The sequence below is a fragment of the Pelodiscus sinensis genome, chromosome 1 (genome assembly GCF_049634645.1).
Source record: "Pelodiscus sinensis isolate JC-2024 chromosome 1, ASM4963464v1, whole genome shotgun sequence".
NCBI classification, from domain to species: domain Eukaryota; kingdom Metazoa; phylum Chordata; order Testudines; family Trionychidae; genus Pelodiscus; species Pelodiscus sinensis.
Genome location: NC_134711.1, coordinates 298745948 through 299716145, shown reverse-complemented (window position 1 = coordinate 299716145; position 970198 = coordinate 298745948). Strand labels below are relative to the sequence as shown.

The 970198-nt window shown below is 43.9% G+C and overlaps 5 protein-coding genes and 1 long non-coding RNA gene across 9 annotated transcripts; 2 read left to right on the top strand and 4 right to left on the bottom strand.

The window, feature by feature from the left end:
- Nucleotides 1–76989: 76989 nt before the first annotated feature.
- POMP (proteasome maturation protein) lies at nt 76990–88997 on the top strand. 2 transcript variants are annotated; one of them, XM_006138919.4, is made up of 7 exons: nt 77398–77742; nt 77854–77920; nt 80809–80906; nt 84606–84666; nt 86174–86275; nt 87564–87657; nt 88461–88997. In XM_006138919.4, exons 1-7 carry the CDS (start codon nt 77696–77698, stop codon nt 88526–88528), a joined length of 537 nt encoding a protein of 178 aa, XP_006138981.2. In that variant the 5' UTR covers nt 77398–77695; the 3' UTR covers nt 88529–88997. The 2 variants fall into 2 exon arrangements, with proteins under 2 accessions (XP_006138982.2, XP_006138981.2); XM_006138920.4 differs by lacking the exons at nt 77398–77742; nt 77854–77920 and adding an exon at nt 76990–77116.
- Nucleotides 88998–89581: 584 nt separating this feature from the next.
- On the bottom strand, nt 89582–122442 carry SLC46A3 (solute carrier family 46 member 3). The gene is made up of 6 exons (XM_075919212.1): nt 122295–122442; nt 120869–121082; nt 106676–107549; nt 104974–105057; nt 102352–102508; nt 89582–99653 (listed from the first exon to the last, which is right to left on the bottom strand). Exons 2-6 carry the CDS (start codon nt 121058–121060, stop codon nt 99566–99568), a joined length of 1395 nt encoding a protein of 464 aa, XP_075775327.1. The 5' UTR covers nt 121061–121082; nt 122295–122442; the 3' UTR covers nt 89582–99565.
- A 43422-nt stretch (nt 122443–165864) lies between these two features.
- Nucleotides 165865–624681, top strand: MTUS2 (microtubule associated scaffold protein 2). Of its 2 annotated transcripts, none has more exons than XM_075919209.1 (15): nt 165865–166102; nt 351440–354030; nt 360010–360250; nt 380654–380860; nt 516674–516835; nt 534540–534638; nt 548702–548913; nt 573618–573684; nt 587747–587961; nt 600100–600205; nt 605554–605627; nt 608222–608320; nt 610827–610946; nt 612981–613078; nt 618372–624681. In XM_075919209.1, exons 2-15 carry the CDS (start codon nt 351724–351726, stop codon nt 618586–618588), a joined length of 4224 nt encoding a protein of 1407 aa, XP_075775324.1. In that variant the 5' UTR covers nt 165865–166102; nt 351440–351723; the 3' UTR covers nt 618589–624681. The 2 variants fall into 2 exon arrangements, with proteins under 2 accessions (XP_075775324.1, XP_075775323.1); XM_075919208.1 differs by having other exon boundaries at nt 534537–534638.
- Nucleotides 624682–626288: 1607 nt separating this feature from the next.
- Nucleotides 626289–699660, bottom strand: SLC7A1 (solute carrier family 7 member 1). 2 transcript variants are annotated; one of them, XM_075919211.1, is made up of 12 exons: nt 699601–699660; nt 661488–661871; nt 656737–656895; nt 652592–652766; nt 646629–646756; nt 644907–645129; nt 642018–642157; nt 640067–640169; nt 636916–637124; nt 636482–636642; nt 634919–635027; nt 626289–634653 (listed from the first exon to the last, which is right to left on the bottom strand). In XM_075919211.1, the coding sequence occupies exons 2-12, from the start codon at nt 661855–661857 to the stop codon at nt 634544–634546; spliced, it is 1887 nt and encodes a 628-aa protein (XP_075775326.1). In that variant the 5' UTR covers nt 661858–661871; nt 699601–699660; the 3' UTR covers nt 626289–634543. The 2 variants fall into 2 exon arrangements, with proteins under 2 accessions (XP_075775326.1, XP_075775325.1); XM_075919210.1 differs by lacking the exon at nt 699601–699660 and adding an exon at nt 678789–679091.
- Nucleotides 699661–803481: 103821 nt separating this feature from the next.
- Nucleotides 803482–885829, bottom strand: UBL3 (ubiquitin like 3). Its single transcript, XM_006125304.4, has 5 exons — nt 885003–885829; nt 823339–823447; nt 815414–815500; nt 805551–805628; nt 803482–805223 (listed from the first exon to the last, which is right to left on the bottom strand). Exons 1-5 carry the CDS (start codon nt 885027–885029, stop codon nt 805171–805173), a joined length of 354 nt encoding a protein of 117 aa, XP_006125366.1. The 5' UTR covers nt 885030–885829; the 3' UTR covers nt 803482–805170.
- On the bottom strand, nt 846531–849891 carry LOC142826529 (uncharacterized). The gene is made up of 2 exons (XR_012900722.1): nt 849780–849891; nt 846531–849723 (listed from the first exon to the last, which is right to left on the bottom strand). It is a non-coding gene; the product is annotated as an uncharacterized LOC142826529 (long non-coding RNA).
- Nucleotides 885830–970198: the final 84369 nt, after the last annotated feature.

Here is a 970198-nt window from a genome sequence, read left to right as displayed (position 1 = left end):
CCCCCCCCATCAGCCTGAGTCCGGCTGGGCAGCGCCTCTCCATCGCCGCCAGCCCCACAGCGCGGGGCCCGGCTCCCCCTGCCAGCGCCTCCCCTGGGCACCGGGGGACGGGAGCCGCTGGCTGCAGGCAGATCGCGGGCCCTGCATTGCCTCGGGACCTTCCCGCTAGCGGCTCCCGGGCGGCCCCGGTAAAGTACCGCGGGCTGAGCGCAGCGCGGACGTCCACCTCTGGGCAGTGGCTTCACGCCCTGCAGCTCAGCAAGCGGGGCGCTCGGTGCCGAGCGCTTCTCCCCGCGGGGCTCGCCGAGCTGGGGCGGCCTCCGCACGGCTGCTCACACTGGAGATGCTCCGGGCGACCGGCCCGCTCTCCTTGGGTTGCTCTTTGCTGGCTCCGGGAAAGCCGCAGGGTCTGCCTGCCCGGCGAGGAGCGCAGTGCTCTTGTCACTGGCAGGAACGCCACCGTATTAAGTTCCCTCTCGGCCTCCGCGGGGCGGGTGGGTGCTAAGGACCCCCAGGTCACAGCACGAGCAATCGGAGGCACCAGACCTGAGGCACCTCGTCCAAAGTCACGGGCAGCTCGTGACAATGCCTGCATCCCCTTGGCCCAAGAAGTAAGCCCCTGGTTTCAAATGGGTAGTTTTATCTTTCAACTTTGAAAGTAGTAGAGCAGAGTATCTGTGTGAACTCCCGAAACAGGACTGTGATTTGATCCTGTACTTTCAATACTGTGACCAGAAATAAAAATATGTCTCTATAGAAGCTTCCACCCATGAACCACTGGAAAGGCTGGCTGCTTTTCCAGTCAGAAATTACTCCTGATACTACTGCTCCCAGGAATAGAGAGGGAAGAGCAGCAGCAGGAGACCCAGAAGGAAATTCGTACACTAAGTACCCTGAGGCCTCTCAACACAGACCACAGAAGCAGGGCAGGATAGGTTCCTCCTGGTAGGGGACCTCCAGGAAGAGACAGAGAGGAGAAACAGAAGCAGGATCAGAAGAATGCACCTTCGGAGCTCATTATATCTTCAAAAGTGGTCAGAAGGAGCCAGAAAAGGGGAGGAGGAAAAGGGGGTTGGATGCTGATGATGAAGGATTGAAATTATCCTGACAGGGAGATGAAAAGAACTAGACAATAGACACTTTTAGGGCTAAACTGCAGCTTTTTTTTTTCAATCCTTTTGTCAGAAGAGGCTTTTCTGACATTTGGCTTGTCTAGACTGGGCCAAATGTTAGGAAAAAACCCTCTTTCGGAAGCCCCCTTATTCCTAGTAGAACAAGGAATACAGGGACTTGCTAAAGAGCGCATTTGCTTTTCCGGAAAAAAAACAGAAGAGCAAATGCATCCCTAGATGCAGAAGAGTTTTCCAGGGATATCTTGGGTATCCTGGAAAACCTCTTGGAGTAGTCTAGCCATAAAGCAAAACTCTGGTCGCAAAACACAAGAGGAAGGATTAAATACTAACCACACACTTGTATGGCATGGGTTGGGCAGAAGGAGGCAAATCAGAGCACCGTTGAAAGGCACTTGAATACTGTGCACTATAGAGCAGCAGGGTGGTCTGTTTGTCCCTACTAAATTTTGTTTAATATTATGTACTATTCTTTCCCTATATTGTCTATTTAGATTATCAGTTCTGCACACTGCCCTTGTCTGTTTGTTTAGGCCCAGATTTGATGGGAGTGGTTGGGTGTTACTGGAATATAGATATTACATAATCAAGCCACAGACCTAGGGAAGAGTCAGTACCAAATATATATACACACCTGCTACTGGAAGGATTGGCAAGCCTGCGGAGAGGTGTACTTCCCTGACTATTTTGCACCAGAATGTTAGCCCCAGATATGGTATACAGACAGACATTTTTTGTCCTCACATGTTTTAAGGCCTGTCACATTCCCTTTGGCAATGAATTGTGGGATATTTATTTTCAAACTTTGGATAAAAAATATTACCAAATGCTAAAAAGAAAACCTGCCAAACATAATAGCTAAGACTAAAACCTCTACAAAATGTGACAAACATGTCTGCTGAAGGGCTGATGGGGACCAGTTGCTAAGTCTGTAGCTTTACAGATTTCTGGTGAGGAATTGGAAATGCCCGTAGGCAAATCAACTTGTTTTGTAATTGCAAAGGTTCACCAACTCAGTGACATTGTAGTTCCCCAAAAGTGGGTGTTAATGCTCTCGGTCCCCCTGCAGTTTTCACTCACTACTCTGTTTATTGCTCTTCCACTGATGACCAGTACCAAGTGCTATGAATGCCCTTGTTCTTGCTATGGAGTGAGCTGGCTTCTTCTGTAAGCTGTAAACAGCATGTAGAGTTGTTGTGCCAAGACCCAAGAACACTAAGCCTACACTATCCTACAGAGCATGCTATGTAGAAGATAAGCACAGTATGATAGCCACTGCTCCAGTGAGTAACCTAAATATTCCTGTATAGAATTGGGGCCTTTCAGAGCAGATTGTGCTGCAGGATGTTCAGTGTTGATGTTGATCTAACAGAAGAGAAGAAGAAATAATATATTAATTAATTAATTAATAGATTAATTAATTCTGAATTAATTCCAACTTTTTCCATGTCAGTTCTTTGTTAAAATTGTTCCCAGGTATCCCTCAAAACATTACCATGCTGAACAGTGCCTGCACTTTCAGCACTCGGACCATAAATGGATGGCGCTTGTGAAAGGGTGAGTCTTGTGTAGGCATTGGTGTTGGGGCAGAGTACAGCCAGAGGCAGATGTGTGATGTGGGGGTCCAATTGCCTGAAGTGTAGACAGATAAATTAACCTACCCATAGCACAAAGTCTTTGCCAACTTGTCCTGGATTAAAGTGCTCTGGGGTGACTTGGACTGCCCTACAGTCCATTACACCATTCCATCCAAGCTAGCACCATTAGGGTGCTCAACCTAGGGATGTGCTATTCATGCTCTAGTGATGCTCATACATGGTATATTGGGTTTTCATGAAAATGGAAAAGGGCTACACCATTCACTGTAAATAGAGGGATCTCACCCAGGAGATATGAATAGTTTAAAGTTGTCAACACATGCACACTGGATGGAGTAGATCACTCAGTATAGCTTCCCTGTTGGACGATACTTTGTTAGCAAAGACTGCAGCATATCCCAGCCTCAGTAAATATCCTGGGATATGGATATATGTGTTTGAAACTCCCTTGGACCTTTAAGAGAGGAGAAAACCACTTGAGGCAACACTCAGCCCACTGTAAAACCAAAATACATGGGAACATTTTAGCAGGAAATTCCTTTCTGGTTCCACTGGTGGTTGAAATCAATCACTTCACTGTGAGCAGTAACACAGGGCAGAGCACCTTCCCCAGAGATGACAATCCCCACTAGTGGGCATGCTAAAACAAGGAAACTATGCAATTATATATGGGAAGGGTGGAGAGGGAAATAATACGTTCACTCAGATGGAGAGAGTGTATGAAGGTCAGTACTATGAGAGGAAATTCCGTACTTGCTCTGCAACTAAAATTCCTGGCCACTGACATTATATGCCCCCATACTAATTGCTTGCCAATATGACAGGCAAGCCACCAGACTGAGGGCTCAGAGGGTTAGCAGTGGTTCCCACTAAGGTCAAAACTCCATTACTACCAAAAAATGACATGTATGTACAGCCACCAAACACAATGAGCTCCTGTTGCACCTCCCCCTCTCTATTCTGTCCACTTAGGCATTTATATCTTGCTTGTAACCAGTTGGATCATAAGAACATAAAAACGGCCATACTGGATCAGACCAAAGGTCCATCTAGACCAGTATGCTGTCTTCTGACAGTGACCAATGTCAAGTGCCCCAGAGGGAATAAACAGAACAGATAATCATCAAATGATCCATCCTTCATTGCTCATTCCCAGCTTCTGACAAACAGAGGCTAGGGACACTATTCGTGCCCATCCTGACTAATAGCCATTTATGGACTTATCCTCCATGAATGTATATAGTTCTTTTTTGAATCCAGTTAAAGACTTGGCCTTCACAATATACTCTGGCAAGGAGTTCCACAGGTTGACTGTGCATTGTGTGAAGAAATACTTCCTTTTGTTTGTTTTAAACCTGCTACCTATTAATTTAATTTGATGACCCCTAGCTTTTGTGTTATAGGAGTAAGTAAATAACTTCCTTATTTACTTTTTCCACACCAATCATGATTTTATAGATCTTTATCATATCCCCCTTAAGTCTTCTCTTTTCTCAGCTGAAAAGTTACAATCTTATTAATTTCTCTGCATCTGATAGCTGTTTCATACCTCTAATCATTTTTGTTCACTTTTCTAAACTTTTTCTAATACCCAAGATACCTTTTTAAGATGAGGCCACCACATCTGCACATGGTATTGAAGATGTGGGCATACCATGTATTTATATAGAGGCAATAAAATATTCTCTGTCTTATTCTCTATCCCTTGTTAATGATAACTATGGGTATGTCTACACTACAGCACTAATTAGAACTAACTTAGTTCAAATTAGTTAATTCGAACTAAGCTAATTCGAATTAGCACAGCTAGACCTAAAAACTAGTTCAAATTAGCGTTTTGCTAATTCGAACTAGCATGTCCACACAGAGTGGACCCTGAACAGAGGTTAAGGATGGCCAAAAGCAGTGCCGGCAGGGCATCAGATGAGGACTTCGAGCGTGGAGCTGCTGTCTCAGGCTAGCCGAGGGCTGTGCTTAAAGGGACCCGACCCCCACCCCGGACAGACAGTTCTCAGGGTTCCCCGCTTGCAAAGCAGTCCTGGCTTGGAGTGCCCTGAGTGCCCACACGCGTAACATCACAGAACTTGGCCATCACCCCGGCTGCACTTGCCAAAGGCTGCCATCTGGCGGGAGGGGACAATCGGGGGGCTGCAGGAGAGCTTCCACCCCCAGAAGCCCGCAGAGCCAGCCCAGTCATCCCCATCGGGGGCGTGTACCCCATTCCTCCCTCACCTCCTTCCACTTACCCTTCCCTAGCCCCCCTTCCTGATGTACAAAATAAAGAAAACGTGTGGTCAAAAATAGAATCTTTCTTTATTGAACACAACTGGGGGAGACTGGGAAAAAGAGGTGGGAGAGGGGAAGAGAAAGGCTGGGAGAGGGGAGGGCAACTAAAATGATCAGGGGTTTGGAACAGGTCCCATATGAAGAGAGGCTAAAGAGACTGGAACTTTTCAGCTTAGAGAAGAGGAGACAGAGGGGGGATATGATAGAGGTCTATAAAAGCAAGAGTGGTGTGGAGAGGGTGCATAAAGAAAAGTTCTCCATTAGTTCCCATAATAGAAGGACTAGAGGACACCAAAGGAAAGGAATGGGTAGCAGGCTTCAAACTAGTAACAGAAAGTTGTTCTTCACAAAGCAAAAAGTCAACCTGTGGAACTCCTTGCTGCAGGAGGCTGTGAAGGCTAGAACTAGAACAGAGTTTAAAGAGAAGTTAGATCAAGTCATGGAGGTTGGGTCCATGGAGTGGTATTAGCCAGGGGGTAGAAATGGTGTCCCTGCCCAAAGTTTGTGGAAGGCTGGAGAGGGATGGCACGAGACAAATGGCTTGGTCACTGTCTTTGGTCCATCCCCTCCAGGGTACCTAGGGTTGGCTGCTGTCGGGGACGGCTACTGGACTAGATGGACCTTTGGTCTGACCCAGTACGACCATTCTAAGCTCAGGACTCAGGATTGGGGGTCTCAGTGGACCACCCTGATTTTCATGCAAACCTGCTCCTGGGTGGCCAGACTGGCAGCTATCCTTCCCTAGACGGCCACTTTCCTGTGCCTAGTGCGGAGTTCGTGGATGAGGTCCACGATGTCTGCACTAGACCAGGCGGGTGCCCTCCTCTTGCGGTCCTGGCCAGGCTCCCGAGAGCCGCCAGCCTGGTCCCGGGAAGAGGCGGAGGGCTGGGGGGCATCGGGTGGCTGGCTCATGGCGTGCCAGGTGTAGGGTCTGCTGGCTGGGTGCTGGCAGGCTTGCACCTGGCACGGGCACCGTAGCCAACCCGTGCCCCTTTAAGGGCTCCGGGGCCGGGAGGGGGGCATACGAGTTTCCCTGGTGGTGCCCAGAGTGGCCACCAGGGAAAGCTGGAGAGGGCTAGCCTCCCACTAGTTCGAATTAAGGGGCTACACAGCCCTTAATTCGAACTAGTAAGTTCGAACTAGACTTAGTCCTCATGCAATGAGGTTTACCTAGTTCGAACTAAGCGCTCCGCTAGTTCGAATTAAGTTCGAACTAGCAGAGCACTAGTGTAGCGCCTATGAAAGTTAATTCGAACTAATGTCCGTTAGTTCAAATTAACTTTGTAGTGTAGACATACCCTATCATTCTGTATTGTTTTTTTGACTGCTGCTGCACATTGAGAGGATGTTTTCAGAGAAGTATCCACAATAACTCCAAAATCTTTCCCTTGAGTGGTAACAACTAATTTAGTCCCCAGCATTTTATTGGTGTCATAAGGATTATGTTTTCCAATATGCATTACTTTGCATTTATCAACATTAAAATTAATCTGCCATTTTGTTGTCCCGTCACCTAGTTTTATGAGACCCTTTAGAAGTTTTGCTTTGGACTTAACTATCTTGAGCAGTTTTGTATCATCTGTATTGCTACCTCACTGTTTATCCCTCTCTCCAGATCATTTATAAACAGGTTGAATAGGATTGGTCCCAGTATGGACCCCTGTTGGACACCACTAGTTACCTCTCTCCATTCTGAAAGATGACTACTTATTCCTACCCTTTGTGTCCTGTCTTTTAACCAGTTATCAATCCAGGAAAGGACCTTCTTATCCCATGTCAGCTTACTTTGCTTAAGAGCCTTTGGGAGGGACCTCATCAAGGGCTTTCTAGAAATCTAAGTGCACTATATCCACTGGATCCTCCTTGTCCATGTGCTTATAGACCACCTGAAAGAACTTAGTAGATTTGTGAGGCAGGATTTCCCTTGACAGAAACCATGTTGCCTTTTCCCCAACAAATTATGTTCATATATGTGTTTAATAATTCTGTTCTTTACTATAGTTTCAACCAATTTGTCCAGTACTGAAGTTAGATTTACCAGCCTGTAATTGCCAGGATCACTTCTAAAGCTCTTTTTAAAAATTGGTGTTACCAGTCATTTGATACAGAAGATGATTTAAAGGTTAGGTTACAAGCCACAGCTAATAGTTACACATTTTCACATTTGAGTTCTTTCAGAACTCTTGGGTAAATACCATCTGGTCCTGGTAATTTGTTACTGTTTAGTTTATCAATTTGTTACGAAACCTCTTCTAATGACACCTCAATCTGGGACAGTCCCTCAAATTTATCAGCTAAAAAGAATGGCTCAGGTTTGGGAATCTCTCTCATATCCTCAGCCTTAAAGACGGATGCATAGAATCCATTTAGTTTCTCCACAATGACCTTATTGTCCATTAGTGCTCTTTAGCATCTCGATCATCCAGTTTTCCCACTGGTTGTTTAGCAGACTTCCTGCTTCTGATATACTTAAAATTAATTTATTACTTTTTGAGTTTTTGGCTAGTTGTTTTTCAAATTTATTTCTGGCCTTCCTAATAATATTTTTACACTTAATTTGACAGAATTTATGCTTCTTTCTATTTCCTCACTAGGATTTAAATTGCAGTTTTTAAATGATGCCTTTTTATCTGTCACTGCTTTGTTCGCTCGATTGGTAAGCCACAGTGGTACTTTTTAGTTCTCTTACTGTGGTTCTCTTCCTGTGTTTGTTAATTTGGGGGTATACATTTAAGTTGAATGTGTATTCATTGTATCCATAGCAACATGGTCCACATGCTGCTCTTGCGCCCCCTTCCCCCATAAGGCAGCTGGAATTTCAGAGACTTTAAAGCCCAAAGAAATGGTCACTATCATCTAATTTGACCTCCTGTGCACCACAGATCACAAAACTCTGCCCACTCACTTCTGTAAGAGGCCATAGCCTCTGGCTGAGTTACTAACATCTCCATATCTTGATTTAAGGAATTCAAGTTACAGAGAATCCACCATTTACTTTGTTTCAAACCAGCAGGTGATCCATGCCTCATTCTGCAGAGGAAGGCAAGAAAAAAAAAAGTCCCAAGGTCTCTGACAATCTGACTTACAGTAAACTTCCCTCCTAACTCCAAATATGGTGACCAGTTGGCCCTTGAACATGTGGACAACACCCATCAGCCAGATACCTGGGAAACAATTCACTGTAGTAACTCAGATACAGTGTTCCTTGTAAGCTGAGTGCTTGGGTGGTTTCCCAGGAGAAAGTCAGGTGTTGTCCAGCTGATTAGCAGAGTTCCCACAGTGCCCACAGCAATCAGCATGTATTTCTATTGTTGGTGCACATCCAAACATGCCTTGGTGAAAATTTATTCTGCACATAGATGGAAATAATTAGAGGGAACATTGCTCTGAGTCCTCCCTTCTGGTGTCCCATCTCTGGCTGTTGGAGGGATTTGCTAAGAGCAGTTGTGGATGGGCCACATGCCATTCTACGTAATATCATCATGTTGTTCCCGTCATCCATTTATCCAGCTCAGTTTTAAATCAAGATAGGCTATTTGCTTCCACTACTTCCCTTCAGAGGCTGTTTCACAACTTCACTCCTCTGATGGTTAGAAACTTTTGTCTAATTTCAAGGCTAAACTCGTTTGATGGTGAGCTTATTTGTTCTTGTGCCAGTCATTATCAATGGTAGAATGGTGGAAGGGAGACAATGGATTTCAGGAAGGCAGATTTTGGTAAACTCAGAGAGCTGGTAGGTAAGGTCCCATGGGAAGCAAGACTAAGAGGAAAAACAACTGAAGAGAGCTGGCAGTTTTTCAAAGAGACATTATTAAGGGCCCAGAAGCAAGCTATTCCATTGCGTAGGAAAGATAGAAAGTATGGCAAAAGACCGCCTTGGTTTAACCAGGAGATCTTGCATGATCTAAAAATGAAAAAGGAGTCATATAAAAAGTGGAAATTAGGACAAATTACAAAGGATGAATATAAGCAAGCAATACAGGTATGCAGGGGCAAGATTAGAAAGGCAAAGGCACAAAACGAGTTCAAACTAGGTACAGACATAAAGGGTAACAAGAATACATCCTATAAATATATGAGAAGCAAGAGGAAGACCAAGGACAGGGTAGGCCCATGGCTCAGTGAAGAGGGAGAAACAAAAACAGGAAACTTGGAAATGGCAAAAGTGTTTAATGACTTCTTTGTTTCGGTCTTCACCAAGAAGTCTGATGTTGAAGGGATGCCTAACGTAGTGAATTCTAGTGGGAAGGGGGTAGGTTTAGAAGATAAAATAAAAACAGAAAAATTTAAAAATTACCAGAAAAGTTAGGTGTCTGCAAGTCACCAAGGCCTGATGAAATGCATCCTAGAATATTCAAGGAGCTGATAGAGGAGGTATCTGAGCCTTTAGCTATCATCTTTGAAAAATCATGGAAGATAGGAGAGATTCCAGAAGACAGGAAAAGGGCAAATATAGTGCCCATCTATAAAAAGGGAAATAAGAACAACCCAGGAAACTACAGACCAGTCAGTTTAACTTCTGTGCCAGGAAAGATAATGGAGCAAGTAATTAAGGAATTCATCTGCAAATATCTGGAAAAAAATAAGGTGATAGGTAACTGCATGGATTTGTAAAGAACAAAGCATGCCAAACCAATCTGATAGCTTTCTTTGAGAAGATAACAAGTCTTATGGGCAAGGGAGAAGTGGTGGTCGTGGTATACCTAGACTTTAGTAAGGCATTTGATATGGTCTTCTTATCAATAAACTAGGCAAATACAACTTAGATGGGGCTACTATAAGGTGGGTGCATAACTGGCTGGATAACCATTCTCAGAGAGTAGTTACTAATAGTTCACAATCATGCTGGAAGGGCATAACAAGTGGAGTTCCACACAGGTCTATTTTGGGAACAGTTCTGTTCAATACCTTCATCAACAATTTAGATATTGGCATAGAGAGTACACTTTTAAATTTTACAGATGAAACCAATTTGGGAGGGGTTGCAACTGCTTTGGAGGATAAGCTCATTATTCAAAATGATCTGGACAAACTAGAGAAATGGTCTGAGGTAAATAGGATGAAGTTTAATAAGGACAAATGCAAAGTACTCCACTTAGAAGGAACAATCAGTTTCACACATTCAGAATAGGAAGCGACTGTCTAGGAAGCAGTACTGCAGAAAGAGATCTAGGGGTCATAGTGGACCACAAGCCAAATATGAGTCAAGAGTGTGACGCTGGTGCAAAAAAAGCAAACATGATTCTGGGATGCATTAACAGAAGTGTTGTGAGCAAGACAGGAGAAGTAATTATTTTGCCCTACTCTGCACTGAAAAGCCCTCAGTTGGAGTATTTTGTCTAGTTCTAAGTACCACATTTATAGAAACACTTGGAGAAAATGGAGAAGGACCAGAGGAGAACAACAGAAATGATTAAAGGTTCAGAAGACATGACCTGTAAGGAAAGACTGAAAGAATAGGGTAGGTTTAGTTTAGAAAAGAGAAGACTGAGAGGGGACATGATAGCGGTTTTCAAGTACCTAAAAGAGTGTTACAAGGAAGAGTGAGAAAAATTGTTCTCATTGTCCTCTGAGGATAGGACAAGAAGCAATGGGCTTAAACTGCAGCAAAGGAGATTTAGGTTGGACATTAGGAAAAACTTCCTAACTGTCAGGATGGTTAAACACTGGAAGAAATTGCCTAGGGAGGTTGTGAAATCTCCATCTCTAGAGATATTTAAGAGAAAGTTAGATAGACATCTATCAGGGATGGTCTAGATGGTGGTTGGTCCTGCCGTGAGGGCAGGATACTGGACTCGATGACTTTTTGAGGTCCCTTCCCATTCTAGTGTTCTATAATTCTATGATTTTTCACACCCCCTTGTCTTATCCTCTCTTGTAGAGGAGCAGTGTTTGAAAACCATGCCATTAAAACATGGTCCAAACACAATCAGCCAATCATTTTATCAATTACTAGAAGATTTACCCAGCATTGCTCAGGTCCTTAACTCAATTAATTTTTGTTTTTCTTCATTTAAATCATGGTTCTGGAGTGGGGCGGGCAATGGGGGTTCAGTATTCAGGCTGCTCCAGGAGAGAGGACAGCTCCAGTCCTCTCTCACAACAGTAGCTTGGGGCCAGGTGAAAAGAGCTTCTCCATGGCTGCCAGGGGAGGGGCGCATGTCCCCCAGCTGGGTAGGTCCAAGTTCATCTGCCCCCTATGCACTCCAGCCCGACTAAGAAATGCAGAAAACTGTACACTTTTCTCTCACTCCCTGACAAAGGGCTGCAGCTAGCAATGTTCCTATATGAATGGCTAGGAGGAACTTCATTCCCTAATCTCTGTAAAGGGTGCCTAGGGGTGGAAGGCTCAGGGCTGGGGCAGGCCCAGACAAGGAGAGAGAAATGCACCCGTCAGCCCCTTTTATCTGTCTAGTGATTCTGTCTCTATCTCTGGGGGCTGCCATCCGCTTTCGTGGCCCTCTGCAGCCTGCAGGCAATTGAGATGGAAACAAGGCTGTGGGGACTGTCCCCCGCAACTGCCTCCCTCCAGCAGCCCCTATCTGCTCCCCACTTCTAGTTGCTCCCCCTAACCTGCAGGCTGTCTGGTGGGGGGCCAGGCTCCAGGGGCTTCCACCCTCAAGCTGGCTCTCTTCAACAGCTCCTCCGCCCCTGTGGTCTGCAGGCTGTTGGAGGGGGAGGCTGAAGTTCTGGGGATACCCCCTCCAGCAGCCTCCTCCACAGCCTGCAGGCTCTCCATGGCAGGAGGGCAGGCTTCGGGTTTGGGGCAGGGGGACTCCTTGCCCATTCTGGTGGTAGGCAAGATGGCAGAGCCCCAGCCCTGCTGGCCACTCTCTTAGTGCTACAGCTGCCCCGAGTGGCTACTCTCAGTACCGTGTCCCTCCCCTCTCTGCCCCCCTCTCTTTCCATTTTAGGCAAAACAGTCTTATTCCTGGCACTTGCCATTCTTCAGGCACAACCAAACCATTACCTTGGTTTAAGTTAAGCTAAGAGGAAGCTGCCTGCCAAATTTGGTGGTGTTAGCTCTTATCATTTAGGAGGAGTTCTTGAACAAAGGAACTCACAGCCAGATGGATGGACTAACAGATAAAAAGACACAAACTTGCTCCGGCAGACGGAGAGGGCCAGGCTGAGGTGTGGCAGCCTTGGCCTGCCCCACCTCTCTCCCTCCAGCTGCTGGGACCCCTAAAGCAGGGGCAGCCCCATATCTCCCCCAACCCCCAGCTGAGGCAGTCCTGGCTTTCTCCACCCCCAGCCGCTGAGGGGCTAGACTGGGCTGGGCTGGACAAAGGCTGGGCCTGGCTGGGCTCTCTCCCTCTGGTGGCTGGAGGGAGAGAGCCAAGCCAGCCGCGGCCCAGTCCAACCCCCCAGCAGCCAGAGTGCAGGCCCAGCTCTCTCCCTCTGGCCTCCGGGAGGTTGGGCCGGGCCAAGTACTCATCTAGCATAGCTCTCTCCCTCTGGCAACTGGTGGGCTGGGCCAAGACTGCGGCTGAGCGGGCTCTCTCTGGCTGCTGGGGGGTTGTGCTGGGCTGATGCCACAGCTGGGCTGGCTCTCTCCCTCCAGCTGCAGGGAGGTTAGGCTGGGCGGAGGCTGGCCAGGCTCTCTCCCTCTGGCTGCCATAGGGTTTGGCCGGTCCGACACAGTGACTGATCTGGCTCTTTCCCTCTGGCCTCTGGGGCACCGGGCGGAGGCTGCTGTTAGCCAAGTTCTTTCCCTACAGCTGCCAGGGGGCTGGGCTGGACCAAGGCTGGACAGGCTCTCTGCCTCCAGCCTCCGGGTTGTTGGGCTGGGCCAATGTGGGCCCAGCTCTCTCCCTCCAGCCATCAGAGGGTTCGTCTCGGCCAGGCCAAGCCCGCAGCTGGTCAGGCCCCCCACACAAGGAGGGAAGGCTGAACTGCTGGTGTCTCCACTCTTCCCCGCCCCCGCGTGAGGGGTAAAGACTGCGTGGCTCCAGCCTCAGCTTCCCTCTCCAGAGGGAAAGGCCCCACACTTCCTCCCAGCCGCCAGGAGGGAGAGGAGCCTCTCTGGGGCTTCTTAGGCCCTGCTCTCTCCTCCCCCACAAAACCCCCCGTCACAAAGCACCAGAGAGGGAAAGGGGAGGAGGGAAGGGATGCAGGATGCAGAGTGACTTCATCACACACACACACACACACACACTGGGAACTGCACTCTCTGCTCGCTACACTCACCAACCCCCCTCTGCTGCAGTCAGATTATGGCCACTCCTCGTACCCATGCTGCAGCAGAAGTGGGGCTGCCACCAGCCCTTTCTGCAGCCAGATTGGGGCTGGACCATGGAGCTTGCCCCCAGGATCGTGGCTGGGCACAGGACTGGGGCCTTGTTGGCCAGGTTTCATTTTAAATAGAGTAAAATATTATGTCCCAACACAAAAGGGTTTCAACAATGACTTTATTTATGGCAGGGGCAGGGAACCTTTTTTGGGCTTGGGGACATAGTCCCACAGACAAATCAGTTGGGGTCCACATAAGTGACAAGGGAAAAAAGCCCCTCCAAAAAACCCCAATCCTCACTGATGTGACCCCCAACTAAAACACCTTACTTCCCTGGTACTCCAGCCCCATGGCAGGGAGGAGGACTGAGGTTCAAAGCCTCAGGCCAGATTAACTATTCTGGGTTTTAGGGTCAGTGGATTTTGTGGGCCCCCTAGGCTCTGAGGTAGGGCTAAAAATGAGGGGGTCAGTGTGTGACAGAGCTGCCAGTGAGTGGGATAGGGATGGGGGTGCAGGATCTGGACAGGATGTGGGGTGCAGTAGGGGTTGAGGGTACGAGATCTGTCTGGGAGGTAGGATGCAGGAGCAGGCAGGGGGTAAGGTGTCTGGCCAGGAGAGAGGGGGCAGATGCAAGAGAGGGTGCAGGAGCAGGATGGAGACAGGGATCTGGCCAGGGGGCAGGGGCCAGGAGCAAGCTAGGGTGGAGGAACAGGCTGGGGGTACAGCGGGAAGCTGGCGCTGCTGCTCCAACTGTGTGGGGGGAAGAGGGAGGGCAAGGCTGCAGCACCAGGCAAAGGGGACCTGAGCTGCTGAGGTCAGTGCTGCTGGGTGTCACCTCACCCACCTCGTGGAAGCACCACTCATTGCTGCAGCCCTGCACGTGGCTGTGCTGGAGGGAGCCATACTGGGTTTGGGAGATGGGCTGGGCTTGGGTCTCACCAGGGCAGCTCGGCACTAGGCTCAGGACGTGGCAACTTGGGACATGACAGATGATGGGACAGCAGGCGGCTGGGGACACGGGTTGCCTCACCCTGAGCATGGCGCTTCCCCTGAGCCTGCTGGACCAGAAGCCCGTGAATGCCAAGGACAACAGCTGTGCAAGCAGGTGGCCCTGGAGCAAGTTGTGGTGCCCCAGGACAAGGGAAACTGCCTCCATTCCTGCCATGAGTGGGCTGCGCCCCAGGCCTCACACCTGTCGAATCAGCCCCCAGACCAGGGGACAGGCCATCTGAAAGGCTGCAGCCAGAGCTGAGTGGGCAGGACCATTGGGAGGTGCAATCTGCCCAGGCTGGGCTGCCAGGTGTATGTATAGCTGTTGTGCCCCAAACTGAAAGCCCATTTCAAAAGTTGCTCTCAAGACTAGTAGACTTCAGCGTTGTTTGCAAACACAGTGAGGAGAGGGCCAAGAAAGCTTTGTCTGCACTACAGCATTTAGCTGTTGCCACCACCATGGTGAGTCCTTGGTACATGTGTACCACGCCATGCAGCCACACAGAAAAAGAGTCTACAAAGATGAACTCCCACAAGTTTGGCTGCACTTTCTGGGTATGTCTACACTACGGGGCTTTATCAGAAAAAGGTACACAAATTGCATTCCGCAATTTGCGTACGTTTTTCCAATAGTTTTTTTGGAAGAGGCTTTTCTGAAATTTGGCCTGTCCACACTGGACCAAATTCCGGGGAAAAACCTTTTTTCGGAAAAGCCCTTCTTCCTTGTGGGAGGAGGAAGACAAGGCTTCCGAAAGAGCACATCTGCTCTTCTGCAAAAAAAAAAGTAGAAGAGCAAACGTGTTCCCTGGGCATGGTGGAGTTTTTCCTGGATACCAGAGATTTCCTGGAAAACCCCCATAGTCTAGACATAGCCTCTCTTAGCAAGGCTGAACACCACTCTACCTCTCACTACATTGAAAGCTATCTTTTTAGACCAGTCCCACTCTGTTCCTGCCCCTCATTCAGTGATAGTCTGGGTATGTCACTCATCAAAACAACCACTTCCCAGCTGCATGAAGGGCCAAAACACATCCAAGGTTATCGGGGTCATTTCAGGCAAATTCAGAGAGAGAAAGGGGCAAAGTTGTGTCATCATATTGAATATTATAAGTGATTATATTGTATCCTGCAAAGTCAGAGAGGGGGACAAATATGGAAGACATAATGGAGCATATAAGCCTATAGAAAGTCTGTGGGGGGAACTTCATCCCTTGCCCCACAATGAATAACTTCCCCACATATTATCTATTTGCTCCCTCTTCCAGGCATGGCTACTAGTCTGAATGGCAGTGTTCTGCCTCTACCCAGTCCCCCTCGCCATGTAGACAGCAAAGTGCTATTATAATACATATCTTATGTAAAAGATTATACAATTTGTTCTACAAGAAAAAAGTTGAGAAATGTTACTGAACAGCTACAAAAACATCAGAAACTTTATGAGTTTTTTGATCCATCAGGTTGTTTATCTCCTGCAAATACAGTAAAGAAAGCACAAATACAGTAAAGAAAGGCTGGGAAGCATGCCCATTGCATCTATTTGCACAAAAGAGAAATAGTGTGCACACAGACACACATACAACATCACAGGCATGATCATACTTTAACAGTGGCTGAGGTGGTATTACAGCAAAGCAACTGCCTCACCTGCACCTCCCAGACTCACTAAGGGTATGTCTAGACTACAAGGTTTTTTCGAAAAAAGTGGCCTTTTTTTGAAAAAATGTCCCCTGCGTCTAGACTGCCACCGAGATCTTTCAAAATGAAATCGAAAGAACACGGTGGTTTTTTCGACTGCAGTAAACCTCATTTTACAAAGAAGAACACCTTTTTTTTCGAAAGTGCTCTTTCGAAAAAAGGCTCTTTCAAAAAAAGGCGTTCTTGAATGCAAACGGCTTTTTCAAAAGAGAGCATCCAGACTGCCTGGGTGCTCTCTTTCGAAAAAGTGGCTCACTTTTTCAAAAGAAGTGGTTGCAGTCTAGACACTCGCTTTCGAAAGAGGCTTTTTCAAAAAAGGCATGTAGTCATGGCTACACTCAGGAGCGGCCCAAAGCCAGCTGCAGCAGCTGGCACCCTAGGCGGGGTGGTGCAATCGGCGCCCCTGCCTGCCCGGCCGTCAATAGCCGTGACGTTATCACGTGGTGCCCCGGCACCCTGTGACGTCATCATCAGGTGCCCAGGCCAGCAGCGCTCTAGGCAGCTGCCTAGCTCATCTAGGTTCACGGGCTGCCCCTCTCTATACTGTATTTTGAGAGAGGAATGCAAATGCAGCTGAATGAAATTGCAGATGAAGTAGGGATCTGAATTTCCTGCACTTCATTTGCATAATTGTGTCCAGGCGCTATTTCAAAATACCCTATTTCGAAAAAAGAAATGCTGCCTAGATGTGGTTATTTCGAAAGAAAACCCTTCTTTTGAAATTACCCTTACTCCATATAAAATGAGATTTATAAGGGTATTTCGAAATAGTGCCTGGGCGCAATTATGCAAATGAAGTGTGGGAAATGCAAATCCGTGCTTCTTTTGCAATTTCGCTCAGCTGCATTTGCATTCCTCTCTCAAAAGAGGAGTGCAGTGTAGACATAAGACAGACCCATTACCCAATAGTCTCCTTCCCTAATACTCGCTGCTGCTATGTGTCTTCCCTGTAGGCACTGATCCATGAAGTGGATCAGGGTAAAGTTGTAGGGGAAACCTCAGAGAAGGATTCAACTAGAAGATCTGACTCCTATGAAAAGAATCCAGGACCACTCTCATCACAGCATTTTAGTGGCAGGGGGGGAAGAAGAGACAGAAGATCAGCAAAATAACCACAAAACCAAACCAAAACACTAAAAGATTCAAGAAAAAAATGCCACAAGAAAACAGACCATCAAAAGAAGCAAAGTGTTAAAAGTAAAAGTAAAAAGCTGCTTCTGACCTTCTTAAGCACCACCCTGAAGAGAGAGTTTCCTTCATTGTAATCGATGCTGGTCAACCTTTATTTAAGTTTTTAAAAGGTTAACCTTCAAAACTTAAATAAAGCAGTACAATTAGCATGGGAAAATCCTGACATTTGGACTAGTTTAGTTATTACACTGTTTGTGTGTGAGTATATGTGTGTTTTAAAGTATCTTTTGTGGCTTCTATTACACTTAAATGGTTGCTGTGACTTAAATGTTCACACAATGTATTACAATTATTTTTACTTTATACTTCAACCTGAGGTAACTTTTAAATTTGCTGTCACTTTTCCAACATGTAATTTCCGTTAAAATCACAGACCAGAAACAAATTGTGACAGAAAAAGTTATGTGGGAGATTTGTTTCCATTCCAGTTTTGTAAGAGATCTTACTTTAATGATATAATGTTATTTCCACACAGTGAGTGCAACAATCCCCCATGCTTCCTCTTATGTGAAAGGACCAAAAGCCACAGCCTGAGACAGTGGGGGTTGGGGCAGAGAAAAGCTGCTGAAGTTGAAGCATGAGTACCCACCCTCTTCCCCAACCTCAGTAACATCCCTTTGGGTTGGTCTGTGGTTTCTGCATTCTGTAACTGAGGCCTGGGACGGATCCAGGCAAACTGCTTTGCAGCCTGGGTTAACCCCAGGAGAATTCCTGGCTGTTAGCATTAATTTATGGGCTTTACCACCTGACATAAATACCAGCCCTACTCCTGGAGGTTTGTGTGGAAGCAACCAGAAGGGAGGAATAGGAGCTTATAGGAGGCAGAATTCTTGTGGGTCCCTAAGATCCATGGGCTTTGCCCCTCACTTCCTGTCAGTCTGAATGTAGGGGATAGTGTGCACCCTTTCTCCTACAAGAAGCAATCTGGTGGAATCTCTGTTTCCAAACATTCACTTGTCTATCTGCTACAAGGAAATATTGAATACAATTTAGGGAACACAATTAAGCCTTAAAGGAATGTGTATTATACCCCGCCCCCTCCCACGTTTATTGAGACAAAACTCTCCTTGAAGTAAAGATAGTGTGGGCACATAAAATCCATGTGGCTATTTACATTAACTGTGTGATACTGAGTACAGTATGTAGGTGTGTAAATTAGGTTGGCAAGATATTTTAATGTTGTTATTGGAGTGTTGTATCTCTGTGGTAGGAATTGGTCATGTATCCAGACCCAAGGGGAAAAGTAAATCTAAATGTATGCAGTGTACAGCCACTTTGCAGGTTCCATATGGTACAAGAAATAAGATTACTTCTCAGGGTTTTAGATTATTTCAAAAAGGAACAGTCCCTGTGCCTGTTGTTGGTTTTTTTCTGAACAAAGATTAAAAACAAAGTTGTATTTTTAACCAAAGAAGCATGAAGTGCCTTCCCTGAAGGAGTGGACGTGTAAACTAGCCAGTGTGATGATTCCAAGGTCAGAGTTATTGAAAGGAACCCAGGAAAGGTAGTTTATGAGAAAGAACCAAGACCAAGAGACACTTTTTGTGATCTGCAGCAAGACCAAGTGAGCTGATGTAAGCCCACTGACCTTGCTAGGAGTTACTCTTGGGAGTAATAAAATGCAACCTCTCTTCAGCAGAAGGGCTGAAACTATGAGGTACAGCTTAAGGTGTGATTATTTCCGCTGGCTTCTGGCCCCGCAGTAAAGGCCAGGAAAGCTCTGGGAACTTCCCACCAACGTCTTCTCAGGACAGAGAGAACAGCAGGCTCCCCAAAGCAGCTGCCGGTTAATCAAGTGGCCGCTCAATCAGTGATTGTCCTTGTCCTGCAGGGACAGGGGAAATGTGCCTCAGTGGGCAGAAGGCCAGTGAGGAGATGGCCCGCCCACAGGAGTGGGAGGGGCACAGGCCGGTGCCGGATAGTCACGCAGAGGTTGTGGCCCGGCCAGGCTAGAACCAGGCTGAACATCGCGTGTGAGTGACACCACACTCGAACACGTAGTCGCCTCAGGAGCCCCTTACAGGAGCGCGTGTGTGCGTGCGAGCGGGGCATGGGCGGCGCACTGACCGACGTGCGAGTAGCGCTGGGAAGGTACAGCCAGCGTGTGTCCCCGGGCCATGTGCCACGGGTGTGCGCGCACCTCTCTTCCTGCCGGCGAGGTCAGCAATGGGCTCCGCCAAGCGGCTTCGCTTTCAGTCCCTTTCCCTCCGCTCACGTCGCCGAAGCCCTGCGGCTTCCTTTCCCTGCTCTGCAACCTGCAAAGCCGAGTTTCCCGGGGTGCGTGCGCATGAGTCATAAGCAGGGAAAAGCACGATCCACCTTCATTTTCCAGCCCGAAAGGAAATGCTGCTTCCCGTATTATACAAAACTGGTGCCAACAAGACGGACTCAGGAGCCTATTGTCCTTCTAACAAAGCCATGGCGGAGAAAGGCGCCTGAGAAAACAGACTTTTGCACTAGCAAGGCTCGTTTGATCCTGAGAGGGGGGAAGTGGAGGTGGTGCGTCCTAGGGAGGTGGGAACACACCTTCCCTGGGAGAAGAGACATTCTCCACACACACACACACCCAAATAGGGCAGCCAGACTCTCCCTTCTGCACGCAGGCTGTGGGCGTGCTCGGAAGCGGCTGCGCACACCGCTCGCTCGCCTTTTCCGTCCAAAGCCAGTCCTGGGAACGCTTCCGCTGGGTGCGACCCAGCAGCGCAACCGTGTCCAAGCGCCTCTTCCTGCCAGCCCCGGATCGCTGGCGAGAACCCAGGGTGGGACACGTCCCTCTCGGGGCTCGTGATGGGTCGTTGGTGGCTGATCCACTGAGAGTCACTCCCACGCCTGGCTCCTACCTAGAGCTTCCTTATCTGCCTTGCACAGCAACTGTCCGCACCACAGGAGTCCCACTAGCGCGATGGCTGTTGGCCACCTGACCTCTGGCTACGTGGAACACGAACTGGACGGCTAGTTAGTCATGAGGCCCGATACTGCACTGCTGCAGCCACGTGGGATGTGGCTGACTCCTTTACTAGGCAAAGGCTGTCAGCCACTGTCTCACAAGCGCAACTGACCAGAACTGGAGCCTTCGCTCCACCTCGGAAAAAGCACCAGCCTGCACACACCTCCCGCCCGCGCGGCTGGCTGCGGACGCGGAATCAGCGCTTGGGTTGGAGCTAGTGCCGCAGGATACACAGCACGACGGGCACACGCGAGCCGCAGAGGCTTCTGAGCAGGAAGAGATAAGTAACATCTGAAGAAGAGCCGCGGTGTTGCCACAGGCAGCTTGGGAGACAGACATTGCTTCCGGTCAGGAGCTTAAAAACAAACAGCCACAAGCTCCCAGCACCACACTTCACAAAAGCAGAACCTCCACGTTGTGATTTTACTGCCAGGATAGAAAGATCGGGTTAGACCACATAATTCTAATGAATGGAAAAGAGGGCATGGCTGAACATTTTTGCCCGATTTTCCCCTTTTCATGTATTGCAACAGTTTTCTGTTATTAACCTCCAAGATTCATGATAGAGCAAGGTCCTCCCTGCTTATTGGCACAAAACTCCCATTACAGGATCAGACCCTTGAATAGTTTAGACTATTTGGTTTCAACTGTGGTGGTGGTTTGTTTTGTTTTTTATTTTATTTTGGCCTTTTGCCCTCAGATTTATCTGGTGACCCCAAGATATTAGCGAGACAAGGTGCATGAGGTAATATCTTTACTGCACCAGCATCTTTTGGTGAGAGAGACAAGATTTCAATAGGGATGTGAATGGTTAACCAGTAAACTGTTATCTGGTGATGCTTACCAGTTACAGCTAACCAGAGGGGAGCTGAAGCAGGGAGCTGCTCCTACCAGAATGGCCTGCCATGGGCAGGGCATGCTCCAGCCAGGCCCAAAGCAGCCTCCACCAGCAGGAAACCCAGACTGGCTAGAGTGGTGTCATAGGTGGGGGCACTGGTTGGAACAGTGCACACCTGGTTGGAGCAGTGCACTGCAGGCAGGGGCACTCCAGCACAGCTGGACTGAAATGGCTCTCCCTTCCTCCATTTAAGCTAAGGATTTTAGAATATAACTGTTTAATCGGTTAATGGTATTGGTTATACTCAGCTGACTCCACTCCCGGGAGAGAGCCGTGAATTCTTCTCCCCAGGAGCTGAGCAGGCAAGGGCTGCCAGCTCCGCTTCCAGGGAGGTTTTGCTACAGGTTAAGATTTTTAATGGTTCCACAGTTACCCTATTGCATGATTTTCAACATTCTTAGTTTAAGCAGTTAAAATAAAGTTTAACTGGTTAACTGAAAGAATGGGATTTTACATCCTTACTTTCCAGACACACAGCCAGACCTGAAGAAGAGCTCTGTGTGAATGAAACCATGAAAAGTTGGTCTAATGAAAGATATTACCTCACTCACCTTGTCTCGGATATTCTGGGAACAGGGCTACAATTACACTACACATAGAATTTAAATAGTTTTTTACTGACTCCCATGATCACTAGTAGACAATCGGGCTATGTCTAGACTGAGAGCTTTTCCAGGATACCTGCGGTATCTCAGAAAAGCTATGTTGTATCCAAGGAATGCGTCCATTTTTTTGGAATAATTTCTGAAAAAGTGGTAGCGTTCTTTCACCGTCCCTGTAATCCTCATTGTCTAAGGAAGAAGGGATGTGTCGAAATAGGAGGTTTTTCTGAAATTTGGCCCTGTGTAGATGGGCCAAATTTTGGAAAAGCCTGTTCCGAAAGAAAAGCGGAAAAAGATACGCATATTGTGGTTTGCAATTTGCATATCTTTTTCCAACTTTTCTTTGCAGTCTAGACAGAGCCTTGGTACTTAGAAGAAAATGTAGATAGTTTGAGACTGTGCACGTCTGCAGTCAGAAAGGAAACACAGTGTTCCTCTTCTACACTCTTAGAACTGACAATGGTTGATTTGCAGGAAATCTTTGGAGAACATTGAGAATGCTTAAAAAGGACATCTAATTCAGTTTTAGTGTAAAAACAATTGGATTCCCTAAGTGGGAAGAAAAATATGTTCTTTTTCTTGTGCACAATAGTTAGCCTTGATCATTTTCTGAATCCTCAGCTAGGAAATAACCAGTTCCTCTGGTCCTCAGCGTTTGAGGGAGAGATGCACATTCACCCTTTACATGATAGTTTTATATACTATTCCCTGGCCCAGATTGTGGTGATCTTGGTACTTTTTAATCCATTGCCACAGACATAAGAAAATAAGAACGGCTATACTGGGTCATACCAAAGGTCCATCTAGCACAGTATCCCGTTTGCCAACAGTGGCCAATTCCAGGTGTCCCAGAGGCAATGAACACAACAGGTAATCATCACATGATCCTGTCATCCATTTCTAGACAAAAAGAGGATACATTTAAAAGCTGAAGAGCAGCTGGGGGACCCAGCACGAGCTAGGACAGCTAATTCCAGCTCACACCAAGTCCTCCCTGCTATGCACCAGCTTGGCTAATAGCTATTGATGGACTTAACCTCCATGAATTTATCTAGCTCTTTTTTTAACCCTGTTAAAGTCCTAGTCTTCACAAAATCCTTTGGCAAGGAGTTCCACAGGTTGACTGTGTGCTGTGTGAAGAAAAACTTTCTTTTGTTTGTTTTAAACCTGCTACCTATTAATTCATGTGGTGACCCCTAGTTCTTGTATTATGGGAACTAGGAATGTTAGATTTAGTTTAATCGGCTAGTCAATGGATTTTCCATCGACTAGTTGATAAGCAGGGGAGCCACAGCGGTGTTAGCTCCCAGCCTGGGAGCTAATTCCACTGCAGCTCTGCCTTTAAAATGTATTAAGAGCCTGTCAGTTCTTAATACATTTAAAAGGCTAAAGCACAGCAGGAGGGACCCAGCACGAGCTGGGACAGCTGATTGTCAGCTTGCAATGGGTCCCTCCTGCTGCGCAGAGCCAACAAGCTCTTTATACATTTAAAAGGCTGGTATACATCAGGGAGGACCCAGCACGAGTTGGAATCAGCTGTCCCAGCTCATGCTGGGCATCCCTGCTGTGCTTTAGCCTTTTAAATGTATTAAGAGCCATCAGGCTCTTAATACATTTAAAAAGCAGAAGCATAGTGTCTGGGACTGGGTGTGAGCTGGGAATCAGCTAATTCCCAACTTGTGCCCAGGCCCCATTACCCCCCTGCCTCCCGTGTCCACTGTGGGTGCTGTGGGGAATACACTTTTAAGCTGGCTCCACCCAGCACCCGCTCCTCTAATAGAGGCAGCAAGGGGGAGATTAGTGACTAGTCGAGGGACTAATTGACTATCCAATAAGCTTTTGCTTATCATATAGTCAACTAGTTGCTTACATCCCTAAAGGGAACAAGTAAATAACTTTTCCTTATTCACTTTTTCCACACCATTCATGATTTTATAGACCTCTATCATACCCCCCTTAGTTTTCTCTTTTCTAAGGTGAAAAGGTCCAGTCTTTTTAATCTCTCTTCATATGGGACCCGTTCCAAAACCCTAAACAGTCTGTTTTGATCTTAGTATCTTGAGCAGTTTAGTATCATCTGCAAATTTTGTTTCCTCACTGTTTACCCCTTTCTCCAGATCATTCATAAAAAAGTTAAATAGGATTGGTCCGAGGACAGACCTTTGGGGAAAACCACTCTCCACAGCTCTCTCCAGTCTTCTGTGACCTTTAGAAGCATTTTTTTGAGCCTCCAGCCCCCACCTGTTAGAGGTTAAGTAAAATCATATGGTCCTTCTTTACCTCACAGCAATGTTATGAAAATACATTAAGGACTGATGTTCTCAGATACTATGGAAATGGTGGCCATACCTGTGGTTTCAAATACACACATGGTACTGTGCGAGGGAGTTTAGTTTTTACTATCTATATTTGCATTAAATTAGTGCTTAGAGGCCCCAGTCAAAGATCAGGTCCCCATTGTAATGAGGCACTTCTTGCAAAGTAAATGAAGAGAGACTCCTAGTCTCATGTTTACTGCTTAAGTATACAATGGGAAACAAAGCTGGATACAACACAGCGATGGGGAGGAGAAGCACAGGTAACAGTGAAACTGTTGTGAAAAGTGTAATAATCAGCAGTCATTGCATACAGGCAGCCTGATTGTTGTCAAAGGTGTTGGAGGCCTGCTGCAGAAATACATTTCAATGTTATGCTCTTAAATATGAGGATTTCCCCCTACCCTTTGGTAAAGACTGATCGCCAAATGTTAGACATGGATCTGGAACACAAGCACTATAACTAAACACGAAGTAAAAAAGCCAGCAGTGGTCTGTGTGGGTGTGTCTAAAATACATGGCTCCATCGATGGAGCCATGTAGATTAGGCTGATCAGCAAAGGGAAATGAAGCCGCGATTTAAATAATCGTGGCTTCATTTAAATTTAAATGGCTGCCACGTTGAGCCGACAAACAGCTGATCAGCTGTTTGTCGGCTCAGCATGCTAGTCTGGACGCTCCCGTGCCAACCTGAAAGCCCTTTATCGACCTCCCCGTTATGCCTCGTAGGATGAGGTTTTCGATAAAGGGCTTTCATGTCGACAGGGGAGCATCCAGACTGCCCCGATCTGTCAACAAACAGCTGATCAGCAGAGCGGGTCAGCCATTTAAATTTAAATGAAGCCGCGATTATTTAAATCGTGGCTTCATTTCCCTTTGCTGAACAAACAAATCTATATGGCTCTGTCGACGAAGCCATGTAGTCTAGACGTACCCTGTGTGCCATTCATGGTGCAGCCCACCTGCTGATGGATAACCAGCTTCTCCATGCTTCCAGTGGCTTCTACAACTATCCAGGTTCTTCCTGGTTAAAAAATGTCAGATGTAAAAAGTATCTGAAAACAAGAAGGATGACTCACCCCTTAATGGACTCCATCCAGTTGCCACTGAAGCCAGTGGGAGTCTTTCCATTGACTTCAATAGGAGATTGATAAGGCCATTTAAACAAGGAGAGAAAACAGGAGCCCACCACTAAGAGAGTTAAAATAGCTAAATTGTTTCCTATCAGTTTTCCAAGTAAACTCTTGCTGACGTTGCCACAGGAATGCAGTGAGATTATGAAACAGATGGAAGGTGTCCAAGCATTAATTTGTCTTTCACACAATGTAACCTGTGTTATGGAAAAGCCTGAGAATCCCTGCATTAGACAACTCTATGATGATACAAATCCAGTTAGGGAGAATCCTGTCAAGTGAATCAATGAGGGAATTGAGGCACAGAGTTGTGGAGTGACTTCCCCAAGTTCACATAACAGGTCAGTGGCTGAGCCAGGAATAAAACCCTAATCCCACTGGGCCATGCTGCCTCCCTATTCAGGGTACTTAAACCAGCTTATGGTTATTTAAGATTTGCCATTTTTAAAAACAGGAAATATAAGGAAAATACAGCTTGAAAGATGATTCGAGTTTTACTTTTATTTCTCTGCACACAGCTCCATATTACATAAACTTGGGATGTGAAAGCAAAAATTAGCAGAGAACAGAAAAAATGTTCTTTCCTATCTTGCCCCCTCCCTTTCACCACTAATTGTTGCTCAGCCTGTCAAAGAGAAAAACCACCATTTCCCCAGAAAAAGGAGAAGAAAATATTGCCTTGATTTATTGTGAAAAATATGTTACTATTTTTGGAGAAAAAACTGCCATAGATGTGTAACTGAGAGGAAAAAGAGAAATTGTCTATTAACCTATGAATGGAAAGGAAGTTAAAAGTGTAATTAATAATGTATCCACTTTGAATATCTATCACATCCTCCATTTGACACTCTCATAATACTTGAGAAAACCAATTAATGGAAGATTTGCAATGGCCTTTTGTGGGAGGTGTCCTTATTTCCATTTTCTGAATCTGAATCCTTTCTGCACTGTCAGATGCTGCTTAAGTCATAAACAAGGCTCTGCCATCCATGTCTGTCCTGGGCTTCTCTTTCCCTGACCTCAATATTGCTGACTCCCATAAATGTTCCTTCTCTGCATGCTGTTTGATGAAAGGATTCTTTCAGTCAGCTCCTTTTTTATGGTCTTCTAGGTACACAACAGCATGCCTGCCCTGTGTCTCAGATATATTATCATTCTTAACATGTATCCCTGTTATGCCCATCTTCTTGTCTGGAAAATTCTAAACATGAGGAGTTACTGAATTCTGCTTAATCTCAGTATGGACTATGAATTCATTGTATTTAATATCTAGTATTTTCCTGAGGCATTTGCTTTCAAAGGCATTTAGACAGTTTGTACCTATGGTGGATTTCTGCTTTTCTCATCCATCTGGTCAGCTGGAATTAAAGTTTGAGTTGAAGATCTGTAGCTTGATCTGTAAATTGTAGAATTTCAATAACCAAATCTTGGTTAAACTGATAAATGCAGCTTTCCTCTTCCCAGTTTGTGACATTACTTCTTTCTTGAACATGACTGCTAAAGAGTATAATTGACTCATTTCTAGTATTCTTTTGCCTACTAAAATAATTATAGGTTGGCTGTTAATCATTAGATTTTTATTTTCATAGTGGATTGTTGACCCTGTCTTTTTTGCAATATTGCATAGTCTTTTGAAACTTGCATACTGGCTAAGCTGTCACTTAGAGCTATGTTCATCAGCAAAATCCAGAAATTCCAGTATATTATTGTTGAACTGTGCAGTGTCTGTGTTGTATCTGCCTACACTTCTCATAAAGAAGTTAATAGCAATGTCAAAACAAGAGAGGTGACAGAATGCATTCTTGTTGACATCAGGTGTCTATGCTGAACTAGTCGCTCAAGTCTGTGTTTACTTTAGCTGTGCAAGGCTCCATGATGTGAATTATTTTTTGGTATATGATGACACTTCAAAATGTTTCAGAGGGAATTACAATGGAGATTGCCAACTGCTTTCTTCAAATCTATGAAGTCTATAATGAGTGTTTTTTGATATTTAGTGCTCTCTTTGGAAATTATTCCGGGAAAAATTTGGCTGCCATGATCTTCCAGGTCAAAATCCAGCTTGTTCTTCACTTAGCTTTGCTTCAAATTCTTCCTTTGTTCTGCTTGATATGATGCTGCAAAAGATCTTGTCCATCACAGAAAGCAATGTAACACCTTGCCAGTCGCTGCAATGACCTAACTCACCTTTCTTTATGTATCTTAAATACAGTGCAATTTTTTCCATTGTTCTTAATGCTGCCCCTGGTCCCACACATTGAAGGGTTCATTGATAGCTAAACCCATAAAGAGCAAGAAGAAAACATTCTAGAAAAACACTAGAAGCAAGAGAAAGACCAAGGAGGTGGTAGGCCTGTTATTCAATAACGGGGGAAAGAATCACAGGAAATGTGAAAATGACATAAGTGCTAAATGACTTTTTGTTTCAGTTTTCATCAAAAAGGTGAGTAGCAATAGGATGTCTAACATACTGACCAACAGTGAAAATGAGGTAGGATAATGAAGCTAAAATAGGGAAAGAACAAATTAAAAATTACTTAGAAAAGTTAAATATCTTCAAGTTGGCAGGGCTAATGAAATACATCCTAGAATAGTCAAGGAGCTAACTGAGAAGGTATCTGAGCCACTAGCAATTACTTTTGATAAGTCATGGAAGACAAGGAGAGATTTCAGAGGACTGGAAGAGGGCAAATACAGTGCCCATCTGTAAAAAAGGGAATAAGGCCAAAACAGGGAATTTCAGACCAATCAGTTTAACTTCAGTATCTGGAGAGATAATGGAGCAAATAAAGACACAATCAATTTGCAAACAAGATAGAAGATTGTAAGGTGATAAGTAACAGTCAGTATGGATTTGTCAAGAACAAATTGTGTCAAACCAACCTTACAGCTTTCTTTGACAGGGTAACAAGCCTTGTGGATAGGAGGAAAGTCGTAGTTGTGCTTTTGAGTATGTCTGCACTGCAGAGAAGATTGAAGCTGTTGCTATCGATCTTCCAGGATTCGAATTAGTGGGTCTTGTGAAGACACACTACTTCAAACTGAGAGGGTCACACTGGTCAACGCCAGTAGTCCTGCTTCCACGGGAGTAAGTGAAGTCGAGGGAGAAGTGTTCTCCCTTTAACTTCCTGCAATGTGGAGAGTGCCAAAAGTCGAGTTAAGGTACTTCGACTTTAGCTATGCAGTTAATGTAGCTGAAGTTGCATATCTTAATTCTACCTTATCCCGTAGTGTAGACATACCCTTTGATACTGTCTCGCATTAACTTTTCATAAGGAAAACTAGGGAAATACAGGCTAGCGGGAACTACTGTAAGATGGGTGCATAACTAATTAGAAAGCTGTTCCCAGAGCTAGTTTTCAGTAGTTTACAGTCAAGATGGAAGGATATATCGAGGAGGGTCCTGCAGGGGTCAGGATTTGGTTCTGTTCAGTACCGGGGCAACAAAACAGGAAGCCAAGGGGCAATGGCCTTCTGATTTTTGAAAGTGGAGAGGTCTGACTCATCCACTTTTTGTCCTGAACCAGCACCCTACCCTTTCTTTACTTCTTGAGACACCGCTCCCTGGCTAGGCCAGAAGCTGGAGCCCAGCCAATCCTGGGAATCCTGGCAGCTGTTGGGAGCTGTGGGCCTTCCACCAGGGTAGAAAGGCCCAACGGCAGCCCCAGAGCTCCCCACCTCCAGACAAATGGCAGGTCTGTGGCTACCCACAGCTGCCTTCACAGCTGTTACTATGACATGATTGTGGCTCTGTAGCCCCTGCGGCCGCACCCCCAGGCCAGGTTGGAAGCTAGAATTGGTTTGGGGGTAAGATACATGTGGGCATCTCTGAGGAGCCACAGACCCTCCATCTGCCCTGGAAAGGAAGTCTGGGGGTCAGGGACCTATGGGCTGGGGGCTGTTCTCAGGCCCCCTCATGATGGGTAAGTAGAGGGGTATGGGCTCCCTGGCCTAGCTTCAGCTTCCGGCTTGGCTGGATAGGGGCAGGGCCTCAGGTGGAAGAGAAAGAGCAGGGGCTGAGCCATGGAGGGGGGCAAGGCCTTGTGCTATTGCCCTTCCCCTTCCCCCCCCCCCCCCCCCACACCTCCCCTTTTAGAAAGAATCCCTCGCCTTGGTTCCATGTCTTCATCACTGATTTAGATAATTGCATAGAGACAATACCAATTTGGGAGTGGTTGCATGCCTTTTGGAGGCCAGGATTATAATTCAAAATGATCTGGACAAACTAGACATGTTCTGAAGTAAATAGGATGAAATTCAATACAGACAAATGCAAAGCAGTCCATTTCTAAAGGACTAATGAGTTATACATATGCAAAATGGGAAATTACTGTCTAGAAAAGAACACTGTGGAAAGGGTCCTGTGGGTTGCAGTAGATCACAAGCTAAATATGAGTCAACAGTATAACTCTGTTGCAAAAAAAAACACCAACAAAAATCCCAAAGAAAAGCAGCAAACATTCTGGGTTGCAGTAACAGGAGTGTTGTAAGCAAGACATGCTCCACTCTGCACTGATAAGGCCTCAACTGCATTATTATGTCCAGTGCTGAATACCACATTTCAGGAAAGATATGGACAGATTGGAGGAAATCCAAAAGAGAACAACAAAAATAATGAAAGGTCTAGAAAACATGACCTATGAGCAGGGCTGACAGAAATGCTGGGCCCATGGGAAAGGTGAGGGGCGCACCTTGGGCTAGCCTCCTCCTGCCAGCCTTCTGTACTGCCTGGATCCTACATCTAGGGCCTCTAGCAGCAATTTAAAAGGGCCTGGAGCTCCATCCGCTGCTGTGCCCACAGTAGCAATGGCAGCAGCCAGGAATCCCAGGCCCTTTTAAATCACTGAGCCCTGGGGCAACTGCCCCCATTGTTCCTCGCACCAGTCAGTGGCCCTGCCTATGAATAAGGATATGATTATGTCACAGAGGTCATGGATTCTGGGACTTTCTGGGACCTCCAGGACTTCTGGGGCAGTGCTAGAGCAGCAGCCAGCCCTCGGGCTCCTGGAGCAGTGCTTCCAGAGCAGCAGAGGAAAGATTGTAAAAAATCATATAAGGAGAATTTTTTTAAAACCTGGGTTTATATAGTCTGGAAAAGCGACAGCTGAGTATGGGTTAAGACATGATAAGAATTTTTAAGGATGTAAATGGTTGTTATAAGGAGGAGAGAGAAAAATTGTTCTCCTTAACCTCTGATGATAGGACAAGAAGCAATGGGCTTAAATTAATCAAGGGAGGTTTAGTTGGACATTAGGAAAAAACTGCCTGTCAGAGGGTATGTCTACACTACAGCGCTAGTTCGAACTAACTTAGTTCGAATTAGTTAATTCGAACTAAGCTAATTCGAACTAACGCGTCTAGAACTAAAAACTAGTTCGAATTAGCGTTTTGCTAATTCGAACTAGCAAGTCCACATTGAGTGGACTCTGAACAGGGCTTAAGGATGGCCGGAAGCAGTGCCAGCAGGGCATCAGAGGAGGACTTAGAGCGTGGAGATGCAGTCTCAGGCTAGCCGAGGGCTGCGCTTAAAGGGTCCTGACCCCTACCCCGGACAGACAGTTCTAAGGGGTGCCCCGCTTGAAAACCAGTCCTGGCTTGGAGTGCCCGGAGTACCCACACTGGGCACATCACACCACCCGGCCATCAGCCCGGCTGCACTTGCCGCAGGCTGCCATCTGGGGAGAGGGGGTAATCGGGGGGCTGCAGGAGAGCTTCCACCCCCAGAAGCCCGCAGAGCCAGCCCAGTCCTCCCCATCGGGGGCTCGTACCCCATTCCTCCCTCACCTCCTTCCACTTACCCTTCCCTAGCCCCCCTTCTTATTGATGTACAAAATAAAGATAACGTTTCTTCCAACATTGACTCTGTCTTTATTGAACAAAACTGGGGGAGACTGGGAAAAGGAGGTGGGAGAGGGGAAGAGAAAGGCTGGGAGAGGGGAGGGCAACTAACATGATCAGGGGTTGGGAACAGGTCCCAGATGAAGAGAGGCTACAGAGACTGGGACTGTTCAGCTTAGAAAAGAGGAGATGGAGCGGGGACAGGATAGAGGTCTCTAAAAGCAGGGGTTGGGTGGAGAGGGTGCATTCAGAAAAGTTCTTCCTGAGTTCCCATAAAGAAGGACTAGAGGACACCAAAGGAAAGGAATGGGTAGCAGGCTTCAAACTAGTAAGAGAAAGTTCTTCTTCCCAAAGCAAATAGTTAACCTGTGGAACTCCTTGCTGCAGGAGGCTGTGAAGGCTACAACTAGAACAGAGTTGAAAGGGACGTGAGATCAAGTCATGGAGGTTGGGTCCATGGAGTGCTATTAGCCAGGGGGTAGGAGTGCTGTCCCTGCCCAAAGTTTGTGGAAGGCTGGAGAGGGATGGCACGAGACAAATGGCTTGGTCACTGTCTTCGGTCTATCCCCTCCAAGGTCCCTAGGGGTGGCCACTGTCGGCAGACAGGCTACTGGGCTAGATGGACCTTTGGTCTGACCCAGTACTGCCATTGTAAGCTCAGGGCTCAGGGTCAGGGGTCTCAGTGGACCCCCTTGATTTTCATGCACACCTGCTCCTGGGTGGCCAGGCTGGCAGCTCTCCTGCCCTAGACGGCCACTTTCCTGTGCCTAGTGCGGAGATCGTGGACGGGGTCCACGATGTCCGCACTAGCCCAGGCGGGTGCCCGCCTCTTGCGGTCCCGGGCAAGCTCCCGGGAGCCGCCAGCCTGGTCCCAGGAAGAGTGGGAGGGCTGGGGGGCATCGGGTGGCTGGCTCGAGCCGTGCCAGGTGCAGGGTCTGCTGGCTGGGTGCTGGCAGGCTTGCACCTGGCACGGGCACCGTAGCCAGCCCGTGCCCCTTTAAGGGGTCCGGGGCCAGGAGGGGGGCAATAGAGTTTCCCTGGTGTTGGCCAGAGTGGCCACCAGGGAAACCTGGGGAGGGCTAGCCTCCCACTAGTTCGAATTAAGGGGCTACACACCCCTTAATTCGAACTAGCTAGTTCGAACTAGGCTTAATCCTCGTAAAATGAGGTTTTCCTAGTTCGAACTAAGCGCTCCGCTAGTTCGAATTAAGTTCGAACTAGCGGAGCGCTAGTGTAGCGCCTATGAAAGTTAGTTCGAACTAACGGACGTCAGTTCGAACTAACTCTGTAGTGTAGACATACCCTAGGAGAGTGGTGAAGCACTGGAATGGGTTACCTAGGGAAGTAGTGGAGCCTCCATCCCTAGAGATTTTTAAGTCTAGGCTTGACAAAGCCCTGGCTGGGTTGATTTAATTCGGATTGGTCCTGCCTATGGCAGAGGGCTGGACTTGATGACCTTCTGAGGTCTCTTCCAGCTCTATGGTTCTATGATTCTATGATGTGATTATGCAAATGAAGCATGGGATATTTAAATCCCCGCTTCATTTGCACTTTCAAAGTGCTTCATTTACATACCGCTGTCAACAGAGGGGTGTAGTTTAGATATAGCCTTAGAGAGGTTCTAGAGTCGCTATCATTGGAGATTTTTAATAACTGATTAGAGAAACACCTGTCAGGGATGATCTAGTTATGACATAGTCCTGCCTTGAGTGCAGGGGCTTGGACTAGAGGACCTCTTGAAGTTCCTTCCAGTCCTACACTTTTATGCTTTTATCTCTGTTATCACAAGCTTTCACTTCTTCAGTGATTTAATTTTCACCTTGCAGTGTTCCCAGTTTTTTAGCTTTTTTCTCTTCTTTGTTTGTAATGTGAGATATTATAATGTCTAGTTCTGGATATTTAATTTCTTTGTCAAAATCCATACTTCCTTGTTGTGTTTGTAATTTAGCACACTTTCAAAGTGCTCTGCCCGTTACTCTCTTTATTCTTTTTTTCTTATTAGGGTCTCTGATGAGGTGTTCAGCCCACACAGGATTAGAAGGGAATAAGGTGATCAGGTAGGCCAATTAACTGCTCCGGCTACACTTTGAAGCAGAGGGCATTGATTAAATGAGACTCAGCCTATAAAGCCCAGGAGCTGAGAGCAGAGGTCACTGCAGCAAAAGGGAAGTTACTCCCTGAGAAGCAGGAGTGTTTGAGGGATGCAGGGAGGTACTGTGCAGGCAGTCCTTGGGTAGAGAGAGGAGGAAGTTGATTTGAGGTGATACCCCCAGCAAAGGGCGAAATCAGGAAAAGTAGGAAACAGTCCAGATAAGGAGCAGTGAGGGCTAAGAGTAGAGCTCAGAACTGCTTAGATGGGCTGAAACCTAGAGTAGAGGGTAGGCCTGGGTTCGTCTTCTGGCCACTGCAGAAGTGGCACCATCATGGCAACGCAAGATAAGACTGCCTGGGACTGTGTGCATAGAAGGACTTTGGAAGGGGAAAACACAAATGGTGACCAAGCCAGAAGGATGAGTCAGGAAGAGGACACAGTGGTGCCTGAAGTGAGGTAGGTCCACATGACAAGAGGATGATGGGAGAGACACCATCTAAAAAGGGTGCAGAAACTGGCAGAACTAATCCCCAGGATGGCCAGCAGGATACACAAGAATCATGGAACACTAGAAGTGGAACGGACCTCAAGCGGTCATCGAGTCCAGTCATAGGTTCATAGAACTGGAAGAGACCTCAGAAGGTCATCAAGTCCAGCCCCCTGCTCTAGGCAGGACCAGCAGCGGCTGAATCAGGACGCCTGGGGCAGAGTAGCTGGGGTGCTGCCAGGTTGGTCTGGAGCGGCGCTGCGGGACCAACCCGGCAGCCCCCAGCTGCTCTACCCCAGGGGTAGGCAAGAAAAGCCTGGTCTGCTGGGGGGGGGGCACTAGCTGCACACACACCCCCCCCCAGCAGATGAGGGAGACGGGGGTGGCGGGACCGCCCAAGTCCTCCACGGCTTTGCTCCGTCTCCCTGGTCTGCTGACCTGGGAGACGCAGAGCAAAGCTGCAGAGCACGCGGGCAGCGGGACAGTCCAGGTGCGCCGCGGCTGTCCCACTGCTGGCGTGCTCCGAGGCTTTGCTCCCCATCTCCCTGGTCTGTTGGTCAGACCAGGGAGACGGGGAGCAAAGCCGCGGAGCACGCCCACAGCGGGACAACCCAAGCGCGCCTGGGCTGTCCCGCTGCGGGCGTGCTCCAAGGCTTTGCTCCCCGTCTCCCTGCAGACCAGGGAGACGGAGAGCAAAGCCGGCTTTGCTCGGGTGTCCCTGGTCTGCTGGGGGGTGGTCCAGCGGCTTTGCTGGACCCCCCCAGCAGACCAGGGAGACCGGGAGAAGCTTTTCTCGCCCCGGAGGACATGGGTGACGACCTGCTGCCCGTGAGCTCTGGGGCGAGAAAAGCCCCATTCGTAAGTGCGGATCCGACATAAGTCGGATCCGCGTAAGTTGGGGACTGCCTGTACATGAAAACTACTCTCAGTTTTCTCCTTTCCAAACTAAACAAGCCCAATTCTTTCAGTCGTCCCTCGTAGCTCATGTTCTCTATACCTTTAATCACTTTTGTTGCTTTTCTCTAGTCCTTCTCCAATTTCTTCACATCTTTCTTGAAATGTGGTGCCCAGAACTGGACAAAATACTCCAACTGAGGCCTAACTAGTGCAGAGTAGAGCAAAAGAATCACTTCTCTTGTCTTGCTCACAACACTGCAGTTAATGTATTCCAAAATCATATTTACTTTTTTGCAAGTGTCACACTGTTGACTCATATTTAGCTTGTGGTCCACTATGACCCCTAGATCCCTTTCTGAAGTACTCTTTCCTAAACAGTCGCTTCCCATTTTGTATGTGTGAAACCAATTGTTTTTTCCTAAGTGGGTACTTTGCATTTGTCCTTATTAAACTTCATCCTATTTACCTCAGACCATTTCTCCAGTTTGTCCAGATCATTTTGAATTATGACCCTATGCTTCAAAGCACTAGCAACCCCTCTGAGCTTGGTATCATCTACTCTCTATGCCAAAATCTAAATCATTGATGAAGATATTGAACAGAACCAGTCCCAAAATTGACCCCATGTAGATCCCCACTTGTTACGTTCTTTTAGCATGACTGTGAACCATTAATAACTACTCTCTGAGAATAGTTATCCAGCCAGGTATGCACCCACCTTATAATAGCCCCATTTAGGTTGTATTTCTCTAGTTTATTGATAAGAAGATCATGTGAGACCGTACCATATGCTTTACTGCATTCTAGGTATACAACGTCCACTACTTCCCCCTTATCCACAAGATTTATCCTATCAAAGTAAGCTATCAGATTGGTTTGACTTTGTGATGGATAGGAGGAGTGTTGGCCAGCAGCCAGTGACTAAGGAGTTAAACTTGGGTAGCTAGTAAGGGTTTAGTCAGGGGGCCAGAAGAACCAATGGGGATACAGTGCTGAAATTTGAATTGTATTGAGATACCTTGCCTGTTCTCTTTATAAAAAAAATTCTAAGTTAAGAGCTGGAGGAAGACGATGCAGTAGTCAGAATTACCATGCCTATAAGATTGGACATGGGAGTGAACTGGGCTTTGAAGTACGGATCAGCACAGATTGTGAGTAGAGGAAAAACGTGTGTTTAATAATGATCAGAGTATTTCTCTTTATTGTGGTTGTTTTGTTAAACTTCGCTGTGTGAATCTATGCCTTCCCTCCTCCATGCAGCATTTAAGTTACAGCCCGAAGAACTATGATTCTTTGTAGTTCTGATCTATACTTATCTTGGGGCACTCTACATAGCACCCTTATCTTGAAATAAGTTACACAATTTGCACTACACAAATTGTGTAGCTTATTTTGAGTTAATTTAAAAGTAACTTGTTTCGTAATCTGGTACTGTCTACACAGCACCAAATTTCAAAATAACGTGCTATTCTGAAATGCCCCTTGTTCTGACATTACGAGGGTTACCGGGGCATCGGAATAAGCTGCCCATTATTTCAAAATCTATTTTGAAATAATAGGCTGCTTCAATAGATGCGGAATAGCTATTTGGGTATACAGGAAATATTTCCTGTATCCTGAAATAACTCTGATGTCTAGACATACCCTTAGTTGCTCTGTAACATCTAGTAACTAAGTATGCTTTAACAAGTATATCTTTTTGTTTTGTTAATAAAATCATCTTTTTTAAGGCAACGACTTGATTCTTGTGTCCTAGAAGGTAATAGGAGGTCTGTATGTGTCTGCCTAGCCTTGGAGGTCAGCTATCAGAGATACAGTTTGTTTTTCTGTGCTTCTTTTTTCAAGTTCTCTTGGGACAAAGGAACCTGGGGTACCCATGGGAAGGAATTCAAGTGTTCCTTCCTGTTTTCTCAGAGTTAAATCACTTGATAGTGGCAACTACCCCCTCCCCCAAAGTCAGTAAGCAGAGCCTATAAAGGCAAGGGATTTAAGGTTCCCTTGTGGACCCCCATCTTCTATATTTGGAGTGCCAAAGTGGGGAACAGCCCTTTACAAATCCATGCTGGCTATTATCTAACACCTTATTATCTTCCAGATGTTTGCAGATGAATTCCTTAATTGTTTGCTCCATTATCTTTCCTGGCACAGAAGTTAAGCTGAGTGAGTGGACCCTGTACAAGAATCTCTCTTTGTTTATCCTGAACAGATTCTCCAGTTGGTGTAAACTTGCAAGTCTGAACTAGGAATGTAAAGGACTAGTCAACTATCCGATAAGCAAGTGCTTATCAGATAGTCGACAGGATAGTAGACTAGTCATTTCCTCCCCACCCCTTGCTGCTTCTATCAGACAGAGGCAGCAAGAAGGAGGCAAGAAGGTAATACTTCAAAGTGGCAGCGCTGCACAGAGCCCAGTGTCTGTGTGGCACTGCTGCTTTGAAACTCTGCGGAGGCTTTTCAAAGGGGCAGCACCGCACAGCTGATCCTGGGTTCCGTGGGGTGCTGCGCCTTTGAAATGCCGTGACAGCGTTTCAAAGCGGCAGCGCCAAGTAGAGCCTGGGGTCAGCGGGGGACTCAGAGTCCCGCGCTGGCCCCAGGCTCCATGCTGCATTTCCTTTTGAAAAACACAAGAGCCCCCACTGAGGACTCTTGTACATTTCAAAGCTGACACGCTGCATGGAGCCTGGGGTCAGATGGGGAGTCCCCAGCTGATCTTGAGCTCTACGCAGAGCTGCCTCTTTGAAATACTGCACAGAGCCTGGGGTCAGCTGATGGAATTTCCATTGACTACTTGACTAATCGATAGGCTCTTCCATATTACGTACTTGAAATGTACAAGAGCCTCAGCGGGGATCTTGTGCATTTCAAAGCAGAAGCGCTCGCATGCAGCCCAGAGTCAGCAGGACTTTCTTCTGATCCCAGGCTCCATGCAACGTTTCAACTTTGAAATGCACAATAGCCCCCACTGGGGCTCTTGTACATTTCAAAGACATAACACAGAAGTGCCTATTGACTAGTCGAGTAGCCAATGGAAATTCCATCAACTACTTGACTAGTAAATTAATCGCTAGTTAACATCCCTAATCTGAACCCAGAGGAACTGATAAAAGTTATGTTTCAGCAACTGGTTCAACTTCTTTGCCAATGTTATCCATATATTTCTTCTTGACTCCTCTCACACCGCTTGATATGATGCAAAATGCCCATTCTTATGGTTGTATGCTTTTTACCACTTCATCTTTTTTTTAATACATGTGATTTTTGTTTTTGCTGCTTATTCTAGTGGTATTTTTGAGACATTGAAGTTTGGTTTGGCTTGTTTCCTTTCTTTCACACAGTTCTACATTCCCTCGTGTATTCAAACTTCATGTGTACTTGTCTGGAAACTAACTTTCATTGTTACGTGGTTTCTGTGGATCCCCACAGAAAGGGCCATGACACGTTAATGTTGCTTTTTTCCCCTTTTTATTGACAGAGAGAAGTTAAGTGACTCACCCAAGTCACACAAGAATTCTTTAGAAGAACTGGAAATTGAACCCATATCCCATGTCTCTAGTCTGGTATTTAACTACAAGGCCATGGCTTTCTTTCATCAGCCATACAGCTGTTATGATCCAAAGAAGACAATTTCCCTGATTGTAAATAATGTTTACTTTTTAAAATCTACCACATCATTACAGAGTAATTCCAAAAAGATAAGCAATAGTCACTGATCTAAAAATCCCTAAGTATTTTGTGCTTCCCTGATCAGCAGGTAACTTAAAAAACCCACCATTTCCATAAAATGTGTTGACATTAAGTATTGATGCTGGTGTACAAAAAAGTAATAATGGCAAAAATGCTGTCTACATTGAAGCAATCATTAACAAATAGGGAGGAAAACAGAAAATATCAAAGATTACCTATAACAAATGACAGTAGGGAAACTTTTTATGCTTCTGAAATAGTGATGATCCTGCCCATTACTCCATAAAAATATAAATACTCTTAATTATGTGACTAATTTTTAAAGTCAAAGATATAAATTCTTCCTTTTTTTTCTGTTAAAAGTATGGGGAATACATTGTAAAATCCAAGGACACTATGCAACATACTGTGGTAACTGGAACATCATGGCCATAGCAGAATTATAACTTGTCCTGCTGCTTCAAGAACATAGCATCTCCTTTGGTTGCTAGCAGTGAGGTATGTATGGTGCACTGTTGAGCAGTTCAGAGCCTCACGTGGACATTCCAGCCAATAATTTGCTAAATAGACTTTATTTTCTACTCATGAGTAATCAAGAAAAATCAATAAAATGCATATCAGAATTTATTTATCAAAATGTCTATCTTCTGTGCAGCCATTTAAACAAATCTAATACCTAGGTAAAGCTTCTATTTTCAATATTAAACCAATCAGGAAACATGTTTGTCAGAAACAGCTCATCACAACTGATAATGTTGAGTCACTCGCCTACCCTTGCGTGGCTTTCCCATTCAATGCTATCTTTTTTCAATTTGGCCAGCTGCACAGTGTGGCAGTTCCCACCTCCATGCTTTGTGAAAATTGACTTATGAATACAACGATGCATAACTCAGAAATGCTTTGGACAGGCATGTTATATAACCTGACAATGTTAATGTTACAATCTGCTGGATCTATATATCCTATTTTGGTGCATGTATCATTCCTGTATGTGAATTTAGAAATGTGAAGAGTGAATCTGTTTATACTTTTAAATGTGCTAATAAGAGCCATTACTGGTACCCCAGGAACCTAATGACTGCTGATCAACTCAACAACTTGTAAACAGCTTTACTTGTCCTGTAAGTTCAAAGGTGGTTGGACTAGAAAGACATGTGACCATGCCACCTGGTACTGGAAATCCATTTTGAACCTCTTCTTTTCAATGGGGTGGGGTGGATGTCAAACAAAAGATTTCTGCCCTGGAGAAAAGATATTTTAAGTAAGGGGAAGCAATCCCTTTTGTCTTCGGTTGGCCTGGGAAACTGCCTGGCACACCCTAAAAAGTATAAAAAGAACTTAAATCCTACTTTTGTTTACTATCAGGGCCAGTGTAAATAATTGGTACCTAGGGGTACGTCTACACTACATGCCTCTGGCGACAGAGGCCTGTAGATTAGGCTACCCGGCATAGGAAAATGAAGCAGCAATTTAAATAATTGCCACTTCATTTAAATTAAAATGGCTGCCGCGCTGAGCCAATCAGCTGTTTGTCGGCTCAGTGCGTTAGTCTGGACGCTCCGCGGTCGACATCAAAAGCATTTGTCGACTACCCAGGTGTGCCTCCTGGGATGAGGTTTACCGGGGAGGTTGACAAATGCCTTTGATGTCGACCGCGGAGCGTCCAGACTACCGCGCTGAGCCGACAAACAACTGATCGGCTCAGCGCGGCAGCCATTTTAATTTAAATGAAGCGGTGATTATTTAAATTGCCGCTTCATTTTTCTATGCCGGGTAGCCTAATCTACATGCCTCTGTCACCAGAGGCATGTAGTCTAGACTTACCCTAGGTGAGCAACCACCATGCTTATCTCTCTTTCATTGATAAAAGGAGCTTACCTGATACATTTTCCTGTGTAAAACTTTTACACAGAGAAAGATGGATTTATTTGGGGGGGGGTGGAGGTTGGTCCCACTTGGAGATTGGTTTCTCAGGTGCTGAGCCCTAGAATTGTGTCCATCCAGAGCTGAAGCAGTTCAGTATCTGCATTGCTCCGCAGGAGGATGATAACCCTAACTCTGCCTTGTCTGGGGGAGACCAGAGGATTTGACCCAGCAGGACAGGATGGTGGGAAGCCCCAGAGAGTAAGAAGGCAGGTGTCAGTGGCATGATCAGCACATTGGAGAATTTTCCTAAGGGGTCTTCTGTGACTGCACCCATCACACACTGTTCTTTTTGAATGGCTTCATGTGCACCATGTAGATGATTGTGAGCATCTCTTAAAACGCTGGTGCAAAAATGGAACTGTTTGGTTTTAATTTCAGCAGTGCCAAATAGTCACAAGGCTTGGCTTTCCTGGCACTATACTTTTTTTTCTAAATTATAATATTAGAAATAAGGAACTACCAGCAATAGCTTTCCATATAATTCTAGTTCAGTCATTTTTATGTACAAATAACTCCATCTAAAACAAGCAGTAGTCACCTAGAAGTATTTTTTCAGCATTTTAAAACTATTCCAGTTATCCATAATTCATACAGAACCAAACTGCTGTGTAATTCCAAGTTTTGTGCTTCTGGCCAAATTCAAAAAAAGCTATGGAAGTCATGTGAGGTGATTGTACAGCATCAAACCATGGATACATGTATCCACAAATGAGCGGTGTGTACCAGGAAAGAGATGTCAGCACTCTAGAGAAGGAGAGATGCAGTCAGTGTGATGAATACAGAACCCATGAGCAATGCATTACTTAAACTATTGCTGTCAGCATTAACTTAGGTCAAATATCTGCTCAGAGAATAGAACACACCTAGCAATGCCAGACATGTGCTCCACGTCAGCTTCCTGCCAAGTGTAGCATATATTAAAACACCACCAGATCAGCAAAATGTCCAGTGTGTCCATGAGCTGTAATACAGTAGCTGCGGGAATCCCTACGGGGGCTTTTAGTGAAGGAAGTGATTATGTTACCTACTCCTGTAGTGCTCTTATAGGTTGGTCTAATGTAATGAGAATGGCATGTTCCAACAATCCCGGTGCCAACTGGTGCTTCAGGAAAGAAGATTAATGTATATATTGAAACAAGTGCATTATTGTGATAGAACTTGCAGGCAACAGAGTCCTTGAAGGCCTCACAAGTGAATGAGCACAGAAAGAAAGCTGAATTCATACTGATCTCATCTACTGCCTCTTGCAAGAGGATGCTGAACAGAGCCCTGTTTTAGCACCATGTCCTGACACAAGAGGGAAATAAATGATGTCTCTATCCCATCCCTCAAACTTCCCAGTTGCAGTTAAAGATTTAACATAACCTGATACATGTTTCAAGCTAATAACAAACGAACGGCCAGACCCTGGGGCTTTCAGGAAATCATGTGACAGCTGACATCCTTCAGGATGATGCTCTGAGAATACACAAAGCTGATGCATTGCTGTAAAATGTAAACATAGTCAGTGAACTTAGGAGCCCAGCATATATTTCATATACATTAGGACCAAGATTTTCAAGAGCAACTAATGGTATTAGATGCCTCAATTTTTGAGTGCCCAACTTGAGACACTATAAAAAGGTCTGCAAAAGCGATGAGGAGTCCTGTGGCACCTTATAGACTAACTGAAGTGTAGGAGCATAAGCTTTTGTGGGCAAAGACCCACTTCGTCAGCAAAGACATGCATCTGACAAAGTGGGTCTTTGCCCACGAAAGCTTATGCTCCTACACTTTAGTTAGTCTATAAGGTGCCACAGGACTCCTCATCGCTTTTGCAGATTCAGACTAACACGGCTACCCCTCTGATATAAAAAGGTCTGATTTTCAGAAAGTGCTAAGGCCCCAGCCTCTGCAGACCAGGCCCTTGTAAGGTGTGTCTAGTTGAGCATCTGAAAAAATGAGATACCCCCCAAAAAAGAATGTGTTTTCAAGTCTGGACCTAACTGCCTTAGGCTATGTCTACACTACACTGATGTATTGGAAAAAGATACGCAAATTGCTCCCCACAATTTGTGTACCTTTTTACGATCGTTTTTTTGGAAGAGGCTTTTCCGAAATTTGGCCCGTCTACACTGGGCCAAATTTTGGAAAAGCCTCCTCTTTCAGAAGAGCCCTTCTTCCTCGTGGGAGAAGGAAGACAGGGCTTCCGAAAGAGTGTATATGCTCTTCCACAAAAAAAAAGCAGAAGAGCAGACGCCTTCCCTGGACATGGAGGAGTTTTTCCGGGGTACCTCTGGTATCTCTGAAAACCCCCCTTGCGTAGACATAGCCTTAGTGAGTCACTATCATGAACAAGTGTTTTATTACATCATCAGAAACAAGCGCATGGGACTGAAACCCAGAAGTTGCAGATGATGATAGGAAAAAGTAGGACGTGAGTGGTGGGAGAGGGTTGCTTGAGACAGGAAACACAGGGGAAGCCAAATAGATGCCAATGCCAAGTGATGAGGAAATTGTTGCTCTGATCAGGACAAGTGAAAGAAATTAATGTCCTAGGGTATGTCTACATTATATCGTTAATTCGAGTTAACTTAATTCAAAATAGTTAATTCGAATTAAGCTAATTTGAAATAATGCATCCTCACACAAAAACTATTTCGAAATAGCGTTTTCCTATTTTGAAAAAGCGCGTCCACACTGAGTGGACCCTGAACTGAAGTTAAGGCTGGCTGGAACCAGTGCCAGCAGGGCATCAGGTTAGGACTTAGAGTGTGGGGCTGCTGCCTGAGGCTAACTGAGCTCTGTGCTTAAAGGGACCCAACCCCCACCCCGGACAGACATTTCTCAGGGTTCCCCGCTTGCTTGTCTACCTCGATGAGGGACAGCAAAGCAGTCCTGTCTTGGAGTGCCCTGAGTACCTGCACTCGGGACACCACAGCACTCAGCTACATGGAGCCAGAGCTGCCCCTGGGCACGCCGGTGCGTCTCGTGGAGTCGTTGCCATCAGCCCGGCTGCACTTGCTGCAGGCTGCCATCCGGGGAGTCCATCGGGGGGCTGTCAGGATCCAGGAGGCCCTGCAGGAGAGTGTCCACCCCGAGGAGCCCTCACAGCCACCCCGGTCCTCCCCACTGGGGGCTCGTGCCCCGTTCCTCCATGTCCTTCCACTTACCCCCCTTCCTGATGTCAAATAAAAGATACGTTTTTTCATAACCACAAACTGTCTTTATTTAACAAAACTGGGGAGGGGGAATGAAACTGGGAAGATTGGTAAAAGGAGGCGGGAGACAGGAGGAGAGAGGGTGGGGAAAACTGGGAGGAGGGAGCTGGAAGGAGGAAGCAAGAGGAGGAAGGGGAGGGGAAGCTCAGCGCTCAGTGGTGGGGGTCTCGTCAGGCACATGCCTCCCAGCATGGCAGGTGTGGGGGCTTTGGTGTCTCCTGGGGATGGGGTGGAGGTTGAGGTGGGGGGGGTGTGGAGATTGAGGAGGAAGTTGGGGTGGGAGGGGTCAGGAGTGGGAAGAGGAACAGTAGCTGGGGGGGCAGCAGGCGCTGGGGCGGCACAGGGCAGCACGCTCTGCAGCAGGGCCTACAGGTGTGAGCACATGGCATGGTCCTGGGCAAGCTGCTTCCAGCGGAGCTGCAGATCCTCCTGCACCCAGTCCTGGATGGTCCGGTGCAGGGCTCGCAGGGCCCCCAAGTGCTGCTCTCGGTACCCCTGCCATGTTGCGTTGGTCCTGTGGAGCCCTCAGGTGCAAGAGCATGTCCCAGGCGGGGTGGTGCGCCCTGCACGTGCAGCTGCTGCGGCTGTGGAGAAAGAAGGGGAGTGGTCAGTTCTCCCTGGGAACACAGTGGATGATGTCCTGTGCCCCCTGCGAGGTGAGGACAACCGTGCCCTGCACCATCAGAGCCGACATGCTTGCACCAAGGCCATGGTCAGGATGTCTGGCTCTCCCAAGACCACTCCCATGCCCCTATGCCGTGTATAGTGCAGCTGAGGTAGGGGGGGAGATGTCCCCGGCCTCTGTGTAGAGGGGGTGTGTGAAGGGAGGGCGTCCTGCTGGGTCCCGCCCCGGGGTCAGGAGCGTATCAGGTCTCCTCACACATGCTTGTGGCTATTGGGCCACGGCCCCTGTGTAGCACGCAGCTGGAGCCACCTGCCCAAGGGTGGCACGGCACGTGTCCACACGTGCACAGGTTGCTGCACGATCTGTGTGAGGCATGGCCCACGCGCGCAGTCCCTGGTCTCCCTTCCCATCCGGGAAGGGGACAATGATGGCACTTACCTGGTGTGGCCTCCCCTGATGACTCTGCTGACTCTGGTGCTGGGACAGCTTGGGGGTCCCGCTTGCGTGGCACCTGCCATGCTGGCCCCTCTGCCATGCCTGGGTCAGGTCCCTCTGGTCCCAGCTCACTGCCCCCCAGGGTGGCGCGGACCATCCCACCCTCCCAGGATGCGGTCGAGGGCGGGGAAGTAGGGGAAGGTGTCAGCCCCTGCTGTGGCGCCACCTCTGGTGGCCCTGGCGAACCCCTGCCGAAGCTCTTTAATTTTCAGGCGCACCTGTGGCCTTTCTGGGACATGGTGGCTGCTATGCGGCCATAGACAGCCACGTTCCTCCACCTGGTGCAGAGATCATGGACATTGGGGGCCTCCCCCCAAACCTCTATGAGGTCCATGATCTCCGCACCAGTCCAGGCGGGCGCGCGCTGTCTACAGCCCCAGCTGGCCCCTGGGTGCTGGGGGGTTGGGCAGGGGATGGCTGGCTGGCACTGGCTGCCTGGCTCATTATGGGCCACTGGGTCAGGGGGAGAGACTGCTGGTAGGCCTGGCTCTGGCACGTGCTGTCTGGCCAGAGTCTACCTCTCTAAGGGTTCCGGTGCTGGGGGAGAGGAGAGGAGTTTTCTTGGTTTGGCCCAGAGTGGCCACCAGGGGGAACTGGGAAGGGCTGGAGGCCCCTTAATTCGAAATAAGTGTCCACACAGCACTTATTTCGAATTAGCTATTTTGAATTAGGTGTTATTCCTCGTAGAATGAGTTTTACCTAATTCGAAATAAGGGCTCCGCTATTTCAAATGTATTTCGAAATAGTGGTTTGTATGAGTAGACAGCTATTACAGTTAATTCAAAATAACGTCTGTTATTTCAAATTAACTCTGTAGTGTAGACATACCCGCAGTGATCAGGGTCTGGGAGGTGTCCGTCCCATCCCAGATTGTGAAAGCCTGAGATACCTAATTCTCTATACCTTGACTGTACCATCTTGTGTTTAACATAGATTGTTTCCTCTAGCATGACACATAACACAGCCTACATTAAAACACAAAATTTCCCCTGTTGTCTTAGAACTTCCCATCGGGTTGCTTGTGATTAAGCTTGACTCATATCTGCAGTCATAATGCTACCCGTGGACTAAGAGCAACATTGTGTTATAACAAACAGGATGTCTTCATGGATTGTCCCAAACTTGGTCTGCATCTGCCCATTCATCTTGCCACTGAATACAGAAGTCAGCATTGAGAACTCAGCTTGCCAAAAGGGCTTTGCACATCAGTAAACAGCTAAATCATGTTGTGTCTGTGACTGACTTGCTGTGAATATTGTGAGTGGCTTCTGCTGGACATCTGTAAGATTCAGGTACCCATTGGTATTGTCTGTCTCTTCCAGACACAGTGTGCACCTGTCGCTGTGATACCCACAGTGGGGGAGGGGGAATGGACTCCCTGAACCCCCGCCCTCAGTGTCTCATTGTCCACTGTTGACCAGAGTTGGCAGCCTTTGGGAAAACTCTGAAGGCTACTGCCCACAAGTTGGGGGTTGACTCCTGTCCTTCCCTTCTCTTTGCAAGAAGGGAAGGTCTGGCTGGAACAAGGACTAGCTTCTCAGGGGGTTCCCAGAGAGTCAGTTCTTAGGGCTCAGTCTCTCAGAGTCTATTGTCCCTTCACAAGGTTTACCTTCTGCCCCTCTTCCTGGGGTGTACTGTTTACTGTCAGACAGGGTGGCTTTGGGAGCCATCTCACAAACTCTCTCCTCCACAGCTGGACTCTTTCTGTTGCCAGCAGTTCCTGGGCAGAGAAACCTTCCTGTTCACTGCCCCAACCTGTTGTAAGTTACCCTCCTTTTTAGTTCCTCTCTCTCCAGGCTGACTAAGCCTTGCAAGTGCATATCATTAGTGTGGAACCAGCCCAGAGGACCCTCACTAGTTCCTCCATATGAGAGTGAGGGCATGTCCCTTCACACTTAGGGTTATCACTATGAGATGTGCCACAGCCCCTCTGTGTGTACTTTTACATTTCCCTCTATAATGTAATAGAGGAGAAATTGGATAGCAACCCTTTAAATAGTTCGGAAGCCCTCAAGTGAGTCTCCCTGTCTTCTATTGTGATAGCCATCAGAACCCTGCCATAGTAGCTGAGAACATACATAAGTAGGTATATTTGTACATAGCTAACAAACAACAGTTACTTGGAGTTCGTCTGTGCCTGTGTAGCTTTCCTTAAAGTTATACAGAGAGCAATGACATAGCATATCCGCTCCCCTGATACAACGTATAAAGCTGTCAGAAAAGACTCAGCATTTTTATATATTTTTGTCATTTGCATGCTTTACTACATCCATTGGGACTTATTTGGTGATGAGTATGGATATGAATTGTGAATGTCCAGTACCTCTCATGACAGGAGCGGCCCAAGGCCGGCTGCGGCAGCTGGCACCCAAGGCAGGTGGCACAATTGGCACCCCCGCCTGCACAGCCGTCAATGGCATCACAACACTATCCGTGATGTCATCACGGGGAGCCCCGGCACCCGTGACATCATCATTGGGCACCCGAGCCAGCGGTGCTCTAAGCAACTGCCTAGTTCGCCTAGGCTTATGGGCCGCCCCTGTCTCAGGAACATTTAGGCCAAATTTTTTGTATATTGGTCTGTGAAGTTTTGCACCTAAATAAGTGTCCTGATTTTCAAAGGGGATGAGTGTTTCCATCTTTCACTGGAATCAGTGGGAACTATATTGGAAAAACAAGACACATACTTTTGGACTTCAACATGGATTTAAGTGCCTAGCTTTAGACATGTAAAAAGTTTGAACATTTTAATCAGAACTATTTGCAGGATCAACCTCAAGAAAGAAGATGAGGAAGAGGGAAATGGTGGCAGATGGATTCAGGAGTAGGATTCAGCCTTAGAATAAATAGGTGAACATTGCTTATTTTTAGATCCCTGAGAATGGGGCCCAAACAAAACAGTACTATTTAATTCATTCCCCACACACTATCTGTTGTATTCAACTGCTTGAAGACATACAGTCATTTTTCCTTAGGAGTTCTAAAAGAATCATGTGTGGATTCTAAAATGTATAAGCAATCTATTAATTTGATTCTGTAGAGTTACAAAGTCCCAGACCAAAGTATACAAGTTTCAAAGCACACAATTATCTTATCGATCCTTCTTAAGTTTCTTTAATAGAAAGGTTTATTACAAGGATAAATGTTAGATTATCCAACAACTTAAAAACAACAAATGGCCCTGCAGCACCTTAGGGTATGTCTACACTACCCCGCTAGTTCGAACTAGCGGGGTAATGTAGGCATACCGCACTTGCAAATGAAGCCCGGGATTTGAATTTCCCGGGCTTCATTTGCATAAGCGGGGAACCGCCATTTTTAAAACCCTGCTGGTTCGAACCCCATGCAGCGCGGCTACACGGGGCACGAACTAGGTAGTTCGAACTAGGCTTCCTAGTTCGAACTACCGTTACTCCTCGTGAAATGAGGAGTAACGGTAGTTCGAACTAGGAAGCCTAGTTCGAACTACCTAGTTCATGCCCCGTGTAGCCGCGCTGCACGGGGTTCGAACCAGCAGGGTTTTAAAAATGGTGGCTCCCCGCTTATGCAAATGAAGCCCTGGAAATTCAAATCCCGGGCTTCATTTGCAAGTGCGGTATGCCTACATTACCCCGCTAGTTCGAACTAGCGGGGTAGTGTAGACATACCCTTAGAGACTAGCAAAAAATGTAGATAGTATCATGACCTTCTTCGATCAATGATGCAACAGTCAAAGCAGAAGTGAAATAGACTAAGTTATTTAATGCATCTCTGTATGATCTGAGCATCACATTTAGAAACAATGAATAACAATCTTGTATCATTTTCCCCTAAGAAACAATGAGATTAGTCCAGGAAGCTGGGGGTGGATGAAGAAGTTAAAAGCTCAATTAGGCGTTCATGAGCCACCAAATTCTTTGAAAAGTGAAGTGAAAATTCATTGTTGTATGCAACATTGTTGTGGCAATGCCGGTCCCAGGAGATTAGAAAGACAAGACGGGTGAGGCAATCTCTTATGAGACCATCTTTTGTTGGTGAGAGAGACAAGCTTTTGAGCATACATAGAGCTCTTCTTCAGCTCTGTCTATATTTGAAAGCTTGTCTCTTACCAATAGAAGCTGGTCCAATCAGAGGATATGTCTACACTGCAAAGTTATTTCGAAATAACAGTTGTTATTTCAAATTAACTTTAATAGCATCTATACATGCAAACCGCTATTTTGAAATTAATTCGAAATAGCGGAGTACTTAATTCGAATTTGGTAAACCTCATTCTACGAGAAGTAACGCCAAATTCGAAATAGCTATTTCGAATTAAGTGCTGTGTAGACACTTAATTTGAAATAGGGGGCCTCCAGCCCTTCCCAGGGAGCCCTGGTGGCCACTCTGGGCATAACCAGGAAAACTTACTCTCCTCTCCCTCAGCCCTGGAGCCATTAAAGGGGTAGACCCTGGCCACAGTGCCTGTGCCAGTTCCAAGCTTGCCAGCCCAGAGCCAGCAGTGGCCACTGGGGCCCCGATCCAGTGGCCCCAAAACATGAGCCAGCAAGTGACTGGCAGCCAGCCCTCCACCACTCCCCAGGAGCAGTCTGCCAGCTCCCAGGAGCCTGACAGGGGCTGGAGAAGGCAGGCGCCTTCCTGGTCCAGGGTGGAGATCATGGAACTTATTCAGGTTTGGGGGGGGATGCCCCCAACGACCATTATCTCCACACTAGACAGAGGAATGTGCTGCCAGCCTGGCCACCAAAGGCCACATGCGAACCCAGGAGCACCCAACTTGCATGAAAATCAAGTTGGTCTGGCGAGACCCCCAACCCTGGACCCTGAGCTTCCCCTCCCCGTTTTTCCGCTTGCTTCCCCCTTCTAGCTCCCTCCTCCCAGGTTTCCCCCTCCCCTCTGCCACCCTCTCTCTTCCCGTCTCCCACCTCCTTTTCCCAGTGTCCCCAGAGGTTCATTCCCCCCCCCCCAGTTTTGTTCAATAAACCCAGTTTCTAGTTTCTAGTTTTGAACATATGTGTCTTTTGTTTGACATCAGGAAGAGGTGCTAGGGAGGGGAAGTGGAAGGATGTGAGGAAGGAATGGGGCATGAGTCCCTGATGGGGAGGACCGGAGTGGCTGTGAGGGCTTCTCAGGGTGGACGCTCTCCCACAGGGCCTCCTGGATCTTGACAACCCCCAATGGACCCTCCGGATGGCAACCTGAAGCAAGTGCAGCCGGGCTGATGACAACGACCCCACAAGATGCACCGGCATGCCCAGGGGCAGCTCTGGCTCCATGTGGCTGAGGGTTGTGGTGTCCCGAGCGCGGGCACTCAGGGCACTCCAAGACAGGACTGCTTTGCTGACCCTCATCGAGGTAGACAAGCAAGCAGGGAACCCCGGAACTGTCTGTCTGGGGTGGGGGTAGAGTCCCTTTAAGCACGGAGCTCAGTTAGCCTCAGGCAGCAGCCCCATGCTCTAAGTCCTAACCTGCTGCCCTGCCGGCACTGGTTTCAGCCAGCCTTAACTTCAGTTCAGGGTCCACTCAGTGTGGACGCGCTATTTCGAAATAGCAAAATGCTATTTCGAAATAGATTTTGTGTCTAGATGAGTTAATTCAAATTAGCTTAATTTGAATGAACTATTTCAAATTAAATTAACTCCAATTAACGCTGTAACATAGACATACCCAGAGATATTACCCTTTTACCAGGGATGAAAGTAACAGATTTCTGCTATCACAACCTGGGTCCTTGTCAGCTCTTTAAATAGCTCCCTGCTGGCTTTTGCCACAGCTCAGCTAGTTCTTGCCAAAGCTGCGCACTGGGGCGCACCCCCTTACTTTCACCTCTGCCTATTACTTCACACACATTGTATCTCAAGTGACATTTCAATCAGCATTGTTACTGAATCATATTATGAGGCATTTCCATGGACATGGCACAAGGATACTGTCAATGGAAAACACTGAAAAATCAAGCAAGCCTCTCCCTACAACCTACTCTACCTCCAAAGAACCAAATTTTTTAAAAAGGTACATAAAGAGACGAAATTTGCCCTTGAGTACAAGTATATAACTCCCATTGGATGAAATGTGACACACAAACTATCCTCAGAACTGGGAGAGCCAGAAAATTAAGCCACTTAAATTCAGCAGTTCCTGGGGGGAGACATGCCAACCCATCACCTTTGTAAGGTGCTGCGGGGAGGGTGACTTTGTTTTTTAAATTTAGAACTTCAATGGGCCTGAAAATGTTTAGCCCGAGTTTCAGCCTGGTATAGTTTATAAGTGGCTGCGTATAACCCCTTGAGTTATTGAAAATACCTACAGGACTTTCACTATAGTAGCATAGTAGGGTTTTGCAGTAATAGTATAAATATAGAAAGACATATTGCTTGTGATGTCACCTTGAAAATATCCTGAGTTGTCTATAGGAGACCCATAGTGAATATAGACAACCACCTAACCTCAAGATGATTCTTATCAACAACCACAGGACATACCACACTAATACCAAACCTGGTACCTTCCCTTGCAACAAACCCAGTTGCCAGCTTTGTCCACATATTCACTCTGCTGATACCATTATTGGACCTAACCAAGTGAGTTATAAGATCAAGAACACATATTCCTGCTCATCCAGAAATATAATTTATGTTATCATGTGCCAAAAGTGTCCATCTGCTATGTACATTGGACAAACATCTCAGACACTTCGCCAAAGGATCAATGCCCACAAAACAGATATTAGACAGGATCACAAAGAAAAAACAGTTTCTTGCCATTTCAACCAGAAAGGGCATTGTCTCAACGACTTGACTACCTGCATCCTGCTTCAAAGACCTTTTAAGACCCCACTTGAAAGAGAATCAACTGTTAGCAGGGGGAAGGGATGAGCATTGGCCTGCTAAACCCAGGGTTGTGAGCTCAATCCTTATGGAGGCCATTTAGGAATTTGGGGCAAAAATTTGTCAGGGATGGTACTTGGCCCTGCTGTGAAGGCAGGGGACTGGACTGGACTTGATGACCTTTCAAGGTTCCATCCAGTTCTGGGAGATAGGCAATCTCCATTAATTTAATTTAAAAAAAAAATCCTCTGAACTGACATTCATGCTTAAATTCAACACTTTACACCTAAGTTTAAACAAAGACATTAATTATCTTACACATTACAAAGATAGCTCCCCCAATTATCACCTCTAATATCATTAGCTCACAGACATTTACCTCCCCCCCCTACCCATCCCTCTTCTGTTCTGAAATTTGATTTGTCCTTTTCATCTGTTGGCAGAGCGATGAAGATTAGGCAGGTCAACATTGCAAATGAAGCGGTGATTTAAATATCCCGTGCTTAATTTGCATTAAAATGGCCACCGTTTTTGCCAACTCAGCACTTTGTTGGCAAAAAGCGGCAGTCTAGAGGGAGATCTGTCGAGAAAGAAAGCCTTTTTTGACAGATCCTGTAAATTTCCTTGCAGGAGGCATAAGGGATTTTTCGAAAAAGGCTTTCTTTCTTGACAGTTCCCCATCTAAACTACCGCTTTTTACCAACAAAGTGCTGAGTTGGCAAAAATGGCGGCCATTTTAATGCAAATTAAGTGCAGGATATTTAAATCCCCACTTCATTTGCAATGTCAACCTGCCCAATCCACATCCCTCTGCCGACAGAGGGATGCAGTCTGGACATACCCAATGTATGTGGATTACACACATGTCAGAGGCTGCTCCATCTGTGTGCTGGAGTGCCCCCCTTACCCGCAGCAGGCCCTGTGGGGCTAGAGCAGTCCCCTGCCTATGGTGGGTGGGGCACTGCTCCAGCACCCACAAATTAACCGTAACTGATAAGCCTCTCCTATTTAGGGTGAGGCTTACAGGTCCGATTAAACATTAACATCCCTACTATGTACCCTTTAGGTTAGGGCAGTGGTCTCCAGCCTCTTTAAGCATAAGATCACTTTTCACATTTAAGTGCAATCCAAGATCTACCTGTAACCCAAATATCCTGGCCCCATCTCCTTACTGCCCCTTCTCCGCGGCCCTGCCCCTGCTTACTCCATCCTCCCTCCTTCCCCCATCCTCGCTCACTTTCACCAGTCTGGGGCAGAGGGTTGGGGTGCAGGCTCTGGTCTTAGATTAAGGGATTTGGAGGGGCTCTGAGCTGAGCCTGGGGCAAGCAGGCAGAGAACTGCAGGGGTTTGGATGCAGGGGTGTCCAGGACTAGGGCAGGGGCTTGGAGTGTAAGAGGGAGATTAATGACTGGGGTAGAGTTTCAGGATGTGGGCACCAGCTGGGCACTGCTTACCTCAGGTGACTCTTGGGTGGTGGTGCAGTGGAGCTAAGGCAGGCTCACCCCTGCCCTGGCCCTGCACCACTCCCAAAAGCAGACAGCAAACTCCATCCCAAGTCCTGTTGGGCCCCGTCTCTGCTCTGTGGAGAGGGGACACCTTGACATCAGTGCCCCCCCTCCCTCTACTGACCTGCATAGTAAACAAGAGGCTCTTAAGGGGACAGCTCCAAGGTAAAAGGCAGGAAATGCTCAGCAGTCTGTGGGGCCAACTGAATTGCTGGACTTGATAAGCTCTTGGCCAAACCTGTCAGGATCACCTGTCAGAGGTTCCAAGATCTACCAATAGATCCCAATCTACTGGTTGGTGACCACTGGGTTAGGGCTAATTCCCCTCAGACTTCAAGAGGAATAAAAGATAGTTCCTCCTTGTTAGGGCGTTTTACTCCTTCCCCCCTACTTGCAAATTCATCAGTTGGGGGAAATTCAGTTGAATGATTCCTCTGTATGCATGGTCATAGGGAAGCAATAAAAGTCTTTTGTCCTCTGCTTACCTCAGGCAACTCCTGAGCAGTGGTGCAGTGGCTCATAAGATAGGCTCATTCCCACCCTGGCCCAGTGCCACTCATGAAAACAGCCAGCATGTCCAGCAGCTGGGGGGGAGGGGCAGGTGGCATTGCGTGCTGCCCCATCTCTGCAGGCACCACCCCAAGACCTCTCTCAGCTGTGGTTCTCCATTCCTGGCCAATGGGAACTGTGGGAGTGGTGCCTGCAGGCAATGGCACCATGTGGAGAACCCTTGTGCTGTCTCCCCCAGGGGCCTCAGATGTGTCAGAGGTAGCACAGGGACAGGGCAGGGAGGGAGTCTATTTTTGCCCTGCTGCGCTGCTGGACTGTAAGTGGCCAATCTCCCAATTTGACTGTAGGAGCCAGGAGATCAAGCCTGATTCCAGGAGACTCTGAGCAGTGTTCTGCACATGGACACGAAAAATTAGTGGGAATGAAATTTGTTATGTACACCAATAAAAGTAATGTACAGATGTGCATCACCAGTAGAAAGCAAAAACCTACATATAATATACACTTTTTAAAAATTACCAGGGGACACAACAGTTGAGGCATTTTAGGACTCAGTATTCAAAGAATTAAATTTAATCATAAAAGCAATAAAAAACATGAAATGCACAGACTAGTCAACAATCTAAAACAATATACCTTAGAAGAAGTAAAAGTAGTAACAACAACATCACAAGTATGCGTTGGGTCAGGGGGTGAGTGTGAAACTGCGTTTGTATGAGCAACACACAGTGGACTTGTAGACACTGGCAAGTTATTCACTGTGACTTTCTGGCTCAGGGGAGTGAAAAAACATGCCCTTACACACAGCAAGTTACAACACTGTAAAGCGCCAGTGTGGACAGTGCTACTGCGTGGGGAGCTATGCTCCCAGTGCTGTTAAGCTACTCCCCTCATGGAGCTGGTTTATCTAGAGTGCTGGGAGCAGGGGTGGATATAGGGCAGGGTAAGCGGGATGGCCGCCCCGGGCCCTGCACTTCAAGAAGCCCCGCGTATGCGCCGTGGCACCTCCGCGCATGCGCTGTGGCAAAGGGGGGCCCCGCCAAATTGTGCTGCCCTGGGCCCCGCGAAATGGTCATCTGCCCCTGGCTGGGAGAGCTCTCCCCAAGTGCTCTGGCCATGACCACACTGTCACTTTAAAGCACTGCCACAGCAGCACTTTAAATTTTAACCTATCTAGACAAAGCCAGTATGTGAGAGTGACAGAGATTCGCATCTGACCACATTCAGACGTAGATGCCAGCAAGCTCCCTCCATCTCAAGCCCTGTCCAGTCCCCCCTCTCTGTGGAGAGGGGAGATGGGGTGGGCGGGGAGGTGGACACTCTGACATTAGCACACCCTTCCTCTGCGTCCCTCACCCTACACAGCAAGCAGGAGGCTCCTGGAGGGCAACTCCAAGGCAGGGGGCAGAAGCAGCATGGCAGTGGAAGAAGGGGCAGCTGAAATGCCAGCAGTTGATAGCCTCCAGTCAGGATCACCTGTCAGAGGCTTCAGGATCTGTCAGTAAACCCCGATCTACTGGTTGGTGACCACTGTCTTAGAGGATTAGTCACTTGGAACTCATCACACTTGTGCTCTGCACCGTGCTCTGGCTCCCCAGAGGCTTCATTGCCAAATCAAGCTTTTGGTTTCACTCTGCACTACTATCAATGGCTTGGGACCTAGCTGTTTCAGAGATTATCTCCCCAACCTTGAACTTCTGCGGACAACTCATCAGAAGACAAGACCAAGAGAAAAAAAAAGCAGCTAATAAGGCCAAGGACAACAAGTCTCTGAGCTGGAGATAGAGTGAACTTTGCAAAAGGAGCTTAATTCCTCTGAGTTACCAGAGGAGATAAGACTAAGCACACCCTTGCCATCTTCAGAACAGCATACATTTCCCACTTATTTACCAAAATCTTCTCATCAAAACAGAAGGCAGCAAAACACAAACATGGGCAGAGAATGAGTTATAATTTATAATAATAATAATAATAATAATAATAAAAACACTCCACATACGGAGTGGGATGGGGGTGGGAGCTGGTGGCTAGAAACTAGGGGTATGACTACACTACAGCGTTATTTTGAAATATCTTATTTCGAAATAGGTAATTCAAAATAAGTTATTTCAAAATAACTTGTCTACATACAAAATGCATTTTGAAATAGCGCGTCCACACTGAGTGGACACTGAATCACATTTAAGGCCGGCTGGAACCAGCTCAGGCAGGGCATCAGGTCAGGAGTGTCTTTGTGTGGCTGCTGCCTGAGGCTATCTGAGGCTTGCGCTTAAAGGGACACCACGACTCCTCCCCCCGGTCAGCTGGTTCTCAGATTTCCCTGCCTACCTCACTGAGGAACAGCAAAGCATTTGGTCTCTGTATGCTCTAGTTTCCCTCACTCGGGACACCACAGCACTCTGCAACATGGAGCCAGAGCTGCCCCTGGGCACTCTGGTGCTTCTCGTGGATGTGTTGCTGTGAGCCAGGCTGCACTTTCTGTAGGCTGCCATCTGGGAGGTCCATGGAGGGGCTGTCAGTATTCAGGAGGCCCTGCAGGAGAGCTTCCACCCTGACGAGCACTAAGAGCCTCCCTCGTGTGCCCCACTGGGGGCTTGTGCTTCATTCCTTCCTCATGACCTTCCACTTACCACCCCTTCACCAACCCCCCTTCCTAATGTAAAATAAAAAACATGTTTTTTCATAAATACAAACTCTATTTATCAAAACTGGGGGGGGGGATGAAACTCTGGGGAGACTGGGAAAAGGAGGTGGGAGAGGGGAGGCGGAAACCTGGGAGGAGGGAGCTGGAAGGGGAAAGTAAGGGGAAGAAAGGGGAAGGGAAGCTCAGTCATGGGGGTCTCGCTGGGCCAACTGTCTTCCAGCACAGCAGATGTGGGGCCTTGTGTCCCCGGGGAGATGGGGAAGAGGGTGTGGAGGTTGAGGAGGGTGTGGAGAGAGAAGCGAGAGGGGGAGAAGGAGTAGGAGGAGGAGCGGTAGCGGGGGAGGCAGCAGGTGCTAGAGCGGCAGGAGGCAGCACGCTCTGCACCAGGGCCTGCAGGTGCTGGCAGATGGCACGGCCCTGGGCAAGCTGCTTCTGCTGGAGCTCCAGGTCTTCTTGCACCCAGCTCTGGAGCATGCAGAGCAGGGCTTGCAGTGCCCCCAGGGGCTGCTATTGCTACCCTGCACTGTTCGGGTGGTCCTGCAGAGCCCTCGGGTGCAGGAGCATGTCCTGGGAGGTGTGGTGCGCTCTGCACGTGCAGCTGGTACAGCTGTGGAGAAACAAAAGAGGTGGTCAGTTATCCCTGGGGACACTGTGGGTGAAGCCCAGCACCCCTCTGCAAGGCGAGGATGACCGTGCCCTGCACCATCAGAGCCAATGTGCTTGCACAGAGGCCTTGGTCAGAATGTCCGACTATCCCCGGGAGTGGGAGCTGTCCCGAGACCTCACCCATGCCTGTGCTGTGTATAGTGCGGCTGAGGTGGGGGGAGATGTCCCCTGCCTCTGTGTAGAATGGCCTTGTATAGGGAAGGCGTCCTGCTGTGTCCCACCCCAGGATCAGGAGTATGTCATGTCTCTTCACACATGCATGCGGCTAACAGGTCAATGCCCCTGTGTGGCAGCCATCTGGAGCCATCTGCCCAGGGGTGGCATGGCACGTGCTCGCACATGCACAGGTTGCTGCGTGATCCGTGGTAAGTAAGGCCCACGCACGCAGTCCCTGGTCTCCCTCCCCGTCCCCGTTCCCCCCCGCCAGTAAGGGGACAGTGATGGCATTCACATGTTGTGGCCTCCCCGGATGACCCTGGTGACTCAGCTGCTGAGACAGCTCGGGGATCCTGGCGGCATGGCATGCTCCGTCTCAGCTCCTGCACTCCTCCTCCATGCCCTGGTCAGGGCCCTCTACTCCCAGATCGCTGCCCCCGGTGTGGCATGGACCATCCCGCCTCCCAGGATGTGGTCCAGGGCATCAAAATAGGGGCAGGTGTCTGCCCCTGTAGGGGAGCTGTCCCGTGTGGCCCTGGCATATGCCTGCCGTAGTTCTTTTATTTTCATGTGCACCTGCTCCTGGGTGCATATGTGGCCTTTTGTGGCCATGCTGGCAGCTATCCAGCCATAGACAGCCGCGTTCCTCTGTCTAGTGCAGAGATCATGGACATTGGAGGTCCATGATCTCTGTACTAGTCCAGGAAGGCGCCTGCCTTCTCCAGCCCCTGGCTGGCTCCTGGGAGCTGGGGAACTGGGCAGTGGACAGCTGGCTGGCACTGGATGCCTGGCTCATTGTGGGGCCACTGGGTCAGGGGCAGCGACTGCTGGCAGGCCAGGAGCTGGCACGTGCACTGTGGCCAGATTCTACCCCTTTAAGGGCTGGAGGAGAGAAGATGAGTTTTCCTGGTTTGTCCCAGAGTAGCCACCAGGGCACAGTGGGAAGGGCTGTAGGCATCCTATTTCAAAATAAGCATCTACACAGTGCTTATTTCAAATTAGCTATTTTGAATTTGGCATTATTCCTCATAGAATGAGGTTTACCAAATTCAAAATAAGCACCCCGCTATTTTGAATTAATTTCAAAATAGTGGTTTGGCTGTGTAGAAGCTAGGAAAGTTAATTCGAAATAACGGCTGTTATTCTGAATTAACGTTGATGTGTAGACATACCCTAGAAGAAGAGGTGAATCCAGGAGATACACTGTCTTGATCATTGATCACAGCAGTAGCCAAAGGAGGGGTTGCTGCACTTGCAGTTGGAGGGAAATAGGACAAAACAGGGCCCAACCAAGCCCACTCCTCCCCCACTGTACAGGAGAGGACCCCTTCCAACACCAGAAAGACACCATGTGGCCTTGGAGGAAAACCTGCAGAGAGGAGCCAGCCAGAGACTTCAGCCAACCAAAAGCAGCTTCAGAAGCAGCCAACATAGAAATATTTGGCCAGTCAGTGAACTTTGTACAGTTTTTACTGGACTTCCTCTACTCTGTGCTGATTGGGTGTTTTCTGCAACATCATTCCCCTTTCTCCCCAGCTCTTCACTTCAGCTTCACCCCACACCTGCTTCTCTTATCACCATCTCCCTTGCCCTGTCCTCCTCATCTCTTTCCCTTCAGTGTCCCCTAACACATTACTTTACTTTCTGTTTAGCTTATCCTCTCACCCTTCCTGCCTAAACCTTGGCCAAACACATAATGGAACCCTAGAGCAATAGTTAATAATAATAAAAATAATAACCCGATTGCTACTATCACATTGTTCTCTCAGCTTGTGTGTTTTCATCCCTTCCCTCACCCCGTGCCTGTCCATGGTTTTCAGTTGTAAGCTCTCTGGGGTAAGGATTATGTTCTGCTCTGTGGTTACAGCTCTGTGAGGCCCAGTCTTGGTTGGTCATTGGACACTACTATAAAATAAAATTAATAATAATCTCAATTGCCTAGCCAGGCACCATAGAATATCCAAAAATACTGTAAATAGGTACAGCGAGTATAGCACATACACGGGGTCAGTTTCTGGTCTGATCTATCATCCTGTGTAATCTCATTGAAGCCAAACCTAGTCTAAACTTACATCTCTGAATGGCTTGTGCTTCCTTATGTAAGGACATGGTTTCCTCCTAAATGTCTCAGTGAACAATGAAGTGAATGGGCTTGCATGGTCAGTACAGCGGTCAGGCCTATAAGAATCTTATTCACACTGTTTTTGACAGAGGTCTATTGGTATTTCCATTCTTCCACATATGTACTAACTTCCGACAAAGATTAGGTCATTTTAACCACTTTTCTCACATTATGGCATTCTAAAAAAAGGTCAATATTAGTCAAAACAAAAACAGCAACCATATGTGTTCGGGATGTGAGCGAAGAAATAAGGACAAACAAATCTGCTGTCTTGCATATCCTAACAGCAGTTTGTCTCAGCATGCTCTTTAAAAGCAACAGGGTGCCTAGCCTCAGCTTTTGTCAAATAACATTTATAAGACACCCCGTGCTCCCTATCAGTAGACCACAAAGAATCCACAGGGAACTAATAGCCAGTCCTTTATTTCTGAAATGTTAGGGCCTAGCTTAATAAAAAAAAATACTGTGACGCATTTTGTTTTGTTTTTGTTTTGTAGCATGGGAAAGAATGAGAGAGAAATGACCCGTGCAGGCTGATGTACAAAAAACAAAAAACAAAAACAAAAAAAACCCCAAGGTTAATGCACAAGCATATTTATGAGGAAACCGTGCAATTCTAGAGAGCCATACTTAGCCGTATGAAGTTTTCAGTAACCAAAACATCAGGTTTTCCTTGTAGGAAGAGGGAAGAATGGATTAGCTTTATAATGCTACGGCAGTGGTGGAGTGGGGGTGTTGTCCCTAGATACAAAAGAATATAGGGATGTAGACAGTACAAAGATTGGCTTCATTATAAAAGAACCAGTTGCTTCTGGGAGGGGAAGATACACTGAATTTTTAGGAACATACGGAGATATTGTGAACTCCAAGGAATAGTGATGGAGTGAGGAAGGGAGAGGCTGGCACTGATATTTGAGGACTAAATGTGTGATTAAGGCTGATATAAATAAGCCTTTGCACAATCCTCATCTGTATGCGAACAAATACATTATTTTCTTTTCTTTCCTGTTTCATGATTCTTCTCTGTTGCTTAAAGAAACAGTCTCTAATCTGGATTTGACATTTGTAAGGAGGAAAGCAAGTGTTAAATGATCATCCCAGGAAAAGAGAGAGTTTTTGCACTCAAGGGAGGTAGAAGAGTACATTGGTCTTCAAGATATCCAAAGGCATGAGAGTATAGAGCAGAGGAGAGGAGTCCCATCTTGTCCCAAAGTGATGCCACAAATGGAGAGGCTGGAATAGTGAATGCTTGCATCTTCAGATTGCCGGGAAAGGATTGCCAGGTGTTAGAAGTATATAATAGATGTATAACATATCAAATAATAATAAAATAATAAAACATTTTCTGGTGGCAGCAAGATACATCTTCCCATATGAACAGTTTCAGAAAAGATTTGAAACAAAAACAAGAGGGCATGGTTTGATGTTTGTTTCTCATTCCAGATTCCATTATAGATAAGCACTGCATCCCACAGAACAGGTAGTTTGATCAAGTGAAATCGACACAAATCTACCAGACAGAAGCTCCTGAGCTTGATTCATAGTTTTGCCAATGGTTCATTTTTTACTTCTTACTTAATTTATGGGGTATTTTTCCCCACCTTACAAATCATGATGACACTTTAGACAATTTGTGACGATGGTGTAATTACTGTTTTGACACCACTTTGCAGAAACAAACTTCATTGCAAATGTTGAATTTCTATAGCAATGAAAAGGAAGGGGGAATAGTAGACACAAATAATTTGAACAGAAAGATAATCCTCCAAATCTATCAACTTCATTCCAAGCATGTAGCATTCCACGCTTTTTTATTTTCATATAGGTTAGACAATGGTTAATAATACACAAATCTATCTGATATGAAAGACAATACTCAATTTTATAGTTCTGAAATATGTGATCCTTGTTCACAGAGAATCTCTTCTGGAATCTGAAATAACATTTTTGAAATCACAAATGAAAAACAAATTGTGGAAAAGTCAATAAATTAGCAGTCTCCACAGCATGGACTGGAAGCAGAACAAATGAAATAATAAAAAAAAAGTTTTCCCATCAAAATGTGTCATTAAAATAAAGAAAGCATGAGATCACAGTATAATAGGTACTTAATTAAATATGGATAATTTTACAGAGTTTTAAGGAAAATTGCCAAACAAAATATGTGGAAATTTGTAATCTAAACAGAGCACTAGATTAATGCATCAGACCTTCACTTTTGGATTAGTATGATTCTATCTCAGATTACTAACAAAATGAGGTTTTGGTCACATAATACATAGTTAATGTGTGTCTCAAAGGCATTAAAATTGTTAGTTTTTCTTTGTGGGAAATCCAGGACTAAAATTTCAGGAGCATATGCTCCAGGTTAGAATTGGGAGTATTTGCTGAAATAAATGTGATGCAAATAAACAGTTTGCTGTTAAAGTACATACAGTATAATAAATAAATAAATACATAATAATAAAATAATAATAATTAAATACCTAACACTTACACAGTGTTTTTAATCTATAGATCTATAGTGCTTTGCAAATGAGATCAGAATTGCATCCCCATTTCACAGATGGAGATATAGTCAAGTTTATATTATTTTTAAGGTTTGGAAATTGTAGTTCTCTAAAAGTTTAGAATAGCATGTGGTTTATTGATAATACATCCAGATCAGACTGAGAATTGGGAGCTGCAAGTGGTTCTTTAATATGTCTCCTGCAGCTATTTGCATGGCATTAAAACACTGTGTGGTTAAATTGTTAATTAATAATTTATTAACCAATGAGGATGTTTTCATTATGTTATTAACCAGTTGTGGAATACTTTTCCCAGTCATTTTGCTATGAAAATTGAATTCACACTACTGTGATAGTTTAGGAGAGTATTTCTCTACCTTTTTTTATAAAGTACCCCTTTAAAAAAATTATAAGTACCCCCTTTTAAAAAAAATTATAAGTACTCCCAGCATCTACAGTTTTCAGATACAAATGTTTTTTCTACCACTGCAACACTATTGTTTAAGCAACTTAATCGTAGCTGGGCGGGCGATCCAATTTTTGGGTGTAACAAGTACAAAAATAATAAAGCACTGTAAAACTTAAAACAAAAATTCAGTTTTCTCCAGATTTCAGTTGTGTTGATGCACACCCCCAGACTTCTCTCAAGTACCCCTAAGGGTTCCCATACCACTGGTTGAGAAATACTGGTCTAGGGTGACTAGACGTCACACTTTTAAAAGGACAGTGCCATTTTTAAGTCCCCTTGCAGGTATCAGAGGGTTGGGCCTTCCCATGGTGCCTGCCCAGCCAGAGTCAGTGGGGGAAGGAAGGAGCCTGCTGCCAAGGTTGCTGGTGAGCTGAACATTCCAACCAGGAGCTGGTATTCCACACAGCGCTGGGACACCCCAGTGGAGAGGGGAATATGGAGGAGCAGTGGGGCTTAACTTCTGCCTGCCTGTGCTGTAGCTGGGGCTATGTCTACACTGTTGGGTTTTTTTGGAAAAAGGTTCGCAAATTGCAAACCACCATTTCCGTACCTTTTTCCAATTATTTTTTTGGAAGAGGCTTTTCCGACATTTGGTGTCTACATGGGGCCAAATGTCAGAAAAAACACCTCTTTCTGAAGAGCTCTTATTCCTCATAAAAAATTTCGGAAGAGCAGACATGTTCCCTGGACACAGCAGAGTTTTTCCAAGATACTTCCAGAATTCCGGAAAAACTCCGTAGTTTAGACATAACCTGGGGGACAGCTGGGTTATGTCTGTGGCCAGCAGCAAACTGGAGGTGTTAGCTGCCTTTTGACACTGTGCGGGTAGGAATGGGCAAGCTGCTTTCAGTCACATGGGAGACCAGAAAAGGGGGAAAGAGAGGAGCTTTGCAAAGACACAGGCCAGGTCATCCTTTCCCCCTTCCTGCTCCTCTGCAGTTAGAAGCAGCTTCCATCCCTTCCCTGCTGCACAGTGACAAAAGGCTGCTGCTGGCCACATTCTGGTGTGAATCCTGGCAGGAATCTGGGCATGGGGGGAGGGGGAGAGGAGAGAGGGGATGGCATGTGATACTATGTGCTTCCATATATGTTGCTCAGGAAGATGTGGGACCAGGAGAAGCTGTTCCATCCTGGGGGCTAGCCAGCCACGATATAAGGTTGCCAGATGGTATCAACAAAAATACCAGACACACTTGACATTACATCACAATCTACATTACATCTTATTTAGAAAATACCAGACATTTATATTTTTTCATTTATATTTTCTCAATTTGTTTCCTGAACAGAAAGCTCAAATACTGGACTGTCTGGCTCAAAACCAGATACCTGGCAACCCTAGGTCACAAAGATTGGAGAGTGCTGGACAGGGTCAGCTCAGTCAGTCACTCCCTGTATGATAGAGATTAGAGGTGTTTGCATGCTCTCTCCCCATTGGTGACTAATTATTTGTCTAGCACTCACTTCCTATCCCTGTTTGTCTTCCGGTATCTCTCCCACAGTCTTCCCTGTCACAGATCATCCCCCTTAGCTCCTCCATTGCTTCCTTTGATTTTATCCCTTCCCTCCTTACTGCCCCCAGACTGTATACCCTGTCAGGGGTATTTTCCTTCCATTTTTTCATTTTTATGTTTTCACTATTTTTCCAGGATTCTCTGTTTTCTCTTGTTTTATTTTAATTCCCACGTTCTTTTTGTGAAGGGGTGGGGGTCACCCCTCCCTATGTCAACCCTAAAACTTTAAAGATAAGGCAAATAAAAATAATCCAACTACACAGCCTTTCTTTTTAACAGGGGCTCAGTCACCATGATATTAATTTGAACATTCATATGATTGATTACTGTTGAACTCACTTGAGTAAAAGTAATTTTACTGTGTGTCCTGGATTCAGTTTAGGGAAATTCAGTCACCCTACTACTGTTGCTCTTTTGGGTAATGTTGATCACTCATTTGGCTCCTGAACCACTGAGATCTGACTATCACCATTTCAGTTTATGAATTTTGGGCTAGATGCAAATAGGAAGTTGGGTATTGCGATGCTGAGGCTTACCTAGGCCTAGTAAATTGCTGCAGACAATTTAGGCAGACAAAATTCTACCTTTTCCCAATGTGTGACTCACTGTGGGGCTTATGTGAGAAACTGGTGTCTGAATGCCTACAAGTGCAACTGCTGGTTCTCTGTCTCTTCCTCTAATCATAATCTCCCACACATCCTTTTTGACATGTATGACTCACTCTTCAAGCCCTTCATTCTCTTGCCTCCATTTCTTTCTCTACCCAGGATCTTGCTGATTTCTTCAAAGAGAAAAATTACAAAATATGTGGTGTTCCCTCTCCTCAGATTGCTCCCCTTCCCCTATGACACTCTCCTCGTTTCCCTAGTCAAAGATGCAAAAGTTTGTCTCCTTTAACTCTTCTACTCGCTCCAAGGACCCTATCCCATCTTCTAATTTCCCTTGCACTCATTCTCATTCCATCCCTTACTCTTTGACTACGTCTACACGGCAGGTGTTTTGCGGAAGAAGAAATGCAAATGGATGCTCATTTGCATATCTCAAACTCTAATTTGCATATCTTCTTCCAATCCTTTTTGTGGAAGAGGTTTTTGTGATAAAAAGCCCTGTGTGGACGGGGCCATTTGTTGCAAAAAAACCCAACCTTTTGCGCAAGAGCCTGTAAATTTCATTTTTTGAGGAATAAGGGTTCTTGCGCAAAAAGGTGTCTAGCAGGCATGAGATTCAAAGAAGTTGGAGAAATAAGAGTTTTTTAGCTAGGAAGGTGGCAGACTGAAAGAACAAATTTGTAATGGAGGAAATCAGCCTGGTTGAGGGATTTCCACCACAAACACTAAGCAGTGCAAGTACAGGAGCATAGGGAGCAGATGTTGGAAGGGAGCTGAGACTGGGGGTTGGTGGCAGGGAAGACCTTGTAACAGGAGAGAGTGCAAAAGAGTCAAAGTGGAGAAGAGTGAACAATGGACAGAATAAACTACCATATTATGGAAGACGGAGAAGACTGGGTAGCAAGAAGAGAGCTGAGAACAGACTAGAAGTCTTCAGCATTCATGGGCTAGAAATCATAGGAAGGCGAGTGATTAGATGTGAAGGCAGGGATGAGCAGAGGAGAGGGGTATTGAAAAAGAGGAAGTGGTGGTCAGAGAGTAGGAACTCAGCAATAGAGAGATCTAAGGGACAGCAGAGCTTTGTGAAGACCAAGTAAAGGGAACAACCCTTTTAGTAAGTGGAAGAGTTGAACTAGTACTGTAGGTTGAATGAAGAGGTTAAGTGAGGAAATACGAAGCTCTGGAATGAAACAGGTCATAAATATGCAGGCTGAATTCACCAAGGATGTGTGGGAGATTGAGAGACAGAGAACCAGCAGTCACAATTGGAGAGAAAGGTTCATGGGGTGGAGTTTAAATTTGGTTCTCATCTCATTAGCCACTTCCTGTGCTTTGAAGCCAGAAGACAGGACACTGGAGAGAATTCCTTACTTTGTGATCTTTAGACAGAGAGTACTCAGTGGAGTAAACGCCAAACACCCTTCCTTCCCTACTCCTTCAGAAGTCTTTTCATCTCTTCAAGATGATCTGCATGAAATTCCCAAACATTCTAAAACCACGTGGGTTATGGTAAAATGAGGTTTATTAAGAGTTCAGAGAAAATCATCGTTGAAAAAATAAAAGTGGCCTATAAATAACGTATCTGTAGCATTGCTTTAGACAGATACCAGCTAGGGGTAGTTACAGAGCAAAAGCAAAAATCTTACATCTCCATCCACTCTGCTCAAGTTGTCTCTTTCTCTCCAATTCTTCCACCAAGCAGCATGTCTGAGATTCAGACTCTGAACTCCAGGGCTGTGTCTACACTGGGCCACTTATTCCGGAAAATCAGCCGCTTTTCCGGAATAAGCTGCGAGCTGTCTACACTGGCCCTTGAATTTCCAGAAAAGCAATGATGCTCTACTGTACAAAATCAGCCGCTATTCCGGAAAAACTATTCTGTTCCCGCTCGGGCATAAGTCCTTATTCCGGAACACTGTTCCGGAAAAGGGCCAGTGTAGACAGCCCAGTAGTCTTTTCCGGAAAAGCGTGTCTATATTGGCCACAGACGCTTTTCCGGAAAAAGGGCTTTTCCGGAAAAGCAGCCTGCCAATGTAGACGCTCCTTTTCCGGAAAAACTGAAAATGGAATAGTATTCCGTTTTAAGCATTTCCGGAAATTCATGCCAGTGTAGACACAGCCCAGATGTCTACCCGACTTTGGGTGGCTGGTCAAGAATAAGGCAGGGTGGAGCAGGACAGGAGAGATGGGGAGATAAGCCCTGACCCCGCTCCCAGCCAGAGTGCTGGAGTGAAGCCGGGTAAGCTCCGGCCCTGCTTGAAGCGCTGGTGCGGAGCAGGGTAAGCCTTGGCACCCCAGCCCCCACTTCCCGGCTGGAGCACCAGGAGTGCTGGCTGGAGATGGGCCTGGCTACAAAGCAGGTGATGCAGAGTGCACACAGGCCCACCCATGCCTATGCCCCTGGATGTAGCCCTTTATAGGTGTAATTCCCATCTCATATCAGGACTCTTATGTAAACCTCCCTCTCTTCTTGTCTCCTTTTAGTTTCTAGGTCACTTTGATCTTCCCAATGTGACCCTCCACCACAAAGGTATTCTCACAAATGTACTCTCAGAGGAGGATATGACAATCTCTCATGAAATGTCCCTGTACATTTCCCAACCCTTTCAGTACTACATTTGCTGCTTTGGATAAACAGTTTGAGTTATCTTTTTCCGGTACCCTTTTACAACTTGAAAAAGTTGTTTTGAAGCTGGGTGTACACAGTATATCTGGCAGCTGACATTTGCATCGTCTTTGTTCTAACCTAACCATATTGCTGAAGAGTGTTAATTTTTATGTCTGGATCTGTCAGTCTGAATCCTGTTCACTATTTTCCATTAGAGAAACAGAGTTCATATTTTCTTATGAAACAAAGAGGGTTTTTTTTCTATTCTACACCAAATATGAATTGACAAATTAAGGGTAATCTATTAAAAGGTAATACATCCCCCTGAACTTTTCAGTCCTGCCTCTGAGTATTTGAATAGTAGGTTTTTAAAAAAAATACTACACATCACTTAGAAGATCTGCCTAATGGTAAACTATTGATTTTATACCCGTTCTTTTTAAACAATTTTGATCCTGTCAAACATCAGCAGCAATGCAATGTCATATTAATATGTGCTCAGATAGCTGTGTGCAAGTCAGCTTTTATTGATGATTTACTTACTACATTAGGTAGTAATAGTTTTTTAAAAAATGGAGCTGGAGCAACCCTGTCCTAGAAATGCTGTTATCTCAAAATCTTTGTCTCAAGATCTCCCCAGTTATACAACATAAACTGAACAGGAAATGTGTGTTGTAAAAATGAAGCTCTAACTGCACATATTCAATGACTATCAACCAATCACTTGAATATGGAAGCCTGATTTAAGATGTTAATATAACTGTAACTAGAAGATTTACTTGGCATTGCCCAGGGCTGGCCCAGGGGGAGGGGTCGTGCACTTCACCCGTCAGCGTCTCCCAGGGTGCTGGCCTGGGATGGTGGGGGGCCTCACATGTGCCTGCTGGGTTCTCCCTGGGCCAATCCAGGGCTGGTGTGAGGCCACACTGGCCAGCCAGCAGTTGCTCCCCAGGGCAGGCTGGGACAGCAGGGACCATGATGCTCTCCAGTGACTGCTCACTGAGGTGCTTGTTGCCCCCCTGTAGTCATGTGTGAATATAGCTGCCTTCATCTCACAGCCTTCCCTTTCCATTTGCTCTGAAACAACCACATTCCATGCACATCCCATTGTCCTCGTACAACCATACACTGTCTTTGCTTAAAGTTATGATAAAAGGAAGCTCCATATAAAAGTTGATGGCCTTAGCTCTTACAGGTTTGAAGGAGCTCTTGAACAAATCAATTCACAGACTGACAGATGAACATTTCTAAAATATAAGAAGATTACTTCATTTCACAATACAGGTAGACCTAGATACTAAAAATTAGGAGGCATAGAAGGAAAGGTAATAAAGCTACAATAAAAGTGTGGATGACTAATAATAAGGAAGCAAATATAAAACCAGCCTTGGAAAATGCATAGTCATAGTTCCCAGGAAATATAACACAATTACTCAGTAAATCAGTTTATAAATAGAAACATTTTGTTAGTTACCACCACTCTGTAAGATCAAATTTGGGACAAATCCTTCATAAAAATATTGAAATAAATGTGCTCTACAAAAACTCTGCAGCTTTTATACTTCAGTCTTGATTCAGCACAGTGATCCAGAAAGAAGGACTGCTGCTCATGTGAAAAGCATCATTAACTTCAACAAGGCTCAATGCAGGTTACTAGGCTCTCTGCCTAGGGGCAGATATTGTAGATTGGAGATCTATCCAATTTAATTACATTTGTGGATCTGTCTGGTTTTATCCAGCAAGTATGAACTGCAGTTTCCTAATCTGATATGGGCTACTTTACACAGTTCAGGTCCAGATCCAAACTTGCCCAACGGTCAGGGGCATTTATATCTATCATTTTGAAAATTCAAGCCCGCCTCTACTTCCAGTAAATACAAGTAGGCACTTGTTTACTTGTACACTGTCTTTCACCATGCCTCCTAGAGCCAATTCTAAAACATTAAGACATGGATTCTGGCTGGATAGCCAGCTAAGTTTCTAGATCTTCTTTTAAAAAATTACAAAATATGAGCTTCTGGAAATTTTTCTGTTGACAGTTTTTTCTGGCAGAAAAAATGGATTTTTCACTGAAGAAATTATTTGTCAAAGTATCTGCTTTCCCCTGGATAACTTATCCTTTTTGGATAAAAATCCTCAAACTAGTAAGACTTTTCTAGCCATGAAAACATTTTCCATTTCCATATTTTCATTTTTCATAAAAATCAGTTTTCCATGGGGGAGGGAGAAAAAAAATTTCCAACCTGCTATAAATAAAATTAGAAATAGCCGCTAATTACCAATCTGTTTACATGGATACAGCTGTGACTCAGAGCAGCCTCAAACTCCCCTATCATTGCTAGGTATTTTGGCAGACTCTTTGGGGATTTTTTTTCCTGCACAGTAGGAGGAATGGGAAATAACAGTTTCATTCAGAAACTGGAGCTGGAATTACTATAAATTACTTTCAGGCTTCCTTTAGGAAGATGCTCTGACAGGAAACTCCCTTTTCAGGCTCACCTATAGTGGGCGTGGTTCCATCTCTGGGAGTCCCATAAACCAGCCCTGAATTAGAGAATACACATGTTTTTTATGAGCTCACAGAGGAGTTTTGATTTAATTGCCATTATGAGCTAGTGAAATTGCTTGTAAATACTAAGCTAGTGAAGTATTTTTGTCCTTTATAGGTAAAAAATGGATGTGGGATGCATGGGACTTTGTTCCAGTAACAGGATTTATGTTGTTTCAATAGTGCAATACAACCTACAACCCATTAAAGGGACAGCCTGCACCTACATTTCCCTTATTTTTTTCTGTATTTTTATCCTTTACACACATTCTGCTGGTTTCATCGGTCTCTGACCTACATGTTTTTATACATTCAAATAATACTAGTACTGATCAAGTTACTTTAAACATCTCACTTCCATATAACCTGCACTTCTACATGGAATAAACAGCTAACGCTGTCAGGCTTGCTAAATGGTGAGAATGTTCAGTATGACTACTGAGCAACCCCTAGTGACTGGCTGCAAATGTTACTGACTGCAGGTTTTTGCTTTCACAGCAGAAGAGGAAACAGCAGCCACACTTGCTGGAAAGAAGGGAAGGAATGGGGGATTGCATAGGTTAAGGGCAACTATACAGGGAACAGCTAGCTGCAAATCATCCTAGAACTGCAGACACAGACAGGCTATAAAATGAGTCTTATGCACCTTACCTGGAATATTAGACAATGAAACAGGCCTTGTTTGACCAATACCACCAAAACAAAAAACAAGAATATGTTAACTGAAGAGATATTATCTTTTCATCTGAAACCAGATAGTGGCTATAAACTATCAAACTAGGAAATGTTTGGTGTTTGTTTCCCCCATTTTTCATGCTTATTAGTAACATTTTACATCTCACTGAAATGGTGGTATTTTTGTAATTCAAATTCCTCCTTGCATTTGAACTATTAGGATTAGTAAATTTAGCATGGAGAAAATACTGAAAGCTGTATCTTTGCTAATAAACAAACAGGGAAATCATCTGCTTTGGTAATATGCTGAGATTCAATTATTTTTTCACTGAAGCAGTAACTTAAAAAAAATACTTTCACCAGTTTCAGGAAAGGGTGGGTTAGAGTCAGGGGTTTCCTGAGCCTTTTCAGAACACGGTTTTAACGTAGCAGTGTGTTTAGAAGAGCCCCTAGAGAGTTTTGTTTTGGAACATACTGACGCCTACACATTATCTTTGTTACATTTTTCAGTTTTGTGTGAAATTTATTTTTAATCTTTATCAAAACATGCCCATGTTTATCTTAAATTCAGAAAAGGTTTAATAATTTAAAACAAAATAACATTTTAAATAATTAAATTTACAATGAATACTGAAACATAAAAGTCTAAAGCATGTTAACAAGAAAGGACCTCTTAAAGATCAAAAGGAAAAGTGTTTATTTTATTTGACTAAGACAAATAAAAAAGTACTCTCACTTTAGCAGGTTCTAACTGACTGTTGACAGAGACTAGTGGAAGAGAGTTGTTTCCCCCAATAGAATAAAGGGTTTTTCCTATAGAGGTTCACGTACTCAGAACAGTCTGTTCACTGGCATTATAAAGGTATTATATTTTTTAAGAGGGATGTTCATTATCAAAATCTGAGACTGTTGATACAAAAGGAAGTTTTTTGGCCAGTGTTTGTCTGTGTTCCTATAGTTATTGTTAAATGTGACCTGAAAAGTATTAAAATGGTGTGCCTTTCACCTTCTCTATGATGCATACAAAGGGCCTGAAAAGATATACAAATTGCAATGCTGTAGTGCCATTTAAGTTAATTACAGGCCCAGATCAAGGGTCTAAACCATTTTTTTTAATATCAGAAACTCAGGTCTTGTCTACCTTAGAAAAGTCTATTGTGACTAGGGCGCAGTCCGTCTCCCAGGAAATCTGTGTAAAGACTCCCGTGGACTTCAATGGGAAATGCACAGACTACTATTGAAATAACATAAACACCAAGAGAATGAAAGCTGCACAATTAATAATGAATTTTTAGTCAAGTAATTCAACACCTATTTAACACTAATGCCTAATGGATATTTGAGATAAAATATGTCTTTTTAAAAGATTCAACACCCTTATCCTTAAAATAAGGTGCGAGAGCTCATGACCTTAAAAATCAAACACAGGGTTATGGACTGACCAGTCAAGCAAACTGACACCTTGTGCAACCAGAAGTAATCAGGCAGCAGAAGAGACAAAAGAAAAAAAAAACAATACTGCATCTGTATTGCATCTTAAAGATAGGCACAGCAGGGCTGCCTGTTCCCATTCTCACAGAGGGAAGCCATTTATAGCTATGAGCCTAAGGCAGCAGGAGACAGCAAAGCAAGAAACATATTATCTTTTCCATCCATGTGCAGAATAATGTTATGTGCACCAAAGCATGTGTGAATGTGTACCACCAGTGGAAACAAAAAAAAACTAGCTATGGGCATTTTGCTAACCAGCTTGGTGGCTTTTGAATCTCCCCTGAGGGCTTTACAAGAGCACTGTTTACAGGGAACAGTGGAAGCAATGCTAGGGTCTGCCTTGCTTTCACTCTTCCCCACTTCTGCCAGGATGGGTATGGGCTGTTTTTTACTGCTGCTGGGTCAGGAGAGGAATACAGTTTTCTCCTAGTCCTCCCTCTCCAATTCCCCAGGAGGGGCACAAGCCATTTTCTCTCCCACAGTCATATTTACACCCCTCAGGGGGACAAGCTTGCAAACTCATACCAGCATTGAGCAAGGAGCTCAGCTGAGGTTGAAACCTGGCTTGGAGTGTCAACTGCTTGAGCTGGAGTCTGAACTATGTTTTGTTGAGTTACAAACATTTCCTAGTTATATACAACCTCCATTCCCAAGGCATCCATAACTCTGAAGTTCTAATATCCATCTCTGGAATCCCAAAGAAATTTTTCAGCACAGTTAGGAAGAAAAAACTTGGCATTCATGATGTTTCTTTTTTAAAAAAGGAATGGGGCAGAAGCAAAACCATGTAACCAACATCTCAGGCCTTCTTTATAGACAAAGAAATGAAAATCTGAAGTCACACAAGCTTTGTATTTATTATACAGTGTCCAAGCAATAAGAGCTTTCACCATTCAACCTGGCTTTTCATGGCTGATCATCCTGTCAGTTGCACACACACAACTCCCTGTGACTTGAAATGGAGCTGCATTTATGGAGCTATAGGGATAATTGGACTCTGACTATAGAACTGGAAGAGATATCAAAATCACCTCGAATTATAATTTTCTCTATAGAATCAATCAAGAAAGTAAAATAGGTTGTGATAAAAGCAATCCTGGTTCAAATTCAAACACCTGTGGTAATTTGCTGTGAAAAATAACTGATTTATGTTTATGTCTGGAAGTTTTCCCTTAGCGTGAAAGTCTGTCTTTAAAGGAAAACCAGATCCTTCTTGCAATGTACATTCTTTTATGTTATGCAGCCTAAACTATGCATTGCAATGATGTCAATAATGTACATGGAGTGATGGTATCCTGTCTGCGTCCTGCAAGGATGACTTTGAAAGTTAGATGTTTCATCTTGACAGTCACATCCTGATCAACAAACTCAAAGAGTCAATAAATAAATACATGCAGTGAAAAAACCTGGTCTCTCTGTAAGCTGTAATTAAACAGGAACTTGACTTGTTTTTGTATTCACATCTAGTCTACAATAATGCCCCGATACCAACGTATTTGAGCACTACTTAAACTTACCAGGTAGCGCTTGCTTTCCATAAGAAAAAAAAGATATTCTTCTACTCTCACCCTTTTATTTTGTATACAAATAAAAATATTCTCAATGTAAAATTGATTTTGCACATACAGCTGACCTCCTCCAAGGTACACTCTGTGCACATCAAATTTTACAAGTTTGTGGGGAAAAGAGCCATTTTTTGCAAAACATGAGGTGAAATGGACACATTTCTGAACTTCAGTGCTTAGGAGAAAAATCAATAACATAGGTATTGGATATTTATGTCTTGAGTTGTGGAGGAAGAAATGAATACACACTTCATTAACTTTCCATAGAACTAATGGATTTCAGGAAGTTTTCATAAGTTATTTATGTCTTCTACAGCAGGTAAAAATCATATTTGACACAGGTGTCCATAGATCATTTTAAAGAAGATTGCTGCTGAGATTATAAATCTTTGGTTGAACTAAGAAGCACCCTAAGGCCTCTTGTGTGGTTTGCATTTCTCAACAATTCCCTAATAGAAATAGGGACCTACAATGGACTTTTAGTCATCAAATCCAGACCCATACACTAAATTGAGACCATTTAAACACCTCACTGGGATAGTCTAGGTTTCTCCAACCTATTCTCAAAAAACCTCTAATGGCAGGGATTTTGCTACCCCCCTTGGAAGCCTATTCTAGAGTTTAACTACCTTATAGTCAGAAACTTTTACTAATACAGGCAGTCCCTGGGTTACATGGATCCGACTTGCATCGGATCCCTACTTACAAACGTGGTGAGGTAACCCCGCACTAGCTGCTTCCCCCCAGCAGACCAGGGAGATGCGAAACTAGCACCTCCTCCACCCCCAGCAGACCAGGGAGACGCGGAGCGGCTTTTCTCAGCAGACACCTCAGCTTGAGAATAAAGGACTGAGGGAAGTCAGGTGTGGGAGAATAAAACTGAGCTCTGGAGAAATGTTTGGCTAGAGTTTCCCCTACAATATGTACCAGTTCCGACTTACATACAAATTCAATTTAAGAACAAACCTACAGTCCCTATCTTGTACGTAACCCGGTGACTGCCTGTATGTAACATAAACTTTCTTTGCTGCAGATTGCTCCCATTACTTCTTGTCCAACTTTCAGTGGCCGTGGACAACAACTGATATCCAACCACTTTATAATAGCCCTTCAGATATTCAAAGACTGTTATCAGATTCCTCCACCCCAGTCTTCTGGTCTCAGGACTAAATATGCCCAGTTTTCCTTAAACATTTTCTCATAGGTCAGGTTTTCTAAATCTTTTATCATTTTTGTTACTCTCCTCTGGAGAAGATCTGTAAAATCCTTTATAGGAGAGAGAGAGTGAGCGTGTGTCTGGAAGGTCCTCCAGTGTCCAAACCATGGCCCTGCTACCCCCTTCCTCTTGTCCCCAATACCACATTACCACTTGTTCCCCAAGCCCTTCCCCTCTATATGCTCCTTCACTTGGCCTTACAGACAGTAAAAAGTGGGAGGGTCACAGCCCCTGCTTCCTGCTACTGGCCAGACTTGGACCCCTGCTCCTGCTGAGTCTCACCATTAGGTGAAGCAAGCCTGTTACCTCCCATGTCCTGCTGCTAACATGCCCAGAACGGGATGAGCCCTGTGAGCAACACTGAGGCCTGGTCTATATTGAGTTTAGATCATATTTAGCTGCATACGGCCGATTGTCTAAATGATGCGCAGACCTTAAGGGCTGCTGAGGTCAATGTCAGTACTCCTGCTTTTCACATTTGACCTTGCATGGTCAAATTTACATAGTGTAGACCAGTGCTAGAGAGGGTCAAGGTTATTGACCTTTAGGAGGCATCCCACAGGGCCTCACTCTGACGGCTCCGGTCATAACTTGCATCTCTACTGGTCTCAAGTTGAAGAGGGAAAGCCCCAGGAACATTTGAATTTCATTTCCCGTGTTGCTGTGAAGTGTCCACTTAACAGCAAAAATTGGCCTTGCACAGAATACATCTCTGGTGTAGGCTAACAGATTAGGGTTAAGCTTTACACAATGTATCTCCAGTAATGTGTACCCTTGTAACTTTTAATTGGTGCTGGAACTGCTGCCAGCTCGCAGCATACCTCCTCTCTTCCAGCATCTGTTCACCTGATTCAGATCCGCAGGTGAAAACGCACAAGGGAGCACATGTTCAGGGAAAGGTGGAATGCATGAACTCCCTCCTGGAGAAGATGGAGGCAGAGTGGCAGAACCAGCTCACTGAACACCAGGAGAGGAGAGCCAGCAGGGAGCAGAAGAACATCTTTGCCTCCCTGTTAGCTCTGATGGAGTATCTGGCTGCTTGTCTGGAGAGGGCCTCCTCACAGAACTCTGTCCACCCCAATGACAACACCAGTCCCGACTCCCCCACCCCCAAGCCTCCTCAGGACCCACCTGCTGTTTTCCCCAAATAAAAACTTATGTTCTTTGAACAATGGTCTCTTTATTCTTTATACTGCAGGGGCGGGATAGGGAATTAAAGACAAACTCAGGGAATACAGAGGCAACTTGTTAACAGCAACATGCAAGAGTCTCAAAACTGGCCATTCATAAAACCGTCCTTCAAGGTGTCTCTGATTTGTGCTACCTCATACCGTGCTCTTTTTATAGCCCTGGTGTCCGGCTGCTCAAACTCTCTGGCTAGGAGCTCTGCCTCAGCCTCCCTCCCCCCCCCCGCCAGATAAGTTTCTTCCTTGCTCTCATAAAGATTATGAAGCACACAACAAGATGACACAAAAAAGGGAATGTTACGTTCATTGAGGTCCAACTGAGTTGGGAGACTCCTAAATCTATCCTTTAAAAGTCCAAAAGTACATTCAACCATCATTCCACACTTGCAGCCTGGACCCCAGCAAGTAAGAGTTCAACAACAGGCTGAGCAAGTGTATGGCTTCATGAGCCATGGGAGCAAGGGGTAGGCTGGGTCAACATGAACCACAATAGGCATTTCCACCTCTCTGATTCTGACTTTCCTGTCTGAGAAAAAAGTTCCAGCATGCATCTTTCTGAAGAGACAGGAGTTCCTAAAGATGTGTACATCTTAGTTGGAACTGGTCCTGCCTAGAGCAGGGGGCTGGACTTGATGACCTTCTGAGGTCTCTTCCAGTTCTATGATTCTATGAACCTTTCCTGACCATCCCACATTGATATCGGTAAAATGGCCCTTGTAATCCACCAGTGCCTGTAGCACCATGGAGAAGTACCCCATGCAGTTGAGGTACTGCCTGGCAAGATGGTCGGGGACCAAGATGGGGATGTGTGTTCCATCTAGCGCTCCACCAGTTAGGGAACCCCATAGTGGCAAAGCCCTCCACCATGGTATCCACGTTTCCCAGTGTCACAACTCTCTGTAGCAGAGTAGTATTGATCACCTTGGCTACTTGTATGTCTGCCTGTACTATAGATTTCTCCACTCTGAATTAATTCCCTACTGAATGGTAGCAGTCCAGCACTGTAAACTTTGAGAGCTATTGCCACACACTTCCCCAGGGTCAGTGGGGGGCCTCATTCACACATTCTGGCGCCTCAGGGCAGGGGCAAGCCATTCCCAAAGTTCAAGGAATGACCCGTATTCAGAAGTTCTGCAGCCACTACTGATCATCCCATCTCTGCATCACAGTGCAGTCCCACCAGTCTATGCTTGTCCCACAGGGCCAGAACCGGCCTTCCACTATGTCCATAAGATTGACTGGCAGCTGAGCTTCTGAGTGCTACGGCTTGCATGAGCAGCAACGCCACACTGAGCCAAGATTCATACTTCTCCTCCTGGAGGAGCAACACGTGCATGCTCTCAGAGTACTGTGCATGAGGCTCACCATGGCACACATCAGCATCACCCTGGGTTGCTGCAAACCAAGACCCATGCTTGCACTGCTCTGGCATCTTCACGGGCAATGAGGGCACAAAAAAGGCACAAACACACTGCTTCCCCTCGAGCTCATCCAAGGGGGGGACGGACTAGATGACTGCATCATCGGACACCGACCGCATGAGTCCATAACCGTCTGCTGCACAGTCCCGGTCCCAGCGCGCACTGGGAGCAAAGCTACCTGCGGGGCCTGGCTCTGGGGGAGGGGGCCACGCGCTACTGCGCCCTGTATGCCAAGCTTCCCCGCAATGAGGCCACGGACCTTTGCAAAATCGGGTGGCCAGGAATCGACCCTATTAGATTTCACCTGCTCTCCTAGCGTAGGCAGGGCCTCTGGCCCCGGCACCCACAGGGCGGCGCCAACAGCTCCCAGCATAGAGCTTAGGCGGCTGCGTGGCTCTCCCCGCCCCGGGGCCGGCCACGGGCGCTCTGCCGGCTCCCCCCGCCACCGCTCGCCGCCACGGCCGTTAGCGCGCGCGACGCTCCCAGCAGGCGCAGAGCATCCAGGGCACAGCCGCGCGCACCCAATACCACCGTCCTAGCCCCGCCCTGCTCTCCCGCGGATTCTTGGGAGCGGAAGTGAGGTCATAGCGCAGGCGGAAGTAGTGGTGGCTCGTGGGTGAGGGGGTCGAGATGGTAAGTTGAGGGCCGGAGGACGTTGGGGGCTGCGTCCGGGACCCGGTCGGGGGAGGGGGGAATGTTGGGGCCCGCGCTGAGTTATGGGGGCGTCCGGGCCTCGTTTTCGCGGCGGGGGCTGGGGGAGAGGCGGCTTGTGCCCGGCGGTTCTGTGCCGCGGGGGGAGGGGGAATGAATCAGCAGCACGAAGCGACCCCGCTTGCCTCGCCGCCCCCGTAGTGCCACGGCCCCCGTGGCTCCTGAACGCCCCTCCCCCCCATACTCACACCCCCGGTGGGGTGAGTGTCCTAGGCGCGGAGTGTGTCATTCTGGCTCCCCTCCCCCGCTGCCTCTGGATCGTTTCCTGCTCAGCATCGCTAAGCACCGGCTGGGACACGAGTGCGGCTTCACGTCGTTAGTGCTTCCTTGCCGGGGGGGAGGGATTTTTCTCAGCTTGTAGGGTACATTTGAGGGCATTTTAAAGCTTGGCTCTGCTGTCGTGGGGACTGGGTAATTACTTCCAGAAAACCGAAACCTGAGGTTAAGTTGGGGCTTGAAGGAGGACGCCTAATATTGCAAGGCTTGAGGCAGAAGTTGATAATGCTGCTGCTCTCCCTTTTCCTGGACTTTACAAAGATTCACATTAGGTATTTGGGCTTGCCATTTGTTCAAGGTCATGTGGCTTGGGGACTAACAACAGGAATTTGGGTTGAAAATTGGAGATGACAGAAAAAGATGATTATGTTGATCTATCACAGGATGACTATGAGCTGCATGCAGGATATGGGTCTGAAAAAGGGCTCCTGCAATCGTAGGATGTATCAGGCAAGTTATTTCTAGAAGAAGTAGGAAAGTGTTATTACCTTTGTAGGAGGGCTCTCGTGAGATCTGGAATACTGTGTTAGTTCTGCCATCCCTCCCATCTTCAAGTTTGAATTTATTTTCCTTAAACAAGTGCAGAGAATGGTCTTAGAGAGTCAGTAAAGTAGCACAGGGTGAAGCAAGTTGTCAATATTCCAGTCGACTACCCAATAAGCAAAGGACTGGTTGACTACTTGCTTACATCCTTAATCTGTTAACTATTCCTCCTGTATTTTCATATTCCACATATGTGTGATAGTAGTGCACGGATATTCCATTGTGCTTAACACTGTGGCTGCGTCTAGACTGGCAAGTTTATCCGCAAAAGCAACTGCTTTTGTGGGAAAACTTGCCAGCTGTCTACACAAAAACACTGACATTCTACTGTCCGAAATCAGTGCTTCTTGCGCATATGCTTTGACGTTCCCGTTCGGGCAAAAGCCCTTTTCCGGAAATGTTTTTGTGCAAGAGGGCCAGTGTAGACCGCTAAAAACTGTTTTGCGCAAAAAAGCCCCAATGGCAAAAATGGTGATCAGGGCTTTCTTGCACAAAACCGCGTCTAGATTGGCACAGATGCTTTTCTGCAAAAAGTGCTTTTGTGGAAAAGCGTCCGTGCCAATCTAGACGCTCTTTTCCACAAATGCTTTTAACAGAAAAACTTTTCTGTTAAAAGCATTTGCGGAAAATCATGCCAGTCTAGACGTAGCCTGTATGTTCTCATAGTAGGAAATAGTCTCTGTCCAAACCACTGACTGTTTAAATAGACAAGAAAGGAAGCATGAGAGAGAGAGAGGGGAAACTGAGGCAGAGAGAGATGAAGTGGCTTATCCAAGGTCTCTGTAGCTGAATGGCACAGCTGGAAATAGAGCCCAGATCTCCTGAGTGCTGTCCAGTTCTCTCCAAACATTCATTTGACTGTTTTATGTTTCCTGAAAAATCAGTGCCTTTAATCCCATTCCAGTAAATAAATAAAAATGTACATACATTTTGTCGATCTTCCCGGAGCTCTCTGTAATTTGTCATTCTGTTTCTGAGGTATGAAAATGTTCAAAACTGAATTAAATACAAAAATCTGCAGACAGCTGTCCTAGTCAAGCCCTATGAAGTGAAAATATCTTCTTTATTACTCTGGCTTTGCATATAGAAAAAATCACAATTGCCATGTCAGATCAATAGTCCAGTTTCCTCCGTCTGATTGGCTAGTACCAGATGCTTCAGAGAAGCGTGTGAGGAACTTTGTAGAGGACAATTGTGGAATAATCTACTCGAAGTTTCTTGCTAAACCCTAGTTCAGTGTTTCTCAAACTGCGCTCCGTAAGGTTGACAAAGTGGAAACATCGATAGGTACAACACATACAATCAGTGGACCGCTGGGGCTCCACATACATTTTTATGCATGTAAAGGGCTCCAGAGTCCAGAAAGTTTGAGAACTGCTGCCCTAGTTGATTGTATGTGTTATAATAATGCCCAGAAACCCCAGTCAGGATTGGGACCCAGTTTTTGTAAGTACTACCATACACATAGTAAAAGACAATTAAGTTCTTTTTGTTCTGCCGTAGCAAGTTTTAGAGGAGAAGACAGCAGACTGCACTTTTCCAAGCGGTCTAAGCACTGCTAAATCATCTCAAGCTAAGTTTTCTGTAGTCTGTGAGGCCACACAGCTGCCTAGTTAGTGTCATGCAGTCTGTCCTGGCTGGGGAAGAGTTGACCTGAACCTTGTGCCCCCCCACCCCCCATGCAAATGTGGCTGAAGCAGCTCAGCCGCAGAGCTGCCCCCTCTCCCACCTTTACTGCAGCTGGAACGACCTGGCTCTGGAACTGCCACCACCCCCACCATGTCTGGAGTGGCTCAGCCCCTGAGGCCTCCCCGATTTGCTGTAGTTGCCCTCCTCGAGTTCCAGCTGGCCACACCCTAGAGCTTGGAACCTGCCGGCACCAGGGGAGGACCACCTGTTATACAACCCCAGTCGTGGAGCTGCCTTAGAGAGGAGAGGTGATTTTCCCTCCTAGCCCAAGTGTTGCTGTGAGGGGAGAAAGATGGGACGAGTTCTCTCCTTGCTGCAGTAGCTCTGGAGCACCCTCCTTCGTGCCAAATCTTTCAGCCTGGCTTCACCCCAGAGTCTGCACTTCTACCCAGAGCCTTCACACTCCTACATCCCAACCCTTTACCCTAGACCTGAGCCCCCTCCTTTACTCTGTAGCCCTTGGTGCCACCCCCACCACATGAATTTTGTAATATACCCCAATATGAAGTAGGGATGTGAAAGTGTAACTGTATACCTGGGCTCATCGGTTAATGTGAATGGTTACACACAGCCTCCCTGTATGTGCTGATGCAGCAGCACTCAGAGGAGGAAGGAGCCAGTGTGTGCAGAGAGCATGGAGCAGCCTGAATTCCTCCCTCCATGCTCCTGTAGCCAGCTTAAAAACTGGCTTTCCACATAAGTCTCTGGGGAGCTGCCTGCCCCTGCATGTAATTTTCACTGGTTACACAATTACTTAATTATTAAATGCATTTTAGCATCCCTAATATAAAGGTAATGTATCAAACATCACCCCCATCTTGGTGCACATAACAAAATTCATTTCACTGAGGGGTGGGAAAAATTAGAGGGAATGCTGGTCTCAAGGTGTCCTAATTAAATGGCATTTATAGTCTCAGTTAAAAAGCCTTCATTCTGAAGATTAAGGTTTGTGCATATGTAATTTTAAAGAGACATGAAACAACTCATTGGTTAACTGTTTTTTGGTATAAAGGGCCAAGAGATTAATCTAAATTTCCATTTATCATTTAACAGAAGCATTGAGTGGGACCTAATTCTGTAAAAGTAATCCTTACTTTTTGTTTCAGAATTCCAGAGGAGTTGGCTCTCAGCTGAAGGATAGTATCCCAATTGCTGAATTTTCAGCTAGTGGAGCATTTGGAGGTCATGATATTCTACGCAAAGGGTATGTATGCCTTGTCTGCTTGCTAATATACTAACAGCCACATTGAAATTCTAAAGGACGTAGGAAGAAAGTTTATATTTATTATGAACCTATTGTAGAATATATACTTCTTGGGTAATTTACTTTATACCAAAATATATGCCTAGTCCAATGATTCTCAGCCTATTTACCAGTGAGGGCTACATAAGCAGCTTTCTGAGTGGTAAGTGGGTCACATCCAAACAATATATATATAACCAGTAAATCTACATCGGACACAGCTATGTGCTTATTGGGCTGTGGGTTGAGAAGCACAAAGTGACTAGGCCAGTGAATAGTTATAGTAGGAGCATTATGTGTCAAGAGCTTATTTCCTATGAAACTTACTCTTAGAAGAAAATAATAAATACAGCCATGTAATTAGTGGTCTGTAAAGAATGCACCTTAATTTACATCCCATGAACTTTGTCTTTAAAAAATGTAGTTGCTTGTGCTATTTTAACATTGGCCAAAATGATAGACTTCACCTGTGAATGGCACATTTAATAGTATTAATAATGTGGAAAATGGTTTAATATACATCTAGAATCTAAGTGTGAATACTTTGGTTGAAATTTAAAATGTTTATCAAATACTGGCCACCACAAACAGACTCTGCTCTGGCACCAGCCCCTGTTCGTGGCAGCCAGGGCTGGCCATGGACAGGGGCCACTGCAAACAGGGGCTGCTTGGTGGCAACAGCCTCTCATAGAGGCAGCAGGGGGGCGGCACCAAAGAGAGCACAGGGTGAGTAGGGACTGAAGCGGTCCCCATTTGTGCCGTTTGTTTGCTATGCCTCTGTCCCCCATGGAGATAGTGCTGGGAGGAACCAGCTCCTGCTCCCCCTCTTGCTTAGTTGAGTTTCTATTCGACTGTCCGATAAGCATTTGTTATCAGTCAACTAGTCGCTAACGTCCCAAAGTCTGACCCCAATACTTTCCCAGTCCTGAATTTCCAGAGAACCACCTACTATTAAGACAATCTGCTGAGGTCCAGAATTGTAAGTTACTATGTTACTCCTTTCAGCCTCAGCAAATTGTTTTGCTACTCCTAAGATGTACCACAACTCCCTGTACACCTGCTTGTCTGCCTTGCCAGCTAACTCTTCAGGCCTCTGTTTCCAAACCTTGCTTTGCCGGGGGAAAAAAAAGCAGTGAATTTCCAAGTTCCCCAGAAACATCACTCTGCTGTGTCCAGCCCTCTGAAACATTTGCAGAAGTAGTTCTTAGTTACTTCTTTAAAGAGACAATACACTACAATTCATTAATACAGGGGACATGGGGTTTGATAAAAGTTCTTATTTCAATCACAGCACTGAATTGATTTACTGTAAAATTAAAACAAGGTGATTTAAGCAAAACACCATGGCTGCGTCTAGACTGGCAAGTTTTTCCTCAAAAGCAGCTGCTTTTGCAGAAAAACTTGCCAACTGTCTACACTGGCCGCTTGAATTTCCGCAAGAACACTGACGATTTCATGTAAGATTGTCAGTGTTCTTGCGGAAATGCTATGCTGCTCCCGTTCGGGCAAAAGCCCTCTTGCGCAAAAGCTTTTGCACAACATGGCCAGTGTAGACAACGTGGTATTGTTTTGCGCAAAAAAGCCCCAATCGTGAAAATGGCGATCGGGGCTTTCTTGCGCAAAACCACGTCTAGATTGGCACGGATGCTTTTCCGCAAAAAGTGCTTTTGCAGAAAAGCGTCCGTGCCAATCTAGACGCTGTTTTCCGCAAATGCTTTTAACGGAAAAACTTTTCTGTTAAAAGCATTTGCGGAAAATCATTCCAGTCTAGACGTAGCCCATAGGTTTAAGTGATTTCAAGAATAAGGAATAAAGATAGAAAGGATTACAAGGAAATAAAAGTGAAAACCCTTCTAAGAATAAAATTTTATTTAAGTGTCTTGTTCAAAGAAGTGTTTTTCACCAAAGATATGTTTACACTTCAGTGTGTATTCAGTGTTTGCACTAACACACAAATTACAGTACTAGTTCTGGGGGAGTTCAAATGCAACAATTGCAGGAGTCATAGTAAAAATTGTAGCACTCCCCCAGAACTAACTAACTAAGGGCTCAGGCCCAGGGTCCCAAAACCAGACTAGGGTGCAAAGTCTGAGTCTGAGTCAAGTTGTGACCCAGAGTTCAAGTTCTATTGCTTTGCAGCATAGCTGTAGGCCAAGTGGACTTGTGCTCTGGGAGTCTTCCAGAAGTATCCCACAGACAGACTTTTTTATCCTTCAAACAGTCAAGTTGAGTGATCAGTCAAATTTTCCCATGCTGCACCATAAACAAAGGGCTATAGTGGCCACATTTTGGGAAGGTGCTAAGGATATAGGTGGTTGGACTTGGACCTGTATAATGCAGTGTAAACACAGGAACCCCAGGTTAAGGCCCAGGGTTCAACAATTTTTAACCTGGGATTATAAATGTGCATAGGTGCTCAAGTTAAGGTTAACAAATTCTTGTAATTCTGGGTTTACATTGTAGTGTGGACGTACTCAATATGGACAAGCAGACTTTAAATTCCATGAAGAGTCCTCACCAAAAAATGCTTGGTTCCTTTGCTTCCTCAACTGAAAGTTAATTTAGGGGTTTGCACGCACCTGTCCCCGCCCCCCCCCCCCCCCATAGTCTGGTAAAATTTTGAAATGTATTCTTCTCAAGTGTATCCCGAGATAAATTTCCTTTTCCCCTGCTGAGTGTGGATGCCATGCTGTAGTCTCTGTGCTGTGTTCTCCTCCACTGGTGACTTTTACAGTGTAAATGATCTCTTCCTGCTGTTTCTCATACAAATGAATATCCCATTGAATTTGTCCACACCTGGTCTTTTTCTGTTGTTTGGGGAAAGCTGTTTACAGCCAGGCTAGAAAAACATGACTAAAAGGTGCTTATCAAACCCTCTTACATGACTGGTTTAAAGTTCTTCATGTACACATATAACACACAAATATTAATGATAAGTGAAAGATTGATTAGTTTTTCAATGACATACCACATTAGATCCTTTAGATACTGACTGTAATTTAGTGAGTGGGGGTACACTGAGTTGGTCAGGGCAGGTGAAACTCATTGTTGGATACTAAGCAGGCCCCTGTCCTTTGGAACAAGGATCATACTTGTTGGGAACCACTGATCTACCTTTTCCAGCATATGGACCCCTATTCAATCTGTTAACATTGTGCAGACCCCTCCTCCCAAACAGTATAGCTGTGCCTGCAGCCTGCACTGCTTCCCAAGCAGTGTCCCTCAGCCCGCTTAGGAAGCAGTGCGGGCTGAGGGACTTGCTGGCTGCTGGCACGGAGCCTCTCAGTTCCCAACTTTCTGCAGACCCCCTACAGTACCGTCTCGGACCACCAGGGGTCTGCAGACCACAGGTTGGGAACCACTAGTGTAATTATCCATAAGTGAACCAATAATAGCAAGAAATAGTCAAGTATTCAAGCTTAAGGTGTCTTGTCATTGGGAGCTAGAACTAGGGGAAGAGAAACTATGACTGTTTTTATGTGAAGCTTGAAACTGAAGCAGAAAAAAGCTGAAGTCCTTTACAGGTTTTTCCTTGTTCTAAATGAGAAATAATTATAGTGGCTTGATGTTTGTATCTAGAATTAGTGTCATCCTAGAAATGGATGGATTAATTTTTGGTTCTCATGTGACTATTTTAAAAACTTTGGTTTGCATTTCTAGCTTTACAAGTGTGAAAAATGAACTTCTGCCCAGCCATCCATTGGAACTGTCAGAAAAAAATGTAAGTGCAGTGCTCATTTTGGGAACCTCTTAATGCTTTCTTACCAGCAGCCAGTTACAAAGTTTAATTATAGGCCATTGTTACTGTTAACTTCTTGACGAGTACATTTTCAGTGCATCTCAGTGGTTAATAGGATCCTAACATTAATGGAATGAAAGTGCCTCACAGCTGTATTGTTTTGATATCATGCTAATAGTATTTCATTATGAATTTTTGGTAGGTGGCACTTGGATAATAGTTGAAAGAACAGGTAGGGCTTATTTCAGCACAGGAGATTTGATGCGGTAGAACTAAACATTTTCAGGAGATATATTTTTGAGTTCATTCTAATAATATTCCAAAATATGATTCCTGTATTATGCTGAAATTATTGTTCTTTTTGCTGTAGAAGGTTATAAATTGTACAAAAAGCATTGATAGCAAAGAAACCTAAGTATCTGTGTATGATATTGATGTATAATAAGACCCACTTTTAAATATCAAAAGATACTGACAAGACTAATGTAAGCTATGAGAAGTTAATATTTTTCTTCTGAACTTATGATGAAAATTACAGAGACTGACTAAACCTTTGATGCTTTGCTTAGAGAGGATTTCCTGCCCGGTAACATATATTTCTGCTTACTCGTGTTAAATATCTTTTTTGGAAACATAACTGGCTACTACATCAGTGTATTGTTATCATACGCATTATCGATATAACTTCTAAATATTACAAAATTTTTTAAAAATGAGGCAAAACACTATCTTTTGTCACTGTATGTGCTGCTGTCAGTAGCATCAGGGCAAATATGGAGCCAAAAAATACGTGCAAAATATATACTGCAAATACGTGCAAAATGATTTTTTAGTTGATGCTTGAAAAGTTTATTTAACAAAAAAAGCATTTTGACTGGATATCTGAAACCAGTACCTGTTACACATATGCTGTATTTTTTATTATAGCTTAGTGCCAGAGTACCCCGTAAGGAGTCAAGACTCAACACTTGCTTTCCTAAATGTTTTAAAACATTAGAACTTGTGTATAAGGTATTTAACAAAAATAAATATCTGCTGAAATCATATAAAGTGATTTCATTATATTAGAGATAGGAAAAGTTTGCCAAACACGAACTTCTTACTTTTTTCAATGATGGCGATGATGACTCTTCCTGTCCGTTCAAAAGATCTACCATGGCTTCTTTTAGACCAGGTTTTATTGAAATTGCTTAGTGATACACAACTATACCACTTGGTGGAGTCCAATGTATCCTGCTTGCCAAAAATAACCAAGTGCTGTTTTAGCCAGTAGCAAGCAGCATGTATAGTAATGCATGATTTTAAAATTAGATTTTCTTTCTCAGTTGCTTAAAACAATTGCACAAAGGTTAATAAAGCTAGCAATCTAGCAACCTATTTACTGCTTCGTCTTTTTTCCTGAGGATTTAGCTGTTCTTTGAAGTATATATTTTTTACAAATATATGTTCTATAGGTGTAACTAAATGCAGTTTTTTAATTTTTTGATAGTTTCAGCTAAACCAAGATAAAATGAATTTATCGACTCTGAGAAATATTCAAGGACTTCATGCTCCTCTAAAGTTGCAAATGGAATTCAAAGCAGCAAAGCAGGTAGGTAATTTTTACCTATTCTAGTAATATGAATTGCCTTACCTAAGTTATAGACATACACATAAACATGCTTTTTTAAAAGCATTTGTTTATTTCAAAATACATTAGATAATATCATCTTCAATACATTTTTCAAGCAAACTCTAAGCAGAACTGGCTTTACTGCATATGATAAAACCTAATGCTGCTTATTTGAAACATTCAGAGTTCTGTTGTTTCAGAAAATTCCAGGTGAAATGATGCTGACCCTCTTAAGTCATATGTGGAATTCTTGCATCCTTCAGGCCTTGGGAAGAGGGCTGCAGAATTGAAGTAATGGCCCTGATTTCTTTCTGCAAAACCTCTTGAGAAACACAGGAAAGGAGCTCTGCTCCTGCAGCCTAAAAGTGTTTGGTGGACTGTAGTGAACAAGGAGGTGGGAAAGAGATCAGGACATTGAAACTCTACGTACATCTCCTCTTTATTCCCTCATCTCCCATCAGCCCTTTTTTGTAAGCCAGGGAAGTTAACTGTGAGTCAGCCCCCCAAATCAAGTTATTTGGGAGATTGAGGCCACCACCCCATTCTGAGTTCACTGGGGATAATCTTTATATTATGGATAATTATACATTCAGTATGTCCACAGGCATACTTTGTTAAATACAAACAAGTATTATAAGTAACTTACCAGCTAAGTGTTTCTATGTCAAAGACAGTTACGAATACAGGTATGCTGCTGGCTGTTACGCATCTGGTGATCTGATTTTTTACATGCCATTTTAATCAGTTTCCTTATTACAGGTTGGACCTCCCTGGTTCAGCACCCTTGGGACCTAACCAGTCCCACATGAGGGATTTTGCCAAAATCAGTGGAGGTCATTTCTGGCCCCCCAGCCACCAGCTCCCATCTCGGCTGTCTCCGGCTGCCCTACCAGGCAGCCTCATCACCTCCGTGTGCTGGGCTGCTGTGCCTTGCTCCTGATGCCGTGCTGGGTAGCTCTGCTGCCTTCACATACTGGGCTCCCGCTGCCTTACTGGACAGCCCCACTACCGCGCATTAGGATCCCACTGTCCTGCCAGGAAGTTCTGCTGTCCTGCCAGCCTGCATGGCTCCCAGTTGCTAGCCTTCCACTGGGACTCTCTGATCCTAGAACCAGACCATAAATGTTGCCAGATTAAAGAGTCCTGGTTTAGTGAGTTTCAACCTGTACAAACTCAGTGACATGCACAGACCTTTTCTTTTTTCCCCAATCAAGCCTGAATATGGAGAAACCTGCATTTATTTCTCACTCTTGCTGTGTTTTCATAGATCCAACGCCTTCCGTTTCTGCATAGCTCAAATATAGCATTGGATACACTGAGAGGAAATGATGAATGCATTGGTTTTGAGGATATTCTTAATGGTAAATATATTTTCTTTCAAAGGTTTTCTGAGCTGTCAAAACTTTCTCAAGACTATTAGGGGAAGGTGAGATTTGGAAGCTCTCAAATTCTCTCTGTCCCCAAAAGTTAGGTTTTTTACATTATTATTTTTTTAATTAATGTAAGTTTAGAGGCTAGAAAGGGGATGTATCAGGAAAAAAATAAATATAGTGAAGCCCCCACTTCAGTGGCATATGTGAAGGGGGAATCTGTCTGCCTCCTTGTTTAATCTTGTTCCATGAAGCCCCTATTTAAATGTAGAACCATGTGTGGTATTTGTTTCATTCCAAATAATTGCTGGGATTTTTAATGTATTCTGTTTAAACTGATTCTGGTATTTTTCTTTGGATATACTATCTTACCTCTTAGATTTGGGCTCTGTGTCTTTCTGTACACACTCACCCACTTGAAACTAACATTCACTGTTGCTTTTTAAAGTACAATGATTCTCTAACTTCTTTAAAACTTTTTTTTTTTAAACTGGGCTTTGATCACCGTTGTGTAAAACTTTCTTTTGTCACACTCATGTGTGACAACTTAAAACAAAGCTTAAAACTTGTTTTTCTAGGTCACATATGATGTATACCTTTTTGATGCTGGATAATGAAGCTCCTACTGGGCCATGGGATGGTTGTGGGTCAGATCCAGCAGTTAGGCAGGCCGGATGTCGCCAGTGGGCCTTATTTTTCTCGCCCCTGACTTAGAGGATATATAGTCATGTCTTATGATTGTTTCTGTTTCAAACTGTTACTAACTTGGCAAATATTTTACTATTTTTTTCTAGACCCCTCACAGAGTGAAGTTATGGGAGAACCACATGTGATGGTCGAGTACAAGCTTGGTTTATTGTAACACAAATGTAATCCAAACCTGCTGTTCATGAAAACATTTCTTTATGTATCTTTATAGTATACTACAGGTTCAGTGTATAATATTAATATGACATTGACACAATGTTTTTGTTAACTTACCCGCAGGAGATCTCTTGCCTTACTTGATGAATAGGCACATTAAATGTTTAAAGTCTATTATGATTTGTTCTCTGCTTACTGTCAGTATAAATGTCCTATGATGGTATTTTAAAACTGTACAAGAAGAAAACTCTTCATATATTGCTCAGGACAACAGCTGCTTAGTTTTTGAAATATACATATACAAGAAGTACAAAAATTGATGTGCATTTTAAAATTGATTACTGTAGGTAAATGCAGGGAATGGATATTCTTGCAAAAGAACTTTTTGAATATAAAACAGGCATTTTCCACTGAATCACTTTCTGTTCTTAAACTCTTTTAAGCATTGAATAAAAATTTGCTATAAATGCTGTGGTTTCCAAAATATATTTAATTGTAACTCAAGTCTCTATCCTCCAACCTAAGCAATGCTCCTCTCACGATTTGCAGCCCCTTTAAGGAACCTCAGTAGCTCACTGGTAGAAAAGAACTGCTCCACATGCTTTTTTCCCCTCATGCTAAGGTGTCAGAGATGCTCATTCACTAGAACTCAGTTGCCTCATTGAATAGAATTAGACACTTATACGTAATGAAAGTTGGGAGCTGAATTTGGTTTACTTAGCTACTTTTGATAGGAGAACTCCTTGGGATTTCACAGCAGCCTCCCTGTGCTCTACTGCTTTGTGGAATTAAAGCTTCTGTAGCCCTATTTTGGACTGACTCTGTTCCAGCTTACATGGAAACTTAAAATAACCACCTAGTAATATTTAAATGTTAAGGGGGAAATACCTCTATTGAGAGAGGAAAATGTACAATTAAAAATGACAGACTGCATAACAAAGGGTCCCAGCAAGAACATTCATTTTTACATAACTGCAGAACCTGACATTAAAACTGAACTGACTTGGTTGTAAGTAAACTCTCAGGTGATAGCCAAAGAGAGATCTCAAAATTAAAAAGTATAAAAGGTATTTTTTTAAACAAATAGATTTAACGCGGTTTAAAAACACCGTTTAAACTTACTAATTTAATTTACACAGGTTGTGTTAAAGTTATTTTTGAATAGCTTTTAGCATGACATTTATTATTAATTATTGTAGAAAGTTTAGAACAATTCCCCTGTCTAATCTCATACTTCATACAATTGTCAATGTGTATTATGTACACTTTGAGAATGTTACCAACCTAAATGTTAGGGACTGCTGCATCTTTTATAAGCAGGGTCCTATCTTAAGGAGTATACTCCAGTATCTGAACTTTCTTCTTTAAAAAAAAAAAAAAAAAAATCATTCTCCAGGTCCCATGCTTGCAAAGAAAACTGCCAAAAATAAGCTCCATGCAACTAATATAGTGAAGTCTGCCTACTTCTCTAAATGGCCTGAAACAGTAATTCTAAGACATGGTTTACTGCATCCATTGAGCAGATTTGCGTGTTAACTCATAGAATAATGCTGAGAACTTAAATGTTAGGGTACGTCTAGACTACAGGGTTTTGTCGACAGAAGTTTTGTCGACAGATACTGTCGACAAAGCTTCTGTCAACAAAGAGCGTCTACACTACATTCAGTTCTGTCGACAAAGCAAGGTGCTTTGTCGACATGGCAGTGTAGACGCAAGGACAGTTTACATGCAATAACACCTTCTGTCGACAGAGTTCTGTCGACAGAAGGCGTTATGCCTCGTAAAATGAGGTTTACCAGCATCGACAAAACTGCTGAGTTCTGTCGACGTTATGTCGACAGAACTCAGCGGTAGTGTAGACGCAAGTATAGTTTTGTCGACAAAAGTCCACTTTTGTCGACAAAACTCTGTAGTCTAGACACACCCTTAGTGTTGTTCACTACTGTATCATTGCTGATCATTTCCTCAGAAACCATCAGGCACAAGTTCATTCCACAATCCTATGACTGTGCACTAAAAGCCCCAACTGTTCCCTGTGCCTGTGGGCCAAAACAACCTGTTTCCCTTCCTGCCAATTCTTTGGTGCAGTTATGCATTTTTAATATAAAATCTTGCAGTGAACTGAACAATGTTGAGGCAGTATGTTATGGTCCAGAAGGGATACTTTCCTGATATGTCATTTTTATATTTAAATTAGTAAAAAGAAATTTAAATTTAAATTAGTAAAAAGAAAAAACCCTAAGGTGGCTGTAGAATTTCCTGTCTGCGTCCCTGGAGAGCTGTGAAAGTTGGGAGTCTTGTTATAAAACCAAATTTAGGTCAAGTTTGCTGTCGAGTATGTAGGGCCTTTTATCTTCGCTTAAGTGAAGTTAGACAAATTAGTGAACAAAAATAGGTCTATTAATTTCTTGCTCTTTAGAGTGGTTTACTTGGCCTTTGCTGTGGGCAGCCAGTAATTAGTATTATTTGCTGCAAATGTCTGATGCAACTATTAAGTAACTAGAATTCATGGTGAGACCTTGGCATAAAGAAGAGTAGAAGGAAAAATTGTCTTACCATCAAATCACATTGGCTGGCAAACAAGCTTAATCTCAGGCTACGTCTAGACTACAAAAAAAAGTCGGAAAAAGATGCACACATTTGTGGTTCACATCTTTTTCCACTTTTCTTTCAAAAGAGGCTTTTCCTGCCAAATTTCAGAAAAACCTGCTCTTTCGAGCCATCCCTTCTTCCTCATACAATGAGATTTACAGGCATGGCAAAAACACATCTGATTTTCCAAAACAATTTTTGGAAAAGGGGATGCATTCCTTGGAGGCGGCATTGCTTTTCCAGGATACCTCTAGTATCCTGGAAAAGCGCTACAGTCTAGACATAGCCTCATTCTCTTTATGGTTTCTGTGGCTATGTCTGCAGGCTTTTTTCAGAAGAAGCTTTTCTGGAAGAGATCTCCCAAAAAAACTTCTTCCGAAAGAGAGCATCCACACTGCCAAAGCACATCGAAAAAGTGATCTGCTTTTTCAAAAGATAGCATCCATTCAGTGTGGATGCTATCTCACATTTAAGCTGTGATTGCTAAGGACGGAGTGGCCACCAGGGCACCTGTGCTTTTTCCTCTTTCCTCTTCTTTTGAAAAAACTTCCTCTTCCCCGTCCACACGCGCCTTTTTTCGACAGAGCTCTTTCTCCAAAAGACGGTTTCCTCATAGAAAGGAGTTTACCAACGTAGGAAAACCCCTAAGGTCTTTTTTTTCCCGAAAGAATGCAGTTGCAGCGTGGATGTAAGTGAAGTTTTAAAACTCTGTAGTGTAGACATAGTCTAAGATTAGCTAGCCTTTTACTGTCCATGTAAAGGATCACAAAATATCCCAAAATGCTGTTTTGTTTAGGTAAAGATGTTTGCATACAATGTGATCTCCAGTCATTTAACTTGAGTCATGCACATGCTATTTTGTATCACTGTAGCTGCATCACTGGAGATATTTAAGAGCAGGTTAGACAGACTTCTGTCAGGGATGATCTAGATAATGCTTGATCCTGCCGTGAGGGCAGGGGACTGGACTCAATGACCTCTTGAAGTCCCTTCCACTTCTAGTGTCTTATGATTCTATGAAATTAAGTATGTTGGTGGACTGAGCTGCTTCAAAATATTACTCCAGCATAAGAACATAAGAACGGCCGTACTGGGTCAGTCCAAAGGTCCATCTAGCCCAGCATCCTGTCTGCCAACAGTGGCCAACACCAGGTGCCCCAGAGAGGATGGACCGAAGACAATGATCAAGTGATTTGTCTCCTGCCATCCCTCTCCAGCCTCTGACAGACAGAGGCCAAGGACACCATTTTATCCCTTGGCTAATAGCCTTTTATGGACCTAACCTTCATGAATTTATCCAGTTTCTCTTTAAACTCTATTATAGTCCTAGCCTTCACAGCCTCCTCTGGCAAGGAGTTCCACAGGTTGACAACACGCTGTGTGAAGAAGAACTTCCTTTTATTAGTTTTAAACCTGCTACCCATTAATTTCATTTGGTGTCCTCTAGTTCTTCTATTATGGGAACTAATAAATAACTTTTCTTTATCAGCCCTCTCCACACCACTCATGATTTTATAGACCTCTATCATATTCCCCCCTCAGTCTCCTCTTTTCTAAACTGAAAAGTCCCAGTCGCTTTAACCTCTCCTCATATGGGACCCGTTCCAAACCCCTAATCATTTTAGTTGCCCTTTTCTGAACCCTTTCCAAGGCCAAAATATCTTTTTTGAGGTGAGGAGACCACATCTGTACACAGTATTCAAGATGTGGGCGTACCATAGTTTTATACAGGGGCAGTAAGATATTCTGGGTCTTATTTTCTATCCCTTTCCTAATAATTCCTAGCATCCTATTTGCCTTTTTGACTGCTGCTGCACTCTGTGTGGAAGTTTTCAGAGAACTGTCCACGATAACTCCAAGATCTCTTTCCTGATTTGTCGTAGCCAAATTAGCCCCCATCATACTGTATGTATAGTTGGGGTTATTTTTCCCGATGTGCATTACTTTACACTTATCCACATTAAATTTCATTTGCCATTTTGTTGCCCAATCACTCAGTTTGGTGAGATCTTCTTGGAGTCCTCACAGTCTGCTTCTGTCTTGACTATCCTAAACAGTTTGGTATCATCTGCAAACTTTACTACCTCACTGCTTACCCCTTTCTCCAGATCATTTATGAATAAGTTGAAATTGTATTGCTTTGTGTATGGTTATTTGTCAAAAGAACAATATCCAAACATTTAGAAGACTAGACAGATATCTACTTTATTATATCAAAAGGTTGTTTGAATTTATACAAAAGTATAAATATTTCACTTGTCAAATCACTCAATTGCTACAAATTTAAGGTTTTATCAAAACTGCAGAGTACAGTAATGCCAGGAGGCTTCATGCAACAGTCTAGATAAATGTATAAATAATGCATTATCTACTTGTTTCAATCTAAGTGCTATATTTACCAGAAACATTTTGCACCTCTATACAGACACAAGTCTACAAAACCTGGTAATATACATTGTGTGCTGCAAGACTGACCTAATACGTTCTATTTTCCCACCCATGTAATATGGTCAGCTATGAAAATTCTCATTTGGACCAATGAAATGACCTTGTTGCAGAACTGGGGTTTTCGGATTACTGGCAGATACTGCCAGGGACAATGACAGAACAACTATAAAGAATGGGAAATATGACGGCAAAAATTTCTCCTTTTTGAATTGCTGCATTTTCCAGGAACTAGACAAGGCAGCTTCATTCTACATAGTTAATATCAGAAAATATTTTATAACCTGTTCAGATTAGATTGTGTGTGGCCTAGCTGAAGGGCCTAAAAACTTCACATCACACTTATGAAAAAGTGTCTTGTTTTCTCATTAAATACTGTGCACATCTCTGAAGCAAAAAGTTATTTACAATTCACGTTTTTTTCAGTGTGTTAAAGAGCCTTTAGACTCAAGGAAATCATATGCAAACACTTGGAAGGTAATAAAGTGATAGGGAATAGCCAGCATGGGTTTGTGAAGAACAAGTCATGCCAAACTAATCTGATAGCTTTCTTTGATAGGATAACGAGCCTTGTGGATAAGGGAGAAGCGGTGGATGTCATATACCTAGACTTTAGTAAGGCATTTGATACGGTCTTGCATGATATTCTTATTGATAAACTAGGCAAATATAACTTAGATAGGGCCACAATAAGGTGGGTGCATAATTGGCTGGATAACCGTAGTCAGAGAGTTGTTGTTAACGGTTCTAAATCCTGCTGGAAAGGGATAACAAGTGGAGTTCCTCAAGGGTCTGTTTTGGGACCCGTACTGTTTAATATCTTCATCAATGATGTAGATATTGGGATAGAGAGTACGCTTATTAAGTTTGCAGATGATACCAAAGTGGGTGGGGTTGCAACTTCTTTGGAGGATAGGGACATAATTCAAAATGACCTTAGCAAGTTAGAGAAATGGTCAGAGGTAAACAGGATGAGGTTTAATAAAGAGAAATGCAAAGTGCTCCACTTAGGAAGGAACAATCAGTTCCATACATACAAGATGGGAAGCGACTGTCTAGGAAGGAGCATGGCGGAAAGGGATCTAGGGGTCATAGTGGACCACAAGTTGAATATGAGTCAACAGTGTGATGCTGTTGCAAAAAAAGCAAATATGATTCTAGGTTGTATCAACCGGTGTGTTGTAACCAAAACTCATGAAGTCATTTTGCCACTCTACTCTGCACTAGTTAGGCCTCAGCTGGAGTACTGTGTCCAGTTCTGGGCGCCACATTTCAAGAAAGATGTGGAGAAATTGGAAAGGGTACAGAGAAGAGCGACAAGAATGATTAAAGGTTTAGAGAACATGACCTATGAAGCCAGGCTTCATGAACTGGGCTTGTTTAGTTTGGAAAAAAGAAGATTAAGGGGGGACATGATAGCGGTTTTCAAATATCTAAAAGGGTGTCACAAGGAAGAAGGAGAAAATTTGTTCCTCTTGGTTTCTGAGGACAGGACAAGGAGTAATGGGCTTAAAGTGCAGCAAGGGAGGTTTAGATTGGACATTAGGAAAAAATTCCTAACTGTCAGGGTGGTCAAATATTGGAATAAATTGCCAAGGGTGGTGGTGGAATCTCCCTCTCTGGAGATATTTAAGAACAGGTTAGATAGACATCTGTCAGGGATGGTGTAGACGGAGCTTGGTCCTGCCTTGAGGGCGGGGGGCTGGACTCGATGACCTCTTGAGGTCCCTTCCAGTCCTATTATTCTATGATTCTATGATTCAATGTGAACTGATGCTTTCTACTTAGTGAGTATCGTAAGTGTGTTGGTGGTATACAAATGTAAAGGAAGAAAAAGACCTTGGCCTGAAGAGTTTGCCGTCTAGATCATACACATCCGTTTACAGCATTCATCTTGATATGTCAAAGACTTTGCTAAATCTAAGTAGGATGTTCTTAGTGTGACTGACTGAAAAGAGGAAGGTCATTTGAGTTGCACATGCAGATTTGTGGTCTCTCCCATATGATGACAAAGATGTTTATCTTACCAGAGTTCTGCCCTTTTGCTGTTAAAAGTATACGCACAAAGTTGCTTTACATGCAGCAGCCAATTTCCTAACATAATAGTCCTAAGAAGGTGGCTAAAGTGAATTCCAACCAATTTACTTTAATCTAATTGCGGCACCAAATATCTGCTTCATAAAAACAGCAATTTGGAGCCTCTCTTTGCTTATTGATAGATTAAGGCAATCGTAGTTGTAAAAATGACATGGATTTTTCTTTTAAAAGAGCAAGGAGGGTATGCAGAGTTGTGCATTATATAATTGCAATTGCCTGCTGTGATTTGTGCACAAAGGTGTCATAGTGCAAGGCTAAGGATCCAGGAACTGAGTCTGAACTTCTGTTCTGGTGTTAACTTGTTTTGTGGCCCAGAGCAAGTCACTTAACCACTCTGTTTCCTCATCCCAAAACATGTGGTATCTACCTCAGAATTACTTAAATAAGTATTTGTAAAGTGCTTAAAAGATTAAAAGTGCTACACAAGTTTAATTACAATTAGAGTGCATTCAGTGCAAAACAATGAGATGTGTGGATTAAATTGGACATGTCTACATTGTTGGGAAGATCGATGCTGTGATGGTCGATCTTCTAGCGTTTGGTTTAGTGGAGACATGCTAAATCGAACACTGGGGGCACCCACAGTTGAAGCTGGTACTCCTTTCTGTTGAGGATTAAGGAAGTTGATGGGGAAAATGTTTACATCTCCCATCAACCTCCCACAGTGAGGATGGTGCCCTAGCTCAGCTTAAGGCAAGTCAACTCCAGCTATGTTATTTACATAGAACTGTGTATCTTAAGCCAACCTTCCCCCATAGTGTAGACCTGTCCTTAGGCATATCAAGGATATAAAAAAAATCCACAGAAGAAAAAGATATAAGTGGAGCTACATTACTGATAAATGAATGGTATATTGATAGGAGGGGGAAAAAGGAATACTGATTGAAATTAAAAGGCAGTAGATTTAAAACTGATTTAAAAAAATCTTTTACACAATCTGGCTTATGCACATGCTTAAGTTTATACACTGCAACTAATATTTGAAGTCAGACTATTTGCTGCATAACATGCATGTGCTTAAGTTTTTGCAAAATTGGGGTGTTTATAATTAGCCTGTATTATTGAAACAAATGATTTAGCATATTTTTACAAAGATTTAAAACATTTAGGGCCAAACCTTGGTTCAGTTGAAATTAATGACAAAACTCCCAGAACAGGTTGAACCTCTCTAGTCTGGTACCCTTAGAATCTAAATGGTGCCGAACCAGATAATTTTCTGAACCAGAGGAGGTCAATATTGTCTATCAACATTACCCACAGTTCTACTGCTTACTGGACTCTTAGAAGACATCTAGGGGTAAATTAGAGCTAAATAAAAGCACAGAACACTGAGCCAGGACTGGTGGCTGTAAACAGACTTTATGGGACCCTAGGAAACTTGGCCACACCCATGGTAAGTGGACATCTGGCTACTAAAATCATGCCAGACCACAGATGTTGCTGGCCAGAGAGTGCACAGCACAGACCGGTCACTAGGTAAGGCGGTATAAAGCGTAGTCTGTGTGGCTTTCTACTCTGCAGGTAGGGGGAAGGCTTTGTCTAATCTCTTTGTCTAATCTCCCTGCCCCCAGACCATTCTCAGCTGCTATTGGCTGGAAACAACCAGCAAATAAGAGCTGAGAGATTGGCTGGCAGATGAGGGCAACGCAAGTCTCTTTCTCCTGGCGCTGAGACACATGGGCTGCGTCTAGACTGGCATGATTTTCCGGAAATGCTTTTAACGGAAAAGTTTTCCATTAAAAGCATTTTCGGAAAAGAGCATCTAGATTGGCACAGACACTTTTCCGTAAAAGCACTTTTTGCAGAAAAGCGTCCGTGCCAATCTAGATGCGCTTTTCCGCAAAAAAGCCCTGATGGCCATTTTTTGCGGAAAACAAATCTCAGCTGTCTACACTGGCCCTTTTGCGCAAAAGGACTTTTGCCTGAACGGGAGCAGCATAGTATTTCCACAAGAAGCACTGATTTCTTACAGTAGGAAGTCAGTGCTTTTGCGGAAATTCAAGCGGCCAGTGTAGACAGCTGGCAAGTTTTTCCGGAAAAGCAGCTTATTTTCCGAAAAAACTAGCCAGTCTAGACACAGCCCTCGAGGGTGCAGCCTAGAGTTTGAAGTGGTCTGGGGTTGCAGCAGGCAGGGAGTCCAGCCTTTCTTGGGGACGCTGCAGTGCTGCTGGCCAGGAGACACTTAGGTAAGCACCTCCCAGCTACAGCTTCCCTCTGGAAACCCTGCCCCTCCCCCAGGTCACCAACCAAATCCACTGTACCCCCTCTTACACCCCTCCCTCAGGCCAGAATCCTCTCCTGCATCCAAACACCTACACAGACTCTGCATCCCATTCTCCTGACCCAACTCACCCCCCTCCTTCACTCCAAACTCCTCACACCATCTCCTGCACCCTAGTCCCTCACCCTGTGCACCCTTCTGTACCCAACCTCCATCCTCTCCACAGAAAAGTTCGGCCCTTGACCACTTTCCAAAAATTTGGAATGGTCCCCCTCCAACCAAAAATTGCCCACTCCTGAGCTAGGGTCAGGAACAGATACCTCTTCTCACTTTTGTCACTGCCATATACAAGACGGGGGATGGATATACTGTGTTCTGGCACAACAATTTCTATGTAAAATTAATAACTTAACTTATGAGTGAGATTATGTCCATATCCATCCAATGACTGTAGGAATACAATTAGAGATTAGAGTGTACACTGAAGGCGATGAGCAAAAGTCATCACAATATTGCAGCTGGTTGATGTGTATGAAACAAGCTGGCCTCAGCGGTGTTTCAACAAGCTGAGTGTCCATATCAAGAATCCAAAACAATGGAGCTGGATGGTTGGCGTACCTAAGAACACATTGTCTTCTGCTTAAAAATTCACACAGCTTAATCTGGGACAATGCTGGTTGTGTACCCTATGTATCTTGTGAACTTTGTAACCGATACTTGTAATTTTTCATAACCCAAGCTTAACCCCAGATGTACACTGCTTTCTTTTAAACCTGTGTAACGTGAATTTGATTTCAAGTATTTGCTCATTTTAAACTGTCCTATAGGCTCTACAGTAACACAAAAATCCTTTGAGATGCACACTGTGGGCCAGATCCTCAGATGGTGCAAACTGGCATAGCTCCATTGGCGTCAATAGAACTACAGTGATTTATACAAGCTGATAATTAAGAAAACTCTCACTGTCACACAAATTAAGATGACAAAGCTGCACCATATCACTTCAAATCCATTTCAGACCTGAGAGAGAACAAAATATGGCTCTGACATTTTTTTCTTAATTCTGAAAGAGACATTTGCAAATCCTAGAGCAGTGTTTCTCAACCAATGGTACGAGTACCCTTACAGATACTCAAGAGAAGTCTGGGGGGTATGTCAACACAACTGAAATTTAGAGAAAACTGAATGTTTGTTTTAAGATTTACAGCGCTTTATTATTTTTGTACATTTTACACCCAAAAATTTCATCGCCCGGCCAGCTACAATTAAGTTGCTTAAACAAATGTGTTACAATGGTAGAAAAAAATGTGTGACTGAAAAGTGTAGGTAGTGGGGTACTTACAATTTTTTTTAAAGGGGTACTTTATAAAAAAAAAGGTTGAGAAACACTATCCTAGATCATAGCCTATAAAAAGTCATTCTAAATTCTGATTCATAAATGGATAATTTAAATTGTTTTTGCTATACTTTAAAACTGATAGACTTTCTACACTTACCCTTTTTGCATAGTTAAATATAAGGATTATACTAATTCTAGCATCAAATAGGAAGACTGGAAATGCTAGCAGTTATATGGTCATTGTTGAAGATTTACTGTCCAGTTTTCATCTACAACTGTCAGACTCTCTCCCCAGTTTGTGCCACTACACATCAGAAACCCCGAGTAGGTGAATTCTTTGTTCATCTCTCATTACTTTCTTCACTGGATACTTCTTCATATTCACGTGATGCCAAGTCCTCTTCGTGCCAGCTGGTGCACATAAGCCAGCTGGAACAGAAAGATAAGCCACAAAGACATTTTTAGCTAAGATAGTAATGTATAGTATATGCTGAATCAGCACCAACAATATACCCAATGACTTTCTGCACAGAAAGGTCCAGGTGGCTTAATAAATAAAGCAATGATAATACTTGCTCTGTGTAACATGAGTTAGACAATCTCATTTCAATTCTCTGTGAAAAGCACTAAGTCACCATGCCTGATTTAGCACAAATTGGAACAAGCTGCAGTTTCTACTCTGCGATAATACCATTGCATGACATCCTCAAAAAGGATGTTTTCTCAGCATTAGAGTGAGTTTATTCTCAGGGCAGTGTACCATAGATGATAAGGCACTAATCTGGAGTGGAGAGGGATGTGATGATCTTCAGAACTAACTGTCATACTATTCTATAGTCCTTGAATCCAAGATGGATTAATTTACTGGTATGTGCCTATGACCATTTGTTCAGAAACGTTGTTCTGAAAGGAACTGTCCTTGTTATACCTGAAATTATAGATTGTGTTATAGCTCTCTGTATCTGAGGTACTCATTTGGCCTCCATTATCACAGTATCTAAGAACCTCAGTGTCTTTATTTTACTATTTTATTCTAAAATACTCTCCACTTCCATGACGAGACCCATTCTCTTCCAGCCCCATTAAACCTATTAGGTCAGCATCAATGATACATTACTCCAGTTTAAAGACAGGGCAATTCAATTTAATTAGAGTGGCATAAAACTGGAGTGATGTAGTAATGAATCAGGTCCAAGGTTTGGAAAGGTTGAAAGGCCCTCAAATCTGCAGTGTTCTTAATGTCTCACTGTTCTGATCTGCAAGTCCAGAACAAAAGGCATTTGAGGTAAAGTCTAGGTTTGAGGTTAAAAGGTTAACACTGTACTATCCCTGTTAGTAAATATTTAACTTTCTGTGAACTGGGAGAGTGGCTTTGTCAATTCCATTCATTTTCATTGATGTTTCAAATGTTTCAGATGAGTTGTTTATATTAGAGAGAATATCAAGTATCTTCATACAGGAAGATCTGGATGATCTTGTAAATTGGAGTGATAGCAATAGGATGAAATTTAATAGTGAGAAGTGTAAGGTTATGCATTTAGGGATTAATAACAAGAATTTTAGTTATAAGCTGGGGACACATCAGTTGGAAGTAACGGAGGAGGAGAAGGACCTCGGAGTCCTGGTTGATTATAAAATGACTATGAGCCGCCATTGTGACATGGCCGTGAAAAAGGCTAATACGATCTTGGGATGTATTAGGCGAGGTATTTCCAGTAGGGATAAGAAGGTGTTAGTGCCATTATACAAGGCATTGGTGAGACCCCATTTGGAATACTGTGTGCAGTTCTGGTCTCCCATGTTTAAGAAGGATGAATTCAAACTGGAACAGGTACAAAGAAGGGCCACTAGGATGATCCGAGGAATGGAAAACCTGTCTTATGAAAGGAGACTCAAGGAGCTTGGCTTGTTTACCTTAACCAAAAGAAGGCTGAGGGGGGACATGATTGCACTTTTTAAATATATTAGAGGGATAAATACCAGGGAGGGAGAGGAATTATTGAAGCTTAATACCAATGTGGACACAAGAACAAATGGATATAAGCTGGCTAGTAGGAAGTTTAGACTTGAGATTAGACGAAGGTTTCTAACCATTAGAGGAGTGAGGTTCTGGAACGGCCTTCCAAAGGAAGTAGTGGGGGCAAAAGATCTATCTGGTTTCAAGATTAAACTAGATGGGTTTATGAAGGGGATGGTTTGATGAGATAACAGGATCTTGGTAACTAATTGTCCATTCATTATCAGTGGGAATAGGTCAATGGAGGGATGATAGGAGTTACTATAGAGAACTTTCTGGATGTCTGGCTGATGAGTCTTGCCCACATGCTCAGGGTTTAGCTGATCGCCATATTTGGGGTCGGGAAGGAATTTTCCTCCAGGGTAGATTGGCAGAGGCCCTGGAGGTTTTTCGCCTTCCTCTGTAGCATGGGGTACAGATCACAGCTAGAGGATTCTCTGCATCTTGGGGTCTTCAAAGTATTTGAAGGCTTCAATATCTGAGATATAAGTGAGAGGATTATTCTGGGAGGAGTAGGTAAGATTCTGTGGCCTGCACTGTGCAGGGGGTCAGATTAGATGATCATAATGGTCCCTTCTGACCTTAAAATCTATGAGTCTAAGTGAATTTAGATATTCTGAACACCCAAGGAATTTGTCCTGAATGTTACTGAAATATAGCTGGTTGAGTGTGGGCAAATATTATATAACTGTCCTTTAACCCCAACTTTTCTTATATGCATGGAGATTTACCCACATAGGGCTTCATCCCACACTATTCATTTTTAATGCTGCAGGATCAAGGCCAAAGGACCTGGATGAAAATGCTCCCATTATTTTCAATGGGATAACTCTCATTAGCAAGACTATACTATACAATTGGGCTCCCTGCATTCATACAGCTTGATAACCCTCATTTTATCCCCAATTTTGCCCTCACATGCACCAGACTCACTCACACGCATCCAGGGATAGAATTTAATCCAACATTAGGAAACTCAGGTTGGACTTAAATATGGAGCCAAGTCAGCTAACAAGTGAGAGGCAACATATATCCAATAAGCCACTCAACTTCACTTCATACATAAATATATTTCTACTGCAGTAAAAAATCCGTATTATATATACTTACCACAGGACAGCCAGTGGAATTATACAAAGACCAGCTGAGAAGAGGAAACTGAAGCCTGGAAACCAAGCTACAGTGGCTGCATAGAGACTATTAAAGACTGCATATGAACAGGCACCAGTCATAACTTCTAAGCAGGCAATGCAAGCAAACACAGCACCTGTTAACATAAAAATATCTGGATAACAATACAGTGTTCTCCAAGTATTGAAACAAAAGTCATTCACTTTGATCAGAGAAAAGGATTAATAAAAAAACAAAAGATCCACGACACTTGCAGTTCCACATCCTACAATTACTATACAGCATCACAGTTAGAATGATTTACAGGGCACTATCTTCAAAATTGTTACGTGACCAAAGCAGGTTGTCAATGGAGATTATCTTTACTACCACTCTTCCCCTGTAACTCCTTTCTGTTCTTTCATATCAAGTCCAAACAACTGATTTTCACTTGCAGAGTTCTGTGCAACTCCACCTGCTACCTTATCTACTTTTTTCTTTATATCTATCTTTTCCCAATTTTGTTGTTTTTTCATGCGAACCCTTTATATGTTGAACAGCTTCCAGCAAATGTTCAACAAGGGTCTGTTCAAAGCAGATGCCTCTATCCTCCTTCTGCCTTTCCAAAAATAAAATTAAAAAAAAATCCCACACTACCTCAGTCTATACTTTTTGTATTATATTACCTCCACAACATCCCTTTAGATTGTATACTCTTTAGGAAAGGAAGTCTTCTTTCGGCATGCTTGCCCATGGCACAGCATTATGAATGCTTATGGCACCAATATAGCTAAAATAACCATAATAATTAAGCTAAAGAGGTCACAAATTCATAAATTCCTAGTTCAGAAAGCCAGAAGGGACCACTGTGGTTAACTAGTTCGATGCCCTGTATAACACAGAATTTCCCCCCGAATAATTCCTAGAACAGATCTTTTAGCAAAAACATCTAGTCTTGATTTAAAAATTGCCAGTGATGGAGAATCCACCATGACCCTTGGCAAGTTATTCCAATGGTTAAAAGGTTTTCCACTGTTAAAAAGGTAGGCTTAATTTCCAGACTGAATCATCTAACTTCAACTTCCAGCCATTGGATTTTGTTATACCTTTTTCAGTCAATAATAGACTGAAGAGTCTATTATTAAATATTTGTTCCCCATGTAGATACAACTAGACTGCAATCAAGTCAACCCTTAATCATCTCTTTGTTAAGCTAAATAGAATGAGCTTTTTGAGCCAATCACTACAAGGCATATTGTCTCCTGCATCAAGCCATTCAAGTACAGGCAATCCCTGAAAGAAAGTTCCTCATTTGTTGTTTCTTGCCAATTAGAATGATTAGAAAGAGTACAAATAAAAACACCTTTGTTTTGCTAAATATATTATAAATATTTAATAGCTCAAGAGAACTCTTGTGCTATAAATGAACTGGCACTTTCAAGCTCATCTTTGTCTCTTGGTAGGGAGATTATTTACAGGGATAGCTGAGAGATGTTGGACTTGTGTTTTGGAGTTCGGAACTGAATATTGCTTCTGTTTGCATTTCTTACTTATTCTACACTTCCAACTGCATTTCTGATTGATTTTGTGCCCTTGTTTTTGGTGGAGTTTCTGCTTCTGACTTGGTGTTACTCTGTGCTATGCTGTTTTATCTTGGATCCAATCTTTTAATAAATGCAAAATCACAGATTATGGTGCACACATATTTCAAACAATAAGCCATTCCTTACCATCTTTAAACTAAACATCAATGAAAACCTTGCAGAATAGCAAGCTTGGTTTTTGTACCTCTCTATACAAAGTGGCTACGTCTAAGAACAGCTCTTGTGCAAGGGGGGGGTTGTGGAAAAGGAGCCATCTACTCAGCTCCTCTTTGTGCAAAAGCCTCTTGCGCAAAAATAACCCCTAATTAATTATTCAAATGAAGCATGGCAATATGCTAATCTGCACTTCATTTGCATAGGCTTTTGTGCAAGAAGGAAGCAATATAGCTGTAGCCAGTGGTTTCCATTTGAAATCTAAACATACATAATTTCATATAGGTAAGAATTAGTGTCTTGTCATTTGGGAAACTTACTACTTACCGTAAGGTAGTGGTGAACAACTCTCTATCAGTGTTCTTGATTCTTTTCAGTCTTTCAAGTGTTTTGAACTTTGACCATTCATTTTTTACCAATCTAAATATAACTTGTAAAGGCTAACTAAAGACAAGATGTATTTTTTTTTCTGAATGTGAAAACTTGCACTTGTCAAATGCTATAACAAAACTGTATAACAGATCTTCACTTTTAACCTCACTTCAAGTTTCCAGGGGGTCACTGTTTTTGAACTCAAGTGCCAACCAATATTTTTCCATAGAGAAATTCTGACCAGGTGTTAACATCTAATCTTGCTTATGTTAACTTTTAAACAAAACAAAAGCTACTAGAATTCTATTAAAATAAAGTATTGTGATAATAGATAGAATCTGAAATTAAAATATTACTTTAAAAAGCTAGTACAAGCAAAGAAATGTAACCTCTGCACACATATATGTTATAAACATTTTATAAGTTAGAGCCCATTTGTTCTAAATAGGCCTATTTGCCTAATGACTTCATTTATTTAACAAATTCAACTCACCTTGTTCACTAGCCAGAACCACTTTCGACAACATAGACCGTAGAACTGGAATGGGCATAAAACATAGGAGAGAGGGCACCCTCACTGCAAAACAATATAATTATCATGAATCACTCAAATAATAGCATTTTTAGAATTTAAAGGTGAACTACAATGTTTTTTAAATGTTCTAATAGCATTTTTATGTGTCAAATGTCCCAAATAGTAAAAGTGATAGATGATTCAAACTATAATTACTATTATACTGAAGCTTCAAGGGGTAGCTGAGTTAGTCTGTACAGGATAAACTTAAAAAACAACAAATGGTCTGGTAGCACTTTATAGACTAACAAAACTTGTAGATGGTATCATGAGCTTTTATGGGCACAGCCCACTTCTTCAGATGCCCACGAAAGCTCATGATACCATCTACATGTTTTGCTAGTTTATACTGTACTATTATACTATAACACAATTATCTTAAATGATCTTAGCAGAGAAACATTCATAAACCCAGTGTATATACATGATATTAAAAGCAAAAAAGCCATAAAGCAGTATTTTCATTCGTCACATTTTTCATTTTTGAATTCACATTTAAAATCTAATACAAATTCGATAGAACATTACTTTTTTTGTTGTTTTTAAAATATCTTTAGCTTCTTTTAAAGGATAAGATGGCTTAATTATATAGTATACTAGCCAATTAGCCCGTCATAAGACGGGATTTTCTCCTGAGCTCGCTCTCTCTCCTCCTACTGCCTCCCCCTCTCTCTCTCAGGTTTCCTCCGCCTCCTTCCTCATTCTCCGTCTCGTTCTTTCTCTTCTCCCCTTTTCTCTTCTCCTCCTCCTCCTGCCTCTCTCTCCCCTCCATCTCTCCCTGCTCCCCTTCCCCTTCCCCCTGGGCTGCCGGGAGGGAGGGATGTGGGACAGTGACGTACACGGCCAGGGGGCGGGGCCGTGTACGTCACCGCCCCACCCCCCCCTTCCCCTCCTCCCGCCATGGGGGAGCCCAAACGGCCCCTTGTGCTGCTGGCTTCCCCGGCAGCCCAGCTGAGATGCGCAGCACTCAGCTGAGCACTGCAGCAGAAGGGGAAGGGGGGGGGGCGGTGATGTACACCACCCCGCCCCCTGGCCATGTACATCACCGCCTCCCCCCTTCCCCTCCCTCCGTGGTGGCTCTGCTGAGTGTTGCGCGCTCAGCTGGGCCGCCACAGGGGAGGAGGGGCGGGGCCGTGATATACACGGCCCAGCCCCCTGGCCATGTACATCACCGCCCCTTCTTCTCCTCCCCCACAGCGGCCCGGCTGAGGAGCGCAGCACTCAGCGCCATGGCAGGAGGAGAAGGGGGGGCGGTGATGTACACGGTCACACCCCCTGGCTGTGTACGTCGGCGCCCCGGCCCCCTTCTCCTCCTGCCGGGGCCCAGTTGAGCGGCGCAGCACAAGCGCCGCTCAGCTAGGCCCCAGCGGGGAGAGCGCGGACCACAAACGGCCACTTGCCTCTACTTGTTCCCTCGCTGGGGCCCAGCTGAGCGGCGCTCGCGCTGTGCCGCTCAGCTGGGTCCCGGCGGGAAGGGAAGGGGAGCAGGGCGCTGACATACACAGTCAGGGAGCATGGCTGTGTACGTCTGGGTTACAGACTCACAGACACTGGGCTACTATATATATGATAACAATTTTCACATATTTCATGAATCAAAAGGACCTGCTTTTGAACTCACCTAAAAACATGAGCAGTGTAGTTTTGGCAAAAGCAGCCATGACTATTCCTCCAATGTAAGAAAACATCCCAATGAAGACAATATAGATGTCCCTGAGACAATGTGAAAACAAATAAACTCCTAAAAAACTGGTCAGAGAAATAGAAGTGAATGTAGCCGCTCCATATCCTATATAGATTTCATTCCAGCAGAGTGGTTCATCCAATTCATACAACGTAAAAAGAGAACTCCCACCAATCCAGGTAAAAAAATACATCATGAAGGTAAAAAGCAAGACAATGATTAAAGTTCGTTTTTTACAAGTGGAAGCTTTAAAAAGCATGTACACTCCAGAAAATGTTTCTTTAAGACCTTCTATACAAGATACTGATGTGTTTTGCTGGAATTCTGATACACGTACTGTTTCCTCTAGCCAAAATATAATATAGAAAATATTAATAAGGTGAAGCAGAGAAGCAACCCCAAATGTCCATGGAAAGCCTAATCCCCTTATGAAGTAGCCAGAAGTCAGTCCTGCTAATCCAGAAGAAAGTCCAAAAATCAAATCAACCGCAGCTATGCGTATAGTTTTCTGCTTCTCTTCCTTACATAGGTCAGCTATAAAGGCAAAGCCTCCTCCAATGAAAGTTGCAAGGCTTCCAAACAGTGAACCAAAAAATGAAATTGCAAAAAAAATAGAGTGGGACAGGGAGAAATATGATAATGCACTGAGGAGAATGTTGGATATAAGACCTCCCACTGAAGGCAGAACTAAAGATTTTTTGCGTCCATGGCGATCCCCATCAGCTACAAGGATAATGGCAACCAAAATGCTGGGAACTGTGCTAGTTAAGTCCATCTCCATGAGAAAAAGAGAGGTCTTTTCTTGGACTTCCTGCAAATGGAAAAAAAAATGAAGTAGTTATGTGCCCAAAAAATTCTACTGGTTAACCTTTGTGCTCCCTTTCCCTTCCCTCAATATTTGTCACACCTCTTGTTGTATTTTGACTTAGGGCACCATCCTGAACACTATCATTTAGGCAACTAGTCCTTACATGATGAGTAGTCCCAATGTAGTCAACAAGCCTACTTTTGTGCGTATGCATTTGCAAATTCAGGCCTCTATTCTGTGATACCTTCAGCAAATGGACATTGGATCTGCTTCCACTCTTAGTGAAGTTGTGATAAAATTACTACTTCTTTATGGCCAGATGCTGATTCCATTACTCAAAAGAAGTAGCATCTTACTCCACAAATAATTCTATTGAAATATGAAATTTAGTGCAGAGAAGCAGGATCAGAATCTGGCTCTGAACTGTTATTTTATTTATCTATGCTACCTCAATAAATAATGATGCATATAAAAGAGAGACAGTAGGTCTTCAGAATTACAAACACCTCAGGAATGGAGATTGTTCGTGACTCTGAACTATTCATAACTTGGAAAAATGTTATGGTTGTTTTTTTAGAATTTTACAACTGAACATTGATTTAATACAGCTTTGGAAATGTATTATGCAGAAGAAAAATGTGTCTTTTAACTATCTGACTCTAAATTAAATAAGCACAGAAACCATTTCCCTACCTTGTCAATTTTTAAAAAAATTCTCTTTATATTTTAGAAGTTTGTGTTTAACGCAGTACTGTACTGTATTTTCTTTCTTAAATTTTGATTCTGCTCTGCCTGATTCCTTACTTCCAGTTCCAAATGAGGTGTATAGTTTACTAGTCAGTTTGCAATTGTGATGTTCGTAAATCTGAGTACGATTAGTTTTATGCTATACAGTATAACCTGGCACATCTATCTTCTTTTTACTATATATTTTAGAAATGTGTGTCTGTCTATCTGTCTGTCCATCCACGAGTCTGTTTGTTCAAGAACTCCTCTTAAATGGTAAGAGCTAGGACTACCACATCTGGATGTAGCTTCCTCTTATCATAACTTAAAGCTAGGTAAGAATTTAGTCATGCCAGGACAATGGGCTAGACCTGGAATTTGATTGTTTGTCATAAAATGAAAAGGGAGGGGTCTGGCAGGAAGGAGTTATATTGCAGAATGAGCAGCAAGGGGACCAGGACAGCTATAACTCCATTAAGCCAGCAGCAGACGGGGTGGAGGAAAGGGAAGTTATCTACTATGTATTTCAATGAGTTCGTCTGTTTGTGTGTCTGTCTGTCTGTCTGCCTCCATACCTCTGGGGACATGCACCCCTATACTAACTGTGCCTACTACAGCTGAAGTGGCCATGGACAGGTGCTTCTCACCTGGCCTCAAGCTGCTATGGTGAGAGAGGGCTGGGGTTGTCTTCTCTCCCCAGGGCAGCCTGCATACTGAACCCCTCAGCCCCAGAGACAACCCAGAAAAATTATTTAAATGAAGAAAAATAAAACTTATTTCAGTTAAGGACCCAAGCAATGTTGGGTAAATCTTCTAGTACTTCATATTATCACATAGTATCATATGACCCAAGAAGCAAGACCCAAGAAATCATTTCCTCCACTCTACTCTGTGCTGATAAGGCCTCAGTTGAAATACTGTGTCCCGGTCTGGGTTTTCAGGACCGATGTGGACAAATGGGAGAAAGTCCAGAGGAGAGGAACAAAAATTATTAAAGGCCTATAAAACATGACCTATGAAGAAAGACTGACAAAAATGGACTTGCTTAGTATGGAGAAGAGAAACTGGAGGGGGGGGGACATAAAACATTTCCAGTACTCATAGGTATAAGAACTGGGAGTACATAGGGTGTGACAGCACCCTCAGCCCATGCCCACGACTCCACTTCTGCCCCCGCATAGAGTCCCAGCTGCTGGCCTGGCCTGCACCCGGAGTTCCTGCTCCTGACCCCATGCCCAAAGTCCCAGTAGCCTGTCATATAAGAAGCCATACACAGGGCCTGCAGCCCAGAGAGCCGGGATGAAAGCTTTCATCCTTGGAGTACAGCGCCTCGTACAGTCTTGATCCCTGCAAATGCAAACACCAGATGGCCCTTATCGACCGGAGCCCATGCAGCTGAGCTGGGAATGTAGTGAGGAATAAATCACATCAACCTCAATTTCAACTTCATGAAAATGCTAAGAGTGGCATGGGACCAGTACTTGCACACCCAGTAAACAACTGTGATATAAATAGTGAGGGAATTCCTGTACCTAGACCTCGGAGGGTACCCTGAATTCCCCTTCTCCCAGCTGGAGCCACGTCAACCGTGGCCTTTGAAGTGAGGATCAGGAATGGGACTCCCCACAGTAGAAGGGACATAAGCATTCCAAGTGCCTTTTACTCTTATATGCATTGCATTGCTCTATAGTGCTTGCTAATGTGCACCCTGTAATATCTGTATAACAACAATTCAGCATCCTTAACTCTGTAGTAGCAGTGACATAGTGAGACTAATAAAACAAACTATCCCTGTTGAAGCAAATCCATTATCCTGTTCGTCCATGGCCCTGTGAGTTGACACAGCCCTGTGCCCAGCAACTCTAGTGTAAAAAAGGACTAAAATAACTCTGAAAGTTCACTTGGAGCTTCCAAAGTATCATGAAGTGGTGGTGCTGGCCTTTGTTTACTTGCAGAGTGGGTAAGATGGATGGTGCTTCAAGCCCACTCAGGATAGTCTAAGATCCTGAAGAAAATTCAGTAGATCTTAAGACAACCAAGGCTCAGGTGTTCACAGGAAAGGCAAGCCCCCTATTCTATTCTCTGGCCTGCCTTATCCCATGCCCTTATGGCAGCCCAGCTGTCTCCGAAGTCATATTGTCATGGCCTTTCTGCCTACATTACTGCTACTCTGAGGGGCTTTGATAACCTGGATCTGTAACCAGGTCAAAATGTAGGCTCATGCTTTGGTCCTTAATAAATTCCCCCTAACAGGTTTTGAGCCAGAGAAATGGGTTTTCTGCTGTTTCCATCTAGTTTCTGTTTGAGAACAGAGAGCAAGCTGGGGCCTAGAGAGTGAGGAAGGAAGCCACCTGATAAGCACAAAAAAAGGGTCAAGGGATGAAAGGGCCCTGTGTACAGAGTGCAGCGGTGCAAAGGAAAGACAGGCATCCTGAAAGGGGAGAAGGGATTATCCTAAAGAGGAAAAGAGGAGCATGGATAGGGAAACTACTTGTTCTGCAAAGACAGCAGCAAGGGGATGGGAATCAACAGCCTGAGTCAAAAGGGGATAACAAACAACACAGGCATCCTGTGAGAGAAGGATTAACTGCAGTTATGAAGGCAGAATAATAAATTAATGAGTAGCACATTTGGCACAGTTAAGAAGCTAACGGGACCCTATGATGCATGATGCTCCATCTTGTATACAACGTTTCTTCACGACAGCTGGCACTCCAGTAACATAGTGATGAGCATAATAGAAATAAATGCCAATACAGGTAATAAAATGGTACTTTACAAGATTGCCCCATGTCATCCATCTCACACAGGACTGCTCAGAATATTGAGTAATCCATAACATAAAACAGTCTAAAACTCATACAGGTATGACAGCCCAAACCTCAACACCCTTAATAACATTAAATAAGAAAAGAAAAATGATGTGTGTGTGTGTGAGTGCATGCATGTGTGCGTGCCCAACACAAGTGAAAAAGGAGGCCAGATGCTCAGGTCCTGTAAATTACGCATCTCCATTAATTTCGCTGGACTTGCCCTGGTTTGCACAAGCGGATCTACTCCAAGCACAGAGGGCAAGGGGGAACATATGTCATTCATATTTAGAATGCATAAACATGATCAATGGCCAGTTTGTAAAGTAAATGAAAATGAACATAAAAAATTATGGGCCAACTCCTCAGCTTGTTTCACCCAACACAGCTCCATTGAAATAAATGAACAACACAGATTTAGAGTAGCTGAGAATCTGGCCCTATTTTGTTAATCTGCAAATCCTCTGTACTCTAAATTATGATTACACAGAAAAAACAAATCATAGGATACAAAATTAAATGAATGAAAATGAAAAAACCCTTGACTTAAATAAAGATTAAGTCAAGTGAGGAATGTTGTGCCTAAAGCTGAATAACGGCCAGTATAGGACAAATTGATAGTGGATAATATAATTAAAGAACGTTACATACTAGCAAAGGATACTGCATGCATTGGATGATAAATAATGTTTCAATGGAACGCCTCTGCACTCAGTTAAAAGAGGTTTTGTTCAGTCCAGTAATCAGAAAGCACCAGCTTTCATTCAAGTGAATTCTGAATCTCTTTTTAATTAATTATAAAATGAATGCATTTTCCCAAAGCTTATAAGATAATGAATCCAAGTGCCAGAAAGGCCTTATCTATCTTTGACGATATCTTATGTATTTTTATAGAACCCAAATGCTCTCCTGTCATCTTACATTTTTCTCATTTTGCCCTGACATTATTGAGATTGTTTGTGGGGCCAGAAGAGGCTTTTCAAAGGAACTGCACAAGATGAACAGAGAGAATAATTTGTCTCTTCCCTGAGAGGATGATAGAAACAGAATTTGAGGAACACAACAGCAAAATTGAGGGCATCTGTGTGTAAAAGTCACTAATACTTGGACTCTCTAGGAAAATTCACAACACATGGTGCAAATGTAATCTCAGCTAAGTCTCTGGAGTTTAAATTTCTCAGCCAACTATTTTCACACACTTGTAGATAGAATTCTCTCTCATTGTGGAATCTTGGCTCTACTGAAGCCAATGGGGATTTTGCCCTTTACATCAATGGAGCAAGGATTTCATGCTCAGATGCTACGGTGATAAATGTGGTATAAAACACAAGCAGACAGACAAAACCATGATTATTTCAGAGTTTACCTGTAGTACTGGAATAATGAAAATCGAAAACCAGTAGGGCCTACGCAACAGAAAAATTCTTTAAGACAAGATTCTGCTTGCTGGAGACCCATTGTCCTGAAAGGAGTTATCCAAGTACAGTGAATATAAACTTCAGGGGGTAACTGAGTTAGTCTATACAGGATAAACTTAAAAAACAAAAACTGGTCTGATAGCTCTTTATAGACTAACAAAACATGTAGATGCTATCATGAGCTTCCGTGGGCACCGCCCACTTCTTCAGATGACTGGAGTTTTGAGTTTAGGATGTGCAGACCCAAAATAAGTAGGGGAAAAGGGGGAAGAAAAAAAGAAAGGGGGGGGGCAGGAAACAAGGAGCAGAGGTTATGAAAAAAAATCAAAGGGAAAAACAGGAAGGCAGAAGGGTCATCAGTAAGCACCTGAAGATTGGCCAGTTAAAATGAAGCAGAGACTCTTGAAGAATTTCACAAGGATTCCATCCCACCATCAACCTCAGCCTGGACCAGTCCACACAATAACGCCACTACCGTACATTAAATAATGGACAAATCTCCACCACTCTATACCAGAAACCCTCCGATCGCTACACTGACCTTCATGCTCCAGCTTCCATCCCAGACACGTTTTTCAATCTATTGTATACAGCCAAGCCCTAAGATACAATCAGATTTGCTCTAATCCCAAAGACAAACACTTACAGGATCTTTATAAAGTATTCGTATAACTGAAATACCCACCTGGAGAAGTGAAACAACAGATTGACAGAGCCAAAAAAGTACCCAGACATGAACTACTTCAAGACAGACTCAAAAGGGAGAACAGAATTCCATGTGTTATTACCTATAGTCCACAACTCAAACCCATCCAACACATTATACACAATCTGCAACCCATTTTGGAAAATGATCCCTCACTCTCAGAAATCTTTGGGGAAAAGCCTATTCTTGCTTACAGACAAGCCCCCAACCTGAAACAAATTATTTCCAGTAATCATGCTACACAACCACATCATAAGCCTCCAGGAACCAAGCCCTGCAATCAGCAGCAGTGCCAACTCTGCCCACTGCCAAGCGAATTCATTACTGGAGCCAACAACGTAAGCCACCAAATCAAGGGATCATTCAACTGCACATCCAGTAATTTGATCTATGCCATCAAATGTCAACAATGTCCCACTGCTATGTATAGTGGACAGACTGGACAGTCCCTACGAGAAAGAATCAATGGACATAAATCAGATATATGTAAAGGGAACATACACAAACCTGTTGGACATCACTTCAATCTACCTAATCACTCTTTAAAAGATCTCTAGGTGGCCGTCTTGTCACAAACAAACTCTACCAGCCAAATACACAGGGAAATGTTGGAATTACAGTTCATCTGCAAGTTCAAGTGTCATGCTAATGGACTCAATGGGGATAAAGGGTGGCTGGGCCATTACCAATCTAACATTCAATGAAGGTGCAAACAGCTCTTTGTGTAGATTCCTGTGTTAGTAACCCCCCCATCTAAAGGCTTTGATCCTTATCTGCTTTATTTTAACTAGCCAATCTTCAGGTGCTTACTGATGACCCTTTTGTTTTCCTGTTTTACCTTTGATTTTTTCACAATCTCTGCTCCTTGTTTCCCACCCCCAAATATTAAAGTTTTACTTTTCTAAGCATGTACTATAATATTTTGAAAATCAGACTGGATTTCAGGGGCTCTCCATCAAATGTCAACTACAAAAAGACTCAAACTAAGTTTTTGTGAAGTTTAAATGTTCATATTAGAAATCTGTAGCAAGAAGATTTTTCTTCACGTGTGGGTTTTGTAGCGGCTCTAATGAAAACAATATGACAGAATATAGCTATGTCTACACTCGCACTTTTGTCAGTAAAACTTTTGTCTTTTTTTGTGAAGAGAAGCCCAGACCCTGACGAACATACGTTTTACTGACAAAAGCAACAATATGGACAGTGCCATGTCAGCAGATGCTCTCCCATCAACATAGCTACTGCCGCTCACGGGGACGGGGGCTTAATTATGTCAACAGGAAAGTTATCTCCTGTGGGCATAGAGCTTCTATGTGGGAGCCAGAACAGCAGTGAAGCTGCAGAGATACACCTGTGCCAGTGTAAGGTATGTAGTATAGCTATACCCTACATGTGACACTAAGAACCCCTCAATGTCAACTGGCAAAGAGTTCACTGTTCCAATTTCAGCAACTCTAATTAGGGCTCACACACTCACTACACCTAACATATTGATGAAACAGTAATTATACATAAAGAATATTGTATGATGTATGACATGAAGCGAGTGGCACACTGGCCTTTAATATCATTGTGAAGTGTGCAAAGTAATACTTTGAGAAACAATATATATCCACTGATAATATACTTTAAAGTCTGTAATCAAACAAAAGGAGAAAGAGGTTTCTTCTAGGAGGGAAGATTTACGTATGACAGAAATGGCTATTAAGCATGCTGAAACAAAAACAATGGGAGCTATATTTGCATGTGAAGTCAACAGGAAAAACAGGTTGACTGGGGACAAGAGAGATATAAAACAAGTGGAGAACAAACCCCAAGAATGTTTTCAAAGTTTTACTGGACTGTAAAGGGGGTGCAAGGACCATTCCCATTATTCTTTTCATTGGGGAACACTCTTAGTGCAGGGGGTGATTTGTGAAGGAATAGATTTTAGACTGACTAAAAATCAGCAAGCACTGTAGAAAGACTTTGAGGGTGAGAAATTACTTTAGACAAGGGTTGTAGACTGTTACATTTTAATCTCTATAAAGTGTGTTATACTTCTGTTTGTAACCATTTTTGTTTCCATTAGTATTTCTCAAGACTCATTTGAATCTGGGAATCTCTGTTCTTTGTTAACAAACAATTACAGTGCTATGTTGCTATATAGGACCTGATCTGGTGCAACCATCCAGCTGTGTGCACACTATCTCTTACCTACCCAGTAATTACTTATTTACCCAGTAATAATTACTACTGTGGCTGTACACTATGGGGGGGATGCTTGCTGAGAATTTGGGAATGGAGGTGCACTAAGACTTAACCTGCAGGCAAAGTTCTGAGGAGTTTATTTTGGTGGCTAACTGACCATGTGTACTAGGAAACTGAAAGACAGATAGCATCTGCAAGTCTATTTCTGACTGAGGCAGGGGTAATATGGTTCTGGACATCTTGAGAAAGTGTCACAAGATGCCAAAATTCACCTACCTAAAACACAGCATGCAGCAAGAGATCACACTCAACGAAATACCTCTTATGAGTGATATATAAAGACTATTAGGACAAAAAGCCCAGATCTACAAACCTACTTTTTAGGTGCCTTGGAAAAAAACTACTGGAATTCACAAACACTGAATTAGGAGCCTACATTCCCTATTCAATTTATGAGGAGCGGTAGGTACCTGTAATATGATTCACAAAAGTCAGTACATTCTCACACTGTCTTTAGCCCCATTAATACTTCACTGTTAAATACAAAGTAGAATAGCTTCAGCAAAAAAGACCCACCTCAGAATATCCCATAGCTCAGTGAGAGACCTCTATTCAAATCCTCTCTCCTCACAAAGCAGAGGGGAGGAATTGAAATAATCTCTGGTTCCTGGAGTTAGTACCCTAGCCACTGAGCTAAAGGCTATAAAGAGAGGCCTCCTCCTCCTCCTGGCTATTTTGTGCAGAGTTAAGAATGCTCAGAGCATGCTAGTTGGCAGGGGAACACCTACCTTCACTTGGTTTGAAAATTACTCTGGGGCTTAGGCATAAAATAGGTGTCAGGTCACCTGCCTGAGGAATCAATGTACAGACCAGAGGAAAAAACTTCAACACCTAGAAAGCTTTTACAGTGAAAATGTAGGTGCTTTGAGATTAGCTGTCTACAGTGTTGGGCTGCAGCTGAACAAATGGGTTTGAAGATCACAGTAAGACATGAATTTCTTTACAGATGTGGGTCAAAACACCTTGATTTAGCCAAAAGCAATCACAACCTTCCACTTCACAAGAACCTCAGGAGGCCATGCATTCTGATTCAGGTTAAGCTATTTAAATATCAGATGGACTTGCAGTGGAAGCCTCTCTTCCCCCTCAGAAAAGGACTCTCTTCCTCCCTCAGCCACATGTTGCACTCTTGAGTGGAGAATTCATGTGTTCTCTCCCTCCTGTGTGCTAAAAGTTATTCCAGCTCAGCCCCTAGCTCTCCTGCTGTATGATGCTGCAAGAGAAATGTGTGCTAGGTCTTAATAGCCCCATGTCAGGTTTTTTGAGTGTATTTGTATTCAGTTATATGCTGTAGAGCTAGTGATCAGTGCCTACTAGTATCTCTACACTGATAAACAGATTGCTTAAAAGTGCTTCCTACTCCAAATCACCAGGAAGCTGCAGGGGTCTCTTCTATTTGCAACTGTGGATCATGCACAGCTGCTTTCTGCTATTTGAAAGTCCATATGTGGAGTTAGCCAGGAAGAACTATTTATGCTTCTACTGGACTCTGACTCCCATAGGATTGTATTTGGGAGGTAGAAGCCAAGTAAGCAATACTAAACGGGATTAATGGGTGGTATAAGTGGCCTACATTAGCTGATCTGACTAAGAAAAAAAGAGTCCTATGGCAAAAATTCACCTTTGCCATCTTTTAACTATTTCCTTAGCTGACTAGTCTCCTATCAAATGAGGAAGAACTCATTGTCATGGTAGGAAGTCTGAGCTATTCTTCTGAGCAAGTCCAATGGAGTTAACATTGACAACAATGTGCTATATGGTGTAGTAAGGTGAGGACCTGAAACATAAGTCTATGTAGCACAGGCCTGGTTGGAGGCCTATCGAAAAATGGACAAAACATTGTTATATAATATACTAATATAAAGCAAATATAAAGCAAAGCTAAGCTATGAGCAAGAGGCTGGCCCCTACTCTCAGAACTTGACACAAACAGGCTGAGAGTGTAAAACATTAATGGGTAATAGGCCCAGATGTAGAAAGGGCTGCCAGATGGTTGAAACAAAAATACTTAACCCCCCCCCCACCCCCCACCCCCCAAAAAAAAACATTGGGAAAAAATTCTGTTGAAGGGAAAAAAAAAGGCGGAGAGGGGAGAGAGACCAAAGTTGTAGGGGAGGGGGGGGGGAAGGACTCCAAGGACTTATTAAGCCAAAAAAATTAAAATAAAACAGCATTAAAACAGCATGTCCCCTTTAAGTGCAGGGATAGGAACAGGGGAGCGGTTGAGTACTAAGACCCAGGGGAAGCATTGCTTCCCCTAGGTCAGGGGTTCCCAACCTTTTTTGGTCCCCGTACCTCCTTGGCTTTTAGTAAACCTTCCCGTACCCCCTATTCAATATGAAAGGAAATAAATTCTAGACTCTAGAATCCACAACATTTTTCACTAACATTACTACTTTTGGAATATTTCAATTAGGATAATCTAGTCATTTTCCAAATATTCCCCGTATTCCCTTGACAAGCTTCTCGTACCCCCTGGGGGTACATGTACCCCAGGTTTGGAACCCCTGCCCTAGGTCTTTTTGGCCGGCAGCCATTTTGTGCCGGCAGCCTTGGGGAACCAGGTAAGCATGGGAGCTGTGGTCGGAGGTGTTAGGGGCCAGAGGGAAGCTCAGGGGGGGTGAAGCCAGACACTGAGTGTTTGTAGGGTTGCCAGGTGCCCGGCATTTTCGCATCCTGGCAGGGAAAAATTCAGAAAATACCAGACATTTTAGGTGTCCAGTATTCTCTGAATTTTTTTAGCGGACAGGAGCCGAAAATACCGGACTGTCTGGGTGAATACTGGACACTTAGCAACTCTAGATGTAGAAAAGTAATTGGTACTGGTCATAAGTTGAAAGCACATGGTACCACCAGCTCATCAAAAAAGACCTTGTTCCCCACACACAGATACAGACCCAGGTTCAGGAAATGGTCTAAAATGACAGCATGATGAATAGAGATGATCTAATCTAGGGGTGTCCAAACTTTTTTCAAAGAGGGCCAGATTTGATGAAGTGAACATGCGTGAGGGCCGACCATTTTGCCTGACATTCTTTGAACCATTAAAATTAAACACAAATTAACTATTTTATGCAAAGTTTATTGCAAACGGCATACTTTTCATTTCGTCACATGGATGACAAATCTAAACAGGTGTTAAATCACTCTGCCTTTCATATCTGAAGGCCAGATAAAAAAAAATCCAGGAAGCTGAAATATATGTCAGGAACATTGTAAAGTATATTACATATTATTGGTAATAGAGGTTGTCTGTCAACTTTTAAGTTCAAAAAATATGAACAGGAACATAACACCAAGTATACATGTTGTGTCCAAATATATTTATAACTGATTTAGACCAACTGACATTAACTGAGATTTTACAATGTATTCATCTCAATACATATGGATTCGTTGGGGGCCATAAAAGATAGATATTGCCAAATTACCTGGGGGGTCGTATTAAACCGGAACACGGGCCGCAATTGGCCCGCGGGCCGGACTTTGGACATGCCTGATCTAATCAAACCACTACATACAGGGTGATGGATGGCATCTAAGTAGCGTCAGAGGGTGTCAGCAGTGATGTGTAACTTGTTTGTACCTGTATATAAAGTGGTGTCTGGGGGAGAGGGAACAGTCTTAGTCCAGCTTGGGAGGGGGGATAGTGGGGTTTCCCACTGGTTGAGCTGAGGCCATTGCTACAAATATATGTGAGTAGTGACTTGATAGTGTCTGCTGACAACTATTTCTGTACTTTAACAATAAACTTGGCCAGGCACCTTTGATCCTTAACTGATGTGTGATGTTGGGGGGGGGGGGGCTCCCTTGAGGTCTGCTGAATAAGTCAACAGGCCACACATCATTGAACACACATACAAGCAGCCTTCTGGTTATTATCATTGATGGAGCCAGAGACCTATTACCTCAACAGTAAATCCTGACCCAACACCATATAGCCAGTGGGCTAGGTACACTTGGATGATCTACTCTTAAGCAGGGAGAATACACAATATCTAATTAATAATTTCATGGTAGCACCCCAGAGATTCAAATCTGGGATTGAGCAAAATCCCTCACATCAAGTGCTACTTATAGTTTTGCAACATTCCCTTTGCCTGGTTTAGGAGCATTGTTCCCTGTAATTTTTTTCCTTTCATGTGTGGAATAAATTTTATTGTGTGTATCAAGGCATATGCAGCAGCCATGAAAGCTGTGGGCACTTAGCTAATCAGCACCTGAATCTCCCCTGGGTGGCTGCCCAAACATTCACCTTAGAGGGAACATTGTTTAGAACCCCTAAACCAGCAGCCCAATCAGTACACAACCAAGGTCAATGTGACATCCTCAGGGCTATATATATTATGTGGATGCAGCGCACATAACACAGAGAGCTGCATATACAGCCAACAACGGTAAACAGGTTGAGAACCGCTACTCTAAGGTAATGTGCACCTTCAACTTCTAATGGCTAAAGAGGAAACTGAACATCCTTCTGAGTTGATTTTTTGTAAAGCACTATACACACCTTTGGCACCATATGTTAATGAAATCATCATTTTATAAAATTAAGCCACTGTTAATTAAATACTTGTTTAGTACTCTTTACAAATTTTCCTTTGTAATATGTTTTAATTGGTCCTTTTCCCACCCCCTAATAGGGTTGCCAGGTGTCCGGTTTTCTACCGGACAGTCCAGTATTTTGGGGCTCTGTCCGGTAAAAAAATCCAAAAAATACCAGACATGTGCAATGCCCAGTATTTCCTGGTTTTCCGGCTGGGCGACGAACAGAAGCCTGGCGGGAGTGGGGTGAGTGGCTGGGAGCCCTGGTCGCATGTGAGGAGGAGGAGGGGCAGCCCGGTCCGTGCTCCTGCATGCTGGACAAGCACGTGGTGGAGCCGTAGCTGGACTGACTCGCGCTTTCCCTGGACTGTGCAGGGGACAGCAGCGCCCTGGGATCTGTACTGCCCGAGTCAGTCCTGCTCCCCGCCAGCCGATTCGCTCCCCTACCCCGTCCTGGCCGGCCGGTTGGTTCTCTTCCCTGTCTTCCCTGGCCAGCCCCACTGTATCCAATGCCCTCCCCCGCCTGTTCTACCTTCTGCTGGCTGGTTGATCTTCCCAGCAGCTTTGCTGGACCACCCGCCAGCACTGCTTCCGGTGGCCAGTTCTCCCCTCCTCCGTCTGAGTTCCCCCGGCCAGCCCCACTCCCGCCGGCTGCCCTCCCTTCCCCCAATTTTCCTCGGCCATCCCTGCTCCACCCTCCCCCCTCTGACCAACTCTGCTTCTCGTTGGCCGCCTCCCCCCCTCGATCTCCGGCCAACCCACGCCAGCTCTGCTTCCCGACCCCCACCCCGCTGCTTCCTCCCGGTCAGCCGGTGTGTCCGGTTTTTTGTTTGAGCCTACCTGGTAACCCTACCCCCTAACCCTTACCTTCTGTTTGATATAGGCTGGATTACTTTTGTTTAGTTCACAGTAAGTAGTAGTAGTATTTTCCATTAAACTGGAGTTGCTTGTTTCTTCCCATATCCTCCGATAAATATACTGCTGAATCACCGGTACAGTCAAGAAGAAAGCAAAAGCATAAATGGCAATGGCAGGTTCCACTAACAAAACCTTCCTCATGTCTGGATTTCTCTTTATTTCTCTGTTCAGAAAGAAAGAGCATGTATTAGCTGTCAGATAGAAAAGGAACACACATACTGGTGTTTCAATAGACTAAAATTCAGGCGAGGGGTTTTGCACACTGAAGAGCAGTGACAGGCAACTTGTGGCCTATATGTAACCCACAACACATTTTTTTTTTACTGTTGCCTATGCTGGAGACCGTATTGGTCATGACAATCTTGTGACCCACTGAGATGAAGAAGGACCACTCAGGCGGCCCATGCACTAGCTTATGTTGTCCATCGCCGCCGTAGAGAAAAAGGAGGTGCCAGCATTTCTGCCAGTCAGGGAAGAGTTCACACTTTGTTTTGAACCAAACTCAGGTGACTCTTGTGCAATTTATGTTGCAAAAAATCTGATTCACATTTGAGTTTCACATTTGATTCAGATCCTGTTTTAGCCTGTCAACTATTTAACTGATTAAAAAGAACTGAATGTTTTAGAGTTGGTGATGTCCTCTTTTCCCCTCATTATTGCGCACCTTGTTTATGTTTTGCCATGTTTCATGGCAGTACTGGTTTCATAAGAATAAGTATTTTTATAAAATTCAAAGAGTAGTTAATCAGCAAAAGATCATTTCAAAACTTGTATATCCTACCATTTTAGAGACTCCAAAGGTGGATACTTTCCCTCCCCAAATAAAACGTCAGGTGTTGCTACTTTCTCGGAGAGTGTTATGCAAGGCCCAGGTGTGCAAAATGACCAAAATTACAAGGCCCAGGTGTGCAAAATGACCAAAATTACAAGCAGTGGTAGCAATATCACTCTCTGCCCTGTGTGATACCACCCCCGCCCCACCCCCAAACAAAACTATTTTCAGCGTTAACAAAGATTTATGTTTGTGTGCATCTAAGCATTCAGATACCAGAGTACATCTGAGTGCCTAAGTGGCATGTCTTGGTCTGATAATGTGTGTGTCCTTATCTTAAATATGCCTGAGCACCTCTGGGGAATGAAAATAGCAGCCAGGGCAAGGCAGGAGTGCTTTAAACTGGGGCTCAGAGTCCTCCCCCCCCCCCCCCCCGTGGGTGCTGTAGGCTCAGTGTGTGTCTCCCGGCGGGGGCTCCGGAGCGCTGCTGACTCAGTGTGTACCTGCCCGAGCTGTCAGTGTGGGGACGCACAGCTTGGCTGGGGGAATAGGAGCGATGCCCCTCCCGCCCAACCCACAGCGCGGCGGCGCTCTCCCCCTCACCTCCTGTGCAGCGCCCCGCTCCCCCGCAGCTCGCTGTCGCGAATCCCCCGCCGGCTGGCACGCCAGGGCTCCAGCCCAGGCAGCGGCAGGGACGCCGACAGCCCCCAAACATTGACACGTCAAACCGGGCCCCGCTCATTGGGTGCCGGCTCCCGGAGCCCGTCCCACGGAGAGCGGCGATTGCTCAAGCCCAGTGCCATTCGCCCTGGCCCGCCCCACGCGGCTCAGCCTGCTGGAGACGAGACAGCAGCCACCTGCCAGCCCCGCAGCCCGCCCCGGCCGCCTTTCCTCGCCCGGCCAGGGAGCGCGTGCGCCCTGCCCCGTCCCCTCCGCAGCTTCCAAGGGCAGCCCGCTGCGCGCGGAGAACTGCCCCGGCGCTCAGCAGGCGACAGGGGAAGCCCGGCGGCGGCCGCGCTGCTCAGAGCCCGGGGCGGCTCCCGGCCTGCTACGGGAGCTCAGGCTGGATCCGCGCCCGGGCACTCCGTTCCCCGAGGGGGGCGATGGGCAGTGGGATGCGGCGGGGGAGGGTCAATCTCTGGCCTCAAGCCGCGCTTAAGCGCATGAGAGTTAGACAGCTGCTCTGCATGTGGGGTTGGAAACGTGTCAGTGAGGGAGCTGCTTGCGGGGGTACAAAAAAATCAGACTCGGCCATTTTGTCCCTTTATCTAGTAGCCGTTGTCTGAGGAAGAAAACTTGCTCTCCAGTTTGGGCTTGGCCTGCGTCTGCCAATGGACTTTGGTTTGTCTAATCATGCAATGATGCAGTGAGGATCTTATCTCTGTGGTAAATGTAGGGGCTAGACTAGGTTAACCTCAGCTGTAAAACTATGGGTTTACTCTAACTCTGTTCTCAGATAAACTTAAAAAACAACAAATGGTCTGGTAGCACTTTAAAGACTAACACAACATGTAGATGGTATCGTGGGCTGTGCCCACCAAAGCTCATGATACCATCTACATTTTTTGTTAGTCTATAAAGTGCTACCAGACCATTTGTTGTTTTTTAAGTTTATCCTGTACAGACTAACTGGGCTACCCCGTGAAGCTTCTGTTCCTAGAGGTAGAAATCACTTGATTTTAGTGACACGGGATCAAATCCTGAACTGTCCAGAACAGCAATATCGGAGACAACAAAAATTGGTGTCGGTTTTGATTTTTCTACTAGACCCTACCTTTCTCTCACAGACACTAAAATTAATGTCAGATAATAAAAGTAAAATACTAAAATAATCTAAGATTCAGGGGAGCTGGAAGCTCATTTAAAATACTTTATTGAATAAATCTGTATTGAGTTAAAAAAGGGACAGGCAATTCACCATTTAGACATATCATCAAATGGGGACATGTATTCTGCAGAAAACCCTGTTCCAAACTGGGATAGGCAGTTAGGGGCTCCCAAAGAGCAGCAGGATCTGCTTTGAGGATGGAGTCAAATGACTTTCTCTGTGGTGGTAGTGGCATCTTGTCTGGTGTATGTTTTCTACAAAATCAAATAGGCATTATACTTGGATGAAGTTTTTCTTTGTATCTATGAATCAAGGAACACAACAAACCTGAAATTATGACAGCACCCCATGGGATTATTTCTGGGAGTTGAGTCCCTATGCCTGTAGGATTTACACCTATGCCTTAATCTGGTGATTACAGTCTGGTTGTGTAGTGGTTCCAGCCAGGACTGGGGCATGGTTCTGTTAGGCATTGCACAATCAAAGGGTAAGAGGTGTTTCTTTCTTGTGGAGTTTGCAATATAATATGAAAAAAGTGACAAGAATGAGAAAAACAATAGGAAACTAGAAAGGGTAATGGAAATACGATCACATGGTTACTTAGCCAATGCGTAACGCAGTAGTTAAGATGATTCCAAACAATCTTAATTTTTTCCCAATAAATGAAATTTCCTCTTGAACTGGTGTACAGCCAAACTGTAATTGAAAAATTAATTTGATGCAGGCATCACATGAGACTTGAGCTGGGATCTGTAACTGCCTTTCCTGTTATTGTATCATCCATACTTAATAATATCCTGATCATAAATTTCACTTTACCCCAGTTTTAGGGGAGACAGTAATTATTGTCTCATTTATCCTGATAAACTAGATACTCAAATAATTGCACATTCCAAATATTCATCTTTATATTATAGAATGTGTTTGCACATCACTGAAACTTAAGGATTGTAACAGGAATGGCAGGCCACGGAAGCTAAGCACAAGCTTGTCATTTGGAAGTGAGCTGGTGCTTTTGTCTTCAAAGTTGCTTCTTCTGTTCTCCTCTCCCCAGCAGTTTCAGACTGCAGGATCTTTGCATAAAAGGATTTTATTTACTATACTTATTATCTCACCTCAGTTTGGGATATTAATGTCAATTTGTGCTGTAATCAACTATACTGTTCCCAGCCTGGGGAACTGGAAGCTGTGTCACGCTCTTGAGAGCTGTAGGATTAGTTCCCCTTTCACCAGTCCAGTAGGCAGTGCTTTTTTTGGAAGCACTCACCACTTTCCCCTGGCACAGCCCTCAGCCGGCCCTGGGAAGCCCGCTTGTGACACACGGCAACTAAAGTGGCTGCGACCACATTTTGGCCCCGACCTCCCAGGTCTCCCTGGCTACTCCCTGGCTTTTTTTTTTCCAACAAATTTCCCCCAGCCTTTTTTGTTTTGTTTTGATTGAAAAATTTTTATCAAAATTTTTTTGAAACCATCTTTTTTTTTTTAAACAAAAAAAGCACTGCCGGTAGGGATGCATCTACTCAGCACCCTTACTTTGAAATTGCATAACTTATTTCGAGTTAATTTTGAAATTTGACGCTGTCTACATAGTACCAAATTTTGAAATAAAACTCTGTTCCGAAATGTCCCTTCTCCCTCATGCAATGAGGTTTACAGGGATGTCAGAATAGCGAGCCCGTTATATTTCGATATAATGGGCTTGTTCTTAAGATGCAGAAGAGCTATTTCAGGATACCGGACGACTGAGACTTCCGCTGCCCTGTGCACAGATGCATATAGAGTGTTCTTTGCACACTGCTGTGCATGCCACACTATCCTTGTGGACTCCTGCCAGTCAAGCAACATACCAGCCTAAAAGGTATCTTAAAAAATGTATCACTTTATGCTCCATGAGATCTAGGATTATAGGGAGCCAGTTTATTCAGAGGCTGCAAGGGGGAGGGAGGGAGTCATTTGGATTAACAGATAAACCCAGGTTTATCAGTTAATCGTTTACATGACTATACACTAACATCCCTAATTAGAATAATCAGAATCAAAAGATTGAAAGGGACCTCGAGAGGTCAACTAGTTCAGTCCCCTGAACTCATGACAGGACCAAGCACCATCTAGATCATCCCAGATAAGTGTTTGTCTTGCCTTTAAAAATCATCACTGATGAAGATATCACAACCTCCCTAGGCAATTTATTCCAGTATTTAACCACCCTGACAGGAAGTTTATCCTAATACCCAGCCTAAATCACTCTTGTTGCATTTAAAGCACATTGCTTCCTGTCATATCTTCAGAGGTTAAGAAGAACAATTTTTCTCCCCTGTAACTAGCTTTTATGCACTTTTAACTTTAAAGCCATCCACTAGGCTTGTTAGGTCAAAGAAAGCTGTTAGGTTGATGTGATGTGATTTGTTCTTGACAAAACCATGCTGATTCACTTATCACCTTATTATCTTCCAGATGTTTGCAAATGGATTCCTTAATTATTTGCTCCATTATCTTTCCTGACACAGAAGTTAAGGAGACTGGTCTGTAAATCCCCTTGTTGTCCTTATCTCCCTTTTTGTAGCTGGACATTATATTTGTCTCTTTCTACTCCTCTGGAATCTCTCTGGTCTTCAATGACTTTTCAAAGATAATTGATAATAGCCATGGGTGCCAGGTTTGTGTAATTTTTGGTGGTGCCCAGACTGGGGCAGAGCTGTCCCTTCTGAGGCAGGACCAGGGCAACTGGCCCACACCCTGTGCTTTTTTGCAGGGAGACGGGGGGGGCTCTGTGTTTCAGGAAGATGCAGGATCCAGAGGAGTCTGGAAGTTAGCAGGGGGCCTGGTGCTGTCAGCAGTGAGCAACCTGGCCCCAGTCCAGTCTACCCCATCTTGCTGGCTCCCAGCTTTGCTCAGGGGAGGGAGCAAAAGCTTGAAAGAGGCAGGGTGGAGGCAGGGGCTTAGGGAAGGGGTTGGAGTGGGGGCAGAGTAGGAGTGGGAAAAGGGAGGGCAGGACAGCTTCCCTAATAATCCCCCAGGCTCCCATGAACTGAATGCCCCTCATGAAGTGTGGGGTCCTCCCCAAAGCACGGGTTCTGGTTGTTCTAGTCTGTCCTATGGACAGGACAGGTATAAGCCCAAACATCTAATTTGCTGCCTATACTAATGTCTCAGATATTTTCTCATATAACTTGCTGATACCTCCTCAGCTCCTTAAGTATTCTAGGATGCATTTCATCAGGTCCTGGCAACTTGAAGACTTTTAACTTCTCTAAATAATTTTAACTTGTTCTTTCTCAGTTTTAGCCTCTGATTCTACCTCATTTCCAATGGCATTCCCTATGTTGGACATCCAATTGCTACTGAAAAATGGAACATATTTTGCAATTCCACTGTTTGCATGTTTTCTGTTATTGTTTTTTCCTCCTTTGAATAACAGGCCTACCCTCTCCTCTTTCTTTCTCCTGTTTCTAACGTATTTGCAGAATGTAGTAGTGACTTGTTGTCTTCTTTATTTACTGCTCTGACAATTTTTTTCATCTCTTTTCTCTTGTGTGCAATTCCTCTTTCTGAGTTTCCCCATTTCTATCCACTTGCTCTCCCACAAAATGTATTGCAGCTAACTATCTCTTCTTAATCATGCATCACAAGTGGGGGAAATTTAAAAAGCACAGCTAAATGTTTCTCTCTTCTTTTGCTAATTTAATCTACTGTCCTCTGGAGTTTTCCTGTGAAGCTCCCTTTCTTACAGGACAAGATTTTCTTTGAGCTCTGTTGATCATTATATAACTAGTGTTTGTTCAGGAAACTGTGTTCTTTTCAACCTTTGCTTCCATGTCAGCTGTGGAAGTTCAGCCCTGTCTTGACTAAACTCCATTATGTCTGCTTTACCCAAAGTACTGATCTCTAACAAAGCCAAACTCTGGAGTGTCTCAAGTCTGGTGCATGTTGCATGCGGGTAAGGCTGGGGCTTTGAGTGTCAGGAATGTTTTTGCACAATCATGCATATCCAGTATAGTACAGTGTGATCATGCCAAGAAAACTGGGAGTAAACTGGTACATTTTATGTCTGATAAGCAAAAAGGAGAGTCAGTCATAGAACTGTTAACTAAGCATAAAATTTTGCAGGATGTACCCCAAATAAGGGTATCATATAAAATACAGTATTTTATACAAGATGTCATTAATTGGTAGATATTACTAGAATGACCAAGTCTCGCTTTGCTATAAAATGGGCTTAGTAAGGAGAATTGATGGAAAGTAGTGAGCCTGGAGCACAGGTCCTGCTCGTTGTAACTGCTGTTGTAACTTCACACAGACTACAGCACTGCATGACATCCCAAAGCATGGAAGTCAAAGAGACCATGAACCTCATGCCTGCTACAGTAGGTGGCATACGGGTGAAGTGTAAGTGAACTAGGCTTAATTATTGTAGTATAATAAATTGTCTATTAATTGCTTTTGTATTGTTTTGTTATACTAATTTATTTAAAAATTTATAGTGTTTAAGGTTTAAATTGTGTAGTAATAGTTTTTAAGGCTTGTAAAACTTAAACAACTATATTAACTGCTCAAAGCTTTCAATAAATAAGAAAGTGGTTAAATCTCTCTGGAGTGTCCTGGTTTCCCTTGGACCTAAAATAAATAGAACCACACAATAAGCTGTTTGCAGAACCTTTCTGCCTTATTGGGACTTCTGTGTAAATCTAGTTTAAACAATTATCAGTATAAGCCACTCCTCCCATGAGAGATGAGGAAGTGAAACTAAGTAGTTGTTCTGTAGACTGAGAAGTTGTATAGCTGAGGCATACTCTTTCCTGTTGGAGGAAGGATCTTGTAAAACATGTCCTGCATTTGCTAAGGTGTCTCTTGTTTGTTTGTCCTTGAATCAATGTCCCTTGCCTCAATTAAACAGAACCTAATTAAGTATTCCCTCTCAGAGAAGTTCATTTCCAGTGTACCATACATATTTTTTGTTTACCAGTGAAAAAAGTTGCCTTTTCACTTCTGAGATGTAATGCTGGCTTATCAAATAACTCTTTTCCTTCCCCAAACTGAAAGTGGAAAGGAGGCAGACTTTGCTCTTTAATTTTGCTTCATATGTCAATTTTTACCCAGCTCTGTTGAAATTCTCCTTTCAGATACTAGTCCAATTATATCTGCTATCAGCATGAAAGAGAGCAGTTATATTTTGTTTCAGTGTACAACAATGGTCCTTCTAATCATTTCCATCCATGTGCAAAATATATGTTTATGTGCATGGAAGCATGTGCCAATGTGCAGCCCCAGTATAAACAAAAAACCTAGGGCATTGTGCTAATCAGCTGGGCAGCATTTGAATCTCTCCTGGGCAGCCACACAAGCACACAGCTCACAGGAAACATGGGTAAACAACTGTTGGTGAGCAGAAAAAGCAACATAGTGTTTAGGGTGCTACAAATTAACGAGATAATCAGATGAACATTTAGGATAAATATTAGCAGGAAAAAATCTTGGTAATGAGATCCTCTTGAAAACATTTGGGAGATTCCTATTGATTTCATTCAATGGAGTTTGGATCAGGCCCCAACAGGCAGTAGCACAAACCTGAAAGGAAATTATAAAAACATATTTTCTAGTCAATTCTCGTTTAAAATGATAATATACCATTGGCAGAGGTTGATTTCACATGTCTTTCCTTAATGACTTGGCAAAATTCTTGTTGACTTCAACAGAGCCAGAATTTTATTCTGCCTTTCTGTGGTTTGGATGCTAATAGCATTTCCGACAGAGGAGCTACATGAGCTATTCATTGTAGCTGAAACAGGAATTAATTATTACTGATGATCACTCTTCCTTCCTGTCTACCCAGAAAAAAATATTTATTAATGGTAACATTTCCTCACTTTTCAAATGATTGTCGTAGTCTCTTGGGAACCCTGAGGAGTGGCATTATTTAATGTGACCTGCTTAATAATCTAGAGAAAGGAGTAAACAGTGAGGTGGCAAAATTTGAAGATGATACCAAACTGCTCAAGGTAGTTAAGACCAGAGCAGGCTGTGAAGAGCTTTAAAAAGATCTCACCAAACTAAGTCAGTGGCAGGCAACAAAATGGCAAATGAATTTTAATGTTGATAAATGTAAAGTAATGCACATTGGAAAAAATAATTCCAACGATACGTACAATATGATGGGGACTAATATGGTTATAACTACTCGAGAGAGATCTTGGTGTCATTGTGGATAGTTCTCTGAAAACATCCACTAAGTGTGCAGTGGCAGTCAAAAAAGCAAATAGAATGTTAGGAATCATTTAAAAAGGGATAGAGAATAATACAGAGAATATTTTATTGCCTCTATACAAAACCATGATACACCCACATCATGACTACTGCATGCAGATTTGGTTGCCTATCTCAAAAAAGATATAGTGGCACTGGAAAAGATTCAGAAAAGGGCAACAGAAATGATTAGGGGTTTGGAATGGGTCCAAAATTAAAGAGACTTAGACTTTCCAGCTTAGAAAAGAGGAGACTAAGGGGAGATATGATAGAGGTCTATAAAATCATGACTGGTGTGGAAAAAGTGAATAAGGAAAAGTTATTTATTCTACAATATAAGAAGTAGGGGTCACCAAATGAAATTAATAGGCAGCAGATTTAAAACAAACAAAAGGAAGTTTTTCTTCACTCAGCACACAGTCAGCCTGTGGAACTCCTTGCCAGAGGATGTGGCAAAGACTAGGACTTTAACAGGGTTCAAAAAAGAGCTAGTTAGATTCATGGAGATTAGGTCCATCAATGGCTATTAGCCAGGATAGATAGGAATGGTATCCCTAGCCTCTGTTTGTCTGGAAATGAGTGACAGGAGAGGGATCACGTGACGATTACCTGTTGTATTCCCTACCTCTGGGACATCTGGTACTGGCCACTGTCAGCAGACAGGATACTGGGCTAGATGGACCTTTTGTCTGACCCAGTATGGCCGTTCTTATGTTCTTAAGTATTGTCATTGTTCTGCTCTGTTTAAGTGCACTTAGACATTATAGATACATGTAGCCTATTACTACAATTTTGTTTTAAAAACATTGCAGAATGAAGTTCCCTATGTTCCCTCTGAAGCGACAGTGTAACAGTCAGACAGTAAATACACTCCAGGTAACTTGTTATATTTGAAATAGCAGGGTGACTAAATGAACCTTTGTACAGTCCTGAACTACTTGCATGAAAATACCCCATGATTACTCCTCAGAGAGAGAAAGGTGAAGATACTATTTTGTGGGGAATGTTTCAATATGTGTCCAAAAGTACCATACTCTGAGTACCCAAATCCATACTGAGGCACGTAAATACAAGTGCCTTGATTAAATGCCTACCATTCCCATAGGGAGATAAAACCATCAGGATCTTTAAATAAATGGCCTGATTTCAAGTATTATGCTTAAATTTCAAGCATTCAGGTATCAACCCTTTGCCTATGTAATTAAAAGATTCACTTGAGCAGGACTGTAGATGGGGGAAGAGGAGGCAATTACCCATGGGTCCAGGCAATTTAAAAAGGCCTAAGGGATGCAGTTAGTAGTAATACAACTCAGGCAGGTTTTCTGCCCACCTGCACTCCACACCACTCCCAGAAGGGGCTAGCATGTCCCGCTCTGCCCCAGCCCCAAGTGCCAACTCCACAGCTCCCATTGGCTGGGAAATGAAGCCAATGGGAGCCCTGCCTAGAAGTTGTTGCCCGAGGGGTTTGCCACTCACTTTCAGGAGCTACTTGAGGTAAGCACCATCTCCCTGACTCCCTCCTGCACCCTAATCCCCAGGTTACAGCCCGCATCCCCACCTGCATTCCCACCTACACCCCAACCTCCTGCCACTGTCCAGACCCCACATCCTGCACCCAAACTCCCTTCCAGAGTCTGCACCCTGCATCCTCTTCTGTACCCCGACTTCTTCCCCAGACCAGAGCCTGCACCCAAATTCTCTCCTGGAGCCCAAACCCTTACCCCTCCATACCCCAACCCCTTGCCTGCTCATTGAAAGTGAGAGAGGGGAGGGTAGAGTGAACTATGGAGGGATGGGTGGGCAGGCAGGGACAGAGCCTCAGAATGGATGGGGCAGAGGTGGGGGGGGCAAGTCTTTTAGGGTCCACAATTAGTTGGCAACCCTACTGGGCAGGCATGTTGAAGTGCTGGCCATGACAAAAGAGTGCGCCCAACAAAACAGATGACAGCTAGCTGGGCACGAGCCAGTGCAGGCGCAGCACCACTCAGGTATCAGGCAGATCACATCTGTGTGGGTGCAGTCCATTGACTGTTCTGTTCTGGGGCCCAGAACTGCTGTTAGCGAGCTTGCACTTAAGAATTTCATTGAGCAGCAACTTTACCCTTTACTTTCCTTTAGTAAGGGAGGAATGAGAGACCCTGGCTATGGGAAAGAAGGTGGGGGGCACACAGAGCCTGTGACAGATGGGGAGCACACAAAGTCTCTGGGATAGAGTTGCAGGAAGACCCTGAAATGGAGGCAGATGTAGTGTGTGGGAGGGGTAGGGGGCAGAGGGACACAGGGAATGTGTAGGGGAAGGGGGTGAAGGACATACCGGGTGTGAATAGCACTGGAGGAAGAGGGATGGGATATGGAGCCTGTGATTGGTAGGATCTTCTAGGGGAGAGAGGTAGAGGTAAACTTTTGAGTTTCACAAAGGTGTGGCCATGGGGAGGAGGGAATATAATGAAGGCTGAAAGAAAAAAAGCAAGGAGAAGGAATGAAAACAATGGAGCCATGTCAATGTACGTTGCGTTATTTGTTTATAAAACCCGCTGTCACTCCTCACAAAGACTTTTGGCGGGTTGTTCAGGGTAAAGCTGAGGTATAAATGCATGGCAGGATGTTGCTGGGAGCCTGCTGGGCATAAAGGGGCAGAGGTTGTCTGTGAATCCAACACTTTGTCTTCTCCCTTCCCCCCACTACCAATGTTTAGATCAGAATTACTCCACTGCTGGCAGCCTCAAGTGCCTATGACACTGATACACCTGTCTGTAGATGATGGATGAGGTTGGTTAGTTGTGGCATGTGGCTACCTAACGTGCAAAGGCTCATGCTGTTAAAAAAAACCGCACACTTGCTATTATCTCAACGTTCATTTTATTTCACACCCCAGATGGGTTTTTTGTTTTGTTGTTCATGAAGGCAAACTTGTGTTGCAACAATCTAATGCTTTTCTAGTATTACTCATGCGCACTCCTCCTGTCTCTTTGTTCCGTATCTCTCCCTCCCATCTGTTCTCCTCCTCTGCTTTCCTCTGCATGCTTTGTTACCACCTGGTGATTTCCTCATTCTCCTTTACTCATAATTGTTTGTGACCTGATGTTCCTCGCCCATACAGTAGCTGCCTGTCTCACTTCTCCCCTCACCATTTCTCTCTTGCTGAAATCCTGTGATGGTGTTTAGTGGCTCCCCTGTGGTGGGTGCTTCTGACTGTGAGGGTAGCACCTGTTTCCTCTCCTCTTTACCTGTCAAGCACTGGATCCTTGCAGAGGCAACAGGCCATCTTGTTTTCAGCTGCTTGTTCATATGCCAGGCAACACAAAATCTAGGTGCTGGCAAAGCAGCTGGAAACAAAGTGGATGAGCTGACATGGTGAGATCTGGCTTCTCTTTCTGAGTCACTCTGTGAGAATGACTGTTGTGATTACTTTCACTTTTGTTTCTGGTCAGTTTCAATTTCTAGATTGTCATGCCATGACTACAAATGCTGCAGAGTTTGGACTGTAACCATTGAAGGTGATGGTTAAATGTAATGTATTTTCTTTTCAATTACCTCAGAATAATTCTATTAATATTATACTCGTAAAATCACTGTACAAAAACTAAGTTTTGGGCCTGAACTATGACACTTTCTGTGGGACATTCCTGCTCCCTTGGGCATTAGTGGAAATGTAGCTGCTTTTATTATGACCCTTGTAGTAATTTAAGACATTCCAAGGATGGTAAAATAACATTGCCAGAAGCTGATTGTTGTTTTAAAAACAGTCAGTGCTCTAAGAGGTATCTAAATACATATTCATTCAGAAAAATCACAGCTTGAAGTTTTGTCTCTTCTATTGTGTATTTCCTGAGTATGTTTTTTGTTTAGTCTTAAATGATGTATAACCATTCCTGAGTGGTTACCGTTCTTGTGCCTGGGTCTGCTTTTTTTGAGCACCCAGTATTCTTCTTCACTTCAAAGAGAGTTCTGGGTGTGCAACAATCACTGGTCTGAGCTCTGTATGTTCAATTAAACTATCGAAATTCTTATCTGTGATCTGTTATATGGTTATACTGTTTTCTTTAAATGGATGGATCTCACATTGTTTTGCATATGGAACAAGTGCAAAGTATACAAAGGAGAGATCCACACGAAAAGAGAAGAACATTTTACCCTACCAGAAAGATATCAATGACAATTGTAACTATTTATGCAGTCTCCTCTTCATCTGACTTCAGAATCAAAGGGTACGGAATGGATTCTACCTTAACTTCTTGCATCTTTTTTCTTTATGGCTTTTCTTTCTTATGTCTCATCACCTCTAGCAGTTCGAACCTTGCACAGAGCTTGTGCTCAGTTAAAATGAAAGGACTGCAGCTTTGCCTGGCCTCTATGCAGGCTTCAAGTGAGAATCCAGGTTAGGAACAGACACTACCAAAAAGCTTTAGCAATTCCTCAGATCATATAGCACAGTAATTCCCCTAAGGAGTGCCAAGAATTAGCTGTTGAATATAGACAGCCTGTCTAATTATTCTCCAGAGTCTCAGTTCTTATTTAAATACGTAATAATTCTTGAGCTATTACAGTTGTGAAGAAGACCTAAAAATCTGACCCTAGTATGACTGGGACAGCACTGTCTACCTGAATTTGCAGACACCCAGAAAGGATAGTTTGAAGGTGTGAATTGTCTCATTTATTGCAAAAGTGAGGCAATATATTATAAAGTTTTGCACAATCTAGTAGGAGTGGCCACTCTGTTGGCTGTGTCTACACTTGTACTTGATCCACAAAACTTTTGTCGTTCACAGTACTTAATCCCTCTCCCTCCCCCCCCCCCCCCCCCATACTACAAAGAGCAACAAAGTTTTACTACAGCAAGTGAAAACGTGAGTGCTGCTTTGCTGGCAGGAGTGCTCTCCCAGCCTGGTAGGTAAACCACCTCTATGAGCTAACAGCCCTGGGAGCCTGTTTACACTGGCATTTTACAGCTCTGTAATTTGCTGCACTCAGGGTGTGTGTTTTTTCACACTCCTGAGCAAGAAAGTTACAGCACAGTAAAGTGGCAGTGTAGACAAGTCTGTATTAAAGGACCTGAAATCTATGATCAAACACACCTAAGTTCGAGGGCACAGTGGGTGCAATTGTGTGGAAAAAAAAAATTGAATAGTTTTCATATACAGATGGCCCTTTAGACATCTGAAAGGTCTACAAATACTCTATTTTTAGGAAAACACAACAAGAAGTCCTGTGGCATCTTAAAGACTATAGTACGTCTACACTGCACGCTTATTTTGAAATAAGCTATTCCAGAAGGAATACTCCAAAATAGCTTATTTTGAAATAGCATGTCTACACTACAAGGAAGCCTCAAAATTAATTCAAGCAGGCTTCCCTAATGTGGATGTGCTACCTCTATTTAGAGCCTCAGGAGACACTGGAGAGTAACTAGTTTAAATGGCCCTGGGGAGGAGCTATTTTGAATCAGCAGCAGTGGAGAATCCACCCTACTGCTATTCCAAAATAGCTGTTTTGGAATAGGTGTAATTCCTCATAGAATGAGGTTTACAGAAGTCAGAATAATCTGTCTGTTATTTCAAATTTATTTCAAAATAATGGAGTTGTTGTATAGATGCTCGCATTGCTATTTCAGAATAATGGCCATGTAGATGCACCCTAACAGATTTATCTGGGCATGAGCTTTCATGGGATGCATCTGACAAAGTGTTTTTTACTCACAAGAACTTATGCCCTAATAAATCTGTTAGTCTTTAAGATTCCACCAGACTCCTTCTTCCTTTTGCAGATACAGACCTACAGACTTGTCTCTATTTTTATGGACATTCAGGCTATGTCTACACTGCCATTTTTTTTCTGGCGGAAGATATGCAAATCGTGCTCTCATTTGCCTATCTTCTGCTGATCCTTTTTGTGGAAGAGGTTTTGCGGATAAAAAGCCCCATGTAGACAAGGCCATTTGTCGGGGGAAAAAACCCCTTTTTTCGCAAGATCCCTTATTCCACAAAAAATAAGATTTACAGGATCTTGCGAAAAAAGTTTTTTGTCCAACAAATGGCTCTGCCTACACAGGGCTTTCTATCAGCAAAACTTCTTCCACAAAAAGGATCAGCAGAATATATGCAAATGAGAGCACAATTTGCATATCTTCTGCAGAAAAAAACAGTAATTTGGCAGTTTCCCACCCATCAGGCCTGCCCTGATTCCCCCACTGCTACCTCTGCCTCTTCTCAAACCAGTTCACCATATGACCTTTTCCTCCTCATTTAGATTGTTCCTAAATTGAGAGGAGAGCTGCCAAAGTGAGTTCAGTGAGGCAGGGACTTTGCTGGCATTGTAATTTTTGGAAAGTGCTTAGCGCATGGTAGGCAATATTGGAAGCAGGTCATAGATAATAAACATGGCATGTTAAGTGGCTTCTTATGCAATAGACAAGTAATTTCAGCAAACCATCAGGCTGCCAGGCTGTGTAATCAATGTTAATTAATACTATGAACATATAGAATAAGTGCACAGGTTGTCAGGGCAGAAGTAGAAGTCTCTAGTGAATGCACCATTCTTTAATATTGTGTGCAGATTTCATAAAGAAACAAGGAAGATTTGCAAGTTAAGAGCTAAACTGTACTTGCCACAAGCTTTGTGTAAAGGGCATCACCTGAGGTGCAGCACAGGTGAAGAACTGAGTCTCTGAGAGAGACAATTTCCTCTGGCTTCCCTCTTGTTCTGGGACAGGGAGGCATAATACGTTACTAAACAGTGCCAGTGGCAAATTACAACATTACTCCCTTCACTGGCTCACCTCCACTGTGCATAAACTCGTTGTGTTAGACCACAGTGTGGGGGTCTGATGTTATCAGATTTTGAGCTCTATCTAGTACAGCAGTTCTCAAGCAGACTGCAAACAGCTGGCTCCCTGCAGCCATCCTGCTGTGCAGCGAACCGTTCTTCTGCTGCCAGGAGGAGACCCCACCCCTGTCCAGCACTGTGGCTACGTCTACACTACAAGATAGGCAAACCTTCTTTTTTGGGGCATAAGGATCTTGCAGGAAAAGGAGGTTTTGCGCAAAAAAAAAAAAAGTCCACACTGCTTGTTTTTGCACAAAAACCCTAGCGAAAAACTGGATCAGCAGAACATATGCTGTCATGATTATGAGGGTTAGCCAGCAGCCTGGGGATTAAGGGGTAACTACACCTAGCCAGGTGGAGTGACCAATAAGAATGTAGGTGGGACTTTTCAAACTGGGACAAAGGAATTTGGGTTTTTTTCTCTTCTCCCTTTTGTCTCACAGGGAGTTCTCTGCAGCTACAGAGAGGGACACGCATGTCTCTCTCTCTCTCTCTCCAAGACACCATTGTTAATTTTCTGTAAGTAGGGTAAAGTTTAGGTAGTTTCGTTAGGTTTTATTGTTTTAAGGATTGGGTATGGGATCTGAGATCTGGCATTGCTTAAAAGATGTTTTGGCTTTTCTTTGTAACTAAGTTCTAGGCCCATGGAGTTTCTCCATGAGTATATTTTGTTACCTTCCTCTCTAGTCATTATACTTGCAACCGGAATATTGTTGTAATAATAAAAGTTCTTTCTTTTCTTTTTATTAACCTGGCAGTGGTTAATGGTGTGCCCTGATTTTTGTTTTAGGGGTAAGATTTCCCAAATGATCTTTCCCCTGATTTCTTTATCAACATTTGGGTGGTGGCAGCGGAAGTTTTATTCCCAAGATCTAGGGTTTTAAGATCTTGGGGGGAAGTTTTATACCAAAGCCTGGTAGATAAGGCTTTGGGGTACACTTGCTGGCCCCCACTTCTGCATTTATCATGCCAGAGTGGGGAAGGAGCCATGACATATGCAAAGGACAGGGTCGTGGTTCAAATCCCGGGTCTGGTTGGCCAAAACCGGTCAGCCCTGGGGCAGGAGGGATAAGGGTCGCCCTGATGGTAAGGTGGTGGGGCAGGTTCCTGCGTGGCCTAGGGGATCAGGCATTGGCCTGGGAAGGACAGGGTCATGGGTTCAAATCCCTGCTATGAGTTTGCTGGTCTCCAGTATCAAAAAGGTTGGGAAACACTGCTCTAGTAGACTGCTGATGGAAGCCCAAAATCACAATCTACAGTTAAATGCTCAAAACACCCTTCTGATAAAAGGGATCATGAGCAAGTCTGTTTGGCAGGAACCAGTAGAGATCAGCACAAAAATCCTGTGATGCACATACACACAAACCTGCAAGAGCTACCTGTCATCCATAACTGAGTGCTCAATAGCCCTTAAAAGGCAGCAGTAGATGTAAACAAAGAAGAATACAAAGAGGGACAGAGAAATTAGCAGGATAACTATAGAATAATGATTGGGCCAGGACCAAGAGCAGGACTGTGCACCTGGGTAGGGGAGAGGTAATGCTTACTATAAAGAGAAAACAAAAATGAACATCTGGGCTCACTCATCAGAGTTAGGGAGAAGGGGAAAGGGTGGTACAGCTAGTAAGCTTGTAACAATTCTTGTGCAATAAACAGAAATTTAGACTGAACCATTCAGCCCCTAGAGTTGATCCTTCTCTCTCTCCCAGTATTTCCCTCCAACACAAGATTCTGCCTCCTCTTTGCCCAACTATTCAGGTGAAGGAATAGGGTCTGCACACAGGTCCACCAATGGGGGGGGAAGACGCAAAGGGGCCAACTGACCCAGGGCCAAGTGATTCAAAAGGACTAGGGACTCCCTGCTGTGGCCAACATTTCTGTGGCGATGGTGGAGTCCTAGGCCCTTTAAATTGCCACCAGAGCCCTTTGAGGTACACTCTGGGCAACTCTGAAGGATGATGTGATGAAGGGAAGTGGTGAGGCCCCCAGATCTGCCCTTTCTGCTTGAGACTCCGCCTCTTTCAGGAGCCCAGAACTCCCCCCCCCCCCCCCCCCACACACACACATCTTGCTCAAGAGCTCAGCAAGGCTGTTGGTCTCCCTGTTGGCCTCCCTGTCTGCACAGCATCCACTCACTTACGTGTGCATGGACACACAGTTCAGATGCTATGCTAAAGCGAACTGGTGAGAGAATCTTGCTCCCTATTACATGCCTGCAAGGTGGGGCACAATGTTAGGAGGGGAATCAAATGCTGAGTATTTCTGAACTTCACTGAAAATTAAAAATTTGCCCTGCACTTATGGAAAACATTATGGATAACTGACCTATTTTGGGGTAGAAGTAAACATATTAAAAAATAGGATGAGATGTTTTTTCCCCCTCAGAAGTAGATTTGCAGTGGAGGAAAAAAAAACCCAAAATATTAGGTTTGGGGTGGTGTTGTTTTCCATGCAAACATTTGTTTTGCAGAATTTCACAAGACACAATCTTACCATAATAAAGTACTGAATCCTATCTGTGTGGTGCTCTGGATATGATGGATGGAATGGGACAGGAACAGGTTGGGGTCATGAATGTGTCGATTATAATAAATTAGTGTGCTTCATGGTGATAACAGAATCATAGGAAGACTAAAGAGGTGATTCAAAATAGGTGCCTGTGAATTTGCTTACAATCTATTACACATTCTTTTTCAGTAGCAAACATCTTGCTCTAACATAAAAAGCATCTGGCTCTCAGTAAGGTGAGGTGGTTGCAGGTGGAGAGTGAAAGCCCTTGTTTCTGCAAGGTGAAAATTAATGGTCGTCTTAAAGTCCCCTGAGTCCACATCAAGTGTGGATTGACTGACTAATGCATGCAGTTACATTATTGTCCCAATATTGGTTACAAGTCAGTGACTTGTACCAGCTGGGGTCTGCTAGAAGTTCCCTCGCATTTTTAAGCAATCTCGAAAAATTAACTGTGGTACCTATCTTGTGAGACAATCAGCATTTTCACTGAAAGCCTGACTAAGCTACCAAGTCTGACCCTTAATAATTACAGGATAAACAACAACTGTAAAACCAGCTCCCCCCCCCCCCCCCAAAAAAAAACCAATCATGTAGCACTTTAAAAACTAAACAAGATGGTTTTTTAGGTGATGAGCTTTCGTGGGGCAGATCCACTTCTCAAAAGCTCATCACCTAATAAACCATCTTGTTAGTCTTTAAAGTGCTACATGACTGCTTTTTTTGTTTTACCAAGATCAGACAAACACAGCTACCTCTCTATTACTGTAAAACCAAAGTATAACAATTAAGAAAAACACAGTCAATTTCCCTCTGTGCATTAGAGATTCACACAGTTGGCAAAACTGTCAGAGAATGATGCCTTGTTTTCTAATTATACCTTAAATTTCTTGTGTTCCAAAAAATTGAAGGTGATTTTTTTCCACAGTGAAAAATCCCATATTATTTATGGTCAGAATGTAATCAATTTTGCCAGAACAGTTTATGTAAAAATGATGGAAATGCAAATATTTGAGGCATGACTAAATTTGTAAATTTCTATTAAACTGGGTGTTTTTTCACATTTGTAACACTTATCGACTTTCTGGAATGCCAGGCCCTATTATATAGCATGTGAAATTGTTATTAGGAAGAGTGAGTTATCATTTCAACCATACCTGATGTGCATCACTAATGTGATAGCTGGCAACATTTGATTTTGTGGTTATCATAATGCTCTGTCTTCCCTGGAGGCTATCATTACTCTCTTGAATGATTTGCAAGCAGCCTGACATCTGAGGGAGCCAGATAGCTCTAGGAATTCTTTGCCTGTTCTTGCTTAGAAGTTTTGCTTGTGATAGTTCAGCTTTTATCCCTCTGTTCTGAGTGCAGCTGTCAGATATCATTTTCACTACTAGAAGTTGATGCTATGATGCAAAGGACTTCTCCAGCTTTTTCTTTTCATTGCTCTGACTAAAGTTCTAGCAGTCTGGAAGCCTGTCCTCTCAATGATAGAATCCCATTAGCATTTCATTCTATCTACTTGCTTATTGCTTTCCCAGTACTTAGCCAGGAGGGTGATGATAGCAGACATTGTACAAGCTTTCCTGCACTGCTCTACCAGTGCAGCTAAATTCTGGCCTGCAGTAGCTTTGCTGTCTTATATTCTCAGCCTGCCATGAACACAAACCACTGAGGGTGCGTAGTTATGAGGTAGCCTAGAGCGAGACATGCACAAGCATTTGCGAAAGGTGATGGTACACACTGGCTCTGCATATCTCTGCGTGCAAAACCCACCACCCATGTTTATGTACATCCTCAGTGATCGCACCATTGGCCTATGCACAAAACTGCAGTCTCTGCACTCCCAGGCTCCTAGTGTTCCCACTACCCAGGGGATGTGGAGAAAGCAGGGCCATGGCCTTATTGTCTTCTACTCTACATTAGCCAAAAGAACTGACCAGGTGCATAGGGGTAACATACTCTGCACCCTTTTGAATGCCTGAACCAGGGCCAGCCCAAAGGCTTTTGCCCCCCTAGGTGAAATATAACTTTAGTGTCCCTCCATTGAATCTATTTCATGTTCTATCAATTTGGTGGCCACTAGTTCAACAAGTCTCTCTTTCAGCAGGGAAGAACAAAAGCATGTGTCTATCAATTTTAACTTGGAAAATCTGCCCTCCCCACTACCAATAGAACTGGAAGAGTAAAGAGAATTCAAAGAACAAGGAAGATGCAGGGAAAACTGTTTGTGAATCTGTGTTCAGAAATAAACGTCAGTACATCTTGAGGCATAAGACATCTCGGAAGCCATCATGAAATAGCCTTCAGTTCACTGCACAAATCTACTGCATCCATATCTTTTGAAATTCCATGTTGTAATGTTGATTCTAGCTGCAAGCAATGTTCAAATATCTGTTTTGAAGTCTTATTTTGCAAACTGTGCACATTGTTGAGGAGTCCAATTAAATATTGAATCAAGCTACTGTATCTGCTCAAATCATTCTTTGACTGGCTGGATAGTTTTTGGTTTGGATCCTGAACTGATTCATCTTTTGCCTCATATGTGAACTGTTGCTACTGTCTCCAAATACATGCTGGTTCTGGTTCTGGTTCTGAGTTCAAATGCCTCAGCAAGCTCACGGGCAACTACTTGTGTTTTTTCAAACACAATTGTTTCTAATACATTATCAAAATAGAGAACAATGATAGTAAAGTAGAATATTATTTATATTAAAAGATAAATGAATCAAAGTGATTACTAGGGATGATTAAGTGAGGAGTAAATAATGCATGGAAAGAGAAAAATGATGAATGTGCAATGCCATGGAACAACAGACCTCTCTACTTATTGAAACCTTTCCTGGTGAGTTACTGTGTATGCGGTGACATAGTAACGTATATCTGGTCAATTTTAATTTCTCTTATAATTTTAATGTTCACTTAAAACTATTTAAAAATTAAACAAAAGGCCAGGATTTCTATTATTATTAAACATTATTGCAATTAGAACTGAAAGGAATGTATTTATTAAGTTAATATCAGCAGTCAGGTGTTCGAAAAGCAGGGCTTTGCTATTACTTTAACAGTAATAATGTACAATAAATATACATTCTTAATCTTACAAGTATTTATGAATCTCCTTTTCCAATCTTGGTAAAGTCTCTTGCTAAATTCTTCAAGTCCAACACAAGACAAATTCTTCGTGGGTTCAGCGGCTGTGGGATCACAGCTTATAACACAACAGAATAGCTGTTATGGGTCGCTCATTGAGTGGTGAGCAACACAGACTCAACTGCATGACTGGTCAACACTGGATTCCTGAGAGTGACTGAACTGTCAGACCCCACCCTCAGGCAGCAAAGCAAGACGGCGCTCTTTTGAAGTTCTGCTGTGACACATTTTAACTGGACTTACATACCCAGCCATGCGCCTCAAGCGTGAAACAAATATTACTCAACTTCTGACATGGAAACGAGGTATGGTTTTACAAGTAGATTATTTGATATTTCATTTATAAAAATAACATATTAATATGTTTTAAATAGAGGAATAATTCACTTCCATCTAATTTGGTGCCCCTTTAAGCCCTGTGTCCTAGATGACTGCCTAGTTCGCCTATACGGTCAGGCCAGTCCTGGCTTCAATCGACCCAGCATGCCAACCCCCTCTAATCAATGCCGCCTGGGGCAGCCGAACCTATCCTGAGGTCACAAAGCTCCTTCCACTTTCGGCATAAGCCAGACTTCCTAGATGAAAAGTGGACAAACAAATCGGAGCTGAATTCCTTGAGACTCTGGAGATCTAGTCTTGAACTTGCCCTTGGCTCAGTTTGACCCTAAGTGAGCCATTTAGGTCAACATTTTCCAATGTGGACACTTAAAGTCAGGCATCTAAATAACTGGCTTGGTTTTCAAAGATGACTAGCACCCACAGCTCCCAATATCTCCAGAAGCAGTGGGGGTTCAGCACCTCTGAGAACCTGGATGACTATTTAAGTGCTTAAAAGTGGATTTGCGTGACTGACTTGAGGCTTGTATACTCAATTTTTCAGTGTTTCTCCACCCATAAAATGAGACACTGTTAATACTTGGCCTGAAGAGCTATTGTGAGGGTTTAATCAAACAAAGCAAAATTGTGCTGTGCATGCATAAATATCACTGAAGTCAATGGAAAATGAGGTGAAAGCAGAATTTTGTCAATGTCTGTATAGTGCTTTGATGTCCTTGGATACTAGGTAATAAAGGGCTGTAAAATATTAGACTCGCTTCCTGGTTAATCACTAAAGATAATATCTTTTTGCCTCCTTTGCAATATCTCACTGACAAGAAATTGTTCTACACACGTGGGGCATGGAGTTGCATTCCGATCATCTTGGCTAACAGTGATTGGCGGAGCTGTCCTCCATTAACTTATTTAATTCTTTTTTAACCCAGTTATGTTTTTGTCCATCACAACATCCACTGGCAAGGAGCTCCACATGTTTACTGTGTGATATATGAAGAAGTGCTTCCTTATGCTTTTTTAAAACCTGTTGCCTATTAATTTCATTGAGTGACCCTGATTCTTGTGTTATGGGAAGGTGTAAATAACCCTTTCCTATTCACTATTTCCATATCTTTCATATTATAGAGTTGACTCATCTCCCTCCTTAGTCATCTCTTTTCTAAGCTAAAAAGTCCTAGTCTTTTCAATGTCTCCTCACATGGAAGCTGTTCCATAACCCTAATAATTTTTGTTGTTCTTCTTGGTACCTTCTAACTAGAACAAACCAATCTAAAGCATCAAATATGGAACACGATGATGGATATATTTAAGATACTCCTTAAAAATTTCCATGCCAATTGATAATAGACACCACCGAGAAAGACAAAAAGAGTGTGACCTAAAGAACAATTATGCAGAAAAATAGAGAGAAGAAAAACCATCATTCAAAATGACTCTTGGAAGCTTGAACACACCACCACAAGACCAAAACAAACAGCAGAAAACTGATGGATGCTCTACTCCCCCGCATGTGTGGGAGGATTAAAAAAAGACTACATAGACTGCAGCCAAAGCGTATAAATATTTTAAAAGAAGCCACAAGGTCCCAATCTGGTTCTTTCACTACACAGCATTTTCAGACATAATTAACAGGTTCAAACTGTGGCCCAAAGAATCAAGGCATTTTAGCTAAGGAAATGCTCTTGATCAAAATCCAGATTTTTAGTAGTGATAGTCCAGCTAAATAAGCCATTATCAACTTCCTACAGATCTTCTAAGAGCAATTTTCAGTCATTATATAGAACCCAAATTACGGAAGCAATCTTCATAAGGGCCACTTCCCCAGCTATAACGCCTGCTGTGCTATGAGTCATGCCTTTTGTGTTTGGCCTGGAATTGGGGGATGTTTATAGAAGGCTGTTATAAATACTACTTGTAATTCCTCTTCTCACAAGACTCTTTATTCATGAAAAATGAGAAGTGCAACACATATGTACGTCAGATCATTTCCATTCCCATTGCCAGCTGGTGCTATTCTCATTACCACCTTTGTACAAATATTAAAAGGCTACGAGACCAGTAGCATGCAGCATTCTAGAGAACCTGCTTTCCAATTATGGCTATTAACGTTTTATGGTACAAGATGGACGACAGCAGCAATACAATTTGTGAGTGCGGACCTGTAGTTGAGCAATAAATGTTTCTGAGGAGGAGAGTGAGGAGAAGTGCGTATGAATAATTCACATTCTTCATGTGGCGCATTATTAGTGATCTTACAAAATAATTGTCAGAAGTAGCATTATAAGCACTTTGTGTGTTATTTTTAGACTTCATAGTTTAAAGGAATCCACTTGTGTTTGGAAAGTGTGCGGCATGCTGCAGGCATGGCTTCTTTCTAAATCACAATACCCTGGAACATCTTTAATCTGGCAACAGGATATGCCCACTGAAAGATGTTGCCAAGCCATAGAGGGTGCAGTGGTGTCTGGGCATGAAGGGATGGGGGTGGGGCACTTACTTGCTGCAATACTCCTGGGGTTATATGTATCTCCGCACTCCTTGCTGCTTTTAGGCACCCCCTTCCTTTTGTCCCTCCCGATTACTATGGGAGTGATGGGCACAGGCCTCAGGAGAAGCAGCTCTGCATGCTGCCATTGAGTGGCAGTGCACGGAGCCACTTCCTGCCCTGCACCACGTGTGTACCCGGATTAGGGAGTATAGAGGCTTAAGTGTACTTTCTAAACAAGTCACATCTCACTGTAAGCTGTCTGGAGCAGGGAACATCTTTTCACAAGGTAAGTGTGGCAGAGTGCCTAACAACAATAGTGGAGAGTTACCACTACCACTCATTGTCGTCATCATCATGGATCATCCTGCAGCCCTTTCTCAGGCAAACTTCCCTAGAAGCCTGTCTGAGAAAAACTGAGTAAGGGCCTGAGGATCTAGCCCAGAGCTGGCTGGTTTGTTTTTTCTCCAGGGAAACAGCTAGCAAAAAACTGTGATAACCATGGGAGGGATGTATTAATTGTGAATTGTTACTTGTTCTGAGTGCTATAAAAGATACGAGAAAGAGGTGGACTCTGCCAGTTTTAAAATCTAGCCGTAGTGTGTGTTTGTCACTTCTGTGCAATTCATTTTGGTAGTGGTTCAGGATATACAGCCATTGTTCCTTATAGGGTACACACACCCAAAATAACATGCTGCCAAAATGGTTGCGTGTAAGTGCACTCACGTACACACACTGCACAGCAGCTGCAGCCCTGCAAAAGGAATGAAGACACCCAGAGTTGTGTGAGAGTTCCTCTAGGGGAGGAAGAAGTCACAAATGAGCATCTGATCCTGTAGGAACTGGCATTTGATTCTGTAGGCAGGGGTGACCCGTGCCTATAGGCAAACTAGGCAGCCGCCTAGGGTGCCAAGTTGCATGGGGCACTAAATTCCAAACCCTGCCCCTTCCATTTCCCGTGTCTTACCTGGAGCACGGCTTCCCTGCGGCCAGGAGGGGGGTAAGTCCTAGGAGAGGCAGCGTGCAGGGGGGTTCTCCTGTGGTGTGGGAGGGGGGGTGGCCCCGGAGGAGGAGGAACGCGGGGGGGGGGGGTTCCCCTGCCCCGCAGGAGGGTGGGTCAGCCCAGGAGAGGTTCATGTTGGCTTCTCTCTGGGGGGTGGGATCTTGGGAGGAGGCGGGTGCAGGGGAATCTCTCCCCCAACTGGCACCCTGTTCCCTCTCCCCGGCCCCCAGCCACAGAACTCCATCCCCAGCCCTCCTCTCCCCAGCACAGAACCAAAACCCTCTTAGTATTGCATAGATTGTTTAAATCAGCCATTTGAACCTTTATTCTAATACAAGATATGGTTACTGATTCCTGATTTCAGCAAGGCTTCCTTCTGTGTTACCAAGCATTCAAGGCCATATGCAGAAGAGAGGTGGCATGAAGACTGGGTGCTCTTGCACTTGTCTAGAGGCAGTCAGAGTGCAAGGAAGTCTGACCAAGGAGTTCAACAGCCAGCTGATCCTGTTATAAAAAGGCATATACTCCCAAAGAGATTAGTTGAGGTTATCCCAGATCTTTCTCTATTTCTGTTCCCAGCCTGGAGTCCAAATTTTTCTGACTCCCGGAAACTGTTGTAGTATTATATGTCACTAACAGACCATGTCTGGATGCTGATTTTTCCAGCAGGACATGGACTGAAGAAAGTTGACTTGGAAAAATGGTATAGTGGCAAAAGACAACCTCAGTTCCCACTCAGCCAGAGGTCCAGAGCCAATGGCTGTACCAGGATAGTCAGAGAGAGAACAGTGCATCTTGAAAAAGCATCAGTTCAGCACATGTCCTTGGGAGCCTCAGCTAGTGGAATAATTACAAAGCACAGGTTGGCATTTAAAGACGTTTACTTCTGGCAGAGACCAGCAGCTGCATCATCATCTGCCCTCACATCAGAGGTGAATCATGTTTAAATAAAGGGGAGGGAAATTACAACATCTGAGCCTTCAGGGAGAAACCAGGCTTAGTAATACTAATATTTATAGCACTAAATTTGTGGCTACTTGGTAAAAAAAAAATTGCTGCCACTCAGTGATGATGGTTTTCCAAGTTGCATGAAAAAATTAGAGAGATTGTTGTTATGGTTTTGTGTTCTGGCAGTAAAAGATCCCCAAAAGATGTTTAAAATGATATAATTTTGTGAAGAGTAATTGTTATTAGTTGACTGCCAGTTGGCCAAACTGCAAAAAGTGCAGAATGTTAGTGAAGTAAAGTCTGGGTTCTCATCTCTGCACTTCCCATTTCTACAAAATCCGATAAATAGGGTGCTGCTGGGCAAACCTGCGGGTGTCTGAGCTGTTTGTCGCATTGATATGTCAAAGGTTGTGTGCTAGTTCTCAAATGCAGGGCAAAGCTGGGCAATCTCAAAATAATAAAGTATAGCAAAGGGGCTGCATTTCCAATGTCCTTGCAGCAGAATTTCATTTTTTTAACTGAAAATGAAAAATTACTAGTAACAACCAGTACTCAGCATGTTCAGTCAGGAGATTCTCCAAAGTTCAGACTTAACTGCATAATTCAAACATTTTGATTGACACATTGTCAAGGCATGGGGGTGCAGCATGAAAGTGCAGCATGTGTGGCAGCGAAACAATTCCAGTGACTGTATTAAAGACAGAATTCGAACTACACACAAGATAAATACCACGATAGATCATTCTGCACAGGGTAACCTGAACATACGTGCAGAACAACTTTTGTTATAAAACTCTGAGGCCCAAATTGAGCTGTCATTAACACTGATGTGATTTGGAGTAACAATGGGAATGTCAGTATAATTACTCTGAACTTACACCAGCGCAATGGATAGAATTAGCCCTGATGTTGTACATTAGTGTTAGTGGCATATGGACTGGAGCAAATAGAAAATTCATATACATAACCATAGACTCTCTCCAATGTCTCTCTCAGAGAAATGTCATATGTTTATTGTATAGTCGCAGTCCATTTCCTCTCCAAAGTTCTTTAGAAATCTTCCTTTATAGGGCCAGGAGGCTGCAAGCTTCCACCTTTGACGTTCCCCATTGTCTGTTGAATTTGTCTATAAGTATTCATACGACACTCATCACTATGGTATGTGAGAGCCTCCTAATAAGCACCTCAAGCTAGTGAATAAACATGAGTGTCAGATGCAGGGATGTGAATGGTTTACCAGCAATGGTTAGCTGGTGGCCCATGGGCAGGGGGATGCTCCAGCCCGGCTGGAGCACCCTCACCTGCGGGTGGGGGAGCACTTCAGCCTGGCCAGAGCAGCCCCCATCCATGGTGTGGGGGCTGGACCTGCTGCACCATGGGTGGGGGGTGCACCTGCCTGACTGGGGCAGGCAGCCTCCCACCCGCCCCCGTATAAAAACATAACTTTTAACCGGTTAACTGGCTAAATGGGATTTTACATCCCTAGTCAGATATGAACTCCCAGCCTGGGCACATCACTTATTTTCATCCCATTCTTCCCTAGAGTTTTCAAGTCAGAACACTAAATGGCAGGGTAATATTTGCCCTTCTGAGGAATGCACAACCCCTGAAGTTCACCAGCTTTGGTGGATCATGTACACAGAGACCCTGTCTCCAGATTGCCTTCTAGCACCACTTGACCTCAGCAGCAAGAGACACAATCCCTGAGCATTGCTCTGCTTGTTGCTGCCCTTCCCTCAGCCCCTGGAGCACAAATCTAAGTTAATGCTGGCATTGCAAGTAGGGATCATTTATATCCACAGCCCCTCTAGGCTGAGGGAAGGTACGATGGAGAGCAGACACCCAAAACAAAAAATCTTTTTCTGCCCCAATAATTAAGGTGTGGGAGAAGGAACTTGCAAGTTATCTCCTGCCTCTGCAGAATCTCTTTAACAGCAGCACTAAGCTGCTCACTTTTCCCTAATTTTGCAATTGTCTGGCCCTTTTAGGAGCTGCCTGACTAGGCCTGCTATTCATACACCTCTCCTCAGTGCAGCGTCTCTGCCACATATGCGACGCTGCTGAACAAGCTGCTGACTCTGATTTTGGCCACATTCTTTCAAAGCGGGATTTTGGGGCTTGTGTAGCTGTTTGGTAGACTCTGCTCAGGGATACCACCACCACAGCGCTGTCTGCATATTTTAAATCTTTTTCTGGACATAACCAGCTGCACTGGGTACACCTGAAAAGGTCCAGATAAGTCATTATAATTACACGGTTGGCAGAGAACCAAGTAGATCTTTAAAAAAAAAAACTGATCAAAAGATTGCTATCTTAAGAACCCCCATGTCTTCAGTGTTACTATTCTTAATTGCTTTATAAATGATGTCATCAGTCATGCTGTGTTCACGCTATTAAAGTTATGCAACATCTTGTTTTCAAGCTTCTCTTCTTGCTGCAGAAGCTGCAGAAGCACTTTTGTTGCTCTCTCATATTGGCACTATTGCTTCTAATAAACTGCTTCTCGTGGATTGCTGTGGTAACTAGAGAATGGTTCTCATATCACTTTTCCAGACAACAGGTGGGTATTATTCACCCAACCCAGTGTAACCTGTTTTTATGTACATATAAAGATGACTTGCTTAAAGTCTGATACTTTAACTCATTTTATTTTCATATGCAAATTTAAAAGGTAGAAGTCAGAATCTATCATCAACAGGATATAAATAATAAATCTGCCTCTTTTCTCAGGTAGTAAAGTAGTTAATAGCTGAACATGCAATACTAATATGTATTTTTTATAATTTGGAATAGAGCACATAGGAGCTTTTTCAGATCTAGATCTTGGGAGACTATAGAGCATGACTGTATTCTGCGAGAGGCTGTCAGATTTTTTCTGATTTTGTAGGTGTTCTTCCAGTGGTGTGCAAGAGCGAATCCCTTGTGTCCAATCTTTCTTTGATTATGCTGTTTCTTTGATCAAGTGGGATACAATGTTTTTCCTGGAAGTCAACAGTGTAACGCCCTTGAATTAGTTTTGAAAATGGTCCAATGTAGTTTCTGAGAACTTATTCAGTAAACAAACTTTTGAACAAAATAAATTGGTGACTTCCATTATTTTTCAAAACCACTTCATCCCTACAATTCTTGCATTTTCCTACACTCCCATACAATGAACCAGAAACAACTTATCTCTAGTTCACATCTAGCAAAGAGCTTGGAACTGTTTGGGATTAAGGCTGGGCATTCTTTTTGGTCTGAGATAAATTATGTCCCAGAAGCTGAAAAGGGTTACCTGGTATCCTGCACTTAAAGGACCAAAACTCATCCTGTGTTGTGTGCGTATGTTATAGGGAAGAAAACACAGGAAGTCTTTCCTCTGGTCTCATAACACAGCTGCTTCAGAGCATTGCAATATGCCTTTCTAGAATTCAGGCATGCTAAGAAAGGCCTTGCTATTAAGACTGCCAGCACAAAAGCAATGACATTGAAGGGGTGTTTAGGACACATTGGTTATGCTGTATTCTCTGGCATACTACACATGATGCTGTACTCAAGACACACATGTTATCTAAAAACATAAACCACTACCTTCCCACAACAAACAAAACCCCAGCAGTGTGCACCCAATCTACTTCAGAAACAGATGACAAGACTTTGCAAAGGCTGCCCTGCCAAATTAGGAAGGCTCATTTTGCATAACCCCAAAGCCAGTGGGCATTATTTCTATAGTATCTGAGATTTCAATTATAAGGATCCAACAGATAACAGCAAAGTTGCAATAGAACAGCAGTGTCTTTCTCCCCATTCTTAAAAAATAGGGAAATGAGTTCAAATATCTTCTGTCTACAATCAGTGGTGACTTCATTAAAGACAAGGAAAGCATTTGAGGACTGGCTGCTTGGTCAGAACCTGGATGGCAAATGGAAACGGATAGTAAAGACTTGAACAGGGAACAGCAGCTGTTACTGGCACACTAGACTATGCCCTGTTCTGTTATTCTGAGCACTGCTAATCTGGAGAACCAATGATCATCTAGCAACAGAGGCATGGCTGATCTGCTGGGAAACCAGCATTTATGGTGAGAAAGTGGAAGCTGACCTCCACATATCTGTGGCCTGGAAAACTGAGATGGGGCCTTTTCAACTATAGATCTATGCAAAGAAGAACAGATGCCATCATAACAAGAAATGGGATATTGGGTCATACAGTTGGAAGTGAGATGTTAACCTGTAAGGATATTTCTACCTAGGCTAGAGAAAGAATCAGAAAGAATTAGAGGGGCTGATTTTCCTCTGACAGCTGTCTCCGCAGGTGTAACTCCACTAATTTACACTGGAGTTTTTCTTAATTTACACTAGTTTACATTAGAGGAAAGTCAGGGCCATGGTTTTATTCTTCTGCAAATTGACAAGCACTTATAAGTTAAATACTTTTTGGAAAGCCTGCAACATATTCAGTGTCTTATTGGACTTCATAATTTACCTTTGGAGTATAGAAACTACAGTCCCTTCTCTGCTGTAGTTTAGTGAGTGCCTTAAAAACAGAAGGTCAGATAGCTTAGTGAGAGCTGCACTTACTCCAGTTGAAGATTTGTGCCAGAATATGTCTGATAACACTGCTGTCAATGGTGAAAAAATGACCTTTGTGTTTTCTAGGCAACACAGGCATTGCCATTTGTGACTGTCGATTCAAGGGTTATAATTGGGTCTATTTTAATTGGAGGTTTAATTAGTGTTAATAACCATGTAAGCTGTTTAAATCTATATTTGCAATAGCCCAATACATATGCATTAAATCTGTAATAGTCTACTAGGAGTTGAACCATCACTATTACCTTCCTAACTTCATGCTTTTCCATTTGCCAAACACTTACAGCTTCAGCTATATTTAAAGAAAAGAGACTGTAATTATGTAAAGTTATTTTGGGTTGTAGATAGGTTGAAGTCTAGTCCTGCTCTCATTAGTGTCAAAGGGAGGTTTAGACCATGAAGTACAATGGAAGCGTTTCAGGCTCTTAGAAGTGTTTGTGTGTTGCCCTCTGTTGGCAGGCTACTCTTAGAAAGCGTGGAAAGCTCTTTCTGTAGTGAGAAATCCTCTTGCGTTAAAGCTTTTGACAATTAGAACGTTTTGTGAACATTTCGATAAGTGAGCAAGTGCTTTTCAGATTAAAAAAATGTAATGCAGTGTCTTCATAACATTTTGGTAAAGTATTTTCTGTTTCATTGTGTCCTTCAGTGTCCCCAACAGAAATCACAGTACAGCACAGCCATTTGACACATAGGCAAAATTTGAAATTAGTTCAGGCAAGAAGTAATTTTCATAGGAAACCACCATTGTATGAAAAATAGGCTCAATTCTCTGTCTGTGAAGCAGACAGAAAAGAAAGCCTAGTGTCAGAGATCCTATGAACCACCATATACTATGGATATATGAACCAATCTGGGCTGCTTTTCAAATCAGAAAGTAATACCAGGATCTAGTAAGACTGCTCCTTCTCCTACATTCCCTACCCTACCTCCCTCTGATGTCCTTTTGTCCTGTAAGGAATGTGCACGAGATCCATTCTTATTAGGCAACTGAAAAACAAAATTTACTAACAAGTATGGAAAGAGATTTGGGTTTGAAATGCAAGCCTGATTTCTGAGTTGGCAGACCTATAACTTATCCTCTAACATCTGTGCCTCTCAATACAAATTGCTTCAACTCATTGTATTTAGGCCAAATACAAAATCGAGCTAATGTTTACTTACCTTTGTAATCTGCTTTGAGATCTTAAGATGAAAAATCTCTATGTAAGTATGGAGCAATAATATTTGCTCCTTTTTGAAGGATGGGACACCTAAAACAAGAGAGGTTGAGTGACACGGGTGGATAATGCAATAGCCTGTTGAGATAGGTGCTGCTTGTGAAACCAGCAACACTGAATTGTCCTCTTTGTTCTGACTTGTCATTTCCTACTAGTTTTATTACTGGTTAGCAGTATTCAGAATTAAGATCATTGGAGCTGCACACACATGACAAACTTAGCTAGAGAGTTAACATTCATATGTAGCCCTTCTGCCACATGGAGTTGGCTGCAACAAGGGCCAGGTTCAATATCCAGAAATCCCTCTGAACAATTCCAAGACAGAATTGGCTCATGTCCTCATCCACTTATTTGGGAAAATTAGCCATCATCCTGGGTGCCTCTAAGAGAGAATTCTTTCTCACTCACAAACACTGAGCCTGTGCATAGCAAATAAAACTTTTAATACCAAGGGAAGGGACCTGGCATGGAGTTGAGGAGACCCCGCAATCATAATTTGAACTCATCTGACCATGAGCAAAATTCCCTCCAGAGAGTATGTTGGGTAGTGTCCTTTGTCTCTGTCTCTCACCTTGTGGTGTGAAAATCCAACAAATAAATTTCCCTCTCCCCTTTCTCTGCCACATTCCATTCACAGCTGCTGTCCTTGGTCAGTGAAGATCCAGTGTTCTATGTGAGTCCACCTCCACCCAGGTGATGTGGGGGAAGAACTATCCAGCAAAGCTTCCAGAGCTGCGGCTGCTGCTGCAACTGGCTCACAGTTGCTGCCCTTCACTTGGTGTCATGCCTCCTGCCACCACTGTGCCATTATTCATGCTGATGCTGTCATTCATTGTGCTACAGTGCACTCTACTGCACCATCATCTGTTCCATTGCCAGTGGCCCTGTACTGGCACCTTCTGCTGCCGCCTGCCTCTTTGCTGATACTTCTGTGAGTTGCTCTTTTGGTTCCACCCAGCTGTCAGTGATTTCAGCTCTCAGAGGGGGAACCTCACTCCTAATGCAGGCTGGGCAGTCTCTTGCGCAGAAATGCTGTCCCACAGCAAGTTTAAGCAGCTCCTAGGCCAGTTCTAGTGATCACTTAACAAAACAATAGATCTCAATGGAGCCTAATTAACTATATCTTTAAACAGTGGGTGGGCCAAGTTAAATGGTGCTTAGGACTGTTTCGCAGAACCCACCCCACCAGGCAGAAACACCTGTCCCCACCCACTCTTACTTGCTACTGGAGTCTGGCATCAGAACCCCCTGCATAGTAAGTTTAGTTCAGCTGAGGGTTTCCCCCTCAATCAGGGGAGGCTAAATACAATTCTTCTGTCCTTTACTCATACAATAAGGAGAACAACTTTTCATTACCCCTGCAGTCAGTACTAAAGTAATTTGTAACCCACCACCAGCCAAAATCAATCCCTTGGGCAAAACAGCTCTATCTGGTAGTTACCTAGGTAGAGTAGATGTATTCATGTAAATACAGTCTGATCCTTTCCCCCCAAGCTTATCACTAGCTATCAGGGTAAAGCTCCTTTAGACCTTGCTGACACATACAATCTCAGATCACATTGAATGATGTTGGGGTCTGCAGGAGCTCTTATTGCCTTAGCCAGTAGTGCTCCTTTAATTTAAAAATCTGGCCTACGATGAGGCTTTACATTCCTATACTCAGCCAACTGTTTCTGTACACTTGCTTAGTTATGATAGTTTCTTGATAATAAATGCCATCTATTGAAAACTGGAGGAAGTACAAGTGCAATTGCGCAGCCATTTAACAACACAATTGCCCATTTTTTACACAGGCAATAAAATCACAGCTGATTTGAAATTTCACTCTTCAGTATCTAATTTACCAGAACAATGAAATGCCAGGTAAAAGCTAGGCTCCCTTCTTATTGCACTTGTGGCTAGAGCTACAACTTTGTCATGGAGGTCATAGTGGTCACAGAAATAATGAATCTGAATAATCAGTGGTTTGTCCATCCCTCTGTCTCCATCTACAAAGTGGTGTCATGACACCGTGCATTCAATCACATTGAGAATCATATTTGGCTCTCTGCCTCCATCTACAGAGGGCGGCTAGGCCAAATGTGGGTATTGCAATGATGGTGAGGAAGGCCCTTGGCTTGCCCCTGGTGATGGGATGCCACTTCTGGGAGCTCCTTCTGATACTCCCTCGACTGGCTGTGAGTTTTGTTTCCCTTCGTCACCTCCATCCACCCGGCTTCTATTTCCCCCATCTCTGTTATGTTTTTAGGCTTCCCGTATCATGTGTATCTCTGGAGCTCCATAGGAAGGTCCTCTAGGAACTGTTCCATTTGCATCAAGAAAACTACCTCTTCTCTAGTCTTAGCACCTGCTCCCAATATCCATGCCTCACTGTTCTTTTTAATCGTGTAGGCACAGTGAGGCACTGCCATATCTGATTTCCCCCTTACGGCACTGAAATGGTGATGGACATGTTCGGAGGTGAGCCCCATCCCAAGTCTGGCCTTTTATTTAAAAAGTTCATAGTCATTCATGTTTTCTCTAGGCATTTCACCTGTTAGGGGTCCGCTGAGTTGTGATCTCAGCTCTACCATGTACTTTCTCTGGAAGTGGGAGACCGGGGGTGGCGGGGAGGATCACCTGTAGCCCCTTTAACTCTATGCAGTGCTTAACAGCACTTAAATGAAATATGTAATTTGTATTGCACTTAATATGCTCATTTTGGTTTTGGGGAGGTAAGATATGGCTCTCAGACGATTTCCAGAATCTGCAAAGGTTGTCAGTTATTTTCATCAGCAGCAGTAATCCACTTCTTGGGTTAATAAACTTCCTGTTCTTTCACTGGGATAAACTATTTAACCTTGATTATTTCTGCCTGGAAGCAATTTAGTGGTATTATTTACCAATTTCACATTTTTACCTGTTGGAGTCATGACTGTGCATCATAATAATTTATCATGTGAATATGAGCACCACTGCCCTCTGCTGGCTGACAGAGGTGTTGAGACTAATGTATAAACTCTTAGATGCCTCAATGATTGGTTGGTAATTGTAGGCAATTACTTCATCAAAATGTTTGACCTTGCACTTTTCAGGAGATTGCTTTGGGCTTTTGTAATGTCAAAATAAAAATGCAGCTAACTGTGTTTGGAGTTTATGAGAGAAGAACTCCAAAACAGATGGGACATATTATTGTTGAATCTAGGACAAGCCTGGCCTGAGCAGACCTGTGACCTCTGATGAAGAGATATTCTACCTAGTGAAGCCCATTTTACACTAAGGGTCAATTTCAATTTCTGTGAAAATGAATGGAAAGAGTCCAACTGGTGCCAATGGAAGTTGAATTAGGCTCTAAAATGAAAAGCACACTACTCCATATCCCTGCATTTCTCAGGTATGGCTACAGTTGAAGCAAATGGCCACTCATCAGAGTGGAGAGAAGTCAAGTGTGGTGCCCAAGAGCTGGTTTTTGGACCAGAACTATTTAATTTAGATTGTAAACTTTACAGGGTAGGGATTGTTTCTTTCTTGTGTGTTTGTAAATTACCTAGCACCCAAACTAGTACTATTCTTATCCCACATGATCTCATATGCGAAATCAGGTGCGAATAAGTAGATTATGCAGAATAATTTGTTTGCTTTGCTGTACAGAAGAGAAAACAAAAAGGCAAATTGAGGCAAAGGATATGCTTCTATAGAACACTTTTCTTACAGTCCTGAATTACTTTGTCAGTTGTTCAAATGACTCATAACACATTTGAAATTCAACAGCCTTCAGATTGCTGTCATTTTTACCCTCCTGATGTTTCAGTAATGCTAAACATAATGGCCTCAAGCACTTTCACTATTGGTACCCTCAGCTAAATGTTTAAGAGTATAGTCAGAGTTAGTTTGATGTAACTGTAGCACACCGGTGACCACAGGAGATCATTAGCACTATATGTCTTTAAATGAGGCGAAAGGACAAGAATGAATAACAGTAGACTAGTGGTCTCCAACCTTTTTAAGCACAAGATCACCTTTTCAATTTAAGTGCAATGTAAGATCTGCCTCAAACCCAGATACCCTTGCCCCACTTCCTTCCTGCCCCTTCTCCAAGGCCCTGCCCCACCCCTTCTCAGAGGCCTCACCCTGCTCACTCCATCCCCCTTCCTTCTCCATCCTCACTCATTTTCACCAGGCTATGTTAGGGGGTTGGGATGCAGGTTCTGGTCTTGGGCCAAGGGGTTTGGCATGTGGGAGGAGCTCTGGGCTTAGCCCTGGGTGGGGGACTGGGGTCCAGGAGGGGTTTCAGAGTACAAGCTCTGGGAAGGAGATTGTGTGCAGCAGGACTCACGTCTAGGGCAGGAGGCTGAATGCAGAAGGAGGTTCAGGGCTGGGACAGGGGTTCAGGATGCAGGTTCTGTCTGGCCACTGTTTAGCTGAGACAGCTTCTGGCTGGTGGAGCAGTGGGGTTAAGGCAGGCTTACTCCTGCCCTGGCCCTGCACCACTCCTGAAAGCAGCTGGCATGTACAGCAATGGCTCCAGGGCACCATGTGCTGCCTCTCATCTACATGTTCTGAGCCCACAGCTCCCTGTTACTGATCAATGGGAGCTGCAGGAGTGGTGTCTGCAGGCAAGGACAGCAATGCCATTATTCCTGAAAATAATCAGCGAAGCCGCATTGCGCAAGAGGAGTTTTCTTGCACAAGAAAGGGCAGTGTAGACAGCTTCTTCTGGTGCAAGAGCCTCTTCTGCAAAATGGCGGCTCATTAGGTATGCAAATGAGGCTCAGCAATATTCCACACTTAGCCTTATTTGAATATTTCTCACGCAAGAAGCTGCAAGTGTAGACATAGCCTATCTGTTTTTAAAAAAGTCTTTAGAGTGCACATGGGATACATTTTTTAAGCTGCCTTCTTTAATAATGAAGATTAGACACATTTTAAAAAACAGAAGCAAACATTTTCATATCCTCAGGAGCTGGGGTTTTGAAAACACCAAAAATAACAAGACTCACAATAAAATCACAGGCTTTAGGAGCACTGCTATTTAACCCTAACAGGATCCATGCTCAGTGTTCCAAGGGCTATGCAATTCAGGGGCTTATACCGTGCCTATCACAGTGGGAAGCTGAGAACATTTGCTGTGTTACCTTTGTGTTTGAAATGTATTTTTAACTTCAAATTAGCAGCAAAGTCATGCTTTTGAGGCACAGCTCTGGGCTGGGGAAAGTACAGACCTGCAGGAGCTCAGGAAGTAATCACACTTTGTGGAAACATAATCCTTCCTGAATCATCCTAGTACATACACCCACATACAGAGAGCAGGCCCTATACATTCTAGAAACACACAGGGATTGCAGCAGTAGCCTTATGCAGGCTGTCCACCCCCTACAGGACTTGCTACTGTCTGGTTGTTGGGGGTGAGTTAAACTCTGTGCATGTAAACAAGATTTCCTACATTAAATATTTAATCCCATATATATGGACATCCTAGTAATTCCCAGACACCACCACAAGCTTTTCCACCTTGCATCCTTGCAGTGCCTATTCTGCCAATATCTCCTGAAGCAGATGGATCCCTCCCATTCACAGGTTGGACCCAGCATTCATTGAGTTTTGGCACCATTGGCTCTGACTGACTAGTGATAACATCAGCTCAAGATGGCTACTGACTGGTAGATGAGCTGCCTGGAGGGCCTAAGGGGGAAACCAAAATGGCAGCTGACCCGGAAAAGAGTGGCAGCTTATCATATGCATCTGAAACAGCTGGTGTTAGACATGGGGAATTAGTTATAGAAGTGAAATCAAAATCACACTCCATTAAGAACTGATACAAACGCATCATTTACCACCTTTGCAATGAGCTTGATAGAGTGGTAGGCTGGAGGTGGCTTATTTCTATTATTTATAGAGTGTCTGCAACAAACAACTGGAAAAATGAAAGGACAAACTTTGCTTGATGCTGTTAAACAAGCACAAAAGCAAACGTGCTGTAATTCAATATTTTCTACTGGACCAGACAAGTAACAACTGCCTTTCTGAAACAAAAATCCTGATTATGTTACCATACAATGGGATTTAATGGCCTGACTTCAGAGAGAGATCTGCATGCTCAGCATGTTCTAAAGTCAGAATTACTGGGACATTACAAATCATTAATATGTACTGATATTTTTAAAGCTCTTTCTATTTCCTTTGTTGTAGGATATGAATACCCTACATACATGAATTAACCAACATTAATTAACATAGTCTCAGAGGGGTAGCTGTGTTAGTCTGTAACTTTAAAAACAAAGAGTAGTCCTGTGGCACCTTAGAGACTAACAAAAATATATATAGTATCATGAGCTCTTGTGGGTAAAACTTCCTCAGATGCTCTGGAGTGGAAATAACAGAAACCAAGAGATTTATAACAGCAAAACAAAACAACCCCCTGTCAACAGTAGGGCCAATGCTAATGAGGCTATTTAAGAAGCATCCCATTCTTAGCTTCTGATATAAAAATGCAGTTGATAAAGGCAAGGGAGACTAGCTTTATAATGCAACATCCAGTTAATGCCTTTGTTCAAGTCCAGGGAAACTGTCAAATTTGTAGATGAATACTAATTCCACATTCTCTGTCTGTAATTGGTTGGTGAAATTCCTTTGTAGGATAATGGCTACTTTTAAATCCATGATTAAGTGCCCAGACAGGTTAAAATGTTCCCCTATAGGTTTATGTGTGTTAACATTTCCAATGTCTAATTTGTGTCCATTTATCTTTTGTCATAGAGACTGTCCAGTTTGGCCAATATACATGACAGAGGGGCATTTCTGGCACTTGATAGCATATATTACATTAAGGGTTATGTAGTTGTATGAGCCCCTGACAGCTGAAGTTGATATATTTACCATGGCATTGTGTGTGTAGTAGGGTCGGCCGGGCTGTTCTCCCCTCAATGTCCGCTACTCTTCTTATCCTGGTGGAGTATTAGTGTCAATGGGAGAGCACTTGATTTATCATTTCTAATCAGGTGTTGTGGAGATAAGCAGTGAGAGTCAAGGCAGAATCAGGAAGTTGAGAGAACATTGTTCTCTTTGGGTGAATACGTCTCTTTCTGGAGTCCAATGCATGTAAACTCACTGGGAGGTTATGGTGTGAAGCAGGGATGCTGACGGTTCTGAGGTTTGGTGCTAGGAAGCAGTGAAGCCAAGGGGCTTACCCCAGTGAGAATGAACCTAAGGGAGCTGACTCACTACAGCGATTCTCCCAGGGACACTTCTAAAGCTGAATGAGAGCACCAGAACTATGGATCTATGACAGAAGCTCATGATGCTCTCCCCTGCTCCTCCACTTACATGGGGATGGGCCACTGTCTGGGTCATGAACTTCCTCAATTGGACAGTCATTCTATTTCCATCTCTGTGGTTGAGTCTATTCAGCCAACACCTACTAGCTGTGATGACTTATCTTAAATAGGATAAACTGAAGTGGTTTTGGCTTTGACTCTATACTTGCAACTGCTGTGCCTTTCACTCAAGCATTCATTTGTCCAAGGATTCATCTCTTCAGATTTATAATAGTTTTCCTTTATTCTGTGCTGGGCCTATTCGTTTTCACGGTAAGCAACACCTCCTCTTTTTTGCTTGTTTTGAGTCATATACTGTGACATTCCTTGCTACAAACTTGAACACAACTTGTAATTTTTTCACCAGTCTTTTCCAAATGTTCCAAGAAAAGTGAATTGTCTTTTGCAGAGATTTTCCCCATTGCACACAAAAACCAACACATTCTGCATTAACATAGCATTTGATTAGGTGTCATGATAGCACTAATTACTTTCTGGGATGCAACTAGCTTGGTGATCCAGGATGTTAATGATGTAGGTGCTAATTAGCTGTTAATATGTTGTCTTTAAAGATGTTCTCAAGGTCAGCTACAGAGATCTGTGTTGACCTGATGATATTTTGGACCAATTCAGTGCTATCCAATTATTTTCCATACAATGGATACATCCAGAAAATTCTGGCAATTATAGGAAGAAGACTATAAGATTGCTTTTTCTGTAGGGGTGCCTCATTGGGAATTCAGTGATGTCTTGGGGATGACTAGTGGGCTGGCCACTTTCTTAAGGTTGACTAAACAGACAGATGTCTTAAATGGATGCTTGCAACCTTGGTATTGTTATCATTACTGTTGGATGGAATATGTCTTTGTAGCATTCCTTGTGGTTTCTACGGGCTTGTGTTAGAGTGCTTGTTCATTTGCACTGTGAAACTTGGGGAAAAACATCAGTGGTGAGATTGCACCAGATTAAAACCAACTCAACCTTATGAGGGATTCTTAGAGTCCTTTTCTGAGATGAAAACTAGCTTTGCTGACAGGGTTATGTTCTTGAATGCTCTCAAAACACCCAAGCCAGCCCAGATGAATTTCATGTGCACTAATGAACACATGCACACTTCTTAATAAGGGACTTGCTACAGTATGTTGTTAGCTTGTCATGCTACAACTACTGTACTTACAGCCCTCTGTACTATTACTGATACATGGGTAGTACTAGTCTGTCAGAAGAAATGCTAGAATACTAATACTTAGTGCATATGTGGGCAAAAGATAAGATGAACTACTCTACAGTACAAGAACAGAGAAAATTCATAATGAGCTTTATTCAGTGCCCATTGAAGCCAACTCTTGAGTTAATGGATATTGAGTCAGGAACTCTATGGTAAATAGTACCAAATATATTACAAATAAATTACATTATGGGTGTATCATAATCTGTAACTTTGTTTATTTTACATAGCAGGCCTTAGGAGCTGAAAAACAATGCATGCTGGCTTTCTCAGGAGTGTATCTTTAGCATATTTAGTATCATGGTATAAACTTGCACAGAGCTTGAAAAATATAGCCAAGACCAACTGCCATACAGACCTTGTTGTTCATGGAAAACTAAACAAGACACCGGGCAATAGCTCAAAAATAAAAGTGTAAGGATTATTACTTGAAGAATCAATTTTTAAAGAGGGATTTAGAGATGCAAGGTTCTCTTTGCATATTTTGAAGGTAAAGAGAAATGGAACTTGAGAGAGAAGAGTATTGGAGAGTAGCCAGTCAAGGAAAAAATCAAGGCCAACAAAAATTAGCACACATGCAAGCTGGTTATTTGTTCTCAAAAAGCCAATAGCACATGTAACTGGTAACTTCAGGAAAATAAATAGAATCAACATACAACTATTTATTAAGAACATAAGAATGGCCATATTGGCTCAGACCAAAGGTCCATCTAGCCCAGTATCCTGTCTTATGACAGTGGTCAAGTTCCCCAGAGGGAATGAAAAGGTAATCATCAACTGATCCATCACCTGCCACTCATTCCCAGCTTCTGACAAACAAAGGCTAGGGACACCATTCCCACACACCCTGGCTAATAGCCATTGATGGGCCTATCCTCCATGTATTTATCTTGTCCTTTTTTTAACCTTGTTAAAGTCCTGGTCTTCACAACATCCTCTAGCAAGGAGTTCCACAGGTTGACTGTGCATTGTGTGAAGAATGCTTCCCTTTGTTGGTTTTAAAACTTCTACGCATTAATTTGAGTGACACCTAGTTCTTGTGGTATGAGAACAAGTAAGTAGCTTTTCCATATTTACTTTCTCAATACCAGTCATAATTTTATAGACCTCTATCATATCCCTCCTCAGTCTTCTCTTTTCTAAGCTGAAATCTCTCCTCGTATGGCAGCTATTCTAAACCCCTAATCATTTTTGTTTCCCTTTTCTGACAATATCATTTTTTGAGATAAGGTGAACACATCTGCATGCAGTATTCAAGATGTGGGCATACCATGGATTTATATAGAGGCAATAAGATGTTCTCTGTCTTATTCTCTATCCTTTTACAATGATTCCTAACATTCTGTTTGCTTTTTTGACTGCTGCTGCACATTGAGTGGATGTTTTCAGAGAACTATCCACAATCACTCCAAGATCTCTCTTGAGTGGTAACAGCTAATTTAGCTCCCATCATTTTATACATATTAGTTAGGATTATGCTTTGCATTTATCAACATTAAAATTCATCTGCTATTTTGTTGTCCAGTGACCTTGTTTTGTGAGATCTTTTTGAAGCTTATCTCAGTCTGCTTTGGACTTAACTGTCTTGAGCAGTTTAGTATCATCTGCAAATGTTGTCACCTCACTGTTTATCCCATTCTCCTGATCATTTATGAATATGTTGAATAGGATTGGTCTCAGTACAGACCCCTGCAGGACATCACTAGTTACCTCTCTCCATTCTGAAAACTTACCACTGAATATATGTATTTTATAATAATGTAATTATTTTTGTTTTCTAAATTAACTTCATCTTCTGGATATGCCAGGACCTGTCTGTTAAGCTCATGTGTCCAGGGATCACTTGAGTTTTGTACAGCAGGTTGTACATTATCATGACTTTAACTTCCTACTTTTTGTGTGACATAGCTGTGACCCTAGCAGACCAGTTGCCAAGAGCCCTAGGTCTTAACTGAACAGTGACAACTATACAGATGGAAACCCATCAGGCTCACATGTGCTAGTATTGTTAAAATAGGTATTTGCATTATGAAAATGTGTTGAGACTTTATGATATGCTTCTAAATTGCTGCATGCATTAATCTCTCTTAAAATATTTAAAAAACAACAAATAGTCCTGCAGCATTTTAGAGACTACCAAAAAATGTAGATGGTATCATAACCTTCGTAGGCACAACCCACTTCTTCTTTAGACTTCTTCAAGAAGAAGTGGGTTGTGCCTACGAAAGCTCATGATACTATCTACATTTTTGTTACTCTCTAAGGTGCTGCAGGACTATTCATTATTTTTTAAGTTTTTTCAGTTACAGATTAACATGGCGACCCCTCCGAAACTCTTATAATATTTGTACCCCATGTCATAAGATAAGATTTATGTGTTTGCACTGAAACTGTAAGTCCATCAGTCAGGAGAGAAGTATTAATGAGTGTGAAATATTAGTTTACCATAGCAAACTAGTTTGCCCAGCAAAAAACCCATTGACAAACTATTGTGGAATGCCAGAGGACAAAGACTTTGATTGCTCCCCACCACTCAAGAAGAGATCTGCACTGAGTCTCTTCCCATCAGCTTGAAATCTGCCAGAAAGGAATAAAAATTCTTATCAAGGAAAAACTATATGTTGTTTGAACTCTGAGGGGCAAGAATTACTAAGCATAAGTAAAAGATCCCCAGCACTTGGTCTGTGCTAACCCATAAGGAACTTGCTTATTATAGGATGTTCTACTGCCTTTTTGAAATCTAAGACTAATTCATTTATGTGTGTTTGCCTCATTAATATCATAATCTCATTTATTTTTTAGTTTATTATAGGATTGACCACCAGCATTGTCTTTGTAAGATCCAGGTGCCAGTGACCTATGGTAAGTGACTTGTCCTTTGGGGCTGGGAGTAACATGAATATTGCTGTGCTTTTTTATGTGAGGGACCGTCTATCACTAAGGCAGGCTTGTCTGGGTGGCAAGATAGACTTCAGTACCCAAGAGGACTGGTTGTAACTTTTCATGATATAGTGCCTGAGGAATTCACACATGATATTTGTCTGGTAAATATAAGTACAGGCAGTCCCCGGGTTACATGGATCCGACTTACATCGGATCCCTACTTACAAATGGGGTGAGGCAACCCCGCACCAGCTGCTTCCCTCCAGCAGACCAGAGAGACGCGAAGCTAGCGCCCTCCCCCCCCCAGCAGACCAGGGAGACGCGAAGCTAGCACCCCCCCCCCCCCAGCAGACCAAGGAGACGCGGAGCGGCTTTTCTCAGCAGACACCTCAGCTTGAGAATAAAGGACTGAGGGAAGTGAGGTGTGGGAGAATAAAACTGAGCTCTGGAGAAATGTTTGGCTAGAGTTTCCCCTACAATATGTACCAGTTCCGACTTACATACAAATTCAACTTAAGAACAAACCTACAGTCCCTATCTTGTACGTAACCTGGGGACTGCCTATATTAAACTCACAACCAGTTTGAGGTTTGTGCTCTGCTTCTTCACAATCTTCCCTGCGGTTGGCACTCATGTGTCTGAGCCACTCCCAAAAGCTTGCAAATTGCCACAACTGCATATGGAATTCAGTCATGTATATATGCTTAGGCTGTTTTTTCCTGTTTGTATGTACCAACAGCTCATTTGCATACATTATTGTTGGACTAAAAATCCCTTTCCTAGTCAGTTGTTCAGTCTGCATTTTTGATACATTGCCACTTCATTTGTTCTCCAGTTATAATTTTTCAGATTAGACAAGACCTGAATGTCTAATTTAAAAAAATCTGAAAAAATGTTTTAATTTGTTTAGGGGGAGTGTTAGGGGTCACATCTTAGGCCTTCTTTATAAATTAGGTTTAAGTGAAAGCATATATGAAATTAGAAGCTTGACATTTAGAATGGGAGCTCAGAAATGGAAGGGCTTAAGCATACATTCTGTCCTCAGTAAACAGAGTGCCCCTAAGGTTAGCAACCTCAGGCTACTTCAGACATCCAAATTTCAGATATCAGGATTTAGCACTATCCTAGGATTTCACCTAGGATTTAGCAGAGATCTAGCTTTTAGTGATCCCCCAGTGTTGCCAACTACTGCAACTGTATCTCACAATATTGGTATTTTTCTTTCTTTAAAACCCCAGCATCTGGAACCCTGTTGTTGTGTCAGGAGAATCCCAGCCTTTATTTTAAAAAAGTTGTTAGTTTTCGGGGTTGCACAGGAAAGCTTGAAAATGTGAACCTCAAAGGCTCAAAAAACAGGGCAAAAGAAAATTTTCGAAATCTCACGACATTTAAGTCAACTTTCTGACTTTGGGGGGGAGCTGAGTCGCAGCCTTTAGCTGCCTAGGGTTTGGGGACCTGTGAATGGCCGTAATAAATGCCCACAGAGCCGGGAAATAGCTCTATTTAAAGTGGAACAGCCTTAGAAATAGTTGCTACTTAAAAAAAAAGATGCAGCCCACAATCCTAGGAGCTTTCTTTGCTGCAGCGGTACGATGTTAGGGAGACTGGACTCAGTTGGAAAATCAGCCTCCAAGGGGCAGCGCTGCCGATGTGCCTGCAGAGGGCGCTGTGGCTCCTGCCGTGGCCGGCAGCGGGAGGCTGGGGAGCTGGGAGGCAGCGGGCGCCGCTGGCGGAGGCTGCGCGCTGGGTGTATATATAGCCGCCTGCCGGTGCCAGCAGCTCCCCTTCGCACTGCCTGGGTGCGATGTGAGGCTGTAGCGGGAGCCATCGGCTGGGAGCTGGCGCGCGGCTCCGGCTTCCCTTTGTCCTGGAGGAGGAGACGGGTGCGCCGCGGCCCCAGGTACGGACTCTGCGTCCTGCCCCCGGCAGCTGCTCCCCGCGTGGGCAGGCGCGGGCGGGGACTTCTCGGACCCGGCCACGCGGCGACGGAGGGTTTCTGCGGGTGCCCTGCATCCTCCCAGCCGCGGCTCTGCCTGCGCAAGTTTTTACCCCCCTCGGGGACTAATGCCCGCTCCCCCCATGGCAGCACAGGACCGGCCTCCCCCATCCCAGCCTCACTGAGCAGAGCCCCAAACAAAACCAGCCCGGCCATTGCGTGCTGTGGGGGCGCGCGCGACCCGCCCCCGGCCAGCTGCGCAGGTAGCCCCCTCTCCAGCCCTGAGCCACAGCCGCGCGCCCCCACCCCAGTAGCACGAGGCACCTTCGCTCCAGCCGCACGCAGAGCGCCAGCTCCCCACCCAGAGCGGGATGCGCGTTGCTATTCACGTCTAGGGAGAGCTCCGCCGGCATTTCTAGCCCTCTGGGGCTGGGACAGGTACTGCAGCGTCTGAGGGAGCCACCTCGTCCTCGGCGGGCTGCTCGTGTCACTTAGCAGGGATGATGGGGGAAGCTGGGCTGCATCGTGGGGGTCAGCTGAGACCAGTCAACTGTTCAGTGTTCTAGAGGTTCGGGGAAAGGTGAAGGCTGCATCTGTGCTGGTGTCCGATTAATGCCCGGGAAGAAATGCCCGTTCACTGCCGCCTCCTCCCATCTTAGGGGTAACAAGCACATCTGGTGTGGGAATGCGCACTGAGACCTCAGTGGGTGACCCGAAGGCTTAAGTGTCTGTCATTCTAAACTTTGAATGTTCTCTTCCTCCTTGTTACCATACATGTAAGCACATTTAAAAATATCTTTTTTTTCAAGATGGCATTTCCCTGTAGGATCACTGACCAGCATTGCTCTTAAGGGGCTTGATTTTTGTTTTTGGTTTGTTTTGTGGTCTGTTCATTGGGTCCACTGAGCTTACTTTTAATTTTGCATAGAATTGTTCTAGGGAGAGTGAGATGTATTTTATCCTTCCCTGGAAGGAGGTTATCTTGTTTGTTTATTAATCCTTAGGTGTTTGTCTAGTAAAAGAGTTAATACAGAAAAAATAAATTGAAAAAACTTTAAATAAGACAAGTGGTGCCACTATATTTTAAATAACAATGTGATTTTCTTTGAAACATACTGAATCAAAAAATCCATAGACTATCCATATATTGATAGAGCTATTACTGCCTATATGTGCCTGTATAGGTGAAACACTTTTTGATACTGCTTCTAAAATGCATAAGAGGGAGAAAGTAACATCCCCAGGCTTTGATCATGTGTCCCCTGAAAAGTTCTAAGGAACCTAATGAGTGAAATAGTTAAGGTGCCATTTAGCCCAGTACAGCATCTCAATGAAGGACCAAAGGTCTGGTTAGGTGCTCACTTTTAACAACAGCAACACAGTTTTTGAGCTCAATCTTGCAGAGTGTTGGATACCTTCTGACAAGTGCAAGCATCCGCAGCGCCTAGATTCAGAGGAGCTTAGCTAATTTACTTAAGGTGATGCTCTGACCCAATGTGGCCAGTCTTACTTTAGCAGCCCTCTGCAGCACCTAATTACTATAAACAATAGTAGATACTATAGGTTATAGACTAGCACAGTGGTCCCCAACCTTTTGGGGCTGCCGGGCACCCGGGGGCGGGGCCACGCATGCGCCACGTGCCCGGGGATGGGACTGCACATGTGCCGCGCACCCAGGGCAGAAGCTGCACATCGCAAGAATGGCTTGGGCCGGCCCTGGTCACTCGGCAGGTGCACATAAATGCCCCAGCGGGCACCGCGTTGCGGATCACTGGACTAGCATATATCTTCAGTCACAGGGCTAAATAGGACTTGACTCTGGAGTCCTTACTCAGACAAAAGCCCCATGACTGCAGAATAAGATCAATAGTTAGTCTACCCTTTAGATTACACTGGTCCCTACCATGTTATAGTAATTTACTGGGGGCAAACCACTGTGGCTCTTATTATTGTCTGATGCCTTTAAGTTATTTAAATATATGTAAACAACTTACTTTGAACATTGTTATTGTTTTTGTTACTGATAGAAACATTTCCTACTACTAGTGCAATGTATTTCTTCACACACAATAGCTTATACTTTGCAAAGGATGGGTATAAGATTGTTACAAAAGCACTTGGTAAAAACTCCCTAATTAAAATTGCATTTTGAAATAGGATCTAAATTCCTGGGGTTGCCATTTGGGATGTGGCTTCATGCAGGATTAGCTTTTATATCCTTTGTATTTTCAGGTAGATTCTAGCTGCCTTCTCTACATTAACTTCTATATTTTTGCCTTGGATTTGGGCTATCAGAAAACTGTCCTTGATAGGCCATCTTTTTCACTGTTGAGCAGTGTCTCTAAAGAACCATTCCTTATCAATACAACACTTGGTAGAAAGGTGGATCCTGGCTCTATCTGGTGTGAAGGGGTAGGCTTTGTTTTAAATAATGTGATAAAGGATCACTTTAGCTATTATTCATGTAACAAGAAGTAACGTTCTGTGCATATGAATCTGATTAATTGGTGTCTGGATATAAACAAACACAGTTTGTCATTCTCCTTTATAGCAAGTGTTCTCCTATGGTGAAGTTTCCTAAATGTCTTGTATCCATTGTTTTATTAATGATGGGTTGTGCAGAATTCTATAATAAGTTACTTTGTGTTTATTTTTGCAAAAGCAAAGCCCAGGACACCAGAACTCTTAAGGAAGAATAATACAATACTGCCAAAGAGCTCAGATATAACTTATTAAAGGTGGAAGCAATATTTTATTTATGTTAAATGGCATTTGCCATGACATACTAGAGTTAGAAACAGTTTTTGTAGCAATCACCCCAGTGCACCCCTTGTGGTCAGGTGTGGTGCTGCAGGTGACCCCGTGCCTTAGTTTCCCATAACACAAACAAGTCCAAAAAGCTTTTCTAATATTAAAAAGCACATTCACCAGTGGGTATCGTTTTTTTAACAGAAAAGGACAACATGAAAACATAAACAAAAGCTTCAGTCAGCTGCTTCGCCAGAAACTCACTGCCTCTGGGTTAATCAGTCTTATGCATTGTCCTTCTAGCCACATTCAGGCTAAATTCCTTGCTTAGATTTTAGGCTTTTTCTAGGTGATCAGCCAAATGCAGCTCTTCTCCTGACAATGCACTGTTCTGTGCTGAGCAAATTCCAGGTAGCTCCCCAGGACCTCACATGGCCTGGTTTGTGCTTCTGGGCTGCTTTGCGTTTTTATAGTTAAGAAGTTTTCTCTGAGATTTAATTTAAATCTGCTATGCTAGAATTTGAGCTCATTTCTCTCTATCCTGTCTTCTGAGGCAAGAGGACAACTTTTAGGGAAGCCTCCAAATATTTAAGACTGCTGTCAGGTGTCCTCCCTCACATCTCCTCTTTTCCAAACTAAACGTAATCATTTCCTTCTGCCATCGCTTGTGGCTTGCATTCCATCCCTTTGGTCATTTTTGCCACTCACTTCTGAGTCCTTTGCAGTTTCTTTACATCCTTCTTAAACAGGGGACACAGCATTGCAGTTGAGGTCTGAGTAGAACAGTAATGTCACCTCACATGATTTTCATGCTATGCCTCTGTTAGTGCAACTTAAAATGCATTTGTGGGATTATTAATATTATTATTATTAATTTGCAATAATCATATTGCTGACTCACATTGAAATTGTGAACTATCACAACTCCCACATCCTTTACAGAAATGCTGCTGCCATGCCATTTATCCCTCACTCAGTATTTGTGCATTTGTTTTTGCTTCCATAAGGGTAGTACCTTACATTTGGCTTTGTTGAATTTCATTTTGTTGTCTATAGCCCAGTTCTCCAATTTATCAAGATCTCGTTGAATTTTACCTCTACCCTTCAAAGTATTAGCCCCAACCTCTTCCCACCCAGATTTGTTATTTGTAAATTAGATCAGCATGCTCTCTATTCAACATCCAGGTCATTAATCAAAATGTTAAACACGGGACCCAGATTAGATCCCATCCCTATGGAACTCCAGTTGAGATCTCTTGATATGAAATCATTCCATTCATGGATACTCTTCATGTGCAATTGTTTAGTCCATTATGCATCACTTAATGGAAGTTCTGTCAAATCTGCATTTCTCCTGGTTACTTATCAGAATGCCATGTGCGGCCCCATTAGAAGACTTGCTGAAATCCAGGTACACTATATTATCACATTTCTGCCTAGCCTCAAACCAGTTACCCTGTCAAAGAAGGAGATCAAGCCATTTGGTCTTGGTAAGTCCATGCTGGCTGCTAGTCCCCTCTTCATCCTCCAGATATTTGCAAAGTGAATGTTTTATATATTACTCTAATAGCTTCCCAGGTATTGAAATTAAATGAACTGGTCCATAGTTCCCCAGCTCTTCCTCTTTCCCCTTTCTAAAAACATGGGCACTACCTTAGCCCTTCTCCGGTCTTCCAGGACTCTCCTGTCACCCATGAGTTGGCAAATATTATTGCCAAGGGCTCTGAGAATTCTTTCAGTACCTGTGTTGAATAGCATCAGGCCCTGATGACTTGAATTCATTCACATTGGTCTGAAGATCTGATGCACTGTTTACTTATCCTGATCTGCATTTCTTTCCCTTTCTTGTCTATAACTTAGGCTAGCTCTACACTATAAAGAAAAGTCAGAAAAAGATACGCAAATTGCGGTTCACAATCTTTTTTCGCTTTTCTTTTGAAAGAGGCTTTTCCAATATTTGGCCTGTCTACATGGGGCCAAATTTTGGAAAAACCTCCTCTTTCAACACGTCCCTTCTGCCTCCATACAATGAGGATTACAGGGATGGTGAAAACACGTCTGCTTTTTTGGAAATTGTTCCGAAAAAGTGGACACATTCCTTGGATACGGCAAAGCTTTTCTGGGATACCTCCGGTATCTCGGAAAAGCTCTGCAGTCTAGACCTAGCCTTTGATAGTCAGTTGGTCACATGCTATTTTGTGAGAAAACTGAAACAAAGTGCAATACTGTGAGCAGCTCGGCCTTCCTATCATCTTCCATTACCAGCTCACCTTCGCCACTGAGAAGCACACCAACACCCTGATCTTTTGTTTTTTGTCTGACATGTTTGAATAACCCCTTTTGTGTTGTTGCTAACATTCCTTGCCAGTTGTGACTTATTCTTTGCCTTGTCTTTCTGACTTTTGTCCTTTCATGCTTGTGATGTTCTCATGTATATGGCCATAGTGACATGCCCCTCCTTCCATTTCCTGTATGTATCCCTTTGGGGTTTTAAATAGCTAAGAAGCTTTGTGTGCAGCAGTATTGGGTTACAGTGGCTCTTATCTATTGCACTGGAATCGTTTATGCGGAGTCTTTAGTATTACATATTTAAGAACTGCCAGCCCCCCCCCCTCAACTCCTTTTCTTACGAATTGCATGCACCTCATTTACCCTCAGCTGGAGATGTTTAGATAGCAGTGACCATTCGACTCATACATGCTGCCTACACATCTTCAGACCATGTGCTAAGGATATATAGAGCTACAGGCACTAGCTTAATCCAGGCCTCAGAGGTGCTCAATCCCTTCTCTGTCCCAGGTCCCAAATCCACCTGGCTCCCTGACGTTCTCCACCCTTCAGTTCTGGCACCACTGATGTATCCCAAGGTCATTGCTATGAGACTATACTCTGTATCTGTGGCCCAGCTAAAGGACATCTCTTATAGAAATATGCAAGGCTGCTTCATGAACTTCAATCCTTGCTTTCTCAAGACACTATGCTTTGGTTGATGCTTCTCAGATGCATGCTGCTCTTGGGATTGAACTTCAAAGTGCATTTAAATCAATGTTTTGGTTTTTTTAAATCCTAGTTTGCAAGCTATAAAGCAAATAAATACCTAAAAATTAGACTGGATGAAACTTCAGTATATACTTGAGAAGGAAATAGCCCTACTTTGACAGTATCCTGGACAAGATGACTTAACAGGACTCTTCCCTCTGTGAAGAAGTGAGACAATTATATCTGTTTGTCCCAGATATTTACAGCTCCTCTAACATAGTATATAGGTGCTAATCTGTATATAACCTGGTCTTAAACAACAAGTTTTATTTCGTAGATATTTGCATGCTTGCAAATATAAGATCCTGTGGATAGTGCAATTATTTTGTTCAGTCTAAGTAGAAAAAGAAATGTCTTTTAAAAATGCAGGCTTCATCTTACAGCTCTCATTGATCAAAGTCTTTTTATATCAAATGAGAACAGTGCCAGCTCACAGACTATTAGGTGACACAGCAGAGTTTTCAGTCCTTTACTCACGTAAACAGACGCTCTGATTCCAAGAGATTGTGGAGGTGATGCTGGGAAAATAAAAGCTGTAAGGCCCAGTTTTGGGGACTCTCAAAATTGCTTTTGGGGCAGGACCTAAGACTGTGGGGCAAAGGTGACTTAATTCGACCTCTTTGAATCTCCAGTTCTGGTACTAGCCAGAGACTTGCTATTTCCAGCATAAGTCAGAGCAGCCTTGAAATAAAACTGATCAGACTGTAGCTGTAATTCTAGAGTCGATGAACCCAGAACAATTGTAAATGCTCAGCTTTTTAAAGCATCAGCTGACAGAAAATGGCACTGTTTGTTCCTCTTATATAATAGCAACATCACTGGAGTTGTAGTGAGGCCCCACAAGCAATATGCTATTACATAACCGATTGGAGCTGCTTTAGTCTGTGCTTGGCTGCCTATGACCCCAAGCAGCTTTTCCAGCAACTAGGAATAGTTAGAAAGAAGAGCTGCCATGATGACTCTCCTTATGCTGAGGCTGCAGGGATAAGATGGAGCAGAGTTGCTATGCTGTAGGAAAGTCCCTGCCAGATAGAGTAGGGATGCAATAGTGTAGCCGATTAACCAATAAGCCGATTAACCAATAAGCAAAAGCTTATAGGTTAATGCTATAGACTACACGTATTTCCCTCCCTCCACCCCACTAGTACATTTTTTTTAGCAGGCTGGCCAGCAGACTAGCTCAGCCCTGGCTTGCAACGGGTCTGGGATCTACCCGTGCTTCAGCTCTGCATTTAAAGTGTATTAGGAGCCGGGTGGGCAGGTAGCCCAGCTCAGTTCTGACTTGCACCAGGTCTGGGAGCTCAGACCCCCTCCCCCAGACATGGGCTGCTGCCAGTCCGCACAGCTACCTCTATATCAGAGGCAGCAGCACAGGACAGGCAGCTGGTCCGTGAGGGGAGCTGGTTTTTTAAACTGACTCCCTTCGCAGACCAGCTCCTGCCTGGCACCCCTGTACAGACACTGATACAGAGGCAGCAGTGTGGACTGGCAGGGGGCTCCTCAGGAGTGAGTCCAGAGGGCAAGATCTACCAGCCTCACCCCTCCACCTCCAAGGACTATAGAATAGTCGACTAACCGATAGGAATTGACATGGTTACTTGATTATTCAATTAACCAATATTTAACATCCCTAGTTTAGAGTCCCCTTTTGCTAGAAGAGAGGCTGTAGTGAAAACTCTACCCTTGGAGTGCTGTTTTGCTGCTTTAGATAGCACATACTGTCTTTGTCTCTGAAGCTTTAGTCTTTGCTTACAGACTCAGACTGAGACCATGAGGAGATCTCATGACTTTGTCCATTTACTTATGTAGTACAGGGGCCATATTTTCCCACACACAGTATATGTGGCTGTGTAGGCTACCTGAAAATTTGGGGCACCCATGGGGTCTAAATGTTCATCCACTTGCCTTTTCCTATCCATGATCTGTGGCTCTTCTTCCTCTGGAGAGGATCTAGTTAACTTAAGTGAAAAAGCCTGTCAGACCTATTAGCAGAATACTGAACCTGTGAAAGAGCCATTCAAGTGATAATGAAGTCATTTAACAGGTATTTGCCAACTCCAGGTATACACTCTCAGTTTCTGAACTTACTGTGTTAGTCAACAGGACCTTAGTTTAAAATTTGCTTTAAAATATATCATTAGTGAATTGCTGAAGATTGTAAACTCACATCTCTGAAAAATCATCAACCCTCCACCCTTCGGGCTGCCCAGATCCAGTAATTAGAATGTGAATAAGAAGTGAAATAACACACACAAGTAAAGAGACTGGTATTAGTCTGAGAATTCAAAGTTGTTGCCATTTTTGGTCCTGATTGTCCACTCCCTTGCCTTTTGTGTAATACGTTTGCACCTGCTAAAATGGAGGTAAAATGTTCCTACCTGTGGGAGCAAAGAATGCTATTTTAGTAGGATCTGACAGTGGGATTCAGGCAATGAATTTTTCAGCCTTCTGAATTTAATGGTATCCATATAGATCTCAGGATATCCAGGGTTAGGCTTAGTCCTCTATATAGCTGCCTTTGCCACTTACTCCACCATGGTAACATGGCTATTTGGCGTGATGTCACTGACTGCTTCCCCATGCATTTGTGCAATAGCAGCCACAATGGCAACACGGCCAGAGTTAATGGTGCTTGGAGTGTCATTCATTTCTGAGAGCATCTCCATGTTGTATGTGGGTAAGATAATGCAGAGGTTTGCTGCTCCCAAGCCCCAGTCACAATTTTGGTGGTGATTCTGACTCTGAGCTCAGGCGGAAGCGGATCCTACCATGCAGGTAGTCCTCATTTGCCCAATGGGGCCTGTGACGGAGTGCGGTCACAGACGACCCCTCGGGGGTGCCTCCCGGGTGCTGATGCGGCCACTGCCACTCGCCTTCCCGCTCTCTGGGGCTCCTCACCACCCGGTCCTGCTGGGCCAGCTCCGCTTGTCTCCCCCAGCCAGGGCCCCGAGCTGAGGTCCCTGGCCCCCCGAGAGGCAGTACAGACACTGAACCACTCCAGGTCCAAGGAGAGTGCATTTTAGGGCTCAGCCTCCTGAGAGCACTCCGCAGATGGGATCAAACCCCAAAGAATTAAGTAAGCCCCCTTTAACAATGAAAGGGGGAATGTGCACACTGGTTGACCCCCCCTGGGCTGCCCCGGAGCCCTAGCCCCTCCGCGGCTTTGCAAAGCCTCGGGGGAAGCCGGCGGCGGGACAGCCCAGGCGCGCCTGGGCTGCCCGGCTGTCCGAGCCCCTCCGCGGCTTTGCTTCGCGTCTTCCTGGTCTGCAGACCAGGGAGACACGGAGCAGCTTTTCTCGCCCCGGAGGACACGGGCGGCGGGACCGCGAGAAAAGCTGCGTTCGTAACTGCAGATCCGACATAAGTTGGATCCGCGTAAGTCGGGGACTGCCTGTATATTCATGTCCATGAGTCCATTTCATAAAGCATGTGGGGATGGGGGAGGGTTTGTCACAGGTCCTACACAGTTTGGCTCCTTCTAGTGTGCCTCATTTGAAGGCAGAACAGGATACTGAGGATGCCCTGTAGAGTTTGGTCCTGTTAGCATGGGGCAAAATGGAAACTTGCGTAAAGATGGTGTGGGTGGGGCAGGAGGCGGAAGTGGGTTGTTTTAGTGTCTGATGCCAGCTAGATAATGTGAAGCACTGAGGAGTTATTTACAAACTAAATACCAATTTAGCAAATGAGTTTTTTTTTAAATATAATTTACCACGTAGCATAGAACTTGCTTTCTCTTGGTGTTCATTACTCAGGTGAAGTTCCCATTGAAGCCAAAAGGCCAAGTGTAGTCTTGACTTACTCCTTGTGCAAATCCATTGAAATCAGCTTTATTTCATGGGTGAAAAGACAATGTGGAATTGGGCTATGAGTTTCCTTAAATAAGGCCTGACAGATCCAACCTGAGTTACTGTAGTTCTGGCCAATTTATTTTGTTTTCTGAATCTTGTACTTATTTGTTCCAGCAAACACCCGGGCTCAGCTGTTTGTATTCTCTTTGTGTACCAGGCAGAGAGTTTCATTTGTTCTCTATATTCTGCCACACTGATTCCACAAAATCATCAAACTGTATTTTGTTTTGTTTTAAAGTGTTTGTAGCCCAACAAACTAGAAGGAATAATTTCTTTTTTTGCTACCGGTTGAACATACAAAATGGATTTGGTAACTCTGGACTTTTTTGGTTGGTTACTGTTGCCAGGCATCCAGTTTTTTACTTGAATGCTTGATCAAAAAAGAACCCTGGCAGTTCTGATGAGCGCTGCTGACAGGGCCGCTAAAAGTCTAGTTGGAGGCACAGCATAGCTAAGGCAGACTCCCTGGCGGCCCTGGCTCCATGCAGTTCCCAGAAGTGCTGGCATGATCCTGCAGCTAGCCAGGGAGCTCTGCACATTGCCTCCACCCTGAGCACCAGTCCCGCAGCTCCCATTCCCCAGGAACCACAGCCAGTGGGAGTTGCAGAGGTGGTACCTGCAGCTGGAGCAGAGCACAGAGCTGCATAGCTGTTCCTCTGCCTAGGAGCAGGAGGGTGGACATGCTGCTGCTGCTGCTGCTGCTGCTTCAGGGATTCACCTGCGCACTCCCTACTACACCCAAACCCCCTTCCCAAACTTTTTCAGAGCCCACAATTTGCACCTTCTGCTGCACCTCCAACCCCTTTCCTTAGCTCGGAGGCCCCTCCTATACCCCCGAGTGCTCATCCCTGGCCCCATACCAGAGCTCCCACCCCAAGCTGAATCCCTCACCTCCCTGCCCCAGCCCTGAGCCTCCTCCTAAACTTTAAATTCCTCATTCCTGACTCCCTCCCAGAGCCCACACTCCTAGCCAGAGCCCTCACATCCTCTGTACCTCAACCTCCTGGCCCAGCCTGGTGAAAATGAGCAAATTAATAAGGGTGTGGGAGAGCAAGCAATGGACAGAGGGGAGACAGAGTGAGTGGGGGTGGGGCCCAAACCGTAGGGTAGGGGGTGGGGCAAGAGTTTGGTTTTCCACAACCTTACGGATGATACTGTTTGAGGGCTACATAATCTTATCTAAGTACTTACAGTAGCTCAGTGTCTGAGTACCAATCTTAAATGTATTTATCCTCACAAGACTCCTCTAATGTGGGAAGAGACTGTGACTAGAGAGACTGACGAGAAAGTCCAAAGCTAGGGAGTGCTCTACCCTCTGAAGCCTAGCATTGCTTGTACTCTATAGACCTGCTGAGCAGGGATTCCATTTTGCTAAACTACAGGTCACCAGCACAAACTTACTTTGCTCTTTTAGAACACTTTTGCTGTAATGTTCACACAGTGTATGTCTACACTAGGAAATTATTTCAAAATAACTTATTTCAAAATAGTAACTCCTGAAATAATAATTTTGAAATAGCACACCTAGGCCGTGTCCAGACTCAGGGGTTTTTTCGGGAAAAGTAGCCTTTTCCCGAAAAAACTTCCCCTGCGTCCAGACTCAAGCCGCGTTCTTTCGAAATTATTTCGAAAGAACGCGGCTTTTCTTTCGATGGCGGTAAACCTCAATTTACGAGGAAGAACGCCTTCTTTCGAAAGTTCCTCTTTCGAAAGAAGGCGTTCTTCAATGTAAAGAGGCCGTCTTCGAAAGAGAGCATCCAGACTCGCTGGGTGCTCTCTTTCGAAAAAGCGGATTTCTCTTTCGAAAGATCCGCCTGCAGTCTAGACGCGATCTTTTGAAAGAGGCTCTTTCGAAAGAAGCCTGCAGTCTAGACATAGCCCTAGACTACAGGGAAGCCTTGAAATTGGTCTCAGGCAGGCTCCCTTAATGTGAATGTGCTCCCTCGATTTAGAGGCCTGGAGACACTGGGAAGTAATTACTTTGACTCTGGGGAGTAGTTCTTTTGATAGCAGCAGTGGAGCATCTACACTACCTGCCTTACCCTTCTGTTTCTAATCAGCAACTCATTTGAACAGCTCCTGCAGCTACTTTTAACTGAGACTGTTGCACTCTGGTTGCTTCCCTGCAGTCTCTCTAGGCAGGCCTGGAGGATTTGCCTTCACTGCTGCTTTTCTGGGGTAAATTTTGCTAGGACCATGAGACCTCCAGCAGGGAGCCTTGAAAGACTGGGTACTCCCTGCCACAATTCTCTAGTGGAGTATTAAAGCCCATTGTGGGACAGTCACAGAACTATAGTAGTAACAGGTTTTTTATGTTGGCTGGAAGAATGGCCTTACTCTGATCTCAAAATTGTTTGAGTGAAATTGTAACCTGTAGTTCTGACTGATTTTTTTTTTTTTACCTGACTTTGTTTTTGTACTGATGTATTTCTGTTTGTGGTTCAGTTATTTTTCCTGAAACAGTTATCCCAGTAGAACACCTACTGTGGATGCAGTTGCACTGGTACAACCTATTCTTCTGCCTGTATGGGAATAAGAGATACTGATATAAACACTTATACTTGTATAACTGTGTCCACACTGATTGGGAGGGGAGGGGACTGTACAATTATATCTGTTCTGGTATAGTTAAAGTAGCACAACTTGTGTGAAGAGGACTTCAATTAGACTTCTACTTGTGTAGTTGAGGAAAAAAATGGACTGATACTTCATGGGAGTGGGAGCTTACAACAAACTGTACCTGGAATTTGGCCCATGATTATGACTTAGATACAGAAGGAAGAGGCACTGAACTGCACTAGGAAAACCAGGAACAAAATGTAGGTGAAATATACTTCCTTTGGTATAAATGTCCTTGTCTTTCCAAGTTCGCTTCAGTAGAGTTCAGTGCTTGGCTGAAAATGAGATCCACAACAGTACCAATGCAGATAACTAAACAATTAATGTTATTTTTTTATAACCATGCTTAAAGGAGATACACATTTTGTATCCACGCAAGGCTCTAACCATTGGCTGTTCGTATTTTTCTGTCTGCATCCACAAAAATGAGCCATGGATATCCGCATTGATATCAAGTGGATATCCACAGATCTGCAGGGATTCTAGTTACAAAATTTGTATCCACATCCATATCCACATCCACAAAAATGAGCTGCAGATATCCGCATCCACATCTGCTAATATAAAGCAGATATTTGCGGATTTGCACAGCATATTGATTTGTTTCTCTGGTTGTCCCATTCTAAATGCCATAATTAAGATGTTCCCTTTATTAAAAAAGTCCTCTAAGTTTCCCTGTTAACAGGCATCAAATAGTTTCATTAATATAATGTGTTTGGTTCCATTTGCATGAATTAATTTGTTGGTGATATTTAAAGTATGACATTTGAAAAGTTGAATCTGAAGTTTTTTGATTCCTCGCAGAATGATTAAACCGGGAGACCGATTCTTCAACCAGAGTGCTGGTTGAAAAGGTTTGAAAAATCTTTTAAATGAATTTGCTACATATAATGAGATTTTAGGAATATTCAGCTTGTGAAAACTCTTTGAATACTGCAGAGAGTTTTTGAAGAAGAAAATTGCAAAATTAATAAAGGTCAAATAGGGCAACAGATCTCAGGGAGAGCTTCAGAATATGGATGCTTGCTGCAAATCTAGAAAGGTGGACGTTTTATGTAGGAGACTGAGTTATCGGTCTTCAAATAATAAATTGTTTCAAGAGGAGCCAGACCAAAGTGCATAAATGAAGGAATAATGTGGCACTTATTTTCCTGTGTTGATCTCAGAGAATTGTGTGGCAGGGTTATAGTTCCCTTTTATATTTCCTAGAGCCTAAGACATATTTGGACAACAGCATAATTCAAGAAGTCTGTGTCAAAACCAGTTTTCTTGTGAGTGGTTTAAAGAAATATGATCTTGTTTTAACAATTTATTTTTATTACATGACTGACACAACTTTACATAATGGGAAGGAGCCTGAAACATTACCAAAGAAATCTGATGGGATTATAACAGTCTTTTTTTAAGTAATAGGGCAGGATGGTGCCTGCATAGGAAGATTTGTGTCAAATGTTTAATAATGTTACTCTATCTTTGTATAATTAAACTGGTAGAATGAGTCAAAGATGAATGGCTCTTTGCTACTGTTGCAGTTAAAAGTAGATACCCCAGAAAGAAATCTGATATCTCTTTACAGAGTCATCCTGTTAATTAATGCTGGATTATAGTGGAAATCCTATTGAATTACTTACAGAACCATCATTATGCCAGGTATCTTAATCATGATTAATTTATTGCATTAATGCCAAAGGGATTAAAAATGTCTGTGTCTTTATATTCTGGATTTATAGATATTAAGGCTAAAAGGAAACATTATCATCTAGCCTGACCTCTTACATAAGGAAGACCAAAGGAGCTTGCCCAGTAATTTCTGCATCAAGCACATCATGTCTCTGAGCCATAGCATATTTTTCAGAAAGAGAACCAATCTTTAAATCAATACTGCAAATGATGGAGAGTCCACCATATCCCTAAGGTTAGTTGTTCCAATAGATAACAATCTTGCTGTATTTTTTAAAAAGAGAATGAAAATTGCTCTTTATTTCTAGTCTGAATTTTTTCTATCTTCAGCTTCCAACCACTGGATCATGCTGTTTCTTTTTCCCCTGCTAGATTAAAGAGCTGTCTACTGTTAGAAATAAATGGATGCCAGTCAGATGATTACAGTGACTTTTTGCAGTCTATCAGTTAACCCAGTTTTTTCAGTCCATTTAATATGGGCTACACTGATTTGGCACAGTGCAGTTTTTTTTATCTGAATGTCCCATGAAACTAAGGGTATGTGTACGCATAAACAGCTACAGCTATATTGTTTTGGTGTAGGCACTATCTATACCGATGATAGGGATTCTCATAGCATCATGGGTAATCCAACCTCACCAAAAGGCCAAAGCTGTACTGGAATCTTTTCACTGACCTATACTGTCTCTGCAGGGGTTAGGTTGGCATAGCTGCATCTCTCAGAAATGTGGATTTCAAAGACATGGATTTTTCCTGGGGGTACATCTGCACAGCAGGGCTAAAGTTGAATTAAGCTACACAACTGCCTCTACATCAATTGTGTAGCTGAAGTCGAAATAGCTTAATTTGGCCTTTGGCTCTGTCGCGACAGCAGGAAGTCAAAGGAACACTCTTCCTTCGACTTCCCTTACTCCTTGTGAAATGAGGGTTACCAGGAGTCAGAGTAAGAAGTCCTCCAGCTCAACATTATTTCGAAATAAAGGCTTGTAGAGTCGAAGTGCGCTACATTATTTTGGAATAACGTCATTTATTCTGAAATAATGCTGCTATGTAGATGATGTACACTGAGGGTGTGTCTAGACTACATACCTCCGTCGACGGAGGCATGTAGATTAGACAGATCGGCAGAGGGAAATGAAGCCGCGATTAAAATAATCGCGGCTTCATTTAAATTTAAATGGCTGCCCCGCTTTGCCGATCAGCTGTTTGTCGGCAGATCGGGGCAGTCTGGACGCGCCGCGTCGACAAAGAAGCCTTTCTTGATCGGCACAGGTATGCCTCGTGAAACCAGGTTTACCTGTGCCGATCAAGAAAGGCTTTTGTCGACACGGCGCGTCCAGACTGCCCCGATCTGCCGACAAACAGCTGATCGGCAGAGCGGGGCAGCCATTTAAATTTAAATGAAGCCGCGATTAAAATAATCGCAGCTTCATTTCCTTCTGCCGATCTGTCTAATCTACATGCCTCCGTCGACGGAGGCATGTAGTTTACACGTACCCTGAGAGATGTAGCTCTGCTGATGTAAGTTACCAGTGAAGGATAGTCCTTAGTCAAATACCTTACTGAAGTCTAAGTATAAAGTTAGGCATGCAGTTACCTTCCTGCTTCAAAGTGATACCAGTTGTTGTAGTTAGCAAATAGAATAGGTTTAGTTTGCTCTTTTTTAAATACTAAGGAAGTTATTCAAACAGTTTGGGCCACATTGGTGAAAATACGATTACCTTTAGTCCTGTCATATACAGCAGAATTTTATACTTTTTGACATTGGGATGTTGTTGCTAGTCATTGAGAGCTTGATTCTGTAGACTTCTGAGACCATATGGCCTTTTGCAAATCTGAGGTCACTACTATGCAGTGTGCTGTCCTACAGCTGCAGTTGAGAACAGACAAGTAAATTTAATGAAGTGGAGGTCTCTGCATTGGCTTTAGAGAACTGTCTATGGCAGTTAGTCCTGAAGATCGAAAGGACAATAGCTAGGGTCCAAAGTTGATACCTCTTTCCAGCAGTAGTTTGTTCAAAAGAGACTTTAAATGATTGGAGAAGATCCTTCTACTAATAATCCAGATTGCTAATAAAATACCCAAAGAACCAAAGCAGTAGTCATCTAGGCTCAGATCCTCAGTGATATTTAGATGGAGACTTCCCATTGAAATAAATGAGATTTAAGAACCTAAATAATTTCTAGGGTCCAGATCTTCAAAGGTAACTTCCCACACCCTTTTTGAAACAAGTTAAGACATATCTGGGGTGACTTGTGAATATGCTCTGCCCCTCTCTTTGGCTATGTATAGACTGCCACATTTTGTTGGAAAAAGGTAAGCAAATTGTGTTCTGCAATTTGCATACCTTTTTCCAAAGTTTTGTCAGAAGAGGCTTTTCTAAAATTTGGTCTATCTACACTGGACCAAGTTTTGGAAAAACCTCCTTTTTCGGAAGGCCGCCCTTCCTTGTGGCATGAAGAAATCAGGGCTTCCGAAAGAGCATATCTGCTCCACCGCAAAAAATGTCAGAAGGGAAAATGTGTTCCCTGGGGGGGGGGGGGGGGGGATGGAGTTTTTCCAGGATACCTCTGGTTTTTCTGGTATCTCTAGACATAGTCGTTCTCTTTCTTCTGAATCCTAACTGCTGCTGGTGGTATGTTCCCTTGGGAGGTCTAGTCGTGGTAAGCAATTGAAGGGAGCGGTGAATAAGGAAAATTGATATGGTCTGGGTGGTCCTCTATGCATGCCTGAGCCAGAATCATGCTATCAAGGTTTTCATACCATACTTATTACCGTGATATTTGAGAACAGGGTCATATCTCCAAGAGAGAGGGACCTGGACCAGGATAAATGTGCTGAGGTCAGGACTAGGGTTGCCAGATGTCAAGTTTTTGAGAGGAACACCTGATCAAAAAGGGACCCTCTTGCGCAATGCCATTCTTCCTGAAAAGTAATAGGTATAACAGCATTGCGCAAGAGGATTTTTCTTGCACAAGAAGGGGCAGTGTAGACATTCCTTCTTGCGCAAGAGCCTCTTCTGAAAAAAATGGTGGCTCATTAGGTATGCAAATGAGGCTTGGCGATATTCCACGCTTAGCCTCATTTGCATATTACTCGTGCAAGAAGCCGTGAGTGTAGATATAGCTCTAGTGTGCTTACTGAGCAATGCAAGTGGTACCTAGACCGCAGCAACAGTTAAGATCAAGAGACCTCTACAGAATGGGCTGGGAGGCAACTGGCTTTTAGCTCAGAGGGTAGAGGCTCCTATACTCAGCTGCAGAGGTCCCAGGTTCAAATCCGCCTGGTGGCAGGTTACATCTGCATCCCTTGTCCAAGACAGAGCCCCTCCCACACCCTGAAACTATCCTTTTGCTCTTTTCTTCAGGGTAGCACAGTAGGATATGGATATTTACAAAGTGAGCTTCCTGTACAACATGCAGAATAGAACAGCCACACTAGATCCATACCCTGTCTTCCAACAGTGGCAAGAGCCAGTTACTTCAGAGGGACTGAGGGAAGGAGGAGCGAAATTGATAAGTGTGTGAGGAGCTTCAGGGCAGGAAAAGGCTGCCCTGGATGAAATCATGGGAAAGTTTTCCAGGTGCAAAATAAAGAGAAAGTTGTACATTATATATATTTAGGCCTACTAGAATTTGATTATCATCATTTCAAGAGATAATATCAGTACTCATTTAAGGATTTTTCTATTTTAATCAATGTACATTTTCACAGTTGAGCAAAATTATTGGTTTTAAGCATTTTTGGTTTTGTTTTCATCAATTTAAATATTTCACAGTTGAGGGACATCATGGATGGGGAAGACAATAAGGTGGTTATTCATAGATATTGATTTAAAAAAGTTCAAGCTTTATTGCAGTTAAAACACAAATTGTCAACATCATATGCCAAAATATGCAAAGCAAATATCCTCAAATCAAACTCAAATAAGTCCTCATGGAACTTTTTTCTTACTTTGCCTAGCTGTAAGTTATTTTTATTAATGGAAACATTCTTTCAGTTTGTGAATATACAGTGAAATCAATGCTTACTGACATTCACCGATTATCTAATCCTCCCAAATCTACACACACATTACAAATGAGACAGATTTCAATAATCAAACAATATAAATATATAATAACTGGAGTCTACTTTTCTGTAATGGTTTTATTTACAATGTAGATAAATGAAATGCTGTGTTTTGTTTTAACGGAGACACAAATCATGTTAACATCTTGAGGCGACATATTTACAATCAAATGCTTCCTAATATCTCATTTGTCTATTTTACCATGCAATTGGCTTTTGCATAACTAATTATGAAAACTAAAACTAAAATGCTTTTAGGTATTTTTACTTCATAGCCAACGTCAAACTCAGTTTTGCAATCCAAAAAGGTGCTACCAATAAATTTGCATTGATGGGCTTATCTAGGCATTTATGAAGCCTTCTATTATGTCATTGCAAGTTTATAGTATCTTCTACCACCCAGTCTACACTCTGCATTTTATACTGCAACAGCATATAAAAGAATCAGTTCACTCCTCCCCCTGGTTCTCCACCTCAGACTTGGCTTGCCTTTTCCAGACAGCTCACCACCATTCACTCCACCCCCCTCTCTCTGTAACTCACTCTCCTCCACTTTCACGAACTTGCTCATTTTCACCCACTGAGGCATGTAGTTTGGATGCAGGAAGGTTGAGAGCTCTAGCTGGAGGTGTGGACTCTGGGGTGGGGCCAGAAATGAAGGTTCAAAGGCTGCTTCTGCTCATATCAAGAAAAGCTGCAGCAACCCTTCCTCTGAATCTCTGGGAAATATTTGTGACCTCTGCCAATACTCTTCTACAGATCATCCAGGAGAGTGACTTTTAAAAGGGGGTGGGTAGTAATTTACACTCTCCTTTGGAGAACTAGGATGTTGCTGAACTTACATTAATGATAGCTCTTGTTGCACACTGGGTATGTCTTCACAGCAAAGAAAAACCTGTGGCTAGTCCATGCCAGCTCACTTGATCTTGCAGGGCTGTTTCATTGCTTGTGTAGACTTCCAGGCTTGGGCTGGAGCCCAAGCGCTAGACTTTTCCACCTCCCAGGTGGTAGATTCTGTGCTCCGCCCCAAGCCTGGAAGTCTGCCCAGCAATGAAACAGCCCCACAGCCTGAGCCTGATTTGGCTGGCAGACACCAGTTATGGGTGCCTAATTGCTGTGTAGATGTACCCTCAGAAGGTGGCTGTTTAGGGCTTGAGGAATTTTGGATCTGGATCTCAACTTTATGGATGGGGCCATGGTTTAGAGATAACAAAACCTTCAGTGAAAATGATATATACAGATAATTAACTCTTATAATGATGATAATAGTGGCAGCAACTGAAGCATCTATTATCATAAATGTCTTTACCTTAATGGGATTTTCTGACTTCTAGTGTAAATTGTAATTTTATAAAAAATCTTCTTTTGTGGCTCACGTCTATTGTCTTTGCCGTTTCTGTTTAGTCTGTTATATCTGCTCTGTCTGCTCTGTATCAGGGTATGTATAGACTACATCACTCTTTTGAAAGTGGGATGTAAATTAGACAGATCACAATTGCAAATGAAGCCGGGATTTGAATTTCCCATGCTTCATTTGCATAATGGCAGCCACACGTTCTTTCGAAAAAGGGTCTTTTGAAAATGATACCTCTGTCTAGATGCGGTTCTTTATTAAAAAAAAACAAAAACAAAAAAAAAAAAACCCCTTTTTCAAAAGATCCTGTACAGGAGATCCGAGGAGCACAGGATCTTTCAAAAAAAGGGTTTGTTTTTTTTCTGAAATGACCATGTCTAGACAGTGGTTTAACTTTCAAAATACCTTTTTTTCAAAAGAACATGCAGCTGCCATTATGCAAATGAAGCGTGGGAAATTCAAATCCTGGCTTCACTTGCAATTTTGATCTGCCTAATTTACATCCCTCTTTCGAAAGAGGGATGTAGTCTAGACATAGCCTCAGACTTCAAGGTAAGTGTGAACTGCGTAATATAAAACTGTAACTGGAGTCTTGTGCTAGGCATTGCCTTCCTGTCTGATTTATACAGTGGAGGGGAATGCAGCTTGAACAAGGAAAAGTCACTTAGGCTCTCTCAGGGTACGTCTAGACTACATGCCTCTGACGACAGAGGCATGTAGATTAGGCTACCCGGCATAGGAAAATGAAGCGGCGATTTAAATCGCCGCTTCATTTAAATTTACATGGCTGCTGTGCTGAGCCAACCAGCTGTTTGTCGGCTCAGCGCGGTAGTCTGAACGTTCCGCGGTCGACATCAAAGGCATTTGTCGACCTCCCAGGTATGCCTCCTGGGATGAGGCGGAGCGTCCAGACTACCGCGCTGAGCTGACAAACAGCTGATCGGCTCAGCGCGGCAGCCACATAAATTTAAATGAAGTGGTGTTTATTTAAATTGCTGCTTCATTTTCCTATGCCGGGTAGCCTAATCTACATGCCTCTGTCGCCAGAGGCATGTAGTCCAGACGTACCCTCAGTGAACTAGTTTGCAGAAGAAAATTCATTTGAAACAAACTTAAAGTGAAACTCTCAGGTATATTGTGAAAATGTCACCTCACACTTGGCATCAGATGTGGTTTCTGCCTCTGTTTCTCCACTCACGTAAGCCTATGGGCCAGATTGGTGAAGCTCTCATCAGCATCAGTATTTCACATTCTTTTCCAAGGGATGCATTTATTGCATTCCTATTCTTGATTAAGTGCATTTAATAATTCAGGGAATAAGAGGGAATTCTCCATGGGCATACAATATTTTCGAAAACAAATGTAGGGATCTACTAGTTTATCCTCCAGTCTTTTGAGTTACAGTAGCATTCCTACTTCACTACTGGCCTTTCATATTATTCAGGAATCTGTTCCTGTAAATATCAATAGACTAAAGTGTCAGATAAAAAGCAAAACACAAATATGAATTTCAAATGCAGTTTCTGCTTGGAGCAAGAGTGCCTGTTGGCATAAAAAAAAAATCAAGATGTTCCCATTTGAATATGAAATAAGATCCAAGCATAAGGGAGATCCTTTCTTTCTTAGACTTGTACTTTCATGAGTAACTCAGTAAGTTGAGGGATATTGTTCATCTATATTTAGGATTTTATGAACAGGGGGAAACTTGAATTTTGGTACATAGCTCGCTTTAAAATGTATATTTTACCATCTTTACGCTCATAGGAGAATTAAAAATGTTATTCTTAGAGACCTAAGCTACTGCTAAATTAGAGAGGAATACATGAATTTGTGAACCTGCTTCAGCCTTTAAAAGGAATCTGTGTATCCCTATTTTTCCCTTTGAATACATTTTCCACTCATGTTAAATTTCAGAGACTACTTTGGTAATACTACTTGGGCAATTGGCTTGGCATCTGTTAATTTAATTCCCCGTACTACTGTAATAGATATAAATTAGAACTCTAGGGATCACTGATACTGTTCAATGAATAAGATGAAACTTTGAAGGATATGAAAGGGATTGCTCTGCTATTACCGCAAGTGGTAATGTACAGAGCTAGAGGGAGATTTTACTATACTGCAGTCTTCTGAGGAAGCTGGGGAAGGAAAGTGGATAATCCAAAGACCCAAACCCAGAGTTCCTGTATTTTTGCTTCATGTTTTTATATAGACCCCCCCACACTCACAATAAAAGCATTCTCTGCTCTCTTTCATTCTCTAAAACAATCCATTCTTAACTCCCACCTGCCTTGTCAGCTAGCATCCAGTGTCCCTTCCTCTCTGTTCTCAGGTGTACTGTCTACAGTTGCTGCTTCAGGTTCTCCCTCAGCTCCATCCTGGATCCCTTTCAATCTGACTTCTACCATTTCTATAGCACTGAACCTATTCTCACTAAGATCTCAAATTACCTTTCCAGGGTGAGATGTCAGGACACCTTCTGATCCTCATTTTCTTCTCTGCTTTTGATATAAACAAATGTTCTAGAGTTGATTAAAAGTCAGAATTTCCATTACAGGCAATTCCAATGCTTTACTATTTGTTTTCCTGCTGGAGGGGGGCAAAAAGTCAAAATATCAAGCTTTTTATGGAACTAATATTTTTTTAAAAAATCCTATTTGGAAATGTGAGACGTTTGTTGGAATATTTTTTTATTGGAACATTTCAAATAGTCTGAACTGAAATGTTCTGTTTTGGTGGGCTGAATCAAACAAACAATGTTTTGAGATCATTCAGCTTTCAATTGCATCTGTCCATGGGCAAGGTTCCTTGGCTGGACTACATCTCCCATGATTCACCATATTGTTCAATTAAAGGGAAGGTTGCAGTGCATCATAACAGATGTATGAACCTGCTCCTGAGAAGCAAATGGGGAATGAAAAAAACCCAAACTTTCCTGTAAAGCAACTGCCGCCTTCACCCCCTAATGCCATTATACCAACTGATAAAGGCTAGCTAAGGCAGGGTGGGCAAAGGGGCCTCCGTTGGCCGAATCTGGTCTGCCAAGCTGGTGAATCTGGCCCACAGCCACCCTGCTGCTCCCCTGCTCCCAGGCCAGTTGAGATCTGGGGATGGAGAAGTGCACAAAGTCTCGTTCTACCTCCCGCCCGCCCCCACACACACACCAAGGGTGCATGGTGGTTAGAGAAACGCTAGCTGATTTAAAACATTTCTCTGTAGCTGCCGTGTATCCCTGACAGGGTAGGGACAGGTGTGAGAGACTTCATGGACTCCCCCCATCCCTAGGCATCCCTAGGCCCTGATTGACTTAGGGGTGGTAGAGAGGGGAATGCGTGAGGTTTCCTCCTGCTGTGGCACCTAGCGGGAACCACCAGCTGCTTAACACAGCTGGCAATTCTCTCTGGTGCGAGGGGGGAAGACTTCACGTGGTCCCCCAACCCCAGGCCAATCAAGGTCTGGGAGTAGGGTTGCCAGATGGCTGAAAGAAAAATATCGAACACTCCTCTTCCCTCTCCCCCCCCCCCCCCCCCCCAAAAAAAAAACCACCGGGAAAAAATTTTGTTGAAGAAGGAAAAAAAAAGGGGGGGGGAGGCCAAGTTGTTGAGGGGAAAAAAAAAAAACACCCCCCCCCCCCCCCCACACACACACACACAGCCTCTGAGAACCTGGATCACTGCTAGCAGTTACCAGGTAATCATTTAAGAAACCAAAAAACAACAACCCCGAACACGCTTCATGGTGGGGAGCTGGCCAAGAAGGGAGCGGTGCTAGCCGAGAAGGGGGGGGTAGCGGGGGGGAGCAACGGGAAGCAGGGCTGGTCGTGCGGGGGGGGGGGGTCGGGTGGAATGGGCTGGCTGCGGGATATCGGGGGAGGAGGGACTGGCCAGAAGGGGGTGGGGCTGGCCGGGAGCAAGAGGGGGTGGGAAGCACAGTTGGGGGGGATCGGGGGCCACAAGGGTGGCCGGGAGGAAGGGGGAGCAGGAAGCAGAGCTGGTGGGGGGAAAAGGGGTACAGGGGGGGCGGGGGGTGCAGCAGCGCTGGCCAGGTGAAACAAGGAAGAGGAACGGGCCGGCGAGAAGCAGAGCTGGGGGGCGGTGCAGGGGGGCTGGTTGGGGAAGATCAGGAGGGGAAGTGAGGGAGAACCGGCCGTCCAGGAAGTGGGGGGGGGGGGTGACTGACCTGGGCACTTGTTGTCTGTCCCGCGCAGGCTCCCAGCGATGCAGGAGCAAGGAGGAGGCTTCCCTTCCTCCTCCTCCTCACACTTAACCAATTGAGGGCTCCGGCAGCAATCGCGGCCCCGCCTCCCAGCTGGGACTCCCAGCCGCTCCCCCGCCCCGCCAGGCTTCTGTCCGGTGGGCAGCTGGAAAAATCAGAAAATACCGGACATTGCACGTGTCCGGTATTTTCTGATTTTTTTTTACTGGACAGACCGTGCAAATACTGGACTGTCCGGTACAATACAGGTGGCAACCCTATCTGTGGGGTGAGGGAGGGAGACATGAAAAGCCTCCTAGCACAGCCCCGTCTGGGCCGGCCTGGGGCCGCTTCAGAAATTTATGAAGTGTTCCCCCCCCACACACTTAAAAATGATTGCCCACCCCTGAGCTAGGGGTTAGTGGGAACTGCTGATTATTATTTATTTAAAACCATAATAACAGTTTTTAAACCATTTGAAACAGTCAAGTGAAGCACACAGACATAAATTAGTGTTTTTCAAACAAGGGTCTGACTGGATCTCGGGGAGTTTGAGGGTACTCTAGGCAGTCTGTCAGCCCTGCTAATCATCTCCTCCCCTTCCCACCCTCAACTTTTTCCCCTCCTTTACAAAATGGATGGAAACAGTGGGAATGAAGCATGTTCAGGGAAGGAAAGAGAAAGGGCAGAGGTGGGGCCTTAGGGGAAGGGATGAATTTGGGGCAGGGCGTGGGGCTGAGGGAGGAGGTAGCTTGGGGTGGGTCTGGGGGGGGAAATTAAATAAAAATGGGGGTCCTCAAGTTGCTAAAGTCTGAGAACTACTGATTTGTATAAAAAGCCTGGCTTATCTACTGATGTAAAGCACTCTTGATCTCAGAGGGTATGTCTACACTGCCACCCTAGAACTAGGGTGGCTAATGTAGGCATTCGAAGTTGCAAATGAAGCCCGGGATTTAAATATCCCGGGCTTCATTTGCATCTTGCCGGGCGCCGCCATTTTTAAATCTCCGTTAGTGCAGACTCTGTGCCGTGGCTACACACGGCATGGAGTAGGTAGTCTCTAATTCGAACTACCGTTACTCCTCGTTCCACGAGAGAGCCTAATTCGAACTACCTACTCTGTGCCGCGTGTAGCCGCGGGCACGGAGTCCACACTAATGGGGATTTAAAAATGGTGGCACCCAGCAAGATGCAAATGAAGCCTGGGATATTTAAATCCCGGGCTTCATTTGCAACTTCAAATGCCTACATTAGCACCCTAGTTCAAACTAGGGTGGCAGTGTAGACATACCCAGAGAGATTTGGGAGGGAGTTAATATTCTTGTTCCCATTTTACAGATGGGGAAAACTGAGGCACATAGTAGATGCGTGACTTGCCCTACATCCTCCAACATGCCAAGGGCACTATCAAGAACAGAGCCCAGGTCTCCTGAAGCCTACTCTTGGTAGTGCTCTTCCCAATAAGCTACCCGGCTTCGCTGTAACTCCATCATATTGTGGCTATTATCGTCTTGCTTTCTGTCCTCTGTTCATTACACCCTCTTGTCTTAAACTAGACTGTAAGCTTTTTGGGGCTGGGACAGTATCTGAATATATGGGTACAGAGCCTGGCATAATAAGTACCAATCCAATGAGTACTGTCAATTCTGGATAAGATCACCAGGCAAATAATAAGTAAAACAATCCCAGTGCTGAGAAGATGTCAGTAAAAAGTAGTTTCGCTGCAATAAATTATGGACTTGTGGATAACAGGCCAATTTTAATATTGATTTTTCCTGTTGACAGAAAATTGCTAACAAAAAGAAGGAAAAGCTGCTATTTTCTACCTGGAAAACTATCTTTGTGATTTGAATGGTTTCTGATAGTAGCTATGGGAATGTCTACACTACAAAGTTAATTCGAACTAACGGACGTTAATTCGAATTAACTTTGATAGGCGCTACACTAGCGCTCTGCTAGTTCTAACTTAATTCGAACTAACGGAGCGCTTAGTTCGAGCTAGGTAAACCTCATTGTACGAGGTCTAAGCCTAGTTCGAACTTACTAGTTCAAATTAAGGGGTGTGTAGCCCCTTAATTCGAACTAGTGGGAGGCTAGCCCTTCCCAGCTTTCCCTGGTGGCCACTCTGGCCAACACCAGGGAAACTCTATTGCCCCCCTCCCGGCCCCGGATCCCTTAAAGGGGCATGGGCTGGCTACGGTGCCCGTTCCAGGTGCAAGTCTGCCAGCACCCAGCTAGCAGACCCTGCACCTGGCACGGCTCGAGCCAGCCACCCGATGCCCCCCAGCCCTCCCCCTCTTCCCGGGACCAGGCTGGCGGCTCCCGGGAGCTTGCCCGGGACCGCAAGAGGCGGGCACCCGCCTGGTCTAGCCTCGTACACGACCTCCGCACTAGGCACAGGAAAGTGGCCGTCTATGGCAGGAGAGCTGCCAGCCTGGCCACCCAGGAGCAGGTGTGCATGAAAATCAAGGTGGTCCACTGAGACCCCCGACCCTGAGCCCTGAGCTTACAATGGCCGTACTGGGTCAGACCAAAGGTCCATCTAGCCCAGTAGCCTGTCTGCCGACAGTGGCCAACCCTAGGAACCCTGGAGGGGATGGACCGAAGACAGTGACCAAACCATTTGTCTCGTGCCATCCCTCTCCAGCCTTCCACAAACTTTGGGCAGGGACACCACTCCTACCCCCTGGCTAATAGCACTCCATGGGCCCAACCTCCATGACTTGATCTCACTTCTCTTTAAACTCTGTTCTAGTTCTAGCCTTCACAGCCTCCTGGAGCAAGGAGTTCCACAGGTTGACTCTTTGCTTTGTGAAGAACAACTTTCTTTTACTAGTTTGAAGCCTGCTACCCATTCCTTTCCTTTGGTGTCCTCTAGTCCTTCTATTATGGGAACTAATGAAGAACTTTTCTGTATGCACCCTCTCCACCCCACTCATACTTTTATAGACCTCTATCCTGTCCCCCCTCAGTCTCCTCTTTTCTAAACTGAAAAGTCCCAGTCTCTTTAGCCTCTCTTCATATGGGACCTCTTCCAAACCTCTGATCATTTTAGTTGCCCTCCCCTCTCCCACCCTCTCTCTTCCCCTCTCCCACCTCCTTTTCCCAGTCTCCCCAGTTTTGTTCAATAAAGAGAGATTCTATTTTTGACCACACGTTTTCTTTATTTTGTACATCAGGAAGGGGGCTAGGGAAGGGTAAGTGGAAGGAGGTGAGGGAGGAATGGAGTACAAGCCCCCGATGGGGAGGACTGGGCTGGCTCTGCGGGCTTCTGGGGGTGGAAGCTCTCCTGCAGCCCCCCAATTACCCCCTCCCCCCAGATGGCAGCCTGCGGCAAGTGTAGCTGGTCTGATGGCCGAGTGCTGTGATGTGCCCAGTGTGGGCACTCAGGGCACTCCAAGACAGGACTGGTTTGCAAGCGGGGCACCCCTGAGAACTGTCTGTCCAGGGTGGGGGTCGGGTCCCTTTAAGCACAGCCCTCGGCTAGCCTGAGGCAGCAGCTCCACGCTCTCAGTCCTCATCTGGTGCCCTGCCGGCACTACTTCCGGCCATCCTTAACCCCGGTTCAGGGTCCACTTAATGTGGACATGCTGGTTTGAATTAGCAAAACGCTAATTCGAACTAGTTTTTTAGTCTGGATCCGTTAGTTCGAATTAGTTAATTCGAACTAAGTTAGTTCGAATTAGCGCTGTAGTGTAGACATACCCTATTCTCTTGCAGGCTTTTCCTCTCTTGTGTTTTGCAAACCTATCAATTGTAAAAACTTGCAACTCTGATGTCAAGTAAGGCTACCACTTCAAAACAGTGATGAGGAAATACAAAGACAATTACTGAGGGCCTGATTCTCCTCTCTCATATGCTTTTTACTTCAGAGCATCTCCACTGAATTCATTGGAATTACAGAAGTGTTACACTGGAATCAGTGAGAAGCCTTTTATGGAAGTCTGTCATTTACTACAGAACCTCCTACCGTGCAGTAACTAAAGTGGGGATTTAAAGTGAAAAGTAATAAAGCATAATGTTGTCCTTGTGAAGTGGAGTTTGTATGTGCATTGATGTGATCTGTATTTCCTTCTGACTCTTAGAAGGAAATCTCCCCAGAAAATTAGTGGCGACAATAATTAGCAAATCATCTTCCCTAGCAGTTAGTTCTCAGCACAGTGCTGGGGCACACCATGCTGCCAGAAGGGGCATTGCTGGGTTGAGAGAGAAAAGAAGTCTGATCACTTGTGCTCAGGAAAGTTTCAATTATAACTTCTGGAGTGGAACATAAAACCAGGCAAGTAATCTGTTTTCAGATTTAGCAACTAGCCCAAAATTCAGCTCTGGTTTGCGGAATGATTTGTTGAGCTTTACTGATCCTTTGAGTGAACCTGGTCCCACTTTTTAAAATCTTAGTTTCCTTCTAATAGGCCTTATTCTCACTCGTTTGTTGGCTCCCCATCCTAAGTGTTTTGAGGCTGGCATCTTTCTAAATCCTCTAGAAATATCTTCAAAGTTGTCAATTTGCTGCCCATCTGTGGGACTAGAAAAGCCTTGTTTCACCTCACAGATGTGGCTTTAGAGGCAATTTTACTTTTATTTTGGGGCCTGATGTACCACTAGAATGCACCTTGGGAATTGGTACTTGGGGTATTTATGATGCTATAGGATCTACTTTTGGCAAGAATGTAGGTTGAAGAACATGGAATCTCACCCTGTAAGGGTTCGTCTTCACTGCATGCTTATTTTGAAATAAGCTATTCTGAAAGAAATATTCTGAAAGGCTACGTCTACACTGGCCCCTTTTCCGGAAGGGGCATGTAAATTTCACCAGTCGTCGTAGGGAAATCCGCGGGGGATTTAAATATCCCCCGCGGCATTTAAATAAAAATGTCCGCCGCTTTTTTCCGGCTTTTAAAAAAGCCGGAAAAGAGCGTCTACACTGGCCCCGATCCTCCGGAAAAAGTGCCCTTTTCCGGAGGGTCTTATTCCTACTTCAAAGGGCACTTTTTCCGGAGGATCGGGGCCAGTGTAGACGCTCTTTTCCGGCTTTTTGAAAAGCCGGAAAAAAGCGGCGGACATTTTTATTTAAATGCCGCGGGGGATATTTAAATCCCCTGCGGATTTCCCTACGACGACTGGTGAAATTTACATGCCCCTTCCGGAAAAGGGGCCAGTGTAGACGTAGCCAAATAGTTTATTTCAAAATAGCACATCTACACTACAGGCAAGTCTCAAACTTAGTCCGAGGCAGGCTTCCTTAATGTGGATGTGTTACCTCAATTTAGAGCCCCAGGAGGCACTGGGGAGTAATTAGTTTGAATGGGCCTATGGAGGAGCTATTTCAAAATAGCACAGTGGAGCATCCACACTACTGCTATTCCGAAATAGCTATTTTGGAATAGGTGTTTTTCCCCGTAGAATGAGGTTTACAGAAGTTGAAATAAGCCGTCCGTAACAGAATTGCTATGTAGACACTTGCATTGTTACTTTGGAATAATGGCCGTTATTCCGAAATAACACTCCTGTGTAGACGTACGCTAAGTAAGTAAAGTTCTCTAAAAATTGCCAGGGAATATGAAAATGGGCCAACTGCAAAAATAATAAAAGGTTTAGGTTTGGGGCTTTTTATATTTTGTTAAAAGGATTTGGAGTCTGGGTATCAGACAAGCACTGTCACTTACACCTGTGTAAAAATCTGAACTGCATGTCACTCTAAAAATGGCTGATTCTCCACTACTTTGAATCCTATGCAGTGACCAATGCCTGTACACAGAAGGTGCAAAAGACTTCTGTTATGGGTTAGTAGCCCTTTTTAGAGAACTAGACAACCGCACAAGGCTCAAGACCATGAAGAATGAGGCTTCCAGTCTTCATGGTTATCCTCTACTTCCCCAGTTCCCATGCCAACAGCACCCTAGGAAACAAAGTGTAAACATTGCAAAGAACAACTTTTAAAAAATATTAATTGCTTCTAAGATAACCAGAGCATCACGACCAGTGAAAGAGCCCATCTTTCATTTATAAGTCCACTAAAGCATATGGATTTTGCCATCAGTCAAAGTAGGTTGTCTAAGCTATCCTGTCCTAACTTTTTATCTGTAATAGACTATTTCCTTTATGAAAAATCTTTGGATGTCATAAAAGACCTATTACTCTATTGAGAAGTCATCTTCCCACAGGTCTTGCAAAAATCAGACACCTTTATTACTTTACATCTATTAAAATGCTGCTTCAGTAATGCTGTTGCCACTCAGAAAGGTCAAAGAACACCACTTTGTACATCCACCTTCCCCCAAATACAGAATATGTCTCTGCTAGCAACTGACAGAGGATTAATGGAGTCTCCATTTGTGCCCTATCATTTTTGTAGCTATATTAGAGTAGTTCCAATGGCTCCTTTCTCAGAGTACAGCTAGACTACACGGCTACGTCTAGATTGCATCCCTTTTTTGTAAAAGGGATGCAAATTAGACGTATCGCAATAGCTAATGAAGCGGGGATTTAAATCTCCCCCACTTCATTAGCATAAAAATGGCTGCCGCTTTTTTCCGGCACGGAGCTTTGCCGGAAAAAAGCGCCAGTCTAGACGCGGATCTTTCGGAAAATAAAGCCTTTTCCGAAAGATCCCTTATCCCTTATTTTAAGAGGGATATGGGATCTTTCGGAAAAGGCTTTATTTTCCGAAAGATCTGCGTCTAGACTGGTGCTTTTTTCCGGCAAAGCTCCGTGCCGAAAAAAAGCGGCAGCCATTTTTATGCTAATTAAGCGGGGGAGATTTAAATCCCCGCTTCATTAGCAATTGCGATACGTCTAATTTGCATCCCTTTTACGAAAAAGGGATGCAATCTACACGTAGCCCACCAGTTTTTCGGAAAAAACTACGCAAAATGCACTCTGCATTTTTCCAATTCTTTTGTCAGAAGAGGCTTTTCTGACATTTGGCCTGTCTAGTCTCAGTCAAATGTAAGGGGAAAAAACCCTCTTTCGGAGGCCCCCTTATTCCTCATGGAACAAGGAATACAGGGACTTTCAAAAGAGTGCGTTTGCTCTTCCCCATAGTCTTATCAATAAACTAGGCAAATACAACTTAGATGGGGCTACTATAAGGTGGATGCATAACTGGCTGGACAACTGTACTCAGAGTAGTTATTAATAGTTCACAATCCTGCTGGAAAGGTATAACAAGTGGGGTTCCGCAGCGGTCTGTTTTGGGACTGGCTCTGTTCAATATCTTCATCAACAATTTAGATATTGGCATTGAAAGTACGCTTATTAAGTTTGCAGATGATACCAAGCTAAGAGGGGTTGCGACTGCTTTGGAGAATAGAGTCATAATTCAAAATGATCTGGACAAATTGGAAAAATGGTCTGAGGTAACAGGATGAAGTTTAATAAAGACAAATGCAAAGTGCTCCACTTAGGAAGGAACAATCAGTTTCACACATACAGAATGGGAAGCGACTGTCTAGGAAGGAGTATGGCAGAAAGGGATCTAGGGGTCATACTGGACTACAAGCTAAATATGAGTCAACACTGTGATGCTGTGGCAAAAAAGGCAAACATGATTCTGGGATGCATTAACAGGTGTGTTGTGAGCAAGACACAAGAAGTCATTCTTCCGCTCTACTCTGCGCTGGTTAGGCCTCAGTTGGAGTATTGTGTCCAGTTCTGGACACCGCATTTCAAGAATGAAGTGGAGAAATTGGAGAGGGTCCAGAGAAGAGCAACAAGAATGATTAAAGGTCTAGAGAACATGACCTATGAAGGACAGCTGAAAGAATTGGGTTTGTTTAGTTTAGAAAAGAGAAGATTGAGGGGGGACGTGATAGCAGTTTTCATATATCTCAAAGGGTGTCATAAGGTGGAGGGAGAAAACTTGTTCATTTTGGCCTCTGAGGATAGAACAAGAAGCAATGGACTTAAACTGCAGCAAGGGAGGTTTACGTTAGACATTAGGAAAAAGTTCTTGACTGTCAGGGTGGTCAAACACTGGAATAAATTGCTCAGGTAGGTTGTGGAATCTCTATCTCTGGATGGTGTCATGAGCTTTCGTGGGCACAGCCCACTTCTTCAGATGACCGGAGTTATGACTAGAGGATAAGAAAACTCGACATAAATAGGAGAAGGGAAGGGGGGGGGGGGAGGGTAGGGGAAAGAGAAAGATGCTCTGTCACCACCCCCCTACCTCTATACATAAAATATCAGGAGAAGGGGTGCTAAACCTGAGTAGATAAAGATCAAAGTCAGTGGATGGATTGCTAAGGCAGGAAGGATCTGGAGATATTTAAGAGTAGGTTAGATAAATTTCTATTAGGGATAGTCTAGACCAGGGGTCTCCAAACTACGGCCCGCGGGCCGGATGCGGCCCGCGAGGCCCTCTCATCCGGCCCGTGGAGACCTTTTTGTCTACGGAAAAAAAATTACGTGAAGAACAATTTGAGAACAAACTTGTCCAATGATAATCTCAGGTCACTGTTGATGTTAGGGACAACAAATCTAAAGCCAGAAATGTCTGCTATTTTGGCATCCAGGAAACAATTTCACCATTCACACTAATACAGGTGTTCATGTGTAGTGTATCAATGTGTTATTAAATAATAACTGAATAAAATAATATTAAATAAATAATTAAAAACAACATCCATGTTTTGATTGTTTTTTATTTGGACCTCAAATGTGTAGTCGGCCCCCGAACTGCTGTTTGATAGTTAATGCGGCTCTCGGGCTGAAAAGTTTGGAGACCCCTGGTCTAGACCATGGGTTCCCAAACTGGGGGGCACAGCCCCCTGGGGGGACATAAAGAAATTCCGGGGGGGGGGCGCAAGGCGACCCAGCCTCTCCCTCCCCCCCCCCATCAAGTTTTGCTGCCCTGTTCAGTTTTTTTTCTCTCTTTTCTCAACAAGTTTTGCTGATATTTGTGGGGGTGTGAGGGTTTTTCAAAAATCAAAAAAGGGGGCATGGTGCCAAAAAGTTTGGGAACAGTACTGGGTCCTGCCATTAGGGCAGGGGACTGGACTCTATGACCTCTTGAGGTCCCTTCAAGTCCTAGTATTCTATGATTCTATTTTTAACTTTCAAGCTGCTGCAGTATTTTTATTGAAATACACAACTGGACTTAGATCTGGACTTATTAAACTCTGGTCATCTGAAGAAGTGGGTTTTGCCCATGAAAGGTCATGATACCATCTATGTGTTTTGTTAGGTGCTACTAGACTATTTGTTGTTTTTAAAGTTTTTCCTGTTACAGACTAACTCGGGCTACCCCTCTGAAGCTAAGATGCTCTGTGATCCATAGTCAATAGGAGCTGTAATCACCCATACCTGCAGAGATGCAGGTATGGGTGAGCCCTGGTGGCCCTCCAGGGACTATCCCTGGCAGATTGGATTCAGCCCATGGGTTGGTATTTCCCACCCCTGCTTTAGAAAATATGATTACACACATTAGGAATGTCTATTTTCCATGTATTACAATACAAGAATAACGGGGACCTCTGATTAAACTGAAAGATGACTAATTAAAAACTGACAAAAGAAAATATATTTTCATCTAACATGTAATTAGCTTGTGGAATTCATTATCACAGAGTCATTTAGATGAAGAATTTAGTACATTTCTAAAAGAGAATGGACATTTGTTTGGCTATCCAGTGTATCCAATGTTACAATAGCTATTAAAAGGAATGTTGACCCTCATAGTTCAGGGCTTACACAATCTGTAATATTTGGAGACCATGATGATTGATACTTAATGGTGGGGTGGAGGGAAGCTTATCCCACTTCTGCCTCTTGCAAGGTCCTTCCTCTGAACCATTTTGTACTGAATGCTGCTGGAGACAGAATCGTGGCCTAGATAGATCTCAGGTCTGATACAGGATGGTGATTCATATGTTCCTCTCTGAAAATAGTTCCTATTTTCTTTATAGGAAAGTGCTCAAGGCATAAAATGCCACTGGTATTTATATAAGAAATTGACTAGAACAAATGTCAGACAATGAGCTGCTATTGGTGGCAGCCTTATCAAAAAGGCCAGCAGCTAAATATGTAGAGAACAGCCAGATAGCTCTCTTAGACCAAAAGGCAGGTCAGATCAAAGCAGCCTGGGAGGAAGATTTCATTTCCACTTGTGCCTTCCCTGTAGACAAAAAGCACTCTAGTTTCTGGAGCTGTCAATCTGGCACTTCTCACAAGCATTAAGTTCACTTAAAAATTAAACAAGTGCCTTAGAACTGAATGTTAAAAACTTATTATCGATAATTGGGCTTTCTTCTCCCTGTGATAAGAGCACATAATCCTCATTTGTAATGGAAATTGTGTATACTAATCTCAGGGGAAAATGGAGCCTATTGCAGGTCGAAGCTTTTTGCAGATGTTAGTAATAGATACTCAGTTTGTGTATTAATATTCTGATATTTCCACTTTAGACAGAAAACTGATTGAACATGCTGGCTTGTTTAGTTAAACTATATTTTTCTAAAGAGAACCAATGATGTGTTCACACAAGCTGTGATTAAAACACTTACGATATAGAATTTGATTTTAGAGAGCTGTGAGAGTCCTAGTGACTGACAGGTCTTGCCATGTGATAAAAGCATTTCAGATTTCATTTCTGGCAGTGCTGTTCAGGTGACTGGTTGAATGCATATTGCTCCTGTTGTGTCTGATTTCCAACCCAGCTGCTTCCCTGTCATATATTCCTTTGTGGCCTTGGGTAAAACAGGTTTTTGTACATTTCTGCTGTGCTGTTCGTGGCTTGACTTTTGAGGAATGTTGATATTTAAAATTTGTAGAGTTGCCAGCCCTTTCCCAATAGAAAAACAGATGTCCTTGTTTGCTGACCCAGTGTTCTCTTTGCTGATCCTGGAATTCATGCTAGGACATTCTTCCACCTGACCTGACTTTGCATCAAATCTGGATTGTAAAACTAAGCAAGATAAATAATAACAAAAGTAATTATCTAATTTTATTAGTTGTCTTGCGATAGTGCCTAGAAGACCTCGTCCTGGATCAAGAGTTCACTCAGCTGGAAGTTGTACAAACAAAGAACACCAACAAAAACAGTTAAGTAATCAAACAGTCCCTGCCCCGAGGAGCTTACAATCGAAGTAGAAGACAAGAGATAACAGATACTGACAGAATGGGTGTACAAGGAAACAACAAAACACGATAGCAGCATTCTCAGCATGTCAGCGGCTTAACAGTTTTTGGTATCTATATGTAACTGTTATGTAACTTTTAACTTTATTTGAATGGAGCCCAGCTGTTACTATTTCAGTTACGGTAAATGGTAAACCACATGCATCTCAACCATGTTCACTCTTTTAACAAAGAAAATGTGATGTGCAATCTCTTTAATTGTATGTGCATGTGCGTGTGCACAAACACACACACACACACACACACACACACACACACACACACACACACACACACACACAACGTAACTATGGCCATGTCCTTTTCTATGCAGCCCTGTTCTTTTCAAAATACAGGACTATGTAGCACTTTAAAGACTAACAAGATGGTTTATTAGATGATGAGCTTTTGTGGGCCAGACCCACTTCCTCAGATCAAATAGTGGAAGAAAATAGTCACAACCATATATACCAAAGGATACAATATAAAAAATATGAACACACATGAAAAACACAAATCACATTTCAGAACAGAGAGGGGATGCGGGGGGGGGGGGGGGAAGGTAAATGCCTGTGAGTTAATGATATTAGAGGTGGGGAAGGGGAGATGTCTGTGAGTTAATGGTATTAGAAGCGATGAGGAGTCCTGTGGCACCTTATAGACTAACTGAAGTGTAGGAGCATAAGCTTTCGTGGGCAAAGACCCACTTCGTCAGATGAAGTTAATGGTATTAGAGGTGATAATTGGGGAAGCTATCTTTGTAATGGGTAAGGTAGTTGGGGTCTTTGTTCAGCCCCCTGCGGAGAGTGTCGAATTTTAGCATGAATGCCAGTTCAGAGGATTCCCTTTCAAGTGCAGATTTGAATGTCTTCTGAAGTAGGATGCATGTGATTAGGTCATTGAGACAGTGTCCTTTCTGGTTTCTATCACTGTTCTTTTCATTAAACCTGCTGAATGTAACAATATAACAGATAATCTCTCTGGTTCAGATTACACTTGCACCACTTTCCTTCCAACTGTTTCTCCATTGATTTCTGTTTAGGACTGGCTGGAAAATAAGAATCCTGTTCAGGTACGTTTTTAAGTTTGATTATTGTTCCAGATTGGGACAAAACTGAGTCCTTCTAACACTTTTTAGAGTTGGAGAGAAAGACCTTAGAATAGGGAATAGCTAATAGCTCAATGATTTAGGCACTTAACAAGGACATAGAAAATTCAGGTTTAAGTCCCTGCTCCAAATCAGGTAGCACAAGGGATTGGACCCCCAGTTTGACCTATCAGAAGAGTAGCCTAGTTACTATAATATTCTGGTCTAGATTTTTTTCACGTCCTCAATCAGAAACTTCATTCTGGTATTGAGAAAATTTGGGTTTTGTTGAAAAATTCCTGACCTGCTATATAGCTCAAAGGAGATACCCTTCATTTATATCAGTGTAACTAAAGTAGAGTCAGGCCCTAGGGAGTTGAGAGCAACCAAAGAAATCTGGTAAATCCCTATGACTTTGATTGTCTAGGCACACTGCTTCTATATGTTCTGTGATTTATAAATTGAAAGTAATGGGGAGGGAAAAGAGCAAAAATGTGGCCTGTTTTTTTCATTTAACTGACAATGGGTAGTTTTAGTGCTGTCATGTAAGACTGGCTTTTGCCTACCAAGACTGAAAAAAGACCACATTTCTCAAACTGAGTTTAACTAGATTTTTTTTTTTCAAGGAAAATGACAGAAAATGAGTGTGCATATTGTTTCTGATTACAAATAGTATAAATATAATTGTAGCTGTGCGGTGACAGTTGTTGTCAAGTTACTGCTTCTCTACATGTCTACACTATGGTGTTATTTTGAAATAATGCCCATTATTTTGAAATAACAGGCTTGCTGTATGGATGCTCGCCTTATTGTTGCAAAATTATTTCAAAATAATAGGCTTCTTATTCCAGAATAATAAACCCTTGTTTCATGAAGAATAACCTCTAGTTTGAGCTTGATATTGTGAAATAGTGATAGTGTGGACGCTCTATTGCCAACTACAAAAGCAGTTTCTCCTCTCTTGGCGTTCATACCTCCACATCAGCTGCTAAAAGTGGGCCACATCCTCCCTGACTGAATTGACCTTGTTATCTCTGGCCTTCCTCTTGATTGGTACTCCCTTCTTTTCATGTGCCTCTATATTTATACCTTCCTCTGGAGTTTCCACTACATGCATCTGATGAAGTGGGTTTTTGGCCACGAAAACTTATGCTCCAGTAAACCTGTTAGGGAATGTCTACACTGCATGCCTAGTTTGGACTAGGGATGCAAATAGAGACGACCAAAGTAGTTAATGAAACAGGGATTTAAATATCCCGTGCTTCATTAACATGATCTCGCCGGCGTGCTAGTTCGAATCACAGCTGATTCGAACCAGGAAGTGTGCATTAGTTCAGACTAAAGCCCTTAGTCCGAACTAACGTTACTCCTCAAAATATGAGGAGTAACGTTAGTTAGGATTAAGGGCGTTAGTCTGAAATAATGCGTCCTGATGCACGCTTCCTGGTTCGAACTAGTGCACCGGTGAGATCATGTTAATGAAGCTTGGGATATTTAATTTCCTGCTTCATTAACTACTTTGGTCATCTCCATTTGTATCCCTAGTCCGAACTAGGGATGCAGTGTAGACGTACCCTTTGTCTGTAAGATGCCACAGGACTTTTCATTGTATATGCAGATTTAGACTAACATGACTACCCCTCTGATACTTGTCACTATTCCGGAATAGCTTATTTTGAAATTAGCGTGCAGTGTAGACCTACCCTCAGGGTGAATCTGGCCACGTGTCAAATGTGACACCACATTTTCACTGAGTGTAAAAGGACCTCTTTTGGAATTAATTCTCACTTATTAATAAGATGTAATAAAATGATTTAAAACTTGGATAATTTCTGGTTTTAATTTCTTCCTTACTTGTTTTTGTACCTTACTTGTTTTAGTATTTTTCTAAGATCTGACTTCAAGCTGCAGTTTATTTTTGACTAACACCACCCTTTTTCTTCTCTTTCTTATTATAGATTTTTTTTCCTGAGTCCATTTCCTCTTTCAGTTCTGTTCCGCTTTCTCCCCTGCTGTTTGTCTATTTCAGGGCTTTTTCTAAAGTTCTGAACTTTTATTTACTTACCGTTTAATTTTATTCCTTTAAATCCCTCTACTCTTCTTGTGTGCACACTGCCATTCTCCCCCCTTGGAGGAAAAAAAAGTACCTCTTCCCCTTCGCCTCTCCTAATAGTTTCCTCCTCCTTTCCCAGATTGTAATCCCAAATCACCCCTCTCTTCTTCCTGTTCGGATTTGCCCAAGTTTCCCTCTTGAAAATGCCTCCCTCTTCAAATTGCCCTAGCTTCTCCATGACTCTGCAAGGTGAGACTTGGGCTGTAGGATTTTTCAGGAATACCTCCAAACTCTCAGGACTTAGGAAATTGTTACAGCATGGCAACTGTCCTGTCCTAGAATGATGGAAAAACACACTGATGGGTGAGTCCTGCCCAAGAAGCTGCAAAGAATGTAATTTTTGAGCTCTACTGGTATCCACATACCCTCAAAATCAGGAAGCTATTATTTCTCTCACTTACAAACAAAACTAAGTTTGATGGCTAGTTAATAGAAGAAACAGACAAGGTCTATGAGGTGAGAAGCAGCCACAGTGAAAACCCTAGGGTTCTATTTTCCCATTTTAAGCAGATATGTCATAGGACTAATGACTGCCTGCACTGTACTCATTCCCCTATGGACTGCTAGGAATTTGGGAAGAGCAGCGGAGAAGAGGTAAGGAGCAAGGAGAACTGGTTGGAAGCGCTGTGCGATACTCCCTCTGGCAAGGGGATGGGGTGGCAGCACAGATCTGACTAATGCTGAGGCAGAAAGATCTGAGCACTAATCGCTGGATTCCCCTGGCATATGTAGCAGCAGATGAATCTTTGAGTGGTGGCTCTCCTGCAGCATTCTGGGCACAGCCACTCGCTAAAGGAAATAAAATCCAGGATACACCATGTGCAGTTTTTGTGCCTTGAGAAGAAATATGCTCCAGTGACAAATGTGTGGTATGCTTGTGCATCTGCTCCTGCGGGCTCCTGGAAGCGCAGAGCTGCGTGAAAAAGAAAAATAAGCTTGAGGTACAGTGTGTAACAGAATGCTCTAACCCAGCAGTTTGATTAGAGCTCTTGCAGAAAGTGAGAGAGAGTTTGTTTCCTTCCCTGCCCCTGAGGCAGTTCGCTCCTAATTGTTATAGGTACTCGTCTATTGTAGCCTCCTGTGCAGCTCTCAAGCATTTTTTTAAAAAAATGAAAATTGCTGTAACAACCTCTCTTTCTTTTTCTTTCCAGCTTGTAGGATAAATAGCTTGATTGGTTGAGTGATTTTGTTTGTCAAAAACATATTGTAGGAAAGCTAAGATGAAGGAGCTAGTTTTGTATATAGTTGTAATTGTGTTGAGATCTGCAGTCATCCTTACCTCTTTCCGGAAGGAGTCCTACCGCTAAGTCCAATCCTTGGGAAAGTTCTATTTCCTGAACTCACCTGCCTCCTCCATGAGATGACTCTTTCATTGTTTTGCTGGAGCATAACTCATGTGAGCAGGCACACTGATAGTTATGTGTGTGTAGAAGGAAGGGGCAGCCCAGCAATTCAAAGAGCAGTGATGACCAGAGCCCTAGGCCCCTTTGAATTTCTGCTGAAGCGCCACTCCACGCAGCTCTGAGGGCTGGGCAGCACTAAGGGCCGTCCTTTCCACCTGAGGTCCCACCCCTTCTGGAGGTGCAGAGGCGGTTTCCTCTCACCTTGTCCTGGGGCCCATGGTGGCTGTTGGTCACACTCCATGAGAGGTTATGGTTAGTATGGAAAAGAGGATGATCTCCCAGCTAGAGCAGTAGTTCTGAACCTTTTTTCAGTTGCAGGCCTCAACATTTTCCAAAGGGAGGCGTGGACCATTTGGAAATGTTAGACATAATAGGCAGAGTGCCCAGGGGTCCACGAACCACAGGTTGAAAATTGCTGCTGTAGAGGTTTGACTATTGGGGCAGAGACCTGGGTCTGGACTCTGTATTCCAAAGTGATCTATTACAAAAAGCTGAGCATTTGGGTGATGAGTTCACAGGGAGCACAACTATCTTAGGCCAGATCTATACTAGACCCAGAAGGTTGGCTTAAGGTACACAATGCCACCTATGTAAATAACAGCTGGAGTCCATGCATCTTAAGCTGAACTTGGCACTGTCTCCGCGGTGGGAGGTCAAGGGGAGCAAATGCTCCTATTAGCTTCCCTTACTCCTTGGAAATCGAGGTGTACCAGAGCACCGTCAGTGTTTGATTTACTAGACTCGCTAAATCAAACACCAGAAGATTGATTTCTGCCATGGTAGGTATAGACATGGCCTTAGGGTTTCATAATGTAATTTTAGCACTATCCATGTAAAATCACTAGTAGTAGAAAAGTTTCTGGTGAAGTTCATAGAGTCTGTGATTCTTCTGTTATGGGTGTATGGGTTGTTTATTTGTTTACCTGTGTTACTAAGTAGACTAGCCACTGTTTTTAGTATCAGTTGGAACTTTTTAGAGTTTGTGGCTTCATTCCTAGTTAGGAATTGTAGTAAACAAATCTGTTCACAGTATTGTTGTAGCTGTGTTGGTCCCAGGATATTAGAAAATAGGGCGGATACAGAAATATCTTTTATTGGACCAGCTTCTATTGATGAGAGAGAAGTTTTTGAGCTATACAGAGCTCTTTCAGGCCAGGAGTCAAATCTGGAAGTCATACAAACACACACACACACACACACCTTATATGCTGCCTTTTGAATTTATGCTATTAAGAAACTGATTTGAACTAGGCAATTCCATTGAGCATGGAAAACTAGAATTAGGACAGTCCACTCCCACTTCTATGCATGACCTTTGAGGTACTATTGCTCATATTGTACCTATATTAAGAAGACACTGTTCTCCAGCCCTTAAAATATGGGACACGGGCACAATGGGATAAATTTTCAAAGCAGTAAACATGAATGGAGTCATGCCACTTTGTTAGAAAGGTCTGTTGAGAGAGCTTAAATCATCAGAATTTCTTTCCTTTAAACACTGAGGTTTGAAACACAAGGTTTATTTTAATTTATTTGATTAAAAAAAGCCAAACTGCATTAATATATAACAGCTTCAGGATTTCAGTGAATTATTCTGATCCATTCTTTTACTGAAATTACTACTTTTCAACCCGTAAAATATTTGGAAATGTGAGCTATTTTATAATATGCAGACTTGTTACAATATTTTGTGTGAAGGTGTATTTATAAAGGCTTTAATCTGTGGAGCCTTAAGAAATACCCATCTCTTAAATTTCTCTGGGAAGTAGTTATTGCATATGTGGAGTAGCTGCATTTCTAGATTAATATATTCTCTTTCAGCATTTGTGGAATATCTGGAGGCTCTAGGTCTGTATTAGTCTGCAAGGGTAGTTAAAATAATTAACTTTTTTTTAAACTTCTCCCCCACTACAAACCAGTTCTCACAATTTTAAAAAGTTGCACCACTCATTCTTCTCAATTTTTAAAAACCAAATGAGTCCAGGTACTTCCAGGATGGGAATTTGTGAAACTTCAGCTCTTTTTAATACAAACAAAAAAATTCATTTCTGTATCCTAATTTTCATTCCCAGCATTGTGTAGAGTAGATGGTAGGTAAATCTGCACGCAGAGGACTATTGTGAATCTGTTCCAACACCGTATGCCTTTGGCTGGTTAAGGATGATTTTGATAGATAGGAAATGGAACCCTAAGTTTAGGTATGGACTCGATAGTTCACTCTGTTTCTGATTAATTAATATTGTATTATAGCTTAGAGGCCCAAATTATAAATCAGAGTCTCATTGTGCTAGGTGCTGTACAAATAAGTAAAATAAAGATACCCCTGGCTTCAAAGTTCACAGGTAGTTAAAAAAGGAAACAGTAAAGACAGGAATTCTTGTATAATCCGCTTGCAGAGGTAATAACAAAAAAGCAAGAGATAGAAATAAAATAGTCAGTATTTGAACAATATTTGTTGTAACTGTACATGCCAGTGTAAAATGATATACAAGGATTTAGGATTCACAAGCAGGTCTGTTGTTACACGGGATCCTGCTTATTTTAGGCAAAGTGCTTTGTGAATCAAGAGGCAAAAAGACTGTGTGCCTTCAGCCCATTAGAAATGTGAGTTTTTGGTTGAATCCTGTTCCAAATTATTGGGCCAGTTCCGCTCTCAGCTACCCGGGTGTAAATGCCATGAGCAATAGCCTATGTAACTGCACACCGTCTGAGTTACTGCATAGTGGGTCTTTTTATGACACTTGGCACTGATATGAGTAATTATAACAAATACTGTTGCATGTTAACATATCCAGGACCAAAATAAAACAATGATATTACTTATACCAGTGACCAATACAAGTTCTCATAGATTCATCTTGAAAGAAGACTGACAGAAAAATCCCAGAGCTGCTGTCCTGGCCATCAGTGGAGTTGGACCATGCACTAACTGAGCAGACATTCATATTTAGATGCCAGTCCTAGGGAAAAAGTGTTCTGATGCTTAGCATTTGCAACCTGCATCTGCCAAGTTGCTATGTTATTTAAAGGAGAACAGTAATTAGCTGTACAATTGGAGCAAATATAAAACAAGGTCAAAATCTTTATAACTGCTCATATGGATTATAAAGAGAAAATAAGAGTGCTGTATTTATCAACATGTAATGCTGAGGTTTGCAATAGCATACATCTGTTTGCTTTGAAACTGTGCCATTGTAGATGTACTCTCAGAAACCTAATTGACGAGTTCATGTATGTGTACAGAGTATGAATTGTGCATTTATGATGGTAAGATGGGTGACCAAAACCGATACATGATTTTTTAAATAAAATAGGATTCAAACAGCAATACACTAATAATATGGCAGTGATAAATGAGAAATAAAACTCTTCTACAGTAACTTTTGGTAAACAAAGAAAGAAAAAATTGGAAGTAGGCATACTTTTAATTATAGATGACATATATACTTGGGTGATGAGAGAGTTTACTTATGAATTTGCAAATCCTTGCTAATTAATTTTTGAAAAGTCAGAGAGCTGGAGTACAAGAAGTCTTGAGGCAAGAAATGATATCATGATCTTAGTAGAGGGATTAGAAGAGTGCTCCTGACAATTACTGTTGGGTAGTGCTAAATCCTAATAATCACTCACCTGTTAAGGGAGAAATTTGTGAATTATCTTTAAGATAATGGACTTGAGAGCAATAAATAGAATGAAGTAATAAAGGACAGATTGCAGTAAAGAAATCTGACTTTGTTTTTGAAGTAATTAATAAAAAGTTGACAGGCAGGGAATACAGTATTTACCAGTGATCCTGACATTATATTACATTGATAGCATCTCTCAATGTTCACCTAAATTGTCATGAGGATGAATGCTATCACGTGTGCTGAAGACACCTTGAAAGATGGTGAATGAAGGATACTAAATGATAGACAACCATATATCACATTGGGAGGTATTGGCTGTTGGGGTCCCATAGGAATTTGTACTAAACTTGGCCTTAACTGATGATCTGTAAATATAAAGAGCACATCAGTTGAATATGGAGAATGTATTAAATTGGGAGATACTGTGAATACCAGTGCGGATAGAGACATTTCATAACAAAAAACTATAGAAATAACAGTAAATTAAAAAACATTTTTCAAATAGAAAAATTAAAACTGACACATTCGGGGAAAATGATTTATCACCCTCCCATATAGTATCTGTGTTAGTTAATAGGTAATGCCAAAGAATTGATGTGCAAGTGGACAAAACATTAGTTTGAGCCTATAATGCAGTGCACTTTAACCAGGGGGGAAAAAAACAGGTAAAATTTACGGACTGCATAGACCTGGGAGTTGGTCCATCCTACATTATACAGCGCTATCAGTCTAGAGAATTCAAACAAATCAATCAATTTTGCTTCTCCTGAGAAAGCAGTGTCAATGCTGCTATCTTAGTAGACTTTGGACATACCCATTATCTTTACCCCTCTGTCCCACATACCCACTCACCTACTTCTCCCATAGTTCTGCTTATTTTTATACTCCATTCCTATGCCAAAGGAGGAGGGGGTAGTACCTGAGGGTATGTCTAGACTACATACCTCTGCTGACAGAGGCATGTAAACTAGGCTACCTGACATAGTCAAAGAAGCCGGGATTTAAATATCCCCAGTTTTATTAAAATAAACATAGCCACCGCGCTGTGCCGGCTTAGCTGATCGTCGGCACAGCGCGTGAGTTACGATGCAGATTGGTCGATGGGGGATGCCTTTGTCGACTGCTCCCTTATGCATTGTGAAACGAGGTTTACAGGAGCGGTCGACAAAGGCTTCCCCTGTCAACCGATCCGCGTCTTAACTCGCGCAGTGTGCTGACGATCAGCTGAGCTGGCATAGCGTGGCGGCCATGTTTATTTTAATGAAGCCAGAGATATTTAAATCCCGGCTTCTTTGACTATGTCGGGTAGCCTAGTTTACATGCCTCTTTCGGCAGAGGCATGTAGTCTAGACATACCCTGAGTGTTCATACAAGTGGAATATGGGAATAACAAAGCACTTATAGGAGAAAAGAGAAGAGAACTGGGATAGGGAAGGCAGGGAGCCACCAGTAACCCAGACTGCAAGGGAGATCTTCACACCAGTTGGCTATACATCTGAGTTGGTGGACTTATTCTAGTCTTGTCCAGCCAGGACATCCCTTTGGACACTCACAAGAGAGCTAGCTCTCCTCCCAAAATACCTTCAGCGGCAGTTCTGCACCTCTCCCTGCACATGTATGGGTATAAATCGGAATACAATTTTAACTGTTTCCTATTTACAGTAGTCAAACACATGATTATTTGGGTCTTTGTACATTGAAAATCTGGAAAACCTAGAACAGCTACACATGCATGTTCACATACAGGCTGTCGGATGGATTGTATTTTGGAGACTGGCAAATAAGTATAAAACCAACTATTTATCATCTTCAGGGACTTCATATTTATTTGTATTGAGTTAGCGCCTAGTGGGCACCATCAAGATTGGATTTTGCTGTCTAATAGCAATAGGATCTGCATGTGGTTTGTAGTATCTAGTGATTTTAGTCATGTGAAATCCTACTTTTTGTATCTTAGTTCACAAATTTAGCAGAGTGGCCAACTGTCTGTCTCCAAGTTGGACCTACCAGGTCAGGGTTATGACCAGGGGTGGCCCGTCCAAATAGGCAAACTAGGCAGTCTCCTAGGGTGCCAAGTTCAATGGGGCGCCAAATGGTGGCGCAATATCGTTGAGGGATTTGGAGGTGGGGGTGCCGATTACATGGTTCGCCTAGGGTGCCAGTTGCTGGCAGCTAGTCTAGGGCCGCTCCTGGTTATGACCCATTATAGGGTAGTGATGGGGAAGCTGGCACATCTGCTACCTGTTGGGTGCATGACCAGAGGACTTTGGCCATCCTTTACAAGCTCTGAATTCTCCTTAAAATAATGCTCAAAGGTTCAGCACATTTTTGTGGGTTGTAACAGTTGGACATTTTGGTTTGATGGTGAAAATTTTCTGCAAACATTTGGGCTGTGTCTACATTGGCACTCTTTTCCGGAAAAGGGATGCTAATGAGACAAGTCGGAATTGCAAATGCCGCGGGGGATTCAAATATCCCCCGCGGCATTTGCATGAACATGGCTGCCACTTTTTTCCGGCTCGGGGCTTTGCCGGAGAAAAGCGCCAGTCTAGACGGGATCTTTCAGAAAATAAAGCCTTTTCCGGAAGATCCCTTATTCCTCTTAAATCAGGAATAAGGGATCTTCCGGAAAAGGCTTTATTTTCCGAAAGACCCCATCTAGACTGGCGCTTTTCTCCGGCAAAGCCCCGAGCCGGAAAAAAGCGGCAGCCATGTTCATGCAAATGCCGCGGGGGATATTTAAATCCCCCGCGGCATTTGCAATTCCGACTTGTCTCATTAGCATCCCTTTTCCGGAAAAGGGTGCCAATGTAGACACAGCCATACAGTAAAACTCCAATAGTCCGGCATCCAATAGTCCGGCACTCCTGATAGTCCAGCATCAAAATGGCAAGAGCCTAGTGAGTGAGCTTCGGCAAAAAATGAGTCACAAGGTAACAGTGGCAGCAGCTGAACTGAGTGAAAAGGGGAAAAAAGGGTTAAAAAACTAAAACATATTGTATACAGTATGTACAATAAAAAGGGTTAAGAACACTTTATATACAGTATATACTGTATACAGTGTACTTGCAAGTCCCCGGGTTACATGGATCTGACTTACATAGGATCCCTACTTACAAACGGGGTGAGGCAACCCCGCACTAGCTGCTTCCCTCCAGCAGACCAGGGAGACGCGAAGCTAGCCCCTCCCCCCCCCAGCAGACCAGGGAGACGCGGAGCGGCTTTTCTCAGCAGACACCTCAGCTTGAGAATAAAGGACTGAGGGAAGTGAGGTGTGGGAGAATAAAACTGAGCTCTGGAGAAATGTTTGGCTAGAGTTTCCCCTACAATATGTACCAGTTCCGACTTGCATACAAATTCAACTTAAGAACAAACCTACAGTCCCTATCTTGTACATAATCCGGGGACTGCCTGTATACATAACCATCTTCTAGTACCTCCTGATACTCTGGCATATCTGATAATCCGGCACCACCTAGGTCCCAAAGGTTCCGGATTATCAGAAATCTACCGTACTTATTTGAAGGAAGAGGTGGGAAAAGCCTTTTTCCTTACTGAAGCATGTAAAAAGTTAATGAATTCCCAATCGTACATACTGTTACTCAAGAGGCCTAAGCATAGTATAAGTGTAAGCATATTGATGCTGCAAATGACTTTCATTACAACAACAACAACAAAAATAAGGGTGGGGAGTGAGGAGGAAAAGTTCAGAAGGAAAAGAACAGCCTATTGTACAGAGCTGGGGTTAGTAAAGCATTTATTGGATTGTCTGTCTTCACTGAAATAAGCCTGGTAAGCATAAACTCAGAGAACACTGCTGCGTTTGATTTTAAAATTAATCTTGCTGATCAATACACTTCATTGTGACTGCTTCATCCAACATTTTATATGCCTTCAGGGATTAACAGTTATATTTGTACGGTATAGGTTGGATAAGCAACTCATAAATTATAATGACATCTCCTGGAAGATTGATTCTGAATTTTCTCAGCTGAAATTTGACATATGCTATGTAGTTTTTAGGCTGTGGCTTACAAAAAGCAGTGATTTGAGTATATGCACTTTGGATTTGCACCTCCTAGAACATCATTTGTTTTTGAGGTTCCAGGCTTAACCTGAAAATGAATATGTAATATATGATCTTGCCAGACACATGATGCATTTTTAAAAAATAGATTAAGAAGGAAGAGGATCAATAGCGGAGGCAGCATAGATTAGTGAAGAGGGTCCTGGGTTGGGAATCAGGAGATCTGAGTTTTATACCCAACTCTGCTACTTGCTTGCTCTGTGACCTTTGGGAAGTCACTTCACCCTTCTGTTTCCATACTACTGCCCTTTGACATAACTGTTTAAACTGCAAACTCTTTGGAACAAGGTCTGTCTCTTACTAATGTGTTTGCTCATTGTCTCTCAATATAAATAATACTAAAATTGAAACATTTCCTGTGTGTCAGTAAAAAAGATACTACAATTTAAGATACAGATTAAAGGATTAGACTTTTTATGCTCCCAAAGATGAAAAGCAATACAAAACTGATTTGAGAAAATAATAATCTGTATTATCAACTCTCTAAAATGCCTGTTAAAGAGCTAGTGCCCTGTTTGCACTGAGGCACCATCTAATTTACTTTAGCAGGAGTAAACTGAGTACAGATCATAGGAATTTAGCCCCAAAGGAATAAAGTTGTTGAAAAAATTAAAATACCTGCGCTACAGGCTTGCTGATGGGGAGGGGGATAGAGGGGAATGAAACAATTTCCCAGGGGCCTGGGCAATTAAAAAGGGGCTGGGACCCTCGGCCACTGCCACAATAGTGGCAGCCAAGAACCCTGTTGGGCTGTTTGAAATTACCTGTGTGGGCTGAATGTGTGGGAAGTGGGTGGAGCCCCGAGTAATACTGGGATATTTGCAACCATGCCTACTCTGTCTTCCCCAGATCCAGCCTGCTCTGGGGAAAAGCGTCTCTTCTAAGATGGGGTTGCTATGCCTCATGCAGGTTTTGGAGTGGCTGAATAGCAAATACCACTGGGTTGCTGTGGCTGCACTGTCCCCGGGCTCCTCCAAGCAGGTGGGAGATGGGGCTGTGACTGACCGGTGGTTCTCTGATTGTGAGGTGGGTTCTCCGCATGTCTCTGGGTGGTGAGCTTATGGTGAGCTGAGGGAAGGGGGCACCAGGACCCATTGATCGTTCTGTCCTGGGATCTGTCCGCGGGGTCCAGAATTGCTAATCGTATAGTTGTCAGTGGGACTGCCTCTGGATCAAGGTTGTTCACCTAACTTGCAGTTTGATCGGACGTTGTGATGTTTTAATGTTATGCATAGCAATGTGTTGCCATGTCTCATGGAGCAGGGTCAAACTCTACTAAGCATCTGGGGAGTGTATCTAGTTTCAAAGTGCTACTGCTGGTATGTGCATAATATATAAAATAAAACTTGTGGGGAAGCGGTGTTGCTGTCATGACAGTATTAAGCATGAAAGTTTATTCTTTGCCCTCACAGATCCACTTTCTTTTACCAAATATGTCAATAATAGGACATATATCACACACATCACTAATAAAAGAAAGTTCTTCTTCACACAGTGTGTAGTCAACCTGTGGAACTCCTTGCCAGAGGAGGCTGTGAAGGCTAGGATTGTAACAGAGTTTAAAGAGAAGATAGATAATTTCATGGAGGTTAGGTCCATAAAAGGCTATTAGCCAGGGGATAGAAATGGTGTCCTTAGCCTCTGTTTGTCAGAGGCTGAAGAAGGATGGCGAGAGACAAATCGCTTGATCATTGTCTTCAGTCCACCCTCTCTGGGGCACCTGGTGTTGGCCACCGTTGGCAGACAGGCTACTGGGCTAGATGGACCTTTGGTCTGACCCAGTACGGCCGTTCTTATGTTCAGTTGGAAACTGAACCCTCTTTTCCATTCTCTCTTGTTATTCATTTGTGTTGAAGTTTGTTACATCTGACTTGGACAGATTTGCAGTCTTACTAGATCGTATGTCTGAATGAAAGGCCATATATTTGGCCTGATTTTGCAGCTGGAAACTCCTATGGCTTCAGGTGGGCATTTTGTTTGAACACTGTAGCACTAACATATTACATTTTTCTGTTTCTATCCCATCACAATCATGGAGCCTTGTGAGCATTTCCTGACAGCTAGTTAACAGCTGTAAACTCCCATGTGTAAAGCTCCTACCTCAGAATCTGTAGCTTAATGGATTTAGTCTGTAGCTTCCCACTGTGTTTAGAAAGGAGAGGTCAAATTGTTCATGGTGGCTCTCTTTCTATGTTTCATTTGTCTGGGGGAATCAACCGCTCAGTGGATTTCTAACTAGCGGTAGTTGGAATTAATAAATATTTGACACCTGGCCCATTTTTGCCAGGATTGCCACAGGTTTTATTCTACAGTACTATTGTTGGGTAGCTGGCAAAGTCTTCAAGGTTCTCTAAGCAGGGCTGTAGCATTACTTAGTATTAAGGCTTCCTGGAATGTCCCATTATGAGATCCCGTTTCCAGTTGCTTATAATCTAATCAAACTTTAACCAGCGACCTTTGTGTCAGGAACTTGCCTTTAGTCATTCTTTTAAAACTCTGCACTAATTTGGCCAAATTATAACCTTTGATTAAATCTCAGTTAACACATGCTCAGTTATAGCAGCTCAATTCCATGTTGATTCTGTTTGGACTAGGTATTGCTTCACTCCCCAGCCTGAAGGAGCAAAGCTGGACTTTCCCTGCAGTTGGGTTGCCACCTGCCCATCTATTAACTGCCTGGCCTTTTTACTTGCTTTGCTGGTCAAACGATTTAATGTGCTTGGTTTTTTTTACTTAGGACCGACATTTCCTGTAAGCTGTGTTGCTGTGCAGCAATCTTGTAACTGTAGGGTATGTCCCATTGCTTGGCCCTCAGCCTGCCAAAACCTGTCAGCATTGGGACCAGGAAGTGGGAGAGACTGGAGGCTTGACAGCAGGGTGGGAGAAGAAGGGATCCTGGGAGGAGTGTGGGGAGGAGGGGACTCCCTTAAGGGTCGAGGTGTGGAGTAAGGATGTTAAAATGCGATCATCTGGCTAATCGTATAGTCAATACAATTTGTATCAACTGTATGATTAGTTGATAAGTGCTGCTCTACAGAGCCACAGTGGAGGTAGCTCTAGGAGCCAGCTCTGGAGCCACCTGTGCTGCTGCTCTGCATTTTAAATGTAGGAAGAGACATTTGGCTCTTACTACATTTAAAATGCAGAGGCGCAGAAGTCAGCATGAGAGGGGACGGCTGGGTCCCAGCTCACGCTGAGTTCAGCAGCCCCATTTGTGGCTGACAGACTATTCCGGCACCATCCCATTTGTGGCAGCCAGGGATGGCTGTGGATAGGGGCTGCTCCCTGAGCAGTTTCTGTCTGTGGCCAGCCCTGGCTGCAGCAAACGGGTCTCTTTTAAGCTGGCTCCCCCAGGATCGACTCTTGTCCTCCCCCCCCTTTTGCTGTCTCTCATAGAGGCAACGGGGCAGGAGAGAGACGCAGGGGCAGGACGGAGATGCAGAGAGCATGGGGCGAGCAACGACTGCTTGAGTCCCTGCTCACTTCTGCTCCCTGGGGAACTTCTGCATTTGAAATGTACAAGAGCCCCACTGGGCTCTTTTGTACATTTCAAAAGCAGAAGTGCTGGCAGTGGGAACTGGCGCCAACAAGGACTGATACAATCCCCACTCATGCTGTTTCCCCACTGTGCTTCTGCCTCCCTGCCCCTCACTGAGATGGCACTGGGGGGAGCCAACTTAAAGCTGGTTCCCTCCAGCGCTGGTTCCTGCTCCTCCTCCCCCTGCTGCCTCTCTCCCTTTTGGGTCACTGGGCCCTGGGGCAGTTGTCCCCTTCTCCCCCCAACGGAAGTTCTGGCCTGTTGCAGAATGTGCTGCATGTAGGCACCTGAAATGAGAACAGAGATTCCTTCTCTACTGTGCTCTCAGTTATGCCCATCTGGGCCTAGCAGTGTGGAGGAGGAAGCATGGTTGAAATACAGACACGACATGAGTTGTTCCTGCAGAGGATAGGAGGAGTAGATCAGAACAAAGAGCCAGAGGACTGGTGGAAAATGACACTGGAGGCTGGTGGGGAGAGGAGTGTGACACTGGGTCATGAATCTGGTGTTGATGTTGCTGGGTCTGACTAGGAATGGGACTGGGAGTCAGGGAAGTGGGATTTGGGAGGATTGACAGTGAGTTTGGATGTGAAGGATGAGACGAGTTTGGGACTGGGAGCCTGTGAGTTTAGGACTAGGCAGAAGACTGGAGCACATTCCCTTCCAGATCCTAGAATAGAGTCTATTATGAGTCTCTCAATTCCTCTGTTGGCAGCAAGTATCTGAAATCCACTGCAAGGTGTGTCCATTGTCCTCTAGTGCTGCCCCATGTAGTGGATGGCAACCTGCTGCTGCTATCATGTACTCCATTAGCACAAGTGGCAGAGGGCTGTGCAGAGGGGTTAAAGGTCCTAACCCTGCTAATTAAGCACATGGGTGTCAGTAGGAATTTCTGTGTTTTCAGTTTGCTTTAACAAAATCAGGAAATTGCACATGCAGAACTGTTAAAAGAACATTATTATGTTTGTAAAACCAATCACTCAAAAGTTGGGAAATGCCAGAATTAAGGTTCTTTGTGAAACCTTCCTTTAGCCCCTTTGTGCATATGCATGATGATAGTCTTTAATTAGATGATTATATCCTATTGTTTTCACATGACACCAGTTTCATTCAGTGCACAGGATGGATTTCCTCTAGGGATGAATCAAAACTGTGTAGTGAAGGAGACTGTTGCAGAAATTGGAAGGATATGTACCTGCTGTGCTTCCTGGGAGATGGTAGGCCTGCCCAGAGCTAGATGGGATGGCAGGCCTGCCCTTCACCTGAGGGGGGAGGGATTATTCAACTCAGTCCACCAGTAAATACTGGGGAAAACAAATGAAAAACAGTAATGGGAGTGAAGTTTAAAAGTCAAGAATTCTGAAGGGGACACTAATCAGAGATCCCCAAACAGCATCTACCACACCTTAAAGGAGTCTCAGGAGTCAATGAACACTGCCCAGAGGAAATCTGCCTGGAGACGAGATCAGACCACTTCCTCCTTCTTGTGGTCATCTTGACTGATGCCACGAGGAGATTGACAAGGCAATATTACAACTTTGTGAGTTTCCTAGGATAAACAGGTATGGGGAAAAATGAGGCCAGAACCTCAGTGTAAGTTTCTGGAAGAGCCAGAAGAGGGATTTCAGTAAGATGTACTCAAATGTGCATCTGAGTCTACTTCTCAATGCAAAAGGAACAGGTGCTGGGGCGTTAGTGAACTGTGCCTGATATACAGCTGTGTGTTTGGCTCCGTGGAGGAGCTGCCAACTAATATTTCCAACAAGCCATGAAATCAGAGTGGAGTACAGGCTGGCCCACCAGTGTTCCTTTCCTTCCTCAGCTAGCAGCAGATCACTGAAGCCTAGAAATGTAGGGCTGGAAGGGACATCCTCAAAGCCATGAAAATGTGAAAGATTGACAATAACGTATGGGAATCCGAAGCCCAGGAGTGACTAAAATGGGGAAGGACTTTGTGGAAAGGATCCTAACATTTTGAGAGCCAGTGAAGACAACAGGAAATGGAGAAGGAGGAAAGAATGTGCTGCAGCCCAACTCAACACTCCAGATCTGCCCTTTCTAATGGGAAATGTCTGCCTCACCTGTGATGAGATCTGTAGCCACCTGCACATCCATCAGAAATAACTGGCAGTCATTTCATGGAGAGGACTATCCTCCTCGAACTCCAAGGAATTGCTGGCTATTACCTTCCCGCTGGTTACATAGCAATTTCTTAAGATACCAGAGCAATTTTTTTTTCAGTTGACTTGTCTTTAATTTCCCAGGTCCTCTTTGTTCTTCTTTGAAAAGATAGGTATTATGTTTACCCTTATCCAGTCATCTTGGACCTCACCAGACCCCAAGAGTTCTCAAAGGATGCATCTACACAGCACCTGAAACTCGAAATACAGTGCTATTTTGAGCCATCCCTTACTCCTCGTACAATGAGGTTTACAGGGATGGCAAAATAGCGTGTCCACTATATTTCAAAATAGAGGATGCATTCAAAAGCCGTTGGGTAGCTATTTCGGGATACCTTTGGTATCCTGAAATAACTTTGCCATGTAGCCGTACCCAAAGATAATTCATAATCGTTCTGAAATTGCTTCATTTATTTGAAGGTCTTATTGGAAAATATCTAACCTATTAAATGGTCTTTAAACTGTTTTTACTCTGTTTTGGTTTGCATTCCTTCCCCCTTCTGGTTAATATTAACAGTGTTGAATATCTAGTCATCATTAACCTTTTAGTGAAGACTGAAGCAAAATAGACACTAACACCTCATCTCCTTTCCCAATAAGAGAGGACCTATATTTTCCTTCTTTCTCTTGCTCTTAGTACATTTAACGAACCTCTGATTGTTTTTTGTCTCCTGGTAGGTGTTACTAATTTTGTGCCTAGTCTTTCTGATTTTGTTTCTATGTGCTTGTGTTTTTCTTTTATACTCTTAGTAATTTTTCCATGTTTCCACTTTTGTGGGATTCTTTTTTATTTTTTCGGGTAATTTAAAGAGCTCTTGATGAGGTCATATTGACCTCCTACTGTTCTTATCTTTCCTTAGTTTGCAGTTGTACCTTTAATATTCCCTTCTTGAGACATTGCCTGCTGTCCTGAAATCCTTTTCCTCTTACATTTTCTTCCCATGTGATCTTAGTTCTCTAAATTTGTTCAAATCTACTTTTTTGAAGTCCATTTTGTGTATTCTGCTGCTCTCACCCCTTCATTTCATGATCACTTTCACCCTAACTGCTTTTAATCTTCAGAGTCACTACCAATTCCTTCCTGTTGGTCAGAATCAAGTCTAAAATGACTGTCTTGGTTATTTCCTTCATTTTCTTATCCCTAATACATTCCAAGAACTTGTTGGAAACTTTGTTTTGCCATATTATTTTCCAATGGATATCTGGATAGTTAAACTCTTCCATTACTATCTGGTCTTATGTTTTGGATATTTCTGTTATTTGCTCCTAAATGCTTCATCCATTTCCTCTTCCTCATTTTGTGGTCTATATTGTCCCCCTACTATGATGACACCTCTATTTTTACCCTTTTTAATTTTACCCAGAGAGTCTGCCTCCTACTTCCTTCTGGATCTCAGAACAAGCACATATATTTCTGATTTATAGTGCAACACATGGTCCCTATTTACCTTACTTGTCCTCCAAGAACAAGCTATACCCCTCTATGCCATGTTGTGTCACTTAGGGGCTGGTGAGCACTTGGATGATGGGATGGGGCACAAGGGCAAGGAATTGCATGGTGTAAAGCACAAGCATGTACAAATATTTCTTGGGTGTGTTTCAGAGAGAGACTGGCTGGATCTCATTTAGCCAACTCAGGTGGTTTGTTGGGGGCAGCCAGGGATGCTTGTGGGGCAGGATGATGAGTCCTGCAAGGTCAGTGTTGCAAAGTGGGTGGTGAATGATGTGGAGATTTGCAGACAAAGAAAGGATGGTCTCATGGTTAAGGCAGATAAATGTAGCCCTGGAGAATTGGATTCTGTCTGCCTTGCCACAGAGCTCCCTTGTGATGCTAGGCATATTACTTAAACCAAACACTTCACAGATGGTCTTCCTCTCTTTCTCCTGACCTGAGGTCTGATTAGAAGAAGTGCTGCATACTCTCATACATAGTTGAAATTCTTGGGGGCTGCGATTTGAACATAAAAAGTGCTATTTAATACTAAATGTTCTGAAATATCAGGTCCTGGGTGTCACAAATTGGGCACCCAAAATTAGTGGGTACTTTTGATTTTAATCTCCATTGTGTCTCAGTTTCCCATCTGTAAAATAGGAGTAATACTAAAGCCTCAACCATCTGGGGTGCTCTCATTCTCCCTGTGTTTTTCCCTTATTCCTATACAATAGCAGGATAATGATAATATCCATACCACTTACCTCACATAGTTGATGTGAAGATTAATGTTTGAAGATGAAATGTACTAGGCTGACCACTTTCAAGAGGTCAGCAGCCTTTTCCCTTTGGAGAGCTTTTTCTTTGGTCTTTTGTGGCAAATGAGGGAGTTATATGTATTAGTTTCATAAATGTCCTGTTCACCTCTTTACCTGTATGGTATTGTCTTGCCTGGCTGAATACAGCTAAGTCAAAGGAGACCACAGAAGTGAAACCAACAGTAAGCAGAACAATAGCAAAGATAAGATACAGTCTAGCTGGTCTCTTCCATTTGTAAACTCTTTAGAACCTTTAGGGCCCTGTCTCGCTCGCACTCCAGTCAATGGGATTTTTTGTCATTGACTTCAGTTGGTACATGATCAACTCCCCTTCTCCAGCTGGTGGTCCTGCATTATACAGTATTAATTGAAGTATTCTGCATTCAGCTATGATCCACAGTTTTAGCATGCAAGTGTAGCATTTTAAAATGTGTAATACCCATACAGAGTGTTAGTTTGATATTGAAGAACATAAGAATGGCCATACCGGGTCAGACCGAAGTTCCATCTAGCTCCGTATCCTGTATGAAAGTGGTCAATACCAGTCGCCCCTGAAGGAATGAACAGAAGAGGTAATCATCAAGTGATCCTTCCCCCATCGCCCACTCCCAGCTCCTGATAAACAGAGGGCAGGGACACCATTCCTATCTATCCTGGTTAATAGCCATTCAACTGCAATACTTGGTGTTAGAATGGTAGAATAAAATAAAATAAGAATATATAACCCATTTTCTGCTAATAAAGTATGATAAATGTGGGACAGCATGTTCTCTTTAAAAGATTGCTCTCCTTAAAATCTGATACAAAGCCATGAAACATACAATGGTTTTCTAACTTATTTCTGCAGACCCACCAAAAAAAAAGTGAGAGAAAAGGAAAAAACAGAAGACTTTTATGGACCTGCAGAAAGCAAACTGAAATTTCTAAAATAGCTGCCAAGAGCCCTGGATCTTGAATCTTTGAATGAATACTAAGAGTTTTAGTCAATATAGTTCCTTAGTGTTTCACTTTTTGTAACAATGTTGTGATATGTTTTATCTTTTCTCATACAGTGGCTTATCTTTTTGCTTCTAGGTTTTCAGAGAAAACAAGATTCAGAAATGTTGGTAGACCATGCAGAACAGACTAATCTGTGCATTTTTTTTATCTGATTCTCAGTGAAATGACACTATACTGTGGTAGAAAAGCTGGGTAGAATTAAGACTACACAATCTGCAGGAAGTATTAAGATTTAATAGCAGGACTGAAACCTGACATACCATCCGAAACCCCTTAGAGCTTTGCAGGATGGCATTTTGATTTCTTTGTAACTGTGTTTGAAGATGAATCTACACTTGATTATGCAAATTATTCCAATATCAAGGAACCAATATGCGCTACAAAATTAAAACTGGCAGAAAAAATAACCACTGTGGAATAATATGCAATAAATTTACTGCCGCTTCTGTAAGGTAATGTCTTATCCTGGTAAGAATGAAATATTTCTCTATTGTATCATTATTGTTCCACTCAGGAATATACAGTTGATTGAGGCACACTGAAAAGATCCATAACGTGAAGCAAATATCAGGTTTTCCCTATAGGAACATTCTGCTGGGGAAAAGGGATGCACTAGAGTGATGGTCTAAAAAGCTCAGCTGTGGCAGTTCTTTGTAATTGCTATTCTCTAGTGATTTCTTTGCTGAATGAACAAACTCAAAATGCTTGCCATAAACAGATCTGGGAAGAAAACTTTTGACTTTTTACCAGACAAAACTCTTAGTAAGCTATGTTTCATGAATAGCTTTCTTTCAGTGTTTCCTGGGTTCACTAAATGCAGTTAAATCTCTCCTCTGATTTTATGGTGGGAGACTTGACATGAACAGGGAGTGCTTCTGTTTCAATTGTTGGTAATAAAATTTTCATGATCAGTGCAGTGCCTTCCCAGGTAGGTGGCTCTGATGCTAATTAGCAAAGAGATATTTGCTGGCTGATAGGACACATGTGTCCACTGCATTTTGGTTCTATTAAACAAATGGGGTCAGTGAAATTGTAGGTAGTGCAGCTTACCATGATAATTTCCCTTCTTACTACCGTTACTATTTGATGAAAGCACTGTCAGTTGCATTGTTAATCCCACGCTAGCCCACACAGCTGCAAAATGGCATGCTTTTCTGTGTGGGGACTCACTATTGAAGAGAAATGTGGTCTTTATTGATAGAAGCTGGTAAGCATCAATCCTTACAGAAGTACTCTAGTGTGCATAGTGTGAACAAAGGGCAGATCTTGTTTTGTTTTTGCATGTATCCTTTTATGATCAGGTTATTGTTCATTATGGCATTAATGACATTTTGCTTCGCAGAACTATACCCAGAACAAATATATGGCAAATAAATAAATCATCTTGGATCTCCAATGTTGCATTTAAAATATTTGCTTTTCTTTAGTGTACAATAAGAAAGAACTATAATGCTATCATGCCCAGGTTATTTTGGATGTTGAATGAAATAAATGTCAAGGTTTATTTTGTGGAGTGTGTGTGTGTGAAGGCAATAGATTGGCACAGTGTTACTGTATCTCATTTAAAAGGTGGCTGTATTAAATATCATAGGGATTGCTAAAAGGAATTGTTTAAAATACATAAAATTAATACTTTGCATAATTTCTGAAGGTGTTTTTATCATTGCCACTTTTTCTGAACAATGAGCTTTATAGAATTATCTTTCTAAATTTTATATTGTTTGGAAAAAGGTTTTTCAACATCAAGTTTTGACAGCTCTCTGCATTTTTGGGCTGCTTACCAGGATCTCTCACATAGAGGGAACAATATTAAAAACTTCTTGAATTAGTTAACTTATGCAGCAAATTGCATGTGTGGTAAAGTGACACAGGTAAAACTCCCTCTCGACATTGAAGTAAGATGTGGGTTTCTGGCAAAACCTTAATAAGTTAAAGTTAAGAGTACCCGTTAGGTAGCACTTGCTTTATAACCTGATCTCTAGAAGAATAGCTGACGCAGCACAAGATGGTAAAATTTGTGGTGTGTACTACAGCTCCCATAACCCCCATACCCAGGAAGGATTTTGGAAGATGGAAAACCCCACAAGAGATTCCTCACAGAGTTTTCTGTTATACCTTCAGAGTGAGTATACAAGGGGCATGTGCTTCCTCTTTGCAGAATTGTCAGCAGTCTTGCCCCCGAATCTAAATATTTGTAGTATGTATAGAAAGTTGATGCAAGTGTTTGAGTTTGGAGGTCAAGAACTTCTGAAGCAGCATGTCCTGGATGGTTTCACTGAACCTCTCCTTAAGAGTGATCTATAGACTTCTTTAGGGACTTGATTTTTAGTAGGGCAAATAATTCTTGTATTAATCAGGAGATACAATTGATCCTTTTGACTCTCTAATATTTCCCAAGGTATCCTTACCTGGGAAAAGAGCTTAATGAGTTCTGAAGAAACTATTGTGGTTATTCTGAGAGTGCAGAAAGATGGCTTTTGGATAGCATATGGCATAATCTATGATGACAAGAAAATTGTTTCTATTAATGGAAATGGGATCAAGGGTACATTCTGAATCCCTTTTGGGCAACCAACTTGGATGTTATGCATAGAAATCCCCTGACTCCATGGTGGACCTTGGCCCATAAAAATGGGCTAATACCGAGGTGAAGGTTTTCTCCTGGCCCAAGCGCACAGCACAAGGAGTGTCATGTGGCAAGCACTGTACCATCCAGGGATACAAGCGAGGAACCAGAAGTTGGATTCTTACCTCACATATTACGTTATTTAGTCTGTCACAACAGAGGCATTCATCATGGTGCACCAAGTGTGGTCAGTGCTTGACCCACTGAGGTTCCACTGCCTGATCATTGACAGAGGCTGTTTGCTTATAGGCACAGCTCCATATCTGGCCCCCTTCTGTCCCTGAATAAACCTGTATTGTAAGCTAGTGCCTCTAGATTGGGAAGCACCAACTCTTCAGTCACCTCCTTCCTATGGCTTGTGAACTGCGACCCTCAAGCCCCCTTCCAAGGGTTCTTTTGATTCTCCTAACCCAACTAGACCAGTTCTAGGGCCACCTTCAACAAAGGGCCCTGCCATTTTTCCTGGTACTTTGCTTCCCCATTTCCCATATCCTCTCCTGAAAGTATCACCAATAATAACAGAGTAGGCCAAGTTTAGAGACAATCCTATCAGGAACATCTCAGTGTACGGTCCCATCGTTAGTTGCAGTCTACTCAGGTGTGCCTTTACATACATGTGGATACATTGGAGGAAAATTGTTTCTCTTGGGACTCCTCTGTCCAAATACTGAATCTGCACCAAAGTCTGGCTACACTCCAATAACCCTTGACCTTGTCCTAGTATTCTACAGGGGGACTGTTAAGTTGACAGGCCTTAATTTACAGACTTGGTTCTCAGCTGCTACTGGGTGTACCCACATTCCATTAAAGGGCTTTCCTATAAAAGGCCCAAAGAGCTAAAGTTATTTATAAACTCTCTTGCTGTCAAACATTAAACTGTGACTGGTAGCTGTAGTATGATTTTTTAAAAGAGCCTTTGCTTTTACTTGGTTACTTCACAAAGACCCAAAAGCATTCATACAATACAAATGGAAAGTTTATTGATTAAACACAAGAATGAATAAGAAATTAAAACAGGCACTGTATGCTGAAACTATGGTTGAATGATTATGCAAAATGAACATAGACTATTAAAGTCTCTCTGGAGTCAAAATATCAGAATCTCTTTTTTCAGAGAAACCTTTCTTTGAGAAGGAGAAAGTTAATTTTACTCTGTCCTGATTTTAAAAGGTATTCACTCATCGTATTCTTGATAGACACAAGGTGGAGGAATGAGATGACACAAAAGATGGGTGAAATATGGCTTTTGTTAAGTTTAGCTATGATCTGGTCAGAGCTATCATTTTGCTGAATTGTTTCACCTCAGACAAGGCAATTTTGGATGGATGCAGTGTGGCTGATTTCAAGGGATTTAATGAGAAATCAAGAGAATTAGATAGGAGCAGAAAATAACACAAGACAAGGGGATATAATATAGGGTGTTACATGCCTTTGTGAGGCTGATAATTAGCTAACTACTCTGGAGGGCTAAGGAGTGATGTCATAAATCGTGCAATGTTTTCCAGCACTCCTAGATTAAAACAATTGTTTAAAAGAAAAGCAAGAAAGTCCTTTTAGATGAGTCAAGTTTAGCCTTTGCGTGCAATAGAGTAAATCTATAGCAATTTTAAAGAAAACTTAAGACAATAAAAACATTCATAGGGTTTTAACTTATAGGTTCTAGATTAAATAGGTCATCTTTTTACAGAGATTTTATGCTCTGTTGTAGCTATAGTTTAAAGCTTCCTAATTTTGTGTCTTACAAAGGCTTAAACTTTGGAATTATTACCATTCATTTATATAAGTGATGCTGAAATTCTTCTTGAAAATTCCAATGTCATTTGCTTAACAAGCTTACTGCGACTGTCTAGTAGTCATACCTATAAGCAGAATAAACTGCTTGGTCTAAAAATGTGTTTTCTCTTCCCACCAAAAAAACTGTGAACTAATGTCTTACAGTATATTTAATGGGGGGCATAGATCAGCGTTCACCTTGTACTCCCTTCCCATCAGTACCTGACCTTGACCAGGTACTGATGGGGACTAATCCAACCAGGGGATCAAATTTGGTGATAAATGCCACCTGATGCACGCTACACATAAGCTGAGTGTATTTCACTGGAATGGCAGATATAAAAAAAATAAATGTTTTGTTTTGTTTTATTGATGTAACCTTAAAAAAAGAGCCACCATTGACTATTTTTCCTTCACTCTTTAAGAGACACTACTATGACTAATTTTCTTTGGTGTTAAATTGATGGCAGTTGTTGATTTAAACTTTAAAATCTTTGTCCATATTTTAAGACCTTTAATCACCTGTAAATAGGAATGTCTAATAGGGCTCTGCACAGAGGATGCCGCATGTACTTGTTTGAGATATGGATATAGGCAAATGAGTTTAAAAATGAAATTTCACATTGAGATTCCTTCTTTGTTTAAATAACAGCTGTTGAATTCCAGTTTGTTCCAAAAGATGTCTAGGAATTGTAGCCTGCTTTCTCACGGTCAACTAATAAAATGAACAGCAGCAATAATGTTGCATATTCTTGTAATTTCATGAGTCACATACCTTTTGATGTTATCTTAAAGCCCCATCTCCTGGATTTATGTAGATACATAAAAACCCCAGTTTTAATTAAATGTAAAAAGTAGGTTTCTAGTCTTCATGGTTGTGGAGAAAAGTTTGAAAATATGATCCAAATGAATCCAAAAGTTTAAAAATAAATAAAAGAATTCAAATATGTTTGCTTTGGCTTAATAAGTTTTTAAACTATTTCATGATTCTTGGGGCCTGACAGGTGATTTTTGAACACTTTGGCTTTGCAATGCACTAACCCAGTATGGGATTTTGGAGGCAGGGAGAATCTGGATGATAGGAAGGACTAGTATGAAATTCTCCATGCTGGATTCCACCCTCCCCCCTTCTGCGCACACAGATTCTGTAGGGGGCAAGGGCTGGCCCACTGAAACAAAATACATCCATGAGATGAAGGTTTGGAGTTGTGAGCTGACAATTTTCCAAGTTAACCCTCACCATATGAAATCTGATTTCTCTCTCTTGAGTTGGGCCTTAGTGAAAATTCAGTTGTAGAATTTAATAGAGGTGTAAGCGGGGGAATGGTCCCGCTATTGTGGGGAACTTTCCTGGCTTCTATACACCCCAGTGAAATGGACCAGCGAAAGGATCTGAGTCCCCGCTCCCACTTCCTTTACCCCACGGCCTCCCTGATCCTGAGGGCTCCCCCTCCACTCTCCGGAGTAGCAGAGCCCTCGAAACCCCAACAAGGCTGGGCCCAGGTTTCCTGGGGCTTAATCCCCGACCTTGTAGTCACTAGGGGCAGGAGTTAGGGTGTCCCCACTACGAGGTGCTCTCTTTACACTGCAGGCCTTCTTGGCCCAGTGATCACTTCATAAGGTTCAAAGCGAATACAATTTATTAAATATCAACTGATTAAAGAGAATAGAATAAGAAAAAAATGAGAATGGTTAAATGAGAACACACAGCCCTGCTCTGTAGCACAGGGACATCAAAACAGCAGCCTGCAGAGTGTAAGGACAATTCACAGTCTCTTCCTTAGAGGCCTTGGATGTGCTGCAGGGGTGGGGGCTGCAGGCTGGACACACTTGCTCTGGCAGTGACCACACAGCTTCAAGCTCTAAGTGGCCAGACCCCTCTCCCAGTCCAGAGCCTCTCCCCACACTTTGCAGTTTCCAGCTGCTCACCACATCCAGCTGCAGGGTGCTGCTTGGCCAGTCTCTAGCTTCTTGCATTGCTTCTCTGTTCCTTTTGGCTCTCTGAGCACTGCCAGTCTGCTGCTCAACACAGGGTCTGCTCTCCTTGAGCTGTGTGTGTCAGGCTCAGCTGCTGCAAAAACTGCCCCTCAGCACACAGCTTGCACTCCTTGGGCTGTCTCTCAGCTCTCTGTTTGCTCAGAGAGAGCCAGAACAATCCCAGCTCACAGGGAGGACGGGGCCTGGCCTCTCCCCTTCCTCACTGGCCTGTCCAACCTGTCAATCAGGCTGAGCTGGAGTGTTGGCTGCTTTCCATTGTCTCTGGGGTCTGTCAGTCTCATGAACCCTTCCCCTTCTGAAACTGGGAGCTGGCAAACCAAAAAACTCCCACAGAGTTTTAGTAAGGGGTAACAGTCCCCTTACAGAGGAATCAGCCTAAGTTTTCTTCTCGAGTGTTCCTGTTGTTCCTAGGTTCTCCTGCAGTATTTTCCTGCTGCTACCTGGCTAACACCAACCATACAAACATCACAAATCAGGCTCCAAAAATCATGAGTTAAAAAAACCCCAGACAAATACATAAGCAAGCAAACAAAAAACATTTGGGGTTTTATTTGCTTTGTCTCTTGAGACTTTAGGGTGCACTTGCTTCACATTTGTACAATTTTCTCCACAACCAAGAGGACTAGCAACTGCTTGTTTTCAATGGAAGCTGAGATTAGGGTTGCCAGATGGTTTCAGCAAAAATACCGGACACACTTGACATTACATCACAATCTACATTACATCTTATTTAGAAAATACCGGACATTTATATTTTCTCAATTTGTTTCCCAAACAGAAAGCTCAAATACTGGACTGTCCGGTTCAAAACCAGACACTTGCCAACCCTAGCAGAGATTCTCACCTAGGCACATGCACCCACAAGGTGGGGCTTTAAAGAAAAACACTAAATAACAGCAGAGTTGGAAACACTATTGCTACTTCTCATTCCCTCAAGGGTAAGGTGGGTCCATCTTTTTTATCTCTTCAAGTTAGTACGCTTCAAGCAAGTTAACAAGTCAGCAGAATTTACTCAGTAGTTATATACAGATTTGCAACCTGCTAACAAGCCAAGTCAGTGGAAGATTCCAGAAGCCTTATCTGAGGCAGTAGATCCTGCCACCTTGTTACAGAGATAACACCAAAAATTCTGACTAAGGCCTTTGGAATTTTATATCCTATCTAGTTGGATCAAAATATTGAGAGTTGTTTTGTAAATATAAAGACATTCAATTTGTTAGCCATAAGCATTGTGTTTTATTATTAACTTCCGGTTTTGGTAATAAAATGGAGAGTTATTCGGCGTTTCCTCGCTCCTTGAGAACAGGGGGCTGACAGTGTGGAGGGGGTGGTGCAGGAGTCAGGGAAGGGCTTTGGGGATGTAGGGGGAGTACATGAGGCTGGGGGCAGGTAGCGGGTATGTGTGTGAGAGAGAGTGGGAGGAGGGAGTCCCATCCAGCATGGTCTTTTTCTCTCCCTTCCTCCGCTGGTTGCCAGGGATCTTTTTTCTCCCCCAACCTCTCCCCGGCTGTCAGTGGCATATTTTCTCCTCCTTCCACCCCTTTGGTGCTGCGGCCAAGTGCTGGTGGGGGAAGGGTTTGGGGCAGGAGGACTACTTACCGGTGTGCTGGCAGGCAAGATGCCAGAGCCCCAGCCCTACTGACCACTTCTTAGTGGTACAGCTGCTCCCCAGTAGATACACTGTGGGACAGCTCTCTACTGTGGGCTTGCTGCTGTCAGTGACCACTCTCATCTCTCATTCCTCGGAACAGCAGCCTCTCCCTTTGCATGTTACGGAAAACAGTTATTTTCTCTGGGCTTCTGGTTGTCCTGGTACAACCAAACCCTGGCCTTGCTTTAAGTTAGGAGAAGAGGAAGCTGCATATCAAATTTGGTGGCCTTAGCTCTTACCGTTTAGGAGTTCTTGAAGAAATGGACTTGCAGACAGATACACAGAATTTTTGCACACTAATTTTTATATATATTTTATAAAATGTTTTCTACAGAGCTCAGCATAGCTGACTAGCCCATGTGTGAGAGAAACACTTGTAATGGTAACCTGAGCTGAATATGTCTTTGCTTTCCATATCGGTGGGGTAGGGGGGAAATATAAATGTTCTCTTTGCTGAATTGTCAGCTCACATATTGGAAGTTCTTGGTTTAATATCTCAATTTTAATTTCCAAAGGGATTTACAACATCTGCATTGTTATGGATGGGAAAACACATAAGTAAACATAAATTGATTGAGTCACATGAACTGAGCTCATTGCTGTGGAGAGAAACGTCAGAGGTGAATTCTGTAATGGATCACTTGGTGTCTCAACAGAATACTAATGACCCTTTCTGTGATTAAGGTCACTGGAGTGGATGACATTATAGTTCATAACAGAGAACTTGTTTATATTAATGCATTTTGGGGATGTATTGTTATGAAAGAATATTATTTAGAAGACTTAATATAGTGTTTTGTCATTTTAAATATATGTTGTTCACTATTTGCAGTATTTTTCCTGGGGACTATTTGAATCTTGTTTTCATACACATAAATGTAGGAGAAAACAAGGAGGTCAAATAACACAAAACTCGTTGGCTACATCTACATTGGCCCCTATTACGGAATAGGCATGCAAATGTAGCACTTTGGAAGAGGCAAATCCGCGGGGGATTTAAATATACCCCGTGGCATTTTCATTTTCATGGCTGCCGCTTTTTTCTGGCTTGGAGATAAGCCGGAGAAAAGCGTCCAGACTGGCGCTTGCAAGTAGGAATAAGATTCCTTGCAAGTAGGAATAAGAGATCCTCCGGAATAGGGCTTTATTCTGGAGGATCGCGCCAGTCTGGACACTTTTCTCCGGCTTATCTCCAAGCTGGAAAAAAGCGGCGGCCATGAAAATGCAAATGCCGCGGGGGATATTTAAATCCCCCATTGATTTGCCTCTTCCAAAGTGCTACATTTGCATGCCTATTCCGTAATAGGCGGCCAGTGTAGACACAGCCTTCTTGTGTCTAGTTTAAACTGACAAACATTAGGAATTCATAATGAATAGTACTAAGGCTGGTTTGGTTGGAGATTTGTAAATAGTAAATGGTCTTATATAACACATCATGTGGCATCACCTAGCAAGGAATATGAGTTCCACTCTAAATTCCTGAGTTTTCTGACTTGTCCACCTTTATGTATAATGCTTTTCCCTCTCCTTTTTTAATTTGAGGGCGGAATGGCAAAAATTAGGGAGGGACAGCTGGGAAAACAACTGAAGGCGAGCTTTGTGTAGACGTTGTCAAAGATAATACCTCACCAACTTGAAGCTATTACAGGAGGCCCCCGCTTTACGACGGCCTGATTTACGACCCCCAACACTTATGACCTTTTCTCTCTGCATAGGTTTTTTCCTACTGGCATTACAAAAGTGACATGCATGTAGAGCAAAGTGAAGTAGGGTGCATGCTGATTCACACAACCTTGTCTGAGAGCTGTGTGCTCCAGCTGCATCCAATCAAAACTCTGCTATGGTTCACTTGGCACACCCCGCAAATTTTAGAAAAACTACCTTATACCAGGAGACTGCCTTGATAACAATCTTAACAGCCCATTGAGATGAGGGCCACTCATGCAGTCCACTCACTAGCCTAGGTTGCCCATCACTGTTCTAAATGCACAACTTCACTGCTCAGTGCAGCATGGATTTTTGCTCGTAAGTGACTCACAATTCAAACACCCCTTTTATTCCTATACTGGGTATTGTGGCTGGTGGGAAAGGGATAGTTTGCAAATGCCCTTAGGTACACAGGCTTAAACAGTAGCCATTCAAAGTAAGCAATAGAGGTGAATGTTTGGGTCCTTGGGGAAGTCCAGTTGAAAGTTAGATCTGTGCAGGCCGATTGCCTGGATGTCCTCTCCAGTCTTGTCTATTCAAGCAAATAGGAGTTGGTGGTTTCCATGGCACTGTTAGTGATCTTCATTTCACTCTGTACTCATTGCCTACCTAGTCACTGCTGCTCCCCTACACGGACCTGCACCCAGCTGTACTATTCAGCAATCACAACCTGTGCCTCACAGAGCCCTGCATACAATTCCTGGGGAGTTCTTTCTCCTCTAGTTTTTCTACAGCTCCTGGCTTGGCATTTTGCCACTGCTTCCAAACAAAGCACAGCCAACTTCTCAGTCTGGCCCATTCCCCTTGCTTGGCTAGGAGAATGAGGCAGCAGGGGAAGGGATGGATTATAGGAAGAGACCTGATGGGAGTTGTAGTTACCAGCCTAGAAGATCCATCACACTGTCATGAGGATAGCCTCTGCACATGCAAAATACAATAAAACTCCAATTGTCCAGCATCCAGTGGTCTGGCACTCCCGAGAGTCCGGCACCAACTGGAACCCGGAAGTGCTCTGGACAGCTGGACAATTGGAGCTGTTCCACACTGCTTCCCCAAGTCCGCTGCTGAAACTGACCAGCGGCAGACTTGGGGAAGCGGCGTGGAGCAGAACAGCTGGGGTGCTGCCTGGTTGGTTCCGCAGCGCTACCCCTTATCCCCCTGTTCAGCACCCGGCAGCACCCCAGCTGCTCTGTGCCGCTTCCCCAAGTCTGCCGCTGCTGAAACTGATGAGTGGCGGACTTGGGGAAGCCACGGGCAGAGCAGCTGGGGTGCTGGCGGATTGGTCCCGCAGTGCTGCTCAGGTGAGGGGCGGTGCTGCAGGACCAACCCGGCAGCACCCCAGCTGCTCTGACCCACCGCTTCCCTAAGTTGCCACTGCCGCTTGCAGCCCCAGCTGACCTGTCACTGGCGGCTGCACTGGGCTTCCCCCACCTCCCGGCAAAACGGTGGAGGTTTTGCCCCACTCTGTGCCGTTCCCCGCCGCCCCCTGCCCCCCCAGGCCCCTCACAGCCCCCCTGCTGGAGTACCCACTGATACTCCGGCATATCCGATAATCTGGCCCCTCCTGGGTCCCAAAGGTGCTGGATTATCGGAAGTCTACTGTAACTGTTTTGTCATGTTTATAACTGGACGTTTTAAATATTTCTGCAGGTAGTTTTAGGATCACGTGTTTAAACACTTAAAATTGAATTGAAGTTCATGAACGGTGTAATGTCCATCCAGCAGGTTCAGCTTGAACAACAGCATCCACTCCGCCCTAGTCAGGAATCTCATTTGTAGGAGTGAGGGATAGTTCAGCCTCCTTGCTTAATCTTTTTTTGGCTCCATTCTCAATTCAGTTGTGCCCTTAGTGTTTGTTGATGAGACCACTAAAACAGTAGCAGTGTTGGCAACCGAACCACGAGGAGCTGGAGGAATGGCAGAAACACATTTCAGATAGGGTGCATAGGAGGAGGAGGAGGATCATCACTTCCACTATGGTTTCCTTTCTGAGTAGCTTTTCACACAGGTAGGTGAGTATCTCTGTCTCCATGGCACAAATTGGAGAACCCGAGGCACAGACAGGTGCAGTATCTTGCCCAGAATAACAGAGCAGCTTACTGGTAATTAGCAATTGTAGGATTAAGTTGTACTGTATGACCTCGCCAACAAGAGGTAAAATAAAAGGGGTAATTGCCCTGGGGCCTGGCAATTCAAAGGAGTCTTGGACTCCTGGTCACCACCATTGCTACTATGGCAGCAGTGGTGGCCAGAGCCCCCAAACTCTTTACATTGCCGGTGAAACACCATGTAGTGTTCTAGGCAGCGCTGAGGGCTGATTGGGGGCTAGCGTGGTGTCTTCTGGGCTGGCTGCCCCAGACTTTGTCCCTTCTGCCCAACAGAACCAGTCCCACCCCCACACACATCTTGCCCAGGGGCCTGCGGAAGCTGTCGACACACCTGGTACTACATTATAGTCGTCCTTGGGGACATGGCCAGCTTTAGAAGTGCGGGGCCCAATTCAAACAGTTTCGATGGGGCCCCACAGCAGTTTTGGTTGAGCCAAAAAAAAGAAAAAAAAAGGCACAAAATCCCCCGCCAACACACACACACACACCCTCCCGTGCGCTAAACTCACACCTCCTGTGGTGTAGCCAGCCAATGCACTCCTCCTCCGGGGCAGGCAGATTTTTGGTGGTGCCCCATTAGCCACACCCTCTGATCCCCATTAACCAGGTCTCTGGAGGTAACACACTCGGGGCAAGATGGACACATGACCAGAAGTAAAAGGTGTCATGTCACCCCTCTCAAAGGACTTTTCCTACCATCCTCCTACCAATTGGTGTGTGTGTGATATTAACTCGGGGGCAGAGAGGCTGGGAGAAGTGTTCCCACTAAGGCTATGTCTACACTCGCGGTTTCTTATGCAAGTACATCCGTTCTTGTGCAAGAACCCACAGAGCAGCCACACTGCCCGCCTACTCTTGCCATACTGTAAATTTCCTTGCGCGTGGGAAGAGAGGGCGTCTTGCGCAAGAGCTACACTCTTTTCTAACAGGTGTAAGCTCTCCTGCGCAAGAGGGCAGTGTGGAAACTCGGCAGGGATTTCTTGTGCAAGAAACCCCTATGGCTAAAATGGCCATCGGAGCTTTCTTGGGCAACAGAGCGTCCACACTGCCATGGATGCTCTTGCGCAAAAGCATAGCTCGCACATGGCATTGTGGATGTGTTCTTGCACAAGACTTCTTGCACAAGAACCCTTGCACAAGATGCTCTTGCACAAGAAGCCGCCAGTGTGGACATAGCCTAAGAGTTTCCTCCCATGAGCAGAATGGATTCTGTGTTATGCACCTGTACTGAGTTCATGTGGCTTGTTTGGATGTGCCACTGCGGCACCCAAGTTATTAATAAATATTTTATAAACCTTTACCTTTTCTCTCTGCTGCCATATCTCCTCCCCTTGCTCCATCAGCTCCCCTGGTGCCTGCTGCCCCCCAACTCCTCACCCTCCTCTGCTGTCCTGGCTCCTGCCCTTCTCACTATCTTCAGCCCTCCTGCGACCTGCCCCCCTCCACCAGCCCTTCTCTCCCCCCTGTGCCCACTCTTCCAGTAGCCCCAATCTGATCATGTGAGCTACCCCTCCTCATACCCTCCTCTAACACCTCCCTCTACACACCTGCCCTGCCTCTCTCCTCTGGTGTTGGTCCCTCCCCTGCAGGTGTCTGCCCTTCTGCTTCACCCTCAGAATCCCCTGGCACCTGCACCTTCCCTTAGCCCTGCACCCTCCTGGTGCCTCCCCCTTCCCTCACTGCCCTTGCCCCCTTTGTCCTCTTTTTCCTTGATGCCCACCCTCTCACCACTCTCTGCCCTGTTCTCCTCCTGCCCCTCTGTGCCCCCACACATGACTTGCTCCATTCCTACCTTTCTCATGCCCACCCCTTCTTTCAAGACTTCTCCCAGCACCTCCACCTCCCCCATCTAGTCCCCAATGCCCTCCCCTCTCCTCTTCTTTCCCAGCATCACCCTGTCCCCCCTCCCACTGACTCATCCCCTCCTGCCCTTTTCCTCATTGTCTGCACTTGGCCCCCTGGCATTTGTCTCTCCTCCTCCCTGTCTCTTGGTGCTTTCGTCTTTCTTCCCCCACCCCCTCCACACAAGCCCCTTCCTCTCCTCCTTTCCCCTCCCCCTCCGCACAAGCCCCTTCCCCCTAGTTTTCCCCCTCCCTACCTTCTGTCTTCCACTTTGCGGGGCTGGAGTCTGTGCTTGGGCCCCGGACTCCGAACCCGGAGCTAGGCCACACAATGCAACGTGCCTCTGAGGAGTTTTAAAGTCCCGGGCCGTGATGGTACATCACACCCGGGCGTCCTCCCTGCTCACCTGCAAACGTCATGCATGGCAGCAGCGCGTGCCGGCGAGAGGGAGCCGCACTGAAAGCCATGCACGGCAGGGACGGTCCGGGGTTGGGGGGGGGACACTCTGGGGACGTGGTGGGAGGACGTGTGGAGGGGGCCCTGGCAGGCGGGGTCCAAGGCCTGCTCCAGGCAGAGCCGGGGGAGAAACCCAGCTCCACATATTGCTGGAGCAGGGCCCCCGGCTCTGAATATTAACTCGCCGCCCATAGTGCCCTGCACTCTTCCGGGTTCAGGGCATGGGACCCGTTTAGGCGCGGGGCCCAATTTGGGGGAATTGGGCGAATCGGCCTAAGGCCGGCCCTGCCTGGGTGTCTCAAATAAGAGTCCTGTGTTTTATCCAGTATATTGTAATGGTTGCTATACCTGGACAATATTTTAACTAGTGATCTGTATAAAATATCCCTGTACAAATACAAATTGCAATCCCATATGTGATATATTTTCTCCATAACCTATTTTCAAGAAACTTAAAACACTTTAACATTATTTTACATTATATTTTATAGTTTTCACATTTATCATTGGTTGTAATATCATCTTGAAAGCTTGGAAATGACATTTTTGTCTTTTATTCTTTTTTGGGTTTTGGCAACCATTGAATTTTTCATCAAAAAACCTCTTGTTTCTTTTGCAGTATAAAGCAAATATGCAGTAGTTCTGGCTTATATATTTTCTTAATTGTTATAATGATTATGATGGTGTAATTAACTACCTTGTATCAGCATAGTTCTCCAAAAAGGCTTTCTTAGCCACTAACATAAGAGCGGCCGTACTGGATTAAACCAAAGGTCCATCTAGCTCAGTAGCCTGTCTGCTGACAGTGGCCAGCACCAGGTGCCCCAGAGAGGATGGACCGAAGACAATTATCAAGTGATTTGTCTCCTGCTATCCTTCTCCAGCCTCTGACAAACAGAGGCCAGGGACACCATTTCTATCCCCTGGCTAATAGCCTTTTATGGACCTAACCTCCATGAAATTATCTAGCTTCTCTTTAGACTCTGTTATAGTCCTAGCCTTCACAGCCTCCTCTGGCAAGGAGTTCCACAGGCTGACTACGAGCTGTGTGAAGAAGAACTTTCTTTTATTAGTTTTAAACCTGCTACCCATTAACTTCATTTGGTGTCCTCTAGTTCTTCTATTATGGGAACTAATAAATAACTTTTCTTTATTCGCCCTCTCTACACCACTCATGGTTTTATATAGCTCTATCTTATCCCCCCTCAGTCTGCTCTTTTCTAAACTGAAAAGTCATTTTAACCTCTTTTCATATGGGACCCGTTCCAAACCCCTAATCATTTTAGTTGCCCTTTTTTGAACCCTTTCCAAGGTCAAAATATATTTTTTGAGGTCACTTGTCTGGTACTTGTCTGGCATGACACTGACAATGAAAATTCCTGATATCGTTTGTGCCTTAATTTATGATCTTTGTGAGCCATTTAATTTTTTTATTGACTTTCAATTTACAACTTTAAGATTTCTCTATAATCAAGTAGTGCATTTTACAAAAAGCAAGTGAGAAAAATGTGTAAATTTTGCCTTTTAGTATGGATGGGTTCTGTTCATTGTTGGACAAATTTTGGGCCTGAATGTGTTTATCCCATTCTTTAAAAAATATATTAAATAAACTATACTAATCTTCTGAAAGAAACATTTTTTGAGTTCTGGGAACTCAGAATATGAAATGGGTAAAAGTTGGTTTTTATTTCACACTTTTTACTTCATTGGACAGCTTTAACACCTAGGTTTTGCCATTCTTTATTATAAGTCAATCTGCCCCCTGTATCTTTTGGGAAAAGTTTAAGAAGATAAAATATGCTTCTGATTTGAGTCCTTTTCTAGCAAGTGGCAGTTATGGGGAACTTCTGTATGTCAGAGTTGTAAGCAGTGTTCCCTGTAAGCTGCGTGTTTGCGTGTCTGCCCAGGAGAAATTCAGATGCTGCTCAGCTGATTAGCAGAGTGCCCATAGGCACCCACAGCTGGCAGCATGTGTTTTTTATTGGTGGTGCCCATCCACACATGACCTGGTGCGCATAACATTTATTCTGCACATAGATAGAAAAAAAATAGAGGGAACGTTGGTTGTAAATCCTTGAGATTAAAGGTTTGTGATGGTAGTATACTAATCAAATGCACTGCAGTGACTATGCTCTCCACATTCTTTTGCATTTCTACTTTTATTTGTATCACTGCCCAGGAAATTCTTCTGTCTCTCTAGGAGCTGTTGGCACAGGAGGGAACACGGTTTTTCTAGCAACTGAATTATGAAAATAGGGAATATAAGGTTCATTTTGACTTGCTGTTGTAACTTCCATAGGTTCAATTCCTAAATAGACTGAATCTTCCCAGAGGGAGGGGGAAAGTAGAATGACATGCTAGAAAAAGAAGCAGGATCTGTCCTAGAAGCTGTTTAAACATTAAAGGTAAACTGTAGAGGGGACATCAGTTTGGAAGTACTACTTAGTAGATGCAGGTTTTTCTGGGGACTTATTTGCCTCTTACAGAAAGCTGCTATGTTAGATTTGGCTCATTTTGGGGGCCCGAGATGCTTTGCTTACGGAATTACAATTGGTTTCAATGGGTGCTCTAGGCCAGGAGCGGGCAAGATGTGGCCTACAGGCCAGATGCAGCCCACTAAGCTGTTTGATCTGGCCCATGGTCCACCCTGCTGCACCCCAATTGGGGCTTGAAGGCAGGGAAGTGTGTGAAGTCCCTTCCCCGACCAGGTGTTCAAGACGCCAGAGAGAGCCACCAGCTGTTGTTCTGGGCATCGCGTATTCTGGCTGGGTAGGAGTGGGAGACTGCGCGCTCTCCCACCCCGAGGCCAATCGGGACCTGGGGCCGGAGGAGCATCTGAAGTCTTCTCTCCCTGGCAGGGGTGTGCAGCACCAGAGGGAATTGCCAGCTGTTCGTGCCAGCCATGCTATCCCACCCCATGGAGGAGCACACAGTCTCCCCCTTCCTATACAGAGGGAACTTCTCCTTCCGCCTGAGACCGTACCCCTTCCACCTAAGGCCCACCCCTTTCAAGGCTGGCCTGCAACCACTACCAGCATTGGTGAACATATTGCTCACTCCTGCTCTAGGCAGGCATAGCATTCTATAACTGCTCTAACTTTCAAGGTGATCAGCAGAGGAAAAAGGAGATTGGGAATTTGCTCATTTCCACTTCATTGTGTTGATTAAAACTGGCCCAGGAGGAGGTGTGTTATCATGTTGTGGAGTTTTTACTGCTAGGTTTTTTTATCTGAGAAAGACAATGAGTGTTATATCTCCTCTTACTTGGTTAAATGTTCTTCTAGGGTTCAGATGTGTATTTTGAGATTTCCCCATTCCTTGATTCAAATTCAATTAATTGAATCATTAACATGGATGTTTTTATTCCCAACTCTTTATATGGTACTTAAATTAATAGGTGTAGCACAACACATAGAACAGATGTATACAGTTGGAGTAGAAATAACTTCCCTCAGTTAAGCAGACAGCTCCATCATGAAGTCATAATCTTTTCAGTCAAACAGTTAGGTAGAGAGCCTTCCACACTGAAGAGGGCAGACAAAACTGGAACTTTTATTTAAAAAACAACAGCCCCACTGGGCGGGATGTGTGTGAAAATCCTAGACAATGATATAGGCCTTCTTTATGCATCCGAAAGATATAAAAAGGCCTAAACAATTTCTTTCCCCTTTTAAAACAGCTACTGCTTCTATCTAAAGACTATGGTTGTAATCTTTACATTGGGATTGGTCCTACTTTGGGCAGGGGGCTGGACTCAGTGACCTTCTGAGGTCTCTTCCAGGGCTATAATTCTATGAATCTTGGTTTGCGTAGTCAATGGCAAAACTCCCATTGAATTCAATGAGTCTAAAATGTCATCCTATAACTTGCAGAACGTACTCAGTCCCTACTCAGGCAAAACTTCCCTTATGGTCAAAAGTAGTGGGGCATTCCATCCATGACTGAAAACCTTCCTTGGGTCTCTGTACAATATATTATGTTGATTGAGATCAGTGGGGTTTCTGGCTTATTTAAAAATAAAAGGTTCAGTACCTTGAGGAACCATCAAGTTGCCTAAGTAACTAGGGGTATGTCTACACTACCCTCCTAGTTCGAACTAGGAGGGTAATGTAGGCATACCGCACTTGCAAATGAAGCCTGGGATTTGAATTTCCCGGGCTTCATTTGCATAAGCGGGGAGCCGCCATTTTTAAAACCCCGCTGGTTCAAACCCCGTGCAGCATGGCTACACGGGGCACGAACTAGGTAGTTCGAACTAGGCTTCCTAGTTTGAACTACCGTTACTCATTTCACGAGGAGTAACGGTAGTTCGAACTAGGAAGCCTAGTTTGAACTACCTAGTTCGTGCCCCATGTAGCTGCGCTGCACGGGGTTCGAACCAGCGGGGTTTTAAAAATGGCGGCTCCCCGCTTATGCAAATGAAGCCCGGGAAATTCAAATCCCGGGCTTCATTTGCAAGTGCGGTATGCCTACATTACCCCGCTAGTTCGAACTAGCGGGGTAGTGTAGACATACCCTAGGTGATTTTATCTTAATTTCCCACAACTACTTTTCCCTCTTTTGGTTTGAACTACTCACTTTCTGTATCTTTAGCTCAGATTAAAGCCTAAAATCATTAGAGCACAGACTGTCTCTTACTGTATGGTTTGTAAAGTGCCCAGAACAATGGGGAGAAACCCTAATTGAGGTCTCCCCGCAGTGTAGCAGCACTGCTATTATATCTATTTCTGCCAACAATAATAAATTAATCACTGCAGCATTTGGATGTAAAAGGCTACATTTTTATTTCTCTGAAGCAGTCTTTTCGTCGTCCTGATCTCTGGCTTTCTGTCTCTGAGGGCACGTCTGCACAGCAGGCCTAAAGCCGAAATAAGCTACACAAGCTGAGCTACGTCAATTGCGTAGCTGAAATTGAAATAGCTTAATTCGGCTTTTGGTGCTGCCTACACAGCAGAAAGTGAAAGGAAGAACATTCTTCCTCCAACTTCCCTTACTCCTCCTAAAATGAGAGTTACAGGAGTCAGAGTAAGAAGTCTGCAGCTCGACATTACTTCGAATAATTGCTTGTAGTGTAGACATGGACTGTTATATTGGACTAACGTCAGTTATTCTGAAATAACACTGTTGTGTAGATGTACCCTAAGTATCAATGACCTCAGGAACATCTTTGTGTACTAACGCAATGAAGGGAGAACGAGCTGCTGCTGCTACTGGCAGTGTTCATCTGAAATGAAAATCCTTGTTTTAAGCAGAAATTTTCAAAAAAAGAACGTTCCCATCTTTAATTTCTCTCACAGGAGGGCATGCTAGTCGGGCCTTGATTTTGAGTATCAGAAACTCTAAAGTCTGTTTCAAAGCACATTAATCTCTGTGGGCCTGCCTCCACCACTCATAAATTGAGCAGTTCAAGAAATGGCACTACTCATAGCATCAGGTACTTCTCAACATGAGTAGGGTTTACATTGAGCCTACAGAGATTAAACTACAGGTCCAGTTTCAATTTCCCAAAAGTGCCCTATTTATGGTGAGAGTCTGATACAGTTACTCATGCTGAGTGGAATCTGTCTCCTTGAGTAATCCCACTGATTTCAGTGGGACTACTTGCAGAGTAAGGTACTATTCAATATGAGAAAAAAAGAGTCAGACTCTCACTTTTTCTGATTTGGGGTCAAATGTTCAAAAGCACCTGAATCCAATTTTCAGAGATGTAAGCACTTTAGAGTCTAAATCTTGTTCTGTAAATCACTGGGACATATGTCCCTAAGGGTACGTCTACACTGCACGCTTATTTCAAAATAAGCTATTCTGGAAGAAATACTCCGAAATGGCACGTCTACACTACAGGGAAGTCTCAAAATTAGTCCAAGGCAGGCTTCCCTAATGTGGACATGTTATCTCAATTTAGAGCCCCAGGAGGCACTGGGGAGAAATTACTTTGAATGGCCCTGGGGAGGAGCTGTTTCAAAATAGCAGCAGTGGAGTGTCCACACTACTGCTATTCCAAAGTAGCTATTTTGGCATAGGTGTTATTCCTTGTGGAATGAGGTTTACAGAAGTCGGAATAAGCTGTCTGTTATTTCAAATTTATTTTGAAATAACGGAATTGCTGTGTAGATGCTCACATTGTTATTTTGGAATAATGCCCATTATTCTGAAATAACGCTGCTATGTAGACGCACCCTTAAGTGCATATGTTACTTTCGAAAATAGGACATAAGCTCCTTAATCTCTTAGATGCTTTTGAAAATGTAACTTTGATGTAGTAAGATTTTAATTGTACAGTCCTTTGTCAGAACTCAACATGTGTGCTGGTCTGAACTTGAGGCATTTAAAAATATCCTTTGTGGTAGGTAAAATATAAATCTTATCCTAGTTACTGTTTTTCATTTGTGCATTAATTATGGCATATTTCTGTTTTGCATGATTATTATTCACTGTCAGTAAATATCATTTGCATTATCACACACATGCAAACTAAAACTATATCCATGAATAATAATTATGAAACTACATTAGAACTTTAGGGACTGATTTTAGGATATTTACTTTGTCATCATCACATGTCAAAACATACACGGTTTTGGGTTTTGAAGGTCATAAAGCTTTAGCTTTTTTTCAAAATCATTATCTACTGTCACTATGCAATTATTTGATCCCCTGAAATTTCCTGAAACTGAAAATTTAAATGGATTAAAATATAAAACATGCTTAAAAAAACATTGGTACCATCCATCAAAACTATGAAAAACAAAAGTTGAATTCTGCCAACCTCATCTTCAGTGTGTTTGAGAACCACTGATAGCACAGTGTTACTGTCTGTGCAAATGCAGAAGTGTCGTGAATAGACTGAATCAGGTGGTAACTGGAGAATAATGAAATGACAGTTGTCTCAAGAGCAATACAAATTATCTAGTATGAACCCTTGCAGGCAAATTAGTTTATCAAATCAAGGATAAAACTGGTTTTTTACTCTTGGATTTGGTGAACTATAAAGGAGAGATTATGATAAAATTCCAATGAATTCACATCAGTCATTCAGAATGTAATTGTCCCTAGTACCATACGTTCCATTTAGTATTGCCATTAGCATATAAATAAAAGAAACACAGAAAAATTAGCCTGCAGTGATCCCTACATTTTCCTTAGAGAATCAGTGATTTAACAAAATTCATTTTGATCAGGGGTGTGTATGTTGGTGTGTAATCCATTTGTCTCCTAGCCAATCAGACATCTATTATCCCCTGAAAAGGCAAAAGCCAAAATGTTTTGTGGATTATACATCACTGGATCTACTAGTCTGAAAGGCTACAGTCGGGATATTATAAATTCCCATATGCATAAACATGGGTGTGTATTATAATGGATGCAGAAGGCAACTGCTATAGATGAGATTGCAAAACAGTAAGCTTTCAGATTTTATGTGCTCATAACTTCCTAGGGGTTAGGGCTAGCACTGGAGGGGGGGGGAAGAGGCTCAGTTCAGTTGGCCAGGGTGAACCCAGCTCCCAGGGCCGCTGTGAAGAGCCAGCTTCAGCTGTGGTAGCCACCCACCACATGATGACTGCAGGAGCTGAAGCTGGCTGTTTGCAGCATCGCTGGGGGTCGGGGTTTCGGCGGACTGGTAGCATTTTATTTGTACATTCCTTATTTGCATGATGAATATGCAAATAAAATATTACCAATCCACCAAAAGTTTTTGAATGGGTTTGCCGCTTCACAGTATAAAAAAGGTTGGGAACCACTGGTCTACACTAAAACGTAGCCCTACGTCACCAGGCAGCTTTGCATACACACAGGAAAAATACAATACAAAAATACTTTAATGAAACGAGGGTTTTTTTTTGTATATTTGAAATGATACAAAAGTAGGGTGAATATTCAGGGGAGGGGGAAATAACAATACTTTTTGTAAACCCTGGGATTTTTTTCAGTAAAAATTGGTTTAAGCTGAAAAAGAAGGTGCCTAAAAGTAAATTATGCTCATGCTCATAGCTACCCACCAGATCAAAAAAAAAATGCTACAAACCATCTTGGGAACCCTTTCAAATGTCTCATGGAGGGAGCCTCTTCCTCTGGCAGAAGTGGAAGCCTGTTAGTGCCACTTGTCCTAGGAGAACAAGCACCCCACCTACATGTTTAAGATAGCTAAACGGAGGGACAAAGGTTACAATGTAGATTTTACAGACAATTCCTTGAAAGTTGAAGTTGTGTTGTCTGAGTTGCTAACCCCTCCCCAAAGGGGTCTGATTGTACCTTCCTACAGGGTGGAGGAAATCTTGGGGACTTCTCTCTTTCCTCAGTGGTTCTGTCAGTAGGGTGGGATTTGCTTTCCCATAGAACAGGCCTCTGGGCTGGTTGCCAGTAGCTCCCTAGAGATCGAGTGGAGCCTAGAGCTGCCTTAACAGACCCTAAGAGCATGATGTGTACCAGCTCCTGACATGGCTTCCACAGCTGGCAGCTGCTCCCAGGACCCTCCTTAAAAGGAGGTTCCAAATCCTAAATCTGTATGTCCGGGTTGCAGGAAAACAGAACCTGGGGCTGTGGATGGAAGGATAGAGCCTAGCCCTTTACTGTCTTTCAGAGTTGTTGACTCTAGTCCCACGACTTTAACTCGACTCCAACTTAAGTCGCTGAGGTGACTCGACATGAGACTCGACTCGGGTTCATTGTTTGTGACTTGAGACTTGACTTGAGACTTGCTAATTTTGTTAAATCAACTTGGTGAAAAAATTGTCCGAAAATGCTGATATTGATGCCTTGTACAAAAGTGACTTGACATTTTTTTAAATTTTGACTTGAGACTTGACTCTAAAGTGACTTTAGGGACTAGAGACTCGACTTGAGACTTGAACTGTAGTGACTTGAGACTCGACTTGGACTTCACAATGACGACTTGAAGACAACACTGCTGTCTTTGTCTGGATTTGGATACCTGGAAAGGGGGAGTAATTAATGCTGCTTCTTGTTTGTTTTGAGTGAGGCCATCTAGGAGGATTAGATTGAAGTGTTTCATCTGGTAGTTATGACAGAGCAAGACTAACTGGCTGCTGTACAGTGATGGAGGGAAAACTTGCTGGGGCTTGAGTGAACCTCTTTTTCTTTCTTGAGTAAAAAAAAAAAAATCCCAATCCTAACTGTAGCATGATCTGGCAGGCACCTGGGATCAATCAGAGCTTGCTGGATACTACAGCCTAGATACCTGCAGCCAAGTAAGGCCCGTGGTGCTGCTTTAAAAGGTCTCTCCTCCTTCTCCCCCCCCCCCACCCAGCAAGGAAGGGGGAAAGAAAAGAGCGAAGCACAGGAAGAGCGGTGTAAAAGAGCTGTGTGGGTGTGAATGGAGGACTGACGAGCAGGTGCCAAAGGAAAGGTACTAAGAGGGATTGTTTGCGGAAGTGGCCCACTGAAAAGCTGACAGAATGAGAGGCAGTAACCCTGCCTGTTGCTGCTGCCTTAGGTTCCTCAGGCCAGAGCCTGGAGTATTGGGTGGGCCTGGGTTCCCCCACAAATCTCCCCATGACATCTCAAAAATCTGCCTGGAAGGAAGAGCAGGACTCCAGAGTGGGATTTTACCCCAAACTTATGAACTAGCTTGTGATAAGTGTGGCTGTGACTCCTGCTTCTAGTAAAGAGAGAGAGGCCATGTGGAGGGCACAGTGAGCCTCTGAGGCTAACGCTATTTGCCAGTAGCACAAGACCCACAGGGAATGGCCGGAGCTTTGCCACGTAGCATAAATAAGCTTTGTATGGTATCTGCATCACAGCGTTTTTCCATCACCGGTTTTCTACCAGCTGATGCCAGAGCCAGGCACCCCCAGCGCCCCTCCCAACCAAATCCCCCTCCTTCAGAGCCAAGCAACCCGAGTGCCCCCCAATCAAATCCCTGTCCTTCAGAGTCAGGCACCCCAGTACCCCTCCCTCAGAGCCAAGCAACCCCAGTGCTCCCCAACCAAATCCCCCTTCCTCAGAGCCAGGCATCCCAGCACTCCCCCCCACCAAATTCCCTTCCCTCAGAGCCAAGCAACCCCACTGCCCCCCCAACCAAATCCCCCTCCCTCAGAGCCAAGCAACCCCAGTGCTCCCCAACCAAATCCCCCTCCCTCAGAGCAAGGCATCACAGCACTCCCCCCCACCAAATTCCCTTCCCTCAGAGCCAAGCAACCCCACTGCCCCCCAACCAAATCCCCCTCCCTCAGAGCCAAGCAACCCCAGCGCCCCCCCACCAAATCCTCCTCCCTCAAAGCCAAGCACCCAGAGCCGCCCCCCCCCCAAATCCCCTCCCCACAGAGTCAGGCACCGGAGGAACCGGTCAGGTAAGTTAATCTTATTTTTAAAGAGGCCACTTCTGCCGGCTGCCTCTGCTCGCAGTGTGTTCTGGGCAGCAGCACATGGCCTAGCTGCTAGCTCACTGATCTAAACATCAGGTGGGCCTGTGCTCCACTCCCACCCCAGCCCGGTACCCCTCTAGCGTGGTGTCCGGAGGCAACTGCCCCTCCCTGCCCCCCTTCACTACGCCTCTGTCCTGAGGCTAGCTGAGGCTCATGCTTAAAGGGACCCCTGTACAGTCAGGTCTCAGGCTCTTCACCTTTGCATACCTCCTCGAGGGACAGCGTACTAATCGCACTTTGTGCTCTGGTTGCTCTTGTGGATGCCACAGCACTCTAGCCATGGAGCCGGACCTGCTGGAAAACGCTTGCCAGCTCTTAGACCTGCTGCTGCACCTCCTGGTGTAGTTACTGCAAGCTGCCCTTGTGGCTCTGCAGGAACAGGACCCGCTGCTCCCTATGGGACACCTCCTCTTCTCTCCTCTCTCCACATGCTGCTCATGTAGCACAGCCCCTCCCGCTCTCCCCAGTGCACCACACACCGCCACTTCTGGCGACTGGACACCAGTTCCAGCTGGTGGGACCGCATCGTCATGGAGCGGTGGGACGACCAACAGTGGCTCCAAAATTTCCGCATGCTAACGGACATTTTCATGGAGCTGTATGAGTGGCTCACCCCACCATCAGGCGACGGGACACCCACATGAGACCCGTCATCTCTCTCCAGAAGCGGGTCGCCATTGCACTTTGGAAGTTCACCATGCTGAACAGCTACTACTCTGTCAGGAACCAGTTTGGTGTGGGGAGATTGACCGTTGGAGCCATGCTCATGCAGGTATGACTGTTATGATTGTCCTAGAAGGGTGGTGAACTGCTGGAATTGGGTTCCCTAGGGAAGGGGGCGGTGGAAGCTCCCTCCCTGGAAAGTTTTTCAGTCTCCCCACTTCACAAAGCCCTGCTGGCGGAAGGGGTAAATTGGGGTTGGCCCTAGTGTGGGGGAAGGGCGGCTTGGGTTCGGGGACCTCCCAACGGCTCTGGCAACCCTGTGATTTTCTATCTCCTTCTACAGGTGGTGAGGGCCATCAACGCCATCCTGCTGCACAGGGTTGTCACCCTGAGTGATGTGGACCCCATTGTTGCTGGCTTTGCTACCATGGGCTTCCCCAACTCGGGGCGGGGGGGGCCTCACTGCTGGCACACACATCCCCATCCAGGACCCTGACCACTGCGCATCTGATTATATCAACTGGAATGGATGCTTTTTCAATCGTTCAGCAGGCCCATATGGACCACTGAGGCCAGTTCACCGACATCAGTATCGAGTGGTTGGGGAAGGCCCTCAACACCCGCATATTTCAGAACTCTAGCCAGTACCATAAGATGTATGCTGGCACTTTTTTCCCTAACCGCACCATCAGGGTCGGGGACATGGACATGTGCAACATGGGGGACACAATCTACCCTTTGCTTCCCTGACTAATGAGGCCGTACATGGGACACCTTGACCAAAGCAAGAAACGTTTCAACAGCAGGGCCCACATTGTTGTGGAAGGCGTCTTTGGCCGTCTCAAATGGAGGTTCCACTGTCTCCTCATCCACCTGGACTCCAGAGAGTGGAACGTCCCCTAAGTGGCGGCAGCCTGCTGTGTCCTCCACAATATTTGTGACAATAAAGGGGAGATGTTCTTGCCAGGATAGGGGGGCAGAGATCAAACTCGCAAGGGCCTTTCAGCAGCCCAGCGCAGCTGCCATCCAGCAGGCCCATCAGGGCTGTGTGTATCCAAGAGGACCTGAGGAAGAGTTTCAGGCAAGGACACCTGTGAGACTTTCCCCCAGGCCTCCCCAGAAGGGGCCTCTGCAGAGCCTCAGTTTGCCTTCCTTTCCTCACCCCTCCCCTTCCCCTGTTGATAAAATAAACGAGACTTTTTGTTTTGGAACAGTAAACTCTGTAGTTTTTAACTGGAATAAATATAACTGGGGAGGGACTGAGGAAAGAACCTAAGAGGCGGGAGGTAGGGCTCAGGGATAGCGCTGGGCCTGGCACCTGCCTTGGGTGGTCCCACTGCCTCTTGTGAGGGGGCCCTTGGCAGTCATGGCAGGGGCTAGGGGGAGAAACCAAAGGAGTGGAAGCAAGTGTGTGTGTGGGGGGGTGGGGGGCTGCTGGACCACTCAATTGTGGTGACTAGATGGTTGACAGAGGCGCTGTAGACCACGCACATACTCCAGGCCTCCTGGTACAGCTCCTCCCAGCTGGAGTGGCACAGCTTCCAGTCAGCACGGCACTCCTCCAAGGCCATGTTCAAGCTATGGTCCTGCCATTCCAGAGACTGCTGTAGGGAACGGAGGGCTATGTGTTCCTGCTTGAGGTCCTTGTAGGGTTGGTGGCCCCTGTGGGTCTCGTGGGGTCAGGAGCTGTGGCTTGTGCCTCACTTGCACCTGTTCAAGATGTGAAGAACAAAGAGAAGGGCTGTCATCCCAGGAGAAACTGCATGAAGCCTATCCCTTATCTCTAAGCTGACACCAAAAGGTCTCAGGTCAGATGAAGGTGATCTCCGCCTCATCACACTTGCCCAGGAGCAGATGCTGCTTCGAGAGTGTGGGCATGACCGTGTGCGGCACTGCTGTGTGTGTGTCCCTCACTCCAGCGTCCTTAATGGTGGCGTGTGATGGGAAGGTGTCCCACCATGGGGTTGGGCGTAAGGCAGGCCTGTGCGGGGACCCTGTGAGCAGGAGCACAAGGTTTCTTTGTGGCAACCTCATTGTGGCTGTGAGTTCCAGATTGGCACTCTAAATACACCCGCGTGCAGAGGCTGCTGTGCGATCCCCAGTTCTGAGAAGGTCGGGTGAAGAGCGCGCAGCCCCTTGCTGCCTCCCCACATGTGTCTAGGGAAAATAATGGAACTCCCCTGATGCCCTTCCCCAGCTTTGTTCAATCTCTGGGTGACATCCTGGGAGGAGGGTACCAGCTCCAGGGCCAGGATGGCCTCCTGGATGGTGGGCATCATGTCCAGGCTGGACTCCTTTCTCTTCCACCGCCTCCTCTTCCTCATCCACAGCCATGCATTCTGGAAGACTGATAGGTATATCCAGCCCAGAGTCCACAACGGGGGAGGGGAGGGACTGACCCCTCTCCCTGGAAGTGGTGGAACTGGTTGCAATAGGGGCTGGCCTGGGGTTCTGCCTCTGAGCGGGAGCTGTGCTTGTTGGCCTTCATGTAGGCCTGCCTCAGCTCCCTGACCATAATCCGCACCTGCTCCTGGGTGCGACTGTGTCCCTTCTGGCCCAGGCTGTCAGCCATCCAGCCATAAATGTCTGCATTCTGGTGCGGAGATCCTGGAGGTTTGCCTCCTCTCCCCAGACCTCAGTGAGATCCAGGATCTCTGCACCAAGCCAGGAAGGGGCCCGCCTCTTTCACCCCGGGCAGGGGTTTAGGAGTTGGCTGTGCTGCGGAGGGCTCGGTGAGAGCACAGGGGTTGCTCATGGCAGTAGCAAAAGCTGTGAAGGCTGCTGGTATGTGGGACAGGGCTAGCAGGGCTTTGCTTGTGCCACAAGCCCTTTCCTCTGTGGCTGTCGCTTAAAAGGCTGCAGGAGAAGGGGAACTATAGAGCTCTGATGAGTGTGGACAGAGTGGCCACCTGATCAGCTGTGAGAACCCTCGGAGGCCGTGTATTTTTAAATAAGTGAAGCTGTGCTGTCTATACACACCCTATTTCGAAACAGCTCTTTTGAAATAAGTGTTATTCCTCGTGAAATGAGAGTTACAGATTTTGGAATCAGAAGCCCATTAATTTGAAATAATGGGCTTGCCGTGTAGACACTTACCTTGTTATTTCACATAACTTAACTCACATAAGTTATTTCAAAATAATGCTGCAGTGTAAAAACATGAGTAGAGAGTAGAAATAGGGGAATGCTTGTCCCTACGTACATGGCATTGGTGAGACTGACACTGGAATATTCTAGTATCAACATTTTTAAAAGGATGTTGGAAAAACTGGAGTCAGACAAAAATTTCAAATGGGAAACAAGGCACAGTTTTTAACAGTGAGGGTGATTAACCTTTGGCATAAACTGCAAACCTGGGTATTTGGCTATTAGCTCTTTATTGGAGCTGTTTGAATTATTCATTATGAATAAATTTGCCCCCTTTTCCTGTTAGTGACTAATTTGCAAACCATTTCTGAGTTTTGGGAATACTTTGAATGAAATATTTTCAGCCTTTGAGTATTTGCAAAGTTCATTTTGATTATCAGTGTTGGTATGCATGGCATGTGATTGGTCACCTACATCACATGATGTTGGTTGTGCTCCTTGATGGATTTCTGCAACTTTTTAAATGTGATGAATGATAGCTGTAATTTATGTTGTTTAAATGAATTATAGACATTTTTCTACTTGTGAATGCCGTGCTTCACATCTAAGCGTGTAGTCAACCTATGGAACTCCTTGCCAGAGGAGGCTGTGAAGGCTAGGACTACAATAGAGTTTAAAGAGAAGCTAGATAATTTCATGGAGGTTAGGTCCATAAAAGGCTATTAGCCAGGGGATAAAATGGTGTCCCTGGCCTCTGTTTGTCAGAGGCTGGCGAGGGATGGCAGGAGAAAAATTGCTTGATCATTGTCTTCGGTCCATCCTCTCCGGGGCACCTGGTACTGGCCACTGTCGGCAGACAGGATTCTGGGCTAGATGGACCTTTGGTCTGACCCAGTTTGAGCATTGGCTTGCTAAACCCAGGGTTGTGAGTTCAATCATTGCGGAGGCCATTTAGGGATTTGGGGCAAAAATTTGTTAGGGATGGTACTTGGTCCTATTGTGAAGGCAGGGGACTGGACTCAATGACATTTCAAGGTCCCTTCCAGTTCTAGGAGATAGGCAATCTCCATTTAAAAAAAAAAAAAAAAAAAGAGCAGAGATTGCTTGTGAAGATAGCTGTACTCAGAAGTTTATTGCTCATCCTGTAATAATTAAGCTTATTTCCATAGCAACATTATCAGTTCTATCCAAGAATTTTGAGATTTTGTACCATACAGTCATTAAACTAATTTTAGCAAATATTACACTTTTATATTTGGCCAGAGTCTCATACATGAATATGCTTGGGTGGTGAAACAAAGCTCCATTTTGTTCGTTTCTTTTTCTTGGCTCACTGTAGACTGTTTATATAGCTGAAAGCAAAGCCCTGAAGTCTGTTGTGTAGGAACTCTGCATCACTGTTATCTAAGAGACCTAGCTGTTAGACAAGGCATGGGTAATTATTATTTGTTTAGATTGGGGTGGGGAACCTTTTTTTGGTGGGGGTCTGATGACCCATAGAAAAACCAGTCAGGGTCTACACACATTCCCCTCCCACACCACAGCCTAGGGGGGCCCAGGCTAGTAGATTCTGTCCTCAGCTCTGGGGGCCAGATCCAGGCAAGCCAGGTCCTAGGCTCCCCACCCCGATTTAGATTTTTAAAAATGCTAACAAATCTGCCTGCCCATGCACACTAGGTATCCTTGATCTAATTTAAAGATGAAATTGAAATGCAGCAATTTAAAACAACCCAGACAATCCTCTTTTAAATTGCTTGCCTTTATTAATGTAGCAAAGATTTCCTTGCCCAATGTCTAATTCATAGTCACAGACCAACCACCAATTCAGAAAAGCTCTGGAGGGGGAAGTCCCATTTGCCTGCTTTTTTTTTCAGGAGATCCACATCTAGGAACCCCAAAGCTTGTATTACAAAAATTTTGAATCTTTGCAACTCATCCTATGGCTTGGGAGGCAATGGCTATGTTTCCACTGTACTCATAAGGCTCTGATTACTGTAGTGTCTGAGCACCTCATGTCCTGCACTGTAGTTATCCTCCTAACACACCTATGAGGTAAGGACGTGTATTATTTCCATTTTATAGAGGGGAATCTGAGGCACAAAGATTTGACCAAATCTGCAGCAGAGGAGGAAACATGTCCCAAATCCCAGGCTAGCGCCTTAACCACTGGATCATATTTCCGCTTCCTCATAAGCAGCTTTCAGTGTCCCTATATCTTTCACAGGGACAAAGAAGGTTTGCTACAATCTAGCAAGAGAAGTTGGGGAAAAATTGGGCATTTCCAATCTAAAACTGCCTGTGTTGCCCATCAGAAGTACCAAATATTCAACTGAAGTCGCTGTTCACTGCTTTTCAAGGAATACATAGCTGATAAGCAACACAGCAAATTTGGTTAAAAAGGGGAGAGAGATCACAGCAAGGCAAAGGTCTCTAGGAGCCCAACAGAAATTACATTATCCTAGAGGCCCAAGTTATTGGACAAGGAAGGAGGAACAGTGATCTCAAGTTGCAATGGGGGAGGGCTAGGTTGGCTATTAGGAAAGACTGTTTCACTTAGGGTATGTCTACACTACCACCCTAGTTCGAACTAGGGTGGTAATGTAGGCAACCGGAGTTGCAAATGAAGCCCGGGATTTGAATTTCCCGGGCTTCATTTGCATAAAGCCGGGTGCCGCCATTTTTAAATGTCCGCTAGTGCGGACTCTGTGCTGCGCGGCTACAGGTGGCATGGACTAGGTAGTTCAGACTAGGCTCGTGAAACGAGGAGTAACGGTAGTCCGGACTAGGAAGCCTAGTCCGAACTACCTAGTCCGTGCCGCGTGTAGCCGCGTGGCACGGAGTCCGCACTAGCGGACATTTAAAAATGGCGGCGCCCGGCTTTATGCAAATGAAGCCCGGGAAATTCAAATCCCGGGCTTCATTTGCAACTCCGGTTGCCTACATTACCACCCTAGTTCGAACTAGGGTGGCAGTTTAGACATACCCTAAGAGGGTGGTGAGGCATTGGAATGCGTTACCTAGGGAGACGGTGAAATCTCCACCCCTATACGTTTTTAAGTCCCGGCTTGACAAAGGCCTGACTGGTATGATTTAGTTGGTATTGATTCTGCTTTTAGCAGGGCTTTGGACTCAATGAACTCCTGAGGTCTTTTTCAACCCTATGATTTGTCAAAGGATGTTAGAGGTTGCTCCCAATTGCCATTAAGGACTCTTCACCTTCATATAGATAAGGATTCACCTTCATCTTCATATAGATGAGGGTGGGTGATTCAGACTTCTTCAGATCTAAGATCTTCAAAATTAGATACAGGAGCCCCCTGACTTGTGACATGATTGGTTCCAGGGGAAGCGTCACAAGTTGGGGGCGTTGTAACTTGATTCTCATTTATGATAGGCGCCATGCACTGTTGTAAATGTGGGCTGAGGACATAAGTCGGGGGGTTTCGGCCTCTTCTGCACTTACAAAAATGGTTGTATGTGTGGGGGGTCAGAACTCGGGTGGTTGCAAGTCAGGGGCCTCCTCATTTGTGGAGGAGAGGTCCCTAGTCTCTGTTTGCTAGAAGCAGGGAATGGGGAACTAGGGCTGGATCACCTCGTGATTGCCTGTTCTGTTCATTCCCTCTAAGTCACCTGGCATTGGCCATTGTCAGAAGACAGCATATTGGGCTAGATCAGGAATGGGCAATAAAATGGCAGCTGTTCGCCAGGGTTAGCCCCTGGTGGGTCACCACTGCTATATTTACCTGTGCTTCCATAGGCACTGGTGATTGCAGCTCCCATTGGCCGCAGATTGCCATTCCTGGCCAATGTAAAGCAGCTTGGATTGGAATACCAATGGGAGCTGCAATCGCCTGTACCTGCAGAGGCGCAGGTAAATATAGTGGTGGTGGCCCGCCAGGGGCTAACCTTAGTGGACTGGATCTGACCCATGGGCTGGTACCCCAGGGCAAATGGAACTTTGGTCTGACCCAGTAGGCCTTTCTTATGTAAAGATGACTTACATTCACAGGGTTACTAAAGAAGTAAAAGTAGTGAAAGAAAGTTCTTGTGCCAGATCTTTAGGTGGTGTAAATGATCATCTGGTTCAAGAGAACCAGTCCAGTTTACATCAGCAAAGCATCTGCCCTCTCATATCCTAATTGTTTTCTGTAATCTGTGGTTTAATGAGAGAGATTCTGAAAAAAATAGATAACTATTTTAACAATAAATCTCCCTGTCTAGGCAGATTTTTCAGAATCCCATTACATTCTCTAGCTTACTAGGTCAGCTTGTTTTTCAAGAAAGTGGGTATTTTATCCATACTGGGTGGAAAGACAAACACAATCACATTCTACAATAAAAGAAAGGAAATATAACAATCTGGCGTATCACAGCAGGCTCAGCAAATGCAATATTATATATAAAATCGCATCAGAATAATCATTTTGGTTGCTAATGAGCTCTGAAAATAGGAGACTAGTTAATATATTCATATGGGACATAGACTTGTAAATAATTTATGATTTCCAGGGAGTGGGAAGCAAACTACCATAAAGCTTGGACCCAAATACAAAATTATTTTCTATCTGCTATGGGCTTTGGGTTTTGCAAATACAGCAATTTAGCCACGATGTTTTGTCAGAGGAAAAGAACTACATACTGTACTCACTATGTAGTGTCTGGGGACTTATAACTTAGTCAGTCTGGACTCCTGGGTTCTACTGAAATGTGGCATATGCCTCTCTCCAGGGAAAAAGGAAGTAGAACCAATATTTTGCTAACTTGTGTTTATCTGTAGAAATTCTATTATAAATTTAAATTAAGGACAGTTGTGGAGCATATTGTTGGCATACAAACCCCTCTGTTGGAGATGGATTTGTGTGTAAATTGGCAGATAGTAACTGTTCTTAGGAAATACTAGTGAAATGGGCAGACATTTTTTGTAGATGAATTATCATAATACTTGGAGTCTGGGACACCAATTTCTTTTTCCATGGGAACTTTGGGCCCTAACATATTTGAATAGCTGAAATAATGTTCAAATATGAAAATTCTTCTGTGCATGTGGTTGTTACGAGATTGATGATTTCTTACAATGCTAGGCTAATGTTTCTGTGATCAGCCAGAGTCAAGCAGGACTGCTGGGAGGGAGAGAGTTCCAGGTTGGCATTGCAGTCCACACTATTGCCGCCTGTAAACAGGTGATAATTACAGTTGTGCATAGAGGTCCCTGAGATATTGCTAACCTATTCTAAATGTAGGGCAGTGACTACAGGGTCTCCAATACCTCTGGAATTATTTTAAAAAGGTCAATATTAATAAATAACAGTTGTATTTCACAAGAAATGAATCACACTTGCAAAAGAAATTGCAATAGACCAGAACAGATTGAATACTTAGGACCTAATTCTGCAGAGGAAACCACACCTGCAGACCTTTTTGCACATAAAGTTCTATTTCATAGTTGGAAGCTTAAACATTCCACTTACTTTACATCTACACTGTTCTCTAAAGCAAGCCTGACTCTGGGGGTACGGCTAGACTGCAGAATTTTTTTGGGTTACTGGAGTTATCCAGAAAAAACTCTGCCGCATCCAGGGAACACAGCAAGGCAAAGGTCTTTGCTCTTCCGCTTTTTTTTCCAGAAGAGCAAATGCGCTCTTTTGGAAGCCCCTGTCTTCCTCGTTCTACGAGGAAGAAGGGGGCTTCCGAAAGAGGTTTTTTTCCTGACATTTGGCCCAGTCTAGATGGGCCAAATGTCAGAAAAGTCTCTTCCGACAAAAGAATTGGAAAAAGGCACACACAATGCATGGTGCACTCTGTGTACCTTTTTCCAACAAAAACTTGTAGTCTAGCCATACTCTGGGAGGTAGAGTGAGTATAGCAAAACCATTTAGAACAGAGGAGGGCACCTTGCAACCTATGGGCCACATGCAGCCCATCAAGGTTCTATGTGCGGTCCACGAGACATTTTGTTTACATTGCCCATGCATAAGGTTGCCAGATAATAGGTTTTTTTTTCCTTACTGGTATTACTAAGGTGGCTTGTGCTGGTTAGACCTCAATTGGAGTATTGTGTTCAGTTCTGGGCACCGCATTTCAAGAAAGATGTGGAGAAATTGGAGAGGGTCCAGAGAAGAGCAACGAGAATGATTAAAGGTCTAGAGAACGTGACCTATGAGGGAAGGCTGAAGGAATTAGGTTTGTTTAGTTTAGAAAAGTGAAGATTGAGGGGGGACATGATAGCAGTTTTTAGATATCTAAAAGGGTGTCATAAGGAGGAGGGAGAAAACTTGTTCATCTTGGCCTCTGGGGATAGAACAAGAAGTAATGGGCTTAAACTGCAGCAAGGGAGGTTTAGGTTGGACATTAGGAAAAAGTTCCTAACTGTCAGGGTGGTCAAACACTGGAATAAATTGCACAGGGAGGTTGTGGAATCTCCATCTGTGGAGATATTTAAGAGCAGGTTAGATAAATGTCTATCAGGAATGGTCTAGACAGTATTTGGTCCTGCCATGAGGGCAGGAGACTGGACTTGATGACCTCTCCAGATCCCTTCCAGTCCTAGTATTCTATGATTCTATGTAAAGCAAGCGCACATGAATTGAGGTGAATGCTGATTGCATACAACATTGACTGTAAGAGCTGTGCTGTCCCCTTGCATCCAATCAAAGCACTACCCACAAAGTGAAGGTACACAAGCACAGCTAGAAAAATTATCTTATCCTAGGAGAACATCTTTCAGCCCACTGAGATGGAGATGAGGACCATCATGTGCCCCGCTCACTAGCCTAGTTTGCCCATTGCTGACTTAGAGTGAGACTGGAAATAGTTTTCTCTATCTCTAAATAGCTCCCTCTTAAATGATCCAGTAGCTGTCTTGCTAAAAGGTCCCTTCAGTCAGTCCATCTGTTTACCTTTGGGAACTTTCATCCATACTTACCAACAAAGACAATACGTTGGAAGAGGTAAAGGATTTTAAGCCCCTTGCCAACAAACATTATGTGGTTTCTATGTATTCACAACCACTGGTTTGTCTTTTTTCTTTCATATTTGTATGATAGTCAAACATCAGATTCCTGTATTATCTCTCTCCAATCACACTTCTAGTGACAGATCTATTTACCTAATAACCCAAGAAATGGAGATGTTGTATTCTGTTTTTCTCTTAGCTCACAAGGGGTGTTTCTTGTTTGTGTTTGTTGTACTCCGTCCTTCCCACTACGGAAAACTAAAGTACCAAATTAAGAAAATATACTGAGCACCAAACTCATGTAGCATATTGTAAAATACAGTAGAAATATTTTTTCTCCCCTGAAAATAGGGGGTACAAGTTACAATGGCACTAAACATTAATTACTGGGTGGTTCACTGATTTCTGCAAATTGCAGAAGATACTGAGCTGGACAGTATGAAACTAGGTACACTGACTTATGGCTATGGCACTAGGATGTCTCCTCTCTTGGATCTTTTTTTTTTTTTGACTGAAAGAGGACAGTACCTCATTCCAAATCTGCTGCCACGTGCCTAGGTGCTCTGCTAAGGCATTGGTTAAACACTATAGACTCAGAATGAGGAGTCCTCTCTGTGTAACTACGGTAACTGCCTGGCCATGAATCTCCATGAGTTGCATGGTAGGAAAAGAAAACTGAATACAAAGCACTATCAGATCAGATGTAAACAACTGCACAAGTTGCAAGGCTGTGGAGAATCAGGTCCAGTCTGTTCCATAGGTCTCCCATACTATGCCTAGAATGCAAGCCTCTTTCAAAAGATACTTTTGAAAAAGCCTCTTTTGAAAAAGAGCGTCTAGACTACAGCCAGTACTTTAGAAAAAGCAAGCTGCTTTTTTGAAAGAGAGCACCTAGGCCAGTGGTCCCCAACACGGTGCCCACGGGCGCCATGGCACCCGCGGGGGCATTTTTGTGTGCCTGCCAAGTGCTCAGGGCTGGCCTGGCCCTGGGCATGTTGCGCATGCGCGGTGCCGGAGCCAGCCCCGGGCGCATGGCGCACGGTGAGCGCTAGCCCCGGAGGGGCCGCAGATTGGCCGCCCGCGCTATGGCCACGCGGCGCATGGGGGGAGCACAGGCGCTTGTGGGGGGGAGAACGCCAGCCCCGGCCCGGGCGCACGGTGCTTGCAGGGTGCGCCGGCCCCGGGCGCGCGGTACTTGGGAGGAGAGCGCTGGCCCTGGGCGCGCGGTGCTTGGGGGTAGGGGGCCCGGCCCTGGGGTGCTTGGGGGGGGCGGCTATGGGGGGGCTCCCGGCGCCGAGAATGCGGCTATGGGGGGCCCCGCCCCCTGGCGCGCAAGGGGGGGCCCCGCCCCCGGGCGCCCGGCAACCTTAAATGGTTGGGGACCACTGACCTAGGCAGTCTGGATGTTCTCTTTTGAAAAAGCACAGTTTGCATTACATAGGGCCTTTTTTTGAAAGAGCACTTCCGAAAAAAGGTGTTCTTCCTTGTAAAAGGATGTTTACCGTGGTCGAAAAAACCACCACATTTTTTCGATTTAATTTTGAAAGAACGCGGCAGTCTAGACACGGGAAGCTTTTTCAAAAAAGGCCACTTTTTTCGAAAAAACCCTGTAGTCTAGACACACCCGCACTCAAGTAGCAAGCTAACGTGACCCTGTCTAGCCTGTAAGAGTTAGCGACATCAGAGCACAAAGTGGTGTGCATTCAGACAATATTGTTTAAAAATCATTTTTGTAAAATATGGGAAAAACTTGAAATGTTTCAGCTTTAAAACTCTAATCTACTAGTAAGGATTTTTACTTCAAAGCAATTAAATTAAGCATAAAAATCGATTGAGGAGACATAAAAGAATAAACAACTCATTCTAGTCCATTTCCCAAATAGACTCAAAGCCGGTCAACACTGCTGTGAGTTAATTTTGTTATACTTTGTTAATTGGAAGCAATACTTACTAAAAGTCAGCTGAAATCGTTTAGGGAAATTAAAGTGCTGACAAGTTAATGATGACTCTATTTGTTGTTGAATAGGATTGACTTGGATTTAACATTAGGTGGTAGGTGATAAATTCCTGGATTTGCAGTAGAAGAATGTTATTAGAATGACACCCTCTGGAATCCGGCTGCATCAGACAGTTCAGATTTGGGATTAATTACATCCACATGTGAAAAAGAAGTAGTAACCAATGACCCCCACACTTACTTAGGACAGAATATAGTTCATAGTACATTCTTCTTCATATTTTAGCAATTATAGATTGCCTTTAATCACTGCTTGCATTCTTGTGACTTCTCAGCAGCCCAGGGTTTTCCTTACTGTTATAGTTTATTTGTTCTGTTTGATACCTTTGATGCAAGGGATTCTATACAATTTATTATTTAAAGTTAATATGCGACCCAGTGAAGAGAAACATGTTTATTGTGGTTTGAAAGAATTTGCCTGATTAGCTTGTTTAGCTTTCATCAGAAAATCATTTGGATTAATAATGCATTGGCATTCTAGAACTAACATCTGTTCCAACAATAATACATGAAGCAGCCCTGAATATTTAGGATACAAAAATCACAGAAAGCTGTAAACAAAATGTATTCAACATAGAGAATCAAAAAGCTGGTGAATATTCAAGGTTTCTTTTTTGTCCAGTTAATTTCTACAGCTGTGCCCTTCTTTCTGTATTGCCAGACAGATGGATTCTGTTGAGGGACTACACTAATACAAGAGTGAATGAGTGCATGGAATCAAAGCAACACTTTGGCTTTGGATGCCTAAGCCTGAAAGTTTCAAATGTTTTGAGACTGAGATCAGCACTGAAACAGAAAACGGAAAATGAGGAGATGGTTTTTATTGGATGGGAAAGTTACAGGGTTTGCCATTATGTGCACAGAATCCATACTGAAGTAGGATTTTTTTGTGTGCTGATCAGCTACAGGATTGGGTAGCTGACTTTGTTAGTAGTGGCAAAAACCATTGCACAAGTTACCTGTCCTTTGACTGTAATGTTGATGAGAGTCCTAAATGAATTGGCTGCAGTTGTAGTCTTCCTCAGTATCCATTCTAGGACAGGGAAAGACAAATGGTTGAACATGTGGATGAAAGTCTGATGTTCTCTGAAGGACGCTCTATGGAAGTTAATAGGAAAAAAATGACCAGGTTGCAGCATGCCTGTTGCACTATTAAAGCACAGAAAAGGGATTTAAGAATGAAATAAGAATCTTAACTCTGTAATTTTTACCTTCCTCAGTTTTCCATATTAATGTTTTAATGTAGCTGTATTTCATTATGAAATACTACAATGTGTCCTAAGAAAACCTTTAGGTTATATGAGAGCCCTGCTTTAGAATTCTTCCTTTTCTTGAAGGGACAATATATTAGTCTTTTTCATTTAGGTCTCTACAATTCCGCAGTCAGAATTCTGAAACTTCTGACACCTTAGTCACCTGCCTTCCCACATAAGTGTTTTAATTATCTAGGAAACTTGGTCACTGAGTGCAACAAACAGATATAATTTAAGATAATGGGATGAAATGAAGAGAGGGAAAATGTAGGCTGATTATAAGAAAATTGACTTCTTGCTAGTGATAAGTATTAAGTTGTTGAACAAACTCTCAAGGGAAGTGATGAACATTATATTACTATTCTAAAATTAGAAGGGATAAATAACTGGAAAACATATTGTTGGACAGAGGCAACACAATGATAAGGAGGGTCACATATTTGGAACCCCAAAAGAAAGAAAAATATAAATCCTCACAGAAATCGGAGGAGGGGAGGACACATAACCTCATGTGACCTCTTCCCCTGCATCTCACTTCTGCTGTTGGGAAGAATCCTGCACATAGATTCCATCTATCTAGGTGCTTACTTGCTATGCATTACCATAATACTGAACATCTCCACATTTGTATGGATTTATCCTTGCGACAACCCTGTGAGTTAGGGAATTACTTTTCACCAAGCATGTGTTACCTTGGGTGGGCTAGACTTCACTGCCACCTCCAGTCTCTTAACCCCTCCACTCCCATTGAAAATAGCTGGAGACCCAGAGTTCAGTCTCTTAAGAAATTTCAGCAAGAATTGCACAGTCAGCCTCACTGCATTCAAATCCCAGAAGAAACTAAATAAATGAATTTAATTAAATAACTTTATAAAATCTTATGATGAAGAAACAAATAATCTAATTTTTACAACATAACCATTTTGTAACCCACAGACATTGTTGTCACAATTAAAACAAACCTTAAAAAAAACATTAAAGTAAAATTTGAACAGTTCAGTCCACAAAAAAGAAGAAACTAAGAGAACCCAAAAGCTTAGATTTAGTTCACCAAAGACTCAGTTTATGTTTCTGATCATCAAATCTGCACCATAAGCTAAGTCTGAACCAGCTCTCCCCTGGCTTGCAGGGATCCTCAGTTGGAGTCCAGGCAGACTCTTCCTCTGCTGTGGATCACTGCTAGACAGCTAGCTAAAGATACGCAACTTCACCTCTGTTAATTGCATAGCTAAAGTTGTGTACCTTAACTTGGCTTTTGGTGCTGTCTACATTGCAGGAAGAGGAAAGAAGAACATTCCTCCTTTGACTTCCCTTGCTCCTTGTGAAATGAGGGTTACCGGCATCAACAGGAGCGCCCCTCTCATTTTGAATTAGCTGTCTTAACTAGACCGCTAATTTGAGCCCTGGAAGATTGATAGTGGCAGCTTCGATCTTCCTCTGTAGTGTAGACATACCCTGACTAATTAACCTGTCAGTTAACTCACAAGTATAAGAGGGGTAGCCGTGTTAGTCTGAATCTGCAAAAACAAGGAGAAGTCCTGTGGCACCTTATAGACCAGGGGTGTCCAAACTTTTTTCAAAGAGGGCCAGATTTGAAGAAATGAACATGCGTGAGGGCCGTCCCCGCACTCTCAGCCCCAAGGCGGAGGGCCCGTGGGGTTGGAGGCGGGCGGAGAGCGCAGGGCACGCCGGCCTCACGCTGGCCCGGGGGCAGGGCGAACCCGCAGCCGAGCGGGGGAGCGGGGCTGCGGACGTGCCCTACAGGGCAGGCTCTAGGACCGCGGAGGCCATGGGCGGCGGCCAGAAGCGGCGCGCTGAGCACGCCAGTTCAAAAGAGCGCCGGGGAGCCAGGAGAGGGGGAGGAAGCGGGGGCCATATTAAATCGGAACACGGGCCGCAATTGGCCCGCGGGCCGGACTTTGGACATGCCTGTTATAGACTAACAGATTTATTGGAGCATAAGCTTTTGAGGGCAAAGACCCACTTTGTCAGATGAATCTGTTAGTCTATAAGGTGCCACAGGACATCTCGTTGTTTTCACAAGTATACAGACTTAAAAAAACCCCTGTTATTAAACAAAATACAAAAACTGAGAACAACAAAATAGAAATGATTGTTTTCCCGTTGCTATATTTAAAGAGGAGCTGAAGAATCCCACTGACAGAGTTAACAAGAACAGTTTGGTTAAAATCAAAACAGCATTCAAAGCGTGCAACTAAAACAGAAGTTATTTTTCCCCTCCCAGTTTCCCCTTGCTGTCATTAACATTGCCCATGTGCCCTGGTAGAGGGTTGACTTCCTCACTACCTGCTCCAAAGTGCTTCAGAGTGAGGGACAACAGCCTGCTCTCTGCTCCTAGCTCCGTTTCTCTCAGCTCACACAGGGCACAAGGCCCTTAGAAAAGCAGCTGCCCTGCCAGCTTGCTCATGGAGTCTGACCCCACCAGCAGAGACACAACCTACTGGAGCAGACCCTAAACCAGTGATCCCCAACCTTTTAGGGCTGCCGGGCGCCCGGGGGTGGGGCCGCTCACACGCCTTGCACCCGGGGGTGGGGCCACCCATACGCTGCGTGCCTGGATCTGGTGCCACCCACGCGCCGCTCTCCCGGGGCTGGCGCCACAACTGTGCTGCACGCCCAGGGGTGGGGCCGCCCATACGCAGTGCGACCGGGGCCGGAACAGCCCATGTCCTGTGCTCCTGGGGGTGGGGACGCCACCACCCATGCGCTGCATGCCTGGAGCCTGTGCCACGCGCCCAGGCGCCGGCAGCGCCCATGCACCGCGCACCCGGTGGTGGAGCCGCCCATGTGCTGCGCGCCTGGGGCCAGCACTGCCCCTAGCCGCGCGCCCAGGTCGGCGCCGCCCATACACTGCGAGCCCGGGGCCGGCACAGCCCTCACGCCGTTAACCCAGGGGTGGGGCCGCCTAACCGCCGCGCGCCCGGGGCCGGCACTGACCATGTGCTGCGCACCTGGGGCCACTGCCCCTCATGCGTCCAGAGGCTGGCGCTGCCCATGCGCCGCGCGCCCGGGCTTCCTGGTAGAGAGTGCTAAATCTGCCTAGCAACAGTGACCGACACACAGCTCTCTCCTGTCCCCTCCCTCCCAGGGGTCTCTTAAAGAGATATCCCCCTATTAGGTACATGGGTTACATGTACAGACGCTAACTTGGGAACATGTGGATCTGGATTGAGGTGAGTAATAATTTTAGAAGGGGGCCACTTCACAAATTTTTGAAGTGGCCCCAGGCCACCATGGAAGGGGTGGGATTTCAGGTGCAAGGGATTGAGCCAGGATACTTCTGTGCTCCCCTGCTTAGAGACCCTGATTGGCCTGGGACTGGGGGAGCATGTGAAGTCTTGGCCCCTTGCCCTCTGGTGCTTAGAGAACTACCAGCTGTTCAGAACAGCTGATGGTTCGCTCTAGGTGCTTTGTGCCCCAGCAGGGGCAGGAGACTTCATGCGCTCCCCTGCCCCCACGTCTTGATTGGCCTGGAGGTGAGGGGAGTGGCAGGACGGCTGCGAGCTGGATCAACCAGCTTCGCAGGCTGGATCCGTCCCATGGGGGCTCTCTTGCCCACCCCTGGTCTGGATCCCATAAGGATTTAAAACCTAAGATCCTAAGTTCCAAAGGCTCCAAAAGCATTTTTCCTGACTTCTAAACACTAGAGGGCAAAACTACCATATACCAAATAGGGCTGACAGCCTAGCTGCTAGCTTATATGGTGCTACAGGACTCCTCATTGTTTTTGTTCTTTTGATCACCCTCGATGCAAAGATTTTGTCTCTAAATCGCCCCTGTAGTGAACTGGCCTATGCTATTCAGGATATCTCCAAGGCTAGTCTGAACTGTTACGTGACATCATCTCTAGCAGAGATTGAAGATGACTGTATGTCTCTTCTGTGATGATTCTGACATGAACTCCTGAGTATTTAAAGGTCAATAGTCTTGCTGTGAATATTCAATTTCACTTTCCTGGCAGATTGTAACATCACAAACAGTTGCTCTCAGAAACATTAGCTTTTGATTGTCTATATACTGTGTCAATTCTATGATAGCTTTCGTGCAGTAAGCAGCAGCAAAATATTCATTTTGTTCATTTATTATACACTTTTCCTCTGGCTGGAGATACATTTTCTCTTGGAATATGACTTTTTCCACACCTTACGAGTGTAGGATGGAATGTGTCCCTTTTACCATCAGGTAAAATGTGTCCCTTTTACCATCTTATGATGATGAGTTTTTAAAGTCATGGGCTACGTCTACACTGGCCCCTCTTCCGGAAGGGGCATGTAAATTTCACGAGTCGTCGTAGGGAAATCCGCGGGGGATTTAAATATCCCCCGCGGCATTTAAATAAAAATGTCCGCCGCTTTTTTCCGGCTTTTAAAAAGGCCGGAAAAGAGCGTCTAGACTGGCCCCGATCCTCCGGAAAAAGTGCCCTTTTCCGGAGGGTCTTATTCCTACTTTGAAGTCTAGACGCTCTTTTCCGGCCTTTTTAAAAGCCGGAAAAAAGCGGCGGACATTTTTATTTAAATGCCGCGGGGGATATTTAAATCCCCCGCGGATTTCCCTACGACGACTCGTGAAATTTACATGCCCCTTCCGGAAGAGGGGCCAGTGTAGACGTAGCCATGCTGAGTCTTTCTACTGCTTCTAAGCTAATTTCTCATTTCTCAAGTTCAGAAAGTCACTCTTGGTTTTGCTGTCTCACCAGCTCAGACTGCTTTGCTATTTGAATAGCTGTGTCTAAGGTTTAGTCTGTCTTCAGCTATAGCTTCCATAAAGATTTCTATCTGTTTACCCAATAAGAAGTCTCTCATATCCCTTTCTCACAACTTAAGGATGGGGCAGGTATGCAGCTCTTACAATGAGATATTTTATCTCTTTCACTGTTTGTCAGATGTTTAAGTTGAATAGGTGATGTTTAAAACACTTTGGTTTTGCTGTTGACTGAAAATTCACTTTCTTTTCCACTGCACAGATTTATGTAAGAATGGCCATATTGGATCAGACCAAAGGTCCATCTAGCCAAGTATCCTGACTTCTGATAGATACCCAATGCCAGGTGCCCCAGAGGCAATGAACAGAACAAATAATCAAGTGATCCCTCCCCTGTCACTCATACCCAGCTTCTGACAAACACAGGCTATAGACACCATTCCTACCCATCCTGGCTAATAGCTATTGATGGACTTGTCTCCATGAATTTATCTAGTTCTTTTTTGAACCCTGTTAATTTCCTGGTCTTCACCACATCCTGAGACAAGGAGTTCCATAGGTTAACTGTTCATTGTGTGAAGAAATATTTCCTTTTGTTTGTTTTTAATCTGTTATTATTACTTCACTTCTTTAGTACTTCTGATTTCTGTATAGAGAAGTTAATAGAATTGAAAACTGAGTTTATCAGTTAGCTCAATCCCAGTTTTAAATTACTTCCCATATTTACCCCCAAATAAACCAATTTATCTGAAATTTCACATGCTGCATCTTCTCTGGAACTTCTGGGAAGTTTGATTAAGGAGTTGGGAAGATTGGGGTGCTTTGAAAATTTACCTACATTTACTTTTGAAAAAATTTCTGTATTTTTTGTCTTATGCTGTTTCCAAAAATCTTGGCCCATAAATTCCAAACTTGCCGTGCATTGGTGTTGCACTGGAGTTCCTTTACACAGTGGAGATTTGGGGGGATTAAATGGTGTGATTTACCACTCTGAATGGAAGGTGGGAAAGAGTTAATTAGAAGCTAATTAAAGCATAGTGGCTAAATTTTGTTCTGCTTCATGTGACATTTTATACAAATTATTCAAAATGAATCTGCATATTAATAAATAGTTTGACTATTACCATAAGCTTTATGGTTGATCCCTCCTGTTGTGAACAGTGGTGAGAGCTGGACATGAAGCTTCAGGAAAACCTGCAGTTCTGGAAGAGATGAATAGTTGGATATTCAAGGTGTGGCTGTGACTGGGCAAGGGGACAACTGTATATGTGGGTAATTTGGGTGATGGGTGGTGCTGGTGGTAGGAGATGCTGGGATTGAGTTGATGGATTTGTCCTAAAAGTGGGGGAGAGGAGGGTCCTTGGCCAAACTGGAAACCAGAGCTAGGCTGGGAAGCCTGGCCCCTCCACCTGCCCAGGGTGGAGCAGCACTGAACCTATGTGTCTGTCCTCACCCAGGGCAGGTGGAGGGTTTGCAGTAGCCTGGCTGCCTGAGCTCCCTGGACCATTTTTACTCAGGCTGGGCTACAGCTTCCAGGCTGTCTGGAGCCTCAGGGGAAAAAAGTGGACAGGACAGGCCCATCCACTTTCAAAAGTGGGAGGGCCCCTGTTCTTACACCTCTTCCTGGTTCATGTGGGGAGCACAGGATCCCGGTTCAGGAGAGGGTGTTGGGACATTTAGGACTAGGTATTTGCTGAGATTGGGCAGGTATGGGGCCTTTCACGTGGTGGAGGTGAAGTACTGGAATGGGTTACATAGGGAGGTGGTGGAATCTCCATCCCTAGAGGTTTTTGAAGTCTTGGCTTGACAAAGCCCTGGCTGGGTTGATTTAGTTGGGATTGATCCTGCCTTGAGCTGTGGGCTGGACTAGTCTTGATGATCTCCTGAGGTCTCTTCCAGCTCTATGATTCTATGAAGTAGGGTTAGGCTGGAATGTTCTGCTGCTTCACCTCTGCAGGAATTACTTGGGGGAAGTTCGGTGGCCTGTGTGCTATAAGAGGACAGACTAGATGAGCATAATGGTTCTTTCTGACCTTGAAATCTATGAATCACACCAAACCTTTTCAGCTGCTTGTTCTGAGGCCCTGATGCACCCAGAGACATAGCAAAAAAAGATGCTGCCTGCCTGCCTGCTCATCAGGTACTACAGCAAAAGGCAGAACTTCAGGAAAATGTCTCTAGTTGTGCCACAGCACAGCTGGCTGTCAGTTAATTTGAGACAGAGGGATCTGTAACAAGGCTGCCAAACATGCTTGTGACACTCAGCAGGCTTATTAAAGCGGAGTTATAAAAAGGAGCCAGAGAAACACTGAGGAAAGAAGCTCTGAAGGGAAAAGGCAGAGGGGCACTTGTCTATCTCTGCAAGAAAAGAGGAAGGATTTTATTCATACCATCATTGTTATGGTGCCCGTGCACCTTGCAGTTGCAGATTACTTTTTGCATATCTACAAAAAAAAATTTCAGTTTTGAAAATTATTTTATACATCGTGCCTTGCAATTATTATGCAGGCATTATGGTACTCTGTGAATCCAATATCTATCTTTTTTTTAACCTGTCTAGTAAAATAAAATCTTGTAGTTCTTTGGGCTAACTCCCTATAGACAGAAGCACCTACAGACCCATTGCAGTCAGTGGCACTCCATCCACTAGTGCTACCAGTGAATTTGGCTTTTTAAAAATAAAATGTAACAATCATAAGTTTGTAGATTGATTGAAATTGCCAGGTACAAATTCCCAAATGGAAAGGTTTCTACCTTAATTGTCCATCAACATCAAAAAGTGATGGCATTTGCTAAAAAGATATCTTGCTGAGAAGTGAATGTAAGTCTATAATAGATGAACTAACGCACCTGTCACATTTACAGGGTAACTGCATCTTCATTTCCTTCCTTTCCTGCTGGTCCCTCAAGCACATCCACTTACAAAGTTTCTGGCTCCCAGTGGCCATCTCTCTTGGAAAGGAGATCCATATCCCTCCATCCTGACCAGGGGAGAGGGGTGTTTAAGGCTGCACAATTCTCTGGATTACTTTGTGATAATCCCAGCAAACCAGAACAGGCCATCTTAGAATCATGGAAATGTAGGACTGAAAGGGATCTCAGAGGACATCTAGTCCAGTTCCCTACACTGAAACCGAACTAAGTATTATCTAGACCATCCCTCATAAAGCTTGCTTTGCTTTCCCTCCAAAAGCTATGAACAGTGCAGTTATAAATTAATACTAGGGATTAGGACTGTCAAGCGGTTAAAAAAATTAATTGTGATTAAACAATCCAAATATTTTTGGATGTTTTCTACGTTTTCAAATATATTGATTTCGAATACAAAGTTTATAGTGCTGATCCTGAGCGACGTTTCAAAGGGGCAGTGCCATACAGCTGGTACCAGGCTTCCCACGGTGCTGCCCCTTAGAAACACCGCAGCAAGCCTGGGGTCAGCTGTGCGGTACTGCCCCTTTGAAATGTTGCCGTGGCATTTCAAATGGGCAGCGCTGCGCAGGAGCCCGGGAACAGCTGTGTGGTACTGCCACTTTGAAATGTCGCCGTGGCATTTCAAATGGGCAGCGTTGTGCAGGAGCCCAGGAACAGCTGTGTGGCACTGCCCCTTTGAAACGTCGCTGCAGTGTTTCAAAGGGGCAAAGCCACAGGGAAACCAGGGTCAGATGTGCAGTGCTGCTCCTTTGAAACACTGTGGCGGTGTTTCAAAGGGGCAGCGCCATGCACGCAAAACGCTTGCAATTAACGCATGCTAATTTTTTTAATGCGTTAATTCTGTCCTGTACTAATCACAGGCATTAATATGTGTTAATTGACAGCCCTACTAGGGATGCAAAATCTCAGTTAACTAAAGCCAGATCCCAGGTTGGGGACTGCTCCAGTCTAGCTGGATCAGCTCCTGCATTGGGCTTGGGGCTGGTGCCACTGCAGCTCCCGGCTCCCAGCCCCTGACAGAGTAGCCCCTGTCCGTGGCAGGCCCAGGCTCCCTGTAGATAGAGGCTGCTCAATGGGAGCAGTCCTGCCTGTGGGGTGCCCAGGCTGCCACAGAAGGGCTGCTCCGGACAAGAGCAGCCCCTGTCCATGGCAGCCCCTCTGTGGGGCTTGAGGGAGCTGCTCCAGCTCCCCTGCCCTTACCAGTTAACTGGAAATCGGTAAGCATTACCCATTTAGGGTGATGCTTATCGGTTAACTGTGTAACTGGCTAACCTTTCGCATCCCTAGCTACTTCACAGCTTTTCCATGCAAGCACATTTATTCTTAAGATAAAAGCATTAGGGCATGTCTACACTACAGCATTATTTCAAATATCTTATTTCGAAATAATTAATTCGAAATAAGTTATTTCAAAATAATGCATCTACACACAAAATGCATTTTGAAATAGAGTTTTGCTATTATCGAAATAGCGCATACACACTGAGTGGACGCTGAATTGCATTTAACGCTGGCCAGAACCAGGTCCGGCAGGGCATCAGGTCAGGAGTTACTTTGTGTGGCTGCTGCCTGAGGCTATTTGAGGCCTGTGCTTAAAGAGACCTCCCCTGGACAGCCAGTTCTCAGCTTTCCCTGCTTGCTTGCCTACCTCGATGAGGGACAGCAAAGCATTTTGTCTCTGTGTGTTCTGGTTGCCCTCACTCGGGACACCACAGTACTCTGCAACATGGAGCCAGAGCTGCCCTTGGGCACTCTAGTGCTTCTCGTGGACGTATTGCTGGAAGCCTGGCTGCACTCTCTGCAGGCTGCCATCCAGGAGGGCCATTGGGGGGCTGTCAGTATCCAGGAGGCCCTGTGGGAGAGCTTCCACCCTGAGGAGCACTAAGAGCCTCCCTGGTCTGCCCCACTGGGGGCTTGTGCCTCATTCCTCCCTCATGTCTTTCCACTTATCCCTCCCTAACCCCTCATTCCACAAGGTGTAACAGTTAACTCGAAATAAGGACTTAGTTCGAGTTAACGTTTTACTGCCACGTGTAGTCACGGGCAGTTAGTTCGGACTAAGGGATTTTAAAAATGGCACCCAGATGGGAAGATGCAAATAAAGTCCGGGATATTTAAATCCCAAGCTTCATTTGCAACTTCAAAAGCCTACATTAGCCTCCCTAGTTCGAACTAGGGAGCTAGTGCAGACATACCTTAACTGGTTTTTCCCCTTGGTTACAAGTTCATCCATCTTAGAATCAGAACCCACAAATGGGCCAGATGAATGATTTATTTGTACAGCTTTTGCTTTAATCTTGGTCTTTATCTTGGCCTTGTGTAACTGGTAATCAGTGTTGGGTGTTCGCGTAACCCAAGTTGGATAATTTTGCATTAACTTCTCCCTAGGAAATTTATTTAACACTTATTGTCCCAAAAGTCCCTACTTGTCTAGCATATTTTCAGTAGAGACTCGCATCTCCTAGTCCTGGCCTAGGATGATAGATAACCGTAATACACTTAGATCTTTCAAGAGTTTTATGAGAAATTGCCATATCTCTCAAGTCTTCCTCTGAAGAAATGGATATAAGTTGGGTACTTGACTGGCATGCTAGGTGAACCCATTGACTTATTTATGGAGAGCATTTAAGTCATTACCTTTCAGAATATCTTGTTTCAACTAAGCATAGGTATCCTTTCTCCTCTTCATTCCTCGCCGCCTCCCTCCCCCGCCTTGACTAGCCCAATATGAGGTTGTTCAAGATAGAGAAGTCTGCTTTGTGACTTTTTACGCAACTTTGGGACACTAGGCCAGAGGTTCTCCATGTGCTTTGTTGTGTGTCAGTCTGTTTACCTAAGACCTACTCAGAGAAACCATCAGGAACAAGGTTTTATTCTGTAAAGAAACACAGAACAGGATTGCATTTCAGCAGCCTCCTCTCTGCTTGCCTGCCTCGTGTTTCCAGCTTCAGTCAGCACTGAAGCTTCCTGCTGGGAGGACAGATGGTACATCCTAGAAGGAACCAGAATATTCTCCCAATGTGCTGCAGTTTGTAATCCATGATTTGTCCCCAAAGTACAGTTGAAGCACACTGGACTGTGGGCTACACACAAAAGAAACATTATGCTAGCAGACATCCTTCAAAAACCCCTACAGAGCTGTTTCACAAATACCCTGTATCATTTCTCATGATAGAACCACTGAGCTGAGCTTTTGCACTCCTCCATCATACCGTTGTTCACCCAAAAGCTTTGGCTGTGAATTTGAGATGTGGTTCTCCTACTCTCACCATATCTGCCTCGTTATCTCTGCTTTTGTCTGGGGACGCTGCCATCATCATATCCTGCACTGCCTCTGATTTCCTTTTGAGGATAGGAAGAGTTCATTTACCTGGCTTGGGCTGCAGGACTCAGAGAATTTCTCCCATATGATTCCTAGGTGTCCCTTTGTTGCTCAAGGAGTCAGCTATCCCAGCAGTGGGTTGAGACCCATACCCACCTGGAGGTAGTCTCTTTGAACAAAAAGGAGAAACAAGGCAGGGCTGGCTCCTTGTGAAGCAGCTCATAACAATACACTGCTTTTAGCATCAGAGGAATCAGGCAAAGGAGATTCTTCAAAATCCCCCAGAGCCAAATTCCTTTCTCTATCCCATCTCCTCAGAAACTGAGGTCTGGAGACTCCAGGTTTTTAACCCCAGTTTTATTGAAGGAAAGGTGACGATCCTGATCCTCCCTCCAGTTGTGGTGGCCGTGGCCCTTTGGGTCCCACAAACTGAGTCAAAGTCTGCAATAATTCTTCCCCCATCAGGATCAGAAGAGACATTCCCCTTTTTCCTGCCTGTAGTGATTGCCATCATCTTATCACCATCATCTCTGAAGCAGTTGCCACACACTTTACTTGGGCATTCCTCACCTTATGGAGATTGTTACAGATTTGGCAGAGCACCATAGCTGCCTCAGTATCTCTACTTTTGACTGGGGACACTGTATCACCATGCTCTGTGCTGCCTCTGATTTCCTTTTAAGGATAGGAAGAGAGTACATTTCCATGGCCTGAGCTTCAGGACTCAGAACTTCTCTTCAAGTCAAGAGGCCCATCTGTTCGCGACATGCTCCACCCTGTCTAGTGCAAAGTGCTAATTTTATTCCCTCACTGTTCTACAAAATCAGAAAGCCATTTTAAGTAATTTCACAGACCAGAATAGAAATCATATACATAGTCTCGTCACTATCCTGCAAGTTCTAACACTATTTTTGGATGTTTCTTTATACCCTAACTGTCCATCTGAAAGTACTCTCATAATTTTTGTTTATAATATTCAGCAGGGCCAACAGTCATAATTGCCCCTGGGACAAGATTTGGAGAGGCCATCTTTGTGCCCTGGAAGGGGTGGGGCCTCAGGCAGAAGGGCAAAGCAGCTCTCAGCACTGCTCCCAGCTTTTAGAGCCCCCCCAGAGCATCTGCAGCAGCACTCTGATGCTCTGGTGGCAATTCAAATGGACGTGGGATTCCGGCCAACACTGCTGCCACAGGTAGATTGGTGGTGGCTGAGAATCCTGAGCCCCTGAGCTGGGGCAACTGCCCCCTTTGCTCCTCTGTCAGCGGGTCTGATAACACTGGGTACGTCTAGACTACATGGCTCCGGCGACGGAGCCATGTAAAATAGTTAACTCGGCATAGTCAATGAAGCGGGGATTTAAATAATCCCAGCGTCATTAAAATGAAAATGGGCGCCGCACTGTGCCGATGATCAGCTGATCCGGCACAGTGCGGCAGTCTAGATGAGACGCGGTTGACAAAGGAAGCCTTGGTCGACCGCTCCGGTATGCCTCGTGAAAGGAGGTATTTTGGAGAGGTCGACAAAGGCTTCCCTTGTCAACCGTGCTGCGTCTAGACTGCCGCGCTGTGCCGGATCAGCTGATCGTTGGCACAGCGCGGCACCCATTTTCATTTTAATGACGCTGGGATTATTTAAATCCCTGCTTCATTGACTATGCCGAGTTAACTATTTTACATGGCTCCGTCGCTGGAGCCATGTAGTCTAGACGTACCCAAAATGTTAAGATGCTATGGATGGTATATAAAGATAAGACCAGGTAATTTAAAAGCTTGTTGTGGTAGTTTCTTCTCCCCCTAAGAAGAGCTCCAGAACTCACCACGCTTCTAGGGCCTAATTTTAGCCTCTGATATAACATGCATTGTTTGTACTGTGAAAAACATATTACTGTGCTTTCATGCACAAACACAGTGACAGATTGTTTCTGGTTTTGCATGCCACATGCTGGAGATGAGAATCTGACTCTGATGCTGTGGATGAACTTGCAATCAGAGTAAGTTTCAAGGGCATTCTGTGCATTCAGAATTCTCATTAACATCAATTCAAGTTAGGAGTGTTAAAATGAGGGTAATTGTGTAAATGTGTAACCGCTGAAAAACTCAGCGATTACACAGTTACATGCTGGTGCATGCTCATGTATCAGAGGCCACAGCGCAGGGTGTCTCCCATCTCCCTCAATACCTGCGAGAAACTGCTCTGATCTCAAACAAAGAAGAGAGAAAGGAAAACCCTTCTCTCCTGGTTTGAAATTCCTATCTGCATTTGTATTGGCTGAATGCCCAAACCCCCTTCCTACGTGCATCTCCAGTTGCTTAACCCTTTCCTCACCCTTCAGGTAAGTCAGACTCTCCTTTGTAGCTTCTATTTATGACAGGCCGTCTGGAAGGTTACCAGGCAGGTGTGGGGAGACTGGCAGCAGCAAGTAACCCAGCCCCAGCCTGCCCTGCCTCCACGGCATCCCACTCCTTCCCTCAAACCTCCATGCTGTCTCTTTCTTACCCTTCTCTGTCCTGCCTCTCCCTGTGCTTAGTCCGCCCCATCCCATTAGTGATGCTAGGAACTAATGGGGCAGGGCAAGCTTAGACCATATCACTCACTGCTGCTGGCACCAGGCCCCCCTCCAACCTCCAGGCCACCTTGAAGCACGGGGTTCCCCAAAGCATACTGTCTGGAGTGGTTTCTCTGGTCTCTCTGCTTGGATCCTCTTTGGGCACCACCAAAAGTTATACAAACCTGGCACCAGGATGTTGGGTATTCTTTTGTGTTGGTGTTGTGCCAGGCTGTACTAAGCAGGAGCAGGAAGACAACAGTGTTATGGATGAACTATGGCTGCTGTACTTAGAGCATCAAGGGTCTAAACAAGGCTGATGCATTGTTAGGGCTGAGCCTCATTGGGGTCAAGTGACCAGTAAAAATTGTAAGCGCTCATTGGTCATGAAGAAATGTTACAAAGGCAGGAATAAAAGTCTGGGATTAAGTAAGTTATGCGAACAGCAAACAGTGAAGTTACTAGAAAAAATTCCAAGAGGCAGAAGTTTATTCATGACATGACCTATTCCAACATGCCAAGAGGCCTCTTTGAAATGAGAATATCAGCTGAGCACAGAATGGCCAGTGTGGTTGAATTGTGGAAGTTGTCTGTCTCGCTCTTTGAGACAAGGGCTGATTTATAAAGTGAAAGTTAGTTTTCTTTCTGGAGGGGAAGGTGTAAATCCCTGTAAGGTGTAAAAAACACAGTGGTCAAAATCACTGAGGAAAAGCTAAAATAAGTTGAGCAGATTGGAAAAAGGAAGGCATCATAAATCATCATAGAGAAGAAAGCATTTCTATCTGATTTTAAATAATTGTACGTGTATTTCCAATATTCAAAACAACACAGTGTTTTGCAGCAGAAGAGGTGGCACAGAAGAGGTACAAAACTGAGTATACAAACACAAAGAGTATGCGGGTTAAATTAGAAATCCGACTAAATGATGGCTATTATGATCTAGTAAGTGTCACTGAAACCTGATGCAATGTGTCTCATGAAAATCACAAAGCTACAATTACATAGCATAACAGGTTAGATACCAGGGAGAAACTGGCAGATGGGTTACATCAAATGGTGTTTGGAGAGTGCTAGATGGGATCTTCTGTGCTTAAGTTGACAAAGTTTTGGACGGTAACAGAAAGATAACATGGTATCTGCATAATGCTGAAATTTAAGTAGAGGAATTTAGGCAAGCCACAGAGTACTTACCCACAGAGGGCATGTTTACACTAGGGAATTATTTTTAAATTATTTATTTTGAAATAACTCCCTAAAGAACTTTTGCAATTAGCATTATTACGTGTGGAAAGCATGAATTATTATTTCAAAATAACCAGCTCCTTATTTTAAAATAACAGGTGTGGTAGTGTGGATACTCCACTTATTTCAAAATGAGTGTAAACCAGGGCAGAGGAATTAGATTAGAATAGATAACAGGTTAATATTAGAGCTGGGTAAAAAAAATCAAATAGTTTTTGTCAAATATGCCTTTTCAGTTAATCTGAAACTATTCATACATTTGTCAAATTTGCCAAATACTTTCAGCTCGACCCCTCCTCTTCCCCCCCCAAAAAAAAAAATCCTGGTGAGTTCCAAGACACCATTCAGAAAATGGTGGTGGTGCTGCTCCGTCAAGTGACCAGTAGCCTACACATCAAGGCACTCACCTGGAGTGTGTGAGACCAGCATTTAAGTCTCAGCGCTTGAGCAAGGGTTTGTACCCAGATCTCAACATCAGGCAAATGTTCTTACAACTAAGCTATTGGCTATTCTGAGGTGGGGCTCTTGCATTAACTTAAATAGAATATGGGCCCAAGTGTCAAAAGTGTTAACAAAATCACTGTCCACCTTTTAAACAGTGTTAAACAACATCTGGGGGTTGGTCTACAGGGATCTCAGCCTGCTTAGCATGAGAAACACAGTATTAAATGCCCCTTTAATCTTTTATTAAAGATACAGAAAAAAAGGGGAAACAGTTACAGTGTTTGTGATGTACTTGATAAGGCTTTCATTTTAACAGCATCATTTCCCCCCTTGTTTGGCAGACTCTTAGGTGGAATCAAACAGGCCTGCTAATGAGGGGTGGGGGTGGCAATTGCCTCTGGGCCTGGTGATTCCAAAGGGCCCACAGCTCCTGGCCACCACTACTGTGGTAGTGGTCGCAGCTAGAGATAGAGTTGCCAGATGGTTGAACCAAAAATACCAACCCCTCCACCAAAAAAAAACACCGGGAAAAAAAGGGGAGGGGAACGAACAGTTAACTTCTGAGGCTAGGACAAGAAGCTATGGGTTTAAATAGCTGCAAGGGAGGTTGAGGTTGGATATTGGTGAAAACTTTGTCAGGGTAGTTGAGTGCTGAAATAAATTGCCTACGGAGGTTGTGGAATCTCTGCCATTGGAGATTTTTAAGAACAGATTAGACACACACACCTCTCAAGGATGGTCTAGATAATATTTAGTCCTGCCATGAATTGAGGGAATTAGACTAGAAGACATCTCAAGGTCTCTTCCAGTCCTACCATTCTATGATGTTTATTTGCATAGTTCTAGTTAAATCTCCTACTCATGGTCATTAAAGATCACTGTTTGTGAAATTGCTCAGGATCTTTTTTATATCTCCTCCAAAAGATGAGCCACTCCAACAACATAGTTGACCCTAACACAACTCTGCATTGTTCATTCAGTTCAGGTTCTTAGAAAATTGCAGTACACAGACACTTCTTCCAGCTAGGGAGATCCAAGTTAGCTGGTGGAATCAAATGAGGTCACAGCCTACAGTGGTATGGGTCCAGTAATGTCTGAATAAATGAATCACTAATAAGTCTCCAATGTTATAACATCAATTTTCTTCTTGTTATAAAAATGTTCCCTCTCCCTAAGAATGAGGTTTTCAATATCGGTATTAAACTGCCATTATTACACTATTATCTGCCTGAGTTCCAAAATAAGCACTTTCTAATTATCTTGTGTATTTCATGTCATTCACTGCCAGCATTCTGAATATAAAGAGGAATATACAAACCCAGAAGTATTTTCAAATGACAAAGCCATTAGCAGCGCTAACCTATATTATCAGCCAGTAGCCAAATGTTTCAGCAGATACAGCCAAAGTCGATTAAAGTTGCAAGTCCTGAAACATTTAGATGCAAAGAGAACTTTTGCATTCAGTTTTGCCTTAAAACATTATCTCCCAGTGTATGCATTGTAATTTTTCCATCTGTTTGCTATACATCTGAGGAAAGGAAAAACTAGAATATTGTAAAATTATTATAGAGCTGATCATTTGTTTTTCAGTCAGTTTTTTTTTCTGGGTGGGAGATGGAAATACACTTTTTATTATGAATGAGAATAATTGTGGGCTCCAGAGTATTCACTAGTTTGTTTTTTCCTTTTTCTGATTTGAGATTATATTATATAAACACAAATAGCTTAATGATGTATAATCTTTCTGTAGGGTTAAATATGGCTGGTTTAGCGATGTTCCTAAAATGGCTGGCTGCATTTCAGTGAAACTAAGCATTTGCTTTGGAAGTGTCCTGTTGTGCCATTTAATTAACTTGTGTCATGTGAAATATGTGAACTGAGAGATTACTATAAATTCTGAAATCCCAGAGGATGTGAATATAGATGTGGTTCAGTCATGCTCCATTTCCAATATTAGCACAAGTGTTTTTGAGACCGTATTAGAGGAACTTCATTAAATGAGAAGAAAATCAGAAGGGAAATACTTAGGAAAGTGAGAGAGAAGCTTTATTATGATACAATCTGGTACACTACCACTTATTCTTCAGTGCATCCCAGTGACTATAACTCAGGTGCTATGAGAACAAATCAGTGATAGGAAATAGATGATGTTTAATATATCTGATGCTAGGCTTTTCGTCTCAGAAACAGAGGCGTAGCTAGGGAGTTATGTGCCCAGTGACAAAGGCAACATTTGTGTGCCCCCAATGATTTGTTACTACCTGTGGGACTCTACACATTCCAATCTGTGATGGCAGGGGAACATGTGAACAGGGTTTGTCTTGGACCCTCCATGCTGCCCCCATCCAGCTAAAGTGCAGAATTTGCCTCATGGGAAGTGGGAGTTTGCAGCCCGTAAAGTGAGTGGGGCCCGGCGGTTTGGGGTGACAATGAATCGTACCCATGTGGGTGGCTGAGGCCAGAGAATTGCTTGAGCTTCGCATGAGGGCAGCACTCTGTGTGTGTCCACGCCAAACCTGGCAGCACGACGGTGGCTCGTGGGAAATTCGGGACCCGAGGCTTCCGAAGGAGGCTGACGAGGCCAGGCTGCAAAGGGACCGGGGTTAAAATCGCTGTGTGGGTCCCAGGTGGCATTGAATTGCAAGCAGCCGCTGCAGCGTAGCCAAAGTGGGAGCTGGTCTCTGTAGATCCTGAGCATCGTCCCCAGGTTTGCTCGTGTTCTTCAGCAGAAGGATGAGACATGCAGAGGGGCTCAGGGCAGGGGGTTCCAGTGTCAGGAGGTGAGGGGTTGGTGTTTGGAGGAGTGCAGGGGGAGTTCAGGAGTCAGGCAGGGGGTTAGGTTTGGGGGTGCGCTCAGGGACAGGGGTGAGAATACAGGAGTCAGCGATGGCAATGGGAGGTGAAGAGCTCACGGCAGGGGGCTGGAAGGCAGGGATAGCTAGCTTATTAGGGCTGGCAAGTGGTGAGTGTGACGCAGCTCTTGTGGCGGATCCTCATGGGGGCAATGTACTCCAGGAACTGGCCATGGTTTCATCTACTCCCCTCCAGCGAGTGGAGAGGCCTAGCTGTAGGGGTTGGCCCTTGCCTGCAACTGTCCCTGCATCTCTTGGGAGTTTCGTAGCTCCAGTGTCTGCCTGGCCTGCAGCTGCACCCCACCTTCCAGCCAGCCTGGGAGAGATTGGCAGTCGGAGTCAGCCCTGAACTCCAGCTGCCACCGCTCCATCCCCTGAATTCAGCGTCGCCATGCTGGGGTTGCTGTGATCTCGCACAGAGGCTGCCACCGTAAAAAGAGCCTGGTCTCACTGTCTCACCCAGGCTGTGCAGCAAGGGCTATTCACAGGCAACTAAATTGGCGTCCCCTTAGCATGGTGCCCGGGGGCAGCTGCCCCCTCGCCACGCCTCTGCCCAGAAATCTGTACCATCAAGTCTCTGGTGCCTATAGAAACAAAGCATTTTTTTTAAATATTCAGGATATCTTTCTGACAAGTGTGACTGGGATTTTTTTTGTCTGTCAGTTTTGTTATTAGCTAGACTAGGCGTTAAATTACAGTGTAACGTTTTGGTATCCACAGGCCTCTGGGAATGGAAACCTATAATAAAAGCATAATACAGTGAAACAAATTTTCACCAATAAGCATATTCAGCCTAACTGTGTTCTTAACTCTCACTGGGTATGTCTACACTACAGCGCTAATTCGAACTAACTTAGTTCGAATTAGTAAATTCGAAACTAAGCTAATTTGAACTAACGCATCTAGAACTAAAAACTAGTTCGAATTAGCGTTTTGCTAATTCGAACTAGCGCGTCCACACTGATTGGTCGTAGGGGCGCATTTAAGGGCGGCTGAAACCGGTTCTGGCAGGGCATCAGGTCAGTAGTTGCTTTGTGTGGCTGCTGTCTGAGGCTATCTGAGGCTCGTGCTTAAAGGGACCCCCCCCCGGACAGCCAGTTCTCAGCTTTTCCTGCTTGCTTGCCAACCTCGCCGAGGGACAGCAAAGCGTTGGTCTCTGTGCCCGTGTGTGTCGGTGCTTCCCTTCGGGGACGCCGCCGCAGGTGGCAACATGGAGCCAGAGCTCGCCCTGCACCTTCTGGTGCACTTTCTGGACTTGCTGCTGCAAGCCTGCCAGCAATGGCTCGAGGCTGCCTGGCACCTGGTGCACGTCAGCCCCCTGCCTCTCCACCTGGCCACCCTGGGGGCCGTGGAGGAGCTGCGGCGGCGCCCCGGCACCGGCGTGCCCTGCCACATCTGGCGTCTGGACACCAGCAGCGACTGGTGGGACCGCATCGTCCTGGAGCGCTGGGAAGACCGACAGTGGACCCAGAACTTCAGGATGAGGAGGGACACCTTCCTGGAGCTCTGCGAGTGGCTCGCCCCTGCTCTGTGCAGAAGGGACACTCGCATGAGGCCCGCCATCCCCCTCCAGAAGCGGGTGGCCATCGCCCTCTGGAAGCTCTCCACGCCGGACAGCTACTGATCCGTTGGGAACCAGTTTGGCGTGGGGAGATCCACCGTTGGAGTGGTGCTCATGCAGGTATGGCACTCGTTGGCCACTGTGCCGGGAGGGGAGGAGGGCTGCAAGGAGGGGATGGGCCGCCCCAGGGACAAAGGGGAGGAGGGAGGAGGCGAAAGCGCCCCGCACCGGAGGGGTCGGTCTGTCCTGGCTGTACTACACATTGCCAGGGGGGTTGCTTCCGGGAATGGGGAGCAGGGCACTGCCAGGGCACGAATGCTCCCAGCCACCCAGGCGCCCCACTGATTGGCGCTTTGCTGTGTCTCTCTCCGCAGGTGGTCAAGGCCATCAACCGGGTGCTGCTCCGCAGGGTTGTCCGCCTTGCCGACCTGGACGTCGTCATCCGGGGATTCGGCGCCCTCGGCTTCCCCCAACTGCGGGGGGGCCATCGACAGGACGCACATCCCCATCCGTGCCCCGGAACACCAGGCCTCCCGGTACGTCAACCGCAGGGGGTACTTCTCCGTGATCCTGCAGGCCGTGTGTGACCACCGGGGACAGTTCATGGACATTAATGTGGGCTGGTCCGGCAAAGCACACGACGCCCGGGTGTACCGCAACTCCTCCGTGTGCCAGCGGCTGCAGGACGGGACCTTCTTTCCCGACCGCCACATCAGGGTCGGGGACGTGGACATGCCCGTGTGCCTGGTGGGGGATGCCGCCTACCCACTGCAGCCCTGGCTCATGAAGCCCTACACGGGGCACCTCAATCCCTCCCGCCAGGCCTTCAATGCCAGGCTGACCAAGGCCCGCATCGTGGTGGAGGGGGCCTTCGGGCGACTGAAAGCCCGCTTTCGATGCCTCCTCACCCGTCTGGACCTGGCCGAGCACAACATCCCTCCCGTGGTGGCGGCATGTTGTGTGCTCCACAATTTGTGTGAGCGAAGGGGGAGGCTTTCCTGCCAGTCTGGATGGCTGAGGCTGACCGCATGGCTGGACACTACGGTCAGCCCCGCACCTCCGCCGTCCGGGAAGCCCAGCAGGGGGGCCGTCCGGATCTGGGAAGCCCTGGGGGAGAGCTTCCTGGTGGAGGAGGAGGACTGACCTCTCCCTGCATGCCCCACTGGGGCCTTCTTCCACCCTACCCCCTTCCGCTTTCCCCTCTCTACCTACTGTCAAATAAAGACACCTGTTTTTCAAACAAAAACGTCTTTTTATTTAACATAACTGGGGTAGGGGGAGGGAGGAAGGAGGGTGGGAGAGGGGAGGGGGAAACCTGGGACAAGGGAGCTGGAAGGGGAGGGAAGGGAGGAAGGGAAAGGAAAGCTCAGGGGTGGGGGTCCGGCTGCCTCTCCTGTCTCGTAACACTGCGGGTCCGGGGGCGTTGGTGGGGAATGGTTGTGGAGGGTGGGGCAGGAGGGACGGGGGTGTGTGGAGGAAGCAGGAGCGGGGGGAGCAGGGGGATCAGGAGGGAGAGCAGGGGGAGAAGGAGGGGGAGCAGAGGGAGCAGGAGGAATTGGGAAGCGGTCGAGCAGGCTCTGGAGGTGGCCTCGTAGGGCACAGCCCTGCTCCTCCAGTGCCTCCAAGCTCCTCCGGCGCAGCCTCAGGTCCTCCTGGACCCAGTGGTCCTGGATACGGAGCTGTTGCTCCAGGAACCGGAGGTGCCGCCTCTGGTACTCCTCCTGTTTCCTGGCTCTCCTGCTGGCCCGGGCGTGGATGGCTGCTGCAGGCAGGGTGGTGCGCCCTGCAGTCCCAGGTGCTGCGGCTGTGGTGAAACAAGAACAGCGGTCAATTACCCCAGGGGCCCAGGTGTGTGAAACCCAGCTCCCCTCTGCAAGGCCAGGACCCCTGCAGGATCCCCAGCTGCTGCTCCGTGGTGGGCAAGGCCCAGGCGCACGGTTCCTGGGCTCCCTCTCGCCCCAGCCCCCCGTAAACACATAAGGGGAGCACGATGGTACTCACATGTGGATGCCTCCCCGGCCTCGGATGACACAGGCGAGCGGCTCTGTGGGGTGCCTCGGGGGTCCCGGGTCCTGGGCAGGCTGCCGGCAGGCTCCTGGCTCTCGGAGCCCTCCTCCTCCTCCTCCTCCATCTCTGGGAGCGGTCCCTCTGCCCCGGGGTCTATCACGTCCCAGGGGGCAGGGACGGCATGAGCCCCCTAGGAGGCAGTCCAGAGCCTGGAAGTGGGGGCACACCTCTGGGTCAGCCCCTGGCAGTCAGGCCCGGGAGTAGGACCGCAGGTCTTTGATTTTCCAGCGCACCTGCTCCCGGCTGCGCTGGTGGCCCCTGGCGGCCAGGCTAGCAGCCATGTGGCCGTAGACTGCCGCGTTCCTGTGGCTAGTGCGGAGATCGTGGACATTGGAGGCTTCCCCCCAAACCTCGATGAGGTCCACGATCTCCGCACTAGACCACGCGGGTGCCCGCCTCTTGCGGCCCCGGGCAGGGTCCTGGGAGCCGCCAGGCTGGTCCCAGGAAGAGGGCCACGGGCTGGCTCATGGGGTGTCAGCTGCTGGGTGTGCTGGCACGGGTGCTGGCAGCCTTGCAACTGGCACAAACTGTGTAGCCTGCCCGTGGCCCTTTAAGGGCTCCGGGGCCGGGAGGGGGGCAGTAGAGTTTCCCTGGTGTTGGCCAGAGTGGCCACCAGGGAAAGCTGGGGAGGGCTAGCCTCCCACTAGTTCGCATTAAGGGTCTACACAGCCCTTAATTCGAACTAGTACGTTCGAACTAGGCTTAATCCTCGTGGAATGAGGATTACCTAGGTCGAACTAAGCACTCCGTTAGTTCGAATTAAATTCGAACTAACGGAGCGCTAGTGTAGCGCCTATGAAACTTAGTTCGAACTAACGTCCATTAGTTCGAACTAACTTTGTAGTATAGACATACCCACTGTTGGGGTATGTCTACACTACAAAGTTAGTTCGAACTAACGGACGTTAGTTCGAACTAACTTTAATAGGTGCTACACTAGCGCTCCGCTAGTTCGAATTTGAATCGAACTAGCGGAGCGCTTAGTTCGAACTAGGTAAACCTCATTTTACGAGGACTAACGCCTAGTTCGAACTAGCTAGTTCGAACTAAGGGCTGTGTAGCCCTTTAGTTCGAACTAGTGGGAGGCTAGCCCTCCCCAGGTTTCCCTGGTGGCCACTCTGGCCAACACCAGGGAAACTCTATGCCCCCCTCCCGGCCCCGGACCCCTTAAAGGGGCACGGGCTGGCTACGGTGCCCGTGCCAGGTGCAAGCCTGCCAGCACCCAGCTAGCAGACCCTGCACCTGGCACGGCACAGAGCCACCCACCCGATGCCCCCCAGCCCACCCCCTCTTGCCGGGACCAGGCTGGCGGCTCCCGGGAGCTTGCCCTGGACCGCAAGAGGCGGGCACCTTCCTGGGCTAGTGCGGACATCGTGGACCTCGTCCACGATCTCCGCACTAGGCACAGGAAAGTGGCCGGCTAGGGCAGGAGAGCTGCCAGCCTGGCCACCCAGGACCAGGTGTGCATGAAAATCAAGGGGGTCCACTGAGACCCCCGACACTGAGCCCTGAGCTTACAATGGCCGTACTGGGTCAGACCAAAGGTCCATCTAGCCCAGTAGCCTGTCTGCCGACAGCGGCCAACCCTAGGGACCCTGGAGGGGATGGACCGAAGACAATGACCAAGCCATTTGTCTCGTGCCATCCCTCTCCAGCCTTCCACAAACTTTGGGCAGGGACACCACTCCTACCCTCTCGCTAATAGGACTCCATGGACCCAACCTCCATGACTTGATCTCACTTCCCTTTAAACTCTGTTCTAGTTGTAGCCTTCACAGCCTCCTGCAGCAAGGAGTTCCACAGGTTAACTATTTGCTTTGTCAAGAACAACAACTTTCTCTTACTAGTTTCAAGCCTGCTACCCATTCCTTTCCTTTGGTGTCCTCTAGTCCTTCTTTATGGGAACTCAGGAAGAACTTTTCTGAATGCACCCTCTCCATCCAACCCCTGCTTTTAGAGACCTCTATCCTGTCCCCCCTCAGTCTCCTCTTTTCTAAGCTGAACAGTCCCAGTCTCTGTAGCCTTTCTTCATCTGGGACCTGTTCCCAACCCCTGATCATGTTAGTTGCCCTCCCCTCTCCCAGCCTTTCTCTTCCCCTCTCCCACCTCCTTTTCCCAGTCTCCCCCAGTTTTTTTTCAATAAAGACAGAGTCAGTGTTGGAAGAAACGTTATCTTTATTTTGTACATCAATAAGAAGGGGGGCTAAGGAAGGGTAAGTGGAAGGAGGTGAGGGAGGAATGGGGTACGAGCCCCCAATGGGGAGGACTGGGCTGGCTCTGCGGGCTTCTGGGGGTGGAAGCTCTCCTGCAGCCCCCCAATTACTCCCTCTCCCCAGATGGCAGCCTGCGGCAAGTGCAGCCGGGCTGATGGCCGAGTGGTGTGATGTGCCCAGTGTGGGCACTCAGGGCACTCCAAGCCAGGACTGCTTTGAAAGCAGGGCACCCCTTAGAACTGTGTGTCCGGGGTGGGGGTCGGGATCCTTTAAGCGCAGCCCTCGGCTAGCCTGAGACAGCATCTCCATGCTCTAAGTCCTCCTTTTATGCCCTGCCGGCACTGCTTCCGGCCATCCTTAAGCCCTGTTCAGAGTCCACTCAATGTGGACTTGCTAGTTCGAACTAGCAAAACGCTAGTTCGAACTAGTTTTTAGTTCTAGATGCGTTAGTTCGAACTAGCTTAGTTCGAATTAACTAATTCGAACTAAGTTAGTTCGAACTAGCGCTGTAGTGTAGACGTACCCTTGCTCTGCATCTCAGGATTAACATCTGAGGAGCTAAATAATACAAATGTGTTTCTTTGTCACATGATTTTTTTTTAGCCAGTTATGAACCAATATTTTTCCTTTTACGTAAAAATAGAAAGTGGTGACGGAAGAAACTGCAGCTCAACCATGTTATGTTAAATGATTAAGTGCCTCATGAGTGTATAGAAGGAATCTGTGTTAAGTGTGTGCCTCATGTCTGCTTCCTCCAGGGGTAAGAAGTCCATGTTCTGCCTCAGAAAAACTTTAAATTATTAATCTCAAATATTCAGTCTTCTGCAATGTACTAAGGGAACCACAATTTAATATTTAGAAAACGAACGCATTCTTCTCTGTGGTAGTAGAATCATAGAGCTGGAAGAGACCTCAGGAGGTCATCAAGTCCAGCCCCCTGCCCAAGGCAGGACCAATCCCAACTAAATCAACCCAGCCAGGACTTTGTCAAACCAAGACTTAAAAACCTCTAGTGATGGAGATTCCATCCCCCACCCCTTGGGAACCCATTCCAGCGCTTCACCCCCCTCCTAGTGAAATAGAATTTTCTAATATCCAACCTAGACCTCCCCCACTGTAACTTGAGACTCTTGCTCCTTGTTCTGCCATCCATCACTACTGTGAACAGCCTTTCTCCATCCTCTTTGGAACCTCCCTTCAGGAAGTTGAAGGCTGCTATCAAATCCGCCCCCCGCCCTTGTTCTTCTCTTCTGCAGATTAAACAAACCCAAATCCCTCAATCTCTCCTCATAGGTCAAGCGCTCCAGCCCCCTAATCATTTTGGTCTTCCTCCGCTGGACCCTCTCCAATGCATCCACATCCTTTCTATAGTGGGGGGCCCAGAACTGGACACACTATTCCAGATATGGCCTCATCAGAGCCACTTCTCTAGATCTGCTGGCAATGCTCCTCCTAATGCACCCTAATGTGCCATCAGCCTTCTTGGCTACAAGGGCACATTGTTTACTCATATCCTGCTTTTCATCCACTGTAATCCCCAAGTCCCTTTCTGCAGAACTGCTACAATACTTAGCCATTCAGTCCCCTGCCTATAACAATGCTTGGGATTCTTCTGTCGCAAGTGCAGGACTCTACATTTGTCTTTGTTGAACCTGATCAGATTTCTTTTGGCCCAATCCTCTAATCTGTCCAGGTCACTCTGGACCCTATCCCTGCCTTCCAGTGTATCTATCTCTCCCCCAGCTTAGTGTCATCTGCCAACTTGCTGAGGGTGCAATCCATCCCCTCATCCAGGTCCTTAATAAAGATGTTGAACAAAACTGGTCCAAGAACCGATCTTTGGGGTACTCCGCTAGAAACTGACCACCAACCTGACATCAAGCCGTTGATCACTACCTGTTGGGCCCGACAGTCTATCCAGCTTTCTATCCATCTAACAGTCCATTTATCCAATCCATAATCCCTTAACTTGCTGGCAAGAATATTGTGGGAGACCGTATCAAAAGTCAAGGTATGTCACATCCACTGACTTTCCCATATCCACAGAGCCAGTTACTTTCTTATAGAAACTAATCAGATTGGTCAGGCACGACTTACCCTTCATGAATCCATGTTGACTATTCTTGATCACTTCCCCTCTTCCAAGTGCTTCAAAATGGATTCCTTGAGGATCCCCTACATGATTTTTCCGGGGACTGAGGTAAAACTGACTGATCTGTAGTTCCCTGGATTGTCCTTCTTCCCTTTTTTAAAGATGGGCACTACATTTGCCTTTTTCCAATCATCTGGGACATTTCTTGATCTCCACGAGTTTTCAAAGATAATGGCCAAAGGCTCCTCAATGACATTTGCCAACTCCCTCAGTACTTTCGGATGCATTAAATCAGGGCCCATGATTTGTGTATGTTTAGCTTTTCTAAATAGTTCCTAACTTGGAACTGGCACTGTGTCTAGACTACATCCCTCTGTCTGCAGAGGGATGTAAATGAGGCACTTCAAAAGTGCAAATGAAGTGGGGATTTAAATATCCCGTGCTTCATTTGCATAATCATGTCATGGCTCTTTTTCGAAAAAGTGCCATTTCGAAAGTAAAACCACAGTCTAGACACGGTTCTTTCGAAAATGGCAGGCTTTTTCGAAAGATCCTGGGAGAAGTACAGGCTTTCGAAATGGTGCTCTTTTGAAAAGCAGCGTGGAGTTGTAGAGCAGATGGTCTGAGGCAGTTGTTGCATTTGTTCACGCAGATACTGTAACTGCAAAATAAGGCCAATTAGGCCATGCCTACACCAGGAAACTATTCTGAAATAAGTAAATTCGACTTAACTCCCGATTTTACAAAATCCAAAATAGCATATCCTCACTATGAGGAAGCCTTGAAATTAGTCCGAGGCAGGATTCGTTAATGTGGATGCAATCAGTACCTCAGCTTAGAGCCCCAGGAAGCACTGGGGAGTAATTAGTTTGAAGTACTCTGGGGAGTAGTATTAATTCAGTGATTCTTGAAAAACAAAAGCAAAACAAGATTTTTGTGTAGCTGATCTTAAATAGTTGTGACTTTAATCCCTTTTGATATTGTGACCTCTGAGAAATCACACACAAGCCATATCTACCAATCACATTTGAATGGTAGCTATTAAAAAAGGAATTAACTTAATGTATTTTTCTCAACAGATGTAGTAAATTGAGTGCAGATAGTCCTCAGAGAATACCAAGGGCATAAAGTACGTGTTCCCAAAAACCTCAGAGTTCCCGAAATGGTTCTATGCTGCTCACCTTCCTGGTCCCTAGCATACGGATGAGCTGCTGGTGTGATGTGGGAAAGTAGGATTATGATCAGAATGTTGCTGTGCTCTGCTAGCACTGACTGATTGATGGCCTATTGGGAGCCATTAAAAACAGGCTTAGTGGGAATGCTCCGTGTTGTAAGGCCCAGTGGTGAGAGGCTGGGGTAGAGGAACCCATGAACTCCCTATTCCACCAGCTTCCAAACCAGTGCCCTATGAACAATAGTAGTTCTGATCTGTAGCCATGGGCCAGGTGTCCTTACACCTGGTCCATGGGCCACTTCCTACCTCATTGTTAGTTCCTTTGTCTGCAGATTGATCAGTTTCTGGATTTTCCCTGGAGTTCTTTTTGATCAGCCACAGCCCATCATTTGCTGCCTTCTGGGAGTGATAGATCTGTGGTAGCTTGGCAGTTGTGAACTGGTCTTGGCTGTAGAGAGCTCCAGTTTCTTTGCCGGAGCTTGGTGCAGGACTCAGTGCCCTGTCTGCCCAGATTAAGGTCTCAAATGGGAGTATGCTCAGTGGGTGCAGATAGGCCGGGCTTTCTTGGACCAGAGCTGCACTTTAACAGTTCACTGGTAGGGACTTGTACACCCCATCACAAACACCTAATTTGTGGCTGTCTGGCTAAGAATCTAGGAAGCAGTGGCTTGAAGCCATCTTTTCCCCTTCTTCCCAACCATTCCCATGCCGACTGAAAATATAGAGAATTGGGGGAGGAGGGTATGGTTTCAAATTATGCATATACTGTCTAATTGGCTGATGAATATATATCTACCAGTTAATCATACTAGAGAGACAAGGTGAGTGAGATAATATGTTTTGTTGGATCAATTTCTATTGGCGAGAGAGTTTCTAATATCCTAAGATCAGCACAGCTACCACACTGCAAACAATCATATTAGGAAGATGAAAATAAAACAGAATAAAAAGAAGAGGGAGCCCACAGGAGGTATAAAGAGAAAGTGGGTTGGCAGGTGTATTACTGGCATGGCAGGAAAGAAGAGAGGAGGAATGGAAAACAGGTTGAGATGTGAGGTCGTGCTGGCTTCTGTGGTTTTGGACAATCATTATTCCTGTGGGGCGCATCTGTGCTATGAAACTACCTTGCAGCAGTTCCCAGGATGAGAAGAATAGATCCAGATTGCCTCACCTTGAACACATACAGCAGTGACATTTAATTTGATGTTTGTCTCCTTCAAGTTTTCAAATATAAATATAATTCTAGCAACACAAGGTAAACTCTTTTATTCTTTGCAGGTGAGGAGGGGTGTATTTTAAAGTCAACAAAGCCTCTGTTGTCAAGGTGTGAAAGTCTTTTCGTGGCACAGTCCATCCATCCCTTGTGGTAGTCATGCAGCAATGCTTTGCATTGGCTCTCTGTAGTAGCACAAAGGGGATGATAGAGGCTGAATTGGGGCAGGACAAGGTAAGGTGAGGGTATAGATCTGAAGATTAAATCTGCTAGAGAGAGGCCAATGGAAGTAATACTCTGGGAAGGATTCTTTCTTCCCTGTTCTCCCTGGAGCCACCCAGCATTTAATCTGTATGTCTGAGCCCTGATTATGTTGGGGGTTCAGGACCTGGCACTTTGATCATGTTAAAGCCTTCCTTGTGGTATGAGGAGTCATCTCACTGTTTGAGTTTTTTAAGTGAATTACTTTTATTTATTTTTTAAATGAGGAAACCATTTCAAACTTACATGCTAGCAATCTTCCTAGCAGTTCAAAATGCACTGTGTAGCTCTGTAGTGTCCATTAGATGGTTTAAAAACAATAAATCATAAAATTAACTGTCTTATATTTTTTAAAAAGTTAATACTGAAATTATGGAAGAAAAATGAAAGACAGTCTTCATATGGAAGTTATGATTCTGATATCTTAAATGGTGTAAATCTAAATTTCTCTTTATTTGCACTGACATAGCTGAGATTACCATCAAGCCCTATGGTTTCTAACCCTAGTGAGTCTCTCTAACCTCTTCACTAGCACCATGTTTTAAGGAATCAAAATTGTTCAGCTTTTTGATAGTGCTGATATAGTCCTGTTGAACTGTCACTTCTACCTTCTAGATAAGGACAATAATAAAACTGCTCTATTGTATAACACACAACTCTCTAGTGAAGAGTCATATTCATAACTTTTAGTGCAAAAAGGAAAGACAAGTATTTTTGGTCCTGAAAAGTACTTCTGTGAAAGTACAACCCAGAAGAATTAGTCACTAATCAAAAATGTATTGCCTTTTTGATGCACTTAAAGCTACATAAATAGTCCTTGATTGCACACTGTTGGATAGCTATATATAGAGAGAGAGAAATAAACAAAATACTGTACCAGTGAAATGAATTAATATAATTTTTATAAAATGTGTACCTACTTGTGTAGTGTTCCTCTTTCTCCACTCTTTGTATGTTTTATCATAGAATGATAAGACTGGAAGGGACCTCAAAAGGTCATGATTTTAATCTAGTACCCTGCACTCAAGGCAGGATTAAGTATTATCTAATACATTCCTGGCAGGTGTTTATCTAACCTATTCTTAAAAATCTCCAATGATGGAGATTCCACAATTTCCAGTGCTTAACCACCATGGCGGTTAGGAATATCTTCCGTTAGGCTATGTATACACTGCAAGCTTATTTTGAAATAACTCATGTTATTTTGAAATAACAGAGTCCATGTCTACACAGCAAGCCCATTATTTTGAAATAGTTTCAAAATAACAGGCTTCTTACTCCAACTTATGTAACCCTCATTTCATGAGGAGTAAGGGAAGTTGAAGGAATAGTGTTCTTCCTTCGACTTCCTGCAGTGTAGACGGTGACAAAAGCTGAGTTAAGGTACTTTGACTTCAGCTATGCAATTAATGTAGCTGAAGTTGTGCATTTTAATTGGACTTTAGCCTGCAGTGTAGATGTAGCCTTAATATCCAACCTAAACCTCCTTTGCTGCAATTTAAGCCCACTGCTTCTTATCCTCTCTTCAGAGGTTGAGGAGAGCAAATTTTCTCCCTCCTCGTAACTATCTTTAATGTACTTTAAAACTGTTATATCCCTTCTGTTTTCTTTTATCTGGATTAAACAAACTCAGCTTTTTCTCTCCTCTCTTCATAGGTCTTATTTCATAGGTCTTAAATGCTTTTTGTTGCTCTTCTCTGAATTTTCTCCAGTTTGTCCACATCTTTCCTGAAACGTGGCACCCAAAACTGTCATGGTATTCCATTTGAGGCCTAATAAGTGCAGAATAGTTACTTCTCAGGTCTTGTCTACAACACTTGTGCTAGTACAACTTTTCATAGTCTTAGGACATGTTTACACTAGGAAATTATTTTGAAATTAATAAAATTGAAATAACTCCTGAAATAACAAAATTGAAATAGCATGTCCCCACTATGAGAGACCATCGAAATTAGTCAGAATTATTTTGAAATAGCGTGTCCACAATGATAGGAGTCTGCCTCAGATTTAGAGCCCCTGGAAGCACCCTGGGGAGGGAACCAGGCGGGGTGGATACTTCATGTGGCTGCTTATTCAGGCATGCTGCAATGCATGCTTACTAGGGCTCCTCTCTATGGCTGTGTCTCACATGCCACTCCTCCACTGCCTTCCCCCTCGCAAGACACAAAATGGATGCAGTGTGCTCTGGTTGCCCTTGCAGATGTGATAGCACTCAAAGCATGGCGCTGGAGCCACTGGAGCTGCTGCAAAGCAGTGCCAGGTTCACAGGCCTTGTGCTGTGCCTCATGGCACAGTACTTCCACACTGCCCGTATGCTGCTCCAGCAGAACAAAGACCAGCCCAGACTGCAGGCCCTCATCATCCAGGTCCTGGCACTCTTGCTGCTGCAAATGCCCCTGAATCCCTTGGACATGGTGGAACACCACTTTTGGTGGCAGGAGACCAGTTCAGACTGACACAGCTATGGGACGACCAGCAGTGGCTCCAGAACTTCGGCATGCGGAAGGCCGTAATCCTGGAACTCTGCGAGTGACTCACCCTGCCCTCAGGCAACAGGACACCTGGCTGAGATCCGCCATCCCCATACAGAAACCTGTTGCCATTGCCCAGTAGAAGCTTGCCATGCCAGACAGCTACTACTCCATCATGAACCAGTTCAGCGTGGGGAAATCCACAGTCGGGGCCACACTCTACAGATAGCCAAGGCCATCAACCGCATGCTTCTATGGAGGGTCGTCGCTCTAGGCAATGTGGACATCATCGTGGATGGATTTGCTGCCATGGGCTTCCCCAACTGTGGGTGGGCCATAGATGGCAGGCACATCCCATCCTCCTGTCCCTGCCTGCTGGAAGAGAGGGAGTGTTGGGGGAGGTGTGTGTGAGCAGCAGAGGCCACATGCCAGAGAGTGCTGCTGGGGTCCCCTCTTCTAACCCTAGCCCCTGGCAGTTTCCCATGCATGAAATCTGTCTTCTCTGTTTTACCACACTTGACTGGGAGCAAAAGCTGCCTGAGTGTGGGCATGAGCCGGTGCTGTGTGCAGCACTGCTGTGTGGTTCCATGGCCCCTGACTCCTTAGTTGTGGCTTGTCATGGGAAGGTGTCCCATCACGAAGGCCGGAGTAAGGCAGGCTTGTGCAGGAACCTGAGAAGAAGTGAGGGGTTCCTGTGTGAAAGTTTCATGGGGCTGAGTGCTCCTGATGGGTGCTCCATGTGCACCTACATGCACAGGCTGTTGTACGGCCCCCTGGCCGAGTAGGCCAAGTGAGGAGCACACAGCCCCGGGCAGCCTGCCACCTGCCCCCACGTGTGTATAGGGAAAGTTACAGAATTCACTAGAAGTGCTTTCCTCGGGACTGTCCGAAGCCTGGGAGACATCCTGGGTTGGGGGAACTGGCTCCTGGGTGAGGAGCAGTGCCTAGCTGGCAGACATGGTTGCCTAGCTGGCTGACGCTTCCTCCTCATCTGCATCCCCTCCATCGTGGAGGCTGACGCCAGGTATGTCCTAGATGGACTCCACAATGATGTGGAGATGGCATCCAGCTGGTTGAAGTAACAGCACGTTTGGTGCCCCCCTGGAGTGCCCACTTTGTTCCCTGCCCTTGTGGTGGGCCTGCCGAAGCTCCTTCACCTTCATGTGGACCTGGTCGAGAGTCCAGTTGTGGCCTTCATCAGCCAGGCTGGCGGCGATCCGGCCATACATGTCCGCATTCCTTTTTCTAGTGCAGAGATCCTAGAGGTTAGTCTATGCCCCCATTCCTCTATGAGGTACAGGATCTCCGCACCAGTCCAGCCAGAGCTCTCTTGCATCCCCGGCCAGTGGCAGCTGAGAGAAGTTCTGAGGGAGTGTTGGGGTCTGTCATGGCTCCCTCGGATCCTGCTGTGTGGCACAGGGCTTGCCAAGCTGGTCACATGGCACAAGCCTTTCTCCTGCTGCCTGTACTTTTAAGCTCTGCAGGAGGAGGACAGCAATGGAGAAGGCAGGTGTGGGCCGAGCGGTCAGAAGTGCAGCTGTGAATGGATTCTGGAGTCCAATTATTATGAATGAGCAAAACTGCACTAACGCTATTTCGAAATAACAATTTTGAAATAAGCATCATTCCCCGAGGAAAGCAGGACTACATATTTTGAAATAACCAGCCTGTTATTTCGAAATAACGGGCTTGGTAGTGTGGACACTCTGGTTATTATTTTGAAATAACACCACAGTGTAGACCAGGGCTTAGATTTGTAAGGCCATTTTTTCTTTGTGAATTAGAGTGCTCAGCACGGTGAGGCTTCTGTCATGCTAACGGAAATAAATAATTATCCCTTTTTACATTTTTATAGTCCATTTCCATTCTCCCTATATTGTGTCCTGAGAAGTTAAATAAAAAGACAAAAGGTATGATAGTAAGGTCCATATTTGTTATGTCCAGTTTTGGCCAGTAGACTTTAAGAATGAAATTGGAGAAAGTGCAGAAGAGGTCAACAAAAAATAAGAGGTTTGGTAGAAAATATCCAGTAGGAAAGGCTGAAAGAATTTGGCATGTTTAGTCTAGAGAAGAAAAGAATAAGTGGAGGTATAAGTCTTCAGATATGTGAAAGGTTGTTAAAAAGAGTATCGTGATCATTTGTTCTCCATATCCACTGGTGGAAGATCAAGGACTCAGTTTAACTGGAAGCAACTGGAAGAGATTAACTAAAAGGATAGTTAAGTATAGGAATAGGCTTCCAAGGGAAGTTTTGGAATTTTCTTTAAAAAAATTGTTGTCAGACAAAAAAAGACAAAAACAAAGAAGTAACAAAAACAAAGAAGAGGTCGCGGCACGCCTGCGAGTTGTTCATGGAACACCAGTGTTCCACGGAACATAGTTTAAGAAACACTGGTCTAGGAACATAATCCCGCCTCAGCATGGAGGAGAGGATAGATGGTTTTTTGAAGTCCTTTCCAGTTTTGAATTTCTATGATTCTATATTCAATGTGCAGAAACTTCAAGTTATATATCAGTATGGCAACTGACCATACATTGCCTAGCCTATTGTAAAACGCATCTGTAGATTTGTGTATTTTTGGACTTTATTTGTAAATTTTTTTAAGTTATATTTTGGGACGATACTGTTAGTATTGATTTAAATTTATATTTTGTGTAGTTTTCTTGGTTTTAATATTTCAGAAGCAAGCACAGACAAAAATAGATGCTTTTTTATGATAGCCTACTCAAAATTTTGTTATATCATTCCAAGTGGTAAGAGACTCGTGCTCTTGTTTTGTAGTTTGTATTGAATTATTATACAAAAAACATTTCTTATTCATTTTAAAATTGTTTTCAAACAGTATTAGAGAGATAACATCAGTTCATTGGTTTATGGACCCCAAAATCTTCCAAGGGTGGTTTAAAGATCAATACCATATCCTTGAACTGGAAATTTTTAATTTGGATTTTAGTTGAAAGATATACAAAATCAGACAGTTTTCAATTGATTAAATGTCTGAGATTATATATTGTGCGTGTTTTTCAGTGAATGTGGAAAATATCACTGTTAGCAGCTATATATGTGATACCTATTGTTCTAAAACAAGTATGCAAATAGCTTGGGTGTAAGTTTTACATGCCCACTTCCATAGATTCTCTGAATACACATCTTGGATGCTGAACCTGGGTAGGATGCAATTTTCCCTCCCCCCCCCCCCCCCCCCCGCCGTCGCCTTTTTTTTTTGGTTTAGATTTGATTTACACAAAATGAAATATATTCAAGAGGAAAGACCTACCCCAGAATTCTCAATAGCCTACTGTTTAAGACACTCACCAGGAGTCTGGAGAACCCAGGAACAAGTCCCTGACTAAACCTTTGGACTAGTACTATTCTGTGGCACTCTTTTGGCTGTACCCAAGAAGCTATTTCTGAACAAAATTTCACCAAAACGGATATGTTCTTGAGAGAAGTTTTCAACAAATTGGCATTTGCTGACAAAAACAGTTTAATCAAAATATTCCTGACCCACCGTATTGGACATGGGTTCATTTCCAGAAACTACCCATTTTTCAATGTAGACTATTTCTTGCTGAAGCATACGAGTGTTTTACTTCCAGGTATTATTGATATACATATAGGATTGAGAATCAAGCCCTAACAGTTTTGAGCTAGATGGCAATTCTTTGCATATACTTATCAGAAACAAGTGCATACTTCATGAGCATTATGTTTCCTTCCAATATTGGATAGAAGAAAGGTGGTCTGCTATGTATGCCTTTTACACATTTCTCAGTTAAATCTGTTACATTAATGCAAATTCTCTCATTTGGGGATATACTGTGGATTTGTGAGACTTTCTAGTGGACTTTGGATCTATATGCAAATAAAGGGATTATATTACCCAACATTCAACCATATATTTGGGGAAACAGAAATTAAATTCTATATTTTCTAGAGACTACAAGTCCAATTCAATACATATTTTACTGGTGGTTGTTTGGAATACTCTACACAAAATGAAATTTTTTCAAACAGATATGCAAAATAGCCCATCTGACTGGAAATTGCTTATCCAAGCCGTGCAAATGGCTGCTGCATTTGATAGAGAAGTGAAGTGTAAGGCAATCAATACTCTGGTTTTTAGGAGGCAAACCACATTCAAGATACAGGACTATGTAGCACTTTAAAGACTAACAAGATGGTTTATTAGATGATGAGCTTTCGTGGGCCAGACCTACTTCCTCAGATCAAATAGTGGAAGAAAATAGTCACAACCATATATACCAAAGGATACAATTTAAAAAAAAATGAACACATATGAAAAGGACAAATCAAATTTCAGAACAGAAGGGGGATGCGGAGGGGGAGGAAGGTAAATGTCTGTGGGCTAATCATACTAGAGGTGATAATTGGGGAAGCTATCTTTGTAATGGGTAAGATAACTAGAGTGTTTGTTGAGACCCACTTGTAAAGTGTCGAATTTTAGCATGAATGACAGTTTAGAGGATTCCCTTTCAAGTGCAGATTTAAAAGGTCTTTGAAGCAGGATGCAGGTAGTTAAGTCGTTGAGACAATGTCCTTTCTGGTTGAAATGGCAAGAAACTGTTTTTTCTTTGTGATCCTGTCTAATATCTGTTTTGTGGGCATTGATCCTTTGGCGAAGTGTTTGAGACGTTTGTCCAATGTACATAACAGATGGACACTTTCGGCACATGATAGCATAAATTATATTTCTGGATGCGCAGGAATATGTGTTCTTGATCTTATAACTCACTTGGTTAAGTCCAATAATGGTATCAGCAGAGTGAATATGTGGACAAACTGGCAACGGGGTTTGTTGCAAGGGAAGGTACCTGGGTTGGTATTAGTGTGGTATGTCCTATGATTGTTGGTAAGAATCATCTTGAGGTTAGGTGGTTGTCTATAGGAGACTATGGGTCTGTCTCCCAGAGCCTCTTGGAGTTTGGTATCCTGTTCCACTATAGGCTGTAGTTTATTGATAACGTGTTGGACAGGTTTAAGTTGGGGGTTGTAGGTGATGACAAGTGGTGTTCTATTATTGGTTTTCTTGGGTCTGTCTTGAAGTAGATGGTTTCTAGGTATTCGTCTGTCTCTTTCAATTTGCTTTTTTATTTCTCCGGGTGGGTAGTTGAGGTTTATAAATGCTTGGTAGAGATCCTGAAGTTTCTGGTCTCTATCAGTGGGATTAGAGCAGATGCAGTTGTATCGAAGGGCTTGGCTATAGATGATGGATCGTATGGTGTGTTCTGGATGGGAGCTGGAAGCATGTAGGTAACTGTATGAATCAGTGGGTTTTCTGTAGAGAGTGGTGTCTAATTTTCCATTGTTGATTTGTACTGTGGTGTCCAGGAAATGGATTTCTCGTGTAGAATGGTCCAGGCTGAGGTTGATGGTGGGGTGTAGGTTGTTGAAATCTCTGTGGAATGTCTCCAGTGTTTCTTGGCTATGCGTCCAGATCATAAATATGTCATCGATGTAGCATAAGTAGAGAAGGGATAAAAGGGGACGGGAGTTGAGGAAACATTGTTCTTGGTCAGCCATAAAGATGTTAGCATACTGTGGGGCCATGCGTGTACCCATGGCTGTGCCGCTGATCTGGAGGTATAACATTTCTATTACTATTCCACATTCAAGATGACATGCCATGCCTTTCACATCACAGAGACATGCCACGCCTTTTCACATGCACAAAATACTGCAGTTCCAACTCTCAAATTTTGCTGTACGTGTTCTTCAGCTAATATTGTGTAATATATGGTTGCAATGTGAGTGGAAAAAAAGAGAGCCAAATATTATATATTTCCTTTTCATATATGCTCTGGATATTCTGTTTGGACTCTATAATTTGAGGCAAAGTTTTTGCTTATTTCTCAAATGTTAATTGCTATGTATTATGTTGATCTAACCTGTCACATAAAGAAATAGTTACAAAGACTGTTCTGGATTGGATAGCATGTAATAGGTCTAAGTACAAGCAGAAATGCTTATTTGGCTTAAAATTTGGTTAAAAATGACAATGTTTAATCAGACCCAAGATTCAGATTCTTGATATACAGCCGGATCTGGAGGTGCACATTTGGCAAAACAATCATGAATATGTTGGCACCGTGAATTGTTTGTCCTTCTGGACAAATTCATGCTTCATAAGGCGTGTCAAAATGCAGTATCAAAAAATGATGACATTTCATGTGGCTTGGATAATATTTGGGACCCTTTAAATTCTCTAAGCCAGAAAACAGAATCTCTTCAAACAGAAAAATATTGTGTGGCAACTTACTGCTTTTCACTGGTTGATCAGCCTAGTGAATACTTCTGTTAAAAGATTTTTTTTTCTTAGCTTTTTGCCTATTCACTCTCCAGGGTGAGGCTAGGGTGTGGGGAAGGAGATGGTATAGATTTGAGAAGTTGGGTATGTTCCAGCAGCACTTTGAGATCATAAGTTTATTTCAAATGTTTTCTCAGAGTAATAATAACAAAGAAAGCATAACTGAGGACAGGTTTGCAATGTGGACTGAACATTGATTTTTTTTCTGTACTTGCCCTCAAAATATCTCTTTATTCTAGCCTGCTTTGAATATCAAACTGTATATATGTCTCAGGAAGCAAATTCCCAGCTTGGGATATAATGCATTAAATATTTGCAAACCACTGATGCTTGGAATGAGTACTGCGTAATATGATCATTAATTCCAGTTTTCCAAAGATATGTATTTCTCCCTTCACATTACCTGCATTAGCGGCGAGGAGTCCTGTGGCACCTTATAGACTAACTGAAGGTGCCACAGGACTCCTCGCCGCTTTTGCAGATTCAGACTAACATGGCTACCCCTCTGATACTTGATTACCTGCATTGCTTCACTTACTTACATCTCCATTGCAGTGGTTTAGGAGAAGAGTTTGAGAGAAAAATGGAGCTGCTCTGATGGGGTTTGATTTTGTAGGGTAGCATGTATGGCTAGGATGGAAGTTTTCAACACTGCAAGCTGCCTCTATCACGGGCACCATCCTGCATTTCTACTAAGCAGGTCACACCCCCGCGAGAGCCCAGTGTGTTGGCTGTCACAGAACCAAGGCAGTTCCTTTTGCCTTTTGTTTTTCTTGAACACTAGAGGGAGATCCTGACCTGCTGCTTGCACATGAAGGAAGAGGCCCCCACTTGACACAGGCTGCACACGACATGATCTAGCCCTAAATTTAGGTGTGCATTGAACAGCTTTCTGGTGGTTTAGAGTGAGACATGTTTTAAAACAAGAGGCACTCGTTTTTTCTCATTTTTATGTTAATATTTAAAAGAATATTAACCCCTTACCTAGGCTTCCTGTAGGGAAAACCAAACAAAACAGTGGTAAAACCAAGAACTCAGCATTTTGAAATCAGATGGTGGGCACATCCAATGATAAAGAGGCTCTCATGTCTGTAGGAGAACAACAGTTACTCTGTTGTGGCAGTGATCTTAGGCCATGTCTATACTAGCGAGATCAACGCTGCTGTGGTCAATCTTCTGGTGTTTAATTTAGTGAGTCTAGTAAAGACGTATTAAATCAAAGAGGGTGCCCCCGTTGAAAGAAATATGCCTCAATTCACAAGGAGTAAGGGAAGTTGACGGGAGCATGAAGCCCATGCAAAAGATCAAATTAAAGTGCATTGATTAACATAGCTGGAGCTGTGTATCTTAATTTGAACTTCCAGGTAAGTATAGACAAGGCCTTAAAACTGGGTAATGTGGAAGTCAGAGCTGGAAAAGACCTAAAGAATTAGATAATAGTCAGCCTGTTCCCTTTCTGCCTCAGGATACTGAGTCCAGGTAAAGGACTTGTAAAATAGTAACCTAATAATTGATATGTATGCTGGGGTATGTCTACTCTACCACCCTAGTTCGAACTAGGGTGGTTAATGTAGGCATTCAAAGTTGCAAATGAAGCCCGGGATTTAAATATCCCGGGCTTCATTTGCATCTTGCCAGGCGCTGCCATTTTTAAATCCCCGGTAGTGCGGACTCCATGCCCGTGGCTATACGCGGCACGGAGTAGGTAGTTCGAATTAGGCTTTCTAATTCGTACTACTGGTACGCCTCGTTCCACGAAGAATAACGGTAGTTCGAATTAGCCTAATTCGAACTACCTACTCTGTGCCGCCTGTAGCCGCGGGCACGGAGTCCGCACTACTGGGGATTTAAAAATGGCGGCGCCCGGCAAGATGCAAATGAAGCCCGGGATATTTAAATCCCGGGCTTCATTTGCAACTTCGAATGCCTACATTAACCACCCTAGTTCAAACTAGGGTGGTAGTGTAGACATACCCCTGGATACTACACTTCCATGAGCTGGGCTTGGAAAATGTACCAGATGCCTTCTAGACAGAGAGGTAATGCCATTAGCAAAATGTAGTCTCTTTTTAAATTTTCACACAGAATACAAACAGAATTCCTGTTATCTTAACTATGTTTCGTGCTTTGTATTATATAAGCTCATGTATGTGCTGTAGGGTGTCATCATTTTAAAAGTATCTGACTTGTAAGAGCTTACTTTATCTTGCAAACTCAACAAAGCAATTAAAATTGCCCTATCCTATGTATATAATTCCTCAGTCTGCCAGCGTAGGGAAAACTCTCCTGAATGGACCAAATTATGAAGATTGGGGATGTAAATATGCACATGGATCTAATTCTTCTTCAGATGCCTAACATTACATATTCCCCTCTACATTAGTATGATCTTTTGGGCTGTATCTGGTACCATTTTAGTAATACAAAGCCAGATTCTGCCGCTCTAACATTCAATAGTAACTCACCCCATGAGTATTTCCATTAAAATCAGTGGGAGAGTTTACTCATACTTCATTGTGCCTGCATAGGTAGCAGAGTCGGAGCTTGAACTAGCTGTACCTCAATCATAAGAAGTGGATGAAATGTCTAGTAGAAGACATATCTCATTTAGGACCTTAATAAATGTCTAGCACCTATATTGACCGTGTCTGATATTTTCAAAGGAGCCTAAGGAAGTTAGGCTCCTTTGAAAATCCCAGCCCACGTGCCTTTCTACATATCCTAGTAACTAGCTTTTCCTTGGGTGTACAGTAGGTTTGAAAAAGAAATGTCACTGCATGCAGCTTATCACTTCATATAAGAATTTAATTATTGAATTATTCTCCTTTTACATTTAAGTCACTACTATAGAATCCTATACAGAGAAAAACAATAAGGTATAATAATGTTAGTAAAAAAGATAGTGAGTTGTGAATTAAAATAACAAAGGGTTCTGTGTCAGTGGCACAGCAATAATAATAATAAAAAAGAGACTTTCCCCAAAGAGTCCCAATCTGAGGGAGATAAATTATTGTTGTTAGACACAATTTTGGGGCAGTTGAAGCTTTCATTTATAACATGTGAAAGAAGAGAAAGTGGCTGGCTGACTTTCCCCTTCTTTACAGACACTGAGGTTGTTTTTTTCCTTTGCTTTTGTAAATGTGTAGGTTCAATGGAGGCAGTTTTACAGAAGAGTCTCTTAGGGTATGTCCACACAACAACGTTATTTCAGAATAACATAGTGCCGTCTACACCACTAGCCTTTATTTTGAAATAATATCGAGCTGGAGGACTTCTTACTCTGACTCATCGTAACCTTCATTTCACAAGGAGTAAAGGAAGTTGAAGGAAAAGTGTTCTTCCTTCGACTTCCTACTGTGTAGATCGCGCCAAAAGCCTAATTAAGCTATTTAAATTTCAGCTATGCAATTGACATAGCTGAAGTTGTATAGCTTAATTAGACTTTAGCTCTGCTGTGTTAGACATACCCTTTTTGTCCATCTGGAAGAACCTGCTGAAGATATGATGGTTCTGTTCTGTATATGCTAACTCATCACCATGGCTTCTGAGCAGCTTCCAGTAGTGCATCAAGTGAAGTGACTAACATCTATCATGTGTGGTTCATTCTCTGTCTCATCCACATCTCCCAGTAGATGTACTTTCTCCTGAAATGATGTTTCTGACATCATTATTTCACTATCTCTTTATCTAGTCTGGTGGTGATCCTGAGTAAGAGTGGTATTGTAAAAGTCAGAAAACTGTCAGTTTAAACATTGTTTTTGACTGAGGGCTGGGTGAATGTGGTCAGTATCAAGTTACGTTTTCAGTCTTCATGGATTTCAAGTGGAGAGTTCTATTTAGAAAGTGACAGTATAATATCATTCTGCATTTGGGATATTCCATATGCCTATAAATGGAAAGGAATAATTCATAATTTTGTAAGATAATTTTATATCAAAGTTCATCATATGTATACTATTAGGCTTAAAAGTTCCACACACCATTATATATTATGAAAAAAACAAATAGCTGAAAATCCATTTCTCCTTCACATACCTGCCAAGACTTATTTGAGAAGTGAATATTTTACACTGCTAACATCTCCATCCCTTGAAGTATGATCTGGTGTGTGCCGGGTGCCCCCCTTCTTGTGGCATGCACCATCCACTAGATGTCTAGTGCCCCAATGGCGGCCTGTGGGGATTTTACAGAAACATTAATATTAACTGAGGAGGTACAGTATTTACTTTTCTGCAAAGTATCTCCTAGAGTGGAACACCAGAGCACCATGGAAAAAAATTAATGGGTGCTTAGAATCCACCTACCTCCTCACCCACCCAGTGCTTCATGCTCTCTGGCAACCTCACTGATCCATTCCTCCACCTCCTGGTGCCCACCGCCCACCACAATCAGCTGTTGTGAGGCATGCAGGAAGCTCTGTGAAGGAGGGAGAGCAGTGGGGATGAGGAGGAAAGAGACAAGGCAGAGTATGGGGAAAAGAAATTGGGTAGAAGCGGAGCAAAGTGTTGAGCACCCTGGCATCTATGAACAATCAGATCTAGCATTACCAAATAACAGCATGAAACTTCCCCACTACAAAATGTAATGCCGCCTTGTTTTCAGCTGGAAAAAGCTTTTTCCAAGGGTCACTCCCAGGGAAATGCATTTCAAAGTATAAGTGACCTATAAAAGTGAAGAGTGAAAACAATCCAAGTTCTCTCCCTATCCTCTTCTTTTCCCACGCAAAAAGAGGAAACAAACAGCCTATGGACTTTGGATGAAATTAGGTCAGCAATGATACTGGGAATCCGTAGTAAGAATTTCGCCTTAAACCAAGTCTAGTTTGTTAAAGATAAGATGATTTTTGAATGTATTATTCTTGTAACCATTTCTGATTGTAACGCCTTATTATTTGTTGTCTTTGAAATTAAGCTAACCTTTGCTTGTTTCTTAAATCAAAATTAATCCAGTGTTGTGTCAAGTGTGTGGATACTTCCATTTAAGGTGGCAAATTGTTATATATTGTTTCTTTACAAGGACAAGAGAGGGCTGGACAACGCAGTACAGAATACACATTTTTAAGGGGGAAATCCAGGATTCGTTGGGTTCACCAAACTGAAGTGACTGACAGGTAGCAGATATACACAGATACATGGGGTGTGACTTGCATGCTGGCAGGCTGTTTTCAGTGGCCCAGCTGAGAGCTACAGAAGCAAGGCATTTTGAGGTATCTAAGAATGCAGGGCAAATGCAACAGCCCCTCATTGTACTGAATTGTACTCTGAAAAGTCATACTGTCCAGATGTGAATAGGGTTGTCAGGTGTTGTTATTTTCACCTCCTGTCTGGTAAAAAAATTCAGAAAATACCGACACCTAAAATGTCTGGTATTTTCTGTTTTTTTCCCTGCCAGGAGGCGAAAATACCAGACACCTGCCAACCCTACACATAATCGCAACCGGGCCCAGCCCCCGGGCCTTCCTTGCCCCCTACCCTGTGCCCCCCAGCCCTCCCACATACCCAGTTCCGCAGGGAAGCTGTCTTCTGGCTCGATCAGAAAAACAAGATGGCCATCAGCCAAAAGCTTCAAAGAGATGGCCACCGGCAAAAAGCTGTAAAGGCTTTTCTTAAAGGGGCCATGCTGGTTTTATTAAGCAAAAAAAAAAAAACCACTTGGGTTTTTTTTCTCAACAATTTTGGTCCCCTCTCCCCCCCCCCCCCCTTTTTTTTCTCAACAGAATTTTTTCCCCAATGTTTTTTTTGGGGGCCGGGACGTGCTTGGTATTTTTAGTTTAACCATCTGGCAATACTAGATGTGAAAGGCCCTCCAAAATAGCTGCAGTGTTTGGCTGATGGAGAAGCCACATTGATGACCCCTTTCTCCTATAGGGAGACAAATCTCATCTTCATCAAATGAATCTGTAGGAAATGAGAGAATTGTAATGGGGTCACAGTCACCTCCTACAAGCACTTTCTGGATGAGTGCACATACCTACACATGCATGCTCTTTATCACTCTCTGCAGCTCTTTTTATACTAGTCTGCTGGGCTCAGATTGGCAATTTCCCTCACAGCTGCTCTAGGCAGCTTGGAGGAGCTCTCTACTGCCTTTGTCCTGGGAAGGGCTGTGGCAGGCTTACAAGGCCACCAGCAAGGGCACAATCCAACCTATCAGAGGGACTATTGGAGGGTGGTTTTTTTGGTCTTACCTTCTTGTAGGTTCCCCTGGGGAGGACAATCACTTTCCCCACAGCATTGAATAGTGGCATTTCTGAGCCATCTTCCGCTAGTGTCCAACATCCTGAAAATTAGCATAATTGTTGACATCAGCAGTAAAATAGTACAGTTTAAGAAAATTGTGAACCAGTTATCTGCATCAGAAGATTAACAGTAATGTGTTTACATCTAGTTTGTGTTCAGTACTAGTGGTTTACACTAAGGCTGAACCAGCTTATGACAGAATTTGATTTATAATTTTTTCTTACGATTCCTGTACTTCTGGTAGGAGAAATGGTGTCATTTTTCACCAAAATGTTTATTGGCAGAAAATATGCCCAGCAGTTAGCAAAGAGCAGCATATTAAAAGGTTTAAAGGAGGGTAAATCTGGTCCAAGAAGGCTCCCTCAAATCCTACAACTTCTCCACTCCATTTCCTGAACTGACACAGTCCAAGAAATAAGCCTGGATTCTTCTCCTTGCTTTATTTTTCTTCATGAGTGAGTGGAATAGACTAGCAGCCTATTATCTGGAGTAGATGTTCTTATTCTCTCAGGGAAGGTCAGGAACTTGCTGCTAGCTCTTCGCTTGGAAAGCATTACTTATCTTTGTGGGGCAGGCTGCTGGCCCAGTACATTTCAGGTTTCTCTTTATACAAGACAACATAGCAGATAACATTTTTGGATAATCTATCAATAATCAGGAGAGGGCATGGAATCTGAATGAACCTCAAAGAATAGTATGTTTCATTTGAGGTGTTTCTCCTACTGATTTAATTAACTATTTCCTTCCTTCTCAGAAATGCCAGTGTTGTTGATTAAAACCATTGTATTATTGTCTCTGTCAAATGCCTTTGTGGACTTTAGTTGGATGTTAATGTACAGCACAACATTTTTCACAGTATATGTAACAAATAAAAATGCATATGTAATGAAAAAATAAGTTAGGTATTGCAGCAGAGACAGATGTTAGAGGGACACCAAGATTCAAAGTGCAGTCCTTTTTAATGCTTTTTCTGACGTGCTTCCCAAAGTTGCAGATTGATAAAGTTTGAGGATAACTCGGATTTATGATTGCAGAACATGCTGTGCACCTGGAAGATCAATAGTACTTTATTAACTATTTAAAAAGCTGTTTATTTAAATTATTACTACTTACAGCAAATACAGGTTGAACCTCTCAAGTCTGACACTCTGGTATGGCAACATCTGTGGTCTGACATGATTTTAATTAACTGGATGTCTACTTATCATGGGTATGGCCAAGTTTCCTGTGGTCCTATAAAGTTTGTTTACAGCCCCTAGTCCTGGCTCTCAGTATTCTGTGCTGGGTTTTTTTAGCTCTAATTTGGCCCTAAATCTCATCTAAGAGCCCAGTATGCAGTGCAATGTTGGTAATTCTGCTAGACAATATTGACCTCCCATGGTCTGGCAAATTCTGTGGTTCATCACTGGTCAGGTTCCTAGGATACCGGACTAGAGTCGTTCAGCCTGTATCAGTACATAAACAATCTGTAACTTAGGAAATTGTGTGTGACTGAATGTTTTGTGACTAGCCTTTTCAGTTCATTTTTATGACACTCATTTCTGAATTTATTCCACAGTAAACACAGATACTGCTATTCCAAAATTTAAAAAATAATCATTCTTCAGCTGAGAGAATCAGTGTGTGTCACAAGAATTGCCAATCTAGTGTTCATTGTTTTAGTCAATTGAAGTTGAAAGAGATAAGTATTTTGTTTTCAGTTTGGAAAGCATTGTTAATTCACGTAGTAATTCTTCCATTTCAAAATCCTCTTGTCTGTTTTACAAAGGATCATAAAGAAACTTGCATCTGTGCTCCAAATGTCACTCCTTTCAGAGGTATTTATGGTCATGATATGAAAAATTGTTATTTTTTCTATAGCAAAAACTATGTATTGCACTTGATCTTGTTTCTGTACAGACAGCCTCAGCCTGGCCTACATTTGTCTCTATAGCAGCTTGCCCTGAAAGCCGCTCTCGCATTTTTGAGGGAAAATAGCACTTTCTCCTTGGCATGTGGGCACACAATGCTGGTCTCAGTCCAGGCCCTTGCCTAGATGGAGAATGTGGCATGGGAGTGACACTGGGATGTGCTTCTGGACTGCCTAACACTGGGAGTGAATGTCTCCTTAGTTGATTGATGCCATGGAAGACATGCGGTGTTCAAACAGACCCTGTAGCCCAAAGGTAATGTTTTTTGCCTGATAGCTCCAAAAGAAATCCGAGGGGGAGAGCCTTGGCCAACTAAGCTAAAGATTCTCACCATCACCTCACATATTTTAATAACAAATGTAGGTTATAGGGAGGGAAAAAATTCACAGTATTTTTCTCACATTCTAGCTGTACTGTGTGCTTTGTTCTGCATATATTTTGTTTCTTTTTTTCAGTTACTCGCCATCATCATTGTGGCACTTTTATCAAATTTTGCATCCCAAACTTTGCTGGCATGACATCATTTGCATGCATTAGTTCCTTCTGGCACTTAGGCTATGTCTACACTACAAGTTTTTTGTGCGAAACCAGCCGTTTTTGCGCCAAAACCAGTGGAGGCATCCACACCTCAAGTGCGTTTTTGTACACAAAAAAATTAAAAAATACAGTAAATCGACAGGACAGAGGGCTTTTGCTGGTAGAGTTATTCCTCTCCCCATGAGGAATAACTCCATTTTGCGCTACAGCTCCTGCGCAAAAAGGCAGGTGTGGACGCTCCGCCGGGGTTTCTTGCGCAAAAAGAGACTATTAGAAAAAGCACAGGTGCTCTGATGGCCATTCTGTTAATGGCCATCAGAGCTTTCTTGTGCAAGAGCGTCCATGCAGTGAGGACGCTTTCTTGTGCAAAAGTACATCACTTTTGTGATGCGCTTTTGAGGTGTGCTGATACAGAGTCAGCAGCACGGACTGGCACGGGGCTCCTAGGGAGTGGGGTCGGAGTGCACTGGCTGCCATCCCCATCCCCAGGGACTATAGAATAGTTGAGTAACGGAGAAGAGTTCATGAGATTACTCAACTAAACAGTTAATCAATATTTAACATCTCTACCCTTCATTGTGTCCTCCCCTGCATCATACATGCATGGTAATGCTGTATGGAGGAAAATGATGTCCTACACACATGTGACTCACCAGGTGGCTGACAGAATTGCTGGGCCCTGGCAAGGTGGAGGGGAGGGCCCAGTTCTGCACTCCTGAAAGGGGTAGAGCCTTAGGCAGAAAGAGTGGGGACTGGGGCTTGTCTTTCCCTGACAGCCCTTCTGTGCCTCCCAGAACATGCTGCCCAGCACTACTTTGGTGGTGGCTGGAGCCCTGGACCCCTTTGAATCACCAAGATCCAAGGCAGTTGCTCTCCTCCCCATTGGCGGGCCTATGGCTCACAACTGAGGAGCCCCTGCCTTATCATAATCTCTCTTCCTAGGTTCCATCTACAGGATCCCACTGCCTCACATGTTTTGTTAGAAACTCATCTCACTAATGACCATCACAGCAAGGCTGAATAGCTGGTTACTCTGATCAGCTTAATCTGATGGCTTTTGAAAATTGCTATCTTTAGAAAAACTTAAAAAGAGCTGAATGAGCCAACAGTCACTGCGTATAGTACTGAAACTGGACATGGAGAAGAGAAACACTTTCTGCAGCTTCGGGCTACGAGACATGACCAAGGAGAGAAACACACATCCCTTGTGGCCTGAGATTGAGTGTGAACATTTTCTTAGTGACGTGTATATGTGAAATGATCCTTAAAACCTCCAGAATGAAACAGGAATGTTTTCACAATGCTACCCTGCCTTTGCTAGTTCTGTTTACTATGTGATCTCCCACTTCAACTTGCATTTTCACAGTGTGGCAATCACCCAAAGAGCCTATGGTAATCATAACCTCATCTTCTGGGTCAGCGCAGACAATTAATTGCTTACCACTTCTCACTTCAATACCTATTACTGATATGCAAAAGCTTTATAGCGATAATGGCAAATAACTCCAGTGTGCTACCTCTGCCTCACCACACTGATTAATCAGTTTTAACATTTTGATACCACTAATACACTCTACCCATTGTCAAATGTAATGCCAATCATTACTGTGTGCAATGCATAGAGGATTTGGCAGGAGAAAAATAATGGGGGAAATAGAACTTCTTTTGCATATCAGAAAAATATGTTTGATTTTGCAACTGGACTATTAATTCATCTGTATGTCAGAGAGTACAGTGTAAGTCATTCTTATACAGTAATGAGCATTTTTGACTTGAACAGAAGGTGGACTTTCAGTTGCATCCAGAAGCACTTCAGTACAAAACATGAAGAGCTTTTCTTTTCTTTTTTCCCTCTCTAAAAATTGTTTACTTGTACTCAGTTATCTCAGCTTTTCCATTGCATGGCTTTACTGTGAATATTTTTCACATTACCATATTTACTTACTTTTGGGCTAACCAAAAAGAATTAGTAAATATAAATGCTATTGACTATGGTGTGCACCAGGGATTATATCTTCTAAAATTTTAAAAATCTTGACATTCAGGTTCACAAAATTAATGAGCAAAGGAGCAGTCTTTAATTATCAAGTCACTGATTGCTTTACTGCTTGTACTGTTCACTGTTCTCACAAAGAAAACAAATGTAAGAGGGCTAGCCACATTAGTCTGTATCTGAAGAAACATTGAGTCCTGTAGCACCTTAAAGATAAGGATGTGTCTAGACTACATCCCTGTTTCAACAGAGGGATGTAAATTAGAAACTTCAAAATTGCAAATGAAGCCAGGATTTGAATTTCCCGTGCTTCATTTGCATAATTGTGTCATGGCGCTCTTTCAAAAAAGCGCTATTTCGAAAGTAAAACCGCAGTCTAGACGCAGTTTTCGAAAATAGAAGCCTTTTTCGAAAGATGCTGTAAATCAGTGTTTCTTAAACTTTTAAAGTCTGAGGAACACCAAACAATTGTTTTTTATGGGGAATACCAAGGATTTTTTTGTCAAGCAAAAAAACAAACAAATCAGCCCCCATGGAAAATTTGTTGAGCAAAACAAACAAACAAAAAAACCCACCGGACCCGGAGGGAGGGTAGAAGAGGGTCTCGGGGCAGGGTGTCAGAGCAAGCTGGGAATGTGGGGTCTTGGCAGGGGGAGGGCAGTGAGGGGGGTTTAGATGTGGGGTCTGGGCAAGAGGGAGGACGCTTACCTGGCTTGGCACCCTGCTGCAGCAGGGAAAGTCTCCAGGGAGCATGCAGTGGGAAATCCAGCACATCTGCAGCACCAGGCCAGGCTCAGTTCCCCCCCACCCCCACCCATGCAGTGGGGAATCCAGCACAGCTGCAGCACCAGGCCAGGCTTTCCGCTGGCAGGGTAGGGGTGGGGTGGGGGGGGGGAGTAGAAACCCCGACTGTCCCCGCAAGATTAAACTCTGCCACTTCCCCAGCAGGCTGGGGAGAGGTGCAGGGGGGAGAGAGCAGCAGCGCACAGATGGCAGCAGAGCCCAAGCGTGCCCTGAGGCGGGGGGGTGGGTGGGTGGACACAGCAGAGACCGAGCGCTCCACAGGTGGGGGGGACGGCAGAGCTGAGCCGGGTTCCCCGCAGGCGGCAGTTTTAAAACGTCAAGGTTCACGAGCGACTCCTCAGCTCCGGCCACCTCTCCCACTCCCAGCAGCAGCGGCTGCTGTAAAAACAGCCGCCTGCACATGTGGAGGAGGAGGAGGAGGCTGCGCTGGAGACTCCATGGGACAGGGCCTGTCCTGCGGGCTGGGGGGGCAGCCACAGCGGGAGCTGTCTATGGGCTCTGCAGGGGATGGGGGAGCAGAATTTTTTCTGTGTTCTCCACAGCACACCTCCACAGCACACCTCTGATTGCCTTGAGCACGCTGGTGTGCCAAGGAACACAGTTTAAGAAACACTGCTGTAAAAGATCCTGAGGTCTAGAAACACCCTAAGGGTATGTCTACACTACCCCGCTAGTTCGAACTAGCAGGGTAATGTAGGCATACCGCACTTGCAAATGAAGCCCGGGATTTGAATTTCCCGGGCTTCATTTGCATAAGCCGGGCGCCGCCATTTTTAAATCCCGGCTGGTTCGAACCCCGTGCCGCGCGGCTACACGTGGCACGAACTAGGTAGTTCGGACTAGGCTTCCTAGTTCGAACTACCGTTACTCCTCATTCCACGAGGAGTTCGAACTCGGAAGCCTAGTCCGAACTACCTAGTTCGTGCCACGTGTAGCCGCGCGGCACGGGGTTCGAACCAGCCGGGATTTAAAAATGGCGGCGCCCGGCTTATGCAAATGAAGCCTGGGAAATTCAAATCCCGGGCTTCATTTGCAAGTGCGGTATGCCTACATTACCCCGCTAGTTCGAACTAGCGGGGTAATGTAGACATACCCTAACAGATTTATTTGGGCATAAGCTTTTGTGGGTGAAAACCACTGTCAGATGCATGGAGTGAATGTTGGGTGAGTTATTCTCAGCCTTTATTAATTTCCCTATCACATATTGTTCAAAGGGGAGCTCCAATTACTAAATACTAATGCTCCCCAATATTTTCTTGTAATTAGTATATTACCAGAATTACTGACTGTTGGGTGTGGAGAACTCCTGGCTTACATTGATTCTCCACTGTCAGTAGCTTTATAAATGGTTGAAAATAGTTTATAAATAGTTGAAAAATGTGAACTGCTCGCTAAAAAATTAACTGAAGAAATTTGAGGTTTTGATTACCTCACATAGTGGGAAACATAACATACAGGCAGTCCCCGGGTTACGTACAAGATAGGGACTGTAGGTTTGTTCTTAAGTTGAATTTGTATGTAAGCTAGAACTGGTACATATCGTACCCCAGGTGTCCCCGATTCATCCGCTGCTGAAACTGACCAGCGGCTGACTACAGGAAGGTTTCAGCAGCTTTGATCGGTTTCAGCAGCAGCTGACTTTGGGACATCTGGGGTAGAGCAGCTGGGGTGTTGCCAGGTTGGTCCCTGCAGCGCCGAGGTGCGGCGCTGCGGGAACCAACCCGGCAGCACCCCAGCTGCTCTGTCCCAGGCGTCCAGATTCAGCCGCTGTTGAAACTGACCAGCAGCGGCTGAATCAGACACGCCTGGGGCAGAGCAGCTGGAGTGCTGCTGGGTTGGTCTGGTAGCACCGACCCTTGGCGCGGCGGGACCAACCCGGCAGCACTCCAGCTGAGCCGCTGCTGAAACCGACCAGTGGCGAGAAAAGCCTGGTCTGCTGGGGGGGGGACGCACTATCTGCGTGCTCTCCCCCTCCCCCCCCCCAGCAGACCAGACTTTTCTCGCCGCGGAGGATGCGGGCGGCGGGACCGCTGAGACGCGCCGCGATCCTGCCGCCCGCGTCCTCCGCGTCTTTGATCCGCGTCTCCCTGGTCTGGTGGGGGTGCCCCCCCCAGCAGACCAGGGAGACGCGGAGCAGCTTTTCTCGCCGCGGAGGATGCGGGCGGCGGGACCGCCCAGACGTGCCGCAGTCCCGCCGCTCGCGTCCTCTGCGGCTTTGCTCCGCGTCTCCCTGGTTGTCTGGAGGGGGGGGGGCGCAGCTAGTTCGGGGTTCCCTCACCCCGTTCTTAAGTAGGGATCCGACATAAGTCGGATCCACGTAACCCGGGGACTGCCTGTATATTGATGGTGAAACAGGTTGAGAAAGAATGAACCACACGTTTATTATGTAACAGTGCACTTCTAGAAAGCACTCAGGCATTACAATAATGAAGATGGTATAAAAATCTCTGTAAAACTGTATAGGATTTGCTTCTGCTTGTCTATTATGTACCTATCTTGGATTTTCACATAATTTTCATGAATGGGGAACATAATTATTCCTTTGCATGAGGGATTCTGCCTCCCAAATCAATACATTGAAAACACAGTATGCGACCCCTAACCTCCACCAAACCTCTGCCACAAACTCAGGGCAGAACATTATAAATCTAATCCTGAGTGATTGAAATATTATGATGCAATGTATAATTCTGAGCTAAGACTAAAATAAATTGATCATTTCCTTATTTGGGTTGGCACATTTAAAATTGTTTTAGGTTTGTACACAACTGTATGGAATTGTGTTTGCTGACTTTAACTGATCAGTCAGTAGAGATCAGGCCAAACTGTGCCAGCTAATTTTGGTTAGTACTTGCTGTGGCTATACTGATGCAAAGTATCATGATTTGTTTTTTTTTCTTCTACGCTGGGTGGTGATCATCAGCACTGAGTCAGCAAATTTAACCCTAAGTTTGTCGTGTTCGGATATGACACAGTTTTCAAATAATGACAAGCCCTGAGATGATTGTACCTGAAAGAATCCCATTTAAGGGGCTACCTCTGATTGCTCATGTGTAGAACCACTAACAGTTGGGTTACGTCTACACTGGCATGATTTTCTGGAAATGCTTTTAACGGAAAAGTTTTCCGTTTAAAGCATTTTCGGAAAAGAGCGTCTAGCTTGGCACGGACGCTTTTCCACAAAAGCACTTTTTGCGGAAAAGCGTCCATGCCAATCTAGATGCGCTTTTGCACAAAAAAGCCCCGATCGCCATTTTAGCCATCGGGGCTTTTTTGCGCAAAACAGTACTGTGCTGTCTACACTGGCCCTCTTGCGCAAATGATTTGCGCAAGAGTGCTTTTGCCCGAACGGGAGCAAGCATAGTATTTCCGCAAGGACACTGAGGATCTTACATGAGATCGTCAGTGTTCTTGCGGAAATTCAAGCGGCCAGTGTAGACAGCTGGCAAGTTTTTCCGCAAAAGCAGATGATTTTGCGGAAAAACTTGCCAGTCTAGACAGAGCCTTGGTGTTGCTATTGGCCTTTGATGAAAACCAGTAAGGCCCAAATGTCTGATTTTTTTTTTTTAATGAATTAGTTTTCTATTCCTTCCCACTCCCTCCAATGTCTCTCTCTACCCCACTTCACACCATGGAATGGAGTCTCTATTAGAAAGAGTGCAAAATCATCTTGCTCTGTCATTCCATATTTTTTCCTCCTAGGCTAAACATTCATGCCAAATTTTAGTCTGGAATGAATGTTTACAACAGAGATTGTAGACCACTAAAAAACAGGGTTTGAAATGGAAATTGTTACTCGGTTTCAGCTCCAGCAGCGCTGTTGGCTGCTCTGTTTTATCACCAATAGCATCAAGCTCCCTAATAAATTAACCATGGAGCTGTGTAAATATTCCAGAATTCCCCTATGTGTTATATTGAATGTCATATGCAATACTTCATTTTATTTTGAAACCCCCCATTCTCCTGTTTACTTCCAACCTCTTGAGCTAGCTATGGGATAGAGAGACAATATATAATGGAAGAGGTGCTATTGTATTCCAGTATCTATAGTTCATTTCTGGGCAAATGTACACAACCAGGGCTGGAATTAGGGGCAGCCTGGGGTGCCAGGCTTGGGGGAGACTAGGCTTAGGGTGCTGTTTTTTGTTGTTAGTGACAAAAGGGAAAACAAAATATTTTTAAATAAAATATTTTGGGTATTATGTATGTAGTGTCATTTTTCGCAAACCTTCTAGAATGTTCTGGACCTTTGTAGAATCTTGTGACCCCTTCCAGATTTTCCAAGGAACTATATTTTCCTTGAACCTCCTAGAATATTCAAAAGCTTCAGAGGTGTAGCTGAGTTTATCTTTAAGGTGCTTCTAGACTATTCATTGTTTTTTAAGTCTTTCCAGTTACAGATTAACAAAACATGTAGATGGTTTTGTTAGTCTTCAAGGTGCTGCTAGACTATTTGTTGTTTTTTAAATTTCTCCTAGAATCTTGTCAGCCAGGTCCTCGCCTGTTGGTAAGGGGTGGGGCATCACCAGTCAGTGAGATAGAAAAATAAACTGAAGTATAGTGAGAGCCCGGCTGTGATACTGTGAACCTTACTTTATTGCATAATTGTGAAAGTGTTCTTGTGTTTTAAAACTTGAAGACTTTTTCCAGGCTTTCTGGAAAAGGGATGCTAATGAGACACTTCGGAATTGCAAATGCCGCGGGGGATTTAAATATCCCCTGCGGCATTTGCATGAACATGGCTGCTGCTTTTTTCCGGCTCGGGGTTTTGCTGGACAAAAGCGCCAGTCTAGACGGGATCTTGTGGAAAATAAACCCTTTTCCGGAAGATCCCTTATTCCTACTTGAAAGGGGTTTATTTTCCTCAAGATCCCGTCTAGACTGGCACTTTTCTCCGGCAAAACCCCGAGCCGGAAAAAAGCGGCAGCCATGTTCATGAAAATATCTGAAACAGAACAACATAGTTTGGGTTTAGGCAGGACAGTCATCTGTGCTGAATAAACTAAGGACTTTTTAAAATTAAAACGTTTCTATAAGTTTAGAGGAAACTTTGTATTTGCTTACATGTGGCATGAATAGATATAGGTTTACAGATACTAACATGCAAATTTATAGTGTTATAAGACAGGGATAAATCATACATGCAAACTGGGCATCAAAGTCATGAAATGGGCTACAAATGCAATAAAATAAGATTCAGGAGTTTAACAAAGGAGGTTGGGGAGACACTGAAGATACTCTTTGTCTTTAGCGCCATTTGGTGTAAATCTCAGTAAGGTGTCATCTGGTTTACTGTATTGTTTATTAACACACTAAGCTTTTTTTCTAAGTATCGCTACATATTTGTTACATTTTATTAAGTTGCTAAGGCTCAAAGAAATATTTAGCAATGTTTTCACAAGTACACAATTTTATTCTACATCAGAAATGCATATGATAAAACAAACAGAATAGTACCCAGAAAATAAGCTTTTATTTTCTTAAAAAGTAAGACTGTGCACAATTAGATTTGTGAGACATTGTTAGACTATTTTTTGAAAGCAAATACTTGCTATTTGTTTTTGTTTCTAACTATATCAGTTCTGGCTTCCTTCTGTTTAGTAAAATATGAGTTTCTGGCAGATGACAACACTTTTTCCAGAGTGTTTTATAGATTCTGAGACTTGAAGCTCACAGTAGTTATGTTTGGAAGTTGATAGTTCCTTTGGCCATTATCTTTGAAAATTCATGGAGGTCGGGAGAGGTCCCAGACAATTGGAAAAAGGCAAATGTAGTGTCCATCTTTAAAAAATAGAAGAAGGACGATACAGGAAACTATAGACGGGTCAGCCTCACCTTAGTCCCCGGAAAAATCATGGAGGAGATCCTCAAGGCATCCATTTTGAGGCATTTGGAAAAGGGGAAAGTGATCAGGAATAGTCAACATGGATTCACCAACGGCAAGTCATGTCTGATCAACCTGATTAGCTTCTATGATGAGATCACTGGCTCCGTGGACATGGGGAAGTCAGTGTATGTGATATACCTCAACTTTAGCAAAGCTTTTGATAGGGTCTCCCACAGTATTCTTGCCAGCAAGTTAAGGAAGTGTGGATTGGATAAATGGACTGCAAGGTGGATAGAAAACTGGCTAGATTGTCAGGCCCAATGAATAGTGATCAACGGCTTGGTAGCGGTTGGTTTCAAGTGGCGTGCCCCAAGGATCAGTTCTAGGGTTGGTTTTGTTCAACATCTTTATTAATGACCTGGATTAGGGGATGGATTGCACCCTCAGCAAGTTTGCAGATGACACTAAGCTGGGGGAGAGGTAGACATGTTGGAGGGTAGAGATAGGGTCCAGAGTGATCTAGACAAATTGGAGGAAGAGGCCAAAGAAATCTGATGAGGTTCAATAAGGACAAGTGCAGAGTCCTGCACTTGGGACGGAAGAATCCCAAGCACTGCTACAGGTTGCGGTCACACTGGCTAAGCAGCAGTTTGGCAGAAAAGGACCTGGGAATAACAGTGGATGAGAAGGCTAATGGCATATTAGGGTGCATTAGGAGGAGCATTGCCAGCAGGTCTAGAGAAGTTATTATTCCCCTTTAATCGGCACTGATGAGGCCACATCTGGAGTATTGCGTCCAGTTCTGGGCCCCCAACTATAGAAAGGATGTGAATGCATTGGAGAGGATCCAGCAGAGGGCAACCAAAATTATTAGGGGGCTGGAGCACATGATTTACGAGGTGAGGCTAAGGAATTTGGGCTTATTTAGTCTTCAGAAGAGAAGAGTGAGGGGGATTTGATAGCAGCCTTCAACTTCCTGAAGGGAGGTTCCAAAGAGGATGGAGAAAGGCTTTTCTCAGTAGTGACAGATGGCAGAAGAAGGAGCAATGGTCTTAAGTTATAGTGGAGGAGGTCTAGGTTGGCTATTAGGAAAAACTATTTCACTAGGAGGGAGGGGGTGAAGCACTGGAATGGATTATCTAGGGAGGTGGTAGAATCTCCATTCCTATTGGTTTTTAAGTCCGAGCTTGACAAAGCCCTGGCTGGGTTGATTTAGTTGGGATTGGTCCTGCTTTGGGAAGGGGCTTCAACTCAATGACCTCCTGAGGTCTCTTCCAGCTGTAGGGTTCTATGATTCTATGAAATTTTGTAAGAGTTTTGGATACCTATGAGAATTGAGTCACATTTAAAACTTTCAGTACTCAAATCTTGCACTGAATAGTATAAAGCATAACTATTTGACATTTCTTCCAGTGCTGATCCAGCATCATTTTAGCTGACTATCTTCCCTGGCCATCTGGTAAAATAGCATGAAGGAACTTTACAGGGACTAATTATTTCCTAGATTAATATTGCTGACAAACACTCCATGGTGCAATATGAGTGTTTGTGGCGTTTTATACTATTAGACATGTCATTAATTATTATGCCTATGATTGCTGTGATTCTGTATGTTGGCATTCCGCCCCATCTTCACCATCTGTGTCCAACATATTATATCACAGGATGTACTATGTCATTTACTTCAGTTTTCTATGGATGGTGTTATATTTACAGATCTAAGAAGTTAGATCCTTTAAAAATTATGTTCGATTGTGGATTTTTTTCTTTTGACTATGATTGGAGAAAAAAAGCTTTCCTTTGCTTTTTTTTAAAACTCTCCTTTCATAAATCGTGAAAGTCTAATCGTTACTGTTAAGATAATATGGAAAGCACTTTTCCTGTATTGACTGCTTTCAAATGTAACAATATAAACTGAGTGTGATAAAATCTCAGGCATCTGATGATTTCTCTATTTCTGTATAACACATGTTGTAACTAAAATGGTTTTCATTTGTACAGAAATCAAAATGCTATACTTTATGTACTGTAATTTAAAACCGAAAATCGCCTGTGCTATTTGCTGTTTCAGTAGTTGATGTGAATAGAGAAGTAGCAGTAATTTGACAAAAGATGACAAAATTAATTCTTAACACTGTCAGGACTTGCATTAAAATAAGGATGGAAATTATGCTAAATCAAAATATAAAAGACTATTTTAAATAGTTGTAAACTGATTTTTGTTTTCATTAGTTTTGTATGATGCACATTTGTGTTTTGAGAGAGAAAATAAATTAGAAATGTAGTGTATATCCAAACTTAGTCAAAGACTCAAGGAATCATTGATCTTCATAAATCTTTGAAGCCCTCATTAAGGATAATTTCAGTAGTAACATGCCAATAGGTTTTCTTTGACCTTCTCTGTTGTTTATTAGAGCTTCAAAGGTCTTTTGACATCCAAGGTGTATACAAACAGTGTGATGTAGCAAACTCCTGCAGATTCTTCTGTTGTTAAAACAGATGCCCTGCCTTATTTACTATAATATGGGACATTCACCCAGTGGAACCACACATATGGTCTACATTCAAAAGACAGATATTCATTGGGTAAAAGAAAATCCCCAGTGAAGATGTGGGGAGGGAAAGGAAGTCGTATGGTACTTCAGCAGAGAAGAGACATACATTGAGGAGTTCACACAGTTCCAGGGATCTTAAACTAAGAAATCAATTTTAAGATGGACAAGTTGGGATTGGTGAATTAAAGGTGTTTAAGAATGTGCACCCGGGACAAATAGGGGAATGAATTGTGTTTGGGAGGGGCCGGGGTAAAAATGGTTGGAAAAAAAGAAAAGCTGCCAGAGAACACCCAGCAATATTTTGTAAAATGTTCAAAATAAAAGGTATAAAAAATGGCACTCTCTTGACCATGAGAATCCCTACCCCAGTTTGCCCACTAATACATTGTTCCATAATCTAGGCAACAGTATGGGATAGGTTTAAGACATGAAAGATGCACTTGAGAACAAACTACTCCACCCAGGGAAATGATGATATAAACGTATTACAGATTCCCACATTTCAGATTCTGGGTAGCTCTTCTGGATCTCTCTAGCTCCTGAAGATTATGCAGGTGGGAGGTTCTCCTTCAGCTTTGGGCAGCTAAGCGGAAACAGCTACATTACGTGATGAACCTGCATGAATTGTACATTGCCCTATTCTGACATTCAGAAAAAGGGCTTGCTTCCTTCCAATGAGAGAGATAGTCAAGCCAATGCAGTTTTTTTATCATTTGTATTGCAATAGCACTTTGAGATCAGGGCTTCACTGTGCTCTGCAGAGACATTGGAAGAGACAGCCCTTGACCCAAAGAGGATAAATCTAAACAGACACAACAGACAAAAGGTAAGAGAAAGTAGGCCAGTGGGGAATTTTGAAAAACTGAACTCAAAAAAAAGGGGCTTAGTATGTGATCACGGCATTCATCAAAATGTGATCTTATGTTTGGACCTGCTGTTTATTGGAGGCCATCCAAAGGCCAAGGCTGATTAAATGAATTCAGGACACTTACACAATGTGAGCTGAAACATGGCACTGAGTTCAGGGGGGTTATGCTGATGTACGTCGACTGAGGATCTGGCCTCAAACTTTCTCTAGCACGCTTCCAGTTTTGTTTTTCTCCCCCTTTAACAAAAGACTTGTGTGTTGCTTGTGGAGAAGTTCCCAGAGCAGGCTCTGGACTCTCAGCAGAGGCTTGGCTAATTCCTTTTTTCTACAAGCACTCCAGAAATGCTTTCTCCCTGTGACTGCAGGGAATACATGGAGAGAAATCTATAACACTTCTCAGGACGTTCTTCCATTTCCCACATGGCTCCTGTAACACCTGACCCCTGAAGCCCCTGAGGAGTAACTGGATTAGATTGATGTTTTTTAAGGCTCGATGTTTTCAAGAGGACCATATGGCTGCTTTATGTAATTAAAATACACCGTTGGCAATATATGCCTTGTTTAATAAAACATGTATGAACTAGATTCTGAAATCTTCACTCACACTGTAATACCTCATTCCTTGAATCTTCTTACTGAAACCAGTGGGGCTACTTGTGGTATATGGTGCTATTCATTGTGAGTAAGAATGTTGCAGTTTAGCTTAGTACTAATTAATACCTCTATTGGGTGTCTTTTCTCCAGTTTTCTCTTTACATTGGTCGCTTTCTCTTGAGTGTGGTTTTTGTATGAATTTTAAGGGTAGAGAAGAGTGCTGTGTTTTTGCAGAGCAGAGAGTATGATATTTTGGAGCATAAGGATATGTTTGCTTATATACAGACTTGCTTTGTTGTGGGAAAGATGCAAAATATCTACCTTATTTTGAAACATAAATCGGCCTACAGAGGAGCTACATATAAAAAATAGAAGAACTAGTCTCTGTAAATGGATGATGGAAGTAATTGTGGCCCTGATCCTGTGGGGTCTAAATGAGATTATATCGAGGGAAGGAGTCTGGATGCTGAATTAGGGCCTTAAGAACCAAGTAATGTGGAAAATTATACACTCTCTTTTCACAAACATTGACCAGCACTAACAAACACAATGCTCCTCTTTTGGATCCTTTCGTAAATGAGGCAGAAATGTTGCAACTTGCTAAATGCCACAGAGAATCAGTCAGGATTAGCACTCAGAATTCCTGACTCCCAGTCATGTGTGCCCGGTCATGCTTTGCTTTTAATAATCTTAAAGAAAAAAGCGAGTAATGGAAATAAATTCTTTCATATTTTCCTTTGTCCTTCTCCATGAGAACATCTTGGATTTGCATTATAACCAGGAGGAATTTTCAAAACAGCTACTTTGCTTATCAGGTGGAATCTGTATCAGCTCTGTAAGGCACAGCCATTGCTGTTTAATTCATTTGCATTTGTGGTTCTCAAAAATTATCATATTGTAATTAAGTTTATAGAAAAGGAAGAATGGTTTTTGATTTTATGCACAGTTTTCTGACAGAGAGGTTACTTGTTCTGGGAAATGAAACTGGCAGATGGAAAACTTTTTATTTTTAACCCTTCTGATGGAAAATTCCTTTAAAAAAGGTATATGCATTACTAGTGATAAAAGCGAGATGATGATGAGGGAGTTAGAATAGTACGGCATAATCCAGGCTCCACAATCACTTAGTTCAGATATTGGAGCTTAGCACAAACTGCCTGTGATCAAACATCTCCTTGGCAAACCAAATTTTGGCACCCCTTAACTGCTGCCAGCAATGGCTGCTCCTGAGTCATTGGCACATGCAGGAGGAAATGTGTTTTTCTGGGGAGACTAGCACAACAGAAGTAGCATTATTTAGTTGAAGGGTTAGTCTGGTTGGGTCAATTGGCAAAGCCCTGGCAGACAGCAACACACTGCACTGATTCTGAGTGAAACAAAAAATGGGAAGTGGATTAAGAGATGGCAGGAAAAGGAGGATAATTTGCTCTAGGTTTAGATTGTCAGATGTGGGTGGGAGGTGGTAGTGCATGGGCATCCTGTTTTGGTGAAGAACTCTGAAAACCAGATGCAGTTTGAAACCATTTAGTTGCCAAAGGAAACATGCAAACACTCCTTTTCCTTCCTTTCTCTTGCCTCTCCACATCCCCAGTTTCACTGCTGTCACTCACACAAACTGTGCTTCTTGCAAATTCTTTCTGCTTCCCAGGCCAAATTGGGGTTTTTATCAGCAACAGTTCTGTCTGGGACAGAGGAGACACCTCCCCCCCCCCACACACACGGTGCATTTGCTGTTACTCTTTCTCTTCTTTGTCTGTACTTCTGTCTTCCTCTTATTTTCTGTTTTTTTTTTCTGTTTCTCTTTTCTCCTAACTTTGTATTTTTCAATCACCTTGTTTTCACCCCTCCTTTTACTTTTTAATTCTTTTATATCTCTTTTAATCTATAAACTCTTCTCCTTCCTCATGTGTTGGTGCTCTCCTGTCTTCCCTCCCCTTCTTATTTCTGCAGAATTCGTCAGCTCTTTGGTACATCATCATGCTGGAGATGCAATGCTACCTGCAGACTGAGCTTACTAAATGGAGTGCTTGCTCTTTCTTTACAGAGAAATCTCTTGAATACAATATGAGACATAACAGAAGAACATAGGCAAGAATGGTGCCAGCTATATTGCTTACCTGGTCCCAAAGTTCTACATAACTAGAATTTGTCACATAAGTAGAGCCCTGTGCAGATACAGAATTTTGTACCCGCCTCTGTATCAGCAAAAAAGAGTTGCGGATATCTACATCCACATCCATGGATGCGAATACCCACATATGTAAAGTGGATATCTGTGGATTTGCAGGGCTGTACAAATAAGTATATTATTTGAAATTTATTCAGAAGTTTAAATGAAATTATTTTTTTGTTTAAAACTGCATTTTCAAAATCTATATGCTTTTTTTAAATTACAAGAAGTCCCCGGGTTACGTACAAGATAGGGACTGTAGGTTTGCTCTTAAGTTGAATCTGTATGTAAGTCGAAACTGGTGTCAGCCGCTGCTGAAACTGATCAGTTTCAACCACGGCTGAATCTGGACGCCAGTTCTGACTTACATACAGATTCAACTTAAGAAACCCAGGCGTCCCCAAGTCAGCTGCTGCTGAAACTGATCAGCGGCTGATTCCAGGAAGCCTGGGGCAGAGCAACTCTGCCTCGGGCTTCCTGTAGTCAGTCGCTGGTCGGTTTCAGCAGGCTGACTTGGGGACACCTGGGGCAGAGCAGCTGGGGTGCTGCTGGGTTGCTCCAGTAGCGCGGCTCCTCGGCGTTACTGGAGCAATCCAGGAGCACCCCAGCTGCTCTGCCCCAGGCATCCTGATTCAGCCGCTGCTGAAACTGACCAGCAGCGGCTGAATCAGGACGCCTGGGGCAGAGCAGCTGGGGTGCTGCTGGGTTGGTCTGGAGCGGCACTGCGGGACCAACCCGGCAGCCCCCAGCTGCTCTACCCCAGGGGTAGGCAAGAAAAGCTGCACCCCCCCCCCCCAGCAGATCAGGGAGACGGGGGTGGTGGGACCGCCCAAGTCCTCCACGGCTTTGCTCCATCTCCCTGGTCTGCTGACCTTGGAGACGCGGAGCAAAGCCGCAGAGCACGCAGGCAGCGGGACAGTCCAGGCGTGCCGTGGCTGTCCCACTGCTGGCGTGCTCCGAGGCTTTGCTCCCCATCTCCCTGGTCTGCTGGTACACGCACACGTGACAAAACAATAGAAATGAACTGGATGTGCAGAAAACATTTGCACAAAAAGCTGTAATTGCCAAATTGAAAGGTACAATTGTCTTATCTTCTAACACAAGGAATTTGAAATACCATTAATTATTAAAAATTGAAATGGTGCATGCAACATAAACAACGTATTACAGTTCATTCTGAATGCTTTGTTTATATAAATAGCTTTTATGTGCAAAAAAGGATCCAGAGAAGGAACACATTGCATATTTAGTGGTAAAGGAACTGATGGATGTTTCTTGTAGGATATTCTTGAAAACTTCAGCCTTGTAGCTGAAACAGGGCTAAGTATATATAGCATGTAGTTTAGTCATTAAATACAGCCTTTTCCACAAATTGTTTGTAAACAGACTTTGACGTGAATGAATTTACCTATGGAAACTCTCTGAACTAATGCTACTTGGGAATGTGTTAATAGAACAGTCCTTGGTTAGGAAAAAAAATTAGTCAAAACCAGAACTTTTTATAGGAACCTGAGTTTTAATAAAAATGTTATAGGGAAATTGTTCCTCTGGATGAAAGTCTGGTCATATACAGATGAGAAATCCTTCCACCTCATATTAACCGATAGCCCTTTGGTTATGGCAATCACATGGGAAATAGGAGATTCTGCTTCATGTCCTTTGCCTGAATAAGGCCAAGCAGAGACTCAAACTTGTATCATCCGTATGAGTGGCCTGACTGTGAGGCTATAGTTAGTCCATTTTACAATCTCTTCTTTGTATAAAGATGATCCTTGCTGCACTGCATTTACACTTTCAATAATCAAGACAGACCAAACAGTGGTAAGTGAGATGAAGTGTCTTGACCAGGTTGCACATCCAACCACTGATGAAACTTGTAATAAAAAATCAGGTTTCCTGACTATTAGTTTAGATCCCTAACCACAGCTCTGGTTATAAAATACCTATTTCATAGGGCTGAATAATAATTATTTCCCATGCTCATCAAGCTGTTTTGAATTGAGTCTTGTGCTTCAATAGAGAACATTCTTGCTAAATCATAGGATCAGAGAGAGAATATCTGAGGAATGAAGGTAAGAACCACAAAGAACACAGTGCACAGAACTTTGGTCTTTGACACATTTGTTGCAAAAATAGTTAAGTAATTTATTTTCACTTGCATGTTAAGGGTGTGCACAGTCCACTTGACTCCTTATGTACTCAGAAGCAGAAAGATTTTTGCTCACTGCTGCAAAATATAAAGCTGGCTGGTAGTTTTCAATTAATAAAGAGGATACATACTAGGGGGACTTTGTTACCTCTAGCTGATGCTTTACACATTCCCTAGGGGTAAGATAAAAGAATTTTACGTGACTTGTGCTCTGAATAGAACATTAGAAAGCAAGAATGTAAGATAGGAAAGAGCGAAGATAAAAGCTGAGACATTATTAGGTATACATGTATTACAGAGGAAGCAATTAAAACCCTAGATAGATTTTTACAAGGATTCAGGACCTGCAGAAATATCCTCTGCTACTTGTAACATCCTGATTTATGCATTCTATCCTATTATAGCTATGCCCTCTAGCATTATTATAGTGAAGGATCTATCACTTTCTCCCTTTAAAAACCCTGTTATCAGTGGTTAAAAATGAATTCATAAACGATTAGCTCTGGGCCACAATTTATTATGTAGGCTCTCAGCTCTGAAAATTTATTTTATAAAAATATGCTTTGGCATTTTAACTTATAAATGTGCAAACAAAAGAAGAGAGCCTTTTCGAATGGCTACTTGCCACATATCAAGTAAATATGTATATATCATTTCACGTGTTAAAACTGCTACCCAATGGAGAGCTGTTTTGAAAAACTGTCCATAATTCAGTGCGGTGAAAGAAAAGTGAAAGGACAAAAAGTATATTGAATATTTTGATCATATCCAGTGACTTCTGTTAGTAAAAATCCATCTTGAAATGTTTGATAAGTAGATTTCAAGTGTATATATGTTAAGTGCACGGAATCCATTTGTTAAAAATAACTCTGGAGCAACTCTTCTGGCATGTTTTATCAACAGTATACATATTTGTACAATAGACAATAGATTCCTCATTTTAACAAGTTCATAAATACATATTTACAATACAGACTTTGACATCTCCTCAAATCAGATAAGGCTACAGTACTGTTACCAAGTGGTTTTGGCATTACTTGCCTGGCAACAGTTTTCATTGGAAGAAGAAAATTAATGTACAAACTACAAAGATGCTATCTATAAAATGTCCACTCGATTTTTGTTCCAAAAACAACATTAACACATTAGCTGATTGAATCCTTGTGAGGTAGTCTAATATAATATAACTGCATTTATATACTTTGCCGGAAGATATTGAAAAACTGAGTTGTAAAAATTATGTTCTGTCATTTCAATTGTATTTCCTTCCTTCATCGTTATTGATTAACTAATGAAGGCTTTCTAAAGGTTAACTCAATTTCTTATGTACTGAACATTCAGTAGACATGCTGCTCCCTTAAATTTTACACTTTGGCATTTCCTTTGGGTATTTTCTTCCCTTCTGTTCTGCTTTTACATTTTTATTTATCTTTTTTGTGATATAATCCATCTGTGCTCTTGCTTCATGTGTGTCACTGTAAGTAAATTCATACAAATTAATTATAGGAAGAACCCAGTGGTTCATCTAGTCTGTCCCCTAGGATGAGGGCAGGGTTGTTTTCAGGACTTTCTTTTAACCAGTTTTAAATAATTCCACAATAGATATGAACCTGCTCCCACTAAAGGAAATGAAACTCCCATTTCATTCAGTGGGCCAAGATAGAACCCTAACAGAGAAAAAAAAGTTTCCTGGTATTAATTTAGCCTAAGTCTTCCTCTGCTCATTTCTATCCCATTTTACAAGAATACCTTAGAAAACTCTGTACAGATATGTTCCCTTTGTGCTGTAAGTAGTATGGACCTGATCCTGCAGATATGTAGGCATGTGCTTTATTACTTTTGTCCCCTGTAGTTATAACTTAGCGAGGTTATACATGTTTAGTTCTTTTTCTGTTTCTTCACAACATATGTTAACACCCCCAATCTTTTAATAATTTCTTTTCTTCTCTTTATGTCATCTAATTGATGGACAAGTTTCTGGTATATGAAGTGTTCAGAACTGTACACCCTATTTTAGGCACAAATCTCAACAGTACCAAGGAAAGAGACATTTACCTTCTCAAGCAGTGATGTGATGCTTCTATGTCTGAAGCCATAGGAGCCGGGGGTAGGAGGATGTGCTGTAGCACACCATAGCTCCTGGCCTACTCCATAGGATCCCAGCTGCTTCCTCGTATGCCATAGACACTGCTGCCAGCCCCACACCAGGGGATCCAGCTGCTATTTTCCCCCTCTCCCCGCCCACTCCGGAAGCTCTGCTGCTGGCTTCGCACCTGGATGCCAGCTGCTTCTTCTCACACCTGGGGCTCTGCTATCAGCCCTGGGCTCTGCTGCTGCCACTGGGCCTGAAGCCCCCTGCCAGCCTGGCATGCCAGGGCTTTGGTCCCAGTCTCTGTTAGCACCCCCACTCTTAAAAATGTGTCTGTGCTGCTGTCTGAAGCTCAAAATAACAAAGAGTAGGAATAAATGGTCAGTTTTCAGAATGGAGAGAGGTAACTAGTGATGTCCTACCGGAATTCATACCAATCCTATTCAACCTATTCATAAACGATCTCGACAGAGGGATAAGCAGTGAGTCAGCAACATTTGCAGATGATACAAAACTGCTCAAGGTGGCAAAGTCCAAAGCAGGCTACAAAGAAATGGAGAGATCTCACAAAACTGGATAATGTGGCAACAAAGTGGCAGATGAAATTCAAAGTTGATAAAGGGAAAATAATGAACATTGGAAAACATCATCCCAATTATACATCTAAAATGATGGAATCTAAATTAGCTGTTATCAGTCAAGAAAGATTTTTGCAACATTGTGGATAGTTCTCTGAAAACATCCACTCAATGTGCAGCCGCAGTCTAAAATGCCAACAGAATGTTGGGAATCATTAAGAAAGGGATAGATAATAAGACAGAAAATATCATATTGCCTCTCTATAAATCCATGATAAGCCCATATCTTGAATACTCCTGCAGATCTGATTGTCCCATCTCAAAAATATACATTGTGGAATTGGAAAAATGTACACAAAAGGGCAACAAAAATGATTAGACACATGGAACATCCTCCATAAATGGAGAGATTAATAAGATTGGAAATTTTAAGCTTGGAAAAAAGATTACTAAAGGAGGATATGGTAGAGGTCTATAAAATCATGATGGGTGTGGAGAAAGTAAATAAGAAAATGTTATTTTGCTTCTCATAACATAAGAACTAGGGATCACCAATTAATAGGCAACAATTTTAAAACAAAAGGAAGCATTTCTTCACATAGATCATGACTTGATTGTTGGTGCACATGTTGTGTGCATTGTGGGTCAGGAAGGTGAAAGCTAAATAGCTTCGACGACCTGAAAAGACTATGATATCCAAGTACTGTAAACTTCCGAGAATACGGCACCTTTAGGACCCAGGGGATGCCGGATTATCAGATATGCCGGAGTACCAGAAGGGGGGCTATGAGGGGTCTAGGGTGGGGATGAAGGGGTCGGCAGGGAACTGCGCAGCGTGGGAGAGGGCAGCACTGCGGGACCAACGACCAACTGGCGGTGGACGTGGGGAAGCTGGGGGCAGAGCAGTTGGGGTGCTCTGCCCCAGGGCTTCCCCAAGTTCACCCCTGCTGAAACTGACCAGAAGAGGACTTGCGGAAGCCCGGGGCAGAGCAGCTCCAATTGTCCGGCCGGAGCACTTCTGGGTTCCAGTTGGTACCGGACTAGCAGGAGTTCTGGACCACTGGATGCCGGACAATTCGAGTTTTACTGTAAATGCTGAGCCTGATGTACCTTTATTGTTACTAGAGTAACTCAAAAATATGGCAGAACCCTTTGAGGATTAAGATTATTTTTGGAAAAATAAATGAATCCCATAGAATTTCCATAAACCAAACTCGCACTGGCGTGAGTGGGAATTTTGTCTGCCAAAGACTAGGCCCAAGGGCTTGGTTACTGTTACTTTGTTGGATAATAGTTCCTTGAGAGGAAAAATGAATAAATTAAAGCTGTTAAGAATATGTTTGGGGGCTTTCTGCAATGCAATAGATGCAACAAATGGGGAATTTATGGAAAGAATTGGGTAGATAACAGACTTTGGTCTCCCATGTTGGGGTCCAGGGCCCCATTCGTCAAAGTGACTCTGCGAAAGAGGGTGTGGTGATGGTGGAGTAGGCCAGAGGAGATGAATGCTTTGTTGTAGCATGAGACCTATGCAAAGTTATTTCAAGTTGCATATAGAATTTCAGCTCTGCCTTTCTTACTCTGTTGGTCATGGCTATGGTTTACAAAAGGTTGAAATTATAATTATCAGAGATGGCTGTAATTTTGTTTTTGTTTTTTCCCTTTTGAAGAGTAACTTCAGGCTTGCAACTTCAGGCTTGCTTTATTCCATGCTGCTGATGCTTTCTGGGTTTTCTGGGGTTGTTTTTTTCCTCCTCAGAAATAATTGCTGCCACTTCAATAAGTTAAAATTTCCTTGATAATATGAAAGGCACGGGTTTAATGGAGTTGTGCCACTGCATAATTGAAATAACACAGGGATGAATCAGGCCCAATAAGTTTACGCTGCTCGTGTTCTTAAGTATTCTCTTGTACAATGTACTGACAAGATCATTCATTTGCCTAATTCCTCTTCTTGTTAAAAGCAATTTTTTAAAAAAATCAGAGAGTTGGTTTTGAAGCTTAGTTGCTTTTGTCTCCCTCCTCATTTCAGAATTATAGTTCAATTTTAATGGCTTGCTTTCTCCCTACTATTTCATATACTGCTGATGTGTTTATAAAGCTCTTCTTGCACTTTTCAAGACCTTAAGCTATAATTAACATACTGCATATGGCTTTTTCTGCTACTCTTATCTTTTCTCTGCAATACTTACCTGACTCTGGATGCTCTTCCTTGGTTCCCTCTGCACTTATACATTCCCAGCTGTTTTCTTTTGTATTTTTTCACCCACAGATCTTTTGGGGTCATATTGACTGTTTCTTGTTCTCTATGCTTTTATACTGTCTGATTGTGTAGCATGACTACATTGTTTTTTCAGGATGCTTGAAATCATCATTTCAGACTTCAAATTGAAGTAGATAGGAGTACAGTTACTGGTAATGAAAGCTGTCTGAAGGACTACAGATAAAGGAATGGCAAATGGTGATGTATTGTGTATGGGTAGAGATATAGCTGGCTGGTCAGGAACTGATAGGCCAACTTTTATTTAATGCCTTCACTAGTCACTATAAAAAGATTAACAGCAAATTAGTTAAGTTCAAATGGATACCTTTTGAATTCAGTCAGGCAGCAAACTGGTGAGTATGTTACTGTGTGAATTTAAAGGAGACATAGGTTAGCTATAGGGAGGGGGGATGATAGCTCAGTGGTTTGAGCATTGGCCTGCTAAACCCAGGGTTGTGAGCTCAGTCTTTGAAGGGGGCCATTTAGGGATCTGGGGCAAATCTGTCAAGGATGGTACTTGATCCTGCTGCAAGGGCAGGGCACTGGACTCAATGACCTCTCAAGGCCCTTTCCAGTTCTATGAGATGGTATATTTTCTTATATTATAAACAAAATATAAAGTCTTTGTATAGGGAAAACAAAATCCCTCTTGTTTTGATTTGTTTAAATGGAATATAGGCAATAACAGGATTTGGAGCTCTATTGTCCTGCACACTTGCCAGGAGAGGCTTTGGTACTGGCTGCACTATTGGTTTCAGATGAGCCTTTGCAACTGCCATGTGGATAAAGGATTCTGAAGTGCTACTGCAGTGCCCCCCCCCCCCCCCACTAAAGTCATAGGCTACATCTACACTATGAGTTTGGCCAGAAGAGGCAATGCAAATGAAGCGCAGATTAGCATTTTCTCATGCTTCATTTTCATACTCTCTTCTGATCCGTTATTGCGCTAGGGGTTTTTGCGCAAAAACAAGCAGTGTGGACGTTTCCTTTTTGTGCAGAAACCCCTTTTTGTGCAAGATCCTTATGCCTCAAGGGGTTTTTCCCCCACAGGGGGAAGCCTGCCACCCGAGGGGAGGAGTAGCAGGGGGGATGCAGGCCCACCCGATCCACTGCATCCCAGCCCAGGGCCCTAACAGTGGCAGCGCTGCAACTGGATCCTTAGCGAGGATCCAGACCACAATACACAGACCAGCTCTGTGGGTCAGTGGGGATCCAAGTCACCACTAGGGTTGCCAGGTGCTCTCCTAAAAAATACCGAACACGCGGGCTAAAAATTTTGTCGTGCAAAAAAAAGAACACGTGAACCCCCACACCGCCCAGCTTCAGCAGCAACCACAGGAGGTGCCACCATTCCGTCCAGTGCCCAGCTGGAAAAACAGAAAATACCGGACATTACACATGTCTGGTATTTTTTGAATTTTTTTACCAGACAGAGGGCGCAAAAACCGCAAGTGATCCACCCCCTCTTGCCCATTACCAGCATCTGGCAAACAGAGACCAGGGACACTTCACTGCTCAACTTTGCAGGATATTGGGGTGTCTGTCAAAGCACCCTGGGATGAAGTGGGGGAATAAGGGGGACTCACGGGAGAGGTTGTGAGGAAGCACCTGGGGGGGGCCTCGGGGGCTTGCAGGGGCAGTTGTGGGGTCTCTGAAGGGAGAATTGTGGGAGGCTCACAGGAGCTTCCTGCCCAGGGTGAGAACCCAGTGCCCACATGTGCCCCGTGTCTCTGACTTCGCATGGTGCTCCGGGCACAGCTGCGGAGTCTGTGCGCGGGGCGGGTCCCAAGCCTGGCCAAGCCAGAGTGCTCCCGCTGCAGGGACCCGAGTGGCGGGTCTGTGTCTCGCGCCAGAGGTGGGGCCCAGTGACGGTGCAGGGCCAGGGCAGCCACTGGCCACAGCTGGAGTCCAATGGGTCGAGCCCCCGGCAGGCACTCCCTCTAGTTGCTAGCAGAAGCTGGGTGGGGGTGGGGGAAGTGGCTGGGAGTCCCAGCCACTCCCCCCACCCGGCTTCTGCATGCAATCAGAGGCTCCCAGCTGGGAGGTATTGCCACGATTGGCGCTGGGAGCCTCTGGTTGTGTGCGGAAGCCGGGTGGGGGGAGTGGCTGGGAGTTCCAGCCACTCCCTCCACCCCCACCCGGCTTCTGCTAGCAACTAGTGGCTAGTGACTCCCAGCCACTCCCCCTCCCCCGCCTGCCTTTTGCATGTGACCACAGGCTCCCAGCGCCAATCGTGGCCCCGCCTCCCAGTCGATCCCCCGCCTCCGCCTCCGCCAAGCTTCTGTCTGGCGCCCAGCTGGAAATTCAAAAAATACCAGAGACTGCACATGTCCGGTATTTTCTGAATTTTTTTTACCGGGCAGAGAGTGCAAATACCAGACTGTCTGGTAGAAAACCGGACACCTGGCAACCATAGCTGCCACAAGCTGCCCACCCAACCTCCATCTCCTTAACCGCCCCTGGATCAGCTGTCCCTGGGCTGCTTCCGAGTTCCCCCTGGGGGCCTACCTGGCTTGGGCGCTGCTCCTCGTGATCAGTGGGTGGCGGAGGTGCTGGCAGTGTGTCCACAGATTCTGGCACTGGCTCAGGCAGGGGCCCAGGTGGACCGGTCCAGTAATTGGGGCCCAGTGAGGGTCCCTGAGATCTTGGCATGTCTTCAGGCCATGGCAGCAGTCTCAGCAGCCTGGGCCAGTCATCGGGGCCGGGGGTATGTCTACACTACAAAGTTAATTCGAACTAACGGACGTTAGTTCGAATTAACTTTCATAGCCGCTACACTAGCGCTCCGCTAGTTCGAACTTAATTTGAACTAGCGGAGCGCTTAGTTCGAACTAGGTAAACCTCATTCTACGAGGACTAAGCCTAGTTCGAACTTACTAGTTCGAATTAAGGGGTGTGCAGCCCCTTAATTCGAACTAGTGGGAGGCTAGCCCTCCCCAGCTTTCCCTGGTGGCCACTCTGGCCAACACCAGGGAAACTTGTATGATCCCCTCCCGGCCCCGGAACCCTTAAAGGGGCATGGGCTGGCTACGGTGCCCGTGCCAGGTGCAAGCCTGCCAGCACCCAGCTAGCAGACCCTGCACCTGGCACGGCTCAAGCCAGCCACCCGATGCCCCCAGCCCTCCCCCTCTTCCCGGGACCAGGCTGGCGGTTCCCAGGAGCTTGCCCGGGACCGCAAGAGGCGGGCACCCGCCTGGGCTAGTGCGGACATCGTGGACCTCGTCCACAACCTCCGCACTAGGCACAGGAAAGTGACCGTCTAGGGCAGGAGAGCTGCCAGCCTGGCCACCCAGGAGCAGGTGTGCATGAAAATCAAGGTGGTCCACTGAGACCCCCGACCCTGAGCTTACAATGGCCGTACTGGGTCAGACCAAAGGTCCATCTAGCCCAGTAGCCTGTCTGCCGACAGCGGCCAACCCTAGGGACCCTGGAGGGGATGGACCGAAGACAGTGACCAAGCCATTTGTCTCGTGCCATCCATCTCCAGCCTTCCACAAACTTTGGGCAGGGACACCACTCCTACCCCCTGGCTAATAGCACTCCATGGACCCAACCTCCATGACTTGATCTCACTTCTCTTTAAACTCTGTTCTAGTTGTAGCCTTCACAGCCTCCTGCAGCAAGGAGTTCCACAGGTTGACTCTTTGCTTTGTGAAGAACAACTTTCTGTTACTAATTTGAAGCCTGCTACCCATTCCTTTCCTTTGGTGTCCTGTAGTCCTTCTATTATGGGAACTAATGAAGAACTCATGCTTTTATAGACCTCTATCATATCCCCCCTAAGTCTCCTCTTTTCTAAGCTGAAAAGTCCCAGTCTCTTTAGCTTCTCTTCATATGGGACCTGTTCCAAACCTCTGATCATTGTAGTTGCCCTCCCCTCTCCCACCCTCTCTCTTCCCCTCTCCCAGCTCCTTTCCCAGTCTCCCCGAGTTTTGTTCAATAAAGAGAGATTCTATTTTTGACCACACGTTTTCTTTATTTTGTAAATCAGGAAGGGGGGCTAGGGAGGGGTAAGTGGAAGGAGGTGAGGGAGGAATGGGGTACAAGCCCCCGATGGGGAGGACTGGGCTGGCTCTGCTGGCTTCTGGGGGTGGAAGCTCTCCTGCAGCCCCCCCGATTGTCCCCTCTCCCCAGATGGCAGGCTGCGGCAAGTGCAGCCGGTCTGATGGCCGAGTGCTGTGATGTGCCCAGTGTGGGTACTCCGGGCACTCCAAGCCAGGACTGCTTTGCAAGCGGGGCACCCCTGGGAACTGTCTGTCCAGGGTGGGGGTCGGGTCCCTTTAAGCACAGCCCTCGGCTAGCCTGAGACAGCAGCTCCACGCTCTAAGTCCTCATCTGATGCCCTGCCGGCACTGCTTCCGGCCATCCTTAACCCCAGTTCAGGGTCCACTTAATGTGGACATGCTAGTTTGAATTAGCAAAATGCTGATTCGAACTAGTTTTTTAGTCTGGATGCGTTAGTTCGAATTAGCTTAGTTCGAATTAACTAATTCGAACTAAGTTAGTTCGAATTAGCGCTGTAGTGTAGACGTACCCTGGCAGAGGTCCTGGTGGCCCAATACAGTCCTCCCATGAGGTGCAGCGCAGCTGGAGCCTTCGGGGTAGGAAGGGTCTGTTCAGCCACCGGGCTCTAACTGAACTCTGAGCTCTTATACTCCTGGTCCCGCCTTCCTGTTTCCTGTGGGCAGGGCTAGATAAGGCTGAATCCGCCCACCAAGGGGTCTTTGAGGGCCCTTCCTTTACCGGGTCAGAGGGAGGCCATGTTGCTATCCTTGACTCATTACAAATATATTTCTGAAACTTTCCTCGGAATTGAAATTATTTCCTGCTTAGCTCTAATGAGGAGAAAGGAACTCACTGTAATGTTCATGTTCCAAGTTCAGTATATAGGTTCTGGCATATAGAATTCAGTCCAGATAAAATAGCAGTGATACTATTACTATGAAGGAAACAAACTACAGGCAGTCCCCGGGTTACGTACAAGATAGGGACTGTAGGTTTGTACTTAGTTGAATTTGTACTTAAGTCGGAACTGGCGTCCAGATTCAGCCGCTGCTGAAACTGACCAGCAGCTGACTACAGGAAGCCCGAGGCAGAGTTTCTCTGCCCCGGGCTTCCTGGAATCAGCTGCTGATCAGTTTCAACAGCAGCTGAATCTGGACGCCTGGGACAGAGCAGCTGGGGCGTTGCCGGGTAAGTCCCCGCAGCGCTGCACCTCGGCGCTGCGGGGACCAACCCGGCAGCACCCCAGCTGCTCTACCCCAGGCGTTCCCAAGTCAGCTGCTGCTGAAACTGATCAGCGGCTGATTCCAGGAAGCCGGGGGCAGAGCAACTCTGCCTCGGGCTTCCTGTAGTCAGCTGCTGGTCAGTTTCAGCAGCGGCTGACTTGGGGACGCCTGGGGCAGAGCAGCTGGGGTGCTGATGGGTTGGTCCCACAGCGCCGCTCCTCGGCGCTACTGGACCAACCCGGCAGCACCCCAGCTGCTCTGCCCCAGGCGTCCTGATTCAGCCTCTGCTGAAACTGACCAGCAGCGGCTGAATCAGGACGCCTGGGGCAGAGCAGCTGGGGTGCTGCCGGGTTGGTCCAGTAGCGCCGAGGAGCGGCGCTGCGGGACCAACCGGCAGCGCCCCAGCTGCTCTACCACAGGCATCCGCGAGAAAAGCCTGGTCTGCTGGGGGCGGGGGGCGCACTAGCTGTGCCCCCCCCAGCAGACAGTGGAGACGTGGGCGGCGGGACTGAGACGCGCCGCGGTGCTGCCGCCTAGGTCCTCCGCGGCTTTGCTCCGCGTCTCCCTGGTCTGCTGGGGGTGGGCCAGACCAGGGAAACGCGGAGCAGCTTTTCTCGTCCCGGAGGATGCGAGCGGCGGGACATAAGTCGGATCCGCATAACTCGGGGACTGCCTGTATAGCAAAGATTATCTCTTCCCCCTTTCATCGGGGTATATACCTGCTGGTTTTACATAGGTCAGAGTGTGTTACATGTCCCATTTTGTGCCTGACTCACAGAGGCATTAGATCTGAAGTCCCTCCATGTAACAGAGTGGGGCTGCTGGCAGGCTGTTTTGTATGTTTCCTGGAACTTTTGAATTCACTTTCCCACTTTTTCTGAAATAGCCAGAATCTCTTGAGCTTAAGGATATGCTTCAAAACTCACATCTTTTCCTAACCTTTGAGAGAGGAGTTTCAGCCAGAAGGAAGTGAATTGTTGGAATATTGTGAGTTAGAGTCACTGACTTTAATAGGGTGTTATTTCTCTTTGGGGAGGGGCTTGACAGGACTGCTGGCTTGCCTTTGTGGTGTTGATTTGTGTCTCTAATAAAAATGAGTGTAAATGTTTCTAATCTTGCTATTAGAATCCATGTATTCTTGTTGAAATGTTTGCATGAAACTAAAAACTGAAATGGGAATATTTCATAGTTTGTCTATAAGAATTGCAAATGGTGGGAGGTTGGAAAATATGAAAGGTACATAAAGAATATCTACCTGTTTCCCAATTTTATGAAATTGGGAATGCAATTATGTGACTAATTATAGAAAATAGCACATTTTTCTAAGCAGAGCAAACATAATTGCTTACAGAGCAGTGATCATTGGGATCTACTATACTGGGCTACATCTAGACTACAATGTTTTATTGGAAAAAGGTGCACAAATTGCGCTCTGCAATTTGCATGCCTTTTTCCGATAGCTTTGTGGGAAGAGACTTTTCTGAAATTGGGCCCATCTACATGGGGGCAAATTTTGGAAAAACCTCCTCTTTCAGGAGAGCCCTTCTTCCTTGTGGAAGGAGGAAGACAGGACTTCCGAAAGAGTGTGTCTGCTCTTCCACACACACAAAAAAAAGTGGAAGAGCAGATGCATTCCCTGGATGCGAAAAAACCCGTAGTCTAGGCGTAGCTCTGGTAGTACTTTAAAGATTAGTAGAAGCAGACTTGTGCTTGATCTTTTGAATGACAAGATTTGTGTTCTGTTCTCTGTGATCCTTAACAAGGATTTTTTTCTCTTTCATCCTTGAGAGGCTCCACATCACCATAACCTGCCTGAGCAAGAAAGAGGGATGGAGTGGATATTATTTATTCTGGCACACATGAGTTCAGCTCCTTGTTCAGTCACTGGAGTTTCAATGGAACAACATAAATTGTTCCTTGTTCCCTAGTCTCTTATAAGACATGGTGATGGAACATTAACTAAAGAATCAAATTGACCTCACTCCACCTGTCAAACTGGGTTGTTTTAATATATGGAATCAGTGTCCCATAATTAAGATTATCTGGATTTAACCACTATTTTCATCTCATCCCTTCTCCACCAATTTGTTAAATAAAAACTCCTTTTGACCATTGAGTTTTAGGTCAACCATAAACATTTTTGAAAGTTTAGAGCTAATTATCTCAGCTAATTCTGAATTACAGGTTAGTGGAAAAGTATAGGATTTTTGACCATTTATGTGTCAATGATTATTGCATTTTTTATTATGGTTCAACACGTCTGCAGTGATATTTTTGATGATATGACAATTAATTTAAATTAGCATAGATTCTATTGTGTTAACATTTTAAACCCAGATGCCTAAAATTAGGCTTTTAAATCCATACTTAGGGACAAATATAAGAGTGGACATATTTTCAAAAGCACTGGTCACATTTACCTGCCGTTGACTTCACTAGGATTCAGAAACTGGTGCTGAAGACAGTTTATCCTTGTCTACTACACTTGCAGTTAAACTGAGTTCAGCACTTGTAACTGCATTATCAGCAATGGGTAAACTTGCTAAAGTAGACAAGGCTTCTGAGCTTCTTTCATTAGGAAGCAAAATTCCAAACTTGTGTCCTTAAAATTTGCAACTGTATACAATTTCCCCCTTTCTCAGCAGTTTTGCAAAAGAGAGTAATTTAGCAATCTTAACAAAATGTTTCCCTTTTGAAATGCTACAGTTCACAGGTTATGTAGAGGTTTGGTACTGTACAACAACAGATTAAATAGAAAAGTGCTTGGGGGCCCGAAAAATATCTGCTCTTTGAGCTGTTAGGTTTTATGATAATCCGCAGTTTGTTTTGTGTGGTGTGTTATGTTGATCTGTTCGCCTTGCTTTTTGAGGACTAGAATAAAGTTGAGAGAGCTGCACAAAAAGCCCAATAATTAACTTCTAATGTTTCCCTCTTCTCAAAAATCTCTTCCTCAACCATCCATGCAGCCGTTGATATATTTTACTATTTTATACTTCTGCCCATTTATGGAGTTTCAGACCAACATCTATGTAAAATCAATGGTAATAGTGAAGTTTCTTCTCGATTTCATGGAGTCTTTAGCTCATCTCTCTTTTCGTTCTTCTTGGGAAACAATGAGCAGTCCTGTGGCACCTTAGAGACTAACAAAATATATAGAATCATGCGTTTTTGTGGGTAAAACCCACTTCATCAGATGAGCTGGAGTGGAAATAACAGAATCAAGATATTTAAAACAGAGGGGAAAAAAAGAAGGGGAAAAAAGTACCTGTCAATGGTAGGACAAGTGCTAATGAAGCTAATTAAGTGGGCTGGAAGGGCATGTCTACACTAAGAAATTATTTCAAAATAACAATTCCCAAAATAACTATTTTGAAATGAGATTAATCCCCAAGGAAAGCAGGAATTATTATTTTGAAATAACCAGCCCATTATTTTGAAATAACAGGATTGGTAGTGTGGACGCACTGCTTGTTATTTCAAAATTTCAAAACCCTAATGTAGACCAAGGTGAAGTGTCCCATACTTAGCTTTTGATGTAAAAATGCAGTTGCTAGAAGCAAGAGAGACTGGCTTTATAATAGGACATTCCAGGGTATTTTTTATTCTTCAAGGAGTTTAACTTTTTGTGGCAGGTTGCTTGTTTGGTTTGTTATAGTTTAAAAATATTTGTGCAGAGGTAGGAGTGGATGGGGACTTACTGTTGAGAGAATCCTTCTTGGTGTGGTAATAAACGGGCTCTAATGAGGAGAGGTTTTGCAGCATTTCCTAATGATAGATCCCCTGGATGCAAATGTTTTGTCCCCTGCTCTCCTGTGCATTCTCCTGGGCTTTATGACCAAGACCTTAAACTGGTATTTGAAATTGATTGGGAGCCAGTGGAGAGACTTGAGTATGATCCTGGGAGACAAGACCATGGAGGAAACAGGTGGCTCCATTCTGTATCAGCTGGAAACTATACATTGTCTTTATATTCACTATCAGATACAGTGAATCACAGTAATCTAGCCTGGTGACAAATGCATGGATCATTGTGTGGTCCTCATCCAGGAGGAATGGACAAAGTTTCTTGGAGAGCAAGAGTTGGAAAAAGGCATTTTGAAACATTGATGCTAAATGGTCATCCAATCTCAGCAAAGAGCCATACCGGACTCTCACTGTTTTGACTAATGGCTGTACATCTCCAATGGAAGATACAGATAGTACCTCAGCTGGTTTTTCGAAGTGTTTCCCCTAGCAACCAACATCAGTTCAGTTCTTGCCTGGGTTCAGCTTAAGCCAGCTGGTCTTTATCTGAGGAGATATTCTGATATCTCAGTTGTGTGCATAAACTGAGAAGGGGCTAGATAGTCAAGTGTTGTCTTAGTATTGTTGACGGCTGTACCCATGCCAACTCACTACCTCACTGTATGGTCTCAGGAGAACAGTGAAGAGAAGCAGATACAATCCGGCTATGTCTATACACTGCAAGGTTTTTGTGCAAAAACAATTGTTTTTGTGCAAAACCTATGGAGCATCCATACCTCAAATGCGCTTTTGTGCAAGTAAATCAACAGAAAAATGGCAGAAGAGAGGGCTTTTTCTGGCGTAGGTAAACCTCCTTTTACGAGGCATAACTCCTTTTTGCGCTACAGCTATTGCACAAAAAAGCAAGTGTGGACACTCCAGAGGGATTTCTTGCGCAAGAAACCCCTATGGGAAAAAAGCATTCTGTGAATGGCCATCAGAGCTTTCTTGTGCAAGAGCGTCCATGTAGTGTGGATGCTCTCTTGTGCAATAGCACTTCGCTTTTGCGATGTGCTTTGAGATGTGGACGTGCTCTTATACAATAAGTTTTTGTGCAAAAACTCTTATGCAAAAGGCTTCTTGTACAAGAAGCATGTAGTGTAGACACAGCCTCCCTGTAGGATGTTACAGGTGAGGAACTTAAGAAAGGAGCTGTTACCTATCACCACTGTTGAATTCTGCTAGAGAGGAACCACTGGGGTCACTCTTGTCCCATCTAGTCCCATGTCAACAATATGAACATGGAGATCATTCTATGCTCATAATTCTTCTTTTAAGGTCAGTAGTCCGAACCCTATGCTTTGCCCTGGTCTATACTTTGATTGTAAGGCAGCCAAGATGTTGGTTGATGTCACATTTGTTGGAGCTTGATCACTACTAGTACACTTCACTATTCTTTCTTCTTCAACTTTCTACTGTCTTAGAGTTCCTGTTCTGTTCTCTTTTAGAAAAGTGTGGGGGTGGGGAGGAAATCATTTTACATATATTTAGATTCTCCCTCTAAAAGAAATTACTTGTGTCTACCCTTACTTAGACCACATTTCTAATATGAAAATGGTAAATCTACAATGATCAGAGTTGCTTCTTTTATTTGGCTCAAACTCACTCCCTCTTTTTACACTTTCTGGCTGCTTGGGGCTATGGTGCTTTTAACCTCTGTTGTCAGGAAGTTTTCTGGACTGTCACTTTGCTGACAGAGCTTCATTTCTACTTATCCACTTGCTCTTTTTACCCCTTAGACTGACAATATGCACTCATCTAGTTCTGTATCGCTCGTCTGTAGTATATCTCTGGATTGTCCTGGTTTTTAGACCTTAAATTATACTGTACTAAATGGAAAGCTTCCGTTTTCAGTATACTATGCACAAATTCCTCTCTCTTTAAACAAGCACATTAATCTGAAACTAAAATAAAAATGAAACTTGTTCAAGGGTATTTGAAATGATCATCTAATTAGCTTTCTGCTTGACTTTATTCAGAAGATCAGAGACATATGGCTCTTTTGGAAACTTATATTTGCGGTATAAGTTCTCCAACTGTGAATTTTTAAAAGCAACTGAAAAAATGTTAAAAACATTAAGATTGAAAGTACACAGTGATTAAGATTTATGCCTTATGGAAACTTGTTTGATGTTAATTATGAAAAGAATTTGTCAGTTTTGATAATCAGGAACTTTAATCCTAAAGTCTGCACTCTTTTGAAATAACAGTAAGCAGGATTCTTTCCATATAATATCCCTGGGGATTAGAGATTGACAGGTTAAATTATTATTAAGTTAGCTCTTCAAATTTTTGTTTAAAATCTACTGATTTTAAAAACTAACATGAAAAAGTTTCATATGGTAACTCATGAAAAAATTTTTGATATATTGTCTCAAAGTGTTTGATCTGAAATCTATTCTCATATAAAATATCCTGAGTGCCCAAATGTAACTGGGAAAACAGGAATATCAGCTATTGAGGGTTTGTTGCTCTCTGTATTGTTGCTGCCCCTTTCGTGGTTGGTAAGTCTCAGGCCTGTTCCTTAGAAAACTGGACACCCACAACTCCCATTGGATAGCCAGACTTGTATGTGCCAGTGGCCATTTCTTCTCAGGAGCAGAACTGTGAAATAAATTCCGCCATTATTGAAAAGGGGTCTCTGGTCGTGAAATAGGCACAGTATTGCCAACCCCCCAAAAGCTCAGAAAGCCTGAGTCAAACCTCCCAAATGAGATTTTGAAGAAAATTATATTCTGGTTTTTGCCTCCCCAGTGTGTCGCCATTGCCTGCTCTCTACTAAGTACATTGCTTTTTGCTCTTGCTACAGGAGTTCTCACTTCCCCATCTGGCTGTCTCCTGCCCAGCAATTCATTTTGCTCCCACACCTCCAAATCAATCCTGTCCTCCCCCGCATCTGTTGTGCTGTTGGCAGCCCAGGTTTTCCCATTACTGTCTTTTTTTGAGGTAGGCATCCCAGGACATTAACGGTGAATTAACTCCCACTTTTTGCCTACATGCCACCAATTTAAATAATCGCCGCTTCATTTAAATTTACATGGCTGCTGCGCTGAGCCGACAAACAGCTGATCAGCTGTTTGTCGGCTCAGCGCGATAGTCTGGATGCGCAGGTGTCGACATCAAAGGTATGTCTCCTGGGTGGTCGACAAATACCTTTGATGTCGCCACCCGCGCGTCCAGACTATGTTCCTGACATGTGAGTGAGACGCACCAGCCAGCTATCTATCTGAGAGCGAATTCTTTGCACCACCTCAGAGCACTAATCCGCCCCATCTGGTGCCCTATCTCCAGCTATAGCTCATCTCTGATACTTTGGAGAAAGGTGGGAAAAAATCCCAGAATACATCTGGCCAATTGTCGTGGGGACCATGTGGTAGCGACCAGTACCTCTAACCTGCTGCGTGGCCTGACAGCTCCTATTAACCAAAGCATTTGCTGAGATTGTGGAAATGCTACAAAAATCAGCTATCCCAACAGCCACTGTTGCTTGCAGAATATTTGTTGCTTTTTTAAAGAAAATGCAAAAGAAAATTCAACAACTTCTGAATGTGGCTGAATTAAGGGAATTAACAGAGCAGTGCCAATTTGGAGTGAATTTAAATGATTGGTGTGTTTCATGCAGAGTGAAACAATCCAAAACCAGCTATTGACAAGATTAATTTCACTCTAGAGTGTGCACTAAAATTTTCTGTCTCAAGGGAGAAGAACTAGTAAACATGTCAGGGAGAAGCATTATTATGTGATCTGTGCAATAAATACACATGGCATCATGCATAAAATGTAACATGGGCAACACTACAACACTGTATGCTTTCATTGTGAGAAACAGTCTCCCATTGCAAATGGAGGGCAAATCTTGTAAAAACTGTGTGGGGAAGTATAGAAAATACAACAGCCACCCTATAAGAGCAAATCCAGAAGATTTCAGAGTCAGCAGCTTGCAAATAAATGACAACAGGAATTTGATCTCTGCACCTGTTTAAATGAAAGACAATGAACAAAGGCCAGAGCTACATTACAAAGTTCTATCAGCAAAGCTGTGTCTGCCCGGAGTGTGAGGAAAAACAATACCCCCTAGGCCAGCATCACTTTGCCAACCAAGCCCCTGCTGTGGATGGATTTATGCTGACAGAAGATTGCTTCTCTCAGCAGAGCACACCCTTGATAAAGAAGGTTTGCATAAATCACAAAACAAAGTTATCCTTAAGGCATTCAGACTACAAAATGTGTCACAAGTATGAGCCTTTCTGGAAATGGTCAGTGGTTACCATAGGTTCTCATCTAATATGGTGACTGTGTTATATCTTCTGAGTGAGCTTTTACAGAAGTGGTATAGGTCCACGCAGTTTTTGAATGACCCCAAGAAGACTACAGCATAGGTTTTGAATGACCCCAAGAAGATTACAGCATCTGAAAGAATCTTAACACACAATAATGCAATTTTGCCTACAAAGGTGTGTTGTATGTATTGAAGATCATACTGAAATGCCTGTTTAACCAAGTGAAATTTTGTGATGGCCAGGTTTTATATTTTATTTATTTAAAGTCTGTTTTCCCTCAATTCTTTTGTTTTTAGTTTACCATTATTTTCTGCAGCTTTCCATATGGGGTTATAATTTCAAATCCCACTCTCCCATTTCTCAACGTTCTCAAGTAAATTGTTTCTTTGCCTATCCCCTGTATTTTTCTTTTTTCTCAAATCTTTCCCCCCTATCCTTGTTGTTTAATAGTAGCTATGTACTCTGCATTCAATCTTGAATATAATATCATGCCTGGAACTTCCCCTACAGGTCTGGAGGAATTAGGAGAATGGATTTTTAATGGCAACATGTTCACAAGCGATCCCCATTGTTCTGTGATTAAATACAGAGGCAGACTTTCTTGAAAACAGATATTTGCGAGGGAAATCAAGGCTGCTGAAGCTAACAAAACTCCTTAGCAATTTTTTAGGCTTTTCAGAACTTTTCTCTTCCCTATAGGAACTGCCAGTAATCATAGATTGATGGGTTGTCTTATTCTGCCCACCAGCATGTCTGATTTGCTTTGTACACTTTGTTCACAGCATATTGCAATTGTATCCTGCCATGATTTCAAGAGCTATAACATAATATGAGTTTCCACACCCACAAATTCAGAAGTATTTTCTACTTTGCTTTATAAAGTAATATGAGACTTTTACCTACATCAAGACTTTTTAGTGTGTCCAGTCCAATCTTCAAATCTTTCATTCCTAGTCCTTATCCTGGATCTATACACCATTTCTTTGGTGTCTGACATCACTGGTTTAAAGAAGGCTATCTTTAAAGTTAAGAGGTTTTCTGTAGAAATTGTTAAAATCTTCCAGAGCTGTAACAAGTGATGTAAGCTATTTGCGTGTGAGAGTGTTACTAACAAGTTGGTTTAGAAAGAACTCAGACACATTTATCTTTTTCTTCATTTTCCTCTCGATATTTGCTTCATTATAATGACTCCTAAGTAGCATATTGAAGCTAGGGTTAGACATGCAACTTAGGAAAAGCTATTCATCTCAGTTCCCAAGGCCAGTGACATAATTTATTCCTATAGAAGTTATCTGTATAAGGATAATCAGATGCAATAGGGGGCCTACATTTAATGCAAAACTATAAATCATACAATCAAATATATCTGTCACAGTCACCTAAATTATTTATTGTGCCGACTCAAACAAAAAATGTTTGGATTCCTTATCACAGAAACCTCAATAAACAGTCTATTTATTGATCAACATATGGCTGCTTATCTCTATTTTATGCATTGAGTCTGCAAAAAACTTACAGCTTTGAGTATATTTTAAATCAGAATGGAGCTTTAAGATTTATGCAGCAGCATTGCCACATTACTCTGAGTTGATAAACCTGACAGCTATATTTACATTGCATAGCTTCCTTATTTTAGATTATTAAACCAAGGATCATGTGGCATACATTTGGCAGTATGTAGTCGCGCGGCATGGGGTCTGACCTAGCCGGCATTTAAAAATGGCGCCGGCCGGCTTTATGCAAATGAAGCCCGGGAAATTCAAATCCCGGGCTTCATTTGCAACTCCGTATGACTACATTACCCCCCCCTAGTTCGAACTAGGGGGGTAGTGTAGACATACCGTAGGTGTAAAAGTTTCTTCATCTTCACTGAAAAAGGCACAACAAGATCCAATGGCTGGATACTGAAATGAGACTAATTCAAAGTGGAAATTAACAGTGAAGCTAATTAACTGCTGAAGCAACTTACTAGAGTGATATGGTAGATTCTCCAAGCCTTGGAAGTGTTTAAATCAAGAATGGATGCCTTTGTAAAGAGATGCTCCAAGTGAGACAGAAGTGATGGCCTTGGTGTCACTGGCTGAGATTCTCTGACCTATGATATGCAGGATGTTACACTAGATGATTACAATGATCTCTCTCAGAATCTACAGGTAGATTGGGGCAAAGGGTAGGGAGCAGGGAAGGCTGAATATGGGGCAGGAGTTCCGGGTGGTCAGGGGCTGGGCCATGCCTGACTGTTTTGGGAAGCACAGCCTCCCCCAGCCTTTTCCATCCAGCACTCTATACAATTTCTGAACTTGATGTGACCCTCAGGCCAAAAAGTTTCTTCATCATCATCATCAATAACCATGGCTCAACGCCCGGTGGTGTCCGATGCCTCCCTCACTATTTCCTTCCATCTTTCCCTGTCCAGTGCGGAGTGGCTTAGTTTCTGTAGACTAGTTCTGCACCAATCTACTGTATCATCTAGCCATTCTCTGTGGGGTCTGCCTCTCCTATTCGGACCATCCATTATGCTGAATACCAATGTCTTAACTTTTCGCTCATTGTTCATTCTGCAGATATGCCCGAAAAGCTGTAACTTCTGTTGTATACCCTTCTGTAGTAGGTTCTCATTCAGCTGTATCTTCCTATATAATTCCTCGTTGCTGACCTTCTACATCCATCCTATTCTCAAGATCTTTCTATAACTCCTCTTGAATGCTAATATCCTTCTCTTTGAATCTTTCATTATCATCCATGTTGCACATCCATACACCATGCTGCTAAATACACACATTTTCAAGACTCTCAGCTTCATTCCTAAGCTAATTGCTTTACTTTTCCAGATCTTATCCATTGCCTTCAAACTCACTCTTGCTTTTGCATTCTAGTCGCTATTTCCTTCTTACAGTCTAGATCATACATCATGTTGCTCCCCAAATACATGAATTTCTCTACGTTCTCTAGTTCGATCCCATCTATACTGATCTTCCTTCCTATTTCCTTATCTCCAAATACCATTGTCTTCGTTTTATCGATATTCATAATCAATCCATACCGCTTCCCTTCCTCATTTAGCACCTGCACTGTTCTCACTAGCTTCTCTTCATCTTCCTCAATGATAACTATATCATCCGTGAACCTCAAGTTGTTAATTCTCATCTTGTGCACCGATATCCCTTCTACTTCTTCCTTGATCTTGTCCATCGCTCTCTCTAGGTGCGTGATGAAGATACTCTGTGATATTGGATCTCCTTGTCTTGTACCTCTACTCGTTCTAAACCAACTTCCCAAATCTCCGCACGTTCTCACTGCTGCCTCTGCATTACCCCTAAATACATGTTCTGTGAAGTGTTTCTATTTTTTTCATATGTACCTTCCATCCCTTTCATTGAGTGGCCACTTGTGTTCAAATCATGGAGCAGTGTAAAGAGGAAATACTAAATAATGTTTACATTTTCCATCACCATCTTGCATACCTCAGTCAACTCCTTCTAACATTTTCTAAGACAAGTATTTAAAAGCTAGCAATAAGCTACAGCACTAATTGAATTGTACACTTAAAAATGCGCAAGATTTAATTGGGCACCTGACAGCAGCATTATTTATTTCTTTATTTGTACTGCAGGAGCACCTAGATTGTTCTCCAGGGGTCTGAGAATGCATAAGTTGGGAAGGGACAAGGAGTTGGTGGGCCAAGGCTAGAGAGGTCTATAGTCATGTGTTATTGAGTCAGGGTATGTAATGGAAATATGGGAGCTATTAAATCTGAGCCGTTACTTTCCCAGTAGGGATCTTGGTTCAGGAGGTTCCTGAGAGCTGCTGCCAGCTTCAGAAGTACTCTCAGTGTAGCTCCACTGGAGTTGTGTTGCAGGATGTGCCAGAGACCCAGAGGTATAAGACCTCTGTGTGAATGTACCTGGCCTTCTTTTGGTTCTGGGGATTCACTAGTTATTGGAGATTTCATGGCACTCAGTGGAGCCTCCTGCTGCTTGTTGTCTGAGGGGAGCTGACAGAATAACTGGGAAGAATCTCAGTGAGACAATCTCAGTGATTTCCTCCTATTAGCTTTCCATCAGGAGTATGGAGAGGAGAGTAACATTCCCTTATGAGGCCATTCTTAGTAATTTGTAGAGCAAATGACCAAATTTTTTTTTAAACTAACTTAAATTATTGCAAAATATGTGACACCAAATGCACCAACTCCATGGATGATCATGGGCTGGAGTACCCACAAGGAAAAATTAGTGCAGAAGCGGGCATTGGGAGAAGGGTGGACTGGGGGATGGGAGGACAGAGCAGGAATAGGAAGAAGTGGAACAGGGGCATGGCTTGGGGGTAGGGTAACTTCTTTATTGGCACAATCATATTTTGTATGGGTATGTCTATGCTACGGTGTTATTTCAAAATAGCTTATTTTCAAAATAACACGTCTACACACAAAATGCATTTTGAAATAGCATTTTGTTATTTTGAAATAGCGTGTCCACACTGAGTGGACTCTGAATCGCATTTAAGGCTGGCCGGAACCAGTTCTGGCAGGGCACCAGGTCAGGACTTACTGTGTGGGGCTGCTGCCTGAGGCTATCTGAGGACTGTGCTTAAAGGGACCTCCCCAGATAGCCAGTTCTCTGGTTTCTCTGCTTGCTTGTCTACCTCGATGAGGGACAGCAAAGCATTTTGTCTCTGCGTGCTCTGGTTGCCCTCACTTGGGACACCACAGCACTCTGCAACATGGAGCCAGAGCTGCTCCTGGGCACTCTGGTGCTTCTCGTGCACGCATTGCTGCGAGCCTGGCTGCACGTTCTGCAGGCTGCCATCTGGGACGTCCATTGGGGGGCTGTCAGTATCCAGGAAGCCCTGCGGGGGAGCTTCCACCCTAAGGAGCACTAAGAGCCTCCCTGGTGTACCCCACTGGGGGCTTATGCCTCATTCCTCCCTCATGTCTTTCCACTTACTCCTCCCTAACCCCTCTTCCTGATGTCAAATAAAATACATGTATTTTCATGAACACAAACTCTCTTTATTTAACAAAACTGGTGGGGAGGGAATGAAACTCTGGTGAGACTGGGGAAAGGAGGTGGGAGAGAGAAGAGAGGATGGGAGAGGGTAGGGGGACACCTGGGAGGAGGGAGCTGGAAGGGGGAAGCAAGGGGAAGAAGGGGGAGGGGAGGCTCAGGGTTGGGGGTCTCGCCGGACCAACTTGATTGTCATGCAAACCTGCTCCTGGGTTCACATGTGGCCTTTCGTGGCCAGGCTGGCAGCTATCCTGCCATAGAAGGCAGCATTCCTCCATCTAGTGCAGAAATCAGGGGCATCCCTCCCCCAAACTTGAATAAGGTCCATGATCTCCACCCTGGACCAGGAAGGCGCCCGCCTTCTCCGGGCCCTGGCAGGCTCCTGGGAGCTGGTGGACTGATCCTGGGGAGCGGTGGAGGGCTGGCTGCCAGTGGCTTGCTGGCTCATGTTTTGGGGCCACTGGGTATGGGGCAGTGACTGCTGGCTCTGGGCTGGCAGGCTTGGAGCTGCCACAGGCACAGTGGCCAGAGTCAACCCCATTAAAGGTTCCAGGGAGGAGGGAAGAGAGTGGAGTGTTCTTGGTTGAGGCTGTAGTGGCCACCAGGGCACCCTGAGAAGGCTGGAGGCCCCCTATTTCAAAATGTGTGTCTACACAGCACTTATTTCAAAATAGCTATTTTGAATTTGGTGCTATTCCTTGTAGAATGAGGTTTACCAAATTTGAAATAAGCGCTCCACTAATTTGAATTAATTTCGAAATAGCGATTTGGCTGTGTAGACACTAGGGGTGTGTCTAGACTACATGCCTCCTTCGACGGAGGCATGTAGATTAGCCAGATCGGAAGAGGGAAATGAAGCCGCGATTAAAATAATCGCGGCTTCATTTAAATTTAAATGGCTGCCCCGATCTGCCGATCAGCTGTTTGTCGGCAGATCGGGGGAGTCTGGACGCGATGCCCCGACAAAGAAGCCTTTCTTCATCGACACAGGTAAGCCTCGTGAAACCAGGTTTACCTGTGTCGATGAAGAAAGGCTTCTTTGTCGGGGCATCGCGTCCAGACTCCCCCGATCTGCCGACAAACAGCTGATCGGCAGATCGGGGCAGCCATTTAAATTTAAATGAAGCCGCGATTATTTTAATCGCGGCTTCATTTCCCTCTTCCGATCTGGCTAATCTACATGCCTCCGTCGAAGGAGGCATGTAGTCTAGACACACCCTAGGAAAGTTATTTCAAAATAAGGGCTGTTATTTCAAAATAACTTTGCTGTGTAGACATACCCTATAGTGTTTGAGGTATTTTGGAGGGGGAGGATGGAATTAGAAAAAGGGAAGGGATGGTGAGTAGAGGCTGAATTTGAGTTTTCTCATCTTGTTCTGAGCTCTGAGGTTTTTCTCACTGCTCTTTTTGCTTTAAAATCCCTTACCTTGGTCAGTGGACTGTCTACCAGAGAAGACTAGGATCACCAGTTAGCAACAACAAGAATCACTTGTTACAGGTTGAGGGTTTAGCCTCCACAGTAATGTGTAAATGTGTTCATGTGTAAATTCTGGTGCTTTAATTCTGAAAAAAAAATTTAATTGGAGAAAGTCCAAATTTTAAATGAAACCTTTAAATATCTACAATCAGTTCAATAACTTAATCTCTGGGAGTAAGGGCAGAACACAGCATTAATTTAAAATTCATATCTGAAAGTGCTACAAGGACAAGATGCATAATAATATGGTTCTGTGATATTGAAATGGAGCTCTGATATGATGTCCCATTTCATGAATAAATATAATTAGTTAATGTTTCTTCTAGAGCAGGAACTGATCCAGAATCTACAATCCAAACCCCACTGTGTGTGTGCCTGCACACATGCACAGATCTGGACTTGAACTCTGATCTGAAAGTTATGATTGGAGCCTTTTTATATAAGGAGATGAGCTGAACCATAAGTCTTAACTCCTCAAAGTGCAGAGGGTATTTGAAATATGGAACTAAACTTGCACCCAGATGTTATAGGTAGGCTCTGCCTCTCAAATGGGCTGATCCAGTACCAAGTGGGAATCTCTATATCTTAAGGCAGCGTTTCCCAAACTCAGTGTGGCTGCCAGGGTGTTCCGGGCTCCTGGACTGCCCATGCAGCACCGGGTTCCCCAAGCCCTCAGCCGGGCTGGGCGGATGCAGCCGTATGTTTCAGGCTCCCGGCAGAGGCATAGTGAGAGTTACCAGGTGAGCTCTTATTGCTGGCTGTGGAGGGGGGAGGGGAGGTTGGATATGGGCCACAGGCAAGCAGGGTCAGGGCAGAGGAGCTGCCCGGGGGAGATAGGGAGGGGAACCGGCTGGCAGGGGCTGGCTGGGGGGGGGGACACCAGCTGGCAGAAGCAGGGCTGGCCGGGGGAGCGGGAGCAGTGGGGCTGGCCAGGGAAGATCGTGGAGGGGGGGAACCAGCTGGCAGGGGCAGGGAGGCTGGCTGGGGGAGATCGTGGGGCTGGCTGGGGAACCGGCTGGTGGAAGCAGGGCTGGCGGGGGCAGCAGGGCTTGCCAGGAGTGATTGGGAAAGAATCGTCTGGCGGGGACAGTGGGGCTGGCCCAGGGTGAGGGTGGAAAGGGAGGGGGGAGAGAGGAGTCGGCCAGTGGGGAGTGGGACAGTTCAGGGCACACGCAGATCCTGAATAAAAATGTCAAAGCAGTGCCTTTTAAATATCCCCACTGCTGACAGTGAAGTTTAAAGACACTACAATGTGTCAGAATGGAGAGAACCTGGTGCATTCACCATCCGGAATGAGAATAAGGATAAAAAATTCCAAAGATGGTGTCAGCTTTCTGAAAATAAATGAGCCCCTTTTCAATACATGATGTGGTGGTGCAGGGTTTTATTGGATTACAGTACATTTTTCCAATCCATATTCCCTTAACTTGCTGGTAAGAATGTTGTGGGTAGCCGTATCAAAAACTTTGCTAAAGGTGGCCCTGGGGGCTTTGGGAGGACCAAAAACAACGTATTTGCATATTTGTCATTTGCTTAATGAATATGCAAATATGCAAATGAATGTTACGGGTCCTCCGAAAGCTCGTAAATGGATTTACTGGTCCCCCTGTCAAAAAGTTTGGGAACCCCTATCTTAAGGTATTGCCAGTGATTTCAAAACTGGATCTCAGTTTTGCAACGTTGGCTCATTTCTTGTTTTACAAATGTGCATATTATTACATCCTAAATATTATTCATCATTATTCATAATTAATTGTGAATTACTTGAGATGGAATGTGAGGCAGCAAATGTAGAAAACTGTCTTCGAGCCATTGCAGTTGACAGAGGATGCCTGAACCTTTTTACTTCTACAAAAAGTCAGGCAGGGCCTGCTTTGATGACTGTAGCATAGCTTATGTCTACAACACTATGAGCTAAGGGTGTGTGTTTCAGCTTGTGTACAGAGTTGTACCTGCTCAGATCTGAGCTAATATGCTGCTTGTACAGCAGCAGCAACACTGGCAGCTGGAGCAGAAGCATGACTTAGCCATTCCAACTACCAACCTGCCTGAAACTGGTGAGGATGAACATGGTATGGCTAAGCCATGCCTTCACGGCAGCTATCCAGGCTACTGACATTGCTATTTATATTCCTGCTAACTCTTGTTGCGCTAGCCCGAGTATGGGTCTGCAAGCATGAAAGCCCATCCCTAGCTCCTAGAGCAGACGCAATCTTAGTGTGTGTATCTCTGACATTTGCGGGAGGGAGGGAAGCCAAGTAACTGTCCCAGAATTTTGTTCCTGAGAACTTGTCTACATTAGAAAGCGTTGTCCTTTTAACTCTGCTGGGATAGTTAAGTGTCTCAACTGCTCAGTTATATTGGTATAAAAGTGCTTATATCAGTGTAGCTTTTTCCTGTATGGGACGCGAACCAAGCTATGCTGATAAAATCCACACTAGTGCTTATAGGAGTATAACACATACAAATCACAGACCTTTCCAACATAAGTATTATAATACACCTTTTCTGGGGGAGACCAGACCAAATATTTGTTATTAGCAATGGAGGGATGATAGGAGTTACTATAGAGAACTTTCTGGGTGTCTGGCTGGTGAGTCTTGCCCACATGCTCAGGGTTTAGCTGATCACCATATTTGGGGTCGGGAAGGAATTTTCCTCCAAGGTGGATTGGCAGAGGCCCTGGAGGTTTTTCGCCTTCCTCTGTAGCATGGGGTACAGATCACAGCTGGAGGAGTCTCTGCATCTTGGGGTCTTCAAGGTATTTGAAGGCTTCAATATCTGAGATATAGGTGAGAGGATTATTCTAGGAGGGGGTGGGTGAGATTCTGTGGCCTGCACTGTGCAGGGGGTCAGACTAGATTATCATAATGGTCCCTTCTGACCCTAAAGTCTATGAGTCTGAGTCTATTTACATAAAATGTTATGAGATATTAATCTGTCCATACAACTGTGATTATTGCTAGTGACATCATTTGAGTTAACAACGTGACGATGTTTCTAAGCTCCATAAGCTGATGTAACTCTTTTCTTTCCTTATAGGTTAAATGGACTAGCTGGCTCTCATTCTAAGGGAACCTATTGGATATAGCTTGCTTGAATTAAGTCTCTATTGTATGTCAAAATGATTTCTCAAAACCGGAAGTGGCTCTGAAAGTGATGGAAACAGCATAAAAATGTTAATCTAACAGCCTGAGAGAGAATTTTCTACTGATCTGTTTGTAATTTAAATCCGTAACTGAAGCATGCACAGTAGTTAAACTGGTTGAAGAGAAAACTTGCTCCTTAATACAACTGTCAAAAAAGCAGTCACTTGAAATTTCAAAATGAGTGCACCAGTGGTTCCAAGTGACCCATGTTACACCCAGCTACAGGACAACAGAAATGAAATAAAAAATAACAATGAAAGCATAGTAAGTGTGGGAGATACAAATGCCAACCAAATTGTGACAAAGGTCAGAAGCACTGAAGGGGAGGTGAAGAGATGTGATTTCACAGTTGATTCTGGAAGTTTGCATACTGGTGGATCAGAGAACATTACACAGTTGAATACAGAGCAGAAAAAACTTCTGGTCTTTAAACAATCTCAGATTGGTGATACCAATGTACAAGAATTTAGGTTGCCTTCTACTGGAAGCAAGGAATTAGATAAATGTTTCAGGACTGCTGAAGTTAAGGATACTTCAAAGAATATTCTTATTAGCCGAGGACAAAGTCTATCTAATTTGAAGAGTAGTGCAAATAATACCTGTTCAGGGGTTCTTTTAAAAGATGATGTTGAATTTACCCAGCATATATCCAAGGACCATGGAAAAATAATCAGGACCATGGAAGCTGAAGGAATAAAAAGGCTTTCTTTGGGACGATCAAGTAAATTTTCTACTAAAACAGAAGCATTTTCAAAAGAACGTGTGTCATGTAAACGTTCACTTTCTGCATCACTGGATTCCATTGATACATCACATCATTTGATTGGTGATACTGAGAAATCACAGCAAACATCAACGGATCATTTTCTAGGTATGGTTTTTCATCCACTTGACAATACCTCAGAGGACAATACGGTGTTTTATTCAAAATCATCTACCTCAGAAAACAAGAAAGTAAATATCCCAGAGATCCAGATGGACATGGAAGATGTACCAAATGCTAACAGTGAAAGCACACTGCAGCCGACTGACATAGATCTGAATTTACATGGTAAGCCCAATGAAATCTCTAGTAAGTCAGAAGCACAATTAGAACAAGGTGATAAAAGTAAAAAACTGGAGATAAAAAATCCACCACATGTACCATCTAAAAATATTTGTCAACAAAAAATTGAGAGAATTATGTTGGTAGAATTTCTAGGATGTCAAACAGAAGAAAGTTCATTAGTACCAGAAAAGAAAGGATGTGGAGCTAAAGTTTCCAAAATGCAAGCTCCCCAGTTTCAAGACTTTTGTAGTAAAGTAGGAGATCCACTCTTAAACCAAGTGGTAGCCTATGCTGAGGACAGACTTCTAAGTGGAAACACCACCTGCCCTGGGTTAGGAAGAAGTAATGATGATGAAAACAGGGCATCTAATCAAGGTAGTCAGGAATACATAACAGACGAAGAAATTGGATCTGTATTTCCTCTTACTGATGATAGCAAATCCAGTGGCAAACTAACACCTACAAGAAATAGAAACTTACTTGAAGCTGGTACAAGTTGCATTCAAACAGTTGGTGGGCATATATCTTTTCTACATAACGTAAGTCTCCCTTACAGCAAAACCATGAAAGCTAATGAGAATAAATTGATGCTAGTCAAAGGGAACACTGAAAACACCACAGTGTCTGCCTCAGATCTCTCAGATCAACACAGAGTGCGTAGTACAGAAACAATGTCAAACAATCAGCCGAACAACCAGGACAGTGATATGGAAATCGCAAGCTTTTCAGTCCAGAATAAAAAGACTGCTATTGCAAAGAAATATCTTTCAGATGAAACATCAGAGAGTTATAAAATTTCAGCAAGGGCTGATGCCTTTTTCTGTGTCCCAACTTCCTTGCGCCCAATGGCAACTGTGAATGTTAATAATCAGCCCACAATTTCAAACAGCAGCTTAAAGGATCTTTATGCACTTCATGTTGACAAGCTGTCACCGTCCTCAGTCCTACCTCCCATTGACAGTACACAATTGTTAAACATATCCCCTAAAGTGCCTAACAAGATGGCTGCCAACAGTGGAATCCCCAAACCAATCCTCGTCCATCCCAAGAGCTCCCTTACAGCCAAAGGTGATGTGGAGGGTGACTGCAGTGAAAAGCCTGAAGAAAACATTGAGATAAAGCCTGTTATGCCCAAACCCAAACATGTGAGACCTAAGATTATCACTTATATTCGAAGAAATCCTCAGTCTATAGACCATCTTGACCCTTCCTTTGCCTCAACCGAGCTGCCCTATGGCCCCTCTGTGTGCAGTATGCCCATGGCAAAAGAACAGCAGATATTGAGTGGGGGGGATATTAAACCATCCAACATCCTGTATGATAAATATAAATCTGATGTGCAGAAGCCGAGAATCTATAGTTCAGGACTTGTGGTATCAGGCATTAAACCCCCAGGACATCATTTTGGCCAAATGAGTGAAAAGTTTCTACAGGAGGTAAGGAGCTAATCACCTCTTTTGTACACTTATGGATGTTTGTTTGCTTGCTTGTTTCTTTGAGGAAAACAGCAGAGACTTGCTGTAAAACAAAAACAGGAGATCAATACTTGGAAACATACATAGTATCAGGAGCTTTTGTGGGCAAAACTCACTTCAGATAAGCTTGAGTCAGATGAGCTTAACTCTGTTGTCATACGTGGGCCTGAGCATGGCCTTTTGAAGAGACAGCTATAGAAAATGGTCACTATATTCTGGTAAACAGCAGAGCTCTTCCTCCTCCAGAGGAAGGTTTACTTGGCAGTCCAGCAAGCTCTCTGGACTGGTGGTATGCAGTAGGACTAGAAGAGTTTGCCTCTCTATGGAATGAGCAGAAAAGCAGGGACTTTAAAGCTGCTGTTAAACAATTTATAATATTTAGTAAAATGGTTATGTTTTGTTTCATTTTAAAGTAGGCAGGTAAATTAACCATTCTCTCAAAATAATTGAATTTTCCTTTCCCCAGCTTTGGAAGTCCTTGTTTTGCCATGCAGTCGAAGGCTAACTGAATTCCCTATGCCCTGTACAGTATCGCCTTGCCAAGACGTCAGCTTCCAGTTTGATAATTCTGGGCAAGATCATGGTTCACTTTCCTGACCTGCACTAAGGAGTGTGGGAGAGCCAAGAAACCTTACACCCTGAACAGGCTGTCCACAGTGTCAGATACAGAGCTGCTTCTGTGCCACTATGCTCCCTCCAGTGCAGTTGGGCTGGAGTGAGAAAGCAGGGGTCCCAATTGGGTCACTTGGCTAGTTGGTAGGCCAGCTCCTTACTGTCCCTTGCTTAGGACTTGTGGTGCATTATGATAGTCTTTACATGGTCACACACTTTTTTCCCCACATTCTCCTTGCTTCCCATTCATATACTTCCAGTGCACAGGATGGAAGATGCTCACTGTATGAACAGCTATTTGATATTTTGTTTTATCCTTATTACTGTGTGACCCCAGGCCTTATTAACCACATACTATTCAATCCCCTCTCTGAAGAGGGAATTATTAATTTCTAATGAGCTTGTAGTTGGCATTCATCACCTTAGTATCTGCGAGCTTCACAAATATTAATTTATTTTTGTAATATTCCCTGTCAAGTATGGTGGTATTTTTATTCCCTCCTTACAGTCGGGGAACTGAGGTACAGAAATTAAGGCCCAGCGTATCTAAAGTAGCCATTAGTTTCAGATGCTATAACAGACCTAAGGGCAGTGGGCCTTGGGTTTAGGCACCCCTACTCTAAAGTATGGCACCATTCATTCAGGTATTCAGGAAGAATCAGCAGGGATTGGGGCCTATTGACAGTCAGATGACCACCCCTGAGCATTATGAAGGACCAGTTTTAGCTCAGTGGAGGGGAAAGCCAAGAAGTAGGAGAGATGAGTGTGAGGGGATAGAACCAGAATTCTGATGAGCTAGGGAGGCCTTTTGAGATTAAAGTATGGTCCCAGGAAAAAAGGTCTGTGGATACATGGTTCAAAGAGGGAAGTCATTTTAGGTGAGGAATGGAGCTGAAAAGCCCTGAGGGAAAAGAGAGGTCAGGCTGGTATACAGGAAGAAGCTCTAGGAAGGAACAGTAGAACGAGCCTGTGTTTGAGTTCCATGGCATATATTCCAGTAGGTTAGCATTTGCAGGGCAAAAACCCACAGTAGAGATTAGGTGTGGGTTCTTCCAGTACTGCCACTCTGAGGGGATGCAGAACCCTTGCTATTAAGGGGAGAGAAAAGGGACTAACTACAGTCCAGGAAAGCTGGAAGTTGAGCCCATAAGAAGGGCCAAAGACTGTTGTATGGAACAGTTATACCCCATGGAGAAATGTTGTGCCTGGCAGAAGTCCAGGGTGAAAGACTGATGCTGTTTTTTTTTACTTTGGACTGTGGTTACCCTGGAAGGAGTGGCATTATGTACTGCTTCCCACCCCCACCCCCCCGATTCAAAGTTCTTGCTTCAAAGCATGGAGAACCGCTCAATGAAAGGGATATAAGAATTTTATTGTACATGGGCCAAATAACATAATTTTCCCTGTTGTGCAGTGTAGTTGGATCTATGTCGGTCCTGCCTTTTATTGTTTCTCACCGATGGACATAGGGCCAATAAAATATATTACCCACCTTGTCTCTAAAATGTTTTCTTATCTCATTCTCAGAAATGGCTAAACAAAAACAACAAACAAAAAAATCACCAGAGTGCATACCCCCAACAAGGAAAAGCTTGTCCTGAAAATAAAGCTTACTGAAAGTAAAATTTGTTAAGTCTTAAAATGGAAAATCTTAAGTACAGCATTGCTACTGGTGCTGTTTGGAAAGAGCCATACTGTGGAAGTTTCTTTAGCTAATATGCACTTACTGCTGTCTTGTCAGTAAGTGACTGAGGTCTTCTTCAGCACATTGGCTGATACACAGAGTGAGTAGGAGATATTTATTGCTCATCAGGGCAAATAAAATCAGAATACAATTATAGGAGTCGGGAGCTTTAATAGGATGTATCAGTTTATTCTTTAAAAGCCCCAAACTGCTAATGCAGAACACTAGCACAGCCTGTCTTAGGTGTTCTCCCAGTATTTAAACAGCCAGTGTGCTAATAAGCCAAACCTAGACTTGTAATGAGGTACAACTCCACTGAAGCCAATCAAATTATACTCTATCTATAAAGCCCTGCAAATCCATTTTATATTCACATCCATGGATATGCAAGGCTCATTTTTGCAGATACAGATGTGGATGCAGCAGATATAAATTTTTTATCCACGCAGGGCTCTACCTATTTATCCCAAACTACAAATTGTAAAAAGGACTCAATCTCCAAACAGCAATCTTGTCTCACTCAGAATAGGTGGTGTTATTTTTTAAACCAACGTATTTAAGTTTTTGCTGAGAAATGATCAGCCAAGTCCTTCTTGATTCCATCAGAGGATATATTTTAAATATGTGATCATCTTTTCATGTTTGCATTCCTGCTGTGCTACCTAGAGAGTACTGTCAATAAAGATTAACAAACATATTTTGAAATTTTGGCAAAACTAACTCAGCTATTAAAAATGCATAACCTCTCTATTTATAGAGAAATTCTCTGTTCCTTCTGTTTAGTAATTGTTGTTGGTCTATTCATTGCCAGTTAAAAACAAAACGATAGGAAGTGTATAATGAAATCTGACTGAAATATGCTCATATGAGGAAAAAGGGTAACCAATTTTATCCAGGAAAACAATTTCATACCTAAAAGCTGCAGTAAACCTACACATTGATTCTAGGGATGTAAAGAATGTATAAAAATAGTAACCATGTAACCAATCAAAATTCAATTATACCGTTAAACATGTTACCTGAGGATGAAGGAGTAGTGAGGGAAGGGTGCTAGTTTGGCTCCCAGCTACCAGCCTTATGGGACTGCTAGATCCCAGCTCCCAGCCCTGGAAGCTCCTGGTCACATGCTCCCTAGCAAAGTTGCAGAGTTTAACCATTAACAGTAACCGACATGCATCAGCTTATCAGTTAACCAGTTAAACTCTTACATCCCTAATTGATTCATTTTGAAAAATTAAGATGATTTGCTTTTATAAGTTCATACAGGTCAAGCATCAGGAATCAGATGTAAAAAATAAAGCTCTGAAAATAGATAAGTAAGCCATATAAGGATAATACAAAGAAAGAAGAATGTAATTAAAGATTTAATGATGGAAAATGAGTTTACATATGTGGTGAGAAATGTAGAGCAAAGATAAAATGATGAGGCCTAGTGTACGCTAGGAAATTAGATGTATAACCCACACCCCATGAGTGTCACAGTTAAATTGACCTAACCCTGGGTGTAGACAGCGATAGGTTGACAGAAGAATTCTCCCCTGAACCTAGCTACTGCCCCTCACAGAGGTGAATTACCTACTCCAACAGAAGAACCTCTCCTGTGTCTTTGTTGAAGTGCTACAGTAGCACAGTTTCAGCATTTTAAATGCAGACAAGCCCTAAGTATCTATAGTGTGGGTCTTATCAGTATAAAATAAGCCAAAGCCTAAAAGACTCTAAACTGAGATCTATGGTAGTTTAAGGCCAATCTTGCATATTTCTGAATATTAAATATGTTCTTACCAACTTACTAGGATCAAAGCTTCTATAGCCACTGTTAAAGTGCATACTCTAAATGTTTATAATTTCCAAAATTATATTGGGCTGACGTATTAAATACATTGTAATTTACAGCAGAATAAATCAATCAGTACTTCTGCATATGTGATATCCTGTGGCTATTTTTGACTTATTAATTTAATTAATTTTTCAAATAAATGTAACCCTGATTACTAAAGCCAGCCCCCTCAAAAAATCCCTAACTGAGGGACACTAGAAAATATTAAATGGTCCTTGGCAGAGAATTATGATTTTGACTAGATTTACCTGGCATTGCTTGGGTCCTTATCTCCAAAAAAGTTTTGTTTTTCTTCATTTTAAGCTATTATAATAGGAAGCTGAATGCCAAATTTGGAGGTTCTAGCTCTTGTCCTTTAGGAGGAGTTTCTGAACAAACGGCTTGCAGACAGATGGAGAGACAGATTTATATTTTAAAAGTCTACAAAGGTTGGACTCTAAGCCAGGGTGCTACTTGGTGGTAATAGTGCAAATGTGTCTTAGCAAATTGTGGAGAATTGAAAAGTATTTGACATTACTGTGTTCTTTTATCCCAAGTCATGGAAAGCAGCCCACAGCCTGACGAGGTAGACTCAGGGCATGTCTAAACTTAAAGTGTTGCAGCGATACAGTTGCACTACTGTGGCACGTAGTGAAGACACTACCTATATTAACAGGAGTACTTCTCCCATTGGAGTAGGGACTTTGCACCCCTGAAAAGTGATAGCTGTGTCCACTACAAGAGAAGTCCTCCCATTGACATGGCACTTTCTACACAAGAGTTTGGGCAGTGTAGCTCTGCGGGTGGATTTTAGTTATACCACTATAAGTCTATAAAGTATACTGAGCCTCAGCACACGATGCATGCATATATAGAGCTAAGCACACGTCTTTGCAGGTTCATGGCCTTTACGTGGCAAATTTGCTCTGCTGTTGTTTGTGGGGCTGTGCCTTTCATCAGCATTCATCAGCCAATGTATTTGGGACGTGAATCCTGGAAGTTTCATGAATTGGACCCCACACTGGTCAAAAATGTTTCCCTCTTTTAAGAAGCTTCAGTTTCAGGAAGCAGAGACAGCAGCGTGTGATTTAGGTTGTCTACAACATACTGTGACTAACAAAAGCCAAAGTGATCAGTCCCTATGGTGATATTTTCATATCAAATTATCTGACGTACTTTTGAACAGCAAATATATTTATGGGACTCGGGGTCTTTTTGTGAAGGAATAAGGCCAAGTTTCATCACAATGAAAGTGAACATATTACTCTCAAAAGAGATTATTTTTCTGTTGAAATTAGTTCAAAGTACTTTCAACTTATTTATAATTGTTTCATTCATTATGGCGTAAAAATTAAATTCTCCACTTTCCTGTAATAAAGGACAACTTGTTCATCTAAGAGTCTTTGCTAGAAATGAATGTCTTTTTAAAAAATAGAGCTCTAATTTATCCTCCGATAAGTAGTGTTTTAAATAACATCCAATAAAAATTGCATTTACAAATTTCCCTTTTGGCAAATCATTCTCCACGGTCAAGGAAATTTACTTTCTAGGTATTAATAGCGTCACAACATTTTCACTATTTGAGGATTTTTCTGAGAACCAGGGGCAGTTGTATGTTGTGTTTGACTGGGTTGTGAATGAACTTGTTATTCTGTGGCTAGTGATCAATGTGGTCAAAGGATCAAAATTTGAATCTTCCATGTTGATCTCAAACCATCGGTCGCAAAGAGGAGAAATTAGTCATAGTTTATACTGCCAACATGAGCTCCATGTTTCCTGAGCATGTGACTGTACTACAGTAATATCAGTTTCATTTATTTCTCTGTAGGTTGGGAAAAGGCCTGTGAAAGAAGAATTCTGTTCCCCACCATATACCCGCTATGAGGTATCTCCAAGCTTTTATCGATCTGCCATGATACTTAAACCACAGTTAGGACTGGGTGCAGTTTCCAGGTTACCCTCTGCAAAAAGTAGGATTTTGATTGCAAGTCAAAGATCTTCAGATAGCTGCCTCCATCAGCCAGGACAAATAGCAAAGGCTTCCAGCCTTTACCATACCGAGGCTTCAGGTAAACTACAAACACTTCCTTTCTTTTAACTATAATCAGTGATTATTTTTAGTCAGGAATATGACAAAATGAGCAACACGTTGGCCTGATGCCAGAAATCTCTGCTATCACTCTACAAGGTGCCTTTATCCAGCCTGAGGTAAGGCTAAGACGACTAAGGAGTTTAGGATTGTTGGAAGGTAATTGGGTCTCTTGCCTAGGAGGAAGAATCAATTTCAATACCAGTCATTACAGTGGTCGTGTACCTGATCTTTCTCCTTCCTGTAGGTATCTTGGTATTGGAAAAAGTTCAAAAAAGGACAAGAAACATGATTAGGGGTTTGAAATGGCTGTCACGAGAGGAGGGATTAATAAATCTGGGTCTTTTCAGCTTAGAAAAGAGTAGACGAAGGTGGGATATAATAGAGGTCTATCAAATCATGATTGGTCCAGAGAAAGTAAATAAAAAAAAGTTATTTATTCCTCCCCATAACACAACAACTAGGGGACACCAAAATAAATTAATAGGGAGCAGGTTTAAAATAAACAAAATGAAGTATTTCTTCACACAATGCACAGTCAACCTGTGGAACTCCTTGCTAGAAGATGTTGTGAAGACCAGGTTTAACAGGGTTCAAGGAGAACTAGATAAATTCATGGAAGAAAGGCTCATCAATGACTTTTAGCCAGGATGGGTAGGAATGATGTCCCTAGTCTCTGTTTGTCAGAAGCTGGGAATAGGTGACAGGGAATGGCTCAGTTGATGATTACCTGTTCTTTTCATTCCCTCTGGGACACTGGGCATTGGCCACTGCTGGAAGACAGGATACTGGGCTAGATAGACCTTTGGTCTGACCCAGTAAAGTTGTTCTTTTTTTCTTATGATCTTGAGAAGAGTGTCATTCTATAAAGCACAGATTGTCTGGATCTTAGTTTTGCAACTCATCCAAAAGTCAGTACCTCTAGCAGCACAGTGCCTTCTATCACCATGTTGGTGACATTTGTGCTGGAATGCCTCAATACCTGGATTTTTTTTCCTCTGTGGCCCTATTTGCAAATATTGGCCAAGCCTGTCTCTGCATAACTTTTGAGAATTTACACAATCACAGAATAAGATAGTAAAGATGTAAGTGATACAGGAATATAAGGGGAGCAGACCGGAGGGCAAGGAAACTAGCAACATTACTATTACTGAGAAGTGATGTAAGAACTTGGAGAAAGGGAAGTTGAACCAGTCCTTAAAATTGGAAACACAGACAACATAAGCATATGGGGAAGAGAAACACAGGGAATGGGCCTGCTAACATATTTAGTCTCTTCTCTGATGCTTCAAATGAATTATTCACCCTCTTCATAAATAAATGGTATTCACTCTGTACTTTTCATTTTGCCATTCTTGCTTTTGTCAATACATTTCTTTGTTTATTCAAGGACATTCTGTCTTCTGTGTATTAGACTTGTCTAGATTATGCACTCTATCTTTCTTACTTCATTAAAGTGTTGTGCCTGTTTTTGTCCCAGAATATGAGCGAGACAAGGTAGGTGAGGTAGGGACATTGGTTGCATGGCTCATTACAACAGTTTGATTTCACACCATATTGCTTGCTGCTTTTATTGCCCACTTAAACAATCTGTGCATAGCAATCTAAGGTTCTGTTGCCCACTTCATTTCACATGAGTGGTTCCAACAGGTCTGATGCCTTCCACTTAGAATCATAAGGTTGGAAGAGACCTCAGGAGGTCATTGAGTCCTGCCCCCTGCCCAAAGCAGGACCAACACCAACTAAATCATCCCAGCCAGGGCTTTGTCGAGCTGAGACTTAAAAACCTCTAGGGATGAAGATTCCACCACTTCCCTACGTAACCCATTCCAGTGCTTCACCACTCCCCAGTAAAATAGTTTTTCTTAATATCCAACCTAGACATCCCCTCTGCAACTTGAGACCATTGCTCCTCATTTTGTCATATGTCTCCATCTTTTTTGGATTTCCCCCGCCCCGTCAGGTATTGAAGGCTACTATCAAATCCTCCTCACTCTTCTCTTCTGTAGACTAAAGAAGCCTAAATCCTCCAGCCTCTCCTCGCAAGTCATGTACTCCAGCCCCCTAATCATTTTGGTTGCCCTCCACTGGTCTTTCTCCAATGTGTCTACATTTCTTTCTGTAATAGGGGGTCCAGAATGGGATGCAGTCTCCAAATTTGGCTTCACCAGAGCCGAATAAAGGGGAATAATCACTTCCCTAAATCTGATGACAATGCTCCTACTAATGCACCCCAATATACCGCTAGCCTTCTTGGCTACAAGGGCACACTATTGACTCATATCCAGCTTCTCATCCACTGTAATCCCCAGCTCATTTTTTTGCTTAATGGTCTATCCCAGCTTGTGGTTAGCTCAGACTCTCTGGATTGTGCTTCCTCCCCCAGACCAGAAGCAGAGCTCTGTGGAGCTCAAAAGCTTGCACAAAAGTTGGTCTGATAAAAGATATTACCTCACCTACCTCATCTCTTGCTGTATGGCACTCCATTTCAAAATCCAAGCAATATCTATCTGTGCCTTGCCTCTGTTTCTTTTCTGTAATGTTGTCTTAAGATTTCTAACTGATATTTATCCCTTATGAAACAGTTGATGATTAATTATCAAGTCATATTTCTCTAGTTATTTTGGTATCTCATCATTGACTATCTCTAGTATCTTGCCTGCCACCAAGGCCAGATTTAATTCCTTCAGTCCCTATAGTGTCCTTGAATTTCATTATGTTCACATCTTTCTAGTTCATTGTTATCTCACCACATCCAAAGATGCTATTAAAAGATAACTCTTGTTGGACTGCTAATGATCTGTTGTTCCATCTCCCTCTGTATCCCAATGTGTAACCCATATGGCCTTGGCATTCTATCTGTTTTTATTGATTTTTAAATTACACAAAACTTGATTGCTAATGCCTTTAGTTTTTCATTGTGTTGCCCCAGACACACTGTTTCCATTTCTGGCATCTCACCTCCAATTTCCCTCATGAACAGTGAGATAAAGAACTTGTATAATTTTTCTACTATATCTTGTTCCTTTGTTGTTGTTGTTTTTCTTCTGTTCTCTAGTAATTCACTGGCTTTCTTTATTGATCTCCTCTTATTTATTTTATCATTTATTTATTACAAGTATCTTCTATTATTTTTTGTTACTTCCTGGGAAATCCCTTTTATTTGCAGTATTTTCTTTCCTTAATACCCAATCACTATTGGTTACTATTTTTCTTTGTCGTCTTTCTAGTTTGTATCCTTAAGACCCACACAACCCATTTCTCCTCTTGACAGCTTTTTGACTTCTTAAGCCATCTTTATCCATCTTTTTTTAACCATGTCTCTGAAAAAGAATATACTGCTTATGAAATATGCCAGAGAGACGGCACCGGAAAATGTTGTTCTTTTACCATGGAACAGGCATAATATAAGCAGTGGCAATGTAAGATTCCTCATGGCTTTCTAGCTTTGACTGTCTAAAACAAAGTCATGTGCAGTCTATCATTCATGACTATTCCATGCTATTCTTCAATTATTAGTCTGCTAATGAAATTGTGACTGCAATTATTGGTCTTACGGGCACCTCTTTATGAGAACCTGACCTGAAACAAATCTTTTCTTTCATCTAGACCAGGAGCCATCTTATAGTAAATAATATTTCAATTCATCTGATGGCACATATCATTTGGTAATTGGATACAGAACTTTTACTTCTCAGTCATCTCGTCAGATCCGGCTCAGGTGAATAGTTGTTGAACCGTATACTTTTCTGAGAGCCACTGGACAGCTCATGTGAAATGAGTCTGTGGAGTCAGTACAGTTCTCACAACTACCATGTTGTTGGTTGGATTAGTTGTCATTGTGCCTCCAGTGGATCACAAATGAGAAATCAAAATTCAGGACACACTGCTGAGAAATAGAACACCCCAGACTGATGATTATTCTATTCTTCGATTATGCCAAGCTAGTAACAAAAGTGAACTTCTGTGTTATCAAAACACAGTCTCTGTCGCATTCCAGCTCCTGGCTCACCATCTAAGTACTACACTTCATGATGAGTTGTTACTAAAAACCAGTTTAATCAGAATTAGGATCCTTCCAGTCCCAAGGGATTAGCTACTACCCAGGTCAGTATATAACTCAGTTGTTGCCCAATAATTACTACCAATCCTTTAGTAACTAAAACCTCAGGGTATGTCTACACTACCCTCCTAATTCGAAATAGGAGGGTAATGTAGTCATACCGCAATTGCAAATGAAGCCCGGGATTTGAATTTCCCGGGCTTCATTTGCATAAAGCCGGCCGGCGCCATTTTTAAATGCCGGCAGTTCGAACCCCATGCCGCGCGGCTACACACGGCACGGAGTAGCTAGTTCGGATTAGGCTTCCTAATCCAAACTAGCTGTACTAAGGAGGATTAGGAAGCCTAATCCGGACTAGCTACTCCGTGCCGCGTGTAGCCGCGCGGCACGGGGTTTGAACTGCCGGCATTTAAAAATGGCGCCGGCCGGCTTTATGCAAATGAAGCCCGGGAAATTCAAATCCCGGGCTTCATTTGCAATTGCGGTATGACTACATTACCCTCCTATTTCGAATTAGGAGGGTAGTGTAGACATACCCTCATGGTTTACTAATAAAAGAAAAGAAGAGAGTTATAAAGGGTTAATAAATCATATACATACAAGTGATTGCAAAGTCACTATGGGTACGTCTACACTTGCACCCTAGTTCAAACTAGGGATGCAACTGTAGGTGACCAAAATGCAAATGTAGCCCACCCTAGTTTGAACTAATGTTACTCCTCATTTTTTGAGGAGTAACGTTAGTTTGAAGCAAGGGGTTTGGTTTGAACTAATGCGTCCTGGCACACACATTCACTTTCGAAACAGCTGTTGAGTGGAATAATGCGCCGGCGAGATTGTGCTAATGAAGCGCAGGATATTTAAATCCCCACTTCATTAGCAATTTCGGTCGCCTACATTTGCATCCCTAGTTCAAACTAGGGTGCAAGTGTAGATGTACCCTATAACAGATTTGAAGCAGTGATGGAATAATTTGCTAGCTGCTAAAGTCTCTCTGGAATTACCTAGGGGTTATCAGTCCTTGTTAGAAATCCAGTCCAGAGAAATGAAGACAAAATGGAAATATTGCAGGAGTCCTTTTATATGATGTGCCATATACACAGAATTTTACTGTCCCAAATAAAACTTACAGTCCATATACATGGAAAACTACTGGCCCAAAATGGAGTACAAGATCACATGAGCATATCACATGCTTTACATACTTTGCTGACTCACAGAGGCAGCTGTTGCAGATATTCTTTTTGAGGCATCCACAGGAAAGGTTTATTGGGTAGGATGAATTTCTTCAAAGGCCCATTATGAGCTGCATATCCTTGATGGACCATCAACACATAGCTGTCTGGCCCCAATATAAATTGGGGATGTTTTCCTTGAGTATAATACATGTGTAAGATACCAATACGTAGCCATTATTTGTAATTGCACATACAAAGATACAAAGATGAATCATGCATATGAAAGGATGATCATACTTAGCAAATCATAACTTTTCCATTGACACCTTACATGACATAGTTTGTACAAGATTTGTTGCAGTTGTATAGCAGCGGTAGCAATGATACAAATGGTAATATTCAATCATACAACATCTCTTTAGTAGAAAAGATAAGGAAGGAATGTGCCTGGAACTACTGACTCAGGTCCAGAAGGATTAAATATTGTCAAAGCAAGAAGGGGAAGCTTGCACTGTTTCTTTATGTGTACTATGGAAAAATAGAGATCTTCATTGTCCAAGCCTGTCATGCTTTTGCATATGCTAAATCCAATACAAATGTGTTTTACACAGGCTATGTAAATGGTTGCGTTGTTTAGCTTACGTTTTAACACTGGAAGTGAGGAATTGAATTCCATTTTGTTATAGTTTTTGAAAATTCAGTTTATAATTTGAAATGAAAAGAGCAGTCTATCAGAACCTATGTCCTCCAGAGTACTAAATATGACATATAGCTCTGATAGTTTAATATAAGTATTTTCTTTGTTTGAAACTACTGTTTTATGGGTCAGAACAAACCTCTGATCTCTTTCTGTTAACTTATGTCCCTTAATTTGATAGGCAGTTGTGGTGGCATGTTAAATTATTCCCTTTTATCTGCCTTATTTTTTGTGGTATAAGAGCAACAGGATGAAATACAGCTTAGATAATACACACACCCACCTAAGCACTTTTCTTGTGTTAATAAAAGCAATACTTTGTTCTTAAAAGTTCACATTTATTCGTTTGATTAAAGCATAATCAGCTGTGGTATAATAAATATTTTCCCTTGCTAGGCTACCATTACTATGAGTAAGAATGCCAGTTAGTCCCCAGTTGAGGGTTGATCTTGAGTCCTTAATGAGATAAGCCTTTTACTGATTTCAGTCTTGCAGGATTAGGTTTTTGAGAAATGGAAATGGAAGGAACTAGCCAGTCTCACAGTGTGATGTTCTGCTACATGAAGCTGTCTTGCCACAGTATTCATGGCAGAGCCAGTGCCTTGTGAGGAAGATTTTATTCCTTCCATAGCACAGCAACTCTTTAACCAGCCTTCATGGCTGCACAGCACTGAGTATTTCATCTCTCAGATGATAACAATAATGAAGACAGTTCTATCCCTAAAGCAGTTGAACATTAAATCCCTGAACTCCTACTATCAGACAAGCCACAGAGCAATGTATTAAGGGTCTTGTTAGTTTATAATCTTCACTGGATTACTGCACTCTGCTAAGGCAGTATTGCGGAAAGGAAGTATAATAATGAATGATACCAAGCATATTGCTGGTAAACATCATATGAAGCTAAAATATGATTGAGTTGATACAATTCTATATCTCTAATATATTCAATCCATGACACTCCTCTGCACATGGTATACCATCATTTTCATATTTAGGTGTATTGTTCTTTAGAAATGCTTAAATGGATGACACTTTTAAGACAAGGATCGATAATGGATAGGCAAGGAAGAAGCATTATTGGGAAAAATGCTTAACAGTATAGAGTGTATTCAAAGGGAATTGGATGTCATTCTTTCTCCTGAGAGCTTAACACTCATTCATTGCACATAAATTTTCCTTACCGTTTCTAAAAGAGACATCAAGTGTTGAACAAACATTTAATGACACTTTACACTGTGTCTGTAGGGTATAAATGTTAAAAAGCTTTACTGTGTTTTTCTAGCAAATATGGTAATATGTATGTGAATTGGCTGATTTTGATTGGAAGGCAATCTGACTTTGAAAAGTAAAATAGTGATCCCTTGGCATCTTTTAAATTAAACTAAGGGTGTGTCTAGACTGGCAAGATTTTGCACAAAAGCAGTTGCTTTTGCGCAAAAACTTGCCAGCTATCTACACTGGCCACTTGAATTTGCACAAGAGCACTGACGTTCTAATATAAGAATTCAGTGTGTCTTGTGCAAATACTTTGATGCTCCCACTCAGGGATAAGCCCCCTTGCGCAAGAATACTTGCGCAAGCGGGCCAGTGTAGACAGGCACCTTAATTTTTTGCGCAAGAAAGCCCGATGGCTAAAATGGCCATCAGAGCTTTCTTGCGCAAAAGCACGTCTATACCGGGCATGGATGCTTTTGCACAAAAGCACTTTTTGCGCAAAAGCATCGGTGCCAATCTAGACGCTCTTTTGCGGAAATACCTTTAACGGAAAAACTTTTCCGTTAAAAGTATTTCCGCAAAATCATGCCAGTCTAGACGCAGCCTAAATGTCTACTATTTTTTCCTGATGTTTATGAATAATTTTTCCTTGTGAAGTGTGAGTTAATTTCAGTTTGATCTTTACCATTTTAATGGCTTATTGGATTTTGTGGGAATCTTGACCAACTCCACACAACTGAAGTTGACTAAAGTGGAATATGTTACTAATATAAATGCTTTCACTACCCTTTTATTTTTCTCTCTGTTAATGGATTGGAGCCCAATCCTGACAGGTATTCAGCATCCCCATCTAGGTGCCAAGAGTTCCCCAAGTCTTACTGGAGATGCGTGGTTTTTTTTTCAAAAGATAAAAACAGGATTGTATTTTCTCTTTCACATGTACACACAGGCTCACATATGTGAAGTACATCATTAGTACCACTATGTCTCTGCAGATTTCTCCTGTTTCTTCATTTTTTGTTGTTGTCACTCAGGGCTACTGAATATCAAATGAACAAATGAGATTTGAAGATAAGACTTGCACTTTGAAGTTGCTTCCTATAATTTTATATTTATGCTATTCAGGCTGCAATTTTATTCACTTTTTCTGTAATCTGATAAACCTGGTTCTGGGGGCAAGTCTGAGTTGTTGAGCTTAGTTTCTTGAAGAGAGAGATCACAAACTCATATTTCAATGAGGAAAATGCTACAGTATTCTGTTCTGTATCTCCTAGTTCCTCCAGTGTAATGATTTTGAATGCCTACTTTTTCAGCTGGCAGAATGGTGATTTGTATGTATTGGTGAAGATTTAGAAGTGTCTCAATATGACATCTTTTTTCAGAAGAATGAAAGGAAGGACATTTATTGCCACTTTAGAAATCTAGGTCTAATTTCCTTTTTTCTTGAAACTATATAATTCTACAGTTGGTGCCATAGGCATTTTCAATCACAGAATTGAAATACATTGCATCAATCTGTAGTTTTGTACAGTGCAAAGAAAATGCTAAATTCTGTTTATTAAATATTAAGTGCTTTTATGCTGCTTTGATATCTGCCTAGCATAAAATATCAGACACGATGCATTTCCATTGGGAATTAGGAAAGAGAAAGAAAGGATTTGACATAATTCCATAATCAGTGTGTAAATGAAATGAAAAGGTGTGAGGAGTAAAATGAATAATGAAAAATGAGAAATGTGGAATGAAACAAGTGAAGCTTTTGAAAAAAGCAAGTAACTTAGGGGAATCTCGTAGTTGGAAGAGAAGGAATAAAGGCAGTGGAAATAGAGATAGCTATCCATTGTTTGATATAATTGTCAGGGGACTATAGCCATTATCCAAAATATGTTCTAGCCATCTTCTTGAGGATTTCTACTTAGTAAGTTCCTAAGCAGATTCTCATGAGCATTTGCTTAATATAATCAAGTGTCTGGACGCAGTGAGGGTATGACTACACTAGCTCGTTAATTCCAGCTAGGTAGGCGAATGAGGCGACCAGAGTTGCAAATGAAGCCGGGGATTTAAATATCCCGGGCTTTATTTGCATGTTCCTGTCGGGTCGCCATTTTGAAATTTCACTAGCCCAAACTCACTGCCGTGCGGCTACATGCAAAAGTGAAACGTTAATTTGAACTAAGTCCTTAGTTCGAATTAACTGTTACTCCTCGAGGAATTAATGAGCTAGTGTAGACATACCCTAAGTGTGGAAATCTGCGACCCAGAACAGGTTCCAGGAATAGAATCATAGGATCATACAAGTGTGGAACTGGAAGGGACCTCAAAGGTCATCTAATCCAGGCTCTGCATTCAAGGCAGGATCAAGTGTCCCCTAGAACATCCCTTGATAGGTGTTTGTTTAACCTGCTCTTAAAATCGCCAGTGATGGAGATTCAACAACCTCCCTAGTGAATTCTTTCTAGTGCTTAACCATCCTGACAGTTAGGATGGTTTTTCTAATGTCCAACCTAAACCTCCCTTGCTACAATTTAAGTTTCTTGTCTTCTCATCGAGGTTAAAGAGAACATATTTTCCCCCTCCTCCTCGTAACAACCTTTTATGTACTTGAAGGCCATTATCATAGCCCCTGCCCATCTTTTGTTTTCCAGACTAAACAAACCCATTTTTTTCAAAAGCGATGAGGAGTCCCGTGGCACCTTATAGACTAACAGATTTATTGGAGCATAAGCTTTCGTGGGCAAAGACCCACTTCATCGGATGCATGTAGTAAAAATTCCAGAGGCAGGTATAAATATACAGGCATAAGAAAAGAGTACCAATCAAGAGTAAAGCTAGAGATAATGAGGTTAATTCAGTCAGGGAGGAAGAGGCCCACTTCTAGCAGCTGATGTGGAGGTGTGAACACCAAGAGAGGAGAAACTGCTTTTGTAGTTGGCTAGCCATTCACAGTCTTTGTTTCATCCTAAAAATGATGGTGTCATCTGCAAATTTGACACCATCATTTTAGCATTAATATCGCGCCACAGTGTAGATGTAGCCTTATAGAGCATGTTTTCTACCTTTAATCACTTTATTGCTCTACTCTGCACTTTCTTCTGTTTTTCCACATTTTTCGTGACATGTGACTCCCAGAACTGGACACAGTACTTTAGCTGATGACTAATCAGTGCAGAGTAGAGCAGAAGAATTACTTCTCATGTCTTCCTTACCAAAGTCCTGTTAATATCTCCCAGAATTATGTTCACTTTTTTGCAACAGTGTTTATACAGTTGACTCATATTTGGCTTGCGATCCACTATTACCCCAGATCACTTCTTGCAGCACTTCTTCCTAGGCAGTCTTTTCCTACTTTGTATGTGTGCAACTGATTGTTCTTCCCTGCATGGCATACTTTGCATTTGTCCTTATTGAATTTCATCCTACTTATTGCAGACCATTTCTACAGTTTGTCTAGATCATTTTGAATAATGACCCTATGCTCCAAAGCACTAGCACCCCCTCACAGCTTAGTATCATCTGCATACTTTATAAGTGTACTCTCTATGCCAGGGATGGGCAATCAGCCAGAGGTAGCCCCCGGTGAGCCGCCAGCACTTTATTTACCTGCACATCAGCAGGTATGGTCCCTTGCAGCTCCCATTAGCTACGGATCATCATTCCTGGCTAGTGAGAGCTGCAGGAACTTTACTGTTCTACTAGTGTATTTGTTTTTCCTCATCTTATAGTAATAGATGTGAGCAGCTGTGGAGTTAACTGAAACAATCCAAGAATGTCAAAAATCCTCCACTCACCCTGCAATTATTGATTACCTGAAGGTATTTTTAAATATTTTTCAGACAATCTCTATGGGACAACCTGTTTCAGACAACCTCATTGGGAAAATTTATAATCAGCTAGCACATGAGATACAAGATTTGTGAGGTATCCTCTTTAGTATGAAAGACTATCGAGCCATGCGTTTTTTTAAGAGTAAAGGTACTGGGATGGAGAATTAATTTAAATACTGCTGCTGCTGTTTTTTAGACAAATAATGTCTCCAACTAGGAAAATATTTATTAACAATACATTTCTTACAAAGTCATTTTTTCTCTTAACATGTTAACTTCTGATATTTTGTAGAGAAGGAAGGATTTTAGTTCTAGCTAGAGGGAGAAATGGTGAGGAAAAGCAAAAGGTGTGGGAGTGCAGGGAAGCTGAATTAGGGCTGCCAACTTTCTAATCACAGAAAACTGACTACACCTACCATGAGGCTCTACCCTTTCTCTGAGGCCCTGCTCCCCACTTGTTCTATCCCCTCTCCCTCTGTCACTCAGGCTGTGTCTACACAGCACAGATATTTTAAAATAACTGACGTTATTTCGAAATAACAATACGAGCATCTACACAGCAATTCCGTTATTTTGAAATAATTTCAGAATAATGGAAAGCTTATTCCGACTTCTGTAAACCTCATTCCACAAAGAAGAACATCTATTTCAAAATAGCTGTAGCGTGGAGGCTCCATTGCTGCTATTTCAAAATAGCTCCTCCCCAGGGCCAGTCACACTAATTACTCCCCAGTGCCTCCTGGGGCTCTAAATCGATGTAGCACGTCCACATAAGGGAAGTCTGCCTCAAACTAATTTTGAGGCTTCCCTGTAGTGTAGACGTGCTATTTCAAAATAAACTATTTTGGAGTATTTCTTCCAGAATAGCTTATTTCGAAATAAGTGTGCAGTGTAGACATATCTTCACTCATGCCCACCCCCACTCACTTTTTCTGGGCTGGAGTCGGAGGTTAGGGTGTGTATGGGGGTGTGTGGACTCTGGCTGGGGATGCGGGCTCTGGAGTGGAGCTAGGGCTGAGGAGTTTGAGATACAGGAGGGGGCTAAGGGCTGGGGTAGGGTTTTGGTATGTGTGTGTTGATATGGGTTCCGAGAGGTAATTTTGGTGAGGGGTGACAGTACATGCTAGAGCAGGAAGCTGAGGTGCAGAAGTGGGTGTGGGGTCCCAGTGCTACTAGGAAGTGGCTGCCAGGTCTCTGTGGCCCATAGGTTCATGGGCAGCCAACAAAGCTTGGCACTCTACGCTCATGCCCACAGGTGCTGCCCGTGCTGCTTCTTTATGGGTGTGGCTCTCAGCCAATGGGAGTTTCAGAGCCATCAGTTGGGGTGGGGGCAGCGTGCAGTTTGCCTGGGGGCTGCACGGACCTAGAGGCTGTTTCTGGGAGTTGTTTCCTGGAATGGAACTTGGACAGGTAAGGACCCTGGGTTAGCCCCTTGTCCCCATTGCATGGCTAACTGGACTTTGAATGGCCCATTCAGTGGAGCCAGCTGGAGCCACCAATGTCCCTTTCTGACCAGGTGTTCTTGACAACCTGCAATTGAGTGATTAGGCATAGGCATTGAGTTACATGGGCCCGGAACAGTCCTGGTCTGGGACCGAGCTCCACCAAAATTCACTGCGTGCTGGTGCCTCCCCCTGCACTCCTTGCTCCCTCAACCCTGTATGTCCCCTGGCCCCACCTGCTCCCCCAAGGCAATTTAAAATTCCCCAGTGGGACCCTGCCACCACATCCCTGGAAGTGCAGTGGGGTTATAGGTCCTTCCTGCCACTTGCTCCTCATGGTTGCTGCCAGCATGTGCGTCCCTGCATCCCATCTGTACCCCACCCCTTATGCTTGCTGCTCCCAAACTCCCTCCCAAAGCCTCAGTTTCCCCATCTTTAGCATGGGGTAACAGAGCTAGGTGGAGAATGTCAGTTCCATTTTGTGGGTTTTTTTCAAGTTTTTAATGTTTTTTTCATCATTGGAGTGAAAAGAAAAACTTGATTATTTTCATTAAAACTGATTTTATGTTGAATAGTCCAATATTTAAATACAAAATGTAAGGGTTTAATTTCAGTTCAAGATGTTGAAAAGGAAGTGAGAATATGTGTATGTTGGGTGAAGAGGTTATGTTTCTGGCCTGGGATGTGGAAAATCCACTTTAATGTCCCTGCTGAGGGGAAATCTTTGGGAAGAAATGCATCACAAAAACTGAAAGATCCTGAATTTCAGGAAGGGTTTGAATAGTTGAGCTACAGTTACTTTTTATACATACAGAAACATACACTTCCATTGTCTTTAACTTATTGTGTGTTTTAGCTGAATCATGTTCAGATTTCAGAGCGTTCTCTTGGAAGTTATTATTTAGTTATCTACATGTATGGAGATGTAGTTTACAAGTGGCACAAATGCATAGAAAATGATTCCTTGGAAATTTCCTTGAGGCTCCCAAGGCACGTCTGTCTTGTGTTATCAATGACCACCTGCAAAAACTTTCTCATTCCCAGACAGAGACAGCTGAAGTGTCACAGAAACTGACTCATGCAATGTGCAGGCAACAATACTTAATTCTGTAATTAGTTTCAGGCCATCAGATGGCTGGAAAAATGTTTGCCTGTTTTGTTAGCTTATGTTGGCAGATTTTTATTAAAATGAAAGCTGCTCCTTTACAATAACTTAGTTCTTCTGGGAGAGCTTGCATGTGTCCATTCCACTTCAGTTGTTTGCACACCAGTGCACTGGAGCCAGAAGACATTTTCCCATACTTGTTCCTATCGGGGCAGTATCCTGGTGCTGCCAGATGACAATTAAAAGAGCCTACAGCTTCTCATCCATGGCACTATTACAAGATCTCCATCCAGGCACTGTTCTCTTCCCGCTGCCATCTTTGGTATCAGTACTGGTACCCAACAAAGTGCGGATGCCGCCTCTTCGAATGTCTGACCCTCCTGCTCTAACTGCTGTCGGTCTCACTCTTTACATGATCAGCTAACATTTAATTAAAGTGCTTAGCACACTTACCAGAGCGGTGGAACATCCCTCTTCCAATTTCTTGTCTTCAGGCAGAGCAGTGACTTGAACCAGGCATCTCCAGTGTCCTATATGAGTACCCAAACCACTGGGCTAAAAGGAAGTCCTCCACCAGCTGTTTGGCAGCATCTAAGTTAGGCAGCCTCTGAACCCGCTATCCTATCAGGACCTGTATGTGACTAGGTGGAGGAACATCTATCTTCCCCTACTTGTGCATCATTAACAGCGATGAGCAAACCCCTTGCAATTCCAATTTAGGCACCTGTCTCTGAGAGATGGGGTTTAGTACACACATCTCTTGTTGGCTAACTTAGGTAGCTCCTTTTGTTGGAGTGCAGTCTAAGGAATCTGTCTCTCCCCTATGTGTGGTATGAGTGAAGAATTCTCATTTGGTCATTGTAACAGGTCAGTCTCCCTTTCAAGGTCAGGGAGCTGGAGGCCTGCTAGCCCTGGTCAAGTATAAACCCCACCTGGAAAGCAATTAAGTGATTATAAAAGCCAGTAAGTGGCCCACCTGGGTGGGCCCTGACTTTGGGTGAGTGGGCAAGAATTAGGAGGAGAGCGGGACAGGAGAGATGGGAGGCAAACTACAGCCCCACTCTGCGGCTAGAGCACCAGAGCAGAATGGGGCACGCCCCAACATACCTGGGTGGGCCCTGACTTTGGGTGAGTGGGCAAGAATTAGGAGGAGAGCGGGACAGGAGAGATGGGAGGCAAACTACAGCCCCACTCTGCGGCTGGAGCGCTGGGCGAGCTGATGAGCGGGCCTGGATACAAAGTGGTGGGCTGAGGCCCACTCAGGTCCACTTGTGGCTATGTCCCTACTGCAGCAGGCAGATGAGTTCCTGCTATAGGCCGTGAAAGAGGGAAAGGGAAGGGCAAGTCCCAGTTCTAGTGCTAAGAGAGACAAGGAGAAAAGTCTTGGGGAGCTGTAGCCCATACTGGGAAGAAAAATTGTCTTCTGATTTTTGGGGGAGGGGCTGAAGTTTTATGGGTAAAGAATAAAACAGTGGTCTGGAGGAGGGGTCATGAAAGACTTGGAACCTGGCAGCAAGTAACTCATGGGTCAGGGAGACAGGCCAGCAGCCTAGAGGGGTGTCTTGGGCTCATTTTACACAGGTCTAAATGGCACCTACACATGCTACAAGGCAGTGGAAAATTAGGCTGAAAGGATTTAATAGCCCAAAGAGACCTGATTATCCTCTCGGTTTCTAGGGGATGGTCACTCCAGATCATGGTGGTAGCACTATGGAAGGATAGCGTAGGTTAGTAGCTGAGCACTTTGTTCAAGTCCAGCAGTTCAAATTGTGATACATCAGATCAAACACTAGAAACTGCATGAAAGAATTTGTGGTGTATTTTCATATAATAAGTCGGGGCAAAAAGGTGAGCAAGTGGAGCTCCTGCAAAATACACTAGTTACCAAAATAGTGTGCAAGTATAAAAGCAAAAATCTTTTGTGTGTGCACGTGTTCCCGTGGTCTTCTGGTGACCTCTTAAAAAGACTTTACACTTAAACAGCTGGGTTCTTAAATCTTAGTACTTACCTAAAATCTTGAGAAGTTATTAAATGTTTTTCTAAGTTAGGAGATTTCCATGTAAATCCCTTTATTGGCTTAGTGGATAACTCTTTTACTCTTATGTCGAGTAACTTAAAGGAAATCATTTAAAAAACAGATTGGGGGAGTTTTACATAGCTTTACATATATTTTTACATCAAAAGAATTGTTTTCCTTAAAAAAATCTGGTTAGTATTATTGTGCTGAAATACACAAGTATAAGTCAAATTCCAATACCACTTAAAACTATTTTTCTGTTCAGAGTTATTTTTCTTTTCCATAGAGTCTTGTCAAACAGTAATCCCTAATTAAACATAATAAAAGCTACGACCTATATAATTTAGTGGTGGATTTAAATATTGGATTTAAATATTGTGAAAATACAAATGGTGTATTTGTTGCTGAGCAGTTTATTCCCATTTTTCCCTATACGATTATGAATATACTTAATTTGAAATATTCTTCAATTTTAATCCTGGGCTTCATTTGCAAGTTCGAATGACATTAGTCACCCTAGTTCAAACTAGGGTGGATAGTGTAGACATACCCTAAAGCAGTTTCACAAAGTGGGGAGAGGAGCTGGGACAAATTTGGTGAAAATTTTGATTGAATAAATGTTTAACCCTGGTGGCTTTTAAACATCTCACTACTTCCTTGAAGAACTTTGATGACAGATGGAAGTAGGGGTGGATTCAGAAATATCACAAGTTTCGTACCCACATACAGACCCTACATTTTTCTACATTTCTAGAATTCAACTTTTCAGAATGTTTTGGAAAATTTATTTTTAAAATTTTCTTCTTTTTCACTTTCTTATGGATTTGCACACTTAGGGTTCCTCTACATAGCAGGGCTAAAGTTGAATTAAGCAACTTCAGCTAAATCAATTACATAGCATAAGTTGAAATAGCTTAACTCAGGTTTAGGTGCTGTCTACACAGCAGGAAGTTGAAGGAAGAACACTCTTCCTTTGATTTCCCTTCATGCCCACTGGTGTATAGGGCAGCAACAAAGGTCCTCTACTTCTCTCTGTCTCTGTCCAGCTCTCAATAGTGCCCCAAGTGTGTTTCATGCTCTTCATTTCTACTTTAACTGTCTGGTGCCATATTGTCTTGGGTCATTGTCATTTCCGCTTCCCTTCAGTTTCCATCTTTCTTGAGCACTTGCCCAATCCATCTCCAGCATCTTTTCATAATGATATTAGCCCTGTCATCTTGTTTGCACAAGGTCCTGATTTGAAATTATTTTATAATGGAGATTGCCTATCTCCTAGAACTGGAAGGAACCTTGAAAGGTCATCCAGTCCAGTCCAGTCCCCTGCCTTCATAGCAGAACCAAGTACTACCCCGATGGAATTATTGCCCCAAATTCCTAAATGGCCTCCACAAGGCTTGAACTCACAACCCTGGGTTTACCAGGCAAATGCTCAAACCACTGAGCTATTCCTCCCCCAGGAAATATTCTTGGCCAAAAAATATGGAGGATCCTCTGGGTGTGAAAAGTCGACAATTTATTAAGGTGGTACTCTGTCATCTGCCAGCATTCTGATCCATATAATAGTGTTGATAAAACACAGCTCTGATAAAATTTCAGTTTGGTATGGATGCTGTACTATGATGGCTTCTATACAGCATTCAGACTCATGAAGACATTTCTGGCTTTACTGAGTCTGCTCTGGATATTGCTTCTGATGCCTCCATCTTGCCTGATAATACTACCCAAGTGTGTAAAGCTCTCTGTGATAGATTGACTTCCCTTACTCCTCATAAAATGAGAGTTACAGAAGTTGGAGTAAGAAGTCCTCCAGTTCAACATTATTTCGAAATAAAGGCTTGTAGTGCAGACACGCTCTTTATTATTTCAGAATAACATCAGTTATTCCAAAATAACACTGCTATGTAGACATACCCCTAGGCTATGTCTAGACTGCAAGCCTCTTTCGAAAGAAGCTCTTTCGAAAGATACTTTCGAAAGAGCCTCTTTCGAAAGATACTTTCAAAAGAGCCTCTTTCGAAAGAGAGCGTCTAGACTGCACGCGGAATTTCGAAAAAGCAAGCCGCTTTTTTGAAAGAAAGCACCCAGTGAGTCTGGATGCTCTCTTTCTAAAAAGCCTGTTTGCTTTCAAGAACGCCTTCTTTCGAAAGAGCACTTTCGAAAGAAGGCGTTCTTCCTTGTGGAATTAGGTTTACCGCCGTCGAAAGAAAAGCCGCGTTCTTTCAATTTAATTTCGAAAGAACGCGGCTGCAGTCTAGACGCAGGGGAAGTTTTTTCAAAAAAAGCCTACTTTTTTCGAAAAAAACCCCTGAGTCTGGAAACAGCCCTAGAGTCCAAAAGAGATGGAAACCTGAAATTTCCAAAATATCAGGAGAGAACTGCAGTATTTTCAGCCTAACTGGAAGAAGGAAATAATAGACAACTTAGAAGAAAAAATGTTCTTGCATGTTTTTAATCAAAGTTTGTATTCTAAAAGGGTTTGCATAGATTAGATCTAATTTGGATTAGCATCCAGACTTTTTGTGCTTTTCAAACAAAAGTCAAACTCCATATCTATATCCCTAGTTAAAGATAATTTGGGATAGTTATGAAACATTTCTGAGTTGTCTAGAAAAGTTTGGCTGAGCCATAGCATTTAACAAAAAGTTTAGAAGTGGAATGAAGAAGGATAATCAGTTAACAGCTATCCAAGGGTATGTCTACACAACCCTCCTAATTCGAACTAGGAGGGTAATGTAGGCATACCGCACTTGCAAATGAAGCCCGGGATTTGAATTTCCCGGGCTTCATTTGCATAAAGCCGGCCGGCGCCATTTTTAAATGCTGCGCGGCACGGGGTTCGAACTGCCGGCATTTAAAGATGGCACCGGCCGGCTTTATGCAAATGAAGCCCGGGAAATTCAAATCCCGGGCTTCATTTGCAAGTGCGGTATGCCTACATTACCCTCCTAGTTCGAATTAGGAGGGTAGTGTAGACATACCCATAATTACTCTAGAGGTACAGCTGGTGACAATGTCTATTGCTGAGGTTGCCTAATATATTCCATTTTAAACTCTTGTTTTCAGATGTTTAGAACTTAGCCAAACTTCATCTGCTTAGGTTGAAACTTCCGTATCAGGGAGAATTCTGACAGTGGAAGTGGTGGTGAAGGTGTACTAAGCATCCCTTATGTGTAAGGTCACACTTACACAATGGCAGAAACAAAGAATGTAGGCCATACTTACAAGGGTGGCGGAAGCAGCAACTCTGGAAAAAATGTGGGCATTGTGATGGATAATCAGCTGAACATGAGGACCCAGTGTGATGCTGTGGCCAAAAGGGCTAATTCAGGCTTTGGATGCATAAACAGGGATCTCTCGAGTAGGAAGAGAGACGTTATTTTACCTCTGTGCTTGTAACCAGTACAACTGCTGCTGGAAGACTGTCTCCAGTTCTGGTGTCTACAGAACTGGGGGGCGGAGCTTTGAGGTAGGAATGTTTTTGCATAATCATGAATATCCAACATGGTACAGCATGACTAGACAAGAGAACCAGGAGTGAACTGGTACTGGTACATTTCATTTCTGATAAGCAAAAAGGCAGATACAGCCATAAAACAGGTAACTAAGCACATAGTTTTTGCAATATCCTGGCAGGATGTACCTCAAATGTAGGCATAATAGATATCTTATACAATACATAATCAATTGGTAGATATTATTAGAATGACCAAGTCGAGTACAAATATAGGTGTAGAAAAGATAATCAGTGGGAGAGACTGGGTAAGGTGTCCCCTTACTTGTTACAACTAGAAGCTGAACCTGTTCCTATCCGCAAATGCATTGTGGATGCCTCTGTTCATGGGGAAAGAAAGAGGATGCAACCTTCCATCCGACAATCATAAGCTTGCTAATGGTGGAACTGTGCATGATTTATAGAAATAAGTACATGTGTATCAATATCCTTAAAGTTGAATATCTTGTGTAGTGTCCTAGGTGTAGGTGTTATTAGATTGTCTGTGTTAACTACCCCATTCATTGGACTAGATCTATGGAACTTTGCATTACTTTTCTTTACTGTTTTGTGTATAATAAAATTAGAGTTAGAGCTTGTCCTTGGTGTCTTCTGGCTCCTTTTGTATTTGATGTCTCGAAACATGACAGTGGACAAATTCAGATAGGAAATAAGGCAAAACTTTTAAACAATTAACATAATTAACCATTAGAACAACTTCCTAAGGGAGTTGCGGTGGAGTCTCCATCACTGGCAATTTTTAATTCAGGATTTGACATTATTTTGGAACAATCTGTGGTAAGTGTTAAAGAAGGCCAGAATAAATTTCCTCAGTGATTCCATCTAGCCTTGGAATGTGATGTGAACATTTCCTTTTTTTAAGAGTGTGGGTGTGTGGGTGAGTTCATTTAGCAACTTTATCTGGCTTTTAAAGAATCCTTTTCTTTGTGGGAATGCTGCCATTGTTGATACAATGTTTCATCATGTAGCTTCCAAAATCACATCATCTATATATTGATTTTTAAAATTATTTTAGTTCACAGAGCTAAAATAGTATTTAACTGCAGAAAGTGATCCAATAACTTTGTTTATAAAAGATTTTATTTGCTTGTTAGTCCATTAGTTGGATGGGATTTTCTTTATACCCTCTCAGATTTTCAGTGTATTTCACTGTAATTGTTTTAAATATATAGTTGGCACCAGTGAGGCCAAGACACCCGTGCAGTTTAGGCAGCTTTTAAAACACATGTTCACTTTCATGTTGTATCAATTTATTGATTTATTTTAAGTATTCTGTGACATGTCCTGGTTTTGCAATTTTAATACTTTTTTTGTTTCTTTTTTTCAGTTGACCTAAAAAATGGCCCATGCCCAAATGCTGCAAAATCCAATCTCCCCAAGCCATGTCAATCTGGACTTCGGCCTCCTGGCTATTCACGCTTGCCAGCAGCTAAGCTGGCAGCATTTGGTTTTGTCAGGAGCTCAAGTGTATCCTCTGTGTCAAGCAACCAGTCAAATGACAGCGTTCAGAGTGATCAAAGCAGAACAACCAACCGTAAGTCATAGAAAAAGTGTTCTTTTTTTTAATATTTAAAAGATGCATCCCAGAAATGCTCAAAAGGGGGCATGGGTGAAAGGGTTAGTTTAATTCTCATGACACATTAACAGTCTCTTCTTTTCCATAAGGTTGGGGGATTTAAACTTCTGATTTTCCAGTTTGAAAATGTTTAATAAATAATGGTGGATGAATAATTACTAAAGATAAATTGCATAGAGGGGAATGCTATTCCCGTTGCAGAGAAAATTGCTTTAAAGGATGTACTGAATTCGTTTTTATAATCTATTTTTACCTATTTCAGAATTTTCCTTCTTATAAGCTGAAATAAATAAATACAGTGGATGTCTTTGGTCAGCACATTGCAATCATGGAAGACAGGCATTTTAGGGGGAATGTTATTATGAACTCAATAATACATTCTTTCTCATTTCTATTTTTCCACGCAAATCTTAATGTGTTATGTGTTAAACTAGGTTTAGCAAGTTAATCAAATAATGCTAAGGGTACAAAATAGGATCAGAATTGGTTTCTTAGCTGTGGCCTCGTCTTCGGTTTTGGAAAGATCCGTTGGCTGAAATGTCATCTCAAATCCTGTTTTCTGTAGCTAATGTTAATTTTATTAAGGACTAAATAATGCAGGCTGAAGTGTGCACTCCTTGTGAAATACATACATGCCAAGGGCTCGGAACATAAATGGGGATTGAGGATTTTCAATGCAAGATTTTCTTTGAAGACTGGTTTCAGCCTGAACCGTGTCAATTTCAAAGCAACTGTTATCAGTCTTCATGTGATTCAGATTGAATGTGCCAGATTGCATAAAATTCCAGAAGCTTTAGGATGCTCTTGGGTCTTATATCTTTTAGATTTTATATTAAATATAGATGATCTACAGTAAATAAAAACAAAAATACCCAAAAATCCTCAGGATTTCTTCTTTGCACTTTTTTTATATGGGGTCATTGAAATGCAGAAGACAAATGCATAATGCTAGAATCCTTATTGCACTGGTAGACTCTTCTTTTTTCTTACTTGTTTCATAATGAATATTCTTTTGTTGTGAAGTTTTTTGGTTTTTGCACCAAGTTTGTGCATTCATAAAATTCACCATTTGTTTGGTAATTATGGCCTGGGGAAGGGGGGAATGGTCACCACTAATTTAATCCAAGCTACCACATTCCTGCTAGAAACTACATGTGTACAGATATAATACAACCTTAGTCGAAGTTAACTATAATTCCAACATCTTATATTAAAATATTTTCATTTTAGTTAATTCTCTGAGTCCTTTGATTTTAGCATGTTTACTCTAGATTTATGCTGATGAAATTGTGATCACAATCTTGTGTATATTCTAAGGAGTACAAAACCCCATAAACTTTGGAAGAAGTCATATGACAGGCAGGCAGTTGAATCCAATGTTTGATGAGTTTGAAATAGAGGGGCAACTTAATTTGTATGTGGTGATGGACTTGGTCCACAACACCTGGATCCAGCTTTCCAACACCTCAAAGGTTTTGTAGAGATGTTTGGATCAGAGACTTTAATTCAGACTATTTGTTTAAAGACTGTACCATTTGTACAATTCAAATTTAGATTCATGTTATGATTTCTGAACAACACTGAAATTTCTGTGTTTCAAATTGGGGTTTTAACTGGATCCATCTGTAACTATCGGTTGTTACCTATTACCAGCTGAGTTTTTTACTCCAGGGCAAAACCAAAAATAGAAACTTTGTTTCCCAGGCCCATAGTGTTGCCCACGATTAGACCACTAGATCACTTTTTGCATTTGAGAAGGGTGAAGAACAGTCTTCCCCTCATCTGAATGCATGGAAAAATCCTTTTCTTAAAGGATAAAGTGGTGGAATTTTTATTATTGTATAATCTTCCAAGCACGGTGTCTGTACTTGAGATGTCTAGTAACCTGGAGACTACTGGACTGGAAGCAAAACCTGTTTTTATTTTGTCTTCAATCCATTATGGATAACTTTAAACTTGGTCAGATGGATTTATTTCTAAATAGCTAATAGGAGATTTTGCATTGATTTCCTTGATGTTGAATAGTTAATGTAATAGAAATATTATCAGATTGAAACTCTCCCAACTCTTCTTGAACACAGTCTATAGATCAAGGAAATTGGAGTCTAATGTGCTTGAATTAGACTAACGTTTATTCTGTTCCAGTGAGGTTTGTATCCCAAAGGTCACCAAGGTACCTGAGGATTGAAGCCATAGCACAAAATAGAAAGGGAGGGGGGAAATTACTTAAGAAATCTTAACAGGACAAATGATTTATTTTCCTGTTCTGTCCATTGGAAGAGTGGTTTCATTTAATATAAATAGCTGATTTGATAATTACTAACTTGGACTATAAGATGTAACTAAATCAGATTAATTTGCTGAACAGAGGGTAAACTTTGAATATTTATATGCTGCCTCAGTGGGGTGCAGAGTGCTAAATGATGAAGCTTTATAAATCTTTAAAGATAACATGATTTCCCATTTAAGCAGCACCATTGCGCATCAGGAACATAAAATAGTATTGAAAACACCTTAGCAGTTCAAATATACAGTAAATTGTGGAGATCAGATATCCAAATATACAATAGTTGTGGATCTGATATCTGTCTTAGTGAACTAAACATGCATTCTTTTCAGCAAATGGTAAAGTACTGTTTCTGAAAGCAGAGATCTATAATTGCAGAGAGAAGGGACATAGAAGAAAGGATGATATTAAATCTAGATAATCTTTTCCTCAAGTGATCCCATCTCATTTTTTTCTACCATTGGATGTTTTAAGGTGCTGGTTCTTGTAGTGGTACCTATTGGTCATGTTATTTTCCAAAGCAACTATACTACTGTTTAATTTTGGCAAATTAAAATGGATTAATTAAATAACCTCTACACACATAAATGGCTTGAAATATGATTATCTAGTTTAAGGAGATGTGTAACATTCCTTATCTGGAGAAATGTATTAGTGAGGTTGTGGTATGAGAGCTCTAGCATTGCCCCATATTCTCAATATCTCGATTTTTCTGAAAGCTTTAAGCCTGGGTATGGCACAGATCCTGTTCTGGTTTCCTTGGCCTATAATCTTGTTATGGCAGTGGATAAAGACTGCATGCTTGCTGATTCTCATAAACAGAAATACATTTGAGGTGCTCTCTTTTTCACTCAGACAGGTCCCTGTAAGGTGATTTCTTGTTTGTTGTGAGTAGAGCAAATAATTGTTTTTTTTTAAAGTACTGTCAAGATCTGGAAAAATATTTGGTTTGGGTCAGAAAATGTGTGGGATTTGTCCTCAGATTGGAAAAGTCCACATCTTCTCTCAGCTCAGTTCAGAGGAGGGATTTGAATCCACAGTTCTCAGGCAAGTGTCTTAGTCACCAAGTTATGGAGTCTTTCTCATTGCTCTTGCTCTTTGGCCCAATACATATTTAGATATTTATAAAACATGCAGTGGTTTCAAAAGGAGAGACTGAGAGCAGCTCACCCCAGAATAGCCAATTGCCTTATGACTAGAGCACCTGCCTGGCAATGTGGACACCTGAATTTAAGGACCTGCTCCAGACAGGGGAAATCAAACCTGCGTTTCTTTCCCATTCCCCGACACCCCCCGGCAAGTGTCCCACCCTTTGAGATATAGGTTATAAAAGGATGCTGTGAAATCAGGAGTGCTGACCAGCACCTGGTGACTAAGGGCTTAACTATGTCTCCTTTACCTAGCCAGGTATCAGGTAGTCAGCCAATAACAATGCAGGTAGGAATTTCAAACTGGAAAAGAGGAGTTTTCTCTGTTTCTTTGTTTGACATTTAGAGAGGTTTCTTCCAAGACTGAAGGAGATAGGAGGCCCATCTCTCTCCAAGAACAGACTTCTTATGATGTGTAAAGAGGGAAAAGTTTAGATAATCCATCAGGATCTGTTGTTTTTCCTTATTTTGGAATTTGGAACTGATGCCTGAGCTGTTAAGTGTTTTTTTCCTTTTGTAACTAAAGTTTTAGCCCAGGGATTTCCCCTGAATATATCAGTTGGTGGCTCGGCTCTTCCCATCTAGCCACTTTACTATGCTTGCAACTGTAGCTTTGTTTTGATTTCTGTTTACACTCACACTAACTCAGTGAAAATTCGTGTGAGCATGTGTAATGAGCTGAATCACATCCCTAGTTGATAGTGTAGACATAGTCTGAGAGACCACCTCTCTTCATTCACTAAACCAACTCTGCTGGAATAAATACATGCACTGAGATCAGCATACGCCATCAGAAACTCAGTCTGATAGGCCCTAGGGTTTTATTTCTAAGGTCTGGGGAAGATGTTGGGTGGAATCAGTCCTCACTACCCCTTGGAACTGAGTTTGTTGAGCTCCAGGCATGTTGCAAGATCAGACTGTGTATTCACCATTTCCCTGGGAGACTGGATTAAATAGCAAGAGTCCCAGTTGGGTTGAGACATTATTTAGAACTGATTTTGATCATTGTGTCCATCTGGATTATTACTGAAGTACTACAGACGATATGGCTCCTCCATAGGTGGGTTGAAGTGAGAGCATGGTTTTCTTTTTGGAAATCAAGCCCTGGAATGTTTATATTTTATTTTGAAGCCGGACACAAGTTTCACTCAGGGTCAGGGACTTTAGAGAAATTTCAATGGAATGTCCTGTTCTATATTTTGCTTGATGTGAAATAGTAGTGAGTCAATACATAAAATTCCTACACCAAAATGTTAGTGTTCACTCAGATGCAGTGGACACAGTATCCAATAACGCTGTCCTGTATTTCTCATTAAACAGAAATGTTTGTTATGGTGGAACAAGCTGTTAATAATTTTGCTTTCATGCAAGCATGCTTTTAATAATCGGGACAATGTAAAACAATTTCAGCGTTTAATGTGGACACTTTGTTGTGGTTTCAGTGTGTTTAATTGTACAATTAGTATTGCAGAATCTGACCTTTAATTTTTTTCAATACACAGCTGCAAAAATGTAAAGGGCTGTATCTTCGTGGGTAGAGAGGAATACTGACCTCCATCAACTGAAGTATTTATTTCTATAAACAATATAATTTATAATGCAGTATAAGTAGATACAGTAGAACCTGTAACACAGATTGATTTCCAAATTCTGCATAGTAGTAACTAAGCAGGCAACTTCAGAGAAATTCCGCCCGAAGGTGGAAGAGGAAACATTTCTCTTGCTGATTTTTTTAAGGTGTTTTATTGCTCTAGGGTTTTGAACTGTTTTAAGAATTAACGTATAAGGAGATTGCTTACTAAGCAAGTGAGATGGTCAATGGTTCACCCAGGCCTGCCAACAGTGGAGGTGGGGGGCGGGGAATGAAGTTGCTCCGGGGCCTGGCAATTATATGGCTCCTTTTGAATCACTGCCAAAGCGATGCTCTGCGCAGCTCTGTGGGCTGGGTGCGTGTGCAGTGTGGTCTGGGAGGTACTGAGGGCTGGCTATTCCCCACCCTCCTTCTAACCAAGCTCTCGCCCTTTCTCAGTGGCATGGAGCAGGCTTTCCCCCCCTCACACATACCTTGCCACGGGGCCTGCAGTGACTGTCAGCCCCGTTGGGTACACTATAGATTAATTCATCACCTGTTTCTGCAATTTAGCACAGGGCTCTACAACTTATCACATGGATAGTCTGAGAACATACTGCCACACCCGTGTGTGTGTGTGTGTGTGTGTGTGTGTGTGTGTGTGTGTGTGTGTGTGTGAGTCATTTTCCTTTAATTGACTGTGGGTTTTGAAAGGATTTTTGATATGCTAGGAAAATTATTAAATTGTTGTGTAAATTCAGAATTGGATAGAAAGAAGAAGTTCAAGTGTGTAATGTATTTTTCCATCATATTGGAATTTTGCCAATTAAGAGGATGAGTTGATTGAGAAATAAAGGGGTAATAAGATAATGACTGAATTTAATGAGAGTTAGATCTGAGTAGGACAGTGTCCTACAACAGTTGTGAAATGACTTTCAGCTTCTGATAGTTTGTTTTAGAATTTCAGTTCTTTAGTTCTTCCTATATCTACATCTCATGTAATGTGTGTTAGTTTTTGAAGTGGAACGCCAGACAGTATGCTAAAGGTATCTATATTTGCTGAGTGTAATTTCTAATATGATAAACTTTTATGATAAATTTCTAATATGATAAACGTTTATATTCTGCTATATACCAATATTATGTCTGTGATTTTATTTTGGTTGTATATTTTATAAGCACATAGTTCTCATTATTCTTGGCTTTAATCTTATTTCTGTTTTTTATATCTGTATTTCTAGTGGTTCATTTAATATAACATTGATTTAATTTATTATGTATATTTCATCCAGTGGGACTCCAAAATGCTTTAGGGCTTATATAGAAAACACTTCACTAAACAGAGTAATTCAGCCTCACTTAGGAAGAAATGCAAAAGGAAACATTATTTAGGATGGGATGAATGAAATAACTGGGATGAATTCAAGAAATTGAAAATGTAGATTTCAAATCAGGAAATATTTATTAGTCATAAATAAAATCTATTAATAAAAATCATCGTCCAAGTCAAGTGATGAAAGCCTTATTACTTAAGATTCTTAAAATAAAATAATAGTATAGTGTAAGAAACAATTTTCCCTTGCAAGGAAATGGATTAGAAAAGATAATATTATTGAGTCCTTATCCATGATCTTAGGAATTAAAGAATTCATTTAATGTGTGATAGAGGTAAGATAGGATGATGGGTGCCTATATGAGCTGTACTAATAATATATCAGGTGGGCAATGATTGATGTTTAAAATTGAGGAAATAGGAAACTCTTTAGTTAATTTTATTTTGTTTTTTTGTGTGTTCACACTCATATCTCTTTTACAACCTACACATTTCACCACACAGATTCACACTTTTTGTATCCTTTCTTTGCTTGCTTTATGAATATTGGATTTCCATAATATTAAGCAAAGATATCAAAGTAATTAAGCAGAGGTAAGTGGGTGGAGAGAAAGAGAAATCAGTGGACACAGAAATCTTGACTAAATTCCAGAGAGGTAGAAGCATCAGAAGTGTGACTTGGTGCCATGAAATACCCATTCATCTAAAATATGTAATTATGTACAGTAATTACAAAGGATGAATATAAGCAAACAACACAGGTATGTAAGGGCAAAGGCACAAAATGAGCTAAATCTAGCTAGAGGCATAAAGGGTAACGAGAAGAAGTTCTACAAGTATATTAGAAGCAAGAGGAAGTCCAAGGACAGGGTAGGCCCATTATTCAGTGAAGAGGGTGAAACAATAACAGGAAAGTTGGAAATGGCAAAGCTGTGCTTAATGATTTCTTTGTTTTGGTCTTCACCAAGAAGTCTGATGATGAAGGAATGCCTAACATAGTGAATGCTAGTGGGAAGGTGGTAGGCTTAGAAGATTTAAAAAAAAAAAGAACAATTTAAAAATTACTTAGAAAAGTTAGATGTCTGCAAGTCACCAGGACCTGATGAAATGCATCCTAGAATACTCGGGAAGCTGATAGAGGAGGTATATGAGTGTTTAGCTATCGTCTTTGAAAAGCCATGGAAGTCGGGAGAGATTCCAGAAGACTGGAAAAGGGCAAATATAGTGCCCATCTATAAAAAGGGAAATAAGAACAACCCAGGAAACTACAGACCAATCAGTTGAATTTCTGTACCAGGGAAGATAATGGAACAAGTAATTAAGGAATCCATCTGCAAACATCTGGAAGATAATAATGTGATAGGTAACAGCCAGCATGGATTTGTAAAGAACAAATCATGTCAAACCAATCTGATAGCTTTCTTTGATAGGATAATGAGTCTTGTGGATAAGGGAGAAGCAGTGGATGTGGTATACCTAGACTTTAGTAAGGCATTTGACACGATTTCACATGACCACCTTATCAATAAACTAGGTAAATGCAACCTAGATGGAGCTACTGTAAGGTGAGTGCATAACTGGCTGGATAACTGTTCTCAGAGAGTAGTTATTAATGGTTCACAATCATGCTGGAAGGGCATTACAAGTGGGGTTCCACAGGGATCTGTTTTGGGACTGGTTCTGTTCAATATCTTCATCAACGATTTAGATGATGGCATAGAGAGTACGTTTATTAAGATTGCAGATGATACCAAGCTGGGAGGGGTTGCAAGTGCTTTGGAGAATAAGGTCTAAATTCAAAATGATTTGGACAAACTAGAGAAATGGTCTCAAGTAAACAGGATGAAGTTTAATAAGGACAAATGAAAAGCACTCCATTTAGGAAGGGTCAATCAGTTTCACACGTACAGTACGGGAAGTGATTTTCTAGGAAGGAGTACTGCTGAAAGGGATTTAGGAATCATAGTGGACCACAAGTTAAACATGACTCAACCGTGTGACAGTTTTGCAAAAAAAACCAACATGATTCTGGGATGCATTAATAGGAGTGATGTGAGCAACACATGAAAAGTCATTTGTCTGCTCTACTCTGTGTTGATTAGGCCTCAACTGGAGTATTGTGTCCAGTTCTGGGCACCACATTTGAAGAAAGATGTGGAGAAATTGGAGAAGGTCCAGAGAAAAGCAACAAAAATGATTGAAGGTATAGAAAACTTGACCTGTGAGAGAAGACTGAAAGAATTGGGCTTGTTTAGTTTAGAAAAGAGAAGACTGAGAGGGGACAGGATAGCGATTTTCAAGTCTCTAAAAGGGTTTTTAAAAGGAATAGGGAGAAAAATTGTTTTCCTTGGCCTCTGATGATAGGACAAGGAGCAATGGGCTTGAATTGCAGCAAGGGAGGTTTAGGTTGGACATTAGGAAAAACTGTGTAACTGTCAGGATGGTTAAACACTGGAATAAATTGCTTAGGGGTATTGTGGAATCTTCATCACTGGAAATATTTGAGAACAGGTTAGGGATGATCTAGATGGTGCTTGGTCCTTCTGTGAGGGCAGGGGACAGGACTCGATGACCTCTTGAGGTCCCTTCCAGTTCTATGATTCTATATAAATCAGCAATTTTTTTCTCTATAAGGGTATGTCTACACTAGCTTGTTAATTCGAGTTAATTCGGTGGGCTTTATTTGCATGTTCCCGTCCGGCTGCCATTTTCAAATCCCCCTTAGTCCGAACGAACTGCCCGCGGCTACATGCGGCAGTTTAAAGTTAATCTGAACTAAGTCCTTAGTTTGGATTAACTGTTACTCCTCATTCCACAACTAAGGGGTTAACTCTGTCCCTAGCCAGGGTCAGCCAATAACAATGCAGTTAGGAATTTCAAAGTGGGACAAAAAAGTCTTTAATTTTCCCTCCTTTGTCTGAAAAGCAGAACAGTTTCTTCCAGGTATTAAGGGAGATGAAAGACACTTCTCTCTCCAAGAATGGACTTCTTACAATGTGTAAGTAGGGAAAAGTTTAGCTAGTCTGTCAGGTTTGATTGTTTTCCGGGTTTGGAAATAACGTCTGAGCTGTTAAGTGTGTGTTTTTTCCCCCTTTTTTAACTAAAGTGTTAGCTCAGGGATCTCCCCTGAGTATGTCAATTGGTGGCTCTTCCCATCTAGCCACTTAACTATGCTTGCAACTGTAGCTTTGTTTTGACAATAAAAGTTTGTTTTCTTTTTTCTAATTAACCGGTACAGGTTGATTTTTGTGTCCTGGAAGGTCGGTCTGTGGGTCCCCTCTATTTTTCCCAACTTCAAGCAAAATGGAGGTTGGGGCAGGGGAGAGTTTTACCTTAGGGATGAGATTTCCCAAGTGCTCTCTTCCCTGATTTTTCGTGGAATTACTTGGGTGGTGGCAGCAGATTTCCCAAAATCCGGGTATTAGGATTTGGGGAAAAGTTTTGTACCAAAGCCTATAGATACAAGGTTTTGGGGTGCACTTGTGGGCCCCCACTTCTGCATTTTTCTTGCCAGAGTGGGCAGTAGATTTGACAGGGTTCCTCCTCAGGATCCCTCGCTCTCCTTGCACCCCTTCCCTCTTCAGGGACCAATCACCTATGTTCCAAATTGTGGGTCACATCTGTTAAGAGGGCGCATAAAGCTAACCGGGGAGAACAGACTCTAGAAAGGCCCCTTGTTGTTCTCTGGAGTCACCACTTTAATTAAAAAGAAAACCAAATAAGCCTAGCTGTTACAACTGTGAAGAAAACCTTCAAAGCATAAAGTAACTGCTGCACCATTGTCTCCTTGAATATGCAGAGAAGTTGAAATAGTAGATCTGAGGTGTCAGTGTCCCATTCCTTTCATTGGGTACTAACTTAGGTACCAGCAATAATATTTTAAAACAAAAAGACTCTTCTGGGGCTTTTTTGATTGTTTTTCTTTTTCTTTGGGAGTTACAAAATCCAGTTAGCCTTGTATTGTAACCATGGTTGCAATCTGAGCAATCTCCCCTTAGTAATCTACAGAGCCAAGAACCCTGGTGGTATAGCTCTAGAAACATTCCTCTTGCATTCCTCTGCCACTCATGTGCACAGCCACATATAGGTGAATATTTAGAAAGTGCTCACCAATTCTGGGTGCATCCATATGTCTAAATAGACACCGACTTCACAGATGCCAAGTTCCTGGAACTCTCTTTAACTTTTGCTGAAGTTCTGGGGCTCATGTGTCTGAAATGCAGGTCCATAGGTATCCAAAATTTGGCACACACAAATTGAATGATCCAGACTTAAAAGTCCCCTTTGAAAATGTAGGCAGTAATGTCCTAGCCTACACCTAATGAAGTCAGTAGCAAAATAACTTGGCAAAATTTGAGCAGGAGGTCAGACTATATGATTATAATGGCACTTTCTGGCTTTAAAATATATACCTCTCTCAGTAACACTATCAGTGACAAAAATCATTATAAACTGTCCTGTATTTCTATATGTTATCATAGAATCATAGAATAATAGGACTGGAAGGGACCTCAAGAGGTCATCGAGTCCAGCCCCCCGCCCTCAAGGCAGGACCAAGCTCCGTCTACACCATCCCTGACAGATGTCTATCCAACCTGTTCTTAAATATCTCCAGAGAGGGAGATTCCACCACCTCCCTTGGCAATTTATTCCAATATTTGACCACCCTGACAGTTAGGAATTTTTTCCTAATGTCCAATCTAAACCTCCCCTGCTGCACTTTAAGCCCATTACTCCTTGTCCTGTCCTCAGAAACCAAGAGGAACAATTTTTCTCCTTCCTCGTGACACCCTTTTAGATATTTGAAAACTGCTATCATGTCCCCCCTTAATCTTCTTTTTTCCAAACTAAACAAGCCCAGTTCACGAAGCCTGGCTTCATAGGTCATGTTCTCTAAACCTTTAATCATTCTTGTCGCTCTTCTCTGCACCCTTTCCAATTTCTCCACATCTTTCTTGAAATGTGGCGCCCAGAACTGGACACAGTACTCCAGCTGAGGCCTAACTAGTGCAGAATAGAGCGGCAGAATGACTTCACGAGTTTTGCTTACAACACACCTGTTGATACAACCTAGAATCATATTTGCTTTTTTTGCAACAGCATCACACTGTTGACTCATATTCAACTTGTGGTCCACTATGACCCCTAGATCCCTTTCCGCCATGCTTCTTCCTAGACAGTCGCTTCCCATCTTGTATGTATGGAACTGATTGTTCCTTCCTAAGTGGAGCACTTTGCATTTCTCTTTATTAAACCTCATCCTGTTTACCTCTGACCATTTCTCTAACTTGCTAAGGTCATTTTGAATTATGTCCCTATCCTCCAAAGAAGTCGCAACCCCACCCAGTTTGGTATCATCTGCAAACTTAATAAGCGTACTCTCTATCCCAATATCTACATCATTGATGAAGATATTGAACAGTACGGGTCCCAAAACAGACCCTTGAGGAACTCCACTTGTTATCCCTTTCCAGCAGGATTTAGAACCGTTAACAACAACTCTCTGACTACGGTTATCCAGCCAATTATGCACCCACCTTATCGTGGCCCTATCTAAGTTAGATTTGCCTAGTTTATCAATAAGAATATCATGCGAGACCGTATCAAATGCCTTACTAAAGTCTAGGTATATGACATCCACCGCTTCTCCCTTATCCACAAGGCTCATTATCTTATCAAAGAAAGCTATCAGATTAGTTTGGCATGACTTGTTCTTCACAAACCCATGCTGGCTATTCCCTATCACTTTATTACCTTCCAAGTGTTTGCATATGATTTCCTTAATTACCTGCTCCATTATCTTCCCTGGGACAGACGTTAAACTGACCGGTCTGTAGTTTCCTGGGTTGTTCTTATTCCCCTTTTTATAGATGGGCACAATATTTGCCCTTTTCCAGTCTTCTGGAATCTCCCCTGTCTGCCATGATTTTTCAAAGATCATAGCTTAAAGCTCAGATACCTCCTCTATCAGCTCCTTGAGTATCCTGGGATGCATTTCATCAGGACCTGGTGACTTGCTGACATCTAAGTGATTTTTAACTTGTTCTTTGTGTATCCTATCTTCTAAACTTACCCTCTCTCTGCTTGTATTCACTACGTTAGGCACACATCCAGACTTCTCGGTGAAGACCGAAACAAAGAAGTCATTGAGCATCTCCGCCATTTCCAAGTTCCCTGTTACTGCTTCTCCCTTCTCACTAAGCAATGGGAACATTAAGCAACTATAGCTGATGAATGTATATTCAAGTGGACTCAACAGTATGGCAAGTTTGCTATAGTTGTCACACGTTTTTTTGAGTTAAAGGAAGGCAAAGAAAAGCCAGACAAGTCAAAATTTCCAAACAGGGTAACTGTAAATATAATGTTTAGTTAAAATGACTGATCCAATTTTTTGAAACTTTCTCCTTTGCCTTCACAATAACTTTGACAGTTTTCAGGCTAATTGCATGTTCTAAGCTAAAGTCATGGTTAAAATAGGGCTCTGTAACAGAAACTGGTTGCAACCCCAATAGGTTGCTACTTCTCTGTAGTGCTCCATATTAATGAAACATATGTTTTATTATATAAAGCTTCCTTGCAATGGCAGCAAATTTTTAAATCGTCCAGCATATTTTTCTTAAAACAGGAAACTAAGGCAAAGTAAAAGTTTTTTTTTCTGCTCTGTATTGGCCAGGGAGATGGAAGAATAAGATAAAAAGTTACCTATGCTGTTGCTCTCACTAAGATGTGGAAATAAAACACTATGTTTTTTACCAGTACTAACTATATTAGAAGCCAAAATTATATTGCTTTGTGTTATTGAAAACAGCAATAGCCTCCTACATGAGGCACAATTGGTTAATTAAATCATATGCCCTTGCAACATGAAGTATGGATGGCAAACTCAAACAGGGATTTGAAAAATGTGTAGCGTCTCATCTTTTTAGGGAGGAGAAGAAACTGATTAGCTTAGGAGAACCTTGCTAAATTAGTGCAGGTATGGATTTAGAATAGAGCAAAGCAAGGCAAACTTCAAAGCAGTGCCAGTCTTTGATCCCATTATGATTGCCTGATTCTAGTTGAGTAACAAAAAAAATAGTATAGCCAAAAGAACAAAAACCTCTACAACTAGAACAAACTTTTCCTGCATGATAAGGGTGGTTTGGAATCTCACTTATGATGATTTTCCATCATGTTTAACAAGTCTAAGGAGTATAAAATGGAGGCCCGCGCAGTTGCCTCTTCATTTACTCCTGAAGTTCTGTGCAGTAAAATTCAGAAATTGCATCACTAGGTAGTGCCAAAAATCTGTAAGTTGTGATTTGAGAACTGAGATTGCAGCTTCAACAGCCTCTCCTTGAAGCTTGCTGTTTTGACATCCTTTAGAGTCTCATCTAAAACTGCATGATGTTGTAAAGAGTTAACAATTTGGTTAATTTCTGCACAGCATCAGGTACATGACAAACCATTAATTTGTGCCAGAAATTCTGGTGTCTAAAGTTAAGTTAGGTGTTAATCAGAAGCTGGTTGAAGTCTAAAATAAGTCAAAGCAGTAGAGACAGAAAAATGACAGAGACAGAAAAATGACAAATGGAGACCTGCTAACAAAGAACAATAAAACTGAATAAAATGGAAACAATTGCATATTATTTATCTTCGGTTATAGGAAATGTAGATAATTGACACACTAGATATCTAGAGCACAGCCATCAGCTGCCAACAACCATTTACTCTTCTCCCTTGGGTGAGACTCTGAAAAATGGAAGAAAAATGGGAACATGCCTTCCATGTAGTAGCTAGCCTTAATATCCCTATGGTGTCGATATCATAATAGGAAAAGACTACTGCTGTTAGACTTGTTTGCAAAATACAATCAAGACTTGATTCTGTGTTTCTCATGGCAACAATGAGCAAATTAACCTGGATTATGTAGAGCGAATAGAAGACTGAGTTCTTAATTTACACAGTATAACATCTCATAGACTACTGATGTGCTTTCATGCACTTTATCTCAAGTTATTATCATGCTTTGTAAAAAAGGCTACCATTTCAGAAGTTTGCAAAAAATTGCACTGCCAGTGTAGGTTAATACATACCCCAATCTATAGGTGCATTTTGGGATTTGCACATTGCAGTATGTATGCATAAACTTCAATTTATAAGTGTGCATTAGGGAATTTGTTCATTTATCCTGAGTGCCTGCATATTTGTAATTACATTTCAGAGTGGTCCTTAATAGCTTATTCCTCAAAAGCAGCTTTTAATTTTGGAAGCCCAGCTTGAGATATCTAGAGTAGGGGTGGGGAACCTAAGGCCCTGGGGCCAGATGTGGCCCCAGGCTTGTCTGGCTCTGGCCCCCGGGGCTTAGGATTCCTCGCCAGGCTGGAGCACACAAAATCCACTATCCTCGGCCTTCCTAGACTTTGCTGTGTGAGCAGAACATGGGAAGTGTCTTTCTCCTCAGTTTGTTTGGGGTTTTTTGCTTCTCACTTGTGATTTGCTTCTCACCTGACTGATTTTTCTGTGGGTCAGTGGCCCTTGACCCAAAAAAAGGTTCTTCGCCCCTTCTCTAGAGTCTGATTTTCAGAGATGCAGAGCACCCGAAGTTCCCATTGACTTCAACTGGAGTTGTGGGTTCTCAGCAAAAGCCATTGGACTGAATTAAACTTCACAAAGAATCTCTGCATTTTCTCATTAGACTTGGTCAGAGAGATAGGTTCAGGGTCCAGTCTGGCTGTTGGGGTTCTGGGCAGGTGACTACGGATTTGCTCCCTCCTAATCCTGACAGAGAGAAATCTGGCATTGTCTGATGGACAAGATTCTGCTTCACTAATGTATTATTAGCAAATACAAAAATATTAATTCTCCATGCTGCAACTTGCTTCCGCACTCCTGCTGTACTTCATAGTAACACCAATCCCTCTGTCTCGCAGTAAATTAAATTATTTCTCCTTTTTTAAGGAGCACAAATTCTAAGACACGGGCCAATATATTTTTAAACTATAAAAAAGGAAATAAGAAAATAGGAGACAAATATGAATGGGAAGTTATTTTTTTTAACATAACTGTCATACTGCAGGGAGCGCGACAAAGGTGTTTCCTTATGGGGTGCTTTGCATGTGAGAAATAGTGTATGTACCAGGGTTGCCATGGTAACTTATTTTACTCAATGACTAAAAGAAGAAAAATGATTCAGTCCAAATCCCACATGTTTTTTGAGTCCATGTTCTACATAGTCATTTCAGGCAAGGGTAAAGAAAAACTGAATAAAGGTGGGTCCTGAATAGTGCATGTGTTGATTGCAACATCACATGATGGACCAACAAGGAGATAGCCTTAGTTGTTTCTTACTATGTACTGCTAAAACATATGGATCTGGGTGAGGATTGAACAAACTCCACTTAAAGTATTTTGGTAGGATTTCTTATGTTAAAAAGAAAAGGTTAATTCTTGTGTGAAATAATTGATCAAGAACATGTTTTAAAAACAATGTTGCTCTCCTGCAATGGAAATATTTATCTAACATATTCACCATTTATTGTAAAACCTGATCCAGTAATGATATGATGTTGTGAGAATGTATAATTGGTGATCTGAAAAAAGGGGCCATCTGACTGAACAACATTGAAAATCTGTTCTTTAATCAGAAAGCTTATATTCAGATGCTTGAAGTGTCTTGGGATAAAACAAGCCTGCTCTGACATGTTCCAATGTTTACTAAATGCTTATGTAGTAGGGACAGGTGTCCAAAGAATTTTAATTATCACCTAGGTACACAATAGCTGTTTAGAATTAGGGTATTTATCACTTGTTTTCACAGCTTGTAAATGTAGATACAAAATAGACCTGCACTCTGTCCCATGTATGTGAAAGTAAAAACAAGAGAGATGGTGCTGTAGCACTATATAGGCCTTCCAAACAAATGAGTAATGCACTTTTAAAACATCTAATCCACAACCAAAAATAAATTCAAACATGAAAGTAAGATGCGTGAAAATAAAAACTCTGCATATAAAATACCTCTTGTCCCCCCAGGGCTATTAGCCAGAGGGGTTCTAGTCAGTACTAGTAGCCAGAGTAGCTAGCCAACTATAAATTCTATCTGTAGAGTGGTAAAATCTGCTGCCAGGACTCTGAAAAGACATTGGAGTTTGGATCCTTGTGCCAGAAGAGAAACCCTATGGAATAGGTGTGCCCTATTTAGTGCAGAATTGTTCTCTATATGTGATAAAAAATAAACTCTCGCCATTTACAAAGGCACAATAAAGCTACAGGAACAGTTGCAGTAGAAAAGAACTAGCTATTTAATTGGTCTAACTAGACACAATGCAGTTAGCACTAATTTGTCTCCCCCCTCTCCCTGCTCAGAGCTAACTTCTTAATTTTCCTTAACTTTAAAACATAAATTAATGGAAATATAAATTATTTTTCAAATGAAATGATTCATGTATGAATCCTACCACAGGAAGCCATTAGAGTCTTGTTTTAGCCTGACAATTGAAGTGGTTAACCTTTTCCTAACACAAATACTTTTCCAGCCGCTACAGGTCAAATTCTACTCTCAATTACTGTACACTGGAGTAAATGCTCCCCCCTGCCCAGCTGAGCTGTGAGAAAAGGGAAGTATTGCTGGGCAGCTCCTCCCTTGGCTGCTGATGCCCACTGTAATGTGTCAGGAGGCAGGGAGGGTGTTTCTCTACCTCCTTTCTTTTGGCTTGGGAAGAACAATGTAAATGGCTGGCTCCAATGAGAATAAAATTTGACTTTATGTCTTTACATCATTGACCTGTTCTTTTTCTAAGTGATTTTCTGGTTTTGCTCAAGAAATATCTCTGATTAGCATTTGTTTTAGGACATTCCGAAAAATTAATTTTGATACATTAGCTACATTAGCCTCCGTTCTCCTCTTCAAAGTGCTCCATAACCTGGAGTTTGCCCATGATACATCTCTGCTCTTTTTAGGCCTCCTTCATTCTCTCATCCCTACTCACCATCCAAGCTTCCCTCATCTCTGTTTTGGTCCATTTCACCTACTCCTGACTTTTTGCCATCTTTAATAGCAGTCTGCATGTCTGGAAGAACCTGCCAATGATATGCCAAGCTGCTTTTCTCACACATCCTTTCCTTGAAAATGTCCTATCACAATGATCATACGCTATTCCAGTAGTCCCCACATTTTTTCCATCACACCCCTCTTACCCAAAATGGAACCTGTCCACTTCTGCGGTTGGGAGTCAGGGTCCGCAGTTAAGAGCTGGGGCTGGAGGCCAGGCTGGAGCAAAGCTGGGTGGTGCTTCTTCCCCACTCCTAGAGGTTTGACTTGGACCCCAACACACCCCTTCCAAACGTTCCTCCACATGTTTTGGAAGTTGAGAACCTTCATTCGCATGTTAATGCCCTCCGGCTGCTGCAGTTTGTTTTGTACAACATTAGCACCTAGAAGCCACCACTTAGGGTATGTCTACACTACATGGCTCCATCGATGGAGCCATGTAGATGAGCTTTGTAGACATAGCAAAATGATGTGGCGATTTAAATCACTTACATCAAAATGGCTGCCACGCTGTGCCAATCAGCTGTTTGTAGGCTCAGCGCGGTAGTCTGGATGCTCGGCGGTCGACATCAAAAGCCTTTGTCGACCGCCCCGGTAAACCTCATCCCACAAGGCATAACGGGGAGCTCGTCAAAGGCTTTTGGTGTCAACTGCCGAGCATCCAGACTACCGCACTGAGCCAACTAACAGCTGATCGGCAAAGCACGGCAGCCATTTTGATGTAAATGAAGCGGCGATTATTTATATCGCCACTTCATTTTGCCATGTCTACAAAGCTCATCTACATGGCTCTGTCGATGGAGCCATGTAGTGTAGACATACCCTTAGATAGGGATTCCAAAGTCCAATTGTGCTGGAAGACAAAAGACAATCGATATTGTTGCAAGGGGATGTGGATTGCAACTGCTTTAAACACTAAGGAGAGGGAATCACCACATAAGAGTGTAAAGGGTTTGTTTATTAAGTTCAAACTGGGAAGGGAGGGGGATCTCATTCATACACTCAACCACACTTAGGCTACGTCTACACTGGCAGCTTCTTGTGGAAGAACGACTGTTCTTCCACAAAAACTTGGCAGCTGTCTACACTGCACGAGTGTTCTTCCAGAAGAAAATTTTCGGTATAGCGTTGTAAAACAGGGCTTCTTCCAGAAGAGTTATTCCTCTCCCCATGAGGAATAAGCCCTCTTGTGCAAGAGCTCTTCCAGAAGAGCGCAGTGTAGACAGGCAACATTAATTTCTTGCACAAGAAGCCCCTATGGTTAAAATGGCCATCAGAGCTTTCTTGCAGAAGAGTGCATCTACACTGGCATGGATGCTCTTGCACAAAAACACATCTCTTGTACAAAAGCACATGGCAGTGTAGACACTCTCTTGTGGAAGAGTTTTTGCACCAGAACTCTTCCACAAAAGAGTTCTTGCCCAAGAAGCTGCCAGTGTAGACGTAGCCTTACAGTCCCAGGCAGGAAGATAAGGCAAGCAGAAGGCAGTTCATGGTATCTGATCTTCCCGGGTTGACTCCTGAGCTGGTCTGCTGGCCAGGCGAAGAGGCTCCACTTGATGGTCAACCAACAACCTGTGTCTGCATCCCTCTCTCTTTTAAGGATCCGCCACATGCAGCTTCTGGGTTCCTGGGCCTCTCGGAGCGCGTGCACTCCCTACAAGGGGTCATGTGCACTGTTATTTACTCCTGCTGTTTACCTCAGGGTTTTCCCGCCTCCGGTGTCCACCTCAGACAGTCTTTTGCACTCACTCAGGAAAGAGATAGGGGGTTAACAGATAACACTTTAACAGTTTAGGGAGCCAAATAACATCGTTAACAGGTGAGAAAGAGAACATCAATTTTAACTCTTTACTTGCTCCTCGTTTGCCTCCAACAGATATGGTTTAATTAGGCTGCTGCTTTATTCACTTAAAATATCTGAAAATATCTGGTCATCGTCACATTCTGCTTTTGGGGGGAGCTGCCATCAGCACCTCCTCCTTTCCAACCTGTTCCCTTCCATCTTGTTGCTGGGACCCTTTGTGTGAAGATTAAGGGGCTAGAAAAGAAAAAGCTTCCCCACTGTAACGGATGTAGGCACCCCAAACGCTGCTTCTTCAGCTCCCTTAAGTGATGCTTTCCTTTAAATCCTTTACCAATCCATTTTATCTGATGACCATGCTTCTTTCATAGTGAGTGCCCTGCACTGGATATCTGACACAAGCTTTACATACTATGTCCCAACAACCCACCCTATCTTGATCTATCTGGCAATGAAGGAAAAATTCCTTCCCAGACAAAGGAAAAGTGTGACTAGCCACTAGCAGAATGCCCACAACAGATGTTAAAGAATCCTGGCCCTTTTACAGAGTTGAAGGGTGGGACTTGCTATTCTGAAAAAGGTGAACAAGGCCTCATCTGGGACTGCACCAGGTATAAATAGCCCCATCTGACTGGAATGGGGAGGGGGGTTGTCTACGCTATCAGGTTATTTTGAAATAAATTATTTTGAAATAACTGCTGAAATAACTATTTTGAAATAAGTTTATTCGTCTTCACAAGCAGGAGTTACTCTTTCAAAATAACAATCCCATTATTTTGAAATAACAGGCTTGGTAATGCAGATGCTCGCCTTATTATTTCAAAATAAGGGGAGTTTTTTCAAAATAACTCCCCAGTGTAGACATGCTCTGTCAGAGTAGCGTGCTTCTTCGCTGCCCACTCCCAACCAGGTTCAGTCACTTTATGCTCCTTCTGACTCTATCTGGTAAGCTTTTCCCTTCCCCTCCTGATACTGGCATCAACTTTTCTTCTAGCCAGTTGGACAAGGCTCTACCATATATATTTACAGTGATTATATTATGGAAGACACTGTACAAGCACATAGACAGTCCTTGGCCCAGTAATAGATCAAGACCTATTAAAGTAAAACCTGTGTTATGTGGCACGCTTGGGGAATAGGTTGTTCCGGTTATCTAAAAATTCCGGTTATGTGAGGGTCCCAGCTGCCCGGCCCAGCTTGGGGTAGGGTGTCAGGCCAGGAGGGGGGGTACTAGAAGGGACATGGGGCAGGAGGTCAGAGCAAGCTGGGAATGTGGGGTCTTGGTGGGGGAAGGGGAGTGAGTGAGGGGGATTTGGGTGCAGAGTCTGGGCATGAGGAGAGACGCTTACCTGGCTTGGCACCCTGCTGCAGCAGGGAAAGCCTCCAGGCAGCACGTTCTTGTTCCTGGGGGCGGAGAGAGAGGGAGCTCAGTCCCCCTCCATGTAGCGGGGACCCCAGCTCAGCTGCAGCACCAGGTCAGGATTCCCACATGGAGGGGGGTGTAGAAACCTCGACCTTTCCCGCCAGACCAAACTCTGCCACTACCTCTGCAGGGTGGGGAGGGGCATGGGGAAGAGAGAGTGGCAGCGCATGGGGGGCAGCAGAGCCTGAGCGTACCCCAAGTGGGGGGGCAGCAGAGCCCGAGCACACTCTGGGTGGGGGACAGCAGAGCCCGAGCAAGCCCCAAGGGGGGGGTGGGCAGCAGAGTCCAAGCTGAGTTCCACTCAGGCGGCAGTTTAAAAATGCAGATGTCCGAGAGGGGACGAGGAGGCTGCGCGGCACCAGAGGCCCTGTGGGACAGGGGCAGTCCTGAGGGGGAAGGGAGGAGGCCGCGCCGTGGGTGGTGGAGCAGCTGCAGTGGGTGGTGGAGTGGCCAGAGCTGCATGCTGCCAAAAGCCTGCCCCTGCCGGCAAAGCTCTAATGGGAGCTGCCTATGGGCTCTGCAGGGGGTGGGGGAGTAGAATTTTTTCGTGGAACCCTTGCACCATTTGGGAAACACTGCCTTAGGAAATTTGCCGGTTTCTAAAGTTTTCTGGATAGTTAAGTGCTGGATAGCGCAGGTTTTACTGTACTAAAATTTTACCTATGGCTTAGGCTTAAATCTGAATATGTTAAACAAAACTGCACATTGACAATGAAATCCAAAATGCAGGCGCATGGTACCTTGCCAAGCAATTAAAAAAATGAAAAAGTAGGTTACTAGAGTATGTAGTACATTTTACCATGTTGTAATATGAAGTAATACATTACTGACTATCAAGTGATTTTGTGTTTACCCCACACAGTTAAAGTGAGTAGAAATTATATTTAAATTCAGCATCTCTTTAACATTAGCCTGAAGACTTAAGAGGGAAATAAAAATTAACAATACATTTGTTACAGTTGACAGCAGTCTTCTGTTGCTTGGCAACCTTAAATGCTGCTTAGTGGATTGCAAACTAACTATCCAAGCAGGGATGTATTTTAACAAGGAAAGCATAAGAAAATGCATTACATAGTGTACATTCAGCTGACGGGATGTTTTAACTTTCTCTTCCATTCTTACAAATTTGTACCTGCAGTTAAATAATTGTTTATAGTTCATCAAGGAGAATGGATCAAAGAAGGATAGAAAAGTTCCTGAGCAATATTGGGCTCTTTTCATTTGGATTAAATGTAAAAATACAGAAAGCCATTAAGGAATCAAACGTGAATATACTTACAGTTCCAGGTGTATTACTTACTGTCTTGTTTCATTAACTGACTTCACTGGAGATGTTCAGTGTATAGGTTGAATCTCTCTAGTCTAGCACTCGCTGGATCTTAGGGCACATGACAAACATTACTTTGTTTCACAGACCCTCTCTGGTGAGTAAGTCGTGTCCACATTTTGCAGAGAGAAAACTGAAGTACAAAGAGTCTAATGTCATATTTTACAAAAGCTACTGGCCCCACTATTGTAAGTGTGCTAGCTTCACTGCCAGATGTTTCATATAAGTATCTGATTGAGGCACCATGTTTTCCAGAGTGATGCACATATTTTGGAAGTTTGGTATTGCAGTTTAACACATTAATCTTTAACATTGGAAGTCTGGGATCTAATGTTTCCTTAAACTATTAATCAAAGCCAGTTTACTTGTCTCATTCAGAGATGCATTAGTAAAGACAATCCAAGCAATTGAAAGAAAGCTGCATAGTCTACATGTCCTATTTTATCTGGCTCTATGGAACTATTAGACATTTAGCTTCATAATCTATGCAAGTAAAACTACTAGTAAGATAAAAGTAAGCTGGAAGAGAAGCACCTGATCATGAGCTGCACAACTGGCAAAAATATTTCTCTGTAACATCCTGTGCAATTTTCTCCTTAGCTGTTGGCTGTGTGTGTAATGCTTACATATGGAACTGAACCTGAGTCCTCTGAAGCTTAGTGCATGAGATTCTACAGCTTGAGTTAAAAGCCAGCTGGCTCTCAGCTAAGGCCATAGAGCAAATTCATTCTCTCTTTCTCTCTCTCTCTGTAAGGGGTCTAAGTGCCACTAGATGGGACAGTGAATGAACCACACCCAGAAGGTGTGTGAGTTACATTTTTACAGAGACGCAGTCAGCATCTGCTGCATAGGGTAAACATCCCCGAATCCATCTAATGAAAAAAATCTAATTAGTATTCAAATAATATATACATCAATGAAATTGCTCAGATGTGTGTTTGAATATTCTTTTTGGCTATGATGCATCTGTTCTTCTCACTTAGCCTGGCATAATTTAGCATTGCTTCTTAAAAAGCAAGTACCAGTGTGCTTGTTTAATTGTGAGCACTTGTTTAACCTGTCAAGGGATTCCAGTGCAAGATGGGGGAAATAATTACAGCATTGTGAATGTGCCCTGGTCTTGCTGGTACTCCACTGATAAAAATAGCTCTACCTCTAGGCATGCAGGAGGCACATCTTCAGAGGGTTATTAGGGATAAGCTCTTGGTGCCATTTTCTCACACAGTTCAGGGTGGTGTAGTGCCCTGAATACATTTTCTAGACTCATTTACATTCAAGAGTAATTAAGCTTCACAAGGAATTGATTTTCAGGTGCCTGGTCTTTCAGTTGTGAGAGACAACTGAACAATTGTGAGAGATATTTTAGCTAATAAATGTATCTGCATTTTAAAATCCTGCAAGATCTGTACAGTCTGCTACTGAAATCTTTTAAACCTGTGCATTTATGATTACTAGCATTACCTGTCCTATTGAGATGGTAGACATGCACATGGCCTCTTCCCTCCCCGCTGTTCCTAGGGGCGGGGAGGTTAGGGCCCTCTTGGGCAGCAGGGCCTCCTCCCTCCCCACTGTCCCCTACCTGCTACTCCTGGGCGGGTGGAGAGGGTGTTGGGCGTGTGTCCTCTTCTCTTCCCACTGCTTTGGGGATGCTGGGGTGCATATGCGCACACTCTTTCCTTCCCTGTGGGGGGAGGGGTGCATGCATGCTTGGCACGCTGCTCCTCCTCCTCTCCTTCCTGGAGAGGGGGTGGGGCTGGGCGCCTGCCTCCCCCTAGAAACTTCTCAAGACTTCTCAAGTCTTCTCAAATGTTCTCTGTGACAGACACCTCTCCTTTTATAATAGAATATAGGTATGGATTTAGAGAGCCAGACTCAGAATGGTCATGGGGTCCAGTGATGCTCTGTGCTTCCATGTGTGAAATAATTTTGATTTATTACAATATTTTTACAGCTATATGTGTGCTTAGTGTTTTGCACGTACAAGGCCACAATCTCCCTGCCCGGAACAATTTACAGTCAAAGCCTGCAGTCCTGCAAAAGCTCATGCGCAAGCCTAGCTTTCCTCTCTTTCAGTAGTGAGACAACTCATTGCATAAAGCAGACATGCAAGTAGGGTTGCCAGATGGTTTAACCAAAAATACCGAACACCTCCCTAGCCCTGCAAAAAAAGGGGAGAATTTAAAAAAAAAAAAAAACCAGCATGCCCCTTTAAGAAAGGCCTTTGAGGCTTTTTGCTGGCAGCCATCTTGTTTTCCTGCTCCAAGCCAGAAGACAGCTCCCCTGCAGTACCAGGTAAGCGGTGGGAGAGGAGGCCCGGAGGGGGAGCAGGGCCCGGTTGCTGAGGGTGTGTAGGGTTGCCAGGTGTCTGGTATTTTAGCCTCCTGGCAGAGAAAAAAAATCAGAAAATAATGGACATTTTAGGTGTCTGGTATTTTCTGATTTTTTTTTTCCAGACAGGAGGTGAAAATACTGGACTGTCCAGGTCAACTGGGCCAATACCGGACACCTGGAAACCTTACCAAGTCTGTACAGGATCAAAATCTAAGGCCTATGCTCTGCCATCTACAGATAGGCTCTTACCCCTTCAGAGTGTCCTAGGCTGCGTCTAAACTACATCCCTTTTCTCGAAAAAGGGATGTAAATTAGACACTTTGAAATTGTAAATGAAGACGGGATTTAAATTTCCTGCGCTTCATTTTCATAATGGTGGCCACGTTTTTTTTTTTAAACGGAGCTTTTTGAAAGAAAAACGTCTGTTTAGACGAGGATCGGTCGAAAATAAAACCCTTTTTTGAAAGATCCTGTACTACTGAAAAAATGAGGAGTACAGGATCTTTCAAAAAGGGTTTTATTTTCGATCGATCCCCGTCTAAACAGCCATTTTTCTTTCGAAAAGCTCCGTTTTGGAAAAAAAAGTGTCCGCCATTATGCAAATGAAGTGCGGGAAATTTAAATCCTGGCTTCATCTGCAGTTTCACAATGTCTAATTTACTTCCCTTTTTCGAGAAAAGGGATGTAGTTTAGACACAGCCCCAGTGACATCAGTGGGGCTCTGCACAGGCACCGGGAAAAACCTGTACAAAGAAGCTTCAGGGGTTGGTATCTAAGTTATATTATATTGCCACCGCTGACTGCTCGATAGTCAGGTATCCTGAGTTCAGAAGCTCTGTGGAGGCAACAGAGTAAGGCCAACATTTCAAAAGCGACCACTGATTTCAGGTACTTCTAGGTGTCCAACCTAAGATGACTTTGTTTTCTTTTAAATTAGATTGATGTGATATGGCTATTAGATTACTTTATTACATTAAGACTAATTTGATACAAGTTTATACAGAGACTTAAATATGCTTTACATTCTCTTTAACATCACATATGAGACAAGATAAGTAGGAAGGGAGCTCATTCCAATCGCCTACACTCTTGTAGACTCAGAACTATACAGAGTGGCCAGCACCACCCACAATTCCTAGAGTAAGAAAAATTGGTGATATGCAATAGGAACAATCCATTTTTCATCCTTGAAACCTACTGATACAATCAAATAATGGGCTCTGCAGACTCCACCCTGCCCGCCCCAAACAATGTCAAAATAGGAGAAGTTTGTTGGGAACCCCAATATACGAGCATGGCACAAATGGGGCAGTAGTGCTGGTAAAGTCATGCAGAGCAGGATAGCCTCTGGTGCCTATGATATGACAAACCCATGAGAGGGTTTAGAGAGGGTCATGACATTTGTGTCATTGTAGCATATGAAAAGGGCAGCAGACTTGCAGGTCTCCCCTCTTTAAAAAACAGGCAGCCAGCCAGGCCCATGAAACTTAAGTCAATGTGTACAGAATTGTGAATAATCAGGACAAATCATGACAGCCAAAGCACTCATCTTTCCTTTCCTCCCTGTTCTCCTCCCTCTCCCCTTCTGCTCCCCACTGTGCAGAAAGGAGCAATTTTGCCCTATGCATTTGTAGCCTCTACCTGGTTTTGACTGTCAGTGAGGAAGGAAGAATAGAAGGTGGTGATCCTATTTCTCTGGAAAAGTGTCCTGTAACAAGGAATTCATAATAGAATCTCCCATCCTGAGAAAATTTCATGAAATGAAATGTTTACACTAGTACTAGTCTAGCAAATTGGTAATCCTTACAAACCTGAATCAAATGAACCTGCTAGGAAGCCAGGTCTGGTTTATTCAGACAGAACAAGGCACATAGTGAACTAAAACCCTACTACTGGAGATCTTAGAGGTGGTAATACTGCAGGCATGAGGGTTTTAAACATGCATCAGAAGTCTGGATGTGTAAAGCCAGATTCTTATATAGGTTGGCCAAAGCAATCAAACCATACAAAGTATAAGCTTTGTTGCTGTAAATAGCTATACCTCCACTTTCTTGTTTTTTTTTTTTTTAACAAAGCAAAGACTTATACCCTCAGAGCCGGTTAGCTGACCTAGAATGCCATGAATTGTATGACAATAAAAGATCTTTTCCAAGCATTTTAGTTTTAGAGAGAGACTTACACACTGGAAGCTGCAGTTATATAAGAAGCATAGAGATAAAGAAATCTATTGGATATTTCCTTAAAGATCTGAATCCAAATAAATGTGTTTTAAACCCAAATCTTCCTTGTAACACAACTCCCCACCCCCCAAAAAATATAATATTTTGTTTAGAGTGATGATCCTAATCTTAAACTAAATTAAATCCTATCTCCAAGGAGCCATAATCTATTTATGATGTATAAAGTTGGGTCCCCTTTGGTTAGCTAGCCTCATGACTGATTATTACTGTTACCACTGGGTTATTTGCTGTTCTAGAAAGCGGAGGGGGTTGTAGTGAAAAGTAGTGAAGTGATAGAATGCTTATTGCTTCAACAGATAGCAGTTACTCTACTTGTCTTCAGCAGTATGAATGCACATATGTTTTGTCTTTAAACATACTGTATTAAACTATTAATAGTTCTGTTGCTGGAAAATAAAATGTATTTATCAATAGATGTTAATTTTGCTGAACTGTCAAGATTTTCCTTGCATTCACTGGTAACTGCTTATGACAGAATAGCAGTGTGTAGAAGGAGACTGCCGTGTTAAAACTGGTATTTTAAAACAATTCTACTTTGTTACAACCATCAGCTCAGGTTGTTAAAACTGAAAGTATTCCAAAATAGCCAGTTTATTTTTGTGTTATCTAATATCTTTGACATTTCACCAACATGGGCAATGAAAGTGGTCAGTTTTCCATTTCCCACAGTCTGTTTCTGGTCAATTTAACATCAAGCCTCTTCTGCATCAGCAGCAATGTCTGAGCTGTAAGCCTTGGGGTGTGTTTTTTTTAAAGAATGTATGGAGATTTTTTTAAATATAAAAATGGTCCATGTCTGACCCAGGAGTGTCTCTTTAAAAAAGAATTTCTCCTTTGCCCTTCCTGTTCTACTGTGCCCCTGTGCAGTACAATTATAGGTCCTAACCCTTATACATATAAGTAAATTTCACAAGATCAGAGTGATGGGCAAGAGAAGGAGAGCACAAAAAGCTTCCTTCCCTTTAGAGCAGGGATGGGGAACCTAAGGTCCGGTGGCCGGATGAGGCCACAGGCTTGCGTGGCTCGAGCCCCCAGAGATCAGTGCTCCCCCCAGCATTGGGGAGCCCTTGCTGGTGCTCCAGGCTCCCCCACCCTGCTGCAGGGCCAGAGGACACAAAATCTACTAGGCTGCCCCCTCCCCCCCCCCCCCCCCCCCGCCCCAAGGCCCTAATATCTATGGGTATGTGGGGAGTGTCTTTCTTCTTTTTAGTCGGGAGCTGCATCAATGAGGATTTGGGGGTTTTTTTGCTTCTCACTTTCCTGACTGATTTTTCTGTGAGTCAGTGGCCCCCAACACAAAAAGGGGCTCACAGAAAAAACAGACGTTTTTGCGCAAAAACCTTGTAGGGTAGAGGTAGCCTAACAGACAGACATTTTGACAACAGTGTCTGTTGGTACACGCATGTACCCTGGCTTGCCTTGAGCTTCTGTCTGAGGTGATAAAGGGTGGGGCAGACCAACAATGTCTGCAGTTCCTTGTCACCGCTGCATGGTGTGCAGCCGAACTTTCAGTGTCCTCATCTCATGTACTTTTAATTATATAATTGTAAATCTTTGAGAGTTTTGTAGTATTTTTACCAGTTTTATTGTAAAATTATGGTAGGCGTTGGTGTTTAGTATAGATATAGATTAAAGAGGTCATTTCTCTTCAATCCTCCCCCCCGCACACACACACACACTCTCTGTAACCATCTGCAGGCCCAGGAATGTCAGTCACATCATGTTTGGGGGTGGTATCTGCCAGTCCTTCCACAGATGTACCAGAGAGAGCCAAACTCTCTGCCTCCAGAGGCACCTCATGGCACTCAGCATGAGGCTTCACTTAGAGGGGACACATATCAGTTTGAAATTACTGATGCTGATGAACCATCCCTATTGACCCTCTGCAGGGGTGGGTTTGGGGGAAGAGGTGAAGTCAGGGAGGGCTTGGGGGAGGGGTGGTGCAGAGGTGGGGCAGAACCTCTGAGTGTGTTTGTGTGCCCTGGGCCCTGTGTTTTAGGCATGGGGTGGTGGTTGCCCCAAGCCCCGCACCCCTCTAGGGATGGCCCTGCCCACACCCAAGGGCATTTCCTTGCTACTGGATCTCTTTGCTATGTGTTACTGTTATTTCCAAGCCTCTGTTCAAAGACCACAAGGTAGAACCCCTCCCCCCGGACCATGAGACTCTTAAAATATCATTAGATTTTTTAAAAAATCACACATTTTTGGTCTGAATTACTTCTCTTTTTTTAATTGTGAGAGAAAACGCTCCTTCTTATGATCTGTATGAGATTAATGTAATTTGAAAATTCAGCCTGAAAAGCATGACACAGAAGTGGGGCCTCCTCTCTGGCAGTGTGTCAAAGCATAGCTTCAGGGCAGCCCTGCAAGTGGCCCCTCAGTCTCCCTCTTGATTTCTCAAACTTAGGACAGTCTTCAGAGTACAGGAGTGCCCATTTTTGCAGCATTAATTTATTACCAAAAGTTCCCTTACCATAAACCAGAATCACCCCAGCACAGTACAAATAGGCTTTAGTTCTCAACAGTCCAACTCCAGGTACAACTCCAGTGTCTCTCGCCATGCCTCATCCCTGCTGCTCTAGCTGGGGGTCACAGAGTATAGAGTTTGAGATCAGAAGGGACCACCAGATTACCTAGTAATACCTTTTGTATTTCACAAGCCACCCAGGACCTATACACTAAAGCCAACAATCAAGAGACCAAAGTATCACAGCCCACAGGACACCAGACTGTTATACCCATAGGTTGTGAACAATGTCACCAGTGCTCAAGGTTTCCTCGAAGGCAGGGAAATGATAGATAATTCTGCCAAGTGATCTGCCCCCACACAGTGTAGAGGAAAGTGAAAATCCCTTTAGGTACCTGCCAATCTGACCTGAAGGAAAATGCCTTCCCAACTCCACATATGGCAACAGTTACACCTGAGCATATGAGCAAGAGCCACACATTTGAGAGACAGAATACTCCATGACTCCGCAGAGCCCTCCCCCTCCCTATGCCATTGGCCTGGTATTTCTCCATTTAGTTTCCCTTCCCAGTTCGAGTTTCAGCTCTCGTGTGGAGACATCTTTGGATTCACCTCATCATTATTCCTCAGCCTTCAGCCTGCTCTGGCCCTCTGGCATCATTTGTCTGGCTCAGTTTGAGCAGAAATCATTCTCTGCTGCTCTGTCTTCAGTCTTTCCAGCTGTCTCTGGCTGCAGTTCTCTGGCCTGTGAAAATTTGCTGGTGACCTCCTGACAGCCTTCCTGCCTTCTGCTTTCACCAACCAGATCTGACTTCACTGCTCAGCTAGGAAACTCTGACCACTCTCCTTCAGGGGGATATCCCCCCTAAAGCTCTCCCTCCAGCTTTGGTCTTCCTCTGAGCTCTCAGGCCTCTCTCCTTTTCTAAATTCTGAGTTAAAAACTCTTCTTCCACGTTCTGTCTCTCAGAGTTTTGGATTTTCATGCATAAGGACAGCCCCACCCTCTTCATTTTACCAAACTGGGGGGCACCTGAACTGGAACAGGAGATTTGAGCCCAATTTCAGTTAAGGGGCCACCTACCCTGTTACAGGCAGCAAAATCTTATAATTCTCAGTATCCCAACATGTGACTGACCTATTTTATCCCAGCTATTTCTCTCCTGAAATTGTAGTTTATTAAAAAAAAAAACGCAGGCATTTTACTGAGGTGTTTCTAGGTCTTTCACTGGCTCCTAGACAAGTTTACTTCTCTAGTAACCTTTATTTTCTTCTTGTGCAATATGTTTATATTGGTTGCTAAGCAAATCACTTCCTAGCTGCATGTTTAACAAGAATGAAAATGCTAATATAAAGTTAGGAGGTTCCAGATAGCAGCATGTTTTTTGTTTGTTTGTTTGTTTGTTTGTTAAACTATAAGTAAGGGACTAAAATAATGATAGCTACTACTTCCTGGGATGGAATTTTTCTACATGAAGTACTTGGGATTCTGATATATACTGTGCTTTATGTTGTGTCTTTATTTCCATTAACATTTGAAAATGTCTGCACAGACAGCAAGACATTTCAGCAGCAGAAATGTAAGTGGTGTGTGTGTATTATTATGAAATAGATGTTTCTGAAAGCTTTAATCTTTTCTTCCAATCTGTTCTCTTTCAAATCTTGTCTGCAATTATGCGAAGTCAAATTTAACGCCATCATATTAACCTTTTTTTTTTTTACATTAAAAGCACTATTTTTACCCAGTACCAGGTAAATAATGTTTTATTGACAAGTTGTGTTATGTTCTAAAACTACTAAATCTGAAGCAGTGTATACACACTCATTTATGTATAAAAATATGTAAATAGGAGTTCAGTTTGATTAGACTGTTTTCATTTGAGACTATAAAATTGATACAGGACATATATCTTGGTGTCAAGAGGAAAATTATTGCTTGGTCCTTCAGTTCTAAGTCAGATTAATGTGCCCACTAAAGTCCAACTGGAGTTCTGCCTAGAAACTACTGGATTGTGCCCTAAAACAGGAAAAATGTGGATGAGTATCATGAGTGGAGGTGGGGGGAAAATGGTGACTTTGAAAGATAGTTGTATAAAACATGAAAATATGCTCCCGAGAATAACCTGCATGGTCAGGAAGCTGGGCTAGATGATAGAATACCTCTAACCGGTTCTCATTGTCATTCCTGTAGGAGACAGTGGTCCCACATTTAATTTAGGTGTTTTTTTAAATACTCCACAATTCTGAATTTTCCATACAATTGTTGTTTGTAGAGCTAGTGTTTGTACACGGGGAAAATATCTTTTCCTGTTGTCATACACTGTGGCTACGTCTACACTGGCCCCTTTTCCGGAAGGGGCATGGTAATTTTTGAGATCGTAATAGGGAAATCCGCGGGGGATTTAAATATCCCCCGCGGCATTTAAATAAAAATGTCCGCCGCTTTTTTCCAGCTTTTAGAAAAGCCGGAAAAGAGCGTCTACACTGGCCCCGATCCTCCGGAAAAAGCACCCTTTTCCGGAGGATCTTATTCCTACTTAAAAGGATCGGGGCCAGTGTAGACGCTCTTTTCCAGCTTTTCTAAAAGCCAGAAAAAAGCGGCCGACATTTTTATTTAAATGCCGCGGGGGATATTTAAATCCCCTGCGGATTTCCCTATTACGATCTCAAAAATTACCATGCCCCTTCCGGAAAAGGGGCCAATGTAGACGAGCCCTGTGGGTATGTTTACCCTGCATCCAAAAGACTACAGGTGTCCTGGGACAACTAGCCCTGTTTCATAGGGCTTGCCCAGGCTTGGGCTGGAGTCCACACAGTAGGGCTCTATGAGGTAGGAAGAGTCCCAGAACTCAGGTTGCAACCTGAGCCCAAATGTCTATCCCTGCAATTAAATAGCACCTCAGCCCAAGACGGCTGGTATGGGCCAGTATCTCACTGAAGTTTAGACATACCCTGTCTCTACACCGAGGGTGAGGCAATTGCCTATTTATTATACTGGTATAGCCATATTCGCAGAGGTCAATGTAATGCACTGGCCTTTAGGTTGCAAGATCCTTGAGACAAGAACTGTTATTTTCTAACCCAGTAGGGCCTCAAACTGGTTTCAGGAGGTTGAGAGCTACCACGCTGGAAATGCTAAATAACACATTACAATAACCTGAAAAGTTTGGATTAAACTCACATATTTAATCATTTTTTAAAAGAAGCCTGGCTTCCTATGAAACTACCTTCTGCCAGTTAGACACAGCACTGCTTTTGGGGAACAAATTATGGTCACACTACTCTGGAGGGAGCTCCCACAGGTAAAGGGAGGAGGGTGCACATAAGCTGCACCATATTTTAGAATGGTGCATCCTGCTCCTACCCTGTGCACACTGTGAGGCACTGGGGGAAGGTGCATGGCTGTGGCCTGTCTCCTTCTTGCTCTCTTTTGGGGTGATATACACTTCAGGAGGATACATGGACAGAGCAGGCCTTGAACTCCAGTCTTGCCACCAGCATATTTCCACTGTGCTCTCTGCTTCTTTTCCTGTCCTGATCTTCAAAACAAACACCAGTCACAATTTGGCCCACATTACTATCTAGTACTGTACATAAAGGTAACCATGAATGGTTCCATGTTTTTGTCTGTTGCATCACTAATAATACACCTCTAAAGTTTAATACCTAATACTCAGAAAGGGAGCTTTCTTGCTGCAGGTTAAATTCTGATTTTTTCCAGATTAAATAGAAACGTACTTGAGACTGGCTGAAATATGGAAGCCAGTTAAATGCCATGAAATTATTCTTTTTGAAAGTGAAATTGGGACTAGACACAAAGGGTTTTTTGATACCCCCTTCCTCCTGCCAATTGTAATGTCTGCCTCAAAACTCAAATTACACTGCACTGCATACAACCAGGTGGCAATGTGGCAGTTCTTATTTTGCAGCAACAATGAGTGGGCCAAAAAGAGGTTCACTTCCCCCTGTTTTTTATTTATGGGCAGGCTTGCCAAGCCCAATGATTGAAAGACATGTTGGAAATATACTGATGACAACCTCCCTCACAGAGGAGGGCCACAATTCGTCAGTAGCCATCCTGCTCTGCCCAAACATGTGACTGCACATTTTTGTGTAAGCTTGCTGTTGACGTGAGTCATAGATATGTAAGCAAGCCAGATACAGAATTTAGAAAGAAGGAAACATAAATATCCATATTTTTCTTCAGTGATGTTTCTCGTTATAACAAGGAAAAAGGTAGACTCTGTTGCAGTCACATCTAGCTCTCTCTCCTGAAATATGCTAGTTAATCAGTATGTGCAAAGAGTTGCAATTGTTTTGCTTAGTAAGCATCGCCCTATACTTACCTTCATTAAAATACATCTGTCATCATGTTGCCCAATCACCTGCGTTGATTAGATCCTTCTGGAATTCCTCACAACCCTCAGTAGTTTCTCTAGCCTAAATAATTTTGTGTCCTCAGCAGATTTCACTATCTTGCTGCTTACCTCATTCTCAAGATTATTACACATAAGTGAAATAGCACTGTTATAAAGATCACCCTGACAAGAGATCCTTTTGTTCTTTTTGGTGCTTCTTTGTTCTATTTTTAATCCACTTTCCCTGCATAATTACAAAATGTTATTTGTATTTTCTTCTGTGCAACTTCCTTAACTGCTTTCTGTAAATCCCAATAAACTCTTTGCATTATATCTCTTTGTCCACATAAAGAGTTCTACCAGAAATTTTGCAGGTTTGTTACATATCCAGTTACATATAGCCAATTGGTTTATTAATTTGTCTTTAATGAGCCTATTGATGTATAGAGATGATCACATCTATTTTCTAGCACTAAGCAGCCATTTAAGAATAGAATGTTCAAAGATAGAAAACGTATCCTCATAAGTACACTTTGGCATATATGTATTAGAAATACAAAAATGCAATGACAATTCTTGCTAGCACATTTTGCTGCATATATAGGGCATATCTGTGGACTGTTTCCAATTACATAAGTGTAAAAGATTCTTAGTTGCAAAGCTGCCTAGATATCTTTGTTCCTTTCAGGAGTGTTTTCAGTTTGTCTTCCAGTCATTATATGGTCTTTGTTTTTGTGTGCGCTGATAACTATATATTGACAATACTGATGATAGACTTTGCCAGGTCCTGGGCAAGTGGGTGGAGGCTTGGCTCTGAGCCCCTGGAAGGGGTAGAGCCTTGGGTGGAAGGGGCGGGGCGGGGCAGTTGGCTAGCTGCTCCCAGATTCCTCAGTGCTGCCAGGCCAGGCCAAGCCAGTGTTCTCTAGTGTGTTCCTGGCCAGGCATGTAGTAGGCCAAGCTGTTGTAAAAAGCCTGTATAAAGTTATCAACTGGTGGTGAGGATTTGATCACAAATGAAGAGCATAGGTGTTGCACCAGCCTGAAGTGTCCCTGCATCTCTGAGGAGAGGGGAAGAAGTCCTGAATCCAGAGGGTCACGATGTGGACCCTGTTAGTTTTATTATCAAAGCCTATATGAAAGTAAAGTCTAACTCTCTGCAAAATGAAGGACAACTTGTCAGTAAAAGAAATATATAGCAAAAGGTAGCCTTTTCTTCTGCTACTGCAAGGAAATGATGATCTCACCAATGATGGCAAGTCTAATGGGGTTTCTCCCACAAACAGTGGATTGTGTGTCTAAAGAGGACAATTCCACCTCTAAACTATTTGGTAGCATTGTCCGTGAAATGTAAATAAGGTGTATTACTTTCTTGTCTTTCAGTTATCACAAGGTGAAGACAAATTATTCTCCACTGTAAGCTATAGGAGGCTCCCACTTTATGATGACCCGATTTACGACCCCCTCACACTTACGACCTTTTCCGTAAGTGCGGAAGGGGACAAAATCCCCCGACTTACGTCCTTGGTCCCGCATTTACAACAGCGTACGATGCCTATTGTAACTGCAGACTCGAGTTATGACACCCCCGACTTGCGACGCTATTCCCAGAGCCAATGCATCGTAAGTCAGGGGCAGCCTGTACATTGTTGCCTTCTTAGGCTTTTATGTGATCAAGTCTAATGCAGTTGAATATTTCAGGCAAGCAGGGCTGACTGTTAGAACAAATTCAGCCTTCCTTTTCTCAGTCTTCCTTTTCTCAGAGTGCTTTCTTTCTCCCATGCATAGGGTACGGCTAGACTGCAAGGATCTATCGGAAAAAGATACACAAAGTATGCTCCACATTTTGTGTATCATTTTCTGATATTTTGTCAGAAGAGGCTTTTCTGAAATTTGGCTCATCTAGACTGGGCCAAATTTCGGAAAAAAGCCCTCTTTTAAAAGCCCCCTTCTTCCTCGTGGAACGAGGAATACAGGGGCTTCTGAAAGAGTGCGTTTGCTCTTCCACAAAAAAAAGCAGAAGAACAAATGCGTTCCCTAGATGTGGCGGACATGCTGTTTTAATGCTGTTTTATTTTAATTTAATTGCTTAATAAGTCTTGGAGCCTCCCCTTAGCCTGTGGTGGGTGGGGCCTCCCAGGTGCACCAGAACTCAATGGATTTGCAGGGGTGAGGCTATATGGGTCCAGTATTCACCTTTAACCCCTTCATGCCCCTATATGAAATTTGTACAGTCCATCACAGCTTACAATTCCAAACATGAATTTAGCAGCTAATCTGGAAAATTTAATTTTAAATGCTTCAAACAGAAATTCTGTTTGAGCCATATTGATTATATACATAGTTCAGAAATAGTGTAGTATGTAGGCATCACGTTTGTTTACAATTAATGACTCGTAGTGTATTGATGCTGATGTGTCTGTCATGTATTATTCTAGATATTACTGTGCGGATCAAACTAAATTTGACATTTCCTTGCTTTGCACAAAAGTTGTTAATGCTAAAGTAGTAAATGCAAGTGGCTGGTTTCATAGATGTATGTAAAAGCAAATATCTACACAGATATCAACTGTGTATCCCAATCCTGAGTTTCCATATAATTTATTTAATTCCTGGATCTTTCCTAAAATTGCTTGTTTTCGTTTGAAGCATAAGATTTCAGGAAATGCTCAATAGGACCCAATCTGTGATGACCAAACTTCCTTGTACATGCAGATGATGTAGATGCAGATAACTGGAATTTTATAGTAAAGTTCCTTATAAAAAATGACGGAGGGTAGAGTACGTAATGGTGTCATTTGTGTGCCACAGAGCAACAGGTCATACAGGAACGATAAATGAAATTATAATCAAGGAGGCTCCATACCGTGTTGGGAATTAGGGCCACGCTGTGGAACATGCATATACAGTATGGCAAGTCAAAAGGAATTGCCTTGAACGTGAGCAAACAGTACCTGAACTAGACACACATTGCTTTGGCACAGCATAGATAGGACCGAATAAGCAGGGGACAAGATTTCAAACCACTCACATAGTATAGGTCATCTTTTTGAACTGTGTCTACTTTCATTTTATTTGAGAGATTAATTCCAATCCAATCCCTTGCCTACCAGCTGTAAAAAGGCTAAAGCATTAGATTGTATGCCAAGGCAGGAGGACAGAAAAGCAAACTCAAATCAAAGCATATAACTGTATTGAGGCAATAAACCTGGACAAAGCATTTCCTCTGAGAACAGAGGACTTCTGACTGCATCACCGCTGACATGGTGCCTTTCGCCATCATAGCATTGTACAAAGTATTGATTTTGTTTCCTGCGGATAACAAGGCTAACATTCAGAATGATACTTCATCAGCTTTCATTTCTTTGTTTTCCCCTTTCTGATACCAAACCACTTACCCCTTTATTGAGTACTTGGTCAGTGGTTCACAATATTAAATGTAATAAATTATATCAATAGGTTTTTGTGTGCGTAGATCTTGAAACCCAACCATCTCCTCTTCCTTTTCCTTCGCTTAAGGGGTTTGTTGGTTTCTTCTGGGCTTCACTCAGTTCATTTACAAAGACAGGATTATTTCCTTATTCCTGTGAGGGGCATTACTATGAGTAGTAGGAAAACCGCATATTTGTGACTCTGTTGCCTTCATAGCCAGACACAGGTCTAACAGAAAAAGAACTAAAATATTGTTAGGATGTAGAATGCATGGAAATACAAATATTCAGTGTTTGGTGACTCACTGAGAGAGAAGAACAACTGGGGAAGACTTTTTAGGACTAACACAAAATATACGGTAACTCATTTGCAGAGCTGGGCAAGAATTGGTTTTTCCCTCCTGTAACAAATGTCCACATCAGAGTCATTCTGAATTGAAACAAAATTAACATCTCAATTGTTTTTGCAGGAAGGAAAGGCAAAATAGTTTGGGGGCAGTTCTCAGTGTGCCAGCTGCCTGCCTTCTGAGTTGCTTGCCAGATGGGGAGTGAAGTAGCCCAGGAAATATGGAAGCCCCATTTCTCCACTAGGCAGCCAGCCAGGGATCTTACCAGCTGCTCAAATCCTTACATATGCTGGAGATTCAGACAGCTTAGAAAACCAGTCACCTGAAGAGCCTGAGAGATGGCTGTTCATGGAGCCAGCAAGCTTAGGAGCTGGCTGCTCACTAAGTGAGCAGTGGGGGAGCCTGCCTCCCCTTGACCCTACCAGACAGGATGCTGAAGAGCCAGAAAGTTTGGGGGCCTGGCAAGTGGATGTGCTGTCAGAAAACAAGGCAAAAGAATGATTGGCTGCCTGCTTGATTCTGTCAAAAAAATTGACAGAATCAACTCATTCCCACTAAGGCTGTGTCTAGACTGGCCAGTTTTTCCGGAAAATCAGCCGCTTTTCCGGAAAAACTTGCCAGCTGTCTACACTGGCCGCTTGAATTTCCGCAAAAGCACTGACTTCCTACTGTAAGATCAGTGCTTCTTGCGGAAATACTATGCTGCTCCCGTTCGGGCAAAAGTCCCTTTTGCACAAAAGTTTTGCACAAAAGGGCCAGTGCAGACAGCTCAGATTTGTTTTCCGCAAAAAAGCCCCGATTGCGAAAATGGCGATCGGGGCTTTTTTGCAGAAAAGTGCGACTAGATTGGCCATGGACGCTTTTCCGCAAAAAGTGCTTTTGCGGAAAAGCGTCCGTGCCAATCTAGACACTCTTTTCTGAAAATGCTTTTAACGGAAAACTTTTTCGTTAAAAGCATTTCCGGAAAATCATGCCAATCTAGACGTAGCCTAAGTGTTTTGATTTTTGTGGAATCAGCATTTACTGATGAAAAGCTCTTCTGTCAGAAGACTTGTGTCCAGTTCTAGTCATTTCTGTCATGCAGAAATCTAACAGCAACTTTCATATGGATGGTTTAGCACAGCTATTAACGTTGATCCCTGTCAAAGAATCACAGAATCATAGAACACTAGAACTGGAAGGAACTTCAAGAAGTCATTGAGTCCAGTCTCCCCTGCCCTCACGGCAGGACCAAACACCGTCTAGACCATCCCTGATAGATGTCTATCTAACCTGCTCTTAAAAATCTCCAGAGATGGAAATTCCACAACCTCCCTAGGCAACTGATTCCAGTGTTTAACCACCCTGACAGTTAGGGTACATCTATACTTGCTCCCTAGTTCGAGCTAGGGATGCAAATGTAGCCGACCAAAATTGCTAATGAAGCGGGGATTTAAATATCCCGCACTTCATTAGCATAATCTTGCCCATGCGTTATTCTGCTTGCCAGCTGATTCGAATCAGGAAGTGCTCTCCGGGACATGTTAGTTTGAATCAAACCCCTTGGTTCAAACTAACGTTACTCCTCATTTTTTGAGAGTTCTACTCATTTGAGAAGTAACATTAGTTCGAACCAAGGGGTTTGATTCAAACTAACACATCCCGGAGCACACTTCCTGGTTTGAATCAGCTGGTGAGCGGACTAACGTGCGGGCAAGATTATGCTAATGAAGTGTGGGATATTTAAATCCCCGCTTCATTAGCAATTTCGGTTGGCAACATTTGCATCCCTAGCTCGAACTAAGGAGTAAGTGTAGATGTACCCTTAGGAAGTTTTTCTTAATGTCCAACCTAAACTGCAGCAAGGGAGGTTTAAGCCCATTGCTTCTTGTCCTATCCTCAGAGGCCAAAGAGAACAATTTGTGTCCCTCCTCCTTGTGACACCCTTTTAGATACTTGAAAACCGCGATCATGTCCCCTCTCAGTTTTCTTCTTTCCAAACTAAACAAGCCCAATACTTTCAGTCTTCTCTCATAGGTCATGTTCTCTAGACCTTTAATCATTCGTGTTGCTCTTCTATGGACCTTTTCCAAACTCTCTACATCTTTCTTGAAATGTGGTGCTCAGAACTAGACACAATACTCCAATTGAGGCCTAATTAGCACAGAGTAGAGTGGAAGAATGACTTCTTATGTCTTGCTCACAACACTCCTGTTAATGCATCCCAGATCCCTTTCTGCAGTACTCCTTCCTAGACAGTCGCTTCCCATTCTGTATGTGTGAAAGTGATTGTTCCTTCCTAAGTAGAGTACTTTGCATTTGTCCTTATTAAACTTCATCCTGTTGAAGTCCTAACTGTAATTGTTTTTCTGCTGGAAGAAAGGTCATACAGGCCAGACCAATGATCTACCCAGCCCACTATCTTGTCTTCTGACAGTGGCTAGTGGCAGGTGATTCAGTGGAAATAAACAGAACAGGCAAAGATTGCATGATCCATCCCTTGTGATTCAATCTCAACTTCATGATAGTCAGAAGTTTAGGGATACTCAGGACATCGGGTTGCATCCCTGACCATCTTTATAGCCACTGATAGACTTATTCTCCATGAACTTATCTAATTATTTTAGTGATGCTTTTGGCTATCACATCCCCAGATAATAAGTTCAATGCGTTGACTTTGCATTTCTGTGACGAAGTACTTCCTTTTGTTTGGGTAAGCCTACTGCCTATTAATTCAATATGTAGGTGTGCTATGGATTTAGAAAGTGGTGCATTTTCTATTTTACTATGTATGCCTTTCCAAATGGCTTCTAACATTATTAGCTTTTTTGACTGCTGCTGCACATTGGGCAGATGTTTTCAGAGAACTATCCACAATGACTCCAAGACTTTTTTTTTAAAGTGGCAACAGCTCATCATTTTGTAAGTATAGCTGGGATTATGTTTTCCAGTGTGTGTTACTTTGCACTTATCAGCATTGAATTTCATCTGCCATTTTGTTGTCCAATTTTGAGAGTCTCTTCTAAATCAGTGGTTCTCAAACTTTTTGGCCCATGGCCTACCCTGCTCAATGCAGACCTTTCTGGGGACCACCAGCCAACCACTCATCATGACGAAATGCATGCAGGAGGTGGTGAGGGGACAGGGTCTGGCCAGGAGATAGGGTTCAGGAGTGAACTGAGAGTGGGGAGTCTGGAAGATAGAGAGGGTGCAAGAGTGGGGTCAGAGGGAGGGGTCTGTATATGAGGGGGATGATGGTGCTTACTGCCTCTTGCTGCTCCATTGACTGTAGTTCCAGCCAATGGGAGTAGTGGGGAAAGCCTCCAAGTGATTGGTGTCCTGCGCTGCTGTTATCTAACCTGCTCTTGAAAATCTCCAATGACGGAGATTCCATATACTCTCTAGGCAATTTATTCCAGCGCTTAACCGCCCTGACAGCTAAGACATTTTTCCTAATGTCCAACCTAAACTTCCCTTACTGCAATTTAAGCCCATTGCTTCTTGTCCTATCCTCAGAGTTTAAGAACAGTTTTTCTTCCTCTTCCTTGAAACAGCCTTTTATGTACTTGAAAATTATCGTGTCTCCTTTCAGTCTTCTCTTTTCCAGACTAAACAAACCTGTTTTTTCTATCTTCCCTCATGCATCATGTTTTCTAGACCTTTAATCATTTTTGTTGCTCTACTCTGGATATTTTCTAATTTTTCCACATCATTCCTGAAATGTGGCACCCATAACAGGACCAGTATTCCAGCTGAGGCCTAATCAGTGAAGAGTATAGTGAAAGAATTACTAATAGGCTGTGTCTAGACTGGCAAGTTTTTCCGCAAAATCATTTGATTTTGCGTAAAAACTTGCCAGCTGTCTACACTGTCCATTTGAATTTACGGAAAAGGACTGACGATCTCATGTAAGATCGTCAGTGATTTTCCGGAAAAACTATGCTGCTCCCGTTTGGGCAAAAGTCTTTTTCCGAAAGACTTTTGCCCAAAAGGGCCAGTGTAGACAGCATAGAACTGTTTTCCGCAAAAAAGCCTGGTCGCGAAAATGGTGATTGGGGCTTTTTTGCGGAAAACCGCATCTAGATTGGCCACGGTCGCTTTTCTGCAAAAAGTGCTTTTGCAGAAAAGCATCCTGCCAATCTAGACATACTTTTCCGAAAATGCTTTAACGGAAAAGTTTTCCGTTAAAAGCATTTTCGGAAATTCATGCCAGTCTAGACGTAGCCATGGTGTCTTACCAGACTCCTGCTAACACATTCCAGAATGATGTTTGCTTTGTTGTAGTGATGTTACACAATTAGGACATACAGGCAGTCCCTGGGTTACGTACAAGATAGGGACTGTAGGTTTGTTCTTAAGTTGAATCTGTATGTAAGTCGGAACTGGCATCCAGATTCAGCCGCTGAATCTGGACACCAGTTCTGACTTACATACAGATTCAACTTAAGAACCCCAGGCATCCCCAAGTCAGCTGCTGCTGAAACTGATCAGCAGCTGATTCCAGGAAGCCTGGGGCAGAGCAACTCTGCCTCGTGCTTCCTGTAGTCAGCCGCTGGTCAGTTTCAGCAGCGGCTAACTTGGGGACGCCTGGGGTAGAGCAGCTCGGGTGCTGCTGGGTTGGTCCAGTAGCACGGCCGCTCCTCGGCGCTACTGGACCAACCCAGCAGCACCCCAGCTGCTCTGCCGCAGGCGTCCTGATTCAGCCACTGCTGAAACTGATCAGCAGCGGCTGAATCAGGACTCCTGGGGCTGAGCAGCTGGGGTGCTGCCAGGTTGGTCCAGTAGCGCGGCCGCTCCTCGGCGCTACTGGACCAACCCAGCAGCACCCCAGCTGCTCTGCCCCAGGCGTCCTGATTTAGCCACTGCTGAAACTGATCAGCAGCGGCTGAATCAGGACTCCTGGGGCTGAGCAGCTGGGGTGCTGCCAGGTTGGTCCAGTAGCGCCAAGGAGCGGTGCTGCGGGACCAACCGGCAGCGCCCCACCTGCTCTACCACAGGCCCCGGGCTTTGCTCCACATCTCCCTGGTCTGCTGGGGGGGGCACTAGCTGCGTCCCCCCCAGAAGACCAGGGAGACGCGGAGCAAAGCGGCGGAGGACCCGGGCCGGACCGCGGTGCTTCCAGATCAGCTGATCTGGAAAGCGGCCGCGGGTCCGGCCCCAGGTCCTGCGCCGCTTTGCTCAGCATCTCCCTGGTCTGCAGACCAGGGAGACGCGGAGCAAAGCCGCGCAGGACCCGGCCCGACCCGCGGCGCTTCCAGCTGATCTGGAAGCGGCCGCAGGTCCGGCCCCGGGTCCTGCGCCGCTTTGCTCCCCGTCTCCCTGGTCTGCTGGCTCCCACAGCAGACCAGGGAGACGGGGAGCAGCTTTTCTCACCCCGGAGGAGGCGGGCGGCAGGACCAGGTGTCCCGCCGCTCGAGTCCTCCGGGGCGAGAAAATCCCCGTTCGTAACTGCGGATCCGACATAAGTCGGATCCGCGTAACTCGGGGACTACCTGTATTTAGCTTGTGATCCATTGTGCCACCCAGATTCCTTTCCCCGGTACTATTTTCTAGGCAGTCATTTTGCATTTTGTGTGCGCCACTGATTGTTCCTTCCTAAATGGAGTACGGTTTGGTGGTGGGAGGCGGCTGTTGGTGCCTCACTATGGAGGCTCAGATGCCAATTATCCTTTAGTTGCTCGTTTGGGCCAGCTGCTTAAGAAGCTATAACTAGCTTGTCCCATCTTGGGGAAAGGTCCATGAAAAGTTTGCGTCTGGATACCTGCTAATTTGTGAAGTTCTTAATGTTCCTGCTCCTAGACCAATTAATATAGGTAAAGTACCGAACCTGCACTTGTTGCATTGGTTAATGTTCTGCTACCAGTAGAAGATGCTCAAGTGTCCGTGTGTCAGTCACCTTTGATCCCACTGATCTGTGCAGTTTTGTTGATGCAACTGTAGTCCCTGGCAGTAATGGACAGCATGGTTCCATTCTTTTCTTTGAGGTTTCCCAAGTGGTGATTTCAGGCAAGTTTGCATCTGCTCAGAGGAATCTTTTCTTTAGTATACCTCAGCAGGTTATTTTGCCATTCTGTCCTGTGCAAGATGTACCCAAAGTCATTGCAAGGGTCAGTGAAGGGAAAAGCAATTTTATTATCGCCTTTTGGAGTTCTTGTTTTTAGTAAGGGAATGTTAGTTGTGCCATAAGTATGATAATGTGAACTATGGGGATAGTGCAGCTATATATTAGTAAAAATATTTTTGAATTTTTATTATGTGTTATAAAGTAGAAATAAACAAATTTCTCTAATTATAAGTTGGAACTCCCTGATCCGGCACCCTCAGGACTTTACCAGTACCAAAGGAGTTTGCCAGACCAGGGGAGGTCCAACCTCCAGGCTGTCGCAGGGTCACCAGCCTCCCATCCAGGCTTCTGTGCTGCTGCCAGCCCCGGCCATCAGGTTGCGCTCCTGACCCTGGAAACGGGGCTCTGCTCCTGGCCTCAGCGGCTGAGCTCCCTGGCCCCAGACTGCCAGACCAGCTCAGCACCCAGCCCTGGCCAGGCTCCCTGCCCACCAGACTCCCAGATGGCCGGCCATGGCTTTCCGGTCTAGTGGCTCTCTGGTCCAGAAATATCCATGGTTCTCCCAGGCCACAGATTTTGCTGGACCAGAGAGGTTTAACCTGTACCATGTATTTTCTTTGCTTTCATTTTTCTGTCTCTGAATCTCTAATTTATCATTTTCCCTCTTCCTCTATTAAGTCTCTTCAGTTTTCTGCTACTATAATTCTCTCTTCTCCAATGGTTTCTACTCTTATTTCTCCTGCTGATGCCTTTTTAACTTAGTTAATGGTGCAGCATCTATACTGAATACATGGCTTGGTCTCCTAGACTGTCAGAATGTGCAGCATCCAGCAGAACAATTTCACTGCCGTTCAGCAGCGGAGAAGTAGGTCAATGATCCTTATTTCCGAAGGGCTCAGGCCCTCAAGCTCTCCCCTGAGAACTGCATGCGCCCAACTGTAATTTTTTGTACATATGAGAACCATCAATAGTAAGCACTCATAAAAAGTTATCATCTCCTTGCTAGCCAGGACTGGACAGTTGCATGCATCCTCAAAATGCACAGTGAAGTTGTAAGTTTAGTTTTTAACACTGAAAGCATGAAATATTTACTCACCTCTAAGATAATTTTCGATGGTTTTGAAGAATGAAATATAGGGATAGTGCTGCTGTGTTATTTTGTCTTAGCTGTTTTTACAGCAGTTCCACAAGCAGAGTGAGTGGCTTAGCGCATATCATAGTATGCATAATGTATTTCCTCCCCTTTCTGAGGAGGATTTGAAATTCAGAGTGATGCCGAGTGTTTTATCAGTGAAGAGTGTCTTGATCATGCACCGTGATGAATGAAGGGGTGATGCAGCTTTTGAACACTTTTAAGCAAACTGTTACTTTGCCTTGTTATAATATAGCAGTTGCAATGCTTGTGTCATAAAACTCAATAGCACCATTTGACTGAGCCTTGTGTGGGGACAGTGTGAAGTTGCACCACTGGCCAGCACCATAGCCCCCTCCCTTTATGCACTGTGCATTTATAGGGGAAATAAGCAGGCATTTCCTTGGGCAGATTGCATTAGGGGCTATAGTTATGCCTGACCCTTAGGTAGGGTGTATAAAGGGGGCTCTGTGCGTTCTCTGCCATTGCTAGAACTGGTTGAAATTTTTCGTGATGAAACCTTTTCTCCCCAAAAATACAGATTCACAAATAGTGTGTGATTTGGTCCAATTTTGACAAATTGTTTCATTTGGAAACATAAGAACAAAATCTCAGCAATATCAAAATAATTTGTTTTGGGCATTTCCAAACCCAAGTATTTGGTCTTTTTGTTTCAGAAGAATATGATGTTTCAGAATGTGTCTAAATATCATGGGAAACACATTTTAAAATATTTTTAACATCTCAGAATGAAAACCATTTTGTTTTGAATTGACCAAAGTGTTTTGGTTGACAAGAAATGAAACTTTTTGACATTATTTGATGGGAAAACTTGGAAATGTTTTCATTTCAGGTTGACTCAAAGTGATATTAATTTTCATTCACAACTGCATCTGCACCAACAATTTAATTATTTAAAGAGCCCTAGCCATTGTGCACCTGTGTAATGAGCCCACCACAGTTGGGTCCTAGACAACACTTCCTCTTTTGTGTCCAGAGTAAAAGCTTTTGCATCTGAAAATAGGTAGACATTTTCACTTGCTTTATGTTCAGTTTCAATGTAATACCCTATGGATTTGGAAATCTACATCTGATGTATTATATTCTCTTTATATTGGCCTCTCAGAAGCTGGAAACTGGAAAAACAGCAGCAGCTTAAAGTATTTTGAAGTGCTTTTCCTCTCTCACCTGTGCTTTCATATTTAACATTAGGGTATGGTGTGTTTAATTGTTGGATTTCTGACCTGGGTTGCCCTTTGGGGAGTTGGTGCATATTAACCTTGACAAATACTTATTAAATGCATTTAAATGTGTACTTATGTTAATTTTGAGGGAAATCTGGCTTCCATGTACATCATTGCTTTCCTCTCTCCGCCCCTCCCCCTTTAAATCAGCTTATTCTTTACATGTTTGGAAGATGTGCTTCACTGGTTTGTTGGAAGTCATATAATGACAGGCATGAAACATTTAGTTTGCAATCATGGCACCTTTTGATAGCATATGTTTGGATGCATGATTCTAATGTAGTCTCTTTACCTTAGAGATTATCAGAATCCAATTTTCTGACAACAAAGGAGGGACCCATGGTATTTTGCACATTTCTATTTACTGTGTTACCCTTGAGAAATCCTTCACACAGTTTAAGCAGCAGCGTTAAAATAAAATCAGTGAGCTATCAAAAATAGAGCAGCAACTTATGCACTCTGTTCATTAGCATGTTTCATGGCTCTCCATGTTGGACTGTGGAACATTAAATATTTTAAACTATGGAAGGAAAATCTTGGGTTTCATGTTAAATCCTGATGGCATGAGTGATGATTAAATTATGTACTATTTTGTGATGTATACATGCTCATAGTTTGATTAAAAATGCATTATTTTGCATTGGTTCAAACTCGCTTCTCATTAAACTAACTCATCCTTGAGAAAACAATTTAATTCGTTCTTCAAGTAGTAAATCTAAAATGCTGTCTTTTGAATGTTTATAGTATCTGGTCCAATTCAGCTGCAAGCCTACTTTCTCTTTCCTTTTATCATTAATGTAGAGAAACTCTTAAATGCATTTGAAGAGCTTTTTCTGTTTGCCTGAAATAAAAGAACTGTGTGTGGTACTACCTACTGAATGTTTTATAGAACTAAGTTTTTACTTTTAAAGTTATAACTGAAAAAGCAAAATATATCCAGTAACTATACAATACCTGCCTGTGACCCTCCAAATATTTCAGTATTGATTCTGGTTATATTTATGGCTAGCTGCACTTACAGACTTCCATATTTTTCTTCACACATAATAAGGACTATTAAGTGTAATGGTGCAAAACTTACATTACATTGTTACTGTAAATACAGACACACAGAACAGTCATTGTACAGCATAACTAGTGTATTGAATTACACATCCATCTGCCAAATTGAGAAATCCGAATCAAAATATCTATTCTTAATAAGCAGCCCTACAAAAAAGGAGTTTTTAATTCATTTTATCACTCATTTGGATTGGCTCATTGTTGTTCCTCATTGCTTAATTACCAACATTTATTTCTTAATTACGAACGTTTGTTACTGCTTGAAAATATCGAAGGTATTGACACAGTAAAAATTAATAACAATAACCATAGCAATAACTTTTAGCCAATATGTAATCTGTGCTTGATAGGGGTGTTTAATTGATAAAAATTGCTTTCAGACGGTAACAATATAAGGCTACACCATGCTCCATCTATCTACCACTACAGCTTTGTATTGGCTTTTGAAAATCTTAGGGATCATTGCAATAACACAGAATGCTAGTGCATCTCATTCCTTTTAAATGAATATCCCTATCCTGCTGTGCGATAGGAAAGTGTCCTCCCTGTGGGCTTCCTTCTCAGCTCCCCATTTTTATGATGAATTAATGCTGGCATAAAATTTAAGTGGCAAAATTGCTTGTCAAATGGCAGATATTTAAACAAATCAGTAAGTGGTATATGTGGTGCTTCCATGATTCTGAATTAATCAGAAAGGACACATCTTCTGTAATAGTTTTTTGACAACAAAACCTTTAGTCCTGATTGCAAACAGTCTTCACATTCCACATAAATATAACTGATTATTTGCTAACTGAGGAGCCCTATACAAAATACTGGTCATAGCCTTTTCTTGTCGCTAGGCCATGTGAGCATTCTCAATACCCTTTCCTTTTTATGTGAACCAGGGGTACCCAATAATTGATCCTTATGCATAAATAAGACTGGAATGAGGACACACCCAGTTTCCAGATATCACTTAAGGTCATCTCACTTTACTGATTCAGATCCTAATCCAAAACCAATTGAAATCGATAGGTGTCTTTCCAGTGACTTCACTAGCCTTTGAATCAGGTCCCTCATGAGCTGTTCAACCTATTTAAAAGGTCTAATTCAATAAAATTAACTGTGGTAAAATTTGAATTTTACAGCCAATAAGCAAATTAAGGGTACCCCTCTCCATGAACTGAAGTATAAAAGGAGAGAGAGAAAACTATTTTGTAGCTTACTAACATTATTTTGTCATTGTCATTTGTTTAGGAACCACTATAAAAATATTGCTTTTTTGTTGATAATATAGATTACCTAGGGAATGTACCCAGGAAACAACACTGTATACAGAAAAGACCATTTAGAACATATGTAGACATTAATCAGAGTGCATCCTTCCACCTTATCTCTTTTGCATTCTTAAAAAAAATGGAATATTAAGCACATTAATGTAAAATATACAGTGCCCTAATTCAGATAAGATAGTCACAGGAAATGCCTCTGACCATGGAGACTGGAAAAAAAGATTGAATGGAACAAGTATTTGCTGCTTTGTTCTCACTCTACTTGTTAAAGGGGAATAATTAAATTAATATTTTAGTCATTGCAGATGTAATAGGCTCTCTTAAATTCTTCCATTGCAGTAGCATATGTCTTTAAGAACTGCTTTTGCTGAAGTATCTCTGTGTCTGTTGTCAAGGTCCCCTGCAAGAGGCTATTAAATTATTAATTGTCATGGGGAGACAAAGTATTGTCATGTCCACACACAAGTTTATGGGGCTGGATTTAATGCTTCCAAGGGTGGTGAAAGAATTGGCCATTATCTTTGAAAACTCTTGGCAATCAGGAGAGGTTCTGGATAGTTGGGAAAAGGCAAATGTAGTGCCCATCTTTAAAAAGGAGAAGAAGGATAATCCTGGGAAATACAGACAGGTCAGCCTCACCTCAGGCCCAGGAAAAAGTCATGGAGCAGACTTTCAAGGAATACATTTTGAAACACTTGGAGGAGAGGAAGGTACAGGCAGTCCCCGGGTTACATGGATCCAACTTACATCGGATCCCTACTTACAAACGGGGTGAGGTAACCCTGCACTAGCTGCTTCCCCCCAGCAGACCAGGGAGACGCGAAACTAGCGCCCCCCCCCCCAGCAGACCAGGGAGACGCGAAGCGGCTTTTCTCAGCAGACACCTCAGCTTGAGAATAAAGGACTGAGGGAAGTGAGGTGTGGGAGAATAAAACTGAGCTCTGGAGAAATGTTTGGCTAGAGTTTCCCCTACAATATGTACCAGTTCCGACTTACATACAAATTCAACTTAAGAACAAACCTACAGTCCCTATCTTGTACGTAACCCGGGGACTGCCTGTAATCAGGAACAGTCAACATGGATTCACCAAGGGCAAGTCATGCCTGACCAACATGACTGCCTTCTATGATGGGATAATTGACTCTGTGAACGTGGGGAAAGTGGTGGATGTGGTATACCTTGACTGTAGCAAAGCTTTTGATATAGTTTCCCATAATATTTTTGCTGGTAAGTTAAAGAGGGCTAGCCTGGATGAATGGACTATAAGGTGGTGCAACAGACCTAAGCCAGCAGCCTACCACACTCTGGTGGAAGGCAGGTATATAGGGCACTAGGTAAGTGTTTTTCTCTTTCCATAGTAAACTACTAGAGCCTGCTGGAATAAAATGAAGGCAGGAAAACACCTGGAGCTAATTAACTAGATTGCTTCCTCAGGCAAGTCACTCAACACCTGCAGCCAATTACAGCCAGTGGAGTTGCTTTAAAAGCCCACCCCTAGGTAAGGAGAGGGGGAAGACAAAGAGTGGTGGACTGGAAGGAGAAAAGGAAGGAACAAGAAGAATCTGTGTGTGAGCTGAGAGCTGGTTAACAGGTAGCAGAGGGAGATATTTTGGAGGGGTTGTTTGGGGAATTGGCCCAGAGAAAAAGCTGCCAAGTCTGAAAGAAAAACAACCTTGACTGCTGCTGCTACTTTAGGGGCCCTGGGCCGGAACCTGGAGTAGTAGACAGGTCTGGGTTTCCCCCCCCTCCCAACCTTCCCCCATGCCTACACAGAACCTGTCCCAAGAAGGGAGACCTGGACTATAGGGGGGTTTCACTCCAAAACCATGGTCTAGCCTGTGATGATAATGGCTCACTAAGCTTTGGACTCTGCCTCCTGCAAAGAGAAAGGGGCTGTGTACAGGACCACAGCGAGTCTCTGAGGCTAATATGATCTGCCAGTAGCATGAGACCCATGGGGCACGACCAGAACTTTGCCCTAGTGGATAGAAAGTTGGCTAGAACATTGGATTCAGTGAACAGTGATCAACGGCTTGATGTCTCAGTATCAAATGAAGTACCCCAAGGGTCAATCCTGAGGCCAGTTTTGTTCAACACCTTCATTAATGATCTGGCTGATGGCTTTGTTTGAACCCTCAGCAAGTTAATGGATGTCACTAAGCTTCAGGAAGTGATAGATATGCTGGAGAGTAGGGTCCAGTGTGACCTAGATAAATTGGAGGAATGGGCCAAAATAAATCTGAGGTTCAACAAGGACAAGTGCAGAGTTCTACACTTCGGATGGAAGAATCCCTTGCATTGCTACCGGCTGGAGACCGGTAGCAGTTCTGCAGAAAAGGACCTGTGGATGAGAAGCTGGAAACGCATCAACAGCGTGCCCTTGTTGCCAAGAAGGCTAATGGTATATGGGCCACGTTAGCAGGAGCATTGCCAGCAGATCAAGGGAAAGTGCAGAAAAGGACCATCATATTTGCAGTGGGCTCATTTTATTTTTGTTTTAAAGTTCCAGCTCCTGGAGACCACCAGTTAGATGAGTCTTTGAGCTTTGGTTTAAACAGGAAAGGAAAAAAAGTACATTTATTCATGGTTGCCAGATAAACAAAACCTGAGAAACCAAACTGACTGTACCTAAACACTCAAACTGCATGGTAAAGAATAAGAAAGCAAAACTTTTATATTAAAAAAGAACCCAAAAAAACCCCTCCTCCTCTTTAAGCTAATTTCATGATTTCCAGGAGCAGTGTGTCTAATTTTGTAATGTAACCTCGGAAAAAGTACTGTAGTATTACTAAGAATCAGTTTCTCCTTTCCCATAGTATTTTGCCTTTGGAGTGCCCAAATGTGCATCCTTTACATATGTTAGTGAACTATTATGCATGCTAGTAGACCACTGAAATTATTGAACAATTACTCACATGAGTAAGTACTCATCAATGTAAGAATTATACAGTCAGCCCGGAATACTTACGTGCTTTTGATGTATCTCAGCAGCTCTCCTGCTTTGAGTTATTCACATGTATAATAGCAGAGATTATTTTGTCAATATTTTCACTCTTCTATTTTGCCTCAGATATAATAGCAAAACAATTTTCTTTTCAAAATTACAAATGTGCCTTTCTAATTATAGGTCCACCCCCTTCATTCTGGGCAAGACTACACTACAGAGAAGATCGATACTCCAGAGGTCGATCTTCTAGTATTTGATTTAGTGGGTCTAGTGTAGAGGCTCAAATTGAACACTGAGGGTGGCCCCTGCTGGCATCTGTTACTCCCACAACATAGATGCCCCAGCAGCTTGGCTTCAGGTAGGCCAAATCCAGCTATGCATTTTGATTTTGGTAAACCAACCTGCCTGGTGTAGCGTAGACCAGGACTATTTGAGCATGGAGTGAAAGTAGTTGTACAGTTGTTAGATTTTTTTTTAAAAAATGTTACAGTGTATGCATTTAACATGAGTTGAGCTATAGAAAATGGCTGCTAATTTTTAAGGAAGATTTCAAAATTATAGATCTGCAGGCCTTGACGACAAACAATTTTTCATTAATTTTTTTTGCAGAAATGTTCAATGTTTAAAAAAAAATCTTTCAATTTTCCCTTTTTGGTACTGAAAAAGAGGGGAAGAAGAGAAGGAACAAACTTGAAAATATTTAAAATTAAAACGGCAGCAGTGTTTTATTGTAAAAAATGGAGAAATAGTTAGGGGTGGTGTTTGTTTATTTTTCCCTTAAAAATGTTTTCACACAAATATGCTGGACCATTCTATTTGAGAGGCTTGACGTGTGTTGACTTGCTTTCTTTTCCCTGTTTATTCCTGTTAGATATCTAACTGCAGAGTGCCATGAAGGGATTAAACACTAATTCTGCAACCACGAATGCACACACTTGCCTTTGCTATCTGAGTAGCCCTAATCAATGGGACAACTCATGGTACTAAAGTTAAACATGTAAGTTGTGGCATGAGTGGGAGCTCTGAGTGATATATTTATGATGTAAAGTTTTGGAAATCTGTCTGCCCAGGGATTTTTCAGCACTTCTTATCACCAGAGTAGCTCAGTGTTTAAGTGCTAATTTTCTACGTCTCCATTATTAGAGGTTTTCTATAGAGATTTTAGATGAGAGAGGATATAAAAATTATCATAATATTTCAGTTGCCAAGACACTTTCTTTCAGGCATGTAAAAATCAAGAGGTATAGTCTCACCTCCTGTGATAGAGATTTATGTGCATAATAACATTACTAAAAACTTACATTTATGTAGGCTTATCACCCTGAAGCATCCCCGAACATTATCAGACTATCGTATACACAATAGAAATATCGCTTAATATGGTACTGGAATGCAGCCACCTCAGTTGCTTTCAGAACAAAAGTAGACTAAAAAGCTAAAACTCTTCAATCTTCAGGGAGTAATACTCTATGGCAAATGATTTAATGTTAATTCTCTATGGGAGAAATTCTCCCTGAGCAAATGATCAGCACAAGGCCTTTGAAGCACTTTAAGTGGGATTTCAGTATCGTATAGATTATGTGCTGGTCCTATGCCCTGCGGTCCGTTTTACACTATTTCAATTATCTTGGTTTCCCAAACACTGAAGACTAAATTTTATCACCATTACTCCCAGTAAGTAGAACCTTACTCCTTTAGCAGTCTCTTTGAAAATTATGGTCTAGGTATTTCTTGTCATGAATGAAGATGCAGGATTTATTCCAGGAAAACAAAGAAACCTCTGTCTCCTGCAGTTGATGATAACGTGCTATTTTTCCTTCCTTGTTCATGCCTGAATACATTATTGTATTTCAGTAGATGATCTATTCCTGTGTAATGTTGTTGAAATACCTAGGGCTTCTTTTTCTAATAACATTTGTCAATAAAAGAAAGGCAGCATTTTGTGGAGAGAGAAAATTTAATAGATAGCTACAGCATATGCCCATTTTCAGTATTGGGGCAGGGGCATAACCATTCAAAACTAAACTGTAATCCAGTACTGAGGATTCCTACCAATGTTTTGCACTGTTAAATTAGTGTCAGGTAAAATACTGCTCTGGTTGAAGAGCAAAGGTCATCTCGAGGGCTCTTGATCTCTTTTGTTCTCCACAATATTGTCAGTGGGATTTTTTTTTTATTTTTATTTTTTTTTGCCTGGGGCAGATGGAAACTGAATGTATCATGGAAGTTATCTGATTGTTTCAGATTTTATTCTGTTCAATGTTAATCTGCATCACACATGACACATAGGTCACATGAAGAGTTACTACATTAAAGATGCCTATAGCCAAATAAGAATTGTAATTTAACAAGTACATTTTTTTGTTTGAATTAACACCATCTTCTCCCTCCCTCTCTTCCCCACCTTTGCCCTTAAAATCCTAATATATACAATATATTTTACACATTTATTCTTTAACAAAGAATTAGGCCACAAAGTAGGTTCTACATATAGTGGGGGAAGGGGAGAGCCTACAAGGAAGAAGATGCAGAGACTATAGCAGTAAACCTCCAACTAGCAAGGACCTAGAGTTCTCTATCCAGATGTTTGTACAAAATATGATTCTAATATTAAAAGCTTCTTTGGAAGCTATAAGTAATTTCAAACAACTGCCTTATAAGCCAATGTCCCAATGACAAAGAACAGTGGAGAAAGGCAGGAATGCACCTGCCACCAAGGCATTTATTAGAGAATTATTGTCTAAAATAAAAATTGTGAAACCTGCAAGCCACCTTCAGGGAATTCCTAAATGACTCAGCAGAACTTGCTGATCGGGCAAAAATCAAGCAAGGGTAAGTGAACTTTCCTATGCACTAACACTGAATGTGGCTCAGAATCATCATATTGCTAAAAGCAATGAGATTGACTTGGAGCTTACGGTGGATGATTGGGAGAATAAGTAGGACAGAAATAACATAACACAACACTATAAGGACTCATGGAAGGGGGAAACTATAAAAATATATGGAGACAACTCCTAGAGCAAGGAAAAGTTGCTTGCTTCATTATGGTGGTTTTCTACTGTCCTCCCTTCTTTGCTTCCCCTCCCTACATTTTTGGCATTGTTTTCATTTTTAGCTGATTATATACAAACCATTGCAGCACACTCTGGGTGCCATCCTGCCATATACTGAGCACTTCTGTGAGGTGCCGAGAGCTCTCAAATCTCACTGACTTGAAAGGAAGTTGAAGGCACAGCACACCTCCACAGGAGTCCTCAGAACCTTGCACCTCTGCGTCCTAAAAAGTTTCTTGCTTTGCCCTTAAGTTTTCTGCTGGTTTTATGAGAGTTAGGGTTTCTCAGAGTAGGGTGCATTGGGCTGTGACTCCCCCCCCCCTCCTTTTCTTCTGGTGGAGGATAGGGTAAGGCCCTTCCTCTTCTGTGCAGGGAACATTGATTTTTGGAAGGATGAGGGAGCTGTGAACTGTGTTCCATTACCATTCTCAGTCCCACTACTTGCATCGATCAGAACACTGTATTAGCATGCCAGCCACAAGCCATGGACTGCAGATCAAAGTTCACTCTCGGAACCCAGCTGAGCAGTAGAGCAGTAGAGTCAGGAGTGCAAGTTATATTAAGCTGGTAGCCACCCATTCAGATCACTGTATAGATCTACCTGTTAATTGGTAAATACCCAAACTGATTGAGCTACCTTGTAAAAAAAAAAAAAATCCTCCTGTAAAATTTTATATAAGGAGTTGCCATGTTTGAGATCACATGGAGCTGCCTAGAAAGATTCTGTTTTGCTTTAGTGTTCTTGTGGCACCAAATGAGTGTATGAAACTGAACTCTCTCCAAATAACACTGTCTTGGGTTTCTGCCCGCCCCCCCCCCCCCCCCCCATGTTTCATCTACCTCTAGTCAGAAGTACTTAAAAGTGACTCTATTTTGTGGTGGGTTATCTTTTTTTCATATACAGAGCTTGGTGTGGTTCCTATGCAGCTGAAGAGAAAATGTGTAAAGCATGAGCTAAATAATTTACGCATCTTTAATACAGTAGTGGTAAGTTATTCCTTAAAGGCCAGCATTTCATAAATTTTTTTTTTTACGCCTGAACTGACTTCTCTTCATGAACTAAGAAGCTTTCATGAAGCACGCAACCCATTATCTTACTTGTGCTAAGTGGTACTAGACCTAAAGCAGGTTAGTGTCCTCTCTGCATTTTCTCTCTTGCTCTCGCACACACATAAATGTATAACTTCGGTCACAGAATTAATATTCAATATTTTACTAGCATTGGCATACATCAGGGTGTGCTGTCATCTATATTACAGTTGCCTCTGTTTTCCCATTCCTTAAGGATGATTTTAATTTCTCATAGTTTTATTAATGTTACAATTTTTTGCTGACATTTAGTCTGTTTGTTCTCAGTTTTATCAAAAATCGGTTGAATATTGTCTGCAAAGATGTGTACAGTTTTCCTCACACTGTATCTAGAGGTCTGAAGGCATCCTGCTTCCTTCCATTTGATAAATGTGGTTGGGAATGCAGGGTGCATCTACACTGCACCATTATTTTAAGATAACTAGCTTTATTTTGAAATAACAATGCGAGTATCTACACAGCCATTCTGTTATTTCAAAATAATTTCAAAATAACGAATGGGTTATTCCAAAATCTGTAAACCTCGTTCTACGAGGAGTAACGCCTATTGAGAAATATCTATTTTGAAATAAGGCATGTGTAAACGCTCCACTGCTGCTATTTCGAAATAGCCCCTCATCAGGGCCATTCTAAGTTATTCCTCCCCAGTGCCTCCTGGCGCTCTAAATTGAGATAGCACGTCTACATTAGGAAGGCCTGCCTCAGACTAATTTTGAAGCTTCCCTGCGGTATAGATGTGCTATTTTGGAATAACTATTCGAAAGGCTTTTCATATGTTGTGTACAGTGAGTGTAGGCAGGTCTCTTTACCTGCTTTCCTTAGAACACCTATCCCTAATGCAGGGCAGAATGTCTTCTTAAAACTCTATAAATAGCTTGGGCCTCATTGTGTTGCTGTCTTGCAGGAGATGTTAGGCCCAAAGCAGCTCCCTTGCTTGTATGATGTATTTGACAACAGATGCTAGAAGAGAGGAGTTTGTTGTTCCTTTCTGTAACATCAGTAGGTTTTTATTACAAAGGACATTTTATTCAGTCCCTTGAATCAACCTAAACTATGCCCAGTACAACAACTTAGGGCAAGGTTTATCAGAATGTGCCACATGCTTACAGTTTAGTACAGAAGGTATTGGAAGATTGCTGATTATAAATGTTAAGATTAAGAGCTTAAGTGATTTGTTAAATTTCTTTGCCTATTAGTGGACACAAAGCAAGGGGATTAGGATGACAATTATTCCTAAGAATAGTTAGGAGACTTCCGTCTCTTGATGCTCCACTTCAGAGTAGGCTAGTGCAGGCAAAATTTTTCAGTTGCATATTAAATGTGCTGCAAAATTCAATTTTGTTGCAACTGAAACTATTTGCAAAACATTTTATTTGGCTAAATAAAATGAAAGCATTATTTTGAATTGAAAAGGTCCATTTTGACTTTTTTTTTTTAAACAAGCCATTTTGTTTGACATGTCCCTTTGAAATCTTGTTTGGAAGCTAACTATTTCATTCTGAAATTTGAAACTACACTGAAAACATTTTGGTTATCTTGAACAAAATATTTTTGTTTTTTTGTTTTGGTGAGAGTAAAAAACCTAAAAAAATCAGTTTCAGTTCAAACAAACCAGAAGATCAGTTTATATGTTCACCTGGGGTATGTCTACATATCAAAGCTATTTTGGTATCCCAAAATAATCCCGAAATAGCTACCCCACATCTTTTGAATACTTCAGAATAGCAGATGCATAGCGGACGCACTATTTTGGCATCCCAATAACCCTCGTTCCACAAGGGTTAAGGGATGTCTTGAAATAGCATTTTATTTTCGAAATTTGGTGTTGTGTAAACAAACCTATTCAAAATAAACTCAACAGAAGCTATGCAAATTGCGCATCTTATTTCGAGTTTACAGTGCAGTATAGACATAGCCCTGTAGTTCTAACCTCCAAACAGATAATGTTAAGCCTCTGCTTTCAGTACCTTCTTAATGTAACAATTCTCACCTGGACATAATTTAAGTGACAATAATGAGAGAAATATAGACATTATGGGATGTACGAGTCTATCTGATAGCAACGTCAGGGTAGTTAAACACTGGAATAAATTGCCCAGGGAGGTTGTGGAATCCCCATATCTAGAGATATTTAAGAGTAGGTTAGGTAAATGTCTATCAGGGATGGTCTAGACAGTATTTAGTCCTGCCATGGGGGCAGGGAACTGGACTCAATGACCTCTTGAGGTCCCTTCCAGTCCTAGTATCCTATGATACCTGGCAACAATTGTCTAGATATACCATTTCAGGACCTGTGCCTTAGATCTTAACAGCTTGTGACACTTAATTAAAGAAGCATATGGGAAATATTAAGTTCTTTTGTTACTTTAGTTACCACCATTCTACTTCTTTTCAGTAAAGATCCCTCATGTACTTCAAAGTTTATTTCTGTTTTTCCTTTGTTACTTCTCTTTCACAAAGTAGATATTCCAATTAGTTGTTAATTGTTTGTATTCCAGGAGCAGTCAAAATGTGCTACACAATTATTTCTCAACCTTTTTTAAATAAAATACCCCTTTAAAAAAAAAAAAAGTACCTACAGTTTTTAGACACACAATCTTTTTTTCCACCATTGCAATACATTTGTTTAAACAACTTAATCATAGCCAGGCAAGCAATTAAATTTTTGGGTGTAAAAAGTACAAAAATAATACAGAGCTGTAAAACTTAAAACAAATTCAGTTTTCTCCAAATTTCAGTTGTGTTGACGTACCCCCCAGATGCCTCTCGGATACCCCATGGGTACTCATACCAGTGGTTGAGAAACGCTGTGCTACACTATGTGCACCCCAAAAAAATTATCCTACCCCCAGAAAGGTTGCAGTCTAAGAATATGAGCATGGAGTGTGGGGGGTAAAAGATATATAACTTAGAATCATAGAACCATAGAGCTGGAAGAGACCTTAGAAGGCCATCAAGTCCTGCCCCCTGCCAAAGGCAGGACCAATCCTAATTAAATCATCTTGTTAACCCATACTTTCCATTCATCTTTGTAAATTAATTATTGCTAGTGAATTGACCTTTAGGTCCTTCCCAAAAAGACCACGTGAATATTAAATTCTTCCCTTTCAGCTATTTCCTTTTCATTCCTGTACTGTCTCTTGTTTCTAAACGAAGCATTACTATCTGCTCCCTTATTCATTGACATTCTTAATTTCTGGTCATGTTCATATCTATCTATCTATCTATCTATCTATCTATCTATCTATCTATCTATCTATCTATCTATCTATCTATCTATCTATCTATCTATCTATCTATTCCTTAACTTTATGTAGAGTGCTGAATGAATGGCTTCTAACTCTAGTCACTTGTCTAGCTGTGTTTCACCACAATACTCTATTAATCTTAGCTCAACCCATCTGAAGAAAGCCACGCACAGCAAAGGTCTGAGTTTTTTTTTTTTCTGCAGTCTTTGGGGGCTGTAGAGTGTCCTTCAGGCCTAACTTTTAGGTTGGAACACAGAAGAGTAAACTAGTTAGATTCAGTCTCCATCAGTATGATTTAGTAGGCTTATTACAGTGGAAATCTTTATAACATTCTCCAGTCTTTCTAGATGTAGCTTATAGGTTTTTGTGAGCTACATTGCCCTAGATCAGGGTAGTGAATAGGCAGACTGGGCCCAAATCTGGACTGTCAGGTTCTTTTGAGTGGGCCATGATACCTTTTTATTCATGTATTATCATCATCATCGTTGTTGTGTGTGTGGTTTTTTTTAATTATTTGCTCCAGTGTCTGGACTTAGACTATAACTTGACCAAGAAATTTGGACCTTAAGAAAAATAATTGATTACTTATGTCCTAGATACAGGTTATGCAATTGCTGTTGTGCTGGCATTGTTCCCGACTTTGTTCCTGGCATGCTCCCTACTGTGGCACTGACCCGTGGTTCAACTCCCGGTTTGTGTCTGTGGCCCTGACTCTTGGCTCCTGTACCACTAAGCATGATTGCTCACACCCCAGTTGTGTCAGGCTTAGTGTAGTCAAAGTGACGGGCTAAGTAGCATAATAGATATGAACAGAGCAAGACGGCATTTGTTCAGGCCTGAGAAGATGCTGCAGTAATGGTGGCATGAGATTATGAGAACATAGATGAAAGCTTTAGCTGTGTGAATGGCTTCTCCTGCTACTCTGCTAATCTAGTATTGCTGTCAATACCAAAGTCTAAACAAGATAAAGTGTCATGAAAGTTACTATTCCATGCTCTTACCTTCTTTGGCAAATGGAAAATGACAGAGAGGCTATTCAGAGTACTATATTTCATTCATATCACAATCAGGTCCAGGAAATTCAATTCACAAATTCAAAAAATGTGACTGAGAATAATCAAACGAAGCATTACTATGCATGGACAGCACAGCATTTTCCAGACACACTTTTTCTTTATTTAGGAAGAAGATTTCTACAGGCATGACAAAGGAAGCTTTTGCATTAATGCTTCTTTCTCTGCATAACTTTCTCTATGTAGCATGAACAATTTTCTATCGTATTCAAGAATTGCTCCTCTGAGTGGCCCAACAGCATGGATAACTATGTCAGCAGAGAACTCCTCTGTAATTGTTGAAATGTTACCCTCTAATGTACTACATAAAATCATCAAAAGGAAGTCTGAAATTGTGTGCCTTTCTGCTGCCACGCTAGTGGTAGCAGAAACATCAAAATGCATTTTGTAATTCTTATCCTGAATTCTGCAATTCCTCCTGAATCTTACATTTTAAGCTTTCAATTTAAGCCAGTATTTCAGCCAACATGGTTTATAATTGAGTGCTTTGTTTACTCATTTGAAACTGTTAGACTGCGTCTAGACTGGCATGATTTTGAGGAAATACTTTTAACGGAAAAACTTTTCCATTAAAAGTATTTCTGCAAAAGTGTGTCTAGATTGGCACAGATGCTTTTGCGCAAAAGCATCTGTGCCCAGTATAGACACACTTTTGCACAAGAAAGCTCCGATGGCCATTTTATCCATCGGGCTTTCTTGTGCAAAAAATTAAGGTGCCTGTCCACACTGTCCCTCTTGCGCAAGTATTCTTGCGCAAGAGGGCTTATGCCTGAGCGGGAGCATGAAAGTATTTGCGCAAGAAGCACTGATTTTGTACATTACAAAGTCAGTGCTCTTGCGCAAATTCAAGCGGACAGTGTAGACAGCTGGCAAGTTTTTGCGCAAAAGCAATTGCTTTTGCGCAAAATCTTGCCAGTCTAGATGCACCCAGAGTGTTCTCAACTAAGAGAAACAACAAAAAGTACAAGTTAACACTGTGCTTCTTGTGAAAAGTTGGAACTTTATTTCTTCAGTTTATAGTTAAGTTCACATGTGCTCTGCTCTTTCTAAATATACACACATGCACCTGCAGGTGGTGACTTAAAAATGACATTAAAGAACATGAAGGCTGAAGAATCATCTGTTTGAACTGTTCCCTCATGTCTCATTTTACTGCATCCTATTCAAGCCCTGCTCTGCATACAGAGATATTAACTCTAGTGCTTCACAAACACTAATGAATTTATTTTCACAACGCCCTTGTTTTTTATGAGAAGAGATCATCTAGTCTGATCTCTGGTATGTCACTGACCATGAACACTGTCCAGCACCCACACACTACACCAAACAACTAAAATGAGGCCAAAGTATTACATCCCACAGGACACTAGATTATGTGCCACAGGCCGAGGATAGGAGCAACCAAGGTGCATCAGTGCCCAAGGTTGTCACAGTAGCTGGGAAATGAATAAGTGATTTTAGCAATTCTGCAAATAAGACCTGAAAGGTTTCAAGCAGAACTAAGTGAATAATTGATTTTGTTTCAGGTTGAACATATGCCGAGCATGTAAAGTTAAGTTTAGTAAGGTATAAGCATCTAAAATAGGATTTTATAGTGCAAAGTGTCTGGTAACTGCCTATAAAACACACATGTATTTAGTGGGATGTGATGTCCCCCATATACATTTACACATATGTGGTAATGCTGGACAGATGCTAAATTGTATTTAGCATGCTCCTTTGACAGTCACCTGTACTCTTCCCATTAATCTAGCTCATGTGGGAATTATTCTAATGCTGCAGTCTTCTGAGCAGCTTCAAGTAATTACAAATTAAAAAGAAACTGTCCCAGAAATATGTTTTCCTTCCCAAAGTATGCTTGGTGTAAGTTTTGCAAGCTTCTCAATAATCAGTCCCACATTAGGGACCGAGTTAACATCCATATCTTGTGACCTGGAGCATCTACCAGCTTGAAAATCAAGCCCCGTGTAACAGAAGTTTCATCTGCCTGGCTCTGGGGCTTAATGGAGATTAGTTTTTATTTCTCATTTTCTGTTCAAATGGATGGCACACAATAGTACCAGCTGGGTTTCCAATGTTTGGAACTTTCAAGTATGTGTATTGTACCTGTACGGTGTGCTAAATGCAGAATGGGGAGTGATGCCACTCCAAAGGCAAGAAGCAGTGATATTTTCTACCCTAGGATGATTGAATAAGGTTTTAGATCATCACAGTACAAATGCAAAAATATAGCTGTTATTCTTCACTGCCTCAGTAGCAGTCTTCCTGACTGTAAAATAGTAAAGTTTAAAACAGAAACACTGGGGACGAAATACAGTGGGCGTGAGGTTTTTTGTCAGCTATTTTCTCTTCTGCACCCCCACAAACAAACAACATTTTAACGCTGGAAATTTTTAAAGGGGACAGCTCAAGATCATATAATAATTGATTTTTGTCATTGATACTGTATTCTCTGTGGAAATGTGTTTGAGGCATGTAAAATAAAGATTTTAAAAAATTCCCTGTAGCAAATGCTAAATGCTAGAATGTCATTGTCCTTTTTCTATGCTTGAGTTACCACAATCTTTGCACTGCAGTGTTACCTTGGCCCAAATTATATTTTCCTGTGCAAAGATGAAATAAGAGGGGGAATGGGGTGGCTCAATAAAAAAAAAGTCATTAGAAATAGAATCCCCTGTCCTCATTCCCACCCAGCCCAAGGTAGAGCATGAAAGTTGTTATTTCTACTGCCCATAAGCTTAGTTGCTCTGTTTTCTGGCCTGGTCTACACTGGAGGAGAAAGTCAACCTAAGATACACAACTCCAGCTATGTTAATTGTGTAGCTTGAGTCAACACATCTTAAATCCCCATCCACATTGCGGGAGGGCAACAGGAGCACACGCTCCCGCCGATTTCCCTTACTCTTTGCAGAAGGAGGAATACCAGATGCCGGTGTGGGCTGCCCTCATTGTTTGATTTAGGGCTCAACACTAAACCTGCTAAATCGAATGCTGGATAATTGACCTCTGGAGGGTCAATCTTCTCTATAGTGTAGACATGTTCTCTAGATTTTGTCGATTCCCATGAAGAGGCTTAGATTTGCCCCATTCTGTGTTTTAGGACTTGTCACTGAATATCACAAATTCTGACCTCCCTGGTGTTTTGCAGTCAACCCTACAGTTTCTATGATTTTCAAGAGCTGAGAAAATCTAATGTTTATGGAGCACAACTTTCCTTAAGACTTTGTAAGCAGAAAGACACAACAGTTAGTTTGTGTTTGACTTTTCATATTTCTTTTTTACATTAAGGCTGAGAGAGTTGAAAATACTTTTGTATTGAATTTTGAAAGCAAAATGGCCTTAGTGGTACAATATTAGAAGGCTTTAGCTAACTATCTTCATATTATTAGAAATATAAGACTGTCCTTGCATTAGCTAAACCAATAAAACTGTTAATCTTTTTCAATCAGAAGAACAAATGTTCTATGGCTAATGAAAGGGAGTAGCCAAGAAGCATGACAAATTAAGTCTCTAATCTTAAATTATGTAGTCTGACAAGGTATTTACATGAGGCTTTTTATCACTATAATATTCCATATCATAGGTTTCAAGTTAGTGGTAATCTTTTATTATAGTGGGAAGGTGAAACAAAGCAGTGATATTTTATTTAATTAGTGCTGCAAATTTGCAGCAGTCACTCACATACAATTAATCTCCTCCATCATCCCCACTAAAAAGGGTGTTTTGCTTTTACTGTAAATTAGTGGCTTATTGAAGAGAAATGCCACTGTCTACAGTGAAATGTAATGCATGTGAGTAACCACAGTGGAAGTTGTGTTGTGTTTTTTTTACAGATATATATGCATGTTAGTTGATGTTCTCCTTTTAATAATGGACAGAGACCCAGTGTCCGTGCTGCTTCTTTTGGGTGTCTCAGTTGGCTGTAAGACAGTTGACTATGAAAGGTTGTTGACACACTTGTGGACCAAGTGCAGAAAGAGTCGCTCTTGAGTAGTCCTATTTTACTTTCTCTGCAAGAAATCAGAAGGTGGAGGTAAGTAATAACTCATTCCTCTTTGAGTGATTGCTCATGTGCATTCCAATATAGGTGTGCGCGCACGGTCTGAGACTTTTCCCTCAGCAGTACACTTAGGGCCAGCAGGGAGCCCCCTGGAGTGGCACCAGTATATCGGCCCATATATACCCCTGCTGGCCCCCTCACCCACTCAGTTCCTTCTTACCGCCATGATGGTCATTGGAACAACCCTCGGCTCGTCTTTGAGTTGTTCTCTTCACTGTTCTTCTCTTTTGTTAGCATGGCCTGCAAGGCTTTAAGCCCTGCAAGAAGTGCAACAAGTCTATGCCGTGTGGTGATCCACACACATCGTGTTTGAAGTGCCTGAGAGAATTGCACATTACAGACATGTGCAAGATTTATAAGGCGTTTAAGCCCAGAACCAAATGAGAGCGCGAGTCGCGACTCAAGGCGCTCCTGGGAGGCGGTACTCCAGCCGGCACCAGCACAGGACTCGGCACAGAGCTCCAACAGTACACCGGCCTCGGTGCATGACAGCTCCACACACCGTGCCTCCCCGGTACCGCACAGAGCCAGATGTCGCTCCCAGTCGCCGGTATTGATACGGAAGAGGAGGCCTAAAAGGGGTCGGTCCCTGCCCAGACACGTGCCCTCCGTGCACTCTATAGTGGCACACACGATACCAGCCAGCCCGGAGCCCGGGCCTTCTAGGTCGGGTGACTACTCTTCCCACCAGAGGGATGCGAGTCCTTCAGAGGATCTCCTGGACCCATCCACCCTGGAGGCCTTGGAGGCAGCAAGAGTCTTTATAGATTCCTCTCCCTCCCCTCCGCCAATTCCGGCACCCTCAAGACAGCACGGGGATGCCCGGGACCATTCCCCTTCTAGGGTGCCTGGTGAAACAGTGCACAAGGTGCAGCAGAGCCATGTGGCACACGCAGCACCGCTCCCAGCACTGGCTACTATCACGCTGGTGCTGTTGGCACCGGCAACGGATCCGGCACCGGACGCGACGTGGGTTACTCACCTGGCACTGCTTTCGACCCCCAGCACCATGGCACCTACTGTCAGGGATCCCATTTCGGCCTCCTCCTCCACCCCGACACCATGGCAAGTTGGAAACCATGTGTTGGTATACCGCAGGACAATCAATATCGGCATCGGCACCGCTATGGTTCACCTTGGAGTACTCTTCTGATTCCGACGCAGTCTGCATGGTCTTCACAGGGCTTTCGATACCGTTCACAGCGCTGCTCCTGCTCCCGGCACCAGTCCTGGCACTGTACTTCCCCACATCAGTACCAACAACAGTGGTCTCAGCAGATCCCCGTACAGATGGTCCAGCAGATGTGGCCACCGCAGCCACCTGAGCAGTGGCCTTTTTGGGCTCCCTGGACCTACCGGCCTGTTTGGTCTGGTCCCCCACGTCAACCCATTCGCTACCTCTGGGCCAGTTGTCACCAGCGCCAACCTCTCCTCCCTCCTTCCATGGTCATTTCGGACGATCCAGGCCATACAGATGCCCCTGTGGGCGATATGGCAAAGGGGTCATCGTCCTCCTCCCTGGATGAGACTCTGGCCGACTCTGTGCCCCCCATGCCCTCCATGGATGCCAAGGCCCACCAAGACCGCCGCCGCTGCCTAGCCCAAAGTCTGGGAGTCCAAGTAGACAAGGTCTCTGAGGACTCGGACCCAACAGAGTGGCGTTGCCAATCAACAAGACGGTAGCCAAGATTTCGGCAGCCTTGTGGCAAACTCCGGCATCCATCCTGCTCACCGATAAACGTGCAGAATGGAAGTATTTTGTCCTGCAGGAGGGTAACGAACACCTCTTCATCCACCCTCCCCCGTGTTCTTTAGTAGTTCAGGTGGTCAACCAGCGGGAGAGGCAGGGACAGCCCGCGGCGACCCCTAAGAACAGGGAGGCTAAAAAGACTGACTTACTGAGCAGAAAGGTCTATGCATCCGGGGGCATCCAATACCGAATTGCCAACCAACAAGTCCTTCTGTCCAGATATGCCTACAACACCTGGGTGTCAATGGACAAGTTTATGGACCTGCTCCCAAGAGACTCCCGGGAGGAGTGTAAGGCCCTTCAAGAAGAGGGGAAAGTAATTTCCCAAACAGCGTTACAAGCAGCACTCGATGTGGCTGATGCGGCTTCATGAGTCATGGCCACCGGAGTGGTCCTGCGTCACAGTTCAGGGCTCTGGAGTGCCGCCGGAAGTCCAAAACACCTTACAGAACCTCCCTTTTGAAGGCACATCGCTCTTCTCTGAGCAAAGTGACCAGCAGCTGCATGGCCTAAAGGACATGAAAGCCAGATTAAAGTCCTTGGGCCTGCCACCCAGAGGCAATCATATACCAACAGGAACGTTCCTAGACTGCCTCTACAGGGCCCATGACCCGACTTTATCTGATGTAGGGGCAGGGGTAATAATGGCAGGAACAATAGACACTGACCTCGCCTAGCCCTGGATTCTGACCAGGGGCCCACCATTAAGCCCCCCGGGCCCTGAAAGGGGTTTTGATGGGACCCACGAGGGCTCCTTACAAGTCTCCCTGGTACCCTTCCAGGACCGTTTATCCCATTTCCTTCGGGTCTGGCGTTCTGTTACATTGGACCGATGGGTTCTGGATATAGTGGAAACGGATTATAAAATCCCTTTCCACTCGCCCCCTACTTTCCAACCCCCTACTCCCCATCCCTTTTAAGGGACCCCTCTCAAGAGCCTCTGTTACAGGAGGAGGCTCGCCACCTTCTCAACTTGGGAGCGGTGGAACGAGTTCCCCTCAAATTTCAAAATGGGTTTTTATTCCCTCTATTTTCTGGTCCCAAAAGCAAAAGGGGACCTTCGCCCAGTCCTGGACCTCAGCACTCTAAACCTCTTCATCGTCAAGATAAAATTCAAAATGGTGACTTTGGCGTCCATTATTCCTTCCCTAGCCCCCAGAGACTGGTATGCTGCCCTTGACTTAAAAAACGCTTATTTTCATGTTTCAATCGCCTCCTTCCACCGAAGGTTTCTGTGATTCACTGTGGGCCAGGACCAGTACCAATTCACGGCCCTACCCTTTGGTATATCTGCAGCCCCCCTGGGTCTTCACCAAATGTATGGCAGTGGTGGCTGCCGAGCTCAGAAAAAAGGGGAGTCTAAGTGTTCCCTTATTTGGACGATTGGCTCCTTCGAGGGCAGTCAGTAACCCAGGTGAAAGGCCACATGGCCATAGTCTGCGAACTTTTTCAAGAACTGGGTCTTCTTTTAAACCTGGACAAATCCAACTTAATTCCTACCCAGACAATAGAATTTGTGGGTGCAACCCTGGATTCCCGGTCTGAGAGCCTCTCTACCCAGTTCCCACTTTCTCATGCTACAGTCAGCGGTTAGGTCGCTCCAAAACGTTTCAGTGACCACTGCCCAGGCTTGGATGCGTCTACTGGGCATTGTGGCTTCCTGCACTTATGTAGTACAACACGCCAGACTGCGCATGCGCCCGCTTCAGATGTGGCTATTGCGAGTCCACAACCCGGCCGTCCACTCCTGGGACAGAGTATTAACCATTCCCGCCCCTGACCTCCTTGAGCTGGAGTGGTGGACCCATCAAGCGGAAGCCTGCACAGGGGTTCCATTGTCCCATCCATCTGACTGGTCACAGACGCGTTGGATGCGGGTTGGGGAGCCCACCTGAGAGAGCTGCACACTCAAGGTACGTGGCCACCCCGCGAAACCTCCCTGCATATCAACGTCAGGGAACTCAGGGCAGTCTGACTGGCTTGTGCGGTTTTCCTTCCCCACCTGAGGAGCAAGACTGTCCTCATCCTGTCAGACAACATGACAGCAGTGGCCTATATAAACAAGCAGGGTGGGGCTCGTTCACCTCGCCTGTGCTCAGAGGCAATCAGCCTATGGGACCTCTGCATCGGGGTGGATATCCATCCAATGGCCTTGTATCTCCTGGGGTCAGAGAATGACCTAGCGGACAGATTGAGCAGATCATTTGCGCACCACAAGTGGTCCCTGCATTAGGACGTTGCCCAATCCATCTTCTGCATGTGGGGGTTTCCCCATCTGGATCTGTTTGCCACAGGGCAGAACACGAAATGCCCCCACTACTGCTCCCTAATGGGACAGGGACGGGGGATCCTAGGGGATGCTCTCCTCCTTCGCTGGCTGCAAGGCCTGCTGTATGCGTTCCAGCCCTTCTCACTAGTTCACAGGGTCCTGTTGAAAACGTGGGAGTTCAGGGCATCATTAATTCTAATTGCCGCAGCGTAGCCCAGACAGCATTGGTTTTCGACCCTCCTTGACCTCTCATGAGAGAGGCCTATAACCCTCCCACTAGTCCCGGGCCTGATATCTCAGGACTCGGGCAAGCTTCACCTCTCAGACCTACGGTCCCTCCACTTGACAGCATGGAAGCTCCATGGTTAACAGCAGAGGACCTCCAGTGCTCTCAATGAGTCCAAGAAGTCCTTCTGGGTAGCAGAAAACCTTCTACTAGAACTATGTACCTCGCTTAGTGGAAGCGGTTTGGCTGTTGGGCTTCTCAGAAGGGGGTATACCCGAGGTGGGCACCAGTCCCCTTGATCTTGGATTACCTGTTGGGCCACAGGCTCTAGCATCTCTCTTCCTCTTCTATTAAGGTCTACCTAGTGGCCATTTCGGCCTTCCACCCAGGGGAAGGGGGGAAAACACTATTTTCCAATCCTATGGTCAACTGGTTCCTCAAAGGAATGGACAGACTATCCGCATGTCCGGAAACCAGTTCCCCATTGGGACCTAAACCTGGTACTATCCAAACTTATGGGGCCCCCATTCAAACTGCTAGCCACATGCTCCCTCCTTCACCCAACATATAAGGTGTCCCTCCTAGTGGCAATCACAACCGCGAGGTGGGTGTCTGAGCTTAGGGCGCTGACGTCATATCTCCCCTACACAGTATTTTTAAGGACAAGGTTAGGCTCCGCCCTCACCCAGCCTTTCTGCCAAAGGTCATTTCTGCATTCCACACTTCCCAGGATATTTTTCTACCATTTTTTTACCCGAAACTGCATGCTTCGGGGAAAGAGCAAGCTTTACGCACGTTAGATGTCCATAGGGCGCTAGCCTTTTATTTAGACAGGACCGAACCGTTCCAAAAATCACCACAACTTTTTGTAGCCATCGCGGAACGCATGAGAGGCCAACCTGTATCCACTCAGTGGATCACCTCATGGATAACCACCTGTATCAGGGAGTGCTACTCTATAGCGGGCATTTCATCCCTAACCCTTAGAGCACACTCAACAAGAGCTGTGGCAGCTTCCACTGCTTTCACAGCGCAGGTTCCCATCCTGGACATCTGTAGGGTTGCCACATGGTCCTTGGTCCGCACGTTTGCCAACCATTATGCACTGTCCCATCGGGTCAGAGAGGATGCTGCCCTAGGTAGGGCGGTCCTTAACTCCTCCTTGGTTTCAGCATCTGGCCCTCCGCCTAGTTAGGTTCTGCTTTGGAGTCACCTATATTGGAATGCACATGAGCAATCACTCAAAGAAGAAAGAACTGTTACTTACCTCGTAACTGTGATTCTTCAAGATGTGGGCCTTCTTTCCCCCTGTGGGCCTTCCCCTGCACTGACCTAGGATTCTATTCTGTTCTCCACCTTGTTCAACTTACATAGGACAGAGATAGGGTGGGCTGTAATGTCTTCCATAGGAGGCTGGCACTCAGCTGTCTGCTACCATTTCATCAGACCAGACGGTGCAGTTAATCAGCTCCTCCAAAACATCCCAAACGGTACATCTAGACTACATCCCTCTTTTGACAGAGGGATGTAAATTAGATACTTTGAAATTGCAAATGAAGCCGGGATTTGAATTTCCCACACTTCATCTGCATATTCACGTCATGGCACTCTTTCTAAATAAAGCTTTTTTGAAAGAGTGCCATGACGTGAATATGCAAATGAACTGTTGGAAATTCAAATCCCGGCTTCATGTGCAATTTCAAAGTGTCTAATTTACATCCCTCTGTCAAAAGAGGGATGTAGTCTAGACACACCCAAAGAGAGGGTCTTGTGGAGCTGATGGAGGTAATGTTCGATTGGGGAAAACAGAGGAAGCAGCAGAGGGTGCAGCAGAGGGTATGTCTGCCCCCTTTAGGTTGAGAGTATGAGGCAAGTTTTGATTAATCATGTTCTCAGCCCAAGAGATTTGGATTTAAATTTCCTTCTCATCAAACCTAATTTCTAGAGCATTCTTTTTTCCACTAGTGCTTTGCTGGTTTAGGCAACTGAAGAAAGCCAGTTGGTTTAAATTCAATACAGAGCTGTGGCTCTTGGACAGGAGGAAATATTCTGAGGAGCTGAAGGAAGTTAAGACTGCTCTCATGATAAAAGGGGGATATTTCCACTCTTTCTAAGTAGGTTGCAGTCTTTGGCTCCTAGTGGACCTATCTCTGCATCTGGCTTCTCAGCCCAATATAACTCAAAGTTCCTTTTATCTTTGACCTTGCCAGAATTTGCAAACATTTCTTTGTGATGCAGATCTCACCACTGTTATCTATGGATTTGTTTCCTCTGGGCCGGAGAATTGCAAGGTGCTTTAGTTAAGTCTGTGCTTCACGACCACTCAGAAGCTTCTCCTGGTGTAGAATGTGTCTCTCCACCTGCTAAGTGTAGTGAAGCACTTTGCACAGACTCATAATCCACTTCTGGCTCCTGGGCACAATTAGATGTGTTAGTTATCACCCAGGAAGCTCTGAATGACTTAGGACCTGACTGTCTTCAGGATCAGGCATTCCCAATGCCTTGCTGCAGAGATTGGTTGAGCTGGAAAGCTCTCGTCGTCTTTCCAGAGAGCAGAACTGCAAGACATAAAGGATCCTGAGCAGTAAAATTCACACTCTTGTGAATCACTAAGTCTCCCAACTTTTAGCAAGAAGTACAAGATATTTGTTTAATGTGGATGAGTTTAATAGGCCCAGAATTTCACCCTCTGTGCTTTTCATAGTTCAGACTTGTGGCTGTGAGGGTATCTTTCCTTTAGTGGTAGCAGAATTAGGAACTCAATCATTTGTTTGGTTGGTGACAGTTGTTGACTGCACTTCTCTGAAGTACAGGCAGTCCCCGAGTTACGCAGATCCGACTTACGTTGGATCCGCAGTTACGAACGGGGCCCTCCCTCTCCCTGGTCTCCAGCAGACCAGGGAGAGGAAGCAAAGCGGCGGAACACGCGGGCAGAGGACAGCCCAGATGCGTCTGGGCTGTCAGCTGCCCGCGTGCTCCGCGGCTTTGCTCTGCTTTGCTCTGCTTTGCTCCCCGTCCCCCTGGTCTGTAGACCAGGGGGACGGGGAGCAAAGCAGAGCAAAGCCGCGGAGCATGCGGGCAGCTGACAGCCCAGACACGTCTGGGCTGTCCCGCTGCCCCCGTGCTCTGCGGCTTTGCTCCGGACGCCTGTGGTACAGCAGCTGGGGCGCTGCCGGTTGGTCCCGTAGCGCCACTCTGGGCGCTACTGGACCGACCCGGCAGCACCCCAGCTGCTCTGCCCCAGGCCTCCTGATTCAGCCACTTCCTGGAATCAGCCGCTGATCAGTTTCAGCAGCAGCTGACTTGGGGACGCCTGGGGTTCTTAAGTTGAATCTGTATGTAAGTCAGAACTGGTGTCCAGATTCAGCCGCTGTTGAAACTGATCAGTTTCAGCAGCGGCTGAATCTGGACGCCAGTTCCGACTTACATACAGATTCAACTTAAGAACAAACCTACAGTCCCTATCTTGTACGTAACCCGGGGACTGCCTGTACACTGTGACTGGTGCAATATACATAATAATTTAGACAATGTGTTGCTGAGTGTTACACTGTCACGGTTGCCATCAGAACTTTAATTCTGGCTTTTTTTAATTAAAGATTGCAATCTTTAACATTGAGGTTATTTCTATATACACATTTATTTTGCAATATTTGGAAGTTTCTATGGTTGACTTAGAGGAAATCTAATTTAGAGAGAAAATTTCATGTGATTGGAAGTGATGATTAAAGGGGAACTGCGGAAGCTACTCAATGCATATTTACCCTCAATAATTCATTTACTGAACAGCCAAGATGTGGCTCTATTTTCATTGCAAATAATTCAGTGGATTTCTTTCACCTTCTGAAAGTGTGACTAGTGTTATCCCTGAGAGGTTTGTACTTGTTTTTAGAAATGATGACTCATAGCTGGAGGGGGTGAAGAATACAAACTGGGAATTTGCCCTGTGATCTTTATTGAAGGGTCTACTTGATAATTCAAAAAGTGAAGACTCCTGGTTCCTCACAGAGAACAAGAAATCTGTGACAGCTCTGAGCAACTCTGCTATTGCAAAGCAAACTGTTCCAGATGAGAAGTTTCTCAGCCATAAACCCAAGACTGAAACTCTTTCATAATCCCCAGACAAGCTAAAATGTTATCGGCGCACCACATTGAAAATGGACTTGTGTTAACCTATTAGCTACCCAATCCCTTTCGAAGTGAGTATGGGTCTTACAGCTAACATACCACATTGCACTTTAAGGAGCTTCATCTTTAACCCCTTCATTTTCAAAGTTCTTTTAAGGTTCAAAGTAGGAATATTTGAAAAGTGCGAGTAATTTCACTTCCATGGCTTTTTATGAGAATGAAGATTTATCTCTTCAATGTCAAATAAGAGACAAAACTCAGATGTGCTAGAAAATGGAATTTCCCTTTGGGTGCTGCTTAGAAATGGGGTCCCACTGAGCCCTCTGAGCCACCAGCCTGGACTACCTCTCTCACCATGCTGCTTTGACAAGCTGCAGACATGCTCTGGGGTCTTGCACTTCCACCAGAGTTCACACAGGAAGGGGTACACCCAGCCACACTAACATGCTGGCTCTCTCCCTAGCCAGTGCACAAACCAGGAGTACAAAAGCTAAAGCCATGGCTCCCCAGGCATGCACCCCTCTGGAGCATAACCCCCAAATTATGCTGTAGAGTAGCAGTGTGCAACCTGTGGGGAGTGGCAGCGCTTGGATCCAGCCAGCTGCTTTTCCTGGCTTGGCGCCCGATGTACACACGGCAGGGGTGAGGGAGTGGCAGGAGAGTGACCCAACAATTAAAGGGGCCGCTTCTTTTTTTTGTTTTTTTTTGCTCAACTAAATTCAGCAGCCACTGCTGTAGAGCATAAGCTCATAGTTTCCCACCCCTCCAAGTTCAGAGGAATATGCAACATATGGGTATAAGCAACTAGTCAACTATCTGATAAGCATAAGCTTATCGGATAGTCAACTAGCCCTTCAACTAGCTGCTTCTCTCATCCCCTCCCTCCTCCCATCAGAGGCAGCAAGGAGGAGGAGAGCAGGAGCTGGTACTGGGAGGAGCCATCTTAAAGGCCAGTTCCCCCTAGCACTATCTCTGTGGCAAGGGAAGCAAAGGGGTATCAGGGACCAGGCGCAAGCTGATTCCTGGCTTGTGCCCAGTCTCAAACACTGCGCCTCTGCTTTTTAAATGTATTAAGAGCTGGCAGGCTCTTAATATATTTAAAAAGCAGAAGTGCAGCTGGGGAGACCAGATGCAAGTCAGGAATCAGCTGTCCCAGCTCCCACCGGATCCCCCATGCTGTGCTTCCGACTTTTAAATGTATTAAGAGCCTACTGACTCTTGGGGCCAGGACATAACCCCGCTGCGGCTCCCCTGCGTATCAACGAATCGACAAGTTGATTGGCTGATTAAACTAAATTTAACATCCCAAATGCAACAGCCTTTGTTCCTTCAGCTACAATTTTCCACACATTTTGCTCCAACGCAGTCACTTAGAGGAAAAACAATTTTATTAACTACAAAAGATAGCTTTTAAGTGATTATAAGTGATAGCAAACAGCTCAAAGCAGATTGCCTAGTTAGTAAATAAATAAAAAGACAAACTAAGTCTATTTGTCTATCATATTAGAAAGATAGGGTATGGTTTAGCAGATTCTCACTCTGGCTGATATAAGCAGGCTGCAGATTTTTAAGGAACAAGCTGCACTTGCTTTACAGCTTGGAATCCCCAGGTCTTTCCTACACAGGCTACACAGCCTGTACCCAGCACTTCTCCTTATTTGGTTTTTGTTCCTCAATGTGTTTAGGAGTTTCCATGTATGTGGAGTGAAGAACAACATATAGAGGGAACCCTTTGTTTCAAAATTTAGTTCCCTAACTGGTTTGTGGAAAATATCCCAAGATGGAATCCAGAGACATGTGACCTAGTCACATGCCCTTTTAGTATTATAGCAGCCATTACTTAAAGGCTGGTCAAAACACCCAACAGAAGATTAAACCAGTCCACAATCCATTGTCTTTGTTGATGAGCCATCAGCCCCATCTGGCTTCTACATTGTTGAACCTTAAAAGCTGGCTGCGGATGTTTTCCAGAGTAAGCCCATTTGAAATACAAATCCCTATTTAATATTAATAACTTCAGATACAAAACTGATGCAACATACAAATAGGATAATCATGTTCTGCAAAGCATATCTTTTCTAGTGACACTTTACATGACCCATCTGGTACAAAATGCATCATAATTATGCCATAATCATAGATAATAATATATCTATGAAGGACATGTAGCAGTGTCGTAGTAATGATAATAGAGTTTACAAAAATGTTTATCCATTGATCCTCTATCACTCTAAGGACAGTAAATATCACTATCCACATGTTACTGACACAAAAACGAAGCTAGAGAAAATATAAAATATCAAGTCAATGGCAGATTAGGAAATAGAGACAAGCTCTTCTCACGTATTAATTCATCATGAGACTAAAATGGGGGAAACAAAAGAAGAAGAAAATTTTCAGGTCAGCCTGTGATAAATGGAAATGTTCTGCTGAGTCTGCAAAACAGCAGTAGAAGAGACTTGATGATCTGTTATGAGCAATTTCTATCCCTGCAATTTTTTTAGGAAAAAAACCCAGGAAGTAAACTTTGGAATTCTATCCAGTGATGAGGTCAAGAGTTTTTGTAGTTAAGAAAAAAAATCTAGTTCAATAATTAATCTTCCAAATCAGACAGTGCTGAAATAAATGTCTTTGATCAGTCCAGAAAAACTGATCAGTTATTTGCCTTAGTAATTTACAAACTAGCTCTTATTGGACTGATAAGACTGTCCAGAGCAGTTATCACTATTATAAATGTGTTTATTACACAATACTGTGTAGCAAACAAATGTATTGGCCTACTGGCATTAGAAGTGGAGAGCAAGAATTTTCAGTCAATCTGAACTATTATTCTACCTGCCATTCTAATATATTTTCAGGAGATTGATTTATGTCATGATTTTTCTTCATTATCCTCCCTTATTTGACTTTCAGGAAGTCAGCCAGTCTGTTTTCATATAGTTTAGCAGGGTTCTGAGATAAGGTTGCATATGTCTTCTTTTTTCCTCATTTGTGACCAATCTGCACACATCCGTTTGTTCAGTCTTACAATTATTTATGAGAGTCAATGGGAAGAATAGTTGTTAATCTTTCTGCAGCCTTTTCTGGATTAAAGAATTCATGTGGTGTTTAGTAATGCCATGACATTACTATAGAAATTGCAGCTTTTCTTGCCCATTTGCCTTCATCTTTCTTAGTTATATCCACTTAGATTATGACACTGTGGAAACTTCTATGAATATATAAGTGTTTAATCTGTGTTTGCAATACTTATGTTCCTGATTGTTCCCAGGTTAATCTAATTTATAGTAAGTATTTGATATTAATAAAAGCCCAATGATTTCTAATTCTAAAGCTTATAAATAAAATACCATATGGATTCTGGATTGTATTCTGGACTGAAAGATAACTCTGTGAGAATTGTAATATTTATGTGAAATTTACGCCTTCATAAATGGTTCAAAATCTCCAATAATATTTGTGGTGTAGTTAGTTTTAAGAGTGGCAGCCCATGCACTTTTACCACCTTCTTTATAACAAAAATGCTTTGCAGCAATGTAATCTCTCCATCTTACCTTCTGGTCTGTCATCACGTTTGCAGAATTGCCACTGACTTTCAACTGATGAATCATATCACGAGCCACCAGCTGAAAGATTATTTCAGCAAGGATGATTGTGAAAAGAGGGAGCTGAATAGTTTATCTGAGCTTAAAGCCATGGGCATCAATGATAGGACTTTTTATAGCTGAAATAAATTGTCATTGTTAATCTGGAAATCTTAGTAAATTGGTGAGTGTCAAAGTTATTGTGGTTTTTGGTTAGTAAACAGGTAACTTTCTTTTTAGAAAGAGAGCACAATGTATTATGGCTCATAAAATGTATTTCATTTTAAAATTCAAGTGAAGTTGAATCAAATATGGTTTTCTTATAGACTAAGATTGGTTTAATGTTCAGAGAATTCCCTACATGATGAATAGTATTGTAATCATTGGGTCAGAGTTTTACAATAATTAAAAATGTTGATAGCATGACAGTCTAAGGAATTAAGCAATTACTTCCTCTCTTCATTGTTTGGAAAGTATTAGGTCATTGTAGGAAGCAATTAATTTGGAACTGATGATTAATTGGGTGCTTTTAAAATGAGAGGCTGGAACTATCCAATAGAGAAGATATTCTTTAATACTTGGTATTTCACATCTGTAAGGTCTGCAGTATCAGGCTTTACCCAGTAGGCTGCTTAGATTATATAGCCCTGTTGTGCTTCAAAGGATTGCAATCTCCCTTCCTATGTATTGGATATATGCCCATACTGCATTTTGAGTTATATCCATTTAAGCCACTTTAGTGTGTCTATAGGTCACCAGTGTTTTCATAACTCAGCTTCAGAAAATGAAATGGTGTTTCAAAAAGAAACAAGAATATGGGTAGTCTAATAAACAATTCAACTTGATCAGAAGTATCTAAAAGTGATATTTTTGAGGGATCTTTCAGCTTGCCAGAGTTATGCTAACTTAACATTGCTAAAGCTGAGTGGTGGGTTTGTATGTGGTTTTCAGTGTCCTTGTCTGTTCCCTGTAGAGATCAGAAGGACTGAATTTGCTCTTTAAATATTAAAGGGTCAGAGCTACCAATCTGCTGAGACTGATTTATAACATTCTCTGTACAGTTTGCTTAAGTATCAGGCGCTTAATTTTTCAAAGCAAGTCTGTATTTCTCAGCACTGTACCAACATCTGAATTCATTACATATTTCTTGCTAATTGTGTTTCTTACACTAGAAGAATGTTTAATTTAAAAATACATTCTTGATAAATTCCCAAGAGAAAGACATCAATGGGGACTCCATTATGCATGCTTTATATGATATGAAAGCACACAAATTGCTTGAATCACTTATTATTTATTAATGCACATTTAATAAATCTGCAAAATAGCTAGCATCTTTCTTACAGGTATCAAAAGAGCACAGATAAATCTCCTACTCCTACAGAAATATGCAAAGTTAGTAAATAGAAAAGACTGCATTAGGGTAGAGAAAAATATTTATCAAAGCTGTCACAAGAAGAAAAAACACAATCTTGGAGAAAGTAAGCAGTGTTTACTTATTTGGTCTACAGACTGGGATATTATGTGGAAAGTGTTATTGACACATTTTTAAGCAGTTTTCATTCTCATTTGTACCCTTTCACATGTTCTGAAAATTGAGTTTATAATGAAGAACAGACACTCAAAAGTTGATCTGATACAGAAGAGAAAGAAAGGTAACTTTAAAATTATTTATTTCCTGTGCTAGACACCTTATAGAATTCAAAATTAGCTTTTGTTACATGGTATCAACTTATATAAGTGGGAAGAAGGTAAGGTTTGAAAATTCTCTATACACCAAATAATACCTCTGTTTTTCAGCTACAGTTTATATTTCCTTCCACTTCTCACCTGGTAAAAATCCAGAAAACAGGGGGTTTGGGGATTGTGTCTTGAGATCTAATGGATAGAGCTTTTGTGCACCAAATGAGTTTTCACAGCTAAGGGAACTCCTCACCAACATGCTGCTGCCATCCCCTGTATCGTTCATACTAAGATGGGGCAAAATGGACTATGACTTCTGCATTTTTCAGGGATTGTTTGTGTGTTTCCTGCTTCCCTTATCTGCTTGTACATGGCTTATTATGTCTGAAAAACTAGTAATAGCAGCAATGGTAAAAGATGAGACATAATGGAGAACATACTGCTTCAAGGGGAAGAGCCTTGGAAGCCACATCCTTTGCCCTTAGGTCTATTACTATTATTTTATAGGATTCAAAAGTGTATGTGGCTGTTCACAGCAGGCAAAGCAAGCCACAGTTCCTTTCCTAAAGGGTTACAATCTGAAGTTTACACAGGGCACAGTGAAAGGCTGTGACAAAGAGTACGATGGGAAAGGGCCAAGAAAGGACGGGAGGGTTCCAACAATACAATTGCATAACTATTCAGTTTAGGCATTTACATGTTGCAGTGATTTGATTATTTGTAATGCATATAAGAAAGGCAAAGATCTGTGGTGGCAGAAAGTTGTTAAATGTGCTGCAAGTCTCTAGGCCAGTGTTTCCCAACCAGGGTTCCACGGAACCCTGAGGTTCCATGAGAAATCGCGGAATAAATAATGCTGGATGGGGCCTGGAGCATCTGTCATGCCCTTCGCCTCCCACCCTGGCGCTCGGCTGACTTCTGCGATGCTCAGTTGGGCCGCCACGTGGGAGCAAGCAGCGCAAGAGGGCGGGGACTTCTGTGCAGCTCAGCCGGGCCACTTGGGCTCCGTGAGCGGCCATTTGGGCTCCGTGAGCGAGAGGCGGGAGGGGGAGGAGAAGAGAAAGAGAATGAGGTGGGAGGAAGAGGAGAAGAGAAAGAGAGACAGGAAAAATGCTCCCGTTTTTCTTTCTTACAATAATATATATATATATAAAAAAAACAGCTCTTTACAAATACATTTTCTTGAAAAAATTTAGCAGTAATTGAATTGCGCTCCCCGTTGTCAACTTTTTCTGGCCAAGCAAACGTTTTCATAGGTAAGGGTTCCTTGGAATATGAAAAACTATTTTAGGGGTTCCTCCATGGGAAAAAGGTTGGGAATCACTTCTCTAGGCCGTGTGAGTTAGTCTATCATGTGCAGGTTTCCAAAGACTTGAAGTCAGATAAATCAGACACCCCAAACTATCCCTATGGCGTTTGTCACAGTCCTCACTGAAAAGTGAAAGGAATGACCCATTCCGCCCTTCGTGCATTTTCTGACAGTATCCATCATATGAGTGAATCCCAGACTTCCCAATGGAAAGTTGCTGGATGATGACTAACAGAGGAAGCAAAGCCATCCTTAGCTAGCACTGGGAGAGAGCCTTCTCCTGAATTTGGCCAAGGGAGTGGTTGTGTTTGAGAGACCATCAAGTATAGTTCTCTCAGGAAGCAGTGAATTGTGTTCTGGGTGTGAGAGATGGTTGAGCTGACTGCATGCACTGCGTCCAGAACCGGCTCCTGCACTAGATGCATTAATCACTTCCTGCTGAGGGAAAAGGGAGTCAGACATGGCAGGTCTAAGCGCAGACAAGGAGTGAAAGACCAAGACCAGGCCTGCCTACAGAGAGGAGGAGGGGCAAAAGGGCAACTGCTCCGAGACCTGGCAATTCTAAAGGGCCCAGAGCTCCCAGCCACTACTGCAGCATCAGTGGCAGCCAGAGCCCTGGGCTCTTTAAATCACCACCACTCGCGGTGGCAATAAGGGCAATAAGGAAAGGGGTCTGAAGCATCACACTTCGGGCAGTGCTGAGGTCTGGCTGCACCTGGCCTTGCCCCTTTCCCCTGAGGCCCTGCTCCTTCTGGGTCAGAATTGGGCCCCCTCCACCTTTCCCAGGGGCATGCCGTGGCGGTGGGCTCTGCTGACCAAGATAATGTTTTTAATGCTTGCAGGCACGCTTAAATGGGCTTTGCTGAAATGCTTTTATTTTTTGTATTTCACTTTACCCTGAAATTACCTCCCTTTCTTCATTTAAGTGGAACCATTAAAACTGAAATCCGGCTTGTAGAAGTTTATCACTATCAACATGGTGTTCTGTGTTAGTTTTATAGCCTCTTGACTGCCAACTGTCTTCGGATGTATTCCTGGGGCTTTCCTAGAAGGTCACAGACATTTGCATTTTACACTGTTAAAAATGCTGTTTCAAAAAAGGCACCAGTAGTTATAAAAATCTACACAAATGGTGTCCCATTTGTTTGCTTTTAATGGCTAAAATATTTGATATTAAAATGAAATGATGCAACTGTAAAATTAAGTATCTAACCAGATTAGAAAATATTTGAAAGTGAATTTTGAGCAGTTATCAGGCCTACAATATTTGTAAAAAAAAAATGTAAGTGGCACTGAGAAATAGTTTGGAAAAGAAATTAAACTGTTCAGACACATAGCTTTAATAATGGAAAAGAAAGAAAAGACGTTTATGATGAGATTATATACTGCAGTGGTCTAATCCCACTTGAAGTTCTTGCTCAATTATGTGTTTTCATTTCATGCTTTCTTAACAGATATGTTTGATTTTTAGCCTGTCCTTACAGTTCATTGTTTTAAATCATGGGAATAGTCTTATTCTTCTTGAATGATGCTTGTGTGTGTGTGAGATGTGAAAAACAGAAGTGAAGAGGATACAATCATAACCAATATACTTGTCACTTTAGATTATTTCTTCCAACTGAACCTGTAAGATTGCACAAAGATGTACAAGTGGAAGTTAAAAAATGTTTGGAACTGGACTCGCTGGAACATTTTTGACAGGGTCAGATCTAAGCAGCCAAATGGAGGCTATATTTCATCAGCCTTTTTCCAATCCACAGTGCTCTTGAGCCTGCTGGAATGAGCTGGCATAGTTCCATCAGTGACTTCAATGAAGCTGTGATGATTTACATGAGCAGACAATCTTGACCCTAGTGATTATATCATCTGGAAATGGGGAACAGTCTGTATTGTTTTAAAGACCAGCATTTCTTCTGAATTTATCTGAAATAATTTTGCTTCTACTTTTGCCCAACTAGCCTCCCTCCATTGAATGGTTCTGGGTTAAGAATGAGAAGAGTCACTAGATCAGATTAGCTTGTGGCCCAGTCAAGGTGCCTTTCCTTGCTATCATTCCCATTGGCGGCTTTACTCCTAAAAGGATACAAATACCCATGCGCATGCGTGCGAAACATAAGATCATTTTTGGCAAATAGCTTAGACTGAACCCATCTAGGTCTGATACACAGCATTTGTAGGCATCTTCAAAAACAGCTAGCTACCAGTATACTGGGAAGGATTTGCTACTAGCTCTGAGTGGGCTGAACAAACTTTTCTCTATATAGTATGTTCTCAAATCTAAATGCATGTCAGTAATAATACTAAATATATCTACCAACCTTATTATTAGCCTATCCAGTGCTGGTATTTATAGAAACCAAATATCCTTTCTGCTACAGTACACCTAATTAATACATTTTTTTTTCCTGTGGTGGGGATTCTGATGTGGTGAATCACACAGTTCATAAGACACTTTACGAAACATGTGTGAATGAAATGCTGTTATAAATTAGCAATGTTTTTTTGACACAAAGATTTAATTGTCTTTATAAAAGTCCACATGCTGTCATGTGGAGCAAAGTAAACGTGTTAAGAATTCCTGTCTTGAGCAACTTCTTTCTACCTGTACTAATGTTTTTGTACATCCTGTATTAAGTGACATTACATTCTGGCCTCTTTCACTGTCACATCACTGAATTAAAAACAGGTCAGTTTAAATCATGGCTCTACTCTAAAAAGTGACTACAAAAATGGCTTGGCACGGTTCCATCTTTGTGTGGTCTCAGGACCAATGCTATCTGGCCTTTCTGTGGGGGTGTAGTAGGAGTAGTAAGTTTAGCCATTTGCATGACAGGGAATGCAGGATCTGCTCCCTCCCTCATTACCCCACTGTACCCCAAAATACCCCTGTTCTTTATGTCCTGATACATAGGACTGACTAGCTGGAGAGGGAATAATCAACTGCTCCTTATGAAGAGATATAACACTGAACACAAATCTTCAATGATTTCCATATTTATTATATTCGGTTTCCAAGTAAAAAAGATGTTTGTTTTTAATTGCTAGCCTGCATGATCAGTTTCAGATATGGGAGTCAAAATGCTTCCTGTCCCTCTTGCACAGCACCAGTATTAAACATTCTGCAGGTTCCACCTCTGGGACGCCATTTCCCTGGATGGGTTTGTAAAAGGGCACTTGTAATTTTGTAAATAATTCTGCTGACAAAGCACAAAAAAAGAAGGAAATCATCTCACTGCCTATTGATTGTGCTGGCTCTGAGGGAGCAGAAAGCATCAAGATCTTTATTTTTCATCGCTAGGATACCCAGATTCTGTGCTCAGACCCAGTATACAGAGAAGCAGATGTGCTTAGTAAGAAGGTGCCAATTTTACATTATCTTTTTCAGAGAAAAGCTGGGTTGTTTTTTTTTCATTTTTAGATTCATTCTTCTTTTAATGTAGTTTCATAGCTTATAATAGCAGCCATTAGAATTTTGTAAAAGTTCCTTGCTGAAAGTGATAGTGAGGCTGGAACAAGACAAAGGCTGCCTGGTTTCAGGTTGTGTTACAAACAGGGTGGTGTTTAGCAGTATGTTCACCAGTGTTCAGGTATCTGAACTGAGTTTGGAGCAAATTTGGGCTAATTTACTTTTGGATCGAAACCATTAAAGGCAAGAAGGGTTGAATGTTTTCCCTCAAACTCTGCAAAATCTGGAGGTTTCATCTAAGGTTGCCAGGTGTCCAGTTTTCAACTGGACAGTCCAGTATTTCTGTTTGGGAAACAAATTGAGAAAATACAAATGAGGAAAATATAAATGTCCGGTATTTTCTAAATAAGATGTAATGTAGATTGTGATGTAGATTTGTCCAGTGTGTCCGGTATTTTTGTTGAAACCATCTGGCAACCCTAGTTTCATCTGTATTTTTCTGTAACTTTTGGGTGGAAAACTGAAGCAGTGTAGAGCTAAGGTTGAGAAATGTTTTTCATAAATCACTGCAAACCAAATCTGCAGAGATTTACAGTTCCATTACGGCTCACTGCTGTATTCTTTCCTAGAGCTGGGTGCTAAAGTCCAGTCAGCTTCAGTGGTTTTCATTTTAAATGGCTTTGCTGTTCTGTGAAATATGTTTAGATTTGACAGATTTATTCTGTTAATGGGTCAGTTTTTATTGCATATTCTTTTTCTTGAAGTGGAAGTTCATTCTTTTTAAAAGTGTTCTTTATCACAGATATGATATATACAAGCCATATAATCATTTAAAAAGTCTTTGCTATTTAAGAGGGTTCTAATGAATTATGTATGTACATAGTCATCTGCCTTCGGACCCTGCCATGCTGCTAGGATTTTAAGCTTGCTTTTTCTTAACTGTGTTAACATTTGCTCTCAACTGTCCAGTAGTCAGAGTTGCCCTTTACTCTCTGTAGTTTGTCTTGGTACAAAACAGGTCTTTCAACTCAGGGTCACTCATTACCATCTATATCAAGGAATAGATTGAATTAAATAGCATAGTATTTCATCTGACCACCTTGTGTCCAAGTTAGGCCAGAAAGAAAAAAACATGATTTCGTCATTAAGAGGAATATATATGACTTTAATTTCCCCGTACATTAGTCAGATATGTTTTATTGGTATCTTGCCTTCTTGAAAATTATGACCTGAGGCTAAATTTGAGCAGTGGGACTTGCTATTTAGGGACTTATTTATTCAACTCTATGGAGTTGTGTTCAGTTTTTAAATGGCTTTTCAAAAGGTGTCTTCCTTTTGCCATATTAATGCTCTAGTGAGTCTAGTTATTAAAATGAATGCGTACAGTCAGCACACTGCAGAGCACAATGCTGATGTGATCCCAATGCAAACTACAAGCTATGTACATGAAGATGTTATCACTTCCTTGACGTGTCTTACTGCACTATGAAGACTGATCAAACCTATTATTATACTATGCAGGTTATAGGCCTCACTTAGACAGAGCCTCCTAGTTAACTGAGGGTCAGAGCCTGATAGTCTTCCTCACATTGAATCATACTTACTCTACAAGTAGTTGCATTGACTCCAATGACATTATTCAATGAAATAAAGACTATCACAATTTCCTTTGAATGTTACTTTTTTATTGCCTGTAAGGTTGATAGGCACTTTGATCTGATCAAGTACAGAAATTCCTCTGGTCTCCATGGGGGCCACCAGCACCTACTGTTCTAGGGGAAGGTGCAAAGAATCGTGCCCTAGGTAGGCGTGGGATAACAAATACCCAGGGAAACGTTCCTTCTAACCACTAATAATTATCACTTCCTTATTTTGGTTTGTACTAAGAGTGCCTAGCCAATGTTCTTGTGTGTCCTCAACATGATTTAAAAAGCAAAAAAGAGACCCCACCAATTCCCCCAGAGCAACTCCAGTACTTCCTCTTGTCCTGGATAACAAGAGTGTTTGCAGTTTATTTAGAGTGTGAAAGAACAGTCCCTGAATGCAAGAGCCTGACCTGTGCAGGGTCCAAGAATATAGTGGGTCTTAAGAGCAGAAGAGGACACAGATGAGGATTTATTTTATTTCTCAGTCTCTTGAAACAGCTCCCTGTTCTGTATCACTTGGCAGGCACAAGCATTACTGCACTCAAAAAGGCTCAACACAGAGAGTAAAACCCTGACTGGAGCAGCAGCTGGAAGAACCTGAGCGCAAAACTGAAAAATCCCCTGTGTAGCTGCAGCCATGGTACCAATGTCAGGCGCAGGAGAAACCCATCAGACGCCTCCATAATGGCAACAAGTCACAAGGCTGCCCTGAACGTGTCCATTTGGTATCACATGGGGGAGTGTCCAGAGCAGCCTGCAGCATGTTAGGCCCTAAATGGGGGATAGCTATGTCCCCATCCACCCTTCCCATCCCCATGAATAGTTGACAAATGCAGAACAACTCTGCAGGAAGCATAGGCTTGCATCTATAAAACAGGAGTAGTATCAAAGGACCAGGCCTGCTCCATCACTGCACAGGCAAAATGCCCAAAGGGAAGTTCATCTTGGCTGCTTGTTGTTTAATTCAACCTGATCATTATAGTAGTACCTAAGGACTGCCCAGAATGGGCCCTTATTGAGCTAAGCACAGTAGAAGGACAGAATAGCAGATAGTCACTGCCAACAAGAGCTTACGATATAAATTGGGATGGGCAATAATTGTTGATAGGGGGGCCACTGCAAGAATTTGATAAGTAATCAAGGGCCACATTCTTCCATGATATTAATGGAGGAGATGTGGGGTCTGGACAAGGGTGGAATTTCGGGATAGTGGGGGGGAGGGGCAGCAGCCGTGCACTCCAGGATTCAGCTTCTGTTTCATCCCATTCCCTGGACTATCAGGAACTGAAGGGATCTAAACAGTTCAGACAGACAGACTGTCGGACAGGGACACAGACTGAATTAGATACCAGGATCCACCAGGATCCTTGTGCCTGTGCTCTTGCATCACACAGCCGCCTTACCTATAAAAGTATATCACCTTGGCTTCCATCTGCTGTGGTAACTAGATCAAAAAGTGCTCTGATAGTGCTGGGTTTGGCCATGCTATAAGGTGAGATGCTTTGCCCTCATTTTTCCATGTTGTAGGGCGTTAGCTTTGTTCTAAAATGTTTATTCTGAAGTTTTTGTTTACATAAAGATCCATGTAGCAATCATCACTATTTAGCAATTTCAAAGCTTCTAAGCCCCCGACTTTCTGCTCCTGACAGAATGTCATTGCTTTGAGTCTTACCCACATAATTTAAGAAATCAAAGAGGATTGAAGAGCTCTCACTAATGAGTCACTAGACACAAAGGTGGTTAACATCAAAACAGACTGTCTCATCTTTCCTGCCTGCAACTTACATAAATGTCTCACACTTAGAACTTGGATGTATGGCTATTTAAATTATCCATGCCAACAAACAAATTACCTAGTGTACATGCTGTGACTGCAAAATAGGTAGATATGAGAGTTGTTACAGGCAATGAAGGCAGACAAAGGACACTATTGTGTATAGCATTAGTGGAATTACGGCTGTGCTTAATAGCAGTTATCATTTGTGTTGGGTTTGGATTTTTAGGAGACTGACTTACAGTTCTGAATATCAGCAAATTGAAATACTGCATGTAAAATCTCAAGAATGGATTATTTTTTGAATGGGGCTTGGGGATGGAGTTAAAGGTAAGCTATGGAGTGGCCTGCTCTAAAGGATGCTAAACAAAGCTAATATATAAATTGCATATGCAAAGTCAGAGACTACAGGGTGAAATCCTGGCACCAAAGAAATCAATGGCAAAACTCCCATTCAATTCAAAGGGGCCAGGATTTCACTCCAGAGGGTGTGTTTTTTTTTTTTTAAATGAATGCAATATATCAACTGGCACGTGAGGAGTAATTGTAGATAACACAAAGAGCACCGGTCAGGAGGAGAATGATCTGTTCTCTTGGCAAGAACTGGAAATGACTTATGAAGTAACAAAGAATGTAGTGGCCTGAGCTCATGTCTGTATGTCAGAGAAACCTTACTATTGGCACCAATGTGTATGTAAGCACAGAGCAGTTGGCAATGACAGACTACAGGGGAAAAGAGGCAGAGAAACTGAGGAAGAATGTGGCAGGAGAATGACAATGGCCTTTTATAATGGCCTGTCCTTTATTACCTAATAAACTTAAACAACAAATAGTCTGGTAGCACTTTAAAGACTAACAAAACATGTACAGTAAACTTCCGATAATCCGGCAACTTTAGGACCCAGGGGGTGCCGGATTATCAGATATGCCGGACTATTGGAAGGGGGGGCTATGAGGGATCTAGGGTGGGGCTGCTCTGCCCCAGGCTCCTGGAATCAACTGCTGATCAGTTTCAGCAGCAGCTCAATCGGCGACACCTGGGGCAGAGCAGCTGGGGTGCTGCCAGGTTGGTCCCGCAGCACCGAGGGGCAGTGCTGTGGGACCAACCTGGCAGCACTCCAGCTGCTATTCCCCAGGCATCCCCAAGAGCAGCTGGCGTGCTGCCGGGTTGGTCCCGCAGCTTCGAGGGGCAGCACTATGGGACCAACCCTGCAGTACCCCAGCTGCTCTGCCCCTGGCTTCCCCGATTCAGCTGCTGGTCAGTTTCAGCAGCGGCTGAATCAGGGAAGCAGTGCGCAGAGCAGCTCCAATTGTCCGGCAGCCAGAGCACTTCCAGGTTCCTGATGGTGCAGGACCATCAGGAGTTCTGGAGCATTGGATGCCAGACCAATGGAGTTTTACTGTAGATGGTATCATGAGTTTTCGTGGGCACCGCCCACTTCTTCAGATGACCGGAGTGTTGGATGTCCAGTGAGTTGTCTGGTCGCCTCCTGTTCATAATCTGTTCTGTTCATGATGACTACAGCGCCCCCTTTGTCAGCCTCTTTGATTATGATGTTAGGATTGTTTGGAGGCTGTGTATAGCATTGTGTTCTGCATGACTCAGATTGTATGTTATATGTTGTTGTTTGCTGCCAATGTCAGCTCGAGGAGGTGAAAATAGGATTCCAGATTTCCACAGAACTGAATCATATTCGTAGGGGTAGTGGAGCAGAAGAAGAGTCCTCAAGATAGGATAGATTCCTTTGCTGGGCTGAGAGAGTGGTTAGATAGGTTGACAATGTTGCTGGGTGAGTTGAAAGTATCTGTAAAGAGAGATCCTGAGGCATGTAGCAGTTTGGATAGTTTATCGTCCTTTTTCTTCTGAAGGAAGTTGAAGTGGTCCTTGAAGGTGGTTTGTTGAATTGAAGTAAAGTCTGGAAAAGATGAAGTGTGTGTGGATGCTTGTTTTTTTTTAATGAGAGTTTCTAATGTTGAGAGCTCCTCCTTGATTTTTTTCTGTTCGTTGTATAGAATGCTGATAAGGTGATTCCTGAGTTTTTTGCGAGAGTGTGGCATAATCTCTGGCTGTAGTCCATGGGATATGTAGATTGTAGTGGTTTTTCACCATTAGATCCTTAGGTATGATGTTCATCTGTTTGCACATGGAAAGGAAGGTGATGTCTGGATCTGCGTGAGTTTCTTAGTGTAGTTGATGGATTTCCACTCCATATGGTTGAATGCAGTGCTTTGCATGTTCAAAAGCTTCAGGGGGTAGCTGAGTTAATCTGTACAGAATAAATTTAATAAACAAGAAGAATTGGGCTGTGCCCACGAAAGTTCATGATACCATCTATATGTTTTGTTAGTCTTTAAAGTGCCACCAGACTTTTTGTTTTTAAGTTTATCCTGTACAAACTAACTTGGCTACCCCTCTGAAGCTTTATTACCTACTTCATCAGGATTAAGTATGCAGGGCTCATCACATTTGTTGACTGTGCTATGTAAAGAATAGAATCTCCTTTCACTGAGGCACAGGTGCATAAAACAGCATCCAAAACTACAAAGACAAGTGCCTATTAGGCAATTGTGGCCTGATGCCACTACAGCTGGGATGCTTCTCTTAATAATTCTGTTCTCTGTAGCATTTGAGGAGAAGGTTGAAGAGAGCTGGATGCTTGTGAATCTGGAGAGTGTCCCAGGCATACTGGGAGGCATGAAAAATGGCACATAGATGTGAGGAGGTGGAGGAGAAGACAAGGGGAGCCGTGAGGAGTATAACAATTGGTAGACCAAAGGGAGCAAGCAATGAAGGCACAGGTGTAAATGGATAAAAGCACTATGTGGAGCTCTGGAAATAAAGCAGAGTTTGAATTTTACAGAAAGGAGGACAGTATGCCAATTCAAGGGTGCAAGAAGACAGAAAGATGATGGTTCAACACAAGAATTCTCACTTATCACAAGTTTCAGAGGGGTAGCTGTGTAAGTCCATTTCACCAAAACTAACAAAGAGTCTGGAGGCACCTTAAATACTAGGCATTTTATTAGGGCGTAAGCTTTCGTGAGCTACATGAAGTGAAAGAATCATATGATAGGAATACAGAGATGGGCGTGTTACATCAGTACTAATTCAATCACAGTGGATATGGCCCACGGCCAACAGTGATAAAAAGTTGAGAAAATCTAAAGAGGAAAATTACTTATTGTAATGAGAGAGCCATGCCCAGTCTCTGATCTGACAGCTGATACAGGAGTGTTTTCTAAATCAAATACCACAGCTACGGTGATGGTACAAGAACTTAAACACAGCAGAATGGAATAGAGCAGATGGAAAACGCGTGGGTGGCAGGGTTCAGATGGACTAGAGAAAGAGATGATAGAAGAGTAGGAGGTTGTAGCAATTAAGTAAGGAGTAACAAAAGTGTTGAATAACTTCTAAGAAAACAGGGAAATGCTTTGTAGAACATGTGCCTGATCAAACTTCATCTGACAATTTACCTGTGTAAAAAAGAAACAGCAGGAAACATTCAAGGAAAGCTGCATGAACAGCAGCCATTAATGTTTTTGGTGATCTGCATTCCTAATCAACTCATATTCATTTGCAAATGGGTCTTGCTCAGCTGTAATATTTAGTCATCAACATTTTTCACAGGCAACTCATTTTGAGTGGATTTTTATTTGGGACCAAATACAAAACACAGCTCTTGGTGAAAGGAGGTTATTGCATGTCTTTTTCAGTCTGTGCTAATTGGTATTAAACTTTTGGGAATGTTTCCCTCATCTGGGAACAGTTCCCATTCTGCCCTCTGGACAACTGTCCTGGTTTGCAAGAAATATATCCTGCAGGGGTCCAAAATCAATAATCCTGAACAGGAATCACAGATGACAAATTCAGAGCAACATTTGTACAGCAGTTGAGAGCAGGGAAAATATGGCGTCTCAGACATGTTGTAGACTGAATGGCAAAGCAGCTGTCCCCGTTCCTTTTTTCTTCTTTGTGTCTTTTCTGTCATCTTACTCTGGTTTTCAGGCTGGATAGGAAGTGGATGTTTGTTGCTTGCCTATTGGACTTCTTGACTTTTTGGTCAAAATGTCTGGTCCTTAACCAGAGAAATGTCTAAATTGATTATTAAGCTACAACTTTGCCAAGTTCTGTATATTTTTTCTGCTCCATTCTAGGTTGCTACAAATGCACTTGATGGCAGATTTCAGCACAATGCATTTCTGATTGCTTGAAAAGTGAAAGGCAACTATTTGCTTTGACTAGCATTTGACGTCATCCCAATTGTTCCTGATTTTTTTTGTAGGGTTGTCTGTCTTTTCACTCAAAATAGCCTTCATGTTGTCTTATTCGGACAGTGCTTCTCAATGAGATGTGAAATTAGTGAGGTGAATATCTGATTTTAAAATAATTCATACAGTATTTATATATAACTTTCTAAATTTTCCCTCCCATTTCAGCAAATGTCACTGATTAATCTTTGTTCATTTTTTATTAAATTGAGTATGTAATTTCTGATTTCTCTTCCAGAGTGGAATATCATCAGAAATATATCAAATAATCAGTTTCCAAAAGAGGTTCCTTTTTGAAAGATGTTCATTAGACACCTTGCTTTTATCCTCATGCATATATATTATTTCACTATACAAAGCCTTTTACAGTCTTTTTCATGTGAATTTCTTGTACGGTGGAAGATGTTTGACAATTTTTATTATCTTACCAGGTCTTAAAAGTTGTTCTTTATCTCTTAATAATATATTATCTGAAAACTTTTGTGCCATGTAATATAAAAATAATAATCATATTTGAACCCAATAGGTACAGGGTTCAAAGACCTTCCTGTAACTTAAAAATTTCCTTGCATACTCTGACTGACTACCTAATATTGAACAAATATCACTTAACAGGACGAGGGTTACCTTAAACACCACACCTCTCCTCTTTTTTAAAAAACTACAAATACAGCAGATCAGTGTAAAATAAATGTTGCAGGAAAATATTGTTTTCTAAGTTTTACACATCATATATCTAACATTATCTTGCACAGAAGTCTGTTTCAGTTGTTCACCTGATAGTCAAATATGTGGTTTCCTCTGTTTGTATGGGATATTCACACAGCAAGAGGGGACGGAGAAAACATTTGTAAAAATAGGAAGACCATAAAATCTTGTTGGTGTGCTTCAAACTTGGAGTAGTACTTAAAATACCACTTTTTATTCATTTTCTTTCTATATCTTCAAGTTTTGGCATCCATCCCCCCTCCTGGCCACTTCACACACTTAAATTATAGAGCTCTGAGGTGCTAGAAGCATGCTTTCCCCTTCAGTATGGGCACAGAAAAGCCATATTCATTTCGGCTAAGTCTAGACTGCAGGCTTCTTTCGAAAGAGGCTCTTTCGAAAGCATCTTTCGAAAGAGCCTCTTTCAAAAGATCGCGTCTAGACTGCAGGCGGATCTTTCGAAAGAGAAATCCGCTTTTTCGAAAGAGAGCACCCAGCGAGTCTGGATGCTTTCTTTCGAAGACGGCCTCTTTACATTGAAGAACGCCTTCTTTCGAAAGAGGAACTTTCGAAAGAAGGCGTTCTTCCTCGTAAATTGAGGTTTACCGCCATCGAAAGAAAAGCCGCGTTCTTTCAAAATAATTTCGAAAGAACGCGGCTTGAGTCTGGACGCAGGGGAAGTTTTTTCGGGAAAAGGCTACTTTTCCCGAAAAAACCCCTGAGTCTGGACACGGCCTTCAGTATGACTGTTACAAGGAAAGAATGCACTCCTTTAATGTTTTGACAGAGTCTGAATTATTGCAAGTAAATACTTTTTGCAATCTCCTAACATTGTATTTAATCTCCTACATATAAACATGTAGGGTGTGGTTTTTTTCTCATGTGTGGGAAATAAAACAGCACTTTTCAGAAATGTAGAAACACTGACAATCCAAATAAGCATCAACCCGTTTCATTCTTTTTCATCTTCTCTCAAACTCATGCGCTGTTGATCATCAAACATGTACTTGCCAGCTAAGATACAAATCAAACTATTCAGTCACAAGTGGCTTCACTCTTCACACCCCTGCACTGTGCATGTTTTCATTGATTTGAATGATGTGACCTTTAGAGCATCACCTTTGTTGTTCTAGTATGGTTCCTGAAATAGTTCTCCTGAATTAAAAACTGTGATTTTTTGGGGGGGCCTAAAGGCTTCATGCTTTAAAAGAATTAGTCTATGACATAGCTTTCTATATCAGAAGTCACATACTTTTTCATTTGAAATTTTCAAGAGATGAGATTCACCATGAAGAGACAATCTTATCCTAAAAATCTAGGCTATCTCACACTGAGAGAGCTGGCATTATTTGATCCCAGACAAAGAATAACCGATGGCAGACTTCTTTCTTTTTCAGAAATGAGTTCCTATAAGTTACTGACATCAAGGCAGTGCCTTTCTGCATGGAACATTTTCTTTGACTATACAGTACAAATGTCTGAATAAAAATTAACTAATCCATGAGGTTGATACTATTTAGTAAATCTTTTCAAAATAATTGTTGTTTCAAAATGTTGTTTGCTATATGATTACCAAGGCATTAGTTTAGTAGGCACTGAGGAACTTGGATATACTCCTCTGATAGTCACCCAATCCATTTACCAGTAATTAAAGGATAATGCAGAGATCCAGACATTTTAACTCCTATCCCTAGTCCCAAAGGGCATGTCTACACAGCAGGGCTGAAGCTGAAATAAGCTACACAATTTGAGCTACGTCAATTGCGTAGATTAGGTCAAAATAGCTTGTTTCGGTTTTTGGCGCTGTCTACACAGCTGAAAGGCAGAGAGAGAGCGCTCTTCCTCCAACTTCCCTTATTCCTTGTGAAATTAACGTTACAAGAGTTGGAATAAGAAGTCCTTCAGCTCAACATTATTTTGACATTATGTCAAAATAACTGCCTGCTGTGTAATCATGGACTATGTTATTTTGGAATAATGTCAGTTATTCCAAAATAACACTGCTGTATAGATGTTCCCTTAGTAAGCTGCACATACCAGGTTGACCAGGATCACAGGGAAGACAAAGAACTTTAGGGTGGATACTAAGGGAAACCTTTGAAGAAAAGGCAGAGATATAGACTGGGACTGTTGGGATGTAGACTGGTGCCCTTTCGTTATGCTTTGTTCCTGCTGTTAAGTTCAAACAATACTTTGTTTTGAAGAAGCTGTTTTAAGTCACTTTAGCATGTCTACACTGGGGAATTATTTAGAAGTAACTCCCTTTATTTCAAACTAACAAGGTGAGCATCCGCACTACCAAGCCTGTTATTTCAAAATAATAACTCCTGTTTGTGAAGAGGGATAAGCTTATTTTGAAATAACCTAGTAGTCTAGACATAGCCTTTGTTAACCACTGATCATAGTTCTCAGAGACTTGTGGGACTTGAAACTAATTGTGATAGAAATGTAGCCGTGTTAGTCTGGTGTAGCTGAAACACATAGTCCTGTATTTTTTTTAAACTAATTGGGCCTGCTGAGGAATTAACTGTCTTCACACAGAGAACTGTAGCCTTGGTCCTGGCCTGAGAGTGGCAGAATCCCATAATTCCACCTGTATAGGTGAAGACGCAGGGCATGTCGTCTGAGTGGGTACACTAGTGCAGCTAGTTCTGAACCAGTGCCTAGAAGTCTCCTGAAACATTTAAAACATCCTGGGACCATTTCTGCCTTCCTCACCCTTCTCTCCTCCGATCAAGCTGTTCTCTTTGCAGTCAGTCAGTACTAGAGTGGTATTTTCTGGGTTTATTTTTATTTTTTGGTATCTTTTTTTGTATTTCATCTTATTTAACTGATATGCTTTTAATACCTAAAGTTGGAAAACAACCAGCAGTTGTTCTCTTGTGAGCACTGTGAATTGTTTGCCTTGTCACTCATGAGTTGCGCAAATCTGGTCCTACCCAAAAGATAAGTCTTGAGTCAGTTGCCACACTGAGTCTTCCAACATGGCAACATGACCCTGAGCCAGTGAAGCTCAGTGTTCTTGATTTATCTCATTGAGAAGTAAGGCCCAAACTTTGGCAGGTGGAGAGCCAATTCATCATTACATGGGATTGCGGAGAACTCCGAACGTTTACACCTGAATAGCTAACCTATGTGTAACAGGACATCTTATAAAAATGGGATGCTACATTCCTGTGAAGACACTGGGACACAATATTTATCACATGTGGAAGCAACAGTCTCCTCTCTATCCTGTCTCCTGGCATTTGGGAGGATAGGACAGGGCAGAGTATTTCTATCATCGCTTCTTCCACTAGTGACTGAAGAGGAGATTGATGGATGTTATCTTTTCTCTCCCTTTCCCCCCACCCCCCTGCTCCATACCTTTTGGTTACAGGATGGAAGGGAAGCCACGCTCTCACGTGTCATGTGATTTGAGTGGCTCTTTGCCTTTTCCTTCATGAGAGAAAGCAATCTCTGTTCCATTTGCTCAGTGCATTTTGCACTCCCTGACAAGCTGCATGTAGGGCAATGGAGACCCTTGTGTAGCTCTGTAGACATGGGGTTAGAAAAGGATCTGAAGTTCTACTGAAAATGACACTCCTGGCCTTGTTCCATTTGTGCCATATTATGTTTCACATCTGTGTTTTATAGTGTCAGAAAGCATGGTTCAGGGCTATGATGATGTTACAGAATGGCTGTAAAGCATGTAGTCTGTTGACTGTAGTCCAAAAAGCTAGCATCTGATCCCTTGTGCCTTAATGTGTCTTTCTCCGTGTTGTAACAGGCTGGGCTATGATCTTTGCATTTCTTGCAAGAGCATTTTATGTCTTTAAATATAACAAAAAGTCTCTGTACAAATAAACTAAGCAGGGTTCAGCTAATATTTTTTTGGACCAGTGGATCAGAGAGGCTGAACAGATAAGTGTGGATTTTCAGTCAGGTGTCTCAGAAGGGATTTTTCCCTTCTGTTCTATTGTTCTCATTATGCAAACTTTGTGGAGAAATATTGTCTCTGTTCGTTACCCATCATTTCTCTGCAAAATTCCAAAGTTAAAGAGAAATGTATACTAAGACCCACTTTCAACAGACAAGTCTGCCTTAAGTGACAACTAGAATATTCCCCAATGTGTCTAATGCAATGTAGTTCATGCATTAGAGATCAGCGTTTGCTGGTCCATTTAAGTTGTGGCTTAAGTTAGACTTCAGTGTATTTCATTTCAGACTTATTTCAGTTAAAACATTTTAATGTCTTGTTGTACTAGGGAATCCTCCAACTTCAACAGAGGCTGGATTCCAGTCCACTGAAGACAAAGGGAGCTGGATTCTGGCTGAGGTGCTTTAGCAATGTTTACTCTTACTATATCCAGTTAAGTAAGCAAAGTCTAGTTAGGCTGATCTGAAGATGTAATTGTGTCAGGGAACCTAACAAATAATTTGTATCCAATTTTCATGTCAGAGGGAAAAGGTGAGTTGATATCTTTTTGTTGGACCAAGGTCTATTAGTGAGTGAGAAAAGCAGTTATCACAAGCAGGATAATGACTGACCTCTAGTGGTCATCAATGGGTATTAATAATTGATCCAGTCAAGGTCTATTGATAACCTTTGTTTCATTTGCAAACATCTTGGCAATTGTGTAAAATATATTATGGTTGGAAAATGAAAATCCGAAATCTTAACGGAACATATATTTAATAATAATAGCAGGTAATCTGAAACTGATTACATTTGCCACTAAACTTCTCAAAGAAGAATACTTACAATAAAAACTGCTGTGTCAGTTGTCGATAAACACTGATATTGCAATAAGTCAGTAAAGGGACTGAGGCCCCAAACAAAAAGAAATTTCTCAGAAACTTTTTCTATGCCTCCTATGTTAGGAAAGGATGGGCGCCTGAGGATCAGTACTTCTTTATTCAGTCTCGCTGGTTCTCCTACTAATTTCAGTACAAAAGCCTGTTTACCTTCTGTGTGCTTGAAATTTTTAAGTAATACATTGTATAATATATATCATATATAAAGCAGTTAGTCATTTTACATATAGATTATTCATACAATGCTACCTCAGTCACACACACCTGATAACAATACACTAAAGCCACCATTTTTAAAAAAAATCTCTGCTAGTGATTTTGGGTGCCCAATTTGGTATAATTCAAAGGGACCTGATTTTCAGTGGTAGATGCTGAGCATTTTCTGGAAATCAGACTTCTGAAGGTGTGTCGCATTGAAGCACCCAAAATCACTTCTGAAAATCTTGGCCTAAATCCTCAATGTGGTTAAAAAAAAGAATCAACTGTTGATGATGATATTTCATCTCTCGGCCCATGTATTGTTGCTAGGAAGCAGAGCAAGGTAGCAAATCATCCCCACAGTGTTAATATGTAAATATGCTAAATTTGTTTAGTTGTTAAAAAATACTTAAAAATCAATTTAACGCTAAACAATAAATAATGATCTAATTTACTTGCAAAATGTCATTAATTTACTCAATTTGGCATAATCTTTTTCATTAAATTCTAAAACACATGCAAGAAAACTAAATACAAATAAATAAAAGAATAAAGCTGATGTGTTCTGAGTTTTACATTGCTGCTTAGTAATCATTTCAATTTACAATCTACAAAAGGCTGCTAGAGTGGTTGGTTTGACGATAGAGAGACGAGAATGAGTTTAGAGAGATCAGCTGCTTCCCCCCAGAATATTTCAGGTTCAGGAAGGAAGTAATTAATTCAGTTAATGTAAGATTCCAGGTTATAAGTTCAAATCTGGAGCAAAATTGTCCATATTTGATGGTGATATGGACTGCTTATCCAAGTTTGTTATCACACAAACACACACAGTTGATATTGAAGAGTCCTGGTTCTATGAAATGAACATCAACACAGTCTAGTACTCAAGGTTGAGGTAATCTGCATAAGCAAACTACATATTTACATTTTGATAGAGGCATGTTTTAAACATAATCACTTCTTTCTTAAGTGATTGTTTCAAAGCAGAAAGGGTTTTATAACAATTTTGACAATCTAAAATGGCAAAGTTGAGGCTGATTTCAGGTCATAATCAAATTGAACACAGTCAGAAGTGCTTGTATTAAATAAGACCTCTATTAAACATGATCTGAAAACACTTCCCTTCCAGTAATCTATTCAAGATCTTAGTTTTTGAAGAGTTCATATCGTGGTTAAGTTAATACAGTTCACATAAATAGTTCTCATATTGTGAGAGAGTTTTATGATGGCTGGATGTGTTGGAATATGTACAAATGTAGGTCTGTGTTCATCCTTAGATTGTATTTCTATGCATCAGACATTGCCTCCCAAAGCTCACCTTTGAGAAAGGTTAAGGGTGATTCCATACTGCCACACTCCTACTGTAATTTAGAGTTACTTGGGCAACAACGTAACTGTCTTAATATCTCCCACTTCTCTAGTGCAGGGAAAGTCATCGCTGCTGAGTAATGAGCCCATACCTTTCCTTAACAAAATTATGTTAGAAGGGGAGCTCAGAGAGCACACTGCAGTTTATGCAGAACAGAAGAGTTTTCCTAAGCTCATTAAATACAGCCATACAGAAAATCATCCTAAAAAGCAAATACACGTCTCGTTTTTGGATTCTTTGCACTCAACTAATGAGAAAAATGAGGTGAAATATTCATGAGGAAACACAAGCTTCCTTTTGTCTAATTTTATATTGTGCTACAAACCTGAAACTTTTCCAGACTTAATGGAATCTTTTGCTAAATCTTCATGATACTTCTTGATTCCAGGGACTACCAAAGAGAATTCCAAAAGTTTGACTGAAACCTGTAAGTAATGTGTGAATTCCACTATGATAGCTAACAAGCTGACTTCTCGGTGTCTGGCTTTATCTGATGAAAGCTGCTATCTACTCCAAGTTTCCCATTGTGTTTTTGGCTTGTATATAAAACAAAAGATGGAATGAAACCAAGAGGAGTGTTGTGCCAAGTAAATGTAGAGGAAAGCTTTGCTGACGCTCATGCAATCTGAATCTGATTGCTTTTACCCAGATATCTGTACATCACTGAATATTTTAAAGCTTGGGACCATGACAGAACAGATCTCTGTTAACAGCCTTCTAATATTAGGCATCATTTTGCACAAGAGATGTGGTTGCCATTACAGAATATTACCTTCAGCTATTATCCTGCGTGGTCAGCGCTGTTTCTTCCTTTCAGATAAAAGACCACAGAAGCCAGGCAAATTTTCTTAGCATTTCCACTCATGAAAGAGAACTTGTTGCTGACCTGTTGCATCTCTTCAGATACTAGTCCATGGTTTTGTGTTATGTGCTAACGTATTTTAGACTCCGCTGGATGCATTTCAGTTATGCTTAGTTCATCCCTGGAGCACTGTTGTTTGCTATGAGATTGTGCAAACTGCCTGTGGTCATTGTCACATTCCGACCCAAATAGTAATCCTAGATTTCCCACGTGTCCACTACAAAGTGTTCCATCTGAGGATCATAAGAGCTGCCCGTGAAGTCTATATCTTCTGTATTTCCCTGCTCAAATAGTTTGGCTTTGACTCAAAAGCATCAAAAGAAAGGAATATGTATATGGAGGCACTTGGAATGATGCAATTTTTGTAATGCTATGGCAAAAGGTTGTGGTGCAACACTTCAGTCCTTGTGTAGTCTGTTGAGAGAGCTTCATTTGCTCTATCTTTCTGCCTAATTTCTGTGCCAGGAAAGATAATGGAACAAATAATTAAGGAATACAGCTGCAAACAGCTAGAAGATAATAAGATCGTAAGAGTTAGCATGGATTTGTAAAGAACAAATCATGCCAAACTAATCTGATAGCTTTCTTTGGTAGGATAACAAGCCTTGTGGATAAGGTGAAGGCTGTAGATGTGCTATACCTAGACTTTAGTAAAGCATGGCTTTTTTAACAATAAACTAGGCAAATAAAATGTAGATGGGGCTACTATAAGGTAGGTGCATAACTGGTTGGATAACCATTCTCAGAGAGTAGTTATCAATGGTTCACAGTCATGCTGGAAGGGCATAACAAGTGGAGTTCTGCCAGGATCAGTCTTGTGGCCAGTTCTGTTCAATATCTATATCAACAATTTAGATGATGGCATACAGAGTATGCTTAGAAAAGTTGTAGATAATACCAATCTGGGAGAGGTTGCAAGTGCTTTGGAGGATAGGGTAATAATTCAAAATGATCTGGACAAACTGGAGAAATGGCCTGAGGTAAATAGGATGAAGTTCAATATGGACAAATACAAAGTGCTCCACTAAAGATATGGCTAGACTACAAGCTTTTGTTGGGAAAAGGCATTTTGTGTACCTTTTTCTGATTCTTTTGTCAGAACAGGCTTTTCCGACATTTGGCCCATCTAAACTGGGTCAAATGTCGGAAAAAATCCCTCTTTTAGAATCCCCCTTCTTCCTCATAGAACAAGGAATACGGGGGCTTCTGAAAGAGCGTGTTTTCTCTTCTGCAAAAAAAAAAAAAAAAAAAAAAAACAGAAGAGCAAATGCATTCCCTGGTATCTCGAAACCCCCCCACAATTTAACCATATCCTTAGGAAGGACCAATCAATTTCATGCAAACAAAATGGGAAGTGATTGTCTGGAAGTAGTGCCGCGGAAAGGGATCTAAGGATTATAGCGGACCACAAGCTAAATATGAATCAACAGTGTGACACAGTTGCAAAAAAAGCAAACATCATTCTGGGATGCATTAACAGGGATGTTGTGAACAAGACATGAGAAGTAATTCTTCCACTGTACTCTGTGCTGTGTATTGTGGAGTATTGTGTCCCGTTATGAGCACCACATTTGAGGAAAGATGTGGACAAATTGGAGAGGGTCCAGAGAAGACTAACAAAAATTATTAACGGTCTAGAAACCATGACCTATGAGGGAAGGTTAAAAGAACTGAGTTTGTTTAGTTGGGAAAAGAGAAGACTGAGAGGGGAAATGATAATAGCTTTCAAATACCTACAGGGGTGTTACAAGAAGGAGGGAGCGAAATTATTCTCCTTAATGTCTGATGACAGGATAAGAAGCAATGGGCTTAAATTGTAGCAAGGAAGGTTTAGGTTGGACGTCAGGAAAAACTTCCTAACTGTCAGGGTAGTTAAACACTGGAATAAATTGCCTAGGGATGTTGTGGAATCTCCACCATTGGAGATATTTAAGAGCAGGTTAGATAAACATCTATCAGGGATGATCTAGATCAGTGTTTCTCAACCAGTGGTACGAGTACCCCTAGGGGTACTCGAGAGAAGTCTGGGGGTACATCAACACAACTGAAATTTGGAGAAAACTGAATTTTTGTTTTTAGTTTTACAGTACTTTATTATTTTGGTACCTTTTACACCCAAAAATTTCATCGCCCGCCTGGCTATGATGAAGTTGTTTAAACAAATGTGGTGCAATAGTAGACAAATTTTGTGTGTGTCTGAAAACTGTAGGTATTGGGGGTACTTATAATTTTTTTTTTAAAGGGGGTACTTTATTTAAAAAAAAAAAGGTTGAAAAACACTGATCTAGATGATGCTTGGTCCTGCCATGAGTGCAGGGGACTAGACTTGATGTCCTCTCAAAGTCCCTTCCAGTTCTAGTGTTCTGTGAGTCTGTGATTGTCTGGAACATAAAACCAATAGCAACACTTGGACCAACTGATAGTAAATATCTTCTTGACTAGCTTCATAATCTTCTTGACTAGCATACATTGTGGTAGGGAGGGCTGTCAATAGATTTCAACAGGCCCTGGGCAAGGTCAGGGGGACCAGCTCTGGGCCCCTGGAAGAGGTGGGGTTTTGTGCTGAAGGGGTGGGGCTGGGGGCTAGCTTCCTGCAGCCTGTCATTCCCCGGTGCCTGTCATACACCACCTGGGGCTCTGCTCATGAATTAAAGGGCTTGGGGCTCCAGCCTCTGCTGTTGCTGCTTTGGCATCGACAGTGGTGGCTGGGAGGGGAGCCCTGAGCCCTTTTAAATCACCTGGCTCCCGGGCAACTGCCCCGTTTCCCTTTTCTCCCACCGCCCAATCAGTGGACCTGCTAGTAGGCCTGTACACTGAGACCAGTTATGCTGATGTGATTCACTTTAAAGAGCAAAATTCTCAGTGGCTATTGTAAGCTTCTAGAGATATTCTGAAGAGTGTTTATTAACGCTATTTCCTCTTGTATCTGAATTCATAACTTTGACTCCCTATCGAAATTACTAGTAAAATAGTTAATATGAGCTTTCCCAGTCCACCCCCTGCACACACACACACATATCTAGATCCAAATTCTGCCACCCTCACAGTGAACAGTATGTAGTTCTCCAAGTAATCCTGTTGATTTTTTTCTGTGAGAAGAGTAGCACAACCAGGCCCTTCTACTAATTGTTTTTAAAGTTACGAACTAACATGGCTACGCCTCTGTGATTTTATATATGAAAAGGTTACCCTGGTGTGCAAACTTGACACCTGAATGGCTGTAAAATTTTTATCAGAAACAGAGCACTAAGAAAAATGTGCGTGAAACAATTTTAACCATTCAGTGCCTACATGGAACCAGCAATATGTAGTAGGTGTGATTTCTAAAGTGCACCTAAGTGTTATGTGCTAACTAGCCCTTGAAGACCCTGCTAGTTCTCTCACATGCATTAACATAGACCTAAAGTGGCACTACATTAATGTTCACTAGGGAACTTTTAATTCACACCACCAGGTCTGCATGGGCCAGTTAGTGCACAACACATTGGTGTGTGTTAGAAATCACACTTCTGTAGTTCTCATTACTTCTCAAGATAGACAAATCCTTAGGGCTAGATTTTGCCTGCCCTTTTGTGGAGTTACTTGATGTTGAGGAAGGGCACACAGAGTAAATTCAGCAAATATAGTACCAGTAAATAAAATAATACTTTTTGTGGCTTTTTCCCCTTTCACCTCCTCTGAAAGGTTCTTTATAAATATTTGCTGGACAGTCTTACAACAACTTGGTTACTTTCTACTACTAACTATATAGTCATAGCAATAACAAGTGTATTTGGTGAAGGAAAGTCATAGTTTATGTATGTTACATTTACTAATCTAGCTTATTTTACGGGTGACAGAGACTAGAGTGCTGCAGCTTGGTAAAGCCAGTGTGTTTTATGTCTTTACTGCTTCTGATTCCATCTGACATGTGCACAGATTTCCCTCTCTCATACCCATTGTACAAAATCCATGTAGTGAAACAATAAACACGGTTAATATATCATGCACACACACAAACACCTGTCCCTAGCCTTTGTTTGCCAGAAGCTGGGAATGGGCGACAGGGGGTGGATCATGTATGGTTTTCTGTTTTGTTCATTCCCTCTGGGGCACCTGGCATTGGCCACTGTCAGAAGCAGGCTAATGAGCTAGATGGACCTTTGGCCTGACCCAGTGTGGCCATTCTTGTGTTCTTATTATTTCTTTGGGGATGTGAAACAGGAATTCTGGTCCTTTGAATGAAAAAATCTCACAGGCTTTTATGATTTGAACAATAGGAAAAATTCTTTTAACAGTTAGCAGTAGTAGTAGGTCTCTTAACCTATCCTAAATTTATATCAGCCTCTAGAGAGTAACATCATTCACAAAGTCATTTCACTATACTACTGTGCAGCAATAGCACATTGTCCTGAACTTGAGATATTGGTATTTGTCTAGGTGTCAGGTTTCTGCTTACTGTAAAGTGAAAAATGCCCCATATTTAAATGTTTATATATTGAAAATGCCACACACTCACTTGAGATCCACCATCAGTACTCTTAGGGTGCATCTACACTGCACCATTATTTTGAGCTAACAAGTGTTATTTCGAAATAACAATGCAAGCGTCTACACAGCCATTCCATTATTTCCAAATTATGGATGGCTTATTCAGAAATCTGTAAACCTCATTCTATGAGGAATAACGCCTATTCTAAAATAGCTATTTCAAAATAAGGCATGCATAGACACTCCCCTGCTGCTATTTTGAAATAGCCTCTCACCATAAGAACGGCCATTCTGGTTCAAACCAAAGGTCCATCCAGCCCAGTACCCTGTCTGCCGACAGTGGCCAATGCCAGGTGTTACAGAAGGAGTGAACTGAACAGGTAATGATCAAGCGATCTCTCTCCTGCCATCCATCTCCACCCTCTGACAAACAGAAGCTAAGGACACCATTCCTTACCCAGACTGGCTAATAGCCATTAATGGACTTAACCTCCATGAATTTATCTAGTTCTCTTTTAAAACCTGTTATAGTCCTAGCCTTCACAACCTCCTCAGGCAAGGAGTTCCACAGATTGACTATGCGCTGTGTGAAGAAGAACTTCCTTTTATTTGTTTTAAACCTGCTACCCATTAGTTTCATTTGGTGGCCCCTAGTTCTCTTATTATGGGAACAAGGAAATAACTTTTCTTTATTCACTTTCTCCGCACCACTAATGATTTTATATACCTCTATTATATCACCCCTTAGTCTCCTCTTTTCCAAGCTGAAAAGTCCCAGTCTCTTTAATCTCTCCTCATATGGGACCCATTCCAAACCCCTAATCATTTTAGTTGCCCTTCTCTGAACCTTTTCTAATGCCAGTATATCTTTTTTGAGATGAGGAGACCACATCTGTACGCAGTATTCAAGATGTGGGCGTACCATGGATTTATATAAAGGCAATAAGATATTCTCCATCTTATTCTCTATTCCTTTTTTAATGATTCCTAACATCCTGTTTGCTTTTTTGACTGCCACTGCACACTGCGTGGACGTCTTCAGAGAACTATCCACGATGAGTCCAAGATCTCTTTCCTGATTAGTTGTAGCTAAATTAGCCCCCATATTATATGTATAGTTGGGGTTATTTTTGCAATGTGCATTACTTTACATTTATCCACATTAAATTTCATTTGCCAATTTGTTGCCCAATCACTTAGTTTGGTGAGATCTTTTTGAAGTTCTTCAGAGTCTGCTTTAGTCTTAACTACCGTGAGCAGTTTAGTATCGTCTGCAGACTTTGCCACCTCACTGTTTACCCCTTTCTCCAGATCATTTATGAATAAGTTGAATAGGATTGGTCCTAGGACTGACTCTTGGGGAACACCACTAGTTACTGCTTTCCATTTTGAAAATTTACCATTTATTCCTACTCTTTGTTTCCTGTCTTCTAACCAGTCTCAGTCCATGAAAGGATCTTTCCTCTTATCCCATGACATCTTAATTTACATAAGAGCCTTTGGTGAAGGACCTTGTCAAAGGCTTTCTGGAAATCTAAGTACACTATATCTACTGGATCCCCCTAGTCCACTTGTTTGTTGACCCCTTCAAAGAACTCTAATAGATTAGTAAGACATGATTTCCCTTTACAGAAACCATGTTGACTTTTGCCCAACAAATTATGTTCTTCTATGTGTGTGACAATTTTATTCTTTACTATTGTTTCAACTAATTTGCCCGGCACTGACGTTAGACTTACCTGTCTGTAATTGCTGGGATCCCCTCTAGAGCCCTTTTTAAATATTGACGTTACATTAGCTACCTTCCAGTCATTGCGTACAGAAGCTGATTTAATGGATAGGTTATAAACCATAGTTAATAGTTCCGCAATTTCACATTTGAGGTCTTTCAGAACTCTTGGGTGAATGCCATCTGGTCCCAGTGACTTGTTACTGTTAAGTTTAACAATTAATTCCAAAACCTCCTCTAATGACACTTCAATCTGTGACAAGTTCTCAGATTTGTCACCTATAAAGGACAGGAAAGGTTTGGGAATCTCCCTAACATCCTCAGCCGTGAAAACTGAAGCAAAGAATTCATTTAATTTCTCCACAATGACTTTATCATCTTTAAGTGCTCCTTTTGTATCTAGATCGTCCAGTGGCCCCACTGGTGGTTTAGCAGGCTTCCTGCTTCTGATGTACTTAAAAAACATTTTATTATTATCTTTTGAGTTTTTGGCTAGCTGTTCTTCAAACTCCTTTTTGGCTTTTCTTATTATTTTTTTACACTTAATTTGGCAGTATTTATGCTCCTTTTTATTTACCTCACTAGCATTTGACTTCCACTTTTTAAAAGATGCCTTTTTATCTTTCTCTGCTTCTTTTACATGGTTGTTAAACCACGGTGGCTCTTTTTTAGTTCTTCTACTGTGTTTTTTAATTTGGAGTATACATTTAAGTTGGGCCTCTATTATGGTGTCTTTGAAAAGTGTCCATGCAGCTTGCAGAGATTTTACTTTAGTCACTGTACCTTTTAATTTCTGTTTAACAAACCTCCTCATTTTTGCATAGTTCCCCTTTTTGAAATTAAATGCCACAGTTTTAGGTTGCTGGGGTGATCTTCCCACCACAGGAACGTTAAATGTTATTATATTATGGTCACTATTTCCAAGCGGCCCTGTTATAGGTACCTCTTGGACCAGATCCTGCATGCCACACAGAACTAAATCGAAAATTGCCTCTCTCCTTGTGGGTTTCTGTACCAGCTGCTCCAAGAAGCAGTCATTTAAGGTATCAAGAAATTTTCTCTCTGTATCTCATCCTGAGGTGACATGTACATAGTCAATATGGGGCTAGTTGAAATCCCCCGCTACTATTGAGTTCTTTATTTTGATAGCCTCTCTAATCTCCCTTAGCATTTCATAGTCACTATTACTGTCCTTGTCAGGTGGTTGATAGTAGATCCCTACTGTTATATTTTTATTAGAGCAGGGAATTACTATCCATAGAGATTCTGTGGAACATGTTGATTCATTTAAGATTTTTACTTCATTTGATTCTAAATTTTCTTTCACATATAGTGCCACTCCCCCACCTCACAACTTGTTCTATCCTTCCCGATATATTTTGTATCCTGGAATGATTGTGTCCCATTGATTGTCCTTGCTCCACCAGGTTTCTGTGATGCCTATTATATCAGTATCCTCCTTTAACATGAGGCACTCTCATTCACCCATCTTATTTTTTAGACTTCTAGCATTTAGCACTTTAAAAACGTGTCACTGTTTATTTGTCTACCCTATTCTGAGGTGTCATTCTTTTTTATGTGAATGTTTTTTGTCTGATCTGGCCCATAGTTTATCTTCTTCCATCCTCTCTTCCTGACTAAAACCTAGAGAATCTCTATCAATAGACTCTCCTCTAAGAGATGTCTCTGTCCAGTCCACTTGCTCGTCTGCACCAATCGGATTTCCCCCATCTCTTAGTTTAAAAACTACTCAGTGACCTTTTTAATGTTTAGTGCCAGCAGTCTGGGTCCACTTTGGTTTAGGTGGAGCCCATCCTTCCTGTATAGGCTCTCTATCCCAAAAGTTTCCCCAGTTCCTTATAAATCTAAACCCCCCCCTCCCTACACCATTGTCTCATCCACGCATTGAGGCTCTGAAGCTCTGCCTGCCTACCTGGCCCTGTATGTGGAACTGGAAGCAGGACCATTCTAAGTTATTCCTCCCAGATGCCTCCTTGGGCTCTAAATCGAGATAGCACGTCTATATTAGAGTAGCTTGCCTTGGACTAATTTTGAGGCTTCTCTGCAGTTTAGACATGCTATTTTGAAATAAGCTATTTTGGAATAACTATTCTGGAATAGTTTATTTTGAAATAAGTGTGCAGTATAGATGTACCCTCAGGAAACCAAGATATAGTTTGGATAATACTGTCTGAAAGAGGGTGGTTTCTATTATGCAGTTTAGGGTACTTCTACACTGTAACACTATTTCGAAATAACTAGTGCTATTCTGAAATAACTTAGTCTACAGCTACACAGCAGGCCGTGTTCGTTGAACATTGCGAATGGCTTGCCCCTGCCCAGAGGCTCCAGAATATCTGATTGAGACCTGCTCTGACCATAGAAAATTGCGTGGCAATTGCCCTGTGGAAGCTTGCAATGCCAGACAGCTGCCGCTCAGTCAAGAATCAGTTCAGGGGAAACTGAAATCCCCTGGGGAAATCAACAGTGTGGGGGGCTGTTGTCACAGAAGTAGCTAAGGTAATCAATACCATTCTGCTACAGAGGGTAGTGACACTGGGAAACATAGACACCTTTGCTGCAATGGGGTTTCCTAACTGTGGTGGAGCCATAGACGAAACGCACATCCCCACCTTGGCCCCCAAACACTTTGCCTCAGAGAAAATCAACCACAAGGGGTACTTCTCCAAGGTGTTGCAGGAGCCGGTGGATCACAAGGGCCATTTCACCGACATCAACATGGGATGGTTGGGAAAGGCGCATGATGCCTGGAACTCCTTCCCATTATTCCACTCCATTCCTCCTTGAATTTACTGTGATATATTATCTGGCAACTCTACTAATGTTCATGGGTTTTGATCCCTTCCATTCTGTTTCTTGTATGCAGGCAGTGTGCACACTCTTTCTTTTAAATGCCTCAGCGACTTCATTTGATTTCCCAGTCATTGTCCCCACATTCAAAGAAGTCACACGTAGTTTTCAGACTCCTTTTTTTAGCCAAATGCACCCAGAATGCAGTTGGTTTTCCCCATTTTCCAAGTGAAGTGGTCAGGCACTGCAGTGGTCAGGGGACAGCCAAAGCATTGTGCCGATGTGCTGTCTGAAGACAAAGACTGATAGTGTGTGTGAAATGGTATAACTTCAAAACTGCATGACCAGGCCTTACAGTCTTGGTTTGAAATCTGAGTCCCTTCTCTGAAGTGGACTTTCTGACACAGCTATTTAGCCCCATACATCCAGAATATTTATTTGAAATGAAAATCCTTAAGGATGCACTCAAATCACATTTAAGAGAAACACCAATATCATGATAATCATGATAAAATTGCAAGAATTAACAACATTGCAGTGTTGCTAATGATCAGATGGCTATTGCTGCAGAGACTCTGGCATCCTGCTGATCCCCTCCCCCCCCAACACACACACACACACACACACACACACACACAGAATCCACCGGTTTTGGAGCAGGCCTTCAGGCCTATTGCATGGTGAGGAAAAGGCAGTAAAATGATACCCTTCTGACAGGGTGTGATGGATTCGGTTCAAATTAACGTTACTCCTCATTTTTTTAAACTAACGCGTTCCGGTGCGCACTTTCACTTTCAAAACAGCTGTTGGTCGAAGTAACGCGCCGGCGAGATCCTGCTAATGAAGCGCGGAATATTTAAATCCCCACTTCATTGACTATTTCAAGTGCCTACATTTGCATCTCTAGTTCGAACTAGGGTGCAAGTGTAGACATACCCTTAAAGACCTAACAACATGTCTTATTACAAAGAGCCTTTAACACCAGATTACAGAGAGAGACTTCAGAACACTTTTTTATTCTAAAATTTGACATGTTGCGAATGGGCCTTAATTTAGATTATAATTATCTTACACATTACAAAGACAGCCTCCCCACCTTTTGATATTCGTAGTAACTCCAGATAAGCCACTTAATTGATGCTTACAATAAGCAATTTCCTCCTTGATTGTCACTCCCCCCCCCCTTGCCGCCACCTTCTATGTTATGTATCTGATTCGTTACTGTATATTTTGTTTACTTTTATATTGTATCCCTCTGTTACATGATGATCATGCCTATTCACTTTCAAAATATGATCTGAAGAAGTGGGTCTGCCCCACGAAAGCTCATCAATTAATAAACCATCTTGTTAGTCTTTAAAGTGCTACATGACTTTTTTTTGTTTTAGCAATATTTAGGTTACTCCTCATCCCAAAGAACCGGTTACTTATCCCAGATTGGTTGTAGCTAGATTGTACTAGGTTGTACTTACCTAGGTTGTACTTATCCCAGATTGGTTGATCCTAGCCCAAAGACAATGCTTGTAGCCAAACCTTTAATAAATTAACTAAATATGTATTAACTAAGAAAAGAAATGAGAGTTATTTACAAGGTTGAAGGAGGTAAACATGCACACATAAATGAGTTACAGTCTTAGGTTCCAAAAGTGTAATAGAATGTGCTGTAACATGCAAGCTTTGTAAGCCCTTTAGGGATAACCCAGGCAAGGCACTGGGGAACTCTTACTTCATCCCTCAGATTTCAAGCAACATAGAAATAACCAATTTGTTCCTGACATGGATTTTTACTCCATTCCCCCAGAGTTCAAGCTGATGGGATAAGTGCTGCTGCAGTCTCCTCTTGATGAGCACATGGAAGCAAACAGTAGTCTTTTGTCCACCGATGTTCCACAATGCCTTGCCTGAGGTCTGTGGGCCTTTCTTTTGTTGGAGAAGGGATGACACCTCGGGTATGTCTAGACTACATGGCTCCGCCAACGGAGCCATGTAGATGAGTTTACTAGACATAGGAAAATGAAGTGGCAATTTAAATAATCGCCGCTTCATTTACATCAAAATGGCCACTGCGCTATGCCGATCAGCTGTTTGGTGGCACAGCGGGGCAGTCTGGACGTGTTGCAGTCAACAAGGGAAGCCTTTGTCAACTGCTCTGGTATGCCTTGTGAAATGACAAAGGCTGATCAGCACAGCGTGGCGGCCATTTTGATGTAAATGAAGCAGCGATTATTTAAACTTATAGTAAACTATGTCACATTCTGCTGGATCTGTATACCTTATTTTGGTGTATGTATCATTTTTTTTATGTAAAGGTAGAAATATGGACTAGGGAATTGTTTATGGTTTTAAATGTGAACATAAGAACGGCTCTTCTGGGTCAGACCAAAGTTCCATCTAGACCAGTATCCTTTCTTCCAACAGTGGCCAATGCTAGATGCCTCAGAGAGAGTGAACAGAAATAGGTAATCATCAAGTGATCCCTTTCCTGTCATCCATTTCCAGCCCCTGACAAGCAGAGTCTAGGGACCATCATTCCTGTGCATTCTAGCTAGTAAGTATTGATAGACCTAACCTCCATAAATGTATCTAGTTCTTTTTTGAACTGTGTTAAGTTCTGGTCTCCACAACATCCTCTCTAAAGGAGTTCCACAGGTTGATTATGCATTGCATGAAGTAAAACTTCCTTTTGTTCGTTTCAAACCTGCTATTTATTCATTTCATTTGGTGAATGAAACCCTAGTTCTTATGTTATGGGAACAAGTAAATAACTTTTCCTTATTCACTTTCTCCATACCTGTCATGATTTTATAGACCTCTATCATATCCTCGCTTAGTCTCCTCTTTTCTAAAATGGAAAGACCCAGTCTTTTTAATCTCACTTCATATTGCACCCATTCAAAACCCCTAATCATTTTTGTTGCCCTTTTCTGAATTTTTTCCAATGCCAAGGTATCTCTTTTGAGATGAAACAATCACATCTGTATGCAGTATTCAGGATGTGGGTGCACCAGGGATTTATATAGAGGCAATAAGATAGTCTCCGTCTTATTCTCTACCTCTTTTTTAATGATGCCTAACATTGTTTACTTTTTTGACTGCCACCGCACATTGAGTGGATGTTTTCAGAGAACTATCCACAGTGATTCCAAGATTTCTCTTGAATGGTTATAGCTACATTAGTCCCCATCATTTTGTGTGTGTTGTTGGGATTATTTTTTCCAATATGCATTACTTTGCATTACTCAACATTAAAATTAATTTGCCATTTTGTTGCCCAATCACCTAGTTTTGTGAGATCCTTTTGAAGCTCTTCATAGTCTGCTTTGCAAATGAAAGCCATCAGAGTCTTTCCAATACTGGGACACGGCAGTGTCTGGGTAATCATCTGTAAACAGTCTCCTTTGTCCTTTAAATACAAGCAGTGGTTGGTGTTAGGAAGACATGTGACCACCCCAACTAGTAGAGTCTGACCAGGGAAGAATGTAGAAACAAAGAATTCCTGCCCAAAAGGAAGGCTATTGAAGATGCAATGTTTTCAGGCTCTTGGTCTTTGATTAACATGACATACCTAAGAGGATAACCAGAGACCCCAGAGAAAAAAGATCTTCTCTAGCTTGGAGGGTTAGCTGAAATAAGAACAACTTTAGAGTAAGTTTGCAGTCAGCTTTAATGTATTAGAACTAGCTTTGCATTTTCTGTTATTTTAAATTTGTTATTCATTTTTCTCTGTTTCACTTGCAACCACTTAAATCCTACTGTTTGTACCTAACCTCACTTTTATTTACTCTCAAGCCCAATGTAAATACTTGTTACATGGGGGTGTAATCAGTGTGCACATCCTCCTTTCATTGTTAAAGGGGGCTTGCCTGAATGGTTTATGTGGGGTTCTGATCCCAGTTGGGAGCTGGTTTCCTGGCAGCTGAGCCCAAAACTGCATTTTCCTCAGACATAAAGAGATTCGTTATCTGTATTGCTCGTCGGGGTGGGGAGGAGGGAAAGTGATCTCAACTCTGTTCCTTGACTGTTGGAGACCAAGGAGATCTTGCCCAGCAGGACAGGGTGATGAGAAGCACAGAGAGCAAGATGGTAAGTGTCAGTGGCTTTATCAGCACACTGCACCCTATTACGCATACCTATGCTACCCATTTTTGTATTGGTACAAACCAGTCTAAAATCTACTTCTGATTATTCTTCATGCTTCCTTAACATAAGTTGATGCCCAGTTTTTGATGCTGTTAATAATTGTATGTATCCTAATGATGAAAACGTAAGTAGGATTTAAATTGAGCAAAATTGGAAGCTTTTTCATGTTAATATCCCATGTATTAAGTGTCTGATTACAAATCTTCCATTAAATAGCCTCCTCAAAGTCTTAACTATTCCAGGATTCATACGGAGGTGCAATTAATCGGATATTCCTGGTTAATACCATAGTTCAGTTTTTTACATGCTGGAGATGGGCAAGCGGTTTTATCAGCAAACATACCAATTAAGAAAATTAGCTGTGGTAAGGATGATTGTAATTACATAGATGCCTCCTTGGAACATCAGTACTTTTGTTTTTCAAAGCCAATGGACTTAGAAATTAAATAATTTAAATGGGGAATGAAATGCTTTTAAAGTTGTAAATGCAGAAAAACTTGCAAAGAAACTAAATCCTCAAAGGGGCATTCTACTGCTGATGGACTGGACTGGAACAGAACAAGCGGGTAATTTTGCATTTACAAATAAATCATCAAACCAAATTTATTATTTGAAAATCCTTTCCTAATTTTGCAAACACTGAACCCTTCACTGCGCATTGTGTTTGGTATGAAGAAACCAAAAAATCTTCCTGCTCATTTTTAAAATGCATTCGTAAGTCATTTTAAGACTAAATATTAATGTTAAATATTCAATGTTTTTTAGTTTAGATTTTTGGAAAAGCATTTTGTCACATAAAAAGTCATGTGTGGATCTTGTAGCTTAGCAGGCTGTGATTGAAGTTTCCATCCTTGGAGTACATAGCCTGGGAGCCTGCAAGCACAAACAGCAGCTGGCCCTTATCAGCTTTAACCCATGCACTTGAATTGGGAAACTACTAAGTGGTAAACAGGTTTGACCTTGACCTTGGTCTCAATTCATAAGAGTGATAAGAATGGCGTTGAGCCAGTATATGCATACCTGGTAAACAATTGTAGTATAACTAGTGTAGGAAGTCCCATGTCTGGTTAGTCTCACCAGGGACCTAGACTTCGCAGGGTGCCCTGGATTCCACCAGCTGGAGCCTAGTCTACCCTGGTGTGAGGTGACAGGGATGGGACCCCCCCAGACTAAAGAGGCATAAAGCATTTCTAGGTGGCTGTTACTCTTTTATGCATTGCTTTGCCTATGCTTATTGATGTGTCACTTTGCAATAGCTGTCTGTGTAGCCATTTGGCAGCATTAACTCCGTAATAGTAGTAATGTAGTGAGATTAATAAAAGCAACTATCGCTAATGGACTCTGTGTTGAAGTAAATCCATAATCCTGTTGGGCACGGCCCTTTGAGTTGACACATTTCAGTTCACTTCTGTTTATATGATCATAGCAAGTGAGATTTCCCTTCTTGATGGGCCATAGTCTACAGTGACCCTAAAGAGACATGAAACTAACTTAACTGGCATCAGAGGGGTAGCCGTGTTAGTCTGAATCTGCAAAAGCGACGAGGAGTCCTGTGGCACCTTATAGACTAACTGAAGTGTAGGAGCATAAGCTTTCGTGGGCAAAGACCCACTTCGTGGGCAAAGACCCATGCATCTGACTAAGTGGGTCTTTGCCCACGAAAGCTTATGCTCCTACACTTCAGTTAGTCTATAAGGTGCCACAGGACTCCTCGTCGCTTTAACTTAACTGGAAAGCTAAGATTTCCTGGCTACCTCATAGCCAGTAGCCATATCTACGCACCACCCTTTTCTGGCCCCCTCTCCTGGCAGAAGGTATGTCCAGGAGAAGAGAACACTCTAGGTGCATCTACACACTACGCAAATTGCACATTTTATTTTGATTGTATTTTTAAATAGTTTATTTCGAAATTTGGCACATCTACATGGTGCCAAATTTTGCAATAATGCACTATTTTGACATATCCCTTAGGCCACGTGGAATGAGAGTTACAGGGATGCTGAAATAGCATGCCCGTTATCTCAAAAAATATTTCAAAATAACAGGTGCGTTTAAAATATGCAGGGTAGCTATTTCGGGATACCTCCAATATCCCAAAATAACCCCACTGTCTAGATGTACCCTCTGTGCTGTCTTGCTGGTGTAAGTGACCTTTGGGTTTGTTACCCAGGTAGCATATGTGATGGAGCATTCCATATGCTTTATGAAAATATGCTTATGAATATGGCATAACTGGAATATGATTTATGCCAAATGTTTCATGTTAGATATCATTGGAAAGTTTGTAATCTAGGGAAATTATCCCTTTTATATGCATTTATATGGATTCCTGCCTTATGCAAAACCTATTTAAGGTGGAGGAGTGAGGTAATCCAGGTCATCAGTTCTCTCTGGCTACCCCACCCAAGATGACTCCTGGTAACATCTAAGACTAAATGGGGGTGGGGGAGAGGAAGGATTTCTAGTCTGTAAAAGAAACTCATCGGAACAACTATGAGGGTGAATAACTCTAAGTTAGCTAACTTAGCATTTCTTAGTTAATTAAGCTTCACTTGCATGTTCTGTTTTATTTTGTTTAGTAACCTACATTGTTTAGTGTGCTATCTCTTATTACCACTTAAATCCTACCTATTATACTTAATAAAATCACTTGTCTGAGTTACTTTTAACCAGGGAGAAAGGAGTCGGTGCATATCTCTCTTTACCCTGAGAAAGAGGGCAAACATGAGTTTACCTTGTAAAAAACTTTATTCAGAGAAAGATGGATTTCTCTGGTGTTCAAGTCCCACTGGAGCTATGCACTTGGGTGCTGAGGCAAGTTCCTTTAGCTGAGCCTTCCCAGAGACGAGCTGATCTCATTGTTTTTATTATACTGCAGAGGGCTGTGACCCTATCTGTGTGTCAGTGCTGGAGGAGGCCTGAGGGCCCAGTTCAACAGGACAGAGTTGAGGGGTGCCCATGAGGGCAGGAAGGAGAGCTCCGTGGTATTTTAGTATATCAAGTGACAGTCTGAAGGGCGTCCCAGTGACCAAACCCATCACAAGTGACCCTTTGTTACCCAGATAACATAAGATATAGCAACCCTGAAACAATTTGAATTGATATGGAAGACTGAATTGGCCTCCAGTCCTCTCCAGGATCAGGTACACATAAAGGTAGCATGCAGTCACCTTTGCCCTCTCCTCCTTGGATGATGCACTGAATGCAGCTTGGCTCTGCAACATGCACACAAACAGAAAAATATAACTTTTGAGCAACAAAAGAAACCATCCTTGCACCAAAACTGGATGGTAATTGGGCAAAGGGAGTATTTTCTGCAGGCCATATGCTGCCTTCAGTTCACACTTTGCCTTGTACATTTTGGTTAATATCACAATGTAAACTGTAAATAATGAGATGCAGCTCACATAGACTCTTGAGTCCTGATTTGAGAGCAGTTTGGAATCCCTTAATGCTTGTCATTTTATTCTGTTGCATGGAAGGCTTTGTTAGATTTATTTAAGAAAGTGCATTATTCCACCTAGAGACCATGATTTTTTTGTGTGTTAAGCATACTGTCATATTCAGTCTGAGCTTTTAGAGAAATGAGGAAGTGTTCTAAACAAGATAAAAGTGTATGCCATTTCATTCTGCTGTTTGATGTTCCATATGCATTGTCCCTAAATGGCAAACATTCTGAGCATGTAAACTGAGTGACAATAACACCTGCATTGTTAGCGGAATCACCACCAATCTCAAGTTTTCTTCTGACACCATGTAATCAGGATGTGACACACAGCAGTGACAGAGACAGATTTGTTCCATTTCAAACCAACTAATGTAAAAACACTGTGACAGTGCTTACTGGACTAGAACCAGGTGAGTGGGGGAGAGGATCCTTATGAGCAATAATTTTTTCTATAGCATAGCATTGTCTCTTTATCAGGTTTGAGAGATTTCATGACATACAGCTGTAAACTTCAGAAATCTCTGGAGCTTTCTGATTGGCTGCAGTGATGTTATCCCATATCCCAAGTGCCTAGTGAATAAAGGGCTTACTCAGTGAAGCCTGGCTACAAACATCCCCATGCAGCAGGACAAGATTAATGGCTCTTTGGTAGATGTTCCATCTGGTCACTAACTCCAGCACTCATTGATAGTCTTCAGAATTGTGATCTCCTCTCATATCCCAAATACTTGCTGAGTTTAAGGCAAATAATTGAGCAAACAAATCACTGGGGGAAAATCTGTGGATTAATTGAAATAGTCTTGATTTTTGACAGCCTTTTATTTAACAGTATGTTGTTACTATAAAAGTATCCCAAGATATAATGATGTGTTATACAGATCCTACAGCAATCTTATGGAAACTATAGTGCACCTGGCAAGGCAGTGCCAAACAAAGAGGAAAAAATAAAAGTTAATAGAATGTCAGGAACAATTAGGGAAGATATAGAGCAGTGTTACCCAAATGGTGTTCCACAAAGTGAAAATAGGGGTTTCACGAGAAAATTCCATTACAACATGAATTATTGTAATGGAATGGAATTTTCATTCATTTATGAATTTTATTGAAAACAGTTTTCATTTGTGTTTGCCATGATAAGTGTCCCTGTGTAATGCCAGCTTAGCCAGAGAGTGGGGATGATGATGTCACTACTCAGCGCTGTGTGCGCAGTTAGTCAGGCATTCTGCGCAGTCACTCAAGGATTCCGCAAAGATTTTTCAAGTTCAAAAGAGTTCTGTGGCCAAATAAAATTGGGAAACACTGATATAGATAATAAAATGGAAAATATAATGCCAATATATAAATCCATGGAACACTCACACCTTGATTATTGTGTGTAGTTCTGGTTGCCCATCTCAAGAAACATCTTAGAACTGGAAAAAGTACCAAGAATGGCAAAAAATGATGAGGGGTATGGGACAGGTTCCATACCAGAAGAGATTAATGAGACTAGGACTGTTCATCTTAGAAAAGGGACAACTAAGGAGAATATCATAGAGGTCTGTAAAATTGTGAATGGTGTGGAGAACGCAGATATGGAAATGTAATGTCCCTATTCACATAAAATTAATAAACAGGATTAAAACAAAAGGAAGTATTTTCTCACACAATGCACAGTCAACTTGTGAAACTCACTGCCATAGGATATTGTAAAGGCCAAAAGTATAACTAAATTCAAAAACAGAATTGGATAAGTTCATGGTGCTTCAATGGCCAGAGTGAAGTGAGCTGGTGGCCTGTCTGTTTTCTTATGGACATTTGTTATTACTGTTGCCACTACTTCTCTTTGCACTGATTGGCATCTTTGTGTCAGTCTAGGGATGAGGAGTGGATAAAAGTGAAATAGGTCTCGCCCTCTTGGGATGGTCCTTCTAGGTCAGATTAAGGCACATTGGGCTGGCAGAGTAAGGAACCTTGTGCTTGGATGTCCATGCTGTACTTTAAGTATCAGAGGGATAGCCGTGTTAGTCTGAATCTGCAAAAGCGGCGAGGAGTCCTGTGGCACCTTATAGACTAACCGAAGAGTTGGAGCATAAGCTTTCGTGGGCAAAGACCCACTTTGTCTGATGCATGTAGTGGAAATTTCCAGAGGCAGGTATAAATATGCAGGCCAGAATCAGGCTGGAGATGACGAGGTGAGCAAAGTGTAGAAGTGGAATGACCGAACCAAATTGCTCACCAAGATCAGGAAAATGATTTCTTGATTCAAGTCTTCATTGTTTGCCATGTTGTGCACATAGAGCATGAAGAATATAGATGTCAAATAACAGTTCCCTGAGAAACCCTAGAATACATGCTTTAAATTGTTATTACTCTATCTGAGGATCAGAGGAGGATATGTAAAGACAAACACTGAAGATTTTCTACCAGTAGATGACAACTTGTCTCTCTTCTTTAAGGGTTTAGGTGGACCTAAAGACAGTGGTATGTTAGCGGTGTCACTTCTCAGAGGCCATGCAGAGGAACTCTTCCATTGTCCCCCAATGCACTATAGACTACTGCTACTGATGTGTGACTGATCTCTCATTAGTAAACCAGAACCAAGGGAGTTTCCAGTGGATCCACAGCTACAAAGATGATGATCCACTTTCCAGCTCCCTTATTCCCACCTTGCAAAGGATAAGTAACGGATTCTATGCATTCAGTTCCTAATGCTTCCGTGAAGCATGCTTCCTCTAGGACAGAAATGACCTTTGTTATGTGAAAGAGGTGGAACACACAGTATGTTTCTCTCTTGCTGCTGCTGTGATCAATAATGTGATTTATTATTATGGACCTTGGTTTGTATCTGAAATAGAAGTAGTCCATTGTCCACATGTACAACCCTTGCAAAACCTCAAGTATTCTGACTTCACACAGAGAATGAGGATAATATATGTGATATTTAGGCTATCTGGACAGACATGACTGGTAATTACTTACAGCACAGGACTGGGAATCAGGACTCCTGTTCCTATGTCATGTTTCTGGTTCTCACACAAAATCACATAAAATTAGTGGAAGTCATTTAAACCTAGCTCCTCAAAAGATTTATGCACCTACATCCCATTGAATTACTTTATGGCCTAATCTTGCTCTTCCTATTCAAATGATGCAGGCTGGATTACAATCTGTGAGAGTTAGAAACCTAAATACCTTTCAGAATCCATGTCCTAAACTAATTCTGTCTCATTTAGGTGACCCTAAAATATTACTATTTTGTCATTTATTAGTGTTTCTTATAATAAACGGAGGCTACTCATTTCAAGACAGTAATCCAGCCTACATTTTTTGAGTGGGGAAAAACAATACCAGGACAAAAAAGAGTGAGTAAACATTATGAATTTTCTGTTAAGAAAGAGGAAAATTAAATAATTTCTCTTATAAAAGGATTAGCAATTGAACAGAAAATTTTAAAAAATTATTTAACTTGTTATTTAACTGTAAGTCTTATTTTATATGCTTTTAAGAATTGTTTGCAAAGTATCTGCAATTTAAAATCTGTTTATTCACTACAAATATATACATCAAATGTTTTAGATTATTACAGTTCATAGAAGCATAATTATATCTGCAACAAACTCTGAAAAACTTAATAAACTGGGTCACAAGAGTTTAGCATTGCTGCTTTGCAAAGTAACCATGTTCAAAGGCATCTAATTAAAGCAATTGTTTTCAGCAAACATTTGATGGGCCAGATTTTCAAAAGGCCCCTTGGGAAAGTATGTGCTTTCTCCCCATAAATAATAGCCATCTAAAGCACCAATTTTGCTTTTGTTTATTTTTTATTTTTCAAAGATTTTCAATTGCTGTTTTCTTTCAAGCACCTCTAAAATGAAAGAACTTCTTAAAAGAAAATTTCAGTTTGATTAAGGAAGTTGAAATGTTTTGGGTCAGGGGGAACATTGTTTAAACAGCAAAACTCTATTAGTTTAATTTAGTCAGTTTTGTTGTTGCAGAACTAAAAGCAGGGTACCCAGCATATGGGAAAATAAAACCTCCCACAGCTAAATCAGCATCTGACAATTTGAGCCCTGGTGCATGACAGGATTACATTTTATCTATTTTTTTTATTTTGGTATTGTTGCCTCTGTAGACTTTCTCTCATATGAAATTTTATTCTGTAAAACTGCTAGAGATGGGTAGCTATTACAGATGGGTCTTACCTGTAAAATACAGATTCAGGTTCAGTTTTGGGGTCAAATTCACAAAGGTATTTAGGTATCTAATTCACTTGGGCACATTAGTAAATCTCACTGAATGCCTAGCTGCATCTTTAATGGCCTAATTATTTTTGTAAATCTGGCTCTGGTACTTGAACCCCTGCAAAAGCTCTGAGTGTCAGGATCATTTTCCAATTAAGGCAGAAACCAGTGGTTCCTGGTGTTTTCAGACATTTCAGACCCTAATGAGACTTGCAGTGTAACAGTTAAGCAGGTCTGCTGCTTTCTTTACTCTGTCCCATTTTCTCCCTAGTGGGGAAGGGGTTGAATACCGTTTTTCCAGAGTAAGGGAGAATGTGCACCTTATATAAACTCTGCTCCTTCGGGGTATTTCTCCATTGCAGTTAAAAACCCTCACCTGGCCCATGCCAGCTAACTCAAGCTAAGACACTGTATACTTCTGGTGTAAGCATTTGGGCTCGGACTGGAACCCCAGCTGTAGGACCCTGCATGCTGAGAGACTTTAGCCCAAGCCTTAACATCTTCAACCTAGTTAAACAGCCCTGTGAGCCCAAGTCAGCTGGCATGGGTGAACCATGTGCAATCAATAATTGCAGTATTGATAGATCCTTAGTGTTCCTGACTTGGTTATGTGCTAGCCTTATGTCTCGTACACCAGAGAAGGGGTGATCTCAGCTCTAACCGAAAACAGCTGTGTACTCCCATTCCATTTGTATTCGTCCAGCACTTCCTTATTCATGAGCTATAGCACTGTCCTCTGTTTTGGCCCAAGGTTTTCAGGAGCAGGGGATACTTTGCAATTCTGGATCCTACCTAGATGTCCCTTGATCTTTTCCCTTTTCTGTCTCTCTCTAGCTCTTTCTCCCTCTTTTACCCAACAAGCGAGGAACAAACAGTGGGTTAGGTCATGGCAGCAGCAACCAAGGAAGTGATGGATGGTTGGCCTCTTGTCTTCCCAACATATAGACGGGGCTCTTATATGGTCTGTTTGACATGGGTACTCTCACTACTGACTCTGCCCATTATCAGCTTCTTGGTCAGAAGCCTCACCACACACCCAGAGTTAATGAGGCTTCCAAGCCCAAAGGGCAAAATCTGTGGAGAGTTATCCAAAGAGCTCTTACAATTAAAGCTACCGTTTCTGTCGTGGATGGAATACCACTCTCGTGCAGTCGCCTGTCAGCCATACATAGTCATGCACTGCAACACAGATGAGAAGGAAAACATGATTGCGACTTTCAGAATGTAATGAAGTCATGGATTTTTCTCAGTGCTTTTTTCTTGGCTGGTGCTTTGGACCAATGTCTGAAGAGATCATTCAAATTAACATAGGGGAAGGAGGAAGATAAATACAGTACTCTACTCTAATGTAGTAGAGGGAGTCAGTGTCATAGCCAGGATGAGAATATACATCTCCTGATCCCAATCAGAAGTCAGTACTCTAGCTGCCCTGTGTGTGATCTAGTTGCATAGCTCTTGGGTTCCTGCCTAAAATAGTAATAAAAAGAATGTCATGATGATAGTGATCTGCCTAGCAGAAGATACAGTTTATAGAAGCTTCATTATGGGTAGCTGTTTCAAAAGATGGAATTAATAAAACAGATAATTAATTGAAATCTATTTGTGGGTTCTCCATCACACCATCTTTTATGTCCCATGACAGCCAGTCTGCCAACTTCCTCACAAGAGTATGACATCCCAGTATATGCTATTCAAGTAGTAAAAAAAGACATTTGCTATAGCAAATAGTAAAGCAAGACACTTGTGTGCTTGCAGATTTTCATATAAGCTGGCAGGCAGGAACAGAAGTAGATATTACTGACCTAAAATGCTGACAGTTGTTAAGGTGCTGCTTGACCCTTGTTAGTCTGGTAATTTGGGAGTCACCGGCACACATTGCTAAAAGTGATGGAATTTAATTAACTGCGCTGGTGCGTCACCTTTGCCTAGGCTATATCCTTTTCGCTCTACCCTCTCTCCACATCTTAAAATCAGGACTAGAAAGCCCTGTGTCGTTTCCTAATTATTCCAATATGTGATTATCCATTCTGGCCCTGGTCCCAATTAGATCAGATAAATGATGTTCCACTGTAAATTTAAAGCTTATTCAAAAAATCAACCACATGAGGTGGAAGTTTCATGCACTGAATGAATGATATTGGTATCTTCAGTAAAATGTAGTTAATAGTTAATATATGTGTTTATTTTTTATAACATATAAAAACTAAAGTTTCTCTCTAAAAATTCTGCATTTTTCTCATGTTTCTGTAGTAAAAGGATATCTAGGAAGCCTGTTGATCTCCTATTCTATCAGAAATTCCCGTCCGTATTCCCTAAAGATGCATAGAGCAGCTACTCTTCTTTCTTCAATTTTTTTTTTAAACGAAACATTCTCTTCCTCACCACATCTGTTCTCAAAATATCTCATCAGACATTTCATCATGATGGTAATAACCTGAGCGGGCTGCTTGTCAGTTAGACCATAATCACATATTGGACTGAATACATTTTCAAATGTTACCAGTAAGCTTCAGTACCTCAGTTTTTCAGTGCCCAACTTGAGGTACTGCAAAGAAGCCAGATTTTCAGAGGGAGAGAAGAGAAGCTTTTCTAAAATAAACCCTTTTCCGGAAGATCCCTTATTCCTACTTTCAAGGGTTTATTTTCTGCAAGATCCCGTCTAGACTGGCACTTTTCTCCGGCAAAACCCCGAGCCGGAAAAAAGCGGCAGCCATGTTCATGCAAATGCCGCGGGAGATATTTAAATCCCCCGTGGCATTTGCAATTCCGAAGTGTCTCATTAGCATCCCTTTTCCGGAAAAGGGTGCCAATGTAGACACAGCCTGTGTGTGTGTGTGTGTGTGTGTGTATATAAAACCAGTTTATAGTACCTCCTGATAGTCTGGCATATTTGATAATCTGGCACCACTTAGGTCCCAAAGGTTCCAGATTATCAGAAGTCTACTGTATTAGGAAAAACGTTCCAGCTGTATTAGTAGTTAAGCTCTGGAATAAGCTTCCAAAGGAGGTTGTGAAATCCCTGTTGCTGGGGGGGAGGGTTAAGAACAGGTTAGATGAACATCTGTTAGGGAAGTTTCAAAGGGGTAGCCGTGTTAGTCTGTAAAGAAACTTAAAAAATAACAAATAGTCTTACAGCACCTTAAAGACTAACAAAAAATTTAGCTGGTATCATGAGCTTTCATCTGAAGAAGTGGGTTGTGCCTACGAAAGCTCATCATACCATCAACATAAGGTGCTGCAGGACTATTAGGGTACATCTACACTAGCCCCCTACTTTGAACTAGGAAGGCTAATGAGGGCAACCGAAATTGCTAATGAAGCACGGGATTTAAATATCTCATGCTTGATTAGCATATTCCCAGCCAGTCGCCATTTTGGAAACTGACTAGCTCGTGTCAACATGGCAGAGAAGCGGGATTCAGAGATAAATCCCTTAGTTCGAATTAACTGTTAAACCTCATTCCACGAGGAGTAACAATTAATTTATACTTTATAAAAAATGGTTAAGAAACACTGGTCTGAAGCACAATCATTTGAACATCACTCAGAAACTTCCCAAGTAGAACAACAATGAGAATAGTTTCTAAAGAGTAATCCCTTTTACAAAATGTGTATATTCCATTAAATGTGCCACTTGAGTTTTAAAACTCTTCCGCAAAGGATGAAGTTGATTTTATTACATGCCATATGTGACTTTGTTTTGCCTGTTATGTAAACGAATGCATGTGTTATATAAACCAAGCTGCTATACAATCAGCAAGTTGTATGCATTTCTGCTATCAAAGTACACAGAAATTCTACTAAGTAATGAAATACTCCCCTTGATCAGCAGTGTTTGTGACAATTCAGTAGTGGCAGCATGTAACTCCACTCAAGTATAAAACTCGTTTAGCAAAACAGATGACACAATATCTACTGAAATACATACTGTAATAGCTAAGGTAAGCTAAAAAAATTAATATATGCTATTGGTGCAAAGCACTGCATCAGCACAGGCTGCATTTTTACTAATTAAATATATTTGAGATGGGCCCAAGCCACACATTTTGGATTTAAATTTCAAAAACTCAGTGCCCCAAAACATTTTAGTATGTTTAGGTCAGGGCTTGGTCTCCCATGGGATGTAGAGACCCCATTGTATCACAGTCACCAAGAGGCAGAGGCTCTGGAACTAGGGGTGCGGAGGGTGCTGCCAAACCCCCTGGTTTGAAGGGGTTTCCATTGTACAGTTTGCTTCAATGGCTCTCAGTCCCCCCGCCACACACACGCACACACACTATACAAATTGTTCCAGTGCCCCTACCAAGAGCTTAACAACTAGTTTAGCCTTCTTCTTAGCTGCTGGTAATTTCAGGGTCAGCAACTGCTGGATGATCAGAAGGCTGCAGATTTGGATTGCGTGTGATTTAAAATGGCTCAATGTATACAACTAGGAACAAAGGTTGTAGACCATACTTACACAACGCGCAGGGCTTCCTCTGGGAAACAGTGACTCTGAAAAAGATATGGGAGTCATAGTGGGTAATTAGTTGGACATGAGAACCTAGTGTGATGCTCTGGTCCCAGAGGCAAAAGCAAGCATTAGATACATAAAGGGGAACCTTGAGTAGAAGTAAAAGGTTATTTTTACCTCTGCATTTTGGCACTGGTGCAATCACTACTGAAATATTGTGTCCCATACAGGTGTCAACAATTCAACGATGTTGGTCAGTTGGAGAGGGTTCAGAGAAGAGCCATAAGAATGATTAAAGGATTAGAAAACCTGCCGTATAGTGGTAGACTCAAGGAGTGACTTGATTACAGTCTATTAGTAATTACAAGGAGAACAAATATATCAAGAGTGGTGTGGAGAGGGTGAATAAAGAAAAGTTATTTATTAGTTCCCATAATAGAAAACTAGAGGACACCAAATGAACTTAATGGGTACCAGGTTTAAAACTAATAAAAGAACGTTCTTCTTCACACAGCGCGTAGTCAACCTGTGGAACTCCTTGCCAGAGGAAGCTGTGAAGGCTAGGACTATAACAGAGTTTAAAGAGAAGCTAGATAATTTCATGGAGGTTAGGTCCATAAAAGGCTATTAACCAGGGGATAGAAATGGTGTCCCTGACCTCTGTTTGTCAGAGGCTGGAGATGGATGGCACGAGACAAATCGCTTGATTATTGTCTTCAGTCCACCTCCTCTGGGGCACCTGGCACTGGCCACTGTCGGCAGACAGGCTACTGGGATAGATGGACTTTTGGTCTGACCCAGTATGGCCATTCTTATTTTCTTATGTTCTAACAAATATTTAATAGACACTTTGGTCTAGCAGGGAAAGGCATACCTGGATCCAATGGCTGAAAGCTGAATCTAAATAAATTCAGGCTAGAAATAAAGTGTACATTTTTCACTCTCAGGGTATGGCTAGACTGGAGGGGGGGGGGGGGGGGTTTCGGAATACCTCCGGTATCCCAAAAAACTCTGCCATGTTCAGGGAACACATTTGCTCTTCCGTGGTGTGGGTGTTTTGTTTGTTTGTTTGTTTGTTTTGTTTTTGTGGAAGAGAAAACGCACTCTTTTGGAAGCCCCTGTATTCCTTGTTCTACGAGGAAGAAAGGGTATGTCTACACTCCTAGTTCGAACTAGGAGGGTAATGTAGGCATACCGCACTTGCAAATGAAGCCCGGGATTTGAATTTCCCGGGCTTCATTTGTATAAGCGGGGAGCCACCATTTTTAAAACCCCGCTGGTTCGAACCCCGTGCAGCGCGGCTACACGGGGCTCGAACTAGGTAGTTCGGACTAGGCTTCCTATTCCGAACTACCGGTACACCGGTGTACCGGTACTACCAGTGTATGCCTACATTACCCCGCTAGTTCGAACTGGGGAGTAGTGTAGACATACCCAAAGGGCTTCTGAAAGAGGGGGTTTTTTTTCCAACATTTGGCCCAGTCTAGAGCCAAATGACTTGTTCCTGCAGTAGGGAAACTGAGACAGAGTTATCTTATAATGCCCACAATCATGAGGGGTTGTTGACTAACTTCATATGCCATCTATATGTAGCTAAAATAATCAACATGACAGTTTATATCACTCTCATTACTGAAGTGTTAGAGGGCTTTGCAACTTCTATGAAAGAAAATGCCCAGTGCTGCAAGATGATCTGTGCAGGTGCAGAAGTCCATACACACAAACCAACTTGAAGGATCAGCACTTGATACGTAAGATCGATGGTCTTCCATTATTTCCATGTAGGTCTATGTTGGGAAAGCCAAATAAATGATATACATAGAAAACAGAAATAATGTAGCTGAAAGTGTATCTCTTCTTGTCTTGCATTTAGAAATGTACCAGACTTTTTAGATTAAACTGAGATATGTTGTATTTATGTGGGGCCAACGTCACATTTCCAATGTTCAAGAGTCACAATGGAACTTGAATTTTCAAGAAGCTCGTGACACTATATGCTGACAGTTTTTGAAAATTTGGTTGCTTATTGGACGCCTAAATAGACTTAGCTCTTTTGAAAACCAGGTTCCAGTTTTCGGTGTGCTATTTTTAAAATTTTGACCCCTCTCTGTGCCTGTGTCTATGTGTAAATATACAACATAAATTACAGTAATTAAATTGTAGCGTTTGCACAGGTAAAATGTGTTAGCTCAGTTTAATGTGGAACAAAAGTATACTTGGAGGTCAGTAAAATACAGTGGAATAATAAAAGTATTTTCAGCTTGGTTAAAAAATGCTATAAATATCAACCCTCATGCCTCTTGGTATGAATTGATCAAAGTGGTTTGCAAATGTGTCAGCCCATCATTATTTGAAATGATCAATTTCACAGCTGGTCTGATGCATTATGGGATTTGCACCTTTTTCTGAAATATTAGATATTGGCTGCCAGCAAAGGCAAAACATCAAATTAGCTAGACTAATACTTGTTCTATAATGGTAAATTTGTTCCAGCACAGAAAGCCCCATGAACAAGTATGTGGTCATAGTATGTATGTTGATCAATTATATATCTTCAGATCAAGTGGAAAAGTATGAAAGTGGATGTGTAAAAAGAACTGTATGCATCAATAATTAAACAAGACTGAACTAAAAAGAAGACTGCTAAATGAATGCTATGTGAAAGTGAACTAACACATTAGGCTGCTTATCATTAAAGTATACAAATTGATTGCCAAGGTATATGGAAGAAATCATAAGTAAGGAAGACAGTTTAATAATTAAAGTGTAGGAAAATTATCTAAGCTAGTGAAATATGTTGCTTGTGTTTTTGTTTTAAATGTCACTGGCTTAGTCACTATGTTTTTTAGGGATTTTCCTTCTTAGACTATTACTCAAAGCACCAGACATTGGCTATAAATTATCATAACATTTTTCTGTAATCTTTTAAGCCTTATTATGTTGTTCCTAAGGACTGTTATTACTGGATAAGAAGTATTGTCCTTCCCTCTCAGTTATGCAGCATATCACAGTACAGCCATTTGTTGTTCTCTGAGGTGGTCTCAATGGTTTGAGTCTTCCTTTTTGCATTTTCACATATGCACAATTTGACACTGTGGTTTCCTTTTGAAGAAGTCTCCAAAGACATTGTGGTTCTGATCCAGTAAAACTGCAGACACACTTCACAATGCGAAGAGAGGCCAGATTTTTCCAAAGCTAACCACGCTTTCTCTCTTGTAATTACTTGAAGATTCAATTCAGGTCAGTTGCGCATGTAAGCACCAGACTGAGCCTACGAAGAATACTTAACTGACCTGAGCTATACCCACAAATAATCATGGATGCAAAGCTGCATCTACAAATATTTGTTGTAGCAAGACAGTGGGAATTAAAAGGTGTAATTCTGATTTTCTCTCTGATGTCTACAGTCATCTCTGCCCCTAACTTGCTGTGTGAATTTGAGGATATCACTTGACCCCTTTGTACCTCATTTTCCTTATTTCTAAAGTTCTTTGAGATATATGGATAAGTGTTATATAAGTGCTAAGTAGTGTTACTATTTATCATGTGATATCCTGTGTATAACAGCTAGGCATACTTTTATTGTTGTTAAACTTGACATCAAGTAGTGTCTGTGAAACTAATACCAAAAGGTCTTGTCTACTGCTCTGGAGGAATGAGAGAGCTTCATTGATCATGTATGTATGCAGATGCTTTCTCTGTTTTTCCCTTTTGGGTGTGATGATAGCTGCAGTAGGTAACTAACATTTCCCAATTCACTGCTACAACAGATTGATGCTTGATCTGCTGTGAAGTTCTGGAAACTTACTCAGTGCAAGAGGCTTCAGGTTGCAGCATATGAGGCACTGAGCCATGGAAGAGGACTGACTCCAAATGCTCTTGTAATTCTTCATGCTTTATTTATCAGTAAAGCAAAAATGTTAAAAATATTGCCAGATCCAGGCCTCTTTTTGACAGAGCCTGCCTAATGTCTGACAGAATGAAACTGTAGGACACTGACAAATATAGATAAAAAAGCTGTCAATGTGCTTGCCCACTTATCATTGGCCAGTGTTGCATGCAAAATCTTTGTTGATTCCAGAGGTCTGCATGACTTACAATTCCAGCTCATATTCACAAGTGCGCAAAGGGACATGCTCTTGGCAAAATGTTTGAATTTCATTCAAGTTCAACAAAGGGTGGTTGGTTTTTTTTTAATCCCACTGACATTTTTTGGCCTAAAAACTTATGTAATTATTTGTGCTTTTAAATTGTTTTTTGTAAATTAAAAAATAAAGGAACTACTGGTATGTGCAAAAAACCCCTGCCTCTTTGAAAAGGTAACAGAAATCTAACCAGTCTGCCAAAAGTGCTGCCTAGGTGAGGGTAGGGAGCTGTGAACCTCATAGCTTATTGACTGTGTATCTGGCTGGGAACCTGTTTTTGAGTCACTGTTTCATTTAAATCCCTAGCGTACAATACTTGGCCTACCTCTGGCCTCTCCATATCTCCACGTGTCTTGCATTGCAGAAGGATGGGCAGGGTGAAGCAGTGACTCCCCAGATGGTTCACATATCTGTTCCTCTTCCACATGTCTTTCCACAGAGAGGGGAGAAAGAGTCCTTGGGAATCAATGACTTGCAGTGAGGAGTTGATAGCCAGTCGTATAACGGAAGGTCTTTAGCCACTCAGCAGGTTGCTAATACTCAGGAAGTGGTCGTCCCCAAGCCCATTGTGCTGGTCTGTAATTAAAAGTAATAAAAAAAAGTGGTTTTGTTTATTTTATAGCACCTACAAGAGGCGCCGGGTGCTTCATAAAAGAGTTTAGAATCTAAGGCCCTGTCTATACTAGCACTTACACTGGAAAAATGTTTATCAACAACCTGGGCCGGGCCCTGAACAAGGTGGGGGAGGGGCAGGCTGGCTCTCTGCTCCCAGAAGGGGTGGGGCCTCAGGTGGAAGGGGCAGGGCTAGGGACAGCCAGCCTTCATCACCTCCCAGAGTGCAGTGTGCTCCTGCTCCCCAGCCTTCAGCGTCACACAGAGAGCAGTGTGTCCTCACCTCCCAGTCCTCAGCGCCACCAGAAGTGTGCAGCACACCACTCTAGCAGTGATTTAAAGAGTCTGGGACTCCAGCCACTGCTGTAGTACCAGCAGCAGCAGCTGGGAGCCCCGGGCCCCTTTGAATCACCAGGCCCTGGGATAGCTGTCCTCTTTTTCCCCATCACCAGGCCTGCTCAGGGGTGTGAAAGAAACACTCCTTAGCAATGTAAGTTTTTTCAACATAAGTGCCCATGTGCACAGCATTGTGTCAGTGGGAGATACTGTCCTACCAACACAGCTACCACTGCTCATTGAGCTGGTTTTATGATGTCAACATGATTGCTCTTACAACAGCACAGTTGTATTTGTATGGCTGTGCCTCTGTGAGCTTGTAGACATAGATATGGCCTAAGTTTTACAAATGGCACGGGACATGCCATGTCCATGAACCAATGGACATGCCTTCCATGCAGCTGCACATCTTGCTGTTTCTGTACATTTTTAAGAACATAAGAATGGCTGTACTGGGTCAGGCCAAAAGTCCATTTAGCCCAGTAGCCTGTCTGTCAACAGTGGCCAGTGCCAGGTGCCCCAGAGAGGGTGGACCGAAGACAGTGATCAAGCGATTTGTCTCGTGCCATCCATCTCCAGCCTCTGACAAACAGAGGCCAGGGACACCATTTCTATCCCCTGGCTAATAGCCTTTTATGTACCTAACCTCCATGAAATTATCTAGCTTCTCTTTAAACTCTGTTATAGTCCTAGCCTTCACAGCCTCCTCTGGCAAGGAGTTCCACAGGTTGACTACACGCTGTGTGAAGAAGAACTTTCTTTTATTGGTTTTAATAAAACCTATTAATTTAATTTGGGCTATGTCTAGACTGCAAGCCTCTTTCGAAAGAGGCTTTTTCAAAAGACACTTTCGAAAAAGCTTCTTTTGAAAAAGAGCACCTAGACTACAATCAGTACTTTCGAAAAAGCAGTTTGCATTACATAGCGCCTTTTTTTGAAAGAGCACTTTCGAAAAAAGGCGTTATTCCTCGTGAAATGAGGAGTACCGCCGTCGAAAGAAAAGCCACGTTCTTTCAATTTAATTTCGAAAGAACATGGCTGTAGTCTAAATGCAGGTGAAGTTTTTTCGTAAAAAGGCTACTTTTTTCGAAAAAACCCTGCAGTCTAGACACAGCTTTGGTGTCCTCTAGTTCTTCTATTTTGGGAACTAATAAATAACTTTTCTTTGTTCACCATCTCCACACCACTGACGATTTTATATACCTCTATCACATCCCCCCTTAGTCTCCTCTTATCTAAACAGAAAAGCCCCAGTCGCTTTAGCCTTTTTTTTTTTTTTTTTTTTTTTTTTTTTGGTTAGTAAAAAGTAAGGACTATGATGATTTTAAGAGTTCAAATAATATTGGCTCACTGTGTAGCTTCATGATCGAAAATTTTTAGGTGAGGAATCATCACGTTCCCTGTTTTGCTTCCAAGGGTAAGTGGCTGGATTGAGTTAAATGAAACTATTATTCTCCTCTCAGGAGGCATGGAATAGTGGGTTTTAATTTAGTCTCTGTGTAGGAATGATAGCTTAAAATCAAAGAAATGTATGTAGCAAGCTGGAGTTCCAGCCCTTCTACTCCAGTGACTAGAACAATGAAGGCTCAGTCCTAACCTCAGTGACATCGGCAGGCACAGTGTTGGAGAATATGTGACCGTATATGCATGTCTGTGTACGTGTGTGTATTACCACACACACACATGCATATAGACTTCATATTTTGGTGAACTGTCAGATGAGACAGATGAGACGTATTGTCCCTTAAGTAAAACACTAACCTCAGTGTGGTCTCTCTTGAATATATAAATCTTGCTTAACATCCTCAATAATTCAGTTTCTCCTTATTAAAAGATAAATATCTGAATAATAATTATTTTTAAAAACTCTGCAGGTATTTGCTCCTCTTCTGTTCCATTATCAGATGCAACAATGGATGTGACAGGAAATGGCCCTTGGCAATGGCATCTCTCCATATGCTGGGTGTTTCTAGATACCTCGTTGTGATCATTTCACATATTAGGGGGCTTTCTGTTCTGACTGTAATGATTCTTTAATGATCGGTCCTCTTCTGTTGTGTTTGAAAGGATTAGGATATGTGTTGCCAGCGGTACTTCATACTAAATAACCTGAAAAAATTACCCTTGTAATGCAAGATCTTTCTCAGAACAGAGAGCTTCCTCCGACACCTCATGCTTTGGACAGCAGGATTGCTTCCTTGCTTGCAGCTAACCAGATTGCTAAATTGAAATAGTCTCTGCATAGTAAATTTCATACAAGAGAACACAAGATAGGTACATGAGGTGTCAGTAAAGGGACATTTGAGCTGTATGTCTCTGCAAATAACAAGAAGTATGTCTTCCTGAAGGCAACTCCTATACTTAAAAAAAAAAATCAGCCCAAATCAGTTAGGTTGGCACACTTCAAAGAAAAGTTTAATAATTTTAACAGCATATGGTTAAATGGTTGAATGAAAACATGCCCTATAAAATATCACTAACATCCTGGAGAGCTCTCCGCTTGCACAAGAGAATATTACATGGGTTGGGCCAAATCCTCTTGCAGTGTAACTTCATTGATGCCAGTGGAGTTCTGCCAGAAGAGAATTAGCTCCGTTATTTTTAACATTTGTTAAACTGATGAAAAATTTATGTAATTCTGAACCAACACATGCATGTACAGGTTGAACCTCTCTAGTCCGTCACTCTCTGGTCCAGCTACATCCATGGTCCAACATAATTTTAGTTAGCCAGATGTCCACTTATCGTGGGTGTGGCCACGTTTTCCACGATCCCATAAAGTTTGTTTACAGTCATCAATCCTGGCTTTCAGTGTTCTGTGCAGTTATTTAGTTCTAATTTAGCTCTAACGTCTTCTAAGAGCCCACCAAGCAATGGAAGTGCTGGTAATGCTGCTAGACAATATTGACCTCCCATGGTCCAGCAAACTCTCTGGTTCAGCGCCAGTCAGGTCCCAAGGGTGCCAGACTAGATAAGTTCAACCTATATAGCATGTTGGGGTATTATGTGCATGCCAGTGTTAGGAGGATACATGGTTGTGGTTTCTCTACTCTCATTCAAAGTAGAGTAGACTGTTTACTTTGAATTTGCAAATGTAGCTGCTATTTGCATAAAGGGTAAATGTGTTTGTTGTATGCAGTATAGCTGTAGCTGTGTCAGTCCCAGGGTTTTAGAGAGACAAGATGGCTGAGGTGGTATCTTTTATTTGACCAACTTTTCTTCATGAGAGAGACCAGCCTTTGAGCTCCACAAAGTTCCTTCTCCCTTTCCCAGATCTGAACTTGGAAGCTTGTCTCCCTCATCAACAGAAAATAGTCCAATAAAAAACATTACCTCACTCACCTAGTCTGTCAAATGTGTTTGTAGCAATTTATGAAGGCTTTAGGCACAGTCCTTTAACTTAAGAACTTCATGCAAGCCACTTTAAAAAGGACAGCAAACATTAAGGTATTTTTTCAAAGCTGGCTGGCGGTGTTTTTCCTTTTCTCAGAAAAGGTGTTTTTTTCTTTTTTAAATGCACAACTTTTTTGATCCTAAGAGGTTCAGGAAAAAAAAGAGAGAGAAAAGAGTTTCTTCACGCATGAATAAGAAGCCTACATCTTTAAAAGACTAGAGACTTTGGCATGCTCGCTATTTTAATAATGTTGTCATTTCCCTGCAGGCCATTCCCAAATAGCATTTTATTTCTATCTGTTTGAAATAACAAAAATAATAATTGTAGCTTTTCTGTGAAATTCTGTGCTCCTTTCCAGTGTCTGTGCTCATTTGTCAAGCCAATGCTTCATATTCCTGCAAATATTCAAGCCCAAGCATGCTGTAATCTCTCACTCCACTGAGGCTTTCTATTTAATAGATTAGCTGCTCCACTGTTAGTTTTTTAAATGTAGAGAAAATTTGATTTCCTTATATCTGCAAGGAGCATAGGATGTGATTATTTCTTACATGGCAAATACAGGAAAGCCATTTGAACACCTATAGGGGTTTTGAAAGGGCCGTATAAAATGGAAACTTTGGCAACCTTAGATGAAGTATGAGAATATGATTGAAAAGATGTGCCGATTAAAGCAGATTTTTTCTTTTTGTGTTATCACTCTAATTTCTATATAAGATCAGACGAACTGATTGTAACAAACCCCTGCTGATTAAGACTTGTTGTGCAAGGTGCTAAGCCCTCTGGCCCTGGTCTTATTACCAGAGGCACTGCTTACTACCATCGGTGGCTCCATGGACAGGTGTCAAACAAAAATGCTTGCAGTAGTAAGCACCGATGAGGACTGTAGTAAGTGTTGTGGGAATCAGAGCCTAAAACAGTGATTGGCAACCTAGGCTAGTGAGTGGGCTGCATGAGTCACCCTTCTTTATCTCAGGGGACTGCAAGAGGTCCTAACCAACTTGGGCTCCTGAGATAGAATGGCTCCTGTGCTGATGTGCCAAGAATTTGCGGGGTTTGCTGATTAAACCCTAGCAGCTAGGGGCAGGCAAACTTTTTTGGTCTGGGTACCACTGACCCACAGAAAAATGAGTTGGTAGTTGAGAGGGAAGGGGAAAAAACCCTCACAGATGTGGCCGTGATTCCTGGCCAATGGGAGCAATGCGGGGTAGTGCTTTAGGGACTGCATGGAGTTGCTTCCTGCCCCCTGTCAGGCAGGGTCTGAATGAGGCCCACAGCTTATTTTGATTGGGTCCATAAGGCATGGGGCTCATCTCCCCTGCAGTAGCACCAGGCAGCTCACACCACTGGAGAGAAGCTGAGCCCTGAGCCTCATGGGCAGAATCAAAGCAAGCCATGAACTGGATCCGGACTTATGGCTGTAGGTTCCCCATCCTTGGTAGCAGTGCTTTGATTGGCTGCACAGGGTCGCACAGCTCTCACAGTCAATGTTCTGTACAACTAGCATGCACCTCACTACATGTGCCCTCACTTTACGTGCGTGTAACTTCAGTAATATTGATAGGAATACAACCACATGGATGGAAACCAGTGGAATCTGGCAACCCAGTGCATGAACAATGGTAAACAAAATGTCTCCCGGGCCACACGCAGAACCCAAAGGGCCACATGTGGTCCATGGGCCATAGGTTGCCACCTCTGGCAGTCAAGACTTACCATAATAAAAGCCTAATATTTTAGGGGAGTTATTGGGGACCCTTTATCTGTGAATAAGCAGTTGCAAAGGAAGAAATCAGAGGCATAGCAAAGGGGGGCAGAAGGGGGTAATTGCCCCCAGGCACCACGCTAGGGGGGTGCCGGGCCGGGCTGGGCTGGGAGCGAAGCGCCCGCTGCTCTGGCCCATGTGATGCTTTTGAACAGAGACCGGGAGTTGGCTAAGTGCTCCTGGCTCTCTCCACGCTGCGAGCTGAGGCAGCAGGGCCGGGTGGCAGCAGCGGCCACTTTAAAGGTTAGAATCCCTTACCCGGCTGTTCCATTCCTCCCGTGCCTGGCTCGGGGGTGGTGGGAGAATTTGATGGGGGGTGCTCCCGGCGTTGGAGGGGGGGGCTCATTCAGGGGGAGGGGTGAGTGCATTCGGATGGGGGTTTTGGGGGGGTCTGGCTCGGGAAGGGGTGAGTGCTTTGGGATGGGGCACTGGGGGGGCAGGCTCTGTGGGAGGTGTGAGTGCATTGGGTTGGCGGACACTGGGGAGGCTGGCTCAGGGGGAGGAGTGAGCACATTGGGATGGGGGGGCTGGCTCTGTGGGAGGCGTGAGTGCATTGGGATGGGGGGATGCTGGTGAACGGCTGGCTCCGGGGGGAGAGATGGGTGCATTGAGGTTACTTATAATTTTTTTAAATAAAAAATACTTTATAACAAAAGGAAACACTTTAAAAAATAATAATCTGGTTACATTTTAAAGACTAACAAACATATAGGTCAGGCATGTCAATCTTGAAGGCCACAAATGAAAACTGATAGCTTTCAGGGACATCAAAGAAAATGTACTTCCATTGGAAAGTTGTAATTATTTATTATTATAGATTATGTTTTAGGTATATTTTATAATATTTTTCAGGTCTTGTTTTAATATAATACAATAATTTGATGTATAAAATTGTTATTTACTGATAAAAATCATTTTTAATTTAAATATAAATTTAAGGTACTTTTAAATTTTGTATATGATACATAACTTGTGTTGTTGAAATAAAAACAAGTATAGACCATGGTCAATCAAATAGAACAGGCTTCTATGAAAATTTCAGATACTTTGTAAGTTTGAGATTTTGCATAAACATAATTATTCATACAACTGCAAAAAATTGACATATATTTGATATAAAATTAATATACATTTTATGATTTTATTTGGAAATAAATAAATAAAAACCAAAACATTAACAAAATATCCCCTTCCACTGCCCCAGAGCCAGTCACTCCCATATCCCCGTTCTAACCCAGTTCCCCTCAGTTCCCCCAAAGAACCCCCCTCTAACCCAGTTCCTCCTCCATCCCCCAGACCCAGGCACTCCCAGCCCCCCCCATACCTAATGCCCGGGTCCCAGAGCCAGTATTGCTACCGCCACACATTTCTTCCTCAGGCACTGGGGAGGTGTAGCACAGCAGCTAGCTGTGAGCAGGCACTTGATGCCTATGCAGAGCAACCCAGCCAGCCGTGATCTGCACTCGGCCACGTGCTCCGAGTGGCCAGTGGGCCACCCTTTAATCTTTTATAAAATGTTTTGGCAGGCCACAAAAAATTTCGATTGGACCACATGTAGCCTGCCAGAAGCCTGTTTGACATGCCTGATGTAGATGTTATCATGAGCTTTTGTGGGCACAAAACTGTCTGGGACAGACGTTAAACTGACCTGGTCTGTAGTTTCTCATGGCATAGAATCTCATGGCAGCCTGAAGGAAAAAGTCCTTGTGGCAGACAGAAACCCAGGCTTGCAGGGGTATCCTCAGCCTTAGGCTACTTATTGTTTCAAGTGCCTTCAAGAAAGCGAGGGTGTGTGTTGTGTGTTAGTTTTATTTAGAAGTTTTTCAGAGTGTTATTTTAACAGGTAAGTTAATCTCTTACATTGATAACTCTCGTGTCGTTTTTTGCTGTGCGATAATGTGAAAAACAATTAGGTTAACTAGATAAGTAAATGGGCAGTTAGGAAACATTACAGATTGCTTACAATAAATGTATTAGGTAGCTTGTTAGTTATGTAGCACTTTAAAGACTTTTTTTTCTTTTTGTTTTACCAAGATTTGACTAACACGGCTACTTCTCTATTACAATAAATTTGATATGCTCAAAATCTTTTTTACTTTTATTCATTAAAGCAATGTGTTATTCATTTGCTATAACAGTGGTTTTAAATGCTTGAATGAAATATAGTGATGAAATTCATATTTAGGTTGTATAACATAACTTTTCTCGTGTTTTATAAAACTTACGTATTTAAGAATTTGACATCTTTTATGTAAAAGACATGCACCTAATGAGAACGGGATATGAACAAATTAAAAAGAAAAAATATTTAACAGAATGTAAACCACAAAACTATATAATTTATATGTCTGTAGTTAGTAAAATAAGTAATTCATTAAACAATAAATAACCTAAGAGGTGGATTATTTACAGTGGTATAGTGAGGAGGGCGCGGGGGAAAGGGGAGAGGAAGTGGCCCCTGGGTGCCACACTAGTGAGGTGCCAGTATAGTCCCCCTACACTCCCCCTGTCATCCCTCTGCTCACCTGTTCCTCCTCTGCCTACCACCACCGGCTGGAGCTACCTCCTCCCCGCCTTTCTGCCCCCAGCCTGACTCCCTCCACCTCTGCCAATGGATTAGTGCGTGTGGGACCCAGCCCCAAACTGGAGGAGGTTGGGTAAGACGCGGTACAAGCTCCTCCCACTCCTCTCAGGGTTGAGCTCATCTGTGCGCCAGGTTTGGGCTCCACCATTTGGTGAGGGGGGTGCCAATTTTGCTTTCGCCCTTGAGCGCATAACACCCTCGCTACGTCTCTGGAAGAAATATACATGTAATAGAGCCATCTTGAGTTATGAGCGGAATATGCCTTTACAGATTATAATTGTAAATATGAGCTCAGTCTGTGCTCCAGAACATACATACATTTTTTATGAAGTAATAATTAGTGCAATTTTGGCCTCCTGCAGGTTCAAACTTTGGCAGTGAAGAGCAAACCCCTCCTAAGGCATCTGTGCCTTCTAAAGATTTACCCAAGGGGTCCAGTAAGACTGCACAGCAGGTATCAACCAGCACAGCAACTCCCCGCAGGAGTTTACTTCCAGCACCGAAAACTTCTATAACACCCACTGGTAAGTATTTCAAGCTTCTGTATTCGAGTTGCCATCTGCATTTCCTGAGTTATGTTTAAATAATTTTACTACTGTACTTTGTCTTATGTGGTTACCTTTCACATGGCTCTTGGACTGATCTGATTTTGATTCTGTTTGCCGCTAAGGTGCCATGGTCTGTTTGAGTGCTGTTGGCTGCACATGCTGCAGATTCACTGTGGTCAGTATTCATGTTAATACCTTTTGAAAACATGAAACTTCTCTAGAGACTAAATACTTCTTTTGAGAAGAGATTTCATTGCAAAGTATATTTTGAAAGACGACAATACTGCACTCCCCAACCAAGGAACTTGTAACATTTTCACTTAAGCCATTTCCCAAGCCATTATGAGGGTGTCGGTGAGTCAAACTAATCCCAGATCTGTGAACCAATGGACAGACCAGGCCTAGAGTTTTCAGTATATTTCTCTCAAGAGGTTCCCTTAGGGGTGAAGGCAAACTTAATGTTCCAGCCGGTTAAATGTCCTTAGGATAGTGTATGTTGATGGTGTAATGCAGCTGATGTGAGTTGGCTCCACTTGAAGTGTAACTGCATTTATTGTACAGTCAACTGGACAAAAAAAAACCCATTCTCTGAAGCCAAGCAGTTTTTTAGAGCAACTCACACCAAACTGAAATTGGAGGTGGGAGATTCATCCTGTTCTCTCTTCCACCTCTGGTTCTGGACACACCAGAACTTTCATTGTCCATTGCACTCTTATTGGTTTCCCTGTTGCCTCCCAAGGAAAAGATGCCTCACGGACTTCCCACTGTTGGGCTCCCTACTTTGGTTAGACTCTCCATTGATTTTCTGATGCCTCTACTTCTTCCTTCCTGAGCCACCTCCTTCTGTTAACACTGCCAGTGGCTATATTACAGGATGCCTTAAGCCTAGCCATGTCATATCCTCTTCATCCTCTCAGGTATTGCTCCTCCTGGGTGCTGGGTAGTTGCTCGTAGACTGAAACATACAAGGCAGTGCACAGATCCAAGACATCTGCTTGGCTGTATAGTGCTGATGCTGAATTGACTGAAGTCACAACAAAGCTTTCTTGCCACCATTAAACCCAGAATATTCACCCAAACAGACAAGGGTTCAGTTCTCCCAAATAAACAAGTTTCAGTTGGAGCGAATTAATAGAGAATGACCCTGTAGCCTTTGTGCTTTAGTCCTACCTTTTCAGTACTACCACCCAGGGCTTTCCTTGATCGATGGTGCACTGGAGTTGGCGCAGTCTAGAGAAACAATGATCAAGTGGGGCTATATCACTGGCCCCAGCACCTGTGACTGGCGGCAGAGAGCCTCGAAATATGGTGCCAGCTGCCTATGTGTGAAAGCTCTTCCAGGGACCTAGCGGAGTGCAATGATTAGGCAATAGCATGTAATTGGGTAGGTTAGGAAGCTGTATGACTTGAGGATGTGACAAGAAGAGTCTGCTTCTCAGATCTATCTTCTTGGAATGTACATTGGCTCAGACGGACAAGATGAGCATTGCCCATTTGGTATTTTCCTTGGGGAAATATGGTTTGGTTGGGCCATCTCTTTAATGATGTGCTTTTATAGAAGAGCTAAATATTATAATCCATCATGGCCAAACCCGGAAACACCCTGTAGGATGTGGGAATATCCACTATGCTTGGATTATTGATAACAGTGTAGGCCCAATAGCAGAGAATGCTACTTATATTAAAATCCCTGCCCAACAGATTTTGGCCCTGATTCAGCAAAGGCACTTAAACATCTACTTATGTCTTATTGGAATCATGCTTAAAGTTAAGCAAGTGATTAAGTACTTGGATTATTCAAGGCAATTGAGATGATATGTGAAAAACGCTATGGGAGCTCTAGTTCACCAAAGGTCTTCAGTCTCCATCAGAGAGACAAAGTGGATGAGGTAGTATCTTTTATAGAAGTAACTTCTGTTGATGATAGGCATAAGATTTGAGGTTACACATGGCTCATCTTCAGATCTTGGCAAGGTGCTCACAGTGTAATAGCTAATACAAGGTGGAACAGACTGTTTAACATAAGGGCTGTGTATACACTGCCCCTTCTTCGGAATAGCCATGCTAATTTAGAACTTTGGAATAGGGAAATGCGCGGGGGATTTAAATAAACATGGCCGCCGCTTTTTTTCCGGCTTGGGGAAAAGCCGGAAAAGAGCGTCCAGACTGGCGCGATCCTCCGGAATAAAGCCGTATTCCGGAGGATCTCTTATTCCTACTTGAAAGAGATCCTCCGGAATAGGGCTTTATTCCGGAGGATCGTGCCAGTCTGGACGCTCTTTTCGGGCTTTTCCCCAAGCTGGAAAAAAAGCGGCGGCCATGTTTATTTAAATCCCGCGGGTGACAACTAGGGGTGTGTGTTTGAGGAGCGGGAGTTGTTTCTGTATTAAAGCAGGTTCTCTTGGGATATTTGGGTAGCCTATTCCATGATGCGATCCACTTCTCTGCTGGCATGTCCTTGTTTGGTGAGGGCAGTTTTACGTGTGTTAAAGTCTATATCCCAGACTTCCTCATTGGAGCAGATTCTGAATGCCTATCTGTAGATAACAGATTTCTTAGTGTGTTTATTCGCTCTGTGAAGTTAGGCCAACTGCCCTCATAAACAGCACATGTCCAAACCAGTTGTGATCGTTGCCCAGCACAGAGTTAATTCATTATCCATCTCCCTCTCTGCTTTCTTTCCCAGAAGAACAGAAAACTTACTGTTGTTAATGTTGAGCAGCATGTCCATCATGCAGGCACTTACACTGTGCTACAGACACAAGGTCTTAGACATAGATAACTGTGCCACTGGGTGAGCCTGTGCCAGATTGAATGATATCCTGGATGGACTGCAATATAGGAGAGCATCGGTACAGATCTGTTTGTGTTGAGATGTGTGATCCTAGAAAGCCCTTATACAGCCAACCCTGTCACAGCCAGACCTGCCTGGCAGGCAGAGGAAGGATTTGGATTTGAACTACACTCCTGCTGGCATGCTATACTGTATGGAAATATGAACAATCCTCCTGTGGCTCTCTTTGGCAGCATATAATGGGATTCTTTTCAAGGGCAAAAGCTAGACAGGTCTGCAGCCTCTCTGAAAATACTCAAGTGCAAGAACATCTGGAGATTTATCTTCTAGAAACACCACTTCCCCTTCCCCCATGATGGTGACTTGTTGTTTTCTTGGGTATTTAATAGTCTATTACAGAAGAAAAATAACTCTCTTGGATCTCTGGTTTGGTTTTACTGTGTATATTACTGCTTTTCATAGATGATGGGCTGCACTTCATTGATTTCAGAGGGGTAGCCATGTTAGTCTATGACTGAAAAAACATAAAAAACAACAAATAGTCCTGCAGCACCTTAGAGAATAACAAAAAATATAGATGGTATCCTGAGCTTTTGGGGGCACACAACCTAACCACATAAGCCACCACATCAGAGGCTCATATAACTGCACATCCACCAATGTGATCTATGCCATCAAGTGCCAGCAATGCCCCTCTGCCATGTGTATTAGCCAAACTGGACAGTCTCTACAAGAAAGGATTAATGGACACAAATCAGATATTCAAAATAGTAACACAGAGAAACCTGTTGGGGAATATTTTAACTTGCCCAGGCACTCATGAATGGATCTCAAAGTTACCATATTATTACATGGCAATTTCAAAAAACAGCTGGAGAGAGAAGCTGCAGAACTTGATTTCATTTACAAGTTTGACACTTGCAATAGAGATTTTAAAAAACACCTTAACTGCATGAGCCACTACATTCCACACCCTAATGACATAAAAAGCCAAGCACTGGGTACTTACAATACATAGGACTCACTTGATCAGCCTCATTTAGCATGGACACTCTAATTGAAAATATTTTTCACTCATTTTTTTTCTTCTCTTTCTCTCCCCGTCCCCTCTCTCTATGATTTGATTGTACCGTGAACCCCTTAACTCCATTCATTTGAAGAAGTGGGTTGTGCCCATAAATGCTCATGATGCCATCTATATTTTTTGTTAGTCTCTAAAGTGCTACAGGACTATTCGCTGTTTTTTAAGAAACTTCATTGTGCCTCACTACATCTAGAGAAGCAGCTGAAAAATAAAACTTGGGACCATTAAAAGAATGTCTTCCGTTTTTCCCACCAGAGAATCATTGGTTGACTAATTGCTTTATCTCACCTCACTATTTTATTACAAGTCTGGGTGTGTCATTTTTAAATCTGAGTGTGTCTGAAAGGGCTTGGCTTTGTCTTCGTGCTAGTCAGTAGTACCTTTTGGTGTTCATCTGTGCAGCATATCACATTATTTTGGTTGTTGTATGGCAATTTGATACTCTCTCAGACTTCTTGCCCACATTTTGTTTCCTGTTGTGTGACTATTACCATCTCTTTATTGATTGAGCACCGTCAGTGCACTGCACATACAGAAAGGAAGAGACAAGCCTCAATGCTTATAGTCCTTTGGGCTGCTCTGGGGCAGCACAAAGATGCCCTGAGCAACCAACTGGTGATTTCCCTTACATAAGAGGAATCTGTTGCATTCTGGCAATCCCCAATTGCCAGATGGCCCATTAGAGGCTTCGGCAGCCTGGTTGTAGGTTAGAGGAGTCCTGATGCTACTCTAAACTGCCTAAGGGTCTACTGTAACTTCCTTGATCCTGCCCCACCTCCCAAGATCAGGAAGTAACAAGCAGTTCCCCACTTCTGCTTGCATCCAGCAAGGACAGGATACAACAGTGAATTGAAGCCACTATCTCCACCCTAAAGATCTTATATTCCAAATTAGGTGAGGCACTATGGTTCAGACAAACAACTCTTTTCCTTGTTTTATTTCCGAAGAAAAATAAATGTGTGAAATGGAAAAAAACAGGCACATTTTGCAAATACTGTACAGTAAAACTCCATTGGTCCGGCATCCAATTCTCTGGCACTCCCGATGGTCCAGCACCATTGGGAACTCGGAAGTGCTCCGGGCAGCCGAACAGTTGGAGCTGCTCTGCACCCGGCTTCCCCGATTCAGCCGCTGCTGAAACTGATCAGCAGCTGAATGGGGGAAGCCAGGGGCAGAGCAGCTGGAGTGCTGCCAGGTTGATCCTGTAGCACTGCCCCTCGGAGTTGTGGGACCAACCCGGCAGCACCCCAGCTGCTCTTGGGGATGCCTGGGGCAGAGCAGCTGGAGTGCTGCCGAGTTGGTCCCGCGGCGCCGAGGGGCAGTGCTACAGGACCAACCCGGCAGCACCCCAGCTACTCTGCTGCAGGCGTCCCCGATTCAGCCGCTGCTGAAACTGACCAGCAGCAGATGAATCGGGGACACCTGGGGCAGAGCCGGATTATCGGAAGGGGGGGCTATGAGGGGTCTGGGGTGGCATCCCCCTCCCCACCCCAGATCCCTCATAGCCCCCGCTTCCGATAGTCCGGCATATCTGATAATCCAGCACCCCCTGGATCCTAAAGGTGCCGGATTATCGGAAGTTTACTGTATATAGAAACAGACCCTGCTAAATAGGTGCTGTTGGCAGGTTACTGTTATAATACATAGCATAAACGAAACTAAAGCAAATATGTGCTTTAGTCTGTCTTCATTCATTTTTATAAGATCCAAAGTATTGGGAAGTGCATCTATGTACTGGTCATAAATTGCTTTTTATGAGACCAGTCTTCTGGTTTCTCACAATAGTAAATATGTTATAGACATAACAGACAAAATAAACAAAAGCAATGAGAAATACAAGTATTTTAGCACACGACCTGATTCGGGTCCCATACTATAGTCTGTGGATTTTGTCTATAGATCTTTATGCAGAATAGGGCCACTTACAAATTAATCTCTTGTTTTTTATGTTCTTAGATATTGACACTTCTCATTCAGTCCACTTAAGCATCTTCTTGTAAATTCTTCCTGTCACCTAGATGATAAAGCCCTAGAAAATCTTTGTGAAAATAATGTTTTTATTAAATTGGGAGGAAGATGCACAAGCTGGCCCGAAAGGGGAAATAGGACAGTGGAGGGTTCATATTACTTTGGGGTTTTCTAGTCCCAGACAAACAAAGCTTTATTACAAATACTCTTTGCTTTTATGTTAAGGTTGATATTTTAAACTTGACAGAAGAAAGTGGCTGAGTGTCTGAATGTAGACAAAAAGGGCTGTCCTTCAAAAGAATATTCTTCGTTGAGAGACAGTCTGAAGGCTCAAAGTGTTTATTTATGTCACATTGAGACATTCAAAGTGCAAAGGATAATGGTTAGCATCGGCTGAAATTCTGCTCCAAGCAAATCTGTATTGGTACTATACAGATTCACCTCATTTATCAAAGAACATCAAAAAGTGGCATACTAAAAAGGATAGGGGATTGGGGAGGCAAAATCAGTGCTTTAAAACGTTTGAAGAAGCCATTAAAGAATAATCTATCCCACCCTCCCACTTCTGATCACTTACATGTCATAAAGTTGAGAAAAGTCATTTCGAGGAAAGATGATGAGGGATACTGCCAACCTCTTCGCTAACAGAACCCTGACCAGTGCTCACGCCAGCAATAAAGAGATAGCAGCAGCTGACAATGAGCAGGGAAGGAAGGGAAGCAGTGAAAATAAGGCAATGAAAAATTTTATAGTAATGTTCTAAAATATTCCATTGTCTGTGCAGGGTCATCCCTACTGATATGCAAAGTAATGCAGCTGTGTGAGGTACCCCAAATTACCCCAAATGTAGTGGTTCTCTAGTAGCTGTGTACCACGTATCAGCTTTGGTGGCTAGTTCCACGACCTCAGCCAGCCAGTCTTCCCCTCCCCCCGCCTAGCTCCTGCAGCCACCCCCATCCCTTGGAGACCTGTGGCAGATGCCACGGGGGGGGGGGGGGGGGGTGCAGAATGAGTGCTGGGGTCCGACATGGCTCCAATGAGGGGTGCTGTACGGTACAGAACTAGAAATGTCCTTGTGCCACAAGTCCTTTCCCTTCTGCCTGCAGCTTTGAACTCTGCAGGAGAAGGGGAGCAGTGGAGTTGTCAGGGGTGTGGGCAGAGCAGCCACAGTGCAGCTGTGAGAGGCCTCTGGAGGCCAATTATTGTGAAAATAGCAGCAGCTGAGTGTCCACACTACTGTACTTTTATTTTGAAATAACTATTTTGAAATTAGTGTTATTCCTCATGACAAGCAGGGGTTGTTATTTTGAAATAACCAGCCCATTATTTCGAAATAATGTTCCTCTTGTTATTTCGAAATAACTCCCTAGTGTAGACCAGGGAGTTACGTGTTTGCAGAAGCAAGCTCTGTAGCAGTTACTCTATATTTATTTCTTAAGCCTCCTGTGCAACCCACTTCCATTATGAAAGCCAAGTAGAGCTTGCAGGGGCATGTGCAGGAATTCAAATTTGATCCCTTTTGCAAGGACATATTCTGTGCCCCACCCAGGAACTCATTTTCCCACCTCCATATCTGGCCTTGGGAGGAGTGCGCTACCACCCATGCACTGACAGGAGCTTATTCTTCTCTTCCCTGCTCCTTGGAGGAGTTTGCTCTTGCCCCTGCCCTGACAGGAGCTTGCTCTTCCCTGCCTGCATAGATCCAGAGCCAGAGAAGTTCTCTGCCCCTGGTGATTATGGAAAGTGGGTGCTTCTGCTTGCCCCCCATGTGCATGCACTTGAAAGCTTGGAACACTGCATAGTCAGGGTTAAAATACAGGGTTAAAATACACCAACGTTACATAAATTACATGTTTCAGCAGCACTTTAAATAATGTAGGAGGAGGAGAACAGTCTTGCACAAAGGTTGCCATTAATTTTAACACAAAACATTTCTGACGGAGAAGGTAACTAGGTGAGATTTGAAATGTATGGACATTTTGAAAACGTACATCATTATAACTAGATCTAAGTAGGAAATTTATTTATGAAAGAACACATCCAAATGTATTAATGAGAGGAAAATAGCCAGCAAGCATCATGTGAAACCTTTCATGTGCTATTCTACCTGAGAAAAGACCACCTGAACAGTAAATTCTCATTAAAAATAGTAAGTTCAAGAGAGATAATATTACTGGTATTTCACTAAATCTGCTTGTCAACTAAATTGGACTACCGGGTATAGATCTCCTGCAATTAATGCAAATGGGCTCCTTTAGCTGCTGCTCCACAGTGATTCAGGCAGTTAAAAAAAAGCAGGTGAGGGGCTTAGCTTGGGACAATAACAATAAAAGATCATTGTCATGCAAATTGTTTTGATGACATGAATTGATTGCTTTGTTAGTGGTCTGTGAAAGCAATATATTTAATTAGCTTTTATTAATCTGTTTGTACATTGCTTTTTGTGCATTGGATTACTGGACCTCTTTCATTTTTGTATACCTGACAATGCATGAAAGATTTTTAAAAAGAATTAATTTGAGTATGAAAATTGGGACACGTCCTTTAATTCCACTGAAATACATTAGCCTAGAAGAGTTGTCTTGAGGAATGCAGTGGAAAAATGATTAACATTTCAATTCTATTTTGTTTTAAACCCTAGAGCCATGCACCCTTGAGCTTTGAGAAGTTCTGATATAGAAGCAAACTTTGTAGTTCAGAGTCATTCCTTTTTTTCTTTTTTTAAATGGGCTTCTTTTCAGTAGGGGTAATTGTCACGTATGATCTAGGAGCCACATAAATCCTGAATTTTCTGCTTTCCCTCTCTGAATATGCAGGGGCAGCTGGAAGAAGTATTCTAAGAATGTGTGCTCTTTCACTTATTTTTGGTCTCATTTTTGCAAGTAAGTTAGGCTTGTCTTCACTGCAAGTTTGATTTATAACTCAAGTATATAGCCCCTAACCCAAGCCCCATCCACATATTAAACCTGTAAGTGCAATGGTGTTGTTAACTCAATTTGGCTGGCCCACCAGGGTATAGCTCCAGGTCAAGTGAGAGCAATTCATCAGCACTAACACGACTCCTTTGCATTATGGGCACAAGCTAGACCACCAGTGCTTTCCAACAACTTCCTTTGTGCTGAAAAAGGACAGACAAATTCTCTCAGGAATCACTGGGAAATAATTCGTAGACCATCTCAGCCTAGTGCAGCACTAAGAACAATGAGATATGCCCTCTGAAGCATTAGTGCCACACACAAATGAGTACAGCACCTGTGCAAACCTATAGATGCAGCGACTTCAGGACTATTTCACAGTGTGGCTGCCCTCACTTCAACTTTGTTAACTTGTGAGATGCTAACTCACAAGTTCTCTGCAACAGACAGGTCTACACTACTAACTCTGCATCTGGGCAGCTGCACTGCTTAATGCTATAGTGAAGAGGCTCTGTGCTGAGTGGAGAGACTACTCTCATTAGCATCATTAACCCACCTCTTTGAGAGATGGTAGGTATGTTGATGGGAGAAGCCCACTTGCCGTGACAGTGCTGTCTGCATCAGGGGTAAGGTCAGTACAACTATGTGTCACACCCTTTGGCAACATAGTTATACCAAAGTAAGTCTGAGGTGTAGGCCAGCCCAGAGCCTTTGAGTGTGAGATTCCCATAGAAGGCAGTTGCAGTGACACACATGAGGTGTTGGAGGCTCCCTAAACATTTGACCATAAAAAGAAAAATTATATGTTAACTCTTTAGGAAGTGGAAGGATTTTCTATTCTATGCAAATATCTTTTGATGAAATAGTCACCTCATGGTAAAATTACTATTGCCCCTCTCTAGGAACGTGCACAGTTTGAGCGCAATGACAACATCAATGAGAAATTCACAGATAGCTGGGTTTTCTCTGCTTTGCTAGTGAAATAATGACAACGAGCACAGTGACGTGCAAATTGCACTTATTTAAATTAGCTTCTTCACAGTCAAAATAAAACCAGTAAACCTCATCCCACGAGGAATAACGGGGCTGCCGACAAAGGGCTTTGATGTCGGCAGGGGAGCGTCCAGACTAGCGCGCTGAGCGGACAAACAGCTGATCAGCTGTTTGTCAGCTCAGCGTGGCAGCCATGTAAATTTAAATGAAGCTGCGATCATTTAAATCGCGGCTTCATTTGCCTTTGCCTACAACCCTAATCAACATGGCTCCATCAATGGAGCCATGTAGTCTAGACACATGAGTTACTTCAGAAATCTTGGGTGAATACCCTTTGGTCTTGATAACTTTATTTGTTCCAAAACTGCCTCTCTTGACACCTCAATCTAGGAGGTGGAAATGTATGTACAACATACTATCAAGCTGTTTATAGCCTCAAGAAGTTCCCCCAATAAGTTGGCCCAGAGGTTCACCCCTTTAAATGGGGAGAATTGTGTATAAAAGGGTTACATGAGTCCATGAAATCCACAATAGATGGAAGAGATCAAGTATTTTATATTATCTTCGCAATTGAACTCTGGTATATTAATAAAGTTACCCCAAAATGCTGCACTTATTTCAAGAAACCTTTATATAAAATTTTCTTGTATGCCAGACTTTGATTTTTGAAGTGATTAGTTTAATATATTTTTGTCTTTTTTCTCTTATTTTTGTTTTACACAAGCTCCATATGAAAAAATATCTCCATTTAAAAAATGTCAGAAAATAATCACCTTGATATATGCCAAAGAAATCGTCTTTGTTCTCTTATCTCTTACCAGGTGACTTCAAACTTGAAACGAACAGAAAAACTACAAGCGTTAGCTGTTTCTAGTTGGACAAACGTAGTCTTTCTTCTACATCCATTTATTTATTCACATCCTTTCTGTGTCTCATAGATCACAGGAGGTACAGAATCTCTAGAGAGAATTGGATTGTTTTTAATCCACAGAATCCATCATGCTTCTAGCTTTGCTCATTTTGTCTCAAACATTGTGGGCACCGGTGTCTCATTACTCACCATAGACATGACTAGTCATGAGTATCATGAGAGGAGGGGGAGGGGAGAAGCAGAAGAAGCGTTGTGTGTGTATTTTGTCTATCAGAATAGAAAACACTTCCTTGGCTTTTGTTTTATATTTTTTAAATTCACGAAATTCATTATTAATTAATATAATATGCCTCAGAACAATTGCTGTCCTAACTCACAACAAGTAGTTACACTGCACTGTTAATGATATATATATATATAATATATATACAGCATCTTGAGATTTGTTCAGGAATGAACATTCAGTATTAAATTGCCAATATGTTTCCAATCTAAAGACTAGACTGGCAAATACACAGTAGGGATCAATGCTGCACTGGACTCAGGAAAAAGGCCTGGATAATATAATAGATTTTTTTAAATTTTCTATGATAAAATTCCATATAGTTTGGGAAAAGAAAAACACATTTTAGGGGTTTGCTTAGAGCCAAATTACTGGTGAATGACTCACAATCTCTTCAGTGTTATGATAAGAGAAGAGCTCCCATTTTTAATAGCTGCATTAGATTTTTATACCTTTATCGTTGCACTTTGTGTGCAGTTTGATGCAAACTACATCGTTCTAATTTGGAAATTTAAATAAAGACACATGCAAACAAATGTTAAAAATAGCACTTAAATTACATAAACTGAGCCCATAATTGCACCCACAGAGAGACGCTTATGCATGCAGTTAGCCACACTGCAAACAGCAATCCCTATTTCCACATGCAAATGCAAGCTTCGGGAGAGCTACTACAGCACTTAAGGTGAAGTTTTTGGAAAGGCGGTACAGAGACTTGTTTTAAATAAATACAACAATGAATAGCACATGGCTTGAGTTCTGGCTGCCTCAGGGACCATCTCTCTCTGCAAGATCTGTCTGTTAAGGCTAAACTGCCGCACAGAGTCCAACACATCCTAATGTGTGGGGACTAGTGGCGAGACATTCTCATTGGAAGGGCCTTGATTCGTAAATCTGATCCTGCAGCTGGTCAGAGAGAAGCTACATTTTTAACTTTTTAGAATACGGTGCCTGCAGGTGATAGGCTTTGCTGAGAAGCCCAGTGTTTGCTTCTGGGGATTAAGCTACTATCTTTTGCCTTTCACTCTCTTCCTAAATCCCTGCTCTCAAAACATCAGGAAGTCCACAGTGCTACAGCTAGTCTATTCTCCCTCCTAAGAGTAAGACCACAGCCATCAACCCCTGTCATCGTTATCAGCTCCTTAGCCAACTTCACATCTAATTACAAATTGCCCTTCCAGCTTTTAAAATTCTCCAAGGACTTGCTTCATCCCACTCCTCTCACTTTGTATCCACCTAGTTCTCAGCTTCGCCAATCTCTCTCCCTTCTCTCCCCGTCTTCCCAGTTGGAAGTCATTTCTGTCGCTGTGCTGCTCCATCTGCTCAGAATTTCTTCTCCACCTCTCTCTGGGTCACTAAGTTGCTTTCAAATTATTCTGTCAACCTAGTTTCTAGAACAAGGGTTAGGTCAACTTAACTGAATTGCTCTGGGATATGGATTTTTTTACAACTTTGAGTGAGGTGAAGAAAAGTCCTTTGAGGGTAAGTCGCATCCATGAATATCAGGTGAAACAAAAAAAATCTATTAACATGTGAGAGTTTTACTTACCTATATCTCTAAGGGTATGTCTACACTGCACACTTATTTCGGAATAAGCTATTCCGGAAGAAATACTCCAAAATAGCATATTTCAAAATAGCACATCTACACTACAGGGAAACCTCAAAATTAGCCTGAGTTAGGCTTCCCTAATGTGGATGCGCCCACCGACAACCTGGGCCGGCCCCGGCCCCGGAGTGCGGCGCGCTGGAGACGCCGGCCCCAGGCGCGCGACACACACCGGCGCCTGGGGCGCGGCGCTCTGGCGGCGCCAGCTCCGGGGCACATGCGGGCGCGCGGCGCCAGCCCCGGGCGCGCGGCTCGGGCGGCAGCGCTGGCCCCGGGCCCACGGCACAAGGCGCTCGGGCGGCCCCGGCCCCGGCCCTGGGGCACATGCCGGCGCCGGGTGCAAGGGTATCCCCACCCCTGGCGTGCCCCAGGATGCGCGGCCCCGCCCCCAGGCGCCCGGAGTGTGAGTGGCCCCGCCCCCAGGCGCCCGGGAGCCTCTAAAGGTTGGGGACCACTGCACTAGGGAGTAATTACTTTGAATGGCCCTGGGGAGGAACTATTTCAAAATAGTAACAGTGGAGCATCCACACTATAGCTATTTCGAAATAGCTATTTCGGAATAGGCATTATTCCTTGTGGAATGAAGTTTACAGAAGTTGGAATAAGCCGTCCATTATTTTGAATTTATTTCCTAATAATGGAATTGCTGTGTGGACACTCACATAGTTATTTCGAAATAACGTCAAGTGAATCCATAAAAGAGATTTACCTTGTCCTTAAAACTCTCAGAAAGAAATTCTAAAACCTCACACTAAAAAGTTTTGTCCCCTATGCCTCCCTTTGGAAACAAACAAAAGAATATATTGTACTGGGTGGCATGGTTCAGGGCTAACTACTCCTGTCATTTTTCTGGTGTCTAAGGGCACCTCTTCATGTGGCAGCCCCCATGTTAGCTCAACCTGAGGTGGAATTTGCAGTTCTCCCACATTCAGACTGGGCCCTGGGCCCTAGTACCATTGTGTGTCAACTTTTTTTACCCAGCATGTCTGAGTTTGGTTACCTCCAATTCTTTCTTCAGGGAATGTGTGAGCAGTGGTATGTAGTGATCAGGCAGCTTTCTTAGAACAGAGATATTGTTTGACAGCAGAAATAAGCCATTCGAGAAAAAAACAGATTTTAAGGGAACAAACAATGAAAACACATGTCTCTTTTACTGATAGGCTTATCAACCCTTATGATAACTTAGGCAGTCCTAATTTCTTCTGGAAAAACTTAAAAAACAACAAATAGTCTAGTAGCATTTTAAAGACTAACAAAACATGTAGATGGTATCATGAGCCTTCGTGGGCACAGCACATTTCTTCACATGAAGAAGTCATCTGAAGAAATGGGCTGTGCCCACAAAAACTCATAATACCATCTACATGTTTTGTTAGTCTTTAAAATGCCACCAGACTATTCGTTGTTTTTTAAGTTTTTCCTGTTAGACTAACTCAGCTACCTCTCTGAAACTAAATTTTTTAGGCACCTACAGAGGGTCCCATGTTTCAGTCTGGTTCCCCCAAACAACCTTTCACCCCTTCTACAGAGAAGGGCCCTTTTAACATTGCCAGAGTGTTGATGTGTTATGTGCTTTTCTGTCCTAATCAAAACCTGTTTTGTAGAGTGGCTTGAAAAGGAGGCAAAAATCAAAGCAAATAGTTCTGATGTTGTCCCTTAACAAAGCTTAAGTATTTGATAAGTGGTGGCTATCTTCAGATATTTTTCCTTCTTGCTTATTTTTCCACCTGTATTAAACTAATAGCATATGTCTACACTACAGCATTAATTCGAGTTATCTTAATTCGAAATAGTTAATCCAAATTAAGTTAATTTGAATTAATGCATCTACACACAAAATGCAGTTCGAATTAGCGTTTTGCTAATTAGAAATAGCGCGTCCACACTGAGTGGACATTGATTCGGATTTAAGACCGGCCGGAATCAGGTCAGGGGTAGGGCATCAGGTCAGGAGTGTCTTTGTGTGGCTGTTGCCTGAGGCTATCTGAGGCTTGTGCTTAAAAGGACACACACACATGTCCCAGGTGTCCCTGTTTGCTTGCCTGCCTCGCTGAGGGACAGCAAAGCATTTGTGTCTCTGCATGCTCTTGTTGCCCTCACTTGGGACATCACAGCACTCTGCAACATGGAGCCAGAGCTGCCCCTGGGTACTCTGGTGCTTCTCGTGAACATGTTGCTGCAAGCCTGGCTGCACTTTCTGTAGGCTGTCATCCGGGAGGTCCATTGGGGGGCTGTCAGTATCCAGGAGGCCCTGCAGGAGAGCTTCCACCCTGAGGAGCACTAAGAACCTCCCTGGTCTGCCCCACTGGAGGCTTGTACCTCATTCCTCCCTCACATCCTTCCACTTAACCCTCCCCCCAGCCCCACTTCCTGATGTCAAATAAAATACATGTATTTTCATGAACACAAACTACCTTTATTTAATAAAACTGGGGGTGGAGGGATGAAACTCTGGTGAGACTAGGGAAAGGAGGTGGGAGAGGGGAAGAGAGAGGGTGGGAGAGGGGAGGGGGAAACCTTGGAAGAGGGAGCTGGAAGGGGAAGCAAGGGGGAGGGGAAGCTCAGGGTTGGGAGTCTCGCCAGACCACCTTGATTTTCATGCAAACCTGCTCCTGGGATCGCATGTGGCCTTTGGTTGCCAGGCTGGCAGCTATCCTGCCATAGACGGCCGCGTTCCTCCATATAGTACGGAGATCATGGACGTTGGGGGCATCCCCCCCCAAACCTGAGTAAGGTCCACCCTGATCTCCGCCCTGGACCAGGAAGGCACCCACCTTTTCTGGGCCCTGGCAAGCTCCTGGGAGCTGGCAGACTGCTCCTGGGGAGCGGTGGAGGGCTGGCTGCCAGTGGCTTGCTGGCTCATGTTTTGGGGCCACTGGGTCAGGGGCAGTGACTGCTGGCTCTGTGCTGGCAGGCTTGGAATTGGCACAGGCCCTGTGTCCAGAGTCAACCCCTTTAAGGGCTCTGGGGAGAGTGGAGGAGGGAGAGAAGTGTTCTTGCTTGAGGCTGGAGTGGTCACCAGGGCACCCTGGGAAGGCTGGAGGCCCCCTATTTTGAAATAAGTGTCTACACAGCACTTATTTCGAATTAGCTAATTCGAGTTTGGTGTTACTCCTCGTAGAATGAGGTTTATCAAATTCGAATTAAGTGTCTCGCTATTTCGAATTAAATTCGAAATAGCGGTTTGCCTGTGTAGACACTATTAAAGTTAATTCAGAATTAACTTGGATGTGTAGACATACCCATAGTCACACAGAAAACAATCCAACAACTAAACTAACGTATGATTTTCATAAATTATTACAAAGCAGCTCCAAACCTCTCACATATGGCATCTGTTCTGTTCTGAGTTACAACAGTGTTAATCTGGAATAATTGCTACTGGAGTAACTTCAAATTTACATTGATATAACTGAGAGAAGAATTTAACAATCTCTGTGTGTGCTGTTGTTACACAAGTGCTCTATAAAAGAGAGAGATCTGTTTGAATGTAATGTTTAAAATTGCCAGTAGGTGGCACTAAAGAATATGCAGCATAGTTCCCTGTATTGTAGAACTGATAAAACTGGTTGTACACTGCACATGTCCTCTTGTGTGTAGTTCATTTTGTGCAACTCTTAACATAGAGGGGACGAGAAGGTGGTGTGTCAAAAAAAACAGGGCTTATTGTGAGACCCTACCTGTAACTCTAACTACAGCTTTGGACATTATGTAAACTGTTAATCCAACAAGCATTATTACCTGCAGGATTTTAATCTTAAAAGAAGATTAGCAAACTCTACTATCCATTCCCCATATGCAACACACAGATTCGAATGAAGCATCATGAAACAAGGTCTTAGATGTGGAACTAGCCACTGAAATTGCAAAATGTTGTTTTTAAATTGTACCAGGCTTTGTTTTTCTGCCTCAGTTATCCTCCAGGGAACACAGTGTATTGTCAGTCCTCTGTTTGTCATTTCCTTAGACATATGAATGTAAGCATGAAAGATGCTGAAGTTTTATAATATGGAAAATGGTTTATCCTATACCAGAGATCATTTTTGTGTTCCCTTTGGTTTTATTGTATTTCCAATAGCATTCGCTGTTACTGAGTCTGAGAATTACAATTTAAAAAAATTGCAAGTGCTAAAAATAAAAAAGGCAAACAAATGGGAAAATATTCCACCTTAATGGATTTACAGCTATAAAAATTATTTCTGTAACAGACAAAACCAGTCAAGGAACCGGACCAGAGACCATATAAAGAAGGCTGGTGACAGACTTTGCCAGGCCCTGGGCAATGGGCGGGGGAGGGGAGGAATTCAGTTCTGGGCCCCCTGGAAGGGGTGGAGCCTCAGGAGGAAAGGATGGGGCTAGGAGCAGCCAGTCTTCAGCATTGCCTGGACAGTCCACACCTCCTGCAGCCAGTCCCCATGGTGGGCTCCAGAGGCAATTTAAAGGGCCTGGGACTCCTGCCTCTGTGGTACTGGCAATAGCAGCCCATAGTGCCAGGCCTTTTACATTGCTGGACCTTGGGACAATTTTCTCTTTTGCCCCATCAGCAATTCTGCCGATAAACAATAGGCTCTCTGATTACAGTTCTACTCATCATGATTCTGGCTTGCTCTTAGCTCCACTTTGGGGCTACTTGATGAGTGCAACAATATTCTCACCTTGTTAAGGCTCAAAAATTAAATTCCTGTTTGTAAGAACAGGTAAAACATCTCACAAATAACATGGTGCTGTAAACCAGAATAAGCGTCATATGCCAGATTTTAGGGATTCGTCTGCTCATGAGTGAAGTACACCACATGCAGAAGGCCAGAAGATTTGCAGAGTGCACCTATATAGCCTTGTGCTGGCCCTCATCAGTGTGGGAATTTCACCTCAGTTTGCATGTGCAGAGCTGCATCTTTGCAGAGCCACACGGTTGGTTAAATGTATAACTGGCCACGTGTTCGCTTAAATGCTCAGTTGGCACACAGCATCATGATAGCTTTGAGCATGCCATAGGCCTGTGGGATTGTGCACATGCAAAATTCCTATGCAAAGCTTTCAATATCTGGCCCAAAAGTAATATTGAAAAAGTATTTGTGTTTTGCCATGCTGTTACACGTCTTATAGCCATGCTTCTGTGTGGTTGCAAATAAAGTAATGATTGAGTTTATTTTTTTAAAGCAGGTTTGAAGAAAGAAGTACAAAAAGATCAAGATGCAAATAAACCCACTGTGTCATCCCCTAAGAGATTAGCAGTATCAGCAACCAAGCTCCATTCACCAGGTATTTATGAACCACAAGAACTCTCTTTTGAGGGAAGATTTAAACTTGTCGAATTTGCAGCTCTTGTTAATAGACAAACATCTGAGACCCACTATTGTTAAAAGAAGATTGATGGTGTCCAAGTCTCATTAATCAGGCAACGAGTGCAGGTGGCTTCATCATAGTCATACATGAAGTGAACAGTCTTATGTTCTCCCTGGTAGTAAAGTAAAACCATCTGTCTTCCAATACAGAGTCATGGCTGTTCAATGTTTAAAGGCACAAGGATCATTTTAAAATATTATTTTTACTTTAAAAAAAGAAAACCAATATAGTAACTAAATCCTCCATGTAATATAATCACCAACAGTAACAGTACACCACTTAATATCTGAGGTCACTGACGTGCAAAAGTGTTGTGTTTCCTAGGTTATTTCTGTAGCTAACTGGGAAATAAAAGATGATCTTTAGAAATAATCTTCAGAGAGCTAAAGGGAAACTGTCAGCTTAACCATTAATGTTGTAAACAACCCCCTTACTTTAAGGAGTTACCAGTAAAAACTTAGATCCAGCTAAAATCCTTTCTAAAAATCCAAAGTACATCTCATTGTTTATGCTTTTTAGGCCACATTTACACCTGTATTTAAGCACCTAATAGGCAGAGGTGTGCTGTAAATCTGTACCTGTGGGCTTGATCCAAACACCATTGAAATCACGAGCCCATTTACTTCAGTGGGCTTTGAATTAAGCCCTTTGGGTATGTCTACACTACCCCGCTAGTTCGAACTAGCGGGGTAATGTAGGCATACCGCACTTGCAAATGAAGCCCGGGATTTGAATTTCCCGGGCTTCATTTGCATAAGCCGGGCGCCGCCATTTTTAAATCCCGGCTGGTTTGAACCCCGTGCCGCACGGCTACACGCGGCACGGAGTAGCTAGTTCAGACTAGGCTTCCTAGTTCAAACTCCTCGTGGAACGAGGAGTAACGGTAGTTCGAACTAGGAAGCCTAGTCCGAACTACCTAGTTCGTGCCGCGTGTAGCCGCGCAGCACGGGGTTCGAACCAGCCGGGATTTAAAAATGGCAGCGCCCAGTTTATGCAAATGAAGCCCGGGAAATTCAAATCCCGGGCTTCATTTGCAAGTGCGGTATGCCTACATTACCCCACTAGTTCGAACTAGCGGGGTAGTGTAGACATACCCTTTGATTTCTTAGATCAGACCTTTAAAATCACTGAAGTCAGTTTCACTTTCAGCTTCTTAGTGCTACTGTATTTGGGTTAAGAAGAGTTCAAGGGGGGAAATTGTGTTTTCTCTCTCTCTATATATAAAAGCTTTTCCTGAAGGACAACTAAGAGTATGTCTACACTACAGAGTTAGTTCGAACTAACGGATGTTAGTTCGAACTAACTTTAATAGGCGCTACACTAGCGCTCCACTAGTTCGAATTTAATTTGAACTAGCGGAGCGCTTAGTTCGAACTAGGTAAACCTCATTTTACGAGAATTAAGCCTAGTTCGAACTAGCTAGTTCGAATTAAGGGCTGTGTAGACCCTTAATTCGAACTAGTGGGAGGCTAAGGCTTCCCAGGTTTCCCTGGTGGCCACTCTGGCCAACACCAGGGAAACTCTATGCCCCCCTCCCGGCCCCGGACCCCTTAAAGGGGCACGGGCTGGCTACGGTGCCCGTGCCAGGTGCAAGCCTGCCAGCACCCAGCCAGCAGACCCTGCACCTGGCACGGATCGAACCAGCCACCCGATGCCCCCCAGCCCTCCCCCTCTTCCCGGGACCAGGCTGGCGGCTCCCGGGAGCTTGCCCAGGACCGCAAGAGGCGGGCACCCGCCTGGGCTAGTGCGGACATCGTGGACCTCGTCCACAATCTCCGCACTAGGCACAGGAAGGTGGCCGTCTAGGGCAGGAGAGCTGCCAGCCTGGCCATCCAGGAGCAGGTGTGCATGAAAATCAAGGGGGTCCACTGAGACCCCCGACCCTGAGCTTACAATGGCCGTCCTGGGTCAGACCAAAGGTCCATCTAGCCCAGTAGCCTGTCTGCCGACAGCAGCCAACCCTAGGGACCCTGGAGGGGATGGACCGGAGACAGTGACCAAGCCATTTGTCTCGTGCCATCCCTCTCCAGCCTTCCACAAACTTTGGGCAGGGACACCACTCCTACCCCCTGGCTAATAGCACTCCATGGACCCAACCTCCATCACTTTATCTCACTTCCCTTTAAACTCTGTTCTAGTTGTAGCCTTCACAGCCTCCTGCAGCAAGGAGTTCCACAGGTTGACTCTTTGCTTTGTGAAGAAGAACTTTCTGTTACTAGTTTGAAGCCTGCTACCCATTCCTTTCCTTTGGTGTCCTCTAGTCCTTCTATTATGGGAACTAATGAAGAACTTTTCTTTATGAACCCTCTCCACACCACTCATGCTTTTATAGACCTCTATCATATCCCCCCTCCGTCTCCTCTTTTCTAAGCTGAGAAGTCCCAGTCTCTTTAGCCTCTCTTCATATGGGACCTGTTCCCAACCCCTGATCATTTTAGTTGCCCTCCCCTCTCCCAGCCTCTCTCTTCCCCTCTCCCACCTCATTTTCCCAGTCTCCCCCAGTTTTGTTCAATAAGGACAGATTCCATTTTTGAACACAATTGTCCTTTATTTTGTACATCAAGAAAAGGGGCTAGGGAAGGGTAAGTGGAAGGAGGTGAGGGAGGAATGGGGCATGAGCCCCCGATGGGGAGGACTGGGCTGGCTCTGTGGGCTTCTGGGGGTGGAAGCTCTCCTGCAGCCCCCCAGTTGCCCCCTCTCCCTAGATGGCAGCCTGTGGCAAGTGCAGCTGGGCTGATGGCCGAGTGGTGTGATGTTCCCAGTGTGGGCATTCCGGGCACTCCAAGCCAGGACTGGTTTTCAAGCGGGGCACCCCTGATAACTGTCTGTCCGGGGTGGGGGTCGGGACCCTTTAAGCACAGCCCTTGGCTAGCCTGACACAGCATCTCCACGCTCTAAGTCCTCCTCTGATGCCCTGCCGGCACTGCTTCCGGCCATCCTTAAGCCCAGTTCAGGGTCCACTTAATGTGGACTTGCTAGTTCGAATTAGCAAAACGCTAATTCGAACTAGTTTTTAGTTCTAGACGCGTTAGTTCGAATTAGCTTAGTTCGAATTAACTAATTCGAACTAAGTTAGTTCGAATTAGCGCTGTAGTGTAGACATACCCAGAGTGATGTCATCACATCACTCTGTGTCCTGCCTGACTCCTCCCTCCCACTTTCCCAGTCCTTGGCTGCTTGTCCCTCCTCCCCCTTCCCTGGTGCCCAGGCCAGAGCGCGGGGCCTGTCAAGGTGCTGGGGCGGGTGGGTGGAGAGGTGAAAGCTGCACAGCCACCCCTCTACCCCCTTGAGCACCAAGGAGTGTGGGCAGAAGCCATGTGGCCCCTCCCAGTGCTGGGGAGGGGGCAGAAGCTGTAAATCACACAGCCCCGCCCCTCCCCTCCCTGGTGTTCAGGGGATTGAAAGGCACATGGCACTGGGAGCCACGAGCTGTATGGCACTGCATGGCCACTCCCCTTTCCCTCCTCCCCAGTGCTTGGGAGGGCAGAAGCCATGTGGCGCCAGGAGCCATACAGCCCCATCCTTCCCAGTGGTGGGGGGAAGGAGGAGTGGAAGCCTCACGGCACCACGAGCAGTGAGGCATGAGCTGCTTGGCATCGGGAGTCATGCAGCCCCTCTCCTCCTGCCTGGTGCTCAGGGAGGCAGAAGCCATGTGGTGCCAGGAAGCATACAGTTCCTCCCCTCCCCACCGCCTACTATAGCCCTAAATTAATAAACAAAAGAGCATCTATCTGCCTATTCACTTTAGTGACTTACCATTGACATCATTTAAAACACACACATCAGGATTCCCATATTTGTAAATACACTGCAGCAATTCTATCGCATGTCACCCCCAGCCAACAAAACGAAAGGTTAAAACCAATGAAAGGTTAAACCCAATCTTCCCTTCCCAGCTACTATTCCTCCTCTTCTTCAGATGCGTTCAAAGATAAGCATTCAAGTTGGCTTAGATCATGTGGAGTCAGGGAGTGAGTTCTAAAGGGAAGGGCATCTTAATGAAGAAAGCCAGGCCAGCAGCACCCCCTTATTTATAGCATAGGGGCTCCAATTTAAGCACCTCACTGGTTAAAGCTGTGGTACAATGGCCCAGGAAGAGCTGATTTAAAAATAATTATTTCTGATAGAATTGTAAAGGAAGTTACTGGAATGTTTGCAATGGCTTTTGTAATGCTTCCTGCTTTTAGAAAGACCTAAATTTCCAAATTCCTAATAATTTTCATTGCCTTAATGTCTGGGTGCCCAACCTGAGACAGGTGAAAGGGCCCCGATTTGCATAAAGGGCTAAGTCCTTGCCCTCTGATGATCAGGTCCTTGTAGGGTGTCTCAGGCAGTGGGCCCCAAAATGATGGCACCATAAAATCATCAGTCACTTTTGAAAATTTAACCTTGATTAAAATATAAGTGTTTTTTCAATGGCCTTTTGCTTCCTTGAAACAAAAATAATAAAATAAAAAAAGAAAATAGGATGCTAGGAATTATTAAAAAGGGATAGAAAATAAGATGAAGAATATCTTACTGCCCCTATATAAAACTATAGTACGCCCACATCTTGAATAATGCATACAGATGTGGTCTCCTCACCTGAAAAAAGATATTTTGGCATTAGAAAAGGTTCAGAAAAGGGCAACTAAAATGATTAGGGGTTTGGAACGGGTCCCGTATGAGGAGAGGCTAAAGAGACTGGGTTTTTCAGTTTAGAAAAGAGGAGATTGAGGGGGGATATGATAGAGGTATATAAAATCATGAGTGGTGTGGAGAGGGTAAATAAGGGAAAGTTATTTACTTGTTCCCATAATATAAGAACTAGAGGACACCAAATGAAATTAATGGGTAGCAAGTTTAAAACTAATGAAAGAAAGTTCTTCTTCACACCATAGTCAACCTGTGGAACTCCTTGCCAGAGAAGGCTCGGACTATAACAGAGTTTAAAAAAGAGCTGGATAAATTAATGGAGGTTAGGTCCATAAAAGGCTATTAGCCAGGGGGTAAAGAATGGTGTCCCTGGCCTCTGTTTGTCAAAGGCTGGAGATAGATGGCAGAAGATAAATAGCTTGATCATTGTCTTCGGTCCACCCCTATGGGGCACCTGGTACTGGCCACTGTCGGCAGACAGGCTACTGGGCTAGATGGACCTTTGGTCTGACCCAGTATGGCTATTCTTATGTTCTTAAAATAAAGAGCAAGGAAGACTGTACTGTAATTAAAGTAGTCTTCTGTGACAGCATTGTGAAAACTTATCACACTGTTGACATTAGTTATTAGCTAATGTGCTGTGGATGATATTTATTCATAGAATGACAAGGTTTTTTTTTCCCCCTTCCATTATTGTACTATTCAAATACAGGCAGTCCCCGGGTTACGTACAATATAGGGACTATAGGTTTGTTCTTAAGTTGAATTTGTATGTAAGTCGGAACTGTCTCCAGATTCAGCCGCTGCTGAAACTGATCAGCGGCTGACTACAGGAAGCCCTAGGCAGAGTTGCTCTGCCCCGGGCTTCCTGGAATCAGCCGCTGATCAGTTTCAACAGCGGCTGAATCTGGATTCCTGGGACAGAACAGCTGGGACGCTGCCGGGTAGGTCCCCGCAGGACCAACCTGGCAGCACCCCAGCTGCTCTACCCCAGGCATCCCGCAACAAAAGCCTGGTCTGCTGGGGGGGGGAGGGGCGCACTAGCTGCACCCCCACTCTCCCCCCAGCAGACCAGGGACACCCGAGCAAAGCCGCGGAGGCGCAGACGTCCCGCCGCCTCTGTGGCTTTGCTCCTGTCTCCCTGCTGTGCTGGGGGAGTCCCCCCTAGCACAGCAGGGAGACCCAAGCAAAGCCGCACAGGCGGCGGGGTTTCCCCACCTCTGCGGCTTTGCTCCTCTCTCCCTGCTGTGCTGGGGGGGAATCCCCCCCAGCACAGCAGGGAGTCCCCCCCCAGCACAGCAGGGAGACCCGAGCAAAGCCGCACAGGCGGCGGGGTCCTGCCGCCTGTGCGGCTTTGCTCGGGTCTCCCTGCTGTGCTGGGGAGTCCCCCCCAGCACACCAGGGAGACCCGGAGCAGCTTTTCTCGCCCCGGAAGATGCGGTGGCGGGACCGCTGCGCTCTGGGCTGTCCTGCCGCCCGTGAGCTCCGGGACGAGAAAAGCCCCATTCGTAAGTGCGGATCCGACATAAGTCGGATCCGCGTAAGTCGGGGACTGCCTATATACACACTCCATACCACAGAGTTGTTTTTTGGCTGCCACATAAACCACTATTGCTGCCACAGAAGGTGTGATTATCTGGTTTATGTTAGCAGTGGATCTGCTCTTCACAGTTTGGATCAATATCTGAATGTGGATTTCCCCAAAGCTCTTGTGAAAGTGTGTTTAAGAACTGAATATTCCTAGACCTCCATCTAATCCAGCACTATAACCCTGATCCTGTAATTTCCACCAGGGCTGGGAGAGAAGGGGGCTTTGCACAGACACAGGGATCTATCCACATGAATGTGATTTCAGGATTAGAGCCCTTTCTCTATTTTAATTATTTCGAAGGTGCCTATCATTGTGGTAGCTAACATTGTCCAATTGGCTTATCATCAGTTTCCTCAAAATTACTTCTTCACTTTCCTTATCTAAATACTGGAAACTGGAGATAAAAATGTATTAACCCATGTACCATATCTAAACCTTCATGGACTGTATTAAATATCTCTGGGTATTTGTTACAGTATTTTATTTCAAACACTGAACTAGAAAAAAAAGTGCTAGGAATTTTGACACTCTTAATGATTCCATGATTTCTGAGTGTAGTGGCTGTGGTCCTGCTTTTCCATAGCACCCCATATTATAATTGATGAATGGATGCAGGGTCTGGGCCAGCATCATTGGCATATTTCCCATCCTGTGCAGAGCAACAGAACATAAACATCAATGGGCAGAAGCAGTTTAGTGAGCTGCTTTTCAAACCCAGACAAACTAGGAAGTTCAAATTTATCCCTGAAGAAAATATCACTGTTTAATTTACAACAACTTATGCCATTGACAAGGACAATGTAGAGGTGCGCATTTCCAAGGTTGGAAGGCAGGGAAAATTTACAATGGAAGTAGACAATTTGATAATTTGTATTCATTTAATCTTGACTGATTTCAAGGTGATTTTGTTTTTTCTCTGTGTTTGACTTTTGTTGCATTCATCTCCATGGTGTCTAAGATTTTTCTATTGAAAATAAAAACAAACACAGTTATTAAATATTTCTCTTGTGTTAGTACCTAGGGCATGTCTACACTGCAGTGTTATTTCAAAATAGCTTATTTTGGAATAATGTGGCTACACACAAATGCATTTCGAAATAGCATTTTGTTATTTTGAAATAGCGTGTCCACGCTGAGTGGACTCTGAATCACATTTAAGGCTGGCCAGAACCAGTTCCGGCAGGGCACCAGGTCAGGACTTACTGTGTGGGGCTGCTGCCTGAGGCTATCTGAGGTCTGTGCTTAAAGGGCTCTCCCCCCAGACAGCCAGTTCTCAGCTTTCCCTGCTTGCTTGTCTACCTCGCTGAGAGACAGCAAAGCATTTTGTCTCTGTGTGCTCTGGTTCCCTCACTCGGGACACCACAGCACTCTGCAACATGGAGCCGGAGCTTCCCCTGGGCACTCTGATGCTTCTCATGGACGTGTTGCTGCGAGCCTGGCTACACTTTCTGCAGGCTGCCATCCAGGAGGTCCATTGGGGGGTTGTCAGTATCCAGGAGGCCCTGCAGGAGAGCTTCTACCCTGAGGAGCACTAAGAGCCTCCCTGGTCTGCCCCACTGGGGGCTTGTGCCTCATTCCTCCCTCACGTCCTTCCACTTACCCCTCCCTAGCCCCCCTTTCTGATGTCAAGGGAGGGAAAGAAGAGAGGGAGGGGCTGCATGCCATTGGAAGCCGGGCTGGCTGCCCAACACACCCTGTTGTGGGGGAGTGGGAGGAGGCTGCTGTGCCGCACCAGTGTCCCCATGAAGTAGTGAAATGTCCAGCAGGGCTTTCTGGGATTTTTCACTACTTAATGGGGCACCAAGACAGAGCATTTAAATTCGGGACATATCTAACTATGAGTTTAACAGGAGTATTGTTGTGATGATAAAAGTTCTTTCTTTTTTATTAACCTGGTATTGGTTCAGTTCTGTGTCCTGGAAAATCTGTCTGTGGGATCTGCATGCCTCAAGATAAGGTTTTGGGGTACTTTTGTGGGCCCCCACTTCTGCATTCATTGTGCCAGAGTGGGGAATCAGTCATGACAAACTGCCAGAGGGTTTTCTCTAGCACCCATTACTATAGGTAAGTACTACATCATAATTTGGGCCCTACTGAATTCATGACCATGACAAATGTGTCATGGACCTTGCAATCTGATTTTCCCATCTCACTATTTTCCCAATCTGACTATTGTAGGGAGGAAGGCTCCTACTGTGTACCAGGCTCCAGCTGCTAGTCCAGTGGGACCAGGAAGGGATGGGAATTCCTTTCCCCACATGGGATGCTCCCAAAGGGGTCAGACCCACCTCCAAGAACTTCCGTGATCATAGGGAGCTCTGCAGCTGTTGGTTAGCAACTCAACTTTGAAGGCAACACAGCCACAGAGCTTCCTGCAGCAGGGGTAGGTTCTCAAAGGTTGGTCTGACCGGCTCCTGGAGAAGCCCTTGCAAGGAAATAGAAGTCCTGTCCCTCCTCAGCACGACTGGACTAGCAGATGGAGTCTGGTGCATAGTAGAAGCCCTGCCTGGGTCTCCCCAGTCCTTCCCCAGCTATCGGTTGAGAGTTCAAGAGTTAACTCTTGGGCTATTTGGAGGAGGGGACCATGGTGACCTGGTCAGTTGTCCCCCTGTAAGGCCAATCCTTTCCCCTGCAAAAAAGTGATGACTCCCCAATACCCTGCAATCCTTACTTCTCCACTGCTACTGGCACTGGCTTTAGAGCTGGGTGCTCAGCCAGCAGCTGCTGCTCTCCAGCTGCCCAGCTCTAAAGACAACACCACCACCAGCAGCACTGCATAAGTATGGGTGGCAATTCTGCAACCACCCTACAACCTCCCTTTGATTTGGGACCCCCGCTGTGACAGCTCTGTGAAATTTGAGATGTAAACATCTGAAATAGTGAAAGTGACTATTTGAAAAATCCTATGACCATGAAATTGACCAAAGTAGACCATGAATTTCATAGGGCATAATCATAATGTACTTAATTATGAAATGTTGCAACCTCTGGCCTCTTTCTCAGCCACATGTTGTGTATACAATTAATTGTTAATTCTGGAGGGATTTAGCTGTCATTTGCAGATATAAGAACTTGACTGGACATTCAAAAAATGGTAATTAAGCATCTACAATATCTGAAACATAGCTGCAAATACTTGTAGGGTCCCAAAATGTCAGTGCTGGCCTATTAAACTTTATACTGTCACTAGTGTGCAGACAGACTGTCCTACAAAAATGACAAGTGTTTTCTGTTGCCAGATTGCTAGAAATGAAGTCAGTGAATTCCCTGAGAATTTAAAGTTCATGAGGCTTTTGTGTTAAAATTCTGTTTGTTCTTCTTGACAGTTGTATGAAATGTGAGCTCACTCATTTGTAACATCGGTTCAGAGTTCTGCATTGCTGTGTGAGAGTGCTATATATTCTTTTGTGCTTAGGTTTCATTTGTCTTTTCAGTGTAATAGCTACTGAATTAAGGATTCTTTGCTGTCACCCTTTGTGGTGAAGGATAGTTGGAGATGAATGTTCCATTTTTATTTTTACATTTAGCCATGTATCCTCCTTCCCTTTTCAGCCTTCCCTCACAAACACATGATCCTTTTTTAGCTTTCCCTTTCACAAATACACACGCTCTTCTTCACCTTTCCCTTCCATCCACACATTCATGGAATGTACGTGGGCATACACACACAAGTCTCTCTTCACTTCTGCTTTTCTCTAATACCACCCCGCACATTCAGTCTGGATGGGGTACATACTAAAGTAACACCTAAGGGAGGTGGGAAGAACTTAACTAGGCATCTGAGATTTTCTTCTCCCTATCGCTGATGATAGCCTCTGGGACTAAAGTCTTTGGCCACTGAGGAAAGGAGGCATAAGGCATCTTGCACAAAGGATTTTTTTGTGCAAAACGGACCCATCTGTACTGCTTGTTTTTGCGCAAAATCCTTTTGCGCAAAAAGCATCGGCAGAGATATGCAAATAACAGCACGACAAATGCTAATGAGCGCTTCATTAGCATACTGTCTGCCAACAAATACCTGCAGTGTAGACGTAGCCTCAGAGAGCAGCAGCAATGGGGGGAGCACGAGCTAGTGCTGGGGGTAGCTGGCTTAAAAGCCGGTTCCCCTCTGAGCACTGTCTCTATGGGGAGCAGGGGAGGCAGGGAGCAGCAGGGAAATGGCGCGAGTGGGGATTGAAACAGTCCTGCTCGCACTGGTCTCACTGCTGCTCCTCTCCCTTTGGAATGTACAAGAACCACCTGTGTCTTTTGTACGTTTCAAAGGAAGAGGCGCAGAGGGGAACCTGTGCCAGCAGGGACTGCTTTGCTCCCCACTAGAGTGGGTTCCTGCTGCCTCGCTCCCTTTGAAATGTACAGGAGCTGTGGGCAGCTCTTGTACATGTCAAAGGGAGAGGTGCAGTGGGATAGCGATGGAAATTCCATCGACTACTCAATTAGCTGATTAATTGAAATTTAACATCACTAGTTTAATGGGATATAGAGAAGTCTCATCCATTGTACATTGCTAATTGTAACTGTTTTGTAACTGGGTTCCTGCCTTGACTCTGTAGATGGGGTCAATATAATGGTGATACTGAAAATGTCTATGTATATTAGATCCCCAATGTCATTTTGTTTTCACGGAGAGACATTTTAAACCCACAGCAGTCCAATTCGTGGAATGGGGGAAGAAACATTCTCTGGTGTGAAGTCTCTGGAGGGCAGGTTGTCTGTGGCTCAGAAAAATGAATCAATGTTTTCAAAAGGCTCAGAGCAGACCTGAACCCATGACGAGCCAGTGGAGTTCAAACCCCCATCTGCAGGTTGCCAGCAATGAGTTTTGCCCAGGGCTGCTGTCACTGTGACTGCCTCCCCTCGCACTTTCCATAGTGACGGTATCAGGAAGGCTGCTTATACTGCACAGGGATAATACACACTTCAAAAAAATGGGAAGTGATTATAACATTTAAGCACTATCTTTGCAGATCTTTTTATATAGAACGGCAAAGGAATTCCTGTGGGTTGGCTTAGCCATCACTTTTTCCTCAAAGGTTGGGTGGCGAGTCAGTCAGTCAAAGGAGAGTTAATTATAACTCCTAGAGAGGAAGAAAGCACAGAAGTTTTTAAGTTCTACTCAAAAAAAGTAACTGTGAAAATAGCATATTGGGGGCTCCGTATGGCTTGTGTCTCAGTGACTTCAGAGCAGCTTTTCACACTGCCAATCCTACAAACTCTTAGCACTGCCAATCACCTGGGTTTCTTTCTTCCTCAGACATTATCCCCAGTTCTAAAAGTGCTGCAGTTGAAAATAGGCTATCGGTGATGGGTAGGCAGTCCTATTTTATTCATTCTGCTTCCTTACTGACATGTGTGCAGCTCAGTTGTCCTCGGTTAGGTCCACACAACTGTGTTTGCTCCCATAATTGGAATTTGTTAACATATATATAGATGAGGCACAAAAATGAATAAAATCCAGCTTGCTCTTTCTTGGCTATGCTGGTTTAGCAGGCAGGAGTGTCATTTATGAGGGATTGAGGGCAGTAGCCCCGCTCCCAAGCTTGACCCCCTGGATTTCATGTTTCAGGTCTGCTTAAAGTTGCATGCCCTGACTCCAGAGGCAGTTCTTAAACACAACAGTTTGGGTTGCTTGCAGCTCTGCCTTTGGTGCAGGGAGTTTGTTATAAAAAGAGGGAGGGGCAGGCTGGTTAAGAATAACAAAAGGCTGGTTAAAAAACAACAACAGATGGTCTTGTAGCACTTTATAGACTAACAACACATGCAGAAAACTCATGATACCATCTACATGTATTGTTAGTCTATAAAGTGCTACCAGACCATTTGTTGTTTTTTTTCTGTACAGACTGAAGCTTCAAAAGGCTGGTTATTCAGGTAATTGAAGGATCATTAGATCATTATGAAAACATTGCTGGGAACTCTACTTAAAAGGGGGGAGTGTAGGAATGACTTTTGTGCTTCAGGGATCTGCATTTAGATCACTGCTGCTAAACTTCTCATAAATGTTCTTGAAAAAGGGGTAAATAGTGACTAATCCAAAACTGATTGCAAAGAGTTACAAAGGGATCTCTCAAAACTGGGTGATTGGGCAACACCAAAGCAGATGGAATTCAGTGTTGATAAGTGCAAAGTAATGCGCATAGCAAAATATAATCCTAACTATAGATACAAAAATGATGGGGTCTAAAATAGCTGTTACTACTCAAGAAAGAGATCTTGGAATCTTTATGTATGTCTAAACTACATGGCTCCGTCGACGGAGCCATGTAGATTTGTTTGTTCAGCAAAGGGAAATGAAGCCGCGATTTACATAATCGCGGCTTCATTTAAATATAAATGGCTGCCGCGCTGAGCCGACAAACAGCTGATCAGCTGTTTGTCGGCTCAGCACGCTACTCTGGACGCTCCCCTGCTGACATGAAAGCCCTTTATCAACCTCCCCGGTAAACCTCATCCTACAAGGCATAACGGGGAGGTCGATAAAGGGCTTTCAGGTCGGCGCGGGAACATTCAGACTAGCGCGCAGAGCCGACAAACAGCTGATCAGCTGTTTGTCGGCTCAGTGCGGCAGCCATTTAAATGAAGCCGCGATTATTTAAATCGCAGCTTCATTTCCCTTTGCCGATCAGCCTAATCTACATGGCTCCATCGATGGAGCCATGTAGTTTAGACACACCCTTCGTGGATAGGTTCCTGAAAACATCTGCTCAATGTGCAGTGGCAGTCTAAAACCTAAAAAGCTAACAGAAATCATTAGGAAAGGAATAGATAAGATAAAAGTAGCATATTGCTTCTATATAAAGTCATTGTAAGCCCTTGAATACTATATGCAGATCTGATCACCCCACCTAAAAAAAGGAAAAGGTACAGAAAGGTTACAGAAAGGACAACAGAAATGATTAGGGGTAAGGAACAGCATCCATATAAGGAGAGATTAACAAGACTGGGACTTTTCAGCTTGGAAAAGAAATCACTAAAGGGTCTAGAAAAATCATGTACAGTGTGAAAAAATAGAATAAGGAAATGTTATTCATTCCTTCACTAACCTCACAAGAAGCTGCAAAGGGGAGGGAATAGCTCAGTTGTTTGAGCATTGGCCTGCTAAACCCAGGCTTGTGAGTTCAATCCTTGCAGAGGCGATTAGGGGCAAAAATTTGTCAGGGATGGTACTTGGTCCTGCTGTGAAAGCAGGGGATTGGACTCAATGATCTTTCAAGGTTCCTTCCAGTTCTAGGATATAGGCAATCTCCATTAATAAAAAGCTGACCCAATTAAATTTATAGGCAGCAGATTTAAAACCAAAAAAGTGACAAGGGATGGATCATAATGATTTCCGCTCTGGTTTATGTCTTCTGAAGCACTTAGCATTGGCCACTGTTGGTAGATAAGATACTGAGCTAGTTGGACCTTTGGTCTGATGTTTTTCTATAGAGCTGAAATGTCTCTGACCCCTTGTTATAACCCACTAGACCCCCCCCCCACACACACACCTCTTCTAGAGCTGAAAGAGAGCCCAGGAGCCCTGATGGGGTCTCTATCTTTCCCTCCCCCCCCCCCCCCCCGAGTTAGTAACAAAGTATACATTAAAATTTTAAGGCTAACCAGTGTCCCTTAAGTGATATGCCACAAGATGTCAGAATATGTTAGTGTTAGAGTTGAGTGGGTCTAATATTTATTTAATTTTGGTCCTAGGCTTGTACTAAGCATACATATACAGTAACAGATTATAGTCTTGGGGTGTTTTTTTTTCATCTTGTAGGACACCCTAAACAAAGGGCAGCTGTTCCAAAAAATGGATTTTCCACCAAGGCAGATCTGCAGACTCGAGAGGCTGAACGGCAGTTCATCCAGCAGTTGAAGGAAAAGTGTGGCAAGCAATCCAGGCAATTCAGCTGTATTCAAGAGGAACTTAAAAGAGCCAGTCGTGGCTTCGATGTCTTTGCTGTAACAACACAGTATTTCTTTTGGAAGGTAAGTACACCCCATTAGAAAGCATTCATGAGGGTGTTTATTGCTATGTCTCAATACTAGTCATCTCTGTGAGCTACTCATTACTCCTGCCTCATTCTAACTCTGCTTTTGAGAGCTAAGGGTATCATTTCATTGTAACGGTTGCTATGAGAAGAGTATTATCATTAAGTACCATGTGGCTGAGAATCGAAGATTGGTGCATCCAGATAAAGGAGAGTACTGTAACTGATTCCTTTATATTGAAGATGGAGGGCTTAGCAAGATATCAATTGAAATCAAGGGGAATCTAAATGTGCACATAAGGAACAATGTGCTGCGCACATGTAAAATTCTAACTTTTCTGCTGTGCCACAGATTTGCTCCCATCTGGTTTAGATAAATATCCAGATTTTGCGAAGAAACGCAGGATCTTACCGGAAAAAAAAAAACACTCTCTGCCCCCTCCTGCCTATTGCTCAATTCCCAGCCAAAATGCTCCACTGGGGTAAAGGAATATACACAGGATTGGTATCCAGTCTCTGAGTTCCAGTCAAGCTTCTTTCGCAAAGAAGCTTCTGTAGGGCTCGATTGTGCACCTGTTCCTCAGTCTGAGTGGGAGTCACTCTAGGAAGTAGTCCCGTTGAGTTCAATGGTACTGATTACACAATTGCTGCTGTTAGGGCTAGAAGCTGCAGTTTACTCAGCATTGGGGATGGTACAGAGCTACATCACCTCAACAGTGGGAAGCACTAGGAGCTATCATGTTTAGGAGGCACCCTCCAAATTCTCCAGTGCACTAGTCCTATCCTACAGGACAATAAAGAGGTCAGGGATATGGTCCAGCTTCTTCCCTACCTTTAGGCAATTTGCTCAATGAAGGGATGAGCAGTTCCTGCTTACAGTGATGTCTACTGGGATTTAGTACTTGTGCCATCAGGCAAAGGGAGAGGCAAGTTTCCTTGCATGCTTTCATGCTGAATTTGTGCAGATTTGGCCTGTGACAAGATAAAGATCCTCCCTCAGACAAAAACCATACAGTTAATTTAGGTACAGGGTAATATTCTATTTCTCTTTTAGATAAAGGCTGTATTGCAGTGTGTACACCCACAGGGATAGAGTTAAGGTTACATGTGCAACCTTAAGTTTGGTATGTCCTAATTTTTAACTGACTAGCCTAACAACCTTAAAGTTGCATGAAGTTTGAACTGTAAAGTTTCATGAACTTTTTTTCCATTTAATATACACTAATATGTCTTGACAGCCATTCTGAGAGAAATGTCACTGGTCAGTGATATCTCAGTTCCTAGCTCCTCTTTCACTGGACAAAGTGTTTAAAAAAATAATAACTGTTGTAAAATTAGTAAGTACCAAGGAATTTGTAGCACAAATTAGTGCTAACTATATACCCACCATGTTACAACTAAAGGAGACCACCACTTTGCTATCTAGAAGTCTAGATAATCAAATGTTGTGATGACTCAGAGAGCAAAGGAAAATGAAAGCAGTCGTTCTTACATAGGCCATTAGCCACTTATGTAATGACTAATGATTGCTATGCCTGTGCACAGCTGTATTTTAATTAACTATTAATTAGCAGATTAATTAGCTAAGGTCAAATTTTGCCCTCGGATGTGTATGTATAATTCCTATTGACTTCAGTGCATTTCAAACTTATCTGAAACAGGGTAGTTCCTGCTCATGTTTTATATTTGTAACATTTAATTCTGTCCTCAGCTGATGTGCTAAGGATGTAATTGTGATGGTATATAACGTGGAGTAAAGAAACTACTGTCCGCTAGGAATTGAGCTAAGTTCATTATGACATTTTGCACAATACTAAATTAACAGCCTTCTATGACTTTGGTCACTACTGACCTTCGCCAGCTAGATTAGCCTGATAATCAATTACATTTCTGGCCCAGTTTCAAGCCCTGTGTTGAATCCAAAGGATATTCTTGTTTGCCTGTTAGAAAAGGCAATACCACCATCTACAGGACAGTAGCCTCAAGTGACATGGTTTGAAAAGGAATTCCTTATTTAAATAGACAGTAAACAAGCATATGTCTAAATATTTCTTTTGTATGTCTAGATAGAGCTTTTCTTGCAGAACACTAGCATGGCCATGCCACCCCAGTGCATTGGAAAGCTCTGTGATAAAGGCATGAACTCCTCCTCTGCCAGTTTCAAAGTCTGAAAAAGAGTGGAGGGGATCTTGTTAACAAGCAGCTCCTGGTTTCTTTAGATAAATGAGGAGTCTATGTCAGAAGATACAGAGCTTCCCAATCTTTTTCAAATACAATTGTGCAAGGAATTGTTTTTTGTCTTATGTGTAGGGATTTTATTATTTGAGCTTCCATTTCATCAAGGAGCTGACATTTCTTTTTATTCCAGTTAGGAACAAATTTGAAGATTTTTAAATTGACTGATAGTTCCAAAAAAAGTTCCATTTCACTTCAGTTATTACTTTTTAAAATTAAATATTCTCTCATAATATATAATATAATACAAAATAAAACCTTTCTAAACAAAGAGCCATTTTGAAAAGAAAAATGTAAGTGTTTTGGACCATTTACCCCCCAAAAAATATTCAGCAAAAACCATGAGGCAAATATTCAGCAAAAACCATGGAAAATAGCTCTATCGAAGATTTTGCAGACAGCTCAAATGATTATTCTTTATTCACATGTAGCTGTAAATATTAATGAAGCTTTACAAAGCAAGCTTTATACTAAGGAAGGATATGTGTGCATTTACAGTTCCCTAGGTGTTCCTTGTAGGGCTGACAGTGAAATACAGGAACATTGCAAATACACAGTTGGCATGATAAACGGCAAAACTAGTATATTAATAAGGGTGATCACTATGAGAGTGTGTCTATAAAATACTTCATTTACAGGTCTTTGAATCAAATAAGTAGTCATAGGAAACTTTTGCTGTGTCCCAAGAAATATTACAAAGCCAAGGAATGTGTCCCTATCCTCTGTTCAAACCCTGTTGTCTATGTATGTCTGAAGAGTAGCATTTTTGTCCTTTAAATGACCCCTATTGCACCAGTGTAATGTGTTTTCCTGTCGGGTGCATATGTAATGCCAACAGGCGGAACCGAAGGTGGAACCTCTGGAGCTTAGTGCAGCATTAGCCTCTACTGCATGAGCTAAAAGCCAGCTGGTTGTAGAGCAAACTCATTCTTTCTCTCTGTAAGTGATCTAAGTGGCCCTACATGGAATAGAGAACCACACCCAGTAGGTATGTGGGTTACATACAAACCTTCCACATTCCAGCAAACAATGCAAAGAAAACCCCACGGCTCCCCTGTTCCTGAGGGCTCCCCCTCCACTCTCCTGAGTAGCAGAGCCCTTGAAACCCCAACAAGGCTGGGCCCAGGTTTCCTGGGGCTTAATCCCCAACCTTGTAGTCACTAGGGGCAGGAGTTAGGGTGTCCCCACTCCGAGGTGCTCTCTTTACACTGCAGGCCTTCTTGGCCCAGTGATCACTTCATAAGTTCAAAGCAAATACAATTTATTAAACATCAACTGATTAAAGAGAATAGAATAAGAAAAAAATGAGAATGGTTAAATGAGAACACACAGCCCTGCTCTGTAGCACACGGACATCAAAACAGCAGTCTGCAGAGTGTAAGGACAGTCCACAGTCTCTTCCTTAGAGGCCTTGGATGTGCTGCAGGGGTGGGGGCTGCAGGCTGGACACACTTGCTCTGGCAGTGACCACACAGCCTCAAGCTCTAAGTGGCCAGACCCCTCTTCCAGTCCAGAGCCTCTCCCCACACTTTGCAGTTCCCAGCTGCTCACCACATCCAGCTGCAGGCTGTGCTGTGTGGCCAGTCTCTAGCTTCTTGCGTTGCTTCTCTGTTCCTTTTGGCTCTCTGAGCACTGCCAGTCTGCTGCTCAACACAGGGTCTGCTCTCCTTGAGCTGTGTGTGTCAGGCTCAGCTGCTGCAAAAACTGCCCCTCAGCACACAGCTTGCACTCCTTGGGCTGTGTCTCAGCTCTCTGTTTGCTCAGAGAGAGCCAGAACAATCCCAGCTCACAGGGAGGACGGGGCCTGGCCTCTCCCCTTCCTCACTGGCCTGTCCAACCTGTCAATCAGGCTGAGCTGGAGTGTTGGCTGCTTTCCATTGTCTCTGGGGTCTGTCAGTCTCATGAACCCTTCCCCTTCTGAAACTGGGAGCTGGCAAACCAAAAAACTCCCACAGAGTTTTAGTAAGGGGTAACAGTCCCCTTACATTAGCAGCATGGCTCCAGCACCGCCACATTGCCAGGGACTCCCCTGCCTGCAGTTGCCTCCAGGACCCTTTCTTGTTCACTAGCAAATGCTTGGCCTGGTGACAGCCCAACAGAACCAGAAGATGCATTTTGCAACTTAGCTGAATTGATTTTGCTGGGTATGAGACTCCAGAAGGTGTCGTGGAGCATGAGATGCCAGCGCTAGCTGTACAGTGAATCAAAATGTTGCAGGTGAGGTCAGGCCATAGACAACATGTCGGGTGAAAGGGGACGTGTGGGGTCAAGTGACCCCCCCCTCCCCCAAGATTTCTACATGGCCTGCAGCGTGGGGATGGAGAGGGGCTCCGGCCTTCTCCCTCTGCTCCTGTCCCCTAGTGTGTTTAGCCCCTGTCCCTCACCACCAGTCCTGGGCAGGAAGCAACAGGCACAGGACAGGCACTTCTCATGCTGGCCACTCTGGGTCACTACTCTGTGCAGCGTGGCAGCTACTTGAGAGAAGGCCTAGCTGGGGAGGGAGTCAGGGGCAGGCTCCCACGCAGGCCTGGTGAGTAGCTGGAGTCCCCTCTGTTCCCTTCCCCCACCACCACTTCCCTGACCCATTTCCAGGTCGCCAGGCCTTTGTCCCCAGCAGCCAGGCCCCTGTCTCCTCGCCAGCAAGGGTCTCAGGCAGCTTGAGCTGCACACAGCAGCATCCTGAAGCCGTGTGAGATGCACCTGGGCCCAGCTGCCAGGGAGAGCAGACAAACATGCTGGAGTTGCAGCAGGAGAAGGACAGAGCCGTCCCACCACATGTAAAGTGGGGCAGGGAGAGCATGGTAACGTTGGGGTGGGCACAAGATGGTGGGGATGTCTGGGTAGAGGAGACACGTTGTGCAGTCACATGTCCTCCCTTTTACTTTGTGCTGCCCCCAGATTGGGGAGGCACAAGACATCTAAGGGTCAGGCATAGAAATCTAAACATAGCTATTCTGTCATTTTTACTGCAGTCTCCAAAGCTTCCCAGAGTTTACTTTCCAGAAAATGAGAGAGGATCAAATGTGAAAAATGCTTCTTTCCAGCCTGCCTTTTGTAGCTGCCTCCTGTTTCCATTCACGGGCTAAATCTACAGTGGGAAGGTTTGGTGACAAAAGTGCTGTCAACATGCAAAAGTGAAAATTGGTCAAACTCTTTTTTTCTGCCTTCTGTTGTCAACATTACATGGCCACATTGCTAGCACCCTGTTGACAGATAAGAACAAAGCAAATTGGGTAAGCATCCCACAGTGCAGTGTTGTGGGAAGGCAGAGCTGATCCCTGCACTTCTTGGGATTCCCTCATAGCTCTATGAGCTCTCCGTGCTGAGGAATATCAAAGCAGCACAGCAGTCTTCTGGCCCTCCTGCTGCAGCAGCAGTAGTCTGCCTGCCACTGTGTTCCTAGCAAGACAGAACAGGACCATTCCAATGATTTGTTCTGTGTTTGTTCCCCAAATGGAACAGCTCACCCAGCTGTCCGATACTTCCCAGAGCTTAGAAAGGAGAGGGGTGCATGCCTGCAGGGCAGCAGAGATCACAAAACACTGAGCACAATCATCAGGGCAGGCATTATGGGATACTGGCGGAAAAACAAAACAAATATCAGAGTCCACACTGGCTCTTTGTTGACAATAAAGGGAGGGGGAAAGAAAAAAGTCTCTCATAGGGCTGGAAGTCTTTTGTTAACAAAAATTGGGTGTTTGGTAACACAGCAAAAGTTGTGTTGCAGTACAAAGGCTCTCACTGTCACCAAAAGGCAGTTTTTGGTGACAAAATGTACCAGTGTAGACAAGGCCATAGCTATTCTACATCTTCACATTGGAGTCTCTTCTTCATACCCTCTTCCTTTCCATCACAGCTCCCCCCATGCTCATCTTGCACCCATTGCTGTATGTACTATTTCCATCCAATTTGGATGTTAGTGCTGAGTGCCATATCTAACCTATGAGCTTTATAAAACACTGCACTTACCCATGGCGCTGTGTAAGTATTAAAAGTGAATAGTGTGCATTGCTAGGTAAAGGCTATGACAAGTAGGAACTCTGGGTTGAGAGTGGGGGGGAGGCTTGGGAGGAGTCCACAATATTTCCTACTTTCCAAGTCAGATTTGTGAAGATAGCTGTCCAAGGCCTGTGCACAGACATGTGGACAGTGTATAAGTTGTGCTCTCATTGATTCAGAAGGAAAAACAAGGAGAGAATGAAATTCCTAAACCAACTCTCATGCACCTATATTCCCTGGTTCTCTCTTTTCCCTCTTCCCAGCTCTGAACGTATGGTGGCCAATTGCTTGGTGAAGATAATTAGCCTTCAATTAACACCAGATACATTTTTTACCTGTTCCACTTGCAAATCCCTAGGCCTCTGAACTAGTCTAATTATCATGTTCAGGGGCAGACCCCCTTGGCACGCTGCAAGAAAGCATCCTTTTCATTTGAGTGATTAACTCTTCTTCTACCACTTTTCTAGGTATGCCTCAGTCTGAATGCAACCAGACAGGCCCCAGTTCTTGTCACTGAGTGTAGTACTGTTCAAGACCCGGGCATACTTGCCATGTGAATTAGGGAAATTAGTTTGATGCTGCCTACTTCATGCTCTCTTTAAATGCCACTGATGCTGGGCCCTCCTCACACCTGTAGCTAGTGATAAAAAGTCCTTCCTGTTTCTTCCTGGTGGGGGATGCTGGTGAGAGGAGGGACTTTTCTACTTTTGCTGCCACAGAAAAAAGAGTAGGTCCCACTGGAATAGCTTTTCTGTAGAGGCTGGGAGGGCAGAAGAGTGAAGTAGTTTTCTGTGAGTGGCTGGTACATGTTTGTTTTCTCCCTGCCATACAGCTCCTTCGCTGACCGCTCTATTTCAGAGCTCAGCTAGAGAAAAACCCATTGGAATAAAGATCACCGTTCATCTGCTGTTGGAAGCGGGACAATACCATTTAGTTCTTTCAGCAGTTAGGGAGAGTTCTCTGTTCTGTAACATTCCCTGGAATCATATCTCTAATGAGGGGAAGAGAACATGCTGCCCTCATTCTTGGATCCTTGGGTCTGGGTCCTCAGGGTAAATAGGTATTGCCCAGTAAGATGTTCCTTATTCTCTATGTTTCTCTGTAAGGCTTGCATTGTAGATAAATACTTTGCTCTATGAAAGCTGGCTGATTGCTGAATAACCCTTTCTTTGCCCTGGGAACAGAATGGTAAGTGCTGGCCTGAACTTAGACTTGCTAAGATGATCATACTGAAAGGCAGGAGCAATTGCAGCCTAAATCCCTAGTCTTGGTGGAGGGCATTGTGGGTTCCCCAGCTGAGAGAGGTGATAGCTAGCAGCCTCAGGCCTGAGTGGGGATGGAGGCCAAGCAGGTCAGAAAGGGGTCCGAGTCACTGTCATCTCAAGAGCTGTAACAGTATGCACAAGGCAAACAAGAGTTGTGTTTAGATTTGGTAATAGGATTCCTGATATTTGGCCAGAAGTTTTTGTCTTTGGTCTCTATTATATCTAGGTTCAATCATACTGTAAAACAGTACAGGCAGCTTAGAAAGAAAATGACTGTAGATTCATTACAGCTGCGAGTTATTAATTAATAAGCACGGAACTTCTGAATATATTCCAATTACCAAGGTTCTTATACCTCTGACTGTAATATTGCCACACCTTCCCCATGTTTCCAATAAACTAGGTTTTCATCTACTTTTAGCCCATCAAATGCTGGAAAATTATAGTTTCTTTAGCTACCTGGAAGAGAGGAGGGGGAAGGAAAAGCTTTTCCCCAAAACAATTTTAATCACCGGTTGCAGAAGGTTTTAATCACTATCTTTCCCTCACTATTGCATATACAGGCAGTTCCCGGGTTACGTACAAGATAGGGACTATAGGTTTGTTCTTAAGTTGAATTTTTATGTAAGTCGGAACTGGCTCCAGATTCAGCCGCTGCTGCTGAAACTGACCAGGGCTGACTACAGGAAGCTGGAGGCAGAATTGCTCTGCCCCCAGCTTCCTGGAATCAGCCACTGATCAGTTTCAACAGCGGCTGAATCTTGAGCCTGGGACAGAACAGCTGGGCTGCCAGGTAGGTCCCTGCAGGACCAACCCGGCAGCACCCCAGCTGCTCTACCCCAGGGTCCACAACAAAAGCCTGGTCTGCTGGAGGGGTGGGGTGCACTAGCTGTGCCCCCCCCAGCAGACCAGGGACACGGGGAGCAAAGCCGCAGCAGCGGCGGGGTGCCGCGCCTCCCCGGCTTTGCTCTGGCAAAGCCTCAGGGGTGCGGGACCCCGCCGCCTCCCTGGCTTTGCTCCAGGTGTCCCTGGTCTGCTGGAGACGGTCCCCAGCAGACCAGGGACACCCGGAGCAAAGCTGGGGAGGCGGAGGGATCCCGCGCCTCTGGCGGCGGCCAGAGCAAAGCCTCAGAGGAGCGGGACCCCTCCACCTCCCCGGCTTTGCTCCAGGTGTCCCTGGTCTGCTGGAGACGGTCCCCAGCAGACCAGGGGCACCCAGAGCAGCTTTTCTCGCCCCGGAGGTCGAGGTGGCGGGACTGCTGTGCTCTGGGCGGTCCCGCTGCCTGCGAGCTCTGGGGCGAGAAAGCCCCATTCGTAAGTGCGGATCCGCGTAACTCGGGGACTGCCTGTAGTTCAGTTTAACAGCCCTGCTGGTATTTAGTGGTAGGAGCCACTGTCTCTCCTAAATTACAGTTGCAGTCCCAGAGGACAGGAGTGTTAATAACATAACTCTTCTGAGACTCCATCAATCCATGAACAGATGCATTTTATATTACAGATTTTTGCAGCACTGTAGTTGCACAGATGCCGTTGCATTGTTGCAAACTCTCAGTGTAGCTGGATTGCTCCTGTGCCAAACAAGGCTTAAAATTGGGGTAAGTCACACCAGTCTAGACCGCACTTTAAACATAATTCAGGGATTTGCATCTTTTTGGCTGCCCTGGTGAATAAATCCTTAATACAGAGAACACTATTCACTTTTTCAGGCAAGCTTAGTGTTCGGGGGTTTTTTTTTTTCATTTATTTGAAATACTGTTTTTTCTAGATTGACTGGAATATATTATAAGACTGGAATGAAAAGATTATCTTCAAACTGTGACACCTAAATCTGTGACTATCGCTCTCAAAAGCCAAAGACTCCATAGAGATTCTCAGCCCAAGCAAGAACATGTTTTGGACATATGCTCTCAACATGAAACAGAGCATGACACTAACACATTGCTTGCCCAGAAGAGTTCTAGCCTAAGGGCCAATACAATGCATCAAGTGGGAGCTATCAACAATGAGGGCTTATCTAGACTTCACTAAAGTGTCAAAAGAGGATATGCAAATTTTGTGGGAATTTGCATATCTTCTTCTGATCTCACTTTCAAAAGTGGAAGTAGTTTAGACACAGCTTTTTTGGCGAGCCCCTAGCCCCTTTGTTTAAAAGCCGCATAAACCTCAGTTTTTGAAAGTGAGATTGGAAGAATATATGCAAATTACGTGGGAATTTGCATTTCCTCTTTCGACACTTTAGTGTAGTCTACTTCGAGCTAGGGATGCAAATGTAGCCGACCGAAATTGCTAATGAAGCAGAGATTTAAATATCCCATGCTTCATTAGCATAATCTTGCCCGCATGTTATTCCCCTCAACAACTGATTCAAACCAGGAAGTGCGCTCTGGAACGCATTAGTTCGAAACAAACCCCTTGGTTCGAACTAATGTTACTCCTCAAAAAATGAGGAGCGTCTAGACTCTCTTTCGAAAAAGCGGCTCACTTTTTCGAAAAATCTGCTTGTAGACTAGACACTCTCTTTCGAAAGAGGCTTGTAGTCTAGACGTAGCCTGACATAGATATTGCACAAAGGTGCTACCTCCATTTCCACTCAGCCAGGATGTATTTAGTAAGTCTGTTCCCAGCTGTATCAGCTCTGTGGTGAACTATCTCCTGTCTTCCAGTCAGGCTATTTGCTCTCCCTCCCACCATCAGAGCATTGACTAAAACTCAGTTGAGCTCACAATAGCACTTTGAGGAAATTCATGAAAGGCCACAATCTGTCTCCTATGGGTATTAGCCAGCATCAATGAGATGTAGATATTGTGTACCAGTTTAGGATTAGCAGCACAAAGATCAATGTGTGTGTTTCTCTTGCTAGAAAAAGGATTGGCCACAGCTCTGCCAGCACAGAAAAGGGAAATTATCCTACATAGCACCATAGGCTGATTTTCTCTTTCACACTAATGTAAATCTACAGTAACACATCTGCAGTCAATGCAATACATTTGGTATGAGTTAAAGGAGAATCTGGCCTCTGGAATAAACGGCAGAGCACTGTATTATACATTTAATGGTTTTCTGCTTAATTACCTACATATGATCATAAAAACAAAACAACCATTTAAATACTGTGTGTAGCGCATGCACCTAGTGTGTGTGGGTCACTGTCCCATGTGGTAGTACGTAGACCACTTACAGTGAGAGCTAAAAACAAGTAAACTCTATAGTCTAAGGTGAGAACCAGCTCGTTTTTAGCTCAAGCTGTAGAGGCACTATGTTCTGGAGGTCCCAAGTTTGAATCTTCCTGCAGGCAGTTACAAGTGCATTAAGGAAGGCCTATTGTAGTGGTTATTCTTTTGCCATTTTTAAATAACACAATTGCACATATGTGAAGCATAAACAATGAGATGTACTTTGGATTTTTAGAAAGGATTTTAGCTGGATCTCCAGAGAGGGAGATTCCACCACCTCCCTTGGCAATTTATTCCAATATTTGACCACCCTGACAGTTAGGAATTTTTTCCTAATGTCCAATCTAAACCTCCCCTGCTGCACTTTAAGCCCATTACTCCTTGTCCTGTCCTCAGAAACCAAGAGGAACACATTTTCTCCTTCCTCCTTGTGACACCCTTTTAGATATTTTAAAACCGCTATCATGTCCCCCCTTAATCTTCTTTTTTCCAAACTAAACAAGCCCAGTTCATGAAGCCTGGCTTCATAGGTCATGTTCTCTAAACCTTTAATCATTCTTGTCGCTCTTCTCTGTAACTAATTCGAACTAAGTTAGTTCGAATTAGCGCTGTAGTGTAGACATACCCTTAGAGACCAGGCTGCAGCCTGAACCTGGAAATCTACACATCAAAAGCCCCACAACCTGAGGCCAGGAAGCCCAAGTTGGCTGGCACAGGGCAGCTGTGGGAATCTAGTTGCTGTGTAGACCTACCTTTACTATACATTATACAGGTATTGTAAGGATAAATTCATTCATGTTTGTTAGGTACCTCAGTGTTATGGTGATGAAGGTCATAGGAAAGTTTCAAAGTGCATAAATAATAAAACATGGTTTTATATAGGAAGTGGAACCAGGCTTAAGAGATGCGTATCATAGTTCTCATACTTTTCAGATAATTGCCAAAAGAATAAAGCTGCAGCATAAGAATATTTTAAGTAGAAGACTTAAATGCTTCTTGCATAGAAATCCTATAAATAAAATACCCTCTCAATTACAGGACTTCTCAAAGCTACACAAATCTATTGTGTATTCTGTATTATTTTTAATCTTGTAACTATTTGCTGCAGTATTTTTAACTCCAGTAAAGATGTTTGCAGAGCACCCATTATCTCTGTGGAGAGTATATGAGCTTTTGAACTTGCACAGACTATAAAACAGTCCGTTTGGAGGATCATGGACCATCTGGGGCAAATTGACCAGGCTCCAATCTGGCCTTGTGAAAGCAATGCATGAAACACATAATACGCAGTACCCATTTAAAATATTTGGGGACAAATCCTCCTGTCTTTCCTTATGCCAAACTCTCTGGAGATTTCACCCTGGAGAGATTATTGTGATCTGATCTTGCACCATTGAAGTGCAAGAGAATTTGCCATTGACTTCAACAGGAGCAGAGCAGACCCAGAAATTTGTTTTGTAACTGATAACAAGCTGTACTTTAGATTTACATTTATGTTGACCTAGAAGTGAGCGCATGTAAAAAGAAATGGGGAAAACTATCTTGTGTATATGGATACAATTTACAAACCATCATTAAACAAACAACGCTGACTTAAAAACTAAGAGATATCAGACTTTATGTTCATAGTGAAATACTAGGATACTGTTGTCTGTAGAAGGCTGTTTATTATATATTTTACAATAAAGCAAGGAGATGTTATTTCTGATCTTGCAAGGTGCAGAGCTCCATTTCTATGTGGACTTCATAACAGACTTTCTCATGGTGTTTCCACCAGGACCTGTTTTCTGTTGAGCTGAAAATATCATGAGAATGGGATTTGGGAGGGAGGGGCTATTTTGTAGGGATGGATGAATAACCTGATCTCTGGATGATATTCACATTCAGAGGTTTAATTTTTTTGGATAAAACTCTAGGTTGCTTTAGAATATATAGAATAATACAGAATTTAAATCAATAACATCTTCTATTGGAAGGTATCAAAGCATTTTACAAAGAGAGGATTAAATCTTACTAATAATCTCTCCCAGTTTATGTTAGACTGAGATAAAATGCAATTTATTGGAAATTACCATTAAGTAAGAACTATATTGGGCCTTATTGGAGGACAGAATTGATTCTGTCCATAGGAATGAATTAATGCCCACAATGCCTATTTACCATTAGATGTCTATAGAGTAAGCTCCCCTGGGACGTTAGAAAAAATATAAAAGTCCTTCTTGGGGCTTTAATTACCTTGAAGTCTCAGTGTGAGACAGGCTGAGCACATTCAGGCTACACTGAAGTCAGCAGGAGTCACAGCACTCAGTGACTTGCAGAATTGAACTATTAGGCTACATGATAAATTACACTACTTCTTATTTGTCCATTATTTTTAGTATATGATGTTTTTATGATGTTCCATATTTGTTGCCCTTCTATAAACAATAGTATATCACACTTTTGTGAGAGGGACTTTATCATCCTTATATTGCCAATGGGTAAACTGAGGCATGAAGCCTGTAAATTACTTGTTCAAGCTCACTGTGATAGGGTGGACAAGGCCCTGAGGTCCCCTGCCAGAGGTACTGTGGTCCTGCCACATCCTGCCCCAAAAAGGTCATAGAGAAGTCCTCCAAGCACACTAGAGTGGCAAGTGGAGGAAGCAGCCAATTAAGGGCCAGGAAGGCCCATATAAAAGGAGTTGGGGAACAGAGTCAGTCAGTTCCTCTAGAGACCTGAAGATGAGCAGACTGAGTGACTGGCTGTTTAAGAGAGTGGCAGCACCGTGGATAGCTCCATGTGGAAAGCTTATTGGAGACTCACAGACTTCCTGGAACTTGGAGATAAAGCCCTAAGGTAAGGGCGAAAATGCTGCCTCCAGGAGGGGAAGCCCTGGGAGCACCATTTTCAACCAGTGTGTGGAACAGACTAAAAGAAGGCACTGAGATGGGCCTCTGTTAAAAGTGTACCCCAGAAGGGGTTTGTTTGATTTCACACACAAGGGCGTGTGACTTAGCTGGAGGCTGAGTTGCCGAAGAGGATGGAAGGGAATTTGCTGCATCAGGAGTGCCTGGGCCTGGGTGAAGGTGTCCCCCGGTCTGGACTGGTCATTGTGGTCCTAAAGCATCATGTGGGCAGTGTGGATCAACTATACCAGGGGTCTCCAAACTACGGCCCGGGGGCCGGATGCGGCCCGCGAGGCCCTCTCATCCGGCCCGTGGAGACCTTTTTGGATTCAAAGGCAGAAGAAGTGAGATTGTTTCAAAACCCATTTGAAGCAGATGTGGCCAGTTGCCCAGATGAACTGCAGCTGGAAGTCATTGAGTTGCAAGCAAATGACCTCCTTAGGGACAAGTTCAAAATAGGACTGGTGGGTTTTTACCAGTTTTTGCCCAAGGAAGACTTTCCTAATGTCAAAACTTTTGCATCAAGGTACCTTTCAATCTTTGGAACAACATACCTGTGTGAACAAACATTTTCAAGAATGAAATACGTGAAGAACAATTTGAGAACAAACTTGTCCGATGATAATCTCAGGTCACTGTTGATGTTAGGGACAACAAATCTAAAGCCAGAAATGTCTGCTATTTTGGCATCCAGGAAACAATTTCACCATTCACACTAATACAGGTGTTCATGTGTAGTGTATGAATGTGTTATTAAATAATAACTGAATAAAATAATATTAAATAAATAATTAAAAACAACATCCATGTTTTGATTGTTTTTTATTTGGACCTCAAGTGTGTAGTCGGCCCCCGAACTGCTGTTTGATAGTTAATGCGGCCCTCGGGCTGAAAAGTTTGGAGACCCCTGAACTATACTATGAGGCTCAGCAAGAAGCCTGGCACTGCTTTGCAGCAGCTCTGGCTCCATGCTGTAAGTGCTGTGGCATCCACGAGAGTAACCAGAGTATGCAGCGTATGTTTCCTGTCCCTCAAGGAGGTAGGCAATGGAGAAGTGGCGTGTGAGACAAGGCTGTGGAGAGGAGCCCCTAGAAGCACTCGTCTCAGCTAGCCTCAGGAAGCAGAAAAGTGACTGCTCTCCTGATGCCCTCCCCGGAGTGCTTCCAGAGGGCTTTGCATGTGATTCAGGCTCCAACGAGTGTGGATGTGCTGTTTCGATATAGGTCTGTGCTATTTCGATGGGGACTTGTAGTGTGGAGGGCTACTTCAAAATAATTATTCCGTGAGTTATTATTTTGAATACTTATTTCAAAATAATGTGGCAGTGTAGACATACCCTGAGCGCTAGCATGAATATGGGCACACAAGCAGGAGAATCAGCCCCCTAGCTTGGAGTGTAGACACAGCCTAAATCATGTGACAGAGTCTAAATCTTCCTACTGAGGATGAAATATTTTCACAAGAGTAAGACATTGCCCTGTAACCTTACCCTACTGCTTCTGAACAGCAGCTAACATTTTTCATGGTTCTATATGGAAACATTTGATTCCCCTAGCAGGATTCTCCACAGGGCCATGGACTGAAATTATTCCTTTACCTTTCATATTCATTCATCCCTGCTAGTCTGACACTTTGTTTCCAGCCCTCCCTGGTTCCAGAGGTTCATGGAAACGAGCTAATATGGCCCAGAGATTCATCTGAACCTTTACTTCTGGTTTGGCTCAAATCATGTTGGGTCCTCTTTTTTATCCAAGACACTTCACAACCTGAACACGCTAAAAACAGTGGTGTGGGAACACTTTTAGTAGTGGGGGTGCTCAGCGTCACCCCCTTTACTCCTATCTGCCCCCTCTCTTACCCCTCCTCTCCAAGGTGGGGGCAGGCACAGGGCCAGAAGCAGGGTCCCAAGCCAGGCTGGGACCCACGGAGGAGGGGGAAGCCAGGACCCCATGAGTGGGGGTGGCAGCAGCTGGGATCCTAAATCTGGGGTGGTGGCCACCAGGACCTGGGCACAGGGCTAGCAGTGCAGCCCCAGCTAAAATCTGGGAGTGCTGCAACAGCCCCCAGCTCCTTAGTTCCTGTACATATGACTAAAACCAAAAAAACTGTGCGTACTTGGGCATACCCAGAACGGAGCTATGCGAGCATAACACTTGAGGAGCTAGTGAGAGTTTATCTGAGTTAATTGAAAGGCTCTATAAATATACTGCCGGTTTGATTGGTTTGAGGTTAAGCTTGTGGAAAAGTAATGTACAGGCAGTCCCCGGGTTACGTACAACATAGGGACTGTAGGTTTGTTCTTAAGTTGAATTTGTATGTAAGTCGGAACTGGTACATATTGTAGGGGAAACTCTAACCAAACATTTCTCCAGAGCTCAGTTTTATTCTCCCACACCTCACTTCCCTCAGTCCTTTATTCTCAAGCTGAGGTGTCTGCTGAGAAAAGCTGCTCCACGTCTCCCTGGTCTGCTGGGGTGGGGCGCTAGCTTCACGTCTCCCTGGTCTGCTGGGGGGAAGCAGCTAGTGCGGGGTTGCCTCACCCCGTTTGTAAGTAGGGATCCGATGTAAGTCAGATCCATGTAACCCGGGGACTGCCTGTACTTAACTTTTCTGTTTGTACTCCTTTAACATGCACAGTAGAAATGTTTCCTAAAAATAGGAAAGGAGTGGGGTGTGAATCAACAGGCTTTCTTCATGTCTACTTTCATCATTATGATGAATAACCAAAGTTAGATTCTATATATATATATATATATAAGGTCTCTGAAGAGGACTCCCCTATAGTGGGTCTTTTTAGCCTATGAAAAGTGATACATCACTAATAAATAGTTGCCCATGTAAGCACAGGGTTAATTATCCGAGCACTCTAATGGATTGTGCAAACCAGCCACAAGCAGTCACAGACTCAATTATGTATTTAGCATAAAAATCTCATCTAACATCAATAACTAACTAAAAATGCACAAGCAGTCTCAGACTCAATTATGTATTTAACATAAAATCTCGTGTAACACCAGTAATTAACGAACTAAAATTTCACAGTCTATGAATCTTAAAAACACCAATTGGAGTTTCAGGTTTGGGCTAGGTATTCTGAAAGGCAGAACAAAGCAAACCAAACACTATCATATCATCATAATAATAATACTTACTGCTTATATATCATGTTTCATCACTCAGTCTCTTAAATGCTTTAAAAAGGTGAGGCGGCAACATTATTCCCATTTTATAGATGCAAAGAGTGAGGCATGCAGAGGTGAAATCACTTAGTCAAGATCACCTGGGCTCGATTTACACTTTGGGAGCCCCTAGCAGCAGGGCTCAGACCCCACCATTTCTACTAGCTGTGGTGGCAGGGAGCTCTCAGGTAACCCTGGTGGCTTGGCACCCCTGGACCCTCACTATCGGGAGGCAGCTGGGGGCTGTGGGGAACATACAGCTGTGGGGGGAGGGGTTCCTCCTCCACGTAACTTTTAGGTGCTCCACCACCCAGCACCTCTCTTCCCACAGTCCTCACACTGCCCAGCACCCTTCCCCTGCACAGCCCCACTACAACTTCCCAGGGTCCCACTATCCCAACCTCTCACGACCCAGAGTGTCCCCTCCTCCCCCCGAGATCCGTTCTCCCAAGCTGTGGCCCACGCTCATTAGTTTTGCTGGGAAGTGACGCTGTCCACTGGGCTGAATGAAGAGTGAGACCTGGGAGTGGCAAAATTTGAATTTTAGGTGCCCCTAGAATGCAGACAGCCCTAGGCACATGCCTGCTGTGTCCACTGGGAAATCCAGCCCTGAAGGGGCACACTGCATGTCACTGTTAGAGTCAGGCACAGAACTGAAGTCGCTTACTCCCAAGCCAAGGTCCTACACACTGTATCATGCTCCCCACAGAAAAGGGATGTGGCCTAGTGGTTAAAGCAATTGATTGCTAGTCAAAAAGTCTTCTGTTCCTGTCTCAGCTGATGACTTGCAGTCAGTGTGTCACTAAGCATAACACAAAAGTATGCCTTAGTTTACCCCTCAATAAAACAGCAAATAGTACTTCCCTCTGGCACAGGGAAATAATGTTGCTAACGTGTTTGGATTGAAAGCAGTATTATTACCATCACTGCAAATAATTCAACATCACTTTAAGGACCAGGACAATAAAAACCCATGTTTTATATGGAACACAGATTCTTGGCTAGATTCCGCTGTATTTTGTGTGCTTATTCTGCTACTTTTCAAGCTCTCTTTCCTTTTTTTGCTTTGCTCGGTCTTTTGTGGGCAAACGCGTGTCAGGATAAACCAGATCATAATGGTGAAGAGGCTTCATTAGGCCAAGCTGATGGCCATTAGTTTGCAGGGAAGAGAGTGAGGTTATCCTCAGAGGGTGATGAAATTGGTAAATGCTCTATTACTGTGCCTGTATTGATCTGCCGCACTCTGAACCTTCCAGTGGCAGAGTGACCCTCCCTTCTTACATCAGGATGCTGACATGCTGCTCACTCTCTACTTGCTCCGCCTCCTTTTCCTACACCTCCTCCTTCTGGATTCCTGAAGTTATTAAGAGAAATAAGGTAGCTGAGGGGGCCACATGCAAGTTGTGGCAGCCTGCAGCAGTGCGCACCCGCCTCTTGTGACATTACTGCTGCCTGGGAATTACACTCTGAATGAAGGCGGTTTTCTTTTCAGCAAGCCTGCCAGGATGGGCCAGTGCTGCTGCAAGCTTTATTACTGCCTTCAGTGCCTGGACAAGACGGTACTTTGCATCTTCCTTTTTATGCTTCATTGAAAGGGCAGAGAGCTAGCCGTTACGCTGATTAAGTCTGTGCTCCTTCCTCTAGTTAATGTAGGTAATGTGCCGGGGGTAACTGAGACGGGTATAATGCTCATCTTTATTTAGAACGTTCTGACTTCTCATTCATTCGTATCAGATCAAACTGTTGGTTTCACATACACTGCAGTGCCTTACATAATTTTATCCTGCAGTCTAAAAGTGACAATTGCATTTTCATAAAACAATAAGGTCCCTGTGGCATGGTGCCTAGTTACAACTGCCTGGATTTGTTGTTGTGATTTCCATACATCTTTCATAGAACTACCGAGCTCAAGTCATGCAGTATCTCTGCATGGTGTTTTAAAGTTAGCTTTTCACTTACAGAGATCATTCATCCTCATGCTAGCCTGAGATTTTACCTCTCTATTGTTCCTCCTTTTCTGACATTATAAAATTCCAATCCCTTAGAAAAGAAACAAGGCAAACAATACATTTTCCTTTGTCGGGTGCATCTGTACACAAGCAAAACCTTGAAGACTGAAATGAATTGTCTTACAAAATGTCAATACCAAGATCAAGATCTTAGCTACAGGTAGTTAGAGGATAGCATATGGGAGAGAATTTGTAGGTCCGTTCTAACATGTAGCTTGTTATGCTATGCTTTTGGACACTTGCCTGGATTTTTGAGCATATACAGAACAGGAGGGGAATGTACATATGATTTTAATTTGCTTAATTCAAAATATTTTGGCAGGAACACTTGCTGGTGCAGTATATTTCACAGAAGGCTGGATTTTTTGGAAGACCTGTATAATAAGGCTAATGAAAAGCTCTCCCTGCCTCCCATTTATTTAATATACGTTCAAATATAGCTTGAGGTATATTGCCAGCCGCGTTAAGGAAAATATATGGTTTAATATAAAACTCATTAAAATGTAGTCATTGGGGAACATCTTAGTGATCACTTCTGCTTGGAAACTTTAACCTAAGGGGAATTATAGGGGGGAATGGAGGTTGCCTGCTATCTAATAAGATTGAAATGGTCTTTTTAAAGTCACCCCTTTTTGGAAAGGAAGACGGTCACTCCTTTTGAACATTGGTTGCAATGGGATTTTATTATTGAGCCTGCAAGAATCAGCTGAAATATTTATTGCTGTAAGAGTGTTACGAATGTGTACAGTTGCCCTCCCAATAATAATATAAGGCCTCCCTCCAAGTGACTGCGAGTCAAGCATAATGGTGACTAAGCACCTTTTCCACACCAAAAAATTCTGATATGTTTTCACAGCAATCTGTACTAGGGATGTAAAGTTTTAACCGGTTAACAGGTGAGTCTGGAGTCAGGCTGTGGTGCAGCCCCAGAGCAAGATACCTGCCCAGGGAGCAGCCGGGCAGCCACCACCAGCCCCCCCAGGGCTGGAGCTGGCATCAGCTGAAGGTAGGGAGGATAAGGCATCACCTGAAGGTGGGTGGGTTGGTTGTGTCCCAGTGGCTTAATGGATAAGGCATCAGTCTCCTGAGCTTGGGATTGTGGGTTTGTGTCCCACCCACATTAACCAGTGGCAGGTGGGGAGTTGCTCCAGCCCCACTAGGGGCTTGATACTGGTAGAGGCCTTCTCTTAGGCTGTGTCCAGACTCAGGGGTTTTTTCGAAAAAAGTAGCCTTTTTTCGAAAAAACCTCACCTGCGTCCAGACTCAAGCCGCGTTCTTTCGAAATTGAATCGAAAGAACGTGGCTTTTCTTTCGATGGCGGTAAACCTCATTTCACGAGGAAGAACGCCTTCTTTCGAAAGTTCCTCTTTCGAAAGAAGGCGTTCTTCAATGTAAATAGGGCTTCTTCGAAAGAGAGCATCCAGACTCACTGGATGCTTTCTTTCGAAAAAGCAAGCCACTTTTTCGAAAGTTCAACGTGTAGTCTAGACGCTCTCTTTCGAGAGAGGCTCTTTTGAAAGTATCTTTCGAAAGAGCCTCTTTCGAAAGAGGCTTGCAGTCTAGACATAGCCTTAGTGGGCCCAGGCACTCTGCAGGCAGGGGTGCTCTGGCATCCTGGCCAGAGCAACCTCTGTCTGCAGCTGGTTCTCCTTTAATAAGTTAACTGATTAAACAATATGTTTAGCCAATTAAACAGGATTTTACATCCCTAATCTGTACAGAGAGACAATAGACAATAACTATAGAGCACCTGTGTGCAGTGCATATTGGTACTGTATATAATTCAAATGGTAGAAATTCTCTGGGGATGACACACGTGTCCTTAGTAAAGACCTTGCGTGTCCTTAGTAAAGAGCACAGTACAGGGTATCAGGACTCCCTTATTCTGTTTCCAATTGCTGCTGAACTTCCCAAGTCACCTGTCATTTCTCTGTACCTCTTTCTGACTACATTTACCCATCCATAAAGTGAGAATAATAATATGGACCTATCTGATAAGGTACTGTGAGGTCTAATAATTGGTATTTCTCTGAGCTCCTCAAACAAGAGGAAGTCTGGGGCGAATCACTTTGGAAGTTAACACCTCTGCCTGAATAAGGGTTAATAGTCACAGGATACAGACCAATAATATTGGTAAATATTATTTATTATTGTTTTTACTCTAGTTTATATCTACATCTTGACCATATTTTTTAATTTGAACTATTCCATAATATGTGCCATGGATGCATGTGCATTACTTCATAGGAAGTGGCAACAAATGCTTCTGAGCAATAAAAAAACAATTAATAAAACTAAAATCTGCACTTGATTAGACAGCCTGAATACAGCAGAGCCAGGAGGCTGGTTATGTGGAGGGCCTGATTTTCCAGTGTGTCTCTTCAGCTTTGCTCTGGTGTAATTTGCTTGAAATCGGTGCACTTACAGTGCTGTAAAACAGGCTCCATAATCTTTGATCCTGATCCTGCCTGCCTTAACGAGGCAAATTTCCCATTGCCCAGTGTCTCATTTCATGTTCCCTGGTGTAAATATGGTGTGTCCATTTGTCTGTCAAAGAAAGGCATTTTAAAAATTCCTAGTCCCCCTGGTACCTGGATGCAGAATGGAGCTTGCAAGTTAACTTAACCACAGATGATGGCACAACCTATCACTGTAATTAGCTACTATGATTTATTTGGATTCATTGGTTTTGGGGGGTTTTGTGTGACTTTGTTGAAATTACTCTGGATTTACACCAATGTAAGTGAGGTCAGAGTTTGTGCAAATGAAGTTTTGATTGAGTGAGGCATGTACAATCAGGTTCATAGTTTTATTTCTTTTTCATCTAGTGGAAACTGAAACACTGTTAGACGTGGCATCGGCATCACTGGGAGGTGGGCCTTTGTACACTGGAGTTGAGTTTGGGCTTCAGCCACAGTTGCCTAGGGCTGGATTCTAACTGGTAACCTGGAGAAGAAAAGGCTGCAGATCCCTTTAATTCCTTGAACCTTTTAGGCATAAAGCTTTTAAATTATCCAGGCTCTGGGCTAGGGAACATGACTGTTCCTTTGTTTTCTGTTACATATTCTTAGTTGCTATAAATATTAATGCAGATGGATTAATTCAGCGGCCTGTCATGTTAATTTTGATTCTTACACATTTGTTTTGGCAGACGTTAGCTTTTGTTCCAGGAAGTTATGTAAAAATAGTGATGCTTTTGACATTAGACCCAAACGAATCTAAGCATTGGACTGGATGGTGCTGCGTTTTCTTGCTGGATTCGGTTTGACTTTGCAGTCGTGTTTTGTTTAACTGGTGCTAGAATCCCTGATTGGCTGGCTTTATTTACCAGGAATGAAATACTGGTTCTGTGTCGTGTTGATGAAGATGAAGAGAGGCTTTTTCATTTCATATTAGTGTAATATTTACACTGGTCTCACAAATATCTACAGTCCAAACATATAATGTAACACTGACAAAGCAAATTAAGATAATAGATCGTCAGATTTGTGAGTTCACTGCACATTCAGGAGATTCTTGGTTGTTATGAAGATTAGTCAGTGGCATACCTATCTGCTCTGTCAGAGAGAGAAACCAAAGACGATCTGTAACCATCAGAGGTTCTGAAATAAAGACTACTTCTCAAGGATGTTTATAAAAAATTGAAACATTGAACGTAGGTGGTATGTTTCTAAGAAAAAAAACTTTCAAAACGAGATTTTAAAATTTGGCACTGCATTTAATCTTCTCATCTCATCCCAGCAAACAGCAACACAAGATCCAGAAAGGCAGTCAGAAATCTGTGACCAATAAATAAATTGGGCTATTAATGACAGCACAGGGTTCTTGGGGCACTCTGGTTTTTATATGGATGAACCCAATGTCTACTTACTGTTGCTGGTTCCCAACCCAAAAAATGAAGAATGAACTAGAAGAGAAGAGTAAGGTTGGCTTGGAACATATACTGATCAGTGTGTGGAAGTGCTGATTGGAAACCAAAGTGGGTGGTAATGGATAGTCTGGCAGCAATGGACAGACAGGTCGGGGTGGGCTGAGACAGTATCATACTCATTGATGAATGGTTGGAACATATTTGCAGCGGAGATATTGTATATTCTGATCAGTGGCTCCTCCAATTCTTGTTGATTGTTTGTACTGGATATTTTGTGACATCGCCTCCACATTTACTAAGTGTTTAAACCAGCTGATTTATTTAAGTTGAGGCCATTTTACAATGCTGTAATCAAGTAAAAAGGACCTTTCAGTGGGTGTAAATATAAATAATTCCCGTTTGAAGGCCTCTCCATTTTGCCAGAGTGGTATAAAGTGGCTTAAATTTGAACGGAAATCAGGCCCTGGGTTTCTTAGGGACTGTGGCTTTGACAGGGGGTTGCAAAATCACCCCGTCTACAGTCAGCTCTCAACCATAAAATAGTGCATTTAAAATTATTTCTAGCTCTTTTCTAAGACTGTAAATGATCCATGTGTGTGCATGTGTCTATAGTTACAACTCTGAAATATGGCCTATATTTTAGAACAATATATATTTCCTTTTTTCCCTCAAAATGTCTGCTACAGTTCGTCCAAGATAGCCTAATACCAGTAAAATGATGTTGTGTCATAGAGACAAGTAGCAGGTACAAGAGGCTTGCTGAGACGTGCCTTTTATGGAGGCGGCGTGAAAGAAGAACACAGGAGTGCAGGAAGGCTGGGGAGGCAAAGCTTACTGTAGACGAAAGAAGAATCAACACAGACTGGAGGGGAATTCTTTTATTCTGTTTTTTATTACAATTTTAGCCCTTTTTATTACAAAAATTCTCTAGTTCTTAATTTTATCTTTTTAATTTTTTGTATTTATTTCTATTAATATTTTTTATTAAAATAACTGTTGGCATTTAGGGAAATAAAAAACAGGCTACAGAATTCACCAGCTTTCTGCCTTATGTTTTATAGTGCTTGCTGCTCAACTGGTCCTTAAAGTGCCCAGTGTAGTGCTGACCAGTTTACTGGCTGGGATTCCTTTCCTTTGAATATGCTGCTACTTTGCATGTTGCCTTGAATATGATTTTTCGGTTAGGCCTTTTAAAGACTCATGTTCTTTCCATACTGGAAGCATATTTATAGTAGCTTGATTTCATTTTTTTAATCATTGGTGACGTTCCCAGCAGGATACGTTCTTTTGTCTCCTCCCTAATGTATCACAGAATACATTCCAATTTAAAAGTGGCTTTATGCTCGTGCTGTTACTCGGGACTCTCTTGTACTAAATCACTCTCCTGTGGATTTCCCTACAGCTTTTTTTAATGATTCATTCAGCTCTTCTGAAATACCTGCTATCCAGATTCTTGCTCTTTAGTAGAGACTTCTTAGTGAATATAAATATGTTTTATATTCTTCTGGCTAACTGTCTGTCTTAATTCTTTATTATATATCAACCAATTCAGGGTGGTTCTTTTCTGAGGTGGCCTTTTTTCTTCTGATCTAATTAACATGTAATATGTCCATACATAAAGCTGGAAATGCAGAACAGAAAGTCAGATTCTTACTGGTATTTGTTTGTTTATACTGTATGCATACTATCTACAGAATGATGTAAATATATTAACATGCACAATAGTACTTATGTGCATGTGTATATTGCTGTATCTAGATCTAGCTGTAGTGCATTGTATTGTATATACAGGAACACAAACGTGCTTGTGTGTATTAATATCATTCATAACATTTTGCATGTGCCATCCACACAAACTAGAACACTGACATGAACAAACATTGTGTTTGTGTTCGTGGGATCTTCTGTGAAACATGATTGTGTCAGTGCTGGATTCCGTAGCTGGATTTAAAGAGAATTAATTTGAAATAATTACAAAACAGACCTGAAGAATTTACATAATCTGTCTTAGTAAATAAACACATGAAAGTGCTTATCTAGGATAAATCAAGGGACTATACATACATTTTTATTTTTTTAACAGAATGAAAGTGCCCTTGTGAAAGAAAAGGAGCTGTCAATCGAGCTTGCAAACATCAGGGATGAAGTTGGTAAGTAGACATCAGAAACTAACAATGTGAAAAATGTCCTCTCTCACATGTAACAAAAGCAGTTATTCCTTGTTACATGGTACAAGGAAACGTGAATAGCTGTAATGGAATATCTTCCTAAATCCAGTGGTGAATTTTTGTGGCCTTGAAGGGAACAATAATTTTATTTCTTTGTTGTTGTGGAGAAAGGTTCATAATCATGCACACTGGGAGCTAATCATGCCTCATCTTTACTATTCACAGATGGTGATCTATAAATTGTATCCTCTGTTCTTCAGCATCTGTATATAACACCCAGCTCAGAAAGCCTTCAGATGTGGCAGTAAACTGTTAGCAAAGAATTAATTGCCTTGCTTGTGTGAGTTTACATGTACAGGTTGGACCTCTATAGTCCAGCACCTGGCTGCTATCAATCCAGAGAATTTGCCAAACCACGAGAGGTCAATATTGTTTGGCAGCATTACCAGCACTTTTACTGCTAACTGGACTCTTAGAAGACATTCAGGTGTAAATTAGAGCTAAATAACAGCACAGAACACTGAGAGCCTGTAAACACGGGTGGCTGTAAACAAACTTTATGGGTCTGTGGCAGGCCCCTCCCTCCTACCCTCTTAAGTCCAAGGCCCCGGGGCCCAAGTCCACAATGCAGTTTATAGCTGGCCCTTTAAGCAAGGCAAAAGCCCTCCGGCCTGAGTCCACAACACAGTCACAACACAGTTTGTAGCTGGCCCTTTAAGCAAGGCCAAGGCCCTCCGGCCTGAGTTCATAATGTAGTTCAGGGTTGTAGCGGGGACACACCCCAGGTGACATGATCACTTTTATCTCTGTTTTCATCTCTGCTGTATATTCCCCTTCCCCTCTGAAAGGAATGGCTCCAGTGATGAACTTACCATGGCATCTTATGTGTGGTAAGGTCAGCAGGGGCTGCTTTCCCGTCGACTCCAACTGCTCTTCTCATCCTACTGGAGTACTAGCATTTGATTTATTGCATCTAAACAGACACAATAAATCGATGGCCAGTGGCTCAATTACTGCAGTGTCAATCCCCAGCATAGTGGAGACAACCCTTGCGAATGCATGGATATCCAGCACTATAGATAATACTGAGGGATTTGTGTTATTGTAACGCTGGCAGACCTCTGTCGTCTGACCAGAATCAAACCTGGGACCTCTGGAGCTTAGTGCATGACCCTCATGAGCTAAAATCCAGCTGGCTATTAGCTAAAGGCTTGTCTACACTGTGGAGAAGATCAACCCTCTGGAGGTCAATCTTCTAGCATTTGATTTAGCAGATCTAGTGTAGACCTCCAAATTGAATGCTGAGGGCAGCCACCTCAGTGTCCTGTACTCCTCGTTCTGTGAGGAGTAAGGGAAGCCAACAGGAGCGTGTGCTCCCACTGGCCTCCCACAGTGTAGACACTGCAGAGGCTCGACTTAACGTAAGCCAAAACCAGCTACACGTTTTGTGTAGCTGGATGGCATACCTTATGCCAACCTGCCTGGTCTAGTGTAGACTAGGCCTAAAGCTATAGAGCAGACTCATTAATCTCTCTCTGTAAGGGTATGTCACACAGCAACGTTATTTCGAAATAACTTTCCTAGCATCTACACAGCCAAACCGCTATTTCAAAATTACATTGAAATAGCAGAGCGCTTATTTCGAATTTGGTAAACCTCATTCCATGAGAAATAACGCCAAATTCGAAATAGCTATTTCAAAATAAGTGCTGTGTAGACACTTATTTTGAAATAGGGGGCCTCCAGCCTCAACCAAGAACACTTCTCTCCCTCCTCTCTTCCCAGAGCCCTTAAAGGGGTTGACTCTGGCCACAGTGCCTGTGCCAGCTCCAAGCCTGCCAGCCCAGAGCCAGCAGTCACTGCCCCTGACCCAGTGGCCCCAAAACATGAGCCAGCAAGCCACTGGCAGCCAGCCCTCCACCGCTCACCAGGAGCAGTCTGCCAGCTCCCAGGAGCCTACCAGTGCCTGGTCCAGGGTGGAGATGCCCCCAACGTCCATGATCTCCGCACTAGATGGGGGAACATGGCCATCTATGGCAGGCAAGCTGCCAGCCTGGCCACCAAAGGCCACATGCGAACCCAGGAGCAGGTGTGCATGAAAATCAAGTTGGTCTGTTGAGATCCACAACCCTGAGCTTCCTCTCCCCGTTCTTCCCCCTTTTTTCCCCCTTCCAGCTCACTCCTCTCAGGTTTCCCCCTCCCCTCTCCCACCCTCTCTTCTCCCCTCTCCTGCCTTCTTTCCCCAGTCTCACCAGAGTTTCATTCCCCCCTCCAGTTTTGTTAAATAAAGACAGTTTGTGTTTATGAAAAAACGTGTATATTATTTCATATGAGGAAGGGAGGCTGGGGCGGGGGGAAGTGGAAGAATGTGAGGGAAAAATGAGGCACAAGCCCCCTGTGGGGCAGACCAGGGAGGCTTTTAGTGCTCCTCAGGGTGGAAGCTCTCCCACAGGGCCTCCTGGATACTGACAGCCCCCTGATGGACCTCCTGGATGGCAGCCTGCAGAATATGCAGCCAGGCTCGCAGCAACGCATCCACGAGAAGCATCAGAGTGCCCAGGGGCAGCTCTGGCTCCATTTTGCAGAGTGCTCTGATGTCCTGAGTGAGGGCAACCAGAGCACGCAGAGACAAAATGCTTTGCTGTCCCTCAGCGAGGTTTGCAAGCAAGCTGGGAAACCTGAGAACTGGTTGTCCGGGGGGGGGGGTCCCTTTAAGCACAGGCCTCAGATAGCCTCAGGCAGCACCCACACAAAGTAAATCCTGACCTGATGCCCTGCTGGACCTGGTTCCAGCTGGCCTTAAATGCGATTCAGCGTCCACTCAGTGTGGACTCGCTATTTTGAAATAGCCAAACGCTATTTCAAAATGCATTTTGTGTGTAGATGCGTTATTTCAAAATAACTTATTTTGAATTAACTATTTCGAAATAAGATATTTCGAAATAATGCTGTAGTGTAGACATACCCTAAGTGGTCTCAGTGCCACTAGATGGGACAGCACACCATACCCAGAAGATGCGTGGGTTACATATTTTATAAAATCAAGATTTGCCCATTCGTTATAATAGAAATCCTAGTGCTCTTAATACATTATATGCAGTCAGTGCCAGAATTAAAAGCTGGTGTTCATAAATGTTAAACGTATTCACTTTTCAGTTGGGAAGCCACTGAAGCTGAAAAAAGGCCTTATCTTGGAAGGTATCGAATATCCTTAGTTCTCCTTCAGATCAATGGAAGATGAGGCCATTCCACACTCTGTTGGATCTGATTTTAAAATTATCAAAATAATCCAGTGGTTTACAACAACTACAGTATTATAGTGAGGGGGACATGTAAATATCTAGATATTTAGTTAAATAGGAAATATTCATATCCTGAAGTAAAACCCTGATCATCCAAAAACCCATGGGTGTTTAAAAGCATTTGTACATACTACTGCTATATATGTCTATGGGACAAATTGTGCAGTCCTTATTTCACAAAAGTCCCATCAAAAGCTGAGGAAGTCTACTCTGAATAAGGCCTGAAGGATTTGTCTGTTTATCTACAATGTCCAGTCAGAAAAAAGTTAAGAAAAAGAGAGTCCATATATAATATAAAGATGTGTTAATCATAATCTCTGAACAGTGCCTGTAAACCCAACCTGCTGATCACAAAGAGATAAACTGAGAGAAACAAGATGAGTGAGGTAATATCTTATACTGGATCGACTTCTTCTGGTGAGAGAGGCACGCTTTCGAGCTACACAGAGCTCTTCTCCAGCTCTGGGAAAGGTATTTAGAAGTCACTGCTACACACAAGGTGAAACAGATAGTTTAGTTTAAGTAGCTAATGCATGTTTCAAGGGACCATTCAAAGGGCTACAGTTAGCATCTCTGCCATCATAGGACAAAAAATTGTGGGGGGTTTGTGGGTTGTAGATTGTTGTAATAAATCCAGGGTCTGTTTTTTAAAACCAGGATTTTTAGTGTTTAGCAAAGTTGTGAATTTAAGCTCTTTGGCTCTTCTTTGGAAGGTGTTATGCAGGTTTCTTTTGAGAATGAGGATTGAGAGGTCAGCTAGAGAGTAATCGCTTTGTAAAAATGTTTGTTCAGAGATAATATGATGTTTTTGTTGTTTATCATTTTCCTGTGTGAGTTCAGGCGAGAGCGTAGTGATGGGTTTCACCCATATACTTGTTATTGGGACATTGAATTCACTGGATGAGTTACACTGCATGTTATGGCAGACATATGCTGGACCCATGGATGTTGAAAGGTGTGTTGTGAGAGGGGGTGTTAATCATCAAAACAGTGAGGATATATTCACAGGCTTTGCATCTGTTGTTCTGTCAGAAGCGGGTGCTGCTTTGAGGTGGTGTGCTTTGGTCAGTGGAGAGCTTGCTTCTGATGATGCATTTGGAGAGGTTGAGGGCATTATTTTAAGGCCGAAAGAGGAGGGTTGGGAAAGGCTTCTTTCAGGATGTGATTCCCATCAAGTATGGGTGGCAGTTATTTAATGGCAGCTTGTATGGGTTCCAGTGTGATGTTGTAGGTGACAACAAGGGTGGGAAACTGTTGGAGATTGGGGTATTTTTTCATATAGGATCAGGGTCTCTCAGGGTGTTTTTGTCTCTCAAATACTCTATTTCCCAATCAACACAGTTACAATAATCCTGCAACCAGATCAACTTTGTGAGAAGTTACACTGGCACCAGCACACCGTCTAGCAATCCCCTTGAATATAAATGCTGAATATAAAAATATGTATGGCCAACCAAGCTTGACCCGTGCTCGGTTTAGTCTCATGTGAGAGGTGTGGGAGTGACATTCTCTTGGTGACATTTAGCTTTTCCTTGCATTGTGACCCGAGCCTGAAATACATTTTGATAGTCTGTGGCACACAGTTGTCCACAGGTCACTCGCAAAGGGAAATACCATCAACGTGGTGCTAGGAAAGCTGTGGTAGTGATGTCAATGATTGTGATTTAACTTGGAGTGGGCTGTCATCCTAGTAAATGTCATTTTATATCAAAGTCCCCTCTGGGTGGGAACACACAAATGAAATAGCCATGGGGAGGAGGGAGAATCCAACCTGATACCCTCTTGATGGGATGTAGACTTTACTTTGTTGCCATGTTAGTGACTGTTGCTGTTTCCAGGAGCTGCTAAGTTTAAGTTTTGCACTCGTTTTGGCACATGAGGACTTGCTGTTTGTTAGCTAGTAAACAAGCTTTCATCCTCTCATTGTCCTTGTGCCATTGCACCATGTGCACTGGGCTTTGTGCATTCTGCGGAAGCATTGTTCTATAAATGAAGCACACGGATGTTTCCAAAAGTGGGGGCTAGGCCATTCATTGTGCAAAATTGACTATTAAATATGGATTAACAGACCAATCCATAAAGCAGGCCATTCTGGCCATAAATCATTGATTGTTGATGTTTTCATTTCATTAATTATATGTAGGGCCCCATTGTGAGTTTGATGCCATGGCCATGCTGTGCCAGGGCCCCAGGACTACTTTTAAGCTAGAATTCTTCCAGGAAACTCCCAGAGAGCACGTGCTGCAGCTGCTCCACCATCCCTTGTGTGGATGCCAAGTGGGTGCTTCCCTCCCTGCCCAGAAAGCTCTAGTAACCAGTGCAAAGGAGATAAAAGATTATGTCCCCAAACTACCCTCTGATCGTGGGTGCTGAGAGCCTCCATGGGCCCCTGAAGAAGGTGGGGGGCAGCTCTGCACACGCAGAAGGGGTGGGGCCTTGAGTGGAAGGGGCAGGGCAGGAAGCCACCCAGAGTTCCCTATGCTGCCCTTCCTCCCACCCCCGGCTTTTAGAGCCACTCAGACCATGTGGCGCAGTATTCCAGCAGCAATTTAAAGGGCCTAGGGCTTCAGCTGCTGTCGCTGCCACAGTAGCAGCGATAGTGGGCCCCTCTGAATTGCTGGACCCCAGGGCAATTGCCCCCTTTGCCCTCCCCCATTGGTGAGCCTGCCTCTGCTCTATCTCTCAAGGTTAATTAGCTCCTGTAGGGCAGAAAAAGAGAGCAGTCACTGTGTTCTCTAATGGGCTTGTGTTCAGACAGTAGGGATGGTGTCTGGAGTCTGCTGAGAGAGACAGGGAAGGGAAGGTGAGGACTATTTGTGTCCTCTGCAGTTTTCTCTTCGTCACATGCCCCAAGCCCTACCAAATCACCATACAGATGGCCCTTTTTAAACAATGCATCAGTTCACTCTCAGGTGAACTTCAAATACTGCTAGCCCATTATTTCCACTGCATGTTAATGAAGAATCTGTTTTCATTGTCTGGAAATGATGTGCCTTGGCCAAGATGTGACAACAAGGAAAATGCAGAAGTATGAGACCATAGGAAGGTGTGACGGGGTAGACTAGGCCTGAAGCCCCCTGCTGGAGGCTGGTGAACTTGCCACACCCCACCCCAGGGAAAAGAGCAGAAGACAGGTCCTCCAGGCGAGCTAGAGTGGCTGCTGGTATAAAGAAGCTGCTGGGCCAGGGCCTAGCGGCTCCTCACTGGAGCTCAACACAGTCAGACCCAGGGACTGGCTGAGAAGACAATGGCACTTAGACAGCTGCAAGCGTGAGCTGGATTTCAGACCTGGCTGAAGCCCAGGTCCAGTGGCTGTAGACCAGCCATGGGAAGCTATGGCAAATTGCAGAGCCGTGGACAGGGTGCTGTGAGAACTTGACCTCAGAGTCCTGAGTGAGAAGGCTGGATGGAGCAGCTTCTTTGGGAAGTGGCGCAGTGAGCGAGGTAGCAGTGGACAGCAGGGACACTTAGCGGGCAACTGCTACTTATAGGGTCCCAGAGCCGGGACCCAGAGGAGTGGGTGGGCCTGGGTCCCCTCCCAACAACTACAAAAAAGGGGGCAAGAAGAAGCCTGGTACCAGGTGACTGACCAGAAAGGCCATCTGGGATACCTCTGCTCCCAGAGCCAGCTAGAGTGGAGGAGCTCGTGGACACATGCCCTTGGCCACAAAGGGGCACTCGTGAGTGCGTGAGTCCCTGTACAGAAGGATTATAAATGCATTCGATATGTATCGTATTTAAAAGGAGTTTTGATCTGATAATGCTTAAGCATAGATCCAGAAAGATCAAATTGCATGAGTATTGTCTCTGATCTATTGCTCCTAATGCACACAATGATCCAACAATATTTTGAAGTTATGGCTGTGGATCTTCTAAAGGGCAGAAAGGAATTCCTAATTGAAATTCTCATCTTACCTGTTGTAATCTGTCCATCTGTCTAACCTAATCTGCCATAGTGAAGATCTGAGATTGCAGGCATTTATTTCATATTGCTACTGGATGTGTGCTGCAGTTTCTTTATGTTAATAAAGCAGAAGCTCAGTATCACAATTTCAGTGACTCACCATCGGATAGCAAGATCCATTATTAGCAAAATTAGTGGGCTTCCTATCCAGACCTCTGCAATGGCTTTGTGTTTGAGGAATTTTGCTTCCTTTTTATTGTGTTGGCTTATGGCTTGTGTTTTAGCGTTACTGTTTTCTAGTTCAAAAAGTGCCATTTCGTTGCCTAGTCCTGTGTGTTGTGCAGTCTCATTAAAGAGGTTGCTGAAAGATAGGTTTCATTATAGTTCCAATATGAAGCTTGAGTAGGTTTCAATTATAATGAATACAGAGATTGAAGCTTGAGCTCATTGTACTTTGGCTCTTTGATGGTTTTACACAGCAGTGAAAGCTAATGCCAAAGTTAGCTCTGTATAGTCACACAACCAAAAAAGAGCATTTAAAATTATAACACAAAACCACAAGAGAAAAGGAACTTCATCTAATGTCCATACCAATTGTTGATATTCTGCATCAAGGCATGTAATAGGACTTCATACTTTGTGTATGGTGATCTTGCAGAATTATTGGCTTTTCCTTCTCCTGGTAGGGTGCAGAAGACATGAGAAGGACAAACTCCTTTTCAGTTCTCTCAAAACTATCACATGGAGGGAAACATGTCAGGAGTAACAGCACCAACCTGCTCCCCTCAGTCTTGTGAAGCCTCATCATGCAAAAACCCATCGTCAGGGCCTTGGAGTTTGATAGGGGCATGGCTGAGTGAAGGTAGTGGCACTGTGGGATCAACAGCTGGACACAGCACCATTCCTCCAGGAAACCTGTTGGCAAATTCTTCTGGAGTGACGCTGAGATCGCTAACTTCCACAGGTTCCATTCTATGCTGTCAGCCCCTCAAAAGGGTTCCAGGGCTTACGTACAGGTGGCAGGCATGGCAGCCTGGCTCCTGATCAGCCATGGTGCCTGGAAGAGGAGAATCTGATGGAGGAGCTCAGAGGGATTCTAACAGGGTTCAACTTGCTGCCATGTTGCCTAATGCTGGTCACTGTGAGAATTAGCTCTCTTGGCCAGTGTCTCAGCCATTGTCTCTCTTTGGTCCCACATCACTCTCGGGGCTACAGCATCTTCTTCCGGCAGTGCCCTCTATTTCAGTCTCTTTCACACCCACTTCCAGGGATATCAACAGTCCTCAGTCTCACCTGCCACTGTGGCCAACTGCAGCCCCAAAGTCTAGCCTCTTTGCCTCCAGGGCAAGCCACAGTCTGTACAGTCAGTGTGGTGTAAGGAGGATATGGGGACCCAGGCCTGCCCACTATCATGGGTCCTAGCTCAGGGACCCTCTGGCAGGAGCCCTGTCCTGCCCATTTTCCCTCTGCCTTAGCTGCCTGTGTTCCCTGGGCCATTTCCCCATGATCCCTGCATCTTCCTGGCCCCTGTATCAAGGCCTACAGCCTGGCAGGTGTCAGGCTGGAGCCTCTCTCCTGCTCCCCTGAGCCTCCCTAGCACCACTCTGTCCAAGTTGCTTCTTCTAGGGAATGAGTCCTTCTCTTTCACCAGCCAGGATCCAACTGCCCTCTGCTCTGCTGAGTAGCTGATTATAACAGGGCCACTCCAGCAAGCCACCCTTTTATTGGCTTCTTACAAGCTTCCCACTGATTGGCTGGAGCTTTGCACAGACTCCCTCCAGCCTGCTTTAATATCTTCCAGCCATAGACAGGCAGCTGCCCCACTAAAGGGATAGATCACCTGTGTAGCTGCTTCAAGATCCTTGAATCTTAGAATATCAGTGCATTTGGGCCCTACTAAAGTTAGTAGAAAGTTTCCTAAGGGTGTCGCTGGGAACTGAATTACATCTCCAGACCTCCCTGCAATTTCTATGCCACCAGAAAGACTAGGCCTCAGGAATTTGAGAAGTACAGACATATATCTGGGTCACTTTCCCCTTCCCATGGTTTTTCTGCAGGAAGGAATGAGGAGAGGTTGTGGAATCCTCAACATTGCACGTTTTTAAGAGCAAATTAGAGACAAACTTGTTGGGGATGGTCTAGGTTTACTTTGTGCCTCCTTGCAAGGGGCTGGATTGATGACTTTTTGAGGTCCAGTGCAGCCCTACATTTCTATGACTCTATGAATGATGAGGGCATTTCTAGAATATATAAAATAAACAGGATAGGATCTTTAATATTGGACTGAATACATTGAAAACAGGCTTTCTCTTAAGCTTACCAGTATTTTCTGCTTCCAGATGGACTGGCAATCCCACACAAAAGCCTTTTATCCTGATGCTTCAGTACTTATGCTTATGGGCCCAGCCAGACCAAGAGCTGCAGAGGTGCATGGAAAAGCCGGGGCAGGGAGATTCAAATCAGGTTAACTGAAATTTTTCAAACCTCAAACATGGTTTGGTTGGGGAGTTAGGCAAAGATCCTGGTCAGGTCTTACTTTATCCAATCTCCAAATTATGCTGTGTTCGAGTTATCAAAGTTTATCGAGTTTTAAAGTCCCTCTGTAAAAATAAAAAATATCTGCCACCATTGCTGTAACTAAGATGACATCTATCCTGCATACCACTTGTGCTGTCATGTCGGGTGTGGGTAGCTATACACGTCAGAGAAAAGAAGGATGTGTCCACACGCAAGGGAAAGGCTCTGGCAGAGGGAGGCAGCAGGGAATGGCTTGGCAGGGAGGAAAGGCTCCGACATCTCCCTGTCATAGGGAAAGGCTCCAGCAGCGTAGGCAGGGAGGCACAGTGTGGGCGAGTAGAGAGCCATGTAGTGTATGTATCCAGGTACACACTCATGAAGTTCAGGAATGTGTTTGCTCACCTAAGCCATGCCTCACAATCTACAGTGCTATTTATATCTGTGCTACGCATGCTGAAAGTCATGCACCATGTAGATGTTCCTTATTTGACAAACTAGTTCTACCGTGGCAGCTTCTACATAAAGAATGAGCTCAGGCTGATGTCATAGCAAAGAGGAGAAAAGAGCATGAATAATGATAAAAGTAGGAACCACTGGCTTCAGCAAATAAGCTGAGTAAATATGACATGGCAATTATAGAGCAAGCATGTTTATAAAATGATATGAGCCTGCTTTACAGAGAGCTACAGCAACATCCGCCATTGGATTTCCAGAACACAGCCTACTCAGGGAGCCTACTTAGCATACTCAGGGAGTTGGTAGGTAAGATCCCATAGGAAGCCCAAATCTCGGGGGGGAGGGGACACAACAGCTCAATAGAGTTGACAGTTTTTCAAAGAGACATTATTATGGGCCTATGGGTAAATTAACCCACTGTGTCGGAAGAATGGTAAGAGACCACCCTGGCTTAATCAGGAAATCTTCAGTGATCTAAAAATAAAAGGAGAGTCCTACAAAAAGTGGAAAATAGATCAAATTACAAAGCATGACTATAAACAAATAACACAGGGTATGTCTACACTACCCCGCTAGTTCGAACTAGCGGGGGTAATGTAGTCATCCGCACTTGCAAATGAAGCCCGGGATTTGAATTTCCCGGACTTCATTTGCATGAAGCCGGCCGGTGCCATGTTTAAATGCCGGCTAGTTCGGACTCCGTGCCGCGTGGCACAGAGTCCGAACTAGCCGGCATTTAAACATGGCACCGGCCGGCTTCATGCAAATTAGGAAGCCTAATCCGAACTAGCTAGTCCGTGCCACGTGTAGCCGTGCGGCACAGAGTCCGAACTAGCCGGCATTTAAACATGGCACCGGCCGGCTTCATGCAAATGAAGCCCGGGAAATTCAAATCCCGGGCTTCATTTGCAAGTGCGGATGACTACATTACCCCCGCTCGTTAGAACTAGCGGGGTAGTGTAGACATACCCACAAGTATGTAGGGGCAAAATCAGAAAAGCACAAAATGAGCTCAAACTAGCTAGAGACATAAAGGGTAACAAGAAAACATTCTACAAATATATTAACAGAAAGAGGAAGACCAAGGCTGGGGCAGGGTGTGTGGAGGGGTGGAGTAATAACAGAAAAATGTGGAAATGGCAAAGGTGCTTACTGACTTTTTTGTTTCGATTTCCACCAAGAAGGTTGGTAGTGATTGGACATTTTACACAGTGAATGCCAGTGGAAATGAGGTAGGATTAGAAGCTAAAACAGGAAAAGAGCAAGCATTGAAATGAATTGCCTATGGAAATGGAAGAATCTCCATCAGTGGAAATATTTAAGAGCAGGTTAGACAAACACCTGTCAGGGATAGTCTAGTTCAGGACTACTCAACATTTGTTTGCGGTTTGGGTTTATGCGTCGCTCAGCACTTGGCCCACATGTGGGATCCTTTGAACATGGCCTCCACTGGGAATATACTCCACAACGGCAAGGCATCTCCCAGACAGGTTGAGCACTGAAAGACACAAGCAGATGGGCTGGCTGGAACAGACGGGTACAGGATGTTGATGTTTCTAGACCCCAGGGAGGAGGTGCCGGGAGCTCCGGAGCATTGTGGGAAGTGCTGGCTACTTAGCCTTGGGAGCAGAGCCTCAGAGGTGCTGATTGGCTCACACTGGCCACGTTTGGGTCCAGCACCACGGCTTAAGGCTTAATCTTTGTATTCATGCCTGTCAGTGTGAAAGAAGCTATTTGCATATATTTGCATATATATTTGCATGTATATGCAACTTCCCTTAAGTTGCAGCCCTCAGCATGTGCTGTGAGTATCATTGTGGGCCCCCGGGGCTTCCAATGTTGAATAGACGGGTCTAGATAATGCTTATTCCTGCCATGAATGCAGGGGACCGGACTTGATAACCTCTCATGATCCCTTTCAGACTCATGATTCTATGATTCTAAATTATGCCATTATTCTTGTCAGCAATCTTGAGATTTCAAATGGGGAGGTAATCTAAAATGGGAAGGCAGGATAGGTGACTAATTGGTACAACTAGTTTTATCAGAAGCTGCTGCTTCTTTCAAACAAGCTATGCCTATGGCAGATGATCTCCGACAGAAAAATGATTTACTACAGTACAAAACACATTGGTTTCCTTCACTCATTTTTTTTCGTAACTTTACACTTCCTGCTCATTTCAGGCTTCCCCTACTTGAGAGTAGGGATGTCAACGAGTAACTGATTATGTTTACCGGGTAATAGATAACCAGCACCTGGGAGCAGCCCTCTGTGCATGGTGCAGAGGGCTGCTCCAGTCCCACCAGGGTCCCCAGCGTGCAGGGCCAGGAGGGAGCCCGTAGCCCCCCAGCCACATAAGGCCAGAAAGGAGGCAGGCGGCAACCCCGGCAGCCCCGCTGCCACACAGAGCCAGGAAGGAGGAAGGCAAAAGAGCCAGCAGCACCCTTGCCACATGGGGCCGGGAGCCAGTCGGCAGAGCCGGCAACCTCCTTGCTATGTGGGACGAGGAGCTGGCAGAACCACTCTTTAATGCTACATCTACACAGCTTCCCTCTTTCACAAAAGCCTATGCAAATGAAGTGTGGATTAGCATATTGTTATGCTTCATTTGCATAATTAATTAGGAGCCCTTTTTGCACAAAAAATGAAAAAATGAGGAAGAACAGCTCTTGTGCAAGAGGGGGTTTTTGCACAAAAAGGTGCTGTGTAGATAACAAAAACCTCTTGTGCAAAAAAGGCTCCTAATTAATTATGCAAATGAAGTGTGGCAATATGCTAATTTGTGTCTCATTTGCATAGGCTTTTGTGGTAGAGGGAAGCTGAGTAGATGTAGCCTTGATGTTTAATATTCACAACACAACTTAACACTCTTAACTTAATGATTAACCAGTTAACTGATTAGAAGGGATTTTACATCCCTACTTGAGAGATCTCAAAAAATTTATCAAGCTTGCTCTTTCAGTGACTTCTCAGCTTGAATCCAAACTAGATTTAGAAGCTGATTGGGATGACTTTCTGATAGTGCAGATGGATGAAGATGACAAAGAATGATCCACACCACTGGTGTACTTAGAGCTTTGGAACAATACCTCTATGCTTCTACAGGCAAATTCAGCCCTGGTCTAAGCAAATTAAAGTTTGTTGATTTCACTGGCACTTGTGTTGGAGTTCTACCCAGTTATACCAGTTCTGATGTGGCCCATCAGCTCAGAGGAATAATAATAATGATGGAACATGAGAGTATAAATCCCACCATGGTTTGTTGCCTAATTGTTGCTCTTTCATTTATATTCTCTAGGTCCATGGAACATACGAGCCAGTTAATACGAAAATAACTTTAAAAAGTGGGCATTTATTTCTTCAAGGTCTTCTTCTTTGTATGTGATTTGTTGCTGAATCAGGTCTGTGCTGTTTAGTTTCTTTCCAGGCTCCAGTTTTTCATGTAGATAGAATAATTTGTAACTGTGTTTCAACAGAGAGCAATAGCAATCCACTTCTATTAATTATTATTAGACAAAGCATAAAAAACAGAATCCGAAAACAGAAACACAGATGATGGCACTGGAAAGCTAGAGTAACACCTATGACGTCAATGGAGTTGCCTTCCCTAAGGCTCCGCAGAATGCCTTGTTAAATCTGTATTGTGAGCTGAAGTGTCTGTGTGTGTGTGTGTGTGTGTGTGTGTGTAAATCATTTCTGTATCTACTGCAACTTTATCGTTTCTTGTTTAATACAGATAGCATTGTGGTGGTGACCTTCTGTGCTAATGCAGTACAAATGCAGACCAACAGGATGGTCCTGGCCTCACAGAGAAAAAAATGTGAGGTCTCAGTCCTTACCAATTGGGCTTTCTTCTCTCCACAGCCCTCAACACATCAAGATGTGAGAAATTACAAAAAGAGAAGGAGGAACTGGAGAGAAGGTTTGAGGAGGAGGTGAGGCAGCTTCATTGGCAACAGCAAGAAGAGCTGCATGCCCTTGAGGCAAGGTTGCAGTTGCAGTACAGTGGCAAAATGGACCTCTTGCAAGAGGAACACAGACTTCAACTTGCGAGGATCAAGTGTGAGCACCAGGAACAGGTCAGCCTTAATTTATTCCTGTTAGTGGGACAGAGCAATGCAATTACAATGCAGGTGGCTGGTCAGCTAAATGCTGGGACCTTCTCCAGTGAGAAGACACTGGTAACAAACTGATAACTATCAGAAGACCCAGGTTTCTTATCCTTTCTAGTCTAAAGAAAAATACATGCTTCTGACTGTGCTATGCCTTTCATTCACACACCCTGAAGTGCTTTGCAAATAACTCACTTGTGTGGTACCAATTGTAAACATTGGGGCACATCCACCACTCACATTCACAATGAGCAGTACTTTATTCCCATTGATTTGAATGAATCTGCATGTGAAGTAAGATATGACTCACCAAAAATAAAGAGACCAAAATCTTGCCCATTGATATTTCAAATGCCATATAAAGTGGGGCAAAGAGCAATGAAGTGACTTCCCCATCAGCACATGTGTTGTCAGTGATACAGAATAAAATCCCAGTTTCCTAACTTCTTTGGTTCTACCATTAGCCACTATTGCCTCTAACTGAGCACATAACTTTGACCATGAGCTGCAAATATTTCTCCTGCTTTTGTTTCCTATGTAGATGAGATTACTTAGCATATATTATTTTAGCCTTATTTTTAATAAGTTAACTCAATATCCAATTAAACTCACCATGGGTACGTCTCCACTGAATCCCTAGTTCGGACTAGGGATGCAAATGGAGATGACCGAAGTAGTTAATGAAGCGGGGATTTAAATATCCCGCCCTTCATTAACATGATCTCACCGGTGCACTAGTTCAAATCACAGCTGATTCGAACCAGGAGGTGCACGCCGGGACGCATTAGTTCAGACTAAAGTCCTTAGTCCGAACTAACGTTACTCCTCATTTTTACCTAACCCTAACCCTAACTCTCATTTTTTTCATTTTTGCATAAGGATCTTGTGCAAAAAGGGGTTTTTGCGCAAAACGGACACATCCACACTGCTTGTCTTCACGCAAAAATCTCTTGCACAAAACAGATTGGAAGAGATTATGCAAAAGAAGCACGAGAAAATGCTAATGAGCGCTTCATTTGCATTGCCTCTGCCTCAAAAAAGTGTAGTGTAGACATAGACTGAATGATCTTGGGGAAGTCACCTAACTTTTCTGGCTCTGATCCTTGTATCTTGTGTAGTCATTTGCAATTATGTGAGGGGGATATAAAGCTGACTTGGCCCAATGGTAAATGACTAACGATAATGGTGCAAGATATGGAGACTGTGACCCAATGTCTCTGAGCTCACCTATCTGGAATGAGTGTAGGATATTGTTCACCTTCTGTACCTAGTGTATTGTAAACCAGATTGAGATCCTGGGAAGCAAGTACAAAGTGGGGAGATTATTTTATTTTGATCAAATGGTTCCTTATGGAGGTTCAGAGTGTTGGTCTGGAAGAGCTGGGGTGCTGCCCCACATTATGTTGCTATCTGTTGTCCTGTCATCCGAATTGAAGACAGAGAAGGAAAGTGGTGGAAAACATGCATCGAGGACTCACAGCCAGAGGGGCTGCTCGAGTTGATAGGATTAGAACTGGTCAGGAAACAGTCTTCCTGTCCAGGAAAAACTGTCAAGGTTTCAGAAATCGTGTTGAAATTGAGACCTTCCAAAAGTAGGGAGACAGTAAGAGAGGCATCCTAAAATAGCCAGTAGCCCTGTGGCTAGGGCACTCCCTTGCAACATGGGCCAGATAGAAGACCCCATTCTCAATCCTGACTAGCTCTAGCCAGAATAACTGAATAGCCACAAGCTCTCAAGTGTAGCTTAACACTGAGAAGGGAGTTGCTGGCAAAATGAAGCTTTTTTTTCTCTGGCTGTATCTACACTGCACCCCTTTTCCGGAAAAGGGATGCAGATTAGACACTTCAGAATTGCAAATCCCCCGCGGCATTTGCATTTACATGGCTGCCGCTTTTTTCCGGCTTGGGGTTTTTGACTGAGAAGCGCCAGTCTAGACGCAATTTTCCGGAGAATAAGCCCTTTTCCAGGCTTGAAAGTAGGAATAAGGGATCCTCCGGGAAAGGACTTATTCTCCGGAAAATTGCGTCTAGACTGGCGCTTTTCTCCGGCAAAAACCCTGAGCCGGAAAAAAGCGGCAGCCATGTAAATGCAAATGCCGCGGGGGATATATAAATCCCCCGTGGATTTGCAATTCTGAAGTGTCTAATCTGCATCCCTTTTCCGGAAAAGGGGTGCAGTGTAGACACAGCCCCAAGGAATATACATAGAATACCCGTCTTCCTGCATTTCTGCCTGAAGGTGTTTGCTCTCATGTTTATTTTTTCACATGGTTGATGAACTGATTATCTCTCATGGCAGATGCTAGTTAAGGTCTTTATTAACGATAGTTTCCTTCAGTCTGCTATGTAAGGTTTGTTTCCTTTGTGGTGGATGGGAGTGTTCTTGCTGGGTTTTAGCCATGAATCTCTAAATCCTTTTGTAGTTATTGATCTTTAATCCTTCCCAATTGTCCCTGTTTTACCCAATATGTCTGTCTGAGCATTGATTTCCTGGTGTGTGATAGGAACTGCTGTGAAAGGCAATTGTGAACGTGTGGAGTAAATATGCCAAAGGGTCTTTGTGCTTTAAGCTGCAGAATTTCCTTATCTTCTCTCTTAATCGTTTCCCATCTTTATTTAACCATACCTCTTGTTGGTTTTTACCTTTTTATGTTGTCATTGTTGGGTAAAGATGTCTTGTTGTGAGATCTAGGAACTATCAGACATTACTGATTGCTCAGGAGCTCTTAGTTGAGGCTTTCAATTGATGAGGATTTAAGCTTTGGGTTTTGTTCTGGCTTTGTTTGGGTTTTGTTCATTTTCTTTGGAGTGCTGTGTTTCTATTTATTTTTTGGGCAGCTCTGATTGATATTGGGCAGAATGGTGCTTTGCTCTTACTCTGGTTGTATAATAAAATGACTCAAGTAAGACAGTCTGTTATGGTTGGCTCCAACTCATAGACTCATAGGCTACGTCTACACTGGCCCCTTTTCCGAAAGGGGCATGCTAATTTTCAATTTCAGAATAGAGAAATCCGCGGGGGATTTAAATATCCCCCGCGGGATTTAAATAAAGATGTCCGCCGCTTTTTTCCGGCTTGGGGAAAAGCCGGAAAAAAGCGTCTAGACTGGCCCGATCCTCCGGAATAAAGCCCTATTCCGGAGGATCTCTTATTCCTACTTTGAAGGGCTTTATTCCGGAGGATCGGGCCAGTCTAGATGCTTTTTTCCGGCTTTTCCCCAAGCCGGAAAAAAGCGGCGGACATCTTTATTTAAATCCCGCAGGGGATATTTAAATCCCCCGCAGATTTCCCTATTCTGAAGTTGAAAATTAGCATGCCCCTTTTGGAAAAGGGGCCAGTGTAGACGTAGCCATCGACTTTAAGGTCAGAAGGGACCATTATGATCATCTAGTCTGACCCCCTGCACAGTGCAGGCCACAGAATCTCACCCACCCCTCTCAGAATAATCCTCTCACCTATGTCTCAGATATTGAAGCCTTCAAATACTTTGAAGGCCCCAAGATGCAGAGAATCCTCCAGCTGTGATCTGTGCCCCATGCTACAGAGGAAGGCAAAAAACCTCCAGGGTCTCTGCCAATCTACCCTGGAGGAAAATTCCTTCCCGACTCCAAATATGGCAATCAGCTAAACCCTGAGCATGTGGGCAAGACTCACCAGCCAGACACCCAGAAAGTTCTCTATAGTAACTCCATTGACCTATTTCCCACTGATAATGAATGGTCAATTAGTTACCAAGATCATGTTCTCAAACCATCCCCTTATCATAGAACTGGAAGAGACATCAGAAGGCATCAAGTCCAGCCCCCTGCTCTAGGCAGGACCAATCCCATCTAAATCAACCCGGCCAGGGCTTTGTCAAGACGGGACTTAAACACCTCTAGGGATGGAGACTCCACTACTTCCCTAGGTAACCCATTCCAGTGCTTCACCACCCTCCTAGTGAAATAGTTTTTCCTAATATCCAACCTGGACCTCTCCCACCATAACTTGAGACCATTGCTCCTTGTTCTGCCCTCTGTCACCACTGAGAACAGCCTCTCTCCATCCTCTTTGGAACCTCCCTTCAGGAAGTTGAAGGCTGCTATCATATCCTCCCTCACTCTTCGCTTCTCCAGACTAAACAGACCCAACTCCCTCAGCCTCTCCTCATAAGTCATGCGCTCCAGCCCCCTAATTTTGGTTGCCCTCCGCTGGACCCTCTCCAATGCGTCCTCATCCTTTTTGTAGTGGGGGGCCCAGAACTGGACACAATACTCCAGATGTGGCCTCACCAATGCCGAATAAAGGGGAATAATGACATCTCTGGATCTGCTGGCAGTGCTCCTCTTAATGCAACCTAATATGCCATTAGCCTTCTTAGCTACAAGGGCACACTGTTAACTCATATCCAGCTTCTCATCCACTGTAATCCCCAGGTCCTTTTCTGCAGAACTGCTATTTAGCCATTCAATCCCCAGCCTGTAACAATGCTTGGGATTCTTCCATCCCAAGTGCAGAACTCTACACTTGTCCTTGTTGAACCTCATCAGATTTCTTGTGGCCCAATCCTCCAATTTGTCTAAGTCATTCTGGACCCTATCTCTGCCCTTAAGCGTATCTACCTCTCCCCCCAGCTTAGTGTCATCCACAAACTAGCTGAGGGTGCAATCCATCCCCTCATCCAGATCATTAATAAAGATGTTGAACAAAACCGGTCCTAGAACCGATCCTTGGGGCACTCTACTAGAAACCGACCGCCATCCTGACATCGAGCCATTGATCACTACTCGCTGGGCCCGGCCTTCTAGACATCTTTCTATCCATTGCCAGCTAAAGCAACAGAAGTAAATCCTCCTGTCTTTTTGCCTGACACTCCTCTTTACTCCCTACTCTGGATCTTTGTCCTCCCACAATCAGTAAAAATCCTTTCACTCCCTTGCATGTGTCATTGGTCAGGAGAGGATACAGGGATGGGGGGAGGTAGCCTGAAGGAGCTGTGCTGCCTAAGTGGAAGTTGAGACCCCCTTGGTAACCATGAGGTCCATCTTTGCTATCCTCATTCATCTTAGGGATCCGTTGTGTTTGTAGGCTCCAGCCCCTACCCTCTCCTCCACTCCCAAATCTTCCCACAAGAGGGAACAATCATCTAGGAAGCACTGGAATGTCAAACTACTGGTGGGTTTTGCTGGTATTTTAGAAGAACTGGTCAGAACATGCTCCACAAAATATATATTCATTGATTTACCATGTTTGTCCAGCTCGAACCATCTCATAGAGATGTTTTGATTTTGACTAAGGTTTTGCCTGAAAGCTTTATTGAGGACCATGGATCTCTGGTCACTTCTGAAGAGGGAGAGAGAGTGACTCCAATGCAGAACCTGAGCTTTTCAGTCTGAAAATGGATGTTTTGACACAAGCCCACAAATGAAAAGAAACTTTGAAACCTCAAAAGTTGTTGTGAAACAGAATTGTCACCCTCCAGCCTGCTCTAAATTTTGTCTGCCTGTGGGGTTTTTCCTGGGAATGTGACATCGGGGCCATTCCCACTGCAGGGGCAGGAACAGGGGCTGATCCTGTGTACATATAACGGCAAAAGCTATATGTGGGGGTAGCTTACCCCAGGTGGTTTGAATGCAGATAACATGGGTAAGAATAGTGTTGGAGACAGCTCAGCATGGATTTCAGAGTAGGCTAAAGAGCTGAGTACATAGTCAGAGTCTACATGGGGTATGTCTACACTACAGCGCTAATTAGAACTAACTTAATTCGAATTAGTTAATTCGAACTAAGCTAATTCGAACTAGTGCATCTAGACTACTGAGTGGACCACTGAGTGGACCCTGAACTGAGGTTAAGGATGGCCGGAAGCAGTGCCGGCAGGGCATCAGATTAGGACTTAGAGTGTGGAGCTGCTGCCTCAGGATAGCCGAGGGCTGTGCTTAAAAGGACCCGACCCCCACCCCGGACAGACAGTTCTCAGGGGTTCCCCGCTTGCAAAGCAGTCCTGTCTTGGAGTGCCCTGAGTGCCCACACTGGGCACATCACAGCACTCGGCCATCAGCCCAGCTGCACTTGCCGCAGGCTGCCATCTGAGGGGGACGGGGGTCAATCAAGGGGCTCGTACCCCATTCCTCCCTCACCTCCTTCCACTTACCCCTCCCTAACCCCCCTTCCTGATGTACAAAATAAAGGACACGTGTGTTCAAAAATAGAATCTCTCTTTATTGAACAAAACTGGGGGAGACTGGGAAAAGGAGGTGGGAGAGGGGAAGAGAGAGGGTGGGAGAGGGGAGGGCAACTAAAATGATCAGGGGTTTGGAACAGGTCCCATATGAAGAGAGGCTAAAGAGACTGGGACTTTTCAGCTTAGAAAAGAGGAGACTGAGGGGGGATATGATAGAGGTCTATAAAAGCATGAGTGGTGTGGAGAGGGTGCATAAAGAAAAGTTATTCGTTAGTTCCTATAATAGAAGGACTAGAGGACACCAAATTAAATGAATGGGTAGCAGGCTTCAAACTAATAACAGAAAGTTCTTCTTCACAAAGCAAAGAGTCAACCTGTGGAACTCCTTGCTGCAGGAAGCTGTGAAGGCTAGAACTAGAACAGAGTTTAAAGAGAAGTTAGATAAAGTCATGGAGGTTGAGTCCATGGAGTGCTATTAGCCAGGGGGTAGAAATGGTGTCCCTGGCCTCTGTTTGTGGTAGGCTGGAGATGGATGGCACGAAACAAATGGCTTGGTCATTGTCTTTGGTCCATCCCCTCCAGGGTCCCTAGTGTTGGCCGCTGTTGACAGACAGGCTACTGGGCTAGATGGACCTTTGGTCTGACCCAGTACGGCCATTCTAAGCCAGGGCTCAGGGCCGGGGATCTCAGTGGACCACCTTGATTTTCATGCACATCTGCTCCTGGGTTGCCAGGCTAGCAGCTATCCTGCCTTAGATGGCCACTTTCCTGTGCCTAGTGCAGAGGTCGTGGATGAGGTCCACGATCTCCGCACTAGACCAGGCGGGCGCCCGCCTCTTGCGGACCCGGGCAGGCTCCCGGGAGCCGCCAGCCTGGTCCCGGGAAGAGGCAGAGGGCTGGGTGGCAGCAGGTGGCTGGCTCGAGCCGTGCCAGGTGCAGGGTCTGCTGGCTGGGTGCTGGCAGGCTTGCACCTGGCACGGGCACCGTAGCCAGCCTATGCCCCTTTAAGGGCTCCAGGGCCGGGTGGGGGGCAGACGAGTTTCCCTGGTGGTGCCCAGAATGGCCACCAGGGAAAGCTGGGGAGGGCTAGCCTCCCACTAGTTCGAATTAAGTGGCTACACAGCCCATAATTCGAACTAGCTAATTCGAACTAGGTGTTAGTCCTCATAAAATGAGGTTTACCTAGTTCGAATTAAGCGCTCTGCTAGTTCGAATTAAGTTCGAACTAGCGGAGCACTAGTGTAGCGCCTATCAAAGTTAATTCGAACTAACGTCTGTTAGTTCAAATTAACTTTGTAGTGTAGACATACCCCTTCAGACTCATACTACTGACACTGAAGCCCCATGCTACGCTGTCTTCACTGCTGTTGTTACCTGTACTAGGTGGAACCAAGCTGGCTTGGGTAGGCTAGCCTGCATACAGTGTTTGCTAGCTAGACCTCTCCTTCCTGTTTCTCAACATGCTTTCATTTTCCCATAGCTGCCTCAGGGGGTGTTGACTCACAGCCTGATCCTGTTCAGCACGGAGCTCTCTCAGTTTAAAGTCTTGTACTGAACTTAAGCAACACGCAGTCCTTGTGCTCTGTATAGAGTGATTTGCATCTTGTGCTCGTGAAGGGCAGCAGCAGTAGGAAAGCCCATTGAAAATGTGTGACTGAATGCACCTCAGCACCCATGTATCTGATCTATACTATATATCCCCCAGGGCTGTATATTTCACATTACAATGTATTGTCTTATGTTGCATCATACAAAGGAGACAACTTTTATTTTCCTATCTACTTTATCATATAACCACTGTCTATTGTTGGAGACATGGGCAGCTCTGAGCTCTGAAGAAGGGCTCTCTAAGTGGGAAAGCTTGTGTCAGTGAAAGATATTACCTCGTCTCTCTTAGCATAGGGACATTAATGGCCTTTTCCATGTCATGGGTCAGAACAGTCGACCTCACCCCAAACAGATTCAGGTTGTGAATGGTAGCCACTATGAAAAAGATAATACTTTGCTCTTATCTCATTCAAGGGCTGCAGGGTCCCATACAAAAATACAAATTAGTCTTCAGAGCTGTTAGTCCAGCACTTTTCAAAAACATTCAGTGTGTGTATACAGAGCAACCATAGGTTGAAATAAGCTACACAATTTGAGTGATGCAAATTGCATAGCTTATTTCGAGTCAATTATGAAATAACCCACTATTCTGAAATGTCCCTTACTCCTTGTGAAATGAGGTTTACAGGGATGTTGGAAGAGCGAGCCCGTTATATTTTGAAATAACAGGCTTGCTGTTAACATGCGGGATAGCTGTTTCGGAATACCTCCGACATAGTGCTGCAGTGTAGACGGAGCCTAAGTTTAATCATGATTTTTTAAAAAAAAACAAAGTAAAGTTGTGTTCCAGGTTTTCAGACATTTTCCTAATGATCTTACCCATATATTGCACTCTCCAGCTCATTACACTTCTCCAGTTTGGGCCTCCTCTCAACCAAAATTCACTCATCAATAGATGAATTAATAAATTTCATGGAGGCTGGGTCCATCAGTGGCTGTTAGCCACAATGGTTAAGGATGCAACCCCATAGCCTGGGTGTCCCAAAGCCTCTCATAGTAAGAAGATACAATTGAACAACAAGGGATGAGTCACTCAGTGGTTGCCCTCTTCTGTTCACTCCCTCTGAAGAACAAGGCACTGTCCGCTGTCGGAAGAATGATCATCTGGACCCGGGTCTGGCCGCAGTGAGGCCATTCGTATGTTCTTAAGCCTTTTAACTCCTGAGTGAGGTAGTTATTAAGTGGAAAAATGAGGATACATAGAGATTAAGTGACTTAGTCAAAATTACAGAGCGATTCAAGGGTAGAACTAAGATTAGAACCCAGGAGACATGATTCCATGTGCTAAAAAATCTGTCTAATATGAAAAGTGGCCAAGGAGGCCTCACTGGAAGAATAAATAAAGGGATCCAGGAGGGGAGTGGGTATAGAGTCAGAAATGTAGGCTGGGCAAGTCCATGCAGAAAACTGAAAACTAGCTTTTTGTCTTTACTGAGAGGAAACCTGCCAGTGAAGCTGGCGGAGAAGGGAACTCCACCACTTGTGTCCTAGATCTTGAAACATTAGGGGGTTAGCACAGTCATTCCAATGAAGTATTGTTCATACAGAAAACCAGTAAGGCATGAATAAAGATTTAAGTAAGGGCAAGGTAAAGAATTCTGGCAACATTTCAGAGGTGGTCATAGACTGACATACCCCCAAACAGAACCTGCCTACTAGCAGAAGGGGTTGATGATCTTTATACTCCATAACCAGCTCACTGAGCTACCCAGCTGTCTTCTCACTCATACGTTATATCTCCTCTCAGCAACTAAATCCCACTTTGTTTTATGAATAATTCTTAAACATAGCACAGTCTCTTCTCATGTTATCATCATGACAAATTTGTATAATTTCAGATTCCAAACTTAAATGTATGTTTTTCATTCTAAATGTAAATCTTATCTAATTTAAATAGAAATTTGGCACTGGTGGCTGAGATATTTTGAATGATTAAATATAGTAAAACACTTATTTTTATCCACACTAGTTCTGCGCCTCTCTTCGTTTTGTAATCTAACATTAAGGGTAAATAAAACAGCTGTGTGCATGAAGCAGCTTCACAGTGAACAGCTGTTTCACTATAAAAAATACAATTGTTTGATACACCACATTACAGAACAACACAAGGGAACAGGTTTGATTAGGGAACACAATCACTATAACTCCCATAGCCCAGAAGAGCAAGTGATGTATAGTTCTTCATGTGTGGCAAGCAGAAAATTACTCTGAAGGAGGCTGGAGGACCCAGGAAATTGGAAACGGGATACAGATCTTTTCAGCATTAGGTCATTGAGTCAATAGTGACAAGGTCTCACTCCCATCTGATGGTTTTTCATTCGCCTGTTATGCTGTGACTTGATGGTCCTAGTCCATTTCCTCTAGGGCAGTTGTCCAAATCATTGAAAAGCACCATTGCAACTGATACTAAATGCCATCATTGGAGACTGAAGCCTAGTCTACACTAACCTTCCCCTGTGAATCTAATGTATGTCACTTCAGCGACCCAAATAGCATAGCTGAAGTCAATGTACTTACCGTGGCATCTTGCATGCAGTAAGGTTGACAGGGGCTGCTCTCTTGTCAACACTGGCTACTCTTCTTGTCCTGGTGGAGTACCAGCTTTTACAGGAGAGCGCTCGGAGATCAATTGATCACATCTAAGCAGACATGATAAATCGATAGCCGGGTGGATCGATATCTGCAGCATCAATTCCCAGCATAGAGAAGGCAAGCCCTATGGTCTGAACAACTGTGAAGACTAAACAAAAGAGATGGTTCCCACACTCCAGGTCAGAACAATTTGGAGAAGCTTGTCTTGTGCCAGTTTTTGGGAACACTAAGTGCACTCAAAATATAAAGTATGAGGGGAACCACCAATAAAAGAAATTGAAGTGATTCCAGAGACTTATGCAGTAGATCAGCATTGTCACAAGAAACGGTAGCAGTAGAGTCTTTGCAATAGTTAATTAGAATGAGAGAGTGATTATTTGTCACCAAACAAATATGGGTGAATATTCAAAAGGTTGTGGCTGTTTTTCTAGATTTGTTTAAACAGTACTGTGGGACACCAGCAGATGTATGATCCAGTCCCATCATATTTGATATGATGTGCCTCTCTGCTGCTGAGAATGAATCTCAGGTAAATTAAGAGGTCTTGATCCTATGTGATTTAGTCAGAAAAGAACTCCTATGGAGTTATATTGTATTCAAATATAATGAATACATTATTCTTTTGTATCATTATCATATACAAAATAAACCAATGTGCAATCCATCAATGGGATCTGAAAAATAAAGTGCACATTGTTGAACTACTTTTGTAATATATTAACCTCCGTGGCTATTCAGCCACTGGATTGGCTTAATACCACAGGCACATAATTGTCTTTGTATTCTCACTATTGGGTCTCTTGAACATAGCAAGAAACATTAGGGATCTGGCTATATCTTCTCCATAGGCCCTGTAACAAAAGATACAAAGGAACGATTCTCCTTGCACAAAAACAACAGGTATCCGATCTGAGTGTAGATAGTGGGAAGATTTCCTGTTCCATATATTATCATGTAGCTTTTGTCGTTGTTGTTTGCGTCAGAAAGTTACTGCACTGACTGAAACAATAGGAAAGCTTGCAGTGATCAGGAAGAGAAGAAGGGAAACTTTCTGATTTCAGGGGCATCTCAATTATTTATTTCTTCACCAACCTGAAAATGCTTGTGCATATATTAATAAAGGGTATAATTGACTTACTGGGACTAGATTAATAAGCATATGAGCACTTAAGATAGGAATAGGGGTTTGTAATGATGATTCTCTAAATAATTATTGTTCAATTCACAAATTGTTGTTCCAATAGCTACTGTTTTCAGAGTTTTTCTATTAATTCATAAATCTTTTTGGCATCTTCCACTGAGGTTAATTCAAAGTCTTAACATGAAAATAATTATAAGATATCTCACAATTGTGTCTGTTTATCTGATCATATGGGAGAGTCTGGTTAGTTAATAACATTTCTGCTTATGCGATGCTGAGGTTTCTGAGCACATAAATAGCTTTAGCAAATGACAGATTTTCAACCTGTGTTTTGGTATTTTTTTTTTAAATACCACTATTGTTGCCATTAAGTTGTGAGAACAACAAAGCAGGCTGCAGTGTCCAGAAGCCATCACTCAAGGAGTTGAAATACTCTTTCTGCAACTGATCATTGCACTTGATAACATAAGGATTGTTGTTCTCAGTCCATATTCTCTGTAATTTCCCAGTTACTGGTGTTTTCTGATAGTTCCTCCTGCTGGTACTCTGTAGCACTAATAGTTTTCTGTCCATAACTTCATTTTGCTGTCTTTTGAACAGGTGGAAGATATTTCAGCCACTCATGAAGCTGCGATATCAGAGATGGAAAACAGTCACACTGATGCCATTGCAGTACTCCAGGAGGAGCATGACAACAAAGTTCAAGGTAATCCTGGGACACTTACACATGCAGAGCCTTCTTACTCCTAAAGTTGGGAGTGCTATGAGATAGGCTTGACGCTCCTTAATCCTGAGCAGATGATAAGATTGCAGTTGGCTGGTAACCCTGCCCCTCCAGCGTGCGAATGAATTCTCACTATATAGTTGCACAGTGCGGAGGGGACACAGTAGTGATTCACAGTAATTCAGATTGAAACTCTGAAACCTTAATCAGCATCTTTGCTGCCAAGGATGAGAGCAGGAAAGCACCTTCGTACATGCATGATGCTTAAGTTAGGGTTTGACTAGCAAAGGAAGAACCCATGCCCAGGGCCATCCCTAGTGGGGTGTAGGGCCTGAGACAACTCCACCCTGACCCCATCCCACTTCTTCCTGCCCCTGCTCTGCCCATGCCCTGTCACCACTCCATCTCATCCTCCAAGTCTCTCTCCCTGCTCCACCTCTTCCCATCCCTGCTCTGCCCCCTCCCTGCCTCCATTCCACTTGTTCTCCCAAGCCCCCTCCACCAAGAGACTATGGGAGCTGGCAGAATGGAGCAGGCTGGGGGCAGGTTGCTCTATTCCCACTGCCATTGGTGAGTGCAAGGGCGGGTCCCTGCTGCCAGTGTCAGGCCACCCCTAATCTCCCAGGCTGCCCTTGGCCCTGTGCATCCCTGTCCCCCAAGGCAGGGCAATTATTCTGAACCATCCTATGGATGGGATGGCTCAGCCCATGCCTTTCGATCGCTTCATTTACCCTGACACCCAGGCCAGAACGCAAGAGGACTCCAGTTACTCTTGATGGCAGTGTCATTGTTGTACCCATTGAAAGTGAGACTGAAACTACTAGTAAATACAAGCCAGGGAATAGCTCTGCCCTCTGCAGTCAGTGCTGCAATGGGCAGAGGCAATGGAGGTTTGATTTTGCCAGGTAAGCTAAAGGCTCTTGCTGTGGGTGCCAGCATTGCAGAATAGCTGCTCTCCAACACCTTCGCCCCGACTCCTGCTGTCCTGAGCAGCCACTACCCCCTTTAAAATGCAAGACATTGCACACACATTGTCATTGCAGGGGGCTCCCAGCAGGCACCCTGTGTCCAGCCCAGTTCAGTCACCATTTCCTCCCCTTCTTTCTGTAAAGCTGCCTGCCAGCTTTCCTGTTACACCAGGGCCTTCGATGAGAATAATGTCGTAAGCCTGAACGTTACCGGCCAGTTGTAGGGGCTTTATTCTGATCAGCGTGGTATGTAATAGATACCTACAGCATGTGCAAATGATTTTGACCTCTGAGTAATGAAAGGACAATTGTTTTTATGGCAGCCTGCTTACAACCTTAAATTAGACATGTCAGAGCTAATGTTGAGCCAGACTCTGCAAGGTCACGCATGCCCTCCCCTCTCTAGGGCTTAATGAGAATGGAGAGGCACTACGGAGAGGCAGTCAGGCCCTTTGTGAAAGGAAATGTTAGTTTTAGCTAATAGTCTTAGTCAGGTGCTGAAGGATGGTGAGCATTAGCCATGGAGACAAAAGGAAGGAAATGGCTGCTTTGAAGAATGCAGATGGGCCATATTTAAAATGAAGACCCTGGTGCTCATGGTGTTGTACATTAGCCCCCCAGTGAGCAGAGTAAAACCCCTATTGAGGGAGCTGCAAAAGGAAGAGGCGAGTGCTGCGGTGCATTTCAGACAGACACTGCATGGAGGAATCCGTCATTCAGTCTGGAAGGACTGTCCTGCCGTGATCAGCAAATTGAGAATAACTCCAGGCTGAGCAGTCAGCCTCCCATAGCTTCACTGACAGCCCTCTGCCCCGCTTGGGATCGCACAGGATGAGACGTCTGCGTTATGTCAAATGAGGTTCAAATGCACGGCTCCCTGTCAAATCACTGATGGGCTAATGTACAACACCACTAAGAGTTGAATTCTGTCCATACTGGGGCTATTCCCAGGTAATGGAGATCCAGAACCTAGGGTAAAATGTTCCAAAATGTCAGTGTCTTTTGAGCCTATGTCCCAGTGTCAAGAGAGACATAGATACATAGAAGCATAAACTTCATTGAAAGTCAATGAAAATTGGGCTTCTGAGACCTGTATTTTAAAGATATGCAGATGCTGCTCTGCTCAGCACTGTAATACCTTGAGACTTGGGTTCCTAAGTCTTATTTTCAAAAGTGATCAAGGCATTAAGGAACTTAAGTTCCCGTGGCTTTCACTTTGGAAATGAGATTTACGCTCCAAAATCACTTAGTTTTTGCAGTGCTGAGCAGAGCAATGTCTAAATACCTTTTAAAATATGGGCCTAAATCTCTTTTGAAAATAGGACATATTCTTCTTAGTCACTTAGACACTTTTGAAAACCCTCAGTCCTTTGCCTTCATGTTGTGTGTCCATGCAATCTGACCAGACAATCAGAACACAGGCATTTCCAAATAAAACACAAAACACATCCATTTTTTGGGTGGATTGACATTCTGTGGGTACCACCATTTCTTACACACACACACACACACACACACACACACACACACACACACACACACACACACACGGATGTGCCTAATATTTAAATTACTATGTAATGGTATGACACCCTACCTCTCATGAGCATCCTCCTGATTGAGTGTGTCTGCAGTCCTTAAATAATCCCAGCCCTGGAAATAGGCCATATCCCCAAGGCTGCCTGCCTGGAAGCAATGGTTTCACCTTCTTAGTCTGTTCTGGTCCCTAGCTCTCTAGCAGGGCCACTAAGTAGTTCAGCTCCCTTTCTGGGGGTTTATTGCTCGGCTGAGTTCAGGCCCAGCAGCCAATCAGGAGCTCTTCCTTGCTCCCTCTCTCTGCCCTTGACAGCTCTGAGCTGTCCATGGTGCTGCAGTTCCTTCTGACCAGCCAGGAATGCCCCTCTGCACTCCTCTAGCTTCCTGCTTCTCAGCTGGGGTCCACATACCCCTGGGAGTACGCAGAGGTCTTCCAGGGGGAACCTCAACCTGCTAGATATGTGCCAAATTTTACAACAAGCTGCATAAAAAGTACTAGCGTAGTCAGTAGCAAGTACAATGGCACACAATGGCTTGTTTATCCTGCTCTATATCCCATACACTGAAATGTAAGTACCATATTTATATTCCATTTGATTAATTGTATCATTATACTTTATAATTTAGTCATGGGTATTTTTGTAAAAGTCGTGAACAGGTTGTGGGCAATAAACAAAAATTTGCAACCTATGACCTGTCCGTGACTTATACTAAAAATATCTGTGATTAAATCTTGGGGCAGGGTGCTGGGGAGAGGCTGGGGGACTAGTGCTGGGGTGGGGAACCTGGCACCAGCTGCCAGGGGATGCAGACCACTGCTGCTCCAGCAAGCTGCCTGGAGGCTGCTGCCAGGGCCAGCGGACCATGTCTGCTCTGGCTGGTTGAGGGCAGAGGCTGCTTGAGTTCGCCATGCAGGGACTACTGCCAGGGCCAGCAGACCTCAGCTGCTCCGTCCACCCTGAGCCCATTGCCAGGAGCCACTAGAGCTGCTGCTGTTGTTGCTGTCCCAAGGCCACCCAAGCAGCTGGCCCTGGGGTCAGCCACACTAGCTGCTCATAGAATCATAAAATACTGGAAGTGGAAGGGACCTGGAGAGGTCATCAAGTGCAGTCCCCTGGCCTCACCCCTGCAGTAGTCACAAAGGTTGTGTTAAGCCTCAGAATCCATGGCCTCCGTGACAGATGCGGAGCTCTAATTATATGGTAATAATGAGAAAGCAGTTTTTCAGTAATAGTGCGCTGCGATGCTTTTGTATTTGTAGGTCTCATTTTGTAAACAGTTGTAAAGAGAGGTGAAACTTGGGAATAGGCAAAACTAATCAGACTTCTGAAAAGTTTACAGCAGTCTGGAAAGTTGAGAGCTACTTTTCTAGCTCCAGCAAGGAATCGTCTCTGGACCTCCTTTTATATGCTCCTCCTGCAGCCTTTCTGAATGGCTGCTTCCCCTGCAGCCAATCCAGGCTGCTTGGAGGACTCCTCTAATGCTCCTTTCCTGGGATGGGGCCATGAGTATCCGGTGGCTTAGGCAGGAGAAGGCTCTGCCTTCCCAAACCTCCAGCCTGGCCCCTCCCACAGTCTGCCCCCCAGAACACATGCTGTTAGCGTACTGGGGATGGAGTGTTGCTGCCCCCAGCACCTGCCCTCCCCCATTCTCCTGGTCAGGGAGGCTGAAACCACACAACCACCTCCCCTCCCCTGGTGCTCCAAGAGCTGCGCTGTGCCCACGCTCCCCTTCCCTCTCTTCCCCTCCCCAGTGCTCCAGGGAGGCTGGGGAGTGCTCAGCGCACCACCCCACTTCTCTGCTTGGGTGCTCGGCATGCTGCCATGCCTGTTCCCCTCTCCATGGGGGATAGGGCCTCAGCAGAGGGGGCGGGGCTATAGCCCAGCCCCAGCTGCACTAACCGCCCATGGAAGGGGTGGCAAGACAGTGAGGCCTCCAGCAAGAATTCTTGGGGCCTAGTCCACTCAGTAACACTGCACTAGATTTTTCTGTTACATTTCTGAATTAATTAATATTGCTCTGGTTATAGTTCAGAACCATCTACTCTGTTAGCTGAACTGTGTTTCCTCATCCTGTAGATGGAAGATGGCTTAGTGTCTTTTAAAATGATTCCTTTTGAAAACAAAACTGTTCCCTGATTGAGGTTATCTTAAACTATTCAGCTACTTTATTTTTTAGTGATGGAACGCCAGTGTTACTAGTGAGACATGGTGCTGTCAGAAACTGTGAGAGATCTTTCCGGGCACAGGTTTCAAGTGCCCTCTTGTGGATGCAAATGGCATTTTACCAGTTAAATGTAATGAAAGCCACTTCTACTTATTCAATCACAGTTTGTTACAATCGGTTTTGTTATTTAACCACAAACAGCTTCTGATTATTAAATCACAGTTGGGTGACTTATTCCAATAATTATAAAAATAACCTTATCAGACTTATAGAGTACTTTGCAATCTTCAAAGCACAGCATACTCACTAATTAGTTACCCTGCCTAGTGTTTGTGAAGAACCTTAGGTAAATAATCTTTCACATAGCTTTGCTGATGGGGAGCTGGAGCCATACAAGAGATTTAAGGCCCAAACTTAATACTGCCCACTCATTTGGGGTGCCTCCATTTCTGATGCGTGTCTGGAAAAATTTATGCTTTTGAGATTTACCGAAGACCATGCAGTGAGTTATTGCCTGGCTCCTAGGCCCTGCTCAGTCCACTAGAACTGCCTGCCTAATAAAGTTTAGTTCATGAGATGGAAGATAAATGTATTCACTGTCCATGATTTTACTGTTTGTTGGACCCATTTAGCAATGTAATGTTTATGGATTTTCCCTAGAGCTGATGTCTGCCCACGAACTGGAAAAGAAAGACTTGGAAGAGAGTTTTGAAAAACTGCGGCTGTCACTCCAGGTTAATAATTTCATTATGTTCAAACCCCAATGATGTTCCAAAATTGTTCATACTAGGTACATCTACGCTACAGAAGAAGATAGAAGTTGCCGCTGTTGATCTTCCAGGGTTCGAATTAGCAGACTAGTTAAGAGTGTTTTTCCTTCAATTTCCTGCAGTGAAGACAGCACCACACGCCGAGTTAAGCTACTTTAGTTTCAGCTGTGCAATAAACTTAGCTGAAGCTGCGTATCTGAATTCGACTTTGTCCTGTAGTGTAGATGTACCCTATGATAGCACAGTAGTGAACTGGAATTCTCTCAACCAGTCTGAGGGCACAGCTGCTCTGTAGTTACTGACCCTTAACTGCACAGCATTTTCCCAGTAATGCAGTTCCCTGTGCACAGATTGGTTCTGGTTGCCTGATTTGCAAAATTACCTGGTTGCCTGATTTGCAAAATGCATTCTGATTAGTTAATTGCCATTATTAACGAATCACAGTTTAGGGATTTGCATACTTACCTTATGATTATTTTTAAACATCTATCCAGCAATTATACACATTTTTATCTGTGCTGATTAGCTCACCCTTCTGCTCTGCTTGGCTCTTGTGATCATTCTTTTCAAGCTGTCTACTAGCTACAAAGATGCCTCCTCAGCTTTTCTCCCTCCAGCTGAAGCAGCAAATGCTAATTATGCATGGAGAAGAGGGTAAACCCTAAAGCAAAAAAATTGCATCTGGGGAAAGGGATTTTAAGGTGGTTTAAAAAAAATCCTTGGATTCTTCAGGCTCATCTTGCTCCCACCAAATTGAACAGGAGCAGAATCTAACTCTTCCTATCCGTCCCAGCAGGACTCCTGGCCTCACAGTACTGTAGTTTTGTATAGACATTTGTAAAATAGTTACCTGAAGGAAATATCTTCTTTTGGTTCTGCAGCTCGAATCTACCACCAGCATTGTCCTGTCTCTGTTTGCCTTGTACAATTTCTCTCCCAAATGACCAGCTTAAAATCAGATCAGCTTAAAATGGTTCTAATGAAATTCAGCTGTTCTGGTTCTCGAGAATGAGATTGAAGTCCATTGGGGAAAGTGTGTCTCCGTGATACACAGTAAATTTAGGGCTCTTGTCTTAACAAATAAAGGTGCCATGTTGCGTGCTGTTGCTTGTTTATCCAGTCAAATTCTAATTTTACTTTTAAAAAAAAAAGTAACTTGCACAATTCCACATAGCTATTGCAGCAGCATTGAATTTAAAGTTTGTTTCAATGATTCTATTATTTGGCACAATAAACTACATCAGTGGAAGGTTAGGTTTAAGATTTCATATACACACAAGAAAGGAGATTGAAATTATTGGTATCCGCAGCAACTGCAATTTTTGCAGATGTTGCACATTGTGGCTACGTCTACACTGTAGTCTTCTTTTGCAAAAGCTTATGCAAATGAAGCACAGAGTGGAATATTGCCGCGCTTCATTTGCATAATTAATTAGCAGCCACTTTTGCGGAAAAAGGAGCTCTGTAGGCGACTCCTTTTTGCACAAAACCCCTCTCTTGCTCAAGACCCGTTCTTCCTCATTTTTTCATTATGCAAATAAAGCGTGGTGATATTCCACTCCGTGCTTCATTTGCATAAGCTTTTGTGGAAGAAGGCTACAGTGTAGACATAGCCAAAGTAGCAATATTAAAATCTTGACCAGATAATGTGATCAGAACAGGGATTGTATTAAAATGGGGGTGTTGTTTCTCAAATCATTGGTCCCCTGCTATGTGTTTTGTTTGCTTACAAACACAAGATTTCCCGCTATCATGAAAAGGCCATAAGCAGGAACTCTGTGCTCATCATGAGGCAAAACTATAACTCTTAAATAATGCACCTGCATCAGTATTGAGTTGTCCAAGACAATGGTTCACTGAGTTTAACATTTAAAATCCTGTATTCTGTAAAGTAATTAAAGAGTCTAGCTACAGTGGTAGGATCAATAGCACCTACCTGCTTCAGTCTGAAGCCTTCATCAGGGTCCAAAGTACATGGATTGTCTCATGAATGCCATCACTGATGAAGGTGAGTTATTTTATAAGCTGTCTTATTGTTTTCCGGCTGCAGAGCCAATGCCACGAAGAAAGATTGAGCTAGATTCTGTTTTGCTTCCTACGCCATCATCAAAACAGTTGCCTACATTCTGATTGCAAAAAGCAAAAAGAACACCTCTTAGTTTTCAGATCCCAAGTTGTTTTCTAACAAGGCAAAGGAAGAAGAGTTGCAAGCGGGTCCTCTGTCACTTGGCTCCACAAGCCTTAATATCCCACTCCATCGCTTTCCTCATGCAAATGGCAGGGCTCCCAGATGCTGCTACAACTGGTGGATAGTGGTGGCTATGCTACTATTCTGAACCTGTTTGCTGGATTGAGAGGGAATTATTGTCCCCTAACCCTCTGATGCCTTCTAGCATCAAAATCTCTGCTGCAAGTTTGAGTGATTTCATGCAAAACTGTCCTCTCACATTAGTTTCTAAGCCCTTCTACTCAGTTCCCCATGTACTCTGGCAATGGAAAATGATCTATGTAAAAGTTTCACTACAGCCTAATGGTTTGTTTCTGGTCAATAATTGCAGGACCAAGTAGATACCCTCACCTTCCAGAGCCATTCCCTCAGGGACAAGGCAAAACGATTTGAAGAGGCTTTAAAGAAAAACACTGAAGAGCAACTAGAGGTACCTGACAACCTTAATATGCATTTTCAAAACAGCAGGACATGCCTGTAAATACAGCCCACATTTGTACTGGTCAGTTATTAGCAAAGGAAATCTCAGCTCAGGTGTTATTAGAAATGGACCCAAACCAAAACCCTGGACTTTGTAGTGAGGTTTGGAATTGAAGCCTTGTTCTGGTTCCCCCCTCTCCCCGCTCTCCCATTGGGACACTATCCATCTATTTCTGGTTTTCTTTCATTTTTGTCTATTTCTCACTTGCATCCTGCTTTCATAATGTTGTTTCTTGGGCTTTTTCTTTGTCACTCTCTGTTACTTTTTAGTATCCTCTAATTTTCGTCTCCCTGCGCCCTCCTTCCTCTTCACGCTTCTCATATTTTCATCTGAATGTGCCTCGCCCTCTCATCCTGCTGAGATTCTTTGCTGTTTGTCCCTAATGGACTGTCTGGCAGTAGCAATATCACAGGAGAAGTTTATTTCATCAACATACGACAGAGCGATAGAATCCTAGAAGCTGATGGTTGAAGTGAAGCCCATTGTTAGCAGACTCTATAAGAAATTGGACCTAATGAAAGACCCGTCCTCTAACCATGTGTCCCACATACTTTTTGGGCTCGTCTACACTGGCCCCTTTTCCGGAAGGGGCATGTAAATTTCATGAGTCGTAGTAGGGAAATGCGCGGGGGATTTAAATATCCCCCGCGGCATTTAAATAAAAATGTCCGCCGCTTTTTTCCGGCTTTTAAAAAAGCCGGAAAAGAGCGCCTACACTGGCCCCGATCCTCCGGAAAAAGTGCCCTTTTCCGGAGGATCTTATTCCTACTTCACTTGAATTTCCACAAAAGCACTGACGATTTCATGTAAGATTGTCAGTGTTCTTGCGGAAATACTGTGCTGCTCCCATTCGGGCAAAAGTCCTTTTGCGCAAAACTTTTGTGCAAAAGGGCCAGTGTAGACAGCTGAGATTTGTTTTGCGCAAAAAAGCCCTGACTGCGAAAATGGCGATCGGGGCTTTTTTGCAGAAAAGCGCGTCTAGATTGGCACGGATGCTTTTCCACAAAAAGTGCGTTTGCAGAAAAGTGTCCGTGCCAATCTAGACACTCTGTTCCGAAAATGCTTTTAACGGAAAACTTTTCCGTTAAAAGCATTTCCGGAAAATCATGCCAGTCTAGACGTAGCCAAGATGTGTAAAGGGACAGTTTCTGCTCTGAGTGATGCTGCTGTAAAACTGGTGTGTTGACACCAGCATCAGTAGAGTGAGTTGTACCCTTATAAAGCGAAAGTCATTGATGTCACTCTGGATTCGATTCAGCGTAATTGAGAAAAATGATGCTGGCCAATAAGGCTTTGGTAAGTGGAAGCCTAGCCCCTAAATGTACAGGTATTAATGTGGAAAGGGGAGTATTTTCTTGTCCTGCTTCACTGCCTTTCTCCCCTCTGGGACTTTAATCTTTATCGATGGCTCACCTGTTTTGCTGCATACATCACAGACCAAGTGATCATCTGCTGTTCTCTGCTGCAAACATCCAGCTCCGACTTGGGTTGCTGTTTCTGCCTGATCTCTTTCACACTTGTGTTCTTCTCCAGAAAGCGCTGCACAGCTGCAAACAATGCTGTGTATTAGAATGCCTAGCGGTGAGTGGTGACTGAGCACCGTTCTGTCCTGTTTCACCTACTCCAAGTACCTCACCCACCTTGTCTCACTTATAAAATGTGCCGAAAGTGCCCGTCTGCTATGTACATTGGACAAACATCTCAGACACTTCGCCAAAGGATTAATGCCCACAAAACAGATATTAGACAAGATCACAAAGAGAAAACAGTTTCTTGCCACTTTAACCAGAAAGGACACTCTCTAAATGACTTAGCCACCTGCATTCTGCTACAAAGACCTTTTACATCTGCACTTGAAAGGGAATCCTCTGAACTGTCATTCATGTTAAAATTCGACACTTACCAACAAGGACTTAACAAGTCTTTGAACTTTCTCACCCATTATCAAGACAGTTTCCCCAATTATCACCTGTAATACCATTAACTCACAAACATCCCACTCTCCCTACCTTTAATATCAGCAATTCACAGACACTTACCTTCCTTCCTCCCCCTTCCCACCCCCCCGCATCCTCCTTCTGTTCTGCAATGTGATTTGTCCTTTTCATATTTGTTCATTTTTTTTAAATTGTATCCTTTGGTATATATGGTTGTGACTACTTTCTTCCACTATTTGATCTGAGGAAGTGGGTCTGGCCCACGAAAGCTCATCATCTAATAAACCATCTTGTTAGTCTTTAAAGTGCTACATTGTCCTGCATTTTGCTTATAAAATGAGGTATCTAGTTAAAATGGTTTTCAAACGAATCCCAGGGATTTGGGAGCGGTCATGCCCTTGGCATTCATGAGAACTAGGCTTCGAAATCTGTTGGCTGCTTGGGAAAATTTTACCCCCTGGCTGAATACACAGTTATGGTTGGAAGATGTAGACTTCACTGTCATTCTTCTTTCCTAGGTTGCATTAGCGCCATATCAGCACTTAGAAGAAGATATGAATAGCCTCAAGCAGGTTTTGGAAATGAAGAATCAGCTAATTCATCAACAGGAAAAGAGAATCATGGAGCTAGAGAAGCTGGTCAGTTTCCCCTCCCAGTATAGGAAGAGATGAGTGACATTGGAGTGGAGGAGGGCGGGACTGGGAAAACATGATGAAGGGGTCACAGAGAGCTAAATACTGTTTTCTGCCCCTTGCACTTCCCTGAGAAGTGTCACAGGTTTTCATTCTGAAAGGGAGAGAGGGAGGGGCCTCTTGTGTTTATCCATGTCCCCACCAGCCTTCTTCATCCCCCAAAACGTCTCCATGATTCCCCGCTCGGGCCTTTCTGGTTTTCACTTTGAAATATGCCCTGCCTTCAGGGGAGGTGAGGTGGGGCAGGAGACAGTGCAGGATGGAGGGTGTAGTGATTCCTACATTCCTATAACTAAGAATGGGGCACATGCTGCCCCATCCCCTGTCTCCAAAGACAGGAGTAGGAGCAGTCCATGAGGCAGGACTAGTGTAGGTGGATGAAGAAGAGGACACTTGTGCCGTGTTGCTCCTTAATTCAGCAACCTGTGATAAGACCAGCCTCAGTAGTATGATCTAGCGAGGTGCAGCAAGAAATCCCAAGTTGGGGGCATGCTGGAAGTGCTTTGAATTAGCGCTCCCTACCATAAAGGTAACACCGCCTCCTAGCCTACTCCATCCTCGCTGTTTGTTTTTTGGTCTCCTCAGGTATGAAATTTTCATTTAACCAAGAGTTAGGTTCCAGAGGGGTAGCCATGTTAGTCTGTAACTGAAATTTTTTTTAAAAACAAGTAATGGTCCTGCAGCATCTACATTTTTTGTTAATCTCTAAGGATATGTCTAGACTACAAGCCTCTTTCGAAAGAGGCTTTCTCGAAAGAGCTCTTTCAAAAAAGCCTCTTTTGAAAGAAATTGTCTAGACTGCCACAAGACTTTCGAAAAAGCAATCCACTTTTTTGAAAGAGAGCACCCAGGCAATCTGGACTCTCTCTTTCGAAAAAGCCCTGTTTGTGTTCAAACCTTTTTTCAAAAGAGCTCTTTCGAAAAAAGGCATTCTTCCTCATAAAATGAGGTTTACCACTGTTGAAAAAACCACCGCGTTCTTTTGATTTAATTTCAGAAGAACGCGACAGCAGTCTAGACGCAGGTGACGTTTTTTCGAAAAAAGGCCACTTTTTTGGAAAAAACTCTGCAGTCTAGACACAGCCTAAGGTGCGACAGGACTATTCATTGCTTTTTAAGAAATTTTTTTTTTCAAGAGTTAATTGTCATTGTAAAGTGGATCCATTTGGGGGGACCTGACAGGTGTGAACTACCGTAGGCCTCTAACATGGTGACAGGGTGAGCCGTTAACCACAATGGGCCGCCAGGCTGGCTGCTTTAGCACATTTTGTTGCTGTGTATGGGGAAGCTTGGGGACCCAGTTGATTATGTTGCTGAACGGTCCCACTGCTGGTGTGAACAGTGTGAAATAGCTGAGACTTCTTAACAATGATCTTCTGAATATCCTGCTTCCTTAAGCTAGAGCAAGATGTGGAAACAGCTGGTGCAGTGGTGCATTCCCTGGCCTGCTGCTGCTTCTCTCCCATGTCAGACAGTAGGATTCTACTACCACTGTGAATATGATATAAAACCCCATTACAGGGGCTCTCGGTGTATGCAGTGTAGCCCCAGGGGATGTCACAGGGAGAGGGGAATCTCAGCTAGATGGAGGCAGGGAGTGTCGGGGGAAAGGGGAAATCTCAGATGGAGGTAGGAAGGTTCTCTGTGGGTAGCAGAGGTGACCAATATGGATAAAGGGGGTAATAGCAGGGAAGAGGTTAAGAATCACCCCCCTCTTGTATCTGATTCACCACTGCCTCACTTCAGTGCCATACCAGTGTGACACCACTGATGTCCTGGGAGCGACATGCTGATAAATCAGGCCCAGAGTATTTATGACCTGAAATCAGATCTGTAGCTAGGATAACCTGCCTTCCTTCCACAATGAGTGTAACTGTTACTGTCAGGAAAATAAAACTTATTCTTCCTAAGGATTCTAGTCTAAATTCTTCGGCATCAAGTGCTGCTGCTGCAAACTCAACAAGTCCTCTCTTATTGCAGGCTGAAAAAAACACAGTATTGGAGGAAAAAATTCAGGTACTGCAACAGCAAAATGAAGACCTGAGAGTCAGGATTGATCAAAATACCGTTGTGACAAGGTTTGTATAGAAACTTGTGCACTGCTGGAGTTTTGCTAGCCCTTTGTACAGCATCGCTCTCCTGCGGGAGAACTAGCTCCCTGAGGTTCGACAGGATTAGGTTTTATCCACAGGAGCGGGCTGGGCTCCCAAGGAGAAAGAATGGGTTTGTGGTGAAATCTCTGGTGAGCCATGTACAGGTTCCAGACTTCCTATGTGGTGTTAGGTGAATCCCTTTACCTCCCTATGCCTCCGATTCCCATCTATACAAGGGAGCTAGTAACCCTTCCTTCCCCCACCCTGCGTCTGTTCTAGCTGCTTAGAAGGGAGCTCCTCGGGGGAATGTGTCTTACCTCTGCTGATACAGGGACTAGAACAATGGAGTCCTGGTCTCGGCTGGGGTCTCTCTATGCTACAAGAATAACAACACAGCACTCATGGCAAATCCTACCTGAAAGATGGAAAAGTGCTGATTGGGGCGTGTGTCTTCCTAGGCAGGGTGTGAATCGTTATGCTCAATCATTTTGCATCTTCTCAGACTCCATCAACCTCAAACCAGCACTGATGAAGTTGCAAATAACACAAAAATTGGGGAAGTGGTAAATAATGAAGAGACTGGGTCATTGATTCAGGGCAGTCTAGATCGCTCAGGAAGCTGGGTGCCCAGCACACAGGATGCATTTTAATACGGCTAACTCCAAATGCATAGAGCTAGGAACAAAGGATTTAGGTTATACACAATAAGGGACTTTGTCCCCGGAAGCAGTGACTCTGAGAAGGGTTTTGGGGTTGTGGTGGATAATCAGCTGAACATGTGCTCCCAGCATGATGCTGAGGCCAAAAAGAGCTAATGTGATCCTGGGGGTGCAGAAACAGGAGAATCACAAGGGAGTAAAACTCTGTATTTGGCACTGGTGCAACTGCTGCTGAGACACTGTATCCAGTTCTGGTGCCCAGTCTCGAAGAAGGATGGTGATAAATTGGAAAGGCTTCAGCGGGGAGCCTGGAGAATGATGAACTAATTAGAAACCATGCCTTAGTGATAGAGGCCAGGGGCTCGGTCGATTTAGCCTCACAAAGGGAAGGTTCAGGGGTGAGTTGATTACAGTCCATAAGGATGTACATGGGGAACAAATATTTAATCACTAGCAGTTGTACCTGGCGTTGCTCAGGTCTGTAACTGAAGGCATTTTTTTTCTTTTGAAAAATAAATGAAAAATATACGCGTCTTATTTTTCAATTATTGTATTTTTCAAAATGAAGGAAAATGAAGGCTGGAATGAGAGTTTGGGGGTGAGAAGGGGCAGAGGCAGGTGATTTAGGGTAGAGCATTGGGAGGTGTGGGGGGCTCAAGGCAGGGGTGGAAGTACTGAAGTCAAGGCAGGTGGGAGATGCAGGGCTCAGGACAGGGGGCTGGGAGGTGGGCGGGGGGGGGTTAACAGGGACTCCTATGGCGGCAACGGTGGCCCTTCTCCAGCAGCAACTCCTCTCAGAGGGCCAGGGCAGTGCTCCCCTTCCAGTGGGCCCCCCACCAGTTGTCCTTTCCCACAGACTGCAGTTGATCTGGGGGGGGACCAGGCTCCAGGGCCTATTGCCCCCTTCAGCTGCTCTCCTCCTCCCCCTATTGCCTGTAGTTGTCTGGGGGGCACCAGGCTTTGGAGGCTGCCCACTCCTGAAGCAACCCCCCATAGCCTGCAGGCTGTCGGGGAGGGAGGAGGTTCCTGAGGCTGTCTCTGGGGGGTGACGCTCTGGGAACTGCCCCTGGTCTCCAGTGACCCCCACTCCCTTGTGGCTTGCAGGCTGTCTGGGGAGAGGCCAGGCTCTGGGGGCTTCCCCCCCCCCCCAGCTGTCCCCCATCAGTGGTCCCCTCTCTGCCTGCAGGCTCTCCATGTGGAAAAGGGGTTAGGCTCCAGGTTTAGGGTAGGGGGTCTCCTTACTGGTGGGCTGGCAGACAAGATGGTGAAACTCCAGTCCTGCTGACCTCGCTCATGGTGCTGCAGCTGCCACCAGGGTCATCTCAGTATCGTGTCCCTCCCCTCTGTGTTCTCCTCTCTTTCACGTTCTTCCTCTCTGCCTCCTCCTTTTCCATGTTCTGGGAAATAGTCTCTTTCCCAGCACGTCCCGTTTTCCAGGCACAACCAAACCCTGACCTTTATTTAAGTTAGGGTAAAAGAAAGCTGCCTACCAAATTTGGTGGTCCTAACTCTTACTGCTTAGGAGTTCTTGAACAAATGGACAAACAGGTGCAAAGATAGATGGACACACTCTAGAATATATGAGCTCTTCACTCAAGCAGGGACAGGTACAACATGATGCAAGGGCTGGATATGGCAGCTAGACAAATTGATCCTGGAAATAAGGGGTAAATTGTTAACAGTGAGGCTACGTCTAGACTGGCATGATTTTCCGAAAATGCTTTTACCGGAAAACTTTTCCGTTAAAAGCATTTTCAGAAAAGCGCGTCTAGATTGGCAGGATGCTTTTCTGCAAAAGCACTTTTTGTGGAAAAGTGTCTGTGGCCAATCTAGACGCGGTTTTCCAAAAAAACCCCGATCGCCTTTTTCACGATCGGGGCTTTTTTGCGGAAAACAGTACTGTGCTGTCTACACTGGCCCTTTTGCGCAACAGTCTTTCGGAAAAAGACTTTTGCCCAAACGGGAGCAGCATAGTATTTCCGGAAAAGCACTGATGATTTTACATGAGATCGTCAGTGCTTTTCTGGAAATTCAAGCCGCCAATGTAGACAGCTGGCAAGATTTTCCGGAAAAGCTGCTGATTTTCCAGAAAAACTTGCCAGTCTAGACACAGCCTGAGAGTAATTAACCACTGGAACAAATTACCAAGTGCCCTGGTGGATTCTCCATCACTGGCAATTTTTAAACCAAGATTGGGAGCTTTTTTAACAGCTCTGCTCCAGGGATTCCTTGAGGAGGCTTCTGGGGCCTGTGCCATGCAGGAGGTCAGACTGGATGCTGACAGGGGTCCCTTCTGGCCGTGGGATCCATGGTTCTGTGAATAAAATGATAATGCCGAGGCTGGCATAATGGGGCCAAGCATGTGGGAGGACAGCTGAGGCATGGGTCCCCTCCCATAGGCAGCAGGAACTATGCATTCTGCCCAGGAGGGGAAAGCCGCCTCTGTCTTCAAGACAGCGTGACGCTTGTCTCTCCTTTGTCTTGTTACATGACACCAGATGACACAGCATAAACTGTGAGCTCCTGGCGCAGCACGTGGGCGATTAAAACAAGCCGAGTAAGACGCAGGGGCTCCTTTCCTTAGCTGCCTGCTAAAGCCGGGTGTCTTCTGAGGACATGTCTGTATTGCGCAGCCTGTTCACCGGTGCTTGACTATGAAGACACTTTCCTACTCAAACGTCTCTCTAAATCACCTGTAGGCTGTATGTCTAACTCACAGCGCTGCTCCCCCGCCCATGGTGTGTCTGTTAGTGTCACAGAGGAGAGTGTGTTGGCTGACAGACTCCAACGTTCGCTGCAATACTGGATAGCACCCTGTGTAGCTGGCAAGTTGTATTACATGTCAAAAAGGCTAATATGTTCCAAGGGCCTGAGTCTCCAACGGCTGCCTGTGTATTTCTGCTTATGCGAGTCATCCCAGTGCCTTCGCTAGCTTTGAGAATCAGTCATGGAAGCAAGAGCTGTAGGGTTACTCCCTAAACTTGCTCAGGAAACAGGCAGGCGCACGCTTGTTGGTTGATGACCTAACTGAGCTTGCATAAAAGCTTTATGGCCCCCACAACGGGGGAGGAGCAGGTTAAAACCCCTTCCCCCAGCAGAATGCTGACCCAAAAAGGAGACGTGGCAGAGACACCGTGAAGTCCCCCACAAACTGGAATTTACACAGCAGGTGCTCGGCTGCTACAGTGCTAGGCAGCAATATAAAATCAATTCCTGGTAGCCAGGTGTGGCTCTGAACGTCCATGCGTACATGGAAGGGTGAGAAGAGTTGGGCAGAAATTTCTCCCACCATTTAGTTTATATTTAATGAATGTTGTAATCGTGCAGCCAGCTTAATTCCTGGTGTAACTGCATTGAGTATGGGCAGTATATGAGCCACCTGTTCGGGGAGGCTAGCCCCTGGTCCCAGCTAGAGCCCCACGCCACCAGCTGCCCCCTCCCAGCCCTGAATGCCTCTGTACCCCAGTCCCAGAGCACTGGTCAGCATGGCCCCATCATCTCCAGCTCCCAAGTACCTAGTAGGCAACCTGAGCACATGCAGCCCTGGAGTGCCAGGTGACCGTCCCAGGACCACCTAGCCAAGCACTGGCCACGGCCACTGCGCATCCCCAGCCACAGACCATCCCCCCTAGCCCCAGCACCAACCCAGCCCTTCGGGAAAGAGTGGGAAGCAGGAGAGGGCCTCAGGGCGGATCATGGGTGGGCCACACCTGGCTGGGTGGTGAGGCTCAGCCTCAGCCATGGCATTGCGTGAAGTGGAACAGTGAATGTGGCCCATTGTGCTCATGATCAGAGTTAGCCTGACTAGTTTAGAGACTGAAATGGCCTATTTAGCCACAGAAGAGGTAAATCCCGGGACACAGTGCCCCCGCAACATGCGTTAAACCTGACCAGGAGGAAGCATCAGTTTGTTTTTCAGGATCTGTTCATCCTGGATGCATGTGCCGTGCCTGCCAGGAAGGATGCCAATAGGGGAGTGTTTTGTTTTGCAGTATGGACACCTAGCCACTAGAAATCAGGTTAAGTGTACCCGCTAGTTTATGTGCGCCTCTTAACACCCATTGGATGGCAACAATTTTGAGCCCCCTCCCAACCTGGACCTAGTTCAGATTCCAGGAACAAAGCCTTGAAAAGCTCCATATCCCATTACGCACCCCTGAGTCCTCCAGTACTATCCCTCTGTCAGGGATGGCTTTACAATGGATTATGTTTTGTGGCATGTTGCCAAACATACACAATTCTAAGGTATTCAGCATAACTTGAGTTGCTTAATAACAAACTCGAGGGGGTGCGCTCACACCCACATGCAGTGCGCAGGGGGTTGAAATTGACAGGAGCTAGAAGACACAATGCCTGGAATTGTCTTTCAAGTCGTCAGAGGGCCTCAGGCCATTGTGCTCTGACTCAGCATCATGTGATGGAAACACTGTGCCAGGCGGGTGGATAAGCTGCTTGGTCACCTCAGGAGCAAAGCAGCTCCATAGCAGCATGCTGGCTCGAAGCTGTCACAGGCAGCGTGGGAGGGGTGTGGCTTTGGCAGCTGTCCTATTGGCTTTACTGACAATCCAGCACTATGTAGCCTTGTGAAATGTTAAGTGGCGTGTTATTTCCCCCTCTAGGCAATTATCTGAGGAAAATGCTAATCTACAAGAATATGTGGAGAAAGAAACGGAGGAAAAGAAGAGGTTAAGCCGGACTAATGAAGAGCTACTTTGGAAGCTCCAGACAACAGAGCCCATTAGCCCTGTTAAACTGTCTCCTACGTCTCCTACGCCTATTTATCGCTGTTCATCGGGCCCACCTACTCCTGCAAAAGTCAGCACGGTGCCAAGATGACAGCTCCACACAGCTGCAGAAGTTAACTGGGCTTTTACATATTTTTCCAATCTGCTGAATGTTTTCATCTGAAACAGTATTGACAGCCATAGATATCCAGGGTTGGTTACTGCAAGCATGCTCTGTAGCTGCATACGTGTAAGCTAGGCAGTGTACTATTATCCTTCTAGCATTGAAGCTCCTGGTATTGGCACACTGATGTCTTAGAATAGTAGAGCCAGTGTAGTCTGATGTGTAAACATTTTGCCATGGTTAGAGCTAAAAGAAAGAAAATACTACTACTAATGGTTCATCAAAAATGAATCTTTGCTGCAGTGTTTCAGGTTAGTTACAGACAGTTCACAGTTTAAATAGCTATATATGTATGTGTGTTTATATGTGTATGGATTGTGTGCATATATTCACACATGCAACATATATGGTGTTGAAATGTTCTGAATTGCATTTTTATATGATTGGATACACTACTAAGTGCTGATATATTTTCATTATGGTCAGCAGTTTTGTAACTTGTGCCTAAGACGTATATCTAAATGAAATGCATTTCTGTCAAGCCTCCCAGGAATATTTCTACCCAAAATAGAACTTACTTAGAACTAGAAGCGCCTTCCAAACTACCACCAAGTGGTACATTATATGACATGAACACCAGCGACATTGCGATTCTGAACTAGTACTGCCTTCAGATAAGGTCACTCATTCCAGTCTCTAAATTGTAATTATTAGCATCAATGGTGTGAACGATGTAAGCTAGAGACCGAAACCCTGAGGGCTTTAGCACATTCCATACAGTTTATTTGCTAGCGTGACTACATTTTACTCTCCCAAATCCTAGTTATCCTCTTTTTTTTTTTTAACCAAATGCTTTTGGGAGCAATCAGAATCTATGACAAACCTAGTCTCACATTATTTTATTGCAAGGCCTAGACAATAGAAAAGAACTATTTGCTGTGACCTTGACGTTTGGTCCAAAGCATTACATCCTTAATGGGATAGTCTATGAATTTAGAGCCAGTTTGCCTCAGGATACAGGGGCAAATGACCAGGAGAACCCCCAGAAAAGATATATGCATGGATCCAACTGAGGCCCAAATTGTGTCCCTCAACCTATCACCCCGCATATTTTGGGGTATAGTGAAAATGGCCAAATCACCTTAAACTGCTGCCTTCCAGGCAGGATGCAAAGACTCTTTGGTTTCCATGTTGTATTAACCCCCCTTTGCTGCACCTGTTATCTGTGCACGTGTTGCAGCAACTCTTAGTGTGGTGCCTATCTAGGTCAGGTGGAATGGCACACCTCGCTGAGTGAGCGCACTGGTTTCCAAGGGGTATAGCACCTCAAACAGCAGTTAGTCTGAGAAGGGGGTAACAGTATTTGATCTGGATCCTGGGTACGGGTAGGGACTGCATTGTTTGGTCCTGTTATCTCTGGTGTTCTCTAAATGTGGGCTCCAGAGTTTGCATCAGGTTTTTTTAGGGTTAGACTGTGAAAACATTTGCTGTAGTGCAGTGGCAGTTTAGGATTGTGTGATATGCCCACACAAAAGAAAAAAATGTTTTGTCGTGTTTTTTAAAATGCTGTGCTGGTTTTAATTTCAAGCTCCTGCACATTTTCCTGCCTAGTCACAGAGCATGCTGTGTGCTCCAGGACACGGCCATATTCAAGCCAGTATGTAAATAGGTGCAGGAAATATTCTAGGGTTATGGAGCAATGTGAAAGAGAGAGTCTCACAAGATGTGTAGTGTGGGAGCTGGCTCATCAACACAGATGATGACTTGCAGGGAAGGGGGCAGGAAGGTATTCACGCCAGCAAGTGTGTGCATTGGTTGCACTGGAAATACGCTTCAGTGTTCCTGTGAGGCTGCAGCTTGGAAGCAAGCAGCTTCAATCTGTGTTTTTGGCCCATCCCGAGATGTAAAAAATGAGGTTACTTTTTTTTTTTTTTTTTTTTTTTGGTAGAGAAAATTTATTTTTGTAGCAATTTTGCATGGTATTATGATATTGCGTCCGTTGGACCTCTTATTAGACTAGACCAGGCCATATTTGACTAGCACTGTTGAAATACATTACTAGGTTGTATGTGTTCAGCGAGTACACCATGAAAGTAGGAGTGTTGGTAAAGAATGATAATCTCTAGCACTAGCGTTTTAGTCACTTTCACACTGCACTTGCTAAATGCACAGCTACTCTGCAATACCGGTTTCCTTGTTACGTTCCCGTCTGCTGCAATGAGTTCTGTTACCGTAAGGCTGGTTGCCAGGATGTTAATCTCAATGATCCCATGTGTGACTCACTAAAACGTTACACTGTCCTGATCTGAGCTGGCTGAGCCAGTCTCTTTTCCATCAGCATTTCGGTGTTTTTCGTGCTTTACTCATCCTTTTGTTAGCTAATGGAGGCTTCCAGCAGTGAACTGGGAGTTGGGGGCTTAGCGGTAGGTAGACTGGGCTGCCGGTGACCCCATCATTATTTGGTGTCCTTTTCATTCTCCCTGTCTTATAGTAGTTGCTGCCTGATAGTGTTTGATACTGGCTGGTGATGCTTCCATCCATGTAACTAAATTTGGCTGCTCAGGGCTTCTCTTCCCCATTCCCCGCTGTGGGAAGCCAGCTGGGATTTCTCTTCCCCGGTCTCTATGGGAGGGAAACTGCCCAGTGTTCCTCTACCCCATTCCCTACAAGAGGAAAATGGCTGGAGCTTCTCCCCCCCCCCCTGCCCCCTCCCTGTCAGAGATGGGCAGCCATGAAATTGACCAGGATGGGCTGGGGAGGAGAGGTGGAGTCCTAGAACTTCTCACCTTAACTCCTAGCAGGGTCTGAAACCTCCTTCCCTACCCCAGATCTCCCTGGGGGGAGGCAGGGATAGCTGAACTGTAGCTGTCCAGCTCCGGCCAGGAAATTAACAAAACAACCAACAGCTGATGTAAGAGAGGCAGCGTCTGCACAGATACTTCCCCACTCTAACTACAGCAACATAAGCTGGATGCCACTTGGGGAAACAGAGCTATGTTGGTTGGTACAGCCCTTATGTCACTGAGAGGACGGCGATTGTATAGACGCTGCCGTGATTAGGTTGATATAGGCTGCCTTATGTCCACCTAACTGTCCTCACTAGCAGTATGCCACCAGTGAGCCTTGCCCTGACAAGCAGCTCTCCCTCCAACATCAGCCAAAAACCACACTTTTTTCATGGCACTGGAGAACTCACAGCGCTGCTCCCCCCCCCCCCCCAACCAATGGCTCCCACTCAGCCACAGGCTCTTGTTTCCTGCCCTAGCAGCCATACACTCCTCTTTCCCTGCCCACATGTCCACATACAATAGCTAGCTTCTTCTGGCATGAGGTAAGGGAGATGAAACTGTCTGGTGCATGATTGGCATTGAAGTGAATACATAAGAGGCTCAAACCTGTTTTCCTGGTGCACCAGAATTCCCACCAGAACCACAATGGGGGTGGTAGGTGCACTGGGCAGATGGAATCCAGGAAAGGAGGTTTGGGCAAGATTTTGCTTTCAGGACCAAATACTGGCTGAACTGCAGGCATCACACATTTGTGGCTGGCTTGGCTGATCTCCCATCTCCCATTGTTCTGGCGTCAGAGGAAATGACAGGAAATGCACTGGGGTCAGGACAGAATTTAAAAAAACAGAACCCGCAGGATTTGGGTGACTCATCACTATCCATTAAAAGGAAAAGTCAGTGGGAGCCTCGCCTCTACACGGAGACAGTCTGGCGATCGATCTTCCAGGATTTGATTTAGTGGGTCTAGTAAAAACACACTAAATCAAATGCTGTGGGTACCCCTGTCGACTGCAGTACTCCTTGCTGTCGTGAGGAGTAAGGGAAGTTGATGGGAAAGTTTCTTCCTTCAGCCTCCCGCTGTGGGGCTGCCCCAGAAAATCAATGCAAGGTATGTCAATGCAGCTATGCAATTCACATAGTTGGAATTGTGTATCTTACATTGATTTTTCTCTGACCTGGACTAAGCTACAAGGCAAGAGAGGGGACATAACATCATTTGAGTACTTAAAAAGGTGCTACAAGGAAGAGGGATAGGAGAAAAAGCAATGGGCATAAATTGCAGCAAGGGAGGTTTAAGTTGTATATTAGGAAAAACTTCCCAACTGTCAAAGTGGTTAAACACTGGAATAAATTGCCCAGGAAGGTTGTGGAATCTCCATTATGGGAGTTCTTGCATGTTTAAAGGTCTCAGAGGGGTAGCTGTGTTAGTTTGATGTAAAGTATCATGAGCTCTCGTGGGCAAAAACTCACTTCTTCAAATGGAATCATCTCATCTGATTTAAGCTCCTAAATCCATATTTAGGAACCAAAATGACTTTCAGTGGGCTTTGTGGCTGCTCAACAGTTCTGTTAATCAGGATAGTTTAAGCTGCTTAAATGTGTGTTTTACTAACTTCAGGCCCCCAGTTTTGAAATTTTGGCTTACATTTTAAATTCAAATCAACTGTTTACGGCTGTGTTATAAACTGCATTTAGAATGGAGAAGCCTTTAACTATGGAAGGATCAAATGAATTCCTCTTTTCCTCCACTGTGGAACCCTCCAACTGTCCATTAGCTAAAGCAGCATGACAGTCACTTCTGTAGGTCCTTTCATTAATATGACTGAGGCCCAGGGCTAGCTTCTGAAATGAGGGTCTGTCCACCGGTCGGTGGGGTTGAGAAGCCAGGTTTTGGTTCAGTCCATTTCTATGACATATCAAGGAGAAGTCAGCAAGATTAGGTGGACTGCTCCCATCCATGGCACATCCCTGTAGTACCAACTTGGAGATGGTTGATGAAGAGCAGTCTACTTTCATTTTCATCTGGTTCGTAAGGAGTGAGCACGGGAAATGATCAGTGTTGGGCCCAGCAATAAGAGAGAGGGGAAGGGGTGCAGAGCCGTTATTCTTCCACCCCCTTTCTCTTACCGAGATGACTCAGCCTGGTAGGTCAATGATACCTTTTGGATTGCAAAAGGACATAGGCAACATATCCATATGGAGTAATTACTCCTGGGAACCATCGGATGTCACTGTTGCTGTATAAAAATATAACTGTAAGCTTATTTGGGGGAGGTGGCCTTAAGAGTGTTTATTATCTCTATTGCAGCAGCACCCAAAGGACCTTATCAGACTGAAGGCACCATTGAAGTTGCTGTACAAACACAAATTAAGCTATGGCCTCCGCCCCTGGTTGGTTCCTGGAGAGCTTTTAAACAGTCCATCTGCCCTAACCGCCCTCAAATCCCTCAGCAAGTGTCTTCCTCAGAAAGAATAAGTGGGTGGAAGCAGGGCCTCTTTGAGAACGTAGCCAGCTGGAGCGCAGCTTCAGAGCTTTGTACTTCCAGCTCAATCAACATTGCTGCGATCGACGTCCTACTATTGATTTCGCAGGTCTGGTGCAGACAAGCTAAGTCAATGGCAAAGTGCTTACCCATTAAGACCTATACAACACCTCAGCGAGAGGCAGAAGGCAAGATGGCGGTAAAGTGTGTCTCATCAACACAGTTCAGTGCTGACACCACTGTTGGTCAGCCTAAGTGCCGCCAACTTCAGTTACATAATTGAAATAGCATAACATAGGTCAAATTACAGCTTTAGTGTAGACCAGCTTTTAGCGGCAAGTGATGAGAATTTTTTGCTTTCTGCCTTTCTTAGCTCTTTTTTTCTTCAAGTCTGTGGGACACAAGCAGTGTTTGAATTCTTGCAACTAAGAAGTCTGCACAAATCAGATCAGTATGTTTAAGTTCCTGCATTTCATTAAAATAATTTGCTTACGATAAATCAGCAGGTACCTAAATGGCTAAGTCCATATTTTTTGGTGAGGAAAAAAACAAACAAAATCAGGTATTTTATGTCTCTGCACTGATTGCATTTGTGTCCCATGGACACACTGGGGATCCTTCTGTAAAGTTTTTCCCATGCAGCAGGAGTTCTGTAGTCTGATTTAATACGTAGTTAATGAATTACAGGAAATGTTTGTATTATTTCTGTTATGATGTACAGATGAGTGTAATATATTCCTGATAATAAATTCATGCTCCAGCACAAATATGGATGGAAGCATGCAAACTGGTGTCTCGTGCTGTGTTTTCTTTATGGCTGTGTGCCTACTGGGGCTGCAGGAAAATAGGTCTGGTTGATCAGATTACATGCTATAAATTTAGATTATACTCTTACTGACTAAATGTCTCTGGAGTCTAAATTCAGTAACGACATTTTCGCTTATTCATGACCCTCTCCTGAAATGAGGAACTGTACAAGTGGAAGAGAAGGGTGGCACTCATTCATGAGACATAGATTGTGGGCAAGATAATGGAGCACCTGATATGGGACTCGACTGACAAATAATTAAAAGAAGGTAATGTAATTAATGCCAATCAGTATCCATTTGTGGAAAGAGGATCCTGTCAAACTAACTTGATATCTGGTTTTGATGAGAATACCAGTTCGGTTGATAAAGGTAAAAGTGCTGATAGAATATACTTCGGAAAGGCATTTAATGTGATATTTTGATTAAAAAAGCTAGAATCCGTAAAATTAAGATGGCACATATTAAACAGATTATTAAAAGTTGGCTAACTAATAGGTCTGAAAATGTGATTGTAAATGAGGAATCATCATCAGATAGATGTGTTTCTAGTTGGGGCCTGCAGAGGTCCATTCTTGGCTCTATGCTATTTTACATTTTTCACAATGATCTAGAAGAAACCCATCATCACAGATAACATTTACTGGTGACACCAAAATTGTGAGCACGGTAAATGAACCACATAGGTCACTGATACAGAGCCATCCGGATCACTTGATAATGTGGGTGTAAGCAGACAATATGCATCTTAATATGGCTAAACATAAATGTATACCTCTGGGAGCAAGAATGTAGTAGGCCATGCTTACTTGAGGGGAGAATCTCCTGGTAAGCAGTAACTCTGAAAAAGATTGCGGGGTCCACAGACAGCTCACTGATCATGAACTGCCTGTGCCACATTATGGCCAAAAGCTCTAATGCAAGTCTGAGGTACATAAACGGGCATCTTGAGAAGTTACAGTTCACCATGTGTCAGAAAAATGCAAAAATGGAAAGGAAACACAAGGAAAGAATAAAGTGCTTATTGCTGCAGTGATGGGGCTGGGGTGTCATATGAGCACCTAGTCAGATAGAAAAATAAATACCAAGGAAAATGCACTGCATTGGAATATTATGAAGAATTTGTCCGCCAAAGTGCTCTGCAAAGGTGGCTGAGCATCAGTACTTTCCAGTGGCTCATGGATTAGCAAACACAGGAAAGTTAAGGGCCAGTCCTTAGGTGTGGACAAGTACCTCCCTGGAAGCCCAGGGCCTGAGCAACTCACAAGAGCAGGGCCTTAACACTAATAAAAATGGACCCACTCTAGGACAGCTGCATGTCCCAAAAATCTTAAAAGACTGTGATGTAATAAGAGTAAGAGAACAATGAATTGTTTCTGACAAAGGTTTAAGATGCAGGTTCTGGATTGTTGTTAGAGCAGTTTCTATCTATTAAATTACAGACCTTTCATCCGTTGAGGAGAAAGGGACAGAAGTATACTGGGAAGCAGATTCGGAAAAGACTTCTGGAGGATAGATTTATATATGTAAAACCATGTCTGGTGGACTTGTTGAAACAAGTGGGAATATATAAATCAGACTGGAAAATAAGGACACATGGATAGACATAATTTATCTGAATTTCATGAAAACACTTTAATACCGTGCCATTTAATTACAAGTTTAATCCAAATTTAAAAAGCACAGTCCAGGGGTGATTTATTTACAATGTTGTTTGTGGAAAAGGGTCTGTTTGGCCAAGCTGTGCTCCAGGTGTAACTTTCACATTTTTAAAATGTAACTCTATGGTCTAAAAAGCACACATTTTCAAAAAAGAATTCAAAACAAAACAAACAAAAGGAACCCCACAGTGAGATTAAACACTAGACTTACAGAGCTATTTCTAGGAATGTAACCGTTGAGCACAACTGTAAGAAATTCTGAGAAACCATTAGGGAAATAGAATAAACCAACAACAGAAATGTATGTACATTTTGCTCAGCAGAAAAAAATACAGGTAGACCCTTCCATGGCTTCTCACTCCCTGAAAGAAACTTCACTGAAGAAAACCTACCTGTTCATAGTAGGTTTGTAATACATAAACCAACCCAAATTTGCCATCAGTCTTTGTGCTCCTAAAATCAATTGAAGCTGAAAGGCACAATGTAAACATACACATCACAGTCAGTCATCCCATCATCTGGAAAAACTGACATTTTCATGCCAAAAACTTGCTGTAGGTTATCAGAGCAAAAGATGCCATATTGATTAGAAGTTTGCATGGCTTGGACTAGCCTCATTCTTGGATCATGTACCAAGAGCAAATACCCTGAGGAAATCGGAGGTTGGAGTTTTGTAACAAATGCATTCTTACACCATTTTATGTCCAGTTTGGTTAACAAACATGTTCAATATGATAAAAATGAGCTGTCAAGCAACTTTTTTGTGTTCCTTTTCTCCGTGTCACATGCCTGAAGGATTGTGTATGATACATTTGCTTATGTAATATGCTCTAAAAGCATAAAAAGCAGTGAGTTGTCTACTCTTCATGATAGGAGTAGTGTGAATAGTGGCTAACTTTAAAAATTGCATCAGGCATCATGATTACAGTGATGTGCAGAACTTAGCTTGTCATACCAGCATGTCAATAAACATAGCATTAGACATTCTTACTATTGACTAGTCTCTCCTCCTTTATGCCTATAATGTGCTTACCACTAACACCACCCCTTCTATTCCATCCCACATAACAGCAAACACACAAAAATAGATGCCATTTAGATACAATTCTACCTTTATGCAAGTTCAGTAAAGACTTGGATAATGCAGTTAAAAACCTAGAGCATTCATTTGGATTTTCCGACATCCCCATGTCTGGTAATGTGGCAATAGAGTGTTTACAAGCAAAGAATGATGAGTGTCAACAGAAGCCAGTGTTAAAATAAATTCTACAGTGAGGGGGAACTGCACCTCTGCACAAACGCCAATGTAGACCTTAAAAAACTTTAACAAAAGGCTTAAGTAATGCCAGGCCTTTAGGGACCTCTACTTGGTACAAGGGAGGTCGAAGGGAGTTGAATTTCATCCAAGTGAATGATGTACCAACTCTGTTACAGTCTCCAGGTCAGTGATGTGGAACTGACAGTTGGGTGGTGAGGAGGAGGAAATACTATTGCATTGGCAACCCTCCACCCCTACACACACTTACGTAGCCTTGTCCACAACAGAAATTTGGCTTCAACTACAAAGCAGCCATCCACTGGCATCCAATAAGCAGGAGGATGCAGTGAGTTGTAAAGAAGTGATGGGTCAGAAAATCCAGCTGTAGAATGGAGAACACTAAGAGCATTTTTGGCTACAAAAGATATAGCCGTTTCAATGAACCTTCCCTGTAAACAAATGTCCAGTAATCAAGCTCCTGATGCTGAAAGCGTGTCTATGTCAAGGACTAAGAAACAAAGATATTCTTATACCACAGTGGATTGCAGCTCAATGTTCCTTCCAAAGTGAAGGCGAGAGAGACCCCAGCAGATCTCTGCTAGGAAGCACGCTGGTTTCTTGGAACACAGTCCTGGTGCAGAGGCTTGGAAGGATCAGGTTTTGATTGTCTATTACTTTTGACAGATGATACTGATCAGCATTTCTAACTATGTCAGTGCTCATGGGTGGAAATTTTTGTAATAACAGAAATTTAAGAATTTCTAATCGAGGCATCTCTCATGATTTGGTTTTTAACTTTCCTTCTCTGCAAATTTCTATTGTTAATTATGGAATTTCTGTTCACCCATTTCAGCTGAAGGGCAAAAATGACAGCTGCAACCATTTGCCAATTAAAACCTAACCTTTCCAACGCTAATGCTAAACAGATGGTCACTAAAACCAGACAAAAACAGAGCACTGAATGCATTTGGGATTTCAATCTGCTAACCAGCAGCAGAGTTTTAATTAGGGACCCATCCCTGCTTTCATTAAAGTCGATGGGGCATATTCCTCCTTGGTAGAACTTCATCCACCAAAGTCACTAGAGATGATTTTAACCAAATAAGTTAATGGAAGTTTTGTCATTGACTTTAACAGAAGCAATCAGGTCATATATATCTGTCTTTCCTTTAAAAGCTGGTTGAAAGCCCACCCCAAGAGTTATCTGTGAAAATTTATTTGTGATAGTTTTGAAGCAAGCTGATGTTTTATTTTTCTAACTTTTCCACTGATTTTGATCAGTTGTTTTGTATTTTTTAATTAGAAAAAAATCCCAATAAACAACTAAGGTGATCATTCAACAGTGGCAAGTAAGAAATAAAAAATTACAATTGAGAATGACCAAGACTCCAAGGCTACGTCTACACTGGCAGCTTCTTGTGGAAGAACAGTCGTTCTTCCGCAAAAACTTACTGGCTGTCTACACTGCACGAGCGTTCTTCCAGAAGTAAATTTACAGTATAGCCTTGTAAAAAAGGGCTTCTTCTGGAAGAGTTATTCCACGAGGAATAAGCCCTCTTGCGCAAGAGCTCTTCCAGAAGAGCGCAGTGTAAACAGGCAACATGAATTTCTTGCGCAAGAAGCCACTATGGTTAAAATGGCCATCAGAGCTTTCTTGCGGAAGAGAGAGTCTACACTGCCATGGACGCTCTTGCGCAAAAGCACATCTCTTGCGCAAAATCACATGGCAGTGTTGACGCTCTCTTGTGGAAGAGTTTTTGCACAAGAACTCTTCCACAAAAGAGTTCTTGCACAAGAAGCTGCCAGTGTAGACGTAGCCCAAGAGTAAAAAGAAGAATTCAGTATTTCAACACATATATGAAGAACTGAACAGTAATGGAAAACAAAGAGGAAAAATGAAGACAACAACCAAGGTTACATATTTCATTTACCATTTTCAAAGAAAAAGATTTTTAAAAAAATCTAATAGGCTTCACACACAAAAATACTTTTTGAAAACAGACCATCTTTTGACCTAAGTTTTCCTGTGAAAAATGTTGATAAGCTCTAGGTCTCTTAAAAAGAAAAAAGAATGCTATATTGATCAAACTCTCCTGATATGGGGCTGTTGACAAAGGCATTTTAATCTAGTAGGGACTGGCCTACAAGCATTAGATATCAAAAAATAAATCTCGCCAAATTTCCCCTAGAAGGCACCTTCCCTCAGATATGTGTGAACAAATAAAAAACGAGCAAAGAGAGTTCAAAGGAGATCAAACTCTTGAGGGAAGAGGCTGCCTTGATAATTGCAACAGGCCAGGTTTACCACTTCCTCTCTGAACAAAAAAGTGGCCTATTCTTCTTGCTTTCATTATCCCAAAGAAGTATGCTTGCCAGATGCTTTCACCAAAAATCTGGAACATGGCAAGAAAGAAACTTGGTTGAGTAAAAAAATAAAAATAAATAAAAAATAAAAACCCAGGAGATGAAAGTTGAGAAAAAAAGAGAAGAAAAAAAGGGTCACTGTGCCTTTAAGAATCCCTGTGCTTCTCGCTTCTCCCCACCCATACCAGACAAGACAGGGGAACAATGTCCCCACCTGTCTTCCATCCAAGAAAAAAAGAAAACAACAGACATTTTACATGTCTGGTATTTTCTGTGGTTTTTTTTTACCAGCCAGAGGCCAGAAATAATGGACTGTCTGGGCGAAAAGCAGATACCTGGCAACCCTACAAAGAAGGCATTATTTCTACACCCAACTTATATACAGAGAAGTGTTCTGGCAGCTATACAAAATACTCTTATAAACACAGAATAATTACTGAACTATTTACAAAAGAAGCTCAACTAAATGCAGGCATATTCTTTACAACAGCAAGATTACAGCAGTATTTGCATGTCTTCCCTGACACTCAGCTTGATCTGTTACATTTGGACATCGGTTGGGGGGGGGAGGGTGTCACATATATGGCGGAATCAGTGTCATTATCCTAGAAAGTTTTGGTGGAACTTTGCCTTTCAACTTGTGAAAGAAAACTTTGGATGTGGTGCACCTAAGAGATAATTTAACTGCTGGTTATAATTAAATAGGATTCTTTCTCCTCTGAACTTTCTTACAGAAAGAAAAATGATCTCCCACCAAAACTTTCCCTTTAAGTGCTGCTATTTTCTGCAATTTAGTCGTAATAAGCTGAGCTAAAGTAATGGAACATGAAGACCAAGCAGGTCCCTAAGGAGACAGAAAATGTCAGATAAAAAAATAAATTAACATTTATCAAAACACTTTTACAGCAGGCAATCTGCATAAATTTAAATAGTTTTCCTTTCAAAATCCACCTTTCAGCCAGCACTCTCCCCTTTTGAATATTCATACAGTGCTAAATTAACTGCTTAAAAGCAGTTGCCCAACCTGGAGAAAAGCACTTCGCTGTTTTTGGTACTACAGGAAACATTGTTCCCTTCTGTTGATTTTCTCTGACATTGGTGCCATCTATGAACATGTGACGTGTTCTAGGAGTGTGTGTGTCTGGCAGAAGGCTGAGAAAAGCATTGAAATGCGTCTTTCCCTGCTTGAGTGGAACTCTTGGCATCTCATGTCTGAGGAGAGAAGAGACTTGACCAACAGTCAAGAGCCACTGTATCCATGAGCAGAACTCAGCCCTTATTTTGTATTATAAGCCCCCTATGGAACTGTGCTAAAATGATCCATGTTACTGAAGTGCCACCAAATATTATCACAGAAACTGCAGTGGACAAACTCCTTGCCTGTGGTGGATCAGCACTGTCCTACACACCTATATCTGGTCACAGAAAGCCAGAACAAGGTCTCTACATCATTTAAGTCATGGGTGTCAAACTCAAGACCAGTGGGCCATCTATGGCCCCCAACAATCCCACAGGGCAGCCGCATATAGCTGCTGGTGCATAAGTCCCTGTATCTTTGGGGGTGGGAGGGACCCTTCCCCCAGGCCCAGCCCCTGTTCCATCTATCCCCCTCCATTGCATCCCCTTCCTCAAGCCCCTCCCCTGAGGGATACGACCATGGGGATTATGGGGGGGGGGGGGAGCCTAGCATGGGGTGGCAGCAAGGGTTGGGCCCCCTGCACTCACCACAGGGGCAAGATCCTCAGAGGAATGGCGAGACCAGTCTGGCCCGGAAGATGGTGGAGGAGCAAAGCAGGCTTGTGTTGCTCCACTTCCCAATGGCTCCCTCCGCCACACTGAGTGCAGGGGGGCCCAACCCCTGCTGCTGGCCCCAGCCTGCTCAGGGCCCCGCAGGATAACCCGACTGTGGGGGACCATCACATACATAGGACTGGTGGGGAGGCCACCGCGAGGGCTCCCAAAGCTCAAGGCCCAGAGTAGCCTCCCCAAACCATCCTATGGATGAGACAGCTCTGCATACACCTCTCCTGGGCCACAGGGATGTGCCGTGAAGCTAACCACTCTAGGCTCACTGTGCTGCCAGTGGTGGTAGTGGGAGACCTGGGGGGTGGCAGGCAGGGCCAAGGGACAGGCAGAGGGGAGCTTGCAGGCTGGCAGGCACCCACTCTGCAAGCCCAGCCAGAGGGGAGGCCCGCTGGCCCACTAGGAGGAGTTGAGGCCTGGCACTGGCCCTATGAGACATAGCAGGAGGGGGGGTGGTCCAGCAGTTCTGTTACTAACCTGGCATGTGAGAGATCTGGGTTCCATTCCAAACTACACTCCTCACTGCCTTTGTGACCGTAGACAAGTAATTTAGAGTCCAGCTCCCCTGTGAACTAGGGGATTGTGTTGCAGCTTGAGGATCCATACCTGTGTCTAGTGCTGACCCAGCTAGTGCACTGCAAGAGAAGCATAGCTGGGGTGTCAAGAGATGTTAGCCTCTTGAATATGGCTGCATGCAAAATGCTGGGCATGGCCTTTAGGAGGCCAGCCCCTCACACTCCGGCACCTACTGAGAATCACAGCCCCAACTGGAGGTATAGATTTAGCATCCTCACTCGGCCCCTGGGGAAAACATAGGGGTATTATGAGGATGAACACATTAACATTTGTGGAGTGCTCAGATGTTATGGTAACAGGAGCCTCAAAGGTAAGACCCTGCACGGGTACAAATTTCTACCCGCAGATGCAGATGGCTGTGGCTAGAATTAGTATCTGCTGGTTCGCAGGGCTCTGCTCTCAGGAGAAACTGTGGCCAAGACAGAGGAACATGGTGCCGCCGCTCCCAGGAGCCAGCACCCGTTGGCAGCTCCTCCTGGCCATGCAGCTATACTGCCCCCAGCCCTGCCATCAACCTTGTCTCCTGTCTGGGGTGGTACAGCCCCGCTGTTCCTCTCCGTTGGCCGCAGCCTCCTGGGAGCAGAGCCCTGCAAATCAGCAGACACTGATTTCTATTCGCAGACATCTGCATCTGTGGGTAGAAACGTGTGTCTGCGCAGGGCTCTACCTGAGATGCCGCAGCAGAGGCCTGCTCATGGTGAGAGCGAGAAGACTTTCACCATAAGGAACTGCCTATTCTGGACATTTTTTTCAGTGTTAGTGAAGAAGTGAATGCAACCCAATACAACGATGCGAGTGTGACTCCCGTAGGGACGCACTTACTCGGGCACAAGCATCCCTTTTTTCATGCTAGCTTACATGGCTTGGAAAAGGGCATAAGCACAACCAAGAAGAGTCACTGGTATCCTGGAGTAAGTCTGTCCACTCAGGGGTTTACTGCTTAAACTTGCCAGTGTCGATCAGGCCTTTCCACTTAACTCAGCCCTGCCAGGCAGGGCTCCATTGTAAGAGTGGCAAAAGAGACATTTCACACTGCACCGGGGGGCTGCCTGGGAGAGCTGGCAGAAAGTGCAAGAGTCTAAGATACTTTCCCCATCAAAAATGTGAGTATTGTGAGAATCTTTTCTGCCTCGTTTTGTATGGACTTCAATCTACTGTGCCCATGGAAGCCAAAAGCAAACTCTCAGGGTCAGCTTCTCTTCGAACTCCTTAAGTCAGGACTAACTTCACTGATTTTAACAGAGCCACCATGGGGGTAAACTGGTGCAAGGGAGAGACAAATGAGGCCGTGTTTCTTTCAAATGGTCCAGGCCCTGGCTCTACAATAGTTCCGCTATCAACCCTAAGGCTCTTTCCCTTCATGTTTTTATGGGTTTTGAAATTAGAAGTAGGAAAGCTTTTTGGAGAACCTGTGCCTGGCGCCACTGAGCTACTTATACCTCACGGTTCCACAGCTACAGCTAGAAGCCCCTCTCGTGAGCGGTGGGGTCTGTTATGCACAGAAGCATTTGTTTGCACTAGCTGCATAAAGGAATTCAGCTTAAGAGCAGCTCCCCTAAACATCGCAGCAAAGTTACATTTCCAAGTATACAAGCACCTAGTCAGAAGTTAAGTGCAAGTAAAATAATGCCACCTGCTGCTCTTCTTTACAATTTAACTCCTTGTAGACACTTTTTAACCAGAGGGGAAATTATTTTGGGTGAGAGGTGTGCGCGCGCGCATGTGTATGTGTGCGCGCGCATGTGCGTATGTTACAGCCCACATCATGTGAACCAAAGATCTGAGCTAGGAATAGCATCAGCACCGCAGCATCTGCTCCGCTTAAAAGCAAGTGGAATAGCTGAGGAGTTAATTCACAGGGCTACGGAAAGGAGGACTTTCATGAGGCCTCGTCTCAGAGCAGCACTGAAGGTTAACTGGCACACAGAGGAGCTGTTTTCTTTCTACAAATATTTTGAAAGAGGAGACAGCGCTGGCAGCCTCGGGGAACAGCGTGGTTGGGAGTGTCCCAGAGGCATGGCGTTTTCCTTGTGATCCCTTTTAACTGCATCACCAAAATAAAGCAAGCTGCAAGTTGCAGCAAGCGTGGCTGGGAATTCCACCCTCTGCTTCGCTGATTAACGGAGGAAGTGATTCAGGGTCCCCGAGATGAAGCTTCCTCGTCTGAGGCGACTGCTGGGCTGCTCTTTGGCTGAACACACTATCATTTACAGCTGTCCAAGTCGGTGTCCGTATTTGTTTCTGGATCTGGTGGTGCTGAATACGCAGCTTCCACGCTGTGCCTCATTCCATATGCAAAGTAAATGACAAAACCTGTAGTGGAAGAAAGAGGGAAACCATTGTCACTATAAACAACTGTGCAATACTTTTCCACCCACAGGGTGCTTAGTTTCAGTAAAATGTTCTGGTGGTTAATACTAATCTTGCTATCGCTTGACAGCGTAGCAATATCCAGTCCTGTAACTAAAGTCTATGGGGTTAGCCAGGACACATGGAAAGGTAGATTTTGGCCATACACTTTTAAAATAAGTTTGGCTTCTCAACCTCAACCGACTAAAAAGTCACCACTTCAACTTACCCAAGAACATCCAGACAGCAAACCGTATCCAAGTCCCTTTGTCCAGCTGCATCATCAGATAAACATTCACAAAAATACTCAGAATAGGAAGGAAAGGCAGAAGAGGTACCTGAAAAGACAGAGACCACTGAGATCCACAGGTCATAACAACACACTCACATGTCCTTTGAAAGCAGGAAGCTGCTCTAATACTCAATCCTCATGTGCCAAGGGGACCTGGAGAAGTGGTGAGTCTGCCAAAACGGAGTTCTCAAGTCTCCCGACGTGAGGACCACCGCGAGCACCAGCCCAGTGTGAGCAGAAAGCTCTTTGGCTTGGATTTTCCCTCCAGTTGCCACAATTAACTAACCATCTTCCTTCCAAAAGCCATTTCTGCTATCCCGCTTTGACACTGTTAGCAGCGTAGTCATCCCCCCTTACCTGGGAGTCAGCCTGCCTTCCAAGCTCGGTTTCAGCTCACCTCCAGGACCCCAGCTAAGCCTGCTCCTGCTTCTCCAACAACTCACCCTCCTCTGTGGAGGTTCTGTGGCCTCCCTTGCTACCCACTCCCCTTATCCAAGCCCATCCTAAAAGCTGCTGCCAAAATCCATCTCCCTTTCACTGCTGCTCTAGCCATATCACCCTAACTCTTGACGCTCTCCATTCCCCTAGTCCAGGCTCTTCCCTTCACATTTCAGCTCTCCTGTCTTCCACTTTCCCGTTCTGCTCTTCTCACTCTCGCCTGCCTGGGGGCCTCCCTGTCCGCAGGACAGCCTCGCCGTTAAACTAGGCAAAGCTCTCTCATTCGCCATGGCACATTCCAGCTTCAGCCACCATCCATTGCTTCCTTTCTGAACTGTGGGGACTCTTTGTTCTGTGTGAGCCAGTCTGTGCCCATAGAACATAAATGTGTCAGGGTGCGATCAGGGATTCACTTGGCTCCAGCAGGGCCAACAGCCACTGCAGGCTCAGGGGTTGAAGAGTGCAGGGACCTGGCTTCATGCCCCTGTAAGAGGGGGAGCCTTCGATCGGGCGAGCCTGAGGGCAGTCAGCTCTTAGTGCCACCCAGAGCCGTGGCATTTCATAAGGACCCAGAGTTCCCAGCCACTGGAAACACAAGGCCCCTGTGCAACTGCCCCCTTTGCCCTTGGTTCAGCTCCTCTGGCTGCGCAGATCCTGATAGCTAGTGCGAAGGAAGGAAGTCTGTCTCCAAGGGCTTGGTGGAGGTGCAGCAAGTTGCTAACATGCTGCTCTTTTGCTTTGGGAAATCTGGGTTTAATTTTGCTTTGGAGCACTGGAGGAAAGTGAGCTTGGCGAGCTCTGCCTAGCTCCTGTTGAATAGCTCTCTACATATTCAACAGAGAGATCCACTTCAAGTGTGGACAGTCAGGTTGGAGGTGCACTGGCAGAGCGGTGGGGGACAACTTGCTCAGTGCCCTGGTCTGAACTAGACCCACTTCTAGCCAAGAACATCAGCCCCTCACTCCAATATATACCAACTCTTCCTTCTCTTTTTCCTCTCATACACGCACGCAGTCAGCTCCCAATCAGCCCGTTGCCACGCCTTCCTCGCAGGCTGCTTACCTTAAACGAGAGCTTGGTTTTGCTTTCAGGTTGTCTCCAAATAACTAAACCCACAAAGAGGCAAAGGAGAACAAGTCCGGCAATCACGACAGCCCACCCAATCTCCATCAGGGCGTCTTTGCAAAGGACAGTCAAGCTACAGCAGAGGATGATAAGACACCCTGCAAATAAGACCAATGCCAATGCTTATTCAATGATCACTAAGAAAGCCAGTTGTAATTGCTGAGCCATCCTCAGCTTTCCTGTTTGAGGGATTTAATCATTTAACCCATCATTTTCTGTGTCCCTTCTGTTGCCTCAGGCAAGCACCTGGGCTTCAGAACAGTTCATCAAACTTACAAATTACCAATTAAGATGCCAAGAAAAGTTTGCCTGAGCTCCCCTACATTGGCAGCTGACTCACTGCGGGGGAGATGCTTGCTACCGGCACTTACCTATGATGAAAGATGAGACGTTAACCACCAAACCAGAGAACCTGGTGGGATCTTTGTTTTGGGGACAGAGAATGGCTGCTAGGGAACATTTCTCCTCTTCAGGCAGAATCCCAGCCTGTGATTCAGTGGTGCTCGCAGACTCATTGGTGTCTGCCTCGTCTGTGTTATTAGCCCTCTGGTATGCCAGGTTAGGCTGCTCCGGCTGGTACCTGGGAGAAGCGAACAAAACAAAGAGCGCACTGGCTTGGTAGAGGGTACAGTAAACTGTCATCTCGATTCAGACGAAGGCTCGGTTTGGGCACTCCAAATGATTATGGCTACCTGTGAAGATTCAGAAGACATGATGTGGCCAAAAATTACTGAAATGGGAGCCATGTCTGGAGCCTAAGAAGGACTCAGATGGAGGACACATCCACGTCCTAATCTGGAGGGATTAGGTAAATAGAGGCTGGAGCACACAGGTGAAAGCCGAAGTGTAGGAAGCACACAGTACGCAGCAAGCCTGGAGCTGAGAGGAGCATGAATTAGATGTCCTCTTGGGTCCTTCCCCACAGTCTTGTGTTATACTCCCAGAATGCAATGCTTCGTCCTTGAGTGAGCTGCTCAGATCTAAACGTGTTGGGTTGTATATGTCCCGAACATTGGGTGCGGCTGAGCCAGCTCAGCAGAAAAACCAGTTATGGGAGATAAAATAGGCTTTTATGTCACCTTTGAAACATCCCCCCCCCCCAAATCTCTTGGGCAGCTGGAGACCGGTTCACCCCCCTAAGTAATTTAGAATAGCCTCAAGGCAGTTCTGTCACACCAGCTTCTAACAGACCCCCACAGGGCCAGCAGTCAGCAGAACAGCACCAGAACATGGCCTGTATACAATGGGTTGTGATGTAACACTGATGCACCCAGATTGTTGGCAGGAGGGATTGAACCTGGGACATATGAATCTAAAGGCATCAGCCTCTACCGCATGTGTTAGAAGTCTGCTGCCTGCTAGGTAAGGCTACAGAGCAAACTCACAAATCTCGTTGTGTGAGGCAGGCAAATATTATAATCCCCCTGGTGAGCTGAGTAACTGAGGCACAAAGCAGTGAGAATCTATTTTTAGAAGTGCTGACCATCAGCTTCAGTCAAAGTGAGCTGTGGGTGTTGAGCACTTCCTAAAAAAATGAAAAAATCATGAAGGCCCCAATTCTGCAAACATGTACGTACACGCTTAACTTTGCCATGATTACCAACCTAGCTTTACTCCTGCTTTACTATTGGGACTACTTATAGTAGTACATTTCAGCACAGCATCAATGTTTGTAGCATTGGGGCCTTTGTGACTTACCAAAGGTCACTCAGCAAGGCTGTGGAAGAGCCAGAAATAAAACCCAGGATTCCCTGTGATCAGTTCTGGCTTTAATCATTAGACCCCATAGCCCCATATACCTTGGAGCACACAATTTCCTACAGGCAGGTGCCAGCAGAGAAAAAAACTTTACACAATTCCTCCTCTATCCATGTTTGCAAAAGACGTTAGGACAAGGTTTGTTTGGCATGAAACTAGCAAGTTCAGTTCCCACACATCTATGGGGATTTGTCTCCCTGTCCTCTGCAGCTTGTGCCTTCTCTTTTCTTAGTGTAAGCAGGATCTGAATGAGTGCTTCCTTGACAGCCAGCTGTAGGGTAGGGGAGGAAGAGACTCTAGGTGTGTCTATGTAAATACAGTTTGCTCCTGTTTTGCTTAGATTTTCTAGCTATTCAGCAGATGAAGCAGTGTTTTGCTCATTGTAATCAACTCTGGCTGGTGCTGGGTCAAAAATTGTTAGTATTGAATGCAGGGATAATGAAATAGGATTACCAATGTTGTAATTATTGTGGGACTAGAGAGGACTATACCTAACCTGTCCCAAAGGAGGGAGCTGCTCTCGGTTGAAAGAAACATGATAAGCCAAGGGCTCAAATGTCAGAGCCCTGTAAAAACAAAGGGGAGAGGTGGAGGTGGCAGAAAGGGCAGAACTCCCAGCCAAGAGATCAACAAGGGTCTGCTGTAAGACTGGTTCAGCCTGTTCCTCCCCACTGAATAGTAATAAACAGGCTTCCTTAGGAACCTTGTTTGTTATTTTTACATTATTTAATCAGAACTGAAACCATGTGCGGCCAGACTATATTTCTGCCTGGAACCACAGTCACTGAGAGTTGAAATCACTTGAGATGGGCAGTGTTTATGCTCAGCCTGCAAAAGACCTGAACATTACTAAAAGATTAATGTGCAGAGGTCACAGCTGAGAGGCAGGTGGCAGCAGAAGGTGGAGAATTAGGTCCAATTCCGTTTGCAAAGAAATAATAAAAAAAGAGAGAAGGCAAAGTCTGAGCCATGCACCCAGCCACGGAGAGGATTTGGGGAGGAAAGTCGCTTTGCAAGTAGAGGTGGGGTGGCACGGGGATTTGGGTTGTAATTACACTAACAATGTGCCTATTCAGTGCTTGCCTGGAGAGCACAGGAGGAGGGTGGGTGCATTTAGGACTTTGCATCGCACACCTTTTTAAAGAAAGTTGTATCAATTCAGGGCTGCTGGCGCAATTTATTTTGTAGCAGACGCTAATAAGAAAGGATGATCTATTCTAGACGGTGACTTTGCAAGCCCACACTGAACAAAAGGAAAAGTCATTAGGGAGGGCTTAATACAAGGTGTTGGACTGATTCTGTGTCACACAAACAATAACAGCATTAACTGCCTGTTGGGCACTGGGGATGAGAGCCCCTGATCGGCACTGCCCAGAGGAGGCAGATTGCAAAGTAAATAAATACAAGGGCTCTTGCACAGCTCTACATTCCTGCTCGGGTTAGGGTGGCCTTGGATGCCAAGTGTTTGGGCTGGAGTCCACCTAGGCCCACCTGCAGCTATGCCCCAGTCGTGTATGTTGGCATGTGCTACATTTCAGGGTATTTTGTGTTACCAAGAGATAGTCTGGCATCCTGCACAAAGAACTATCAAAGAATGGCTGTACTGGGTCACACCAAAGGCCAATCTAGCCCAGTAACCTGTCTGCCAACAGTGGCCAATTCCAAGTGCTTTAGAGGGAATGAACAGCAGGTAACCAGCAAGTGCTCCATCCTTTGTCACCCATTCCCAGATTCTGGCAAATAGCTAATCAGGTTAATCCATACCTCAGTACCAATACGCAGGCTGCCACCAAGGAATAGGCCAGCAGGGTCCCGATGGACATGAGATCGACAAGATCTTTCAGGTCAAATAGAAATGCCATGGCAGCTGGGGAGTGTGGAAAACAGAAAGTGGTAAGCTTGTGGAAGAGTCACATTACGGGAGTGTCAAATTCAGTACAGTTGAAGCAAGACCATTGCTCTGTCTTCAGATCTGCAATGAGATTACCCAAGGACACACTGGTCTTTGCAATGTCTCTTGTGATAGAGGAGAGATGTGACGCGGGTGTAATGAATACAAACTAGACTTTTTATTGCTTCTGATGGACACAGACAGACACTGTACTCCTCTCTGGTGCCCACACTAGAATCCAGAATGACTCTTAGGAGCTTTGTTTGGTCTCTTCTCTCCCACCCTATACCCTGGCTACAAGAACCAGAATGTGACTGAATGACCCTCTTCTAATAAAGCAGGGAACCGAAAAGGCCCACAGAGTGTTCCAGGAGAAATTAGTCAAAGCTCAGTAACTTGTTAACAAAGGCCTAAGGCAGATTCCTGACACAGTTCCATATGGGTACCTGCCCATCTCAGGCTACTAGGTAAAGGTTTTATACAGCTCCAAATGATGTGGGATGTATAACACTGGAAAGAGGCATTCCAGTCTCTTCGTGTGACCCTTCTCTGCCAGTAATGTTTGTTCAAGTTTACAAACCACACTGTAGTTTTAAAGTTATGTTGATATAAACACGTAACAAGGACAAACAAGACTGGAGTCACTGGGATGAATCACATCAGGAAGCAGCAGGCCTTGGCCATGCATAGCACACGCATTTTTGGGAGGTGTCAAAAGTAAGTTGCGCCTTAAAGAAGATCTCAGGCTCCAGCTCCTGCTTGTGCTACTTTTCCTCTCAGATCAAGTGACCGCAGGCTACAGCAAGGCCTGATGAGAAAGCCGGCAGGGCAATGTAAGACTCCTTTCTAGTCCAAGAGTGAGCAAGCTGGGTACAGATTATTGATTTGGTGTGATGAGGGGTGACGGTTGATTTGGGGAGACCCACTGAGGGCAGATGCTCTGATCCAGGTGAGGAAGGGAGAGGATAGGACTTTTAACCCCTGCACAAGGACAGGATTCAGACATAGGAACCACAGGCCTGTGCCTATGGCCGAAGCAACTAGGGTCACACAATCATGTACCACCCATCCAGTTGGAGGAGGTGGTTTCTACTGGCAATGCATCTTAATCAGAAAGTTAAGCCAATGCCCCCACAGGAGGCTTTACAAGAGCAATCTGGGGCTTTACAAAGGAGACCAGCTAAACACACGAAAGACACTAAATAAAAATATACTCAAATAACCTTAAAGCTGTGCCACATGCTTAGCCCCTCCACAACTACGGCCAAAGTTTCACAAGAGCTGAAAAGTCCACAACAATCATGTTGTGGGAGATGCAGCGCCAACTGCCAGGCCCAGCTCTAGGGCTGGGAGTAAGGAGCAGACACATGCACAGAGATAGCTATTTAGGGAGTTTTTGCTTTTCTCTCATAGCAAGGCGGCGATCCTCCCTGGATTTATGGGGGCTGGGAGGCAATCTTACCAGCTGTAACTTGTTAACAAATACCTAGGCCACAGGGCCTGACAGCTACCCACGGTTGTCTGGCCAGCTCCAGCTGCTATGTAAAGGCTTTATACGCTGTCTATCACCATGGCACAGACAAGCCTAGAGCCATAGGGACCCTGAGCTGGGCTATTTGGAATGAGTAAAGAAGGCAGCAGAAGATGTGTATCCAGATACAAAGATATCTGGTGTTTACTTAGTCCTGTCCAAAGATAAGCTCAGGAAGCTGAATCGTGGAAACACACAACACAATATGGAGAACTAGAGATGTGTTGCTGCATTTTTCCCATAGAGGAGCATATTTGTGCTATCTGCTCATTCAAGTATCTCTTGGCACTTACCTGCAACAGCCCCTGAAGTAACTGTAGCTATTGCTGGGGTTTTGGTCCTTTTGTTGACTGTAGCCAAACATCTAAACAATAGTCCATCTTCTGCCATCGCATAAATTACTCGAGGCATTGGAAACATAGAGCCAAGAAGGCTAAGGAGAGAAAAAGGCAGGATCAGCTCTTAGTACTGCTCTCATACCACACATTGACCAAAAGCAGAAAAATAGAAGTGCTTTAGTCGCAGCCCAATAGCCAGGGGTCGACAAATTATGGAAAACCCTACTCGCCAGACAAAAAAAGGATTCGCCACCTCCCCCCTACAAAAAGTGTTTTTTTAATGGCATAAATTCCTAATAAGAATAACAGTAATTACTAATAAGTTATTAATAAATATCACAGGTTATTAATAAATATCTTATAAACCTCTACCTTTTCTCTCTGTTGCCACGTCTCTTCCCCTTGCTCCATCAGCTCTCCTGGTGCCTGCTGCCCCCCAACCCCTCACCCTCTGCTCTCCTGATTCCTGCCCTTCTCACTGCCCTCAGCCTTCCTGAGACCTGCCCCCCTCCACCAGCCTTTCTCTCCGCCCTGTGCCCACTCCTCCGGTAGCCCCACTCTGATCGTGTGAGCTACCCCTGCTCATCCCCTCTCCTAAAATCTCCCTCTACAAACCTGCCCTGCCTTTCTCCTCTGGTGCTGGTCCCTCCCCTGCAGGTGTCTGCCCTTCTGCTTCACCCACCAGAATCCCTTGGCACCTGCACCCTCCTGGTGCCTCCCCCTTCCCTCACTGCCCCTACCCCCTTTGCTCTCTTTTTCACTGATACCCACCCCCTTACCACCCTCTGCCCCCATTCTCCTCATGCCCCTGTGCCCTCACAGATGCCTTGCTCCATCCCCACCTTCCTCATGCCCACCCCTTCTTTCAAGCCTTCTCCCAGCACCTCCCCCTCTAGCCCCCAGTGCCCTTACCCTCTCCTCACCCAGCATCACCCTGTCCCCCCTCCCACTGACACCTCCCCTCCTGCCCTTTTCCTCATTGTCTGCACTTGCCCCCCTGGCATTTGTGTCTCCTGCACCCCTGTCCCTTGGTGCCTTCCTCTTTCTTCTTCTTATTCTTCTCCTGACCTCCTCCCCTCAGCACAAGCCTCTTCCCCATATTTCCCCCCCCCCCTCCCCTCCTCACAGCCCAGCCCCTTCCCTTCCCTTCCCCAGGGGCCAGCTCTAGGTTTTTTGCTGCCCCAAGCAAAACATTTTTTGCTCCCCCCCCCTTTGTTGTTGTCTTTTACACAAGTTTGCATTTTGCAATGGTTTTTTTTGTTTTCTTTTTTGTCCCGGCATTTTAGCCCTATAAATAGCAAATAGCATTTTTATTTGTTTTTTTCCATAAAGGCAAAGGCGCTTCAAGTGAACTCCCCCTTTCACTCCCTGCTGGGTCATAGCAGCCTTTTCCCTGCCCTGTCCAGCCCCTCCCTATGGACAAGCACCCTTCACTCCCGACCCACAGGGGATGCAGGGACAGCACAGAGCCAGAGGGGTGCAGGAAACAGTGGGGGAGTACGGGGGGGGGGGGGGCGCAGGGAACAGGAGGCACAGAGCCAGAGGAATGCAGGGATTGGGGGTAGCAGGGTGCGGTGGAGGCCCAGGAAACGGGACAAGGGGAACGGGAGGGGCAGAGGGATCAGGGTCTAGGGGCAGTGCAGGGAACGGGCAGCACACAGCTGGGGGAGCAGGGATTGGGGGGAGCAGGGTGCGGGGTATAAGGGCGGCTCAGAGTCAAAGATCCAGGGTGCAGGGAAGGCATGGGGAACGGGCGGCACAGAGACAAAGGGGGGCTGGGGCCATGGCAGGACTGGAGCCGGCTGGGGGGGGCCCTGGGACACGCGGCCAGAGCCAAGCTGCTGCCCCCCTTTAAAATCAGCGGGGCCAGGTCACGCCAGCGTCCTGGCGTCCTGCCCCGCCTCCTCGCGCCGGAGCTGCACGCAGGCAGCCCGGTGGGAAGAATCACCACACTTTCCCCTTCCCAGCAGCGCTATGCTCCTCCGCTGGTTGGCGGATTGGATGGAGCCACGCCGCCCGTAGTGCAGGCTTTGGCCAGCCGTCACGATGTCCCACCGGGCCAGTCCGCCCCTGCACTCGCCAGCTGGAAAAATCCACTCGCCACAGACGAGCGGGCGAGTGCATTTGTCGAGCCCTGCCAATAGCAGAATGGCTTTAATTAACAAAGCTTCAATTCCAGGTCTTCCTCAAGTGCCATGCTGTCATATATCCCCACAGTCATACTGCTTCTTGGTGGGAACGAGGTTCCAGATGTGCAAACATGGATACCTTAAGCAAGGCACTTAGGCCCAGGTCCTCCGGGCATTTAACTCCAACTGATTTCAATGGAAAATCATCTAAATTCTGTACCCTAAATCCAGATTTCAGCTCCTGCATAGAACTGGCTCATTTTCAGAGCTGCAGAATGTCCATAAACCCCACTGGAGTTGCTCCCACGTACGTCTGGTCTGTCTGAGTCAGTCATGTCCTGTTTCCCCAGGGCTACTGGTAAAGCAACGCTCCTCCATGATGTGTTTGAGACACTTAGTTTCAGACTGTCCTTAAGATGATGGTTTCCTGTGGCACAAATGGGAGCTTGCAGCTCTAAAACTTTATTCTAAAAGTTCGTTTGACACAGGGTGAAATCCTGGCTCTGTTGAAGTCAGTGTGGCCCGAATCTGACCCAAAGGGCCTGAATCCTCTAGCACTTAGCAGCATAGATCCGGAATAACTTCACTGAAGTCAGTGGAATTACACCAGCGTAACGGACATAGGACTAAGGCCCTTAGCTTGTAACACACAGAAAGAGGAGGCAATGGAAACACAATTCTGCAATGAGAAGGGTATAAGCGAACAGCATCTCACCTAGTAGAAAGGGCACAAAGTGAACCAACGGCCACTGCATAGTTGGCACCCTCCCAGCCCACATATTGGAATGCATTGGGTAAAGGACTGTTTGCATCAAGCAAGTAATAGGGCATCATGAGTGTGAGGGCAGCCGACACGCCAAAGTAAGCGACAAAGCAGATCAGGAGCGAGGCGACGATGCCAATGGGAATGGCTTTCTGCGGGTTTTTCACTTCTTCACCTAGAACAGAGGAAGTTACGTTACAGCCACAGGCAACAAAGAGACTCCCAGGCTAGGTGGGGCTTTCAAAGGAGTCAGGGAGAGCAAGGTGGCAATTAGCCAGTGGCAGTCAGGAGGCAAAATAGGGCAGGTGCTTCACCCTGATACAGTTGCTCTCATCTTAAATTCAGAGGAACATTGGACACACTGAATCAGGTTAATCTCTGGTATAAATCCTGTGAGTTCAGAGAAAACTTTGGCCCTACGTGCTCCAGCAGGTCAAAGGGAATGGCAGGTGCTCCTATCAGGAAACTTGAGCTAGTTGGAAAAACGGACAAAAAAATCTCTGTGGAAAATGTCAATCGTTGTTCTTCCATAGGTTTCAAAGAGGGGGGCTGAATTTAAATTTTTTTCCTGTGAAAATGTATCCATATTGGTTTTGATAGATTCATAAAGTTCAAGGCCAGAGGAGACCATTATGATCATCTAATCTTCCTCTCTGTCTATTCAGCAAAGGCCACAGAACTTCCCAAAAATAATTCCTAGAGCAAACCTTTTAGAAAAACATCCCAGCTTGATTTAAAAATTGACAGTGATGGAGACTCCACCATGATCCTTGGAAAGTTGGTCCATAGTGCATTACTGTCACCATTAAAAATGGATGCCTTATTTCCCGTCTGAATTTGTCTAACTTCAACTTCCAGCCATTGGATCAGTATATGCCTTCCTCTGCTAGACTGAAGAGAACATTTTTGTTCCCCATGTAGGTACTTATAGACTATGAAAAGTCACTGCTTAACCTGCCCTTTGTTAAAATAAACAGACTGAGCTCTAGAGTCTAATAATATAAGCCATGTTTTCTCGTCCTCTCCAATTTATCAACATCCTTCTTTTGTCCCGTTTTTCTCCCCCATCCTCCTCTCAGTTTCTTATATTCATTTTCCTCTTGGGGAAAAATAAAGGATAAAACTCCCCCAAATCTATGTTTTCATGTTACGAAGCTGAAAACTTTTGCCAAACATTCAAAAAGGCCATTTTTCTAGAAAAACAAAACATAACAAACCATTAAAACCTGTGATGAGCCAGCTCTCTTGAGCACCTGGTAGATCAGGACCCAAGAGACTGTCTCAAGGTCATACAAGATGACTGTATCAGAGCTGGGGACAGAGCCCTATCTCCTGACTCCCAATCCTATACTTAGTCCAAGACCATCTCTTCCCACTGCCCCACACTTCAGCACTGTGCACCACTACATTTCCTGGTTTCAACTAGGCCTCCCTGAAGTGAAAGCCCATTCTTGAAGTTTTGAAACAATAGAAAGGAGAAGAAAGATGGATGAGGGACCCTAAAACTGAAAAGATGAACTGATTCCTTAGGACAGCTAGTGAATAGCATGATTTCCTGATTCAGCAGAAAAAAGGTTTGAGTTATTAGTAAATTGTGTCATGTAAAGTTACTGAGGGTAGCTAAGCTCATAATGGGAAACAATTATTCAGTCACAACAAGAACTTTCTCCTTACCTGTGGTGGCAATACAGTCAAATCCTACAAAGGCGTAAAAGCACGTGGCTGCCCCTGATAGGACTCCATTGAATCCAAAGGGCATAAATCCTCCAACACCATGCTCCAGATATCCTATCTGTGTTTGACTGAAAAGAACAAGAGATCAGGAGAGATTTTGCCTTAGTATAGACACCTGTCTGAAGTGCATTCCTGAAGCCTGTAACAGAATCCATAATAGGAGCTTTGTGCCCATAATTAAGGCAGTAACCAAAATTAATAAGGGCTGTGGTCACCAACTGGTCAATCGTGATCGACCGGTCAATCATGGCGCCCTTGGGAGTCGATCGCCATGGCCAACTGACTGGGTGGCTGCCTCTCTGGGTATGTCTACACTACCACCCTAGCTCGAACTAGGGTGGTTAATGTAGGCAACCGAAGTTGCAAATGAAGCCCAGGATTTGAATTTCCTGGGCTTCATTTGCATCTTGCCGGGCGCAGCCATTTTTAAAGCCCCGCTAGTTCGGACTCCGTGCCCGCGGCTACACGTGGCACGGAGTAGGTAGTTCAGATTAGGATTCCTATTCCGAACTACCGTTACTCCTCATGGAACGAGGTGTACCGGTAGTTCGGAATAGGAAGCCTAGTCCAAACTACCTACTCCGTGCCGCGTGTAGCCGCGGGCACGGAGTCCGAACTAGCGGGGCTTTAAAAATGGCGGCGCCCGGCAAGATGCAAATGAAGCCCGGGAAATTCAAATCCTGGGCTTCATTTGCAACTTCGGTTCGAACTAGGGTGGTAGTGTAGACATACCCTCTTTGATCCAGCCCAGCTGGAGTGTGGTGCAACCTCAGCTGGCTGAACGCCGCAACCAGCTGGTCTGGAGGAAAGAGAGGCAGTTCCCCCCTGTGCCCAACGGGGCTGGAGCCAGCCTTGGGCAGCGCTGGGCTCTGCCTGCCCCAACCCCATCACCTCTGCTGGCAAGCGAAGGGTTGGACCAGACAGGGAAGTGACTCTGCCCCCTGTCTCCTTGCCCTAGGGCTACCTCCAGGAGGCTGCAAGTCCCAGCGCTGCTGCTTTGCCTGTGAGTGCGCTGGGAACATAGGGATGTGGAGGAAGGGGAGGAAGGGGTGAGGGAGGATGTGGGGGAAGGATGGGAGGAGGCAGGGATTGCACTGAGGGGCATGGGGCGATGCAGGGGATCAGGCTGGGGAGGGATCATGCGGCTGAGAGGAGCAAGGCTGGAGTAGAAGGAAGATGTGAGGGGGGGATACAATTTTACTTTGCAGAAGCTGCAGTTTCCTTTACTCCCCACTTTGCCTCCCTCCCCAGCTAGCAATTTAGCTGCATTCTCACCCTTTCACCTTTTCTGCATTAATGCCCCAACCCTCTCCCTCCCCCAAACTCCTTCTCATACTCCCATCCCACTCCTGCTGCCAAACTCCCTTCCAGACCCTGCCCTCTCCTCACTCCATCCTATCCCACTTGCTGGCAACCCTGTCCCATACATTGAGCCTCTCATTTCTGTGCCCATCACAGAGCCTAAAGGGGTCCACAAAATCCACTAACCTTGGAACCCCAGAAAAGTAAATCTGGCCTATGGGAAGCCCTGAACCTCTGTCCTCCCTGTCCCTCCTCCCCCTCTCCCAGTGGGGGCTGGAGCGCCAGAAGAGTGAGGTGTCTCAGTTGGGGCCACATCAGTGAGGGTCGGGGGGGTTGAGAGGTTTTTTTGCTTCTGACTTGTGTGGTCCCCAAACGATTTTTCTGTGGATCAGTGGCGCTCGACCCAAAAAAGTTTTCCTACTCTGGCCATAAATAAAGAAAACATTGAAACCTTTTGTGTTGGACATAATGTTTTACTTAATTTAAAATGAAGTTTGATAAACTAACGTGAGAAAATTAAAACACTTAATCAGTTAATAATTTAAATTCTCTCTAGCTGCAGCACTAGCAAAATGGCTTGGGTATAATTATCCACTAACCCACTCACTAATTAACAGTGAGTTTCCATTAGCAACGAGTAATCCGCGGAAAGGTTTGGAGAGCGTGGGGCCTCAAGAAAAGGGTGGGGTCTCAGGGAAGTGAGAGGAGTAGATCCTGGCTTGCCCTGACATTTAAAAAGTGTTCTTGGGTATAAAAGGTTGGAGACCACTGAATTAGGGCCATTAAATAATCTAAGCCCTGAATCTGTCAATTCAGCCAGGTATGTAGATAGCTAAGTCCCCTAAGCCCCATTCCATGTGAAAATAATTTACAGTCCAAATGCTGATTATTGTGGAGATGCAGTTAAACTGTGCACACACCCCAGTCTCCCAGCCACATATCACCAAAATACAATTCTAATGGGTGAAAAAGCTGTTGGTACAATGACTTGCAAGGCAACACTGGTGCTCAGTCATGTTGTGACTTCTTCCACAGAGGGAATTATTTACCAGAAAGTAAGGTCCTCTATAAGCTGAACCCTGAAAACCGAATGACATTCATAAAAGGCCCTACAGCCATCTGATCGCGGTGCAGAGGTGAGCAGGATGTAAGGAGCCCATGCAAGAGGCCTGCACCAGTCCAGCTTGTTGCAGAGCTATGCTTTTGGGGATTTCCCAGTACGCCAGCACAAGGAGCTTAGGGAGCAAGCCAGGACTGGTGAAGCCATTAGAACTGCAGAGGACATGCTGGAGCAGCCTCAGAACAGCTCTGCTGCATTCCACAGCCTCAGGGAAGAATTCCTGTCTCCACAGTCCTTGCCAGCCTCGCCACTGCTAAGTTCTCTGACTCAGGCCTTGGCCAGGAGAAAAGGATTTGCAGCATTATGGCAACTGGACTTCTGATTTGCACCTGGCAATGAACTCACATAATCTGGGATTGACATTTTATTAAAATGCTTAGGGTCGGATTTCAAAGGTATATAAGGTCCAGACAAGTACCTACTGGGTTGCAATAGCATCCAAGCAGGTTAGGTGCTAAACTCCACTGAAATTAATGGAAGCAGGTACTGAATCTGCTTAGGCACTACCAGCATCTGTAGGCACATACGTATCTTTGCAATGCGGGTCCTCAGGGCAGGGATTCTCAACCTTTTTCTTTCTGAGGCCGTCCCCTTAAAATGCTATAGAAACTCTAAATGCCTATGAGCCGGGAGGGGCCACAAGCCAAAAATATAACTTAAATGGGGGGGATTCAGCTCAAACAGTTTGAAACCTCTTAGGGTAGGGAGAGGTAATGTTCTCTCTCATCTTTTCCATCCACGTGCAGATGATTTGCATTCATGTGCAAAATAAAATGCTGATGTGCACTGAGGCATGTGGGAATGTGCACCACCAGTGGAAACCAAACCAAGCGTGAGCACTCTGCTAATCAGCTGGGTGTCATTCTCTCTCCTGAGTGGCCGTGCACAGACAGGGAGTAGTTCGGGGTGCAGGCAGGGGATAGATAGGGTGTGTGTGTGGGTACAGTAACAGCCCAGGGTGCAGGCAGGAGGCAGCTAGGGGCTGTGCACAGACCAAGGAGTAACTCAGGGTGCAGGGGCAGGTCCCCCGCCTCGACAGCTCTGATTGGCTGTGTGAGCACTCAAAGGGGGCTGGGAGCAGCCACATCCTGGGCACTAGCAGCAGCTGGAGGAATGCCATGGCTGCCTGCTCCATAGCACCATCCTCGTGCTCCCTTAACACTGCCTATGGGATCAGGATTCGGCCTGCATCCCGACGGGAGTCCTGCCGCCATTCCAAGCTTTGGCAGGGTTGGGAGCTTGGGGTTTCAGCCCCTTGCCATTCCTGGATTCAGCCCTGAAATGGGAAGCAGGTGCTGGGGCTCGGTACTCTAGCCCTGCCCTGGAGAAGGTATGTGCGTGTGCCAGGGCGCTGGGCTTCAGTCTTGTGCTGCTCCTGACTTCAGGCCTGCAAGGGGGGGGAGGGGATGCTGAAGTTACTATAGGCAGGTGTCTGTGTAATCCGTTTAGGGGCTCTGGCTCTCGACTGGAACACCTGGTTGGAAAGGGACCCTGGCAGTCCATTAAAAGTCTAATTGACAGCGCAGAAGGCTCTCTGCCTGCCCTGGCTCTGTGCGGCTCCTGGAAGCAGCTGGCTTGTCTCTGCAGTCCCTAGGTACAAGGAAGGTTCCACGTGCTACTGCAGCTCTGAGCACTGGCACTGCAGCTCTCACTGGACAGCAACAGTGGGCAATGGCAGCGGTGGGAGGGGGAGGGCAGTGCACTGAGTCCCCTGGCTGTCCTGAGCCTGGAGACCATACTATCATAACAGCCACTTCTGGGAGCCGCCTGAGGTAAGCGCTGCCCAGAGCCCACACTCTGTACCCACACTCCAAACTCCTGAGCCCCAGCCCAGGGCCCCTTCCTAAACCCCACCCCTCATCCCCAGCCCAACTCCAATGCCTCCAACCGCCGCTGGAACCCTCACCTTCCCTGCAACCCTAACCCCTACCTCAGCCCAAAGCCCCCTCCTGCACCCTTGGAAGCTTCATCTTTGGTCCTACCCTGGAGCCTGCATCCCCAGCTGGAGCCCTCAATCCCTCCCACAACCCAACCCCGCCCCATCTCCTCCCACACTCCAAGCCCCTCATTCCCAGACCCAGCGGAGTTCTCACCCTCCACACTCTCCCCCCCTTCCACTCCCCCTCCGCTCCAGAGCAGTGAAAATGAGCAAGTGAACAAGGGTGGGAGAGAGCAGTGGTGGAAGGGGAGGTGGAGCGTAGATGGGGTCTTGGGGAAAGGGCAAGGCTGGGCAAAGATTCTGCAATCAGAATGTTGGCAGCCCTGATTCAGTTCGAGATGAGTCTGTTATGACTAATATTTTATCTGTGTTTATTCGTGTTGCTGATAAACTGACTGGTCTCCACCTAAATTAATCTAAATTAACAGTAATGGCAGTTGAGACAGTGTCTCTCCAAGATGCTTCTATGCGTTTTCCCCCAACATTAGTTTGTTCTGAGAAGTGATGCTTGCACTTGGTTGTTAAACAGTAAAATCCATGTACTTTAGCGGCAGTTAATTTTGTTTGCTTTGTATCCCTTTTGCATTACTCAGGGTTTTTGTTTTTTCACAGCAAGGAGCAGATTCTGAACCTGTAAAATTAAGCAAAGGACCGTAACTTCCCATGTGGAAATCCCCCAGCTGAGGATTTGGCCTAAAGTTGTTTATTTCTTTTCCTATTCTTCAGCCAAGTGCGAAAGGCAAGCTTTCTACAGCAGCAGAGCCCTGGCCAGAAATAACTGCACAAATTCCAGAAGAGGCAAGAATTGAGTAGACGACTGGCCCCAGGTTTAGGAGAAGAAGGGGGTTACTTGTCAGCACAGAAGTTTGAACCATGATGACAGTGTTATTAGAATGAGCCATCAGCTTCACGGATGATCTACTATTGCATTTACTGGTTTAAATTACTCAAGCTGGACGACAACAGTTTAAACACCTTCCCACCCTGTATCCGCCCAAGTAACATTTGGAAACAACTACACGTTGTACCTCCCGCGTCCGGCAAGGAATCTGTCAGATCAGGGGAGGTCAATGTTGGTTCCTCTGTAGATTCTTTCACTCCACAAGATAAAAGTCTAGAACCCGTCTAGACTGGGCCAAATGGCAGAAAAGCCTCTTCTGGAAAAGTGATCGGAAAAAGCTACACAAATTGCGGAGCCCAATTTACGTAGTTTTTTCCGACAAAGGACTGTAGTGTAGACCTAACCTAGGTTACGAAAATCTTGCAGACCACTGGGATGAAGAAGGGCCACTCATGGGGCCCACTCACCAGCCTAGGCTACCCATCGCTGATTTAGTCCCAAGTGTCTAGTCAACCTCCTTCATGCAAAACTTCCACTGACATTCCAGAGATTTCTGCTTTGAGCACTGACTGAGTGCCCACTTGGCAAAGCCTTGGAATTTGGCCCACAATGGCCATGCATGAACCTCCCAGCGTCCCTGAAAATGGATCAACTTCAATAAGTAAATGTGAGCAGAGGAGAGAAGAAATGCTGTGACATACTTGTCTCGAAATGAAGTGTTGGACATGTTATAGATGTCATCGATGGTGAGGTTCCAATTTTTGATTGATCCCTTCACGAAGCCGGACACCATAACGAAGCCCAGGACGAGAACATTGATACAGGTGAATATTTTGTTAACCAATGCAGATTCTTTCACTCCACAAGATAAAAGCCCTGGAAAAATTACAAAAAAGACACTCCTTCAACAGGGCCCAGCCACAAGAGAGTAAGGAAAGCCCTGACTTTTTGTGTGTCTCTCTCTCATTGCATTACTATACTAATAAAATGTCATTTAAGAGGTTTACATAGCAGTTGCCTGGACTCTTGACGCTGGAACTCTGCTAGGTTGTGTAAAAGTCTTGTAAGACAACAGAGGGCCCAATCCTGCAAACGCTTTTTCTTCCCCCATGAAAGCAGTGTTATTAAAGTCAAGAAGACCGAGCCCTTAGTAACTACAAATTCCATCCAGAGACCACAGATCAGCTGAGCTCTAGGTCTTGGAGAAAGCATCATGGGTGGGTTTTGTGAAATAGTTCACTGTGGTCATGCAAGCCCTGGCTAAAGCACAGAAGTCACCAATACTTCCACAGTTCTTTGGGAAGATGGGCAGGCATCATGCCAGTGCAGGGATCAGACACACAAGACACACATCAATTACGTGGCGCTTAAATTGAACAATCAGACCTGGGGAAGATTCAGAGCCCAGTGTAGCCAAGGGGAGCTCTGGCATTGAATTCTCTGGGAGTGTAATTTTAGCCCATTTAATAATAAACTTTCAGCTTGCTGAATAACATATGAAGTGCCAGCAATAAGGACAAGGAGTCAGCACTCTACATTCAGGGTAACAGATTTTGTTTTCTTTTTCAAACTTTAGCTATTAACTAGCATTCCTACTCCCTTGCTTGCTGTTTAAAAAAGAGGTTACTTGTGTTCCCACAATCTAACATGCAGTCTTAGTGATAAATACCAACATGAGGCGTGAGCAGTGTTTAATTTGTAATGAAAGAGATGGTGGGGCTCAAGCCATTTTTTTACATTGATCACTAAGGCTACGATTTTGCATGGAGGTCATGGAAGTCACAGAATCCATGAGATCCAGAGACCTCCATGACTCCAGCCTGTGGTGACAGGGAACTTCACGGGAGCTGGCAGCAGGGGTACTTCTCCGCACCAGGCTGCTGTGGGCAGCCAGGAGACCTCACAGCTCCCCACTGCTAGAGGAGGCACCCTCACAGCTCCCCACTGCTAGAGAAGGTAGGGGGTGCTCCCAGAAGTTTCTAACTGCTATGGGTGGCAGGGGGGGTATCCTGGAGCTACAAGCCCCTGTGAGCAGCAGGGTGAGCCCAGAACTCTGGGCTACTGCAAGCAACAAGGGAGATTTGAGTCACTGCAGGTGGAGTTCTGTAGCTCCTGATGGGGAGACCTGCTGCTCCCTGCCACCTTGAGTGGTGGGGTACCCCAAGCCTGCAAGTCCCCTCAGACTGTGAAGATCTCTGGAGCTCACAGCTGCCCAGTAGTCCCCCATTTTGTCTCAGATATTTTTAGTAAATGTCAGGGATGGACCATGGGCTTTCATGAATTTTTTTTTTATTGCCCGTGACTTTTACTAAAATTTCCGTGATAAAATCTTAGCCTTCTTCATTACCGATGCAGCAAGCCCAGAGGTGCTGGGGCTATGAACTGCTAAGCCTAGAAGTGCCAGGACTCAGCCCTGGCAAAAGCATTGGGTGTTTGAGGTGGGAAAGGAAAAACTGTGATGGGACCAGGATTTGGCCAACAATAAGTTTATTTCATTCATAGTTGTGGGATTCATAGATTATATGGTGAAAAAGGACCAATGTGATTGTCTAGTCTGATCCCTGTACAAGAAAAGCCCATGTTTGTATTTTCTAAATAAGGAAATAAGCCATGAAATAACCAGTGGACATAGCAGAAAATCTAGATAAAGCAGGGTGAGCTACCAGAAAATAGGGGACCAAAAAGCAGCTGATTCTCAAGAGTTGAGATAGGTTCAAACCACAAGGTTTATATGCATTGGCAGAGCTAATAGAAGAGCAGGGAGTGACCAATCGATAGGCTTTAGGTGCACATGTGGAAACTTTCACACGGGGCTGCAGCAAGTCTGCCCTGTATTCACTGGACAAGAGCAGCTGGGCCCAGCTCTTAGCTATTGTGTCAGTCAAATTTGGCCCAACCACCCGTCTGCCAAGCTGGGCTCAACCAGAATGTTGCTGTGATCCCATGCACCACATCTCAACATCAAGAGTAAGGAGCCAGGCCCAGCACAGGGGCCAGGAGCCATTACTACCACATAGTGTGGCGTGGACATGCTTTCCGATCTACCACCAATGACTCAATTGCAAAACCTAGCTTTATTTCTGCTTACATATGGAAATAAAGCTGCTTATTCATAAGCCACTAAGATTCAGCCATTTTGTAAAATTTTAAGAAGTATCCCATGCAGTAGAAAAAAGCTGCAGATGCAGTTTTACTCTCAGACAACGGTGCATGAAACACTACAGATAAGGATATTTAAGTAATTAGAATACTGATCCAAATCAAACACAAAGGGAACCTGAGAGGCCAGATTCTAATCAGACCGACCAATTTAAATCACAAGCCATTCCACTACATCTAGATTAACCAAGTACAAAATCTGCCAAGTTAAGATCAACCTTTCAAGCCCTGTACATGAGGGGTTCTGATGGACTTCAACAGGAGTTCTATACTTATCAAAGGGCTTGCAAGTTCAGGGCTGCAGGCTGAGAACCTGATAAGAATATGCTTCCTTCTAAGAGTTCTGACACTTCCTGCTTCTAATTAGACCTAAAGTATTGCAAGCAGAGCCTCTGTGGTATCATGGCACCTCTTGCCCACTAGGAAACAATCAGATAGGGTTGCCAGATGGTTTAACCAAATATACCAAACCTCCCCCCCACCCCCCCCAAAAAAAAAAAAAAAACACATCAGGGGAAAAATTCTGTTGAGTGGGAGAAAAAAGGGGGAAGACCAAAGTTGTTGAGAGAAAAAAAAAAAGACCCCAATAGTTATTAAGTAAAAATAAAATAAAATAAAATAAAACAAAACAAAACAAAACAAAACAGCATGGCCCCTTTAAGTGAGAGAGGGGAGTGGTTGAGCACTAAGACTCAGGGAAGGTCCCTAGGCTTTTTGCTGGAGGCCATTTTGTTTTCTTGATCGAGCCCCCCCCAGGTAAGCAAGGGGGTTCGGACGGAAGGGGGAAGGCTAGGGACTGGGCCCAGTTGCCGAGTGTGTCGTAGGGTTGCCAGGTGTCCGGTATTTGTGCCTCCTGTCAGGGAAAAATACCAGAAAATACCGGACATTTCAGGTGCCTGGTATTTTCTGATTTTTTTTTTTTACCGGACAGGAGGCAAAAATACCGGACTGTATGGGTCAATACCGGACACCTGGCAACCCTACACACAGGTACAGGAAAATGATTTCCTTTTAATGAATTAATGTGATGTTTGACAAGGTTTGAAAGGTTCAGTCTGATATTTTGGTGAAAGTTCAGTTGAGTTTTCATTTTAATTCCTGCTCTTGTTCAAAATACTCCCTGCAATCCATTCAAAAAATGAAGGCATGTTTTGAATATTATGGAAAGAGAGAAACCAGTTTATTTTTTATGCAGAATTATTTCTCTTGAGTCCGGCAACCACTGCTGCAAATTGAAGTCCACACATTTTAAAATAAACAGTCACACACTAGGTTATTACTTAGTCCCATCCTTTTTCCCCACATTTTCCTGGCCAATGTGCTATATAAACTGGCAGGTCATCAGACTAGGAGTTACAGTAACAGAACAGAGGCCCTCTGCAACAGTTTAAAAAAAAAAAAGCCCTCCATACCTATCTCAGGGTAACAACTGTCCCCGTCTTACTCTACATGACATAAAGAGTGATTGTTTCACTGGTGTTCCTGTAAACACCTTGAATGCTTCCCCAATGAAAGATCTTGTAAACAGGACGTGCATAGTCCGAACACCAGAGCAGCTAAATAGGTCAATCCGAAACTTGGGGAAAACAAAGAAGCCTTTAATAAATTGTCCAAAATAAATGAGGGTGTTTGTTTGTACACCAAAAGCAAACAATAAAATCCCAGCAACCTTCCCAAAAGGTTATACCTGTTAAGATGAAGATGATGAGAACAGAGAAGATGTCTGGATATTTCGCTAGCACCCCAGGAGCGTTCATGGTCATGTGCTTTTGGCAGAAGAGCTCAATATGTTTGCCTGTCAGTTCATCAAATGTCGCGCTCCATGCTCTTGCTACGCTTGATGTTCCTATGAGAAAACAGGAAGGACACACAGTACTTTTATGACTGGAAAATCTTTCTAAATGAGCGTCACTACTTACTGCTCCAGGATTGCTGTCATTCGATTAGCAGAGGTGAATAGCGAACCCTCTCCCACAGGTCCACTTGGGAGGTTTGGCTTCTATACAAACCCAAATCTCAGGAGACAACCCCTCTCACAGAAGGCCTAGCTTAGCAATTCCTTACCCTCCTCCCAGCAGCCTTCACACTCCCAAAACACCTTGCATTGAAACGGTTTCTCACAATGGAGCAAATCATGGACTTCAAGGGGTTTCAGTATTGTTAAAGTTGGTGTGGGAGGAGAAAAAGACCCTAAGAGGGGAAAAAGGAGGATGAGTGGATTAGCAGGAAAAGCAACTCACAGAAAGGTATAAGATATACCAGGCCTCCCACCTTTCGTTTACACAGTGTTATCCCCAGCGCTGCACATCCCTCAGCTGAGTAGGAACAGCTCCCACCGACTGCAAGGGAGTGGAAGGTAAAAGCAAACTGATCCCTGCTCTGAGAGTCAAACCTGGGATCCAGAGAGTCGGGGAGGTAAATTCTGCTCAGTCACACTGCTGAAAACCCAGAGTGACTCCACTGACTCAATGGGAAAGTGGGAGCCAAGTCAGTCCTTAACAGAGAACAAAGCAGGCCCCCATATATTTCAAACCCAATTTTTGAACAACTCAACCACTCCCATAGCTAGAGGTACTGCCTTGGAAATTAAAACTACAATATGGAAATAAGAGAAATCCTGGTGTGAGGCTAAACCCATGTTCCAGTTCTACTGTTTTGCGAGATAGATGCTGAAACACAGCTTGCAAATTCGGACAAGATAGAAATAACTTCAGAGCTTTTGAATCACTCCAGCATTCTTTCAGCACTGATACTGTAGTTCCTTTCCCTCTCCTGACCTTCTAAGTTCTTTCAGTGCATTCATGCTGTGCACATTCAAGGAGCTACAGAACAGACCAGTATTCACACTGGTTTTATCTATGGGTTTTTTTTAAATCTATATATTTGATACACTGGTTTAATCTATAGAACTTCCCCATTGCTAACAACAGGTGCAGCCGACCTAGTGTTGACCATGTTTGATCTGCAAGTATAATAGACAAGGACCAACATTGTTCAATGCCTTTCCAGTATCTGTAGCCAAAAACTTCTGAGATGTTATGTAGTCCCTGTGACTTCAATAGGATGAAGTGCAGCAGTGTGTACTACTCCAAGGAGTAGGTAGGTACAGGAAGGGTTAGGTCCCATCAGTGACCACTTAAGGCTCTAGCACCATTTTTCATGCAACTTTTCACCCAAACAACTTTAATTTTGTCTCTGCTAACATTGATGTGAAATTACTTTTACAACTGAAACTGAAATTAATACCAAGAATGAGAATTGACACAGAAATTCTCACAGATCCACTATTTAGCCAAAAAGATGTGAATGAAAGTCTTGTGATTATTGTAATAGCAGATCCTGTCTGGAACTAACCCCATGAAGGTGTGTAGGGAATGACAGGGCATAAATGAGTTCAAGCACAATGGGAAAGCAAGTGTAACCTCCGCCCAGCGTATGTGAACCAGGGATCTCTGGAACTTAATATAGGAGACTCTATATCTTGAGCTATAAAGCCAGCTAGTTCTCAGCTTAGGCTGTAGAGCTCTCTTGTTCTTATCTCTCGCTGTAAGCAGTCTAAATACCACTGCATGGGACAGTGAACCACACTAGGGCTACGTCTACATTGCAGGCTTCTTGCACAAGAACTGTTTTGCACAAGAGCTCTTGCGCAAACGGTCTTGCACAGAAGCACGTCCACACTGCCATGTGCTTTTGCGCAAGAGTGCCCATGGCAGTGTGGACGCTCTCTTACGCAAGAAAGCTCTGATGGCCATTTTAGCCATAGGGGTTTCTTGCACAAGAGGGCTTATTTCTCATGGGGAGAGGAATAACTCTTGTGCAAGAAGCCCTCTGTTCCGACGCTTTACTGTAAATTTACTTGAGCAAGAACGTGTGTGCAGTGTAGACACGCCGCAAATTTTTGCGCAAGAATGGCCATTCTTGCGCAAGAAGCCTGCAGTGTAGATGTAGCCCAAGTGTGTGGGTTACACAAGCTCCATATTACTTACATCCATTTAGCAAGTCATCACCCCTCTCTACCAGATGATGATGAACCTGCTTCAGCCTTGATTTAGGTGAACCTAGGTAAGGTCTTTAGCTCAGGCAGTAACGAGTCAAGCTTTAAGACCCATTCTGCGCAGGTTCAATCCCAGGGGGGGTCTGGTGATACAAGTCACTATTTCATCTTGTGAACAAGCTGGCAAAGAAGGAGCCTGGAGTAGGGCAACCACCCAGTCCAAATTGGGCAGGACCATGTCAAAACACAGAAATCAAGTTCTGGTTCTGGGCTGCATGACTCAGGGATAGGGTTACCAATTCTGGTTGGATGTATTCCCAGAGAATTCCTCGCAGTTTTAAGTAAAGAGATTAATCTTTTACTTCTGGAGACGTCAGGCCAACCCTGGAGGTCTGGCAACCCTACGCTGGGACAGCATACCATGTCCGATATTTTCTGATTATTTTACCGGACAGAGTGCAAAAATACCGGACTGTCTGGTACAATACCGGACACCTGGCAACTCTAACCTGCAGGACTAACCTGGCATGAGAAGGAGAGTAAGAGGCTACACCCTGCAATGCACTGCAGTACATTACTTTGTCCCCCCAGAGCAAGGAGGAAGTAAAAAGTGTGTGTTTTCTCAAGGAGTCACAAATGCTTTATAGCACTCCTCCTGGGATGTGGCTGCTATGCACACACACGAACATTCAGGGTTTAGAACGCTGGTTCAAACAAATTCAAAAGTAATATTTGAGCAAGATATTTTTATCAGGGAAATAGTTGAGCTGTGTATATTTAAGGGTAGTTTATAAGTGTTTTCCTTTCACAGTCCTATGGTAATAGTTCAATTTAATTTAAAGACTAGCTGTATATTACACAATACAAATATTATTGTTTTTATTGTGCCATATTAAAATAAATCATGCTAAATAGCCATTTATATGAAGGTTACGGTGTAGTATGAATGTTATAAGCAGAATTAAGGTATCAAAAATGCCAATCTAAGCCCAGATCCTATGATTAACTTTACTCAAGTGAGTCTTTCCACTGAATGTGATTGCAGGATCAGGACGATGCAACCCTTGTTAGCCCTAAATGTCCCTGACAGTTTCTGTTTTATTAGTTCCCTCATACTACGATGATAAGGGCTACACAAGTTCAGCATCTAAATAAATGAGAACTGCTAGACTGCAGAAGCCTTTTGTTTATTGCTACAATTAAACATTGGAGGGTGCATCTCCAAGAGGTAATTAACATTTTCCTACAAAGACAATCAGTTTGAAAGGAACTTATTTTGAAAATCGGGATGGGGAGAAAAAAGAGTCAGTTTGTTTGGAGTTTTTTAAAACTACATTATTCCATTCCTAACATCAACCCAATTCATAACAGACTGCTGACTTCTGGGCATCATCCCTTGGCATTCTCTCATTTCATATACAAAATCTAGAATGTAAAGAGGTTTCATATAACATACAGAATGCAATCAATACTAGCCAAGACAAGCAGCACATATGTCACCAAGTCTTTATCTGATCTCTGCCAGGCACCCTGGGAATCAGTTTCAGTTTTATTGGTAATATCACCCATAAAATATAATTTTAAAAAACTCTTTAATAATTTAATAGAAAACTGTTTCTCATTGTAGCTAGTGCAATTCTCTCAAATGGTATGGTAATTTCTGCCTGAGCTCCGGCACCATGACAAATGGCCCCATAATACACATGAAGTGTTTGATGACAATTAAATGGACAAATCTTTAATTAACCAAAATGGTCCTTTTTAAAACTCTGAAGTATGAACTGAGTTGTCCACTCAGGGGCCTGAATCATATGGCCTTCTGTGGTTAACAGGAGATTTTCCACTTCAAAGAGCTTTGGATTGGGCACTAGGTTGAAATCAAGGAAAGTAGGCACCCAAATATCTTTGAAGATCTGGGCCTAAATGCTGCAACCAACACTGGGCCTAAATCTGTGTCCATTAAAGTCAATGCAAAATTCTCACTCATTTCAGTGGAAGCAGGACTGGGTCCTTAATCAGCAAACACTAGTATAGATGCTGAAGCTGACACCCACCCTCCCCTTCCGCAAGCTAAGCATCAGCTTTTTTTTCCATAGCAGAAGGAAAATCCTGATTCCTGGTAGAGAGCTAGCAGGGCCTCAAGCCAGAATTGCACATATCATATGACATGGTAGTTAAAAGGAGCAGATGTAACAACCTGGCTCATATCCAAACTGTTGACCTAGAATATTTACCTAGTTCACAGAATGATGTGAACCTGCATTGCTGAATTTCTGGAACAAGCTCTGAAGTGCTCAGGTTGGGAAGCTGCTGCAGGTGTGAGGTATTCTGTAGTTTCTATTTTTATAACAATCTGAGTGTGCAAGTGACAGTTACTGAACAAATCAGGCTGGCAGTTTGGATGTATGCTACTGTATTTCTACATGCCCCTCAGTACTTACCAATCACATAAGAAAGAATTAAATTCCATCCAGTGATGAATGCCAACAGCTCACCCACAGTCACATAGCTATAGAGATAAGCAGATCCAGTCTTTGGAACTCTAGCACCAAATTCTCCATAACAAAGTCCAGCCAACACAGAAGCCAATGCAGCAATCAAGAAAGAGATAACAATTGCAGGTCCTGAGTTTTGTCGTGCCACTGCTCCAGCCAGTACATAGACACCAGCACCAAGTGTGCTACCTACACCAAGAGCTACCAAGTCAAAAGTGTTGAGGCACCTTGATAGCCTGCTCTCTTCTCTGCTACAATCCACAACTTTCCGGCGAAACAGTTGGTTTCCAAGATTGAGAAGTCTTTGGCAACCCATCTTTTTGTTGAGACCTGTAAGAAAGATGATGGATAATTAGTTAAACCATCAGTAGCTCAGGAAATGTCATCGCTGCACAGTAACACCATACTGCTGATGCGGTTAACAAACAAAATCTTTCCACTTCACACCTTTTTTGCTCTACAAACTGACTGCTGGATCTTTCTAGTTTTATCTGCTTGCTGCACAGTAAAATCAATAATGCTAACAGAACAACATGTATATATAAAATTCTAAATAAAATGTACAATGAGGCCATGTGAAATTTATACTTCAGATATTAGGTAATACATGGTCCGAAAAATGCGTACTATGAAACTGAACTCATTGCACCAGTTACAAAATCTATAATATCGACCTATGCAACAGAGACATTAGCTGACCGAACAAACAGCTTCATTTTTCAGAAGACACCAGCCATACACCTAGCTTAATCCTGTGATATAAATCAATGCCTCCTACTCAGAAAAAAGATCATTAACAGCAAGAATAAAGTTTAGGATCTTGGACATGCCACTGTTTCAGAAAATAGCTACGTCAACACTAAGGGTGTGTCTAGACTACAAGGTTTTGTCGACAAAAGTGGACTTTTGTCGACAAAACTATACCTGCGTCCACACTACCGCTGAGTTCTGTCGACATAACGTCGACAGAACTCAGCAGTTTTGTCGACGCTGGTAAACCTCATTTTACGAGGCATAACGCCTTCCGTCGACAGAGTTTCTGTCGACAGAAGGTGTTATTGCATGTAAACTGTCCTTTGCGTCCACACTACCATGTCGACAAAGCAGCTTGCTTTGTCGACAGAACTCAATGTAGTGTAGACGCTCTTTGTCGACAGAAGTTTTGTCGACAGTATCTGTCAACAAAACTTCTGTTGACAGAAGCCTGTAGTCTAGACGTACCCTTACAGTAAAGCTCTTCATGAGTTACATGAATTCAAACAAGCAGCAAGGCAAATCTCAGAAAAATCTCATTTACTGAATTATAGGAATTTCAAAGAACATAGGGAGAGGAAAGTATTTCTCCCTCAGATAGTCAATGCTTCTCAGGGAAGCTGTGGAAACCCCTTGGTTGGGATTTTTCCATTTGACGTCACTTCAGTCCCACCTAAGTCCTAAAGGCCTTAAGTGCTGCCCTGCATTCACAATGAATAATGATGGGCTGATGCCGTAGGTTAGAGGCACAGCTATCTACTGCCACTTGTGATCCAAGCTAAAGTTGAGCTAGCCCGGCACTCCCCATCCTGGCAGCACTAGATTCTCATGGCAGCACCAGCACTCCCCACTGTCACATCTTAGTGACTCCACCGATCACTTGCAGAGGGAACAGTGTCTGCATAAGGGAAGATTACCAAAGGGGAAAAGGAAGAGATGGGAAAGTTGACTGTGTCACGCTCTCTCCCCACAACTGTTATCTACCTCTTTATCTGGATGCTCCCTTGTGCCCTATCTCCACTGTGTCCCCTGAGACAGCAACCACTGGATTAGATCAGTAAATGTCACCATGCATACATGAACCAATGAAAAACATTTCCATTGATCATAAACAAAATGTACAGGAAGACAAAACAAGGAAAATGCTGTTGGAGAATGCTTTAGAGTTTGATTTGAGGGTATTTGCATATTTGGACATGTGATGTTGACAATTTTGTTTTAATGCTCATAATGCTTTAACATTTTGAATCTCAGCAGCTACTGTCATAAAATAATTATTGTCCCCTCATTGTCCGACCACCCATAATTTCCTGCAAATGTGAAAATTTAAAATAGATAAATCTAAAAATGTGCCTCAAACCATAATTTTGTGCAAATGCGAACATTTTAATTGAGAAAATGCTTAAATATAAACTAGTATCAGAGGGGTAGCCGTGTTAGTCTGAATCTGCAAAAGCGGTGAGGAGCCCTGTGGCACCTTATAGACTAACCAAAGTGTTGAAGCATAAGCTTTCGTGGACAAAGACGAAGTGATGCATCTGACGAAGTGGGTCTTTGCCCACGAAAGCTTATGCTCCAACACTTTGGTTAGTCTACAAGGTGCCACAGGACTCCTTGCCGCTTTTGTTAAATATAAACTATTATCCTTCAAAGTTATAAAAAAAAAGTTAATTAAAATTCTGCCAGGTCTAACAGTCACTCATTGACTGAGGAGGACGGTTCTTTGAATACATATTCCCCAAAACAATGCCTTACATTTCATATACTACATGTTACATGCCAGAGATGGTATGTCAGGTGATCCATTCTGTCCAGTACAGGCAGTCCCCGGGTTACGTACAAGATAGGGACTGTAGGTTTGTTCTTAAGTTGAATCTGTATGTAAGTCGGAACTGGCGTCCAGATTCAGCCCCTGCTGAAACTGATCAGTTTCAACAGCGGCTGAATCTGGACGCCAGTTCCGACTTACGTACAGATTCAACTTAAGAACAAACCTACAGTCCCTAAGTTGAATCTGTATGTAAGTCGGAACTGGCGTCCAGATTCAGCCACTGCTGAAACTGATCAGTTTCAACAGCGGCTGAATCTGGACGCCAGTTCTGACTTACATACAGATTCAACATAAGAACCCCAGGCATCCCCAAGTCAGCTGCTGCTGAAACTGATCAGCGGCTGATTCCAGGAAGCCCGGGGCAGGGGCTTCCTGTAGTCAGCCACTGGTCAGTTTCAGCAGCGGCTGACTTGGGGACGCCTGGGGCAGAGCAGCTCGGGTGCTGCTGGGTTGGTCCAGTAGCGCCGCCACTACTCGGCGCTACTGGACCAACCCAGCAGCACCCAAGCTGCTCTGCCCCAGGCGTCCTGATTCAGCCGCTGCTGAAACTGACCAGCAGTGGCTGAATAAGGACGCCTGGGGCAGAGCAGCTGGGGTGCTGCCGGGTTGGTCCAGTAGCGCCCAGAGTGGCGCTATGGGACCAACCGGCAGCGCCCCAGCTGCTGTACCACAGGCGTCTGGAGCAAAGCCGCGGAGCACGGGGGCAGCGGGACAGCCCAGACGCGCCGTGGCTGTCCTGCTGCCCTCGGGCTCCGCGGCTTTGCTCTGCTTTGCTCCCTGTCTCCCTGGTCTGCAGACCAGGGGGACAGGGAGCAAAGCGGGGGAACACGCGGGCAGCGGACAGCCCAGACGCATCTGGGCTGTCCGCTGCCTGTGTGCTCCGCTGCTTTGCTTCCTCTCCCTGGTCTGCTGGAGACCAGGGAGACGGGCCCCGTTCGTAACTGCGGATCCGACGTAAGTCGGATCCGCGTAACTCGGGGACTGCCTGTATCTGATTCAGGCCCTATCTGAATGCTTTATCTACTTTAGTATTAGCTATCAAATCTACCCACAAAGGGCTATATTGCATCCCTCTGTCTTGACTCCAGGGTGAGAGAATGGGTACTTTGCCTCCCACACTCCTCCTGACAGGAGCCCAATATGTGAATTGTTTTGCATTACTCTAGCAGATAAAATAAAATTTCACTCTTGCTGAGCATACAATGTTTAGTCCTGTGAGGTGCTGAGTTCCTTTTGGAAGTGAGCTAAGACACACAGCACCTTGCAGGACTGATAGGGTTGCCAGGTGTCCAGTTTTGAACCAGACAGTCCAGTATTTGAGCTTTCTGTTCGGGAAACAAATTGAAAAAATCTAAAAGAGAAAATATAAATATCCGGTATTTTCCAAATAAGATGTAATGTAGATTGTGATGTAATGTCAACTAACTCCAGTATTTTTGTTGAAACCATCTGACAACCCTATCAATTGAGCCTTCTAGCAGATAAGGAAAATGACGTTCTGTGCATATGAAGCTGTGGATAATAATGATCTGTAAGTGTACAGAGATGAGATAATGGTTAAGATGCCAAACAAAGGGACTAATCTGAGGACACTGAGCACTATAATGATAGTATTGACTTTCAGTACATTATTCAGACACTAACTGTACCTGTATGCTACACAGCATTCCAGAGTGGATGAGGTCTCTGGTAAACAAGAGTGATAAAGTTGGAACTGAAGATGTGTGGAAACTTATTTTTCTCTCTGTATTGTTTGTAGTTGTTTTGCTCCTGTTGTTTAATAAATGCTCTTTAAGATGGAGTGTGATTTCATATACCTGATAGGCATGCCCCAATTATCACTGAGTTGTAAGTGCAAAGTATTTTTCAGAATTTGACCTAACAACTTTGCCTTGAATTTACAATCTGATGTCACAAGCAGGTTCTGCATTCCTCAGGCATTTTGTTCAGACTCAGCAAAGCTTTCATTTCTTGCTAATAACTGCAGACAAGTGATGGATCCAATCCTGAACCAAACCAGGGGAAGTTTTGTCACTAACTTCAGTAGGAGAATGAGTAAGCCTATTTGAATTCATAAAAGTCAAGTGCATGAACTATTCCATTTTTGTAAAAAGCAACTGAATTATTTCAGGCTCATACAGCTCAAAACCACCCAAAAAGAATCATATTTCCAAAACAATTTCAGTGTGGGGGCTCTCTCAGCTATAATTATAGAAAGTATTGTCATCCTACAGCCATCAAAAAAAAGCAGAATCTTTTTTTTTTTACATGATCGTTTGCTTAGTGGAGACAACATTTTATTTGCATGGCTTACAAATCAAAGCCTTTATTGTGAAATTGCAAGTACATAGGCAGACAGTTGCCACCCTACAGATCTCCACGACTGGGTCCTATGTGTCCAGAAAGTCCAATATTGTTGCAACATTTTCAAGTTTCTCTTACTTAGAACCTTCCAGGAATCTTTGCATTTGTCAACAGAACATTGAGTCCCTAAGAGTTAGCCATTTTCTTCATCTCCTTGCACACTCCCATTACTCCCATTATCTTAAAACTCGTAGACAGCTGATTACAATCCAAAGTATCTATTACACATATTTGTTGCCTTTGAAACAACAAGCACAAAAATCAACTTTTCAGTTTCAATTATAGTCAGAATAGATTAGAGCAGATGTGACCTTCAGCAAGGCCAAATGTTCTCATGGACAATCTTCAGCATACAGAGGAGAGAGGCCTCTAGCTTTCCCCTGCCAAAACCTCTTCCTTTATACCAATCACTTCCTATCTGCACAATGGCACTGGTTGTGAGGTATGAAGAAGAGATTATGATTTTTCCACTCCAAAGTTGCCTGTGCTTCTGATCTCATTCTCTTCAGAGAAATGTTCTCTGTCAGGAAATGTGCTCTGGGCCAATTGTCCCTAGCTATTTTTAAAACTGCAAGCAATATTTTTTGTGGTCCGTACTGTTGTGTAGCTGAGGCTCTGTTTGTGTAAAAATTACTCCTGGAATAGATTAATTGGCATATAATTAAAATCTCAATTTTCTTGTATAGCCGCAGATCAAGATAATTTGCCCAAATGGGCCAAATTCACATTACTCTCAAACATACACAAAAGTCCCTGTTCCTCACTGTAATGGCTTTGCCCTGCTTCAGTGGCACTAACCAACCAATGTATCTGCCCCCTGGGGATTCCCAGTGCATGGGGACGAGGCTCGTGGATGGCACAGAACCACCACAGTAGCCCCTATGCCACCCTCCTCCTAGTCCTCAGTTCAGGGAAAATGACTGGAGCATATCCACATCCCAGTGATCCCTGGCTGCCAGTCACTATTGTCATAAGTACAGATACAAAAGGCTTAAGTAGAAATGTCAAGTACACCATTACAGGAGGAATGATAAATGTCAGCATAGGTGTGCTGTGGAAATAGTATGTATGCAATAATAAGTACTACTACAAGTGCTTTCAATTCCCGTGTCCCCTGCAACTGTATGGGTAATACACAGACAACTCTCTCAGCACACAGTGGTAGAGAAAGAAAAAGAGGAACAACAAAAAACAAAAGTTAGGCCCCAATTTCTCAACAGCCCCATTGGGATTGGAGCATGCCAAGTAGCTGGTAGGCATTTCCTACCCCACACTGCATAGGATACAGTTTTGTTTCTTTAATGCGGGGCACTGAGAGGTATATGAGTACATTGCAAATAAAACCTAGTGGCTAGCCCATGACAGCTGACTCTGGCTCCTGGGGCTCAGCTTCTGGAGCTGTTTCATTGCAGCAGACTTCTGGGATAGGGTTGCAACCCAAGCTCTGGGACCCTCACACCTCACAGGGTTCTGAAGCCAGGTTCCAGCCCAAGTCTGGAAGTCTATTCTACAATGAAACAGCCGCCTACCCCAAGCTCTGGGAACCTGAGTCAGCTGGCAAGAACCAGCCACGGGTGTCTCACTGAAGTGTACAGTCATAGAATCATAGAACACTAGGACTGGAAGGGACCTTGAGAAGTCATCAAGTCCAGTCCTCTGCCCTCATGGCAGCACCAAGTACTGTCTAGACCATCCCTGATACACATTTATCTAACGTACTCTTAAATATCTCTAGAGATGGGGATTCCACAACCTCCCTGGGCAATTTATTCCAGTGTTTGACTACCCTGACAGTTAGGAACTTTTTCCTAATGTCCAACCTAAACCTCTCTGGCTGCAGTTTAAGCCCATTGCTTCTTGTTCTATCTCAGAGGGCAGGAAGAACAAGTTTTCTCCCTCCTCTTTGTGACATGCTTTTAGATACCTGAAAACTGCTATCATGTCCCCCCTCAATCTTCTTTTTCCAAACTAAACAAGCCCAATTCTTTCAGTCTTCCTTCATAGGTCATGTTCTCTAGACCTTTAAGCATTCTCGTTGCTCTTCTCTGAACCTTCTCCAATTTCTCCACATCTTTCTTGAAATGTGGTGCCCAAAACTGGACACAATACTATGAGGCCTAATCAGCGCAGAGTAGAGCAGAAGAATGACTTCTTGTGTCTTGCTCACAACACACCTGTTAATGCATCTTAGAATCATGTTTGTTTTTTTTGCAACAGCATCACACTGTTGACTCATATTTAGCTTGTGATCCACTACAAATCCTATATCCCTTTCTGCCGTATTCCTTCCTAGATAGTCGCTTCCCATTCTGTATGTGTGAAACTGATTGTTCCTTCCTAAGTGTAGCACTTTGCATTTGTCCTTATTAAACTTCATCCTGTTTACCCAGACCATTTTTCCAATTTGTCCAGATCATTTTGAATTACGACCCTATCCTCCAAAGCAGTTGAAACCCTTCCCAGCTTAGTGATATCTGCAAACTTAATAAGCGTACTCTCTATGCCGATATCTAAATTGTTGATGAAGATATTGAACAGAACCAGTCCCAAAACAGATCCCTGCAGAACCCCACTTGTTACTCCTTTCCAGCAGGATTGTGAACCATTAATAACTACTCTCTAGGAACGGTTATCCAGCCAGTTATGCAGCCACCTTATTGTAGTCCCATCTAAGTTGTATTTGCCTAGTTTGTTGATAAGAATATTATGCGAGACCATATGCTGGCTGTTCCGTATCCCCTTCTTATCTTCCAAGTATTTGCAAATGATTTTCTTAATTACTTGCTCCATTATCTTCTCTGGCACAGAAGTTAAACTAACTGGTCTGTAGTTTCCTGGGTTGGTCTTGTTTCCCTTTTTATAGATGGGCACTATATTTGCCCTTTTCCAGTCTTCTGGAATTTCTCCTGTCTCCCATGATTTTCCAAAGATGATAGCTAGAGGCTCAGATACCTCCATCAGCTCCTTGAGTATTCTAGGATGCATTTACCTCAGACCATTTCTCCAATTTGTCTAGATCATTTTGAATTATGACCCTATCCTCCAAAGCAGATGGCAGCTAACTTTTCTAGGTGATTTTTAACTTGTTCTTTTTTTATTTTATCTTCTAAACCTACCCCCTTCCCACTAGCATTCACTATGTCAGGCATTCCTTCATCAGACTTCTCGGTGAAGACTGAAACAAAGAAGTCATTAAGCATCTCTGCCATTTCCAAGTTTCCTGTTACTGTTTCACCCTCATCACTGAGCAATGGGCCTACCCTGTCCTTGGTCTTCCTCTTGCTTTTAAAATATTTATAAAATGTCTTCTTGTTTCCCTTTATGCCTGTAGCTAGTTTGCGCTTGTTTTGTGCCTTTGCTTTTCTAATCTTACCCCTGCATTCCTGTATTGTTTGCTTATTTTCATCCTTTGTAATTTGTCCTAGTTTCCATTTTTATATGACTCCTTTTTTATTTTTAGATCATGCAAGATCTCCTGGTTGATCCAAGGCTGTCTTTTGCCATATTTTCTATCTTTCCTACGTAGCAGAATAGCTTGCTTTTGGGCCCTTAGCAATGTCCCTTTGAAAAAGTACCAACTTTCTTCAGTTGTTTTTCCCCTCAGTCTTGCTTCCCATGGGACCTTACCTACCAGCTCTCTGAGCTTACCAAAATCTGCCTTCCTGAAATCCATTGTCTCTAATTTGCCGTTCTCCCTTCTACCCTTCTTTAGAATCATGAACTCTATGAGTCTTTGAGGTGTGTGTGTCTGCCTGCTCTGGCTTCTCACTGACTCACCCCTCCTTTGGGCTGGGCAATGAGTCACCTCACCGCTACTGGGCGGGGGTGCAAGTCTCTCCGTTGCCAGCTGCTGACCAATCAGAAGTCAAGGAGGGGGAACACCACCTGCTCTGGCTAGTGCAACAGCAGGACTAACAAAAAAAGTCCTGACAGCCCAGAAGGCTGGGCTGGAAGCTTCCCAGCTAGGCCTGTGGGGACTAGCCAGCATCCAAGATGGTTTTGAAAAAGCACTTGCAAATAAAAAGTTACACATTACCTAGACAATGTACGTAGATACAAGGGCTCAGCAAGGAACAGTTAAAGTACCTAAGTACAAACATACATGGAAACATAGAAGAGCACCTTAGGCAGCCTGTGTAATGTAGAGTAGTCTTCACTCTGCTTTACATTTCAGCAGGGGGATGAGTTAAAGCCTAGTGGCCTCGGGATCAGAAGGAACACACAGGATTTAAATGAATCTTTATCCGCATTTCCCTCTCCTCAAAAGCTGTGTTAGACTCAGGAAGCGAGCCATCGGTCTTCCAATCCATGCTTCTTACAAGAGATCCTAGCTTAGGTCCTTAGTTTTTACTCCAACTACTCAGCCATGTTCTGTAATGTGCAGATCTGCAGTCCCTGCTGCCTCCTCCCCCCCCCCATTTGAAATGCCTGATTTTTGGCATACAGAAGTCTGACAACTTCTTTCACTGACTTCACTGGGAAATTCCATCCATTGATTCTTATTGATTCATGTGTATTATTAGAACAACTTTTTTCATGCATTTTGCCTCTGTTTCATTGGCTCTGTGTTCAAATTCAAGTGCATGATTATATGTATGGTAAAACAAAGTATTCTTTCTCCTGTTTTATTGTGGTTAACAATACCTGGTTTCCATGACATTTAAGAAAGGAACATCTTTCAGAATAATGCAGTAAGAAGGTGAGCAAATGCACACCTGATTAATAGGGAAAAAGGAAAACATAGCAAGCATCTGCCCTGTTAAATATAAAACTCCACATGTAAAAATAAACTGATATGGTACAAATGTACATAAACAGTGCTATCTCTTTCTAAACAATAACATTTTGTTTTACTTTTGGAAACAATTTCTTATCTACAGAGCCTTGAAATAGTTCTTGAGAATTTGCTCTAAAGAAGTAAACTTTAGTGTGTGTCTGAGCCTAATCAAAGCAGATTATGCAGAAAGTGGAATGATGTACAGAGCAAGAGAAAAACTACATTTATGTTTAATAAAGTCTCCAAGCACACATTAGCTAACTTCAGGCACCTCTTTTTAGGAAAGAGGCACTGAACAACAGACAATCCTATGGCTCATTCTATATTTGCTGTTGAAAGAGTCATGAAAGCAGGTTTAGTCTTGAATTTATTTTACTATAATGCATTATATAAAAGAAGAGTTTAAGAGCTGCATTCAGGGCCACCTCATCATGCTAGAGTGCAATCCAATAAGCAGTTTCAATTCTCCCTCAATGTCCTTTTGGTCTTCATCAAATGACTCCCCCACCACAGCTATAATCATGAAAAGCTATCACTGGGATTCATTACTACTATTCAAATAAATGATCAGCTTTACTTGTGCAAACCCACCTTTTTTGACAAACAACAGCCTTGTATTTAGGACAAGTCTGGCCCTTAGTCTTTTATAAATAGGCTTGTTTCTTGAACAAGCACTCATTAAAGACACAAAAAACAGGACTATGTAGCACTTCAAAGACTAACAAGATGGTTTATTAGGTAATGAGCTTTCGTGGGCCAGACCCACTTCCTCAGATCAAGTAGTGGAAGAAAATTGTCACAACCATACATACCAAAGGATACAATTTAAAAAAATGAACACATATGAAAAGGACAAATCATATTATTTGATTTGTGCACAAATTGTGCACAAATTTGATTTGTCCTTTTCATATGTGTTCATTTGTTTTAATTGTATCCTTTGGTATATATGGTTGTGACAATTTTCTTCCATTACTTGATCTGAGGAAGTGGGTCTGGCCCACGAAAGCTCATCATCTAATAAACCATCTTGTTAGTCTTTAAAGTGCTACATAGTCCTGTATTTTGTTTCAGCTACACCAGACTAACACGGCTACATTTCTATCATTAAAGACACAGATTTTGATGTGGCACACAAATGACAGAACTATTCTTTTAAGGCCAATCCTACTACCTTTACTTGTGTGGAGTAGCCCCTGTTGAGAGACGATACATAAAAAAGATGCTTTTTAAGGAATATGGGTGGCAGTACCAAGGCCTTAGCATTTCCATTACCCAACAGAGGTACAGAGTGCTGCACAAAAGACAGGTGTGCCAGATGAACATTGGGACACATCCATGCCTCAGACTTTAGATCTACAAGCACAAGCTAGAGCCATGTAAGGCCAAGAGAACTATACCACTCAGAAATGGAGCGACGAGAGGTCAGGAACAGATCAGTAACATTTGGAATTTAAGATGTTTGGCTTCCCTGGATTCCTGTGTGAAATATGCCTGCTTGGTTCAGAGAATATATATATCCCTTCAAGAATTCTAGCCTTTAAAAGTCTTAAGGGGCCCCATGTAGTTACTAGAGTAGTCAGAATATCATACAGGTGCAGAGAGAGAGAGGATAGGAGACAGTCACCTAATTCACTATGATGTCAATCTACTGCAGTTGAAAAGTATTTCCCTTGCTCTTGCAGTAGAACAACAAATGAAGAGATCCCACAGATTTTAACTTTTGCATTGTGTCCCCAAAGTGTCCTGTGAACACCCACATGACAGGCATCATTGGTAAATCGTACAGTTTAATAGGTGATCCCTTGCCCCATGTAAAGAGTTAACTAGGACAACATTTTTGTAGCAGTACACAAACACATGCCAATGGAGAAAAAAAATGTCTCTCTCAGTAAAAATACAGTCATAATCACTGACTGACATTATACTAAAGGGGCTTCTTGGAAGACATCCCAGAATGGCAGCTGTCATTACGCAGGGTCCAATCCAGTTCCCACTGAAGTGACTGAGTCTTTCTATTGACTGTAGTGGGAGCTGGATCAGGCTTTAAGTGCATCCCAATTAAGCATCAAAGGACAGTGCGTCAGTGTGCTTGATAAATCTTTAACCCACACACCCAAGCACTATATGGCGGGGGGGGGGGGGGAATCTACAATGTCTGATTAGACACCTGAGCAACAGATCAGTGCACATACGTGTCTGGTGAAATGACATCCTTTCCTCCTCTTTGTCTCTCAGTAGTCCATCAACCTTCCAAGCTACTTTGATCTGGTTCCTGTGATCTCACCTACAAAGGTATTTACCCAGCTGTATCATCCTTCATGGAGCAGAAGACAGCCCCTTTACAGTATTGTTCTTTGTATGCAGCCCAGATCTCTTCAAGATGGCATGTATTGCTCTGAATGAATTCCCTGTGGCTCCTGATTTTTCCTCCCTGTATCATTTTTAATAACAGACAAGGTCACTCTGACACTGGTTCCTCAGCCCATCTTGGAAATTTTTCATCTTATTCTTTATTCTAGCCTAACAACCATGATTTTTGCATGTTAATTGACATTCCTGGAGGTGCCCACTGAAACTAAGTAAATCCTTGTCAGCTTTTTATCTGCGCTTTAAGATACAGAAACACACATGCTTAATGTCGTTGCACAGAACATAATGTTACGCTACTACATATCAAATATAAAGACAATCCGTCACTCGAGGCAAATTAGAGACAATCTGTCACAGGCTCTCATTTGTCCAGACTAATTACCAACGAGTTCAGACAGACTGTGAGCTACACAATGAAATTATCCTGCAGCTTTTCGCCAAAATGGAAGGAGTAATTTTAAAAGGTATAAAGGATAACCGCAACAGGAGGAAATTCAGAAAACAGCAGCCAGGTGAGAGTCACAATCTCACAATGCTGTCATGCACCGGATTTTGGGCTATGACGACCAGTTTAGCTGTGGGTCAGGTGTGTGAAAGGGGCCAATAAAGCTATACCATCAAAAGTCTCTAGTGAAGATGAAGTTATACTGACAAAAGCAAAGTTGTGCCACTATAAACTGTATCCACAGAAAGAGTTCTTTGCCAGTGTAGTACTCTGGTATAGCTACAACACAGTGTTCATAGTGCATGCCTGGCCATAGGCAATTCTTCATTTTAAAATGTTCTGTATAAATCAAGCTTCCTCTTTTACTATCCCGCTGCTTGCCAGGGGAATGCAATTTGGAACAGCAGATAGTACAGCAGGCTTCCTTCCTTCAAACCTAAAGGAATTCCCTCTTCAACTCTTGTGCTATAGGGTAAATGGAGAATAGCATAACACAGCATCCCAGCCTTCGCCAGCTCTAGCAACAGAAATCTGCGCCATTCAAAAAAGTGCATGACTGATCTATGTGCTGATTTCCACGCAACACATTTCTCATCCAAATAAAAAAACAACTGTGGTCAAAAGAAAAAAAAACAAATGTTATTGCCAGTTTCTATTGCTCAGCAGTATCTCTTTATATAGGTGACTGGCGTTGTGTATTTTTTTTTAATCTACAGTGTATACACATCTCCTTTGTGTATTTATCTTTTTTGTATATAGTAAAGGGCAGATTTAACTCAACAGCTGTGCCCCTCTCAGTAGGAAACACCTTAATTGTAGGCAGGTTCCACCACTTAATAATTTAATTAACAATAAATATAATGAATAACATAATATTCTTATACACACATACTCTCCCTAAGTGCAACAAAAGACAAGTCATTCTCACAAGAATATAAGAATGGCTATACTGGATCAGACCAAAGATCCATTCTGACAGAAGTCAATGTCAAGTGTCCCAGAACAAATGCGCAGAACAGGCAAGCATCAAGTGATCCATCTCCGTTGTCCCTTCTCAGCTTCTGGCAAAAACAGGCTAGGACTACCATCCCTGCCCATCCTGGCTAATAGCCCATGGATGGAGCTATCCTCTGAGTTTATCTATTTATTTTTTTGAATCCTGTTATAGCCTTAGCTTTCACCACATCCTCAGGTAAAGAGTTTCACAGGTTGACTGTGTGCTGTGTGAAGAAATACATCCTTTTGTTTGTTTTAAACCTGCTATTAATTGCATTTTGGTGACCCCTAGTTCTTGTGTTCTGAGGAATAAATAACACTTCCTAATTTACTTTCTCCACACCAGTCATGATTTTATAGACTGCTATCATATCTCCCTTTAGTCATCTTTTTCAAGATAAAAAGTCCTAATCTCATTCATCTTTCCTCTTACAGAAGCTGTTCCATACCCCTAATCATGTTTGTTACACTTTTCTGAATTTGTATATGAAATATGAGTAAGCTTTAAAAAGCCTGAAATTCTTAAAATGTGCTTGTACTTTGTAATCCCAAGATTTTCTCAGTGTCACAAAAACTTCCATATATAGGTCCAACATCAGCAGGGACTAATGAGGTTGTGACTCTACTAATCATATAGGTTATTTTAGTTTTCTCAAAAAAAATGCAGGCTTCACTGAGGTTGCCTTGCTCAGGTAATTTTTATTAAAGATTTATATCCATTTTACTCATCTGTACAGAGTAAAAGTCTTTTATTCTGCTGCTTTTCTAAAACCAGACTTTGAAAGTCCATATGCATGCTCAAGCATGCTGTAAATTACTGGTAAATATCATTTTTATTTAAGGCAGTCCTGCAATACAACAAGCTTTTTCTTCCAGACCTCACCAGCCTGCCAAGACTGGCATTTTAGCTCTGTTCCAGAGGAAAGCATTCTAAGATACTCAAGAGTTGACTGAATGCTCAGAGTTGACTGAATGGGGCAGTAAAAGCAAAGGCACATAATGTTCTCAGCCAGACTTAAAAGACATTTTACTGAACAAATAAGACCAGAAAAAGACAGGATGTAGTCATGGATTTACATTTTTCTCACAATGTATTTCATCTCCCCCTTCCAAAGTACCACAGGCCAATGAGTACTTTATAAAAAGGAGGTTAGCCATTGCAATGTGTGCAGTCTCGTTTGGAATGTATAGATCAGAAGACAAAGAACTCAGAATTCCTCCAAATCTAGTTTCTCCAGATACAGGGGAAAATACTAGGCATAACCTTGCAAGTTTACCTCTAAACACCTGACATGTTAATCCAGAGATGAAAATAGTTGGAAGTAATTCAGTTACGGTAAGTGTGCTGCAGGATGAAATCCACCTTCCCATCCCAGGGGCATCCAATAAAGCAAAAGTGTAGCATCTGTGCAAGCAATATACTAACTAGAAAGCTGAAACAGCATCTGCAGCTCTTCCATACCCTTTAAATGAAGATTCACGAATCCACATAATCAAAATCATAAAACTGGAAGAGACCTCAGGAGGTCATCAAGTCTAGCCCCCTGCTCTAGGCAGGACCAGTTCCAACTAAATCAACCCAGCCAGGTCTTTGTCAAGCCGAGACTTAAACACCTCTAGGGATGGAGACTCCACTACTTCCCTAGGTAACCCATTCCAGTGCTTCACCACCCTCCTAGTGAAATAGTTTTTCCTAATATCCAACCTGGACCTCTCCCACCACAACTTGAGACCATTGCTCCTTGTTCTGCCATCCGTCACTACTGAGACCAGCCTTTCTCCATCCTCTTTGGAACCTCCCTTCAGGAAGTTGAAGGCTGCTATCAAATCCCCCCTCACTCTTCGCTTCTGCAGATTAAACAGACCCAAGTCCCTCAGCCTTTCCTCATAAGTCATATGCTCCAGCCCCCTAATCATTTTGGTTGCCCTCCGCTGGACCCTCTCCAATGCGTCCACATCCTTTTTGTAGTGGGGGGCCCAGAACTGGACACAATACTCCAGATGTGGCCTCTTCAGCAGCCTACATTCTTCTGCTCAAACATACCCCTCTTCCCAATTACAATTTGTGCCTGGAGCTTGCTCTGCAGCACACAAATGACATGGATACCCTTCTGGGGCCACAACGCTCCCCCCTCACACCCCCACACTCCCTACCCGGGAACAGAGGACAGCTGTCCTCAGCACAGTTCGCTCACCCATATGGAACTCTTACACTCTGCAAGTTGGTGTGTATTCCCCCAAAATAACAAGTGATCTCATGATTCATTGTTTAGTGTGAGTAGTTTGGAGGTGGGAGGTGGTTATGGGTTTGAGAAAACACAAATATAGAGTATCAGGGTACGTCGAGACTACAAGCCTCTTTTGAAAGATACTTTCGAAAAAGAGTGTCCAGACTGCCTGGACACTCAGTCGAAAAAAGGGCACCCAGAACCACTTCTGGCAGGTCATGGGGGCAGCCTTTACTTCCAGGTCCTGCAACATGCTCTTTGTAGATGCGTGCTTAAAGGGACCCCCCGGGCAGCCATTCCTCTGCTGCTGCAGCTGGCTTGCCTACCTTCTAGAGGGACAGCAAAACTTCCGAAGTGCTTGCTTTGGGTGCCCTGCTTTCTGGGACACCACAGCAGTTTGGTTTTGGTTGATTTGTGTGTTTTAGAATCTTATTTTTGCCATGGAGCCGGAGCTGACCCTGGGGAGGCGATGGCCCCACAGGGTCATACTTCAAGTTCTGCTGCATCTACATGAGACCATTCTGAAGCTCGTGCCAGATCTTGATTCTGAACCCAGCCTTGAGCCCCTCGCTCGGGCTGCAGCACCACTGGCCTTGCCACCCAACTTATTTCTGGACAGGCAATTTTGGAGGCTGGACAACTTCAGACTGGTGGGACCAGCTCGTCATGGAGCAGTGGGACGACCAGCGTTGGATCCGAAACTTCCAAATGCGTAAGGCCACATTCCAGGAGCTGTGTACTTGGGTCGCCCCTGCCCTGCAATGACAGGACAGCCACCTGCGACCTGCCATCCCCCTGGAGAAGAGAGTGGCTATTGCCCTCTGGAAGCTGGCCACCCCCAACTGCTACTGTTTGGTGGGACACCAGTTTGGCGTGGGGCGATCTACTGTTGGCACTGTGCTGATGTAGGTAAGTCCCTCTCAGAGGACAGTCCATGCAAGGAAGGGGGAATGTAAAAGAGGGACTGTCAGAAAGGGCAGAGGGAGTGGGGGATGGAGTGGGACTGGGGGAGGGCTCCTGGCCTCACCCTGCCCTACTGCTAGGAGGAGCCACCTGGGGGGGCCTCCTGGAGTCTTGGGGGGGAGCATCCCATCGAGCAGCCCAGTACATCAACAGAAAGGGCTACTTCTCCATGGTGCTGCAGGCCCTGGTTGACCACCAGAGAAAGTTTATAGACATTTGTGTGGGGTGGTCGGGCTGGGCACATGATGCCCACATCTTCAGAAATTCCTACCTGTACCACAGGCAGCAGGCTGGAACACTCTTTTAGCAGCAAAACTTTGTTGTTGGGGATGTAGACATGCCAATGTGCATCATGGCCAATGCAGCGTACCCCTTTATGCCCTGGCTCATGAAGCCCTACACTGGCCATCTGGACATGAGCAGGGAACAATTTAATGTGCACCTGAACTGGGCTCGCTTGAAGGTGGAATGCGCCTTTGGATGGCTGAAGGGGAGGTTTAGGTGCCCACTCACTCACCTCGACATGGGAGAATGCAATATCCCTGAGGTGGTGGCTGCATGTTGCATACTCCACAACCTGGTCGAGAGCAAAGGAGAGGACTTCCTCCCAGGGTGGGGGACATGGGCTGATGTCGAGGGGAGGCAGTTCAAGCAGCTCCGGACAGCTGCCATCCGCGAAGCACATCAGTTGAGGGTCTGCATCCGGGAGGCCCTACGTGAGAGATTCTTAGCAGGAGCCCAGTGACTCTCCCCAGGGCCTTCCCAATGGGGCCTGTAGCCTGGCCCCTATCCCACAAGACCTTTCCTCCCACAACCCACCCCTGCACCAGTCTCTGGACAGTTAACACACACACACACACACACACACACACACACCAAGTTTTCTGAGAAAAACATTCTGTGTATTAAAAAACCATCAAACAGTGTGCAAAGAATAACATTTACTAACAAAATAAAAGTGTTTCAAAATGTTTTCAAAAATAAACTTTCTTGTAAATATAATAAAGTCTCTTTAACTGGGGAGGAGGGGGGCTGTAAACCTGGAGTGGGGAGTGAGGCTTAGGGCTGAGGATGTCACCTGGCCCGCAAAAGTCTGCCGCCTCAGGTCCATGGCCCTAGACATGCTCAGGGTCGAGTGGGGCCTGGGACAGTAGGGGGCTGGGGACGGGGGGACGGGGGGCTGCAGCTGGGTCTGTGATGGCAGAAGGTGAGGGGGGAGAAGGAGGAGCGGGGGGCCGGAGCACGTTGAGTGGGAGGAGCGGCAAAGGGGTCAGGACCTGGGACACCCATGGCCTCCTGGATAGTGACACAGATTGCTGACTGCTGCTGGACAAGCTCGTTCAGCAAGCGGTCATGCCACCGAGCCTCTGCCCGCGTCCTCTCTGCCATGGTCTCCTCCATCCTTTTGAGGACCTCAACGTGCCTGCGCATGAAGTCAGTATAGATCCACCAGTGCCTGCGGCTTCCATGGGCCCAGGTGGGTGGTGGGACAGGTGTTGCATGCTGGTCTGCTCTGGCAGGTCCAGCTGTGGAGGATAAGAGGGAGAACTGGTCAGTCATGCGTGCACACACTGTCCCTGCTTGTGATCAGTGAGTAACTGTCCTTGGAAAAAGGGACACCAATGTTCTCACTGCAAGCCCACGTGTGGCCTGGCCAGCAGCCCCAGCCTCACAGGGGCCCCAAGCTGGCTAGGGCAACATCACCCCCCCTAACCTCCCGCAACACCCCCACCATGGCCATGCAGCCCAGGGAAGTGTCCAGTCACAGTGGGTCCCCAGGTGTAGGACAGGGGCCTGGAGCAGCTTGGGTCTCCCAGGGCCCCCACCCACCCACCACCTGCCCGTGGCAGCACTGTCTGTGGCAGCAACTGTTGTTTCACACGTGCATACATGACTGAGTACTGTGTGTGACACTTGCGGTGGTCTATGTGGTGTCGTGCGTGTACTCTTGTGACCAGCTTGCTTCCCGCAGTTCCTGGCGGGGGGAGGACAGCCCTCCCTGGGGTCAGACCTGTGTGGGGCCGTCTCCAAGCTATGAGCATCTGCCCACGTGTGCCCTGGGACTGAACGTGCTTGTACATGCACAGAGAGGTGCAAGCTGTCCAGGAAGAGCATGACACGTGAAGACTGGCCCACATCCTCTGTGCTTCCACCTCCCCCGTTCTGTGTGTGTGTGGCAACCTCACCGCACTCACCTGATGTTCCCTCACCAGGGTCAGAAAATGCCTGCGAGGCCTCCTGAGACTGGGGGACCGGCTCCAGGGTGAGACTGACAACACTCCTGTTGGGGTCCTCCTCCTCCTCATCCTGCAGCTGCTGCTCCTCTGGGTTGTCCTCATCCACCTTCTGGCAGTGCTGGATGGGTGTCTGCAACCCGGACTCAACAAGAACCCGTGCAGAGAAGGGTTCCCCATCCCCCAGGATTCTGTCCAGCTCCTGGAAGTACGTGCAATGCTGAGGCACTTCCCCAGAGGTGGAGCTGTGCTCATGGGCCCTGGCATAGCCCTGCCTCAGTTCTTTCACCTTGGCCCACACTTGGTCCAAAGTTCTGGGGTGATGGCCTTTCTTTGCCAGCCCCTCAGCCATGTGGCCATAGATGTCTGGATTCCTGCATCAGGAATGCAGAGCCTGCAGGGATTCCTCCTCTCCCCAAAGTTCCAGTAGCGTCAGGACCTCCGGCCCCGATCGGGCTGGAGCTCACCTCTTTGTGCCCCTGGATGAGTCTTGGGATGGGTCCTTGAAAGGACCTTGGGGGTCTTGGGCTTGTGCCATGCTTCCTTTGCAGAAACGCAGGGAGAGTCATGTGGACAGTGGCTTGCTCTGGCTGCTTTCCTGCCACAATGGCTGCCCAGGGTGCCTGTGCCTTTAAGACATGGCTACAGACAGGAACAATAGAAGTTTTTCCTGCAGATGAAGTGTTCACCAGGGCTTTTCCCTGGAGGCCTGTTGTTTTGAGACCCCCTTCCTCCCTTCCCCCCCCCCCACATCCACACATGCCTTTTTTCAACAGATCTCTGTCGAAAAAGGCATTCTTCCTTGTAAAATGAGGTTTACCGCTGTCGACAAAACTGCAGCGTTCTTTCGATTTACTTGTGAAAGAATGCAGTCTAGACGCAGGTGAAGTTTTTTTGAAAAAAGGCTACTTTTTCCTAAAAAAACCCTGTAGTCTAGACACACCCTCAGAGCTGCAGACAGACGCAACGGTTAGGGTTGAGTGAAAGCTTTACAAAGAGCAGGAAAGTGAAAGCTTTATCCAGAGAAAACATAAGCAAGCCCCTTGAATATGTATGTACTGTATGTGTAGTGTTAACGTCTGTGCTTCACTATCCAGTACATGCAAACTTACCAAAAGCACTGTGCACTGCAGACAGCCGCATTGGCTCCACGGATGCTCTATGGCAGGAGTCTCACACTCACAGCCTACAGGCCACCTGTGGCCTGAGCAGTTCCACAATGTGAGTCCCTGTGCTCCTCGGGGGGATGTACTCTGCCTCCACATCCAGCCTTCGTTCCACCCCAACTCCACCCTCTCCCCCCCATTGCACCCACTGTGGCGGCGGGAGCTGCAGGGAAGCAGAGCAACACAGCAGCCTCTTTTCTGCACCACCAGCATCTCTGCTTCACTGCGTCAGCAAGAAGCAGAGTGGCCCAGCCCCGGCTGGCTTGGGAGATGGCAGCAGAGCAGAGGGAGCTACTGCACAGCTCCACTTCCCCTGGCTCCTGGTGAGTGTGGGGGGGGGGGGCCCGACCCCTGCTGCCGGCTCCAGCCTACCCAGGGTCCTCTAGGCTAACCTGAATATAAGAGACCTCCGTGCCTCCCGAAGTGGTGAATCATCCTATGAATGGGATAACTCTGCACACAGTGGCACAGAGCTAGCAGCCAGAACCCACCCAGAGAGGAGGGGGGCTTAAATTGCCTGGGGTGGCAAGTGGGGCGGGAGGAGTAACATGCTGAGACACACACTCCAGAGCCCTGCTAGAGTGGGGGGCCCATGAGGATTTGAGGACTGTCACTAGCCCTAAGCTAAATTGAGTATGAGATCCCTACACTATGGCATTTGTGGGGAGAAAATCTCTCCCCTGTCAGGCCTCACATAAATGCCTTACACTAAGTCAGCTACTCAGGTTTGGCGCCAGGGGAAGGATTTAGTGCCTAATAAATAATCCAATTGGCAGGGAAAATAAGACTTTGCTGCAGCTCCAAGGGGCTGAGCCTACCAGAATATCAGAAAAAAGTTGACTACACATTTTCAAGACACATTTTACCATCCTAGTTTAAGTGCAACTTCTGATGTTAAATCATATTACAAAGACTAAATAATCCATTGGGATAAGTGGGATTCCAATGCATACCATATCAATTAATTATAAATGGTTTTCCTTAATCTAGGAAAGTTCCCACTGATCTTGAGGCCATTCTTGCAAGCCATCCATGCATAGAGCTCTGAGTCAGCTCAAGGTAAGTCCTACTGGATTCAGTTTCATTAGATTTGCAAATAATTTGACAATGGAAAGTATTTTTTAAACAGCGCCCTTTCTATACCGAGTGAAGTTAATTTCTGCTATAAGCAACTAAGCTGCATTCCAAAACATATTACTAACTTCCAAGGGCATTATCATGACTATTAATCTGATACTGTTGCATTCCTGTGATTTTAATTTATGCAACATACAAAAGAAGCCTACAGTGAAATTAAAAAGGTTGGTTTCGGCCCTGGTATTCCTACAGGTGATTTATAATTTTATAAGAGGGGGGGAAGCAAGTGCTAGATTTTTCAAAGCATCTGCCAAGTTTGACATGCAATTTTTGCATGCACAACCGAGAATTTCTGTGTGTAAATCAATTGTTCTGGACTCATATCCAATTGTATATACATACATATGCACTCATATTGTGTGCGTGCAGTCTCACAGTCTCAGAGGTTGTTCTTGCACAAGTCATCATATGTTGTGGAATCGCCATCACTGGAGATATTTAAGAACAGGTTAGACAAACATCTATCAGGGATGATCTAGATCAGGGCTACTCAATTTTGGAAGCCCCAGGGGCCACTATGATACACTCAGCACATGCAAGGGCCACAACTTAAGTGTGGTTGCATGTACATGCAAATAGTTTCTTTCACACAATGCCCCAGTGCTCCCGGCATCTCCTCCCTGGGGGGCTAGAAACGCTGACACCCTGCACCTGTCTGTTCCAGCCAGCCCTGTCCTCTTGCGTCACCAGAGCTGGGACAACTGTTGACACCATAGGGACTTTAGGGTGTTTAGCATTTTGCAGGATCAGGGCCCAGATTACAGAGACAATATCATTCAGCTACAACAGAGCCTAGATCCATGACAGAGCTTCCTAAAAGAATATAAATAATAATTAATAATGCTTTGGATAATCACCTGAGAAGCTAGAGATGGTGCCATTTCTTAACTATGCATGAAGGCTAAACATATATGTGACTTATTGATTTCAGAATCCTGTACAGATGGGATTCGAAAGAGGAGACGGTGGCCACTTAGGGTACATGTACGCAGCAGGACTAAACTCGAAATAAGCTACACAACTTGAGCTACACTAGTTGTGTGGCTTAAGTCGAAAAAACTTATTTTGACTTTTGGCACTAGCTACACAACAGTTATTTTGAAATAGAGCACTCTTCCCCCGACTTCCCTTACTCCTCATACAATGAGGGTTACAGGAGTCAGAGTAAGAAGCCCGTTATTTTGAATTTATTTTGAAATAATGGACTTGTTGTATAGACGCACACTATGTTATTCCAAAATAACACTGCTATGTAGACACAGCCTTAGAGCACATGGAGCAGGAGGGAGTTTGAACACAAGTACAAAGCAGTATGCAAAAAGGCATGAAGACTGGCAGTAGGAGGAAGATACAAAGAGAACAGCATTCAGTAGAGTAGAGCAGAAGCAGCATTAGAGAAGTAGAAAGAAATGAGAGCAGAGATGTAGGTAGGGACACCCATTCTATTCTGAATCACTTAGCAGGGGTGTAGGAGGACTGGACCAACCTTAATACCCTGTCACTGCCTGCAGAGAAGAACTGCAACTTCACCTGATTAAACCGGACTTGCTAATTGTTATTCCCTTCCTCTTTCACCATTCAGCTCTTGCATGAGGTATGGGGAGGGAGCAGGCAGCTGACCAGAGTGGGCTACACTGCAGCTGCAGAAGCACAAGTGCCCACCTAAGTCACAAGAGGTGTGAGAGACATATCGAAATGATGGCAGTGACCACACACTTAAAGCACCTGAAGGCAGGAACTATGTACTGAGCATACTAATGATGACCAATAATTCCATTAATTGTTATTAATTAGAGGGCTGTGCCCCCTAAACACTAAGCTCACCAACCCCCCTCTCGCAGCAGGTAGGCAACCCCAGCTCTCCCCCCTGGCCATCAGGGAGGACTCAGCTGTGGCTGCGTCAGCCCAGATCCCTTCTCCCACCCCACCGCCAGCCCGGGTTCCTTCTCCCTTTCCCTGCCACCCCAGGTCCCTTCACCCCAGGTCCTTTCTTCCTCCCCACCAGCTTGAGTCCCTTCTCCTTCCTCCCCCCACCCCCGGCAACAAGCCAGGGTCCCGTCTCTCCTCCCTTCCCCCCCGCAAGCCAGGGACCCGTCTCCCTACTGCCAGCCTGAGCCCTTTCTCTTCCCCCCAAACCCTAACACCTCCTCTCCCGGCTGCAGTGCGTGCCAGGTCCAGCTCTAACCCCAGCAACAGGGGAGGTGGAGGGGTGCCTGCCCACCCTGCGTGGGGCGCAGTGAGGCGCAGGTAGTGCCGTATGCATGTGGTGCTCCGGGGCACTGCAGCCTGTTAAGGTGGGGAAAGCAGCAGCTACTATCCCAACCTCTGCCCCTGTGTGGTCCTGCCTGCACTGCTCACTGCCCCAGCCCTGCACGCAGAGACCAGGGAAGCCCGTCTGCCTGCTGGGAGCAGAAGGAAAGGAGCAGACATGTTGGTGCAGCGGCTCCCCTGGGCAGCTTGGGAATGCTCTGGAAGGCGCAGTAAGTGCAGTCACTGGGGAGGGAATAAGAGTCCATGGGAAAAGACGGACTCTGGGCTGTTGGGCACACTGCTCCGGCACCCCAAGAGTCTGGCAGTGGGGGAGCCCCCAAAAGCCTGCTACTGGCACATAATCCCGGTTGGGAGCCCCATTGCTAGCGCCCGTCACCAAGATGCTGTCCAGAGCACCACACCCTCCCCCCAACCCCTGGGCTGTACTGGCTGCGATGTGGGGTCTGACTGCTACTGTGCCATGTTTCTTGCCATTGTGGGGTAGGGGTGGAGGAAGGGGAGTAGAGGCTTGGTTTAAAATAGCAATTCCAAGTGGTAAGGGGAAGCAACAAGGTCGTGCTTGAGCTGAGAGATGGGGGGAGGGGGCAAAGAGAGGGAGGAGGCAGGCGGGACGCAGAGTGACATGGTGACATCACTGTGTCGTCCCGCAAGAAAAACTTTTAATATATAGAGAGATTATGACCTCTCTCCCTTGACAGTTGACTGTACTAGTATTTTTTATTTAGAGGGTGACTGTGCTAGGGGTGAGCAACCAAGGAGAAACAGATGGAAAGACAGCCCTAGAAGAACAGATTTTCAGCTGAGGAGGGGAAGATACAATGGCATTGATTCTATTAGCAAAGGTGGTGTAACTAAGGGAGCCACAGCAGAATAAATGGAAGGGGAAAAAAGAAATGAAAAGCAATGTTTCCTCTAATCTTTTCCATCCATGTACAGAATAAATTTGTATGTGCACTGAGGCATGTGCAAATGTGCACCACCAATAGAAAAACAAAACCTAACAGTGAACACTCTGATAATCAACTGGGCAACATTTAAATTTCTCCTGAGAGGCTGTACAAGCGCACAATTTACAAGGAACACAGAAGGTAGGTAAAGGCTGGGCTGAGTATAGGGAATAGACAATGAGATGGATCATGGAAGTAGGGACCATTTCTGCTATATTGTTTGCATTACAACTCTTACTAAATGCACCCTAGTCCCCCTACTGTAGAGACCCCACCCCCAGTGTTCAATTTGTGCTGGGGCTTGTCAGGGCTGATTCCTGGGACCTCTAGGCCTGGCCATTTATTGCCCTGGCACCTGTGGGCTTATGGCATCCATTACGAAAGTAAAATAGTTGCTTGAGCCCTGGCACCTAATTGTTAGTTGCTCTTTCATTACAAATTAAGCACTTCCCCACCCCCACCCCAACCCAACCCCTCCCACACAAATACATATACAAAGTGCAACACAGATACAGACTTCTCCCATTGTTCCTCAATTCTGCTGAAATGTCTTGTAAGAGATACAGAGAATGGACAATAGATACCATTGTTTTGGTCCAGGTTTCTGAGTGAGTATTCTCCCTTCAACCTCCACCTCTCTATGACATGGATATCAAGCATTCATTTCTAATTTGAGATTATAAAGGTCAAGTTTCAACCATTCAGACCATGTTTTTCTTCACAAATTCCCCCTCCCTTGCTGTCACTCTTCAATAATGCCACTACCCTGTCTTAACTGCTAAACTTGCAATGAAACACTTCAGTTACATCATCCCCTCTACCTCCTAACCAGGCAATAGCTTCTCCTATGCTTCCAGCTATCATGAGTAAGAAATACCCTCCATTTTAACAGCATCCTAGTAATCAGTTATTATCAATACTGTACAGCCTGACAGTTCCTAGGCATGTTAAAAGCCATTGCCATGGTAACCTCGCCCACAGAATGATCTACTTTCCAGTAAAGTTTTACGTTCTACAAAAGTCCCTCATTTTTGCTTCTGGGCAGGATCCTCTGAGGCAGTCTGGTCCTTCAACTCTCACTCACTTCAGTTAGAGAAAACTGAGCAATGTGGGAGGGAACTACAAGCGACCCTCTAAAATAGGGCCATCGGGCTGTTGATCAACATTTTTTAAATACAGAAGTTTTACGACAGAAAACTACAACGTACCATATATCAATCTGTCAATGTCAAATTTAGCACTCAGTAACACTTCACATCTTCAAAATGCACCTTTTACACACATTAGCTAATCCATCTCCCTCGCACCCATAAAAATTAGACACACAATTTTCAAAACTTGAAGTAAAGACTCCTGAAGCCACAGCCTGGCATCTCCATAACAAAGACCTGATTTTTCAAATGTCCTCAGTCCCAGTGGGATTTGTGTCTGTTCAAGCATCCTAAACCCAAGCCCCTTGCATTTAGGTGCCTAAATAGATATATATTTATGAGCCTATTGAAAATTGTTGGACTAATCAATAAAATGTTATCCTTCCCATTTTACAGATGAGAAAATAAGAGTTAAACTTCACAGAACAATGGAATACTATATTTGTAGCTACTGAATTGTTTGTACAGGTTGGACCTCCCTGGTCTGGCACCCGCAGGACCTGACTGGTCCCAGATGAGGGATTTTGCCAGATCGGGGAGGTCATTTTTGGAATCCTGCCACCAGCCCGGCCGCTGGCCTCCCAGCCATCTCTTCACCACCTGCTGGCCCCGCTGCCCTGCCAACCTGCTGGGCAGCCATCACTGCTGTGGCTCCGCTGGGCAGCCCAGCACTGGGGCTCCAGGCAGCTGTGCACACAGGGTTCCCTGGGCAGCTCCATGCACCAGGGCTTCCTGAGCAGCCACATGCACTGTGCTGGGGGTCCGTGAGCAGTCCTGTGCATCGCGGCTCCTTGGGCAGCCACTCGTGCACTGTGCGCCAGAGCTCCCAGCCCTGCCAGGCAGCCACATGCCAGGTCTCCCAACCCCACTAGGCAGCCCCACTGTCACGTGCTGAGCGGCCCCACCATCAACTCCCTGAGGGCAGTCTACTGCCCTGCCAACCCCACAGGGATCCATACTGCTGGCCCTCCACCAGGACTCTTTGGTCCTGCAGCATCTATGCCGGCCCATGGATGTTGCCAGAACAGAGAATCCCCGTTAAGTGAGTTCCAACCCGTAGTAGCAGCTGTAGCATTTGCTCATCTTTATGTGCTGTTTATTGTACATGAAGCAGAATGAGAGCAAATGCTGTGTTTTTAAAATTACTTTGTATGTTGCATCTCAAAGTGCTGCCCTGATGTGGAACAGAACAGTTTGGATCAGAAGGACTGAGGCTTCTCTTATAAATGTATTTGATACTACAAGCAAAATAAAATTTTAAAAATTATATTAAGGTTGTAAAGTCAGGAGTTCAAAAGTTACAGGGAGTTCAAATTAAGATTGCCCATTGCAAATTTAATTCAGCCCCACTGAACATATGCATTATGATATAGTCTTTAATTACATGATCAGACACTATTTTTCCACAAGACCCCTTGTTTCATTCAGTGCATAGGAAAGCCAGTGATTAACGAATGAATCAAGACTATAGGGTGAATGAGGCTTCAGCCTAGGAGAAAGAGGAGGATCAATTTTGTCTGTGTCCTACCCCAAGTGATTGCTTCAGGAGGCACAGTGGGGCTGGGGAATACCAGTGAACATATTCAGAGATTTTAGAAGCAAGCCTCTAGTGTATTCTACTGTGTGTAAAAATGGTGATTTCCTTGGTTTATAATTTGGCCATATCTGGATTTTCACAAGGGAAGCACAAAGTAATACACTGATCCCAGAACTGCATCCCTGCCAGATTTCAAGTTCTTTATCTGACCTCTGGAGGGCCAAGAGTTCTTTAAAAAAAAAAAAGAGGGGGTGGGAGAGGTGTCTCAAAAATGAGTCAACAGATATTTTAAACCAGGCTGCTCCTTGGGGAAAAAATGCCTTCTTTCTACTGAAACTCCCTCCAAAATTCAATCTAAGGCAGAATGATCAAGCATAGAAAATTCTAGCCTCAACGGCTGAAGCCTGGCAAAGTTATAATCAGTTGAAATCAGAGGATTATAATGGAGAGTATGAGGCAACCTTAATAATAGGGTCACTCATAACTAGCACCCTCTATAGTAAAAATATGCCTGGGAGATGATCTGCGGCACTGTGATTAAACCTGGAACTGTAGCCAAATGTGAGGGAGAAGCGTGAGCTACTATTTCAATGTTGTCATAGAAACCAGGCACCAAAGCTCCAAAAGCATCTTGTACAAGCCAACCTAACTGACAATTCTGTTGGAGCTCTAGAAGAGGGTGTGTGCTCCAACTCAGGAAGAAATTTGTGTGGGAATAAACCTCTGGAAGCAGGCAAAGAGCCCTAGAGGGTGCTATAAAAAGGAGTTTATAAAAGCCCCTATGAAAGGAGAGAGAATACAAATACTCCTGTTATGCCAGCCAAAGGGGCAGGCCACATTAGGTAGCCTCTCTGCACAGTGATCAATAGCTGTCTTAGCTATTCCTGAAAGGCACTTTATGATGTGGTATATAAGGAAGACCACTACAGAGTGGGTTGTGAGACTGTCATGCTATTTTAGTTTTACATAAAGATCAGTAGGAGTTTATTTAGGACTTACTTTTCAGAGACTTTTCTGTATATAACGTGCTTGCTTCTGTGACAAATGCACACTGCATTCACTTTCACACAGAATGAAATTCATAAGGTCATTTAAGTCCCACATTCACCAAGACCCAGCTAGTCCCTTGATTAGAGATGTTAAATTTTGATTTATCGACAGATGGAGTAGTCAATAGAATTTCCATTGACTACTCAATTACTTGATAAAAGGTGGGGTGGGGCACTTGCTATCCCTGCTGTGCCTCTGCCTTTTAAATGCAGTTAAGAGCACCACACTGCTCTTACTGCATTTAAAAGGCAGAAGAGCAGCTGGGACTCAAGCAGACCCTGCTCGCCTGGGGTTCCGCCTCGTGGGGCTCTTGCTACATTTCAAAGGGAGAGGCACAGCAGTCAGCCCCGTGTGAGGGGTCCCTGCTTGCGCCATTTCCCCCGTGTGCCTCTACTTCCCCTGACCTGCCCCCCCCCCCCCGTGGAGACGGTACTGGAGGAACCAGTTTTTAAGTCGGCTCCCTCCAGCTCCTGCTCCACACACCCCTCACTGCCTTTCTGATAGAGGCAGCTAGAGGTGCAGGGAGAGCGACTAGTCGAGTCACTATTCAACTACCCAATAAGCCTATGCTTATCAGATAGTCGACTAATTGCTTGCGTCCCTACTCTTCGTTACACGTGTTCATCATGTGAATTTCCTTCTGCTGTGAAGTTCACCCACTAACACAGGGTCAGTGGAAGGCTCCCAGTGCAACTGAACTGCTGCTGTTTCACCCAACAGAAGAGCAGCTGATGGCAAAGCAAAAGTGCATCGGGACCCAGCACACCCTATGAAAGTAGAGTTGGACTCTGTGGTGGCCAGTGTAGAAGGAAAGTTAGGGTCAAGGTTAGTGTGTTTGAAATTATGCAAATCCAGGTTCACAAATCACTACCAAGAAAGGGTGTCAAGGATGTGAGGCTGCCCTATTCCCTGACACAAACTGAGAACTGATTCCACCCACCTAGCCCCCATGCAGTTTCTCTGTCATTTTCTTGTAATCACTCTACAAACCACTGTAATGGCAGATTCTCTGTAACTTGAAATCTTTAAACCATGATTTGAGGACTTGAGTAACTCAGCAAGAGGTCTATTACACAAGTGGAGAGGTGAGATTCTATGGTCCCTTCTGGCTTTAAAAGTCTATGAGTCTAAGACTCAAATAATCACAATGTACCTCTGATGAATTTCAATCCAGTCCTGGAGATCTCATTGGGTTTAACATCATCTTACTGATACTTACAAACTAAAATGCCCTGTGTCAATGATTTGATGTCATTGAGGCTTTACACCTTTCCCAATGCCTTCATGCCAAGGGTCAGATTTATTGGTGACCAACGGCCCTTTATGGAATTCTCCTGACACATGGGCCATCCCTAACAGATGACGAGTCAGTGTAGTGACCTATGAGCAGTGGCACAAAAGCCCAGGGTGCAGAAGCATGTAAAAAATGTTCCTAGCATCACAGGCACCGAGTCCACAGGTGCTCCAGGGAAAAAAAAAAATGAGTGAGTGTTCGGGGCCCACCAGCAGCCAGCTTCCCCTCATCCACACTCTGCCCGCTGGTAGCCCCATTGACCAACTCCTCCCTCTCTCTCCCAGTGCCTCTCACAATCCGCTGTTTCATGGCAAGCAGGAGGCTCTTAGACAAATGCTCAGGAGAGGGAGGGGGAAGAGGTGCGGGGAGCTGGAGTTGGGGCTTGGGAGAAGTGCCCAGGTGTGGGCGGGGCCTGGAATGCTCTATTACAGTGTTTCCCAATTTTATTTGGCCACAGAACCCTTTAAAAAAAGACACCGCCGGGGAAAACTTGTCAACCAAAAAAAAAAGGGGGGGGGGGGAGAGAATGTGAAGCAAAAAGGAGGAAAAAAAAAGCCAGCACACCCCTAAGACCGTGCTGGTCAGCAGCCCTTGAAAATGGTGGCCCCGGGCGATCATCTGTCTCGCCCGCCCCTAATACTGGCTCTGGGGGACGGGAGTGATTGGGTTCTCACGGAACTCTTACTTTCACTTCGCGGAACTTGGGAAACACTGCTCTATTACCTTCACTGGCATTCAGACAGCTAAATGACTGTTTTTAAACCAAGCTCAAATCTTATTTGTTATGCTCCGCTCTGATTTAATAAGAGTTAATGTATCAGTTTATTTATAAAACTCATTAAAGTCCCTCTGTGAGAAAGTTTCTACAGAACAGCCCTACTTATATAGTAATCAGTAAACTCTGAGGGGGTAAAGAGACTATGAGATAATTGGTCCACTGAGTTTTCCCTTCCTCTGCAGTTTCTTATTATTAAATATCAGTAAGCAAAGCCCAAATGAACGCCACACTCAGGAGCACTGAAATGATTTTACCCCTGGTGTTATGTATGCTCATACTGCACAAGTTTGGGGGGAAATTCCAGAGAGAATTACAGGATTTCCAGACATAGAGGGGATGACTCAGCAGGCTAAGCATGTGTGTGAAATAAGTAGTTCCTGTGTAATGCAAATTCAAATTCCACTAGGATTAGCTCCGCCCCACATTTTTAGGAGGTAGATGAATTTGATGCAGTTTGTGAAACAATTGCATGCAGAGCGGTCTCTCCTATTTAATCCTAAATACTGAGATTCGGGCTACTCTAGAAAATCATTGAACAAACATCCCATGGTACGTTCTAAATCACAAGTTTTATTCCAGTGTCATTGGCTAAAAATCCCCCTTCTTATCCTTCCCATTTTACAGTTTTTTACTTCTACCCCAAGGCTCGCTGTATTTCATTTATGCAGTATATCAGGGATGGGGAACCTAGGGCCCGTGGGCCGGATCTGGCCTTCGCATCCAGCTCACAAGGCTCAGGGTTCCCCTCCCCCTGGCAGGGCAAGGAAGCACTCTCACCTACAGGCTCCACCCCAAATCACATCCAATGGGAGCAGCAGGGGGCCATGCATGCAAACACAGGGTGATGCAGTCGCAGTGCCACCTGTGCTCCCCGCTGGAGCTGCATCAAGTAAGCATCCCAATCCCCTGCACCATCCAACCCTCCCAGATTCCACCATCCCGCTCCTAGGCTTGGAGGAGATTGGTCAGTAATCACCTCCTGCTGTCCTTCTTCCTCCCCTCTACCCAGTTGGACAGTAGACAGAAACAGAGAAGGGTTATTATGTTCTTATGTTTGTCTCTGTTTTCTATCCCTATTGTGTATTAAGCATACATTTTGAACAGCTTTTAAAGTATCACTTCCTGAAAGGGACAGTAGATTTCAGACATCAGCCCACATAATTCCCAAGACGGAGGTATCAGCTCAGAGAGGATCAGAGGCACAGTGTGAGCTCCAGATATATGTTAAAAAAAAAGTTGCAAGAATTGTAAAATGTTGATGTAACATGATTTGTTATAGGGGCTGTCTCCCAGGAACTCTTGGCTTGAAAAATCTCCATTGGGACCACTAGCTCTATGCCAGCTTTCCATCTGTTACAATCATTTTCAAGTCAATCCAACTAAGCATGTGGATTTTAGAGCATTTAAAGATATTAGCTGTTCAATAGCAAGACGGAGTTAAGGCTGAGTCTAAGACACGTCTTGCATAAAATAAATCCCAGTCCTAAAACTGGTAAGTTCATTACCCCAATTTTTAAATTCACAGTTGATTCTCCTCCTTCTAATACTTTCTGTCCATTACCCAATCATTGCAGTAGTCATTTATATGAACATATCAAGCCTGCCCAATCACAAATCAAATAAGCCATAAGTGCAGTTTTGCCAGTATAATGGCATGTACACTAGATGCTATTCATGGCACAGCTATATGGGTCAGGGATTACACTGCCATACCCCTGATCAACAGAGCAATGCAAACAAAAGTTTATAGTGTATTCCTGACACTAATATATAAATGGCACAAAGATAACAATGGAGGTAAGTTCATAGCCAAATCTAACAGATTCATTTTTTTAAAAAGCAATACTAAACTAACATCCTCCTTGGAAAAACTTAAACAACAAATTGTCTAGCAGCACCTTAAAGACTAACAAAACATGTAGATGGTATCATAAGCTTTTGTGGGCAAAACCCACTTCCTCCTCTTTGGAGATGTTCAATTAATAGATACAGGGAGAAATTGTAAAATTAAAAGAGTGTCCTTGATAGGTGGCAGTGCAGAAATGCAGCCCTCGGAACAAAATACAATACCCATAACAGTGCAGAGTGCTGCTGCTATTTCCTTTAACAGGCTGCAGCATGTGCTCCCAGTACATGGAGACAGCTCTTCTGTCAATGAGGAGGAGAACCACTGCCTCACCCTCAGCTCACCATTCCTCCTCTGCCCCCTCCCCCCCCCTCGCCCACACACCCACCCCAGGGACACTCGCTACTTTATGTTGCCAGACTAGAGTCACAGTTCAAGGAAGTTTACAGGTTTATTCAACATGTAGTTGAATATAAACAGGGCTTGCTGTATTTGTATGCTGTTTACACCTTGCTAGACTACCACATAGTAAACTTACTTATATAACTGGATAAATATAAAACATCAAGTAGGTAAAATATCATTACTTGATTGATGAATAGAAGGCAATAATTAATTGTAAGCCCTCAGAATGGCTAGCACATAACAAGAGGAATTCAAATGCAATTAGACTCTACAGTTTAAAAAGTGTATGCACAACTAAGAGCAAAGACAAAGAGCAAAATAAATTGCAAGGACTGAGGAATGAGAAAGTAAAAGTGAAATTCTAAATCTTTATAGTCTAGACCCTGGGAAAAAAGAAAGAAGAACATAGTTTGCAATCATGGGAACAGGAAAATGAAGACTTAGTCCCCAACTCAGAAAAAAGCAGGAGGAAGAAGCTAAGGCAAATATATATTAGGTTAGATATAGTTAAAGAAAGTTTTTAACAGTAAGAGCAGCAGCAGCAGCAGCAAGGGTTATCGAGAAGCTGTCAAGACACCAACAGTGCAGATATTCAAGAACATGTGGGAATAATTCACTGAGTAGTCCTTCACAATCAATAAGTCAGTGAAAAGTTTTAATCCAGATCTATGGTCCATGACTCCAATTCCTGAAGACACTCTTGTTAATCAGAGCTGGTCAGCAAACCAAATTAGTTCCATGAAAATCAGCTTCCAGAAACATTTTTTGTCCTGAATCAGAATGAAAAACCAAAACTAGAAAATTTTCACAGAACTGAAATTCTGCAATATTTCATTTCAGAAACACAGTGTTTCCAGAACTAAGTTTTCTCCTGGGGATCAGGCTGGCTGCAGAGAGCTGGGACCCTGGAAACCAGGGTTGTTGCTGACCGAAATCTTATCTCCTTCATTGTTGCCCACAAACGAACAGCAGACATGAAACTGAAAGGAATCACATTGATATCAGTCTAATGCAGGAGTGGGTAAAAGGGTCTCCGCAGGCTGGATCCAGCCCACCAAGTGAGTTGATCTGGCCTGCGGAGGCCCTGCCACTCTCCCCACCCCAAAGCCAATCAAGGTCTGGGGGGATGGGGAGGAAACGCAAAGTCTCCTCCCGCCCTGCCCCTGCCAGGAGCATGTGGCACTTAGAAGCACAGGACAGGGGCAGAACAGGAGGAGACTTTGCGCACTCCCCCGCCCCCAAGCCCAGATCGGTCTGGAGGCGGGGGGGAATGAGGGGGAATACGTGAAGTCTCCTCCCACCCTGCAAGGGGTATGGCGCTTCTAAGCACCCCATGCTCCTTGCAAGACTGGGGCAGGGTAGGAGGAGACTTTGCACGTTCCCCCCACCACCAGGCCAATCAGAGCTTGGGGGCAAGGGGAGCATGTGAAGTCTCCTCCTACCCTACAAGGGGCTTAGCACTTAAAGTGAACACCAGCCATTAACTCAGCAGGGTGCTCCCTTGCAGGATGGGGGCAGGGAGTAAGAGCCTTCATGTGCTCCCCCTCCACAGGCCCTGATTGACTTGGGAGCACTAGGGGGGGAGAACAGAAAGTCTCCTCCCACTGCTGGGGCATGGGTACCTAGAGGGAACCACCAGTGTTCTGAACAGCTGGCGGTTCTCTGGGGGAGGGAGGGGGGGGAGAAGCAAAGACTTTGTGCACTCCCCCACCTCCAGACCAATCAGGGTCTGTGGGTGGGGAAGCACGGAAGCGTCCTTTAAAAATTTCTGAAGTAGACCCCTGTCAAAAATTATTGCCCACCCCAGTCTAAGTTGCTAGGGCTTCCACAGCTCCAGGGTAGCCAGCCTGCCAGGCTACCAAGGACCCAAAAAAGCTCTTGGGTACAAGACAAATCACCTCATGGGCTGCAGACACTGAGAACAGAAAGTCCTAGCTCCTAAGTTCCAAGGCTCCTAGTTCAACAGATTGCTGAGCAGCTGGGCAGGCAAGTTTATTGGAAACCAGGCAGATTTCTGAGTCAAACTTGTCTGGGAGGTGGGGGGGCAGGCTTCTGATTCACAGAAATTGAACCATATCCACAAAATGTGTAAATGTCAATGAATTAGCAAATTGCTATAAAAATGCCTTCCTGAATTTTTCCAACCAGCTTAGTTATTAATCTCACAGATCACTAACTGCTAGATGCAAAATTGACAATTGAGTACAGGCAGTCCCTGGGTTACGTACATGATAGGGACTGTAGGTTTGTTCTTAAGGTGAATTTGTATGCAAGTCGGAACTGGTACATATTGTAGGGGAAACTCTAGCCAAACATTTCTCCAGAGCTCAGTTTTATTCTCCCACACCTCACCTCCCTCAGTCCTTTATTCTCAAGCTGAGGTGTCTGCTGAGAAAAGCCGCTCCGCATCTCCCTGGTCTGCTGGGGGGGGCGGCGCTAGCTTCGCGTCTCCCTGGTCTGCTGGGGGGAAGCAGCTAGTGCGGGGTTGCCTCACCCCGTTTGTAAGTAGGGATCCGATGTATTTAAACACTAATCAGATTGTGACTAATATTGCCCCTATTTTTCATGTTATGTAATAAACAGTGAACTGGAAGTTATATACAATACCACACAATTATTTTTAGCCTAGAGCTATTTTTCCTAAATTAAACTTAAATGACAGAAAAGAGATTTCACCAAACTTAGGGATTCGGTTCATTTTTTCTGAGAGCATCTCTTGATACTATATTAACTTATGTCAGAAAGAGTGTCCACATCATCTATGTTTTACCCCTTTTATCGGCGCTACACTTTTAGGGTATGTCTACACAGCAATTAAACATCTCGGCTGTGTCTACACTGGCCACTTATTCCGGAAAATCAGCCGCTTTCCCGGAATAACTTGCCAGCTGTCTACACTGGCCCCTTGAATTTCCGGAAAAGCACTGACGATCTACTGTAAAATCATCAGTGCTTTTCTGGAAAAACTATGCTGCTCCCGTTCGGGCAAAAGTCCTTTTCCGGAAAACTGTTCCGGAAAAGGGCCAGGGTAGACAGCACAGATTTCTTTTCCGCAAAAAAGCCCCGATCGCGAAAATGACGATTGGGGCTTTTTTGCGAAAAAGCGCGTCTACATTGGCACGGACGCTTTTCCGGAAAAGCATCCTGCCAATGTAGACGCGCTTTTTCCGGAAATACTTATAACGGAAAACTGTTCCGTTTTAAGCATTTCCGGAAAAAGGTGCCAGTGTAGACATAGCCTTCTGGTTAGCCCAGGCTCAGGCTGTGGAGTTGTAAAATTGTGGTGTAGTCCCAGAGTCAGGCTCCAACACAAGCTCAAATGTCTACACTGACATTTTACAGCTCCATGAGCCTGAGTTAGCGGGCACAGATTAGCTGTGGGTGTTTGAGCGCTGTTTTGATATATCCTTATTGCCTACTAGATCTCATTTGCTGCATTTCTCTTTGATCCAAGAACACATTGTATATATGTAACAATATGTTCAGTTGTTCTGGTCAGGAAACTAATGAATTTAATTTCAAAGGAACTCTTTGAAAGACTTCTACTAATTTCCAAACACACTCCATTTTATTAACATCAAGTTCTATTTATATCTATACTGCATTAAATGCCAGGGCATCTGAGCCCCTATTTGTCATACATTACAAACAGATAATTAATCTAGTCATCTAGTTTTCTTTATATCTTTTTACTTGGGTCAGAGAAGACCGAATACTATGATTCCCCCAACTCAGAGCAAAAGAAGGGGGGAGGACAGAGTGAAAAATTGGGACAGAGGAATAGGTGCCTATAGAAGAAAAAGTGCCAAATATAGTGATTGTCCCTATAAAATTGGGAGAAGGAAAAGCCAGGAGAAGAATCAAAGACAACTAGCTCCTAGATCCTTCTACGGGGCCACTCTGATATGTGAGAATCATTAGATTTGACTCCATGACTTTATCCCAGTATGCTCCCTATGCTGAGGAAGGAAGGTATTGGCTTACATGCCACTACTGTGGCCATATGCCACCGGATGATTCCCCAAAGAAAAGAAATCCAAGAGAGGTTAGAAATGCCTGATTTAGGTCTGTTTCATCCCACTGAGGCAGCACAAGGCAGCCCGGAGAGAGTTAAGGATCTGGCCCAGAGTTGTCAAAATAATGTTTTTCTGAAATTATTGATAAAATGCACAACTGAGTAGAATACATATGCAAAATAGTTACCCAGGTCTCAAACCATCAAACAAAAGGTGATCCACTTCTTTACTGTGTGATGATGTCAGCTTGACAAAAAGATGTAAGTTGACAAAAAGATTACTATATAACTGAACAAAGATTAGTGAATCTCCTGTGTGACTTGTCACAAAGCAGATTAAAAAGGTCAGACAATTTTTAAATTGATGAACTCTAGAACAAAAATTCCATTATTACCCCCATCTCCCAAACTTCCCTTGCAACTGACAGAGAAAAAAAAACCATATATTTGCAATCATGCTTGAATGATATTTGGCAAGTAAAGAGAACTAGCTAAAGAATAAGAAGTGAAAGATTCTCCATGCATTCAACTAAGAAGTAACTCACAGGCCCTTCCTGGCTTAATCGCTTTTACTCCCACTCAGATGGCACAGGAGGTTAGCAATGACAAAATATCACTGATTGGGAAAAGTCACAAGGGAACCCGATCAAATTCACAACTCCAGCTTCCCCTCGCCTCCTACCCAAAAGAGGAAAACACCACGGGTCACAGCTGTCACTGTGGTCATTCTTAGCCTTGGCACGTGGGTTGGAGCTGATGCATTGTCTAGACGTGTTTCTGTATTCTGATGTCGAGAAAGCAGCTGTATACACGTGGGCTCGCCATTACCTCTGCTTAGAGGCAATGTCGGGCCACGCAGGCTAGCTCCCTCGCCCAAGCAAGTAGCTCGCCCTGAGCTCACTTTTGTTGTCATTGCATCAGCCCCCCGGCGCAAGCCTGGAGCGGCCGTCACGCGCATCACTGCGAGGCGGGGGAAACTAGCCGCAGAGCAGCCCGGCAAGAATGAGAACTGAGAGGAGGCTCGTTCCAAGCAGCCAGAAGCACCATGTAAGGCAAGCCGGGAAGCAGCCGCTCCAGGACAGATCTGGCCGGCTGGCTCTGGATGTGGCAGCGAGCTCCGGGGAGGCCTCGTGGTAGGTGCGCTGGGGAGAAGGAAGCGCTAAGTCCCACCTCCCGAGGGGATCCCCCGGCACTGACCGAGTCAATGAAGGTGGCGCTCATTCCCTCTGGCAATAGTATAAATATTGCATCATGCACTACTCCGCGCTGCAAAATGGATTCCCAGCCGGGCGAGCGGGAATTAAAGCAGCCCCCTCCCCAGGCTATGCCAACGGGCGGGCAGGCAGGCCGGGACCCCCGCGGGCTCGCATGGGCACATCACCCGGGAGAGAGCCGCGTGGAGCGTCGCCATTGCGCCTCCGAAATAGCTCCCGCCCGCGCGGCAAGCTTGGCAGGCGGCCCGCCGCGGAGCAGGGAAGGGGCAGCGCATCCCACTCACCCAGCCTCTGCCTGGCGGGAAGGGCGGCTGCGGCAGCAGATGGGCCCGGCTGGAGAGCGGTGCGGGGCCGGGGGGAGAGCGGCGCGGGGCTCGCCCAGGAGGCGCCGATGCAGGTGCTGTGTGTAAGGCACCCGGGCTAGTTTCCGGCTGTTCAGCGCGCCGCCAGCCCGCTCTGCTTGCAGGGCTCCTCCCCTCGCTGCATGAAGAGGAAAGGGCCGGTGCCGCCACCGAAACAGAATGCGTGACTTTGGGTGCACTGAGCATGCGCACCCGAACTGAGCAAACTCCGTGTCCCTCGCTGTAGCCGCTGCCCTCTCTCTGCCCTCACTGCCCCCTCAGATTGGCTTCCTCCTCTTCGGAGGCGTTTACAATGATGAAGGGGGGCAAATTGTGTCTGGTTCTGATCATGGGGCAGAAATTTACCGGCTGGAGGCATCGATCTTCTTTTTGTAGCTGCAGAAGAGGGGCGAAATTTGAAAAATCAGGGGGGTGGGGGGTGGTAGCCTTGGTTAAGCCGGGGCTGGGGGACACTGCCAGACCCTGTGCACGGACAAAACCCCCGTTTAGGGAGGGGGAGAGGTGGGAACAGTCACCCAGCGGGACAAGCCACCTGATGTCCTTGTAAATATCGGTTTTCCAGGGGCAAAGTCTTTTTTTTCTTTATTTTCCCTGGAGGCTGCCTGTCAGCCCCCGAGCAGGGGGCTGGCTCCTGGGCTTGAGTTCTTAAAGGCACAGGCCTCCCAATTCCTAGACGGTCAATGCTTAGACACCACCGTTCCTCTGTAGGTGTACAAGTGTGAAATAGTCTACATACAGTTCCTGTCTCAAACTCTGCCTCTCACTTTTTTAGTATTTAATAGTTTTCTCTTTGTTTCTCTGTCTATCAGAAGTCACTGCATCTCCTTGCTCTTGTGTACTATGCTATGCTAAAGTCCCTCCCATCCACACCCTCTCCTGTACTGCAATCCCCTGACCCATGGCAGATCCCGCACCTGTCCCCCAAACTCCCCCTAGCAAGCACCTCTCATGCACCCAAACTCCATCCCAGATCTTCATCACTAAACATGGGCAAGTATCGGAGGGGTAGCCGTGTTAGTCTGAATATGAAGAATCGTTGAGGAGTCCTGTGGCACTATCTTCAGTTCGTCTATAAGGTGCCACAGGACTCCTCGCCAACATGGCCAAGTAAAATTTTAGCGATTTCTCCCGTAGTCAATGGGGACATGGGTCAGAGAGCTCAGAGCAGGGGGCTCCAACGTTTTGAAAGTGCAATCCAATATGTACCTTATATATAAATACCCTTTTCCCGCTTCCTTCTTACCCCTTCTCCAAGTCCCAGATCCTGCACCCTCTATCCTTCCTCTCTTGCCCATCCTCAGTCTCTTTCATCAGCCTGGGACAGACGGTTGGGTGCGCATGCTCTGGTCTTTGCTTAAGGGATCTGGAGTGTGAGAAGGGCTCTGATCAGCTCTTGGAGCATGCATTTACTGTGGTGTTCTAGGTGCAGGCTTTGGCAGGATATTTGGATGCATGGGTGCTCAGAGCAATGATAAAGGCTTGGATACAGGACTGGGTTCATGCCAGGGGTAGGAGTTAGTGATGTATGCTCCATTTTGTCACTGCTGGTGACTCCTAGATGGTGGTGGAGTGTGCCTAAGGCAGGCTCACCCATGGCCTTGCCCTGAAACACTACCTAAAGCTGCAAGAAAACTCCATCCCTGTCCTGTGTTGAAAGGATACAGAATGGTATATGTTGAACCCTGACATCAGCACCCCTCTTTTTCCTCCCCTGCCGTGCACACAAAGCAGCAGACTCCCAGGCGTGGTATCAGCTGCAAGGCAAAGTGCAGGACATCCACAGCAGTGGGGGGAGGGGCATGTAAGTGCTGGCACTTGATATCCTCTTGCCCACACCAGTCAGGATCACCTGACAGAGGATACAAGATCTACCAGTATATCCCTATCTACTGGTTGGTGACCACTGCCTCATAGCGACTGTCTGTCCAGGGTCAATGTGTCATATCATAAGAACATAAGAACGGCCGTACTGGGTCAGACCAAAGGTCCATCTAGCCCAGTATCCTGTCTACCGACAGTGGCCAGCACCAGGTGTCACAGAGAGGGTGGACCAAAGACAATGATCAAGCGATTTGTCTCCTGCCATCCCTCTCCAGCCTCTGACAAACCAAGGCCAAGGACACCATTTTATCCCCTGGCTAATAGCCTTTTATGGACCTAACCTCCATGAATTTATCCAGCTTCTCTTTAAACTCTATTATAGTACTAGCCTTCACAGCCTCCTCTGGCAAGGAGTTCCACAGGTTGACAACACGCTGTGTGCAGAAGAACTTCCTTTTATTGGTTTTAAACCTGCTACCCATTAATTTCATTTGGTGTCCTCTAGTTCTTCTATTATGGGAACTAATAAATAACTTTTCTTTATCAGCCCTCTCCACACCACTCATGATTTTATATACCTCTATCATATCCCCCCTCAGTCTCCTCTTTTTCTAAACTGAAAAGTCCCAGTCTCTTTAGCCTCTCCTCATATGGGACCCGTTCCAAACCCCTAATCATTTTAGTTGCCCTTTTCTGAACCCTTTCCAAGGCCAAAATATCTTTTTTGAGGTGAGGAGACCACATCTGTACACACTATTCAAGATGTGGGCGTACCATAGTTTTATACAGGGGCAGTAAGATATTCTGGGACTTATTTTCTATCCCTTTCCTAATAATTCCTAGCATCCTATTTGCCTTTTTGACCGCCGCTGCACTCTGTGTGGAAGTTTTCAGAGAACTGTCCACGATAACTCCAAGATCTCTTGCCTGATTTGTCGTAGCCAAATTAGCCCCCATCATACTGTACGTATAGTTGGGGTTATTTTTCCCGATGTACATTACTTTACACTTATCCACATTAAATTTCATTTGCCATTTTGTTGCCCAATCACTCAGTTTGGTGAGATCTTCTTGGAGTCCCTCACAGTCTGCTTCTGACTTGACTATCCTAAACAGTTTGGTATCATCTGCAAACTTTACTACCTCACTGCTTACCCCTTTCTCCAGATCATTTATGAATAAGTTGGAAAGGATTGGTCCCAGGACTGACCCTTGGGATACACCACTAGTTACCCCTCTCCAATCTGAAAATTTACCATTTGTTCCTACCCTTGTTTCCTGTCTTTTAACCAGTTCTCAATCCAAGAAAGGACCTTCCCTCTTATCCCATGGCCATGTAATTTACACAAGTATACTATAATCCAAGTATACTATATCTACTGGATCCCCCTTGTCCGCATGTTTGTTAACCCCTTCAAAGAACTCCAATAGATTAGTAAGACAGGATTTCCCTTTACAGAAACCATGTTGACTTTTGTCCAACAAATTATGTTCTTCTACATGCTTCACAATTTTATTCTTTACTATTGTTTCAACTAATTTGCCCGGTACTGAAGTTAGACTTACCGGTCTGTAATTGCCAGGATTGCCTCTAGAGCCCTTTTTAAATACAGGCAGTCCCCGACTTACGTGGATCCGACTTACGTCGGATCCCTAGATACGAACGGGGTGAGGCAACTCCCGCACATGCGCAGCAGCATTCCCGGGGCTCGCTCACCTGGGTCCTAGGATCCTCCTCCTCCTCGGGCCGGCTCCGACTGGGGTCCCACAGAGCTGTCGGGCAGAGGAAAAGTGCCTCCCCACGCCTGCTGCCCCCCCCCCCCCGCCAGCAACAGGCTGCCCCCTCCCCTGAGCAACAGGCTGCCGAACAGACAAAAGCAGCCTCTCTGCCCCTCCTCCCCTCTATACATGCCGGGCTCCCGGAGCGCAGCGTCCCCGGGGCTCGCTCACCTGGGTCCTAGAATCCACCTCCTCCTTCTCTTCGGCCTGCTCCAACTGGCCTCTGCCTGCAGCAGCTGGCCACAGGGACAGGGATCCCGCAGAGCTGCCGGGCAGAGGAAAAGTGCCTCCCCACGCCCGCTGCCCCCCCCCCCGCGGCCTCGCATCCTGCACGCCTCCCCCCTCCCCCCCTGCCAGCAACAGGCTGCCCCCTCCCCTGAGCAACAGGCTGCCGAACAGCAGACAAAAGCAGCCTCTCCGCCCCTCCTCCCCCTATACATGCTGGGCTCCCTGGGCAAACAAAGACTCCACCAAAACAAACAAAGTGCTGGCCTCATTGTGTTAGCAAAAAAAGGACCCTCCTCCTAGAACCCTGGGTGGTGTGTGGAAATAAAGCTATTAGCTCAAAGCATGGTGCAGAGCTGTTTGGTATTTGATGAGTTACTCCTTTAGTCCTGAGTTTGTCACAGGGACAGAAATAGATGTGAAATCTTCTGAACAGGGGAACAGACAGCAAAACAAACATTAAAGGGGAGTTAACCTTTCCCTATGCTATCCAAAACTAAAAAAAATGTTTGGCTAGAGTTTCCCCTACAATATGTACCAGTTCCGACTTACATACAAATTCAACTTAAGAACAAACCTACAGTCCCTATCTTGTACGTAACCCGGGGACTGCCTGTATTGGTGTCACGTTGGCTACCTTCCAGTCATTAGGTACGGAAGCCGATTTAAAGGATAGGTTACAAACCACAGATCATAGCTCAGCAATTTCCCATTTAAGTTCTTTTAGAACCCTTGGATGAATGCCATCCGGTCCCGGAGATTTGTTAACATTAAGTTTTTCTATTTGTTCCAAAACCTCCTCTAATGACACTTCAATCCGGGACAGTTCCTCCGATTCATCACCCACAAAGGACGGTGCAGATTCAGGAATCTCCCCAATGTCCTCAGCGGTGAAGACTGAAGCAAAGAAATCATTTAGTTTCTCCGCAATGGCTTTATCGTCCTTGATTGCTCCTTTTATAGCTCGATCATCTAGGGGACCCACAGGCTTTTTAGCAGGCTTCCTGCTTCTAATGTACTTAAAAAACATTTTGTTATTTCTTTTTGAGTTTTTGGCTAGCTGTTCCTCAAAATCTTTTTTTGCTTTTCTTATTACATGTTTACACTTGATTTGACAGTGTTTATGTTCCTTTCTATTTAGCTCACTAGGATTGGACTTCCACTTCTTAAAAGATACCTTTTTGTCCCTCACTGCTTCTTTTACATGGTGGTTAAGCCACGGTGACTCTTTTTTAGGTATCTTGCTATGTTTTTTAATTTGGAGTATACATTTAAGTTGGGCCTCTATTATGGTGTCTTTAAAAAGTTTCCATGCAGCTTTCAGGGATTTGGCTCTAGTCTCTGTGCCTTTTAATTTCTGTTTAACTAACCTCCTCATTTTTGTGTAATTCCCCTTTTTGAAATTAAATGCCAGGGTGCTGGACTGCTGAGGTGTTCTTCCCACCACAGGAATGTTGAATGTTATTATATTATGGTCACTATTCCAAAGCGGTCCTCTAACGGTTATATCCTGGACCTGATCCTGCACTCCACTCAGGACTAAATCGAGAATTGCCTCTCCCCTTGTGGGTTCCTGCACTAGCTGCTCCAAGAAGCAGTCATTTAAGCCATTGAGAAATTTTATCTCCGCTTCTCTTCCTGAGGTGACATGTATCCAGTCAATATGGGGGTAATTAAAATCCCCCATTATTATAGAGTGCTCTATTTTGGTAGCCTCTCTAATCTCCCTCAGCATTTCTATGCCAGTATCGCTGTCCTGGTCAGGTGGTCAGTAATATATCCCTACTGCTAATTTCTTATTATTATATCACCACAGGTACAGCCCTGCTCCACCCAGCCTCGTACAAGGGCACTGCTTACAAACTGACATACAGTAGCCCTCCTGGCACTGAGCTGATGCCATCATGCTTCTTCTTATTGTGGGCAGGCCCATGCCGCACTGTGCTACCCTGCCTAGCACCCTTCTAGCCCCCTAGACCCAATGCCACAGCACCCAGAGACCCCCACAAATTACTATGCCTATTGCCCTCCCACAGACCGCTATGCCCTGTGCCCCCCCATAATCCCCCGTCAATATTCATTAACTGTTCAGTTCCCCCCATATTCCCACCAGCACAACTGCAGTGCTCCTCAGACCCCCCACGCTTCACAGTGCACTGACACCCATAGATCTATCTCCCCCACTGCACATCCCCCCTTCACTTCCCACCACCTCACCAGTCCACTGTCCACAATACCAAGCCTTGATAACAGGCGAGGGTCCAGACCCATCTGTGTTACTGTGCCTGCTGCCACAGTGCCATTGTATTTCCCTTAATAAAACTCAGTTGTGGTGTTTGGCTTGGCTATTTCACAACACCAACAGAAAGTGGAGGGTTGAATCTGAAATCATTGCCTTGATACTGAAAAACGGTTAGAGTCCAATCGTCTAGGCTATCCACATTAACAGGGTGGTCAGGCTAATCAGGGAGCAAGGATGCCCTTAGTTTCCTGTCCTCTGTGTGTGCTTGATTACCCTTGTTCAGACACATTTGGCCCCAGCTTAGCATAGAGCTAGTCTTGCCAGATGTTTTCACCAATACTGCGCACACTTCCCATTACGTCACAATGGACATTCCATCGTCCTGATCACATGCTGAAGACAGTGCTATTGAATCAATAATACTTTATAAATTGTTTTCGAAAATAGAAAGTTAAAATAATGGACTGACTGCCTGTCTGTTCAAAACTGTACACCTGGGAACCCTACATAGAGCATTTCTCAGAGCTGAGCTGTGGATCTGAGCCGGGCCAGAGACACAGGTGCCACAAAATCAGCACAGGAAGCATAGAATAATAGGACTGGAAGGGACCTCGAGAGGTCATCGAGTCCAGCCCCCCGCCCTCAAGGCAGGACCAAGCTCCGTCTACACCATCCCTGACAGATGTCTATCTAACCTGTTCTTAAATATCTCCAGAGAGGGAGATTCCACCACCTCCCTTGGCAATTTATTCCAATATTTGACCACCCTGACAGTTAGGAATTTTTTCCTAATGTCCAATCTAAACCTCCCCTGCTGCACTTTAAGCCCATTACTCCTTGTCCTGTCCTCAGAAACCAAGAGGAACAAATTTTCTCCTTCCTCCTTGTGACACCCTTTTAGATATTTGAAAACCGCTATCATGTCCCCCCTTAATCTTCTTTTTTCCAAACTAAACAAGCCCAGTTCATGAAGCCTGGATTCATAGGTCATGTTCTCTAGGCCTTTAATCATTCTTGTCGCTCTTCTCTGTACCCTTTCCAATTTCTCCACATCTTTCTTGAAATGTGGCGCCCAGAACTGGACACAGTACTCCAGCTGAGGCCTAACTAGTGCAGAGTAGAGCGGCAGAATGACTTCACGAGTTTTGCTTACAACACACCTGTTGATACAACCTAGAATCATATTTGCTTTTTTTGCAACAGCATCACACTGTTTACTCATATTCAACTTGTGGTCCACTATGACCCCTAGATCCCTTTCCACCATGCTCCTTCCTAGACAGTCGCTTCCCATCTTGTATGTATGGAACTGATTGTTCCTTCCTAAGTGGAGCACTTTGCATTTCTCTTTATTAAACCTCATCCTGTTTACCTCTGACCATTTCTCTAACTTGCTAAGGTCATTTTGAATTATGTCCCTATCCTCCAAAGAAGTTGCAACCCCACTCAGTTTGGTGTCATCTGCAAACTTAATAAGCGTACTCTCTATCCCAATATCTACATCATTGATGAAGATATTGAACAGTACGGGTCCCAAAACAGACCCTTGCGGAACTCCACTTGTTATCCCTTTCCAGCAGGATTTAGCACCGTTAACAACAACTCTCTGACTACGGTTATCCAGCCAATTATGCACCCACCTTATCATGGCCCTGTCTAAGTTATATTTGCCTAGTTTATCAATAAGAATATCATGCGAGACCGTATCAAATGCTTTACTAAAGTCTAGGTATATGACATCCACCGCTTCTCCCTTATCCACAAGGCTCGTTATCCTATCAAAGAAAGCTATCAGATTAGTTTGGCATGACTTGTTCTTCACAAACCTATGCTGGCTATTCCCTATCACTTGTGTTAGTGTTCGTAGCAGAGTCACAGAAGCAGGCCACAGAGCAGACTTGTGCTGTATTCAAAGCTGCAACAACCAGAGCCAGGGTGGCCAGACAATCATCCCTGTGAACTAGACGCAGATTAGAATCATTTCTAAGGAACAGTGAAACTGGAGATGAGTCATAGGGGTGGAGTTGGAACCATCTGGAGCCAGTTTCATTCAGGGGGACACTGGGCAGTGGTCCTACTGTATTGAGATTCCCCCAGGCAAGAGTACAGCTGCAACATGAGAGGATTTTTCCAGCGACAGAGCACGTGTCTGAGCCACATCATGTCCACACTACAGCCAGGTCCTGAGATGGGGCCTGTGACTTGTGATGAACAGAAATAACTTCCCTTGCATTCCTCATACACTGTGATATCCCACTGTGTGCCTTCTAGTGCATTTTTATTTTCCTTTGAGCTTTTCACAGTTCTAATAAAAATTAAAAAAAATTTAGCAGTGTCTAGATTGGCAATATTTTGCTCCAAATCATCCCCTCTTTCAGAAAATCTTGCCCCTTTTCTTATCTGGCCTTGAGTATTTGCACAAGAACACTGACCTTCTCTCTGGGAAAATTAAGTGTGAAGAAGGACTTAGAAATAACTTTGTAGTGTAGACGTACCCTAACTAAGAGACGTTAATTCGAATTAACTCAGAGAGGCGCTACACACGCGATCCGCTAGTTCGAACTTAATTAGAACTAGCGGAGTGCTTAATTTGAACTAGGTAAACCTCATTCTACGAGGACTAACGCCTAGTTCGAATTAACTAGTTCGAATTAATGGCTGTGTAGAATTGATAGAATTGCTAAGCTCACCCCAGTACTATATCTGTAACAGGGACCAATTTTGTGCAGAACCTCACATCCATTACAGTGATATACAATTTTCTCTATAATCTAGTTACAATATATTATTTTTGACAATTAACATTTTTGTTAACTGATTCTTTAAATGCAGTATTGAGTATCAAGTCATACCCATATGTATGGGTATGTCTAGACTACAGGGTTTTGTCAACAGAATTTTTGTCGACAGATACTGTCGACAAAGCTTCTGTCGACAAAGAGCGTCTAGACTACATCCAGTTCTGTCAACAAAGCAAGCCGCTTTGTCGACATAACAGTGTGGACGCAAAGGACAGTGTAGATGCAATAATGCCTTCTATCGACAGAACTTTGTCGATAAAAGGCATTATTCCTCGTAGAATGAGGTTTACATATGTTGACAAAACTGCTGAGTTTTGTCGACGTTATGTCGACATAACTCAAAGGCAGTGTGGACGCAGGTATAGTTTTGTTGACAAGAGTCCACTTTTGTCGACAAAACCCTGTAGTCTAGACACACCCCAAATGTTCTACTTATTTCTTTTAATTCACATCCATAATACTTTTTCTACAGTATCTGTTCCACATATATTTTCAAAACGCGAAAACTTTCCTGTACTACACACATCATTATGGAAGGTACATTTACTTGTCCAATATTCATACAGAACTGTTTTATTGTTCATTCATCTGCTTTATGAACTATGAGTTTTAGGGGTTAGGAGGCAGCATTTTATAGGGTAGCTTCTGGAGCAATGGGAGGAGACATGGAAAAATAGGGCAGAAAGTTGAAGATTATAATGCATGCATTGATAACAGGGAGCATATTTTATTACTAATGTATTTGCAAATACTGTTCTTATTATTACTCGGAATTTATTAGCTTTAAGTACATTTTTTTTCTTGTGGTGGCAAGTCCTTTTTCTGTCTGTCAAGTCATGTTTTCTATTATTTGTCAAGCAATCACTATAACCAAGGTTCTAGGTAATATCACTCTCAAAAAACATTAGATCATCATTGATGGAATACATCCTTTTTTGGTTACACATCAATTCTGGAGAATTGTGCATGGTCCTTAACTTAATTTATGTCTGTGTTGTCAGTGGCTTGACAATCAGGCCATGTTAATATTGTTTGACCTTGCTTATATGTATGCAATATTCACCTCATATTTTCTAATTGAACTGACTGTTATATGGATTGATTTTCCTATTTTCAAATTCACTAACTATTTCCTGTTTTGAACAATTCTCAGGGAAATGTTTTGAGGGAAATGTTTTGAGGACCAAAAACCCCAGTTCCTCTGAATTTGTGACCCATGGACCAGGAGCAAAAGGCCTCCGCCCAAGGCAAAACACCAGCATCCCCTGAGTCCGTTAGCCAGGAGGTAGCAAATTGAGAGATTTTTCTACCAAAAAACACAGTTCCTCTGAATTTGTGACCCATGGACCAGGAGCAAGGTTAGCAAGGAGGTAGCAAATTGAGAGATTTTTCTACCAAAAAACACAGTTCCTCTGAATTTGCAACCAGCCAGCAAAGGTAGCAATTCCTGAGCAGTTGTACTGAATGTCATGTATGTATGACAGAAACTGTGACAGTCACAAAAACGGAGAGGTTTCACTTTTTGCCTATACACCGGCTGACCCTCCCTCCCCACAGACACCATTGGGGGAGTGGCCCGCCCGGGGGATACTGAGCGCCAAGGCTGCGGGAGGCCACAGTGTGGGGGGAGGCGTAAGGACAGGGACGCAGCCAGGGCCGGAGCGGGCTGGTTAGCGCGGGGGCTGGGTGAGGACGGGATCTGGGGGCGCGGGCAGAGCCGGGCAAGTGAGGAGACGCCCACGCGGCACAAAGGTACCCGGCCCGCCCCCGCCTGGCCGGGCGGGCTGTCAGCACCGGGCGGGCCGCGCTAGGCCAGGTAACTGCACAGCATCGCGGTCTCCTTCTCTTGCTGCTGTTGCTGCACAGAGGCCCCGCGTGGTCTCTTCGGCTTGGCGGGAGCCCTGAAGAAACACTGGAAAGGAGCCTGCCCGTTTAGAAGGGCCCCTGCCTGCATTTGAAAGGCAAAAATGCAACTTCCCCTTCCATTGTGTCTTATTCGCCCCCGGCGCTTTTATACCTCCAAGCCCCCCTGCCGCGTTTGCCCCCGACAACACACGCTTTGCAAGACTTTAAGGCTGATAAAAGCTATTACCTCACCCACCTTCTCTCTCTCTCACCCACACGCCTGCTCTCCCACTCGCGCCTCCCTTCGCCATGCGGCCAGCTCAACTCCGGGGGCAAATTCTCAGTTGGATGTCCGCAAGCCCAGTAACTGCAGTGAGGGGGTAAATGGACAAACCGGGAGAACTGACTAAACGCTCGCAGCTCCCAGTGCAATGCTTGGGAAGGGTCCAATGCGATCCTGTACCAACAGGGCAGCGGGAGTTGAAGAGGTTTTTGGCCCTCTAATAACACTGCTCTACAGTCAAAATGCTTCTGAAATAAATGTAGTCAAACTTTACTAATTCTGGGTCACCGAGAACGAAAATGATGCTTAAAATTGTTGATTGGCTGTAGTTTTCAAGATATGCTATTGGGTCAGTATATACGACCCTTGACTTGCAAATGGCGAAGGATAAGTGTGTTATAAAGGGAAGGGATCTCAATTTAAACCAGAAATGACTAAAATACATCTTTGACTGGATCTATGAATAAATCTATGACTGGGTTTGGACAGTACTTGCTTTTTAGGCAAAACAATGAATGATGCAATCTGAAGCTGGTATTGCGTCATACATTATATGAATTGCATCATGTTATTCCTAGAAGTCATGGATGATGCAATCATAACGAAGCTTACATCACTCTGCTGAACAAATTGCCCTATATCAGCTCTAGAAATCATACAGTGTCATGCTCTCTTATTTGTCAGTGTTTGCTTTTGCAAAGGGACACATTTCTGTTTAGCCAAAGTGAGCAGAGATGATTCATACTTGTGTGAACAGTGCAGATAACTTCTGCTATGTTTGTGGTGAAGTGACTTTTGCATCACAAAAGCGCAGTATAACCACTATGGTTAACAAAGCCTATCACCTTTATTTTGGCTGCAAAATTGGAGATCAGGACAAGAGGTGGGCCCCACACATATGCTGCAACACTTGTGCAACAAATCTTCACCAGTGGTTGAACAGGAAAAGGAAATCTATTCCTTTTGCAGTGCCAATGATTTGGAGAGAGCCAACAGATCATACCAGCAATTGTTACTTCTGCATGGTGCCTCCAGTTGGGAAAGGTGTGTCAAAGAAGAAAAAGTGGACTGTGCATTATCCAAACATTCCATCAGCTATTCGCCCAGTACCCCACGGAGAAGGACTGCCGGTTCCTGATGCACCAGAATCATTCTCACTTGAGTCAGACGAGGAAGAGGATGAAACTTCTGGTCCTGAACCATCAGTGTCACAGGACCCACATTTTCTCCCATCCTCCTCCTCTGAACCACACCTCATAACACAAGGTGAACTGAATGACCTTGTCAGGGATTTGGAACTACCCAAGAGTAAGGCAGAGCTGTTGGGCTCCTGGCAGGTGATGTTAGGGTTTCCATGTTCCGTGACCGTCAAAAGGATCTTGTCCCATTCTTCTTCATGGAAGGTGATCTTGTAGCCTGCAACAACATCGATGGTGTGATGGCAGCCCTCAACATCGTTCACGATCCAGATGAGTGGAGACTGTTCATTGATTCATCGAAGACGAGTCTTAAAGCTGTTTTGCTGCATAATGGCAATGTTTTGCCATCAATTCCAGTTGGTCATGCAGTCCATATGAAGGAAACCTATGACAACATGAAACAACTTTTGAGGTGCATAAACTATGACCAACATCAGTGGCAGCTTTGTGGCGATTTGAAGGTTGTTGCTCTCTTGCTTGGTCTGCAGACTGGATACACAAAGTACTGCTGTTTTCTCTGCTGATAGGATAGTCGTGCAAGAGATTCCCACTACATCAAGATAGATTGGCCACTCCGACAGTCATTGGAGCCTGGGAGGAAAAGCTCCACCACTGGTTGAATCAAGGAAGATTTTGTTACCAGCCTTACACATCAAGCTGGGTCTGATGAAGAACTTTGTCAAGGCCATGGACAAAACACAAGCAGCTTTCAAGCTTTCAAGCTTTCCTCCATGGAAAATTTCCAAGGTTAAGTGAAGCTAAGATAAAGGAAGGTGTCTTTGTTGGTCCTCAGATTCGTGAACTTCTTCGAGATGATGCATTTGACCATGCACTGCGTGGCAAGGAAAAGACGGCATGGAAAGCCTTCCAGTTAGTGGCAATAAATTTTCTCGGAAACAACAAAGCAGACAACTACAGGTTGTTGGTGGAAAACCTCCTCAAGGCATACAAAATGGTTGCAAAATGTCACTAAAGATACATTTTTTGCACTCTCATCTAGTTTTTTTTCCACCGAACTGTGGAGCAGTGAGCGACGAGCACGGCGAGCGATTTCACCAGGACATTGCAACAATGGAGAAACGCTATCAGGGCAAATGGAGCCCATCAATTCTTGCAGATTATTGTTGGACAGTGACAAGAGATGCTCCATTTCATGAATACAAGAGACAAGCCAAGAAGCGCCGAGTAGACACTGACTAGGACTAAACTATGTACATAATAGTTTTTTGCCTTTTGTTTCATAATACATTTTATTTATATAACCCTTTTGCTGATTTTTAAAGTGTTACATAAACAGGACAGGTGAAATATTATCATGTAAAGCAACCGTAAACACATGAAAAGACCTTGGTTTACAATTTATGATTAAAACTCTACTATCTACACAATATCCATAGATATAAAATGTAAAAACTTAAATATCTTGGAAACAGTAGCCAATCAGTTGTTTTGTCATATTTGAATTCAGCACATCAAAATACATAATAAATAGCACATTTTATCTCTGAAGCAGACGACTTCTAAAAAATTGTAGACCAGTGTAATCCTTTGTTCCGTTCTGGTGTCCATATTTTTAAGTGGATGCTGGAAAGTTGGAGAAGCTGCAGAAAGTCAAACAAATGTTCGGAGGGCTAGAGAACCAGCCTTAAAATCACAAACTTAAAGAGCTGAATCTGGTTAGTTCAGGGAAAAGAAGATTGACAGTTGATTACAGTGTCTAAATATCTTCTGCAGGAGAAAATACCAAAGCACTCAGCAAAGGAAGGCACAACACAAACCAATGACTGGAAGCTGAAGCCAGGTATTCAAATTAGAAATTAGGAACAATATTTAGATCCCTGCAAATCTATGCATATCTGCTTTATAGCTGCAGGCACCCACATCCACTGATGTAGCTGAGGTTCATTTTTGCAGTTGCAGACACAAAATTTGTATTTAGAACCCTGCGTATTTGTGGATATCTGTTTTCTGTCCCAGGGTATCCATAGACGTTGATGCAGATATCCATAGCTCATTTTTGTGGATATAGATACAGATATGGATACAAATTTTATATCTGGGTAGGGCTCTAACAATTCATGTAACAGTGAAGATGATCAGAGCCATATGTTGCATAAAATTTGTTTCAGAAGCTGGTCAAATAGCTGCTCGGGAAAGGAACAATATTGGGTTCTATGTAAGAATGGCCATACTGGGGGTACGTTCTCTTTCGAGTCTAGACGTTCTCTTTCGAAAATGAACAGTTTGGATTCAATCGCGCCTTTTTTAAAAAGAGTACTTTCGAAAAAAGGCGTTATTCCTCGTAAAATGAGGCTTACCGTGATCGAAAAAACTGCCACGTTCTTTCGATTTACTTTTGAAAAAACACGGCTGCAGTTTAGACGCAGGTGAAGTTTTTTTTCGAAAAAAGGCTACTTTTTTTTGGAAAAAATCTGTAGTCTAGACACACCCTGGGTCAGACCAAAGGTCCATCTATCCCAGTATCCTGTCTTCAAGTGATACAGTCCCTGTCACCCATTCCCAGCTTCTGACAAAAAAGGGTGTTACAAGGAGAGGGAGAAAAATTGTTCTCCTTGACCTCCGATGATAGGATAAGAAGCAATGGACTTAAATTGCAGCAAAGGAGGTTTAGGTTGGACATTAGGAAAAACTTCCTAACTATTCAGGGTAGTTAAACACTAGAATAAATTGTCTAGGGAGTTTGTGGAACCTCCAACACAGGAGATATTTAAGAACAAGTTAGACAGACATCTATTAGGGATAATCCAGATCAGGGCTACTCAACATGCAGCCCATGGGCCGCATGCAGCCCATGGTCTGTTTGGGTTTACAGTGTGGTTTGGGTCGATATGTGTTTTAGTAGTTAAATTCCTGGACTGTTGTGAAGCCAAAACAAAAAATTAGTTAATATAATGGTCTTCTGCTGATACGCATTTTAGTAGTTAAATTCCTGGACTGTCATTGCTCATTAAAAATGCTGTCCTATGGGTGGAAACTGGACAAATATTGCATTTTATTAATAATTGAAGAACTGACTTAAATGGGGACTGCGTGTTGTGTAGTCTTGCCTTAATTTTTATATTCATGCCCCTCAGTGTGAAAGAAGCTATTTGCATATATAGCAACCACATTTAAGTTGCGGCTCTCAGCATGTGCTGGGAGTATCATGGTGGCCCCCGGGGATTCCAAAGTTGAGTAGCCCTGATATAGATGGTACTTGGTCCTGCCATGAGGGAAAGGGACTGGACTTGATCTCTCAAGATCCCCTCAAGTTCTAGAATTCTATGATTTTATGGACTAGGGGCACCATTCCTGCCCATCCTTTCTAATAGCCACTATTGGACCTATCAGCCATGACTTTATCTAGTTCTTTTTTGAACCCTATTAAAGTCCTGGTCTTTACAATGTCCTTTGGCAAGGTATTCCACATACTGACTGTGCATTGTGTGAAGAAATACTTCATTTTGTTTGTTTTAAACCTGCTACCTATTAATTTCATTTGGTGACCCCTAGTTCTTGTATTACAGAAGCAAGTAAATAACTTTTCTGAAATTTAAATTCTCCATACCAGTCACTATGTAATAGATCTCTATCATAGCCCTTCCTTAGTCTCCTCTTTTCTAAGCTGAAAAGACCCAGTCTTATTAATTTCTCCTCGTATAACAGTTGTTCCAAATCCCTAATCATTTTTATTGTCCTTTTCTGAACTTTTTCCAATGCCAAGATTTCTTTTTTTGAGATGAGGGGACCACATCTGTACGCAGTGTTCAAGATATGGGCATTTGATGGATTTACATAGAATGGTTTTTCTCAAGGCTGGGGGAGGGGACAGGTGGCTCAGTGGATACAGACAGGGAGCCAGTATTAGAGGCAGCAGCGCGGGTGGTGGGGGAGGGCAGATGGTTCTCTGGGAGTCGTTTTTGGCGAACCAGCTTTTAAGCCGTCTCCCCACAAGCAGCAACTCTCCTGTCTGCCCCCCCACCGCGCTACAGCAGCATGGGGTGGAGGGCTCATCAGTTAACCATGTATGCAGATACATGTTCACATCTCTATCAGTAATATATCACTACTGCTATATTCATATTATTAGAGCATGGAATTACTATCCATGAAGATTCTATGGAACAGTTTTGTTCATTACTGATTTTTACTTCATTTGTATGTTTTCTTTCACATATATTGTCACTCCCGCACCAACATGACCTGTTCTCTCCTTCCAATATATTTTGTGCCCTGGTAGTACAGTGTCCCATTTATTATCATTCTTCCAAGTTTCTTTGATTCCTACTATATCAATATCATCATTAAATGCAAGGCATTCTAGTTCACCCATCTTATTATTTAGACTTCTAGCATTTGTGTATAAGCACTTTAAAAGCTTGTTACTGTTTAGCTGTCTGCCATTACCTGATGTGATTGAATAGTACTTTTTTTATTTGACTATTTCTCATCAGATCTTACCCATATTTTATCATTTTCCATCCTCCCCTCTTTACTAGGACATAGAGAATCTCTATTATTAGACCTTCTCCAGGAATGTCTCTGTCCAATCCATGTGCTTTTCTGCATCTGTTGACTTTCCCCCAGCCCTCAGTTTAAAAACTGTTCTGCAAACTTTTTACTTTTAAATGCCAAGTTCTAATCATTTTTCATGTATGTACACAGTGGAGAATAAAGGTGGTTTCTCTTTTATTTTCATTTTCTTAATCTTAAAAGGCTCCTCCACCCTGATTCAGATTTAGTATTTCACTATAAAAGCAGACCTATTGAAAGTAGCAGGACTGCATGCAAATTAAGCTGCGGTTCATCATGATTAGGGATGACAGAATTAGGCCCAAAGAAAGTTGGTAATAATTCTGTGAAACTTTTAGCCATAAAATAATAAAGATTATTCACTGTATTGTGATATGAAAGAGCTCTCATTTCTCATTATTTTTCTTTTCCAGGCTCCATTAGTTCTCAAACTGGTATGTAAACTCCAGCCAAGAGGATAGGATGGTGACTTGGAGATGTGGTTAATAGTGACTGTTCTCATCCCGCAGCCATGCTGTGTGTGGAATTCTTACTGATTGTCAGCGGTATTCCATTCGCTGAAGTGCTGCCAGGTTGACATTTAAAATAAACAACAAGGGACTAAAGAGTGTGTGTTCTAAGTTATATTATTGTTCTGGTAGGAATCATCAGATAGCAATTATATACATAATCTTACAAGTTCTTTTCTGAACTTGTGAGCACTGTTCAGTGTTTGAAAAAATGCTGCAGCGTTGTTAGTTTTGCAGCGCAGGCTCTTGGGGAATGTGTGGCAAGCTTCTGGAGAATATGATCTGAGCCTTAATCTCTCACTAAAGAGAACAATTTTTGATGCACAGTTGCTTTTGATAACCAGGCATGGCTGGTGGGGCTGTGATGACCATTGATCTACGACTATATGGGTGCATCTACACTGCACAGTACAGGCAGTCCCCGGGGTACTTACAAGATAGGGACTGAAGGTTTGTTCTTAAGTTGAATCTGTATGTAAGTCGGAACTGGCATCCAGATTCAGCCACTGCTGAAACTGATCAGTTTCAACAGCGGCTGAATCTGGACACCAGTTCTGACTTACATACAGATTCAACTTAAGAACCCCAGGCGTCCCCAAGTCAGCTGCTGCTGAAACTGATCAGCAGCTGATTCCAGGAAGCCCGGGGCAGAGCAACTCTGCCTCGGGCTTCCTGTAGTCAGCCGCTGGTCATTTTCAGCAACTGCTAACTTGGGGACACCTGGGGCAGAGCAGCTCGGGTGCTGCTGGGTTGGTCCAGTAGCGCGGCCGCTCCTCGGCGCTACTGGACCAACCCAGCAGCACCCCAGCTGCTCTGCCCCAGGCGTCCTGATTCAGCCACTGCTGAAACTGATCAGCAGCAGCTGAATCAGGACTCCTGGGGCAGAGCAGCTGGGGTGCTGCTGGGTTGGTCCAGTAGCGCCAAGGAGCGGTGCTGCGGGACCAACTGGCAGCGCCCCACCTGCTCTACCACAGGCCCCGGGCTTTGCTCCACGTCTCCCTGGTCTGCTGGAGGGGGGCACTAGCTGCGTCCCCCCCCCCCCCAGCAGACCAGGGAGACGGGAAGCAGCTTTTCTCGCCCTGGAGGAGGCGGGCGGCGGGACCAGGCGTCCCGCCGCTCCAGTCCTCCAGGGCAAGAAAATCCCCGTTCGTAACTGCGGAAATAAGTCGGATCCGCGTAACTCGGGAACTGCCTGTAGCTCGAAATAAGATACACAATTTGAGCTCCCAAAACTACTTCAGTCTTACTTCAAAGTCTGCACAGCACCACATTTTGAAATAACCTGCTATTCCGAAACATCCTTTACTTCTCATGGAATGAGGTTTACAGGGACGTCGGAATAGTGAGCCCGAAATAACAGGCTTGCTATTAAAACATGGGATAGCTATTTCAGGATACTCCGGTATCCTGAAATAGCATTGCAGTGTAGATGTAGCCTGTGTGTGTAAATACAACAAAATGCACTAAGAATATATACAGAATCTATACCAATGATTTCTTTTCCACTGGGATACTGTTTTGCAAGGTCCTGAAATCTGCTATCATTCAAACAAGGAGAAATATCATAAACCAGCTTTGGAATTTTTATTATCTATGTACACAAGTCACTTCCTCCAGAGAAAAGGACTTGATTAGGCCCAGCCCTGTGCAAAAGTACAAGAGGGAGAACAAGGCACAAGAGTGGGATTTTACAAAGTTCTCAGCTGCACAAGCCCCACATTAGTCCTTGTACTCCTGGCACACTAAATTTGGGAGATTCTAGTACCAACAGCAGCTATAGTACACTAGCTCCTGGAACAACACACACATAGAAACATACACACAAGTCAAAATAGACTTTGGCTAGAGCAAGGGAGCATGCATTGCACTCTCACTGAAGGCAATATCAACATCCACTGCTGTATGCACTTCACCATTAGATCTAGATCCATTGGTAAGGAACCACAACCAGAAAAGAGCCCAAAGGCTGCACCCTTTTTCCAGCTTATGGGCTGGAGTTGTAGCTGTGGAGAAGGCTACAATGCATCCCCTCAGGCTGCCTACGAGTTGAAGGTTTGAATTCTGTTCCCTCCACTCCAACTTTGGAGTTCCTAGTACAAGACCCAGTTACTCTGGCTTTATGAGAGAACGGCAAATTGCACCCTAGGTGCACTTTAATACATCTCTACCTTTTTAAATTAAAAGTACTTTGCTTTAATTATTTAAATATTTGAGTGCTTATACCCAATATATCAAATAGATCTTTTATTTTGTGTCTCTCTCTCTCTTTCTTTTTTAATAGCATCATTGAAATGTGGGTGTGGAAGGGACCTGGAGACATCTTCAAGTCCAATCTCCTGTGCTGAAGTAGGACTCAATAAACCTAGACCACCCCTACCAGGTCTTTGGAGGGTTTTAAGAACTGGCTAGAGTGTAATGGGGATTCGATACTTTCCAATGGAAGACTATTCGTGAGATTAATTGTCCTATAGCAGGAGGGTTAGAATCAGGCTCGGGGGCCAGATCCAACCTGCCAAACATTTCTCTCTGGCCAACCCTGCTGATTAGCAATGCATGTGTATTTACAGCCTACAGCCTGTGATCTGCTGTATCCTGTAGCCCAACTGCTCCCATGATTCTCTTGCTAGCTGTGCAGTGGGGGGAGAGATAGAGGGGAGGGCTGAAATCAGGGTGTCCTTCTGCCCCTGTGCCCCATCTCTACAGAGCAGGGGTTGAGGAGAGGGAGACACCCAGTCAGTGGAGCTGCTCCAGTCTGCAGTGTGGATGTAAGTGACTCTGAGGAATGCAGAGCAAGGGAAAGGGGAGTCAACAGAGCTGGACAGATTTCCCTTAAAGAGACAGCATGTGGCTTCTCTCAGAAACTTACCCAGCAGAAGCTAGCACATACACAGTCTGTGCCATTGTCATATATACACCATCACACACACAGTCACATACACACTTCCATGCACACTCTCCTAGTCTCTGTGCTATAATCACTCTCTTTGTCTCTCTCTGTAACCCCCAGCCTCACACCTTCTGCCTAAGGCTCCACCTCTTCCGCGGGGCCTGGAGCCGGCTCATGACCAGGTACCAAAATTCATGAAGTGACCCCCCACGAAAATTACTGGTCACCCCTGCCCTATAGTTATATAAGAATGGCCATACCGGGTCAGACCAAGGTCCATCCAGCCCAGCATCCTGTTTGCTGACAGTAGCCAATACCAGATCCCCCAGAGGGAAGGGACACAACAGGTAATCCTCACGTGTTTCCTCCCCTGTCACCCACTTCCAGAGAAACACAGGTTAGGGACATCATTCCTACCCATCCTGGCTAATAGCCATTGATGGACCTAACCTCCATGAATGTATCTAGCTCTTTTTTGAACCCTATTAAAGTTCTAGACTTCACCACGTCCTCTGACAAGGAGTTCCACAGGTTGACTGTGCTCTGAGTGAAGAAAAACTTCCTTTTGTTTGTTTTAAACCTGCTGCCTATTAATTTCATTTGGTGACCCCTAGTTCTTAAATTGTGGAAATAAGTGAATAACTTTTCCTTATTCACTTTTTCCATACAAGTCATGATTTTATAGATCTCTATCATATCCCTCCTTAAGCTCCTCTTTTCGAAGCTGAAAAGTCCAACTCTTTTTAATCTCTCTTCATATGGGACCCATTCCAAACCCCTAATCATTTTTGTTGACCTTTTCCAATGCAATATATCTTTTTTGAGATAGGCAACCACATCTGTATGCAGTATTCAAGATGTGGGCTTACCATGGTTTTATATAGAGGCAATAAGATATTTTCTGTCTTATTCTCTATCCCTTTTTAGGGACTTCTAACATTTTATTTGCTTTTTTGACTTCTGCTGCTCAGTGAGTGGATGTTTTCAGAGAACTGTCCACATTGTCTTCAAGATCTTTCTCTTGAGTAGTTGTAGCCAAATTAGTCCCCGTCATATTGTATATATAGTTTGGATTTTTTTATTTTGCAATGTGCATTACTTTACATTTATCAACATTAAATTTAATTTGCCATTTTGTTGCCCAATCATTTAGTTTGGTGAGTTCTTTTTGAAGCTCTTCACAGTCTTACAAAGTTTTTAGTATCTAACAGTTATCTCCCTTGCTCCTGATTAAGCCATTACTTTTTGTCCTTCTTTCAGTGAATATGTAGAACAACTGAATACTGTCAGCCGACGGTCAGGGCAGTGAGTGGTGTGTGTGTGTGTGTGTGCTATACACCCGAGACTTCAACTGCTGAGACCGGGGTCCCTCACAGCGGGCAACCTGGAGGAGGTTGACGAGCGCCCCAATTCTGTTTACAGGGAGAGCTTATTACACTTCAGATTTTAGCTGCTATAATCCGTGATTCCTTCACAGCAGGCAGCCTGGGGGAGACTGAGAAGTGCCCCAACGGATCTGCCACCTGGTAGTGACACAAATCCAAACGCCCAAGCTCTCCCTATATCTGTCCCTTAAGACCGGCTGAAGTTCTTTTAAATTGTGCCTGGTTCAGTTTCAGCAACTGAAGGAGTCAGATTAAAGCTTAAACAGTTACAGGTTTATTGAGGAAGCTTATAAATCATATGGTTGCAATGGCTATTGTTCTATTTCTTAATTGCTAGCAAAATATAGATCTAAAAAAATGGTTACAAAGAAGATAAAGATAGGAAAACAGAAATAATAGTACCAAGTAACAGCTTAATCTTTAAAGAGCTCTAAGTCTGTGTACACTTAAGACAGAGGACCACATCCAGGTAAAATTTTTACCCCCTTCTGTGCCTCTTGACTCCAGCGTGTCAGGCAAGGGCCGGTCCCTCAATTCCTAGGAAAGACGAAAATACGAGGTGGGCATCCCCATAGAACCTCGGGAGGTCAAACACCTAACCCGACCAGCAGGTAGAGGGTAGATTGACACTCAAAGTGACTGTGCTGCTGTACCCATCTTTATACCCATGGGGTCACATATTTCTCTTTCTTATCTGTGATGCCAAATGGTGCTGGTCTGTCTTTTGTGAGACCAGTTCTTACAAGGGAGTTGTGAACTTAATTTACACTTGTAAGAGAGATAACTAAATTGGAAATACTGGGCATTCTTTTCTCAGTGGGAAATTCCTCTCCCAGGGACTATGTGTTCGTATCAACATGGGTGCCAGCCGAGTACTTCTCGCAGTCGCAAGGCCAGCTTATTGCCTTAATTGCTCTCTCCTCATATCTATGTTTTTAGCTTCTCAGGATCAGATGAGCCAGCATAGACTATGCTGAATTTATTGCTCCTTCTCTGTCCTGTATGCTTCAGGAACCTCAGAGAGGCAAAAATAAGATGCATGAGATGGGGGGGGCTGTCTGGTTACAAATACCCATCCTTTTTATAACAGAACTGTATATTTGTCCCTTACCTAAACCAGGTGGCAGGCAGCCAATAGAAATATAAGTAGGAATTTCAAACCGGGACAAAGGAATTTTTGGTGTTTTCCCTCCTTTGTCCCTGGGTAGTTTCTCTCCAGCTATTGAAGGGGACAGGATGTCTCCCTCTGAGAAAATACTCTTCACAGTCTGTAAGTAGGATGAAGTTTAGATAAATCCACTAGGTTTTATTGTGTTATGGTTTGGGAAATGGGATCTGGTGTCTGTGCATTTAAAAATGGGTTTTGCTCTCCTTTGTAATGAAGTTCCTGGCCCATGGTAAATTTCTCCTCCAGGAGTATGTTATTTTGTTATTGTTCCATCTAGTCATTATGCTTGCAACAGGAATATTGTGGTGATAATAAAAGTTCTTTCTCTTTTCTTTTTATAAACCTGGTAGTGGTTAATTTTTGTGTCCTGGTTTGTACTTTAGGGGTGAGATTTCCCAAGTAGTCTCTCTCTGGTTGCTTTATTAATATTTGGGTGGTGGCAGCAGCATTTTATTCCCAAAATCTAGGTTGTTAAGATTTTGGGGGGAAGTTTTATACCAAAGCGTGGTAGATAAGGTTTGGGGTACTTTTGCTGGCCCACACGTCTGCATTTATCGTGCCAGAGTGGGGAAGGAGCTGACATAGCCTTTTTTAGAATCACATCATATTGGTGACTCATTCAGTTTCTGTAACCATCAGATCCTTTTCAGTGATACTACCACTGACTTAGATATTCCCAATTTTATAGTTATGCAGTTGATCTTTCCTTCCTAAGTGTAGAACTTTGCAGTTATCTTTTTTTTAAATTTCATCTTGTTGATTTTTGACCAATTCTCCAATTTCTCAAGGTTGTTTTCAATTCTAATTGTATCTTCTAAAGCAGTGGTTCTCAGTCAGCAGTAGCCCCTGGGGATATACAGGCAGTCCCCGGGTTACGTACAAGATAGGGACTGTAGGTTTGTTCTTAAGTTGAATCTGTATGTAAGTCGGAACTGGCGTCAGCCGCTGGTGAAACTGATCAGTTTCAACCGCGGCTGAATCTGGATGCCAGTTCTTTCCCCAAATCTAGCAACCCTTCCGGAAATAACCTCTGGCAAATAAAGTTATTGAAATATAATTCTGAGATGGGGAATTTCCAGGTCAGTGTAAAGATCTTTTCTGCTTTGGCTGAAACCAGTATTCTCATATTCACCTTTTCTGGTTTATTCCATTTCTTTTCCTTTGCTCTGGGCTCGATGAAAGAAAGAATTCAGCAAACATTCAAGAACCCAGAAATAAAAGGTACGTAAAGCTGATGTAACTAGTATTGGGGTAATGGGTACCTTTAATTTGGACAAGGGATGTAAACCCTGATAGGCCAAATTCTGTTCTCCCAGCATTGAAAACATAGGGTGCATTCATTTCAATTCATTATATTACTCCAGATATTAAGTGGTAAAAGTAAAAGAAGAATTATGTCTTATACATTTAAATAATTTTATCATAAGGTTAAAGAGATTCCTGGAATGTGCTCAGCGAAGTTGTATTGTAATAGGAGCCTCTTTGTACTTCTTTAGAACGGTGATTTTTTTTTTTAATCATCATCTACAATACCATTTTGTACTCTGTAATCTTTTCTTAAAACAACTGGAGCTGAAATCCTGTTGGGCTGGCCAGATTATTAACTAAGTTGTTCTTTTACCAACCTTTCACTTGCTGAGGTACTACAACAGTTTTTTCATTCATCATCTGAAACGTGATTTTATTGACAATGTTTTTAGTTTATTATCCATTTATTGTGTGATGTTATGGTTAATCATTACTCATTGTATGTTAAAATTAATTTGTAGGATTATAAATGTATAAGATTGATCAGTGTTCAGAGAAACCAAGTATTAGCCATGAGTTAAGACAGGGGTGGGCAATAATTTTTGAAGGGGGTTCACTCTGCAAATTTCTGAAGTGATTGCAGCCTGCCCCAGAAAGGGCAGGGCAGAGCAGGAGACTTCACTGCCCCCAGGCCCTGATTGGCCTGGGGGTGGGGGACCATGTGAAGTCTTAACCCTTCCCTCTGCCCCTGCCCTGCCAGTGGCGCACAGCCCTAGAAAGAACTGCCAGCTGTTTTGAAAAGCTGCCAGTTCCCTCTGGTGCTGTGCACCCCTGGCAGGGGGAGGAGATCGCATGCGCTCCTCCGTCCCCAGGTCTCGATTGGCCTGGGGACAGGGGAGCAGCAGGGCAGCCGTGGGCCAGGAGCCCTTTCAATTGCTGTTATTTAAAGAGTTTCCAGATCCAGATCCAGGAGCTGCAAGACCTTTAAATAGCAGCAATTTAAAGGGCTTTTGCCTTTCCGACAGCTGCTATCACGTTACCTGGCAGCTGCCTGAAAGGCGTGAGCCCTTTAAATACCAGCAATTGAAAGAGCTCACACCTCCCCTGGGGCTCCCAGGCAATGTATTAAAGGCGAGCCCGTAGATGCTGCAGGCAGGATCAAAGTGCTAGGCGTGCTGGATCCAATCCACTGACCCCATCTTGACCTGCCCTGAGTTAAGACAAGCTGAAATGCAAGAACCTGTAAATTTGGGCTTGCAAGACTTTAGCTATTTTATGCCTTGGAGACAAGAAACACTGACATGTGACTGGAAAATAACCCAATACCCTAAGTTTGTAAGGAAAGTGGAATCAAGTGATAATATTGTGGAAAAATACCCAGAAGATTAATATTCAATCATAAAAATACTATAAAAGCACATCTGTCTAGACATGTGTCGTAACCACAAGATACAGGTCCCCCGTCCCCAAGTCAGTGCCAATGAGAATAAAGGGAACTTACACGGCCTATAGAAAACTGGGGTTCCTTAAGTTTCTAGGGAACACAGGCCAAGAAGAGAAAAGAGGGTGGATACTTTTGTGAACATGTGCAGAATGTAGGTATAGAGAGAATCACATTACAAAAGGGGGGTGCCAAGAACAGGAAAATTGAGCTCTTCTAGGAGACTCTTGCAGGAACCATCCCTTTGCTGATGATCAAGCCATGAGAGACCCATCAGCTCCTATGGCTGTTGTTATGGACGTGAGTATAGCTGTATTTGTAACTTGTGCATAGGTCTATATAGAATTTCTATATGCTTGAGTAATCATAACTTTAACCGTAACTTTAATGAAACTTACAAAACAGCCTAGACCTTATATTTGTGAATGCATGTGTGATCACTGCCTTTGATGTGCATGTGTTCCCTAGAGACTAATTCTGAAGAAAGGAACAAAGGTGACTTTCACTCCGCTTAGCTTGAAATTGTAGTCACCAGAGTCAAACCCACAGTGGTGTAATACAACATTATAGAACTCACTTTAAATAAAATAAAAGGCTCCACTTTGTTTTCCAATTAATACTGATTGGGCTATGGCAGATGAATGTCTGTGTTTGGGGGAAGGGAAATAAAGTGATGATTTTACTGGAAAATATGTGTTTAGTTTATGTTTCATGCTTTATAAAATTGCTCCTGATGAAAAAGTCCTTAGTACGTTTTGCTTTTGAAAAATTATAGTTCTGGGCAAAGCTGCTTTGCTTGTTCTCATCTATGAAGTGATAGGAGTTCACAGGCCTAAAAGCCCCACAGTGCTTAGAGCGTTTGAAATGCTTTGGAGCAAGTTAATAGGACCCTCTGTGGAAGCAGTATTTTTTAGAATACATATGTTGTATTAAACACCAAGGCTACGTCTACACTGGCAACTTCTTGTACAAGAACTCTTCCAGAAGAGAGCGTCTACACTGGCATGTGCTTTTGCGCAAGAGCATCCTTGGCAGTGTAGACGCTCTCTTGCGCAAGAAAGCTCTGATGGCCATTTTAACCACAGGGCTTTCTTGCGCAAGTAATTCATGTTGCCTGTCTACACTGGCCTCTTGCGCAAGAACAGTTGCGCAAGAGGACTTATTCCTGAGTGGGAGCATCATAGTTCTTGCACAAGAAGCCCTGATTTTATACTGTAGAACATCAGTTTACTTGCGCAAGAACACACGGCCAGTGTAGACAGGCAGAAGTTTTTGCGCAAGAGCGGCCGCTTTGGCGGAAGATCGCGCCAGTGTAGACACAGCCCAACACTCTATGTGACTACCCTTCCCTTCCTCTCCCCCCAACCCCATGTGCAGTCTGGGTTCTGGGACTGTAGTGAGCCCGCTGTGCACCCCTGAACTCTCTCCCATTTGCCCCTGTTTCCCCCCACCTCCCACTTGCCAAGAGCCAATCACAAGCCAAAACAAGCTACATGCCACAACCCCATCTTGCACTAAAGGACAATTTTGATTATTTTAGGGAATGTTGATAATTTTTAGTGAAGTTTTCAAGTATCCAATTAAAGCAAACTAAGTAAAACAACAACAAAAACTGAAATAAAATAACCATGTAATATTTCACCCAGGATGGAAGCGACATGCTGATCACGTATTCGATAGTAAGGATGAAATCCTGGCCTCACAGAAATTGATGGTAAAACTCCCATTGACCTCAATGGTAAAATTATGCAATGTGATTTGTCCATTCTATTTAGCATGGATTTCATCCTGATTCCAGTGCAGTCAGTTGAAAATCTCCAGTGGTGCATGGTTATATTCCATAAGATCTTTTCCCAGGCAGACAAGAGCCACACATGAAAAAATATTCATATAGGCTACATCTACAGTGCTGGTTTTGCTGGCAGTGAGTATGCAAATGAGGTGTAGAATAGCATATCACCACACCTCATTTGCATAATTTATGCAAGGTGTTTTTGCACAAAGGGTTTTTATGGGGAAAGAAAAAGTAGTGTGGATGTTTTCTTTTTGCACAAAACCCCCTTTTCCCGCCAGATCCTTATGCCCTAAAAAAGGAGGTTTACCAATCTGGTGGGTAAAGGGGTTTTTGTACAATAAGAAAACGTTCACACTACTTTCTTTTCCGCAAAAACCCTTTGCGCAAAAACGCCTGGCATAAATTATGCAAATGAGGTGTGGCAATATACAAAACCAGCAGTGTAGACAAAGCCATAGTTATTTAATATTTAAGTTAAGATTCTAAGGGAGCCAAAAGATCTCATTCTCTTCCTTTGAATGAACCAGCAAGCTAGCCAGAGGCCACTCCTGATAAAACAGCCCTTCAGAGCATCCCCACATAGACAGCAGATCTGGAAACAACACCAAAGAATTAGTGATAATCCTCTCTCTCTCCCCCTCTCTCCTTTTATTCAGCACCTGAGCACTATACTCACAGGATACCAGCAATCTCAGCTTCAGAGTCCCCTTGTCTAGGCCACTCTCCTTCAGCACCTCCTCCCCCATGAAATGCTGCACCATACCCCACAAAGCAAGGGCATCACATTGCATTGCCTAATTTCACAATCCTCACCCAGCAGGGAGAGTCTGAAACCCAAGATGAGTCCTTAATGTTTGCATGCATACACCACACCCCCAGAAATAGTGAGTATACTCAACTCTGACTCGTTGATACCTGCCCCTATCCCCACCTCTGAGCGCTTGTCTCCCAGAATGCTTAAAGCTCATGCGTACAGATAACAAGTTGTTATTAACTCCTCTGAATGCCCAAACACAGTAAATGCCTTGGCAAGCTTTGAAATTCCTGGCATCCATTTTTCTGCATTAGTTCCTGTAAAACAAAACAAAACAAAACAAAACAAACCCCCTCTCACACAGGGCTATGAGGATAAATAAAGCAACTGGCACTTTTCAGTTTGGAAAAGAGGAGACTGAGGGGGGGATATGATAGAGGTCTATAAAATCATGAGTGGTGTGGAGAGGGTTTAGGAGACACTAAAATGCTGTGGTGATGGGTGAGGTGCCCCTTGGAACTGGGATTCAACAGAGTCCTCTGACTCACCAGCCTGGGCTCACTCTCACACTATGCTGGTGTCATGGGCAGCGAGTTATATGGACTCGTGGTGCCCATGCTCTATCAATATTCAGAGCTGGGGGCCCTGCTCCACCAGTATTTGGAGCTGGGTTTCTCCGGCCCTGCTTGGAGCGGGCCCTGGCCCTCCCGCGCGTGCCCTGGCCCCGGACAATCTCTGCTGTGCACAACTTTCACTCAGCTCCCCCTTGCTGGCTGCTGCTGCCATGCGCAGCGTGCTTAAACAGGTGGGCGGGGAGATACCCAGGCGTGATATGACGTCACGGCCCAGGACTTTAAAACTGCTCGGCACCATGTTGTGCCGCGCGGCTGAGTTGCGGGTTCGGAGTTCAGGGACTTCTTGGGCGGAGCGCAGACTCCGGCCCCACAAAGTGGAAGGCAGAAGGTGAGGGAGGGGAAGGGAGAAAACTAGGGGAAGGGCTGGGAGAGAAAGGGGCTTGTATGGAGGGGGAAGAAAGGGGAAGGCACCAAAGAGACAGGGTAGAGGAGAGGCAAATGCCAGGGGGCCAAGTGCAGACAATGAGGAAAAAGGCAGGAGAGGAGGTGTGAGTGGGAGGGGGACAGGGTGATGCTGGGAGGGGATAGGGTAATGGCATTGGGGGCTGGAGAGGGAGATGTTGGGAGAAGGTTTGAAAGAAGGGGTGGCATGAGGAAAGCCGAGATGGAGCAAGTCGTGTGAGGGCACAGGGGCATGAGGGAAACAGGGACAGAGGGTGGTGAGGGGGTGGGCATCAGGGAAAAAGAGGGCAAAGGGGGCAGGGGCAGTGAGGGAAGGGGGGAGGCACCAGGATGGTGCAGGGGTAAGGGAAGGTGCAGGTGCCAGGGGATTCTGGGGGTGAAGCAGAAGGGCAGACACCTTCAGGGGAGGGACCAGCACCAGAGGAGAGAGGCAGGGCAGGTGTGTAGAGGGAGTTGTTAGGAGAGGGTATGAGGAGGGGTAGCTCACATGATCAGAGTGGGGCTACTGGAGGAATGGGTACAAGGGGGTAGAAGGGCTGGTGGAGGGGGGCTGAGGGTAGTGAGAAGGGCAGGAATCAGGACAGCAGAGGAGGGTGAGGAGTTGGGGGGCAGCAGGCACCAGAGGAGCTGATGGAGCAAGGGGAGGAGACATGGCAGCAGAGAAAAAGGTAAAAGTTTAAAAAAATGTATTAATAACTTGGGTGCCACAGTGGCACATCCAAACAAGCCACATGAACTCAGTACTGGTGCACAACACAAAATTAATTCTGCTCATGGGAGGAAACTCTTAGGCTATGTCTACACTGGCGGCTTCTTGTGCAAGAACATCTTGCGCAAGGGTTCTTATGCAAGAAGTCTTCCGCAAGAACACATCCACACTGCCATGTGCGAGCTGTGCTTTTGCACAAGAGCATCCATGGCAGTGTGGACGCTCTGTTGCCCAAGAAAGCTCCGATGGCCATTTTAGCCATAGAGGTTTCTTGCGCAAGAAATCCCTGCTGAGCATCCACACTGCCCTCTTGCGCAGGAGAGCTTACTCCTGTTAGAAAAGAGCGTAGCTCTTGCGCAAGACGCCCTCTCTTTGTACTGTAAATTTCCTTGTGCAAGAGCGGGCGGGCAGTGTGGATACTCTGTGGGGTCTTGCACAAGAACGGCTGTACTTGCACAAGAAGCCACGAGTGTAGACATAGCCTTAGAGGGAATACTTCCCCCAGCCTCTCTGCCCCCAAGTTAATGTCACACATTGGGTTAATGCAACTGCAGGATAGTTGCATGAAGGAGGTTTGGTGGGGGGCCAAGCTAATCCCTGTTGGTAGGAGGATGGTGGGAAAAGCCCTTTGAGAGGGGTGACATGACACCTTTTACTTCTGGTCATGTGTCCATCTTGCCCTGAGTGAGTTACCTCCAGACGCGTGGCTAACAGGGGCCAGGGGGCGTGGCTAATGGGGCACCACTAAAAATTATACAAACCTGCCACCCATGGCTGGTGTGACATGCTGCAGACCACTCCCCATCTTATACTCCCACCAACATTCAGAAAAGTAGGGACATACCCAGCTGCAGTTATACGCAGGCTCTGACCAGCCACTACATGAACCAACAAGAAAGAGTCTCATAGACTCATAGACTTTAAGGTCAGAAGGGACCATTATGATCATCTAGTCTGACCCCCTGCACAGTGCAGGCCACAAAATCTCGCCCACCCCTCTTAGAATAATCCTCTCACAGTCAACAGTGAGCCAAGATACACCCCCAGCTCACCAACCTAAGACCCCAAAGCTATACCGCTCTGTCTTGGTCCAAACCCCAACCACTATGAATTTATTATTTATTTCTCCCTTCCCCAGACTGGAGAAGAATATGCAACAAGCCTGTATTAACCTAGCTTTTCCCCCAGACACTTCAAGCAAAGGCTCACTGGTTTAAAGCTTATTGGCCAAAAAAGGATAGATTTTCAGTGATTATAAGTGTAGCAAACAGATCAAAGCAGATCACCTAGCAAATAAAACCACAAACTAAGCCTTGGATACTTTATAGATTGGATATAAATTAGCAATTTCTCCCCCCCCCCTCCCCCCGGTTGACAACGCAAGCAGTCCATCAGGTTTCCGTACACAGACTAGAAATTCTTTTAGCCTAGGACCAGCACTTCCCCAATTCAGTCTTCGTTCCACAGGAGTTTCTAGAAGTGTCCTTGTCTGGGGAATGAGGTCTCTAGATCAAGGCGGGGGACCTTTTCTTACTCATGGGCCATTTATACCCAGAAAAAAATCAGTCACAGGCTACAAGCAGCCCTGTTGTACACAGAAGGCTTGGGGCTTCCTCGCATAGAGTGAGCTGGGACTCATGGCTCCAGGCTCTGGGGAGAGGCCAGAAATGCAGCGCTCAGTGTACAGGAGGGGGCTCCAGGCTGGAGCAGGGTTTTGGAATGTAGGAGTGGGTAACAGTTCTGGCTAGGGGTGCAGGCTCTGGATTGGGGTTAGGGTTGAGGGTTTGGAATGCAGGAGAGGACTGGTGGTTAGGGTGCAAGAGGAGATTTGGGGTGCAGGCACTGGGAAACAGTTTATGTGTGGGAGGGAAGTTTAAGTCTGGGAGGGGACTAACAGCTGGGGCAGAGGGTTGGGGTGTGGCTCCAGCCAGGTGGTGCTAACCTCAGATGACTCCCAGTCAGTGGTGCAGCAAGGCTAAGGCAGGCTCCCTGCCTGCCCTGGATTCTCAATTCTTCCAGTAGTTGTCAGCATGTTTGGCCCCTACTCAGAGGGGCCAGGTGGCTCTGCACAGGGCGCGCTGCCTGCACACACTGTTGCCATCCCCACATCTCCAATTGGCCATGCTTCCCACTGGTGAGTGGAGGGAGGGCAGTCCGGCTCCCTCACCCCCCACCCCAATGACGTGCCAGCAGCTGGGGAGCAGAGCAGTGTTGCTCCACTTCCCAACATGGCTGCCAGTGAGTGCAGAGGGCCTGACCCCTGCTGTGAGTGCCAGACAGCCTCCTCCCGCCCAATAGTCTTCACCCAGAGACATTGCCCCCTTGTGTCTCCCACCCATGGTGTTGGAGGGAGCAAGCATCCCCTTTGACCTCCCTCGTCCCTCACAAGTGACTTCAGATACAAAAATGATATGTGTATACAAATAGGATAATCATATCCAGTAAATCATAACTTTTCCAATGATACCTTACATGAATCATCTTGTACAAATTGTGTCATAATTACACCATAATCATACAACCATGAAGAATATGCAGTGCAGTGGCACAATGGGGGTGTCTATCTATTGAATCAGCTCACACATTAATATGGCCCCTGTTACCATGGTATCTGAGCACCTCACAATCTTCCGTATATTTTTCTTCAGAATACCCCTAAGATCTCAGGAAGGACACAGAGGACTAGATTCACAAAGGGACATAACCCCTAATGGAAGTCACACCCCAGAGCTATGTGCCCAGCTTCTTTATGTGCTGCACTGGGAGAGTCAGGCACCTAAAAAAGGGATTTTCCAAAGCCAACATACTCAGTGAGGAGCTGCCTAAGCTAGTCAGGAGTGAAATGCAGAGAAAAGGCTTTAGGCCCCAGCTCCTCAAAGGTATTTAAACAACTTGACACCCATTGAAATAAGTGGCAGTTAGAAGACAAAATATCTTTGAGGACCTGGGCCTAAATGACACACCAAGGTCACACAAAGTATCATTATGTAAATAGACCTTATTTCCTAATAAAGCACAAGGCAGGAAAAATGGCACCAAAGTCAATGGAGCTACGGAGCAATAAAATAGAAGTGGGGGAAAATTAGGCCTGGTGTCTCTACTGTTCACTAATTAGAGGGACATAAAGTATATTCAGTGAATAAAATGAAAGCAATCCTCTTAAATCACAAGGATATCCAATGAACCTTTCTCCAATGACAGATTTAGCTCACATTTCCCTTCATCACAAAAGGGATGTTTACTATATCCTTCAAGTTCCTTCCTCCTTCAGGCACATTTTTACAGCACTTTAACGAGTAAGATACACTCAGGAGGCTAAGAACAGTGGTCTCAAATGTGCTGCTGCTGAGTTCTATTTGCTCAGCATAATGTCAGCTTCAACAACATTTTCTTAATCATGCTCTTTTTTGATTCATTAGTTTGTCTTTGAAGACACTGCTAACAGGATTCCCCCCTCGCATCAGACAGGTGGGAACTATCCAAGCTCTCTGGGTTTTCAGTTCCTGTAGGCACCAGCCCCTGAAACCCCATCATCTGCAATCTGTTCCATTCCAGCTGCAACCATGCCAGTGCCTAGCATCGTCTCAGTCAGTCCCTTTCTGTCTGTGGCCAGCTCCCCATAGGACTAATGCCCCAGTGTGATGGTAAGTCCACACTGCAGTCAGGAGGAGTGATCACAGCAGGTGCAAACATACATGAGTTAGCTTTGGTGCAGCTCCCATTTGTCAACTTAGAATATTCCTTTTACTTCAGACAGATTTGCAGTACCCTTTATCGGGGTCTCTCTCCTAAGTCATTCCAGTTCATTTATGTGTCGATGGGCAAAGTAGAGGCTTCCCTCCAAGCAGCCACTGAGACTTAAACTGTGGCTCCATGGAGATTTGTGTTTGATTAGGAATTGAAAATGTGTCCCCTGTGTGTCACCCTGAATTTTTAAACTGAGTGTTTGAATTAATCCTGAGAAGGCAGCAAGAGGCATCAATGGCCCTCCAGCCCAGGAGGAGTTCTGATGTGAGATGGGAGCTCTCTGAGCAGATGCCGTCCCTTCCCGCCTTCAGCGGTTCAGCAGCTGCCCTGTTGGCTGCCTGCTGCATGATAGAGAAGAGAACAAAGAGGAATTGGCTGCTCCATTGCTGCTCCATGCTGCGGGGGCTCTAGGGAGAGCAGAGTAACAACTCAGCTTGCTTTGTCATCATCTAAAGACACAGCCTCCCAAGGCAGCCTAGCAGAGGGAGAAAAGGAAAGAAGCGAAGAACTTACCATCAGTGACAATTGCCAGTTCTCGGCCCTACCTTGGCTGTGACACTTGTTTGAGCAACCTTGGGGCTGCTCTAACTTGGACCGGTTAGCTGTTTCCCAAGGAACAAAGTGACCACAGGTCCCATTTCTACCAGAACAGTCTCTTTTTTCATATGGGCTACGTCTAGACTGGCATGATTTTCCGCAAATGCTTTTAACGGAAGAGTTTTTTTGTTAAAAGCATTTGTGGAAAAGAGTGTCTAGATTGGCACGGATGCTTTTCCACAAAAGCACTTTTTGCGGAAAAGCGTCCGTGGCCAATCTAGACGCGGTTTTGCACAAGAAAGCCCCGATGGCCATTTTTGCGATCGGGGCTTTTTTGCGCAAAACAATACCGTATTGTCTACACTGGCCCTCTTGCACAAAAGCATTTGCGCAAGAGGGCTTTTTCCCGAACGGGAGCAGCATAGTATTTCCACAAGAACACTGACAATCTTACATGAGATCGTCAGTGTTCTTGCAGAAATTCAAGCGGCCAGTGTAGACAGCTGGCAAGTTTTTCCGCAAAAGCAGCTGCTTCTGCGGAAAAACTTGCCAGTCTAGACGCAGCCTTAGTGTCTTGATGATCCAGGACCTTCTTTTGGGACATTTGTGATGTCTTTTTTTTTTTTTAGCATCAATCAAAATATTTAGTCTGTTTACAACTATAAATGCTTGTTCAAGTTGTATTGCTTTGCCAAGTAAAATTTTCTCTCTGTTTACCAGGAATCGAGTCTATACTCCACTGCAAATGTAGACATATGTTTAGAGTTCAGATGCTGTGGGCTTAACTAGCATGGATATAAATAGTAGCATAGAGTGCCCTATGTGCCCGAACCCTAGCGCATATGCCCTACACATCTCTCTATACACCCAAATAAAGCTTCCCAAGCTACACTGCTATAATTAGAAACACAGCATCCTACTATTGATGGAGATTTTCCCTGCTGCCTGCCCACTGCATGAACCATGGATACGGACACAGCTTGCCCTTTGTTGTGGCATGTAGCTGCTGATATCCTACACAGCACCCCAAGTATAAACAAGCTCTAAGGCTATGTCTAGACTGCAAGCCTCTTTCGAAAGAGGCTCTTTCGAAAGAGAGCGTCTAGACTGCACGCAGAATTTCGAAAAAGCAAGCCGCTTTTTCGAAAGAAAGCACCCAGTGAGTCTGGATGCTCTCTTTCTAAAAAGCCTGTTTGCTTTCAAGAACGCCTTCTTTCGAAAGAGGAACTTTCGAAAGAAGGCGTTCTTCCTCGTGAAATGAGGTTTACCGCCATTGAAAGAAAAGCTGCGTTCTTTCGATTTAATTTCGAAAGAACGCGGCTGCAGTCTAGACGCAGGTGAAGTTTTTTCGAAAAAAGGCTACTTTTTTCGAAAAAACCCCTGAGTCTGGACACAGCCTAAGAGACCAAGTAGACAAGGTTTGGGCCAAAGAGAAAATCTGACTGGGAATAGACACCATCAAAGCTGTTCTTTTGCTCCAAGTGAAAGTTAACAACATTTGTTCAGTGTTTCATGACAAATTAGATCAGAACACTCTGTGACTGGAAGAACCCTCCACTTTGAGCAATCTGTTTGTGTGGCAATGGAATTTGAAGGTGGCAGTCATGACAACAGTGCATACTTTTAAAAGTGCACTTTTGTCTGACTGTCTGTTTGACCCCTGTACCTGGGCTGCAGGGCAAGAGGCTTAGGACCCAGCTCTGCAAGTTACATGCACACTCCCCCAAAACAAGAGGCTTATAGTGGTTGCTGCTCTTTTCCCACTGCTTGAGGGTGGGTGTAAGTGAAGTAGAACAGGGCAAAGAAACTCCCCCGAAGTATTGGTTGTGGCTTCATGACCTTGTATAAATAATAGGTATGGCCTTCAGGCTGGAAAAATTTGGACCATTACTGCAGTGGAGGTCAGAGGGCTCATTTATCTGACCTCATGGCAGGGTGTTAATGTCAAAGTGTGCAAAAGCAGTTGATCCAAGGAACATGAAAGGCTGGGGGGTGTAGGAAAGAGATGACACTGTGGCCTTAAGAGAAGATGTCACACTAGCATCTGGAAGGGGAAGCTCTGATGCATGGAATCTCTGATTTGGTGCATCAGCTTCTGAGAGGAGAAATGGTTCCTGCCTGTTTCCACGTCAGTTTCCCTCCAGTGCAATAGTGCTTGGCAAAGAGATGCAGACTACTGGATGACTAGCAGGCAAGAGGCAGATTGTCCATTCTGCATTAGCTGGTCAGTAAAGTATAAAGAGGTACTTTCCCAGTCATAGGCTCTGACTCTCTCGGTGCTCCAGGGCTGGAGCCCCCAAGTAGACGAATAGTGAGTGCTCATCCCAGCCATCCGCCAGTCTGCTGTTTGATGGGCCCTGCCAGTCCCCACCAATCAGCTGTTTGATGGTGCCTGGAAGTTTCTGGGGACTGGGAGAGGGGGTAAATTGGGTGGGAAGAAGTAGGGGTGGACAGGAAAAAGTGGGGTGAAGGTCGGGTCTTGAAGGAAGGGGCTGAATGGGGATGGGTCTCCAGGTAGAGCAGTGGTGAAGCGCCCACTCAGACATGCAAATTGGTGCCTGTGCTCCCAGCTACAGTACAGACAGACCCTTAGTCTCAATTGTTACTCTTCCCATTAGCCTGCTTGGTTTGCCCAATTCTGCCCTCAGTAATTCCCAGATCTAGGGTAATTTACCCTCCATGTATACAGGTTTGAGAGCTGGGACATTAGCCAGCCAGCCAGCCAGCAGAGCTTATAACTGGGAGCTCCTCATTGGTATCTTCAGCCAACTGTCTGAAAATCCTTTTCCTTCTGCTGGGTTCATCATCAGCACAGCTTTCTGAAGCCCCCTTACTGCACTTTGACACACAAAGCATCACAGATGGCAGCTGCAGTGTGGAAACATCTTCATGTAAATCCCAAAAGCATAAAATATTGTCACTGCTGGGACATTATACATGTGTTGTTCACGGGCCACACAGAGCCCAGCTTTCACAGACAGACTAGTCTTTTTTGCATGTCCACTCGCCCAGTGGGAAGAGCATGGAACTGGAGTGGGTCTCAACTCCAAGTTTGCCAGTCTTCCCATGCAGCCTTGGACATTCCTCACTGTTCCACAGTTGCCTCCTCTGTTTGTATTATATTAAAACTCTTGTACCTCATAGATATGTTGGGAGACCTAATTCATATTTCTGAGGTGCTCATTTACTACAGTGATGAGCAACAAGAGTAGCCTATTAATCTATTCCCAGATAGAAACATTGCATTAAGATGGTAGTAAGATGCAGCATACGAAAACATGCAGCCACAAAACCCCTGAAGAGCATTGACAAAGTAGTGTACTAGTGAGAACTTTTGACCTGTGTCTAGTCTCCTTCATACCCCAATTCATCACAACCAATAGTTATAGCATGCAAATTAACTATAGAGGAAGGGTAATGATTGATTAAATTACCTGAACTGATGGTTTGACCCTGTCTGTGGCCTGTCTTATCATAACAATTAGCAACAACAATCACTAATAACTTAGCTTTATTGCAACCTAATGTGTTTAAAATATTGCCTATACACAACATTTCTGTTCATTTTAACTGTAAGGAAAGTTGAAGGGTCTGCATTATTCCACTGTTAAGATAATTCAGGACAAAGAAAAGACTGAACAGATGTTAAATTTTTTAAAGGGCCCAATTTTTAATAATTATAAGACATATATTAGTTAATAGATTTACTTGTAACTTCTCAGAAAAATATCATTTTTTATTCAGGGAATAAGTGCTCTAAGTTTGAGGAGGATACTCTGTATTTTTCATACAAAACAAAGGGACAGGAACCTGTTTTAAATGCAAAACAGAATTAAACCTTAATTTCTAAATAAGCCCTCCACTATTTCGATTAAATTTTGAAATAGCGGTTTGGCTGTGTAGACGCTGGTAAATTATTTCGAAATAACAGCTGTGTCATGTTCATGAGGGTTAGCCAGCATCCTGGGGACTAAGGGGTTAACTATGTCCCTTACCTAAACCAGGTGGCAGGCAGCCAATAGAAACGTAGGGAGGAATTTCAAACCAGGACAAAGGAATTTTTTGGGTTTTTCCCTCCTTTGTCTCTGGGTAGTTTCTCTCCAGCTATTGAAGGGGACAGGATATCTCCCTCTAAGAAAATACTCTTCACAGTCTGTAAGTAGGATGAAGTTTAGATAAATCCATTAGGTTTTATTGTTTTATGGTTTGGGTAATGGGATCTGGTGTCTGTGCATTTAAAAATTGGTTTTGCTCTCCTTTGTAACGAAGTTCCTAGCCCATGGTAAATTTCTCCTCCGTGAGTATATTATTTTGTTACTGTTCCATCTAGCCATTATGCTTGCAACAGGAATATTGTGGTGATAATAAAAGTTCTTTCTCTTTTCTTTTTATTAACCTGGTAGTGGTTAATTTTTGTGTCCTGGTTTGTACTTTAGGGGTTACATTTCCCATGTAGTCTCTCCCGGGTTGCTTTATTAATATTTGGATGGTGGCAGCAGCGTTTTATTCCCAAAATCTAGGTTGTTAAGATTTTGGGGGGAAGTTTTATACGAAAGCCTGGTAGATAAGGTTTTGGGGTACTTTTTTGGCCCCCATGTCTGCGTTTATCGTGCCAGAGTGGGGAAGGAGCCTTGACATGGTGGCTGAGCAGTGGAATTATTTTGAGAACCCAGGATTTTTAAAAGGACACAGGTTTTTTCTTTTGAGTTGCAAGCGTTGCAGGGTTTTTTTCCTCTTTTTTTTTCTTTTGTTTTCTGTGCTGCGTCAGGGAGGGACAGGCAGAAAGTTAAGCTTAAGCCAGACACAGACCAACCCAAACCATTTGTTTTTTTATAGCTTTTGGGACAATTGGATAGCTAGGCTAGTTAAGGCATGATGTCCAGCTCTAGGACAGATTCATACTCCAAGGAGAGGACAGGAGCAATGTATAGCAGTGTTCCTCCCCCCTCAGCAATGCCTTCTACGTAGGAAGCTGCTATTATTTCGAAATAATTTCTATGTAGACATACTCATAGTTCCTGGCAGGAACTGTAGAATGGCTTCACATAAGAACTTTCAGCAATGACTTTGCCAGCTGTTTCTAGGGTATGTCTACACTAGAGCTGGAAGTTCAAGCAGAAATACCCACTCTAACTCTGGTAAAGCTAACATTAAACATAGACATGTAGCCATGGTAGCACGAGTGGCAGGAAGGGCCATGGTAAGTCCTGTGTTACTACAACAAGGGACTTAGAAGGGCTGAGCCCTGGACAGGGGTACAGTCAAGGGACAATGTCATAAAAATAGCAGAGGATCGGTTATGCAGTAACTGCATGAGTGGCAGGAGGGGCAAACTCTCCGAGTACTATCCCAGTCCCACACTAGGCATGTTTTTGAGACAGCTAACCCCTCCCATTGTGCGTGCCACTGCAGCTACACTTCTATTTTCAGCATTCTTGCTAGCACAGATGTGTCTTCTCAGGTTGGATTGATACCTTCTAGTGCTAATCTAGACATACCTCTGAGAAACATCAATAAAACACCTTCTACCGAAGTCTGATGGAGTCTGAACACAAAAGGGCATTCATATAAAAACTCAAAGGAATACTTGCAGACTTGTTAATTGTATCATTAACTAATCTCTAGTCAGAATGAACAACCTCAAAGTCCTTTTTATAGAACCATAGAAATGTAGGACTAGAAAAGACTTCAAAGGCCACCTAATCCATCCCCCCGCTGTGAGGCAGGATTAAGTATACCTAGGCCATCCCTGACAGATGTTCGTCTAACCTGGAATGCCTCCAATGATGGGGATTCCACAATCTCCCTAGGTAACTGTTCCATTGCTTAACTAGCCGTCTAATTAGAAAGCTTTTCTTAACATCCAATCTAAATCTGCTTTGCTTCAAACTAAGCCGATTACTTCTTGTCCTGCCCTCAGTGGACACAGTGAACAATTGATCACCATTCTTTCCAAGCTAATTCTGCCCTATCCATGAAGTTCTGTGCAGCATTTTCCTATTCTCAGGAGCAAACACTGGGACATCTTCCCCAACTCTGTGGAGCAGCTGTAGGAATGTTTCTTCAATTGCTATGAGGCTGTGTAGTTTCTGAGTGAGGACAGGGGACTGAAACTTAAATGTGTGTTTACATTGGAGATAGTGGTGTCATTTCCAGCTTGAGCTGGTTCTGGTTGAGCTAGCATGCTAAAAATACTAGTGTAGTCACCATCATCTTGTCTTTTTTCTAAGGGGGAGAAGACATCAAGGATCCAAGTGGGAGTAGTCAATCTTCTCCATGGCAAGTCCTGTGTCCATGGGACTTAGAAGGGTTGAGCCCTGGACAGGGGTACAGTAAAGGGACAATGTCATAAAAATGGCAGAGGATCAGTTATGCATGGAGGAAGTGGGGGACCTAAAAGGACTGTGCTAGTGGTTTTCCCCTCCTTCACCCAAATCCTCTATGGGTTTCACAGCAGCTTCTTCTTTGTCCAAGCTAATCACTGGGCAGATCAGTCTTCTAATCCTTATTTGTGGGCACCGGGAGATTTCCAGGCTGTGCAGCAAGGCAGACAATCCCACTGCTCTGTGCAGTCACTTAGTCAATATAGACAACATGGTAAAAAATGACCAAGATCAAGAACCTCAGGTGGTAGAAGAGTGTCTCAAAAATGGCAAGGTTTGAGAAATTCCTGTGTAGAGACTTCTGGAAGAGCTAGAGCCTTGGAGACCTTGGAGCGGGGTATGTGATCTGTAGTGATTAGGAGAGTGATTCTGTGAGGCCGGGAGACACATGGGGAGTACCAGTTCATTTCTCCCATTCTGAAGGGGCTATTCCTGCTTTATTTATCCTCCAAGGATTGTAGGTTTTTACTTGGGAAGAGAATTTCTGCTGTGTCAGCTCCCAGGCTGAGGTAACAGAAGTGCTTCTCCTTTCTTTACAAGGCAAACGCTTTTTACATATGTGCATTAGATTGAGGAAAAGGTGTGTCTCAGACGTAGCAAGTGGTGGGGGACTCTTTCCTGCATTGGGCTTGGAAATGACAGAGCTCTGTAGGGGTGGCTGGGAATTGACCATTGGAAAATTGGGAGAGGATTGATCTTATGAGACTGGGAGAGGAGTGACTATAGGGTATGAGAGAAGAGCAATGCAAATGGGTGCAAAAGGCACTGCTGGAGTGTTTGACTTCTGCACACTAAGAAAGCTACACAAGCCACTTACTATTCTGTCTGCAGGGCATTTGTTATGTGGATTCACCCTTCTTGATCTCTTGGGTGGGTGTTAACATGTTCCCTGCTTCATTGGGATTAGCCCCTAGACCCTATGCCTTAGCCCCTATATCCTATGCCTATGCACACCCTATGCCTGTGTTCCATTACTTCACTGTTCTCCTACAGTCTACAGGGCACATTTCCACCATCCCTATGAGGCCATTTCCAGACTGCTCCTTACTGCTGTGGGCCATGGTATCCTGCTGGAGAAGGCACAGGATGGGACATCGGGAGAGGTGAGAACTCTCCCAGCCTCTGCTATTCACCTACTCAGAGAGCCTTGACAAGCTGCATGACCTCTCTGTAAAATGGAAAATAGGATTCTGGCTTTCCCGTCTAATGCCCTTTTAGATCTGTAGGCACAAAGTGCTCCGGACGGTAAGAGGTCAGTGTGATGTTTGTGTCTGGGGCCTGTCCCCTCACTTGCTGTGAGGAGTTGTTACAAGGGGACCTTTCTTTGCTGGGTAGCTGGGGAAGTTGCAACATGGGATGGAGTCCCCACGCTGAACTAATCTGGGACTTCTTCAATTTCATACTGATGGAAAAGACACCCTCCACCCACTCCTTAGGTACCTTTCCCTTTCCTTTTCCCCTGCCTAGAATGCTCTTCTCCTTCTCCCTGGGCATAGATGCCCATCTTGAGTTTCACCCACCTTAAAAAAAACACTCTTGACCCCCACTTGCCTTTCCTGCCACCACCCCATTTCCCTTCTCCCTTTCATCTCTGAGCTCATTGAATGCAGTTTGCAATCACTGTTTGGAGTGCCTCTCTTCCTATTCTGACCCAGACCCTCTCCAGTCCAGCTTCTACCTCTTGCACTCCACTGAAACTGCTTTCACCAAAGTCTCTAATGACCTTTTTGCCAAATTGGAGAACAGTACTTCATCTTCACTCTCCTTAACCTGTCAGTCTTCTTTGACAAAGTCAGCCATGAGTTTCTTCTTGAAATCTCCTCCCTAGGCTTCTGTGAATCTGTCTTCACTTGGCTCTCCTCCTACCTCTCTCATTACACTTTCAGCATATCCTTTGAAGGATCTTGCTTATCCACCTTGCAATTTTTCTGCACAGGTTCCACAGGGCTCTATCCTTGGTCCCTTTCTCTTCACCCTCTACTCCTTATCTCTGAGTAATCTCATCTGCGGCCACAAATTTAACATCCATCTCTATGCCGACAACTCATGAGATCCACCTCTCTACTCCGAACCTGTCTCCTGTCCAAACTAAAAGCTTGACCTGTCTCTCAGATATCTCCTTTTGGCTGTCGAGCCATCAGTTCATGCCTCATATGACTTAAAACAGAGCACCTACTCTTCTCCTAAAGCCCTCCCCCCATGTCTTCTCTCAAACACCATGAACACCACCACAAGCATGCCTTTGACTCAGGCCTGTGACTGGGTCTTATCTTCAACTCATATCTTACTGTAGGTCCTTACAGCTAGCTTCTACCTAAATCTTGCCAATTCTTTCTGCAAAACATCTCTAGGATTGTCATGAGCAGCTGACAAAAGTGAGAAGAAATCAGGCCCGACCAGTTTCTTCTTCAATTGGATGTTGCCTTGCTAGAGCTGGCCTCTCAAGGCCCACTATTAATAATTTAAATTTAATCCAACATTTTTAAGACCACAGAAGGAGTCAATTTCCTCTGTCAATTCCAGGGTTCTCCCAGTGGACAGCAGAAAGTTCAAGAAACAGAGTAATATGTGTTTACCCTATATATAATGAAATTCTAGCCACCACATTTCTTCCTGGGACGTGTTGAACTCCAGGGTTATTTCAGCCAAACTCTGTATTGCTAGAGTAAATAATAAAAGCAAGAGTGTCCAGTCTTGTCTAATGGATCTAAATAGTTCAAAGTGAATGACATGATATATTTTCATCCTGATTGTTTTCTGGGGACTGAATCTCATAGAGACTTAAACTGAATTATAGTGTAAATTGATATGTGGCAAGGATTTTTAAAAGTTACACCTACACTATCAGATTAAAAAGTCTTTGCACTATGCAAAAATAGAATTCTCTCTCCATTACAATAATTATCTTGTAGAAATGTAGCATTTAAGAATGGTAATAGACTGTGAACTGTCAACCTGTGGGTTATATATTAGATTGCTTACAGTGGACCCATTTTCCAATTACAGCAAAACCTGTATGGAAACTACCCTTATTTGCCACCTGTCTTAAAAGACCCTTGAAATATAGCTGTAAAAGTATCGAGTACAATTCTCATCCATGTTTATTTAGAAAACTCTGCTCAGCAACTGGGTTTTGTCAACTTGTTCTTTAGACAGATTTCACTCTCCTTGTTCTTTAAGGGTGGGAAGCACTGCTCAGTATGTTTTGTTATAGCTTCAATATCTCAATTGAGAACCGTATTTCGAAGGACACTTCCCAATATACGGGGTAAACTAAACACAGGCAAGAGGGTGGAATGACTCCTCGTTATAAACAAACACAGCTGCAGTTGCCTTTAAAGAATCATGCTCCTAACAAGAAACCAAAATAAAACAACATAAGCAAAACCAGAGAGAACAGAATTTTCTCCATCTCACAAGTCATCCCAGTCTCGGGAGCTGGAGGTGTGCAGTTCAATGTCATTCTCCCTCTGCTGTCTCCCCATTCTCTGCACAGCTCTCCTGAGCACCCCTGGCACAGGAAGGGGAAGCTGTTTTCCAGGCAGTGGGGCCACCCCTGTACCCCATCATCAGGTGATACTGCTTTCAATGGCAAGGTTGTTCCCCTTCTGTGAACTCAGCACTTAACTCCCACTGAAATCATACTCCTTTCCATTTGGCACCTCTGGTTCATACACATCCCCTTTCCATTGCATTAGCTGCACAAGGCTAATAAAGCCTTTCATCATTTGATAGGTAAATAGTTGGGGCGTGGCGTTCAGCCTCCTCTCCTACTGGCTGCTGAAAGGGTGACTAGGAAGGCTGTGTCCAGCAGGCAGCCCTCTATGACTACTGATGAAAAGGCTGTTGGACTTCAGAGCACACCACACTACAATAAACATTCCTTTAAGTCAACAACCCTCTGTGGACCCCAGTTCCTACACCCCAGCACAATCATCACACCGCACAAAACAGTAACTCACCTTTTGGCCCTCAGCTCTTCCTTCACCCCAATCCACCACCCCCACAATTTCCCTGGGCTTTACACTTCCCGCACCTGCGCAGTCCCTGTGAACAGCAGATAGCATGGGAGAATTCAGCTAACCCACAGACATCAATACTCTTCTCCCATTCCTGGCTTTTCATTGCCATTCTGTCATAGCAAAAGCAGCCAAAAGTATTGGTTAAGTTTCTCGCAGTGGGCCTGAGAATTTAGATGTACATCTTCCTTTAATTTTAATGGAAAAGGTGTCTAAATCTCCTAGACAGTCAGAGTCAAGGCAAGAGCCTGATCTCACAAGCTGTCTGTATGCAGGATGGTCACTAAAGAAAACAAGGTGGTAAAGGATTACAGAGCTAAGCCCTTAATAAAATAACTGCTACAAAAAATGGGAATGGATAGTCAAGAAAGAGAATACCCACCGCAGACAATTCCAACAAAAACATTCCATGATCTTGGCTCAGCTAGAATGTAATTAAGATATTTTGGAGATCAGATTCAAAGCCTAGCATAAAAGAATAGATCCTGCTGTTAACAGCAACAGCCTTGTAATGCATAGCATCAATTACAAGGTAACAAAGAACAATTTGATTGTAACTGGGGACCTCTGCATTAATCAAGTGTGTATTATCACCCACATCTCTTACACAGCTTTGCTTTGCTTTTCATTTGGTGCCTTCACAACTTCATCATCCCAGAGGCATCCTCACAGTCCTAATTCTGGTTTTTACCTGTGACATCACTTCACTACCATATTTCATCTATAACTGGACCCTTTCATTTTGCCAAAGTCATCTGGATGCACTTTCTGCTTCCACCCTCACTGCTGCCCCATCACACCATACTTCTTTTACCCTTCTCCTTTCCCCTCTCATCTCGTCACTTCCTGCTCACCCCAATTCCTCCTCGCTCCTCCTACTCACTTATGCTGTTTTGTCTACATTTTTTTTTTTTTTTTTGGTATGGATGTTATAAATCAGATCCATAGCTAGGAGAAACCAAAGTAACTCTTTGAAGTCAATAGAACTATGGTCATATTCACGCGTAGACAATCTGACCCTATGCCTAAACTTAGAAAGAGTAAACACTTTGAGATAGGGACTGTAGCTTGCTATGTTCTGTAAAGTGCCTAGTTCCCTTTAGGTACCATCTACATAAATTATAATGTAGCCAAGTAGTTTTCCTGATGCATTAAAAACATCCACACACAAAAAGGGATTCACCAGACAAATATAGAGAAGCTCCGCTGTAGTCTGACAAAGTACATACCAGGGTAGCTGGTGAAGAATAATTACATGTGGCCATATGATGTTGATGTGACAGAGCACAATTTTCTGCTGGGTAGATCTTATTGAATTGTTTAATACCTTTGCTGTATGTAACTTTTCTTAGAGAAACATGATTCATGCAAACTCTGAGAAGTATTATAAATGTCAAAGAAGGGTTTGGGAACAATACCTGGAAAGTGGCTTTCATAGTAAGTACTTAGGAGGAGTGAAATGAAAATTCGCCCCTCGGAAGCCAGCCTTTTGAAGCTCTACCCTGGAGCAAGAGACCCATTGGCTACTAGTTACAGACTAGAAAAAGTGTTTGAAAAGAATGGAAAGAAAAAACTTAAGAACGGCCTTACTGGGTCTATCCAGCCCCAACATCCTGTCTGCCGACAGTGGCCAATACCAGATGCCCCAGCGGGAGGGATCGCAACAGGTAAATCCTCATGTGATCCCTCCCCTGTCACCCACCTCCAGAGAAACAGACGCTAGGGATACCATTCCTACCCATCCTGGCTAATAGCCATTGATGGACCTAACCTCCCCAAATGTATCTAGCTCCTTTTTGAACCCCGTTAAAGTTCAAGCCTTCACCACATCCTCAGGCAAGGAGTTTCACAGGTTGACTGTGTGCTGAGTGAAGAAAAACTTCCTTTTGTTTGTTTTAAACCTGCTGCCTATTAATTTCATTTGGTGACCCCCTAGTTCTTATATTGTGGGAATAAATAAATAATTTTTCCTTATTCACTTTTTCCATACCAGTCATGATTTTATAGACCTCTATCATATCCCCCCTTAGTATCCTCTTTTCAAAGGCAAACAGTCCAAGTCTTTTTAATCTCTCTTCATATGGGACCCATTCCAAACCCCTAATAATTTTTGTTGACCTTTTCTGAATCTTTTCCAATGCCAATATATCTTTTTTGAGATGAGGTGACTGCATCTGTATGCAGTATTCAAGATGTGGGTGTATCATGGTTTTATATAGAGGCAATAAGATATTTGTCTTATTTCTCTATCTTCTTTTTAATGACTCCAAACATTCTATTTGCTTTTTTGACTGCCGTTGCACACTGAATTGATGTTTTCAGATAACTATCCACAGTGACTCCAAGATCTCTCTCTTGAGTAGCTGTAGCCAAATTAGTCCCCATCATATTGTATATATAGCTGGGATATTTTTTCCAATGTGCATTATTTTAAACTTATCAACATTAAATTTGATTTGCCATTTTGTTGCCCAGTCACTTAGTTTAGTGAGATATTTTTGAAGCTCTTCACAGTCTGCTTTGGTCTTATGAACAAGGAGCTGAACAGGGCTGAGTAGAAGCTGTATTTGGTCTGAGTGACTGACAGAGAAGGACAAATTCATTCCTTTTGTAGCCAAACTGAGTTGCCCCAGGGAGGAACTAATTCCTGTGAATTGAGTCCTTTGCTGCAAATTTTGCCATTGATTTTCTTTGGACTCAGATGTCACCCAAAGTAAACTGACCTTCTATGTGCCGCTTCTGCTGTTTAATACATTTCTTTGTGGAAAATAATGTTCTGCAGGAACACATAAGGTCCAGAGGTGAAGTTCTCACCCCATTTGTACTCAGCCAAAACTTTGTTTTGCGAGCTGCAAATAAAAGCAGACTAAGAATGTCTAGTAGACTAAAATGGATACTTAGCATCTCCTTTTATCATATAAAGAAAATAAATGAAATGAGGCATCCAAAAGTTTTTGATCAACTCAGGAGTAATGTCACTTTTCTTTTTGATACTAAGTTTCACTTTTCCATCTTACACCTCTTCTATGTTCTCTCTCTTCTCCCTGTTATGGACTTAGTCCAACTCCTATTGATTTCAGTGGGAGTTTAATCAAGCTCTCTTACTGTTACCCTGTTCTAAATCACTTTTATGTCTTTCCTTGCTATACCTCTTCTTGTTTTGTTTAGTGAAAAGAAAAAAAACGGTCTATGTCAATTTCAGCATAAACGTTGTTTATCGCTTGCCCCTTGGAATCACAATGAAATTGTGAAATCCCAATGTCCAATAATATTTGATTGAGGCATTTGAACATGGAACAAAAAAGTCAATAATGGCTCATTCCTCCAGAATCTCCTTTGTACTCTTTTTTCATATGTGCCCTGTGGGATATTTGGCAACTTTGCCCAGAGTGGTCATAACAAAGTTGACTTATTGCATACAATACTCTACAATAACACAAAAGGAATTCAAGTGTTCTGCTTAACAAAATATCACAAAGAAATTGATCAAGTTTCTATTTGCATTTGCTACACTTTCATAATCCCCCAGATATGCAGTATTACCATAAATAATGATTAAGTTATTAGTTACCAAGGAAATAATTTGATGTTTCTATGATGAAATCTGACTTCTCTATTTGAGGTTGGTAGTTTTTAAGACCCCTTTTCAAAACTACTGCTATTTGGAGGTAGACAAATACATCCCGAAGAGTCTGGACCCTCATTTACACTAGGATTCCTTTTACACGGCTATAGCTGTACGATCAAGGCCTACTCATAAATGAGAATCAAGTTCTTTAGGGAGATAAGCAATAACTTTCAAGTGCACTATCAGTTCAAACAGGCACATGGTCTTCATCATCATGGTTGTTGGCATGCATAGCTCACAGCATCATTTCAATTCAGGTGGATTTCCTTTTGTTGTACAAGACAATTATATGAGACCAAAAGCTCTGTCCTACAATCCCCCCACTATGTAGCAAACTATCATTGAATAATTTCATTAGGAATAAGTTCAATGGGACTTCAAAGGAAGCTTTTTGTGCAATAGAGTTGCATGGCCCAACAATCCTGCCTCTTACCCAGTTCATTCCACACTGGTCACACTCCCCTTTTATGGTCGGTGTGACGGGGGGACTCACCCCCGCACTGGCGGACGTGGGATCCGCAGCTCCGCGCCCCACGCGGAGTGTCAGCTGGCGCCGGGAAGCCGGCACCGCACGGCAGGGCAGCCAGCAGGGTCGGGGGAAGCCAGCATGGCTGGCGCGCACGCGCACTTCAGCCCGGACGCTAACGGGCGGGTTTTAGGACCCGGGAAGCCGGGGGCGGCCCCAGGAAGGGCGGGGGCCGGAGGAACGCCGAGCGGGGAGTTTAAAAGAGGAGAGAGAGAGGCAGGACGGGGGGAGGCGAGTGGAGAGCAGGGGAGATTCTGCTCTCAGCCTCCTCCGCAGGACTGACCGAGGGACCAGCTGGGGACACGGCCAGGAGAGGACGCGGAGGGAAGGCGACTGACACGGGCGGCCGGTGCGGCAAGGAGGGAGCCGACGGGGAGCACCGCGGTAGTGGTGTCGACTGACCAGCCGGCGATCCGGAGCAGCGGCACAGCGGACTGGGTGCAAAAGGAAGCCTCCGGTGGGATCGGCGGTGACGCGAGGGAAGGATTGTCAGGAGTGGACCGTGGGAACGGCAAAATTGAAGCCGGGGGCAGGGAAGGCTTGGGATAGTGACCCACAAACTGGAGGGTACCCCAGGACCCCTAGCAGGCCACCCGGTTACAGTCGTGTAGAGAGTTATTGTTCCCAGAGCTAGTGTATTAATACTTCACTTCCCCCAAGAACACTTTAGGACAAGCTGTATGTTTTCCTAAATGGGGGAAAGCAGGTTGTCTGGGGAGTGGATTATTTGATTGAATCAGTTATTATTTTGGCTGTCATGGCAATTTTACTAGGCTAAATCCTGAGGTCTTTACTTTACTTTTCTACTTGGTTCTTACTTAGATAAATGTCTCATATTAACCTGTGTAAAGACTGAGTTCAAAGCTCAATATTTGGCCCATTATTTATATTCTAAATGCACCTGACAATAGGTGACAATAGATGCATTTTATGAATGGAAAAGTAAACTAAAATAAATAAACGGGAAAGTTCTTGAATAGCCTTGAACTCCAAATACCGGAATGAAACATTTCTGTTGCTATAACATTCTGCAGCAAGAACGTGTGGGAGGCATAGGAGCAGCACACTTAGAATAATAGGATCATAGAATCCTAGGACTGGAAGGGACCTCGAGAGGTCATCGCAGGACCAAGTACTGACTAGACCATCCCTGATAGACATTGATCTAACCTACTCTTAAATATCTCCATAGATGGGGATTCCACAACCTCCCTGGGCAATTTATTCCAGTGTTTGACCACCCTGACAGTTAGGAACTTTTTCCTAATGTCCAACCTAAACCTCCCTTGCTGCAGTTTAAGCCTATTGCTTCTTGTTCTATCCCCAGAAGCCAAGATGAACAAGTTTTCTCCCTCCTTCTCAGGACACCCTTTTAGATACCTGAAAAGTGCTATCATGTTCCCCCTCAATCTTCTCTTTTCTAAACTGAACAAACCCAATTCTTTCAGCCTTCCTTCATAGGTCATGTTCTCTAGACCTTTACTCATTTTTATTGCTCTTCACTGGACCCTCTCTGATTTTCTTGAAATGCGGTGCCCAGAACTGGACACCATACTCCAACTGAAGCCCAACTAGAGCAGAGTAGAGCGGAAGAATGACTTCTCATGTCTTGCTCACAACACACCTGTTAATGCATCCCAGAATCATGTTTGGCTTTTTTTGCAACAGCATCACACTGCTGACATATTTAGCTTGTGGTCCAATATAACCTCTAAATCCCTTTCTGCCGTACTCCTTCCTAGACAGTCGTTTCCCATTCTGTATATGTGAAACTAATTGTTCCTTCCTAAGTGAAGCACTTTACATTTGTCTTTATTAAACTTCATCCTGTTTACCTCAGACCATTTCTCCAATTTGTCCAGATCATTTTGAATTATGACCCTATCCTCGAGATTAGTCACGACCCCTCCCAGCTTGGTATCATCAGCAAACTTAATAAGCCTACTTTCTATGCCAATATCTACATCGTTGATGAAGATATTGAACAGACCCTCACTGGTTATACCTTTCCAGCAGGACTGAGAACCATTAATAACTACTCTCTGAGTACGGTTATCCAGCCAGTTATGCACCCACCTTATAGTAGCCCCATCTAAGGTATATTTGCCTAGTTTATTGATAAGAATATCATGTGAGACCGTATCAAATGCCTTCCTAAAGTCTAGGTTTAGCACATCCACTGCTTCTCCCTTATCCACAAGACTCGTTATCCTATCAAAGAAAGCTCTCAGATTGGTTTGACATGATTTGTTCTTTACAAATCCATGCTGGCTGTTCCCTATCACCTTACTACCTTCCAAGTGTTTACAGATGATTTCCTTAATTACTTGCTCCATTATCTTCCCTGGCACAAAAGTTAAACTAACTGGTCTGTAGTTTCCTGGGTTGGTCTTGTTTCCCTTTTTATAGATGGGTACTATATTTGCCCTTTTCCAGTCTTCTGGAATCTCTCCTGTCTCCCATGATTTTCCAAAGATGATAGCTAGAAGCTCAGATACCTCCTCTGTCAGCTCCTTGAGTATTCTAGGATGCATTTCATCAGGCCCTGGTGACTTGCAGGCAGCTAACTTTTCTAGGTGATTTTTAACTTGTTCGTTTTTTATTTTATCTTCTAAACCTACCTCCTTCCCACTATGTTAGGCATTCCTTCAGACTTCTTGGTGAAAACCAAAACAAATAAGTCATTAAGCATCTCTGCCATTTCCAAGTTTCTTGTTACTGTTTCACCCTCCTAACTGAGCAGTGGGCCTACCTTGTCCTTGGTCTTCCTCTTGCTTCTAATGTATTTATTAAAAGTCTTCTTGTTTCCCTTTATTCCTGTAGCTAGTTTGAGCTCCTTTTGTGCCTTTGCCTTTCTAATCTTGCCCCTGCATTTCTGAGTTGTTTGCCTATATTTATCCTTTGTAATTTGTCCTAGTTTCCATTTTTTATAGGACTCCTTTTTTATTTTTAGATCATGCAAAATCTTGTGGTTAAGCCAAGGTCTATTGCCATATTTTCTATATTTCTATATTTCTATAATAGCTTGTTTTTGGGCCCTTAATAAAGTCCCTTCGAAAAACTGCCAACTCTCCTCAGTTGTTTTTCCCCTCAGTCTTGCTTCCCATGGGACCTTACCTATCAGCTCTCTGAGCTTACCAAAATCCACCTTCCTGAAAGCCATTGTCTCTATTTTCCTGTTCTCCCTTCTACCCTTCCTCAGAATTGTGAACTCCATGATTTCATGATCACTTTCACCCAAGCTGCCTTCCACTTTCAAATTCTCAACCAGTTCCTCCTATTTTTTTAAATCAAATCTAGAACAGCTTCTCCCTTCGTAGCTTTTTCAACCTTTTGAAATAAAAAGTTGTTTCCAATGCAGTCCAAGAACTTATTGGATAGTCTGTGCCCTGCTGTGTTATTTCCCCAGCATATATCTGGATAGTTGAAGTCCCGCATCACCACCAAATCTTAGGGTTTGGATGATTTTGTTAGTTGTTTAAAAAAAGCCTCATCCACCTCTTCCACCTGGGTAGGTGGCCTGTAATAGACTCCTAGCATGACATCACCCTTGTTTTTTACCCCTTTTAGCCTAATCCAAGTTATATCTACACTACCTTCCTAATTCGAAATAGGAGGGTAATGTAGTCATACCGCAATTGCAAATGAAGCCCGGGATTTGAATTTCCCGGGCTTCATTTGCATAAAGCCGGCCGGCGCCATTTTTAAATGCCGGCAGTTCGAACCCCGTGCCGCGCGGCTACACGCGGCACGGAGTAGCTAGTTCGGATTAGGCTTCCTAAACCGAACTAGCTGTACTCCTCATTCCACGAGGAGTACAGCTAGTTCGGATTAGAAGCCTAATCCGAACTAGCTACTCCGTGCCGCGTGTAGCCGCGCGGCACGGGGTTCGAACTGCCGGCATTTAAAAATGGCGCCGGCCGGCTTTATGCAAATGAAGCCCGGGAAATTCAAATCCCGGGCTTCATTTGCAATTGCGGTATGACTACATTACCCTCCTATTTCGAATTAGGAGGGTAGTGTAGACATACCCCCAGAGACTCTCAATACTTCTGTCTCCTATGTCCATCTCCACCTCCGTCCAAATGTGCACATTTTTAATATATAAGGCAACACCTCCTCCCTTTTTTCCCTGTCTATCCTTCCTGAGCAAGCTGTACCCTTCCATCCCAACATTCCAATCATGTGCATTATCCCACCAAGTTTCTGTGATGCCAACAATGTCATAGTTGTATTTATTTATTAGCACTTCCAGTTCTTCCTGCTTATTACCCATACTTCTCGCATTTGTATATAGACATCTAAGATACTGATTTGATCTTGCCTCCCAGTTTTGCCCTGACCCTCTTTTCTCTCTGTCATTATAGCCCACGCTTCCTCCCATTTCCAACCCATCTCCATGTTCTCCACTTACCTGTGGGCTTTGCTTACCTGTCCCCGTCAAACCTAGCTTAAAGCCCTCCTCACTAGGTTAGCCAGTCTGTGTCCAAATAGGGTCTTCCCCCTGCTTGAAAGATGATCGCCATCTCTGCCTAGCAGTCCTTCCTGGAATAGCATCCTGTGGTCGAGGAAGCCAACTTCTGCCACTAAGTTTTATCAGTACAAGTGCTTCTATTGTAATGTGTCTTGACTCTATTTGAGAAACCCAATGGATTTCTGGTTCCATGTTAAACTAAGCCTGGTCCACTCTTCTGAAACCATCTACAGTTATGATAAACAGTGGTCTACAAGGAACTAGATTGAGGCCACCAATTCCTGCCATATAAGTCACCGAAGAGTTATCAGAAAACGTGCCTTTTGGTCATGCCACCTAGGGTGAGATTCAGTTGGTAACCTAAACATAAAAAACTTTCTGTTCAATTGCCAACACCTTGTCTCTGAACAATTCTGAGTACCTGTACTACAATAACCATCTACTATTTAGCAAAAGTAAATTTTTAAAGGTCATTTCTGACTAGGAAGCAAAAATACAAGTCACTAAATCCCACTCTTATTTACACCTATCTGAACCCAGAATATCTCCACTGAGGACAAGGGTGAAGCACAAGCAGAGGGTTTGTCCAGAAAGTTATCTAGTGCATGTTCTAAAATGTCCAACTTGTAAGCTACAGATTTGCCTGACTCCATCCAGACCATCCTTTTTACAACCTGTTTTTACTTCTCTCCAGAATGTGTCATTGCTGATGCAACCCAGTAATATAATAGAGTCTTCAATATGAATTTTATTCATTATGAAAATTTTAGAACACTTCATCTCTTCAAGAATATATCAGTTATGTAACTGGCAATGTTCTGAAATGAGTCAGTCTATGAATCATGAAAGATAAAACTGGATACCAAGTCACATTATGCTCCATTCTTTAATAATACAGAATTATTTTTTCTGTCACATCAAATGACTTTATGCCTTCATTCCACTGTTCAGATTTTTAACCATATATTTTTCATTGAACAGAGCAATATCTGACAGGTGTGTATTCTTAGTCAATTTGTACTGTGACTTCATGTTGCACATTATATAGAAAAATGAATAGACTGCATACCAACACTAACAGGGATGATATGTAAATATATGAAGAAGATCAGTTTTATTTTTTTCATTTACCATTTACCATTTATATGGCCATAATACTTAGAGGCCATGATCAGATTAGGGTCCCTTGGTAGCAGATACATTTAGTAAATAACAGTTATTGCCTCAAGGAGCTGCAGTCTGAAAGATTTGATAGTGACTTTCATCTGAGTGCCTTGTTTTAATCTTTTTTCTCATTTACTTAAAAGGAAATGGCAAGTCTCTCTATGAGGAAACAGAAATGCACTGGAAAATAAAGTCTGGGTTTCAGAGAGCAATTACAAGCACATATTAGTGAACCTATAAAATGCCCATACCAATCTAATATTCGTGCATGTTCACTTCAGGTATTCACAGCCTAAGTGAGGTACACACAAATGTATGCTTGCAATTACGAATGCCTATTTCTGACTGCAGTGGCTACCCGTCCATAGGCACGAATTAGGCGGTTGCCTAGGGTGCTAAATTAAACGGCCGTTGAGGGGTTTGGAGGTGGGGGCGCCGATCACGTGTTTCGCCTAGGGCGTCAGTTGCTGGCAGGTCGTCTAGGGCCACTCCTGGCTGTAGTAGGAGCAGAAAGTGTTCCAAAGTTTTTGCTGTTGATGGTTTTGGTGGAAAACCTTTTCATTTGTTATACTACTGAGTGGAAGCCTAAAGTAAAATAAAAGCACTAGTTAATATTGTGAACAATTTTCCACTACTATTTCATCAAATTCTAAAGCATTTTTCAGGTCATCCCTTTTTATTTCAGGTTCCATGAACATTAGCACAAGCCTGTTTTTCATTCTCATAACTGTTTGGAGAGGAGCTTTTCCTTTGGAGTGGATGTGTATTCATTATGCACACATGCTGGAAATGCCGACCCAGCTGACCTATGTATTTCAAGCCAAAATCTCTGCCCCCCTTGTGCCCTGCTCCAGGGACAACAGAGGACAAAATCTGGGCTGATTTTCCATTTCAATTTTTCGCTTTATTTCAAGTTTGACTTTAAAAACTGCAGTACAAATTACATTTCAAAACGACAACAAAAATCAAAATGTTCCATTCTGAAACTGTTGAAATGTAATACTACAACCTCACCAACAAGTTTTATTTTTCTATTTTCTTTTTTAAAGGGAAATTTAATCAAAATTGACACTCTTGGCATTGAACATTTCAGTTTTGACTAAATGGCTTTTTCTGATAGAAAATATAGACAAAAGGTCTAAAATCTAGAAATAAACTAGCTTCAACAAGTAATGTGAACAGTTCTGATCAGAGATAATACTACATCGTTGAGAATGGTAAAGGCAGATGCGGGGGAGGGGGAAGATCAGCAACCACGTGACCTTCCCCCCAGCCTGGGAAAGGGCTGGGACAACCACTGTCTGTCCCAGGCCCTGCCTCTCCCCACCCTTTCTCTGCCCCTTCCCCTCCTCTTCCCCATTCTTGCTCCACCCCTGCCCTGCCTCTTCCCCTCAGCCAGTGTGGCTCAGGGGACAAGCAGGACCAGGGGTCTGCCCTCCCCCCACACACATACTCAGTCACCAGCAGCAGTGAAGGAAATGGAGTAACTGGCCCCAGCTCACTCTGCTCCCTCAGCCATGTTGCCCTGCTTCCTGCCAGTGAGTGCGGGGGCGGTCTTGCCCCTCCCCTGAGCAATGCACCAGGCGGACAGAGAGAGCCGGGGTCGCATTGCTCTGCTTCCCCTGCTGCTGCCATTGAGTGCAGGGGGACCAGACCTTTGCTGTGAGTGCCAGACTCCCCACAACAACCCCCCACCCCCAGATGCCCAGGGATTCTGGTCCTGCTGCCTGTTGGCCAATCCCCTTCCCCTCCTGTCCACAGCATTGGGGACGTGTGCCTCCTTGTGCCTCCCATGCATCACCCCTGATATTACAGTAATTCCATGTTTCCTCTAATTTTTTTCACCCCTGAGTAGAATTAATTTTCTTCTGTGCTCCAATGTGGAGGGGAGGGGTGAGACATCACCTTCATATTGGCACACAACAAAATTCATGTGGTGGGGGTGGGACCAAGGGGTTCTGAGTGTGTGTGTGATGGGGGGATTAGGCCTGGGGCAGGAGGGCTCCAGCTGAGGTGTTAAGCTCTGGGGTGGGGCTGGGCATGAGGAGTTTGGGATGCTTGAGTGGTACAGGCTCTGGGCGGGGGGTTGTGGTGCAGGCGATGGTATGTGCTTTGGGTGGAGGACTGAGGTGCAGGGTGGGGTTTGGCCTCCAGGCTGGGGATATGGGCTTTGGGCTGGGATGAAGAGGATGAAGACCTTGGGGTTCAGGAAAGTGCTCAGGGCTGAGGGCAGGGCTCAAGATGGGGCTGGGGTTGAGGCTTGGGCTTTCTTGGATGGCTCCATATTGGGGCGGGTGGGAAGTGGATCCTCTCTGCTGGCCATGGCAGCTTCAGGGCTTGAGGAGAGGCATCTCTCCCTGCTGCAGCCCTGAGCCCCTGGACGAGGCTTAATGGGGGGCACAATAGCTAGGCACTGTACAAAAAAGCAATAAGAACAAAGATCCTGCCCAAGATTGCTCCCTGACCAGCTTTGTGACAAGACATGACAAAGGTGAATGAAACAGACAAACCAGCTGGGGTGTGACTCCAAGACAAAAATGAAAACACACATTTAGTGTAATCCGTAGTAACTCAGACTTGCTCACCCATCAGGAAATTCCCCATTCAGACTGCGGGTGAAGGCAACAGTGTGATTGAGATGTTGAATAGGTCCATAGGAGTGGCTATATTGGGTCAGACCAAAGGTCCATCTTGCCCAGTATCCTGTCCTCCGAAGTGGGTGGCCAGCACCAGGCACCCCAGAAGGACTGAACAGAACAGTGTGATCACCCCGTGATCCCTCCCCCTTCATTCATTCCCAGTTTCTGACCAACTGAATGAAGGCTGGGTGTATGTAGTGCACAGCTTATGCTTGAGGGTCTCTTGGCCTAATCCTCCAGAGCTGGTAGCTCCCTGCCTTGTGTGTCTGAAAAGGGTTGGAGTCCTGCCTGGGGAGAAACCACTGATGACACTGCTATACCCACTCTGTTCTGGCTCAGTACGCCTGTGAGGTCATTTAGCATAATGCACAGAGGGAGAGAGGGCAAGTCAGTGCTCCAGACACAGAGCGTCAGGCTTTTCTTATTCTTCGCACACGGTGACAGAGGTTCTCTAGCAACACTAGTCCAAACCCCCTCACATGCAGGTACTCACCAAGGGTATGTCTACACTGCCACCCTAGTTCGAACTAGGGTGGCTAATGTAGGCATTCAAACTTGCAAATGAAGCCCGGGATTTAAATATCCCAGGCTTTATTTGCATGTTCCTGGGGCGCCACCATTTTTAAATACCCCATAGTTCGAACTACCTGCCCGCGACTACACACGGTATGGACTAGGTAGTTCGAATTAAAGCTCCTAATTCGAACTACCCAGTCCGTGCCGCGTGTAGCCGCGGGCAGGGAGTTCGAACTACAGGGCATTTAAAAATGGCGGCGTCCGGGAACATGCAAATAAAGCCCGAGATATTTAAATCCCGGGCTTCATTTGTAAGTTTGAATGCCTACATTAGCCTCCCTAGTTTGAACTAGGTTGGCAGTGTAGACATACCCCAAGGGAGGGAATGAAGCTGGCTGCAGCCCGGGGTGCTAACAGATCACAGCAGCCATTGGCTGGGATTTACAGAGGAGCGATTAACACAAGGAGAGCACACGGGATCAGCATGTGACTGACTGAGTTTATCAAACTGGGATGTTAAACCCTGGGAGAGAGACTGACCCAATAGAGCTATTGAGCAAACCTGCTATGGTCACTTCATATTTACAATGGGAAAAAACCCCTAAACTGTGCCTGTAATTGTCTGTCAATTACTTTGCATGCCCTGATACACCTCAGTTCTTAGGACACACTGGAGGCTCAGAGTGCCTCTCTGAGCTTGATGAATCTTTATAAGGTTGCTTGAGCACTGGGAGGTGGTAGACTGAGTGACCGGAGGGGGTTTTCATCTCCATGATGTCTGTTGGAGGGTGCTTATTAGAGTGGGAGGCACAGTCTATTATATGGATTTTTGAATGCTGTTTGACAGTGTGATTTAACAGTGATGTTCCAGCTAGAAAAGCGGATTCTCTCCTCCATGAGATTTTGTTTCCTGATAGCTGCAGTACTTTTTGGGGAAAATCATGGGAGACAGGAGAGATTCCAGAAGACTGGAAAAGGGCAAATATAGTGCCCATTTATAAAAAGGGAAACAAGAACAACCCAGGAAACTACAGACCAGTTAGTTTAACTTCTGTGCCAGGGAAGATAATGGAGCAAGTAATTAAGGAAATCATCTGTAAACACTTGGAAGGTGGCAAGGTGATAGGGAACAGCCAGCATAGATTTGTAAAGAACAAATAATGTCAAACCAATCTGATAGCTTTCTTTGATAGGATAACGAGTCTTGTGGATAAGGGAGAAGCGGTGGATGTGGTATACCCAGACTTTAGGAAGGCATTTGATATGGTCTCACATAGACTCATAGACTCATAGACTTTAAGGTCAGAAGGGACCATTATGATCATCTAGTCTGACCCCCTGCACAGTGCAGGCCACAGAATCTCGCCCACCCCTCTTAGAATAATCCTCTCACCTATGTCTCAGATATTGAAGCCTTCCAATACTTTGAAGGCCCCAACATGCAGAGAGTCCTTCAGCTGTGATCTGTGCCCAATGCTACAGAGGAAGGCGAAAAACCTCCAGGGCCTCTGCCAATCTACCCTGGAGGAAAATTCCTTCCTGACCCCAAATATGGCGATCAGCTAAACCCTGAGCATGTGGGCAAGACTCACCAGCCAGACACCCAGAAAGTTCCCTATAGCAACTCCTATCATCCCTCCATTGACCTATTTCCAACTGGAAATGAATGGTCAATTAGTTACCAAGATCATGTTATTTCATCCAACCATCCCCTTATCATGGAATCAGAACTGGAAGAGACCTCAGAAGGTCGTCAAGTCCAGCCCTCCGCACTAGGCAGGACCAATCCCATCTAAATCAACCCGGCCAGGGCTTTGTCAAGCCGAGACTTAAACACCTCTAGGGATGGAGACTCCACTACTTCCCTAGGTAACCCATTCCAATGCTTCACTACCCTCCTAGTAAAATAGTTTTTCCTAATATCCAATCTGGACCTCTCCCACCACAACTTGAGACCATTGCTCCTTGTTCTGCCATCTGTCACTACTGAGAACAGCCTCTCTCCATCCTCTTTGGAACCTCCCTTCAGGAAGTTGAAGGCTGCTATCAAGTCCCCCCTCACTCTTCGCTTCTGCAGACTAAACAGACCCAAGTCCCTCAGCCTCTCCTCGTAGGTCATATGCTCCAGACCCCTAATCATTTTGGTTGCCCTCCGCTGGACCCTCTCCAATGCGTCCGCATCCTTTTTGTAGTGGGGGGCCCAGAACTGGACACAGTACTCCAGATGTGGCCTCACCAAAGCCGAATAAAGGGGGATAATGACATCTCTGGATCTGCTGGCAATGCTCCTCTTAATGCATCCTAATATGCCATTAGCCTTCTTGGCTACAAGGGCACACTGTTGACTCATATCTAGCTTCTCATCCACTGTAACCCCCAGGTCCTTTTCTGCAGAACTACTACTTAACTGGTTGGTCCCCAGCCTGTAACTATGCTTGGGATTCTTCCGTCCCAAGTGCAGGACTCTACACTTGTCTTTGTTGAATCTCATGAGATTTCTAGTGGCCCAATCCTCCAATTTGTCCAAGTCACTCTGGACCCTATCTCTGCCCTTAAGCGTATCTACCTCTCCCCCTAGCTTAGTGTCATCTGCAAACTTGCTGAGGGTGCAATCTATCCCCTCATCCAGGTCATTAATAAAGATATTGAACAAAACCGGTCCTAGAACCGAACCTTGGGGCACTCCACTAGAAACCGACCTCCATCCTGACATCGAACCGTTGATCACTACCCGCTGGGCCCGGCCTTCTAGCCATCTTTCTATCCATCTTACCGTCCATTTATCCAATCCGCATTCCCTTAACTTGCTGGCAAGAATATCGTGGGAGACCGTATCAAAAGCCTTGCTAAAGTCAAGGTACACAACATCCACTGACTTTCCCATGTCCACTGAGCCAGTTACCTCATCATAGAAGCCAATCAGATTGGTCAAGCACGACTTGCCCTTTGTGAATCCATGCTGACTATTCCTGATCACTTTCCTCTCATTCAAGTGTCTCAAAATGGATTCCTTTAGGATCCCTTCCATGATTTTTCCAGGAACCGAGGTAAGACTGACCGGCCTATAGTTCCCTGGATCGTCCTTCTTCCCTTTTTTAAAGATGGGCACTACATTTGCCCTTTTCCAATCATCCGGGATTTCGCCCGATCTCCACGACTTTTCAAAGATAATGGCCAAAGGCTCCTCAATGACATTTGCCAACTCCTTCAGTACCCTTGGGTGCATTAAGTCTGGACCCATGGATTTGTGTACGTTTAGTTTTTCTAAATAGTTCCTAACCTGTTCTTTACCCACCAAGGGCTGTCCATCTTCTTCCCATCTTGCGTCGCTTAGCACAGAAGTCCAGGAGCCGACCTTGTCCGTGAATACAGAGGCAAAGAAAGCATTGAGTACTTCAGCTTTCCCTACATCCTCTGTCACTAGGTTACCTCCTTCATCCATTAGGGACTGCACACCCTCTCTGATCACCTTCTTTTTGTTGACATGCCTGTAGAAACCTTTCTTGTTATCCTTCACATCCTTAGCCAGTCGCAACTCCATTTGCGCTTTCGCCTTCCTGATAACCCCCCGGCATTCTCGAACTATACATTTAAGCTCCTCCCTAGTCATTTGTCCAAGTTTCCACTTTCTGTAAGCTTCCTTTTTGTGCTTAAGTACACCAAGGATTTCCCCTGTAAGCCAATCCGGTCTCCTACCAGGTTTGCCTCTCTTGCTACGCGTCGGGATGGTTTCTTTCTGTGCCTTCAATAAGGCTTCTTTAAAATACTGCCAGCTGTCCTGGACTCCTTTCCCCTTCATGTTAACATCCCAGGGGATTCTTTCCATCAGATCTCTGAGGGAGTCAAAATCTGCTTTTTTGAAGTCCAAGGTGTGTATTTTACTACTCTCTTTCCTTCCTTTGGTCAGGATCCTGAAATCTACCAACTCATGATCACTGCTTCCCAGGTTGTCACCCACCTCTACGTCCCCTATTAGTTCCTCCCTGTTTGTGAGGAGAAGGTCAAGCTGCGCACGGCCCCTGGTCGGATCCTTCAGCACTTGTACCAAGAAGTTATCCCCAACATTCTCCAAAAACTTCCTGGATTGCCTGTGTACTGCTGTATTGGTTTCCCAACAGATGTCAGGGTGATTAAAGTCCCCCATGAGAACCAGGGCCTGCGATCTGGAAGCTTTGCTCAGTTGTTCGAAGAAAGCCTCATCTACCTCATCCACCTGGTTCGGTGGCCTGTAGCAGACACCAACCACAACATCACTGCTGTTTGCTCCTTTAAACCTGACCCATAGACTTTCAACAAGTTTTTCTCCCTCTTTATACTGGAGTTCAGAGCAATCATAGTGCTCTCTTACATATAGTGCAACTCCTCCTCCTTTTCTCCCCTGCCTATTCTTCCTGAACAATCTATACCCTTCCATGACAGCGCTCCAGTCATGCGAGTCATCCCACCAAGTCTCTGTTATCCCAATTAAATCATATTTCTTGGCCTGGGCCAGGGCCTCCAGCTCTTCCTGCTTGTTGCCCAGGCTTCTCGCATTAGTGTACAAACACTTCAGGTAACCAGTTGATTGCACTATCTTCTCCATTCGAAACTGGGGTCCTCCTTGCTCGCTCCTTGCTCTCTGCATTTCTTCCCGGTATCTGACTTTCCCACTCCCCTCAGGGTTTTGGTCACCGTCCCCCGACGAACCTAGTTCTTATCAATGATATTCTTATCAATGAACTAGGCAAATACAACCTAGATGGGGCTACTATAAGGTGGGTGCATAACTGGCTGGATAACCGTACTCAGAGAGTAGTTATTAATGGTTCTCAATCCTGCTGGAAAGGTATAACAAGTGGGGTTCCGCAGGGGACTGTTTTGGGACCGGTTCTGTTCAATATCTTCATCAACAATATAGATATTGACATAGAAAGTACGCTTATTAAGTTTGCTGATGATACCAAGTTGGGAGGGGTTGCGACTAATCTGGAGGATAGGGTCATAATTCAAAATGATCTGGACAAATTGGAGAATGGTCTGAGGTAAACAGGATGAAGTTTAATAAAGACGAATGCAAAGTGCTCCACTTGGGAAGGAATAATCAGTTTCACACATACAGAATGGGAAGCGACTGTCTAGGAAGGAGTACGACAGAAAGGGATTTAGGGGTTATAGTGGACCACAAGCTGAATATGAGTCAGCAGTGTGTGAGAGAAAAGAAACTGCCACCCCCCCAGTAAAAAAGTTTGGCCAGGCCACTCTTGTTCTGCAGTACTCCTTGAGCGAAACCGGACACACCCTTCCTGCATACCATTGCCTTTAGAAAAAGGGAAGGTGTGAAAAGGGGAAAATAGCCTCAGACTCTCCCACCCGTCACCTTGGCGTGAGAACTGCGGGGCTTACCTGGTCGCATGAAACCTGCACAGTTTCGGCCCAACCCCTGGGACACAGACCCCCCACTTGGTGACCATTGGGCCATATATGGTAATATGCAAGCGCGGGAAAGCGATGTGCAGATTTGGGGATAAATACCCATGGCACAGTTTGCTCTAGGAGGTCTTCGCAACACACGTACCACCGTGCGTGTGCCTTCTCGTATACTTCAAAGCACTGCCGGCCTGATCAACCGACCAGCCACCTCCCCCGACTCTCGGGTGTAACCAAGGCCTTCGCAACCGAACCGATATCTGTGAAATGTTCTGTGTGCTGTGTAAGTTGGTATGTATGATTTGATTTTTTCCTGTTGTATAAGCTTAGTGTTGTAGTTGTTTTTGGGTAGTACATAAGAGTTTGTAGTTATCACTGTTATTTAATTACCGTAGCTGGATATTTTAAGATTAGAGACTATTCCTCTTGCCATTCCCATCCTTATATCTCTGACACGTTTAACTAGAAACCATAGAATAAATATAATAAATACTGTAAATTCATTATTAACACGGTCTATTAAAAATCTTAGAATAAATACTATAAATTCACCACTGCCATAAATAAATAATTTTTATTCGATAAAACTGTCCACCTGGCTCTGTCCTTCCCCCCTTGGGTATTCATTATCGGACCTGTGATTCTCACGACATGATGCTGTTGCAAAAAAAAGCAAACATGGTTCTGGGATGCATTAACAGGTGTGTTGTGAACAAGACACGAGAAGTCATTCTTCCGCTCTACTCTGCGCTGGTTAGGCTTCAGTTGGAGTATTGTGTCCAGTTCTGGGCACTGCATTTCAAGAAAGATGTGGAGAAATTGGAGAGGGTCCAGAGAAGAGCAACAAGAATGATTAAAGGTCTAGAGAACATGACCTATGAAGGAAGGCTGAAAAAATTGGGCTTGTTTAGAAAAGAGAAGATTGAGGGGGGACATGATAGCACTTTTCAGGTATCTAAAAGGGTATCATATGGGAGGGAGAAAACTTGTTCATCTTGGCCTCTGAGGATAGGACAAGAAGCAATGGGCTTAAACTGCAGCAAGGGAGGTTTAGGTTGGACATTAGGAAAAAGTTCCTAACTGTCAGGGTGGTCAAACACTGGAATAAATTGCCCAGGGAGGTTGTGGAATCTCCATCTGTGGAGATATTTAAGAGTAGGTTAGATAAATGTCTATCAGGGATGGTCTAGACAGTATTTGGTCCTGCCATGAGGGCAGGGGACTGGACTCGATGACCTCTCAAGGTCCCTTGCAGTCCTAGTATTCTATGATTCTATGATTCTACTGCTGCCCAATGGTGCAATACCCATGTTGCGTCTGTGAGCATCCAGAGCAATATAAATTGGGACACACTTCCCATGGAGGATACATATTTTAAACAGAGCTGAATAGAAACCTTTGAATCAGAAGTGGTGTCCTTACTTGTGTGTTGCAATGTAGCAGCAGGGGTCTGTACTGGAGCTCACATCGGTAGCAGAGGTTGAGGTGGATCCAGCCATTGTGACAGTACCAATGGCTTCAGGACCTTTAGTTGAGGCTTCAGGAGTACGGTGGAATATGCCAGGTCAGGGTTGGAGACTGGTGCTAGTGGGAAAGTGCTCTTGGCAGGAGGGATTCAGGTTCTTCCAACATGAAAGTGCTCACAAGTCAGGAATGTGGAATCCATCAGTGAGCCCAAGGTATGTTCCTCTGGATGAAATATGTCCAGTGGTACTGAGGTGACACTGAAAAGGTCCCAGTTGTCCCGGGGTGACTTGAATGCTAGTGGACAGTACCAGCTAAGATAACTTCTTCAAAAACTTCTTCATTTTTGGCATCCTTCTGTTTGACAGAGTAATCAGTCCCGTAGCTCAGGGCTTCTTAATAGTGGATTTTGTTGAACCCATCTTGTTGGTACATGGTTTCTCAGCATGTACTTCACTGAAGTCTTTTAGCATTGCCAGCACCTCTGTACCACGTCCAATGGGAACCTCTGCTGTACCTGCAGTAGGACAAAGCCTTCTCTCTCCTTTTAGAGTGTCTATCCAGGGAGTGGGGTCTCTTACATTTGGTTACCTTCTGTGACAATGAATTTGTCCCTAAGTTTCAGAAAATTGGAGTCAATGAGGCCTCAGTAATTCTGCAAGGCTTAGAACAATGTAGAAGCAGCCCGTTCTGACCACACAGGTCCAAAGGAGTGCTCTATCAGGAGTAGTTGCCAGCGGTCTTCCAATATTTGTCTTGAGGTTTTTAACATCAGCTTTTGAAGCCAGAGCAGATCTTACACTTGAATGGGGCATGAGCCTCTCCAGGCAGTGGAAGCAGCTGGAATGCCTGTTACTTAGGCCATGTCTAAATTAGGAAACTATTTCAAAATTAGTAAATTCAACTTAGTAACGCCCGATTTAACAAATTTGAACATAGTGTGTCCACACTATGGGGAAGACTCAAAATTAGTTTGAGGCACGCTCCATTAATGTGGACATGCTACCTCAGACTTAGAGCCCCAGGAAGCACTGGGTAGTAATTAGTTCGAATTACTCTGAGGAGTAATTATTTCAAAATAGTGGCACTGGAGCATCCACACTACCATTATTTCGAAATAACTACTTCAGGATTAGTGTTACTCCGGATGAAAAGCAGGGGTACAGATTTCAAATTCCGTGGATTCTTGGGTCTTGCTTGTTCCCTGACAGAATGTCACCAATCAAGAAGACTTGAGAGAAAAGGGGGGAGGGGCTCGAAAGAAGTAGAAAAAGGTGGGAGAGAACCCCCTTCAAGATAAAAACTGGCCTGGGAAGGTAAATTCATAACAAAATAGCTTTAAAAACTAATTATAAAACAGAACTCCAGCTTGGGCCTCAGGCAGTGGAGAAGGAACTGGAGTGGCACAGGGCCAGTCCTCTCTGTGTAGCCCACACAGGAGCACAAGATGCTGTACAGCCTAGGTGCAGAACTGGAAGCACTACTAGCAGAAACATCTCCAACAGAGTGCACAAGTGTGCTCACAGACTTCCATGGAGCATCCAGAGGCACAATAGCTTTGAAGAAGGATCTCAATATTTATTAGTGGTTAAAAAATTAGGTAAGACAAAATGTTGAGAGGACGACACTCCTAAGGCATTTCTACCAGGGCTTATTACTTTATAGAGTTTTATTTGAGATTATAAACAGTCTATATAATAACTGGCTCCATTCATCCATTCCTAACGATGTCTTAAGGCTGCGTGGAGAGAGGTTAAACCAAGACTACAGCATATACTTGTGCTCTACCATGGTCTCCGTGCTCTGAAGGGCCTTTCTAGCTACATCTATCTTACTTGCTTAGCCTGGTCTCATTGTAGGAAGCCTTCCATCCCAAAGTGTGTTGGCCCATGTGTTTCCAGGAGAGCTTTCTAACCAAGTCTTCTCAGCACTTTAATAGCCCTTTCATATATTGTGACAAGTTGCTGTCACATGTCTGTCTCTCCCTCTGTGCTTCCCCAGCTTCTACTCAGAATTAATGTAATGTTTTAACCTTTGCACAAAGTATGGGTAATAATCAGCGCAGAACCAAAACAATCTGCAATGAAGAATTTAGCTAACAAATTTGCCTCTTGTTTATGTGGATGGAATATCCATGAACAGCTTGTGATTTCCTGGAATGCGTTCAAGGATCAGTCACATTTCTAAAAACGCTATTAATTACAGACTTTTCAGTATTTGTCTCATTAGAGCAGAGCATTAGCTCTGCTCTCGTAAAAGTTAAGGCCAATTTTTTGTTTCAAGTTTGACTGTTCCAAGTCTTCTGACATCCATGCAGTTACTCAAATGGTTGGAAAGTTGGTGTGCCACATGCAGCCTGTGGTTTGGTCAAGAGATTTCAATTTAAACAAGTGGATCACAAGGTACAGCCCCCTGAATAAAACAGCTTTTCCTACAATTCACATGTGCTAGCAAGACATTTTTGCACACACAGAGTGCTCAAACCAGGGCTGAGCTCATAAGCCCAGTATCTCAGCTGCTTGAGAGTTACCCTAGCAGAGAGCATGCCACCAATTGGACCTTTGGGGAAAATCAAATTACAGTGTCATTAGCCAAAGACTTGAGTTCTTCTTTCAGGAGCAGCAACCTTTGATACACTTAGTGTCACTTTCTGAGCCTGCTATTTTGCCCCTCCCTCCACTATCACTCTGATTTCATACGATACCATCCAGGGGCCAGCCACAGCAAAGTCCTTGTGAGTAGATTTACTTGGACATGGTTTTGCCATGTTCACTGCGTTCTGGTTACCACTCAGACACATTCCTTATATAAGCATGTAGTGAACAGCAACCTGCGCTGAGCAGTAATTTTTACATCTAAATTCAGCATGGGCTCAGCAATAAAGAAAGGCTGAAGGCGAGCGAAACGGCAGGGTAAGATCTCTCGCTCTTGAAAATGTCAAGGCTTAGTTAGTGAAATCGTCTGCAAGGGACGTTTGCTTTCAGGTCATCACTGGAGATGATGCAGGCATTTTTCATCAAGTGCAACCCTTCCCCCACCTTTTAACTGGAGCGAGAGAGAGAGAGAGAGAGAGAGAGAGAGAGAGAGCTCTGTGCTTCTATCATGGATTGTTGGCATTTTTGCTCTTCCGGGACCAGATTATGTTGCTTTATAAGCTTCTCTTATTGCTTAATGGGCTGTAATTATGATTAATGGGAGAAAGAAGCAAAAGGATCCAACCCAAAGCCCATTATAGTGAGTGAGCAGCTTCCCCTTCACTTCAGTGGGCATTGGGTCAGCCCCGAAGTCCCCAGCATGATGAGACCTGACAGCTTTGTCGTTGATTTGCAGAGCTGACACTTGGAAGGGGGCAGGTGCTCCTGGGGTGAAAAGAACCCCTCCCTTTTAGGGTAATTGGTGCAGGTAGGGGGTAGAGCTCCCAATCACCCCCACAACCCTGCCATAAGTTAATTTTTCTGAGGGGTCCTAATGAGCACTCTAACCCTCAGGACCCTGTCCTCTCTTGATGGCTTCTCCTCACGGAGCAATAGAAAGCCTGAGGACCCGCACAACAGAATCAGGAGGTCAGGCTCTGCCGCTGAATGACAGACAGGAGGAAGTTCACTTGCTAGAGCTCACCTTAGTCCATCCAAGGTCCCACATTGTAAGTAGCTGCTAAACACCCACTACTGTACCAGTCCAGCGATCCCCAAATTGCGTCGGCTGACACCACAGAATTCCACCTTCTGAGAGCAGTGATGCTGGGTGGTCAGGGATAAGGTACTTTGCAGATAAGGCTCCAGTCTGGGGCTTGAGAGAGCTGAATTCAGCTCCTGGGTCTGTCAGGGACTTACTGAGTGATCTTGGGTCAGTCTCTTGCTCGGTGCATGTTGCAGTTCAGCATCTGCACAGTGGGGATAGACAGACTGTTGTGCCCTCCCAAAAGCCATTGGGAGGCTGTCTTGTCTAATGACTGCCAGGGCCTCAAGGACCAAGGCCATACCAGGCTAATAAATATGAAGGTCTCAATGCACAGAGTCAAAAACATGCCTCATGGTATCTAAGAGACAGTTACACCTCAATAACGATTTTGGGAAATAACGAGTTTGTATTTCAAGTTTGATAGCTGTCTTTATGAAGAGGGTCTAAATTGATTCCCAATTTTTTTGAAACAGTGAAGTGACTATGTCAGAGGGGGAGTTACTTTCCACAGAGCTAAGGCTAACATCATTACCCTCCCAATCTGTTTTCAAATGTGCTGCAAAAGAGATTTTCAAAGACCCAAATGGCATTTAGGCACCTAACTGCCATGGACTTTTGAGGGAAGTTTAGCAATTATCTGTCCTTTAGCTTTTGAAAAATCCATCCCAAAGGGTATGTCTACACTACCCCGCTAGTTCGAACTAGCGGGGGTAATGTAGTCATCCACAATTGCAAATGAAGCCTGGGATTTGAATTTCCCGGGCTTCATTTGCATAAAGCCGGCTGGCGCCATTTTTAAATGCCGGCTAGTTCGAACCCCGTGTCGCGCGGCTACACGCGGCACGGAGTAGCTAGTTCGGATTAGGCTTACTCCATGAGGAGTACAGCTAGTTCGGATTAGAAGCCTAATCCGAACTAGCTACTCCGTGCCGCGTGTAGCCGCGCGACACGGGGTTCGAACTAGCCGGCATTTAAAAATGGCGCCGGCCGGCTTTATGCAAATGAAGCCCGGGAAATTCAAATCCCGGGCTTCATTTGCAATTGCGGATGACTACATTACCCCCGCTAGTTCGAACTAGCGGGGTAGTGTAGACATCCCCTAACATATTAAAGCACGGCTGTGCTGGCAGTTCAGTGAAAGTGCATTGTAGCTGGAAGGGCATAACAGCTGCCCAACATTCATCATAAATGTAAGTTTCTTTATGGAGGAGAGAGCTGAAACAATAGGAGCCACTACCCAATGTTCCTTCTAATCTTTTCTATTTTTTCTCTGTGCACCCAGGCATGTACAAATGTGCCCCACCAGTAGAAACAAAAACCCAGCTGTGGGTGCTTTGCTAATCAGCTGGGCAGCATTAGCATCTCTCCTGAGGGGCTGTGCAAGTGCAGAGCTTACAGGAACACTGCCACTGCCCAATGCCAGGCTGGTGGGCCATATGCCAGGCTGGTGAGGAGCTGAGCTATGTGAGCATAGGGATTTCAATGAGTATTGTTTGACGGAGGTCAGCGTGCATCATGGAGCAGAAGCACACAGCAGCAGCCAGAGAACAGGCAGGAGAAGCAACTAAAAAAGCCGAGCAAACAGCAAGAGAAGCACTGGAAACACTGTGTGATAGATATAACAATATCCTGGCTAAACCTTACACTATTAAGATAAACATTATTTAATGAAGTTTAATAGCTCTGGGGGGCTTTGTATTAAAAATGCAATTGTGTATGTGTTATTATGGGTCTGTATTAGGGATGTGAATGACTAGTCAACTATCCGATAAGCAAATGCTTATCGGATAGTCAAAAGGATCATTGACTAGTTGCTTCCCCACCCCTTGCTGCCTCTATCAGAAAGAGGCAGCAAGGGGGAAGGAAGAAGAGGGGGTGCTTTAAAGTGGCGGCATCGCATGGAGCTTGGGGCCAGACCCTTAGGTCCACATGGCGCTGCCGCTTTGAAATGCTGCATGCAGTCTGGGGCCAGCTGGCTGGGCTGCGTGCGGTGTTTCAAAGTGACAGTGCCATGTGGAGGCTGGGGTCAGCTTGAGACTCTCCCACTCATCCCAGGCTCCATGCGGCACTGCCGCTTTGAAATGCCGCAAAGAGCACAGGGCCAGCGTGGGACTGCTTGAGCCCCCCACAGCACTTTTGCCTTTAAAGTGTAGCAACAGTCCTGGAGCCGTTGCTTCACTTCAGAGGGGGAAGCACCCTCATCGACTCATTGAATAGTCAATGCAAATTGCAATGACTACTCAAGTAGCCAAATAATGAAAATTTTACATCCCTAGTCTGTATGTTTTCGAGGACACCAACAAATGCATTCTTTGAGTACAAGCTTGAGTCATCTGACCCAGGCCAACTGTGGCCATACAGCAGGTCTGTTACCGCAGTCTAAATGCATACTGAGTCCATACTTTTGAAGCATTGTGATAAACCCACTATCTGCTGACTACCTGCTCCTGGAAACTCCAGACCCAAGGCCCCTCAAGGAAGGATGAATCTGTGCAGGAGCGTGCTAGTTCTCAGTGGAGGCTCTTGCAAATGAGCGACTGCAAAACAGACCTCATGGGTGGTTTGAAGGACTCACCCACCACAGCCAATTTTGCAGACAGGTGGAGAGGATTCCTGGTGAACTTATTAGCATGCACATAGGGTTGCCAGATAGTTGAAACAAAAATACCGAACACCCCCCCACTCCAAAAAAAAAAAAAAAAAAAAAAAAACCATGGAGAACACAGTGAAGGCAGGGAACTGTTCATTCCAGAAACACCCGTCAGAAGGGCAAGAGATGTGGGTCTCCACTCAAAAAAGACAGTGGCTGTGTCTAGACTGGCAAGTTTTTCCGCAAAAGCAAGGGCTTTTGCGAAAAAACTTGCCAGCTGTCTACACTGGCCGCTTTGAATTTGCGCAAGAACACTGACGATCTCATGTAAGATCATCAGTGTTCTTGCGGAAATACAATGACTCTCCCATTCGGGAAAAAGCCCTCTTGCGCAAATGCTTTTGTGCAAGAGGGCCAGTGTAGACAGCTGAGAACCGTTTTGCGCAAAAAAGCCCCGATGGCGAAAATGGCGATCAGGGCTTTCTTGAGCAAAACCGCGTCTAGATTGGCACGGACGCTTTTCCGCAAAAAGTGCTTTTGCGCAAAAGCGTCTGTTCCAATCTAGACGCTCTTTTCCACAAATGCTTTTAACGTAAAAACTTTTCCGTTAAAAGCATTTGTGGAAAATCATGCCAGTCTAGACGTAGCCAGTGGGTAGGGAACTAACAGCTTAGAGCGACTGCCTTTGCTGGACCACGGAGGAGGATTACAGATGCAGTTGCCCTGAAACATGAGACTACAAGAAAGCCCCCAAAGCTCACTCTCTGGGCTTGGCTGAGTACTGGCTGCAAAGAGGCTTAGATCTATGAGCAAAGAAACTGCCTCCTGTTTGATTCCAGCTGTGTTCAGGGGTAACAGAGCTTTGGGCACAGTCTGTGTAAATACACAGAACTGTGCTAAAGAAATACCTGACCCTATCATGCATTTCTCTTACTGATGGAAACAGCCTTATGAGATCTCAAATAGTGACTAACTAGTCAGGTCAAAAGGGGTAACATGATCAATAATGAAAGAATGTCCAACATTACACATGGGATTTGCTAAAGTGCTCTTACAGTCAAAGGGAAGTCACATCACTGCCTACTATTTGCAGTGCAGTATGCTCGCAAAGCAAGTCTTAATGAACCAGGGAGCGTGTTAGCGCTAATCACTGAGGGATGTTTGTATTCTCCTGGGAGTTTTAAATGGTCACTCTGTGTATGTTCAGACTGTATTTCACTGTGCTGACACTGTGTTCACAGACAATGGCCCACAGACCCTGATAAGGTATAATCTGTGTAATTTCATGTTATGTTGATTTACACCAGTTGAGGAGCTGGTCCAGTATGTCTTGCTAATGGGATACTTTGCAGAACACAGACAGATTTAGTCAATCTCCAGCCATTTGTAAAACACAGATGTTATATATAGTTGTAAGGGAATTCAACTTATGTTTGAACTGTATAAAAATAGATGTGGCCTATCACGTCAAAGGCAGGGTACCTATATGCCTTCCCCCGAAACCTGACCAAGGCATTTGCTGTGCTAAAGAACTTGCCATGCTCTTTTTAAATAAAATTTTACTTAAAAGAAATCTAATTAGGAGCTGATTCAGGGCACCTAGTACAATCTTTTAAAGAAACCATAAATGTTTAAAAGAGAATGAGGGCACATGGGGAAGGTGAGGAAGACAAGAGAAAACGGAAAAGATGCTTACAGGATCTAAATGGTAATTCTACAATGATGCCACTTGCCTTCATTCCATTAGCCAACTGCCCTTCCAATACCAGCCTTTGTGGGCCAATAGCCACTTTGAATTCACTTTATTATAAAATGGAATTCCTGGTTCGGTCTTTATAATAGGAAATGAATTAGAAGTTACAGGCAGCACTAACAATGAGCAAACCTGTAGAATTGTAGAGAATAACAAATATATTATATCATGAGCTTTCCTGGGTTTTATGAAAGCTTATGATATAATTGTTAGTCTCTAAGGTGCTACACAACTGCTCATTGTTTTTAATTATAGACTGAGGCTACATCGGAGATTGATCTTCTGGCATTTGATTTAGTGAGTCCAGTTAAGACCCTCTAAATTGAATGCTGAGCCTGGCTCCTGTCGGTGCTAGTACTCTTTGCAGTTGGGAAGAGTAAGGGAAGTCGACGGAAACATTTTCTCCCATCAGCCTCTCTCTAGGAAAACAGCACCAAGCTCGGCTTAAGGTAAGTCAACTCCAGCTACATATTTGACTGACTGTGTCAATGCGACAAACATGAGCCAATTATGCCAAATGTGGCAGGGAGCTGGCCTAACAGAATCTTTCCTCTGTTTATTTTTTCTTATCCTTCTAACATAGTCTTTTTCCCACTGTGAAAGGATATTTTGCTTTAAAATGTCAGTCTTCTAATAGCACAAATCCATATCAGGATGTGCTGTGGTATAGATCTTGATCATCTGTGCTTATTGGGTGTCTGTGGGAAAAAGGTTAAAGGACAGAGAGATCACAAAGTCTATGTGTCACGTAAGTGAGGCCTGAGCAGTGTATATATTTTGCACTGGCCCACTGCACAGGAATGACTTTCATCTACTCAGAATTTATGGCCCTCTTGTCCTTTCAGAGGAATGGCCCATCAAGAATGACTGGTATGTCCCACCTCGCAGGATGAATCCACGAGAGAGAGATTTTTGATAAGGCAGAGTAGGAAATAGTGAACATTCCATTGACATCTGCAGAAGGGCTGAGGGCACCATTCTCTTGATGCTGTCATTTCTGGTCCCTCGGGCAGCTGCTGCCACTAAGCAATAGGCGGGAAGCATGGATTTCAGAGAGTACATTAAAATCTGCAGATGGCCCCCCAGTTCTCAAACGTGATGGATTTTCTGCAGCTGTAGATTTCTATTGCTCCAGTTCATACTCTGTGTCCCAGATCAATCATACATAACAATTATAAAAGAGAGTCTCTCTCTCTCTCCTCTATACCTGGGTAGCCTATCAAGTTACTTTCCTATGATGCTAATAATATGTTTGTGTTAAAGTACATTAATTCGGTAATAGTTAAAAACTCTAATGCAAGAAATCTTCTAAAAGCTGCCCTCAGCATTCCTCACCCAGACACTGGTCATAACTTATTTACGGTTTCCCGGGCCTGAAAAAGCGGAACTTAGGTCTGGACCTCTCACCCACACAGGATGAGGGTATTGTTCCTGCCAGTCTCAGCAGATGTATTATTAAATACTAGCCAATTAGCTCGTCATAAGACGTGATTTTCAGGTCTCTCCTCCACATCGGTCTTCTCTCCTGAGCCTCCGGTCTCTCGCTCCCTCTCTCTGTCTCTCCTCCTCCTCACCTTTCTCTCAGCTCTCCTCCACCTTCTGCTTCTCTCTCAGTCTCTTTCTTTCTCTTCTCCTCCCCCTCCTGCCTCTCATTCGGGGGACAGTGGAGCCCAAACAGTCACTTGCACCACTTGCTCCCATGCGGCGGCCTGGGTGAGCGATGCAGAAGTCATTTGAGCGCCACTGTGGGAGGAGAAGGGGGGCGGGGCAGTGATGTTCACGGCCAGGGGGTGGGGCCTGGAGCCGCTGTCATGCCTCATGTCACCACCCCACCCCCTTCACCTCCTGCTGTGATGCTTGCCTGACTTCTGCACTGCTCAGCCAGGCTGCCGCGGGGGAGCAAGCGGCCGTTTGGGCTCCCCCGCGGCAGCCCGGCTGAGTGGCGCAGAAGTCAGCCGAGCGCCATGGCAGGAGGCGAAGTGGGGCGGGGCAGTGACGTACACAGCCAGGCCCTGCCCCCTGGCCGTGTACGTCACCACCCTGCCCCCCTTCGCCTCCCGCCATGGCACTTGGCTGACTTCTGCACCGCTCAGCCGGGCCGCTGCGGGGGAGCTAGAGATGCAAGTGGCCATTTGGGCCCCGCGCTCCCCATGCAGCACTGGAGTGCTTCATGGGGACCACAGCACCCAAACGGTTGCTTGCACCACTTGCTCCCATGTGGCAGCCTGGCTGAGTGGCGCAGAAGTCAGCCGAGCGCCACGGCGGGAGGCAACAGCGCCGCCCAGAGGGAACAGCCAGTGTTTCAGTGTTACAGAGTCACAGACATTGGGCTACTATTATTAAATAAAAGTCTCAAATAATTGTTTCAGGCTGAGTTGAGCAATTAGGACACAGGTTGCAATAGAGAACCACAAAGACCCATGGCAACGAATTGATGTATATGATAATAAGTTAAGCACAATGATATATTGACCAATAGGAAAAGAACACTTCGACATTAGAAACACCCCCTATTGAATATGCATAAAGCATGTTATTGTCAGTGTCACTTGGTATAAAAGTGGGACCCCAGCCCAGGGGATAGAAAGGAGAAGATATAGTCCTTGGAAGGGCCAGAATGCTGGCCCCTGGTGATGATGGGGAAGGTGAAGGTCATGAGAGAGATGATGGGCTAACACCTAAGGTTGTTCTAGAAGGAATGATGTCAGTATATGGTAAGGAAATATGAATGTACATTCCCTGTCTTATGAAACTGAGGTGTTTGACTGTGCCAACCTTATTAATAAACTGTAAATATTGTAACTATACAAGAGTTTCTATATTGTGCGCGTTGTAACCATGCACAACAAGGTTCCCAATCATAGTATAATTGAATAGTGGGCCTGATCCTGGGACAGAGAACCTATTAACCCTAAAAGTGGGTAATTAGAATTTAACATAATCTTGGATCAGGCTACACCTGAAGTTTACACACAAGTAGAGAGCAAGGGCTTATATATAAACACAGATCTGTGGAGGGATCCCAGCTGTATGAATTAGCTTCATTCACAATGGAGAAATTCTTCTGGGAACATCCTTACATGGCTATTTTGTTGCTCCTCTCAACAGTGGAAGGCATATGAGACATTTACAGGGATGAATGGGAGATTTCTCTTTATATGTTCCTTTAAAATAAGAGGTAAAATAAAATCATTAGACCATCGCATTAAGAAGCTAGAGGCAACCAAATAAAATAGTCCAGTGGAACTTACAAATGGCCAGGATAGGGTAGTGCATGTCAGCATCTTCTCTGCTAATCTGTGCATAGCGATACATCCAGTGAGATACTAGTATGCTGTCATAGTGGGCAGCCACACCCACCATTTTATCCATACCACTAGCAATGCTAAAGACAGATCAGAGGAGAAATCATTAGACTGAGTTCTGCCACCTGGTATACATGCACAATGCCCTTTGATTTCAGAAGCACTGGTGCACAGACCCATCCCAGGACAGAATGCAACTGGGCAGCTAAACCTAGGTACTCAGCCACCATAAAGATACACAGAGCATACATGCCACAGATCGTATGCAGTAGTGCTGTAGCTGTGCTGGTCTCAGGATACTACAGGACAAGGTGGGTGAGCTAATATCTTTTATTCAATCAACTTCCATTGGTAAGCAAGACAAGCTTCCGAGCCATGTAGAGCTGGGTAACACATTCTGTTTGTTTACACTTAAATCAAAAACACTCCTGCAGCATTTCAATGAAGACACTATGTTGAGGGACTCTTGTCAATGCAGGTATTCTAATTCCCTGAGATATGGTAGCTGGTATGATGGGAGAATTTTCCTGTTGATGTAATTCTTTCTTCACTGGGGGTTTGGTTGGTTTAACTGTGTCACTCAGAAGATTGGATTTTTCGCACCCCGACTGACATGCATGGGTTGTCTCTAGAGGTGTGTGGGGCCACTCAAAGCTAAAGTGGCCCATTAAACCCCTTCCACTCACGGGGGAAAGGAAGAGAGGGGGAAATGCAGATAGGAAGTTATTTGTGGGTTATAGATTTTATAACAAGGCACAAATCCAGTGTCTCTAGTCCATGATTTACAACAAAGTTAGGAATTTAAGCATCCAAACTCATCTTGTGAAGGGGTTCTGCAGATGTCCTTTGAGAAGAAAGACTGAGAGATCAGACTGTTATCATTTTGTGAAAAACATTCATCCACAGGTAATAGGATGTGGGTTTTTTGTTGTTTTCTTTTGTGTATTCATTCGAGAGTGTCGTGATGGTCTATTTTCACCCACATAGTTGTTACTGGTACAGCTTAAGGAAGAATGTTTGGAAAGATGCACCCAACAATAATATGCTCAAGATACATTGATGATATTTTCACCCTCCGGACAGATGACCTAAGCTATCTTGTAGATTTCTACAACTTCAACAACCATCACCCACAATGCATTGGAACCTACATGGGGTATCATTAAACAATTACAACCCATTCTGAATGGGTGCCCCATCCTGAGAGAAATCTTTCCTGAACCCCCTCTTTTGGCCTTCAAACCACCACACAGCCTCTTCAAACGCACCATCAGACCAAGTTAAAGCAGCACCAGACCCTGCCAGAATAGATGTAAAACCTGTAGCCATATCTCCACTGTTATGATGGACAACATCCGCACCCAAACACACCTTTTAAGATCAGCAGGTCCTACATGTGCCTATCGTGTGTTGTACCTCATCCAGTGAACCAAATGTCCCAATAACAACTATATGGGTTGAATCAGACAATCATTATGCTTCGGCCTGGACACATACAGTAAAGTGATAAAAGATAAAAGCACCTTATCACCTGCGAGGACACTTCTTCACAAAATGATCACTCTGAATCTGACCTTTGTCCTGCACACATCTTCAATAGGCAAACTTGGGAGCTTAACTTCAGAGCATTGCTAGACCCTGAGATTGGGTCCACACGGCCACTTTCAGCACTAAAATGTTAGTTGTTCAGGGGTATGAACCTCCTCCCCCTCGAGCGTTAAAAGTTTTACAACTGAACAGTGGCAGCGTAAACAGCATTTTATTGCTGGGAGCCACCCTCCCGACTATAAAGTTACCACCCCTCATTTGGGGTAAGAAGGGATTAATAGCTGGGAGAGCTCTCGCTCAGCAATAAAGCGTGACTACACTGTCCACGTCACAGTGGTGTGGCAGCAGCACTGCTGTGGTCGCACTGTAGCATGGGCAGTGCAGACATACCCTAAAGTCACAGGATTTATAGTTTATGACAATAATCTGTAATCCATTATTCACCCTCTCAAACTATCCTTTTTTCCCTTCCCTTCCCCACCTATGACTGGAGAGGTGTTAACAGGCCACTGCACTTTGAACCATTGGTAGATGTGTTAACTACTTATGATAATCCACCTTGTACTTAGCTGCAACACTCTAAGTGCTTTACCCAGACCTGAAAAAGAGCTCTGTGTACGCTCCAAAGCTTGTCTCTCACCAACAGAAGTTCAAGTTCAATAAAAGGTATTGCCTCACCTACCTGGTCTTGCTAGTAGACTGAGCAGATAGGAGTAGATGAAACCAACAATACCTAGATTTCTGTAGTAAACTCTATGAATACAAGGCAAAGAGAGATTTTTCACTGGTTGATAATTGTTCACTTTGTTGCCCTACAACAAGGGCTGGGCACAATACAGCCCAGGGGCTGCATCTGGCCCACCAAGCCACTGAATCCAGCCCGCGGACCACCCTACCGGGATGGTTTAAAGCACAATCTGTGCAGCTCTCTGCTCTTCTGGGAGGGGGAGGCTTTGTGCAATCTTCCCACCCCCAGCCCAATCATCAGCTCCTATTGGTCAGAAACAACTGGCCAATAAGAACTGACCTCAGCTAATCTTTCAGCTCCTATTGACTGGAAACAGCCAGCCAATCGGAGCTGAAAGATTGGCCTGAGAGACTGGGGCAGTGCAAGCTTCTTCCTCCACACCAAGTTGAGAGCCACATGGAGGGAGCAGCCTGAATTTTCAAGCGGGCTGGGGCTGCAGCAGGCAGGGAGCCCAGCCTGCCTTGGGGGTGCTGCTGGCCAGGAGACACTTAGGTAAACTCCTCCCAGCCAGCACCTGCCTCTGGCACCACAACCCCTCCTGCACCCTAACTCCCCCCCCCCCCAGATCACCATCTAAACCCTCTGCACCCCTGCCCCAGGTCACAACTCTTGCAGACCTGGTACCCCTCCTAAATCCCTCCCCCAGGCCAGAATCTTCTGCACCCACACTCCTTCCCTGACCCTACACCTCAATTCCCTGACTCAGGTCACAACCCCCTCCTCCACCCAAACACTCTCTCAGACCCCACACCATCTCCTGAACCCCAGTTCCTTACCCTGTGCACCCTTCTGCACCCAACCTCCAACCTAGACCCTGCACTCCTGCCACAGAAAAGTGTGGCCCTTGACCACTTACCAAAACCTTGGAGTGGCTCCCCACCAAAAATTATTGCCCACCCCTGCCCTACAGTGATATTTTTGAAGTTAAATAAAAGATCAAGGAGACTAAGAACTTGTCTTCACTTATCAGGAGATTGACTCTGCAGAGATCAATCTTCCAGGGGTAGATTAGCAAGTCTAGTAAGAACATCAACTAAATCAACTGCCGATTGCACTCCCATTGATTCTGGTACTCCACCAGGTTGCGAGGAGTAAGGGAAGTTGATGGGAAAGCTTCCCTCATTGACACCCAGCAGTAGGGACGCTACAGTAAGTCAAACTAAATTACGTCAATTCCAGCTACCCTATTCACATAGCTGGAATTGTGTACTTCAGTTCTACTTTGCACCCTAGTGTACACCTGCTTTAACTGCACCTTAATTGAGGGAGGGCATTACACCAAAGTGTTGGGTAGTTACTGTATGTGTAATTACTGTCAATGGGCTCAGAGGGAATTCTCTTTTTATGCTAAATCTAAAGAAATAACACCCTCAGAGTTGGACTGGGCTTTTTAACTATTGAATAGCTGTACCCTGCCTCCCCGTCTTCATTAGAGACAGAAAATGGCTTCATGAAACAGAAATCCATGCTGAATGTGGGGAATGCTGCATCTGACTCTGGAAAATGCAAATATTATTATATTTGATCGGAAATAAAGGCCAAAATTATAACCAGCCATTTATTAGGTCATATCAGCTCACCCTAGTAAAGACTGTAAGACAGGGCTGGGCAAAATATGATCTGTGAGCTGGAGAGCCACCGGAGAGCCTCAGTCCACTCCCTGCCTGCCCTGCCCCCACTCCCGCTCGGCTCTCAGGAAAGCTGGCTGCTGCAGGGCCATGTGCTTCTGTGAAGGCTGAGAGCTTGCGGGAGAGGGCAGAGGCTTCTCACACTGCTCCTGCCCCCTGTAGTTCCCATTGGCCAGTTTCTGGGCAACAGCAGCTGCCTGTTTGAAGGACAGGGCAGCATGTGAAGTGCCCCTCCTTCCTCATTTCTTGGGGTCACATGGCCCCTGTAGCTGCTGTACAGGGGTGTGGAAGGCAGGGACCCTGGTTAAGTTTCCCAGCCAGAGCCTATTTCTGGCACCCCATCCCCTCCCCTTCTCCAACCCTCTGCCCCCTCCTGCCCCCCTACCCCATGTAACCCAAATCTTCTGTATCCCTGCTCCAGTCCCCATACATCTTCCCAGACATTGCATCCCCACCCACACCCCTCCTCAGGTCACAACCCCTTCCCAGACCTTGCACCCCAATCCACTATCCCTGCTCACAGCTCAAATATGTGCACCCGCTCCAGCACTCCTGCTCCAGCTTACAACCCCCTCCCAGACCCTGCCCCCCCTCCTGCACTCCTGCCCCAGGTTATGACTCCTTCCCAGACCCTGTACCTCCAGGGGTGGGCAAGACAGTCTCTGCAGGCCAGATTTGGCCCACCAAGCCCTTTGGTCCACCCTGTGGCCACTCTGATGCTCCCCTGCCCCCAGGCCACTCATGACATGGGGATGGGGGAGTGTGCAAAGTCTCCTCCCCGCATCAGGGGCACGTGGCACCAGAGGGAACTGCCAGTTGTTCAAAACAGCTGGGAGTTCCCTCTAGGCACCATGCGCCCCTGATAGGATGGAGGAGGGGAGAAAAGATTGGCCTGGGGATGGAGGGAGCGTGTGAATTCTCCCGCCACCAGGGGCACATGCTGCCTAGAGAGAACCACCAGGGCCGTGTCTACATTGGCAAGATTTTGCGCAAAAACTTGCTGCCTGTCTACACTGACTGCGAGTTCTTGCGCAAGAACACTGACGTTCTAATGTATGAAATCAGGGCTTCTTGTGCAAGAACTATGATGCTCCCGCTCGGGAATAAGCCCTCTTGGGCAACTGTTCTTGCGCAAGAGGCCAGTGTAGACAGGCAACATGAATTTCTTGCGCAAGGAAGCCCGATGGTTAAAATGGCCATCAGAGCTTTCTTGCGCAAGAGAGCGTCTACACTGGCACGGATGCTTTTGCGCAAAAGCACATCTCTTGCGCAAAGGCACAAGCCAGTGTAAACACTCTCTTGCGCAAATACTCTAACGCAAAAACTCTTGTGTTAAAAGTATTTGCGCAAAATCTTGCCAATGTAGACGTAGCCCAGCAGTTTTGAACAACGGGCAGTTCTGTCTAGGCACCACAGGTCTCTGGCTGGGTGGGGAGCAAAGACTTCATGTGCTTCCTGCCCCCAGGCCAATCAGGGGACATGAAGTCTCCTCTCCCCCAGGGCTGGCCTTACCATGAGGTGAACTGAGGCAGCTGCCTCAGGTGCCAGACTGTGTGTGTGTGGGGGGGGGGGGAGGAGGGGGGGAGACACCACTAGGCCCCAGAGTGTAGAAGATTGTGTCTGCTGCTAGTGCATATGTATTCTCTCTACAGTACCATGAGAGGAGTAGAACAGGAAGAAGGCAGAATTAAGACCTTTCAAAATTTTGGCCCAAGCTAGGGGGTGAGCTCCCCGCCTCAGGTGCCAAAATGTTGTGGGCCGGCCCTGCTCGTCCCACCCCTTCTGCCTGAGGCCCTGCCCATTCTGGGGCAACCACTTCTGAAATTCATGAAGTGCCTCCCTCCTTCAAAAATGATTGCTCACCCCTGCTGTAAGAGAAAAAGCTGCTGTACACCGTACACTTACAGGCTTGCTGACCTGTTTGCAGTCCTGAATGAGAACAGGTCTCACGGCCCCAGGCTTCCGGGATGTGTTCATCTTCTGGGCTGAAATAGAATGTTAGCTCCCAGTTCTTGCGAGTTTTGCCACCATAGAACGGTGCTGATACAACCCACTGGCTGGGGAAACTTTTTTTTTTTTTCCAGAATACAAAACAACACTCGTGCTTGCTGTCACCAATACCATGCCTGAATTCTTCCCTGGGATAGATAACAGGGTCTAATTTTGGTACCTTTTGTTAGATTGCTCCAGCACAAGTAGGTCTGATAGCAAAACTGGGAAGTCACTAGCTCTGGAATCCTTCAGTTCTTCTAACAGAAGGAGAGAACAACGAGTAATGATACAGGCATTCGGAGTTCATTTTTTCCATGGTTCTGACAAGAAACTATCACTAAGGAATTATGAATAGCTATTATAATGCACCAAACAGAGTACTGACAAATAAGTAATTTTTGCACATGCAATTCATACTTCTCTTGGGAAATCTGCATGATTACTATGTTGAGAGCTTGGATAATATGGACCGTGTAGCACTGAACGAGACTTTTCTCCTGCAAACATTCCGCAAAGGCAGTACACTTGAACTAGGAAAGAATCTGCAAAATGCTGTTTGGGTCTGGTGTTTATCAGATAGCACAAGGTAAAGACACACATGTGCATTAGCACCTTCACAGTCTAGTTTTATTGAGCAAAAAATGTGATCCCTCTCATGAGACATGTGCAAAAGGCCAGGTTGAAAAAGGATACTTTATTTTCTTGGTTTGGGCAATGTCCCCAATTCATATTATTCCACCAAAAAACACACAGTGAATAAGTACAAAGAGTCCATTTCCTGTTCAGCCCATCCTTTTCTGTTGGCAGATCTCTCACTGCCTGGAAGAATTCTAAAGCTTCAGCTCAAATTATGAGTTTCTTTTGTAACTTACTGCACCAACATGATTCTGAAACCCATTAGACCAATATATACCTCCTCCGCTTCATTACTTTGGTTCCTTATCTTCCAGGATGGGTCAATCCAGAGTTACTGCTGGGCTGAAAAATCTTGTGGGCTTCCAGCTGAGGTAATTTACTGGTGCAAACTAGCTGCACTAAATATCTCTCCAACAATAATCTGATCAATCTACTGTAGCTTCTTAATTAAAGTTCCTATACTGCCTGCATTGCTGCAGTACTTGGGTTGGGATGGAGAGGCCAAAAGCCTCACCATAGAGCTATACATGAGAGCACTGCCACCCAGAGGCTGTTCTTTGCCTTCCTACCTATCTCCCCTATTATTTCTTTGGTATAGTAACAGAGATGTAGCTGTGTTAGTCTTTAAAGTGCTGCATAGTCCTGTCTTTTGTTTCAGCAAGACCAGACTAACTGGATGGTTTATTAGGTGATGAGCTTTCGTGGGCCAGACCCACTTCCTCAGATCAAATTGTGGAAGAAAATTGGCATGACCATACCAAAGGGATATGGTCATGCCAATTTTCTTCCACAATTTGATCTGAGGAAGTGGGTCTGGCCCATGAAAGCTCATCACCTAATAAACCATCCAGTTAGTCTTTAAAGTGCTGCATAGTCCTGTCTTTTATTTCTTTGGTATGTGAGGTTGAAATTTTGTGGTTTAATGCGTATAACGCTTTAACTTTTTTAATCTCAACCAGTCATTAAGAGATTGTTGTCTGACCCTGGCTCCAGAGTTTCCCAAAACAGTGAAAATTTAAGGCGGGACAAAGGAAAAAAGTGCTCAACACCCATAATTTTGCTCAGCTGTGAACATTGTAATCTATACACATTTTAAACACTGATCAGAAATAAACAGCCATCAAAAAATCCATCAAAATCTGCCAAGCCTGCTAATAACTATGGTTCATTGAAGACCTACGGTGAAATTCCCCACCCTCTCTCCTGGTCCCTCCATGCTCTACATTTGGCCAAAGGGCTGGAACAGGGCTAAGGAGGCCCTAAAACCCCCTAACTGGCAGGGGGCTCATTCCCCTGCCAAATGTACAGCAGATGCCCACTTTCAGAGGACTCTGCAGCAAGCCCTGGAGCAGATGTTGTGCCAGAGGCAGGGCTAAGGTCAGCAGAGGCATTTTGGGAATGGGGGCACTGCACTGTGGCAATCCAGCCCATAGGGGCAGCCTACAGAGGCTGCTGTAATTTAGACAGCCTCACCCATGTCTACATTACACACAGGACAGTCCCTGGAGCAGCCAGCCCAGTCTTGGGAAAGTGCTGAGGTGGCGGAGAGTCATGTTAGCCCCTGCCTCTCTTGGGGCTGCATGGGATGTGTTAGGTGGACAGGACCATATGGGCCTTGTGCTCTGGGATAAATTGCACTAGGAGCCGGGAAGAGTTTACAGTACCATGAACATTTATAACTGGAGCACTGGTAGCCCATCAGAGACACTGGAGCACTGTGTCTGCATCCAGAAATTGTAACAAAATCACCAACTGCCAACATTGCAACATCCATACAAAACCTGTGTCTAGACAGGAGCCAATGGAAAAGAAGTCTGGGAGATTTACTTCCTTTGGTAGGATTTGGCTAAAAACCAGGGCAGTTACTTCCAGCCAGTGGTGAGATGGAATCTTTCCTGGTCTTAGCAGTGTGATTAAGCCATTTCCCATTCACTGACATCCATGTTGGTTGACAAACATACTAAGGGGTCTGAATAAGGTATCTCGTGATTTACTTTGACTTCAATGTTGGCATATACAAGGTTAACAGAAGATAATGCAAAATGTGACAACACTAGGGCTGTGTCTAGACTGGCATGATTTTCCGGAAATGCTTTTAACGGAAAAGTTTTCCGTTAAAAGCATTTTCAGAACAGAGCGTCTAGATTGGCATGGACGCTTTTCCGCAAAAGCACTTTTTGCGGAAAAGCGTCCGTGCCAATCTAGATGCGCTTTTCCGCAAAAAAGCCCTGATTGCCATTTTCGTGATCGGGGCTTTTTTGCGGAAAACAAATCCGAGCTGTCTACACTGGCCCTTCTGCGCAAAAGTTTTGCACAAAAGGACTTTTGCCCGAATGGGAGCAGCATAGTATTTCCGCAAGAACACTGACAATCTTACATGAGATTGTCAGTGTTCTTGTGGAAATTCAAGTGGCCAGTGTAGACAGCTGGCAAGTTTTTCCGGAAAAGCGGCTGATTTTCCGGAAAAACTGGCCAGTCTAGACACAGCCTAACTGTCCAGCTGGAGACCTGCTATCCAAGAAGTCAGCAGCTGCCATTTGGTATTCAGTGGAAAACGACAACGAAGGCAAAGAAGAAAGGAGGTGGAGTGTGAATGTGCATCTTCATTTAACTCATTAACATGAGCGCTCCGAGATGTTCATGTTTGGAAGGCTTTGGGCAAGGAGATGTGCTGTTCTTTACTGGCAATCCATCTGTGAAACTGGCTGTACAGTAAGACACGAATGCTTAGGACTATTGGTCTCTGCTAATGCTGATCCAGAATCATCCATCTTCCAAAGTGGCTTAGCTACATTATTAACTGTACCAGAAGGAGAATATGTATTTGTGGACCGGCCTTTCCTGCCTTCCTGCTTCCTGTGATAACCTGTGATGGGAAATTCATCATGGCAATATATCTTATTCATTGTCAGCCCTTGTCTCTCTCATGGGCATTGTAATAATACTGATCAGGACTGCACATAGAATCTGTGCTGTATGTTGTTTCCTCCGTTCTCCCTTCCCCACCCTCCCAGAAATCAGGAGCCAAACCTTCAAACCCCACCAAAACAAAATCAAAGCAGCATGCAACCAGAATCCTCCTTTTGTTGCAATAACACAAAACGTGACAGTTGTGCAAGCACGTGAGATGGATGCACAAGACCCTCCTCTGATGTAAAGTGGCTTAGCAGTAGGCAAGTCTATGCCTATTTGAACCAGCTGTGGCTCTAGCCCAAGGGGTCTATTATTATGTTATAATAAGGTTTTAGAGGCACGTATTAGTGCCAAACTGCTGCTGATTCTTTAAAAAAAAAAAAAAAAAAAAAAGTGTTCTTTGTTCCCAGGTGAGTAGAATGGCAGCGTTCCCAAAGCTGACGGGTTCTGTTTGCTGGGCGCTATTGCAAGACACCCTCCCCCTCAGAAGGCATTGTCTCTACCACAATAGCTTCGCTGCCTAGGGGATGAGATTTTCAAAAGTGCTCAGCACTGGATTCATTCTACTCCTGTTTAAGCCAATAGCAAAATTTCTATTGACCTCAATAGGAGCAGCATTAGACCCCTACAGAACACATGCTGCAACAAGGTGTTGATACTGCGCCTTGGTTACTTTGCAACTTTAAACCACAGCCCGCACTGGGGAGAAGGTTGTGTAGCAACAGGAAGGTCCAGAGACAGGTTAGCTGACTCAAAGATCATAACAAGGATCACATTCCACCCCCACACTCCTCAATCCCCAAATATATTTCCTCCCCCATTGTGTTGAAAACCAGAGAAACACCCAAGTGAATTAAGTTAACCTGACTTAAGGCCACTATAATTTTGAATGAAAGTGTCCACCCAGAAGTGTAATGCAGCTTATTAATCCCCTTTTAATTCAATGTTTAGTTAATTTGGATTAATTTTCCTCCGGGCCCCTGTGTAAACAAGCCCCAGGTTGCAGGACAATCTTTCTGAACAGTATGCTGCTCACTGCTCCCACTTCAGCTTAACCCAGTTGGAGAGATTTCTGGAAACACATGCATTAAAAAAATATCTGGGAAGTGCACAAGAGCAGGAGCACAGAATGCAGCATATGAACCAGTCAAAGCGATAGAGGAGGTGGGACCCAGATCCATTAAACCCCCTTCGCGATGGCAGCACTAGATTCATGGACTCCAAGGAATGCAAGTATGGAGAGTGGCTGGCTCCTGCATAGGACATGGCCGGGGTTTAGGGTGCGAAAGCTCCTCACCATCCTCTCCCCCCTTCAATCCTCTCTTCTGTGAACCTAGTCACTAACAGCCCTATTGACTTTTTAATGGTGTTCTCGATGGGTCATATCCGAAGCCTATGAAGCCAGTAGGAAACTTTCCTTTGACTACCATGGGCATCAGAGTAGAGCCTTGGAAGTGCTTTCTTCAATAGCTTTTCCTTTTTTACAATTCTATCTAGGCAATCTTTGAAATGGCTACAAAGCATAATCTCAGGCCCCTTTTGTACTCTGAAAATCAATACCTTTGCACTGGCTATTTGTGCTAACACATTGTTGGAGCTCCCCCGAGACCTCTTTCACTCGCCACTCCAAGAACTCGCCCTGACTCCAGCCACATCACTCAGATTCCTCTATTGGGCACGCAGCCAAGCAACACTGAGTTGATCAGATTGAAGTGCAGGGGGCGGGCATAGGACACATCACACATCCAAAGCTCTGCAGCAAAAGCCTTCCTTTATACACATTTAAAAGTTACACTGCATTTACTGTAAATTGCATCAACATGTTTTGGGACTGGCCTGATCACTTGCTAGAAACCAATCCCTGTCTTGCATGTGCTGTCCATGCACAATTTACCCTATATCTCCTCTCACAGTTCCAGGCTTATCTTACCCTGGTTCATATTAAATGAATGCTGTCTTGTTCATTGTAAATGTTTCCCTGGGTGTTCTCCCTTGTCTTAGCTAGCACAGACATTCTGCGTCCAGCCTGCTGATCCACTTACCTCTCTAATTCTGTCTCCTATGAAATGAGGACTCACCTGTGTCCAGTGCCTCATGTCAAGCCAGGCCTATACCCCCCACCATTTCCCATAACAAGGATCACTTGACAAAATAAAGTTTCATCTAATTAAAGTTTTCAGATTCATTCTGTCAATACTGGCTCTGTGGGATTGTTTGTGTGCTCTACAGTTTCTTCTTGAGAAGATCTCAAAGGTCTTTATCAGTTATTTTCAAGAAATTACCCTTAGGATTGAATAAGGATCTTAGCTGGTTAACGCACTACAGAGGCAATTTCCTCTCTTTTGATAGTCATATCTCCACATCAAATGCTGTGAATGGGCCATTTCCACACTGACTTGATTAGCCTCATTAACACATATATATATATATATATATATACACACACACACACACACACACACACACACACACACTCCTGAATCTATAACTTCCACACCAATTCATCTGATGAAGTAGGTTTTACCCATGAAAGCTTGTGCCCTAATGAAGAAGTGTGTTTTGCCCACAAAAGCTCAGGATACCATCTACACAGTCTGATAGTCTTTAAGGTGCTACCAGACTATTTGTTGTTTTTTAAGTTAAATCTGTTAGTGCCCCAGGACTCATCATTGTCCTTATTTTTGGGATACATTCAGGGCCACAGTGCCCTCTCCACATAGCCACTCTAGATTTTATAGGCCCGAGTCTCATTTACACTAAGGCCTGTGTCAACTTAATGGGATTTTAAAGTAGGTGAAACTGACACATACCCCCACTTCAAAACTCCTTTATGCTACCAGAGAAGTGTAAAGGACTTTCATAAATTGAGCTCTGTATCACCATCACCCAGAAAAAAAAGCCTGAAGAACAGAAAATTTAGTCAGATCAGAGTCCAATTTTTTGTTGCTGTTTATAATGTGTTTCTATTTTAAGTTCATTATCTGCCCATTAACATGCTGTGAATTGTCTTTGCAATCTTCTGAAAGATGCTACAGCATTCGTGTCCCGATTATGTATTTTAAGGTACCACATGACTAGCCCCTTCAGGAAGATTTATAATTTACCATTTCAATATTTATTCTCTGACCGCAATTCTTAACTATTATCTTTTTAGTATCCAAAAGCAGACATACCACTAGACCTATAGCTGGGACGGGGCTTTGCCAGTTTACACCAGCTATGGGATCCACTGGATAGAGCTAGGCTGTTTTATGGCTGGCGAGGTTCTCATTCACAGTTCACATTTCTAAGCAGTTTAGCAGAATCTAGATAGGGCATGTTACAAAGTAAGAGCCATTACCACTGCTGCACACATTTTACACTAATCACATTTGTATTTTTCAGTGTAGTCAAATCAGCTATCTAGTACCAGTTCTTAGTGCAAAGGTGTAATTTCTAGGAGAAATAACAACTGCACCCATGGCATTTCTCATTTTATAGAAGCAACAAACCTTCGTCAGAATAAATTTCAGGGACTAGACATTACAGTAAGAGCATTTTATAAACAACATAATTTGAATTATTTATAAAAAGGCTCCTATGATAAATGATAAACAGATCTGAGTTATGATTTTGATGCCCAGACATGGGGATACGCCTGTTTCATCCAAAGCGGGGTTGCATGGGCGGTGCTTTTTCAATAGGATGCTCTAGATGCAATGGTTTACTTAGCTAAATTAACTTTTGGTACCAGATTTTATTATTAACATCTTGCTTCAGCCAATGAATAAACATACAACATGACTCTGATTTCTCTATGAATACTTGGCTTCTAATTCAGCTCTGGCTAAATACCACTTGGATATTGGTCCAAACCCTACAATAGGAAAGTCAGTACAGCACTAATTTAAAGCGCCTCATATGTTTTTGACTATTCAAAGATAGCGGCACCTTGAGAAGCTGTCAGAGACGATGCTGGGCCTTTCTTTCCCCACCCTTCCCTGGTTCCAACGTGTCTGGGAAGACAGGAATGCTCTCCAGCCTACTGGGATTGTGATGCACTTAAGGGCTATCAGGTTTCAGTGGCTTCTCACCCAGCAGCTAATAGATTTCAGCCTGTATTTTTACATCTCCCAGTCTCCCAGCACCTTTCCAGGGGTGAAGTAGGGGAGAAAAGAATGATGTGAGCATTTAGAATCCACTGTAAATATCGGGGCTGCTCTGTGCTGGAATATACCAAACCCCTCAAGGGCCAGGAGCAGGCCGGGTGTACTATGATTTGGAGGCAAGCGCTGTTGGTGCTTCCTCAGCCTGGCTTTGTAGGCACTAGCCCTGGCAGGCCCCAAGAACCCCTCAGACCCATGGCTGAGTTAAAAGGGATAGCAGGAAAGGAAAAAGATGCAAATATCTGAGGTATGGAGATTAAAATGGTTACAGCTCTCAGTGAGCATGACCATGATTCTTGTCTGGTCTCAGGCGCAGTCCTAGTTGTCTGGCCTAGTGCCTGGTGTGTCATCTCCTGAGCAATCCTACTCAGGCAAAATAGCTTGCAGGTTTCGAGGACAGGCTGTAGCCTGTTCCACATGTAGCTCTACATACTGTTCCTGAGGGTTGCTCTCAGCATCTGCCTACTCTGCAGCTCTTGGCTTCCCATGTGGTTTCTCAATAGAGAAAGCCACATTCTGAGCAGAGGGGAGGCTGATAGGAGTCACCGAGCTGATCAGTAGGTTATATCTGAGAGTTCTCCAATATAACAACATGTCCAACATTCCAGAGATAGGCAATTTCAACCTGCAGCTAGTTAAGGGGGTGGGATATGATAGAGGTCTATAAAATCATGACAGTAATGGAGAAAGTGAAGAAACAAAAGTTATTTACTTGTTCCCATAAGAACTAGGGTCACCAAATGAAATTAATAGGTAGCAAGTTTAAACAAACAAAAGGAAGTTTTTCTTCACACAGCGCACAGTCAAACTGTGGAACTCCTTGCCAGAGGATATTGTGAAGACCAGGACTTTAACAATGTTCAAAAAAAGATAGATCAATACATGGAGGTTAGCTCCACCAATAACTATTAGGCAGGATGGGCAGGAATGATGTCCCTCGCCTGTTTGTTAGAAGCTGAGAATGGGTGACAGGGGAGAGATCACTTGATGATTACCTGTTCTGTTCATTCCCTCAAGGACACCTGGCATTGGCCACTGTTGGAAGACAAGGGCTAGATGGACCTTTGATCTGCTCCAGTATGGCTATTCTTGTGTTATGTTTAAAAAACCCAGACACTTATCAGGTCATTAGCTGGAAAGGGGAGTCACATACAAGGTCTCAGTTATATTTTAATTACAGTGGCTTCATGTGGGTCCAATGCCTTCTGCTTTCAATACATCACAAAGGCAGGCATGATTTCCATCTCCTTGCTTTTTCAACATGCAACGGGAGATTTCACAAAGTGCTGAAACCAACATGCAGTATCAGGAGGGTTCCTCCAAAGTTGCTGCTGGATTTTGAGCATTAGGCAGTAAAGAGAGAGTTCTAATGTGGCTTCTCTTTTTGGCTAATGCTCACCTATTGGAGCATGCACAGAAAAGCAGCATACTGAATCTCACCCTTCAGCCAAGAGATCTTCAGGCAATCAAAAACAAGGGGAAGAAAATGGATCAATGATGCACATTGTTTACCTGTCCCAGAAAGCAAAAAACTCTTTTCGCTCACAGTAGAACTAAGGATTTCTTAGCAACCAACCAAACCATCAGTCTTTAGCTCCACGTTTTTAAAGCAATCCCATATATACACCTGCAAGCTCTGACAAATTCAGATTGTTCCCATGGCTACACCCAAACAAGGCAGCGTATGTTACAGCTGGGAATTCCCTTGTTTGTGCAGAATGCCCACAGTTACATCTGCAATTAGAGCGGCCAAGCTGAAGCCTCACAGTGCTCAACCATACACAGCAGAATTTAGCCATTCTTAACTGTCAGTGTATGAAATGGGTCTGCTTCAAGGCACATGCCCTATATTTCAGAGGAGCCACAGAGATCACACTGCTTTTCACCAGAAATCAAAAGGAAACTAGTCACCATGCCACCCCAAATCCCCAGACAAACTCATTCAAGTAAAGCAGAGGGGTGGGAAAAAACATCAGGCAGTTGTGAGAACCCAAAAAAAAAAAAAAAAAAAAAAAAAAAAAAAAAAAAAGGCTCCCAGGCCTTACATTTCCCACCCCTGGGCTATGTCTACACTGCCAGCTTTTGCCAGCAGTGAGTATGCAAATGAAGTGCTGATTAGCATTTTGTCACGCTTCATTTGTATAATCTATTCGAGACGTTTTTGTGCAAGGGGTTTTCGCAGAAAAACAAGCAGTGTGGACGTTTCCTTTGTGCAAAACCCACTTTTTCCACAAGATCCTTGGCCCTCCATAAGGATTTTGGACAAAGGAAACGTCCACACTGCTTATTTTTGTGCAAAAATGGCTTGACTAGATTGAGCATGACAAAATGCTAATCAGCGCTTTATTTGCATACTCTCTGCCAACAAAAGCTGGCAGTGTAGACAAAGCTCTGGATAAAGGGTTTAGTCTTGCACCAGGCTTGCAATAAACTCCTGTTCTGTGGATCTGAGACTAGTGAAACAAATACCGAGTCAAGGGCCCTCTTCCAGAAGATGCAAGCCATTGTAGGTGTATCCTGGCATCCATCAAAGCCCACAGACAAACTCCCATTTACTTCAAAACTCCCTTGGGGTCAGGATTTCACCTTTAAATCCACCACTCAAGTATCTCAGCTAAGCTCAGGGTCCACAAGGGTATACGGGGTAAGAGACCATTGCTCAGGAAGCCAGGACTGAAGACATTTAGGACATTGTAAATCAAGGTCACCAGCTTGCACTGCAGCCAGAATCAAATAAGCCAGAGTTTTATCATGTCTAATAATGTGCTGTGACAAAGCCACCAAGCAGGCAGGCAGCAGCTTCCTGCCACAGAGGTGGTCTCCAGGTGCTCCACCAGAGTGGCTGTGTGTAGAATGCAGTAGACAATCCAATTCAGAAGTCCCAAAGCCATGAATTAGTGTAGCAAAGTCCAGCTCCAAGAGAAATGGTGGCAATCGCCTTCCCCCAGTCAAATAAAAAAGGGCAGTGTCAGGGGGTACACCCCTGATGGGGGCTGCTGACCCCCTTATACTGACCCGCGTCTCAGTCCGGGCCTATACCGCACCCCAAAGTCCCCAAAAGTTCAGGCCCCTCTATCTGGGGATATGCGGTATCCAATGTCCCAACACAAAGTCCAGGCCCCTCTATCAGGGGATATACGGTATCAATGTCTCAACACAAAGTCCAGGCCCCTCTATCAGGGGATATACGGTATCAAAGGCCTAGTCCCTCTAAGGAGCCTCTCCTGGCCCCAGGCCTGGCTGTCCGGGGGGGGGGGGGGGGGGGGGGGCTGCGTGGTAGGGGGACCCGGGCCCTCCCTCTCCACCAGGTCCCAGCCCAGGGCCCTTCAGGCAGGGTCTGTGGCTCCTGCCGGCTCGAGGGGGAATCCGGCTGCTACACGCCGAGCCAGACTTTGTATCCCCTGCCCCGGGCTGCTTCCTACCGCGCCCCGGTTCCCATGGGGCCCACTGGCCTCTGAGGCAGTACCTGCCGGGGTTGTGGGGACGTTCCGGTCTCCCGGGGTCGGGGTCTGCTTCCTTGGGGTCAGGGTCCAGCACTGGCAGCAGCTCCGGTCCCAGCGGCTGTAAAAACCCTGGCCTGGCCTGGCCTGGTCTCCTCCCTCCCCCAGCTGTTTGTTTGCCTGCTGGGCTCCCTCTGCCTTTATACCTGGCCTCTGCTGGGAGCATGCCCAGCAGGGCCGGAAGGGCGGGGCCCTCTCCGCCAGCTGGGCCTGGGCTACTCCCGGCCCTGCAGTGCTGGGCCTGTTTGCCCCGTCACAGGCAGTTTGGGCCACTGATGCCAAATGGGATTTCCTGTCCAGCAAGGGACTATAAAACATGCGGAATAAGCACGCACTGTAAATAGCAGTGGCAACCTTGTGTATCCACCCCATTAGCATTATCTCTGTGTCTTGTCTGGTCCAATCTTCAGCCAGTCTGTTCCCTCATTCCCAGCCTGTCCCAGACAAAAGCAGGCACACCAGACAATTGGGGTCAGACAAAAATGATGCATCCTGGAGTGATGCTGAGGGCAGTGCAGTCCAGAAACATTCTGCTCTCCCTCAGCAGCCTTGCCTGCTCACCAGACAGGAGCTTTGCAGAACCCTGATAAGTGATTCCCTAGGGCAGGATGGGCACTTGCTGCAAACTGTCAGGGATCTCTGAGCGAGAAAGAACAGAAGAACATGGGGTGATACTGCCTACACCAGCTACAGTCAATCCAGTCTGCAGTCTAGGAATGCGCTCGGGTTCCTTTCCACCAGTAAGCTCTCTTGTGCATCTGTCAGCAACATTTTCTACCACCTGTGATTGGCTAGGAGATTCCATGCCACCCAGACGAACTGTCATCTGGTGTAATGGTCCTTGTCTGGGGATTGGTTGGCAGGGTGGTGTTGCCTAGTGGTCAGGGCTTACGTTTGTGACTTCCAGGGGGCTGTTGACAGAAGAGCCTGGCCCTTGTGCATTTCTGGGCTCCAAGCTAGGGCCCTTTGAGAGCTATCAGAGATCTGATAGCCAGGGGCTGCTTTCCCTGGGCCATTTCCTATCACCCCCATGCACTTGCCCAAAGTTGCCATCTGGGTCCTGGTACCAAGAAGGCTGTCAGCTCACCACATGGTAACTTGTGGTGACTGCATGAAGGGGGGTAGCTCTCTTCTTTTTCAGGATATGCAACTGCCTCCTTCTGTGATATGGCCACCCTCCCAGGCCAAGTCAGTCCCAGGGCTTTCTGCTGCTGGGCAAGTCCAAATAAAAGGAGGAGGAATTTTACTAGGAGTCCATACTAGGAGCAGGGAATGCTTCCCTCAGGCTGCTGCTGGAGCAGGTCCTCCTCACTTCGCTCAGGACAGCTGTCGTGGGGAGAGATTCTGCCTTCGCCTCAGCTCTCCTCTGCTGGATTTGCAGGTTGCAGGTCACGCTTTCCTGGTCTGCCACCCAATGAGCTGCTCCCCTGCCTTCTAACTCCTCCTCCAGGAGAGGGAAAAGGGGGGCTTGTCTGAACCCAGAGCAGTTCCTTAACCCCGACTTGCCTAGCATGGAGTTTGTACACCCTGTCACACCAGGGCTGTTACTCAGCCCTCCATCATCTCTCAGCAGGAACACAGCAATGTGAGATACCTGGGCATAAAGCCTGCAGCTTTTAAAAAACCACCACCCAGTACTGGACTTTGCAGCATGTCTCCTCAGCAACACTGACTGCTGCAAGCACCTGAGAGCTTGAACAGCTCTGCTGGTGAAGAAAACTTCTCCTTGTAGCACAGGAGTTTAATATAAACTGTGTCACACCATGCCACTGCCCCGTTGCTCAGTTGCTTCTAACATCCTATTACCACTCAGTCTCCAACTGAGCAGACCACTAACAGTATTCTTGGCTATAAAGTAGGGCTGTCAATTGCTGGGTGTTAATGCCTGCGATTAACACAGGGCAGGAGTAACATGTTAATGCAGGCGTTAATGCTGCACTGCCCCTTTGAAGTCCTGCCCTGGTGCTTCAAAGGGGCAGCACATTAGGAGCTTGGGATCAGCTGGAGTCCCCAGCTGATCTCAGGCTCCACCTTGCGCTGCCCTGTTGAAGTGCAGCCACGATGCCTCAAGGGGACAGTGCTGCACGGAGCCTGGGGTCAGCTGGAGTCCCCAGCTGACCACGGGCCCGTGCAGCGTTGCTGCTTTTAAACATAGCCACTGTATTTCAAAGGGGCAGTGCTAGCAGAGACCAGGATCAGCTGGGAACTCCAGCTGATCCTGGGGCTCCTGTGGGGTTGCCCCTTTGAAACGCCGCTACAGTTTCAAAGGGGCAGTGCGCACGATTAATGTTTTTAATCCCTTGACAGCCCTCCTATAAAGGTTTGAAATCACTAGTTGCCATGGGCAGCTGAATTAAACATGCACTGATTGAACAACAGAGGTGTTTTCAGTACAAACGGCAGCAAGGATTGTCAGACAATGACAAAGGAATAATTGACAAATGGTAATTTTATAAGTGTATAAATGACAAAGCCAAGATACCCAACTCTCTCCAAGTCCACTCCAACGGAGCATTCAAACACAGAATGGCAGCAATATCTTAGACCCTAAATGATTATGGAACAAATGGTCATTCTTTTAGGCTACGTCTACACTGGCATGATTTTCCGAAAATGCTTTTAACGGAAAAGTTTTTCGTTAAAAGCATTTTCGGAAAAACGTGTCTAGATTGGCAGGATGCTTTTCCGCAAAAGCACTTTTTGCAGAAAAGCGTCCGTGGCCAATCTAGATGCGGTTTTCCGCAAAAAAGCCCCAATCGCCATTTTCGTGATTGGGGCTTTTTTTTTTTTTTTTGCGGAAAACAGTACTATGTTGTCTACACTGGCCCTTTTGTGCAAAAGTCTTTCAGAAAAAGACTTTTGCCCAAACGGGAGCAGCAGAGTATTCCGGAAAAGCACCGATGATCTTACATGAGATCGCCAGTGCTTTTCTAGAAATTCAAGCGGCCAGTGTAGACAGCTGGCAAGTTTTTCCGCAAGAGCAGATGATTTTGCGGAAAAACTTGCCAGTCTAGACACAGCCCTAGTGTGTAATGTCCCATCCTTCCCCCTCCCCGCCCATCTGCTGTTTGCCTTGTAAGCTCTTTGGGAGAAGGCCTCTCTGCTACTGTTTGTTCAATGGAGCCCCACTCTTGGTTGGTCTTTAGGTACTACTGTAATAAATGTGATTAATTATAACCAAGTAATGGAATCAACTTTTTCCCCCCTATTTCTCCATATGCTACTGCCTGTTATATCATGCCTACTTTTAGGTTGCAGGTTGTTTGAGATGAGAATTATATTCAGAGGGGCATTCAGCACATTTTCAGGGATAAATAAATACAATGAAAAGGAGAACACCAGGGCATTGCATAGTGGAACAGAAATTGCTTTACCAGATCAACCCATGGTCTATCCAGGCTGGTATGCTTCCCCCAACAGTGACCAATACCTGACATTTCACAGGAAGGTCCAAAAAATCAGAGTAGGCAGATGTGAGGCCAGATTAGCTCACATTAGATCTCCTCTTAATCCCTGGTTTAATCCCCTGAAACATTACATTTAATATCCCTTCCAAAATAATAGGTATTTATTATTGTAACTCTGGATACTTTTGTTATCCTTATAAATATCCAATCCCTTTTTGAAACTTTGCCACATGAAGTCATTGAGGTCATGTGTACCAAAATCTAATTACACATTGAAACGACAATATTTTATCTGTTTTGCATTTGCAATCTTTTAATTTTATTGAGCATATTCTGCTTCTACTTTGAGATAGAGAAAACCAGAAGCATCTGACCCATTTTCTCTATAGCAAAAATGAGAAGTCCTAGGGCACCTTAGGGCATGCCTACACCAAGGAGTTATTTTGAAATAATTCCCCTTATTGTGAAATAAGTCAAGTGTTCACACTACCAAGCCTGTTATTTCGAAATAACTCCTGCTTGTGAAGAGAAATAAGCTTATTTCAAAACTGTTATTTTGGGAGTTATTTTGAAATAACTTATTTTGAAATAACCTGGTAATGTAGATGTAGCCTCAGAGACAAACACATATATTTGATATATATACACACACACCTCAGATTCTGTAATTTAACAGCAAAAAAATAGTTACTTGTCAATTGTAAGACCAGTGTTAATGGAACTAATTTAAGTCAGGGTGGATGTGTCTCATTCACAGCATTTGGTGTGGATATATGAATATCAAAAGCGGGGAAATTGCCTTTGAAGTGCATTAAACAATTAAGATCTTTATTCAAACCTAAGTTGATAGTATTGAACTTGTAGGCAGTTACATATTTCATATGTAATATATATATACACACACAACTCAGATTCTAACATCCAATTACCATCCAGTAGCTGTAAGTAATTTCCATTCCAACTCATCTGATGAAGTGGGTTTTACCCACAAAAGGACCTAATAAATTAATTATCTCTAAGGTGTCACAGGACTCCTTGTTTTTAGTTACAGACTAATATGGTTACCCTTCTGAGACTTTTTTCTTTATAGCATACTTTACACAGCAGCTCATCACCCAGGCAAGTCAGATTGGCAAAGAATTCCCAAAAGCCACAAAATATTTCTGCATTTTCTTCTTTCCTTACTTATTCTTTACTTTAATTCTAGATTGAAGGACAAGTTGTGATTTGATTTAAATGCCATCACTAACTCCAATAGCAAAGCACAATTCCAGGAACTTTGAAGAATGTAGTGCTGAATGAGACACGAATCTTGGTAGAGCTAATAGGGCCTAAAGATGCCTTGTTAGTATGGCAATTTGCTCCATGCCAGGAGTCACTTTTAAAGGGTGTTGGTGGGTTAACCATATAAGGCCAAAGCAGGATTGCAGCAATTAAGTCTGAGGTGTAGGGTGCTTGTAGGGGGCAAGGATGGAGGTCTGTACTGTTTGATTCCTCAGCTCCTTGCCCCAGAAGGTTTTCACTGAGCATGTGCACCAGGTACCACAGACTTCCCTTTTACTCCCCTTCTCCCCACTCACCAGCCCAAGTAGCTGCAGTGGCAGCTCCAGCTCCTGAGTCTGCCTGCTGCTTCTTAGCTATTTAAAGCTTAACTTATTTATAGTGATTAAATTATGCATTGGGTGGTGGTAAAAATAACTTTTGATTTTTATGCCTCACCTGTCAAAAAAATGTCACGAGCTGCCACCAATACATTCCTGTATGCACAATTACCTCATCTGCTCTCATATATGCCTCCTTTCCAGGTAAGCCACCTCAACTGTTTAACTCTCTCATCCTACGAGAGATTTTCCATGTCCATAAAAAATTGTTGCTCTTCTCTGAACCTTTCTGAGTTCTGCAAGATTCTTTTTTAGATGGGCAATTAGCTCTGCATACATGGTTCCAGATGAGGCTGTACCACTGACTTATTAATTAATCGTCGATTAATCACTGTTAACACATGATAAAGTCTACTTTATCATGATTAATTGTAGTTTTAATTGTATTGTTAAACAAGAAATTACGAACTGAAATGTATTAAATTTTTGGGTGTTTGTCAACATTTTCGAATATACTGATTGAAACTACAACACTGAATACAAAGTGTACTGTGCTTACTGTACATTTTATTACAAATATTCACACTGTAAACATGATAAACAAAAGTCATAGTATTTTTTCAGTTCACCTAATACAAGAATGGTAGTGCAATCTCCACCATCAAAGTGCAACTTACAAATGTAGTTTTTTGCTACATAACTGAATTTAAAACCAAAACAATGTAAAACGTTAGAGCCTACAAGTCCACTGGGTCCTACCTCTTGTTCAGCCAATCGCGAAAAGAAATAAGTTTGTTTAGATTTACAGGAGATAATGCTGCCCACTTATTTATAATGTTTGAAAATGAGAAGAGGCATTCACATGCTAATGTTGTAGCCATTGTTGCAAGGTATTTATGAGCCAGATGTGCAAAATATTTGTATGTTTCTTCACGCTTTGGCCACTATTTCAGGGGACATGTTTCCATGCTAAGGACAGTCATTACAAACATGTTAATTAAATTTATGACAACTTCTTGGGGTGCCATATATTTCATGTTATAGCAGTCTCACTTGATGATCCTAATATATGTTGTTCATTTTAAGAACACTTTCCCTGCAGATTTGACAAAATGCAGAGAAGGTACCAATGTGAAATTTCTAAAGTCAGTTACAGCACTTGATCCAAGGTTGAAGAATCTGAAGTGCCTTCCAAAATCTAAGGGGAACAAAGTGTGGCACATGCTTTCAGAGGACTTAAAAGCACACCATGTTAATGCAGAAATTACAGAACCTGAATCACCAAAAATGAAAATCAACTGTTGGTGGCATCTGATTCAAGATGATGAAAATGAACAGGTGGCATTCTGCACTGCTTTGAATCATTATCTAGGAAAACCTATCATCAGCATTGATAACACGTCCTCTGGAACAGTGGTTGAAGCATAAAGGAACATACAAATCTTTAGCATATCTGGAGCACAAATATCGTGCAACACTGATGTTAATAGTGCCATCTGAATGGCAGTTCTCACTTTCAGACAACATTGGAAAAAAGAAGCAGGCAGCATTATCTCCTGCAAATATAAACAAACTTAAACAACTGGCTGAACAAGAAGTAAGACTTAGTAGACTTTCTAGGCTTTAAAGTTTTACATTATTTTATTTTGAATACAGTTGTTTTTTGTACATAATTCTATATTTGTAAGATCATCCAACTTCCATAGGAGTACCTGAATTATTATTGCATTGGAGTACCTGAATTAAGTGAACTGAAAAATACTACAGTAGAGTCTGGATTATCTGACCTTCGGTAATCCGACATTCTGCTTTATCCGACCCTGCAGCTCCCGAGGACAAAGTGGTGCTGGCAGGAGCAGCATCAGCGACTCCAGGGCGCGGGCCGGGAGAATGGCCCCGCTCGCTGCCCTATCGCTCTCCTGGAGCCGCTCCTGCTGGCGCCACTTTGTCCAGGAGAGCGACAGGGCAGTGAGCGGGGCCATTCTCCCAGCCTGCACCCTGGAGTCGCTGATGCTGCTCCTGATGGCGCCACTTTGTCCCTGGGAGCTGCAGGAATCAGCAGCTCCAGGAGAGCGACGGGGCAGAGAGTGAGGCCATTCTCCCAGCCCGCGCCCTGGAGCCGCTGATGCCACTACTGCTGGCGCCGCTTCATCCCCGGGAGCTGCAGGTATCAGCGGCTCCAGGGCACGGGCTGGGAGAATGGCCCCGCTCGCTGCCCCGTCGCTCTCCTGGAGCCGCTGATGCCACTCCTGCCGGTGCCGCTTTGTCCCCTCCCTGCAGGGGACGCCGGGGAGGAAGCGGCGCAGGCAGGAGAGGCATCAGTGGCTCCAAGAGAGCAACAGGGCAGCGAGCAAGGCCATTCTCCTGGCCCGCGCCCGGGAGCTACAGGGAGGGAAGGGACCAGGGCCAGGCAGGGATGGGGACCAAGTGGCCCAGCTACAATAGAGTCCCTATTATCTGACATTTTCGGTAATCCGACCACCTGTCGGTCCCTTTTAGGTCGGATAATCGGGACTCTACTGTATCTCTTGTTTTTTACAAAGTAAATATTTGTAATAAAAATAAAGCAAGCACTGTACACTTTGTATTCTGTGTTGGAATTGAAACCCATATATTTGAAAATGTAGAAAACATCCAAAATATTCAAATGGTTTTCTATTATTTCAACAGCACAATTGACCACAATTTTTATTGCTTGACAGCCCTAGATGTATAACGTATACAATTATATTTTTCATATTAGACTCCATACTCTTCTATGCATACTAACATGGGTGTAGCTACACATTAAGCCTAGTTCTTTGATTGAGCTGTCCACGCTGATGCTCAGCTCCCTTATCTGCCTTGATATTTTAGAACCTGCAAGTTATGAGTAGTTTAAATTTTCCCCATTCACTGTGCACTACTTTGCATTTATCAATATTGAACTTCCTTTGCCATTGCGCTGCCTGCTATACTAGCTTGGTTATGTCCCTCTGACATTCTTTTCTATCTTCCCTGGACATGACTAACCTAAATAATTTTGTGTCATCTGATCATTTCACACGTCACTGCTCACTCTCATTTCTAGATCATTAATAAATGTATTAACCAAGCACTGAAACCGGAAGCTGCTAAAAAGGCGGAAGAATTTCAGAATAAACATTTTTGTTAATGATATGTATCATTACATATTATTTGGCACAATAAATTGGCGGGATACAGGCAGTCCCCGGGTTACGTACAAGATAGGGACTGTAGGTTTGTTCTTAAGTTGAATTTGTATGTAAGTCGGAACTGGTACATATTGTAGGGGAAACTCTAGCCAAACATTTTTTTTAGTTTTGGATAGCATAGGGAAAGGTTAACTCCCCTCTAATGTTTGTTTTGCTGTCTGTTCCCCTGTTCAGAAGATTTCACATCTATTTCTGTCCCTGTGACAAACTCAGGACTAAAGGAGTAACTCATCAAATACCAAACAGCTCTGCACCATGCTTTGAGCTAATAGCTTTATTTCCACACACCACCCAGGGTTCTAGGAGGAGGGTCCTTTTTTTGCTAACACAATGAGGCCAGCACTTTGTTTGTTTTGGTGGAGTCTTTGTTTGCCCAGGGAGCCCAGCATGTATAGGGGGAGGAGGGGCGGAGAGGCTGCTTTTTTCTGCTGTTCGGCAGCCTGTTGCTCAGGGGAGGGGGCAGCCTGTTGCTGGCAGGGGGGAGGCGTGCAGGATGCGAGGCCGCGGGGGGGGGGCAGCGGGCGTGGGGAGGCACTTTTCCTCTGCCCGGCAGGATCCCTGTCCCTGTGGCCAGCTGCTGCAGGCAGAGGCCAGTTGGAGCCGGCCGAAGAGGAGGAGGAGGTGGATTCTAGGACCCAGGTGAGCGAGCCGCTGCTGCGCTCCGGGAGCCCACATGTATAGAGGGGAGGAGGGGCAGAGAGGCTGCTTTTGTCTGTTCGGCAGCCTGTTGCTCAGGGGAGGGGGCAGCCTGTTGCTGGCAGGGGGCTGGGGGGGGGGGGCAGCGGGCGTGGGGAGGCACTTTTCCTCTGCCCGGCAGCTCTGCGGGACCCCAGTCGGAGCCGGCCCGAGGAGGAGGAGGATCCTAGGACCCAGGTGAGCGAGCCCCGGGAATGCTGCTGCGCATGTGCGGGAGTTGCCTCACCCCGTTCGTATCTAGGGATCCCACGTAAGTCGGATCCACGTAAGTCGGGGACTGCCTGTAATTAGCTCTTCAGGGCAGGGGCTGTATCTCCATGTGTTTTAGAACAGAACAAAAACACCCTTTTCCCAGTTAGTATCTGCAATGCTGCTACAACATAAATAGTACTAACACATTATACATTTAGTTGATAGGATACTGACCAGCCTAATACACTGTTATTAGGAAAAAACCCACACTTTTTAAACTTGCATTCAAGTTAGATTTTTATACTCAAATTCACAGAAAGAGATGAACTCTAAATATTTAAGTGGAAATAAAGAGCCATTTATTTGAGCCATGGCATGCTCCTATATTCCCTTTGATCTGCACATAGAATTTCTATTAGGGATGTGAATGGTGGGGGCTGGAGTGGCCCCCTTGTTGATCACCCATTTAATCAGTTAACTGGTTAAACTTAACATTTAAGCGGTTAACTAATTAAATGGGATTTTATATCCCTAACTTCTATTGATTTCAGTGGTGCAACTGGTATCTCTGGGAGCTCCAAATACAAGTCTCAGGCAGTGCTTGACCCTAACTGCATGAATAAATGGGTAAGCTCAGGCAGAGCTAACAGAAGAGTTTAGATCAAATGGCCTATTCATGTGTTTGCCTTTAAAAAGATCTGCATAGATGGATTTAATCAAGGTGCACACACAGCCATAGACTGCACATGATTTCATTTCTTGAACAATATACTCTGAAACCTACAATCATGTCAGATGTGCTGGAAAGTCTGCCTGCTGGTAATACTGACTGCAGTGCACACTACTGAAGAAGAGATCAAACATTTTTTTGGTTGCATGTTCTTTCAGCATATTTATGGAACTCATGACAGCTGTATCAATGGAGCAGGTACTGAAGAGACATAGTGGAAGGAAAGAGCATTTTTTCATATGGTGATAAGAAAATGAAAAATTCCTACATGTTGACCTTTTTCTAAGTATCATATTTCCCTTTTCTAAAATAAAGGTCACAGTATCAGTAGTTGTAAGTACTGCTACTAGAACTGGCATGTTAAAGGCAAATACTAGGTACTGGATGAATATGAATACAGCATATTGCTAATGCTTACAGAATCATTTTAAAGGCATTTACCATGCTTTCTTCCCTCAGCTGGTATCTTAGGCAAGCCCTGAGGCTGTTGCAACAGACTTACACAAGCTGTTATTTATGAACATTAGACTCTGTAGGGCATCTTAGTACTACGGGGTTGTAATCCCGCAAATGCATCCGATATGGCCAATGTACAATAAGGAGTGGTAGATAAACCTTTCCTTCTCGTGCTTCAATATCTATATTTTAAAATACAACACAATTACTCACTTTTAAATCCCAGCAGAGTTTAAAGGATTTGTTTGAGCATTCTTGCTCTCTTCAAGAGCAGGCAAAAGCATACAAACATTTCTATTAAAATTCATCTCTGCAAAATAGCAATTATTTAGCAGTCTGTCTTAAATGGATCAAATAAGGGTCACTTGTTTTCTAACACATATATAAGGTGAAATTAATATTAACACCTTAGATAAATATGAATTATTTTACTATATCTGAAGTTCATTTTCTTCAGTATCCAAACTTACTAAACAACATAAGAGGAAGTTACTTAATTTAGGTTACTGCAAGCTCTGTTGCCTCAGTATTTAATATGCAGTTTTCAAGCTTTCACCAACAACTAGATAATTTTTCACACTAAAGATTTATTGAACAAGACATAAATCATACTTCATCTCGTTTTTTCTTGTATTACATGGTAGATCCTTTTCTCATATGATCTCTCACTCCTTTTTATCTCTGTGAGGCAGGGTGTCTTCCACGTTTGAACAACCAAGGAAATTCAAGAAAAAATGATGTTGAACTCAGACTAAAACCAAGAATTATTCTATAATCAGTCTTATAAACAGTTATTTTTTCCAATCATAGAGGAACTAGGTTTGACACTTCACTTTTCATGACTGTGAAAATACATTTAAACCAATTATAGACCCAATCATTAATCTTAGATCACCACCAAAACGCACTACAATATTCTTTTATTTAGTTTACAGAAGAATCTATCAGTACAGGTTGCAGAAAGAAAATGTTTAGTGCTATTTACAATTTGTTTTAAAACTCTGCTCTATACAAATTTAATTCTGATCAGTATGAACAATATTTTTGTAGGCCTATGGCATATAAAGCATTTAATCAAAGCAGTAACAGTGGATAAAATAACCTGATTACAGTTTAATGATGCTGACCATTTGGGGGGAAAAACAATTACACAGAACACCTGTAAGGGCTGTGAACACTTAAAGTACAGAATACGATGTCAACCTGCGACTCTTTTTTTAAGGCTAATGCTATTTATATGGAATATTGTTCTATTATGCTACACGCCAATCTATATTTAAGTTCTATAGTTATGCATTTTATAAGATTTTTATTAAATATATTCTACACTTATTTGTAATTTCATCCAGGAAGAATTCTTCCCGAGTGAAAAAATATAAAATCTTTTATATTTTTACAGGTTTAGATGAAACTAGCTCATGCTTTAGTGCTGTGCAAATTTCTTTAGCATATCAATCTTTAAATTATTGATACGAAATAAAAGAATGGCATCCTTTTTTAATTATGTATGCCTTTAAAAATCGGCTTCTGATTTTAATATAATTGCAAGCACTAATACCAAATGCGGATTACATAAAGAAACAAAACTAGTACTATGGCAGAGGTTTTTTCTTTTCTTTTTTTTTTTTTTAACTTTAATAATTCTTTTGAAGTCTCTAATGAATAAGCATGACATTGGACACCGAGATACAGAAGAATAAGAATTACTCAAAAACATCAATTGCTGATATTCAAATACATAAAATTGATTAGTAAATGAGGTCTTCTAATATTTATGCACAATAATAAAAGCCTATGAACTACAGGAAATTACCCCTCCCATATTAAGGCTAGGAAATGCACTCTCTGCACTTGTTTGTGCTGTATGAACAAGCACTCAACTAACATAGGAGAAAAAAGAGTGCATATAATAATGAAAAATATCAGTTTCAACAGCCCTCTACAGAGTGCTTTTAAATTACAGGCACATTGTTTGTTTGTTGCAGTGAAAATATATATAGCCAGGCTCGGTTTAGTTAGTATTCTGTGCCAGTTCGGCCACCAAGGTTGACTTGGTAGAATTGACTTCAGTTTTCCCTTTGAGTTGGCCATTACTGAGCATTTTGTAATTACGGATTCTATTTTTCAGTGTTATATTATATATTGTAGATTATTTCTAGGTGTCTCAAATATCATTAGGGATGGCCAATGAGAAACATACTGTCAACTGTTTTTAGTGCAAACTGCATCTAGAAAGCTTGCTTGATTAGTTCCGGTTAATGAAGATTTTTTTTGTGGCAGCAAAATGATTTCTGCTGTGGAAGAGGACACATTAACTTTTTTCTGGAGATTGAATGCATTCAAAAACTGATGTATCATAAGATTATTCAACAAGAAAAAATAGAAATAAAATCATAATGCAATTGTTCGCAGATCTCTCTCCTTTTAAAAAAAAGAGTATAGTGTGACAGTGTTTATGTAATATTTCAGTTCCATGGATTTACAGACAGGCTCTTCCTAAACGTGTCTGAAGCAAGGTTGGGCCTCTTCTATTCCAGCAGCATGAAAGACAAAGACTATATTACACAACACTTAGCAAGTAAAGCAGACAGTTTACAGGATCACACAGCAATTGCTCTCTCCAGTTTTTTCACGGTTCCTCTGACCTATGGAACAATGAAAAGAAGATTTGCTTGCAAGTCATTTATAAAACATTTAGTTGGGAGGCGGGAGAGTGGGAATAACTATTAACAATACAAGAACTATGTAAAAATTTTATCTTGTGCAACTTTATAAGCTCCAGAGAATACTAAAATATTACTAAGATATATCAGAAATAAACTTTTTATTTTACTGTGTTCAAAAACATATGGTTGCTTGCTTGATAAGAACTATTCATAAACCATGAAGACATTCCTCCTTTCAAAGCCATGACATTTTTGAACATGTGCCTATGCAACTGAAGTTGGAAACTCATCGATTGCTTAGCCTACCTTGAGAGTTTGGCTCTGGCAATGTCTCTCTAGCCACCAAATGCATCACTGTTGTCTTGCCAAAAGGAAGTTTTAATGCTGTGGGGAAAACAGAATGATTTATTAATACACTAACTCACTAATAAAACAAGCCATATATAGTTAACCGGATTAGCTTTTTTCACTGCTTCCTACTTCTTACTTCAAAATTCATATTGCTTATTTACCAATCCTACAAGGAAGTTTAGTGTAAAAGCTACTGTTTGTCACTGTGAGGATGATAAAGTTGTGTGGCCTGACTGCTCTTTTCAACTTTAATGGGAGCAGAAATGATCAATTATGCCCTGATTCAGGAACTTGCTTAATTTTAAAAATTTGATTAGGCCTATGTGACCCACTTAAACCACAAAATAAACATTTACACTCAAGGAATTGAGCAGCACATTAAAGCGTGCATTACCAGAAGCTTAACATCTTTCCAATTATCTTGAAAAGTTAATAATCCAAATCTCTGCTGATGTGACATGATATTTATAAATAATTTAATGGAATACAACCTCTCATTGCAATGCCTCACATTTTGACACTGAACACTGTTACATCAGTAATTTATGAGAATAGTGTCTCTCCAGAAATGTAATGCTATTTAAAACATGATCTCTAAGACCAAGTGTTTTCTTTAATATGGTCATGACCCTGTATTATTAAACTTGAACACATTTTAAAACTCTAATTTTGTTTTCACAATGCAGTCCATTTTGCAGTAAAACTGGACTGGTCAGCTTCATATTCAGGTTTTTATGAAATAACATAATATTGTATTTAGATTTTCAACACTCTAGAGTTTTAATAAATATTCCACTATAATCTCACTTATTAGGGGAAAAAACACCAAAACCCATAAAAGCATTTATAATCTATTCATATTAGGTTTGGCATACACTTTTAAAATGCTCCCCTCAAGGCTTCTATGTTCTGGACAACAGCTTCTAGACAGCATTTGTTCAGGGTGGTTATTTGTAAAACTTTCACACCTTACTAGAGCTTCATTTTCTCCTGAGGTTTTACATTTTCCACTATAAATAAGGAGAAAAATATTTTCCACTGCATGATTGACTAAAATAATCAGGAAATATCCTCAGCAGTAGATGAACAAGCTAAGTTTCTCTTTAGGAGTTCAAGTTACTTCCTCACTCCCCTTAGTATTTGTGCCCAAATACATAACCACCACCACTTGAAGCAGAATCTTAGCCTCTAATGAACAGGTCAAAACTTTCAATTTCACCTCACAGTCCACCATCTGTATTTAGAAACAATCCATCCCACAGTAAAGTCTTGACTATACTAAAAGGAAAATTGCCACTGCTGCAATCAATCTTCTGGAGTCCGATTCAGCAAATCTAGTTAAGTACTCCTCCTTTTGTGAGGAATAAGGGAAATCAACGGGAGCATTTGCTCCCATTGGCCTCTCGCTGTGGGGATGCCACCAAGTTTGGCTTAAGGTAAGCTTTTTTTGTAGCTGGAGCTGCATATCTTAAGGCGAGCTGCCGGGTGTAGTGTAGACCTGGCCTAACTAGGGAAGAAAGATGGAGAAGGAGAATCCGAATAATCTCTTTTCCATTTCAATCAGTTTATTGCAGACCTAAGAATCAGATATAAAACTAAACCTAGTATTCACTGGTCAGAAGCACTAGATCCCTAGTTTAGATGAACTAATGTAATTAATTTAATTTTAAGGAGCTAAACATTTTCTTTGTAAACATTTTTATTGTAAAACAGACAGTTATATTCTGGAAAGACAGACACACTGAAACACTTTTGAAATACTATTAACATTTGTACTTTCCAGAGAATAAGCTATGTGGTAAACTAAATCTGAATGTTTCAGGAGTAGCTGTTTTAGTCTGTAACTTTAAAAACAACGAGTAGTCCTCTGGCACCTTAGAGACTAACAAAAATATGTATAGTATTATCATGAGCTTTCATGCTCATCTGAGGAAATGGGTTTTGTCCACAAAACCTCATGATACTATATATTTTTGTTAATCTCCAACGTGCCACGGGACTACTCATTTTAAAATCTGAATGGTACTTTTTTACCCTATGGAAGCTGCTTGTTATAGTTCTAAGTCTGAAAGGAATAAATATTTTGAGTCTTTGATAAAAATGATAACTCTATAGAAGCCATATTAACAAGTTAAAGAAGAAAAGTCCTTTATATTTAGTTTATGTGACATAACATGCATGTGCAGTAGCTGTCTCGTTTTTCGTTAACCGTATATGGGGCACGATCCCCCTTCTGTTTTTTCTCTACTGTGTAATTTTGATTACCAACTCCAAAATAGAGGGGAGGAGGATGAGTAGTGGAACATTCACAGGGACACACATCTCGAAGAACCGTCCTTACCGTGAAGTTAAGTAACTACTACTACTTAGAGAGATGTCCCCATGGGTGCTCTACATTAGGTGACTGTAGGGCAACGCCCTGATGGAGGGGGGCTTTGGAGAGATGGGTTGCACCAGAGAAGAGAGGACTGCCCGACCTACAGTAGTGGTAGGAATTGGATCTGATGCAATAGCATAGTGGTTAGCAAAGGTGTGGTCTAATAACCACATGGCAGCCCTACAAATGTTAGCTAGAAATGTCGTGGATGTCACCATGGCTCTTGTGGAATGTGCTGCGACGTGGAGAGAAGATTGCTTATTCTGCATGGAGTAATGCTGTATGCACGATGATATCCTCCTGGCAATGCACTGTAAGGTGACTGGTTGGCCTTTGGAGCGCTCTTCAATGGGTAGGAAGAGCCTATCCAGGTAAAAGGCAAGTGCCCTCCCAACATCCAATGTGTAAGAAGGCCTCTAAAGGCGTCGTTATGAGGTTTAGATAGATGTATTAGCTCATTAACATGAAAGGCAGAAACTACTTTCACCAGGAATTTAGGATAAGGTCGTAGAATGATTTTATCCTTCATAAATACTGTGAAGGGAGGATCTATCATGAGTGCTGCTATTTCTCCCACTCTTCTTGCTGAAGCTATTGCAATGAGGAAGGACACTTTTGCTGATAGATGAAGAAGGGAACAGGAGGTGAAAGGTTCGAAAGGAGGTCTCATTGGAGCCTTCAGGACCAGGTTTAGATCCCAGGGTGACGTTGGTTCATGTATGATTTGGTATACTTTGAATAGACCAGTTAAAAATTGTTTGGTTGTACGGTGTGAAAAGATGGAAAAATATCTATTGGGTCACAAAACACAGTGATGGCAGAGATGGACTTTTATAGAACTGAATGATAGGCCAGATTCCTTGAGATGTAAGAGACACTCAAGAATGGACAAAATGTTAGAGGTAGATGGGGAGGTAATCTGTCTGGTCTTGCACCAAATGGAGAAGCGTTTCTATTTATGTAGGTAAAGTACATCTGGTGGAAGGTTGACAGCTATTCAGAGGGTTGTTTTAATCGTTCTGTGCAAGAGCGTTCAGGATGGTGACACCATGAAGTAACCAGGTTTTGAGGTAAAACCGCTGGGGCTGGGATGGACCAGACCACTCTGTTGCTGCACTAATAGATCTGGCTGGTTCAGAAGGAGTTAAGGGCTGCATAATGCAAGTCAAAGGACGTAGGGGAACCACGTTTGCCTGGGCCACACTGAGACAATCAAGATCCAAAAAAATCTGATCTCGTTGGATTTTTTGGACCAGTCAACTGATGTGTGGTAGAGGTGGAAAGGCATAGAGGAAGTGCCTCAACCATGTCGTCAAGAAGGCATATCTGAGTGATCCTTTCCCCATGCCTGCTCTGGAACAGAAGTGGTGACATTTGTGATTCTTCCGCAGAGCGAACAGGCTGATGTCTGGAAATCCCCACTTGAAGAAGACTGCTTCAATGACTGTTGGGTGAATTTGCCACTCGTGTTGTTGGGAAAAGATGCAGCAGAGGTGGTCTGCCATTGTATTCTGGTTGCCTGATAGGTATGATGTTCTGGTGAATACACCAGTTCCAGAATGTTACCGCCTACATGCACTGAGGAAGTGTTTGCAGATGGGTTCCATTTGCCTTGAATTGTAAGATGTCCCAGGTGAGCCCTCACAGCCTAATCTGGTAGCATCCGTGAGATGGTGGATCTTGGTGAAAGGGTATGCCCTGCATGATGTCGCATAACTCCAACCACTACTTGAGGGATAGCAGAACATGTGGTGGTAGTGAGATCCTTTTGTGTAATGGGTCTCAGGATGGTCTGTATACTGTGGTGAGCCAGGCCTGAAGGCAGCGCATGTGGAGTCTGGCATATTTAACCACATATATGATAGAGGCCATATGACCCAGGATTTGTAAACAAGGCTTGATAATGGTAAAGGGACTGAATTTGAGCATAAAAATAAGTGTCCTCAGAGTCTCGAATCTGTGTTGTGGTAGGGTGGCTCTTGCTGATATTGCATCTAAATGAGTCCTTATCAACTCAAGCATCTGGTTGGGAACAAGAGTGGATTTTTGGTAGTTTATCTATAACCCCATAACATGAAAGAGCGATATTGTTGCCTGCAACATGATTTGTGTATCTTTGCGGATTGGTTCTTTGACTAGGCAATTGTCAAGGTATGGAAAAATTATCACCCCATGACACAAGAATATAAGAACGGCCATACTGGATCAGTCCAAAGGTCCATCTAGCTCAGTATCCCGTCTTCCAACAGTGGCCAATGACAGATGCCCCAGAGGGGTGAAGAGAACAGGGAATCATCAGGTGATCCCTCTCCTATCATCCATTTCCAGCCTCTGACAAACAAAGGCTAGGGACACCATTCCTATCCATCGTGGTTAATAGCCATTGATGGACCTAATCTCCATGAATGTATGTAGTTCTTTTTTGAACCCTGTTAAAGACCTAGTTTTCACAACATTCTCTGGCAAGAAGTTCCACTGGTTGATTGTACATTACATGAAGAAAAACTTCCTTTTGTTTTAAACCTGCTCCCTATTAATTTCATTTGGTGACCCTTAGTTCTTATATTATAGGATCAAGTAAATAATTTTCCTTATTCACTTTTTCCACATCAGTCATGATTTTATAGACCTCTGTCATTTCCCTCCCCCCACTCCGCCCCTTAGTCTCCTCTTTTCTAAGATGAAAAGTACCAGTCTTTTTAATCTCTTTTCATATGGAACCAGTTCCTAGCCCTTAATCATTTTTGTTGCCTTTTTTTTTTCCTTATCCAATACCAATATCTCCTTTTGGAGATGAGAAAACCACATCTGTAAGCAGTATTCAAGATGTGGGCATACCATGGTTGTCTATAGGGGCAATAAGATATTCGGTGTCTTTTTCTCTATCCCTTTTTAGTGATTCCTAACATTCATTGTTTTTTTTGATTGCTGCTGCACATTGAGTTGATATTTTCAGAGAACTATACACAACGACTCCAAAATTTCTCTCTCTCTCTCGTAGTAATAGCTAAATTAGTCCCCATCATATTGTATGTATAGTTGTGATTATGTTTTCCAATGTGCATTACTTTACATTTATCGACATTAAATTTCATTTACCATTCTGTTGCCCAATCTCTTAGGGTATGTCTACACTAGCCCCTTAGTTCGATCTAGGGAGGCTAATGAGGGCGACCGAAATTGCAAACAAAGTGTGGGATATAAATATCCCATGCTTCATTAGCATGTTCCCGGCTGGTCAACATTTTAGAAATTGACTAGCCCGAAGTAACTGCCCGCATCTACACGTGGCAGTGAAATGGGATTCTGAATTAAAGCCCTAACTCGAATTAGCTGGTAAACCTCAATTGCAGGAGGTTATTTTGCTATTACTTTTTGAGTTTTTGGCTGGCTGTTCTTCAAACTCCTTTTTGGCTTTTCTTATTATATTTTTACATTTAATTTGACACAGTGTATGCTCCTTTCTATTTTCCTTACTAAGAAGTAACTTCCACTTTTTAAATGATGCCTTTTTCTGTCTCACTGCTTCTTTTTTACTTGGTTAAACAGCCACAGTGGCACTTTTTTGTTTTTTTTTTTACTGTGTTTTTTAATTTGAGGTATACATTTAAGTTAGGCCTCTATTATGATATCTCTGAAAAGTTCCCATGCAGCTTGCAGAGATTTTACTTTTGTGTCTGTACATTTTAATTTCTGTTTAACTAACGTCCTCATTTTTGTGTAGTTCCCCTTTCTGAAATTAAATGCCACAGTGGCACTCAAGTGTTTTTCCCCCCACAAGAATGTTAATTAAATTTTATTACATTATGGTTACTTTTTCCAAATGGTCCAGTTATATTTACCTCTTGCACCAGACCCTGCTCTCCGTTTAGGACTAAATCAAGAATTGCCTCTCCCCTTGTGGGTTCCAGAACCAGCTGCTCCAAAAAGCAGTCATTTAAGGTATCAAGAAATGTTCTCTCTGATGTTGGAGATGTACTGCGAATACTGCAGGTTTCTGAGAAAACGCTGGGAGCTGTGGAAAGGCCAAAGGGAAGGACACAATATGGGTAATGATTAAGGATGTTAAGGACTAGTTGACTATCTGATAAGCAAATGCTTATTGGATAGTCGAATCGTCCCCCTCCTCCCTCGCCTCTGATAGAGGCAGCAAAATGGGAAGGAAGAGGAGGTACTTCAAAGTGGCAGTGCCGCAAGGAGCCAGTACCCAGGCTCTGTGCGGCACTGCCTCTTTGAAACACTGTGGTGGTGTTTCGAAGGGGGTGTGAGTGTGCTGCACGGCTGATCCTTGGTTCAGTGATGCGTGTCTGATGTCCATTGCTTCCTGGAGTGAAGTACGGGCTATGGTCTGACCCGTATCAATTATGGCCTAGAGTTGGGGTCTTATTTTCTGGTAGATGTTCCAACAGGTCCTGCAATTTAGTACAATTGATGTGGTCATAAAAAGCCAGGAGGGCTAAGTAATTAGCCACCCTGAGCTGTAATGTGGCTGAAGAGCGGATGTTATGTCCTAGAAGCTCTAGATGTTTATGGTCCTTATCTTGCAGCATAGAGCGGAACTGAGGTAGTTTCACTCTATGGTGGATCGCATCAACTATCAGCAAATTCAGGGATGGATGAAAAAAAAAAACGAAGTCCATACCTTTCATTGGGACAAAATATTTTCTATCAACCCTTTTGTTAGTGGGGGGGTGTGTGTGTGTGTGGTGGTGGTGGTGGTGGTGGAGAATGATGCCGGTGTCTGCCAGATAACATCTGCTGGTTTCAAAATAGCCTCATCCATGGGAAGAGCTATCTTTGTTGTAGCAGAGGGTTGTAGAATCCTCAGTAGCTTATATTGTTTTTCCTACACTTCTTGCAAATCAACGTCCTGAGGCGAAGCTACTCTCAAAGAGGTCTTGGGATTGTTTGATGTCATCTGTCGGTGTAGATGTCTGCAGGATCACTGCCTTGTCCGGGAAGGAAGAGGAGTTATGAAGAGGGGATTGGTCCTCTGGTTCAGCAGGATCAACCTCTTCTAACTCCAGAGACTCATCTTCTGGTGCCTCAGATGTCATGGTGATGGTCTGGGTGCTGACCATGCTCGTGTGGTTGGGCAGTGTGATGTTGGCTGTAGGGGGCCCAAGTTTGTCATGGTGCCCAGTATGGTGGATAAGATGGTGGCAGGTAAGGCCATGCAGATTGGTACCAATTAATTGACGGTGGTCTGTATGAGGATATGGACAGTGGTGGTCCCATATAGATCTACAGTTTGTTGGTGATGAATGTTGTGAGGAAAAGCAGCTACACTGGTCATCCACTCCAGCCTCACTATCATATGTGGAAAGCGCTGAAGATCTAGGTGACAGAGGGGTGATGCTGGTGGGGGAATGGTCAGTACAATGCAGAGAGATCTGTGGTGCAGGAGTCTGTGCATCCGTATCATGGAGGAAGTATATTGGTGCTGATGACTTCTTCGGTGTAGAAAACTTAGGTGCTGATCTCATAGTAACCGATGCTAAGGAGGAATCAGCTCTCGGTGATGGAGAGTGGGTTGGTGTGGACTGGGGTGCCGAAGGAAGTGGCATGGGTAGCTGTAGGCACCGGGGACTGTGTGGTGGTATGGCGCAGTGCCGTGTCTTTGGTGATTATGAGGTCGTCTTCTGTGTCAGCTTCAATAGAGCCTTCCTCAGCATGGAGGGCTTCCATGCCACGTGCTGGAGGTGCCCAGCTTATCGCCTTATCGGTGCTTATTTTTGATGCAGTTGGCTCTGGAGATAGAGATTTAGCCGACAATGTACTCTTCTTACGAGAGTCCTTACTGGAAAAGGAGGAAGAGGCTCATCTCTTTGTTGCTGTACTAGGCTGAGCCTTTTCTTTAACTCTGGTGGAAGCAATGTCCTCCATGCTAGTCTTGAGAGACTTCTCCCATAGATAGGATTGGAGGGGAAGCTCTCTATCATGTCTGGTCTGTGCCATCGTGCTACTGCAGTATGAGCATTTGGCAGGAATATGCTGCTCACTAAGACAGCAGATGCATGAGGAGTGGCCATCTGATATGGGCCTGGCCTCCCAACATGTGACAAACCACTTGAATCCTGGAAATCCGAACATTGTAATAGCAGACTGAGAATGCTTTCCTTGCTCCATGAGTTTGCTTTTGTTGTTGTTTGGAAAAAGGAAACTGAGGGAGGATAGAAAGGGTAAGGGAAAGGGTTGTTTGTTTACCCAAATTGAAAGAAAGGAAAAAAAAATTAGAGGGCAATGTGAGAAGGAAAAAAGAGGAAAGCTGAAGAAAGAGGGTTAATAATGCAATATTAATCTTTTTTTAGGAGAAGACTGCTGGACTGCTAAGGGCTCTGTTTGCTGCCAGAGACGGAAGAGAAGGAACTGAGGGGGGATTTCATCATACACACAGCTAACTGACAAATGGCATGTGAGGTGGCTACTGTGCATGTGCCATGTGTCCAGATCCTGCTAAGAAAATTCTCCGATTGGTAGGCACTGGGATGCACGGACACCTAATGTGGAGCACCCACAGGACATCACTCGAAGAGGAACAACGTCATTCCTGGTTTACCTTTAACTTCAAGATAGCTATATTCCATTCTCAACTCCCTGTCATATTCATAATTATCAACAGCAAAAACAGAAGCAATTTGTATAAAGCAAGAACAGGCCTATTAGCTCAATTGTCAGATTTGGTAACAGCAACCAAAAAAGTTGCATTTTGTTTACACATTAATTTTACTTAAAATTCAGATGGCTGCCACCACCTATGAAAGGAAATACCATTAATGACAATCTTTCGGTACTTCATCTCTGATAAATAAAAATATAAATCAACAAAATATATCAAACTCTACAAAATATAACAAGACAACATGACACAAGGGGGCACGATTGAGCTGTATTTCCTCACCATACAAAGTGAAGCCATTTACTTTTGTTCTCACATAACTATACCATTGTGTCCTTGGGATAGAGCTAGATAGCAAATATATTTCTCCTAATTCTAATTCACAGAGTGTCTTTCTTCATTACACTAAGTTCCACAGTATTGTTTAACCAATCATAATCTTTATCCAGCATTTTAATATACTTAGAGATTTCTGAAATAGTTTACAATATAAATGCAGTATAAAGAACAGAATAAAATCATCCTTTTTGCATTAAAAGCCAATAAAGATAGCATAACTATTCCTTATCTGTATGTGAGAAAAGATTTAATTTACCCAGGGATATACACCATAGTCTAACACCTGCTTCTAAAAGCATAGCAAAATATAAAAGTAACACAATATCCCATATTATGCTGAAGTAGAACTGGGCAGAAACTATGTTGTGATCTTGATGGCTAGAGAGGGCTTTACTTAAATGAGAATTCACTGCATTTTAAATAAATATACACTCTGCTTGGGGAGAAAGTTGCTAAATTATATTACCCAAGTTATTTCATTACCTCCTAGTGTCACATTGCCATGAAGAAACCGTCCTTGATAAATAAGCCGCAGAATATTTGGACTGCTGACCTGCTCTTCTTCCCAATCTGAAAAAGAAGACAACGACTTTGTCAGAAACATCCCAGTATCTGCATCTTTTATTTCCCACCCACCTCGGTGGGAAAACAGGACAATTCCAGTACTGGCAGGACAGTGTAGCCTGATGCTCACAGGAAAGGATCTGGAGGTAAGACCCCTAATTTCTGTTCCTAACTTCACCAAACTTGGGCAATAACTACTTTGTGCCTCACTTTATTTCTGCAAAGTGAGCAGAAAAACAAACTATTTCACAGATGGTTTGTGAAGCTTGATTAATGGTTACAAGTTCTTACACAAAATATTTTTAAATGGACGATGAAGACGACACTTCCTGTTCCCACTCAATATCCATCTGGTTCATTCAATTCCATTTTCCTTCAATTGCAAGGAGATTCTCAATCTCTCTGCTCTCCAACATTCAACTAGCTGAGTTCAGCCTCAGTCCAGTACTGATAAATAGCCACGTATAGAGTAGGGACACATCTGCTTACTGATTTAAAATGATTTTCAAATCTGAGAACTAAAGTGCTCCTCTCTGTGGCTCTCTTGGCAGTGTTGAATGAGATTAAATTTAGCTAGCTGAATTTTCAGAAGACATAATGAACTGCACATATCCTGAAATTCCTGGAAAAGCTGAATGGTAAGCGCCTGATCGTGAAAGAATAGATACATATTGATATATTTCAGGAAACTTCTCATAGCACAGTCTGTACAAATTTATGAACCACAAATTAGCTGTAACAATCAATGCATTTTACCATGAAGTTTTTTAGCTTAAGTAAATAATGTGTAAGATTAGATGATCACTACTTATTCCCGATTTGAATATTGACAAACTTCAAACACGTGAATCTGCATTAAGTTTTAGAGTAAATATTGCAAAACATTAACAAAATTATTTAGTTTAAATCTGCTCTTTCAGAATGACGTCTTCCATTTCTTGGCTGACCAGGTATCTGATACTAACTGTTCACAAATCTGCTTTTGCTCTGTTTCATTGATTGCAATGTTTATATAGCAAACATGAATATTCAAAAAGAGATAGTAGAAGCCAACTGGTATCCCCAGAGTATGCAATGGATACAATGGGCAGAGAAGGAGAGAAAATAAAACAAGTGTCAGAAAATGTTTTTTAAACGTTATGGAAAGCATATGACCAGCATCTGGTAGAAAATGCATGAAGTATGAAACAGGTTGGTCCTCTGTGGTCTGGGACACTCTGGTTCAGCAACATCCGTGATCCAGCAGGACCATGGATGTTGTAGGACCAGAGAGCCCTGGCAAGGAGAAAAGCCACAAGCCCAGTGCTGGGGCTGGCAGCAGAGCCAGCCCAGGGTAGGGATGTTAGAGATCATGTGATTGAATAGTTATGTAACCGCATGAAATCTTAGTGGTTACACAACTATTCAATAGTCCGTGAAAGCAGGGCTGGCAGCCAGTGCACTCCCGGATCCTGGTCCCACTCCCGAGAAGCCCCCTGCAACTCTGCGTTGCTACCTTTGCATTGGAGGCAGCAGCAGGGGATGGCATGGTGAGCTGGTCCACAAGGGGAGCCAGTTTAAAAACCAGCTCCCTGCGCAGACCAGCTGTCTGTCACCCCATGCTGCTGCCTCTGATACACTGCTGTATCAGAGTCAGCTGTGCGGGGTAGCAGCAGCCAGTCTGGGGGGGGGGTCCGAGCTCCACATCGACAGAGACTACTTCATGGCAGCCTCCTTTGTTACCTCCTCCCCTGCACTGCTGCCTCTGAAGGAGGCAGCAGGATGGGGCAGGGAGGAGGCAGCACCACGGAACTGGTGCTGGGAGGAAATCGGCTTTTAAAATGGCTCCACCCAGCACCAGCTTCTACCTCCCTCCCCGACCACCTCTGGTAGGAGGGCATCAAGGGGGTGGTGGGTCCGCAGAACTGGCATGCGAGGGAAGCCTGCTTGAAAGCCAGCTCCCTGCACATACTGGCTCTAGCCTATCCCCTCTCCTTTGCTGCCTTTCTATCACAGGCACCAGCTCCCACTCCCCATTCTCCTTTGCTGCCTCTGACACAGAGGCAGCAAAGCGGGGAGGGGAAAATGTGGATAGTTGATAAGATTAACTGATAAGTCTAGGCTTATCAGTTAATTGTGTAGTTGTCTACTCAATGACATCCCTAACCTGGGGCCTGGAGCTGGCAGTGTGGAGCCTGGTGGCCTAGCCCGGGGCATGGAGCTGGCAGTGTGGAGCCCGGTAGTTCTGACAGTAGAGTCCGGCCATGGGCATGGAGCCCACCTGCTGGCTGGGGCTAGACCTGGCTGGGCTGAGCCCACCCAGTGACTGGGGTTGGGCCTGGACTGGCAGCACGCCCTGGCTGGGGATGCAAAGCCTGTCTGTCAGGGCCAGCGGTCTGGGGGCAGGGAGAGCCCTGCAGCCAGGCTAGTGATAGGGATGGGAGCCACGCCAGCCAGCAGAGGAGCCAGGTAGGAGCCTGGAGGGGAGCCCAGAGCCTGGAGGGGAGCCTGGCCAGGTCTGCTGATGGACCCCAGGAGAGCCCAGAGTCCATCAACAATGGGACTGGAATTGACTTTCCCTGGTCAGGCAAAATCTCTTGTTCGGGACTGGTCAGGTCCCAAGTGTGCCAGACCAGGGAAGTCCAATCTGTATTACAATTGTGCCTGTTCATTTTTAAGGCCCTGGGCACAATGAGACTGATTAGCTGTGTACAGAGCACTACAAAGCGAGGATTAACATGAGAAACAAGTATGAGCGGAAAGTGTGTAGAACTGGCAATATTTACTAAGCACCTTAGAGTATTTACAGGATATAATGAAACTAGACATCTGAAACCATCTGAAATTCAAATATTTTCAGATACTACCTGTTTTCATTATAATGCCATTTAATGGAGGGACACTGATATGTTGTAAGAGTAGCCAAAATGAAATGTTACAATTATCTTGATGATTAGTATCAACTATTTATCTGCTTGATGAAACTATCTGTAATTCTCTGCTCTAAGATTTCACTCCTCTGACTTCCATTTAAATTGCAGTAATAAGTTTAGCCAATTTGTAGTACAGTAAAACCTGTGTTATCTGGCACGCTCGGGGATTAGGGCGTTCTGGTTATCTAAAAATTCTGGTTATCTGAGGGTCCTCATCAACCTAGGAAAAATCAATGGACAATAATAGTAAAACTCAAGTTTTTAATATTGGTAGTTTTGTAATGAAGCAGTTGGTCTCACATTTCTATTTTGACTTAAAGATGATTAGTACTTCTTAAATAAAAAATTGTTACGCCAATCATGGTAAACGAAGCCAGGCCTGTGTGCCTGAAGATGAGGGACTACGGCCTATAATGGCAAGGAGAAAGGAGGGTCAGGGCACAACAGGGAGGCAAGATCAAATCAGTATCTTAGATGCCTATATACAAATGCAAGAAGTATGGGTAATAAGCAGAAAGAACTGGAATTGCTAACCAATAAATACAACTATGATATCATTGGTATTACAGAAACCTGGTGGGATGGGACGCACGATTGGAATGTTGGTATGGAAGGGTACGGCTTGCTCAGGAAGGACAGACAGGGGAAAAAAGGGAGGAGGGGTTGCCTTGTATATTAAAAATGTACACACTTGGACTGAAGTGGAGATGAACGTAGGAGATAGCTGTGTAGAGAGTCTCTGGGTTAAGCTAAAAGGGGTAAAAAACGAGGGTGATATCATGCTAGGAGTCTACTACAGGCCACCTAATCAGGTGGAAGAGGTGGATGAGGCCTTTTGTAAACAATTAACAAAACTATCCAAAGCCCAAGATTTGGTGGTGATGGGGGACTTCAACTATCCAGACATATGTTGGGAAACTAACACAGCGGGGCACAGGCTATCCAATAAGTTTCTGGACTGCATTGGAGACAACTTTCTGTTTCAGAAGGTTGAAAAAGCTACCAGAGGAGAAGCTGTTCTGGATTTGGTTTTAACAAATAGGGAGGAACTAATGGGGAACTTGAAAGTGGAAGACAGTATAGGGGACAGTGATCATGAAATAATAGAGTTCATGATCTTAAGGAAAGGTAGAAGGGAGACCAGCACAATTGAGGTAATGGATTTCAGGAAGGCAGATTTTGATAAGCTCAGAGAACTTGTAGGTAAGGTCCCATGGGAAGCAAGACTGAAGGGAAAAACAACTGAGGAGAGTTGGAAGTATTTCAAAGGGACGTTGTTAAGGGCCCAAAAGCAAACTATTCCGCAGTGTAGGAAAGATAGAAAATATGGCAAAAGACCAGCTTGGCTTAACAAGGAGATCTTGCATGATCTCAAAATAAAAAAGGAGTCCTATAAAAAATGGAAACTAGGACAACTAACAAAGGATGAATATAGGCAAGCAACACGGGAATGCAGGGGCAAGATTAGAAAGGCAAAGGCACAAAATGAGATCAAACTAGCTACAGGCATAAAGGGAAACAAGAAGACCTTTTATAAATACATTAAAAGCAAGAGGAAGACCAAGGACAGGGTAGGCCCACTGCTTAGTGAGGAGAGAGAAGCAGTAACAGGAAACTTGGAAATGGCAGAGATGCTCAATGACTTCTTTGTTTCTGTCTTCACCGAGAAGTCTGGAGGTGTGCCTAACGTAGTGAATACAAGCAGAGAGAGGGTAAGTTTAGAAGATAGGATACACAAAGAACAAGTTAAAAATCACTTAGGAAAGTTAGATGTCAGCAAGTCACCAGGTCCTGATGAAATGCATCCCAGGATACTCAAGGAGCTGATAGAGGAGGTATCTGAGCCTTTAGCTATGATCTTTGAAAAATCATGGCAGACAGGGGAGATTCCAGAAGACTGGAAAAGGGCAAATATTGTGCCCATCTATAAAAAGGGGAATAAGAACAACCCAGGAAACTACAGACCGGTCAGTTTAACGTCTGTCCCAGGGAAGATAATGGAGCAGGTAATTAAGGAAATCATATGCAAACACTTGGAAGGTAATAAAGTGATAGGGAATAGCCAGCATGGGTTTGTGAAGAACAAGTCATGCCAAACTAATCTGATAGCTTTCTTTGATAGGATAACGAGCCTTGTGGATAAGGGAGAAGCGGTGGATGTCATATACCTAGACTTTAGTAAGGCATTTGATACAGTCTCGCATGATATTCTTATTGATAAACTAGGCAAATATAACTTAGATAGGGCCACGATAAGGTGGGTGCATAATTGGCTGGATAACCGTAGTCAGAGAGTTGTTGTTAACGGTGCTAAATCCTGCTGGAAAGGGATAACAAGCAGAGTTCCTCAAGGGTCTGTTTTGGAACCCATACTGTTCAATATCTTCATCAATGATGTAGATATTGGGATAGAGAGTACGCTTATTAAGTTTGCAGATGATACCAAACTGGGTGGGGTTGCAACTTCTTTGGAGGATAGGGACATAATTCAAAATGACCTTAGCAAGTTAGAGAAATGGTCAGAGGTAAACAGGATGAGGTTTAATAAAGAGAAATGCAAAGTGCTCCATTTAGGAAGGAACAATCAGTTCCATACATACAAGATGGGAAGCGACTGTCTAGGAAGGAGCATGGCGGAAAGGGATCTAGGGGTCATAGTGGACCACAAGTTGAATATGAGTCAACAGTGTGATGCTGTTGCAAAAAAAGCAAATATGATTCTAGGTTGTATCAACAGGTGTGTTGTAAGCAAAACTTGTGAAGTCATTCTGCCGCTCTACTCTGCACTAGTTAGGCCTCAGCTGGAGTACTGTGTCCAGTTCTGGGCGCCACATTTCAAGAAAGATGTGGAGAAATTGGAAAGGGTACAGAGAAGAGCGACAAGAATGATTAAAGGTCTAGAGAAAATGACCTATGAAGCCAGGCTTCATGAACTGGGCTTGTTTAGTTTGGAAAAAAGAAGATTAAGGGGGGACATGATAGCGGTTTTCAAATATCTAAAAGGGTGTCACAAGGAGGAAGGAGAAAATTTGTTCCTCTTGGTTTTTGAGGACAGGTCAAGGAGTAATGGGCTTAAAGTGCAGCAGGGGAGGTTTAGATTGGACATTAGGAAAAAATTCCTAACTGTCAGGGTGGTCAAATATTGGAATAAATTGCCAAGGGAGGTGGTGGAATCTCCCTCTCTGGAGATATTTAAGAACAGGTTAGACAGACATCTGTCAGGGATGGTGTAGACGGAGCTTGGTCCTGCCTTGAGGGCGGGGGGCTGGACTCGATGACCTCTTGAGGTCCCTTCCAGTCCTATTATTCTATGATTCTAAGATTCTAAGATGTGACAGTATTATGGCTAGGGGCAATGCTGGTTAAAGTTTTATGGTTAACAGAGTGCCAGATAACAAAGGTTTCACTGTACTATAAAGATACAATAACAAAAGAGGCCACAAGATGAAAAGTGTCAAGTTGGTATAGTAATTCCTGATGGCTGATCCACAGTTTTTGTTCTTAATCTTTGTTCGTTGACAGAGTGTTGAGAATTCTTCCCTTTAAACAGACACTCATGATATTAAATTTTCATAATGAAAAACATTTGTTCCCTAGCTAAGCCAATGAGAAAAGTTCAATTGAAAGGTGTCATAACACTTATCAGATGATCACCATAAGAGAAAATGTAATTATTCCAACAACCATACTCAGAGGATAAAGTAATTTTAGAAAAGAGGGAATAAAGAGAGGAAACTTTTTCTAGGTGGAATATTAACTATTTATACCAGCAAGTGAATCATTGGATATTCTCATTGGAAGTGAGGGGTGGGGAGGCAGAAGCAAGAGAAGAGAAGTGGCTTAAGTATGCTAGCTTATAACCTTTTAAAAATCATTAAATGTAGCTGGCTGACATGACACTGTGCAAATTTCAGATATAAGGCAAAATTCTGCTCTTAGTTGCCATGATATAAACTGAGACTATCTCCACCAAATCCAGTGAAGTTAATTTGGATTTTATTACTGTCCATAAGAGTAGAATATTGCCCATATCTGTGAAAGATTACATTTTTGTAAGGCAGATTAATCTCTGCCCACGTGCACTGGCTCTCGCCTTCCCCCAGCCCCTTCCCCCCCGGGGGACGGGAGGGTTGGCTGAGTGTAACCATGAAGGTTAACTGATGAGCTCAGGCTTATTGGTTAACCATTTTTACATTTACACTAGCACCAATGTTCCCTCAAAGGTTTTTCATCCATGTGTGGAATAAATAGTATTCTGTGCACAAAGGCTTGGGCAGCTGTGCACCATGAGGAGAAACACATGCTGCCAGCTACGGGCACTGTGGGTGCTTTGCTAACCAGCTGGGCAGCACCTGAATTTCTTCTGGGCAGCCACTGAAGCAGCCAGCTTACAGGGAACACTATCACATCCCTAATTTAAATATGTCCCCACTTTCCCATATCATGTATTGTTTCATACAACTGTCTTATTGTTGGCTTTCTCTCAATGTTACAGTATTTTTGTAGGCTGTTTGTGGCAAAGCAATCAAAAATAGAAAAATTGAACCTCAGATAATGTTTGTATTTCATTAATATAAAATAGCATACTTTCCCTTACTCATCCTTAGACAATGGATAGAATAGCTAACACTTGTCAAGCTCAATCTGCAGCTACTAGATTTGAACCAAGTCAGTCTAGGAAACAGAGAATCAGGATGAGGGAAAAATGTGTAGGGCCTCAGAAGGGAGCAGAGTAATGGACTATGCTTCAACAGCTCAAATTTTATACCACTGAAAACAGAAGAAAAAGAAAAACAAACTGAAAATATTTCTATTTAAATTTCATTCTGAACATGAAGAACAATGATTCAGTTTTTAATATTTCAGTCTCAATTACATATGTGTAAACAGTTTTAACTGGACAGTTAGCAGCTAAAGGACACAAAGACTTACCCATAGGCCAGTTGTCATAGACATGTTTTGCAATATCTGCAGCAGAATCATTTGGTGAAAACAAGAACTCTTTCGTTTTCCCACTTACCAAGATGAGGCGCAAATTTATCTGTAAAGAAAATGGAACATTAGGAAGATTTATTAAAAATAAATACAAATACAAATACACTATTTAATCAAAAGGGCTTTTTAAATGTCAAAGTTTTTCACTGGTTTTAGCAACTAATCAGTCCAAATCAGTCTGGGGGGTGGGGTGGGGGAGAAATCACAACATATTTATACAGAACATATTAAATACAGACAATTTTACTTCAAGTACTTTTGCAGCAAACAAAAGAGGTAGGCAGAAGGGAGTTTTCCCATAAATGGTACAAGAAGATGTATATTAAGGATTTTTATGTAATCCTAATAATAAGCAAATGCTTTTCATTAGTTCAATTCTGCTTCTAAAAATTAAGCCCTATATTTGCTACTTTGACTGTCATACCTGACTTTACCATATGGACCTATCAAAGTATAATCACCTTTGGCCTAGTTTTAGGACTATGACTATTCTGCTGAGTTCCCTAGCTTGCAACTATACACTTTTCCCAAGAAGAATATCTTGACTCAGTGAAGTCATTTCTGATACCATATTTTCTCTCTATGTCTTATCCAGATGTTGTGAAACAATACCTTCAGATTTGTGGTGTCTTAGTTATTATGGGAGTGCATGTCTCACAATCAATGTGGTGTGCAATCAGCGTGCACTTCACTTCACACGCCCTTTCTTTATGTGCATACAACATTAGTAATACTGACATGGACAGAAACTAGCAGAATCTGGCAACCCTGCATGTGGGCAAAGGTAAACAAAACATCTTGCGGGTCACACAGAACCCAATGGGCTGCAGGTTGCCCAATTCTATAATAGAGCATAGCAATAACCACATGGCTAAGCTCTGCAGCATTCTGTTGTATTTATAGACTTCATCACAGGATAAAGTGTCTCTGTTCTTGTTGCTAGGTTCACTGTAAAAAAATAAAATAAATCTACAGTAAGGCCATCTGAACCAAGTAGTTCAGGAGAACTTTGGTTACAGCCACAATCCAACAAGAGGTTAAACAATGCCTGCCTTTTATAATTTCTTAATCGTACTTGGGTGCTCTAGACAAACTGCCTTTAGATATATGGTTACCCTTTCCATTTCTCAGACCTTGAGCTGTCACATAATGACTTGAATACTATGTATAAATGAAATTTTACTAGTTTTTGACCCATCTTCAATTCATATGCTACACTATTCACAAATAGGAGCCTGGATACAGATTCAGCTTGCAAGTTCAACAGGATATGATATTTCTATTAGTTTTTTTTTGTCTAAAACTCACTTAGGAATCCAGCAGGGGGGAGGGAGGGCTGGGAGGGAATATGTTACTGTAAAAAGGAAGTGGTTATCCTCTTTTTGGAATTCCTGACTGTCATAATGGCAGAGATCTTGTTTGACTGCAATCCAAACATTAGGTTTTTTTTATAAAGCACCTAAGTAATTTTATGGTATGCCACAGTATTTATTATTGATAGCATTATTCTGTATTAGAGATAAAGGTCAAGAAAATTGTAAGGCAGGGATGCACAGGAGTTGTTTAAATAAGGAAGATTCTTCAAATGCTCTGATCAAACCCAACCAAAAAAGTTAACAGCCATATTAAGAAAGTCAAAGAACTTTTCCAGATAAGCTGCTGAGGCCCATGTTACAGAATATGCAAGGACTATCTGAATTTTGTGTACTGGGCATATTCAACACTGAAAACTCCCCTCTACACCTAGAGCGCTAGACAGATCTAACTTTTTCAATGGTCTGTTAAATTTTAACAACTTCCGTCTCAACTATCATTGAATTGTCAAACAATCTAAAAGGTTGAGAAAGGGTCACAATCTAAAATACTTATACCAGTGGTCCCCAACCATTTGAGGTTGCCAGGCGCCAGGGGGCGTGGCCATTCGCCCGCCGGGCGCCAGAGGGCGGGGACACTTGCGCGCGGGGGCGGGCCCCCCCATATCTGCATGCCCGGAGGTGGTGTCCCCCCAAGCGCCGCGCGCCCGGCACTTCCCTCCTCCCAAGTGCCGCGAACCCGGGGCCAGCGCTCCCCTGCAAGCGCCATGCGCCTGGGGCCGGCTCTGGCACCATGTATGCGCCACGTGCCCGGGGCCAGGCCAGCCCTGAGCACTTGGCGGGCGCACACAAATGCCCCCGCGGGCACCGTGTTGGGGACCACTGACTTATACTATGACATTTCTGGGCACTGAATAGTCTTGTAACCAAACTTTGACTGTCTAGCACTGCCAAAGATTGAGGAGAAACTAGTTCTTGTATTAATCACTGAACTTATTGCCCACTTAGTACAGCATTAGGGCAGGGAAGCTTTTTTGGCTCAGAGGCCACTGACCCACAGAAATATCAGTCGGAGGCTGCACACAAGTGAGAAGAAAAAAATTTAACCCCCCCCCCAAAACCAACCAAACAAAAAATAAACCCCTTCAACAATGTGGCCCTGACTGAGAAGGAGAAAGCCACTTCCCACATCCCCCTCAGACATCAGAGCCTAAAGGGGCCCAAGGTAGTAGATTTTGTGTTCTCCAACCCCATGAGGTGGGGCAGTGGTGGAGGGGGCTGGAGCTCTTGGACGGGCTCCCAAGGCTGGGGGGGAGCCCTGAGCCTCAGGGGCCAAATCCAGGCAAGCTGGGTGCTGCACCCAGTCCCTGGGCCTTAGGTTCCCTACTCCTGATTTAGGGAATGGCATATTTCCTGTTCTGCTTTTTAGGCTTGTCAAGCTCATTAAAAGAAAAAAAAATGTATAAAAACAAAAGTAAAAATAGTGTGAAAATAAAAAATTAAAGTAACCATAACATTCTGAATAACTAGATAACTTAAAATGAAGTTGAGCAACAGAAATGAAAAACTAAGTAAAAATTTCATTGACATTTATCCTACATGGCTGATTCCATTACTGCTGGATTTCAGCTATTGTCTGAGAAGTTGACATGATCTTGAGAGCCAAAAGAAATGCTTCAGGAAAGGTAACATTTTAAAAGAGTATAATAGGGATAAAAAATCCTGTTTAATCAGTTAACTACTTAAACAAGAGCAGGTGGGAGCTGCTCCAGTTAGGCTGGAGCACACCCACACCCGTAGTGCAGCACACTGCTATCACCAGGCTGGGCCTGCTGTGTGCAGGCAATTGCTCTGGACAGACTGGCCTGATCACACTGCAGGCGGGCAGTGAACTGCTCCAGCCCAGCCAGGCTGCCGGTTAACCACTGACATCCCTAGATGATACAAGTATATTTAGACTGGATTTTTATTTTTGTCTCAAAATGTGACCACTGCTCAATATTAGCAAAAGCCTGAAGCAAATCCCTAACAAACTGATTTTGTCTCAAGTTATGCAAGGAAACAATAAATGGTTAAATATTTTCTTTATTTATAGCACTATATACTATAGTACTATCTAGTGTGCGTGCTTGTCTAAATTTTAAATCTAATTTTTTTAATCTTCTCTTGAAAGAATCTTACTGTTCATGGTGGTGTGACAGTCCCATGGAGTAGCCTCTGAAAATCTCCTTGAAGCACTGGGAACGGGGTGAATAGCATTCAACTGCTATGCTGCTTACTCTGCAAAACTCTATGATTAAGAATATCTAAACATACTATTGCAAATTTGTGGTTGTGAATTCATATAGTAGAGGAGAATCTGGGTAATGGAAGAATCATTTAACATACAAGTAGCTAATTTTAAACATCAAAGTTTATACAATGATTGAGATATGAATTGTATAATACATATAACACATCATATCTCATAATTTGAAAGGTTGCAATGGAATTAAAATATGTTCCCAGATGATTACCAAAAAACAGTATTTTCTTCCTTCTCCTCAAGAAGGTACTATCCATATTACGCCATCTGTGTTTTTCATGACTGTGATTTGTTCCGCCAAATTAATGGCCATTTTGATCAATTTCATGTTCATAGGATTTTTAAAATAATAAATTTAATTTTCAGCTATTTAAATCCGAAATTTCAGTGCTGAAATTGTAGGAGTTGTAAGGAGGCAGCAAGGTTAGTGTGTGTGTGTGTGTGTGTGTGTGTGTGTGTGTGTGTGTGTGTGTGTGTGTGTGTGTGTGTGTGGAAGGGGGGTTAGTATTTTTCCCCTCTGCACTGCAAGAAATAATAAAAGAAGCAGTGAAAGAATTTAAAAAGTAGAAGTTAAATCCTAGTGAGGAAAATAGAAAAGAGCATAAATTGAAATGTAATGTAAAATGAAATGTAAAAATATAATATAATTAGGAAGGTCAAAAAGGAATCTGAAGAACAACTAGCCAAAAATTAATAGCATCATGTTTTAAGTACTTCAGCAGCAAGAAGCCTGCTAAACAAGCAGTGGGGTCACTGGACAATCAAGATGCTAAAGGAGCACTCAAAGATGATAAAATAATTGTGGAGAAACTAAATTAATTCTTTGCATCAGTCTTCATAGCTGAGGATATTAGGGAGATTTAAAAAACTGAGCCACTCTTTTTTTAAGTGACAAATCTGAGGAATTGTTCCAAATTGAGGTGTCAGAGGTGGTTTTGGAACAAAAGGATAAACTAAACAAGAAGTCACCAGGACCAGATGTATTCATCCAAGAGTTCTGAAAGAACTCAAATGTGAAACTGAAGAACTACTAACTGTAGTTTGTAACCTATCCTTTAAACCATCTTCTGCACCAAACGAGTGGAAGATACCCAAAGTGACACCAATTTTCAAAAAGGGTTCTAGACATGATTCTAGCAATTAAAGACTGTTAAGTCTAACTTCAGTACCAGACAAATTGGTTTAAATTACAGTGAAGAACAGAATTGTCAGATGCACAAATGAACATAATTTGTTGGGGAAACATTAACATGGTTTCTATAAAGGGAAATCATGCCTCACTAATCTACGAGAATTCTTTGAGGTGGGGGAGGGGAAGTCAAGAAACATGTGGACAAGGGGGATCCAGTCAATATACTGTACTTAGATTTCCAGAAAGCCTTGACAAAGTCCCTCACCAAAGGCGCTTAAGCAAAATAAGCTGTCATGGGATAAGAGGGAAGGTCCTCTCATGGACTGCTAACAGGTTAAAAAATCGAAAACAAAGGGTAGAAATAAAAGGTCACTTTACATAATAGAGAGAGATAACTAGCAGTGTGCCCCGGGGATCTCTATTGGAACCAATCCTATTCAACATATTCATAGATGATCTGAAGAATGGGGTAAACCATGAGGTGGCAAACTTTGCAGATGTTACCAAACTGCTCAAAATAGTTAAGTTCAAAGCAGACTGTGAAGAGCTTCAAAAGGATATCACAAAATTAGGTAACTGGGCGACAAAATGGCAGATTAATTTTAATTCTGATAAATGCAAACTAATGCATATTAGAAAAATAATCAAAACTATATGTATAAAATGATGGGAACTAAAGTAGCTATTACCACTCAAGAGAGTGATCTTGGAGTCATTACAGGTAGTTCTCTGAAAACATCCACAATGTGCAACAGCAGTCAAAAAAACACACACAGTTAGGAATAATTTTAATCTCCATCCCTTTTTAAGACAGAGAATATTTTATTGCCTCTACATAAATCCATGGTACTCCCACAGCTTGCATACAGATGTGGTCACCTCATCTAAAAAATGATATCTTGGCACTGGAAAAAATTCAGAAAACGGCAACAAAAATTATTAGGGGTATGAAATAGCAGCCATATGAGATAAGAAGCAATTAATAAAACTGGAACTTGTCATCTTAGAAAAGAGGAGACTAACGGGGGATAATGAAATCATGACCTGTGTCAAAAAAGTAAATAAGGAAAAGTTATTTACTTGTGCTCATAACACAAGAATAAGGGGTCTCCAAATGAAATTAATAGTTAGCAGATTTTAAAATTAACAAAGGAAGCATTTTTTCCACACAATGCACAGTCAACCTGTGGAACTCCTTGCCAGAGGATGTTGTGAAGACCAGCACTTGTACTGTTCATTCCCTCTGGGGCATCTGCCATTATCACTGTCAGAAGACAAGATACTGGACTAGATGGACCTATGGTCTGACCTGGTATGGCCTGAGTTAGGCTGATGGCTAAGAGCAACAATGGCAGCACAGAAGGAGGACATGGTATGGTATTGACATCTTTACTTCTGTGCTGCTGCCTGCAGAACTGGGCCCTTAATCATCAGCCACTATTCTGTGCTGCCTTTAGATTTGGGCAGCCAGAGAAGTAAGGGTGACAATACAGCATCCACTCTAAAATAACCTTGTGACCTTCCTGCAACTTTCTTTTGGATCAGGACTCCCAATTTGAAAAATGCTTGTCTCCTCTGTGAAATATGTATAATTTAGGGTAAAAGCCAACAAAAGAACAGATTTCATGGGGAGAACCAGATTTTACTGTCCGAAACATGTTTTTCGTGGCTGTAAAGTTGGTAGGGGCCTATCCCTGGGGAATGAGACAACGAGTCTTGTGATTTTTTTTTTTTATGAATGCTACAGAAGGTAGTTTCCAGCCTCTTGCTGGGGGCAAGCTGAACCAGAGTCTTTGCTCTAAATTTTAAAATGCAAATTTATTTGTTATAGTAACTAGGAATGTTAGCATATAGTCAATTACAAGAATAAATGATAAGCTTGGGGTAGTTGGTTAATCATTTTGACTACATGTAGCCCCTCCTGCCCCCCCATTGGGAGGGAAGTGGGAACTGACTACCCACATATGCCAGCTCCTGTAGTGCCGCCTGACCATCCCCTGCCTGCTCCCCACAAAGGTAGCAGTGTGTGTGGGGAGGGGAGGGGCTGGGAGCCAGTGCTGGGGAAAGCCACCCAGTGCCTCTGATAAAAAGGCAGCAATGTGAGGAGTAAAAGGGGCAGGTGGGAGCTGGTAAAACACAGGAAGCAACTTTCAAGCCAGCTCCCCGGCGTGTATTGGTTCCCATGGATCTGTCTACCCCCCACCCTGCTGACTCTTTATGAGAGGTAGCGGGGAGCAAGGGGGAGGGAAGGAGGCAGTGCTTTCCCCCGCATGTAAACTAGGGACGTTAAGGACTAGTCAACTAGTCGAATATCTGATAAGCAAATACTTATCAAATAGTCGACAGGATAGTCAAGTAGTCACTTCCTCGCCATGGAGCCCGGGGTCAGCTGGTGACTCTCTAGCTGACCCCGGGCTCCGTGCAGTGCTGCCGCTTTGAAACACCATGATGGCGTTTCAAAGGGGCAGCGCCGCCCTACTGACTAATCAAATAGTCAATGCATAAATGCGTCAACTATTTGATGAGTCAATTACACGATACTTAACATCCTTAATGTAAACATGTAACCACTGGAAATTCTAGTGATTACATGTATACACAAATAAACAATAGTTAACATTCCCAGTGGTAACAACTGAGATGTTATTGATGAAAGATGAAGAGCCAGCAATGTTACAAGTACTATTTAGTGTCAATTCTGGCTCTGGTTGGTTCTTGCAGAATCCAGTTATAAACATCATAACTTGAGAATTTTAAGCATACAAAATCACTAAGTCTTCTAATTATCTTCCCGATCTTTATTTCTTGAAGGCTTACAGTATTTTTAGGAACATTTTAAATGAGGGGAAGAACGTGTCTTTGTGAATTTCTTCACTGTAAGCACGTTTACTGGATGAAAACTTCAGCCATTTTTGAAGAACAGGCTATAAAATTGTTTTAATGTCAAATATTCCCTAGAGTTTCATTTTCTGGCCCAAAATAGGATTCTGCAACACAAGAACACTGTAAACCATTATAAATAGCAGGAAGAGAGCAATGTGAGTGATTTCTGCCCTGTTTTATCAATTCAGATATTGACATGATCAATTTTTATATTACAGTAATGCTTGGAGGGCTTCAGTCAAGAAGAAGAAACTTCATAAAGCTATATGCTATTCAAAAACAGTCAGTACCTGTCATGAAGAATTTTAGTCTATGGTGAGATCTCTAGATTAGGTTTTATTTTTCCACAAAGTATACAACATTTACAAAATTGTGGGAATGAAAACTTCTGTGTCATGCACAGGAAATAAGTTTAAATGAAAAACTTGTTGGGCAATGGGAGGAGAGAGGATGACAAACAGTATATAGAAGCACACAGATTTAAGTTTCCCTTTTTGCAGTCTGACATTTTAAATTCCTAGTTCATTTGAATAATTAATATTTAAAAAGAGAATTCCTGTCCAAAGCTTAAAGTTAAATCTGAGGCTGCTGAACATAAGTGTAACTGGTTGATTTTATGGGATTTTACTTCCCTACTGTTAATAGGACTGGCAGGCTTTTTCATTTTTAAGTTAACTAGAGCAAGAGGTTTCAGAGATAGGTTGCGGGCCTACCTGGGGAAATCACTGGTGAGCTGAGAGACGCTTTGTTTATCTAAGCATTCATAGCCATGTAGCCTCGCAGCTCCCACTGGCTGCAGTTTGCCATTTCCAGCCAAGGGAACTGCAGGATGCAGTGTGGGCCTGGCTACAAAGCGTCTCACGACTCTCTAGTAGCTTATGTGGGTGAGCCCATTACCCAACTTTGAAAACTCTTGAACTAGATTCTCTCCGGAGGAAGCAGAGAACAGGGAAGAGGTGATGGGGTGGACATTAAGACCCAGTGGTGCTCCAAATTTTCAAGTGCCCTACACAGCTGCATATTCTGCAAATGGTCAAAGACAGCCCTGATTCTAAGGTTCTTGGAACATATAGGCTATGTCTCCTTCCTCCATCAAAAACCATGAAGATACACTGTTTTGAACTTTTGAGCATGCCATGGCTCTTTCATATCCCTAGAGTGTCCTAGCAGGCAACACAAACACCTGTCAAATACCTAAATATTTTTTTTAAAGTGACAGACACCATTTTAGTTTTTCAAGATCAGGGAGACTATTTTACAGAAACTGATATGCTGTCCAGAGACCTCAAATTAATTAGTTCTGAATATATGTTCAAGAAAACCCCATTTTACCCTTTTAATGTTCCATTATTCAGAATTATGCTCTTCTTTATACTGTTATGAATAAAATAAAAACCAAACTAGAACATAATGTTACACAGGATCATAAGTACAGCTCTGAACAGATACAAAATTTGTATCTGCAAAAATGATTCACGGATATCCACTTCCACATCCCCAAATGCAGATAACCACAGATATGAAGTGAATATCTGCAAATTTGCATGACTCTACATACAAAATTTGTATGTGCATCCACAACCATATCTACAAAAAATAAGCCATGAATATCTGCATCTACATGTGTGGATGCAGATACCCATGTATATAATGCGGATATCTGCAGATTTGCAGAGCTATAATCATGAGATTATTTCTCATCCCAAAGGAACTTTTTAAAACTTTATATACTGAACAAGAAAGATAAAATTCCTAATTAAAAATCTACATTATGCAACGTAAAATACATCCACATGACATTATAAATTATTTTAATAACCTTTCCAATATTGATTGCTATACTCATTGCAAGAGAACAGTGCAAGAAATGGCTTTGGAGGCCGTTTCCCCTTTTAAGTAAATTTTGACTAGCTATTAATACATTTCCTAAAAGGAACTACTACTCTGATGTTTTTACCTAAGACTTCTATAGCTAAGATATTAGAGGGGGGGAAGTCTCTATATATTTAGCTTGTTTACTCCAGAGAAACATGAAACTAATATAGTTGGGATTGATTTTTTTTTATTTTGACAGATAATACGAACATTTTAGGCATTTTTATTTTGTCTATTTAAATTTCCATGATTGTGGGAAATTAGGGTGAGGTGTCAGACTAATTATTTAATAGCTGTAACAGATTCAAAAAGTTAAATTTTATACAATTAAAACACAAACTGTCAATATCACATGCCAAAATATAAAAGGAAACATCCTTAGAAATCAAACTAATATAAGTTTTCAAGCAGCATTTCTTATGTTGCTTACCTGTAAATTTATCTTATTATTGATGGAAATGTTTGTATTTGTTTTACGTTTATAGTGAAATTGACATTTACCAACATTCAGTTTCTCTGAGTATCTACAGGTTTCTCCTGCAACATGAAAACAAAATGTTTAAAAAATAGAAAAACATGGTCCAAGATCTGCACTGAGAATTATGCAGTCATATCCTTGGCCACACAGAACTGAAGTAAAAAAAGGTCCACTTAATTGCTTCTCAGTGCAGGATTGGAGCCTATAGGATGCCATGGATGTCTCAGATTCTGTAACTTTCCGGGACCTCTGTGACACCCTTAGTGGCTGGTGTGCTTGGCCTGGGGGCTGCCTCAGTAACTTGGGCAGCCTGTGTGGCTGTTGGGGCAGTCTAGGACCATCGTGCTCTTCCGTTCCCAGCAGCAGCAGGAATTTCGGTGTAAAGGGGTCTAAAGATTGGGGTGTAGAGCAGCTGAGGCTCTGGGAGTCACTAACCTTGTAGAGTTCCCTGGAAGTGGCAACATATTCCTCTATCAGCTCCTAGCTTTGCATGCTGTCTTCACCCATACACACTGTGCCTGCAGATTCCACTGGGTGTGATTCCTGGCCAAGGGAAGCTGCAGAGCCAGCATTTGGGGTGGGGGCAATGCATGGATATAGGTGCTAAGGGAGAGACATGTTGCTGTTTCTGAGCAAGCCAGGTAGGAACCCTCTAGCTCTGCCAATCCCACCCTACCTCATGGGCTCCAGGCCCCACATTGCCACCTGCTCCTTCCCCAGCACCATCACGAGTTCCAGGCTACACCCACCAGAGCACCCACAGTGCCCCCTGAGCTGGCAACCTTCTGAACACCTGTGGCATCCCTCAAACCTTCCCCAGATTTAGTCAGGGGTATATATTGTAAAAGTCAAGGAAGGTCGTGGGCCATGACTTTTTGTTTACTGTCTGTGACCTGTCCATGATTTTTTCTAAAAATACCTGTGATTAAAATGTAGCCTTAGCTATGATTATAAAACCACTCATATTAGCTAGTTCTCTCAGGGAGAAGTACAGCTCCTGAAATAATAAGAGGTATGGGATGATGGCAAATAACTCTCTTTCAAGTTACTGCCATTTTAACAGCTACAATATCACCTGTGTTACAAATGCTATTCCATTAATGGCTTTATTTTGAAGACACATATTATAAGCTTTATACAGCACTTGCAGAAATCACTAAGCTTTGCCCATAAAAGTGCATTATTTCTATAGTACATTCCTTACTTTGAAGCAGAGGGAGATGAACAATGGACACAGATTAAAGAAAATAAGTAGCATAAATAAATTAAGGAGCACTATAAAGTTTAGTAGACTCACTTTTAATAAAAGTGGTCACCCCAAGCATGAGGCCATAAAACCTTTACAGTATGGCATGCATCACGCTAGTTTTATGTGAACTTGGTAACTTTTATAACAGGAGCACTAATCACTTATTAGAGACACAGACTGATTTTGTATATGTAATTGGCCCATTTAAGTGAAAAATTATTAGGAAGTCTCTAACAGGTAGGCAGCCTCATATACATGAGCAAAGTTTGGAGATGCAAATGAGGAAAGAGAAGTAAAACTCAAATAAGGTTATTTTCTTTGGGGGGAAAAGTCCAACCTTGATGGTAAAATATAAATTTTTAACTCAGAAGTTCTCAAACAAGGAGTCGATGATTATTACTTGGAGAAAGGGATCACAAGCAGTCAGCCTCCAATCCAAACCAAACTTTGCCTCCAGCATTTATTATGTGTTAAATATATAAAAAAGTGTTTGTAATGTATAAAGAGGGCGGTCACACTCAGACGCCTGCTATGTGAAAGGGAACACCAAAATGAAAGTTCAAGAACCATTGATTTAACTCAAAGTATAGCTATAACATAAATGGCTAATACAAATACAAGGTCTGGTTATAGTCTTCAGTGACACACATCCATTCTCTCACTCCTGAACATATATCATAAAATCAAACAGCAAGCAAATGGTCTGGTAGACTTTATAGACTAACAAAACATGTAGATGGTATCATGTGCTTTTGTGGGCACAGCCCACTTCTTCAGATGACTGGAGTTATGATTAGAGGATAAGGAAACTTGAAATAAATAGGAGAAGGGAAGGGGGAGAGAGGGAAGAAAGATGTTCTGTCGCCCACCCCCCTACCTTTATGCATAAAGTATCAGGAGAAAGGGCGCTAAACCAGAGTAGATAAAGATCAAAGTCAGTGAATGGATAAGGCAGGAAGGATACCATTCAGAAAGTCAAAGCCAATGTTTTACTAGATAATCCTGGGGGATTGTAAGAGGATAACACATTATTTTCTGAGTGGGGAGAGCTTCGATCAAACAAATGGGGATATTGTCGTAGAGCCAATAGTCAAGTACAATCGGTCCAAATACAGTTTATTAGAAAAGCCTTGCTCAACCTATACAACAAACACCTTTAAGGCAGTGATTGTCTTTTACTACATTTGTATGGTGCCTAGCACCGCGGCCCCGCATTACACCACAATAATGCAAAAAGCAGATGCTTCTAATTATTAGCAGCAGCCTTCTATTTCCTCTCCACAATATAGTATATTTTCTCCATCTTTTTTCAAAACTTTTTGTATCAATCAGAAGGGATGTTAACGTGTACTTGTGTACATGGTTAACTCAGTGTTTCCCAAATGGTGTTCTGTGGAACCTCAGGGTTCTGAGACGTGAAAATAAGGGTTCCGTGAGAAAATTCCATGAGAATAAAATTTTATGATTTACATTTTTTTTGTATACATTGAATGTAAATTTTGTTTTTAAATATGTGCAATTAAACTAAATGTTGATCTCGTGACCTTCTTTAGCATTTATTATTAGCCTTACTTATTTGTGGTCTACTTTTTCAGCTCTGTATATATGGGTACATCTAAACTACATGCCTCTGTCATAGGAAAATGAAGCGGCGATTTAAATAATCACCGCTTCATTTAAATTTAAATGGCTGCCGCGCTGAGCCGATCAGCTGTTTGTCGGCTCAGCGCGGTAGTCTGGACGCTCCGCGGTCGACATCAAAGGCATTTGTCGACCTCCCAGGTAAACCTCATCCCAGGAGGTATACCTGGGAGGTCGACAAATGCCTTTGATGGTAGTTGTCTTATAAAAACAGACTGGTACCCTAATATTGATTAAATAATCTCTCTTCTAAAAGTATCTAAGCATATGTTGTGTGTATGTAATATACACTCACACACCCTTCTGTTTACATTAATATGTATGCCATGGCAATCCCACTTTTATCCAGATATTAATATCTGGATACAAGACAGAGAAGGTCCTATTTTGGAACTGAGCTATAATAAAAAGGTTGGTAGTAACAATAAGTTTATGAAGCTAACAAAATGGTAATTGAAAATTAGTCTCAACGTTCATCTTGTTAGCCTGGCACTATGTTTGGGAAAATGTATTTTAACTTCAGAAAAAGTGGATAAAACTAGGGAAGCTAGGATACATAGACATTGCAAAGTTCTGACAAGGTCACTGATAACAGGACAGTCAACAATGAACCAGTTAAAACAAGCAGCTTATTACAGAACAGTGGAAATAAAACCCAAGCTATGATTCTGAGGTAATTTGAGGGGCAGGGGCCAAGCGTCACCAGTCTGTACGCACATGCTGGGTTGTAGCCTGCTGCCTGCAATCCTGCTACTGGGACAGTCAGGTAACACTGGATAAATCTATCAAAACTGTACAGAAAGCTCCCCGCATTTGTAGGGGATATGTTCGAGAGAAGTTACGAATGCCAAAATCTGTGAATATGAGGGAAGAGATTCGAGAGACAGAAACACCACACTGTTGGAAACAAGCATGTGATGCCTGCTGTTTCACAGTCAGACAAATAACTTCAAAGCAGTAGATTCCCAAACAAACTCAAACACAAAGGTAATACTGTATAGTCAACAAACATCTTCAACACAAATCACCCAAAACAATTCTTTCAACTCACTCCCTACAAATCTTATTGTTCCTCCAGGATGCAGGTAGTTAACGGGTGGATTTGTGAAGGAAAATTGTAATGGGAAGCTGCAAGGTTTAATCCTGCTTTATGGTCTGCTGACTGGGAATGTAAAAAGTAGTTTAAAAATGTAACCATATAACTGCTAAAAATGCTGGCAGTTACACTTACTGCATGGTCTGCAGTACAAGGCTTTATATACTCTGACCGGCTGAAGCAGCCCTTACCCGTGGAGTGCTGCCAGGCCCCTCATGGACAGGGGCTGATCCAGCTAGGTGGCCAGAGCAGTCACTGCCTGCTCCAGACCCTACAGCAGTGATTCCCAACCTTTTTCCCATGGAGGAACCCTTAAAATAATTTTTCATATCCCGAGGAACCCCTACCTATGAAAACATTTGCTTGGCCAGAAAAAGTTGACAACGGGGAACGCAATTCAATTACTGCTAAATTTTTTCAAGAACATTTATTTGTAAAGAGCTGTTATATGTGTGTGTGTGTGTGTGTGTCAGCTTACATTGTAAGAAAAAAAATTGGAGTATTTTTCCTGTCTTTTTTTGTATTATCTAATCTTTTTTTTTTTTTTTCCCCCAATATCCTCCCCCTCCTGCCTCATGCCTCTCACTCACGGAGCCCAAATGGCCGCTTGCTCTCGCGCAGCAACCCGGCTGAGCTGCGCAGAAGTCAGCCAAGCACCAGGGCGGAAGGCAAAGGGCGTGACAGAGGCTCCAAGCCCCGCCCAGAGTTATTTATTCCATGATTTCTCACGGAACCCCTGATGATGGTCTGCGGAACTCCGGTTGGGAAACACTACCCTACAGGTTAACCAGTTAACCATTTACATTCCCACTGCTGACACAGATTCCCCATTAACTTCACATTATGCAAACTGTCTCTTAAAATGTGTCAAACCACCCTTTGCTTGTGGTGAATGACACTGCACTGTAATGATTTCCCCCACTATCACCTGATGCTTGCACAAAATGCTTTCACAAGCTCAAAGCTGTTTCTTGAATTACAGCACTATTCTTAAGAGCTCATTTCTATGTCATATCTTCAAACCAAATGTCTAATGCCTTTTCCCTTTTTTCAATTATGGAATCACAACTCACACATGACACCATTGCACAAGTAGGCGCACTTGCTGCAACTTTGTCTCTTATGTTTTTCTCCTTTTTATAAAAAAACAATGCACAGTAGAGTTGTTAATGCTGTACAGTCTAGCTACTGACACTGCACTATAACCACTTGTAAACTTATCCCATAATTTGACTTTCTAGTTTCAAGTCATCACCTTTTCCCCCCCCCCCCTTAGTCTTTTGACCACTATCTGTATCTCTTACTTTTCTTTTTGGTCTTAATTAACATTAAATGTTACTTTAGCAATCATAATTTTTTACTACAATGCACTGAGAAGCCATGTGCTTGTGCTGGAGCAGCCCAGTGCAATGCAAATAGGTAAAACTGATCAGCAAAACTGCAGATGGCAAGGTCTTGCTGTATATTCTCTAAAGTTTATCAGGTATCTGAGGTTTAGAAGCTCAGCAAGTTAAGGCAACTCAGTAGAGCCTTCCTAGCAAAAGTGAACATAGACAACACTAAACACGCTAAATGCATTTAATTCCAATACGAATCAGATTTTGAACTGATTAGTTCTGTATCTAGAGTTCTAGTAAACAGTAATAATGAGAGTTTCAAAAAAATTCTGAAAAAACAGCATGGGTAAAGTAATATCTTTTATTAGACCAATTTCTTTTGGTGAGAGAAAAGCTTTGAGCTTTCTGTGTAACCTTGAAAGCTTGTTTCTTTTACCAACAGAAGTTGGTCTAATAAAAGATATTACCTCATCCACCTTGTCTCTAATATCTTGGAACCAACATGGCTAAAACAACACAGCATAAAAAAAAAATCCTTATCATTCAAGCCCTCTTTAGTTCTCCTCACCGTATTTAAAAAAAAAAAAGAAGTTACTTGGAACTGCTTGATCTGTGAAATATCTAAACCACTATTACATGGCCAAAGCTAAAAATAAACATTATTGGCCTAACTAATCAAAAGATTCAAAATTATTTGGACAATGCAAACCCCAGAAGCTGTCTCCATAGGAAGTCAACATATTCAGGGTCAAATGAACAGAATTAACCTCCCAAATCAATTATTTGTATTTGTTTGGGTCAGATGCTTGGCTACTCTGCTCCTTGAAATACAGTTTACAATTCCCCAATGCCTCCTCCTATAAAACTACTGCATATGGCTAAGTACCTACTGGAGTTATTCTAGTTATATTGTTAAACAAAATGCAACTCAGAAAAGAAAGAAATCCCATAAACTATACATATTACTACTAGAAGATTTACCCAGTGTTGCTCGGGTCCTTAACTCAAAAATAATTTTTGTTATCTGGAAAATAAATGAAAAAGTACATGGTTCATTTAAATCATTGGTCTGGGGTGGGACTGGAGATGAGGTGTTCAGTATGCAGGCTGCCCCAGGAAGAGTGGAATACTCCAGCCCTCTCATTGCAGCAGCTTGGGGCCAGGTGATAAGTTCCTCTGGGAGACCACTGCAATTCCAGCAGGCACAGCTGGAGGAGGGATGTGAGACAATCTTAGCAGTTATTTGGTTCCCCACAGCAAAGCCTTCCTGGGAGGAGGCTTTGCTACAGCAGCTTTTGACCTCCCAGATCCCAGAGAGGGACTTTGCTGCGCGTAACTAACATCGTTAACTTACAATCATGTGGTTAAACAGCTAGTCGTTTACACTCAAACATCCCTAATGTAAATCCTGATCTAGTTGAAATTAAGGGCAAAATTCTATTAACTTAAAAATGAACAGAATTTGACTCTTCAACAACAACAACAAAAAAGTATAATTAAGTCACTAAAACATACAATATGAAACTCAGTGTTTCAAATCTGTATTATTAATTGGCAATAAAGGCAGTATATTTAAACTGCAAATGATATGTGATCATGTGATCTCATTTGCTCTAATACATTCTCTTTGCAGAATATTAAGGCAGACAATACTCATTCAATGATACTATGAATGCTAATTTCTCTGAACTAATTTAATACCAGTTGTGCAGAAACATTGCACATGCCTAGGGAGCTCATTTCTTTAATTTAATTGATTAAAATGAATAAAATGGCTTCTAAAGTAACAAACAATATATACAAAAGCTCTCAATTTTCCAAAATTTACTTTGGCCACGGAAAACCAGCAGTCACTCACCCCAATATTCTCCCATGAACCCAGGTTACAATAGGAATAGAGCAGGATCTCTGAGGAGCATTTCCACACTTTATTTTTTCCCATGCATTATTTTTTCAAATTATGAATGACGTTTTACTACCAAACTAGAAACAAAGATGGTTAAGGTATTTTAGAAGCTTCACTGAAAGGTTTTAAGACCTAAGACAGAAGAGGGGGTAGTTCTTCATGAACAATTTGTTTTTTAAACAATTATAGTTCTTCTGTTTAAGATGGGAGTCACACATAGAAGAGCATATGGACTAACGTCATGGTGGCTCTCCCTCCAGCAGAGAACTATCCAGCCTTCATCTTTCTGAAGGCTTTTTAAAATCTTCCTTGTTTGGGCTCAAAAAGTAGAGAGAGACAAAAGAACATCAACATGTTCCCATCCAGGCTGGCAAGGGAAGGGGAGACAAGACTATGGCCAAAATGCTGAATCTATATATGGTTATGCAGCCATTAATTCAGTTCAACTTCCTGTTCTATTCATGTTCTACTGTGAAGCATGTTATATTTGTTATCTTTTAAATGCTGTACTCAACATGTATAAATATAAATCTTTGCACTTAGCAACTGCAATAATTTTATATAGTGGAAATGAACAATATATGCCAGTGAATTTAGACACTTCTTGAAAAAATTCTAGAAAAAACTGCCATTGTGCATTGTAAGAGGTGAAGAGTTATTGGTCTTTAATTTAGTGAGGTCTTTGGTTATTCTTTAAAACATACTACACACAAGTTATTAGCCAGAAAAATGGTGGTGCCATGAATGGTTCCCAGGGACAGCAACCTTACAGAAATATCAGTCTTCTCTCCTGACCCAGAAGTTGGACACGGAGGAAGTTGGTTCTCTCATATGTTGTCTTAAAGCCCTCATAGTAGGGCTATTCATAGTTCTCCTTTGTTTCTACAGCTTGGTAAGTATGCATCTGATAAGCTTTCTAGCGTTGACTGCAAGTATCAAGAAAGAAAACAAGAAAATCCATAGAATCATAAAATGGAAGGAACCTCGAGAAGTTAAGTCCAGTCCCCTGCACTCATGGCAGAATCAAGCATCATCTAGATCATCCCTGATAGATGTTTATCTAACCTGCTCTTAAATATCTCCAATGATGGAGATTCCATAACCTCCCTAATCAATTTATTCTAGTGATTAACCATCCTGACAGAAAGTTTTTCCTAATGTCCAACCTAAACCACCCTTGCAATTTAAGCCCATTACTTTTTGTCATACCATCCAGATGTTAAGGAGAGTAATTCTTCTCCTTATAACACCCTTTTTGTACTTACAAGTATTTTTTTTAAGTTAGCAAAGCAGAGAATTACACCTTGAAGCAGAGATGGATTTCAGTTCACTTGAATGGAAATACCATGAAATTAAATTTTTATCATCAGCAACTGACTCCAAATTTCACTGGGCTTATTGTGTACCAGGGCAGTTAGCCAGAATTTTGTCATTTCAAAGCACTATCTAGGCAACTGAGCTGTGATAATTAAAGGCAAAAGGCAGGACATAAGCTATTTTTATCTTTGATTCAAAAGATAGTAGCAAAGTTTAATTGAAATGGCTGTTTAAGTAACTATAGATCTGGTTTACTCAAGTGAAAGTAACTAAGACATGAATGAAAGCAAAATCCCTTATTCCTAATATAGCACAGGGCAAACATTTAATCACATGGTAAAAGGATTAAGAATTGTGAGGTTACTTGCCAGTTCCCCTAAAACAAAACTCCTTATACCAGAGGTAGTCACCAGGCAGACCGCAGGCTAAATCCAGACTATTAGACACTTTTAAATGGCCCAAGAAATCTTTTAAGTTATTATTGTGATTACTGTCATTACCGTATGAAAAATCTCTCTTTATTCTGGATCTTGCATTTACATTGGCCAAGAAATATAGACTTTGCAACAAATAATTGTCTACCCTGATCTAGGATAATGAATGTGCTTCTCAGATCAAGCCATGGTCATTCCTTACCTTCAGAGAGTTTCTTCTTTAGTGAATAATCCTTTAAGCACAACACAACATACAATTTATTTTTATCAAATTTGCATATTTCTTTTGTTCAAATCCATGGGATAAATTCATCACTGATGTAGTACTACTGAAGTCACCTGACTGACATCAATGGTGTTACATCACAGATGAAGTCTGACCCAGGTACTTTACTCTGTTCAGTATAGTTAAAAGGGTAAATGTAGATTTTCTGGATTTTTGCTGTATCATGCAAGTCTAATGCATGTATATCCTACCACTCAGTAAGTAAACAAAAATTATAATCATACTATTTCCCTTACAAAGGGAGCTTGAGTAGCATGACCTAGCTACTTGCATGGGTAAAGCTCATTACTCATTTATTTGCTTTGAATGTTTCTTCTATATCTTCTGTAGGCTTCTACAAAGTGATCCATGCTTTATCAATAGCTATCTGATCACTTGATCAATTTTGCAGCCCTTGAGTTGTCAATTCAATAGATATCTTTCTTAGCCAATAACTCACCTGATCTCTTTCAAAGAACAGAACAAGGTTTAGGTTCTATAAGTTTGGCCAACTTGTGCTGTTCCCTGAATCTTAATATTTGTTTGTAATACACTCTGAAGTATTCCTCTTTCAGTGATTCAACAGTAAAAATAAAACTTTTATGAGCTACAGGCAGTCCCCGGGTTACGTACAAGATAGGGACTGTAGGTTTGTTCTTAAGTTGAATCTGTATGTAAGTCGGAACTGGCATCCAGATTCAGCCGCTGCTGAAACTGATCGCCAGTTCTGACTTACATACAGATTCAATTTAAGAACCCCAAGTCAGCTGCTGCTGAAACTGATCAGCGGCTGATTCCAGGAAGCCTGGGGCAGAGCAACTCTGCCTCGGGTTTCCTGTAGTCAGCGCTGGTCAGTTTCAGCAGCGGCTGACTTGGGGACGCCTGGGGCAGAGCAGCTGGAGTGCTGCTGGGTTGCTCCAGTAGCACCGCTCCTCGGCACTACTGGAGCAACCCAGCAGCACCCCAGCTGCTCTGCCCCAGGCGTCCTGATTCAGCCACTGCTGAAACTGACCAGCAGCGGCTGAATCAGGACCTGGGGCAGAGCAGCTGGGGTGCTGCCGGGTTGGTCCAGTAGTGCCCAGAGCGGCGCTGCAGGACCAATCGGCAGCACCCCAGCTGCTCTGCCCCAGAGTCCACAACAAAAGCCTGGTCTGCTGGGGGGGGGGGGCACACTAGCTGCGCCCCCCCCCCCCCCAGCAGACCAGGGATACAGGGAGCAGAGCCGCAGCGAAAAGTCTCAGAGGCAGGGACCCCGCCGCAGCTGCAGCTTCAGTCCCAGTGCCTGTGGTCTGCTGGGGACGGTCCCCAGCAGACCACAGGTACCGGGACTGAAGCCGCAGCAGCGGCGGGTTCCCGCGCTTCTGAGGCTTTGCCAGAGCAAAGCCTCAGAAGCGCGGGAACCCGCCGCTGCTGCGGCTTCAGTCCCGGTGCCCCTGGTCTGCTGGAGACGGTCTCCAGCAAACCAGGGGCACCGGGAGCAGCTTACGAATGGGGCTCTCTCGCCCCAGAGCTCGCAGGCAGCAATCCGCCACCTTGACCTCCAGGGCGAGAAAGCCCCGTTCGTAAGTGCGGATCCGACATAAGTCAGATCCGCGTAAGTCGGGGACTGCCTGTACTTATCATTTAGTAATTCATAACCCCATGCTTTCACTGTCTTCAGAACAAATTATTCCAACATGTATGCAGCACAATGTATGGCAATCCACATTTAATAGGCTTTTTCCACAGTGTAAAAGACTTTTCCATCAAACCTAACATAGAATCATAGAGCTGGAAGAGACCTCAGGAGATCGAATCCAGCCCCCTGCCCAAAGCAGGACCAACCCAAACTAAATCATCCCAGCAAGGGCTTTGTCAAGCTGAGACTTAAAATTCTCTAGGGATGGAGATTCCACTACTTCCCTAGGTAACTCATTCCAGTGCTTCACCATCCTCCTAGTGAAATAGTTTTTCCTAATATCCAACCTAGACCTCCCCCACTGTAACTTGAGACCATTGCTCTTTGTTCTGCCATCTGTCTCTACAGAGAACAGCTTCTCTCCATCTTCTTTGGAACCTCCCTTCAGGAAGTTGAAGGCTGCTATCAAATGCCCCCTCACTCTTCTCTTCTGCAGACAGCCCAAATCCCTCAGCCGCTCCTTGTAAGTCAATTGCTCCAGCCCCCTAATCATTTTAGTTGCCCTCCGCTGGACCCTCTCCAGTGCGTCCACGTCCTTTCTGTAGTGGGGGCCCCAGAACTGGATGCAATATTCCAGATGTGGCCTCAATAGTGCCGAATAAAGGGGAATAATCACTTCTCTAGATCTGCTGGCAATGCTCTTCCTAAGGCACCCTAATATGCCATTAGCCTTCTTGGCTACGAGGGCACACTGTTGACTGATATCCAGCTCCTCACCCAATGTAATCCCCAAGTCCTTTTCTGCAGAACTGCTACCTAGCTAGTTGGTCCCCAGCCTGTAACAATGCTTGGGATTCTTCTGTCCCAAGTGCAGGACTCTTGTTGAACCTCATGAGATTTCTTTTGGCCCAAACCTCTAATCTGTTTAGGTCACTCTGGATCCTATCCCTGCCCTCCAACGTATTTACCTCTCCCCCAGCTTAGTGTCATCCACCAACTTGCTGAGGGTGCAATCAATCCCCTCATCCAGGTCATTAATGAAGATGCTGAATAATAGCGTCCCTAGAACCGATCCTTGGGGCACTCCACTTGAAACTGACCACCAACCTGACATCAAGCCATTGATCACTACCTGTTGGGCCCGACAATCAAGCCAGCTTTCTATCCACCTTACAGTCCATTTATCCAATCTATATTTCCTTAACATACTGGCAAGAATATTGTGGGAGACGGTATCAAAAGCTTTGCTAAAGTCAAGGTATATCACATCCACTGATTTTCCCATGTCCACAGAGCCAGTTATTTCATCATAGAAGCTAATCAGATTGGTCAGGCATGACTTGCCCTTGGTGAATCCATGTTGACTATTCCTGATCACTTTCCCCTCTTCCAAGTGCTTCAAAATGGATTCCTTGAGGATCCCCTTCATGATTTTTCCAGGGACTGAGGTAAGGCTGACTGGTCTGTAGTTTCCTGGACTGTCCTCCTTCCCTTTTTTAAAGATGGGCACTACATTTGCCTTTTTCCAATCATCTGGTATCTCTCCCGATCTCCATGAGTTTTCAAAGATAATGGCCAAAGACTCTGCAATGACATTTGCCAACTCCCTCAGTACCCTTGGATGCATTAAATCCGGACCCATGGACTTGTATATGTCTAGCTTTTCTAAATAGTTCTTAACCTATTTTTTCTTCACTGAGGGCTGCCCACCACCTTCCCATACTGCATTGCCTAGTGCAGTAGTCTGGGAGCTGACCTTGTCTGTGAAGACTGAGGCCAAAAAACCACTGAGTACTTCAGCTTTTCCCACATCATCTGTCACTAGGTTACCTCCCTCATTCAGTAAGGGCTCCACACTCTCTCTGATCACCCTCTTATTGCTAACATGTCTGTAGAAACCTTTCTGGTTACCCATTCACTTCCCTTGGTAGCTGCAATTCCAACTGTGCTTTCGCCTTCCTGATTACTCCCCTACATTCTTGAGCAATATATTTATACTCCTCCCTAGTCACGTGTCCAAATTTCCACTTTTTATAAGCTTCCTTTTTGTGTTTAAGTTCACCAAGGATTTCCCCAGTAAGCCAATCTGGTCGCCTACCATATTTGCTTTTCTTACTGTGTATTGGAATAGTTTGTTCCTGTGCCTTCAATAAGGGTTCCTTAAAATACAGCCAGCTCTCTTGGACTCCTTTCCCCTTCATGTTAGCATTGCAAAGGACCCTGCCTATCAGTTCACTGAGGGTGTCAAAGTCTGCTTTTCTGAAGTCCTGGGTGTGTAGAATAATTTTAGACATTTCCTGTTTGGATGCAGAAGAGCAGAAGATTAAAAGTTTTGATTCTCATTATCTTTGTCAACTGCTCCAAATTAAGTGGCAGAACAAGATCACAGAGATCTTCAGGTTTTATGCGAAAAATGCTTTATTTCTGGCCGTGGAAGACTATAATTTAAAATCTTGTTACAATTGTTATAATGGCATTATAAATATTGTTTCAACTACACTTTCTGATAAAAGAGTATCAAAATAATTTAGACTGAATGCCCTTGGTACACATCACCACCCTGTAGCAGGGATGTCAAAGTGTAGTCAACTACACGATTAACCGATAAGCCTTGGCTATCAATCTTGTCAACTGCATGCCCCCCACCCCGCTTGCTACCTCTGTATCACAGGCATCGGGGGGGGGGGGGGGGGAAGGGAGCAGGAGCTAGTGAGGAGGTGGCTTTAAGCACGCTCCACACGAGTACCAGATCCGCCTTTTCCCTGCGCCTCTTCCCCGCCCTCCCCCCACGGCTGCTGCTGAAAGAGAGGCAGCAGCACGGAGGGTGAAGGGGGTAGGCTGGAGCCATACACGTGGGGAGCCAGCATTTGGCTCTCCGCATGTGCCAGCTCCACAGATTTTCCTGCCCCTCCCTGCTGTCTCCTACAGCGGCAGTGGGTGAGGTCAGGCAGGAGCTGGTGCTGCCTTCCGACACTGCTACCTGTATCAGAGACAGTAGCATGGAGCAGCAGGCAGCTGTTCTGTGCGGGGAGCTGGTTTTAAAACGGGTTCCCCGGGCAGACTGGCTTCTGCCTGCCACCCTGGGCTGCTGCCTCTGGCTGCCGGCCTCACCCCCAGGGACTACTGAATAGTCATATAACCGCTAAGACTTCATGCAGTTACATGACTATTCAATTACATGATATCTAACATCCTGACCGTATATCCAAAATCTTTATAAAAACATACCCAAAGTATGTTGACTTGGAAGTTATTGGTATTTTCTGAATAGCTAGGAAATCCATTTGTTCTTAATTCCCTATGATATTTGATGAGCTCGGCCACAGTCATGGTATAGTTGCATTTACAATTCCACAATTGTTTTGCAAAAACTAAAATGTACCCTCATAAGATACTACAATGAACACAAGAAACAGCTGCTCAATATGAAGAGAGAAAAAATCCACATAGTTAAAGCTATTCTATTCTTTCCAATATGTTTGTCAGACAAATCATTGTACAAAGCTGAAAGGAAGAACTGGTGTTTAAAAAGAAAAGTACATTTGTTTTACAAACTAGCCATAAAGAAAACTATTGTCTCAAGCTATCCATGCTAACCACAGACAATTTACATCGACCTGCGACTAGTGATACTGTCACTTAGTGGTGCCACAGACAGTTATAGCATCATCTGCTTTACTATTGCCATTGCCATTTATAAATTAGTGTTCATAGAACATTTACGAATTCTCATGTGAATACAATTGTATTTCATTGATTTCCTCAACAGACAAGACTCTTCAGCTTTAATAAATAGACTATCAAGTTATACAGGATCACTGTTACAAATACTGCACAGCTGTGTAGCACCACAAATGGTGGAGCTTAGTAGGTGGATAAATGCATGTAATGTCAGATGTTGTCTAGCCTTTCCCCTTCCCCCTGCCTCTGAATGTACAATGTTTTAAGAAATGTTCACCTTTTGCTGCCTTTGGAACAATTAGGTATGAAGAACCAAACTATAGCTGAATTAATAATTTTGTTTCCATAAACCTGTCCAGGTGTCAGATCTTCTGCATAGAAATACTATTTGGGTTAGTTCTGATTTGCCCCAAAGAACTATAACCTGCAGTTAAAACTTAAATTGAATTTCTAGTTGAAGTCTAAGACTTCCATGGTAAATTTCAGACCACTATTAAGCTCTTAAGTGAGGCAGAAATGGGTGCAGCCAAGAGAACAAAGTTGAAAGAAAACTGCCACAAAGTAGCATAACAGAAAAATAAACATGACAGGCAGAAGGGATAACTGAAAATTAAACCAATGGAGGGGGAACACTAGCTTGGGCTTGGGAAGAACACAGGATTCCAGAAATAATGGTGGCAAGGGGAAGAACTGTAGCACAAGAAAAGTGCCCAAATGCCATGGTAATGAATGTACTATAAAGTGAGACAGATGCAGTCATCCAAGGGAATACTGAATAAGTATGGTAAAAAGAGAGTTCTCAAATTTGAAAAGAAGCCAAAATTTGTTCTGAGTTTTACTTGGACAACAGCATTCATTTCAAGGAGATTACATGGATGCTACAGTTCTGAATTTGATTCAAAATGGCTAAGTTATAAGGTAACAAAGGAAAAGAATAGGAAGGAGAAAAAACACAAAAGATCTTACCTAGCAGAGGTGAAGGAGAAGGCTGAGAAATAAGGATTTTTTTTGGGGGGGGGGGGGGAAGAAGTTACATTTAATGGGCTTTTTATTTTTTAGATTAAATTAGCAAACATCTTCCTGCAGCACAAGACAAATTGTCATATATCTGTCACATATATTTCCTTTGAATACCCTGCCATGCCAAGAACAAATTTCTGCAGTATCTTTCCCAATCTACTCTCTCTCTGGCTAATGGTGCTGAAGCAGCAGCATTTTCATCAACCTCACAAAGTTTGTGGATAATTTAATGCTAAATTAATCAACATTAATTTAATTCTCTTCCCTATTTCACTCTTTGAATCAATCCTCCCTTTGCAGGAGCAGTAGCACCAGTATTCAGAGAGAAAAAATGGTGGCTAAATGCAATGTGCCCACAAAAGCTCATGATACCATTTAAATGTTTTCTTAGCGCTACCAGACCTTTTGTTGTTTTTAAAGTTTATATAATTTACATTAGAAATAGAATATATCAATCTATGGTAAAATATTATGGCAATAGAGATTAGAGAGGTGTTAACATCCTCCTCCTAATATAATCAGGTGAGCAGACACACCATTGCAACTGTCTGATATATGAGTTGCTGAGGTTTCCTGGAAAAATTGGAAGCACAAGAAAGGTCCTGATGTTAATATAACTTGTTTTGTAAGTTTTCAGGAGCAGGTATTTTGTGATAGGGATGTCAACCTGTCAACAACAAGCCTAGGCTTATCAGTTAATCCTGCCAGCTACACACATCCCCCCCTTGCTGCCTCTGTATACGAGGCAGCAAGGGAGAGGGGAAGGAGGGACCTGGTGCCCGTGGGAAGCTGTGGCTTAAGTCGGCTCCCCATGAGCACCAGATCCACCTGATACAGAGGCAGTAGCTCAGAGGAGGAGCAGGACTGGCAGAAGCTGATATGCACAGGAAGCCAGCTTTTAAGCCAGCATTCTGTGTGTGCTGGCTCCACGGACCCGCCTCCTCCCCTCCCCCCCCCCCCCCCCCCCCCGGTCTCTCAGGCAGAGGTGGGAGATGGGGCAGACAGAAGTCAGTGCTAGAGCAAACAGGCTTAAAAGCCTGTTCCCCCCAGCACCATCTCTATGGTGCCACCTGCCCAGTCCGCACTGCTCCTCTATCAGAGGCAGCAGCATGGAGGAAGCAGCTGGAGAGGCTGAGGTGAAGCAGCCTCTGTCCACAGCAGGCCTGGGCCCACCACAGAGCAGCCCCTGTCCGTGGGGAGCTCAGACCCCTTGCAGATAGGGGCTGCTTTCACCCTGTACTGCTGTCTCTGTATCAGAGGCAGCAGTGAAAGGCAGCAGGCTGGAGCCAACTTCCGCAGGAAGCCAGTTTTTAAACTGGCTCTCTTTTGCCAGCCCACACTGTTGCCTCTGATAGAGATGCAGCAGAGCAGGGAGCTCCCGGGAGTGGGGCCAGAAGTGCAATGACTGACAGCCTCACCTCCAAGGACTAGCGAATAGACATGTCACTTCTAAAATTTGATGTGGTAACGACTAACATCCCTATTTTGTGACATTAAATTTTTATGGAAAGAGGAATTTGTGCACTGGGGGATGCAGATTTGCCAAAAGCTTTTTTAAACTTTCCCTTGTTTATCCATACATTTCTCATTACATTTCCCATTTCTCAAATGGCATGATGACAAAAACCTGCTTTTCTTCTAACACTCCTCTCCTGCTACTTGTTCTTGCAGGAATGCCATAGTGTCAATGACCTGTAATTTCCACAGCAATAGGCCTATCTGATAGGTACAGAATTAAGCACTTCCCCAAAGTATCAAGAAGGAGAAGCTGTGCTGAGGGAGAACATGTATTCAGATATATACTTCAAACATAGAAAAGGGAAGTACTGGTAAACTGCTTTTGGTACAAGTTGTCTCTTTACAAGTTTTGCACAAGCACTAAAATGTGTCTTTGAGGTCAAGAAAGACATTCCCATTGCTAGCACTAGCCTGCAACTTGGTAGCCCTGCTACAGTTCACCTACTTGTAAAATATGGATAATGGTACTTTCCTATATCAGAAGTGTGTTGCGAGACACTCAGATACTACTAAAAGGGCATGCAGAATTGATAAAAATTGAGGTTTATTTCATTAAAAAAATTAGTTTATTTAAAAGAGATTTAAAAAAATTAAGTTACATTAAATTTTATAATAAACATCTTTAAATTTAAAATTTAAATTATGGAAACCTCATTAAGGCCCAAACTTACTGCAATTTAATAAAATCATTTATATTAAATAAACATTATAGTATTAAGCAGCATATGTTTGCTACCGAGTTTTAGAGAAAATCACACTACTGAACTTATGGTATCCCGGAAAAGAGCTGCAGTGTAGACGTAGCCCTTGTGAACAGCAATAGCCTTTTCTGCAAAAAATATTTTCTTCATTTCAGCTTATTCAATTAGTTTAGTTTCATGAGGCATTTACTGAGAGTTAAAAACTAATGGGAGAAGAAAAATCTCAAAAGTTTCCAAACTATAAATAAAAAGCAAATTGAGAGAGTGAGAGATCTACTAGTTCAAAAAAAATCTCAAATGACACAATGACCAAAAAGCATCAGTTCAAACCATAAGCTACAGATAATATTTCTTTAATAAATCAGTTCCGTTCTAAATGCAAAACAAGTGCATATCAACATCGATAAGCCTTTTATTGCTTAAATAAATTTGGGTAGATATGGAGTATCCACCTGGTTAGCAAAAAAAAAAAAAAAAGCGCACCAAATATAGTGTAATGATTATATTTAATTGAAAAATGAAGGCTTTGTTACCAGACAATAAGAATAAAATTTTCTTTAAGGAAATAATTAATGCAAATACTAAACAAGATTAAAATAATTTAAATTGTTTTGATTTATATCAGTCTGCCAGGGGAAGAGGGGGCATATAAGTACCTAAGATTAAAAAAAAAAAAAAAAAAAAAGTACTAATCCATTCCCTTTCTCCAAATTCTGGGTCTCTTGAGGATTTTCCCAGGAGCTTCAATTAAGTAAACTGTGCATTAAAGCCAAGAATAAAAGCTTGTTCAAATAATTCTAGTTGATTAGAATTGTACTAGAAAATTGCTTTCGATAGAAAGACTTTAAAGTGTTTCATCAGACAAATATGAAACTACTACTATTAGGCCCTCACTAAAATTCAATTTCAAATTTTAAGAGCTGACACAACTTACTACTAAAACTACAGTATTGACAAAAAGCAAAACTTCTCCACCAGATCTAAGCCCATAGTATTTTGGACCTTTCCAATACTTGCCTCAAAGGTAGCATTAAAAAGTTTAATTAGCTCTTGATGAAAGTATTGAACCAGCTGATCACCTACACTTTCCTCCCTAAATGCGTCACTAAAATCATCAGGGAGGTATTTGTGCTGCAAAGGAAGAGACTATTATTGTGATTACCTGCTGCAATCTCGTTTACAAACTACAGCAGCTACAATCTAGTGTCTTTGGAATAAATATAGCTCTGCACTACACAGTATAGTACTCCCAGTGTTTGCAGTAATTCCAAGGTTTCTTTGAGCAGAGAACACATCAATATATTACAATTAGCCCATTATTTAGATGTCAGGAGAATGAGTTAACACATACCAGAGGTTTTCAAACTGTGGTGAGTCGTCCCCCCCCCCCCGCCGCCACCAGGGGGCATGGCTCAATGTTTGGGCCAGCCCCATGTGGCGGAATGTTCAACGACAGAGTGCCACATCCACATCTGATTCACCAAGTCTGTGGATCTATTTACTCTGGGTTGGGAGCAGACCAAAAATTGTAACTTAAGGGAGATCTCAGCTCAACTGGTTTAAAAAACTGCTGACATACATAGTATATTAGTTGGGGTTGGTCCTGCTTTGAGCAGGAGGTTGGACTAGACCTCCTGAGGTCTCTTCAAACCCTAAACTTCTATGATTAAAAAAAAAATCTCTGTGCAGAAGGTAAAAGAACTAGATTTGCAAGAACCATTATACTGGGATACATACCAGACAAATATAATGGTCCAAATTCTAACCAATTAAAACACAGTAAGAATCTCTGGGGGGTGAGGGGGTGTCTCATCATAACTTTGGTATTAGTAAAGGACAAAATAAATTATTTGAAAGTTCAAAATATAGATTAGACATACTACTGTATCTCAGGAGAGAGACAAGGTTGTTAGCAAACATACAAATGAATACAAATGATGAGAAAATTTTCACTACCATCTGGAATACTAATGCTGGGCCAAGTCAATTATACCAGATCAGAAGATAAATCTCCATACAAAAATGTTCCTGGGAAAAATAATTCAAGGGGTATTATATACACAAAAAAGATTAATGCTACAATGTTATGTCAAATTCTCTTAGAAAAATTGTTTGCCATTGCATAAAGACAAAAGAAAATAGTATTTCAGTACTATATTTCGGAACTGCCAGCATACAGATCCCTGCTTTTTAAAGACACTTTTTGGTAAGCTTTCATTTGTAGTTAGCATGTATTATATGATAAATGACAATAGTTGCTAACACTCATAGTTCACTCTTCATAAAGACCTCTGCTAAATCAAACAAAATGTTTTAATTAAGTGGTACCCAAACCTTTTATTAAGATGACTTGCAACTACATTTTTACTTTCTGGGGGACCCATCATGAGCCCTGCTATCCGTTCCCTCTCCTCGACCCTCCAGCCCCTTCCCCCTTCTCAAGTCAATCCCCCTATTTGGTTCCCACAAGAGCCTCTTGCCCTGCCTTCCTGTTATCCCAGCTAGCTCTTCTGTCCTCTCAACAAGGCCAGGCTCACTACACTAAGCTATTGACTTCCTGCTCATTGGCTCTGGCCACCTTTGGCACTGCTGCTGCCTGGCTCCTCCACAGTGCAGCTTGGTGCCCAGAGGAAGTGAGCTCAGGATCCACCCAACAATGGCAACCTGAAAAAAGCAAACAGATACAGTGAGCAGACAGTTAGCAACCTATCCCCTTCCTCACATGCCCTGGATACATTTCCTCCCTGCTGCTGCTTGGATTCTGCTTCCCACGCTTCTGCTGCCTAGTGACTTTGGGAAGTGAGAGCATGGGGAATGTCACACAAAGCAGGTATAGGCTTCTATCAGCTGACTTGCTGACTGGGGCCATTTCCTTTTGTATTATTGCCCTAGCCTGTTGGAAGTGAGGAAAGAAAGGTGATCTTCCAGGACATGCATGACCCCACTCAAGACCCACTAGTGGGTCAGAATCCACCACTTGGGAAACACTATTTTAGTTAGAAGCAATCTCTTGGATGAATTACTGAAACACTTGGTACTGTAGTTTGCTGTTATAACTCAAAAGCAATAAATAAATGGCTATATCTGGAGACAAACAGCTTATGATGGGATTCTGCATCATGCAGAGCCTACTTATAGTCAATGGGGCTCAGTGTCCACTCAGACTACTGTCTGTGCAATCAGTCATAGGTTCATGGTCTAAGATTATTAATATTAAACCACATACAATCCACAAAAGGTATTGTCTGAGGGCCTGATCCAATCACTACACAACTCAATGAGGAAAAATTCTCATCGACTTCATTTGTGCAGGATATGGGTCTCAGTGTACAATTCTGATGCAATATAACAAAAATATGAAATCAGAGAAGGCAAAATGTCATTTTGCATTATTTCCATTAAGTTACATACAGCAACAAAATTATACGCATGCAAAACAGAAAGAAGTGGGAGGAATGGTAAAACACCTACTCAAATTTTATTTGTGTCTCTGGGCTTCAGAAACAGAGTTTAGGAATATAAATATCATCAAAGAGTAAACAAATGGTCTAATCCATCTGGGATCCTATCCCTGACACAGTCCAACATTGGATACTTCAGAGGAAGAAGTAGGATTCTACAATAAGCCTAAATTGTGCAATGTTATATTGCTGGGGATTCTTTTCATGAAATTAACAGCTGTCAGATTTTTATTTCCATGTAACCATACATATTCTAATTCACAAAGTAATTTAAATTTAGGCAACTATTGCAGTCACATCAACATCTCAATATAGCAGAGAATTTCAGATTAATGATATACCTTACAAAAGTTTCCTTTCGTCATTTTATGAATTTGCCAACTTGAAATTTTGTAACTCTGTCCCTTGTCATTGTATAATGGGAAAGGTTATATAGGTGCATACAAGTAGTCTTACCTAAGTAGGGATATAAAGGGTTAAGCAGTTAACCAGTTACCCAGTAAGCATCACTCTTACTGACATGTTTATCGGGGTAACTGGTTAACCAGTGGCCCAGCTAGGCCCACCATGCCACACCCTAGGCATAGGGGGTAGCATCAGCCCAGGTACACTGCACTATGGGATCCCAGTTAACTGGTGAAATGCAAGGTTTAACTGGTTTACTTTTAAACACAATGTTTAATCGGTTAACTAAGACACTGTGTCATCTTATATTTCTTATCTGTGAATCTTTTCTTATCTCAACTACTTAAATTAAGATTGCTCACTATATCGCAACAGTGTTTTTTCCACTCATCAAAAAAAAAAAAAATCAAAATCCAACTAAACCTACTCACTTGATTATATTTTGAAAGACTATCTTAAGGATGCAGGAGAAAAATAGTGTAATCTTACCCAAGAAAGATATACTCACCCTTTCACATAACGTGTGCAATTCCATTTTTTTCCTTGAGTTTAAGGATACTAAAGCAATTTATAAATACTCAGAATACACTTAAATTAAATATTAATATAATTCACATGATAGCATTTCAATTTATAATTTTTCTTGGAATCAAATATGATTATCATGTATAAACTGAAGTAGCTTGAAGATCATAACTGTTCTTTTGTATCACAGAAACAAACAATTGTATTTTGTTTATGATGATCTTAATATATATATGACGGCTTTTATACAGAACGTTGGAAAGAGTCATACAAAACCAAATATTTCATATCAGTCAGTTATTGTCTGTGGCTTGGTAATATCAGTTTAAAAGATGACTGGAAATTCTTGAATGTTTACCAGTCTTGCAGGAGATCATTTAGGGAAAGGTTGCTTTGGACCCAAATTCCTCCTCCTCACAGGCTTTATCATCAGATATCCTCATCTGATGAACATCCACTTTTAAGTAGCTAGCTAGAAATAGGGATGTGAAATCCTCATTAATCAGTCAACTGAATAAACATTAGGTTAGCCAAATGTTTAACCAGTTAACCAACTAAGTGGGATCTCACCACTCCAGCCTCCAAGACTCCAAGCTCTCAGTCCCTGCACTGGGGCTGGCTGCCGACTCTCAGCTCCAGCCACCAGCTGTGTGGGATAGCTGCTGGGACTGAAGCAGCCCTTCAGGTGTAGCGGGCTGCGGATAGGAGGCTGCTCCTGAGCAACCAATTAACCAGTTCACATCAAGTTAGAAATTGATCTAGGAAGCATCTGATCTACACTATACAAGGAGGCTGGATTTCCCTTCAGAATGAGGATTAAAGTTTTCATTTGAAAATACAGGCAGTCCCCGAGTTACGCGGATCCGACTTATGTCGGATCTGCAGTTACGAACGGGGCTTTTCTCACCCCGGAGGACTGGAGCGGCGGGACGTCCAGATGCGCTGCAGTCCTGCCGCCCCCGTCCTCCAGGGCGAGAAAAGCTGCTCCCCGTCTCTCTGGTCTGCAGGGAGACCGGGAGCAAAGCCGCCGAGCACGCCCGCAGCGGGACAGCCTGGGCGCGCCTGGGCTGTCCCGCTGCAGGCGTGCTCCAAGGCTTTGCTCCCCGTCTCCCTGGTCAGCAGACCAGGGAGACGGAGCAAAGCCGTGGAGGACGCAGGCGGTCCCGCCACCCGCGTCTCCCTGGTCTGCTGGGGGGGGGGTGCAGCTAGTGCCCCCCTTCCGCCCCCAGCAGACCAGGCTTTTCTTGCCTACGCCTGGGGTAGAGCAGCTGGGGCGCTGCCGGGTTGGTCCCGCAGCGCCGCTCCTTGGCGCTACTGTACCAACCCGGCAGCACCCCAGCTGCTCTGCCCCAGGCGTCCTGATTCAGCCGCTGCTGGTCAGTTTCAGCAGTGGCTGAATCAGGACGCCTGGGGCAGAGCAGCTGGGGTGCTGCTGGGTTGCTCCAGTAGCGCCAAGGAGCGGCGCTACTGGAGCAACCCAGCTGCTCTGCCCCAGGCGTCCCCAAGTCAGCCGCTGCTGAAACTGACCACGGGCTGACTACAGGAAGCCCGAGGCAGAGTTGCCGGGCTTCCTGGAATCAGCCGCTGACCAGTTTCAGCAGCAGCTGACTTGGGGACGCCTGGGTTTCTTAAGTTGAATCCCTATGTAAGTCAGAATTGGCGTCCAGATTCAGCCGCTGTTGAAACTGATCAGTTTCAGCAGCGGCTGAATCTGGACGCCAGTTCCGACTTACATACAGATTCAACTTAAGAACAAACCTACAGTCCCTATCTTGTACGTAACCCGTGGACTGCCTGTACAGGTTGTACCTCCAAAAACTGTCACTCTCTGGTCATGCAACAAACCTCGTCTGCCAGGACCAGAGAGCCCGGGAGCCTAAGGGAAGAAGGGAAAGCTGGGCTGGGGCAACAGGGTCGGCATCCTGGCTGGGGACAGCATGGGACTGGGGCCAGAGCCCCACGGCAGCGCAAGGCAAGGCTGAAGGCCCCCAGCAGCACAGGTCAGCATGGGGCCAGAATTTCTGGGAGCATGGGGCTGGAGTTGAGCCCCGCAGCAGCCTTGGGCCAAAGCCCCACAGCAGCCCACTAGAGCCCTGGGCCAGGTTGGAGCTCCACAGCAGCCTCGCTGGAGTGCAGGGCCAGGGTGAGATCCCCACAGCAGCTCGCTGGAGCACAGGGCTGGGCCAGAGACCCGCAGCAGCCCGCTAGAGTGCATGAACAGGGCCAGAGCCCTGCAACAGCCCACTGGAGTACAGGGGTCCCACAGCTGCACCTGGATGTGCAAGAGCCAGAGCCTGTGCTGCCCAGTGAGCCAGCAGTAGCTGGGCAGGCAGCCCAGACTGGTGGGCAGGGAGGGAGCACAAGACAGGGTGATGTTGGGGCTGCCTGCCAGAGGCAGGCAATGAGGCTCGGGGTCGGTGGTAAGAGACTATTCCTGGTTCAGCAAATTCTCTCATTCAGGGGGTTCTGACGGTGCTCAACCAGGGAAGGCCAACCTGTGTATTGGAGACTAATCCTATCTAGTCATTGTACTGGATGCTTTGCGAGAGAGGGGCTGGTGGCAAGAAGAGTCCAGGTGATGTTATCAACCACAGAAAATGAATAGGAGATGACAGCTAGCAGAATAACAAACTATTCCTATCATGGTGGGTAGCAAGTTCCCAACTGGAGCACATTATAGTTGAACTAGAAAAAGTCTCATCTTCATTCCCCCTGAGATGTCCGAGAGTAATCAGCAGACCTCCTAGCTGCTCTTATAGCTGTCTCAGAGATTACGTAAGACAAAAGAAACATCAAGAACATATTGGGTAAAATCTGCAGAAAGAGCATAGTAAGAAAGAGGACTAGATGCAAATATCCCTTCTGTCTGGCCACCATCTACTTAACTGACCTACAGTAAAGAATGTAACTCACTATCCACACTGATGGCAGTCAGGCTACAGAAACAGATACACTGGCAATCATTTCTCCCAAGTGCTGCCACTAATGTGGGTTGAACTCTGAGCAACTGATTATTAAGTATTTAACTAATGCTACAAGTGTACCTGAGTTCTAAAAAAACAAGGCACAACCCTTATTCTAAAAAAGGAACTTCACCTTAATCCAGTTTAATCTGTACTGGTTATTTAGGCAGGTCAAATGCAGTTTCCAGAACTGGAATCTATCCAGGATTTAAACATACTGCTCTTGCAAAAGTCTGAGCCTGTACTTCAAGTCTCAAAGCCAATCTCTCCAGCATTAAAGCACTCACATGGAACATTGGTTTAACTCAGTCAGACTAGAAATCCATCTACCAATCACCAGCAGTACTTGTCTGTGGTCAACATAGATTTCTCTCAGATTTTCCAGTTAGGCACTGACCAAGGTAGTATTTGATTATTTTATGAGATCTAGTGAGATTACAGGCTGAGATGTCATGGGTACAGTCCAAAGGAGTGTCTTCATTGACACTGCATTTAGGTTATTCTAAAGATATTGATCTTATATATATATATATATATTATTGAATTTAAGTGTGCTTTGGCATTGAAATTAGAGTCGGTAATAAAAAATTTGATTTCCCTTTATAAACACTCAAACTTGAGCAGTACAAAATATAGAACAAATTTGATTTCATTAAGTAACACAGATTACTTACTTCTCATTTTGTTAAAGCAAACATTTAAGTGTACACAGACCGCTAATAATGAATACCTTGACATATTTTAGATTGTTATTGTACAATACATTAGACCTATTCTGGGCAGATTATTTATTAATCTTATAGTTTGCCACAACTATTTTAATGGCTCTCAAACAATGAAATTCCGCAGCAGGGCTGTAAATTTAACCCAATCATGTTCAGAACAGAAGACTGTAAAATGGACAAGTCAAAACTCTCCATGGTAATACAGCTATGGTTAAAATGGGAGCTACAATTAAGGTTGCCCAAACATTTCCACTTTAAATTTCTGTTATTAGCCATGCTTAAGTTTCTGAACCTTGTGCCATTCAGGTTGAAATTTCTCAAACTTGGTCATAGCTCAAGAGTCATGTTTTTAAAGTAGGAATAAGAACAATTCAGCATTTTATAAAACACTGGAAAGGGGGAAACTACTTTCTTCTATAACTAAAAAAGTGCAACCTTTTTCTGAACAGCTCTAACCCAAGATGACAAAGCAGAAAATAGGATGGAAGATTCATTTCTGTAGATTTAAAATTAACTATATACCACATATACTCAAATTTTAACTTAGGTATGCATGCAGGAACTTTCTAATACAAAGAAAGCCTAAATATGTTAGCAATTAAATAAAATACAACAGTTTATCTAAACAAGGCACCACTATACCCATCTGGAAACAGCTTTGCCTTATTTAAGAGCAGGTAACCCCAAATCTCTATTTGGCAACTAACACATGAAAAAGTATTTAATCTTCTCTAGGCAAACATTCTTTACTAGTTCTATTTTGGTTTCCTACTTAGGTTTCACAATAAATCAAGTGTGACTACAGCCACTAAGCTCTGTCAGAGACAGTATCTGCTTCAAGACTATTAAAGCAGATGAAGAGTTCATTTAAAACAAATCTTTAAGCAAATTCTGAAATATGAACTCTAGAGTATCAATGCTTAACTTCCCTACTGAAACAGTATTCAAGATGTGATTTATACGGTGACATTCTGATACTTTCTATCTTAAGTATCCTTTTCCTAATGGTTCCCAATATGGATTTTTGACTATCATGGCACATTGGGCAGATGTTCTCACAGAATTATCCACGACTCCCAGACAATGTTCCCTCTCTCTAATCTCTGCACCACCAATAGAAACACAAAACCTAGCTGTGGGTGCTCTGCACATCAGCTGGGCAGCATTTGAATTACTCCTAAAAAGCTAAACCTTTTTTAATCCTCTTACTATACGTTTTTAAATTTAGTGTACACCTTTAATTTTAGCCTCTACTATGACGTTTTCAAAAAATTTCATGCAGCTTGAAGGCATTTCACTCCCCTGACTGTTCCTTTAATTTCCATTTAACTAATTTTCCTATTCCTTTATAATTCCCCTTTCTGAAATAAAATTTTGGGCAACAAAATGGCAAACGAAGTTTAATGTGGAAAAGTGTAAAGTAATGCATATTGGAAAAAACAACCCCAACTATACATATAGTATGATGGGGGCTAATTTGGCTACGACAAATCAGGAAAGAGATCTTGGAGCTATCGTGAATGGTTCTCTGAAAACGTCCACACAGTGTGCTGCGGTGGTCAAAAAAGCAAATAGAATGTTAGGAATTATTAAGAAAGGGATAGAAAATAAGACATAGAATATCTTACTGCCCCTGTATAAAACTATGGTACACCCATATCTTGAGTACTGTGTATAGATGTGGTCTCTTCACCTCAAAAAAGATATTTTGGCCTTGGAAAGGGTTCAGAAAAGGGCAACTAAAATGATCAGGGGTTTGGAACAGGTCCCATATGAGGAGAGACTAAAGCGACTGGGACTTTTCAGTTTGGAAAAGAGGAGACTGAGGGGGGATATGATAGAGGTATATAAAATCATGAGTGGTGTGGAGAGGGTGAATAAAGAAAAGTTATTCATTAGTTCCCATAATATAAGGACTAGAGGACACCAAATGAAATTAATGGGTAGCAGGTTTAAAACTAATAAGCGAAAGTTCTTCTTCACACAGCACATAGTCAACCTGTGGAACTCCTTGCCAGAGGAGACTGTGAAGGCTAGGACTATAACAGAGTTTAAAGAGAAGCTAGATAAATTCATGGAGGTTAGGTCCATTAAAGGCTATTAGCCAGGGGGTAGGAATGGCCTCTGTTTGTCAGAGGTTGGAGACGGATGGCACGAGACAAATCGCTTGATCACTGTCTTCGGTCCACCCTCTCCGGGACACCTGGTGCTGGCCACTGTTGGCAGACAGGATACTGGGCTAGATGGACCTTTGGTCTGACCCAGTACAGCCATTCTTATGTTCTTATGAAATGCTTCTGTGATGGGCTTCTTTGGTATTCCCCCCACTCAAGACGTTTTAGTTATATTATGGTGCACTGAGCAGTTTAGTTAAAAGAGGGGTGGTCAAAATCAGGTCCTGGGGCTGGATCTGGCCTGCCATGCATTTCTCTTCAGCCTGCGCAGCTGATTAGCACAGTGTGTATACTTATAGCCAACAGCATGTATTCAAGCTGCCCCTGCTCACACCTTGATCCATCCTGCAGCAGAGCTGCTCCCAGGATTCTCCTGCTAGCTGGGTGAGGGAGGAGGGGGAGGGGATATGTAGAAGAGAGGGGATTGCTGCAGTCAGGGTGATCCCCTGCACCTTATCTCTGCAGAGCAAGGGTCAGGGACAGGGAAACAGTCAGTGGAGCTGCTCCAGTCTGAAGTGTGGATGGTAAGCCAGAACACACACACACACACACACACACACACACACACACACACACACACACACACACACACACACACTGTGCCAAACGGTCTCTGTGTCACACAGTCACACACACAGTGTCTCAAAGTCTGTCTCACACACAAAGTGTCTTTCACACTCATGCACTATTTGTGTCTCTCTCTGTAGCCCCCAGTCCCAACCCTTCCATTTTAGAGGGTGCCAGCATGGAGGGCCTAGACTTCAATCCCTTATCCGGGAGACTAAATGTTGGCCTCCAGGACCTCTTCCCTACTCCCCCACGTCATTGATGCCTATGTGTAACCACAATCACCAGCTCCTACCCAGCACTTCATGTAAACCTGTCTAGATGTCTCAAGATATTCATAACCTTTGCACCTAGCAGGCAATTTCACCATACCACTGGGCTCAGGAACTACAGCTAAGAATGCATGCTCTTAAAATGATACCACTGCAGACTATGCCCTCCCGCACCACCCATGCTACTTTTACTAATTAGGGTATGTTTACACTACCTGTGACAGGTTGCCACAGATTTAAAATGCCATCTGATGTACTGGCATACCACTGGGCCTGCTAATTCTGCCAGTCTGTGCACTGTAGTACCTGTCTTGCTGAGCCAAACTCTTAAGCCTCCTCTACCACAGAGGCAGGCCACACCCTGCTGCAGAAATACAGACGCTAAGATCTGATCTGGGAAGACTCATCTTAAGGGACCTGGACCAATACTCAGGTACCCACCTCCCTTGGAGTGCAGACCGAAAGGTATATTGTGAAGCTATATTGCATACCTTCCTCCTCAAGGTGGAGGAAGGTATGCACAGCCTCCCACTAGATTTCAGAACAAACAGGATCAAGTTTAGGAACTAGAAAGAGGCAAAAAACCCGGGATCATCACTTCCCACACTTGATTATTTGTTCTTCCAGTGTTCTTCCCAGTTGCTGGAAAGTTCTTGTGCAGTACCTGGGTCAAACAAATCCTACTGTGTAGTGTTCTGAGAGGTTTCTGTTGTACACTGTTCCTGGGGTAACCCTTCTGCTTTTGTGCATTTCCTCAATAAGCCATTAACATTGTTTGCACTTTTTACTGTTGCACTTGAAAGGCTACTTGTACAGTAACATGTACACAACCAAATTTAATAATTCCACATACAATAACGCTTCATTACCTCTCTGAGACAATCCATTTAGATATTAATGTCTAGCAGATCAAGACTTTTAGAATACCTCCTCACAAAACATACTGGGTATGTCTAGACTACACCTCTCTGTCGACAGAGAGATATAGATTAGGCACATCGAAATTGCTAATGAAGCAGGGATTTAAATATCCTGTGCTTCATTTGCATAAACATGGCTGCCGCATTTTTTTGAAACGGAGTTTTTTTGAAAAAAACAGCTGTCTAGACTCAGATCTGTCAAAAATAAACCCTTTTTCGACAGATTCTGTAAACCTCGTTTTTGGAGGAATACAAGGATCTGTTGAAAAGGGGTTTATTTTCGACAGATCCGCATCTAGACTGCTGTTTTTTTCCGAAAAAACTCTGTTTCGAAAAAAGTGGCAGCCATGTTTATACTAATGAAGTGTGGGATATTTAAATCCCTGCTTCATTAGCAATTTCGATGAGCTTGATTTGCATCCCTCTGTCGACAGAGGGATGTAGTCTAGACATAGCCAGTTTGTATAAAATAATATCCTAATTACGTGACAGTGTGTCACACCAATTACATGACAGCATGTTACACTGCAGACCAGTAGAAATGGCAGAAATCCCAAACAGCAGTAGCACGCTGCTTCATTTTCTCAGGTTGACTGGCTGGCTCATCAACCAGACAATGTAGACACCAATTCATTTGGGAGAGCGGCACAAGAATTGCTGATAATAAGAGTACAGTGATTGTTCTCTTAACACACTGTTCTCCCTAGTTGCTGTGATCCTTTGAACAGTGTCTTCCTACTTGTGATTGAATTTTCAGCATCTCAGCTATTGGTTTACCTTAATTCCCAGCCCACCTGCATCAGTGTCTCTTATGTCATTGCAATTGGTAACAATCTCTTCTCTCTAGAGACCTCTTATCCTTTGGTGACTCATCCATATGCACACAGTTATCTACCACTTTCTTTGCTGACGACTCAAGTTTACCTTTAAATACCTTACCTCTGTCCCCTTTGTCCAGATCCTCAAAACTTTCTCTGTGAGTGTTGACACTGCAGGTGGGAGTATGACTCATACTCTGGACAGACAGACACATGCTAGCTACAGTAAAGCTAGCTAAAAATAGCAGTGTGGGTGTTGCTGCACAGGCTAGCAGCCTGAGAGCAAACCTGCCCGATCTCTGGGTCCAAGCTCGGGTTTCAGCATTGAATCTGCTATTTTTATCACTCGAGGTCAAACGGAGCTAGTATATATCTGCCTACCCAAGCTGGGAAGGCATATTATCAGCTGCAATATAGTCATATCCTCTGACATTTTCTCCTAACTGACCTTCTGCTAACCCAATAAAAAAAGCTTATTTTTTATTCCGATCCCTTCACTTTCCTCACGGCTCTGGATCACACTCAGCAACATTCACATAACTTTGAGGTTTTCTGATACTTCCCTCTTGTGTGTAATATATATTATACACTCACACATTTTTTGATCTGCGACCCCTGCGCCATAGGGGCTGCCAACTGCTGAGCCCCTGGCCGGCCAGATCTAGCCGCCACACTGCAGGAGCCGCCAACTGCCGGGCCCAGCCCCTGGCCGGCTGGCCAGATCTAATCACTGTGGCGCCCCCTGAAGACATCTCTGACCTACTTGGGGGACGCGACCCACTGTTTGTGCACCACTGCTATAGACTACATGCATTTTCCCCCTCCCTCCCCGCTGCCAGTAAATTCTTTAACAGGCTGGCCAGCCGACTGGCTCGGTAACACAGGGCCGGCTTTGGGCCGATTCGGCTGATTCCCTGGAATGGGGCCCCGCTCTTGGGCGCGCGACGCATGCGCAGTGCCACCCCGGGCACGTGACACATGCACAGTGCCCCTCCCCCCCTTCCGGGCGTGCGGCGCATGCGCAGGGCCCCCCTGGGCGTGCGGCGCATGCGCAAGGCCCCGCCCCCGGAATCAGGCCCTGCGCTTGTTAAAGCCGGCCCTGCAGTTCCAGCTTGCTCCAGGTCTGGGACCTACCCCTGTTGCAGCTCTGCATTTGAAGTGTATTAGGAGTCAGGCAGCCCAGCTCAATTCTGGCTCACACAGGGTTTGGGAGCTCAGACATCCCACTCCAGACAAGGGCTGCTGCTACCCTGTGCTGCTGCCTCTGTATCAGATGCAGCCATGAGGGGCGACAGGCAGCCAGTCCACAAGGGGAGCTGGTTTTTAAAATGTCTCACCTCACGAACCAGCTCCTGCCTGGCACCCCACAGCATGGAGCAGCAGAGGGCTCCTCGCACTGGCTACCAATCCCACCCCTGGGGACTATAGAACAGTCAAGAAACCTATAAGAATTCATGAGATTAATTAAATATCAGTTAATTGAATAATCAACACCCCTAATTCACCAACTATATCAGGGAAAACAGCTAAGTAAATTTACATTATTTCATCCAGTTCCTCAAAAGTGTTTCTGCTACCTTTCACTGAGGTGTTACCTTCTGATTCAAGAGAGTATAGTTCCTGTGGAAGATGGCAGAATAATGTGATCTTAAAAGTAAATATTGGGAAATCAAAGACAACATTTTAAGTAATGCTCAGTCACATGAAAATCAACATTATCTGAACTAAAGTTTTCAATTTTGGGATCTAGACTCACAAGGGAACATTTGTCCCATTCACAAAAATCATAGGGCTCGAAGGAACTTTGAGTTCAGCCACCTGCATGGAGCTAGGATCAAGGCCTTGTCTATACATGCACATTTTGTTGCCAAAAACTCTTTCTGGTGACAAAAGCTGGAGAATGCCCTCCCTTTATTATTGACAATCATGTAGTGTCTACTACAGTAATTTTGTTGTTAAATTTATTGACCTCCAGCATGTTTCCCACAATTCCTGATTAGCCACTGTGGACAGAACTTTGATCTCTGCTGCTTTGCACCCATGAAAACAGGTAAACAGATGCGCCCCTCACACCTGCAAACTCCAGGAACGTATCCATTTCCTGGTGTCTGGCTCATTGTGTAATAGGGATAAAAAATCCTATTTAATTAATCAGTTAAATTTTATGTTAACCAATTAAACGGGGCAGATGGGGGCTCTTAATACATTTGAAAGGCGGAGTGGGGAGGGGGGGGAATTTTAAAATGTATTAAGAGCCACCACTGTGCCTCTGCTTTTTAAAAGTATTAAAAGCTTGGCAGCTCTTAATACATTTAAAAAGCAGGTGCACAGCAGCTAGCATCCAGTCCCCCACTACGCCTCTGCCTCTCTTGCTGCCCCCCCCCCATGGTGCTGGGGGGGGAACTGGCTTTTAAGCCTGCTCCTCCCAGTAGCTGCTCCTGCTCCCCACCCCCTTGCTGCCTCTCTGACAGAGGAAGGGAGGGAGGAGCGACTAGTGAGTCACTACTCAGCTATCTGATAAACATGCTTATCGGGTAGTTGACTAGTTGCATATACCGCAGATTGGACCTTGAGAAATTACACATGTTCATCAGCAGACAGATTCCATCAACCCATGGAAGAAGGAGGAAACCCATGGAAGAAGAGGGAGAATCTGGTCAAGGATGTGTTGTGTCACTCAAACACACTTCAAACAGAGAAAAAGGAGTAAAGAAGAGCTACAGAGATGGAAGGGAGAACACAAGCCACTGAGCACATGCTAAAGCTCATGGAAGATCAAAACGAGATGCTGAAGTGTCTTATCAGGATTCAGAGCTAACACAACCAGAAGCCTGACTGTCAACATATGCAGGACTCTTTTTACAGCAACTGTCCCTCCACGCCCATACATTAAACTCCATAAAAAAAAAATCTATTCAGCAACCCTCTCTCTATGCCCACACATGCATTTTCACAAATCAAGTACTTTTTTCCCCCAGGACACTACACTTGCTGTGAAAACAGCTGTGACTAACAGCTGGATGTTAACACAATAATGAGGTTTTCCAATAAATCTTGCCATCTCTTATCACTGAACACCAAGATTGAAAGACATCAATAAAGACAAATCTGATGCAGGTTTCCATGAGTTTGTTTTGCGTGAAACAACTGCACTAGGGATGTGAAAGTGTACCAGTATACACAGGTAACCAATGAATTAATTGGTTAATTTTCACGATTACATGCAGGCTCTTGGTAACAGGGGCAGCAGTGTGGGGGAGAGGGGTGGTCAGTAGCCAGTATGCATGGGGAGCTGACTCTCCCCATCCCATGTGTAACTGCTGAAAAGGTTACATGTTTACTTAAATTCATTTTAACATCCCTAACCCATGCCAATCTCTGGCCCCTGTGGTAGTCTGAAATATCCTTTTGGTTTCATGGGAATGCCTCGCTCAGGATGACCAGTGGAATAAGGCAGGGAAGCAACCCCAACACACGGAAATGTTGGCACCCCTTATTCTCAAAATGGTTCTTCAGAGCCTCTCTGATATTGATGGCCACCCTATGGGCTCCTCTGACAGCACTAGTGTCTGGCTGTTCAAATTGTGCATCTAGGCATTGCGTTGCATTGTTCCACCCATGGCCAAACTCTTTACCCTTATTCTCACAGAAATTATGTAAACAACAGCATACAGCTACCACCTTGGGGATATGATCCTCCAAAAGGTCCAGCCTGCCATAGAGACATCTCCATGTCCCTTTTAATCTTCCAAAGGCACATTAAAAAACCACATGGCATCAGCTTCGCTGTTACTGAACTAAGGATGCTAAGTAACAAGTAATTTACTAGTCAAGTAGTCGATGGAATTTCCATCCACTACTCGACTAGCCGATAGGCACTTCTGCATTCCTCCTCTGAAATATACAACAGCCCCCACTGAAACTCTTGTACATTTCAAAGGAGGGATGCAGAATTCCACGTGCAGCCCAGGGTCAGTGGGAAGTTCCGCTGACTCTGCGCTGCATGAGGGTGCCAGCTTTGAAATGTACAAGAGTCCCCAGCAGGGGCTCTTGTGCATTTCAAAGCAGAAGCGCTCACATGGAGCCTGGGATCAGCAGGGGACTCAGAGTCCCCCACTAACCCCCAGCTCCATGCTGCGCTGCCACTTTGAAATGCCATGCAGAGCCTGGGATCAGCTGGGGACTCACTAGCTGACCCGGGATCTGCACAGCATTTCCGTGGAACCTGGGATCAGCTTGGGACTTCCCAGTTGACCCTGGGCTCTGCGCATGGAATCCAGGATCAGCTGCAGAGTCCCCAGCTGACCTCAGGCTCCACATGGCAGGGCTTTGAAACACCATGGTGTTTACCAACTACACAATTAGTCAATAAGGACTGCTCTGCACAGCCACAGTGGGGGTAGCTCCAGAAGCCAGCTCAAGCCAGGGATTAAGCAGCTCTGGCTCCTACTAGCTCCAGGAGCCATCCACACTGCAGCTCTACATTTTAAACATAGTAAGAACTGGAGGTCTCTTACTACATTTAAAAAGCAGAGGCACAGCGTCCCAGACCAGCGCGAGCCAGGAATGCTTGATCCCAGCTTGTGCTGAGTCCAGCTGCCCTGTTCACAGCAGCCAGTCCTATTCACTGAGAGTGGAGTGTGCAGCAAGGACTGTCATTCAAATGGTGCAAATTAAGCCAGATGCCCCAGGAGGGCTGGGAAGCCAAAAGGTGGCTGACAGGTCATCTTTTCACGTTCCCAAAATGCATAGCATGATGTTGTGAGTTCCCACAGTGCTTTGCAAGTGAAGGTGACACTGCTTTGCTCTGTTGACAGAGTGCTAACAATATAGCTATGAAATGTCAACAATGGATGGCAGAAAAACAGGTTTGACTGGTTTTCAGTTTTGGTGACTTTTGTATGTCAACAATACTTTTGTCACCAAACCTTTCCAGTACAGGCATTACGGACGTAAGTGACTCATCAACTCTCTTAACCAACAGTCAACTAGTCGCTCCCTCCCCCCCTCCCCCCCGCTGCCTCTATCAGCGACAGCATGGGGGGGAGAGTAGGAGCTGGTACTGGGGGGAGCCAGCTTAAATGCCGATTCCCAGCTCACACCCAGTCCCAGATGCTGCACCTGCTTTTTAAGTGTATTAAGAAGCCCGCTGGCTCTTAATACATTCAAAATCAGAAGTGTAGCAGGGGGGACCCTGCACGAGCCAGTCCAGCTGATTCCTGGCTCGCACCAGGGCCCCCGCTGAACTTCAGCCCTTTAAATGTATTAAGAGCCTGATGGCTCTTAATACATTTAAAAGGCAGAACCACAGCAGGGTTAGCTCCCAGGGCTGGGAGCTAACCCTGCTGTGGCTCCCCTGCTTATTGACTAGTCAATGGCAAATCCAGTGACTAGTTGATTAAACTAAATGTAACTTCCCTAACAGGCATTACCCAAGTAAACCTAAAATGGAAGAGGGAGAATTGCCCCCTTGCTCTTCACACTGAATACTTGAATATTTATTGCAGAAGCAACAAGAACCTCAGTATTTCCTCTCTCAAATGACTGCCCAAACCACCTATCTACTAAGTCATTCTCTCTCTCTGGTCCAATGAACATTTTTATACAAAGTGGATTTCAATTTGTCTTGAAATCTGAAAAATGTTGGTTTGGGGTTGACTCTAAATGACTTTTTTTTTCAGATGTCAGAACAAAAAAAAAATCAGTTCTTTGCATAGATCCAATTAAAACAATGACATAACTATTTCTTAGCTAAAAGTTACAAAAAGCTGCATCATCTCAATGGCTCAAAGAAAAGGGAATGTCAGATTACTTAAAATCAGGAGTTTTCAAAGTGGGATACACAGGATCTCATGGGGAAGCACATGAGAAAAATCCTGTAATGGCAGATAATGCATTTTATTTCATAAGACTTTGTAATCACAATACAGATATATTATGACCCTATTTCAGATGAGGGGTACGTGATAGACTACATTTGGAAAGAGGAATGCAACCTAAAAAGTTTGAAAACCACTGTCCAAAATGTTACTTGGGTTAAATGACAATAGAATTTGAATGCACTGTGAGTTACAGCTCCAAAATACATCAACATTCTTCACAGGGCATTCAGAAGGAATGTACATCTCTAAGCATGGGTAGTCAGTCCCCTCTATGGAGCAGCTCCAAATCTAAGTGAGAAAAGATGAATGCATAGATCAGAGGAAGGGAGAGAAAAATTGTCAAATAAATTCCTTTTATTTGTGCATAGACAAATTAAAGGAGTTTTAGATCAAAACAAAAACAATTTGTCAACTCACAGAAAACCTCCTTTGAGTCCAGTGTTGTTCTGACATACATACCCTTATTCAATCGGCAGTCCAAAATGGACAGCTGGCCAAACCCCGTCCAGAAGGGAACATGAGCTTGCAATGTAGTTAACAGATGGTGGTACAAGTTATGAAATTGGGCTTCACTTCAGTCTCAACATAATCTTGTAACAATGTTCAGCTGAACTGTAATATTTATGTAGTCCATCAGAGTTATTTTCTTATGCCTCAACTAAAAGAGGCAAGGGACAAGTTAGGACATCATATTGCATACTCAGATCTGACAGGCAGACTTTCCATGTTCAGTCCATCCATGGATCCCACTGCCTGGCTTCATGCTATCCCAGCACTCATTCTGTTGGTGATGCCACATCTATAAAGCCACTCAAGGGACTGAAGACTGATTGTTATAAAGGTAATACAAAAGCCACCATCTCCAGTGTTGCAGGGAAATTTTAAAAGTTTTCAATATTACTCTCAAGTGCTAAACTTTAACATAATATTTCCTAACTTTTAAAAATATACAATACTGGGGAAACAATGTATTTGACCTTTGACATACATTAGTCTTAAGCGTTTTTCAATAGCTTCTAGGCATCACCAGAATATCGCAAACCAAGTCAACCCTCTAAATAAGGATGGGCAATAAGTGGCCAAGATTAGCCCCTGGTGGGCCACCAGACTATTTATCTGAGTTTCTGCAAGTATGGCTGCTCTCAGCTCCTGGTGGCCATGGTTTGCCATTCCTTGCCAATGGGAACTGTGAGAAGTGATGGCCCGGCATGCACTGCTTCCTGCAGCTCTCATTGGCCTGGAATGGCGAATCACGGCCAATGAGACCTGCGAACCATGAACCTGTGGACACTCAGGTAAATAAAGCATCTGGCAGCCCACCAGGGGTTAACCTCAGTGAACCATGTCCAGCCAGCAGACTGCTTATTGTCCACCCTTGCTCAAAGCCTAAGATTCTGGATGGCAGAATCTTTGTGATATTGACATCAAAAAGAGGTGAATGGAAGTAAGTGTGCTGAGATATTTCTGGTCTTCTTTATTTGGGGCATTCATAAGCAGCTATAATGCTGGCCTACCATACAAATGTTTGCAAGACACCTCTAAATGCCACATATCTTGCTTTTTAATACAAGCAGCTTTGCATTCACTAGAAACAACTGTAAATTTCATATAACACAATAGTATTTGAAAACCTATATGTCTAAGCCTGGGTAGGCTCCATAGGGCAGTTCCACACTTAAGTGGAAAGAAATGAAAGCACAGACCAAAGGGAGGAAAAAGAATGCAGCAAAGAAAATGTTTCAAGCGTTAGTGTTATCATGTCCATAATATAGAGATGTAGTATTCATGTAGTAGTCTGTATCAAAATAAGTCACATACAAATTGCTTCCCAGCTGGTTAATATTGTATATTCTATTCTACACTACTCCAATTTGTAAGTGTATAGTCCTTATTCTTTTCTAGCATCTGAAAGCGAGCCATGAAACTAAGCATTACTATTCCTGTGATGGATCATTTAGTAAAATATACAATTCCTTCAGAGTAGATAAAAACCCACCTATTAACTCTTATTCTGTAGTGAAAGCATAGAAAGTTTCTATAAAATCCTTAAAAGGTGCAAGGAAAGCGCCATTAGTTAAACTAACACACAAAGTGACTCATTCCTCCTCAAAAACCTATCTTATTCATCAAAATCTAGAAGTCACTTTGTAAGCATATAGGAGGCTACAGTACTTATGGATTTAATCCATCTGAGTTAGAGAAGCAATGGCTTAGCCATCTAATTCTGGATACAAATGCTCTGCCTGGCATATCATTTTAATATTCCTGAGCTGTAAAATTTGCTTAGTCATTAGATTTTTCTTCTCTAGTCTGCCTCAAAGTGATGTCAAAAAAGTGAGTGTGATTGCACACTTATTCATGAGACAAATCATTTCCATATTTAATAATAACCTGAATATAATTGCTAAAGACACTTAATATTTAAATGTAGTTTAATACAAATATGAAGTGCAATTATATACAAATGTAAAGAATTGAATCCAATATGAAAAACATCCCAGAAAAGATATTCAATAACACTTTTAGAGGACTTACGTGATTATTTTAAACATTTGGATATTTTTCATGTTCACGTTAGATTACTTGTTAATTATGCACTGATTCATTCATTCTTAGGGAATATTGCGAAGGCCAAAACTACAACTGGGTTTAAAAATAATTAGGTTAGTTCACAAAAGATAGCTATTGCCATTAATGGACCTAATAGCCAATATGGTCAGGGATGAAACCCCATGCTCTGGGTGTCCTTAGCCTCTGATTGCCAGAAGCTGGGGGTGGATGACATGGGATGGATTACTGGATTAGGAATATTAAATTGTGGTTATCTGACTAATTGTGTTAACTAGTCGATAAGCATCACTCTTCAGAGCTGCAGCAGGGGTAGCTCCAGGAGCTAGCTGGTCAAGCTGGGACTGAGCAGTCCCGGCTCATATTGGCCCTGGGAACCACCTGCACTTCAGCTCTGCATTTTAAATGTAGTAAGAGCCGTCTGGCTCTTAATACATTTAAAATGCATAGGCACAGTGTCTGGGACTAGCGCAAGATGGGATTGCTCAGTCTTGGCACGTGCTGAGTCCAGCAGCCCTGTTCACAATGGCCAGGGATATAAAATATCTATTTTATAGATATTCTAAAATATCTATTCAGGGCAAAAAAAAAAAAAAAAAAAAAAAAAAAACCACACAGCAACTCTGGGTGCAGTAACATGTAAGCAATATCTGTAATGTTTTATTTTGGCTTTCATAGAATCATAGAAATGTAGAGCTGGAAGGCACCTTGAGAGATCATTAAATCCACTTCCCCCATGTTGAGGAAGAGGCAAGTATACCTGTTCAATGACATGCGGAAGTGGTTCTCAAGTAGGGGTACATGTACCTGTGGGGGCACATAGATGTTTTCCCAGGGGTACATTAATTCAGTTAGATATTTTATAACAGGCTACATAAAAAGCACTAGCAAAGTCAGTAGAAAATAAAATTTCATACGACTTGTTTATACTGCTTTACACACTATACACTGAAATGTAAGAACAATATTTATATTTCTCATTTTTATTATAACATTATATATATATATATATATATATATATATATATATATATATATATATATATATATAAGTAAGCAATTATTCAGTAATAGTGTACTCTAACACTTGTATTTTTATGCCTGATTTTGTAAGCAAGAAGTTTTCAAGTGAGGTGCAACTTGGGAGACACAAATCACATTCCTGAAAAGGGTACAAGAGTCTGAAAAGATTGAAAGTAACTGCCATAAATCTCATTGCTAAACAAACATGAAAAAGCGTTTGAAAGTATTTTTAGTATTAAGAAGGACAAAAGGACCAAATATACGAACAGTCCATCACACACAGCCATCCAGAAATAACTACCTATGATTACTACTCTTCCCTTCCTCTTTGACATCTATGAATTTTAGCAGTTTTCATATATTGACAAACAGGATATTTTATAATGCTAAACTAGATTTTTAGGATGGGGGAAACTAAGGGGAAAATTAACATCTCTTAATGGCAGATTTATCATCAACAAACACCTAATCTGATTTATGATTTAAAGGACTTTTACTATTGAAAAACTATTAAAATACATCATGGTTGGGAAGGGAGCTTGGTTAGTGTTCATTTTTTTAAAATTGTATCCTTTGGTATATATGGTTGTGACAATTTTCTTCCACTATTTGATCTGAGGAAGTGGGTCTGGCCCACGAAAGCTCATCACCTAATAAACATCTTGTTAGTCTTTATAGTGCTACATAGTCCTGTTTTTTGTTTCAGCTACAGAGTTCATGATTGTCAATCTCTCATTAAAAAAAATTATCAAAATTTGAAATATTTTTTCAATTAGTCTTGGTATTATTATAAAAAGGAAAAAGAAAAGCTGCATATAAGTATCATATACACAATACAGCTGAGTCCCCATATAATGATTTTCCTTAAACTGTAAAGATTAAGACAACATGCATAATCATGTAAGTCCAATAAGAAATGTAGTTGTGTCCGTTTACATCAATAATTCAGTTTTCACAAATGAAAACTATATTCGCTATGAAATGTATTTGAAATATTTGCTATTTGTTTCATAATAGTTATTAATTACTCTGGATAATTCCTGTTTGTAAAGACTAACATTAAAAAATTATTACAAACAGTGTCGTTGGACAAACTTCAGCCCTTAATAATATACTATACGTCAATTGAAGTGACCGAACATTATTCCAAACACAGTCACATTCATGCCACAGGCCTATCTAAGTAGTGCAGATGTGTAATAAAACCTATTACATTCAATATTTAAAACCTTATTGATGCTGTATAGATCATTATTAGCCCTTCTCTCAGTCTTGGTACAATATACAAGACTATGAAAAGAATGTCTGAAACCAATCTAAGCTGGTACTCATGATCCTTTGGAAACTATGAACCTTTTCCTGAGAAGACCATCATTCGAAAATAATTGATGTGCCCTCCTGATAGTTCATTAGGGTAACGAGAAAGTAATCATTGTTGGAAAATAATCAAGCTCAACACACCATCAACATCTTAAAGTTATAGCTCAGCTCTGAAATGCATAATTTACTAAATATTGATACCGCTATTTATCTTTATTACAAATAATGATGGAATCTCTGTATTAAATATATGTGTCTGTTTTCTAAGGATACATCTACACAGCAGTATTATTTCGGAATAACTGATGTTACTCCAAAATAACATAGTCCATGTCTACACTACAAGTAGTTATGTCGACAATGTCAAAATAATGTCGAGCTGGAGGACTTCTTACTCCAACTCCTGTGACGCTCATTTTTCAAGGAGTAAGCAAAGTCGGAGGAAGAGGTGCTGTTTATCAGACTTCCTGCATGTAGAGAGCTCCAAAAGCCGAAATAAGCTACAGGCAGTCCCCGTGTTACATGGATCCGACTTACATCGGATCCCTACTTACAAACGGGGTGAGGCAACCCCGCACTAGCTGCTTCCCCCCAGCAGACCAGGGAGACACGGAGCGGCTTTTCTCAGCAGACACCTCAGCTTGAGAATAAAGGACTGAGGGAAGTAAGGTGTGGGAGAATAAAACTGAGCTCTGGAGAAATGTTTGGCTAGAGTTTCCCCTACAATATGTACCAGTTCTGACTTACATACAAATTCAACTTAAGAACAAACCTACAGTCCCTATCTTGAACGTAACCCGGGGACTGCCTGTATTTCGACTTAAGCTATGCAATTGACGTAGCTCAAGTTGCATAGTTTAATTTGGCTTCAGCCCTGCTGTGTAGATGTGCCCTAAGGGACCATAAATAATAGTATTTGAAATATTTGTTACAGAATTCATAAAGAGATTAGTGTGGCACAGACAACTGTCAGACTACAATGCACAGCATGCTACCTGCACAGAGAACATACTAACCAATCTTGCAATATCCAACTCTGAAGTGGGTTTACTTTTGAGATAAAACACATTCTTCTCACTGTTTAATCTCCAAAATTGAAAAAAAACCACCTTTTTACATTTATTTTAAAAAGGTACCACATTTATATATAAGTAATACAAATGTGGTACAACAAAGATCACAGAAACACTTCCAAAAAGAGAAGACCCATGTTCCTCAGGGTTGACACATTCATCCATATCTGAAATATTGGCATTATAAACTGAAGTCCAGATCTGAAGCTAAGAGCAATAAAAAGGAGAAAAGCATCTTTGGTTCTGTCTGCATTTATAGTTGAACCAGTTAGGGTTGTAAGATACTGGTTAAAAAGTTAACCGGTTAAACAGAATGTTAAACATTTCATTTAACCAGTAAAGGAGATCCTGTAGACAGAAGGCCCAGCCAGGCTGGAGTGGCTGATCCCTCCTAGCTATTAGCTGCTCCAGCCATATTGTTTAACCAGCAGGGATATTAGATAGCATGTAATTCAACAGTCATGTACCTGCATGAAATGTTAGTGGTTACATGACTATTCGATAGTCCCCAGGGACGGGGCTGGCAGCCAATGTGCTCCCAGCCCCACTCCTGGGGAGCCCCTGGCCACCCTGTGCTGCTGCCTTTATCAGAAGCAGCAGTGCAGGGGGGCAGGCACTGGGCGGGAGCTGGTCTGCAAGGGGAGCCAGTTTAAAAACCAACTTCCCATGCAGACCGGCTCCTGCCTGCCACCCCATGCTGCTCCTCTGATAGAGGCAGCAGCGTGGGGAGGCAGCAACCCCTGTCCATGGGGGTGGGTCCGAGCTCCCCATTGACAGAGGCTGCTCCACAGCAGCCTTTCTTGCCTCCTTCACACTGCTGTCTCTGATAGAGGCAGCAGCTCAGGGCAGAGTTCGGGCTGCACATGGGGATGATGCTGGGGGGAGCCAGCTTTTAAGCCAGCTTTCCCCCAACACTGGCTCCTGCCTGTCTCTCCCCACCTCTGTCTCTGTAGGAGGAAGGAATGGGGGTGGGGCAGGCAGATCCGCTGGAGCCAATATGCGTAGGCATCTGGCTTAAAAGTCAGCTCCCGTGCAAATCGGCTCTCACCTGCCCTTCTCACCCTCCATGCTGCTGCCTCTCTATTAGAGGCAGCAGCATGGGAGCAGGGAGGACAGGCAGATCCAGTGCTTGTGGGGAGCTAACTTTTAAGCCAGCTCCTCACAGGCACCAGCTCCTGATCCTGACCCCCACGATACAGAGGCAGCAAGGGGGGAAAAGTGTGTGTGTGTGGTCAACAGGATTAACTGATAAGCCCAGACTTATCTGTTAATCATGCAGTTGTCTACACACTGCCATCCCTATTAACCAGTTAACTTTTTAAACGGGTATTTACATCACTAACGCCTATGGTGATTAGATACAAGTTTCGAGAACCTGCCAATGGGTTCCACTAACTGCAACCTGTCAAACTAGAGCACATCAATCCTCCTCTCTTGATCAACCAGTCAACCCTGAAACTGATAGTGGATGTCAGAAAGAATTTTTGAACTTCCACCACAAGCTTTAAGATGGTTAGATATTACTTCTTTAATAAGGATTAAATATTTCTGAAGACATACATCAGAAATAAGGTCTCATCTTCTTTCCATTGGCATTTTGACACAATTTTACCTATGTTCATAAAGGCCCATTTAGTAACTTAGACACACTTTTCTTTAAACTTGTTTTTCTGCTGTAGAATCAATACCATTAGCAAGGAATGCAGTTGGAGACATTTTCAGGAATTTTCTCATATTTGATCAACAATCTTTATTACAAGTGTTCATTCTTTACTTTTTCCCTTCATTAGTTCCTTGTTTTTAATCACAAGTAGCATCTAATGGTAGGCCTAAGGATGTTAAAGACTACAATTCAAAGGAGGAATGCGCAAGTGCCTATCAACTAGTCAATGGAAATTCCATCAACTAGTCAATTAACTGCATTTTAAAATCCTTAGGTGGGCCTGGAACTTCAAATTTATTTAGGGAAGTATATCTAGACCAAAATGCTTCTGCCATTTCTCTAAATTGCTCATTTTGTGCTACCCTTGGTGTGATGTCAGCATACTAAGGAATCACAACTATCAAATGCAAGTTGTTGTAGCAGAATCAGATTGATCTTTGCTAATTTTTAATGCCAAAACCAGAGACTACTCTAAAACTAAGCTGAAATCGAAGACATGCTAGAAGGCCTGAAATTTAGACTAAAGTTGTCATCATTGCTAGGATTAGATGATAATGATGGAATCAAAAGTATCTCACTTTCAGGATCAAATTCATCAGTCATCTGCTCATTTTCTACAAAATTGTTGATATGAATGCAAATCCTATCTTGCAACTTAACTTCACTGATAATATCTGCATTTTATATTAGCAGAATTTCTTTCTTCATTATTTCAGTCCATTCCACTGGACTGTTTCCTACCGTTTCTTTCTATTACAGCCAGTCCCCGAGTTACGAACGCATCGATTTACAACCGTTTGTATTTACAAACAACCTCCTATACAGCCGGAAACCGAGTTACGAACGAAATCTGCACTTACGAGCAGCGCAGCCGTACATCAGTGAATGTAATCCGACTTATGAACACACAGAGTTATGACCAAGTGTTTGGAACGTAACGCGTTCGTAAGTCGGAGACCAGCTGTATAGGTCTGTTGAGGCAATTAAATCATAGTCTGATGTTTGGTATTCAGTAAATGCTGATGATCAACAAATGAGTAAAAATGAAAATTTCTGATCAGTAAAGTTGCAACAATATATCCAGTGAATGCAATACTATGCAGATAGAAGACTAAAAAAATAAGATGAACCAGTCAGCTGTATATAAAGCCATCAAATCAAGAGAACTTTCCAGGTGTGGCTAGAATCTTACAAACTTGCCTTCGCAAGAATCATGTAAATTCTTCAGAGTGAGAAAGGAAGCCAAAAGTTTAAACAGAAAAAATTATCTAAGATGCAAGGGCTGGGTTTTTCTAAGGGGAAAAAATAGGTTTTATTTTTGGTTTGTTAGAGTTATTGCAACATCACTATATTTCACATTATTTACTTGGTGTATTTGACAGCACTTTGCATATAACAGGCGGGCAAGAGAGCCCGGGGCCAGGGGAATATATAAAGTCTCCTCTCCCCGCCAGGGGCATGCAGCACCTATAGTGAACCGTCAGTTGTTCTGAACAGCTGGTGATTAACTCTAGGCACCATGTGCCCCTTGCAGGGTGAAGACACAGGGCAAGAGACTTCATGCACTGCCATGTCCCCAGGCCCTAACTGGTCTGGAGGCAGGGGTTGCATGCGACGTCTCCTCCTGCCCTGCAAGGGGCATGCAGTATTTAGAGTGAACCACCAGCTATCCAAAACAACTGGCAATTCACTCTAGGCTCCATGTGCCCATTGCAAGGTGAGGGCTGGGGGCAAAGACTTCATGCACTCCCCTGCCCCCAGGCCCTAATTGCCCTGGGGATGGGGGGAGCGCAAGAAGTCTCCTCCCACCACTAGGGGTGAACAGCGCCTAGAAGCAATCTCCAGCTGTTCAGAACATCTAGTGGTTCTCCCTAGGCACTGGAGGTTGGGGACAAAGACTTCATGCACTCACCCAGCCCAGGCCAATCAAGGGTCCATGGGCGGGGAAGCACAGAAGTGTCCTGGCCCTGCCCCTTCTGCCTGAGGCCCCACCCTCTCCGGGGCTGCCCAGGGCCACTTCAAAAATTTGTGAAGTGGCTTCCCTTCTACAATTATTGCCCACTCCTGGCATATAGTCTGTTCTACTGTTTCTCCCACATTATTTCTAGGATTTATCTTAACAGTAGTGCTCAATGGCTGCAGACAGGACTGGGACATCATTGTACTGTGACTGTACAAGCATGCATAGATAAACAGTTACAGCGCTCAAACCTTAAAATCTAAAACTTATTTAAACATAGAAACTCACAAAATTTCAGCATATACATCGATACCAGCAGGCCCCATGTATTCCACATTTCATGGCCTCAGATTTCATTCCTTTCCCAGAGCTGTATTCCCAAATCTTAGATTCCATTTATATATACACACATCTCTAGTTGTAGTGATCATGGAAAAAAACCTTGAAAGCATCCACACTGTTACCTGCCGGAGTTTGCACAGAGGCTAAAACTGTAGTTCCAAGAACTATGAATTGCCCCATTTATCTCAATCAGAGTTCTTCGGTTCCCAGAGCTGCAGAATTTGGCTATTTTTTAAGATACAAAAGTCAACATTTATGGCTGTAGAATTTGTCATTTTGCTATAAACAGGTGCCCAGTTTTTGGTTTTGTTCTATGTTTTTCAAGGACCTGCAAGCAGTTGCCTGTGGCTCTTCTCCAGTGTTCTCTACAAGGGGAATTTAATTGGATTATAGTATGTGCTCCCTATGCTGTTTCATGGAACTAGACAACATGGAACTGGAGAGCAAGGACTGGAATCCAGCTTGCAACCAAGAAACGGGGAACAAAAAAAAAGGCTGACGACTTAACTTGCCTGAAAAACAGTGCAGCAACCAAGGCCAAGAGGAAATGTCCCAATGAAGCACACTAAAAGCTTTGTCAGTTCCTTGCACAATGGTGGAAACAAGCTTTATGCCAGACAACTTGAATAACACCACAGAAGCCAAGGCTCAGGGAGAGGAACTGGGCCACTAGGAAAGCACAAAAAAAAATCCTCATCTTCAAATATAATCATTGACGAATTTTACATCTGAGTATTTTCAACTAGAAGACAGATTTGTGTTTGTGTGGGGGGAATGATGATTAGGATTATTTTATAGCAAAAGAGTAAATTAACACTACCTAAAAGTTCTGAATAGGTACTGTGGAATTTGGTCCTATTTTGCCTAGGGATGTGAACATGCACGCTTGTGTGTGATTAACCAATGAGCCTGGACTCATCAATTAACCTTCATGCTTATACACACCCCGCCTCCTGCACTGCTTCCTCTGTATCAGGTTTTGTTTTTCTTCTACTCTTCCACTACACCTTCTGTAAAATACTGTAAAATAATTTAATACTGTCTATATATTCCAAATTTTAAAATGTTTTGGTGTTTACATGGTGCCCATGCAAAAGGGGTCAACAAAAAGAATATTTTCATTGAACATTACTCAGAGAGAAAATGTACGAGATTTAATATAGAATACTAGCAGGTAAGGCCCGTTGTTTGCTGGGCAAAGTCATTTTATATAGATTATGAGTATAGTAAAGTTCAAGAAATTAAATATATTTAATAGTTTTTTTATTAATGTGCTTGTAAAAAGGAAGTAGAAGAACAATTTTAAATTTGTACAATTTCAACTTCAAACTCTATTCATTTTATTGAATAATTACCATACATAGGAAATTTGAATCAGAAACTCAAAGTTTCCATTATTCTTATGGTAACAAATTTGAATTATTTTGTGATTTGTAACAGTAAAAATTTTCTTTGCATTAAAATGACAGTTGAAGAGGGGACTTGATTTTAATTTTGTTAGCAAATATTTTTATGAATTCTAATCATAATAGTAATTACTTTTTTCCAATAAAAAACAAAAATAATTATCTAAACCTTTCACCCAGCATATTCTGGTTAAAAAGCAGTGCATTCAGCTAATTTAAGCGGCAAGATTGTTTATGCAAAATTTGGTATCTTTAGGTCATGACTTTATTTTTCAGAAACAAATCCACAAAAACAAACTCTTCAAAATATATAATAGACATAGAAAAAGCATGGTCCAGGATACAGAGGAATGGCAGATTTGTTCATGCACTAAGCAATGTCTGAAGGTGCAGGAAGTATTCAGCTGAGTCTAAATCATACAAGATGCTTTCAAAGATGTAAGTCCTCAAGAAGAAGTTATACTGTAAGGAAAAGTGTCATGACAATACAAGGTATATGGATCCAGCCCTTTAGGCTTCATGCGACAGTCCCACTGAAATCCCTGGAATTATTCATTTAAGTATAAAATAGCTTCTGTACTGATTTTTGGATAAAACAATCAACTATGATTATATCAAAACTCAAAAATCATTAAATATTTTAATTATGTCACTATATGAATCCAAAAACCACTTAGCACCTTTTTATTTTTACTGAAGAAATGACTTGCCAACAGATCACCTGTTATCACAATCTATTTCCAACCACTACTGTATAGCAAACCTAGACAATTTTCTGGTGAAAGTGTTTGAAATATTCAGAGATAATCCCTGTGGTTGCTGCCATCACCAATATTCTTGGGCTACAATAGGGAACCATGAAGGAAAAAAAACCCAAACTAGGCTCCATTCTTGATACCATTGTCCTCTCTCTATACATGTCTAGAGTCCTAATTAAGTTGATGAAATGCCACACAGGTAAAGAGATCAACACCAGTAGATTTAACATAAGAACTGGAGTTTTAACCTTTAAGTACCATATATTGCTACAGCAGTATTAAAACACATACTTACAAAGTAATGTTTGGAATGTGGTGTGTCATAATCTACTTTGTTAATAGAATGCAAATGATAAAGAATTATGACATTAATCTTCACGACTCGTGTTGAAATGTTTAGCCACATGAAAAGGACTAATTCTAGAAGTTAATCAAACATGTGACTGAAGAGAAAAAGGTCAAAGCTCTGCATATTTTCAAATACTGTATTAGCCTGCTTTTTTTTTTTTTTAACAGCTTGCATAGATTCATATAAATTCAAAATAAGTACAACAGAGCATTGCTAATTTATACTGAGAACAACTATGGCAAATTACTACATTTTGCTAAGTAGCAATTAAAATAATAAAAAGCAGATACTAAATTGTTTATCTGACAAATAGTTTCGTTTTAATTATTTATTATAATATTTCAGTATTTTGTAAATGGATGAATATTACTAATATGATATCCCTGACTAGACTACTATTAAATCTTTGAAAACTGGGAAAAAAGACCATTGCTTTTGCATATAAATTTTGGAGTGGGTGGAATAAGGAAATGCAAATTACGAAGACTCTCCAGCAAATACAAACATAAACAAGGTGACAGCCTGATAAATGTTTATTTTAGGAACAATCTATTTAAACAACAATGAATAGAAAAGGATAATTTTTGGAGTGAGGAGGTTGTTGATAATCGGAAACTAAGAATGAATATTCAAATGTTCTTTCTACAATTTAGCTATACTTAATAGCCTGAATTTTCATAGTGTAGAGGTCTCAAGCCTTCTAAATCCAGACAACTGCAGATAAAATAATGCTAAAACCTATCAAAATGGTCCTGAAAAAGTCAGCATGAATATATACCCCCAGTTAAAATGAATGGATACTGATATTATCATCATTTGACATTTCATCCTCATATATCCCAAAAGCATTACTGCTAACAATCTTCTTGATTATGGACAAATGGCATACCTTTGGGCCTAGATTTTACTACAAGCAATGTACCAATGGCATCAGAATTTTTAAAAATTGAACAATTCTTATAGCTAAAATATATTGATTTCTATCATTAACTATGTACATTGATATAAAATGGAGTCGTTAGCACAAGAAATATAGTGATAGCAAAGTGATTCCCAAGCAGATAGGGTCATTCTAGAAGTACTATAGAGGGGCAACTTGCTCAGTTGAGGGAAAGGGGAAAGAAGGAGTAAAGACTGCTTCCTGTTACTGTCTAGAGACCCCTTCCTGCCAATTTCAAAAGCAATGCTAAGGATGCATCCAGCTTTCTTCCACTAGAGTAAGATTTGCTGTGATATGACGCATTAGTTAGTGAAGGGAAGAAGAATGACTATTCAGCGTATTTGCAGAGCTAAGGAGACCCTGGAAGAAAGCATACATTAAATAATAATGACTGAAAATTATAGCGGAAAGGATTCAAACTCAAAGACAACAGTCCTTCCTCTACCCCACCCCCAATCCTCCAAGTCACAATATACAGAAGTTAACTGAGAAAAAGAAAAAAACCCATAACCATTGAAATTTTGTTTAATTGGTTATCTTATTATTTTTCTTTTGAGGGGCAAAGTTTAGTTTTTTCTGCAGCAAAATGACTCTCTAGAAGAAATAATGAAAGCAAGCACCCAAATGGTACCACTATTCCAACAGCCTGAGTAGTATGTATATGTATCATTAACTGACTATCTAGTATGCCTCAAACAAGGACAATCCATCTTTACATTCTTTCTGCACTATTAGGTTACGAAGGCAAGATGTAATTTCACACCAAATGACAGAATCATGGACATGTCTTCTTCTGTAAGACAAAGTCATCACCAATCACCTTGAAATTGGAAGATTACAGCATTATATGAACCTGTTTTACTACCAGAATAAAGAGCTATCAAAATTAACAACTTTTTTCAATGTATAAAATGAGAAAATTCTTGCTGCAAATAGATTAACTAGAGGACCTGAATGACTAGTGAAAGAACTCCCCCCTTTACCTCCAAAGCACCAGAATATGCTCAGCCTTTAAACGTTTTGTGGTTTAAAATGAATTCATGGGCTCAACAGAGGGCTCAGAGTCCTATACTGGTGGAAGTACATTCACTAGAAGAAATAAGACTGCCCTTGAAAAATGTCAAGATTATAGCTAGTGAATGAGAGATCATATTGTGTAGATAGGCAAAAACTCGCATTTCTATCTCCCTATATCAAGTGAAGGGATTATCTCCCTATCAGTGCTAGTTGCCACAGTGTTGGTGTGAAGCCAAGAAGATGGGGAAAGAGGATTAGGCCGAATTTCAGCTGATTCTGGGGGACAAATGCGTTCCAGTATGCTTTGGTTTGGATAAATGGTTTCCGATACAGTTTTATTTTGTAAAGCATTTCGCTCACACATTATAATCCAAAATGCTTTACAGAGTTCAACTGTACAGCTATATAAAACAAATGGAGGCAGACAGCTATTCACTGGTGTAGGTAAAGGAGAAGGACAATTACCTCTCCAAGTTGCCTTCCTATACACCACACTGCAGCTGCCAATTCCCTCACGAGAAATCAAAGCAGCATCTAGCATAGGAGGAAATTAGAAGGTTGGAACTTTTTGTCCCTTACGTCGTTCACTGACAGGCGTGTCATTTTCTGCTAATCCTCTTTGCTAAACGTCTCTTTTTCCACCTTTCACCTCCCAAACACGGTGCTTCGGAACAACAACAAACAAGGCGCCCAATACTCACCATGTCAGCGGGGACACTGCTGGACATCTTGCTGCTATCCTCTCTGGTGGTTTAAAACAACTTTTCAAAACAAAAAAGAACACCAAGCAGCTCTCGCAGCACGGGATCGGCGGCAGCAAAGTTCAATGTTACTGTTATAGTGTTTGATATGCAGAGCGGAGGCTGTACGTAGAGGGGGAAAGATCCAAAAGAAGCCGGACTCCAGCGGGCAGCCCGGAGACGGCAGCAGACCCTTGTCAGCAGCAGCGGCGGTGCCAGGTGGACCAGGCAGGGCAGTAGAGTGACATGAATTGCGTGCGGGGGTTTTCTTCCTTTTCCAGCCCCGGCCGCTAATGACGGGGTGATTCACAGGATAGCTCCGCGCCCGAGTCACCTCCTCATTAAAGCGGGCGACCCAGACGGGCTAGGCGACCTTCCAGTGGCCGGGGCGAGCGGCTGAAGTTTGCGTCCTCCCAGGAGGCGGGGGAAGGGGTGACCACCTTGCGCGGCGTCGAGGGAGAAGCGTCTCTCCCCGGCCCGGGTGCCCTCCCCCACACCGCTCCGGGAGCTGCAGCGCCTCAAGGGGGATTTAAACGGCAGCCGCCTCCAGCCCGCAGCAGCCTCAGGTCTCTGCGCTCATCGCCGCCGCCGCCTCCCCTGGCCCCCTCCAGCGGCTCCCTTAGCGGCCCGGCGGGGACCCCAGACCCGGGCTGGCTGCCCTGCGACTCGCTGTGGGCCGGCGGGGCCCCTCTCACTGCGATCCGCTCTCTGCCCCGCGCCCGCAGACGCCGCCTGTCATCTTCCTCTCAAGCCAACATGGCGCCTGCCGAGCCGACACCCGAGGCAAAGCGGACACGGCCGGGGAGAGTCGGGCCCCGCCCCCGCCCTGGCGTCACGTACGGCAACCGCCGCAGGGCACCATGGGGTTTGTAGGCCGCGGAGCGGGGGAAGGCTGGGCAAGGCTCAGCCGGGAAAGTCGAGCGCTGTCCTCACTTAGCAACGGTTGCTACGGCTGGGTGGGGGAGCGGCGTCCTGCTGCGCTGCGCTGCCCTGGTCGTTGTCACGACTCACGGGGGAGAAGCAGACAGGGAGGGACCCGACGTCGCCCGCACTTTCCCAGGGAGCTGCAGGCTCGGGGGGGCAGAGGGGGACAGCCAGCCTGGGAATCACACACTTCAAAAGGGCCCCTCCCTGCCAACTGCAGGGGCTGCAGTCCCAGAGATCACCCTGCTCTCCAAAGCCTCTGGATTGAAGCTGGGTCACTTGCAGAGCTTGCCACCATCAGGGCACCCAGTGCCCTGAGCCCCTTACAGATCTGGCGGGGCCTGCAAGCAGATGTGCTTTTCCCGTGTCCATGCAGCCTGGATTTCACTCAGTGTTTGTAGGGCAACTCCTGAGAGCTTAGCCCCGGCTTGGGGGCCAGACACTGTCCTGACAAAGCTGCTGAAACTGTGTTACTATGCAGGGTGATAATAAGCCATGGAAAAAGACAGGATACAAGGGTATCTGATGTGCCTTGGTGATGCAAACAATGCAACCAATGTCTTTATACAGGTTCTTTATAAACCTCTATGTAAATACATTACACTGTTTTCATGAAGTAGGCTTTAACCCACAGCTGCTCAGAGTACCCCAGGAGTCCTTTTAGGTAGTTTTCAGGGGCAGCCTGTGCCTATAGGCAAACTTGGCAGCAGCCTAGGGTGCCAAGTTAAATAGGGCACCAAATTCCCTGCCACTTCCCCTTCCCGGTGTTGGCCCCATAGGAAGGTTTCCCTGCGCTGCAGGAGGGGTGAGTCGGCCCCCGAGGAGGAGCGCGCTGGCTTCCCCTTTGCAGGGGGGGGGGGTCGGCCCCAGGGGAGGCATGCGCCGGCTTCCCCTGCGCCGCGGGAGGGGGGATCGGCTCCAGGAGAGGCGACGTGCGGGGGTTTCCCCATGCCATGGGCGGGGGGGGTCGGCCCCAGGAGAGGCAGCCCCGGAGGAGGATGGCGGAGAGTTGGCTCTGGGGGAGGTACGCGCTTGGCTTCCCCTGTGCCACAGGAGGGGGGGGGTAGTCCCCAGGAGAGGCGGCGTGCAGGGGTTTTCCCATGTCGCAGGGGGTGGGGGTCGGCCCCAGGAGAGGCACACGCTGTCTTCCCCTATACTGCGGGGGGGGGGGGATTGGCCCCGGGAAAGGTGCATGCCGGCTTCCCTCTGGGGGTGGGGAGTCCTGGGAGGAGGTGGGTGCAGGGGACTCTCTCCCCCCACTGTCACCCTGTTCCCTCTCCCCACTCCACTGTCCCCAGCCACAGAACTCCATCCCCAGCCCCCCTGTCCCCAGCCACAGAACTCCATCCCCAGCCCACCTCTTCCCATCCATGTGGTGGTAATGGCAGTTAAAGCAGGATAGCGTAATGGACTATTTTGGATTTGTAATAATAAAGATTTTAATTAACATTTGTAATACATTTTTATTGGAAATCGTACTGAAATATCGTCTAACTGTCGTGTACAAATCTATTATGAAAATTTTGTGTCTCTATTTTAATCTGATCTCAGAAACATTGGTTGGATGGACAAACCAAATAATTATGCCTGTTTAAATAAATATGCTTAAAAAAATTAAATGGAAAATAGGGGCAAAATGTTTCCCAGTTTGCCAAAAACCTCAGCCTATATCTGCCCTTGGGGTTGGGGGTGGGGGCCGATTGCATGGTTTGCCTAGGGCACCAGTTGCTAGCAGCTAGTCTAGGGCTGCTCTGGTAGTTTTATTTACACAATAGGTTAGTATGTTTTGTTCCTGTACATTTTCCAGTTAAGAATTATTTCTTTATCCCACCAATTCAAATGTCTCAGGTGCCAAAGCATTTCTTTGTACTTCTCAAGTTTAATTTTTTTTTAGCTTGAAATACCAGTCATTTATAGATTGGACAATTCTTTCTAAGCTGTGTAGTTCTTCTGGTGAAAAGCTCCATGGGACCCACAGCAGAAATGATGACTTTTTTGAAAGAATATTCGTCCCTCACCAAATGCTTCCATATTTCAAGGCTAAATCCTCTTAGCCAGGGCTGGCTGTGGATAGAGGCTATTTTGCGGCCCCCCCCCCCCCCCCCCGGCCCTGAAAGAGGCAGTGAGGGGTGGGGAAGAGGCTCCACAGAGCCACGGGAAGCTGGCTTTTAAGACGGCTCCCTCCAGCACCACTCCTGCCTGTCCCTAACCCACCCACACTGCCTCTGTAGGAGGCATGAAGGGGGTGCAGGCAGGTATGCGTAGAGAGCCATCTTTGCCAGCTCCCTGCACAAATCAGCTCCCACCTGCTCTCTCTCACTCTCCACGCTTCTGCCTCTCTATTAGAGGCAGCAGCAGGGGGTGGGGGACAGGAAGATCCAATGTGTGTGCAGCTCCCCACAGGCACCGGCTCCCACCTGATGATTGCTGCCTCAACAAGGGAGGGGGGAATGCATGTAGTTGACAGGATTAATTGAAAATCCCAGGTTTATCGGTTAATTGTGTAGTCGTCTACATGTTGACATCCCTACTGTAAACCCACATCAATATATGGATAAGTTCAGAAAATTAGGGACTGCCTCTCTCCCCATGCTAATTTACAGCAGCAGTGTCCAATGAAGGCATAATAGCAGGAGCCCTCTCAGTCTAATTCAGAGGGAACTTGCAGCAGGATGTTCTTCATGATAGCCCTCCTGTTTGGAATGCATTTCTCTACTCCTTTGCTCAAAATAGCACAAACCTGTTGACCTCCATGGCTTGCAGCAAGGTCCATTTCATTACCAGCGAATTTGGGGAGCAAGGAGTGTTACAAGAGAGGGCTAGTGGAGAGGATATATGAATAGGAGATCTGGATTCTGTTCCCTGTTGCCACATTGTGCGACTTTGGATATATCACTTCACTTCTCTGTGCCTTTGTTTCCCCTGCTACCCTTGGTCAGTTTAGCTTGTTTAGTCTGTAAACTCACTGCCTGACTCTCATTCTGTTTATACAGATATATAATGGGGTCCTGATCTCAGCTGGGGTCATTGCATGACTACAAATATTAATAGAAGCACTGATATTTGTGGGAGCGGAAGGACAGTGTTGGGGCACTGATTTTATTGATCTCTGATTATTCTCAAATTTTAGAGAAGCTATTGGGCTTTTATTTGAAACAGCTAAGCTCTTTTATTCTTTTAGTTATACATCAAAATACAAAAACAGTGATCACTGTAGAACACCAGCCATGAGGTAGTTTCAGTCAGTAATGCTTCTTCGTCCTACATAAGACATTCTTCCTGTACATGTATGGTTAAATCTGTCATTGAGGAGCTATGAATAGGTCAAACTGACTACAGGTTTGTCTTCAAACTATGGTTAGGCCCACATCCATAGTTGTCGAATCTCCATCACCAGAGATATTTAAGAGCAGGCTAGCCAGACATCTATGAGGGATGAAATAGACCGTGCTTGGTCCTGCCATGAGGGCAGGGGACTGGACTTGATGATCTCTCGAGGTCCCTTCCAGTTCTAGTATTCTATGATTCTATGATCCTGCAAAGACTTGTGCATATGCTTAAATTTATGGTCTGCAAGTAGTTCCATTTCTTAATAGTGCAAAAATTGTCATAACTGTCACAATAATCTCTTCCTAACACATCCTGGGGATTGGAAACTTCCATTATCCACACCATGCAGCAAAGGTATTCAGCAGCTCCCAAGACTGGACCTTGATAAGGACTTCAGGATTTGTCCCCATCTTTGGAAATATTTTCCCTACTACACTGATTCCTTTTCATTTTGCAAAACAGTGATTTCCCCTCATTTGTTTTTCAGGTTCTGCTTATGTCAAGTCAATATAGTGTGTGTACCAGCTACATCAATTGATGTCAGCAACATTTTGGAAATTGTTAACTTCTGCTTCAGAGCCAGTAGGGAAATAAAAACAAAACTTCTGAATTTTTGCAGAGTTACATTACATGCTAGAGGTTATTGTTTTGTTAGATGTCAGACTCATATAGTTAAAAATACCATTTATAACCGTGACATTTTACACACCAAGGGAGCACTCTGTAAACCTCATATTTATCATTTTTATATAACTGTGATATTTCATATAAAGCATGTCACATGAGATAGGGAAAAGTAATGATCCACCAAAAACCTATCTTATATATCTCATATAAAGTTATGAGATTGTGTTGTATGGTTATCACTAAAACATGCTATGAGTTGGGAATTCCCCAGATAGCAGATCCTCAGAGACAAGGTGAAGGGACCTAACCAATGCCTCAGTAGGTGTCAAACAACCATCAAGAGACATTATCCAGCAAGGTACATACAATGCAAGGACTCACTTGCACACCAGAGAAATAGCTCAACCTTGCCTGGTGGTGACTCAGCAATGCTCACCAGGCATGCCTAGATTTGTGTCCTCTAAACAAATGGGACTAAGGATATATAATATAACACATGGTGGTACATGCTTTGCTCTTTCTTCTGCAAGCAACAAAAATATTCAGAAGACTAAAGACTATGAACTACAATATCCAGTGGGGGAGAAAAACACTAACAATAACCCATTATGTCTAGGGTTGCCAGATTGTTTAATCAAAAATACCAATCCCCCCCCCAAAAAATGGGGAAAAAATGTGATGAAAAAAGGGGGGAGGAGACCAAAGTTGTTGAGTAAAAAAATAAAAAAAAGAACCCAGAGAGCTATTAAGAAAAAAAAAAATTAAAAATACAGCCTGGCCCCTTTAAGAACAGGAGGGGCTGGTAGCCATCTTGCCTCCCTCTCTGCTCCAGGCCAGACAGCTCCCCTGCAGGACCAGGGCTGTTGCTACACTTCAAAGGCGAAAGCGCTGCGAGGAGCATGGGGCCAGTGGGGCAGTTCCCCACAGGCCCTGTGCTCCCCGCAGCTTTTCAAAGCAGTAGCGCCACATGGAGCCCGGGGTTAGCAGGGAAGTCCCCAGCCGATTCCAGGCTCCACACGGCGCTGCCACTTTGAAATGCCACGTGCAGCTTGGGGACTCCCTCACTGACCCCGGGCTCCATGCAACGCTGCCATTTTGAAACACCGTAGGGAGCCCAGCATCAGGCTTCACGTGTCATTTCAAAGCAGTAGCACCACAGGGAGCCCAGGGTCAGCAGGGGAGTCCCCAGATGATTCCGGGCTCCACGCGGCACTGCCGCTTTGAAATGCTGCATGCAGCCTGGGGACTCCATGCAGTGCTGCCGCTTTGAAGCTCCTCCCTCTCTTCTCCCCCCTTGCTGCCTCTTTTTTATAGCGACAGCATGGGAGGGGTGGAATGACTAGTCGACTACTGTGTTGACTATCTGATAAGCATTTGCTTATAGGATAGTTGAGTACTTGACTAGTCATTCGCATCACTAATACTGGTGTTATGTATCTAATATTTTTTTCTGCCAACAATAAAGAATCTATAGTAGGGGTGGGGAACCTAAGGCCCAGGGCCTGGACGTGGCCCCTGGCTTGTCTGGATCTGGCCCCCCAGGCTTAGGGCTTCTCCGCAGCATTGGGGAGTCCATGCTGGCGCTCCAGCCCTCCTGCCATCCCCCAGTGGGGCTGGAGAACACTAAATCTACAAGACTGGGTCCCCCCAGGCTCTTTTTTGCTTCTCACTTGTGTGCAATCCCCAACTAATTTTTCTGAGTCAGTGACCCCCAACTCAAAAAAGGTACCCCACCTCTGATCTATAGGGTAGAATTTGACAGAGTAGAATATAAGGAATGAAAAAACAAAGGGGGTAGAGGTAAGATACAGTAAGTATGAAGAGAACAAAAACAAAACTTTCCTACATCTACTTTTGGAAGTATGTGAATATCCAGGATGCTATGTTTCTCAGGGATTTTAACTCCTGAGAAATCTATGAGGTAACACACACACAAAAAGCAAATGGAAGAAAATAAAAAGTCCAAGCAGACAACAGTCCATCTTGAGGTCTATTTCATACCAACAAGGCGGAAACTGAATTAAAATATAGGAAATAGTTGGGAAGTTCTGAACCAAGAGCTTGAATTTAGCATTGTAAGGAATGGGTTCACAGACCATAGCAATAAAAGGATATTCAACATCACAAAATCAAATCAGGGGAAATTTTAAAATTTTGTGACTAAAAATATGACAGCAAAGAAGTACTAAAACTGTTAGCACTGGAGAAGGCGGGAGAATCCCAAAGTTGCCATAATAAATGCGCAACGGGCTACAATTATTCAGAAAAAGGAACCAGAAGCAATAACTTCATGAATAACAATACACAGGAAAGAGAAACAGGGAGAAACAAAAATACATGTTTAAGTTATGAGGGAAATAAAAGAGCACTAGTAAACAGAATTTCTTACTACTAACAAAAAGTTCAAGGAGAATAAGGAGGGTTTTAACCAGTCTTAGGAAGAGTGATGCTCACAGTGTTTGTTAGTGTCACCAAATCCCAGCCTTCATTTATGTTTTGCAAAAACCAATGTAACCCAAGGCTGAAAGTAGCCAGTTGTCTTCACAGTATCAAATTTCATGGAGAATCTGGAGTACAATTACAGTTTGTGGTTTCTATTTTTGCTGACTAAGACAGAGTATTCTTTGCACTTGCAGCACATAGAAGCAATGCTATATTAATTTATTATTATTAGAGTTTCCAATTTTAAGCTAAATCTCAGTGAAGCCCCATCAAAGCACATATTTAAAATTTATAAAATGCATATCAAAGCGCCAGAAATTTTAAATATTTGCAGAGTGAAAAGTTTTGCAGAGCAGAATCTGGTCCTAAATCAGAATGACCAACCATTCCCAAAATTCTCAATTGTTATGTTTGGATTATCTAAATTCCACTAGGACTCCTAGTACTAAGACAAGATTTTATTTATACAGCTCTGCAAACTGGTATATATCCACTTTATATCTCTGGATATCTGCAGATGAGGATATCCTTGGACCATGTTTGTGGATTGATGAGGGTCCACATTTTTTTGAAATACTTCCTTCTCATTTCAGCTCTACCAGTCAGTGGAATTACTCTGAATGTATATGCTTTAACTGAGATCAGAATTTATCCTTGTGTTTTTAATTACATCATAATTTGCAGCAGTAGACATTTTTATACCAAACACGTATTCATTGGTTGCATACATTATTGCATCAGTGTAAGATAACCATCAGTTTGACTTGTATTCTAACATTTGCAAACCGCTACATCTGAATAAAGCAGCATTTAGAAATTCTACTTTTTTAATTGTCTCAGGAGACCACTTGTCCTTTGGTTACCACTTGCTGTTTGCTCAGGAAGCTCTTTATAACTACTGTTACAAAGTAGTCTTTAAACATAACAGGTCAATGGCGTAGTGTTGTCTATGGGCCACAGGGACACCAGTGTTTTGTATTTTTTTAAATGTATTACTATAGCTACTAGGAACAATCAACAAAGACTTCCTGAGGATGAATGTTGTCAGTATATGCAACACTGAATAATCCCTTTTTTTGTTTTGCTGAATACTCTGACTTCTCTTATATTTAAAGGGGACTTTGGGCTGGATTATGGTCTGAAACAAATTCTGTACCATCACTATAACTCTATTAACTTCCTATTAGTTATTCCTGATTTACAATGGTGGCTGATCAGCAGTAGACCTTTGACAGGAATTTCCATTACATTTCAATCTGAAATTTATTCTGTTTATATTGCCAGACCCAGATAATCTAAATGCTGCAGTTTTTGTGACAGATTGTGTTTTTTAGGACTCAGTCATGGCACTGACACTTTCATGACCATGAAGTCCATAGGCTCATAGACCGAATCAGGAGAGACCCTCATGATCATCACTGGCAAATTAACAGGACCATACCTGAGGGCCCCAGCTAATTTGGGGGCCTCTGCAAGAGTGCGGGAACCTGTGTAGATGTGTGGGGAGGAATGCTGGTCCTGGAACTCTGGCTCATCCTCTGAGCTCCCAGCCTGGCCAGGGCACCTGGAGCCAAACTGTGGTAAGAACCATCCAGGAAGCACAGACCATTGTGGGGAGCCCCAGACCCTTCACCTACCCTGGGGTGCACTGTCCAGAGCAGGTGGAGGGCTCAGGGTAAGGTTGCCAGGTGTCCATTTCTCAACTGGCACACCCAGTTGAAAGGGTTCCCTGGCAGCTTTAGTCAGCACTGCTGACCAGGCCACCAAAAGTCTAGCTGCAGCAGAGCTAAGATAGGCTCCTTGTCCTGCTCCGCACAGCTCCCAGAAATGGCTACGTGTCCGGCCATTTCTGGCAGCTGGGCAGCTAGGGACGCTCCATGCACTGCTCTTGAGCACTGGCTCCACTCCTTGGCCAGGAGTCCGGCCAATGAGAGCTGCAGGAATGGCGCATGTGGGCAGGGTCAGTGTGTGCAGTTTCTCTGCCTGTCTCTCTGTTTAGGAACCAGAAGATCATGTTGTTGCTTCCAGTAACTGCCTGAGGTAAGCACTGTCTGGAGCCCATATCCCTCTCCCCTTCATGAACTCAAAACACCTCTCCAGCCTCATCCCAGACTCTGCACCCCCAGGCAGGGCCCTCACCCCCAAATCTCTGCCCCTTCCACACTCCAAACCCCTCTGCCCAAATCCTCCAGCCCAGAGCTGCATCCCAAACTCCTTACTCATGGCCCTACCCCAGAGCCTGCTCCCCTAGCCAAAGCTCTCATCACTCTTCAGTCCAACCCCCTGCCTCAGCCCGGAGCTCCCTCCTGTACCTTAAACCCCTAATTTCTGGCTCATCCCCAAGCCAAAGATCTCACGCCCTCCTGCATTCTTCCCAACCCCTACCCCAGCCCGGTGAAAATGAGCAAGAAAGTGAGGGTGGGAGAGAGCGAGTGACAGAGGGAGAGGGGATGGGTGAATGGGGGGTGTAGCCTCAGAGAAGAGGTGGGGCCTCAGGGAAGACACAGAGCAAGGGTGTTTGGTTGTTGGCAACCCTAGTTCAGGACTCTCCACAGCAGGCCACACTCCCTGGGGGCCTTTCACCACAAAATAGTTGTAGCTTCTGACCCGAGCAGAGAACAGGGCCTTGGGGGATGAGGAGAAGCAGGAGGCAAGGCCCTGCAGTGAACAATGGTTAAGGCCTACCTCAGACCCCCACACAGACACACTGAGAAAAGGCTGGTGCTGCTAGTAGGGCTGTGGTTTGCAGTGGAGGAACTGATCAGCTCTTCAACCCTGTGAAGTGCACCCTCTACTGCAGCCGTTCTTCACCTGCTTTCTGGCACCCCCAAGCTCCCACAGTGTGGGAAGCCCAAAAGTCTTGTGCCCAGATCCCCCCCAAAAAACCAACATTTGGCTCCGTCTGACCTCCTGCACATTGCAGGCCATGAAATCTTTGGCTGAGTTACCAATGACAGGCTGAAGAATTCCAGAGCACTTCAGTTAAATAGATGTAGGGTAGCAGTATTTATATAGTATAGAACTATGCCCGCAAACCAGATAACTAACATGAAAAATCTTATAATTGATGTAGAGTCAGCAAAAAGGTTGAAACAGGACTTTAAAACACCCACACACCAGTTTTTAACAACATTTGAGCTGGTTGTTATTTCTAATAGTGCTGAGCAGACACTGCCTGCTTCGATTATGTATTTTAAAAGCTCATTAATAAGCTGTATTAACTCAAAGTGAAATAAAAGGAGAATTCAATCCACATTTATCTCATTATTCAGTTCTAAAGCATCTATCGCTATTAGCATGTGGGGACATGGAGGTTATACCCACATACAACTGTAATGGCATATATTTGTCCAAACACAAAACCTGTGATAACATTTTAATTGTTTTATTAGAGTGTAAATGATTTCTTAATACCATGAATCCAATGTGTGCAATGTTTATTTCATTCCTCTCTTTAAAAATGTGTTATTTATTAATTAATTGCTAACAGTGTGCAAGGTGCAATATGACATGCAAAATGAGAAATCATCCCTGTTCCAAAGAGCTTATGATCCAAAGTCTAGGATCCTGTGAACACTTATTCTTGTGTGCAGCTGAAACCCTGGGGGTAGTCTCACTGAAGTCGGAATTAACTAGCGTTCACAGGACAACTGATGTGCTTCAAAGCTAAACCTGAGTGTAAGCTTTAGCAGGATTGAGGTTTTAGACTGTAAACTCCTCAGGACAAGAAATTTTGTCGCATTTTGTCTTTTTTACAACACTGAGTATGCTGCAGGCTGTTAATAATTAGGGTTGCCAGCTTTCCTGATTGCACAGACTGGATGACATTTGCATCAATGGTGCCCAATCCGTCCAGTCAGGAAAGTTAGGAACCCTATTAATAATACATTTTCAAATGGATGAATGTGCATGTGACTTCACAAATGTTGCAGTCCTTGAGGAATCATAAGAACATATTTAAACCTCCTAAGAAATAAAGGAAAATTCATCACTGGTTTTGCTATGACCATCTACAATGTGGCTACTCATATGCTTGGAGTTAAGTATATGCATCAGTGTTTGCAAGGTGGGGGCCTAAGGACTCAGTTCAGCTTCCAATACAATAAATGGAAGGCTCTCTCAGACTGCTGTGGGAGTTGTATATAATATCCAATGTCCATTCACTTTCCACAAAGCCTCCCTCCGAAGCACTGAGGATGTGGTGAAGGACTCAAAAGCTTGTAAAACATAAACAGAAAAAAAATTGAAAGTTGGAGAAAAAATATCTAGATCACTTCCCTGAAGCTTTATTGTGTGATTAAATACAGGCACCCAGAGTTACAAACATCTGACTTACAAACATCCACCCACACAAACAAAAGCTCAATCTGCAGCCTCAGGGGAACAAGCAAGAGGCACAGATGGCAGCAAGTGGCGCGAGAGGACTCCAGAGGAGCAGGGGGTGGCTGCACAGTTGGTGGCTGGAGAGAAGCAGCACTTTGAAGGGGAACCCATCCCTTCTCTCCAGCTACCTGCTGCATAGCTGGGCCTCTGCTCCTCTGGAGTCTTCCACTTTGTTCTGCTTGCTGCTTCCTAGTGAGTGGGGGCTGAGTGCAACCTGCGGGAGAGTGGAAGTGTGGCTGCTGGAGCTGGTGCTAAGCTTGCAAGGAAGGGGGGTGGCTGGGAGATGCCCAGAAGACCTCTTCAGAATTCCCACCTACCTCTTGAGCCTTCTCTAATGAAACCTGCCTTTCCTCAAGCACCAATATTCAAAGTTAAATGAAAAACTATTTCTACTATTTTTCATTGCAAATATACAGTGTTTCAGCTACATTATGGGTTACATAGGCTTTTCTGGGCTAGCCTGGGGACCTAAATATCATTTATAATTATAACACTGTTTTTACAGGAAAATGTGTTCTGAGTTCCAAACAACTGACTTACAAATGAACTTTTGGAACACAGCTCGTTCATAAGTTGGTGACTTCCCGTATTTAAACACTTTCTATTTTACTCAAACAAATTCCTTTGCAAATCCAGTAAAGCATATGTTTTAACACAGAGTATTAAAGCAGAACAATTCAGTGTATTTTGAGAATGCCATCAAACAAAAATCCTGTTCACTTTTCTCAGCTCTTCTGTAATAAATCACAGAAAAAGCAAAATCTCTGCTTCCTTATTGATGAAACACCTCTTCAATAGTTTGTATGAAACCCTAACTCTCCCATGCCTAAAAGGGCATGAATGATACTTTAAAAATGGGAGGTGGTTTGAGCATTAATTGAAAAGAGAAAAGCATGCACCTTAAAACAAAAAAAGGCATTCACTATTTTCCATAAAAGAAGTGGAGTGAGAGCTGTCATCAGATTAACTTGTACTATTCCTGAGCCACCTAATGAAATTAAAAATACATTATACCATAATCACCCAAATGCATATATACCCTTGAGATATGTTTGATACAGAACTCACTTGTAAACAAAAAAAACCCACTTCTGGACTTTGGCGTTGATCTTACACAGCTCTCCGTGCTGACTGTGAGCTCATTTCAACCCTAGAAGATTCAGATTTTCTCAATTATTCTGGGGCAGCTGGCCTCCAGCCTATTCTGTAAACTAAGTCAGTTTATTTCCTAAATTGGTTCTGCACTTACACAGCTCCTGTCACCATGAGAAGTTTTGGCATTGTAACGGAAATAGCAACTTTATGCAGTATATTTGGGGACCATTGCATTTAACTTATGAATGGTTTATGTATGATTGTGTTCTATTCCATGGGGGATGGTTACCACTGCTCCTCCAGAAACTAGAGTGTGTATTAGGGTGGAAGGATTACCCTGGTGATTATAAACAATTCCAGAGATGTTTCACCTTCCACGTCCCCTCAGGATGGTTTCAAGGTACTAGTTCCAACTGGGTTTCCCAGGCACCAAGAGACAAAGAAAGGGCTTTTGGCATAAAAGGATGAGTTTAAACTGATATAGGATCTTCCTTTTGACCCAACAAACTGATAAGACGTTGGGTCCTAGAGGGATCACTCCCCTTGCGGAAGAATTGAGAAGACTGTCACTTACCAGAGCCCTATGTTGGAGCTGGGGTTTACCATGGACAAGATTTTAGTAAGCATGTAGGAATCTGTCTTGTATTTTATATCTTTTCTCTATAATGCCTTTACCTAAAGGACAAATATACTGCTGAGAGAACTGTGCAGTCATATGTAAGTACTAATACGTTACACCTTTAATAGCCCACAGAGAATAAGCAACACACAGGTACTGACCATTAGGCAGGCTGGCTTGCTGGGCATATCACAGTGTAAGGCTGGGAGTTGTGCAGCCTTAAAATCCCTCAGTCAGTATGGAGTGGCACAAGGGTCCCTGCCCAGCTACAAGGGACAGCTCGAGAGCTGAGACCTGACTGGATATTTTGGGAGTGGACCACAGAGGGGGTGATACAGGAACAGTTACCTTAAAAGGCATCACATAATATTTTGTTTCCTTGTGTAAGTAGGCAACTTACACCTAAAAATAGATTCAGTCAGAGACAGACTCAGGCAGAACAGATTTGACTGGTGATATTTTCAGCATCAAAAGGTAAGTGCAACATAGCTGACAAATGTATACAATCAGTTCATCTATTCTAAACTAACAATCATTTGTAATAGCTCCTTTGTGACTCTCAATAATGATCAGAGCACCGGCCCCCCGCATCTCCACGGTGCCGACCAGCAGTGCCCTTCCCCCCATGGCTGCAGGGCCCTGCACGGCCTGGCGTGCGCACCAGCAGCACTGGCCGGGCCAGACTGGGCAGTGCATGTGCCGAGTGCCCCGGGGGCGGGCCCCAGGCTGCGCACCAGCGGCCGGCACGCGCATGTGCCCTGTGCCCAGGACAGTACCACACGCCCAGACCCAGGGTGCCAAAAGGGCTCTGGCCGGCCCTGGCTCCAGGCCCCTTTGAATCTCCAGGCCCCAAGGGTAATTGCCCCCTTCGCCTGCCCCATTGGCGGCCTGTACTCATTGTACCAAAGCACATATGTAATATGCAGAGTAGCGAAGAGAGGTTTTCAATTCCTTTTACAACTGGTTTAGCTCGACAAAGTATGTTAGTGTTTCTTTGTCCTTGCTGTCTAGTTTGTTCCTTATACACTTCTGTGAGCAAATGAATAGTGTTAAATTAGGTCCTGTAGAGACCTGTTGGCAATTTTAAAGACATGGCATAGTGAAGTGTCTTTCAAATTGTGCAGGAATATATTCTTTTGAAAACCAAGCAAATTAAACATTGGATGGACTTGATTAATTTGATTCATTAGCATACGGAGAGGGTGCGTAGGGCCCTTTTGCACTCCGAGACCCAGCTCTATTGCTCTTGCAGAGCAGGCAGCCAGAATCCTTGTTTCCAGAGAGCAGGTGCTCAGACCCTTTTAAGTGTCTCTGGTTGGGTAGCCAAAGTCACTAGTTGCTTTTGAAGATGTTGGCTAGATGTTGTGAACATCCCAGTTCACAAACACCCCAACTCCAAGCAAGTCATGTACAGCAGCACCAGACACTTTGGCCTTGTCTGACTACACAGTATGGTTGACAAAAGTCAGCTTTTGTCCACAAAACAGGAGTGTACACCCTGACATGTTCCTCCCGCCAGTGTCACCACTCTGCTATGCCCACAAAATAACTGTATAGGCACTCGACACTCCCCCTCTGCTCCAGGTCCAGCCCCTACTCCACTCCTTCCCTCAAGCCTCTGCCCCACCTTGCCTCTTTCTTCCCCTTCATTCCTCCCCCTTTCTCTCAGACCCCCTGAATGCTGCAAAACTGAAGGTGCTGGAAAGGAGGGGGAGGAGTAGATCAGTGGAGCTGCCTGCGAGCAAGAGGTGATGGGGTGAGGGGGACAAGGGGTGGAGCTTGGATGCTGGTGGGTGCTGAGCACCTGCTAACGTTTCCCCGTGGATGCTCCAATCCCATAATGCCATTCATGACCAATTTGGTAAGCAGTTTGAACTTCGCCGTTCTGTAGGTATGCAAGTGCTCTCCTCCATTAAAGGCCTAGGGATTTTTGAAATTCCTCTTCCTGTGCTGTCAGCATGCACAGTTCACACAGCATCGTCCCAGCTGACTTGTCCACAACAAAATACACTCCTGGGTGGAGCACACCAGAACTGTTGGATTTGCTGAGTCTTTGGGGTGAGGAGGACGTGCAGTCTCAGCCTTGTACCAACTGTAGGAATTTTAATACCTATGGGCTGATTGCTTGTGGCATGCAAGAGAAGGGGCACAAAAGGGACAAACAGCACTGTCTGGCTAAAATCAAGGAGCCGAGGCAGGCGTACCGTAAGGCAATGGAGGCCAACTGCTACTCTGATGCAGTGCCAAGGACCCTCTGCTCCTATAAAGAACTGCACGCCATCTTCGGTGGTGACCCCACCTTCACTGCCACAAGCCCTGTGGATACTTGGGGGGGACTGGAGACAGTAACTAGCAGACATAACCCTGATGAGGAAGTGGTGGATGAGGAGGTGGAGCTGGGGGATAATATGGAGTAAACAAAGGGTTGTCTCATGTCACAGGGAGTCAGGACCTCTTTTCCTCTCCGGTGGGTCTAGCCTGTCCCAGCACTCCAGCAGTGGCATGCAGTATGCAGGAGAGGGGAGCTCCAGTAAGTGTTCAGTTTACTTTCATATTGTACAGAACTGGTCTGAAGCCATATGAATGCAGGAGGTGCTCCCTTGCATCCTGAGTTACCCTTAGGAGTGAGATATTGCATTCAATTACCCTCGCCTGTGGAAATAGACTCCCTAACTGCTTATAGTAACCCCCTTTGCAAACCTCTCTTTGTCTCTCCCTGTCCTTTTCCCCATGCCCACTCCCCCTTCCCTGCTAACTTGTCACAATTAAGACACACAGAAACCAGTGTGCTACCAAGAGGCAGTTAGAAAGACATGTGTGAAACGTCTGTGATTCACAACTGTGAGCATACTCACAACACCATCTCTGTTCATTGTTTCTTTGCCTTCTGCAGCTGTGCCCTTGAAAACACACTCCCTCCACATCCATGGAGCCTTATCCATCAGATAAAGCGATAACCTAGGAGGAATAAGAAGGATCTATTTTTCGAAGTGCTGCAGTCAACAGATGCAGCACAGAGCAAAGGAAGAGTATGGAGGGAGGGAATAAATGAAAGCCTGTGGCTGGATAGCCCGAAAAGGACACAGGACTAGGAGCTAATGATAAAGTTCCTTTAGGACCAGACAGGCACGTTGAAGTCCCTCATTAGACTGCAATTGCAGCAAATCTGCGCCCAGCTCCCCCTCTGGCCACTGTGCAACACCAGTCTATGCCCTCCCCATTGTGTTCACTCCATGTTACCAATCCCTCACACAATCCAGTGCACTCCATGCCTGGAGACTGGTTTCCCAATGAAAGCTGGAGTTACAGCCAGCTTTGAGAGCTCTAACTTTGAGACTGTTCTTATTTGTCATGTCCCCTGTTGGACTAAAAATTTGTGTTTGATTTTGTTCTTAAACTTGAGCCTTTGAAATTAAATAAGTCTTTATCTGTGAAATACAGACATACGTACATCACTCACTGCTAACACTGAAACACAATGGCTATAGGTACAACTATGTGCTCCTTGCAATTAATGCACAAGAAGCAAGCACAGCAGGGGCAATTCATGGTGGCAAGTAAACAAAATGTCTACCAAAGTAATCTCATCCAGACATATTACTGGGAATCATTGTCAAAATGCTCCTTCAAAAGCTCCCTGATTTGAATAGCCTCCCACTGTGCCCCTCTACTTGTCTTTGTATCTGGCTGCTGCAAATGAGCAGCCAGTTAATCAGCTTCATTGGTCCACCCCTGGGAAATGTATTCCTCTTTGATTCACAAATATTATGGAGAGTACAGCAGGCCACAATGACCATAAGAATATTTTCCTTACTGAAGTCTAACTGATCAAAAAGACAGCGCCAGTGTCCTTTTAGTCAGCGAAAGGCACATTCAACAGTAATTTGGCACCCGCTGAGCCTGTTGTTAAAACACTCCTTGCTGCTATCTAGATTCCCAAGCTTCAGAAGCCAGGAAGCAAGGATATGCAGTGTCTCCCAGGATCACTATGGTCATTTGCACATCCCCCATTGGAATCTTCTGGTCTGGAAAGAAAGTTCCAGCATGTAGATTTTTATACAGTCCAGTGACTGAAAGATACATGCATCATGCACCTTCCCTGACTACTTGCACTGATGTCAATGAAACATCCTCAGAACCCATAAGACCATGGGGTATGTCTACACTACCCCGCTAGTTTGAACTAGGAGGGTAATGTAGGCATACCGCACTTGCTAATGAAGCCCGGGATTTGAATTTCCTGGGCTTCATTAGCATAAGCGGGGAGCCGCCATTTTTAAATCCCCGCTGCTTCGAACCCCGTGTAGCGCGGCTACACGGGGCTCGAACTAGGTAGTTCGGACTAGGGTCCTATTCCGAACTACCGTTACTCCTCGTGAAACGAGGTGTACCGGTAGTTCGGAATAGGCACCCTAGTCCGAACTACCTAGTTCGAGCCCCGTGTAGCCGCGCTACACGGGGTTCGAAGCAGCGGGGATTTAAAAATGGCGGCTCCCCGCTTATGCTAATGAAGCCCAGGAAATTCAAATCCCGGGCTTCATTAGCAAGTGCGGTATGCATACATTACCCCGCTAGTTCGAACTAGCGGGGTAGTGTAGACATACCCATGGAGAAGTAGCTCTTTTGGTTAATGAACTCCATTGCAAGATGATCAGGGGTCAAAAATGGGAATATGCATTCCCTCTATTGCCCTGCCAAAGTTAGGGAATCCCATCGCCTCAAAGCCATCAATTATTTCCTGCACATTACCAAGAATCACAGTCCTTCATAGTAGTAGGCAATTAATTGCCCTGCACACCAGACCCCACAACAACTTCCATGTTGCACTTTCCAACTCCAAACACATTCACAGCTGACCAGTAGCGATCTAGAGTTGCCAGCTCCCGTAAGGGATTGCCACTCACTTTTCCACAGTCAGGGCAGCTCTCATTCTGGTGTCCTTGCCCTGCAATGCTGGGCCAAGCTTTCTACAGAGTTCCAGGAAGGGGGCTTTTCACATCTGAAAATTCTACAGCCACTGCTCATCATACCACATCTGCATCACAGTGAGGTCCCACTACTCAGTGCTTGTTTTGTGAACACTGTACCAATGGTTCACTGTGGTAAGCTGTTGCATGAATGCAAGGAGCAACCCTGAATTATTAGTTTCCATGACAGACCACAGGGCAAGCATGAGCGACTCTTTCTTTGTTTCACAGCCCATGATATACTGCAGGACCAGCTGTGTTGTGTTCATGACGCTCATCACCACAATGGCCAGCAGCTCAGGAGCCACACTATCAGGCAGAGATGGCAGGTGCGCAGTTCACCACAAAGCTGGAAGTATGAAACCCATGGAATGAAGGAATGGAAAGAACTGCATCACAGTGTTGTGAGCATGTATGTCCCCATGATAAACTGCGATCAGTTCCCGAAGCTCCCAGCGCAGAGGGTGACAGAGGGTGGTGAGTTGCACAGTGGGATAGCTACCTACAATGAAATGCTCAGCAGGGCCAATAGCCACCATGGGCCCTGAGGCAAGGTGTGAGGATGGGCCCAGCTCCGTGAGCCCCACAAGGGACGGGGCCTCAGATAAAAGGGGTGGGGCAGACAGCCAATCTTCAGTGCTGCCCGGACCATGGTTTGCGCTCACACCCCAGCCCTCAGACCTGTGTAGGGCGGCGCTCCAGTGGCAATTCAAAGGAAGCCAAGGCTCTCGCTGTGGCCACTGCTGCTGTAGCAGAGGTGGTGACTGGGAGTCCCAGACCCCTTGGAATCACCAGGCCCCAGAACAACTTTTTCCTTTGCTCCTCCCCTTATCGATGGCCCTGGAAACACTCTTTCTTGATACAGGAGCAACAACTGTGGACGTATTCAGGCAACACAAGGATGTTATTAAAGCAACTTATGATCATTGGCAAACCTTAAGTTGACTTATCTTTGTACTGTAGACATAGCCTAACTTTTCTCATTGTAGGCTTAAAACTACCCAAGTGACCCTCTGACCCCATTGGTACTCATTGACCCATTTCCAAAAATCCTTCTTCCCTCTAACCATCCTCATGCTCAGAACAAAGGCCTTGTCCTAGATAGTGGTGAAGGTCACAACATTCAGTACAACAAAGCCCTTTGACAATTTTATGGCTACAGATGTTGAACAGAACACCTCCATGTTATTGACCTCAGAACATTAAAACATTAGTACACACAGCCAAATAATGAAACCTGAATAGCATGTTCATGCCTAAAAGCATCATACAGTGCAGCCTTTAGAGAACTTGCTATCAGAAACATAAAATACTGAATAGGTGGTAATATACTGTTTTCTTATTGCATACGCTATAGAAATAAGGGGTCTAGTGCAATTCTCACTGAACTCAGTAGGAAATCAGTGGGAGCAGATTCAAAGCCCAGCTAGGTCACACTTACATCCAAAGCTATCAGAGTCTGCTTACAGGTGACCTACGATGAATGATATACAAATAAAATAAGCCAGTTAAAAATTCTGAAGATCCACACTTGATATCAGATTATTTATGCTTTTCATTTTGAAATTGTAAAGCATTTATGTAGGTGCTGTGCATTTTAAACTTTATTAGAAATAACTGAAAATCATTAACAATTTAAATTGCTTCCTGAGTGCAAGGCGAGGGGATTTCTATACTATGGCTGACAAATTCAACCCTGCAGAAAACATCTGGAGAAGCTGAATGCCTCACACAGTGATGTTATCAACTGTACCCAGTTTATCAAAGCCTTCAGTTTATCTTCTTTATCTTGTCCTTTGGGTATAAGAAGAAAAGGAAGAGGAAGCGTTCAAATCAGCTTAGCAAGGAAGTCCAATGCTAGAATCCTTCCTTGCAAGTGGACTATGCAGCTGTGAATTTAATATTGAGACTTAAATGTGCCAAAAAGTAAGTGGCTGTATAAACATTTATAGTTATCAAGACAGTAGCAAAATGTTCATACATATTTCAACTATCACATTTGGAACAGTGAAATAAAAAAACCCAAGAAACAGTCAAAGAAAATATTCCTGGCATTGTATATACGCAATTATACTCCAGCTTCTAAAGTCTAAAGAAATTATCTGAGTCAAGTACCATGGACTCAATACGAGTCGCATAATTGTTAGAAAGTGAGGAAATACAACTGTAACAGCTAGATATATGTAGATCTGTGTAGTTACAACATCCCCTATATCTGGGAAAATTGACCACTGACCAGTAGTTAGTTTCCCTCACTATTTCCAGAGCACATACAGTATAATTCTCTAGTATGAAAATGCCACAGGTCCACCCTGTCTGCAAAGAGTTAGCAGGAAGCCCTATTATCTGTATCCAGATGGATATCCTGGTGTGCCAGACTTTGCATCTGCAGTCACTGCTCCAAACAGTCACATAATTCATCCAAATATGTCAACGATGCTTAGATTACACGTGGGAGAGAAGATACCTCCAGAATAAAAAGAGCTGCACTGAACCCAAACAAGCAAAACCATGTGCAAGGTACTTTGGACTGACTCAGAAAGAAAATTGTCCGTAAGGTTTGCATACATTCAGGTGTACTAATCTCTCCTAGCAGAACATAAATGGATTTTAGAATCTCTGTTAACTCTCCTTTTGGTCTTCATAGACATCCCATATAGGGCAAATTTTAGTATTTACACTACTAAAATCTCCTGCCAAGAAGCAAACATTTTTACTGAGAAATAGAGCTCGTTGAGGGGGTCTTTTCTTCTTTGAAAAAATAAACCTGAAAAAGTTAAAGGCTGTCATCTTTGGCTGCTCAGAGGTAGAGATAAAGCAGTTTTCTGATTCTGAGGCTGGCTGGAGACTGGTCATTTGCACAGGAAGTGACTCTAACTTATGCACATCTATCTATAGAAGAAACCTTTTCCTTTTAGGCACTATCATTCTGCTGGGTAGGAAATGGTGAAAGAACCATTACAGCATCTTACTTAGGTTGTAAACGCCATAGAATTATAGAATACTAAAACTGGAAGGGATCTCAAGAGGTCACCAAGTCCAGTTCCCTGCTCTCCCAGCAGGTCCAAGCACCATCCAGATCAACCTGGACAGATGTCTGTCTAACCTGCTCTCAGATATCTCCAGTGATAGAAATTCCACAACCTCACTAGGCAATTATTTCATTGATCAACCACCTTGACAGCTATGAAGTTTTTCCTAATCTCCAACCTAAACCTCCCTTGCTGCAATTTAAATCCATTGCTTCTTGTCCTATCCTCAGAGGTTAAGGAGAATACTTTTGCTCCCTCCTCTTTGTAATACCCGTTTAAGTATTTGAAAGCTGCTACATGTCCCTTCTCAGTCTTCTCTTTTCCAAACTAAACAAACCCAGTCCTTTCAGTCTTCCCTCATAGGTCATGTTCTCTAGACCTTTAATTATTTTTATTTCTCTTTTCTCCATGCGGGAGAGGGAGTCTTTTTGTTTTGTGTAACACCTAGCACAGGGGTGTTGGTTTATGATTGGGGTTCATAGATATGACTGTAGTACAAATAATAAAAAAATCAATCAATCAATCAATCAATAACATACCGCTTGGGGATTCCCCGCTCTAGAGGAATCTTCCATCAGCTGGTTAAACTAAAATCATGTCCATGTGCATCACAAGAGCAGCACAAGGTGGCCATAGGCAGGGCCAGGATAAGGTAAATTAAGAACTACAATAAAATGAGCCCTGAATTAATTTAGTGTGAGCTTTAGTAATTTGAACACATATAGCCTGCTCATCGCTATACAAGTCTCCCCCAAGCCACGTTGACAGCTCCTGCCACGTTGCCATATGGTTCATTACTAATGTGGATGAGGAGATGTATGTGAGTGCTTTCTTAGCACTTACCGAATCCTCCTTATAAAAGCAACAGACAGATAATTTCTGTAGTAGGATTCTGGTGTCTGCTGAATCCCTGTCTTGGCTGACTCATCAGTAGTTCTATTCACAAAACCCTTGCTTTGCAGTGAATCATTTATAGAACATTTGCCATCACAACATCATTTCACATAGGATATGTAACAACTGCCCAAGAAAATGTGAAATTCATAGTGCATCAAAATTATCTCCCTCAAATGGTAAGAAGAAGAAAGTCATGATTGCAGCAGAAATATTGCAATGCATGTATGGAAGGGATTCCTGCTGTCATTTCCAATGTACAGTATTTGCCACTTCATTGTAACAGGTACACCCACGCTTCTCGGAAACCTCCTTGTCCATTAGAATTGTGCCTCTTCATTTAGGATCAAACAATTCCTAGTAATCCATGTAACTTCTAGTTAGTTACAGCAGTCCAAATAACAGAAAATTTGCTTATTCTTTTTAAAAAATTGTAACAATAACAGAACTTTACCTACAGTATCTTGCAAGTATTGTGCATTTTCTTGCCTACAATGAACTCCTAATCCACTAGCTCTGAAAAGAGCCACATGAACATATAGGAGCACTTTTTCCATCTGGCTGCGTCTAGACTGGCAAATAAGGCACACAACCAGTGGTGTAGCGAGGGGCGGGCATGGGGAGGGGCAGTTGCCCCCAGGCGCCACGCTGGGGGGGCACCAATTTAGTCCCCCTCCGCTTTCCCTGTCATCTCTCGGCTCACCTGCTCCTCCTCCGCCTGCTGCCACTGGCTGGAGCCTCCTCCCTGCCTCTCTGCCCCGATCCTCCTCCATCTCTGCCAGTGGGTTAGTGTGTGTGCGGGGAGTCCGTCCCCAAACTGGAGGGGGCGGGGACAGACATGGTACTAGCTCCCTCCTCCTCCCAGGGTCAGGTTCAGCCATGTGCTGGGTTCAAGGCCCCGCCATGCAGCAGCAACAGGGGGAGGGCAAATTTTGCCTTTGCCCCCTGGGTGCATAACACCCTCGCTACACCTCCGCACGCAACTTGCACAGGATTGTGGGTTGCTTCAATTAACTAATTGTGTTAAGTCGTTTAGTGCCAGCAAAAGGGGTTGAATTGACAACTTGAGAGAAGGAAGCATTCCCTTGATTCCCCAGAGCAGTCATAACACGAGCAAACTTCCCACAAACCCACCGTGACTAACATGCCTCAACAACGTTCCCGAGGGCCCTTTCTATCCTCAATTCCTTCTGAGACTGCCAACTAGTGATTTGGAGTGCCAGTTTTGAGTCTCCATAACCGGACCTGATGGTTATAAAGTGCTCTACTGCCATGCTCTGGATTTAGTCCCTTTAAGGTACTTCACTACAGGTTGAACTTTTCTAGACTGGCACCCTTGGGACTTGACTGGTGTCAAACCAGCAGCTTGCTTTGTCGACAGAACTGGCAGTGGTCTAGACACTCTTTGTTGACAGAAGCTTTGTCGACAGTATGGCTGTGTCTAGACTGGCAAGCTTTTCCGCAAAATCAGATGATTTTGCGGAAAAACTTGCCAGCTGTCTACACTGGCTGCTTGAATTTGCGCAAGAACACTGACGATCTAATGTAAGATTGTCAGTGTTCTTGCGCAAATACTATGCTGCTCCCACTCGGGAAAAAGCCCTTTTGTGCAAATACTTTTGTGCAAGATGGCCAGTGTAGACAGCTAAAAACTGTTTTGCGCAAAAAAGCCCCGATGGCAAAAATGACGATCGGAGCTTTCTTGCGCAAACCCGCATCTAGATTGGCACGGATGCTTTTCCGCAAAAAGTGTTTTTGCGCAAAAGCATCTGTGCCAATCTAGACGCTCTTTTCCACAAATGCTTCCACAAAAACTTTTCCATTAAAAGCATTTGCAGAAAATCATGCCAGTCTAGACGTAGCCTCAAAGTTATTTTGAAATAATTTCCTAGTGTAGACATGCTATGTTTGTATGACTGTAGCACCCAGAAACCTGAATCAGAACTGGGGCTCTACAGTGCTAGGTGCTATATAGACAGAAACCGTTTCTGCCCTAAAGAACTAAATAGGGATTTCCTTCCAACTCCACTTATAGTTTTTCTACATGGGGAAATTGACTAGAGTAGCGATTCCAGAATAAAAGTTATTCCAAAATAGCTACTCTGGTCAATTTCTTGATGTAGACAAGCTCTAATTAGCTGCCTTTCTTCCTTACTTTCCATCTCTATTCCATTCCATAGCCTTTTCATAAACATCTAAAGCTATATCTACACTGCACACTTATTTTGAAATAACTCATGTTATTTTGAAATAACAGATTGCGTGTCTACACAGCAAGCCCATTATTTCGAAATAATTTTGAGATATTGGGCTTCTTACTCTGACTTCTGTAACCCTCATTTCACAAGGAGTAAGGGAAGCTGGAGAAAGAGTGTTTTTCCTTTGACGTCCTGCTGTGTAGACAGTTCCAAAAGCTGAGTTAAGCTACTTCGACTTCAGCTATGCAATTAACGTAGCTGAAGTTGCGTATCTGAACTTGACTTTAACCCGCAGTGTAGACGTACCCTGAATGATGAACCAAGGGACTTTTTCTGTGATCTTCTCCAGGCAATACCCTTGAAGAAAGCAATGGAGCATTACTGTGGTAAGGACAGCTCAGCAGCCAAGTAGGGTGAAGAATTTGTAAGAGTCAGAATAATATGCAGTAAACGGGATGAAATTAAGAAAGAGGAGACTGTAGTCTGAATAAAAGGAGAAACTTTGGAGTGAAAATTTCTGTATTAGGCTGTGGAATTGCTATATTAGACTACCAAGGAAGTAGCAGGAGTCCCATCAAGTCAGCTTGAAAGAGGGCATGAGCCAGCACAGAGTACCCACAATCCTTACTCAGTTGAGGAACCTGCAATCAGTCAAAGCCACTTCAAAGGGAGGAACAGCTGTGGATAGGTGAGATGGCTGGGGATGGGTCAATTCAAGACCGATCCAGACACTTCCAAGGGTGGGCTCCTAGCCCATCCTTGTCACAATTCAGTGCTGCCCCCTCCCTTTGGGTGAATTCCCTCTTAGGATCAGTAGTCCCTGCTCTTGCAGGGGAATGCAAGTAGTATTTACATTCCCTTGCACTAGTTAGGGTGAATTGAGCCCCAGGACTGTGCCGTATCTTTCAAAATTCTGTTATTCAAAACCCACTCTATACTGAAAAGAAGGAATTAGTGCACCTGTACTGACAGGCAGTGTTCCCTGCGAGCTGTGCACTTGTGCAGCTGCTCAGCAGAGATTCCAGTGCCACCCAGCTAATTAGCTCAGTTATTTCTTCTAGTGGTGCACATTCACACATGCCTTGGTGCACATAACAAAATGTATTCTGCACATGGATGGAAAAGATTAGTGGGAACACTGCTGATGGGTGAGAATAACTGCAAGAGCTGAAAGCAGCTAAATACTTTTCACACATTCAATACATAAAAAAAGGTACAAAGAGGGAAAGAAGAGGAAACTGAAGTAGAAAAGTGGTGGAGTGAAGGAGGGCAGCTTAGGATTTTTCTTTAGCTCTGTGCAGCACGAAACCCTCCCCTTTGTGGCAGAGGCTCACAGTGTACCTGATCCTGCTCATGTTGCAGTCACCAGCTACACTGGAGTGGAGTCAAGCCCAATGAAACTGCACTGTGCAACCACTTCATTATGGCTGCTGGACTGTGTTGAGGCATGGTAATAGCTGCATTCGTCACTCTGCCTGGGATGCCAATGATAATGCTGTTATGCTTCTAGACAGGGCTACATCCAGGGCATGGCAAATAGGGCAGCTACCCCTGATGCCCAACTATGGGGCCTAAATGATGAAAAAACCAGGAGGGGGCACAAAGATGGTTGTTTATCCCAGGCACTATAATGCCTAGTTAGGGCTCTGCCACTAGACATTATTGCTTCATGGGAATGGGAGTCCTCATGAGGTTTTGATCTACAGTCTCTTGCACTGAGTGGTTCCCAGTGGGCTAGGCCAGTGTTTACTGCCATTTTATTTTTTTTTCAAGTCAGGGGACTTCTTGTGACTGCCTGCAACACACCCAACCTGACAAGTATTTGGCTAGACTTTGCTCTCACTCGTTACATCAGCCTTTGCACAAACAGACAGGCACTACTACAGCTCAAAACAGAACAAGCTCCATATGAAAATAAAGCAAATAAGTGACCTACAAGCATGGAGGAAGCAAAATAAGATGTATAGTTTGATGTTAATTAGCCTTCTAACTGTCAGGCCCAGTTACTTCCAGGGGGCTCTGACATTTCTAAGATTAACTAGAGCATTAGCTGTCACATTTCACAAAGGGGCCACCATTCTACAAGCAAGATCCACCAGCTTTCTCCACACCGTGTCTTGAAATTTTACAATGTGAAATTATAGCCAAGTGTTAATTGTAGAGCGTTTGATAGAAGGCTCCTATATTTGTACTTAAACAGAGGAATGCACTGATTTACAGATTTATACACTGCGATACAATCATGCAATTGGGAAGATCTAAATGAATGGCTGATGGATTTTAAGCATGTGAAACTGCTGGGTATGAGTTCATGAGTTTTGCTCTAACCATACGCACCAATTTCAATACTGTGCGCTTAGCACCTACCAGCAGCCCTGACAATCAGCTCCTCCTCTCCCCACAGCACTTCCCACCCGCTGGTCATCAGCTGTTCAACAGTAGGCAAGAGGTGCTGGTGGGGGAGAGAGAAAGGAGTTGGGGCAGGAGCATAGCAGAGATAAGAAGAGGGCAGGTGTAACCTATACACCTACTGGGTGTAGTGTATCATCTCGCATGGTTGCACTTAGATCACTTACAGAGAGAGACACTGCTGAGATCGATCTTATGGAGTTCAATTTAGTGAGTCTAGTTAATACTAGATACATTGAACTCAGAGGGTGTCCCTGTTGGCATCCGGTACTCCTTTTGCATGGCTTCCTGCTGTAGGGATGGCACCAAGCTTGGCTTAAAGTAAGCCAACGCCAGCTGTGTATTCTGTATAGCTGGAGTTATGTATCTTAAGATGAGCATCCAGGTGTAGTATACACTTGGCTATAGCCTTAGCTAAGAGCAAGCTGACTTTTAGCTCAAGCAGTAGAGGCTCATGCACTAAGCTCCAGAGGTCCACCTGTTGACATTACACAGGCATTTGGAGGAAGGAGTGGAGTTGGGGGAAGGCCTGGGACAGAGTGGTAGAGTCCTCTAGGAATTCAGAAAGTCAGCCCTTCTGGCTCTAATTACTGGAATAACAGCAGTATGTTTCCACTGGCACTGTGCATTGTATAGCTTACATTTACCACAGGACAATCCCAGTCCTACTACTTTATAACTTTCTGAAATTAGTTTTCCAAAATGTGTAGGAACAACATTGGCTGCAGTAGGCAGACCCTCAAAGCCTCATCTGTGATTATTTCACCATTGTTTCACCTGTAAGCAGGGTCCGAATCACTGGTTCCAATGCAGCCAGCTGGAAGGGGAAAGGTATCCTGGGTGTGGTTATGCTCATTCAGTTGTTTAGCCCTGTAAGGTATTCAACTGTTGATATGTAAATACAGTTCATGCTGGAATGGGAAAGAAATCCTGGATGTGCTTATGTAAATACAGTTCAGTCGGTGCTATAGGCCTGATAGATAGTCAATTGTTAGAATGGTATTTTGCCTATTGTAACTAATTTGACTGTTATGGGGTCACAAACAATGTTAACCCTAAATGTAGGAATTGTAAAATATGACCACCAAAGCTTGCAGGAGAGACACTGTCATTGTAAAGAATCTCAGATGGACAAGGCTTTCCTTTCCAGACTTAAGTGAAGAGAATGGGGCGAGGGAGGAGCAGAGCTCTGAACCAGCAAGCCACATGCCCTCCAGGCATGAGCTGTAAGTCTGGTTCAACCTGTTTCTCCTCCTTGCCTCCCCTGTTCTAATGACAGAACTAAAACAGACTCCATAAGGAGTCTCTTTATTTTCTGCTGGCCTGCACTGTGAGTCAAGAGCTGAAATCACTGAGAAACTGGAATCACAGAGAGTTGAAATCGCTAGGTTTGGTCCAGATCCAAACCCATCAGGAGCAGGCGGCCAGCAGGGCGGCTGGCAGGAGCAGTGGCAAGTGGCCAATGGAGTGGGTGAGACACTTCCTACCCCCACCTATTCCCAGGATGGAAGGTGAGCTCTGCGAATCACTTCTGAGACCTGGTCCGCCCTGAGTGGGGTATAGAGAAAGGTTGGGCATGTGAATGGGACGCTTACATTGCAGGGCTTGTGAACCTGAGAGGCAAAGGACATTGCTAAATCCACTTGTGCTGGGACATTTACTCATGGTTTGGTTATGAACTTTGTGGTGTTATTCCAAGCTAATGCCACGTTACTTCTCCCCCTCATCCATTAAAAGTTTCTTTTCTATGCTCAGACTCTGTGCTTGCGAGTGGGGAAGCATTGCCTCCCAGAGGCGCCCAGGGCTGTGTGTGCATTTCCCAAGTTACTGGGTGGGGGCTCTAGCCAGTTCTGTGTGGGATGCATGAAAAGGAACCCCCTAGCTATTGAACCCAGTCCTGGCTGCTGCCAGCACTAACTGACAGAAGGGTTACACAACGTTATTGAGCTACACTCTGGAAAAGATAACAAGCAATGGCAAATGTCACAGCAGGAGCACAATCCATGAGTGGGTGTTTCCCAGAACAGGAGGGCCACACATAGGCAGGGCACAGGGCTGGAGTGGCACATAAACTAATGATAACAGTCAAAACATTGTATGCTTTGGCTGCAAGAACAGAACCAGCTGTGAGTTGTCAAAGAAACTACAAGGGTTGCTGGGATGCCAAGTGGGAGTACGGGCCTCCATGCGTATGGCTTTGCCCTATGTAGGTCTCCCACATATTCACAGGTATGCCAAGTTCCTGCCCCTTCCATTGAGAGTTAGCAGGGAAGAACTAAACCCTTTCCATACAAGTTTATACAAATAATTTCTTAAGAACCCATATTTGTGAGCCCTTAGATGGGCAATTCTTTGCTTAGATCATCTACAATCTAAAGCTTTGGAGTTGTAATGTGCATTTGCCTAGCTGAATGCTAGCGTAAAGAAGTAGAGTCCAAATTTTGCTCAGGAGATGGTGACATCTCTGGTCACCTGATGTCTGGTGGAAGGGAGTTCCAAAGCTGCACAGAATGTCCAGTCTCCTGTGATGTTTTAGCCCAGGCACAGGCAACTCTAGTGCTTCCTGTGATAGCAGTTGTCATGGTAGACCATGGCCATGCAAAGATGAAAGTGATTGATAATGCACCTGGTACCAACCCATTAAAGGACACGAAGATAAGCACAGTGTACACATAGGAGTGAGTCAGCACAGAATCTGTCCTGTTAATAGCCTTAGATATTGTAGTAGAATAACATACAGAGGCTCTAACTAAGATTAGGGCCCTATAGTATTAGTTACTGCATAGACACACAGTAAGACACAATTCCTGCCCTGATGATCTTAGTCTAAAGAGATAAAACTAACAAAAGATGGAAGAAGGAAGTAGTATCTCCATTTAATAAATGGAGGACTGAGGCACAAAGAGATTAAACAACTTTCCCAAAGTCATACACAGAGAGTCTGTGGCAGAGCCAGGAAATGAATGCAGCTCTTTTGAATCTCAAGTCAGTCTGGTGCCTTAATCCCCACCCTTTCTCTAATGCACATCTATCCATACACATTTTGGAACCTAATAGCAAGCAGACCAGCTAAAAGCTGTGGCACAGATTCTAAATGCTTTGTCATCCTCTGGGTCATCAATACACTATTTACTTTATTGAATCAAGTGCAATGCTGTTCTTCTCTCCTCTATGGCTATTGACTTTAAAAATAAAGAGAAAAACCAGTTACTCTGGCAAACAGCTGTTAATCATTAACAGCAGGTGCAAAACAGTATACACTTAACCCTTTGAACACTGTAATAAATATAGATGTATATGATGGCAGATGACAAGACATAATGGTTTGTGCTTCTTTCAAAAAATACTGCATAGCTACTAGAAAGAGGGAAATTAAATCTCATACCAGTTGATTTTGGTAAGGTAGCTGCTTTTTCAAATAGAGGAAATAGATAATTGAAAGCTGGTAAACTATCGGTGTGTAAGTAATGGATGCTAAAGAATGGCACAGTCTTTTATGTGGTACTCTTGATTAAGCACAGAATCCAGTATGTAATTGCTTAATCAGTCTGATTTTGCCGACTCAAACGGCTTTGCTCCAAGGATTGGAGAAAGGGCTGCCTCTGCACAGAATGAAAAAAGATGATCTCATATCAGGCTGCAACGTTGATCAGAATGCACTGTGTAGTGATCTCTGTCACAGGTGAATAATACCAGCTAATGAGATCTGTGATGTCATCAGATTCTCCCAGGGCTCAGTCCTATTAGTGCTGAATACCTCCTTGTAAGGTACTGAACCACTTTGATTCCTCCTGAAATCAAGGGGATATAAGGGTGCTAAGCACACAAAGATGCAGGCTGTTGTTCATAAGCATTGCTTGGATTCTGATGAATCAAGCACCTCAGACTTTTGTAGCACCCTGGGTTTCATCATTTTACCAGTGAAACATTTTCCTGCTCACTATCCTTCAGGTTCAATACAAATGTCATGATAATTTCAATTCCTAAAATGGTTTGGCCACGGGAAGAGCTAGTGGCGACGGGATACAGGTTCTCATATCCTCATATGCATCAGCACTTTTCTTACCAGAATCTCTCCACCATTCAGAAACTCAAAGCAATAGCAATAATTTTGCATGAGGAAAGGCAGCTGGCATGAAATCCATCCCTGTGCTACCCCAGGCCTGGAGCTTTACCCTCTTAGTGTAGCTCAGCCTGCCAGCCTGCTGTCTTTCAAGACATGAATGTGCTGATGCCACCTGCTGGTGAGAAAAAGAGAGGGAGACAGAGCCATTTTCAAATTGCTTGTATAATATAAAATTAAGGTTAGATTTAGGAAAAATGATTATGGTTACTGAAAGCATTCTCAACGCTAATTTTGGAAGCAATAAATGTTCTGCTATTTTTCATCATGGAAATCAATGTATTAAACTATTATAAATTCATGGGGAGGGTTCTAAATAGATACTATATATGTACCACAGTTCAAGTTGCACATATGTGGAAACACTTATAACTTCTTCATTGGTGAAGTGTTATGGTACAAAGCCAAGCACCACTCATGAAGCGGATGTACCAGCTTATCTTAAGTACCGTCAGTCATGTTACGAGTCGTCTCATATTTAGCACAACAGGAATCACCAATCATTTCAGAACTAGAATTTCTTTCCACATATTATTAGTACATTGCTGGGAAACTTAAGAGCAGATTTTCCCATGTGTTTCAGAAGCTACAGGATTTTGAGTGGCTACTTCCTTGACAGAGATAAATTAATATCACAAAGTTTACACTATTATGGTGGAAGAAGGCACAGCCTTAATACACAAGCCTGTGTTCAATTCCCAGTGCTCCCAGAAACTTTCTTGGTATGTCTACACAGCCCGGGGCAGCAAGCCTCCCAGGCAGGGTGGCAGACGCAAGCTGGTGGGGACTCTAGTGCTTTGAAGTTGTGGCCCAGGCTCTGAAGCTCACCCCCTCCTGTTAATGACCATGAAGGGCTCATATCATACTGTGACAAGGGCTATGTAAGTACTGGGTTAGAGATCTTTATTATTACAGGAATGGACTTTTTTAGAAAGCCGTAACATTAACATGCAAAACATGTGGCAAGCAATAAATGTCACGGACCTGTCTGACAATTGCTGAACTGAGTTAATTGGGTGCAACCTCTGGATTCCATGCACAGCTAAGCCACGCAGGCCTGGGCAGGCCTGGCCAGACTGTTTGTAGCTCTGGGCATACTCCCAGGTATAGAGTCCCTGTCTGTAACCTTTCCTTGGGACATGGGACTCCACAGTCCAACTGCCATAGGCCACGAGACCTCTCAAATCTCACCAGCCACTGCACATGCTACCAAAAGGTCCTCCCTTCTGTGGGCACTCTGGTTTCTAATGAACGTTTCAAGGACATATGGCAGGTAAAGCAAAGAACACAGGTTTTGCACAGGAACTTCTTACACACACACAGTCTCTCTCTGTCTTCAGGGTAGCTGGCAAAGAGGTGTCACAAGTGGCTAGCAGGGCGGCAGGCAGAAAGTAAGAAGGCATCTGGCAGAAGCAGTGAGCAGAGAGCTGGTAGGAGTGGCTAGTAAGTGGTCAGCAGATTGGCTGGCAGAGAGGTGTGGTGAGAGAGCAGCAGAGAAAGTAAGGTGCCTTTTTAACCCTCCTCCACTTTGCAGATGCACATCTGAACTGTGGGTCTTCATTGACCCACATCAACTATGAGTGGGGTGCCTTGAAGGATCAAGTATGTGAAAGGGACTTCTAGATTGCTGGATTTAAAAACTAAGGAGAAAATGACTGCCCAGCTTATTATGGGGTGGGTTTTTTTTACTTGTGGTTTATGTTTATGAATTCTGTTTGCTGTGTTTTCTCAAACTAGTGCTCACTTACTTCCCTCCTTTTATTTAGAAGTTTCTTGTCCACACTCAGATTCTGTGCTTGTGAGTGGGGAAGCATTGCCTCTCCGAGGCGCCCAGAGATGATGTGTAATTTCCCCAGGTTACTGCATGGGGGCTCAAGCCAATTCTGTATTGTATCAATGAAAAGGCAAAAATAGCAAAACAATCACAGTGGTACCTCAGCAATCACCACAATGTGGTAACTTGCTGTGAGTTGCTTTTATGTTTTCTGGGATACGTTTTCCACTGACACAAACACATGCTGCTCCACTGAAATCCTCTTACAGGGGAAAACTGAGGCTACGTGTAGACTGCAGGTTTCTTTTGGAAGAAGCTTTTCCGGAAGAGATCTTCTGAAAAAACTTCTTCCGAAAGAGAGCGTCCACACTGCCAAAGCACATCGAAAAAGTGATCTGCTTTTTCGAAAGAGAGCGTCCACATTGATGCTCTCTCACATAAAAGGCCACCTGGAACCACTTCAGGCAGGGCTTTAGGTTACCAGTTGCTTCTGAATGCTGGCACCGAAGCCTAGCAGAGACATGTGCTTAAAGGGACCCTTCTGGGCAGCCGTTTCTCTGCTTCTGCTGCGTGCTTGTCTACCTCTTCAAGGGACAGCTAAGCTCTCTCAGTGCCTGGTGTAGTTGCCCGGCTTTTTTGGATGCCACAGTTTTTTCCTACGTGCCATGGAGCTGGAGCTGCCCGTGGGCATGCGATGGCCCCACACAGCCATGCTGCAGTTTCTGCAGCACTTTGTGCCGGCTGCCTTCCTGGTCCTGACCGAGCTCAACCCTGGGCTCTTTATGGGGACTCTCTCCCTGGGTGTGGAAGCAACACCCTTGCAACTGCAATTGCAACCCTCAGTGGAGAGGCATTTCAGGAGGCTGGACACCAGTTCTGACTGGTGGGACCACCTGGTCATGGAGCGGTGGGACAACCCGCAGTGGCTCCAAAACTTCCAAATGCGGAAGGCCACCTTTTTGGAACTGTGTGCCTGGCTCGCCCCTGCCTGTGATGACATGACACCCACTTGCAGCCTGCCATTCCCATGGAGAAGCAGGTCGCAATCGTCCTCTGGAAGCTGGCCACCCCCGACAGCTACCGATCGGTGGGCAACCAGTTTGGCATGGGGAAGTCCACTCTCGGGGCTCTCCTCATGGAGGTAAGGCCCTCTTGGGCTGCAGTCCCTGCATGGTGAGGGGTGGGGGAAGTCCTGGAAAAGGGGGACCCTCGGGAAAGGGGGTTGGAGGCTGTGGGAGGTGGAGTGGGGGTGGGGAGAAGCCCTGTCCCCAGGGGGTTTTGCCATCCTGCCCTCACATAGCCCTGCTGCTGGGTGGTTGGCCTCATAGGGGGTGGCTCCTGGGATGTTTGAGTGGGGGGAGGGAATGGGTCGGGGTGAGCACCTCCCAAAGTCTCAGGCACCTCCTTTCTCATTCTCTGATTTGTGTGTTTGTTTGTCTCCTTCTGCAGGTGGTGAGAACCATCAACTCCATCCTGCTGCGGAGGGTCATCCATCTGGGAGACCTAGACTCCATCGTAGCTGGATTTGCTGCCCTGGTGTTCCCAAATTGTGGGGGAACGATTGCTGGGACCCACATGCCGATGGTCCTGCCAAGGGCTACTTTTCTATGGTGCTGCAGGCCCTGGTTGACCATCGAGGACAGTTCATGGACATTTTTGTCAGGTGGTCAGACAGGACACACAATGCCTGGATTTTTTGGAACTTCAGCCTCTATGGGAAGCTGGAGGCAGGCACATTCTTCCCCCACTGGGACTTTGCAGTTGGGGACATACAGATGCCATTATGCATCATGGGGGATGCAGCCTACCCCTGATGCCGTGGCTAATGAAGCCTTATACCGGCCACCTGGACCCCAGCAGGGACCAATGCCCACCTGAACTGGCCAAGATTCAGGTGGAGTGCGCCTTCGGCCGCCTCAAGGCGCGGTTCAGGTGCCTCCTGACCCGCTCATATGTGCGGGAGCACAACATCCCTGAGGTGGTGTCAGCATATTGTGTCTTCCACAATATTGTGGAGAGAAAGGGGGAGCAGAGGCCAGCTGCGAGGGGAGACCTTTTGAGCAGCCACGGACAGCTGCCATCTGCCAGGCCCATCAGGCCTGAGTGAGCATCCAGGAGGCCTTGAGGGAGAGTTTCTCTCAAGCACCCCAGTAACTCGCCCCAGGGCCTCCCCTCTAGGGGCCCCTGGCTTGCTGCACTATCCCTTTCTCACCACAACCCCTCCCTTCGCCCCTTCCCTGACTTCTCAGTAAAGACACCTTTTTGGTTTTGAACACAACAAACTTTGTATTTGTCTTTTTAAAAAAAGGAGGAGTTGGAGGGGGGCTCATAACCTGGAAGGGGAGGGGGGTTTGGAGTGGCTTGGGGGATGGCTGGATGTGCACCTCGGGTGCAGGGACCTTGTCGGACTTGGGGTTGGGTGGGTTCTGGGAACTCAGGTGGGTGGGCAGGAGGGGGGGCTGGAGCGGGGTCAGGGATGGTAGGGGTGTCAGGGGGAGGGGGCATGGGCATCACTTGCTTTGGGAGGGAGCAGAGGCATCGTTTGGGGGGGTAGGGGAAGGGGGAATGGGCATAGCAGGGAGGGCAGGAGGGTGGGAGGCAGGAGCAGCAACAGCAGCCGGGTGTGCCATCGTTTACCTCATGATGGCACACATGCTATTGCACCACCACACGAGCTGGTCCCACGTGCAGTTCTGCCACTCTCTGCATCCTCCCAGATCTGCTGTGCCAGGGATTGCTGCATGTCGCGCAGTACACTGACATGCTTCTGCATCAGGTTTTCATGGACCCTGGATGCTTTCGGGTCTCCCAGGCTCTGGCGGCTGGCTCGGTGGCATGGCTTGCCCCTCGGTCCTGACTGATCTGACTGTGGAGAACACAAAGAGGGAGAGGCGGTCAGTCATCCATGCAGACGCTGTCCCTGAGGCCGTGCCCTCTTCTGTGAGCAGCGACCAACAGTCCTTGGGCCAGAGGAGGGAGATGAACAGGAGCAAGGCCATGTGTGGCCTGAACAGCAGGCCCTGCCTCACAAGGGCCCCAGGGGACTGTGCTGCCCACTTCCCCCCTTCCATCCCACAGACAAGCAGGCAAGGGAAGTGTCCAGCCACAGTGGGATCCCCACATGGGCGGCAGAGGATCTGGGAGCAGCCTGGACCTTCCTGGGGCCTGCACACACACACCTGCACCTCGCAGCGCTGCCCACAGTAGCGGGTGCTGCCTCGCACATACAGGCATGCCTGTGTGCTGTGTGCAGCACTCCTTGCTGTGTCTGGGGTCATGCCTGTGTCTTTGTGGCTAGCCTGCTTCCACCCATGGCAGGTGCTGGGAGAGAGTCCCCCCCCGCCCACGACCAGATGTGTGTGTGGCCTCCTCTGAGCATGGGAGCAGGATCCCGTGCATGCTCAGGGGCTGTCTGCTGAATCTGTGTGGCGCACACTAATGCTGCACATGGTTCCACGTACCCGGACTGCAGCACAATGTCCGGCCTGAGCAGGCCAAGCGACACTCTCACCCCTCCCCGTCTGCGCCCGCCTCCCCCGTCTGTGTGTGTGACAAACTGAGAGCACTCACCCGAAGATCCCTCCCTGGTGTCAGAGGAGGCCTGGGAGACATCCAGGCTCATCGGAACTGGCTCTAAGGAGAGCGTGATGGTGGCCGTATCATCCGCCTTCTCCTCCACATGCTGTTCCTAGTCCTCCTCTGCCGTGACCTCCAGCTGGGTGTGTTGAGGCTGGAGTCCACCACGATAGGTGAGGAAATGGCTTCCCCATGCCCTAAGATTTGGTGCAGCCCTTGGTAGTAGGGACAGGTGTGGGGTCCTACTCCAGAGCGTGAGCTGCACTCTGGCCCTCATGTATCCCTATCGAAGCTCTTTCACCTTATTCCGGACCTGTTCCAAGGTACGGTGGATGTCTGCACTCCACCACGGACTCAATCATCCGGCCATAAATGTACATGTTGTGGCACTTGGAGCGGAGATCCTGGAGTGTTTCCTCCTTGCCCCACAGCTCGACAAGGGTCAGGATCTCCACTCTGGACCAGGGGGGTGCCGGCTCCTGGTTCCCCTGGGTGGGCCCTAGGAGTCCTGCGGATGCTCCTGTGAGGGCCAGGAGGGCGTCCGGGAGCTTGTGGCTTCGCCATGAGTGGTAAGGCCTGTGGCAGGGAGAGCCGTATGGTGAGGTGCTGCTCCAAGGCCGGCTTCCTGCCGCAAGGCTTGTCCAGGGTGCCTGAGCTTTAAGAGAGGCCAGGAGACAGGAACTATAGAGTTGTTATGACTTTGGACGGAGTGGCCACCAGGGCACCAGTTTTATTTCCTGGAGGCCTTTTCTTTTGAAAGAAAATCGTCTTCCCCATCCACACCTGCCTTTTTCCGAAAGAGCTCTTTCGCAAAAAGGCTTCTTCCTTGTAGAAAGAAGTTTACCAGTGTCGGAAACCCCCTTCTGTTTTTTCAATTGTCTTTTGAAAGAACACGATTGCAGTGTGAACATAACTCAAGTTTTTTCAGAAAAACTGACATTTTTCCGAAAAAACCTCTGTAGTGTAGACATACTCTGAGAGAGAAAGTCAAATCGAAGCTCCCACACTACTGGAGAACCCTGCATACCAAGAATGCCCAGATGAGAGTGGGGCATGCACGGATAAGGTGGTGCCATTAACTGCCTATTCAAGGATCCTAGCCCCTGGCCCCACCCCTTTTGTGTCATCCCCTCCCTTCCCCCCACCACTACAGAGAGAGGAGCCCAACCCCAGCCTCCTGGTGTCCAAACCCACTATCTAGCCTTGGCTGCCAGCCCTCCACCCACCCATGCCCCGGCTGGACCATCCCAGCATGCCCATCCCTGAATTGCTAGGAAGGAGGCCCCAGTGATCCCAGCCCCAGAGTGCTGACTGGCCTGATCACTGACCTTAGCCGCATGAAGTCCCAGGCTGCCAGCTGGCCTGCTCGAGCCCATTCCCATCCTCCACCTGCCTCTGCGAAAAGGAGCTACTTGAGCTGGGGCCATGAAAGAAGAGCAAGAAGCAGGAGGAGGCCTCAGGTCTAAGCATGGATGGGGCCGTGCCTGGCTCTTTGGGGAGCCTCTGATACCTGACGTTCATAGGTTGCACACCTAATCCTCACAGTGCAGTTAGCTCAGCACTTGGGTGCTACAGGGTAAGAGCACAAGGCAAGAGCCTAGGTACATTGGAGAGGCCATAATCCGCTCACATCCCACAAAGAAATGCCTTGGTATGGAGCTAATCCTCAGGCAAAGAAGCTCACCCTGGAGTATTGCAAATCAGACATCTGTCTGTGCCCTGCAGTAATACAGTAAAGAGGGAAGGAGACTCCTGTGCCTCCTGCCCAGTCTGGCACAGCTGTGCATTCTAGCCAGAAGTGACCTGCCCAAAAGCACAGAGACAGCCAGGGTCAGCGCCCAGCATCAGACTTCATGATTCCTAGTCAGGCACTTTAAGAACTAGACTGTACCTGTCTTTCAAAAGACTGTTCAGGATCAGGATGAAAATGAGCATGCCAGAGAAAGAAAGAAAAAAGAAAAGCAATTTTAAGGTAGGGGAAAGTTTGTCCCTTTTGTCCCTTAGTGTGCTTCTTCGAATGTATTGTTTGGTATATGTATACACACGTCCATACTGAGATCAGAAAGGAATATTCTGTACCTGCTGTGTAAGGCAAGCCCCAAGATCAGTACAAATGTTGCAATTTTTCATTTAGAGTCAACAGTTCTGAATGTCACAGGGTGACAAGGTATGTAGAGAATATTCCTTAGCAGGGAGCCACTGTTAAGATTATGCTGTGAATGTGCCAGGGAAGGCAGATCAGAAAACTAAATGATACCGAGCAGACTTTTGCTGGACGTTTATGCAGCATTGTGCTTTTCCTGACTAAAGAATTGCTTTAGTAGTTCCCTTTGAACGGCTCCTATGAAAGCTGACTGGCGGTGATTGATAGGCTAGCAGTGGGTGGGTTTTCTAACAACAGGAAAGCTTCAAAATCTCAGAGCAAGGAAGATTACTTTAAGTATTTCTTTTGGATCTTCATGGGTTGTAACCCAATGTGTCCATAATGGCTGAAAGAATTGGCTTGGTTACAGGCCTGATTTGATTAGTTGAATTATAGGCTCTGAATCCAGTGCCCAGCTGAAGACTTCACTAAGGCCTTGTCTACGCTTCATGGTGGATTGATGCTGCAGCGATCATCCATTGGCCTTTGATTGATCATGTCTGCTTAGACACAATAAATCAATCTCCGAGCACGCTTCCATCGACTCTGGCTCTCCAAGATGAGAAGAGTAGCGGCATTGATGGGAAAGCAGCTCCTGCCAATCATACCACATGCAGGACGCCTCAGTGAATATGTCGACTTCAGCCACACTATTCACGTAGCTGAAATAGATCAACGGTGCCGGTACATGTACACAAGGCCTGAGTTACAGATGAAGGATGGTGTGACAGATCCACAAAAGATAAGTTATTCCACTATAATGAATCAGAACATGTTGTGTTTTTATTGTATCTCTCCTAATAATAAAAAATCCCTCCTGCAATAAAGCACATATACAAATATTCCACGTTTCCCAGTTCAGCCTTTGCCCAGCATTAGCTATGTGACACAGCATTAAGGGCAAGATTCTGGGGCTCCAGAGCGGTTGCAGAGGGACATTGTGTAAGCTGAGCCCCCAGGAGGAATTGTGGCTGATTCATCCACAGCTTATTTGGGGGAGCCCCCAGGATGTGCACGCTGGGTTTAAAGTCCAGTTAAGTTAATGGAACAGCTTCCACTGAGCTGCAGGTCCACTAGCCTTTGGGGAGGATGTAGCAGTCTGGCCTGGTCCTCTGACTGTTTAAACCTCTGACTGTGAGAAGCTGGGACTGGACAACAACTGCGCTGTTCTGTTCCACCTGGAGCCTCTGGCACTGGCTGCTTTCAGAAGACAGGCTCATGGGCTAGAAAGACCACTGGTCTGTCCCAGTATGCCTGTTCTTATGGTCTTATCCATGAGCCAGTACAGGAAGGGGCAAAGGGCTCATACTCTCTGCTCCCTTGAGGCAAGTTAGCACTTGTGGGGCTGATCAGAGGGAGCAGGGACTTCTCCCTAATGGGATTCTGAGCAGCTTCTACATAGGGGTGCTGTGGAGGGAGCAGAGGGGAAGAAGGTGTGTCCTTCCCGTTTCTGTGCACTTGTGCTGAGGCAGGCCAGAATCTAGCCCTACAGGATTAACAGCAGAGAAACCAATTTCTAACTTAAAAATGCAGCATGCTGTTTCCACTCCCACATCTCCAACATTATTTAATCAGGTCTTTGGTTAAACCTGTCGGAAATGTAAGTGCAGTTGGACCACTGCTTACCAGGGCCAAAGGAAACATGTAAATCTATAATAAAAACACGAGACAATTTTCACCACCACAAACTGCCCATGTCTTTACATGAAAGTACACAGTTCTGCTTCCTGTGCCACACCAACATCGTGACCCAGATGCACAAGTCCATGAAGAGCCAGCAAACTTCTGCAAAGTGCAACATAAATAACAGCTGTGTTTCAGGCCTGGCACCTGGCGGATGGGCATGAACTAAGCATTTTCTAGCCTTTTTAGACACAGCACGGCATCCTGGATAAGAACAGAATCAACCTTTAGCCTGGCACTATTTGTCCACCCAGTTGGCCTAGATTCCTGCTACAGTAACTCCACCTATTCCAGGCAAAGCTGCAGAAAGACAAAGGCAAATCAAGTATGTTGTGTGCATAAGGAGCAGCCCAAAGGAGGAAGCTGCAAAGAAGAACTCAGGCTTAGTGGCTGAGTACCCAAGGACTGTGTGCTGCAGGGAAAAGAAGAAGTGAAAGGAAGAGCCTCTTACTTGGGCCCAAAGGAAACCAACCACTAAAAGAAAAGTGATTTGCTGCAATGGCCAATAATGAAAACCAAACAAAACAATTTACAAAGTGAAAGTTATGTTTGGCTGCTAGCAAATCACTCTAATGCTACACCATCTAACCATAAATATCACACCAATGCTAATCCTTGAGTGTTGTCTAGTGCAGTGTTTCTCAATCAGTGATACGAGCACCCTTGGGGTACTTGAGAGAAGTCTGGGGGGTAAGTCAACACAACTGAAATGTGGAGAAAACTGAATTTTTGTTCTAAGTTTTACAGAGCTTTATTATTTTTGTACTTTTTACACCCAAAAAATTCATCGCCTGCCCAGCTACAATTAAGTTGTTTAAACAAATGTGTTGCAATGGTAGAAAAAATTGTGTGTGTCTGAAAACTATGTATTGGGGGTACTTTTTTTGTTTTGTTTTGTTTTGAAAAAGGGGTACTTTATAAAAAAAGGTTGAGAAACACTGGTCTAGTGAGTAGGAAGCTGGCCTGAAAGTCAGGGGACCTAACTTCCAGTCCCACCTCTGTCCTTGCCCTGCTGTGTGACCTTGCCGAGTCTCTCCACTTTTCTGTGCCTCTGTTTACCACTCATTCTTTGCCTTTTAGATTATGTCTCTAAGGCTACGTCTACGCTGCACATTTATTTTGGAATAAGATATTCTGGAATAGTTATTCTGAAATAGCTTATTTCAAAAGAGCATGCCTACACTGCAAGGAAGCCTCAAAATTAGTCCATGGCAGGCTTCCTTAACATGCACGTGGTATTTCGATTTAGAGCCCCAGGAGGCACTGGGGAGAAATAACTTAGAACAGCCCTGTGGAGGGGCTATTTTGAAATAACAGAAGTGGAGTGTCTACACATCCCCTATTCCTAAATAACTATTATGGAATAGACATTATTCTGCATAGAATGAGGTTTACAGAAGTCAGAATAAGCTGTCCGTTATTTCAAAATTATTTCTAAATAACGCTATTGCTGTGTAGATGCTCGCATAGTTATTTTGGAATAATGGCCGTTATTCTGAAATAACCTTGCTGTGTAGAAGCACCCTAAGAGTGCGTCTATACAGCACCGTAACTCAAAATAAGATATGCAATTTGAACTACACAAATTGCATATCTTATTTCAGTGCTATTTTGAAATAGCTTATTTTGTCATATGGCACTGTCTGCACAGCGCCAAATTTCAAAACAAAATGCAATTCCAAAAGTCCCTTACTCCTCGTAGAATGAGGCTAACAGGGACATCAGAATAGCGAGCCCGAAATAACGGGCTTGCTGGGAAGACACAGGATAGCTATTTCAGGATACTCTGGTATCCCAAAATAGCGTTGCAGTGAGATGTACCCTCACTATGCATTTGTACAGCATCTTTCACTACAGACACCACTGCAGTACAAAAATATAAATATAATAAACTTACGGTGGCTAGGTCTTTTGCGGTGTCAGCACTCACCAACCTCGACTGAAACTTTGTAGAATCAGAGGGGTAGCCATGTTAGTCTGTATCTGCAAAAGTGACAAGGAGTCCTGTGGCACCTTATAGACTAACAGATGTATTGGAGCATAAGCTTTTGTGGGCAAAGACCCACATGCATCTGACAAAGTGGGTCTTTGCCCATGAAAGCTTATGCTCCAATACATCTGTTAGTCTATAAGGCGCCACAGGACTCCTTGTAGCTTTTGTAGAATCACTCTTCTTTAAGTGTCCTCTTGTTTTATGGAGCTGTTTTTGAAAATCTATTGGCTGAGCCTACCCACAGAATCAGAGATTCAGAAAGTTTGAGTCTGAGTCCAGCATTCCCGAAACACAATCTTTCAATTTCTTTCTACCAATTTTGTTCCTTCAGAGAGTTGTTTGACTTTGTTTCTCTTATAAAAGTCAGCATCTCTGTGATAATTCAGTCCATTAGCTTCATCCTCCAGCTTTCAGTGACCTGCTCTCTCTCTTGTTCTTCTCTCTCCCCTGGTATATATGTAAAAGCCTAGAAAGGAGCACTCACCTCTGGAGCATCTCTGAGTATCTAGGTGCAGTATCACAGTCCTTTTCTCACCCCTGGTGACTCCTGAAAGGAGCCAACCCATCTTGATAGCTCTTCAGTGGTGTGGTTCTACACCCGAGTCACACCGTCTGAATGAAAGAGTCCAATAAATAAGCTGCTTCCAGTAAGGTTTTCCACCCCAGTTCTTTAAATTCAGGCCTCGGTTTAGACTTTCAAATAAGCCCCCTCCCCTTTTTGGGGTCTACGCCATTTTTCCTGTGATAGTAGGAGAACCCAAGCCCACCCATTACTTCAGGTTCCAACCCAGGGAGTCAGGACCCTACTTACAGCAGTCCTTCATGACTCACTTCAGTCCTTTGCTTCCATCTCCAGCTCTATCTCAAGGTCAATATCTGTCCCTCCCATCAACCCCGCCTGCCTGTCAGGTTCCTTTGGCCAGAAAGGAGAACCTGTCTTCTCTTCCCTGGTTCCAGCCAAGGATTGCCCTTCCAACACCCTGCAGCATCACTGTATCTGAGCTTGCAGGGTTGTTACTGACTCTTCCTAGCCCTTGGATGAGCAGGTTTCTAGAGGTGGGCCTGGAGGACCCACCTTCACCCCTCTCTTACTCCTACATTGCTGATTCCTAGGGGAGGTGTAATAAGACCTCAGGGTTTCCTGTAGGGAGACATAAAAGACAGGTGCACCCAATCCCAGGGCCCTTCTTAGCCCCTTTTGATTAGCATTAGTCCATTTTGCTCACAGTTGCCCTCATCGTTCCCTCTTCCTTAACAGAGGGCAAGGCCACATTTTTAAAAAACTGCCTGTAGATTTGCACCTATCATTATGCCAGTCCAGCCATTGTGAGCATAGATAACGACTTCCAGACCCCTCCTAAGGGATGCTTTAAGCAATACCCCTAACAGCCATGTGGGGCCATTACAAGGGGTCCAGACTGCACTGCTGATCTGCCATCTAGGCCTTCATTCCCTTCAGGATGGGACAACTGATACAAAGGAGGAGCCTTTAATATCAGCAGGGCTGGCCCAAGCCATTTTGGCACCCTGGGCCCGGGCGCGCGGCACCACCCCCGGAGCACATGGTGCATGTGCGGGCCCGACTCCTGGGGCACACAGCGCATGCGCTGCCCAACCAGGTCCGGCCATGCAGGGCCCCGCGGCCATCGGGGGAAGGGCTCTGCTGGCCGCCGCCATGGGGCCGGTGCTGTAGGAGCCAGGCACGTGGTGCCTGATGGCAGCTATAAGGGACGTCGCGCGCCCCTTACAGCTGCCATCAGGTGCTCCCCCCCATCGGTTGGTGCCCCGGGCAGCTGCCCGGCTCGCCCACCCCTCAGTCCGGCCCTGAATATCAGGCCAATGACTGGGAACCACCTTCCCCAACAGAGAACAGGAGTCTGTGCCTCGCTCTCTTTGGGCCATAGTGCCGAGCCCATCCCTTCAGTAAAGCCTGCCCAGTGGCCTGGCTGCAAACAAACAGAGCAAGGGGAACGGTCTGTCTCTTCCGGACAGATCTCACTGGGTCTGCTTTGCCTCACACACTTTGGTGTAAATCAGCAGTGATTCCATTAAAGTCAATGGAAATACACCAATGTAAAACACGTGTGACAGGAAAAGCTAGGCCATCCCTTTCTACAGCCCAATGTCCAGTTCCCAGATAGACCCCAAAGCAATAGAAAAGCTGCGAGATTAGTCTGATTTGCTTGAACAAGACTTAAAAGACTCCTCCTACTGCTAATAAAGGGGAAAAAAATTGCCCAGGTGAGCAAGGAAAGGAGAAAAACACAGGCGGCTCTTCCCACTCTGGCAGCACATCTGCACTCAGCAGGAAAAATCGTAGTGCAAGTAGTTCTTGGGAACAAGGTGGAGTGGAGTCCTTATGCTGCCTATGGCAACAGAAGCAGGCCTCAAAGGGAGCGTGGCTACAGCCCCATCCTCCTCCTCTGCTTTGTACAGCTGTTGGTCATTTCTGGGGAGAGTGCTTACTGCATCTGTGACAACAGAGCTACAGACACCAGTATCTTTTAAGTGTCCTAAGATGCAGTGTTCATTTCTTTCTCCAGTGAAGCACCTTGTTTTTGGTTGCAGTTTCCGAGCCTAATCCGACTGTTTTGGCTTCATAAAAAGGTGGCACGTTGATTTCACGGGCTGATGGATGTAGCAGGCACCATCAGTGACAAAGGTCCTACTTCAATCAGTAAGTTCTCAAAGCAAGCTATGGAGGCTGCCAAATGCTAGACAATACCATGTTGTTCAGCCACTTAGGCAGACAGTTCCAATGTAACGCTGCGCAAATAGACCAGCCTTTCTGTGTCAGATTCCTAAAGTGTGGAAATACTTTGTCCAGAACAGAACCTGAAATACTGGCCATGATTCTACTACCATTATTAGCACCTGTATTTATCCAGGTTGGGGACCCAAGCCCCCATTTGGAACACATAATGGCATGGGACAGAGGCTGTGATGGATCCACCTAATATAGAGCTCAGCATCACCCCACCACCACCCGGCTGTACCTTGCAGGGGGCTGCAGAGGAACATACATCCCCAGTGGCTCCATAGCACAGGCTTTGTGTGGGGGCTCATGTGCTCAGGGCCCTTCCTACAGTTGCCTGGTCCATCCAGCCCATGCTGAATAAGGCCAGTCTGCACCCAGATTAGCTTCCTCCACACCTGCAAAAGCATCTCAGTCTACAACTCAAAGTTGCTGGAATGACAGAGGCCTGTTATGTTCATTCAAAGCACACAAGATCTTTTATAGGGGAGAAGGCAATACGCCGCATTTATTACAACAGTTAGCATATGCTTTTCAATCACCCACCCACGCATCCACACACAGTCCCGACAGTCGATGTTATAGTTACCAGTCCAGAGTCTGAATCAATCCAGTCACCAGCTGGATTGATCGCAGAGGGGAGCCGGGCTTTGTTGGTCATGATGCAATGCTTCTGGTGTTGGTGGCAAGACAAACCAAAAATCCCATGGCAAAACACCCTGTTTTTATAGTTCTTTTTCTCTGTTGAAGTCTATGGATTTTGCTGTGTCAGTTTGTGACCGGTTACTCTTTAATCGGTGTTATCTTTTGATGTTAACATTTCAAAACGCCTCAGAGAGGGTCATCCTGTCCTGGATTGATTTAATCAATTGTCTTTAGGGGTGGCAGCCTTCACCTTAGAGTCGTCAATCTGCCCTTCCTTAATCATGGATGTGCGTTGATGGTTCTCTGGTATTGATAAGTCTCATCTTCACCCCTCCACTCTTGACCATCTGGTTTTAACAGTGGCCTTCAGACCTTATCTTTTCCTGATGCATACATTCCTCATCTACACACAGTCTTTTACAGAGACCTTCAAAAGTAATATAAACAGCAGTGTTTTATATTGACCAAAAATAAAAAGCATTGTAAATTAAACCTTACTAAATCTTGTAATCAAAACAATTCACATTGGCTGTGTCTAAACTGGCAGCTGTCTACACTGGCCACTTGAATTTTCACAAGAACACTGACTTCCTACTGTCTGAAATCAGTGTTTCTTGCAGAAATACTATGCTGCTCCCATTAAAATAAGGGATAAGGAATCTTTCGGAAAAGGCTTTATTTTCCGAAAGATCCATGTCTAGACTGGTGCTTTTTTCCGGCAAAGCTCCGTGCCGAAAAAAAGTGGCAGCCATTTTTATGCTAATGAAGCGGGGGAGATTTAAATCCCCGCTTCATTAACAATTGCGATACGTCTAATTTGCATCCCTTTTACGAAAACTATAACCACACGCTATAACTCTCCCAGCTCAGGGAGATCAATCCTTATGTAAGCAGGGTCAGGCTAAGCTCTACTATGACATCTAGTGGTGAACTGTGGCGAGTGGTGCAAAGAGACTTCAGGGGCTGATATCATTTGCATAGATACACCCAATTTGCATAGACATACCCACCCCGTCTAGTATGTGCTCACAGCAGCCCAAATGGTCACTTTGGCCACTGTGGGATCCCCAGTCTCTCTGTTATTGAGGCAGGGGGGATAAAAGTGTTGTTTCCCTGATTATGTGAATCAAGGACAATGGAACGGTGGAACTGTTTATGACAGAGGGATTTGCCATAAACTAAGTAGCACTCGTTAGACAAGGGGCATGGGTTCCAAACCCAGTCAAGTTGAGAGAGGCTGGGGATAGGTCTTTGTACCTGGTGGTGGGACCCTATCTGAAGGCCTAACTGATAGCACCCCCTCCACTGTGGCATATCAGAACTAATTTGGATTCCATTAGGAGTTTAGTCATGAGCTTCTGAATTGACTTCATTGTGGGCCACTGGAGCACTAGCACTGAGGCTCTTCTATTATGAGCTGATCTTGCTGAAGAGCTGAAATCACTGTGTGCTGTGGGGAGCCTGGCGCTATGCAGCGGAAGAGCTGAAATCACTGTTGCTGTGGGAAGCCTGGCGCTATGCTGCTGAGCTACTAACAGAGCAGCTTGCAGAGACAACCAGCAAGTGCAGGCGGACAGCAGAGCAGTTTGTGGGGACAACCAGCAGGTGCAGGTGGACAGCAGAATGGCTGGTGGGGACGACCTGCGACCGGTAAGAGCGGCAGCAGACAGCCAGTGGAGCAGCTGCAGGAGCAACCAACTGGTAGCCAGGGGTGTGGACCGAGACGGCTAGCGGAGCCGGACAGTTCGTGGGACAGCTGGAGTGTGGAGTGTGGCGGAGTGACTTGCATTGACGGCAGCAGCAGAACCCTACGGAGAGGCGGAGCCATCGGCGGGCCACGTAAGGTGTATCAATCCCTGCCTCCTCCAGGTTGGGATGGTAAAACCCTGCCGGGTGAACTTTTGAACCCTGGGGCGGCACTGACCCAGGGCAGAGACTCTTGGGGTGTTGGACTTTTGGGACTTTGAGTGATTCATGGCTGGGGGGTGGGTCTTTGCTCATGTCTGGTCTATGAATCCGAGTTGTGGTGTTTTCCCAAGTTAATGCTGATGTCGGTTACCTCATGTTATTAAAGGTTTTCTGCTATACTGAGGCTCTGTGCTTGCGAGAGGGGAAGAATTGCCTCTTTGAGGCGCCCAGGGGTGTATGTAAGATCTCCCAGGTCAATGGGTGGGGGCTCGAGCCGGTGTTGTATTACCTTGTTGGGAGGAGATCCCTAGATACTGAACCCGGCCATTGCTGCTATTAACTTGGCCTGGCAGAAGGGTTACACTTAAATCCAACAATCCTATCTTAATGCAGCCCAAGTCCTCACATAGCAGCAGTGCCTGTCCTGAGGGAGCACCAAACTCAAGAACACTTCTTTTTCACTTTCTATTTCTACAGCCTCTCAAACCATGAACGCCTGCAACCCAGTAAGTGGAGAAGAACCCCAATGCAATGCTATGTGGATTGTGTATGAAATAAAACTGAGTATTATAGAATGAAATTCAGCTCAGCACAGAAGGCCCAAAAGAGGCCATATACATTACATCGGGCCTTACAATGTGGCCTGGTGGACAGGATAATAAGTTGAAAGTCAATAGACCAGTGTTTTATTCCCAGTTCTGCAACCAAATAGTCATGTGACCTTGGGCAAGTCAGTTAGCCATTTCATGCCTAATTTTCCCCTCTCTCTAACAGGGATAAAGATACTTACTCTCCTTTGCTATCTAGTATTGACAACTACAACTCCAAGCCAGTGCTTTTTTTGTGATGGGATGGCATACTGGCACCTATTTTCCCTGCCTAACTTAAATGATTTACATTCCCCTCGGGCGTACTGGCACCTCTTTTCCTGGGGAGGCTGGGCTCTTAAAGAGGCCGCAACAGCACTTTGGCCCCCAGTGCGGCTTTTTGTTTTTGTTTTTGCTCAACAACTTTCCTCCCCCTGGTTTCAGGCTTTTTTTTTGGTCAACAACTTTCCCCCTGGAGTACCGACACCTTTTTTCTTACAAAAAAAGCACTGCTACAAGCAATCAAACATAATGGAATTTTCTTAAAAATCATGATACTGTATATAAAGGAAAGTGACCACAAATATTATCACCATTGTTGCACAATAGTGATAAATCTTGTACAAAATATGCCTTATAAGGTATCATTTGGAAAAGTTGTCATGTGTGGAACAGTGCTATCTCGATAAAATACATATATTATCATTGAATATGAAGTTACGAAACTTTTCTGTATATTATGTTCAAGGGTAACACCCATGAGAAAACTGACATCAAGACTTCCACACCTTCAGTGTGGTTGGTTGATGGACCAATCAGGAGAATGAACTCTTCCAGTGGGCCTTTCTTAAGGACACCTCAGAGAGCACATGGACAATAGAGACCCCATGACTCAACATGGCATGTAGTACACAGTTTTGAGATATAAATTGGATATGGAGACTTCACTTCCTGGTCTCATTCCTGCCCTACATCTCTGAACTGTGATTTCTAACATGGGGCACTTTGAACAATGGACAGAAGGCCTCCCCCCCCCCCCCCATCATTTGATTGAACAACAAAGACTTAGTGCAAGCTAGCAGATTTAACATCACTGCTATTATCCTATTCTACAAATGCTGGAATTAACTGAAATGTATACGATTCACCATAATCTTTTCAGAACTCTCTTCTTTTTTATTAATAAACTTTTAGTGTTAGTTTACTAGAGGATTGTCATCAGCATTTTTTGTGTGTGAGATCCTGAAGTACATACTGACCTGGGGTGTGTGGCTGACTCTCTGGAGTTGGAAAAACCCAAGAACTTGCCAGCTGTCTACACTGGCCGCTTGAATTTGCGCAAGAGCACTGACTTTGTAATGTACAAAATCAGTGCTTCTTGCACAAATACTTTCACACTCCAGCTCGGGAAAAAGCCCTCTTGCGCAAGACTACTTGCTCAAGAGGGCCAGTGTAGACAGGGAAGAATTGTTTTGCGCAAAAAAGCCCCGATGGCTAAAATGGCGATCGGGGTTTTCTTGCGCAAAATTGTGTCTAGACTGGCCACGGAGGCTTTTGTGCAAAAGCACTTTTTGCGCAAAAGCATCCTTGCCAATCTAGACGCGCTTTTGCGGAAATACTTTTAACGGAAAATCTTTCCGCAAAAGTATTTCCGCAAAATCATGCCAGTCTAGACAAAGCCAAAGTGTAATGAATTTTGGTTTTAATAACATTTCATCATAAAGTCTGGTTTGTCTAAATAGTGCACGGCATGATAGGCTAGAGGGCCTAAAGGGGACGGTCTGTGGCTTCACAGTAACTAGTATAATATTTTGGATGCACACATTTGTCACTGGCTTGGTTATGACAGTGTATATCACCCATCAGGGGACAAGCCCTGTACTCTGGGCAGTCTGTCCTGAGACTGGTTCTCTTAGCTGTGTTCCATGTGTCCCAATATCAGGAGTCTGGTCCCCCCAAAATCAAGGGAGTTGCTTAAAAACCATGAGATGTAGAAGATAACACAGTTCTTTTTTCACTTGTCTTTTGGCTTTGGAACTTTCAGGGTTTGTGCTTTCAAGTTTTCTTCTAGAACCATGAAGCCTAGAGACTTCCATTAAAATAAAAACAAAAAAACCCTGTAATTCTGGTATATTCACATGACTTCATGGTCTTGTGCTTAAAGAAAAATGCCAAATATTGCAATTTGAGATGAAGTCACAAAAGCTGGCAACAATATCTACAAATAAAAAGTGCTAGAATAATGATCATCAGCTGCTGTTAGCCTATTATTCTTCTGTGGAACCATAATGGCTAAAACAAGACAGCTACGTCTAGACTGGCTTGATTTTCCTCAAATGCTTTTAACGGAAAAGTTTTCCGTTAAAAGCATTTGTGGAAAAGAGCATCTAGATTGGCCACGGACGCTTTTCCACAAAAGCACTTTCTGCGGAAAAGCGTCTGTGACGGGGCACTCCCGCCCCGCACTCAGAGCGCTCGGGGGGATGCCGGGCGGGCAGACCGGGGGGTAGTGAGCTCAGTCAGGCCCGCCACGTCGAGCTGCGCGGACGCACCGGAAGTCGGCGCGGGGAGCATCGGGAGGCAAAGGGCGCCGACCGGCAGGGCCCAGGAGGGAGGGGCCGGTGAGGCGCGGGCTGATGAGTTCACGGGGGAAGGGTGGCCGGAGAGCGTCGCAGGGGAAGTGACGGAGAGGGGGAGTGGACCCGGCGGGGGATTTAAACCCGGGGTCGGCACGGTAAAGGGGGAGGAGGTGAACGGAGCAGTAGGAAGGAAGAAGGAGGGAGAGGTGAGACGGGATATCACAGGAGGGGCGGGCCAGGAGGCCTGGTGGAGTAGGAAGCGGCCCAGGGCGGGGTCGTGGAGCCTGTGAGCGGGTGCGTTTTGGGGCATTTCCCCCATCCGCTAGGGAGGGACCGTGGGTCCCTGCCTTTAGGGCCCTGGGCCGGGGTTCGGAGAGGGGGCGGGCCCGAACCCTCCTACTCCGCTGACCGGCGGATCCGGCTCGGGTGGAGGCACGAGCACGTGCAATAAAGAGCCATCGGCCGTGGTGGTGGCTCATTATGGTTGACTCTCTGTGACAGACTAGTTTGTAGTTGACTCTCGGTGACGAACCAGTTCACAGCGTCCGTGCCAATCTAGACGTGCTTTTGCACAAAAAAGCCCCGATCGCCATTTTAGCCATCGGGGCTCTTTTGCGCAAAACAGTACTGTGCTGTCTACACTGGCCCTCTTGCACAAATGATTTGCGCAAGAGGGCTTTTGCCCGAACGGGAGCAGCATAGTATTTCTACAAGAAGCACAGATTTCTTACAGTAGGAAGTCAATGTTCTTGCAGAAATTCAAACGGCCAGTATAGACAGCTGGCAAGTTTTTCCGCAAAAACAGCTGCTTTTGCGGAAAAACTTGCCAGTCTAGACACAGCCGACCTGTTTATTTTGATTGGGAAAGTAACTCTGGATCTAGGACTGAATGGCAAATATTTTTTAAAGGTGTCCTCCCCCTTTTAGCTTCTCCTCACCCATTTTTTTTTTTTTTTAATTTTAAACTTGTGATCTCTCAGCACTCTCTCAGTTCCAGTTCATTCTGGATCAATTTTCTCCTTGTTGTCTCAAACTTCATCCTCACTTCAAAGTACAGAAAGATAGAAATCCATTATATATTAAAATAAAATGTGCTTTGTATGCCAATTCCTACCCCCACCAGCTCATATGAGTTTGCTAAGCTAACTGAAAACTCATTTCCTGTTTGTTACATTGATTTCATCTGCAAGCTAACTTGTAAGTTTTCCTGCTCTTAAAATGTTTCCTCTTTTCTATTTAGACAGAGAATTTTCCCTTTATGTCTCTCAAGGAAAAGTAATATCCTTACTGAAAGATAAGGCAATGCTCCTTCCAGCACTCACAAAGGCACTAACTAAATGTCCCTGGGGATTCTGCAAAATTGGTTTTAGACACTTGTGGTTTGCAAATTATCTCTGACCAGTTTTAACCCAAGTGAAGCTCACACAGTGCTTGACCCAACAATTACCTCTCTTTCCTTGCTGTTTTGCAAATTAAGGCTACATCTAGACTGCAAGCCTCTTTTGAAAAATACTTTAGAAAAAGCCTCTTTTGAAAGAGCATCTAGACTACAACCAGTACTTTCAAAAAAGCAAGCCACTTTTTCGAAAGAGAGCACCGAGGCAGTCTGGATGCTCTCTTTCAAAAAAGCACAGTTTGCATTACTGTGACGGGGCAGAGGCGCCCAGCACTCTGATCCCCCTGGAAGTTGCCTTTGTGGCGACCCAGGGGTCGGAGCGAGAGGCCCCGGCACCACGAGCGGCGGCGGGCGGGCAGGGGCCGGAGGCGCCGGAGACAAACAGGGCGGCCCCAGTGTGGGGCGAGCGGCGATGTGCCGGGTGCTCCCGGGCCGCGGAGGCGGCAACGCGCCTGCACCCGCCGAGACCACGCCTGACGTCACGTGGGGGGGCGGCACCAGATGGCGGGTGCGCTGCCCCGCCGGAAGTAGAGCCACATACAGGGGGCGGAGCTCCCACCCCCTGCCCACAAGCGGCGCGGGGATTTAAAAGGCCGGACATGACTGCCCGAGAGAGAGGTGGACCCAAACTGCAGAGGTAAACCCCCGCATCGGCGAGACAGCGCAACAGGGAGAGGAAGCAGCTCAGGGCAGGTGAAGGGAGCCTGAGGGCTGGCATGTTACGGCAGATGCCCCGCCAGCCGGACCGGACACCGTAAGCGTACCGAGTCCTTAGGGCCCTGGGCTGGGGTCCATGAGAGGGGCGGGCCCGGACCCCCCTCTCCCTGCTACGGGAAGCTCGGAGACCCCTGGTGTTAAAGGGGCCCCCTGGTCCAAGAAGACAGTTGACTGGGGACGCCAGACGGTGAACCCCTGGGGAAGATGAGCACAAGACTCAGGCGGAGAGTATGGGGTGCCAGTGGGCGCCCCGATAGACTCCTTTACAATTACATAGCGCCTTTTTTTGAAAGAGCATCTCGAAATGATTTTACTGGCCTAGAACAGGACATGTGCTTTCAAGAAATGTCCCCTTCTGTACTGCTTATAAACAATCAACACAGCCGCGAAGGCAACTTCCAGGGGGATCAGAGTGCTGGGCGCCTCTGCCCCGTCACACACCTCCCCCCTTAAATGTCCCTTTACCCCGTGATCCATATCTCCTTCTTGGCCGTCGCTTTGGGAGAAGAAGTCCGCATTCCCATGGATGGCCCCGGCTCGGTGGGCTACGTCAAAGGCATATGGCTGTAACGAAAGATACCATCGCATAATTCGGGGATTTGTGACTTTCATATTGTGCAGCCACCGTACCGGGGCGTGGTCGGTCACGACTGTGAACCGGCTGCCCCATAGGTAATATCTCAGCATCTCTATTGCCCATTTTACAGCCAGCGCTTCCTTTTCTATGGTTGAGTACTTACGTTCCCGTGAATACAATTTGCGTCTTATATATATCATGGGATGTTCTGCCTCTGTGTGCACTTGGGACAGGACGGCCCCCAACCCGTCCTCGGAAGCGTCAGTCTGCACTATAAAGGGTCTGTGAAAGTCCGGTTGGGTTAGTATCAGTGCTTCAGTTAGCTTACTCTTAAGTGTTTGGAAGGCTTGGTCACAGGCCTCCGTCCAGGGCACCTTGTAGGGGCACGCTTTTCGGGTCAAGTCTGTTAGAGGGGTGGCCAGGGACGCGAAGTGTGGTACAAAGTGCCGGTAATAACTGGCCAGGCCTAAAAATTGCCGCACCTGCCTCTTTGTTTTGGGGGGGGTATTCCCGTAAGGCCCTTACCTTATCGGCTAGGGGTTTTACATGGCCCCTTCCTACCGTGTAGCCTAGATACGTCACTTCTCGCTCTCCGAAGTGGCACTTGCGGGGGTTGGCCGATAGCCCTGCCTCCTGCAGTGTTCTCAGGACGGCCCGGAGTCGTCTCAGATGTTCTTCCCACGACTCGCTGTACACTATAATGTCGTCAATGTACGCGGCTGCATACTGGTGATGGTCCTTTAGAACATTATTCATTAGGCGTTGAAACATGGCCGCTGCTCCATGCAAGCCGAACGGCATTCTAACGAATTGGTGTAGTCCAAAGGGTGTCGAGAAGGCTGTTTTCTCCCTTGAGGTGGCGGTGAGAGGGATTTGCCAATACCCTTTGCTTAGGTCGATGGTCGACAGGTAGTGCGCTTGCCCGAGTCGGTCCAATAGTTCGTCCACCCTAGGCATAGGGTAGGCGTCGAAGCGTGATATACTGTTGACCTTTCGGAAGTCGATACAAAAGCGCGTCGAGCCATCGGGTTTTGGGACCAATATGATAGGGCTCCGCCATGCGCTCTGTGACTCCTCAATCACTCCCCAGGGAAGCAGATAAGGCAGGTCGACATTGCAAATGAGGCAGGGATTTAAATATCCAGCACCTAATTTGCATAAAAATGGCCACCACGTTTTGCCGACTCAGCACTTTGTCGGCAAAAAGCAGCAGTCTAGAGGGGGATCTGTCGAGAAAGAAAGCCTTTTTTCAACAGATCCCTTATGCCTCCTGCAAGGAGGTTTACAGGATCTGTCGAAAAAGGCTTTCTTTCTCGACAGATCCCCCTATAGACTGCTGCTTTTTGCCGACAAAGTGCTGAGTCAGCAAAACGTGGCGGTTATTTTTATGCAAATTAGGCCTGGGATATTTAAATCCCTGCCTCATTTGCAATGTCGACCTGTCTAATCTGCACCCCTCTGCCGACAGAGGGATGCAGTCTAGACATACTCTGGGCTAGTAGATGGGGGAAGCAGTAGACATATCTTGATTTTAGTAAGTTTTTTGACACAGTTCCATGTGCCATTCTCAAAGGAAACTGGGAACTGTTGCCTAGCTGAAATTACTATAATGTGGGTGCATAACTACTTGAAAGGTCATGCACAAAGAGTAGTTTTTAAAGATTTTCTTGTCAAAATGGTTGGGACATAGCAAAGGGGGCGATTCCCCAGGGGTCAGTCCTAGGTTCAGAGCAAGTCAATATTTTCATTAATGACTTAGATAATGGAATGAAGAGGATGTACAGATGACATCAAGCTGGAGAGTGTTGCGAAGACTTTGGAGAACAGGGTTAGAATTCAGAATGACCTTGTTAAATCGGATAATTGATTTGAAATCAATAAGATGAAACTCAATAATGGTAAGTACAGAATTCTACACTTCTGAAGAAAAAATCAAATGCACAGCTACAAAACGGGGTAGTAGCATTGCTGTAAAGGATCATAGGTTGAATATGCTAACACACTGATGCAGTTGTGAAAAAGGCTATATCTTTCTGAGGTGCATTAGCTGAATGTAAGATATATGAGGTAATTCTCCTCTTCTATTCATTGCTTAGCTGGCTGACAATGTTCACTTCTGGGACTCACTTCTTAGAAAATATGTGAATAAATTGGAGTAAGTCAAGAAGAGCAATGAAACTGATAAAAGGTTTAGAAAAGCTGACCTCTGAGTAGGGATATAATAGTGTATCCAGTATCAGAGGGGTAGCCGTGTTAGTCTGGATCAGTGTTGTATCAAGCAAGCAAGGTAGTAACAAACTTCAACAGGCCTTTGTTTAACAAAGGTGAAACCTCTTAACAAAGTTGCTGCTGCTCCCCTCTGTAGCTCTCACTCAGGCCTGGCCCATCTCCTCCCCCCCCCCCTTCCTGTTTCCTGTGCTTCCAGATTCCCAACAGCCAGTGCTCCCAGTTCTAATAATTACAAGCAGCATCTAAAACACCACATTCCCTCCTCTCTTAAGAAGCTCTCCCAATTATAAAATAAACATTGTTGTTCTAACCACAGCAACAAATATGAAACAACACACTATACTGTAGGCAGAAATATTACACTGAAAACACTGTAAATACCACATAACATTGTCCAGACAGGTGGTCGTCTAGGTCTGACAGACCGTCTCTCAAACCCCGGTTCCAGTGCAATGTCTTGTTCTGTTGGTGCTACGGTGAAGTCATACAATGTGGGCTGAGCGTTGGCATCATCTCCTCTTGGTGCATAGGCAGGTGCAAGATAAGAAGCATTCCACACCCGCCCATCAGAAAGTCGATAGGTATAAGGTCCTTTCTTCTCTATGATTTTAAGAGGAGATGTGAATTTATGGTCCCCTTTGCGTAAAATTCCAGGTTTTCTTACGAAGGAACCACACTCAAACTTAGGTTCCTTAGCATCCTGCCGTTTGTCTGTGAAAGCCTTATACTTTGCTTGCTTCTGCTCAACTGTTTTTCTTACAGCAGCCTCATTTGATGCATCAGGTCTTGTCTTTAACAATCCAGCAATGTTCAGTTTAGTATTCATCTGTTTTCCATGCAGTAACTCTGTGGGTGATCTTTGCATTGTGGCATGTCATGTAGCCCTGTAAGCTTGCAAGAAATCAGTAGTGAAGATTTTCCACGAGCACCCTTCCAGTTTAGCCATTTGCAAACTTTCAAACTTCTGTTAAACCTTTCGATTTCCCCATTGGCTTGAGGGTAATACAGGGATGATCTATGTAAAATGTTTCTCTCTGCTAGAAAAGTTTCAAATTCCACGGAAGTAAATTGACTACCATTATCTGAAACCAGTTCTTTGGGGTTACCTTCCTTGCTAAAAACTGTAGAGAGGAACTTAATTACTGTAGCAGAAGAAATTTGCAATGTAAACACCACTTCAGGCCATTTACTGAAATAGTCTATTAAAATTATGGCATAATTACCAGTCATTTGGAATCACTGACAAAAAAGCTTGACCAATACTTTCCTTCTTTGTCATCAGAAATGTATGAGTGTTTTAGGAACCCTTTTGTTGAGTTCTCACAAAATTTACACAGTCTGCAAGAACAACAGCAACTGACTGAACTACAGTGCAATTGAATTTTGAAGATAAAATTCAATGAAGTGCCACTTGATGTGTTTTGGATTTCAATAAGAAGAGTATTCTGTGATCGCAGTAAAAGCAGTGAACATCTTACTCCAGTTATCAACTTCTTACCTCTGTGAACAAGCTTTCTCATGTCTTACAAACATTAAAAGCAAAGAAAGCAATCGTTTGCTGTCTGTCGAGGAAGCACTGCGAGTGTGTTTGTCAAAAATTTGGCCAAGAATTCAACATTTGTGCAAAAAGAAACAATCCCATCCTCGTCACCAAAATGTTGTATCAAGCAAGCAAGGTAGTAACAAACTTCAACAGGACTTTATTTAACAAAGGTGAAACCTCTTAACAAAGTTGCTGCTGCTCCCCTCTGTAGCTCTCACTCAGGCCTGGCCCATCTCCTTCCCCCTCCTTCCTGTTTCCTGTACTTCCAGATTCCCAACAGCCAGTGCTCCCAATTCTAATAATTACAAGCAGCATCTAAAACACTACAATCAGCAAAAGAGACGAGGAATCCTGTGGCACCTTATAAACTAACAGATTTACTGGAACATAAGCTTTCGTGAGCAAAGAGGAGGAGGCAGACTGAATTGACCTCATTATCTCCAGCAGCCTTACTCTTGATTGGTACTCTTTTCGTATGCCTGGATATTTATATCTGCCCCTGGAATTTCCACTACATGCATCTGATGAAGTGGGTCTTTGCCCACGAAAGCTTATGTTCCAGTAAATCTGTTAGTCTATAAGGTGTCACAGGACTCCTCGTCAATAGTGTATCCAATTAACGATTAACCAATAAGCAGATGCTTATCAGTTAACACTACTGGCTACACCAGGGTTGGGCAATAATTTTGGAACGAGGGCCACTTCAAAAACTTTTGAAGTGGTCGTGGGCCGCCCCAGAAGGAGCAGGGCCTCAGACAGAAGGGCAGAGCCTTGGGTGGAAGGGGCGGGCCTTTAGATAGCAGGATTTCAAAGGGCTCGCACCTCCCATGCGGCTCTTAGGCATCACGTTAGCAGGAGATGAGAGCTGCGAGCCCTTTCAATTGCTTCTATTTAAAGGATTTGCCAGGTGGCTGCCAGGCAACGCAGCTGCCCAGCAGATGCAAGCCCTCTAAATAGAAGCAGTTGAAAAGGCTCGCTCGTCCTGGCTCCCAGGCAACTCGCCAGCAGTGAGGTTGGGAGCTGTGGGCTGCTTCTAATGAAAGGGCTCGTAGCTCTGGCACCACTAGCGCATTGCCAGGGAGCCAGGACGTGCGAGCCCTTTCAACTGCTTCAACAGGCACAGGGAATGCGGGAGCTCTTTAAACAGAAGCAGTTAAAAGGGTTGATGCATCTCCAGTTCCCAGGCAATGCGTTAGGGGAAAGGGCCTGGAACTGCCGCGTGGGCCGGATCAAAGCCCTAGGCGGGCCGGATTTGACATGCTGAGAGGTTCCCTCCCCCCACAGCTCTGTGAGTAACCAGTTCCATCTGCAACTCTGCCATAACAGGGGCTTGGGAGCTAGTGGGCAGGCAGGCAGGCTCAGTCCTGGCTCATGCCAGGTCTCGGCAGCTACCCCCACTGCAGCTTTGCAATAAAAGTGGTCTGGAAACCAGTGAACAGGCAGCCTGTCTTAGACCCAGCTCATGCTGGATTAGGATTAGGGTTAGCTGTCCGAATCCAGCACGAGCCAGGACTTCAGCCAGCCTGCCTGCCCGTTGGCTCCCAACTTCCTTTTAAAGCAGAACTGCAGTGGAGGTAGCTGCCAGGGTCTGGTATGAGCGGGCACTGAGCCAGACTGCTTGCCCAATGGTTCCTAAGTTTGTTATTGCAAAACTGCAGCAAGGGTAGCTGCTGGGACTCAGCGCATGCTGGTAGTGAGCCTGCTTATGCGCCGGCTCCCAAGCTCCTTTCAATGCAGAGCCACAATAGTTAATCGACAAAAATGTTGTCAAGTATACGGTTCCTGAATTACACACTTCTTAACATCCCTACCTATGTGGAAAGGTTTAAAAAACTAGGCATGACAAAAAAAAAAAAAAACTGGGGGAAGGGGATTGAATAAGAGCCTTCAAATGTGTTAAAGGCTGTTATCAACAGGATGCTGATTAATTTTTCTTCCTGTCCACTGAAGGTCGGACAAGAAGTAATGGGCTGAATCTGCAGCAAGGGAGATTTAGATTAGATATTAGGAAAACCTTTCTAATTATAATGGTAGTGAAGTTATGGACTAAAGGAGGTTGTGGAATCCCCATCCTTGGAGCATTTTATGAATAAGTTGGACAAACGCCCCTCAGGGATGGTCTAGATTTACTTGGTTCTGCCCCTGTGGACGGGGTTGGTCTTGATGACCTGTGGCGCTCTGTTCCTGCCCTACATGTCTATGATGCTATGATTCTTACCCTCATACAGAATTATAATGCTTTGAGTCCTGGACTGATTTATCTGTGCAGGAAAATCAGTCCAGAACTCAGCTGGCGTTGCTAAAATGACTCCACTATTTGATAAGGATGAATTGAAGACAATGCAATTTCAATATATCTCAAAGATCCCTTTTACCAATGCTTATAATTACACCACTTTGCACATAATATAAAATATAAAGCTCATTGAGCAGCCTTCCTTTAGGCTTATTATAGAAAATATTACTCCCAGAAGGCTCAAGTAAGTGGCTTATCTTCCATATTTACAAAACCTTGAGAAAGCTTTGCCTGGTAAAGAGCCTACACTATTACATGCAATCAAGTAAAGGATGTGTTGGGTACAGATAAAGGAGTGCATGAAAAGGGCACTATATGCATGTGTTTTAAATTGTTTATGGTCAAATAAGCTTAGTTCAAATTGTCACTAGCAATATATGCAATACCTGAATATTTTTAGCTTATCTCATGCATTTCCTGTGTGCACGTATGTGGTTGAACTCTTTGCTCATATAAACACTCTCGTCAATGGTTCAGAGCAAACTTCAAGGGGACTCCGATTGAAACAAAAGTATTGGCTTTATAGTCAAATATTCTAGGTATGGCTCATGATAAGGCTCTCATAGCAACAAAAGTCTCAGCAAAACACCACTGTAATAAATGGAGCTATATCAAGGATGAATTTAGTCCTAAGTAAACATGTCATATTTGCAAAGGGAAATGTAAAGGCTCACTAGGGGGGAGAGAGGCTTCCATTACTTCCAAGGTACTGTGAATTGAATGAATCTAGTACAATATGTAGAGCTGGGCAAAATTGTTTGGTCAAATACTAATTTGCCAAAATATGTTGTTTCTGGGCAACTGAAACTATTTTCAAATTCAGGTTAAATTCAACCAATAGTTTTGGCCAAATTTAAAAAAAATGAAAAAAAACCCCAGTTCATTATGACATTTTCAGAATGGAAATATTTCAATATTTAATTTATAAATAAGCCATGTCTTTTCAAATTGACATTGCTAAAACAAAACATGGACTTGAAACAAATTTTAAAAATTTTAGTTCAACCCAAATGAAATATTTTCACTTTTTCATACTGTCATTCATTCAGTCTGAAACTAAGGGTATGTCTATATCGCATGGCTATTTCAGGATACCAGAGGTATCCCAAAATTACTACTCTGCGTCTACACAAGCCACTATTATTTTTCAAAATAACGGGCACACTATTTTGCCATCCCAGTAAACCTTGAAGGATAAGCAATGGCATGAAGGATAAGCAATGGCTCGAAATAGTGCATTGTATTGTAATTTGGCATGGTGTAGACCCACCAAATTTCAAAATAAGATACTTTGAAAAAGATTCGAAATAAGATATGTATTTGTGTAGCACTAAATTGCGTATCTTATTTTAAGTTTTGGGTGCTGCGTAGACGCACCCTAAGAAATTTTTTCCCCAGATTTTTTGGTTCAGATAATTAATCAAAAACATCATTTATTTACTCAGCTCTAATATTTTGATGCTTACCTGTTCATTAACAGGCAAGTACCAGAATTATGCTACACTTAGATTCTGTGTCATACCCCATTACAGAAACTGTGGCTCATTATATCTAATCTCCCACATGGGATGGAGCCGGCCCTGGAGGCACCGCTACCGCAGCCAGATGTCCTGGGGCCAGCCTCAGAGGTGCCACTATCGTGGCCACATGGCTTGGGGCTGGTCGCAGCATTCCAGCCTCTGGGGCAGCTTGGGGACGCGTGGCAGTGGTGCTTCCGGGGCCAGCCCCAGGCTGCGTGGCCATGGCAATGACACCTCTGGTGCTGGAACCTTGATCACATGGCTGAGGTGCCATTGAGGAGCCTCAGCCCCACTGCTGCCTCCTCTCCAGCAGCTGGGCGGAGGGAGGCGGGGGGAGGCTGAACTCCTTCCCCCCGGCACTCATGCCACAGGTCAGGCACACCTGTTAGGGAGTAAGGTAACGAACTGCCTCACAGGCCAAATCAAAACCCTAGGCAGACCGGATCCAGCCCGCTGAGAGTGTTTTGCCCACCTCTGTGTTAAGGGGATGAGAGAGCACTCTGGATATGTCCACCCTGCAGGCTTAACTCGAAATAAGTTATGCAAACTGAGCTATGTCAATTGCGTATCTTATTTCAGAATAGCTTATTTTGAAATAGGGAGCGTCTACACAGCACTTATTTCGAAATACAGGCAGTCCCCGGGTAACGTGGATCCGACTTATGTCGGATCCCTACTTAAGAAAGGGGTGAGGGAACCCCGAACTAGCTGCGTCCCCCCCCAGCAGACCGCCGAGATGCGCCGCGGCGGTCCCGCCGCCCGCATCCTCCACGGCAAGAAAAGCTGCTCTGCATCTCCCTAGTCTCCAGGGAGACGCAGAGCAAAGCCGCGGAGGATGCAGGCGGCGGGACCGCCAAGACGCGCTACGGTCCCGCCGCCCCCGTCCTCCGCGGCGAGAAAAGCCTGGTCTGCTGGGGGGGGGGGGGTGTGCAGCTACTGCGCCCCCACACCCTCCCCCAGCAGACCAGGCTTTTCTCGCCGCTGGTCAGTTTCAGCAGCGGCTGAATCAGGACACCTGGGGTAGAGCAGCTGGGGGGCTGCCGGGTTGGTCCCACAGTGCCAAGGTGCAGCGCTGCGGGGACCTACCCGGCAGTGCCCCAGCTGCTCTGTCCCAGGTGTCCAGATTCAGCCGCTGTTGAAACTGATCAGCGGCTGATTCCAGGAAGCCCAGGGCAGAGCAGCTCTGACTCAGGCTTCCTGTAGTTAGCCGCTAGTCAGTTTCAGCAGCGGTTGACTTGGGGACACCTGGGGCAGAGCAGCTGGGGTGCTGCCGGGTTGGTCCAGTAGCGCCGAGGAGCAGCGCTGCGGGACCAACCCAGCAGCACCCAAGCAGCTCTGCCCCAGGAGTCCCAAGAGCAGCTGGGGTGCTGCCGGGTTGGTCCTGCCGCGCCAAGGGTCGGCGCTATCAGACCAACCCAGCAGCACTCCAGCTGCTCTGCCCCAGGCGTGTCCGATTCAGCCGCTGCTGGTCAGTTTCAACAGCGGCTGAATCTGGACGCCTGGGACAGAGCAGCTGGGGTGCTGCCGGGTTGGTCCCCGCAGAGGAGCGCCGCACTTGGCGCTGCGGGGACCAACCTGGCAGCACCCCAGCTGCTCTACCCCAGGCGTCCCCAAGTCAGCTGCTGCTGAAACTGATCAGCGGCTGATTCCAGGAAGCCCGGGGCAAAGCAGCTGTGCCTCGGGCTTCCTATAGTCAGCCGCTGGTCAGTTTCAGCAGCGGCTGAATCGGGGACACCTGGGTTCAATATGTTCCAGTTCCGACTTACATACAAATTCAATTTAAGAACAAACCTACAGTCCCTATCTTGTACATAACCCGGGGACTGCCTGTAGAGCACTCTTCCTTCAACTTCCCTTATTCCTCATACAAAGAGGGTTACAGAAGTCGGAGTAAGAAGTCCTCCAGCTTGACAGTATTTTGACACTATTTCAAAATACCTGCCTGCTGTGTAGACACAGACTGTTATTTCGGAATAGCACTAGTTATTTCAAAATAGTGTTGCAGTGTAGACGTACCCTCTGTTGCAGGGGGATGGACGGGCAAGGCTGATGGCAGCGCAGCAGGGCTAGGGGCAACCCCATCCCCTACGAGCAGCATGGGCCTGGCTCTGCTGGCCAGAAGCCCTGCCCGCGCTCATGTTGTGCTGGTAGAGCAGCAGCAGGCAGAAGTGGCTAAGGAAGCAGTGGGCCATGGTGGCAGCGCTGCCCACCTTGATCCCAGAAGGTTATTTCTACAAAACCTTTATCACTCTATAAATGTTAGTATGTTATAACAAAATCATTTTACCCATCACTGTTTCCACTCAAATTTTTCATTAACCTTTTTTTATGCACACTCATGGCATGACTATTTTGAACTCCTTTATATTTAAAAAAATTGCAGCCCTTGTTTACAAAAAAGCACATCCACCCCCAGAAACTCCTGCATATGGGCCTGTACACCCCTGAGCGATATAAGTTACACCATCCTAAAGCATCAGGGTGGACTGCGCTATGTCAGTGGAGAGCTTTTCGCACCAACATAGCTACCTTAGCTTGCAGGGGCTGGAATAGTTGGCTTAGAGCAGCTACATTAGAGATCTTACAGAGGTCTTGCATCGGTGCAGCTGGACCCCTGTAAATACACTAGTGCACTTGGACAGGAATATGGACAGAATATTGCAGCTTGGAGAACAAGAAGGAATGATCAGATATCTTGCGAAAGGAGTAGATCTAAACAAACTAACCATTTTTGTAGTGTACATCCTCACATATATCTAGACATGTCTGCTTAGAATAATCAAGGATATAGGACATAGAAGATATGTTTATGCAGGTAAAAACAAGATGAGGCTACAAAAGACACTGATAAATGTTTAGTTTTTACTGAAGTGAGCAGCTAATAAAAACGAAACTTTAGTTTCATATGGATAAAGGCCTCCAGGAGAATGGCTGAGGTGAACTGCCAGACAGAAACACATTGGGAAGTGCAATGAAAGCCAGAAACAATTACTGAGATAGGGTCAACAGATAAAGGGAAGGTGGTAACAACTTTTAAATGTCACAGTCACACAAATCTCAATGTGCAGGTCAATATAAAAGACAAAGAGAATTGGAACACAGAGAAGAAAAACAGTCACGAACCAATAGACTATTTCAAGAAGGATCAGCTAATAAAATATTCATCTGCTCTGCGCTCACCCTTTGTATTCAGACCTGCTCGATATCTTCGACTAACTGTATTGTTATTGTATATTATGTATACCATAGTAATGCCTGCAGGCCTCTGCTGAGACTGCAAACCCATTATGCTAAGGTGCTCGACCAGGGGAGCCAACAGCCACACTGGGCCCCTGGGAAAGGTGAGGGAGCCAGCTCCGTGCTCATGGAAGGGTCAGAGCCTTGGGTAGAAAGGACAGGGACAGGGACAGTACCATATGGTGCTCCAGCAGCGATTTAAAGGGCCCAGGACTCTGGGTGCTGCTCCTGCCACAGTAGTAATGACCCAGAACCTCAGGCCCTTTAGCATTGCCGGGCCCTGGCATAGTTGTCCCCTTTCCCCCACCTTCGGTCGGCAGGCCTGTGCTGGACATAGTCCCTGTCCAAAAATCATATAGCCTAAATAAATGAGGCACACAAAAGGGTTATTATTTCCATTTTACAGATAGGAACTGTGGTCCAAGATCACACAGGAAGTTGTGATAGTGCCAGGAACCAACCTATATCTCCTGAGCTTTGGTCTAATACCCTAATCACAACACTCTCCTTGTGTGTCTTCTGCTTCACTGCTGATACCGGCCTTAATGCCCCCTCTGTTGCCTTCTCCTGCCTCAGTATCTGTATTTTCTCCTATGCAGCTTCATATATATGTAGCCCAAGGTCCAGTGTGTTTCAGCAGCAGCCCTGGGAACTACAAGTTGTGGACTACAAACTGCGGCATGTTGGGAGAACTTCCTGGTTCCTGCCAGGATGTGCCCTCTGCCCCCACAGGCTGCATGCTGAGAGAAGGGGCTGCTGAACTGTTTTCCTCTTCTATATTTTTTACAGAATAAAGCCTGTTCCTGGTGATTTGTCGGAGTGGGTCTGGTCTGAGGTGCACTCACACATACACAACGCAGAGCACACCAAGCAGCCTCAGGCCTAGCCCTCCCCCCACAGTGGTGTAAGAAGTCACAAGCTTCCCCTATGCTGAATAACCTCACACTGGGCTAGCCAACAGGATGGGTTACATTTTTTAGCTACTGGTGCCGTGACTCGGATAGGGGAAGCTTGATTAGTTTGCAGAGAGTTAGGAATCTGCCACACCAGGACAGCATGAACTCACAGTTTGGAGCCCAGGGGGATTGGTATGACCCGGGGTTGGTGTCAGTGAAAGTAGAGACCCCTAATGGGTGTCGTGGCCTAGAGATCCCTGTGGCTAAGGATATAGCTGTTGGAGGGGAAACCTTAGGGAAGAGCATAGCAGTGCCATATCTCCCTGCACAGCACCAAATCCGTGGGGTGCCTGTTTTCAGTGGTGGTACAGATTGCAGAGTAAACATTGAGGACTGGATAAAAGCTATAGAATATCTGCTGGCAGCCACTGGCATTCCTGAGCCTCTGAAGTTCCGCACCCTTGTCAGATACCTAAGTGGGGGGGCCTGTAAATTAGTCCTTAATCTGCCACCTCAGGAGCAGTTTCCAGCCCGAGCTGTTGAAGAGCTTAGAGCAGAATACAGTGACTGTCATTTATCGTTGGACCCCTTGGCAGACTTTTATGAGCGATGCCAACGCCCTAGAGAAACAGCCTCAGCCTATGCCATTGAGTTAGAAGCCTTACTACAGGTAGTAGAGGAGAAGCTCCAACAAGGCCGATCCTTCCCTGATCGGGACTATAAACTGACACAACAGTTCATGTGGGGCATCCGGGACCGAGAAGTGCGGAACAGGTTGGCACCTATGCAGCCTCGCTACATGACATTCCGACAGTTGCAAGAAGAACTGCGTCAGTTGGCCCGGGAGAGGAATGTAGAGGGTAGAATGCATGGGCCAGCCCAGAGGATAAATAGCCTACAACAAGCTGCCCAGTCAGATGATGCTGTGCAGGCTGCCCCTGAGGTACCTCCACCCAGCAGTACCCCGCATCAGGCAATGCTGGAGACAGTGAAGGGCCTAACTGGACTAGTCTAGGAACTGACTGCCCTCCAGAAACAGAGCCATGTGAGAATGGGACAGCTGGAGGCACAGGTATTGCAGCAAGGTGTAGCAATGAGGGCAGCACCTCAAAATTCTAGATGGGAAAGTGGGGGAAGTACCCCTGACAACAGTGCCCGTGTCACCAGAAGCCATTTTGTATGCCACCGTTGTGGACAAGAAGGCCACATAGCCCGTGGCTGCCGTCAAGTCTCTCAGGCTCCCTCCTCTTTAAACTGCTAAAGCCTGACACTGAGGGGCAAGTGAAGGGCACACAGTTGGTGAGAAGTTCCCCAATAGCATCAGTGTGCACAACGTTCCAGTGTACCCGACCATTTGCCAGCTGGCCTCCCAGCCTGATGGGGCCCTTGACTGAGGAAATTGTGGAAGTGAATGGTATTCTGTGCAAGGCTCTAATTGATTCAGGGTCGCAGGTCACAACTATCACAGAGGATTTCTGGAGAAATCACCCTACCCTGGGCAAGTCACATCCCACGCCTGTAGATCTCTTGATAGAGGGTGCTGGTGGCCAAGCAGTCTCTCATCTAGGAGCTATCAAATTAGATTTATCTTTCCTTGGGCAAACCTACAAGGGAGTCCCTGCCCTTCTGGTGCCTGGAACGAAGTACCGACAGGGAGTCCCTGTGTTGTTGGGGACAAATGTCATACGTTCCAGCTGGCAGGATTTAGCCAACCAATTGGGCAACCAATTCCCAGATTGTCTGAAAGAGAAGTCACCAGTCTGGCATGCAGCCTATAAGAAAGTAATCTTTGGCCAAGAGAGACCATCCTTGAGATACACTGGCAAGCAACCCATCTTGTTGAGAGCTGGAGAAGGAAAAACTGTACCTGTGAAGGCCCCTTGGGGTGCAGGATGGGAGCCCTACACTGTTCTGGTTGAACCTGATGCTAAGAGTCACCTGCCAGGGAATTTGAGGGTGGAGGAAGGTATAGTAGATGTTGAACATGGGAAGGCTTGTGTTTATCTGCAGAATGTAGGACAAAAAACAGCAATAATAGGGAGGAACCAGCATCTAGCTACAGCATCAGTAGTCTACAGCATGGCTAGCATGAGCAGCAGCTTAAAATACTCTCCAGGGCGAGCACCGAGAGAAGAGGCACAAGCCAATGCCGAGGTGCCAGAAGTAGACCTGACTCAGGTAGATGTGCAGGACCCAGCTCAACTGAAGATGTTGGAAGAACTGTTGAAGCGGAACGCAGATGTATTCTCTAAAAGTGATCTTGACTTGGGGTGTACTTCCACAGTCAAGCATGGGATACCCCTGATCGACACTACTCCTGTTAGACAACCCTACCGGAGGATACCTCCAGCACAGTACCAGGAGGTCCGCAAGCACTTGCAGGGTATGGCAGAGGTGGGCGCAATAAGACCAAGTCAAAGCCCATATGCTTCACCAATGGTGGTGGCAAGGAAGAAAGATGGCTCTATGAGAGTGTGCATTGACTACAGACAGCTGAATGCTAAAACCACTCGGGATGCATTTCCTCTGCCCCGTATGGAAGAAGCTCTGGATGCCTTAGGAGGAGCCAGATATTATTCTACACTAGATCTTACTTCAGGAGATTGGCAGGTAGAAATGGCAGAAGAAGATAAACCCAAAACTGCATTTATCACCCCCATGGGACTGTTTGAATGTAATCACATGCCCTTCGGTCTACAGAACACACCAGTCACCTTCCAGAGGTTGATGACACATGTTTTGGGGGATCTAAACTTCTCAGCAGTATTGATTTATCTCGATGATGTCATAGTGTTCTCCAGTACTTTTGAGGAGCATCTGCAGCGCTTGGAGATGGTTTTTGACAGACTCCGCCAACACAAGCTCAAGCTACAGCCCAGAAAATGTCATCTGCTACGAGAAAAGGTACGATATCTTGGGCACATAGTATCTGCCCAAGGCATTGCAACAGATCCAGATAAAGTTCAGCAGGTGAGAGACTGGAGGATCCCTGCTAACAGGAAGGAAGTGTTACAGTTTCTTGGGTTCACTGGCTACTACAGAAGATACATCAAAGGCTACTCCAAATTGGCAGCCCCATTATTCAGACTAACTGGAGGGGGCACCCAGACTAGCAGGAGGAATAAGAGGGGTCCTATTAAGATACCAAGTTTTGTTTGGACAAAGGAATGTGACCAGGCTTTTACAGAGCTGAAAACAAAGCTGACAACTGCACCAATATTAGGTTATGCTGACTACAGTTCACCATTCATTCTCCAGACAGATGCATCTACGGAGGGTCTAGGAGCAGTACTGGCACAGGTTCAGTTAGGAAAGGAGAGAGTCATAGCTTATGCCAGCAGGCGCTTAACTGCCTCAGAAAAAAATTATCCTGCCCATAAACTGGAGTTTTTGGCATTAAAATGGGCAGCTGCAGATAAATTTAGAGACTATCTTCTAGGACACCAATTCACAGTGCTAACTGACAACAATCCACTGACCTATGTCACTACTTCCGCTAGGTTGGATGCAACTAGTCAAAGGTGGATGGCAAAGCTGGCAGAGTTTAACTTTGACAAAAAGTACCGGCCTGGGAGAAGCAATGCCAATGCTGATGGCCTGTCTCGACTACCCTGGGAGGAGGTGGCTACTGTTCTGAATGCCGGATGCAATGTGTCTTCCATAGCAACCCAGGGTGATGGCCAAGGGAGAGCAACAGGTGGAGCTGAGCCACTCCATTGGCCAGGCATATAGTTAATCCCAGGCCTGCCTAAGGAAGAACTGAGGAGGCTGCAGGAAAAGGATGCAGTAATCTCTCGAGTAAGATCCTACCTGCCCAGACAGCGGACACCCAGTGCCCGGGAGAGGCGGAAGGAAGTAACACCAGTGAAGATATTACTGAACCAATGGAAACGATTGCAGCTGGTAGAAGGGATCCTTTACAGGAGAACAACAATCCCAGGAGAGGGACAGATCCAACAAGTTGTGCCACCAGAGAAACTCCAGAGAGAAGTGTTTGAAGCTCTGCACACAGACATGGGACACATGGGCTTTGACCGTACAGTGGACCTCATCCGCACTCGCTGTTATTGGCCAGGCATGCAGTCCACCATCCAGAAGTGGTGCCTTTCCTGCAAAAGGTGCTGCCTAAGGAAGAGAGGCATCTCTGGAAACAGAGTTCCACTTATCTCCATCCATACCAGTAAGCCCCTGGAGCTAGTATGTATTGACTTTCTGTAGCCAGACACAAACCCCATCTTGTTTTTCCACGAACCCCATCTTGTCCGTCCCCCCCCAGAGAGCAAGAGAAAGGCAGTCAGCCTTTGATGCCCTGGGAACGCAGGTGTGCTGCCTGTCCCTGACTCTACCATAAACAGAAACCAGACAGTAAATGGGCTAGCTGACGACCCGGGGCCTCCCGTCACCCTGATGGCTAGTACCAGTAATTGACATGCCTGCACTGTCCCAGGAGAGGAATCTTCGCCCATCACATACCAGAGGTGCCCATTGTCTGCATTTTCCCAGGTGTAAATTATGCTTTGCATCCTTTGTGGGAAACTTGGTGTTCAAAGCCATTTTTCCTAATTGGCCACTTGAGACCAGGAAGAAGCCTACATGACCCAAGGGGTATAAAAAGAGGTTCAGCAGCCCACCCCATTTGAGCTCCAATCATCTATACCTGCTGGCAGGTATTGATTTTCTCCCGAGGTCTGTGGGACGCCCAACATCGCCCTACTTCTTCCCGAGGGATTGAGAGAAAGACGCTGGCCACGCCAAGTCTGGAATGCAGGGGTGAGAATATATACCTGCTATGTGTCTATTTTGCATGCATTTAATAAGAGCTCAGAGAACCAAAAGGGTTTCATGGTACCTGTAAGTGACTTCTTAGTGTAATTTCTGTCCTGTCCTTTGTAGTGTCTGTGTTATCTGTAAGACAGCAGTAGCATTTAACAACTAAGTTTACCCTGTAACAATAAAATAGTAACTGTTTAAGCTTTAACCTGACTCCTTCAGTTGCTGTAACAGAACCAAGCACAATTTAAAGAACTTCAGCCGGTCCTTAGGGACAGATATAGGGAGAGCTTGGGCATTTGGATTTGTGTCACACCCAGGTGGCAAAATCCACTGGGGCACCTTTCAGTCTTTCCCCAAGGCTGCCCGCTGCGAAGGAATTACGAATTCTAGCAGCTGAAATCTAAGGTGTAATAAGCTCTTCCTATAAACTCGGGGCGTCTGAGAGCCTGTTGGCTGCCCTCTGCGACGGGACCCCGGTCCTAGCAGTAAAGTCACAGATGTTAAACTATTTTTCGGGGCACCCTCCAGCCTCCTAGGCTGCCCACTGCAACGAGACTTTGTGTCTCAGCAGTTGAAGACTTGGGTGTAACACACACGCACACACTGCCCTGACCGTCGGCTGACACTTTCTCACCCTGGAACCATCCCGAGGGGGCATCGAGAATATCCTTGTGGTTACTGACCACTTTAGTCACTATGCTCCGGCATACCGTACTCGTGACCAACGGGCATCTACTGTGGCCAAGGTGATGTGGAAACACTTCATCTGCAACTATGGCATTCCTGAAAGGATACATACAGACCAGGGGAGGAATTTTGAAAGTAATCTCCTTGTCCAGCTTTGGAAACTGTTGGGGATCTCAAAAAGCAGAACCACGCCCTATCACCCCCAGGGGAACGGGACTACTGAGCGGTTCAACCGGACACTCATGAATATGCTGGGAACCCTGTGTCCAGAGCAAAAAGCAAATTGGAAGGACTATGTTGAGTCCATGACTCATGCCTACAACTGCACTTGTCATGAGTCCACTCGGTTTTCCCCATTCTTCTTAATGTTTGGCCGGCACCCAAAGCTAAAGATAGATCTAGCTTTGGGTCTCCCCCACCGAGGAAATGAGGGGTTAGAGGTGGAGGAGTACGTCTCCCACCTCAGAGAATGCCTGGAGACAGCATACCATCAGGCTGCACAGGCATCTGAAGCTGCCAAACATCACCAGAAAAAGTATTATGACCGCCAGACACGAGAAGCCCCATTAATTCCTGGAGACAGGGTGCTAGTAGCCAAGGTAAAGAAAGGGAGACAGAAACTGGGAGACAGATGGGAATCAACTCCCTATTTTGTAATTAGAAGACAAGGGGATTTGCCTGTCTATGTAGTGCAGCCAGAAACAGGAGGGGGGGAACTGGTGATACATCGTAACCGAATTACCCCATGCATGTTTCTACCTATTGGTGGAGTCAGTCAACAAGTTGCCAGGGAAATAGACATGCAGGAAGCCATGCCAGAAAATGAGGGAAGCCTCCCGTTGGAGGCAGGGGCAGGAATAGAACTTACTAGAGGCCCTATAGATAGTCCAGGGGGCTATAGAGGAAAGAAAACCTGTAGGGGGATGACATACACAGGGGATACCCGGGACATGGGGGAGCCAGGATTACGCTGCAATGAGACCCCAGAGCCAGACAATTTTGACTCAGACTCTCAGTTCTCTGACCTGGAGGAGCCTGACCAGACCATGGGGGTAACAGAAGAGGCCGACCAAACTGAGGAGAGTCTGAATGAACTGAATTGGATTGGAGAAGGGCAGACTGACTGGGACCAGACTGAAGAGATGCCTAGAGGGAACCCACCAGCTCCACGGTGCTCAACAAGACAGCGCAGGGCACCTGTCCGGCTCGATTTGGAACAGAGGGCTGCCTGATGAAAGAAGAGTAGAGACTGGGGGGTTAGCCAGAGCTGCTGTGGGACGTGCAGCAGGACACTGAGAGGTTTTTGATTAAGGAAAGGGATGAGGTTGCCCTTTCAATAAGTGGGGGAAGGGTGTAGCCCAAGGTCCAGTGTGTTTCAGCAGCAGCCCTGGGAACTACAAGTTGTGGACTACAAACTGCGGCATGTTGGGAGAACTTCCTGGTTCCTGCCAGGATGTGCCCTCTGCCCCCAGCAGGGTCTTAGCAAGGACCGTGCTAGAAGCAGCACACAGGCTGCATGCTGAGAGAAGGGGCTGCTGAACTGTTTTCCTCTTCTATGTTTTTTACAGAATAAAGCCTGTTCCTGGTGATTTGTCGGAGTGGGTCTGGTCTGAGGTGCACTCACACATACACAACGCAGAGCACACCAAGCAGCCTCAGGCCTAGCCCTCCCCCCACAGTGGTGTAAGAAGTCACAAGCTTCCTCTATGCTGAATAACCTCACACTGGGCTAGCCAACAGGCGGGGTTACACATAGAAAGCTCTTTTTGAGCTATTTTCAGGCATCCACTTTCACCACATTCAAATCCCCCCTAAACCTTGTGAGAAAGGAGGGGGAGGAAAGGTAAAGATAAAAATATACTTTTAAAGTCCCCCCAAATTAAAAATACCACCAAGATGTGTACATACCTTACCACATCAAGTCAGTAATGACTTAACCAACCAAACAATGTACTTATAGAAGTGCAAATTGTTCTTATCAGCCTCTTGTAACTTGAATAATCTAATTCACTATTTTTTTCTCTTTTTTCCTCTCCCCCTCTTCCCTTCCCTTCCCTTATTTATTCTTGGATCTGGACATCCAACACTCCAGTCATCTGAAGAAGTGGGCTTTGCCCACGAAAGCTCATGATACCATCTACACGTTTTATTAGTTTTTAAGGTGCTGCTAAACTATTAGTTGTTTTTTAAGTTTTTCCAGTTACGGACTAACTTGGCTACCCCTCTGAAACTCTTGTCTTGTCTCTTCCTTTCTGCCTTATCTATTTGTAACCCCCACCTTGGCAGGCCCAGCCAAAGAGTTTGGGGTCCCAAGGTGGCATGTTGTGGTTGGCTGCACCATGTGGCCAGGCAGCTCCCAGACAGGGCAGCAAGTGAGCAGCCAGGTGGGCAGGACTCCGGGCAGCACGGGGACCTGAAGGTGCGGGGCCCAAGGCAACCGTCTTACCCGCCTTGCCTTAGGGCCAGGCCTGCACCTTAGACCTGATCCCAAGTCAAATGTAGCTAATGAAAAGTCTCTTTGGAGGTCTCCTTGGGCTTTGGATCAGGCCCTTGTTTTATGTCCCATTTGGAATGTGCATTCTTTAAAGCAGGGACTGCATCTTTGCTCAGTTTTTTAAGACACATTGTTGGGTGTTTGGAAAAAATATTAATAATGGTGTCATAAAACTGAATGGTCAAAGCAAGTGGAGTGTTGGCCCTGGGTGAGGAAGATTATTGAGTGACCTCAGTACTGCCAGTGTTAACCAGTTACAGCAGGAAAGCACAGGCTGGCTGGTTACCAGCAGTACAAAGGAGAATAGTCATGTCAATAATTTCACTAGCCCTAGGACTTCTTTCAAAGATGAATTGAACATCATTTTTCTGACACCAAAAATGGAAGAGGACAGAACAGACATTGATAATGAGCTGGAAGAAAATAAAGTCAGTGTAGCAGTGCAAAGAAATGGAAAAGCACCCAATTACAAAACAAAGCAAAGAGCCAGACAATTAATCAGAAGAGCTGCCGTTGCAAATAGTTTGTCAGGCCCAGAAAGCAGCTGGAATTCAATAAATATTCAAGAGAAGCACTGCAGCCTTTAAATATAGATACAGTTAGAAAAGTGACCTTCATATTTGATACATCCCTGTGTCTTTACATAATCTCCCCTGCCACAGTGCACTGTAGCATGGGAATGCCTTGTGTATCACCAACAAAACTGTCAGCAACATTCAAGTAGCAAAATCATTAACAACAAAAATGATATGCGAGAGAAAGAAAACTATGTAATGTAGAGATCTCATTTTGGGTTTGCAATTATGGCCATTAGAAAAAAATACGCTGCACCTCACAAGTTTAGGCCCTGTTCTTACAATATGCTGGAAAGTGGTTCAAGACCGATAACTGAAGATATGTCAGAGTAGACCTTGTGGTGATGATGGATTTTAAAGTCAGGCTGATGTTCATCAGGATGTTTTTATCTGACTAACCTACAAAATCTGAGACTTACACAAACTAGCAAATGTCAAAGAACAAAATATGGGAACAGTAAAGCATCAGCATTGTTGCTTCAACAAATTAAATGTACTGGGTGAATACTTTTCTATGAGCAATTTAATTTAAGAGCAAGTATATCTTCTAGGTTTGTCTTGTTGGTGTTACATACCTATGAGCATTTTGGAAGTCACTCATATCACACCCAAAGCATTCATCGTATATATGATGCTATAATTGCACACTCTGTTGCATATCACTGCTTGCAAAAATTATCCATCTTACAGAAAATAATGTAACACAAAATATAGGTACAATAATGTGTCTGGATGTTATTAAAGAGGGAATGCAATTCTGGCCGTACAATATGTTAGATTAGAAAAAAGTCATTCTGTGAAGTTCAGACTCATTCCCCACACTGCACTTAACCCAATTTCTCAGAATCTGCAAAACACAAATATCTTGTAGAACCTTTTTGGTTTTGAAAGTCTACTCTTAGTGTAAGGAAATACCAGGTTATGCCATATTTGATTTGGATGGAATCCAAGAAATTATACTGCGGGACTTGGGTTTTTACCAGCTGCCAGTGCAGTCTAACGGGAGTCTTTCCATTGACTTAATTGGGAGTTGGATTGGACACTGAAGCTATAGCCATTACACTTGCCCTGGGCTTTATCTACAATATCTTGACTATATTTAGGTCCCTGTTGAGCAACCTATTTGTATGGTGCTGAGCACATGCTCACAATTTGGCCCTTTGAGGTTGACGTGGGTACTCATAACAGTAAGTATTTCCCAGGGTGGGCAGAAGTTGTGTTTTATTTCAATGTCACAGTTCAGTGGGACAAAGCACAGTCTCCTTAAGAAGGTCTGGGGAAGGTGGAAAAGTTCCCAATGTGAACATGGATACTGATTCTTAATTAATGTGTAATGCAGTGGCCACACCAGGCCCCATTGTGCTGGGATAACCAGTTGGTAAGTTTTTCTGGGCTACTGTAAAATATTTTAATTACTATTTCCAGGTCTTCATTTTATTTAGAATTTTTTATGCCCTGGTCACTGTGAAGAAGCAAGAAAGGAAGAGACATGTTTTCAAACACCATTACTTGCACCATTATAATCCTTTGAAAGATAGCAGCAAATAAAATCTCTTTGTGACACTCCCAGGAATGTAATCACTTTGGACCCCCCTGCTGTTAGGAAGCCCTGTCTGTGCCTGCCAGGGTAAGCTCCACAACACCCTGTAGCAGGCCCCTCAATGTGGCACAAGAGGAAAAGAGGACAATTGCCCCAGGACCTGTAAATTCAAAGGGCCCCATGGCTCCCGAATGCCGCTGCTACTACTACAGCAGCAGCAGCTATCGGAGCCCTTTAACTCACCATGGGAGCACCACACCATGCGCGCCATACGGCTCTGAAGACTGGGGTGGGGCACACTCCCGAGTAGCACTCAAGGATGGCTGCATACATTACATTATCCTCTTCCCCTTCCGTCTACGGCTCTGCCACCTTCTGGGAGCATGGAACCAGGCACCCCCACCTTGTCCAGCTGCCCATGGAGGCTGTCAGTTCCCTGCCCCTCACCACAATCAGCCCAAGCACTCCCTTCCCATCTCAGAAAGCTCACCTGTCCCTTGTGTAGGCTAGTGACAGGCACATTTCAACCCCGAGTCCTCCAAGCATCCCCATTTGGTGACCAGGTCCTTATCCACAGGAAAGACACAGAATTACCAGACCTACTGGCGCCAGAGGACTGGTAAACCACGGCATCCCGGTTACATCTTGGGGTATGTTTACGCAGCGAAGGAAAAACCACAGCTGGTTATGCCAGATGATTCAGACTCCCAGGACTCATGCTGAGGTGACTGTTTCATTGCTGTGTAGACTTCTGGGCTCAGGCTGAAGCCTGGCTCGAAGACTCTGCAAGATATGAGGGTTCCACAACTGCTCCACAGCCTCAGCCCCAAGAGCCTGAGTTGGCTGGGCATGGGCCAGCTGAAGGTGTCTTGTTGCATAGAAGGTGTGAGCATACCCTTGGACCCCAGCTTTGCTTGACACACAGCACGTGGTTTGACACTGGTAAACCAGGTGCCATCTCATGCCACGATCCCCATGTCTCCAGTGAATACTGACAGACACAGAGCTGGAACCAATCTGGCTCATTCATGTGACAATATTGTTATAATAGATATTAGCGAAGGGGCTGACTTTCTAATGTGCTGGAAGGGTGCGCTCTCCTGCTTTGCCCCAGGTCCTGCCCCCGCTTTACCCCTTCCCCCAAGATCTCCACTCCTGCCCCGACTCTTCCCACCACCTTCCCAGAGTGCACCCCGCTCTCACTCCTCCCCTGGGGAGTCAGCATCTATGGACATTAGAGGTATAAAATATGCTTAGGGTTTAAACTTTAGTGAATGCTTGTGAGGTGCTGAAGGGGTTAATCTCACTCATAACATCTGTATCTGTGACTGTAAATCGCCATACAGGAGAGACACCACAACTCCTGTGAAATGCTGGTCTGCCACAGGTGGCGTTATATTTAACAAGGAAGGCCTATCACTACCAAGGACAGAGGGAATAGAGTGGAACATTAAAAGGGACCAAAGATTTTGGTGTTTACTCTTCTGCCCAGGAAGAGGAGACTTGCACGTGAAGACTTCGTTGCCTACTAGAGTGAAACATTAAAAGGGACAAAAGACTTCATTGCTTACTCTCCAGAATCTGCCCCATCAGCTGAGTTTGCAATTCAAAGCAGAAGGGAGGAAGCAAATTAAAACCCTTAACAAGGAAGAATTGGATCTTTACACTGGTTGGACTCTGCAAAGCAAGGATTACTAGGCATAAGTAGAAGATCCCCAGTGCTTTGTCTGAGTAAGCCCCAAATGCCAATATAGAACTTGCTTATTATAGACGCTTCTACAGCTTTTTTGAAACTTAAGACCAGAACTCATTTGTGTGCTGTGTTCCTAGTAAGCTGTGTAGTTGTGCAGCCATGCAGCAGATTTACATGCTGCCCAGCCGATTAGCAGAATGTGCACAGCCAGCAGCATATGTTCAGGTACCTCTCCCCCTATCTTGCTCCCTCCTGCAAATGCTCCTAGGAGGGACCCTCCTGCTAGGGTTGCCAGGTAGACCCCGCCAAAAAAATGGACACACTTGGTTGTGGGAGGGGGGCAGAACCGGCCTGGAGGAGGGCGGGACAGGAAGAAGAGCTGGCAGGGGGGAGGCGGTTTCCCGGGGCTGCGGGCCTGGCCGGGAGGAGAGGGGGGCCCGGAGGAAGGGGAGGCGGGAAGTAGAGCTGGCGGGGGGGGGGAGGAGAGGTGTGCAGCCACTGGCCACAGCCAGAGTCCTTCAGGCTGTGCCCCCAGCAGGAACTCCCTTTAGTTGCGAGCAGAAGCCGGGCGGGGTCAGGGATGGGGGAGGGGCTGGGAGTCACTCCCCGCCTCCCCCCCGTCCGGCTTCTGCACACAACCAGAGGCTCCCAGCTGGGAGGTAGGGCCGCGATTGGCGCTGGGAGCCTCTGGTCATGTGCAAAAGCCGGGCGGGGGGATTGGCTGGAAGTCCAGGCCCCCGCCTCGCCCGGCCCCACCTGGCTTTTTCACGCGACCACAAGGCTTCCAGCTCCAATTTCGGCCCTGCCTCCCAGTCGCTCCCCCGCTCCTGCCAGGCTTCTGTCCAGTGCCCAGCTGGGAATTCAGAAAATACCGGACATTGCACATGTCCAGTATTTTCCGAATGTTTCTACTGGACAGACGGTGCAAATACTGGACTGTCCGGTAGAAAACCAGACATCTGGCAACCCTCCTGCTAGTTGTGCAGAGTGGAGGAAACAGGGGTGCTGATATGTCATGATGTCACCCCCCCCGCCCCTGTTCCCCATTTCTGTGGAGCAGGGGAGAGGGGACACACAGCCTGGCTTTGGAGGCCTAGGAGTTGCTGGGGTCTGAACAACTCCAGCCTCCGGGCAGTGAGTGGTGGGTGCCTTTCTTAAAGAGGCAGTTCAGTTTCTGAGATTTACACAGTGGCCAGCTCACACAGTCTCCTCCACTCTCTAACCCGCCCCCTTCTCCCCCCATGTATTCCATCTCCACAGAGTAGGGGAGGGGAGACAACAGGACTCATGAACAGAAGAGCTTTCAATGTCTTAAAGAGACCGTGCATGTCTTTTCTCAGAAGCCTGCCCAGCAGCAGCCAGCACGCACACTGTCTCTGTGTCACACGCAGACACACACACACACACACCCATCCACCCACCCAGTGCCACAAGCCTTCACACATTCTGTGTTCCATTCAGTCTGTGACACACACTATGTGGCACACCCACACCCATGTCTGTGTGTCACACACACTGTCTCACACACACCATCTCTGTGTCACACACACACAGCGTCACACTCACCGTCTCTGTTATCCACCTATGCACCCACCCTGTGTCACTCACTCCTGCTGTCTCTTTTATATTCGCCGCCAACACATACTTGTATTATTGTTGTTTTTACTCCTTGGTACATTCTGCAAGGCATATATATTCTCTATAATTTTATTCTTTCAAAATGTATTATTTTAGTATTTTGACTGGCATATGCATTTCATAATTTTTATTTCTTATACTTCAATTTAATTCTTTGAGAAGTAAGTTCTAAAGTGAGTAACCTATTCTGGCTGGAGTCATTATCCATAAGGTAATTTAGACAGAGACAGTGTGTGTGGATGACACAAATACTCTATATAAGAGATGTCTACACTACATGAAAGAGCGATGCTTCAGAGGTCGATCTTCTGGTGTTCAATTTAGTGGATCAGTTATGGACCCATCCATTGAATGCTGAGGGCAGCTCCAGCCGGCGTTCATTACACCTCCTTTGGTTAGGAGCAAGGGAAAATGATGGGAGCGTTTACTCCCATTGTAAGCACAGCACGGAAACACGATTTAAGATACGTCGACTCCAGCTACATAATTAACGTCGCTGGAGTTGTGTATCTTATTTTGACCTTCAACTGTAGTGTAGACCAGGCCTATGTGTGTATGTGATACAGTGTGTGTGTATGACACAGAGGTGGGTGTGGGAGTGCCACACAGTATGTGATATACATTAGATCTATGGTTTTTGTTTCTACTGGTGGTGCACATCTGCACACGCATTGGTACACATCTATTCCTAACATGAATGAAAAAAAATTAGAGGGAACATTGTATGTATATATGTTTTTCTGCTTTAACCTTGTGAAATAACTCTCTTGTTTCCTTTTCTTACATAATCAATCTTTATATAGCCAAACCTACAATAAACGATGAGTGTTGTCTTTGGTATGAGATTGTTGCCTGGGTGGAATACAAAATGGAGTCTGAGGGGTTCTTTTTCCCTCAGAGCAGTTTTCCCGCCAAAACAGGTAAAGGAAGGCTGTGCACCCAGCACTAAACCTGTGCACTCAGCACCAAAGGCTGCGCACACCGCCCAATTGCCTGCGTGCGCACCCATTCTTTGCACACGGCACCCAAGTTTTATGCACCCAGCTCTAGTTCTCTGCACCCCGCTCTCTTCATGGTTTTCCCGCCATGAGGTGTTTATATACCCTTGTCAAGGAGCATTCGTGTTCTTTGGCCCCCTTCATGTCATGTGTGTGCGTCTGTAATCATCATTGCCCTGTGTCATCGTCTACCCGGAGGAGGCCAAGGTTCCAGCCTGCAGTCTGACAAGACTACCCACTGCTAGTGACTTTAACTGGAATAAGGGCAGCCTTTTCCGCTCCCACTAAGACTTTGGGACTTATAACACTGTCTCGCTTACGGATACTCGGACAGGATCCGGTGCCCACCAAGCGTCAGCTCGCAGGAGGCGAGAAGCATCCATCGAGGGATCGCTCCGTTTGTCCTCCCTTAAGGCTTTTCACTAGCCGCGAGGTTGAAGGTCACGGACATCGAACATCAATCGCCGCGTTGAATGTAATGTATACCCTTGTGTGTGTGGGACTCTTCTATCTTCTTCTTTTCCAGGGTTAGGGTGGGACTGTTGCTGAGTTATATGCTGTTTGCTAATGTTTAGTCTTACATTTAAAATACATGGTTTGGCCCTAAATTCTTGTTGTTTGGTGATTTCTAAGCTGTTTCCCTGGTGATTAGATACAGGATACCAGGCCGAATCTGGCTTCTGTGGAAGAGCACCTTAGGCTTTAATTAAATTGCATAGCCCATAGCACAGCAATTGTTTACCCCAGCTCTCCGGGTAACAAGATCTAAAGTGAAATCGTCGTTCTTAAGAGCCCCTGCACTGCAGCCACTGCAGAGCAGCTTGACATTTAGATGTTTACAAAGAAAGCAAATATAAGTTTATCTAAAAAAAGAAGAGATTTAAATAATAGCAACCAGAAACATTAGAAAGAAAGGGTTACATATAAAACAAAATACTCACACACTTTCTAAGGCCTACACTCAATTAACAGGATGTTCTCTTGTCTATTAAGATACTCCTCACTCCTTATCCCAGAATCCTACTCATGGCGCTTTCTAACAAGGGAATGTGAGATGCTCTTTCATGACACCAAACCCACTGGCAACTTCTCTCCTGAAATCGAGGACAGCCAGACATCTTTCTGCATCCCAGATATATCAGACCAGTCCTTGAGTTTTCACCTGCAAAACAGAATTCATCTTCCCCGCCACTGTTGCCTCTCCCCTCCCCACTGTTCACCTCTTCCTGTTAGTTTTCCTTTGGAAGTCACTGCAATCACTTCATGAGCATTTTACTCACGTTGCTAATAGACTTCTGTTGTAAGACAAACAATGCACAGTGGTCAATTAAGCAGATAAGTGCCTAGTGGAATCTACCTCAAAGCATGCAAACTCTGGGTGACTTGTCTTTAACTACAAGGCCTAAGAACATAATTTCCAGCATATATACCTGCCTCCTTACATATTATCCTCATACACATTTCACAATAGTTATGATGACCTGTGTGATGCAGGCTTTCTTTAGAAACCTTACATCACACTCTGTGACTTAGTATATAAATATCAGACCCAAGGGATCCTTTTAACCCTTATGTAGTCTTGCACCCTCTGCCATCTGCTGTCTGGTGATCCTTGGGTCACAATCTTGTTAGCCAAGCTGTCGTAATTAGCAAAGGCAAGCAGTGACTAAGCCCACTTCTCTGTTGGTCTGGAATCTGGAGAACAAAGTTTATATTCTTTGACATGAAATCACAGTCATCTGGAGCACATGAGCAGCATTATTTAATGGGGAAGACATATTTGAGTGCTCTAGAGATGTAGATGTTGGATCAGTGGTCAGAGATTGCTTTCCATTACAAGGGCATATATTTTGAAACCAGAGGGATGGTGTCTAGTACCTGACAGACTAAGGATATGTCTCTACTGCAATTACAGGGTGTGATAACTGCAACTCATATAGAAATCTCCAAGCTTAGCTCAGCTTTCAGAGCAGTGACACCGCAGCAGTGCATAGCTCAGCGTGGGCTGGACAAGCCCACCTGGAATCCTGGGTAATTATTCCAGGGACTAGCCTCAGCTGAAGCCCATCCTGCCACAGCTCTGCTTTCCCTAGACTTAAGCTAGCCCAGGTGTGTCTACTTAGCTGCAATCACACCCACTGACTGCAATGTAGACATAACTGAAGAGTGAATCCTGCTTCAACTGAACTCAGCAAAGGCCTGAACAGGCCTCGCTGGGCAAAACCCTCATAAAGCCTCACCACAGGCCTGATTTTCTGCCACTCTTACTCTCTTTGAATAGTACCCTATTCCATGAGTAATCACGAAGAAATCATTGTGTCTACTTGTGGTGGAAGGCACTAATCAATGTGTCAGTCAGGCCCTGTTAGGGCCAAGGATTTTTAGTCCAGAATCAACAAAAGCAATTTGAAGCCAGCAGTCTGCCTTGCTTGATGCAAAAGATGATTGACAGTTACTATAGCCAGATTTTTGTGTGTCAGATTTCCATGGCAACTCGACACAGTAAAATAAGGACTTTTGTAAATATGCATTCCACAAGCCCTCACATCAACTCTGAGTTCAAACTAACAGCCTACAAGAATGGTGCACATTGTAAGCATTGTTCTGCAGCTAACAGATGTTCAAGAACACAGAGAGCGAGAAGCCTGAATTTACCTTTCTTCTTTTTGTTGCAGGCTCATGAGGAGGCCAAGGCACAAAACGCCCATGTTACATTATTTTACTCCAGGCCAATCAGGAGTGAGTCATGGTATGGATTGCACACTGTGTTGCCGTAAAAGAGTTATATCCTCCAATTAAATAAATTAGCATACGTTGTCAAAAGGCTTTAAAGGTGATTAGCAAATAGCACTGCGAAATATGCACCAGCTTCAGAATTCAGTGCTGAATCTTCTAAACAGCCAGGATGAGAAGTGGTTTTCATGAATCTGCAAAGTCTGAAATAATGTTTTCAAAGAAACTGCAAAACCAAGCAGTTACTAAATCACAGCATTTACCTAACCTTCCCTGCTCCCTCCTCAGCCTGCTTTCCTGCTCCTCATGAGTCCTTTTCCCCTTCAACCACCAGCTGATTGCCTTCTGGACTGTCATATGGAAGTGGGCCTGAATCATCTGCGACTTCCGAGGATCTAAGGGTATGTCTTCACTAAAGCCTGGACCATCGAGCAGCAATTAATCCAGTGGGAGTCAATTTATCATGTCTAGTATAGACCCAATAAATCGACTGGAGCCATTGACTCCAGTACTCCACCAAAACAAGAAGAGTAAGCAAAGTAGATGGAAGAGCATCAGCTATCAACTTACTGTATTGAAGACACCGCAATAAGCCAACCTAATCATGTCGACTTCAGCTATGTTATTCATGTACTTGAAGCTGCATAACTTAGGTTGATGGCTTAGGATAATGTAGACAAGGACTGAGAGACAAAAGAAGTATGTTCACTAACTCTGATATGCTTAATAACTCCTTTAGTCTTAATATTTGGTACATCCAACATATAAATCTAAAGACCAGGGGGCTGATTTCCTTTTCCTTATACCAGCATAAATCGGGCACAATTCCCAGCACAGTCAGTGGATTTACATCGGTAATGCACTGATGTCAGTGAACAGAGAATCAGGGCCTTTTCCTGAGCTGATCACAGGACCACCTTTAATTCTACAGGCTGTACATAGAATTGAAGCATATTTTGTAAACCGTGTTTAATTTTCTTGCTGAGAGTAAATAAATAAAAAACAAAATGAAAATGCAGCAGAGAGCAATTTCCTTCACTTTGTTAATTCAGGAAGCTCGATTCTGGCTGAGATGTTCTAACACAGGAATGTTTATATTGGAACTAAGGGCAAGTGTGGCTAGTGAAGCTGGAGATTTCATGAACATTCTGCATTATTTTGTGGGTTTGAACTGCTGCGAAAATAGCAGCTGCTCCTGCCTCATGTAAGTACTGCTGTGTATGTTTTGCAAACTGTGTATTCCAGATGCTGGGAGCTGTCTAGTATTTCAGGGGCAATTATCATAAGAATGCTAAAAGATTTCAAGACAATAGTTGAGTGGCAATAGCCAAACAACTCTTCCTCTGAAAACAACACGGAAGCCTGGATAAAGCAATGCACTTGAGCCAATGTCTTCAGTAAGACTTTTCTTATGCATAAAGTTAAGCATGTGGTTACATGCAGCTCTGGAGTGGGGCCTGAATGAGCTCATGAGTCCTTCTCCCCAGTGCAGAGAACCCTGGTTATACAGTTACTAGCCCAAAATCACTAGCTGAAAGTTAGGCAAAATCAGGAGCTGTTTGGGACCTTCCACTGTCAGCTGAATTCCCTGGGATTCATAGAGGGACCCATTAGTTCTGCTCAAGATAAAGCATACTTGGTGTCTGGTCAACATTATACGCAACAGACACTACCCAAGGTAGAAAAAAGTAGGAGGCTGAGTGCTTGGTGTTGGCCTGGTTTTCCTTACTTAAGTAGGGAAAAACAGGCCTTCAACTTCAATAGAGGTTGAATGAATTCAATAGGACATACTATACAACTCATAGCTAGGGTTACCAGATGGTTTCAACAAAAATACTGGACACACCTGACATTACATCACAATCTACATTACATCTGATTGAGAAAATACTGGACAGTTCTATTTACTCAGTTATAGTTTCTCAATTTTTTTCCCGAACAGAAAGCTCAAATATTGGACTGTTTGGTTAAAAACTGGACACCTGGCAACCCTACACATAGCATTGGACCCTTAAGGATTTAAATAATTACGGAGGTACCGGCCATAGCTCCATGGTTAAGGTATGTCCAGTATTTGCTTACATTTTTCAGAACATGCCTCATCCAATGACTTTTACTCATGTTATTTTCCACAGCTTATTTACTTCTTGATTAATCCTTTTAAGTTTCTGCCTTGCAATGCCACCATTTTAGGGGCTTCCCAGATTTGCTCAGGTGAAAAGTCAAATACTTCAAGCAGTGAGAATATTATTTCCCCCCTGAATATCCATAACTGAAATGTTTCTTTAGAGCCTTTAATATTATTCACACAACAGTCAAATAAAGAGTAAATATGTTGGTTCTATTTAATTCTGATGGCAGTTTTTAAAAAAGAGAGTAGCAGCTCTGAGTACTTTGCTGAAATGGCTCACAGATGGCCAAATCCTGTAGTCCACTGAGAGTTTGGCTTTGAAATGATGTTTCCCAGTTTAATTCTTGTCTCACATGACATCTCCAATTTTAGTGTACAAGAGATGAAAGGCATATTTAATTGGTTTGGGATGATAATTCCTGTTTCATTATGACAGGAAGGCCATTTTATTTGTTATTGCCATAGGATTTAAAATAACTGCTCTGATTTGACTTTCATGCTCTAACTTAGACATCTAACTTAGTGTCTTGATAGAGATTTTTTTCCTCGTGCTACTTTTGCAATCCAGGCCAACGCACTTCCATAAAAAGCAGGGGGTGGGGGGTGTTCTTAATGACTATTTTGAAATCTTAACCATTGCCAAAAGTCACATACAGTCACACACTTTTTTCCACATCAGTGAATCACATTAAAAGATGTGTTCTGTCTCGCAAAGCAATGGGAATAGTGAGTGTGATAAAACAACACACAACCAACGTAACAACTAGCAGGGCCATCTTTACCCATATGCAGAATATG

What these genes read in the sequence shown, in the direction of transcription:
- UBL3 (XM_006125304.4), bottom strand. Translation starts at nt 885,029, where the DNA reads ATGTCCAGCAGTGTCCCCGCTGACATG. An exon ending in GCAGTGTCCCCGCTGACATG is followed by an intron (nt 823,448 to 885,002) that starts GTGAGTATTGGG and finishes TTTTCTTTACAG; the next exon opens with ATAAATTTGCGCCTCATCTT. An exon ending in GCCAGAGCCAAACTCTCAAG is followed by an intron (nt 805,224 to 805,550) that starts GTAGGCTAAGCA and finishes ATTGTTCCATAG; the next exon opens with GTCAGAGGAACCGTGAAAAA.
- SLC7A1 (XM_075919210.1), bottom strand. Translation starts at nt 678,894, where the DNA reads ATGTCCCCCACCCTGGGAGGAAGTCCTCTCCTTTGCTCTCGACCAGGT. An exon ending in AATTCTTTCTTATGTGATTG is followed by an intron (nt 656,896 to 661,487) that starts GTAAGTACTGAG and finishes GTTTTCTCATAG; the next exon opens with GAACATCAAGCGTAGCAAGA. An exon ending in TGCTGTCTGGATGTTCTTGG is followed by an intron (nt 634,654 to 634,918) that starts GTAAGTTGAAGT and finishes CTTCCACTACAG; the next exon opens with GTTTTGTCATTTACTTTGCA.
- POMP (XM_006138919.4), top strand. Translation starts at nt 77,696, where the DNA reads ATGCTGCTGCTCTCCCTTTTCCTGGACTTTACAAAGATTCACATTAG. An exon ending in TTTACAAAGATTCACATTAG is followed by an intron (nt 77,743 to 77,853) that starts GTATTTGGGCTT and finishes GATCTATCACAG; the next exon opens with GATGACTATGAGCTGCATGC. An exon ending in GCAATCGTAGGATGTATCAG is followed by an intron (nt 77,921 to 80,808) that starts GCAAGTTATTTC and finishes TTTTTGTTTCAG; the next exon opens with AATTCCAGAGGAGTTGGCTC.
- MTUS2 (XM_075919208.1), top strand. Translation starts at nt 351,724, where the DNA reads ATGAGTGCACCAGTGGTTCCAAGTGACCCATGTTACACCCAGCTACAG. An exon ending in TCAAAGCAGAACAACCAACC is followed by an intron (nt 380,861 to 516,673) that starts GTAAGTCATAGA and finishes GGCCTCCTGCAG; the next exon opens with GTTCAAACTTTGGCAGTGAA. An exon ending in AAACATCAGGGATGAAGTTG is followed by an intron (nt 573,685 to 587,746) that starts GTAAGTAGACAT and finishes TTCTCTCCACAG; the next exon opens with CCCTCAACACATCAAGATGT.
- SLC46A3 (XM_075919212.1), bottom strand. Translation starts at nt 121,060, where the DNA reads ATGAGGAAGGTTTTGTTAGTGGAACCTGCCATTGCCATTTATGCTTTT. An exon ending in TACACTGCTCATGTTTTTAG is followed by an intron (nt 105,058 to 106,675) that starts GTGAGTTCAAAA and finishes ATTGTTTTGCAG; the next exon opens with TGAGGGTGCCCTCTCTCCTA. An exon ending in GGTTCTGGCTAGTGAACAAG is followed by an intron (nt 102,509 to 104,973) that starts GTGAGTTGAATT and finishes TTATGTTAACAG; the next exon opens with GTGCTGTGTTTGCTTGCATT.